Source organism: Schistocerca serialis, chromosome 5 (genome assembly GCF_023864345.2).
Source record: "Schistocerca serialis cubense isolate TAMUIC-IGC-003099 chromosome 5, iqSchSeri2.2, whole genome shotgun sequence".
Lineage (NCBI taxonomy): Eukaryota > Metazoa > Arthropoda > Insecta > Orthoptera > Acrididae > Schistocerca > Schistocerca serialis.
The window spans coordinates 230,511,051-231,556,466 of NC_064642.1; the positions used below are offsets into that span (position 1 = coordinate 230,511,051).

Here is a 1,045,416-nt window from a genome sequence, read left to right on the forward strand (position 1 = left end):
TTATTGTTGCTCTAGTTTGTCGAACAATAGCCTTTACAGTGTATTAGATTCGGGGTTGTAGGAGCGGTTGAATGCTGTAAAAAGCGATGACCAGGTGCGACGAGTCCAAGAATAAGGTGCACGCGACATCAGCTGTGGTACGAACCATCTCAGTGATCAGGTTCTGAATAGAAGCGTCAACGATAGGTGGGAAGTATCCACTCAACTATCCTTGCATGTCGAGATTGCCTCAGTTAATTCGGCATTACCAGACGTGACAAACGTTATGGGAAAGCGATATGCACTTATACAGACAGCGGTAGTGTCGCATACACAAGGTATAAAATGGCAGTGCATTGGGGGAGCAGGTGATTCATGTGGAAAGGTTTCCGTCAAGCTTATGGCAGCAGACGGGAATTAATAAACTCTCAAAGCGGAATGGTAGTTCGAGCTAGAGGCATGGGACATTCAATTTCGGAAATAGTTTGGGAATTCTGTATTCCGAGATCCACAGTGTTAAGAATGTAACGAGAATATCGAATTTCAGGCCGTACCTGTCACCACGGACAACGCAGTGGCAGACGGTTTTCAATTAATGACCCAAAGCGATGGCCTTTGCGTAGACCTGTCAGTGCTAATAGACAAGCAACACTGCGTGAAATAAGAGCAAAAATCAATTTGACACGTATGATGAACGTACCCATTAGAACAATAGGACGAAAAATTTGGCGTTAATGGAGTATGGCAGCAGACGAACGACGCTTAACAGCATGACATCACCTGCAGCGCCTCTCCTCGGCTCGTGACCATCCCGGTTGGACTGGTAAACCGTTGCCTGGTCAGATGAGTCCCTGTTTCAATTGATAAGAGCTGATACTAGGGTTCGAGTGTGTAGAAGATCACACGAAGCCATGAACCCAAGTTGCCAACAAGGCACAGTGCGAGCTGGTGGTGACTCCATAGTGTTGCTGGCTATGTTAACGTGGAATGGACAGGGTCCTCTGGTCCAAGTTAACCTATCATTGACCGGAAATGGTTATGTTCGGCTGCTTGGAGACCATTTGCAGCTATTCATGGACTTCATGTTCCCAAATGACGAAGGAATTTTTATGGATAACAGTGTACCATGTCACCGGGCCACAACTATCCGCAAATGGTTTGAAAAACACTCTGGACAGTTCGATCGAATGATTTTGTCGCTCAGATCGCCCAGTATGAATCCCATCGAACATTTATGGGACATAAAAATCTTACACCGGCAACACTTTCGCAATTATGGACGGCTATAGAGGCAGCATGTTTCAATACTTCTGCAGCGGATTTCAACGATTTGTGGGATCCATGCCAGGTCGGCTTGTTGCACTCCGCCGGGCAAAAGAAGGTACGGCATGATTAGGAGGTACACCATGACTTTCGTCACCTCAGTTTAAATTAGTGCTGACAATGTTACACACCAGATGTCAAACTTGTGAAATATTTACCAAAATATGTTTCTCGACTACGTTATCCCTTTATCAAATGCTGTAAAATGAGCAGACAAACCAATACACCATCATACTATACATACTGGCAACTACGTACGTATTTACATCGTATAATGTACCTGAAAGCTTCTATGCCTTTAGACATCGTTAAAAATAAAAATCCAGCAGCAAACATAAAGGTTTTACGACAGACAGTAACAACTTTGAGGGCTGCCCTGTATGCGTTATACAGTGATCTCTGTACTATAGAATCCGCAGCTCGTGGTCTCGCGGTCACGTTCTCGCTTCCCGAGCGCGGGGTCACGGGTTCGATTCCCGGTAGGGTCAGGGATTTTCACCTGCCTCGCGATAACTAGGTGTTTGTGTTGTCCTCATCATTTCATCATTATTCATGAAAGTGACGAGTTTGGACTGAGCAAAGGTTGGGAATTTGTACGGATGCTGACAACCACACAGTGGAGCGTCCCACAAATCAAACCTCATCATCATCTATACTACAGAGATCGCTGGCGTTAAGGGAAGTGTCATCTTTGGTAGGTAAAGGCAGCTTCCTCTATTTTAGTATATAGCACTGTTCGAGAAACCTCGGGTTCTCTTCGATCTTTCGATTGGCCCGCAATCTCAAAAATGTTCAAATGTGTGTGAGTTCCTAAGGGACCAAACTGCTTAGGTCATCGATCCCTAGACTTACACACTACTTAAACTAACTTATGCTAAGAACAACACACACACCCATACCCGAGGGAGGTTCCGAACCTCCGGCGGGTGTGGCCGCGCAGTCCCGCGATCTAGTAGCCGTTGTTGGTGCTATGCCCATTACTTCTGTTACCGTGTTTTAATTCACTGTGGATCTTGATAATTAAAATAGCTGTAAAACACAGACTAAAATGCCTTCTAGGTCACAGGTTATATGTAAAATGACAATTAATAAATAAATAAGACATTAAAATCATGTTTCTCTTCAATTCTCGAGCTTTTGCTAGTGACGCCTGGTGGTACTATCTCCGAGACTGGTCTTGTAATTGATGATGACAACAACAATTACAGACAGTTTACCACGATATATTTCGTTTGTTAGGCCTTTAATTCATGATTAACTTTATTCTTTGTTTCATCTGAATGTTGCCATCTTGTTTTCCAACTGATTAAAATTTGATAACGTTTTTACCAGTCATTGCAATATGTAAACAGAGTTTGTAATGCTATTTTCCAACCCACTTGGTAAATCTTTATTCTCTCTTGACCAAATGATACAGGTTCAGTAAAGTAACTTTTTTGGAGGACAACAATTTCGCCTTTGCCTGCTACTTTTACTTAAAAACAGCATAAATGTTGATATATCCGGTATTGTACGAGAACTCTTATTGCAAATTTGTTCAAATACAACAGCAGTTTGTGCAGTAGTAAGATTTAATGCTATTTCTTTCTGAATTTCAAGACTTTGTCAAATTATTAGCAGAACGGTAGCTTTTTGTTATGGCTAGTTCATAGTTTCTGATGTACCCCTTGCACTCGCGCCGCGGGGTCAAATGCCACACGATTTTTCGAACAGGCTCCATACTGTGTCGAACGCTGCGGCGTATCGGAAAAGCTCAAGCTGCTTCGATCGTGGTATCGTTTGACTAGCCCTACTTTAGTTTACAACGGACCTTGTGAAAGTATGATGCATCAACATGAGATGTTCAAGAACAGTTTTATGTTTGACAATGCATGTTTACTCTTGAACTTTTACTTCTAACAGTGTCTAATGTCATAGAAGATTTAAGGTAGGTTATATTACAGGAGGATGCAAGTGTGTACTTAGTTGGCAGTACGTGTAGTATCGCGAAGTACTGATTTGGTTCCTTGTTTTATAGCACGTGACGGTTGGATAACATTGTCGCGAAACATGTTGTGGTAAATTTGTCACAAGTTTACTAACTGATGCGTAACATTCTCAGGACTGATTCATTAAGCTGTTGTACGATGGCTTTCACAAGAGACAAATTATAAATTATTACCTTTACAATTCCTTCTGCAGGTACTTGTTACAAGCGCATGAGTTATCTTCCCTCCCATAAATTCATGTAATTTTTACGCCATGCATTTAAATCACCATTTACACACAACTGGAACGCAGTGAACCATTTTGGTAGAAAGCAGTCGTTTTCGGACGATTTGTCAAGATTATGTGGATAAATGAAACACAAATTATAACCGGATTACTTTACAACGTCCAATACTAGGCATTTATCTCTTATGATGTTGTTGCTAAAGGTGGAAGGTATGCTGTAGTGTATAAAATTTTCGCAGTGTATAGACAGCATCTAATCTAATTTAAAATTCAGATTTTAAGCAGTCTGTATACGAAACAAATTGTATAAAATACTAGCATATTCTAACCTGAAAATCTTCGTCAATTATATTTGGCCACATAGATAAAAGTACATTGTTCAACGGCATGACGATGCAGAAGGTAATGGAAATCACTGCATTAAAGACACATAATGTTTGCCCACAGGAAATGTGACCAGTAATTGAAAAGAAAGTGTCATGACGGTCTGAACTAGTGCCCCATTCGGATCTGCGGGTGGGAACTGCTGAGGTGGAGGTGACCACGAGAAGAGGATTGAATAACCAACGAAATGGTTACGTTTTACAACTGGGGACATGGAATGTCAGGCGTCTGAACGTGTTCAGGTAGGTCGAAAACCCGAAAAGGAGATGCTAAGGCTCAGTCTAGATGTAGTGGGCGTCAGTGAAGTGAAATGGAAAAGAAGACAACGATTTGTGGTCAGAGGAGTATAGGGTAATATCAACAGCAGCAGAGAATGGCATAACGGGCAGAGAGTGAGTTTCTGTGAACATATCAGTGACAGGTTTGTTCTGATGAGAACTGAAAGCAAACCAACACCGACAACAACATTTCAGTCATACATGGCAGCGTCGCAAGCAAAACAAGAGAGAGAGAAAATGTAAGAGGGTATTGTACGGGTAATTCATTACGTATAGGGAGATGAAAATCTTATGAGGGAGTGGGGTGCCGTTTTAGGAGAAGGAGTAGAAGAAAGGGTGCCGGGGGAAACGAGCATGGTAGCAGGACTGAGAAAGGAGAAAGACTAATTGAGTTCTACAATAAATTTCAGATAGTAAGAGCGAATACTGTGTTTAAGAACCACTGGAGGAGCAGGAGGCACACTTGGAAGAAACCAGGAGATACGGGAATATTTAAGTTAGATTAAATCTTGGTCCGGCAGAGATTCCGAAATCAGACAATAAGTTGTAAGGCGCACCCAGGAGCAGATATCGTCTCAGATCACAATGATGTAGACTAGGGTGAAGCTTAAGAGACTAGGAAGAATCAGTGCGCAAATAAGTGGGATACAGAAGTACTAAGAAATAAAGACATACTCTGGAAGTTCTCTGAGGCTATGGATACCGCGATAAGGATTAGCTCAGTAGGCAGTTTAGTTGAACACGAATGGACATCTCCGAAAAGGGCAATCATTGATGTCGAGAAGACAAATATGAGTGCAAGGAATGTAACTGCGAAGAAACTATGGGTAATAGAAGGGATACTTCAGTTGATCGACGCAAGAGGGAAGTGCAAAAATGGTCAGGGAAATTCAGGTCACTTGGGAATGAAATAAATAAGAAGTGAAGAGTAGCTAAGCCGAAACGGCTGCATGAAAGAGGTGGAGAAATGATTGTAGGAAGGACTGAGTCAGCACACGGAAAAGTCAAAACCACCTTCGATGAAATTAAACACAAAGAGTTCACTGGGAATTTCACTGTTAAATGCAGAGGAGAGAGCAGATAGGTGGGCAGAGTACATTGAAGGCTTCTATGAGGAGCGGATGGAACATGAGAAAAAACAGTAGTCGATAGTGAAGAGACAGGGGAGCCACTATTAGAATCAGAATTTAAAAGAGCTTCGGAAGACTTATCATCAAATAAGGCAGAGGGGATAAATGATATTCCATCGGGATTTCTAAAATCAGTTGGGAAAGTGGTAACGAAACGCCTGTTGACAGTGGTGTGTAGAATGTTTGAGACTGTCGATATACCAGCGGACATTCAGAAAAAAATATCATTCTACTTTTCCGCAGATTTCAAGAACCGACAAGTGCAAAAATCATCGCACAATCAGCTGAACAGTTCATTCAGCCAAATTGCTCACAAGAATAACACACAGAAGAATGGAAAAGTAAATTCGTCTTCCAGTCTTCTTGTTCCCTTTTGGTTGTTGTACATATTGTATATCACCCGTACTTCCCTATAGCATACTCTTGTTTTTCGCAGAATTCTAAAATTCTTGCATATTTTACGTTTTCCTAGGTCGACAAACTCTATGAGTGTGTCTTGACTTTTCTGTCTTGCTTCCATCATCAAGCGCAACGTCAGAATTGCTTCTCTGATGCCTTTACCCTTTCTAAAGCCAAACTGATAGTTATCTAATATATTACCAATTTTCTTTTACATTCTTTTGTACATTATTCTTGTCAGCAGCTTGGATGGTTGAGCATCTAAGATGGTTGTGCGGCAGTTCTCGCTTTTAACTGCCTTTGCTATCTTCGGAATTGTGTGGATGATATTTTTTCCGAATGTCTGATGGTACGTCGCTAGTCTTATAGATTCCACACTCCAGCTTGAATAGTCGTTTGGTTGTCACTTCCCCCAATTATTTCAGAAATTCCAATGGAATGTTATCTACCCTTTTTGCTTTATTTGATCTCAAGTCTTCCAGCGCTCAATAAATTACACTGCAAACAAAATGCTGTTGTTTCTCACAACAGAGCTTGAAATCAGAACGAAAATACAGAAGTTGAAAAACAAGAAGTCGGCAGAAATAGTTGTTCCAGTCGCTATTCTGAATTCGTGGTTTGACAGCAAGCAAACCTTATTAACAAACGTAGAGGTGTTATGACACGTATTAAAAAAATTGTCGCCTGGAGTAACAACATTCTTATAAAATCAACTAGATAGGATATTAATGAATATGTCGGCATAATATAATCCTTTTTTCTTTTCATCAGGTATTTTTACAGAATACCTAAAGCGCGCATGAGTTGCGTCCTTACTAAAAAGAATTAATGTGGAGATTATAGAAAACTACATGCCAGTTTCACTAACGTGGAGATTCTCGATAATTATTGAATCAATCATGAAAGATAAACGAATCAATTACATAAATAACTACAGCCTTTTTGAAAAAGCCCAGTCTTGTTTCCGGAGTGCGAGAAGCACGCTGTCAGCCATTACAGAGTTCACAAAAGTATCATTTGAAGCTCTTGAGGAGAATGTTCGTGTCACAGGCATATTTTTAGACTTGTCCAAGGCTTCCGACATTATCGGCCATAAAACAATACTGAAAACGCTAGAAAAACTAGGTGTTCCAGGAGCAACAAATCAGTGGTTCCTTTCTTATCCGGAAAACAGAGTGCTAAAGATAGAGATACTTCACAAGTCTGCTGATAATTTTTTGTTACAACAGCTGAGAAGAAACAACATTATAAAATCAGAACAAACTAACGATAATTTTTATGAGTGTTGTATATGTTGAAGCATAGTTCCATACACAAGCTCAGAAATATAGTTACGAAATTACTGGGACAAGACGGTACGTGTGTAAATACTTTAGTGTAACTGGAGAACTAGTAAAACGCGACCTCTGATATTTCAGACCAAAAGAAATAGATTCGACGGGAAAATAGCGATCTACGATGTTCTGGAGCATCAGAAAAAGATTTGACGCTACGATGGTCCGGAGCAACAGAAAAGTATTCGGAGGGAAAATACTTACTTCCGACGTGCAAACAGTGCAGAAATTATGTCAGACACAAAATTGTCCGGAAAGAGCTGAACGCACATTTTAGTGTCGCCCATGTCTACATCTACATCTACATCTACATTTATACTCCGCAAGCCACCCAACGGTGTGTGGCGGAGGGCACTTTACGTGCCACTGTCATTACCTCCCTTTCCTGATCCAGTCGCGTATGGTTCGCGGGAAGAACGACTGTCTGAAAGCCTCCTTGCGCGCTCTAATCTCTCTAATTTTATATTCGTGATCTCCTCGGGAGGTATAAGTAGGGGGAAGCAATATATTCGATACCTCATCCAGAAACGCACCCTCTCGAAACCTGGCGAGCAATCTACACCTCGATGCAGAGCGCCTCTCTTGCAGAGTCTGCCACTTGAGTTTATTAAACATCTCCGTAACGCTATCACGGTTACCAAATCACCCTGTGACGAAACGCGCCGCTCTTCTTTGGATCTTCTCTATCTCCTCCGTCAAACCGATCTGGTACGGATCCCACACTGATGAGCAATACTCAAGTATAGGTCGAACGAGTGTTTTGTAAGCCACCTCCTTTGTTGATGGAACGGTTAATACGGTGCTGTACTTCACACTTTATGTGGCGTTACTACATGTGTGAAAATTGATTTCTTTTTGAAAAATATTTACCGTTTTGATCCAGTTTAGCACCCTCCATGCTCCGGACTTCTTCAAAATATTCTTATAATCAGCATCGCCTACATCGTAAAAGAAGTTGTAGCCCCTCACCTTTTCGAAAAATTTTTGCGTCTCTATCATTTTCACTAGCCCAGGTAAAGATAACAGAAAAAGGTCGAACAGAGGAAAAAAATCGTGTAGTAGCAGGTTTTTGTACAGTGGAAGGAGGGGGCGTGGAGTGTAAAGAACAACATATAAAAAAATGTCGACCGGTGGGGTTTAAGCGTGGGGGGAGGGGGGGGGGAGGGGGAGATTGGGCAGGCGTTTAAAGGTCAGTTTTTGTGTTTTTCTTTAATAATTCGAAAGTCGTGGCTTCTTGCAAAAATGTTTACAACTAGAAAACTAAAATACATTAAATATCCTACAACAATGTTTCTTTTCATTTTTTCTCTAAGATTGGTAGTTTCCGCATTGAGGGGAATGGAAAAACCGCAGATTATTAAAAATAGTCGTTTAATGGTATAAAAGTAATGTTTACCGTTGAATGAAGTGGGTTAAGAACAAATATTAAACGTGCGTGTTACCTCTAAGTGCCGTAGAGCAGTATTAAGGCAAAAATTAGTTCTCTGGGTGGAACAGGGTGGGGTGTGCGGGTAGACGGTAGAACCGCGAGGCAATCTAGATGGCCACGCACTTCGGTCGTTCATAGATCTCTAAACTGAGAGAGCAGTTGATTCCTAAAGCTGTCCACCTCAGTACATCACAATAAGCTACTACAGGATGTTTCACAAAGTTATACCGACCCTCAGCAATGCCTTTTCAGAATCATTGGTGATGCAGTGCTCAGAAATGCCCAGGCATTATTTATTTTCTTCAGAGTGCATTAACACTACATGGAATACATACACGAGTTACTAATGATACCAACGCATGAAACGTAAATGGACAGAAATTAAGTAAACCTATGCACACTGTTCTTTCTACACGGCCAGAAGAGAAACTAATTCTCATAACGTTCTTCCAGAAAATGCAATTCCTCCGGGACGGCCGGCCGCGGTGGTCTAGCGGTTCTGGCGCTGCAGTCCGGAACCGCGGGACTGCTACGGTCGCAGGTTCGAATCCTGCCTCGGGCATGGGTGTGTGTGATGTCCTTAGGTTAGTTAGGTTTAAGTAGTTCTAAGTTCTAGGGGACTTATGCCCTAAGATGTTGAGTCCCATAGTGCTCAGAGCCATTTGAACCATTTGAACCTCCGGGAAGGAAGCTGCACGCTTTTCATTTTTCAGACAAACTATGCCTTCCCAGCGTTTCCTGTCCATTTCTCTTGTGCGAGTAGACAAAATGTCTTCACTCAGCTCATGTTCATATGATAGAATTTTTCTATTCACTGCAACGTAGAAAGTATTATTCTTAGAGAAAAAATGAAGAGTACCCTTTTTTTAGGAAATTTAACGTAGTTTAATGTTGTACTAGGAAACATTTCCGAAAGAAGCCACTATTTTCGAGTTTTTCAACAAAAATATAAAAAATTATCTTTAAAGGCCCCACCCCGCACTACCTCCATGCCTACGTTCTACTAGTCAGGATTTTAATGTTTCTTTCATGAGAGTCCCTATTACCATTATACAAAAATGTATGACTAACTGACTTTTCTTCCTGCAATTTTTCTCCGTTGACTGTACTGTGAGCATTACGCGGTCACCGATATGCCTGATCTGGCTCCCGCCGTTTTCAGTGTGAGAACACAGCAGAAATTCGCCTACAAGCACACAGATCCGCAGACCGTGGCGGCGAGAGTCTTTATGTTGAGACAGCCGAGAAATGACTGCAGCAGCAGAAAGCTGTACTGCGATTGACTGACACGATCGTAATAAGCAATTCAACGGTGCAGGCAGGCCGCTGCGAGTCAAGGTCTCAGGCCGCGTTCTGTCTGGACAGGCCGTCGGTGAGTACTCCGCACTTCCACCCACCCTACATCAGGGTACTGCATTTCCTGGAAATCGAAGCTGTTGATACCTCGTGAGTTCTTTGCGTGAAGTAGATTGTTTCCAAAAACATTAATATAAGGGTCTTCCCCACTTTCCACCCTCCTCCCATTAATCCAGCCCCGAATCTAGGGAGGGGGGGAGAGGGCGAAAGGGAGCAGTTGTCCCTGGCGGCAGAATTTGGGGGACGGTAAATTTTAGGAGTTTTTTTTTATTTTTTATTTTCTTAGGAAGAAATTATTAGGAAGCTCCTTAATGTTGCATTCATGATATTGTGGCTATGTAGCAAACAGTTCTTTGTTTTGAAGTGTTCAGATTAAGACGCAATACATACAGTACTAGTGTCTTTTTGAGTTCTATTACAAGTCTATGTTGTTATAACGCCAGTTTGTTAAAAAAAAACGTCCCATAATCAAATCCTGGCTGCGCCTTTCAAGGGCGATAGTTATTCCAGAAGCCACTGTTGTCGCGCTGCAGCCTTATTACACCCGACGTCACGCAGTTGGTAGCATTAATCGGAATACTGACTCAAACAGTGTATTAAGGTTTCTGTTCTAAAGGTCCATTCAAAATATTAATACCATTATTAACTTATTGAAACTTCTTGATTGAACGTAAATATTTTAATAACAATGTGCATCAAGCAATTTAAATTAAATTATTTACTTGTATTTGCAGCAATAGAAGAAAACTGCCAGAATTACGGCTGCCGACTACCAAAAACATTTTCCGGCTTTGTATTCCTTAAATCGGTGAGCATCAGCTAAAGTATCAACATTGGCTGACAGGGAGTAGTTTCACACTAAAACTCTCAGACATCATGCGTGCGCAGGCCACCCTCTGCCATCGCCATTTATTGTTGGGGCGCGACGGCGTTACATGGAGTATCATTGTTTTCTGTTGTATTGAGCTCTATTGTTCTTCTGTTGCATGTTTAAATTTGTTTAAAAACTTGTATAGTAATGGATGATCGAAAACGGAGTAGTGGGGCGACGTATAGAAAAATAACAGAAGAGAAGAAGAAAAAAATAAGTGAGGTGTTGTCTCAGACACGAAAATTAGATTCCTTTTTCACAAAGCCTGCTATCAGTAAAGAAAACATAAACATCAGTAAGATTATATAATATAAATTAAATTTAGGGTATTTAGTGTAATGCACAACGTTTTAAAAGAAACTTCTCTAAAAACTAGCATACGAATTGCAAATTTGTAACTTAATCCCAATCAGAGATCTTCAAATTATTGCTAACGTCTCCAAAATGGGAAATCGTCTTGCACTTACAAATAAAAATGGCCGCCATTCAGTAACGGTGCAAGGTAATTTTTAAAGCTGTTTTGAACTTCTCAATTATAGGGTAAGCACATAAAAAAATCAAAATATTTAAAAATGGTCAAGCAATCCTCACTGGACCACTTCATATGGTTTGACTCAGGGATCAATCCCTTACAGTTACTGTGACACTACCACAACAGAGAAGGACGTACACAAGTTACTCAAAGACAGTAAATCTCTCAAGTTCAGTATGGATTATATATTTTTTGGTTTCAGGTGAAACCGAAGATGACCCGAATATGAAGGTAACAGACGACACTGTGAAGGAATGTAAAACACAACTTCCTGGAACATGAGGAGGTGTTCAGCAAAAGACTGAAACTTCCGCGTTTCGGTTTGATTTTAACGATCCTGGTACATGGCCGAAGAGGTTTACTGACTCTGAAAGATGTAACATTATAAACATGAGAGCAGAAAACGAACGTGATCCTGTAAGAGCTGTACAGAAGGTCGCATTTTAAGTAAAGATTGCTTTTAAAGCAGTTAAAACGGGACAAAAGTTAAAAGAACATGGCTAGGTTATAGTGAGAGCAAAAACGCTTTATACTGTACTCCCTGCAGATTATCTTGTCACTTAAGCTCAGATTCTGAGTCAAAATCATTCTTAGCTAAAGAGGAAGGGACTGTTAATTGGAAAAATCTTAGTGAAAAATTGCCTGCCAATGAAAATTCACCAAACCATAAATTTTGTTTTTGCTCTTGGAAGGCTGTAGAGTCTTCTCTCAGAAGCAGAGGCATTGGTAGCGAGCTGCAAGACCAGATTTAAAAAAAAAAAAAAAAGGAATATCACTGGAAAGCAGTGTTGCACTGTATGATTGGTGCTGTCGTTTTTCTAGCAAAGCAAGGAAATCTGTTTGGAGGAACAACAGAAGTTGGTGATTTTGGTAATCCACAGAGTGGGAAATTTCTAAATACCATTGATCTTATATCGCACTATAGTACCACCCTTCGTCAGCATATTGAAAGCAACAATAAAGGGCAGTTCAGCTATTTTTCCAAACATATACAAGATGAGTTTCTTGACTTGATTGCCGACTAAATAAGACAAGACATAATTAAAGATTTTTAGATGCTAAATACTTTTCATTGATGTTTGACTGCACCCCAGATGTCAGCCACAATGAGCAGGTGACTCAAGTAGTTCGCTACATCAAGGCAAATGACTCAGAGGTTGCGGAAAGTTCTCTTGACACTTTTATAGTTACAGACAAAACAGGAGAAGATCTTAGTTAAGAAATACTGAAAAAAATAGAACAAGATGGGCTGAACATTAAATACTGCAGTACTCAGTCTTATGACAATGGGGCAAACATGGCTGGAAAGTACAAAGGGGTCCAGTCAAGAATATTTGAGAAGAATAACCTTGCCTATATCATATGATGTGTTGCTCACTCTTTAAATTTAGTAGGAGCACATGCAGCCGACACATCTGCTGAAGCCCAAACGTATTTTGGAAACGTCCACCGTTTGTACCTATTCTTTGTGGGTTCCACAATGAGATGGGAAATCTTACAAAAAACATGTACCCACAACATTAAAACCCCAGAGCAAAACTAGGTGGTCTACAAGAGTAGAGGCATTTTCATAAAGCTTTAAAGGTTCTGGAAGAAACTGAAACTATTAATATCTCAACATCAGAAACAAAACAGAGGCAAGGTCTATTTTTTAAAAAAATGAGAAAACTCAAATTTATTGCCTTAACTTGCTTCTGGTATGCAATATTAAAAAAATAGATCATGTTAATCGGTTTCTGCAAAGAGAAGACCTTACAATTAATAAAGCTGTTCGAAACATTCAAGGCCTTTTGAACTTTCTGAAAACTTCCGGAGACTCTTGTACCTCTGAAGCTATTTCCGAGGCCAAAGTGCTAGCAGAAGATAATGAGGTATCAATGGTATTCTCAGAAAAAAGGATCAGAAGAAAGAAAAATATGACCGATGAGCTTTGTGAGGATGAAGTATCCAATCATTCACAGGAAGATTTGTTCAGTATGTCCCTGTTAGAAATATTTGACAGAGTGATAATGGAGCTGTGTACCCGGTTTACTGCACTAGAGAACATTAGTGGAAAATTTACTTTTCTGTATGATGTTCAAATTCAAGAAATGGAAGTGGAGGACATAAAGACCAAAGCAGCAGAAGTGTCTGATACCTACACAGAAGATCTAAAAAAGGAAGATCTTATGTTTGAAATTGAAAGTTTCAAACACCATGATCTGGTAATAGAGAGAGACTTGCAAAATTCCACTGCATCATCCACATTAAGTTTGATTTATAAAAATAAATTAGTAAAGGGGTATCCCAACATTACTGTAGTCTTAAGAATATTGCTTACCATACCAGTTTCTGTTTCCTCTGGAGAAAGAAGTTTCAGCAAGCTGAAACTAATTAAAAATCATTTGAGGAGCGTGACTGCTCAACGAAGATTAACAAATCTCAGTATAATCTCCACAGAGTACAAACAAACTGCTTCCATAAACTATGATGACATCATAAGCGTCTTTGCAGCCAAAAAAGCTCGGAAAGCGAAGTTTTAAATTAATTATTGTATGAGATTGGTGGTATATTCTTGTATATTTTAAAGTTGTTTATGTTTATTTTCTTTCACCTTAATTCATTTAACAAAATAAGTTAATGTTGTCAGATACTGACATTTATTTCGAAATATAATACCCAAATTACTCTCAAAAACTTTTGATTTTTATGAGTGGGAGTAAAAGAAGAGCAGCAAATTTAAGCTTCCCCCCTTCGTAAAACTCCTATATCCAGCCCTGCATTAATCAGCAACCCTTCAGAATTAATATTTTTCCTTGCTTATAACTGAAACTAATACTCTAACAGAAAGTACAAAAGTATGTAAGTGAAATATTACAAAGTTTTCCAAACAGACTGGAGATATTGCAAGGGAATAGCAACATGTTTGTGATCCAAGAGTCGCTGACATGTGTCTGTAGCGTTTACGTTGATAAACTAAGAGGGCCTGCTGAAAAGTAATGCCGCCTAATTTTTTGTGTGAAGATTCTTACAGCTTTTTAAATAAAAGGTTCTGTTTGTCTACGGTAAGTTGGCGACTGGCGTGGGGAGGTGTCGGCAACGGCCGTGTCTCCGCATTACGGCTGCCGTAGGAAGAAGAGTAGGGGGGTGGGGGTGGGGGGGGGGGGGGGAACGCAGCGTCGGACACTTTCAGCAGTGCTGCCACCACTACCAGTGTTTTGTGCATAGCACGAAATGAGAAGCGACACTCGGGGAAATATTAGCCGCTGAAGTGACACTTCCGTCGGATCGGAAATCAGCTAATTTGTTCACATACTCATGCTCAGGAGTTTTACTTGTAGTATTTTATTTATTTATCAAGAGTAAGGAAAAATGAAAGTAGATAAATGTACAACTTACTACACTATGAATCCAAAGTCAAAAATTAGTATTTGGAATCTGTTTGGCCATTGCATCCATTAAACACAGGACAGCAGTAATGTTTACAAAGTGAACTTAACTGTGCCTGAAAAGATTGTCAAAATGGTATTCACTAAAGATCACTGTCGTTTGTGTTGGATTCAAGATCATCATCGTCGCTTGAGGGCATGCTATTGATGATAACTTCATTGCCATTATTCCATCTCGTGACAAATACTCTTGGTCCAACTGCTACACTCTCCTGCACTAACATTGCCAATCCTGTGCAGTAACTGAAAGGAAAGCAGCATTAACGAGATTCTGCAGTATTTCTTCGACATATCACCAGTGACATTCATCTTCCTGAAATTAAGTTTTATTTTGGCCCATGCCAATTCTATCGGATTTAGATCGCAGTTCTGGGACTACTTTGTGGCCTCCGCTCTCAGCGATTTTATCCACGACGTACACTTTAACGGCTGATTTGTTTTCCTGTATTTAAGATAATAGTTTAGCCTTTCTAACAGAGTCGTTGCAGTTTGTCTGTCTCGCAACCACTCCAACATCATAATTCCAAAATCATATTTATTAAGCATTCTGTTGAACTTCCTGCATTATCCACACAAGAACAGAATTGGGTGAACTGCAACGAACCACAATATCTGCAACCCCGCCCCCTACCCATCCCTTCGACGCCCGCTAGTTTCGTCAACTTCAAGAATTTCACAAGTTAGTGGAAATAGTTTCTTGCATGAAACTTCCTATCAGATTAAAACTGTGTGCCTTACCGGGTTTCCACGTTCGAGTCCCGCTCCGGCAGAAAGTTTTAATTTGTCAGGTAGTTTCAAATCAACGCACACTCCGCTGCAGGGTGAAAAGTCGTTCTAGTTTCTTGCATCTTCCTGCAAGTACTTGGCGAATTCACCATTTCGTGGAAGGTTTTCTCAAATTTGCAGAAGTTGTGTGCGTCCAGTACCGGTGTGAAAATATTAGCGTCCAAAAGGAGAATAGCACAAAAGCAGGTGGGCCAAAAAACAAATGTACCACTGGGACCCCTAAATACACTTAATTGGCACCACCAGTCAAGGAAATGCGAAATATGTTTACCAAACAATTTGTTTCACCAGAAGAGAAAGTAGAATGGTGGTACAGACGTCCTTAAATTTCAGTCATTCTTTTATATCACCGTAAACATAAATGCATTACATTTTCGATAAAAGTAGTAAATACGGCTTGCAAAAATCGAAGAATAATTAAAACACAGTCTCTTGGTGACATATCGGGCCGCACTTTTGTTTCCTACTATCAAATATTTGATTCGAAATTTGTATACGACATCCTCAAAGTACTTAATATAAGTGAAGTTTACTCATGTTAGTTAAATGAATAGTGTTTCTTGGTAGTAAATATGCCCACTCAAAAAGAAATTTTATGTTTTTTTTTAATTTTTCTCTTTCGTCATATTTTTATCCATTAATGACAATATAAGAACAGAGCGACTGATCTGGTTTTTAAGAAAACTGTACTTCTGTAGCAAGTATTTGAAGAAAGTTCCTCAAATAAGCTTGCCCTAGTGACTTGAAGAATTTAAATTTTGTAAGTAAACACCTCAGCTAGTGTTTACAGAAGTTACTTGCTAGTAAACACATGTCTACTTAATACTCAGCGTCTAGGGCCAGCTTGACGTCAGCAGTGCTCGGGGACAATGAATACCTTTCAGTAGAGCTGAGTTCCTCCGCTTCTGGCAGCACTAGCGAAATCGACAAGTTATCGTGGCCAAACAGTTCTTTACCAACATTCTACATCTTTATTCTTCATGTCCACATATTTGTTTCTCAACATAGTCACCCTAGCATGAAGACATTTGTCCCAACGAGAGACCAGTTTCTTGATACCATCACTGTAGAATGTTTGACTTTTCGATGGAGTCACAACCTCATTTCTGCTTGTATATCTTTATCACTATCAGTTCTTGTATGTGTTCTTTAAGTTTTGGAAACAGATAAATATCAGATGGGGCCAGGCTGGGACTGTATGGAGGATGATCGATTACAATGTACCCAAGCTGTCGGATTGTTGCAGATGTCGAAGCGCTCGTGTGTGGTCTGAACTGAAGTTAGCACTACAGTTTCTTCCATTATGAGCACGAACACCACAACATTGCTGTTGTCAATACAGCCTTCACTGTACACAATTTCCATGCTTCTATGGATTTCAATTGGAGGCACGTTTTCTGTGGTTAGAAACTCAATTACAGCACATTGTTTCTCGCGTGTCTACATCGTTACGTTAGACACCGCAGGGCGGATTTGTGTCGAGGTCCGGTGAACCGGCCAGTCTGTGGATGGTTTTTAGGCGATTTTCCATCTGCCTCGGCGAATGCGGGCTGGTTCCGCGCAAACAAGTTCTCCACTTACGCGTACACCACCATTACTCTACCACGCAAACATAGGGGCTACACTCGTCTGGTGTGAGACGTTCCCTGGGGGGGGGGGTCCACCTGGGGCGGAACCGCACAATATCCCTGGGTTCAGTGTGGGGCGGCGGAGGGGTGAAGTGGACTGCGGTAGGCGTCGTGGGGCTGTGGACCAGTGGACCACTGCAGCTGCGGCGGGGGCGGAGCCTCTCCGTCGTTTCTAGTTCCCCGGTTAACATACAAACAATACAATACAATGTACATCATATTACATATCTTATCCAGTATTGTTTGTGAGACGGTGAATCCTATGAGAACAATGGAACTACCCAGATTCCGTCACATTCACCTTAAGACTCCATGTTAACAGTAAATTACGGATCGGAATTGCTGTCTTGAAATGCCCTGACATAGAATCAAAAGGTGAGAAAGCGCAATAATCCTATTATATCACTATTCATTCAATCAACAAAATAATTCAGTGAATTAAAGGGAACTATGTGCTCCTTCAATAAAAAATGCAAATGAAACATAAATCGATTATTTTTCAGATTAAACAGTTACAAAATATTGGCCAGAACGTTCTACGAAAAACAAAATTAATTGCTGATGACAACTAACAAGATAGGCAATTGGAAGAATGGCTACCATATGCTAGCTGTACATTAAATAATTAATCCAATAAAACTCAACGTTTAATTCAGAAACTCCAGTGGTCGACTGAATATCACATGAAGCGATACTACGCCATTAATCTGGTTTAGCGGCCGGCCGAAGTGGCCGTGCGGTTAAAGGCGCTGCAGTGTGGAACCGCAAGACCGCTGCGGTCGCAGGTTCGAATCCTGCCTCGGGCATGGATGTTTGTGATGTCCTTAGGTTAGTTAGGTTTAACTAGTTCTAAGTTCTAGGGGACTAATGACCTCAGCAGTTGAGTCCCATAGTGCTCAGAGCCATTTGAACCATTTTTGAATCTGGTTTAGCGGCGCTGTGGTAACGGTACGTTTCCTATCTAAACATTAACCCAAACCTAGTGACTCGAGCTGCTGTATACTCTCACCAATCCGCTGTGTCGCTAAGTCGAAGGACCTTGGTTGTAGTGAAGAATCAGAATCTCTCTCGTCAGCACTCGGACACCTCCAAGCACCACATCTCGAACCAGCGAGCTGTCTCCGTCCACAATCAAACCAAGAGTGTCCCTTTCTCTTCCACCAGCTCCTGACTTAGTTCGGACCGATCTGGCTGCAAATGCCAATCAGGAAAATTGTTGCTCTTCTCCGCCAATAGCGTGTCAATTCCAGAGTTGTACTTTTTCGTCACAAACTGCGATGTCCCAGCAAGCACTTGAAACTTTTGTCCTTGGCCATCTCAAGAAGCGAGTCGTGCCACAGGCCACTAACCCTGACTTAGTGAAAAGAACCGGTGGGTTCCGTCGGGGGCCACTTGACACGAGCAAGTCACCACGAAGCTTTGAGTGCCCACGCGACCTGCCACATTCAGAGCAATGTGCGGGCTGTACATTTCTTAGATACTCGCTGACGGGAATTATGATGACCACTGAAGTATTATAAAATACATTTTCCAGCAAGAAATCAATGTAATGTGAGTTTAAGTAGATGCAACTTAAGTGTGCTGCCAATCAGTCATGACAAGGGGCAGATAAATTTAGTAGAAATGGAAGGAGGCAAGCCAGACGGCTTGTAACCTTCCATAAAGCCCCTCTTACGATAGAATTTTGAGTGGGAATTGCTCTACTGAAGCAAAGTAGTGGAGCAACTCCAAGAAAAATTTCTAAAAAAACTACCTCCTACCAAGAATGGTCATGGCACCGACATGAAACACTGAAAAGTGCAGCATGGAATGGTGTAACACGATAGCTCTCTCCTGCACACAATTTGAATAAATATAGACTGGCATAATGCTTATGGTACACACTATCTGTGCCAGCAGACTTAACAACAATACCAGCATAACAAGGTTCAAATGGTTCAAATGGCTCTGAGCACTATGGGACTTAACTTCTGAGGTCATCAGTCCCCTAGATCTTAGAACTACTTAAACCTAACTAACCTAAGAACTTCAGTATTTTAAACATAGCTGCACAACAGAAACGGTTCCACGTAATAAAATTATAAACAGCCGACCAGTTGCAATGGATGAAGAATTCTTTACCTAGGTTTCAACAAATTTAAATTTGTCTTCTTCAGAAGGTGGCCTAAGGACAATGAACATCATAGCTTACATTAGAAAGGTATGAAACTTAAGTCAAGAATATATTTTAACACAAATTAGAGTGCTCTTGCATTACAGAAATAGGAGAACGACGACTGGTACTTACAATTTTACATTAGTATGCACTAATGTACCATCGCCGTTTTTACAAATGTCGGCATAGATCCATTTGTCAAAATTAAAATATATCCCTAGAAATAGGGTTTGTCACGTAAATATAAGTTAGTACACGGATGTTGCAGAGCTCACAACCGACTGAGTGTAATCGGCCAGCTAAAAAATTTATTTCCATTCCTTTCTTGGGTAATATATCGTATAGGATTAAACGTCTTCTAAGGAAAAAATATAACTGTAACGTCTCCTTCTCTACAGATTGCCAGCGATTGGTTTTCCGATCAAGGTGTTTACAAACTAACCTGTAATAACTGTCCTTCATATTATATTGGTCAAATAGGCAGAGCTGTGAAAACAAGATATAAAGAACACCTATTAGGTAAAAAAGGAGCGAATATACACAGCTCTACTTTTGCTGAACACCTCTTGATAGCCAGCCATACGTCTAAACAGTTATAAGACACTGTTATCCTACACAGACAAGTCAAAGGGCGTAGACTATATCTGTGGGAAGAGTTACAAATTTTTAAACATCTAGAGCTCAAAGACGGTAATATACTGAACGACCAGTTGAACCTTGCTTGTAGACAATTTTTCGAAGGCTTTAAACCTGTACTGTTTATGGTATAACATTAATGCTGATAACCTCAGTGGTCTATTTTCTCAGGAAGCTATGATGCACTTTCAAATCTTTAAGCTCACTACCCTTTATGTAATGTGGTCTTCTCACGATGTATGGCTGCCACTACATCGGCCCTTATGTGATTCTGTCTGGCTCTAAAACGTTGGTTCCCTGCGAATGTGTATTAACTGGATTGTGGACCAGGGTTCGTAATTCTGTCTCATGAGCCATTATTGTCAATTTTAAAGTTCTGACATATATACCGTTTGTGGGCTTCACTAATATAGTAATGTAATTTTTATATTTTGGCTGTATATGCCACTGTGCGTAACTCTCTCGGAGTAAGCGCCACCTGCCTTTTTGATGTATAACTACATTAATTGTATCAAGGCTCCCATACTGTTATAACGGGAGTGTTAAACACTTTCCTTCTTTTTATTGTTACTTTATATAAGAACGTTATCAATACTGATAATTTACACGTTGCTTTTGTACGCCAATTGGCACATGGTTCGCGCCATGAGGGCCACCTGCCCTGGCCGCAGAGTAACTACGCTGGCCGATTACATTCAGTCGGTTGTGAGCTCTGCAACATCCATGTACTAACTTATATTTACGTGAAAAACCCTATTTCTAGGGATATATTTTAATTTTGACAAATGGATCTATGCCGACATTTGTAAAAACGGCGATGGTACATTAGTCCATACTAATGTAAAATTGTAAGTACCAGTCGTCGTTCTCATATTTCTGTAATGCAAGAGCACTCTAATTTGTGTTAAAATATATTCTTGACTTACGTATCATACCTTTCTAATGTAAGCTATGATGTTCATTGTCCTTAGGCCACCTTCTGAAGAAGACAAATTTAAATTTGTTGAAACCTAGGTAAAGAATTCTTTATCCATTGCAACTGATCGGCTGTTTATAATTTTATAACCTAAGAACGTCACACACATCCATGCCCAAGGCAGGATTCGAACCTGCGACCGTAGCGGTCGCACGGTTCCAGACTGTAGCGCCTAGAACCGCTCGGCCACCCCGGCCGGCGCATAAGAAGGAATGGCTGCTAGCACAATTACTAAATGCTTAGAGTTACAGTTTCTTACAAAGTTAACAGCTAGGAATCAGGCTTCATAGTGTGTTCACTGTTTTTCAAATGTGTGTGTACTATACAGAGGTGGCAGTAGATCTGTTCATACGACTTTACAATCCATGCTATTCTTGTTTAATTAAGTTACAATTTCTGCCTCTTTGAAGTAGAAGAGCGACCGAAAAATTTTCTGATATGCTGTAGGATCTATTACTTACTGAAGGACGTGATCACACATTCTCATGCCATTGGATGGAATGATAGGCATAAAGAATAATTTAGCCATTATTGTGAATACAGAAACATGATCAAGAGTAAGACTTGAAAAATGAAGTTAGAGGCGAACAAACCGGGTTTGCGTTAAGTACGTTATGCGCTACAGCCAACATCATGGAGGGTTAAGTTGTGGGCATACCACTGACATTATGCACATTATCCGGCTTGTAACAGTGAAATGTCACAAGCGTGACAATGATGTAGACTGACGTGCATATGGTATGATTTAGGTACATAAGCCATTATTAAACTAATATTGTAAAGAGATCTTAGGTTACATCCAAACACACAGAGAACAGCATCATACTAAAGCAAATTGTTGGTTTACAATGCTGATATGAAATGGTCACACTGTATCGATCATGGCCATTCGTTAGAGTTGATTTTGGGTTCAAATGGCTCTGAGCACTATGGGACTTAACATCTATGGTCATCAGTCCACTAGAACTTAGAACTACTTAAACCTAACTAACCTAAGGACATCACACAACACCCACTCATCACGAGGCAGAGAAAATCCCTGACCCCGCCGGGAATCGAACCCGGGAACCCGGCCGTGGGAAGCGAGAACGCTACCGCACGACCACGAGCTGCGGACTTGATTTTGGGAAGATTCTTGTTGTAGACATGAGCATTTTCATCCTAGTGTGCTACATTTATGAACAATACAGTGAAAACGATTTTAGTACTCTTAATAAAGCGGACATTGCATAGAATCTGCTGTAAAGAAAACAGCGAAAGTACTAATGTACACTGAGACTTTCGTCGAATATATCGATGAGATTACAAGTGCATGTGACTGTCACATGGCCACACAAAAACGTGTGGTTCACTACACTTAGGGCAGTGTGTCTTTTCAGATAGTGTGGTAAGTCAGAGGGCTGTGCTCTACTCTGTGTGTGAAGACGATAGTCACCATTGCTGTTGCTATAGGTGCAAATGGCTGGACAGCCATTGTCAGGTCAGTGCTGTCAAAGGCAGCAGTAGCAACTGCGCAACTGCATCCATTGGTCGCAGCAGCCAGCATGGACATCAGGATTATCCACTGGTCGCTGTCCTCTTGGCACATCGAGTCTCACCCAAGTCGGCAAAGCCTCGTGTGCACTGAGACATAGAATTGCTGAGGGGCCGGCCGTTGTGGCCGAACGGTTCTCTGTGCTTCAGCCCGTAACGACGCGGCTGCTACGGTGTGTGATGGCCTGAGGTTAGTTAGGTTTAAGTTGTTATAAGTTCTAGGGGACTCATGACCTCAGATGTTAAGTCCCATAGTGCTTACAGCCATTTGAACCAATTGCTGAGAATTCATGAGCAATAACATGTAAAATGAAGTAAAGTACGGTCCACATCTGTGTACTCTATTTAAGGAACTGTCATTGGAAGTATCAATGGCCTGGGGGGTCTCGTACAGACGTATATGTGGATTCTCTGGAAAGCCCAAAGTTCCAGAGCGACAACCTGGCTATAATGATGCTCTCCAAAGGAAGAAAGACAACGGTGCAAATCCCAGCATCATACCTCAATGCCTGCAATTGAGATACGCTGCCCTTGACAGCAAGCAGTATGCCGCATGACCTGGACTAGTCGGCCGCCGATGGCGTTGTCCGTTCCGTCACTTGTGTTTACGCTGACGCTGCATCAGGGTGCGACCAGACCTCTGTCCACTGTCAGGTCGCCACCATCGTGTAAAACCCGGATCAAGGCACCTTTCAGACTGCTACTCTTGTCATGGTTATATCTGGGCAACCCTGCACAGTAGTACAGCTACGCATTCACATTCTGCACAGCTGGTCAACATGACACGAGACACAATAACTAACATAAACAAACTTTTTATTGAAATTTTCTCGCAGATTAAAACTTCGTGCCGGACCGAGACTCTAACACGGGACCTTCGCCTTTCGCGGGCAAGTTTGGAAGGTAGGAGACGAGGTACTGGCAGGAGTAAAGCTGTGAGGACGGGGCGTGAGTCGTGCTTGGGTAGCTCAGGTGGTAGAGCACTTGCCCGCTAAAGGTAAAGGTCCCGAGTTCGAGTCTCGGTCCGGCACACAGTTTTAATCTGCCAGGAAGTTTCATATCAGTGCACACTCCGCTGCAGAGTGAAACTCTCATTCTGGCAACTTTTTATTACTAATTCTACAGCTACGTCCTTAACTAATCCATGGCTACCTAAGACATGTTAATGTCCACACGCTCAACATGTTCATATCATTAGGATGCTATTTAGCAGTGAGATCAAAATTGCAAAAATAGAAAATTTTAAAGACAATAAAATGTACGTTTATTTCTTCTACATCGTTGGCGCCTTGTGTTTAGTTCAGTGATTATTGAGCAGAAAGCTATTTGGATCATACTTTGGAAACAATGTTAGGAAATTCTTAATCTTGGCTGTTGTGTCTAAGGGTGGCCTGTTCCTGGAACGAAAGCAGATGAAAAAGTTAGTATATTGTTTCTTGTCGGACGCCGCATATTCTCACATACAATGCTGTACACTCTGTTGATCTACGTGAGAGACAAACTTCATTATTTATGGGTGGTAATTGCCGATGCTCGCTGGCATCACACTACAATACAAAATCTAAATCTCCACTCTCTAGATATGTGTCTGCAAAGCGATGGCATGGATTCGTTCCAAATCAGAAATGGAAATCCTGAGAAAGCGCTACAGGCGCGTCCAAAAAAACTGCAACAAAATGAAAACCTACAGTTTAGGAAAGTTCCTATTCGCTGTATACATAAAGGTTTAATCAATATTATCTAGGGGAATCAGACGGTTTACTCCTCCATCACAGCCATCTCAACATTACATGCCATTGATTTTGTTAACCTTATAGACAGCTTATGAGGACGCTGCATTAAAGAAAATAGTTGTTTACGATTGCTTTTCAAGATTTCTGGATGGACAGAAAACGCTGGAAAACGAGCACTGCAGTGGAAGACCATCAACCACCAGAAATGAGGAAATATTCTAGCAAGTGAAACAGCTACTCAGATCAGACTGATGATTGATCAGTTGCACAAGAATTGCAGGTCTGTCATGGAACCATTCACGCAAGCCTGTAAGATGGTTTGAAGATGAAACGTGCCAGCGTAAAGTTTGTCCTACGGATGCAGTTTTCGCATCAGATTGAATCTCGTTTGTTGAGTGCGGCCGAATGTGTTCAAAATCGCGCAGGGAACAAGACGTTTCTTGAGACAATCGTTACTGGTGATAATAGCTGAGTGTACACGTGTGACCTGGAGTACAACAGAACGACAGACAAAGTTCTCTCCTCGATCAAAGAAAGCACGTCTTGTCAAATCCAAAACAAAAGTGATGAACATTACGTTTTTCGGCATCAAAAGTGCGGTGCACCATGAATTTGTACCAGCTGCAAAAACAGTTAACGGCTCTATCTACGTGCAGGGTTTGAAGCGTCTGAGGGAGACAATCCGAAGAAAACGTCTCGCGAAATGGCAAGGAGGATGACACTGCATCACGACAATTCTCCCTCCCACCCTCCCACACATCGCTTGTTGGGGGGACATATCCTGGCAGAAACGAACATTACACTCCTCTACCAGTCTCCCAGCTCATAGGATTTAGCACCGACGGATTTTCGGCTCGTCGTCTATATCGAAAAGGGCCTTAGAGGTAACTGTTTTACCGCCGTGGAAGACATCAAAACCAACGCGACGGCTGAATCTCGGAAGATCCCAAAACTGAACCTTAATCGTTGTTCGCAGCAATGGCATTAGCGGTGGAACATGTGCGTGTTCCACCGCTGAAGGAGCCTATTTTGAAGGCAATTAAGAAATTTGTACCCATATTCTGGTTATAAATAACTTCATTGAAATTCCGGTAACTTTTTGACTGCCCCTCATATGTTATGTGTACGCATATTTTGAGCCATCTATTTTCATTGTATTATGACGACACATACATGTATCATTGTGAAATGATTCCTGGATGAATAAATAAATTAGTAAATAAACAAAGAAAACGAACTACAGCTTTGTAACTGCTCAGGTATAAGTGAGTTCTTCATCCAAATCAGCTATTTTACCAATCATAAGTCTTTAATGGGTTTGCATAGTCTGCCAAAATATACCCTTTAAAAATGCAAGACAGAGTATAACTAACAATGTCCATACCTTTGTGAAGGGCTAAAGTACCGATGTTCTTTTTCTTTTCTCTTCTGTCAAACAGCGATCATCTACATAATTGCACAACCTTAGATGCGCCCTCATACATACTTATTCGCTTACAATTTTACGGTTCGTTTTCAACGTATGCGTTTCTGTCACTCCTTATCACGTTCTGATAACAGGGAACTATATAGTTTTAATTAGAAACAACGTGATATGAGGAAAATTTTTCGAAAATATTTGCTACAGCTTACACCTTGCTTTCGTTGTTAAAGATCAATTTTTACTATTTCATAATAAGAAGTTTGCCTAGATTTCTTCTATGATATGTATATAATTTCATTACAGTATATCAGGAAGCTATAATTAGTGTGATAAGGAAACTTCGTGTTTTAATAAATTTCTATAACTCAGAAACGATTTTTATTAATTTGAAACTGGATTAGTGATCTACGATTATTACATTCTGCATACTGCAACAGAGAGAAGAGAAATCAACTCAACCAGAACATTAGCGTACAGGTTCAAAAATTAGAACTACACGAACATTATCTGCCTCAGACACTTAAAGTCAACACAAAAAGCATTTAAAAACGTTTGCTGCGGAGGGATTGTCATACTGTTTGCATGACATGGATTCTAAAGAAAGTTTGAATACGAGAAACGAAAGTTTAGAGAGGGTTAACAGCGTGTAACTGAAATCACACCATCTGCGTAATACGAATGAAGGAAACAGTTGTGATACAGAACAAAAAGCCCTCTCTCCTTTTCCAGTCCAACCAAAACAGAAAGATAGTAGCAGTAATGAGTGAATGAACGACCACTATCAATATAAAAGTCTTCGGCGCTATCGTAGTGGTTTTTTCTTTCTCCTGTCCAAGATAGGATGCTGTACGGCGTGAACGCGACCCAGGTCTGCCAGCTTAAGAGCTGTAACAGTCCCTAATGGTCACATTCGTTAGGTTAGGTGGCGCACTGCTGCTAGCCCCCCGGGGGCGAATATTTCAGCCAACACCTCACCTCACCCTACTCCAAACCCCCACCACACGGGACTAAATCTATTAACGCCCTGTCTCTGCCTACCAGCCCAACGCTTTATTTATTTCGGATTGCGTGGACGAGTGGGGCACCGACTAATTACCACAGGGCCTAATTACGTTCCTCTTCTCAAATGAAATTAAAAAAGGGTCGTTTCGATCCGCGGCGTATAAAACGACTGTCGTGGAATGAAATAAAAGCGGCCCTTATTTTTCCCGGCTCTGCAGTTTTATCGGGCCCACACGCCTTCCGTGAAACTGTTAAAACGCCGCTAGGGCGCGCTTTAATCGCTCTCTAACTGCCATTAATTTCTCGTCGAGCAAATCGTGGATTTCGGGGCTATTACGAAATAGGAATAGTTTATTGAAATTATGCCTGTTGTGTGATTCGTCAGCTTCTTTTCCTGGCTGTTATTTAACTCAAGAAACACCATTCACTCATGTCTTTGTAACTCAACACAAGGATTCCCGACGTGTTCTGTACCCTGCACGACCGATCTTCTAATCAATTTAAGCTGACCGAGTCTTTTTGTTGCCCACCGGTTGGCGACACCACTCCGAATCCGAAAGGAAGCAGCACTTAACGCTAATGGGCAGATGTGCTACTGAAGGGTGGTCTCGTAAGCTCCAGCCCCCTTTATTTCCTACACAGAGTGAGTCAAAAAGGATATTATAGCTTTGGAATGATATAGAAATTTATTGAGATAACTTACAGCTTCGGTAGATGTGTCATCTTGTAGCAAACAACCTCAAGTTTCACATAAAGTGTCGATTGTTATTTTGGTGTGATATGACTACCGTTTGTGATGCGGCAAACATTTCACTGGTAATAATTTTTTTCCCACATTCGTTGCAGCAAATAGGGCGTAACTTGTGCAGAGACAGCGCAGATTCGATTTTTCAGTGCGGCTAAGTTGTTTGGTAGGGGAGGAACATAAACGGTCTTTAGTTGAACCCCAGAGAAATAAATCCGGTGATGTCACGTCTGGGGAGCGAGGCGGCCCTGCGATTGGCTCTTCACGCCCAATCCACCGACCTGGAAAGCGATTAACGAGGAAACCTCGAACTTCCTCACGAGGTGGTGCACTGTCTTGCTGGAAGTAAACCATCCCATCTCGGTCATCTTCATCGATCAGTGGAATTAAAAAGTTTTCAATCATATCCAGATACACAATACCAGTGACAGTTTTCTGCATGAAGAAGAAAGGGACGTACACTTTCAATTTGCTAAAGGCACGAAACGCATTAACTTTAGCGCTAACACGAACGTCTTCCAGGGTTTCTTGCTGATTTTCGCTACCCCACATTCTGCAGTTGTGGGTCTTCACCATGCCACAACATGAAATGTTGACTCATCGTTGAAGATTATTATGTTCAGGAATGTCTCGCCGTCCTCTATCGGAAGCAACATTTCCGTACAGAATTCCCCACGAGCAATCTTATCTGCATCACTAATGTGGTGTGCCATTGTGAGTCTGTATGGTTTCAAGTGTAAACGTCTTCGTAGCGCTCGCCAAATAATCTTTTTGTTGAATGCCAGTCTCACGAGACACACGTCGTGTTGATTTTTGTGGATTGCGGGCAAATCTGTCCTTAACCTGTCGACATAAACAGCAACACACGGGCGCCCTGGTGATTCATCACGTCGCAGTGAACAACCTGACTAAACCAAGTTCTTGTGCCAAGAGTAAATTGTAGACCTGCTTGCAGGTTCTCAGGCATACTCGGTGTGAAATTTACGCCGAACAGTTGTTTCAGAATGAAAACAAAGCACAGCGAGCACGCTTCGCACCAGTTAAAGTAGCCATTTTAACTGTGCACTATGCTGGCGCTCCTGGTGGTAGAGTAGGGTACTGATGGACTATGTCAATCAAACTTAGGCTGTGTGTTTCAAAATGACATATCTATAGATTCTGTAAGTTATCTGAATAAATTTCTATATAATTCCAAAATTGTAAAGCCCTTTTTGACTCACCCTGTATTACTGTGAGCTATTGCTGTTAATATTCCGTCTGGCTCCTTAAAGAGCACGTATAACCATCACTTAGCTTCCGACCGCCCCACACGAATATGTTCAAAAGTGGTTGATTTAAATCGCTGACTAGTTAGCGATCGGATGGCAATACAGTTCTGTATACGTCAATAGTCCGAAGGGACGGAAGGAACTTGGAGTAGAGGTGTGCGATCTTCGAGGACGTAGGGTACTGCTTCTTATTACACTCAAGGACCTTCTTATTACACTCATTATGTTGAGTCAGATTCAGCCACAGAGGGAGATATGCTATTGTATTATTACTGCAGACATAAGGAAAACTAATAAGATTTTGGATTTATACATGTGTCGACAAAAATGTAGGTTGCAGGCGTTGCAAGAGACAGTTAGGAAATTCATAGTTACCAAAAGTGATAACAGTTTCCCCAGCCATAACACACCGTAATGCGAGTATGAGAAAAAATATAATTGCAAAAGAGCTGGCATTTATCACTATGACGTAAGAAAGTTATTATGTGAGTGGAATAATACTTTCAAATAAAGAGAGCTCGCAAATATTTCCATTTTCCTTGAATTTAGGCAATATTATGAAGTCACATCTAGTAGCTAGTAATAGGAAGAAAGCGGAATCAAGACATAAAGAAATAGTATTAGGTTATTCGAAATTGTTTTGTTTACAGATACGTGGCTATGTGCAGCCCATTTTTTTCATTTTCTTAGTATCACGTACGAGGAGACACCTCTATTGAATGCGTCGATGAGTAGAAAACAAAAATATGTAATTTTTGTATACACTCGGGGAAGTGGGTATAACCATAGCGTGAGGAGAGAACTGGATAGAGGCAGCCGAACGTTTTGGTCAGTGTACTGAGAGGCAACAAGTCTGAATCTATAAAGTGGAGGATAGTGATCTGGAGAGCTGTGATTCAACATATTTCAATTACCAATAATACCAATCTGTTGTGTTAATGGCTTGATGCGACAGCTGATGTATTATTTACTGTTATGTTATGCTGGAACGTACAGCGATAAATAAATATATCCCACTTTAACAATCAAACACTGGACAACGTAAGCTAGCCTCAGTATTTCATTCTCATGGATATTAATGTACAATGAGAATTATAGCTCTTTCCCACATCTTTTGCAGAGTATGTGGCGTTCTATTTATCACTTTAATAAGAAACTATTCTCCTAATACATCCTGGATAATGTGAAATGGTTTTCATGCAGTTAACCAGAAAAAGAAGAACAATTTGATGGGCATTGTTTAATGATTCGCCTACCTACTATCCCCCCAGTAATGTATCAAAGTTAATTTTCATTTTTTTTTTTTTTTTTTTTTTTTTTTTTTTTTTTTTTTTTTTTTACATAAACAGCGAGCTATTTTTGTCTCAGAGCAGACTCTGTTGTGGATATCTGATTTGAGTATTCTCACAGTAATACTAACTAGCTGCATAAAGGGACCCACACACGAGCGACCGATCGCTTCGCAGGTCGCAAGTGTGTGTGCAAGTAGCAGCGATCGGTCGCTGATCGCTGGTCGCATGGAAATGCCAGGCAATCTGATGCGATTCGTGCACGCAATATGGCTGCCTGGCTGGTTAGCACCGGTGTGTTGGAATATGGTTGCGACTCGTTTCTCTGTTTACCCAGTGCGGTCGTGCAGTTTGGTTAAATTTTGCTTTGCCCACGTTGAGCAAGAAATTTACGTTAGAATGTAGTTACCTAGGGACCACGAACTATTCTGAGAAGCGAAGTGGAAACCGGAGTTGCCATTTATATTAAAAAGAAATATAGAAGACACGGACCGATTTTGCATTGATTAGCATTTTGAAGCTTGTGCTATAGAAGTAGAATTGGTGAGAAGTTCATAGTATAATGGGCTCCGTCTTATGATTTTGAGTTATTTATGAAATAGTTATACGCATTATTGAAGTTTTTAACTTCTAAATAGAATTACACTGGGGAATCATACCTTAAAGATTGCGCAGTTAAGGAATAACCGTAAATATCTGGGTTATTACCAATACGATAACAAAATCATTTTAGTTTTATATTTATCAACACGAAATTTACATGATCAGGAAACTACAGCAGCAGAGCGGTAATACTGCCACTGAACTTTTCAAAAACACAAAAAACGGGAGTTGCGCACTCTCTCGTTCACCTGCAAAAGATGCACACGGAGTACGCATTCAGCAAATGTGACAAATGAACGCAACATCATCCTCAAATGAAGAGCACTGTTCGTGCCACCACCTCCCACACTTAATGCACTGGATCCAGTCCTCTGGAAACGCCAAAATCTGTGTCCTCTAGTCCCAACTTTCAGTCTTTTTCTAAAAGCAGACTCCTTCGAACCAAGAGCTGCGGCACCCTTTGTTTGCTCTCTCCATTTTCTATTCGTTGTCTGACCTCACTGACAAGCTCTTCAGTTTAGATGAGCTTCCTGTCCGAATTTCTTAGTTAATTTGAAGTCATTCAGAAACAAAACCTATCCCTCGGACTCCACAACGCATTCAAGAGGTACAAATTTGCAGTTGTGCCCTAAAGAGAGACCAAGCGAGGTGGCACACTGATCAACACACTGGACACGCATTCGGGAGGACGACGGTTCAAACCCGCGTCCGCCCATCCTGATTTAGGTCTTCCATGATTTCCCTAAATCGCTTCGGGCAAATGCCGGAATGGTTCGTTTGAAAGGGCACGACTGACTTCCTTTCTCACTCTTCCCTATACCGATGGAACGGATGACCTCGCTGTTTGCTCCCCACCCCCAAACCAACCAACCAGCCAACCCTAAAGAGGACGCACGCACTCTTTGGGTTAGTTGTATGCGCGCTGTTTCGTTCAGAAACAAGGGTTCCAAGAGAAGTCAACAGATGGCCGCATACGCCACATTTGCAAAACATGTGGATGCAGTATGGTAGATTGCAATCAAGAATCAGAGGCTATTGCTTGTATATTCTTTACATAATGCAACACATAACTAGAACTACACCAAGAAAGCTCAAAAGTGATTCTTACCTGCTTCACTTCGGAGAGAAAGGTTTTCTTCACCCACCTTCTACGAGGTGTTTGTGATACCAGTCTGAACACAACTACATCATTGGCGAGCTGATCAGTTCAGTCAACTGTCAGGAATAAAAGCTGCGCTCTCTTTGGTGGTACCTACTGTAATGTCAATTTGATTTAAAGGTTCAGGGCAAATTTGTTATATAGTAATACTCAAATCCTTTGTTATTTCATATAATGTAATTCTCCTTCATACAATTTATAACAAGACTTAGGTCAATCAGTAGTGCTGCTACTAACAAAATCGCTATAGAAACATCGAGAAAATTGTGTAAATACTTGCAGTTAAACTATAAGACTAAAAATACTAAAGGAATTGAGGACTAATAAACGTAAAACGAATTCTATTGGTATACTGTATTCTGTACAGTAACATACAGTTTCGAGAAAAACCGTTTCAAAACAAGCTTAATAAATTATAAACCTCGTTTATTTTAATTTTATATGTTCGAAGTATTCACGAGGATCAGAAAATCAACTGCAAGTGTTGCTAAACATGGCAGTTCGTTTTACATAGCAGAATTTTTCGAAACACTGATTTTGATAATACTGATTGAAATTGCTTGGCAAATCACTCGTGTGTCAGATGTAGAGGCGAGCGACTGATTGCAGGCGATATCGCTTACGATGCATCGCTGCGATCAGTCGCTCGTGTGTGTGGCCCCTAAGACGCAACTGAAGTTGCCATCTTGCAAGCTAATGCCATCTAGCGGCAATAATTGTGACTAACTAGCTGACTTCCGATTTAAGTTCTCTGCATAAGTGTATCGATGAGTGCTGTTTCACACACATTATTATGTCGAAAACTCTTTCTATTAATTGTGACAGTATTTAGTAGTTAAATAGAAGTGTGTGTAGAATAAATGAACAAATATTGTCAAATTGCCTAAATGTATTCGGATATAGAGTAGCGCTCGTAGGTAAGCCAGATATGTGTAGTAGTTAGGAAAAGTATCAAAAGATAGAAGTGTCTCGATAGCCCGTCTCTTTCAGTGACTTCATTGTGAGAATGCAAAGTGAGCAGTCATAGACATAGTGCAGCAAGAAAGCCTCTAATCTACAGTCGTATAAAATGTTACTTCGGAGCTGCCAAGTGTGTTGTAAAACGAAGCCGTCGTTCGTATAATGTTGGCCGAGGAATCCACAGTTATTGAACAGCAGCCTTTTGCAATTATGAAATAGACGTCAACTATACAAAAGAACTGGTGTCATACATAGAATCATATCTAGTGAACGAAGATAAGCGACAAAATTGCTGCAGTTGACGGTATTAGGTAGATAGCTAAAGTATCAAAAGATAGAAGTGTCTCGATAGCCCGTCTCTTTCAGTGACTTCATTGTGAGAATGCAAAGTGAGCAGTCATAGACATAGTGCAGCAAGAAAGCCTCTAATCTACAGTCGCATAAAATGTTACTTCGGAGCTGCCAAGTGTGTTGTAAAACGAAGCCGTCGTTCGTATAATGTTGGCCGAGGAATCCACAGTTATTGAACAGCAGCCTTTTGCAATTATGAAATAGACGTCAACTATACAAAAGAACTGGTGTCATACATAGAATCATATCTAGTGAACGTAGATAAGCGACAAAATTGCTGCAGTTGACGGTATTAGGTAGATAGGTAGCAATGACTGTGGAGGTGTGAGACTGCTCGTGAAAGTGACTATCGCATTCAAATATTTTTATACCAAGTGTTGTGACAAACGAAGAAAGTGTCACAGGATGTTACAAAAGTGCCTTAATTTATATAGCCAAGCTCTGTCTCGTATATGTGAAAAATACTTCCGTTGTTACTTGCGTTCACATTTCGTAAGCAGTGAATTAATTACCTTCCTGTTTTAAAATTTCACAACTCTGTATATTAATGCTAGAGCAAGGTAAATTTAGACACGTATTCGTAGTTAAACAAATGCATTCAACCACGTACTTCAAAAAATAGCTTTATGTCAAAATTTGTACGACGTGCAGTGAAAAGCAGGATTCCAACTATTTCAGTGAGCAGATTGCGTTAATTATCATTCAGAGGATGCACTGATTACAGCAGCGGCAGTTTTTTTGTTTTTCTTCGTTGCGTATGTTCAAGATACACCACTTGTAACACCTATATCGATCATTTATTTGTGACAGGAAATTTAAAGTTTGTAATGTATTGATGGAAAAAACTAAATAATGTTTAAAATAATGAAAGTTTGTAATATATGTATGTTTATAAAGAAAACATTGTATATTGGAAGCTGGTTCATGCTTAGGACGCTTGCATAACATTAAAAGATGTAGGGAAGTCCCTCCGCAACGGAAGTGGCTTGGAGCGATGTAAAAGGTGGTTTTGGCGGTCGAGCTGTGCGGCTCCTTGGTGGGAACGGTGCGCAGTCGGTGGCTAGCCGTTGCACATTATATAGCGAGGGTGCCAAGGGAGGCATTTAGAAGCCGTTTTGCAAGGAGTTTTGTCCCGGATGTGGATTTGGCTGCTGCATAGTACTCTCGCCAGCAATGAATGGCTCTAACACGTAAAAAATCCGGTGCCAAGAAGAAATTGTAAAGAGCATTCAAACATCAAGAGCCGTGAGTACAGTTAGCCAGCACGTCACTAGCCACCACAACGTCGCCACTGCCCAACCAACTTCACGCATACAGATATGTATCAGGGCATGGGCCAGTTAATTTGTGGGAGTGTTTTCAATAATAATCCAAGTGTTATACACCTGTGTTTAGAACCATAACTTTTATCCTAATCATGAACCTATGCAGGATCCCCTCCTAAGTGTTCAGAAAACCGAGTATCCTGTTTCTAACGAATTGGTGATTTCTTTCTGTGTATTAAATGCGCTAAAATTCAGTGCCAAACTGTGTAAATGTTACTATCTAAAATACCCGCTTCACAGGTGATGAAAAAGGCACACAAGTTAAACTTAGTTGAAATGTAATTTAGCCTTGACTGATATCATGAACGACTTTTTTTTTCTTTTTTTGAGGTCAATCGAGCTCAGTGATGAGTAACTTGCTTTGGCGGATGAAAACATAAACTATTCCAAGTGGGGCTAAGAATTAAATTTAGTTGAATTGAATCTTACTACTGAAATAATCATACACTAGCGATACAGTATCAGTTTATGGGTCCCCACCATAATTTTCTCGTATTAGAAAGGTAATTAGAATATTATTGCTACTAAAGAAATCTGATACAGTTCTATAAATGGGAGTATAAGCAGTGTAATTGTGGTATTATTTAATTTTATTTGTGGTAATTTTATGTTAGTTTAGTTAGAAACTTTTTCACATCCAACTTTAGTTCAGTGTTTCCTGCAGTAACATCTCAGTACTGAGCCACGTAATGATCGTGATTGTAACTGTTATTATTACGAGTGAGGTACAATTTTGCTTTCTGTGAGTACTGGTTTGTGCAGTAATGATAACTACTGCTACTCACAACTTAAGACTGCCCCGTATTTGTGTGTATCCAGTGTCGTATACAAAGGGACCCTTAATGATACTCACTTCAACAACTAATATTAATTTTTCTTGAACATAATATTTCAAATTAATGTGCCTAATTGGGCTGGCGACCGCTCGATTTTTCATTCGTATATGAACTTTACTACTTTCGTTATCCACAAAGTAAAAGCCTGTTTAGTTTGTCTATTAATTACAATGTATTCAAAATTACTGTCAATTAGATACACGCACGGTCAAAAATTAATGTTGGTTTATGTCACAGCAAGCGAGTGTTATACATTCAATAGGTAAAGTCTTGATTTGAGTGAGACGTTTCAATTAATTTACGTTTAGTACGATAACTATTCGAAAGTGTTAAAGTCAGATACATTATTGTGATACTGAGTGTTAATTATAAAATTACACAGATAGCCAGTCACCACAGTGCGCACTGCACCTTCAGTACAGCGCAGATTATTCATACATTACTTTACTGTTTCTTCTTTTACGTAACTGTTGTTTAATGTATAGTTCTGTGTATGTTGATATTGTGTGGTAGTGGATATGGCATTACGTAATGTTATTCACATTAAGGTGTCACATTTCCGAGATTCATCCTAGCCCCAGCCATATTGTCATTAGAGTGTAGGTTAGAGTGAAGGTAACGACTTGTTTACTCCTCTCCTATTGTGTTTTGATTTAACATTGAAAGTGCACTAGCTTGAGGGCATTATCTTATCATCAGATACATATTGCATAATTAGTTCCCACAGCGATTTCTGTCGTATCTGTCTGACGCCCCACGGTCAATATAAGGTCGTTCCTAATTAGGAGCAGACGAATAAGATTAACGGCATAAAAGAAGCTTATTATTACAAACTTGCTCCATCGTAAAAATGTTCCTGATCATTCGAGGCTGGTGAACTCGTCAATTGCGAACCGTACGGTCGGTCACCTGGATCTAGTAGCTAATTGGTTTCTGAAGGGCTCCTAACTGGAATCAGCGTGTGCGGCACTCCGGAGCGGCTCATTGCCAACACGCTTCACAAAAGAGTTCCATTTCAGGACCCCCGTGCGCATTTTCTCTTGTCTTCCCTTCTTCAAAAAATGGCTTTGAGCACTATGGAACTTAAACATCTGAGGTCATCAGTCCCCTAGAACTTAGAACTACATAAAGCTATCTAACCCAAGGACATCACACACATTATTGCCCGAGGCAGGATTCGAACCTGCGACCGTAGCAGTCGCGCGGTTCCGGACTGAAGAGCCTAGAACAGCTCTGCCACCGCGGCCAGCTTCCCTTCTTCATCCCAACACTTGGGCTCTGTCGCATTCCTAGTGTCCCTGCGTTCCTGAGCTTCAGACTGCTGTCTGTCAGTTGTTTGAACGTAAATGTACGTAAATGATGTTCATCAGTTGTGTCCTAGCGTTAATACCAGATGTAAACAGATGATCTCTAGTTGTATCTATGTGCAAAACCAATAATCCTGAAGGCAGCTCCCGAGAATCTCAATTCCGAATGCGTGCATTATCAAATAGGTTCAGGATACAAGATTAAAGCTCAACCCATCCAAAACCCACGCAGCACAGATTGATAGTCCAAGGGTCACCAGCCCGAAATATCGGAGACAAATACCAATATCTCTCCTTCAGAAAAGAGTCTATGAGTAATAATAGATGCAAATGTAAATTTGACTAGCCACATAACTGCAATGTACAAGAAGGCATGAGCATCTCTCCATGCCCTACATAAATACAAAAATCTCTTCCCTCTTTACCTTTAGCTTGTACAAACGCCTATACTTCCAGTTATTGATTACACCGATGTTATCCTGCTAGACGTTTCTCAGGAAGCTCACGGCATCTGTCTCTGGCTAAGAATGTGTTCGTTACATCAGTGATGTTCGACTCTTTGATCGTTATTTCACCGTTATATATACAGCTATCCTGGCTGCATACAGACACGCGCAGAGATTCTCATACCCTGTGTCTTCTAAACGAACACTTTTCTTCGTATCTCTCCTCGACCTTAACGTTCTTACCTGAACAACAGGGGAGGAACACCCGCTCCCTTCAGAGCAAAATCCTAACTGTCATCCTCTACCGTTCAAACATTTTCTTGAAGTCCTTTCAGTAGCAGGAACCTGCATTATATTAGAGAACTGAATAACGTCTCCAACTTCTTAAGACAGTTAATCACATATTTCCTAAAGCTACAATATGGATTACCATTGCCCCTGTACGCACTCGTTAGCCTTGTAAATCCTTCTTCCCAACCAAATCTTCCTCGTTTCTCAGTATTCTTAGCTGGCGCAGTCTCAAAAAAAATTGTTCAAATGGCTCTGAGCACTATGGGACTTAACTTCTAAGGTCATCAGTCCCCTAGAAGTTAGAACTACTTAAACCTAACTAACCTAAGGACATCACACACATCCATGCCCGAGGCAGGGTTCGAACCTGCGACCGTATCGGTCGCGCGGTTCCAGACTGTAGCGCCTAGAACCGCTCGGCCACTTCGGCCGGCGGCGAGGTCTCCTTACATTTTCTACAGCCAAAACTCGCCATGTCAGAAAACATCTACCTTGTACATCTACAGATTCTTTTTATATTTGCTACTATTATTATTGTTATTATTGTCGTTATTGTTGTTATTACTGTTATCGGCAACAGCTGTAGTAGTACAACATTAACTTTCTTACTTCATAGTCAGTATTATTTACTGACACCCGCCACTTCAGGCACTGGATAGTATTTGTCATATTGAAATTGTTGGGAAACTACGATATAAAAACGCTGCTATATGTGTGAAAACCTGGCCCGATATAAGACAGGGCCTGAGGGCCCTAATCAGATCAGATTAAATAAATAAATATATGATCACATTAAATAAATAAATATATAAAATGGTGTTCGATCTCCCGCCAGTTTGTGGTCCATGCGGTCGCCAGTGGGTTAACAGTGACTTACGTTCTAATCTTGTGGGTACCGGCTAGTCATCGTAGTTTTCTTTGCCTGGCCTCATTTAAGACGAGCGAAGTTTTCTTGTTCAAGCGAGAGTCGTACATTAGTACCACATGCCCGTAAGATTGTTTCCGCCTTTTCCGCTCAATGGAATTAAATCGTTTGGTCAGATAACACAGTTCTTCTAATTTTTCGCGCATTCAAAGATACGAAGGCCTCTGCTGTCGGAAAGAGATGTGCAGTTCGACTGAAGAAGCATTTTTTACTCTTTTAACATTATGACTGTAAAGAAAATTGACGGAGATTCAATGGTTACAGAAAGTTACTATTGTTTACTCAGTACAAAGGTTTTCTTAATAATCAACGTTTCTTAATGTAGCTTCCTTCTCATCTTCATATTATTTCAGTATCTGTATTGGTCTTTTGTACGCATGTGTCCACAGACACTGTGAATTTCTTATAGAAGTAATAATTCTGTGTAGGTTGTTGTAGCTTGTTATTTTATTTTAAAATTAGTATTTTATTTCAGAGTTTAGAAGTTACCTAATTTCGTAATTTGGGCATTATCAAGCCACTACACAGTCGTGGAGCCTACATCTACAACCACATCTTTATGGCTACTCTGCAAATCACACTTAAGTCCCTGAAAATAATTCCCTATTATTCACCCTTAACAGCGAGCGCAACAAACGAACACCTGTATCTCTCTGTGCTAGCTCTGGTTTCCCTTATTTTATTATGATGATCGTTTCTCCCTTCGTAGGTCGGCGTCAACAAAATATTTTCGCATTCGAAGAAGAAAATTGATGATTGAAATTTCGTGAGAAGACCCCGCCACGACGACAAATGCCTTTGTTTTAATTATGTCCAGCCCAAATCCTGTCACGTCCGTGACACTCTCTTCGTGTTTCTCGGTAACACGGCACCTGCTGCCCTTCTTTGAACTTTCTCGCAGTACTCCGTTGATCCTACCTGGTTAGGATCCCGCATCGTGCAGCAGTACTCCAAAAGAGGACGGATAAGCGTAGTGTAGGCAGTCCCTTTAGTAGACCTGTTGCATCTTCTAACAGTTCTGTCAATAAAACGCAGCTTTTGTTTCGCGTTCCACACAACGTATTCTATGTGTTCTTCCCAAAATGGTTCAAATGGCTCTGAGCACTATGGGACTCAACTGCTGAGGTCATTAGTCCCCTAGAACTTAGAACTAGTTAAACCTAACTAACCTAAGGACATCACAAACATCCATGCCCGAGGCAGGATTCGAACCTGCGACCGTAGCGGTCTTGCGGTTCCAGACTGCAGCGCCTTTAACCGCACGGCCACTTCGGCCGGCTTGTGTTCTTTCCAATTTAAGTTACTCGTAATTGTAACTTTCAGGTATTTAGTTGAATTTGTGGCCTTTTGGTTTGACTGATGTATCGTGTAACCGAAGTTTCACGGATTTCTTTTAGCACTCATGTGAATGACCCCACAATTGCCAGTTTCCGCACCATACGGATATCTATTCTATATCGTTCTCAATTTGTTTTCATGTTCTGATGACTTCAGTAGACAATAAACGATACCATCATCTGCAGACAACGTTAAGATGGCTGCTCAGATTGTCTATTAAATCGTTTACACAGATAAACACAACAGCAGAGGGCCTATAACACTACCTTGGCGAACGCCAGAAATCATTTCTGTTTTACTCGATAGCTTTCAGTCAATTTCTACGAACTGTGACCTCTCTGGCTGGAAATCACGAATCCAGTCGCATGACTGAGACTACATTCCATAAGCACAAAGTTTGATTACAAGCCGGTTGTAAGGTACAATGTTAAAAGCCTTCTGTAAATCTAGAAATACGGGAACAATTTGAAATTTCTTGTCGATAACACTCAGTACTTCGAATGTGTAAAGAGCTAGTTGTGTTTCACAAGAAAGATGTTTTATGAATCAGCGTTGACTATGTGTAAATAGTATGTTCTCTTCGATATCATGATAATACTGAATATCTTCCAAAATCCTGCTGCATATCAACGATGGTGATAAGGGCCCTTAATTTAATGGCTTACTCCTCGGTACGTAAAATAGAAGAAACACAACCCTTAAGCCGTCTTTATCATTGTGACAACATACAACACTTTAACATACGCTAGGGCGAGTAAAAACAGACATTGGCTACGCCAAATGTGTTTTCACTCTAACAGTTGCACTAAAATTTTAATGTGCTGTTTTCTGGCAGAGTGATAAAACCGGTATAATGGTTAAGTTTTCTTCTGTTTTACGTATGGTCTTCACGTCTGAGATAGTAGCTTCATAAAGGCCAATAACTGAAAATAATCTAATTGCTAAATTATGAAATAAAATTATTGCAAAATGTGACAACAGCTTATTCAGAGAAATGACTTCACTCATGATTAACGTTGCTTTTAGTACATTTAATCATAACACTTAAATTATTTTCACAATATGTAAAGGGATGGCGAATTTTCTAGTTACTGTGCTTACCGATGTACCCAAATACCCCCTGATAAATAACCAGCATATAATACTAAGATTAAAATGTAAATTACGTGCTACGGTCGCAGGTTCGAATCCTGCCTCGGGCATGGATGTGTGTGAAGTCCTTAGGTTAGTTAGGTTTAAGTAGTTCTAAGTTCTAGGGGACTGATGACCACAGATGTTAAGTCCCATAGTGCTCAGAGCCATTTTTTTTTTTTTTTTTGTAAATTACGGTAAAATAAGATTAATGTGAGTTTGTTGCGAGCGCTCATTTCCTTTGAGGGCGAGGACCGGTTTTGAATAACACCAGCGGCTAACACAGTCCTCTCAGGTTTGTTTATACCGACTCGACCCACTTTTCAGCGCTTCTCGATTGCCAAGGGCCGCGCGAGATTAGCCGAGCGGTCTGAGGCGCTGCAGTCATGGACTGTGCGGCTGGTCCCGGTGGAGGTTCAAGTCCTCCCTCGGGCATGGGTGTGTGTGTTTGTCCTTAGGATAATTTAGGTTAAGTAGTGTGTAAGCTTAGGGACTGATGACCTTAGCAGTTAAGGCCCATAAGATTTCAAACACATTTCAACATTTTTTTGATTGCCAAGGACCATATTACAAGGCGTACAACTTTGCTTCCGCCGTCTGCCGATAGGTGGCGAGATCGGTAAGTAGCGGTCGAAAGAAACAGTTCGCAGACGTCAGGCAGTTAGCTTGTACCTCGGTCAACATAACCTCGTTCAAACATTAGTCGATTTGTGTCTGCATCATCAAGTTGTTCTTCACTGAAAATGTCAGTTTACAAGCCTAATTCTCGTCATTTGCGCGAGGTGTCAGTGTTTTGTTTCAGTATGAAGAAAACAGCGGATGAGTCTCACCGAATGCTCTCAAGTACGTATGGTAAGGACGCTATTAGTGAAAGAACATGTCATGAGTCGTTTCAATGCTTCAAGAACGGTGATTTTAACGTCGTAGGCCGGCATAGCGGTGGAAGAGAGAATGTTTTCGAAGATGCAGAATTGGAGACATTACGGAGTGAAGACTCGCATCAAGCTCAAGAAGAATTGGCACGCTTAGTGGGAGTGACACAGCAAGCCATTTCAAATCGTCTCAAGGCTATGGGCATGATTCAGAAAGAAGGAACTTGGGTCCTGTGTGAGCTAAAACCAAGAGACGTTGAACAGCGTTTGTGTGTTTGTGAACAGTTGCTTCAGAGGCAAAAACGGAAGAGATTTCTGCATCGCACTGTGACCGGGGACAAAAAATGGGTTCATTACGATAACCCTACACGCAAAAAATCGTGGGGATATCCCGGCCATGCTTCCACGTCGACGGCCAAACCGAATATTCATGGCTCCAAGATCATGCAGTGCATTTGATGGGACCAGCTCGGCGTCGTGGACTATGAGATGTTAAAACCAAATGAAACAATCACAGGTGCTCGTTATCGAACGAAATTAATGCGTTTGAGCAGAGCATTAAAAGACAAACGGCCGCAGTACAGCGAGAGGCACGATAAAGTGATCTTGCAGCACGACAACGCTCGACCCCACGTTGCAAAAGACGTCAAAACGTATTTGGAAACATTAGAATGGGAAGTCCTACTCCACCCGCCGTATTCCCCACACATTGCTCCCTCTGACTATCATCTGTTTAGATCAATGGCGCATAGCCTGCCTGGCCGACACTTCCTATTTCATCAAGAAGTCACAAATTGTATCGATTCGTGGATCGCTTCAAAAGAAGAACAGTTTTGTCGACGCGGGATTCGTACACTGCCAGAAAGATGGGAGAAAGTAGTGGCCAGTGATGGAAAATACTTTGAATGATACACGTGTAACCAATTTGTTTCATTAAAGCCTCAAATGTTGGGGAAAAAACTGTGGAAGCAAAGTTGTACACCTTGTAGGTTTATACAAGAACTTGAGACACCCTAACAACCCCTTCAGCCTGAATCTGAGGTACCACGACCATAGCCACAATTCGAAGCATAACCGCCAAAACACACTTTCCCTTATCGAAAATTAACCATCTATGAAACGATTAAAACAAGCTCCCAAACAACGCTATAACGGGGATCCCCTGCATTGCAGCATGTCTGACCGGAACCGCCAGGTACACTCATAGAGTCTACTAGTCGACTTCAGCGGGGAAGCCGAACGCACAAGACACAAAGAAATCTCACTATACACAATATGTGCAGGAATTGAGAGGGAAGAAGACTAGAAAAACAGAAACGAAGTGCTCGGATTAAAAACAATGTAAGACAAGGATGTAGTCTTTTCCTCCTACTGTTCAATCATATATCGCAGAATGGTTCAAAGAGGTCATCAGTCCCCTAGAACTTAGAACTACTTAAACCTAACTAACCTAAGGACATCACACACATCCATGCCCGAGGCAGGATTCGAATCTGCGACAGTAGCGGTCGTGCGGTTTCAGACTGTAGCGCCTTTAACCACTCGGCCACTCCGGCCGGCAAGTATCTGTTAGATGGGATCGTATTAGTGAGTGATCGTACCCAGACGACAGACAGTCTCAGGTCTGCATCAGCCGGCCGTTGTGGTCAAGCGGTTCTAGGTGCATCAGTCTGGAACCGCGCTACGGTCGCAGGTTCGAATCTGGCCTCGGGCATAGATGTGTGTGATGTCCTCAGGTTAGTTAGGTTTAAGTAGTTCTAAGTTCTAGGGGACTGATGACCTCAGATGTTAAGTCCCATAGTGCTCAGAGCCATTTGAACCATTTGATTCAGTTCTGCACTCCGTGATTCCTAGTTTTAATAGGTGATAATAGAACTTTTTGCGATGATCACCACGCTAGAACGGGCGTGGAGGGTCTGCCCTTAACAAAAATTGTTAGGTTAATGTTTCGATCCGTATTTCTTTTCCTTTACTTCATTCCTCTTGGAATTTTTCTTTTAAGTGGCTTAATTTTAGGATTTAGTTATAATAAATTTTACCGTCTTAGATTTCGCAGGCAGTTGCTAAAGCAGCGGCGTAGCGTCATTCAGCTTAATTGTGTCGATGGGGTTGCCTGTCCTGTAGACACCTAGGAATCCGTGAACGGTTGTCCCTGTACAGGCATACTTTTCTAGTGCTTGATAAAGGTGCGCGGGTGGCACTAATGACGTCTTAGAGGCCCTCTTTGTCGTTTTATTGACGCTTCTGTCAGTGGTGCACACCGCATGATCACGCCACAGTAGACTGCGAAACAGGACGGCTGCAGAAGCGTAAATACCCTTTGCTGTTCCGGATCATATTCATATTTTAAGCCGTGGTTTTGAATGGTCCCCAGTAATTTCATCCTGTTACCAGTGTAAAAATGGCAGTCGCGCTACACTCCAAACGAGTCAGCTCACATTCAGTGCGGTTGCAATCCCACGATCCCCTTAGAAAAGGGTTGAATCATCTGCGGGTGTCAGCAGCGACGACGGTTGTCAAGGACATCGCCTTGTTGCACCCTACACTGCGAACTGTCGTTTTCCACCGCAAAACCAGTGTAGATGAAGGCCCCAGAGGGAAGGATAGCCGCGTTGATGTCATTTATGCCACCTCCTGAAGTCTTTTTGTATCGTTTCCTAGCAGCGGCGGATTTGAAATGTTTCTCCCGCTTACCCATGGGAAAACTGCATGATTTCAACGCCTAGAGCGTCTAAATCCCAGTCAACAATTAACACACTTAATAAGTCATTACAACCGTTATACGACATACACAAAAACACACCAGGATCAATAACATGTGGAGGACACACAAAGGACATAAATTACATTGAACGTTGCCGCCATGGTACAAAGGCTACCGAGGCCAAGAGACTGCCTGAGGAAAGAAGTGAAGCACCCGCAGGCCGTGGCCTACGTGAGCGACAGAAGCGACCGACAGCGAGCGACGTCTGGATACGCGACACTCCAGCGACAAGCAGCAGTATCGGGCGAAAACCTCGGGTGTTCTGCGTGCGAGCGACCATGTCGCGCTACAAGATGGCTGCTTAGAGCCAACCAGCTGATTCTATAAAACGGTACCGCTAAACTGTAGAATACTGTAGCTGGAGAGTGATCTTGTTGTGATCTTCAGTCCTGAGACTGGTTTGATGCAGCTCTGCATGCTACTCTATCCTGTGCAAGCTTCTTCGTCTCCCAGTACCTACTGCAACCTACATCTCTTGGTCTCCCTCTACGATTTTTACCCTCCACGCTGCCCTCCAATACCAAATTGGTGTTCCCTTGATGCCTCAGGACATGTCCTACCAACCGATCCCGTCTCCTAGTCAAGTTGTGCCACAAACTACTCTTCTCCCCAATTCTATTCAGTACCTCCTCATTAGTTACGTGATCTACCCATCTAATCTTCAGCATTCTTCTGTAGCACCACATTTCGAAAGCTTCTATTCTCTTCTTCCTCAAGCTATTTATCGTCCATGTTTCACTTCCATATATGACTACACTCTATACAAATACTTTCAGAAACGACTTCCTTACACTTAAATCTATACTCGATGTTAACAAATTTCTCTTCTTCAGAAAGGCTTTCCTTACCATTGCCAGTCTACATTTATATCCTCTCTACTTCGATACCGAGCGAGGTGGCGCAGTGGTTAGACACTAGACTCGCATTCGGAAGGACGACGATTCAATCCCGCGTCCTGCCATCCTGATTTAGGTTTTCCGTGATTTCCCTAACTCGCTCCAGGCAAATGCCGGGATGGTTCCTTTCAAAGGGCACGGCCGACTTCCTTCCCCATCCTTCCCTAATCTGATGAGACCGATGACCTCGCTGTCTGGTCTCCTTCCCCCAACAAACCAACCAACCAATCTACTTCGACCATAATCAGATATTTTGCTCCCCAAATAGCAAAAGTCCTTTACTACTTTAAGCGTCTCATTTCATAATCCAATACCCTCAGCATCACCCGATTTAAATCGACTACATTCCATTATCCTCGTTTTGCTTTTGTTGATGTTCATCTTATATGCTCCTTTCAAGACACAGTCCATTCCGTTCATCTGCTCTTCCAGGTCCTTTGCTGCTTCTGACAGAATTACAATGTCATCGGCGAACCTCAAAGTTTTTATTTCTTCTCCATGCATTTTAATATCGACTCCGAATTTTTCTTTCGTTTCCGTTACTGCTTGCTCAATATACAGATTGAATACCATCGGGGAGAGGCTACAACTCTGTCTCACTCCCTTCCCAACCACTGCTTGCCTTTCATGTCCCTCGACTCTTATAATTGCCATCTGGAGAGTAAGGCTACAAAATTAAGTTTACTTAAGAAAATAAAGCGAAAAGGAATGCTGTGCATGAAATTTACAAAGGGAGGAATCTCCATGGAGAATTTCATAAAAATTATCAACTACGAAGGTAACCAGACAAATTCTTCGAATACATGTGAATGAGCAGAGGAGCATTCGACTATTTCATCAATAAATTAAATACGGATGTTTTTCACATGATCAAGAACTTCTAACAGCCAATAAATGCGAAAGAATGACTGCCTACATGACTAACTACCCTAGAAACGCACATAAATACACAGATTAATAACCAAGATTAATTTCTGGTTGTGGTGCAGCGGTTGCGATGCGGCTCGTGATTATGTGTTTCGAAATGATCCTAGGTTCGATTCCGCGTTCTTATTATATTTTAACTGACTCAGTTACAATTCTGTATACTAAGTTTTATGTATACTCTTTACACTGCATCGTCCTCAGTTCTATCCGGTTTCTTATTATATTTTAACTGACTCAGTTACAGTTCTGTATACTAAGTTTTATGTATACTGTTTACACTGCATCGCTAAGTATATTCTTGAGGTCTTACCAAAGAAATCGATCTTTATCCATCCCAGTATATCACACACATTAAATTCCTAATAAGTTATAATGAACCATGAAATTTTACAGGTATTTGATGTTGCGAACGTAATTCATCAGCAGTCAGTGTTAAGGTCAAGCGCTTTAATTCATCTAAGTAGTATGTAAAAGTAAAGCACACAAAATTTTTGAAAAGAAAGTCAAACGTTTTGTGTAATAATTTGTCTTAAAGTATGAAATAAAAAATATTAGGAAAACGTATGGTGCACCTCATTTTCTGTTCATGATTTCGAGCATCATTCAAAAGCACGTAGAACGTTTCTGTGATCTACTTATTTCTTTTATACAAATCATTTCATAAAATATTTGACCGGTTTCTTTCATTTTTTTATTTTCAAGTTTTATGCAGAATGCATGATCTTACTGACTCTTCGTTTGCCTTCCAAACGTTTTCTGTTCTCGAAAATCCTAACTTTGGTACTTGATTTGAAGGAAGTCTTTCTGACATTTAAATACCGCACCAACGTATCTTTTCATGTGAAAAATAGCTAGGCCTCGAACAGATGAAATTTTTGACACTTCATTTACATAGCTTGGTAGCAGCTTTTCATGAAATATTTCAATTTTTCCTCAACTCACTAATTAAGTTTTCATAAATAACCATGATTACTTTTAAGCAATTAAATATTTTCATGCAAAACTAGACCTCACGTTTGTCTCTTTGATGCCCCGTTTACCTATTTCTCTCTCTTTGTTTGGATATGAAAATTCGGACAAAACCTCATGGTTTAATTTTTATAGGGAGTCTTTTTTTCGCTCTGCTCAAACGTTTACAAAAACGTATCGAGTGTTAATCATATGACAAAATAGTCCTTTCTGCGTGCTGTCATTTCCAAAAATCGTCATTTAGAGCTTTTGCCAGACCTAGTAGATTATGCAACGGACACGAACGTCGTCAGATGTTGCGTGATCACTGTGAAAAATACGAAGACGTCGCATGAGAAAGCGTTGTCAGCATCTAACAGAGTCTGAAAGGAACCTCATTGTGGGTATACGTTTGGCCAACAGGTCGAACTGCGCAATATCTAGATTTTTGGGGCATTCGGCTGTTGACAGTGACCCAATGCTGAACTGAATGGGAATGTGACGACAGGCATAGTCTAACACCATATTTTCAGGTTTGTCGTACTGTAGTTAGTAACAATCCTTTTTTTTATACACACATCAAAAAAGTTTTGCATCACCCTGGTTCCCAGAACTCCTGAAGATAGACGTTGACTGTGGATGTTGTGTCACAGACACAGTCCCTTTGACTGTTCAGAGATGTCACTAAACCCACCCAAAGATGTAAACAAGCATGCATGACCAGCGCCTATTAGACGGAGGGGGTCCAACAGCCGATCAGTTCCAGTCATTCCGCCAGCATGGAGGTACACGGCTCATGTTGTCTGTAGTTCAACAGTGCCTAGACTGTCAATAGCGCGGTTCGTTCGCGTTCGCATTGTTATTTTCTGCCAGGAAGGGCTCTCTACAAGGGAAGTGTCCAGGCGTCTCGGAGTGAAACAAAGCGATGTCGTTCGGACATGGAGGAGATAGAGAGAGGTAGAAACTGTCGATGACACGCTTCGCTGAGGCCGCCGAAGCCCTACTATAGCAGTGGATGCCCGATACCTACGGCTTGTGGCTCGGAGGAACCCTGACAGCAAACGCCACCATGTTCAATAATGCTTTTCGTGCAGCCACACGACGTCGCCTTACGACTCAAACTGTGCGCAATAGGCTGCATGATGCGCAGCTTCACTCCCCGCGTCTATGGCGAGGTCCATGTTTGCAAACACGACACCATGCAGTGCGGTACAGATGGGCCCAACAATGTGCCGGATCCACCGCTCAGGACTGGCATCACGTTCTCTTAACCGATGAGTGTCGCATATGCCTTCAACCAGACAATCGTCGGAGACGTATTTGGAGGCAACCATGTCAGGCTGAACGCCTTAGACACACTGTCCAGCGGGTGCAGCAAAGTGGAGGTTCCCTGCTGTTTTGGGGTGGCATTATGTGGGGCCGACGTACGCCGCTGGTGGTCATGGAAGGCGCCGTAACGGCTGTACGATACGTGAATGCCATCCTCCGACCGATAGTGCAAGCATATCAGCAGCATATTGGCCAATTCGCGCCCCCATCGTGTACATTTTGTGAATTTCGTCCTTCAGGATAACGACATCGCTCGTCTAGTGTGGCCAGCATGTTCTCCAGACATGAACCGTATCAACATGCCTGGGATAGATTGAAAAGGGCTGTTTATCGACGACGTGACCCACCAACCACTCTGAGGGATCTACGCAAAATCGTTGATGAGGGGTGGGACAATCTGGACCAACAGTGCCTTAATGAACTTGTGGATAGTATGCCACGACGAATACAGGCATGCATCAATGCAAGAGGATGTGCTACTGGGTATTGTTCAAATGTGTGTGAAATCTTATGGGACTTAACTGCTGCCGGCCGCGGTGGTCTCGCGGTTCTAGGCGCTCAGTCCGGAGCTGCGCGACTGCTACGGTCGCAGGTTCGAATCCTGCCTCGGGCATGGATGTGTGTGATGTCCTTAGGTTAGTTCGGTTTAAGTAGTTCTAAGTTCTAGGGGACTGATGACCACTGATGTTGAGTCCCATAGTGCTCAGAGCCATTTGAACCATTTGAACTTAACTGCTAAGGTCATCAGTCCCTAAGCTTACACACTACTTAACCTAAATTATCTTAAGGACAAACACACACACCCATGCCCGAGGAAGGACTCGAACCTCCGCCGGGACCAGCCGCACAATCCATGACTGCAGCGCCTTAGACCGCTCGGCTACTGGGTATTAAAGGTACCGGTGTGTACAGCAGCCACCTCTGAAGGTCTCGCTATATGGTGGTACAACATACAATGTGTGGTTTCCATGAGTAATAAAAAGGGCGGAAATGATGTCTATGTTGATCTCTATTCCAATTTTCTGTACAGGTTCCGGAACTCTCGCAACCAAGGTGACGCAAAACTTTATTTTACGTGTGTAGATAGTTAGAAGACACGAGACGCAAGACGAATCGTGAAAGCTGTTCTACAGAAATCATGAAAGAGACACTGACAGCTGTTGTGTGAAAGAAAATACGACGTAGGAAAGCTATTATTCAGTTCAACATTCCTAAACCACGTCTTCAGAGAGCACTTCAGAATAGATTTCAAAATAAGAGTTTTCAAATTGTCAAATCAAAGGGACAATTTTGTCGTGGTTTCTCGAAGAACTAGGAGTTACAGATTGTCGGCTATTTAAAAGGAATGGAAGGCAAATTGTTTGGACTGACAATGAAAGAGTTCAGAGCTTTAGCTTTTCAGTTTCCAGAGAAAAACAAACTGAAGCGCTTGTTTAGTAAGGAATTGAAAGGGCAGGTGAAAACTGGCTTGATATTAATTAGGAAGCAGCAGGCTACCTACGGTGCTTGTGCAATGGGATTCAATCGTGCAAACGTGTTCAAGTTTTTTGGGCTTTTGATAAAAATTGGTGACAAGTACAAGCTCTCTGATGGTCGCCTTCATAACTGCGACGAGACTGGCTTATGTGTGAAGTCAAAGGATCATTGGAAGATAATTGCTCCCCAAGGAAAGCGTCAAGTAGGCGTTCTTACGTCATCACAGAGAGTGGAGGAAACGTAACAGTAGCAATATGCATTTGTTCTTCCGGTGTCTACGTGTCTCCTAAGTTGATCTTCACTTGATAAAGGATGCAGAAGCAGTTAGCGATTGGGCGGAAAGCATTGAATCAGGCTGGATGAGCATCGAGATTTTTATCAAGTGGTTCAAGAAACTCGTAGAAGTTTCCAGGTCAACCAAACAAAATATGGTACTATTGATTGTAGATGGGTAGTCAATCCACGTGATGAATCTTCATGTCATTGACATGGCAAGAGAACTTGGTGTGGTTATGTTATGTTTTCCGCCCCATTCTTCTCATAAGCCCCATCCCGTTCATGATTCCCTACTGAAGCTACTTAGTTCACAGTTCGAGCAAAAAATTCGAAAGGGGCTCAGAACACTTCCTGGAAAAATTATCACTCCATGGCAAGCAGCATATCTTTTTGACTCTATACGTCTAGATGCTGCTACCATGATATCTGAAGCGACTGCAATTTGGTCTGTCAATACGAGTATTTTCATTGGTGTAGATTTGTTAGCACCAGCACCAACTGATAAACCTATGTACGACAAGACACCAACCTACCAACTTTGTCTGAGACTGTCGTAGAACCAGTAGTGACTCCTGTCTCATAATTTGCCGGAACAGACTGCGCCACTAGACAAGGTAGGCCTGTTCAAGAAACAGCTCACCCTTCGAGTTCCACAACATTTCCCAGTGTTTCTCCACAGCACGTTGTTTCCATTCCAGAAGTTGATGCGAAAGTAAGGAGACCAACAAAAAGAAAGGTTCGATTCCCTAAAAGTATGACCTTCAGGCAGCTGTTGAAACTATAACAGGAAAAGCAGGAACAAAATCAAAAGACCAAAAAGAGACAGAAATTGATCCCTGATAAAAGGAAAAGGTACATCGAAAATTCGAATTTATGCCCTAATTCATTGACATTCTGCCACTTGTAAACTCTCATATGCTTATTGTGTTTTTACAGATTTTTAGGAAATATTATTAGATTTCGAAATTAAACTTATAAGGAAACATAAATTAACAATAACTCTTACAATATCTCATATGTTTCCGTTCTGTCCCAGGTCTGAGGCACAACGGACCTGTTGTCAAGCTTTTCTTAATATTTTTATGGTGCTCGTCTGTGTGTCTTTGCATCAGATTTGTTTGCTTCGTTGTTTAAAGTATGTACTAAATGTCATGCAATTGTTTTAGCTTCTTTTCTTTGCCACTTTAATTGACCTGTGGCCATTTTAATGTTATCATTACCGTCCTAGTCCGAATTCCGCTATGTTGTGAACAGTAACGGTCCGATTGCTCTTTTGGGGCACTCTCGAAGTTACTTTTACATCTGACCAAGTCGCTTTGTTAAGAACGATTTGTTCATTTCTGTCTGATAGGGTGTTCTGAATTCAGACACAAAGCTGGCCTAAAAGGCAGTTCGTTGCATTATGTTCAAAGGATACTGCCTTATTTAATAGATTGTTCCATATCTTGCTGGTACAGCAGTGAAATGGGAACAGTTCACGTAACGCGTGTTTGTTAGATGTAGGCGGCCTAATATACTGGAACACAATTATGTTGCTTTCAACGCTAGACACAAAAATCTTTAGCGTTTAATGTTGGAGAATATATCCGCATACACTTTTGTAGTTGGTATCTGTTTTACTAAAGTCCTTCTGGGGGTTTACGTTTTGTGGAAGACTCTGCTTGTATTACAAAGACACAATGAAGCGACGAAAGTCTTGGGTTACTTCCTAATAATGTGTCGGATCTCCTTTTGTTTGACGTAGTGTAACAATTCGACGTGTCTTGCACCCAACATGTCATGCTGCATCTATACCCGTCCACAATTCTGAAGATGTTGGCGGTGTAGAGTTTTGTTCACGAACTGATCTATCTATTACGTACCATAAATGTTCGATGGTATTCATGTCGTGCGATCTGAGTAGCCAGATCATTCTCTCGAATTGTCCAGAATGTTCTTCAAACGAATCCCGAACAATTGTGGTCCGGTGATAGGGCGCAACGTCAGCCATAAAAATGCAATTATTGTTTGAAAACGTCAAACCCATGAATGACTGCAAACGTTCACCAAGTAGCTGAACGTAACCTTTTCCAGTCGATGATCGGTTCATTTGGATCAGAGGACCCAGTCGATTCCATGTAAACACAACCAACACCATCAAGGGCCCACCACCAGCTTGCACAGTGTCCTGTTGACAGCTTCGGTCCATGGCTTCGTGGGGTCTGCACCATACCCGAACCCTACCGTCAGCACTCGCCAACTGACATCTGGATTCATCCGACCACGCCACGGGTTTCCAGTTGTCTAAGGTCTGACCGATACGGTCACGAGCCCAGAAGAGGCGCAGCAGACGATTTCGTGCTGTTAGCAAAGTCATTCGCGTCGCTCATGTGCCATCGCAGCTCATGAACGCCATATTTCGCCCCACTGTCCCAACAGGTACGTCGTACATCCCACAATGGTTTCTGCAGTGTTGCTTGTCTGTTAGCACTGACAGATCTAGGTAAACGGCGCTGCTCATGGTCATTAAGTGAAGGCCGTCGGCCACTGTATTGTCTGCGGTGAGTGGCAACGCTTTAAATGTGGTATTCTCGGCACACTCTCGACTCTGTGGACCTTGGAATGCTGAATTTTCTAAGGATTTCTGAAATAGAGTGTCTAATGCGTCTAGCTCCAAATACCTATCCGCCGCCGGCGGGAATGGCCTAGCGGTTCTAGGCGCTACATCCTGGAACCGTGCGACCGCTACGGTCGCAGTTTCGAATGCGGCCTCTGGCATGGATGTGTGTGATGTCCTTAGGTTCGTTAGGTTTAAGTAGTTCTAAGTTCCAGGGGACGGATGACCTCAGATGTTAAGTCCCATAGAGCCATTTGAACCATTTTTGAACCTTTCCGCCTCCAAGTTTGTTAATTCCCTTCGTGCGGCCATAATCTCGTCGGAAAACCTTTTCACATCTCCTGATTACAAAAGACGGCTCCGCCAATGCACAGCCCTTTTATACCTTGTGTACGCGATATTGCCGCCATCTGTAGATGTGCATACCGCAATCCCATTACTTATCACCACACTGCACGAGAGTGAGTTTGACATGTTTTCGTAAAACCCACATTCTCGTTGAGTCAGAAATTTCTTCTGAGGTTAAAATTGTGTGCCGTACCGGGAATCGAACCCTGCAGTTCTGCCTTTTTTGGGCGCGACTAACGGCCCTCCCACACCACTCCACTTCCCCCAACACCTCTTCTCCTACCTTCCAAACCTTACAGAACTCCTTCTGCATACACTGCAGGGCTATCATGCCTGTAAAGATGTATGTTACGGAGTAAAGTGTTAACCACAGTCTTTAGTGTTATTTCCAGGTTTCAGATCGTCAAATACTCCGCTGTGGAGTGCAATTTCATTCCGGAAAAATATACTTATGCTAGTTTTCTTGCCAAACCATGTATCAGCCCAATTGTACCATTTTCACGGTGTTTCTACTTTACTGGAATTTGAATATACAAGATATTTTGTGTTAACATCTGCGATTGAAAATTAGACTCAAAATATTTTTGATCCATCGTGATCTTCATTACGTATTGGATACCTTGCCATCCTCTGCGACCGATGTTGTTTGTAAGAGTGGTTTAACAATTGAGGAGAATTATTTCTTCTCACTTTAATTTCGCTCCACGTATCCAATGCTGTCTGTGCAAAGCGAATGTCTAGAGTGTTTCGCGACCATGACTAAGTAACTCAACGTTGCCCTAAGGTCAGAGCAGACAGAAATATAATATTGGTGTTGTTCCTCATTTTTGGATCAATGCCCTTTTCATCCCATATTTCATTGTTTACTGGATTGTAATGTGCTTGAAAAACAGGACGAGGAGGGAACAAAATGGCGAGAAATTATTTCAGATGAGAATGGTGAGTGTGGCTTCCATGAAATGTCGGCAGACGTTACTAGCGCCACCACAGCTTACGTCTTCGGTTTGCTTACTCTCATGAATATTCAGCCTTCGCAAATTCCTTTCTACGTTGGTATCTCATGAAATATTACACCGCTCGTGAATGCACACGGACATCTGAGGAGAGTCTCGGATTTGAGGAAATTAAACGTCAGCTTTAGGCGAGATTCTTATGGAGGACGGCGGTCGGTGAATTTGGCTTACTCCGCTCCCCGTACCAACCATCCATCAGGATCTCTGAGTGCCCGAGAGAGAGGGGGGGGGGGTGGAGGGGGGCAGTGGAGGGTAGGGACAGCTAACATTTCATTCAGTTAAGTAATTTTTATGCAGTCAGTTACTGCTACTTGTGTTGTGGAACTCTGCTGGAGAAATAATTGCTAGACTGATCTGCAGAACACCATTATGTGAATCGAATTTGGTACATTATTATGTGAATTTAATTTGGGTCGCCACTTGAATGCACCTACCTCTTAACTACACTGTAAATTTGCTTCATAATGATTAGTAAATAGGCCTCAATTTGGGAAAAATAATGAAATCTTGGTATATTATGAAGAAGATAGCTCGCTATTCACACACACACAGACACACACACACACACATACACACACACACACACACACACACACACACACACATGAGCCCTGTCTCTGGCTGTGTGAAATCTTCTTGGTTAATTCTGGAGGAGAAACAGTTTTGGGAAAACGTTCTGAAAATATACTAATAATCATACACATGTGATCTAAGCTGGGCTAGAAAAGGCTCGATAGCAATTCTATAAACAACAGGTGAGTTATTAAAAATCAGGAATCCGTTGTACTGTACATTTATTCTTTTGATTATTGATGCAGACCAAAATCGTGCTAACACTAGCGAAACAGCTGTTAAGCGAATCTCTTTTGTACATTCGTAACACTTTGATTCTTCAACCATCAGTTAATGCCTTTAAGTTTCGTAAAGGGAATCACAACGTCTGCAAGGACCTGAAAAGCATCACGTATTGCGTTTCATCTTATGGAAGGCGAATATTATGTGTCTCTCGCCGCAAGTAAAGGCCTGAAATTCTTCGTAACAATTGACTTACTTCCTCTGCTCGTTTTTCAGACGTGGCCGTTGCTCTCTGTGGCCTGCCTAAACTCCTAATAAGCAGTTCCTCCTCAAAGCTCAGCGACAGTTCTAGCTGCTACATTTACACTCGACGAACTAAAAAATTCTTTTTAAATAGCAGCAACTAGAATAGAGCTTTGCATCCGAGGCCGAAATTGACTAACTTACCACGCCAATTTTTTATGTGCGCATAATACAGGATGTTCGGAAATTACCACATTTTCGACTTATAACCATGAAAAGATCGCAGAGAGTCAAGTCAATGACATGCTACTGATATGAATGATGAATTGTTGACGGGAAGAATTAATACGTTATCTTCTTCTTCTTCTTTCGTTTCACCGTACTAAGCCGTATGTAAAATCAATCAATTTTTAATGTTCTGTGCCCTTCTATTAGTCCAGTATTGTTTCGTTCTTTCTGATCTTACATTCTTTCCTTCTTCAAAGATTTGCATTGTTCGTTTGGCTTTCATTTTGACTTGTAACCTCTCTGTCTTGTCCTTGGTTTTTTTTTTTTTTTTTTTTTTGCAAATTTACCTATGAGCATATTTTCTGTGATTTGGAATTCTCTTAAATCCTCTGTTTCCTTAAACCAATTTGGTTGGGTTTTTTTGTTGTGGGAAAAATTTTTTGTTTATTTGTTTCGGTTCTTTTTGAGGATATGCCCATAAAAAATCAGTTCTTCTTTTCCTAATTGTGTCTGACAGTTTTTCAGTAGTTTATTAAAGATTCCCTTCTTTATGTGAATTAGCTAGTTGTTGTGGAAACTGAGATCAAGGATTTTTATTAATATCTTACTTTCTTTTATGTCTCCAGCTTTCAACAGGACCGTGGTTGGTGACGGCCAATGTTTCGGCTGCATACAGAGACCCCAGTTTGATTGCTGTATTGTAATGTCTTATGTTTGCGTTCCACGAGGAGAACTTTGTGTTATATGTGTTTTTGGTAAGTTAGAACGTCAGTTCAACTCTGCTTCTTCTAGATTCCATTGCCTTTGTAGGGCATTCCAACTGATCCATTCTTCAAGCTATTTGAATTCCTTACAGTTCCCTATTTTTTGTCTTTCCCCATTAAAATTGTATATTGTTATACTGTGCAGTGAATTTTCAATGAAACGTTCCACGGAGTGTGCATGTAAGAAACGAAAAAGGTCTTCTGATATTGTGAGTTATCTAAACGATTACAAGATTGGCGATGGTCAGCTGTGTCATGTCATAGCATATACAGATTTAGCTGAAATAATAAGAACCGATATGAAATAACACGAAGACGTTAAATCGGAATTCGGGAATGTAAACACAAGGCAGCGATTTGTTGGAATAATTCCAATAACCTGCGTGCATTTGTAAAGAAAATCTGATGCAAGACGCTAGTACAATTAATTTTAAAGTAATGCTTCAGCGCTTAGAATTCTTATCAAAATACGATTAACAGCAGGCGTTGAAGTAATTCAGGGACACACTGCAAGGATCGTAACAGAGATGCTCGAAGAATTTAAATGGCAGTCCTTCGGAAAAAAGGACGTATTTGCCCTCGCGAAACTTCGTTGGGCAGGAGTCATGAATATAGAGTAAGAGATATTAGAGTGCTTACAAACTTTTTCTCCTTAAATCACTCGCAAAGAATGGAAAATCGCTAACACCGCTATGACTCATCCTCTCCAATGAACTGTACAGCGGTATGTGGACTATACACGTCATTATAGATGGGACCTGCTCGTATAGCATAACGCACAGCATGCTGGCTTGCAAGACAGGTAGGTGAGCCGGACCTAGATCGAGTGCACGCAGCGTATTAATATCGACTGAGGTACGGTACACTATGTGTAGTTTCTTCTCGTTGTTCACTTCGCTGAGAACTTCTCCTCTCCGTATAGACAATGAATTGTTTCATCTTTGGCAATACAGTCTAAGACAGGAAGAAAATGAGCTGAATACGATGGAAACCAGTAAATGTGATGCACATGTGCAGACAAACAAGTGATTGCAATTCCATAAAAACTGGATGATAGTTCAAGAGAAAGAGCTTCACAAATTGTGTTCAAATGTGTGTGAAATCTTATGGGACTTAACTGCTAAGGTCATCAGTCCCTAAGCTTACACACTACTTAACCTAAATTATCCTAAGGACAAACACACACACACACGCCCCAGGGAGGACTCGAACCTCCACCGGGACCAGCCGCACAGTACGTGACTGCAGCGCCTTTGACCGCTCGACTAATCCCGCGCGGCTTCACAAATTGAGCACGTCAGTAACGCGCTGGTCCACCTCTAGCGCCTATACCCAAGCAGTTAATCGGCTTAACATGGGTCGATAGAGTTGTTCAATGCCCTAGTGAGGGATATTGTGTCAGATTCTGTCCAATTGGCACTTTAGATGGTCAAAATTCCGAGCTGGTTGGAGGACACTGCCTATAATGTTCCAAACGTTCACAACTGGGAAGTGTAGTGTCGTGGAATAGTAAAGAGTTGGAAACGTGGAATATTGTCAAAGTTTCGTTGCCTATGCCGAGAGCCAGAGGCAGTAGGTTGGCCAAGAGGTAAGAGGATTGCACATGTATCGGAATGTGTCGTCACGCAGGGGCAGTGGCCTGGTTACACACAACAGGCGAGAGAGAACTGCTTAGCACGCGGGTTTGTGTTAGATGGAGACTTTCGTAGAGTGTAAGACAGAGGTATATCGTCAGCTGTACTGCATTTCATAACTTGGCTTAAGTCTGCCGTAACAACACGTAAATCTAGTACGACAGATAAATCAGCAGTATAAGTGGAACGAATGCGTTCATTACAAACGAGCGTGACGTCAGGACGTCGCTCGTGCTTCCTTTAAATACGCCAGCTTTGATAGCAACAAGGCACTCGCAGTTAGACTTGCGGTTAGATGTGTACTGGGACGCTGGGTAGCATTCACCTCGGTGATCGACATGTTAATCTTTAGTAAGGAGATGTTCCAGTAAGGGCGGACCATCCAGCAGCAGACATGAAGGGACAGTACCAGCTCTGGTCCTCTCTGCTGCCGCTGTCAGTCATCAACCCAGGATTAGCAGACATCGTGGCAGACTCGCTCGCCGCCAATGCTGACCACATCAGTGAGCCGTCGTCGAGATCGTGCGGGGCCTAGGCCCTGTGCATCCGCCGTCACAACCGGGTGGGCTGACGACGCTGGGGAACTGCAACCCGTTCCGCCTGTCCACTGTGGACGAGCCACCAGGAGGAGCAGGGAAGAAGACGGGATGGGACAGAGTACACTCCACACTACAAGAACGCTTCTCGTGCTGACAGCGCCGGTACTCCAACCCGGAGCCTCCTGCGCACAGAGGCCTGCTGTCCGCCACTGAGCCGGCCGGCCAGCCGCGCGTCGCCAGCCACGCGCGGCCGGATAAGGGTGTTCCACCGCTACATCACAGCATGCGGCGCCGCGTTAGCAAGACTGGTGCAGCCCAGAGCTGGTGTTATGGCTCCGAGTCAGTGAGGACTCGGGGAAGGTCGTTGATATCACGAAGCTCAGCCAGCCTGTGTTACGCGGCCACATTGTACTCGGCAGGAATAAAGGTGTCACGAATCAATAATGTTTCTTTGGCGTTTCTGACGCGTCCACAGTCATTTCCTAGCATCCTGTCAACTGGAGAGGTCACCGCTCGGCTTCCAGTCCACCATAGGCGACTGGGACCACCGGGGCGCCTACAGATTTGACACTACAGAAGAAATCTGGTGATTTTGCTGGCCAAGGGATGGTTTGACAAGCACAAAACAAAGACTCGCCATGTGAAAGTGGGCATTATCTTACTGAAATGTAAGCCCAGGATGGCTTGTCATGAAGGCCAAGAAAATGGGACGTAAAATGTCGTGAATGTATCGCTGTGCCTTGCGACGTGGCGGTAAAATAAAAGTGCAGTTGAAGAGTTCTCACGAATGTACATATGCAAACGCTGGTTAAAAAATGTTATTGAAAATTTTGGCTCTCGCGCATGTCTCAGGGGATGCTTCCCACACTTGGTGCATTAGTACACTGTTCCACGCCCATGCATTAGTTATAGTTTTTGAATTAATTATTCATTCAGACATGAGTACAGTTTATGCTAGGGAACAAAAATTAGACGATTATTATAGCAAAATCATTTTTCACGACATAGTTCAAACGCTATTTATTGGCGTCCTCCTTTTCTTTTACGCAATGAAATTAGCACTGGTGAGACGGTTTACAGTTTTACTTTAATAATAATTTGACTCGGAGCCCTCAATAGCAGTAATGCAGGCTGCTATAAACGAAAATTACACATTCAGTTCGAACAGAATGAGAAGTCCCACTGTCCTCTTTGTTCTAGCAGTTTTGGCGCGAAATCACAGATCGCCACATGTTCACTTACGACGATGTATACCTCGTAATTCGTACTCACACAAGTAATCGTAGCACTTCCAGTTCACCAAATATATGCTTGCACACTTGCACTATTAAACAATACTTATCAAACAATTCTTATTCAAACGACCACATGGGCCACTCAAAAGTGGGGATTGCTCGCCACCCATCAGCTCCCTGACTGCCGAACGACTGACCAATGACTCACCCTCTGGCCAAGATAGCCGCTCGCTTATATAGGCTCGGTCGTCAACCCCCTTCTTATACAAGTACTAATCTCACCAGTTAAGGTTATAAATTTTGATACATACATCGCTCGACAGAAATAAGTACACCATCGACACCGCGCTAAAAAGTGCACCTTATTTACTATGTTACATTATTTTCTAGGATTATTCTGTCGCCCGTAAATCAAGTTTTAGCTTTTGCAAAATTTCGCCACTTAGCGCAGATTTCTTTGTTTATATCAATGCTGTAAATTTTTAACATAGAACTGTATATAGCACCGTTTTTAGACGTAATCTACAGCGATCCATACAATGTGCTGCTCAAAATCTTCATATCGATAATAATTAATTAACTATGGGCGATAAATGTTAATAATATTTTGCAAATAATGAAAACTATTGGAAGTTAAGTGTATAGTATAACTTTACTAGTTTAAAATACGTGTGATTGCACCCAAAATATTATGTAGTGCCGTTCTTTACGTCATGAATTTTCTATTGAATTTTATAAACAATTTTCCCTCAAACTTTGCTTATTGCTCTTTACGGGCTTAAATATTTATGAATCTTAACATATGACTATGGCACTCGATCCGCTATGACGAAACGTTTTTAATGAGTGCTCGCTCATCCCTGTAAATTGTTATTTACTATTTTTATTAATCTTTCAGTATTCGTGATATTAACCGATTTTGAGGTTACTATAACTTTTGCGTCTCGTGACTTGAAATAAAGATCGATCTTTCAGAAGGTGCATATTGCTGACCACAATCCACTGCCGCATCTCTCTTCACCGTAAGTTACACAGTCTTCGCGTAATGCGCGAAAAACCAAACAATGCCCCAAGCTGCGGGCCACGTGGCCGCCCGGCGGCGGAGACATCCCAGCGACCGTTGCAAATCTCGCGCGGGCGCGCCACGCGCTTCCGCGAATCGCGCATCATGTCGCGCCCTCGCTCTCCACAAAGCAATCCTAGCATACTAGACCTATTCGTCTAGAAACGGGGGTTTGTACCGTCACAGCCTGAAAGGCGCTACGACAATGGCCAAAGAGTTTCTGCTATGAAATGAAATGGCAGCCCAGACCATCACTCATGGTTCTCGGGCCATATGGCAAGCGGCGAGTTGGGATCCCACATCCGTCCTGGGCGTCTCCAGACTCGTCTTCAGCCTGGAATCAGATTGCAGTAGAATGGTCTTCAGTGATGAGTTCCGCTTCGAATTTATTACCCTTTTTCATTTATTAATCCTATAGTTTAACTGCAAGTTGTTACACTATTTGTTTTGCAAGATCGATGTGTCTAGAGAAATGTTGTCAATAGCAGCCCTGATGGTTACCATAATTCTTATTATAAACTGTCTGAGGAAGAGTTAGACTGTATGAAATTACAAGGGGCTACAGGGATCCTCAACCTTTTCAAGCTAGATATCTACTACAGGCATTTAGAGATCTACTGATATAAAAATTCATCGAGGTTCAAGCAGAAAACAACACTGTAGCCAAAATTAATCATTTTAATTACACAAGATAAATAAAACTTAATTATCTCTCTCCGAAAAATTGTAGGCCTACTACTCGATTTTCAAGATTGTATATGTGAAAAATATTAAAATATACACTAACATTAATGTTGAAAACAGTTTAGTGCGTTACTTGGTTTTGCACGTCATTGGCCATTTTATTGTAATGTGGTGAATAAATGTGTCAGGCTCAAATTTACACATTCTGAAAGACTAGGATCAGTCAGTTTATTTCCACACTTATATCTCGCTATGTTCATCTTTGAAAACGCTGTCTCACGTAGGCAAGTTGATCCAAAACAGATAAAACATAACATGTGACTTTTACAATATTGGGATGGATTTTTACAGTCACTAATTTCCAAAAGCTATCTTCATTGTATTCTAACTTTAAGGATATGTTATTTTGAAATGGAGTTATTTCCTCTTGAAATTCAGTCTCACTAAAAGAGAGGTGAGTAGTACCCACTTTGCTTGAAATACCTTCCACATCCTGTATGTGAAAAAGTTGAACTATGACAACTAAAACGGGTTCCATTGCCTCGAAATCTCGAAATCGGTTTTCAAACTCTGTCTTCAGTGCTGTCACGTTGGCTTTATCCATCTATGCAGCTTCTTGATCCAATGCCGTCTGTTCTGACTGTATGTAAGGAAAGTGTTTCGATAAGGTGAAGTATTTAATTGAACATTACCTTCGTCGTGCACATTGTTGTTTCTTCGAAGCACGAAAACAAAGACTTGTTTCTCCATCCCCCCCCCCTTCCCCTTCCCCTCCGCACAGCACACCGTACCTCATCCGGCTGCAAACACTGAGTGCTCTTCCTGCTCACAGTAACCCCGCTCACGACGCAAGTTATAGTTCACTAATAGTAACTTCACCACGCAGGACGTAAGACCGTTGCTTGGAGCAAGCGTTAAAGGCGTGTAATGCAGGTGAAGGAGAAACAGGCGGAGGCCATGTTGTAAGATTTTCTACATACAACTTCCATGTGAAACACTCATTATCATCTAACTAGTATTCCACAAAAAGAGCTCACTTAAACAGGTTTCGGACAAAGATTTTGAAAGATTGACTCATAAAGCCACGACAGTCGACTGGTCAATCGCGATCGACGGGTTCAGCACCCCTGCACTAGAGTATAGCTGTATAAGAGATTTGCCCTGAAGAATAAATTAGAACATCCGCTTAACATCACGGTACTTTATTCTGTTTAAAGGCTAAAAACTTTAATAATGTCTGTAATTGTCTTATAAATAACCCAAAATCGTCAGATTGAGACCAACCAGCTTATCGTGACTACTACAATGAACTTCCCATCAGTATCACTTCTACAGGACAAGGTACTAAATGCTAATCACCGCAAAAAATCCGAGGATGTATTTTATGTTACTTCTTAAGCTAAATAACAACTCCGGTTGCAGCTTCACTTTCTAGAGAGGTTAGTATCGATCGAGAAGCAGCAATGGTAACCACGCAAGAGGCCAGCATGAATGTGGTGTTTAGGTGGTTTTTCACGCTCGCGCGGATTCATGTTTGGCTCGTTCCTGAATTCTTCTCAGAAATACGATAAACAAACAGTTAAACTACGATACCACAGAACAAAGTTTACATAATTCACAAACAGATGGCTCATACAACTTCCCTAACACGCCCTGGTGTACCAAAGGGTGGGGTGGTACCTTCCTTCACTGGTTGTCGTTTCGACCGTTTCTAGATCGTGCGCCCTGTCCACAACACGTACCTGGTAATCCCGCGGCGGTCGTATTGTTCTGCTTCGCACTGCTGCCGGCTTGCCTGAAATTATGTATCGAAATATGTAAGAGAGTAAGGGAAGCCACTCAACGTTAAGCACAACACTGCTCTACGTCTGGTATGAACATCTATATTCTGAGACGATATGGAAATCACAGGTTGCACTGTTTACACTCCAAGTCGTAAATGTTTATCCCAATTGAAGGTCTTGATAATTATCTGTCCACAATATCACTCACACGAGCGTACGGGTACCGAACATGGCGCGAATGTTTGTTGGTGATGCGAAAGCCGAATAATCGAACGAAAGTTCTTACGCTTGTCACGCCTACACAAATATTTGGTACCAGTCCTCCTTGACACTAGTAATGATATTACACTTGTAGGTAGGCTGTTTAGGGTCTGCCACGTAGCTCTGTATGAAAATCACTGGCTGTGCTGTGTGCAGTCTGTGGCTAGTTTGCATTGTTGTCCGCCATTGTAGTGTTGGGCAGCGGCAGCTGGATGTTAACAGCGCGTAGCGTGGCGCAGTTGGAGGTGAGCCGCCAGCAGTGGTGGATGTGGGGAGAGAGATGGCGGAGTTTTGAAATTTGTAATACTGGATATCATGAACTGCTATGTATATTATGATTTTTCAACACTATTAAGGTAAATACATTGTTTGTTCTCTATCAAAATCTTTCATTTGCTAACTATGCCTATCAGTAGTTAGTGCCTTCAGTAGTTTGAATCTTTTATTTAGCTGGCAGTAGTGGCGCTCGCTGTATTGCAGTAGTTCGAGTAACGAAGATTTTTGTGGAGTAAGTGATTTGTGAAAGGTATAGGTTAATGTTAGTCAGGGCCATTCTTTTGTAGGGATTATTGAAAGTCAGATTGCGTTGCGCTAAAAAATATTGTGTGTCAGTTTAAGCACAGTCATGTATACTTGTTCAAAGGGGACGTTTCATATGTCGACCCTTCGCCGAGGATACCTCACTGGAATCTTCTGATTTTTTCTTGTAGTTTGTGTAATTAGTGTAGCTTTTGTTTATTGCCAGCGCGTAATTATAGAGAGAATTTCCATTGTAGTTGTAGTTTTTCATTGTTGTGCAGTAAAACAGTTGTGGCATGCATGTAGATTTGCACCAAGTATTTCGCAGCTGCGCTTGCAATTAAGTAGACATTATTTCCATTGCTATGTTATCTTATTTTGTTCTTCAAATTGTGCTTTTCTGTGTTATCGTGTGAAATATTGTGACAATTATGGTGTGTGAAAAACGTAATACTAGGCTCCAAAGTAAACTGAGAAATGACAGTGAAGAGGAAAGCAGTGTGTTAGCGCCACAGAGTAATGAATTAACTAATGTTCAAAGTAGTAATTTGGTAATTGCGCATAGGGAAATGGAGTTGGCGGCAAACAATGGTGTTGACAGTGAAACAATTAGTGAACCGGGAAGCATTATCGATCGATTGGTCGGCAACAGCTCGCCTCAGGAATCCGAAATGACAGGAAACAATCTCGCAAATACTGTAGATTCAGGATTTGGGTCCTCACCGTTTTCTCAAATAAGTCAAGACATTTTCTGCTTGTCAAAATGTGAATGTTGCCGGTGAAAATGCACTGCCGAAAAGCATAGAGGAACAGATTCCAGACACTAATACATTATTATTGCAATTAATGCAACAAATGCAACAAAATCAGAGACAAACACAGCAACAGTTAGACACAATGGAACAAAATCAGAGTCAAACACAGCAAAAGCTACAAAAGTTAGACACAATGCAACAAAATCTTCAAAAGTTAGACACAATGGAACAAAATCTTCAAAAGTTAGACACAATGGAACAACACCAGAGACAAACACAGCAACAGTTAGACGCAATGGAACAAAATCTTCACACCACGCTCGAACAAACACGTGAAGATTTGACTACTGAGTTACATAAAATCGAATCGAAATGTCAAAAAGTCTGTAACGACGTAAAAACACAAATTAGTGAGCATTTTAAACCTATTTTTTCTCGGCATGAAAATGCATTACAGAATCACGAAGCAGCCATAAAAGAACTGCAAATTATTGTTCATGAAAATCATGAGACCTTGCAAGCTAAAATTGACTCAGTTGCATCTACCGATTCAGTTACGCAACTTGCAAAAACTCAGGAAAACTTAAAGGACACAGTAGAAAGACACATGGAGGAAATTAGTACATTATCAGAGAAAGTAGTTGAAATTTCGGATCAGCTAAATAATTTATCTACGAAGGTAGATGATAATCTGAATGACACAAAACCGGTAGTCTTTAATGACACAGAAGAGTGCGAACAAATTAGGAAATTTAAACAAAATCAGAATCAAATTAATACGCAACACCAAAGAGAAATCCGCGAAGAACAAGATCAGCTGACACAGATAATACAAGAATTACGTATTTCAGAGGACACTCGCTCCCCAATACGGGAAGAGGGACATAGAAATACGGAACAGTCACAAAATAATAACACAGCGCATTTCGGAAATTATGAAAGAAATTGGCAAGGTGCACTGAATTTTGAAATGGAACCGCCGAAACGACGTAACAATGACCGATATGCGACTCGCCGACATGATGACTTTGACTATAAGCTGTTCATTACTACACGTAAATTCAAAACATTTAAGAATTCTGGCAACGACATTCATCCACAAGCATGGCTCCATCAATTCTCTCATTGTTTTCCTCCCAACTGGTCGTTAGAACACAGATTATAATTTATGTGTGGCTATTTAGAGAATGAACCAGCTGTAAGAATGCGATCGGTCATACACGATTGTCACAGTGAAGGAGAATTTTACCATGCCTTCCACTCAGCATATTGGTCTCAAGCTACACAAGACCGAGTAAAACATAGCATCATGATGATGAAACACTTTGAACAATATGAATTTTCCAGTCTTGTCAAATATTTTGAAGACATGTTGCATAAGAATGAGTATCTTTCAAACCCTTACAGCCCCTCAGAACTCATCCGCATTTGCTTAATCAAATTGCCTGAATATTTACGACATACTATTTTAGCAGGACGTTGCAAAGACGACATTGAAGCTTTTCAGGGACTCTTACAAGAATTAGAAATTGACACTGATAATCACGGAACGCGAAAACAGGAACACAACAATTACAGGTCACATCCGTCACAATTCCGCGATGAAAGAAATAATAGCTGAACACGACAGGGCTATTCTCACCACACAAATCGTGACCAAAACAGACGCCACCCATATGACAACCACTGACAGAGTAATAACAGTTACAGTGAAAGCTCGCATTTCCGTAGTAATGAATGTGACAGAGATAACCATAGAAACAGACAATATGGGTACCAAAACAATTATTATCAAGGGAGACAGAATAACTTCAGACGCAACGGTCCACCACGCAGTTACGATTCCAGGAGAAATTCTCCACCACATGACAGAGAGAAAAGAAACTATGTAAACTACCGACATAACGACAGATCTGAATTTCATCAGAACTGGCGGGATTCTAACAGAGCTGGGCCCTCTCGGCAAGGCGAATTTGTAGAAGTTAGGTCTCCTAATCCCAATAACGACGCACGCCAACAAAGAGTCAGACAATGACTCGCACAGCAGGCAGCCGCGTGCGCCGGCTGGCTCAGAGAAAAATAACATAGACGCTAACCTTGAGAAAAATTCCAGTATTCTTTACCGACGTGTACTGCATGATAATTGCATTCAAGTTCAAACTCTGAGTACTATGAAGAGTAAAGGATTGCACCACATTTCACATGTAAAACCGTTTATTGAAAGATAATCTGCTTTTTAACTTTGTCTTTGCCATAAAACTTTTCACTTCACATTTCTAGTATGCTTTGTCAGACTTAAGAAACTGTTAACATGCAACAATGTTTGAAGTTAAATATCCAGTCTAGAACCTAGGGAACATTTTTAAACAGAAATTACGATTGCATTGTTATAGTGAACAGACGACACAGTGTTGTATTTGTACAGTCTTGCTTGTTAGTTGCACGATTATGTAACGACTATCAGGCTTACATACTTAGGACACATACTGGTACTGCTAATGAGATTTTAATGCAACATTTTGGTTTACTTGAAAATACATTCTGGATTTAAAGTACTTTCAGTGAGATACCAGATGACATAGTGGTTAGTTTATGTGACAGCTACACGATTTTATCACGACGCTACTAATGAGTGACAATTTACAATGTTGCTTTTGCGGTGTTTCTGTTTTATATCTGCACAGTTTTTCTGTTATATTCTGGAAAGTAAAAGATGTTTTAGTAGTAACTTTTGTGGTATAGCTACAATGAGACAGCCTTTTCCGTAGCACAACAATACGTTACAGTACAGTACTTTCTTCATCACAACAATAAGCGTAATAACTACGATATCTATACACAAAGCATTTCACTTTTGTTTATCATGTTGACTTCTGCAGAACTTAGCTTTCGGAGGACGATAACTATGAGACTTCCACAGAGATTATCTTACAACATGACGCACAGTTTAGCGCTACAGTACACGTATTTGAGTGATTAATTTCGCACTTAAAACATTTATTTTTTTAAGATATTTGAAGTACAATGATACAAGGGTTTTCCGTGGTATATTTCATTCCATTGCTGTAATCTGTAACACCTGAGGGTATAATTACATTAATCCTCAGGGGGGTACACGCCTACTTTGTGTACCATGTGTTTGGCAAGCACAAGGAGCCCTAGCTAATATGGTATTTGCTTATACAACTTTACGCATCAGTACCATATTTCTCTAACACACAAATTACACAGCTATCTGATCATTTAACTGAGAGATACAAACTTTTTTACTACGTCAGTGACACATGTTTACGCAATTACAGAGTTGGATTACTTCACACTTACGAAATTGTATTTTGTCTGTACTTTGTGAACTGTTCATATTTTTTCAAACCCATTGTGGTATTATGAGAGCTTTGAATGATATATTTGGTATGGGATCACGATTTTTTAAGTATGTTTGAGGCAGATGACACTTTTGACATGAGCAAATAATTTTTTTTAGGTTTTTAAATTATTGGAGGAAGCTACGACGATTTTGAGAGTTGACTGAGGTGTTATGATGTTATTATTTCGATGACTATGTGTTTTATGCTGTTGCGGTATGTTTATGATCAATATGCTAATGCTATATGAGTTATTTGATTATGCTACGTATCTGTTATAATGAAATATTGAAGAAGTGTCGACGAATGAGGTAAGGAATAATGAGTAGTGGTTAGTGACTCTGGTTTGTAAAAAAGGTTGTTGGAAACCAAGAATCGTACTTTAAGAGTTATGAAATGTATGTAAATGCGTGAATGTATTACAATGCTGACGAAAATTTTTTGGACACTGTTATATCAATAGGATTTTGTTTCTACAGTTTTGAAACGCAAATTCTCGACCTGTGAAATTTTTATATGAGACTGTCACTGTAGTGAAAACTGGTGTCGTAAATATTTCGGTACGAAAGTTAAGTGACTACCTGCACGTAATGCGTCGTGGGCACCCAGCTTCCTGACAGTCGCCTGGAAAAAAGCCATTAGTGTGTGCCTTTCAGAGGCACAGGTGGAGAGAAAAAAAGAGGCCATTATCCTCGCTATTGACATTTCTTTGTAGAAAGCATCGCAAATATGACACGCTCAAACTTGAAAACATATGATAACACTGTGGAGCTCTTAATTTATGATATTTACTGAAATGCCTAATGAAACGATGAGAAACATTTCACCACTATTGTCTTGCTGGTTGAGAGAAATACCATATGGCTTGCTTTATGTATTTATTTGCTCATTTCGTTTAATATCTAGTTTCTAGCTGCACTGCAGCATTGGTTAAAATAAAATTTTATAAATGTACTAATATAAATATTTTCTGTCTACAGATCGAGTAAATAATAATTTTTTTCAAAAAAAATGAGGGAGCACAAAAAAGACATTTACCTTCACAGGAACTGCATTCATAATTTTCTTTTCAAGTACTTGGTAATTTATTTTGTAGAATAAGTTGTGGTGCACCACTTTAATTACATAGACATTAAGATGTGAATAGACATTTCCCTTATCTGCATTGTTGTCTTTAGTGTAATATTTTTTTCTGCTTGACCTTTGTCATGTTCAGATATAAGTTTTTGCACTTGCTGCTTCTGTTTGGCAGGCATAGTGCTACTAAATTTCACTTTGTGTTACTCTTCTAAGCCAGTTTACTACTGATTTATTTTTCTTGTTTGCTGCACATTGCCTTATATTAGTTGTAATATTGTTGCTTACTTTGCCAATTTGTATTTTTTTTGTCCTTTCTATTTGTATTAATTGTTTTATGCAGCCGCATTGCCTCGTCCCTTAGTTTAGCATCTGAGCTCAGTAGATTTATGTTAGCTTAAAATGGGGTAGGCTATATAAGAGAACGAGTTGTGATGAATTGGAAGAAATGCATTGAGAAGCTATAAGAATATGGTTTGGCCAAAAAAAAAAGTAATTTGAAAGATGATATGAGCAAAAAAGTAGGGTTTAGGGACATCAGGTTTAGGTAGGATTTTCTTGGAAATAAATGATGAGGTAAGATAATGGAAAATAAATAATGAGGTAAGAAATATGTGAACATATAAATACAGAAAGCATGCTTGGATAGGATTTTTTTGGTGGAATCAAATGTTGAAATAAGATGAAAGATCTATGGAATGAAGTATTAGGTTGGACTGCAGTACCAAATGTTACACTGAAAACAAACCCTGCCCTTTCCTCTTGTGTTATTCTCCTATGTGTTTCTGTACTCTTGTATATTTGTGTTTTTCCTGTCTTTATGTGTTTAGCTGATATGAGTTATGTTGTGGAATTTTTCTAATATTATGTTTTTTTCTTTGTAAAGATGCATAGACATTATTTATTCTGTTTTGTTTTAATGCTTATGTGTGAAGCTGATGTTTCAAAAGTTATTCTGATCTTTTATGTATGTACTTATGTCATAATTCTTGTAACACTGATGTACACGTTTATTTCTATTCTTTTGTAAAGCCTGTTTTACTACAAATATTATCTGTATTGTTATGTTCTTTAATGATGTATTTTGCACCTTTGTTATTGTATTCTTATGTTATAAAATTGTAATTGACACCAGTTCATCAAATTAAGTAACTTGTAAGTTACATTTCACTGCACACGTTTCTGTTGGTCATAGTATATGGACAATGTAGGGACTGATAGTGTTTGCACGTGTATTAATAATTCAGCAAGGGACTGGATAACAGCATTGCTGGTTCTAAGGACATTTCAAACAAATTTTTTGTGAGTGGACATGTGGTGGTTTATGAACTTGCTATATTCACCGCAAGACTCTTCGATGGTGATTGTGCACCTGCAAAGTCACAACAGATGGCTGCTGGCCGTCTCTACAAGGACTACAGTGGGTCTGCACCTTTGATGGCCCACCAGTACAATTATTTCTACAAGGACTACAGTGGGTCTGCACGTTTGATGGCCCACCAATCCCATACTCTCTACCAAGACTATAGTGGGTCTGCTCTGTGATGAACTACCTACCATTATTTGTAAAACTTTGACTGACTCTGCTGTGGGTCTGCGCTGTTGTGGCCAATTACCTGTCTGCATGCCAAGAGTCAGCTCTGTCTTTCCGTTGGAAGGAAAACACTACTTCTTCAAGATTGCATGGAAATCCACTACTTCCGTGTGCATTTTCTTTTGCTGCTCAGACTTTGAAAAAAATCTTCAATTTTACTGTGATGAATGATCAGGACAGTCTTTATGGACTGTGAGAAAATTTTAGCTTTTGACCAACATTGTATCAATAAGTGTGTGCATTTGATATCTTTGTTATTGTAATTATGAAAAATTTCTTCAAATCATTTTTGGCCACTGCCCAAAACAATTTGTAAAATTTTTTGTGGGGAGCATGGGGGCTATGTAACTAGGCTGTTTAGGGTCTTATATTGGTAACGCCACGTAGCTCTTTGTTGTCTGACATTGTAATGTTGGGCAGCGGCAGCTGGATGTTAACAGTGCGTAGCGTTGCGCAGTTGGAGGTGAGCCGCCAGCAGTGGTGGATGCGGGGTGAGAGATGGCGGAGTTTTGAAATTTGTAATACTGGATATCATGAACTGCTATGTATATTATGATTTTTCAACACTATTAAGGTAAATACATTGTTTGTTCTCTATCAAAATCTTTCATTTGCTAACTATGCCTGTCAGTAGTTAGTGCCTTCAGTAGTTTGAATCTTTTATTTAGCTGGCAGTAGTGGCGCTCGCTGTATTGCAGTAGTTCGAGTAACGAAGATTTTTGTGAGGTAAGTGATTTGTGAAAGGTATAGGTTAATGTTAGTCAGGGCCATTCTTTTGTAGGGATTATTGAAAGTCAGATTGCGTTGCGCTAAAAAATATTGTATGTCAGTTTAAGCACAGTCTTGTAATATTTTTCTAAGGGGACATTTCACACTGATTATAGAGTTAATTATTCAATTGTCAATTCTCAGTTGTACGAGCGTCCGCGTAACCGTCGCGGCGCTGCTGATTGTTGATAATGCGGAAACACGGTGATCGAACGCACGTACTCACACTCTCTAAAAGACACTGGCACTTAAATGGTCTCTTTTGTGGTAAATAGTATTACTGATTCACTTTAGCTCATTCTTGGAGACCGAACACGGCGCGGATGATTGTGGTATGACACGCACCGAGAGGATTCACAAATACGTTATCGGCGGCACTGCTCGTGTTTAATTACTTCTTCACGCACTTTCCTCTGAATCATTTCCATATTCCATCACTTTACTGTAATAGCACTTGTAGCAAAACTTCAACTTCCATACTAACAATGCCTCTCATATGCAGAGCTGTCCACAGAACAACATAACAGTTCGGTGTCCCGTGCTCGACTCGACAGACGCGGCTGCCCGCAAAGATACTCCACAACTAAGCCAGCGATATGACAACACGCTTACAAAAGTTAAAAACTAGAATAAAATTCGACAGATTTTGGAAAAGTGGACCACTCGCTAGAAGGGGAAGTAACTACGGAAAAGGAAAAAAGGTCTTTGGAGCTGTAAACGCAGCTGCAACTGTACCCACCGAGAGGCAACACCTAGTATTTAATTTGGGAGTTAGTGAAGTGTAAGAGGAGCGAACGGCAATATGATGAATCGGGAATGGTACAGAAAAAGCGCTAGTGATTTCTTACAGGACAGAGGGTTTGGCGTCCCTGAAAATTTATCATAATTAACTGACGGCAGTAGAAAAACGATTCAATGATAAATATGTGTCTGCAGGGTGTTCAAACAGCTCTCGAACGTTCAATGCACTCTAAATTCCGTGCGAATCAGAACTTCGTATTTTCGAAGTTTAAACGACCGCCAGAGAGCGAGGATGGTCATTGACCAGGACACCATCTTTTCCCAGTGCTGGAGGAGCGTTTGCACCTTCACAAACTGGCCACCGCGTGAGGACCAAGCTCGGAGACAGACTTGTTGTAGTAGCACACGTGGGTAATCCATGCCGTTGGTGGGGCATTGATCAGGAAAGTTGGATTAAGTGTTGATAATATTATGGATACCTGACTCCTCAGCTTCCTAGGCTTAGAACCGCAAGTATAAGATCACATTTTGTTACCTTGTTACATGTTAAGTCGGCACTACGATTCGACCAATTGAGCGGGTAGAATAAACTAACTACTGATTATAGACATGCATTTAGTTCGTAAATGTGGCGTCAAGAGCAGTCTTATCAATGTTGTCTGATGATGTTTCCTGTCAACGTCCGGTGGCGACCCCCTAGTGTTACCATATGCTAATGTATCTGGTTTTACAAATTATTCTGTTACTAAATAGTGCGGAATTCAGAAACCAAAACGACAGACGCAGGCAATATGATGGTAATATGTGAGGTGGCGCACTTTGACCCAACAACAAGTCACGTCCTAACGAAAAACAGTCCCAAGATACACTGCACCATGCAAATTCCTGGCGTATTTCGATACTCTTGCTTCCTGTAACTTTAACACGTTTTGGTGCAATGGTTTGTGTCCGAATTCAAAACTCTGGATCTTTAATTTCAAGATCTACACTACATTATCCGTGACAAAAGAGAGGCAGTTGAAATTACGCATTCCAATCAGAGAAACCACACATATTTATCTTGCAGCTTCCATAGTGATGTGAAATAGCAGCGATGTTAGCTGACAAGAACTTAACGGAGCAAAATAAATATACATACAGTTTGGGTAATATATGACGCTAGCTTCCATAATCTGACATCTCTTTTAGCTGTAACCGACAGACAGCTATTGCGCAGCATTATGGTACCACTCTTCTTCCTCCATACCGATAGAGGTGGCCTCGCATTAGGGAGTATGTCAGTTCTGACACGCGTCCGACCGTCCAGATTTAGGTTTCCAGTGATTTCCTCAAAATTGTTCCAGGTTGGTGCCTGGATAGTTTCTCTGAAATGGAACGGCCGATTTCCTTCACCATCCTTGAGACAATCCGAGCTTGAGCTCCGCCTCTAATGATCTCGATGTCGACGGGACGCTAAACCCAAACCTCCTTCCTTTTTTCGGGAGGACGACGGTTCAATCTCGCGTCTGGCCATCCTGATTTAGGTTTTCCTCGATTTCCTTAAATCGCTCTAGGCAAATGCCGGGATGGTTCCTTTGAAAGGGCGCGGCCGACTTCCTTTCCCATCCTTCCCTAATCCGATGAGACCGAAGACCTCGTTATTTGGTCTCTTCCCCCAAACAACCCAACCTTCTTTTTTTCCCCAGCTATCTCCTTCTCTTGCGGATGTTCGCATCAGCCTCTCAATTGACTCAAGTTCAGAGTATATTAGGCTGTTAATTTTAGTTTTATCGGGAAATCAATATTACATGTTCTTGCAGTGTCTATCTATTTTCACACTCCCGTTCCTGGACACTTAAAGAATGTTAATTCTGTCCAAGTGAGATCACACGCTATAGGGGCCTAACATAAATCTTCTGTGAATGTGCAATGGTTGATTGAAATAACGGTTCTGAATAATAAATTGCATCGGACTGCATTCCATTAATGTTCCTCCCTGCACATTATTTAAAAGCTTCAGTTCTCTAAGAGTTGTTAGAGTTTCCAAAGAATTAACATTTAAAGCTGTTCGTAAATATTTCCCCACACTCAGTTATTAATACTCATCAATTCCAAACTTCAGATCAATAATCACTGCACCCTACTATCACTTCAGTAGCACAAACTACCAATCACAAGCGTACCAACGCTGTAACCAATTTTTCCATATTTTCTGAAGACACCTTCATATGAAATTCGCCGTATTCCCCTAACTATCTTGAAGTATTTTAAAGTAATCCAAATTCAACATTAATTCAATAAAATACTGGTCTGACGCAAAATATAGTATTTCGTCAGTCGATCAAGGAAACCTAGCACTTATGGCGTATATCAATGGTAATTTTGAGGGAACACGTAAGTAACAATTGATATGGGCTGTGCTTACTCCGTGCAAGTCTAGCGGATGTTACAAAGTTAAGTTTTTATTCTTTGACTCACGTTCTACTGAGTATTTTGTTTTGAGTTGGAAAAATAAAATATTATGAGGTGTGGGGTTGATCTGTTATTCTGTTATTGTGTGCAACGGATTAATGTGAGATGTACCCTTTACCCTGTGGCTCCTGAAAGATGCAATTTCCACCCCCACACTACTACAGAAGTCAGACAGACGCTCCTAAAGTTCTAAAGTGAAATGCCTGAAAAACTTTCAGCAATAAATATCTTCTGGAGTCGTCCGCTGTAAGGAAATGACACAAAAATTCACAAAATTTCTTACGTATCTAGTGGGATACTTGGGTACTGGAGTAGTGCTAGTTAGTGTAAGAAAAACATAAAAGTAACGAAAGTTATTACTTCTTTTGCAAAAATTCTAAAAAAATCACACTGGCACTTTTAGTTATGAATTGAACAAGTTATATCCTGGTTCTTTTCGGAATGTGAAGTTACCTCTGAAGGAAAGGATTCGCTAATGAAATTTCTATACAAAGTTTAAGATGGTTGTTGACTTGGCAGAATGGCTGAGAGGCACGCCTACTCAACTTGAATAATTATCCTTTAGAATGTTGCTAAGTATGGTCGAGGCTGTCGCGTGTGAAATGCAGTGAAGTGTACTGTTGTGAAGGAAATATGGGGCTCGCAATAGCTGTAGCACATAATACCGTAAGCTGCGATGACTGCTGTCTGCGCCGCTCCCTGCTGACAAACAAGATAACTCTCGTTCTATCAGGATTGACCTTCGCCAATCAAACTCTCCCTATGCCTTGATGAAGTCAAGGATTCCTATTCGCCCCTAGTCTAGCTATTGGTGTGGTACACCAGTCAGATAACCAGTCCACTGCGATGCCACTCAAAAATTCGCTCGCAGGCGTTTAACTATAACTCTGTCCGTTCACACCGCACAATAAGACTGTCGGCCAACACAGTGAACAACGCGTAATCGCAAGGGCTCAATATAGAATCGTCCTTCGATTCGCTCTCGACAGAGGTGCTCTCCCAGTGAAGTACTGAAGAGAGACTTGTTCCTCACTCCAAGAGCGACAACGGAATGGCGCCTCTCCACGCCAGACGTGAAGAGGGATATCTTTCGGTCTCTTCCATTATTCCTTCATCTCAAGGCGTCAGAAATATCGTCTGCCAATCAGCATTGCTCTTCTAAAACGAGAGAATGACGTTTCGTTTAGGGCGACCAGTCCAGAAACCTGTAGCATTGGCGTTTGGCGTTTGCTGTCTGCCTGTGAATATCTCTGAAACTGCATGCTATGTGTAAAGAATGCGAGGCTGGCCACTCCCTCACAATGTAGCGGAATTTGCTTTTAAGCCGAACATGGGGTCGTTCCCCCCTTTCACTCGGGCCCACGCTGTCCGCTACACAGGCGGTCACCCCCCGTCATAGGCTGGGTCGTCCTCTGAATGGATCGGGGTCCCGTTGTGCGGTTTCTCTCCCGAACTAAAAGCTTCTGTGACTGTCGTGTCTGGAATGTATGTGTGTACGCCAGCCTCGAGTATTTCAACAATGGTGTACATACTTGTTAATTGCATATCGTTTACATGAATTCATACAACATTGACTTTATCTTATCGAGTTTGGGTTCGAATGAAGCGTCTTGATGTGCGTAATATGATTGTGAGGGCGGAATACGTAAGCAATGAAGGTCAGGAGACCACGACATCTTACAATATCTTACGCAACTTTATAAGTAGCTTTAATTTGTTGCCTACGTAACTGGTGATCCCCGAGAAACAAGTACAGCTCTCGTAACGGCAATATTGTGGGGTTGTTGTTGTTGTGGTCTTCAGTCCTGAGACTGGTTTGATGCAGCTCTGCATGCTACTCTATCCTGTGCAAGCTTCTTCATCTCCCAGTACCTACTGCAGCCTACATGCTTCTGAATCTGCTTAGTGTATTCATCTCTTGGTCTCCCTCTACAATTTTTACCCTCCACACTGCCCTCCAATACTAAATTGGTGATCCCTCGAGGTCTCAGAACATGTCCTACCAACCGATCCCTTCTTCTAGTCAAGTTGTGCCACAAACTACTCTTCTCTCCAATTCTATTCAGTACCTCCTCATTAGTTACGTGATCTACCCATCTAATCTTCAGCATTCTTCTGTAGCACCACATTTCGAAAGCTTCTATTCTCTTCTTGTCCAAACTGTTTATCGTCCACGTTTCACTTCCATACATGGCTACACTCCACACAAATACTTTCAGAAACGACTTCCTGACATTTAAATCTATACTCAATGTTAACAAATTTCTCTTCTTCAGAAACGCTTTCCTTGCCATTGCCATTCTACATTTTATATCCTCTCTACTTCGACCATCATCAGTTATTTTGCGCCCCAAATAGCAAAACTCCTATACTACTTTAAGTGTCTCATTTCGTAATCTAATTCCTTCAGCATCACCCAACTTAATTCGACTACATTCCATTATCCTCGTTTTGGTTTTGTTGATGTTCATCTTATACCCTCCTTTCAAGACACTGTCCATTCCGTTCAGCTGCTCTTCCAACTCCTTTGCTGTATCTGACAGAATTACAATGTCATCGGTGAACCTCAAAGTTTTTATTTCTACTCCATGGATTTTAATACCTACTCCGAACTTTTCTTTTGTTTCCTTCATTTTTTGCTCAATATACAGATTGAATAGCATCGGGGATAGGCTACAACCCTGTCCACTCCCTTCCCAACCATTGCTTCCCTTTAATACCCCTAGACTCATATAACTGCCATCTGCTTTCTGATACGCTAAATATGGAAGAAGCAAACAAACTTCTACAAATCACAAGCGAAGAGATACAATGGCTAAAGTAAGAGACTGAAGTTTTGGAGCTTACAACGCCGAAGGATTATCGCAGAATGAATCGCATGAATTGCGAGTCCCGCTACTAGCAGCCACGCAATGCGCGTAATCGTGCTCATTACTGACCACGTCACGGCTGTAGTTAAGAACGCCCCCATTCGCATCTACGCAACCAGACATATGGTTTGCAGTTCTACAGAATATCTTCGAGCAATAACGCATAAACGAGGACCGTGAAAAATCATTCAGTTAGCAACCTGGATCAGAGGACAACAGCGATAGACTCCGATGTATCCTACATCCGCTGCTCCGACAGCATACAGCACACTTAAAACGTCGTTCGTCATTCGCTGCATGAAATTACCTGGCCATCGACTTTCCCTGGTGATGTACCAGGAAAAACGTGGAGGCAGAGCTCCATCAGAATTTTGGAGACGTTTAAGCTCTGAAGTCGGCTCTGGTGATAACAGTTTCCTCGCCATGTTCAGCTAACATTAACCGGGTAACAAGGACAGCCTCTTGACGTGCTACCGTTAACAGCTGACAGAGCTTTTACTGTCATGCAGTCGTAGCGTCCGTTAAACATCATCGGCCATCTCTGCAACGGAAGCCGATGGTGACTCATCAGACAGGTTAGAAGAATCGAAGTGCAAGCGTACTGTCATATCGCTGGCTTGGTTGCGGAGTATCTTTGCGGGCAACTACGCCTGTAGAGTCGAGCGCGCGTCACGGAACTGTTATGTTGTGTAGTGTGTAGCTCTGCATGTGAGAGGTATTGTTAGTATGGAAGTTGAAGTGTTGCTACAAGTGCTATTATAGTAAAGTGATGAAATTTGGAATTGGTTCAGAGGAAAGTGCGTCAAGAAGTAATTAAAAATGAGCAGTGCCGCCGATAACGTGTTGTGTATCCTCTCGTTGCGTGTCGTACCGTACAGTGTCAATCATCCACGCCGTGTTCGGTCTCCCAGAATGAACTGATGTGAATCAGTAAAAATTAGTTACCATAAAAGAGTGCAGTCAAGTGCCAGTGACTTGTAGCGATCGTGAGGACGTGCGTTCGATCATCGCGTTCCCGCATTATCAACAATCAGCAGCGCCGAGACGGTTACGCGCACGCTCGTACAAGTGAGAACTGAGAACTGAAAAATTAATTTTACGAACAGTGTTAAAATAACATTACTAGTGTCAAGGAGGACTGGTACCAAATATCTGTGTATGCGTGGCGAGCGTAATAACTTTCGTTGGATTATTCGGCTTTCGCATCATCAACAATCATCCGCGCCGTGTTCGGTAGGCGCACGCTGGTGCAAGTGATATTGTGGACAGATAATCATGAAGACTGTCAAAAGGGATAAACATTTACGATTTAGAGTGTAAACAGTGCAACCTATGGTTTCCATATCGTCTCAGAATACACAGCTCTACAAAATAAATTTTTTTTTTCGTTGCCAGGGAAGTTTGAACGAAAATGGGATATTGTTATGATACTCATTCCGAGTATATTTGTACTTTTTCCAAATTGGCTCTGGTTTTGAGATATAGGTTATTTGTGGAAATGAGAGTTTCATGTGGATAATATCGACTGCAGGGTCCATATATGGTGTAATGTATTTGCTACCTGTTTTTTAATTAGTGATATTGTACTATCTTTATTAAACAATTGTGCTCAGGGAGTGCATCTGTGTGGTTGAGGATTACATCATGCAAACATCACACTGTCAGCATGTGTTCAGTCCTGTTGTGCGGTGCGTGTGTTGAAGATATTGAGGGTTGTGCAGATTTGAATTCGGCGGTACTCGACATTCATTTGTTGGCCGAGGTAATCCCCGCAACAGCCGATAGGTAGCGTTCAGTGTAAACAAGAAAAATGGCGATGGTCGAAAGTCACACACATGTGCAGTGCAGCTTCAAGGAGATAGAACCTTTTCATCGTGACGTAGCAAATAAGAGGTGAGTATTCATTTCACACAAAACAATTAATGATGTTTGTTGGATGTGATTGACATGCAAATACAAGAAAGTTCTGCATAATATGTAGTATTTGTGCAATTTTGTTTTAGGAAAACATGAGTTCTTCACGCCGTCTTTGCGTGAACCATTAAGATGAGTTCTGCTACATTTGTGGTGAATACGTTCTTCAAAAGAACAGGAAGAATATCACTCCTTTTGTGAAGGAAGCGTATCTGGCATATTTCGGAATTAAACTTGGAGATCAAGACAAGGCGTGGGCACCCCATGAAGTTTGTAAATGCTGTGTGGAGTGCTTACGGCAGTGGACAAAACGAAAAAGGAAAAGCTTAAACTTCGGAGTGCCTATGGTATGGCGAGAGCAGAAGAACCATACAGATGATTGCTATTTTTGCATTGTTAATGTGAAAGGTTTTAATAGGTTCAAAAAACGAAAGTGGGAATATCCCGATTTGGAGTCAGCAAGAAGACCGGTGGTGCACAGCAACGATGTTCCTGTACCAACCTTCACAACATTACCCACGCTAACATCATCAGATGACGATGTGCACGGCGAGGAATGTACAAGTAGTGGTTCGGAATACGAAGGACGTGAGACACAACCCCAACAGTTCGACCAGAAGGAGCTCAGTGACTTGATACGAGAACTCAATCTTTCAAAGCAAGCATCAGAACTCTTAGCATCCAGGCTTAAGGAAAAGAACTGTCTTCATCCAAGTGTTAAAGTAACAGCTTACCGGACGAGAGAGGAAAACCTTCTTCCATACTTCAACCAAGAAGAGGTTATAGTGTATTGCAGCAATATACCTGGACTTTTACTTGAATTGGGGCTGCCGAAATATAGACCAGAGGACTGGCGTCTCTTCATAGACAGTTCCACTAGAAGTTTAAAATGTGTTCTCCTACACAATGGCAATCGTTACGCATCTATTCCAATTGCTCACTCAACAAAACTTTGTGAAGCATATGCTAACATCAAGATGGTTCTGCAGAAAATTCAGTATATGCAGCACCAGTGGTTGATTTGTGTTGATTTGAAAATGGTGAACTTCTTGCTTGGACAACAAAGTGGATACACAAAGCACCCATGTTTTATCTCCATGTGGGATAGTAGGGCAAAGCACGAACATTGTAAGCAGAAAACATGGCCTCCAAGGGAACATATGGCTGTTGGTGAAGCAAACATCATTAATGAACCTCTGGTTAGTAGGGACAAGATTGTTCTTCCACCATTACATATTAAGTTAGGACTAATGAAGCAATTCACCAAAGCTTTAGACAGAAATGGTAATTGCTTCACATACATCTGCAATACGTTCCCTGGACTCAGTAGTGAAAAACTTAAGGCAGGAATATTTGATGGTCCTCAAATTCGCAGGCTCATCAACGATACCAATTTTACAAGTGTCATGACTGTCACTGAAGCATCGGCCTGGAACAGTTTTGTCGCTGTTGTAAAATGTCTTTTGGGCAATCATAAAGCTCCAAATTACGAGGAACTGGTCAAAAACATGCTCACTAACTTTCAAAACTTAGGAGCTAACATGAGCATAAAATTGCACTTCCTTCACAGCCACTTGGATCGATTTCCTCGTAATCTAGGTGATTTCAGTGAGGAACAAGGAGAGCGGTTCCATCAAGATATGAAAGGAATAGAGGAAAGATATAAAGGAAGATGGGACAGGCATATGATGGCAGATTATTGCTGGAATCTGCAACGTGACTGTTCTGAAGAGACCTATAAAAGGAAAGCGTGCAGGAAGCGGTTCGTCACGGACGGAAAATGATATACTTATAGAGAAACTTTTCAATTATGTTTTATACGTGGACAAATGCCTATCAGGTTTTCATAGAAGCTATTTATAAAGATTATTTTCTTTTTTCATTGTAGTTTGTAGCGCTCGAGTTCAGTATTAGCATTTTTTTCTAATTTTTGGAATAAATCATGCATTATCTCAAAAACTAGAGCCAAACTGGATAAATGGTTGCTATATTCGTCCTCAGCACCACTAACCCATCCTAAAGCCACTCAAATATCCTTGGCAAGAAAATGAGTGTTGACCAGTGATAGAGATGTTCATACCAGACGTAGGACAGTGTTGGGTTTTAACGTTGAGGGGTCCCCCTAAACCCGCTTGCATATGTGGGTACATAATTTCAGGCAAGCCAGTAGCAGTGTGGAGCAGAACAGTACGACCGCCGCGGGATTACCAGGTATGTGGTGTGGACAGGGCGCACGGTCAATAAAAGCAGAAACGACAAGCAGTTTAAAGTACCCCACCCATTAGTACTCCGGGGCGTGTTACAGAAGCTAAGCTGTGCAGCCACAAGTTGTAGGCTAAAGCCAGAGAACGCTGAGGGGATGAGAGAGCTGCAAGCCACGATGGAAAAGATGGCTACTCGCCTCCGTAACAAGGAACGACAAACTTCCAACAGTAATAAGACGCAGTCACACTCCAAACAGGATGAAGCTAACGCCCAACGAGTTTTGCTGGTGCCACAGGCGTTTCGGCCCACGAGCTACGAGATGCACAAAACGTTGTGGGTTCCCAGATGACGAGGTTAGCGTGCTGCAGGCGTCACGGGCTGCGGGACTCACGAACGGAGCCGTAAAAGAACGAACAACCAAGCGACATTCGTAGGCTTCAATATGCGCATTAAAGGTAAGGTCCGTGGAAACGTGCTTTACACTATTCCTTTATGCCATTCAGTGACATTCTGGAAGAATAAGCTAACACTGCACAGATTACAAATGGCCACAACTTCCCGATAGACACAGGTTCCGAAGTGAATACCCTGCCGGCCTCGAACTTGTTTACAAAGGACAAGAGTGAGCCTTTGAAATTGCTAGCAGTTAACAATTCAAGCATAAACACGTACGGTTCTAAAGAGCTCACAATTGATATCGGTTTATCTACCGGTTATAACTAGAGCTTTGTAGTGGCAGATATTTTACAGCCCAATTTAGGTGCAGATTTCTTGTCTCCTTTTGCACTCTCCGTGGACTTGGAAAATAACTGTCTTACTACCGGATCACATAGGAGCGTGATAAAGATCCTCGGTGCAGTGGAACAGAGGTTGTAATAGAAGTAGTCAGTAGCTCAGGTATACGGCCTCTGCAGCAAGAAGCCACCAAGAGTCCAGTAGTGAACCACAACACAGTGCATTATATACGCACAACACCAAGCCCGCAAGTGCCCGCATATCCCACGATCAAGTTACTCAAAAAATCAAATCGCTCTGAGCACTATGGGACCTAACATCTATGGTCATCAGTCCCCTAGAACTTAGAACTACTTAAACCTAACTAACCTAAGGACATCACACAACACCCAACCCGGGCGCGGGAAGCGAGAACGCTACTGCACGACCACGAGCTGCGGACGATCAAGTTACTGGCAGCACTTTTGTGTGACCATCAATTAAAAAGAACGCCAGGGAGTGGACTCGCGCATGCCTACAACTTCAGTGCTGCAAGGTAAGACCACATGTGCATGCGGGAATGTGGAATTTCACAGTATCACCAGCAAGACACTTATGACATTATAACACTCAGAGTTAAAAAGAAGACTTCCGCTGTGTCATTTGGATAGCAATCTCCACTGATGATGACAATCTAAGTAATTACCACTTATGCGAATTATGCAATCAATACAGTAATAGCGGATAACACGCTTAATCAACGCAGAAACAACAGTTAAGCAATGTGACCGCCCGTATCATAGTCACGATCTGTGGCTACAATGTGTTGCAGACAATATAGACTGACCACAATTACAATGATGGTTAGACTAAAATCAAACCAATAAAGTAAAACCAATATAAAATGCATAAAAAACTATAGATAGTGAACAAATTTAATTCACATATAAGACACATGACGCCCCCACAAAATGGTCTTCCCATGAACAGTCTTTATCTTCATTGCCCGCGATTGCCCTCATCGTTTGTTGGTGCTGAAGAACATGCTGTAATTAAAATACATAAATAATTATAAGTGAGAAGTGCGTGAGTACAGTAGCGACGCCCGTCGGTGCCAGTTGTCAGTTTTCCGATCAGAACTGGCCACCGCCTGCCAATATTGCTGTGCCCTGGTTCCAATGAAGTGCCCAGCAGTGCGTGGTATGGGACACGGACATCTGGCAAATTGCTCTGTACACTGTGGTTTTAACCTTGACTTACCGATGCATCGTTCATCTCGTCCCTCAGATACCTGGTAATGGTTTAGAAAGAGTACTTGCACAGCTGGTAGACGAGATATCTAACAACCTTTCATCGTGGTTTGTAGTAACACGGTCCTGCTATTACTATGCGCCCGCTGTTGCATACTCAATTTTGTCTCTGTATAATTTCACACTGTATGAATGCATTCACAGATCTGAAGATGGCAACCACGATTGCCGAAACAGGTAATCGACAATAAAGGTTGTTTACAAGCGATCTAAGCTAAGAACTTCACTTTCTCTCAAATAATTACTACAGACCACCCCTTCCTACTCAAGATGAGTAAACTAATCCTCAAGGTGTTTAATCTATGTTTCCGTATTAATATTATTAAACACCTTGCTTAGGCGATGTTCAACAGCATGCAGAAACTTTAAGAAATGTGTGACACAATGCTGTCCGTAATGTTGTTATTTTATTTTGCTACCGGTTTCTGTTCTGAACCATCATCAACGGCAGCTGCACAACATAGAAAAGTGGACAATGTGACAATGGTAAATGAAATACGAAAAACCGGAAAAGTATAAAACTGATCAAAATACTTATTAAAATTATCATATATGTATCAAATGCCATACCTGCTTTAAGAATACGTTATCAACAGAAAACTATAATTGCCAAAATCATATAAAATCTAAAGTTGTAACAGGATAAAAATATGATGGATCATTGATACAAGGGCGACAGGTGGTATACAACAATGCAAGTCAAACATTTTCGAGGTCAAGATGACAGAATCCAAAGAAGTCGCCACTAAATAATTAAGCGATAGTCAGATTACAAAACTGAAGTATTAATAGTTCTACGGTTGCCTGAGATTACATAAGAACATCAATAAAATAAAAAAATGTTCAAATGGCTCTGACCTCTATGGGACTTAACTTCTGAGGTCATCAGTCCCCTAGAACTTAGAACTATTTAAATCTAACTAACCTAAGGACACCACACACATCCATGCCCTAGGCAGGATTCGAACCTGCGACCGTAGCGGTCGGGCGGTTCCAGACTGTAGCGCCTAGAACCGCTCGGCCACCCTGGCCGGCCAATAAAATAAAATATAAAGTAACAGATAAGCAAGACTGTTTAATGTAAGAATACAAAATATTTTACAACCGATTAAAAAAAAACATAAGCATGTGAACTACAAGCTACAGATCTGTCTATGAAATTAAAATCACTGAAGCCATGTCAGACGAAAGCAAACATTAAATTAAAATCGTAGGAAGAAAATACAATTTTTAAGAGGGAAGGGAAATATAAAATGGATGTAGAATATGTAGATGCAAAAGATTTAGCATTTTGTACATACGACAAAATCTAAGTAAAAATTTTTATGAAGAAATATTTTATATTCTTACATTGATCAATCTTGCTTATCTGTTACTTTATATTTTATTTTATTGGTGTTTGTATGTAATCTCAATCAAGTGTAGAACTGTTAATACTGGAATTTTGTAATTTGATTATCACATAATTATTTAATGGTAACTTCTTGTGATTCGGTCAAGACGGTCATCTTTGAGCGCGAAGTTTCTTGACTTGTGCTACTATACATCACTTGCTGCCCTTGTGTCAATGTGCTATATTTTAATCTTGTTACTATTTTAGACTTTACATTATTTTTACTGTTATGATTTCCTGTTGGTAACTTATTTTTAAAGCCCGTGTGACCTATGATACATCTGTGATAATTTTTGTGAATATTTTGATCGACTTTATACTTTTTCGGTATTTCTTATTTCGTTTGGCGTTGTCACATTGTACACTTCTGTTTGTTGTACAGCTGCCGTTGATGATGGTTCAGAATCGAAACCCGTAGCAAAATAAAATAACATTATTACTGGCAGCACAGTACCATGCATTTTTAAAATAATATTATTAAATACAAACGCAACCCTGTCTGTTATCTTTTCACGGCTAAACTGCTTAACTGACATCGATAAACTTTTATGGCGGGGTAATTTAATCCCTGAGGAAGGATATAAGTTTTTTTAAAAAAAAAAAAAAAGAAAAGAAAAAGAGAAAAGATCTCTAAGATCGTGAACTAGGAAATGGAACACCTTTCTTACATTTGTGAACAAAAACCGTGTTAAAAATTGCTAAATTTTTTGCATAATGCACACGTTGTGTATTGTATAGGTTCTTCAGTAACACGATGCATAGAGGCACACTCCTGCCCACGCTCCGTCACTCGGCAGCGACTCTGCTCGTTAGTCCATGACGTCAGTTTTTAAAAAAAGGTCGACTGAAACTGAAACATGATATACCAACGGCATGGAACTCTATTTACGACATTTTCCGAAGATTTCTTTTAAATAAAGCTCCCAAAATTTCTGATCCTGGTATTGTGTAAAGAAAGTCGATCATTTTAAGCTTAAATGATGCCGACTAGGAGATAATGCAACAGGCGATACAGATTTTGAAAGTTTTAGGTCAGGTAACTGAAGAGTTATTATTAAAAAAAGCAGTTCCACTGTCAGAAATGAGGTTCTTGCGAGATTAATGAAGACGCGACAATCACTACCCTTCAAAGACAAAAATAAAGAATTTCATCAGGAAATAGATGAATAGTCAACTGTCTGCCTGACGGTTTGTAAGAGTAGTTTCCGGCTACCTCCGACAAAGAATTGATTATACAGATAATTCTGCTGGATGCCGATTCAAAATGCAAGAGTTTGCAGAAAAGTTCGCTTCCAGGATTGCTATGCGAGGTTTATAACGAGAATGAAGGCATTTTTTTATTCTAGAAGAAGAAAAACACCTAATTCTTTAACCAGTTAACACCGTAACTGGTGAGGTTCCTTCAATGCGATACGATTGCGACGAAACCATCGGTGAGCTCGGAGGCTGTTACGACCCGGAATATCAGGCGACTGTCCAACTAGACAAATCTTTGTCTGAGGCATAGTTGTTTAGAAGCAGTGGTTTCTTAAGTAGATGTGAAACCAAGAGACTGCTGCACCCGTCGCTAAACAGTTGATTCAGAAACTATTATGTACCCGAGCTACAACTGTGCCCTTTGAACGCACCTGTTCAAAAACGGGACAACTATGCACAGAGGAAAGAATCGGATAAAACCCGACAAATTTTATTTCTCAGTCATAACACGGACGGATTAATTTTCCCTTCTTGGATACATGTATTGTAATACTGTCTGTAAATAAAGACTCCACTAATTAAAGTAATTTCTACACCTACTTCTACATGTATACTCTGCAAATCACATTTAAGTGCCTGGCAGAGGGATCATCGAACACACGTCAAAATAAATCTCTATTATTCCAATCTCGAACAGCGCCCCGAAAAACACTTATATCTTTCGGTGCAAGCTCTCATTTCCCATATTTTATGATAGTGATCGTTTCTCCCTATGTAGGTCGGCGTCAACAAAATATTTTCGCATTTGAAGGAGAAAGTTGGTGATTGAAATTTCGGAGAAGATTTCATCTCAACTTAAAACGCCCTTATTTAAATGATGTCCAGCCCAAATCCTGTGTCATTTCAGTGACACTCTCTCCCATATTTGGTGATAATACAAAACGTGCTGCCCATCTTTGAACTTTTTCGATGAACTCCGTTAATCCTATCTGGTAAATATCCCACATCGCGCAGCAATATTCTAAAAGAGATTGGACAAACGTAGTGTAGGGAGTCTCCTGTAGATCTCTTACATTTTCTAAGTGTTCTGCCAATAAAACGTAGTCTTTGGTTTGCTTTCCCCACAACATTTTCTATGTGTTCTTTCCAATTTAACTTGTTTGTAATTGTAATACCTAGGTATTTAGCTGAATTTGCGGCCTTTTGATTTGATTGATTTATCGTGTAACTGAAATTTAACGGATTCCTTTTAGCTCTCAAGTGGATGACCTTACACTTTTCGTTATTTAGGGTCAATATCCAATTTTTGCACCACACAGATATCTTTTCTGAATGATTTTTCAAATTGTTTTAATCTTTTGATGACTTTGCTAGTCGATAAACGACAGCGTCATCTGTAAACAACTTAAGACAGCTCAGATTGTCTCCTAAAACGTTTATGTAGATAAGGAACAGCAATGGGCTTATAACAATACCATGGGGATCGCCAGAAATCACTTCCGCTTTATTCGATGACCTTCCATCAACTACCACGAACTGTGGTCTCTCTGACAGGACGTAGATTAAATTAGATTAGATTAGATTAATACTAGTTGCATGGATCATGAATATGATATTTCGTAATGAAGTGGAACGAGTCAAATTTTCCAATACATGACATAATTAAGATAATTTAACAACATAATTAAGTTAATATAACAACTTTATTATTTTATTTTTTTATTTTTTTCTTCTCCAAGTTCTGGAAGCATCTCGCTATATGGTAACACTAGACACATACAATGTCCCGACGCTCAACACTGCGTATTACTTTAGTGGGATATATGCAGCCCATCAACCATTAAAGAGCTAAAACTTCCCAAATTGATAAAACATTTGCAGAATTTTGTTTTGATACTTTTAACTTTTAGTGAAGACGAAATGTAGTACTTTTTCGAAAATTTCAAACCTACAATGGATGTAACAGAGACTTATTACTCCTCTTACTACGTCCTTCCAAAACAGGATAAAATCAGTTACAAATTAAGCTGACGAATGATTCTGTTTGTGTGGAGAAGTTAAGCAGTTATTGTCAGTTCATGGAGACCGGTGGCTGTGTCCTGTCTTCGAGTTCCGCACGGCGTCATCTTTCAGCCCATGCCGTCCTGACCTGCCTCGATACAGAGGGTGTTCGACTGTTGCATGGATCACTCACCCACTGAAAACGACTGGTCACGTGTTGCCGAGAGACTCGCAGACCATCACTCGTCAGTCACTACGTTTGACGAACTCTTGAGTAGAATTTCAGGACCATAGAATGACGAATCCATATCTGTTATCCATACTCGTTTCCACTCGATGCAGATCTGAATTGACGCCTTTGTTGCTGCCAGAGATCGCAGCCCTGTGTACTAAATACCTCACCCACAAATTTAATTATATTTTCATATTATACGGTATATCCGTAACAAGTGAAACTTAGTTATTTGCTATTAGTTCTAATGTCGCAATTGAAGACATTGGAAAAAGGGGCTAACCCTCAAACGTAAAAGCTAAGAAATGCTGGGCATGGGAACTATCAAAACTGACATTGGTCTCACCCGTAAGTATCACATTAGGATACTACGGGTGGTACCCAGAAACAGATGGCAACACTTATCTTTTATATTTGAGGGGTTAGCCCGTTTCTCGGCGCATGTCTTCAGTTGTAATTGTCAATATTGTATAAACGATACGCTGACAGGGATTGTAACTGAGCACAGTCCTGAATGGTTACCAATTTTCACCCAAAAATAACTTTCCAAGATGTTCTCTTAGTGAATACCGCGGCTGAATGATTACCTTTTCACCTTTCTTCAGCCCGATATTTTTCTCAGTCGATAATGACCAAGAGGTTGAATTGAATGTTCTCTCTCTTTTCTTATAATGTTTTCTTGCTAATAATTAGTAGTACATAGTCAAAAAGATATGCAAAATTATATAACGAGTAATATTGTTGAACTTCACGTACGGAAGTTCCTATTAAATCACCTTATTCGAAGTAAAAATGTAAATGCTTATCTTAATCAAGCTAGCTGATTCATTTCGTGATAGTTTTTTTCGATAAGAAAGGACAGACGTGGCACAGATGTGAAAATTCTGAGCATCACAGACATGGTGGCCTTAAACGTTACTGTTGCACTCCATGATTCAGCTAGAACACTAACATCTTTCTTTCAACACTTCGCGCGAAATTACCGTTTTCTTCCCCGACACTGTAGTCTGTAGCTGAATTTTCAGAGGTTCGTAGAATACATAAGTGCCATTAGAGTTATCTCTATAAACAACGGACAAACATTTATTTCATGGCTTTAAATATATAAGCCCTACTTCTTCAACATTGATTTGTCAATTTCAGTTGTACCAAAAGAAATGAGCACAATTTGTCACGGAAATAATTCAGATTATAACTCCTACGTGAACTGTACGGTCTTTGTAGTAGGTACATATACATTCAAACTTCACAAATATTACGAGAATTGTGAGGCCCTCCTGACATGTATGTACACAATGGAACTTCGTAGATACAAATTCAGCCAATTCACAGCGTGATAGATCTGCTAATTTCATCCATAGTTCCTATATGTAAATATACTGTGCACATGTCACGCGCTGCGGAAGCATTATGTTGATTATAAAAAGATATTTGGGCAAATACCAACTGCGAGTGGGATATGGATATACACGGTGTTTCAAAATTGCACCGACAAACTTCGAGGGGATGTAGGTACCTTGAGGAACAAAATGAAGATAGGAACTAGAATCGGAAAACGTCATCCAACGACGCTACAGAGCGTCGAAGTTACAGGACAGAGCACCTATATAAGTAAATATATACAGAGTGCTTCATTGATGATGTTACAAGCTCTCCAGGATTATGGAGAACCATAGAAGTATCAATTAGAGTTAAGGGACTCTAGTCGGAAAACGGACGAGTCGAAAGTTACAAGCGAAAATCGTTCTGATACTTGTGACAGTGGGAAACGTGTACCTGTTCTGCAATTCATAACATTGCACGGTATGCAACTTCCAGAGGTGGTAGTATGGTCCAAAACAAAAATTTCCAGTAAACAAGGGCTCTAAAATGAATACCTGAGGAGCTTTGAGCACTCGTTCGTCTTCGCTACTGTGAAACACGTCTCCTCCAATGAACAAGCGCTCATAGCTCTGAAGGTATGCATTTTAGAGCCCCTGTTTACTAGAAATTTTTCTTTTTTGGTCTATACTACCACCTCTGAAAGTTTCTTACCCTACCGTCTTAGTAACAACACTGTTGGTACATAAATTTCACTGTCAGAGTTATTAGAACGATTTCTGCTTATAACTTTCGACTCATTCGCTTCTGGACCAGAGTTCCTTACCTCAAACTGATACATATACCACGGAATCTCTCTGTGTATACATACATATACAGGGTGAGTCACCTAACGTTACCGCTGGATATATTTCGTAAACCACATCAAATACTGACGAATCGATTCCACAGACCGAACGTGAGGAGAGGGGCTAGTGTAATTGGTTAATACAAACCATAAAAAAATGCACGGAAGTGTGTTTTTTAACACAAACCTACGTTTTTTAAAATGGAACCCCGTTAGTTTTGTTAGCACATCTGAACATATAAACAAATACGTAATCAGTGCCGTTTTTTGCATTGTAAAATGTTAATTACATCCGGAGATATTGTAACCTAAAGTTGACGGTTGAGTACCACTCCTCCGCAGTTCGATCGTGTGTATCGGAGAGCACCGAATTACGTAGGGATCCAAAGGGAACGGTGATGGACCTTAGGTACAGAAGAGTCTGGAACAGCACATTACGTCCACATGCTAACACCTTTTTATTGGTCTTTTTCACTGACGCACATGTACATTACCATGAGGGGTGAGGTACACGTACACACGTGGTTTCCGTTTTCAATTACGGAGTGGAATAGAGTGTGTCCCGACATGTCAGGCCAATAGATGTTCAATGTGGTGGCCATCATTTGCTGCACACAATTGCAATCTCTGGCGTAATGAATGTCGTACACGCCGCAGTACATTTGGTGTAATGTCGCCGCAGGCTGCCACAATACGTTGTTTCATATCCTCTGGGGTTGTAGGCACATCACGGTACACATTCTCCTTTAACGTACCCCACAGAAAGAAGTCCAGAGGTGTAAGATCAGGAGAACGGGCTGGCCAATTTATGTGTCCTCCACGTCCTATGGAACGCCCGTCGAACGTGTACCTCACCCCTCATGGTAATGTACATGTGCGTCAGTGAAAAAGACCAATAAAAGGGTGTTAGCATGTGGACGTAATGTGCTGTTCCAGTCTCTTCTGTACCTAAGGTCCATCACCGTTCCCTTTGGATCCCTACGTAATTCGGTGCTCTCCGATACACACGATCCAACAGCGGAGGAGTGGTACTCAACCGTCAACTTTAGGTTACAATATCTCCGGATGTAATTAACATTTTACAATGCAACAAACGGCACTGATTACGTATTTGTCTATATGTTCAGATGTGCTAACAAAACTAACGGGGTTCCATTTAAAAAACGTAGGTTTGTGTTAAAAAACATACTTCCGTGCACTTTTTTATGGTTTGTATTAACCAACTACACTAGCCCCTCTCCTCACGTTCGGTCTGTGGAATCGATTCGTCAGTATTTGATGTGGTTTACGAAATACATCCAGCGGTAATGTTAGGTGACTCACCCTGTATAGGTGCTGGGGCCTATAACTTCGACACTCTGTAGCGTCGTTGGACGACATTTAGGACACGGGTTTCTATCTTCATTTTGTTCCTGGAGACACCTTGTACACCCCCACGATGTTTGTCAGTGTAATTTTGAAAAGCCCTGTATATTACTAACATTTCGCAAGTCGTCATTGTCTTCTTCTTCTATATTGAAACTACCTCTTATTACGAGTAACACGTCGTTATTTCTACTGAATACATATTGGAAGTAAAAGATTTCGAACTGAAGTTTATTCCCCAATAGAGAATCGAATATCTCCAAAAGTAATGAAATGATGAGGATGGGTGTAGAATATGAGAATAAATGGGATTTATAAGCTGGTACGTGTCAGTAATATTTCTGTTTGTGAAAATGTGGGGCATTTGCGTAAATTCTTCTTCTTATTTTGCTGTCGCCTTTTTCCCACTTGTTTTTCGTAGGTTCGGCGTGGCTACTATCGGATTTGGCATGGTTGGCGTGGGGGGGGGGGGGGTGGTCGGATGCGCTTCCTGCTTCCACCCCGTTCCCCCTGGGACAGATCAGTGTACCCCAGCTGTCTGTGTCTCATGTGATTCATGAAATAGTGTGAACTTGTGTCAAATGGCTGCGAGTCGTGTTACTGAGGCGGGACGTGGGGACCAGCCTGGTATTCACCTAGTGGTATGTGGAGAACAGCCTAGAAACCATATCCAGGCTGGCCGGCACACCGGCTCCCGTCGTTAATCCGACTGGGGCCGGCGCTCCTACCCGAGTCCAGGAAGCAGCGCATTAGCGCTCTCGGCTAACCTGGCGGTCGTTATTTGATACCGTAAATACATAGGAAAATTCCTTGCCTTATTCCCATATGGTTGTGGAGAATCACTCGTGGTCTGAAATTATTTGGAGGTAGACAAAAGCACAAGCCATCCCGTCTTCTCAAGCTGATATCTCTAAGTCTCCCTATTATCTGTTTCTACGTACTCTCTGTGGACACAGTGATATAAGTACTGCGTTCTCCTTCTTCTTCTTCTTCTTCTTCTCCTTCTTCTGCACTTCATATACTACGCCCTCGGCTGGTATAACGTCCACCTCTTCCTCAATCTAAATCTGCAACTACACTCGACAAACCACATTTCGGTGTTTGGCAGAGGGTAGTTGTGGTACCACTGTTATCTCCCTCCCCCCTCCCCTCCTCCCCTACTCTTCTACTTCATTCGCCAAACGTGTTCGGGAAGAGAGACTGGTGATAAATCGTCGTATGAGAAATTTCTCTGATTTTTCCGTCACCGTAACTTTTTTATCACCCTCCGGACCCATATATATCTAGTTGCCATGCGTTTTATTCAGGATTAATTTCAGTGTACACCTGGAGTCACATAGTGTATTATTAGAACAAATCAACTAAAAGTGGCATAATTACACGTAAAACAATTAATACATAAAGTAGTTACAGTTTAGTACGAATTCTTTTGTTATATATTAACCACTTGTTATTGAGGAAGTTGAAACTTTATCTACATCTTCGTTTGACACCCTACTATGAAGTTGTGTACGGTTCTGTATAAGGTTAGAATAGGGTTTCCACATTCGTTGGGACTTCGTTTCCCGACAACATCCGTTCTTGCAGCAACTTCGTGGTCTTATGGTGCCATCGAGGGCAGCAGAGGAAAATACGCTTCAAGTCTTCTTCGGAGCAACTGTCACAGCAGGGAAATAGGGCGATGTTGGGTCGATACTGATGTTGATTGAGCCTGTCGTGATTAAATGTTTGGCTGGTATTGTCGCTTGTAAGTTTGTGTTGCAGTTACTTCTATCGTAACAACGGGGACTGACTGGAGACAGCTGCTACATAGTATTTTCTCTTGCTTTCTTTCGTATGGCAGGCGTAGGTTGTCCGTCCACTGACTGCGAGTTTACGTCCTGATGGTACATAGGTATTTTGTCATATTTCAATGAACCGGAGTACGTTGCTTCCTTACCCCAGCCATTTTTGTGGACACATCATGAGAATTATACGGGATGACGTAATTTATCACCGCTCTCATAATTATAATGGTAACTTCTTCGCGATGCACAATATCAAGCTTGTAGCGTCTGATACTGTAGCTTGAAGAGTACCTCCTTAATGTTCCGTGCTTTGTGAGCAATTCGGCGATGACACATGCTGCTATTCCTTGGATCTTCTTTATCTCCTGTATTTCCACTTCACGTCACTCCAGACTTCTTTATATTTTACGCTTGTACTTTCGAGTAACTAATCAACACTCGTTAATCAGTAATGGATCCTTTACGTATTTGTACAAACTTGTTAACATTTTACTGTATCAAGCGCTGGTCCTCTGCAGGTTTTACATTTCTTTACAATTGTTGTTTCCCTATATTATACGACAACATCATCTACATCTGCATCATATTCTGCAAGTCACCCAACAGTGTGTGGCAGAAGGTACTTCTGGTACCACTAACCAATGCCGGGGGAAGAATGATTGTCAGCAAGCCTCCGTATTAGCTCTAATTTCTCGAATGTTCTCGTCATGGTCATTTCGTTACACGTATGTGGGAGGAAGCAATGTTATCCAAGTCTTCCCGGAAAGTGCTTACCCGAAATTTTAATAATAAACTTCTCCGTGATGAACATCACATCTCCTTTCTTGTGATAAAATTTGTTGAGCGCTGACTAAACGATCCTGTGTCGAGACGCGTCGCTCTTGGCTGGATCATCTCTATCTCTTCTGTCACTCCTACCTGGCAGCGTCCCATATTGATGACCAGTGCCCAAGAATCCATCAAACAAGCGCTTTATAAGCCATTTCCTTAGTGGATGAGTTACATTTCCTTAAGGTTTTCGCCAGCCGCGGTGGCCGAGCGGTTCTAGGCACTTCAGTTCGGGACCGCGCGACTGCTACGGTCTCAGGTCCAATCCCTTCTCGGGCATGGATGTGTGTGATGTCCTTAGGTTAGTTAGGTTTACGTAGTTCTAAGTTTTAGGGGACTGATGACCTCAGATGTTAAGTCGCATAGTGCTCACCTGAAACCGCGCGACCGCTACAGTCGCAGGTTCGAATCCTGCCTCGGGCATGGATGTGTGTGATGTCCTTAGGTTAGTTAGGTTTAAGTAGTTCTAAGTTCTAGGGGACTGATGATCTCAGAAGTTAAGTCCCATAGTGCACAGAGCCATTTGAACCATTTTGAACCCATAGTGCTCAGAGCCATTTGAACCATTTGAACCTTAAGATTTTCCTGTGAATCTCAAAGTGGTATACGCTTTTCCCTCTATTTGTTTTATGTGTTCATTCCACTTAAGGTCACTCTGGATAGGTACTCTTAATAATTTTACAGTAGATACTGTTTCCAGCGATTTCTCATCAATTTTTTTGGAGATCTGTGGTTATGTCCTATGGGACCAAACTGCTGTTGTCATCGGTCGCTAGGCTTACGCACTACTTAATCTAACTTACTAACTTACGCTAAAGACAAGACACACACCCATGCCCGAAGGAGGACTCGAACCTCCGACGGGGAGAGCCGCGAGAACCGTGGTAAGGCGCCCTAGACCGCACGGCTGCAGGTTCTCATCAGTGATGTAGTTGTACAGCAGTTGCTTTCTTTTCCTATGTATGCGCAATATGTCACATTTATTCATTTTCAGGGCAGCTAATTCTGCAAATCGGTACTGTCGTCTGCCTATTGTGTTATAGACAACCGCCTCACCTGCGAACGGTCTTAAAGGGCTTCCATCGCTTTCTACCGGGTCATTTATATACATTGTAAACAAAAAAGGTCCTATCACACCTTCATGGGGTACTCTGGAAGTTGCCTTTACATCTATCGATTTTGTCCCGTTAGGGACAACGTGTTGATTTTTATCCGCAACGATGCCTTGAATCCAGTTGCAAACCTGCTCCGATACGCGATAAGCTCGTATTTTCTTCACTAACCGGCAGTGCTGAACGGTGTCCAATATCTTTTTGAAGTCAAGGAGCACGGCATCTACCTCTACAGCACTACGGATAGACCAATCATGGAGGAACAGAACGAGCTTTTGCGCATGATCTCTGTTCGCCGAATCCATTCTGATTTTTACAGAAGAGATTTTCGTTCTCCAAAAACGTCAAATTACATGAGCATGAAACATATTCCATAATTCTACAAAAGAATGACGCCAACGATAGAGGCTTTTTTCAGTCGGTTGGTACGCTTCGTCGCTCCAGCGACATACGCTCCGTTTCATAGGCCTGATGTTTGCTGCTAGAAGAGAGTAAGTTGTTTTGCGTGATCGTTGTAGGATATTATAGGTACGTCATCTGGTCCTGATGCCTGTCCACTACCAAGCGACTGCAGTTGCTTTTCTGTACCGTAATGGGTTATCTCATTTTCTGTCATTTCGAAGAACCTCAGACACATTCAGACGTTATGAATCACATCATGGGTACACATCGTGAACAGCAGCGACCCTGTAAACACTCCTATTATATGTTTAGTAACCCACCTTCAGATGTGAAGATTTCTGAGCATTAAGAATGACGTGCTAAGTTCTTAATGAGGAAACCTTTAATCCACTCATAAAGCTGGTCTGTTACTCGGCAGGCCTGCAGTTCTCTCAAAAAGAGATTTGTATCGAATGCCTTCCGGAAGCCATAACAGTGGACCTCGATGTCTACTGCCCTGTGTACGCCACGGACGAACCAAGCGAGCTCCGTTTCATAGGCCTGAAGTTTGCGAACTCCACGTTGGTTCCTACTGCACATATACACACTCTACAAACGTCATAATAGGGGAGAATGAAACGTGTTTCATATTTCTGTAGTAAGAAGGCGTCAGAGATACAGGCAAATAGTTCCAGAATGAGATTTTCACTCTGCAGCGGAGTGTGCGCTGATATGAAACTTCCTGGCAGATTAAAACTGTGTGCCCGACCGAGACTCGAACTCGGGACCTTTGCCTTTCGCGGGCAAGTGCTCTACCATCTGAGCTACCGAAGCACGACTCACGCCTGGTACTCACGGCTTTACTTCTGCCGGTATCTCGACTCCTACCTTCCAACTTTTCAGAAGCTCTCCTGCGAACCTGCAGAACTAGCACTCCTGAAAGAAAGGATATAGCGGAAACATGGCTTAGCCACAGCCTGGGGGATGTTTCCAGAATGAGATTTTCACTCTGCAGCGGAGTGTGCGCTGATATGAAACTTCCTGGCAGATTAAAACTGTGTGCCCGACCGAGACTCGAACTCGGGACCTTTGCCTTTGGCGCAAGTGCTCTACCATCTGAGCTACCGAAGCACGACTCACGCCCGGTACTCACGGCTTTACTTCTGCCCGTATCTCGTCTCCTACCTTCCCAGCAGGAGAGCTCCTAAAAAGGTTGGAAGGTAGGAGACGAGATACTGGCAGAAGTAAAGCCGTGAGTACCGGGCGTGAGTCGTGCTTCGGTAGCTCAGCTGGTAGAGCACTTGCCCGCGAAAGGCAAAGGTCCCGAGTTCGAGTCTCGGTCGGGTACACAGTTTTAATCTGCCAGGAAGTTTCAGGCAAATAGTTGTTAGAATCTGTCGTAAACGCCTTCCTGAAAACGCAGATGGTCTGCGTCGATGGTGGAAAGTTTCGTCACTTCAACTGCGCTGTTACGGGGCTGCGTTTGGATAGACGGAGTGAAGAGTGCATGATGGAATCGCCTACAGTAAGTCGACCACAGTTGAAAATACTAAAGTCACTATAATAGAAAGCAAATTGAAATTCCCAGCAGAAGTAGCCTTGTTGGTCCCCACTACATGGCCCAGTCACGTTAATGTGATCACCGCCTCTGATCAACGTCAACGTGCAATAAGCACTCACATACAGCAGCACTATCAGGGAGGGTATACGATGTGTGTCGCCTGGGGGAAGGGAGGACACGGAAAACGAAGTAGTCGTTTAAGGTGGAAACAGCACAACATATCTGATGTCCAAAAGAGCATTATCATTGACTTTAGGGCAAGAGGTGGAAGCGTTTATGAAACAGCGAAGTTGGTAAAGTGTTCCCATGCCGCCGTGATTAAAAGTGTACAGTGCATTAAAAAAATGCGCTATCTTAAATCAGCATTGAGGTGACTGTGGTGCACCACGTGCCATAGATGAGAGGGGTCACCGAGTGCTGCGGAGATGTGTACGGCCGAACAGACGTGCAACTGTTGAGCAACTGACCACCCAGGTGAACCAAGTGGAGTGCCTCTTCAACGACCGTCCAGCGAATGTTGCTGCGTGTGCGCCTCCGCTGCGGGTGCCCGGTGCATCCACCCAGGGTGACAGATTTTCGACGGCGATGAAGGCTGGAATTTGCACTCCAATACCGCAGCTCGACGTCACTGAATGGTGGCAGGTGGTCTTTCCAATTGAGTCACGTTTTGTACTCCATCGGACAGATGTCCGTTGGCGTGTATGGCGTGAACGTCTGAAAGCAAACACCCTGCAACCATCGTCGGAGCGTTATGGTCTGAGGAATGGTTTTGTGTAATTCCTTGGGTGATCTCCTCATTCTGGAAGGCACAATGGATCAACATTAGTATGCATCTATCTGTGGGGACCACGTCCACTCCTACATGCAGTTTCTTTTTCTTTGGCACGATGGCATCTACCAGCAGGACAATGCAACGTGTCATACAGTTCGCAGTGTACGTGCGTGGATTGAAGAGCGCCAGAGTGAGTTTACCGTACTCCTCTGGCCACCAAACGCCCGGCTTTAAACCCAATTGACAATCTATGGGCCCACCTTAATTGCGGTGTTCGCACCATGAATACTCAGCCGAAAAAACGTGCAGCTGGCCACGGAAATGGAGTCGGCATACCTTCACATCCCTGTCGGCACCTTCAAGAACTTCACTGACTCTCTTCCTGCACGTTTTGCAATGGTCCGCACTCCAAAAGCTGCTTATTCAGGCTTTTGACAGGTGAACACCTTAATGTGACTGGACAGTGTAGTTTTTATACCTTTTTATTCATCTTCTTATGTCAAGTGAGTTGGGATTATTATCCAAACTTTCTAAGCCATTAAAACTGTAGGATTGTTTTTAGTTAGTTTAGTGGTTCCATTTTATTTTCACAGTCGACTAATAAAATTTTTAGAATAAATTTACATTACTTTTAGAATGACACACCTGCAATCTGTCCCCACATAATCACACTCTCTAACAAGCTACCGAATGAGTCACAGCGTGTCTGTGCCATATTCTGTTCACAACTCATAATGCAGTGGTAAGACAATCGAATTCCAAAGAAACAACGACACACTGAACAAGAGTCGTTAAATCTTTTCATCACGACCTACTCTTTAACATCGTCACAGTTTTGTGGTAGTCTAGCAAACATAGACTAAGACAGAAGTTAGTAATTACCACGATACAGCTGATATGATAGTTTTATATTTTTGAAAATTCTGTAGAATCTTTGTATTGAAAAGTTCAAGATATTTTGAGTTTGACTGCTGTCCTTTTTAATTAAACCTTATGAAAGGAGAAACACTTTACTTACTGACAGTATTGATTGCAAGGCTTTCATCATGTGCATTTGATTCCTTATACTTCACTGAATTTAAGTAAGATGTTAGAACAATGGATGGGTGAACACGTTAATGTTTTACTCAGCCATTAAGAATTACAGTAGTTAGAAACTTAAGTAATGCACATTAAATTTCATAGTTGTGAAGTAACACTGATGATTTTGCAGATCTCTGTACTCTTAATGAAATAAATGCTTAATAAAAGATGTTCTTACCCAGTAGGATACAAATTATAATATTAATGACTGGGTAGTTTGCAGTCAATTAAACACGTTGAAGTTATCTGGTACACATTCATTGCCGGCCGAAGTGGCCGTGCGGTTAAAGGCGCTAGTCTGGAACCGCAAGACCGCTACGGTCGCAGGTTCGAATCCTGCCTCGGGCATGGATGTTTGTGGTGTCCTTAGGTTAGTTAGGTTTAACTAGTTCTAAGTTCTAGGGGACTAATGACCTCAGCAGTTGAGTCCCATAGTGCTCAGAACTATTTGAACCATTTTTTTATACATTCATTATCGAATGCTAAAAACACTTACCGTCACACTGTTACAAAAATGAAGTGGAGCAAATTACAGCTGTTACCTTTTATGGTCAGTGATGGAGTGATTTATAAAAAATTGTTCAAATGGCTCTGAGCACTATGGGACTCAACATCTGTGGTCATCAGTCCCCTAGAACTCAGAACTACTTAAACCTAACTAACCTAAGGACATCACACACATCCATGCCCGAGGCAGGATTCGAATCTGCGACCGTAGCGGTCACGCGGATCCAGACTGAAGCGCCTAGAACCGCACGGCCACACCGGCCGGCAGTGATTTATACTCAGAAGGAACCTCTTGAGTGAGAGGTCGCAAGTTCAATCTTTAGTAAGACTCATTCGAAAGTTTTCTGCTAGTAATTATGACATAAAAAAAATATTAGCTGCTAATAACTCACCATGTGCATCAGAAAGGCGACAGAAAGTAGTGTCCGGCTAGTGCAGAGACCAACCTTCTACGGGATGTATGTATTACAGTTCACAAAATGGACGTCGTCGACATTCAAGAAATGTTCAAAACAAACCTTTAACTTGCACCATGAACACCGAATGAAAAATGACGCGCCACATTGACCACAAAGATTCGCACCACACAGATCGAACGCGTTTGCTTGGGAGTTACAAATCGTTCAGCTAGGTATCCACTCGTGAAGAAAGCACATAGCATGATATTGATGTAACGGGGTGATGAGAACTGATGGAATGTGATGGCATGAAACCGAATGTGAGACAGCCTGACGTGTGCCTTATCGTGAAATTGGCTATCCTTTAATGCGTGGCTCCAGGTAGTGCCATAATATGTTGTATAGACACAGGAAAAACAAACAACCAATGGCTGAATTTACCCAATGGCTGCACGTGGTATGAATTGCAATGTCACACACTCTTCAGTAGGGACAGTTTTCTCCAAAGGAGTATAATTTTTACACACAGACCAGGAATCAAACAAAAGTAAATTGTTTTGACCAGCTATTGGCCAAAAGCGGTGCTCATACCACAGTTGTAGTTCTTTGACGTCCATTTTCCTAGTCTTGCTCTGCTGTGCCATAAATATACCCTACTGCACTTGCAAGATCACGCACACAAGAAAGAATCATAGGGGGCAGAGCACCTCCAACTTCTCGCAGTACAATAAATAACTTCCCAGCGAATTTACTCTCCAGATTAACAGTCGGCATAATTGTATAAGAATGCGTCAAGGCGCTGATGTTAGTTGAGCTTCATCCATCTCTAGTGGTATCTCTAATTTCCAGAGTTCCTTTCATATGCATTTCTTCTTCGAAACCTGATTGGTTGGAGCTGAAAACAAATTCCCTATTTAACTACGTGATAAGTTTCTTTATCTCATCTAGAAATTCCTCAGTTTGGTGTGCATCGTCAAGTTGACGCATTGCTTGAAATTGCGTTATCTTACGTCTTTCAACTCTGGAGCACTGTTTGAAGTTATGTAAGCATCTACCGCTTCCATTGCAACCACAGTAATCTATTTTGTGCGTAGATTGATGTGCATGACGTAGTAGGTCACTATCATGCGCTTCCCGTAAATTACGTTTAGCATCCTTGAAACGAGCCAACACCAGTTTTTGTAACAAGTGCTTCTTATTGTCCCTTGAATATCCGTAGTATTTCTTATGCACTACGCAGTCATATTGCCGCGTATTTATTCGAAGTCTGTTCATAATTGCTTTTTTAATTACGCTGTTTATGATCTCCTTTGAACGTAATTATGTTTAGTACCCGCTCCTTGAACAACTGATGTCCTTTAATACGCTTCACCACGGACAGAATTTGTGGCTGCTTGGAGAATAGACTACACGGCTCGACACCCTTTTCAATATCACTTTCATTTGTTAAGCACGTATCGTCAACCTTGTAGTCGCCATTAGGAAATTTGTGGTAAGATCTTGTAAGGTGGCTATAATTTCGCACCTTACAAGAACTCATCCACATTCTTTTCTGTGATCTATAAATATAATTAGATATCATTTGATAGGTTGTACATCGTATATATGGATATTTAAAGGAGACTGACATTGTCACGTACGCCTTATAAATAACTGTTAATGCTTATTGCATGAAAGTGTCTTTATTATAGGCCGGCCGAAGTGGCCGTGCGGTTAAAGGCGCTGCAGTCTGGAACCGCAAGACCGCTACGGTCGCAGGTTCGAATCCTGCCTCGGGCATGGATGTTTGTGATGTCCTTAGGTTAGTTAGGTTTAACTAGTTCTAAGTTCTAGGGGACTAATGACCTCAGCAGTTGAGTCCCATAGTGCTCAGAGCCATTTGAACCATTTTTCTTTATTATAAAAACGATGTAATGAATGATTGCCTATACTAGTAGAGGTTGGAACGCCAGTGGAAATGAAACGGCAGGCGGAACTCAAGCCCTTGGTGGAAGGCCCACACAGGTGTGGTGGTTCAGCTACACAAAGGAAGTGCCAAGATGGACAGTCTGGACACCTGAGTGCGAAGACACAATACTGAGGTGGCCGGCCGCTATCGGCCGCTATTGTAGTAGGGCCGGAAGGATAACCGATAATACTTCCAAACTTTGCAAATCTTGGACGCAGGTGAGAGGAACGGAGTAGTGGCACCTCGGAAACCAAGCAGACTGGGTTATTTCCAAGGATTTTTAGTCAGAAGCGTACCATTGTACGAGTATAGGTTTTTCCTCGCAAACTTTCCGCGCTGGACGAGTTGGTAGGAGTTCAGAAGAATCTGTAGAGAGGGAATATGATTCGTTTTCGGAATTACGGTGATGGGGAGCTGAACCTTGCTGGGATGCCAGCGGTGGAGAGACGAGGTCTTCCGTTGTGAGCGCCAATGTGCGATGGTCGGTCGATATCAGCTTTGTTGCTAGGGACGGACTTGCTGTCTTTGTTCTCAGGAGAGTTTATAGTTCGAACAGTTAGGCACTGTACTGTTGCGAACCTATACGATTCCGGACTTCTCCTCGAGGTTGGAAGTTGTCGTTGAGCACGCAGTGTTCAGTAACTGAGAGCACTTCCTCTGCCTATATTTACGTTGAGACGTTATCTGAATTCCGTCCTTGTGGCTGGGAGTTCGCGTTTCTCGTCTGTAGAACACAGAGAGGAGAAGACAGTATTAGAGTCTATTAGTCAGAGGACCGCCTTCTCCGTCCTAGTGTTTGAAAGAGTTTATTTGTGGCTGGAGTTCTTCCATCGTCACAGACGAGTACGAGAACCATCATTTTGACGCAGCGGACGCAGTACATACAGTGATATCGCAAATTGCTTCCGCTTATTAGGGCTATAAAGCTAAACAGCTGTGATCACGTTCCACACCACCGTAGATCATCTTTGAAAGTAGTGTCTTCTAGTGTTTGGCACGTAGATGATGTCAATCATTTCGGGTTATTGATATTAGACTGCGCAGTCATAATAAGGGGCAGAGTTGGTCAATTGATTAGTAATTTTTCTTAGGAAATGTAAACTTTGTAATATAAAGGATTTTTTTAAAACTACAATAAATATATAAGCATGAACAACGTTTATCATTTAGTAGGATTAGTTGCCTTCACCATCCATTTATGTTTAGATTGTAATTTATAGAATTAAGAGATCCTAAGGTCTGCTTCAGAGGGTAGTCAGACAGGGCCAAATCTTTATTTTAGCGTTTATTATTCTCCGTTGCGCACATTCATTTTACACCTGCCTGGAGTAGCATCTTGGGATCTTATGGGACCAAACTGCTGAGGTCGTCGGTCCCTAAGCATGCACTTAATATAAATTAAACTAACTTACGCTAAGGACAACACATACACCCATGCCCGAGGGAGGACTCGAATCTCCGAGTGGGGGAGGGGGGGGGGGGAGCCGCGCGGACAGTGGTGGTTCAAATGCCTCTGAGCACTATGGGACTTAACATCTGTGGTCATCAGTCCCCTACAACTTAGAACTACTTAAACCTATCTAACCTAACGACAGCACACATATCCATGCCCGACGCAGGATTCGAACCTGCGACCGTAGCGGTCACGCGATTCCAGACCGAAGCGCCTAGAACCGCACGGCAACACCGGCCGGCGCGCGGACAGTGACAGGACGCCTCAAACCACGTGGCTACCCCGCGCGGCAGTAGTCGCCATATGCACTGTCCGCACAGTTGAGCTTGTTCGACACCACGTGCAGAAACGCTAATATTACATCTACCACATAATGCTATGTTTGCTTCGTTTGTCGTTGGCATTGCTCTGCATTGTTTCCAAACCACTAGCACTGTAGCACTGTTGTGAGTTCCTAAGCAGTTCATCTACGCTCCGTAGCCTCATGCTGTGCTCACCATTGGATACCTCCAGACCAATCCCACTCCCTGTTGCCGTTAGCAGCCAATACTGTGGTTGCATTGTACATACCTGCATGTGGGACTTCGAATGCCATAAACATCATTGGCCTTTTGCGACCTTGCATTCAAGGGGTTCCTTGTCAGTTCGTTGGTGCCCAGACACTATTGCGTCATAATGTAGAACTCACATTCAGTTTGCACGTTCTTTCTTGCGTATCTCTTAAGGTGCAATTATTATTCTAACTGCAGTGCTCATTACGCGTTGTCTGTCAGAGGCTAATAATAACTGTCTTGAGCAAAATGTAGCTTTATTTTGTCTATCTTTGTAAGAACTTCTATTATCTCGCTCGTAGTGCACAACAGCGCATACCTTAATACTGCTGTGATGTATGGGACCCCTAACAGTATATGACCGTATAACAAGAAGTGTGGTGCCAACGGTCGCAGTCTTGTATCGCAGATAACACGAAAGACATATCTTCTTCAATTTTGGCGTTAATCCAGCCGCTTTTCCCCTCTCTGCTATTCTTCATCACCTTCGTCTTTGTTCTGTTTATTCTTGAGCCATCTTCTGCTCCAAACAGCCTATCCCAACTTCATCCAAGTCTTCTTCGCTCCTGACCAGAAGGGCTGTCCCGTGTGCGAAATTAAACACTGCTACCTGTACCTCTTGCATTTTTGTTCCCATTCCCAACATTTCTTTCACCTTCTTAGTCGCTTCTTTGACGTACAAACAGAATAAAAGTGGTAACAACCTACAACACTTTCAGCCATTCTTGTTATTATTATTATTATTAGTATGGTTCATCAGTCATGTCACCGGTTCGCTGTAACCCGCCACCAATTCCTCTCCTGTGCCAACTTCTTCTTCCCAGAGTAGACTTTGTACCATATGTTGTCCATCCTCATCTATTTGTGAGATGTATTCAAATTACTGTCTTCCGCTACAATTTTTTACTCTCTGCAGTTCTTTCTATGACTGTGGAGATATTTTAGATCTGCAATACACCTACATTACTGCTCTGGAATTCATACTTAAATTCCTGGCAGAGGATTCTTCGAAACACCCTCAGACTCATTTCTGTACCGTTCCACTCTCTAACAGCGCATGGGAAAAATGAACACTTAATTCTTCTATACGAGCCCCGATTTACTTTATTAAGATTATCATTTCCCCTTGTGTAGTTTGGCGACAATAAACTATTTTCACATTCAGAGGAGAAAGTTGATGATCTCGCCGCAACGGAAAGCGCCTTTGTTTCAATTATTCCCCGATGTTTTAACACATGTCCTATCTCAGAGTAGGAATATATCCGTGGAGTAAGCGTTCAGATGTGCAGGACAGAATGTTTGTCGCCAAGATATGTGGACTCCAAATTTACGTGACTACGGTGCGGCGTAATCATTCTGCAGATTCTGAACGATATTACATCGCTAGACAGAGAGACATCGTTTAAAAGTACTGTACAATTTGTACGTGCGTTCATGTGCAACTCAATAATTCGCATTCGATATCGGGAATTTACTTTGTTTAAGGCTTTGAAGAGATAAACGCAAGGGTATTTCGCTTGTTTTTTTCTGTTGTAATAAATTATGCTAATTTTGGAAAACCTTTCACAGTGTGTCAAATGCGTGTGCCGACAAACATATAATTTGGAGCTATGACATCAGCTGTTTATCCAACTTTGATTTTTACGGATGAATTTCTTTTGTATTTTACTTCCTGGTAGTATGTGTTCAGTCCTAGCTGTTGAACTTTAGAGAAACTGTAAGTAGGCTGTTTAGGTTTTTACATTGGTAACGTCACCTAATGCTCTGTATGGAAATCACTGGCTGTGCTGTGTGCAGTCTGTGGCTGGTGGGCATTGTTGAAATAGTCGCTATTGTAGTGTTGGGCAGTTGGAGATGAGCCGCCAGCAGTGGTGGATGTGGGGAGAGAAATGGCGGAGTTTTGAGAGCGGATGATCTGGACGTGTGTCCATCAGAGACAGTAAATTTGTAAGACTGGATGTCATGAACTGCTATATATATTATGACTTTTGAACACTATTAAGGTAAATACATTGTTTATGCTTTATCAAAATCTTTCATTTGCTAACTATGCCTATCAGTAGTTAGTGCCTTCAGTTTTATTTAGCTGGCAGTAGTGGTGCTCGCTGTATTGCAGTAGTTCGAGTAACGAAGATTTTTGTAAGGTAAGTGATTTGTGAAAGGTATAGGTTAATGGTATAGGTTAATGTTAGTCAGGGCCATTCTTTTGTAGGGATTATTGAAAGTCAGATTGCGTTACGCTAAAAATATTGTGTGTCAGTTGAGTGTTGATCAGAATAGGTAAAGAGCGAAATGTTCAGTTCTGTTCAGCTGTTTCAAAATCAAATAACCTAAGGGGTTTACCAGCACAGTAATTCACTAATTTTTTTAAGGGGATGTTTCATGTCGACCCTTAGCCGAGGATACCTCACTGGAATCTACTGATTTTTTCTTGTAGTTTGTGTAATTAGTGTAGCTTTTGTTTACTGCTAGCACGTAATTGTAGAGAGAATCTCCTTTGTAGTTGCAGTCTTTCATTGTTGTACAGTAAAACAGTTGTGGCATGCATGTAGATTTGCACCAAGTATTTCGCAGCTGCGCCTGCAATTAACTAGATATTATTTTCAGTGCTATGCTGATGTGTTTTCTTATTTTCACTCTTCAAATTGTGCTTTTCTGTGTTATCGTGTGAAATATTGTGATAATTATAGCGTCTGAAAAACGTAATACTAGGCTCCAAAGTAAAATGGGAAATGACAGTGAAGACGAAAGCAGTGTTAGCGCCACCGTGTAATGAATTAACTAATGTTCTACATAGTAATTTGGTAATTGTGCATAGGGAAATGGAGCGGGCGGCATATAATGGTGTTGACAGTGAAACAATTAGTGAACTGGGAAGCATTATCGATCGATCGGTCGGCAACAGCTCACCTCAGGAATCCGGAATGACAGGAAACAATCTCGCAAATACTGTAGATTCAGGTTTTGGGTCCTAACCGTTTTCTCAAATAAGTCAAGACACAAATTTGTGAGCATTTTCAACCTATTTTTTCGCGTCATGAAAATGCATTACAGAATCACGAAGCAGCCATAAAAGATCTGCAAACTATTGCTCATGAAAATCACGACACCTTGCAAACTAAAATTGACTCTGTTGCATCTACCGATTCGTTTACGCAACTTGAAAAAACTCAAAGAAACTTAAAGGACATGGTAGATACGGTTTCAACACAAATGGACACACTGAAACTTGGGTCAGGAAAACACACTGAGGAAATAAGTTCACTATCGGAGAAAGTGGCCGAACTTTCGGATCAGTTCAGTAACTCATCTACAAAGGTGGATGATGATCCGAATGACACAAGACCTGTAGCCTTCACGGACACTGAAGAGTATGAACAAATTAGAAAATTCAAACAAAATCAAAATCAAATCAATACACAGTATAAAAGAGAAATCCGGGAAGTACAAGATCAGTTGGTACAGGTAATACAAGAATTACATATTTCAGAGGACACTCGCGCTCCAATACGGGACGAGGGACACAGAAATACGGAACAGCCACAAAATAATAACACAGAGCACTTCGGAAACTATGAAAGAAATTGGCAAGGTACACCGAATTTTGAGATGGAACCGCCGAAGAGAAGTAACAATGACCGATGTGCGAATCGCCGATATGATGATTTTGACTATAAGCTGTTCATTACTACACATAAATTCAAAACATTTAAGAATTCTGGCAACGACATTCATCCACAAGCATGGCTCTATCAATACTCTCATTGTTTTCCTCCCAACTGGTCATGAGAGCACAGATTACAATTTATGTGTGGCTACTTAGAGAATGAACCAGCTGTAACAATGCGATCGGTCATGCACGATTGTCACAGTGAAGGAGAATTTTATCATGCCTTCTTCTCAGCATATTGGTCTCAAGCTACTCAAGACGGAGTAAAACATAACATCATAATGATGAAACATTTCGAACAATCTGAATTTTCCAGTCTTGTCAAATAATTCGAAGACATGTTACATAGGAATCAGTATCTTTCAAACCCATACAGTCCCTCTGAACTCATCCGCATTTGCTTAATCAAATTGCCTGAACATTTACGACATATTATTTTGGCGGGACATAGCAAAGACGACATTGAAGCTTTTCAGGGACTGTTACAATAATTGGAAATTGACACTGACAATCGTGGAACTCGAAAACAGGAGTACAACAATTACAGGTCACATTCGTCACAATTTTGCGATGACAGAAATAATAACTGGACGCGACAAGGCTATTCTTACAATGTAAATCATGATCAAACCAGACACCACCCATATGACAACCGTTGGCACAGTAGTAAGAATTACAGGGAAAGATCACCTCTCTGCGGTAGTGACTATCACAGAGACAATCAGAGAAACAGACAATATGGGAACCAAAATAATTATTATCAAGGGAGACAGAAAAGGAATGGACAAGGTACAGGGACACAGTACTAGAAGTGGCTAAAGAATGTCTTGGAACAGTAGTGTGTAAAAGTAGGATGAAGCAAACAGCTTGGTGGAATGATACAGTCAAGGCAGCCTGTAAAAGGAAAAAGAAGGCGTATCAAAAATGGCTACAAACCAGAACCCAGGTAGACAGAGAAAGTTATGTTGAAGAAAGAAACAAAGCCAAACAGATAATTGCAGCATCCGAGAAGAAATCGTGGGAAGACTTTGGAAACAGGTTGGAGACTATGGGTCAAGCTGCTGGAAAACCATTCTGGAGTGTAATTAGCAGTCTTCGAAAGGGAGGTAAGAAGGAAGTGACAAGTATTTTGGACAGGTCAGGAAAACTGCTGGTGAATCCTGTGGATGACTTGGGCAGATGGAGGGAATATTTTGAAGAGTTGCTCAATGTAGGTGAAAATGCGATCAGTAATGTTTCAGATTTCGAGGTAGAATGGGATAGTAATGATGATGGAAATAGGATCACATTTGAGGAATTGGAAAAATGGTCAATAGATTGCAGTGCAATAAAGCGGCTGGGGTCGGTGAAATTAAGTCGGAACTCATCAAATACAGTGGAATGTCAGCTCTTAAATGGCTACACAGGATAATTGAAACGGCCTGGGAGTCGGGACAGGTTCCATCAGACTGGACAAAAGCAGTAATCACACCAATCTTTAAACATGGAAACAGAAAAGATTGTAACAACTATAGAGGTATCTCTTTAATCAGCGTTGTGGGTAAAATCTTCTCCGGTATTGTTGAAAGGAAAGTGCGAGTATTAGTTGAGGACCAATTGGATGAAAATCAGTGTGGGTTTAGGCCTCTTAGAGGTTGTCAGGACCAGATCTTTAGCTTACGGCAAATAATGGAGAAGTGTTATGAGTGGAACAGGGAATTGTATCTATGCTTTATAGATCTAGAAAAGGCATATGACCGGGTTCCTAGGAGGAAGTTATTGTCTGTTCTATAAGATTATGGAATAGGAGGCAAACTTTTGCAAGCAAATAAAGGTCGTTACACAGATAGTCAGGCAGCAGTTAGAGTTGACGGTAAATTGAGTTCATGGTTCAGAGTAGTTTCAGGGGTAAGACAAGGCTGCAACCTGTCTCCACTGTTGTTCATATTATTTATGGATCATATGTTGAAAACAATAGACTGGCTGGGTGAGATTAAGATATGTGAACACAAAATAAGCAGTCTTGCATATGCGGATGACTTAGTTGTGATGGCAGATTCGATTGAAAGTTTGCAAAGTAATATTTCAGAGCTAGATCAGAAATGTAAGGACTATGGTATGAAGATTAGCATCTCCAAAACGAAAGTAATGTCAGTGGGAAAGAAATATAAACGGATTGAGTGCCAAATAGGAGGAACAAAGTTAGAACAGGTGGACGGTTTCAAGTACGTAGGATGCATATTCTCACAGGATGGCAACATAGTGAAAGAACTGGAAGCGAGGTGTAGCAAAGCTAATGCAGTGAGCGCCCAACTACGATCTACTCTCTTCTGCAAGAAGGAAGTCAGTACCAAGACTAAGATATCTGTGCACCGTTCAATCTTTCGACCAACTTTGTTGTATGGGAGCGAAAGCTGGGTGGATTCAGGTTACCTTATCAACAAGGTTGAGGTTACGGATATGAAAGTAGCTAGGATGATTGCAGGTACTAGTAGATGGGAACAATGGCAGGAGGGTGTCCACAATGAGGAAACCAAAGAAAAACTGGGAATGAACTCTATAGATGTAGCAGTCAGGGCGAACAGGCTTAGATGGTGGGGTCATGTTACACGCATGGGAGAAGCAAGGTTACCCAAGAGACTCATGAATTCAGCAGTAGAGGGTAGGAGGAGTCGGGGCAGACCGAGGAGAAGGTACCTGGATTCGGTTAAGAATGATTTTGAAGTTATAGGTTTAACATCAGAAGAGGCACCAATGTTAGCACTGAATAGGGGATCATGGGGGAACTGTATAAGGGGGGCTATGCTCCAGACTGAACGCTGAAAGGCATAATCAGTCTTAAATGATGATGATGATGATGATGATGAGGAAGACAGAATAACTTCAGACGCAACGGTCCAGCGCGCAGTTACGATTCTGGGAGAAATTCTCCACCACATGACCGACAAAAAAGAAACTATGTAAACTACCGACAAAACGATACACCTGAATTTCATCAGAACTGGAGGGATTCAAACAGGGCAGGGCCCTCTCGGCAAGGTGAATTTATAGAAGTTAGACCTCCAAATCCCAATAACGGCGCGCGCCAACAAAGAGACAGACAATGACTCGCACCGCAGGCAGCTACGTGCGCCGGCTGGCTCAGAGAAAAATAACATAGACACTAACCTTGAGAAAAGTTTTAGCATTCCTTACCGACATATACAACATGATAATTGCTTTGAAATTGAAGCTCTGCGGACTAGAAAGGGTAAAAGATTGCACCACATTTCACATGTAAAACCGTTTATTGAGAGATAATCTGTTTTTTAACTTAGTCTTTGCTATAAAATTTTTCACTTCACGTTACTAGTACTCTTCGTCACACTTAGAAACTGTTAACATGCAACTATGTTTTAAAATTAACTATCCAGTCTAGAACCTAGGGAACATATTAAGACAGTAATTACGAGTGCATTGTTATAGTGAACAGACGACACAGTGTTATTGTGTGTGTGCATTCTTTCTTGTTAGTTGCATGATTATGTAATGACCATAAGGCTTACATACTTAGAACATATACCAGTACTGCTAATGAGATTTTACTGCAACATTTTGGTTTACTTGAAAATACATTATGGATTTAAAGTGCTTTCTGAGAGATACCAGATGACATAGTGGTTAGTTTATGCGACAGCTACACGACTATATCACTACGCTACTAATGTGTGACACAATTTACATTGTTGCTTTTGTGGTGTATCTGTTTTATATCTGCACAGTTTTTCTGAATTCTTCTGGAAAGGAAAACATGTTTTAGTAGTAACTTTTGTGGTATAGCTACAGCCTTTTCTGTAGCACAACAATATGTTACAGTACAGTAATTACTTCATCACCGCAATAAGCGTAACAACTACGATATCTATATGCATAGCAATTCACTTTGTTTATTACGAGGTTTTGTACATTGGCTTCTACAGATCTTTACTTACGGACAACGATAATGACGACACTTGGCACATTTTTTACCCTTAAGTAATGACAGAGATTGTCTTACAACAAGACGCACAGTTTAGCGCTACAGTACACCTATCTGAGTGACTGATTTTGTACTTCAAACATTTATGTTTAAAGATTTTTGAATTACAAAGATACTAAGGTTTTCCGTGATACATTTCATTCCATTTCTGTAATCTGTAACACCTGAGGGTATAATTACATTAATCCTCAGGGGGTACATGCCTACTTTGTGTGCTAAGCGTGTAGCGAGCGCTAGGAGCCATAGCTAATATGGTATTTGCTTATACAACTTTACACATCGGTACCATATTTCTCTAACACAGAATTAAACAGCTATCTGATTATTTAACAGAGAAACAAACTTATTTTTTTTACTATGTCAGTGACACATGTTTACGCAATTACACAGTTGGATAACTTCACACTTATGAAATTGTGTTTTGTCTGTACTTTGTGAACTCTTCATATTTTTTCGGAACCATTGTGATACTATGTGAGCTTTGAATGATGTATTTGGTAAGGGAGCATGATTTTTGAAGTACGTTTGAGGTAGACAACATTACTGAAGGTTTTGAAATTATTGCAGAAAGCTACGACGTTTTTGAGATTTGACTGAGGTGTTATGATGTTATTATTATGATGACGATGTGTATTATGCTGTTGTGGTATGTTTATGATCAATAAGTTGATACTATATGAGGAATTTGATTATGCTACATATTTATTATGACGAAATATTGAAGAAGTGTCGACGAATATGTATATGTGTAATAAGGTAAGGAGTAATGAATAGTGGTTAGGGTCTCTGATATGTGAAAAAGTATGTTGGAAGCCAAGAATCGTACTTTAAGAATTATGAAATGTGTGTACATGCATGAATATATCACAATGCCACCGAAAATTTTTTGCACACTGTTATATTTACAGGACTTTGTTTCTCCACATCTGTAACGGAAATTCTCGTCCTGTGAAATTTTTATATGAGACTGTCACTGTAGCGGAAACTGTTGTCGTAAATATTTTGGTAAGAAAGGTAAGTGACCTTGACGTAATGCGTTTTGGGCGCCCAGCTGAGAGATAGTCATCTGAAAAAAGAAAGCCATTAGGTGGAGAAAAAAAGAGGCCATTATCCTCGCTATTGACATTTCTTTGTAGAAAGCATCGCAAATACGACATGCTCAAACTTGAAAAAATATGATTACACTGTGGAGCTCTTAATTTATGATATTTACTAAAATTCCTAATGAAATGATGAGAAACATTTTACATCTATTGTCTTTCTAGCTGAGAAATTTTTTTTGCCTTTGGAGACGCCATTTGCCTAGTGAATGACGTTTCATATGTTGCTTTATATATACATATTTGCTTATTTGGTTTAATTTCTAGTTTCTAGCTGCACTGCAGCACTGGTTAAAATAAAATTTAATAGATGTACTAACATACACTACTGGAAATTGAAATAAGAACACCGTGAATTCATTGTCCCAGGAAGGGGAAACTTTATTGACACATTCCTGGGGTCAGATACATCACATGATCACACTGACAGAACCACAGGCACATAGACACAGGCAACAGAGCATGCACAATGTTGGCACTAGTACAGTGTATATCCACCTTTCGCAGTAATGCAGGCTGCTATTCTCCCATGGAGACGATCGTAGAGATGCTGGATGTAGCCCTGTGGAACGGCTTGCCATGCCATTTCCACCTGGCGCCTCAGTTGGACCAGCATTCGTGCTGGACGTGCAGACCGTGTGAGACGACGCTTCATCCAGTCCCAAACATGCTCAATGGGGAACAGATCCAGAGATCTTGCTGGCCAGGGTAGTTGACTTACACCTTCTAGAGCACGTTGGGTGGCACGGGATACATGCGGACGTGCACTGTCCTGTTGGAACAGCAAGTTCCCTTGCCAGTCTAGGAATGGTAGAACGATGGGTTCGATGACGGTTTGGATGTACCGTGCACTATTCAGTGTCCCCTCGACGATCACCAGTGGTGTACGGCCAGTGTAGGAGATCGCTCCCCACACCATGATGCCGGGTGTTGGCCCTGTGTGCCTCGGTCGCATGCAGTCCTGATTGTGGCGCTCACCTGCACGGCGCCAAACACGCATACGACCATCATTGGCACCAAGGCAGAAGCGACTCTCATTGCTGAAGACGACACGTCTCCATTCGTCCCTCCATTCACGCCTGTCGCGACACCACTGGAGGCGGGCTGCACAATGTTGGGGGGTGAGCGGAAGACGGCCTAACGGTGTGCGGGACCGTAGCCCAGCTTCATGGAGACGTTGCGAATGGTCCTCGCCGATACCCCAGGAGCAACAGTGTCCCTAATTTGCTGGGAAGTGGCGGTGCGGTCCCCTACGGCACTGCGTAGGATCCTACGGTCTTGGCGTGCATCCGTGCGTCGCTGCGGTCCGGTCCCAGGTCGACGGGCACGTGCACCTTCCGCCGACCACTGGCGACAACATCAATGTACTGTGGAGACCTCACGCCCCACGTGTTGAGCAATTCGGTGGTACGTCCACCCGGCCTCCCGCATGCCCACTATACGCCCTCGCTCAAAGTCCGTCAACTGCACATACGGTTCACGTCCACGCTGTCGCGGCATGCTACCAGTGTTAAAGACTGCGATGGAGCTCCGTATGCCACGGAAAACTGGCTGACACTGACGGCGGCGGTGCACAAATGCTGCGGAGCTAGCGCCATTCGACGGCCAACACCGCGGTTCCTGGTGTGTCCGCTGTGCCGTGCGTGTGATCATTGCTTGTACAGCCCTCTCACAGTGTCCGGAGCAAGTATGGTGGGTCTGACACACCGGTGTCAATGTGTTCTTTTTTCCATTTCCAGGAGTGTAGATATTTTATGCCTACAGATCCAGTAAATAATAATTTTATGATCTACTTAAAAAAAAACCAGGGAGCACAAAAAGACATTTCCCTTCACAGGAATTGCATACATAGTGTTTGTCAGTGACTGCGTAACTTGTTTCGAAGAGTAACTTATCGTTATGCATCACTCTAGTGTGAAAATGTGACATAGTTATTAGACATTTCCTATCTTTTTCTGCTTGAGCTTTGTCATATTTAGGTATAAGTTATAGCATTTGCTGCTGTTGTTTGCCAGGTATAGTTCTACTGAATTTTACATTGTATTAATCCAGTTTTACTACTGATTTATTTTGGTTTTTGCTGCACATTGGCTCATATTAGTGGTAATGTTGCATTTGCTTTGTTAATTTAGATATACTGCTGCTTGCTTTGCCAATTTGCATTTTTTTGTCATTTTTGTTTGTGTTTGTCGTGTGTTGCTGCATTGCCTCGTCCCTTAGTATATATATCTGAGCTCAGTAGATTTAAGTTAGCTTAAGAGGAGGTAGACCATATAAGAAACTAACTATGAAGAATGGGGAAAGAAAGTATTGAGAAGTTATATAAAAAAGATTTGGGGAGAAATGAGTATTGTACAATGAGAAATATTTATTTAACAGGGTTAGATAGTATTTATTTATTTATTTATTTTTTTTTTTTTATTTTTTTTATTTTTTTTTTTTTTTGCAGGAGCAGATGTTGAAATAAGAGGAAAAATCTATGGAATGAAGTTTTGGGTTGGACTGCAGTACCAAATGTTACATTGAAAACGAACCCTGTCCTTTCCTTTTGTGTTATTCCACTATGTGTTTGTGTACACTTGTGTATTTGTGTTTTTCCTGTCTTTATGCGTTTAGCTAATAAAATTTATGTTGTAGAATTTTTCTAATACTAAACTACATTCACTATGATGAGGAATACTGTTATCCTCAAATATAATTTGCATTAATAACATGTTATTTACTTTGTAAAGATGTTTAGACATTATTTTCGAAAGCTATTCTGATCTTTGATGTATTTACTTATGTCATAATTCCTGTAACACTGATGTGTATGTTTATTTCTATTCTTTTGTAAAGCCCGTATTACTACAAATGTTATCTGTATTGTTATGTTCTTTAATGATGTACTTTTTACCTTTGTAATTGTATTCTTATGGTGTAAATTTATAATTGTATAGACACCAGTTCTTCGAATTAAGTTACATTTCACTGCACACACTTCTGTTGGTCATAATATACGCACAGAATGTGAGAAGTTCGGACTGTTAGTGCTTGTACGTGTGTTAATAATTCAGCAAGGGACTGGTTGACAGCATTGCTGGTTCTAAGGACATACCAAAAACTTTGTGAGTGCACAAGTGGTGGCTTATGGACTTGCTATATTATCTGCAAGACTCTTTGACGATGATTGTGCACCTCCACAGTTGCAACAGATGTCTGCTGGCCGTGGGTCTGCATCTTTGATGGCCCGCCAATACCATTATTTCTACAAGGACTGCAGTGGGTCTGCACCTCTGGTGGCCTATCAATGCCATAATCTCTACTAGGACTACAGTGGGTCTGCTCTGTGATGACCTACCTACCAATATTCTTCAAAACTTTGACTGACTCTGCGGTGGGTTTGCTCTGTTGTGGCCCATTACCTGTCATCATGTCAAGAGTCAGCACTGTTTTTCCGTTGGAAGGACAACACTACTTCTTCAAGGCAGCATGTAAATCCACTACTTCTGTGTTAATTTTCTTTTACTGATCAGACTTCGTGCAATGAAATTATACTGTGATGAATGATCAGGACTGTCTTTATGAGAACAATTTTTGCTTTTGACAAACAGTGTCTCAATAAGTATGTGCATTTGATTTCTTTGTTACTGTAATTATGAAAAAATTTTTGAAATCTGTATTGGCCACTGCCCAAAAGAATTTGTAAATTTTTTTGTGGGGGCATGGGGGCTATGTAAGTAGGCTGTTTAGGTTTTTATATTGGTAACGTCACCTAGCGCTCTGTATGAAACTCACTGGCTGTGCTGTGTGCACTCTGTGGCTTATGGTCTTTGTTGAAATATTTGCTATTGTAGTGTTGGGCAGTTGGCTGTTAACAGCGCGTAGCGTTGCGTAGTTGGAGGTGAGCCGCCAGCAGTGGTGGATGTGGGGAGAGAAATGGCGGAGTTTTGAGAGCAGATGATCTGGACGTGTGTCCATCAGAGACAGTAAATTTGTAAGACTGGATGTCATGAACTGCTATATACACTCCTGGAAATGGAAAAAAGAACACATTGACACCGGCGTGTCAGACCCACCATACTTGCTCCGGACACTGCGAGCGGGCTGTACAAGCAATGATCACACGCACGGCACAGCGGACACACCAGGAACCGCGGTGTTGGCCGTCGAATGGCGCTAGCTCCGCAGCATTTGTGCACCGCCGCCGTCAGTGTCAGCCAGTTTGCCGTGGCATACGGAGCTCCATCGCAGTCTTTAACACTGGTAGCATGCCGCGACAGCGTGGACGTGAACCGTATGTGCAGTTGACGGACTTTGAGCGAGGCATGCGGGAGGCCGGGTGGACGTACCGCCGAATTGCTCAACACGTGGGGCGTGAGGTCTCCACAGTACATCGATGTTGTCGCCAGTGGTCGGCGGAAGGTGCACGTGCCCGTCGACCTGGGACCGGACCGCAGCGACGCACGGATGCACGCCAAGACCGTAGGATCCTACGCAGTGCCGTAGGGGACCGCACCGCCACTTCCCAGCAAATTAGGGACACTGTTGCTCCTGGGGTATCGGCGAGGACCATTCGCAACGTCTCCATGAAGCTGGGCTACGGTCCCGCACACCGTTAGGCCGTCTTCCGCTCACGCCCCAACATCGTGCAGCCCGCCTCCAGTGGTGTCGCGACAGGCGTGAATGGAGGGACGAATGGAGACGTGTCGTCTTCAGCGATGAGAGTCGCTTCTGCCTTGGTGCCAATGATGGTCGTATGCGTGTTTGGCGCCGTGCAGGTGAGCGCCACAATCAGGACTGCATACGACCGAGGCACACAGGGCCAACACCCGGCATCATGGTGTGGGGAGCGATCTCCTACACTGGCCGTACACCACCGGTGATCGTCGAGGGGACACTGAATAGTGCACGGTACATCCAAACCGTCATCGAACCCATCGTTCTACCATTCCTAGACCGGCAAGGGAACTTGCTGTTCCAACAGGACAATGCACGTCTGCATGTATCCCGTGCCACCCAACGTGCTCTAGAAGGTGTAAGTCAACTACCCTGGCCAGCAAGATCTCCGGATCTGTCCCCCATTGAGCATGTTTGGGACTGGATGAAGCGTCGTCTCACGCGGTCTGCACGTCCAGCACGAATGCTGGTCCAACTGAGGGGCCAGGTGGAAATGGCATGGCAAGCCGTTCCACAGGACTACATCCAGCATCTCTACGATCGTCTCCATGGGAGAATAGCAGCCTGCATTGCTGCGAAAGGTGGATATACACTGTACTAGTGCCGACATTGTGCATGCTCTGTTGCCTGTGTCTATGTGCCTGTGGTTCTGTCAGTGTGATCATGTGATGTATCTGACCCCAGGGATGTGTCAATAAAGTTTCCCCTTCCTGGGACAATGAATTCACGGTGTTCTTATTTCAATTTCCAGGAGTGTATATTATGACTTTTGAACACTATTAAGGTAAATACATTGTTTGTTCTCTATCAAAATCTCTCATTTGCTAACTATGCCTATCAGTAGTTAGTGCCTTTAGTAGTTAGAATATTTTATTTAGCTGGCAGTAGTGGCGCTCACTGTATTGCAGTTGTTCGAGTAACGAAGATTTTTGTGAGGTAAGTGATTTGTGAAAGGTATAGGTTAATGTTAGTCAGGGCCATTCTTTTGTAGGGATTATTGAAAGTCAGATTGCGTTACGCTAAAAATATTGTGTGTCAGTTTAGTGTTGATCAGAATAGGTAAAGAGCGAAATGTCTGAGTACGTTCAGTTCTGCTCAGCTGTTTGAAAATCGAATAATGTAAGAGGTTTATCAGCACAGTAATTCATTATTTTTTGTAAGGGGGCGTTTCAAAACTAAAATATTAAACACACATACACATTGAAACTTCCTGGCAGATTAAAACCGTATGCCGGACCGAGACTGGATCTGGGGACCTTGGCCTTTGGCGGGAAGGTACCGCTAGAAGAGATTCGTACTGTGGCAATTTAAATAACTAGATTGGTTTGGAGATCTGTAAAAGCGGGAGATAATGACTCAGAGAGCTATATTTAAATCTTACGATACAGCAAGCTTCTGTAATACGACTGAAATGTTGTGAACAGGCTTGGAGAACCGCCATGACCCTGTCAGCCAGCGATTTCAATCCTGTGGCTGCTTGCAAATCGGAGTGGTCATCCAGGTCCCAGAAAAAACATCCTTTTTTTTTTGGTCATCAGTCTACTGACTGGTTTGATGCGGCCCGCCACGAATTCCTTTCCTGTGCTAACCTCTTCATCTCAGAGTAGCACTTGCAACCTACGTCCTCAATTATTTGCTTGACGTATTCCAATCTCTGTCTTCCTCTACAGTTTTTTCCCTCTACAGCTCTCTCTAGTACCATGGAAGTCATTCCCTCATATCTTAGTAGATGTCCTATCATCCTCTCCCTTCTCCTTATCAGTGTTTTCCACATATTCCTTTCCTCTCCGATTCTGCGTAGGACCTCCTCATTCCTTACCTTATCAGTCCACCTAATTTTCAACATTCGTCTATAGCACCACATCTCAAATGTTTCGATTCTCTTCTGTTCCGGTTTTCCCACAGTCCATGTTTCACTACCACAAAATGCTGTACTCCAGACGTACATCCTCAGAAATTTCTTCCTCAAATTAAGGCCGGTATTTGCTATTAGTAGACTTCTCTTGGCCAGAAATGCCTCTTTTGTCATAGCGAGTCTGCTTTTGATGTCCTCCTTGCTCCGTCCGTCATTGGTTATTTTACTGCCTAGGTAGCAGAATTCCTTAACTTCATTGACTTCGTGGCCATCAATCCTGATGTTAAGTTTCTCGCTGTTCTCATTTCTACTACTTCTCATTACCTTCGTCTTTCTCCGATTTACTCTCAAACCATACTGTGTACTCATTAGACTGTTCATTCCGTTCAGCAGATCATTTAATTCTTCTTCACTTTCACTCAGGATAGCAATGTCATCAGCGAATCGTATCATTGATATCCTTTCACCTTGTATTTTAATTCCAGTCCTGAACCTTTCTTTTATTTCCATCATTGCTTCCTCGATGTACAGATTGAAGAGTAGGGGCGAAAGGCTACAGCCTTGTCTTACACCCTTCTTAATACTAGCACTTCGTTCTTGATCATCCACTCTTATTATTCCCTCTTGGTTGTTGTACATATTGTATATGACCCGTCTCTCCCTATAGCTTACCCCTACTTTTTTCAGAATCTCGAACAGCTTGCACCATTTTATATTGTCGAATGCTTTTTCCATGTCGACAAATCCTATGAAAGTGTCTTGATTTTTCTTTAGCCTTGCTTCCATTATTAGCCGTAACGTCAGAATTGCCTCTCTCGTCCCTTTACTTTTCCTAAAGCCAAAATGATCGTCACCTAGCGCATTCTCAATTTTCTTTTCCATTCTTCTGTATATTATTCTTGGAAGCAGCTTCGATGCATGAGCTGTTAAGTTGATTGTGCGATAATTCTCGCACTTGTCAGCTCTTGCCGTCTTCGGAATTGTGTGGATGATGCTTTTCCGAAAGTCAGATGGTATATCGCCAGACTCATATATTCTACACACCAACGTGAATAGTCGTTTTGTTGCCACTTCCCCCAATGATTTTAGAAATTCTGATGGAATGTTGTCTATCCCTTCTGCCTTATTTGACCGTAAGTCCTCCAAAGCTCTTTTAAATTCCGATTCTAATACTGGATCACCTATCTCTTCTAAATCGACTCCTGTTTCTTCTTCTATCACATCAGACAAATCTTCACCCTCATAGAGGCTTTCAATGTATTCTTTCCACCTATCTGCTCTCTCCTCTGCATTTAACAGTGGAATTCCCGTTGCACTCTTAATGTCACCACCGTTGCTTTTAATGTCACCAAAGGTTGTTTTGACTTTCCTGTATGCTGAGTCTGTCCTTCCGACAATCATATCATTTTCGATGTCTTCACATTTTTCCTGCAGCAATTTCGTCTTAGCTTCCCTGCACTTCCTATTTATTTCATTCCTCAGCGACTTGTATTTCTGTATTCCTGATTTTCCCGGAACATGTTTGTACTTCCTACTTTCATCAATCAACTGAAGTATTTCTTCTGTTACCCATGGTTTCTTCGCAGCTACCTTCTTTGTACCTATGTTTTCCTTCCGAACTTCTGTGATGGCCCTTTTTAGAGATGTCCATTCCTCTTCAACTGTACTGCCTACTGCGCTATTCCTTATTGCTGTATCTACAGCGTTAGAGAACTTCAAACGTATCTCGTCATTCCTTAGTACTTCCGTATCCCACTTCTTTGCGTATTGATTCTTCCTGACTAATGTCTTGAACTTCAGCCTACTCTTCATCATTACTATATTGTGATCTGAGTCTATATCTGCTCCTGGGTACGCCTTACAATCCAGTATCTGATTTCGGAATCTCTGTCTGACCATGATGTAATCTAATTGAAATCTTCCCGTATCTCCCGGCCTTTTCCAAGTATACCTCCTCCTCTTGTGATTCTTGAACAGGGTATTCGCTATTACTAGCTGAAACTTGTTGCAGAACTCAATTGGTCTTTCTCCTCTTTCATTCCTAGTCCCAAGCCCATATTCTCCTGTAACCTTTTCTTCTACTTCTTCCCCTACAACTGCGTTCCAGTCGCCCATGACTATTAGATTTTCGTCCCCCTTTACATACTGCATTACCCTTTCAATATCCTCATACACTTTCTCTATCTGTTCATCTTCAGCTTGCGACGTCGGCATGTATACATGAACTATCGTTGTCGGTGTTGGTCTGCTGTCGATTCTGATTAGAACAACCCGGTCACTGAACTGTTCACAGTAACACACCCTCTGCCCTACCTTCCTATTCATAATGAATCCTACACCTGTTATACCATTTTCTACTGCTGTTGATATTACCCGATACTCATCTGACCAGAAATCCTTGTCTTCCTTCCACTTCACTTCACTGACCCCTACTATATCTAGATTGAGCCTTTGCATTTCCCTTTTCAGATTTTCTAGTTTCCCTACCACGTTCAAGCTTCTGACATTCCACACCCCGACTCGTAGAACGTTATCCTTTCGTTGATTATTCAATCTTTTTCTCATGGTAACCTCCCCCTTGGCAGTCCCCTCCCAGAGATCCGAATGGGGGACTATTCCGGAATCTTTTGCCAATGGAGAGATCATCATGACACTTCTTCAATTACAGACCACAAAAATGGCTCTGAGCACTATGGGACTTAACTTCTGAGGTCATCAGTCCCCTAGAACTTAGAACTACTTAAACCTAACTAACCTAAGGACATCACACACATCCATGCCCGAGGCAGGACTCGAACCTGCGACCGTAGCGGTCACACGGTTCCAGACTGTAGCGCCTAGAACCGCTCGGCCACTCCGGCCGGCTTACAGGCCACATGTCCTGTGGATACACGTTACTTGTCTTTAATGCAGTAGTTTCCATTGCCTTCTGCATCCTCATGTCGTTGATCATTGCTGATGCTTCCGCCTTTAGGGACAATATCCCACCCCTAGGACAAGAGAGTGCCCTGAACCTCTATCCGCTCCTCCGCCCTCTTTGACAAGGCCGTTGGCAGAATGAGGCTGACTTCTTACGCCGGAAGTCTTCGGCCGCCAATGCTGATTATTTATCAAAATTTAGGCAGTGGCGGGGATCGAACCCGGGACCGAAGACGTTTTGATTATGAATCAAAGACGCTACAAGTCGAGAAAACGAGCATCGAATGCCCTGGGCCCCCTCTCCCTCGCGTTATCTGCAGCAAACTGAATCGAATCAGATGTGGGACGGGGAGTACAGCTGCCGCTCTTCAGAGCTGGGGATGTTAAGACTCCCCAAACTGTGACCGCAGCAGACGGTACTACAAATCGTTCAGGCCTGCTCCATACGACCTTACGCTGGATCCCTGGTAACTGCATCAAGCTGGTTCTAATGCAGTTGAATGCTTGAAAGCCCTGGGCGCTTATCTTAGATTTGTTTACTTTTTTTGTTTAAACACTTGTTCACAGTTTCTTCCTTTGTAATAATTAGTGTATTTATTGTTGTCCTGGAACCTCAAACACAAAATAAATAAATAAAATCGCACATAATCAACTAGCCATTTGATAGATACTGGTTGAAGAGTTTCATACCCTGACTTTATGAAAATAACTATCCTGACTCGGAGGCGTTGCCTGCAGAAAATGATTCACTGTCGTGAAGATTATTACCTGTAGCTGAAAATTGCTCAAAATGTGTATATATTGAACGAGATGACTGGCAGCACGCACTCTCACTGCCAAATTTGTGCACCTCTTGTCTCGTAAATACCGTGATGTTATAATTAAAGCGCAACTGCTTACGGACGTACAGTATGGGTTGTATTTACCTCATAGCAGCGAAAACTTGGTAGATATGGTGATGCGATAATGCAGAACCAATTTACCCCTACGATCACCAGGCGCTGATCTGACGCTGTACACCGTTTTAAGACGATATGACATCCATGCTGTCATTTTACTAGCTATAACGCTAGCGAACAGTGTGGCCACCGACAAGAGAGACCGTGTGCTGATAGTGAAAACGTAATATGAGAACGGCAACAATTATAGAGCTGCATTGAAAAAGTGTAGCCGAGTGAAAAGTCTGGGGAGAGATCTGATGTCATTAAATGGTTTAAAAAAAAGATAGTTATGTAATTCGAAAGCACGGGTGAACTTGGTGTAGCACCTGGAAGAGGAAGGCGCCCTATCCTGGTGGAAGTTATTGGTACGAGGCTGCCGTTACTGTAATTGACCGTGGAACACATGTCCCCCGTAGTGTTAGTGATAGTGCAGTGTCACGAGAATTGTCCATCCTATAGTCAACAGTACGGAAAGTTTTGCGATCTATTTTACATTTGTACCCGTACAAGATCCAGACGGTGCAGCAGCTGAAGCCTCATGATCCGCGGCAAAGTTCGGAATTTTCTTTTCGGCTTCTGGTACGGAATGAAATTGATGCCATGTGGTGACATCGGGTCGCGAGACACATGTTGCAGTACAGGTTGCAGTGAGTACACAGAAGTGCCAATTTGGGGTACTGTTATACCTCGTGTTCTTTACGAAGAGCTATTGTACTCGCAGTGTGTGACTGCCTGGTATGGATTTGCAAGCAGCCTCGTTCATCCTTCTTTGAAGAAAATACATCCAGAGGGCCTGCCAGGTGTACCGTGACATACGCAAGTTATCGAGACCTCCTTACACAGCATATGATACCTCCTTTGGAACAGCACAGCTGTGTACGCTGATCAGCCAGAACATTATGACTACTTACCTAATAGTCGGTATGTCTACCTTTGGCACGTATAACAGCGGAGACGCGTCAAGGCATGGAAGCAAAGAGACCTTGGTAGCTCGCTGGAAGGAGTTGGCACCACACAAAAGTAACCTAATTCCCGTAAATTACGGGGAGGGAGGAGGGGGGTGATGAGCACTGACGCCACGTTCAGTCACATTTCAGTGTCCGATCGGCTTCAGATTTGGGCGAGCTGGGGGCCATAACTTCAAATGGAACAGTCCGCTGTGTTCCTTGAACCAATCTGTCACTCTCCTGCACCTGTGACATGGCGAATTATTTGTTAAAATATGCCACTGCTATCGGTGCCATGAAGGGGTTGTCGTGGTCTGCGACCAGTGTAAGTTATTCGTTGGCCGTCAGGACGTCTTGCACGAACTCTACTGGACCCATGGATGCCCACTTGAATGTTCCCCAAAGCATAATGGAGCGGCCGCCAACTTGTGTCAGCCCTGCAACACAGGTGTCACGGACCTGTTCCCCTAAAAGGCGACGGACTCGCTCCCTCCCATCAGCGTTATGAAGGAGGTATTGGGATTCATCAGACCACGCTCTGACACTGCGCCAACGTCCTGTGCCGATGCTCACATGACCATTTCAGTCGTTGTTGCCGCAGTCGTGATGTTAAGATTGGCACACGCGTGGGTAGTCGGCTGCGGAGGTCCATCTTTAGGAGCGTCCGCTGCACTTTGTGTTCAGACTGGCTTGTACTCCACCCAGCGTTAAACTCTTGTGTTAGTTCCGCCACAGTTCGCCGCCTGTCCTGTTTCACCAGTCTGCCCAGCCTGCGATGTCCGACATCTGTAATGAGGGGTGGCCGTCCAACCCCACGACTTCTGGACGCGGTTTCACCTCGGTTTGCCATTTGTTGAAGAAACTCGCCACAGCACTCCTCGAACACCCGACAAGTCGTGCAGTTTACGAAATGCTTGTGCTGAGACTACCGGTCGTCACAATTCACCCTCGGTCAAACTCAGACTGATTGCACGCCTTTGCGATTCCAAAGAAGGGCAGCACACTCACTGATACTACAAGCATCGTGCGTGTGTCTGAGTAGCAGTCGTTCGTCGCCAGGTGACGCTGCCATCACCTGCACGAGTTTATAGCGATAGTAGGTCGGTGGTCACGATGTTCTGGCTGATCTATGTAAACCATGGTTTTCATGCAAGATGGGACAACACCTCATGTCGCTCACTTAGTGAAAGATCTGCTTAGTGCAATCCTCCACGAACATGCTATCTCCACAGGCTTTCCAGATACACGGCCTACAAGATCACCCGATCTGAATCCATGTGAATTTTGGCCCTGGGGATACCTAACAGAACGGTTTACCAAGGACATGTTCGGTTTCTACGTGACCTGAAAGCCAGTAAACAGTAACACGTTGCTCAGATTCCATCCAAATTGCTGCGAGCAGCTGTTGATCACTACGTTTTACGGACTCAGGAATTCTGCAACGTCTCCTGTGCTCATATTGAATAAATAGCGTAAGCGGCGTTTAATAATAAAATCAACATTATGCCTTTCTGAGTTGTTTGACGTTTCCTGCCCACGTCCCGTTGCTAATACATTAGACATGGATACATTTCTATACGTCCTTCTTGCATTCACAGCACCAGACTTGCACCTGGTGGCCATACTTCGAACAAATTTTTTTGCACCATTAACGCATTAGAATATCAACCAAGTTTCGCCTACATACGATAATTACAGCCCACACTGAACCTCTGCAAGTAGCTGCAATTATTTCCACTGGTATATAGCCATACAATCTGTTGAATCCTGCCTAGTCGTCCAATATGGGGTGTCTAGGGAACCTGCTGCCTCGGATCGCTAGACAACAATTCTAACAAATCTTATTAATGAGTTTTTATAACAATAAGGTAAATGACAATACTTAACTTTGAGAATTACGTAAACGTGTCGCAAGCAAAGGGCGACATACAAAATAATCAAGGCTCTTCAGTATAACAATTCCAAGTTGAGCTACAGAGAATGTACGAGCAAAGTAATGAGCTTTGACGTTTCTATTCAGGTCGCTGGTCTTGAAGCTTCTCTTAGAACTTGGCCGGGGGCAGTGGGGCGCGGGTCATATGTTCTGTTCCCATAGAGGCCACTGCGGTCGCGTTGTCGTCCTGGAGTGAGGTCGGTCAGCGTACAATTGGCTGATGTATAGTCACAGCCTCTCTGTTCTATCCTTCCCGACTGGCGTGCAAGCGCTTGACTTTACGCCATAAGACAGTCGTATAAATTAGTCATGCTTCGGGAACCAAATGGGAACCACGGAGGGAAGGTGGCATTCTTTTCGGGAAACAATATTAATAATATTTAGAGAACCGGCATTTGAAGCTGACCGCCGTACGATTCTGCTCCCGCCAATGTACATAAGGACCACGAAGGTAAGATACGAGAAATTAGGGCTCACGCGGAGACATAGAGACAGTCGCTTTTCCCTCGCTCTGTTTGCGAGTGGAACAGGAGGGGAAATCACAAGCACCTTACGGCGGTTTGCGCAATATCTTTGTAGATGTAGATATATTAACTCTTCAGCATACTGTGCCTCGGTGGTAATCAAAAATGTTATAACTATTATTAGATCTTCGCGGTTACTACTTTAAATTTGTAGGGGCAATAGTTGGCACCATTGCAGTTAACAATAAATAAATACGTGTACGTCTCGTGAAGTGACCACGACGAGAAAATTAGAGAAATCAGAGTGCATACGAAGGTTGACAGGCAGTCGTCATACCCACGCACCATTTTGGAATGGAACAGGACTCGTAGCAAAAGAACCCGCCACCACTTGCGCAGGTGTAGACATAAGCAAAGTTACAAGCACTAATCTCAGAGTTAAGTACTCGCCACTGCGCTCTGTTACTAGCAGCAAACATTTTTTGTATCTTTTGAACCGTTCACGAAGTATCGAAGATGTCCATGCAGTTTGCAAAGCACAAGTGAGATGGCCTTGGCAGCGGTTGCGCTGACATCACAGTGATGAGGTCCAGTGACGTCATCTATCTCCGGTTATTTTAGACCATGCGCGAACAGCGACGCAGCCCAGTGACCGGCTAACGTCGGAGCGCCGCGGGAGATCCTTGCCGCTGCTGTAACTGAGGTGAGTCACTTTAACAGCCGGGTGGTAGCGAGTCTAATTTACATATTACATGAGTGTGGCGGCTGGCGCGGCCGTCTGACTTGGCTACTGAATAGCAGGCGTCCACCTCCTACCGACAGGGTACTGTGTCTGCATGTGCCGTGTGCTTAGTTGCACTGAGTGTGCAACGTTAAACGACGATTCCTCTGTTCGTATGTAAGCACCGGTGTGTTGAACATACCGATACCGAACGTTGGCTGTGACGTCATATGTGTGGAGACAGAGTACAAAACAGTAATAATACTTATTTGGCTTCTGCAGGGTGGTTGAAAAGTTCCGCACATCAAGGTGTCTTCAGCAGATTGAGTTTTTGACAGGCACCTGCGTTTCCTCGCTTCTGGTGTCACACTGGAGGTCGCACCATAACTTCACTTACGAAACTTAAGGACGTTTTCCCGGTACGAACTTTTTTCTACACAACTGTTATGTTCTTTGCGCCGATCTCTGTGCAGCACTCTTATTCTTCCGCCGGGAGCTGTAGATATTTGTCCGAAAACTGGGATTTAAAGTTGTAACTACTGTGTGCTCTTGCCAACGTAACGAAGTACACGCTGAAAATTAACGTCTGGTCTTTTCTGTTCTCTTGTGTACGTGTAAGTGTGTGTGTGTGTGTGTGTGTGTGTGTGTGTGTGTGTGTGTGGAAGAGAGATAGAGAGAGACAGTGTGCATGTAAGGATCTTTTTATTTTTCTATTTGTTTGTGTGCGTGCGTATGTGTGTGTGCGTGTGCGTGCGCGTGTGTGTACAACAATTAAATAAACTGCAGCAAGAAAAAGGAAGTTTTTATTTACGAAACCAACATTTCTGTGCTTCCTGCACATGATGCCCACACAAACAAAATTGTTAAGTATATAAGTGTTCATAGTATGTGCTTCGTTTCATTATGTCATGCACACTGTTAATAATGTATGTTCAAAATAGGTGCCCCGTTCAGTAACGCATGCACGAAACCGTTTTAGCTTGTCTGTGGCCGCTTTGCGGATCACGTTGACACTAATGGTATTAATCTCAGTTGTTACGTTAATCTTTAATTCCGCCAGTGTGCGTGGCCTGTTTTTATGAACCCTTCCTAGCCCCATTGGAAAAAGTGCAGAGACGTCAACTCGGGGGAAACATAGAGGTCATAGTGCTTTAACACGATGTGATCAACAAGCAGTTCGCTTAAAAATGAGTTGTTTCAACAGATTTGTGAAAAGTGGCACCAGCCTGCTTAGAATCAAAAACACCGTCCACTGCTTCAAGAAGCGAAATGTGTAATGACGTCTCGGGTACATGACACTGTGCTCTGTAGCTTCCAATGAAAGTAGGCGCCACTATTCGATCACCTGTTACAGCACACCACACTCCCTATTCTGACATTGGGAGGTGTTATCATGAACGTAACGTGAATTTCCAGTTTATCAAATTATTGTATTCTGTCTATTCCCGTACGCACTAAGTAGTGGAGGAAACACGCTCCAGTTCTGCAGTTCTAAGCAGGTCAACAAATGACGAAACCATTTTCCAGAACGCTGGACGCTTTTCTTTATCCTACGCATCTTTTAGTTGCCATGTAGACTATGAACAAGACATGCACTAGATTTTAACTTCTGCATTCCTTTCTGAGCACTACCATACGAAATCTGAGAGTGAACAGTTTCCTCAAACTTTGGGCTACCTCAGCATCACATCAGTCAGTTTAGCGTTCTTCACAACGTCCGACCTCCCAGTTCACTTCTTGTCTGCAAATACAGTGGCGGTCGAAATAATAGAGCCACCTCTATTGACGAGATTAAGAACTAGGATATCTATTAGTTCGCGAAATCGCCACGAGTGCCGTGTTGTCAGTCCCTTGTAGACAACATCAGGGAAGACGTTGCTGCTATCTTTAGTCGTCCGAAAGGAAGCGTTTGAGCTAGACGTGTGAAAAGAGGCATAAAGGTAAGAATCTTATGGGTCAAAATAATAGAGCCGCTTTACACATGTGCCTTTAAATTGATTTTTATGCAGTTGTTTTGTATGTAAATTGACTTGTGGTTTTGTTTACATTCGTCTAGATGGGCAGAGCAAAGCATACCAGTGAAGATGAGCGTATAGTAATGTTCCGGATGTTCAAAAGTGGGATGTCCATGAATAAAATAGCCAATGTCTTGCACGTTTCGCGAAAACGAGTCCAGAACGCCATGAGACGGTCAAAACAAACAAAGCCGCAGGTGGAGAACAGGGGGCGACCTCGTGTAACTACTCCTCGCGTAGACAGACTCATCACTAGGGAAGTGAAGAAAGACCCATTTTTGTCAACACCACGACTGAAAGCCATTTTGTTTAGCGACGAACATGATGTTCAACCATCAACCTCAACGATTCAAAGACGACTGAGATCTGCAAAATTGAATGGGCGCATTGCAAGAAAGAAGCCACATGTTTCACAAGCTAATGTTCGGAAAAGGTTAGCCTTTGCCCGGAGAAATGAACAAAAACCTAATACTTGGTGGAGGAACATCCTTTGGTCCGATGAATCCAAGTTTAATAGGTTTGCCTCAGACGGAAAAGTCTATGTGCGCCGCCCACCAAACCAGGAATTTAATCCCAAGTACACTTTAAAAACTGTGAAATACGGTGGCGGAAGTGTTATGGTATGGGGATGTTTTTCGTGGTACGGCATTGGTCCAATACACCGTATCAACGGCATAATGAACGCAGAAATGTACAAAGACATCTTGGCAAATGTGATGCTGCCTTATGCTGAAGAGGAAATGCCGCTGAAATGGAAATTTCAGCACGATAACGATCCAAAGCATACTGCAAGGACCATAAGGCAGTTTGTTCAAGAGCACAATATCGAAGTATTAGAGTGGCCACCTCAGTCCCCTGACGCATCACCCATTGAGAACTTATGGGAGATCTTAGACAAGAGAATTGACCGCTCAAAAGCTACATCGTCAGAAAAACTGTGGGAAGAAATCCAGAGAGCCTGGTATGCGATCAGTAGTGACGAATGCAGGCGTTTAGTAGACTCTATGGGTAAGAGGTGCAGGGCAATCCTCAAAAATAAGGGTTACCCCACGAAGTACTAATGCAGTCCTATGCAAAAAAGACTGTTCCTGTACGTTTCATAAGACTGAGATCAAGTACAATATATTTTTTTGACCCTGTGGTCTGGTATTCTTTTGAATATTATCGATTATTACTGATTATTTTGTGTTGTGTTATCGATATAACAGACTATAGTACAATGTGACTCGGTTGTAATGGTTTCCATCATAGTTCAAACATGTCAAGTAATAAATGTGCACTTTATTCCAAACCTTTGCCAGGTGGCTCTATTATTTTGAACGCCACTGTATGTAGTGGTGGTAGTAGTAGTAGTAGTAGTAGTAGTAGTAGTTGATCCAATTTCCCGGACAGGGTGATTAATCTAGTTATTGTTCAGCTGTTCGGCACTCTGGCATACGGATATTGCTCATAAAATGCGTCTGCAACACCTGATTACGAACGACTGCCAAAATATTGTCAAATAACGGAGACTCGTAACTTTTGGGAAAACGATACTTTTATCAAGCGATGTATTGAGAAACGCAAGCCGTATTTCTATTCATTTTATATATTATTTTCCATATAAAATATGCAATTATTGAACCTCTTCATAAGAAAAGTGATGAAGAAGGTGTAAATATTTATCGTCCAAATTCCTTAATGACATCTAGTTCCAAAATATTCGGAAAAGTAATGTACTCAAGAACAGTCTCCCATTTAAGGAGAAGTCATTTACTTAGAATAGCACGCTTTGCATTCCACTAGGAATACTCAACAGAGAAGTCTGTTCATAAATTCACCTATCAGACATTACAAAAATTAAATAATCTGTCCAAGGTAAGAAATATCATTAACTATCTCCTCCATTTCACGTAGTTCATGTTACACTATCACAAAAAATTAATTTTTAAGGAACTGACGGCTTTACACAAAAGGAGTCTTACAGGGTTCAATTTTGGGTCCTATTTTTTGTATATGAACGACCTTCCACTTAACATTCAACAAGCTGAATTATTACTTGTTGCAGATAATATTAGTGTTATCATAAATCACGTTAGTGAGAAAGAACCAGAAGAGATTGTTAATGATATTTTTCAAATAATTATGAAGTGGTTCTCTGAAACTTCCTAGACATTGAGAAAACACACTACGATCAACGCTGTACAACAAATAGAGTCAAACCAACGATTCATGTAGCACATTAACAGGAGTCTCTTAATAGGGTCGAATGTTCCAAATTTTTGGTTGCACATATTGATGAAAACTTCAACTGCAAGAATCATATACTGAATTTCTCAGAAATAAGGTCAGCTATTTTTACTGTACACGTAATTTCTAGTCTTGAACACGAATGAATGAACCTCCTGACATATTTTGCATATTTGCAATCAATAATGTCTTATGTACGAATTTTCTGGGGGACCTCACCACTTAGAAAGAAAGTATTGACTGCACGAAAGTGAGCAACAAGTGTAACAGGTGGTGTTGCCTGTTATCATCATGTTGAATGAGTTCAACATTTCAATTGCACCATCACAATGCATACACTCCCAAATGGAATTAGTCGTAAATAACCCATCACAATCTGAGAATAATAGTGATGTCCACAGCTACAGCACTAGAGAAAAAACTACATTTATTATCCACTACTGGAGCTGCCAGTGGCTCAGAAAGGAGTTCCATATGCACCAACAATAATGTATCATCTTTAAACGCATACCCAACAACAAGAAAGTCTGACAGGTAGCAAAGAAAGTCTTAAATCCAACCTAAAACCATTTCTCTTGGACAAGTCCTTCTATTCCACAGACGAATTTCTGTTTGAAACCTCTTAGCCTGCACATTAAAAATTTGTTTTTAAATGTAGTTTTTTCTGAGAGTTTCATTTTATTTTATGAATGTTCTGTTCATTTTACTCATGGAAACCGCATCATAACTTTGCACTTTTTTCATTATCTCGTTTTGAAACTTTTTGGACTGATGGGTTATATCGTGATCCAGGAGCATCTTAGATATACTACTAACTTAACCAACTACTATTAACATACCTTATTTTACTGTTAACGTGCCATTTTTTTCCAAATGCATGTACGTGTCAGCGTTTTAGATTTTTTTTAAACTTTATAGCGTAAGGATTTTTCAGTTCATTATTATTATTTTTAAAATTAATATTTTCTTCATATGGAGGAGGATTACCTTATTAATGGGCAGTGATCGATAATATCAGATTAATTGTCATGGGAACTGTATTTGCTGTTTCTCATAGAGGCTTACATGTGTAGAAAATGTGGTTAATACATCATGTTATTACTTTGCTACATTCATAGTGAGGATTATTTGTTATGAGTACTTTTTAGAACTGAGTGTGGAATGATTCATGATTAAAACGCATGCAGACTGCGAAACTTAAAAGCGGCAGCTTGACTCTGGTATTCTGCATCTCTTGTGTGTATTGTCGCCCCAGAGCGCAGCGTCGGTCAGGCAGTAGCACGTGACGCAACTGCTCCAATCAGTAGTGGTTCCAAGTCCAGGCAGTCTGAGCTAGCGGCCACCGCATACATTATGGCGCCGTCAGAAAGGCGGCAGCCCATTGACATAATGGTAGCAACCCACTGCCCCGAATCGGTGGCTGGCGAGTTGCTTCCATGGGCCAGTGCTGGCCCATTGAGACGGCAGCTCCAGATTTCATGGTCTCAGGGCAGATTGCCCTTATTCAGAGTCGAACTGTGGTCCATGAGCACATTCCAGATGATAGCCGAGTGATGCAACCCTGTGGTAAAAGAACTGCAATACTAACAGAAGTGACATTAGTGTAAAATGAGTAGTTATTTGTACGCTTTTGAACTGCGCTTTTTGGGCTTTGTCATGCCTTGCGGTATATGTACTTAACACTTCAGCAGCTGTGGGTGTGGAAAGGGTTAGGCCATCTACCACCTGGATACTGATGTATCAACTATTCCCACACCCTACCAGGCTGACTTGCCTCACAACACTGCAAAGACTGTGCTATATTGTGTAAAGCGCAACACCCACAATTTCCTGCTGCAGTCACTGCTACAATTCACCTCCAGCTTCCACGCATATGACCAAAAGGGGGCGCTACTTATCGCTTTATTATTGTATGTGGAACCAGGATTTCGAAGGAATATTTGGCTGTATTTATTTACATTGCTCCCTTCACTGCGTTTCAATGCCTGACTCTCACCTGCCATTGATGTGTCTTGCTCTTGTGTACAATTTAGTCATTATATCTCATTGCTGTAGTTTAGTGTTTTTATGTTCGCTCATTTGGGTGATCATCTTAGCCAGTCTCTGATTAAATTTGATGTCACCACATCCCTTGTTCTTTTACTTTCATTCTGAGATGTTTGTTTCAATGGTGTCTTCGCTGCTGTCAGTTACCAGTGCATTAATTTTTTTATCGTCTCTGATGTCTGGATATCTTGGATCAAGTTTCTGGACTGTGTTAGAATCAAGATTTTGCTGTTTGATTCTATATGTACTGCAAAGCTGTAGGAATAGTTGTGGTTTTGGAGTAAAAACCAAAGTCTCACTGGAAAGCGAAATCAGTTCGCTGCAAATGGAAACTGGACGCAGAAATACGCAAACCAAAGTACCATTGTTTGTTATTTCTTGTATACGTTGAAATTCTCTTAGGAATTATCAGCAATGCAGTCTGCTCGTAGCTTCTGAGTACCAACGAATATTTTTGTTGGGCATTATGGACGTTGGCTACGTCAGTTATTTGGTTATGTTCATAATCTCGATTAGAATGTGCTCGCGGTATTCAGAGGACAGGCACGTCTTCGTTTAGACTGATGAAGCTGGTACATAGCACTTTTTTGTGCACTGAACTCCATACGAATGTGGTAAAATTACAAATAGTAGCCATAACAAAGGGGACAATTTTGTAGTAAATAAATAATACGCCAACACAATAAATATACAAAATACTGTTCTGAGGTAGACAATATCGTTTCATACTCCCGGTCCACTAGCTTACAAAGCATGGGATATGTAACATATTTCAGCATAGTACTTGTGGAGTACAGTTTAAATTCTGAAATATTCCAGATGATGAAATTAACAAGGTCGAAACTACTTGTAGCATAAAATATTTTAGTAGATATGTGGTCATCACCAGTGTTCTGCCAAAAGGCAGGTTTTCACATGGTAGTTCTCCAAGCTGTCCGGTCTTCTGCCATCCTCTTCAGGTCTGCATAATTTCCTCTTTCCTTTATGTCGTCTGGTTAAACCAGAGGTTGTACAGAGTTTCAGGGAGAGGATAAGGGAACAACTGACAGGAATTGGGGAAAGAAATACAGTAGAAGAGGAATGGGTAGCTTTGAGGAATGAAATAGTGAAGGCAGCAGAGGATCAAGTAGGTAAAAAGACAAGGGCTAGTAGAAATCCTTGGGTAACAGAAGAAATATTGAATTTAATTGATGAAAGGAGAAAATACAAAAATGCAGTCAATGAAGCAGGCAAAAAGGAATACAAACGTCTCAAAAATGAGATCGACAGGAAGTGCAAAATGGCTAAGCAGGCATGGCCAGAGGACAAATGTAAGGATGTAGAGGCTTATCTCACTAGGGGTAAGTTAGATACTGCCTACAGGAAAATTAGAGACACCTTTGGAGAAAACAGAACCACTTGTATGAATATCAAGAGCTCAGATGGAAACCCAGTTCTAAGCAAAGAAGGGAAAGCAGAAAGGTGGAAAGAGTATATAGAGGGTCTATGCAATGACGATGTACTAGAGGACAATATTATGGAAATGGAAGAGAATGTAGATAAAGATGAAATGGGAGATACGATATTGCATGAAGAGTTTGACAGAGCACTGAAAGACTTGAGTCGAAAGAAGTCCCCAGGAGTAGACAGCATTCCATTAGAACTACTGACGGCCTTGGGAGAGCCAGTCCTGACAAAACTCTACCGTCTGGTGAGCAAGATGTACGAGACAGGCGAAATACCCTCAGACTTCAAGAAGAATATAATAATTCCAATCCCCAAAGAAAGCAGGTGTTGACAGATGTGAAAATTACCGAACTATCAGTTTAATAAGTCACAGCTGCAAAATACTAACGCGAATTCCTTACAGACGAATGGAAAAACTGGTAGAAGCCAACCTCGGGGAAGACCTGTTTGGATTCCGTAGAAATGTTGGAACTCGTGAGGCAATACTGACCTTACGACTTATCTTAGAAGAAAGATTAAGGAAAGGCAAACCTACGTTTCTAGCATTTGTAGACTTAGAGAAAGCTTTTGACAATGTTGACTGGAATACTCTCTTTCAAATTCTAAAGGTGGCAGGGTAAGATACAGGGAGCGAAAGTCTATTTACAATTTGTACAGAAAACAGATGGCAGTTATAAGAGTCGAGGGGCATGAAAGGGAAGCAGTGGTTGGGAAGGGTGTGAGACAGGGTTGCAGCCTCTCCCCGATGTTATTCAATCTGTATATTGAGCAAGCAGTAAAGGAAACAAAAGAAAAATGTGGAGTAGGTATTAAAATCCATGGAGAAGAAATAAAAACTTTGAGGTTCGCCGATGACATTGTAATTCTGTCAGAGACAGCAAAGGACTTGGAAGAGCGGTTGAACGGAATGGACAGTGTCTTGAAAGGAGGATATAAGATGAACATCAACAAAAGCAAAACGAGGATAATGGAATGTAGTCGAACTAACTCGGGCAAAGCTGAGGGAATTAGATTAGGAAATGAGACACTTAAAGTAGTAAAGGAGTTTTGCTATTTGGGGAGCAAAATAACTGATGATGGTCGAAGTAGAGAGGATATAAAATGTAGACTGGCAATGGCAAGGAAAGCGTTTCTGAAGAAGAGAAATTTGTTGACATCGAGTATAGATTTAAGTGTCAGGAAGTCGTTTCTGAAAGTATTTGTATGGAGTGTAGTTATGTATGGAAGTGAAACATGGACGATAAATAGTTTGGACAAGAAGAGAAAAAAATGGTTCAAATGGCTCTGAGCACTATGGGACTTAACATCTATGGTCATCAGTCCCCTAGAACTTAGAACTACTTAAACCTAACTAACCTAAGGACAGCACACAACACCCAGCCATCACGAGGCAGAGAAAATCCCTGACCCCGCCGGGAATCGAACCCGGGAACCCGGGCGTGGGAAGCGAGAACGCTACCGCACGACCACGAGATGCGGGCGACAAGAAGAGAATAGAAACTTTCGAAATGTGGTGCTACAGAAGAATGCTGAAGATTAGATGGGTAGATCACATTACTAATGAGGAGGTATTGAATAGAATTGGGGAGAAGAGGAGTTTGTGGCACAACTTGACAAGAAGAAGGGACCAGTTGGTAGGACGTGTTCGGAGGCATCAAGGGATCACAAATTTAGCATTGGAGGGTAGTGTGAAGGGTGAAAATCATAGAGGGAGACCAAGAGATGAATACACTAAGCAGATTCAGAAGGACGTAGGTTGCAGTAAGTACTGGGAGATGTAGAAGCTTGCACAGGATAGAGTAGCATGGAGAGCTGCATCAAACCAGTCTCTGGACTGAAGACCACAACAACAACTATTATGTCGTCTATCATCTTGTATCTCCTTCTTCCTCTCTGTCTCCTCCCAGAAACCAATCCTTCCAAAGCATCAGCTAGCAAGCACTCCCTTCTCAATGAATGTTCCAACCTGTTCTTTTTCCTTTCCCTTACAACTTTCAGCAGACATCTTCTCTCACCAACCCTTTGCAATACTCTTTCATTACTCACTCTTTCCATTCAGCTTATTCTCTCTATTCTCCTCCACATTCACATCTCAGATGCTTCTAATCTTTTTTCATCTTCTCGTCTCAGCGTGCATTTTTCTGCCCCATATAGTGCCACACTCCAGACAAAACATTTGCCAAGCCTTTTCCTTACACCTTTATCTAATTTGCCACATAAGAGTCTCCTCTTTCTGTTGAATGCCTCCTTCGCTATGGCAATTCGAGTTTTCACCTCCTGATGACTCTCAAGTCTTCAGTTATTGTGCTTCCAAGATATTTAAATGCACTTACTTGGCTAATGGTAGATTGTCCTCCTTTAATATTGGGCGGTCTGCGTCTTGTACTGATGGCCATACTCTTTGTTTTTGCTGTGTTTATTTGCATCCCATATTCCACACAAGCTTCATTCAGATCTTTCAGCATGTTATTCACTGTCCGCTTACTTTCTACCACTAATAACATGTCATCAGCAAATCTTATATATTCTATTCTCTTTCCACCAATACATATTCCTCTTTTCCCATCTAAGCCTTTCACAATAATCTCTTCTTCAAGGTATGCGTTAAACAATAGTGGAGAAAGGCAACAACCTTGTCTAACATCTCGTCCAGTGCTGCTTCCTTCTGACATTTCATTTCCAATCCTTATCCTTACTTTCTGGTGTAAATATAGATTCTGTATCAGTCGTCTCTCTTTCCAATCTACTCCTTTCCTCTTCAAAATATCCATCAGCTTGTCCCACTGAACTCTGTCAAAAGCCTTTTCTAAATCTATAAAAGCAGCAAAGATTTCTCTACCTTTTTCCACATATCTTTCCCTTATAGTTCGTAACAGGTCAATAGCATCTCTTGTCCCTTTTCCTCTTCTAAATCCGAACTGCTCCTCTGAAATCCCTCTATCCAGCTTGCCATGTAGCCTCCTATTCAACACTCTCAGCAAGACTTTAACTGCATGAGAAATTAGATCATTTGGTAATAGACATAAAAACGTCTTACATAATATTTTACTAAATCCTCAGACGTGGCAATTACAAACATGACGCCAAATGTTTCACAAATAATTAGGATTATAAGAGCTTGAAACTCTACTGTCCGTTGGTCAGAGATAAACTTCAGGTGCAAGATATGCTGTGTGTTACTCTATGGAGGTAACGTACAGCAGTGTTTGAATGGTAGGAATGGTCTTAACATAGAACTACCTGACAGTATCGAAATTACAAGTTGTCACAACAACAATTAAATTCAACAATATTTTTGGTGATAAGTTTTGTTTCACACTATCTGCTATAGTAGATTGGCCAGTCTTCTATGTTCTTCACAGGCATGAAAGAACCTCCAAACAAAAATATAAAAACTGGAAAAGTTGGGGGGCTTATTCCCTTACACAATTAAGGCACCCTATTATTTGTATGTAATCATTGATTTAAGAAGCCACATTTTATAAAGACTTATGAAGAAACAATATACAGAGTGTACCATTTATCTTGACTACCTCAGAGAACTTTTTCTCTATAGACGTAAAATAAAATGAATGTACGAAGGAAATGCTTTTAGCTACCTGGAGGACATCAACCAGCATGACTACTTTTCTTGTAACATTGTTCTTTACGAAGATATGAACAGCAGTACTTTTTTAGTTATCTCTCTGTATTTCTTATTTGGTAATCGCCTTTATCTCCACAAGAACTACTCAAAAACATATCACATTGTACCATTTCCCATAAACGGTATGAAAAACTTAACATTAAACTGACGTCAACTCTCTTCAACTACGGGTCAGTGCAGGTACCTGTGGTAACATGATTGACAATTCATACAGTACAACTAGTGTTTAAATACAGGTATTAAAATTATTGAAGTATAAAACTGAATGGAGACTCGTATAGTTCTCTGTAGCTGTATTTTTTAAGACCATTAGAGACCCACACAACGGATCTCGCCACTTTTAAGTTGCATCTTCTGGTGTAAACCTCTACAGAAAATACTTTTTAAATTAATACTTTGATAATGGGGAATTCAAGTCATCTTAGATATCTTAAAGTACTGAATGAATAGGCTTAAACGTGGAAGAAAGTATTACGCATCAGTTTAGGAAATTAGACGTGGATTACATAAGCCCCACACAGAATGAGCCTATATACATTTAAAAAACAAGATTTATAACGTCATACCAAAAGAATGTTACTTAAGAATGTTATGTCATAAGGTATAGGAAGTAGTTACAGAATGACAGAGAGTACAGTTGGCGTGACTAGGCGAAGTTGTCAGCCTTCCTCAATTGATAAGTACCATCATCAATCATTAGTGTCATGTCTAAAAGCGAAAGAATAGAGTTAGGGATTATAAACTGATCATTGATTGAAAAGCAGTGAAGCAGTAACTCAGGTGAAAAAGGAATGGGGAGTGTCACCATGTAACGTGGAACAACTGTCACCATGTAACGTGGAACAACTGCCAGGCAACAGACAAGGTCCCACGTAAATGTTGTCCAGGAAGGTATTGGGTCCCGTCGCGATTGAAAGATAAAATAAAGTAAATGATGAAAAGTAATAAAATTAATGCATTGAGATCTTCTGAAAATTATTTTAACTCTTTTGAGTGCCACCAACGAAGCTTATGCTGCCGGTCAAACTTGCCGAATGCTGACAAGCTTATGTGTGTTCGTCACCAATCCTATTAGCGTGTCTTTAATCTTCTTTTGCCTTGCTTACCATATCAACCGCAATGTCAGAACGGTCTCTCTGATGCCTTTACCTTTCCTAAAGCCAAACTGATCGTCATCTGACACATCCTCAATTTTATTTGCCATTCTTCTTTTTTTTACAATTCGTTTCGGCCTACTAGGGACCATGGGGCTCGTCTTAACTCTCAGCTAGAATCTTCTGCGTTTTCTTGGCCCAGTATGCCTTCATCTTCTGGCTGTGAGCCTGCTTCCTCTCATCCGTTCACTTAGGTCTGGTGGTGCCTGTACACTTCTTGCTTGTGAGAGACAGTGGGAAGACTTCCCACAAGATGGCCTCTGAGGTGTAGGGTTGGGGCCTTGTATGAAGTAGTCTGTTTCTTGAGTCGCTTGTAGAGATCTCTTGAATTGATCTTCTTGAAGTCTTCTTCTGCCTGTAGTATTTGAGACCTTATAGATGATGCTCGCTGTTGTTTCTCTTTGCGCCATGAAAGCCTGATGGTTGGGCTCATCTTTGCACTGATTCCATCTGATCCATGCTCTACGCCTTTCCTCTATAGCTTGATCACATTCTGTGGTCCACCAGGGGTGCTTGCCTTTGTTTGTTGAAGTAGGTATAGTTTCATGAGCGGCATCCAGTACAGCCTTTTGAAGAGTAGGTCATCCTTGTTTCTGTGTGTTCTTCTAAAGGGTGGTCTGGAAGTCGCAATCCTTATCGCTCAGCCGGTGGGTGTTAAAACTTCGTTTTCTTGAAACCTTTGGGGTATTGTGACCTCTTCTCAAAGGTTGTAGGCTGGTATTAACTAGGGAGAGATAGTGGTCATAGTCGAGGTTTGCTACCCTCAATACCTTGACGTTTTGTATTTCCTTGTGGCATCTCCTGTCAATAGCCACATGGTCTATCTGAAATTCACCCAGCATGTGATTTGTATCCAGGTCATGGCCTTCCTTGGTAGTCACTTGAATGCAGTTGATTTTAGGACCAGGCTGTAGTTGTCACAAAGGTCTATGAGGCGCTCGCCATTGAAAGGTATGTGCTAAGGTCTGATCAGGGTAGCTCCAGAATATAGTATTTAGTTGCCAACCGCAAGGTGGAACGAGTATAATATCTTTGAGTAGGAGGTCCTTTGATGGTTAAGAGAGCCGGGCGTGTGCAGTAAAAAACCGAAGAGTCGCAGTTAGGTGCCCGGAGGAAGCAGACGTGTGGTTACAGCTGTAGGGTAGGTCGTGCTTGCTGCCCCAAAACCTACCGTAGCACGAAACACTCTTGCAAAAAAATTTTCCAAACGCTTACTGTGTCAAACCTTGGACATACAAATCCTAACCCTGAATATTATCTAACAAAACCAATTTGAAATCATTATATATCTTCTCTCATTTACGTGCTAAGGTTTGGTCTGGGGCAGTGAGCGCGAGTTACCTTACAGCTGTCACCACACGTCTGCTTCCTCTGGGCACCTAGCTGCAATTCCTCGGTTTTTTACTGCACGTGCCCGGCTCTCTTAACCATCAAAGAACCTCCTACTCAAAGATATTACACTCGTTCCACCTTGCGGTTGGCAACGGGGCAACTACATACTATATTCTGGAGCTACCCTGATCAGACCTTAGCACATACCTTTCACCATTTCTGTTGCTCCTCTTGTGGGCTGGGTAACAGCCTATATCCTGCAGTACTTCTTTTCCCTGCCAACGTGTGCATTGACGTGACCTATGAGTGTGATGGTGTTGGGTAAGGGATCTTGTCTAGGGTCTTTTTGAGGGGGTCCCAGTAGTATTCTACTGCCTTCAGATCTTTCCTATTGGTGTCACTTGTAGGTGCATGGAAGTTGTCTATTCTGTATGCTCTATTGCAGGACTTCAAGGTTAACGATTCAAGGATAACGAGGAGGTTCTGCCAGGGGGATATGAATTCTAAAACATGGTCGACCATTCTGTGATGTACAGCAAAGCCAGTACCCAGGTGTGGAACTGTCTTCATCATTCTTTCACCTGGGTTTCCTTCATAGATCCGGTATCCTTGGGATTCCATTGCATCATCATCTGGGAACCGAGTTTCTTGTAATGCTGCTATCTTGATGTTATACTTTTCTAACACATCAAGAGTGTTTTTGAGTTTACCAAACTTTAACAGGGAATTCATTTACACTGTAGCTAGTTTAGTGATGTCCCTTTCCTTTTAGAAATTCTGATGGAATGTTATCTATCCCTTCTGCCTCATTTGATCTTAATTCTCGCAAAATCCTGATTCCTGGGTTGGGGGGGGGGGGGTGGTTATTTGGGGGAAGAGACCAAACTGCGAGGTCATCGGTCTCATCGGATTAGGGAAGGACGGGGAAGGAAGTCGGCCGTGCCCTTTCAAAGGAACCATCCTGGCGTTTGCCTGAAGCGATTTAGGGAAATCACGGAAAACCTAAATCAGGATTGCCGGACGCGGGATTGAACCGTCGTCCTCCCGAATGCGAGTCCGGTGTACTAACCACTGCGCCACCTCGCTCGGTTAATTCTCGCAAAGCTTTTTTAAATTCTGTTTCTAGTACTGGATCCCCCTGTCTCTTCTGAATTGATTCCTGTTTCGTCTCCTATCTCATCAGACAAATCGTGCCCTCATAGAGGCCTCATAGAGGCCTTCTCTTTCCACCAATCCGCTCTCTCCTCTGCATTTAACAGTGGAATTCCCATTGCACTCTTAATGTTACCACCCTTGCTTTTATATTCACCGAAGGTTGTTTTGACTTTTCTAAATGCTGAATCAGTTCTGCCGACAGTCTTTTATTTTTCAGTTTCTTCACTTTTTTCATGCAACCATTTCGTTTTATCTTCCCTACACTTCTTATTTATTTCAAATGCTAAGTGACATGCATTTCGATCTTCCTGAATTTCCCTGAACATTTTTGTACCTCTTTCTTTCATCGATCAACTGAAGTATTTTTTTCTGTTCCACATGGTTTCTTCACAATTAGCTCCTTTGTACCTATGTTTTTTTCCAAGTTCTGTGATTGCCGTTTTAGAGATGTACATTCCTCTCCAACCGAATTGCCTATTGAGCTATTCTTTGTCGCAGTATCTATAGCGTTAGAGAACTTCAAGCGCATCTCTTCATTCTTTATACTTCCATATCCCACTTCTTTGCCCATTGATTCTTCCTGGGAAGTCTCTTAAACTTCAGCCTACTCTTCATCACTGCTAAGTTGTGACCTGAGTCTATATCCACTCCAGGGTACACCTTACAACCCAGTGACACCAACACAGCAGCTGCCAACACAAGCTTCCAGCGTCCAGTGCACTGACGAAGCGTGTGCGGAGACATCCGTCCGGGTACTGAGACGGTAGTAACGTAAATCGTCATCTTGCTAGGTTTGACCAGTGTGTATTTTCCTTGTGTCTCCTTTTGTTTACTGCAACATATTGATATGTTACGTAACCCCTAATACATGCACTGTGTTCTAGTACAGTAGAATGAAAATCAGTTTTGGGTTCTGTTTTTAAAAACCTCGCATTTGCGTGAATGTTACACTGTGATGCGTTTTTGGAAAGGTCTTAACGACAGGATGTGGATTACCGAACCAAAAATATGTGGGCTGTTGTTTAAAAAAGACATACTGCTCTTCATATCGTCTTAACGAAGAAAATTACAAGTCAGGCAACTGCACTGATTAATGTCCCGCTCGTAGCTAGACAACATTTGCTTCGTAATTCTTTTATTTTACATTATTAGGGTCTTCAAGATAAACATAAATATTTGAGACAATACGCGCAGATAATTTTCTAAGGTCCTTATAATAGACCGTTAGGGTGCTCCCGAGGTTAATTTTTCACTTGTCGGTTTCGCTCCCTTAAGAACATGTTGAATTCTATTTGTCAGAGACTTCTACATCCAGTCACAAATCTGGTTCGATATATGATAAACTCATATTTTGTTCACTAAGAGGCAGTGTTTAACTGTATCCAGGGAATTCTGCAAGATAAGCAATTCGGCATCAGCGTGGAGACCATTGTCTATGACGCTCTGGGTCTGAACAACGAACAGACTAAACTGAGTTTCATTACTAGCTTTTCATTACCAGAAGGCATTTCAAGGTAATACTTATTTCCTTCTCCAGTGATTGTCTTTACGAGAGCAGGCATTTGATTAGCTGCTGATTTGGCTCCCCGTAACTCTGCGAAATGATAATTGGTTGCTTTAGCTATTCTCAAAGGTTGCCAAAAACTGCTGCGTTCTGACCTTGGCGCTATTTACTGAACAGTACACGAAAGCGTGCTTGCTGGAGGTGGACACACACACGTTCAGCTACACTTACATCAATAATCAGCAGTTCACACGCAAGTCTTTGGTACAGTGTTCGAAACCCCACACAGAAACTGTATCTCTGGCGTATCACTCTCGTATAACCCATGCGAAAAATGAACTAAATCTTGCTGTGCGAGCTTTGATTTCTCTTGCTTTATCACGAAGCTCATACATGTATATGGGGGGCAACTAAATATTTTGGCATTTAAAGAAAAACTTCGTGTTCTGCCTTACGGCAGGTCTTGTCATGGGGAAAGCCTCGTCAGAGAGGTCCACCACATGAGCGTCTAGGGAAGTGATTCCAGGGGTGGTTTCCCGTTGCCTTCCACTGGTGATGATGAAATGATAATGAGGACAACACAATACCCAGTCCCTGAGCGGAGAAAATCTCCCACCCATTCGGGTATCGAACCCGGGCCCCTTGGGGTGACAGACCGCCGCGCTGACCACTCAGCTGCCGGAGCGGACTTGGCATTTAAAGCGCATTTGTTTTAATGATTGCCGTACCAAGTTGCTGCTCACATCCATGATACTCTCTCCCCACTTGCGTGATGATACGAAACGAGCCGCGCTTTTTTGAACTCTTTCGATGTCCTCTGTCAGTCCTGTCTAGTAAGTATCCCGTACCGCGCAGGACTACTCCAGTAGAGGAAGGACAAATGCAGTGTAGGCAGTCCCTTTCGTAGATTTGTTGCATCTTCAGGTTTTCTGCCAATAAATCGTTCATATTTAAAGAAAGACGGCGTTTTATTGCTAAGAGATTAATAACATTGCTTTATAGCTATACGAGTAAGCACAGTCTGCATCGCCTATTTTCACTGATGTTCTCTGCCTCGCCCGATTTTGGTCATATTCAGGTTTAAATTGTGAAAAGGATGACGGCAACCACTGGCATCAGTTGGTGCGCTTCGTGAAAATTCTGTGCTTACATATTCATCGCGGACCGTCATGCTAGGACTCTGCGAGGTGCCGGGATGGAGAGCTGTAAAGTTCAACAAATTTCGAAACAATATGTATCATAATACCGATACACATTACTGCCTCCCCTCCCCCTTGAGTTGGCACTTTTTTAATCACCGCAACAGATAAAAACTATTTCGCTCTGCTGGTGGTCTATTCAAGAGTTGGCACTCTCGCCATAATTTAATAATGACATGAATAACTAATATGTGTCAATAGTGTCTGAAAAGTCACTAGATGGTGTTGTAAACATAGAAATAGTAGACAAAATTAGTATAACAATTATATTTATTAACTTGAACATTTTGAAATACTTCAACATGTGACCCAGTAATTGAATACAAAATACAGGCACAGGGGTGTAACCGAATGAACTGATGGCTAAGTAAAATTGGAGTCCAGCGGTGTATAATGGTCAGCCAGAACATTAAGACTACCAACCTGCTATCAGTAACAACTCGTCCAGGAGACAGCAGCGTCACCTGGGGAGGAATGACTCCTAATCAGACACACGCACGGCGCATGGAGTATCAGTGGGCGTGCTCTCCGTGTGTAGAATGCGGAAGGAGCGCGATCCATCTGAGTTTGACCGAGGGCAGCTTGTGATGGCCTGGAAGCTCGGCACGAGCATCATTTCGGAAACAGCACGACTTGTAAGGTGTTCGAGGCTAGCTGTGGTATTTGTCTTTAATATGTGCCGAAGCCAAGGTGAAACCATGTCCAGAATCGCGGCCTTGGGCAGCCACCTTATCACGGATGTCGCACGCTTGGCATACAGGTAAAAGAGAACAGGCGATGAACTATCGCTGAATTTACATCAGACTTTAATGCTGAGAGGAGTACAAGTGCGCCTAAACACACAGCGCTCCGAACGATCCTCATAATGAGCCTCAGCATTCGACGACCCATGTATGTGCCAATGGTAACACCACGACGTCGGCAACTACGGCTGAAATGGGCATGTGACAATCGGAACTGGACATTGTCGCAGTGGCAGAGCGTTGTGTGGTTTAATGAATTCCGATACCTTCTTCACCAAGCCGATGGGAGGGCGAGAATCCATCGTCTTCCAGGGATACAGCTTCCTTCACACCCGTACTGCGGGACGGAGACAATCTGACAGCGGCTCCATTATGCTCTGTAGAATATTCACGTGGACATCCATGGGTCCATTGGAGCTCATGCAAGGCTCGGTGACGACCAATGAGTACCGTGCACTGTTTGCAAACCACGTACATCCCTTCATGATGATCACGTTTGTCGAAAGCAGTGGCATTTTTCAGCATGATAATGCGCCATTTCAAAAGGCCAGGAGTGTGATGGACTGGTTCGAGGAACATAATGGCGATTGATGTGCTGACCTCTGGCTCGCCAGATTTGAACGCTACCGAACACAGCTGGTACCGGCATGTGATTGAATGTGGCATCAAAGGTCATCGCCCCTGCCCCCGACCTCCCCTCACTATCTCCCAGGAATTTACGCAAATTAGGGGACTTTTGTGTGCAGATTGGGTGCCAGCTCCCTCCAGCGACCTACCAAGGCCTCATTGCTTCCATGTCATGACGGGTCGTCGCTGTTGTCTGTGCCGGCTATTTGGCAGGTGTTCATAGCGTTCTGCCTGGTCAGTGTAATTACAGCACCCGATGATCTGCTATGAGTGTGTGCAAATTTGCCAAGAGAATAAACAAGTACTCTATCACACAACAGTGGTCAAATAGGGTAACTCATCTTAGAAACCCACATGCAAGTGTGTCTGCCACGGGAGCGAAGCAATGAGCACGTCAGAACTAGCACTTCTGAAAGAAAGGATATTGCGGAGACATGGCTTAGCCACAGCCTGGGGGATGTTTCCAGAATGCGATTTTCACTCTGCAGCGGAGTGTGCGCTGATATGAAACTTCCTGGCAGATTAAAACTGTGTGCCGGACCGAGACTCGAACTCGGGACCTTTGCCTTCCGCGGGCAACTGTTCTACCGACTGAGCTCCCAAGCACGACTCACGCCCCGTCCTCACAGCTTTACTTCTGCCAGTACCTCGTCTCCTACCTTCCAGGAAGTTTCATACCAGCGCACACTCCGCTGCAGAGTGAAAATCTCATTCCAGTACGTCATAATAAATAAATAAGTCCCTACTTTGCTGGTGCAGTGAATACTTGCCAACTGTGAGATCGGCTCGTGTTAGGCAGCTTTCTGCACAGGGTTGTACTGCATGCTGTCCTCACGAATGCTGACCTCCATGATGATCTCCGCCTGCGATCGTGACCCAATGAAACGCGAGATAGCTAAGCAAGTAAACAAAAAATGGTTCTGAGCACTATGGGACTTAACATCTTAGGTCATCAGTCCCCTAGAACTTAGAACTACTTAAACCTAACTAACCTACGGACATCACACAACACCCAGCCATCACGAGGCAGAGAAAATCCCTGACCCCGCCGGGAATCGAACCCGGGAACCCGGGCGTGGGAAGCGAGAACGCTACCGCACGACCACGAGATGCGGGCAGCAAGTAAACACTCTCGACCGTTGATTCCAAATGGAATCTATCAACCTCTGTCCATTCCACCGATATAGTGATCACTTCTAATTACACCTTGTGATATCCGCTATTTTTGGCTTCATTAAAACATCAAATAGGCAGATACTTGTTTATAAAGAATGATTAATGTATAATAAGGCGTCGCATAGCGACGGTGGAGTATCCTAAATGATGTAATTCGTCGTCTTTGGGCGGCAACATAAACAGAAGAATACGGATAGATATGCGATCCTTCACTATTTTGTTCTCTGGAGAACAAGTGAAGCCTTGAGCGCTAAACACTTGTACTGTTTTTCGTAAGTAAGACGGACGCAGATTTGTGGCGGTCTGATCTAATTTTTTACTAAATAAATAAAAACGTGTTCCGTCTAAGTTTGAGTGAAGTGTGAAAAGAAGAACTGTTATAACTTATCGTGACGACGCACGAGCGAGTCAAGATGACAATGGCTATATAAAAGAGCGCTCAATGGACACGAAACGGACATAAAAATCTACCGTCATTGTAGTACTAAGCTTAAGGTGCGATATATGTTATAGTTATAATAAATATTTGTTCTGGAAATATTGGATCATTTAGCAGTGCTCATTCCTATCATCTCCTCAGTATTATTTTCATTTTAATTATGCATTTTGCTAAGATTACAGACACCAAGATCAGCAGTCCAATGTGCGTGTTACATTGACAAAAAGAAAACTGTTTTATCGTCTTCTTGCATCAGCTTTATTATTGAATTTCCCTTTTGTGTCATGTTATAGTTGTTTTTGCGCCCTTAAGAACTTTCTGGTCCCTTAGGAAATTGTTTTGTCATAAGAATAACTTCACGACCGGGTATGATCGTATCTATGATCATGAAGTAATTAGAAAGACGATAATGCAATTTCTTAATCAGTAGCACGCTAGCTGTGACTACTTCAAGCCACGCGAAACTGGAAGTAAAGACTATTCACATTTCATAATGCAATATTTTATGACAATGGTCAATCCATGATTCTTACGCCAATTGTGATTGATAAAGCAGTAAGCGAAATCTCAAATTCCAACTTTTCCATTGAATAACAACATCACTTTTATTTTGTTACATCACAACCTCTACCTCGTCCCCTGGTGGACCAGAGGTGACTTAGGTGACTTCCACGACCTCTTTCTCTCTTGCAGCCCAGATGAGACTCACCGGAAAACTCCGCTCTGCGCACCTACATAGAAAATGAGTGCGCCATATCACCTCCACGCTTCGATACTTCCAGTTGCAGTTCTGCACGGAATCGTACCCCAATGATTTCGTGCAGTTCGCCACAGACAATCCCGCCAAAACAGCACGAACAATGCTGCACCAATGGTGGGCTTTGCAGCCAAATTTTAGCAACGTGCTTTTACGTCAGCCCATCAACTCAAATCAATTTGCGGTTTTTAAGGCGTGTGCGGAAAGACTGACAAGTGAGAACTGCACCCGAGAAATGCGAAAACAGCGTGTGGGCGTGGACGCCGCTCCCGCAGAGTCAGACATCTAAGTCTGAGAAAGCTGCCCCCAAAATACAACTACCAGGCGCCGAACCGGGACTGGCTGATTGTTCCCGGTAGTAAAGCAATTCTGCGAGGGGCCAGCTAGTCGTCTCTAACTTGTGCCGACTGTGTGTGTCATCTCCATACCAACAGATACAAAGGCGTGCCGAGGTAGGGTCGCGAAAGGCTGCCTTTGTCGGCGACTCGCTGTCCACAGTGCCAGGTCGTTCCAGGAACGCAATGCCCGATCTGCCGTGACCCTTGTCAGCGCACCGCTGCGCAGAGAGTCACCTCAAGCACCCACAGCCGTAAATGTAGAGAATAAACCAATGCCATCACCCCAATAATTTAATAAGAGCAAAGAAAATTAGAGTTCTCATTATCTGATCACACGTTATTCCATGGCCTTACACAACCCAGCCTCACCGAGAACATTTCGAGTGGGTGTCAAATTGGAAAAATGAAAAAAAAAAAAGAAATGGAATGCGACAGGCCAGTGAGGGCCTGACATCTGGCAACTCTGCATGACCATCACGGCATGCTCGTCCCTACTGAATGTATTTCTTGCTCACGTGTCGTCTTCGCAGCCATTACCTAACTGCTAAAGATCATTTCTTCTCTAATGACTGTTTTGTCTACGTTTCTTTTGTTCGAACTACCATTTCTCTGTTCCACGAAACTCCAGTGAGCGTGTATCATTTATCCAACAAGTGTATATTACATGTGCAACATCTGCGTCTATAGCTCTTTCATCTGGCATTATTGATCAACAATATTTAGACCTATCAGGAGAATGAAAACTGGCGTTCTACGGATCGGAGCGTGGAATGTCAGATCCCTTAATCGCGCAGGTAGATTAGAAAATTTAAAAAGGGAAATGGATAGGTTAAAGTTAGATATAGTGGGAACTAGCGAAGTTCGGTGGCAGGAGGAACAAGACTTCTGGTCAGGTGAATACAGGGTTATACATACAAAGTCAAATAGGGGTAAGGCAGGAGTAGGTTTAATAATGAATAAAAAAATAGGAGTTCGGGTAAGCTACTACAAACAACATAGTGAACGCATTATTGTGGCCCAGATAGACACGAAACCCACGCCTACAACAGTAGTACAAGTCTATATGCCTACTAGCTCTGCAGATGACGAGGAAATTGAAGAAATGTATGACGAGATAAAAGAAATTATTCAGATAGAGAAGGGAGACGAAAATTTAATAGTCATGGGTGACTGAAATTCAGTAGTAGGAAAAGGAAGACAAGGAAACGTAGTAGGTGAATATGGATTGGGGGTAAGAAATATAAAAATTAGAGGAAGCCGCCTGGTAGAATTTTGCACAGAGCACAACTTAATCATAGCTAACACTTGGTTCAAGAATCATAAAACGAGGTTGTATACATGGAAGAAGCCTGGAGACACTGACAGGTTTCAGATAGATTATATAATGGTAAGACAGAGATTTAGGAACTAGGATTTAAATTGTAAGACATTTCCAGGGGCAGATGTGGACTCTGACCACAATCTATTGGTTACGAATTGTAGATTAAAACTGAAGAAACTGCAAAAAGGTGGGAATTTGAGGAGATGGGACCTGGAAAACTGAAAGAACCAGAGGTTGTAGAGAGTTTCAGGGAGAGCATAAAGGAACAATTGACAAGAATGGGGGAAAGAAATACAGTAGAAGAAGGATTGATAGCTTTGAGGGATGAAGTGGTGAAGGCAGCAGAAGATCAAGTAGGTAAAAAGACGAGGGCTAGTAGAAATCCTTGGGTGACAGAAGAAATACTGAATTTAATTGATGAAAGGAGAAAATATAAAAATGCAGTAAATGAAGCAGGCAAAAAGGAACACAAACGTCTCAAAAATGAGATCGACAGGAAGTGCAAAATGGCTAAGCAGGCTATGCTAGAGGACAAATGTAAGGATGTAAAGGCTTATCTCACTATGGGTAAGATAGATACTGCTCACAGAAAAATTAAAGAGACCTTTGGAGAAAAGAGAACCACTTGTATGAATATCAAGGGCTCAGATGGAAACCCACTTCTAAGCAAAGAAGGGAAAGCAGAGAGGTAGAAGGAGTATATAGAGGGACTATACAAGGGCGATGTACTTGAGGACAATATTATGGAAATGGAAGAGGATGTAGATGAAGATGAAATGGGAGATACACTGCGTGAAGAATTTGATAGAGCACTGAAAGACCTAAGTCGAAACAAGGCCCCGGGAGTAGACAACATTCCATTAGAACTACTGACAGCCTTGGGAGATCCAATCCTGACAAAACTCACCATCTGGTGAGCAAAATGTATGAGGCAGGCGAAATACCCTCAGACTTCAAGAAGAATATAATAATTCCAATCCCAAAGAAAGCAGGCGTTGACAGATGTGAAAATTACCGAACTATAAGTTTAATAAGTCACAGCTATAAAATACTAACGCGAATTCTGTACAGACGAATGGAAAAACTGGTAGAAGCCGACCTCGGGGAAGATCAGTTTGGATTCCGTAGAAATATGGGAATACGTGAGGCAATACTGACCCTACGACTTACCTTAGAAGCTAGATTAAGAAAGGGCAAACCTACGTTTCTAGCATTTGTAGACTTGGAGAAAGCTTTTGACAATGTTGACTGGGATAATCTCTTTCAAATTCTGAAGGTGGCAGGGGTAAAATACAGTGGGCGAAAGGCTATTTACAACTTGTACAGAAACCAGATGGCAGTTATAAGAGTCGAGGGCATGAAAGGGAAGCAGTGGTTGGGAAGGGAGTGAGACAGGGTTATAGCCTCTCCCCGATGTTATTCAATCTGTATATTGAGCAAGCAGTAAAAGAAACAAAAGAAAAATTCGTAGTAGGTATTAAAATCCATGGAGAAGAAATAAAAACTTTGAGGGTTCGCCGATGACATTGTAATTCTATCAGAGACAGCAAAGGACTTGGAAGAGCAGTTGAACGGAATAGACAGTGTCTTGAAGGGAGGATATAAGATGAACATCAACAAAAGCAAAACGAGGATAATGGAATGTAGTCGAATTAAGTTGGGCAAAGCTGAGGGAATTAGATTAGGAAATCAGACACTTAAAGTAGTAAAGGAGTTTTGCTATTTGGGGAGCAAAATAACTGATGATGGTCGAAGTAGAGAGGATATAAAATGTAGACTGGCAATGGCAAGGAAAACGTTTCTGAAGAAGAGAAATTTGTTAACATCGAGTATAGATTTAAGTGCCAGGAAGTCGTTTCTGAAAGTATTTGTATGGAGTGTAGCCCTGTAAGGAAGTGAAACGTGGACGATAAATAGTTTAGAGAAGAAGAGAATAGAATCTTTCGAAATGTGGTGCTACAGAAGAATGCTGAAGATTAGGTGGGTAGATCACATAACTAATGATGAGGTATTGAAGCGTATTGGGGAGAAGAGGAGTTTGTGGCACAGCTTGACAAGAAAAAGGGACCGGTTGGTAGGACGTGTTCGGAGGCATGAAGGGATCACAAATTTAGCATTGGAGGGTAGTGTGAAGGGTAAAAATCATAGAGGGAGACCAAGAGATGAATTCACTAAGCAGATTCAGAAGGATGTGGGCTGCAGTACCTAACTGGAGATGAAGAAGCTTGCACAGGATAGAGTAGCACGGAGAGCTGCATCAAACCAGTCCCAGGACTGAAGACCACAACAACAACAACAACGTTTAGACCTACTAAGCCTCGGGAATTTAGTTCCATGGAGTTAGATTTCATCACTGGGTAAGCTGAGTGTACTAGTGCTGAAGCTGCACATCTGATAGCCACACGCAGTAACAGGGAAGACACAAGCTGTTTGCAGAGAACAATACTGGAGGCAGCAGAAGTTGTTTACAAGTGAACTACAGTCCAAGCGAAAGCACAAGTTGTTTTCAGATGTTGTACAACTACATGGAAAACATGAACAGTTTACAAGCGGAGTACAATTTTGGGTGAAACACTATATGCTTACAAATGGCGTATACTACTAAGTATGGCACAAATTATTTACAAACAGAGTATAATATTGGGGAAAATTACAAGTTGTTTACGAGTAGGATACAACACTGGGTAAGGCATGAGACGTCTATAAGCGGAGTAAGGGAGAGCCGGGCAAAGTAGCCAGGCTAAGGTCTTTATATTTTTTAAGCTGATTAGCAATAGGCAGAAATGCAGATGGGCCAGTGATTATAATCTACAACTACTGACGCATGATATAGAATATATGTGTGATGTCCGTTCTTTCACAGATGTCTGAAAGAAGAGACATCACATATAATTAAAATGAGGACGACCAACTGATCACTTCAGTACGGATGTGTACCACGGTTGAACTCTTACGGGAATCAGCAGAATTCCAGGAGTAGAGAGGATAATAGGTATGAGTCACTACATTAGTAGTGTGTAGATAAGTTGAAAATTTGGGTCTGACAGGAGTCGTGCCAGGCTAGTCCATGCAGTTGTGATGGCCACTATGCGCGGATGGCGCAATGGTAGTAGTAAGCAGGACACATGGGTTTGAGTCCTGGTTTGGCGCAAATTTTCAACTTTCCCCAAAGATTTAAATCAACACCCACTGGCAACTAATGTCATTCATTCCCTCGTGTATTGATTAATACAGAATAATTTAATCATCTTAGGATGAAATTAAATACTTAAAACAAATCATTTTTCTAAAATGGCATATAGTCACTTTGTCGGACAGAAGTGGGCTAAGTGGCCATTTGGTTTTAAATTCAAAAATAAGAAATAAAGAAAACTGTTTTAACAAAGAACTCAATACAGTTTATTGTGAAACTTGATTCGAATTACACGTTTCACAAATGGAAATCAAAACTTTGTTCCTCAAATCCTTCATGAGCGCGGAGAGAGCTAAATTGGTACTTAATCCAGTGCTCGTCCAGTCTCGAATCTGAAGACTTTTCTTCACAGTACATGCACTCTGTGATTTCATCCTTGTTGACAAAAAATCTTCTAGGCTGGGTTTCCTGCTGTTCGCAAGCTCCTTTTTCCTGCTTTTCTGCTCTTCAGCTGCTTTCCGTTTTTCCTTCATTTTCTTTTCTTTTTCTTCGCTCTGTGTGTTTGTCGCTTCTACATCACCATTGTAAGTGCTTGCTGCAAGTATCTCCACAGAGCCAGTCTTTCGGCTGGTACTTTTATGTTTCCCCCTACACAAAAGTTGCCAGACACCATGTAACTTGCGCGCGTGGCACACAATACTCATTAAAGCCTGTACTATGGTATGTGAGTGGGGTTCACCTTACAATACAGGATTTTTGTATAGATATTGACCGCGTGTACCTGAATGGTGGCAAATCAGACTTACACCCACTCTGTAATAACAATGATACGTCAAGCAAGTCCGAAATGCAACTACACGTCAGGACGGACAAAAAGCAACACAGAAGATGCTACCAATTTGTTAATAATACGGTCGCCAGCCTAATTAGGCATTAACTGAGTTTCTTCCCTGGACAAGTTGGCAGATATTCGTGCAAAGCAACTAGTAGTAACACTGCATAATATAGTAGAATTTTAGAACCAGAAAATCTATTGAACTGATATTTGCACGTTCTGTAATGATATAAGAAAACCATAAATACATAACACTGCACTATAATGAACACTACAAAACTTCGTACTGTCTATTGATCTGATTAAAATCGCGCATAGGTTACCCTAGAAATAGTAATTTCGAGCCACAGACAAAATGTCAATTTTAATAAAGATAAAACACTGATAAATTTTGACTTTTATATTGACTTTGACTTTTGCTGGTCAAATCAATTTAGAGCGCTTCAGAATTCAAATGAATAAAAAAGGGGGGGGGGACCCTGAAACTGTTGTGATCACTGTATTAAAAAATTTGATTACTGAAATTATTATGCGCTCAAGATTTCCAGTATATGAGTTACTACTCTTTTTATCGCATTTACTGCTCATTTAAATACCTTTATATCTGTCTCCAAATAATTAAACTTCTTTGCTATATCAATATTAAAGTTATCTTCCAACTTTGTCAGACCTTCGTTATTCATTTACTGGTTCATTAACAAAATAGTTCTTTAAACACCATTCTAACATAGCTAGGTCTGCAGGTAATTATTATTAACACAAACTTTAATTTTTCATCTCGGGAAACTCGGATTGCACAACATTTGGAAAGGACCCTGTCTGGGTTAGTTGAGAGGATAATTAAATGATAGGAAAGTTCTGGTAAAATTTAAGTTGTTATTAAGTTGTTATTGAACAGTATGGAACAAAAGTAACACTGGTCCATACGAATACAGTACTAAAAGTTTCAACCTGTTTGTATCGATGCAGCGGTTGGCATGCGGCGAGATGGCGAGGCACAGAGCACACATACAACCACAGCTATGGCTCTTGATGTGTCGGCACTTTAATTCTTCCTGGCGTCGCAATACTTTTCCATTTAGTGCCTATGGAATTTTGCCATGCTGTGTGGGTGTTGGAACGGCATTCCCGAGGCTCAATGAAACTACGTCTTCCAGGAGAGCCTCCTCGCTCCAGAAGGTGTTGCTCAGACCAATGCCAAACTCCAACTCCAACTGCTGAGCCCATTGTGCCGTGCAGCGCCCGTGCGCATTTTCCCGCGCTCGCCTGCCATCCACCTTTTACCGCTCCCTTACAGACAGGGTATTCACCCGAGGTTTTGCATTCTACATATCCTAACACATTGCCTACATATGGACCAGACGCACATTTACAATTTTAAACATCTTACAACAGTCTCAACATTTGTTACATTTCAGTTCTATTACAATATTGCTTGACATTTGACATAAACATTAATATTCGCATTGAAATTTGTTTACAGTTTTCTTAACACAATGACATGAAACAAAAAAGAAATGAAATCAGAACATCGATTACACTAATTTATCGAAAAATCAGATGCAAAAAAAATTTACTTATATGTACAATAGTACAGCGTTGTTGTTGTTACAACCACTGCTGATACGGCCAGTTTGCCTGCATCGACGCCTTTACACGAAAGCTGTATATCTTTTAATAGCATGACCGAACTTTCTGTTATTAATGTAGAGTTATGGAGTCAAAGTATGACACTTTCAACACAGCTTACAATGGCCACTTTGCCCGCCATGGCCACGTTACCCACCTGTCCCCTACAATAGAGAGGCGAGCACAAAATTTTTATTGGTTGCTTTGAAAGCATCATATGTAAGCAGTCGTTTTCTGAACTTGGTAAGATTTATTGTACCATTAACTAATTTTCAGGCCACTGCATGCACAAAGTGAGATTGAGGTGATACAGGAAAAACCGGAATAATTGGATATAGTCCTGCCACATTTAGAATAATTCAGATATTAATAATGAACCGTGTAAAATTAAGGTGTCAGATTCAAAAGGATGGAATTATTGCCCATCCGCACACTAAGTTAATGAATATTTAATTTAGATTAGAAATTGTCGGTAGTATAACTAAGCTGTTAGTGTGTAACACTAATAGCATCTTTTCAGCACTCACAAAACAAAGCCAATTAGTGTACAAGCACCCTTAAGTGAAAACAGTTTTTAGAAAGTAGCACCAGAACAACATATCTCTGTGAAGTCAAAATAATAATAAATAATTTCAATTTTCCCATACAACATTGATCTCTGATTATTAGATTGACTCTGAGCAGAACCACATAAAGCATACTGATATAATAATTATGTCACATGTAACTATTGATAAAATAGTAAACCACTCTTTTGGTTAGTCCACATGGTTGGATACTGAATACATACAGTTAATTCTAGCAGTCAAGTGCAACACTTTGTAAAACGAATGAACTTTGAGTATTAACTATTAAGCAGCTCTTCCTTGGATAATTGTCCGTGAGAACTGTTTATATCTAGTTACTGTCTTTTGAAATCAAATTGGTAAACATGAATATTTAATAACACTTTCTGCTAAATGACTCTTGAGAAAATTTACTACATCAACATTTATGTGATATTTCATTAGTTTCCAAATAATTTTACGTCAAAAGAAAGTACCTTTCTTTTCCAGCACTGTCTTTCACTCAGACGTCGTCGTCCTTCCAGTTGGATCACAAGAACAAATATCATTAATTTTCAGAGCAAAATGACAAAAATTTTCAGTTCAAACCACAGTTTTCAGCTATGGCGCAACTGGCAAGCCTCAAACTCTTGATCATGTCACACACGTAGCAAATGAACAACTAAGTCCATTGGCGACTTGGAAAGTAAGTATCTGAGCTTTTGTAATTACAATCTTGCTGTGTGGTCCAAGTTCTCTTCAGAAAACCACTCAAATTTCAGAAAAAAACACATTAATTGCTCAGACCTCAAATCTTTAGTATCAGTGCCTGACCACTACCGGTATCTTAAAGTGTTTTCTCATGAAGTTCGTGTGATTCCTGTGCGAAAATCTTACTCCAAAGTTTTAAATGCTCTGTTGTGTTGAAATGACCTGACAACCTTGCGCAATGAATGCTGTCTCTATGATTCAATGTAATAAAACAAAGCTTTTCAAATGTACTTTCTCTCTCACAGGACATAAAAATTAAACATAATTTCTCATAAAAATTAACGTTTTCAAATTTATCACCACATAATATCCTTTACAAATCAAATAAAAATGTTCAGTTGTCTTAAAACATTCACATGACTTAAAATACAAAACTGATCTTTGAACCCTTTACCAACATATCAAAATAATTGTATGTCAAAAGAAAGTAGATTCTTTTCCAGCGGTCACTCTTTGTCTCTGGCAATAATTGGCGAGTCTATCTTAATATTGGCACCAAGTCCACTCACACATTCATCTCACACTTTGTTCTCAGTATTACAGGCTTCATTCATGCTTAACGCAATTCATTGATATGTTACAACTGTTTTAAAATATTCTCTAAAGATTATTGTTAGTGACACTGCTATAGTTTTAGCACACTTAAATGAAATAGGTTACAGCTCAATGATCTACCCATCTTATACTTGATGTAACTGCGATCTTAGAGCAGAATTAGTAACATGAAAGAAGCAGTAAAATTTTGTTTAGTAGTTGTCAGGCAGCAACAAAGGGACTGGACACGTGCTAATTCTGACGCTTGCTGCAGACTGGATCAACGGCGCCCATGTTGTCAGCAAGTTCGCGGTGCAGCCGGCAGCTGGCGGTAGTGCTGAGCAGAGGCCGCGCCACTACGGCTGCGGCAGTGAAGGGAACTATGGCGGAACCGACGGAGGAGTGGCTGAGGGCGAAACCTTTTGAGGAAATGCCAGGGCCCAAACCACTGCCTATCATAGGAAACACCTGGAGATTCCTGATGCCTTCAGGTAAGGGCGAGGTCTGTTCTCTCTACCTTGTGAAGAAGCAACGTCTCCACTTCTACATGGCAGCTAATCCAACAATCTCTTTAACACTACTTGGATCCCGCAGCCTACATCTTATATAGTCTTCATAACATTGACAGATCTCTTCAACTTTGAGGTTACTAGGGATGCACCCACAATAGAGATAACAGGGCAGGAAATAATAGTACTTCAGTCTTTTTTCAAACCTCACTCATACACACTTCCAGTTAAGTATGTTCACATTATTGCATCCTTTCTATCCACCATTCCATTGCATGTACCCATAATCAGTACTCTTTCATGTATCTGCCACCATATTGCACATGTTCCCAAAGATCAGTCCCTTATCCTTTCATTTATATCCTCTTCTGATGTGCCTGAAACCTGTCCTCAGCCACTACACTGACGACACCGTATTCCACCTTCCAGAACCCTCACTGACCCTTTGGCTCTAGGTCAACCAGTTTGCCTCCAGGTGAGACCAGGGTTTTCTAAAATTAACCCAACCAATAACTTCTGCTCAAAGAATGCTACCACATCATTTACATTCATACTATCCACTTAACTAATCCGCTGAACACCTCACACTAACCCTGACTATAAACTAACTCCTTTTACTAATCACATAAAAAACCTTATACAGGGTAGTCCTTTGATCGTAACCAGGCCAAATATCTCACGAAATAAGCGTCAAACGAAAATACTACAAAGAACGAAACTTGTCTAGCTTGAAGGGGGAAACCAGATGGCGCTATGGTTGGCCCACTAGATGGCGCTGCCATAGGTCAAACGGATATCAACTGTGTTTTCTTAAATAGGAACCCCCATTTTTTATTACATATTCGTGTAGTAGGTAAAGAAATATGAATGTTTTAGTCCAACCACTTTTTTCGTTTTGTGATAGATGGCGCTGTAATAGTCACAAACATATGGCTCACAATTTTAGACGAACAGATGGTAACAGGTAGGTTCTTTAAATTAAAATATAGAACGTAGGTTCGTTTGAACATTTTATTTCGGTTGTTCCAATGTGATACATGTACCTTTGAGAACTTATCATTTCTGAGAACGCATGCTGTTACAGGATGATTACCTGTAAATAATACATTAATGCAATAAATGCTCGAAATGATGTCCATTAACCTCAATGCATTTGGCAATACGTGTAACGGCAATCCTCTCAACAGCGAGTAGTTCGCCTTCCGTAATGTTCACACATCCATTGACAATGCACTGACGCATGTTGTCAGGCGTTGTCGGTGATCACGATAGCAAATATCCATCAACATTCCCCAAAGAAATAAATCCGGGGACGTCAGATCCGGTGAACGTGTGGGCCATGGTATGGTGCTTCGACGACCAATCCACCTGTCATGAAATATGCTATTCAATACCGCTTCAACCGCACGCGAGCTGTGTGCCGGACATCCATCATGTTGGAAGTACATCGCCATTCTGTCATGCAGTCAAACATCTTGTAGTAACATGGGTAGAACATTACGTAGGAAATCAGCATACATTGCACCATTTAGATTTCCATCGATAAAATGGGGACCAATTATCCTTCCTCCCATAATGCCGCACTAGACATTAACCCGCCAAGGTCGCTGATATTCCACTTGTCGCAGCCATCGTGGATTTTCCGTCGCCCAATAGTGCATATTATGCCGGTTAACGTTACCGCTGTTGGTGAATGACGCCTCGTCGCTAAATAGAAAGCGTGCAAAATATTTTTCATCGTCCCGTAATTTCTCTTGTGCCCAGTGGCAGAACTGTACACGACGTTCAAAGTCGTCGCCATGCAATTCCTGGAGCATAGAAATGCAATCGATGTTGATGTAGCATTCTCAACACCGACGTTTTTTAGATTCCCGATTCTCGTGAAATTTGTTTGCTACTGATGTGCAGATTAGCCGCGACAGCAGCTAAAACACCTGCTTGGGCATCATCATTTGTTGCAGGTCGTGGTTAACGTTTCACATGTGGCTGAACACTTCCTGTTGCCTTAAATAACGTAACTATCCGGCTAACGGTCCGGACACTTGGATGATATCGTCCAGGATACCGAGCAGCATACATAGCACACGCCCGTTGGGCATTTTGATCACAATAGCCATACATCAACACGATATCGACCTTTTGCGCAATTGGTAAACGGTCCATTTTAACACGGGTAATGTATCACGAAGCAAATACCGTCCGCACTGGCGGAATGTTACGTGAGATCACGTACTTATACGTTTGTGACTTACAGCGCCATCTATCACAAAGTGAAAAAAGTGGTCCAACTAAAACATTCATATTTCCTTACGTACTACACGAATATGTAATAAAAATGGGGGTTCCTATTTGAGAAAACGCAGTTGATATCCGTTTGACCTATGGCAGCGCCATCTAGCGTGCCAGCCATAGCGCCATCTGGTTTCCCTCTTCAAGCTAGACGAGTTTCGTTCTTTTAGTTATTTCGTTTGATGCTTATTTCGTGAGATATTTGGCCCGGTCACTATCAATGGACCACCCTGTATAATAGACTAATACTACAAACTATCCGAATACTAGGATTACATTCCTCCACCATACTCATCTTCTACAAAGTTTATTCTCTCTCATGCCAATGTCGCTTGAATTTCCACTACACCAAAAGTTTGTCCCACATACCACGTTCTTAGATGCCATTTATTCTGTCTGACATTTCACATCTATCTGTCATTTGTCCGTCTTGAGACCAATTTTTTCATCAGTATTGTGAATCGTTTGTTGCAGGACCCACCAAGAGTAACAATTGCAAACTACCTCCGCAAATATTAGCTGGATATACACCAATCTCTGTTTTCCTCTGTATCTTTTACCGTCTACAGCTCCCTCTAGTACCATGGAAGTCTTAACACTTGTCCTATCCTCCTGTGTCATCTTCTTTTCCTTTATATTCCTTTCTTTGCCGACTCTGTGGAGAGCCTCCTCATTCCTTCCCTTATCAGTCCTCCTAACTTTCAACAATTATCTGTAGCATCACATCTCAAAGGCTTCGATTCTCTTCTGATTCGGTTTTCCTACAGTCCATCTCTCACTAGCTTATAGCTCTGTGCTGTAAACTTACATTCTCAAAAATTTCTTTCCCAAATTAAGACCTGTCTAGCAGATTTATCTTGGTCATGGCTGATTCCTGTATGATGTTTATTTTCATCTTATCTCACACACTGAATGCCCCTGGAATTCCTACACTTCATGCAAACTTGATAGTAGCCACCCCATCGTTCCATCCCTGATTGTCACCTTTCGTGGTCTTTTTGCACACACTCCCCACAATGAAATCTTAACCACTTCATCCTACCTGACCACAAAATCCGCCCATAGAGCTGCCCAGCCTGCCAAATTTTAACACTCTACTTCTTTCTCCATGTCAGGGCTTATTTTCTCACCACGCTACTTACCTTTCTCAACAGCTTGGTCTGGGATCTTCCATCATTTCTATCCCACGCCCTTTCCAAGAGGCTTATGTGTATGCTATTAAATATTAAAATTTCAGCTCCATGAAGGTAACATTCAATCAACGTCAAATTTATATAGAGTATACTACATCACTTGATACGCAAATGATCAGCATCTCAGCGAGACTGCGCACAGGAAGCAGAAATTATGCGAACAGTGATCTGTGTATAAAGAAAGTGGTTGTATGTGAGAAGACAGCATTATTCCTCATACCAGCGTACCCTATCCAGACTGCAGTTTATAGGTCCACGATATTACTGCTTGTGCTGGATGGGAAGTCATGCAAATACCTGATCAATGGGTTCAAATGGTTCAAATGGCTCTGAGCACTATGGGACTTAACTGCTGAGGTCATCAGTTCCTTAGAACTTAGAATTAATTAAACCTAACTAACCTACGGACATCAAACACATCCATGCCCAAGGCAGGATTCGAACCTGCGACCGTAGCAGTCGCGTGGTTCCTGACTGAAGCGCCTAGGACCGCTCGGCCACCACGCATTGGGTTCAGGAAGGCGATAGTCCGCGCCATGACAGGTCTCAATGGCACCACTCGGCTATAGCCCTATTAAAATTTCTTACTAGTTGATGGCTGTCAATTGCCGCTACAGTGTTACCACATCGGCTGCCGCTCGGTTAAACGCGAAACGGAAACACAGCAGGTCACTTCATAATACTGCAGAAGTGCTGTTACGTGCAACGTGGAGCAGTGTTGGAAGCAGCTGCCGACGGGTATGACGAGAACGCCAGTTTTTTCTGGCCACAGGCAGAACATCGTAATGTGCAATTTATCCAAGAAAACGCCTATGAACAATCTACGGCAGAACTATCAACCGCGTTCGCTTTGTTCGAAGTTCTTAAAGCTGACCTCTAAGAGCAAACTCAAGACAGAGAAAGTTCAGTTTCAGCTCTAAAAGTAAAATGCAATTTCTCATTTTAGTCTGTTAGCGGAAACAATCATCATACTGGTTACACGAGCCGACGCGATATCAGTCGATGAGCAGTCCTGGTTGCCACTAGGTTGCAGGTTATAAGCGACACAGGCAGGTTCCGGACGAAAAATAAAAGTCATAGGAAGAAAAATGTAAACACAAATGAGAAAGTCCGTACGATTATGAAAATGCGGAGGCAAAGGATAAGAACTAAAATAACCACATTTAAACAATTAACTGACTAAAAATAATAGTCAAAGTCGTTTTCATAAACAATTAAAAATAAAAAAGTTGTCATGTAACAAGATTCGAAGTAATAGCCTTCTGCACATCATAACAGTAATTTACCCACTATTCTACAGCACTACATACATTTTTGTCTCTGTATTTTTCTTCCCCTAGACATCTAATCGCAACAATGATTCGCTACTTTCAAAAAGTTTCTCATGCAATGCCGTATGAGGCTTATCTCCTGTAGGTCGAATCGTACCTTGTGCTAAATGATCCAGTTGTGTTTGGATAGTGCAGTATATGAGACGTGAGTATTTCGTTACCATCGTTGTCTTTGTGTTATTTTTCATGTGGTTATCGTGTCTGATGAAATGCGAAACAAAAGGGCCAGACCCAGGATTCGGAATCAAAACACATCAATAAAGAAAGCCAGACAAGGAATTGGAAATGAAATGTCCATTTGTTGTGGCAGTTCGGCACTGGTGAACAGTTCTGGGGCGGGGGGCACGAGAAATACGGCCTGCTCCGTGCAGGCCGAAGGGAATTCAATATGTAATTGAAATGACACCCACTGAAAATCTCTAGGTTTTTCGTCTGATACCGAAAGTTTGCATGAACTTAAACGCCCAGTCAAGGATTATTAACCCCCTCTGAAATACACTGAAGAGCCAAAGATACTGATACACCTGCCTAATATCGTATAGGGCCCCCGCGAGCACGCAGAAGTGCCGCAATATGACGTGGCATGGTCTCGACTAATGCCTGAAGTAGTGGTCGAGTGAAATGACACCATGAATCCTACAGGAACGTGGGGTGGAGGCATCTTCTGAACAGCACGTTGCAAGGCACCCCAGATATGCTCAATAATGTTCGTGTCTGGGGAATCTGGTGGCCATCGGAAGTGTTTAAATTCAAAAGAGTGTTCCTGGAGCCACTCTGTAACAATTCTGGACTTGGGGGTGTCGCATTTTCCTGCTGGGATTGACTAAGTCCTTCGGAATGCAGAATGAACACGAATGGATGCCGGTTTGTAGACAGGTTTCTTACGTACGTGTCACCTGTTAGAGTCGTATCTAGATGTATCAAGGGGCCCATACCACTCCAACTGTGCACATCCTACACCGTCACAGAGCCTCCCCCTCTTGAACAGTCCCTTGCTGACATGCAGTGTCCTTGGATTCATGAGGCTGTCTCCCATACCCGTACACGTCCATCCGCTCGATACAATTTGAAACAAGACTCGTCCGACCAGCCAAAATGTTTCCAGTCATCAGCACTTCAATGTTGGTGTTGACGGATCTAGGAGAGGCCTAAAGCTTTGTGTCGTGCAGTCATCAAGCGTACACTAGTGGGCCTTCGGCTCCGAAAGCCCATATCGATGAGGTTTCGTTCAATGGTTCCCACGCTGACAATTGTTTTGGTCCAGCGTTAAAATCTGCAGCATTTTGCGGAAGGGTTGCACTTCTGACACATTGAACGATTCTCTTCAGTCATCGTTGGTCCAGTTCTTGCAGGACCTTTTTCCGCCTGCAGCGATGTCGGAGATGTAATGTTTTACCGGATTCCTGATATTTACGGTACAGTCGTGAAATTGTCGTACGGGAAAATCCCCACTTCATCGCTACCTGGGAGATGCTGTGTCCCATCGTTTGTGCAGTATAACTTCACGTTCAGACTCATTTGAGTATTGGTAACCTGCCATTATAGCAGCAGTAAACGATCTAACAACTGCGTCAGACACTTGTTGTCTTATATAGGGTTTGCCGACCACAACGCCTTATTCTGTCTGTTTACATTTCTCTGTATTTGAATACACATGCCTATATAAGTTTCTTCGGCGCTTCAGTGCAATTACTCGCTGCCCGCAGGTGACGGCTGTTGACAGTCTTACGATCTGCAGGGTAAAGGGCTGTGGCATATGCGCCACGGCCCGTTTGTCTCGTAGGCTTCAAGGTGTTCGGGCGCGACACTGAGCACTCAGATTGAAGCAAATCAGTTCCCCCGCATGAGGTGTCAACTGGCAAGTAATTTTAATCGGTCTATAGTGCCGAAGAGGACAGACATACTGTTCGCTCGATTGGAGAGGATCGTACAGCCACCCTGAATCAGAAGATGAGCTTGTTTGCACCAGGACAAGTATCCACGCGCACGGCGCGTGGATCATCTTGAACTGTATGCACGACTACCACTGTTTTTGCTTCCCTACAAGTGGAAGCAAAGAGCGGTGCACCCAACGACAGTCTGGTTACAAGAGTGGTATCCCGTGACGGAAGATGCTACTGCAGACATGGATATTGTTAACGCATAATCCGGGGAGAGGTTCAGAAGATCGACAACTGGTGCGGTTCGCTGACAGCTGATGATCGACGTAAATAAATGTGTTGTTGCATAAATAGGTAGAGAGATCCATTATTGGGCGATTACACTATTGGCAATAAATCACTGCAATCACATCCGTCAAAGAGTTCTGGGAGACACCAACTGGAGAGAGTACGGCCGATCTGCTTGCATGAAAAGCAGGCACCAGACTGAAGTGCATTGGAAGGATTCTGACAAAAAGTAATTAATGAACTGGAGAAGTGGCTTACCAATACTCGTTAAAGCAATTCTTGAGTGTTAATCTTCGGTCTGGGGGCCATACTCAGGCTTTATATGGGAGTTCAGAAAGACCTACATCTACATACAGATACTCCGCAAACTACCGTAAGATGCGTGGCGGAAGGTAACCTGTAACACTACTGATCGTTTCCTTTCCTGTTCCACTCGCAAATACAGCGAGGGAAAATCGACTATCTATATGCCTCTGTACGAGCCCTAATTTCTGATATCTTCGTGATCCTTATGCGAAATATATGTAGGTGGCAGTACATTCATTGTGGAATCATCTTTAAGTTCCGGTTCTCTAAATTTTCTCAGTAGCGTTCCCCGAAAAGAACATCGCCTTCCCTCCAGCGATTCCCCTCCGCAATACTTTTGTTTTTCGAGCCCACCGGTAACGCGTCTAGCATCCCGCCTCTGAATTGCTTCGATGTTTTCGCTTAATCCGATCTGGTGTGGATCGTAAACACTCGAACAGTACTCAAGAATAGGTTGCGCCATCGTGCTGTATGCGGTATTTTTCACAGATGAACCACACCATCACGGGTTCGTTTTAAAAGCGTTATGGAGATGCTCGCCAAAATGCCAATGATAGACGCTATTAGAAAAATATTGCGCTTGATGGGAAGTGTTAATGTTAGAATTATGAGAGCGTATGTTCCAAGACGAGTTAACTAACTTGTTATTTCCTCACATTCACTTATCGCAAAATGATGGCGTGAAAATCACATAAATTAGAGCTCGTGTGGAGAGTTCAAGACATTATCGCGCTCGATTCGCGAATGTAATAGAAAAGAGAGAAGTGGTAGAAGTACAAGAAATACTCTTCACAACAGTTGTAGAGCTCTGGATGTGGATGAGTAGCCTCAGAGGAGGTCAGGTGGCCGACGCTTTTTGTGGATCGTACAACATGTACATCAAAAAGTCCAAGGCCAGATGAACTCGGGTGCTACGAGACGTTTTTAAAACGTGTGGGCTGTGCACCAGTGGAGGCCTCCGAATAACGGAAAAGTTAGGGATGAGGGCAGAGGGAAGATCGAGGAGGAGGAGGAGGAGATTACTGTTTAACGTCCCGTCGACAACGAGGTCATTAGAGACGGAGCGCAAGCTCGGGTTGAGGGAAGGATGGGGAAGGAAATCGGCCGTGCCCTTTCAAAGGAACCATCCCGGCATTTGCTTGAAGCGATTTAGGGAAATCACAGAAAACCTAAATCAGGATGGCCGGAGACGGGATTGAACCGTCGTCCTCCCGAATGCGAGTCCAGTGTGCTAACCACTGCGCCACCTCGCTCGGTAGGGAAGATCGAAAGACAGACCTTTTACAGCATAATGGGTCATAAGAATGTCTAGATCACTGTAGCTGAAGAGGAAGAAAACAATCTTCTCAGAGTAATGCTTGGCTGTTCAGATTGACAAGAAACGGAAGCTAAAAACTTTTGGTAGTTTTATGTAATAGCTAAGAAGCGTCTAACCGGTTAAACATATAAAATTCTTTATGTTAGAACTTCAGTTTCAAATAAACCGTGCAGACTGAAGGACAGTCACAGTCATATCCTTTGCATTGTATTGTATGGAACTGGGGACGTAAAAACGACGCAGAGGCTTCGTCTCCGCCGTAGCCCGCAGTGGTACACAACCCCAAAATAGGCTACAGTAGTCCACTCACCCCACCGCCGCCGCCCCACACAGAACCCAGGTTTATTGCGCGCTTCGGCCCCCAGTGGACGCCCCCCCCCCCCTCCCCTTACATCAGACGAGTGTAACCCCTATGTTTGCGTGGTAGAGTAATTATGGTGTACGCGTACGTGGAGAAAGTGTTTGCGCAGCAATCACCGACGTAACTGAGGCGGAATAAGGGGAAACAGCCTGCATTCGCCGAAGCAGATGGAAAACCGTCTTAAAAACCATCCAGAGACTGGCCGGCACACCGGACCTCGACACTGATCTGCCGAGCGGATTCTTGTCGGGGACCGGCACGCCTTCTCGCCCGGATAGCAGTGCGTTAGACCGCACGGCTAACCGGGAAGGCTGTCATACCCTTATAAACACATTATTTTTTTTATATTTTATGAACAACAGCCAGGGCCAAGGTTTGTCTAAAGACGGCGTAGTCTATTGTAGAGTATTGAAACCACTGGTAACGCAGCAAGGTGGAGCATATCCACATGGTCTCTTATCCCTCGTACAGTAAACATATTATTGAGGTAGTAATTTATATTTTGCTCAAAATTTTTATTTTACGGAACTTGTGTGTACTACGTTTTTCTTCAAAAACTTTCGCGGCTTCTAATTTAAAATACCACTTTCTCCTAATATTCAATGCTTTCGAAATTATTTGAATTTACTTCTTAACTTCATATATAAGAACATAATAATGAATACCACTGAAACCCCTCTTCGTAAAAGCAAGACCAAATTAATTAATATCTAGAAAGGCATATTAATTACTGAGAGTCAAAATGAAATTTGTATGTCAATTATCTTAACGTTATTAACTAAACTTGGGTTAACATGAACCGTATGAAAGCCGTACAAAGAACAGATGGACAGAGAAAAATACTTGAGGGCGAAACAAGCCAGTGACGGTTTAATTCTCATTGTTGATAACGATAATGATGGTACGGTATTTTCGAATGTGTTACGTTTCGGATAATCATGCTTTGACGTGCCTGTTATTGAGTCAGTGCTATCAAAAGGCGAGGGTTACTAAACATTAACCTTATAATTCATCTAAACCTTTATGATGAATTGTAAAATTTATTAAAACGATAGAATTCCATTAGTAGCTGAACAATGAACATAAGAGCGTTATTACGTTATAAGGCTATATTATCGCCCACGCGCTCAAAACTCCATAATACGGTGGCCACTGTAGTCACATCCAATTGTAACTAGTAATGTGGCAGAAATTAAACGACTTCATTTTGACTTAAAACAGCATGTAGTTTCACTATCGAGAAGATCAGTCTTCAACGCAAATGTTCCTGGAAGGTGGAAAAAGCTTGCGCTCTTTTCATTTAATAGTGAAAGCTATGTCAAACCATGAAACGTACAAGGACTTTATCTAGAGTTTCCTAGGTTTCTACGAAAAAGAAAAGCAGGAAATGGCTGTAGTCAATAAGTGAGTGCGATGTAACGCTGCGAAGGATGCCTGTGTGTGTGTGTGGGGGGGGGGGGAGGTGGTTCCCATAGTCTGTATTATCGGCCTTCCAAAAGATTCCGCCAGATCCAGAGATCCAGTCTGCAAAAAGTCGGGACTTAGGGAACAGTGGTTTCGGAAATCGGCGGGACGAGAACCTAAGTTTCGCAACGGAAAGAAGAGTACGTAAATTTTCAGTTATTATATAATATTGTCTTTTAATACATTACAATCAAAATTGGTACGTTCGTGCAGCTGTGCTCACAAGTACTGTTCTATTCATCTAAAGTACAAACTTTAGGTTTTTAATGAAATATATTTTGCAAAAGTAAAATAAAAATGTCTTCGCGACTCATCTACAAAAAAATTCGAAAAGAAAAAAAAACACGCTCATCAATCGTTTAAATGTGAAGAAATATCTACACAAAAGAAGAACTTAATGTTTTTCCTTTCTTAAGAAAATTAGTGAAACTTTAAAACGTAAATTTGGTCTGTTTTGAACCTCCTTAGTGTTGTTACTTAATACACCTAAAGTGCATGCAGTTTTATTCACTTTGTTTGGTTTTACTGTGTTTCGAAATGATGAGGAGGTCCCATACTCCGAGGATCGTAGGGGACGATGCGGGAGACCCGCACCGCCGTACTAGGCAAGGTCCTAGTGGAGGTGGTTTGCCATTGCCTTCCTCCGACCGTAATGGGGATGAATGATGCTGATGCAAACGATAGAACACCCAGTCATCTCGAGGCAGGAAAAATCCCTGACCCCGCCGGGAATCGAACCCGGAACCACGTGCGCGGGAAGCGAGAACTCTACCGCAAGACCACGAGCTGCTGAATAAACACAGTTTGTATAAATCACTTAGCATCTGTATTCGCAGCGGCTGAACGATCTGGGAACGTCGACGGGCGTTGTGCACACATCTAAAAGTCACCTACCTCCTGTGTCATGGTTCTCACTACAAACTAAATCACTAAACGAAAAAGTTGGCGGGCGCCGTGAGGAATCACCTCCATGGGAGTATGGTGGGAAAGGGGTGTGTGTGGGGGGGGGGGGGGGAGGTGGGGGAGTAGGTGGAACACTTCCCAGAAGACTCAGGCTTTGTCGTAATAGTAATCAGCGGCTGAGTGTTTTAGGAACTACAGATGAGTAATGCGCTCAGGCGTCCCTTTAGATCATCGGCTGATTGCGAACTCCTGGCTCGCCGTTTTCTAGCTTTCTTAGTTACCGCCATCGATACTTTCAGAATCCCGATTCAGAACATTAATGTACTTGGCCGCTTATGACGTGATACGTTTTGTATTTCGAATTAGCAGTGCGGAGATTATGCGGGGCGGCTGATGACACCTCAAAAACTCTGCACATGCCGCGAAATTCGAATCACCTGGTAGTACTGCCTAACCAGCAGAGACCGCTATCAGCCTTGTTGCATTCATTGTTTGCGGTGTCACAATTTTAGGTTTTATGTGCAGCACAAGTCTGAAAGAGACAACTTCTAGTGAAACGTGCATGTAGACAGCACATCCACACTGCAAGCAATAAACGGAGCGCATACTTCTGCTACAGGCGGTATCTTAACAGAATAAAACGAAACGTACATCCTGACGAAAAAGCGGATTTCAGTAGCTGCATACACAACACCACTATTAATGGATATGTAAGCGACTAATCCGGGACACGGAACCCGAACTCAGTTGCAGGTTGCCTATAAAGGCTTTCAGGGGCAACAAAAATTTGATTTTCAATATTTCATATAAACATAATCAATTTAAAATGCTGGCATAATCTACTACGTCTTAATTACGAGGACTGTTCGGAAAGTAAGGAACGATCGGTCGCGAAATGGAAACCACAGTGCAAATCCGATAAAGTTTTGCACAGGTACAAACGCCGTGTGGCTAGGGCCTCCCGTCGGGCAGACCGTTCGCCTGGTGCAAGTCTTTCGATGGAATGACAACACCAGTCCCTGAGCGGAGAAAATCTCCGACCCAGCCGGGAATCGAACCCGGGCCCTTAGGTATGACATTCCGTCGGGCTGACCACTCAGCTACCAAGGGGCGGACTTCGCACAGGTGTGTTGGGCAGTGTCTTTAGTATGCCCGTCGATCGCGTTACGTTGTTCTTTTTAGTTCTGAGCACACAGGGAGCACATAAAGATACCTAGAACAACGGTGTATCCCACCAAGTACGAAGGCCTGGCGAGAAATTTCGTCTGAAGCTATGCAGACAACATTACATAACTGTCGTGTATTTTCTTCTTCAAGACAATTCTCAGCCGCAATCTGCAAGGGTAATGGAAATGTCGTGTGGCTAGGGCCTCCCGTCGGGTAGACCGTTCGCCTGGTGCAGGACTTTCGATTTGACACCACTTCGGCAACCTGCGCGTCGATGGGGATGAAATGATGATGATTAGGACAACACAACACCCAGTCCCTGAGCAGAGAAAATCTCCGACCCAGCCGGGAATCGAACCCGGGCCCTTAGGATTGACAGTCTGTCACGCTGACCACTCAGCTACCGGGGCGGACTGCAAGGGTAATGACAATGCTCCTGCATCGTTTTCAATTGGAAATGTTTGATTACCCATAAAACAGCCCGTAATTGTCTCCCTCTGAGTTTCATCTCTGCTCACATGAGCCGCTGGCTATGAAGACAACATTTTGGCACAGACAACGAGCTGTAGGCCAGCCTAGAGAATTCGCGGAAAGGACTGGCGGCTGCCTTCTGTAACGAGGGTACTGGAAAGCTGGTACAGCGCTACGACAAATGTGTAAGCAGGAACGGCGACTATATAGAGAAGAATATGGAAAGTCTAGCTAACTCTTGCAAATAAAACAGTTTTGATTTTCACTGTGGTTTCCATTTCGCGACCTATCGTTCCTTACTTTCCGAATATCCCTCGTAATTAAGAGGTATAATCTTATATGAATGGCTCAACGCAGTAAGACAAGTATTTCTGTTGTAAACTACATATGGTATGTACTGAGGCAGCGTAACTCACAGCACGGAAAAGCCCAGACACACACACACACACACACACACACACACACATATATATATATATATATATATATATATATATATATATATATATATATATATATACATTCAGCCATCTAATTAGTAATGTCATTTATGACGATACATATATAAGGACAACACAACACCCAGTCCCCGAGCAGAGAATATCTCCGAACCAGCAGGAACTCGAACCCAGGCCCCTTCGTTTAGCAGTTCGCGGCGCTGATAGGACTATATTCCGCCAGTAATTTAGAATGAAAGCACTTAGCGACTTGCAACTAGTTTCACACATAATATCGGACCTTTGCGACACATTTTCTGTCCGATACGCCCATAAAATGAAAGGAAAAAAGTGTATCGCTTACTTTATTTTCACTGTTCATGCAATAAAGCTACCGCATCGGGACTGACGTTTTAATTTATTAATTCTTTGCTACTGACCGTATGCGCAATGTATTTTGCGAACTGTTTGCACATATCCCAGTGAATGTACCTGCAGAATTATATTACTCTACGACACTTGCTTGATCAGATATGACGTCACAAACATTGAGATACGTAAAAAACTAGCTTTTACACTTACAAACTGTGAACTGTATATGTCTTGGGGCAAATATCCAAACTACGTTCATCCAGTATCTGAGAATGAGAGCACGTATTGACTTGCAACAAACTTTAAACATAATTTCAAACTTTTACGAAACTTTTGCTCGCCGGCTCCATCTGCAAAGTGATGAAGGAAAAAAAGTTTTAACAGAATATTCTCGGTTTACAATCCGCACCACTTCGAATAAAATATTCGAGCTTTCGATAGCTATCTCGGCCTTCGTCATCAGAAGTTAAAATCACTTGGCTGCTGGGGCTGCTACAATGCGTTGATCACATGAACAGTGTCCAACCTAACATTAAATTTACTGTCGAAATGGAGAGGCATTGCAAGCTTCCGTTGTTGGATGATTTAGTTGAGCGGAAGGTAGGAAATCTATGCATACTGACCGGTACTTAAACAACAATTTTCACCACCCTGTACACAAGAAAGCGGTCCTGAAAATGTTAGCACACAGGTAAAATATTGTTTCTGACGACGACCACCTAGAGCCTGAATTTCAGCGTTTCAAATGCACTTTCAGGGAAAGTGGTTACAGCAAGGGAAGAAATGCAATAGCATTCAGGTGCCACCGACGAAAGACGTCTCTAGAATTGGCGGAAGTGGCCAAGCCGGCTGCATTCCTTCCATGGTATGAAGCAACTGCTAGCAAGATATGACGTGTACTGAAGACACATGGATTGAGACCAGTGTTCCGACCTGCCCCCAAGATAAGAGGTACAGGTTGATAATTATTAAACTATATGAAAAAAAACGTAAATTAGTTACAAACTATGGCGCGCACTCACTTTATCCAAAATGTAACAGATACTCGGATGTTGGTTATGACATATTCGATATGCCTGCCATCATTAGTTATGATGTGGCGCAGACGAATAACAAGATTCTGCCTGACCTGCTGAAGTGTCAGAATATCAATACTGTCAATGACCTCCGGAATATCTGTTTTCACCTCGGCAATGGTTTTGGAGTTATTCCTGTACACCCTGTCCTTAATGTAGTCCCACAAAAAGGAGTCGCATGTGTTCGGATCTGGAGAATGTGGTGGCCAATCGGGGTCCACTCTAGTGCCCTCTGGCTACCCCAGAGCTAGAATGCGGTTCCCAAAGTGCTCCTCCAGGACATCAAACACTCCCTTGCTTCGGTAAGGTCGAGCTTCGTCTTGCGTGAACCACAACTTGTGAAATCCAGGTCACTTTGGATAATGGGGATGAAATTATCTTTCAAAACCAGAGCGTTGCACATCACACAGTCACCCGTTGAGAGTGAAGAGACTTTTCGGTCCGGAAATCTGGATTCTCAGTCCCCTCAAATGCGCCAATTTTCCTTATTGACGAACCTATCCAAATTAAAGTGGACTTCGTCGCTAAACCAAACCATGCATGCGCATACTAATTCCCATCGTGCCCCGCGGCCAACCGTGCAGTTTGAACGTCCAAGAGTAAACCGTTGAGAAGTTATGACGTTTTTTTCATGTAGCTAAATAATTGTACCCTGAATGTTACGCCCTGTTAAAGACAACATAGGTCTCCAAGTTATTGGCATGTATGATGTCACGGGACAAACTGTTGGCACTGCTGCTCAACGTTGTGCAGAGCATTCACGACCATTAAACGAAGGGAACTTGAAAAGTCGGCCATAGCTGAACACCGCCTAGAAAACAGGCAGAAAATAACCCCATTCGTTCCCGTGGCGGGACGGAGACGCAATGAGGCTGCCAACTTTCCTCTGTGCCGTCACTTCGGCCCTCTCTGGAAAGTTCCAGCGGCTACTTTTATATCTGCACGGAGCGGTCAGGAACAGTCTGAAAAGCTTTCAACGGTGTTGCAATGGAGACTATGTTGAGAAATAATGTTTAATAAAAAGAAACGAGGTTATCTAACATTGAGGTTAGTCAGTCAGGTATTCTGCGCATAAAGTCAACCAGACTGCCACAAGTGGTGTCACCAAACGTGTTCTTCGTTTGGTTTCCTCAATACGAGCAAACGTAGCTTTTGCTCACCTAGCTTAAATTTATCAGGTCCGAAATATTCACACTTTAGCTGGTAAGGAACATCTGAACAAGCGGTAACTCACGGGCCCACAGATGTCTCGCCATTTTAGCGCGTGCAAGTGCTTGAATTTGCTTACACAACGACCTGATTGGTTAACTTCAACGCTAAATAACTCGGAAGCGTATTTGTAAGTTTTTTAAAGCTCTTTCTGACCGCTCTTTACCGCGCAGTGTGGCCGCGCGGTTAGAGGCGCCATGTCACGGATTGCGCGGTCCCTGTCGCTGGAGGTTCGAGTCCTCCTTGGGGCATGGGTGTGTGTGTGCTGTTCTTAGCGTAAGTTAGTTCAAGTAGTGTGTAAGTCTAGGGACCTATGATGTCAGCAGTTTGGTCCCTTAGAAGTTCACACACAATTGAACATTGTTTTGACCACTCTTTATAAGCAGGACATCGTGCCAACTCCGGCAAGTCGGTGGTTTTATCTCTTGATGACGATGGCAGAGACAGCTACGGAAAGCTCGAGTGTGTTATTCAAAGTGGCGGGGCAGGTAAAACCGAGAAAATTTTGTTTAAAGCATGCTACCATGAAAGACTATGATGACACAGGAAAACAGTTTACACTGCATTTTCGGGTCTCATGCAATAAAACTGCAGCATCAGACATGACGTTCTAATTTCTTTCTTCTTTACTGCTACCCGTATTCGCAACACAGTTTGCAGACAGTGTCTGCACATAGCTCTGAATGCATCTGTGAAATTGTACCATTGTTTTTATTTATTTATTTACATGTCAAGTTCCGTAGGACCAAATTGAGGAGCAAATCTCCAAGGTCATGGAACGTGTCAGTACATGAACTTACAACATAAAAGTAATAACAGATAAAAATAAATGTTCATGAACCTGAAAAAAAGTCAGTCCATAAGTTTAAGCAAACGGTATCAGCAATACAATGAGAATCAGCTTAATTTTTCAAGGAACTTCTCGACAGAATAGAATGAGTGACCCATGAGGAAACTCTTCAGTTTCGATTTGAAAGCGCGTGGATTACTGCTAAGATTTTTCAATTCGACTGGCAACTTATTGAAAATGGATGCAGCAGTATACTGCACACCTTTATGCACAAGAGTTAAGGAAGTCTGATCCAAATGGAGGTTTGATTTCTGCCGAGTATTAACGGAGTGAAAGATGCTTGTTCTTGGAAATAAACTAATATTGGTAACAAGAAACGACAATAAGGAATATACATATTGAGAGGCCAATGTCAAAATACCCAGACTCGTGAACAGAGGTCGACAAGAGGTTCGTGAACTCACACCACTTATTGCCAACCGCCCGTTTCTGAGCCAAAAATATCCTTCTAGAATGGGAAGAGTTACCCCAAAACATAATACCATACCACATAAGTGAATGAAAATAAGCAAAGTAGACTAACTTACGTGTCGAAGTATCACCCACTTTTGATACCGTTCGAATAGTGAAAATGGCAGTATTAAGTCTTTGAACAAGATCCTGAACGTAGGCTTTCCACGACAGCTTACTATCTATCTGAACACTTAGGAATTTGAACTGTTCAGTTTCACTAATCATATGCCCGTTCTGTGAGATTAAAACGTCAGGTTTTGTTGAATTGTGTGTTATAGTCTTACTGTGATTTAACGGTAGTTTATTTTCTACAAGCCATGAACTGAGGTCATGTACTGCACTACTTGAAAACGAGTCAATGTTGCACACATCCTTTACTGGGCTTCACAATGCTGGTGACCTGGTACTCACTCCCCAACACTTCCTGCAACTGCTGGCCCACAGCTCTACCGTGGGAACTACCTAGCAGCAGAACCTTCTTTCTGCTAGACTTTGCAACTAACCTAGGCCTCCTAATTGCTGAGGACTGCTGCAAGTTATCTACATCTACGGCTACACGAGGCTCCTCTCCACTCAACTCTGACAGTTGGTTGTATCTATTGCATGTATGCAAAGTAAAACTGTCTGAATACCTCCTCTTCCTAGCTACGGACAGGTTCAGGAGATATGACACCATAATCAATTAGATGCTGGAAAAACCAGCTTTTGCTTAAAACGGAGCACAAATCACACACATCATACGCATCCAGTGTTTGACAATGTGAGCACTAAGCGACCACCAACAAATTTCAAACATTATTTCAGGCCTTTTCCAGATTTTTTTCTCTCTTACATGCTTAACGAGAAATATTTAACAAATTAACTCACTTGTAAAGAGCTGTTTCATACGTGGGAGTTCGATTGCTTAAAGAATAAGAGGTTTACTGGTTTATTACTGTTCTAGCAGCTGTTGATGTGTAGAAACAGGTAGCGAAATTGACCAATATTATTTTGGAAACGTTAAAACACCGAAGAGGTGAGGTGACTTAAAATATATATGATATTTGAACCTCTTCATGTCAGTCACAGTTACAATGTGGATGTACTTGCAATTCAGGATCATGTTTTCTAGAACGGAACACACTGTTCTGGGCTTGACTATGTCACAATGCGCACCTCTCTCGAAGGTGAATAGTTGTTTCACACAGCCTTCTCAACTGCAGACGGTATGGTCGTGTACAGTCCACACGTGAAACAAATACTCACAAGCACACATGTACACACATTATAAAGATGAACCTATGGCTTTGTGTTGTGTGTTGGTTCACGTTTCTTCCTATATGGACATCGCGAACCCGTGCGGTTGGAAGCAGTTTATAAACAACTAGATGATTGTCTGCGCAAGCCTGATAAATCACTTGTTATTGTTGATTCACTTTGGTCTTTTTTCAGTGTTCAACAGTTCTTCTCGTAACAAGCATATGCTTATTGTGGTGCACTGTTTCGTAACAGTTGTCTATTGTACAAACTGAAAATATTACGGAGAAAGGGACTATCAGATGAGGAGGTAGGGGAACTGATTGAGCAGTTCGCTGATTCTGAAGACCCACCTATTGGATTTGAAATTTCCAATGATGATGATAACGACGTAAAGGTCGCTGAAAGCTCAGAACAAGGCGAAGGTGATGATGACCACGAAGAATCCCATTACGACAAAGGAGAAGAACAGTTTAAAGCAAATTCTGCTGAATGTGACTTATTGTTTTCATGTAATGGGAACGAAATATGGCTACAGCCCCTCAGGCTGGAATTTTTGGTAGACAGACCGAATTTAATGTATTGAAAGAAGACTAGGGACTTACAATATATTCGATTAGGATCTGTGATAAAGAAGAGTCTTGTTTCATGTTGTTCTTTCGTGTACCCCTTATTGAGAAAGTGGACCAACAAGGAAGGTTGAATCGTTTGCAAGGACTGGATGAATATAGATTTCTGTAACATGAAAAGTTTCTTGGTGTTCTGGTTCTGACTGACGTTTGAGAGTCTAGAAGTGAAGACATCAGTCAGCTTTGGAATGTTGAGAACGGCCGACCGCTGTACAATGAAGTTATGTCTTTCAACCGCTTACATGTTATTCTGAGGGTGATGTGCTCTGACAACGCAGCTGCGCGATGTGATCATAGGTCAACAGATCAATCACAGAAGTTTTTGAGATGTGGGAAAGTACCCTGAAGGATGTTCACATTCCAGGATGGTACATGTCCATGAACAGTTGGTCACGTTTCCAAGTCGCAGTCCATTTCGACAAACATGCCATCTGAATCTGGTAGATTCGGAATAAAGTTCTGGTCAATTTATGACAGTGTAACAAGCTGTTGCTGGAAGCTGAAGGTGAGGAAAGAGGAAGAAATCAGAGCCTTGCATCTTGGAGAGGATGTTGTGAAAATCCTGGTGACTGAAGTTGAAAATTATGGACTTAATTTATTTTACAGATCTCGATTTAGTTCATTATTTGTTGCCGAAAGATCTGATAGGTACTATCCGGAAAAAAGGTTAACTGCCTGCTGATTTTACTACACCTAAAGGGCGTCAGGTATACTTCACATTATTTTGTTTTCAAACAGGTTCGATGAAAGCCTCTTACGTCCCTAAGAAACATGACGCGGCCTGATAACCAGAAGATTTTAACTTCAGTGACAAGGGCCACGAAAGCTTTCAGACTTACAAAAAAAAACAAAGTTGTTGCCGTTATCAGCTCTCTTCATGACCAGGCAACAGTATCTGCATCAGAATAAATGAAGCCTGAAGTTATAATGACATACAGTACCACAAAACGGGGCTTTGACACCGTGGACCAGAAGATGCGATGCTACAGTACGAAGAGAAAAACAAGGTGCTGTCCGTTGGTGGTTCTCTTGAACGTCGTCGACGTACGTCTAACGAATACACACGTAATTTGAATGAAACTGACTATCAATAAAAAAAATGAGCCGTCGTACTTTCGTCGTCAATTTGTGAAAGCAACTAGCAGAGGTAAGAAGTCAAGGAATTCATTAGTAGCACCGGATCTTGGAAGGGCAGCGTAAGATCTAGCTAAGAAATGGAGAAAATGGGCATATTGTGTAGCGAAGAAAGATAGAAAAGATCATATTACACGCATAAGTGCACCAAACGTGTATGCTCAAAACAGTCTGCTAGTTTCTGTGGACTCTACGCAAATTTGCTATGAGAATTATACTATAAGAACACTTGATGTAGAGTGAGAATAAACTGTATTTCCTTAAGAATTCACCAATAAAAGTATAAAAATTGTGTTTCTAAATGTAAACTTTAAATAAATAAAACTAGTTTGGTTGACGTTATAAATAGTCAAAATACCGTCAGTTTATGTAAATTTAAGCCGTACGGATGCGAGAGGTCCGATTGGTACGTAACTTTATACAGATATTTTCCTAAGCACAGGCTTACATGGAGCACTGTATTCTTATAGCAGCATTCCAATGCTCACAGAAATACAAGCACAATAACACAACAGTTGTTAATTTTGGCTTCGAGATAATTAGCAAAGTAATCTGAGAAACGTCCTGATATCGAGCGGCAAGAATCCTCTGTTGTGGTGTGAAGACCACCAGTGCGGGGTTATTATGCTAGGCTCCGCCATTATTACGTGCCAGTAGAAAACTACACCGCTCTTTAGTCTGCATAGCGGAATCTGGCTGCCTTGCCTCCGAATTTTAACACTTGTCTTAGACACTTTTTTGAATTATTTCGACGCCAGCATAGCAAGCGTAATATCACTATATTCGTCTTCTCAAGGGTTTTCGAATGTCGTTAAAGAATATACCGTTTCATTGAAAATTTTCGCACTGGTTCCAGTATCTCGGTTAATACAACGGTTAATAACATTAAACCTATAACAAAGTTACTTGCAACAGGGCGTACTACTGTTTTCCCGAAAATGTTTTTTATGATATTTTAAATCATTCACCAAATGAAAAAAGTGTTACGTCTTATAAGACGCTCCCTATATACGTTGCTTACCTTCATCTTAGATTAGCCAGTCGAAATTTTAAAGCATACTCAAAAATTTTAGATTTCCGGAATTGCTCGTTTACTTGCAGGAGACTACAAGACGACGGACATGGCCGAGATGATGTTCCAAATGCACCAGCAGTACGGGGACATCGCCAAGCTGGTGGGCCTCCCAGGGAGGCCACCGATGGTCTTCTGCTTCAACGCCAACGACGTAGAGAAGGTTCGTACCAGAGATGTAGAGAGGATGCGTAGCATCGAAATATAGCAGATACATACGAGAGACGCGGAGAGGGTATATACAAGAGATATAGAGAAGGTACATGTGAGATATGCGGGGTGGTCAGAAACAGTCTGAAAATTTTGCACAGTTGTTGCACGTTGGGTTGTACTGAGAAATAACTGTTTTGAAAAAAATTCGATACGTGTGCTGTTTCCTAGTTAATTAGCACTGAAGTTAGCCAATCCGGCTATTGCGCACGCAAATTCAATCATCCCGCCAAGGACGATCTCGTCAACGTGTCTTTCGTTTGATTTCCTAAAGTCGAGCAAGAGGGCGATACAAAAATTTGGCATCGGACGGTGGTGAGGATCGAACCCGACCCAAAGACTAAGCAGTCTCGTGCGCTCCGATCTACGCTATGGGAACAATTGACACTAACGGTGTTTGGCGGACAGCTCGAATTAGCGCACGCAACGGCTTGATAGGATAAATCCAGTGCTAATTAATTCGGAAACGGAGCAACATATCAAATTTTTTTCTTAACAATTATTTCTTAGTCCAACCCACCCTGCAACACCCTTACAAACTTTTCAGACTGTTTCTGATCTCCCTGTATAGAGAAGGTACGCGTAAGAAATGTTCAGAAGGTACACACAACGAACATGGAGGAAGTACGTACTAGATACACACCAGATATAAACAGAAATGTAGAGACCGTACATTCCATCGAAATATGAAAGTACATAGCAAAGACGCAGGGAAGGTTCATTCCAGAGAGATACAGAAGGTACATAGCAGAGATACGCACGAGAGAGGCGGGAAAGGTACATCTCACAGATATTGAGAAAATACATACCAGGGACAGTCAGAGGTAAATAAACAGAGATGTAGAGAAGGTATGCGCCAGAAAAACATAAAACATACACATCAGAGACATACAGAAGGTTCATCGCAGAGAGATAAAGAAGATACGCAGCAGGTACATAGAGAACGTTCATGCCAGAGAGATATGCGAGAAAGTACTCATACATCCCAGAAAAGCCGGCCGGTGTGGCCAAGCGGTTCTAGGCGCTTCAGTCTGGAACCGCGCGACCGCTACGTCACAGGTTCGAATCCTGCCTCGGGCATGGACGTGTGTGATGTCCTTAGGTTAGTTAGGTTTAAGTAGTTCTAAGTTCTATGGGACTGCTGACCTCAGATGTTAAGTCCCATAGTGCTCAGAGCCATTTTTGAACCATCCCAGAAATGAACCGAAAAGGCCTAGATGTGAGAATATTGGGAAGAAACGTTGCTAAGTGGAGAGTAGTAGGTAAGATGAAATAAAGAGGAGCAGGAATAGATAACTGCATCAAATGAACGTGGCGAAACAACGACAAGCAGGCATACATCATTGTCAGCAAGTCACTGAAAGTACATCGTTGGCTGAAAGTGGTGCTGCAAGCTGTACTTATCTCTCTGGACATATATTAACTACATAGAAGTAAGCGAGTAACTTGATGTGAAAGGTACTCATCCATCAATTCCGCCTTCTGTAAAGTCGCCTTAATAATGCCATGTCCGTCTCGCTAGAGGGCAGTCTACATCAGTGTATAAATCTGTCCCCTGTAGAACACTGTGAAGTACATGGCACAGAATATTTTGTACTGTCATAGATTCTTTCCACTCCATTTGCGTATGGCTCACGAGAAGAATGATGGCTTAGACGGCTCTGGGTGTCCTGTAATTAGTGTAACCTTGTCTTCGCGGTCCCTAAGGGAACATTGCGTACGGGTTTGCAGTTTAAATTCCTGACTAGATACTGCTTCATGAAATTATAAAGTAGAATATTGTCTGCCATGTCCCAAACATGGACAATAAAGGTGCCACAATATATTCCTTGAGTATGACTACACTTTTCTGTTTCTATAGGTCACTCTCCAAGCTGCATTCTCTCTTACAATAATCCTTCATGCAGTCACAAAATTCGTTTGATTCCCCATATAATAGCACTTTTATTAACAAGTATTGTTATGGGCTTATGCAAACGGGTTTCGGATATCAAGAAATTTGCATCTTCCCGAATGTCATGGGCTATGGCTTTTCACGTGTTCGATTGTTTCGGAATTCATGCTGGTTGGTATGAAGGAGGTCATTCACTTCGAAACACCTCATTACATTTAACCATAGAATATTTTCAGATCGTACGAAAAAAAAGTATGAAAGATATGTGGATCATTTCTACCCTTCTTGTAGATGGGTGTGACCTTTGTTTTCCTGCAAACTGCTGGATGCAATTTTTGTTCTTGAGACCCACGAAAAATTACGGTTAAAAAAGGGGCCAACTGTGTTGCCATTTATCAGTTTATGAATTGTATACGACAGAAAGGAAGCCTGGAGATTCTTTCACCTTTAGCGCTTCCAGCGGTTTCTCAACAGCTCTGATACCAATATCTCCGATATTTGTGTGGGCGCGAGAATTAAACTGAGGCAGTACTACTGGATTTTATTTTGTAAAATTCACGGATTCAGCATTTCAGGGATTCAGCCTTACTTTTTTTCTTTTGGAACACTGAATTTCAGTTTTTGTGTCATCATGAGTATCTGCACACTAACTCTGATGCCACTGATAGCCTTTTCATTAGACCAGAATTTCTTCATGTTTCGTAAGTGGCCTTTCAATGGTATACTGATACGGTAGTCGTTGGAGATTCAGGTTTGGCCATTTTAACAGCTAAATGCCATTAATTTAGTATTTTCCTACCTACTCTCGTATTTTACAAGCTATGTTTTACTCTAGTTATGTAATAGAGGCAATTTATTTAGAAATTTGTCTGCAGAGCTGTATGCAATGAGCAGTCTCCCTTATCCTATTAGACACAAGTCTATCCAGTGTTCAGTCAACCGTTCTTGTACAGAACATTATTTAAACTGCATTAACTCATACCAAATATAATCACCAAATAAAATTAGAACACGCAACACTAAATAACATAAACCAAAAGCCTATCTCAAGAAATGCGCTAGCATTGAAAGCAGACAAAGGGAATAGTTTAGTCCCAATGTATGAAAATGACTACACAAATAAGATGCATGGTTTCTTCAAAGTAAATATCATCACCAAAATTAAGCTAACCCCACCAACAAATCTGCAGCATCGACCAAAACAGTAGTAAAAAGCTGTAACACAATTTTGAGTGAAATATATGTTAATGAACCCACAGACACCTAAATTTTATCGACAGTGAAAGAGCCACAAAACTCAAATCCCAATTAACCCAACAGTGAACTACATAAACAGCCCAACAAACAAAATTAGCAAAAAAGAGAATCATCTATGTACACAGTATTACACGTACCAGCAACAGTTTAGAATAAAAAATTCGACAATTAGCAAACACCATTAAAAACATCTACATCACAGAACAAGGAAAATTAATATCCTTCGATATCACAAATCTGTACACCAACATTCTCATACGAGGAGTAAATGATATAATAGAAAACAACCTATTACCATAAAGAAAACTACACATTACAGAAATACATGAAATCACTGAACTACTAAAACTAATATTATACCAAAATTACTTCAAGTTTAACAACGAAATTTATAACCAACACGATTCTTGTGTCCTTCAGGCAGAGTTTTGCAATTGTCGCCCTCACAGCGATGAAACAATTCATTTGTGGCTGCTATTAGGGATCGTGGAGGTTTTGCCCACTTACGTTCCTTAGTGTTATATGAGAGGAAGAGGAATCAAATGAGTTTGTAATATAAAGCAAACTGAGTTTGGCTACATATTTTAAAAGTATAAATACAGTACAAAATGTACACAATAAAATGATACAGAAATTCAATGTAATACTAACTTAGAGTTTCCCCTCCAATTTGAAGAACAGAACAATTCTTGTGTGATCCCACTCTTGAGCCAACAACATGAAATCCCCCTAGGAAAACCATGGTGATTCATATCCACTCCATAGCAAGTAACGATCTGACTCCATTATCTATTGTTCATAATCGAGAGCGACGTCTCACTGAAAATCGAGAATTCACAATGTTGAAAGTGAGACCCATCAGAACGAGTAGTACCTGTGAAAGACAGAAAGTACCCCGTCAAGACCCAGCCCCACAAACAGGACTTGCCTTATAACTAGAGTGATTGACTTCTGACATCAAGGGATACTTCAGAGACGCTCTTTCAGGTTTTATTCATACTTACAGAAGGTCTGTACCTTACGTCAATATCCCAAAACAGTATGACACCATTTCCAAAAAACTCGAAACAATTGCCATTGAAATTTTCCGAGTGCTGTTAAGTATAAGGCAAAAAAGCAAGAAGTACACAGCAATTCACCTGCTTGTCCTCAACTCCACAAAATCTCATAGAAAGGTATTGCCTAGGCACTTTGCGTTCTTAATAGCCAAACTCAGATTTGACCATAGATGTTTAAGTAAACATCTTCACAGTCTTCACATGGTAGAAACGCCGTTCTGTACTTGTGGAGCAGAGGAAGACCCAGAAGTTTTTCATTTCTATTCGATGTTTTTACAATAAATTTTAATGTTATGTGCATATTCACATTTTATGTGATAAGTAATTATAAATTTAAAGATTTCATTTTTATTAAAAAGCTTTGATTTCATATTTGTCACTTAATATCTCATTCCTTAATAAAGATGGAATTTAAATAAAAGTAAAAACAAAACATTACTAGTGAGATACAAACCACTGACTTTACAGTTACAAGTCTTTATGGCTACCCAGTCAGCCACGTGTGACTTTCTGAATAGCTTGGAATGTTTTTTCCTTAAAGTGCTTGGAAGTCTAGTATCAGATCAGAAGACGAAAACTGGATATCCATTACCACTCGCAGGTAAAATTGATGTGTCTGTGGGGTGGGTCAAATGGAACTTCTGGTTGATGATTGAGAGGCTGTTAATTTTGTTTGTGTGTTTCTCATTAATGGATTCTCATATGTAATTTATTTTTTCAACTGCTATAAGTAGTATATAAAAGAACAAGGAGGCCATTCGATTACAGAGTCAGAAATGTAAACATTACATCATATGGTTCAAAGCACCTTTTTTGGCATCCCTAATTTCGTATTTCATCCATAAGATGCTGCTGTTTCGTTGTACAAAGGAGCTAACGCGGGAATTAATATCAATATTCACTACTGCATATTCATTTATAGTCATCAACTCTAAACAATACTTGTTGAAGCCAATTTAGGAATTTAATTTCATTATTTTTGTTCTAACTTCTTTAAATATTTTAAGATCTCTCAAAACCTGATTAGGTAAGGGATTTATAATTTTAACAACTTGGTAAGGAAGTAACAGCAACCTGTTCTTGATTATCTGTTTAGAGATAATTGGCAAATTTTCAGGAAAAGTATGTACTACAAATGCTACATAGATGACACACTTTTATTATGTAATAAGTCTAAAGGGAAATTAAGTAATTTGACCACTGCTTTGAATTATGTACACCTAATTCTTTCACAATCGAACATGAAAATGATTAACCATAAATTATCTGGATTTGGCTACCTTTAAAAATAACGTTAAACATTTTCATGCTATTTTGAGAAAATCAGCACTGACTGACATCATCATTTATGCCAGTTCTTGCCACCCAATAAGACACAAAAAGTCTTTTTTCTAACAATGCTCAACAGAATGTTGAGATTTCCACTTACACTTGATCAGCTGAAAAAAATAGAGATTCCGAAGCAAATCGCTATTGCTAATGACTATGATTCAAATATTGTAGATGTTCTATATTAAAAAGTACAACCAAAAAACCCTAAATTGCCACCAGAACAAACATTTTCTAAAATCATTTACATGGAAACAGTATCCCATAAAATCAACAGACTTTTTAGAAATACTAACATCTTCATTGCCTTTCCAGCCGTCAATACCCTTCTAAATAAATTAAAGCATTCGACTGGAAATGATGACCGTTATTCTCGCTCATGGTGTATGAATTGACAAGTAGTGATTTCGAAAGAGTATATATTGGAGACACCGGACATAACTTTAAAAAGCGTTTTAAGGAACTCATGTCAGGAGTTCATCATAGTACTCACTTCCTTTCTTACATACGTCTTCGGCAGCTAACGGCTATTGCAACCACAACATCATCACGGCAACAGGGTCCAATAAATACATATTTAACTATTAACGGCCATCTGAACGACGTCTCCATGGTAACAGCGTCCTCTACCTTCATTTTTGATCATCCGCGGCCGTTTAAAGAGTCTTCAAGCCAATGGCGTATTACAGCATAATTTTTGGCTACCATTTGTCGTCGTGTTAATATTTCCATGCACACGGCGACGCTAGAAGTATCAAAAGTCGTCATCATCTGGCGTTCATTTTAAAATCTTTCATAAATTTATAAGAAGATTATTAAACAATTGTATTATCAGTTTTATCAGTTTGTTTTTACGTAACGCTATACATACAATTTTCCTATTGCTTTTACATTTTATTCAAAATTATAATACATTTTACGTAAGTTAAGTTTCTACTGGCTGTAGATGACGTAATGCAGCAAATGCGCCGGCCTTCGTACAGTATTTAACCCGTGGGGGAATAGTAAATAGCAGCAGTTAATGTTCTGATCACACGCAGCTGTTCACCACACTGTCAGCTCCAGCCAATTGATAAACGCCGCGCTGTAGTATTTCTGACCTTTCGTCTACATTGTGTAAAGCTCCAGCCAAATATCACACTACTGTATTTCTCTTCTCTTGTTATGACAGCTGACTTCCCAAACTAACAAACACTTTCATATCTTTACAGCGCTCATAATATTACGATGACCGATGAAACGTGCCAAAACTGGTCATTATAATAAATAAGATAATGTGCGATCTGTTTTTATTAACTGAGTAGAAGAATAAATGACTTTCATTACAGCACATTAACGTCGTCTTTAGCACAAAAAGGAATGCACAATATTGCAACCAAAAATTTTTGACACTTACTGACTGATATAATATGTCTGACAAACACAACAAAGTAAAACTAGAAAATAAATTGAAAAATTTTTTCTTTACAATTCCTTCTACTCCGTACAAGAATTTATATTGCTGTTTGTGTAAAAAGTGGCGGGTAGGAATTACTACCTCCTCACACCTCTTCGCCTTACAAAAGACACACATATGTGATAATCTTGTAGCCATATGTCCAAAATAATTTGTGATGTTTAAAAAATAGTTTATGATGTGAATATAAAATAACTCGTTGTACGTATTAGGATTTATCGTGGAAGTGATCCATGGAATATTAAACCGACTGACTATCTAAAAATAAAGACAGACTAAACTAAAGCTTTTTTATTTCAATACGGTAAGCGATTGATGCACTCACCAGTCTAGTTTATTGGCAGACGATGAACAGCCTACAGGTTTCCTGTTTCAGGTGTACCGCAATGAGGGCCCAAGGCCGGTGCGCGACACGGTGCAGTCCATCAAATACTACCGGGGAGTCACCAGGAAGGATTGGTTTGGTGATGTCCTGGGCGTCGCTATCACGTGAGTCCAACCACTGAACGTCACACCAGGGGCGGGAAACCAGCAAGAAGCAGCCTGCTCTTATAGGGTGTTCATTTTAACTGAAGACACTGAACTCTCTCGAAAACTAGACATCGTATCAAAAAATGTTATAATTACAATTTGTCTCGGAGGAGGACATCCAGCGATGCAAATTGGGGGGCAAATTTGAAATCTTCAATGGGAAACCACGGTTTTTATTGCGGATTAAGATTCTACGGCAGAATATACGTTTTGTCTGAAACGTTTCCCTCGTTTCGCTATAAATGGCGCTGTAAACGGAGAAATGGAAATGGGTACACCATGTAAATAACGACATGCTACTCAATGAACAATGATTATCCAATGGCTCGTGGGTCTCCACCTCCACGCTGCAAGGATAGGACAGGCTAGTATTTCATAACTTCCAATAGCAAAACCCCATTCGTAAAGTTGTATTCCTTCGATATATCGAACAGGGGATTACTCGGCGCGCCACTGTGGCAATGGCTCGAGGCGAACGCTACTCTGCTTTTTCAATTAGAGTAGGTGTTCAGACGTAGTACCGCCAACATCAGTACACTTAGTGCCCCACTTTTCATGGGACAGAATTATATCTGCGGGAATGACAGCACAGGCGTTTCTGATGCTGTCAATCATGTCGTCACGGCCTATTGGCACTTGCTGGTGTACCATACCTTTTAAATAAACCCAGAGAAAGAAATCCGGCGACGCCAAATCCGGCGACTTAGGGGACATATTAATAGGTCCATCTGTGCCGAGCCACCGACCAGTGTAAACACGGTCTAATTCCTCCCATGCTTCAATTGTGTAATCTGCTGGGCAGCCGTCGCTCTGAAACCACATACCTTGTCCAACGTCCAGGGCAACAACCTGCAGTAGTAACGATAGTTCCTGTTCCAAAAACGTTCGATATTGTCGTCCATTCAACGTGCTGTCGATAAAATACGGACCAATGAGTTTGTTCCCCATGATGCCACACCATACGTTAACCGACCAAGGATGTTAATTGTCAACTTGCCGCAACCATTGGGGATTGTCTACACTCCAGTAATGCATGTTAGGCAGGTTTAACGCTACCGTGGTTTGTGAGTCTAGGCTCGTCGGGAAATAGTGCCTTGTCCAAGAACGTGGGGGTCGTTCACATTTGTTGATGTGCCCATTCACAGAACATTATCCAGTTATGGTAAACGAAGCCATGAAGTTATTGTTGCAGTGACACGTGGTATGGAGGACATTTATGAAGATGCAGCATTGTGACTATACTACCTACAGACGGAATCGAAGTGTAATTGCCGGGCGCTTATACGCTGCCTCAGACATACAGGCGTTCACAGCATTCTAAAAGAAAGAGTGAGAGCGAGCTTTCTTTGGAAAACGCTCGGCATATAAGGCAACAGTAGCCTATACATTTCTCCTCCATTCTCCGTAAATCAGGAGCATTTCAATTTTTCTTCTGTGGTTGCAACATTCATCGTCCACTTGAGCGTCTATTATCCAAATGATATATAGGTTTGTGGGAGATAAACGCTGCTCAAGTAATGCAATGTTTAGATTCGCTCTCTGTTGTACGTCTGCACTGCAAGTGAACTGCGGTCGCAGTGTACTGTCTGTTATGATACGTCGTAGTTCGCTGCATGGTCACGATGGCGCGTCACGTAGTCTCCTGTTCAAAAAGTCGAAGGAATACAACATTGCGAATGGGGTTTCCAATTAGCAGCATGGCGGAGGTGGTTCCACGTCCCTCTAGATAATCAAAGGCCGTTGAGAAGCATGTCGTTCATTAGGATTGTGTGCCCATTTTTATCCCTCCGATTACAGGGTCACCTGTGGCGAAACGAAGAAAATGCTTCAGGCGAAACGCATCTAGATTTTGCCGTAGAATCTTAATTTCCTATAAAAACTGGGTCTCTCATTGAAGATTTCGGAGATGCCTCCCGCCACCCACGCTCGAGGTTATGTGGTGAGTCGAGTGTGATATCACTGGATGTACCCTTCGAGACAAATTGCAATTATGACTTTTTTTGATCCGATGTGTAGTTGAGGTGCACAAAGTCTTCACCTCAAATTACATCGAACCCACTGAAGACATCTGCAGTTTGTTTTCAGATAGGCGAATAGTGACTAGGGGCTTGTGAAACAAACCGCGATGCATTGCGCCAACGCTACTAACAAGTAAAATAGAACTCATTTGCTCTTAGTCCTACTTAATACGTCGTTATGTACAGTTTCTGCTATGACTGTTGTTAGGTGGCACTGTCTCCTAACTTCTAGCATATCAGAAAGTGTTTGAGAAAACTATTTCAGATGAATTTACGTACTCATGTTAAAGCGAACAGCTTTCATGGGCACAAGCTTGATACAACGATGGAACATTGCACGTGAGCTAGACCTGGCGGCGTTTACATCGCAGTAGCTGGTTCTGACCGCATTGCCTTTCAAGTTTAGCTACGTTAGTTGGACACTCTTGCGAAAAGTTTCGAAGATGACATTAATAAGCATTAGAACATTACGTTCGCCTTTTTAGAAGCTTCTCAATCCGGTTAAAAAAATATATCACTCCATTTGACAAACCATTGATAATAGCGTTAGCGTACTAACTACGCAACAAATTTACGTGTCACTCTGTATACTACATTTGATCGAAAACCACGTTTCGATATCTTGAATTTTAGTCCTACGCGACTCGCCCTGTATACCTCTATCCATTAAACATACACACACACACACACACACACACACACACACACACACACACACTCACAATAGGGAGCTTAACCTTTTCCACCTCAGATTTTGTAATCTGTTTTCGCCAGGACGAACAGTGGCCAGAAACCCATGAAACAAACAGAAATGCTTTGTTGTAACGTTATTAACAAAAGAAATTCAGCGATCAATATTTTTTTATTTTTTTTAAGAGGAACTATGCCACCAGAATATCAGATTTCCATGAGACAAATTCAGTTACATAAATATTTTGACTGAATCGAGTAACTGAATTTGCCTAAATGAAGTCTGATATTTTGGAGGAAAATTCAGGACGGAAGTTCAGCTAAATAACTCTCCTATCCCTTCATGAACGATGGCCCTTAACGAAGTGGGATGGTTTGAGTGTCTGAAAAATACAGATAGCCGCTCTGTAAATGCAACCACAGCGGAGGCGTGTCTGTGGAGATGACAGACTAACCCATGGTTCCTGAAATGGGACAGCAGCCTCTTCATCAGTTTCAGCAGGGGCAACAGCCTGGATGATTGGCTGTCCTGGCCTTGTAACATCATCCAGCATGGCACACAGCGGAGACAATGAGCTCTGACGTTTGTGCTCTACAGGAGCCCACGGCCTGGGCAATGATGCGAGTACTTGTCGCTGCGTTCTCTTCTGCATGATGAAAGACGCCCTGTTAAAAGCTGAGAGCGCGCGGCGTCTGTGGTGCACCGCAGTCAACCTTCCTAGCTGCTAACGTACCAAATTCTCGTAGCCTCCTTTGTACTCAAACGCAAGTGGTACATGTTGTCACAATGCCGAAAGCGTCTGACGACGGCGTTCTCTTCTCACTTTGAATGTGTCCAGCAGAAAACGAGAGATTTGAAAGTGATATGATCTGCGAGCTTATTTTATATCCAAACGGTACATTTCTGCCCATGGGTTCCTTATCAATACTTTATCTATAAAGTCCCATTACAGAAGCCTGCAATAGGAATTGTGAAATACCCTGTGCGTGGTGTCCCAGTAATGTTGCGACAAACTTCGAGTGGTTGTAGAGCATTTCATGACGAACAAATCGAGGACAGGAATTCGTGACTCGAAACGTCATCCAACGACGCTACACAGTGTCGAAACTCTAGGCACTGGCGCCTGCTACTAGGGCACCCCGTTGGCAGCAAACGTGACTTCGAATGATGACAGACCGTACGCAGAACGTCTCGAAAATGTTACTTGTTATTCAGTGATCGTGACTGACTGGCACGATCGCCGGTGGTGATCGTGCCAGTTGCGTAGAAAGGTCTTATCTCCTATGAATGCAATGCTCTGTTGCCTTGGTGGATGACAGTTTCGAACATAGATTCCCATGTGCAGTTTATTTTTCTCCTGGAACCCTCTAAAATCTCCACTGTTTTTCGGTGCACAGGAGGAAAGAAACTGGAATAGTAGCTGTGGAGGTGGTTGCATAACGAAATGCTGTTAACAAATTACTCAGTGCCATTATTCAGTCGTACAATTGTATGTTCACAAAAAGTAATAAATACCTCTGCAGAAACAGAAAAAGCAGGCTTCAGCAAGTGAACAATTTTCCAAGTTTTACACCTTTACACCTACATCGTATGGAATCGAGGTAGGAAGAAAATTGTTGGGGGAAAGTTCTCTTAAGATTTCTTTACTGACAGCCGATCTGCTTGTAGCTTTGTCACAGAAGAGGAAAAAATCTTGTCTTCAGCGAGACTGGAACGGACAGCTAACGCAATGTTTTACCTTTGAAGGGTAAATAGTCTACTGCTCAGCTAATGGACAACTGTAACAGACACAGCTACCTTGTAGTCCCAATAGGGGATAAGACGGATAATTCACAACTTGAAAGATGAGGTTAGCTGTAGTTTATGCTTGTAACAAGTTTCTGGAATCAAAAATATAAATTTGCTGCCTGTGCGTCTTCCCGTAATTCAGAATAATTCAGAAATGAGAAGAAAATGTTAAGTGAATATAGCAGGATGATTCTTTGTCACTCCAGGAAGCAAATCGATGGTCACACAGTTGCCAAACATACACTGTGATGTTGCCATGTGTCAGTCCAACAGTAGGAATAATACGTTTCCACAGCTGAGTTTTTTCTTGAGCACCTTGTACTTGCGTTTGAAAGAACGGAGAAGCTAGCCGTCGACTAGATCAAACGAATTGTCTAATTAATTTATTTCTGTTTCTGTAACTAGAGATCAGAGCTAAAGCGTAGTTATGAGTAGTTTTCATATTCACCAACTGCAGCATGAACACCAAAAATTAAGATCAGGAGGAATTATCTGAGTGGCCATAATCTTCAGTAGTTGTAATTATTTTTGTTTTTCTGTAACTTTTCTTAAATTTTCTGCGTTACCAGGAGTTATACTGTAAACATTATGAAGATATAACAATTTTTGTTCATTTGGTCATTATAAAGTTGAAAACAATTCGTTTAGGAATATTTTCATACACACTATCTTGAAAGCTACAAATGACGTTCGGTTTCATATCTACTTGCAATGATTACTGTTGTGGCGTAGCAAGACAGCCACGCCACGGAAGTAGCCGAAAGGCACGCGTTAAGCTCACGCAGATGGGCGTGAGGTCTGAAACAGGATACGTAAAGTATGCTATAAAGAAAAGTACGTAGCTTCTGGAATACTTAACTTTAATCCATACTTGTGGTACATCGCTCTTGACGATACAAGTGAGACTCTGTAGATACATGCAATGCTACTAATGGCACCTTGCTAGGTCGTAGCCATTGACTTAGCTGAAGGCTATTCTAACTATCTGCTCTGCAAATGAGCGAGGCTTCGTCAGCGTGCATCGCTAGCTACGTCGTCCGTACAACTGGGTCGAGTGCTAGTCCATATCTCGAGACCTGCCTTGTGGTGGCGCTCGGTCTGCGATCACACAGTGGCGACACGCGGGTCCGACAAGTACTAATGGACCGCGGCCGATTTAAAACTACCACCTAGCAAGTGTGGTGTCTGGCGGTGACACCACAATTACAACATAACTGCCGGTACTGCTTTGTCAGTAAAAGCGAACTTTGTCTGAAGAATAGACGTGTCGATCTGCAGATGGAGAGAAACCGAAATTTCAATTAGAGGTTCATTAAGCTGAGCATGGGTTGGAATTTCTATGCACCAATTCGCATTTGGTCATGTTTGCACTTCAGTTAGTTCCTGGTGGTATCACACTAGCGAAGCCTCTAGGCTACTGGAATCTTCATAGATAATTGTCAGAATCTTAGAACAGCTTTCTACTTTAAATAGTAACTTTATTTGTGGCTAAATTTAATTCGGTCTTTGATGCTAACTTTAATTTCATTTCATCTGCTGGTGATATGCAGAATGAGTCCCTAGCTGCTCTGAAAGTTATGTTGCCTGCGTTGTTAAAGTCGGCAAGACAGTATTATATTGGTTGGTAGTCAGAGCAGGCTACATACACATGCAAAGACGTTGGCGGTTGTACGGGATTATCTATTTTTAGTAACTATGATAATTCGTTACTTGCTAGTGTACAGTTATTGTGTTAATTTCAAAGACAGTTTGCATAACAAATCTTGTAGTCTAGTATACAAATGAAATGATGGTCACTGCACATATTTCACATGTCACAATTTGTTAAATAATCGGTACACTGTCACCTAACTTTATCTGTTCATAACTCTAGTGAGCGTTAGTACGTTCTGTATGATAGTTCCCAAGAGTGTAATACTTTTTGTAGTCTGCTTCCTGTCTACATCTAAATTTCGAAACACTACCTCCGCTTTCAAACACTACCTCTGCTTCGTAAGTTATAGCCTCTTAGCAAAATCTCAAAAAAATTGCCGAAAGCTGTGATGATGGCTGCTCCTCATTCTTTTACAGAACTAAATACACATCTACATTCGTCTGTGGGAATGGCTCGTTCTAACACTTTTACACGGGAGATTTCACCTTTGACAGTTTTTTGCACAATTATATTTTCATTTGACTCGCATTCGGTAGGACGGCTGTTGAAATTCGCGTTCGGCCATCGAGATTTAGGTTTTCCTCGTTGACTTCGACGTCGATGGGATGTTAAACCCTTCCTAATCTTCCCTCCATTGTTACTGTCGATTTACTTCCGAAAGTGACTTAGAATTATCCCGCTATATCCATTTGATATTTTCTCGTGAGTCTGGTAAAAAATGTTAAATGGTTCTCACTTAACTGATGACTTACAGCTAGCAAATTTGTGTTCCTGAGTTTAGGTAGCTTGTTCCAAGCAAAAATACAGCTAATCTCGTCTTTTATGTTGCAAATTACTTGTCTGTTGTCCGTCTTTGGGACAACAAGATAATGATGTTTGTTACAGTTCCCAGTTAACTCAGCAATAAGATGTTTGCCCTTCAAAGGGATGACTGCATTAGCTGTCAGTTCCATTCTTGCTGAAGCCAATGTTTTTACCTCTTCTGTGACAGAGCTACAACCAGGCAACTCGGCGATTGGTAAAGAAATCTTAAGGAAACCTCACTGCCATCAGTTTCCTCGCTAGCTTGACTCAGTACCGTGTAATTCTAAAGGTGAAAACTTTGGAGAATTGCACGCTAGGCAATCTTCCATGATAATTTTTAATTTTTTGTCATTAAACGATTTATTGATCTTATTGTAGCACTGAATATGAGAGCTGATCAACGAAGACTCAGATTAATTTTCTTCTCAGATGTTTATTACTCCATTTCAATGTTTACATGACCTTTTTCAAAGTACTCCTCTCCTACCTGCATCCACTTTTTATATAGTCTCTGTCAGTCCTCTAAAACGTCGTGTAGGTCATTCTTTGTTAGGTCCTTGAAAATCGCCCTTCTTTTCTTCGGCACTGCGTCAGAGTTCTCATATCAAATGTTCTGAAGCTTTGCCTTTAGTGACTAGAATAAATAAAATCACAGGAAGCAAGATCAGGGATCTAAGGCAGATGCGGTACACATGTAATATCGAACTGAGCCAGTAACTGCACGATTTGATTTGCGATGTAAAGCCGCACATTGTCATGGTGAAGTTGCCACCCAGTCTGAGAAACTACTGATACTCTCCTTGCAATATGCTTCCTTAGTTTAGCCAGCATTGATGTATAGTACGCTGCCGTGAAGCAATGTGAGCAGGAACTGCGTGCTGGTAAATCATTCCATGACAATCCAAAAATGTGATCACTATCACAGCAGAAACACCATGTCCACTTTGCACAGGAAAGACAAGTCGGCCTTCTTTGAAGTCCTTGAAGCACCTAAACACTGTTCAACGAGGTGCTTTTCGAAAGTTTCAGTGATCGTGTGGTTTAAGTGGACACACATTTTTATTACACCGTATTGCTCCTCTCATCACTGTCACTGTGTAGTATGCGAAATGCAAAGAGCGTCTGCAAGATAGAGCATTACTTTCAACTTACCTGTACGAGAGTGCTACCACCTATTGACATTATACATAAAAACCCGCTCCTTTCAAATATTCATGATACAGATAAGAAAATATGATGGAAGCTAAAGGAAAAAAATGCCTCAGTCTTTGTTCATCAGCGTTCGTAATTTGTTGACTGAATTTCGTTATGAACTTGCTGTGAACAATGCAGTAAATACGGGAAAAACCTTTTTTAGTCGGTCATTCACGACCTTGTCCACTGTGGTTGGGCAATCACGTGAATTAAGTAAGGTTAACGACCATGTCCTAGCTACCCTGGCGAAGATGTATAAAGTAATATTTCTCATGGATTTTCGCAATTTTTGAGTCTATTGATTGATGAGTAAGGAATGATTCTTTTCGACGACAGTGCATGGAGTGGCTTTAATAAAGGAATACGCAACTAAAAAACTTCGTTGCGGTGACCGAATGATACGATGCTTAGCCTGACACCTAATTAAGGATGGGAGGTACAGTCTGTTTGTGAGATGATGGAGCCATCGAATATGGAAGCAAAAATTGGTTGTGGTGACAGACTTGAATCATAGCCGGAGGTTTACCTTAGGTTGGAATATAATAGTTTGGCTGTGAGTTAGAGAGGCAAACGAATTTGAAAGCAAATAACCTGACTGTAGCGACAGACTGACCTGTAACTTAGCCCGAGGTCTGGTTAATTTGGAATGTGACAGTTTGGATGCCAGTTGGCGAATCCAGCGAAAAATCTAGAAGAACGTGCACAGTCCTCATTTGCGACACCAAAACAGTTACAATACCCTTAATAAACATTCATCGAGTGGTAAAGGAGTGTCCTTCCTTGAATTCACGTATTACCCAACGAAAGTGGACAGTCTGGTTAGTGACAGGCCAGTTACGTTATTTCCCTTATTTATTTCAATATCCTTAACGTACCTATCTGCTCTGCTATATTTTCATACTTTCGTAGTAGTCCTGTGACACAGTATGTGGCCGGCCGTTGTGGCCGAGCGGTTCTAGGCGCTTCAGTCTGGAACCGCGCGACCGCCACGGTCGTATTGTTCGAATCCTGCCACGGGCATGGATGTGTGTGATGTCCTTAGGTTATTTAGGTTTAAGTAGTTCTAAGTTCTAAGAGACTGATGACCTCAGATGTTAAGTCCCATAGTGCTCAGAGACATTTGAACCAACACAGTATGACTGTAGGCATGACCGTTTCGGGGCCGAAGATGCGTACTGTCTTGTTAATATTCGTGATGAATTGGAATAACTTCGTTTTATTAAAAAAATAAGACTTTTGTCGTATTGTTATCGTGATAAGTTGTACCTCATGTGTATTAGCAGAATGCTTTCTTCATAGCGTTGTTTCGTTAGTTCACTGAACACGACAGATGAACATCATAGATAAATTAATAAGCAGCAATACAGTCTCACACATTATCTAAAACATTTTGACAATGCTCGGATAGTTTTCGACTTCACATAGGTAGAAAGCTAAAAATGTGAGTTGACAGTATGTTGTTGGCAGTACGTGGTCTCCTTGCATCTTACGCTGTGTAACAAATAGTAATGCCTGCAGATTAGCGAAACAAAAGGACGAGTGGCCTCGCGAATTCTGTCACTGAATGTCCCTTGTCTTACCAGAGGTCGGTCAGCGATCGAGCTACTCGTACTCGTCGATGCTACGAAAAATCTCCTCGTTTCTTGGGCATCCTTTTGTAATACTGCTTCTCAGTCACTTTGGTTCTAATCTTTTCGTGCTTCCCCATAGACCATGATTCGCTTCCTGCAGTAAAACGATATTGATGTGATAGTTACTTGTTCCATAGATCAAATTCACGGTAAACGTTATTATGTGGAATGTGTTAGTGGAGCAAACATAGAATATTTATATACAACTAAAAAAAATAAAAGTGATATTTATATGGTTACATGCTGGACATCCACAGGTCTTCGGATTTTTTTTGTTTCTTTTATTACCTAATTGTTTCTCCTTAAGACTTCCTCTGAGGTATAGAAGGAGTTGTCAAGAAGCTTGTCTACATGCTGGCCATTTACAGGTTTTCTAGATTTCTTTTTATTAACTAAGTGATTCCACTCAATAATTCTTCTATGGTATAGGAGACGTTGTCAAGAAGAAACATGCTTAGTCTACATTTGAAAGCACTTTTGCTACCTGTCAGATATTTTATTTCATGGATAGATTGTCAAAACGTTTAATAGTGCATATATCACTTCTTTCCGTATCAAAGTTAGATTCATTGAAGGGTAATGCAGATCATTTTTTCCTTCATCAGCATTTTTGTTACTCTCAAACTTAGGTAAATTATTGATAATAAATTTCAAAAATGTGTAAATTAATTGTGAAGCTACGTAAAGAGATACCTGCAAGATGTACATGTCTGAATTCACACATAATTCTGATTACTTTCTTCTGTGCAGTTAATGCTTTTTGCGTAAGTGAGGAGTTACCTAGAATATTATCCCATAAGACATCAGTGAATGAAAAATGCAAAATACGATAACTCATTGACTTCTATACCCTAAAAGTTGGCAATTATTCTTATCGAAGATGTAACTCAAACTAACTCTTTAGCAAGTATACAATATGTTTTTTCCTGTTTTAGTTTTCATCAATGTGCACAATTAAGATCGTAAATTTTCTACTGTGTTTATTATTTCTTGTTGGTACATTAGGTTAATAGAAGGTGGAATATTTCTGATAGTGCAAAACTGGATGTCAAAGTTTAAAGCTAGTCCATTTGTATAATATAAAGCAAGAACAGTAGCGGACCAATTATCGAACCATGTGGGATGTCCACTGTTGGTTGGTTGGCTGATTCGGGGGGGGGGGGGGGGCGGGGAGGGGGGGGGGGACTGAACAGCGAGCTCATCGTCCCATCGGATTAGGGAAGTACGGCGAAGGAAGGCGCCGTCATAGGATTAGCCGAGCGGTCTAAGGCGCTGCAGTCACGGACTATGCGGCTGGTCCCGGCGGAGGTTCCAGTCCTCCCTCGGGCATGGGTGTGCGTGTTTGTCCTTAGGATAATGTAGGTTAAGTAGTGTGTAAGCTTAGGGACTGATGACCTTAGCAGTTAAGTCCCATAAGATTTCAAACACATTTGAACATTAACACACATTTGGCGAAGAAAATCGACCGTGCCCCTTCACAGGAACTGTCCTGGCATTTACCTGAAACGATTAAGGAAAATCAAGGAAAACCTAAATGAGGGTGGCCGGGCGCAGGTTTGAACCGTCGTCCTCCCGAATGCGAGTCCACTGTGCTAACAACGGCGGCAACTCGCTTGGACGTCCATTGTAAATCCTTCCGATGCAAATGATGTGATGTCCCTCTTTGTATTTCTCAGATAGCCTTATTTCTGAAATAAGAACTAAGCCAGGCATTTTCTGAACTACATATTCCGTAAAAACTTTACTTCTCTAACATAATACACTCCTGGAAATGGAAAAAAGAACACATTGACACCGGTGTGTCAGACCCACCATACTTGCTCCGGACACTCCGAGAGGGCTGTACAAGCAATGATCACACGCACGGCACAGCGGACACACCAGGAACCGCGGTGTTGGCCGTCGAATGGCGCTAGCTGCGCAGCATTTGTGCACCGCCGCCGTCAGTGTCAGCCAGTTTGCCGTGGCATACGGAGCTCCATCGCAGTCTTTAACACTGGTAGCAGGCCGCGACAGCGTGGACGTGAACCGTATGTGCAGTTGACGGACTTTGAGCGAAGGCGTATAGTGGGCATGCGGGAGGCCGGGTGGACGTACCGCCGAATTGCTCAACACGTGGGGCGTGAGGTCTCCACAGTACATCGATGTTGTCGCCAGTGGTCGGCGGAAGGTGCACGTGCCCGTCGACCTGGGACCGGACCGCAGCGACGCACGGATGCACGCCAAGACCGTAGGATCCTACGCAGTGCCGTAGGGGACCGCACCGCCACTTCCCAGCAAATTAGGGACACTGTTGCTCCTGGGGTATCGGCGAGGACCATTCGCAACCGTCTCCATGAAGCTGGGCTACGGTCCCGCACACCGTTAGGCCGTCTTCCGCTCACGCCCCAACATCGTGCAGCCCGCCTCCAGCGGTGTCGCGACAGGCGTGAATGGAGGGACGAATGGAGACGTGTCGTCTACAGCGATGAAAGCCGCTTCTGCCTTGGTGCCAATGATGGTCGTATGCGTGTTTGGCGCCGTGCAGGTGAGCGCCACAATCAGGACTGCATACGACCGAGGCACACAGGGCCAACACCCGGCATCATGGTGTGGGGAGCGATCTCCTACACTGGCCGTACACCACTGGTGATCGTCGAGGGGACACTGAATAGTGCACGGTACATCCAAACCGTCATCGAACCCATCGTTCTACCATTCCTAGACCGGCAAGGGAACTTGCTGTTCCAACAGGACAATGCACGTCCGCATGTATCCCGTGCCACCCAACGTGCTCTAGAAGGTGTAAGTCAACTACCCTGGCCAGCAAGATCTCCGGATCTGTCCCTCATTGAGCATGTTTGGGACTGGATGAAGCGTCGTCTCACGCGGTCTGCACGTCCAGCACGAACGGTGGTCCAACTGAGGCGCCAGGTGGAAATGGCATGGCAAGCCGTTCCACAGGACTACATCCAGCATCTCTACGATCGTCTCCATGGGAGAATAGCAGCCTGCATTGCTGCGAAAGGTGGATATACACTGTACTAGTGCCGACATTGTGCATGCTCTGTTGCCTGTGTCTATGTGCCTGTGGGTCTGTCAGTGTGATCATGTGATGTATCTGACCCCAGGAATGTGTCAATAAAGTTTCCCCTTCCTGGGACAATGAATTCACGGTGTTCTTATTTCAATTTCCAGGAGTGTATTATGACTGACCCTCTGCAAAGTTTTCAATAAGTCACAGAAGATCCCCACTTGTTGATAGTTTATCATTTAAGGTTTTTATTATGTGCTCATTAAATTTATGAATAGCTGACTTAGTAATACGGCCGTTTTGATGTTCAAACTGTGACTGGCTAAAGACCCCATTACTAGACAGGTGTTTGACGGGCTCTGGAGTACATTACCTTCCCAGAAAGGTTAGAAGGAGTAAGGCGTGTCAATGGTCATATGTTATTGACGTCTACTGTATCACACTTTTCATAGAGAGGTCTAATAATGACATATTTCAGTTTATCTGGGATATCACCCTGAGTTGATCATGAATTTCATATGTACTAAGAACATAACTTATTATAGCCCCACAACATTTTAGTGTGTTATGCGAGATATTGTCCACCCAATACGAATATTACGTTTTAGAGTCATGATGATCTCCGTTATTTCAGATGGGGTTCATATTGTCACGAACAGTGTGGTGTGGTCTTGTTGCAGTCAGGGGGAGCAGTGGTACGAATTTAGGAAGAGAGTGAACCAGCCCATGATGCAACCGCGTTCCACCAAACTGTATATCCCGTCCATCAACCAGGTCGCCCAGGACTTCACCGACAGGTGAGGGTATTTGGTGACACGAGTCCTAGGAATAGAGTAACAGCGCTTTACTAGGCGAGGTCTTCATTATCTTTGATCTTCACTTTTTCAGAATGCTCGCTATCAGGGACGAGAATATGAAGATGCCTGCAGACTTCGTGAATGAACTGAACAAGTGGGCATTAGAATGTGAGTGACAAATTTCTGTTCTTGTGCCTGTAAGAAAGCGAAGGTAAACTACATGTCGTGTTCTTAGAACTAATATTTCGGTTATTGTTTCTTCATTGGAAGAAGCACTTCCAGTGGTTGAAGACAGAATGAGAAAGGATTGTAGCCCATCCACGATGTTATTCGACCTGTTCATTAAGCAGTCAGCAAAGGAAATTCAGAGAGGGAAATAAAGTTCAGAGAGAAGAAATAAAAATTTTGAGACTTGTTAATGGTATTGTAATTAAATCAGAGAAAGCAAAGGACTTGGGCCGGTAGTTGAATGGAATGAATAGTGTCTTGAAAAGAGATTATAAGATTAATATTAAAAAAAGTGAAGCAGACGACGGAATGTGATCTAATTAAATCATGTGATTCTGAAGAAATCAGAATACGGAATGTGATGCCAAAGTGGTAGATGAGTTTTGTTGTTTACGTAGCAAAAGACCGGTAATGACCGAAGTAGAAAATATACAAAATGAATCCTAGCCTTTTACGGACGCGAAACGTGGACGATAAGCACTTCGGACTAGAAAAAAATAGACGTTTTGTTGCATGGTGCTACAAAAGAATGCTAAACATTGGATGGCTAGATCAAATAACAAATGAGAAGGTACTGATTCGAATTGGAAGGTAAAAGAAATTTATAGTATAACTTGTTTAAAAGAAGGAGTTGGTTGATAGGAAACATAATTAGGAATTAAGGGAGCGTCACTTCGGGAAAATGTTTGGGTGGAAGGGGGGATAGGATATAGTCGTAGGGACACTCACAATGGTCCCTAAGGAGACAACTGAAGCTGAGCGGCTTAACACTCTCTCAGTTAAATGAACTTGAATGTCCGACAAGTCTCAGGTAGGATACATGACGGCTATGTTTATCCAAAATAGTCAATTATAAAGTTTTTAAGCATTCTTCCATCCGGAAAAATACATACAATTGTTCTCTCTCTCCTCCCATATGGGCGGGTTTGTATCTCAGAGGCCGCTGGCTCGAGTCATGCAATGAAGTTTCTTTCAAAGCTTTCGCGAATTTTCCATTGTTTAACGTGTACCGACTGACATTCTGCTCGTGTCTGGGTCACACTAGGGAGAAGTATCGTCATTTTTCTCGCTCTGCAGGTACCCCAACTAGCCTGAATAATACAAGGTGGGGCAAATAAAAGTGGTGCGGAGAATAGAGTTCCAGGGTACAATGAAATACAGCAGAGGAAAGGAAATACAATACTGATCTGACCATAGAAGATGTTGGAAGTGACTACCATTCATCTCTTGGCACTTTTGGGATTTTATCAGGAAGTTGCTCCTCCTTCGAATGTGAGTGCTTATGTTGTCCTTAGCGTAAGTTAGTTTAAGTTAGATTAAGTAGTGCGTAAGCCTGGGGACTGAGGACATCAGCAGTTTGGTCCCATAGTCCTTACCATAAATTCCAATTCCAGGAAGTTGCTGAAGTTGGGTCCAAGCTGGACTGCTGAAATTGCTGTAGTCTCATTCGGATCGTTCTGCTGCAGTTCTTGAAGACTGTGAGGGTTGTTGCAATACAGCTTAGACCTCAGGGCTCCACACAAAAAGTAATCGCAAACTGACAGTTCAAGTGACCTGGGTGGCCAGCTAGGGCCATGACGAGTCTGACCTCCGCTATAAACTCTGTCAGGAATAAAGACTGTGTAAATGTGTTCCAAAGTTCTGACGGCTGTATGGGCAGTTCCTCCATCCTGTTGAAAGTAATTGCAGGTCTTTTCCTCCTCCATTAACGCTGCCACAAATTCATGTCCAATCATGCACACTCGTCTGGGCCACTTTTATTTGTCCCACCCTGTATATACGAATTGGAAACCAGGGGACGACAATTTTCCATATCTTCGTTGATTTCCAAGTAGAGTACAAGTATCACCCGTCCCCACCCTTTTCAACCACCTCAGCACACTACTTCGACCATAACTCTGTGTCTCCCATCAGCCTCCCTCACATCAAGTTTACACATCTTTCACCAAAAATTTCATTTTAATGTATGGAATTTCACCTTAACAAGCATATCATGTTACACACAATTCATTGGTTCGAGCCTCATAGACGCACGTCTTTCACGCATTGCGTTATAAATCCCTCACAATTCATTTTCATCTACATCCCCATGCTCATATCTTCAGCTTTTTGTTTTCTATTTTGACGATTTATGTCCCCATTTTTCTAATCTATACTGTCAATGTTCCACTCGTAAGTAGCCGTGGTCTCCTGACCTTCATTTCTTACATATTCCATCCTCACAATCGCATTCAGCACATCAACACGCTTCATTCGAACCCAAACTCGATAAGGTAGAGTCAATTTTGTATGAATTCATCTAAGCGATATGCAAATCTAATAAGTAAATCGCAAGTGCCCACCGAGGTTGAAAAAGTCGAGGCTGGCGCACACAACATGATGGCCACAGGAATTTTCATTCTAGGGAGGCGGCCAGGCCCTGGAAGTTCCGTCCCTTTAGAGGGGTGGGTCGGCGCACACCTACTTCGGCTGAAGCGACCACCCAGAGAGATGACAGCTTTTGCCAGAGCGAAGGGGTAACGACCCCCATGTTCGACTTAAAAGCAAATTCTGCTACATTGTGTGGGAGCGCCCAGAAGACGCATTTTTTTCATGGACAGACTGCATAATTATGGGGAGTTCTCACAGGAGGACAGTATACGACTAACGGAGATGCTACAGATTTCCGAATTGGTCGACTTAAACGAAACGTCGCTCTCCTGTTTAACAGAGCAATGCTAATTGGCGGAATATTTCTGATGCAAAGAGCCAGAGGAGGAGGGAAGACAGTGAATGATATACCCTTGCAACTTTTCCAGAAAAAGGAGCCGTTCTGTTGTCGATCTTGGAGTGGGAACACGTAACGACAGCGAGTGCGCTCTTATATGTAAGCAAAGAGCGAGGATCAAAGTCTCTCCTCAGTACTTCACTTGGAGAGCACCTCTGTCATTAGCAAATTGGAGTGATACTCTATACTGAGTCCCTCGCGATTAAGCGTTGTTCGCTGTGTTGGCCGCCACACTTATTGTGCAGTGTGAACACAGACAGAGTACTAATTAAACGCCCTCGAGCGAATATTGAGTGGCATCGTGGTGGACTGGTTATCTGACCGGTGTACCACGCCACGACAAGGGGCGGAGAGGAGTCCTTGACTTCATCAAGGCGTAGGGAGAGTTTGATTGCTGATCAATCCAGATAGAAAGAGATAATTCAGTTATTTGTCAACAGCGAGCGACGCAGACAGCAGTCGTCCCAGCTCACGGTATTGTGCTCTACAGCGTATGCGAGCCCCATCTGTCCTCCATAACAGTACACTCCATTACATTTCTCACGCGACAGCCTTGACCGTACCTAGAAAAGTTATTCAAGTTGCGTACGCTGGCTCACAGCCACTCTGCCGAGTAAATAACATTCTTAAAGAAAATGGAGAAAAGAACCTTTCCATACTTTGTAAATAATAGCATTCCTATCCATAAGAGGCAATCTACTGTTCCTTAAAGAACCTGGAATTTTATTAATTTATAAGAAAAAGTTTCACTAGATTTCTCAGAAATTTTTGCAATAAATAATATTGTTCGTTCGTTTAATGTTTTTCTTACACTAACTAGCAATACTCCAGTGCCCAAGTATTCCACTATTTACGTAAGAATATACACTACTGGCTATTAAAATTGCTACACCACGAAGATAACATGCTACAGGCGCGAAATTTAACCGAACAGGAAGAAGATGATGTCATATGCAAATGATTAGCTTTTCAGAGCATTCACACAAGGTTGGCGCCGGTGGCGACACCTACAACGTGCTGAGATGATTCCAACCGATATCTCATACACAAACAGCAGTCGACCGGCGTTGCCTGGTGAAACGTTGTTGTGATGCCTCGTGTAAGGAGGAGAAATGCGTACCATCACGTTTCCGACTTTGATCAAGGTCGGATTGTAGCCTATCGCGATTGCGGATAATCGTATCGCGATATTGCTCCTCGCGTTGGTCGAGATCCAATGACTGTTAGCAGAATATGGAATCGGTGGGTTCAGGGGTGTAATACGGAACGCCGTGCTGGATCCCAACGGCCTCGTATCACTCGCAGTCGAGGTGACAGGCATCTTATCCGCATGGCTGTAACGGATCGTGCAGCCACATCTCGATCCCTGAGTAAACAGATGGGGACGTTTGCAAGACGACAACCATCTGCACGAACAGTTCGACGACGTTCGCAGCAGCATGGACTATCAGCTCGGAGACCATGGCTGCGGTTACCCTTGACGCTGCATCACAGACAGGAGCGCCTGCGATGGTGTACTCAACGACGAACCTGGGTGCACGAATGGCAAAACGTCATTTTTTCGGATGAATCCAGGTTCTGTTTACAGCATCATGATGTTCGCATCCGTGTTTGGCGACATCGCGATGAACGCACATTGGAAGCGTGTATTCGTCATCGCCACACTGGCGTATCACCCAGCGTGATGGTATGGGATGCCATTGGTTACACGTCTCGGTCACCTCTTGTTTGTATTGAAGGCACTTTGAACAATGGACGTTACATTTCAGATGTGTTACGATCCGTGCCTCTACCCTTCATTCGATCCTTGCGAAACCCTACATTTCAGCAGGATAATGCACGACTGCATGTTGCAGGTCCTGTACGGGCCCTTCTGGATACAGAAAATGTTCGACTGCTGCCCTGGCCAGCACATTCTCCAGATCTCTCACCAATTAAAAACGTCTGGTCAATGGTGGCCGAGCAACTGGCTCGTCACAATACGCCAGTCACTACTCTTGATGAAATGTGGTATCATGTTGAAGCTGCATGGGCAGCTGTACCTACACACGCCATCCAAGCGCTGTTTGACTCAATGCCCAGGCGTATCAAGGCCGTTATTACGGGTAGTGGTGGTTCTTCTGGGTACTGATTTGTCAGGATCTATGCACCCAAGTTGCGTGAAAATGTAGTCACATGTCAGTTCTAGTATTATATATCTGTCCAATTGATACCCGTTTATCATCTGCATTTCTTCTTGGTGTAGCAATTTTAATGGCCAGTAGTGTAGAATATTTTTGCGTCTTTTCCTTTCAGCGGGCGACTCGGGAAGATATTTGTTGCTGAATGTTTTTCAAGCATTTCTTGTTCGTACATTAGGAGCGTCTGTCTGACTTCTGTAGGAGTGTGAGGTGGAAATTGTTTCATGCAGGAGCCATTACGCAACTTGACAAAAATAAAACACATACACTGTACAATCTCTGCGCATATCTTATGTTGTATTATTAGGCACACACTTCACCCTACGTTAAAATCATTCTGAAAACATTGACAAGTGTGATTATTATAAGTAATTGTGGCATGTAAGGAAATAACGGGTCAGGTGCCAAAAAAGGGGAAAATTAGAGTTATCGGCTAAATTCCGCAGTAAATGCCAAGGTCAATAAAACATATTCTGACACGAGCGCCACAATAGCGGGAGAAAGTGTTTATAGTTGTCTAAAGATAGCATTCGTGTTTAAGATCAGACTTAATGTTCAATAAATTATTGTTTTCCAATTCTCTGTCAGTGGTTCAAATGGCTCTAAGCACTATGGGACTCAACACCTGAGTTCATCAGTCCCGTAGAACTTAGAACTACTTAAACCTAACTAACCTAAGGACTTCTCACACATCCACGCCTGAGGCAGGATTCGAACCTGCGGTCGCGCGGTCCAGACTGAAGTGCCTAGAACCACTCAGCCATCCCTGTTAGTGTCTTGGCGACGTGCGCTTGGATGAATTGTTGATAGTTGAAGTAGTTCTGTGGTTTATTTGCAACAATAGGACATTGCTGAAGTAATTATTAAATGCATATAATACATAATATTGCATAACGGAAAGAAAAATCCGCACTAGAACGGAGGAAGAGAGGTGAAGGTAGTGTTCACAGTAAAAGCGAGAAACTAGGCAGCGAAGGAAAGGAATATACTCGAAAGTGCAATTCTGTGGTACCAGCTAAAGAGGCTCCCGAGCACCTGGTAGACATTGACTGTCATTTTAACAATTATTATAAAGTTTGGAATCGACATAGGGAATTATAATGTATTTAAATCTGTTTACTTTATTACTGAAACGATTTTCATATCGACAAAAATCATCGTTGTGATTATGAGGTCATAGTTAACTACTTGCATTGAATCAGATCGTGATTTTGCTCGCATTCAGAGACAAAACAGGCTAACGGTGAGTAAAGTTCCAAAAGATTGAGTTAGCTTCATCTCTAAATCCACGCATGCCTTACCATTCACAGTGACTGGTACCTAGAAAGAGATTACTACGATTTTAAGTCAGCTGCTGAAAAATACACTCCTGGAAATGGAAAAAAGAACACATTGACACCGGCGTGTCAGACCCACCATACTTGCTCCGGACACTGCGAGAGGGCTGTACAAGCAATGATCACACGCACGGCACAGCGGACACACCAGGAACCGCGGTGTTGGCCGTCGAATGGCGCTAGCTGCGCAGCATTTGTGGACCGCCGCCGTCAGTGTCAGCCAGTTTGCCGTGGCATACGGAGCTCCATCGCAGTCTTTAACACTGGTAGCATGCCGCGACAGCGTGGACGTGAACCGTATGTGCAGTTGACGGACTATGAGCGAGGGCGTATAGTGGGCATGCGGGAGGCCGGGTGGACGTACCGCCGAATTGCTCAACACGTGGGGCGTGAAGTCTCCACAGTACATCGATGTTGTCGCCAGTGGTCGGCGGAAGGTGCACGTGCCCGTCGACCTGGCACCGGACCGCAGCGACGCACGGATGCACGCCATGACCGTAGGATCCTACGCAGTGCCGTAGGGGACCGCACCGCCACTTCCCAGCAAATTAGGGACACTGTCGCTCATGGGGTATCGGCGAGGACCATTCGCAACCGTCTACAAGAAGCTGGGCTACGGTCCCGCACACCGTTAGGCCGTCTTCCGCTCACGCCCCAACATCGTGCAGCCCGCCTCCAGTGGTGTCGCGACAGGCGTGAATGGAGGGACGAATGGAGACGTGTCGTCTTCAGCGATGAGAGTCGCTTCTGCCTTGGTGCCAATGATGGTCGTATGCGTGTTTGGCGCCGTGCAGGTGAGCGCCACAATCAGGACTGCATACGACCGAGGCACACAGGGCCAACACCCGGCATCATGGTGTGGGGAGCGATCTCCTACACTGGCCGTACACCACTGGTGATCGTCGAGGGGACACTGAATAGTGCACGGTACATCCAAACCGTCATCGAACCCATCGTTCTACCATTCCGAGACCGGCAAGGGAACTTGCTGTTCCAACAGGACAATGCACGTCCGCATGTATCAAGTGCCACCCAACGTGCTCTAGAAGGTGTAAGTCAAATACCCTGGCCAGCAAGATCTCCGGATCTGTCCCCCATTGAGCATGTTTGGGACTGGATGAAGCGTCGTCTCACGCAGTCTGCACGTCCAGCACGAACGCTGGTCCAACTGAGGCGCCAGGTGGAAATGGCATGGCAAGCCGTTCCACAGGACTACATCCAGCATCTCTACGATCGTCTCCATGGGAGAATAGCAGCCTGCATTGCTGCGAAAGGTGGATATACACTGTACTAGTGCCGACATTGTGCATGCTCTGTTGCCTGTGTCTATGTGCCTGTGGGTCTGTCAGTGTGATCATGTGATGTATCTGACCCCAGGAATGTGTCAATAAAGTTTCCCCTTCCTGGGACAATGAATTCACGGTGTTCTTATTTCAATTTCCAGGAGTGTATATGAATTTCACGTGTGCATAGAGCGCAGTGCATCAGACTTACTGCTGAACAGTTAGGGGTTTTGCAAGTTCGGTCAACTCTCGATGCAATTGAAGAAGTCAAACAAATTTGCATCTTGAAGAGGACTGTGAAATCTTCTGATGTTCAACAGACACAGCTGAAAACACTACACGGTGAACTTAGGTTGTCTCAAGAAAGGAAAAGTTAAAATGATTCCATTTGTAAAAAAAAAAGAAAAATGGGAGTAAATGGTTTTACAAGAACCTTGTGAAATGAGTGAAAATGGAGCACTTGTACCGTTATTTTGGTTGAAGCCATCTCATTTTCTTCAAATTTTGTGGCATTTTGATCTTAAACCTATTGACGTAGAATAAAAACACATATATAATATGAAAATTGTACAGTTTTTGTGTTTGTATTATGATCTCCAACTTTTACACTGCTGTTGTATAGCTGCTGTACACATTTTGTTGATTATCTCTAAACCAGATTTTTGGTGCTTGGCGCCGTATTTACTTACATTCCACAATTTACTTTGTGGCGCTGGACATTCGCGAATATCAGGCTGTACTGGGGATAACTGGTGCCCACATAAACATGGGATCCTGTAAGGCTACGTTCAGCACTTGTTCATGGTGCCCATGTCGACACTGCTGTCAATACTTACATCAGTAGAGCCGTCTTGAGTGGTATGCTGTTAGTTTCATTTTATGTGTTGTGTGACGTTAGATTCTTGTCTCGTTAGCGTTTTTCCTTTCCTTTTTTTTAACCAGAATCAAATGATGGTATATGTCGAGATCGATATTACTGTACGTGCTGCGCTATAAACCGGAAACTACATAAAAATTGCTATTAAAAGCTATGATGATAGGTGTAACCATAGGAACACTTATCTCGCCAATGCACCATAAATTTAAGGCTTTCCCCAAGAACGATTTTTGGTTGGTTTGCGAAAGGCAAGCGTCATGTAAGACTGCAATAATGTTTCCTGTAATACCTGCACATGTTCGGAACTGAATGTTTGTGGTTTTACCTTCATGTTGCCGGCACTCGATTACCATCGTGCTGCTTGACTTACGTAACAACAGCCATTTCCTTGCAGCCATTTCCCTGGTGGCCCTGGACACGCGCCTCGGCTGCCTGGATGGCAACCTGGCCCCAGATTCAGAACCTCAGCGGATGATCGAGGCGGCGCACACCGCGTTCGACTGCATGCACAAACTGGACGTGAGGCCCTCGCCCTGGAAGTACATCAGCACGCCCGCCTGGAGACGCATGGTCAAGGCGCAGGACTACTTCTATCAGTAAGTGAGTAGGCCTAAACTGCGCGCTTTGTACCAGCACTCAAGTTCGACATGGGAAACATGTTGCAATTACTCTAGACTAGAGGTTATAATGCCAGCCTGCCTTAAGTATAGTCGCCTGCTGAGATCAGTGTTCCTGTGTCAGTACCTAACCAATCCCTCAGTCATGTAGAGCCAAGGACGGTCGCAAAGTTAGTGAATTATTCGGTCACAGCAACTGCTTCTAGTATAGACTCAAAGGGAGACATTAACGCTACGCGTGTGAGTGGGAAGTAGGGGTGGCGATGGAGAGGGTCGGGGGGGGGGGGGGGGGCAAACGGAACAGTCAAGTGGGCAATTAACGCCCAGTCCAGTGCTTCGTCTCCTGTATACCATCTCTAGTGAGGCTTTTCCGTGCATGCTGGTGCATGGTGACCGTTAAAAAAATTACTGTTGCCTCTGCCATGCATAGGCCCTGATCTACTATAGGATCAGCACAGGTTCAAATGGCTCTGAGCACTATGGGACTTAACGTCTGAGGTCATCAGTCCCCTAGACTTACAATTACTTAAACCTAACTAACCTAAGGACATCACATACATCCATGCCGAGGCAGGATTCGAACCTGCGACCGCAGCGGTCGCGCGGCTCCCGACTGAAACGCCTAAACTCGCTCGGCCACACTGGCCGGCATCAGCAGAGGATATGCATGCTTGATGTTGTCTGTGGTGTCACCGCCAAACACCACACTTGCTAGGTGGTAGCCTTTAAATCGGCCGCGGTCCGTTAGTATACGTCGGACCCGTGTGTCGCCACTATCAGTGATTGCAGACCGAGCGCCGCCACACGGCAGGTCTAGAGAGACTCCCTAGCACTCGCCACAGTTGTACAACCGACTTTGCTAGCGATGGTTCACTGTATACAGACGCTCTCAATTGCAGAGACGACAGTTTAGCATAGCCTTCAGCTACGTCATTTGCTACGACCTAGCAAGGCGCCATATTCAGTTACCACGAATGTATTATGAACAGATAATATTGTGAATCATGTAACGACAAGAGCGACGTTCATCATTAATGGATTAAAGTTAATTATCAAACTAATTACGTCCGCTTTCTGAATTCTAATTCCTTGTCATGTTCCAGGCCTCACGTCAGTATAGTTCTTCCCTCCTCACGCCAGCCTGCGTGAGCTAAAACGCGTGCATTTCGGCCTCCTCTCGTAACACGGTGTTGGCTCTTCTGCCAACACTACATTGTCATATCTCTAGGATCGTGCACCCATTAACATGTTCCCGTCGAGAAAGTAGAGGACTAAGTCAATGAAAAAACATAAGGGCATACAAGAAATAGTGTTGCAGGGTCTTCCGTAGAGAAAAAGACTCTCCTAGACAATGTGATTGAGCGAGTGACGGAACTAAAGTATTGTGCCAAGTTTGTTATTACATCTTAAAAGAAAATATGTTTAAGATGTTATGACTTATTACTGTAGACTAGAGGTTATAATGCCTGCCTTCCTTAAGTATAGTCGCCTTCTGCGATCAGTGTTACTCTGTCAGTACCTACCCAATCCCTCGGCCATGCAGACCCAAGGACGGTAGCAAAGTTAGCAGAATTAGAAGAAGAAGAGGAAGGTGTAATTAGATGAATGACAAACACTAACCTCACTTAACGAAGGTTTAGTCAGCACTTGCACATACAAGAGCGCGGAGCGAACTGCCTCCGGCCAGAACACATACATTATACAGCTACAGACCTTTCCAGTACAATGATTCCTGATATTCGTGGATACGTCTAGAATGTACTCGAACCGAATACAGAAAGTAAAATTGGACAGTTCAGGCGAGTTTTGATCTCACGACCCTTCATGCAACATTTTAGTATCATAACCACCACAGTGCTATTCGATTTCTTCTGCGACAATATGTAAGGACCACTTCATTTAGGATCTGAGGCATTGACATTAGCATATCTGTATCTTTTTTTTTGTAAATATTTGATATGTCTTTTTCTTTTATGACATATTCTACAACCTTGAACATCAAATGGTTCAAATGGCTCTGAGCACTTAGGTCATCAGCCCCCCAGAACTTAGAGCTACTTAAACCTAACTAACCTAAGGACATCACACACATCCATGCCCGAGGCAGGATTCGAACCTGCGACCGTAGCAGTCCCGTTGTTCCGGACTGCAGCGCTAGAACCGCACGACCACCGCGGCCGGCCCTTGAACATCCTCCTACTATGGACCGAGGAGCGAAAAGTTGTAAATTCCTTTTCTTTGTTTTGTTACAGAACTTTCTCAATTATAGGCAGCTTAAAACCTAAGACAAAGGTACAATTTTTTTGGCCGTATCTTACCAGAAATTCTTCATGCGTTGGTTGATGGCCCGCCTCTGTTCGTTTGACATCACTCTCCTAGATTGTGAATTTCCTTCTGTGTTATAGAAGGAGCTCACAAACTTTATTTGGTAGGATTCAGATGAACACGTAAATCGATCAATGCTGAACAATGACTACATTTGTTCATGAATTCCACATGACATATACAGTACATTGCAACATTTATTGCAACTTGTATAACCACATGCCACTTTATATACATAAAATATAATTCTATGACTCAATGCACGTGGTCGACGAGTCCACGCATCCGTACACACACACACACACACACACACACACACACACACACACACACACACATGTTACTAAGCATGCTAGCGCACGCCGATAATCCGGCCGTATGAAGAGATAAACAAAAAACAATCTCACAACGACGTAACTGAAAACTCAAAGACTAATTGATAACCAGTCATTTATGAACAGGGTGTTCATTTTAACTGAAGACAATGAAATATATCGAAAACTATACATCGGATCCAAATAAAATTATAATTCCAATTTGTTTGTCTAGGAGGGGGACAGCCAATGACGCCACACTCGATTCGCCAACAACCCCGTACGAGAGTGGCACGGCACCGCAACTTTGAAATCTTCAGTGGAAGTTCCCGTTTTTGAAGCAGATTGCGGTTCTTCGGCAAAATCCACATACGTGTCGTCTGAAGAATTTTCTTCGTTTCACCTCATATGGCACGGTAATCGGAGGAACGAAAACTGGTACACAATCGTATTTTACGTGCTACTCAACGGCCCTTGAATATCCAATAGGACGTGGGACCCCATCTTCACGCTGAGAGGATAGGACAGGCCAGTATTTCGTAACTTCTAATTGGGAAACCCAATCGCAACGTTGTATTCCTTCGACTTACCGAACAGGGAACTACCCGACGCGCCACCGTGGCCATGCAGCGAACTACGGCATATCATAACAGGCAGTACACCGCGACGGGAGATCACCTATAGCGCAGACGTAGAACAGAGAGCGGCTCTAAACATTGCAATACTTGCGCAGTATTCATCGCCTATATACGTACACATCATCTAGACAACAGATGTGCAAGTGGACGATGAATGTTGCAACCACAAAACAAAAAATTGAAATGATCCTGATTTACGGAGAATGTAGGAGAAATGTTGAGGCTAATGTTGTCTTGTACGTCGAACGTTTTTCAGAGAAAGCTAGCTCTCGTTCGCCCTTCTAAGAGGTTTTTAACCTTTTTATGGTTACTGGCAGCGTATAAGAGCACGGTAATTACACAGTGATTCCGGTATGTCAGTAGGTAGCATTGTCACAATACTGTATTGTCATAAGTATCCTCCATACCACGCATCGCTGCGTTAAGAACTTCGTGACGCCGATTGTCATAACTCGGTAGTGTTTTGTGAATGGGCACTTCAACAAAGGCAAACGATTCCTCGTTCTTTGCCGAGGTACTAGCTGCGCGTGGTAGCCGTGCGGTTTAAAGCGCCTTGCCACGGTTCGCGCGGCTCCTCCCGTCGGAGGTTCGGGTCCTCCCTCGGGCATAGGTGTGTGCGTTGCTTTTAGCGTGAGTTAGTGTAAGTTCCATTAAGTAGTGTTTAACCCTAGGGGCCAATGACCTTTTGCAGTTTGGTTCCATAGGAACTTACCACAAATTTCGAAGGTACTATTTTATGATGAGTCTACATTCACAAACCATAACAGCGTTAACCGGCGTAACATGCATTGCTGGAGTGTAGACAGTCCCCACCAGTTATGGCAAGTTGACCACCTACGTCCTTGTCGGTTACGTGTAGTCTGGCATCATGCGGAACAAACTCATTGATCCATATTTAATGATGGCACGTTGAATGGACGAAAATATCGAACGTTTTTGTAAAAGAAACTATCGGTACTGCCGCAGGATGCTGTCCTGGACGTTCGACAACGTACGTGGTTTCAGCATGACGGTTCCCCAGCGCATTACACAATTGAAGCACAGGAAGTATTACACCGCGTTTACTCCTGTCGGTGGATCGGCAGAGGTAGCCCTATTAATTCGCCCGCTATGTCGCCGGATTTGGCGTCGCCGGATTTCTTTCTGTGAGGATATTTAAAAGATAAGGTGTAGCAGCAAGTGCCAACAGGCCATTGAGACATGGTCAACCGCATCAGAAACTCCTGTGCTAACATTACCACAGATATGCTCATGTCCTGAGTGCACTCATTTGGAACGGGGATCACTAAATGTACTGAAGTTGGCGGTACTGCGTTTGAATACTCACTCTAATTGGATATGTAGATTAGCGTTCGCCTCGAGCCACGGCCACAGTGGTGCGTCGAAATGTCGGAGGAATACAACTTTACGAATGGGGTTTCCAATTAGAATTTATGAAATACTGGCCTGTCCTACCTTCGCAGTATGGAGGTGTGGACCCAAGTCCCATTGAATATCCAAGGGCCATTGATTAGCAAGTCGTAAACTACGACTGTGTACCCACTTCTGTTCCTCCGATTACAGCGCCATCTCTGACGAAACGAAGAAAATTCTTCAGACATAATGTATGTAGATTTTGCCGTAGAGTCGTAATCTGCAATAAAAAATGGGATTTCCATTGAAGATTACAAAGCTGCTCCCCGTCACCCACGCACGGCTTCTGCTGGGGAGTTCAGTATGTTATCATTGGATGTCCCTCTCCGAGACAAACAAACTTAAATTATAACTTTTTCATCTGATGTGTAGTTTTCGAAATATTTCAATGTCTCCGGTTAAAATGAACACACTGTGCATAAATACAGATTGGTCCACTTAAAACGTTTGATCGAAAATGTCTCTTGTACAAAGGTAGATATTGGATAGCGACTTTCAGGTGTATGAGTGCAAGGCGGAGGGTCACGAAAGTAAGTACCTTGAGACATTCTAAACCGTAAGAAAATATAAGTTCCAATACAAACTTGCGGTTTTTTTAAATGGACGCCCCTTATTTGTTATGCAATCAGTGACATGAAGAATCACAAAAATGATGGAGTTAGTTTCATCGCAATACGTCAATTACATACGGAGAAATAGCAGAGCGAATTTGACGCCTGAAACAAACGAAATCGCCGCTATTGCACATCCGCAGATGCAAGCGTGATCCCCACATATCATTGCTTGTGGCAGGAAACCCTAATATTGCTTTCGACCCTCGTGATAACAGTTAAAGTAAGATTACGTACATCAATCACATCGCGATTATGAGCAACATAGGGTTCACGATTGAATGAGCCACCCTGTACATACGAGTAGAAATGGGAAAATTGTGTTTTTATATGTACCGGTATTTGAATGAAAATAAAACTACTAATACAAAAAAAATCAAAAGAAGAAGATCCCCTTATAGTAAAAGAAAACCACAAGTATCTCATAAAGATGCAAATACATATATACATACATACTTATCGGCGCACACAGACCCTGAAGACCATGCACCGACATTACACGTTCCTCCATAGATGGTGATCTTGTACGCTTTGTATCCACTATCCTCATGAACACCCAACTGCTGAAGGTGCTTCCGCGGTTCATCTTCCCATCACTTCCTTGGTCTTCCAACCGGACTAGTTCCATCAGGTTTTCTAGAAGCATAACTTTAGGCCGGCACATTTCTGGCCTATTTACAATGTGCCCTGCCAGGCTTATTCTCCGCCCTTTCATTTCCTGCACAGTGTTCGGTTGTTTCATTAGGTTGTACAGTTTTTGGTTCTTCTCTCAATCACAGATTGGTCCAAAGATCTTTCTCATGATTTTCCGTTCAAAGATCAGCAGGTCCTGTTCATCTTTTTTGTGGTGCTTAAAGTTACTGTCCCACATAATAACACCGGTTCTGTCACTGCACTATAGACATTAAGTTTGGTATTAATTGACAGATTTTTGAAGAAATTATCTGCTTCAGACTGATATAAACTTTGTTGTTGTTGTTGTGGTCTTCAGTCCTGAGACTGGTTTGATGCAGCTCTCCATCCTACTCCATCCTGTGCAAGCTTCTTCATCTCCCAGTACCTACTACAACCTACATCCTTCTGAATCTGCTTAGTGCATTCATCTCTTGGCCTCCCTCTACGATTTTTACCCCCCACGCTGCCCTCCAATACTAAATTTGTGATCCCTTGATGCCTCAGAACATGTCCTACCAACCGATCGCTTCTTCTGGCCAAGTTGGGCCACAAACTTCTCTTCTCCCCAATCATATTCAATACTTACTCATTAGTTATGTGACCTACCCATCTAATCTTCAGCATTCTTCTGTAGCACCACATTTCGAAAGCTTCTATTCTCTTCTTGTCCAAACTATTTATCGTCCATGTTTCACTTCCATACATGGCTACACTCCATACAAATACCATCAGAAATGACTTCCTAATACTTAAATCTATATTCGATGTTAACAAACTTCTCTTCTTCAGAAACGCTTTCCTTGCCATTGCCAGTCTACATTTTATATCCTCTCTACTTCGACCATCATCAGTTATTTTGCTCCCCAAATAGCAAAAGTCATTCACTACTCTAAGTGTCTCATTTCCTAATCTAATTCCCTCAGTATCACCCGACTTAATCCGACTACATTCCATTATCCTCGTTTTGCTTTTGTTGATGTTCATCTTATATCCTCCTTTCAAGACACTGTCCATTCCATTCAACTGCTCTTCCAAGTCCTTTGCTGTCTCTGACAGAATTACAATGTCATCGGCGAACCTCAAAGTTTTTATTTCTTCTCCATGGATTTTAATACCTACTCCGAATTTTTCTTTTGTTTCCTTTACTGCTTGCTCAATATACAGATTGAATAACATCGGAGGGAGGCTACAACCCTGTCTTAATCCCTTCCCAACCACTGCTTCCCTTTCATGTCCCTCGACTCTTATAACTGCCATCTGGTTTCTGTACAAATTGTAAATAGCCTTTCGCTCCCTGTATTTTACCCCTGCCACCTTTAGAATTTGAAAGAGAGTATTCCAATCAACATTGTCAAAAGCTCTCTCTAAGTCTACAAATGCTAGAAACGTAGGTTTGCCTTTCCTTAACCTTTCTTCTAAGATAAGTCGTAAGGTCAGTATTGCCTCACGTGTTCCAGTATTTCTACGGAATCCAAACTGATCTTCCCCGGGGTCGGCTTCTACTAGTTTTTCCATTCGTCTGCAAAGAATTTGTGTTAGTATTTTGCAGCTGTGGCTTATTAAACTGGTTGTTCGGTAATTTTCACATCTGTCAACACCTGCTTTCTTTGGGATTGGAATTATTATATCCTTCTTGAAGTCTGAGGGTTTTTCGCCTGTTTCATACATCTTGCTCACCAGATGGTAGAGTTTTGTCAGGACTGGCTCTCCCAAGGCTGTCAGTAGTTCTAATGGAATGTTGTCTACTCCGGGGGCCTTGTTTCGACTCAGGTCTTTCAGTGCTCTGTCAAACTCTTCACGCAGTATCGTATCTCCCATTTCATCTTCATCTACACCCTCTTCCATTTCTATAATATTGTCCTCAAGTACATCGCCCTTGTATAGACCCACTATATACTCCTTCCATCTTTCTGCTTTCCCTTCTTTGCTTAGAACTGGGTTTCCATCTGAGCTCTTCATGTTCATACAAGTGGTTCTCTTATCTCCAAAGGTCGCTTTAATTTTCCTGTAGGCAGTATCTATCTTACCCCTCGTGAGATAAGCCTCTACATCCTTGCATTTGTCCTCTAGCCATGCCTGCTTAGCCATTTTGCACTTCCTGTCGATCTCATTTTTGAGACGTTTGCATTCCTATTTGCCCCCTTCATTTACTGCATTTTTATATTTTCTCCTTTCATCAATTAAGTTCAGTATTTCTTCTGTTACCCAAGGATTTCTACTAGCCCTCGTCTTTTTACCTACTTGATCCTCTGCTGCCTTCACTACTTCATCCCTCAAAGCTACCCATTCTTCTTCTACTGTATTTCTTTCCCCCATTCCTGTCAATTGTTCCCTTATGCTCTCCCTGAAACTCTGTACAACCTCTGGTTCTTTCAGTTTATCCAGGTCCCATCTCTTTAAATTCCCACCTTTTTGCAGTTTCTTCAGTTTTAATCTACAGGTCATAACCAATAGATTGTGGTCAGAGTCCACATCTGCCCCTGGAAATGTCTTACAATTTAAAACCTGGTTCCTAAATCTCTGTCTTACCATTATATAATCTATCTGATACCTTTTAGTATCTCCAGAGTTCTTCCATGTATACAACTTTCTTTCATGATTCTTAAACCAAGTGTTAGCTATGATTAAGTTGTGCTCTGTGCAAAATTCTACCAGGCGGCTTCCTCTTTCATTTCTTAGCCCCAATCCATATTCACCTACTACGTTTCCTTCTCTCCCTTTTCCTACTACCGAATTCCAGTCACCCATGACTATTAAATTTTCGCCACCCTTCACTATCTGAATAATTTCTTTTATTTCATCATACATTTCTTCAATTTCTTCGTCATCTGCAGAGCTAGTTGGCATATGAACTTGTACTACTGTAGTAGGTGTGGGCTTCGTATCTATCTTGGCCACAACAATGCGTTCACTATGCTGTTTGTAGTAGCTTACCCACATTCCTATTATCCTATTCATTATTAAACCTACTCCTGCTTTACCCCTATTTGATTTTGTGTTTATAACCCTGTAGTCACCTGACCAGAAGTCTTGTTCCGTGCATAATGACATCCTCTTGAGTAGTCCCCGCCCGAAGATCGGAATGGGGGACTATTTTACCTCCGGAATATTTTACCCAAGAGGACGACATCATCATTTAATCATACAGTAAAGCTGCATGCCCTCGGGAAAAATTATGGCAGTCGTTTCCCCTTGCTTTCAGCCGTTCGCAGTATCAGCGTAGCAAGGCCGTTTTGGTTATTGTTACAAGGCCAGATCAGTCAATCATCCAGACTGTTGCCCTTGCAACTACTGAAAAGGCTGTTGCCCCTCTTCAGGAACCACACGTTTGTCTGGCCTCTCAACAGATACCCCTCCGTTGTGGTTGCACCTACGGTACGGCTATCTGTATCGCTGATGCACGCAAGCCTCCCCACCAACGGCAAGATCCATGGTTCATGGGGGGAGGATATAAACTTTAGACCTAAGTAATAATTTTTTACATATATATTTACATAAAGTATTTACAACGATGCAGATAAATTATGTAAATACATATGTACAAAATAAACCTATGATCTGTCTAATAAATGTTAAAAATGTCAAAATATTGAAACATACATCTCAATAACATCAGTAAATCGGTGCAACAATACTTGAAATATCATCATCATCATCATCATCATTTAAGACTGATTATGCCTTTCAGCGTTCAGTCTGGAGCATAGCCCCCCTTATACAGTTCCTCCATGATCCCCTATTCAGTGCTAACATTGGTGCCTCTTCTGATGTTAAACCTATTACTTCAAAATCATTCTTAACCGAATCCAGGTACCTTCTCCTCGGTCTGCCCCGACTCCTCCTACCCTCTACTGCTGACTCCATGAGTCTCTTGGGTAACCTTGCTTCTCCCATGCGTGTAACATGACCCCACCATCTAAGCCTGTTCGCCCTGACTGCTACATCTGTAGAGTTCATTCCCAGTTTTTCTTTGATTTCCTCATTGTGGACACCCTCCTGCCATTGTTCCCATCTACTAGTACCTGCAATCATCCTAGCTACTTTCATATCCGTACCTCAACCTTGTTGATAAGGTAACCTGAATCCACCCTGCTTTCGCTCCCATACAACAAAGTTGGTCGAAAGATTGAACGGTGCACAGATAAATTAGTCTTGGTACTGACTTCCTTCTTGCAGAAGAGAGTAGATCGTAGCTGAGCACTCACTGCATTAGCTTTGCTACACCTCGCTTCCAGTTCTTTCACTATGTTGCCATCCTGTGAGAATATGCATCCTAAGTACTTGAAACCGTCCACCTGTTCTAACTTTGTTCCTCCTATTTGGCACTCAATCCGTTTATATTTCTTTCCCACTGACATTACTTTCGTTTTGGAGATGCTAATCTTCATATCATAGTCCTTACATTTCTGATCTAGCTCTGAAATATTACTTTGCAAACTTTCAATCGAATCTGCCATCACAACTAAGTCATCCGCATATGCAAGACTGCTTATTTTGTGTTCACATATCTTAATCTCACCCAGCCAGTCTATTGTTTTCAACATATGATCCATAAATAATATGAACAACAGTGGAGACAGGTTGCAGCCTTGTCTTACCCCTGAAACTACTCTGAACCATGAACTCAATTTACCGCCAACTCTAACTGCTGCCTGACTATCTATGTAAAGACCTTTAATTGCTTGCAAAAGTTTGCCTCCTATTCCATAATCTTGTAGAACAGACCATAACTTCCTCCTAGGAACCCGGTCATATGCCTTTTCTAGATCTATAAAGCATAGATACAATTCCCTGTTCCACTCATAACACTTCTCCATTATTTGCCGTAAGCTAAAGATCTGGTCCTGACAACCTCTAAGAGGCCTATACCCACACTGATTTTCATCCAATTGGTCCTCAACTAATACTCGCACTTTCCTTTCAACAATACCTGAGAAGATTTTACCCACAACGCTGATTAAAGAGATACCTCTGTAGTTGTTACAATCTTTTCTGTTTCCATGTTTAAAGATTGGTGTGATTACTGCTTTTGTCCAGTCTGATGGAACCTGTCCCAACTCCCAGGCCATTTCAATTATCCTGTGTAGCCATTTAAGACCTGACATTCCACTGTATTTGATGAGTTCCGACTTAATTTCATCCACCCCAGCCGCTTTATTGCACTGCAATCTACTGACCATTTTTTCCACTTCCTCAAATGTGATCCTATTTCCATCATCATTCCTATCCCATTCTACCTCGAAATCTGAAACATTACTGATCGCATTTTCACCCACATTGAGCAACTCTTCAAAATATTCCCTCCTTCTGCCCAAGGCATCCACAGGATTAACCAGCAGTTTTCCTGACCTGTCCAAAATACTTGTCATTTCCTTCTTACCTCCCTTTCGAGGACTGCTAATTACACTCCAGAATGGTTTTCCAGCAGCTTGACCCATAGTCTCCAACCTGTTTCCAAAGTCTTCCCACGATTTCTTCTTGGATGCTGCAGTTATCTGTTTGGCTTTGTTTCTTTCTTCAACCACTTTCTCTGTCTACCTGGGTTCTGGTATGTAGCCATTTTTTATACGCCTTCTTTTTCCTTTTACAGGCTGCCTTGACTGTATCATTCCACCAAGCTGTTTGCTTCATCCTACTTTTACACACCACTGTTCCAAGACATTCTTTAGCCACTTCTAGTACTGTGTCCCTGTAGCTTGTCCATTCCTTTTCCAATGACTGTAATTGACTACATTCAACTAACTGGTACCTTTCTGAGATCGCTGTTATGTACTTGTGCCTGATTTCCGTATCCTGAGGTTTCTCCACTCTTATCCTCCTACATATGGACCTGACCTCCTGCACTTTCGGCCTCACAATCCCAATTTCACTGCAGATTAAATAATGATCAGTGTCATCAAAGAATCCCCTGAATACACGTGTGTCCCTCACAGCCTTCCTGAACTCCTGATCTGTTATTATATAGTCAATGACAGATCTGGTTCCCCTGCCTTCCTAAGTATACCGGTGAATGTTCTTATGTTTAAAAAAAGAGTTTGTGATTACTAAGCCCATACTGGCACAGAAATCCAAGAGTTGTTTCCCGTTCCTGTTGGCCTCCATATCCTCTCCAAATTTACCCATAACCTTTTCATACCCTTCTGTTCGATTTCCAATCCTAGCGTTAAAATCACCCATGAGCAGAACACTGTCCTTGCCCTTTACTCTGACAACTACATCACTGAGTGCCTCATAAAAACTATCCATCTTATCTTGATCTGTCCCTTCACAATGCGAATATACTGACACAATCCTAATTTTCTTGCTAGACACTGTCAAATCTATCCACATCAGTCGTTCGTTTACATACCTTATTGCAACTACGCTGGGTTCCATTTCTTTCCTGATGTAAAGCCCTACACCCCATTGTGCTATTCCTGCTTTGACTCCTGACGGGTAGACCTTGTATTCTCCCACTTCCTCTTCTTTCTCTCCCCTTACCCGAATGTCACTAATAGCTAAAACGTCCAGCCCCATTTTACTTGCAGCCTCTGCCAGTTCTACCTTCTTCCCAGAGTAGCCCCCATTGATATTAATAGCTCCCCATCTCAGTACCATTTGTTTGCCAAGTCGTATCTTAGGAGTCCCTGGTTTGTCAGTTAGAGGTGAGACTCCGTCACCTCCAAAGGTCCGAGGCATTTTGCCCTGATTGTTGCCAGCATCATATTTAAAGTACGAGGGAAATATGGCACTGAAAATTAAAAATCATAAAAAATAAAAAATTAGCAAGACTGTATTACATTTCTCGTATGTGCGTGCCTAGCCGTTTAGTTCTATAATGGCCTAATGCAACATAATATGTGTATCCTCATCCCTTACAGCTTGAATGGCTGTGATGCAAGACGATATATAAAATTATTTTATGTGATTATAGCATGAAATTATGTGAAATAAAACAGTGAAAAAAATTTTAGCATACTGCTTGTAGTATATAACAGTAATACATCTGCACATAATGCGTCACAAGTAATAGAGAGGTATCAGAACAAGAAAATGTACACAAAAATGTGCTAAAATTCTTGTACCTAACTCAGTAAAGAAACATGTCACTAACATAGAAAAGACCGCGACTGAACTGTGGTAATCTCTCAGAAACAGAATGTTGTGCTTCTGCCTAATGTGAGCCGACAAAAGTAAAAACTTTATATATATATATATATATATATATATATATATATATATATATATATATATAACCTAAGTTTATATACAAGGAAAAGGGTGAGGGCGACATATATGTTGATTTGCCAAAGTCTTTATTTGCATTTTCGGTGACATGATATGTTCGATAGGCTATGATGTCACGATCAGCGAAGCTTTCCAGTCCGGATACATTGGGTACGCCTGTACCACCACGTACAACAGCGACTTTTAACCATCCGTTACCGTGGGTAAACGAATCATTGATGTCAATGCTGAAGTTCACTCTGCAACCACAAAACACAGCATTGACTTACAGAAGATACAGTCGCCGTCGTCGTGCAAGACAGACTATATATAAAACAATTGAAGACGTCGAAATGACCACATCTGCCGCCGACAAGAAAAAGAATACGATCAAATCTGTCGCTACACACGCTCTACTGGACGGACCTGCAGTGTTTTGTGGTTGCAGGGTGAACTTCCGCATTGACATCAATGATTCGTTTACCCACGGTAACGGATGGTTAACAGTCGCTGTTGTACGTGGTGGTACAGGCGTACCCAATGTATCCGGACTGGAAAGCTTCGTTGTTCGTGACATCATAGCCTATCGAACATATCATGTTCGGGGGATGGTGCGGGTATAGTGGAACGCCTAACATCACTGTACCACTGCTGTATTATTATTACATTATTATTATTATTATTATTATTATTATATTATACAAACAATATTGCATCATGTTTTGTGGTAAAAGTTACGATAAGACATATGCATATAATCCTAGAAAAATCATGTCAACAAGAAGGAAGTAACTCAAAGAAAAATTAAAGTTCCAACTTGGCACATGGTTAACATACTTCTTCTTAAGCTCAAAGAACAAAATTGAAAATGGAAGCAAAACTGAAAATATATATCACAGTTATTTTGCGACATGACTGTTGATAACATACTCATTTAACTACGTAGTACTTGTACGCACATTCTTATGAAACGTTTTAAATTCCATAAAAATGTGTATTATGCACAGCACATCATACACACTACTGTTTTCACCCGCATGAACTGATATCATCGTATTCGCAGCATAGAATATGGAAATGGCATCGTAATAACTGAATCCACTATTAAATTCTGTATCTTCCATTGTCACTATTGTTATTTGGCACCAATATGTTCCGAAAAGCCGCGTCGAAAATGCGAATTTACAGGGGATAATATCTCGGGCTCTATTCATTTCAGAGATAATATGACAAGTACTTTGGATAACCTTTGGTCTATGACCATTTGTATGCCTATCGGAATAACAGGCATACTGTAGCTATACTACAGTACAGGTTCAAAATTTAAACATTATGCATTTCGTCTAGTCCATGCAAACTGAGCAAATCGGTCGGTTCCTTTGCATTATGTGTTGTCTAAGGTGAGGTAAAGAAGCTGGAATGTGGACTGCGGTAACTGATTCCCCACTTTTCTGTCAGTGTTTTAAAGGGAGATATTCGCCTTTTTGTGATAAGGCGGAAGTATTTTTCCACTGGTTATTATTACCATTATTATAGCGGCAGCAGTAGAAGCAGTAACAGTGGTACTGATCGTATTGACTTTGTTAGTTCATAGTCAGTAGTATTTATTGACATTCTCGCTACATATGGTCAAATCATTTTTTAATTATATTAGTACTAGTTTATTACTATATGTCATATTAAAATTATTGTTATTTCTTAGGTTACCATGAAGTAAAAAGTACAGTATATGTGAAACCCCGGTCTAGTGTAACAGAAGGCCCAGGGCCCTAAACTGGTCAGGTTAAATAAATAACCAACAAGGGGAGGCCACGACGTTTGGAACGCGGATTTACTGCAAACTTGGTACGCTCATAGTACTCCATGAGGACAACAAAATGTGTAAGCAGTAGTGCGTACTTCTCAAGCGTTACTGAGAAAATCGCAAGATAATTTCGGTCGTCAAATATATATCTGTGCGTGGCCTGTTTAACCATGAAGCGGCTGCAACCGCGTGATGGCGGCACGGTCGCTCAACGTGTTCGGTCAGAGCGTTAGCTTTCCTTTCTAATAAAAGAAATGAGCGAACGGGCCATCGAAAAAACTGAACGTGTATCATCGGACGTCTGCCATGAACAAATTCAACGAATAATATAGAACAAAATACTTTAAAAAAAAAGAAGTGGTTGGCGTTCAAGCCGGTGGATCGCTGGATCGAGTTCGGTTCATCAATTTCTTTTTATTTTCAACACAGTAATTTTCTTTATTATTTATATTACAATTGATATAATGGGGAAAATACGCGTAATCGGATGAACTTTTATTAAATTTACAATGTTATTTGGCAGTCTACTAATTTTTTATCACAATTAATGTAATATTCATAACTATCGACTAGTAAACGGCCAAACGCATAAAGTGACATTGAAAATGTATGATTTGAGAAATCCCTTACACCTGGAAGGAGCCCGAAACGACTTGTTACCTCCAAGTTTTGACCGACACAGACGGCTTTCGAAAGATTTACAATTAATCGTCGCTTTCGATTTTACGAGTAGAAGTTGCAGGATGGTATTTTTCGTAAAAACATGGAAAACATAAAGTTAAACGGCACCAGCTGCATTGAATAAATGCTATGTTTCCGCATGCGCAAGGTATTTTGACGTTTTCCGTGGAAAAACAAACCTCGTTAACATTTTCAAAAACCTCTCTTTCGGACGATAATTTGGAAGCAAACCATGCATAACGCAGTATTTCCTTAAAAATCGCCGCTGATAATTGGTTATACGGTATCGAGCGTATTTTAATAGCGTCTTGCGAGAAGCAATTTCTCGTTCTCTTTCGATTAAATACGAACAGTTTTGAAGACACGGACAAGCATACATTTTCAGTATCACTTTATGCGTTTGGTCGTTTACTAGTCGATAGTTGTGAATATTATATTATTTGTTATAATAAAAATTAGTAGACTGCCAAATAACATTATAAATTTAATAAAAGTTCATCCGATTACGTGTATTTTTGCCATTATATCAATTGTAATATAAATAGTAAAGAAAAGGACTAAGTTGAAAATAAAAAAAACTGACGAAAGGAACTCGATCCAGCGATCTAGTGACTTGAACGCCAAACACTTCTTTTTTTTTTTAAAAAAAAAAAAGAAGGATCTTGTTCTGTATTGTTCGTCGAATTTGTTCAAGGCGGACGTCCGATGACACCCGTTCAGTTTTCTCGTTCATCCGTTCGCTCAGTTTTATTATTAAAAAGGAGAGCTAACGCTCTGACCGAACATGCTTTTTTTTTTTAGTCTCATTTTGTCCGCTTTCGTTCGTTGCATCTGCTCGGGACGGACGTCGTAAGACATCCATTTAAGTTCGTTGTTTATCGATTAACTCAGTTTTTTTATTACAGAGGGCTGCCAACCCTCTGGCCGGAGCCGGCCGGTGTAGCCGTGCGGTTCTAGGCGCTTCAGTGTGGAGCCGCGTGACCGCTACGGTCGCAGGTTCGAATCCTGCCTCGGGCATGGATGTGTGTGATGACCTTAGGTTTGTTAGGTTTAAGTAGTTCTAAGTTCTAGGGGACTGATGACCACAGATGTTAAGTCCCATAGAGTTCAGAGCCATTTGAACCATTTTGAACCTCTGACCGAACACGCTGAGCTACCGTGCCGCCACCACTCGGCTGCATCCGCTTTATGGTTAAAACGGCCACGCACAGATATATATTTGACGATCGAAATTATCTTGCGATTTTCTCAGTAACGCTTGAGAAGTACGCGCTACTGCTTACATATTTTGTTGTCCTCATGGATTACTACGAGTGTACGAAGTTTACAGTAAATCTGCGTTCCAAACGTCGTGGCCTCCCCTTGTAAGTCAGTGTTGTCAATAGTTGGCGACGTCAAAGGTGCAGTTACATTTTTCAAGAAGTGTAGATTTCCCTCAAGAATACTTGCTGAAGTACAAAAAAATTAAAAACCCAACCATTACTAACCCACTAGTGACATTACGGGAGCGAATTCGTCAATTTCAGGCGAGTTCAGTGATATAATCAGTCAGCTCCAAGGAAGCCATGATCCCGATTGTCGAACTAGACCAATATTTTTCTGGGGTATTTTTGCCTAGAAGCAGTGATCCCTTAATCTTTTGGGAAACCAGATAACTGCTCTAAACGACACTTCAGCAGATGCCTCTGTAAAGATTATGCATTCCAGCTACATTAGTGACCTGTCAGTGTAGCTTTTCACAAGAAGGACTCACACATGGCACCGAGAAAAGAAACGACTCACTTCGAGTAAAATTGGTTGTATTTCGTTTATAAATCATTACACTGATTAGTTTCTTTGTCTTAGACACATATATTGTCATATTGATTGTGAAAAATAACAGTAGATAACTTCAGGAGGTAGAAAATTACTTTCAGTTGTATTGTAGATTTCGTATCATATTTTGTTTTCAGTGCAGTTATAAAACAGTAAGAAGAATGAGCATTATTTTTGCGTTTTTCAAAGTTGATAAAAACATTCAGAATTTTGTCGTGATATTTTCAAGTTTCACTGACAACGAAATGTAAGAATTTTCGGGAATTTTAAAACTAGATTGAATGTAACGGGAATATATTAATACCCTGTGTTCTTTCAAACCAGGTTAAAATAAAGCAAAAATATATGTCCCTTGATCTTGTGTTAGAAATGCAAGTCGCCCTCTTTTAATTTATGTAAGTGAATTGTGATGAGTCATGAAAAATAGCTAGTTCATTGCAGTGAATGAGTGGTTTTGACCCTATTCCTGAAGGGAACCATTATGGCGATATCTACTGTAGCGGCCGTCAATTTACAAGCAGTGTAGCAGTGAAGCAGGTATCATCTTACAGCCTGTGTCGCTGTCACTTGAGCATCAACTCAGAGCCCGTGTTGTCGTGTTCTGGGCGTCAACTTATACCCTAAATCGTTGTATAGTAGGTGTCGACTCACAGCCTTTGTCCCTGTCTCTGGGATTCAACTTACAGTCTGCATCGCTGTGTGGTGTATGTTCACCCACAGCTTACGTCACCATGTAATAGGCATCTGCTTACAGCCTGTGTTGTTGTTTGGTGGACATCAACTTACACCCTGTGTCGTCGTGCAGTGCATGCCAATTCAAAGCCTCTGTTGTTGTGTAGTGAACATCAACTTATACCCCGTGTTGTTGTGCAGTGGGCGTCAATTTACAGCCTATGTTGTGTAGTAGTCGTCAACTTACAGACTGTGTTGTTTCTTAGTGGACGGCAACTCACAGTTTGTGTCGTTAGGTAGCAGGCGCCAACTTAGAGCTTTTGTCTTTGTGCGCAGGGTGGCGATGCGACATATCAACGAGGCGATGGACAGAATAAAAAAGCGGGGAGCAGCAGACTTGTCAGCTGGAGAACTCAGCGTGCTGGAGAAGCTGCTGGTGTCCAACGACGACCCGCGCGTCGCCATCGTGATGGCGCTGGACATGATGTTCGCCGGCATCGACACGGTACAGTGCGCCCACGCTGCATGTGCATCCGTGCTTGGGTGGGTGGCTCCCTTTCTTGTTGTTCGCAACCTTTGCTGAAAATATGTCACCGCATAATAATCGTTATGAATCATACACAAGACTTAATCATAATATAATTATTATCTCTTCAAAAAAATTGAACTTACATAATTAAGTTTTCCAATTGTTTTCAAGTATATGTCTGCTTGTCATGGAAGATATTGCAATTCTCACACTGCAGTTCCATAGCACATCGCTAGAGGAACGAAACAAAATGGCCCCCTCGGTTGATAACCGTGCGGCAACTGGTTTTCTGTATTTGAAGGGGAACAATGCCAAACAATCCATGCTGAGGTAGTGGAATGTACGGCAACAATGTACTATTATATGGCGTAATGGTTAGGTGGTGCAGACACTTGCAGTGTGGTTAAACAAAACGTGAAGAACGACATGGCAGGCAATGTACGTGTAAAGAACCAGAAATTGCAAGAGAATCATAGTTCTTGATGCACAAAGACTGATGTTGACAATCGAAGTGATTGTACAAAAAAGGTGGAAATCAATCAAGACCAGTTTTCAAAATCTTGTACGAAATTTTGAAAATGACAAATTCACCTCTTGTTGTTTTTCCATTACTGCTAAACATGTATTAAGAAAGCTTTCCACACCGAAATGTTGCAAATGTTGCAGCAGTGTTACGGCAATCTAGGTGACTTTTTTTGCCACCAAAAATTCATGGACGTCAGCTGGCTATATCACCATGATCGTCAACAAAGAGCGAAAGCAAGTAATGGAAATATGTGGGTTCATCACTACCGAAAAAGGGAAGGACCCATCCATCACATGGCCACGTAACGCTTTCTTCTGGGACTACCGGGATGTGCTCGTAAGGGGCAAACTGTAACAACACACTACCAAAATCTCTTGATGAGGTTACAGTAAAGTGTCAAGATTAAACTTTGCAGAAAGCTGACTAACGTGCTGGTTTTGCTCAACGATATATACATTCTGCTCAATAAAAAGTCAATCATAGTGCTTCTTTGGATTATCAAATTTTGCCTCACCGTCGCATTCTCTTAACATGGCACACAGCCCCATCTTCCTTTTCCCTCGGATGAAGAAACCACTGCGTGGTTGACATCTCCAGGATGATGAAAGGTGGATTTAGAGGCGAACAGCCAAAGTGAAGACTTCTACAACCGAGGTCTCTACCTAGTCATCCATAGGTGGGGAAACTGGAGGATCAGTATATAAAGGAGAACTAAGACTGTGAAAGGTGGCTACACTGAGCCACTGCGCCAGAGATTGCGCCAAAGAGTGTTATTAAGCCGCCTACACAGTGCTTGGGGAGAGCTCGTAGTAGTCAGTGCTTGGAGAGAGCTCGTAGAAGTCAGTGCCTGTTAAGAACTCGTGGCAGATAGTGCTTGTTGAGAGCTCGTGGAAGTCAGTGCCTGTTAAGAGCTCGTAGTAGTCAGTGCCTGTCGAGGACTCGTGGTAGTCAGTGCGTGGGCAGAGCTCGTAGAAGACAGTTCGTGTTGAGATGTGCGAGTGGGCAAGGCTTGTCGAGATGTTGTAGTTAGGAGTGCTTGTTCCATGTTTTGTCCAGTTATTTGATGGGAGAGATAGCGGATGTTATTCTAATGAAGATGTTGTAACGATCAGAGTGCTTTTCGTCAATATATATGAAGGTAAAATATTGCGTGTTTTTTCATTATTTCCATGTTTTAAATAATGCGTCATGACAGGTTCAGTCAACAAAGCATCTGGCTTGTGTTCTTGTATTAGAGTGTAATTCTGGTTTTCTTGAGTAATTATGGTATTTTTATTTCCTTTAGTTACTTCAGTATAAATGGTATTTAAAATTTCTTGTCTTGTTGAAGAAGAACCGTGCCAGATGTGTACGTTGAGTCACACTCCCACACACAGAACAGTTACTCTTGTGCTTATTGGTTTCGTAGGTTTTATAGTTGCTGGGGACTTAATTAATTAATTGTGTTAACGAAAATTTTCATTTCATTCTTTGTTGTTGTTCTAAGCAGTCAGATTGCATAATAATACTAGTCAGGGCCAACCGTTTACGGGACATAGCGTAATCGGACAGACAGCTACTAAAAAACTAAAAAATATTTTCAATCATATTTAATTAAGACCCCATGCACGTGGCGACCGCTGCTTCGGATCGTCCCTTGGAATTCTTCTGATTGTAAAAATAGTAGACCGTAGTATTGTTGTAGTAATTTGTAGTTTAGTAATTGTAGTCTATTTTGCATGTGTAGATTTGGTAATTGTCATTCTTCTAATGGTATTTTTTTTCTCTCAAAATTTAAATTGTTGTCTTGGCTACGGGTTTGACAATTTAGTGCAATTATTTCAATTGTTCGATTGATCGTGTTTGAGGGAGACATTTCATGTAAATGGTATTGTTGGAGATAAAGAGCCATTGTGTATCATTTTCGTACAGTGACGAATTTTTTTTATGTTTTGTGAATGATTACGCGATCGATGAAGAAGGCAAAAATGATGGATAGTCAGAATGACGAAATTGTTGACATGGCGAACTCGCCAACAGAGGAAAACAGTATGATGGATCATGAGGTGGAAAACAATGTAATAAGTCGGGAAAATAGTCCGGAACCATTTCAAAATTTTTCTCAATCAGAAAATTCACAGAATACGAGATTAACGATAGAAGATTCTGAAATAGTATCGAACACAGATAGCCTTACAGCTATGACGAAGGAAGCTGGTTTTGTGGGAAATGTTAGGGGTGAAAAGAATTTTGAAACAGTTACTATGGAGCAGTTGATGAGTGCTATATTAAATATGGGAACAATGGAAACACGGTTTAGATCTGAATTAAAAACACAGATGGGAACAATGGAAACACGGTTAGACTCACTGGGATCACAAATAGGAACAATTAAAACAGAGATAGGAACAATTAAAACCGAGATGGGAACTTTGGGATCTGAATTAAAAACGGATATGGGAACACTAGAAACAGGTTAGACTCAAGAATAGGAACATGTTTCAAAAATATGAAAGATGAGTTAAAGAAAGAAATCAGAGAAGAAGTACAACCGATTTTGAATTATCATAATAATAGATTAGTTGCAGTAGAGATTAGACAAAGGGAACAGGATAGAGAACAGGAGGAAAGAGATCGCGTGATAGTACAGAAATTTTCAGAGTTAAATTTACAACGTGCACACGATAAGGAAGAAATAATTGAAAGAATCGAGGAATCCGTACCAAATGACAGAATAGATAACTTAACGCAACAGTGTGAACAGTTAACTACTAAATGTGACAACACCGAAACCCGAGTCGCGACACTTACGGAAGTCGTAAATAAACAGAAAGAACAAATAGGTGATTTATCGGAAAGAGTTGAGGAGATTTCAGACAAATTGACAAATCTTAGTTTACATGGGGACAGAGATTCGGATGATACAGCTCCATTACCATTTGCAGAAACCGAAGAGTACCAGAACATAAATAAGCATGTTGAAAATCAAGGAAAATTTAATGAACGCGTGAAAAGGGAATTTGAGGTATTAAAAAAGCAAGTCAAACAAATTCAAGGCGAAATCGTAGGAAAAGACGGCAAAGGAAATTTAGAATCACAGATACCAGAAGGGTTTGAAGAAAATAATTTATTTCATTTACGGGATGCAACAAGAGAGCGCCAGGGGCGTGAACTTGACAATAATCGACATTGGGACAGGAACAGTCGCGGTAGGTCTTTGTCGCCACGAGGCGAAAACTTTGACTATGAACACTTTTTGACTGTTCGGAAATTTAAGATATTTCGCAATTCTAAGAATGACATACATACATGTGCATGGTTAGATCAATTTACGTACGCACTTCCACCAAATTTGCCACTAAGTCACAAACTTGAAATTATGAGCAACTATTAAAGTCCTCAGGGGATTCACTGCTCTAAGTGAATATGTGCCGTAGCGAGCATAGGGCCCCGAGCTGTAGTGGTGCTATTTCTCTTTTAGTTTTCTGTACCGCTGCCTACTCTATTACTATTCTTTGCATCTGTCAAAAACAACTCTTCGACTATCAATCTATCTAGACAGTAGGTAAACAATAACCGGATTTGACTATTTACCTAAATGAGATTTCGAAAATTACTGTTTGAACTTATTAAGTCCTCAGGGGATTCACTACTCTAAGTGAATATGTGCCTTAGCGAGCATAGGGCCCCGAGCTGTAGTGGTGCTATTCCCTTCTAGTTTTCTGTACCGCTGCCTACTCTTTTACTATTCTTTGCATCTGTCAAAACAACTCTTCGACTATCAATCTATCTAGTGAGTAAGTAAACAATAACCGGATTTGACTAATTTACCCAAAAGTGATTTCGGAAATTACCATGTGGAGTTACTGTATCTTCAGCAGCATTCATTCATAGCTTAAATGAAATTTTACCTGTTTATCTTCGTGACAATATTACTTCATATGTTGACGATATTCTTATTGCGAAACGTTCTTGGAGTGAGCACAACAAAATTTTGGATTCATTATTACGTATCTTTGCAAGAGTTGGCATTACTGTGAACTTGGAAAAATCTGAATTTGGTCGTTCTCAGGTGAAATTTCTCGGTCACATTATTTCTACAGAAGGTATTCTCCCTGATCCAGAGAAATTAGACGCTATTCGTAATTATGCTGTTCCTACCGCAAAACGTGATGTTCGTAGTTTCCTTGGTGTCTGTAATTTTCTTAGACGCTTTGTTAGATTGGACAATTTGGCAACACCTCGTTTTTGCGAACTATCTGGAAAGTTCTTTTTAAACGAAAATCGGTCGACAACTCTGTTTGGTTAGTTTGTATTCCTGATGAGTGGGTCAATAAATTGATTTGGTATACGCATTTCAGTTATGCACACTTTTGTCCCAGAAAATGTTTTCATAAATTACGAGAAAATTGCTACTTCAGTAATATGGAAAAACGTATTCGATCTGTTCTTGCCAAATGTAAATTATGTCAAAAGGCTAAGCCGCCAACAGTTTCTCACAGAGCACCGTTGTTTCCTATCATTCCAGCGAAATTAAAGGAGATGGCTGCAGTCGATTTGTTCGGTCCAGTGGTTCGTTCTACTAATGGTTTAGCGTACATTTTCGTAGCAGTGGAGTTGACGTCAAAATATGTGTGTTTTACACCTTTACGCAAAGCAACAGCTCGTTCAGTATCTAACGCTTTTATCAAGCATTTTCTTAAAGAAGTTGGTCATGTTGATAAGGTTATATCAGATAATGGATCACAGTTTCGTTCTAAAATTTGGCTTCGTACTCTACAGCGTCGTAAAATTAAACCAATCTTCATTTCACTTTTTCACCCTCAATCTAACGCTTCAGAAGATGGATGAAGGAAATCAATAAATTGTGTCGACTGTATTGTCATCAGAATCACAGAACGTGGGATCAGTATCTTCATATTTTTCAAAACATTCTGAATGAACTCTCTAATGATTCAACTTCTTTACCGCCTATACTGGTATTAAAAAATAAAGCACCGACAAATCGCATATCTGAAATCGTTCCTTTTCCGCCTTCACGGAAACTGCGGCATTCTGAAGTTGTCAACCTGGCTCTACGAAATATTGCATCTGCGGCTGCTAGAAGAGAGAGATCAGCTAAACGTCCTGGTCGTTTAAAAATCTTGTCAGTTAGTCAGAAGGTGTTAATTAAGTCTCATCGTTTATCTCACAAAGGAAAGGGCTTGTGTCGCAAATTTTTTCTGCTTTATAACGGTCCATATAGAATTCGTAAAATTATTCATGATAACACTGTCGAAGTAGAAACTCTTAAATCTCGACGCTCTAAAGGAATACATCATATATCTAACGTAAAAATTTTTGTGGAATGATATACTTTTAAAAAAAATGACATACTTGTGAGAAACTAACAGCTACATGTAAACATGCGGAGAATACAAGGATGCCGCGCTGTGTTTTGGCGGCGGCATATACTCAAAGCAACAGTCAAGTCTGCGCGCCGCACAAGGCAGTCGTTGACCGCGAACGATTGCTTCCTACGTCACGCGCCTACAGCTGATCGAGCGCTCAGTGCGAATGCACTGACAGCCGTAAACAAACACACAGTCTAATTTCTCCGACTAAATTCAGTTTAAAGCTATAGTGACTTGATGAATTATGTTATTAACATTCAGTATTTTTCAGAATACGGTTGTGTAAAATATTTAAGAACTTCAGGTAAATTCTGTGTGTCTCCGACGTTAAGAGGACTTGCTATTGAGAAATTTTCAGGACGAATGTAATTTCCAAGAAGAAACTAATAAACTAAAACGGTAACTATTAATTGAGTTCATTTTTCAGGTAACATATTTCCACTTAGGTACGTACTTTAGACGTGATTTGCTGCTCGCGATTACGTGATTCATACTTTGTGCTAATTTCATGTTCTATGAATTTACTTGTGAAGCGACGTGCTTGCGTACGTTCACTGATTTTGACAATGATTATTAATGAACTGGGTTGTAACTTGTGTATATTATGCATCGCTTGGCTTCACTGCTTTTCACTGATGTCATATTTTTTAATTATGTGCCTGCTGTGCTTATTTATTTAAATTATAATTGTCACCTGATTAATTGTGCTGACTGTGATTATGTATGTAAGTTATACTTTGTGATTTATCTGCTTGCGCCTTCATGTTTACTTATTAAGATAACATATGAACATTTATTTGCTTATGCTGATATGATGCTAATGACATGTTTACTGCTTTGCGTATGGATTGCATATTTATACATATCTGTTGTTGTCATAACTACTCTTTAATTTGGTGTATAGAAATGCTGATATAATGTGTACAAACATAGAGTTTAGGGCACACTATGGTATTAATTATAGATTGTTCGCTTGGCAGAGGCTCGTTGTAAGAATTGTGCTGCATCCACCTGTTGACATTCTGTTCTCTACTGGTATATTTACTCGCTATTGCTTGTTTTGCTTACGCTAAGTGCCTTATATTTTTAAGATAAGAAAATGAACTGCTATAATTCGACGAACGACATTAGTACGAGAAACTTCATAGAAGTCACATGAGCTGGAGGTTTTATGGAAGCTATATAACTTTATGCTAATAGGAAGGAGGCTAACGACATGACATACCAAAAATAGGTTTAGACCATTGACAATTATTACACTGCATTTTTCGTGAGCAATTGAAATAGGAAGTGACACTTACAAAAAATACTCCACATGTTTGCTTCTGTTTGCCATAATTCTTGAAGTGGTGTGCACACTGTGAAATATTATGATTATTCACACTCCGTAATCGTACTTAATTACTGAGAGTTTTTCGAACTAAGTCTGTTAGAGGCCATGTATGCATTTCTTTGTTTATAATTCATAATGAGCAGAAGATTTGGGTCAGATGGATTACACAGAGGTTGTGTGTTGGCAATGTGTCTTCAGATTGTATGGGATGATGAACTGAAGTTTGTATTAGGATTTTATCTGTACTTGTTCGAGGAGACTGACTAGAGGAAAGAGTTGTTATGGAAGTGAAATGATATTGGTAATAAGGTTTATATGTATCGACGCATTGAAGAGGTATTATTGAGGTATTATTGAGATTGTGTGAAGTTGATGATTATTGGAGTTTTGGTGGATAAGAGGTAAAGTAAGTGAGGAGCATATATTGGCAACAAGGTTTATATGTGTCGACGTATTGAAGAGCCATTATTGAGGTATTATTGAGATTGTGTGAAGTTGATGATTATTGGAGTTTTGGTGGATAAGAGGTAAAGTAAGTGAGATACATATTTTTTTGTTGGTCTTATGGAACAAGGAGGATGAAGATAGCAGACTAGAACACTAAAGTAGAAGGAAGATAGTCTGTACATACACTTTGTTAAATCACTAAGCAGTATATACTTTTTTTTTTGAAGAGAGGAAGTATTTGCATATCTTGACTCACTGACAGTTGTTCAACAACAGTACATTTGATCTGGCTTGGCAAACATTGGTCTTGACATGATGACTATGACGTTGACCTAACTATTATTGACTGTTATACATCGCTGCCACTACTACTTGATACACATGATGAACATCAGATTTTGACAGAATTACATTTACACAGTTAACACTATTCAATTACACAGTAGTACTTAATGTGGGCGAAAGATGAATGAGTGTGTTTTGTGTGTTTTCCTTTCCTAATCCTACCCACCTATCTCGTAGATATTATTTTATTTGTTTGTAGTGGCTTGCACTGACACCCATAAATATTATAGGTTTACTGCTATTTGTTTATTTGTAATAGTTACTACGACAACTATCTGATATCATTTGTGTGTTTATTAGAATTTGTATGTTTAGTGTAAGAGCATTGTAAAACCATTTGTATGTGTATTCAAACTATTGTTCATGCCTGAACTGTCTGATTAGTGATGGTGAATATTATGAACTGTTACCTGCACTTTTTCAACGTAATGTGTGACACTTAGGAATGATTAATTTCTGCTGATGAACTGAGTGATCAGTGATAGTAAATATTATGGACTGTTACTTGTACCTTTTCTACATGATTGGTGCCACTAGGACATGTTTAATTTCTGCTGATGAACAGTGTGATTAGTATGTGTATTCAAACTATTGTTCATGCTTGAACTGTGTGATCAGTGATAGTAAATATTATGGACTGTTACTTGTACCTTTTCTACATGATTGGTGCCACTAGGACATGTTTAATTTCTGATGATGAACAGTGTGATTAGTATGTGTATTCAAACTATTGTTCATGCTTGAACTGTGTGATCAGTGATAGTGAATATTATGGACTGTTACTTGTACTTTTTCTACATGATTGGTGCCACTAGGACATGTTTAATTTCTGCTGATGAACAGTGTGATCAGGGATAGTTGATATTATGAACTGTTACCTGCACTTTTCAACATGATGTGTGACACTAGGACATGTTTAATTTCTGCTGATGAACAGTGTGATTAGTATGTATATTCAAACTATTGTTCATGCTTGAACTGTGTGATCAGTGATAGTGAATATCATGGACTGCTCTCTGGACCTGCTCATCATTGCTACGTGCAACTGATGGACTACTTGTATGGAAATGAAGTCACTTGTTGCTGTCTGCACCTACTCAACATTGCTGGGTGCCTCTGATGGATTGCTTCTACTGAACTAATGTGACTTGTTGCTGTGTGTACCTCTTCAACTTTACTGGGTGCCACTGATGGACTGCTTCTACTGAAATGATGTCACCTGATGCTGTCTGCACCTGTTCCACAATGCTGGGTGCCACTGATGGACTGCTTCTACTGAAATGATGTCACCTGATGCTGTCTGCACCTGTTCCACAATGCTCGGTGCCACTGATGGACTGCTTCTACTGAAAAGATGTCACCTGTTGGTGTCTTTTTTTTGTATAAACTAATCATTGAAAGCATTTTATGTGAACATTTGTATAAACTGATTTTTTGTGTATTGTGTGAACTCTTATGTAAAGTCACATGTATGAAAAGAAGTTGTATTGCTTACTGTATTTCATATATTAGGTTATTGAAAGGTCAGTGCAAAGCCAAAATTTTAACTAATTATGTGATATTTAGGTATTAATATTATCTTTTGCTTTGTCTGTATTTTTGTGGACGAATTTGGTGGTATTTTCACCACCAATGCTGGCAAAAATACCATCAAATTCTGGCCTGTGGAGGAGGGGCATATGATAGGTGGCTACACTGAGCCACTGCGCCAGTGATTGCGCCAAAGAGTATTATTAAGCCGCCTACACAGTGCTTGGGGAGAGCTCGTAGTAGTCAGTGCTTGGAGAGAGCTCGTAGAAGTCAGTGCCTGTTAAGAACTCGTGGCAGACAGTGCTTGTTGAGAGCTCGTGGAAGTCAGTGCCTGTTAAGAGCTCGTAGTAGTCAGTGCCTGTCGAGGACTCGTGGTAGTCAGTGCGTGGGCAGAGCTCGTAGAAGACAGTTCGTGTTGAGATGTGCGAGTGGGCAAGGCTTGTCGAGATGTTGTAGTTAGGAGTGCTTGTTCCATGTTTTGTCCAGTTATTTGATGGGAGAGATAGCGGATGTTATTTTAATGAAGATGTTGTAACGATCAGAGTGCTTTTCGTCAATATATATGAAGGTAAAATATTGCGTGTTTTTTCATTATTTCCATGTTTTAAATAATGCGTCATGACAGGTTCAGTCAACAAAGCATCTGGCTTGTGTTCTTGTATTAGAGTGTAATTCTGGTTTTCTTGAGTAATTATGGTATTTTTATTTCCTTTAGTTACTTCAGTATAAATGGTATTTAAAATTTCTTGTCTTGTTGAAGAAGAACCGTGCCAGATGTGTACGTTGAGTCACACTCCCACACACAGAACAGTTACTCTTGTGCTTATTGGTTTCGTAGGTTTTATAGTTGCTGGGGACTTAATTAATTAATTGTGTTAACGAAAATTTTCATTTCATTCTTTGTTGTTGTTCTAAGCAGTCAGATTGCGTAATAATACTAGTCAGGGCCAACCGTTTACGAGACATAGTGTAATCGGACAGACAGCTACTAAAAAACTAAAAAATATTTTCAATCATATTTAATTAAGACCCCATGCAACTGTCATCAACTTTCGTAATCGTAATTGTTTCAAAATGATAATTAAAATTTTAGTAAAACCATTCGTACGTTGGGTGTAATGACAGTAAGTCTGTTTTCATGTGGCGTCGGAAGTACAGGGCGGCTGGAGGTTGCGGAAATTTTTAAAGTAACTCTCATAAAAATGAAGAAAAATATTGATAGTTTTATTGTTTAAACCAAAAAGCAAATCAAATTCCATTAATTGAAGCAATAACAGAAAGTTTCTCTCTAAACATTAAATGTAAAATAATGGCCATTCGAATGGATGCATTCCTGGAAGTAAATGCGGAGTTTTTTGTGGAACTTTGAAGCATTTCCTTCTGATTGCAACGACTGCTTCTCTAATCCCTGTTTTTGGGGGATTGGTGTGCACTTCGCTGTTTAATTAGCCTCACAAGGAAAACAGTGGCATACCGTCCAACAAGATGACCTAGATGGTCAGTGAATGCCGTCAAATTGTTAAATTATGTCGTCACCTAACACCTGTGGAGCGGCTCCCACTGACGCTCTCGCTAAAACTACGGAGTCATGAACTTCATCTGCTATAAAAGACTCAATCATATCCACATATCGTTCACATGCTGCAGACATTGCATTCTCCCTCTCGTCCTAAAGTAAGGGTGCATCGCACCTTGTGCTATTATGGCGCAGAATACGTAACTTTTACGCCGTGTAACGGTCGTTAGTGCCGTCCGCTAGGGTTTCCAGGCGCCTAATATCTGAAATAGTGATTGTTTACATAGCCGCTGGCTGATATGATAATGAGCTTCATCCGATAGAACAGATTGTCAACAACACTTCAGTTTTCATTAATTTTTCCATTTTATTAAGTTGTTGTCGCACCACTTGGTCTGATGGTTTAAGTTCCTATAGGAATTTTTAAGTATAATATTTCAAATCTCTGTGGAGCAGCCTACTTGGCAGTCCAAACGACAACTTAGACTTATATAAACCAGGTATCTACAACGTCTGTTGTGAGTTTGGCATTTCATACATTGATCGAACAACCAGAACGATGGAAGTTCGATGTACGGAGCACCAAAGCCTCACTAGGCTAGAGCAACCCAGTATACCCGCAGTATCTGAACACTGTCAGGAAGAGACGAAAATCCTGTCGCAGATTCCCAGCTGCAAGAATGGCTTCATAAAGAGACGATTGAAATCAAGCTGGCAGGAAACATGATGAACTCAGCAAGTCACGTGGAGCACCCCCCATTGGCGGAGGAGACACTGGACACCAGTAATCCAGCCGCGAGCAATAGCGGACGTGGACGAAGGCACGGGCGGCATGACGGAACATGGCGGCTGGCACACTGGGACGAGTGGTAGGGGTAGGGAACAGCAAGACAGGAGCAGTTTCCGCGAGAGCTCAGTGCAGAAGGGACATCTGATAAAGGCGGCGAGGGACGTTTACGAAATATTGTGTCAGTCACAGACATTCAGCCGCCTGAAAACTTCGGAAGAATTATCATCAGCACCGGAAGAACGTAAGAAGTTACAAAAAATTTTGTCAGACAGAAAAGTTGTGACTACTGTTCCTCGGGACGCTAAAGGAATCATGTTTGCAGGTTTTGGGAAATGTGATATATACATGTGGCATATACATTGAAGAGCCAAAGAAACTGGCACACCTGCCGAATATTGCATAGGGCCCCTGCAAGCACGCAGAAGTGCCGCAACACGACGTGTTATGGACTCGACTAATGTCTGAAGTAGTGCTGCAGGGAACTGACACCATGAATCCTGCAGGGCTGTCCATAAGTCCGTAAGAGTAGGAGAGGATGGAGATCTCTTCTGAACAGCACGTTGCAAGGTATCCCAGATGTACTGAATAATGTTAACGTCTGGGAAGTTTGGTGGCCAGTGGAAGTGTTTAAACTCAGAAGAGTGTTCCTGGAGCCTCTTTATAGCAATTCAGGACGTGTGGGATGTCGTATTGTCCTGCTGGAGTTTCTAAAGTCCGTCGGAATGCCCAACGGACATGAATGGATGTAGGTGACCAGACAGGATGCTTACGTATGTGTCACCTGTCAGTGTCGTATCTAGACGTATCAGGGGCCCCATATAACTCCAGCTGCACACGCCTCACACCATTACAGAGCCTCGACCAGCTCGAACAGTCCTCTGCTGACATGCAGGATCCATAGATTCAAGAGGTTGTCTCCATACCCGTACACGTCCATCCGCTCGATATGATTTGAAACGAGACTCGTCTCACCAGGGATCGTGTTACCAGTCACCAGCAGTCCAATATCGGTGTTGACGGGACAATGCGAGGCGTAAAGCTTTGTGTCGTGTAGTAACCAAGGCTACACGAGTGGGCCTTCGGCTCCGAAAGCCCATATCGATGATGTTACGTTGAATGGCTCGCACGCTGACACTTGCTGAAGGCCCAGCATTGAAATCTGCAGCAATTTGCCGAAGGGTTGCTCTTCTGTCGTGTTGAACGATTCTCTTGAGTCGTCGTTGGTCCCGTTCTTGCAGGATTTTTTTCTGGCCCCAGCGATGTCGGAGATTTGATGTTCGTGAAATGGTCGTAAGGGAAAATCCCACTTCATTGCTACTTCTGAGATGTTGTGTCCCATAGCTCATGCACCGACTATAACACCACGTTCAAGCTCACTTAAATCTTGATACCCTGCCATTGTAACAGCAGTAACCGATCTAACAACGGCGTCAGACACTTGTCGTATTTAAGCGTTGCCTACCGCAGCGCCGTATTCTGCTTGTTTACATATTTCTGTCTTTGAATACGAATGTCTATCCCAATTTCAATGGAGCTCAGTGTATTAATAATACTGAGTAGTGCCATTCAAATAAGTGACATGATTATGCTCTGCCACACTCCGCACGGAAAAGACAACAAAGTTGCTCTAGTTCAATTGGGAAATTTTTGAAGATGTGCCACACAGCCTAGATGTGGTTGCAACTGATTTCAATGTCTTCATGTGCATCAACAAGTGGCTCAATTCCTGCGAGAATTACCATGGACTAATACTCGATAAAAAGGTTACGTTGGACACACACTGATCAAGTATCTGAATGAAAAATCGCAATAGACTAAAACTACTGACTGTACATGAGGATTTAGTCCCACTGTTATCACACTTATACACAACACACTCGTCTGTATTAATTCTATTCATATCACGTATCTTCCTCCTCGCAGTATCCATATTTCCATATTTTTGAACATCATACACTCTTCCTCCTTTTCTATATCCATTCACCCTCTTCCAACTATATCCTGCATCGCCTGACAAAGCTCTCACATTTGATCAAACACCTGGAATACGAATTCTAATCCCGCCTCCCCCCCCCCCCCCCTCCAATTCCCATTGTACTCCCTCCTCAAGAACCTGACCTGATGTCATGCCTCTATTAGCACATGCAAAGTTCCTTACATCTTCACACAATCCATGTCTTTTCCCACAGCAATTCTGTTGCCCGCTTGTCGGACCATGAATTCAGTTCTGAGATCTGCCAATTCTATCAAATGCAACAATAAAAGGGTTCAAATGAATCTGAGCACTATGGTCATCAGTCCCCTAGAACTTAGAACTACTTAAACATAACACACATCCATGACCGAGGCAGGATCCGAACCTGCGACCGTAGCGGTCGCGCGGTTCGAGACTGAAGCGCTTAGAACCGCTCGGCCACACCGGCCGGCAAATGCAACATATTTTACTACTTCACGAACATTAATATTCGACAAATGTGATTTTCTTCTCCACGAGTGGCTCCAACTCTACCGCCTTCTTCTATGTACATCCCATCCCTTGACCCTAACCAATGCTCGTCTCCCATCCTCTTTCACATCAAATCTTCTCTAGTTTCGGCTGCATCCAAATCTCTTATCTGGGAAAAATTACTAGGAGCTCACAAAGCTCCTCAGCAAGATTCCACACTTGACCAACAACTCATCAAGCTTCAGGTTACCGTTCTCTGTTCTTACCAACATACATTATGGTTTTCTGATTGTTTTAACCATCGTGGTCATTGTCTACCAACCCACTCCTCTGGCGGAATGTAAAGTTAGTAAGTTCCACATTACATATTCAGGATGATGTGGAAGATGTCAGTTGAAGAAATTACTGCGGTGACGTATATATATAGTACAGAAGAGATTGTAAGGAGAAAAAAAAATATAATCTACCTCTAAAAGAACTTCTGTCTGTCTGACTTTGTTTTCAATGGACAAATTATAAAATTATCAAATAGTTTTACGAAAGTTAGGTTATCTTCCCTTGTAGCACTTTACTGATGACTATCTCTTACTCTCAAACAACAACGTGTTGTTGGCAACAAATTTCATGAATGGGTAACTGCACTGTTAGACTACGGTTAATATTTCCAATTGATGGAGGAGATCCACGTAAAATTTACACGAGTCTACTCCACATATAATTCTAATTACTCTCTTATCTGCAGTGAATGCTTTTTCACCTTAGGGAGGAGTTACACAGAGTATTATCCCAAAGGACACCAGTGAACGAAAATATCTAATAACTTCCTGATTTATATTACTCTTATGGCAAAAGTAGCTGAACCTAAACGATTTAGTAGTTGTACTATATGGCTTCTTTTTCAATATTAGTTTTTATCAATATGTACTCCCCATAACAAGTAGATAATAAAAACGCCTGCCTTTGCTTGTGTGTTTATGAGTAACACCGCGTCTACATATTGTGACTCAAAAGTCCTCAGTCCTGTTATAGTTTACCTGTGTCTGGGAGTGAGTGTGTGACTGCATATTGGTTCACCTTAGTACTCGACATTTCCAGACGGCGACCTCCGTTGCCACGGCGCTGTACTTCCTGAGCAAAGACCAAAGGGTCCAGGAGAAGCTGTACCAGGAGCTGAGGGCGCAGCTGCCGGACGCAGCCTCTCAGCCGTTCACTGCGGACGCGTTGGAGGCCTGCAAGTATCTCAAGGCCTGCGTCAAGGAGTCCATGAGGTGAGCACGCAGGGTTGCAGTGTGTGTGCACATACTGTGTGGGTGGAGCAGTCCTTGTAACATTTCTATCGATATGGTTGCTGTAAGTTGTGACAAGTCCTGCTGCTAAAAGTAACCATATCCTTACTGTACAAGATCCATAAAAATTAGAAAATTGGTCACCATTTGGATACTTCCAGAAGTATGATGATTTATTTGTAAATGTGAAACTGGTTAGCAGAAAAATAAATGCTGTCTGTTATTCCATCATATAACTATGCAGTCTTAATGTCGCTAAAAGAGGTTAGGTAAGAATCGCACCAAATGAAAAACATTGATAGTGTTCCTCGTACTGTCGGTACAACACTAGAGTTACGTGGATGGCTCCATAGTTCTGTCAGATCAGTGTTGTTGTTGTGACCTTTAGTCCTATATTCCGATCCAGCTATCTACGCTAGCCTATACTGTACAAGCCTCTTCATTTCAATTACTGTAACCTACACCCCTTGGAACTTGTTTGCTGTACACATCCCTAGGTCATCCTCGACAGTTTTTATCTCCCTTGTTTCCTTGCATTAGCAAACTGACGATTCCATGATAACTCAGGATTTGTCCAATGAACCGTTCCCTTCGTCTGGTCCAGTTATTCCAGAAAATTTCTTCTTTTCCAATTTCCATTCCGTACCTCCTCATTAGTTATTCTATTTACCCCTCTAACCTTCAAGATTTTTCTGTATCACGACGTTTCAAAAGCATCTACTCCCTTCTTGTCTGAACTGCTTATCGTTCACTTTTCGCATCCGTAATTCTTTTTACTCCACATAAATACAGTACCTTCATAAATAACTTCTTAACATTTAAATTTATGTTCAGTCTTAAAAAATTTCCCTTTTTTACGAACGTTTTTCTTCTTATTCCCAGTCTTCCTTTATATCCCCTACTTCTGTGTAATCAGTTATTTTGCTATCCAAGTATCGTAACTCATTTACTACCGTCTAGTGTCTCATTTGCTCAGTATCACCTGATTAAATTCGACTACATTCCATTACCATACCTTTACTATTGTTTATCTCCTCGTTAGAACATGTTTCCAGGGCTCTATCCACTTTACTTACCTACTTTTCCAAGTCCTCTACCGCTTCTCAGAGAATTACAACTTTCAGGTTTTTATTTCTTCTCCCTTAACTTTAATCTTCTATCCAAATTTGTCCTTGGTGTTCTTGACTGTTTGCTGAATAACTCTGGAGATAGTCTACAACCCAGTCTCACTCCCTTCTCAAATATTGCTTCCCTTTCGTTTTCTTCGACTCATATAACCATAGTCCCATTTCTGTAAAAGTTATAGGTAACTTTCCGGTTCCTGTATTTTATCTCTGCTACTGCATTCCAGTAAATGTCGTCAATGTCTTTCTCTAAATAAAAACTAAAAAATGCAGGTTTGCCTTTATTCAGCCTAACTTCTAAAATAAGCAATAAGTAATAGGCTTAGTATGGCTCCGCACATTCCTACAATTGTCTGGAACCCAAGTGATCTGTCACTAGGTCAGCTTCTACAGTAAATAATTCGTTGCATTATTTGCAGCCATGACGTGTTAGGCTGATAGTTCGGTAATATTCACACCTGTCTTCTTTGGAGTAGGAATTATTACATTCTTCTTGAAGCCTGAGTCTATTTTGCCACTTTCGTAGATCTTGCACACCATGTGGAATGGTTTTGTCATCTCTAGTGAAGAACCTCAAACATTCTCAACAGGTTTGTTTCGACATAAATCTTTCTTCTTGCAATATCATCTAATTCTTTCCCCGTTCTAAAACATTGCACAAGTTAATTTTCCTTGTTTAGCCCTTCGGTACATAACTCCCACCGTTCAGTGTTGCCATCTTTGCTTATTAATGGATCCCATCAGAGCCCTTGATATTCATTCACATAGTTCTAATTTTTCCAAACGATTCTCATGTGTCCGACGACGACGATATAAAAAATTTCCAGGCAGCTATGACTCATCAAATTTATTTATCAAAGATCAGTAGTAGGTCTGCTCCAGTGTGGACTGAAACAAAAAGTAAGTTACTTATTGAAATAGAATAATAGTACTTCTGGTGGCTGAAGGCTGGCAAGGTTGTCATTGAGACTACGTTCATTAACCACATACGTTACAGAAGTCTAAGTCCTTTAGGGAGCACAGTTGTCTAAGTTCGGTGTGTAGCCGTTTGAAAGTAAAACAGGAATAAATGTACAAGTCCACAAGTCTGCTACAAAGACAGATTCCCCGTCTTCTTCGGCGAGAAGACCGATAATGCTGTCAAGTCCAAAGCTGGTAGCTCTAGGGTCACGAAGACAGTACTGAAAGGCAGTGACGTCATGGAGGCCCCTTTCGAGTGAGAATCCTGATTGATGGAATCCTTGCATAATCGGCGCTTGGCTCAGGAAATTCACTTGTAATAAACTGGCCTGATCTGCTGATTATTGCCCTAAATATCACTCGTCCCTAGGATACAGTCAGGCCTATTTTCGATCATGTGTCTTGTGAAAGGGAATAGATCCATGTAGCCCACAGCCTCTAGCGGCAATTGGGTCGCTCCCTGGTGGACGGTCGAAGCATGGCTGTCTGTCTCCTGGAAAACTCTCCCCTGTGGGTTACGTATCTTGAAAGTACTGATGTGGTGTTGGTTGCTGACATCGCAGGCGTTAAGACTCTGTACAACTGATTCTTTAATTTTCCTATATGTAGCATCTATATTCCCCATAGTCATGCATGCTTAGTCAGCCTTTTATTTGTCTTCTAACTGTTTCGGTATAGACATTTTACACTTCGCACTTTTAGTCGTCAGTATTCCCTCTTACCTGATTTATTTGCTGAATTTTTATACATTCTCTTTCCACAAACTAAATTCATTATTATTGCGTAGTATCCTATTTGATCCTGTACTGCCTTTATTATTTCATCTCTCAAACCTATCTGTACGTTATCTGTAGTGTTCCTATCTGCCGGTTTGGTCAATTGTGGCCTCTCAACCATCTCTGTATTCGTATCTCATCTCCTTAATTTCATTTCTTTCACAAATCTCGGTAGTTTAGCCTGCAGCTCATAACAAATGAACTATAGACAGAGTGCATTTCTGTGCTTGAAATGCTTTCCAGTTTAAAATCAGGTTTTGAGATCTTTTTCTTGCCGTTGTACAATTTGTCTGAAACTTCTTGCTGCCACCAGATCTCTTCCACATACACAGTCTTCTTTGTTGAATCTTAAACTATTACCATCAAATCTGTAATGTCTTCCCTAAAACTATGTATATTTTAAAGGTTTTAATAGTTCTTAAACGCAGCATCCGCTGCTAAGAGCTTGTTTGAATCAGCTGCACTTCTTCACAGTAGTGCAGTGAGTTGTACGTGCTGCTATGTTGGCAGACTACATCCGGTGGCGGTGGGGGGCGGCCGAAAGGTCGTGGTGGACAACCTGGTGCTCAGCAACTACCGTATTCCTCGAGGGGTGAGTAGACAGATCTACGATCGGTTGCTGCTCTTCATATTGGCACCGTCTCTCAAAAACTGCAGTAAAATTTATTATACACTGGAGAACTTTGAGGTTTAATACCGGCACCATGATGTCCAAAAAAAAAGTCTATATTCTCTATCGATCGACACATTCAAATTCTATATGTTCAAATTTTACTTCATCTGTGAGTAAGGAATAAGTGTGATTTATTCTTGATGTTCATCAATCAAATTCTGATAAATTAGAATTTCGTGAATGAAAATATCAATGTCTTAGTAAATTATAGTAAGAGAAAACACCACTAGGATTCAAACTGACTACATCTAGAAGGAGTACCAGCGATCTTCTTTGTTAAGAATATTCCCTGGAACAACACTTCTTTTGCTATGTGCATAAGCTTCTATCTTATCTCCTATCAGAAGTCGAAAATGTCATGATATTGCCGGCCGGGGTGGCCGTGCGGTTCTAGGCGCTACAGTCTGAAACCGCGTGACCGCTACGGTCGCAGGTTCGAATCCTGCCTCGGGCATGGATGTGTGTGATGTCCTTAGGTTAGTTAGATTTAAGTAGTTCTAAGTTCTAGGGGACTGATGACCTTAGAAGTTAAGACCCATAGTGCTCAGAGCCATTTGAACCATTTTGTCATGAAATTCTGGCACACCTCACGAAGGTTACATCTCTTTTTCTGGTGGAATTCACTGTGTACGTGTGTGTTTTGCTTCTGGTATTGAATAAGTGCCACAGAACTGTGTCATTACAGAACAGAAGGATAGAGATATACAGGGTGGTCGTAAATTCCCGTTACGAACTTCTAGGACATGTAGAGCGTAGTGAGTATAGAACATTTTGAATAGCAACCCATGTCCGGAATCGTATCGTTTCAGTTCTACGACAGTTTCAAAATTCAGATGTGTACCTCGTCAACGTCTGCTTAGGGCAAGAGAAACGTCTCAGAGTTCGCTGTCCTGGTATGCAACAGGGTAGACACGATAGAGAAAACATGGTGTAGTACACGTTTGCGGAATATACAGACATGCTCCTTGTGAATGGCCAAACTGGAGGTAACGCAAGAGCTGTTAGTCGGCTGTATCACGAAGGTTTTCCACACCGTCGCACTCCATCGCACAAACTGTTTGCCCAAACGGGTACCTTCACCGTGAGGAGGCAGGACTTGTAAAGAAACTGGTTCTCTACTTCTGAAAAAAAAAACTTTTAAATAATAAAACATGACCTATGCAAGGAATCTGACAACCCCTGTTAGTCATGGACGAAACAAAAAAAAGGCATAGTCTTTGTCAGAACGTGCAGAATAAGACGTCAATTTTAATCTAAATATGGTATGCCAACGTTTACGTAATAAAAAATAAATTAGGTAATTCAGTACAATTATTATATAGATGCGATAAATCACTTTAGCGGGGGCCAAATGAACAATTAAAGTCCATGTAACTCCAGTAAAAAAAATGCCCACGAAATACGTAATTTTGTTTTGAAGCTGACAGCAAATGAGAAAATAGGTGCAAAATTACTATTGGCCAGTTTTCAAGCAGTAATGGCGGACAGCATCAGCTGGTAATATGCATAATTTTATGGTAGCTAAATTTACTGCACAAAAAATAAAATATATATTCCCTCCAAAAGAAGTTACACACAAACATTAAAATAAACTTGTGATGAGCAGCAAAATGTCTGAGAAGAATTTTGAAAGAAAATTATTAATTGAACTTTAATTTGCCGGGTTTTCAACACTGTCAACAAGACGAAATAATGAAAAGAATATTTATTGGAACTAAACAAAATTGAACCTTGATATTGTAACTATTTTAAAATAGATAATTTAACTGCAATTGTCTTTAATATTGAAATGAGAGAGAGCGTAATAATTTTCTTTTAATGCCTTAACTGTTGCCGGCCGGAGTGGCCGTGCGGTTCTAGGCGCTACAGTCTGGAACCGAGCGACCGCTACGACCGCTGGTTCGAATCCTGCCTCGGGCATGGATGTGTGTGATGTCCTTAGGTTAGTTAGGTTTAAGTAGTTCTAAGTTCTAGAGGACTGATGACCTCAGAAGTTAAGTCCCGTAGTGCTCAGAGCCATTTGAACCTTAGGTTAGTTAGGTTTAATTAGTTCTAAGTTCTAGGCGACTGATGACCACAGAAGTTAAGTCGCATAGTGCTCAGAGCCATTTGAATAATTTTGAACCTTAACTGTTGCTGCAGGCAGTGCGATGACGTCAGCGGTGGTCCACGCGGACGATGTGTGAACTTAATCCTGGTTCGTGGCGTGAAGATAATGATGGATCCTCCTGTTTCATTAATATTCCAGTTACGGCGGTGGTCCACGTCTCCGTTGTAGTCGAATCAGCTGGCAGCACTGGCGCGATAATAATAGTTCCAGTGTGTGCGTTGTCGTTACGCGCGCGACGGTTTGTTATTAAAAGCTTATTAATCACGCGGTGCGGGTAAGTCGGAATTATGCAATGTCTTTAGTATTTACGATATATAGCCGGTTAATGCCAATACTTCGCACAGTTCTTTCACCGTGTTGCCACAGGAAAACAGTCACATGTGTTTATCACTATAACAGTCCGTTAAACGTCAGTTCAATTTACGTCGTCGTCTTTAAGACAGTTTGGATGATATAATAAATGTTTCTTGATCAAATCACAGCACTGTTCTTTTACTTAACATTTTGGTTTGTTCCAGTTTCACGCAATTCTAACAGTTAATGTCTCCACACGACAGTGGTGTCTGGTCCACGACTAATTGTCGCAAGTTCACACAGTATGTAAAATCTTCACCGCAAACAGTCGATATACTTTTCAGGTTTTACTGTTCACTTAATAATGCACGATCTCCTATTAACACAGTGCACGCACTGTAATCAATTGTTCCTCCGCGTATCACCGTCTTTCACGCCGAACTTTGCAACGTTTCACCACCCGTGAACCGGCCACGATACCACAACAACTCGCACGTTCTCTATCGATACTCGTTCCCTCTCTCTCTGACACAGTACTTCTCCTAGCCTAACCAAAGATTTACAAAGCATATAAAACCAGAACGTTCATATTCGTACAATATAAAATATAAAACAGTAGCAAAATGAATGAAGAAACAAAGCGACGTATTAACAAATAAAGAATAGTTGAAATAAATGATACATACGTAGTATGACAAGGTAATGCACAAAAGAAAAAAAAATATTGTCGACTTTCGGGGAAAGCAATGTCTTTACAGACTGTGGTGCTCCACGGCGACGCCGCACTCCCGAATTTGAAGAAGGTGTACTGTGTCGCATTGAAGATAACCTGTCAACGAGTTCGCGAACAATTGCGCGTGCAATGGCTGTTGGTCACAGTACAGTCTTGGACATCCTGCATGAGCAACAATTACATCCATACCACTTACAAAGGGTACACGCTATGGGTCCAGCTGACTTTCCACAACTTTTCGCCTTCTGCACATGGTTCCTGCACCGTTGCATCGACGCGCCACCCTGTTTCCATGTCGAGTTCTCTTCTCAGATGAATATAGGTTCACAAGGGATTGTGTTCTGAATGCTCGAAATAGCCATGTCTGGGCGGACGAAAACCCTTATGCCACGCATGTTCAAGGATTTCAAGACAGGTTTGGAATTAACATGTGGGCAGGTATTCTGAACGGTCATGTGATTGGACCATACTTTCTTCCACCCAAGCTCACGGGTCCCGTATACTTAGTCCTCCTACGACACATACTGGACCCGTTCTTGGAAGCTGTGCCATTGAATTTCCGTCAGGAAATGTGGTTTCAGCATGATGGAACACCACCTCACTTTTCACGGGCTGTCCGGAGACATCTCAACAGACGGTATGGTGAAAGATGGATAGACCATGGTGGTCCAGCCGCGTGGCCGCCACTATCGCCAGATTTAACCCCTATGGACGACTTCTTGTGGGGTCGTATGAAGAGCCTACTTTATGAGACACCTGTAGAGACTGAGGAAGATCTGCTGGCATGAGTTCTGGCCGCTGCACAAGACATTGAAGTGACACCAGGTGGGATTGAGAGAGTGTACCAGAACATGCTTCGGAGGCACAATGTGTGTAACAATGTTGATGTTCGCCACATCGGACGGTGTTGTAATGCATCGGTACGTTGCGGCTGGTGCCGTAGATGCTGAGTTCTTATTGTTGTCGACTAATATAAACCATAAGGTGTAAGTTGTAATGCAAATGCGTAAGTAATAACGAAACAAGTCACTATTCTTTTCAAATGGATTGCAACAATTGTACTGGGTCACGCCTTAGTACATTCCTCACGTGGGTGTGGAGATAATCATCTGCATTGAAACCGTCGTGGAAAGCAAACGATACGTTTCCGGGCGTGGGTTCCTATTCAAGATATTATGTACGAACTACCCTCTACATGACCTAGAAGTTTGTAACGGGAATTTCCGACCACCCTGTATGTTTGTGAGCTAGATGTCTGTAATGCTACTTCCTTTTGTGGTTTAAGATTAGGTGATGTACAAATAGTCGCCTGAACCAAAGAACACATTATGGGTAAGTCATTACAATTAATTATAAGCGACTATCGTGGTTGATTAATACAGTACCAATGGAACTAGGTTTTCCTATCAATATATGAAGTTTATGGAGCTATGAACTATGAGTGGACAGAAATTAACCATCCTTACAATTTTACCTGACATAAATACACTGCCCATCCCAAAAGTTTGCAGATAAATTTTATTCCTGACGTATCAGCGACGTCAGTGCAGTAACTGCGGTAGCAGCTGGACCAGATACGCATTCGACCAGTCAGTTTTGAGCGGGCAGTGTTAACTAGTCGACGTGCGGTCGTAGTGTGTCAACGTTGTTGTGTCTAAAATCGCAATTGAACAATGAAATGTGCATCTCCAACTCAAGTGTGGAAGACATTCTCCAGAATTTATGAATTTGCAACATGCTGCAGATGAAAACTAGGTCGCAACTTGTTTTATAATTGAAAAAAAATGGTTGTATCTCCGTCAAAAATTGCATTAGGAAGTACCTTTTTTTTATTTCTCGATGGTGACTACTTTCTGACATCTATGTCCATTTATAAACCATCCGTACTGTAACTGTAACAATACAGGTGAAAGCCTATGTACAAAAACTGAACCTGCAGTGACAATCAATGGCACGCTATAGCCGAGTCAGTAACAGTAAATAGACCACTGTCGTTGACTCGGCCATAGTGCCGCTTTTATCGTCACTGCAGGGTCAGTCTACATGGGCTCTCGCCTGCATTGTTACACTTCCGATACGGGTGGTTTAAAAATGGACATAGGTGTCTGAAACTAGTCACCATCAAGAAAGAAAAAAGATACTTCTTAACCCAACTTGTGGCAGAGCTACAACCATGTATTCTCCAGAATGTTTCGAAGAAGAGAAAAATGTCTGCGAAGTTCGTCTCGAACACCTTGAATCCCGCGCAAAAACAAGAATGTATCGATTCTCGCTGCTACTTGATTGAAACTAAAAAAGAGGACAATTCTTTTAAGGGTAAAATGATCACAGTTGCCGAGATTTGACTTCAGCAATAAAAAACTAACAGAGAACAACAAACTGCACAATGGATCTGATGATTCGCCAAGACAGAGAAGAAGGTACGAAATTGATACGAAAGTTGAACATCTCAAACAAGGATTTTTATCACAGTTGCACATTGCTGTATACACATTCTGTGCAGTGTTCTTAAGAGGGGAGGAAGCTATGTACAACATCTTACACAATGAAACCACCGTCTTAAATTTTCCTTATTTAGCAAATCCAGTCTCCAATCTTTTTTAGTTGATGGGGCGGTGTGCACACTTCTGTAAATGCTTCACCTTTGAGTGCACATAACTTACTTTTTCCATGAATTTTGTGATCGGTATTTGAATAACAATTAGGCTACCTTAGGAAGAAACCGGACAATAAACGTATAATGCCGTTTCTATCGACATAGCGAACAAGAAGGGTATTCAGTTTAAGACTCAACACCAGAAAATATTGTAATTAATGCAGGAGTTCAAATTTTCTGTATTTAGAATAACACTATATTTAAGTTATACACACATCACAAAAAGTTTTGCATCACCCCGGTTCCCAGAACCCCTAAACTTAGACGTTGACTTTGAATATTGTATCACAGGCACAATGCCTTTGACTGTTCAGAGATGCCACTAAACCCACCAAAAGATGTAAACAACCATGCATAAGCTGCGCCTATTAGATGGAGGGGGTACTACAACCGATCATTTCCAGTCATTCAACCAGGAAACAGGTACACGGCTCATGTTGTCTATAGTTCAACCATGCCTAGACGGTCAATAGCGCGGTTAGATAGCGTCCACATTGTTACTTTGTGCTAGGAAGGGCTCTCAACAAGGGAATTGTCCACTCGTCTCGGAGTGAACCAAAGCGATGTTGTTCGGACATGGAGTAGATACAGAGAGACAGGAACTGTCGATAACATGCCTCGCTCAAGCCGCCCAAGGCCTACTACTGCAGTGGATGACCGCTATCTACGGATTATGGCTCGGAGGAACACTGAGAGCAACGCCACCATGTTCAATAATTCTTTTCATGCAGGCACAGGACGTCGAGTTACGACTCAAACTGTACGCAATAGGCTGCATGATGCGCAGTTTCACTCCCGACGTCCATGGCGAGGTCCATCTTTGCAACCACGACACCATGCAGCGCGGTACACATGGGCCCAACAACATGCCGAATGGACCGCTCAGGATTGACATCACGTTCTCTTCACCGATGAGTGTCACATATGCCTTCAACCAGACAATCGTCGGAGACGTGTTTGGAGGTAACCTGGTCAGGCTGAACGCCTTAGACACACTGTGCAGCGAGTGCAGCAAGGTGGAGGTTCCCTGCTGTTTTGGGGTATCATTATGTGGGGCCGACGTACGCCGCTGGTGGTCACGGAAGGCGCCGTAACGGCTGTACGATACGTGAATGCCATTCTTCGATCGTTAGTGCAACCATATGGGCAGCATATTGGCGAGGCATTCGTCTTCATGGACGACAATTCGCGTCCCCATCATGCACATCTTGTGAATGACTTCCTTCAGGATAACGATATCGCTCGACCTTAGCGGCCAGGATGTTCTCCAGACATGAATCCTAACGCACATGCCTGGGATCGAATGAAAAGGGCTGTTTATCGACGACGCGACCCACCAGCTACTCTGAGGGATCTACGCCGAATCGCCGTTGAGGAGTGGGACAATCTGGACCGACAGTGCCTTGATGATCTTGTGGATAGTATGCCACGATGAATACAGTCATGAATCAATGCAAGAGGACGTGCTACTGGATATTAGAGGTGCTGGTGTGTACAGCAGTCTGGACCACCACCTTTGAATGTCTCGCTGTTTGGTGGTACAACATGCAATGTGTGGTTTTAATGAACAATAAAAAGTGCGGAAATGATTTTTATATTGATCTCCATTCCAGTTTTCTGTGCAGGTTCCGGAACGCTCGGAAGTGAGGTGATGCAAAACTCTTTTTTAATGTGTGTATTATCCAAATCGCAATAATGTGAACTGTTGAGAATATTAAAGCATATTTTTCTAATTTGATTGTGCTTGACATGAATATTGACCCCTTATGCTACAGGTCCAGGATCAGTGGTTCTAGGATATTTCTAACACGTCTTAATTCTCGGTGTATGGAGGAAGAAAGACCAAGGGTACTTACAAGTGTGTAAAGTTACGTAACTGACTTAACTAATGCGATACGAAGAGTGGCCCTGTCATTTATAAAGTTACATCACAATGAATATTCTACAACTAGAGCATATCCTATGGATTTCTCTGAGATTTTCTAGGATATTCAGACTATATTCTCGTCCTCAAGCTAATCAAAATTCACTATTAGATCAAAACATTATTAATAAAAAAACACAAAATAATAAACATCATTGATCATGGCAAACTAATCTCTGTTCAAAGAATAAATGCAACTCTGCACTATACAAATGTATCTTAAGTCAGAACCCATTTAAATCAAGATTAAACAATGACATAATTGTCCAATGGAGATATAAAACAAAATAAAAGTCCCTCTAAACTAATACTAGCAATCAACTGCCTACTTCTGCCTCGTTTGTTGGAACGTGATCCGTGAAATGACTGACATCGCCGCAGCACGAAACTCTAGAAGAAACTACTCCTGAACACTAGGTGCAAACCCTCAGTGGAGATAAAAAATACGTTAACAGTGATCACAGCAATTTACTTTTACACCCCTATAATGCCGGAGCGAATTGCAATATGACCGTGAATATAACGTGGTGGCGAAACGGAGTGACGATTCTCGAAGAAATCTGCGCCGTCGGCAACGCTTCAGTCCTTCAGACTATTCTGAACGATAAAATACAAGACCATGGACAGCAGACTGCGGCCCACAAAATACTAAATCTGAATACTGGCTTGTAGCTTCTCTGCACACAGCAGACGAGAGATATGAAATCCCAGCCATAAAGGCGAAATTCAGAAACGTCTCAATATGACAGTGTAATACGAGAAGTGCTCTCAAGACCACCGTATGCTGCATAATGAACGACAATTCCCAGCGAGAAGGCGAAGTTCAGAATCGTCTAAGTTTGCAACAGGTACAGCGGCCTAACTACGTGCTAAATTACAAGCTTGCCAGAGAGCAAAAGATAGTAAGTCTGTCCGTCGTCGAAAAGAGCTGACACGGAAGACGTCTGTTCCCCACGGGCGTCCAGATCGAAGACCCTTTCTCAAAAGTACCGGCTCTGCCGCAAACCTCTGATTTCCTCCCTCCTAAGCCTGCACAGTGAATCATAATCATAGAATTCCCTGACTAGTCTCCCTCTCTGCTCACTCTTCCAACTGCTGACCGACCAGCAACTTTAGTTTGGTTTTTGGCTTCGGAACTTCTAGAATTCATCTCCACTATGTCGTCTAAACAAAATTCCACCAACTGGCGGTCACTCATCGAAAAATTCGCGGTAAGCAGCCTGGCGCACGGCTGATGGCGCCACCAATGTCGCTTAGGACATTCCAGACTTTCTCTGTATTGTTCAACAAGATTTCTAGACTTGACTGCAAGGGTCCATCGAGCTCAGGAATACACTGTGTCTGCACTCTCTTGATGCAATCTGTGAGGTCGGCAACCACTCTAACATGAAAGGACCTTGAATTGATCAGCGTGTGGTTGAGGGACCTCCCACAGTAAACTGGACTGGGAGACCACCTTTGAAAGCTGGGATACCGCATCCCCACACTGCTCGGCAGTTCTGGGCTGGACAGCTCTGCCTGCACACACACTGTGAGACCTATGTCCCATTTCTGCATCTTGTTCCTCTCGGCACACAATCTTTGATAACAAAAACCAATCACCTATGATGCAATGAGCATTAAGAATTAGTGGGAAAGTGCACTCTGTGGTGTCAGTCACATTTAAACGTCTTCATAACAATAGAGAATCTATCAGATAGTTCCTAATTTCAGATTAATCACGCAGCAAGGAGTAGAAACTGAATCATTGTAAGGTGCAAAACATTGCCACCTTAAAAGTAAAGTTGATTGTACATTTAACTTTTAGCAACTATGTTGTTGTAATTAATAATTAGACTTGTCCATGTCCTGCTGCAGCACCGTTGTAAGCTTGTGCTCTGCCCTGTGGTGATGATGAGCCGCCGATCGCACGTTGGTGCTGGTATTTCAGTCCCCCTTGTTCCACCACCCACCCCATTCACAAGTAAGACTGGTTGATTCACAATCCTGGTGGAAAATGGCATAGTCTTTCTTATCAGCTTAATCTCTTGCACAGCTATGGTTTCTACACCATCTACAGCGCTCCAAGGGAACCACTTTGCTGTTTTAGGGCTAGGGGAGGGGGGGGGTGTAGGCTAACATTTTGTCTATTGCTTAACACACGTGAACACAGTCTGGACTGTTTGATGTCTTTGTCGACAGGTGGATATGGTGCTGGCCAACATAGTGCTCACCAACTCGAATGAACACTTCTCACGAGCCTCCGAGTTCATTCCTGAGCGATGGCTCAAGGACGTACACTCTGCCCAGACAGCGCACCCCTTCGCCTTCATGCCCTTCGGCTTCGGCCCCAGGATGTGCATCGGCCGCAGATTCGCTGAGCTCGAGATCTACACCTTGCTGGCCAGGGTAAGTAGTCTGCACTCTCACTCGCGCGGGGGCGGGGGGGGGGGGGGGGGGGGGAAGGGTGGAGGAAAGGGAGGGAAGGCGGTACATCTGTCCTCAGCTGGTGGAGCAGGTCCCATCTCCTTCACTTGGTCAACCTCCTCTACCAACAAAACAGCTATTTTTAGTTATTTTATTTATTTACACGTCAACTTCCGTAGGACAAAATTGAGGAGCAAATCTCCAAGGTCATGCAACGTGTCAGTACATGAAATTACAACATAAAAGTAATAACTGATAAAATAAAATGTTTATGAACCCAACAAAATTTAAGCCTTAAGTTTATGTACACGCAATTAACATTATAACATAAGAATCAGCTTAATTTTGCAAAAAACTCTTCATTTTCGATTTGAAAGCGCGTGGACTACTGCTAAGATTCTTTAACTATTTTGGTAGTTTATTGAAAATGGATATAGCAGTATACTGCACAACTTTCTGCTCAAGAGTTAAGGAAGTCTGATACAAATGGAGGTTGGATTTATGCCGAGTATTAACTAAGTGAAAGCTGCTTATTCTTGGGAATAAGCTGATATTGTTAACAAGAAACGACAGTAAAGAATATACATATTTAGAGACCAATATCAAAATATCCAGACTAGTGAACAGGGGTCGACAAGAGGTTCGCGAACTTACACCACTCGGTGCCCGAACCGCGACGACTGGACCCTGTACACTTGACAGCTACAGTCAAGGTCCCCTCCACATCTCGGATGAGTCCCCCAGGGGACATGTCGAGTGAACACTGGCTTTCTTTCCAGCCCTCAAAGCTATCTTCCTAAGGGGCTCCATAATGCGCCTAACATTGGACGCCCTATAACTGGCAAACCCCTGCCATGTGTTCCTGCTCAGACGCTGCTGAAGGGACAGCCACCTGTTCACTCACAGGGTGAACAGAAGATGCCATTGGCCAGCCTCTACATTGGCCCAGAAAAGAATCCCATTTGGGTTGACAAAGTGTGGTGATAGACCCTACCACTCACAAATCGAGCAGCACACTTCTGAATTGTAGGGGCCGTGTGTTAATTACTACAGGTAGCTTGTCATGCTTTCGTGTGGCAAGTACTTCCGTTCTCCGCATAATGTTGAGGTGTTGTGATGCACATGTAACTATAACAAATATTTTTCACAAACGGCGTAGTAAAACACTTTTCACTTCAACAGAACACAGTGTGAATCACACATAACATACTTGTTATAGTTACGTGAATTACACTGTGTTCTGGTGAAGTGAAAAGTGTTTTACTACGTTATTTGTAAAAAATACTTGTTATAATTATACGTGCATCACAACACCTCAGCATTATGCGGAGAATGGAAGTACTTGCCACACGAAAACATGACAGGCCACCTGTAATAATTAACACACAAGTGATCCAGAAAATTCATGCACACCAAATGTAAAGAATAAATAAAAACGAAAACCTACTGATGATGGCACAGTGGTGCCGAAACATGTTTGGGTACTGAGAAAAACGGTGTTTTGCATAACTGGTGGACCTCACATCCAACCAATTTTAATTACAAACACGGCCAATACAAGGAGCTGCAAATCAAAATGATGGACAGTACACTATTAATGCTAAATTCGAACACTACAGGGTCGTTTATTTCTTCTTATCTGCATTATCTTACATTTTGCTACATTTAGTCCAAGCTACCATTCAGCATACCAAATAGAAATTCCATCAGAGTCATCCTATATTTTTCTACAGTCACTCAACGACGATATTTACCCATATACTACAGATTCATCAGCAAACAGTCTTAGATTGCTGTGTACAGAGAACAAGAGTGACCCTATAACACTTCACTGGAGCATTCTTGACCATAACCTTGTGATTAGATTAGATTAGATTAGTTTTTCGTTCCATAGATCCGTGCTGAGGAGATCCTCGTGGGTGTGGAACATGTCAATTTTTTTTAAGCTGAAATAACAATACAAATAGTATGAATATATACAATACATCATTTGTTTGTATTAAAAAATTCGTCGATGGAGTAGAAGGAGTTGGCCACTAGTAAGTCTTTCAGGGTCCTTTTATACTGATCCTTATTTGTGACTAAATTTTTTGTGTTTGCTGGCAAATTATTGAAGATGAGTAGTGGACCCATTTTTGAACTAAAGTAAGTGCTTTTAAGTCCTTGTGCAGATCATTTTTGTTCCTGGTATTGTATGTATGAACTATTTGTTGGAAAAAGAGATATCTTATTTAGGACAAATTTCATTAAGGAGTAAATACACTGAGAGGCAGTAGTTAGTATACCCAGTTCTTTGAAGAGGTTTCTACAGGACGTCCGTGAATTTACTCCACAAATAATACGTATTACACGCTTTTGGACTGTGAAAACTTTTGTTTGACTTGAAGAGTTACCTCAAAATATTATACCATATGACATTGTGGAATGAAAGTAGGCAAAGTATGCAAGCTTTTTCATTTTTATGTCGCCTATGTCTGCTAACACTCGAACTGCAAATACCGATTTTTTAAGGCATTTCTGCAGTTCTGTGGTGTGCTCCTTCCAACTGAATTTATTATCAAGTTGCAATCCCAGGAATTTAAGACTGTCCACCTCTTCTATCTGCTCTTCTTCATACTTTATGCATATGCTGGGTGGAAACCTCTTACAGGTTCTGAATTGCATATAGTGAGTCTTTTAGAAGTTTAATGTCAGTGAGTTGGCTTTAAACCATTTATTAATATCCATTAAAATATCATTAGCAGATCTTTCTAGAACTACACTCGACACACTATTTATTGCAATACTTGTGTTATCTGCAAACAAAATGAACTCTGCTTCTGGCAGTGTAACTGATGAGAGATCATTAATGTACACAAGAAAAAGCAATGGCCCTAAGATGGATCCTTGTGGGACACCACATGTAATTTCTTCCCATTCTGATGATGACTGATGACTTAATTCACTAGCCCATTGCACTGACAACCTTTGTTTCCTGTTAGTGAGGTATGACTTGAACCATTTTGCAGCACTGCCCCTGACTCCATAGAATTCTAATTTATTTAAAAGGATGTTTTGGTTCACACAATCGAATGCCATTGACAAATCACAGAAAATACCTGCTGCTTGTAACTTGTTATTTAATGAATTAAGTACATTTTTATTGTAGGTGTAAATAGCTTTCTCGATATCAGTACCCTTCAGAAATCCAAACTGTGTTCTTGATAATATGTTATTTGTGGTCAGATGATTGAGAAGCTGCCTCTACATTACTTTTCTAAAATTTTTGAGAATGCTGGCAAAAGTGAAATCGGTCTGTAGTTTGATGGTATCTCTTTATCCCCTTTCTTGAATAGAGGCTTAACATCTGCATATTTTAGCCAGTCAGGAAATGTCCCAGTTATAATTGACTGGTTACACAAGTAACTTAGAATTGTACTAAACTCACAAGAACATGCCCTAATTAACTTTGTTGATATTTCATCATAACCACTAGAATGCTTTGTTTTAAAAATTTTATTATGGAAGTTACTTCTTTTGGTGAAGTGAGTGACGTATTCATGTACCTGAAGCTATTTGTAAAGGCTAGTTTCAGATATTCAAGGGCATTATTTACTGATCCTGACAATCCCATTCTATCAGTAACAGATATAAAGTACTTGTTAAACAGATTTGCCACACTATGCCCATCGGTTACTAATGTGTCATCACCCATAGTGCTATTTGCTCCTGTTCCTTTCTGGTTCTACCAGTCTCCTCTTTCACTATATCCCATATTGTTTTTATTTTGTTCCCTGACATTGCTGTCTTCTTCTCGTAGTGCATTTGTTTATATGTCTGAATTACTGTTTTTAATATTTTACAGTAATCCTTGTATTTAGCTAAATCGTCAGTATTGGAGCTATTCTTGGTCGACAGATACATTTTCCTTTTTGTCTTACAGGAAATCTTTATTCCTTGTATGATCCATGGTTTTGTTATAGACTTCTGTTTAATTTGAGTAACTTTTAGAGGAAAACAGTTTTCAAACATGGTACTGACATTGTTCATGAATGTGTTATATTTTTCATTCATGTCATGAGCACTATAAAACCCTTCCAGTTTATATCTTTGAGCAGTTTTCTAAAACATGTAATTTTTGGTTGATTGACTACTCTCCTGTACTCGGATTTAGCAGTCTTGATAATCTGCTTAGAATTTACATCTAAAACAAGGAGCTGCATGTCATGATCTGATAGTCTATCTATTACAGGTTTCATGATTTGATTTTGTTCCTTCGATTTGTCTATAAAAATTTTATCAGTGGCTGTCCTTGAGGATTTAGTGATCCTAGTTGGAAAGTTTACAGTGTGAATTAGATTGAAAGACAACATTACTAACTGCAGTAAATGTTTACTGGAAGATTGAATTAGAAAATCTGTAGTAAAGTCACCAGCAATCAGAATTTCTTTGTTTCATCTAGTTAAATAACCCAAAAGAGCTTCTAGAGGATTTATAAATAGATTATAATTTCCTGCAGATGCTAGGCAAATAGTTACTATTATATAGGATCTGTTATGGAACTCTACTTCTGTTGCACATGCTTCTAGATGCTGCTCTAAACAGAATTTATTAATGTCAATGTTCTTGAATTTATGGCAGTTTTTAATAAATGTGGCAACTCCTCCTCCATCCATATCTACTCTGCAGAAGTAGGAAGCTAGCTCAAATCCTGAAATGTCTAACATATCTATACCAGTGGTCACTTGATGTTCAGAGAGGCAGATTATGTCAATTTAGTTAGATGAATTCATTTCATCGATACAAATGGGTAGTTCATCAACTTTATTTCTGAGTCCCGGAATGTTCTGGTGTAATAAACATAACGGATAGTGCATACTAATGGGATTATAACTGCTTTGGCGAAGATGAACTGGCAGTTTCTGATTACTTTCTGTTAAACATTGTTTAAATGGAGGCTGTATGCTAAAATCTGACTCCTGTCCATCTGTTTTCTCAAACTGTTTCCGCCAATCTCTCTTAAAACTCGTTTTCTTTCCCCCTTCCCTATCCCAAAAAAGGCATCCCTCTGACACCTGTGACCACTGATATTTTACCACTTGTGACGGTGTCCTCCCTTACGTTTTCTGCAATCAACAGTTTTCCCTTGCCTTTCCTATTGAGGTGAAGGCCATGCCTAGTGTAGTCCCACCGATCGATAGCATCCACAGGACTCAAACCAATATGGGACCCTATATCCGTCCTAAGCAGCCGCTCCATCTCCAAGTTCACCCTCCCGATGGAAGAGTTCAAATGAGTCTGATCATGGCGTCTCAACACAGACACAAATCCCACACTCGTATGCTTCGCTTCTGATGCTATCTTCACCAGGTCACGCTCTATGGAATATTCAGAGCCTCTGTCAGTGCTATTTCCCGGACCACCCACTACAACCACGGCATCCTCCTTTGTGAAATTCTTGTATAAAGAACCTAAATCCTCTGTTACCTGACCCAGATCTGCACTAGGCTTGAAAAAGTTTGTGACCAGGTACTCTCGACCTAGATTTTCCTGCAGTAGTTGGTCAACACCTCTACCACGGGAACTACCTAACAACAGAACTTTCTTTCTCTTTACAAATTTCCCTACCTTTTTCAAGTCCTTGAAAGCTTGTTGTGCCCTTTCTACAGCTTCATCAACATGAGGCTCATTCGACTCTGACTGAGGCAACAGGTCAAATCTATTTTCAAGATTAATGATAAAGCTGTCTGTTGCTCTCCTTTGTCTGTTCCCCCTATTATCTGTTGCCACTTCCCATCTCTATTCACCCTTCTCCCTCTTTAACCTGTCCATGTCCTCCCTTGCCTTGTCTAGGTCAGCTTGAAGATCTGCAATTTTCCCTTCCTGTTCTAGTATTTTCCTATCTCTACTTCAGATCCTACAATACCACTGGTGAGCCTCATTTATATCCCCATTTCTCACGCCACTACATTCGCCCCAATGAAAGAAACTACAGCACCCATCACACCATACCCCGGAACTAACGATCCTACGGCACGTCACACACTTCTCATATGGTTCAAATGGCTCTGAGCACTATGGGACTTAACATCTGAGGTCATCAGTCCGCTAGAACTTGAAACTACTTAAACCTAACTAACCTAAGGACATCACACACATCCATGTCTGAGGCAGGATTCGAACCTGCGACCGTAGCGGTCACGCGGTTCCAGACTGTAGTGCCTAGAACCGCACGGCCACAACGGCCGGCTACACACTTCTCACTCATGGTAAAAACAGAAATCGTATAAACTGATTTAAGTACTGACTAAAACGTAAACAAAGGACCCTAGAAACTATTCGGGATTTCCAGCTAGTTGTATTCTGCTTTTGATGATTGATTCTGTTCATTCTCCCTGTATTTTCTGATCACTTCTTCCAGATATGGAGTTAAACAAGACTGGATTAAATAAATATTGGGTGTGAAACAATGCGCCAATGAAAAGTTTAACACCTGATGTTGTGAGGTCGTTAGAACTTGGAAAGATTGGAGAGGCTGGGTGATAATAGGGGCTGTGACAAGATTGTTTGCTCGCCTGTGTTTCCAGGTTGTGCGCCGGTTTCAGCTGCACTTTGATGGCGAGATGCGATGGAGGACTACGGTGCTGCATGCACCAGTGACACCACTCACCCTCAAGGTCACCGTGAGGGAGCAGGAGGCGTGACACCACACCCCTAGCTACTGCTCTGACATCACAATGAAAAGCAGCTACTGTGCAGCTGGACCAGTATTGGAATCTTACACAACCCAGTAGTGATTGGCATTGGTGCTTTGCAACAGTATTCATTGTTTTCAATTCCCATTTTTTGCCAGTTTTTCAAAACTTGATGTGAGTCCCAAAATCAGGAAATTAAGCACATTCATTTCATTTTATTGTATATTACAATACTTTAACCTTATTTTTTAGCCAGTATGATGGAGTGTTTTTTTTTTTTTTTGTGGTTTTAGGGCGCAAAACTTCTATGGTCATTAGCGCCCAGATGATGGAGTGTACATTTATGTTTCTTATTTGTAGGAAGAAATAAATAAAACAATTAAAGCTAATTACAAAAGTGATATTGACTTTCACAGTATGACAATATCTTTCAAAAGATAATCAGAATCTTATCTTATTACATGTAAAAGAGTTCAAGAAGAGTTATATGATAATTATAACAGTGAATGTATAATAGACACAATGGAAATAGGGATGACTACCATCAATATGGTTTCAACTTTCTTCTACAAGCAGTGTTTCACAGTTTCTAAATATTTCAATAATCCCATCATAAACACTTCAAAAAGTTGTTTCAGAGAAATTTTTTTGACCAAATGTACATCTTTAGTTTTATACAGATATCTGGTATTATGTCAATATTTGAAGACAATCGGTCAAGAACTTTTGAAGATTATTGCTAAAAACTTATATATATATATATATATATATATATATATATATATATATATATATATATATATATATATATAAATGTGCAGCTCTGTCTGTCTGAACATTTACTACAGCATCCTGTAAAAATTTTAAGTAAATCTATCGAGAACTTTTCAAATTTTTGCTAACAATATATTGATTGAATATATGTTCACATCTTTTATATATATTTATTTTATGTCCACTCAAATATTTATTAGAGTTTTGTGCAAACATTTGAAGTAAATCATTTAAGAATCTTTCGAGATTTTCCATCTTTATATATAGTCTAGATATACATCAGGTGTACACCTAGAGTTGACGAAAAGCGTTGGTTTGTGTCCTGCTACAAAAAATAAGTAAATAAATAATTTAAACAAACTGCCTGTTGGCTTCTGTCTCTGGTTCTTCGTCCGACGTTGGTCTAATGATTTTCCTAACGTTCGCCAGCATGAGCAGTTGGCAATGTCAAAGCTTCACCCTCCATCGCTGGTGGTGGACTGGAGGCCAACTCGCGGCCGCAGACTATATTTACCTGGCGCGCCGACGTCCAAGGGCCTCTCTGTGGTCATTTCCGGTGCGGTTCTCCTCTTACTGCCCGCAACGATCGTTCGTTGTAGCAGGAGAATATAGGATCAGTTTATCTTTAGGCGGTCGTCTTTCCTGTTGAAGCTGTTCTCGTGTTTACGTATTTCTTCAACTTCTCTGAACAAGCGAGTGTGATTCCTCCTCCCTATAGCAAGAACTCCCGTCTCGGGGAGTTTTACTATGTGGTCGGCTTCACACAGGGCGTGCTCTGCCACCGACGATTTCTCCACCTGCCCCATCCTGCAATGTCACTTATGTTCTGTGATCCTGGTGTTCGTTGATCGTCCAGTCACTCCAATATAAACTTTTCCGTATGTGCATTGTATGTGGTAAATTCCTAACATTGCAAGTGGTTCCCTTTTCTCCTTTGCCGATCTGAAGCACTCTTTGATCTTCTTTGTCAGTTTGTAAATAGTCTTTACGCTGTGTTTGCGTAATATAAGACCGATTCTGTCCGTCAACTTGGGAACGTATGGCAGAAACGCCGTACGCGAGATTTGTTTTTCCGACTTTTCTGTAAGTATGTGTGCATTTCTCTGGCTAACAGATATACGGGTGCACTTCTAAACTGACAAAGGGGCGTCTCTGAATGCCCTCCTTGTGGAGCTTTAGTAGGCTGTTATGTGAAAGAGAAATTCTGTTGAATTTTATATTTAAAATAGTTTGATGTAACTTTCATGAGGTGTTCCGGAATTTGTTGTAAAGCTTGCTCGGAAATGCCAGACAGGAGGGCGAGATAATCATCTAGAGGCTGAAGTTCTTTTGTCTGTGTTTGCGTTAATAGTACATGTTTTTTGTATGGAGTCTGCATTTAGCAAAACACAATTTTGTTTTTTATCCCAAACATGTTTCATTGTGGTTGCAGCATCATCAGGGGGTTTTAGACATAAACAATGTTCTTTACTGTTTATATACATGTAAATATTAGCTTTTAAATCGTAATTACAGATTTTTTAAGAGCACATAAAATTATGTATTCATACCTTTTTACCACATGGCGTGGTTTTCCTGCTGTATTATGTTTTTACAGTGTCTGCTTTCTTATACAGTTTGTCATATGCAACCATATACAACTTAATGTAGACAAAATATTACAATTTCAAAACTGTTATGACTATGCTTGAAATTAATTAATTTTATGTAAAAGGTTTTATGTGTGTGTGTGTGTGTCTATTTACATTATGTTTCGCTTATATTTTCTTTTCTCCTCATCTTCTTCACTGTGGAGCTCTGTGTTTTGAGGTGTCACTGTCACTGTTTCACTGTCTGCCAGCTGTAAAAACAAGATGGCGGACAATGGAACAGTTGAAGGTGTGGAAACAAGATGGCGGTCAGTGGAACATTTGAAGGTGTTACTAGCGGTTCTTTTGAATCCTTCAGAGGTGCATGTGCCATTTTGTTTGTGTGTGTGTGTGTGTGTGTGTGTGTGTGTGTGTGTGTTTGAGGATTCTTCATTATATATATATATATATATATATATATATATATATCTTTTTTTCAGTTTTGTCTGTGTGTATGTATGTATGTGTGTGTGTTGGGGGGGGGGGGGAGGTGATCTTTAGGTTGGTTTTATCTAATAATTCTCTGCAGACAGAGAACAGAGTTCCAATACAGAGAGCTGTGTATTCATTTATTATTTGTTTTCCTTCAGCTATGGCTTTTTGTATGTGATAGTTTTCTTCAATTATTGGTTTTTGTGGTGGCCTGATGCTGCATTTGAGAATTTTGAAGTCAGTATTGATATCTGTTGGGCAATGTTTCTTGTCCACAAGGTGTTCAGCAAATGTGGAATGAAAGCTGTTACTTTTTAATGCTCTTCTGTGTTCTGTGTATCTGGTACTAATGTTTCTGCTTGTCTGTCCTATATAAACTGATTTGCAGTCCTGACACGTTAGTTGGTAAAGACCAGCTGTGTTGTGTTTGTCTGTGCTTTTGTTGGTTGTCCTTAGTTTTCTCTGTGTTGAGTTGTCTGTCCTGTAGGCTATTTTTAGCTCTCGTTTTTTGAGTATGTTGCCTATTCTGTGGGCTGCTTTGTTGTTGTAGGCGAGAGTAAACCACTTGTTTGTTGTTGTGGGTGTTTCTTGTTCATTTGTGCTCATATGTGTGTTCTATGTGTGTGTTCTATGTGTTTGTAAGTTGGTGAGAAGGCTTTAGTTTATGTGTGTTGGGTGTTCTTTTTAATTTTGTGGTTCAGTTTATCTATAGTATTTGTATCATATCCATTTTCTACAGCTATTGTCTGTAATTCATTGCTATAGTTGTTTTCAGTGAGTGGAGTTTTGTTCAGTCTTTGTAGCATATATTGGAAACCGCCTAGTTTGTGTGCAATCGAATGATCAGAATGTTTGTGAATGACTGTGCTGGTGATGGTTACTTTTCTGAATATGGAGAATTGGTGTCGTTTTCTATTCCTATGGTGGATTTTATTTTCGGGTACACTTTGTTTATATCACTGTGGAGTTGTTGAATACGACTGTGTGTTTCATTCAGAAGTCATACGATGTCATCTACATAACGATAATATTTTATGAGGAGGCCTCGTGATCTGCATCTTACCTGCGTGCGACAATACCTATGGAACAATGAGGGCTAATGGGGCAGAATCATTTAAAGTGAAAGTTAAGTTTCCTCCAATAAGCGAAACAAACTTAGGTAGACAGGGTCCTTTTGCCCTTCGTAAAACACTTAATTGTCGGATTTAATTGTATTCATACATGCTTTTAAAATAAATCAAGAACATTAAATAAAATCAAATAACTGAATGTTCTGCAGCAGGTAGACAGTATGCTGCTTGATATTTTACTTTAGTACATAAGCTTATGTCAGGTTTATTGCCTTCTTCAGTACATCTGCACACAATTGGACTTATTTATAAATTAATTAGAATACCATTTATAAAGATTTTTTTAAATTTGATATTGTACTCCCGTTCTGACATTGTATATGAACGTATTTCAACACTGAGCAAACTACTGTTGCTGTCTGTAGTTGCTGGGTGCAATTTACATTAAGTTACTTAGGCCTGTCCATGTAATGCTTCATGATGAAGATGCTTTACTTTGAAATATACATACATATACTATATCCCTTCGATATACTAACTTTTACAGACATACAGTTAAAATTTTTTGTAAAGTTGTTCGATAACTTGCTGTTGCACGCTTATTATAATACGTTTTTTTTATTATTTGATGGTTGTAGAAATTCAAGTTTGACAGCTAGTTGTTTACTCAAAGATACGTTGTTGCGGTTCGTGTATCAGTGGCACTGTTAGAGATATGTTTGTAATATCTGGTGTTTTGGTTATCCTTCATTCCTAAATAAAATTTCAATAATTTTTTAAACTGTATGTCCGTACAATTGGTTTGGTTAGTATATCATATGGATGTTGTATATGCATGTATATTTCAAAGTAACACAGGTGAGCATGAAGCATTACATGGACAGACCTAAGTAACTTAATGTAATTTGCATCCAACAACTACAGACAGCAACAGTAGTTTGCTTAGTGTTGACATATGTTCGTATACAACGTCATAACGTTGCAACTTGCTACAGTGTCCCTCACATTAATTGCCGATCATCACGAAGCGTTTTGCAAATATGAATGAAAGCGCGGAACCTTAAATGATCTGGCCACCGTCTCCAAGCTATAATTCCGTTTCGCCCGTAAATAAAGTACCGGCCCCGTAAAACTGATGGTGGTATTAAAAGATGAAATCCATTCTAAATTTTACAGCAATTTTCTAGAAATCAATTTGGCCACTAACAAAGATGCACCCACCATCAACACGTCAATTAAGAAAAACAACCTTATAATGGTCGAGTTAGTTGATGTCTGACACGCTTACATCCATTAAATATCTTGGCGTGATGTTGTAGAGCGACAAAAAATGCAACGCGCAAGCACGGGCGGTTGCAGAGAAGGTGAATGGTCGACTTCGGATTATTGGAAGTATTCTAATAAAGCACGGTTCACCTACACAGTAGACCGCGTACAGAACACTTGCACAGCCCTTTATTGAGTATTGCTGGATTGTTTGGTATCGTCACTAGACCAGATTAAAGAAAGATATCGAAGTAATTCAAAGGAGTACTGCTAGGTTTGTTACCGGTAATTCGATTAAGTGGCAAATATTACTAAGATGCTTCGTGAACTCAAATATGAAAACCTAGAGGAAAGATGACATTCTTTTCTTTGAAAAAGTTCAGAGAACCGGCATTTGCGACATATTGAAGAACGATCCTACTATCACTTACATATATCTCGTGTAAGGATCGTGAACATATTGAAGAACGATCCTGCTATCACTTACATATATCTCGTGTAAGGATCGCGAAGACTAGATAAATATTGACTTGCGGAATATGTAAGTAGATGTGTGTATTAACACTAATGATATTTAGATTTTATCTAAACGTGCGTGTTACACAGACGTTCAAACACGTCCTCCTTCTAGAACCTTGACGAACAATTCTTTTCTTTGAAAAAGTTCAAAGAACCGGCATTTGCGACTTATTGAAGAACGATCCTACTGTCACTTACATATATCTCGTGTAAGGATCGCGAAGACTAGATAAATATTGACTTGCGGAATATGTAAGTAGATGTGTGTATTAACACTAATGATATTTAGATTTTATCTAAACGTGCGTGTTACACAAACGTTCAAACACGTCCTCCTTCTAGAACCTTGACGAACAATGTTCCGGTGATGGCGAGATAAATATAAGTGACAACGGCCTGAAACTATTGGTGTACGCATTGAACAGTACCCCCACACTTCCTTTTCGTATTTCGGCAGTCTCCCACTAATTCCCTGCCAGTGACATTATACAGGCTGAACCATAACAACACCGACAAAACTTTAATTGCTCGTTATATAGTAATTGCATTCTGTTTGATTTCTTATCTCCATTTATCTTTGTATCTCTGTTGTACGCAAAATATCTGAACGACATGTGCTGTAGTGATCTCTGTGTATAGAATACAATCCCCTCCCCCCCCCCCCCACCAGCCCCCGAAACATGCCTCATACGGCTATACCATGCAGCACAAAGGTCGCGACATATTGTCTGGGAGAGCCTAATTCACGTTGTAATTAACGTTGTCTGCCAGAAACATGATACTGCTACGAGAGACTACAAACACTAGTGTACATCAGTGGGTTGAATATTTAATGTTCACCAAAACTTCAACGAAATGAGTTGAATTATGGCAGAAAACGTGTTGTAAAGTTATACTTACCCCAATCACAAAGTTAGTGAAAGGCAGATAAACGGCAGAGAAGGTGTGAATAGTCCCGTATCACCCATAGTTGTTAACTTATTTGCGGAGTGTTTCCAGGATGGAGCACTCAGGGCAGCAACCTTAAATCCAATGTGTTTATGGAGGTATGCAGATGACCTTTTATTAATAAAATTCATTACATGAAGCTCATGCCTTCAATTGTTTCTCAGCAACAGCGGCGTCACATCTGAAGATAATTGTTAGACAGACCGGCAAAATATTTTATCAGCTTGACACGAATATCAGGCTGCAAACGCAAGAAGAGTATCACAAGTTAGAATAACCTCAATTTTATTATTCAGAAACTAAAAACACACACGCTCTGTCATTTGCAGTGATTTAAAAATAGTGCACTGCGACGATATTATTTTCAATTCAGAACTGCTTACGGTAATTTTCCCCATAAAAAAAGCAATTTAGTGTGGAGCCCCTGACATAACAATACGCTAAATGTGCGTCTGACGACGTAGCGTTACACGCCACTGGCGAAGGGCTGACAGTAACGTGCTGTGTGGGAATATGCGTAAAAAATGCACGACGTCGCCTGGAGTAAAGGGCCCAATGGGAGAGCATTTCAAATTTCATGGGACATTTCCAACGTTACGGGCCCGTGACAACGTTGCCGTGTCTACAGAATCAGCGCACATGCTCCGTGTAGTGTAAACAATTCTCGCCAGAGATGCAGTGCAGCAACCAGAAATAATAGGCGGCAGCATTGCTGTAGCTGCAACGTCCTGACATAAATGTTCCCACGGTCACTACACTCCATGCCTGGCATTATTAAGTTGGCCTCTGGAACGAACTGATTAACTGTGGTAGTATAGTTTCTTAATTGCCCCCCCCCCCCCCCCCCCATGATAGTGATCTTTTCTTTGAGTTTCTTGAGTTATTATACCACTGTATTAAGATCTTTTTTTTAGACAAGTACTCTCTGTTTGAACTAGTATACTGTTAGTCCAGTACGTAGGGTGAGTGCAGCATCCAGCTGGTATTGTTACGTGACTTCCGTATAACACTGTTCATTCATATTTTTCGTTGAGCTCGAAACTTTAATATCACACCTATTTGCCCTGCATTTAACATTTGATATTAACAGCAATGACGTTTATGTTTGCAATAGCGCGTCAGAGAACGAAAAAGTAGTTTCCTTATATATGTACCACAATGGTGTAATTATCGTTGTCGTAATAGTAAGAGCTGCTTTATGAACTGAAATATATCAAGACACATTGCAATAAATAGTTAATATAGCACAGCTAGTTTTCGTGACTGCATGGCTCCAAAGAATATCCCAGTACTAATATAAAAACCATACCCGTACAGACAACAATATATCGCAGCGGTTGAAGAAACACGGTACTAAAGACAAATAAAACAAAGGAATAATAGCTTAAAATCACTATACCACACAAACTGAGCCTCGATCTCTCAAATCTAGTAATGAGCAAGCCAAGAAGTTTGTATTCGAAAGGAAGATGTACTCATAATACGTTCCAAGTTTATGTAAATTGTAACCACTGTTTATATTCGTTGGGAGGACAACCAGATATATTGTTTAGTTTAAGTTTGGACTGATCAGGCGCATAAGCGGGTAACAAAACGTAACACTCGTTTCACAACACTCTGCGACTGTGACGTCATTTCGACGTCTAGCACAATGCCACCAACTACCGCAAGAACTGCTATCGACTTTGTGATAACGATGAATATGAATGTTATTTCTCCTCCTTTCACTCGCAGCAATTTAAGCTATCCTCTTAGGTTCCCGCTTAACCACGCACTCGGAAACCGCCACATTTTTGTATTCAAATAGCCACATATTTGTGAAAAGGATCAATATGAACGTTATTGCTCCTTGTTTCACTCGCAGCAATTTAAGCAGTCCTCTGAGATTCCTACCTAACCGTCCACTCGGAAATCACCACATATTCAGAAATTAAGAGCCAATTATTTGTGAGAAGGAAGAATATGAATTTTATTGCTACTCGTTTCAATGACAGCAATTAAAACTGTCATCTTAGATTTCTGCTTGACCACACATTGGCAAATCGCCATATATTCGAAAACAAACAGTGAAATATTTGTGGCAAGGAAGAATACAAATGTTAATGCTCCTCGTTCCACTAGCAACAGTTGCTATTTTAGCTGCCCTCTTAGGTTCCTGCCTAACGAACACACTGATCTTTCTTTCTCTAATCAGATTAAAATATAAATATCATAGAATATTGCAGGGCATAACTGTATTACATTCACAAGGAAGCCCCAGAACGTGTTAACAACGCAAAAATGAAAAGAAAATGTTTCTGTGTAGTGGTATGTTCGACTACAGAAACCACGACCTTATCCACTACAGTAGGACTTCGCAAACCCATAGCTACGATATTTTCGAATCGGGGCTAAAACTTGATACAGGTGCTCCCCCTCACCTCCCCTTGACCGTTTGAGATAGTACGTCAAATGTTTAAAGAGATTTGATTTTTCAAAAACATGATAATTTTGTAGCGCATATCTTTCTAAAGAGTATGGTGTATAAAATATATATGTTCTAGGATATGTAAGACATGTTATTTGGTCTGTGCCAAACTGCAGTGCCACGCCTCTTCACACAGCATTTTTCTACCGCACGTTACTGTATTTCGACAAGTGGAATTTAACGCGTATACTTTGTAATAGAAGCCATCAAAGCTACATTCTGGACAGCGAATATTAAACTGTTCCGTAGTGCCTGTTATGCTCCCTGTCGACCGATTTGACTTCCCACCCTCCTTAAAAAAAAAAAAAAAAAAAAAAAAAAAAAAAAAAAAAAAAAAAAAAAAACCTCATAATTAATACTGGGTGGGATTATTTGTGACCAGGAGAAAAAGAGCTCTTCATAAAATCTAAACTGTTTACTGCCTATTAGCTAATTAGTTTCTCTAAATCCTCGCACAAACGAAAAAATGGCTGACATCGAAATAAGTGTCCAAGGAATAGAAAAGCAACTGGAATCACTCAATAGAGGAAAGTCCACTGGACCTGACGGGATACCAATTCGATTCTACACAGAGTACGCGAAAGAACTTGCCCCCCTTCTAACAGCCGTGTACCGCAAGTCTCTAGAGGAACGGAGGGTTCCAAATGATTGGAAAAGAGCACAGATAGTCCCAGTCTTCAAGAAGGGTCGCCGAGCAGATGCGCAAAACTATAGACCTATATCTCTTACGTCGATCTCTTGTAGAATTTTAGAACATGTTTTTTGCTCGCGTATCATGTCATTTCTGGAAACCCAGAATCTACTATGTAGGAATCAACATGGATTCCGGAAACAGCGATCGTGTGAGACCCAACTCGCCTTATTTGTTCATGAGACCCAGAAAATATTAGATACAGGCTCCCAGGTAGATGCTATTTTTCTTCACTTCCGGAAGGCGTTCGATATAGTTCCGCACTGTCGCCTAATAAACAAAGTAAGAGCCTACGGAATATCAGACCAGCTGTGTGGCTGGATTGAAGAGTTTTTAGCAAACAGAACACAGCATGTTGTTATCAATGGAGAGACGTCTACAGACGTTAAAGTAACCTCTGGCGTGCCACAGGGGAGTGTTATGGGACCATTGCTTTTCACAATATATATAAATGACTTAGTAGATAGTGTCGGAAGTTCCATGCGGCTTTTCGCGGATGATGCTGTAGTATACAGAGAAGTTGCTGCATTAGAAAATTGTAGCGAAATACAGGAAGATCTGCAGCGGATAGGCACTTGGTGCAGGGAGTGGCAACTGACCCTTAACATAGACAAATGTAATGTATTGCGAATACATAGAAAGAAGGATCCTTTATTGTATGATTATATGATAGCGGAACAAACACTGGTAGCAGTTACTTCTGTAAAATATCTGGGAGTATGCGTACGGAACGATTTGAAGTGGAATGATCATATAAAATTAATTGTTGGTAAGGCGGGTACCAGGTTGAGATTCCTTGGGAGAGTGCTTAGAAAATGTAGTCCATCAACAAAGGAGGTGGCTTACAAAACACTCGTTCGACCTATACTTGAGTATTGCTCATCAGTGTGGGATCCGTACCAGGTCGGGTTGACGGAGGAGATAGAGAAGATCCAAAGAAGAGCGGCGCGTTTCGTCACCGGGTTATTTGGTAACCGTGATAGCGTTACGGAGATGTTTAATAAACTCAAGTGGCAGACTCTGCAAGAGAGGCGCTCTGCATCGCGGTGTAGCTTGCTGTCCAGGTTTCGAGAGGGTGCGTTTCTGGATGAGGTATCGAATATATTGCTTCCCCCTACTTATACCTCCCGAGGGGATCACGAATGTAAAATTAGAGAGATTAGAGCGCGCACGGAGGCTTTCAGACAGTCGTTCTTCCCGCGAACCATACGCGACTGGAACAGGAAAGGGAGGTAATGACAGTGGCACGTAAAGTGCCCTCCGCCACACACCGTTGGGTGGCTTGCGGAGTATCAATGTAGATGTAGATGTAGATGTAGACATAAAATTAAATATAGGAAACATAAAAACCAGTAAAGACAAGAGACATGCAATACAGTACACATTTCTTCAGTCATTAGGCCTCAGCAATTTTTTTCTCTAATCTTACGACAGCCTTACACGGAGAGGTTTCCTTTCTACGATAGAATCTATTAGCTCATCAAAGTTCGTTAAACGTTTTGCTACATGAAAAATCAAAATGTAGTTGTCTAATATCGAAAAAGCTGTTAATACGAATAGTACACAAGAGTATCTTTTGTCACTGCCTGCTGTTGTTGTTGTGGTCTTCAGTCCTGAGACTGGTTTGATGCAGCTCTCCATGCTACTCTATCCTGTGCAAGCTTCTTCATCTCCCAGTACCTACCGCAACGTACATCCTTCTGAATCTGCTTAGTGTATTCATCTCTTGGTCTCCCTCTACGATTTTTACCCTCCACGCTGTCCTCCAATGCTAAATTTGTGATCCCTTGATGCCTCAAAACATGTCCTACCAACCGATCCCTTCTTCTAGTCAAGTTGTGCCACAAACTTCTCTTCTCCCCAATCCTATTCAATACCTCCTCATTAGTTACGTGATCTACCCACCTTATCTTCAGCATTCTTCTGTAGCACCACATTTCGAAAGCTTCTATTCTCTTCTTGTCCAAACTGGTTATCGTCCACGTTTCACTTCCATACATGGCTACACTCCATACAAATACTTTCAGAGACGACTTTCTGACGCTTAAATCTACACTCGATGTTGACAAATTTCTCTTCTTCAGAAACGATTTCCTTGCCATTGCCAGTCTACATTTCATTCTCATGCTCTAGTTTCTCAAGCATGGGATCGCAAAGTAGCAGTAGTGCGTAATTAATATATAAATTAGGAATTGCTGTAGTCTTCCATATAATTTATGTGATGTGACTGTTTCTTTTTCTTCCTCACTCCAGCAATCTTGTCATCACTAATTCTGTAGCTATTCCTGTCATTGTCAAAACTTATTCTCCAGTTAACTTTACTAACCCTGCCAGAATCATCGGTTTAGCTATGCAAACTTTATTCTCCGGTTAGGCGTTATTAAGTGTTCGTACAAAGCGTTTTCCGCGATATTCTGAGAACAGAACTTAGATGGCTGCTAACTTGGGACTTTACTACTGGCCCTTAGTAGTGTCGCGATCTGGCAGAAATTTTCTGTCAGAATTTCATTTTCTTGTGTACACCAAGAAGATAATATGCAATCTTTCTCACCTGTTATTCCTGATAATCGTTTATTTCCACTCTGATAGTCTCAATCTATGGATTTCGCTAATGATTATAACGACACTCATCACTCGCATCGCACACCCAATGAACCACATAAACAAACAGCGGTTCGGCTCCCCCCGTCGGAGGTTCGAATCCTCCCTCGGGCATGGGTGTGTGTGTGCTGTCCTCAGTATAAGTTAGTTTAAGTTAGGTACGACGGGAATTCCTCTGGCACAGACATCACGTACACTATGCACACGTTCAAAAATCAACTTATGAATCGTTCATGAATCAACTTAGAATGTGTTCAAAAATGTTCAAATCCAACAGCGATGCATTTCAAAATCATATGGGTAATCGATGGACCAACGTGTGCTGCGTGCCAGGGGCTTTGTGAAACAAGTTTCTTCTCTTCTATGGGTTTGGCGCCCCCTGAAATTTCCTCCCGGGTCAGATACCCCGGTTTGCCCTCCCCCCCCCCCCCCACCCACCCCTACCTACCTTTTTTTAAAAAAAAGTTTGGCTTTCATCTGTTTGGATTTATTCATCTCAGCTCGTATAGGCTGTCCCCTTTCATCTGAGGCAAAGTTTTTTATTTATAGGTACGACGGGAATTCCTCTGGCACAGACATCACATACACTATGCACGCGTTCAAATATCAACTTATGAATCGTTCATGAATCAACTTAGAATGTGTTCAAAAATGTTCAAATCCAACAGCGATGCATTTCAAAATCATATGGGTAATCGATGGACCAACGTGTGCTGGGTGCCAGGGGCTTTGTGAAACAAGTTTTTTCTCTTCTATGGATTTGGCACCCCCTGAAATTTCCTCCCGGGTCAGATACTCCGGTTTGCCCTCCCCCCCCCCCTCCACCCACCCCTACCTACCTAGATCCAGGCCGGGGACTTCGCCATATCATAGCAGTCTGCTGTAGTGGTTATCATTGTTCGTCTTGAAGGCTTATATCGTTGATGCATTATCAAGTGAAATGATAATGGTGGCATGTTTTTGATAAATTTTCAATGTGTCATTCCTTGAAATGGCATACTGCAAGTTATAATACAAGTGTGTTTCATGCTTAATTTGAAAATTACTGACTACAACTCGCACCTGAGAGAGCACTCTTATATGAAAGCACTAAAGTCGATAAATCGTGATATGACTTTTAATTGTTATAATATTGTTGTTGTGGTCTTCAGTCTAAAGACTAGTTTGATGCAGCTCTCCACGCTACTCTACCCTGTGCAAGCCTCTTCTTCTCCGAGTAACTACTACAACCCACGTCCCTCTGAATCTGCTTAGTGCAATCATCTCTTGGCCGCCCTCTATGATTTTTGCCCTCCACGCTTCCCTCCATTACTAAACTGTTGATCGCTTGATGCCTCAGAGCGTGTCCTACCAACCGATCCATTCTTCTAGTCAAGTTGTGCTATAAATTTCTCTTCTCCTCAATTCTGTTCGATACCTCCTCGTTAGTCAGGTGAGCTATCCACCCAATCTTTATCATTCTTCTGTAGCGCCACATTTCAAAAGCTTTTATACTCTTCTTGTCTACACTGTTTATCGTTCATGTTTCACTTCCACACATGATTACACTCCATAAAATACCTTCAGAAAAGACTTCCTGACTCTTGAACTAATACTCAATATTAACATATTTCTCTTTTTCAGAAAGGCTTACCTTGCCATTGCCAGTCTACATTTTATATCCTCCATACTTCGATCATCATCAGTTATTTTGCTGCCCAAAGAGCTAAATTTATCTGCTATTTTACGTGTCTCATTTGCTAATCTGATTCCCTCAGCATCACCTTGTTTAATTTGACAACATTGCATTACCCTAGTTTTGCTTTTGTTGTTGTTCATATTATATCCTCCTTTCAAGACACTGTCCATTCTGTTCAACTCTTCTTCCAAGTCCTTTGCTGTCTCTGACAGAATTATAATGTTGTCGACAAACCTCAAGGTTTTTATTTCTTCTTCCTGGACTTTAATTCCTACTCCATATTTTTCTTTTGTTTCCTTTACTGCTTGCTCAGTATACAGATTGAATAACATCGAGAGTAGGATACAGCCCTGTCTGACTCCCTTCTCGACCATTGCTTCTAAGTCTAGATATAACACAAACGTAGGTTTGCCTTTCCTTAACTTGTCTTCCAAGGGAAGTCGTAGGGTCACTTCCTACGTTTCCCTGGAATCCAAACAGATCTTCCCAGAGTTCAGCTCCTACCAGTTCTTCCATTCTTCTGTAAAGAACTCGTGTTAGTATTTTGTAAGAATGACTTATTAAACTGATAGTTCGATAATGATCAAACCTGTCAGCACCTGCTTTCTTTGGGATTGGAATTATTATATTCTTCTTCAATTCCGAGGGTATTTCGCCTGTCTCATACATCTTGCTCACCGGATGGAAGAGTCTTGTCATGGCTGGCTCTCCAAAGGGTATCAGTAGTTCTAACGGAATGTTATCTACTCCGGGGGCTTTGTTTTGACTTGGGTCTTCCTGTGTTCTATTGAATTCTTCACGCAAACTCTTTCCTTCCATGTAATCTTAATCTAAATCCTCTTCCATTTCCATAATGCTGCCCTCAAGTACATCGCCCTTGTATAGATCCTTTACAATACTCCTTCCACCTTTCTGCTTTCCCTTCTTTCCTTAGGACTGGTTTTCTATCTGAGCTCTTGATATTTATACAGGCGGTTCTCTTTTCTCCAAAGGTCTCTTTAATTTTCATGTAGGCGACATCTATCTTATCCTTAGTAATACATGCTTCTACATTCCCACTTAGCCATTTTGCACTTCCTGACAATCTTATTTTTGACACGTTTGTACTCTTTTTCGCCAGCTTCATTTACTGCATTTTTATATTTTCTCCTTTAATCAATCAAATTCACTATCTCTTCTGTTACCCAAGGACTTCTACTAGCGGTCATCTTCTTACCTACTTGATCCTCTGCTTTCTTGACTATTTCATCTCTCAAAGCTACTCATTCTTCTATCGTATTCCTTTCACCTGTTCGTCCCCTAATGCTCCATCTGAAACCCTCTACAGCCTCTGGTTCTTTCCGTTTGTGTAGGTCCCATCTCCTTAAATACCTAACGTTTTGCAGTTTCTTCAGTTTTCATCTACAGCTCATAACTTTTAAATTGTGGTCAGAGTCCACATTCGCCCCTGTAAATGTCTTACAATTTAAAACCTGTTTCCTAAATCTCTTTCTTACCGTTATATAATCAATCTGAAACCTTCTGGTGTCTCCAGATATCTTCCATGTATTCAACCTTCCTTCATGATTCTTAAACCAAGTGTTAGCGATGATTAAGTTATGATCTGTGCAAAATTCTACCAGATGGCTTCCTCTTTCTTTACCCCCAGTCCATATTCACCTACTACTTTTCCTTCTCTTCCTTTTCCTACTAGCAAATTCCAGCCCCCTATGAATATTAAATTTTCGTCTCCCTTAAGTATCTGAACAATTTCTTTTATCTCGTCATACATTTCTTCAGTCTCTTCATCATCTGCAGAGCTAGTTGGCATTTAAACTTGCACTACTGTGTTGGGTGTGGGCTTAGTGTCTATCTTGGCTACAATAATGCGTTCACTATGCTTTTCATAGTAGCTTATCCATGATCCAAATTTTTTATTCATTATTAAACCTACTCTTGAATTATCCCTATATGATTTTGTATTTATAACCCTTATTCACCTGACTAGAAGTTCTGTTCTTCCTGCCACTGAACTTCACTAATTCCCACAATATGTAGCTTTAACTTATCCATTTCCCTCTTTAAATTTTCTGACCTACTTTCCCGATTCTGATCCGTAGAACGCCAGTTTTGTTTCTCCTGATAACTACGTCCTTCTGAGTAGTTCCCGTCCAAAGACCCAATGAGGGACTGTTTTACCTGTGGAATATTTTACCCAACAGGACACCATCTTCAATCATAAAAGAAGTTATAATAAATCACACGAAGAACTGCGTGGTTTTATAAATCTCCGATACATGTGCATTACGTGTAGTTGTCAGAGGCCCATATTGAACGTTAACAGAAGTCGACAGCAGTTCCTGCGGTTGTCGACATTGCACATGACACCAAAATGACGTCACTTTTACGGAAGGTGTGAAGTGAGTGTTACATTAAGCCCAGTATCTTTTGTTCAAGTAGTTCAGGTTGTAGATTTAGTAACACCATCACAAATCACAACTCCTTCTACAGACGTAATATGAGCTACACACATCAAAAAAGTTTTACATCACCTCGCTTCCGATGTTCGGGAACCTGTGAAGAAAATTGGAATAGACATCAATATAAACATCATGTCCACCCTTTTTATTGTTGATGAAAACCACAGATTCCATGTTGTACTACCGTACAGCGAGACCTTCAGAGGTCCAGATTGCTATATACGCCAGTACCCATTAGCACGTCCGCTGGCATTGATGGATGCCTTTATTTGTCGTAGCATACTATCTATAAATTCTTCAAGGCACTGTTGGTCCATATTGTCTAACTTGGCTCTGAGCACTATGGGACTCAACTGCTGTGGTCATCAGTCCACTAGAACTTAGAACTACTTAAACCTAAATAACCTAAGGACATCACACACACCCATGCCCGAGGCAGGATTCGAACCTGCGACCGCAGCAGCAGCGCGGCGACGGACTGAGTGCCTAGAACCGCACGGCCACCGCGGCCGGCTATTGTCTAACTCCTCAACGGCGATTCGGCGTAGACCCCTCAGAGCGGTTGGTAAGTAACGTCTTCCATAAACAGACCATTTCAATCTATCCCAGGCATGTCCAGTAGGGTTCATGTCTGGAGAACATGCTGGCCACTCTAGTCGAGTGGTGTCGTTTTCCTGAAGGAAGTCATTCACAAGGTGTGCACGATGGGGGCGCAAATTGCCGTCCATGAAGACGAGTGCCTCGCCAATATGCTGCCGATATGGTAGCACTGTCGGTCGGAGGATGGCATTCACGTATCGTACAGCCGTTACGGTGCCTTCCATGACCACCAGCAGCCCACATTGACCTCACATAATGCCACACCAAAACAGCAGGGAACATCGACCTTGCAGCACTCACTGGACGCCGCTTGTCTGGTTGAAGGTGTATGCATCGGTGAAGAGAATGTGATGCCAATCCTGAACGGTCCATTCAGCATGTTGTTGGGCCCATCTGTACAGCGCCGCATGGTGTCGTGGTTCCAAAGATGGGCCTCGCCATGGGCGTCGAGAGTGAAGTTGGACATCATGCGGCCTATTGCGCACAGTTTGAGTCGTAACACGACGTCCTGTGGCTGCACGAAAAGCATTACTCAACATGGTGGCGTTGCTGTCAGGGTTCCTCCGAGCCATAATCCGTAGGTAAGCGGTCATCTACTGCAGTATCAGCCCTTGGGCAGCCTGAGCGAAGCATGTCATCAACAGTTCCTGTCTCTTTGTATCTCCTCCATTCCTGAACAATATCGCTTTGGTTCACCCCGAGACGCCTGGACACTTCCCTTGTTGAGAGCCCTTCTGGTCACAAAGTAACAATGCGGACGCGATCGAACCGCTATATTGACCCTCTAGGCATGGTTGAACTACAGACAACAAGAGCCGTGTACTCCTTCCTGGTGGAATGACTGGAACAGATCGGCTGTCGGACCCCCTCGGTCGAATAGGCGCTACTCATGCATGGTATTTTGCATCTTTGGGTGGGTTTAGTGACATCTCTGAACAGTCAAAGTGATTGTGTCTGTGATAGAATATCCACAGTGAACGTCTGCCTTGAGGCGTTCTGGGAACCGGGGTGATGCAAAACTTTTTTTTATGTGTGTATGAACACAACATCAGTTGACACTACTGTAGACTGTTCACGAACCATGGCAGGTAGCGCAGGTCGAGGCGCTGACGGGGACTGCAGTGCTGTCAGTTCCAAGCAACAGGCGCAGTATGTGGATACACGTGTTTTGCGCTTGATAAAGGCGTGTATCCTGCAAATCATGTCTCGCGCTTGATGATATAAAATTTGATGCTTACCACCACTGTCAGCGATGACAGCTCAGAACAAACGGAAAAAAATTCGCTAAATAACTCGCTACGATCACTTTTAATGCTCGCATTGGCTACGACGTTCATAGCAGAGCTCTCAGGACACTACTGAACGCTCATTAGTTGACGCAGAATGTCTGATGTAGGTGCCCAGAACAAGCCTAAACACGACCGCTGTCGTCCCTGATGCCCACTATAGCGTCCCCAAGCAAACGAAAACAACCTTCTGCATGTGCACGGCGTCACGAGACCAGTATGGCACGGTTCAAAGCTAACGGGCGGTATCGAGGGATCAGATCTTTCTGTGCTGCGTACATTATTTTTGCTTGTGGATAAAACTTATACATGACAGCCTGAGTGATTTCCTCCAGATTGATAAATTTCTACACCTTTTTTCTCACACTGTAGTACAAAAAAAAAGTTATAATGTGTGTGAATTTCTAAGGGACCAAACTGCTGAGGTCATAAAAAAATGGCTCCGGGCACTATGGGATTTAACTTCTAAGGTCATCAGTCCCCTAGAACTCAGAACTACTTAAACCTAACTAACCTAAGGATATCACACACATCCATGCCCGAGGCAGGATTCGAACCTGCGATCGGAGCGGTCGCGCGCTTCCAGACTGTAGCGCCTAGAACCGCTCGGCGGCGCTGAGGTCATCGGTCCCTAGACTTAAACGCTACTTAAACTAACTTATGTTAAGAACAACACACACACACACCCATGCCCGAGGGAGGACTCGAATCTCAAACGGGAGCGGCCGCGCAGTCAGTGACATGGCGCATCTAACCGCGCGGCCTGCTCTTGTATTGTTACCAGGTGGTTGTAATTAAAGTGCAGCTACTCACGGAGGTCCAGTGAGGAATGTAATTATCGTATGATAGCAAAACTTGGTAGATATGCTACTGCATTAATACGGAACCGATTTACGCCGGAAGAAATTATTCCAATTTAGGCCATTAGGTTCATCTCTGGAGCTGTACAGCGTCTCGTTGGCATCTCCAGTGCTCGCACTGAAAAAATTGTGTAAACCGTGGTTAGTTATAAAATCAACATTATCCCTTTCTCAGTTATTTGACCTTTTCTGTCATGCTCCGTTCCTAATCCATAACGTATGGAACTATGTGATTTCCAGTGTGAGTCAGCTCTGCATTAATGCATTAGAATATCTACCAAGTTTCGATGCCATACGACTATTACAACCTACACGGAATCTCCGGGAGTAGCAGGATGGAGCATGATAAAATGAAATTAATACTTTAGTTTCCCTAAGCATGAACAAAGATTAAACATATGGCACTGGAAACTAATAACTGAAGAATTTCGTCACTAAAAGTATTTAAATGTGTGTGACAAACTGCCAATATGCTGCACGTCTTAGTTCCCAATTCGACGTTTTTCTCGACACTTTTCATTTTTGCGCACTAGAAAACCAGTCATCAGTAATGCCACAGCACAATTTTTAAAATAGAGATGTGGATATACAATTAAGAGTAATACAAAACATGTAAAATCAGTACATTATAAAGTAACGATGTAACGATATCCAAAATTTTCAGAGTGCATACGGATAAATCTCACGTCGAACCATAGAGATATAGGTTTTCAAGTAGATGTACGTTGGCGATAAAAACTCTGACGGAATTTTTGTTTGCTAACGTACATCGACTTGAAAACCTACATGTTTATGGTCTGCATATGAAAGCCCACCCCGTGTGTATTTCTACATTATGATTTTTAGCCAATGCAGTCAGAAAAATAAGAACTCGTCGGAAGTCTTCGTTTTGTATTTGATATTACTTCTTTTCTACCATTAACCCAGTGTTTTGTGTAATGTGAATAATTAAGGGTCTATCTTTGCACGACACTCGAAATTACAATTTACAATAGAAAAGTTATAAACAATGTCTTAGGAACGCACGGGTGTGCTAACGAAACAAAACCGCTATCCGGTTATCTGTAAATGAATAAATAGAACTGTTAATGGTAACATTTACTGGCTTTCGATTGTAGTGAACGTGTAGTAACGATTATTTCCAGTGTAATCAGCTGTTAATGACTTCTGAAATGAATATTATTTTGCAATATTTTTTACCTCCCTCTGTACTTCTAAGGAAATTTGATTAATTAAAAAATATTTTCACCTAATTTGAAAAAAAATTAGTAAACTAGTGTAATGTAAGGATCATAATGCAAGAGTACATTATTGACTATACACAAATGTTAGATCCCATAGTGCTTAGAGCCATTAGAACCATTTTGAACTGTACACAAAGTGTGGATTAATTGACCGAGTAGTTGACATATAGCTCACAAGCAACGTCGTTTGTACAAGTAAAAACGATTTTGCAATGCGGTGTGGGTACTATCAACAGGGAGAAGAGACTGGGTAGATAGATGTAACACAGAAATTGTGGAACTCAGAACATGTGGGACTTCAATAACCTTTCCTGACGTATCTGAAATATTTCCTTAAGTCTGGAACTCGTCCGATTGGTGGTGGGCTTAATTATGGCATACTTTCCTATGGAAGCATTCAGAGTCTCTATATAACTGTCCCATGCAATGCACTGGGTGATACATGTAACTCCTTGCTGTAGTGTGTAAAACATTTCTTCCTGAATTGAACGAGGATCTACCTTTCAACAAAACAGATATATTCTTCCATTAGGTACCATCACTATTTGAACAATACCAAACAGACGGTAAAATAGAACAAACTGCTAGTTAATTGCAAAATTCAGTACATATATATTACAAACAGTTCCTTCTAAGGACACTGTTTATCTTCAACTAAATCGAATTTTAAAACTGGTTGGTGTAAGCTGTTTATAGTCAGCGAATCTCTCCAGTTTTGGCTTATGGTAGTGTGGTATGGAATTTTGTTGTGGAAACCTTCCAGAAACTAAAAATTTATTTGTTAGATTCCATGAGGTAACAAAAACCCGAGAAGACGAAGTAATAGAAGATGGGTAGTATATAACAGAAAAAATTGTAATTTTCGTGTCATTGGAAGCATTGCAATTACTTGAGCCCAAGCTACTTGAATAATTTTGACAAATCTTTCAAAGTTTAAAAATTTTTCCTATAGTAGGATTGACCACAACGAAGACCTTGTCTTGATATACTCCCGTCGACTTATCAATGTTGTAAATGCGTTTTTATTGCATTGGTAACGCAGTACACGGCAGTTAATAACCTGTAAATCACTCTCATAAACATTAAAGCTATTGTGCATCTCCATGCACAAACTCTATAGAGGTAAAACTGTGATTACTTTTCGTGTCTGACCAGCTATGACGTTGTTTAAGAAGTATAAATATGACGGAAAAAATAGTGTTTAATAAACCAGAGAAATACTTTTTGTGCCTTTTGCGTCAAATGGCATCGTCACAGTTCAGATCCCCTAATCTGAAAAACAATCATTTCAATGAATACATTAGTTTTGTATCTGTCAAGGAAAATTAAACGGACATCATCGAAGGAAAAGCTTTAAGGTCAGAATAAAGTTGTGTCCTTTGTAAAAGAAAGTACAAAGGCGTGCCGACAAATAATGCCACCGAACTTTTTTTATGTGAAAACTCTTAAAGCTTTTTAAATAAAACAAGCTTTGTTAAAACGCTACTTCTTTATTTCTCAAAACGCCGAACGCGTTTCTTCCATCGAGAGACCAGTTTGTTGATACCATCAGCATAGTATGTTTGATATTGTTGATGGAGCCAAAACCTCACCTCTGCTTCATCACTGTCAACGTGAACTCCTCGAAGATAGTGTCGGAAATTCCATGCGGCTTTTCGCGGATGATGCTGTAGTATACATAGAAGTTGCTGCATTAGACAACTGCAGCGAAATGCAGGAAGATCTGCAGCGGGTAGGCACTTGGTGCAGAGTGTGGCAACTGACCCTTAACATAGACAAATGTAATGTATTGCGAATACATAGAATAAAGGATCCTTTATTGTATGATTATATGACAGCGGAACAAACACTGGTAGCAGTTACTTCTGTAAAATATCTGGGAGTATGCGTGCGGAACGATTTGAAGTGGAATGATCATATAAAATTAACTGTTGGTAAGGCGGGTGCCAGGTTGAGATTCATTGGGAGAGTCCTTAGAAAATGTAGTCCATCAACAAAGGAGGTGGCTTACAAAACATTCGTTCGACCTATACTTGAGTACTGCTCATCAGTGTGGGATCCGTACCAGGTCGGGTTGACAGAGGAGATAGAGAAGATCCAAAGAAGAGCGGCGCGTTTCGTCACAGGGTTATTTGGTAAGCGTGATAGTGTTACGGAGATGTTTAGCAAACTCCAGTGGCAGACTCTGCAAGAGAGGCGCTCTGCATCGCGGTGTAGCTTGCTGTCCAGGTTTCGAGAGGGTGCGTTTCTGGATGAGGTATCGAATATATTGCTTCCCTCAACTTCTACCTCCCGAGGAGATCACGAATGTAAAAGTAGAGAGATTCGAGCGCGCACGGAGGCTTTCCGGCAGTCGTTCTTCCCGCGAACCATACGCGACTGGAACAGGAAAGGGAGGTAATGACAGTGGCACGTAAAGTGCCCTCCGCCACACACCATTGGGTGGCTTGCGGAGTATAAATGTAGATGTAGATGTAGAAGGTGTTCCTTAAGTTTTGTAAACAGATGAAAATCAGATGGGTCCAAGGCGGGAGTGTGTGGAGGACGACCGTTGACAGTGAACCCAAGACGTCGGATAGTTGCAGATGTCATGTGTGGCCTGGCATTTTCACCCCAAAGGAGACAGTGCTCTGTACGTAGACGAACTCTTCGAGTTCGTGCTTTCAGTTTTCTCGATTATACCACGCCGTTCCTCAGACACCAACGCAGTTACGTTACACGCTGCCATGTTACACATTACAGTTTGGAGCCCTGTAGCGACATAGGTTGGAATCTTACGTCAGCGAAGCGGAGATGCTTGCTGAATAATATGCATAACCTTTAATACCTCAACCAACACCGAGATCAGAATAAAAAATTCGGAGGCGTTACTTTTCAGCACGCCCTCGTATATTTAACAACCGACACTGGTTCCTTCCTGATTTTTAATGTTACAGATGTAAAGTTATCTTACAAAAGCGTATTCATAATGAAGAATATTCACAAGGTTTTTTTTATTTAGGATCCCAAAAATAAGAAACTCAAAAAGGTTAACGTAATGACCCTTGCTATACGTCCAGTAGAGAGACGAGTTTCCCCCGTCAGTGGCGACACTATAAATAATTAGCAAAAAACTGTTAGCGAGTTTGCCGGCCGGTTTGGCAGAGCGGTTCTAGGCGCTTCAGTCTGGAACCGCCCGACCGCTACGATCACAGGTTCGAATCCTGCCTCGAGCATGGATGTGTGTGATGTCCTTAGGTTAGTTAGGTTTAAGTAGTTCTAAGTTCTAGGGGACTGAGGAGCTCAGATATTGAGTCCCATAGCCCTCAGAGCCGTTTGAACCATTTTTTGTTAGCGAATTTCAGTAATGACTTTGGCTTTGGATGAGTCTACAGATATCAAATATTTACCGTAGCTGGCCATATTTGTAAGATTTATATAAAACGAGTTGGAAGCGGTGGAAGAACTTTTAATTTCTTCATAAACGTTAATCTTTGAAACAAAATGGCTCTCTTACATTCGGCTCCATATGTCTTTGGCTACCAAAGGTTATGTTATTGGCCATCCCTGGTCTACAGAGTGTATAAAACATCTGTCAGAAGCTTTATGGATTTATTCTTGAGATCAGAACGTGACGAACACGCGTTCCAAAATCCTTCGGTTAAGTTGTGGAAGGAATTCCCTACAGTGACTCCTGGTTGTATACACTTTTATTAAAATTACTTTGCCATTAATGTGTCAGGGTGTCGAGTGATCGGAGGCAACCACCAGCTAATAGTACTTCTGCTATCAGTTACCCACGATGTAACTTTATCGGAGTGTAATTTATCTCAGATGTGCAGTTTTACTTACTTTCTTCTTCACAGATCGTCATGGTATTTGTTGACTTTGGGGGAGGAGACCAAACTGCGACCTCTTCGGCCTCATCGGATTAGGGAAGGATGCGGAAGGAAGTCGGCCGTGCCCTTTCAAAGGAACCATCACGATATTTGCCAGAAGTGATTTAGTGAAATTACGGAAAACCTAAATCAGGACGGCCTGACGCAGGCTTGAACAGTCGTCCTCCGGAATGCGAGTCCAGTGTTCTAACCACTGCGCTACCTCGCTCGGTGTCATGGTATTTCTTTTGCTTCGCCTGAATGTCTTTTCTTTCCTTAGAGTAACTTCGATTATAATAACAGATCACAAAGCTGAATTTAGTATCCGAAATTAAGGATGTGCAGTACATGTACGGCCCCGCAGATGATAATGCAGATGAAGAACATCAACTTGATGCCGAACGTTACCTTGAGAGTCAGCTACCTTGAGCTAGAACGTTTGTAGAATTCCACCAACGGCTGAGAGTGGCAGGCACATTTGACAAGAGAGTTGTAGATGGTGGGGCACCAAGCAATGTTCGAACGCCTGCACTTGAACAATGGGATCTCTGTACTGTTGATGAAACTACATCAACTAGTAGAAGAGAGCTCCAAGAACGGAAGGTGTTAATCATATAACGATACGTAACATTCTGCACGAAAATCTTCTGTACCCGTATCACATCCATTGGGTGGAAGGATTAAAAGAGATAGTCTGTCAATGCATGTAATGCCAGTTTGCTGCTGTTCTGCTGTTGTTAGCAGTGATGATGGTGTCCAAGCACGAACTGTAAAATTTTTAAAGTTTTATCCCAGCGGCGACCAGGAGATAGAGGCTAGCTTGAACATTGAGCTGATCTAGTAAGCCACTGGCAGTACTGTTGACGTTACGCCAAAACACTCCAGCTAGATTGGGTTTGCGACACCAGCCATCGCCAAGGCAACTAACGCTGCCGCAGTGTGTAACAAGAGTGAAGTAACATTCCGTAACTCGGAGCACCTGCATGCTACTGCCAAAGTCACATGTTGCAAATGTAAGCGGGTCTAGCAAGCCGTGGTCACTGCACAGAGAGGTAAGAAAAACTGACAGGACAAGTAATAGCACAAACCCACTCTCCCCACCCCACCCCCTCCCTTCCCTAAGTAAGACTACGTCAGAAGTGTAGCCGTAAAGCTACAAATAATCGATTTCAAGGCTTTCAGATGTGCCACTATTTTGTCTGCATCATGAACTGGAGAGAATGATGGGCTTCTGAGTTTCAGAGAAACCACAGCTAACAGTTGGTGATGGAGACCGGCTGGCTACCTGTCAACTGGTCAACTCGTCAAGTTCTGGCACGGGACACGCCGTGCCTGCGTCGTGGTGGCTGTGGGACTTGGGAAACTTCGGCGGAGCTGGTGTGCGACCAGCCTCCACCCTCTAAGAAATTTCGGTTGGTGGAGTGCAAACTGTCACTATCACGGCTTCCTAGCCACCTAGACGTCATCGGCCACTGTCTTGGTCTACTGTGAGTGTGATTGGGGCATCACTATTCGGCATCAGATGTCTAGTATCGGTTATCACACCTAAGTGCACGACATGGGGACCACAAAGATGCGTGGGTACAGACGACCTGGGCATGCTACACTCGTTCTCCACCTGCTGTTAGGCCACATGGCGGCTTTCAGTTGCTACCCACAAACCAGGACAACGGATGTCATGGGTGCCATCGCGGTGTCAGCACATCCCGCAATAGGCTGCGTTTTGTATGCAAAGTTTGCTGCCCAGAGACTGCCTGAACAAACAAATGCCAGCACCACCACTGTTTAACTGGATGCCTCGGCGTGAATTTGCCCTCTTCCTCGCCATTTCTCCCACCCATTCTGATGAGTAACAACCCGGAATAGGCTAGGTCGTTACAGTTGATGTCAGTAAGTGATCGTTACTCTTACCGACATGATGTGTTGTGTCGAAAGGTGTTCGTCCAGTATCCAAACTCTGTGGTTTGGTAAGGGAAGTGATTGTTGGGTAACTCTCGACACCCAAACGCTGTGGTGTGGTGTCGAGTAGTAAGACTGAGTACTTTCAAGAAACTCGTCAGCACAAGATTTTGTCCATACACATTTCAACTACCAGTTTTTGTGTGTTTCTACTTCGTATTTCCATATTTCGTTTCAGTAATAAATGCAGACACGGGCAGTCTACAGATTCAGCGACCGCATCAGTTGCCAGTCGATTGGTTAGCTGCCATACGCCAAGGGAACCGTTGACAGAAGTAAAACCACTGTATTGAAGTAGTATAAGCATGAGATTAAGCGTTATATTGTAATATGGTTCTGAAGACCTCACTTTTAGAGTTAGGGAGAAACCAATGTAGGACAGCTTATGGATAATGTTGGATGTTGCCGTCAGCATGTTCAGAGTTTTTTGTAATTTTAAAAGGAGACTGGTCTTAGAAGGTTTGGGACGATTTTTTCGTGCTTCACTCCCAAAATGTATAGCACTAGAAATTTAAATTTTTAAAGTTTTATTCCAGCTGCAGACAGGCAGTAGAGGTCAGCTCGACTGATGCGCTAAACAAGTAAGCCACTGAGCAGTATTGTTGACAGTATGTCAAAACTCTCCAGCCAGACGGGATATACAACAACAGCCATGGCTGAGGCAGGTAACACCGCAACACAGTGTGATCAGGAGTGAAGTAACGTTCTGTAACACGGAATACTTCTATACTACTGACAAACTAACAAGTTGCAGGTTTAACCAATCCCAGCAACGCATGCTCTGTGTACAGCGAGCTAGGAAAAGCTGAGAGGAGAAGAAATATAACAAACTCACTATTAATCCCCCTCAGCAATACTTGGTCAGAAGCGTAACTATAATGATATTAGTAATCGAGCTTAAGCTTCAAGGCTTTCAGTCGTGCCATCATTCTGTCTCCATTTTGAACTGGAGAGAATGACAGGCTTTTAAATTTCAGAGAAACTAAAGCTAACACTTGGTGATGAGGATCAGCTGACGTTATGCTCACTGATTAACTCATCGAGTTTTAGCACGAGATGCGACATACCTATGGCGTGGCGGCTGTGGGACTTTGGACATTTCACTAATGTGGGAAGTTGGGGCATGGACAGCCTACATCCTCCAAGCGACTTCAGGCGCTCGAGTGAAAGCTATATAGATAGAAACCAGCTGGAGAAGACGCATCCTCGCAGCCTCCTAGGCACTATACTTCCTTTAAAATTAGTTGCGACTTTTGACGTTTGGCTGACCGGAGGGGGACGTGACGACGTTGCCCAGGTGACACCAATGGCGAGCTGGCTTTCCCCACCACGCTGCCTGCGGTTCTGCTGGTAAAGTGCCCCTGTTGCCACACCATGAATAAACAGTACCACATGGTGTCACGCATTAGATGCATCAACGTTTGTCAGCTCCGTAGCAAAGTCTCTTTTTTTTTTTTTGCGCTGAAGGTATTGAGAGCATGTGTTATGTGTGTGCAGCACACTTGAATACATGATTTCCAATAGAAGTGGCGTAGAGAAATAATTTCCAGTCTATATCTTGAGAATTATGTTGCGTTGGCGATCGTTAGGAGGCCGCCTTGATATCGAGAAGTACCGCGAAAATGGTATAATGTTATGGTGAACCATGCGAAAATACGTATGTTCTTGTAACCCCCGAGTCTGGAGATGTCTGTAGAAAAGCGAGCATGTTCGTAGCAGAAACAGTAGCGCGTTTGTGCCGAGGCGAAACGATCTCGAATTTGTAGAAGAGTTCTGAGAGCGACTTCGGTCCGCTGAGGGTCCTCTGATATAAAAGGGGCGATTTTTTATGGCGCTGAATGTTACATTGGTAGAAAAAAAAAAGAAAAGGCTGATGGTTCTTTCCTAGGCTGGTGAGCATCGTGACATATAGCCTGTGTGAGTGTAGGCATCCCATAATTTTTTCGGGTGCTGTACAGATATAAAAGATAACTGCACTGTTTGTGTAAAATGTGTATACATTGAATTGTAAAGTTAATATGGCTTACATGGTGTAAAATGTGTATATAATTCATTGTAAAGTTGGTATGGTTTATGTTGTGGCATGACTAGAGAGGATGACTGTGTATCCTATCGTGAGGGACGTATAGATTCAGCACATCGATAACCGTGAGAGATTTTTTATGTGGAAAATTACGTTTGCTATAGATACTGAGATTGGTTCCAGAAGCACTGCCATCAAGACGAGACATTAACCGTACAATGATTGGTGTCAGACCTTAGCAGCAATCATAATATTTAATTGTAGTTACACTGGTAGATATGTTCATGGCTTCCAAAGTATGGTATGTATTTGATGATCTATAGAGAAGTTTACGGGTTTAGCTGTCAATGCAGTTTAGCGATCTGTGCAAAATAATTTTACCACTTAAAGTCCGAGAAAGAAGAGGCAGACAGTGCATCGATACCGGCGGCATCTGTAATTCGATGGGTAAATTCGATAAGAGCCAATAATAATGCTCAATTCCTTCACATACTTTGTGGTGGGATATAGGAGCCTCTACATTAGTGGTGGGAACATTTGCATATGTTGAGAGCAGGAAGGGTAGCACGAGATGGAGTGGGTACCATGTTAGGTCTGTGAGGAAGACTGCATTCGGCGTTATTCTGCGTTATTTTCGTAAAGAGATTCTGTTACGGCAAGAATTTCCGTGTATACAAGCTGAGACAATATGAAAACTCCTACAAAAGTGCACATTAAGTATTTCTGGGACACTATGCAATTTACTAGAGTTCGCCTTGGTTATTATTTTAGATAGCAATGTGGCTTCAGTATAACATTGAGAACATTTCTGGAAGCACTTGCGATGGTAAGTAGCTATGCACGGCGATGCATCAGCCATACATCACACATGGTGCCTAGACGCAACTTTCACCTGCGTTTGGCGGTGTCTCATGGCTGTGCTCCTGCCCAATCACGTCAGCACGTGTATCTAGGTGAACATGTATTTGGATAGGAATGTCTCAGAAATCAAGTATGAACGAGATGTCTCCGACTCATGCTTGTGGGCATCTGTGCATGGTTTGACAGCTGATGACCGCGTCACTTCGAGGTCTGGTGGACAGGGTGCGGGGGAGGCGCAGGGCTTGCATGCGTCGATTGCATTATTCTGTGATCCAGCCCGTAGGCTGTGCCATGTGCACGTTAGCCCGCCGATATCGGTTGGTAGGGGGACGTGGCAGTCTGTTGAGGATCGTGGTGGAGACTTTAACTAATTCCTTCCAAGTCCAGGTGGGCGTGGCACTCGCAAAAATTCATCCCAAGTCCATAGTAGCGCTCTCTTGTGGTATCAATATGCACTAGGCCTCATGGTGAACACATTGTTTGCTGCCATCTTGGATTACGGTACTTGCGTCATCACCTGATGTCACAGTGGCGCCCTCTGGTGCCAGTACTGTGTACTAAGTCAGTTTGAGTCCAGACCTTGTGGCGAACACATTGTTTGCCGCCATCTTGGATTACATCAGAGATGAGAGCGCCCTCTGGTGGTCGCGATGTGTACTAACTCAGTTGGAGTCCGGAACTCGTGGTGAAGACACTGGATGGCCGTATTGCATGAAAATGATTAAATAAAGACTTATGTCCAAGTACTTTTCCCACGAATCCTTAGGAGGAGGTTGCAGTTGGGTGACTGAGGTTAGGACAAGTGTCCTTTCTTTTGCAACATTTTCTTAGCTTAGTAGAAATATGTGAATTGACCTTTGTTTACCGCCAAAATTCATACCTGGCACCAGTTCATAGGAAGAAGTGGCGGTAGGGTGTCTTAGGTTAGTGGAGGTAGGCCAAGTGAGCTATCTTCCCGTTATTTTCCTTGCTTACAAGGGAACATCCCCATCGCACCCCCCTCAGATTTAGTTATAAATTGGCACAGTGGATAGGCTTTGAAAAACTGAACACAGATCAATCGAGAAAACAGGAAGAAGTTGTGTGGAACTATGAAAAAAATAAGCAAAATATACGAACTAAGTAGTCCATGCGCAGATAGGCGACATCAAGGATAGCTTGAGCTCAGGAGCGCCCTGGTCCCGTGGTTAGCGTGAGCAGCTGCGGAATGAAAGGTCCTTGGTTCAAGTCTCCTCTTGAGTAAAGACTTTATTTTCGCAAAGTTATAATCTGTCCGTTCGTTCATTGACGTCTCTGTTCACTGTAATAAGTTTAGTGTCTGTGTTTTGTGACCGCACCGCAAAACCGTGAGATTAATAGACGAAAGGACGTGCCTATCCAATGGGAACTGAAAACATTTGATCGCAAGGTCATAGGTCAACCGATTCCTCCACAGGAAAACACGTCTGATATGTTCTATACGACATGTGCGTCACATGACAGGAATATGTTATCGACCCACCTAACTTGTACACTTGGCTAATGGATAAAAAGATTCTTCTACCTTGCTCGATTTAGGTTTTCTTGTGCATGTGATAATCACTCCCAAAAAGTGATGAAAACCTAAGAGTTTGTCACAAACTGCAACAAATGAATGCAACGTCGTGTGTTTCGATGTTTGTTTAGGTGTAGCGTCCCCATACTACAGCGCAGTTACCTCGCTTCGGACGGACGGACAGATAATAATTGTCTGAAAATAAAAAATTAAACTTTCACTCAAGGGAAGACTTGAACCAATGACCTCTCGTTCCGCAGCTGCTCACGCTAACCACGAGACCACAGCGCTCCTAAGCTAAACTTATCCTTGATGTTGCCTATCTTGCGCATGGACTACTCAGTTTGTATATTTTGCTTATTTTTTCCTAGTTCCACACAACTTCTTCCTGTTTTCTCGATTGATCTGTGTTCAGTTTTTCAAGGACTATCCACTGTGCCAATTTATAACTAAATCTGAGGGGGGTGGGATGGGGAGGTTCCCTTGTTAGTAGAGATAACTGGGGTGTGATGCATTATCCTGTTGGAATTCAAACTTGGCGCCATTTCGTAGAAGAAGAGGGGTTAGGTTAGTGGAGGTAGCCCAGTTGACCTTCATCCCGCCAAAACTCAAAGTTGCCGCCAAAATCCTCTATCTTGAATGACGTCATCGCCGCCTTCTTGGATGATGTCATGTGCTGTTGCTAGGTCTACAGAACGCCATTTTGGATGACGTCATCGCCGCCATTTTGGATACATCTGGCAAAAACGCGGAGTGTGCCAGAAATGGTGTTACTGCAATACTAAAATGTTACACGACAGAACTGATTTTGAGTTGTTAGCCATACCAATAAGATAGTTGAGGAGAGACTAATTCATAAAGGACTGCAACAAGTTTTGAAGAATACGTAGCTTCTGTTGGTGCCATGTTAAAATCTTCTTATTTTGTCGAAAAACATTAGAGATTAGATAAATTCATCTCTCTAACATTGCAATGCAGTTAAAATTGGGACAGAATCGTGAAATAATGTATAATTAAAATAACAACTGGTTGCGAATCAGGTCAGTAGTTTATGAAATGGCCCATTCTCAGTATAAAAATAAACGTCTAACTTCTTCATTTATATTGTCACAAAGCCCACAACAGTTCTCTTTTCACCAGCTGTCGTTGGCCCTCAATAATTGTGTTATTTCATTGAAAAAGTGTGTAGTACTTCACCAGCTGCGACATAGTCGCGTATTCCAACAGTGATCCAATATTGTCAAATGTTTTTTTATTCCAATCTTTGATCACAATATCAATTGTTTTGATGGTGACCCGTTTCAGTCAGTAATGACCATCCTCAGATCTTTTCTACATCATGTCCTAAAGTGATAAGGCCGTAATGGCATCGTCAAAACATATAAATATTCTCAGCGCAGCATCGTCACATAGATCCAAAATAAGGTATAGAATTGGCCACATCGTCCACACTGTCATTTTTGCGAAGCGTGCCAAGACGCCTCACACCGCACGGCTACCCCATGCGGCAATGGAGTAAATCCTTTCGTGCCTCCCTGATGAACATGGACGTTGGAAGCCAAAGACGTTTGGGACTGTACAGCAGTATGAGGGCAGCAGAGATGTGCACATCATCAGAAGCACTCCTGTATCGTTAGCTGAACTTCTTAGAACTTCAGTCTAAAGACATTAACATCTGTTGCGACCCACAAGCTGAGATCGCACTGTGAGCAGGAGATCCAGCGTAGAGTGACGGTTAGTGGTCTAGTTCACGCCAGAGGTGTCAGTAACATAGCGGTATCTACAATAGTGTTTATTTACCTTGCAGACTGTACTGAATTACAAGTGTCTTCAGAGCTGGAGTCGGCGGCCGAGAATAAGCGTATGTGCCATGAATAAGTGCTGACGCCACATCAATTAGTCACGTCGTCGCTCCTGCAAGTCAAGTGCCACGGTCGCATACTATGGTGGTGATGGAGGTGGGGCGAGGAAAGCACTGCCTGCCCAGAAGCAATGTGGTGACGCTGTGCAGCTATCACCTCAGCGATCTCGACGACAGGCCATCGTGTGCTGACAGTGGTCATGAAGACAGTTGTCATGAAGACTAAGTTCTGATCACCCACCATAGGCCGACCAAGACGGCAGCAAATGCTCACGAGTTGGCCAGGAGGCTGCACGGTCACGCCACTACTGATCAATGTGAGGATGGCAGCTTACAGATCATCTACGATGGCCTGTAGTGTATAAGGGCTGGCTGCGGAATAGTTTTTTCATCGGCGATGACCCAGTGGACAATAACAGCAGGCAATGGCTGTTGTATGCATCAAGATGACTGCATCTCGGCGTTGAAGTCAGCAAGCAGGTAGCAGACTGGCCATTTTCGAAAAACTTGTTGTTCAACTGAAGATCATTAGACACTCTGTAGTTCTAGCGACACGGACAGAATGGCAGCATGACAGAGTATATCTTTGAGCGCCGAAAGCCTTGTTATTTAAGAGGTTGGGCCCACATTTATGATGCAGTGCGTCTGATGGTGTAAGTGTATTTGCGCTCGTTTATTGAACCCGAGAGCATTCCTTGCCTCGCTGTGGTAGTTCATTAGCTATTCTGGATCGCCAAGCAGAGGTCTTTCTGACCACCTTTGAGTTTTTGGTGACACAAGAGCGGGGAAATTGCATTGCGTAACACCACACTGCTTTGTAATGTTAGTTATAGTAGTGAGTGGAAAATGGGGAGAAATCGGGACATTTGTGACGTAGTCTTCTGTTTGAGTTCAGTAGAGGGAAGACAGCAGCGGTGCCAGCAGGAAACTTTTCCGGCATGTATGGGAATAATTCCACTGGGCAGAGCGCGGCAAGAAAATAGTTTTCTCGTTTTAAAGAGGATTGTTTTGACGTAGTGACTCTCCACGTTCAGAAAGACTTTTGGGGTTTGATGAAAATCGTTTAAACCTATTAATCCACAATAGTCCACGTCAGTGTACTCTAGAACTGGCAAATGTGATGAACTGTGATCATTTCATCATCGTACGACATTTGCATGCAGTGGGGAAGGCTAAAAAATCGGTTGTTTGGGTGCAGTATGTTCTAATCCAAAATCACAAAAATCAGCTGGTGGCCGCAAGTGCATCTCTGCTTGCTCGTCATGGACTGGCTCGTGAGAAACATCGTCCTATATCGTTACTGATGACAAGAAATGGTCCCTCGATGTTAATATAAGTAAAACAAAGGAATGACTGAGCCCAAACAAAGCAGCAACTCCCCGTACATAGACCAGCGCACATCCACAAAAGATATTGTTATGCATCTGGTGGAACAGCAACGATGTGGTGTACTACGAGCAGGAGTTGAGTTGGGAAGCCATTCAGCACCCATGTTATGCACCTGATCTTGCACCCTCAGATTTTCGCCTTTTTCGCTCCATATCCAACTACCTTCAAGGAACTTCCTTTCCGAATGAAACTGCATTCCGTACATGGCTCGACGACATTTTTGCATAGAAGCCACGTGATTCCTAATATCGCGGAGTCGATAAGTTACTCAGTATTGGAAGGTTGTTGTAAGTAGGGAAGTACATTATACACTACTGGCCATTAAAATTGCTACACCAAGAAGAAATGCAGATATTAAACGGATATTCATTGGACAAATATATTATACTAAAACTGACATGTGATTACATTTTCACGCAATTTGGGTGCATAGATCCTGAGAAATCAGTACCCATAACAGCCACCTCTGGGCGTAATAATGGCCTTGATACGCCTGGGCATTGAGTCAAACAGAGTTTGGATGGCGTGTACAGGTACAGCTGCCCAAGCAGCTTCAACACGATACCATTGTTCATCAAGAGTAGTGACTGGCGTATAGAGACGAGCCAGTTGCTCGGCCACCATTGATCAGACGTTTTCAATTGGTGAGAGATCTGGTTCAAATGGCTCTGAGCACTATGGGACTCAACTGCTGAGGTCATTAGTCCCCTAGAACTTAGAACTAGTTAAACCTAACTAACCTAAGGACATCACAAACATCCATGCCCGAGGCAGGATTCGAACCTGCGACCGTAGCGGTCTTGCGGTTCCAGACTGCAGCGCCTTTAACCACACGGCCACTTCGGCCGGCGAGAGATCTTGAGAATGTACTGCCCAGGGCAGCAGTCGAATATTTTCTGTATCCAGAAAGGCCCGTACAGCACCTGCAACATGAGGTCGTGCATTATCCTGCTGAACTGTAGGGTTTTGCAGGGATCGAATAAAGGGTAGAGCCAAGGGGCGTAACACATCTGAAATGTAACGTGCACTGTTCAAAGTGCCATCAATGCGAATAAGAGGTGGCCCAGACGTGTAACCAATGGCACCCCATACCATAACGCCGGGTGATACGTCAGTATGGCGATGACGAATACACGCTTCCAATGTGCGATCACCGCGATGTCGCCAAACACGGATGCGACCATCATGATGCTGTAAACAGATCCTGGATTCATCCGAAAAAGTGACGTTTTGCCATTCGTGCACCCAGGTTGACCGCTAAGTACACAAGTACACCATCACAGGCGCTACTGTCTGTGATACAGCGCCAAGGGTAACCGCAGCCATGGTCTCCGAGCTGATAGTCCATGCTGCTGGAAACGTCGTCGAACTGTTCGTGCAGATGCTTGTTGTCTTGCAAACGTCCCTATCTGTTGACTCAGGGATCGAAACGCGGCTGCACGATCCGTTACAGCCATGAGGATAAGATGCCTGTCATCTCGACTGCTAGTGATACGAGGCCGTTGGGATCCACTACGGTGTTCCGCATTACCCTCCTGAATCCACCGATTCCATATTCTGCTAACAGTCATTGGATCTCGACCAACTCGAGCAGCAGTGTCGCGATACAATTAACCGCAATCGCGATAGTCAACAATCCGACCTTTATCAAAGTCGGAAACGTGATGGTACGCATTTCTCCTCCTTACACGAGGCATCACAACAACGTTTCACCAGACAACGCCTGTCAACTGCTGTTTGTGTACGAGCAATCGGTTGGAAACGTTCCTCATGTCAGCACGTTGTAGGTATCGCCACCGGCGCCAACCCTGTGTGAAAGCTATGAAAAGTTAATCATTTGCATATCACGGCATCTTCTTCAATAATGGTTCAAATGGCTCTGAGCGCTATGGGACTTAACATCTGAGGTCATCAGTCCCCTAGAACTTAGAACTACTTAAACCTAACTAACCTAAGGACATCACACACATCCATGCCCGAAGCAGGATTCGAACCTGCGACCGTAGCGGTCGCGCGGCTCCAGACTGTAGCGCCTAGAACCGCTCGGCCACCCTGGCCGGCCATCTTCTCCCTGTCGGTTAAATTTCGCGTCTGTAGCACGTCATCTTCGTGGTGTAGCAATTTAAAATGCCAGTAGTGTAGTATTGCTCGCTAAAGTCTCTATTCTCTCTCTTGTGTTTGTTAAACTTATGAAAAAACGCTACGAACTTATGCACCAAACTAACAGCAGACCAAAGCTTGCGTTTCTACTTGCCCTGTTCTGAGGCCTGTTGCACCTTGTTGAGATCCTGGTTGGCAAGCCAGTCCAACGTTAGCCTACTCTGTTCTCAGGTCGCCTGGTAGAAATTATAAAAAACTTAAACATGTACAATAAAATTAATCCGCTCTGCAGCACATTACTCAGGAGTTTCCGGTGCAGAAGCGCGAGGCCATTACGTTGTAGGTGGGCGAATGCAAGATGCCACTGGGTCAGACAGCAGCTGCGAGGTACCGCGACACGTCTAAATGGAAATACGGGATAGATATTGCAGACATGTTCGGCCGCAAACGTTTCCCCTTAGCGTGCGACACGGGGCGCAACTGGCGGTCTCGTTAGCGGGCGCTAGCTACGCCGCCACCCCAGCTGCTCGTATCTCTATGGTTACTGCGGGGTGGCGACGCCATTACACCAGCAAGACGCCACATACAGGCGGCGCACGTCGCACGGAGGCGACGGATAGCTGACAGTGCTTTCACGGACCCAGGAGAAACTCCCGGGTGCAACACCGCTTGCTTTAATCACTCACGATACCTTTCCCAACGGTAGATGCGAGTTCTAGCGCTCGATATTCTCGTCAATAATTGACTATGCAAGACTTTCATGTCGTCAGTAGATGCAGTGTCACAAAATTAGACTGTACACTTCCGCAGCTTCATTGTGAGAAGCCTGTAAAATTAGACTGCAATTTTGTTATCAAGATAAGTCATAAAATTTTTGCCTACTACATATTGAGCTTAGTCTTCCGGAATTGGCAGTCTCGTTATTATTTTCGTTTAGGGAATCATTACCTGCTGCAAAACGTTTGAGTAGTATGCTGATAACACTTGGGAATCTTACACGTACACTACTGGCCATTAAAATTGCTACACCAAGAAGAAATGCAGATTTTAAACGGGTATTCATTGGACAAATATATTATACTAAAACTGACATGTGATAGCATTTTCACACAATTTGGGTGCATAGATCCTGAGAAATCAGTACCCGGAACAACCACCTCTGGCCGTAATAACGGCCTTGATACGCCTCGGCATTGAGTCAAACAGAGTTTGGATGGCGTGTACAGGTACAGCTGCCCGTGCAGCTTCAACACGATCAAGAGTAGTTCCTGGCGTATTGTGACGAGCCAGTTGCTCGGCCACCATTGACCAGACGTTTTCAGTTGGTGAGAGATCTGGAGAATGTGCTGGCCAGGGCAGCAGTCGAACATTTTCTGTATCCAGAAAGGCCCGTACAGGACCTGCAACATGCGGTCGTGCATTATCCTGCTGAAATGTAGGGTTTTTCAGGGATCAAATGAAGGGTAGAACCACGGGTCGTGACACATCTGAAATGTAACGTCCACTGTTCAAAGTGGGGTCAATGCGAACAACAGGTGGCCGAGACGTGTAATGAATGGCACCCCATACCATCATACCGGGTGATACACCAGTATAGCGATGACGAATACACGCTTCCAATGTGCGTTCACCGCGATGTCTCCAAACACGGAAGCGACTATCATGATGCTGTAAACAGAACCTGGATTCACCCCAAAAAAAAGACGTTTTGTCATTCGTGCACTCAGTTTCGTTGTTGATTACACCATCGCAGGTGCTCCCGTCTGTGATACAGCGTCAAGGGTAACCGGAACCATGGTCTCCGAGCTGATAGTCCATGCTACTGCAAACGTCGTCGAACTGTTCGTGCAGATGGTTGTTCTCTTGCAAACATCCCCATTTGTTGACTCAGGGATCGAGACGTGGCTGCACTATCCGTTACAGCCATGCAGATAAGATGCCTGACATCTCGACTGATAGTGATACGAGGCCCTTGGGATCCAGTACGGCGTGCCGTATTACCCTCCTGAACCCACCGATTCCATATTCTGCTAACAGTCATTGGATCTCGACCAACCCGAGCAGCAGTGTCGCGATACGATAAACCGCAATAGGGATAGGCTACAATCCGACCTTTATCAAAGTCTGAAACGTGATGGTACGCATTTCTCCTCCTTACACGAGGCATCACAACAACGTTTCACTAGACAACGCCGGTCAACTGCTGTTTGTGTATGAGAATTCGGTTGGAAACTTTCCTCATGTAAGCACGTTGTAGGTGTCGCCACCGGAGCCAGCCTTGTGTGAATGCTTTGAAAAGCTAATCATTTGCATATCATAGCATCTTCTTCCTGTCGGTTAAATTTCGCGTCTGTAGCACGTCCTCTTCGTGGTGCAGCAATTTTAATGTCCAGTAGTGTACTAAACCTTGCGGTTTGTCCCCAAACTTGGTGGACATACCAGTGTGGGGGTAAGAACCACTCAGTTCCCAGTGAGGTGGGGATGACACAGGAGATAGACCGTGAGGAGGGGTAGGAGGGGATGTTGGAGGCAGGCTGACAAAAGTAGAGTTTAAGGAGGACTGTAGAAGAGGGTATCAGGTGTGCGGGCTTTCAAATAATATGAAAGATGTGATGGTTTGGCCCTCAACTACGCACCCTCCGACTCAACGTTGCAATATTAGAAATTTTGACTGGTTTCGTTGTCTATGGGCTGGGATACGTAGTTGCCGCATTTCAGGCCAAATACTGCTGAGTCTACAGTATACGATACGAATGCACAAATGAATCGAATCGTCGAAGGTTTCTATCACTCGGCAAGTGCGAATTAGGAATGTAACATTGTAACCTCCCCGCAATAATTTAATAATTGTTAATTTGAAATGGTGCCAAGTGTAACCTCCCAACAAAAATAATGTTTAATAATAATGCAAAATGGAGCCAAGCGTAAACTCCCCACAAAATTGATAAATGAAAATCGACCAAAAACCCACAATAATATCAATTAAATAATGAACCATGAACGAAATGTAACATCCTAACAGAAATAATAATATCTGGTAAATTTTATAAGGACAGCAGCGCTGACCTTCGGCCCTGTGTTCTGAATAACAAAAGCAAAATTCTTACCTCAATAAACTGCAACTATATCTGCTCTTATTTATCGACACAGCTTCGTGTAATGCTGGCGTATATATATATATATATATATATATATATATATATATATATATATATATATATATATTTATTTATTTATTCTTGGAAGGAATGCATAGGAAATATTCTTTAAATTGAAATGAATGCTTTTTCTTCAAAAGAGTGAAAAAATTCTTTAAATTGAAGTGAATACTTTTCTTTAAAAGTGTTACTTTATAAAAAAAATCATTATTGGGGCATTTTTTTTAACAAATTAAATTACAATTGACATACATTATTGAATATGCACAATGTTGCTTCTTTACCTTCTACAACCATACTCATCGTCCAGGATCCTGACCAGAGTCGCGACCAGAGCACACAGCCGACGCATGCCGACTCCCTACTACCGATCCGACTGACTACTACTGCAGACTCGCGCAGACAAGCGCAGACTGACTTCTACTGTCGACTCGCGCAGACTCGCGACAAGCAACAACTAACAATAAACTACTCTCTGGTCAGAGATTCTGTCATGCCTCGCCCATCGCCGGCGAAGCATACACCTTATATAACCCTTCACTGAGGGGGGGGTGGGGGGGGGGTAAAAATTTGGCAGCGATGGTGAGTCAATTGGACTTGCAATGAGCAACTAATTTTTCGTAATTAATTAACTTTACAGTCACAGAATATATACATAGATATAGGTGCCGAACATGAAATAAAATATAGTGCACACGCACTGAGTACAGAAGATATCAAGCAAAGACAAAATGTATATACAATGAGTACAAAACATATTAACAAATGGCAAAAGTGCACACACGCTGTAGTAGGGAACATTTCAGGAAATCACAAATGTATAGGCAACGAGTACAAATCATATTGAGAAATGACAAAAGTGCACACGCGCTGTAGATCAGAACATATCAGGGAATCACGAAATGTATAAGCAATGAATACAAATCATGTTAACAAAATGACGAAAGTGCACACGCACTGAAGTTCAGAACATATCAGCAAATCACAAAATGTATAAGCAATGAATACAAATCATGTTAACAAAATGACGAAAGTGCACACGCACTGAAGTTCAGAACATATCAGCAAATCACAAAAATGTATATGCAATGAATACAAATCATGTTAACAAAATGACGAAAGTGCACACGCACTGTAGTACAAAACATATCAGGGAATCACAAAATGTATACGCAATGAATACAAATCATGTTAACAAAATGACGAAAGTGCACACGCACTGTAGTTCAGAACGTATCAGCAAATCACAAAATGTATAAGCAATGAATACAAATCATGTTAACAAAATGACGGAAGTGCACACGCACTGTAATACAGAACATATCTGGGAATCACAAAAAAAATGTATACGTAATGAGTACAAATGGCATAAAGTGCACACGCACTGAAAAACTCTCTAATATTTTTACAACACATAAACATATCAAGAAGTGAAATAAAGTGCACATGCACTATAGAAGTCTTTAGTATTTTTAGGACACTTGATCTTGTTAACAAATGAAATGAAGTGCACACGCACTGTATATGTCTTTTTCATTTTACAAGAATTAGGAAAGGAATGGGAAGGATTGCGTCATGGTTGTAGCACTTTAGGTTGCACGCAGCTGCACTGAAAGTCCATATCTTTCTACAGAAGCACAACACCAAGTGAGACAATCTGAAGCTTTTTTCCTTGAAGTATTAATCAGTGTAGACAAGACACTGAAATGTCGTAATAATATTCCATGCTATCATTTTGGTAGTACACTAGGTACACCAAACAGTGGGACCATAATAACATCTCCATCGCTCAAGGTGGTGGACAGCATGTCGTGTCAACACCATGTTCCTGTAGAGGAGACCAACGTAGAATTAGTGCAAAAACCAAATATGGTGCCCCATGATCATCAGGATAGACAGGACAAATGGATATTGCAGAAATTTCTGGTAATTAGGTCAGAAGGTGAAGGACATTAAGTCACATAGTAGTCTTCATTGAGAATTACACTAGTCTAACAACTGATTTGAGTAATTGGTGGCACTCATCGCCCAGTTACTGAACATTTCTGTACCATGTACGTAGTATTACAGAATAATGTTCATAAAATTATCTGAATATAGTAATTATTGGCACTCTTTGCCCAGTTACAAACCATCAGAAGTCATCATTCAAAACAGAAGTTAATGAATGGCATAGTATTAACATAATTCACTTAGTTGTAGTAATCATTGGCATCATAGGTAATCTTATTACAATAAACAGTGGCATTCATTGGCCAGCTACAAAGCATTTTTTTGTATTATTCAGAAGTCATTACTCAAAATGAGTTAATTATTGGCATAGCACTTATACACAATTAATCTAATTATAGTAATCATTGGCATCATAGGTAATCTTATTACAATAAACAGTGGCATTCATTGGTCAGTTACAAAGCATTTTTTTTGTATTATTCAGAAGTCATTATTGAAGTGACATACTATTCAGAGCTGATCAGAATTATTCAGAACTCTCTTAAACTAGTAGCATTATTTGGGACTGGTAATTACTTTATTTGTTTTTGAGTTATTGCTGCGAATGAAGATGTGTAACGTCATTCGTCACGAGTCAGCTGTAGCAAGGTTATGAAACAAGTAGAGTATATGTGATAACATTTATAAATGATAGACACAACTGGGTAAAAAAAATGCAAGTACTAGAACAGGTTTAATAAATAACAGGTTTAGTAAGTATCATGAAAAGCTTCTCCTGGAAAAAAATACAAAATGGATTATTGAGCTGAAAGAAGAAACGCATATTATGCTGAAAAGTAGTGAACTTCGAATTAACAGGTAGTGAAATGTGTATAAAAATATATATGTTCTCAAGCTGTACTTTCCAAAGCCTTCAGTCATCATACCACGCGATATAAAACATATTGTCAAAACGAACTGCAACAAATACTTAAATAACTACATAACATCTCTTAACTAACAGCAAATATATAAACTTCATCATTATTTTCATCTGCAAAGAAAAACTTCATTATCCATATCACCATAACTCCATTATTATCATCACCTGTAAAGAAAAACTTCATTATCCATAGTAGCATATTCTTCATCATTATTCATCACCATTCATTATCATCTGCAAAAGAGTCACTTCATTATACCACTATTCCTTATTTCTATCATGTTTCATCACTAAAACTAAGATGTGTAGTTCTGTCTGACAGCCTGCATCAATCGCCTCGTATTCTGAAAGAAAAAATTAGTTAAGACTGCTATTCTACGATGTGTGTGTGTGTAGTTAATGCTTGTTAATTCTGATCCATTTACTCTTCATCACGAGGTATTGCATCCTCTTTCGTTCATTCCGAAGGTGAATTTCCCATTTCTGTTTAATTTATTTCTTTTACACGTTATTTCTTTCTGAAAATGATGAACAAAGATTAATGTCTTGCATTTAATTCATATACCCATTAGATAAAAACTGGTTTATAGTAACATTATTGAGCATACAGCACAGCATGACAGAAAACGTAATATGTCAAAAACATTGACAGTGTTCAGAAGCAAAAACGTACACAGTGTATCACAATGTAGCTGCAAAAAAAAGTAAAGTAGTCACAATGTTTAGCTATCATAAGGCAAAATGTTAAAGTCAACTGGTGTTTGTTATATCTTAAATATTTCATAGTACATACAAACAAAACAGGAAAACAATCATACATACATAAAAAATGGAAAATATGCACGGTCTAGGGTGTATAACGACAAGAAATGTGATCTTGTTTGTGTACAGCTTGTATGTTGTGTAGTTAATAGAGGCGAGAATTGAAGACTTTAATAGAGAGAAAATTTGATATAATTAATATATCACTAGATAGAATTGCATAATTATTCCTAAGATACGTAATTTTATCTGGAAAATGTGCACTGTCTAATGTGTAACGACAAGAAGAGCGACCTGCTAACCTTACCTTGCCGGGCATTTGCCAAGAAAAAAATACAATAATCATCAGTAAGTAGTTACATAAATATAATTGCATAAGTGGTCATAAAATGTATAAGTTCATCTGGAAAAATATGCACGGTCTGGTGTGTAACGACAAGAAAAGCGACCTGCTAACCTTACCTTGCCGGGCACTTGCCAAGAAAAAATACGATAATCATCAGTAAGTGTTCATGTGAATATAATTGCATAAGTGGTCATAAAAAAGTTAGGAAATGGCATTACAGTGTGATAAATCATAAAGTATCTTCATTCAATAAAAAGTTTGACGTTCGACACGTGGTGGTTCCCTTTGGTTTTTCTGGTTCTCAAAGTTTCGACGTGTACTACATTGGGGTGAGGAATGCTGCGAATCCGATATGGACCTGCGTATAGAAGCTCAAATTTACTGCATCTACTCTTTCCTTTGTTGGATAGACAGTGTGTACGTACTAATATCTTCTGTCCAATGTGAAATTCACGGCGTGTACAAACCTGTTTTTGTTGTCTTCTCCGGCGCTCTGCGGCACGTTTGATGTTGTTCAGCGCAATGTCAATTATTTCATGGAGTCGTTGTCTACGAGATGTAGGAAAGGTTACTAATTCTTTAATTTTGTTAGGTGGTTCAACATTTTTCAGTATAACAGACGGAGATAGCATAGTACATTCATTCGGTATGGAATTAATTACATCTTGGAATGTGTGTGTCCCAATCAATATGTTTTTTAAGGCAGTAAATTCTACACAGTTTACCAATTTCTTTCATTAATCGTTCACAAGGGTTCGAAGAAGCATGGTACCTGGATATATATATTTCTAGCTCGTAACATACGTTTCCATATAGCAGATCGAAACTGTGGTCCATTGTCGGAAATTACTTTCAACACATGCCCTACATGAAATAGAAAATGTTTTATAAATGCATTCGAAATAGTTTTAGCAGTAGCTTTGCGTAACGGTGTGAAGGTTACAAATTTTGAAGTGAGTTCAACAGCGACAAAGATGTAGCAAAAACCTCTATTAGTTCTGGGAATCGGACCAAAAATGTCTACAGCGGCCATGTGTCTCAATTTAACAGGTACAATAGGATGTAATGGAGGAATATGTGAAGCTTTCTGGCAGATTTTACATGACACTAAAACTCGTCGAATATGCTTCTCCATGTTGGTAAAATAACAGTTCTGTCTCAGTATAAGAAAACATTTTCTGGCTCCGTAATGTGCGTAACTTAAATGAGTATACTAGATTAATTTGTTAACAAGTTCGTCAGGAATGCATAATAACCAATTGTTGCTGTCAGGATGAGAGCGGCGAAACAGAATGTCGTTGCTTACAGTGTAATGGTTTCTAATGGTAACATTATTCCTATCTTGCCAAAGGTGTTTAATCTCTTTCCATACGTTGTCTTTACTCTGCTCTTGTGCTATGTCCTGTAATGACGACGAAATGAAATTTTCAAATGCAACTTGTTGAATGTACATGACACTGAAATTTGCTTTGCAGAAGTTGGTTGCGAAGTCTTGCTGATTGTTGCTGAGAGAACGGGATAGTGCATCTGCTACAATATTTTGCGTACCAGGAATGTGAACAATTGTAAAATTAAATTCCTGCAAATAAAGTTTCCATCTGCTTAATCTATCGTGTGTAAATTTAGCCGGAAGTAAAAATTGTATCGCTCTGTGGTCTGTGTAAACGGTGGTGTGTCTTCCATAAAGAAAATGCCGAAATCTCGTAAAAGCCCATACAACACATAATGTTTCAACTTCTTCGACAGAATAATTCCGTTCAGCAGCTGACAGAATGCGACTCGCAAAGGCTATGTTTTTAATAACTATAGAACCATCTTCATCAATTTCCTGAAAAATGTGTACGCCTAAAGCGGTGTTAGAACTGTCGGTGGCAATGGAAAAATTTCTGGTAAGATCTGGGTGCGATAAAAGTGGTGCATTCAACAAAGCATGTTTCAAATAACATTCTCATGAACAAGATTCTGCGTATCAAAAGTATTGCTTGCGTTACTGGAATATGCAACCTGTACTGTATCTAGTCAAATTCTATCTGATGTGTTATTATTTGCGAGAGGATGCTGTGGCATTTCGACTATTTGAACTGTTCTGTTATTTCTTCCTGACGTATTACATTCTGGATGATACCTACTGTCTGGTTCATTCATGATTATTTGTTGTTGCTGATGTTCTTGCCGCTGATAAGACCGACTGTTATTATACGTACGCTGAAAATTGTGCTCATTACTTTTACGTCTGTCGTGATAGCCATTTCTATACGGCGCATTGCCATAGGAATTGAAACAGTGTGTTTTCTGTACATACTGATTCCCTTGTTGCTGTGCGTTGCTATTTGTTGAGCTGAGACTATACGTGCACGCGGCGAAACATTAAAGCTTGGTGCACCTTGTACACTGCATTGTTGGTTATGTATGCTAACCCGCTGGTTTTGTTGCTATTGCGGTGAAAAACCTCTATTGTTACCAAAATATGGTTCCTGTTGCTAATAATTTTACACATACTCATGGTTAAAATTTTGTCTGTTATTAAAATTATCGTGGTCGTCATTTCTGGACCGTCTAATGATAACTGTCACTTTCGGTAAAATTTGTCATATCAGGTTTTCTTTACACGTTTCTTAATCCTAGGTAGAGCAATAGTTAAAGAGCTGTTTTGATAGATATAAAGGATAGTAGAAGAGAAGGCAGCAGTGCAGAAAACTAAAGATGAAACAGTACTACTACGGCTCAGGGCCCTGTGCACGCTACGGCACATACTCATTAAAGCGTAATGAATCCCCTGAGGTCTATTACGCGCTGCAAATAAATTTTAGCTTTTACGTTACAGGCAATGCCGGTGAAAATTCAAAAACAAATTGCTGTATCCATGCTAATTGTAGTTTCTGCATTACACGAAATGTTGGTAAAAATTCAAGAGCAAATTATCGTATCCAGTTCAAAGCTAGTTTCTGCGTTACAGACCAAGCTGGTGAAAGTACAAAAATAAATCGACGTATCCAGTTCAAAGCGTATACCTGTGCTCTGTCATTTTTAAATTCCTTAGATTTTCTTACGGATAAAAATTGCTCGTAATCAACGTTATCGTCTCTGAATGTGTGAACAGGTTCACGATTACATAAGAATCTGTTTGTCTGTGGCTTTTCGTATTTTAAGTCTCGTAGTTTCTGTAAATTACCTAAGTTATACTGACTGTGTGAGTGTGACAAATGATCGGAATGTGCCGTATGCTGTGACGTGTTATTAACTGAAACATTTTTCATTTCTGTCACTTTAATACGTTCGTCAATTTGGTTGTTTTGCTGTTCACATTTCTTGTCGACTTCCGTATCCAGAGTGTGTGAAAGTTCTGGTGACTTTAAATTAAACTCGTCGCGTATCTGTATTGCGTTTTCTGAACATTGTTCAGCGACTACATTAATTTCGTCTCTATGTAATTATGTTGCGGCTGTATGTTTATTATCTAATTCTTGTGCAACAGATCTAGTTTTTTCACTACTGTTCCTAGCACAAGCCTCAATTTCCACACGTAATTGTTCCTTATTATCATGACACTGCGCGGCAATGGCTGTAATCTGTCCACTAAGCTGTCTGGAATTGTTGTCTAATTTTTCATTAAGGTTGTCATGTTTTTCATTAAGTTGTTTGAAATTGTTATCTTGTTTTTCATTAATTTCATTAATTTAAAGTTTGAGACTTTCACTAAGTTGTTTGTGATTGTTGTCTTGTCTTTCATTCTGTTGTTTGGAATTGCTGTCTAATTTTTCATTAAGGTTGTCATATTGTTCACTCTGTTGTTTGAAATTTTCACTAAATTCTTGTCTGAGATTCTCGTTAAGTAGTTCGAAATATGCACTATGTTGTAGCAATATTGCCATAATTTGATCCAAACCAATACTAGCTATTCTATTCTCTGTGCTGTTTGATAGCGTACCTGCAATTGTCACGTTTTGTGTAACCATTTGGCTATTCTGTGATTCTTGAAAATGTTTGCCAATCGGATGTGCACTGTTAATCACTACACCGGAATCTAATAAATCTGCCCTACTTTGAGTATACTGTTCATTTTCATTAGAAAAATTTGTCTGCTCGTTACGTAAATTTTGCAAACCGGGTGTGTCAAGCTGGGCAGCGTTCATTGTAACAGAACGTCCCGCGTCATCAATTGTCATTAAATTAACAGACGACACAACTGAATTTATTTGCTCATCACTAGGATCAAAATCAATATTAGTGGTCGGTAAGCACTGATTGTCTACAAATGGAGGATGGTCATCATTACACTGAGTGTCGCAAGTACTATCGGTCATATTATTTGAGTCGGCTATTTCACTCATTACTCATCGCGATGTACTGTTAACAGTTTTTCGCGGCATTTTTCACTAATCGAAATTATTCACAAATGAAACAAACACAATGCAAAAATGCAACAAACACAAATACAACAAAGAGCAAAAAATTGCCGATGATCTGTGAAATAAAAAGCGACAAATTAGTAAATGCGTTGCGCCAGATGCAAAATACATTTAAGTAAATAAGAGCAGATATATGACTACTTATCAGAAGATTCCCAAAGAAATACGATCCTGGCCGGATGTCGACAAGTGTAACCTCCCCGCAATAATTTAATAATTGTTAATCTGAAATGGTGCCAAGTGTAACCTCCCAACAAAAATAATGTTTAATAATAATGCAAAATGGAGCCAAGCGTAAACTCCCCACAAAATTGATAAATGAAAATTGACCAAAAACCCACAATAATATCAATTAAATAATGAACCATGAACGAAATGTAACCTCCTAAGAGAAATAATAATATCTGGTAAATTTTATAAGGACAGCAGCGCTGACCTTCGGCCCTGTATTCTGAATAACAAAAGCAAAATTCTTACCTCAATAAACTGCAACTATATCTGTTCTTATTTATCGACACAGCTTCGTGTAATGCTGGCGTATATATATATATATATATTTGATTCTTGGAAGGAATGCATAGGATATATTCTTTAAATTGAAATGAATACTTTTCTTTAAAAGTGTTACTTTATAAAAAAAATTATTATTGGGGCATTTTTTTGAACAAATTAAATTACAATTGACATACATTATTAAATATGCACAATGCTGCTTCTTTACCTTCTACAACCATACTCATCGTCCAGAGTCCTGACCAGACTCGCGACCAGAGCACACAGCCGCCGCATGCCGACTCCCTACTACCGATCCGACTGACTACTACTGCAGACTCGCGCAGACAAGCGCAGACAGACTTCTACTGTCGACTCGCGCAGACTTGCGACAAGCAACAACTAACAATAAACTATTCTCTGGTCAGAGATTCTGTCATGCCTCGCCCATCGCCGGCGAAGCATACACCTTACAACATATAAATTTATAAATGAAAGATTGCAATTAAATAAAATCTGCATGTACAATCTTAACTACTTTAAATGATGAGTACGATAGTAGAAGTACTTTTGAGAATGCGGTATATTTCTGCAAAACACTTAATGATGTCGATGGTCTAGCAATTAAAGGAAGTATATGTTGAATAACAGGGAAACAATAGATTCCTACTGCACGTAATTAGTTATGAACAACAACATAACTCGCGAGATATTCATTTCTAAACGCACACTACGTCTTCACTGTAGAAACCTGGGAAATCTTACAAGCTCACAAGTCGGCACTCCGAAGTATATCTATCTCTCGCGACCACGCGCAAACCGCTCCATTCTCCAAGTCTTTCCGTGCGTCCGACGCGCCGTCGTGTTCAGCACCTCTCCTCTCTCGAAATGATACTCTTCTCCCACTTCCATCCAGTCTCCCCATTCACCAGCGCTGTGATTGGCTAGAGGGCTCGCGCCATGTCTTCAAGCCAACGCACCCACACAAACATAATGAAGCACATGCGAAATATTGGATTTACATTTAAATAACTTGAAATTAAATAAATATTCCTACAGCTGGACCATGAAAACGCTCTAACAGACATTATTAGATACATAAACAAATTAAATAAACATATATCAAAGGCATATAACAAAAGGTAGGCCAGCAGCCTAATGTTTCTGTGCTTTCTAAAACACAGTAAATATTTAACCATCTTCTTCATGAATAGTATATGTATCGGATATAAACAAAGACATAGACGAATAAATATATTTATAAGCATGCTGCTACCGTTTCTTCGTGTTAACTGTGGAGTACTTAAGGCTTGATGCGATCGATAGTAATCGGCCACTTTGACCTCCAATAACTCATGTAATATTCAAATTTCATGCCTGTAATTTACACCAATTTAGGTTTACACTGATAGCTTTCTGAAGGCACGTCGATCGATGAAATCGGATGAAGCGTTTAAATTTTGGAAATTCGTTGCTGGCTGTTACTCGTATAATTTACCGTCAGATACTAAACTTTAAACTAATAAAGATACTGAAAATCTGGTTAGACCATCAGAATCGGCGTGCAAATAATAGAAATGTACATGTTTCTTTTTGAGGTATCGTGATTCATCTGGCTACTATTAATTTCTAAACGAACTGTGAAATGTCTGCCATGATGGTTTCACAAAGTGCGCCATCTTTGGCACTCTCGGCATGCACATCTCCTTCATCGACACAGAGCACCGTCCTGGTCACAGCGGAATTCCCAGCCACGCGGCTGGACCCTGCGCTGCGGCTACCCCTCTCCCTTCGGCCAGCTTAACGTTCGGCACCACCACGTGTTCGCTGCCAGGCCCCAGCTGGCCGAGCGGTCCGTGCGGCCGCCCCAACTCCGAACATATAATACACTCCTGGAAATTGAAATAAGAACACCGTGAATTCATTGTCCCAGGAAGGGGAAACTTTATTGACACATTCCTGGGGTCAGATACATCACATGATGACACTGACAGAACCACAGGCACATAGACACAGACAACAGAGCATGCACAATGTCGGCACTAGTACAGTGTATATCCACCTTTCGCAGCAATGCAGGCTGCTATTCTCCCATGGAGACGATCGTAGAGATGCTGGATGTAGTCCTGTGGAACGGCTTGCCATGCCATTTCCACCTGGCGCCTCAGTTGGACCAGCGTTCGTGCTGGACGTGCAGACCGCGTGAGACGACGCTTCATCCAGTCCCAAACATGCTCAATGGGGGACAGATCCGGAGATCTTGCTGGCCAGGGTAGTTGACTTACACCTTCTAGAGCACGTTGGGTGGCACGGGATACATGCGGACGTGCATTGTCCTGTTGGAACAGCAAGTTCCCTTGCCGGTCTAGGAATGGTAGAACGATGGGTTTGATGACGGTTTGGATGTACCGTGCACTATTCAGTGTCCCCTCGACGATCACCAGTGGTGTACGGCCAGTGTAGGAGATCGCTCCCCACACCATGATGCCGGGTGTTGGCCCTGTGTGCCTCGGTCGTATGCAGTCCTGATTGTGGCGCTCACCTGCACGGCGCCAAACACGCATACGACCATCATTGGCACCAAGGCAGAAGCGACTCTCATCGCTGAAGACGACACGTCTCCATTCGTCCCTCCATTCACGCCTGTCGCGACACCACTGGAGGCGGGCTGCATGATGTTGGGGCGTGAGCGGAAGACGGCCTAACGGTGTGCGGCACCGTAGCCCAGCTTCATGGAGACGGTTGTGAATGGTCCTCGCCGATACCCCAGGAGCAACAGTGTCCCTAATTTGCTGGGAAGTGGCGGTGCGGTCCCCTACGGCACTGCGTAGGATCCTACGGTCTTGGCGTGCATCCGTGCGTCGCTGCGGTCCGGTCCCAGGTCGACGGGCACGTGCACCTTCCGCCGACCACTGGCGACAACATCGATGTACTGTGGAGACCTCACGCCCCACGTGTTGAGCAATTCGGCGGTACGTCCACCCGGCCTCCCGCATGCCCACTATACGCCCTCGCTCAAAGTCCGTCAACTGCACATACGGTTCACGTCCACGCTGTCGCGGCATGCTACCAGTGTTAAAGACTGCGATGGAGCTCCGTATGCCACGGCAAACTGGCTGACACTGACGGCGGCGGTGCACAAATGCTGCGCAGCTAGCGCCATTCGACGGCCAACACCGCGGTTCCTGGTGTGTCCGCTGTGCCGTGCGTGTGATCATTGCTTGTACAGCCCTCTCGCAGTGTCCGGAGCAAGTATGGTGGGTCTGACACACCGGTGTCAATGTGTTCTTTTTTCCATTTCCAGGAGTGTATTTGCAAGGCGCCACAACTCGCCCGTTATCTCACAGGTGGAAGGGGGAGAAACTGTGAGGAGGCAATTAGGAGTTGGAGGGGCTCCGGCACAAATTTTCATTTGTCACAAATGGGTAGTACATCTAAACCTAATTCAGCTCAGGCTAAATTATACGCATTCAGTGAATTTATTTGGAAGTAATTTCGAACGGCTGTCTATCATCATCGAGCGATGTGCTGACCACATGCCCCTCCCTACCAGCATCCATTGACGCCTAAGGGCTCAGGGTGTCACGGCGGCTGGCAGTTACCTTTCGGCCTTCAAGGCCTGTTTGGTCTGTGTGGTTTTTTTTCGTCTATCATCATCAATGTCTATTCATCTAAACATGCAAGTAAAGGTCACATTAATTAAAGCGCGCACGGAGGCACTGAAATAATCATTCTTCCTGCGCTCTATACGTGAGTGGAACGAAAACTAGCCGTAGTAATCGGTAAAATGGGAAACGGCATCCACAATGCTCTTCTCAGTGATTTGTAGAGTGTGAATGTAGATGAAACGGTTTATCAGTTACGATCGGTGGCACTATGAGGTTGTCGGCCAATTTTCGGGTAGTTTTGAAGGTATTCCACATTCATCTCGTAGAATGGTCCTTAATTACACTTTTATTGAAGCTTTCAAATCACATTTTGTTCAGCTTTCATTATCTCTATCTACTACTACTACTACTACTACTATTACGTGATCAGACCCAGTGGACCGCACGCATCTACAAGTTTTCTCCTGCACTGTATTCTGTCCATTGCTGCTATCCGACATCCGTTCACATTATTTGACACTTGGTTTAAATCTTCATGGAGTCCGTCCTTCCAACGCTTCTTGAGTCTCCCTGGCTGTCTCTTTCCTGTAGGTGTGAAATCCAAGAGCTTCCGAGGCCCTCTGTGATCCTCCATCCGGGCCACATGGCCAGCCCACTGCATTCGTTTGGCTTTGACAGTTCCTGCAATGTTGGGCTGGTGGTATAGTTCCTCAAGCTTTTGGTTGTATCTTATCCTCCATTCCCCTGTATCTGCATCCAGAACCGGACCGAAGATCTTCCGAAGCACTTTTCTCTCAAAAACAAGGAGCTTATGGGAGTCCTGTTTCCGGATACTCCATGTCTCACAGACATTATGTCTATCACCATTAAAAAATATGGGACATGAAAATATCTATTAAATACTTTACCATTAAGGATCATACATGTTGTGGATGGTATAAATGTTCAACAAGCAGCTTTTTAAAGTTTATTTCTGTTTTCTCTCTTTGAGCAGTATTAACGAGTGGTATTTATGGCTATTCGTTTTTGCCCATATTAAATAGAATTTCCTCAGTCGATCTGATTTTTTTTGTATATTCTAGAGTTTCAATTTTCGCTGTCAATCCAGTGGTATTGGTATCTGCACAAAAATGTATCTTGTAAATATTTCCTAGCTTTATTTGCTAACTCGGTGAAAGGAATGGAAATTAAGGGTCAATGTCCTGTCGAAGACGTGACCATTAGAGACAAAGCACATGTTCGGGTTGGGGAAGAATGGGATACTACCAACTTCCATATGAAAGGTCACGCCGGACATAATTGGCGATTAAAGCTTGTGTGCTATAGTACTGTGGCGTCCGCTTTATCGATCATATCGCTGCTGCCGCGAACAGTTACCAGGGCTACGTGCAAACAACCACAGAGACTGCTATCGTAGTCCCTGTTTATTCTATCATACGCTCAACTGCTCCACTCCCTGCTGCTTATCTTCACCTCTAACACTACTGTCTGAAGAACATAGTAGAAGTTCTTATCTCCAACAAGCCAAACTCATCTTTATGCGAGTACAAAATGCAATCATGCGGTAAAATGATTTTCTACTTCAGGTTTAGAAACGATTCTCAACTAAATATAAGAGAAATAAATTCCTTTCCAGCTTCAGATTTTTGCCTGAGGAAATGGTTGAAAGGGGCTGCCTACAAAAATTAAGTAAAAACCAGAGACGAATTGTTCATTCGGATTATGAATAGTGCTGTCTTAGAACATGACAACCTCAGAAGTGCTACGTGTGGTGTTCTCAGGAGATTTCGAAAGTGTATTGGAATCGGAGACGAAATTTATGAAAATCAACTTTGAACTTAATCATTTACCTTTGTTTAATACATTCTGTGAATATATGTTTGCGTTACATTCTAGCACCTATACCTCTCTAACAGAAAAAATTGAACTCATATTCTATGGAATAATTTCATCGGATTAGTTTATGACAGCACCTCCTCAAATATTTACTGTATGGTGACCACATCTCCAGAAACCTTCATTTTACTAATGGACACATAATTAAAAATTTGTATAGATGAATGCTTATTCAAATCCACCAGGGACTCCGTCTCATTTTTATGTAGCTGTTTGTTGAGAAAAAGCAACGCTATAAAAAAGGAAACTGTTTGGCGGAATATTAGACTCGTCGGCAGATTACATGTGATGCACTCGATGGAAAGCGTAGCTTGTGACACGGGGGTGTTAAATTGCTGAAGGGACGCCAAGATTGGCGTCACAACACAAACAGAAAGGATCAGAACGTCAAGCATGATGACACGAAATAATTAACAATACGCAGTGTACTAGAAAATTGACATGTAACACGAAACCTAGGTCGTACGGTAACAATAAAATCTGTGCAACAAGGATAAAAAAGTGTTTCGCTTAGTTAATACATATAAAAATCCGTTGCGCGAGTAAACTTTTAAAAAATAGCAGTTGAAAGTTCAAAACAGTGAAAACACAAGAACAGACACGTTGTAGGTCTATTTCGTTTTCCTACCCAAGCTTCTACGTCTACATCGATACTCCGCAGTCCCGCGTGATGGAGGATACTCCGTGCTGCTGTTATAATCATGTTCTTTCCTATTCCACTCGCAAATAACACAAGGGAAAAACGACTGTCTGTATGCCTCCACACGTGCCCTTATTTCTCGTATCTTATCTTCGTGATCCTTATGCGTAATGTATGTTAGAAGCAACAGAATCGTTCTGCAGTCAGCTTCAGATGCTGGTACTCTAAATTTTTTCTGAATTGCGTCGATGTCTCCCTTTAATCCGACCTGGTACTGTTCTCAAACACTCGAGCATTACTCAAGAATACGTAGCACTAGTGTCCCATATGTGGTCTCCTTTACAGACGAATCGCACTTTGCTAAAATTCTCCTATCAAAACAAAGTCGACCATTCGCCTTTCCTACCATAATCCTCGCATGTTCCTTCCATTACACATCGCTTTGCAACATAACGCCCAGATATTTAAACGACGTGACGGTGTTAAGTAAGACAGTACTAACGCTGCATCCGCACATTACTGTTTTGTTTTTCCTACTCATCCGCATTAATTAACATTTTTCTGCATATAGACCTAGCTGACATTCATCACACCAACTAGAAATTTTGTCTCAGTCATCTTGTATCCTCCTACAGTCACTCAACTTCGACACCTTCCCGTACACCACAGCATCATCAGCAAACAGTGGCAGACTGCTTCGCACCTTGTCCAGCAAACCATTCATGTGTATAGAGAATAATGGCAGTCCTATCATTCTTTCTTGGGGCTGTCCTGAATGTACCCTTGTCTCTGATGAACTCGCAGTCAAGGACAACATACTAGGTTCTATTACTTGAGAAGTCTTAAAGCCACTCACATATCTGGGAACCTGTTCCGTATGCACGAACCTTCGTTAACAGTCTGCAGTGGGGTACAGGGTGAAATCGTTTTCGGAAGTCTAGACATATGAAACCTACCTGTTGCCCTTCATCCATAGTACGCATTATATAACTTGAGAAGCTGACTTTCGCACGAGCGATGCTCTCAAGCCTTAATGTGACAGGAACAGCACAAACACTTATAACGAAAGACAGCGTTATATTACTATCTCTCCTAAAACAACCTGCATTCAACTACTGACAGAGTAAACTATCGCGTGCTGTGGGGAAACGCACACTGACCTGCAGGGAAGATCACAGCAAAGGAGGCAAAGGAGGGCTAGAAAATGGGGCAGGCCATCTACTAGCGTCGTTGTAAGCGGTGCTTTTAGAAAGATATATCATCTTTTACTCTAAGAAGCAGAAAGTGTGGAAGATTGGTGATTAACGTCCCGTCGATATCGATGTCGAGGTCATTAGAGACTTAGCACGGGATTAGATTGGGGAAGGTTGGAGAAGCAAATCGACCAAGACCCTTCAAGGGAACTAACCCGGCGTTAGCCTTAAAAGGTTGAGGGAAATGACGGAAAACTTAAATCTGGATACCCCGACGGGTATTTGAATCACTGTCTGCCCGAATTACAGTGCGCTAAACTCTGTGCCACCTCTCTTGGTTTGGACAAGTGACACTGAACAGTAGCTTTGCTTGTCGGTTTAATGACCCAGCGGTGAGAATCAATTGGATCTCAGGCTCTTCGCAAATGCAGTTATCTACGACGAAATTATTCCCGGTAAAAATTTCAGTAGCATCCAACTGAATCTCGACGAAATATCAGCATGGTTCAAACACTGGAAATTTGATCGTAAGGGAGAAATTTTTGGGAATAACAAGGTCTCCTTTTTCTTGTCCCTTCGTCCAGCATCGGCGCAGTGCGTGCTGTGTCACGTTTATTCTTGTTCAGCATCCAAGTGCGTATGGGTCTGGGAACAAGGTTTGTGTATGTAAAATGTGTGTTATATGTTGTGTATGTTTGTTGTAACAATTTCCTAGGCACACGGAACGTTGGAGGTCAAAAGAAAATTAACGCACGAAGTACCAGCGAGGCAACCACTGGTCGTCGCAGAAACTATAGTGGTAACAACATTGCGAAGTGGCTGGGCACCGCTCGAGCTCGTCGAAGGTCGAAGATAATAATGAAATTATTGTCGAAAGTTTAGGTGGCGTCATGTGTTTTTCCACAATGATGGTTCCAAATGACTTTTACTTGAGGAGGATAGGCTGGACTAGCACTTGGATGGGTGACCATCCGATCTGCCGAGCGCTGTTGGCAGGCGGTGTGCACTCAGCCCTTGTGAGAGAAACTGAGGAGCTACTTGATTGGGAAGTAGCGGCTCCGGTCTCGTAAACTGACATACTGCCGGAAGAGCGGTGTGCTGACCACATGCCCCTCCATATCCGCATCCAATGACGGCTGCGGGCTGAGGATGACACGGCGGCCGCTCGGTACCTTTGGGCCTTCATGGCCTCATCGGGTGGAGTCACGGTCACAGGATAGGCAGTCCATGTATGAGCTTCGTAGGAGTCAGTTCGTCAGAAGGCGGCTACTCATACTCCGTCTGGGCCGAGGTATTATTTGTGGTCTAGTGGGGCCAATCTTTCCGATAAGCAAATTTACGGGTTATGGCTGAGAGATTTTTTTCTCGCAAGACCGTTTTTTGACCGACTTCCTTCGGGTAGGTCTCACTGGTAGTATTCGTTCCTACGAATTGTTTAGTATTGGCACGGGAGATTTTTTATTGGTTAATAATATTTAGTGGGAGGAGCTAATGATTAACCGACTGAGTTTCAAGTAGAAGGAATTGGTAGCAGCCAAGTCTTCGTTTTGGCGGCAGTCATTGGAGTAGCTGAGAATTTTTTCCGTATCGTCCTGTTAGTTGTCTGAAACACTCCTAGAGGTAGCTGGATTACTGCTCTTATTTTTTGGAGAACTGGGTGGTTTGGTGGTGCGTCTTGTTGTATATATAGGCGCTAACAGATTACGACCGGAATTATTGGCTTGTTAATATTAACTTTGCCCTTAATTATTTGAGTTGATCCTGCCCTTGACAGTTGTTCAAAGCCAAATCCAATAAAGAAGAACCATCGAGTAATCAGCATTCAGCAAAACTGAGACTGGATTGGCTATTAAAGACGAGTATCCAAATTGCATTCAGTGAACTGTAGTAGGTCGCGAATCGCTAATTTTCAGGGGCGAAAGAGGGTTTTTGTTTCTTTTTTATTTTCTGTTTTTATTTTTTATCTTTTTCGTTATCTTTCGTGGGGGCAATAGCTAGTTTTGTTGCTGGCTCTCGTATACAAGCTATATTTAACTGTTTTCAAATATTTAAAGTACAGGTAAAGAAAGTTACGTCGATTGTAGAAGAATAAGCTAAAATATAGAATTTGTGTTAATTGTTAATTTCAATAGACAGCAATATTTCTGGTTTCTGATCGAAATATGTTGATACTACGCCCTACGTAAAATTTTACTGAAAGAAAAAGACATTTATAAATCTCACTTTTGCCTAGGAAAGCTAAAGTCGTCATCATTGATTACTTAATTTCGCTGAAGGTGGAGAAAACCTATAAGGAAAGTAATTCATTGGAATTAGATAATGAAAAGTAAAGAGTATTCATGGATTTGGCTGGTGAAAAATAAGTTGGTGGTATAATTTGCTGTTAACATAGTTAAAGGGAGAAAGGAAAGACAATTACGTAATAATCATCTGAATAAAAAGAAAAGCACTTAAAGAAAAGGAACTGAAATAAGTCTTAATTCGGAACTGAGTTTAGTATAGAAAGGCAACTTTCGTTTATGCATTTCCTTTCCGTAGTTACTGAGTGTGTTCACAGATAATCAGAGGTTGCAATACTGTTGAGATACATTACGACCAGCTAACAAATTCACAGATTGTCCGAATTAAGGAGGAACATTTTCATAACAAAAGAAAATGTTTCTGTACGATCGTAGTGGCACCGTATTATAATGAAAGAGAGATCAATTTTTGCCCTAACGATATTAAGAGAAAAACAACCCATTGCCTCAAACTGAACGCTCGAAGACATTGTTCATTTGCCGCGATTGAGTTTATCGCTAAAACAAACGTTAACAGTTTTCACATACTTACTTAGGGAGACTTTTTCAAAGTTTCTGCTCGTAAGTAATATTAATCTGAGCTGAACCGATTTGTTCATTGTTCATTAGTCTCGTAGAAGACCTAACGTAAGTCGTTCAAGTCTGCGTTGCGTTCTGTAAAATACAGTGTGTTTATGTGTCACTGTTTTTGTTTTGTTTTTCGAGCCAAAGTTTCTCATCCTTTCAAACAACAATATACATGCATCCATTAAAAGAAAGGAAAATAGTGTAGAATGTGTTTACATACTTTATAGCTGTTATTCAGAAACCGTTAGACTCTCAAAGACCCTGGGAAATTATGTGAAAAGTCAGGCTTAACGATTAACAATATCTTCTGTTGTAATCACTGTACTTATTTCTAGTGCGCTGGAGAGCAGATGTATCTGAGTAGTAGAGCAACAGGAAGCCAGTTAAACACAGTGTGACGTCTTGTACTGTGGCTCACTCTGTTCCGACAACTTAAACGGAAATAGGACTATGTTTTACACACCGTCAGAGTACAAGGGTCTACACGGCTTTGGACGGCTTTGGCATGGTTAGTTTAAGAGGTGGCCGGATGCCCTTCCTAGCGTCAACCCGTTACCCCCTGGAGCGGTGTATTTACCGTATACTGCTTAAAATGTCTGCGTGTAGTGTTATACATGCGAAGGTGAGCGATAGCTTCCTAAATGTTGGCGAATCGTCTTACTGAGACTTGACTTGGGTACCAGCTCGGCATTCATAGTGACATGTGAAAAACCGCCTAAGAACCGCATCCAGGCTCTCAGTTAAACTGCCGGGCGGATTCGATTCGGGGCCGGCGCACATCTCCGTCCCAGAAGCGGCGTTTTGACATGCACGGCTGTACAGGAGGATTTTGGGAATAACCACGTGCAGGGACAAAAGTGGCTATGTCCATGTTGGTTCAGTTGCGATGAAAGTAAAGGGCGGACTATCATTCATGGGATTGTCTACAAAATAGATTGAATACGAAATATTTGTGCTGTCTGTATTTGAATTCTGCTCAAACATATGGAACCCACACCAGACCAAGCTAATATGAAACACCGAGATTATACAAGGAAGAGCACTGCAAATGGTACAGCCTTGTCTGAATGACGAGAAAGTGTAATAGAAACATTGAAAAATCTCAAGAAACAGAAACTCGAACTCGAAGAGAAACACCGTACCTCTCTCAGTCCCCACTGAGAAATCTTCAAGATCGTCTTTCAGTATAGAAAGTAAGAATACTCTTCAGCGCCCTTCGTAACTATCGCACACAAACGGTCCACATGAATTTGGGCAAATAGTAGATCTCACTGAAACGCAGCTCGCCCTCTTTCGGAACGATAAAAAATATTAATCGTCTAAATGATGGAACTATTTTAACCACTGTAGGTTGTCATTTTTATTCCTTTAAGGCATCATACATATCAACTACATCACTCGCCAGTAATACCAAAAGTACGGCAAGTAGTTAAGGAATGTTAGCGGATAACATTATATTTGCGTATTACAATCGTTGTTTATATTACTTACATGATGTTGGTGATTTGAGTGTGTCACATTTTTAGAAAAAATCGGTCTTATGTGGGGAGAGACACGTTTCCAAACAGACACTTCCTTTATTTTTTTTTTTTTTACTTTATTGATATTTCATTCCCCCTCGCCCCAAATGGGCGGAAGTAGGGGCTGTCAGTGGTACAGTCAACCCGCCCTTCAGCCAGCTGACAAGAAAATCTAAATGAAATGAATGAATAATGAACAGAAAGGCAAAATATTTACAATGCGTTTAAAACTTTTTAAAGGTGAAAATAAAACGGTAGTGTCTGTAGGTGAGAGACATGACTACCTTCGCGTTTAGTTAAAAGCAGTTGTAATGAAAGGTAAAAATCAGAAACACAATAAGATTACATTTAAAGACATTTTTAAAAACCTTAACACAGGACTCTGATGTTAAAAGGAAGTGCTTCACTGGCAGTAAAACTGGAAGGACCTGCTCGGGAGTAGGTAATGTGTTGTTGAACTGGAAAGGTTGGTCGGTGAGGAGGGTACAATGGAGTTTGTATATAGTGGAGGACTGGTGCCAATGTATCTATAGCGTAGGAGTGGCTGTTGGGATACAAAAGGGGTTGAAGCAGAGACGGTATTAGTGAGGCTAAAATTTAATGTTCAAATGGTTCAAATGGCTCTGAGCACTATGGGACTTAACATCTGTGGTCATCAGTTCCCTAGAACTTAGAACTACTTAAACCTAACTAACCTAAGGACATCACACACATCCGTGCCCGAGGCAGCATTCGAACATGCGACCGTTGCAGTCGAGTAAAATTTAATGCGGAAAAGGGCTTACGGAAAGAAGGGTGGAAGGGAAAAAAGGCGATAGGGAAAAAGTGAGGAAGCGACGGAAAGGGAGGCCTGACAGTGTGTAACGGCGATGGGGTCGCTTCAAAGTTGATGGGACGGGCAAATGTTCGGACAGTTTATGGAGTAGGAGGGGAACACAGTTGAAGTTTCTTTGGGAGAGTATGTGTGTAGATGTAGGGTTGGTGGTATGTGATGGTAGAGGCGCTGCACCGTACTACTGTTGGAAAGTAGAAGGGAAACTATAGCATTATTGGAGTCGAATTTGAGAATGGTGTAGGTTGTTCGTAGGTGTTTTGGGTGAGTGAGGAAAGGTCATGCAACGTTTGCATAGCAGAGGATGTGTCGGATCAAGCTTTTGAGGAGGGGTGCAATCTCTGTGTTTGTCCAGTTAGTAGTTCTAGCCTATTACGGCTTTCTGTTGGATGGTTAGTAGATGAGGTTTCCATTATTTGCCGATCGATGGCTAGTCCAAGATATTTCAGTGTGTTAGTTAACTGTATAGGACGATTCACGGGCACATGTCGAATGTTACATGTGTAGTCTTACACAAACCAGTCAAATTCCAAAAACAACTTTCATAAACGTCATGTATCCTAAACCTTACTAACAGATAGCTTAGTAGCCTTGCAAATCTGTTTAGCGCCATACCGTGTACAATTCAGTACTCATACGCTCACATAACTGTTGGAACTCGTGGAAAACATGCATCAAACAGAGAGCACGCTAAGACCTGCCATTCTGCTGAAACAAAGGTATCGCCAGAGAAGCTGCAGTCATGTGACACAGTCTGGCGTGCATATTGTTAATATTTATTAAGCTTCTTACATGATGAACATTGACAATACGTATAACCATTATAGTCGTTCCAAACTTTAGTTACTGTTGAAATTATGCTACGTGGTCTTATTACATAATTTTAAAAACTGGCCCCAGTTTGGAAGCCACTGCTGAAATAGCCTCTATGCTTGTTGTCATCATATAAATCATAAAGTGAGGTAACATTACTGTCCTTTGTCCCATAGTAAAACAGTCCTTACATTTGATCACAGTCTCACGTCACATTGATCTGTGAGCCTATAAAATATTCACAATAATGTTAAAATTGTTTACAATACTGTCAAATACTAAAATGATTTACATTCGTTCTTGATGTTTAAAAATAAACGTCTTTCTGGTAATATTTTTCACCGAAGTCGACCCACGTCTTCTTTTCTTAAAATAATGTTAAAATTAATAATTTGTGTTATTAGTAAAATTACAAATCCACTTCTATGCAGAGATGCGACACTACTCAGCAACAGCCAAGCAGATTTCACAGCAATAAAATCAGCCACTCTTGTAATCCAACTCACGTATCTCGCAAAATACGCTTGTCTAAAACTCTTCTGTTACGGAAGTCTGTCTGGCCAGCAGGGGTGGCCGTGCGGTTCTAGGCGCTACAGTCTGGAACCGAGCGACCGCTACGGTCGCAGGTTCGAATCCTGCCTCGGGCATGGATGTGTGTGATGTCCTTCGGTTAGTTAGGTTTAATTAGTTCTAAGTTCTAAGCGACTGATGACCTCAGAAGTTAAGTCGCATAATTCTCAGAGCCATTGAAGTCTGTCTGTTCATTTAACATTTGTGCTGGCTAATTTATGAGGTGGACGTATATCTCAGTCTCTTCAAGAATCCATGATTTTTCTCTTATCTGCTCTGTGTAAAATTTTTCATGTTTTCTTCATGTCTAAGTGGAGTGGCTGCTTTCTCTCAAACGCACACTAAAAGTGGACGGATTACTTCTCACGTGTCCTTTAAACCGTGTGTTAAAATTTCTCCCCGTTTGGCCAATGTAATATTTACCGCAGTCTCCGCAATTTATTTCGTAAATTGGGAATTTATTGAAATGCGGCCCTTTCTGCGTTGTGTGACGTATTATCTTAGTCTACGTGTTCTCGTTGAGGAAACTAATATGTGCGTTATTATTACGAAACGTACGTGCTACCTTATCTGATTTCGTTCCGATGTATGGCATGACAGCGAGTTTCTGATTTTCTTCTTTCGTTTCTCTAGTGAATTTCTGATTTTCTTCTTTCCTTTCTCTAGCTAGCGTGTTTTCGTGAATTCGCTTTCAGCATCTTCTGGTACATTTCGTTAATCATATTTGGATCTTAACTGTTATTTATAGCTATGGCTTCTACTACTCTTAGCTCTTTATCAATTTCGTCTTTTTCTAACGACAGGCTCATTATACGATGCAACATGTATGGAAAAACGCTTTTCTGCGAGTGATAAGATGACATGAAGAAATTATAGAAACATTAGTGTATGGAAGAACAGAGAGAACACTCTGCCACATATTTCGTAGTCACTCGTAGAGCTTCGATGGAGATGTTTAAAGTGCCGTCAGAAAGACTGGAAACTTTAATGTACTGAAAACCCGAGAGTACCCCGCTGCCACACACTTCATAGTCATTCACAGAATATTACTGCAGATGTTAACTGTGCTGCCGCTGACAAAGTAAGCACACACCCATCGACCCACCGATTTTTCTCATCTTTCCCACAACTATAGTACGTGCACTAACTGACCAGAAGTATCGAGGCATATCTACGGTCATGCTCATAAATTAAGGTTAATGCTGATACATCGTGAAACAAAGCTCTGGTGGGCGGTTTTCGGGTTTAAATCACCTCGGGGTAAGACCATGCGGTGCATCTGACCTGCAGTCGCCGCACGGTGGCGCTGGCAGCAATTCACATATGCAGAGGTGTGTTGGTGCTTGTCAGAGTAAGGTGCAGCGAGTAAGTGTGCAGACGTTTTCAGACGTGCTAATGGTGTAGTGTTGAAAATGGCTCAAAGAACACATATTGATGGCGTTATGAGGGGTAGGATAACAGGGCGACTGGAGGCTGGTCAAGCACAGCACGTCGTATCACGGGCCCCCTGTGAGTCACAAAGATTCTGGCAACGATTCCAGGAAACGTGTCCAGGTGGGACGTCCACAGTGTACAACACCACAAGAAGACCGATATTTCACCATCAGTGCCCGCAGAAGGCCACAGAGTAGTGCATGTAGCCTTGTTCGGGGCATTACTGCAGCCACTGTAACAGTTGTCTCCAGACACACAGTCTACAGACGACTGAACAGTAATGATTTATTCGCCCGGAGACCTGCAAGGTACATTCTACAGACCCCTGGTCACAGGAGAGCTCCTAAAGCCTGGTTTCAAGAACACAGTACATGGTCATTGGAACAGTGGTCCCAGGTTATGTTCACGGACAAGTCTAGGTTTGGTCGGTACGCCGGGTTTTCATCTGGCGTGAACCAGGAACCATATACCAATCCCTTAATGTGCTTGAAAGGGGCCTGTATGAGGGTCGTGGTTTGATGGTGTGGGGTGGTATTATGATTGACGCACGTACAACCCTGCATTTCTTTGACAGAGGAAATGTAAGAGGACAGGTGTATCGGGACATCATTTTGCACCAATATGTCCGCCTTTTTAGGGGTGCAATGGGTCCCACCTTCCTACTGATGGATGATAACGCAAGGCCCCAACGAGCTGCCATCGTGGAGGCAAATGGAGTGGCCTGCCTGTTTGCCAGACCTAAACGCAATCGAGCACGTCTGGGATGCTCCAGGTCGACGTATCGCTGCACGTCTTCAGACCCCTAGGACACTTCAGGAGCTCCGACAGCCACTGGTGCAAGACTGGGAGGCTATACCCCAGCAGCTGCTCGATCACCTGATCAAGAGTATGCCAACGCGTTGTGCGGCCGGTGTGCAACTTCGCACGTTGGCCAGTCATTGGATGTCACCTGACAGGCGAGTAAAAAACACATTTGTATCCTTCTAAAGCTGCCCAAGTCACCTGTTGGTAATTTGACTCTGAAGTGGAGGCGCGAAGGAACAACCACAGTTAAATCAAGACACGGTAGACCTCATGTAGTGGCTAACAGGGACCGTCGAGCATAGCGGAAGGTGACTGTAAAAAATCGCAATCAATCACCGAAAGAAATCACTCGTGAGTTCCAAAGTACCGCTAGCGGACCAGCTAGTTCAATGAATGGACATAGGGAGCTGAAATGAATGTGGTACTATGGTCGAGAACATCCTCATCAGTGACACATTTATGGAGTCACTGCTAAGCGACGCTTGAGGTGGAATAAACATTGACGTCCCTAGACAGTGGATGACTGGAACCGAAAGATGTGGAATGATGAGTCACGCTATACCCTGTAGCAATCCGATGGAAGGGTTAGTCTTTGATGAATGCCTGGAGAACACTACCTTCCATCACTTGTAGTGCTGACAGTGAAGTACGGAGGAGATGGTACGGAACGGGAGTGTTTTCCGTGACTATGGTGGGATCTTCTTGCTGTCCCTAGGAAACTGCTAAATTCAGAAGTATATGAACTCATTTTGCCGGCCGCGGTGGCCGATCGGTTCTAGGCGCTTCAGTTCGGAACCGCGCGACTGCTACGGTCGCAGGTTCGAATCCTGCTTCGGGCAGGGATGTGTGTGATGTCCTTAGGTTAGTTAGGTTTAAGTAGTTCTAAGTTCTAGGGAACTGATGACCTCAGATGTTAAGTCCCATAGTGCTCAGAGCCATTTTTGAACTCATTTTACAGCAATGTGTTTTCCGTATGCAAGAAGAACAGTTCGAAGACGATGGCTGTTTGTATTAGCAAGACAATACTGACATAAAGCACCTTTGTGAAGCAATGTTCTGGGCACAGTAGCAATCCCGAAGTGGAACAGGCCTGTCCCGCGACCTGACCTAACCCAGTGAAACACCTGTGGGGTGATTTAGAAGGTCAACATAGGCACAGATCCCAGCGTCCACTATCACTGTCTTGACTGTTTTCGGCTGTCGAGGAAGAAAGCGCTGCCATTCATCCACAGAAATTCCGATACATCATTGAATGTATCCCCCGCAGAGTTCAAGCATTCACAAAGCCGAAAAGCGAGCACAACTCGTATTGTTGTTGTGGTCTTCAGTCCTGAGACTGGTTTGGTGCAGCTCTCCATGCTACTCTATCCTGTGCAAGCTTCTTCATCTCCCAGTACCTACTGCAACCTACATCCTTCTGAATCTGCTTAGTGTATTCATCTCTTGGTCTCCCTCTACGATTTTTACCCTCCACGCTGCCCTCCAATACTAAATTGGTGATCCCTTGATGCCTCAGAACATGTCCTACCAACCGATCCCTTCTTCTGGTCAAGCTGTGCCACAAACTTCTCTTCTCCCCAATCCCATTCAATACTTCCTCATTACTTATGTGATCTACCCATCTAATCTTCAGCATTCTTCTGTAGCACCACATTTCGAAAGCTTCTATTCTCTTCTTGTCCAAACTATTTATCGTCCATGTTTCACTTGCATACATGGCTACACTCCATACAAATACTTTCAGAAATGACTTCCTGACACTTAAATCTATACTCGATGTTAACAAATTTCTCTTCTTCAGAAACGCTTTCCTTGCCATTGCCAGTCTACATTTTATATCCTCTCTACTTCGACCATCATCAGTTATTTTGCTCCCCAAATAGCAAAACTCCTTTACTACTTTAAGTGTCTCATTTCCTAATCTAAATCCCTCAGCATCACCCGACTTAATTCGACTACATTCCATTATCCTCGTTTTGCTTTTGTTGATGTTCATCTTATATCCTCCTTTCAAGACGCTATCCATTCCGTTCAACTGCTCTTCCAAGTCCTTTGCTGTCCCTGACAGAATTACAATGTCATCGGCGAACCTTAAAGTTTTTATTTCTTCTGCATGGATTTTAATACCTACTCCAAATTTTTCTGTTGTTTCCTTTACTGCTTGCTCAATATACAGATTGAATAACATCGGGGAGAGGCTACAACCCTGTCTTATTCCCTTCCCAACAACTGCTTCCCTTTTATGTCCCTCGACTCTTATAACTGCCATCTGGTTTCTGTACAAATTGTAAATAGCCTTTCGCTCCCTGCCACCTTTAGAAATTGAAAGAGAGTATTCCAGTCAACATTGTCAAAAGCTTTCTCTAAGTCTACAAATGCTAGAATCGTAGGTTTGCCTTTCCTTAATCTATTTTCTAAGATAAGTCGTAGGGTCAGTATTGCCTCACGAGTTCCAACATTTCTGCGGAATCCTAACTGATCTTCGCCGCGGTCGTCTGTAAAGAATTCGCGTTAGTATTTTGCAGCTGTAACTTATTAAACTGATAGTTCGGTAATTTTCATATCTGTCAACACCTGCTTTCTTTGGGATTGGAATTATTATATTCTTCTTGAAGTCTGCGGGTATTTCGCCTGTCTCATACATCTTGCTCACCAGATGGTAGAGTTTTGTCAGGACTGGCTCTCCCAAGGCCGTCAGTAGTTCCAATGGAATTTTGTCTACTCCGAGGGCCTTGTTTCGACTCTTACTCGTATTAACGTCCACTAATTGGTATCTGGATTCATTTGGTCAGATAGTGTACGTACTCAGATCTAACAAACGTTGCTCGGGTACGATGCGCATCTCAGGCGCTTTCGATAATTCTAAGTTCAAACTTTTATGAGTCTGTTGAATACATTGGTTGTCACTACTCCTTACAATCGTACGACGCGACCCAACAAGCCGAGACGGCTAGCTAAATTCGTTTAAATTAAAAACAAATGCAGATTTGAGTAGCAGCAGCGTTACTGGCGATGTAATTGTCTTTTACGCTAACAGGTTTGTGAGTACAGAGGCCGGTTAATCACTGATAATATTTTTTTACATAGCAGAATTAATAAATTTTCTCTATCAGTACTTCGATTGTTGCTTGATATTACGAGAAGCGTGAAATATTGTTCTTTCCTGCGTCAATCTCGCTAGTCACGTGTTCTTCGGTTCTACAGAATTCAAGTTAAAAATTTAAAGTGAAATAGATTGTTATATTACTCGATGACCATTGAATATATTGTTAAAACGCAATGTAACATTGATGGTGATTACTGGAAAGGGAACAAGCGGTGTCCATTTGCCTAATGGAACGACTCATTAGTGTCTGACGACCTCATCAGAAACGTTTGTTGGCAGGAGCCGCAAATTGCGGAGTTGCAGTGAAATATAGGCAAACAGTAGCGCATTTCCTGCACTACGCTTTGTGCGTATAGCTCCTGAACACTTGCATGTGTAGTTTATATGGTTAGAAATATTGGGAATAGTTAGCTCAGACAGACTGCTCCTGAAGTGAAAGGGAAATGGCGAGATAAACGCATTAGGAACTGTGAGAAAAATTCATGATTTCACAAACTCAGTGCCCTACAACACGAGCGTATTAATTCCGCCAGCAAATTTCTGTTTATTCTTTTAAATGAATCTTGAGTGCTTGTTAGCGTACTATCTAAAATTCATTTTAATTAAAGTGTGTGAACAGCATAATACAATGAAACTTAGTCTGATTCATAAAGAATAAATTTTAAAGAAACTCGGTAATAAAAGGTTTAAACTGTAACAAAAAAGATCGTTTCAACAGTATTTATTTCTAAGAAGAAAAAAAAAAACGAGGACCAGGTTACTCGTAGATTCCTTATTACAACTAATCTGTCACCAATACGGCGATACCATCAGTACGCAGTTGGTTGTATATCTGAGTAAAGATTATCTCCTCATTAGGGTAAGACTTCTACTAGTGACTTAAATTATTCTCAGATTTTCAGTAATTGTCTTGGTAGCAGTCAGATAGTCTCGATTTTGGATCAGTGGGCTTAAATTCGCAAATTATACCAAGCAACAGGAAAAGTTTACTAGCAGCATCACTGGAAAATAATAATGAAAAACTGAAACTTATTGGAAAAATTGGTAACATCGATCGTTCACATGAAGTTTTTCGTAATGTATGTACTATTTTAGGTTGTTCTAGAAACTTTTAAGAGGGAAAGCTGTGCGACGCTGTCGAGTCTAATCAAGAAACAGCTGTGTATTTCCAAACACATACAAATCTTTTGGCCGTAGCATGTTAAGGTGGTAGAACCTAAAACCGACGCTATTACATAGAGAAATATTGAACTTCTTAGGCCCTGACAAAGATAATTTTTAAGACTAAGAGGTGTAACGAAGTGCGGTACTAGGTCTTGAAAAACATAACTGAATCGTACAGCTTTGTTGTTACATGTAAATTGCTAGAAAGAATTAATGTAATACCTAAGATCTGAGAACATTAATGTAATACCTAAGATCTGAGAACATGGACATTGCGGCTGCAGATTAATTCTTAGGAACGTAGCCGCCAGAAAGGATAATTCAGCGAACTGCTTGGCGAAGTTTTTAACCTCTATGTAAGATGATCCATTGAGTGTAAATTTCCTAAAACAAATAAAAACAGTGATGAATCATTTTTGGCCGTAGCATGGTACGGCGGTAGAACTTATAACGACGCTATCTATGCACTTAGGCAGAGAAATATTGAAGTCCTTAAGGCTCTGACAAACATAATTTTTATGATTAAGAGATGTAATGAAGTGCAGTAACAGGCCTTGAAAAACATAACTGAATCGTACAGCTTTGTTGTTAAATGTAAATTACTAGAAAGAATTAATGTAATACCTAAGGCCTTTCATTTGAGGATATTGACGATGTGGCTGCATATGAACTCTAATGAACGGAGTCAGAAAGGGAAATTCAACAAACTGCTGACGAACCATTCAACATCCGTGAAAGATAAGCTATCGAGTGTCGATTTTCTAACAAACAAATAAAAACAGTGCTGATGCACTTTCACGGGAATTGTGAGTACGAGATACTGACAAAGTCAGCAACTAGACCTACTAATACACTTTTACAACTAACTAACTGGTGCACATTTCGTCAGAGTTTACAGTTATTCAAGGAGCATGAACCACTCTGTAAAGTGAAGTCGAAGGAAGAGTTATCACCTATTTTTTTTTAATTTGAATATAAAATCGTTGATAATTTTTAATTTTGCAGTGTTCAGCATTTTGAGACGTGGGCTGCAGAAGTAGATATTCATAGGAAGTAAATTGTAGAGTTACAATATACTGCTTGAATTGTTCGTTAAACAACTTTTTAACTAATAAATAAAATTAGATATAAAATGAAACGAAAATTTAATTCAAATTTTTAGGACGCACCTGTACAATAGTTCTCCTTAGCCCTTTATTGCCAAACGTCAGTGATTTTAGACATCCTTTTACGTAGGACTCGAACAGCCTGTGACAGATCTAGAGCCTTCTTTTATTATCTCTGGTCAACGAGTGCTACGTACTTGCTTTATTTCAGTCACTGCAGATGGCAGCACCAATAGGCTATTGATTATTATAGTTTCAACATGGAGAAAGCTCAAGGGATTGATGCCAGGTAAATGTGTAATTTTAATCTTTGTAACCCTCAGATGTTCTCGGTATGAACTCAGAATAAATACTGCAAATATTTTGTACAACGCCTAAAGAGTATGTAGGAAGCTTTATTTCCTAACTGCCTTGCTATTTTAGATAGAAAATCATGACATAAAGCTGAAGTCAGTTATACTAGACTACAGTGTAAACGGAATAGAATTCAGGCCCCAGTTTGAAAGCTACAAATGAATGCTAGGTAATAAACGGTAAGTCCCTTTCCATTTCATATGATCTGACTATCCATCACAGAATTTACAACAAGAGCACTTCCACTGTTAATATTTTATCACATATCCAGATTGAAAAGCAACTATGTAAATACTCAGAATTAAAGCACAAGATCAATAAATCAAAAAGGAAGTTGTATTTACAAAATACATGTTTGAAAGGTATACACAACCCTCTTAGCATTAATGAAAAGTGTAACGCTTTCTGCATCGTAGATGTAAGCGACTACTTTGAAAATTGTTGTCCTAAAAAAACTAATAAGTGTAAACAGATGAAATGCTTCTACACAACGGGCTACAAATAGAATCAGAATACACTGCAAAAATGTATCAAGTGACATGGATCATTAGAGGGTTAAATCACATTACCAACTGAACTGTAGAATTCTAACCACAATGTTAATAAAACCTACGTATTATTCAAGAAAGAAAAACACTGTAGTTTAACGTCCCGTCTACAATTACGTCATTAGAGACAGAGCACAGGCTCCAACTGAGGAACGATAGTATAGGAAGACGGTTGTGCCCATTTCAAAGGAACCAACCAGGTATTAGCTTTAAACCATTTTCGAAAATCACGAAAAACTGGAATCTGACAGGCCAAATGATGATTATAACCACCATCTTCCATTATGTTAGGACTATTATATTTAGGATCTTACAAGAAGAAATAAATTTCTCCCGTAACAATATAAGAAGTATTTGAAGCATAGTAAAAATTAGACCAGAATAAGAATTTAAGAAAACAAGGAAAATTATTAAAAGGCATGAAATAAACTGATCAGCCGTACTCTCAAAATTTTAGATATTTCCTTAGTCTATAGATTGCAGTTACCGAGATCAGCATTACAAAAGTGATATGTTTCAACTTCCGTTTTCTTCTTACGCGCTTTAGTCGGCACATGGAGATCTACTGCGAATGTTGCTAAACGTGGCATTTCATTTTCCTTTCCAGAATTTCTCAAGATAGTGGCGTTCGAAATACTGGTTCTAATAACTTGGTAAGTCATTGATGTGTGGCGGGTCGAAGACAGCAAGGACTTCTTTTTGATAGTGATGAAGCGGAGCAAGAAGAGAAGAGGTTGGGGCTCCATCGAATAAGTCGAACATTCTGCAGTAGTGGTTCCGAACCTGGGGGTAATTACTCCATGAGGGGCAAAATGAAATTTTCTGAAGGGTCAAAAGAAAAGAGTTTGATTGTGTTTCAGTCATAAAACTAAATTATTTTTAAAAGTTCTTTACTACTGTCACAATTTTGTAACATTGTAACAATAATTATTTTTTCTCAGCTACTAGCATCATGGAGATCAAAAAAATGGTTCAAATGGCTCTGAGCACTATGGGACTTAACATCTGAGGTCATCAGTTCCGTAGAACTTACAACTACGTAAACCTAACTAACCTAAGGACATCACACACATCCATGCCCGAGGCAGGATTCGAAATTGCGACCGCAGCGGTCGCGCGGTTCCAGACTGAAGCGCCTAGAACCGCTCGGTCACACCGGCCGGCATTTTGGAGATGACAGATTTCTCACTTAGTCCTCCCACTACACACACACTTCATGCTTTGTAGTGTATACTGGTCATGGTGAAGTGAGACATATATGTAACAAATGCTAAATATCTCATGAAAATGTCTTCTCCAAGTTGTAGATAATTTCTGCAAGAGGCCAGAAATTGCTTCATTGCTGACTGCGAAACAGATAAACTAATTGACAGCACGACAGCAATATGCAGGGTACCCCAGGAGTAATGGCCAATATTCAGGGATATGATACGAACAATTACCTGAAGCAAAGAAGTCTAGTAAACACAGGCTGTAAAATACATACCTTAACAGCTAGTGGCACCTCCTCATCTTTGATACTGTGAAATACATTTCTTCTATTGCAGGCTCTTTCCTTTCCACATTTTGAGCAAAACAAGAAAAAAATTCAAGTAAACACCGGCTGTAAAGAGCATACCTTACGAGCTATGAGCACTGGTTCATCTTTGCTAGGGTGAAACACCTCTCTCCCACTGACCAAATACCGATAGTGCTTAAATTGTACATTGTGTCCCATGTGTACTAAATAATTTTTTCATGTTTTGGTCCATACTGTATCCTCCCAAAAACATGGAAAGCAAGGAGCTTGCATTAGAAGAGATTTGTTTCACAGTATCGAAGATGAAAAAAATAGTGCTCACAACTCTTAAGGTACGCACTTCATAGCCCACGTTTACTAGACTTTCATGCTTCGAATGGCGTTTCTATCATATCTCTGAAAATTGGTCATTCCTCCTGGGACACCCTGTCTAAGCCATACTATACCGCTGTACAGAGTGTAATTATTATTATTAATTATTAGAGTGGTCACACATAAAGCGTTAAGAGCCTGAAGCCTCCCAATTTCTGCCAGTTCAAAGTTAAGGAATTCAGCAATCAAATAACTAACAAATAGTAAGTATAGTGCATACATTTTAACTAGGTTCATTTCAAATGGAGGGCAGGTGAAGCAAGTGCCACAAGGGAAAGTAGTAACAAGTGACTACCCTAACTGTTACCAGTAGCTTTCTCATCTGAGAAGTAGGAGTAGTTAGTACTCGCAGTTCACTGGTAATTGCTTCAACATTCATTCTCTCTGTTTCTGTTTCTCTCTCTCTCTTTCTCACCCGGATGCGTGCACTCCCTCTCTCTCTCTCTCTCTCTCTCTCTCTCTCTCCCTCTCTCTCTCTCTCCCTCTACCTAAACACAACACATGACACATGAAAAAGAAATATTTGCACAGTCCAGGACTTAATAACAATACTGTCGTTAAAATACGTAATCGAAAGGATCTGGAACATAATTTGTGATGTGTACTTACAGAAAACAACTGAAATATAAAAATGGTTGTTAGACATAAGCGTTACCATCTGTCCCATTGATTCATTAGTTTCATCATAAATGCTCGCACATTCGTGTTTCAGAAGTTTTAAATACCTGGATATAAATGCTGAGAACGGCTTTATCCGGTTTAAATAGAACCTTAATATTTCAACTCGAAGCACCTTGAGATGCAGATTTAATTTGGGAAACCTGTCGCGTTCTCCAATAATGAATTCTAAAAGTTGCAACGGTCTTGTTTATCAAAATCATAGTTTTTTCTGTGTGAAATATTTTTGTTTTTAAGCCGGGGAAATACACCCATTTTTCTGGGGTTAGTACTTCATGTTTTCTCTTTAACAATAACTGGCAATGAAAAACTTCGCCGGCCGCGGTGGCCGTGCGGTTCTAGGCGCTTCAGTTCGGAACCGTGTGACTGCAACGGTCGCAGGTTCGAATCCTGCCTCGGGCATGGATGTGTGTGATGTCCTTAGGTTAGTTAGGTTTAATTAGTTCTAAGTTCTAGGCGACTGATAACCTCAGAAGTTAAGTCGCATAGTGCTCAGAGCCATTTTTGAAAAACTTCGAAGCAAACGTATGACAACAATTGTGAACACGTCACGAAGCTGACGGCGTTCATTTCCAAATTGTAGTCACTGCTCTTTTTCTTACAGCTAAATACGAGTTTACTCATAGGAAGAAAATCAGAAGAAGGGACAGCATGCAGAATAATTACCCAAGAACCTATTCCTATGATAACTTTAAAACCGCCAGGACCATCCCTCATTTTCCAGTAGGTCTTCCTGGAATGATTCTGATTGACCAATATTTCATCAAGGTTTTACGCTGTTGAACTACCTCTTTCTCTTGTATCGTGAATCTTTATGTGAGATGTAGTTCGTGCTGCATCTGTTTCGCTTCTTTGAACTGAAAACTTTCTTCTAACATATCCGGAACCAATGTTTTTTAAAATTCCTTACACTGACGAAGTGCTTACCTTTGGAGCCAGTTTTCTCGTGCGTAACTGTAACAAGTTTTTGTGACGTTGGTCATTCACCATTCATATGGAGCACTTGAAAACAATGTGGTTAAAACCATCCATTTGTGTTATGGGTTTCTTGCGATTTCGATGCTTTCCAGGCGACACGAAACCGCCTTTTTCTACGGTTCCTACAGCTCTGACACTGTCCCTTGCAATTCTCTTTACAGTTCTCTTGGCGACATCACATGCTTCCGCAGTCCGTTCCTGTGTCTTCAGATGTCAACATCAGGAGATCTGCTTTCAAATTCAAGTTTGAAAAAGTCATAAATGTGGTAAATAATCCCCCTCGTCTGCTTGTGAAGCACCTTTCTTTACTCGCACTGAAACATTCACACAAACACATTGAAAGCTATACTGCTACACAAAAAAGGAAAGAAAAAAGAAAAAAAACTGACAGCTAAATGAATAACTTTGTTGTCGCGTGCAGCATGCAGGAGCGAACTTCTCGCTGTACAGCTAACTCCCTGTTAGCCGCTCCGAAACAGAATGAATATTAGTGGCTGCCAGCGCCTAATGGAGGAGATGTCCAGAACAGCTGGAACTTGGGCCTTAGGAAGCTACATGACGCGTACTTCAGCAGCGAAGGAATTCTACCACAGTTCAAAGTGATTCTTATATCGACGTCAACCCGTGCTTTCTACCGGCTTATTACGGTGAGCACGCTTTGGTACTTTCCTGGTTGTTAACTTCCGTTCTTCGTGATCTTGGTGCAAGGAAGTTTGCTATGCGATCAATTCTTTTACCTCTTCAGTGGCTTTAATCAACAGTGCTGCATAATCTGCTCCTCGTGTTACTGACTGGTATAAATTTGATTTCCCGGAGCTGGACAAGCATGTTTTGGACTGCTAAATTCGAATGCGGTGCAGCTCAGCCTGCCTTAGAGTCTACTTCTGGTTTCTGTAATTCATATATTGTTTAAGAGCTCCCTTTTTAAATTTTGTGGTTCATAAACAAATTCTGTAATGCACTCTTCTCTTTAGCTTCGTCTATATGGACAATTTAATGTAGGTAAGTTGTGAATAGGGTGAATAAATTTTGCTCCTTCCTGTGTTTGTTGACAGGAGCTGTTATCCTCTGCTTTGTCATCTTTGCCTTGGTAACTTTAGGTTCTGTGTGCTCCACGTACTCTTAATACGAGGAAGCGGGTGGGCGCATCCAGTTTCTTGTTTACTACCTTGCCGTGCAAGTTCTTTGGGTTTAGTTCACCTTGTTAAAGAATTTGATCCTTATTCAATTCAAAGCATTTGTTATAATCGTTGCTTGAGCACTTGTGCATTTATTATTTAACTTTTATCTCTAGGGTCTTGATTTAAAGGACTTCAGGCCGAGGTCTCTGTTTCAGGTGCTAGTGCATCTATGTTCATTAGAAACGCTGAGGTTTGAAATCAGTCATAATTATGTATTTTATGTGTGCCAAACTTGTTGAGTAATTTGAAGCGAATGTTCTAATTTTTGTTTGAGCGCATGTGCGATCCCCCAATTTTGTCGCAGTTGCTATTAATCTTTGTGCACATTTAATTTGCTTTCTGAAGTGATTGGTGATTGGTTAAGATGTCTATTGTGCTCGCCGTTTGAACACTTGTGCGTTGTGAAAGAGTTTTCTTGGGGTTGATTGCAACCAATCATAGTTCAATTTGGTTTTGAACGAAAGGCTCTTGTGATCAATCATAGTGTGTATAGTGTTAATTTGAACTGTTGTTATTTTACGCATTTCAAAGTTTTTTTACGTCGGTGTTTTAAAATGAGATGGTGTCTGAGATAACCGTAGCATCCTTAGTGATGAGTATGTGGGTGTGACATGCGGCACAATCGTAGCCAAGAATTTAAAATCCGAAGTTAATATTTGCGAAGCATTGTAACTATTCACATTCTTGTGTGCCTACCGATTAACCTGTGGCGTCAGAGTTTAAATTTATACATCTGAACTTCAGCTGAAATTTCTTTATTACGCTGTTAATTTTTGCGTTCCATAGAACTAGGTGATTGTAATAAAGTTAATTTGAAATTTATTTGTGTCCAAATGGTGTTCAAGGTCTGTTTACCCAGTTTTCGATCCCAAAGGCAATCAAGTGGCAATCCGCATTTCAAAGGGTTTTGAGAGGAAGGAAGAGAGAAGCGCAGTATAACGCCAATTGATGAAGATAGGAGAGAAATGACGGCGCGACTAACAGAGATGGAAAGAAAGAAGCGAAACTAGAATGATGTGGAAGCATTTCATTTACTATTGTAGGGAAAAAAAACAACCATACATGATACACAGGGCGTATCAAAAAGAATCGTCCGATTTGGCACGTCTATATGTCTGAAACTAATAAACACATACGACGAATTTTACTTTTTGATGAACAGAAAACTCAAAAAGTTGTTTTTTTTCCATACCTTTTCATAGGTGTTCAATATGGACCCCTTGAGGTGCACAGCATCTTTGTGAAACTATTGCGGATACATTCGATGTCTATGCCAGACACTCGAGGATGGCCCGGCGATTTGCCTTTACACAAACAACCTGTTTCTCGGAATTGCTCACGTCATTGTCTAATGCTCTGTGCTGTAGAAGGGTTCACACCATACGTAGTAAGGAAGTCACGCTGAACAGTTATTAATAGCGCGGACTGTGCAAAACGAGAACACAAAACGCTTTCTGCTGTCCCGACACCATTTTCGCTAGAACTGAAATGGGTGCACACTGCTGCTGCCTAGCGGAAACCATGTAAAACTCGAGAGTTTGCTCTTTCCAACAGTTCATTGTTCACACACATATCTCAAATAACATAAAAGTTATGATTTTTTAAAAAACCGAAAGATTCTTTTCGACACACCCTGTATTTTGAGGTAAAAACTATGAGGTTCACAAAAGAAAGAACTGCAACTTGTTCTTCATAGTAGTAGAGTATTTAATTTTTTGCAGATCGTAAGGTAGCTTGTTCCAGAGACCGAGAGCAACGTTGGTAGAAGGAGTTTCCTAATACTTTCGTTTTATACATGGTTATATCTATGGTATGTTTGTATGTATTGAACTGGGGACCTAGAAACGACAGAGAGGCTTCGTCCTCGCCGTAGCCCTCAGTGGTACACAACCCCACAACAGGCTACAGCAGTCCACTCACCCGACCGCCACACCACACCGAACCCAGGGTTATTGTGCGGTTCTGCAGCTGGTGGACCCCCCCCCCCCCCCCCCCCGCCCCCCCGAATGTCTCATTCCAGACAAGTGAAACTCCAATGCTTGCGTGGTAGAGTGATTACGGTGGACTGAGGCGGAGTAAGGGGAACCAGCCCGCATTCGCCGAGGTAGATAGAAAACCGCCTTAAAAACCATCCACAGCCTGGCCGGCTCACCGGACCTCGACACTAATGCGCCAGGCAGATTCGTGCCGGTCCCCGGCACGCCTTCCCGCTCGGGAAGCAGTGCATTAGACCGCACGGCTAGCCGGGCGCGCTACACCTAGGGTACTATATGATCTGTTCATTCCGGCATAGTTCCGTAGTGTCTAACGAAATTTCAAACAATCTCCGTATGTATATGACACTATCAGTAAGCACATGCTGTTGAGGAAAAACATCTCTAGCATCTTCAGTAATGAGGGTGAGAGGGTGGCATGCGACACAATTGTAATCAGGAACTTACAGTCCGATTTTAATATTTGCAAAGCATTGTGAAAGCTTTCTAGCTGTTCAAATTTGTGTGTATTTTTGATATCAGATCAGGATAAAAACGTTGAACTGGCTGCCAGTGAGTGATTGTGCTGTACATGTGAATGACTTAGTACAGAATGTGTTTGGTTCCATGATTTATGAGGAAAATTACAAATAAATAAGGACTTTGTGGCGTACAGCTGTACATAAAAATGGCAATATATAGAGTTATCATGCAGTGATTTTCGCTTATTTGGTATGTTAGTTAGACTTGGAACGAAAACATTGTGCATACTGATGACCGTTTAGTGTGGCTAGTTTTTATTACAGTGTTTCTTGTCAAAAGACATTACTCGACACTCCAGGACAGGGGTGTGTTGTGTGGTAAAATTCATACAATGTGAGTTGACTTTCTTGTGTAAACAACAAGCAGCGCTGTCGCAAACAACATAGGAAGATTCCATACCTTCCCATATATAATGTAAGATTGACACAAATATACCAGGTAATTCTGGGTCATTACTAGTATTCTTTATTGTTGGGACTAATTTCGATCACAAAGTCATCTTCAGTTGAGCTTTACAAATGTAGTTATGTGATCAGAACCCTGTACACAACCATAACATGTAACTGCTTGAATGAACTTTTACATTATAGATATTCACTAAACTGCTTATGTAAGCAGACATCAACCAATCCATCTGTCAGTTTCACTGCGACTTTGGTAATTGTAAGAACATATTTGACAGATTTGTTATGTCATGTTGTCTGCAATTGATGATTCTGTGACTCAAGCATATAACAGATATGATTATTTTCCATGTTCACAAAAGTTTTTTTATGTGTTTGACCCAAAAGTTTCCTCTTCTGCAAACGTTTACTATAATGATATCAGTTGAAATTATTTTCTGAAACATGAGAATTTATTTGCACAATATTCCAGATAACGTTGCCTTGTAGGTTTTGTGCATATACAAAGATCGGCTGAAGATGATTTTCTACTCTTAACATTAAAAATATGTCTCAGAAGCAGCTTTTTACTTATACATAATGGCATTCTTCAAATATTTTGAATTTGTAAAACACTGGACATTATAGTTATTTCATATGTAACCAAAAGATATATTTTGATTATCATACAGTAATCAACATTCACAATAACATATTGTGACATAGTATAACAGTCAACATCACTTCTGTTAATACCACTAATTGTTGCTCTTCTTTCTTTTCACAAATAAGAAATATAAAAGTATACAACCTTATATTTGTCAAAATATAAGGTGTAAATATGGTTATATTCATTAAAATAAAAGTAAGATCAGTTTCATTTCCCGACTTTGGGGCTGACATAAAGCTATGAGAAATCGCATATAAACACTGAGAAACGCATACAGTGAATACTGTTGCACAGCGTTAATGGCAGTCAGTACAGGTGTGTGGTTCAGCAGCACAGCAACAGCTGGGTGTGGGTGTGGCGTCACAACTACTGCTCCCTTTCAGTGACCTTAAGGGTGAGCGGTGTCACTGGCACATGCAGCACCGTCGTTCTCCAGCGCATCTCGCCATCAAATTCCAGCTTGAAGCGGCGCACAACCTGGAAACAGATGCGAGCAAAAAAATTGTAACATCGCCTGTGATCACCCGCCCACCACCCCCTAAACCTTGCAATTCCTGATGACCTCATAACACCGAGTATTAAACTTTTAATTGGTGCACAGTTTTCGCGCCCAGCATCTATGTAATCGAGTCTTATTCATCTCTATATGTGAAAAAAAAAATTATCGGAAAGTGAAGGGAAAAATTAGCAGAACGGTACGTCAAAAGTTCATTACAAATTGGTGGAAAAAGGTCACTGTCAGGTTTGACTGTTTAGCGTACGTGTTTAAGAGTTCCAGCAGGAAGTGTAGAGGTAGCAGGGAAACAATTAGGGATACTTGAACAAACGGCAAAATAAACGGGTTACAAGTCTTCTTTGACAAACCAGGGGCGACGACAAACAAGACTACACCACGATAATTAACCACAAAGTACGAAAATATAAGGAGAACAGAAAAATTAGGTATTTTGGAGAAATCCAAATCATTAATAGGGGTGAGAAAGTTATCAGAGTAAGATTATGAAGATGTACCTAGTACTTCATTAAGAGTATAAAATAATTCCCTATAATCACAATTCATCATTGTAAGACAGCAATTTGGCCACAATGCAAACATCCCTCAGAGACTATAATTTTAGTATCAGTAAAACAAAATGAAGAAATCAAGAAAAAGGACAGAACGATTGTGAGGAAGACGTTAGGAAATAGAACAACAGTATAAACATTTAAATCAAGAACTAAGACATACATATGAAAATATGTAGCAAAAAGTTATAGAAGAAATTGTAAAATGTAGACTAATGTTGTATGGACACTATTAAAAGATGATTTGTAGAAGACTGACAAGAAAAATCATACACTAGATTAAAAAATTAAAAGGGATGCGCAACTGGCCTAGGAAACTGTGTGAATGCCTTTGAAGACATTGGAATAATCAGCAAAAAATGGAAGACATGACAAAACACTCATAAAATGAAGAATTAAGAATACTTCGAAGACAAAATATCCAAGTATACGGAAACGAAATTCAACATGAGCAGAGAAGAAAGAAAAATCTGAGCAGATGAAGGATTAAGGATAAAAATTAAAGGTAACTGAACTACTTTATTCGTGTATTTTGACAACATTCTTTTTAAAGCCTAAGTCATTAATTAACATCACTGTTGCATGTCTTCTGATCTGTCAAAAACACTAACATAATAAATTAAAAGAACATACAACAGCTGTGTACGCACCATTTAAGATACATCATTTGTGAACAAAGTTAAACTCACACAGTTGAAAGCGCAAACAAGCAGGCATAAAGAAGCGGACAAATACAGACAAATGTAGACAAAAGCAGACAATGCATGTACAACTATAAGTGTCACACAATCCAGGCAGGAGTCAATCAAATTAACACTTGTGTTAAGCAACAACAACCCTGATCAGTCATCACTTTCAATGAACCATCGTTTTACACAATTTTTAATTCTGAATGACTACGACCAAGCATCTAGAACACGTTTCTGATACAACAGAAAATTAAAATATGTTACGTGCACCTACGTCCAGAAATGCTTTATTCCAATAAAAGAGCCCATTTTCTACAACTCTTCATAGCACAGTAATAAAGGGGAACACATAAGAGTGAATGTACCAACATACCAAATGATACTATTTCTTATTTGAAATTTTCTTGGAGTTCATCCTCATTCCAGTGTAAAGGTCCCTAAATCTCTAAATAACCGATTCCATGATAGCTAGATAGAATGGAGTGGACCTATTTCTGGTCTCCAACTTCTACTGTCATATATCCACTAGGCTTTTACTTGCTGGAGCGTTTCAAACTTGTCAGATATGCATCCCTACCAGAAATCTACAGAATGTTTTCGTACCTGCATGGTGGATGGTTACAAAACCACACACAGCACTCTGGTTATACATCAGTGCGTCAGGAATTCAGTGTAAAGATGAGTTCATAAACACATCAGTGCTAACGAATGGCAGTGCTGTCCCAGCAGCAGTACTGGTTATTGATCGAGTTTTAATGTCCCTGTTTATATCTATCAATAAAACGAATACCACACTAGACTAATGTGAAAACATTCTAACGAATGGGCATGTAAAATTCGGCTTTAAAAATAATTTTGTTTGTAACTGGAAATGAACCAAGGCTTTCTATTGACACTGGGCGTCACATGAAATATTTGATGAGCATTAATTGTTTAGGTCAGCTCCAGCTACACAATGCAAAATCTAAACTGGAAATCTCTGCTGAAACACCAGAGAAAATGGGCCTGACACTCTCAGGAGAGATACCCTGTATACTCTCCAGCAAATTTACACAGCTTTAATCACCGTCTTGATTCTCAAATTCTTGTGATACTTCATTTATTTCGTTACAGAATTAACCTAGAAATTCAAAATAAAAAACGTAGCCTCTCAGTTTCCTCCGTATCGCCGATATGAAAATGTGATAGAAATTACATGTCATTACATGTCACCAGTCTCTCTGTGCAGGAGTAAGTCTGGATGAAATTGATTATGTTACAACGTCTTTCTACTTGTAAATTATTGGTGGTTTCCAAGTTGGCGGGCATCGTTATAGGGGGTTTCCGATTTGAAGGATTCCAGGAGCGAAGGAATAAACCTGGGAGATAGTTGGCGGTTAGGACCAACCAGGTAATGGCAACCTAAAGGGTCTGGAGAGTTACCTCAGAACTCGCTTGTAAGACTGACATAGCTTTTTGCAGGAACAGCCTGATCGAGTTTCTAAATAGGTCCCAGCAGTTTCACTCAGCCTCACTTTTATTGGTGTCCTGGAGCAGTCAACACTTAGCGTCCTCGAGATCATTGTCCACAACAGAACATTTCATGGTGGATGCCATGTTGCCGAACGTTTGGCCCTAAGGACTTACAGCGTTATAGTTACGAGAACCTTTCAAAATCGAGTGTGACGCTTACCATTTGTGAGACATAAATGAAGTACATGAGTCACACTATCGAGACACAACCGCCAATCGCCTTTGTATAACACGGTCTACAGGCTAGATAACACGGCATCACGCTCCACTTTGCTTCCCATTTCTGGTATTTCTCTCTCTCTCTCTCTCTCTCGTCTCGAGCCTATAGCAACTTCCTTTTGTAGCTTTTCTTTTTAATTTATGCTTGATCCCATACTGAACATTAGTGCAAACTTTTCTGTCAATTCTAGGCTTAATTTTCTTTTCTCTGCCTGTTTGTACACTTTAAATGCAGATTAAATTTCAGTTAATCAGTCAAATTTGGGCTCCACCCATTGTTATGACTGTGAAACCAGACAACTCCAAATATTCCTCAAACAGCTAAATTCTAAGGACGAAACTATCAATTCACAATGCAGTTTGAAGAGGGGGGGGGGGGGGGGGGATAACACCAGAAATTATGTAGACCTAACCACAGGTATCAATGAGCATATCCATACTTTCAAAACTTATAGAAAGCCTATGACCACTGACATTCTCAACATCCAGTGACCCAGAAATATGATGTCTCTCATTCAATGATACAACGTCTAATTTCCACCCTCAAGAGGGATGACAACTTCCAAACTGAAGTAAATACAATCAAACAATATCTACACTCCTGCCTTTCTGGACTCCATAATGCACAAAAAAAAAAAACATGTCTGCCCTCTTCCTTATCTGTACTGGGCCCACCATCTCAAGACCTTAATAAATGGTGCACGTTTCCATATTTAGAAAAACTCTCTTTGAATGTAGCCAGAAAGCTTAAATCCACGAATTATAAAACACCGTCTTGTTTGCACAGCACTATCGGACACTTTTTGTCCAATGACAAAAACTTAATTCAGCTTTGGAAAAGAGTAGTAAATACAAAATCTCTTCTAATTGTGGCAAACTCTATAAAGGCTACTCTGACGGGACAGAAACTACCCACCAGAGGAAAACCAAAAAGTTTGGAGACTTAGAAAAGGAGATTCTATTTTTGCAGACAATCTGCTTTAAGAAGGCCACAGTTACAAGGTGCAACATGATGTCTTACATAGTATTCACAAAGGAAGGAAGATGACTACTTTGAAATAATGCAAATTACTAACTTGTCTGCAGTTAGCACTGAATGGTTAGATGCCATTCCCTTACTCGCCCTACTGCAGATACTGCTAATAACCCCATCGAAACCACTTTATAAATTACCCCTTTCACACACTTTCCCCATTATTTATTTCATGTACTGTTGTTTGACTTACCCTATTAAAAATATTTTCTTTGTATAGTCACTGTTGTTTCGTTTATCTGTTAAGCTCACTTGTTAAATTGCACCCATATGTTGTATTGGAACTTTCAAGGACAAAATTATGTTGTTCAGTCATTTTCTTGGAACATGTCACCAACTTCTTCTGCTTGTTGTTGTTGGGGTCTTCAATCCTGAGACTGGTTTGATGCAGTTCTCCATGCTACCCTGTCCTGTGCAAGTTTCTTCATCTCCCAGTACCTACTGCAACCCACGTCCTTCTGCATCTGCTTAGTGTATTCATCTCTTGGTCTCCCTCTACGATTTTTAGCCTCCACGCTGCCCTCCAATGCTAAATTTGTGATCCCTTGAAGCCTCAGAACATGTCCTACCAACCGGTCCCTACTTCTCGTCAAGTTGTGCCACAAATTCCTCTTCTCCCCAATTCTATTCAATACCTCCTCATTAGTTATGTGATCTACCCATCTAATATTCAGCATTCTTCTGAAGCACCACATTTCGAAAGCTTCTATTCTCTTCTTGTCCAAACTATTTATCGTCCATGTTTCACTTGCATACATGGCTACACTCCATACAAATACTTTCAGAAATGACTTCCTGACACTTAAATCTATACTCGATGTTAACAAATTTCTCTTCTTCAGAAACGTATTCCTTGCCATTACCACTCTACATTTTATATCTTCTCCACTTCGACCATCATCAGTTATTTTGCTCCCCAAATAGCAAAACCCCTTTACTACTTTAAGTGTCTCATTTCCTAATCTAATTCCCTCAGCATCATCCGATTTAATTCGACTACATTCCATTATCCTTGTTTTGCCTTTGTTGATGTTCATCTTATATCCTCCTTTCAAGACACTGTCCATTCCATTCAACTGCCCTTCCAAGTCCTTTGCTGTCTCTGACAGAATTACAATGTCATCGTCGAACCTAAAAGTTTTTATGTCTTCTCCATGGATTTTAATACCTACTCCGAACTTTTCTTTTGTTTCCTTTATTGCTTGCTCAATATACAGATTGAATAACATCGGGGATAGGCTACAACCCTGTCTCACTCCCTTCCCAACCACTGCTTCCCTTTCATACCCCTCGACTCTTATAACTGCCATCTGGTTTCTGTACAAATTGTAAATAGCCTTTCGCTCTCTGTATTTTACCCCTGCCACCTTCAGAATTTGAAAGAGAGTATTCCAATCAACATTGTCAAAAGCCTTCTCTAAGTCTACAAATGCTAGAAACGTAGGTTTGCCTTTCCTTAATCTTTCTTCTAAGATAAGTCGTAATGTCAGTATTGCCTCACGTGTTCCAATATTTCTACGGAATCGAAACTGATCATCCCCGATGTCGGCTTCTACCAGTTTTTTCCATTCGTCTGTAAATAATTCGTGTTAGTATTTTGCAGCTGTTACTTATTAAACTGATACTTCGGTAATTTTCACATCTGTCAACACCTGCTTTCTTTGGGATAGGAATTATTATATTCTTCTTGAAGTCTGAGGATATTTTGCCTGTAGCATACATCTTGCTCACCAGATGGTAGAGTTTTGTTAGGTCTGGCTCTCCCAAGGCTGTCAGTAGTTTTAATGGAATGTTGTCTACTCCCGGGGCCTTGTTTCGGCTCAGGTCTTTCAGTGCTCTGTCAAACTCTTCTCGCAGTATCGTATCTCTCATTTCATCTTCATCTACATTCTCTTCCTTTTCCATAATATTGTCCTCAAGTACATCGCCCTTGTATAGATCCTCTATATACTTCTTCCATCTTTCTGCTTTCCCTTCTTTGCTTAGAAGTGGGTTTCCATCTGAGCTCTTGATATTCATACAAGTGGTTCTCTTTTCTCCAAAGGTCTCTTTAATTTTCTTGTAGGCAGTATCTATCTTACCTCTAGTGAGATAAGCCTCTACATCCTTACATTTTTCCTCTAGCCATCCCTGCTTAGCCATTTTGCACTGCCTGTCGATCTCATTTTTGAGACGTTTATATTCCTTTTTGCCTGCTTCATTTACTGCATTTTTATATTTTCTCCTTTCATCAATTAAATTCAATATATCTTCAGTTACCCAAGGATTTCTACTAGCCTCGTCTTTTTACCTACTTGATCCTCTGCTACCTTCACTACTTCATCCCTCAGAGCTACCCATTCTTCTTCTACTGTACTTCTTTCCCCCACTGCTGTCAATTGTTCCCTTATGCTCTCCGTGAAACTCTGTACAACCTCTGGTTTAGTCAGTTTATCCAGGTCCCATCTACTTAAATTCCCACCTTTTTGCAGTTTCTTCAATTTTAATCTGCAGTTCATAACCAATAGATTGTGGTCAGGGTCCACATCTGCCCCTGGAAATGTCTTACAATTTAAAACCTGGTTCTCAAATCTCTGTCTTACCATTATATAATCTATCTGATACCTTTTAGTATCTCCGGGATTCTTCCATGTATACAACCTTCTTTTATGATTCTTGAACCAAGTGTTAGCTATGATTAAGTTATGTTCTGTGCAAAATTCCACCAGACGGCTTCCTCTTTCATTTCTTCCCCCCAATCCATATTCACCTACTATGTTTCCTTCTCTCCCTTTTCCTACTCTCGAATTCAAGTCAGCCATGACTATTAAATTTTCATCTCCCTTCACTACCTGAATAATTTCTTTTATCTCATCATACATTTCTTCAATTTCTTCATCATCTGCAGAGCTAGTTGGCATATAAACTTGTACTACTGTAGTAGGCGTGGGCTTCGTGTCTATCTTGACCACAATAATGCGTTCACTATGCTGTTTGTAGTAGCTTACCCGCACTTCTATTTTTTTATTCATTATTGAACCTACTCCTGCACTACCTCTATTTGATTTTGTATTTATAACCATGTATTCACCTGACCAAAAGTCTTGTTCCTCCTGCCACCGAACTTCACTAATTCCCACTATATCTAACTTTAACCTATCCATTTCCCTTTTTAAATTTTCTAACCTACCTGCTCGATTAAGGGATCTGACATTCCACGCTCAGATCCGTAGAACGGCAGCTTTCTTTCTCCTGATAACAACGTCCTCTTGAGTAGTCCCCGCCCGGATATCCGAATGGGGGACTATTTTACCTCTGGAATATTTTATCCAAGAGGACGCCATCATCATTTAACCATACAGTAAAGCTGCATGCCCTCGGGAAAAATTACGGCTGTAGTTTCCCCTTGCTTTCAGCCGTTCGCAGTACCAGCACAGCAAGGCCGCTTTGGTTATTGTTACAAGGCCAGATCAGTCAATTATCCAGACTGTTGCCCCTGCAACTACTGAAAAGGCTGCTGCCCCTCTTCAGGAACCACACGTTTGTCAGGCCTGTCAACAGATACCCCTCCGTTGTGGTTGCACGTACGATACGGCCGTCTGTATCGCTGAGGCACGCAAGCCTCCCCACCAACGGCAAGGTCCATGGTTCATGGGGGGCTTCTACTGCATATTTTTCACTTATTTTCTCTCTCAAACGAAAAGTTCATAGCCACACATATTTATCTTTTTACATGACGATTTTTAAGATCTCACATTAGTTGTAGAATTTATGGCGTCACAACAAGGCAAAAGATCCGCAAGTAATTCCTGTACCAAAAAATCAGTACACATGATTTTCCAGGCTGAAATTGTTTGCTTGAACTTGACCCTCTTGGGTGAAGTTGAATGCTGCCATTCGATGTATTACTGCTGTGCTTCAGGCGTAATGTAAACCACCCCTCTTTTCTCACATGTGACAATTTGGCTTAAAAACTCGTCATCTTCCTAATCGTATCATTGTAAGAAAGTCAAAGAACTTGCTAAACATTTGCTCTTGTGGCCCTCAGTCAGCTTATTCGGTATCCAACATGAGCATAACTTCCGATAACTTAAACGTTTTTTAACAATTGCACAAAGTACACTTCTTGACGTTTAAGGAAAAACTTCATAAAACGTCGTAATCATAATCATAACCTCTCTCACATTTTCATCAACTTTCTGCAGTAAGTAATGACTGAAGGCCGCCTACTTTGTTCTTCATCATGCACATTCGTAAGGCCGTCTTTAAAAGATCTCACCTATTTACTTATCATTCCATTGCTCACAATGATTCCTCCACTGAAGTGAAGGTGGATTTCAGCCTCTTTCACGCCTATAGCTCTAGGAAACCGAATCACAGCGCGTATTTCACATTAAGTTGGATTCTCAATCAGAGGAAACACTTCAAATACTCACAGACATACGCAAACACACCGAAAGGCTCTGTAAAGGCGTCTGTGGCTTGACAGCCGTGAGCGGTACATGCGCCAGACGCCGACGGCGGCGCTGCAGCGACGAAATTTCAAAACGATACTTACTTTAAAAATGATAAATTAGTGTTCTTTCCCTTCTACGAAAGTACATAATATAGAATCTTGACGCTGTTAACAAGACGAACCCTTGAAGCACAGAGAAACGCATGATAAAGAATAATTCGGATCGCGTAGAGAAGCCATACTAAGTACTATATAAGGCGTCTGTTCTTTCGGACATTTTGATCCAGCAGCCACTATGAGTAAAGACACAAATTCCTTTGTGTCCTACTTTATGACCGTAATAGACAGCCGGTTGGATCCCATGGAACCGATATCCAAGGAAAAAGAAAGAAGGAGATTCAAAGTTTACACTGCTAAAATCCAATCTTCAACAATAAATCTCTGATTCAACAAACCAGACTCCGAAATTATGAAGAAATAGACTTGCCTTCAATGTCACATGGTTAATCCTCGTTGTAAACAACACGTACAGCGAAATTAAACAACCAATACATACCAATGCAGAACTAACTTTTGTAATGGATACTTAGCGCAACTCGATGGGCAGGAGCTGCGGGCATATACGCCAGATTAGAAGTATCCTATACTGTAAATTAACAAATGGCATGTGAGAAACTATTCAGAACATGCATCCGGCACATCTATTGAGCTGTACCGATATCCACTGAGAAAAATTTGGAAGCTGTTCAGCAGGAACTGGTGATATCCAGTGGCTCGTTGCAAAGTAATTACACTTTATTAGATTTATAACCCCCTGTTTATCTGTGAATTTGTGAAAATATCTGCACACCAGTGCAAATTTCGATGAATTACGCCAAGCCACTAAATCAGCCGCGGCTGACCATTGTATAAAGACTGGCCATACTATGGACAATGAAAAAACAAAAATACTGTGTCAGTCCTCCTACTTCTGGGTCTGCGTTACTAAAGAGGCCAACGAAATCCGACTACAGGACGATCTAATTAATAAAGACAGCGGCCTTCAACTTAATCAGGCTTGGAACCCTGCACTCAGCCTGGAGAGAAAGATGCGGTCCCAGAGATCGAGGACCGCCCCCGACGGCGGCAGCAGGGTAACTGCAGACCCCAGTTCAGACCCGGGTGCCGCTTCCTCCACCACCTCCGGTAGCCGCCGCGCCGGCCGCACAAAAGACACCAGGAGAGGAACGGTGGAGGGGGTAACGGCTAGTATATATAGGGTGCCGAGAGGAACAGCACAGCTTTCGTCAGGAACCACTTGACGATGGGAGCGTGTACGTCTGCCGAAATATTGTGGAGAAATTACGACGCTACCCGGTCGGATACCCGAGAACTGTTCAAACTCGTATATAGTTTTACCGAATGCAATGGAAGAGGGGCACAGCAGCATTATGCTGAGCCGTTCCCACAGCAATGGCAAACAGATGAAAGTGTATGTACTTTCTCCGAAGGTTGTTGAATTTCTCTGTGTTTTATGTAGCACATTTTATTGATTGCATATTACCGGCATTTACAGCGTTGCGAAGCCACACTCATGGATTCACCCTGTATATCACTTAGTGCGAGGCCCTAGAAGCATAACTGAATGACCGCAGCGGAATTTCAGGACTGATGGAGAGGTACCACTGGTTACACCACAAGCTACAACTGTTGCAATGGTGTTGGAGGAATTGTTGGGACGAGTGAAAGGTGGCGTGAACAGAGAGGATGGTTCAAATGGCTCTAAGCATTATGGGACTTAGCATCTGAAACCATTAGTCTCTTAGACTTAGAACTACTTAAACGTAACTAACCTAAGGACATCACACACTTCCATGCCCGAGGTAGCATTCGAGCCTGCGACCGTAGCAGCACCGCGGTTCCGGACTGAAGTGCCTAGAACCGCTCGGCCGCAGTGGCCGTCAACAGAGAGGAAAACAGTCTCGTGAGCATACAAAGAAGGGAAGTTTTAGAAATGTCAGAGAACACAAAGCATTTGTCAATGGACATATCGTTAGACTACGTCTGTAGTTAGTTGGAAAATGTGGAAGTGGGTGTTATTTATGGTTACATATAGGAAAGGTAACTTAAAAAGGATGCAGTTTGGTGGATGTACTTGAGTCCAAGCGCATATCAAAAGATCTCGAAGAAAAGGACAGAATGCCCATAGGTGTTCTCGACACCTAGACATGGAAGAGGGCAGGAGTTAGTAGCAGCGTGGGCCAAGTGAAGGAAAGGGACCTACTTGACCAGTCGAAGGTAGAAGCGACGCCAGGCTCTTCAAGGTCGAGCACAGACTACTTACCCTGGCCAATAAGGTGTAGATCTCGAGCTCGGCGAACCTGCGACCGATGCACATCCTGGGGCCAAAGCCGAACGGCATGAAGGCGAATGGGTGCGCCGTCTGGGCAGAGTCGTCGTCCTTGAGCCACCGCTCGGGAATGAACTCGGAGGGCCGCGAGAAGTGCTCGTCCGAGTTGGTGAGCACCATGTTGGCCAGCATGATGTTGACCTGTCCACAAAGATATCGAATTGTCCAGACTGTGTCCATGTGCGTTCAGTAAGTTTACAGACAAAAAATTACTCAGTCACTTAAAACAGCACGCTGGTCGCTTTTGAGCGCTGTAGGCTGTGTGGAACTTGTACCATACAGTCGTGGGACTGCCCAAAGGTGACGTAATTCTTGGTAGTGAAGTGGTGTGCATGTTCCAGTCGGTTGTAGGGAGACATGACGAAATAACAAAAAGGGGCTATCGTGTTTGGACATGCTATGACCAAACTGGGAACAAAGTTGACAGATTTGCTTGTGTATCAGTGTGGAGTGTCCAAGGTGTCTCGTAGGAGGGATGTATCACTCGCAGCCGTCGAAGGCGGTGTAAGAACTGTGGTTGCACAAATATAGTAACCGACAGGCTCCAGGAATAAAGAGTAACGCCTTGTCAATGGTAACGGGTTTCAAAGCCAACAGGAATTACAGTTTTCAGTGAACGCAGGTTCATTTAAAACAGTTTCTGAGCGATCATTGCGAAGTGGACTGTGTGCAAGGGACATCTGGAGTCAGGTATCTCGAAATGGCGTTTTCTCACAGCGGCACGTACGTCTTCAAGGTGTCACACAACACAGACCAGACATTATCTGACTGGACACGTGTACATGATCCAACGAATCACGGTTTTGCATCTTTTCATGTAACGGAAGGCATCTAATGCACCGACAGCCCAATCCAGTGTTTACTTCACAATGTGTGGACGTTGTTGTCTAGGTCAGACATGGTTCTCTGACGTTTTGGCTGTTTCTTTCGTATCAACACTTGGGACAACTTACTCAGATTACTATGAACATGAACCAGGACGTTTATTTCAATTTTCTTGGCGATCAAATGTTGCCCCTGCCTCTACATTTTCGTGATGAATATGCTGTGGACACTCTCTTCTTGTAAGAAGGGAACAGCCGAGTTCACATCGCTGCACCCATATATTCCTGTTTTGATGAACATACAGGTACCACGTCATTATCTCTAATCTCGACTGGCCTACTAAATCATCTGATCTTAATCCCCTAGAAAATATCTGGGAGAGTGATTGTAACAACCAACATTCCTGCAGTCTCGTATTTCTACTGGATCAAATCAATATGTCACTTCCAACGGATGTATCATACGTCAAAAAGCTTTGGATTCTCTTCCTTGCCGAAGAGAGGTAATTGGTTAGATCAGAGGTGGTGTTACTAGATACTATCGAAGTGTCTCCTGAAGACCGATTGATTTTTTTGCACGGTGTGATTTTGTACTGAAGCTATCTATTTGTACCATAGATTAGCTTGATCAATATGACTATGCCAGCTTCCACCAGGAACCAAGAATCAAATAGAATTGTGTGGACTACAGTATCAGCACTAACGCTCGATCTCCTGCAGCTCGTCCTCATCAAGAGGCGTGGAACAAGCATACAGCAGTACCGCCGCAGGACACAAACAAGAAAAATTATTAACTGTAACAATATACTTGCTAAATATTAAATGTGCAAAAAAACTTCATTCACGTTTCAGCACTGATGTTGTAATACGACCTGCACCTGGTCATAAAGGGACTAATTTTTATGTAAAAGACAGTCAAAGCCCAACAGTATACTTCAATGTTTTCAACATTTCACATTATTGTGATTTTGGTAATATAACTGAAATATAATGTCACTGTAAAATTATTCTATATGAAATTTAAACATTTATTTTTAATTGTGATATTTCATGGTAAATACTGTTATGCCTAGAGCTGAATCCATTCCTTCCTATCTTGTGTTGATAGAAACGGCATTGTACTGGTGTTGCTCTCTTTGTCCATAAGTGAGAACAGTTGATCTTGAATTATAGGTATAAAAGGCTCTTTAAAACAGGGTGTTTTATTTTGGGTATTCAAATGTAAAGCAACTGCAGTAATGCACATTAATGTCAGGTGACATCACAAGCTATTGCTGTATAAACGTCGAAGTTGATAGTAAGGCCTAGCGCCTTTCAGTAGGAAAGCAAAGTACTTTCTGGATACACACTGCACAACTAGCACCCAAGAGGATCCACTTCCTAAGCCACGCCCACATTCACATCCCGTTACCCTTCTCCCTGCCTTCCCATACCCTCTCCTGTAATCACAGCCCAGTATTTTATCAACTACTGAAAAAAACTGCCAGTCTCTATGCATCCCAGCTTGGCACCATTTTTTTTCTACTCCTCCTTAAGCTACACCCCTCGGCCAGTCAGAGAGCTTCTAAATCAATACACATATCTAGCTCACATCTCAATATTTTACCATGCAATCAAATTTTTCAACTCCACCTTAAACCATGCTACTTGGTCAAACAGAGACCTTCGAAGCACACACGCAACGAAACACATATTCACATCTCCCACTCACAGCCCAGTATTGCACCAACCATTAAAATGGAACAGCCATTGAGAAAGCTCCCTATGTATGGATGATATCATTTTCATCCAGTGGCAATGTCAAGTGCATTCTGTCCGCATCTGAAATTGTAGCAGCTGAACGTGTGGTGATATATATACAGGGTGGTCCATTGATAGCAACCGGGCCAAATATCTCATGAAATAAGCATCAAACGAAAAAACTACAAAGAATGAAACTCGTCTAGCTTGAAGGGGGAAACCAGATCGCGCTATGGTTGGCCCGCTAGATGGCGCTGCCGTAGGTCAAACGGATATCAACTGCGGTTTTTTTTTACATAGGAACCCCCATTTTTTATTACCTATTCATGTAGTACGTAAAGAGACATGAATGTTTTAGTTGGACCACTTTTTCCGCTTTGTGATAGATGGCGCTGTAATAGTCACAAACGTATAAATACGTGGTCTCACGTAACACTCCACCAGTGCGGACGGTATTTGCTTCGTGATACATTACCCGTGTTAAAATGGACCGTTTACCATTTGCGGAAAAGGTCAATATTTTGTTGATGTGTGGCTATTGTGATCAAAATGCCCAACGGGCGTGTGCAATGTATGCTGCTCGGTATCTTGGACGGCATCATCCAAGTGTCCAGACCGTTCGCCGGATAGTTACGTTATTTAAGGAAACAGAAAGTGTTCGACCTGCAACAACTGATGATGCCCAAGTAGGTGTTTTAGCTGCTATCGCGGCTAATCTGCACATCAGTAGCAGACAAATTGCGAGAGAATCGGGAATCTCAAAAACGTCGGTGTTGAGAATGCTACATCAACATCGATTGCACCCGTACCATATTTCTATGCACCAGGAATTGCATGACGTCGACTTAGAACGTCGTGCAGAGTTCTGCCACTGGGCACAAAAGAAATTACGGGGCGAAAACAGATTTTTTGCATGCGTTCTATTTAGCGACGAAGCGTCATTTACCAACAGCGGAAACGTAAAACGGCATAGTATGCATTATTGAGCAACAGAAAATCCACGATGGCTGCGACAAGTGGAACATCAGCGACGTTGACGAGTTAATCTACGGTGCGGCATTATGGGAGGAAGGACAATTGGCCCCCATTTTATCGATGGCAATCTAAATGGTTCAAATGGCTCTGAGCACTATGGGACTCAACTGCTGTGGTCATAAGTCCCCTAGAACTTAGAACTACTTAAACCTAACTAACCTAAGGACATCACACACATCCAAGCCCGAGGCAGGATTCGAACCTGCGACCGTAGCGGTCATGCGGTTCCAGACTGTAGCGCCTTTAACCGCTCGGCCACTTCGGCCGGCCTTAAATGGTACAATGTATGCTAATTTCCTATGTAAAGTTCTACCGATGTTACAACAAGATGTTTCACTGCATTACAGAATGGCGATGTACTTCCAACGTGATGGATGTCCGGCACATAGCTGGCTGGCGTGCGGTTGAAGCGGTATTAATTAGCCTATTTCATGACAAGTGGATTGGTCGTCGAAGCACCATACCACCGCCCGCACGTTCACCGGATCTGACGTCTCCGGATATCTTTCTGTGGGGAAAGTTGAAGGATATTTGCTATCGTGATCCACCGACAACGCCTGACAACATGCGTCAGCGCATTGTCAATGCACGTGCGAACATTACGGAAGGCGAACTACTCGCCGTTGAGAGGAATGTCGTTACACGTATGGCCGAATGCATTGAGGTTGACGGACATCATTTTGAGCATTTATTGCATTAATGTGGCATTTACAGGTAATCACGCTGTAACAGCATGCGTTCTCAGAAATGATAAGTTCACAAAGGTACATGGATCACATTGGAACAACCGAAATAAAATGTTCAAACGTATCTACATCCTGCATTTTAATTTAAAAAACCTACCTGTTACCAACTGTTTGTCTAAAATTGTGAGCCATGTGTTTGTGACTATTACAGCGCCATCTATCACAAAGTGAAAAAAGTGGTCCAACTAAAACATTCATATTTCTTTACGTACTACACGAATATGTAATAAAAAATGGGGGATCCTATTTTTAAAAAACGCATTTGATATCCGTTTGACCTATGGCAGCGCCATCTAGTGGGCCAACCACAGCGTCATCTGGTTTCCCCCTTGAAGTTAGACAAGTTTCGTTTTTTGTAGTTTTTTCGTTTGACGCTTATTTCGTGAGATATTTGGCCCGGTCACAATCAATGGACCACCCTGTATATATAACTCATCTTGTTGTCTGTTCTTCCCACTTGTCAAGGAGCAATTTTCAGTCCCACAGTTGCTGCAATGTACAATGAACCAGAAATTAAAGGTTTCCACATCTAAATTATATTATACATCAAAATATATGTCGCTAAAATTATATATATATATATATATATATATATATACTCTGTCAAGTAGTACCACCTTGCCTGCTTAGTATGTTAATTTAGCGACATGTATTTTGATAAGGGAAATGGATAGGTTAAAGTTAGATTTAGTGGGAATTAGTGATGGTCGGTGGCAGGAGGAACAAGACTTTTGGTCAGGTGAACGCAGAGTTATAAATAAAAAATCAAATAGAGGAAATCCTGGAGTAAGTTCAATAATGAATAAAAAAATTGAAGTGCGGGTAACCTACTACAAACAGCATGGTGAACGCATTATTGTGGCCAAGATAGACACAAAGCCCACGCCTACTACAGTAGTACACGTCTATATGCCAACTAGCTCTACAGATGATGAAGAAATTGATGATATGTATGATGAGATAAAAGACATTGTTCAGGTAATGAAGGGAGACGAAAATTTAATAGTCATTGATGACTGCAATTCGATAGTAGGAAAAGGAGAGAAGGAAACATAGTAGGTGAATATGGATTGGGGGGAAGAAATGAAAGAGGAAGCTGCCTGGTAGATTTTCCACAGAGCATAATTTAATCATAGCTAACACTTGGTTCAAGAATCATAAAAGGAGGTTGTATACATGGAAAAAACCTGGAGATACTAGAAGGTATCAGATAGATTATTAATGGTAAGACATAGATTTAGGAACCAGGTTTTAAATTGTAAGACATTTCCAGGGACAGATATGGACTCTGACCACAATCTATTGGTTATGAACTGCAGATTAAAACTGAAGAAACTGCAAAAAGGTGGGAATTTAAGGAAATGGGACCTGGATAAACTGAAAGAACCAGAGGTTGTACAGAGTTTCAGGGAGAGCATAAGGGAACAATTGACAGGAATGGGGGAAATAAATACAGTAGAAGAAGAATGGGTAGCTTTGAGGGATGAAGTAGTGAAGGCAGCAGAGGATCAAGTAGGTAAAAAGACGAGGGCTAGTTGAAATCCTTGGGTAACAGAAGATATATTGAATTTAATTGATGAAAGAAGAAAATATAAAAATGCAATAAATGAAGCAGGCGAAAAGGAATACAAACGTCTCAAAAATGAGATCGACAGGAAGTGCAAAATGGCTAAGCAGGGATGGCTAGAGGACAAATGTAAGGATGTAGAGGCTTATCTCACTAGGGGTCAGATAGATACTGCCTACAGGAAAATTAAAGAGACCTTTTGAGATAGGAGAACCACTTGTATGAACATCAAGAGCTCAGATGGAAACCCAGTTCTAAGCAAAGAAGGGAAAGCTGAAAGATGGAAGGAGTATATAGAGGGTCTATACAAGGGCGATGTACTTGAGGACAATATTATGGAAATGGAAAAGGATATAGATGAAGATGAAATGGAAGATACGATAGTGTGTGATGAGTTTGACAGAGCACTGAAAGACCTGAGTCGAAAAAAGGCCCCAGGTGTAGACAACATTCGATTAGAACTATTGACAGCCTTGGGAGAGACAGTCCTGACAAAACTCTACTATCTTGGGAGCAAGATGTATGAGACAGGTGAAATACCTTCAGACTTCAAGAAGAATATAATAATTCCAATCCCAAAGAAAGCAGGTGTTGATATATGTGTAAATTACCCAACTATCAATTTAATAAGTCACAGCTGCAAAATACTATTGCCAATTCTTTACAGACGAATAGAAAAACTGGTGGAAGCCAACCTCAAAGAATATCAGTTTGGATTCCGTAGAAATATTGGAACACGTGAGGCAATACTGACCCTACGACTTATCTTAGAAGAAAGATTAAGGAAAGGCAAATTACGTTTCTAGCATTTGTAGACTTAGAGAAAGCTTTTGACAAAGTTTACTGGAATACTCTCTTTCAAATTCTGAAGGTGGTAGTGGTAAAATACAGGGAGCTAAAGGCTATTTACAATTTGTACAGAAACCAGATGACAGTTGTAAGAGTCGAGGCACATGAAAGGGAAGCAGTGGTTGGGAAGGGAGTGAGACAGGTTTGTAACTTCTCCCCAATGTTATTCAGTCTGTGTATTGAGCAAGCAGTAAAGGAAACAAAAGAAAAATTCGGAGTAGGTATTAAAATCCATGGAGAAGAAATAAAACTTTTAGGTTCGCCGATGACATTGTAATTCTGTCAGGGACAGCAAAGGACTTGGAAGAGCAGTTGAACGGAATGGATAGCGTCTTGAAAGGAGGATATAAGATGAACATCAACAAAAGCAAAACGAGGATAATGGAATGTAGTCGAATTAAGTCGGGTGATGCTGAGGGATTTAGATTAGGAAATGAGACACTTAAAGTAGTAAAGGAGTTTTGCTATTTGGGGAACAAAATAACTGATGATGGTCGAAGTAGAGAGGATATAAAATGTAGACTGGCAATGGCAAGAAAAGCGTTTCTGAAGAAGAGAAATTTGTTAACATCGAGTATAGATTTAAGTGTCAGGAAGTCGTTTCTAAAAGTATTTGTATGGAGTGTAGCCCTGTATGGAAGTGAAACATGGACGAGAAATATTTTGGACAAGAAGAAAATACACTCCTGGAAATGGAAAAAAGAACACATTGACACCGGTGTGTCAGACCCACCATACTTGCTCCGGACACTGCGAGAGGGCTGTGCAAGCAATGATCACACGCACGGCACAGCGGACACACCAGGAACCGCGGTGTTGGCCGTCGAATGGCGCTAGCTGCGCAGCATTTGTGCACCGCCGCCGTCAGTGTCAGCCAGTTTGCCGTGGCATACGGAGCTCCATCGCAGTCTTTAACACTGGTAGCATGCCGCGACAGCGTGGACGTGAACCGTATGTTCAGTTGACGGACTTTGAGCGAGGGCGTATAGTGGGCATGCGGGAGGCCGGGTGGACGTACCGCCGAATTGCTCAACACGTGGGGCGTGAGGTCTCCACAGTACATCGATGTTGTCGCCAGTGGTCGGCGGAAGGTGCACGTGCCCGTCGACCTGGGACCGGACCGCAGCAACGCACGGATGCACGCCAAGACCGTAGGATCCTACGCAGTGCCGTAGGGGACCGCACCGCCACTTCCCAGCAAATTAGGGACACTGTTGCTCCTGGGGTATCGGCGAGGACCATTCGCAACCGTCTCCATGAAGCTGGGCTACGGTCCCGCACACCGTTAGGCCGTCTTCTGCTCACGCCCCAACATCGTGCAGCCCGCCTCCAGTGGTGTCGCGACAGGCGTGAATGGAGGGACGAATGGAGACGTGTCGTCTTCAGCGATGAGAGTCGCTTCTGCCTTGGTGCCAATGATGGTCGTATGCGTGTTTGGCGCCGTGCAGGTGAGCGCCACAATCAGGACTGCATACGACCGAGGCACACAGGGCCAACACCCGGCCTCATGGTGTGGGGAGCGATCTCCTACACTGGCCGTACACCACTGGTGATCGTCGAGGGGACACTGAATAGTGCACGATACATCCAAACCGTCATCGAACCCATCGTTCTACCATTCCTAGACCGGCAAGGGAACTTGCTGTTCCAACAGGACAATGCACGTCCGCATGTATCCAGTGCCACCCAACGTGCTCTAGAAGGTGTAAGTCAACTACCCTGGCCAGCAAGATCTCCGGATCTGTCCCCCATTGAGCATGTTTGGGACTGGCTGAAGCGTCGTCTCACGCGGTCTGCACGTCCAGCACGAACGCTGGTCCAACTGAGGCGCCAGGTGGAAATGGCATGGCAAACCGTTCCACAGGACTACATCCAGCATCTCTACGATCGTCTCCATGGGAGAATAGCAGCCTGCATTGCTGCGAAAGGTGGATATACACTGTACTAGTGCCGACATTGTGCATGCTCTGTTGCCTGTGTCTATGTGCCTGTGGTTCTGTCAGTGTGATCATGTGATGTATCTAACCCCAGGAATGTGTCAATAAAGTTTCCCCTTCCTGGGACAATGAATTCACGGTGTTCTTATTTCAATTTCCAGGAGTGTAGAAGCTTTCGAAATGTGGTGCAACAGAAGGATGCTGGAGATTAGATGGGTAGATCACATAACTAATGAGGAGGTACTGAACAGAGTTGGGGAGAAGAGGAGTTTGTGGTGCAAATTGACAAGAAGTTGGGATCGGTTGGTAGGACATGTTCTGAGGCATCAAGGGATCACCAATTTAGTATTGGAGGGCAGCGTGGAGGGTAAAAATCGTGGAGGGAGACCAAGAGATGAATACACTAAGCAGATTCAGAAGGATGTAGGTTGCAGTAGGTACTGGGAGATGAAGAGCCTTCCACGGGATAGCGTAGCATGGAGAGCTGCATCAAACCAGTCTCAGGACTGAAGGCCGCAACCTCAACAATATAATTTAGATGTGGAAATATTTAATTTTGGGTCCGTTGTACTTTGCACTAAGTTTGGTACAGAGACTGAACTTTGCTCCTTGCCAAGTGGAAACAACAGATAACATGATGAGATACATACTGAAGGCTGTTTAGTCTGAATAGCTGGCAAATGCTGGACTGTGAGTGCCTGTTTTGTTTTAATGACTGGTAAAATACTGGGCTATGATTGAGAGATTTAAGTGTGTGTGTGTGTGTGTGTGTGTGTGTGTGTGTGTGTGTGTCAGACAAGTCAAGACTTGACAAACCTGTGCTTCTGTTGACAAAGCATGTTACTGCTCTCCTGACCTGTTACAGTCACGTTTCGACATCTACTAGCAGACATTATTGTGGTACATAGTGGTTGGCTGGTTCTTTAGTGTAATGCAGGTAGTTTGGATACTTTTGTACATGATTAAAATGGCAGCTCTGTGGCTGCAAACTGACGGGCTGTTTCATTTATTTTGTTTAGGTCGTGAAGATACTATTGCGCATGCCTATTGTGATGGCTCTGGGGCTACATATCGAATGAGTGTTTCATTTTAATGATCAGTAAAATACTTTGTGTGATTGTTTTGTTTTAATGGGTAGTAGAATATTGGTTCTGGGTAGATAGGACTGGGAAAGGGGAGGGCAGGGGGAAAGGCAGGGGGAGGTGTGTGGCTCAGGAAGGGGCGTATATTAGGAAGAGAGTGTGACGTAAGAAAGGCACATTGCTCCTCTTAGTCGCTAGTCACATGGCTTTGATCTCAAATTCCCATTGCATTCCTCGTCCTTTGGTATTGTGTTAGTCCATGATATTCACTTATAACTAATTGGATTGTCTAGCAACCATTTGTAATTCACCTAATCTGAAACCACACAAAGAGTAGCATTACAGATATTGGGTACAGAGGCACATGTTTCAGTCCTTGTGTTTGGTCATGGCACAATTTAATAACACTTATTCAGTTTCAAAAGAAACACACACACATACACACAGTCAGTTCATCTGGCGAAATGTGCCAGGATCACATCACATTTGCACCACGTGGTAGGAGCTATATTAGATGGTTAGGCACATATCAACAGGAATGTGATTCTAGGAAATACCCTACCCTTCATAAATAAGTCTGCTGGTACCAGTTCCAGATGTCGCCAGTTTGAATCCTAGTAGTGACATATCTTCTGTGTCTACAGTCTAACAAGACAATAATATCCCCACTCATTCAACATTTGATGTTCTGTATTTTCGAGATGAGCACCAAGAATAAACTACACCTATTCCCCACTCTCCAGTAAAGTTTACTTGGAATAATCAGAACCTAGATTCATCGATCATTGGAGGGTAAATACTTGTTTTAGATGTCAAGGTGGCTGGACTTCACATTATGCAGGTACTAAACCCCAAAGTTCTCAAGCATATGGTAACTTTTATTGCAGTTTTCAAGAGATAGTTCTAGTATGAGAGCAACAGTTGGTCGTAGAGCTGTCTACTCACCCCTCGAGGTATACGGTAGTTGCTGAGCACCAGGTTGTCCACTGTGACCTGTCGGCTGCCCCCTATTGCCACAGGATGCAGTCTGCCAACATAACATGTACACCTCACTGTAGAAATGCCAATAAATGCGATTCCTTGAAACATGCTGTTAGCAGTGGCGACGATCAGCAACAATTAAAACATAATATTATGGAATTCAATTTTAGGAGATATTAAAAAACTAATGGTAAAAGTTTAACACTTAGCAAAGAAGACTGTGTACATGAAAGAATCTGGAGACATCAGAAAATTTCATGTAAATTATACAATGGCAAGACAAAGATTTCAAAACCAGGTTTTAAACTTCAAAATTTTTCCAGGGACGGAATTGAACTCTAACAATAATTTATTGGTTATGAGTTGCAGAAAAACTGAAAAGATTGGAGAAAGGAAGGATATTAAGGAGACCGGACATGGATAAAATCAAACAGTCAGGAGTGATAGAGAGATTCATAGGGAGCATTAAACAGAATGGGCCCTACGATCTATATTTAAATATAGCCCGAATATAGGCAAACATACGTTCATAGTATTTGGAGATTCAGAGAAATATGATGACAAAATTAGCTAGAACAGACTAACTGGAATTCTAAAGGTAACAGGGATAATATGTAGACAGCGGGAAGTTATAAGCAACTGTTACAGAAATTAGACAGAGGTTATAGGAGTCGAAGGACATGAGAGGGAAGCAGTGGTTGACAAGGGTTTGAGGCAGAGTTGTAGTTTATCTCCGGCTTTTTTTCATTCTGTACCATGAGAAAGCGCTAAAGGCATCAAGGAGCAACTTGGATAAGGGATTAAAGTCTAGGGAGAAGAAATGGAAGCTTGGAGGTTAACCAGCGTCATTGTAATCATGTTATTGAGGATAAAGGACTTTGATAATCATTCGAATGAAATGGATAGAGCCCTGGAAACAGGTTATAACATGAACATCAACGGAAATAAAAGGAGGGTGATGGAATGTGGTCGAATTAAATCAGTGATACTGAGGGAATTAAGCTAGAACTTGAGACACTAAAAGTATTGAATGAATTATACTATTTGGATATCAAAACAACTGTTAATGGCAGAATTAAAAAGGATATTATTTGAAGACTGCTAATAAAAAGAAAAACATTTCTGAAAGAAGGGAAATTTGCTAACATCGAATATAAAATTAAATGTTAGGAAGTTTATTTCTGAAGGAGTTTTTCTGGAATGTAGCCTGGTATGGAAGTGAAACGTGGACGATAAGTTGTTCAGACAAGAAGAAAATAGAGGCTTTGCAAATGTCGTGCTACAGAAGAATGTTGAAGATTAGGCGGGTAGGTCGAATAAGTAATGAGGAGGTACTAGGGTTGCATACTATAAAAATTACGGTTCCGCAGTTTTGGTACAGTAAATGAATGACATAGTAAATGGTAGGATTAGCGGCAGTATTGGTAATCTTGGAAGGGAAACAAACGTAAATGAATGTGTAAAAGAGAAACAGGAAGTCGACGACTTCTCTTTATTTGTTTGATAATTAGAACCGCGTATCGTTCTGTCTAAAACCATCGTGTGTTTTTGTATCCTTACAGAATATAAATTGCATTTCATAAGTAAAAAGAAATAAGTTGGTAATGTAACTCCTAAGCTTTTATACAACAAAAACTTACTTCTGATTCAAGTACAGTTTTCGTGAATAACCATAAAATAATCTACATAATTATTGTTGTTATGTTGTACTCAGTAGAATGTTCTTCTTTTTGATCAACGGCAAAGGTTTCCTGTTGTTGGTGATAAACGCGAAAGTTGTTCATGAGTAACAGAAACATGTTTTATATGAGCTTGACGCAATGTGGAAGTCGTGATTGGTACACATATTTTTTGGGTCACATGAACCTTCTCTCCACGAGTATGGCGCTTCCACAGTTACGTCTTGACAACCCGCCTGTTATTACACATCCAGTGCGAGCGCCTGCGATGGTAAATGAGGGAACGGTGCTGATTAATTTTTAATACTCCCATAGACGATCATGTAAGGGCGGTTTTTGACCAATTTATCGGTATCGCGGGTCCTCTTACCTCTCTAGATACTCGTGTCACGGGAGCGTACCACGGGATAGTTCTATGCTGCTTTTACGATATTTCATAATTGATGTCCGCTACGTAGGGAAAAATTGCTGAATATGAACGCTGGGTCATCCCATGCTCTTTTTTGATCAGAACATGACGATTTTTTTGCACCTGATGATGTAGCTACAAGTATAATGTTGCGAAATCGGTCGTGCTTCTAAATAAAGTACTTATAGCTGAACCGGTTTTATGTTCAAAACGCATGTAGGATCTTTGCTGCCCAAGTCTATAGGGAAACTACCGTACCCTTCGCTTAGCTACGACAGTCTACGGTAGTTTTACAACTTTAGAGGATATTAAATGTCACTGGAGTAAAAAAAAGAAAAAGGCACAACCTGACCAAAACAAGGGATGCGTTCATAGGACATACAAGGAGGAATCAAGAAACGTCAGTTTAGTAATGTAGGGAAGTGTGGGAAGTAAGAATTGGAGAGGGAGGCTGATGGATTAATACAATAAATAGGGTGAAAGATATGTAGGTTCCAGTAATTATACAGAGTTGAAGAGGCTTGCACAGAATGCACTGGTGTGGCGATGTGTATCAAAACAGTCTTACGAATGAAGACCACAACAACAGCAGCGATGGAACAGAACTATGCACTTTTTTCTACTATTGTATCGAGGGTGTAAGTAAGACTTTCAGTTTTTTTATTTATCGTGGTTTTATCAGACCTCTTGCAGCGTGATTACGACTGCACAATTGTAGGATTTTTTATTGCGAAAACCATTAAAACTAAATAACAGACGGTATTTATTCCCTGCCACCTGGTTCTAGATTAATAAGTCATTCATTAGTCTAGGCATTCGAGGAATATTCAAAAATGGTTCAAATGGCTCTGAGCACTATGGGACTCAACTGCTGTGGTCATAAGTCCCCTAGAACTTAGAACTACTTAAACCTAACTAACCTAAGGACATCACACACATCCATGCCCGAGGCAGGATTCGAACTGTAGCGCCTTTAACCGCTCGGCCACTCCGGCCGGCAAGGAGGAATATTCGAATGCTGATTTAATATCCTAATGTTGATGGAGCTTGTGCATTAACGATGTGGTTGCCTTTAGTAGTGTGACGTCCCTTCCCTCCTTCTTCACTCGCCGGGGTGGAGGCACGACTCTTAACGGTGTTCGTCCCCGTTGGTATGACGTGGGACAGCACCTGTAACTCTCGTAAGAACACAACTCCTCGCGTGGTTTAGAAATATTCTGTTACCTGTCCGCAACAGTCTTCTCATCTTCTGCGAACTGGTAAACTGCAATCGTTTGTTTTTATTTTTGTGCCCGGTTAGTTCCGTGATGAAATAAAATCTTGATTCTTGATTTCATCATGACGGTCGCTTTTCACATCATACATAGCGAGGATGAAATTTTGCTGACTGCTGTTCCGTTGCTATACCGTTGCTACGTCAAGTTATTAATAACGATTCGACGTAACTCCAGAGATAACTTATATTGGAATAAATGTTTTTTTAGTACCCCGTAATACTGGTTTAAACTAATCACTTTTCACTGTCCATTATTCATGTACTCACTTAGTCACTTCAAATATTTAAAGAGTCAATCAACTTATATTAATACACATTGTATTTTCCGTTTAATGAGTTAGGTGACACGTAAGATTTAGCTTTTGACTCAGATTTTATTGTTCTTTCTGTAATTAATTGTTTGTCCCTACAACACACGCACACAGATGTATCATTCAAGATTAACTTCTGTTCAGTTCGCTTTTGTTCTACAATATATAGAACTAAAGCAAGCTGGTGCTTTTCATTTATTTTTATAATGTTGTTCTACCAAGAACCGACGGAAGATTCTGTTAATCTGTTCGGTTCAGTAATCGTGACTCTGACGACAACTTTTGATTAATCGTCGTCCTTGTCTTTCTTCGTGTCGTCGTTTTATTGTGTCCTACTCAAGACTACGAATTGTTTTTCTGTCGTTGATCCATTGCTCTCAAGGTTTGTAACTGTTCATCAGTACGAAGGCTAAGTCCGAAAAACCAATATCACTCAATTGAAGTCTAACACTCGTCTTACTATACCGTCGCGTTGAGAACGGTAAAGACTAACTTTCATCAGTCGAATAACTGAGCAATACTTCAATCCCTACCTCACGAATTATCAAACTTCCAAAACTGAAACAATCTAATAGCGTTTGCGTCCAGACAACTATGGCAAAAGTACTCTAGACCGACTCAAGAGCAGCTAACTAACTGAACATTTCCATATCCGAGTTGCACTGTAGTCGCATTGAATTTCCTTTTCGATGCGGCTACACCGCTCTTCCATGGTAAATGTTATCTTTGACTGAATTACTTTCTTGGATTTAACCTTCGTTCATATGATTTTGAATTTATTCTATAGATGTTTGATAAAGAATCTGTGACAATCCTTTACTTTTATCTCTCCTTTTTGTATGCTATTCTCAGTATTTGAATGATATAGGTGTTAATCAAAATATTACCAGTGTAGATTTTATCATCAATAGTTGCCGTTCCTGTCAAGATGACTCACTTCCCTACTTTAAGTTTCCACAAAGTTTGTTAATTAGGGTTTTCTGTCCTTCGGGCGTTACAGTAGCAAGACTCATCACAACCTGCAGAAAGCATATCAGCAGAAATGTTGCGAGCACTGTTACACCCGCTACAGACTGGACGCCACACACACACACAGACACACACACACACACACACACACACACATTGCAAACCTGCGTGCTCACCTCATGGCCTCCTTGACGCAGGCTTTGAGGTACTTGCAGGCCTCCAACTTGTCGGCAGTGAGTGGCTGAGAGGGTGAGTCCGGGAGCTGCGCCCTCACCTCCTGGTAGAGTTTCTCCTGGACCCTCTGGTTTTTGCTCAGGAAGTACATCGCCGTGGCAGCGGAGTTGGCCGTCTGGAAATGTCGAGTCTTATGGTTAGCCAACGTAAAGTCAAAGATACAAATAGATACATGAAAACAGTAGTGGATCTCAATACTTTGGGGCACACTACGTAGATACGGCAAACTCATAAGTGAAGGTAGATATTTTTAGCACCTATCAGTTCCGGGGTGTGAATATCGATAACACTTGCAGTGGTAAAACAATATAGTAGTACAGAAATCAGTAAGTTAACATAATTTACATTCATTCACTGGTCTCCCGGAGATAATATTCTGGAGTAATTCCTCTCTTATGCAAAAAAAGTATTCATTGTCAAAAAAAGGAATTAACATTTTTTGTAATGTCCACACACATATATCTTGTAGGCATCTCTTTAAACAACTGGCAATATTAACCACGATCTACAGTAGATTTACCCACTCATGAAATTTATTGTCAAGAATACAATGCAGTTTTGTAAGAGATAATCATCAGCAGAGTAATAGAAGAGAAAGTGATCTGCGCTTGCCTCTAATGAATCTAACTTTCCCCTAGGTAGGAGTACAGAGAAATCTTAAATAGAAATAATCTGCCAGTTGTACATACAGTGTGTCCCAGAAGGCTAATCTCTCGCAATGTTCCTTGCTATTCAGTCACCGTGACTAATGTGACTAATTGTAACAATAACCAGTGAAGAAGGCGGAGATGGCTGCAGAGTAGACAGGCCTTGTCTCCTCTGTTGCCTTGGTGAATGACGGTTTCGGTCACGAGTTTCGGTCTGCATTTTATTTTATTTTTTCCTGTATACCAAAAAACTGTGAGATTTTGGAGGGTCCCAGGAGAAAAATAAACTGCGAATAGATACTCTTGTCTGAAACCGTTCCCCACCATGGCAACACAGCATCACATCCATAGGAGACAAGAGTTTTCTATGCAGCAGCTAGCTCCATCTTCTCCACTGGCGAGTTTGGCAATCAGTCGCGATCACTGAATAACAAACAACACTGCGAGACGTTCCTCTTGTGCTTTGTCAGCACACACAGCCACGTTTGCTGCCGAAGGGGTGGCTTGGTGGCAATCGCTGGCGACTATAGCTTAAACGCTCTGTAGCGTCATTGGATGACGTTTCCAGACATGGGTTCCTATCATCTATTCGTTCCTCAAGACATCCTCTACAGCCCCTCGAAGTTTGTTGGTATTATTTTGTAGCGCCCCATATATATACACTCTAGATGCCACAGCAACGTTTTGTTCAACTGATACACTCCATGTCATAACGCTTATCATGAATATGATCTACAGAAAATTGAAGGAAACTAATGGCCATGTTTGGTTCGGTGATTGATTCGGGAGAGGGGACTAAACAGCGAGACCATCGGTCCAATTGGGTTAAGGGAGGATGGGGAAGGAATTCGGCCGTGGCCTTTCAAAAGAACAATCCCGATATTTACCTGAAGCGATATAGGGAAATCATAGAAAACGTAAATCAGGATGGCCGGACGCGGGTTTGAACTCGTCGTCCTCCCGCATGCGAGTCCAGTATGCTAACCACTGCACCACGTCGCTCGGTCAATGGCCATGTTAGATCTCTTCAGCCTACGGATAAAACAATCAGGAAACGATAACAGGCGCTGATAAGAGGAAAATACAATAACCTGAAGTTTGATGGTTTGGTGAAGTGCGGAGTCTTGACTGTTCCTAGGAGCTCTGTGAGCTCTTGGTAATATGTTCTAGACAGGAGATGTGGATGCGGCTAGGACTGGAGAGGATGTAATGTGAAAGAGGATATGTGATGAATACTGTGAAAGGTCAAGGTAGGGAGGAAGAGTATGTGAGTAGGAGGAGGCTGTAATGTTGGAGCAGTGCAGGGAAATGTTGTGCTGGAACCTTGAGTTGTGGTGTAATAAGTAGAAATGTTATATTTGACAGGGAGCTTAGGAATTAATTCATAGTCTGTCAAGGGAAGGTGGCTGAATCCACCTTGGGAAAGAACATGGAGTGCGTGGAGAAGTCAGCAATAGAGGCGTGACAGCAGCAGAGGGTTCTCATGGAGAGCGTACAGTGGAGAGTCAAAATTAATTTGTAGAGGGTGGGGAAGATGGCATCTGATCAGATGTGTGAACCTTAGCTGCTGGTACAGTATGTGGGTGGTGGATTGTGAATGGGTACGGAAAGCGAAGCAGAGTCAATGATGTTCAAATAGTTGGAAGGTATAGGTTAGACTTGGGGGGGGGGGGGGGGGGGATCCATATATCACTTGGACAGAAGAGCTCCTCGAGACGGCTGAGACTGTTGTCATGATTGTGGAATTAAGTTCTCATGTCCATTTACTTAGGAGTTTTAGTCTACTTTGATCTTTCCTTTAGATGGTTAGCTGGTAGAGGTCCCAGATAAACTTTTGATGGAGTGTTAGTCCACGTTAATTCAGCGTTTTAGTTTGGTGAATTGGTTTTTTAACTAACACGAGAGCTATAGGGGAAGTACCATCCAATAGGTTATAAATAAAATAGTTGAATAATTACAGCAAATTTACTACTAAGATCTGAAGTTAAAGCCTTGTATTACTTCTCTACAAAAGCAACATTCATTTTCTCAAATTTGCTAGATCTATGAGTTGACAAATCTCCTGTGTTTAAAATTGCAGAGTTTTCTGGGCAGAGTTATTAATGTATCACATTGGAATTCAAAGTTGATTGTTTTCCATATTTCATAAAATCCAAACAACATTCCTTTGGTGTCTCAGGCACTGTAGTCATAATACTAAAATGTAGACTTTCACGGCCGGAAATATCATGTCCATTATAATTATCCGGGCTGTTATGCTGTGGTCGGTTGATGAATTTTGTCTCAATTCCCAACGTTTCGTCTCCGACTGCGGGAGACATCTTCAAGGGGGTCCGTAGGTCGATGGAAGGTCCAACACACCCACTGGCTCGCTACTGACTGCCGCTAAATTCCGTATCCGCGCGCTCCCGCGCCGCGGCGTGACGTCACGTGTTTTGAAAACGTCAGTGCAATTGGCCGCTGTCCGTCGCCGTAGATCGCCGTTGGCATCACCCAGTAGTGGACGGGTGGTACACATCTTCTTTAACACCGGCATCCATATACCGTTTAATTTCACGCCCTCCTCCTTTCGGTTGAAACTGTTTGGGTGTTTGGCGATTTCGATTGCCTCCCTGTAGAGCCTTTCGTAGCATCCGCTTGTGGCCGCTAGTACTTGCGTCTCCTCGAAACGAATATTGTGGTTCCGTGGCTGGAAAGCATGCTGCGCAACAGCTGATCGTTCCGTTTCTCCTCTTCTACAATTTCCCTTGTGCTCTTCCAAACGTTTAGAAACAGTTATTTTAGTGGTACCTACATAAACATCACCACAGCTGCATGGGATCCTATACACTCCAGCTTTTTCCAGTGGTTTGCGAGCGTCCTTGGCAGGCTTAAGGTATTCCTGTATCTTCCTGGTGGGCTTGTAAATTACGGTAATATTCCGCTTCGTCAAGATCCTCCCTATTCTTTCCGTTACATTTTTAACAAACGGCAGGAAAACCTTAGATTTTGCAGTAGCCTGTACGTCAGTATGATTTCTGCGTGGCTGCCTCAACGCACGTTTTATTTCGGCGGACGAATATCCGTTCTTCGTTAGTGCATTGTGGAGATGTTCCATCTCAGCGTCGAGCAACTCAGGTTCACAAATATTTCTAGCTCTGTCCGCTAACGTCTTGATAACACCCCGCTTCTGTTGTGGGTGGTGGTTCGAATCCCGGTGCAAATAACGGTCCGTGTGCGTGGGTTTGCGGTACACTGAGTGGCCCAAACTACCATTTTCGTTTCTAAAAACAAGCACATCGAGGAAATGTAATTTGCCGTCTACGTCCTCCTCCATTGTAAACTGAATTCTCGAATTTATACTGTTCAGATGTTCGTGGAATCGGCTTAGTTCCTCCCTACCATGTCTCCACAGCACAAACGTGTCATCTACGTATCGGGACCATACATTAGATTTTTTGCTGGCAGTACCTAAGGCCTGTTCTTCGAATTTCTCCATAAAGAAGTTTGCAATTACGGGACTTAGGGGGCTTCCCATAGCCACGCCATCCGTTTGCTCATAAAAATGTTCATTCCACTTGAAGTATGTGGTCGTCAAACAACACTTAAACAGTTCTGAAATATCGGCAGGAAAAATTCGATCCAGCTGTTCCAATACATCATTAAGTGGAACCATGGTAAAAACGCGATACCACATCGAAGCTGACCAATATGTCCTCCGGCTGGATCACTATGCCATTCAATCTGCTGATGAAATGTGTCGAATTCTTTATATAAGAGTCCGAACGGCCCACATGTGGTTTCAACAGCGTAGTCAAAAACTTGGCTAACGAGTAGGTGGGCGAACCAATGGCACTTAGTATCGGTCTTAACGACACATTTTCTTTATGAATTTTGGGCAATCCATAAAGCCTCGGTGGTAGCGCAACTGAATTGCAGAGACCTTTCTGTACACTCTCTTCAATGGAGGACTTCTTTATTAACCGCGACACAGTTCTGAGAACGTTGTTACTGGGGTCCTTATTCAGCTTCCTATATGCTTGCGAATCCAGTAGATCAGTAATTTTACTCTGATAGTCGGCCACATCCATAACCACCGTTGCGCTTCCTTTGTCAGCTGGGAGAACCAAAATACTATCGTCTTCATTCAGGAGTTTTAAAGCTCTTCTCTCACCCGCAGTTATATTACTTTTCGGCGGTTTTGCATTGGCTGATATTCTCACGGCATAACAGCCCGGATAATTATAATGGACTGTAGTCATAAGTTTTACAGCTGACAGCATAAAGAATTTGGTTGATGTTTTTCCAGTGCCGATGATGATTTAAGTCTTCCCAGGTTTTCAGCTAGGTCTCTCGTCCGGTTTCATGAGGCACTGCTGATGCACTGGCCTGTCGCCAAATGTGCTCATGCCTTTATGCCTGCTGTCCAGCTGCCTCACCTTTCCCCTGTGGTCCAGCTGGCGATGCTCTTATACTGCAGATGTATGTAATGGTTACAGTTTGATGCATCGCAGTGACAAAAGGTTTGACTGGGCGTCTCTTGTTTGAGGATCAGAGAGGGAGAAAAAGTGAGCAATGTCTGAAAGATATTTGTATAAGCTTTAGACTTTTGTAGTAAATGAACTTGATTTTACAAATAGCTCATAAGCGTCAATAGCAGCCGTTGTTTGGTAACCACACCATTTCACGGTTGGGCGACAGTGAATTTGGGAGATACTAATTTACATCTATTGGTCACCTATAATCCGATCAAAGTCACTTGCTAGTTGACGTCCGTTACTGGCCGCTACAATGTTACCACATGCACTAACGCTCAGTTAAAGGCGACACGTAAACGCGACGATTCACTTCACTTGTCCTCAGGTGCTGTTACATGTAATGCGGGGTAGTGTTGGAAGTGGCTGCCGTCAATACGATCGGAACGTCAGATTCCCTTTCTACGTGTGGCATTATTGGCCAGTGACTGAACTGCAACAGGCCACGCGTTTCTTAGCCTTGAGTCTACACTCACGTCATAACCTAATCACAAGCTCGTGATGTGCGATGTAACCGAGAAAACAGCGGTCAACAACCTGAGGCAGAACTATTAATCACGCTCATTTCGTTCACGGTGGTTATATGTGACCTCACCGAGCAAACTCAAGGCAGAAAAATCTCAGTTTCTGCGCTAAAAGCGAACTGTCAATTCTCACTTTCACTGGTTACTTGGAAGTATCCTCACAGTGGCTACACGGGTTGATGCTATACCGGCCGATGAGCAGACTTGGTTCGCACTCAGTTGCACGCTATAGGAGACACAGGCACACTTCAAACAGAAAAGGATGATTGCAAGAAAAAACTAAGAGTAAATAAAAGAAGTCAATAACATTATGAAAATGGTACGACAAGGAATAAATATTAAACAGAAATCACATTTGAACCAACTAACTGAAGAAAATTAATGATTATTTTCATAATGATTTAAAAATAAAAAAGTTTTGTTTTCTGTCTAGATTCGAGCCCACGACCGTCTGCATGACACTAGTTTTGCTTTCCCACTACCTTACAGCACCAGATATGAGTACAGCGTTATATTTTTTCTCTACTGCTCGAGCAGCAACGACGATCGGCTGTCTTTGAAATGTTCGGTCTCATGTAAAGTCGTATGAAACTTATTTACAGTAGACCGATTTCTGTGATGTTAGTAATAGTTCAGCATGTGACAGAACCGCGCCTTGAGCTAAACGATCCAGTAGCAGCCGGCCGATGTAGCCGTGCGGTTAAAGGCGCTTCAGTCTGAAAGCGCGTGCGCGCTACGGTCGCAGGTTCGAATCCTGCCTCGGCCGTGGATGTGTGTGATGTCCTTAGGTTAGTTAGGTTTAAGTAGTTCTAAGTTCTAGGGGACTGATGACCACAGCAGTTAAGTCCCATAGTGCTCAGAGCCATTTGAACCTTTTTTTTTTTTTTGATCCAGTAGTGCAGTATATGCAAATTGTGAGTGTGTGTGTTTGTGTGTGTGTGTGTTGTTTTTGGTGTGGCTATCGTGTCTGATGAAATGCGAAATAAAAGGGCTCAGCCCAGGGTTCGAGAACCAAACACATCAAGAAAGAGTTCCAGACAAGAAATTAGAAGTTAGCTGACGTTTTAATGTGGCAGTTCGGCAACAGGGAACAGTTCGGGAGTGATGTTTAGCGCTCTGATTGGAGGAAGCCAGCTTCAGTGCGTGAACTGTCAATCAGCAAATAATTCTAATCATACTACAGCTTGTCGGTAAGCGATTTTTTCCTTGAGGCCACTTCAAGAGCAAAATGTGCATAAATCGCCTACTAAAACAGGGATTAACAAATCGTTGTAACTCAGAAGGATGTTGTATATAATAGATTTCAGCTATCAGTCGTCTTTTTTAAATTCTATTGGCAGATATAGATTTCAGCTACAAACTAGCCATTCTCAATGCACTATCATTTTTTATCAATGCATGTAATGCCTGTTGGTCGGGCTTCATCCACAGTTCATTGAGTAGTATTTAATGAACTGTGGATGAAGCCCGACCAACAGGCATTACATGCATTGATCAAAAATGATAGTGCATTGAGAAAGGCTAGTTTCTAGCTGAAATCTATATCTGCCAATAAAATTTAAAAAGGACGACTGATAGCTGAGATCTGTTATTTACAAGTCAATATAACAGTCGCTGCGTGCAACAGCCTTCTGAATGGAAGGTGACCTGAGTCAGAAGGATGTGTTTCAAAGCATCATGTAAAAATCTTAGCATTGGCTTTCGGGAATGCACTACGTTCGGAAAGCCATCAACATTCAGATGATTTTAAGAAAGCAATATTTGTTCTTGCGACATTTAAAGGAATGTAATTTCCTTCTAGCTTTCAACAACAAAACTTTGTATTTTCTTTTTTGTGAGAGTTACCTTTTCCGTTTGCCTGAGACAACCTGATCTTACGACACTACATAAAAACGATTTTACTTTCCATATAGTCTGCATCTACATCTACGTATATACTCCGCTAGCCACCAAGCGGTGTGTGGCGGAGGGCACAATTCGCGCCAAAGTCATATTCCCCTTCCCTTTGTTCCACTCGCGGATCGCGCGAGGGAAAAACGACCGTCTGAACGCCTCAGTACGAGCTCTTATATCCCTTATCTTTGAATGGTGATCATTGCGCGATTTGAAAGTTGGTGGTAATAATATATGCTCTACATCCTCGGTGAAGGTCGGATTTCGGAATTTAGTGAGCAGCCCCTTCTGTTTAGCGCGCCGTCTATCTGCAAGAGTGTCCCACTTCCAACTTCCTATGAGGTTTGTAACGCTCTCGCGATGGCTAAATGTACCAGTCACGAATCTTGCCGCTCTTCTTTGGACCTTCTCAATCTCTTGAATCAGACCCAAATGGTAAGGGTCCCACAGAGACGAACAACACTCCAAGACAGGACGAACTAACGCATTGTAAGCTATTTCCTTTATTGAAGGACTGCATCGCTTCAGGATTCTACCAATAAACTGCAATCTAGAGTTCGCCTTACCCATTACTTGTATAATCTGATCATTCCATTTGAGATCATTTCGAGTAGTCACACCCAGATAACTGACGGACGTTACCACTTCCAAAGACTGGGGATTTATTTTGTACTCGTACTCGTTATTGGAGTAGTGCTAAAATTTTAATTATCACTTAGCGAAAATCAAGCTGCTACACTGGTGGGGAAAAAAAATCGCAACAGCAAGATGGAGATGTGCAACACAAACGAAAGTCAGTGAGCGTGTTTCTACAACTGATGGTCTCTATTCAAATTTCGCAGCAGTCATGTAAGAGTAGCACTAAATATACGGTGTAACGGTCATGGGCGTTAGTTACCTTTGAGACTGGAAGTCAAGAATTCCTTTAGGGCGACAAAGACGACATTATCAACACGTCACTGAGTTCGAACGAGGTCATGTAACAGGGTTACGAGGAGCTGTATGTTCCTTCTGCGATAATCCAGAAAGACTTGGCAGGGATATAGCCACTGTACATGATTGTTGGTAGCGGCGGTCACAATGAGACCGGGCTCCGGACAACCACGTGGCACAGACGAGAGGGAGGACCATCGTGTTAGGCGTGGGGCGCAGGCGCATAGTACTGCATCTGCAGCAGCAATTTGAGCAGCAGTTGGCACCACTGTTACAGATCGGTTACTTCAAGGACAGCTCCAAGGCAGACGCCCTGCAGCGTGCATTCCACTGACCCCAAAACCGCCGTTTGCGACTTCCATGGTGTCAAGCGAGAGCTGATTGGAGGCCAGGATGGAGGTGTGTTGTGTTTCCTGATGAAAGCTGCTTCTGCCTGGTGCCAGTCACGGCCTTTTTTTTTGGTTAGGAGGAGGACAGTTGAGGGCCTGCAACAAACCTGACTGCACCTACACCTGGAATTAGGATGTGGGGTGCTATTTCATATGACAGCAGGAGCAATCTGGTGGTCATCTCATGCAACCTAACTGCAAATTTGTACGTCGCACAGATGATTCGAGCAGTTGTGCTGCAATTCACGAACAGCATTTCAGAAGATGTTTTTCAAGAGGCTGACGATTGCCCACGTGCTGCTTTTGTACACCAACATGTTCTACAGAGTGTGGACATGTTGCTTTGGCCTGCTCGATCTCCAGATCTGTCTCCAGTCGAGCACACGTGGGACTTCATCGGACGAAAACTCCAGCGCTTTCCACAAATAGCAGTAACTGTACCTATGTTGACTGACCATGTGCAACAGGCATGGAACTCCATCTCAAAGACTGACATTCAGCACATCTACAACACAAATCATGCACGTTTGCAAGCTAGCATTCAACATTCTTGAGGTTACAACGGTTATTAACATACCAGCATTGAACACTTAAACTACTGACCATTAAAATTCCTACGCCAAGAAGAAATTCAGATGATAAACGGGTATTCATTGGACAAACATATTATACTAGAATTGACATGTGATTATATTTTAACGCAGTTTGGGTGCATAGATCCTGAGAAATTAGTATCCAGAACAATCACCTCTGGCCATAATAACGGCCTTGATACGCTTGGGCATTGAGTCAAACAGAGCTTGGATGGCGTCTACAGGTACAGCTGCCCATGAAGCTTCAACACGATACCACAGTTCATCAAGAGTAGTGACTGGCGTATTGTGACGAGCCAGTTGATCGGACACCATAGACCAGACGTTTTCAATTGGTGAGAGATCTGGAGAATGTGCTGGCCAGGGCAGCAGTCGAACGTTTTCTGTATCCAGAAAGGCCCGTACAGGACCTGCAACATGCGCTCGTGCATTATCCTGCTGAAATGTAGGGTTTCGCAAGTATCGAATGAAGGGTAGAGCCACGGGTCGTAAGAAATCTGAATCGTAACGTCCACTGTTCAAAGTGCCGTCAATGCGAACAAGAGGTGACCGAGACGCGTAACCAATGGCACTCCATACCATCACGCCAGGTGATACTCCAGTATGGCGATGACGAATACACGCTTCCAATGTGCGTTCACCGCTATGTCGCCAAACAGGGATGCGACCATCATGATGCTGTAAACAGAACCTGGATTCATCCGAAAAAATGACGTTTTACCATTCGTGCACCCAGGTTCGTAGTTGAGTACACCATCGCAGGCACTCCTGTCTGTGATGCACCGTCAAGGGTAACCGCAGCCATGGTCTCCGAGCTGATAGTCCATGCTACTGCAAACGTCGTCGAACTGTTCGTGCAGATGTTTGTTGTCTTTCAAACGTCCCCATCTGTTGACTCAGGGATCGAGACGCGGCTGCACGATCCGTTACAGCCATGCGGATAAGATGCCTGTCATCTCGACTGCTAGTGATATGAAGCCGTTGGGATCCAGCACGGCGTTCCGCATTACCCTCATGAACCCACCGACTTCATATTCTGCTAACAGTCATTGAATCTCGACCAACGCGAGCAGCAATGTCGCTATACGATAAACCGCAATCGCGATAGGCTACAATCCGACCTCTATCAAAGTCGGAAACGTGTTGGTACGCATTTCTCCTCCTTACACGAGGCATCACAAGGACGTTTCACCAGGAAACGCCAGTCAACTGCTGTTTGTGTATGAGAAATCGGTTGGAAACTTTCCTCATGTAAGCACGTTGTAGGTTTTGCCACCGGCGCCAACCTTCTGTGAATGCTCTGAAAAGCTAATCATTTGCATATCACAGCATCTTCTTCCTGTCGGTTAAATTTCCGTCTGTAACACGTCCTGTTAGTGGTGTAGCAATTTTAATGGCCAGTAGTGTACAATGGCTTATGTCGCACTTACATTGACCTGCGATCTTGCAATGTTAATCACTTGAAATGACAGCTAGGCAAATGTATTACCGAAATTTCATTAATCTGCATTAATTTTTTTTTATTTTTTGTGCTGCGGTTTTTTATCCCGTCCGTGTATTACGAAACTTGGTGATGGTATTAGTTCTCTGCTACACACTGACCCTTCAGTGCAAGACATTTTCCCCAACGATGCATGACTTGATAGTGAACTCGGTTATAGAAGTCTGCAGTTTGGCTGTTCAGCAAACGTAGCTCCTCAAAAACCGTCTTCGTCATGCTGAAGATGCAAGCCGTGCAACGCTTTCTTCATCAGTAGGAACAGGAGTAACAGGCTACGTGCCATGTCAGAAAAATATAGGTGTGAGAAAAATTTGATAGTCCAAAGAAACAGCATGTTTGACTGCATCTTGCACACAGCGTGTGAGGGTGATGTGGAGTATATCACCCCCTTGGATGGGTGCCCAGGGAGCTCTACCCAGACAGCTCGCCGTAAGCTCGTCAGGAGATTTCGGTAATATGCACAGTTTGCCTCTTACGAGCATAATCCGGACGAATCACACCGCAGTAGTCCCAAAACAAAATCATCACTGTTCCCGATGACGGTTGGATCCTTGCAATTTTCGGCAGTGGTGAATCCACATGTTTACATGCCCGCTTTCCTCCATTGTTTGGATTCAGGGTAACGTATCCAGCACTCACCCATGATGATTCAGTGGCGAACGAAGTATTCTGGATTTACCTGAGATACGTGCAACATTTGCGCTGTTGCCTCGATTCGGGAATATTTTTGAATACCTGTCAGCAGCAGTGTAGAAGCATCACGCGGTGAAGTTGTCGTGTTGAAAATGTCTCACAAGATGAAAACTCATCTATGTCTAAAATCCACTTTTCCCACTATCGCCTCGATTCTGGTGTATCTGTCTTCGTGCACTAAGGCTTACGATTCTCTTGTAGTTCTTGGCTCCACACTGACAGATAGTTCGTCGTTTCTTTCTCCATGTAGACTTGTTTGACCACACTGCAAACATCTACGCTACCTAACTACTGCGCCTTATAATGGTACATTGTTGCCGTACCTTTCACGAACTCATCATTGATAGTAGAAGTTTTGTTACCTTGTAAAACGTGGAAAGCAGGTTACCACGCGTTATCAATGGAACAGGCCATTTGGTTTCGCTCCTCTAGCCGTGTCCTACCGTACTGTGGCATGGGGAAGTGATAACTGAAAATCATTACTAACTCACTGCGATTATTAAGTGATATAGTGACATCATCTGAGTAATGATAGCGCAGAGCAAAACAAGAAAGGTACAAACTAAAGGGGAATCCTCTCTTATGCAAGACATCGTTTTATAGCTTTCATATTACCTAAATACAACGAGGCGCCAAAGAAACTGGTACACGCATGCGTATTCAAATACAAAGATGTGTGAACAGGCACAATACGGAGCTGCGGTTGGCAACGCCTATGTAGGACATCAAGTATCTGGCGCAGTTGTTAGATCGGTTAATGATGCTACATTGGCAGGTTATCATGATTTAAGTGAGTTTGAACGTTGTGTTATAGTCGGCGCACGAGCGAGGCGACACGGCATCTCTGAGGTAGCGATGAAGTGGAGATTTTCCTGTACGAGCATTTCACGAGTGTACCGTGAATATCAGGAATCCGGTAAAACATCAAATCTCCGACATGCCTACTGCCGGAAAAAGATCCTGCAAGAACGGGACCAACGGCGACTGAAGAGAATCGTTCAACGTGACAGAAGCCCAACCCTTCCGCAAATTGCTGCAGATTTCAATGCTGGGCAATCAACAAGTGTCAGTGTGCGAATCATTCAACAAAATATCATAGATTTGTGCTGCTCGAGCCGAAAGCCCACTCCTCTACCCTTGATGACTGCACGACACGAATCTTTACGCCTCGCATTGGCCCTTCAACACCGACATTGGACTGTTGATGGCTGGACACATGTTGCCTGGTCGCCAGAGTCTCGTTTCAAATTGTATTGAGCGGGTGGACGTGTGCGGATGTAGAGACAACATCATGATTTCATGGATCCTGCATGTCAGCAGAGCACTGCTCAAGCTGATGGAGGCTCTGTAATAGTGTGAGGCGTGTGCATTTGGAGCGATATGGGACCCCTTATACGTCTACATACAACTCTGACAAGTGGTACGTACGTAAGCATCCTGTGTAATCACTTGCATCCATTCATGTCCATTGTTCATTCCGACGAAATTGGACGATTTCAGCAGGACAAAGCGACAATCCACACGTCCATAATTGCTACACAGTGGCTCCAGGAACACTCTTTTGGGTTTAAACAACCCCGAGACATGAACATTATTGAGCATATCTGGGATGCCTTGGAACGTGCTGTTCAGAAGAGATCACCTCCTCGTACTCTTACGGATTTATCGACAGCCCTGCAGGCTTCATGGTGTCAATTCCCTCCAGCACTACTTCAGACATTAGTCGAGTTCATTCCAATTCGTGTTGCGGCATGCACGCGGGAGCCCTACACCGTATTAGGCAAGTGTACCAGTATCAAATGGTTCAAATGGCTCTGAGCACTATGGGACTTAACATCTTAGGTCATCAGGCCCCTAGAACTTAGAACTACTTAGACCCAACTAACCTAAAGACATCACACACATCCATGCCCGAGGCAGGATTCGAACCTGCGACTGTAGCAGTCCCGCGGTTCCAGACTGCAGCGCCTAGAACCGCACGGCCACCGCTGCCGGTGTACCAGTATCTTTGGCTCTTCAGTGTATCAGCACCTATGTGCTATCTTCAGTGGGTTATTTATTTATTTTCTTTCCTGCATGATGCTATTGGTTGTGCATATTGGGAGTTTCATATCTACTATAAATTTGACAGGTTGCCATGGTGTTTTTGACGTGTATGTTGTTATTATTATAATAATTATTATTGTTATTGTTATTGTTATTATTTAAAAACTTTTGTAGCTGTAATTTCTTGCAGTCACACACGCGTTTGATAAAATATATCACCAAAGCACAAGGAAATTTCAAACGCCCAGACAGGGGTGCACAGGTAGTGATGTCAGACTGTACCGTGTCGATGCCGGCTCCCATCATGTCGAGGGCCATCACGATGGCGATGCGCGGGTCGTCGTTGGAGAGTAGCAACCTCTCCAGCACGCTGAGTTCTCCAGCTGACACTTGTTCTGCTCCTCGCTTCTTCATTCGGTCCATCGCCTCGTTGATGTGTTTCATTGCCACGCTGCACATGAAGACACAGGCTCTAAATTGGTGCCCACACACATTGACAAAGCCCGTACTTCGATGCCCACAATACAACACGGCTAACTATGAGATGGTGCATGATAATAATAATGAGCGTATGGCATTGGTGGCCGGGAGACCCCTCGAGGGGCGGTTCGGCCGCCGCTCCACAAGTTCTTTAACGCCACTACGGCGACTTGCGAGTGAATGAGGATGAAATGATTATGAAAGACACACAACACCCAGTCATCTCGAGGCAGAGAAAATCCCTGAACCCTCCGGGAATCGAACGCGGGACCCCGCGCGCGGGAAGCGAGAACGCCACCGCAAGACTACGAGTCGCTGACAGATAGTGCATAATACACAACAACACAGGATGTATTTGCCCACCACGCAGAAAAACAGTCTGTAAGTCAACGCCCACCACACGACGACACAAACTGTAAGATGACACCCATTACACAATGACAAAAGCTGTAAGTTTGCACCCAGGACACAATGACACAGGCTGTAGCTCAACTTTTACTACACAACAACACAGCCTGTAATTAATGCCCACTGCACAATAACGCAGGCTGCTTCTTCGCAGCAACATTGGCTATCATTTAATGGTCGTTACACAACAACACAGGCTGTAAGTTGACATCCACTACACAATGAAACAGGCTCTAAGCCAACTACACAGGGACACAGATTGCAACCTCACAGCCACAAGACACCAACACACGTTGTATGTTAACACTCACTACACAATGACAAATGGTGCAAGTTGACTCTCACCACATAATGACGCAGATAATAAGCTGACACTAGACAATGACAGGCTAAAAGTTAACAACCATCATTCAACAACACAGACTGCATGTTAGCACTCACTACACAACAACACAGGTTGTAAGCTTACACACACTGCACTGCGACACAGGTCTTAAGCTGACACCCACTATGCATTGACACAGATCAAAACTGGACACCTGCTACACAACAACATAGGTTGCAAGTCGACACTCACTACACAACAACACAAGCTGTAAGCTGACACTCACCATACTGACATATGTTTTGCATCGGCACTCATTACACCATGACACATGCTAGATAACGCCCACTACAAACTGACATAGACTGTAAGCCGACTTCGACTACAAAGTGACACAGGTCGTAAGTTGGCGTCTGCTAAATGACGACACAGGATGCAAGATGATGCCTACAGCCCACTGACACAAGCTGTAAGCTAATGCCTACCACAGGACTTATGTCTTCAAGTAACGCATTCTACACAGCAACACAAGCTATTAGTTCACACCCACTACACAACGAAACCAGTTGTAAGTGGTGTCCATTATACAACAGGACAGAACACCATACAGGGACACAGGCAGTAGGTCAGTGTCCACTACACAATTCCACAGCTGTAAGTTGACGACCTGTATATAGTGACACAGCCTGTAAGTTGACATCCACTACAGAACAAGATAGAACACACATTGTAAGCTGACTCCCACTACACATTGACACTGTCTGTAAGCTGCACAGGACGTGGGCTGTAATCTGACACCCCTCTCACAGTAACACAGAGTGGAAATTTATAGCCATTGCACCACAACGCAGCCTGTCAGTTGATGCCTACCACAGAGTGACACAGGCTTCTAGACAGCAAAAAAGGCTAAAACCGGCGTCCACTACACTACAACACTAGGTGTAAATTGGAGGCCCCTACACAGCTCCAGATGTAAATTAACGTCATTCACACAACGACACTGGTTGTAGTTTGCACCCACTACACAACGACACAAATCATAAGCTGGTGCCCACTACACAGTAAAATGGAAATGCCGTGTGGCTAGGGCCTCCCGTCGGGTAGACCGTTCGCCTGGTGCAAGTCTTACAAGTTGACGCCACTTCGTCGACTTGCGTGTCGACGAGGATGAAATGATGTTGATAAGGACAACACAACACCCAGTCCCTGAGCGGAGAAAATCTCCGACTCAGCCAGTGACAGAGACTGTATGTTGATACCCATTACACAACATCAAAGCTGACACCTACTACACAGTGACACAGGCTGTAAGCTGACGGTGGTCTCGTGGTTCTAGGCGCGCAGTCCGGAACCGCGCGTCTGCTACGGTCGCAGGTTCGAATCCTGCCTCGGGCATGGATGTGTGTGATGTCCTTAGGTTAGTTAGGTTTAAGTAGTTGTAAGTTCTAGGGGACTGATGACCACAGAAGTTAAGTCCCATAGTGCTCAGAGCCATTTGAATCATTTTGTAAGCTGACACTCACTACAGAATAACACAGCCTCTAAGATGACACACACCATGCAGCGACAGCAGGTGTACGCTGAAGCCCACTACACAACGACACAGGCTGTAGGTTCATTCCCACTACAGAACGACACAGGCTGTAGGCTATCACTCACTGCACAGCGACACAGGCCATAATCTGATACCCAATACATACCAAGACAGGCTGTAAACTGATGGCTATTACACGACAACACTGGTTGAAAATTAGTGCCCACTACATAGCGACAGACACTGTAGGTTGACACTCACTACACAAAAACAGATGTTGTAAATTTATGACCATTACGCAACAACACTGTCTCTAAGCTGACTCGCCCTGCATAATGACACAAGATGAAAACTGTGGCCATCTACAAAGTGCCATAGGTCGTAGGTTTGATGCAGCAAGGAAACATACACAATGTGTATATCCCATATCTCACCAATATTTCACAAAAATTGGCCAATATTGTTAAACAGCGTCAAATAACAACACCTTTTCAACCAACAAGAAGCTGTATCAAAGACATCCCAATAACTTTAAAAACAATAATGACAAATTCAACAAATCTCATATTTACACAGTTGCTTTCAATGAGCCATATGCACAACAAATAGCTCAAAAGGCCCTGACTTACACACATGAAGCAATCAGATATGAGAAAAATCATCAATAGCCACACATATCAAAGATACAGGTCACTGCTTGAAGAATGTAAATGAAGGCCACAAAGTGCTGTGCCCTTTAAATTAGGGTCACAAAATGGATATTTATGAATAACTTGAGATTTATATCCGTAGAAAGAAAGAGGGCCAAAACATCCTGAATGAGCATTCTCAAATCAAATCAAGCAATTTTTTAAAAGTAGCGACACCTTGTGTGATAGATTTGATAAATATAGAATTATCGTGAAGTCTCAGTTCATTGCTAAGAAATAATGGATATATTTACATAACACGTAGCTATAATCCATTTCTGTAATACTGTGGGCCTATTGTATTTTTTCTTTTTTTTTCAATTTACTCAAGAAGAAGGAGTACGGAAGAGAACGTTTGGGTGTTGTTAGTGAGCAACTGCGTGGTTTATCTTATCTGGAGGTGCAACAGCGGTTTCACAAATCAGCATCCACAAGAGCGTACACAACATGAACTCTGGTTTGCTCTCCAACAGTGGAAGTAATGCGTCGAAATGGAAGGACACCATGTTAATGTGCGTTCAAAATGTATGCATAGATATTGAACCAACATATACGGGCATTATGAAAAAGTATCCATTATTTCTCAGAAATTTATAGAGACATTATGACCACTCCATCACATATGCTTATCATGAATCTAACAATTTCTCCACACACATTTTAGCTCACAATCTAATTACAAATGTTATGAAACAGGCCATAACTATAGAATTCTGTAAATATCAAACGATACCTAACCATTCTGTAACACGTATATTTTGACGCCCATAATTTTAGTCATAAAACCTATAACGTAGACGATATATACAGGGCCTTTTTCGTGTACCTGTAGTTTCACATTATTTATGTAATTATATTTCATTTTCATTACGTTATTACACAGAAATTTGTGACAGTGGAACTGTGCAACAGTCAGAAAAGTTCTACTTGGTTGTGCTGGAAAATAATGTATCCGAATATTTTATGCGAAAATTCTTAATGATTTTTAAATAAAATAAACATTAACATTTTACATCTTTATTCTTCATGTGTACATACTTATGTTTCAACATAGTCACGCTGGCGATGAAAACATTTATCCCAAAAGAGACCAGTTGGTTGATACTGTCACTGTAGAATTGTGTACATTGTTGATGAAGCCACAACCGCAATTCTGCTTGGATCGATTCATCGCTATCAAACTAAAGTCCTCTAAGGCATTCTTTAAGTTTTGGAAATAGCTGAAAATCGGATGGCGCCAAGTCTTGACTGTATGGGATGATCGATTACAAGGAGGCCAAGTCGCCGGACTATTGCAGGTTTCGCACCGTTCGTGCGTGGTCTGGCATTCTCATGCTGAAGAAGAGGGTGATCCAAATGTGGAAGGTTGAAAACTCAATTATAGCATGCCGTTTCTCACGAATCGACATAGTTCGTTACACACCGCCGTATTACACGCTACAATTCGGAGCCCTTTGAGGCAGAAGATTCAACTCGCGTCAGCAAAGTGGGAAAGTAACCGAGTAATATATAATACCTCAGCCGATATTGAAACAGAATAAAAAATTCGGAGACACTTCTCCTCAGTACGCCCTCGTAATTATTGTCCATCGGGGCCTTTTTTTATGTACCGGTAAACAGCTTCACAATTTTCATTTTCATTATCCTATCACATAGAAATTCATAACAAATGATTGGTGCAAGAGTCAGAAGTAATTTCGTCAGGTCCTGATATTATTAAGTACATATGAAAAATGCTTCGTGTCACTGAACTACAGTAATACAAGACATGTACATAGGCCTTCATTCCTTCATCACTCGCCTGCTTGAAATGATTCTCTTATGCAAACTGCCTAGTTTTAAAATTCTTCGGTGAAAAATGTAACTACTTTGCTTCTTCGGCGAAAAATATAACTTCTTCGCTGTATAACGACACTGTGTGACTAACGTAAAATGGGAAAGCAATTGCGATTTTCTGCGGCAGAATGGGGCTCAAATACTGCTTCACTTGCACTGTAGGTACTTTTAATATCTTTAAAACATCCCCTGTATTAAGGCTTTAAGTTCCGTGGTTAATTCTCTTAATTACCAATAGTGGAAACAACAACATAAGTTCTTGTCCGCCTCAGATACTGCTGCACAAAATCATCAACGCTTTCGACTAACAACGACCATATAGAAAACACCTTCCACCTGATGATGATGAGTGTCCATCGAAACGCTTAGCGGGCAAAATAAATCATCGTGACTGACGCAGAATTATATGTTTTCTCTTCTTTAAGTGTCAGTAGCAGCAGCAAAACCATAGTCCATAATGGTGTAGTGACAGTGATAACTGATGTCGATTATGACAAGATGATGATAATGAGATGTAAATTCTCTTTTTTTTGAGAATGCAGTGGTTATATTCTAAGCCCAAACATCGTGAAGCTCCTGAAGGAAAAGAAGCTTCTCTCAAAGTAGCTGCAGAGCTTGCGTTTTTGGTCGAGTTCTTGAAAACAAATGATGCACGTGAATTATCAGTATTTTGCGTATTTATTGACCGAATTTGTATATTTAAAATGTTTTCATAATCTACTCATTAAAAGGTATAAACTTACATTAAAAGTTTAACACAATAAGACAATTGTTACAGTCGAAAATTTGTCTTGAGTCAGTGCAACCGACAGAGCACTAACAGCCGGATTTTATTGATCTGACAAAATGTACACCAGCAATGAGGCTCCTTTCATATTGTTAACGCTGCCTCTCGTGAGAATACGGCATCAACGTGTCCTTCACAGTGATGCCTCAACAGCTGACTCTGTTCACTCCCCTTATATTCTTTACCAGGTTTGGTAGCAACAGTAAACATCAACAATGCTAACGCACTTTGGCGGTCGTTCTACTTATCGCAGAGAATTGCAACTCTACTCATTTACATATTCCAGGAAGGTGTGTGCATATACGAAGCTATACTGACATACAACCATGTCCTCTAGGTACTTCACTTTCTTTACAAGCAGTGTATGTAGATGTAGGTTGGTGCACCTGATTACTGTCGGTAGGTAATGAGATGAGGGAAATATTAGGAAGAATTTTATGTGAGGAAGTTGAGATGTCAACGTTTGAAGAAACTGTAGGGTAGGTTGTTGGTGGTAGTAAATGATAGGATGCCAGGTGGCCAGGGGAAGATTTGGTATGAACTCTCATTTTAGGCGGTTTGTGACGGGCAAGGTAGGTTATTTTTAGAAGAAAGGGTGGATTTCAAGGATGAGTCCATGGTCCATGATGGTAAGGTGACTGAAAGTACGTTAGGAAATGACACGGAGAGTATGGAGTTGAGGGGAAAAATTTTGTTGGTAGAGGTGTAGCACGTGGCCAAGGTTGGGAAGACTGTTGGGTGTTGGAACTCAAGACTATGGCAGTTCTAAAAGAATCAAAGTTGCTCTAGGTGTTTGATGAGGTGTGGGAACTTCATGATTTGGTACAAGATACGAGTGTGAGAATGGAGTGAGATACGTAAAATAAGACGAGGCGCATATCATTCCAGCATTGGAGAGAGGGACGAAACTTTGGAGTCCATACTACATTGGGTCAGACAAGAAAGTCCTCAATTTCTCCCGACATACCTCGTGACGAAAGAGTTCACGGGTGAACTGCCGTGTGTCAGTGTCCAACGGGCACAATATTTCGGCAAGCGACCACGTTGCCATCATCAGGTGCGTTCATGAACTGACCGCCGAAGCGCCGGCACCGTGGTTTTATCTCCTCCCCCCACCCCCTCCCTCCCATCTCCAGGTGTCCCGAAAGCTGTCCGCACCCAGGCGCGGAGAGTTGAGCATCCGTTCCGTTCGCGGTCCGCACCCAGGAACGCGTGATGGCGGCGTCTTCTCAGTATCTCTGCCTGTTCTCGACGTTAGTTCGTGGTGCCTTTTCCTTTTAATCGGCTTTAAAGCCGGTTCCCAGGCCTTACTAAGGATGTAACCACTATCTCGGTTGATCGGCTGTTCCCGTACTCGAATCTCGATGGTTTATTTAATGACACAGTCCCATTATTTGGACGTCTGCGTCAGAACCTTGGTCTGGTCGTGATTCATTCTCTGTAATTCCGAGAGACAATATTCAGCAACCGCCGGCTTGTTAGGCGGATGCAGTCTGGTGTGCCGTTGATGTTCTTGGCAATGATCTGCGATAGTACGCACCGTTTGACCTATGTAAGTCATGCCACATTCGCAGGGGATCGGGTGGACTCCGTATTTCCATAGTCCTAGATCGTCTTTGACGTTACCAAATAGTGTTTGTGTCGAAATTTGTGGGTGAAAGCCAGACTTCACTTGATGTTTTTGAAGAATTCCATCTAACTTTAAAGATAAAGCGCCACAGAACGGAATATATGCTATGCCCTCATCCTACTGAGGTTCTCTTCTGTTTTCCCCAGCTGTACAGTCGGAGTGGGACGTAGAGCTCTCCGAATTTGCTTCTCTGTGTAGCCGTTTTTCCGGAAAACCGACCTCAGATGTTCAAGTTCTTTGTTAAGGCTCTCATTGTCAGATTGGGTATGGGCTCTGTGAACCAATGTTTTGAGGAAGCCGTTCCTCTGCGCTGTATGGTGGCAGCATGTAAGTAAAGGTCGGTGTGCGTCTTCTTACGGTACACGCTGTGACTCAATATGCCGTCTGCTCTTCTTTTAACCAGGACATCCAGAAAGGGGAGCACTACGGACTTTCATGGTAAACTTGATGTTCTGGTGTATGAAACTGTGCTGTATGAGGAAACATTCAGCTTGTCTCTGTCTTGTGGCCATATGACAAAGGTTCGTCAACAAAGCGGAAGAAACAGGTAGGTTTCCACTGCGCTGAATCCAGGGCTTCCACCTCAAAATCATGCATGTTGGCGACGACTGGTGAAAGTGAACTCCCCAAGGCTGCTACTTCCTTCTGCTCGTAGTGTCCACCGTCGAAGATAAAGTATGTCGACGTCAGGACGGACATACTTCTCATGCTGCAAAGAGACTCATTTCATGACCCAAGGTATGTAACGTAGCTGTGCTATCCTTGTGTGACCGAGTGGACAATTTGTTTCTCCTTTCAAGCGCTAATCATCTGGGGCCATTTAGACCTCGCCAGGCGTTGAGTATATCCCTCGTTGTAGTTGTCTTCAAGCCAAGGACTGGTTTGATGCAGGTCTCCATGTTACTCTACCCTGCACAAGCCTCGTGATCTTCGAATAATTACTCCAGTCTACATCCTTTTGAACTTGCTTTGGTCTCTCTCTCTACAATTTTTACTTTCCACACTTCCCTCCAGAATTAAACCGATCCCTTGATGTCTCAGAATGTGTCCTATCAACTGACCGCTTCTTTTAACCAAGTTGTGCCACAAATTACTTTTCTGCCCTCCTCGTTGGTTACATGATCTACACTCCTAATCTTCATCATTCTTCTGTAGCACCACATTTCAGAAGCTTCTATTCTCTGCCTGACTAAACTGTTTATCGACCACATTTCACTTCCACTTACGGCTACACTCCAGACTAATACCTTCAGAAAATATAATTGAGACTGGGTTTTCTGCCAGTAGTCCAGGTCTTACAAACACGATATTTCGACGTGATAACTCGAAGTCTTCATCAGGTGGTCCCTGAGGCTAGCGCAGGGAAAACATGGTGGAGACATCGACTTACAGTGTCGAAATATCGTGTTGTGAAGATGCGGACCATCGGTAGAACACGCAACGTCAACGAGATGGCAACGAATCGCAGGGGTAGTCTAAGAGACTATACTTTCAGTAAAGATTTGCTAACACTTAAACGTGTATTTGATGCTAACGAATTTCTCTCCTTCATAAGTACGATGGTTGGTACATTAATAGTGGCAACTATTTATTTACAGCTCGTAAAAAATAGATACGTGTTTCAAAGTTTTACTGACCTTCAGAGTAGTCACCAGCATTGTGTGTAACTCGTACTTTTCTTGCCATTGCAAGCCTCTATTTTACATCCTCTCTGCTTCAGCCATCATCAGTTATTTTTCTGCCCAAATAACAAAACTCATCTACTACTTTCAATGTTATGTTCCTAATCTGCTTCCCGCAGCATCGCATGATTTTATTCGACCTCATTCCATCACCGCTGTTTTGCTTTTGCTATTGTATGTGCACCTGCTCTCTTTTTAATTTTATAATATTGCATTCTTCTTGCTGAGGGAATTTCGCCTGTCTCTTATATCTTACACACCAGGTGGAATACTTTTGTTACAGCTGGTTTTCCAAGGATATGAGTAGTTCTGAGGGACTGTAGTCTGCTCCAGGTACCTTGTTTCGACTTAGCTCTTCCAATGCTCTATTAAATTCTTCTCTCAGTACCATATCTCCTATTTCATATTCATCTATGTCCTCTTTCCTTCCTATAATATTACCTTCATTTCATTTTAATAGTCCCTCTATATACTCCTTCCACCTTTCAGTTTCCCCTTCTTTGTTTACCACGAGTTTTAGATCTGAGCTCTTGGCATTCATATAGCTGCTCTTCTTTTCTTCATACGTCTCTTTAATTTTCGACCGACCGGTATCTATCTTTCCTTCAGTGGTATATGCTTATACATCCTTCCATTTGTCATCCAAGCATTTCTGTTTCGCCATTCTGCACGTCTTATCAGTTTCATGTTCTACACGTTTGTATTCCCTTTCTTCTGCTTCATGTGCTGCATTTTTATATTTTCTCCTCTCATCAGTTAAATTCAGTATCTCTTGTGATATCCAAGCATTTATACTTTCCGTCATGAACAAATATATTCCATACTCGCTAGATAGTCGTAGGATACCTACAACGTGAGCAGCTGTATCACAGAAAGAAAAACAATAATTTCGACAGGCCATAGTAGAACCTTAGTCAAATTACGACGACAGATGTGTTTCCTTCTTATACAACGTGTCGAACGATATTTTCACAAGTAAACAACAAGCAAATGCGATTCCTGAATGAGAAAAATGCTGCGTAATCTTTCCCTATAAACAGAACGTACATGACGTTATTGCTGCGGTTGCACGGAAATGATAATCATTTGTATTTCCAAGCATGTAGTGCACTTCACACCAATTTGACGTATGTTCCATGCCGTCTTCAAGGAGTTTGCAATTTTGCCAGCACTGTAATTTCAACGTGATGACGGATTATGATAACACACGACCTAGTAATTAAAACAGAGCGTAAAAGGTAACACAAATACACATAATACGTCGAAAGCACTGTGTAATCCCACAGTAATCCTATATTCGTATCTCCCAGATCCATTTAGTTGTAATTTCGCTGAGTAGTTGATGTAGCCATTAATCAAAACATCAGTAATAAAATACTCATTGCGAAGAATGTAAAGCATACACATAGCATTAAAAAGAGCTTGTAAAGACGCCGTAAATGAGTAGGCCACAGAATTTTGCACTTTAATTTTCAACATGATTTTATTATAGCTTCCTAGCATATTATACAGCCCGCTGGACCAGTAATCGAACTCAGGACGCTGCCATTCACTGACAGTGTTCTCACCGAATGAGCTATCCTGAGATGACCCATGACCCATCCTCAGAGCTTCATTACGTTCATTGTCCCAATAACGGCATTATAAAGTATGCATGTTTTAGGTGCAGTAATCAAACTGCTGAAATAGGTCGTTGTGTAAGATCACTTCCTTTATCAGTTTTCCGACTGGTTTGGTGCGGCCCACATTGACTTACTCTCCTGTGCCATCCTCTTTATCTCAGAGTAGCACTTACAGCCAATGTCCACATTTCTTAGATGGATGTATTCCAGTCTCTGTCTTCCCCTACAATTTTTACCCTCATCATCTTCCTGTAGCATCATGGAAGTTATTGCCAGATGTCTTAACACATGTCCTGTAATCCTATTTCCTCCTCATGTTAGTGTTTTCCTCATACTTCTTTCCTCGCCGATTCTGTGAGGAACCTCCTCATTTCTATGGCACCACATCTCAAACACTTCGACTCTATTCTTTCCCGGCCCCATTTCTTCTTCAATGTATAGATTAAAGCGTAAAGGTGAAAGACTACATCCCTGCCTTACATCATTTTTAATTATTTACTTATATGTCAAGTTCAAATGGTTCAAATGGCTCTGAGCACTATGGGACTCAACTGCTGAGGTCATTAGTCCCCTAGAACTTAGAACTAGTTAAACCTAACTAACCTAAGGACATCACAAACATCCATGCCCGAGGCAGGATTCGAACCTGCGACCGTAGCGGTCTTGCGGTTCCAGACTGCAGCGCCTTTAACCGCACGGCCACTTCGGCCGGCTATGTCAAGTTCATCTTTTATCTAAAACAAATGCTTGTTTAATTGATAGACCTAACTAATCTTCAATGATTACTCTGATTTTATATGATACAGATAGAGTATGAAAATAATACTACGATTTCCTTATACTACATAAAAATCTTTATACACACATCAAAAAAAATTTGCATCAGCTTTGTTTACAGAGTTCCGGAACCCGTGCAGAAAATTGGAATAGACTTCAACATAAACATCATTTACACCCTTTTAATTGCTCATGAAACCACACATTGCATGTCGTATCACCATACAGCGAGACCTTCAGAGGTGGTGGCATACTACCCACAAGTTCATTAAGGCACCGTTGGTCCAGATTGTCCCACTCCTCAACGGCGATTCAGCGTAGATCCCTCAGAGTGCTTGGGGGGTCACGTCGTCCATAAACAGCCCTTTTCAATCTATCCAAGGCATGTTCGATACGGTTCATGTCTACAGAACATGCTGGCCACTCTAGTCGAGCGATGTCGTTATCCTGAAGGAAGTCATTCACAAGATGCGCACGATGGAGGTGCGAATTGTCGCCTACGAAGACGAATGCCTCGCCAATACGCTGCCGATATGATTGCACTATTGGTCGGAGGATGGCATTCACGTATCGTACAGCCTTTACTGCGACTTCCATGACCACCAGACGTGTACGTCGGCCACACATAATGCCACCCCAAAACAGCAGGGAACCTCCACAATGCTGCACTCGCTGGACAGTGTGTCTATGGCGTTCAGCCTGACTGGGTTGCCTCCAAACACGTCTCCGACAATTGTCTGGTTGAAGACATATGCGACACTCATCGGTAAAGAGAACGTGATGCCAATCCTGAGCGGTCCATTTGGCATATCTCTGGGTCCATCTGTACCGCGCTGCATGGTGTTGTGGTTGCAAAGATGGACCTCACCATGGACGTCGCGAGTGAAGTTGTGCTTCATGCAGACTATAGTACATAGATTGACTCGTAAGACGACGTCCTGTGGCTGCACAAAAAGCATTATTGAACATGGTGACGTTGTTTTCGTGGTTCCTCCGAGCCATAATCCGTAGATAGTGGTCATCCACCGCAGTAGTAGCCCTTGGGCGGCCTGAGCGAGGTATGTCATCGACAGTTCCTGTCTCTCTGTGTCTCCTGCATGTCTGAACAACATCGCTTTAGTTTACTCCGAGACGCCTGGACACTTCTATTGTTGAGATCCCTTCCTGGCACAAAGTAACAATGCGAACGATCGAACCGCGGTATTGACCCTCTAGCCATGGTTGAACTACTGACAACACAAGCCGCGTACCTCCTTCCTGGTGGAAAGACTGGAACTGATCGGCTGTCTGACCCCCTCCGTTTAATAGGCGCTGCTCATGCATGGTTGTTTACAACTTTGGGAGGAGGTGGGGGGGGGGGGGCGTTAGTGACGTGGGGGGACTGTGTCTGTGATACAATATCCACAGTCAACGTCTATCTTCAGGACTTCTGGGAACTGGGATGATGTAAAGCTTCTTTTGATGTTTGTAGTTAAATTGGTTAACTCAGTTCATAATTTTGCTATTGTTACCAAGTAGAGATAACTGACACACAAGACATTCGTACAGCGTTTTGTGTGACTCATCTAAGGTTTAAATATAGCATTGCTTTAATCTATTTCAAAGTGTTTAAATTAATTTATTGTTTTTACTCATATTCTTTTGTTTAGTGTTTCTTTTTCACGTGTTCTATTATTATCTTCAAACTATAATGTTTTGAAATTCAAGAAACAACTACATAAAAAATAAGCTTTTGCTACTTTGTAACAGTACATGTCTTGATTTGTGGTGTAATTATTACTTGGGCATAGAGTTTTTAATTTTGGTGTTCGTTTGTATAAGATATGAGATTTCGACAATGTTTCTGCTTCAGCGACATTTACATTGGAAGGGGGCTAGCGATCGCCATTTTGTACTATGTTTCTGTGCACAAAGATGGCTCACTTGTCAAACGGCGATATATCATGTCTTCTTACTACAAGAATGATGTTCTGCTGTGAAATGTCTGATCCGTAATATCCTTGGAACAGTGAGTCCAACCATTACAATTCCGACCTCATATAAACGACAACGTATGTTGTACATTGTAGAGGAGTTTATTAGCATCAAAGACTGTGTAACAGTATTTTCTTGGATTATACAAACTCATTTTGGAGGTGGCATACATTAGAAGTCTAGCTGAAACCAGTGTTGAGATCCCGAAACTATAGCTCTTAGTATTTGTGCATTCCGTCTTGTTTTAAAAATAAATTTGCTTGCTATAGTTTCAAGTTGTCTGTTGAAATAATAATTGTAGAACAAATTCTTGATCACTTGAGAAATTCTTTAATAAAAATTTGAGATTCAATTGAGGAACTTCGATGTGCTGAAGGAATTCTGACTTGGTTTAAGATAAGTCGTAAATTTCAAGAGAAGATTCAAGTAGGACAAGAGTAGCTATTGTTGAAACAGATCTGAACCCGTTTAAGTTCATAAGCTCTCAGTCCAACGTCAAGATTTTTCTGCTGTGCGATAGTGAACCTTATATTAGAAGACTGAGCTGCGCCTTGTTAGCAAAGAAATGTAATTCATTTGGCAGAGAGTGATGTTATCATGTTCCCAAACAAAAAACTACGAATATTTAATTGTGCATTTTGGTATTTCTCAGATACACATACACTTGAGGATATAAGTCGTACTTTTTTTAAGAAAAGCTTTCTTTGTGTAATTTTATAGGCCAAATACTATTTGTACAAAGGTCTTCTGGAAGCGAATTATGTATGTAACATTAATGTGTTTTTCGAATAAATGTAAAACATCAGCTTTTTCAAGGTCCTCTTTAACAAATCAGACCCGTAACCCCCTCCCCCCCCCCCCACCACCACCCTTTAACATAATCCTGGCTACTTCCTTGCAATCGTGGAAAGCATTGTCGGGAAATAGTTGCCTAGTCTGTGTCGTTCTGACCCAATTAATGAGCCAAAAAGTCCATATGTTTGCATGTGTTATCAATGCTTTGAAATCACACTCTCTCACTAGATTAGATTACATGTACTTTTTGGTCTATAGAAATACTTTCTTCTGAAAAGTTATTTTTACTGTTTCCTGTCTGCAGTTTACATCCTATTTACTTCAGGCAACATTAAGAGCCGCAAGTAGGTCATAACAGTCATTCTGATACTTTCTCTGGTATCGGTTTACATTGTTACGGATGTTTTTTCTTCGCTGAGACGCTGCGGCACTTTTTTCAAGATGTCTTCACATTTTTCATTCACTCAGTCAACTATCTCCTAGTTGAGACGATGTTAAGTGACGTACAGTCCGTAACACATGGACAAAATTTTATGTACGGTTCGTGACGCATGGAAAAGATCACACATCCATATCCCCTAATTATTCTACAGCAAATCTCTAACTCCACATGGCAGGGTAACACTAAACCTTTTGCATGGTTACCACGGAAGAGTGGGCGTGGATGACCTCCATAAGAGAGGTTATACAACAGATGCCCCACCGGACTGTATTTTTGTCCACTAGACTGCTCTATCCCACCCCCACCTCAACCCCTCCCTCCCCCTCACAGCGTCTAGTGTCACTTTGTGCCCATACCAGCAGCATTTGCTGTGAGTGAAAATAGCTCAAGCTGTTACTGTCCCTGGCTCTAGAAGGATGTAAGAATGGAGGTACTGACAGAGGAATGTGTATCGCACCAGTGGGCTACGATTACCCTGAAGCAGGATTCACGGCTGGATAGGGAAGACAGCAATCATAACCTGTAATTACGGCATTTACGGCAGTCTTTTTGTTTCGCATGTCGAACTTGAATGCCAGCACAAAGCACACAGGAAGGCGTGTTCCCTTACTGGTAGAAGTAGTCCTGCGACTTGACTAGGCGCCTCCAGGCCGGCGTGCTGATGTACTTCCAGGGCGAGGGCCTCACGTCCAGTTTGAGCATGCAGTCGAACAGGGTATGCATCGCCTCGATCATTTGCTGGGGTTCTGAGTCTGGGGGGAGGTTTCCATCCAGACAGCCAAGGCGTGTGTCCAGAGCCACCACAGAAATTGCTGCAAGGAGACGGCTATGGTTATGTAAGGCACGCAACACAAGGTTTATCAGGTATCAGTAACAAGAAAGAAAAACAACAAATACTCAGTTGTGAACACGAGCAGATACAACATCAACCATTTTGTAATTCTATATGATGCTTGCCTATCGCAAAGCAGCCATCAATCATTCTGTAGGACAGACATAAATTTGTGATACACGTGTGGATCTGCATTCCTACGGCTACACATGCCATGACGATTTTTAATAGCACTCTTATGTACTTTTTAGTCTATATTTCACTGCATTCCAATATTACCGTTTCGCCGTAATTATGGGAACACATACAGTCGTTGACAAAATCTCGTATTGATATCTCAAACCATTTATAAGATACGAGAGATGTTACGACTATCTCATTTTGATCTTATCACTGGCGCATGTTATCGTACTAAGTGAGCTACATAAAATTCATTTTGCGACACTCGAGGTAGATAGAGACCTACCTCCCCAGTCTAAAGATAAGTTCAATATGATAGCTAAATTTCGTATACATTATTGTATGATCTAGCTTGCAACAAAAGCAAAATAATAGTGACTCCCATTTATCATTGAAAACTTTTTGTATTTCGTGCAATTTGTTACTTAAATGTGAAATATCACAATAACTACGATCATTATGAAGTGATGGGGACTACACCATGAAAATGACATATAAAGCTGTAGGTAACGGAAAATTCAATTTTTTTACCGAATAGTTTCTGTGAAATCATTTGAAAAATATTACAGACATCACGCCTCGATTTCATCACTGCAATGCGTCATCAAAAACTGGCTCTGAGCACTATGGGACTTCTGAGGTCATCAGTCCCCTAGAACTTAGAACTACTTAAGCCTAACTAACCTAAGGACATCACACACATCCATGCCCGAGGCAGGATTGGAACCTGCGACCGTAGCGGTAGCGCGGTCCAGACTGTAGCGCCTAGAACCGCTCGACCACACCTGCCGCCTGCAACGCGTCATCCACTGGTAGCACAGGTATTGGCAAAGAATGTCTGGTACATTCTGGGCCACAGGCAGCTGCATGTCTACTCAAGTCCTCACCACCACCCGGCCACCATTGTACGCTGCCCGATTAGACAAGATGGGGTACTCTTCACGCAGTTTCAGCCACTTGCACTGGCCTATGCTACGCAGGTAACCCGCTTTCTTTCGGCGTGCACCCTATCCAATCATCTGATATCGACAAAAAATAAATGAAAGTAACAACACTAACAAGACAAGAAACGAATAGAATACAACCATTAAAATGCGACTGGAGGCATACAGTTCAACAAGTACCTACTGATATGAATCAAACATGAACAAATGTCTCAGATAACCTGAGAGGGTCCCATATCTATGTGGGCACCAGTTGTCACCAACAGAGGCTGCTGTTCACCAGCTAACACACAGGTGTCCACTACAGCAGTATGAGGGGCGTTCTATAAGTAATGCAAACAATGCGGAATTCGTTACGGGACATCGTGGAATATTCCCGTTCCGATTCGTAATGGCGCTTTATGTAGCCTACAAAAAGGCGTCTGCAACGGAGGTGCGTTCCGAGCAGAGAGTTTCTTTTGAGTTTCTTTTGACGGAAAACGAGAGCATCGCAGATATTCATAGGCGGTTGTTTACGGAGACCTGGAACTGAACAAAAGCACGGTGAGTCGTTGGGCGTTGCGTCTCTCGTCATCGCAAAGAAGATCGCGCAAACATGGCCAGCCACACACAGCAGTGACTCATGCAATGTTGGAACGTGCGGACACTCTCATTCGAGGTGATCGACGGATCACAATCAAACACCTCGCTGCACAACTAGACGTCTCTGTTGGTAGTGCTGACACACTCGTCCACCACTTGGCTTACTTAAACGTGTGTGGCTTCTGAGTTCTTCACCGTCGCCTAAGAGAAGACTAAAAGAGCGCACTGAAGGACCGTCTGTGCAGAATGCTTACGCGTTACGTGGCTCATAGCGACAATTTTTTGTCGAATATCGTCACAGGAGATGAAACATGGGTTCATCACCTCGAACCGGAAACAAAATGGCCATCCATGGAGTGGGGCCACACCACCTCTCCTCCGAGGAAAAGGTTAAAAGCCGCACCTTCAGCCGGTAAAGGCACGGCGACAACCTTCTGGGATTCTGAAGGGGTTACTCTGTTTGATACCACCCATAGAGGTGCAGTTATCAAATCTAAAGTGTGTTGTGCTACCCTCCAGAAATTGAGGAAACGACTCCAGCTTGTTCGTCGGCACAAAAATGTAAACTAACTTCTCCTTCTCCAAGCCAATGCAAGGCCTCACACAAGGCTGCACACCCGAGAAGAGCTCACGAAACTTTATTTGCCTGTTCTTCCTCATCTACCCTACAGCCCGGATCTCGTACCTTCACATTTCCATCCGTTTGTCCGAAAGAAGGATGCACTCCGCGGGAAACAGTACGAAGATGATGGGGAGGTTACTGATGTAGCAAGACGCTGGCTCCGTCGTCGTCCGGTAGGGCGGTACCATGCAGGCATAGAAACCCACCCAGCAAGGTGGAGTAAAGCTGTCGCGCTGAATGCAGATTATAACGAAGATAGCATTTTTTATGCACAAGAGTAGGGAGTAATATGGTGTAATGGAATCCTTAATAAAACCAGCTACTTTCAGAAATAAATGTGTTGCATAACTTATTCATCACTCCTCTTTACTTTTAATAATCGGTTAAGGTCATTCACTGTCAATGTTTTCAGAATGATTTCAACATAGGAAGAAGCATGTGATTATAAAAATACAACATACAATATGAGGCGCAGGTCGTAAGGTAGAACACTAGTCGTAGATGTTGGAAGAATGAGCAAATGGACTACAAAAACACAAATAGGTCAAAAACGAAACTGAAAGAAGAAATATTGATGAAATGAGAACGGAGATGAAGATAACTTCACGTGATCTCACAACAGAATGAGTGAAAGATTTGCATCTCTTTGACTCGAACCCATGAAGTTTTTGTAACGTGATATGCTTGTGGAAGTAAAACTCCCTACACTTAACATGAAAGTATTGGAGAAAGATGTGTAAACACGATGTGAGGGAGAGATTGATGGGAGACACACACTTAATGTCGAATTGCTGAGGTGTGGGGAACGGACACTTATACAATACTTGGAAATCAACTAAGATTTGGAAAATTGTCGCGCCTTGGACTTCAACGTGCATTTACCATGCAGGTCGGTTAGAGTATGTGTAAAGTGGAGAAATGCCGCTGTTTGCCCCTATAGTGACTCAGAACGGAGTAGAATGGCCAGTTAGTACACGTTCAACACCAGAAAAGTCACGAATATCATTAAGGCAAAATCGTTTGCATGACTCAGCCAAGAAGTCTCTTACCTACAAATCTATCTATATGGGAATAGATTGAGAACCACTGAATCCTTACAAACTTCATAATTTATTATTTTTGAATAAATATTATCGGCAAATATCCAATGAAAGACCAGCCGGACTAGCTGCTTCATACAACTGGGGGCATGCTATCTGCATGCGTTGTCTCCTCAGGGATCGTTCTGAATGTCACCGCGCTCATATCCATACACAAGCAGTTGCGGTCATCAGTCCCGAGACTGGCTTGATACAGCTTTCAAAGCTATTCAACCCTTTGCAAGCCTCTTTTACTTTCCGTAACTGTTGCAGACTAAATCCATTTTAACTCACCGTATTTATCGCTTGGTCTCTCTCTACAATTTTTCCGCCTCTCCCCCTTCCCCCCCCCCCTATCCCCCGCCCACCCCCCACTTAAAGTTGTGAAATGAATTTCTTTTCTTTATGTGGTGTCTGTTCTTTCTTCTCTCTCTCATGACTACGGTGGCTGTGTAAATGTCTTTAAGTCACCAATGGTTCGGAAGCGTGTGGATAGTAGAGAATGATAAGTTTTAATGCTGAAAAGGAGTTAGTTCAAGGCCGTTCGACGGTACACTGGATGCTCTCGAGTGCGGCGGCTGGGCAGTTGTTTCTTTCGGACATGTCCCAAAGAACAGACACCACATGTATAATTAAGACGAGAATAGCTAATGGTCACTCATGGGAATCAGCGAAATGCCGCACGTAATGGATAACGACCAAGGGGCACTACTTCGGTAGTCTGTGGATAAGTCGAGAATTTGGGCCTGACGAGAGGCGTGCTAGGGTAGTCCATGCAGGTGCAGTGACCATTGCGTCCAGCTGGCGTAGTGGTCAGCACATTGGCCTAGTAAGCAGGAAACACGGTTTCGAATTCCCATCCAGCACAAATTTTCAACTTTCCCCATTGATTTAAATCAGTGCCACTGGCACTTAATTTATTTCTTCCCTATTTCAATTGAGTACCTTCTCATTTGTTATTCGTTCCACCCATCCAATCTTGAGCGTTCTTCTGTAGTACCGACATTTCAAAATTTTTCTGTTCTCTTCTGTTACGAAGCACTCGCCATCCATGTTTCACTTCCGTACAAGGCTACACTACAGAAAAATACCACTCAGTAAAGATTTTCGAAAACTTAAATTTATATTGCATCTTAACAAATTCCTCTTTTGTATAAATACCTTTCGTGCTATAGCCAGACTTCATTTTATATCCTCTCTTCTTCAGCCAACGTAAGTTATTTTGCTGTCTAAATAGCAAAACACGTCTACTACTTTGGCGGCACATTTCGTAATCCTATTCCTTCAGAATCACCTGATTCAATTCGACTACATTTCATCACGCTTTTTTACATTTTGTAGTGAGCACATTGTACTCATGTGGAAGCGATCTAGATGCTTGTAAAACAATAAACTGGTAGCTAGTATCGAGGGAATTAAAAAGAATTATGGAATAAAAAAAGAATTCCTGTGATCTTGGCTACCAGTTTATTGTTTTACAAGCTTTTTTACTTTTGGTGAAGTCCATCTTACAATCTCTTCTCGAGACACCATCCATTCCATTCAACTGCTCTTCCATGTCCTTCACTGCTTCTGACTCGTTACGTCATCGGCAAACCTCAAAATTTTTATTTCTTCTCCCTGAAATTTTATTCCCTCTTCAAATTTGTATTTGGTGTCTTTTACCGCTTGTTCATTGTACAGACTGAATAACATCAGGGATAGGCTACAGAATGTCACATCCCCTTCTCATGTTTGCAACAGGAAAGCACTAACCGGAATATTACCTTTAAGAACACGACTTCTAATTGTGCCGAAGGCTGGCACCATAATTAAGTAGCATCGCTGAGGCGGTGATGTTGAGTGGGTCATTTGACTGAAGCCATAATAGGTGCTGAGAAAAGAGGAAAGTTTCTTTTGGGTAGTCTCATGATATGGTTGACTCTCTCTCGACTGAGTAATTGTTTAGGAATCGTCTGTGTTTCGGAAGTGTCTGGATGGCACAGAATGAAAATTCATGCTAGTGAAAAGGACTTACTGCTGAGCAGTTGGACGGTACAGTGTACGCGCCCGATTGCGGCAACTGCGCAGTTGTTTACTTGAGTAACCTATGTTTCAGAAGCGACTGTACGGTGCCGAGTGTCAGTTCTTCATGGCGGAAGCAGCGTGATAGCCACACGTAGCGGGCTGAATGCTAAACACGTTTGCCGTTAAGCGCGGCCTTGGGCGTTTCCGCCGAACATACATCGAAGTGGCAAAACGTTATCACCATCTGTTTATAGCTTGTCTGTCCGTCACAGGGATGAAATACATCACTGGATGTGCGTATCAGAGATCCGACAGTTGGTTGATAGGTTTTTGGAGGTACGTGGCATTAGATGTGTACACTCAGATCATGTAATTCGCGCAAATAACGGGCCGCTGATTTGAGTAAGCGGTGATGGCGCCCGATAGCGAAGCAAATGGGTTCCATAAGCTAGAATGAGATTTTCACTCTGCAGCGGAGTGTGCGCTGATATGAAACTTTCTGGCAGATTAAAACTGTGTGCCGGACCGAGACTCGAGCTCGGGACCTTTGCCTTTTCTCCGCTGCAGAGTGAAAATCTGAAAATCTGGAAACATCCCCCAGGCTGTGGCTAAGCCATGTCTCCGCAATATCCTTTCTTTCAGGAGTGCTAGTTCTGCAGGGATCGCAGGAGAGCTTCTGTAAAGTTTGGAAGGTAGGAGGCGAGGTACTGGCAGAAGTAGAGTTGTGAGGACGGGGCGTGAGTCGTACTTGGGTAGCTCAGTTGGTAGAGCACTTGCCCGCGAAAGGCAAAGGTCCCGAGTTCGAGTCTCGGTCCGGCACACAGTTTTAATCTGCCAGAAAGTTTCGGGTTCTATAGGATTTACACCAGGCGAGTTTGGTCGCCGAAACATCAACATTGGGTTCACTATAATGCTTCTCAAACCACTGTAGCACGGTTCTGGCTCCGAGACAAGGACAATTATACTGATGAAAGATGACATCGCCATTGGGGTAGACATCAAGTATGAACGGATGCATGACATCGCCATTGGGGTAGACATCAAGTATGAACGGATGCATGTGTCTTCGATTACTACCACAGGTCCCATGCAAGCGTAGAATAATGTCTCCCGTAGCATCATACTGCTCCCACCAACTTGCGTCCGTGTTGCGCAGCACGTTTCAAGCCGCCGTTCACCTCGATGACGACGTTTGAGGTGACGACTATCGATCTAGTTTAGCAAAAATTTGATTCACCCGAGAAGCCAACACGTTTCCATTGATCGACGGTCGAATTCCGATGTCCAGTGCCCACTGCAATCGTAATTGACGATGCCATTGTGTCAACACGTGGAAACGTAGGGGTGGTCTGCTGTAGAGCTCCAACGTTCAACAATGTACGATGAACGGCGTGCTCCAAAACACTCGTGCGTGCACCAGCATTGTGCTCTTTCGGCAGAGACGCCACGGCTCACCATCTGTCCTACAGTACAGAGCAGACAAGCCTCCGAACCCCACACTCTGTGAAGAGTCGTGGACGCCCAACCATTTAGCGCCTAGTGGTACTTTCGCTGTCCTTCTACCTCTTTCCGTAGACGGAACCGTGCGACTGCTACGGTCGCAGGTTCGAATCCTGCCTCGGGCATGGATGTGTGTGATGTCCTTAGGTTAGTTAGGTTTAAGTAGTTCTAAGTTCTAGGGGACTGATGACCACAGCAGTTGAGTCCCATAGTGCTCAGAGCCTCTTTCCGTAGATGTTCACGACAGTAACACGTAAACATTCGACAAGCTTCGCTGTTTTCGAGATACTCGATCACAGGTTCTGCGTAATAGTATCTTCCCTTTCTCAAAGGCGTTTAATTTAATGGATTTCCCCATCTGCAGCCCACATCTTCGGTAGGTGAACCCCAATCCGTGTCTGTTCCGCTCGCAGGCTTTTGTTACCGCGTCACATGCCCGCAACGCCACCAGGCGGTATCCAACATCGCGGTGGGCAGTGGTCATAATGTTTTGGCTTATCAGAATACGTGGTGTGTCCAGTGTCGTGTGGTGGACGCGGCCGGTTCGTTACAGACTCAGGTTACAAGTGGACCCACCGTGACTCCTTATATTCATGGTACGTTCTGTAAGTTAAGCACTGGTATCATTTAATGGGTGTGTGTAGAACAGTTGGATGTGGATTCTCCCTACAAAGATGCCGCCTTGTTAGACTAGAATCACAATCATTTTTAATGTGATTGCTTCATGACCATAGGCACGGGTCATAGAGACGAGTTCCCAGGTAGATGCCCTGTTTCTTGACTTCCGCAAGGCGTTCGATACAGTTCCCCACAGTCGTTTAATGAACAAAGTAAGAGCATATGGACTATCAGACCAATTGTGTGATTGGATTCAAGAGTTCCTAGATAACAGAACGCAGCATGTCATTCTGAACGGAGAGAAGTCTTCCGAAGTAACAGTGATTTCAGGTGTGCCGCAGGGGAGTGTCGTAGGACAGTTGCTATTCACAATATACCTAAATGACCTTGTGGATGACATCGGAAGTTCACTGAGGCTTTTTTCGGATGATGCTGTGGTATATCGAGAGGTTGTAACAATGGAAAATTGTACTGAAATGCAGGAGGATCTGCAGCGAATTGACGCAAGGTGCAGGGAATGGCAATTGAATCTCAATGTAGACAAATGTAATGTGCTGCGAGTACATAGAAAAAAATCCCTTACCATTTAGCTACAATATAGCAGGTCAGCAACTGGAAGCAGTTTATTCCACAAATTATCTGGGAGTACGCATTAGGAGTGATTTAAAATGGAATGATCATATAAAGTTGATCGTCGGTAAAGCAGATGCCACACTGAGATCCATTGGAAGAATCCTAAGGAAATGCAATCCGAGAACAAAGGAAGTAGTTTACAGTACGCTTGTTCGCCCACTGCTTGAATACTGCTCAGCAGTGTGGGATCAGTACCAGATTGGGTTGATAGAAGAGATAGAGAAGATCCAACGGAGAGCAGCGCGCTTCGTTACAGGATCATTTAGTAATCGCGAAAGCGTTACGGAGATAGATAAACTCCAGTGGAAAACTCTGCAAGAGAGACGCTCAGTAGTTCGGCACGGGCTTTTGTTGAAGTTTCGAGAACATACCTTCACCGAGGAGTCAAGCAGTATATTGCTCCCTCCTACGTATATCTCGCGAAGAGACCATGAGAATAAAATCAGAGAGATTAGAGCCCACACAGAGGCATACCGACAATCCTTCTTTCCACGAACAACACGAGACTGGAACAGAAGGGAGAACCGATAGAGCTACTCAAGGTACCCTCCGCCACACACCGTCAGGTGGCTTGCGGAGTATGGATGTAGATGTGCTCTGGCAATAATGAGCAACAACTAGGATATGATATTTGTAGAATTTGCTATGAGACTGTTTTGAAGCAGTTTATAAACCAATCATTTCAATTGTTCCTAAAGTACTTGTGTTTCATGGAACATTCTGCACTTAAATAAAAAAAAATAATCTTGTTCGAGCATTTCTGTGGCATGTCCACGGAGCTAGTTCCTTGTTGGTGTAGATAACCATAAGTAATAATGCCAACGTGTTCAGCTCCCAGCTCCCTAAGCGAATCTGGAGTAATTTCAGGAGGACGCAGCTACTGCAGACTAGATGCTAATGTGGTTACAAGGCTTCAGTTTAAAAGGCCTTTGTCAGTATAAATATCTTGATTATAAATTTATATGGCTGCCTTACCTCGTTTTTTCAAAAAAAAAAAAAATTAAGAGGTCCTTTTAAAATTTAATTCTGATGAATTCGTGATAATAAGATGCATTGTTAATGCAATACGGTAAATTCTACAACGGTTGTTGCATTCCAACAAGACAATAATTTTTTTGTTTTCTTTTTTTTTTAAATAAATTGTTCGAAGCATGACCGTGCATCTATCCTTGTCCCTAATCAGCTCTTGCCAGTAGGGTCTGGCCTCAGTATCGCTACGTAACTTACTTTCGCTTTCTTACAGACCCAAATAGCTACACTTAGGAACGAGGGTACATAATTGTCACTCACATTCTAGCGCCCACTTGTTCAGTTCATTCGTGAAGTCTCCAGGCATCTTCATATTCTCGTCTCTGATGGTCAGCATTCTGAAAGAATGAAGAAAACAGATAATGAACATCTAGACCAATACAGTACTGTTGCTCTGTTTCTAGGACTCGTGTCACTGCCCTCACCTGTCGGTGAAGTCGAGAGTGACCTGGTCGATGGAGGGAACGTACAGCTTGCTGGAACGCGGCTGCATCATGGGCTGGTTGACTCTCCTCCTGAACTCGTACCACTGCTCCCCCTGACTGCAACAACAACAACAAACCGAATTGCTCGAGACCACACGTTTAACACAACAATAACGTTTTACTTCAGGAAGCGAATCATGGACTGTTGAGCAACAGGGAAAGAGAAGAATCGAAGCGTTTAAGGGACAGTGCAACAAAAGGACGTTCAAGAAATGAGGAGGTTCTCTGTAGAATCGTCGAGTACGACTAATTCGCCAACTGGACGTCCTCTGGCAAGCCAGGTACCTCTACAGTGGTGGAAATCATTATAAAGGAAGGTTCCACCAAAGTAATAGTACAACGTCTGAAGCATATGTACATCGAATTAACTATGCAAAACATAAACAGTCATGACGGAATTACATTGTTTCCTTCACAACACGAGTAACGAAATAAGGCGCTTGCATTTCCTGGATGGAAATTCGTATAAAGGCACTCACTGTCCTCTTGTGTTATTGCGTTGCTAGTTCTTTGTCCAACCGCCGTTGTTCCTAATTGCATCACAAATTCTCTTCGGCGTTGTAAGGGTCTGCAATTTTTCCAGTGAAATTGTTGCCCACTCTTCTCGTATTGCTCTTTTCAACTCACATACGGCCTCAGGTTGCCTTCCATTGCGATAAACACGCCTTGAGAGTATTCCACAAATGTTTTCCACGAGATCCAAATTCGATCTGCCTACAGCCCAGAGAAAGACATCTATATCCTTATCTTCAAACCAGTTTTTGGTTGTAGCAGAACCATAATTAGATGCATTACCTTGTTGAAATATTACTCTTTCGTCCCTTAAGTCCTCATACATTCTAATAAGTTCTGTTTCTAGTACCTCAGTGTACACGTTATAGTTCAGTCTAGTGTTCAGTCGAAGAACGCGGCCTAGATCATTACACTTCAACCACCAAAATTTCTCATCATTCTTATCTGCTGCTCTATTCTCAGATCACGTCAAAAATATTGAAATCCATTCTGCCCATCTAAATTAACCTTCTTCTCATCATTGAAGATCACTTTGTCCCATTCTGGAGTCTACGACATATGTTTTCCACGAAATTCCAGTCTAGCCTGTTTATGTTTCAGTGTTAACGCGAGCTTCTGCAGTCGTTTCTTCAGTGTAAGGTGTTTCTCATGTGACAAAAGTTGCCGTATACGTCCGGCAATTACTCGTACCACTTCAACCACCAAAATTTCACCTCATTCTTATCTGCTGCTCTATTCTCAGATCACGTCAAAAATATTGAAATCCATTCTGCCCATCTAAATTAACCTTCTTCTCATCATTGAAGATCACTTTGTCCCATTCTGGAGTCTACGACATATGTTTTCCATGAAATTCCAGTCTAGCCTGTTTATGTTTCAGTGTTAACGCGAGCTTCTGCAGTCGTTTCTTCAGTGTAAGGTGTCTCTCATGTGACAAAATTTGCCGTATACGTCCGGCAATTACTGGCAACTATTTGAAAATAATAATGATTTGTGACCCTTGTTTTGCGCAAAAGTAACCTTTTCTATGCCTCAGACAGTTTTCTACTTTGCACTTATTTTCTGTTCTGTTTATATCGTGTGCCCAGTCTAACGAAATTATCCATCACTGTACATGAACAGTTCATCTACTTGGCAATTTGACGATTAGAGTCCCATTTGTTTACATGTACCGATTTTTTGCTTTTTCATCGCATGATAACTGTTTCCATCGTTGCATTGTCGCAATCGTGGTTTATGCACAAAACGTTCACTGCCACTAATGGTGTCTGTTTCATATCTGTAGTAAAGGCAGGCGCACATACACGAAAACCGCACAGAGTCGACTGTCTTTATATGGTTCAAAATGGTTCAAATGGCTCTGACACTATGGGACTCAACTTCTGAGGTCATTAGTCCCCTAGAACTTAGAACTAGTTAAACCTAACTAACCTAAGGACATCACACACATCCATGCCCGAGGCAGGATTCGAACCTGCGACCGCAGCGGTCTCGCGGCTCCAGACTGCAGCGCCTAGAACCGCACGGCCGCTTCGGCCGGCCTTTATATGGAGATCTACCCTCTACCACCTGAATCGTTGATGTCTTGTACTGTACTACTGACTTCAAATGCGATACTATTTGACTCCACTTGTCGGTATACTGGATTTCTTACTATCGCATATACATTCTGCAAATATCCATGTCTTTACAGTGATTTCCGCTACTGTAAAAACGGTGTTACGTCAGTGAGTTGCTGGAGGAAATGCAGGATTACTGTGTTGCATGTCGACGCCTCCCTCAGCTTACTCTTGTGGATTTAGCAGGTGGCGGCGGAAGATTGTAGCGAGCGTTGCCTCCTCTAACGGTAAAACTAGCCAGAGGTGCTGTACACTTATGAGACAAAACACTATGGCCACTGCCCATCACCAGATTGAGCGAGTAGACACGCGACTCATTAAGGAAAATAAACAGTGTGTTTCAAAAATACTTTTACAAACTTGGTGACAGGTTAATTACACCAAAACTTGAAATAAGTTCATATAAACATATTATTCGGAAAAATCCTTCGTTTTCGAGTTATAAATGAAAGCTGGCAAAACGTGTGATTGGAGCTCTTCAACACACTGTATAAAATCGTAATGAATGCTCAAAATGTCCTCCTGTTACTTCTAAACATGCGTGCATTCGTTGAATCATGGACTGTCGTACCTTGCAAATATTCCACGACTGTTTTGAATGATTGCAGAGGCCCTCACGACATGTCAATGAAGAGTTTCTGCATCCAACTTGTCTGCTGCGTAGACTAATTGTTTAAGGTGCCCCCCCCCCCCCCCCCCAGAGATAATAATCCACAGAGCTGAGGTCGGGGGAAAGTGCAGGCAATGGAATTAGTCCTCCTCTACCTACTTATCTGTCATGATAAACACCAACCAGTGGATCTAGAGCACAGACTGAAATGTACTGGAGCTCCATCTTACATAAATCATAAGTTTCTTCTTATTTTCAGGGGCACGTTTCGTAATAGGTCATTGAAAGTGTTCCGAATTAAGTCTCTGTAGCCAGCACCTGTAAGACGTGCTGGGAGAATGTATCGACCTACCAGGCAGTCACCTACAACTCCAGCCCGCACATCTATCTTAAAGTGATGCCGAAGTCTTGCCTGTACTGCAGTATGAGGACTGCGGTCGGCCCATATGTGTTGGTTGCGGAAATTTGTTGTTCCATCTCTCCAAATGTTGCCTCGTATCTAAACAAAACTGGAGACACAAACAACGGATTGGCAGCTGTGCAACAAACAATCAGCAAAAATTCTCCAGGAGTGGGTGATTGGCACGTACAAGGCCCTGAACGCGTTGAAGATAACATGCTAGAGCGAATATTTTTCTTAATTTTGTGGCCTATTTTGAGATTTATGTCCTGCATAATATATTAATGACATAAACTAAATCATTTAAAAATGGAATAAAAGGCCGATACCTGGGTCGTAATTAAATAAACAACAATACAGTCAAATAGCGGTGTGTTCATTTAAAAATTTAAAATCGAATACATGAGTTGCTCGTGAAGTAACCTCCATGCTGAACTTGGAGATGTACCACATGCCACAACTGACTTGCTGTGATAGTTGGCACTTCTTTGGCGGTACGTAGAATGAGCTTTTCCCGGCCAGGCGCACGATCACCACTTGGTTTTTCTTGGCCAATAGTCATTGGTGCAACACATCCTGTCGCGGCAACGTGACGATACACAGCACCAAAAATTGAATGACTGCGCTGTCTTCGGCCGAAAAACATTATCTGATACACCCACGCAGCCTCCTGCCCATTACCATTGGCGCACATAAAAATCATGTGTACCTGCTCACGAAATGAATATCCTGCCATGTTTGAACGAAGCACTTTCAGTTAACTCACTACCTGTAGTATACAGGATGGTCCATTGCTAGTGCCCGGGCCAAATATCTCACGAAATAAGCATCAAACGAAAAAACTACAAAGAACGAAACTCGTCTAGCTTGAAGGTGTAAACCAGATGGCGCTATGGTTGACCCGCTAGATGGCGCTGCCATAGGTCAAACGGATATCAACTGCGTTTTTTTTTAAATCGGAACCCCCATTCTTATTACATATTCATTTTATTACACATTTCTTTACGTACTACACGAATATGTAATAAAAATGGGGGTTCCTATTTTGAAAAACGCAGTCGATACCCGTTTGACTTATGGCAGCGTCATCTTGCGGGCCAACCATAGCGCAGTCTGGTTTCTCCCTTCAAGCTAGACGAGTTTCGTGCTTTGTAGTTTTTTCGTTTGACGCTTATTTCGTGAGATACTTGGCCGGTTACGATCAATGGACCACCCTGTATAAATGTAAAGAATGACCACGTTGAAGAAAGACGAATGACGAATGCAAACAAGTTAACACAACGCCACTTACGGTACAATGAGTCAAACGGGTTCATTGGTAAGTGAAATGGTTTGGTAGTACCCAGAAAGCCGTTGAACGTCAGCTTTAATCAGTTACTCGAAAACGAACAATTTTCGGACACTGACGGAAAAAAATTGTAACACCAAGAAGGAGCCTATTTCAGCATATGAAAGGTGATATCAATTCTGTTTCGCAGCAGTTGCATAGGAGGGGTGCTAGTATCGGCACTATGAGGATGCAAATCAGGTATGCTTTAAGGCGTTGTAGCGGTTGTGGACGTTAGTTATCTTTGAGATTGACCGTGGTAGGTTGATGTTAGTCAAAAAAGTCTTTAAGGCGACAAAGACGCCATTATCAGTGTCTCATTGAGTTTGAATGAGATCTTGTAATGGGGCTGCGAAAAGCTGGATGTTCCATCTACAATCTTGCAGAAAGACTTGGCAGGAATGTCGTCACTGTGCACGATTGCTGACAGCGATGGGCACGAGAATGTACGGTCGTAAGAAGACCTGGCTCCCGACGGCCACGTGGCACTACAGAGAAAGAAGACCATCGTGTTCGGCATATGCCTCTGGCGCATCGTACTGCATCTGCAGCAGCAATTTGAGCAGCAGTTGGCACCACAGTGACATAACGAACTGTTACAAATCGGTTACTTATGGATAGCTCCGAGCCAGACGCCCTGTAGCACGCATTCCAGTGACCCCAAACCACCGCCAGTTTCGACTTCAATGGTGTCAAGCGAGAGCTCATTGGAGGGCAGGATGGAAGTCTGTTGTGTTTTCTGATGAGAGCTGGTGCTGCCTCGATGTCGCCGGTGGCCGTGTGTTGGTTAGGAGGAGGTCAGTTGAGGACCTGCAACTAACTTGTCTGCGTGCTAGATGCACTGGACCTACATGTGGAGCTATGGTTTGGGCTGAAATTCCGCATAATAGCAGGAGCACTCTCGTCGTTATCCCACGTAATCTGGCTGCAAATCTGTACATCAGTTTGGTGATTCGACCTGTTGTGCACTCATTCATAAGAGCATTCCAGCGAATGTTTGCCAACAGGACAACGCTCGTCCATATGCCGCTGTTGTAATCCAACATGCTCCGCAGAGTGTCGCTTTAAAGCCATTCTTGACTAACATCAACTCACCACGTCCAATTCCAAAGATAACTAACGCTCACGACCGTTACTGCTTGTATTAAAAGCGAATCTGGTCTACATCTTCATAATGGCCTTACTACCGTCACTTTCATGCAACTAGTGCAAAATTTCAATAGACATCAGCTTTCGGATCTAGAAACATTGCCAACAACTTTCGTTTATGTCAGACAGCGCCTTCTTGATGCTGCGATTTTTTTCCGTCAGTTTATTTATGTACACTACTGGCCATTAAAATTGCTACACCACGAAGATGACGTGCTACAGACGCGAAATTTAACCGACAGAAAGAAGATGCTGTGATATGCAACTGATTAGCTTTTCAGAGTACTCACACAAGGTTGCCGCCGGTGGCGACACCTACAACGTGCTCACATGAGGAAAGTTTCCAACCGATTTCTCATACACAAACCGCAGTTGACCGGCGTTGCCTGGTGAAACGTTGTTCTGATGCCTCGTGAAACGAGCAGAAATGCGTACCATCATGACCAATTCCAAAGATAACTAACGCTCACGAACGTTAATGCTTGTATTAAAAGCGAATCTGGTCTACATCTTCATAATGGCCTTACTACCGTCACTTTTATGCGACTAGTGCAAAATTTCAATAGACATCAGCTTTCAGATGTAGAAACATTGCCAACAACTTTCGTTTATGTCAGGAAGCGCCTTCTTGATGCTGCAATTTTTTTCCGTCAGTTTATTTATGTACACTACTGGCCTTTAAAATTGCTACACCACGAAGATGATGTGCTACAGACGCGAAATTTAACCGACAGAAAGAAGATGCTGTGATATGCAACTGATTAGCTTTTCAGAGTATTCACACAAGGTTGCCGCCGGTGGTGACACTTACAACATGCTCATACACAAACCGCAGTTGACCGGCGTTGCCTGGTGAAACGTTGTTCTGATGCCTCGTGAAACGAGGAGAAATGCGCACCATCACGTTTCCGACTTTGATAAAGGTCGGATTGTAACCCATCGCGATTGCGGTTTATCGTATCACAACATTGCTGTTCGCGTTGGTCAAGATACAATGACTGTTAGCAGAATATGGAATCGGTGGGTTCAGGAGGGTAATACGGAACGCCGTGCTGGATCCCAACGGCCTCGTATCACTAGCAGCCGAGATGACGGGCATCTTATCCGCATGGCTGTAACAGATCGTGCAGCCACGTCTCGATCCCTGAGTCAACAGATGGGGACGTTTCCAAGACAACAACCATGTGCACGAACAGTTGAACGACGTTTGCAGCAGCATCGACTATCAGCTCGGAGACAATGGCTGCGGTTACCTTTGACGCTGCATCACAGACAGGAGCGCCTGCGATGGCGTACTCAAGGACGACATGGGTGCACCAATGGCAAAACGTCATTTTCTCGGATGAAGCCAGGTTCTGTTTGCAGCATCATGATGGTCGCATCCGCGTTTGGCGACATCGCGGTGAACTGACATTGGGAGCGTGTATTCGTCATCGCCATACTGGCATATCACCCGGCGTGATGGTATGGGGTTCCATTGGTTACAGGTCTCGGTCACCTCTTGTTCGCATTGACGGCACTTTGAACAGTGGACGTTACATTTCAGATGTTTTACGACCCGTGGCTCTACCTTTCATTCGATCCCTGCAAAACCCTACATTTCAGCAGGATAATGCACGACCGCTTTTTGCAGGTCCTGTACGGGTCTTTCTGGATACAGGAAATGTTCGACTGCTGCCCTAGCCAGCACATTCTCCATATCTTTCACCAACTGAAAACGTCTGGTCAATGGTGGCCGAGCAACTGGCTCGTCACAGTACGCCAGTCGCTACTCTTGATGAACTGTGGTATCGTGTTGAAGCTGCATGGGCAGCTGTACCTGTACACGCCATCCAAGCTGTATTTGACTCAATGCCCAGGCGTATCAAGGCCGTTATTATGGCCAGAGGTGGTTGTTCTGGGTACTGATTTCTCAGGATCTACGCACCCAAATTGCATGAAAATGTAATTACATGTCAGTTCTAGTATAATATATTTGTCCAATGAATACCCGTTTATCATCTGCATTTCTTCTTGGTGTAGCAATTTTAATCTCCAGTAGTGTAAGTATGAACAAATTACATCTACTCACAGGAGAAGTATAGTAATATGCATGACTGGAAATTACACATGTATTGTAAATTTTAAGATAATTAGTTCCTCCTAAGAGTCATCAGTCTTACTTTCTTTGGTGTTTCGGCAGATGCTTGCAATGTCGTATATTGCAATGTGTAGCTGGAGTCAGTCCAAACAAATACTGCTCATAAAATATTTCGTGCGGCACCCAGTGTCGATGGGAAACGTCGGGTTGTTCCCCATTGCAGAAGAAATTATTTTCATGGCAGAATTTTACGTGCCGATTCGATATAACAGTCCCATCTTAGTCTAGTGCCATATTTGTTATATAGATATGTAGTACGAGGGACAGTAAATCATGAATAATAACCAGTACTCTAGGAGTGAATGAGCAAAGCGGTGTTGATGATGATGATGATGTTGTTTGGTTTGTGGGGCGCTCAGCTGCGCGTTCATCAACGCCCGTACGAAGTCCCAATTTTTACACAGTCCCTTTTTTTTCACAACCCAATCTAGCCACTGTCACAAATGATGATGATGATGAAATGATGAGGACAACACAAACACCCAGTCCCCGGGCAGAGAAAATCCCCAACTCGGCCGGGAATCGAACCCGGGACCCCGTGGACCAGAGGCAGCAACGCTAGCCACGCAAAGCGCTGTACCGTGGCGGTAGCACTAAGTGTGGGCCAGGATCGTGCTGTCGCCGCTCGGTTACGGGTTATTCTGCGTGTTTTACTATCCCTGTTAATATATATCGATAAAAAAATATCACACTAGACTAATTTGTGACCGCTCTAACGTATGGTCACGTAAAAGTTCGCTTCAAAAATCATTTTGAGTGTAATGGGAAAAACTGACACTTTCCACCGACCCTGGGAGTTTCATGAAAGACATGATGAGCAGTTTGTTTGGGCTGACTCCAGCTATACATCAAGAAAACTAAATTTCAAGTATTTGCCGAATGAATGGGGAAATGCACCTGACGACTCTCACGAGGAAAACACTGAGACGTTGGCGAAAGTGCAGATTTTTACAACAGTTACAATTTTTAAATGGGACAATGCCTACTGACAGCAAAATCGTAAAAGTGAAAATGTCAATGGCGTTGGTTGCAGGAAGCTAGTGCAAGTAGTTTACGAATTATCGTATTGTGGACACTGTAAACACCGACAGCTGTTTGTTCCATCCTATTGCTTAGGTGCTAGGCGATGATGTTATGGTTGTTTACATTGTGTTGTGTGTACTTGGTGGCGGACCTGTCCCTTGCTGTGTGATAGCGTACATAGTAGGACGTGCTTGGAAGATGGTATTTCCCAATGAGAAAAAAGCAGACATGCTCATGGTTTATGATGAACTTAGCAAGGATGCCGTATGTTCGTGCACTGAAGATATCCCAATAGCCGTCAACCTCTTCAGACAACTACAGATGATATGAAACTGCGTATTACTGCCGCCTGTACTCTAAATTCCACTGAAATGTTACAGTGTGTGGAGCAATCGTTGCATGGCAGACTGCAAGCTCGCATTGACACTGATGGTGGTCATTTTCAGCACGAGCTATGAGGGTACACTGGTTCTTTACATGTCAGACACCACACAGTTACTGCATTCACCAATGTTTGTCTTTCGTTTGTCCCAGGAAATGGCCCATTTAAGAACGCGACACATCCGGTGGCTTATTAACAAATGGTTCAAATGGCTCTCAGCACTATGGGACTTAACTGCTGTGGTCATCAGTCCCCTAGAACTTAGAACTACTTAAACCTAACTAACCTAAGGACGGCACACACATCCATGCCCGAGGCAGGATTCGAACCTGCGACCGTAGCGGTAGCGCGGTTCCAGACTGTAGCGCCTAGAACCGCTCGGCCACTTCGGCCAGCGCTTATTAACATCTGTGTAGGGCTGCACATACACGCTCACGTGAAATGCGTATTCGTTTGTGATAAGACATGGAACAAACAACCGTCGGTTTTTACAATATTCTAACAACGACGTCTCGCAAGCTATTTGCGCTAGACTCCTGCAACAAACACGTGGTACTGTCAACAGGCATTGTTCCATTGAAATATTTATACCTTTTTTAAAACAAATACACATTTGAAACTCATAACATTCTATGTATGGGCTGAATAAACGAACAACCGCGCGACTGCTACGGTCGCAGGTTCGAATCCTGCCTCGGGCATGGATGTTTGTGATGTCCTTAGGTTAGTTAGGTTTAAGTAGTTCTAAGTTCTATGGGACTGATGACCATAGATGTTAAGTCCCATAGTGCTCAGAGCCATTTGAGCCATTTGAATAAACGAGCCCCTGTCTACCAGTCCAATCTGTAAAATCCGCATATCGGTGACGCCTTCCATTATCGAAATATTTGCGGTGCAAGCTTTAGATGATACACCCTGTATGTATGGTGTCCCATAAGGAATGGTAAATACTCAGGGACACAAGAAAAATCATTCAAACCAACTTTAAGAGCTATGAATACTAGTTTAGGTAAGCACTTGTTCAATAGAAGAGATGTTTCACAATAACGCAACTAAACAAGTACCGTACTCTTAGCTCTTACAATATGCACTTTAGAGCTCATGTTTACTAGCGATGTATTTTCTTTGGTCCATAGTAACACCTCTCAAAATATGGGAGGCAAAGAGATGCTAGCAAAAGGGATTTATTTCACGGTATTGACGATCAAGAAGTGCTAATAGCTCTTAAGGCATGCATTTTGCAGCCCGTGTTTACTGCAGTTTTTTTGCTTCGTTCCTATTATATCCCTAAATAATGACTACTCCTCCTGGGGTACCCTGTATGTGTACACTGATAAGCCAAAACATTATAACCACTGCCCACCACTGTGCGGCTGGTCCCGGCGGAGGTTCGTGTCCTCCGTCGGGCATGGGTGTGTGTAATTTAGGTTAAGTAGTGTGTAAGCTTAGGGACTGATGACGTTAGCAGTTAAGTCCCATCAGATTTCACACGCATTTGAACATTTTTGAACACTGCCCACCACGACTTTGAATGCTGCCAGGTGACGTTGTGGGAACGCACGCAGTAACAAAAGTATGTAAGCAGAGGACACACCTAGCGAAGACATGGGCTGCAAATTTGGAAATCCATTGAGATAAGCAACTCTGAAAGAGCGCAGATTATTATTACGCAGAGCCTGTGAACGAGTATCTCGAAAACGGCGAAGCTGGTCGAATGTTCACGCGCTACCGTCGTGAGCATCTATGAAAAGAGGTAGAAGGCCGGCCGCGGTGGCCGAGCGGTTCTAGGCGCTTCAGTCCGGAACCGCGCGACTGCTACGGTTGCAGGTTCGAATCCTGCCTCGGCCATGGATGTGTGTGATGTCCTTAGCTTAGTTAGGTTTAAGTAGTTCTAAGTTCTAGGGGACTGATGACCTCAGATGTTAAGTCCCATACTGCTCAGAGCCATTTGAACCAAAAGAGGTAGAAGGACAGTGAAATTACGACTATGAGCTAAATGGTTCGACGTCCATGACTCTTGACAGAGTGTGGGATTCGGAGTTTTTGTACTCTGTAAAGTGATAGATGGTGATCTGTAGCACATCTGCCAAAAGAAAACGATACTGGTGCAAGCACAATTGTTTCGCAGCATAACTTTCATCGGACATTATTGAACATGGAGATCCGCAGCAGACCACTCCTGTTGACCCGACGCCATCGTCAGTTACGATTGCAGTGGGCACGGGACAATCGAGATTCGACCGACAATGAAAAATTGTCAGCTCTTCGAGTCAATCACATTTTTGCTACACTAGGTCGATCGTCGTCTTCACAAACGACGTCATCGAGGTGAACGGCGGCTCGAAACGTGCGGCGCACTACGAACGCAGGCCCGTGGGAGCAGTACTGTGTTTTGGAAGACATTATCCCGCGCCTGCATGGACCTATGGCAGGAATAGAAGACACGCTGGCAGCCGCGAACCACCGGCTTTCCTTCACGCTTCATGTCTTCACCGACGGCAGTATAATTATCCGTGTCTCGGAGCCAGAACCATGCAACAGTTGTTTGAGGAGCATTATAATGAACTCAAGATCATGTCTCGCCGAACAAATTCGCCTGACGTAAGTCCTATGGAACCCATCTGGGTCGCCATTGGGCGCCATCACCTCGTACGTAAATCAGCAGCCCGTTGTTTACACGAATTACTTGACCCGGCCAAGACATCTAATGTCACATATCTCCGCAAACCTATCAACAAACTGTCGGAACACTGACACGCAGAATCAGTGATGTATTTCGTTCCAAAGACGGACAAGCAAGATATTAAGCATATGATCATAACCCAGAATGAGATTTTCACTCTGCAGCGGAGTGTGCGCCGATATGAAACTTCCTGGCAGATTAAAACTGTGTGCCCGACCGAGACTCGAACTCGGGACTTTTGCCTTTCGCGGGCAAGTGCTCTACCATCTGAGCTACCGAAGCACGACTCACGTCCGGTACTCACAGCTTTACTTCTGCCAGTATCTCGTCTCCTACCTTCCAAACTTTACAGAAGCTCTTCTGCGAACCTTGCAGAATTAGTACTCCTGAAAGAAAGGATATAGCGGAGACATGGCTTAGCCACAGCCTGGGGGATGTTCCCGAATGAGATTTTCACTCTGCAGCGGAGTGTGCGCTGATATGAAACTTCCTGGCAGATTAAAACTGTGTAGGAGACGAGATACTGGCAGAAGTAAAGCTGTGAGTACCGGACGTGAGTCGTGCTTCGGTAGCTCAGATGGTAGAGCACTTGCCCGCGAAAGGCAAAGGTCCCGAGTTCGAGTCTCGGTCGGGCACACAGTTTTAATCTGCCAAGAAATTTCATATGATCATAATGTTTTGGCTCATCAGTGTATGCAATATTCGGGAATATATACAGGAATGATCATTCAGCGCAAAAAAGTCTAGTAAACATGGGCTCTAAAGCGCATACCTTAAGAGCTATGAGCACTTCTTGGTTTTCAGTTCTGTGAAACCGATACCGACAAGTTTCAAGACATTGCAGAGGGTGTAGTGAAGAACAAATTAAGGATAGGAACAGTTGTCCGAAAATGTCATCCAGCGACGCTACGGGGCGTCAATGTTACAGGCACCGTTGCCTGCCATTGAACCACCCCTTCGACAGGAAATGTCACTTTGTATTCTGACGGACTATATGCGAAAAATCTCACAACGTTGTTTGTTGTTTAGTGACTGCGACTGATTGCGACAATAGGCAGAGGAGAATGTAGAGCTAGCTGTTGCGTAGATAGCCCTTGTCTCCTACGAGTGTGATGCTCTGATGCTTTCGTGCGCGAAGATTTCAAATGGTTCAAATGGCTCTGAGCACTATGGGACTTTAACATCTGAGGTCATCAGTCCCATAGAACTCAGAACTACTTAAACCTAAGTAACCTAAGGACATCACACACATCCGTGCCCGCGGCAGGATTCGAAGCTGCGACCGTAGCTGCAGCTCGGTTCCGGACTGAAGGGCCTAGAACCGCACGGCCACCGCGGCCGGCTGAAGATTTCAGACACAGGTTTACATACACAGTTTATGTTTCTCTTGCTACCTCTAAAATCCCTAGTGCTTTTCAGCATACAGAAGAAAAATTAACTGTTGATAGAGAAACCTGTGCCGAAATAGTCATCTACCGAGGCAGCAGAGCATCGCGCTCATAGGAGACAAATCCCGTCCACGCAGCAGCTCGCTCCATCTTCTCCAGTGGTTATTATGGGCATCAGTTGCGATCACTAAATAACAAACAACATTGCGAGACGTTCCAGCCACGGCCTGTCAGCGTACAAAAAGACATGTTTGGTGCTGATGAGGCGGCCTAGTGGCTGGCTCCAGCACTCATAACGACTCTCTGTAGCATCGTTGGATGACGTGGGTCCCTACCTTAATTTGTGTCGCTCAACACCCGCTACAAACCCTCTAATATGGTGAAGAAAAAATGCCGCAAGCAGACGGCAAGCGATTCCTCATCATCATTCAAGACAAAAGTGTATCTAGCAAAACCTAGTCCCGCCAATAGGTTCAATAGAAATATAATTTTAAAAACGGGGCTCTGGTAACGCTGTAACTGCGTGCAATGGGATCAAGAACAGGTAGCATTAACTCTGCGCCGTGCCGGAGCTATTACATTTTTTTCAGTTACAGCATCAAATTGTACCCACTTATTCCTCCACAGTGTGGTAGCTTGTATATTTCTTTCTGGTAATGTTACCTTTGTATGTATTGTACTGTATGTTAACTGGGGACCTAGAAACGACGGAGAGGCTTCATCCCCGCCGCAGCCGCAGTGGTCCGCAACCCCACGACGACTACCGCAGTCCACTTCACCCCTCCGCCGCACCACACCGAACCGAGAGTTATTTTGCGGTTCGGCCCCCGGTGGACCCACCAGGGAACGTCTCGCACCAGACGAGTGTAACCCCTATGTTTGCGTGATAGAGTAATAGTGGTGTACGCGTAAGTGGAGAGCTTGTTTGCGCAGCAATCGCCGACATAGTGTAACTGAGGCGGAAGAAGGGGAACCAGCCCGTAAGTTATGCACATCTATGGGTGCAGTATTATAAACTTGTTTATTTCAGTGTACCATAAATAAAAATCTGGTGGATTAAGGTGCGGGGAACGTGGAGGCCAGAATATTGGGCCTGCACGACAAATCAATTTCTTTGAAAATGCTTCATTTGAATAGTTACGCACATTCATTCCAAAGTGTGGCAGTGTATCATCATGCTGAAACCATAGCTGTCGCCGAACACCAAGTGGAACGTTTTCTAATGCATCAGGAAAAGTATTCCATAGACATGTACGCTTCAGGGGCTCATTTAACTTGTCACCATCAGGTAAGGGACCAAACGCTCTCCTCCGCCGTTTCCAGGCCACAAGTTTATGCCAAAACGTGCCTGAAAGCCTTGTTCACCGGTGACATGTGGGCTGTATTCGGACCAATAATGACTGATGTGGAGGTTAAAAATTCCTTCACGGACTGAAGCGAGATTCGTCAGTCTACATCATGTTTTTACAAAATGTTCGTTATCTTCCGCTTAGTGCAAAATCCATCCACAAAGTTGTACTCGTCGAATGTGGTCTTCTGGGCGCTGCTGTTCAGTTAACGTGGGTGAACGGCTTCAAGAATCCCGTCCTGTATTTTTGAAGTACCTGTAGTCCTCGAATGACCTGTGTCCGTTACCTGAGGACGAAAATTACCGGTTTACCGAAGGCGTTGCTCGAGGCGACGAAAAATATTCTTATTGGAATGGCGCCTTTGAGGGTCTTGTGCAGCATAAGCACGAGCAGCAGATTGGTTACTGGATGCACTCAGCACCGAAAGCCTATCGACATACTCATCGTTTGTGTACTCCATCGGGAAGCCGCTCTGCATCAACTTGGCAGGACCAGTTATGGTCATGCACCGTGCGGTTAGCAGATACAAGCACGCAGTTTAATGGATCCCACTGTCATGCGATAGGCTGTTGTCTTGTGGCAAAATGATGTGCTGCTTATAAACAACGAGCACTAGTGAACTGATGTCCAAAACAATGAAAATGAACTCGAAGAGGATTCGAAGGATAGCTCCATGATGGAACATCGTTGCTAGCTCCTCATTTTCATACGTGCGTTTTCAACATACTCCCTCTCTGAGTTTCCTAGATAAACTTTTGTCTTGAACCTGGATAAGCAACCGCGTGGCATTTTTTCTTCATCCTATATATGTTCAGAAACAGTCTTGAAAAGCTCGTAAGAATGTTGTGGGTTAGGTTGTGGTAAGAAATAACTTTTCAGAAAAAAATTTAATACGTTGCGCCGTTTCCGAGTTAATTGGCATTGAAATTAGACAAACAGGACGTTGTGCATGCAAATTCAAGTGTCAGTCGTACTCATAGTGCAGATAATAGCCCAAGAGACTGGTCAGCCTTTGCCTCAGGCTCGATCCTTACTACCGTGCCATATACAATTTTTGTATCGGTCTCTTGTTCGGTTTTAGCAAACCAAATGAAGAATTCGTTTGGCGACACTGTCTCTGGCGGGCTGCTTCAATTTGCACGTGCAACAACCTGTTCGGCTAACTTCAATGATTAACTTAGAAACGGCGTAATGTACCGAATTTTTTTCTTAACAATTATTTCAAGCGACAAACTCCAGGGACGGCTTCATGACAGGAAATGGAGGAAAAAAGGCCCTATGAACATGTGTCCGGAAACGCATCGTTGCCACGGTAGAAGACGCTGACGAATGAAAGTTCATCTGACCACGTGCCAGCCGACCGAAGTGGCCGTGCGGTTAAAGGCGCTGCAGTCTGGAACCGCAAGACCGCCACGGCCGCAGGTTCGAGTCCTGCCTCGGGCATGGATGTTTGTGATGTCCTTAGGTTAGTTAGGTTTAACTAGTTCTAAGTTCTAGGGGACTAATGACCTCAGCAGTTGAGTCCCATAGTGCTCAGAGCCATTTGAACCATTTTTGAACCACGTACCGTGCGTTCCCTATGTGTTGCAGGCTGTGTGATTGACGCAGCGTTCTGTAACCAGCAGAATGGTCCGGTATTTACATGGCTATACCAAAACAAGTACGGCTATACCAAAACAAGTACCCTCATAGACACCAACCACATCACATACTTCAAGAGTTTTTTGGGCGTATGTGTGATGATGGGTCTTTTAGACAGACGAGAGTGCAGGAAGGCGGCGGATTATGGGTACACCAGATCTGGAGGACCGGGTTCTACAGGATATTGAGACGAAACCTAGTACAAGCTCCAGGCAAGTGGCCCGCCAACATGATGAAACCCTTTGCTGTTCCTTATCTATATAAACGATTTGGGAGACAATCTGAGCAGCCGTCTTAGGTTGTTTGCAGATGACGCTGTCGTTTATCGACTAATAAAGTCTTCAGAAGATCAAAACGAACTGCTAAGCGATTTAGAAAAGATTTCTGAATGGTGCGAAAAGTGGCAGTTGACCCTAAATAACGAAAAGTGTGAGGACATCCACATGAGTGCTAAAAGGAACTCGTTAAACTTCGGTTACACGATAAATCAGTCTAATCTAAAAGCCGTAAATTCAACTAAATACCTAGGTATTGCAATTACGAGCAACTTAAATTGGAAGGAACACATAGAAAATGTTGTGGGGAAGGCTAACCAAAGACTGCCTTTTATTGTCAGGACACTTAGAAGATGTAACAGACCTACTAAGGAGACTGCCTACTCTACGGTTTCCGTCCTCTTTTAGAATACTGCTGCGCGGTGTGGGATCCTTACCAGATAGGACTGACGAAGTGCATCGAAAAAGTTCAAAGAAAGGCTGCACGTTTTGTATTATCGCGAAATATGGGAGAGAGTGTCACAGAAATGATACAGGATTTGGGCTGGACATCATTAAATGAAAGGATTTATTCGTTGCGACGGAATCTTCTCACGAAAATCCAATCACCAACTTTCCTCCGAATTCGAAAATATTTTGTTAACACTGACCTACATAGGGAGGAACGATCACCACTATAAAATAAGGGAAATCAGAGCTCGTACGGAAAGATGTAGGTGTTGATTATTTCAGCGCGCTATACAAGATTGGAATAATAGAGAATTGTGAAGGTGGTTCGATGAACCCTCTGCCAGGCACTTAAATGTGATTTACAGAGTATCCATGTAGATGTACATGAAGTACGACTATGTCTATCCCATACGGCACCCGCTACTATTCCTATCACCTGCAACGAGTGCAAAGATTATCAGCAGAGTATTTCCCTCTACGCGAGGGATTTTCTTATTAGTTTTTGCACCAGACCATCATAATTATGGTATTTCTGTCATCAGTCCTTTTTAGCAACGAAGCAAGCTTTGCCAGAACTGGCATCATTAATCTGCATAATCGTCATCTGTGGACTACCGAGAATCCTCGGGAAGTGATTGAGATGTATCATCAGCATGGGTTCAGCAGTAATGTGTGTGCACGAATTCTTGGCGACCACATACTCGGACCGGTTATTATTCTACAACAACTCGATAGAGGAACGTACCTGGACCTCCTGCGGAGTACTCTCCCTGGGCTGCACGAGAACATGGCTTTGGCAATATGGTAGACTATGTGGTTTCTGCATGATGGAGCATCACCCTGCGGAGTACTCTCCCTGCGCTGCTAGAGAACATGGCTTTGGCAATACGGCAGGTTATGTGGTTTCTGCATGATGGAGCATCACCCTGCGACAACATACTCGGACCGGTTATTATTCAACAACAACTCGATAGAGGAACGTACCTGGACATCCTGCGGAGTACCCCCCCCCCCCCCCCCCCTAGGTTCTTCGAGAATATGGCTTTGGCAATATGGCAGGTTACGTGGCTTCTGCATGATGGGGCATCACCCTGCGGAATCTGGGCTGCTCGAGAACATGGCTTAGGTAATATAGCAGGTTATGTGTCTTCTGCATGATGGAGCATCACCCTGCGAAGTACTCTCCCTGGGCTGCTCGAGAACATGACTTTGGCAATATGGCAGGTAATGTGGTTTCTGCATGACGGAGCATCACCCTGCGACCACATACTCGGACCGGTTCTTATTCTACAACAACTCTATAGAGCTACGTACCTGGACATCCTGCGGAGTACCCCCCCTAGGTTCTTCGAGAATATGGCTTTGGCAATATGGCAGGTTACGTGGCTTCTGCGTGATGGAGCATCACCCTGCGGAATCTGGGCTGCTCAAGAACATGGCTAAGGCAATATAACAGGTTATGTGTCTTCTGCATGATGGAGCATCACCCTGCGGAGTACTTTCCCTGGGCTGCTCGAGAACATGACTTTGGCAATATGGCAGGTAATGTGGTTTCTGCATGACGGAGCATCACCCTGTGACCACATACTCGGACCGGTTATTATTCTACAACAACTCGATAGAGGAACGTACCTGGACCTCCTGCAGAGTACTCTCCCTAGGCTCTTCGAGAATATGGCTTTGGCAATATAGCAGGTTATGTGTCTTCTGCATTATGGAGCATCACCCTGCGGATTACTCTCCCTGGGCTGCTTGAGAACATGGCATTGTCGATATGGAAGGTTATGTGGTTTCTGCATGATAGAGCATCACCCTGCGACCACATACTCGGATCGATTATTATTCTACGACAACTCTATAGAGCTACGTACCTGTACCTCCTGCGGAGTACCCTCCCTAGGCTCTTCGAGAATATGGCTTTGGCAATATGGCAGGTTATGTGGCTTCTGCATGATTGAGCATCACCCTGTTGAGTCTGGGCTGCTCGAGAACATGATTTTCGCAATATAGCAGGTTATGTGGCTTCTGCATGATGAAGCATCACCCTGCAGAGTACTCTCCCTGGGCTGCTCGAGAACATGGCTTTGGCAATATAGCAGGTTATGTGGCTTCTGCATGACGAAGCATCATCCTACTTCCGCATTACAGTTCACCCACGCTTAAACAAAATCTTCCCCGGACATTAGATATGACACGGAGTCCCTGTATTACCGTATAGCATGGCCTGCTATATCACTGGACTGAAACCCCCTTGATTTTTATCTCTGGAGGTATCTGAACAAGTTCCTGGTGTGCAGACCGTTCAACTGCGTGTTCACGACGCCTGTGACGCTATTCGGACAGAGGCCGGAACGTGCGAAAGGGCGCAGCAACCCATTATGATGTGACGTGCGAACGCGTGCACTGCATCCCATGGACGCCACTTTGAACCTTCGTTGTGACGTGGATTAGATGCAACTCTGTACTGTGTTCCAGAACGATATGCTGTCGTTACACTCTCACTGTCCATTTCCGGACACATCTAAATCTATATCTACATACATATTCCGCAAACCACCACACAGTGCGTGGCGGAGGGTGCCTCGTACCACAACTAGCATCTTCTCTCCTTGTTCCACTCCCAAACAGAACGAGGGAAAAATGACTGCCTATATGCCTCTGTACGAGCCCTAATCTCTCTTATCTTATCTTTGTGGTCTTTCCGCGAAATGTAAGTTGGCGGCAGCAAAACTGTACTGCAGTCAGCCTCAAATGCTGGTTCTCTAAATTTCCTTAGTAGTGATTCACGAAAAGAACGCCTCCTTTCCTCCAGAGACTCCCACCCCAGCTCCTGAAGCATTTCCGTAACACCCACGTGATGATCAACCCTACCAGTAACAAATCTAACAGCCCGCCTCTGAATTTCTTCTATGTCCTCCCTCAATCCGACCTGATAGGGATCCCAAACGCTCGATCAGTACTCAAGAATAGGTCGTATTAGTGTTTTATAAGCGATCTCCTTTACAGATGAATCACATCTTCCCAAAATTCTACAAATGAACCGAAGACGACTATCTGCCTTCCCCACAACTGCCATTGCATGCTTGTCCCACTTCATATCGCTCTGCAATGTTATGCCCAAATATTTAATCGACGTGACTGTGTCACTACTAATGGAGTATTCCAACATTACAGGATTCTTTTTCCTATTCATCTGCATTAATTTACATTTATCTATATTTAGAGTTAGCTGTCATTCTTTACACCAATCACAAATCCTGTCCAAGTCATCTTGTATCCTCCTACAGTCACTCAACGACGACACCTTCCCGTACACCACAGCATCATCAGCAAACAGCCACATATTGCTATCCACCCTATCCAAAAGACCATTTATGTAGGTAGAAAACAACAGCGGACCTACCACACTTCCCTGGGGCACTCCAGATGATACCCTCACCTTCGATGAACACTCACCATCGAGGACAACGTACGGCGTTCTTTTACTTAAGAAGTCTTCCAGCCACAAACATATTTGCGAACCAATCCCATATGCTCGTACCTTAGTTAGGAGTCTGCAGTGGGGCACCGAGTCAAACGCTTTCCGGAAGTCAAGGAATATGGCATCCGTCTGATACCCTTCATCAGTGGTTCGCAAGATATCATGTGAAAAAAGGGCGAGTTGCGTTTCGCAGGAGCGATGCTTTCTAAAGCCGTGATGATGCATGGACAGCAACTTCTCTGTCTCAAGGAAATTCATTATATTCGAACTGAGAACATGTTCGAGAATCCTGCAACAAACTGATGTTAAGGATATTGGTCTGTAATTTTGAGGATCCGTCCTTCTACCCTTCTTATATACAGGCGTCACTTTTTCCTCCATTTCCAGTCAGAAATCCGTCCCTGAAGTTTGTCGGTTTTTCCTGTGACTTGTCGCAGTTAAACAGAAGCCCGCTCCCTGTTGGTTTCCCCCTCCCTGATGTGATGTCAGGTGGCAGAGCTGAAGCAGACGTGTGAAGCGCACAGTGTGGTGGACTCACGTGGTGGCCACGCCCTGGATGTCGCCAAACCAGTCCTTCCTGGCGACGCCCCTGTAGTATTTGATGGACTGAATCGTGTCACGCACCGGCCTCGGGCCCTCATTGCGGTACACCTGCAACAGGAAACCTGTAGGCTGTTCACCGTCTCCCAATAAACTACAATGGTGTGTCAAAATTTTGTACATGGCTGCACGTTCAGAGACCGTGAATAGTTACAATTTAATGAAAACAGCCCTCGGTCACTATTTTTAACGAATTAACCGGGTTTCCGCACTGCTAGGAGTGTCTTCCTCAGAATGTTATAGACCATTCTTTGATTTAAATTCTGAGGAAGACACTCCCAGCAGTGTTGAAACTCGGTTAATTCGTTAAAAATAGTGACCGAGGGCTGTTTTCTTTCAATTGTAACAATAGTGTGTTCATCAATCGCTTGCCTTATCAAATCAACAAGCTTCAAACTGGTTTTGGAAAGTGTGTATCTTGGCAAAACACAATTTTTTTTCTATTACCCAGACATGTTTATCTGAGGTTTCAGCATCGTAGTTGGCTTTGATTTTCTTCCCTGTTACCACAGGCTGAGGTTGTTGTGGGTTTTTATGTTTTGGATTACAGTTGTTTTCCCTTCATAGTTTGTCATGTAGTCCCAATGTCATGTGATAATGCGGGGCAATACATGTTGCTAATGCTGTCAGAATTTTCTGTTCCGCACTTCGTAATGCTCACTTCACGCATATTAGGTTAGGTTCGGCTCTGTGCAGCTAGCGTATCGCAGCTGACAGCACTGGCAGCAAGCATGTATTGCGCCGCATGCTCGCATGACAAACTGCGATATTAAAACTAATGTGAACCAGGAAAAGCACGGCATGTGATAACAAGAAAGGAAGTAAAAGCCCAGTGATGATGCTGAAACTTCAGTGTAACATGTTTGGGCAACAGGAAGAAACAAAAAATTGTGTTTTGCTCGAGGGAGATCCTTCTAAGCACAAAATTATTTGTAAGTAAGCACAGACAGAAGAGCTTCAACCTCAAGATGATTAAAAGATTCACTTTAGTCCTTCATTCTTCAGTGAATAGCTCAAGATAAGCTCACTGTACAAATAATATTTTGTCTGTACTTTCCTGCACATAGTTTATAACAAAATACATTCGTTTGGCGTGTGTGTGTGCGTGGGGGGGGGGGGGGGGATGTGTTTGTGTGTGTGTGTGTGTGTGTGTGTGTGTGTGTGTGTGTGTGTGTGTGGGTGGGTGGGTGGGTGGGTGGGTGGGTGTGTGTGTGTTCGAACATAGCTAACACACACCATTTGAACGCCCGCTGTAGCTTCAGGCGAAGTTGCTACACGGTTACCTTGAACTGATTCTAACGGACTGCCCTACTTCCATTTGCTTAGTACTTAGAAAGTTTGAAGCTAAGTGCCCGGAGCTCAGTTTGCTAAAGTAGTGTGACATAACTCTCAGAGAAGAGTTAGAAGAACATCATCGCATCAAATTATTAAATTTCCAAACGCTTTGTCTAAAGACCACGTTGAGTTAATTGGAATAGACATAGGCAGCTGACTGCATAGCGTTGAAGACTTGTAATTGTGAAGTCTCTGGTTCGAATCTCATCAGTAGTGATGTTTTATTTTTACTTTTATTTCAACTACATCTTTATTAACAAATCTAACATTAATTGAGAAATGCTGAAACATCATTTTTATGAAATGAAATCTTTTAATTTTTAATTATTAATAATAGGAAACTGCTAGTATTCGTATAAGGTAAAATTAAGTACAAACATGAGAAATTCCAAATAAAAAATAATATATTTCTATAGATATAGAAATTTTGATGTATTAGGTTGGTGCACAAGTTCGTAGCGTTTTTGTTTTGCATGCTGGTATTTCGGCTGCTGTGAGTTTATTTATCGAGTTTAGTTTTTTATTTGTAATTCATTGTTGCTATTGGAGTTTACACATTGTCATTTTGTCGTTTAGAGAGAGTGAGTGGAGCTGTAGATGTTAAAAAATGGATTTTCAAAAGGAGAAATCGAAACATGTCTGACATATTGTTCTGTTTGAGCTCAATAGCGGGAGATAAGCCCACTGAACAGAGCACGGCAAGAAAATTGTTTTCTCGTTTTAAGGAGGATTGTTTCGACATTAGTGACTCTCCACGTTCAGGAGGACTTCCGAGATTTGATGAAAATCGTTTAAACGCATTAATTCTCAATGCTCCGCGTCAGTGTACTTGAGAAATGCCGAATGTGATGAACTGTGATGAGTCGACTATCGTGTGACAATTTCATGCAATGAGAAAGGTTCAAAAATCGGGTATATGGGTACCGCATGCTCTAAGCCAAAATCACAAAAATCAACCGGTGGCCATAAATCTCTGCCCTCATCGCGAATTGGCACATGAACAACACCGACCACACGTGTCCTATACCATTGCTGGTGACGACAAACGGAGTCTTAACGCTTACATAAGGAAAAAAAAGGGATTCGTTCAACCTCAGCAAAGCAGCAACTTCCCATACAAAGACCTGCGCACATCCACAAAAGATAACGTTACGCTTCTCGTGCAACAACGACGGTGGATGTTCTTCGAATTGCTTCCTCGAGGCGTAACAACAACAAAATGATTCAAATATCTCTGAGCACAATGGGACTTAACATCTATGGTCATCAGTCCCCTAGAACTTAGAACTACTTAAACTTAACTAACCTAAGGACGTCACACAACACCCAGTCATCACGAGGCAGAGAAAATCCCTGACCCCGCCGGGAATCGAACCCGGGAACCCGTGCGCGGGAAGCGAGAACGCTACCGCACGACCACGAGCTGCAGATATCAAGAACAACAAACAGGAAGACTGTGTGCAGTGATGCTACCCCATGATAACGCCCGACCGCATTCAGCTAGACTGACGAAAAACACTATACAGGAGGTGGGTTGGGAAGTCATTCCGCACGCACCTTGTTCACCTAATGTTGCACCCTCAGAGTTTCACCTTTGTCGCTACCTGCCGACCAACCTTCAAGGAGCTTCTTTTCCGTATGAAAATGCGCTCCGAACATGGCTTCACGAATTCTTCGCCTCAAAACCACGTGATTTCTACAGTCGTGGAATAGAAAAGTTACCCCAGCGTTGGGAGACTGTTGTAAATGTGAAGGAGAATATATTATTGATGACTGAAATCTCTGTTATGTGTATCTGTTGTGTTTATTAAATTTATAGAGAAACGTTACAAACTCCACCAACACAACGAATAAATTTTAGTTTGGCAATAAAGCATTTCGCATGTCTATTAATGTTTAATTTATTTTCATACAGCTAATGATTAACCATCGATCTTTGCTACTTAACATTTACATTTATGAATAGAAACGGAATTTAAATGAAAGTAAAAATCATACATAGCTACTGGCAGGATTCGAACCAACTACACTGCCTGATTAAAAAAAAGTGCGGCATAGTCGGTTGAGGTTCAAATGGCTCTGAGCACTATGGGACTCAACTGCTGAGGTCATTAGTCCCCTAGAACTTAGAACTAGTTAATCCTAACTAACCTAAGGACATCACAGACATCCATGCCCGAGGCAGGATTCGAACCTGCGACCGTAGCGGTCTTGCGGTTCCAGACTGCAGCGCCTTTAACCGCACGGCCACTTCGGCCAGCAGTCGGTTGTCAAAGTAATTTCGGACACATAGACACCACTGGTATGTATCCAAATGAGTAGAACAACAATCCTCTGTAAGAGGTAGAACTGCCAATGGCCACCAGAATCCATTAGTGTTGTCCGTGTTTTGTGTTATTACCAAGCCTGGTAGGATATATAAGAGGCCTAAACAGCGTTATATGTAGCGTGATATCTGTGAAGGGCAGGAAGATTCCGCTTGCTCATGTAAGATAGCATTATCAGCACCTGACAGAATCATAACACAGCTGCATTACACAAGAAAAATACTTTCCTGGGGATATCCTTATAGGATATTTCAACAAAATGGGGGGCATGAATAATGCAACATTGTTATTGTCCACGAACTTAGTGTATTGTTGAGCTCTGACAAGCTTATTTAGTAAATTTTTCTGAATTTTTAATTGCACTGATAAATACAGTGTTAAATTATTGTTCTTGAATTAAGAAGATGAAACAAATCAGTTTTGTACAGCCTGAATCATTCAAAACTTGATATTATAGTATTGTAAAACATAGCAAAGTAAGCAAAATAAAGAAGGAAGGAAGGAATCAGGCTTGAAGAAAGCCCAACTTTTGCCCTTGTCGTTCCCTTTTGGGGAACGGCTTCTCTACAAGAGAAAATTCAATGTACGGACACCTGGTAGGACAGTCTTGAGACAGGGATATCACGTGGCCTTCTCGCGTTCCGTTTTGGGAACACTTTTACAAGGAAAAAACTTAACCACAGGCAGACTGAACAGGGCAAAAGTAGCTGGCTAGCAGATACTGTGAAAGGACGTGTTTAGTGGTGCGTTTCGCAGGTAGTTACTATGTATTCTAACATCTGTACAAAATATTGGAAGAAGATGTTTAATTATTAACAGTGGTTGCAAGAAATACCAGGCTTAATTATGGGTTTGCTGCGGTTGCACAACTTGACTTCAGGTAAACTGAGTGTGGGCTGCTTCAAATGGCTCTGAGGACTATGGGACTTAACATCTAATGTCATCAGTCCCCTAGAACTTAGAACTACTTAAACCTAACTAACCTAAGGATATCACACACATCCATGCCCGAGGCAGGATTCGTACCTGCGACCGTAGCGGTCGCGCAGTTACAGACTGAAGCGCCTAGAACCGCTCGGCCACCACGGCCAGCGCAAGTGTGGGCTGCCTTTGTGACGCCATTGTCATCTTGTTTTAACCAGAGACGCGAAGAATTTGCAGAAGTGCCATCGGCACCACATAATGAACTCTACTGTTTATAATAAGTCGAACTACAACTACACAGTCGTCATGAATGTGCAGAGAGCCAGACTTAAATTCAATTCGTTCTATGAACTAAAATATTCTAGTTAAATATATTGTCATTTACGTCTACATCTAAGTGATTACTCTGTTATCCACAATGAAGTGCCTGGCAGAGGGTTCAGTGAACCACCTTCAACCTGTCTCTCTACCGTTCCACACTCAAACGGTGCGCGGGAAAAACGAGCACTTAGTTTTTTCTGTGCGAACTCTGATTTCTCTTATTTTATCGTGATGATCATTTCTCCCTATGTAGGTGGGTGCCAACAGAACGTTTTCGCAATCGGAGGAGAAAACTAGTGATTGAAATTTCATCAGAAGATTCCGTCACTACGAAAAACGCCATTGTTTTAATGATAGCCACTCCAATTCACGTATCATCTCTGTGGCACTATCTCTCCTATTTCGCAATAATACAAAACGATCTGCCCTTCTTCGTACATTTTCGATGACATCTGTCAATCTCAACTGATGCGGATCTGACACCGCACAGCAATACTCCAGAATAGCCGGCCTTTCTGGCCGTGCGGTTCTAGGCGCTTCAGTCTGGAACCGCGTGACCGCTACGGTCGCAGGTTCGAATCCTGCCTCGGGCATGGATGTGTGTGATGTCCTTAGTTAGGTTTAAGTAGTTCTAAGTTCTAGCGGACTGATGACTTCAGAAGTTAAGTCCCATAGCGCTCAGAGCCATTTGAACCATTTGAACTCCAGAATACGGCGGACAAGCGTGGTATAAGCAATCTCTTTAGTAGACCTGTTGTACCTTCTACGTATTCTGCCAATGAATCGCAGTCTTTGGTTTGCTCTACTCACAACATTATGTATGTGATTGTTCCAGTTTACTTTATTTGTAATTGTAACTCCTAAGTATTTAGTTGAATTTACAGCCTTCAGGTTTGTGTGACTTATCGTGTAATCGAAATTTAGCGGATTTCTTTTAGTACTCATGTGAATAACTTCACACTTTTCTTTATTTAGGGTCAATTGGCACTTTTCGCACCATATAGATATCTTATCTAAAACATTTTGCAACTCGTTTTGGTCATCTGATGAATTTTCAAGACGGTAAATGACAGCATCATCTGCAAACAATCTATGACGGCTATTCAGATTGTCTATGTCGTTAATATAGGTCAGGAACAATAGAAGGAATATAACACTTCCTTGTGGAACGCCGGATATTACTTCTGTTTTACTCGATGACTTTTCGTCTATTACTATGAACTGTGACCTTTATGATAGGAAATTCATATATTTCATAGGCACGCCGTTTGGTTAGGAGACACTCGTGAGGATTGCCGTGTCGGAAGCCTTCTGGAAATCTAAAAACATGGAACCAATTTGACATCCCCTGTCGATAGCACTCATTGCTTCATGAGTGTAAAGAGCTAGTTGTGTTTCACAAGAACGATATTTTCCGAATCCGTGCTGACTGTGTGTCAATAATTCGTTTTCTTCTAGGTAATTCAAAATGTTCGAACACAGTATATGTTCCAAAACCCTACTGCAAAACGGCGTTAGTGATACGGACCTGCAATTCAGCCGATTTCTCCCATTTACCTTTTTCGGTGTTTGTGTGACTTGAGCAATTTTCCAGTCTTTAGGTACGGATCTTTCTGTGAACGAGTGGTTGTATACTAAATATGGAGCTATTGTATCAGCATACTCTGAAAGGAACCTGACTGGTATACAGTCTGGACCGGAGGCCTTGCCTTTATTAAGTGATTTAAGCTGCTTTGCTACACCGAGGATATCTACTTCTATGTTTCTCATGTTGGCAGTTGTTCTTGAATGGAATTCAGGAATATTTACTTCATCCTCTTTGCTGCAGGAGTTTAGGAAAACAGTGTTTAATAACTCTGCTTTAGTGGCACTGTCATCAGTGACTTCACCGTTGCTATCACGCAGTGAAGGTATTGATTGCGTCTTGCCACTGGAGTGCTTTATGTATGATCAGAATCTCTTTGGGTTTTCTGCCAGATTCTGAGACAGAGTTTCGTTGTGGAAATTATTATAAGCATTGAAGTACGCGCTATCTTTCGGACTACTACAAAACTTTCCCAGTCTCGGAGATTTTGCGTTATTTTAAATTTGACATGCTTTTTTCGTTGCTTCTGCTACAGCGATCTGACCTGTTTTGTGTACCATGGGGGATCAGTACCATCACTTACTATTTTATGAGGTACATATCTCTCAATTGCGGTCGATAATATCTCTTTGAAATCATTCCACATCTTTTTTACGCCTACATTAACAGAACGGAAGGAGTGTAGACTGTCTCTTAAAAAGGCGTTAAGAGCATTTTTATCAGCTTTTTTTAAATAGATGTACTCTGCTTTTCTTTTTGATGGTTGTGGGTGTCACGGTATTCAGCCTAGTAGCAACTGCCTTGTGGCCGCTCATCCCTGTATCCGTCAGGATACTTCCTATTTGTCCAGGATTATTTGTTGCTAAGAGCTCAATAACGCTTTCGCAACCATTTAAATTTCGAGTGGGGTCATGAACTAATTGTTTAAAATAGTTTTCTGAGAAACATTCAGTACAATTTCGGACGACGTTTTATGCCCACCTCCAGCTTTAAATGTATACAGGGTGGTTCATTGATCGTGACCGGGCCAATTATCTCACGAAATAAGCGTCAAACGAAAAAACTACAAAGAACGAAACTTGTCTAGCTTGAAGGTGGAAACCAGATGGCGCTATGTTTGGCCCACTAGACTAGAAGATTACTGCAAATTAATATGCAATCGAACTTATGGCCTTTACATAGAACACCTACAGGTTCTATGTAGTCTGTCTAATAACACTTTATTTTATTCACTGAAAGGCTTCTTCGAATATGTGAAAAATACAGACAGGATCATTTTTGCGTAATATTTCAAGTAATAAATCCTCTCCCGTCTGTTGTCAACATAGTCCGCAAAAGTGGCTTGTTGTAATTCATTTGCGTCCGTTATGCACCAAATTTTTATTCTCTATGTCTACTCATATGTACCTCCTGGTATACATTTGCTGCACGTCTGTTGTATGCACTTTCTCTACATCTCTGATACAAGGGTCATTGCATAAGTCATGGTAACTACGGTATATCGTGCGAACATGTGGGATCACCGTAATCGTAGTAAATAAATTCGAAAGCTCGCGGCAAACAGTATCGAAATCAACCGACAGACTGCGACCGCATGCAAGGACGGCTCTATACCAGCTCCTGAAACCTTAAGTGTCAGCTGGGTCATGTTAGGATGCGTACGTGAAAATTCCCTTCCTCGCTGGCAGAAATGCACTCACTGTCATGTAGAACTACGAGCAGCTGTGGATGATAGGACATTACCCACGAAGGCTGTGCTCATTCTAGGGTATTGCAGCCACTTTACTGTCACTCTGAGCCGGAGTGTCACCTGTTAGGGACGGCCCCACTGTTAGAGCCAAATACTACCGCAACTTCTTGCTGTGCCATCGGCGAAAACGATCGCCACTGCTGGATAATTCCGTCATACTCCATAATAATGCTACAACAAATGGTTCAAATGGCTCTGAGCACTATGGGACTCAACTGCTGAGGTCATTAGTCCCCTAGAACTTAGAACTAGTTAAACCTAACTAACCTAAGGACATCACAAACATCCATGCCCGAGGCAGGATTCGAACCTGCGACCGTAGCGGTCTTGCGGTTCCAGACTGCAGCGCCTTTAACCGCACGGCCACTTCGGCCGGCAATGCTACAACACTTGCAGGATTCATCAACAGCTGTGTACAACGGTGGGGTTGGGAAATCCTGCCCCATCTACCCTAGCCACCAGACCTTAGTACCATTGTGTGGGAGGAACTTTGTAAACGGAGCAAATATCCTCACAGCGTTTCCTCGAGAAGTGGCACACACCGATGGCAATGCCAATGGCATTCAACGTCTTCCCCCATCATTGGCAACACTGTTTGAATCCACTAGCTGACTGTTTTGAAGGACAGTAGTTTATTTCGACAATATTATGAAAAGGAAAGTTGATACTGACCACATAGCGGAGATGCTGAGTCGCAGATAGGCACAACAAAAAGACTGTCACAATATAAACATTCGGTCAACAAGGCCTTTGTCGAAAATAGACGATCGACACAATATACACATTCGGTCAACAAGGCCTTTGTCGAAAATAGACGATCGACACACACACACACACACACACGAAAAATGATGTTGAATGTTCAAAAGTGTGTGCGTTCCTAAGGGACTAAACTGTTTAGGTCATCGGTCCCTAGACTTACACACAACTTAAACTAAAGCTTATGCTAAGAACAACACACACACACACATACACACACCCATGCCCGAGGGAGGACTCTAACCTCAGGCGGGAAGGGCCGTGCAGTCCGTGACGTGACGCCTCAAACAGCACGGTCACTCCGCGCGGCACACACACACACACACACACACACACACACGCACACACACACACACACACACACACACACACACACACAAACTCAACTTACACATCCATGACTGCAGTCATATGTGTGTGTGTGTGTGTGTGTGTGTGTGTGTGTGCGTGTGTGTGTGTGTGTGTGTGTGTGTCCGTCTTATATTTTCGACAAAGGCCTTGGTGGCCGAAAGTTTATATTGTGATAGTCCTTTTGTTGTGCCTATCTGCGACTCAGCACCTCCGCTATATGGTGAGTAGTAACTTTCCTTTTCATAATATTGTTACATTCCATCCTGAATTTTTCAGTAGTTGATTTTGATTCATTTTTGTTCCATTTATATTCGCAAATCATAAATTTACGCAGAGTTCCTACGCGTGTGTTTCCTTTCAGTTTTTGCCATGACCTCCTGTATTGGAACTCTATTTTGTGATGGCATACACAGTGCCTTACCGGTTCACTACACATCGTGGAGTAACCATGTTGTCTCATTATCGCAAGATATACCATACTTGCCATAGGTTATAGAACGACTTCTCTCTGTACGTACCTTCTCCACGTCGTTGGCGCTGAAGCAGAAGACCATCGGCGGCTTTCCCGGGAGGCCCACCAGCTTGGCGATGTCTCCGTACTGTTGGCGCATCTGGAACATCATCTCGGCCATGTCCGTTGTCTTGTAGTCTCCTGCAAGTAAAAGAGCAAAATCAGAAAGCTAAGTTTTTTTAGTATACTTTAAAATTCAGACTGGGTAATCAGATTCGATGGTAAGCAACATATATGTAGAGAGTCTTGTAAAACGTAAAATCATTTTCATTTTGTGGACGATTAAAAAGATCAAAACAAAATTGTTGAAAATAGTAGTACACAGTGTGGCATATAACCTTGTTCTGGGATTATTACTGTGAACCACTGTACAGTATTAAACGAGACACTGAAGCCATTACGAGAACTTTTACTGGATGACGTTCGAAAACTCTTGGCCTAACAAATAAAGTGATATAATGCTTTCTCTGTTGGCGTCGAAGTAATTCTAAAGATGCGATTCGAATGCGGTGACCGTTGCGACACAACGATTAAAAAGATCAAAACAAAATTACTAAAAATAGTAGTACACAGTGTGGCATATAACCTTGTTCTGGGATTATTACTGTGAACCACTGTACAGTATTAAACGAGACACTGAAGCCATTACGAGAACTTTTACTGGATGACGTTCGAAAACTCTTGGCCTAACAAATAAAGTGATATAATGCTTTCTCTGTTGGCGTCGAAGAAATTCTAAAGATGCGATTCGAATGCGGTGACCGTTGCGACACAACCCGCGCAGCATTAACCGTGCGCCTGTCCAACTGAACGCTTATAATGTTACCGATTGCAGTCTTTTCAAATAGCGCGTCTGCAGTCGTGCGCCTCTTTTTAATGTCTCTGCTGTCGCGCGACTCGCGCCACTGCAAAGGGCGGTATTCAGTCACACTACAAGAGTTCAAAACCGCACTGTAAGTTCCCCCTGCTTGCAAAAGTAGCTTCGGCAAGTTAGTGAAAACAGTTGCTGCGAGATCTTACCGCACATGCCAATTGCTGGAAGCTTTTGTCAAACTTGCGGAATTTAATCCCGGTAAGACAAAGTCAGTGTGGAGAAGAAGAATGGCACGAAGACAAATGAACCAAAACAAATGCACAGTGGGAACCCATAAGTATGCACACTACTGGCCATTAAAATTGCTACGCCAAGAAGAAATGCAGATGATAAACAGGTTTCATTGGACAAATATATATTGCCGGCCGCGGTGGTTTAGCGGTTCAGGCGCTCAGTCCGGAACCGCGCGACTACTACGGTCGCAGGTTCGAATCAAAAAATGGTTCAAATGGCTCTGAGCACTATGGGACTCAACTGCTGAGGTCATTAGTCCCCTAGAGCTTAGAACTAGTTAAACCTAACTAACCTAAGGACATCACCAACATCCATGCCCGAGGCAGGATTCGAACCTGCGACCGTAGCGGTCTTGCGGTTCCAGACTGCAGCGCCTTTAACCGCACGGCCGTTCGAATCCTGCCTCGGGCATGGATGTGTGTGATGTCCTTAGGTTAGTTAGGTTTAAGTAGTTCTACGTTCTAGGGGACTGATGACCACAGATGTCAAGTCCCATAGTGCTCAGAGCCATTTGAACCATTTTTGAACAAATATATTATATTAGAACTGAAATGTGATTACATTTTCACGCAATTTGGGTGCATAGATTCTGAGAAATCAGTACCCAGAACAACCACCTCTGGGCGTAATAACGGCCTTGACACGCCTGAGCATTGAGTCAAACAGAGCTTGGATGGTGTCTACAGGTACAGCTGCCCATGCTGCTTCAACACGATACCACAGTTCATCAAGAGTAGTGAACAGCGTATTGTGACGAGCCAGTTGCTCGGCCACCACTGACCAGACGTTTTCAATTGGTGAGAGATCTGGAGAATGTGCTGGCCAGGGCAGCAGTCGAACATTTTCTGTATCCAGAAAGGCCCGTACAGGACCTGCAACATGCGGTCGTGCATTATCCTGATGAAATGCAGGGTTTCGCAGGGATCGAATGAAGGGTTGAGCCACGGGCCGTAACACATCTGAAATGTAACGTCCACTGTTCAAAGTGCCGTCAATGCGAACAAGAGGTGACCGAGACGTGTAACCAATGGTACCCCATACCATCACGCCGGGTGATGCGCCAGTATGGCGATGCCGAATACACGCGTTCACAGCGATGTCGCCAAACACGGATGCGACCATAATGATGCTGCAAGCCGAACCTGGATTCATCCCAAAAATGACGTTTTGCCGTTTTTTTTCCGATCTCACGAGACCGAGTGAGGTGGCGCAGTGGTTAGCACACTGGACTAGCATTCGGGGGGACGACGGTTCAATTCCGCGTCCGGCCATCCTGATTTAGGTTTTCCGTGATCTCCCTAAATCGCTTCAGGCAAATGCCAGGATGGTTCCTTTGAAAGGGCACGGCCGACTTCCTTCCCCATCCTTCCATAATCCGATGAGACCGATGACCTCGCTGTCTGGTCTCCTCCCCCACAACAACCAACAACCGACCTCACGACGCGTCTGGTGGAAACACTTATGCAAGTACCTGCAGCAAGTTGCTGAAATTAACTTGCCCAAGTGACTTGCAGAAGTAAACTTGCACAAGTTTCTGTTCTAATGTAAGCACCTCAGCAAGTCCTTTGCAGGACTTAGAAGCGGAAGTTACTTGATAATAGACACGCGTCGTAATGATGGTGCAGCCTGTCATTAAAAAAAAGTCGTGTGACTAGGGCCTCCCGTCGGGTAGACCGTTCGCCGGGTATAAGTCTTTCGATATGACGCCACTTCGGCGATCTGCGCGTCGATGGGGATGAAATGTTGATGATTAGGACAACAAACGCCCAGTGCCCGAGTGGAGAAAATCTCCCACCCAGCCGGGAATCGAACGCGAGCTCTTAGGATTGACACTCTGTCGCGCTGACAACTTTTTTTTTTCTTTTTTGTGTGTGAGGTGATTACGAACGTCACATTACATCCGTTCAAGTTCGTTGTTGATCCTTTCACTCAGTTTTTTATTACAGAGGCCACCCAGCTCTCTGACCGAACACGCTGAGCTACCGTGCCTAAAACCTCATTTTGGTCGCTTTTGTTCGTAGCGTGTTTTTTTTTTAATCTCATTTTGGTCACTTTTGTTCGTTGCGTGTTTTTTTTTCTCTTAATCTCATTTTGGTCGCTTTTGTTCGTTGCATCTCCTCTGGGTAGACGTCGTAAGACATTCATTTAAGTTTGTTGTTGATCGATTAACTCAGTTTCTTTATTACAGAAGGCAGCTAACCCTCTGACCGAACACGTTGAGCTACCGTGCCGGCAACGACCACTCAGCTACAGGGGGCGGACTGCAGCCTGTGATGAGAGCACCGGTTGGCTTTATTTTTCACCACAGCTTTAACAGGATCAGCATAAGAAAGTAACTGTCGTCTAGTTGTTTGCAGGGCTGCTACCATAGCAAAAGACATTCAAAGAACGCTCTTGGTCGCGCCTATGTTCCGTTGATCGTTTTCAAATCTGTCCTGCTACGAGTACTATATTCAGCTGCAGACGACGCTTGCGGCCAGTAACCTAAACATTTGTGGTCGGTTTCGTTGTGTGATTTGTTTCTCTGAGCTGCGAGTTCATTTTGCGCTGCAGAATATCTGAAGCTTGCAGTGTGGTTGCTAAACGAAAAGTTCAGCGATCTCCTCATTTCTTGTGTGGTCAGACACGTGAGTCTGTGTGCTCGGTGGAGGAATATTTCAAGAAGGAGAGAGACAAAGGTGCCACTTTATATTGGCTCTAATGAAGGTAGTTGAAACAACTGCAGACGCTTGTTTGTAAGGAAAAATAATGTGTGTACCTGAAAGGGACTGGTTCGTCTAAGCTACGGACATCCGATAAAAAGAGGAGGACAGAACAACAAGTAACGAACTGTGACTCATGACTTCAAGTTGCTGTTCGACGCACACGAATGGATATTACGAGAGAAAAGAACATCCACCTATAAAAAAGAAACGTGCGTTACCCTTCGCTAGGGTCCACGACTTCTTTGTTAATGGAGTCACAGCTGACAGTTTTCGGTACAAAGAAATTAAATGAACTGAAAATTATTATTGAGAGCGGATATATCGTAGCGTGACGTTGTCGAGTTTGTTGAAGTACCGTTTGAAGAAGTTCCGTGGCTCGGAGAATTCTGGATAAACGGCAGTCAACGAGTAACAAACGGCAATCAAGCCGTCAGAAAAGACTGGACAAATATTGTTGTGCATGTAAGTTCTATTGTTCCCGTTGAAAAGGACACAAGCATTTTTATCGTCTAGCATTCTGGAACTTGGTATGGTTTCGTACCCAACTGTCTCCTCGTTTACAAATCGAGAGCAACAGGCGACTGCCACGAGGAGATAAACTACGACAGTTTTCTGAAATGGTTCAAGGAGCAAATATTGGGGAATTTAAATGCGGCTTCTGTCATTGTAATGGATAATGCCCCACACCGTTCAGTTATTAAAGACAGACCTTCGACAGCAGCAACGAAAAAAGCCGACATTGTTGAATGCTTAAAACGTCACAACGTGGAAGTTCAGGAGCATTCACGTAAGGTGGAGCTCATGGAACTAGTAAAAAAAACAGGCCACAGTTTCAAAATACGTTGTTGACGAGGTGGCTATAGCATACGGCCACAGGGTTCTTAGGTGTCCACCATACCACTTCCACTTCAACGTCATAGAAATGATTTGGGCTCAGATCAAACATTAAGTGGCAACATATAACAAAAGTTTCACTGTGGCAAAAATTCAGAAACTGTTAGAGGAAGCAGCGGTGCAAATAACGCCAGAGTAGTGGAGTGATGTTCCCAGAATGAAATTTTCACTCTGCAGCAGGGTGTACGCTGATACGAAACTCCTTGGCAGGTTAAAACTATGTGCCAGGCCGAGCCTCGAACTCGGAACTGTTGCCTTTCACGGGCAAGTGCTCTACCGACTGAGATAACCAAGCACAGCATGCAACCCGTCCTCACAGTCTAGCTTCCGCCAGTTTCTCGTCTCCTACCTTCCATTCTGAGTATTGTAAAAGACAGTGCACTTCCTGCTGCTTTTGTTCAAATGGCTCTGAGCACTATGGGACTCAACTGCTGAGGTCATTAGTCCCCTAGAACTTAGAACTAGTTAAACCTAACTAACCTAAGGACATCACAAACATCCATGCCCGAGGCAGGATTCGAACCTGCGACCGTAGCGGTCTTGCGGTTCCAGACTGCAGCGCCTTTAACCGCACGGCCACTTCGTCCGGCCTGCTTTTGTTGAGACGTACAGATAATAGAGAAACATGGTATCATTTTATACATAGGAGCGTGTTCGTTAAGCGACAGGGATATTACGATCCTGAAATGAAATATCCTTCTGCTCTCAGTTTTAAATAAAGTTTCGATATCTTTTGTTGAGACGTACAGATAATAGAGAAACATGGTATCATTTTATACATAGGAGCGTGTTCGTTAAGCGACAGAGATATTACGATCCTGAAATGAAATATCCTTCTGCTCTCAGTTTTAAATAAAGTTTCGATATCTTATCTACATTTCATTCAGTGCAATGTATGAGCTAAAATCAACAATATCGAAAGTTTACGCAATGCGTTTGTGCCTCAGCAGTTTAAAATTTCGTGCAGTGTTTCCTTTAATTTGATGCGGAACAATAACGATGGCATATAACAAAAAACAAATTCAGTTCTTTATCGACTGTACGACATCAAAAATTAATTTTTGCACCTAATAGTTTCCGAAAATTGGGCTGTCAGCCGGATCGCGGTCACTGAGCACAGGCACCAGCATTCGGCAGTACAGCCGTAACGAACACGGAAAGCAAAGGACACGCCTATAGCAACGAAAGGATTGAAGGTAGTTTCCCCCGCAAGTGCCGGGCTGGTCCCCGACTTCCATCTCAGAAAATGCGTTATGCAAACAGTTAAAATGGGATCAGACACAGAGCGAAGTTTACTCAGTTCACAGACTGGTGGCACACACACCATTCTTCCCTTAAGAAACTGACGACTACAGCGACAGGGAGGTAAGTACAATAAATTTGCCAAAACTTGAGTACAATGAAGCCTGTCCTAGACAAGGTAAATGCGAACGACCAAAATAAGAAGCTAGTCTTGACAGATCTAATTTTCAGAAAAATCGGGACTTAGGACTGGTGGTTTAAAAAATCGGTGGGACAAGGAGCTAAAAGTTGGGAGGTAAAAAAATACAATACGTAAATTGAAAATCTACATCTACATCTACATGGATACTTTGCAAATCACAATTCTCTATTATTCCAATCTCGTATAGCGCGCGGAAAGAATGAACACCTATATCTTCCCGTACGAGCTCTGATTTCCATTATTTTATTGTGGTGATCGTTCCTCCCTATGTAGGTCGGTGTCAAATGGTTCAAATGGCTCTGAGCACTATGGGACTTAACTTCTGAGGTCATAGGCCCCCTAGAACTTAGAACTACTTAAACCTAACTAACCTAAGGACATCACACACATCCATGCCCGAGGCAGGATTCGAACCTGCGACCGTAGCGGTCGCGCGGTTCCAGACTGAAGCACCTTTAACCGCTTGGCCACACCGGCCGGCAGGTCGGTGTCAAAAAAATATTTTCGAATTTGGGGGATAAAGTTGGTGATTGGAATTTCGTGAGAAGATTCCGTCGCAACGAAAAACGCCTTTCTTTTAATGATGTCCAGCCCAAATCCTGTATCATTTCTGTGACACTCTCTCCCATATTTCGCAATAATACAAAATGTGCTGCCTTTCTACGAACTTTTTCGATGTACTCCGTCAGTCCTATCTGGTAAGGATCCCACACCGCGCAGCAGTATTCTAAAAAGAGGACGGACGAGTGTAGTGTAGGCAGTCTCCTTAGTAGATCTGTTACATTTTGTCCGCCCCCGGTAGCTGAATGGTCAGCGTGACGGATTGTCAATCCTCTGTGCCCGAGTTCGATTCCCGGCTGGGTCGGGGAATTTTCTCCGCCCAGGGACTGGGTGTTGTGCTGTCCTCATCATCATCCTACCATCCTCATCGACTGCAGGTCGCCGAAGTGGCGTCAAATTGAAAGACCGGCACCCGGTGAACGGTCTGCCCGATGGGGGGCCCTAGCCATACGATTAAATAAATAAATAAAAATGTTACAGTTTCTAAGTGTCCTGTCAATAAAACGCAGTCTTTGGTTAGCCTTCCCCACAACATTTTCTATGTGTTCCTTCCAAATTAAGTTGTTCGTATTTGTAATACCTAGGTATATAGTTGAATTTACGGCTTTTAGATTAGACTGATTTATCGTGAAACCGAAGTTTAACGAGTTCCTTTTAGCACTCATGTGGATGACTTCACACTTTTCGTTATTTAGGGTCAATTGCCACTTTTTGCGCCATTCAGATATCTTTTCTAAATCGTTTTGAAAATCATTATACAACTATTTTCTTTATACATTAGTAAAACTCACTACTGTTCTATTCAGCAATAATATCGTCTTCAACCTGGTAATAAGAAATTACCGACATGCTTCAGTACACAAGCCAAAAACCTCATTAACACGACAACACGTCTGAATTTCTGACAGCATCCGAAAAGTCTATTACATTCTAAGACAAAAAAAGAACAACTCACCACAAAGAAATTATCCAAATAGAACGAAAATCGGTACATGTGATGTACATATACAGCCAAACAAATAATCATACTTTCAGAAAACCGATATTATTTATTCAAGAGAAAGAGCGGCACGAACTGAACAAGTCAATAACACAGTTGTCCACCTCCAGGCCTGGCTGTGTCCCTTATGGAAGCAGTTATTCGGCTTGGAACTGATGCTTTGAATAGTTGGATGTCTTCCTGAGGAACATCATCCCATTGTCTATTCCATTTGCGCATTAGATCGTCAAAATTCGGAGATGGTGAGCAGTCCTGCCCATAACGCTCCAAACGTTGTCAAACTACGGAGAGATCCTGCTACCTAGCTGGCCAAAGAATGGTTTGGCAAGCGCTAACACAAACGTTATCTTGCTGAAATGTAAGCCCAGGATCGCTTGCCATGAACGGCAACAAAACGGAGAATACGACATCGTCGACGTACAGCTATGCTGTAAGGGTGCCGCGGATGGCAACCAAACGGGTTCTGCTATGAAAAGAAATGGCGCCCCAAACCCTCACTCCTTGTTGTCGGCCCGTATGGGGGCGGCAGTCAGGTTGGTACCCACCGCTGACCAGGGCGTCTCCAGACACTGTCACTAGTCACCAGAGCGCAGTTCGAAGCGGGACTCATCACTGGAGACAGTTCTACTCCAGTCAATGAGATTCCAGGCCGAAGGTGTGTCTGGAGACCCGCCAGACAGGGGTGTGATACCAACCTGACTGTCGCCCCGCCCCCATAAGGCCCGCCAACAAGGAGTGATGGTTTGGGGCGCCATTCCTTTTCATAGCAGAATCCCTTTGGTTGCCATCCACGGCACCTTTACAGTGTAGCGGTACGTCGACGATACTATGCGCCCCGTTTTCTTGCTCTTTCTAGAAAATCATCCTGATTTTGCATATCAGAAAAATAATGCCCACCTGCACATGGTGAGAGTTTCTAATGCTTATCTTCGTGCTTGGCGAGCGCTAACTTGGCCAGCAACGTCGCCTGATCTCTCCCTGATTGAGAATGTTTGGGGAATTATGTGCAGAGCCCTCCATCCGGCACGGAATTTCGACTATCTAATGCGACAAATGGACAGAATTTGGCACGATATCCCTCAGGAGGACATCCAAATACTCGATCAACCAACGCCAATCCGAATAACTGCTTGCATAAGGGCCAGAGGCGGACCAATGCGTTTGTGAAGCTCTCTCTCGTGAATATACGTCCAGTTTTCCTGAAATTGTAATCATCTGTTTATTCGTACATGTACATCACGTGTTACGGTTTTTTATGTTTTTTAGGGTGTATTGTGGCCGAGCGGTTCTAGGCGCTTCAGTCTGGAACCGCGTGACCGCTACGGTCCCAGGTTCGAATCCTGCCTCGGGCATAGATGTGTGTGATATCCTTAGGTTAGTTAGGTTTACGTAGTTCTAAGTTCTAGGGGACTGATGACCTCAGATGTTAAGTCCCATAATGCTCAGAGCGATTTGAACCATTTTAGGGTGTATTAAACAAACAACTGAGAACAACTCAGGTCACTGGCTTATGAAAAGCTCATGCGCGGTGTAATAATAAACATGTAATTTCATCATTCATGTTGTTACAAACCCACACTAACTCTCACGTCCGCAGCTGCCAACGAACCTCAAAATATTACATTATTTCATTACAACAACTTGTAATTACTCGTATACGACAGAAGAAAAGGAAGTTTTCATATTAACTGTATGCCAAAACATTCTCCGCTTCGTGTGCTATCACGTTACGATATTTCAAACTGTATGTGTGGTATAAGGGATGTTCTGAATATTTCATATTCACTCTATCGTTTGCGCACAAGAGTTGAAGTGAATGCACTACATACAATCTGTTTTCTCTATATTAGAGATACATATACATCTCGTCTCAAGTTTAAGAAACAATTCAATATGTTAGCTACATTTTGTACCTATCCGTGTAAGACCTAATATGCCCCAAATTCAAACTCTCAGCAGCCTGTATTTTTCCCTACAAAATATTAGAATTTCATATAACACCCTACCTAACCTCAAAAATTGCAGTAACTATGACCAGTAATGAAATGATAGGCACTTCGCTGATAAGCTGACGAATAAGCCTGTGAGATGCGGGAGAATCGAATGTTTTTTGCTGAATAGTTTCTTTAAAATAGTTTGAGAAACATTGTTGAACAACCAGCGTGTGCACGCCTCCTTTCTAACAGTGAAGGGAGTAGGCCACTGGCAGCGCTGATGCAGGCACAGAATGTTTCATTCACAACGAATGAAGCGTACATCTCAGTGGGTGACAGAAAAGCAAAGCAACCGCCCCTTACAAGAGATGGGTCGACTCGTCCGGCAATGAGGACAAGAATTAGTTTCTGCACAAGGGCCAAGTCATTTTGCACAAGCTCTAATGCAATATTCTTTGGATGACCTGTGGTGTCACCGCCAGACACCACACTTGCTAGGTGGTAGCCTTTAAATCGGCCGTGGTCCATTAGTATACGCCGGACCCGCGTGTCGCCACTGTCAGTAATTGCAGACCGAGCGCCACCACACGGCAGGTGTAGAGAGACGTCCTAGCACTCGGCCCAGTTGTACAGCCGACTTTGCAAGGAACGGTTCACTGACAAATACGCTCTCATTTGCCGAGACAATAGTTAGTATAGCCTTCAGCTACATTTGCTACGACCTAGCAAGGCGCCGAATTCAATTGATATTGAGATTCTATTAATGTATCACCAAGAGCGATGTTCTACAAATGTGGATTAAAGTTATTCCAGAAGCTACGTACTTTTCTTTATAGCATTCATTACATATCCTGTTTCAGACCTCACGCCAGCCTGCGTGAGCTTAAGCGCGTGCCTTTCGGCTTCCTCTCATTGTGTCTAGGCTGTCTTGTCTAGACACAACATGACCAATAACGCATATTGTGGCCAGAAGCACAATGGATGATACCAAGGGGATGCTCTATTTACCACTCCCCACCTCACTCTCGCAGGCATCAGAATACATTACTGTATTCTCAGAATTTCAGCAGTCTCGTTGTGTCCGATTGACTCTAGTCACTACCCTGATTTTCTTCATCTTCATAGAAATCCTTTAAACTGTATACAAAGTCACTGTAAGATTTTTGGTTTGATATGTCTTTCACTCTTAATCCAACAGAGCCACAGCTTTTATAAGCTTCCATAAACAGATGTCTTAAACATTTATCTTCTCGTTGGTAAAACGATGTGCCTCTGATCATTATAAATTCCTACGTTTATGTTTTATTTATTTTCTGCCCCATTACTAGTTTCAATCTGATGGGGCCTATCTAGGGATGGTTACGATATTACAGAGACTTATTGTGAGAGCAGTAATCTGGCCTGTTTTCATATCCTGGTCTGTTTTCACGTTGACTGTTCAAGTACTACTGAAAATTCATTGTTTTGATGACTTGCACAGTTCCTGTGAAAGGTCTTCATAAATGATATGAACAGTGTTCAGTAAACTTTGCCTTTTACTAGCATTTATAGTAAATAACCTTTTTCTTGTGGGCTTTGCCCACATACGCATCAACACATGTATTGCACACATCTCCTCTTCTCTCTTCCACCTCACCCTCCCACATCTGTCTGTGCATCTTCTCCTCCCTTCTTTGTCTCTTCATCCCCTCCTCCCCATCTCTCTGTCCATCACCTCCGTCGCCTCTGTCTGACCATATTTTCCTCACCCTCTCTGTCCATCTCCTCCTTCTCCTCTCTCTGTCCATCTCCTTTTCCTCTCCCTGTGGCCATCTCCTCCCCCTGTCTTTCCATGTATTCCTCCATCCTCTCCCTCCATCCATCTCCTCATCCTTCATCTTTCTGTCCATCTTCTTCTCCCTTAGTCTCTGACCATCTCTTTCTACTCCTCTCTTCCTATCCATTTCCTCCCTCCCTGTCAACATCCTCTTGCCCCCTCTCTGTAAGTACCATTTCCTGCTCCACACTCTCTCAATCCATCTCTTCCTCCCCCTCTTTCTGTCCCTGCTCCCCCCCCTTTACCCATCCCTCTCTTCACTCCCTCCTTCCTCCTCTGTCCCTATGCATTCCCTCCAGCAACCTCTCCATTCATCTCTCCCTCTACTCGTATCCACATTCCACCAGCTATATCCATCCACATGTGTTGGCCCTAAGAAAGTAGACTGATACTACTCCAACATGCCACATGTGACATGCAGGGCAGCATACATGTCATGGGCTTGAAAACCATTACTTCCTCTGCCCTGCAAAGCATACTTTCATGGCAGGCTGATACTACACCAGCATAGCAAGTCCATCTTGCATGGCAGCCTATAAGTTAGGATCTGGAAAACTGTATCTTGCCCTTGACATGCTGCCCTGTAAACTGGTCGCCAAGATGGACAACAAGCTTGTCAAGCATGGCAGCCTGTGGGGCAGGGTATGAAAAAACAATTTTTGCTTTATGTCAGCTCCTTTGAGTCCTGGGTTATGAGCCCCACAGTTCTGATATTTGAGACGTCTGATGTTTGCACGCCAAATTTGGGTGAACTCTATCCAGGGATTTAGGAAGAGATGCTGGACACGTTGCCTTATTTGCGTACTAGCCTTTTCCCTGTGGCTTTGTCTGTAACACAGATGTTGCATATATCTCTTGGTCTATCTCTTCCTCCCCCCTCTCTGGCTATCTATTGTCCATCTCCTTCTCCCACCTCTCAACCACTCTCCTCTTCCCTCCACTCTTCCAGTCCATCTCTTTCTCCCCATCCTCTGTCCATATTGTAGTCCCCACTCTCTGTCCATCTCCTCCATCCCTCTCTCTCTCTCTCTGCCCATCTCCTACTCTTCCTTTATTTTTATATCTTCTCTTGCTCCACTCTTCCAACCCATCCCCTCATGGTCACCTCTCTCGTTTTCCATCCACTCCTGTCCCCTCTCTATGTCCAAACCCTCATCCATTTATCTTAACCCTCCCAGGCAGGCCCATCCTCATGTGTAGCCCCTGCAAAAGAAGTTGATGAAACAGGCTGGTTCTAGTCCCACAATATGTCTCTCATGCAGCACAGCCTATATGCTGAGGTCTTGGAAACACTTTTTGTCCCATGCTGTGCAGGCAACGATGCAAAGCAGGTCAACAAACCATGGAAATACTACTCCAACACTGACTTGCCTGTTGCACTGGGCAACCTACATATCAGACGTTGGAAAAAGATTTATAACCCCTGACATGTAGGCTTCTCTGCAGGGCATATCATAAGGCAGTTAAACATTATTCCCACACACCACACTTGTCGTGCAGGTCAACTGATAAAGATGGAGCTCCAAAACCCACATCTGTATAACCATACATATTAGAACTTTATAAACCCTCCTATGTTGGTCCTCTTGGGCCAAGGAGTTTGTGTGCCACATTTGGTCCAGGACATGCAAGAAGTTCCCAGACATACAAACAAAATGGGGCATATATATTTTTCTATCTCTTTATGGGTTCCAAGTCTCTCACCTGACATTGATCACTCCCCTCATCCCTAACTTCGATGTTATTTGGAGAACTCCTCTGGAGCATAGAAAACTCGTTTTAAAAATGTCTTGAAGCATTTGAGTTTAGCTGGTCTAGGACGTGTTTATGCATATTTTGTACGATCTGCAAAAGCGTCAGCTATCTGGCCACCTCTGATGCTACTCATCTGCATCGATCTCTGCACACAACCTTTTGATAGTTCATACCTAGTTCCATATTCCCCTAATACATGCATGAATGGTGCATGATGATGAGTGTCTGTAAATCTCTGTACAAGCTCTAATTTCCCTGAGTTTCCAACTATGGCCATTTAACGGGGTGTTAAATGCGGGAAAGAAATATGCAGCCAGACTTTTCTTGGCATATAAGCTCTCATACTTTTAATACATGGCGTCCAAGGAGGAATTGTCATTATTCAGGGATACGGTAGAAATGATCATTCACAGTAAAAAGCAAGGGCACTAAAGAGCATGCCTTAAGAAGTATAGGTTCATCTTTGCTACTATGAAACACACCTCTTCGTTTCAAAAAGTTCTCATAGTTCTTAAGGTATGCGTTTTATTGCCCAAGTTTATTGGACTTTTTTGCTTCTGGTGGTCGTTCCTTACATATCACTAAATACTGACAATTTCACATGGATGATCTTACGTTATTGTGTCTGTCACTGGAGCTTCATGAGCACCTACATAGTGCTCTAAAATTCACAAGTGAACTAGGTCTTTCCGATTTTCTGTATAAATCCTCCTTCTAAGGGTCGCAGGCTGACAATCGGCGCCCAAGAAACGCTTTAACAGGTGTTTTGTAAGCCACCTCTTTAGTTGATCAATTGCATTTCTATAGTATTCTTCTAAGGTTTCTCAGACAGTTCTGGTGCCGAGTAAACCGCTGATAACGTCATCATAATGATCTTGACTGTTGACCCTGATGAAAACTTCCTTAATTTGACTCTTATGTAATTTGACTCTTATGTAACTGCGCTCTCATCCTTGAGCCCCTCCATCTTTCTCCCTTCTGTTCAGTTATTTGATGGGCATTGTGCTTTTTCGGTAAATAGGTAGAGTGCTTGAGGGCTCCGCTGTCCACACTCGTTGTGCAAGCAGTGCCAGCGTCTGTCGACCACCAGCATTACCGGCAGTAGCAGCAAGCAGTCTAGATCCCCACTGTTGAAAAAAAGACATTTTGAGCAGCAATAGGCAGCCAGTAAGTATTTTCAAATATAAGTATTTGTTAACTATTGATATTGGCAAGCAGGTATTTTCCCAATATATTTGGGATGTTTTTGCTATTATAATTGTTTATATTCGCTTTTCAGTACCCAATTGCAATCAGATATTGATATCGTTGCTTTTATGATTGTTTGTAATTGTTTTTCAGCACCAAATCGCAGTGCTGACAAATCTCTTCTAGCAGCACAGCGTAAGAGCGACCTACATTGCCCGCTAAACAGCTTATGTTGAGAAGGCTACGGCTCCACCGGCGAGCTAACTCTTGCACCACCCCACAGCGGTGTATGCATGTAGTTGATGGAATTAATTAATATTTCACTATGTTCGTCCATGTGTCGTGATGCAATTAACGTGGTGTGTATATTTATAGCAGCAGTTCCAAGATGCAGTGATGTGTGGGATGGGTAGTTGAAAAAATAATTACTAGTGTGTAGTGAACTAACCGATTAATAACACAATGTGAGTGCAACAGTAGCAGCATTATTATTATCTGGTGTTCTCCCCCGCAATTGTGTCAGATTGCAGACTGTCTGTATGGCTGCCTGTTCAACAATAGTTGTAAGGTGTCAGGCAAATCCAACACCTTCCATGAAAACCCTGACATGATAGAAAATCCGGCAATATGCCACATAGCTCCGAATAAATCCTGACATTAAATTAACCAAATTAATACGATCAACGAGTGAGCAAATGGAATACCACAGACTAACACAAGAACGCCTAAATGCATGTCATACCTTCCCACCATGGGGAGAAATGAGAACAGAAGCCAAGAGCAGAGCCGTGTAGGCTAGGAGGCCCTACGATAAAGGACACCCACATCGCCCGCCGACTGCCAAGAACAGCCCCCAACCCACGTTAAAAGATAGAGCCCTCCAGAAGAACACTATAGATCTTACGATAACACTAAAAGGGCCACACCAGCTGCAAGTTTTAGCGTGAGACTATACGCGTCTCTGTTACGTAGCAGACATTACAAACATTGCCCCACCACGAAAAGTGTAACGTTTCTCATTGGATAGACAGAATTTTTGTAGGCGGAGCTTAAGGTTAACATTGAGACCCTGATTGGTCAGTTGAAAACACAGCCAGATACCTTTTTCTTAAACCAACTTCGGTAAATTGTAGTAAAGAGAAGTTAGAGAGTGAGACTATACGCTACCGAGACGGCAAGGTGTGTGGAGCTGCGCCTCCCGCCGACCCTGACGCTGTCTAACCACCGACAAGGTAATGAATGCACGCGATGTCGCATAAGAGCGCACAAGGCTTCACTCAGAACTGCAGAAGTCTCATCTGTTACAGCCCCTTTTTACGTAATACTAGTGTCGATCATCAATTAAACTTCGTGGTATTCACGTTTGCTGCTGGAAGTTAAAATCTGAAATGCGATGATTTTTCTGTTATATAATTATTGAGAAGCCACATCAGCCACTGTAATTTACGACAAGTTAAATAAGTAATAAAGATAATTGAGGGTCACTGTAGACCATTTTGATAGTTTTCTCTTTTATGAAACTTAATTTAAACCCAGATTATAGATGTGATATGGCATAGGTCATACTTCGATCCATTATAGAACTTGGAAACCCATTCAGGGAATATTCGTTCACATTTTTGTTGAACGCAGTTGGTTTTTATCATCCTGTATTAAAATATTTCCTTTTTTTAATAGTGCAACTCATAAACAATGTTTTGTGAGTAGAACAAAAATTCCAATGGTAAACTTAACTGATTTTTCGACGTTATTTTACAAGCTAACTAAAAATAGGAAAGCCTTGAACCCCTTCCACTAATTATAGTCAGTATTAATATTCTTTTACAGGGAGTGCAGTGAAGCTGACGCTGAAATCATTAAGTATTTGATTATATCATCGCTAGTCTCACTGAACTCTTCTGAACTCTACATGTCATGTGTGGTCTGGCGTCTCCTTACCAGCAACAGGTCCCAGGTTCAAACTAGTCAATCCCCTAAAAAACACGCTCAGAGCGTCGTTGCGCGAAAGTGGTAGGGAGACACGACTTAGAACAAACAGACACCACGCAGAATGTTAGATAGTGCAGCAGCAGCCACGAATTAATGAGTGCTATCGTCTGGTGAGATACGGGCATTGCTATAAGATCGCCTGATACATACTCCTCCATTCCAAGATGGAATGTTTCACCAGTACTGCAATAGACAAGCAGTGCAGCATCACAAAACAATATAATCAAAGCACCAAACACGCAGTAGCTACGTGCTCCGTGGATTATTGGTGTGTAACGTCATGATAGCGAGTCACAAAAACATCTACAAAGACCGCCTCTGCTGTACCCAGCGTCACATAGTAGCATGACTGTGTATTCTGCTGCAGTCTTCGGCGCAAAACTGTCTCTCCCCGATATAGAACAGGGTCGAAAATGCACTTTATTTACTTAAAAAGTACGTGTGTTGCAGTCCCCGCGTCCACACGTGACCGGCTAGCGATCTAGCTGGACAAAGATTGGTATCACACAGATACAGTCTGTGCACCAATAAGCAATGAACGGCAGCCGCATTAAAACACTGCTAATATATTATTACAAGTAATCCCTGTTTCTCAAGGATGCTTCCACGAAATGGAGTGGTAATAATAAATTAACGCCGCTAAAATTGTCTTCCCATACAGTGAAGTACTCCTATAACGAAGCAGCCTCCCGAGATGTATCACAGCATATGCATCAGTCGCCCTGGGTTGGGAATCCATTTTACTTATCGCAGTAAACATGTCTCTTTTTGACCAGCAGTTCGATCTGTGATTTATAATCACCAGCCACAGAAGCTTCTTGTTGACCGTCCCGCGATCCTGTGGTGAATAAAGGACACCTCTTTCAGTAATCCTCAAGGGCCTCAGCCTGACGGTGAAACGTAACAGTCTAATTGAAATTAATTTAAACACGTAAATTTTAGTTATGAACAGTAATTTCTGACAGAGAGGTGTATGGAAATATGTACTTGTGAAAAAGTTACGAAGAAAATAATTACCGAATCTTAATTACACTAATGTGCAGAAGTCTGTTAATTAGTAGGAACATTTTCTATGATACGAATCCTCTGTAATTAGTAAATATAACAAGTGTATTGTTAACATTTGATACCTAAGCGTTTATACACGCTACAACTTATATAAAGACTAGAATTCACGCATGTGTTTAACATATATAAGAAACTTGGTAATCATTGAAATGTGTAATTTGTTTTAAGATGAGAGTTTTAATTGTTAATTAATGAAATAATAATTTTAAACAATGCCGAGGATTCTTCGGTATTGTTAAGAAAGTATAAATAGTTACAGCCCGGTTGGCAAAGAAGGTCAGTTTGGTTTTGGTTTTTGAGCAGTGAGCATGTAGCTGCTCCTTTTGTATTGTAAGTATTGTTTGCCTTTGTAATAATACTTTTATTTTGTTTCGAAAGTATAATAAAAATGAATAAACTTAATACAATATTAAACTAAATCAACTCTCCAGTAGTTGTGTTACAGTGGCTGTCAATGTGCTCAGGCCGACGACTGCAGCAGATCATGAGTAACTATGAACAACCCCATTGTTACGAGTAGTTAAGAAGAGTTATAACGGGTAAATAGTCTTATGGGGTTTTATAAGCCACATCTGTCCTGCATAACAAAGTACATTAGTGCAAGTCAATCTGAATCCAGAATATGCATCATAGAAATCACGCTACATCAGTAATAAAACAACTCGAGGTAAGTGGACATAGTACACGTCAGCAAGTTATTTTCCTTCCTATATCCTCACGTATAGCAGTAACAGCGTAGCAAGCGAATGGCTGTCTACCAGTTTACATTCCAATAGAACCTGGAAACAGAATGGACCGTGTGTTTGACCCTGTCCAAGATTGTGTAAATGTATTAGACACCGACAAGCAGTGTTTCCTACGTATGGAAAAGCTGCTGAGTGTTGGTAGCTCTTGAGAGTGCTGCCATATTGGTTCTTTAGAATATAAAGGGGGCTCGAAGCCACAACCGATCATTCTTCTGTGATAGTGGAAAGTGTCAACACGGATTCCTCCAAAGTGCTGAACATCCCTCAGCTGTTAGGGAGGAGGACAAGACCAACGGATGAACGCTTTGCTTTGTGGTTATTACTGGAGAAACTGGACAATCTTGTTACTAACATTTACGACGTGAATTACATCGAAAATAGTATTGTACTTAACGAGAAGAGAGTAAACGTGCTTACGCCCACTCCAGAACCGTATTGCGATAACATAATGCGTGTTAAAATTTGTGGTCAAGTTGACAGTCAGGAGCAATTAGAAAAGGCATGGTCAGTAATGTTAAATGAGGATATATGTCAGTCATTTAAGTATTTAAGTGTCAAGATAAAGCTACCGTTTCTAGGTGAAGGACAATTTGACAGCATGAGGAAGATTGTAAAAAATAGTCAAGGAAGCACCGGATATCATTTTGGAGAAATACAGAAATCCTCTGGCTATACCATATAAAATAGAATTAGCTGACATTAAAATGAATGTCCTAAGAGAAGATCAGATATCAAACTACGGGGAAGAAGACTGCCAAGGAAACAGCAATGTGACTGTGGACAACGAATAGACTGTTGGAATCGACTGTTTAACATGGTTGAGTTCCGGTCTGTTCAAAAAAATAATCATCTTCCACAAAATTTTTCTACACTTACGTATTACTTAATGTGCACGGGCTCCTTCGAAGTACTCTCCCACAACATCGATACATCACTCCAAACGCCGTTTTCACTTCCGGAAGCAATCTTGGTACGCCTCATACGGATCATGAGAAACGCCGTCTGCGAATTTTCTTTTATGTCGTCTGTCGTTGCAAATCTTCGTCCTTTCAAGGGGTTTTCAACATCGGAAATAAAAAAAAAGTTCTCATGAGCTAGTATTGGACAGTACGGAGTGAGAGGCATCACAGTGATTTCGTTCTTTGTGTAATAGTCAAGCACCAACAGGGATGTATAGGCGGGTGTGTTATCGTGATGCAAGAGCCATGAATTGTCTCCCCACATTTCAGACCGTTTCATTCTCACATGATCCAATTGAAATGTTACATCCTTCTGCAGCCTCTTGCACAGTCAGTCTTCGATTGGCACTCATAATTTCGTTGACGTTCCTGACATGACCGTCGTCGGTTGACGTCGCAGGGTGTCCTAAACGAGGATCATCTTTAACTTTCGTCCGGTCATTTTTAAACAGTGTGAACCATTCGTAATACCGAGTACGGCTTAAACACTCATCAAAGTAGGCTTCCCGAATCATTTGGTATCTCTCTGTAATGATTTTAGCTTGACTTTCACGCAAAATTTAATGGAGACACTTTGGTCCTCTAACTCTGCCGCCCAGAAATTCGACAACCGTGAGACACAACGCTCTGCTCAATACAGCACTGAAAAATAACTAACAGACATACAAGAATAAAACTTCCGGCTGTTACACATTAAACACAGTCGTGAGCAGGGATGTCAACCGCGTTTCGCTCCAGCACACCATTGGTGCGAAATTACGAACGTTCCGGAATTGTTTGAACAGACCACGTATATCAAATTTATATGTCAAGTCACAAGACCAGGATTAAACGAAGTTATTAGTAACCACCTCATAGATTTTATAACGCGTTCAGACACTAACTAAAACAAGCTTTTAGATCTTCCTTCGCTCAAGAATGTGAAATTACCAGGCTGGGGACTAGAATATATGGCTACAGAATGGAACATGTATTTGACCCTCTGCGAGACCATTTAAGTGAGTTAAACACAAACAGTACTTAAAATGCACTCCTCTCTACTCTGTGCCAATTGCTTCCATGTGGTGACAGTTAACGAATACATTACAGAACAGCTGATGTATGGTGGTTAACAACGTTCCCCAGTCTACTGGGGTAGTAAGGATACACGAAAATTGACTGGCTTTCAAATTAGTACAACCTACAAGCTACAAGAGAGATCTATTGGAACCATTGCGACAACGACCCCAAATTGACAGTGAGATCCCCGCTAAAAGGTTGAGAGAGAGACAACAATGTAGAATAGCACCAAATACTGCTGCTCGTAGTTCGTCAATGGCTGTAGCTCTGCGCATCTGTTACTCAATGCACGCAGATGACTCGACAACTTTCATCCGGCTTTTGGCCAAGGCCGTTGCATTTCTTCACACCATTGTGGCGAGTCATACTGCAACCTGTTTCCGTGCAGGTCGCATAATTTACCTTGAAATATTCTACGCTGTGCTCAAAATTATCTGGACAGTAATATAAGTCACTCACGCTATGCAGAACTTCCATGTAAATCATTATGCTAACAAGTCTTGCGAACAAATTACTTTTAAAAGCTGTTATTCCACCGGTTTTAAACTCTGCTAGGTATGCAACATCTTGATTCCTGCATTTTTATTTCATCCCGTATTCCAACGTGTGGCCATCTGCGATTGATATTTTACAGGGTCATTCAAAAAGAATACCACAACTTCAAAAATGTGTGTTTAATGAAAGAAACATAATATAACCTTCTGTTATACATCATTAGATAAACTGAAGAACACTGTTAAACTCCACGTAGTAGCTGTTCTGTAAGTTATTCGTTAACTGATTTTACACGAAGTGACTGACAAAGAGTACATTTAAAAAGACTACACATGATTGTTCGTATTCGCAATTGCGAATACATTTCATGTATTTCATGACGGCTGTAATTGCCGCAATGCTTCCATATAGAACTTTAAGTTTACAACTTTTGCAATCAGACTACTATTAATGATCGTTATTCCGTTAATTTTAAATTCTACAAATGGTTGTTCTGTTTCGAGGTGTATGCCATCAAGTCAACCGCCTTTCGATATGATGTAACCAAGAAATTTCTTGGTATTTTAAAACTGTGAGCCGGCCCGACAATCGTAGTCCAGACCTTTCCCTTCCGTAGGCAAGCGCAAGAGCAAGAGCACTTTTCTGCGAAAGGCAGAAGTCCCGAGTTCGAGTCTCGGTGCGGTACACAGGTTTCATTTGCCAGGAAGTTTCATATTAGCGCACACTCCTCTGTATAGCGAAAATTTCCTTCTGGATGATGTAACTATCCTTTGTTAGCAGGTGTAGTTGGGGACGGAGTTTCATAAAGATTTTTCATTTGTCGTTTAACGTAGTACATGTGTAACAGCCCCGTCATCTTCTGCCAGGACTCCATACTGATATCTTGTATTCGCCAGTAATAGCCAGATTTCTCCAAACACCGTGTTGAAAGCCAAAAACCTTGCTCGCACATCTGCAATAGCTTCCTCTTCTTCCAACTGCAGTGTATATTCGTCTTTTATGGCAGTTTTTCTTGACATATACTCTAGTTTTCGTTTTTGGCTTCGATCTCATTTACTTTTCGTTTTCCTTTTCGTGCGCATTACACATTAACTGTACTTAAAGGCGTTATTGCTTTATTGAGGGACTCGCTTAAACCTGTTCGATACATTGGTTCTTTTTCTTATGACTAAGAATAACACTGTCTGTGGGAACCAGGCAATGTCTATATACGATGTATTGTGGAGAAAAATGTCCTGGATTGAGGGAAATATGTTCCCCCTGGCTTTAATACAGCACTTCTGTCTAATACTTGCATCATCTTTATTGGAGTGGATGTTAAAAACATCCACGTACTCTAAGGTTAGGTAAGTAAAACTGTATGCGGACAGAACATACTCCGATTATAAATTTGTCCTGTTCTTGAGTGACTCGCAGACTTATTTGTATGCCAGTAAATTTTTGTGTACTCTTATTACTGCAGCAGACATATTGCAGAATGCTGTTAAACACCACACAGTACCTGTTCAGTGAGGTATGCGTTAACTGACAAAAAGATGGCTCTGAGCACTAGGGGACTTAACATCTGAGGTCATCAGTCCCCTAGAACTTAGAACTACTTAAACCTAACTAACCTAAGGACATCACACACATCCATGCCCGAAACAGGATTCGAACCTGCGACCGTAGCGGTCGCGCGGCTCCAGACTGTAGCGCCTAGAACCGCTCGGCCACCTCGGCCGGCCGTTAACTGACACCAAATAGAAGAAATTGGCACAGAGTAAAGTGGAGCACATTGTAAGTACTGTCTGTTTACGTTTCATACACTTCAACAGCCTTACACAGAAATTTAGCAGTCACAAAACTGAAGAAAACTTGGAGAACTTTCATAAAACCCAAAAACAGACCTCAAAAATAATTAGAAAAGAGAAACAGGGATATGACAACAACAGGCTCTGCGCAATCCAGTAAAATTTCATCAAAAATAATACAAGAAATTTCTATAAGACTTTCAGAGAAAACTTGTAGGGATACCAAGCGTCTAGCTTGTACTTCGAAAAACCCGATGGCTCTTTGGAAACACGAAAAATAACTGCAAAATCTTAGCCCAATATTTCAGTTCCCTCCTCAGCTGCGAACCACCCCAAGGAAAACTTGTCTTCTCTTCGCCAGTATTCACACACCGAGACTCACATGCCCCGGATTTCGAAGAAATTATTGAGATAGTCGAACAGTTGAAAAATAACAAAGCACCAGGAGCAGATGGGATCATTGCTGAATTCTGGAAACTAAATGATCCTATACTCGTGCAGAAACTACATCATATAATGTCAGATATATGGGTGACGGAGCAAATACCAGAGGACTGGAAATGCGCTCTAATTCACCCGCTACACAAAAAGGCAAAAACACAGACATCAACAATTACACGGGAACTTCCCTGCTCCCAGTCGCTTACAAAATCCTTTCCAAAGCACTTTTAAACAGGATAGAATCCCAAGCAGATCCACTAACTGGTAAATACCAGGCCGGATTTAGAAAAGTACGATCATGTACGGAGCAAATCTGGTGCTTAAAGACGATATTACAAATGGGGAAATACAGAAACACATTAATTACATACATCGACTTCAGGAAACCATACGATTCAGTGGACCTTTAAAATCATGCAAGAATTTGGTATCGACCGAAAGACACAAAATATCATAGAACAGACACTTACAGGAACACATCCAAACTGAAATTCATAGGCGAAATATCAGAATCCTTCGAAATCAAAACTGGAGTCCGATAGGGGGACGGAGTATCCCCAATGATTTTCTATATTATTCTAGAAAAGGGCATCAGGGAGAGCGAATCTCATGTAAAGGGCATCCAAATTGGTATCAAAAAAGAAAACAAAAAGAAAGTCAAGTGCCATGCTTTCGCTGACGATATTGCAGTTATCACCAATAACAGAACAGAAGCGATTCACGCAGTGGAAGAACTGCATGAAGTTTCACAAAAACCGGACTACAGATATCTTATGAAAAGACCAAATACAGGGTGTTACAAAAAGGTACGGCCAAACTTTCAGGAAACATTCCTCACACACACAAATAAAGAAAAGATGTTATGTGGACATGTGTCCGGAAACGCTTAATTTCCATGTTAGAGCTCATTTCAGTTTCGTCAGTATGTACTGTACTTCCTCGATTCACCGCCATGATTTCATACGGGATACTCTACCTGTGCTGCTAGAACAAGTACGACACAACATGTAATTCACGCACGATGGAGCTCCTGCACATTTCAGTCGAAGTGTTCGTACGCTTCTCAACAACAGATTCGGTGACCGATGAATTGGTAGAGGCGGACCAATTCCATGGACTCCACGCTCTCCTGACCTCAACCCTCTTGATTTTCATTTATGGGGGCATTTGAAAGCTCTTGTCTACGCAACCCCGGTACCAAATGTAGAGACTCTTCGTGCTCGTATTGTGGACGGCTGTGATACAATGCGCCCTTCTCCAGGGCTGCATCAGCGCATCAGGGATTCCATGCGACGGAGGGTGGATGCATGTATCCTCGCTAACGGAGGACATTTTGAACATTTCCTGTAACAAAGTGTTTGAAGTCACGCTGGTACGTTCTGTTGCTGTGTGTTTCCATTCCATGATTAATGTGATTTGAAGAAAAGTAATAAAATGAGCTCTAACATGGAAAGTAAGCGTCTCCGGACACATGTCCACATAATATATTTTCTTTCTTTGTGTGTGAGGAATGTTTCCTGAAAGTTTGGCCGTACCTTTTTGTAACACCCTGTATATGAAAAGACAGTCAGAAAATAAATCCCCTTTAACCACAGAACATGGTAAAATTGTACAAGTCTGCCATTTTAAATACCTCGGAGAAACTATACAGTCCTCAGGATTAAACGGAATCGCCAATGAACAAAGAGTCACCAAGCTCCAGAAGGCGTACAAGCTAACATGGACGCATTGCAACAAGAAGCGCGTTTCGACAGACGCAAAATTAAGGCACTACAGAACAGTGATTCTTCCAGAAGCAATCTATGCAGCTGAAACAATGGTGATTGATGGTCATTCAAAATTAGGGAAATAGAAAAGCAGGAAAGAAAAATTCTCAGGAAGATTTACAGGGCAATCAACAAAAACGGCATTTGAATGAAGAGACCACGAAACCAGCTCTATATAAAGACCAACACAGTAACAAACGAAATCAGAAAACGCCGAGCCAAATTTTGTACACATATCTACAGAATGGAAGACTCCAAAACAGCAAGGAAACTTTTCAATATTACAACAAAGAGTAAATGCGGCACAGAATGGCTGAAAGAAGTCCATTATGAATTCAAGTTCAATCGCTCTCCCAAAGGGGAACAATCGTTATAGTAATAATTTAATCTACAGTTGGAGCTTAACCACGTTAAACAGTCAATCCCAACTGTCTTATCGTTGTCCATAATAACATTGTTGTTTCCCAGACAGTCTCCTTCCATGTACAAGCCATGGTTAGATATTAGGTAGTCACACATCTGCATTTTCTTAAAATCCCAACAAACTTTACGTTACGTGCAAATACAAAAGGTAATAGTAGTCTACACTAATCTGCTCCAATATTGCATACAGCTGTTCCATTACAACGTCCATTTTAACTTCCGCTAATTCCGTTTTATGTGGTATAGCCATAGGAGTTCTATATTCCTCCGCAATTATTTCCAGTAGCTCCTTGCCGATTTCTTCCAACATTCATCTTGCCAAATCTTTGTTATTCCTATGTAGGAGAAACGGTAGCTTTGCATTGACACCGTGTCTCGCAGTGACGATCTTGGAGAATTTACTACGTAAATAATAGTTAAATGTCACGCACATCTCCTCTTTTAACATTACAGACCATTCCTATTCTAATTACTCCTGACAGTCCACGTGATCACAGATTTTAACAAGCATAATCTTATCGCAAAACGGTTCTGTAATGGGTGAAGTACATTTAAATTCTTCTTCCTAACGAGCGTATGATTTTTGGTGTAATTTATGTTTTTAATGTTGGTAACTATATTGTCCAGGTTCTGCATAGTGTTCGTCCATTGATCTTCTCTTTCTCCCTAAATAGCTGACGGATGTTTAGCACTTTGGACGAATCCGTGAAGACATTTACCACTTTTATACTCTAAAGAATGGATGGTGCACTCTGAAACAAACTGTCCATTCTGTTCCCAGGTATAAAGTTTATTGTGATATACGCTGGTGGACAAATATTCGCTAGCTACACCCGTACTTCTATAGGTGGGGATATAGGGAAAATAATAACTCGGTGGCATGTGCATGTTCGTTTACCTTGAGTTGTTTTGTTACTAGAGTAGTGCGATTTGTGTGATACATATTCTGGATCCAGATTCACTTGCAGGGATGCACTTCGTTACGCAGGAAAGAAGTGGCTTACAAAACACCTACCAGGCAGACCTTTTTTTTACGAATATGCATCGTCAGTCTGAGGCTCCAGTGGATTAATGACATAGGTGTCCCTTGTTCGTGATAGGATCGCGGGTCGATCAACAAGAAACTTCTTTTATATGAATGAATGGTATCTGTTCTTTCGGACATGTCCAAAAAAACAGTCACCGCGCGGTATCCGTAACGGTGACACATGTTACGTAAATTGGAGAGGGAAGGGGAAGAAAGGTAAGGAGAGGGAAGGAAAAAATGATATCAGCTGCATCGGGACTTCGTGCGGAATCAGCAGCGAAGAGTGAAAATGTGTGCCGGACTTGGTCTAGAAGCCGGGATCTCCTGCTTCTTAGGCTGGTGCCTTAACCACTGCACCACCCACAGCCAGTACTTATAGCAAATGCACAGACTATCTCGGCATGCTTCCTGGCCAACTCACATTCCCCCCTAACACCACCTATCCTTACTCCCCGTCCATAGCGTCCATGCTCTTTCTAATACCGCTGGAGGTGAAACGTAAACGTGTGTTGTGGATTAATTACCCACAGAGGCAAATCAATTATATGATTGTATGGTGTCTGTTTTTCGGACATGTCTGAAAGAACAGACGTCAGTTGTGATCTGCAGTTGCGGTAGATATAATGCAAAGGGGGATGCGGGAGAAAGGAAAGAAAAGGGAAGAAATTAATTATATCGGCTGATTGGGACTTCGTGCGGAATCAACGGCGATGAGTGAAAATGTGTGCCACCCCGAGACTCGAACCCGGGATCTCCTGCTTGCTAGAACATGTCCAAAAGAATAGACACCATGCATTCATATAGCTGATTCGCCTCGGTGAGCAATGAATCCACAACCTTCCCTGCAGATGCACATTTATCTTCAACTTCCAGCGGAATCTAAAATTAGCTAGTGTAGAGGATGTGGGTGGGGACTGCAGATAGGTGGCGATAGATGGTAATGTGGGTCGGCCAGGGTGCATGCAAGGATAGTCCGCGCATTTGCGATAAACACTGTGTCCATGTGTCGCAGTGGTTAACGCAACTGCCTAATAAACAGAAGATCTTGGGATCGAATCCTTGTCCAGCTCATATTTTCACTCGTCGCTGCTGATTCTGCACCAAGTCTCGATGTAGCTGATATCATTAGTTCTTTTCGTTTCCTTTCCTTTTCATTCTCTCCCTTCCCCCTTCAATTTACATAATACGAAGCTTCTGTTTTTTGTGTTTATAAGTCAGCGACTGAATTGCTGGTCAGAGAGAGATGTGCTTAGTAAGATCTGCATATTGCTTTTCCAAATCAGGGCGATTGATGCATATCCTGTGATCCCTCTCAGGAGATTGCTGCGACTCTCGAGTATTTTACTGTGCGGGAAGACTGTGCTAGCGGCGGTAAAACGTTTTTATTTATTTATTTATTTATTGTTCCGTGGGACCAAATTAAGGAGAACTATCCATGGTCATGGAACGAGTGAATACATGAAATTATAACACGATATTAGAAATAGATAAACTGAAATATAAAAAAACATATTCAGGTGACAAGTCGTACGTTTAAATGAAGAAAATCAACAATGTAACACTGGAATTTGCTTAATTTTTTAGCTCTTCCAGGAGCTCCTCGACAGAATAGAAGGAGTGAGCCATGAGGAAACTCTTCAGTTTAGACTTAAAAGAGTTTGGGCTACTGCTAAGATTTTTGAGTTCTTGTGGTAGCTTATTGAAAATGGATGCAGCCGAATACTGCACTCCTTTCTGCACAAGAGTCAAGGAAGTGCATTCTACATGCAGATTTGATTTCTGCCTAGTATTAACTGAGTGAAAGCTGCTAACTCTTGGGAATAGGCTAATATTGCTAACAACAAACGACATTAAAGAAAATATATACTGTGAGGGCGATGTCAGAATTCCCAGATTTTTGAATAGGGGTCGACAAGACGTTCTCGAACTTACACCACATATAGCTCGAACAGCCCGTTTTTGAGCCAAAAATACCCTTTTTGAATCAGAAGAATTACCCCAAAAAATAATACCATACGACATAAGCGTATGAAAATATGCGAAGTAGACTACTTTTCGTGTTGAAGTGTCACTTATTTCAGATACTGTTCTAATGGTAAATAAAGCAGCATTTAGCTTCTGAACAAGATCCTGGACATGGGCTTTCCACAACAGCTTACTATCTATCCGAACGCCTAGGAACTTGAACTGTTCCGTCTCACTTATAATATGCCTATTCTGTCTGATCAAAATATCGGTTCTTGTTGAATTGTGAGTTAGAAACTGTAAAAACTGAGTCTTACTGTGATTTAGCATCAAATTATTTTCCACAAGCCACAAACTTATTTCATGAACTACATTATTTGTTACTGTTTCAATATTGCACACAAGATCCTTCACTATCAAGCTGGTGTCATCAGCAAACAGAAATATTTTTGAATCACCTGTAATACTAGAAGGCATATCATTTATATAAATAAGAAACAGCAGTGGCCCCAGCACCGACCCTTGGGGAACGCCTCATTTAACAGTGCCCCATTGGGACTGAACATCACTACCACTCTCAATATTGCGGAGAATTACCCTCTGCTTTCTGTTCTTAAAGTACGAGGCGAACCAATTGTAAGCTACTCCCCTTACTCCATAATGGTCCAACTTCTGCAGTAATATTTTGTGGTCAACACAGTCAAAAGCCTTCGTTAAATAAAAGAAAACACCTAGCGTTCGCAACCTTATATTTAATCCGTCCAAAACCTCACAGAGAAAAGAGAATATAGCATTTTCGGTTGTTAAACCATTTCTAAAACCAAACTGAACATTTGACAGCAAATTATGTGAATTTAAATGCTCCAGTAACCTTGTATACAACCTTCTCGATAACTTTAGCAAACACCGATGGCATAGAAATAGGTCTAAAATTGTCAACATTATCAATGTCTCCCTTTTTATAAAGTGGCTTCACTACCGAGTACTTTAATCGGTTCAGTCCAGAGACTGATTTGTTGCAGCTCTCCATGCTACTCTATCCTGTGCAAGCTTCTTCATTTCCCAGTACCTACTGCAACCTACATCCTTCTGAATCTGTCTAGTGTATTCATCTCTTGGTCACCCTCTACGATTTTTACCCTCCACGCTGCCCTCCAATGCTAAATTGGTGATCCCTTGATGCGTCAGAAGATGCCCTACCAACCGATCCCTTCTTCTAGTCAAGTTGTGGCACAAATTTCTCTTCTCCCTAATTCTATTCAATACCTCCTCATTAGTTATGTGATCTACCCATCTAATCTTCAACATTCTTTTGTAGCACCACATTTCAAAAGCTTCTATTCTCTTCTTGTCCAAACTATTTATCGTCCATGTTTCACTTCCATACATGGCTACACTCCATACAAATACTTTCAGAAACGACTTCCTGACACTTAAATCTAAACTCGATGTTAACAAATTTCTCTTCTTCAGAAACGCTTTCATTGCCATTGCCAGTATACATTTTATATCCTCTCTACTTCGACCATGATCAGTTATTTTGCTCCACAAATAGCAAAACTCATTTACTACTTTAAGCGTCTCATTTCCTAATCTAATTCCCGCAGCATCACCCGATTGCATTCAACTAAATTCCATTATCCTCATTTTGCTTTTGTTGATGTTGATCTTATATCCTCCTTTCAAGTCACTGTCCATTCCGTTCAGCTGCTCTTCCAGGTCCTTTGCTGTCACTGACAGAATTACAATGTCATCGGTAAACCTCAAAGTTTTTATTTCTTCTCCATGGATTTTAATTCCTACTCCTTATTTTTCTTTTGTTTCCTTCACTGCTTGCTCAATATACAGATTGAATAACATCGGGGATAGGCTACAACCCTGTCTCACTGCCTTCCCAACCACTGCTTCCCTTTCATTCCCCTCGACTCTTATAACTACCATCTGGTTTCTGTACAAATTGTAAATAGCCTTTCGCGTCCTGTATTTTACCTCTGCCACCTTCAGAATTTGAAAGACAGTATTCCAGTCAACATTGTCAAAAGCTTTCTCTAAGTCAACAAATGCTAGAAACGTACGTTTGCCTTTCCTTAATCTTTCCTCTAAGATAAGTCGTAGGGTCAGTATTGCCTCAGGTGTTCCAATATTTCTACGGAATTCAAACTGATCTTCCCCGAGGTCGGCTTCTACCAGTTTTTCCATTCGTCTGTAAAGAATTCGTGTTAGTATTTTCACATCTGTAAACACCTGCTTTCTTTGGGATTGGAATTATTGTATTCTTCTTGAACTCTGAGGGTATTTCGCCGGTCTCATACATCTTGCTCACTAGATGGTAGAGTTTTGTTAGGCCTGGCTCTCCCAAGGCTGTCAGTAGTTCTAATGGAATGTTGTCTTTTGTTACTGTTTCATTTTGTGGGAAGATCTTCGAGAAATAGGGACTTTTTGTAATAAGAAATTAGTAGCGTTTAATACAGCTGTTGCTCTGTGCTTCTTCGCGCCATCTGCCTGTTTACCATTCCACTGCTCGAGCGAGAAGGGCGAGGGGTCCTCAGCTGTAGAGTGCATCTGTGTCGTGAGGCTTTCTTCAGCTAGATTGGCGATCGGTCGCGTGTGGACAACAGGAACTGCGACACATGTATTTTTTAATATAAATAAAGAGCCTTTACTACCCTGAACTACGGCAAAGAGAGACACTGGTGCGCTCTGAGTATAGCGGGGCACAAAGACATGCTACAATATGGCCCTGGATAGAGCAGAGGCGGTCTTCGTACATGCTTTTGTGACTCGCTAACAAGACGTTACACATTAATAATCCAGGAAGATAGTAGCAGGTGCGTATTTGGTTCATTGCTTATATTGTTTTGTGGCATGGTGCTTCTTGTTCAGCGGTGTATTTTGTTAGAGTAATGCGCTGCAGTACTAGGTAAACGTTCTTACTTAGAATGGAGGGGTAGGTGTATTGCGACCTTACAGCAATCCCTGTAGCTCTCCAGACGATAGCACTCGTTAATTCGTTGCTGCTACTGCAGTATTATTGTACAGGTAACCATAAAGACGGTCTGAAACCTGAAACAATTGTGGTGGAGAACACCAGATAATAACAATACGGCTGCTGCTGCACTCACATTGCGTTGTCAGTCCTTTAGCTCACTACACACAATTATTTTTTTCCGACTACACAGCCCATACACCATTGCATGTTGACAATGCTGATACAGACGGGGTACGCAAGGTAATGTGAACACCTATACTTACTTGGGAATGGTTTAAGGGGTTGGACCCCCATTTGCCTGTAATATAGTTGCGATTCTTCTTGGAATACTGACACATAAAGATTGTACAGTCTCCAGTGGAGTGTTAAGCCACTCTTCGAACAGAGCCTCTTCTAACTTCTGTAGTGACGAAGGAGGAGGAAATCTGCTCCGGAGTCTGCGCTCCAATACCGCCCACGAGGGTTCGATAATGTTCAAGACCGGGGACTGTGCGGGTCAGGGAAGACGCCGCAGTTCAGTTGCATGCTCCTCATACCACGATTGAACTATCCTGCTTGTGTGAATGGCTGTATTATCATCCTGAAATATGGCATGATTGTGGGGAACAACATTTGAATCAAGGGGCGCGCCTGATCAGCTAAAATATTCGCATAATAGTTGGCTGAACACGGTCTTTGAGAGTAATGATGGGACCAGCAGAATACCTTGATATGGCTGCCCACACCATCCCACTTGCACCTCCATGCTTGACCGTTGGAATCAAGTAATCAGGATTCTGGGCTACTTTTGGCGTTTCCAGACGTATACCCGGCCCGATGTTCGAAATAACGAAAACGTTGATTCGTCGGACCATATGACGTGTTTCCACTGATCAGCCGAACAGGTTTTATGTTCCTGACACCACGTTTTACGCTTATTTGCCTTGGTTGTCGTCACTAATGTTTCTGGTACAGGAGCTTGTCCATGAATATTCGCTTTATGGAGTTCTCGGCCGATATTGTCGATAGATGCAGGGTGTCGAAGATGGCTGTTGAGCTCTGCAGTCACTTGAGTCGCCGTAGTTTTGTATTCTTTTGACACAATTCATGTTAGCGCACGACGATCTCTGTCATTTAGTTTTGATTTGCGCCCACTATTACGTTTAGGTTATGATGTCTTTCCATGTTCTGTATAGGCTGTCATGACTGTCGAAAGAGTTGCTCTTGAAACATTCAATATGTTGGCTGTTTAGGCTACTGATGCTCCAGCCAATCGGGCCCCCACAATCCGCCCTCTTTAGTACTCTGTTAGATCTTTCATTGCACATAGACTTCGGCCTCTGAACGCAAATACGAAGTATGCCCTACTCGCAAACAACCTTCACTGATTCCGAGTCCGTACTGAACACGCACTGTACAGCGCGACACGTTCCTTACCTGCGTTGTTGACCGTCAAACACAACCATCCCATTACTACAACTGTTCAGATTATGTTGCCTATCCCCTGTAGATATTCATACTACGTTAATTGGATCACGGCGGGTAGACTGACATACTTAAACATTAAATAATTTTTTCAACTACCTGCCCACACCATTGCGTGCTGGCGCAAAAGAAAACTTGCTGGTTGAGCAGTAGCCTTCTTCACGTACGTTACACTATGTGCTCAAAAGTATCCGGACACCCCAGAAACATACGTTTTCCATATTAGGTGCATTTTGCTGCCACCTACCGCCAAGTACTCCATATCAGCGACCTCAGTAGTCACTTGACATCGTGAGAGGGCAGATCTGGCGCTCCACGGAACTCACGGACTTCGAACGTGGTCACGTGATTGGGTGTCACTTGTGTCATACGTCTGCACGCGAGTTTTCCACACTCCTGAACATTCCTAGGTCCGTACAGCACAAAGGCGTACAGGCTTACCTCGTCTCGGGTCTTACTGTGTAATAGGTACAAATCTATCCAGACCCCCCGCCCCTCCCACTGGAATTCCGACTTGCATCAGGATCCACAGCAAGTATTATGACAGTTAGGCTGGAGGTGAGAAAACTTGGATTTCATGCTCGAGCGGCTCCTCATAAGCCACACATCACGCCGGTAAATACCAAATAACGTCTCGCTTGGTGTAAGGAGCATAAACATCGGACGATTGAAGAGTGGAAAAACATTGTGTGGAGTAAGGAATAACGTTACACAATGTCGCGATGGACTGGTGTGGGTATGGCGAATGACCGGTGAACGTCATCTGCCAGCATGTGTAGTGCCAACAGTAAAATTCGGAGGCGCTGGTGTTATGGTGTGGTCGTGGTTTCCATGAAGAGGGTATGCACCTCTTATTGTTTTGCGTGGCACTATCACAGCACAGTACATTGATGTTGTAAGCACCTTCTTGCCTCCCACTGTTGAAGAGCAATTCGGGGATGGCGGCTGCATCTTTCAACACGATCGAGCACCATAATGCGCGGCCTGTGGGGTTGTGGTTACACAACAATAACATCCTTGTAACGGATTGGCCTGCACAGCGTCTTGACTTGAATCCTATAGAACACGTTTGGGATATTTTGGAACGCCGACTTCGTGCCAGACCTCACCGACCGTCGTTGATACCTCTCCTTAGTGCAGCACTGCGTGAAGAATGAGCTGCCATCCCCAAAGAAACCTACCAGAACCTGACTGAAGGTATGCGTACGAGAGTGGAAGCTGTCATCAAGACTAAGGGGTGGGCCAACACCATACTGAATTCCAGCATTACCGATGGAGGTCGCCACGAACTTGCAAGTCATTTTCAGCCAGGTGTCGGATACTTTTGATCACTTGGTGTAGTAAGCAGGCAATGCAGCTTGCTCTAACGCTGTGCTGCTGAAAAAACTTTATCGGCACTGCGATTGGATGCTGTAAACAATTATAACCAATTATAACGCTTAATTGCGACTGGATGCTAAAAAACAATTATAAACAAATATGGCACCAAAACTATCACAAATGTATTTGACAAATGCTTATTGGCTCCTTGCCAATATCAGTATTTGACAAGTACTAATATTTGCAAATATTTACTGTCTGCCTGGTGCTACCGAAAACGTCTTTTTTGCAACATCGCGGATTTATAGTGATGGCTGCAGCAGCTGCTGCTGCTGGCAATGCTGGTGGACGACATTATGGACAGGGGAACCCTCGAGCAATCTGCCCTTTAACCAGAAAAGCAGAATGGCCAAGAGGGATTTGACCAGGAGGGGCGGGGGGGGGGGGCACAGAGGGTCGAGACAGCAAGAGCAATTGCATAAGAACTCAGTTACACGGGAGCCATTTAACGAAACTGTTATCAGAGTCAACGGTCAAGATTATTATGATGACTTTATCAGTAAGTTTCTCTCCACCAAAGCTGTTATCAGAGTTAACGGTCAAGGTTATTATGATGTCGTTATCAGTGAGTCACTCTGCACCAGAAGAGTCCCAGTGTACCTATTATCATCTCCTTTAGATGCAACTAGATTTATTTGGCCATCATACTCTTGATGTCTCAGGATAGTTTCTCACTGATCTTTCACAGCTGTTGCTGTTTGTAGTGATTTATCGTCAATAGTTTCATTGATCTCAGTATTGGCTCTCTTCACCTGAGCAGTATATAACATTTCCTTACGCCGGTTCTATGTCCCAAGTACACTATGTGATCAAACGTATCCGGACACCTGGCTGAAAATGACTTACAAGTTCACGGCGCCCTCCATCGGTTATGCTGGAATTCAGTATGGCGTTGGCCCACCCTTAGCCTTGATGACAGCTTCCACTCTCGCAGGCATACCTTCAATCAGGTGTTGGAAGGTTTCTTGGGGAATCGCAGCCCATTCCTCCCGTAGTGCAGCACTGAGGAGGGGTATCAATGTCGGTCGGTGAGGTCTGGCACGAAGTTGGTGTTACAAAACACCCCGAAGGTGTTCTCTAGGATTCAGATCAAGACTCCGTGCAGGCAAATCCATTACAGGGACGTTATTGTCGTGTAACCACACCACCACATGCCGTGCATTATGGTGTTCTATCGTTTTGAAAGATGCAATAGCCATCCCCGAATTGCTCTTCAACAGTGGGAAGCAAGAAGGTGCTTAAAACATCAATGTAGGAGTGTGCTGTCATAGTTCCACGCAAAACAACAAGGGATGCACGCCTCCTTCATGAGAAACACGACCACACCAGAACACCACCGCCTCCGAATTTTACTGTTGGCACTACACACGCTGGCAGATAACGTTCACCGGTCATTCGCACATACCCACACCGTGCCATTGGATCGCCACATTGTGTATCGTGATCCGTCACTCCACACAAGGTTTTTCCACTGTTCAATCGTCCAATGTTTACGCTCCTTACACCGAGCGAGGCGTTATTTGGCATTTACCGACTTGATGTGTGGCTTATGAGCAGCCGCTCGAACATGAAATCCTAGTTTTCTCACCTCCCGCCTAACTGTCATAGTACTTGCAGTGGATCCTGATGTAGTTTGGAATTCCTCTGTGTTGGTCTGGATAAACGTCTGCCTAATGCACATTATGTCCCTCTTCAATTGTCGGCGATCTCTGTTAGTCAACAGACGAGGTCAGCCTGTACGTTTTTGTGATGTACGTGTCCTTTCACGTTTCTACCTCACTATCACATAGGAAACAGTGGACCTAGGGATGTTTAAGACTGTGGAAATCTCGCGTACAGACGTATGACACAAGTGATAGCCGATCACCTGATCACGTTCGAAGTCCGTGAGTTCCGCGGAGCGCCCCAGTCTGCTCTCTCACGATGTCTGATGACTACTGAGGTCGCAGATATGGAGTACCTGGCAGTATGTGGTAGCACAATACACCTAATATGAAAAACGTTTGGTTTTGGGGGTGTCCGGATACTTTTGAGCACATAGTGTATTAATCCACTGAAGCTCTTACTGCATTTCGTGTCGCAGCTTCCTCAGATGCAGTAGCATCTTCTGTCACCTGGCGCCGTTCTTGTGCCCAGTATTGTTGGGTGCAACACTGTCGGTGCGTCTCGGAAGTGAAGCTGCAACAATAGTCATGTTGTCAGTCTACAGTTCTCCAAACTTTGTAGCCCTACCCATGACGATACTTCTCTTGCTGTAAAGAAGGCCGTTTCCTGCCTCAAGGTACGTGAGTTGCTTTACGATCCTACATGGGTCAGCAAACAATATGTGTATGCTCTCAGGCTCTAATCGAGTGGCGCCATTCAGCTTCGGCATGACGTTGAATACGGCCTTCTGGAAACCGTTTATTGCATATACACTTTAGAGCCGAGGGATCTAAACCAACACGAGCAGCAACATCGTGAAACGTGGCTACGTAGGCTTTCCCGGTGTAGTAACTGATAATATTTTTCTCAGCTCTGCAGTCAGATCATGAAGCCGTCTTGGCACAATATTTCCGTGGTTCAGCAGGCCGCCGTCTTCAGGTGTGTATGCTGTTGCACGAACTCGCCGGAACCGAATTCAGACTGCGAGCGGCGGCTCCTTTATACGCCACAGAGGGCCAACAGCGCGTGCGCAAGAAATCATCGTAACTGCCTTCTAGCGCAAGTGAATGGAAGCTGGAGGAATCTATAAATCGCTATCCAGAGCTAATTCTGATGGATGATTTAAAGACCGTTCTTTCCTAATGTCTGTAAAACATGGTTCCAAATCTTACTTAAAGGGTAACCCTTGTATCCATTTTTTAGATTGTTAGATAGTCCAATTTTTGCGGATTCTTTTAACACAGCCCCAATAGCGAGATGCAGGGGCAACCATTTGTGTCTGTTCATTCAACATTACGAGTCTCTCGGTAAGACAGCACTCTGTCACTGCAAATTTCTGAGGCTGAAACAAACGTGTGTGGCACTGGTACTCAACACGTCGGTCCCTAGTGGTGCGAATTGTTCGACCAATACAAATTTTCCCACACTGGGTTTCCTCAATAATTACTTATAGTCATTACTTATACAGGCAATGAGCGCTCTGTTCTTGGCGGGCGGACGAAAAATACACTTGATCTGATATATTTTTAAAATTCTTCCTAGTTTTGAAGATATGCTCTAATCAGAAGGTAGGAAAGCCACTGATTTACATGTTCCTTCTAATGATTCCCGCGAAGGTCAACATTGGAAAATACGACCGACCTGTACGTTCTCTTCAAGTAGAATGGCTATATAGACAAACTGATCCGTCGCGCTTTTCAAATTGGACCTTCGCGGGAACCATTAGAAGATACATGTAAATCGGTGGCTTTCCTACTTTTGCTGGAAGCATATTTTTAAAACTAGGAAGAATTTTAAAAATATATGGGATCAAAAGTGTTTTTCGTCCACCAGCCAAGATAAGAGCTAAAGGTTGGCTTATTCATCAAATGAGATAAATATTCGTACTACAGGTTTGAGTTGCGGTCTCTCAAATAGAATTTGTTTTAATATTAATGTAACATTGGTTGACTTTTATGGTGACTTTCTTTTTAGTGGTTTCCGCAAAGCTTTGGAGGAATGATGGCTCTCGTAATTAAAACGATTAAAATGTTATTTTGTAGCTTACGGTCGCCGGACAAGGAAACACCAGACTTCGATATTTAAAAGATACAGGTTGTTTGATCTGAAAGTTCACATATTCCAATACGAGACCGCTAAAAAAATTTTAGGTAACGGCCATTATCGTTCGTCAATCATCTCTGCGCTGATTGCTGCGAAATATTACTACACAAATACCAAATTGTTTATGACAGTAGCAATTAGGTTCGGTATGCTGTCATTTTAAATAAAACACCGATACTTTTCATGACTTACTTTATCAACTAAATAAATGTAGAGCGTCTGGCAGATTAGGGTGAGACGTTCCTCTCAGAACTCTAACAGATTCAACAGAAGAATAATAATTGGAAGTTTTTGTCTTTTGTTTGAGAAGTAAAACTTATCTGAGATATTATCTCTTACACCTATAAATAAATTCTTTGCAGCTACTGGGCATATTTATCCGATACAGAAGTTTTCTTTTCCTTGGAAAGATCTGTTATAGAGCGCTCCTTGGCTATGTCAAGGATGACGTGCGATTTAGGAAGTCTGGTGTGTACAAAATGCCCCGCCATTGTGGGAAGCTTCTGTTGGTCAAACAGTTCATACCATTCATGACCAATGTGATGGGAACCAGCGCTCCACACGTTTGTCTCAACCTGAGAAATCTGCCGGGGCAGAGCGCTGTATCACTGAGGGACATCAAATGTTGTATGAAGACACACAGTTGGTTGCCTCTGCATGTCGCTATTGGAACCTTGTTTTAAAAGAATCCTTTGAAATTCGACAATCTGACAGTCTTATAAATAAAGACAAGGTTACCCTTTACATAAGAGTTGTAACTCCTTTTTGTCAGGCTTTAAAAAACAACTGTCTTTGATTCATACATCAGAATAGTTTTTGATAGCGATTTATAGCTTTCGCCAGCTTCCTCCACTCGAGCTCTATACTGTATCTTCACTTGCGCTAGAGGACGGTTACGACTATTTCATGTGCACGCGCTGTTGTCCTTGTATGGCTGTAAACCAGCCGCCGCTCGCTGTCTGAATCAAATTCGTGCAACATCATACACACCTGAAGTGGTGGCCAGGCGGGTCATGGAAATGTTGTGTCAAGATGACTTCATGAACCGGCTGCAGAGCCGAGAAGAATATTAACATCGTGAAACAATAAACTATAGTCTGGACAGGTCGCGATCGTGTCACTGTCGAAATCCGTTACATGCTGGTAGATTTTCCTCCTTCTTCTGAAAGGCATAACACGATCTTTTCATAAACAACCAAACATGTACTCCAATTTCTGAATGATAAACTCGCGGTGTAGTCTCTCATTATATACAGTATGTCGACGGCGTAAATCCGAACTACATATCGTTGTGCTGAAATATAAATTTGATGTCTGCTGTAAGCCGCAGTCTTAGTGTAGCAGTATCAGTATCTCCCAGTGTTGTTATGAGTTGTTTGGAAAGGATGTGGCATGGAAACGATGGGGAGAAAGACCAAATAAAGCTGTTGGAAAATAGAGGGAGAAGTGTGGAGAGAAGAGAAGCACAGACATGGACAGAGAAACGAGTATTATTTTAAAGCTGCAAGGATTGTCACATCTGTCACGATCAGGCAGGGGGGGGGGGGGGGTGATAAAGGCTTCGTTGGGAAGATTTAGTAAAGTACATTTGGGTACCAAGCAGTTTACAGGTCTGGCAGTGCATGTGGGGTGGTAATCAGGGATGAAACGACTGGGTGGCTAGTATCAAGTTTGCAGGAAGTGTAGGAATTCAGGTAATTAACGTGCAAGCTGAGGGGAAAATTAAGTTCATACAATGGGGATTGACAAATATAGAAGGCAAGGCAGAGTAAATGGCATTTGAGGACTTGGAGGGATTGGCAGAATTTTAGTGAAGTGGAAATCCAAGCGACACTAGCATAAGCAGCAGTAGCTAGATGAGGGTACTAGAGTTGAAGGATAATGTAAAGGACAGACCGTGAGAGCACCAGCATTGGTGTGGAAGAGACCTGACTGGATGCAGCTTGTGGGTACATAGGTTAACAGGTGGCAGAAATGATGTAATACAGCAACATAGTTTAGTGGAACTGTATATGTCTGGAATTTGAAAAGGAGATAAAAATGCGATAAATTCGTGGCCCATAATATCAGTTATAGATATATACATTATGTGATCAAAAGTATCCGGAAACCCCCAAAAACATACGTTTTTCATATTAGGTGCATTGTGCTGCCACCTAATGCCAGGTACTCCATATCAACGACCTCAGTAGTCATTAGACATCGTGAAAGAGCAGAATGGAGAGCTCTGCGGAACTCACGGACTTCGAACGTGGTCAGGTGATTGGGTGTCACTTGTGTCATACGTCTGTATGCGAGATTTCCACATTCCTAACCATCACTAGGCCCACTGTTTCCTATGTGATAGTGAGGTGGAAACGTGAAAGGACACGTTCACCACAAAAGCGTACAGGCCGACCTCGTCTGTCGACTGGCAGAGGCAACCGACAGTTGAGGAGGGTCGTAATGCGCAATAGGCAGACATCTATCCAGACCATCTCACAGGAATTCCATACTGCATCAGGATCCACTGCAAGAACTATGACAGTTAGGCGGGAGGTGAGGAAACTTGGATTTCATGGTCGAGCAGCTGCTCGTAAGCCACACATCACGCCAGTAACTGTCAAACGCCGCATTGCTTGTTGTAAGGAGCCTAAACATATGAAGATTGAACGATGGAAAAACGTTGCGTATAGTGACGAATCACGGTACACAATGTGGCGATCCGATGGCACGGTGTGGGTATGGTGAATTCCCAGTGAACGTCATCTGCCAGTGTGTGTTGTACCAACAGTGAAATTCGGAGGTGGTGGTGTTATGGTGTGGTCGTGTTTTTCATGGAGGGGGCTTGCACCTCTTGTTGTTTTGCGTGGCACTATCACAGCACAGTCCTACATTGATGTTTTAAACACCTTCTTGCTTCCCACTGTTGAAGAGTAATTCGGGGATGACGATTGCATCTTTCAACACGATAATAATGCACGGTCTATGGCGGAGTGTTTACACGACAATAAAGTCCCTGTAATGGGCTAGCCTGCGCAGAGTCCTAACCTGAATCCTACAGAATACCTTTGGGATGTTTTGGAACGCCGACTTTGTGCCAGGCCACACCGACTGACATCGATAGTAGTCCTCAGTGCAGCACTCCGTGAAGAATGGGCTGCCCTTCCCCAAGAAACCGTCCAGCACCTCATTGCACGTATGTCTGCGAGAGTGGAAACTCTCATCAAGGCTAAGGATGGGCCAACACCATATTGAATTCCAGCATTACCGATGGAGGGCGCCATGAACTTGTAAGTCATTTTCAGCCAGGTTTCCAGATGCTTTTGATCACATAGTGTACCTAATGACCGCAAAGTCGAAGGTAATAGACAACGTTATGCACATTACTGAGCCATGGGTTGTGGAACCCATGTAGGGTTAAAGAGATTATAGGAAAGGAATGGAGCAGCTGGCTGTCATGTAGAAGTGGAGATATTGTCCCCTCACGCAGTAGAGAGAGAACTCTTTCCTTACCTGATGGCAACAGGAATCTCCACGTGTTTCCTATGATAGGCAGTGGTTTGGGCCCTGGCATTTCCTCAAAGGGCTTCGCCCTCAGCCACTCCTGCGTCTGCTCCGCCGTAGTTCCCTTCTCCGCCACTGCCGCCGCCGCTGTGGCGCGGCCTCTGCTCAGTGCTACCACCAGCTGTCGGCCGCATCGCGGACTTGCTGACAACATGGCCGCCGTTGATTCAGTCTGCAACAAGCGTCAGAATTAGCATATATTTGGTCGTTTTGTTGCTGCCGGCCAATGACTCCCAACCCAGAACTGGCAGCAGCTATAGGGTATGTGTCATGAAGTGCTTCTCGTATGATTACAGTGTCAGAAAATTGTTTCTGTTATATATAGGACTCCTTTATTAAGTGAATCTCCTTAGGAGCTAACGAGTTACACTTACGCCTGCACTTGCTGGGAGAAACGACATTATTTCTACGGATTTATGTGATTCACACTTATAAAACAGTTGCTATTAATGGACTTGATAGTGGGTTCTTGATGAAACATTGTAAACAATTATCCAACAAAATGGACTTTTTGTCTTTGTATAATAAAATTTTATTTCATTTGAACTAGGTTTTAGGTTACAAGCTCATTTTCTAGTGATTCTGATTCAAAAATGTTGTAAGTCCTCTGGTCTACTATGAAACAAAGAATCTACAACCACCAAGGAACTGAAATTGTACTGGTAATTGGAAACACATCAGGATCTAACACTAGACAACAAAAAATAAGGTGATGATACAAGACATTAATGAAATACCATATAATATTTGATCGGTTATTTAACATGTTATCATGTCATTTCAATATAACAGAGAAATAAAGATTTTAGAGAATTTTTTTTACATGGCAGTTGCACGAACTTGGTGAGAAGGCATGTTAAAATAGTGGTTCGACACTTACATTACAGATGTAAGCTCTGAGCAATTATTACGGCTTAGTTGAAGCTTGAGTGGCTTACTGTAGTGGGCTCAGACCATGGTACAAGATCTTGATTACAAAATCTGAACTTCTTGTTTTCAAAGATGCCAGTGGATGCAGATGGTGATGTGGTATGTTTGTAACATTGTCTTGTGTTTGGGATTTGCCATTTGTCCAATAGTTGGAAACTGTGATGTGAACTGAAAAATTTGGTCATTGACCTATGAAAACTAATGATTTTGTTGTAATCTAAAGAGAAAGATGATAAAACCTGAGTGAAAGAACTAGTGCTGGAAACAACAGGTAGTTCCTGTTTTAACATATAATTATTAAGAAATTAACAACACAACACTTAATTGTCTATGCCGTTAATAATATCAGGAATTTACTGTTCATATTTGTCAGTTTGATTTCAAAAGTCAGTAGCAAGATAGAAACAGATGTCTCAGATATTTACGTTTTCTGTGTTCCAGATACAACTGCTCGATACAAAATACTCGAAGTTTACTCATTTTTCAAATTGTTTACACTTTATTGCCAGAACTAATCACATTCATCCTACACCAAATCATACAAACTAGGCAAAACAATTGTTTACTATTTTATTAATTATTACATGTGACATAATTACTAGGTCGGTATGCTTTTAGTGATTCTGATCTGAATCGATATAACAACAAGTGATGAATATTTTGTGTGAAGTTTGAAACTATTTGTTATTCTTGTGACTTTATGGACAGATGTTATCCTGATGGCACTTTCAGTTAAGGGTACTTCTACATTAATTACTTTGTTTTGTAAGCATTTAAGAGGTGCAATTAATGCTACACACTACACTTAACAGTTTATACTATCAACCATTATTAAACTTGTAATCGATCAGTGAATCACTTTGTGTCTGCCAGCGAGATTACTAGTGCAAAGCACGTTTTGAATGGATGCCTGTGTCATCTGGGAAAGTGTAACTTAAGCATTTCTTATTTGAGTGCATTCGCATATGTCAGAGCCAAATATGTTACAGTTAGAGTAGTTCTGAACCTGAGTGACACCTGCTTCTGCCAGCTACCTCACTTGTATTCTGTAGTAAGATATTATATAAACAGCTTTCAGAGATATCTTGAATATAGCCACATGCCCAAACAGCTATTCCGTGTTTTGTAAAATTAAAGTGTAAATATAGCTGCACAAATCTTAAATTAATATTTCCTTTTTGTTAATTATTCTGGTAAGAAGGAAGAGAAATTGTATAATTTGCCAGGAAAAAGGATTCAAGGAACATTTTACTGGTGACTGTTGGCACCAATAATAACTGCATAAGAACATTGGAGAATTTGGTGCGAGAACTCTCTAGACACACTACAGTGAAATGGTATGAAGAATGGTTGAATTAGTTAACGTGAGCGGTCAAGAAGTGGCAAAATGGGAAGTTGAGGTTACTGTTTTGATCCGAAACAAACAGGAATGATTTGTGCTGATGAATCCTAACAACTAAAGCAACTGATGTAACAGGAAAGCCTTTATTAACAAGTGTTGGAATGACCAGTAACGCATTAGTTTGCCGAAAGAGCTTGTTTCTTATTACGGTGCTTCTAGCATTTTTTATCTTTGTCTAGTGTTCGTCAAAACTAAAAGTAGTAAGTATTTATACTGTGATTCAGACTTCGGTAATAGATTAGATTAGATTAAATTCATATATTAACTGAAACAATTTCCAGCTCATCTACATACATTTGACTTTTCTAACTTAAGCATAATTAAAGGAAGGAACGTAAAAGCTGTGATAAAAAGACGAAAGGAAAAGAGAGAGAGTGGACTGTGACCACTGCATGTGCAGGTACAAAAACAATGACACTTACTTTTCACTGTGTTCAGTGTGTAGAAGGAACGGCATAAACAAACGCGAGGAGATTTACGATCAGGAGTGTCTCCGTAGTTAAGACATGACAATTAATCTTGCCAGATAGCTATACAGCGTAGAATCTTTTCTTCTATAGAATGCAGAGAGGCTATTCCGCTCGCGGGGCTAACACGCCTGAAACAGCAGTGTGCTAGTTGCTCACAGAATCAAGGTCTTTTGCCTTCAGTGTTTGCCATTATCTCCATGTCGCCGTATGTGGTCGTAGTAAAGGTGTTTACCGTTACATTATTGACAGGACAAAAGATCAAAATCTAGAGGTAACCAAATTGTGACGAATTATTGCCGTAGTTAAAGAATACAACCTAACAAGTTAAGGTGTACCATACACAATTACGTTAAATTTTAAAATATTGTTACTTGTATAAGAACACAGGTTATACAGCGTGTATATCAACAAAAAGTGCTGGCTTTGCTATGTCTTTCGAAATGTCTGCACATGGGCCATTTCGCTCCATACACGTGGAGCTATTTCCACTCAGTCACATTATTAATTTAATTGACGTTTTACTGCAGAATTCTAGCGAACACATTTTCTTGGTCTTTTTTCTGATGGTGCATGGACACAAAAAGAAAAATTCGAGTGGTTCATGATACAGGGAAGACATGAAACGAGCAATAACAAGCGTTGTAGGCAGTTTCTCTGGATAAAGTATCAGCAATGTGCTACATGGTTTCACGAAATGTATGTCGGTGCACAAGGACGAAAAATGTTTACTTGTGGTAACTGCTGGTGATTTTGACGCTGAAATACACTGGGTGAATAGCCTCTTGAGTAGTTGGAATAGCTCCACCATTTTGTGTATTATGATTTCTGCCGTCTTCAGATATTTGTTTAATACTTTATTCGTATAAAGGAATTTTGACCTTTTATATACTGTATGCATTCACAATTAACATACCATAACTGTATCACAATGACAGATTTTTAAAAAAGTTCCATGTCTTGTTACATGGGGCTTACAGATGAAACGAGTGGAGTAGCCCCGTTGTACCCTAAGCCTGTATATAAGTGTCATGTCTAAGGTATTCATTTATTTCAAGTTTCGAGACAGTGCTGCTGATTGACAGACACACTACACCCAATCACTTTACAGTTTGTCACACAGCTGTTCCTCAGCATTGATCGTAAATTATGCGCGGTTCAGCAATCAAATGACCCAAATGTAAGTATGGAGGTGTTCTCGCGCTAAATTCTTATTTATTTTACTTTTTAAGACATTCATGCGTATAGGCCATTAGTTGTACATGTTGACTATAACGTTAGATTCAGTGACTGTTTTAGAAAGTTGCTAAATAGCTGAGATGTGAATTACTTTTGACCCACACAAATTTACTACAGAGAAACTTACATGTTCCCTCGCTTTTATTACCATAAAATGCGAACCTTGTTTTGAGTTACTTTGTTGTTTACTATCGACATACAAATTCTATGTGAGTGCAGTTAAGTAATTCTCCCAAACCCTCTTCACCGTAATTTCAATATCCATTAGGTTAAACACGGTTTTAACTACTATTAGCACATTTTTGATGAAATAGCTACATTTCAGTTAACGAATGATAAACTCCAAAACTTTTTCACGCATTCTGAGTAAGTTCTACTTATACAGTTAAAGTTTAAAGAGTAATATTTAAGTTACCAATTAGTGACAACTACTCATTTTTTTTGGGACAAATTAACTTTGACAACAACTATTTTCACATATGTTATTTGAACGGATCGGGTATTAGAAATTAAATTCAGTAGTCATTAACTTTCATGTGTCTGAGTAATAGTTCCACCAGTCTGAGTCCGATACCTTAATTTTACACAGTTCCTGATTTATATCGCAATTATTCTAAAAATGACAGCATTAGAGACTGGTTGCAAATTATCCCTACATTCTGTTGTTGGATGGGGTCTTCAATTCGAAGACTGGTTTGATACAGCTCTTCATACTACCCTATCCTCTGCAAACCTCTTCATTTCCGAATAACTACTGCAATCTACCTACTCCTGAGCCATTCTGCTTACTGTTTTCATCTTTTGATCTCCCTCTACGATTTTTACACCCCTCCCCTTACTCACACACACACACACATACACACACACACACACACTTCCCTCCAATACTAAACTGGTTATCCCTTGTCGTCTCAGAATAGTTCTTACCAACCGGCTGATTCGTATAGACAGTTTGCGCCATAAATTTCTGTTCTCCTCAGTTCTGTTCAATACCTCCTCATTAGTTATGTGATCTACCCATCTAATCTTCAGCATTCTTCTGTAGCACCACATTTCGAAAGCTTCTTTTCTCTTCTTGTCTAAACTGTTTATCGTCCATGTTTCACTTCCATACATGGCTGCAACCCATACATATACTTTCAGGAAAAGACTCCTGACACTTAAATCTATATTCAATGTTAACTAATTTCTCTTCTTCACAAACGTTTCTCTCGCTATTACCATGATACATTTTATATCCTCTCTACTTCGCCATCGCCAGTTAATTTGCTGGCCAAATAATACAACTTGTCTACTACTTTGAATGTCTCGTTTCCTAATCCAATTATCTCAGCAACCCTGATTCCTGAACTTGGAAGTTTTCCTTGGTTTCCTGTATTGATTGCTCAGTGTACAAATTGAACAACATTAGGGTTAGGCTACAACCCCATCTCACTCGCTTCTCTGCCACTGCTTCCCTCTTATGCCCCTCGACTCTAATAACTGCTGTATGGCCTCTGCACAAGTTTTAAATAGCCTTTCACTCCCTGTATTTTACCCCTGCTGTCTTCAGAATGGCATAGAGAGTATTCCAGTCAACATTGTCAAAAACTTTCTCTTTATATACATATGCTATAAAGTAAGATAAGTCGTAATGTCGGTATTGCCTCGCGTATCCTACATTTCTCCGGAATCAAAACTGATCTTCTCGAAGGTCAGCTCCTACCAGTTTTTCCGTTGTTCCCTACATACACCACAAAAATCTTGTGCTCTCCCCATTATCGTACACCAGTTGAGACAATCTTGTCTTCCCCAGGATTGCACCCCGTAACTTGTTCTTTCCCTCACTGTTATGCTCTATGTACAAATAACTTTTACCTCCCTAGCACAGTACTTCACTTGTAAACATATAGTGCCTTACCCAAAGTTGTACAACACTTGCAAACAGGTAGCGACCTCTGTGTTATTCATCTTGTGTTTTCCCCAGTACTGCACTCTACTGGCAGGCATATCGTGACTCCCCTGTTGTTATCAATTGTGCGACTTTAGAACTGCTAGACTCAGCCTTCCCGATAACGAAGTCCAACTCGATGGAACCCAATCACCAAGGTTTAGTACGTGTAAATATCTCAGATCAATGAAGCCAGACGGCAGAGCTATAGATGCAAAATGTTACTCATCAGCATTAAAGATGAGGTCCGTAATGAATATGTCATTGCTGAACTTCGACTGTGAACCCCAGCTGGTGCCAGTGGTAGCTATCATACTCGCCCTTAATTTAAATCTAAAGACAGACAAATCCGTAGAAAACCAGTCATTGCAATGAAAATATTCTCTCTAGACAGTGCTGTGTTCGTAAAATTGTCAATCACGTCCACTACTCTTTATAGGCGACGCAATGCCGCCTTTCTTTAAACTGGAACAGTCATGCAGAAAACGTTGTAGGAAGGCTAACAAAATACCGAGTTTTTATTGGCATAACAACTAGAAGATGTAACAGATCTACTAAAGAGACTGAAACTTCCTGGCAGATAAAAACTGTATGCCCGACCGAGACTCGAACTCGGGACCTTTGCCTTTCGCGGGCAAGTGCTCTACCATCTGAGCTACCGAAGCACGACTCAGGCCCTGTCCTCACAGCCTTACTTCTGGCAGTATCTCGTCTCCTACTAAAGAGACTGCCTGCACTACGCTGGTCAGAGCTCTCCTAGTGCATTGCTGTGCAGTGTCGCATTCTTACCAGGTGGGACTGCGGAAGTTGCCGCCTTTGTATTGTCACGGACATGATAAGAGAGATGTGCTGGCAACCATTAAAACAAAATCGTTTCTCATTGCTCCCAAATCTTTTCAGGAAGTTCCCATCAATAACTTTACAGTCTGGAACCGCGCGATCGCTACAGTCACAGGTTCGAATCCTGCCTCGGGCATGGGTGTGTGTGATGTCCTTTGGTTAGTTATGTTTAAGTAGTTCTAAGTCCTAGGGGACTGATGACCACAGCAGTTGAGCCCCATAGTGCTCAGAGCCATTTGAACCATTTTGAACGGACGAAAAAATATCGCAGTTCCAAGAAGGAGTTGTGCGACATAAACGAAAGTTGGTAGGCGTTTTTCTACATCTGAAAGTTCATATCTATTCACATTTCGCACTAGTCGCATAAAACTGGAGCTAGTAGTAATAGCGGTCGTGAGTGTTAGTTACCTTTTGAGATTGTCAAGAATGCCTCTAAGGCGGCAAAGACGCCGTTGCCAACATCTCGCTGAGTTTGAAAGGGGTCGTGTAATAGGGCTACGAGAAGCTGGATGTTCCATCTGCGATATTGCAGAAAGACTTGGTAGGAATGTAGCCACTGTACATGATTGCTGGTGGCGGTAGTCAGGAGAATGTGTCATCGCAAGAAGACCGGCCTCCGGATGGTCACGTGGCACTATCGAGAGGGAAGTCCGCCCCGATATTGAGTGGTCAGCGTGATGGATTGTCGTTCGGCTTCGATTCCCGGCTGGGTCGAAGATTTTCTCAGCTCAGAGACTGGGTGTGTGTTGTCTTCATCATCATTTCATTCCCATCCGGAGCGCAGGTCGCCCAATGTGGCGTGGAATGTAATAAGATCGGCACCAAGGCGGCCGGACCTGCCCCGCAAGGGGCCTCCCGGCCAATGACGCCAAACGCTTATTTCCATTTTCCATCGAGAGGGAAGACCATCGCGTTCGGCGTGACGCATTGTACTGCAACTGCTGCAGCAATCTGAGAGGCAGTTGGCGCTACAGTGATACAAAGAACTGTTACAAATTGTTCACTTCAAGGACAGCTATGTATCTGACGCCCTGTAGCACGCGTTTCACTGACGACAAACCGCCGCCATTTGCGACATCAGTGGTGTCAAGCGAGAGCTCATTAGGTGGCACGGTGGAGGTCTGTTGTGTTTCCTGATGAAAGCTGCTTCTGCCCCAGTGTCAGTGACGGCCGTTTGCTGGTTAGAAGGAGGCCAGCTGAGGGCCTGTAGCCAACCTGTCTGCGCGCTAGGCACACTAGATCTACATCTGGAGCAACGGTCTGGGTTGTGATGTCGTATGACAGCAGGAACACTCCCTTGGTTACCCCAGGCACTCTGACTGCATATCTGTACATCAGTGTGGTGATTCGACATGCTGTACTGCCAATCACATTATAGGAGGTGTTTTCCAACAGAATAACGATCACCCACATACTGCTGTTGAAACCCAACGTACTCCACAGTGCGTTGGCATGTTGGCTTGGCCTGCTCGATCCCATATCTGTCTCCACTTGAGCACATATGGGACATCATCGCACAACTTCATCGTCATCTACTTCCTGCATTGACTGACCAAGTGCGACAGGCATGGAACTCCATTCCACAAACTGAAATCCGGTACCAGTACAACACAATGTATGCACTTTTGCATGCTTGCATTCAATATTCTGAATGTTACACCTGTTATTAATGTACCTGCATTTCACATTTCAAATGGTTCAAATAGCTCTAAGCTCTATGGGACTTAACATTAGAGGTCATCAGTCCCCTAGACTTAGAACTACTTAAACGGAACTAACTTAAGCACATCACATACATTCATGCCTGAGGCAGGATTCGAACCTGTGACCGTAGCAGCAGCGCGGTTCCGGACTGAAGCGCCACAGGGGCCGACATTTCACATTTGCAATGACTTATTTCTCATTTGTAATTTTAGTTACACAAATGTATTCCCGAAATTTCGTTACACTGTATTAAGTACACTACTGGCCATTAAAATTGCTATACCACGAAGATGACGTGCTACAGACGCGAAATTTAACCAACAGCAAGAAGATGCTGTGATATGCGAATGATTAGCTTTTCAGAGCATTCACACAAGGTCGACGCCAGTAGCGACATCTACAACGTGCTGACATGAGGAAAGTTTCCAACCGATTTCTCATACACAAACAGCAGTTGACCGGCGTTGCCTGGTGAAACGTTGTTGTGATACCTCGTGTAAGGAGGAGAAATGCGTACCATCACGTTTCCGACTATGATAAAGGTCGGGTTGTAGCCTATCGCGATTGCGGTTTCTCGTATCGCGGCATTGCTGCTCGCGTTGGTCGAGATCCAATGACTTTTAGCAGAATATGGAATCGGTGGGTTCAGGAGGGTAATACGGAACGCCGTGCTGGATCCCAACAGCCTCGTATCACTAGCAGTCGAGATGACAGACATCTTATCCGCATGGCTGTAATGGATCGTGCAGCCACGTCTCGATCCCGGAGTCAACAGATGGGGACGTTTGCAAGACAACAACCATTTGCACGAACAGTTCGACGACGTTTGCAGCAGTAGGGACAATCAGCTCGGAGACCATAGCTGCGGTTACCCTTGACGCTGCACCACAGACAGGAGCACCTGCGGTGGTGTACTCAACGACGAACCTGGGTGCACGAATGGCAAAACGTCATTTTTTCATATGAATCCAGGTTCTGTTTACAGCATCATGATGGTCGCCTCCGTGTTCGGCGACATCGCGGTGAACGCACATCGGAAGCGTGTATTCGTCATCGCCATACTGGCGTTTCACATGGCATGATGGTATGGGGTGCCATTGGTTACACGTCTCGGTCACCTCTTGTTCGCATTGACGGCACTTTGAACAGTGGACGTTACATTTCAGATGTGTTACGACCCGTGGCTGTACCCTTCATTCGATCTCTGCGAAACCCTACATTTCAGCAGGATAATGCACGACCGCATGTTGCAGGACCTATACGGGCCTTTCTGGATACAGAAAATGTTCAACTGCTGCCCTGGCCAGCACATTCTCCAGATCTCTCACCAATTGGAAACGTCTGGTCAATGGTGGCCGAGCAACTTGCTCCTCACAACACGCCATTCACTACTCTTGATGAACTGTGGTATCGTGTTGAAGCTGCATGGGCAGCTGTACCTTTACACGCCATCCAATCTCTGTTTGACTCAATGCCCAGTCGTATCAAGGCCGTTATTACGGCCAGAGGTGGTTGTTCTGGGTACGGATTTGTCAGGATCTATGCACCCAAATGGCGTGAAAATGTAATCACACGTCAGTTCTAGTATAATATATTTGTCCAATGAATACCCGTTTATCATCTGCATTTCTTCTTGGTGTAGCAATTTTAATGGCCAGTAGTGTATTTTTTGTTGCTGCTATTTGTTTCCCGTCAGTGTATTTGGTTATCTTCCATATTCACGAGAAGGAATGAGCATCGTGGCAAGATAAGCGAAATTCGAGCTAACAAGGAAAGATTTACGTGTTCTTCTGTTCCATCGCTTATAAGACGTTGAAACGCTAGAGATATATTTAAATGTGAAGCCTCGGAATCTATGCCATAAATGAAGTATGAACGACTCAGTGTTGACGTAAATGTAGATGCACGTATGTGTGTTCTCTTCCGTGACGCCTGCTTGCGTTCATTGATTAAAAAATTGTGACCCAGACAGGACGCAACAGTTTTTGGCGTCTTTTGATAGTACCTCTTAGAGCTAAAGAGAGTGAGAGCAGCAGCCGATCCAACACGTACTGTTGTCAAGATATTAAAATGAAAAACAAAGAAGTGATATCTTGAAACGCTATCTGATAATCATAAGTGAGCAGTGAAACAGCTGGCTCTGCTCGACCATCAAATCCAGAGCGCTGTGGACAATGGCGCCTAGGATGATGCAGTGCTGTTTATCTTGCAGAAGGCACTCTATATAGTTACGCACTGCAGCCTAGTGAAAAAAATCCAACATATCATGCATCGAAACGGATTTGGGTTCGCATTCATTCTTCACAAGCGACTATTAATTACATTACGTGCCTTGTCTCAGTTGTGTGACTGGATTCGTGATTTCCTGTTGGAAATGCCACAGTTCGCAATAATTGACGGAAAGTAACAGAGTAAAACAAGTTATTTTTGGCGTTCCCCAAGGAAGTGTTATAGGCCCCCTGTTTTTCCTCATTTGCATAAACGAATTAGCAGACAATCTGAGCAGTACTCTTAGATTGTTTGCAAATGATGCTACCATTTACCGTCATGTAAAGACATCAGATCATCAAAACAAATCGCATAATGATTTAGACAATATATCTGTATGGTGCAAAGAGTGGCAATTGATTCTAAATAGTGAAAAGTGTTAAGTCAGCCATATGAGCACTAAAAAGAATCCGCTAAATTTCAGTTACACAATAAATCACACAAGTCTAAAAGCTGTAAGCTCAGTTCAATACTTAGGGATTGCAATTATGAGTAACTTAATTTAGAACAACCACATAGATAATGTTGTGGGGAAAGCAAACTGAAGACTATGATTTATTGGCAGAACACTTAGAAAATATAACAGGTCTGCTAAAGAGATTGTTAACACTTTGCTTGTGTGCCCTCTTCTGGAGTATTGCTGTGCGGTGTGGGATCCGATCAGATAGCATTGACGGAGGACATCGAAGAAGTTGAAAGAAGAGCAGCTCTATATGTACTGTCGCAAAGTAGAGGAAAGAGTGCCACGGATGTGAGACACAAACTGGGGTGGCAGTCACTAAATGAAAGGTGTTTTTCTCTGCGGCAGGACCTCATGAAATTTCAGTCACCAACTTTCTCCTCAGAGTGTGGAAATGTTTTGTTGGCGTTCACCTACTAGGGGAGGAATAATCACCATAATAAAAAAAAGATAAATCAGAACTCTCACAGAAAGATTTAAGTGTTCGGTTTTCCCGCGGGCTGTTCGAGAGTTCTGCAAGGTTCGCAGGAGAGCTTCTGCAAAGTTTGGAAGGTAGGTGACGAGGTACTGGCAGAAGTAAAGCTGTGAGGACGGGGTGGGAGTCGTGCTTGGGTCGCTCAGATGGTAGACACTTGCCCGTGAAAGGCAAAGGTTCCGAGTTCGAGTTTCGGTCCGGCACACAGTTTTAATCTGCCAGGAAGTTTCATATCAGCGCACGCTCCGCTGCAGAGTAAAAATCTAATTCTACAGTTATACCTGCATACAGAACCACACAACCAAAAGTCTTTTGATAATAAAGTACTGTAGAAACTTCCTCCAAGATATACAGACACTTCAGCTGATTAAAAAAAAAGCTAGTCCACTGATAATATACCTCAGAAAAATGCGCAGTGGAAAAACGAACATCTCTGCAAAAAGCTAAAATTTGTATAGAAGAAGGGACACGATGATATCATATACTATCAAACAGTCCATCACTCAAAGGGGCACACTAAAAAATACCAAACTACCGCTAATTAATCTAAAAGCCATTTTACACAGAAGAGCAACATATCAATCAGAAGCTGAGTATCATGTATCGAAACACAGAAAAGGGGAATACTGTAGACGAAAATAGCCGAACATTTCTACGAACTTCTGGGTCCATACTCTTAAAATTATACAAGAAGTATTATAAGTGTCGTAATCTGCATGAGTTTTAGTCATGAGCCATTCCACACCCATCTCCAGTGAATATACATAAGAAATAATTCTCATTCTGAATACAGCAGAGTAACAATAGGATGCATAAAGCATGTTTTCTCGGCATGTAGACTGTTTTAAAAGCAGAAAATGTAGTTCTCACACTGTTATTCTGATATTATAAACCAGTACACGATAATAAGGCAGACCTCCTCCATCCAAATAATATTAGTTTTAGAAACAGTAATAAATTGACACCGTCAATTGAAAACAAAACTGTTAAACAACTCTCATAAGCGCATTAAAAACGTAAATTTTACAGTGAAACGCGTTTCCAAGCCACAGTAACACAGCAAGCCCCAGAATTCATCAATGAGCAGGAGAAAACCTAAGTAATCGCTGTTTAAATATGCAACATAATCTACAAATAACAAATCACATCGCCGGCCGCGGTGGCCGAGCGGTTCTAGGCGCTTCAGTCCGGAACCGCGCGACTGCTACGGTCGCACGCTCAAACCCTGCCTCGGGCATGGATGTGTGTAGTTCTAAGTTCTAGGGGACTGATGACCTCAGATGTTAAATCCCATAATGCTCAGAGCCATTGGAACCATTTTTTGAACAAACCACATCAAATGGTTCTCCATACCAAAGCCTAAAAAAAACATTTACCAGTGTCGACGGGTACACAGAAACAACAACAAAAAAACACCTCTGGCAGGCAAATAAATATTAGCTTCAGTTCAGTCAAATACAACAATGGTAAGTCCAAAAGAAGCATATGCCATGATTTTACCTGAATATATATTTCAAGTCAGTCACCCTTGTACTTGTACATGACATTGTGTATTAGTGCAGACCTGTGGTTGCTTTTTATTGGTGCACGCAACGTAAAAAAAGGTAAAGTACATTTGTAACTTAAACTACAACAGAATATGATGTAACATATTTCCTAGACTACATAACATCTGCAGGTACGTATTTCAAGAACAATAAAAGGAAAAAAATTATTGCGCATTTCACTAGTGTGGTGAAACATGTTCAGATGTTAAAGTAAAACAATAATTGTGTTCTGTAAGTAAGTTTTAGTATCCAAGAAAAGTGATGTAACCTTTATTTACATTCGATGTGTCAATGTGTCATACTTCATATCTGTATACTTGATATTCTTCAAAAGAGATTTTCAGTAGTCGATATGTTACGCCACAGAGGTTCCGAGTTCAAGCAGCGTGATCTTTGGTTGCCAGCAGCATTGTCGCTGCTGTCGCTTCCTAACAAAAGCTAGAGAGTGAATTGGGTGTTGCTCATACTACCGAGTGGTCTGGAAATAGCTTGCATACCACGGAGATAAAGACGCGGAGGATGTGGAGTTTTGGAAAGGTGATTTGGTTACGATTAGTTTGAAATTGAAGACTTCCAGGTACTGTTGCCTCTGCACTGTTTGCTTGCACGTAATTTATGATGTGCTTGGAAAACCATAAGCTTTAGTGGGATTTTTCTTTATTGGCTTGGATTAGTTAGTTTCATTGTTCAGACGTAAGTAAAATAAAGTGATCAGTTCACATGCTTTGCCCTAAGAAGTATAGATTTACCACTTCCAATAATTAATTTCAAGGCAGAGTCATATTTTTTAATAAGAGGAAATTTTTGTGAAGAATGAGTTTTGTTGTTCAATGTACAGTTCTTTAAAAAAGGTTAGTCTTCTGACAATCGGTTAGCAAACTTAAATGCTACCACCGTCTCCATACGAAAATTTATTTTCCGATTATGTGTGTCGCCGCATTGCACTGAGGGAACACATATGCTTAAAAAGAAAGCATGATTTGATTAGGATAGTTGCATGTCCTTTCACTGCACTGCACAAGGCTGTTTTTTAATTTAGATGGTTTGCTGCTGTGCTACAAATTTATGTTCACTCCTTCGAACGGTACTGAGATTCTATTGCCAAGGGAGCCATGAAAATTTGTTAGGGCCAGTTACATTACTGTCAAGATAAGATCAGTTATAGTTAGTTGTTGTATTCCAAAATTATTGCCAAGGTCAGTTTAGGTAAAGTTCATTTCAGATCTCATTTCTTATGTAGACAGTGTTTTTCTCTCAGTGCAGTCTCGCATTTGCATGTGTACCACTCAGTGTTTGCAAATTTGTCGTCAGTTTGTGTTCGTAAAATTATAGGGCATTTTCACAGTAACATTTTAGATTATTTATTCCTTCAAAATTAGTATTGTAATTTAATGTATCATTTTTATACTGTCAGTCTTGTATGTTGAAATTGCAAGTCACATAGTGTGATGTCACGCAGATTCACAGATTTTCACAGGACAGCCTTTTTATTATACAGTTCTATATGTTGGTAAAAGTTTATTCAAATACGTTATTCAATGTCAGTTTTGGCGACTCATCTAGTCAGACAGCGTTTCTGTAATTACCCTTGTTGCATTGTTCAGGCTTACAACATACACACCGAGCTTAAGATATGAAACCAGTCCTGTCCAGGTTTAGTTTGCAACAAATGAATATTTTTATTCAGAAAAGTTATAGTATTTGCCAAAAGGTGCACCTACTTTAATTCATAATTATTTTTCTGGAAGCATAGGAATAGATTTTAAAATTCCAATATGATAAAAATAGTTACTGCAGCTGTCTTAATATTTATCTTAGAATCATGCTTGAGGTTGCAATGAGTTTGTCGCAGTGCTGCGATTTTTCTGGTATACTTGGTTCTGCTGTATCATGTTTGCAGGATCTGTAACATAGTTTCGTTGAAAACAGAACATTCATTTTTCGTTTCGTCGATCTTAGCTGCCACTGATTCGTCTCCATCCTTCAGCAAACCATTCACACCCGGATCTCAGGAAAATCCCTGCGATCCCCGGCCTATTCACCAGCCAACCTTCGTTCCTTGTCCGGTCAGCTGACTGCCATATTGTCAGAGCACTCGCTACTGAGTGAGTAGATTTTTCGTAATATCAAAAATATGTCAAAGCGCTTTTGGATAAGGAGGAGAGAGAAGGAAAAACATTGTTTTGTACAAGGCAGAGTTAAAAATCACAAATTGATCTATCTGGTGACAAAACTAGAGTAAAATACATACGCTGGAAGCAGTGGTATAAGGTTTACATTACGTCGTCAACATAAGTATAGGTAATAGTGCTCTAAGAGCCACGCATCGCGCCAGAAATGCGAAGGACCCCGACGTAGCGACATTGTAGCCTTACCATGGCACTGTTGAATGGATAGCGTCCACGTTTCCTTCTACCTTTCGTCGTTTTACCCGTACGTGATAATTCGTTGCTTTACTTTTATTCATTTCCTACGTTGCTTTAGTATGCTTAACAACTGCTCCTACGAAGTTACTTGATTAATAACATGCGTATATTACGTGCCTATGAACTGTTGCCCTGCCCCTCTTTAGAAATGTTAAAATTCGAAAATCACTTCAAAATTTTAAAAAGTGGAATTGAAAAATCATGTTATATTACTCCAACGAAAGTAACTCTGAAGCCTGCAGAACTGGCTGTTCATTTCGCCCATGTACACATTTATGTCTAGACAGAGAGGATTGTATTCCTCCTATTAAACCTCGACTCTTACCTACTGTTGCCTGCATTTATCTTGACAACACAATGGAAATCTTACGTCGCCCCTTTCTTCTAATTTTTTCGTTAGATAGTTTAACAAATGGTTATCACATGTCCGAGAAAAAGTCTTAACATGTAGTAATCCTGCACGATATACTGATATTTAGGCCTACTCCTATACGAAAGCCATCTGACTGTTAAAAAATACGTATAAGTTTTAAATCTGTAACACTAATTTTCATATTTAATTCCTTTTTCGAAAGAATATACAAGTATAAAACTTGTTTGAGGATTATCTTGACTGCTAAACACTTAAGTACTACTGAAAAATGCGAGCACTTTGTAATGTTTTTTGAAACTTCTAGTGTTTTCTTGGGAAGTTATGTAAAAAAACACTGAAGTTACTTCGTTGTAAGTCATAACAAAAGTCTATAAATGTTTTCCAACAATTCTTTTATATTTCACCTCAGTTTCGCAAACAACAATTACAAATGCACAATAACTCCCAAAGATACACGTTTTATGACGTAATTTTGAAGGAAAGGGAAAAAAAAACATGCCATCGAAGAGACAGTAGATAGATGTAATTATTACGTTTTTCTGGGCAAATAGTTAGTTGGCTCATTTTATAGATTCTGTAGTGATTCTTGTTTTCTGCTATTCCTTTTCTATAGTCAGTCTGATGATGACCAATGGGTGGTTGAAATCGGTTACTGTATTTTGAAAGTTTTTGTAATTGTTGTCGCAAGAAAATAAAAAGAGATGGCTGTATAATATCCTTCAGCCCAAATGCCAATTATTTAAAAAAATGTCCGGAGCGGACGTCGTGAGGTTTTAATGGTCACCTGTAGAGGGACAGGGGCTATCTGTGATGATACACTAGGCAGACAGCTCGAATAGACACGGGCAGGTGCGCGAAATGGTTCAATCGCATCGACACACCGTGAAACACAAGACATTTATTTCAGTAGCTTTGCCGATAAAACAGATGGAAATGACTAGCTATCAGTGGAAAGGCAAACATCACCGTTGTCTGATAACCCGCAGTCTTATCGTAAAACTTTAACCTCACTGCGACTTTTGTCCGACATTCTACATCGGAGCTGACGCAGTGAAGATGCCATTCTCATATCAGAAATGCGTATCCTCAAAAACAAAGGCGAGTGTTTATCAAGAAGTCAGTACTTGTTTCGTTTCCTGTTGAGTCAGTTGAGAAAGTAAACAGGTTTCACAGAGTGGAAGTACTCAGTTCTATAGAACAAGCAACGTCACTTGGTGTCTGTACATGTTTCATCTGTCATTTATCCACAAGCTTCGGTAGACGCTTTTCTGTCAAGTTACACAGGTTTCACTTTTTGGCAAATCTGTGCTTTAAGCGTACGTTAAATTCTTCGATTTTTAACGCATCCAGTATTCCAAACCTTTTTTTTCCCTCTTCCAATCTTCCCCTGTAATTCATCGTCGCAGGTTATTTCTTCACAGTAGAAACAACTGCCATGATGCTCTTCTTATTCTTATCAGATCTACAGGTTTACTTTCCTATCCTAGTCTTAGAAATATAAAGGCCAATCAACTGAAAACGAAACAGATGGAAAAAGTAAGTAAACTGTTTCATATTTCAAAAGTTACCGTCATAACTGTTAATACATTTATCCTACTTTGAGACAAGATGGTCAGTGCCAAACTGTTTGCGGTTGCCAATGGAACCATGATTCAACCGAGGCGTGTACCTCGTCGTCCAAAGCAAATCAAAGCCTGCGGACGTCTTTCTTCAGGTCTCCAAAATTTGGGCAATAAGTCCCGCTTCCTCGGGCTAGTCACCCTATTATGTCACCCTTATTTCGTCCATCATGTATTATTTTTCTTCCAAGGTAGCACAGTTCCTTCACTTCGTTGACTTCACCACGTCCGCAATTTTGACGTTCTCGCTAATTGCGATTCTGCTACTCTTCATTACTTTCGTTTTTAGTCGATCTACTCTCAGTCAAAAGCGTTTGCTCATTAGACTGTTCATTTCATCTAACAGGTCCTGTAATTCTTCCTATCAGTCATGATGTCAATGTCGTTATCGAACCTATCATTGATATTCTTTCACTCGGAATTTTAATCCCACTCCTGAACCTTTCTTTTATTTTCGTCTTTACTTCTTAGATGTGTAGATTATACAGAAGGGGCGGTAGATTACACAGAAGGGGCGGAAAACTTCATCCCTGTCTTACATCCTTTCTCATCCGAGCACATCGCTCGTGATCGTCTTATTCTTTCACTCGGAATTTTAATCCCATTCCTGAACCTTTCTTTTATTTTCGTCTTTACTTCTTAGATGTGTAGATTATACAGAAGGGGCAGTAGATAACACAGAAGGGGCGGAAAACTTCATCCCTGTCTTACATCCTTTCTCATCCGAGCACATCGCTCGTGATCGTCCAGTCTTATTGCCAGTAAGATAGTGATGTCTGGCGTGGTCCTCATTCCAGTGACTTGCCTGACGCAGCCCTCCACACTAATCTTTCCTGTCCTAGCCTCGTCACCTCTGAATAACAACTGCTTACTCCCACACACCCCTCCGTTACCAAACTGAAGATTCCTTCATGTTTCAGGATGAGTCCTATCAACTGATCTCTTCTTTCAGTTAAACTGTGCTACAAATTTCTTTTTCTTTTCTTTTCTTTCAGTACCTCCCCAACAGTTACGTGAACTAATACCCATCTAATCTTAAGCATTCTCCTGTAGCATCACGTTTCAAAAGCATTTATCCTCGTCTCACCTGAACTCCGTATAGTCCAAATTTCACTTCTGTGCAATGTTACATTTTAGACAAATACCCTCAGAAAAGACTTCCTACAATTAAATTTCATATTACATGCGAAGAAAGTCCTATTTTTCATAAATACTTTTTATGCTAAGCCAGTTTGCATATTATTCCCTCTCTACTTGAGCCAGTATGGCATTTTGCTGCCCAAAAACCATAACGGGATTAGCCCTTGATCTCAGCTCTAAATTCCAGGTTAAAATCACGAAAAACTTTAAGAATTGTAATTTCCTCGTAACTAAGATGGAAGTGCGTGACTGCATCACGATGAACCCCGCTGTACCTCGCCTTTGGTGACAGCCCAAGATCCACAGACAAAATTGTCCTATCAGACCTGTTGTTCGTTCTAGGAACAGCCCTCTATATAGTTAGAACTGGTCAAATTCTATAATAAAAAAATAGATTACATGATAAATTTCTGTCTCTTCTAAATATCCGCTATACCTTTGAAAATGAGTACGAACTCATTGTCATATTAAAGATGTTCACAAGCCAGCAACAGCCAGACTAGCATCGCTCAATATCATGAACCTTACACTAACACCCTTAGAGAGGACACTACAAATATAATTAGGATTGATCTACTTAATCATAAGAAACTGAACAGAGCAGAGATCCGTAAACTCGCTGAGTTGCTTACATCGGTACAGTCATATAATTAGTTTTAATAACAAAATACACTAACAGAAAGAAGGGTTGGCAGTGGGTAGCTGTCTAACCAAGATTTTAGCAGATATTTACATAAATCATTTAGTTTTGAAGCAAACAGTCACATCAACAGCAAAATCACCTACTAGAAAAGTTATGTGGATGATGTAATCATTATTTCTGATGACACAACGAGGAAATTGACAAATGTGCAACAAAGCTGAGCAGCACACACGAAAGAATTAAATTCATTATTGAGTATGAGATTAATAAAAGCATGAACTTCTTAGAGTTAAAAATCTCCAGCAAAAACCATAAACATCATTTTGAAATTTATAGCAAACAATCAGCCACTGATGTATGCATCAGCAGCTCTTCTTGGCATTCAAAACAGCATAAATGGCATATTTTAAGACCACATCGAATTGCCTGCATAAAACTCCACTTGAACCATTTGAACAACATAAAGAACATAATATAACTAAAAGCATAGCCCCAAGGAATGGGTAAGCTATCACACAATAGTCACAAAAAAGTAAAAAGAAAATCGGACAACGAAGCTTCTCACCAAACACCTATGCAGTTAACATAAAAGACAGTAGAAGGTAGCAGAAAGTATATTACATTTCCTTATTCGGGGAGTGTATCCTACAAAACAAGCGACCTGTTTATAAATACAAACATAAAGAAAAGTTACCTCATAATCTCCTCATGTATCTAAAAACAAATCATCACATCATAATCTTGATGAAAAGACGTGAGTTATTGGATGCAGCCTTTCTACAAAATTTAATTTGCCTACTTCCCAATTTGAATCATAAATGAACACTACTCCCTTTGAAAATAACAGTATGGAGAAAGGAACCTAATATGAAACTCTACGCTAAAATATAACAGCCTGCTGAGTCACATATTAATACGACAGTTAAATTACTTTGAAATTTCAAGTAGCCATCGTATGTCAATATTATGTCCACTATCGTAATATTTATTTATTTACAGTTATTTCTCACCCATTTAATTTTCCCTTTGTACGCCACAACCTTAACATAATATTGTTTGAGTAACGTTACCTAATAAACTTGTTTTTACATTTGTGTACTTTATTTGTAATTAACGCTCATTGAATGTAAATTGCATGTAATGAAACGTTGCATCATTGTACACATGACAATATCTCTGAGAGAGGAATTTGTGGATCTGTTATATTGATGATATAGCCATCTTTGTACACATTTTCCCATGTGGCAAAAACTGTTTGGATGTATATACATCAAATAAGTACTTCATATACCCTTCAGCATTTCGCGAACACAAGCGTCGCTGCAACAGAACGCCACAAGAATTTCGATGTAAATAAACTATAACATCTCAGCCTTAAAGAATTGTTTACATGGTGTTCAATCGTTATAAGGTATAGTTATGTTTATAAGGTCGTTTCTAACATCCTTTCCTGCTGTAGGTCACCACCATCTTAAGGAACTTTCAGCACAGTGAGGAATAAAGAACCGAAAACTAATGTAAACATCAACTAATGTGAATCTAGACGTTTAACAGCTGTCTGAAGATGAACTGTCGTTCGAAACCGGAAACGGCGCTATTTGCGTAAATAAATAGCATTACCAACAGTGGCTGGTTTTTGTTTCCGTCATTGGAAGAATCAACGAGTATTTTAAAGATTGTATTCCAGTCAGTACTGTCAAAATCTTTTTTTCTAAAGCTTCAAGTGCTATAAACGTAGGTACATCTCTCTTTAACCAGTCTTCTATACCGAACCGTTAATCAGTGTCAATAGAAAACGTGACTTCCGGTTAAGGCCATTATCAATATAAACACTTGAGAATTTATTGATTCCCCCTCATCCCTTATTTCTGTTGGCATGGTTAACCCTCGCGCACTAGCAAATAGCATGTATTGTGTTTTCACCTAAATCAGCGGCAGTTCATTTGGAGAGATGAATAATTCAGCTCTACAGTATGGTCTGTCGTGCTCCCCGCACTTCTTGAGAGCAATAACAATGTAAAGGATGAGCTATGGAGCATGTTATCTCTTACTATGGAACTGAAGGGCACTTCACGACCATATTCTGACGTACGTCGTGATTTTATGTCGTGTAAACGCAAGCCTCTGTTGTGCAATGTTACCAATGCTGATTTATCTCAAGAGAAGCAACAATTGTCTTAATGAGTTGTTATTCTTTCGTTGAAAATGAAGGATACTCTGGACTAAACGAATTCAGCAAGTACTCTGCAAGGTAAGTCATATCTGTGAGGAAAAGTCTGGAAATTCAGCTCATAGATGACATCAGATTTTTATTTGGTATTTCTACGTTATAATTTAGCAATTACAAAGTAGTTTGTTACTAATTTATGGCAGATAACGCCCTATTTCAGAAGGACAGTTTCTTATTGCTGAATATGTAGGAGTGCCTTACTTTCGTAAAGTATGAACAACTCTGGCTGGTAACGGAATTTTGGTCTGTATTACTCCCGCGTACAATTCCGTGCGGTATCCTGAATACTTTGAGCAGACTATTAGTAAATGGTCCTGAAAGCCTTTTTATGCTGCTGTTCTTCAATGTAAGGGACTTCCGTACTCCGATTTTGTACAACTGAGCTGTATAAGACCCATGTCCAGTCGATTTCCAAATTAGGTACCATCATTCTCCTAAACATAAGAAAATATGTGAACCAGTGACATGTTGGTTTGGGTGACTGGATGGTAGCACAATTTCTACCCTCTTCTCTTTGTCATATGAGTCAGTGATTGAGCTAATCGTTTGTCAGTGATTGAGCTAATCGTTTGTAAACGTAAGAACTGTTATTGGGCATAAAGTCTATGTAAAGCAGTTGAAAATATCCATGAGTCCCACCCTCCGTGCTTTACTTTGTTATCTCTTCTACAGTTCAATTGTTGCGTATGCCAGTGTGAGCCTTAATTCACACCTGGGTAATTGTTCTGCAGGTTGCCATTGTTTTCTTGATTAGCCCTAGAACGTTTAATAAATAACGGTTCTTTCGCAGACTCCATCTTTGGTATCACAAATGCAACTGTGTGGTTCGCTGGCTCCATGGTAATATGTCAACTACGATCCAAAACTCTCGAATACGATCCCCGATCAGTCCATGGATTTTCATCTGCCAGTTACCAATTCTTTCACCTTGGCAATGTATGTTAATATGAAAAGTGCCGAGTTGTACCGTTGTTCGGAGTTCACTGCCCTATAACTGGCTGGGTAAGTCAGTCTAAAAGTCGGAGGAAGTCGACGCCACACCATCTACTGTAAGACATTGCCTGGTACACCATTGTGGTGCGTTCAAGCTGATGATAGTTTTACCGTCTCAGTTTTATTTTGTGCGCTTTTTTAATCTCGAAATTATTGTTTTGTCGCCCTGAGTTATGCCACAAGTGATGACCTCCTTCATAGCTAAAATTTGTGCTGTGTAACTACTAGTTTCCATCCATAGAGAGACATTTATTTATTATTAGCTGTGTACACGGCTTTGCTCAGATGTATATTTATTTGAACGCTCTATTTGTCCATCCCTACCTTTCCCCTCTCTCTGTGCATCTACTAATCCTTTCAAATCTATCCATCTCCTCTTCTCCCTTCTCTCTCCCTCCTCTCTCTCTCTCTCTCTCTCTCTCTCTCTCTCTCTCTCTCCATCTGTGTTCCTCCCCCCTTTGACCACCTGCTCCTTCCCCCTATTTCTTCTACTCTGTCCTACTAAGTCCATCTTCTTTTCCACCTTTCTGGCCATCTCCTCCTCTTCCTTTCCCCTGTTTGTTTCTCCCCCTCTGAGTCCATCTCCCCCCCCCCCCCCAGTCTATTTTCTCTTCACCTTTCTATGTCCACCTCCTCCTCCACCTCTTTCACAGTTCATCTCGTCCTTTCTGTCTCTCTCTCTCTCTCTCTCTCTCTCTCTTTATTCTCTCCTCCCCTCTCACTCTGCCCATCTCCTCCCCATCCCTCTCCTTGTCGATCTCCAACTCTTTCTCTGTGTCTCTCCTCCTCTCCCCTCTCTGACCATCTCCTCGTCTTCCCTTTCTCGCCATTTCCGTTTCTCTCTCTCTCTGCCCATCACTTTCTTCCCCATAACTGCGTCTGCCTCCTCCTTCCTCCTCTCCGTCTGTCCGTCTCCTCTGTCCTTCCCTTCCTCGCTCCACATTATCACTCCTACCCAGTAGGAGGTTGTTGGTTCTAACCCTCACAGTGTTCCTTTCGTAGCAAGTAGCATGGGTACCAAGTTTGGTTGACATCCATGTAGAGCTTTAGGAGGAGCTTTCTACCCATGTCTTTGCCCGCGTATGCACATGTCACGTATATTCAACATATTTCACACATATTTCGCCTGTATCTCTAGCGAATATCGTCTTACAGTTTTGTTTTCGAGGAACTCAGTGCTTGTGACTTCATATCTGCTGAACTATGTGTAGTACAATAACACAATTTTGCAAGTGCCTTCGCTGGTATATATGAATACTGTTTGCAAAGTGTGTCCCGAATACAGTTAATAGTAAAGCAATAATAAATAAAAACATCATGCCTGATGCGGCAGTTTTACTGCATGAAAAGCGAAATGTGATAAGCGATAAACATTTTCTTTTCTTAATTTTGTGTGGGTTGTCAGCGAGAAAAAACATCATAAAGGTTTGAAATTATGTTTAATGTTTGTTGCAAGTCTCTTCGTCCTCTTATTCTCAAATACCGAATGAATATAGCGTGAGTATTCGCGCGTCGAGGGCCACGCTTCCTTAATACCCCCACCTCACCCTTCCCCTTTTTGATCCGTTGATCTGTAGGTGGTTCTTAGCCCCACAGCGATCCTTTCCAGATAGTACGTGAAACGTGTACAATGATTAGTGAGATTCGGTCCAGTGGTTTAGGAGGTGTGGAACACACACACACACACACACACACACACACACACATATATCCTTTTTTATAATATGTGTGGATTCAGCTGGGGGACACAAAATTGCGAGGCTCACGCTTGTTTCAGTTTTGGAGACATGAGACGTGTAAATATTCCAGCAAGTTTGTCTCGAGAAACTGCATGATATTGGCATAGTAAGCAGGTTCAAATGAATAAAAGTTATAGCAGTTATGCAGAAATGAAGAGGCTTGCACGGGATAGTCTTGTATGCCCAGTGGCATCAAACCAATCTATTGACTGTAGACCACAGAGACAAAGCAGTAGCAGCAGCAGCAGGAAGCAAGAAGTGCAGCTACGAAGTGCGAGTGCCTGCAGTTTCCCTCGAGCTTGACTATAGAGCGCATAAGTTTATACATATTCGAGATTGACAGAAGTTCGCTAAAAATGTATTTTCAAAGAAAATAAAGGAACGCCCATCGACGATACCACATTTGCAGTGAAACACGTGCAGATAAACACCAGCGAGATAAAAAAAATTTCATTAGTACGAGAAAGTGGACCTCATACAAACTTTCTGCAAGCGCACTAACAGAGCTTAAAATTCATCATAATTACGCAGAGGACGCTTACTAACAAGGGAACATTCCCAAGTGTCAACAAACGATCTTGCCGAAACTTAGTGCGTGTGTAGAAGGGTAAAGTAGTGCAATATGTATTGTTTCGTTTGTGTCCAACTTCAGTTTTAAGGAGTAAAACACACACTGCAGCCTAATTTGGCATATTATGTTTAGAGTGAATATCTTCGAAATGGTGATACATAAAAAAATGTTTTTCATACAAAAGTTGACATGTAATTAATGTTCTTGAAGACTGTATAATCAACTTAAGTAATACTTTGTCATTTTGCAAAATACTCCCCCACCTCCAACCATTAATTAATTCTGAAAAATGAAAACTTTTGTTGCAACATAAATTAAAGAACATTCAAGCCACATACATCGACGTGTAGTAAAAACGCTTTCTGAAAAACCATTTTTGTAAAATAAGCTGTACAGAATGTGCTGTCGGAGTATTTTCAACATATCTTATTAACATTGGTTACTATTTTAAATATTGATTTTATTACATTTGTTTTATGTTTTAAATTGATATTTTACCTTTTACATTCACGACTTTTTGTTTTTTTAGTTCACAGTGTCACATGTGTGTACTTTGTTAACCGAAAATAATAAGTAACTCATTATTATGATAGCAAATAATTAAAGTAATAACAATCCGTAAGTAAATACTTAAAAACAAAACTTTTGTTTTTACACCAAGCGCATAAAATGAACGAAATTTCGTCACATAATATACGCGTTGGAGAAGCCAATATAAAAGAAAATTCAGCAGGATTTCAAATTGTCACGAGTGAACCTCTAGATATTCTGATGTGTATCAGCCATATTTCAGTACATTGATAAGCCTTGGGGAAGACAGTTGATCGTGTACTAGTAACTGAAGCTTGACTGTATTGTTTCTAAAGTGGAGATTGACATCATAATTATTCAACAGAACTAGACCCGAAAGTCTTCTCACAAAGTATTCCAGCATCGAAGCTGTATAGATTCAACGGCTATACCTTTGCCGCCGAGTCCTTTGGGATCAACAGATGAACAGTTCCTTGACCTCAGGTACGATGCTCTAAACGGTTCTTTCACATTGGCCACAGCGCAAATCTATCAATATTGTAGATATTTCTCCGTCACTAGGAAAGAAAACATCTTTCAAATATCTACTGACCTGGTCAGACGTTTGTTTAACAGATTTCGATGCTGCCATAAGGACATTTGCGGCCTCAAAAAAAGATTCCCAAATTCTCGGTCCAAACTAATCATTTGTATCAGAATTTAAAAAACTTTTTTGAGCGTCGAATCCGAGGACAAGAAACATCTGGCGATACCAAAGGATTCAATGGCACAGGTACAGCCTTGGAACGTATACAGGTTTCGATGTTGGAAGAACTTTGTGAGATTTTTCCCTTGTAAGAAAAGAGCATTTAAGACAATATTGCTTCAAATCTCTGTGTATATTGGCAACGTGCTACTACTGCTGAACAAGAGAACTGGTGATAGCAAGCGACGATGTGCGACAACAGGCATGGTGGGCTACTGCCTCCGTTGCATCTGGGCGAGCGGTCGGCCGTGACGAATGTTCAGCAGCTGTCACAAGTATGCCCGTGTGAATACACTTCTTCACCACGTAGCCACAACACGCAGTTAACCCTTAGTTACAGCGGTCATTTATTCTAATAGTATTAGTGTGGTAAGGCTTGGATAACCTCATATTAAAATTTTTATCCGGTAATTAAAAAAGTATGTTTTGGTCCAAATATTAATGAAAACATTATTAACCCGTAAGCACACGCGTGTATTGTTATGACTTTACTACACGCATAGAGTATTTTTTACCATAGTTAGAAAAAAAATTCATGAAACTATTCAGAAAATTGGAATGTACGTGTTATACATCACAACTTTAGGGCATTTTAAACATGCATTTCGTCACTTTTAAGATGTAGACACACATTTCTCATAATAATAAAAGACAAATCTCACGAAGACAGTGTATTCGGGAAGGTTTGTTTTTTATATCTAAATTAGAATCATAAACGATACATTCTTTGCAAAATGAAAATTAATGTTCTTACATATTAACCTACAGCAAGTCTTGCAAGTAGTTGTGGTTTTCTTGTCCTTTACTGGGAACACTCCTCACACCTCCCAGAATAAAATCTAGTTTTCTTCTGTCTTGCCTCTTTCACTCCAGTGACGAACATAACAGCAGATTTGGAAAGTGAGGGCAGGTAGCACAGATTTTTGCCACAGAGTGCCATCCTTTCCTTTATAGCTTGCTTCAGATATTGTTGCCACATCCTCTGAGTCATCACTATCTACCTCTCGCTCGGTATCTGTACTACGATCAGTCTCAGAAATGTGGTCATTTTCGCTCTCGGACTCATATTCGTTTGCGCAATGCTGTACGTAAGAGATAGCATCTCTTTCTCATGTTCGAATCTGCAATCTATGCCCAAAGTGTTATTTACCCACGCACTGGAAGACACATCTCTACTCAAATAGATAATGCTTGAAACTGGTGAACTTACACATTATTGCAAGGAGGGACATACGGTTGAAAGGTATGTGGAAAGTACCAGTTGTAGAATTTCTGTAACAATGCTAGCAACGTAGCTACTGTTGGGTGTATGCTAAATTACACGCTAGCAACATAACCACGGCGGGATGAATCCTAAACTACGCGTGCACTTCTGAGTTAATGATACTTCACGAAGTAAGGCCTACATCATTTATATAAATTTTTTATTCTTCCATAACAGCATTATTGTCTTAAAGTTCTAAAGAGTTTTGTTACTTCCAATCGTACTGTTAAGAGTTAAAAAATAAGAGAAACGATAAGTTCACTTATATGGTCCTAATTTTAGTTGTAATTTATAGTTTGGTTACATGTAATATCTGTAGCAAACGATGTTCACTCCGTGCCTTCTTCAGTTTTAAAATACTTTCTTCACTTTTAAAATACCTTCCACACGTTGGAATAATGCGTTTTAAGCACAAAAATTTACTGCGTGTATAGCACCAATAGTTAGTTTTCCTATCGTTGGATCTGGGACATATAATGCAACTGCTTTGTGACGATGTTGTTTTAGGGACGGCCTCATTAGTATTTGTGTTACATTCCCTCTTCAACCTCAGTTAAAGATTTAGATGAAAGTTCGTTACACTCGGGAAATTTCCATCGTAACAACTTCTCTAAGATGTTAACTGTTGAAAATTACGTATTGAACAACTGAGAGAAACTCCATTACTGTGGTGCGACTAGATAAACCACAGAGATGAAAAATGCGCTTTTCTTCCTCCACAACATAAGCTAAACTGTAGTTAACTACAGAAACGCCGTCTATCAGCTTCTAAATGTAGCACACCGAAGTGTTCAAGTACAAATTATGCGTCGTCTCGTGATTGCGTTGAGAAAAACATCGACTGAAGTGTATAAAACCCCAGCACAGCAACGAAGAGATAAACAAGAGAACGTAAATAAATATTGTAAATAAATATTAATGGTGCAATATTTTGTGGTTTTTCATGACAAGAAATTTGTCTATACTAACATACCTTTAATAATAGACGTTTTTTAAAAAGTAGCAATGGTCTGCTCTGATCCTCAAGCCAACAGGCAGACTTATTCAAACGTTTAGCCAGGAGATAGAAAGTAAACAATAGTGGTGCAATATTTACTCCTGTTTTACATAAAAATGTGTAGTACTGCAGGTGAGCGTGACGTGAGACCAAAACAATAGGTGCCAAACACAGGAATACCTGAATAATGTGCAGGCAGACAACATTACCAGATGTAAGCGGAAGTCAGATAAAAATGCTACCACATCTAACCTCCGTCCTGCTGTATTTTGCTAATTCTTAATTGAAACTGTTTTCTTTGCGGTGATCCGACATGGGTAAGAGATGGCTAACAGCGAGGACAAGCGTCTTACGAAATCTGACCGTTTTGCGTAAAACGAAAATCTTTCCCTTTTCTTCACGATTATTGAAGTTCTTCAACTTCAAGCGAAAAAGCCTGCTTTGAAAGTGTAATAGTTGATACCATTTAATTTTTTTTATCACGTTTGCAAGTAACACACTTCCTAACAATGGCTAGACAAAACCATGCTCACATTAGCAGTTAAATTTAGTTTCATTATTACAGGTTTGCCACTGCTGTACTGCTTTTCCAAATTAAACTATTACGCTACAGCAGTTCAATGTTGACTTAATAATTGTTCAAACACTAATATTGCCCACCAACAGATGCTACAGGCAAAGAATGACGATAATGATGTATCCAGTGCTCTCCTGCGTAATTGCACGCACCCTCTGCGAATAAACCAATTGTTGCTCTAGCATTCGAGGGTAAACTTTCAGACAGATCTGACCAACATCCGCAAACTGTTGACACATTTTAGAACTCCGTACTCCAGTCGGTGACACCGATCGCTTATAGGATCACTTTGTTGTATGTCTGTCCGTCCGATTTTTAAAGAAGCCTACTTTCTCAGTAACGGGAAGATGTATCAAGTTGAGATTTCTCGTATTAAGATATACGGTTTCTTGGCGTTCTAAAAAACTGAAGCTTCTCAGTCAGTGCAGTCAATAATACGTACATTTACGTCGCGTATTTCGATACTCGCGAACTCACTCATTGAAAACCACAGGGTAGTTCCCCCTGGCCTAGAATACTGAAATATGCAAGAAGAAAGGAATCGCAGTATACTAAAAGGAAAACCTTCGAAAATTGTGAATTTGTCATATCAAACGAAAAAAATGTCATCTGTTATCTCTCTGCCCCTTCATCTGTTAAGGCCCCTTCTCAGGAACGGGGAAAAGTATCAAGTTGAAATAAAATGGAATAAATATAAGCTTCTGAGTCATTATCATCAAAAGATAGGCCACTTATGTCACATAATTTTGATACTCGAAAACTCACTCATAGGGTACTTCACTTTGTTCTAGAATCATGTAATTTGGCAAAAGGCAAGGTTTCCTAGTACAAGTAAATGAAAAAATCTGAAAATTGTAAATCTATAGTCATACGAAAACAATTTCTTTCACTTGTTCTCCAACTATCTATGTGCCCGTCGTTTAAGACCCCTTTTAATCAGAACAGCGTAGACATATTCAGCCAAAATTTATGTGGCTTGTTAAAGTCTACGGTCCCTTGGCGGTGAAAAAAATTGAAGCTTCGAAGCTAAGTCAATGCACTCAAAAAATACGGACATTTATGTCACATTTTTTGATGCTCGCAGGCTCGCTCATTAAAAACTATAGGGTATTTCCCATCGGCATAGAATCATGAAATTTGGCAATAAGCAAGGTTTAACAGTACAAGGAAAGTAAAATATCATAATATCGTTAATTTGTAACTACAGCTCAGGAAAAAAATATTTCTTTTGTCGTTTGTTATCCGTCTTTAGTATTAAAATTAAGACGTTCTTGAAAGTGTTCGAGATTCTGGAACCGGTATCTTGCCAGTGTGAATGTCGAAGACAGGCAAACGTCGTCGAGATTATCGATTTTCGGAATGAATGAACTATCCATATACGTAACTAAGTTTGTGCGGGATCCTCAGTGCACGTGCCCTGCTGATACGTGACCAATTTTATTTACTGGTGCCTAAGACCGCCCCACGCGAAATCTCAACGACTGTCTTCTCGCATGAAGGTGCGCGACCAGTGGCGCTGGGGCATAGTTGAAAGAAACAGGAGGCGCGAAGCTCCGAATGTTCCAGAGAACCAGCAGTGTGTAACTGTACATGGGGTACGACTGACTGCGTTGGACCACTATGGATAATAGTATCCCTTACACAACGACAATGTTTTAAGCTACTAAAATGAAGGAAAAATAAATACCAAATTTTTTACTAGTTGCGAGAGCTTTGTTAATTGTAAACCAGCTACGGACTCTATAGTCACACTAAAGAAGAGAACGACACACTTGTGGAACTTAACACGAGAGTAAAGCAGTAACTGAGAGATGCATGTGAGCAGTAGCTGTCAAGAGAGTCGGTTCAATACCATATCCTGAGGACCTGTGTAGTATGTACCACAAAGCGGCAAAATAATGGACGGATGGCCCGACTCAGATGTGATCCTTAGCGAGGTGTTAACGTCCCAGCATATACCTTCAGTAATTGTAGAGTAACGACGGACACTGTGGGCACAGAAATGGAGAAATAGTTAAATCTTTCAAAAAAGAAGGAAATATCACTAATTACGAACAGTAAGAATCTCTGCCTTAAATACGAAATAAAATCTTGAGAACACTGTCCATGTAGGAATTGTGTGCACTAAAACTAAGAAAGTAGCGAGGCCTTCACTAAATGGGAGGTCTACGGTAACCTGTGTTCCCGTTTTTTACAATCGCTAGAACGAATGCTGGAGAAGTACGGACACGGAAATAGGCGGACAGCAGCGTTAGCGAGATATATGCAGACACCCCAGTTTTCGGGTATTGGCCGTGTTCAATAATGGTGCTCATTTTAAAACGGGTCATAGTTGTTGCCGCAGCCCGTATAAACAATCGGGGTAAAACTATATACAGATTTAGTTTCTGATCAGCATCTAACTATTGCTACAGCTGTATATACAGATTGTTTAATCAATTGTGATCATTTCGTGATAACGACGTGCATTTTACTGACTACCAATTACTGTGTAAATGCGACGTGCTGTTCGAAGTGGAAGCAGTGCGGAATATTGCTGTGATTTAATTGGACAAACGAACACTGTGTTTTAACATTTAGAACTAAAACAGTGTCCCAAAGAATCATTTATTAGCCACATTCGGAAGAGTGAAATATAATTATTATTTCATAGACTTACGCTACCTAAGAATTTTGTATTAAAATGCTATTCAAAACATTCAGCCTGAGAAACCTGGTTTTTGTTTTGTTTTAAATGCAAATGGAAGGCATGCACGGATCTGTGTAATGACATTCCATCCACATTCTGAAGCCAAACAACCACTTTCAACTTGTTTATAGACAAGAAAATATGAAATATTAACAATTTCCCCTTTTCAGATTATTTTTGGTAGCAATCTCGTGTTAGTAATGATTCTCTCCGCTTATGTAACACGGCAGATGAGAGTGCAGTTTCAGGAAATTCTTCGTGATTAACAAGTGTAAGTATAATTCAAGTCAAAGAGGCCAACGAACTATGCACGACCATACAAATAGTTATTATTAAGGTCAAAAAATATGAAAAGTAACCTATAAAATGGTTTAAGGACAAAACTTTAAGGATAAATTCAAGATAAACTGGAAGCAAACCTAATTTTTATAAATTCTATCACATTTATTTTTAAAACTCTTTACTCGCGCTGAGAAATTGCTGGCATCAGAGGGGAAACACTGATATTCTTTTTACATAGGCTTCAAAGTTTCTAGAAATGCAGTACACTTTATTAACATAACTTATTTAATACTGACAATGCTTCTTCACTGTAATTAATGCTTTTAGCCAAATAATTTGTGAGGACTCAGTGGCTGTAGCATATTAATTATTAAATGTGCAACCGTGCAACACTTGACCAGCACACACGGACGTACCCGTATTAATAGCGAACGAGCGAGCTCTTAAGTCACTTCTGTGTGTGGCCTAAACAATACTACTTGCACTTCTTGCCGCTCTGCGTGTTGTTACGTAACCTTACGTGTCGCCCGCTAATCACCGGTGTCCGCAAGTCTCCTTGTCCGCATATCTCCTGACACCGCTAGAATTACATACAAATTGAGCTGAGAGTTGTCCATTGTCGCAGGCGTTTACTCAGTTTGTTTCGAAATGCATTGCAAACTATTATTACAGCTCGCCTTAAAAGTAAAAAACCGTTGTATTATAAATTATCATTATCTTATTTATGGATGCGTCCGTTACTTCGTGGCACGACAATTCCATATTTAAGATAAAATAACATGCATATTTTTTCCTTCTACTGGCCAGTAGAACAAAATCAGTGTACTTGTTATTCAGTCTTAAATATAAACTTACCAGTTACAGATGTTTTTACAGAGCAAAATTTCACCTCACACTTCATAGGATTATGCCAGGTAGTAAACCGCCGCCACACATAGGTTAGGGAAGCCTAATCTGCGTTGTGGTTAGTTGCAGAAAATGGAAACAGAACACTGCGACAACCATGTGAAGAAAATCAGCGCAATGGGTAGGTTAAACATTGTATCATGCATGAAACCTCTGTAGGAGGAGCACAGAAGGGGCACTACTTATTTACTAGTTACAGCATTCTCACTAAACACTCTGGGATATAATACATTTTTGTATCATCTACAAAATTTCGTTCTTGTGGCATGACACGTTCCGAAGCCGAACAAACCGTTTAAATGTCTGCGGACATGTATGTCTGTAATCATAATTTAAACGGACAGCTACCTGACTGCGATATATTCTGGGTGTCCAACTGCTTCGATTAGTGCCCTACATCGACAAGCGGCTTTTAAGCGAGCTTTATTAACAATGTAAAGCTAATAATCCGTCGGGAATATTGCGGCGCAAGTTCGTATAAAACTCACAAGAGACCAGAGCGCAAAACAGCACATAAATAAAACCGTTGTGTCAATTTGTAATACGTAAATGTGCTTTAATAAAATATGATTACGTCTAATGTATTCTTCAAACGTTTGAATACTAACGCATTTCGAATCAACGACTTGTTATTTCGTGTTTTAAAAACACTGAGCAAAAAATCCTAGACACCGTTATTATCAATTCAAAACCTCTAACGGTTTGTTTTCCCACGGAAAAATAGACAGTGCGGCACTTGACCCACATGGCTAAATCGCCTTTGATTCTCATGACACCACATTCCCTGTTTTCGTCAGTTCATAACCAAATTGTCCGTTCAAACTTTACGTCGACCTCTGGCTTCGTTACTCACCAGACTGTCACCGCAAAATATATTTCAATACAAGTACGACCAAAAAGATGCCAAAACTTAAGGAAACGAGACCGTAACTAGGAGTTGGAGCGCATTCGTTCAATCAAGCCATCACAAGTTATCGCCACAGGTATTACCAATAACAAACGAAGACGCCAGTGTAACGGTTACAGGCCACTGACGACGCCAGCAGTACCGTGCAGTTCATTGCTTGGTGAGCAGGATGTTTCCAAAGAGCGACGAGTTTTCGTTGTTGAACAGTATTTTGTCAGTCACTGTATGCACGTGTTGCAGACGCATATCGCGGAGAAATATCCAGATGCCGCAACGCCGAATAGTTCAGCAATAAAGAGATTCGTCCACTGTTTCCGAGAACGCAGATCATTTGCAGACAAGAAGAGAACCGAGAGACTGGTCACTTTGAGGGGCGCTAAACTAACTGCGGTGAGGGATGGGAGGGTGTTTTCGCGGCAAAAAGTTTAACGAGACTGTCCAGTCTGGATTTCATATAGGAGCTCCCAGAAAGCAATGCAGAAGTTAAAATTTCGTGCGTATCATGTTCTTAGACTAAAGGCTCCGAATTAAGAAAAGTGTCTAGCGTACTGTACAATGATTTGTATTTTCTTCACTGATACATCTACATCTACATCGATACACTGCAAATCGCATTTAAGTGCCTGGCAGAGGGTTCATCGAACCAGCTTCACAACTCTCCGTTATTACAATCTTGTATAGCGCGCGGAAAGAATGAACACCTATATCTTTCCGTACGAGCTCTGATTTCCCTTATTTTATCTTGGTGATCGTTCCTCCCTATGTAGGTCGGTGTCAACAAAATATTTTAGCTGGTGATTGGAATTTCGTGAGAATTTTCCGTCGCAACGAGAAACACCTTTCTTTTAATGATGTCCAGCCCAAATCCTGTATCATTTCTGTGACACACTCTCCAATATTTCGCGATAATGCAAAACGTGCTGACTTTCTTTGAACTTTTTCGATGTACTCCGTCACTCCTATCTGGTAAGGATCCCACACCACCGCGTAGCAGTATTCTAAAAGAGGATGGACAAGCATAGTGTAGGCAGTCTCCTTAGTAAGTCTGCTACATTTTCTAAGTGTCCTGCCAATAAAAAGCAGTCTTTGGTTAGCCTTCCCCACAACATTTTCTATGTGTTCCTTCCAATTGAAGTTGTCCGTAATTGTAATACCTAGGTATTTAGTTGAATTTACGGCTTTTAGATTAGACTGCTTTATCGTGTAACCGAAGTTTAACGAAATCCTTTCTGCACTAATGTGGATGAACTCACACTTTTCGTTATTTAGGGTCAACTGCCAGTTTTCGCACCATTCAAATATCTTTTCTTAAATCGTTTTGCAGTTTGTTTTGATCTTCTGATGACTTTATTAGTCGATAAACTACAGCGTCATCTGCAAAAAAACGAAGACGGCTGCTCAGACTGTCTCCAAAATCGTTTATGTAAATACGGAACAGCAAAGGGCCTATAACACAACCTTGGGGAACGCCTGAAAATCACTTCTGATTTACGCGATGACTTTCCGTCAGTTACTACGAACTGTGCCCTCTCTGACAGGAAATCACAAATCCAGTCACATAACTGAGACGATATTCCATAAGCACGCAGTTTCACTACGAGGCGCTTATGTGGTACAGTGTCAAAAGCCTTTTGGAAACCAGAAATACAGAATCGATCTGAAATCCCTTGTCAGTAGCACTCAACACTTCATGGGAATAGAGAGATAGTTGTGTTTCACAGGAACGATGTTTTGTAAACCGATGTTGACTGTGTGTCAATATACCGTTTACTTCGAGGTAATTCATAATGATCGAACAAAATATATGTTCTAAAATCCTGCTGCATATCGACGTTTACGATATGGGCCTGTAATTTAGTGGATTACTCCTACTACCTTTCTTGAATATTGGTGTGACCTGTGCAACTTTCCAGTCTTTGGGTACGGATCTTTCGTCGAGCGAACGGTTGTATATGAGTGTTAAGTATGGAGCTAATGCATCAGCATAATCCGAAAGGAACCTAATTGGTAAACAGTCTGGACCAGAAGACTTGCTTTTATTAAGTGATTCAAGTTGTTTCACTATTCCGAGGATATTTACTTCTACGTTACTCATGTTGGCAGCTGTTCTCGATTCGAATCCTGGAATATTTACTTCGTCTTCTTTTGTGAAGGCATTTCGGAAGGCTGTGTTTAGTGACTCTGTTTTGGCAACACTGTCTTCGATAGTATCTCCATTGCTATCGTGCAGAGAAGGCATTGATTGTTTCTTGCCGCTAACATACTTCACATACGACCAGATTCTGTTTGGATTTTCTTTCTGCCAGATTCCGAGACAAAGTTCCGTTGTGGAAACTGTTACAGGCGTCTCGCATTGAAGTCCGCGCTAAATTTCGAGCTTATGTAAAAGATCGCCAATGTTGTGGATTTTGCGTCTGTTTAAATTTGGCATGTTTGTTTCTTTGTTTCTGCAACAGTGTTCTAACCCGTTTTGTGTAACAAGGAGGATCAGCTCCGTCGTTAATTTATTTGGTATAAATCTCTCAATTGCTGCCGATACTGTTTCTTTGAATTTAAGCCACATCTGGTTTACACTTATATTATTAATTTTAAGCGAGTGGAGATTGCCTCTCAGGAAGGCGTCAAGCGAATTTTTATGTTAGTGTATAAGTGAACAGTCAAAATACAAGAATTTGGTCAACCGAAAAACCACATGTCACTCAAGAAAACACCTTGCACCAAACTGAAGTGTGGTGTGCAGCATGGGCGCTCGCAGAAATGTATCCAGTGGCGGTTGGGGATGGGGCAAGATTCGAGCGCGGCTCACACTCAGGCGATGCTATATGCGAATCGATACGGGAATACGATGCAGAAGCAGCCCGCATCGGCGGAGATAGAAACATAATGCAAGCGACTTACCTAATTCACACTGGTACGACAGCGCTCTGACACCGATACGTATATCCATCGTATAGTCCGGCGCAACAGGGAGTGTTCCACGCAACTCGCATAGTACGAAACGCGGAGAGTAAAGTTTCAAGTCATTCGATTTGCCTAAAAAATGGTTTTATGTAGATGAAGCAATGCTACATCCGTATCTGCATTCAGATTATGGGTAAAGCTTTTACTTTTCTTATTTAAAAAATAAAAACAATATTTTGGGATTCGTGCGTACTTTCCGCTACTCAGTCTTCCTCATTCGAGTATGAGAAAAGTCACGTACCCGAGCACTGGAAGGGTCGGCTGCAGAGAATCGTTTGAAAAGGTGGGAAATCGACCTGAGAAACCCCCACAAAGATGTAAAAGAAGAACTGGCGCCTGGTGGAGACCTACCATACACAGTCTGGAGAACCCTAAACCGTATGAGGGTAGAAGTGCCGAAGTGCAAGACAAACCTGCAGCAATGGGGTTTTCTAAAAGAGAATGAGAACATTCTCTGTCTCTGTGGTTCTGTCCAGGACCCTCAACACCTTCTTATCTGTCCATATTTAGACCAGCCCTGCACAATGAATGACTTATAGGAGGCAAATGACAAGGCCATATTGGTTGCTGATTTTTGGAAGTCTGAAGTCTAGTTCCGGACACGGAAAGTAAGTAATGAGAAAAGTATTCGGTAAACAAAAATATTTTTCCGCATGTTGTGGCCACACATCACAGCTTTCCATTATTGCCCGTGGTTACTTTAAAGTAAAGCACCGTGCATACTCCACTTCGAGTCCCGGTCGGGGCACACATTTTCACCTGTCCCGGTTGATATATATCAACGCTCGTCAGCAACTGAAGGTATTAATATAATTCTAATTTCGTTCTAGACGGCTGCAGGTCATGAATGATGTCTGTTCTTTCGGACATGTCCGAAAGATCGGACACCGTATCCATATAAGTATATATTTTGAAAAGTTTGCAATGAAAAACGTAGTCACTGGCAGTTTGCGTTTGGTGCATTTAACGTCGTATGTTGTTGCGTAAGACCTGTAGCTAACGTATCTAAACAGTTTTTAACGCTGAAAGGAAAGCTGTGCCTCTTCCTTATCTCGAGTAGTTGCGTGATACATTTTGGCGTTTGGCCGTGACGAGGTACTACGACGCCTCACACTGAACGCTATGAACGCTCGCCGCGCTATGCGGAGCTGTCACGTGTTGCTGCCGATTACAAGCCGAAGTACTCATTCGCATGTGTGCTTTCCAGCTGGAAGGATGGCTTGACCTGTCATTTCTTTCTGTGTTGGGTATAGTAGACGCGTAGTTCACACAAGAGGACTGTTCGGTTATGGTATCTTCCGCCCAGCTATTTGAGAAAAGCCTTTGTCCTTGGGATTATACTATGAAATCGTATTCGAGGGCAAATAAAATGATGGCACTTCGTCGAACACTGTGCCCTATTTTCTTTGATACTACAGTGAAGACATCGTTTTAACGTTTCGCTTCTTGAGGCAGATGAACGTTCCTGTCGGCTGCAGCAGATCGGAGCCGCTTGCCATACATCTCATGAAGCAGTTCATTTCTTAAGAGCATTTGTTGGTAATCGACTCATCTTTAAAAGGGTAAGGTCCTCCATGTACTCACGATTTAGCATCTTCACATTTCTTCTTGTAGGGCTACCTTCGAGGAATGGTCTATAGAAACAGGTGACACGCACTGGCGGAATTAAAGATTAACGTAACAGTGGAGATTAACAACCTCAATGTCGTACATGCTCCGCAGGATGGCCTCAAACATGGGAAAATTAAGTTCACACAGGCGATACACAACAGTGCATCCATTAGGAGCATACGTAATAACGATGTGTGTGTATAAAATACGTACTTATTTATAAAGATATATGTACGCCTGAATACGTTTTGATGTGCGCTACTTTTCGATCATCCTGCAGAGTCAAATAAACACCGTAGCTGCTCTGTTCTCTGTCTGCACACGTACAGCGTCACTCGCCACATCACTACGTCATGGGCCAAAGCCGACGGCCGGTATTGGTAGGTTCAACCCAGCGTCACTTGAATCGAGTAATAGCCGTTTAGCGTTACACACTCTGAGCTACCGTTCGCACACGCACACACACACACACACACGCACACACACACACACGCACACACATGCAAGCACACACGCGATTCCAACATCTGCGTCCTATGACCGTTGGCTGCCACAGTGTGCACTTCGCCGCCTCTCTGCTGCTGTTATCTGACTCACCTCGGTAAAAGCAAACAACAATAACCTCACGCGGCGCTCGGTCGTTCGCTGATTACTGTGCTGCGTCGCCCGCGCGTAGCTTTAAATAAACTCGTGACAGATGACGTCACGGGATGTCGTCACTGTTGTGCCGCTGCAGCCACCGCCAAGGCCGCCGCAGCAGTAGTTCGCAAACTATGCGGATGCTCTTGATACTACGTAAACGGTTCGAAAGATATAAACAACGCTTTCTGCTAATGAAGGCCTGCAGGGTGGCGGATAATTAACTGTAAAGCTCTCGAGAATAAATTAATTCTGTGTCGATTGCGATTGTTATCTGTTGGTTGTTGTTGGTTGTTTTTGGGGGAAGAGACCAAGCAGCGAGGTCATCGGTCTCATCGGATTAGGAAAGGAAGTCGGCCGTGCCCTTTCAACGGAACCATCCCGGCATTTGCCTGGAGCGATTTAGGGAACTCTCGGAAAACCAAAATCAGGATGGCCGGACGCGGGATTGAACCGTCGTCCTCCCGAATACGATTGTTATCGATCAGGTTTAGATACATTTGTTTTGCCGTGATACTTTACGAGCATTGTCTGTAAAGAAATCAGCGAAAATATTACGTCCATTGGTAAATGAGCTTCTTCCTTTGGTCGATAGGATTTTATTGTCCGGATTACGTGCTTCGTTATGCTTAATGTCTTCAAAATTAAAACCATCTCTGGAACGGCAGGCGTCGTCTAGGACAAAACAAGATTTGGTAATGCTATTGGCAAAGTTCAGCTTGACGTCGATAGATCTGTGAAATTTTCAACATTTTTATTCGTTAGAATCCCAAATGTGCACTCCACATTTCTCAGAGCATTAGTTATACGGTAGTTAGATGTGCGTTTCTTGTAGGAGATGGAAGCTCCGCTGTATGGTCTCATGGCAAAATTAGACAGATTAGATAAGTTGGTATTGAAAGCCTCATCGCACAGTCTTTGCTTTTGATGGATTATTGCAGTTTCACTGTTAACTCATCAGACTATTGTATACTCATTCGAAAATGATTAAAGAATTTACTTTCAGCTAGCAGTGAGCTAAAGAGTGGGTATGTTCAAACGCTGTTTTTTAGTTTATTCATGAACGAAATACGCAAACACCTATGATTTCTTCTTCCTACGTCCATACTACAATACTGGCCATTAAAATTGCTACACCACGAAGATGACGTGCTACAGACGCGAAATTTAACCGACAGGAAGAAGATGCTGTGATATGCAAATGATTAGCTTTTCAGAGCATTCACACAAGGTTGGCGCTGGTGGCGACACCTACATCGTCCTGACATGACGAACGTTTCCAACCGATTTCTCATACACAAACAGAAGCTGACCGGCGTTGCCTGGTAAAAAGTTGCTATGATGCCTCGTGTAAGGAGGGGAAATGCGTACCATCACGTTTCCGACTTTGATAAAGGTCGGATTGTAGCCTATCGCGATTGCGGTTTATCGTATCATGACATTGCTGCTCGCGTTGGTCGAGATCCAATGACTCTTAGCAGAATATGGAATCGGTGGGTTCAGGAGGGTAATACGGAACCCCGTGCTGGATCCCAACGGCCTCGTATCACTCGCAGTTCGAGATGACAGGCAACTTATCCGCGGGGCTGTAACGGAACGTGCAGCCACGTGTCGACCCCTGAGTCAACAGATGGGGACGTTTGCAAAACAACAACCATCTGCACCAACAGTTCGACGACGTTTGCAGCAGCATGGACTATCAGCTCGGAGACCATGGCTGCTGTTACCCTTGACGTTGCATCACAGACAAGAGCGCCTGCGATGGTGTACTCAACGACGAACTTGGGTGCACGAATGGCAAAACGTCATTTTTTCGGATGAATCCAGGTTCTGTTTACAGCAACATGATGGTCGCATCCGTGTTTGGCGACATCACGGTGAACGCACATTGGAAACGTGTATTCGTCATGGCGTGATGGTACGGGGTGCCATTGGTTACACGTCTCGGTCACCTCTTGTTCGCATTGACGGCACTTTGAGCAGTGGACGTTACATTTCAGATGTGTTACGACCCGTGGCTCCACCCCTCATTCGATCCCTGCGAAACCCTACATTTCAGCAGGATAATGCAAGACCGCATGTTGCAGGTCCTGTACGTGCCTTTCTGGATACAGAAAATGTTCGACTGCTGCCCTGGCCAGCACATTCTCCAGATCTCCCAGCAATTGAAAACGTCTGGTCAATGGTCGCCGAGCAACTGGTTCGTCACAATACGCCAGTCACTACTCTTGACGAATTGTGGTATCGTGTTGAAGGTGCATGGGCAGCTGTACCTGTACACGCCATCCAAGCTATGTTTGACTCAACGCCCAGGCGTATCAAGGCCTTTATTACGGCCAGAGGTTGTTGTTCTGGGTACTGATTTCTCAGGATCTACACACCCAAATTGGGTGAATGTAATCACATGTCAGTTCTAGTATAATATATCTGTCCAATGAATACCCGTTTATCATCTGCATTTCTTCTTGGCATAGCAATTTTAATGGCCAGTAGTGTAGTAACGCTGCGATATTGTCGCCGAAATGCCGCCGTGTACGCAATGAAACGATTTCTGACGTCGCGGCCTCGCTGCGAGCTCGCAAGGTTGTTACTCACTCGTGTGCATCGAAGCCTAAGAATAGTGCTTTTATCTTTGTTTACATCTACACATGTGCAAGTTGCCTTACATTGCCTGGTGGATGGTTCCCTTGCTACCAACATAATTTCCTCGTTTCCTGTTGCATTCCAGAATGGTGCGTATGTGAAATGGCTACCGATGAGCCTGCGTATGAATAATTTCTCTAATTTCCTGGTCTTGGCCATCAGAAGAGACGAGTGTGGGTGGAGGTAATATACTGACTGAAACGGAAAATACAATGACGCCAAAAAAATCGCAACACCAAGAACGAGTTGTGCAACATAGACGAAACCTGACAGGCGTGTTTCCATTCAAATTTCAGTGCAGTCGCATGAAACTGGCCCTAGTAGGGCCACTATGGGGACCGCAAGTCAGGTTTGCTTTGATAATATGTTGTAACGATCATGAGCGTTACTTACCTTTGAGACTGATGTTAGTCAAGAATACCCCTAAGGCGACCAAGACGCCATTTTCAACAATGAGGTCATGTTATACGGCTACGAGAAGCTGGATGTTCCATCTGCGATATTACAGAAAGACTTGACGGGAATGTAGCCACTGCACAGATTGCTGACAGCAGAGTTTATGGTCGCCAAGAAGACCCGGCTCCGTACGGCCACGTGGCACTACTGAGAGGGGAGGCGATCGTGTTCGGCGTAAGGCTCTGGCAGCCGTACGCCGAACAGCTGCCAGTTATCACCCCAGTAACACAACGAACTGTTACAAATCGCTTACTTAAAGCACAGCTCCGAGTCAGACGCCCCGTAGTGTGCATTCCACCGACCCCAAACCACCGCCATTGGCGACTTCAGAGGTGTCAAGCTGGTTGGAAGACAGGGTGGAGGACTGTTGTATTTTCTGATGAATGGTTCTGCCTCAGTGCCAGTGATGGACGTTTGTTGGTTTGAAGGAGGACAGTTGAGGGCCTGTGACAAACCAGCCTGCGTGTTAGACTGACTGGACCTACACCCGGAGACATGGTCTGAGGGGCGATTTCGTATGACAGCAAAAGCACTCTCGTGGTTATTCCACATAACCGGGCTGCAAGTTTGTACGTCGATCTGGTAATCCGACCCGTCATGTTGGCATTCATGAACAGCATTCCAGGCGGCGTTTCCTAACACGATAACGCTCGCCCACGTACAGCTGTTCTAAAGGAATATGCTCTACAGGGAGTCGACAGTTCCCCTGGCCAGCTCGATCACCAGATCTGTCTCTAATCTAGCACATATGTCACGTCATCGGACGATAACTTCAGCGTCATCCACCAATAACATCAACCGTTCTTTCATTGACCAACCACGTGCAACAGGCATGAATTCCACCCAAAAAAGTGACATCCGCCACCTGTATAACACTAGGCATGGACGTCTGCTTGCTTGCTTTCACCATTCTACTGGTTACACGCGTTATTAATATACCAGCATTTCACATTTGCAATGGCTTATAGCGAACTTACATTAACCTGTTAACTTTCAGTGTTAATCATTAAGATATGTTACCTAGACAAATGTATTCCCGAAGTTTCATCACTCTAGGTTAATTATTTTTGGGTATAGCTATTTTTTTCGCCCGTGTATTAAGCCATGAACACACTGACCGAAAACTAAGAAACTGACACTCCATTATTTCCGTGACTAAGGGATATTTTCATTAAAATTTCGTCTGTGTGCGATCTCACTTTCATAATTTTCAGCACAGATAAGATTCATTCCTATTGATGAAAAATTGTGTAGGTACACGCTGGCTACTGGGCGTGTCTAACGTTGCTGGAGGTTTCCAAGTGCAGATCACAACACTGCATGGCCAGAGGACGCGTTAGAGCAGATTATTGCCTTCTTTCGTCAGATCGATAGCATGAGGGACATGGGAGTATCATACCGACAGATCGCAGAGACTTTTGGCTACAGTACAATGACCATAGAACAAGTGATGATGAGATGGACTCGGGAGAACAGTATGGCCAGAAGAGTAGGTAAAGATCATTCGACAAGGATTCCTTTATGAGAAAATCGAAGGGCTGATGGTATGACTTCGACAATGGAACTACTGAAACATGGGGAGAAGTTAAGACAGAGCGTCACCCATCGCTAACCGTCCTGAACTCATTACTGAAATATGGGTAGAGAACTCGAGTTCACAGGCGTCGTTTACCCTGACTGCGTACCACTTACAAGAGAAGGGATGATGAACAGCCGATTGGCAATCGATTGTGTTTTTCTTTCCGTCGGTTTTTCCAGTCGAACGAAACAATCGAATGAAATTAGCCCCTGCAGCCACGTCAGCTATATAAATGTTTTCCACCCACTATCCGGGGCTGAGTGCTTTCACTCAGTGTGAGACAAATGACTGACTCAGGTCTCTCACTGTCACGTCAATTTTATGAATGTTTTCATGTAGTACCCAGATTTCAGTGATTTCCCTCAAATACCTTTTCGTCTTTTTGGTTATACATGAACCACGGCTAGGATTTCCAGCTTTTTTAGAGACAAGTAATGCATCTTATTTCAAGACGATGTCAATAAAAATGTATTTCTAAAAAGGAAGTATTTTCAAAATTTGTATATTTACACTAGCGGAGAAAAAATCACAACAGGAAAAAATAACTAATCTAGAGCAGTGTTTTTCAACCTGTGGATCGCGACCCCCTGGGGCGTCGCAAAGCCTTGCTCAGAGGGTCGCAGTCGCAGGAGAAAACAGTTGCAGCATGGCTCGTAATTTACGTTTCATGAACATCATCTGCTATGGAATATATGTCATATGGAAGTGACAAGGTTTTGTGAAAGCACCTCACAGAATCGCTCACGTTCAGATCTGGTACTTACAGGGCTATTACAAATGATTGAAGCGATTTCATAAATTCACTGTAGCTCCATTCATTGACATGTGGTCACGACACACTACAGATACGTAGAAAAACTCATAAAGTTTTGTTCGGCTGAAGCCGCACTTCAGGTTTCTGCCGCCAGACCGCTCGAGAGCGCAGTGAGACAAAATGGCGACATGAGCCGAGAAAGCGTATGTCGTGCTTGAAATGCACTCTCATCAGTCAGTCATAACAGTGCAACGACACTTCAGGACGAAGTTCAACAAAGATACACCAACTGCTAACTCCATTCGGCGATGGTATGCGCAGTTTAAAGCTTCTGGATGCCTCTGTAAGGGGAAATCAACGGGTCGGCCTGCAGTGAGCGAAGAAACGGTTGAACGCGTACGGGCAAGTTTCACGCATAGTGATGTGAAAGATTCAGTGTTTAAACCTCCTCTACCAAGAAACGTGCCAGAACTGCTAGCTCGCATCAACAATGCTTTCGAACTCATTGATGGGGACATGCTGTGCCGAATGTGGGAGGAACTTGATTATCGGCTTGATGTCTGCCAAATCACTAAAGGGGCACATATCGAACAATTGTGAATGCCTAAAAAAACTTTTTGAGTTTTTGTATGTGTGTGCAAAGCATTGTGAAAATATCTCAAATAATAAAGTTATTGTAGAGCTGTGTAATCGCTTCAATTATTTGTAATAACCCTGTATTTATAATAATGAATACGAATTTAATTTAAACCTGTTGAAGAGTTCAAATACGCAAATAGCTGCAGCAGTGAGAAGCAACACGATGTCTATCGATCTCGTCGCTCTTCTGTGGAATGGAACTAGGGGGGCGAGAGTCACTTAATCTAGTACAGATAGTATTTACCTCTGAGAGGTTTACAGGGAGAGGGAAAGCTCCACATCAACTTCCGGGCTGGAACGGCGGTGCAGTGGCAGCGTCTTGTGTATTACTGACAACTTAGTTTACGTGCCAATCATGTGCTGTGATAAAAATATCACACGGAACGAGAACAATTTATGAAAGCGCATTTAAAAGCTGCTCACGTTCAAATGCGATACAAAATGGCTGCAACAACAAGCACACAGCTCACTTGCAAAATTTAGCACCACGGTTACTAGAACACATTTCAGTAACAAGTTTCGAACCAAACAGTAGATCGCTAGCATTGGCAGCAGTGAGACAAGGCACGAAGTACAGCAATTTCTACCGAGTGGATCTAGGAAGCCTGAGCTCAACTCAGACTGTAATTCACATACAGCATGTTGACGTTGTTTCTACTTCACTAGTTCTGTGGCTTCATCGAGATTCCCGCAAAATCGTCGTTGTTGGTCACCTGGTTAATTTTTCATGTCTTTCGTGTAGTTAATTGTGGTGATTGCCGTGACGTGAATCGTTGTCTTTTTATAGTGCTTTACAAAATAGTTTGAAAAATATCTTTCAAAAAACTAGTACTATCATTTATAAAAATATATTCTATATATTCCCGCAATTAATTAAAAATAAATGTTGTTTCTTTTGAAACTGAATGAAAGTGAATTAAATAACCATCCTCCTACATGTCTCAAGACTACGGTTTCTGTAATACAAAAACATAGGCCTCTGGAAAATGGTATTTATTTTTTATTAAAATTACTTAAGTCCTTGTTTAACATTAATTCTGAATTGAGCATGATAAATATACCGAGTTAACGATAAATACGTTGCCTTTGAAATCGCTCACCTACTTATTATGTTTCTGGGGGTCGGCAGGATATTTTCACTTGGAAAGGGGTCGGGTATTCAAAAAGGTTGAAAATCACTGATCTAGAGCAATGAAATTTTGGAAATACATTTGCCTAGGTATATTTAAGTGAATAGTATTGCAAGATCACATGTTAGTGTAAGTGCGGCAGAAGCCATTACAAACGTGCGATGCTGGTACATTAATAACAGAATCTTGAATGCAAACATGCAAACGTGCATGCATTGTGTTATGCAGGTGCTGGATGTCGTGGGATGGAGTTCCATGCCTGGTGTGCTTGGTCGGCCAATACACGGAAGGTTAATGCTGGAATTGTCGTCCGATGTCCCACATGTGCTCGATTGGATTCGGATCAGATGCTCGACCAGGCCTAGTCAACATGTCTACATTCTGTAGAGCACGTTGCGTTACAACAGCGGTATGTGGGCGAGCGTTATCCTTTTATAAAACACTCCCTGGAATGCATGTCAAGAATGGCAGTACAACAGGTCGATTCACCAGACTGACGTACAAATTTGCAGCACCCACGAGAGTGCTCCTGCTGTCATGAGGAATCACGGCCCAGACCATAACTCCAGGTGTTGGTCCAGTGTGTCTAGCACGCTAACAGGTTGGTCGGAGGTCCTCAAGTGGCCTCCTAATTAACATATCACTGGTACCGAGGCAGAAGCAGCTTTTATCAAGAAACACAACACACCTTCACCCTGACCTCCAATGGGCTCTCGCTTGACGCCATTGAAGCCATAAATGGTTTTAGTTCAGGGCCCATGGACAACACGCTACAGGGCGTCTGGCCCGGAAATGTTCTTGAAGTAACCGATTTTTAACAGTTCGCCGTGTCACGGTACCGACTGCTGCTCAGATTGCTGCTGCAGATGGCGCAAGATACGCCGAACATGACGGTCTTCCCTCTCGGTAGTGCCACGTGGTCGTCCAGAGCCCTCTTGCGTCCATATATTCTCAAGACCACCGTTACCAGGAATCATGTACAGTGGCTGCATTGCTGCTGTCTTCCTCCAGTATTGCGGAAGGAACATCCAAATTCTCGTAACCCTATTACACAGCCCCATTGAAACTCAGTCAGGTGTTGAAAATGGCGCCTTTGTGATCTTTTAGGTATTCTTGATAAACATCAGCGCACCATCTCCAGTCTGAAAGGTAACTAATGCTCATGTATGTTACAGTGTGTATTTAAAGCAAACCTGATATGCATCCTCATATGCAACTCGCGCTAAATCTGTATGGACTTCATCTTTCAGATGTAGGAACACACCTACCAACTTCCATTTATGTCACGCAACTTCTTGTTGGTATTGTAATTTTTTTCCTCATTGTATTTACATAAATACTAATTTTTCATACGACTGGCATTAAATATGGATTTTGGCTTGTTTTGAAAGTTCAATAACTGCTTCTACATTAGAAATCTATGTTTGAATAAATCAAAAATTACGTTTTTGTTTCACTGTCTCTTTCTTTCCGCTAATTTGTGCCCATCACTAATATATTCTCTTTTGCTAAACGCTGAGGTGACGTGAAAGAAAGAGTCTAAGACAAATTTTTTTTTGTGACTTAATCAGTTGTTTTGTAACCGTAAACTGTCACTTTTCGGAAGGTTTTTTTTTTTTCGCCGACATGTTTGTCATCATTCGTTAACTTACTTTGAATTTCTTTAATTATATGATCTCAGAAAGTTAATCAATCTTGGAGATACCGTAAATCGCATTGTATTTGTCCTGAAGATAATTTTTTATCCAGTCATGTGATTTCTTTCATTCCCACAGCACCAACCGTTTCATCATTTTGATAAAGACACAGAGTTCACCAGTAAGTCAATGCTTGTTCATGAACGTGGACGAAAAACTGAATTGAAAGCTATATATTGGCACTCAACAAAAAGCAAATGCTGGAACGACAGTAAGAGTGTCAGCAGGTGATAACAGAGTGCAATCAACAATAACGATTTAGCAATGCCAAAGCGATGAACATGTCCCCTCAGAATTTACCAATGTGCCGCGGATCAGGTGACACCAGTTGTCACTCATAGCGGTTTATAGTGGTGCAAACGCGGTTGCAGACCGTCTTCAGTGGTGGTCAGAGATAGGGGTAACTGTGAAATTGAGGTACCAGTTTGCAAAATCGAATTGTACTTCTTAATGCATTCAAAGGCTGTAAATTGTAAACATATTTATGTGTATGGTTACGATTTGCGCGCACACATCAGATAACATAGTTTTCCACACAGCATGTAAGGTGTCAAACAAATAACACACCTTACATTGAATTCCTGAAACAATTACCATTAAATCGGTAAGTCACCCGACATAGTTACATAAAACTGTATCAATTATTGATAGACAAAGCTAATAAACAAACCAGCATTTCATGGATATAATCCACTAACACTCACACTTGTAATTGCACGCAAGTAATTTCCCAGATCCGAGCTACGAGACGAAGTTCTGAGGGAGGGAATATTTTGTGACGGAACACCCGTCCTGCATTCGGCTAAAACCTTCACAGCAGGACATCTAGCTGATACAATGAGACGCCGAAGCTACTTTTAACGAGAACCCTCTGGAAAGCCTTTTACAGGAATACGGCAGTAGAAGCCAGATAAACGTCCAGAGAAACCCAGCTCAAAACATTCGTGATTCACTGGAGCCACCTGTCTCTAACACCCAAATGAAATACGAGGGTCACTCCAAATAAATGCACACAACTTTTTTAAAAATCCATCTACATGTTTGAAAGTTTTACAGTGTGTAGATACATCCTTTAGGAACAATATTTTCATTTCTCCACATAATTTCCATCCCTCTCAACTGCCTTACGCCATCTTGGAACCAGCGTCTGTATACCTGCACGGTAAAAGTCTGGACCAGCCTGTTGGAGCCACTGTTTGGCAGCGTTCACAAGGGAGTCATCATCTTCACACCTTGTTCCATGAAGAGAGTCTTTCAGTTTCCTAAAGAGATGATAGTCACATGGAGCCAGGTCAGGACTGTTCATTGATGGCCATCCGAGTTTTGTGATAGCTTCCATGGTTTTTTGACTGACATGTGGCCTTGCATTGTCATGCAACAGCAAAACATCCTGCTTTTGCCGATGTGGTCGAACACAACTCAGTCGAGTATGTAGTTTCTTCAGTGTCGTCACATATGCATCAGAATTTATGGTGGTTCCACTTCGCATGATATCCACATGCAAGAGTCCTTCGGAATCGAAAAATACCGTAGCCAAAACTTTTCCAGCAGAAGGTGTGGTTTTGAATTTTTTTTTTTTGGGTGGATTTGCATGATGTCACTCCATTGATTGCCTCTTCATCTCTGGTGAAAAATGATGGAGCCATGTTTCATCACCTGTCACAATTCTTCCAAGAAATTCATGTCTACCATTCTCGTAGTTCCAAAAGTTCGCTGCATACCGTTTTTCTTGTTTCTTTGTGTGCCACTGTCAACATCCTGGGAACCCACCTGGCAAAAACCTTCTTTAACCCCAACACTTTCAGTATTCTGCGAACACTTCCTTCCCCTATCCCAACGTAGTGTGAGAATTCGTTCACTGTGATGCCTCTGTCAGCAGTCACCAATTCGTTAACTCTCTGCACATAGTCTGGAGTGTGTGCAGTACGAGGCCTACCGCTGCGAGGACAATCCTCAATATTGCCGTGCCCGCTTTCATCGCGTAACCTGCATGCCCGCCGACTAACTGTACAGCGATCGACAGCAACATCTCCATACACCTTTTTCAACCTCTTGTGGATGTTTCCCACTGTCTCGTTTTCACAGCACAGGAATTCTATGACAACACGTTGCTTCTGACGAACGTCAAGTGTAGCAGCCATCTTGAAGACATGCTGTGACGGCGCCATTCACGGGAACAGGTTGAATTAAGTTTGAAAACAAGTGGGAAGGATGTATCAAATGGTTCAAATGGCTCTGAGCACTATGGGACTTTACATCTATGCTCATCAGTCCGCTATAACTTAGAACTACTTAAACCTAACTAACCTAAGGACATCACACAACACCCAGTCATCACGAGGCAGAGAAAATCCCTGACCCCGCCAGGAATAAGGATGTATCTACACACCGTAAAACTTTCACACTTGCAGAATGAGAACTGTATTTTTGCAAAAATAGTGTGCATTTCTTTTGGAGTGACCCTTATAAAAAAGCTGTTTATCTCAGTATTACGTAGCAGAAGTTAAACTCCGCCCTACGACAGAAACGACGCCTGTAATAGGCTAGGAAAGCTCTACTGGGTGGAGTTATAGCAAGCACAAAAGCTCTGATTGGCCAGAAAGAAAACATGTGGCCACCAGCTATGATATAGGAAAATTGTAGACTGAAAATTCGCTTTTTCTCTTGCAGCAAACCGTCGAGTGTTTGAGTAAGGCGACTCGCGCCGCACTGAGACGACTGCAAGTGTCATTATGTGAACTCTTGTTCACAGGCTCGTCTTAACTCGTAAAGAGTTAAACTGCGAAGACTCCTCGTACAGAGAATCGCACGAAGCACAGTCAGTTAACAAAATGGCTCTGAGCACTATGGGACTTAACATCTGTGGTCATCAGTCCCCTAGAACTTAGAACTCCTTAAATCTAACTAACCTAAGGACATCACACACATCCATGCCCGAGGCAGGATTCGAACCTGCGACCGTAGCGGTCACGCGGTTCCAGACTGAAGCGCCTAGAACCGCACGGCCACACATGCCGGCGACAGTTAACACTCCGAGCGATTTGAGTGCAACACCGTATGCGCTATTCCAGCCAAATAGCGTGTACCATGCCAGTTAACTTAGCTAGGGAATATAGGAGTCTCGGCTTCACCGAAGTCGTAGGAAATGTATCCAACTGGTGTTTTAAGAGTCGAGAGAGATTTAGAATAGATTCTCAGGTCCGCCATGGCTTGTGGTTAACATATTCACGATTGTTGTGCTTAATTGAAGTAGAAACGCGAGATATCCGATTTAATGAAAAGAATTGATCAGCCACTGTGGAGTGCTTTATACTCTGATTATTGTTATTTTAAGTGTGCATTTTAGCGTAATTGATATTTCTTGCCCCAATTGTATTTACGTTGTTTGTATTTTATCGACCTCCATACATGGTCATCAACCATCGTACTATTAAAGAACCTTAGGTCCGCCCCGGTAGCTGAGTGGTCAGCGTGACAGACTGTCAATCCTAAGGGCCCGGGTTCGATTCCCGGCTGAGTCGGAAATTTTCTCCGCTCAGGGACTGGGTGTTGTGTTGTCCTAATCATCATCATTTCATCCTCATCGACGCGCAGGTCGCCGAAGTGGCGTCAAATCGAAAGACCTGCACCAGGCGAACGGTCTACCCGGCGGGAGGCCCTAGCCCCACGACATTTCATTTCAAAGAACCTTAGCATACTTAGGAATTTCGCTTCAGAGTTGTGAGCACCCCATATCAGTATTTTACCATCCTGTACGTATTATGTCATGAGGTCATACCTAGGGTAAAAATAAATCTTAAATCTAATATTTTCATGCTTTGATAACATTTAGTTATGCCTGGACCCGTACACTAATTTCTGTTAGCAATAACATTTCCATTACAGGGAGAGTAGTGGAACCAACATCGAGATCATTGTCTGATTACATCACTGCCCGTACTGCTGCACTCTTGTGAACTCTGCATGGTGAGCTGGTATGTTCCACCTTGCAGTCCAGAGGTTCAACACAAATTCCAAAACATCCACAGAGCTTCCTTGCGCAACTGTGGTAGGAATAGAGCTCAGAACCAGTTTCACACATGTTAGAAATATATTTATCTTCCATATAAATAAATAGCTGAATTAGTGTTTATGAACTAGATCCAAATGAGTTTTAAGTAATGGACATCATTACACATTTCATTCAAAAGAAATGCAAACACTCACTAAAATTTGGCATGTTTCTTTTACCTCAAGAGAAATTTTATGGTCAAGTTTGTATCCCAATAACACATCAGCCGAATTAGTTATGTGTTAATCGACAGCAGCACGTTAGTCAGTATTAAGTGATGAAAAGAAGAACTAGCCTTTCGCGTTCATTACTAAATGAGTATGTATATGCTTATGCTATGCTGACTTTGACATATTCGCTGAGATGTCTTTAGTACCCTAAGTGGTAGGGCTACCCTCCGGGGTGTAACGGCATGTTTCTTCAAGTGCTTACCAGTTAATATTTTGCAACATCTGTTCGAATACAGTTTTTTAATGGTGTGCTACGGACCGCAGTCACATTGTTGCGAAAAGAAACAATATGAAACGAGTATGTAAGGTCAGTAGTAGGGAAGGTGAATGATCGAGTTTTTTCTGTTGGGAAATCCTAGAAAAGTCTAGCTCATCTATAAAGGAGACCACATATAGAACACTAGTGCGACTGATTAACTTCTCATGGTCAGGGTTCACAGACATGTAGAATTTCTTAAAGGACATCATATTCGCCGTTGACGGTAGAAATTATTTGTTTCACCATTACAATTTCAGCATTTGTGCCATTCTTGAGTATTCATGCTGGAGGATTTTAAAGTCAGGCGTGTGCTGAAGCAACATCTTTTACAGTACCACTTGAAAATGGTCCAAAGGCCGAAACTGCAGTGGAGAAATAATTTTACAGTCAACAGCAAATACGATGGCCTTATTAAAAAAACTAGTGCGACTCATTCTCGACCACTGCTTGGGTGCTTGGATCTCCACCAGTTCACGTTAAAGGAAGACTTCAAAGAAATTCAGAGGTTTGCTGCCTATAATAGCACTTGAGCAGTATCTTGTAAACTGTGATAGGAATCATCTCTGCCCTAGCGATCGCAAGAATCCGTGACGCTCTGCGCATGAGTTTTGAATCCTCGTCCTTTTTTCCCCTAGGAATCATCTCTGCCCTAGCGATCGCAAGAATCCGTGACGCTCTGCGCATGAGTTTTGAATCCTCGTCCTTTTTTCCCCTTGCTCCATTACGAAAAGTATAAAAAAATGGCATATGTGTACAGAGCCCATTTTTGCCGTTTCTGTTCTGGAGAGCTAAGGATGATATATGTATGAAGAGTCGGCGCCCTTGCACGCCAAATTGTAATAAGTATTGTAATAAAGAAACCACTAAACTTGGTTGGTGAGCAACACAATCTAATTAACATTTAGTCATTTCAGTTGAGCTGATGTCATTATTATAATATATATTGATCTCGTGTTTCATAAGGGAGCTGGAAATATTCGCGTAGTGTGTAATATTTGTATGTCTCTCTGATGCTACAACGAATCCCGACAATGGACACTTATTCCATTTAGTATATTTTCGTGCCTGCAACTTCCTGAATTTTTTCCAAAGATTATTTTTATTGTAGCTTACAACATATTCATCCACACTCCGGTTTTATAAGCAGTGGACCGTACACATACTCGTGTCGATAAATGCCAGTGCGCCGCAGATATCGTTACTCCGTTGCTTGCTGACGGGTTCGCAGGCGTCTCGACAGGGAGCACTAGAATAGCTGGAGAAGGATAGTTAATCCTCGTTTAGAAAGGTGGATACTATACCACCAACACAAAGATGTGGTGAAGTATACCCCAATGCCTGCAGTTACCCTGCCTTGTTGATTTTCCGTGTAAGACCTGTACCACTTTGTTGTTTTAAATTACAACGAACACATTGCGTTTCTTGATAACATTTTAAAATGAACAACTTATTTACCTTTACAACATTTAACTATGAACACATTAGCGCTTACATAATAAATCCAACGTATAATAAACGTCGAAGTTCTATATCTGTGTCTGTGTTCGTCCTTCACAACGGCCTTGGAGTCAGTTGGCACGTGCTTCACCTTCAGGGATGCAGTCGGGACGAAGGAAGATCGGATGTTCAGAGAGACAAATACACTGACAGCAGGCTTTGCATACGTAGTACGTTTTTCTGTCCTCTTTGCTGCAGCAGCACGGCCCACACCTTAAATTCTTCTTCGGCTTTCTTGGCTGCTGGAACTAGGAACGAAGTCCTTAAGGCGCTGCTGCAATATTATAGCAAGGCGCCTGGATGCCTCCTCGCGCTTGTAAAGCTGACTTCGAAAAAGGTCGAGGGTTTTGAGGGATTGTGGAAGTGTAAGAGTTGCCCGAGGCGAGCTGCAGAAGTGGATCACTTGCGCATTGATTCCAGCGACGGTGAGTAATGAGAAGCAGATTCTGAGTGGACATCTTCTGTAATTCGGCTCACGTCGAAAGTTCCGCACAACCGATCGACGGTGTCGATGCCGCTTTTGTCTTATCGTAATAGGTAATCACCTCAGGCTGCCTCTTGTCCCCAGTCGATTCGTCTACATGATCACTGCAGTGAAAAGTGGAGAGAAGAAAATGGTTCAAATGGCTCTGAGCACTATGGGACTTAACATCTGAGGTCTTCAATCCGCTACAACTTAGAACTACTTAAACCTTACTAACCTAAGGACATCACACACATCCATGTCCGAGGCAGGATTCGAACCTGCGACCGTAGCAGTCGCGCGGTTCCGGACGGAAGCGCCTAGAACCGCTCGGCGACTTGGAGAGAAGAACAACAAACTTTTTTGGAACGTATAACGTCAAAGCGATCTGATTACTGAATCCGAACATGCTCCTGCAGACTGGGCGACCAGTGGTCTCAGTGAATGCCTTAGAGATATATTTTTTGTTTTCCCTAAGCGTCCCAACCAGTGTCATCTTGTTCTTGTGTAGGAGTGTAGTGGCCAGTGGAATTCTGGTGTACCAGTCTACCGACGTTAGGTTTCTTCCCGATCTCGAAGTCGCACATGGCGAAGATCTTGACGCCGTAGTTGACCGGCTTTGTCGGGATTTATTGAATGAAAGGGCATCGGCCACGGAAACTCTCCAGTTTCTCGTCGGTCGTAACACTGCTACCGAGCATGTAGCTGCCCTGGCAGCTCTTGTTGGATTTCTCAGAGACTTCATGGGTTGGACAGAGATTAACCTGTGCACGCCGAGGCTGTCGGCTACTGGATGGTCAAACCTGAGACGGAGCAGGAGGAATCTGACTCGAGTCATTGTCATCGTCCGGGGGTGTACCTTGGTCGGTAAGCTTGGGCAGTGTTGGCTGACTCTCGGCTCTGGAGCAGTAGCATTTGCTTGAATGCATTGCAGCCAACCTGCACGCCCCCTGTGAGACAGGGGGTGATGGCTACAATGAAGCAGTGTGGCATTTAACAGAGTGTGCGCACGACCTATCGGCGGAGGTCTACAGACGAGCGGGCCTCTGGCCCTCACTCGTGAGTGCCAGAGGCATGCCGGTTGGTGCTCGGCGCGCTGTGTGACGATTGGTGAAGACCGTTTATTTTTAACGATGCTTCATTGGAATTTCATCAACGTACCTGGAACCTGTTAGTTCTGGTGAACTTGTTAAACTTCGGCTGTACGTGAAGGATTCGCTAAAGATACGTTAGTGCTTGTGGATGGACTTTAGTGAATTAAAATAAAAGTAATGACACCCTTCGTAAGTAACTTATATGTGGTGGTAATGGTTTTATTTTAGATAATTTGTTTAAAATCTACTTCTGTAGAAGCTGATAATTTTTTAAGGGCTATGGGCCATGTCTTGCTTTGATATGAATTCTTTTGTTCATTTTTATACGCATAATGATTACATGGTTAATTATGAGCTGGATATTCTTTATGCTGAAAGTATTTTTGGTACGAATTTAAGTTTTCATTGGTAATTAGATGGATGTATTTCCCTTTGTGTAATGGTGTATATTATTTGTGTAGTTCTGCTCTCTTATTTTGTAAAGTAACGGGCAGTCAAATGAAAACCAAACACCTGCCACAAGGGGGCCATGGAATGGTTCCATTCAAAAGTAATCACCACACGCATTGTGACATTTATCCCACTGGGAGACAGACGATCGATTCCTGTTTCATACAATGCGATCAGCCGCTGATGATCCACACCGCAACCACTCTTGCACTTCGTCGCATGACTGACGAAGACGTCCACGCACGTCTCTCTACAGGTTGCCAAAGTTGTGCAACTCACACAGTGAAAAATCCGGGCTCTGAGGAGGCTGTTGCATTGTTTCCAACCAAATCGCAGGAGCGTAACCTTCTCTGATTGAAAGTGTGGGGGAGGGCGTTATCGTTCAATAGGCTGATTCTGTCCCACAGCATTCCGACAACTCGAGAGCAAACGGCGAAGCCAACAGTGGAAACATCCCACATACCCCCGCCAAAGAAATCCAAAACTGTTCAGACAAATTCCGGCAAGGTCGTGGTGACCTCCTTCTTCGACTGCAACGGCTCTGTGTTCGTGGAGTTCATCGAGGGTGGAACCACAACCAGTGCGCAGCGCTGTGTAGGCACTTCACAGAAACTTCGTTGCATCATAAAGGCAAAACGCACAGGAATGCTGTTGGTTAGAATCATCCTGTTGCACGATAACGCACCGCCCTCCTCACCCTGCGAGTCAGACAATGTTTACGCTTCAGCGATTTGGTTGGGAATTTGTTTTGATTTGAGGAATTTGCTTTGATTTGATTTATTCCTCTTTTAGAGACTTGTTGCCTTAAATTTTATAACAGGTCATTCATTTTAAAGCTTTTCATGTAAATTACAAAACATAATCCATATTACAAAACAGCATTTATTGTTTCAGCAAACATAATGGAAGTAATAATAAATTAAAAATACATTAGAAACTGTGTAAGTAGGCTGTTTGGTTTTTTTTTAATGGTAATGCTACGTAGCGCTCTGTATGAAAATCACTGGCTGTGCTGTGTGCAGTCTGTGGCTAGTTTGCATTGTTGTCTGCCATTGTAGTGTTGGGCAGCTGGATGTGAACAGCGCTTAGCGTTGCGCAGTTGGAGGTGAGCCGCCAGCAGTGGTGGATGTGAGGAGAGAAATGGCGGAGTTTTGAAATTTGTAAGACTGGATGTCATGAACTGCTATATATATTATGACTGTTAAGGTAAATACATTGTTTGTTCTCTATTAAAATCTTTCATTTGCTAACTATGCCTATCAGTAGTTAGTGCCTTCAGTAGTTTGAATCTTTTATTTAGCTGGCAGTAGTGGCGCTCGCTGTATTGCAGTAGTTCGAGAAAACGAAGATTTTTGTGAGGTAAGTGATTTGTGAAACGTATAGGTTAATGTTAGTCACGGCCATTCTTTTGTAGGGATTTTTGAACGTCAGATTGCGTTGCGCCTAAAATATTGTGTGTCAGTTTAAGCACAGTCTTGTATAATTTTTCTAAGGGGACGTTTAATATGTCGACCCTTAGCCGAGGATACCTCACTGGAATCTTCTGATTTTTTTTGTAGTTTGTGTAATTAGTGTAGCTTTTGTTTATTGCTAGCGCGTAATTATAGAGAGAATTTCCTTTGTAGTTGTAGTTTTTCATTGTTGTACAGTAAAACAGTTGTGGCATGCATGTAGATTTGCAGCAAGTATTTCGCAGCTGCTTTGCAATTAACGAGATATTATTTTCAGTGCTACGTTAATGAGTTCTCTTATTTTTGCTCTTCAAATTCTGCCCTTCTGTGTTATCGTGTGAAATATTGTGACAATAATGGCGTGTGAAAAACGTAATACTAGGCTCCAAAGTAAACTGAGAAATGACGGTGAAGACGAAAGCACTGTGTTAGCGCCACCGAGTAATGAATTAACTAATGTTCAAAGTAGTAATTGGGTAATTGTGCATAGGGAAATGGAGCGGGCTGCAAACAATGGTGTAGACAGTGAAACAATTAGTGAACAGGGAAGCATTATCGATCGATCGGTCGGCAACAGCTTGCCTCAGGAATCCGAAATGACAGGACACAATCTTGCAAATACTGTAGATTCAGGTTTTGCGTGCTCACCGTTTTCTCAAATAAGTCAAGACACATTTTCTGCTTTTCAAACTGCGAATATTGCCGGTTCAAATGCATTGCCGAATAGCACTGAGGAACATGTTTCAGACACCAGTGCATTGTTATTACAATTAATGCAACAAATGGGACAAAAGCTTCAAAAGTTAGACACAGTGGAACAAAATCAGAGACAAACACAGCAACAGTTAGACACAATGGGACAAAATCAGAGACAAACACAGCAAAAGCTTCAAAAGTTAGACACCACACTTGAACAAACACGTGAAGATTTAACTACTGAGGTACATAACATTGAATCGAAATGTCAAAAAGTCTGTAATGACGTAAAAACACAGATTTGTGAGCATTTTCAACCTATTTTTTCGCGGCATGAAAATGCATTACAGAATCACGAAGCAGGCATAAAAGAACTGCAAACTATTGTTCATGGAAGTCATGAGACCTTGCAAGCTAAAATTGACTCAGTTGCATCTACCGATTCAGTTACGCAACTTGCAAAAACACAAGAAAATTTAAAGGACACAGTAGATACTCAGAAAATTGGTTCAGAAAGACACATGGAGGAAATTAGTTCATTATCAGAGAAAGTAGTTGAACTTTCGGATCAGCTACATGATTTATCTACGAAGGCAGATGATAATCTAAAATGGTTCAATTGGCTCTGAGCACTATGGGACTCAACATCTTAGGTCATAAGTCCCCTAGAACTTAGAACTACTTAAACCTAACTAACCTAAGGACATCACACACACCCATGCCAGAGGCAGGATTCGAACCTGCGACCGTAGCAGTCCCGCGGTTCCGGACTGCAGCGCCAGAACCGCACAGCCACCGTGGCCGGCGATGATAATCTGAATGACACAAAACCGGTAGTCTTTAATGACACAGAAGAGTGCGAACAAATTAGGAAATTCAAACGAAATCAGAATCAAATTAATACCCAACACCAAAGAGAAATCCGGGAAGTACAAGATCAGCTGACACTGGTAATACAAGAATTACGTATTTCAGAGGACACTCGCGCTCCAATACGAGGAGAGGGACATAGAAATACGGAACAGCCACAAAATAATAACACAGGGCACTTGGGAAATTATGAAAGAAATTGGCAAGGAGCACCGAATTTTGAGATGGAACCGCCGAAACGACGTAACAATGACCGACATGCGACTCGCCGATATGATCATTTTGACTATAAGCTGTTCATTACTACACGTAAATTCAAAACATTTAAGAATTCTGGCAATGACATTCATCCACAAGCGTGGCCTCATCAATTCTCTCATTGTTTTCCTCCCAACTGGTCATTAGAACACAGATTAGAATTTATGTGTGGCTACTTAGAGAATGAACCAGCTGTAAGAATGCGATCGGTCATTCACGATTGCCACAGTGAAGGAGAATTTTACCATGCCTTCCTCTCAGCATATTGGTCTCAAGCCACACAAGACCGAGTAAAACATAGCATCATAATGATGAAACATTTCGAACAATCTGAATTTTCCAGTCTTGTGAAATATTTTGAAGACATGTTGCACAAGAATCAGTAACTGTCAAACCCATACAGCCCCTCAGAACTCATCCGCATTTGCTTTATCAAATTGCCTGAACATTTACGACATATTATTTTGGCAGGACGTTGCAAAGACGACATTGAAGCTTTTCAGGGACTCTTACAAGAATTAGAAATTGACACTGACAATCGCGGAACGCGAAAACAGGAACACAACAATTACAGGCCACATCCGACGCAATTCCGCGATGAAAGAAATAATAACTGGACACGACAAAGCAAATGCAAAGAAATTATATATTGGTCAGAAAGTTTTCATTAAAGCTCATTCATTGTCACATAAGAAGAAACACTTGAGTCACAAATTCTTTCTAGTTTACAATGGACCTTACAGAATCCGACGTATACCACATGATAATTGCTTTGAAGTTGAAACTCTATGCACTAGAAAGGGTAAGAGATTGCACCATATTTCATATGTAAAACCGTTTATTGAAAGATAATCTGCTTTTTAACTTTGTCTTTGCCATAAAACTTTTCACTTCACTTTTCTAGTATGCTTTGTCAGACTTAAGAAACTGTTAACATGCAACAATGTTTGAAGTTAAATACCCAGTCTAGAACCTAGGAAACATTATTAAACAGAAATTACGGATGCATTGTTATAGTGAACAGACGACACAGTGTTGTATTTGTACATTCTTGCTTGTTAGTTGCACGATTACGTAACGACTATCAGGCTTACATACTTAGGACATATACTGGTACTGCTAATGAGATTTTAATGCAACATTTTGGTTTACTTGAAGATACATTCTGGATTTAAAGTACTTTCTGTGAGATACCAGATGACACAGTGGTTAGTTTATGTGACAACACGATTTTATCACGACGATACTAATAAGTGAAAATTTACAATGTTACTTTTGCGGTGTTTCTGTTTTATATCTGCACAGTTTTTCTGAATTATTCTGGAAAGTAAAATATGTTTTAGTAATAACTTTTGTGGTATAGCTACAATGAGACAGCCTTTTTCGTAGCACAACAATACGTTACAGCACAGTACTTTCTTCATCACGGCAATAAGCATAATAACTACGATATCTATACGCAAAGCATTTCACTTTTGTTTATGATGAGGTGAGTACATTGACTTCAGCAGAACTTTGCTTACAGAGGACGATAACTACGACACTTCCACAGAGATTATCTTACAACATGACGCACAGTTTAGCGCTACAGTACACGTATTTGAGTTATTAATTTTGTGCTTAAAACATTTATTTTTAAAGATTTTTGAAGTACAATGATACGAAGGTTTTCCGTAATACATTTCATTCCATTGCTGTAATCTGTAACACCTGAGGGTATAATTACATTAATCCCCAGGGGGGTACACGCTAACTTTGTGTACCATGTGTGTGGCAAGCACAAGGAGCACTAGCTAATGTGGCATTTGCTTATACAACTTTACACATAGGTACCATATTTATCCAACACAGAATTACACAGCTACCTGATTATTTAACAGAGAAACAAACATTTTTTTTACTACATCAGTGACACATGTTTACACAATTACACAGTTGCATAACTTCGCACTTATGAAACTGTATTTTGTCTGTACTTTGTGAACTGTTCATATTTTTTCGGAACCATTGTGATACTATGAGAGCTTTGAATGATGTATTTGGTATGGGATCATGATTTTTAAAGTACATTTGAGGCAGATGACACTTTTGACATGTGCAGAGAATTTTTTTTAGGTTTTGAAATTATTGGAGGAAGCTACGATGATTTTGAGAGTTGACTGAGATGTTATGATGTTATTATTATGATGACTATGTGTATTATGCTGTTGCAGTATGTTTATGATCAATAAGCTGATGCTATATGAGTTATTTGAGTTATTTAATTATGCTACATATCTGTTACGTTGAAATATTGAAGAAGTGTCGACGAATGAGGTAAGGAATAATGAATAGTGGTTAGGGACTCTGGTTTGTGAAAAAGGTTGTTGGAAACCAAGAATCATACTTCAAGAGTTATGAAATGTATGTAAATGCGTGAATGTATTACAATGCCGACGAAAATTGTATGGACACTGTTATATCAATAGGATTTTGTTTCTACAGATTTGTAACGCAAATCTTGATCTGTGAAATATTTTTATATGAGACTGTCACTGTAGCAGAAACTGCTGTCGTAAATATTTCGGTAAGAAAGTTAAGTGACCACCTTCACGTAATGCGTCGTGGGCACCCAGCTGCGCGACAGACGCCTGGAAAAAAGCCATTAGTATGTGCCTTTCAGAGGCACAGGTGGAGAAAAAAAGAGAGACTACTAACCTCGCTATTGACAGTTCTTTGTGGAAAGCATCGCAAATACGACACGCTCAAACTTGAAAACATGATTACACTGTGGAGCTCGTAATTTATGCTATTTACTAAAATGCCTCATGAACTGATGAGAAACATTTCACGTCTATTGTCTTGCTAGTTGAAAGATTGTTTACTGCATTATGAAATGCCATATGGCTAATGAATGACATTTCACACCTTGCTTTGCTTATTTTGTTTAATATCTAGTTTCTAGCTGCACTGCAGCATTGGTTAAAATAAAATTTTATAGATGTACTACTATAGATGTTTTATGCCTACAGATCCAGTAAATAAATAATTTAATGATCTACTTCCAAAAAAAACGAATGAGCACAAAAGACATTTCCCTTCACAGGAAGTGCATAGATAATTTTTGTCAATGAGTTGGTACATTTTTGGTACAGTAAGTAATGGTGATGCATCCCTCTAGTGTTAAGATGTGACATAGGTATTAGACATGACCATTTTTAGTGTAATATTCTTTCTGCTTGAACTTTGTCATATTTAGGTACAAGTTATTGCATTTGCTGCTGCTGTTTGCCGGGCATAGTGCTACTGAATTTCACTATGTATTACTCTGTTAAGCCAGTCTTACTACGGATTTATTTTTCTTGTTTGCTGTGCATTGCCTTATATTAGTTGTAATATTGCATTTCCTTTGCTAATTTATGCTGCTTGCTTTGCCAAGTTGAATTTTTTTTTCATTGCTGTTTGTATTAATTGTTTTGTGCTGCTGCATTGCCTTGTCCCTTAGTTCAGCATCTGAGCTCAGTAGATTTAAATTAGCTTAAGATGGGGTAGGCTATATAAGAGAACGAGTTGTGATGAATTGGAAGAAATGCATTGAGAAGCTATAAGAAAATGGTTTGGCCAAAAAAGTATTTTGAAAGAGGGTATGAACAAAAAAGTAGGGTTTAGGGACAACAGGTTTAGGTAGGAGTTTCTTGGAAATAAATGATGAGGTAAGATAATGGAAAATAAATAATGAGGTAAGAAATATGTGAACATATAATACAGAAAGCATGCTTGGATAGGATTTTTTTGGTGGAAACAAATGTTGAAATAATCCAAAAGATCCATGGAATGAAGTTTTGGGTTGGACTGCAGTACCAAATGTTACACTGAAAACAAACCCTGTCTTTTCCTCCTGTGTTATTCTGGTATGCGTTTGTGTACTCTTGTGTATTTGTGTTTTTCGTGTCTTTATGTGTTTATCTGATAAGAGATATGTTGTAGAGTTTTTCTAATACTATGTCACTTACTTTGTAATGATGCTTAGACATTATTTATTCTGTTTTGTTGCTCATGTGTGAAGTTGATGTTTCAAAAGTTATTCTGATGTTTTATGTATGTACTTACGTCATAATTCTTGTAACACTGATGTACATGTTTGTTTCTATTCTTTTGTAAAGCCTGTTTTACTAAAAATGTTATCTGTATTGTTATGTTCTTTAATGATGTATTTTGTACCTTTGTAATTGTATTCTTATGTTATAAAATTGTAATTGACTTGTAGGTTACATTTCACTGCACACGTTTCTGTTGGTCGTAGTATATGCACAATATGTGACAAAAAGGAGGACTGTTAGTGTTTGCACGTGTGTTAATAATTCAGCAAGGGACTGGATAACAGCATTGCTGGTTCTAAGGACATTTCAAAAAAATTTTTTTGTGAGTGCACAAGTGGTGGTTCATGGACTTGCTATATTGTCCGCAAGACTCTTGGATGATGATTGTGCACCTGCACAGCCGCAACAGATGGCTGCTGGTTGTCTCTACAAGGACTACAGTGGGTCTGCATCTTTGATGGCCCACCAATACCATTATTTCCACAAGGACTACAGTGGGTCTGCACATTTGATGGCCCACCAATACCATTATCTCTACAAGGAGTATAGTGGGTCTGCATCTTTGATGGCCCACCAATACCGTAATCTCTACCAGGACTACAGTGGGTCTACTCTGTGATGACCTACCTACCAATATTCTTCAAAACTTCGATTGACTCTGCCGTGGGTTTGCTCTGTTGTGGCCCATTACCTGTCTGCATGTCAAGGGTCAGCACTGTCTTTCCGTTGGAAGGACAACACTACTTCTTCAAGACTGCATGGAAATCCACTACTTCTGTGTGCATTTTCTTTTACTGCTCAGACTTTGAAAAAAAAACTGCAATTTTACTATGATGGATAATCAGGACTGTCTTTATGGACTGTGAGAAAATTTTAGCTTTTGACCAACATTGTATCAATAAGTGTGTGCATTTGATTTCTTTGTAATTGTAATTATGAAAAAATTTTTTTCAAATCTCTATTGGCCACTGCCCAAAACAATTTGTAAAATTTTTTGTGGGGAGCATGGGGGCTATGTAAGTAGGCTGTTTAGGTTTTTTTAATGGTAACGCCACGTAGCGCTCTGTATGAAAATCACTGGCTGTGCTGTGTGCAGTCTGTGGCTAGTTTGCATTGTTGTCTGCCGTTGTAGTGTTGGGCAGCTGGATGTGAACAGCGCTTAGCGTTGCGCAGTTGGAGGTGAGCCGCCAGCAGTGGTGGATGTGGGGAGAGAAATGGCGGAGTTTTGAAATTTGTAAGACTGGATGTCATGAACTGCTATATATATTATGACTGTTAAGGTAAATACATTGTTTGTTCTCTATTAAAATCTTTAATTTGCTAACTATGCCTGTCAGTAGTTAGTGCCTTCAGTAGTTTGAATCTTTTATTTAGCTGGCAGTAGTGGCGCTCGCTGTATTGCAGTAGTTCGAGAAAACGAAGATTTTTGTGAGGTAAGTGATTTGTGAAACGTATAGGTTAATGTTAGTCACGGCCATTCTTTTGTAGGGATTTTTGAAAGTCAGATTGCGTTGCGCCTAAAATATTGTGTGTCTGTTTAAGCACAGTCTTGTATAATTTTTCTAAGGGGACGTTTCAACTGAAAGAGAAGAAAACGAAATAATATTCAGATTTTAAGGAGATATGATGATAGACGATAGGGAAGATAGCAACATCCTCCATACAGCTCGGATGTGATTTTTCACATCTTTAGCGAAATGAAGAAGATATGTGTGACAGTCGGACGAGGAAGTGCAAAAGTGCATGCGGCTGTAGATTTCTCAGTGGCCGACTGCATCCTACAAAATGGGAGTTGACTGTCTCGTCTCCCAGTGGGATGAATCTCTTACCGTTTGTGGTAATTACTTTTGAAATGAATTATTCCAAGGTCCCGTTGCGGTAGGTGTTCGTTTTTGCATGTGAGTGCCACTCATAAATTGGATTGCTAGTGTCGCTTTTCGCAACTGAACTAGCAGAAGCCAGCTGTGACTGAGCTACCAAGTATTTGCTCGGTGCATTTACTACAGAAGAGATTGTTTTGAAATTTTCTTTCTATTTGTTAATTTTGGGAAATTGTATTGTTGTTCTTTAAAATTAATATGGATAGCTTTTTTAAAAATTGTGCTAAGTTTCCCATGTTAATACATCTAGGAATAAAAGAAATATTTGTGACAGAGTATTATATTTACGACCTATACCTCCAGTTCCATGCTCCAGGCTTTGCTAAAATTTCAGTAGTATAGACAAATACAATGCCTCACACTCGATTTGTTACCTTTAGGCTCAATCAACACGCGACTGTTATGGCAAAGCTTAGTGAACACAGGTGGGAATCCCTGGATGGAAGATGACGTTAATTTAGCGAAACGCTATTGAGAAAAATTAGAAAACCAGCGTTTGCCGCTGTCTGCAGAAAGACTCTGGTGCCACCAACGTACATTTTGCGTAAGCACCGCAAAGGTAATCCATACAAATTTTAAAAATTGATATAAATGTATATGTATGTATGAATCATCTAAAACTTGCACTGCAAATATTACAGAAATGGAATGTGCTGTTGATGTGCTGTTCTTTCAGAATGGATTGGTAGTCAGCTGCTCATATGATTGGCCAATAAACAGATTGTAATAATACTTGCAAAGTGTGTTTTTATGCAGAGATACCCTTTTTAAGTGGAACAATGTCTACTGACATTAGCTAAATTAAAAGTAGGGTAATTTAGAAGGCCAGTGGCGTCTGTTGCAGAATTCTAGTGCCAGTCGTTTACGAGATATCGTACTTTGAAAAGTTCTCACGCCGATCCTTATACTATACCTATGGGAATACACACTAAAGAAGAAAACAAGTGGAAGTTATGTGCATTCTGACCAGCAACGAGACAATCGACCATCACAGGTTGTGTTCAAAAAGACCACCGGCAGTGACAATACACGTTTCCATTGTGGCATGGAGCTACTGCTGTACCGCGCTAGTATTTCAGCAAAGATGTCCGAACAGGCTGCAGATGGTCTGTTACGAGGCTGCGATTCTTGTGCGCGTCCAGTGTTCCGTCTGTGAAAAACAGGTGTTTGATCTATTGATTCACTATCCCACACCACAAATTTACATTCCGTGTACGCTGACGTCCCACCTGACGAAGGCAACGGCAATTTTCAACAGACCAATAGTACATGCTTCGGCAGTTTACTGGCCATGATTGTGAAACGTCCCCTTTGGAAAATTTATGAATCACTGTGCTGATAAAGCCCTTACGTTATTTGATTTTCAAACAGCTGAGCAGAACTGAACGTACTCAGACATTTCTCTCTTTATTTATTCTGATCAACAATAAACTGACACACAATATTTTTAGCGCAACGCAATCTGACTTTCAATAATCCCTACAAAAGAATGGCCCTGACTAACAATAACCTATACCTTTAATGAATCACTTACCTCACAAAAATCTTCGTTACTCGAACTACTGCAATATAGCGAGCGCCAATACTGCCAGTTAAATAAAAGATTCTAACTACTGAAGGCAGTAACTACTGATAGGCATAGTTAGCAAATGAAAGATTTTGATATATATGTATATATATAAAATGATATACAGTATTACAAATTTACTGTTTCTGATGGAGACACGTCCAGATTGTCCGCTCTCAAAATTCTGCCATCTCTCTCCTCACATCCACCACTGCTAGCGGCTCACCTCCAACTGCGCAACGCTACGCGCTGTTCACATTCAACTTCCCAACACTACAATAGCAAATATTCCAACAATGCCAACCAGCCACAGATTGCACACAGCACAGTCAGTGATTTTCATACAGAGCGCTACGTGGCGTTACCAACACAAAAACCTAAACAGCAGCCTACTTACATAGCCCCCATGCTCCCCATAAAAATTTTACAAATTGTTTTGGGCAGTGGCCAATACAGATTTGAAAAAAATTTTTCATAATTACAATAACAAAGATATCAAATGCACACACTTATTGATACACTGTTGGTCAAAAGCAAAGATTTTCTCACAGTCCATAAAGACAGTCCTGATCATTCATCACAGTAGTAATTGCAGTTTTCTTCTCAGAGTCTGAGCAGTAAAAGAAAATGCACACGGGAGTAGTGGATTTCCAACAATACCAACCAGCCACAGATTGCACACAGCACAGTCAGTGATTTTCATACAGAGCGCTACGTGGCGTTACCAACATAAAAACCTAAGCAACAGCGTACTTACAATTGGTAAATGTGATTTTTATCTCTAAACAAGATACATCTGGAGTATTCTGTATTAATGACCATGTACAGAAGTAACACGATTCTAATAATCGGTTCCACGCAGCCGTTGATGGAAAGAAAGGTGGTAGGAATGGAACCTATGTCAATGGGAAATGCGTAGGACACTTGCCTGACTCAAGCCACTTTTTAGTCCAGTTGCTAGGGAGCTATCATGCGGATAAAGTGCAACAGCATCAAGAACATGAATGTCCCACTCTTCTGTCGTCACTTGTTTTCTTCTGTTACGTGGTCTAGCTGAGATGACTGACGTCCACTGGGATATCCTGTCGCATACACCATACAAGCGCGAATTGCATTCTTCCTGCAGTCTCCGTACATCATGAGCATGACAGTTTTTCTGCATTGGTAAATCCCATCATCCACTTACGACCTACTGCTTGGAGTGTCAGTGGCACACGTCCCGTATTTCAAGCATGTACCGCCGGGACAGGCTCTGTCCCGCATTTCAACCTTGTTCGATTATTATTACAAAATCTTTCGCGCTGCAGCTGGTAAGTACCTAATATCTAAGCACATACCGCATGAAGATGCGATTAGCTCGGTTATCAGTCTATGATATTGCAGGGCGGGGCAGATAAACACCGATCCCCACTCTCTCAAGCGGCGCCGCGCGCCTCCGTTTGCCTCTGTGTCTGTTTCTTTTACATACTTCTATTTGTTTGTTACCCATTTCACTTTCTTTCTACAATTTTGTATTTAACGTTTTCGTTCGTTTGCTAACTCGTTTAAATGCTATGTCAGCCACAGTGCAAGAATTTTTTAGTTCCATTCTTGATTGTCATTCTGGTTTAAATACCGTTCGTTGTTTTGCGAGAACTGCTGATTCTTGAACGTACTACGCTTATGAATTATTTCTGAAACTACATCAAAATCAGTGATTTAAGTGATTTTAACACAGATAATTCGTCAAGAAGTGATGGAATACCTTCTAAGGAAACCAAAAAGGCTTACTAAGTGTAATCCGAATAGGACAATAGTTATTCCTGGTTAAGACAAGTAAAAGTAAACTCGTACAAAGCGTACTATCGCCTGTGCAATAAAGATTTCTCGTGTGTTCATGGATGATGTATAACAACATACGTCTACTAAATCCCACATGACTGTTGTAAGCAATAGAGCATTATATAACTTATCCAAATGTTTCTCGAAGCCTGAACCATCTGCCTCAAAGACGGACAAGATTACTGCTGAAGTACGCACATCTGCTTATCACACGGTAAAGAATTCTCTTCGTTACAATAGTACGGAATTCTCACGCAAATCGTTAGCATATATCTGCAGTGATTCAAAAATCGCTCGAAGTTTTAGCTACTGAAGAAGAAGAGCGGAAGTTATTATATGCGAAGTATTGGCCAAAGAATTTGTTAGAAATATTTTAATGACCATTAAAGGAAAAAAATCTGTAGTTTTCTAGAGCAACAAATACAAATAAATAAATAAATGAAACTAAAAAAAAAAACCGAAAATTATTTCCAATTACCTTACCATTCTTTGTAAACCGTCTACTGCAATTTGTAGAATATATCGATGAATGTGCACATCAAGCTGCGAAGTTATAATACGTACAGTCATGCTCCAAAGTATCGGAACGACCTGAATTGCATTTCGCCTGATTCGCATGCAACCCACATAACTACGAGAGATGTAAAATATTGCTTCTTAACAAGTAACTTACTGGAATTGCCCTGAGGTAAACCTTTGTGTTGGACAGGGATTCGAACCCAGAACCTAATCGGATAGATATCGACGCACAATCAACTGTGACATTTCGGATTTTTTCGGCAGTAGCTAGATGTTTTAACTGAAATGACGAGACGAAACATTAATTTTTTTCCTTGCCAGGACTCCAACCCGGCACCTATCGCTGTTATATTCTAGAGAAAACGACCGTTAAATATGAGTTTGTTGCACCAGCTGCGACATGTAAGCATGTTTGAACTAGAAATAATATGACGAAGAGTTCGGTGCTGACTAGGAATAGAGCTCCATCCATATCGTTGTTGACTACAGACAAAGAGACGTCAACTACCGAATTTTTCTCCAGCTCGGACTAACATCTTGAACTTACAGTGATCTCGTAAATAGTTCTGTGTCTCACTGGGAGTCAAAAACGTCACATGTCGTTAGTGTTGACAACGAATAAAAATACATTAAAAATCAAAATTATTATCCACCAGCAGATAGGTGTTCTCATGCTAAAGCTTGATAATACATAATGAAATCTTTAGTGCCAGGCCAGGATTCGAGCCCATTCACGCCCAATATGTGGAGATGTTGAGGAATCTGCAGTTTTGAACAAACAACAAACTGAAGCCGAGCTGTATTGTCACGAAGGGATCAAATTCCGCGTTAAGGATGGTCTGATTTGCATTTCCAGTTCAGAGCCAATTTTATCGACATTCAGAAGCTCAGATAAAAGATGGAATAAGTGTCCTGTGAGCCTACATAGCTTTTGTTTCGTCACTAGAAATAAATAACTAGTATAAGAAAGGTTACTGGTGATAGAGTTTCTATATGCCGCCAATCCAGACTTCATCGTGGTTCAACCTAACGTCTACTTGGTAGAGAAGGAATTTTTAATGTTAATTTCAGACCATAATGCCAGAAGAGAACGGAATCTGTCTCTCCCTATCTAAAATCATTGATAGAAGTTGGAATCGGATCCAGACCACACATATACAAACATATCATCAGCCCAACAGACCACCAAACCCTCTTCTCTGTGGCTCATTTTTCTATCGTAACGTCGTTGCGCCACTCTGGTTGAGAATTCTGACACACAGGCTCCCTGTAGTAATTTGCATCATGTTCAGTAAATTCATATACTTGGTTGACCGAATCACCATAAACTAGCTCCTTCGGCTACCCAGTGCATACAGTCGACTTTATTTTGTAATCACCGGAATAAAATCACGTAACTGCCACCTACACAGAACTGCCAACAGTGTAAGATGCAGAAATTGAAATAGGAAGTGTTTCTTTCCACTTGAGCTACTCTATTGCGCTATCTCTTTGTTGGGAACGCCGTGCAGTGCAAATGTGGTATTTCATAAATAAAGTTTTGTATTCCTAGAAACCCAAAATTTGCTTGCCAGCAGCGGGAAGAGGTGTTACCTGGTGCCCGCATCTCGTGGTCGTGCGGTAGCGTTCTCGCTTCCCACGCCCGGCTTCCCGGGTTCGATTCCCGGCGGGGTCAGGGATTTTCTCTGCCTCGTGATGGCTGGGTGTTGTGTGCTGTCCTTAGGTTAGTTAGGTTTAAGTAGTTCTAAGTTCTAGGGGACTGATGCCCATAGATGTTAAGTCCCATAGTGCTCAGAACCATTTGAACCATTTTGTTACCTGGTGTGCAGCATTGTAAGTTTTTCATCATTGCAATATGAGCCGAAAGTATTTTCTTGCGATTTCCTTATCGATGTTTGATCTGACTGCTTGTAGCTCTTTCACAGAAGGGATAAAAACAGTGCAGTCAGTGACACTGGAACCGTAACAGACGCTTTTTCACAGGTCAGCACGTTACCACCGAACTGGCGAAGAAGTATGTGTCTCAGCTTCCTCTTACGATATCAATAGTGAATAGAACTCGTAAACCGCTATTTAAAGGACGAGAGTAGTTGCGATTCCACGTGCAACGACTTTCCTGGGCTGAAAACCCTAAATTTACAATCTTTTTTAACACCTCAAGCGATAATAACTCAGATTATTCAATGGAAATGACAGGTAAAATCAAGTGAACTTTGAGGCTTCATTCCGTGCACACCAGGAAGTAACTCTTCGATCACAGAGTTGCCAAACATACGGTGCCTTGTTGCCAAATCTCAGTTACAGTACCAGCAGGAAGAAGACGAACCGATGTGATCGTACAGCGGGCTGGGAAGTGACCACAGCTGGTGTCTCCAAGTCGCGGCTGCTACGGCCTGGAATACGCAATGCGTCTGAATCGCATTTCTGTAACTAGGTTTAGGGACTGGAGCGTAGTTACTAATAATACTTAGAACTGACTGCAAACTAAGCATCATAAATCAGTAACTCTCATAGTTGTTTTTATATTTCTTTCGTAAGTGTACTCAAAACTAAGAAACTCATTCACAGACGTTTTCTTGCCTCGCCGATAGTCGAGCACAACAAACAATTAAAAATAAAAAAAAAGAATGTGTGTGTGTGGGTGTGATAGAGAGAGAAATAAAAATCAAAGAGAATGAGAGAGAGAGAGTGCGAGTAAAAAATTGTTGTAAAGAAATTGAATCATGGTATCGGTTTGTTAACTAAGTAAAATCAAATGTTGCGTATCGGTTTTTCTTACCAGCTGCTAGGTGTTTGAATCTAAAATAAGGATACAAACTTTTGTGCCTAAGTGACAATCGAACTGCACACCTACCATGCATCCACGAATATAGCTTAGATATCAGTTGCTTACTCACCAACAGTAAGATGTGTGCGTGTTTGACCAGAAATAACGACACCTATTGCGATTGTTGGCAACACATGAAGAGACATTAAAAATGCACGTTAATTTTCACTAGCAGGACGGTGTGCACGTGATAGGGCTTGAAATGAAATTATGAATATTTTTGTATTGGATCAGGATTCGGACCCACATGCTTACCTTTGGAGGAGACCTAGAGAAGATTGCAGTCTTGGGAAAAGGAACGAAATGATTGAACTATACTGTTCCGAGAGAGTCAGATCCTCGAAAGAGGAGATAGGAATTCGAATAACAGCCCAGCACCAAATTTTTCAACGTCTCTAGTTCAATAAAGTACAAGTAAAATAAGAGCCCTGTCCTTTAAATGGCTATCGCTTCATCAAATAAAATAAAATTTTCTAATGTAAGTAAGTTTACTGGCGACTGTATTTCTGTTTACCATGACTTCCGCTATGTCATTTCGCAACGTAAACCGGCTCTGCCCAGTTGGTAATGAAGGATCGTGATGTTTAATGCGGATTCTGGATTATAACGTCTTTGTCTTGAGGTTACCAGAGGTAAAGTAAATCTGTTCGTGCCTCTTAAAAGTAAATGCCTGAACCCACGCATTGCACCTGTGATAGTTCGTTCCACGAGACCATTGTGGCCACATTTCCCAGCCCCAGGAGTGAGCTGTAACGGATGATGTGCTTAGCTTACAAAATTAGTCACGGTGGAAAAAACGCGAGTCTATTAAATGGTTAAGTAGAAGCAAGCTTCTGACGCGGAGATTATGATATTCTCATGTCAGCAGGATGTAAAGACTCTTCTAGGCATCATAGGCTCGATGTGAAGCCATTTTGAAATTTTCACAAATTCAGCAAATTTCTTAGTTCGAGAAAATCCACTGGGAAGTGTGAAGTTACCGGATAATTCGATTATTAACGTCATTATTACTATCATTTTCTTCATACCGCTGCCGGAACACTGTACCTGAAGATCAGTTGATGCTTTTTGGTCACTATAGAAGTAGTTTCCCAAGAACAGGTTCTTTCCCTGTCTACGGAATTACATGAGCAATTACTCATACATTACATTAAAACTAAAGCAATTGATGGAGACGTTACTTGGAAACTGCCTTTCTTCAGTTACTTGCGCCTAGAAATGGCTATCGAGTACTGCCAAACCAAAAGGCAAGAGATCTTACTGCCTGCCGATATACGTCGCTGTCAGTTCTTCCATATGATTTGGTCGACGTGACCTTTTCAAGTTGTGTATGACAGAGAATGTTTTAGAAAATCAATTGTTTTCCTTTGCAATAAACAGAAAGATTTTAATTCTAAGCTATCCAAGTACAAAATTTTCGCAATATTAGTTCAAATTTAATATTCGGTTCTATAATGTAGGAAAGTATTTCACAGTTGCAAAAGTCGCATCCGACTCACTGACCTTACACTTAGTCGCTGACCATAAATTCCAACTCAGAGTGACACCAGATTAAGTAACCTAACGTAGCGAAGGCTGTTTGCCAGTGGTCTTTCTCACCGGAAAATACGCAGTTCACTCATTTGGCTCCGTAAGTACACTGTAACAGTAATTTCTGTGTGTATGCACTGCATACGGATTGTAGACTTTAGTGGTGCTCTCTCTTCCACTTCTGTATACAATATGACTGACCTAAACGGGCCCTTTATCGTTACAGGCCCTGGGCAGTGCTACATCGTACTGACAACAGTAATTTGCTTATACTGACAACCTGACTGTTCGTTTTACCCGATTTTTTAATCATTTAAATAAAACAACATGACCTTCCAGTGGGAGACATTGCGTCCCCCTTTTCCTTCTGTGAAATTTGTCAGTAAGCTATTTGCCTTCCAACCAGCGAAATGCGGCAGAGTACAGCCGGTAAACGATTTCTTGAAACATTGTCGTTGCTGTACGAATTTAGTTTCGTCTTAAATCGTCTCAAGCAGCAACTTTCACACACATCTTAAATACGAAAAAGCTCATTATCCAGGTACGGAGATTGTAAAACAAACTTCCCACAGCTTATGTCAGGTTGATCTTTTCGTCTGATAACACTGCGGAAGTATTTTGTCTAAGAGGTATCACAAGTAGTATTCCTGTAGCTGTGGGAATCATTGTTTGAAAACCAGTTTAACACCAATGGGTACAGTATTGCTAAATATTGAAAATGATTATCAACCTAAATCTGAGTTCATCCGCAGACTGTGGGGAATCTATAATATTGAAGCTGAACTTTGTATCCTTGTCTTCCTTGAGTGGGCATTGGAAGGCGTTTACACACACGTATACAATACTATGGATACTTCGAACGCTATCGTTAACGTTGCTCTCATGAACTACTTTTGTTTTTTTAATTCTTCGGGGTCTTCACCGTGCAATATGTGTTGTAGATACAGTCTTAGAGGAAAAAATTGAGCGCCGAGTCGTTCACATAAGATGGACAATACAGTCGTGCTCCTCTAAAAATCCTATGTCCGGCAATATGCTCGATCTGGCAACATTGTAGACTGCGGCACTTCCCAGAGAAAGTCTTCAGTTCAGTCTTAGTACATTATTCTTGACTAAGACCGTAGTCTTGAGGTAAAACGCGAGACTAGCTAATATGACGTCTGGCGACCGAAAGCACACATTGAAAAAATTTTTATCGCCACTTTCCTCTTGGTGCTGAAGCTATGAGTGTAATTCAAGCGAATCTACAATATATTTCGCTTTCTGTCACACTGGTAATAATAGTTTGGTTCAACAATACATTAGCGAAAGATTTCTTTGCCGACCATCTGCCTCTGAACACCGCATGCGTCTGAGTTCTCTGGGACCCGTTTGCTGCCTACCGGCGGGGGCTGAGGCACTGCATTGTCTCGCCTTCTGCCGACAACATCTGCTCCACTCCGCAATCTGGACCATATAAAATGCTTTAATGTTGTTGAGTAGTGACCCATATAATCTGTCTACGATTTGTGTTTCACTCTTGATAGCAAAGGAGGCACAAAACCGTTTTTATTTGATGATTATTTTATTACACTAGAACGCAATACGTCAATGTGGCACAGAATTTATTTCATTGTTTCTGATCTAGTGCACTATAATTAAAGCGTCACATTCTGTTCTTTTTCCTTGCACAGGAGATTCTTCAAATAATTTATTATTGTCATGAATTCATATGTCTTAGTCAAGGCACAGAGAGTAAATGCAATGTAATGTGTTTGGTTTCTTTCTTTGATTTTCTATGGTAAATGGATGCAAAAGATTGTGTCAATACCTATCAGAACCCGCTCTATAGCTACTGAGGCAAACTGCTTGTTTTGAGGTCCATACATTAATTAATGGAGAAGGGAACGCTGTTCACAAGTGAATTTAAAATATTCAATTGGATTTAAGGCGACGAAATTGCCCATATTTGAAGCTACCTACCCAGATAAAAAGTAAGTTGCTAGAGCCGCTGTTAGCAAATGTCTGCAGGGAGTTCCTAATTGCTACTGTGGAAATTTAGCATAGAACCCCTATAGTAATCAAGAGGTTCATTTCCTTCATACTTATCACCCTGACATGGGAGTCTTAAGTGAAGAACAATATTGAAATTCGTATCGCTGATGGCCGATTCGAATTTCTTCAGAGACGCTGGTGTTGCGAAGCAGCTTGGCAGTCAGAAAGATAAGATCTATGACCATTAGCGCAACTTACTGAGTCGAGCTACCAAGAGGATTTGATGTGTAAAGGTTTTCTTCCGATTTCGAAACAGAATTTTTTCTGGAAATTCGCAGCTCCATAAAAAAAAAGCTCGCACACGATGGCCCCTACCACAGTTAGAACTGACGACTGATTGAGCCGTTCTGACATGAGACACGGGCGGTACCACCGAGTTACAGACACACTGCTACCTGTACACCACTCACATCATGGTATTGGTCGCTCAGCCTCATAACGCATCGTGAAAGATAATAAAAGTTGTCACTTATGTGAATAATAGCATTTTTTTAGCCAAAAAAATGAATTTTATGCCTTAGTGTATTAGTTTACATGAGGATTATATAGCACGAGTCATTCAAATTGAACCGGAATATCAAGTGAATTTAGCGAGTCAGTTCAGTACCATAGGCGGAAGTGATTGCACTGTCACAGTGTTGCCTAATGTTTCTGACGATGTTATCAATTCTCCGGTGTGCTAGGAACAACTCTGTAGCGGTATGCGAGGAGAATCCCGTACTCGTGTCATAGGAGGATATAGAGAGGAGGCGCGGGTTTTGGTTCATATGCAGCGTTTTCTCCTACCAGTTGTGTCAAACATTGATGTGTATAATCTTCCATCACGATCACAGTTTCCTACAAAATATATACGAATAAAACACTTACCTTGATACTTTGTGACAAAAGATTATTTCAGTACGATAAAAGTTTTTGGAAATCACTTATTCCCACCTGTCACAAAAGTAAGATAGCAAACACTTTGCACCTCGAAATCGATTGCATCTATGTGCAGGCTTGTGATGTTCAAATAAATCGTCTTAACGGCACTAAATCGTGGTTTGTGAATCGTTTACCGGCCGTACTCTGCCGCATTTCGCTGGTTGGAAGGCAAATAGCTTACTGACAAATTTCACAGAAGGAAAAGGGGGACAAAATGTCTCCCATTGGAAGACTATGTTGTTTTATTTAAATCATTACAAAATCAGGTAAAACGAACAGTAAGATTGTCAGTATAAGAACATTACTGTTGTCAAAAAATGGCTCTGAGCACTATGGAACTTAAATTCTGAGGTCATCAGTCCCTAGAACTTAGAACTACTTAAACCTAATTAACCTAAGGACATCACACAGATCCATGCCCGAGGCAGGATTCGAACCTGGGACCACAGCGATAGCGCGTTTCCAGACTGTAGCGCCTAGATCCGCTCGGCCACCCAGGCCGCCTACTGATGTCAGTATGATGTAGCCCTGCCCAGGGCCTGTAACGATAAAGGGCCCGTTTAGGTCAGTCAGATTACAAAAATTGTCGTCTTTTATTTTCAAGTTTAGATTTGGTTACTGGTATTGGCAAAAGTTTCGGCAATTGATGACTCTTCATGGCTAGTCATCAATATGATATGATTAGATTAGATTATACACTCCTGGAAATGGAAAAAAGAACACATTGACACCGGTGTGTCAGACCCACCATACTTGCTCCGGACACTGCGAGAGGGCTGTACAAGCAATGATCACACTCACGGCACAGCGGACACACCAGGAACCGCGGTGTTGGCCGACGAATGGCGCTAGCTGCGCAGCATTTGTGCACCGCCGCCGTCAGTGTCAGCCAGTTTGCCGTGGCATACGGAGCTCCATCGCAGTCTTTAACATTGGTAGCATGCCGCGACAGCGTGGACGTGAACCGTATGTGCAGTTGACGGACTTTGAGCGAGGGCGTATAGTGGGCATGCGGGAGGCCGGGTGGACGTACCGCCGAATTGCTCAACACGTGGGGCGTGAGGTCTCCACAGTACATCGATGTTGTCGCCAGTGGTCGGCGGAAGGTGCACGTGCCCGTCGACCTGGGACCGGACCGCAGCGACGCACGGATGCACGCCAAGACCGTAGGATCCTACGCAGTGCCGTAGGGGACCGCACCGCCACTTCCCAGCAAATTAGGGACACTGTTGCTCCTGGGGTATCGGCGAGGACCATTCGCAACCGTCTCCATGAAGCTGGGCTACGGTTACGCACAACGTTAGGCCGTCTTCCGCTCACGCCCCAACATCGTGCAGCCCGCCTCCAGTGGTGTCGCGACAGGCGTGAATGGAGGGACGAATGGAGACGTGTCGTCTTCACCGATGAGAGTCGCTTCTGCCTTGGTGCCAGTGATGGTCGTATGCGTGTTTGGCGCCGTGCAGGTGAGCGCCACAATCAGGACTGCATACGACCGAGGCACACAGGGCCAACACCCGGCATCATGGTGTGGGGAGCGATCTCCTACACTGGCCGTACACCACTGGTGATCGTCGAGGGGACACTGAATAGTGCACGGTACATCCAAACCGTCATCGAACCCATCGTTCTACCATTCCTAGACCGGCAAGGGAACTTGCTGTTCCAACAGGACAATGCACGTCCGCATGTATCCCGTGCCACCCAACGTGCTCTAGAAGGTGTAAGTCAACTACCCTGGCCAGCAAGATCTCCGGATCTGTCCCCCATTGAGCATGTTTGGGACTGGATGAAGCGTCGTCTCACGCGGTCTGCACGTCCAGCACGAACGCTGGTCCAACTGAGGCGCCAGGTGGAAATGGCATGGCAAGCCGTTCCACAGGACTACATCCAGCATCTCTACGATCGTCTCCATGGGAGAATAGCAGCCTGCATTGCTGCGAAAGGTGGATATACACTGTACTAGTGCCGACATTGTGCATGCTCTGTTGCCTGTGTCTATGTGCCTGTGGTTCTGTCAGTGTGATCATGTGATGTATCTGACCCCAGGAATGTGTCAATAAAGTTTCCCCTTCCTGGGACAATGAATTCACGGTGTTCTTATTTCAATTTCCAGGAGTGTATTATATCAATTCTTGTTTCATATATCATGAATAAGATATTTCGTAATGACGTGGAACGTGTCATTTTAATGAAAGATTTCTTTACATACTATAATTCAATTTCTTTACAACAATTTTTTACTCTCTCTCTCTCTCATTCTTTTCGATTTTTATCTCTCTCTCTCTCTCTCTCTCTCTCTCTATCACACCCACACACACACATTCTTTTTTTTTTATTTGTTTGTTGTGCTCGACTATCGGCGAGGCAAGAAAACGTCTGTGAATGAGTTTCTTAGTTTTGAGTACACTTACGAAAGAAATATAAAAACGCCTATGAGAGTTACTGATTTATGATGCTTAGTTTGCAGTCAGTTCTAAGTATTATTAGTAACTACGCTCCAGTCCCTAAACCTAGTTACAGAAATGCGATTCAGACGCATTGCGTATTCCAGGCCGTAGCAGCCGCGACTTGGAGACACCAGCTGTGGTCACTTCCCAGCCCGCTGTAAGATCACATCGGTTCGTCTTCTTCCTGCTGGTACCTTAACTGAGATTTGGCAACAAGGCACCGTATGTTTGGCAACTCTGTGATCGAAGAGTTACTTCCTGGTGTGCACGGAATGAAGCCTCAAAGTTCACTTGATTTTACCTGTCATTTCCATTGAATAATCTGAGTTATTATCGCTTGCGGTGTTAAAAAAGATTGTAAATTTAGGGTTTTCAGCCCAGGAAAGTCGTTGCACGTGGAATCGCAACTACTCTCGTCCTTTAAATAGCGGTTTACGAGTTCTATTCACTATTGATATCGTAAGAGGAAGCTGAGACACATACGTCTTCGCCAGCTCGGTGGTAACGTGCTGACCTGTGAAAAAGCGTCTGTTACGGTTCCAGTGTCACTGACTGTACTGTTTTTATCCTTTCTGTGAAAGAGCTACAAGCAGTCAGATCAAACATCGATAAGTAAATCGCAAGAAAATACTTTCGGCTCATATTGCAATGATGAAAAACTTACAATGCTGCACACCAGGTAACTCCTCTTTCCGCCGATGACAAGCAAATTTTGGGTTTCTAGGAATACAAAACTTTATTTATGAAATACCAAATTTGCACTGCACGACGTTCTCAACAAAGAGATAGCGCAATAGAGTAGCTCAAGTGGCAAGAAATACTTCCTATTTCAATTTCTGCATCTTACACTGTTGGCAGTTCTGTGTAGGTGGCAGTTACGTGATTTTATTCCGGTGATCACAAAATAAAGTCGTATGTATGCACTGGGTAGCCGAAGCAGCTAGTTTATGGTGATTCGGTCAACCAAGTAAATGAATTTACTGAACATGCTGCAAATTACTACAGGGAGCCTGTGTGTCAGAATTCTCAACCAGCGTGGCGCAACGACGTTACGATAGAAAAATGAGCCACAGAGAAGAGGGTTTGGTGGTCTGTTGGACTGATGATTTGTTTGTATATGTGTGGTCTGGGTTCGATTCCAACTTCTATCAATGGTTTTAGATAGGGAGAGACAGATTCCGTTCTCTTCTGGCTGCACCAAGTGAAGAAGATATAATGGCATTATGGTCTGAAATTAACATTAAAAATTCCTTCTCTACCAAGTAGACGTTAGGTTGAACCACGATGAAGTCTGGATTGGCGGCATATAGAAACTCTAACACCAGTAACCTTTCTTATACTAGTTATTTATTTCTAGTGACGAAACAAAAGCTATGTAGGCTCACAGGACACTTATTCCATTTTTTATCTGAGCTTCTGAATGTCGATAAAATTGGCTCTGAACTGGAAATGCAAATCAGACCGTCCTTAACGAGTAATTTGATCCCTTCGTGACAATACAGCTCGGCTACAATTTGTTGTTTGTTCAATACTGCAGACTCCTCAACATCTCCACATATTGGGCGTGAATGGGTTCGAATCCTGTCCTGGCACTAAAGATTTCATTATGTATTATCAAGCTTTAGCATGAGAACACCTATCTGCTGGTGGATAATAATTTTGATTTTTAATGTATTTTCATTCGTTGTCAACACTAACGGCATGTGACGTTTTTGACTCCCAGTGAAACACAGAACTATTTACGAGATCACTGTAAGTTCAAGATGTTAGTCCGAGCTGGAGAAAAATTCGGTAGCTGACGTCTCTTTGTGTGTAGTCAACAACGATATGTGTGGAGCTCTATTCCTAGTCAGCACCGAACTCTTCGTCATATTATTTCTAGTTCAAACATGCTTACATGTCGCAGCTGGTGCAACAAACCCATATTTAACGTTCGTTTTCTCTAGAATATAACAGCGATAGGTGCCGGGTTGGAGTCCTGGCAAGGAAAAAAATTAATGTTTCGTCTCGTCATTTCAGTTAAAACATCTAGCTACTGCTGAAAAAATCCGAAATGTCACGGTTGATTGTGCGTCGATATCTATCCGATTAGGTTCTGGGCTTGAATCCCTGTCCAACACAAAGCTTTACCTCAGGGCAATTCCAGTAAGTTACTTGTTAAGAAGCAATATTTAACATCTCTCGTAGTTCGTTAACAGGGACAATAGGTGCTGGGTAGGAATTCGGGTCCGTTAAAAATGCTTGCGTGATGTAATTTAAAGTTGGTATTTGTTAACTGATACTGTCTAAAACCGAGGTATATCATTATCTGTATGCCTAATCAGGAATGACTGTTAGTTTCCGTCAGTGACGATATCTTTGCTTAGTCTGCATGACCTGGGTTTGAATCCATATGTAGAACGAGACGGTTCGTCGTGTCATTTGAAGTTCATACATATCCTCAACTAGATGCTCGTGAATAACTTAAATTTTTAATCTCATTTTGTGTTAAATAATAAGTACGGTATGTTACTTTGAAGAGGACATCATGAATACGACGAACTTGCTACGTGCATTATATATCTCACGTAATAATGAGAGTGGTAACATTTCAGGTATGTCATTTATTGTAATAAATGTGGGCTTACAAGCCTTAAGGACAATCTTATCTGTGATAAGGTGTTCCCATATATTTGTAGTATCGTGGTATTACTTTACATCTTGAGTTATTGCGATACAGAGCAGTGTTTTCTTGTGGTGACTTGTTGGGACCATTTTCAATAGTCAAACGACTGTACCCAGGAGCGATTGAGGATCTGCTAGACAGCTGCGTTATGTGGGTTGAATGCGAATCAGGCGAAATGCAATTCAGGTCGTTCGGATACTTTTGAGCACGACTGTACATTGGAGAAGAATGGATTGTCTGTAAATAAGTTTCAGCATTCGCCGCTGACAACACTAATGTAAACTTCGGCAGAAACCATTCCATTTGTATACATCTTTTAGCTGAAAATGATAAAATTGTAAAGTTGGTCGGCCCGTCAATATTCTCCACAATGTTGCAAAATACAGTACTGATAAACTGGATGTGGATGCAGGAAGTTTGATAGTGAAAATATGCAGTCAGTTCATCTGTGAAAGGAAGAGCGGACTTGCAACTCCAATTTGAAGCAAACGAGATTCACTGGGAAGAAATAATAAGACATGTTGCCAGATATTTTTATCTCGTGGTCTTGCTGTCGAAACACTATTAAAAATATGGCCGGCACTAAAATCTCATTTTCTGGAATTCCGCAGGTAATGTCCTCCTCTATTGGAAAAGATAATCACATGTGAAGAGAAGAAGAGAAAATTTTTGGCGTCTCTGTCGTTCGCACGTAACGTAATGTTCCCAGTAGAAACAACAATGGAGAACATTGAATCAGATTCTCTGTCAGTTGTTGAGATGCATATTGAAGTGCATGGGATTCGCAAGAAGATTGAGCAATGAATGAAAGACATCTTTTTGGGAAGTAATCCAAGAGAAATAATTAGTGAATTAGGCAATAACGCAAAAGAATCTAATCGGAACGATTTTCTACAGTTCTACGCTAATTTTGTAGGATATTTGTTACCATGATATGATTTTTCGGAAAACGACATCCTTTCCAAGATGCTGTTTTTAAACTTAAAGTCACCAGTAAATTACGACCATTTCCAAAAAGCTGCGGAACTTTTAAGGATCGATTAATTGAACATGAACTCCTTATACGAAGAATTTCAAATAATTAAAGGAAGCCTGGACATAGCACAGTCTTTTGATGCTAAAAATAAGAGTGCGATTGAGAAATGAAAGAAAATCATGAAAGGGTTTTCCAAGAGTGAAATCCTCAACATTTTTCGGGTCTTATCGTTCATCTTGAATATCTCTAGTTCCATTTGCATCATGGAAAGGGATTTTTCCCAGATGGCATTAATATGGACTGATGTACGAAATAAATGTACCGCGAATTTGATAAAAAGTCAATTAATGACCATTTTCAACCACGCTTATAACTGCATTGATTTTTTTTCAGATATGTAAAATCAAGAAAAATCATATTAAAACTTACACATTATTCGATAAAACGTGATAAAGACCGATAAACTAGAAAAAAATAATCTTGTTTTTGATTTGTACCGGGTTAAAAAAATGAAATCCTGGTTTTTTGCCCAACTGAACGTTTGTCCCGTATAGGGCAAAAAAAATCTGTCACACATTAACTGACCAACAAGTCGCAATGCAATCAAGGAAGACACAAGCACACTCTAACAAAAATAACAACATCCTACCTGGCAACTACGCAAGTTCAGTAGCACAAACAAGTGTCGGTGTGGAGACTTTTCAAATTCTCGTAAACGAGTCGCACTAAAATACTGTAACAAACACCACTGACATTCTGATTTACCCTACTTTTAGTCTGTTAATGTCAATAGTGTTATTCTGTTTAAAAAAGTGTATGTTTGGTTGGATGATTTGGAGGAAGGGACCAAACAGCGAGGTCATCGTTCCCGTCGGATTAGGGAAGGAAGTCGGACGTGCCATTTCAAAGGAAGCATCCCGGCATTTGCCTAAAGCGATTAGGAAATCACAGAAATCCTAGATCAGGATGGCCGGACGCGGGTTTGAAACACCGTCCTCCCGAATCTGAGTCCAATGTGTTAACCACTGCACCACCTCGCTCGGTAAAAGTGTATGTTTCTACAAAAATAACACTTTCTAAGTATTAATACGATTTGTTTTTTGGCTAACAATACGAGCCCCTGGCTACTAATCCATTCTGTGAAAACAGTACATCAATAGCGCTTTCCTCTTCCGCAATATTTGCGACGCTCGTTTGAGGCGATTCACTCTGTGTACGTATGCTTTTATGCGTACGTACATCTCCTCCTAAACTGCTGGACAGATTTCAACCAAACTAAGTACACGTATCACTTACTGTCTCGAAAGAATCACAGTGGGGGTAAGAACCACTTACCTGTCCAACGTGTGGCGGTGAAAAAAGGAGTGTAGCCCACGACACGTGAAACCTCATAATTTAGTCAGCGAATATTTTGAGAAAGGGAGCACTCAGAGACTTGCAACAAAATTTACACATAATTTCAAACCTTTAAGAAACTTTTTGTTGTTGACGACCCCCACAAAATGAGGCAAGGCAAAAAGTTTATCTCATTCATTTTCGCTGTTCATCCTTTAAAACTACCGCATGAAGTATGATGTTTTGTTACCTCTCTAATACTAACTTTATTCGTGCCGCATTTTGCAGACTGTATTCACATACACCACTGAATCTACCAGAAATGTTACATCACTATACGTCTCTTAGTTCAAGAGATAGGACATCATAAACAAGCAAATGCGCGAAAACTGCCGTATCATGCAATACTTTTAAATTGATTACTTCGTTGCAACTAACACTATTCGGAGTATTTTTCGCAGAGAGTATCCACATTTTCCGCTAAATCTACGTACAAAAATACATCACTGTAAGACACACGATTCAGTAGATATGATTTCAATCACTGAAATGCCTGTAAAACTGCTGCATCATGCACGATGTTTAAATTTATTACTTTGTTGGGACTAACTTTATTCACAACCCATTTCGCAGACAATAGCCACATGTAACACTGGATGTAAGTACAAAATTGTGTCACTGTACAGCATATAATTCAGGAGATACGACGTCATAAACATTGAGCTGCGTGGAAATGAAACTATAAGGCGAAGTTCGCTAGACATACAGGTGAAATATGTGTACAAATACGTGTGAAATGTGTTTAACATGTATGATATATACTTAAGATATACACTGCTGGCCATTAAAACTGCTACACCACGAAGATGACGTGCTACAGACGCGAAATTTATCCGACAGGAAGAAGATGCTGTGATATGCAAATGATTAGCTTTTCAGAGCATTCACACAAGGCTGGCGCCGGTGGCGACACCTACAACCTGCTGACATGAGGAAAGTTTCCAGCTGATTTCTCATACCCAAACAGCAGTTGACAGGCGTTGCCCGGTGAAACGTTGTTGTGATGCCACGTGTGAGGAGGAGAAATGCGTACCATCACGTTTCCGACTTTGATGAAGGTCGGATTGTAGCGTTTCGCGATTGCGGTTTATCGTATGTCGACATTGCTGCTCGCGTTGGTCGAAATCCTATGACTGTTAGCAGAATATGGAATCGGTGGATTCAGGAGGGTAATGCGGAACGCCTTGCTGGATCCCAACGGCCTCGTGTCACTATCAGTCGAGATGACAGGCATCTTATCCGCATGGCTGTAACGGATCGTGCAGCCACGTACCGATCCCTGTGTCAATACATGGGGACGTTTGCAAGAGACCAACAATCTGCACGAACAGTTCGACGACGTTTGCAGCAGCATGGACTATCAGCTCGGAGACCATGGCTGCTGTTACCCTTGACGTTGCATCACAGACAAGAGCGCCTGCGATGGTGTACTCAACGACGAACCTGGGTGCACGAATGGCAAAACGTCATTTTTTCGGATGAATCCAGGTTCTGTTTACAGCATCATGATGGTCGCATCCGTGTTTGGCGACATCGCGGTGAACGCACATTGGAAGCGTATACTCGTCATCGCCTTACTGGCGTATCACCCGGCGTGATGGTATGGGGTGCCACTGGTTACACGTCTCGGTCACCTCTTGTTCGCATTGACAGCACTTGAACAGTGGAGTTACATTTCAGATGTGTTACGACCCGTGGCTCTACCCTTCATTCGATCCCTGCGAAACCTTACATTTCAGCAGGATAATGCACGACCGCATGTTGCAGGTCCTGTACGGGCCTTTCTGGATACAGAAAATTTTCGACTGCTGTCCTGGCCAGCACATTCTCCAGATCTCTCACCGACCGTAAACGTCTGGTCAATGGTGGCCGAGCAACTGGCTCGTCACAATACGCCAGTCACTACTCTTGATGAACTGTGGTATCGCGTTGAAGCTGCATATGCAGCTGTACCTGTACACGCCATCCAAGCTCTGTTTGACTCAATGCCGAGGCGTATCAAGGCCATTATTACGGCCAGAGGTGGTTGTTCTGGGTACTGATTTCTCAGGATCTATGCACCCAAATTGCGTGAAAATGTAATCACATGTCAGTTCTAGTATAATATATTTGTCCAATAAATACCCGTCTATCATCTGCATTTCTTCTTGGTGTAGCAATTTTAATGGCCAGTAGTGTACGTATGCGGGCAAAGTCCCGGGTAAAAAGCTCATCCTCACCCCTGGATCGGTTTCAGTCACATTTAGTTCAAATATTAGTTACAATCTAGAAAGAAATACTTAGGCGTAAGTGGGGTGAAAGTGATAACGTTGAGAGACAAACAGCGAAGGGAAGGAGGAGATAGTCACAAATAGGAAGAAGAGGACATGGACAGAGATAAGGGAGGGGAAATCAACGGAGAAAGGAAAGAGGAGGAGATGGACGTGGACAAGGGGGGAAGAGATAGGCAGGAGATGGGGAGGGAGAGATGGATAGAGAGAGGGAGAGGAGGAGTTTGACGAAGGGAGTGACAGGAGGAAGTTCAGTTAGATAGGAGGAGATGGACAGAGGGGGAAGGAGCGGATGGGTAGATGGGGGAGGAGGACATGGGCAAAGAGAGGGGAAAAGAAGATGGCTGGATAATCAGTAATGGATGAGATGAACAGAGAGAGGGGGAGGTGGACAGAGAGAATAGTAAACGATCTTTCTGTTTGGTATACAAGGACTCTACAAAACCCTCGACGATACCTTTGTCTCACCAATAAAACTCGAGGTATGAGCCCCGGAGTAATGCCGTTTTTATGCGTGTCTTTTTGGAACATATTGGTAGCTCATACTGCCACATACATGAAGTAATAACAGCATTTAACCTAGTGGTGTATACCTTTACTAGACTCACTTAAAGGGTTAACTCAAGGGAGAATATTATGGAAATGCTGCTAAATCTGATATGGCACACTCTTAAAGATAGACGCAAATTACCCGCGAAAGCTTTCTAAAAAAATGTGAATAACTAACTTTAAGTTATGGATCTAGGAATATACTACAGTCCTTCCGCACTGTCCCCGTAGGACCGTGCAGACACGATTGCACTAATTACAGCGCACACAGAGACTTTTAAGCAGTCGTTCTGCCCGCGCCCCACACGCGACTGGGACGGGAAGATACCTTTACATTTGGTACCATGCTAAGTACCCTCAGCCCCGCACTTCATAGTGGTTTCAGAGTATTTATGTAGGTGCAGATGTAGATGAAGGGAGTTCAATCCACATGCACAATCACTTCATTGCCAATGTATGAGAGGAATCTCAATTGTTCTTAATTCAAAGAAGCGTACAATTACTCTCTGGGTTAGTGAACACTCATCTCAAGACTATGGAGTGTATCAAAGCAGGCAGTGTTGCTACGAGTTTCGTAGCTGGAAAAGTTGTTTGATTTGTTATAAGATACTCGATACTTCGTATGTGTATCTGCTCTGCGATAATATAGAAGCTTTCTTCAGTAATGAAAAATGTGAGGCGTTCCAGAATAGAACCGTTTTGTACCACGTCACTGTCTGTAGGTTTACTTACCATTTGCACGTAGTCATGTTCGGTACCACGTTCAGTAACTGCACAGCTGATGGTCGTGTCACGTAAAGCTGAATTAATCGACTCGGAAAATTCTTCTCAACAACTTAGATCAATCGATAAATTGAAAAGTAAGCTGTGACGCTGAACTGAGACAGCTAACAACAGCATGAATAACATTTCTTTAAAGTTGCTCTGTGAGTCGTAATCGAACATTTATAATATTTCATTTGTGTAATATCTTGGCAGAGCAATTTCTATTTGAAATTATTGTATAAGCTTAGGAAAGATCCATCCCATCGCCAGATTTACACTATTCTTGGTATCGTAACTACAGAACGGTAGACTGTGGCACCAATAACAGAGATATTATATTAGGGTGTTCGACATTTGGGACTGGTATGAGCATCTTGAACGAGTACTGTAATAGAATTTCTTCTTTCCACCATTCTCTTCCTCTTGTTTTTGTATAAAAACTCTCTTTAGTTTTCTCTTTGTTTGCTTATTGGCTTCATTATATAATTTGTTAAAAGGGATGAAGTAACTACTATGTTTTGTACCCATGACTGGAAGTCAGCTTCTCCACGTTTTGTATCAGTTCGATATTTTGTCCGCAGCTCGTGGTCGTGCGGTAGCGTTCTCGCTTCCCACGCCCGGGTTCCCGGGTTCGATTCCCGGCGGGGTCAGGGATTTTCTCTGCTTCGTGATGACTGGGTGTTGTGTGATGTCCTTAGGTTAGTTAGGTTTAAGTAGTTCTAAGTTCTAGGGGACTGATGACCATAGATGTTAAGTCCCATAGTGCTCAGAGCCATTTGAACCATTTTTTTGAACTTCAATATTTTCATGTATTTTTGCAGGTGTAAGTTAATTGTCTTTCATCGTCGCCACTATCGTAGCTATCCTATGTTGTACTGTTTTATGTAAGCTCTGAGTGCCCTTATCATAGCTACAGGAGATGTTGTTTCATAAAAGTGGTTAATCACGGTTTTATTGTTCAAGGTTTCATTTTGTATGTTTGTTCGTACGTACTTCTGTACTAGGCCTATTAAAATATTGTGTAATTCACTCTTACAATAGGAAAAGGAGTACATAGATCATGGGACTCGGTAGTAGGATCCGCGTCATAGAACGTCTTTTTTGCTGTTTACGTCTCCTGCTAAGAGTCAGTATGAGGCCAACTCGTTTTCCAGCTACTCAGTGACACAGCACTTAGATACGAAAGGCAGTTGGTCGGTTACCTTGTGTAGACGTACGACAGACTGACGGCTAAATTCAGCTGAGCTTTTCCTTAGGCCTATTACACCATCATATTTCTTTGACAAAGAAATATGATCAAATATTCGTCAAATTCCTTTGACAAAGATCTTTCATGTGGCGCTAAAAGGGAGTATTACACTGTCGTCATGTTTTTAGTCAGATTTCAAGATGGCAGATAACAACTTGTTGTTATTCGCTGTAGTTGCTAGTGCCACATATGTATTGTGTGTGTATTTGGAAGAAAAGCTACGGAAAAAAAGGAAACATGCTTGGATAAAGCCACAGGTATTACATCGAGATAGTAAAAGCATTCAGCAAAATGTGTTACGAGAGCTACAAGTGGAGGACGTCAAGCCTTATATATAAATTATTTAAGAATGGATGAGAGTGTATTTCAGTATTTTCTCAGTAAAGTGACTTCTCATATTACAAAACAGAATACTCTCTTGAAAAATGTAATACCTGCAGAAGACAGGCAAACTAAGATTTCTTGATACAGGAGAGAGCTATTCTAGTTCACAACACAGCACTCGAATATAACATTGCACGTTAACCAAAATAATTCCAGAAACATGTGAAGCGCTTTATAAAGCACTGAAGGAGGAATATGTAAAGGCAAATAAATGTTTAGTTCACTATGTGGGCAATAAGAGCTATTTTCACTTTTGAATAGTTTATTTAATGGAATTAATGCTCCAACTACTACAAGATTAATCAAAAGTACGAAACAAATGAAGCGTTTTTTTAACTAGTGACATCCAGAGTTCAAAAATAGACAATGTTGAATGGAAAAGACAAGAAAGACTATTTTATTTTAGAGTGTCCCCACATCCTCTATTCCAGCTTGCTGAAAAGCTGCCTGGATATTTCCAGATGTAGAAGTGGATGACTGTAGCTGTGATTGTGGACATATGTCAGCTGCAGCATATTCCACCTGCCCATCAACACATCAACAAACAATTAATAGCATGCACTGTGCCGCTTACTCACCCCCCCCCCCCCTCCCCCCCTCCCCTCCCACCCTAGTCGAAGCAAGTATATTTGAAAAAAAAAGTGTCGAAGGAACACAACAGAACACACCAACTTTGAAGCCATTTTTACAAACGCACTACAGAGACGTCAAATAGCTGCAGCGACGGCAGCGCTCCAAGCTGTTACATTTCACATTGCAGTGAACAGAAGACGAACGACTTGTATGATCAAATCTACGACGAGGCCCAGATTTGTCCACATTTTTTTGACGACAGGCTAGATTTGACAAAGTTCCCTATTATACCATCAAATTTCTTTGACATAAATATTTGACGTACCAGCTTTGACAAAGAAATACACTCCTGGAAATGGAAAAAAGAACACATTGACACCGGAGAGTCAGACCCACCATACTAGCTCCGGACACTGCGAGAGGGCTGTACAAGCAATGATCACACGCACGGCACAGCGGACACACCAGGAACCGCGGTGTTGGCCGTCGAATGGCGCTAGCTGCGCAGCATTTGTGCACCGCCGCCGTCAGTGTCAGCCAGTTTGCTGTGGCATACGGAGCTCCATCGCAGTCTTTAACACTGGTAGCATGCCGCGACAGCGTGGACGTGAACCGTATGTGCAGTTGACGGACTTGAGCGAGGGTGTATAGTGGGCATGCGGGAGGCCGGGTGGACGTACCGCCGAATTGCCCAACACGTGGGGCGTGAGGTCTCCACAGTACATCGATGTTGTCGCCAGTGGTCGGCGGAAGGTGCACGTGCCCGTCGACCTGGGACCGGACCGCAGCGACGCACGGATGCACGCCAAGACCGTAGGATCCTACGCAGTGCCGTAGGGGACCGCACCGCCACTTCCCAGGGACACTGTTGCTCCTGGGGTATCGGCGAGGACCATTCGCAACCGTCTCCATGAAGCTGGGCTACGGTCCCGCACACCGTTAGGCCGTCTTCCGCTCACGCCCCAACATCGTGCAGCCCGCCTCCAGTGGTGTCGCGACAGGCGTGAATGGAGGGACGAATGGAGACGTGTCGTCTTCAGCGATGAGAGTCGCTTCTGCCTTGGTGCCAATGATGGTCGTATGCGTGTTTGGCGCCGTGCAGGTGAGCGCCACAATCAGGACTGCATACGACCGAGGCACACAGGGCCAACACCCGGCATCATGGTGTGGGGAGCGATCTCCTACACTGACCGTACACCACTGGTGATCGTCGAGGGGACACTGAATAGTGCACGGTACATCCAAACCGTCATCGAACCCATCGTTCTACCATTCCTAGACCGGCAAGGGAACTTGCTGTTCCAACAGGACAATGCACGTCCGCATGTATCCCGTGCCACCCAACGTGCTCTAGAAAGTGTAAGTCAACTACCCTGGCCAGCAAGATCTCCGGATCTGTCCCCCATTGAGCATGTTTGGGACTGGATGAAGCGTCGTCTCACGCGGTCTGCACGTCCAGCACGAACGCTGGTCCAAATGAGGCGCCAGGTGGAAATGGCATGGAAAGCCGTTCCACAGGACTACATCCAGCATCTCTACGATCGTCTCCATGGGAGAATAGCAGCCTGCATTGCTGCGAAAGGTGGATATACACTGTACTAGTGCCGACATTGTGCATGCTCTGTTGCCTGTGTCTATGTGCCTGTGGTTCTGTCAGTGTGATCATGTGATGTATCTGAGCCCAGGAATGTGTCAATAAAGTTTCCCCTTCCTGGGACAATGAATTCACGGTGTTCTTATTTCAATTTCCAGGAGTGTATGATAGTGTAATACCAGTGTGGTATCTGTAACTAACGGCGTCACAACATAGGCTTAGGTCTAGAGCTACACGCCACTGGCATTGATGTGATAACTGCAAGAGATCCATAACATCCCAGGCACTTACAAATACTCAGGTGTGATGAGAGACGCTTAATTTTTCTACATTATGGTGACAGCTACATATATTTATATGTGTCTCTGTTACATTATACTATACCTGATGATGTTCCATGAATGTAACTATAACTGAAAATTAAAGCACTTTTAAACAGCAGCTGAAGTGTTAATTTAGATACTGTACAATATTAGGCTATGATAGGATACTGTATTTATCTCTGACTGATTACTCACAGTGAAGTATGTCATTGGAATAGTAGATGTCTCCCCATTGTCCGTGGTAAACTTTAGCAGTGAATGTGATACCATATACAAAAAATATACACCCCTAAAAAGAATTTCTTGTACTTTAACCTTTAAATATAAAATTCTTTCGTTTCCCATTGTTGCTCTTGTTTACTCCATTTTTTCGTAGATTTAATAATTCTTTGTGCCCATCAATATTCCTTACGTTTTCACACTCTGACAGGTGTGAAACCATCCTCTCTTATTCTACTTCGTGCTGGTATTTCCATTTCTTCATAGCTGTCACGCTCAACATTCTCCCAACACTCTACATTGCATGTTTTAACCTGTGTGTGCCCTTTTTAGACACAACTGTATAAACTTTCTTTCAGTGCATTCTTTTCTAAAGTCTGCTACTACATCTAGCAATAAAGTGATTAATGTGAATCATGCCGTCAGTATTCAAAATATCAATTACTACAAGCTTTTGTGGTGTTTGTTGCTAATTTATTTTTTACAATAATTCTCAGTCTAAAGAAAATGAAGTACAACTGGAGCTAATCATTTTAATAGACGTGACGGTGAAAAATTTGTTGTCTTAGATGCGAAAGTGTGCAAGGCTAAACTGTAGAACGAAAACAAACATATAGCAGTCATACGCCCTATAAACTAATTTTCATGACACCCCTATGCGACAGTTATAGCTGTGAAAGAAACGACTGCACACACTGATGAGCCCAAACATTACTATCAGCTGCTTAGTCGTGTTTTGATCCACTTTTAGAATGCAATACAGAAGCAGTTCTACATGGCATGGGTTCGACAATTCCTTGGTAAGTTTCCGCAGGTACTTGGCACCATATTTCTATGCACAGGACACCCATTTCCGAAAGACCCGGTAGTTTACGGAAATGGAGCTGGCGGCCGACAGCATCCCACAGCTGATGAATTTGGCGGCTACGACACCAACGTGAATTCACTATCATGCTCCACAAACCACTGAAGTGACACAGACAATTATCCTCCTTGTAGATGCCGTCGGGGAAGGGATCTAACATGAAGGGAAGCGGATCGTCTCCAGTAATGTTCACGAAGTCCACACCTGTCATGGCGTCCTCGATTACTATCGAAGTCCCGTGGAAGCACATGTGAATGTCCCCAACGTTATAATACTATCCCACTGGCCTGCATCCGTGGTGTAGACAATGTTTCTAGCGTCTGTTCGCCTGGATGGTGGCGCACTCAGACACATTCTTCGATCTGGTGTAGCGAGAAACGTAACTCATCTGTCCATGTGACATATTACTATTGATCCAAGGTCCAGCCTGATGATCCTGTTTGCCCACTGTAGCCGTAACTGACGATGTTCCTGGAGCGTACGTAAGAACACGGACGGGTCATCTGCTGCACAACACCATATTCAACGATGTGCGCTAGTCGCTCTGAAACTTCAGCACTATGCTCTGTCGTCATATACGGTGCAGATCGCTACCTAAACTGATCTACAAACTCCAAATCCGACATTGTTTGATGAGACGTTTGCGTCCTACAAAGCGATGTAGAAAAGATTGCTGTACGGTGTGGCAGGTGGCAGTTGACGCTAAGTAACGAAAAGTGTGAGGTGATCCACATGAGTTCCAAACGAAATCCGTTGGAATTCGATTACTCGATAAATAGTACAATTCTCAAGGCTGTCAATTCAACTAAGTACCTGGGTGTTAAAATTATGAACAACTACAGTTGGAAAGACCACATAGATAATATTGTGGGGAAGGCGAGCCAAAGGTTGCGTTTCATTGGCAGGACACTTAGAATATGCAACAAGTCCACTAAAGAGACAGCTTACACTACACTCGTTCGTCCTCTGTTAGAATATTGCTGCGCGGTGTGGGATCCTTACCAGGTGGGATTGACGGAGGACATCGAAAGGGTGCAAAAAAGGCCAGCTCGTTTTGTATTATCACGTAATTGGGGAGAGAGTGTGGCAGATATGATACGCGAGTTGGGATGGAAGTCATTAAAGCAAAGACGTTTTTCGTCGCGGCGAGATCTATTTACGAAATTTCAGTCACCAACTTTCTCTTCCGAATGCGAAAATATTTTGTTGAGCCCAACCTACATAGGTAGGAATGATCATCAAAATAAAATAAGAGAAATCAGATCTCGAACAGAAAGGTTTAGGTGTTCGTTTTTCCCGCGCGCTGTCCGGGAGTGGAATGGTAGAGAGATAGTATGATTGTGCTCTTCCAAGCACTTAAATGTGAATTGGAGAGTAATCATGTAGATGTAGATGTAGATGTAGATGTCGTCAATCACAGTTACACCATCATGCTACCATTTTCCATTAATATTCACGGTAGCAGCATGCAAACAGCCCTCTCTCAAAGTCATTTGTGGCACGTATTGTTGCAACAATTACTCTCCACTGGTCTCTAGAATGATTCTCCATTCTACTTACAAAGTGTTCTTACTGCGTCATGTGCCAACGTAACAAGGTGGCATACAAACTACCAACGAGCTGTGGTTACACAGGCAATGCTTTGTCTTGTCAGTGTTTGTGCACTATCATACAAAATATAAAAATAGCTTGTCAATATTCTTATCAGGTAATGAGCTGGATTACACCATCAGTCTATATTATGGCCGTAGACAACCTTCCTAACTTTATCTGAAACTGCAGAAATAACAGCTTCAGGATCCAAATTTCAAGTCAGATTTTATCAACACGGACCACAAAATACTTTCTAGTACACTCGACATAGCAGTCTTACGAGTGAAATTGATGGGATTGACACTTTCTTTAGTCAGAATCTTGGGATATGATATCGCCTTTAACCTGTGGTAATGTGGAAAAGTTACAAAAATATAAATGTAACGAACGATTAAACCTTCAATAATCTGAAAATAGCTTTTTATACAAAATCACCAAAGTGGCAACGTTTATTAAAAGTGAAAAGCAGGTTAGTTATATTTCCTGACTTCGTGGTACATAGAAAATTGTAAAACAATTGGTAAATACAGTGCGGCACGATTACAGTGAACACGGCTGCACAGCGTTAATGCCAGTCCACGCTCAAATGTGGAAGCACTGGCTTGGCCGCACGGTAGCTGCGCTCCGAAGCAGCAGTAGTCAGAGGCGTGGCGTCACACTTCGCGCTCCCTCTCGGTGACCTTGAGGGTGAGTGGTGCCACGGGACCGTGGAGGACCGTAGTCCTCCAGCGCATCTCGCCGTCAAACTCCAGCCGGAAGCGGCGCACCACCTGGTGTCACAGGCAAACAAACAAAATTCCCAATGAAATTAGACATCGAGCAGACACACCGTTAGAGTACAGCCAACATGCAAGATTCCTGAATTAATTTTCAAGTTGAGACTGTGTATCTGACCCAGACTCGAACACAGTAACATGACCTATCATTTTATCCTTAATGGATAGGTCTCGAGTTTTTACAGTCGGAGTTGGAACGTCTGCTCAAGCACCTATTTAAAGTGCAAAAAAACAATAATATTTACGCGTTCCGCAAGTTTTTTTACACTGTAAGTGGGTGGTTGAGCCGACGTTTCAACATTTACAGTAACATGACTTGAAGCAGTGAGGACGGTTGGTGCACCGTACTTGGATAGCTGTCGTTGAAGGCGTTGGGCGCGATATGCGACATTTGCAATTTGGCTTCCACTTCAGCACAGATATTTAATCTGCCAGTAAGTTTCAAAACAGCACATACTAGGCTGCACGGTTAAAGATACAGTCATCCACCCACCACAAATGTGGACATTATGAAGCACTTGTAGACACAGCGAGCTTGTCCTCTGAATCACATATGACTCGGATCCTTACTAACAAGGGGAAACAACACAGTCGTAACTCTGCACGTTGAAAGAAGGGAAAGGAGCGGTCGATTGATAGGACACACTCCATGACATCATGAAATAACCAATTTAATACTGGAGGGAAGTGTGTGTTTGTGTGGGGTTGGGGAGGGGGGGGGGTAAAAATCGTATAGGGAGACCAAGAGATGAATACAGTGACCAGATTAAGAAGGATGTAGGCTGCAGTAGGTACTCGGAGATGCAGAAGCTTGCACAGGGTGAAGAGCTGCATCAAATCAGTCTTCGACTGAAGACGGCAACAACAACAACAACTTGTAAACTATAATTCCGTAAGTCACACACGCTAAATAAATAAATGTGGTGCACTCTCTCTGGCAGCTGCGGACTTACCCTGGCCAGCAGAGTGTAGATCTCGGTTTCGGCGAACCTGCGGCCGATGCAAGTCCTCGGCCCGAAGCCGAAGGGCATGAAGGCGAAGGGGTGGGCCGTCTGGGAAGACTCTCCGCCCTTCAGCCACCTCTCCGGAAGGAAATCAGAGGGCCGCGAGAAGTGCTCCTCCGAGTTAGCCAGCACCACGTTCGCCATCGACAAGTCTACCTGTCCACAAAAAATTTCCCCCATCGTTGCATACTGGCGTTTTGAAAGTTTTCCTAAACTATACTTATCTTATGACTGACGAATGAACATAGCTCTAGAGATATTGTATTCTTACTCTTTGGGGTAATATAGGCTGCGCTTAACATTTCTGTGAATCTGTATCTGTGAGCTATACCGTCTTGCTCTCCACATGACATCCGACCTTCCTAAAAGCGCATCCAGATTCACCTCAGTAGCTTCACCGACTGATGTAACCGTCAAAATTTCTCGAAATCAGTCTTAAATAAGTTAAGAAACCAGCTGTTTTTTTTACAATATCTATACTAAAAGCTCTCCGGAAGTAGCATCTTCATTCAAAAATATTGTGTTAGTAGATTCAAGTATGCTACAGCTTCCATTTCACTTTAGCAAAACAGCTGTAGTTTTATAATTGAAAGAGGAAATATTACAATATGGAACATTTCGACATGCTCTAGCATCACGCCTGGGGTAAACAAATGCATTTTTTTCCTTTTTGCAATTTACTTTTAGAAACAATATCTTATATAGCATCAAAACTAATTCATAGTAATGTTTTCCAAGCTCTTAGCATTCAGACAGTAATTTAAGTTTTGCGGATTCAGAAGGTATATTTCGTTTTGCAAGGAATTTTTATTTTGTAGGAAAACGATTTTCAAAATTGCATTGTACCGTTTGCTATACAAGTTTTGCTCCAAGATTTTGTTGGATCATTGACCTATACTAATTTAAAGCTTTAAGTTCTCCGATCTTAGAAACCAGCATGCAATAACTTGGAATTTCCGCATGCAATAACTTGGAATTTCCTTTAACTTAAAAGAAAATGTACACTCCTGGAAATTGAAATAAGAACACCGTGAATTCATTGCCCCAGGAAGGGGAAACTTTATTGACACATTCCTGGGCTCAGATACATCACATGATCACACTGACAGAACCACAGGCACATAGACACAGGCAACAGAGCATGCACAATGTCGGCACTAGTACAGTGTATATCCACCTTTCGCAGCAATGCAGGCTGCTATTCTCCCATGGAGACGATCGTAGAGATGCTGGATGTAGTCCTGTGGAACGGCTTGCCATGCCATTTCCACCTGGCGCCTCAGTTGGACCAGCGTTCGTGCTGGACGTGCAGACCGCGTGAGACGACGCTTCATCCAGTCCCAAACATGCTCAATGGGGGACAGATCCGGAGATCTTGCTGGCCAGGGTAGTTGACTTACACCTTCTAGAGCACGTTGGGTGGCACGGGATACATGCGGACGTGCATTGTCCTGTTGGAACAGCAAGTTCCCTTGCCGGTCTAGGAATGGTAGAACGATGGGTTCGATGACGGTTTGGATGTACCGTGCACTATTCAGTGTCCCCTCGACGATCACCAGTGGTGTACGGCCAGTGTAGGAGATCGCTCCCCACACCATGATGCCGGGTGTTGGCCCTGTGTGCCTCGGTCGTATGCAGTCCTGATTGTGGCGCTCACCTGCACGGCGCCAAACACGCATACGACCATCATTGGCACCAAGGCAGAAGCGACTCTCATCGCTGAAGACGACACGTCTCCATTCGTCCCTCCATTCACGCCTGTCGCGACACTACTGAAGGCGGGCTGCACGATGTTGGGGCGTGAGCGGAAGACGGCCTAACGGTGTGCGGGACCGTAGCCCAGCTTCATGGAGACGGTTGCGAATGGTCCTCGCCGATACCCCAGGAGCAACAGTGTCCCTAATTTGCTGGGAAGTGGCGGTGCGGTCCCCTACGGCACTGCGTAGGATCCTACGGTCTTGGCGTGCATCCGTGCGTCGCTGCGGTCCGGTCCCAGATCGACGGGCACGTGCACCTTCCGCCGACCACTGGCGACAACATCGATGTACTGTGGAGACCTCACGCCCCACGTGTTGAGCAATTCGGCGGTACGTCCACCCGGCCTCCCGCATGCCCACTATACGCCCTCGCTCAAAGTCCGTCAACTGCACATACGGTTCACGTCCACGCTGTCGCGGCATGCTACCAGTGTTAAAGACTGCGATGGAGCTCCGTATGCCACGGCAAACTGGCTGACACTGACGGCGGCGGTGCACAAATGCTGCGCAGCTAGCGCCATTCGACGGCCAACACCGCGGTTCCTGGTGTGTCCGCTGTGCCGTGCGTGTGATCATTGCTTGTACAGCCCTCTCGCAGTGTCCGGAGCAAGTATGGTGGGTCTGACACACCGGTGTCAATGTGTTCTTTTTTCCATTTCCAGGAGTGTAGTAATGAATACCGTTATACCGTTTAAATTTCATGGCAGTCCGGTAGGACTTAAGAGCTATGTATTTATAAAGATACGTGAGTTACTAAGAGGTTAAAAGAAATATGTGGTGGTTATACTATGTTATTAACTAAAATTACGTTAGTGTGAACTATAGAAAATGAGGCTATTATGCTGTTCTGGTTTAAGTATGCTCCAAGTTACATGTAGTTGAAATCGTGAAATAAATAGAAAGGAAGCTGTTATGCGATGTTGTTAGTAGTAGAGAGTGATGTTGGTAATGTAATTGGTGCGAAAGCTTCTGAAAATTGAGTAACATTAGCCATTAAGTGCGCCGTCATTTGTTAAAACTTGATAAAAGCGTTCGTGATTCAGCAAAAGAATCGTGTGTTAGTACATTAACACCTCTGTATGAACGACAAATATTTCAGCGTGTTAAGTGTGGACCTTTATCCACCAATGTGTTCGTTATGTGACAAAGGCCAGTAAAAAAACCAAACGTTATTGAATATTGACATTATTATTTACGAAAACCTTTATTGGTAAACTGAAATGATGGAAGTCTAGTAGTAAATAAGCAGAAGAAATTAGAAATTCTAAGATGATAAACTACGGAGCCAAGTAACGTGATTGCATATCAACCAAATTATTCTCAGAAGTCTTGCGTGAAATTTCCAGACAGTTTAACTGGCAACACGACGAAAGGGTAGACGTTAATGGAATGTATGTGAACCCGCTTTTGTTTGATGATGATATTCTACTGCTTGCCTTCAATGAAGATCAACTTCAACGTCAAATGGAACAAAATAATAGATTAAGTTTGACACTGCACTCGACAATCAGTTACAATATCACTAAACATATGAGTAACCAACAAATCCATAAGAACATAGAATTAATTAACGACGAAATAATAATACCAGTTTTTTTATTTTTTATTTTTATGATGGGGATTTGAAGACAATTTGGAGATCGATAGGAAAATAAATTAACAGAAGAGTACGTTATAAGTTTTTGTTGCTTATTATAAACACAAAATTAAGAACGTTTTACGGTAGCAATTCACTTCTCAACCGGTTTCCTGTTTACAAGGTCATAAGCAGACTGTTGTACCTTCGTACCGACGGAAGAATCACGTAACGTTATAAGTTACGTGTTTACAGGCGATGGAAGAGAGGGATTGGCTGGACAGAGAAATGAATAACGGGAAAATGGGACTGGAGTGCTTTTGATACATTCAGTAGAGATTTGGAAATGAAGCATTTACAATCAGTGTGTGTTAACAGTTTTTACCCACGTTAGACATGAACTTTTAGTGTAAATACCATTGAAAAACTGCATGTTTTTATGCGAGTAATGGAGAGATGGATCTTGGGAATTGGTAGGAGAAACGTGGAAACGAACAAATGGATCAGTGGACAGACTGCGGTAGGAGATGTAATTTTAACTGTTATGAAATCGAAATCGAAGGGTCCGAGGGATATAGCTGTGCTGTGGATGGGTGGCACATGGACCAAGAAAGCTCTTTCGAGGATTCCAAGACGTAAGAAAAGACCAATTTCGTGACCTGATGGAAGACGGGCAGGCGGCATCAGAAAATACTACGCAGCAATTAGGATGAGTGTGTTGCTGAAGAACGTAATGGATGGAAAAGTCCACAAGAGGGCTCCGTCCCACAGTGTTAACAGTCTGTTAACTGACGACGAACGAGTACGACTGAAAGAAAAATGTAGGGTATACAAAAGGCAAATTAAGGCAATAACAGAAAATGGTGTAAAGGTACTGCAGGTAACAGAATCTGTCGCAGCAGGAGCAGCAGCTTGTTTCTAGAGCCGTTGGCCACTCACCCCCTTCGGGACGCGGTAGTTGCTGAGCACCAGGTTGTCCGCGACCACCTGACGACTGCCGCCCAGAGCCACCGGCCGCAGTCTGCCAACATAACAACACGCATACACTACTACCAACTGTAACCAGTCCTCCACAAAACGTTTACAAAAGGGAGTCCTATTCTTTGGAGTATAATGTTAGACAACTACAAGCAATCACATTTACAGGAAATACGCCACGGTGTGATAAAAACTAATGAATCGGGAGTACAGAAACCAGCATATGATGCAGAAAAATTTCCGCTACCAGTCACAATATAAGATTATTTATTCGTCACACGACCGGTTTCCATCCTCAGGCGTTTACTCATTCATGTACATGTTTATATTGCTGGAGATCACTGTTTGAATACAAAAAAAATATTTGCTGGTGACTAAACAGATACAAGTGGAACATTTGTAAGTGGCAAGGCAGCATTTGTCGAAAATGTATCTGTACTTACACAAAGATGAAGTAACCTTATTATAATTGTGCTGTGGTGACAGTTTTTCCACTCAGTTGCACATTTGTTACCACTTTCAGGTCCATGCTTCTTAAAATTCAGCTTCATATTTCACTACTGTGTCGTGAACTCGTGATATACAGGGTGGTCCATTGATAGTGACCTGGCCAAATATCTCACGAAATAAGCATCAAACCAAAAAACTACAAAGAACGAAACCCGTCTAACTTGAAGAGGGAAACCAGATGGCGTTATGGTTGGCCCGCTAGATGGCGCTGCCATAGGTCAAACGGAAATCAATTGCGTTTCTTTAAATGTTGTTGTTGTTGTGGTCTTCAGTCCTGAGACTGGTTTGATGCAGCTCATGCTACTCTATTCTGTGCAAGCCTCTTCATCTCCCAGTACCTACTGCAGCCTACATCCTTCTGAATCTGCTTAGTGTATTCATCTCTTGGTCTCCCTCTACGATTTTTACCCTCCACACTGCCCTCCAGTACTAAACTGGTGATCCCCTGATGCCTCAGAACATGTCCTACCAACCGATCCCTTCTTCTAGTCAAGTTGTGCCACAAACTCCTCTTCTCCCCAATTCTATTCAATACCTCGTCGTTAGTTATGTGTCGACCCATCTAATCTTCAGCATTCTTCTGTAGCACCACATTTCGAAAGCTTCTATTCTCTTCTTGTCTAAACTATTTATCGTCCATGTTTCATCTTCCATACATGGCTACACTCCATACAAATACTTTCAGAAACTACTTCCTGACACTTAAATCTATACTCGATGCTAACAAATTTCTCTTCTTCAGAAACGCTTTCCTTGCCATTGCCAATCTACATTGTATATCCTCTCTACTTCTACCACCATCAGTTATTTTGCTCCCCAAATAGAAAAACTCCTTTACTACTTTAAGTTTCTCATTTCCTAATCTAATTCCCTCAGCATCACCCGATTTAATTCGACTTCATTCCATTATCCTCGTTTTGCTTTTGTTGGTGTTCAATTTATACTCTCCTTTCAAGACACTGTCCATTCCGTTCAACTGCTCATCCAAGTCCTTTGCTGTCTCTGACAGAATTACAATGTCATCGGCGAACCTCAAATTTTTATTTCTTCTCCATGGATTTTAATACCTACTCCGAACTTTTCTTTTGTTTCCTTTACTGCTTACTCAATATATAGATTGAATAGCATCGGGGAGAGGATACAACCCTGTCTCACTCCCTTCCCAACCACTGCTTCCCTTTCATGACCCTCGACTCTTATAACTGCCATCTGGTTTCTGTATAGATTGTAAATAGACTTTCAATCCCTATATTTTACCCCTGCCACCTTCAGAATTTGAAAGAGAGTATATTCCAGGCAACATTGTCAAAAGCTTTCTCTAAGTCTACGAATGCTAGAAACGTAAGTTTGCCTTTCCTTAATCTCTCTTCTAAGATAAGTCGTAGGGTCAGTATTGCCTCACGTGTTCCAACATTTCTACGGAATCCAAACTGATCTTCCCCGAGGTTGGCTTCTACCAGTTTTTCCATTCGTCTGTAAAGAATTCGCGTTAGTCTTTTGCAGCTGTGACTTATTAAACTGATAGTTCGGTAATTTTCACATCTGTCAACACCTGTTTTCTTTGGGATTGCAATTATTATATTCTTCTTGAAGTCTGAGGGTATTTCGCCTGTCTCATACATCTTGCTCGCCAGATGGTAGAGTTTTGCCAGGACTGGCTCTCCCAAGGCTGTCAGTAGTTCTAATGGAATGTTGTCTACTCCCGGGGCCTTGTTTCGACTTAGGTCTTTCAGTGCTCTGTCAAACTCTTCACGCAGAATCATATCTCCCATTTCATCTTCATCTACATCCTCTTCCATTCCCATAATATTGTCTTCAAGAACATCACCCCTTATAGACTCTCTATATACTCCTTCCACCTTTCTGCTTTCCCTTCTTTGCTTAGAACTGGGTTTCCATCTGAGCTCTTGATATTCATACAAGTCGTTCTCTTCTCTCCAAAGGTCTCTTTAATTTTCCTGTAGGCGGTATCTATCTTACCCCTCGTGAGATAAGCCTCTACATCCTTACATTTGTCCTCTAGCCATCCCTGCTTAGCCATTTTGCACTTCCTGTCGATCTCTTTTTTGAGACGTTTGTATTCCTTTTTGCCTGCTTCACTTACTGCATTTTTGCATTTTCTCGTTGCATCAATTAAATTCAGTATCTCATCTGTTACCCAAGGATTTCTACTAGCCCTCGTCTTTTTACCTACTGGATCCTCTGCTGCCTGCACTATTTCATTCCTCAAAGCTACCCATTTTTCTTGTACTGTATTTCTTTCCCCCATTCCTGTCTATTGTTCCCTCATGCTCTCCCTGAAACTCTGTACAACCTCTGGTTCTTTCAGTTTATCCAGGTCCCATCTCCTTAAATTCCCACCTTTTTGCAGTTTCTTCAGTTTTAATCTACAGTTCATAACCAATAGATTGTGGTCCGAGTCCACAGCTGCCCCTGGAAATGTCTTACAATTCAAAACCTGGTTCCTAAATCTCTGTCTTACCATTATATAATCTATCTTAAATCTTCTAGTATCTTCTGGGTTCTTCCATGTATACAACCTTCTTTCATGATTCTTGAACCAAGTGTTAGCTATGATTAAGTTATGCTCTGTGAAAATTCCACCAGGCGGCTTCCTCTTTCATTTCTTAGCCCCAATCCATATTCACCTACGACGTTTCCTCCTCTCCCTTTACCTACTCTCGAATTCTAGTCACCCATGACTATTAAATTTTCGTCTCCCTTCACTACCTGAATAATTTCTTTTATCTCATCATACATTTCATCAATTTCTTCATCATCTGCAGAGCTAGTTGGCATATAAACTTGTACTACTATAGTAGGCGTAGGCTTCGTGTCTATCTTAGCCACATTAACGCGTACACTATGCTGTTTGTAGTAGCTTACCCGCACTCCTGTTTTTTTATTCATTATTAAACCTACTCCTGCATTACCCGTATTTGATTTTGTATTTATAACCCTGTATTCACCTGACCAAAAGTCTCGTTCCGCCTTCCACCGAACTTCACTAATTCCCACTATATCTAACTTGAACCTATCTATTTCCCTTTTTAAATTTTCTAACCTACCTGCCCGATTAAGGGATCTGACATTCCACGCTCCGATCAGTAGAACGCCAGTTTTCTTTTTCCTGATAACGACGTCCTCCTGAGTAGTCCGCGCCCGGAGATCCGAATGGGGGACTATTTCACTTCCGGAATATTTTACCCAAGAGGACGTGATCATCATTTAACCATACAGTAAAGCTGCATGCCCTCGGGAAGAATTATGGGTGTAGTTTCCCCTTACTTTCACCCGTTCGCAGTACCAGCACAGCAGCAAGGCCGTTTTGGTTAGTGTTACAGGGCCAGACCAGTCAATCATCCAGACTGTTGCCCCTGCAATTCCTGAAAAGGCTGCTGCCCCTCTTCAGGAACCACACGTTTTAAATAGGAACCCCCATGTTTTATTACATATTCGTGTATTACGTAAACAAATATGAATCTTTTAGTTGGACCACTTTTTCGCTTTGTGATAGATGGCGCTGTAATAGTCACAAACGTATAAGTACGTGGTATCACGTAATATTCCGCCAGTGCGGACGGTATTTGCTTCGTGATACATTACCCGTGTTAAAGTGGACCGTTTACCAATTCCGGAAAAGGTCGATATCGTGTTGATGTATGGCTATTGTGATCAAAATGCCCAACGGGCGTGTGCTATGTATGCTGCTCGGTATCCTGGACGACATCATCCAAGTATCCGGACCGTTCGCAGGATACTTACGTTATTTAAGGAAACAGGAAGTATTCAGCCATATCTGAAACGTCAACCACGACCTTCAACAAATGATGATGCCCAAGTAGGTGCTTTAGCTGCTGTCGCGGCTAATCCGCACATCAGTAGCAGACAAATTGCGCGAGAATCGGGAATCTCAAAAACGTCGGTGTTGAGAATGCTACATCAACATCGATTGCACCCGTACCATATTTCTATGCACCAGATATTGCATGGCGACAACTTTGAACGTCGTGTACAGTTCTGCCACTGGGCACAAGAGAAATTATGGGGCGATGATAGATTTTTTGCACGCGTTCTATTTAGCGACGAAGCGTCATTCACCAACAGCGGTAACGTAAACCGGCGTAATATGCACTATTGTGAAACGGAAAATCCACGATGGCTGCGATAAGTGGAACATCAGCGACCTTGGCGGATTAATGTATGGTGCGGCATTATGGGGGGGGGGGGGAGGTGAAGGATAATTGGCCCCCATTTTATCAATGGCAATCTAAATGGTGCAATGTATGCTGATTTCCTACGTAATGTTCTAGCGACGTTACTACAAGATGTTTCACTGAATGACAGAATGGCGATGTACTTCCAACATGATGGATGTCCGGCACATAGCTCGCGTGCGATTGAAGAGGTACTGAATAGCATATTTCATGACAGGTGGATTGGTCGTCGAAGCACCATACCATGGCCCGCACGTTCACCGGATCTGACGGCTTCGGATTTCTTTCTGCGGGGAAAGTTGAAGGATATTTGCTATCGTGATCCACCCACAACGCCTGACAACATGCGTCAGCGCATTGTCAATGCGTGTGCGAACAGTACGGAAAGCATCGTTACACGTATTGCCAAATGCATTGAGGTTGACGGACATCGTTTTGAGCATTTATTGCATTAATGTGGTAATCACGCTGTAACAGCAAGCGTTTTCAGAAATGATAAATTCACAAAGGTACATGTATCACATTAGAACAACCGGAATAAAATGTTCAAACGTATCTACGTTCCGTATTTTAATTTAAAAAACCTACCTGTTACCAAATGTTCGTCTAAAATTGTGAGCCATATGTTTGTGACTATTACAGCGCCATCTATCACAAAGAGAAAAAAAGTGGTCCAACTAAAACATTCATATTTCTTTACGTACTACACGAATATGTAATAAAAATGGGGGTTCCTATTTTAAAAAAACGCAGTTGATATCCGTTTGACCTATGGCAGTGCCATCTAGCGTGCCAACCATAGCGCCATCTGGATTCCCCCTTCAAGCTAGACGAGTTTCGTTTTTTGTAGTTTTTTCGTTTGATGCTTATTTCATGAGATATTTGGCCCGGTCACGATCAATGGACCACCCTGTATAATTGGAACGCGAAGCTGACGCGTGAAATGGACGAAACGCTGCGCTATTGCACTTCCCGAGATGCAAGAGTGATCTGCACGTTGCTCGCAGTCGCAATGTGATTGACTTACGTATTCTTACTTCCACTGTTGTCACGAGGGCCGAGAGTAATAATAGGGATTTCTGCCACAATCATTGTTATGTTCATAACGGTGTCCCACGTGCTTGTATTTATCTACGTACAGACTACAAAACATTACCAACCGGTGTACGCCGCCGCATTCCACCGCCTGGTTCAACCTTTCGCCTCTGCAGTTGTGTAGAGGAATGGGGCGCAATCGGTGCTTTTTGTGGGAACGGCTCACTACGAAGTATGTTATTCTGTATGGAAGTATGTACAGGTGTATGGCATCGGTGTACTGTACACCTTAATTAGTGTGCTGTAATCGTGATATTAATTTACCTGCCCATCCTGTCTAGTCATTCGATATGTTATTCACAAATGAGGAAATGGTTGACAGGATATTTCTGTACGGAGAATGTCACAAAAATGGCACATGTGCGGCACAGGTATATGCCCAGCGGTACCCTAATAGACATCCGACGCGCGACAGGCCGATTGTCTCCATGAACGTGGATCCGGAGCAGAGACAGGAAGCAGCAGAGGTAGCTCTTCTGGCGCCCGCCGCTATAAATCCTCATGCAGGTATTCGTGAAATGGAGAGACAGATGGGAATCCCTCAAACAAGCGTGATGCGTATTTCGCACAGGCATAGATACCACCCGTATCACGTGACGCTAAATCAAGGCCTCCCTGGGGATGACGTTCACAATTGCGTGGAATATTGTCAGTGAGTTCTGTGGCAAGGCCACGATTTTAAGACTAAAGGTACTGCTTACCGACGAGGCCACGTTTACAAACGATGGGAACGTCAGCTGACAGAATATGCACTACAAGTCACCAGAAAACCCACACTAGATCCGCCGGGTTGAACATAAACGGCAGTGGAATGTCAATGTATGGTGTGGATTTGTAGGATACCGCATCAATTGCCCACATTTCATCGACGGCGCTCTTTAACGGGCGACAGTACGAGCTGTTCCTGCTATGTACCTTACTTGCATTGATGGAAGACCTACCCCTTCATTTGCATAAAATTATGTGGTATCAACATGAAGGATGCCCTGCGCATAATGCCATGGTGGCACGACAGCCGCTAAACCAACAATTCCCACATCGCTGGATTGGATGGCGCAGTCGCATTCAGGGATTTCCAGTACTGGAAACATGTGAGAGATGTGATGTGAAAGCCCTTATTACCGCTGCTTGCGCTGCAATAACATTACAAACACAGAGAGCCGAGAGTGGGACCGTGATGGAGCGCGCACAGCAGTGCTGCCAAGTAATCGGTGATCTCTTAGAACATCCGTTGTAGCACTTTGGCTGTGAAACGTGTGATTACACACCGGCATACATTTTGTGCATTATGGAGAAGATGTATGTTCGTTTTTCTGGCACTACTGTACGTTTATGTATACGTTGCGCCATCTGCAATGTTTCAATAGTGTCGCAGTCATTAAAGATGTTCAGTGACATGTGATGTACATGGAACGTATCATTGTGTAAGTGATGTACAACTATGTACAAATAGCATGTATCCCTCTGGGCGATCCTTCGACAGCTATTAATTTTGTTTAATCTGGTCGGAGGTTATCGGCATTTCGTCACCATTTATGTCCATTGTAGTACTGTCGAAAAGTTCAATAAAGCATGCACGAATAAACCGTGTCCTTGTTTTCATTATGGGTGACTGGACATCAGCATGTTTCCCAGGCCACGTACTAACAGTGCAAACAGCAATATGTAAGCACAGCGTTTGTCGCATCGCAGTACGTCAATCACGTCGCGATTACGAGCAACGCGCGGGTCACGCATGTATCAAGGGAAGTGCAGTAGCGGCGCATTTTGTTCATTTCACATGTGAACATCGCGTTGCAATTTCTCAGGATGTAATTGACGTATTGCGGTGCAACCAACACCATTATTATTGTGATTTCTCATGTTCTTGATTGCGTATGGAATAATATGGGGTGTCTAGTTTAAAAAAAAAACATTTCCACATTATTTCGAATATCTCATAGTATTTACTTTCGTGAGCCCCTGCCGTATATTCATGTCCCTGAAATCCGTTTGTGGTTCCAGACATAATGGCGATGAAAAATTTGGATGGGAACCCTGGTAGACTGACTGGCTACATAGTGTGTTAATTATAAACTAAATTCGAGTTACAAACTATTGTGTTTTGTTATATAGTCCTCTCAATGATTTTTCTCATACTCAGCCAAATCAATCGTTAATCTGAGAAACTTATCTACGACACTGTCTATAAATTCTAACGTTTCACAGTTTTTATAGTTACTATGTACCAGTAGCATAGTGATATTTGTGTATTTATCTAATGAAACAGACCAAGGCACTGATCTGAATTGATTAGGATTTTGAGGTTCCTAAATGACACTATACTGTAATTGCACTTCGATTTACTTATATTGTTGAGAGAATAAATACATAAATTGAATTGATGTAGCAACCAGTGTAAACAATAAATAAGATACGGGACAGGTTGTTTAGCATTTCTGCAGTTACAGTGCAACATTAATCACTGCTCAGTGGAGTTTATTAGCTGAGACCATAGATACACATGGACTGCCACCTCGCTCCCATCTCTGCTGTTCTGAGCTTTGAAAGCACAAGTAAGTGAAATAACACTGAATCACTGTCGTTACGTGTTATGCCAAGTATCTTCTACCAGTGTCTCCAGACCAATCCCCATTGTCCAGACACACTACAAGCTGCTTGAAAATACATTTACTCCGTAACTCAGTGCTTGGGGTGTACAGAATAAATTCTGCTAATTTCTGCCATGAAAATTAAGAAGGTTATTCAAAATGATGGACCAGTTTAATTAATTCTCATGTCAGGAAATGTAAATAGCATATGAATAATTTTTGCACTGTTGGGAAGAAAAGTATTCGAAGTATCGGTTAACACTGCTAGGGCACAGACAGATTCTTAAAAAACTACTCCTACAGTGCTCACGCCATCAGACAGCTTGTCAACGTCAGTTGTAAGATGGCTATGATGGAGCATAAGGCTTAATGGGTTCCTGAGTTCGAAAGAAGTATGTCGGAAATTTCAGTGCAGACGACACTTCAGCTCCCATTCTGCCACCTAGCAGGTGAGCAGGTAAGCAGACAGGTGTTGATTTAATTAGGATGTCTCTACAAAAGACGAAGAACGAGCCGACTACGTTAGTCTGTCAATTTTGGTTAGAACTTAGATGTTTGCAGTGCAGCAGGTTCAAAAAAATGGCTCTGAGCACTATGGGACTCAGGTCATCAGTCCCCTAGAACTTAGAACTACTTAAACCTAACGAACCTAAGGACATAACACACATCCATGCCCGAGGCAGGATTCGAACCTGCGACCGTAGCGGTCAAACGGTTCCAGACTGTAGCGGCTAGAACCGCTCGGCCACCCCGGCCGGCCGTGCAGCAGGTACGGGACACATTGTACACTTATAACCCATTTTGTAAATTTTAGAACTCTCTTTTTCCATCTTTATGCAGGTTGTTCATGTCCAATTTATATTTCATGAAACAGAAATTAATTAAATCGGGTTCATATTTTTAAATATGAATTTCCTCTCTCTCTCTCTCTCTCTCTCTCTCTCTGTGTGTGTGTGTGTGTGTGTGTGTGTGTGTGTGTGTGTGTGTGCGCGCGCGTGTGTGTGTGTGTGTGTATACATAAAATACCGACACAGATAACATGTCCCAACTGGTCACCTCATCGACTCCTTGACGCAAGCTTTGAGATACTTGCAGGCCTCCATCTTGTCGGCAGTGAGCGGCTGAGAGGCGGAGTCCGGCAGCTGCTCCCTCAGCTCCTGGTACAGCTTCTCCTGGACCCTCTGGTTTTTGCTCAGGAAGTACAGCGCCGTAGCAGCAGAGTTCGCCGTCTGAAAACGTCGTCACTCCCTCAACGAATATCTACTCACATGTCCACTCTGGCTCTCTGCTAACGCTGAGCTATTCAACACAACACACAGTAGACGCAGAATTATTTGTCATGAGATAGGCAATATCGATTTTAGCAGTGGCCACAGAGTTCAGAAAAGCAACTTAAGAAATTAAAGTTACATACACACTGCGCACTCAGAATAATGAGACCTCCTGCCGAAAGCTTGAATAACCACATTTTACACTGCAGACAACTGTGAGAGGTACGGGAAGAGAGAAGAGAGTGAATGATGTTCTGGAAAGCACCAACAGGGATGTGGAGCCATAACGACGCTAATGTCATGGCCAGCTGCACTAGGTTTCTCGGTTGAGGATTCATCGCGTTAACAGCTCGTGAGGTGACCCCCCCCCCCCCCCCCGGCTTCTCGATTCGGTTTAAGTCCGAGGAGGTGGTGGTGGTGGTGGTGGTGGTGGTTAGTGTTTAACGTCCCGTCGACCACGAGGTCATTAGAGACGGAGCGCAAGCTCGGGTTAGGGAAGGATTGGGAAGGAAATCGGCCGTGCCCTTTCAAAGGAACCATCCCGGCATTTGCCTGAAACGATTTAGGGAAATCACGGAAAACCTAAATCAGGATGGCTGGAGACGGGATTGAACCGTCGTCCTCCCGAATGCGAGTCCAGTGTGCTAACCACTGCGCCACCTAAGTCCGAGGAGTTTGGGGCCAGGAAAGTGCAGTAAGCTGATCCCAGTGCTCTTTAAACCGTGCACTGTGAGTTGTGTGACATGTCGCATTGTCCTGCTAGTAGATGCCATCGTGTCGAGGAAAAACAAACTGCATATAGGGGTGTACATGATCCCCAAGGATAGGTGCATAGTTGTGTTATAGACTGTGCCTTCCAGAACGACGCGATCACCCAGGGAATGCCACGAAAACATTCCCCAGACTGTAAGTATCCCCCCTCTGGCATGTGCCCTTCCAACGATTGTTGCAGGATGTTTACTTTTAGAAGTTTCATGCTGTGCATGCAAACGGTCATGTGTTCGATGGCGCATAAAACATGAATTATCAGTAAAGGCCACATGTAACCAGTCAGTGGATATGTAGTAGTGGTCCTGGCCTGCAAATTCCCACCTTTGTCACTGGTGAATAGCAGTCAGCATGGGTGCCAGAACCAGGCGTCTGCTGTGGAGGCCCCTAAGCAGCAACATTCACAGAATGGTCTTTCACGATACAATGTTAGTAGCCCCTTGGTTCATGTGGGCAGTCAGTTGCTCGAAAACTGCACGTCTATTCACCTGGTCACATCTCCAGAGCAGTTGTTCACCCCTGTCATCTATGGCCCCTGGCACACCACAGTTGCGTCGGCGCCAGTTTCCGAAAGCACCATTTTTCCAAGCACAGTATACTTTAACCAGACCGACATGTGAACAGTTTACAAACTTAGTCGTTTTGGAAATGCTTGCACCCTTGGCCCAAAAGCCAATGATTATGCACATTTGGACGTCGGAGATATATAAGGTGACCATCTCTCCCATATTTCTCGGATTTTCGCATATAACAATTCTTTTACCCTTGCGGTTTCCTTATCGACCGCTTGTATCTCACGTATATTTCTTCACTTATCGCTGTTATAAGTATTAATCCTGTGAAGCATTATCGATAGTTCAGATTCCATGACCGACAGCTCTCGAAAAGTTTCCATATAATAATCAATACCATTGCCTACATGTAGTCTTTCTTCCAGTCATGCTTCTGTGGAAAGAAGACAGTTTGGCTCCAGGGAATGTGAGGAGTGGAGAAAGAATATCATAGCCTGCATGTATAGAGGAATCGTGACAGGGCGAATGTTTACTTGTTTCTCGGTCAGTAATGGCAACCCACAGAAGCGCTTGCCTCATACCAATCAACAACTAAGAGGAAAAGTTGCAGAGTTCTGGAGCATGTGTAAATAATTACTTGTAGGGAGTAGTAGAACAACAGGGGTGCTACCCCACTCTCCATCATTGCCAGATGTATCCAAGATCGGAGCAATGGCGTCATCCAAGATGGCGGCCTGTAGGCTTGGTAACAGCACATGACGTAATCCAAGATGGCGGCCGTGACAGCTGATGATGCATGTACCGTTATGCAAGACAGTGGGAAAGTGCTACCCCCCAACTGGCGGAAAGTTTGAATTTTGGCGGTAAATTGAATTATGTACTTCTATGGGCCACCTGGCAGTGCCCTGTCCTCTGTTTCCGACTTTTTTGCATGATGGTGCGTCATCATCTTGGAAAATGGGCAGAAATTTCGAATTTAGGAGGGAATTTTGTTCTAAGAGCTTACTTCTGCAGCTGAGGGGAGTTAGTATGGTGTCGTCCCCACTAGAGACTGCTTATTATGTCATTCAATTCGAATATAATTTGTTTACATTTGTATAAATTTGTTTAAATTTGCTCTAATTTGTTTAAATTCATTATCTACCTACAGCAGTATTGGCTTAGTCTGGTGTTACCTCCACAAGAGGCTGAGATATCAGTGCTTGTTGAGCTGTCAGTGTAGAAGGAGCACGTGTTCTATCAAAGAGCTATTGGTGTCTGACTGGGAGGAGTTTAACAGCCATGTTACCTGTAAGCATACAGCTGAGGACTGCACCCATAGCCTCCTACATGATGGAAGCGAGCATTTATGTTTGAACATATGAAGAAGAAGAATACGGTCATGCACATAAATGCTTTGAATTAAACATGCATAATGCATGGAAACATCTGTCTCGGCTCCCACCCCACAAAAGCCAACTGCCTCCTATCCAGCAGACCAAACAACTGAGCTAGATCACGAGTTCGCCGCTAGGGGGCGCCACGATAGGTCACCTGATCACTCAGTTCAGTCAGGCAAGGGTCCGCCGATGGATCGCGCTGCACGGCATGTGTTTTGACATTTGCAGAGCACGTGTCGCTGGCTCCCATCCCCTCTCAGTCAGCCAGACGTCTGACCGCGCTGCTATCTGTAAGAACAAAACATTCGCCCGCTCCCAGCCCCCCGGCGCCACAACACAAACACCTGGGCGTCCGACCGCCTGTGGGAGTCTGAGAATGCTTTCATAACAGGTAACAGCGACAACAAAAGCATCGCGAGCTACTTAAAAGGATTGAGATATTTATCTTTCCCAAAACAGGAACGACATAAACAAAGGCAATGCGCTGCTACGGAACATTCACAGGTGTTCTTAACAGCAATGAACAAGGAGTTCCTTCAAAGCTCATCACATATGGGTCTCAACTTATCGAAATATTGAAAGACAATGAAAGGAATCTATTAAACATGTTAGATATTTAACTCCAACTCTAAAGAGTTCAAAACATATAACACTTCAGTGCAAAAGCTATAACTATGCATTTCGAGAAAAATTTTTTCCAGTATCCTGCTAGATGTGTGGCAGAACGAGAAAATAATTATTTACAGTGGGCTATGTCTTTCCCTATATCGTTCATCACTTTATTATTTTCTTGACGTATCATTCTATCACTCAGGTAAAATGATATTCACCTTTGAGAAACATTCCCAGACATAACAAGATGTTGAAAAATATGTATTAAACCCACTAGATATTCAACTCCAGCTCTGAAGAGTTCGAAACATACAACACTTTAGTACAAACGTGTGCACACCGTTCCTCACAAGCGTCTTCTAACCAAACTGCGTGCCTACGGAGCAATTGCCTCAGTTGTATGACTAGATTCTTGATTTCCTGTCAGAAAGGTCACAGTTCGTAGTAATAGACAGAACGTCATCGAGTAAAACAGAAGTAATGTCCAGCGTTCCCTAAGGAAGTGTTATAGGCCCTCTATTGTTCCTGATCTATATCAACGAAGTAGGAGACAATCTGAGTAGCCGTCTTAGATTGTTTCCAGATGATGCTGTCATTTACCGTCTTGTAAAGTCTTCAGATGATCAAAACGACTTTCGAAATGATTTAAATAAGGTAACTGTATGGTGCGAAACGTGGCAATTGACCCTGAATAAGGAAAAGTGTGAAGTTATTCATATGAGTACTAAAAGAAATCAGCTAAATTTCGATTACGCGAGAAGTCACACAAATCTGAAGGCTGTAAATTCAACTAAATACTTAGGGACTACAATTACAAATAACCTAAACTGGAACGATCACATAGATAATATTGTGGATAGAGCAAACCAAAGACTGCGATTCTTTGGTAGAACACTTAGAATGTGCAACAGTTCTACTAAAGAGACTGCTTACACCACGCTTTTCCGACCTATTCTGGAGTATTGATGGGCGGTGTGGGATCCACATCAAGTGGGACTGACGGATGACATCGAAAAAGTACAAAGAAGGGCAGGTCGCTTTGTATTATCGCGAAATAGGGGAGATAGTGTCACAGACATGATACGTGAATTGAAGTGGCAATCATTAAAACAAAGGCTTTTTTCGTTGCGACGGGATCTTCTCATGAAATTTCAATCACAAGTTTTCTCCTCCGATTTCGAAAACATTCTGTTGGCACCCACTACATAGGGCGAAATGATCAACACGATAAAATAAGAGAAATCAGAGCTCACACAAAAAAATTTAGGTGCTCGTTTTTCCCACATGCCGTTTCAAAGTGGAACGGTAGAGAGACAGCTTGAAAGTGGTTCATTGAACCCTCTGCCAGGCACTTTATTGTGAATAGCAGAGTAATCATGTAGATGTAGATGTATACATTTAGTTATAACTATACATTTCGAGAAATTCCACATAAAAATTTTCCAGCATCATGGTAGAATAATTTACTAAACTTTGAGCGGTCATATAAGCCGTCGATTCCACCAATAGCGCTACCTGAAATTCATCTTTTCCACTGTACACCTTTCCTAACTAGTAATTCTCCGTTTTTTATCATATGAAGACTCTGTAAATAATTTGCTTCAGTGTTTATGAAGCTAAGCTAAATGTAAGAAACACTAGGTAAAACAAAGTTAGTGTTAATACCAGCAACATACGGTAGAATTTCTCTTATATAACATTCACTGTGGAAAATCACAAAGCTTGCAGACTTTGAAGGAGTTGCAATATCTCATCAACTGCACGATAAGTGTTGAAAGCATTCTCGCATCAAGTAAGGTTGTGCAAAATACTCGCTTCCTTAATGGAGCTACAAAGCCCACTATTTGCCAGAATGTTTCTAAAGTGTTCAGAGCTCTAATTGCATTCCCTGCAGCTGAAATTTCTGATGGAAATATCTGATGAATGCACTGAGCTGAAAATACAGTGTGGTTAATTAATGGAATACACATAATGACTCCAGATCCAGAGGCTGAATTCAATATCATCCAGCGTGTATTCGAAATAGTATCATTATACATAATATGAATTCTATCGCTGTAAATCCATAAATTATCAGAGAGTCAGGTCTCTTTGATGTTTTGGACGCATCTGGCTGGTTCAGGCTCCAGTCGCCAGGGTTGCTAGTGGGCTCACCCCAAGAAACTCAACGCCCATTGGTTAACGTCTTGGTGACGTGAGAGGAAGCTCGGCATTCTATTTCAATCCTAGCATCCTTGTGTTCTCCTTCATTCCAATACAGTCAGCCAGTCCATCTGTCTGCGTTTCGTTGTCTTATTCACAATTATCATGAAGAGATCTTCAGCCAACTGCAGCGGGGAGTGGAAGCGCCCTCGCCTGAACGAGGTCCCCCGTAAATTATTACTTTCATATGAGTGTTATTTAGTATGTGAAACCCCATTTACAATACAGAACATCTCTGCGCATGCGTGAAAGTGAATTTCAGCACTTGTTGATGAGGTGCTGGACACGCTGGATGATGCGCTGGGAAGGGGAAATCCGACCCTGTCAGCTCAAAGAAGTGAGTATGAAATGTGTTTTGCGTTTTCGTAATATATCGAGTGTGCGATAATAACGTAATATAACGTATACTTCATTGTTGTTGTTGTAAATGCATCAGGAAAGGGCGCAGCGCAGTCCTCTAAATTAGAGGATGGTGTTTTTCGCCAGGAGGAGCCATCTCTCCTGCGTAAGATTAGATTCCATCGATATGTAAGTACATTTTTGTGCACATGTATTTTGTCTAATTCTAATCTTCTTTTCTTTTTTGCTACAAGTGATTTGGATCGGCTCGATTATTTAAATGCGCACTTTCAGCTTGAGGCATTTATCGATCCACAGTTTGTGGCAGACAGGGACTACGATCCCAAAATTCCCAACTAAGGGATGGCTGCTGTGTCTGAACCGTGGTCTGGGAACGAAGAAGGTGACTATTATTATAGCTTTCATATTCTTCTTATTATTATTATCATTCATACTTCCATATCGATCTATTTATAATTATTTAAACATGCTCTATAACGCAATGCTTATTATTTTTTTCACAGAGGTGAAGCATCAGATGGCCATAGCGCGTGTGGCAGGTGTTGGGGCGCGGTGCACTGCTATTAGAGGTCCAGTACGACAAGTGGAGCCGTGCGTCGTGCCAATCACCATGAAGCTATTGGCTGAGGTTCAACTCTCCTGGACCTGTGCATCATGGAGTCAGCCATCGCTGGGTCCCCACCCCCTTCTCCTCTGCGCTTGGTCATCCGTTGAGGTGGGCAGCAGCAACAGACGATTGCCGATGCCTCAGAAATTGGTGATGGACAGGCTAATTCTGGGGTGAACCCGCAGCCTCGGCCCAGAGTTATTCACTATGCCCCACCTGCAGCTAGGCCCCGCTGGTCCAACTGGCCTCACTCATGGCTCAACCCACCCACCACCAGCAGGTACTATGCAACTGCAACCATGTCACACCCAGGTGTATGACACTGCAGACCGCCACGTCAGCCAAGTCATCCACTGGGTGGACAACTCAACCTAGTAGTATAGTATTCCATCTTCAGGCCACAAGTGGTACATCGGGACCATCCGACCGCCGTGTCATCCTCAGATGAGGATGTGGCGAAGTGGGGCATGTCGTCATCACACCGCTCTCCCGGTCGTTATGTTGGTTTTCCTTGACCGGAGCCATTACTAGTCACTCAAGTGGCTAGTGGCAGTTCCCTGTCCCATCCTTTAGTGAAGGACATCAGGTCAGTGATACCATATGGGAGTTAGAGTACTTGGTGATTGCAGACGCTTTTGAGGAGCGAATCTTGTTCACCAGGATCGAGAAGCCGGCAGGAGGGTACCACGGCCCTGTTGGTTAACTAAGTGCATGCCTTCCTGTTGTAGAAACAGAGCTCCTCAAGGAGGTCAATAATCCGCGGTATCCCGCCAATAAATGCAGTGTGGTGCTTTGCATCGAATTATCGCACCCCCCCTCCCCCCCCCCCAAAGTTGAGTCTGGTGCTGAAGAGAGGGGGGTGGCGTGATAAAGCGGAGCACATCAATCGGCGAATGGTTCTGTAAAGCCACCTTGAGTGCTATACTGGCCGGTTTTTTTAGATGAAAGTCAGAGGGTCATCTAAAGCACTCAGCCAACTACTACATCTGGAAATCCATACGCATGTCTAAGATCCAGTAAATGGTGGGTCTAGCTGTATCAAGTTCCCCAAAGATGTAGCTAATAAGCAGGCATCCATTAATATCGAAAATAGAAAGGATCAGGCTTTGCATGATCAATCCTGGCTTGTGAAAGAAACTACAATTACAGAGATCATCCAGTGTCCAAGTACATACCACATAGGTGATAATGTTCATGGGTATTATAACTTCGATGGTATCTATTTCCCTGTCAAGATCCAGTACTGGCATATCGGTTCATGTTTATGGCCTGGAGAAGAAAAGCGAGTCAGACAAGCAAGACAACCATATTGTCGTGGGCCCCCTCCATTTCTCAAAATTTGCCAGTGAACGAGAGTTGCATGTAAACATGCTGCTCTTCTTGGAAGGTGATAATTACCATTATGTTTGGATCAAAGATATGTCCCAACTCCTTTACAGCCAATTGAATAAATATACGTGTAAAAAGCATATTTGCTTAAGGTAACTGAATTATTTCTCCTCTGACAAGTTATTAGTGGGGCATATAGTAGACTGTGCTTCCAACGACCCGGTAGGCGTTATTATGCCTACTGAGGAAAACGAATTCATAAAGTTCCAGAGTGCTCACCACCAGGAGCAATGCCTGTTTACAGTGTATGCCGACTTTGAATGCCTCCTCACTCCCGTGACCTGTTGTGAAGATGACCCTACAGCCTCACCATACCACCTTTACAGAAAAAACGTACCATATGCGGCAGCATAACAAATTGTATTGTCCTATGATTCCAGTCTTAGCAGCTACAAATGTTACGTCGGGAATAATTCTGCAGTTTGGCTGCTCACTGAGCCCAAAAACTTTTCACAGGAGGTTGATCAGATTTACAGCGGCAACGTTCCACGACCAGATCGAAGGAGAATGGAGATTTGCATAATAACATGGTTGATTGTCATATTTGTGGACTTGCGTTAGGCAGAAAAGTGGAAACTCCTCTTAGGGACCACTGTCATGGGGAAGTTCTGTGGTGCAGTTCACAACACGTGCAATTTGAAGTACCAGCTACCTAGACACATACCCATTTCCTTTCATAATTTAAGCAGGTATGCGGCTCACTTTCTATTTGAGCACTCGGCTGATTTCGGTTGGGAGAAAAATCAGGTCAGTGTCCTACTTGAGAGTGTCGAGAAATACATTTCATTCTCCAAGAATTATGCTCCGCTTCCTTGATACGCTACGTTTTATGCAGGTACTACTCCAGAAACTCGTTGGAACTCTACCTCGGGGGAAATGCATATCACTCAGGCTGCATTTTCTGACGATGAAAAGTTTCAACTTGTGACTACGAAGGGGGTTTCCCTATGTGAGTATGCGGATAGTATGGCGAAACTCAACAAAACCAGGCTAACTGACATAACTGCATTCTCCAGCAACCTTACAGGCGATGCCATAACGGATGCAGAGTACGAGCATGCCATGAATGTCTGGTGGTAGTTGAATATTTCCACTTTAGGAGAGTACACATGGCTTTACATGGACACAGGTGTGTGCTAGCTTGCGGACGTTTTCGAGAAATTCCGGAGTCTATGCATAACCAAATATTCTCTGAATCCCGCCTTTTATTACATGGCACCTGGATTGTCTTGGCGCCACGCAATGCTCAAGAAAACGAAGTGCAGCATTGAATTATTGACCAATGATGACATGCTTCTTTTCTTTGAGCGAGGGATCCATGGGGGACTTTGCCAATGTGTCTATAGGCATGCGAAGGCAAATAACCCATGGATGGGTGACAGATTCAACGCATCCCTTGATTCGCGTTACATAATATACCTGGACATGAATAACTTATATGCGCACACCATGCAGTAATCACTGTGGATTGGTGAGTTTCAATGGGTGCCTGAAGACGAATGAAAGGCATTAGGTGGAAAAATCATGGGAGGTATGACAGCTGATTCTGATGTAGGGTACGTGGTGGAGGCAGAACTCATACACCCTATTAGTTTGCATGATGCGCGTGCTGATTTGCCATGGTGTCCAGAGCAACTAATTCCATGAGGAGGCTCCATGCCAAAATTGATGACAACGCTGGGGCATAAGCGGAGATACATCATTAACTATCGTAATCTCCAGCAGTGTCTCAGCTTGGGTCTGGGGCTAGTGAGAATCACCCGAGCTATCTCCTTCAAGCAGTCCCCCTGGTTGAAGGAGTATATTGATTCGAATACGAGACAGAGAGCTTCCGCGAGGTGTGACTTTGAGAAAGACTTTTATAAATTAATTAATAATTCAATTTTCGGTAAAGCAATGGCGTAAGAAAATGCACTGCCGGACAAAATTTTAAATGGGTCACCATATCCAATAAGAACTTCGTTGCTGTGAAGATGGCGAAGACTGCAGTATAGTTTACGAAACCTATATATGTGATGATGTGCATACGCGACCTATCCGAACTCCACAAGTACCGCTTTCATTATGAGTTCACGAAAACTCATTTCGCAGATCCTAAATTACTTTATATGGATACAGATAGCTTCATGTCTTGGGTGAAGAACTGCAATATGAAGTAATGAGGTGCCTTGGTAATGAGGTCTACACGTCCTACATAATCCTTATGGTATTATTCCACAAAACAAGAAGATTATCGGTCGTATGAAGGATGAGGTGAATGGATTTCCGATAGTGGAGTTCGTAGGTCTACACTCAAAAACCTATGCGTATCACACATTAGAATGTGCCACCCAGAGGCAGGCTAAGGGTGTGCATCCTATGGCATCGAGAGCCCTCTCTATCAAAGACTATTTGCGGTGCCTGTACAGTGGTGTTCGCGGTGCTGTACGGCAGCTGCCACATGTGGTACGGCAGACCAGTATTCGATCCAGAGGACACTAGGTGTACACTGTGCTGCAAGGACACTAGGTGTACACTGTGCTGCAGTGTAAAATCAGTCTATCGCCACATGACGATAAAAGAGTCATTTCTGATGACGTGATTGAAACTATCCTGTACTCACACTGTGCGAGAGAAGGGGTGGGGGACTCTGAGTGATAGTGAGAGAGAGAGAGAGAGAGAGAGAGAGTCCATAGAGTAGTAGTGTGACCCTTTTATCATAGTGTAATTTTGTGTGTGTGTGTGTGAGTGTGTGTGTGTGTCGTGTAAATATTTTTGTGTACTATGTACATATGTATATACATGCATAGAGAGAGAGAATGTGTGGAAAAGAAAGAGTAGAAAAAAAAGAACAAAATTGATATATATGCACACCATGCATGTGAAAGAAAGAATGAGTGTAAACAAAAAAAATATTACAAAAGCGAAAAATAGAAAAAAGAATATTTATATATATTGATATATTTGTTCATATGCAACGTATGTGTAGGCTATATATGCGCACCACGTGCCTGTTGTAAATAGAATAGCTTTTAAGGTTTTCACCTGCCGCTAGCTATCCAAGTCAGAATAGTTTTTTAAGTGTATGTAGCTCACAGTCCATCAGAATTGTTATTGTAAAAACCTTTGCTATTGTGGACTGTTGAAATTAGATTCTATGTGTGCACAGTCCGTCAGAATTATTGTAAAAGCTATGCTACTGGGGCTGTGAAATTTAGTTGTAGTAGTAAAGGAAGTATCTCCACATTAGTTTTTAGCGTAGATTTATAAAAAAAAATTCCTACCAGTGTTACTGGTGTAGCGTGTAAGTTGAAAGTATTTCTGCATTGGAATAGCAGAGTCGATTTGTACCTCAAGAATACTATATTGTACCTCAAAAAAACTACATTGTACCTCAAGAATGATATTGTACCTCAAGAACTATATTGTATTTGTGGGTGAACTGAAGAAACAAAGAAAAAATTTAGTTGCCATACGTCTTTGTTGTTGTTATTTAGAAAAAACCCTATCCCCTATTACATTATGAATGTATATGTATATAAATGCTGTGCATTCTCTAATGACAGTAGTTTTGCTAAGATGAGTCCTATTAAGGAGGTGAAGTTTAAGATGGAAGACAACAAAATATATGTAATGATTGCGTGGGACTTCGCCTATCGTGCTGCAAGCATAGGTTTTTAGGAACAAGCGGCGTGTGATCGTGTCCACTTCTAAAGACATGTAGCAAACATGGCTGAAATTATATCTCCTGTGCTTGAACAAAGCCACAGACATAGCATCTGGGCAAAGCGACGTGCTATCTAAGTAGGAGCTAGATAGAAAAAAAGGAAAACACAGAATTTGAGATAAAAAATTCATTTGTTTTCAGTAATCCAACTTCAAAGTAATTTTACAATTTCGTAAACAGACACAACACTATTTTCACACATCTTCTTCTTGAGCTTATGGATAGCAGGGCACCCGTAGAATTCCAGGTCTTGAATAGCTGCAGACTTGAAGATTCGCTGCATCCATGCGATCTTCTTCTCGCCTTTGACGTAGATGATGGTTCAGGATGATCAAATATTCGAAGAGACGTCATTATTTCTTTATAAGGTATACTAGGATCGCCCCAGAGTAGTCCATGAAAGGGTGTTAGCCATTTTGCACGTCTTCTTTTTAACGCACTTCACATCCTTGAAAAGGTTTCGGCGATGCAACGCTTGATGCGAATGTTTCTATTATTCCATCACTTTGTGTGAAGGCTTTTATTGCACAGTCTTTAATTATGAATCGCTTGCGTTCGTTGTAATAAAGTCCTTGAACGTCAGCTACAATCCTTACACCCTGGGGTAACATCGTGAACTGTGCTGGAGCTAGAACTCTCGCTGCACAACACCTGTGATTGGACAGTAGTTAACAATACGGTCATGCAGAACTAGAGCATACGCTTCAGTGTGATTTGGAAAGTTTGTTGAAATTCAAATTCAATCCGTACATCTAAAGGTCCTGATTTTATTATCTTATTCTGTTTTGAGCATTCGATCACGATTATTGGTGCCAGCTTCTTGAAATTCTGTGAATTGAGTAGACATCCCTCAGTTTCAACTCAGTTCCACGGAATCTCGCTTACATGTCAAATGTTAGACTCTATACATAGCTCTCCCACTGTAGATGTAAATTCTCGTATGGATAGTATTCCGAGTTCAAGTAGACTCTGGTGTTAGTTAATTTGCAGTGGTCAAATTCACTTGAGTCTTTTGATGCATTCTCTCACCTTTGAGTTTGAAATGCAAGCATGATGAATTGAGGTGCCTCCAATTGAACTGATGTTTTAATAGCCCGCATATGTGTTGATGCTGTAGGTAACACAGGGTATTCAAAAAACTCCCATGATCGGAAAGTTAACTACAGGTAAGTGCCGGCATTCAGAACTTTTAAAAATTTCATGCGTTTATCAGCAACACTATTTTGGGGCATTTTGCATACTGCACTATTAATCTTGATTTCGACTTCCTCTGCCTCTGCTTGAGTTTATGAATTGGCATCACTTGCACTCCGCACCAAAATAAGTTCCTGTTTGGCGTTCATAATAATCGTTGCATGTCCTCAAAATGACTTAAATCTGGCACGTCTATGAACCATCCTGCAATTTTCCAAGCTGTTCGAATCGGAGGTTGAGGCTGAAACATACGTCTTAATGGTTGATGCTAGCCCAACATTACGTGTGCAGTTGACTTCTATTCGATTAAGTTAATAACGGATCTCTTGAAACAGGAATGCTAGAGCATTACGTGACAGCTTCGAGAGGGTTACCACAGTGCCATCAGTTTTCTTAAATGTGCAGTCCAGATATAAGAAGCTCTTGCAAGGTAGTGTTAAGCGTCCTGGTGGTGAATAACAATCCTAATTTCATAATTTTTGTTAAATGTGGTTGAAGTGTTGGGCTGATGTGAGTGGAATTCATGACTTATAATTCGATTGTCGCACTCGACTGACTACGTGACATTGAGTTACGTCGTTGCACGGCTTGAGACCGATTGAAATAAGGAACTCGTAATTAAGGCGTGTTATCACCTTTCGCTTCTGTGGGACACTGACTGTGAGCTCTGCATGCTAGCCTTATACCTTACACCCATCTGGTCTTAGATGCAGACATACAATGATTTCTTCACCCGAAAGTCGGCAAGTCGATTATTCTGATCCACAATGCGTAGCTCCAGGTAGTTCAATGTTTGAACTGTCACCGGGAGGTATATCGCGTTTGTGACGGTCTGAACTATCTTATACCTGGTTCAAACTGTACGGAAGAATCCGTAAATATCAACTTATCGTTGAGATATGAGTTTGTAGTTATATTACACTCAACTTGGATTGTGCTGACTGGTAGTATGTTCACAGCCTGATCTGATGCGTCAAATTTACTGGAATCCTTCACCAAAACACGGTCTTTCGCAAAACCTAGCAGTGAACCTATTGAATCTTTCTGCCTAAAGTCGATCGTCACATTCTTTGTTAGTATCGCTCCCATCTTGGATACATCTGGCAACAATGGAGAGTGGGGTGACACCCCTGTTCTACTACTGTAGGGTACACGTAATATTAGGTCAACAACTTTGCTTCCGCCGTTTTTTCTCCAAGTTCGAGGTTTCATTGTGAAAAATGCACAATTAAAAGTAGTGATCTTCGCGTGCCCTACTGGCTCCCATTATTCAGGCAACATGCAAATGGCGTGGCAGAAGTATTGGGTGTTTCTTTAAGAGATCCATCAATCAATGCAGTATTGCGTCTGTTCATATGAGCGAAAGTGGTGGTCAGCTAGACCTTGTGCCATTGATCAGAAAAGGTGAACAATGTGAGTAGTGCCTGGAGATTACGGCGGGTGGAGTAAGACTTCCCGTTTTACGTTTCCAATTATGTTTTGAAGGGTTTTACGACATGAGATTGAGCATCAAAAATCACCTTTTCATATCTATGGCTGAACTGTGGCCTTTCGTCTTCCAGTGCTCAAACGCATCAATTGCTTTCGACCACGATCTCTTGGCATTGTTTCCGTCGGTTTCCGTGGCTTCAAAAACCTTCTTTCTTCTACTGCCACACCGGTGTTCGACTTCAAAATCATTCTTCTTGAAGCGATGAAACCATTATCTGCACGTCCTTTCATTAATATGTGCGTCACCAAAGTTTTACCCAGCATTGTGGCTATTTGTGATTTGTATGACATAGCAGAGTGAAAGCAAGCAATGTATGCCACTTTTTTTTTATACGTGTATATCCATTGTCACTCATTCCAACAACAAAAAATGCTATGCAGTTGCGCAGCTGAAATTTACTGCGACTAAAACTCCCTTAAAATCATGGTCAGGTGTTGGTCGTATCCCTTAAAACCGTGATCAAATGTTAGTCGTTGTGGATAAATCACTCCACACTGCGACGCGTTCCCCCAAAAAGCTTTATACACTACCGCTAGTACATTAACGATTCATATTAATGTCACTGGACCGTGTAGAAATTTTTGTTAGTTTGTGGGAACATATCCGTCGTCCTGATACAGATTGAAATCCTCGCGGTCAGGATTCCTCATCTTCCACGACAGTTTGAGAATGACAAAAATTGCTGTCCGCTAGTTTCCGCAATTGCTCTAATCCCATCGAAAAGGCCACGGAACCGGTGCGGCAGCAGAAATGTTGCAGTGTGTCATGTCAGTCAATGTGACATCTTTTGCTACGGAACCGCCATGAAAGTGTGGTGGGTGTATGATCCCAAGCCAAAGGAACAAAGTAGGTTCACCCACCGCCGATACAGGCGAATACCTAACCGTCATCGATTAGGACTGCCATGGTGTGATGCAAACAGATTATGCTTCGAAAAGGTGCAAACCATCACAGGAACAGACTACCGAAATCTCCTGACGAACTTACGGAGGCTGTGGAGACGAAGCGTCACGGGAAGCTGTCCAAGGCCTTTCATTTGCGCCACCCAACGCATCAGCTTGTTCTACACAGGAGAAAGTAACACACGCTGTTTCTTGAAAGAATAAGTTTTGCTTCGACCCCCCGTCCCCTCTCAGTGTACTTTTGAGATGGCACTCATGACTTCTTTCCTTGGGTGAAGGAATCATTGTGTGGAAGCCATTTTTAGAATGGTAACTTGGTGATTTTTCGGGCTGAACTTTTCCTGAATAGCCAAAATTCGGACTTCTGCAACCAAAGTCTCCGCCAACCCATCCATCATTGGGTAAAATTTGCCGAACTAAAGAGCGATTATTCAGGATGAAAATTAGTACAGATCGACAAACTCTGCGATGCTGCAAGGGACACCGAAACAAGCGGTTTTCTCTAATGTCATTTTTTCCTGGGAGGATTTTTTTAAAAACCGGTGGAGGGAGTTTTCTATGGATGAAAATTAATTAAACTGACAAACTCTGGGAGGTCACATGGGACAAGTTCAAATGACTCTGAGCACTATGGGACTTAACATCTGAGGTCATCAGTCCCCTAGAACTTAGAACTACTTAAACCTAACTAACCTTTGGACATCACACACATCCATGCCCGAGGCAGGATTCGAACCTGCGACCGTAGCGGTCGCGTGGAAATTTGTGTTTAAGAATTTTTTGATATTTAACTCTTTGGGGGTAATAATGGGTCAAAGTTTTTTTGAAAATACGATTATATCACTATTAAAGAATTACTAAAGTATTTTTAAAGCTGTATCTATGTAAATTGGTATTTGATTTTTATGTTAAAAATAAAAAAATATGTGTTTCAGTGTTTTTGGAAATTGAACCTCTAAGGGGATGAAACAAGGGATGAGATTTTTTATGAAAATATTTTATTATGAAAGCATTTGTATAGTTAAATACATGAAAATTTAATTTTGGATTTTCAGTTAGAAATAAAAAATACGTGTTTCGATTTTTTTTGGAAATTCAACCTCTAAAGGGTTGAAATGTGGTAAGACTGACTCACTGACTCATCATCGTCCAGCCCACACCGTTAAGGATAGAAACTTGAAGTTTGGAGAAAGTGTCGATCTTATAGTATAGGCATCATTTGAGAAGGGATTCTCCGTAATTCCACTCCTAAGGGGACGAAATACGGGATAAAGGCTTTTTGGAAGTATGCCGCTATTAACGAAATTTATAAGCTAGAACTATGAAAACTGGTATTTGGTTTCTTAGTCAGCATATAAAAAATGCTCGTTTCAGCGTTTTGAAAATTCAACCACTAAATGGGTAAAGTAGTGGATGAAAGTTTTTTAAATAAATAAATACTAAAGAACTACTAAAGGATTATTAAGGCTACATCTGTGACAATTGGTAAAAAAAATTACGTGTTTCAGTGTTTCTGGAAATTTTAGCCCTTAAGGGAGTGCAACAGGAGATGAAATTTTTTTGAAAATACTTCGTTACATTAAAAAAATTTAAAGCTAAATTCGTGAAAATTGGTATTTCACTTATGTTAGATATAAAGAAATATTTGCAAGGGTATGAAAGTTGTTATGGAACCATCTCCAAAAAAACACCAAAGGCTTGATTAACAAAAACTTCAAACTCCAGCTACCAGAATCGCTTTTCGGTAAGAAGTACATTCGGAAAAGACCGCGCTTTCGTGACCTTAATTAGAGTGAAAAGCTTAGAAGTTTTGCAATTTGTGAACAATATAAAAATTCGATTAACAAGAACAAAAAACTCTCTGCAGGCCATACAGTCTATGCGATCGAAACATCGGGTGCTAAGCTAGTTCTTTATTACCAAGAGACAACAAATTTTTTTCAGTTGTTGCAGAGGTTCAAAACTGTCTCCACTGATTCGTCACAGAGGTTACACCGGTGGGTCATGTTCTGTCTAGCACGCTCAAAGGCTGCACAGGTGTCTGTAATTCCTACTGCTGCTGCTAATATCCGGTGAACCAGATCTTCTTCTGATCCAACAAGAATTCTGTAGACAAGATTGCATGTCTCTCGTCACACAAAAGTGTCCAGGGCGTGAAAAGATTCTGGGAGACAACTATTAAGCAAAGCTTTCCCAGTAAGTCACGGTAAAAAAATTACTTATTGTTGGACACTTCCGTGACGGGCGAGACAAACGTCTACAGACTGCAACGTAAGCCAAAAATATGGGAAAATGAAAGTAATTTTACTGATAACAACAGATGCGAATTAAGCACACGTTTACGTCGTTGTTCAAAAATATCGTGGGGCAGAAGGCCATCAGGGCACTGACACAACTGTCGATGTCATTGTTCGACGGTAATCGACGGATCAGCTTAACAACATTTTTACGCAAAGATTGCGGGCTTTCAAAAACAATTAATGGTGGCCCTCAACTACGTACCCTCAGACTCAGAGTTGAAATATAAAAAGTTTTCGCTGGTTTCGTTGTCTAGGGGCTGAGATACGTAGTTGCCACATTACAAGCCAAATACTGCTGAGTCTACAGTGTACAATATGAATATACACATGAATCGAATGGCCGAAGGTTCCTATCACTCGGCAATTGCGAATTTTGAATGTAACAAAGAAATTTATAAATGAAAGATTGCAATTAAATAAAATCTGCAGGTACTGTTTTTAACGATTTTAAATGATGAGTACTTTAGCAGAAATACCTTTAAGAATGCTGTTTATCACTGCAAAACACTTATTGGTGTCGATGGTCCAGCATTTAAATAAAGTCCGCAGCTCGTGGTCATGCGGTAGCGTTCTCGCTTCCCGCGCCCGGGTTCCCGGGTTCGATTTCCGGCGGGGTCAGGGGTTTTCTCTGCCTCGTGATGACTGGGTGTTGTGTGATGTCCTTAGGTTAGTTAGGTTTAAGTAGTTCTAAGTTCTAGGGGACTGATGAACATAGATGTTAAGTCCCACAGTGCTCAGAGCCAGAGCCATTTAAATAAAGTATAAGTTGAATAACAGGGAAATATTAGATTCCTATTTCACGTAATTAGTCATGAACAACAACATAGCTCACGATATATTCACTTCTAAACGCATTATACGTCTTCACTGCAGAAGCCACGAAAATCTCACAAGTGCACAAATCGGCACTACGAAATATTTCTATCTCCCGCGACCACTCGCAAATTGCTAAACACTTTCCAAGTACTCGTATTTCCTGCGACCGTCTGTCGCGCCATCCCGTCCAGCACTCCCCCGTGTCCTGTGCCACCTGATGCTCCTCCCCCATTTCCATACAGTCTCTCCATTGACTTTGGTAGTTGCATAGCGTAGTAACGAACACTGTGATTGGCTAATGCGCTCTAGCCATGTCTCCAAACCAATGCACACTCAGAAACATATTGAAACACATACGAAATACTAGATTTACATTCAAATAACTTGAAAGTAAATAAATATTCCTATGGCTGGACCATAAACACGCTCTAACACACATTATTAAATACATAAACACATTAAAAACCATATATCAGAGGAACAGAAACAAAAGAAGGCCAGTAGACTAATGTCTCTGTGCTTTCTAAAACACAGTAAATATTGACCAGTTTCTTCATGAATAGTATATATCAGATATAAACAAAGACATAAACAAATATATTTATAAGCATGCTGCTACCGTTTTTCGTGTAACTGTGGAATACTTATGGCCTGACGCAATCAATAGCAATCAGCCACTTTGACCTCCAACTACTCATGTACTATTCAAGTTACATGGTTGTAATCCATACCAATTTAGGTTTACACTAATAGCTTTCTAAAGACACGTCGATCGACAAAATCGAATGAACCGTTTAGATTTTAGAAATTCATTGCTGAGTGTTACTTGTGTAATTTACAGTCAGATACTCAACTTTAAACTAATAAAGATATTTAAAATCTGATTACACCTTCAAAATCGTCGTGCAAATAATGGTGATGAACGTGTTTCTTTTTAAGGCATCATGATTCCTTTGGCTGTTATTAATTTCTACATGAACTGTGAAATGTCTGCCATACTGGTTTCACAAAGTCCGCTATCTTTGGCACTCCCGGCGTACAAATCTCCTCCATCGACAGATAGCACAGTCCTCGACACAGTGTCAACATGAAATTCCCAGCCACGTGCTCGGCCTGGACCACTCGCTGGGGCTACCCCTCTTGCTCCGGCTAATGTTTGGCACCACGCGGTTGCTGACGAGCTCCGGCTTGCCGAGAGGCCTTGGCGGCCACGCCAACTCCGAACTTCGAATATTTTCGGGGCGCCACAACTCGCCCGTTACCGCAGAAGATGCACGCAAGAAATGAAATGTTCGGCAAGTCGATCTCAGGGGTTTAACTTAGAAATATTCCAATAAGAAACGAAAGGACATGTTATGTATCCGGCCATTCTACCATCGAATAATTCGTCATCATCCTTTCTTTACTGGCAGTAATAGTTGAAACTCTGGAAACCATGACAGCTGTTACCACATTACTCAATGAGGTGTGCTTTTCTAAATAAACTCGACTTACACATTTCAATTAAATATAACATATTTAACTAAATACAGAGATAAATAGCAGCAGATGCTTACACTTCGTGGGATCCAACAGAGAAAAAGCGCCACAGACTAGCGAGAATAAATGAAGTACATAATCAGTTCATCTTTCTTTACTGATACTACGCGTTGTTCATTTCCGCTTGGCTCTCTTGGTAAATGTCTCTGGCCAGATGATATCATTACGACTTTAATTAAAAAATGTACTTCTTTACATAGAGAAAACAGGAAACATTATTTTACCATATGTTACAGTATTAATACATTTCTACAAATACGGTTTTGAAATCAGTTTCGGGGCAAGGCATAAATGTCTTTCAGACATAAGATCACATAGAATGCTTTATAGGCCTTGGCACAGGACCACCAATGTCACTCCACGTTCCTGGTAACTGTCGGTTCAAGATCGACGCACAGGACGATTGAAATGTGCCGGCGCCCCTTCACACTAGAGCCATATCAATGTTTCAAATGGCTCTGAGCACTATGGGACTTAACATCTGTGGTCATCAGTCCCCTAGAACTTAGAACTACTTAAACCTAACTAACCTAAGGACATCACACACATCCATACCCGAGGCAGGATTCGAACCTGCGACCGTAGCGGTCTTGCGGTTCCAGACTGTAGCGCCTAGAACCGCACGGCCACTCCGGCCAGAGCCATATGCATTGTCTTTTAGCCTCCCTGACAATGCTGTGATGAGGAAATTGTAATAATGTTTGTCATTTAATGGTCTGCATAGGATGTATGGCCCAATTAAGCAGTCACCAACAGCATCTGCCTAAACATGCACGCAGAATTGCGACTGAAAAGCACGAGTAAGTGTGGCATGCAGGTTCTCTCACGCAAAAACATGGGAATTGTGGAAGTAGAAGACCATCACACGCCGAATATTCCTTCATCTGTAAACAGCACAGAGGACGGAAATTTAAGATGCACCTGACGCTGTTCCAGGTACCACCGCGAAAACTGTGGCTATTCATCTGTTTCCAGGTTCTGCACACTCCATCGGTGAAATGGATTAATAACTGCTGATGAAGGACGTTCCTTACATTCGCCTGATTCGTCCCCATATCAAGCACGAGTGCTGAGAGCAATTACACCGTCTTCCGGATTAAAAAATACACACAGGTAATTACGACATTAGAGATGAATGTCTGTTTTGGTGTCCCGTGCAACCTCCCAGAGTTTGTCGGCTTGAATAATTTTCACCCTGTATAGAGAGGGACCAACACCAACGAACAATATTTTTGTAGGCTCCATCTCATACCTTCTCCTTGTTGCGACCGTGGGGAGCTCCTGAACATTAATCACATCTTCTTCGGCTGCCCTCGTTATAGAAGGGAATCCGACTGTCTGCTTACGGAGCTGGTCCGCATGTATCAATCACGTCCTCCTAATGTGTTACTCGTGTTGTCTACGAAGAATTTAGGTATTTATGGAGTATTCGTGGCACTGGTTTTGAAATTTGGAATTAACTGTACCGTAACTATTTTATCAGTTCCAACATTGTGTTCACAGGGAACCAGCAACTTTATTAAAGTTCTTAAAGCGTTTATTAACGATTCTGTCAACAGTTGCAGTTCTTATATTAGGCGACTAGTTTCAAATCTTACAGGTTCATTTTTAAGTCTGGCCTTCTGAGGCAGCACTGGCAGTGCCTGATCTTAGTAATAAACATAAAAATGGCGACACATACTTTATAAATGTTTGCATAATGGAATGTCACAATCCATACGTGTGTCTTAGCACGTCAGAATCCAACTATAACTGTTAAGCTTAGGTTTGTGTCGTGTATGTGTGCGTGTGTGTGTGTGTGTGTGTGTGTGTGTGTGTGTATGTGTGTCTGTGTGTGTGTGTGCTTGTGCGTGCGTGCGTCCCTGTATAAAGGTGCTCTTTAGCACCGCTTGAAATCTGATTGTTTACATAAGGGTCCGATATAAGATCAGCGAACAAAAAATTAGTCGCCTTTAGAGAAATCATTACAAGCAACATTAAATACCGTGTCATTCCGCCCCTAGAATTGAGAACAGACTGTATTCACTTAGGAAGAGAGTCCACAAAATTCTACATGTACGTCGCTTCCAGGTTAAGCCATTCGTTGAGGATTTGATCGCGTAGTTCCACCAAATTGCGGGGATGTTGATGTCCGCATTTTGCACGCTGTTCCAGCATGCCCCACAGAATTTCTGTGAGGATCAAGTTAGGTGATTCTGCAGACCAGTCGAGATGTAACAGGGTGGGGGAGTGTTCAGAGAACCAGTCATATGTTCTTCCAGCCAGATTAATGTTACTGTTGTCTTTATCTTGCGGTGTGCGCAATGGCCTTTTGCGAAGTGACGAACTCCAAACGTTCATTGCATGCAGTTTCCATCGCAGTGCTCTCTCGTCATAAGGTTGGGATGGATCTTTATTCGCTGTCTTCAGCAATTCCTGTCAGGTATGTAAGCGATTTTCATTCAAAAGTCGTGAAATGTATCCCCTATCCCTCTCAGTCAGGATCTTTTTGTGGCCACTATTGTGACGCTGTGTTTCGTGGCCACGTGTCTTACATCACTGTTTGCAGACACATTGAACAGTCCGCCTTGAAACGCTAACAAATCCAGGAACTTCACTCGCCGTAGCCATGGGCACGGCCAAACAGCAGGCCCCCCCCCCCCCCCTTTTAGCCACTCTGTCATGTCTTTACATTTATCCATGTTTACGTACATAAATGACTCACTTATCGCTACTGCGTTAATGTTCATGTAGAGGCAGTGCGCGTGCGGTTGAGCACCTAACGCAATCGCTGCGCCATCTGTAAAGGATTAACGATTCATCTGCACATGCGCCTTGGAAAGACTAATTTTTTATCCGGTGAGCTTATTTATTTCAGTATTATACTACGACAGCACGCATTTTTTTGCATTATTTACCAAGTAACAGCAGTTATTTTAACTTTCTAACACGTATGTCTCGACTGGCTGTATGGGTGCAACCGAAGGCGAATAAACACAGAACCAACACCATCAACAAGTATCATGGTCACAGCTTGATTTTCTCGAGGTAATAGTTAAACCTTTGTGGCTATCCATCGCAGATAACATGTACAAGCGATGGGATCAAATCATTTTCAATGTAAGGCTCAATTATGTGAATGGATTATGTGGGGCAGTACTGCAGTGCCGACCGTCCTGTAGATTCTATTGTTCACTGTTGAGATTTCTCTCAACCGTGTTGATGTTCAACTGCCGCAGTAGCCATGTTTTTAGTGTAAATCTATATGCAATGTTCGCTCACTTCATCAGCATCGATTCTTGTGGCCTGGAATTTTACATCATCCGTTTCAGTGGTGTTCATTCGATATGTGATGCATTCACATTTAGATAGGAATGTCCATGTGCTTGATTTTTGTAACTGCACCTCGTGTTGTGAAGTGGTACAATGCACTCTTTAAAACAGGATCTTGTGCGCCATAAAATTAGCACACTCAAACACGGATGCAGGAGCAGGCAGCAAGTAGGAGAATAACTTACCGTGTCGATGCCGGCGAACATCATGTCCAGCGCCATCACGATGGCGACGCGAGGGTCGTCGTTGGAGATCAGCAGCCTCTCCAGCACGCTGAGTTCTCCAGCCGACACGTCTGCTGGACCGCGCTTCTTCATGCGGTCCATCGCCTCGTTGATGCGCCGCAGTGCCACCCTGCGTGCAACAAACTTCTGAAAACGCAACTGGGTCCTTCGGTTTTTAAGCAACGAATGTGGTCTATGGTGAAGTTCTATCGGGTTAGCAGCTGAATCAAGGTGTCGTTCTGCGTCTACGTTTCAACAAGCTTTCTACTAGTCATCTCCAGGCGAAGTGAAGTACGCTGATAACCCGAGAAAACTTCATTATCGAGATTCACTCAGAGAGCCTGCAATCCCATACATCGTACGTTGTCATCTAAGAAGGTAAGCATACATACAAACCGTCAACCGCTTTCCTCGTCATATGTAAAATGGATACACACTTAAATACAACAAAATTTGCTCTTCTAATATATTGTTGTGAAGTGTTTTCGAGAAATCTATGTTAAATGTCTTACGAGTGTGCTCAATACCTTACCATTGACCCATCTGTCGAGCAGCTGCGTTATGGCAGCCGACTGATGTGGCAGACTGGAAATCTCTTAATCTTCGACCTAGTACTTGAATCTCTACAATGACAACCATTTTTCTACATTCTTGGAAATGTATAACAAGGAATCGTGATGAAGTGAACATTTCGCTATCGACAGATCCGCACGCGTACCGCAAATACCCCACGGATCTGTAGTGGGGCCACTCCTGTTCGTTATTTATACTAAGTCATATGCTCTCTAGTATCACAAGTGAGCCAAAACTATTTCTGTTTACTGCTGACATAGATTGTTAGTAAAGGGTGTTGTGTGCAACACTGGCACTGTTTCAGATAGTGCTGTTCAAGACATAAGTTCATGGCTTATAGAAAATAAACTAACCCTAAATCGCAGTAATACTCAGTTGTTACAGTTTCTAACACACGATTCAACAAACCTGATGTTTTCATTTCACAGGACGGGCATATGATTAGTGAAACTGAGAAGTTCAAATTTCTTGGTGTTCAGATAGTAAACTGTCGAGGAAAACCCATGTTCTGGATCTTGTTCAAAGACTTAATGCTACCATTTTTACTATTAGAGCCCTATCAGAAGTAAGTGATGGTTCGATAAGAGTGGTAGTCCGCTTATTTTCATTCGCTTCTGATGTATGGTGTCATATTGGGGTAATTTTTCCCATTCTCAAAGCGCATTTTTGGCTCAGGAACGGACCGTTCGGGCAGTCGACCCCTGTTCATTAGTCTGGGTATTCTGACACTGGCCTCTCAATACATATATTCTTTACTGGCGTTTCTTGTTAACAATATCAGCTTATTCCCATGAATTAGCAGCTTTCACTCAGTTAATACCAGGCAGAAATCCAGTCTGCATTTGGATCGCAATTCCTTGACTCTTGTGCAGAAAGGCGTGCAGTACACTGCTGCATCCATTTTCAACAAGCTACCGCTAAATCTTACCAATAATCCACGCACTTTCAAATCTAAACTGAAGAGTTTTCCCATTGGTCACTCCTTCTACTCTGTTCTTGAAAAATTAAGCTGATTCCTGCGTTAAATTGTTGATTGCGTTTACTTAAAATAATGGCTTGTCGTTTTTTGGATTCATAACAATTTTATTTTAGCTGTTATTACACTCCTGGCCATTAAAATTGCTACACCAAGAAGAAATGCAGATGATAAACGAGTATCCACTGGACAAATATATTATACTAGAACTGACATGTGATTACGTATTCATGCAATTTGGGTGCATGGATCCTGAGAAATCAGCTACCCAGAACAACCATCTCTGGCCGTAATAACGGCCTTAATACGCCTGGGCATTGAGTCAAACAGAGCTTGGATGGCGTGTGCAGGTACAGCTGCCCATGCAGCTTCAACACGATACCACAGTTCATCAAGAGTGTGACTGGCCTATTGTGACGAGCCAGTTGCTCGGCCACCATTGAGCAGACGTTTTCAATTGGTGAGAGATCTGGAGAATGTGCTGACCAGGGCAGCACTCGAACATTTTCTGTATCCAGAAAGGCCCGTACAGGACCTGCAACATCGGTCGTGCATTATCCTGTTGAAATGCGGATAAAATGCCAGTCATCTCGACTGCTAGTGATACAAGGCCGTTGGGATCCAGCACGGAATTCGGTATTACCCTCCTGAACCCACCGATTCCATATTCTGCTAACATTCATTGGATCTCGACCAACGCGAGCAGTAATGTCGCGATACGATAAACCGCAATCGCGATAGGCTACAATCCGACCTTTATCAAAGTCGGAAACGTGATGGTACGTATTTCTCCTCCTTACACGAGGCATCACAACAACGTTTCACCAGGCAACGCCGCTCAACTCCTGTTTGCTTATGAGAAATCGGTTGGAAACTTTCCTCATGTCTGCACGTTGTAGCCGGCCGCTGGTGACCGAGCGGTTCTGGCGCTACGTCTAGAACCGCGCGACCGCTACGGTCGCAGGTTCGAATCCTGCCTCGGGCATGGATGTTTGTGTTGTCCTTAAGTTAGTTAGGTTTAAGTAGTTGTAAGTTCTAGGGGACTTATGACCTCAGCAGTTGAGTCCCATAGTGCTCAGAGCCATTTGAACCATTTTTTTGCACGTTGTAGGTGTCACCACCGGCGCGAACCTTGTGTGAATGCTCTGAAAAGCTAATCATTTGCGTATCACAGCATCTTCTTCCTGTCGTGAAATTTAGCGTCTGCAGCACGTCTTCTTCGTGGTGTAGCAATTTAAATGGCCAGTAGTGTACTTTTCTGCTGTAATTTCAGGTACTGACACGTTCCATTCCTTGGAGAGTTGCTCCTCAATTTGGTCCTACGGAACTACACGTGTAAAATAAATAAATAAAAATGTACATTATTGAGAGACGGTATATCTCAATATGACTTCACTCTAGTATATACATCTACAGTGGACATGATAATAATAAGGATTTGTGAGAAAATGAGCATTTGAAACTACCTAAGAAATTAAAACCGTGTGCCGCATAGATACCCGCACTCAGAGCCTTGCCTGTCGCAGACAGTAATCTTACAGGCTGAGCTATCAGGACACGACCCATGACCCGTTCTCACAGCTTCACATTCGCCAGTACCTCGCCTACTATCTTCCAAACCTGACAAAAGTTATCTTGCATACCTTGTGGGTCGAATTGTTTCCAGAATAAATCGTTTTATCCGCAGCCGAGTTTCCGCTGTTTTAAAGCTACCTAACAGGTGGACCCAACATCTGACGTTGTTCAAGTCCCTTATATAACCTAGTAGACCTGGTAACAAAACTAAACACGAACAACGCTGTCAGAGAGAAGTGCGACACTAATTAATTACATACCCGGCGATGGTGTGTACGTGTACGGAGTTAAACTGACGTCTTCTGGGTGCTCCATTTTTTTCTGTCAGACAGTGCATTTATCGATACATCAGTGCGCCTATTGCAAATACAGTGTATATTACTCAAATCAGCCATAGCCCGGTATGACTTCATTGCGATATGTACATGTATCTGTCGACAAATAAATGATTAGTTCATCACGTTTCCTTATTATACAGGGTTTCAATTATTGAACTATATGAAATAAAATCGTCATAGCTCCTGAACGGTTCAAACATTCAAACTGCACTGTTGGCCGCAGTGCATGATGGGAATTAGTGTGCGCATGCGTGGTTTGGTTTAGCGACGAAGGCTACTTTCATTTGGATGGGTTCGTCAGTAAGGAAAATTGGCGCATTTTGGGGACTCAGGATCCGCATTTCGCTATCGAGAAGTCTCTTCACCCTCAACGGGTGACTGTGTGGAGAGCGATGTCCGGTCACGGAATAATCGGTGCGATGTTTCTTGTTGGAACGGTGACCACCGGACGATACCGGTGATGATTTCATCTCCATTATCCAAAGTGACACCAGTTTCGACAAGATGTGATTCATGCAAGACGGAGCTCGACCCCATCGAAGCAGGAGAGTGTTTGATGTCCTGGAGGAGCACTTTGGGGACCGCGGTACCCAGAGGCCGCTGGCATGCGCCTCGACTGGCCGCCATATTCTCCGGATCTGAACACATGCGACTCCTTTTTGTGGGGCTATATTAAAGACAAAATGTACAGCAATAACCCCAAAAGCACTGCTGAGCTGAAAACAGCCATTCAGGAGGTCATCGACAGCATCCATGTTCCGACACTTCTGCGGGTCCTGCAGAATTTCACTCTTCGGTCTGCGCCACACCATCGCCAATGATGGCAGCCATATCGAGCATGTCATAACCTAAATCTTAGTATCTGTAGTAACGTTTACATGTTGAATAAAGAGCGTGCACGCCGAAGTTTGTAACTAATTTATGTTTTTTTCACGTAGTTCAATAATTGTAACCCTGTATCTTGATTATACTTCGGTTTAAATGTATCCGATAATTATCAATATTATTTTTATTATTATTGGCGTTTGGACTCTACTCGACAACAAAGCGCCTTTTCAAAGTTTTGTTTCAGCTTTACTTTGGTGTCCGTACCACTTTTATTCTCTCAACATGCGCTCTTTTCCGCTCGTCAGATCAAGTTGCTCCAGTGTGCTTGGGTTTCTCTACCAGGGCAACTGTTCACCTGTGAAATTTCTGCCTAACATTTTTTCTGTCTGGTACATCAAGTTGCGATTGTCTTACTGTCTTCGGAGCTTCTTTTATTGCACCGTCCCATTTGATTGTTTCAATTTCAGCCTTATTGGGTCTTTTTCTTAAATTCCACAGTCTGTCCAGCTAGTCTGTTGCTCCATTCTTTTGATATGCATATAGAATTTTAGTCTGCGTTTTTCATATCCGAATAAATGTTGGTATACTGTACTTTGCAACTTCTTCATTTGCTCTTAGTGTATCTTCCTTCTTCAGTATAACTTGAACCTAATATTTTTCTGACTGTTTTTCGTCCTTTCTTTTGGATTTCTTCAGTGTCGCTCTTTCTGTTTGTAATGTGTGTTTCAGTCCCATGAAGACTCTCCAGTTTGATGAACGTTGTAAAGTCTAGTCTCAGTTTTGTATATGTTGAGATGATTTTTTATTTCATTAGAGATATCTTCTGTAAATTTATAAACTGTTTCCCTTCTGTGGCAACGAATTTCGTAACTAATCTTTTTGCAGGCCGGTCTTCTGAATGGTTTCACCTAAGTATTTGAACTGAGAAATTCTCTATTTTCTCGTATTTAGTTATTAGAATTTTGTGTGCCCGTTTATAAAAAAGGATTTTGTTTCTTCAAATGATATTTGGATACCTAGTATTCCTACTGTTTCTTTAAGAACTTCTGTTTGCTTTCTGCTGTTTGAATGTGCTGCCAGGTCGTCTGTAGAAGATAAGTAGTCTGTCCTAACATTGGTTGTTCCTAATTTGATCGGCTCATCAATTTTAAGCCCTGATTTAAGTTTCAGCCCATCTGGGTCATTTTTTCTCAAATACAGCTGAAAAGTATTGGAGGAGTGGGAAAAGGAACCAGCTGACTCTTGGGAAAAATTTCGAACAAAAATTACAAAGAAGGCAAAAGAACTGATCCCATTGAAAAAGAACACAAAACACCCCTGGTGGGACTCTGGATGTGAAAAAGCGCTGGAAGAAAGAAAGAAAGCCTTTCTGAAGTATAACAGTAAAAAATCCCCAGAAAATCTAAATCACTTCCACAACACCAGAAGACAAGTGGCAAAAACAATCAGACAAGTCAAGAGGAAGTACCTCAAGGAACAGTGTGAGTCTATTGAAGAAAATTTCCGTAACTATAATGTACGAGACTTCTATAAGACCTTTGCTGGGAGAATCAATGGATACGGCTCACGAAATCTATGTTTCAGAAAACCAGATGGAAAACTAGCGCTCACAAATCGGGAAAATTGTGAGGAGCTGGCAAGATACTTTTCCGGACTCCTCAATTGTCCTGAACCTTCTTCAAGATTCCCTCAAAAAACTGCTATCTACACAAATCCAGAATCCCCACCACCTACACTAGAGGAGATCCAAAGACATATTCATAGACTGAAAAACAACAAGGCATCCGGAGAAGATAATATCACTGCAGAACTACTTAAAAATCTTGGACCAAATTCCCTCAAAGAACTCACTCAAATCATCACAGACATTTGGCAGACAGAAAAACTACCAGAAGATTGGAAATGCGCCCTAATTCATCCGCTGCATAAAAAGGGAGACATGGCAGATATAAACAACTATCGAGGAATCTCCCTTCTCCAAGTTACTTATAAAATCCTCTCAGCTTGTCTTCTTCAACGAACACAAGAACAACTCGAACACAGTATTGGTGAATACCAAGCTGGCTTTCGCCCTCACCGATCCTGTGCAGAACAAATTTTCAATTTGAAGACAACACTAAAATACAAAGCAGTCAGAAACAGTCCGATCATTTGTTCCTTTGTTGATTTCGCAAAGGCCTATGATTCAATCGATAGGCAATCTCTCTTTATTATCCTTGAGGAGCTAGGACTCGATCCAAAAACCCTAAACCTTATCAAAGAAACGCTCACAAACACAACTTCTAAGATAAAATTCCTGGGTGAAATATCAGAGCCCTTCCTGATCAAAACCAGCGTCAGACAAGGTGACGGCTTGTCTCCACTCCTCTTCAACCTTGTCTTAGACAAAGTCATCCGAGAATGGGAAAAAGAACTGAAGAATCAAAATTACTGGAAGCCTATACAACTAGGAAGATCTAAAGATGGTATTAAAATTTCATGCTTGGCATTTGCAGATGACGTGGCCATTCTAGCAGAAAACGAGACCACAGCAATTAAACAGATAGACATTCTCAAAGAATGCGCCGAAAAAGTTGGGCTACAAATTTCCTTCCAAAAAACCAAATTCATCTGCTCAAAATTTGAAACTCAAAAACTGACTACAAAATATGGACAAATTGAGAGAGTTCCATTCTTTAAATACTTAGGCGAGGTCCTAGAACCCACAGGGGGAGAGAAAACTGCACAAAAAGTTCGACTGCAAAAACTGAAAAGAGCATACTGGAAAACCCACAACATCTACAATAAAAAGTGTCTCTCCATTCACTCAAAAATACGACACTACAATACAGTAATCAAGCCCGAAGCACTATATGCCAGCGAAACACTCACACTCCATAGAAAAGGCGACCTGGTAGGCATCCTGAAAGAGGAACGCAAAATTATCAGAAAGATTCTTGGCCCAAAAAGAACGGAAGATGGATACAGGTTACAGTCTCGGAAAACTACAGAAAAATTATCTAACCTCGCCGCAGACATCCGGAAAAGAAGACTAAAATTTTACGGTCATATCCACAGACTCCCAACACCCAGACTCTCCCACAAAATTTTAATATACATTGAAAAATTGAAAACCATACCCTGGATACAAGAAACCAAAACACATCTAGCAAATGCACAAATAAATTCTTCAGAAGTTATAAACAGAAATGTATACAGGCAAAAAATCAATAGTTGGAAAGTACAACCCGAGAATGAAGTTTGCAAGAGACAGGGAACAAAATGGACAGAGGAAAGAAAGAGAATTCATGGGGAAAGAATGAGAGAAGTTTGGAGAATTAAAAAATTGAATCGGAAAAGCTTTGCGTGATCCGTATGGGTCCAATCGCACATAATAATAATAATTGGAGAGGGTCGATCATCTTGTGTCATGGCTCTTTCAATTTCGAAATATTCTGAGATTTCTCCTCTGAATTTGATCTTAGATTTTGTACCATTAAGTGTTTCACCAGTAATTGCAGTGATTTAGTTGTCCAGACACTGTCAGAAGATGTTGGTTTTTGTTTTGGCGTTGTTGCAGTGATTATCGTTTTTGTTTACTTTTAGGCCTTCTGTCGCGATTTCAGTCAGTTTCAACTAATATATCATAAGCATTATTTGCATGTGAACAGAATCGGAAACATATGGAGGATTTTAATTTTATTTTCGTCCACTGAATCTTGCGTAAAACTAGACTTCAGCGTCATTTGAAATTGTACAAATGATAACTTTATTCGATGGACATTTTCTAATTCTGTCGTATAGCTTGGTTGACGTCATAAGACTGACATTACAGTTCACCGTAATAAAGCAAGCAGTTTCAGCTGAAGGTGTTTAGTTCCAAGTGAGATACGGAAGTTACTGAAAAAGTGAACGGAGAAACAGGTGGCGCTAACCTCAAATGACACCGCATTTTCGTCTCTGTGTAAGAGTATACTGGTGACACTGATGGTGACCATATCGAACTGCGGTAGACAACATGTTTTCCTCGTACTATAGGCCTGTGAGGTTCCTTTTAGTTGCTCACTTCGTTGACAATCACTCACCTCCTTGTCGTCAATCATAAAATCTTCTACAGTTATAAAATTATTTATTTCTAAAAAGTGAAGCACAACCCGGTTTCAGGATATGTATCCCATCTTCAGCTACATATTAAAATGTGAGTCCACAGAGCGACCGACAAATGAGGTTGAAATATGTTAAAATAGTGCATCCCTGGTACACAACCCAAAGTTGAAAGTTTGGGCATTTCTACTTTGCGTTGGGCTTGGTACAGGTCTGATGGGTGTCTATGCAGCACTGTGTTCGAAAGACTGCCGACCTATCCCTTTGCGAATCTATGCGTGGCGCGCCCCTAAGCGCTGACCGTTGCCCTCTTCGGCGAGAGGCTTTTGGGTTTGAGTTGATCTGGAGGAGGAGACCAAACTGCGAGGTCATCGGTCTCATCGGATTCTGTAAGGAAGTCAGCAGTGCCCTTTCAAATGGACCATCCCTGCATTTGCCTGAAGCGATTTAGGGAAATCATGGAAAACCTAAATCAGGATGGTCGGACGCGAGATTGACCGTCGTCCTCCCGAATGCGAGTCCAGTGTGCTAACCACTACGCCACCTCGCTCGGTGGGCTTTTGGCAGACCAAAGAGGATTTCCTGTGCAAGCAAGCAGGATGGTAATTCGAAGTGTGATTGCAGATAGAGATCATAGATTACTGGTGGAACAATGGTAAATGAATCAGTGTGTGAAAAATAGAAAACACAAGAAAGTGATGAGGATACGGGATTGGAAACTGAAGGAGGATTTTAAAGTGCTGAGAAATATAGAGAATTAGTCACCCAAAAATTTCCAAAAGAAGTTTTCTGCGACGTAGAATAAGAATAGAGTTTATTCAAATGCACTTTAGTCGAAGCAGCACAAAAAGTATGTGGTAGAACATCTGGAAAGGAAAAAGTAAGACAGACAAGTTGGTGGGATGATACCACAGTCCAAGCAGTTAGAAGAAAAAAATGGAGCAGGGAGAAAGTGGCGGAAAACTAAAAATGACGAGGACCACAAAAGATAATAGAGGAAAAGAGGAAGTACAAATAAATAGTGGAAACAGCAAGGAAAAAGGCTTGGGAAGAGTTTGCAAAAAAAATTGAAATATATGTGAAGAGCAATAAGAAAATGTTCTATAAAATGATTAAAAATAAAAGGAAGGCTTCTGAAGTACCAGTAAAGATAGAAACAGATGATGATACTGTGATTGAAGATCCAGGGAATATAAAAGATCTCTGGTGAGAACATTTTAAGAAACTGTTAGACGCTGAGGAGCAGGTACACGAGGAAACAACAAATAATGGAGAAATTGAGAGAAGTTGGGCAACAAAACTAGGACAAATTACACGGGAAGAAATGGAAATAGCTATGAAGAAGATGAATGGGGGGAAAGTTCCTAGGACCTGATGAAATATCAGTGGACATGATAGGAGCAGCAGGTCCAGTGGGAATGCAGTGGCTGTGTAGAGTACTATCAAGTGTGTGGAGAAATAGTACAATACCTGACGATTGGAGAAGATGGGACATTGTTCGCATCTTCAAAAAAGGCAATAAAAGACTTTGTAAAAACTACAGAGGAATAACCCTTATGAGTCATACATCCAAGATTTTTTAAAGAATTTTACTAAATCGAATAAATGAAAAGATAGGGAGAGCTCTGAGTGAAGAACAGCATGGGCTTAGGAAAGAAAAAAGCACTATCGACCTGATATTTTCCATCCATCAACTGTTGGTGGAGGAGTATAACAAAAGTGTGATAATGGTTTTTATAGACATAGAGAAGGCATATGGCTCAGTTAACAGGGAAAGACTCTGGGAAGAAATGAAGAAGATAGATACAGAAGATGGATACATTAATGTAATAAAGACAATGCACAGAGGATACAGTGGTAGAATTAGAAAACCATTGGGGAACTCTGAATACTACGAAATAAGACAAGGACATAAACAAGGATGTATTCTACCCCTGCACTTTTTAATGTTGTGATGGAGGGAATGAATAGGGCAGTTAAAGATATAGTAAAAGACTAAAAGATGATTTTTGAAGATGATATTGTAATATAGGGCGCTAAAGAGGTACATGTACAGTAATAACTTGATGCGTGGAAGAAAATAATGAAAAGGTATGGATTAAAATAATTAAAGATAAGAGTAAAGTAATGGTATCTGGAAGAGAAAAAGGGATCAACGGATATATTACTTTGAATGGAGAACCCCTCAAAGTGGTAGACAGTTTCACTTATTTAGAGAGTGAAACATCTAGTGATGGATGAATAACCAATGAAAGTAACAGGAGGTTACAGAAGGGAGGCAATTTCTACCAAACAATAAAACACCTGGTTTGGAATAAGGAAGTTTCAGAAAAAGCAAAACTTTTTATGTATACGATTTATTACTTCTCTATTGTCACCTATGGAGGAGAAACATGGACAATGACACAAAGGGACTGGAGGAGGCTGCAAGCAGAGGACATAAAATTTCTCAGAGCAGTTAAGAGAAAAACAAGAATGGACAGAGTAAGAAATGTAGATATTAGAAAGAACCTTAAACAAGAAAGTGTGAGAGAAGAAATTGAAAAAAGAGATTAAGATGGTACTGGCATGTTAAGAGGATGCGTGGGCAGAGTATCCAAAATTATGGAAGAACTGAAGATGGATGGAAAAAGACCTAGAGCGGGCCCAGAACACCGTGGAAAACTGGAGTGAGAATATCTGTGGAAAGGAGAGGTGTATCCTGGCAGCAAGTGGAGGAAGAAAAGTGGTGGGAGGACCGAGCCAAATGGAGAGGACTCGTCAGCACCCAGACCCGGCAGTAGCTGGAGCGAGATCCGGATGTAGATAGATCCTGCTCAAGCCATGTACCAGGGATGCACTATTTTAACATATTTTAACCTCAATTATGCATCCTTTGTGGACTCAAGCTTTAAAACGCACCTGAAAGTGGGATACATGACCAGAAAACGGGTTGTGATGTCCTTTTTAGAAACAAGTAATGTTATGATTGACGGTGAATAACAGATGTGGATGTCCCGTCGAGAGAAAAGTGTGCCTCCCCTTGTCTATGTAGATCGTTACATCATTAGTATTATTTGAGGATCGGTTAGGGGAAGTTCATTAAACAAAGTGAATTGAGATGTCACTTTTTTTTTATTCTATACTTTGTCGACATGTATTATGGTAAGAATCACGCTACGGGATTCGGATAAAACTTCAGTTTCCATGAATGATTCAATCTTGAAGGACATTATCTACTTGCTAATTATTGCCCAATATCTTTCCGACAAGCGACCGTAAGATTCGTTACACTATTTGGCTTTCTTTTGAATACTTCCTTCGACAGCGTGTTACTACACAGAACAAAATCAGTAGCACAAGTAATAGTTCCATTTGAATCTGACAATTTATGGTTCGTTCCTCAAATATTTGTTCTGCTGGAGTGCCTACGGAAAGCAGAGCCTGAAAAACAGGACACACCTTACTGTTCAGTGGCTATGGAAGTAATATCTACACGTAAATAGCATTTCTGTCGAATTTTCAGCGAGCCAATGCTCTCATGCTTTTACGGTGAGCGCATACTAATAACCACAAACCCAATGAGGGAGAATAAGAACGGCGTTGAAAATGCGAGAACTTTGAACAGTGGAACATAAGAAGCCCCCAAACTTATACCATAGATGATTCAGAGCACTCTTTTCTTAGCCAAGAAAATTCTCTGAAAATTCACAATATTGTACTGAAAGAAAAACAGTCATCTTATAGGAAGCTGTAGAGTGAAAATAATCAAAATAAACCAGAATCTGTGGAGATTACTCTAACGGTGCAAACAGCAGCACTCACCGATCCTTAACGAGGTGCTCTATCACCTGATATAAAAAATTATAGGCTACTTCAGCTCCTCCTAAATACATGCCTAATAAAGTACTGTGGTGTTCAAACCACCATTCAGTTTGAGAACGGCTTTACCAATGTTTACCCTATTGATCCAACTGGCTTCTTGCGGCGCTGCCAGTACTCTTTTTTTCGTTCTATTAACATTTGTGAACATCCCAAAGAACCAAACAGAGCTCAAGAATATCAGTTTCCTCTTGCTTGGAGAGCGCTACTGTTCTTTATTTTATTCCAACACCGGTTTCGGCTTTTGTATGGCTCTGAGCACTATGGGACTTAACATCTGAGGTCATCAGTATCCTAGAACTTAGAACTACTTAAACCTAACTAACCTAAGGACATCACGCACATCCATGCCCGAGGCAGGATTCGAACCTGCGACCGTAGCGGTCGCGCGGTTCCGCACTGAAGCGCCTAGAACCGCTCGGTCACACCGGCCGGCCTGCTTTTATACTGAAGCAATTGTCTAGTGGAATCTGAAACTGATATTGTAAATGCCACCAAAAGTTGTACATAATGATTTAATGAACATTTAAATAATATACATAAGGGGAAAGTAAGAGTTAGAACATTAAAAACTTTTTTAATTTTACGCATGTACAGTATTAGTTCAGAAAAAAATAAAAGAAAAATTTAGCTTACATTGGCGAGTCACAGTCAAATGATTAAGAAAGTAAAATCGAGTCGATTTAAAAGTGATTTAACCAACAACATCGCAGGAATAATGGGACTCTCACGATTATAAAAACCATAAATTTTGATAAATTTAAAATATTGACATGCTTTAACATTAAAAGGAATTATATTTTGACGTATTATAAGTTTTAGATTGCATGCTTTACCAATGAAAAGCTAAAGGTAGTTTTCTATATCTAATGAGATTCTAAAATAGTCGGAGTGGACGGTACATAAAGTTACGTCTTTAAGCGTGAGCGGGCGAAAGTTAAAGTTAGAACGCTAGGAACTACAGAGGTCTCTGTCGTTATCTTGGGTGCAAAGTGTGCTCCTTACGTGATAAAGACGTGTTTACTAACATCTGAACGCAAAACGAAATTGCGGAGTGCTTTCAACGGAAGCTGTCGATAACGATGTGGTATACGTAATCTCCAGAGTCCACAGCTGTGGCTAAGTGCCGTCAGGAGGACACTAGTTCGGTTCACGGAACTGCCAGGGATTTTTCTTTGCTGGGAGAACTGATATGGAATGCACACAGCGTCATGAGGTCAACTGAGGAGCTTCTCGACCGTTTAGTAGCGGCTGAAACGTCAAGAAACAGATAACGACCGAGAGGGCGGTGTGCTGACAACATGCCCATCCCTAGTACGCGGAACTTTACGTTTTTTTGTCAGTTCAGAAAAATCATGTATCTTAGTGTGCACTTTTCGCTGAACGACGTTTCCTTGGATTGTTGCAGGGGAAGATAAATACCTATTCTAAATATACGTACGTAAAGTATCCCTTCTAAATTGTATGAAGAATTACAAAGTTGTTTTCGGTACTGTGCACCGTGCGGCTGTCTTATATGAGGTGACCAGCGAAGACGGATTTACACCCTATGTTTTTCCTTTTCATTTCTGTGTGTTCTTTGTATCGCGTTTTAAAATTACTCCCTGTTTGTCCGTTGCGCTTTACAGTGAGATAAGTAATACGGGCATACCATCGTTCCGATATAAGTCTTGCGTTGTGTTAATGTTGTGTGTTAAAAGACGTAGCGGTGAAGATTCTGATTTATAATCTACGTGTAGACCACGTGGTTTTTTTTTTTTTTTTTTTTTTTTTTTAAATCTGAGTTTATATCAGGACTGGCCGTAGAAGTGAAATGATACAACTTGTTTTTTTACTTGATTTCGCATTTTGTTAAGATTGATTTCTTTCAGGCGAAATGAAATTATAAATTTTGTCAATTACCAAGCTCTGACAGTCGTTATTCTGGGGCGTATTTCGCCATCAGTTAAGTTCCTTTTTTACTTCAGCAGCAAACAGTCGCAGTTTAAGGAATTTACTTATTGTAGCTAGAAGGAACGCCTTTTTGTTTTGAGAATGACGACACGATGAATGAGGAATGATTAGGGAATGAGACGCTTAAAGTAGTAAATGAGTTTTGCTATTTGGGGAGCAAAATCACTGATGATGGTCGAAGTAGAGAGGATATAAAATGTAGACTGGCAATGGCAAGGAAAGCGTTTCTGAAGAAGAGAAATTTGTTAACATCGAGTATAGATTTAAGTATCAGGAAGTTGTTTCTGAGACTATTTGTATGGGTTGTAGCCATGTATGGAAGTGAAACATGGACGATAAATAGTTTGGACAAGAAGAGAATAGAAGCTTTCGAAATGTGGTGCTACAGAAGAATGCTGAAGATTAGATGGGTAGATCACGTAACTAATGAGGAGGTATTGAATAGAATCGGGGAGAAGAGGAGTTTGTGGCACAACTTAACTAGAAGAAGGGATCGGTTGGTAGGACATGTTCTGAGGCATTAAGGGATCACCAATTTAGTATTGTAGGGCAGTGTGGAGGGTAAAAATCGTAGAGGGAGACCAAGAGATGAATACACGAAGCAGATTCAGAAGGATGTAGGCTGCAGTACTTACTGGGAGATGAAGCAGCTTGCACAGGATAGAGTAGCATGGAGAGCTGCATCAAACCAGTCTCAGGATTGAAGACCACAACAACAACAACGTCGGAAGATGTAGGTTTATGATAAATTCCAAAAGCATGACTAGGCTGATTCACAGTAATAGAATGACCTAAAAAATTAATGCTTTTATCACGATGGTGCTCAACTGTAAAAGTAATATTTTGGTGTATATTACTAAAGGCGCTTGCAAATTGGTCGATGTTTTGTTGCGAGCCACAGAATGTTCTATGAAACCCAACCCAGTTATATTGATCTTATTGGAGCAAAGCAAAGAATGTCATCAACATATCGTTTGTAGTACGCTATATAGACAGTAACTTCAGGCTGGTATTTAAAAAAAAATTCTTTTTCACTTGCTCGTATATAGTAACGTGCAAGCGCGCTACATTGCGAAACCGAGAGGTTGGTTCACGTGGGATCGAATCCACGCGGCGGATTAACAACTGCAGGCTAGTACACAGTCCATCCTGAGAGTGATTTTTAGCCGGTTTCCCACACACGTTTAAACAGATGTTTGGCTGATCTCGAAATTTCGCCTCAGAGAATATGGTACACAGCAGTTACAATACGATAATATACAGGAAAACACTAACACGATTCACAGAGATATAGCGCACTGAACTTCCCTCCCTGAGATCACCTTGACGGTTATGACGTCGGGATGTGTGCCTGGATGCAAAGTTACATAATGTAATAAAATTTACCAAATCGTGAAAAAGCAGTCTACATCCCTGAGGCAGAACAAATGCTAGGGAAGAAGAAAGAAGAAGAACATTTGAAGAATTTATTTCCCAAATGATTGACGAAGATAGCCGCTCGTGTAGGTGCCAAAGGAGGCCGATAGTTAATCTACCCTTTCGAAGGTAGATTTTTTTTTTTGAAAAGGTGATTAGTGTTGGTATAGTATTACATCTAGTAACCTGATAATTGTAATAATTGCTTTGGGGGAAGGGGGTGGAGTATCTTCAGTGTTAGCAGTTGATTTAATTGATGTCATATCGTTTATAACCGTTAGTGTACATATTTGTGACCGCTTGTGAAGTAAAATAAAGAACCTTTTAGTAACTGGTGCGGTAAGTGATTGACTCAAAATGTGTCGTTAGAGAGCCCTGTACGTGTTCTTCTCCAAACATATACTTTCTGCTCAGAGTTCTAGCAGCAGATGGAAGCCTTCCGTTCTCAGTGCAGCGGATCACACGAGACGGGGCCAGCTGGTGAGCTCCACTTACTGGTAGAAGTAGTCCTGCGCCTTGACCATACGCCTCCAGTTGGGCGTGCTGATATACCGCCAGGGCGAGGGCTGCACGTCCAGCTTAAGCATGCAGTCGAACACGGTGTGTGCCGCCTCGATCATCCGCTGCGGTTCCGAGTCTGGGGGCAGGTTACCCTCCAGGCAGCCGAGGCGCGTGTCCAGGGCCACCAGGGAAATGGCTGTAAGAAAACAGCAACAGCTAGTGGAGACGGGATCAAACGCAAAAATTCATTTCTGAACAGTATGCATCAAGCGACAATCGTAAATGGCCTCACGTCCCAGGCAAATGGCCTCAGGGCCCAGGCTGGAGCTTCGCCAAAGGGTTGAGGAAGATTTCCAAAGGTCTGATAGGAACCCGAGAGGTAAGGAGAGGAAGATGACTGGGAAAATTATCAATTACAAAACTGGGAGTGTACTCGAACTGAAGTACACTCTGCCTACACTGATCTGAATTCACAACAAAATGACAAGACTAAAAGTGAATGAACTATACACTCATCAGAAAAAGTATGGCATCAGCCATTTATTTCGAAATTCATGGCACAAAAATTAGCTGAAAACCCTATGTGTTTATTCATTTGCATTGTGTTCAGGTCACCAAATTAAATCAACAAACATTTGTGTAACGACAAAACTGTGTGTCAATAAAATTCTTCTGGGCTGTTGACCGCATTGTCAAGATATAAATTGTCCGACGTTTCGGCCACTATTGGAAGAGACCTACCTCAGGACTGTGCTGAGCTGATTGCGATCGGACATACACTACTGGCCATTAAAATTGCTATACCTCTAAGATGATGTGCTACAGACGTGAAATTTAACCGACAGGAAGAAGATGCTGTGATATGCAAATGATTAGCTTTTCAGAGCATTCACACAAGGTTGGCGCCGGTGGCGACACCTACAACGTGCTGTCATAAGGAACTTTTCCAGCCGATTTCTCATACACAAACAGCACTTGAGCGGCGTTGCCTGGTGAAACGTTGTTGTGATGCCTCGTGTAAAGAGGAGAAATGCGTACCAACACGATTCCGACTTTGATAAAGGTCGGATTGTAGCCTATCACGTGCTGGATCCCGACAGCCTCCTATCACTAGCAGTCGAGATGAAGGCATCTTATCCGCATGGCTCTAACGGATCGTGCAGCCACGTCTCGATCCCTGAGTCAACAGATGGGGACGTTTGCAAGACAACAACCGTCTGCACGAACAGTTCGACGAAGTTTGCAGCAGCATGAACTATCAGCTCGGAGACCATGGCTGCGATTACCCTTGACGCTGTATCACAGACAGGAGCGCTTGCGATGGTGTACTCAACGACGAACCTGAGTGCACTAATGGCTAAACGTCATTTTTTCGGATGAATCCAGGTTCTGTTTACGTCATCATGATGGTCTCATCCGTGTTTGGCGACATCGCGGTGAACGAACATTGGAAGCGTGTATTCGTCATCGCCATACTAGCGTATCACCCGGCGTGATGGTATGGGCTGCCATTGGTTACACGTCTCGGTCACCTCTTGTTCGCATTGACGGTACTTTGAACAGTGGTCGTTACATTTCAGCTGTGTTACGACCCGTGGATCTACCCTTCATTCGCTCCCTGCGAAACCCTACATTTCAGCAGGATAATGCGCGACCGCAATTTGCAGGTCCTCCACGGGCCTTTCTGAATACAGAAAATGTTCGACTGCTGCCCTGGCCAGCACATTCTCCAGATCTCTCACCAATTGAAAACGTCTGGTCAATGGTGGCCGAGCAACTGGGACGTCACAATACGCCATTCACTACTCTGATAAACTGTGGTATCGTGTTGAAGCTGCATGGGCAGCTGTACCTGTACACTCCATCCAAGCTCTGTTTGACTCAATGCCCAGGCGTATCAAGGCCGTTATTATGGCCAGAGGTGGTTCTTCTGGGTACCGATTTCTCACGATCTATGCACCCAAATTGCGTGAAAATGTTATCACATGTCAGTTCTAGTATAATATACACTCCTGGAAATGGAAAAAAGAACACATTGACACCGGTGTGTCAGACCCACCATACTTGCTCCGGACACTGCGAGAGGGCTGTACAAGCAATGATCACACGCACGGCACAGCGGACACACCAGGAACCGCGGTGTTGGCCGTCGAATGGCGCTAGCTGCGCAGCATTTGTGCACCGCCGCCGTCAGTGTCAGCCAGTTTGCCGTGGCATACGGAGCTCCATCACAGTCTTTAACACTGGTAGCATGCCGCGACAGCGTGGACGTGAACCGTATGTGCAGTTGACGGACTTTGAGCGAGGGCGTATAGTGGGCATGCGGGAGGCCGGGTGGACGTACCGCCGAATTGCTCAACACGTGGGGCGTGAGGTCTCCACGGTACATCGATGTTGTCGCCAGTGGTCGGCGGAAGGTGCACGTGCCCGTCGACCTGGGACCGGACCGCAGCGACGCATGGATGCACGCCAAGACCGTAGGATCCTACGCAGTGCCGTAGGGGACCGCACCGCCACTTCCCAGCAAATTAGGGACACTGTTGCTCCTGGGGTATCGGCGAGGACCATTCGCAACTGCCTCCATGAAGCTGGGCTACGGTCCCGCACACCGTTAGGCCGTCTTCCGCTCACGCTCCAACATCGCGCAGCCCGCCTCCAGTGGTGTCGCGACAGGCGTGAATGGAGGGACGAATGGAGACGTGTCGTCTTCAGCGATGAGAGTCGCTTCTGCCTTGGTGCCAATGATGGTCGTATGCGTGTTTGGCGCTGTGCAGGTGAGCGTCACAATCAGGACTGCATACGACCGAGGCACACAGGGCCAACACCCGGCATCATGGTGTGGGGAGCGATCTCCTACACTGGCCGTACACCACTGGTGATCGTCGAGGGGACACTGAATAGTGCACGGTACATCCAAACCGTCACCGAATCCATCGTTCTACCATTCCTAGACCGGCAAGGGAACTTGCTGTTCCAACAGGACAGTGCACGTCCGCATGTATCCCGTGCCACCCAACGTGCTCTAGAAGGTGTAAGTCAACTACCCTGGCCAGCAAGATCTCCGGATCTGTCCCCCATTGAGCATGTTTGGGACTGGATGAAGCGTCGTCTCACGCGGTCTGCATGTCCAGCACGAACGCTGGTCCAACTGAGGCGCTAGGTGGAAATGGCATGGCAAGCTGTTCCACAGGACTACATCCAGCATCTCTACGATCGTCTCCATGGGAGAATAGCAGCCTGCATTGCTGCGAAAGGTGGATATACACTGTACTAGTGCCGACATTGTGCATGCTCTGTTGCCTGTGTCTATGTGCCTGTGGTTCTGTCAGTGTGATCATGTGATGTATCTGACCCCAGGAATGTGTCAATAAAGTTTCCCCTTCCTGGGACAATGAATTCACAGTGTTCTTATTTCAATTTCCAGGAGTGTATTTGTCCAATGAATATCCGTTTATTATCTGCATTTCTTCTTGGTGTAGCAATTTTAATGGCCAGTAGTGTATTTATACTCGTATATTGACAGTGCGGTCAGTAACGTACGAAAATTTTATTGACAGGGACTACCGCCGGGGAAGCCTACGCTTCCATTCGACAAAACCGTCTGTTTCCCATGGTTTTTACACAGCACTCGTGAGCAACGACAGTACAGAGTGGAACGTCCCCTGGCTCGAATGTTTGCTTGAATCCGTCGTGGCATTACGTCAATGAGATCATCAACACAGCCCTGGCTCAAATTGTCCCAGTCTTCAATGGATATTTTGCGTGAGTCGCGTGGTGTATGTGGTCGTTGTTGACGTCGAAAAACAGCTTGTTTCAATCGGCGTCACACATGCTCGATTGGGTTAATATGAAGGAAACATGCAGGCTACTCCGTTCTGGTGATCCTAGCATGCCAAAGGAATGTGTGTCACGAGAACAGAATGATGAGCAAATGAGTTAGCATCAATACAGATGAAACTGTCACAAGAGTGTTGACAACATGGTTCCATTGGTTGGTTCCAGAACCTCGTTCATGTGCTGTAGAGCAGTGACATTGCCGTCAACAACCGTGAGAGGTGTACCATGGCCCCACGAAATGCCACCTAGGAACATCACTCCACAATCAGCTTTTTGCATATCTGGAATACAGTATACGAGGCGTTCAATATTACCAGCCTGTTTTCAAGACGGTGCCTCAGATTATCAGGGTACAAACCGATTCAAGCTCAGTCCATAAATCGACATCGATCGTGGGGCACCCTTCTCAGGATATCTTGTCCATCTGGAACGCAGTCCACTGCATTGTGGTGTACGACGTGCGACGTGGTCCTCGCCATGCCATGACTGGCATCATGTAATCGTCTCCTAACAACTGGCATCTTGTAATCGTCTCCTAACAGTCTGATGCGAAGGTGACGTTCTGTAGCCTCTTTGAACGCCAAATTAAGTTGGGGTGCATTGAGCCCACCGTTCATTTGATAGAAAAGTCGTAGATATCGATCATCCTGTGCAACTGTCGAACTTGGACAGTCTGTGTGATGTAAGTCCTCAACACTACCCGTCAACTGGAACCGATCCCATGTCCGCACCACACCATTGTGTCTCGGGTGCACACGTCGGGCAACTTCCCTGGTTGACAAGCCTTCAGCTCGTAACGTTATGAAGCGGACCTCATCACTTGTCACAGTGATGGATGCTCACTCTACTCTTGTACATAAGTCTCTAATGCGTCGCTACTGTTGCTTTACTTTCAGTTAAATGCTGGAATCCATTCGAGCGTGGCGTTCTACCCATAGGCAGCGCTCTTGGTAATTACATGTTTAAAAACAATGTCAGGGCCGACCTTCCGATTGGTACAGGAGCAGTCACAATAGCAACACATTTGCAAGACGTATTAGGGTGATGCAACACTTTTGTTGATGCATGTATTGTATCACTGTTACACTTACTCAGAATAAAATCCTGGCTCCGTGCCCAACAGAAAAAAAAAGCAGCAGCAGCAGACTCCAAGTCCCTATGAGACACTGCGGTCAGAAAAGTCTCGCCCCCTCCTCCCAGAATTCAGTCAGAAAATTGAAAAGAACTGACGTTGAGAGCACCCTTTCCTCTGGTTCTGATTCCAGACCACCGCTCTCCCCCACCTCCCACCCCCCTGCCCCCCCCCCCCCCCCAATACTTTGCCATCTACGTGGAGAGAGAAAGATTCTTTCGATTGGCGGTCGATGATGTCTTTTCATATCTTCTTCTCCCACAGCTTGCCTCTCAGGTTAAAGCATTGCTTCAGTTATTGCAGCTTGGTGCATGATTTTACTGCCTAGTTTGTGTTCTGGCTCCCGGCCAACGTAAGCAATAGTCAGCTCTTTTCATAGCTCCAGAAACACACGAAAAATCTATTTCCTTCTTTTTTTTTTTTTTTTTTTTTTTTTTTTTGACCAGTGTACCATTCACGTTTGGTTGTCACAAAGAGCAGGTGTAGGGTTTGTTAAAACAGATTCTTTTCTGTCCCTTATGTTCAGCATTTAGTCTCTAGCTCCCGTAACACACAGCACATGTGCCCATTACTGTAAAGATTTATTTCTCAGTTTTTTGTATGATAATTACTCTTCAGCTTCGAGAACACAGCATACACTGAGGTGACGAAAGTCATGGGAACCTCCCAATATCGTATCAGATCTCCTTTTGCTCGGCGTAGTACAGCATCCCGGCGTAGCATGGACTGAATAAGTCGTTGGAAATCCCCTGCAGAAATATTGAACCATGCTGCGTCTACAGCCGTCCATAATTGCGAAAGTATTGCCAGTACAGGATTTTGTGCATGAAATGACTTCTGGACTATGTCGCAGAAAAGTTCGATGGGATCCATGTCGGGCGATCTGGATGGCCAAATCATTCACTCAGAGTGTCCAGAATGTTCTTAAAACCAACCGTGGACAGTTATGGCCCGATGACTTGGCGTCGTTGTTTAGAAACATGAGGTTCATAAATTCCTCCAAATTATCTCGAAGTAGCTGAACATAACCATTCCGAGTCAATAATCGGTCCAGTTGGACCAGAGAACCCAGTTCATTCCATGTAAATACTGCCCACACTATTGTGGAACCACCACCAGTTTGTGCAGTGCGTTGATGAGAACTTGTGTCCATGGCTTCGAGGGGTCTACGCCACACTCTCACCCTGTCATTAGCTCTTGTCAACTGAAATCGGACTCATCTGACTAGGCACGGTTTCCTAGTCGTCTGGGGTCCAACCAATATGGTCACGAACTCAGGAGAGGCACCGCAGGTGACGTCGTGTTGTTAGCAAAGGCACTCGCGTCAGTCGTCTGCTTCCTTAGCCCATTAACGACTAATTTTGCCCCACTGTCCTAACGGCTACATTCTTCGTATTAATTTCTGCCGTTATTTCACGCAGACTTGCTTTTCTGTTAGCACTGACAACTATGCGCAAACCCCGCTGCTCTTGGTCGTTAAGTGAGGCCGTCGGGCACTGCGTGGCCCATGGTGAGAGGTAACGCCTGAAATTTGGTATTCTCGGCATACTCTTGACACTGTGGGTCTTGGAATACTGAATTTCAAAATGATTTCCGATATGTCATATCCCACACATCTAGCTCCAAGCACCATACCGCGTTCAAAGTATGTTAATTCCCGTCGTGTGGCCACAATCAAGTCGGAAACCTTTTCAAATGAATCACCTGAGTACAAGTGACAACTCCGCAAATGCGTTGCCCTTTTAGGAATATACCCTATGTACACGATACTACCGCTTCCACCTCAGTGTGTAACACCGATAAACGATAGATTTATGTATATTTCGTATAAGTTCTCTGCTGACATTGTGCACCAGAGTATCTGCACAGTCAAGATCTTTGGTTGAGTAAATGTGTAATAATTATGTTAGTTATTTCGGCGTTTTAAGAAATTATATTGTAACTGTACCTCTGGTTTCATATGTACACTACTGACCATTAAAATTGCTACACCAAGAACAAATGCAGATGATAAACGGGTATTCATTGGACAAATATATTATACTAGAACTGATATGTGATGACATTTTCACACAATTTGGGTGCATAGATCCTGAGAAATCAGTACCCAGAACAACCACCTCTAGCCGTAATAACAGCCTTGATACGACTGGGCATTGCATCAAACAGAGCTTGCATGGCATTTACAGATACAGCTGCCCATGCAGCTTCAACACGGTACCACAGTTCATCAAGAGTAGTGACTGGCGTATTGCGGCGTGCCAGTTGCTCGGCCAGCATTGACCAGACGTTTTCAATTGGTGTGAGATCTGGAGAATGTGCTGGCCAGGGCAGCAGTCGAACATTTTCTGTATCCAGAAAGGCCCATACAGGACCTGCAACATGCGGTCGCGCATTATCCTTCTGAAATGTAGGGTTTCGCAGGGATTGAATGAAGGGTAGAGCCACGGGTCGTAACACATCTGAAATGTAACGTCCACTGTTCAAAGAGCCGTCAATGCGAACAAGAGGTGACCGAGACGTGTAACCAATGGCACCCCATACCATCACGCCGGCTGATACGCTAGTATGGCGATGACGAATACACGCTTCCAATATGCGTTCACCGCAATGTCTCCAAACCCTGATGCGACCATCATGATGCTCTAAACTGAACCTGGATACATCCGAAAAAATGACGGTTTTCCATTCGTTCACCCAGGTTCGTCGTTGAGTACACCATCGCAAGCGCTCCCGTCTGTGATGCAGCGTCAAGGGTAACCGCAGCCATGGTCCGAGCTGATAGTCCATGCTGCTGCAAATGTCGTCGAACTGTTCGTGCAAATGGTTGTTGTCTTGCAAACGTCTCCATCTGTTGACTCAGGGATCGAGACGTGGCCGCACGATCCGTTACAGCCATGCGGATAAGATGCCTGTCATCTTGACTGCTAGTGATACGAGGCCGTTGAGATCCAGCTCGACGTTCCGTATTACCCTGCTGAACCCACCGATTCCATATTCTGCTAACAGTCATTGGATCTCGACCAACGCTAGCAGTAATGTCGCGATACGATAAACCGCAATCTCGATAGGCTACAATCCGACTATTATCAAAGTCGCAAACGTGATGGTACGCATTTCTCCTCCTTACAGGAGGCATCACAACAACGTTTCACCAGGCAACGCCGCTCAAGTGCTGTTCGTGTACGAGAAATCGGTTGGAAAAGTTCCTTATGTCAGCACGTTGTAGGTGTCGCCACCGGTGCCAACCTTGTGTGAATGCTCTGAAAAGCATCACAGTATCTGCTTCCTGTCGGTTAAATTTCGCGTCTGTAGCATGTCATTTTCGTGGTGTAGCATTTTTATTGGCCAATAGTGTACTACTCTGTTAATGTAGTAATTTGCAAAAACTCTGTCTATTTTATTGCTCCATAACTATGGAAGCTAAAAATAAAATCTGTACTAAAACCCCGCCGCTACGGAAGTAGTTTGGTGGGACTGTAGAAGATGGACTTGGCGCGCAAGGCGCTTGATTTCTTTGTGGCGTGTGGCATGTCCTAGTTCTGACCGTGATACTGAATGGTCAGCAGCAGCCTTGGTTATCTATTGTGGTTAATTTGGATATATATATTGAGGCAAGAACAGCTTGCGATTGTAAATTAGCCTCGGGTGGAATGTAAAGTGGTCTATCTTCGACCATAATATAATTATTGGCGCTGTTTTGTTAAATTTAGGGTGGCAATAATAGTTATACCAGCGCGTGGCTAACATCAAGGAGCATGGGGTTGCTTTACGGCCAATTTTGTAGCCACTGTAATTCGCCACAAGCGCCACCAGCTTCAGCAGTACTGTTATCTAAATATGTACATCCAATGGACCAGGTACTATATATTGAATTGTAAGTTTTATTGGAACTCATAAGTTACGTGTGTGCACCCATTATTATCCCCAGTCACATTCGTAGATAGGGTCCTTTCCAAGTGAGCTAAGTCCGAGTGTCCTGTTTTCTATCAAACTGACAATTCTGGCACTGCAAAATTTTGCAGTCTTATTAATTTTGTGGAGTATAATGTTCGGTTAGTTTACATTACAAAATGATTTACTCCACATAATTTTTCATCTTAAAGTTTCCTACAGTGTGTTAATAAAGAAATCTTTATCATTAAATAGGAAGCTGCCATTAAATTATCAATGACAAAAATATTAAGTTCTTATAACTACCTGTAAGTAAAAGCTATAAAAAGACAGCAGTATTATTTATCTTTGAACAGGTTTGTAATCTTGTAATTGTTTATTTCTTTGTGTACATCGTTTTACATGAGTTTTTCAAGTTATGCAGTCATTTACAAAGCCATTTTGACTTTTGAGTCCAATGAGAGACTAGTTGCTAGGTCCCCTCGTTAATTGTTAAACAATTTTTGCATTAATCATTAAACTTCAAGTTGTTATTAAAGGTATTTGCCATTTTCTTAATTTTGTGTCTTACCGTTTACAACCGATTACGGTTCTTCAAACCACACCAGTTTAAGGGATCCCATAAGCTACTTAACTTGTGTGATGTATGAAAGTAAAGACTCCTTCTGAGCAAGTGTAGCAATCAGTACAATCATTTATTCTTCTTCTAAATAATAACTGTACTGCCCATTTGTATAGAGTAACTTCATGTGAAGATTTGTGAAGCCCATAGTAATCAGTACTGTTTCAAAATCATGATCTTTTTTGTGATCGTTAATTAAAGTAATAGTAGTTCGTGCTATTGCCAGTCAGACTTTGTTAGTAAACCCTTCTGTATTTGTTTATTATACTACGTAGCAGTTTTTGCCAATATAAAGTGTGTGTATTGCTGCATTTATTGCCCATTCTATGTTCTGTTTAATGGTTAGATGTGTGTTTGCTAGGGCCAGTAACTGTATAATATTAAGAGTAACTGTGTTAGAAAAGATTAGTTAGGGTATAAAGTGAGGTTAGTTTTCTTAGGCGAAGTTTATTTCCGCTTTGCCATAAAGCTTGATACCGCATTGCCTAATTAGGCAGACGACCGCATGTATATATAATTACGGCTTACTTTCGTATTGGAAGAACGTCAGTTCAAAACCCGTTTACTTTGCTATTGTTACTGTTTCACTAACTTGGCGATTACGATATTATAGTTAGATTATTTGTCATAGGTACTGTCACGGTCAGGCTAAACCTTTACAGGAGATTAACATTATCAACGATTGCCAGTTTGGTAAGGGCTGGTACTGTTACAAGTGTGCATGTATTGACTGTTTCAGAGCTCCTTTTGATTATAAAACTATGAATACCTTCGTTTAGTACAACCCTTTCGGTTGACGTTGCACTCGACTCTCCAAGATCCCACGTTGGTGTCAACGTTTTAAATTCTTGGCATCCTCATTCACTAATTCTAAATTAAAAATTCACTACGTGATTCACTACCATCTGGTGAGCAAGATGTATGACACAGGAGAAATACCCGCAGACTTCAAGAACAATATAATAATTCCAATCCCGAAGAAAGCAGGTGTTGACAGATGTGAAAATTACCGAACTATCAGTTTAATAAGTCACAGCTGCAAAATACTAACGCGAATTCTTTACAGACGAATGGAAAAACTGGTAGCAGCAGACCTCGGGGAAGATCAGTTCGGATTCCGTAGATATGTTGGAACACGTGAGGCAATACTAACCCTACGACTTATCTTAGAAAATAGATTAAGAAAAGGCAAACTTACATTTCTAGCATTTGTAGACTTAGAGAAAGCTTTTGACAATGTTGACTGGAATACTCCCTTTCAAATTCTAAAGGTGGCAGGGGTAAAATACAGGGAGCGAAAGGCTATTTACAATTTGTATAGAAACCAGATGGCAGTTATAAGAGTCGAGGGGCATGAAAGGGAAGCAGCAGTTGGGAAGGGAGTGAGACAGGGTTGTAGCTTGTCCCCGATGTTATTCAATCTGTATATTGAGCAAGCAGTAAAGGAAACAAAAGAAAAATTCGGAGTAGGTATTAAAGTCCATGGAGAACAAATAAAAACTTTGAGGTTCGCCGATGACATTGTAATTTTGTCAGAGACAGCAAAGGACTTGGAAGAGCAGTTGAACGGAATGGACAATGTCTTGAAAGGAGGATATAAGATGAAGATCAACAAAAGCAAAACGAGGATAATGGAATGTAGTCGAATTAAGTCGGGTGATGCTGAGGGAATTAGATTAGTAAATGAGACACTTAAAGTAGTAAAGGAGTTTTGCTATTTGGGGAGCAAAATAACTGATGGTGGTCGAAGTAGAGAGGATATAAAATGTAGACTGGCAATAGGAAGGAAAGCGTTTCTGAGGAAGAGAAATTTGTTAACATCGAGTATAGATTTAAGTGCCAGGAAGTCGTTTCTGAAAGTATTTGTATGGAGTGTAGCCATGTATGGAAGTGAAACATGGACGATAAATAGTTTAGACAAGAAGAGAATAGAGGCTTTCGAAATGTGGTGCAACAGAAGAATGCTGAAGATTAGATGGGTAGATCACATAACTAATGAGGAGGTATTGAATAGAATTGGGGAGAAGAGGAGTTTGTGGCACAACTTGACAAGAAGAAGGGACATGTTCTGAGGCATCAAGGGATCACAAATTTAGCATTGGAGGGCAGCGTGGAGAGTAAAAATCGTAGAGAGAGACAAAGAGATGAATACACTAAGCAGATTCATAAGGATGTAGGTTGCAGTAAGTACTGGGAGATGAAGAAGCTTGCACAGGATAAAGTAGCATGGAGAGCTGCATCAAACCAGTCTCAGGACTGAAGACAACAACAACAAGTCTATTGCTACCCTTTTTATGGACAAAATACGTATTGAAACCTCTTTCCAACATAAGTTTACATAAATAAAAATGTTTAAAAGTTATCGAAAAAATTAAGTGGTCAGTTAATTTTGAATCGTCTTTAATCGACATTTCGCCTAGCGCCCTCAAAAATTTCTTGGGAAAAACGCTGGGAAAGCTAACTTTACAATACATGCACCATCCTCAGAAGCTAAAAGCCTTTATTAACAGATGATTTAAATGAACTCGATATTACTATTAAAAACGCTGAATATTGTAAAATCATTAAGATTGCAAATGGGTGGTGGATATCGGATTTAGGTTATGACACGTTCGATATGTCCATCATTACTCGCGATGATGTGGCGCAGACGAATAATGAAAATCTGTATGAACCGTTGGTGTCGGAACATCGATGCTGTCTATGACCACCTGAATGGCCGCTTTCAGCTCAGCAATGATTTTGGGGTTATTGCTGCACACCTTGTCTTTCATAAGTGCCACAAAAAGGAGTCACGTGTGTTCAGATCTGGAGAATATGGCGGCCAATCGAGGCCCATGCCAGTGGCCACTGCTTACCCCAGAGCCAAATTGCGGTTCCCAAAGTACTCCTCCAGGACATCAAACACTCTCCTGCTTCGATGGGGTCGAGCTCCGTCTGGCGTGAACCACATCTTGTCTAATCACAGTCACTTTCGATAATGGGGATGAAATTACCTTCCAAAACCTTCACGTACCATTCCGCAGTCACCGTGCCATCAACGAATATCGCACAGATTATTCCGTGACTGGACGCTGCACACCACACAGTTAACCGTTGAGGGTGAAGAGACTTCTCGATCGCGAAATGCGGATTCTCAGTCCCCCAGATGCGCCAAGTTTGCTTGTTTATGTCTCCATACTAATGCTTATTCCCATCATGCTCCGCGGCAAACCGTGCAGTTTGAACGTCCTAACGCAAACCGTTCAGAAGTTATGACGGTCTTATTTCATACAGTTCGATAATTGTCACCCTGTACACTGCACTTGCTAACTGGTTTCAGTTCGTTGCACCTCCTGGTTCTTATTTAATTAATTCTTATTGAATTAATTATCGTAAATGACACTTACTAATATCTCTGTAACGTGCGCGGCTTTTGGAGTATAAGAACATTCCAAGCAGCAATGGACTTGCCTCACCACGCGCTCAGTTTGATAGCTTTAGAACTACAATGAGGTGAGAGAAGTTGCGGGAACCCTTGTAATATCGCGTCGGACCTTCTTCTGGCCGGCGCAGTGCAGCACCTCGATGTGGCATGGACTCAAGAAGTCGCTTGAAGTCCCCTGATGGAACATTGAACCATACTGCCTCTATGCACTTACGTAATTTCGAAAGTGCTGCCGGTACAGGATATTTGTGCACGAATTGACCTCTCGATTATGTCCCAAAATATTCAATGGGTGGCCAAATCTTTTGCCTTAATTGCCCAGAAAATTCTTCAAACGGATGGTGAACAACTGTGACTCGCTGACAAGGCGCATTGTCATCCATAAAAATTCCATCGTTGTTTGGGAATATGAAGTCCATACTTATTTCCAGTCAATGATCGGTTGAGCTGGACCATAGGTCCCAGTCCATTCCATGCAAACACAGCTCATACCATTATGGAGCCACCAACAGCTTGCACAGCGCATTGTTGACAACTTGAGTCCATGTCTTCATGGGGTCTGCTCCACACTCGAACCCTACCGTCATGTCTTACCAGCTGAAATCGGGACTCATCTGATCAGGTCACGGTTTTGCAGTCGTCTAGGGTCCAATCGATATGGTCACCAGCCCAGGAGAGGTGCTGCAGGCTGTATCCTGCTGTTAGCAAAGACACTCGCGTCGGTCGTCTGCTACCATAGCCCATTAACACCAAATTTCGCAGCCCAGTCCTAACGTACGCGTTCGCCGTACGTCCTACGTTATTTTTGCGGTTATTCAAAAGGGTTCAAATGGGTCTGAGCGCTATGGGACTTAACATCTGAGGTCATCAGTCTCCTAGAACTTAGAACTACTTAAACCTAACTAACCTAAGGACATCACACACATCCATGCCCGAGGCACGATTCGAACCTGCGACCGTAGCGGTCGCGCGGTTCCAGACTGAAGCACCTAGAACCGCTCGGCCACAATGGCCGGCCTATGCGGTTATATCACACAGTTTTGCTTATCTTTCAGCTCTGACAGTTCTACGCAAACCACGCTGCTCTCGGTCGTTAAGTGAATGCCGTCGGCCACTGCTTTGTTAACGATTTCGGAGATATAATGCGTCATGGGTCTGGCTCCAAATACCAAACCGCGTTCCAAGTCTTCATGCCCGCCGTGCGGCCGTAATCACGTCGCAAACCCTTTCACATGAATCACGTGAGTATAAGTGACAGTTCTGCTATGCACTGCCCATTTATACCTTCTGTACTCGATACTACCGCCGCCTACATATGAACATATCACTGTCCCGTGACTTTTGTTGCCTCAGTGTAATGTATATATGAAGACAGTAACTGTTCTCGAAAGAACAGATTACTGTTGTTGACCGTGCAGCTTTTCCATGGAATAAATGATGATTAATTGAAACCCTCAGCTGCTGACTGGTGTTGTTGACATACCTCGATGTGGACAGCTAAAAATGTGCGCCCCGACCGGGACTCAAACCCGGGATCTCCTGCTTACATGGCAGCGCTCTATCCATCTGAGCCACCGAGGACACGGGTGAATAGCGCGACTGCAGGGACTTATCCCTTGCACGCTTCCCGAGAGACCCACATTCCCAACTGTCCACAATTCTACATATGTAATTTACCTTACAGACATTTTCCCATTCACTCATTACTCGCGCACGCTTTGGCGATTCCCGTAAGAGTTTGGGCAACCTGTGCGCATTCGCAGACGAAGGTCAATGGCTGGGTAGCCTGTAACTATATATATGAAGACAGTAACTGTTCTCGAAAGAACAGATTACTGTTGTTAACCGTGCAGCTTTTCCATGGAATAAATGATGATTAACTGAAATCCTCAGCTGTCCACATCGAGGTATGTCAACAACACCTGTCGGCAGCTGAGGGTTTCAGTTAATCATCATTTATTCAGTGTAATGTAGCGTTACCGGATCGTACGATGCTAAATGCTCTAGACTTTTATGTAGACATATTTCACTTTTGTGAGCAGACACAGCTCTGGTTCCGTGTGTGCGGATGTGACATATCTAGGCGGCAGGGAAATCTGTCGCATGTTCAGTGTCTGTCGCGCCTTCCTGTTTAACGGGTCGCTAGGAACCGTGATTGAGATCCACCCCATGAACTCAACTGCAGTCACCCCCCTGACAGGCGCATACGTTTAAAGTGTACGTATTTGTGCGCATCGACAGAACTGGTTATGTTACAACAAGATCAAGTCTATGTTACTGTAAGATAAAGGCTATTCTACTGGACCAACTCGATTAGTACAGCACTCATTAATTTTTTTATATTGGGTACTATCACAACAGACCTAGTTGTTGTCTTTCAGCAAGGGTAACTTTCTCCTGTAGTGTTTGTAATTTGTTGCGCAGAAAGTGGTGATAAATATCACCTGTTAATTTGACCAGTAAATTGTTTGGCCCTATTAGTTCGTCACCCACTGTTCGTATCCGTACATGATACTAAAGGAAACCTAAAGCCTTGCTTGCACGTTCGCTCGAAGATTTGCTGCCTACACATACTTATTGAGGTAATTTATCATCCTACACCGTGTGAATCCCGCGTTCATTGTTAACTGAAATTTCTTCTGTGAACCGCTGATACTGAGACCTCCGCATAAAATTGGCAGAACCGCAACCTAGCTCAACGGTTTTGTGGCCTGGACGCTTCCACACGCTGTAGTCGACATGGATAAAGTAATTGCTCGAGTAGAATTAACCACCCAAGAGAGTGGTTTGTGCCTTCATCAGCTCCAAATCTTCGCATACTTGTTTCATCAGGATTATCATCTTCTCGCTGCGGCACTCGCTACTCCCCATTTTTTGGGCGAACTGTGCTAAGTCCACCACGGGCCGTCGTCTTTTTGGTGCTTGATTCTTTGTCCGTGTATCGTTGAAACATCCTGCCGAACCTTTTTTCTCACGTGGGATGCAGCAACGAGGACGTTGTTGGCGAACGTGACACAAACCTGTCATGGCCGAGCGGTTCTAGGCGCTTCAGTCTGGGACCGTGCGACCGCTACGGTCGCAGGTTCGAATCCTGCCTCGGGCTTGGATGTGTGTGATGTCTTTAGGTTAGTTAGGTTTAAGTAGTTCTAAGTTCTAGGGAACTGCTGACCTCAGAAGTCCCATAGTGCTTAGAGCAATTTGAACCATTTTGAACAAACCTGTCGATTAACGCCTTCGGCTAAACTGTTGCAGACTACCATGACTGTTGTTTCCTGCGTGAAGCAATAAAATACCATGCAATGTTTACGTTGCCCACACTCAGCGGGCTCAGTAATACGTTTCAGATACGCGCACAAGCTCAAAGCGAGACGTACGGCGTGGTACTACGTCTGATAACAGCGTCACAATTGTGGGGCTAAGTAAAGTGAGTGGCACAGCCAATAAAGAATGAGCGATAAAAGTCAGCAGGAAGACAGCCTACGACACTGGGTACTGGCCGTTCTCGACACAATTAAATTCGTCTGCATCTCAGAAAGTATTCGTTTTCGATGTTTCTGGTCTTTTTCTTTCAATTTTGGAAAGAATCAACTCATGTTAGAATACAGGACATTTTTTCAAATAACTCGTATATGTTGCTGAAGTTGTATGTCATATCCCAGATTGCAAGCTTCCGACTGTTGTTCTTTAGCGTTTTTGAACAGATAAAAAGTAGCCCGCTATATATTTATCCGGATGGCTGAACTTACTAACCCTATGAGTACCAGTGGTTTCTGCCTAAGACCATGATTTTATCAATTTTTTTTAAGTGCCAGTGCCTTTCCCTTGAAATCACCAATGCCACGTGGATATTGTGCTACGTGATTGCAAGAGATTGTGACAAGTGTTTTTTTTTTTTATAGTGATCATATTTAGGAGATCATTTAGAGTGAAAGTAAGTATATCTAAAATAATGTAAATTTGAGTTATTACTACTACCTTTATGAGTGGTTTCGAAATGAATGTAACGGAGCAGTGTGTAATGTCCATATAAGTTTATTAAATTTTAGGTCCGTTTTTGTCTCTTATTTATGATTATAATTTGTTTTACGGATTATGAGCTCATGACGGTTTCGAGATGTGGGAGTGCGTCAGGGATAAATGCGAAATAGGTTTCAAGTATATCTCATGAGATGCTGGGAGGAAAAAACTGTACATCCCAGTCCATCCAAAGTGAAACCACCTCCTTAAAACAATTGACTGCTTACTTTTTGCCAAAATCTTCTTCTATTCGTTGCTTACTATGATATTAAAGGTTAATTTTTTATATCCCAAAGTAAAACAACCTCCTTAAAACCATTGATTGCCTACCCTCTGCAATTTCTTTATGTATTCGTTGCTTACAGTGGTGGCAAAGATCAATTTTGTGAAAAATTTTAAAATTAAATTTTTTTGTAATGTTGGGACTCAGAGAGTTAATGGCTTTTGCATACGGTATACAGGTGAAAAACTGTGCAGCGGTCTCGAAGGTGGAAGAAGATAATCCCAACAGCGAAGAGAGCGGAAGAGCGTAGGGCAGTAAACCCCCAATGAAAATCGTGCAATGTCACAGGTATTAATTCGGCAGCCCCTCCACTGAGCTATCACTGCACGACAGTCGCAACTCAGGCAGGGGAAAAATACATTACTCGCAGAAATCACACTAGCCTCGGATCTAGGAATGGACTGAATGCAGCGTAGTGTTGGACGTCCGAGAACAAACTGTGTAGGCCTACCCCATGAAGTGAGAATGATGATGATGATGATAGCACAACAGATTGCAGATAATTAATCATTTGCATCAAACTGGTCCGTTATGTGGCTGTTTGGTGAACTTTTGTTTAAAAATAGGAATCAGTTTCCTGTAGACATTAGGTTTGAAACAAAGCTGAAATAGCAATTTAAAAATTGTCAACAGACAAATGTACTCTTAAGGTAATCGTTCGCCAAATCTGACGGTACCGTAACAATAATTTTGCACGCGAATCTGAAGAGATTTGTTCCTCGGAGACTGTAATTTGTTCCGAAACGAGTACAGAGTGAAACGAGCGAGTCATTCAGCTTACGCTAATGACGCCACCGGAAACTGGGGACAAGTTTTTGCGAGATGACTTGCAGCATTTTGTGCTGTGTCACGCCGCGTAGTCTTGCCCACGTTTCGCCTGAAAGCAGGTCCGTGATTACAGCTGGTGAGTGGAAAACGTAGCCACAAGAAAATCCGTGAACCAACACTCGTCACAGAAGTATAACATAATTAAAATAATCAAATATTAACTACCACGTGGTGCTTCCATGTTTCTAGCTGAAACACTCGCTGTTATGGAGGCAGTAAAATACACGATACACCTCAAAATCCCCCAAAGAAGTAATAATCATCGACTTACAAAGCATTCCGAAATAATTTAGCTACAGAAATTGGAATAAAACTAGTAAGTACATCTTGTGCGAAGACGATTACAGTCATCAAGCAAGGAAGACTGTCAAATTATAGAATTCAAAAAAATGGTTCAAATGGCTCTGAGCACTATGGGACTTAACTTCTGAGGTCATCAGTCCCCTAGAACTTAGAACTACTTAAACCTAACTAACCTAAGGACATCACAGGCATCCATGCCCGAGGCAGGATTCGAACCTGCGACCGTAGCGGTCGCGCGGTTCCATACTGTAGCGCCTAGAACCGCTTATAGAACTCGTATGGATTAAATCTCATTACGGCATTAATACAATGGCAAAGCAGATCGACTAGCGAGAGATGTATTAAGCAGTGGAAGACACATAGACACAAAACTGTCATATACAGGTCACCTGTAGAAAATAAAACTGCAAGCGGTTCTTTCGTGGCAGGAATTGGACGAAAGCCAAAGAAACAAGAGATATTGTTAAAGCTATACAACTATACAGCCATTCATACCAAGACACCCATAGCTTGTAAAGACCAGAAAATCAAGGAAAATAATAGCGTCCATTATGAGAACGCGTCTCAATCATGGATTTTTCCCACCCATTTACATAAAATCGGTGTACTGGAGACGCGCTACTGTCAATGCGATGACAAAAAACTGGTGATGTAAATCACATCCTGTTTGATTTCAAGCGCTATGACAAAAGCAAACTCGTAATTCTAAAGGAGCTCTCGAGATTTGGTCACTGACTGCCGCTATGCACTATCCCGATTCTTGGAGATACAGTCAGCGGTGCCTATGACGCCATAGCAAAATTTACGGCACAAGACGACATAAAAATCTTAAAGGAATGAAGGATGTTGAAATTAGTAAACGAACTCAGTTCAATACATTCAGGTTCAGAAAAACAGAACACTCTGAAGGACCAGAGACAGGACAACCATATTCACAGGACATGTACGTTAGTAAGTTCTGCAGAAATGATCAGCGTTCGAACAGTGTCGGCCCGCGGGTTCAAGGTCGACATCGATATCGCGGCGCAACACCATCTACCAGTAAAATGTGCCTGCGCCTTTCGTTGTAGCTGTAAACGGAAATGAGACTTGAGCAGTCGTGTAGGATGCCTCGCAGACGTATGCGCGAACCGTACCGTCGAGTCAGTGAGTTTGAAAGAGTGCGCATTACCGGCATGAGAGAATGTGATGCATCCATCCGGGAAACTGTTGCTCATGTATTTCAGCAGTGGAACGGATGTGTACAGAATAGTTCACGGAGGGCCGTAGAACACGACGAGAAGGGTCACATCGCACCGCCCAGTCCCATCCCCCGAGATGATCGACACCTCATCGGAATGGCATTGCAGGACAGATCTGCGTCTTCCTCTGCTCTGCCGCAGTGGTGGAACAGCGTAACACGCCGTACACTATCAGGTGTGACAGTCCGTCGCCGTTTATTATGGCATAGTTTACGTTCGCGTCATCCACTTCTCCACCTACCCTTGACAAATGTGCAGAAACATGCTAGATGGCAATTGTGTATGGGCATTGTCACCGGTGTGTCCTACGTGAATGACAGCCTGCTATCCGTAGCCATACCCTTTCTGCACAACAGCCCAGACGCCATTTTTCAGCAAGACAATGCACGACCAAATGTTGCATCACGTAAACGCGCCTTCTTGGTGTCACAGGGTGTCAGTCTTTTATACTGGCCCGCCAGATGACCAGATATGTCACCAGGCAAAAATGTGTGGGATATGGTGAAACGACAGGGGCAGTGCTGTAACCCAGTGCCAACCACCACAACTTTGGAAGCAGGTGAATGCATCATGAATGGCTATACCACAGGACGCCATTCGCGCCTTATGCGCGTCGCTGCCATCACGCATGGAACAAGTCGTCAGCGCCCATGGCGGACCCTGCTATACATGGAAGGAACCTCCCTGAAGATTGCGATTGAGAAAACTAATCGGGCGTACCCTGAACGTCAAGAAACGACCGCTGATCCTTTCACACCAGAAACATCCATATACAAGGCCTTTTCAGGTCCACAGCTAAGCATTGTCTCAATCAACATACACTCCTGGAAATTGAAATAAGAACACCGTGAATTCATTGTCCCAGGAAGGGGAAACTTTATTGACACATTCCTGGGGTCAGATACATCACATGATCACACTGACAGAACCACAGGCACATAGACACAGGCAACAGAGCATGCACAATGTCGGCACTAGTACAGTGTATATCCACCTTTCGCAGCAATGCAGGCTGCTATTCTCCCATGGAGACGATCGTAGAGATGCTGGATGTAGTCCTGTGGAACGGCTTGCCATGCCATTTCCACCTGGCGCCTCAGTTGGACCAGCGTTCGTGCTGGACGTGCAGACCGCGTGAGACGACGCTTCATCCAGTCCCAAACATGCTCAATGGGGGACAGATCCGGAGATCTTGCTGGCCAGGGTAGTTGACTTACACCTTCTAGAGCACGTTGGGTGGCACGGGATACATGCGGACGTGCATTGTCCTGTTGGAACAGCAAGTTCCCTTGCCGGTCTAGGAATGGTAGAACGATGGGTTCGATGACGGTTTGGATGTACCGTGCACTATTCAGTGTCCCCTCGACGATCACCAGTGGTATACGGCCAGTGTAGGAGATCGCTCCCCACACCATGATGCCGGGTGTTGGCCCTGTGTGCCTCGGTCGTACGCAGTCCTGATTGTGGCGCTCACCTGCACGGCGCCAAACACGCGTAGGACCATCATTGGCACCAAGGCAGAAGCGACTCTCATCGCTGAAGACGACACGTCTCCATTCGTCCCTCCATTCACGCCTGTCGCGACACCACTGGAGGCGGGCTGCACGATGTTGGGGCGTGAGCGGAAGACGGCCTAACGGTGTGCGGGACCGTAGCCCAGCTTCATGGAGACGGTTGCGAATGGTCCTCGCCGATACCCCAGGAGCAACAGTGTCCCTAATTTGCTGGGAAGTGGCGGTGCGGTCCCCTACGGCACTGCGTAGGATCCTACGGTCTTGGCGTGCATCCGTGCGTCGCTGCGGTCCGGTCCCAGGTCGACGGGCACGTGTACCTTCCGCCGACCACTGGCGACAACATCGATGTACTGTGGAGACCTCACGCCCCACGTGTTGAGCAATTCGGCGGTACGTCCACCCGGCCTCCCACATGCCCACTATACGCCCTCGCTCAAAGTCCGTCAACTGCACATACGGTTCACGTCCACGCTGTCGCGGTATGCTACCAGTGTTAAAGACTGCGATGGAGCTCCGTATGCCACGGCAAACTGGCTGACACTGACGGCGGCGGTGCACAAATGCTGCGCAGCTAGCGCCATTCGACGGCCAACACCGCGGTTCCTGGTGTGTCCGCTGTGCCGTGCGTGTGATCATTGCTTGTACAGCCCTCTCGCAGTGTCCGGAGCAAGTATGGTGGGTCTGACACACCGGTGTCAATGTGTTCTTTTTTCCATTTCCAGGAGTGTAGAAGGAATAACATCAGCCAAAGAAGAACTGCTACAAGAACTTTGCAGACAGCACCAGTGTCGTATACTGTGCATACAGGAAACACACAGGAGCTCTGACTGAAGATAAACAGAATGCGCCTTGTCATCGAAAGTCCATATAAATGGAAATGTCGTGTGGCTAGGGCCTCCCGTCCGGTAGACCGTTCGCCTGGTGCAGGTCTTTCGATTTGACGCCACTTCGGCGACCTGCGTGTCGATGGGGATGAAATGATGATGATTAGGACAACACAACACCCAGTCCCTGAGCGGAGACAATTTCCGACCCAGCCGGGAATCGAACCCGGGCCCTTAGGATTGACAGTCTGTCACGCTGACCACTCAGCTACGGGGGCGGACGATAAATACCGAAGCGCTATCTTCGTTCATCCCGACGTCCAAATTCTACCCACAGCACTCGTACAGAAAAATAACATATAAAAAACTGATTTCACCATTTAGTCTCTCTTCCAACCACCTGGTGAAGAATTCACAGTTTATAAACCGACAAATTACAAAAATAAACACGTGCAGATTGTGATTGGCGATTTCAACAGCCATAGTAACATTTGATTCTGTGATAATGAAGATGAAAATGGGGCAGCAGTGCGAGAGTGGGCAGAAATGAATCAACTTACCCTAATCCACTATGCAAGACTACCTGCATCATTTAACAGCGACAGGTGGAAGCGAGGGTACAATTCCGACCTCATATTCACTACCAACAGCGTTAGCCAACACTGTATTAAGTGTGTTCCCCAATACCAAATTCGCATCATAGGTCAATAATCTGCCAAATATTTACCCCTGCTAGACCTCAAAAAATCCCGTTTCCAGGCAGGGTTAACTTTAGAAAGGCTGTCCGGTCGAGATTTACAGGATGCGGAAGTGTCTTCTATAGAACCAACACCAGAACAGTGCGGCACCTTCACCACGGGTGTAAAGGGATGTTCCAAAATATCTGTACTTCGTGACTGTCGAACATCTTACATCCCTGGACTCACATCAAATCAGGCAGCCTTATTTACGGAATATAGCACCTTATTTAGAGAAAATCCTTTCAGTGAAACAACTACAAAACAAGAAACAAACTCATTTCCTCTATAATATTATCAAAAAGGGAAAAATGAATTAAAACAACAGAAAACATGGATCTGAAAAAAGATAGTCATAAGGACTGGGGGCTTGGGCGACGCCTGAGCAATGATCCAACTAAGACCACTGCACAACAAAATATCACTGCCAACCAAATAGCACTCCAGCCCAGCCATAAATCCAAAGAAACCTAAACTACGAAGAAATGAACACGAGGAGAATAACAACTTTTCACTCCCATTCACGATGGATGAATTACAGAAGGCTGACAGAGTAAAAATGGTAAGTCAGGTGGCTTGGACGATGTACGAACTGAGCAAATCAAGCACTTTAAATTAGCAACAAAGGAATGGTTTCTTCAACTCTTCAATGAAAGTATTGACAGATGTCAAATTCCAAAGATATGGCGGAAGAGCCGAGTAATTGCTGTACTGAAATCTGGTAAAGAAGGAAACAGTCCAAAGAATTTTTGACCAATCACGCTACTGTGTCACTTTTACAAATTGCTAGAGAGAATGATTTCACATGTTATTGATCCCTTGCTTATACCTTAGCAAGCTGGATTCCGCCAGGATAACAGCCACACAGGGCAATCACTCAGTCTTATACAGACAGATTTGAAGTCTGTAAGGTGAAAGGTATGGTATTCTTGGACTTGACAGCAGCGTACGACACCGCCAACCACCAGTTACTAATACACAAGGTGTACAAACTAACGAAGGATTTCAGCCTCCCCAGGCTCGTCTCCAATATTCTGCAGAACCGAAGATTCTTCTTTGACCTCCAAGGGTAGCTCAGCCGATGGAGGCTACAGAAAAATGCCCTTCCCCATTGAAGTGTGTTGGCTCTAGTTCTGTTCAATATATGTACTAACGACCAACCCATAGCCCCCAACTGCAAGAACTTCTTCTACGCCGATGACCTCGCTCTGGAAACCCAAAGCAGAAACTTCGATTCAATAGAAATCGCCCTAAAGAGTGCTATTGAAGATCTGTCAAAATACTCCAGAATAAACCAGCTTAAACCAAACTTATCAAAGACACAAGTGCGTGATTTCCATCTGAGAAATAGCAAATCACCCCGAAATTAAAGATATAATAGTCAGGAGTTAATTCGAAACACTGTGACATCCCAGAGTACCTAAGAACAACACTCGACAGATCGTTAACGTTCAAAAAACACTGCATGAATTTCAAATCAAATGTCTCCACCAGGAACAATCTACTGAGAAAACTGGGGAGAACACAGTGGGCCAACAAAGCTGAAACCACCCGAACTTCTGCAATGACATTATGTTACTCCGCTGCAGAGTATGCATGTCCTGTTTGGCATAAGTGAATACATGCCAACATGGAACAAGAAAAATCGAATCCCATGCATGGACATCAACCCTACTCACAACGTCTAAAGTCAAGGAAACGTTTTCTCAGAACATCGGAGCAACTAACAACCACTGATGAAGAAGCCAAGTTGCATTTACGGAGGGCTGAGACATCCCACCTTCCTCATGGGAAAATATTTTCAGAACCTTTACCCCCTGATTATGATGAGAATCGGCCTCAAAAGACTGAGTTCGGCATTTGGCAGATGACTTGCTGGCGTGGCAAAATGGGGATACATTGAAGAATACAAAAACTGATGCGACTGCGAGGAAGAACAGACTGTTCAACATATGCTTCAGCATCGACCGTGTCCAGACACCTGCACAGAAGTAGACCTTCACTAGGCAAGGGAAAATGCTTTGGAAGCGATCAAATTTTGGTCAAAAATTATATAAATTGTGTTGATCTGTCAATAATTGTATAAACTGTGTTTTGTGTATGTTTCTGACACGAGAATAATAATAATAATGGCGGACACCGTGCCTACTAGCCAACAGGAGACATGCTGAATCGAGGTGACTGCAATGCTAATCATTTCTCCAGAACATACTACTGTATGTGTCCTGCGAATATGAAGGTGCTATTTCTAGTCCTTCGAGGGTTCTGTTTCTTTCTGAACATGAGTGTATTTAAATACAAACAAGTGGTTAGCTGTTAACTGGTGTCTAGTGTTGCACACACACTGTGCATGGTTCTCCAAAACTGCTAGACGAATTTTCATGGGATTTTCGCAGGTAACTTGAGCATAAATTTAGGGACCTATCAAAATTAGATCAAGAAAAAAGATATAGTGATTTAAAGTTTTACTAAAAACGACATATCTGTCTGTTTGGACACACTAATCTCTTTCAAGGAATTTTCACACGTACCTTCAGCGTAATTTGGGTCACTGTACAAGCTTTATTTCATCAAAACTGGGTCACGGAAAAAAGGTAATGTAACTGAATGTTTTATCCATACCAACATTATAAATGTAAAACTAACACTATGTGTTAAATTTTTACGACCAATCGATTTCGATGAAATTTAGTACGGAGATAACTTGAACCCTTCGAAAGAAAGATACAAGATACTCACTGATTTGAGGACGATTATGTGAAGTAGGGAAAAGTATTTACCCTCTGCAAACGCTATCTATTCTTTGACATTTGACTTTGATCATTTTCGTGAAAATGCTTTTGTCGGTTGATAGGTGCTGACGGGCGTAGCTTGGTGAAACGTTGTTGTGATGCTTCGTGTAAGGAGGAGAAATGCGTACCATGACGTTTCCGACTTTGATAAGGGTCGGATTGTAGCCTATCGCGAATGCGGTTTATCGTATCGCGACATTGCTGCTGGCGTTGGTCGAGATCCAATGACTGTTAGCAGAATATGGAATCGGTGGGTTCAGCAGGGTAATACGGAACGCCGTGCTGGATCCCAACGGCCTAGTATCACTAACAGTCGAGATGACAGGCATCTTATCCGAATGGTTGTAACGGATCGTGCAGCCACGTCTCGATCCCTGAGTCAACAGATGGGGACGTTTGTATCAGCTCGGAGACCATGGCTGCGGTTACCCTTGACGCTGCATCACAGACAGGAGCGCCTGCGATGGTGTACTCAACGACGAACCTGGGTGTACGAATGGCAAAACGTGATTTTTTCGGATGAATCCAGGTTCTGTTTACAACATCATGATGGTCGCATCCGTGTTTGGCGACATCGCGGTGAACGCACATTGGAAGCGTGTATTCGTCATCGCCATACTGGCGTATCACCCGGCTTGATGGTACGGCGTGCCATTGGTTACACGTCTCGGTCACCTCTTGTTCGCATTGACGGCTCTTTGAACAGTCGACGTTACATTTCAGATGTGTTACGACCCATGGCTCTACCCTTCATTCGATCCTTCGAAACCCTACATTTCAGCAGGATAATGTTCTACCGCATGTTGTAGGTCCTGTACGGGCCTTTCTAGATACAGAAAATGTTCGACTGCTGTCCTGGCCAGCATATTCTCCAGATCTCTCACCAATTGATAACGTCTGGTCAATGGTGACCCAGCAACTGGCTCGTCGCAATACGCCAGTCACTACTCTTGAAAACTGTGGTATCGTGTCGAAGCTCTTTGGGCAGCTGTACCTGTACACGCCATCCAAGCTCTGTTTGACTCAATGCCCAGGCGTATCAAGGCTGTTATTACGGCCAGAGGTGGTTGTTCTGGGTACTGATTCCTCAGGATCTATGCACACAAATGTAATCACATGTCAGTTCTAGTATAATATATTTGTTCAGTGAATACCCAATTATCATCTGCATTCCTTCTTGGTGTAGCAATTTTAATGGGCAGTAGTGTATAATGTATAGCTAGCTGAGCAGCACGATGCACAGATGCACACTCCTGCCCATGCCCTTCTGTGCGCACGCGCTCTGCGCCGCAGCGGCGCTGCACGTACAGATGCACCGTGCGTTGGGAAAGCTTGGGTGGGTGGAGAGCGGCGCGCACGTCCTGGGTTATACTTACGTGATTAGGGAGACATGTGTGGAGGGTAGCTAATGTTATCCCACGTACAGTAGCTTACTTACTCACCATCGTTCATCATAACGAAATTAGAAACATGTGAGCGCAATCATGGGTAACAGCTAGTATATACTTGCTGTTTATTTGTCTGCACTGGAGGCCTCTCATTTCTGCTTCAGCATTCATTGTGTTCAGACTTGTACGTCAATGGGGAGAATTTGGATATACTATTTTATATGGTGAATGTAAAAGAAATGCCATAAAACAGTGCAACGGTATATCCAAATTGCCAATGGCCGACACGTCAGGCATTGCACGAAATATTGAGATGCTAGTATGGACAGGCTGTTAGAACGTCAGAAAGAAGACGAGAGATGAGATTACAACAGACAGAGAACACTAATAAGCTAGTCTGGCTACGATCCTAATGAATATGCACACTGGTACGACACATATTACCAACGAACGTGGAATCAGCCAGACGAGTGTCATTCGCATCCTGCATCGACAGAATTTTCATTCCTATCATCTGTCATTACATCAAGCACTCAACGACCGTGATTTCGAACGTCGTACAGAATTCGATCGGTTTGCCATTTAGTAACTGAGAGACGACTCGATGTTTTTTCCAACGTGTGATCTTTACCGATGAAGCAACGTTTACTAAGAACGCTAATGTAAATTTGCATAACTTCTGGGCAACCGAAAATCCACACTGGCTTCGTCAGTTGCAACATCAACGGCCGTTTGCCGTAAACGTATGGTGCGGCATCATAGGAAATTACATTCTGCGTCGTTACTTCTTCTTAGGCGTTCTAAATGGACATTCGTAAGCACATTTTCTGACGAACACTCTGCCGATTCTTCCAGAAGAGGTACCACTGGATATTCGACAGTGTAAGTGGTTGCGACAAGACGGTTGTCCAGCTCACTCGTCCCGTGTTGCAACGCAAATACTGAATAAGAACTTTTCTGGACGTTGGATAGGACGATATTCTGTTGTCGATTGGCCTGTGAGGTCTCCCGATTTGACTCCTCTTGATTTATTTCTTTGCGGAGCACTCGAGGATGCAATCTGCGAAGAAACCCCAGCTACGCCAGACGATATGTGTCGTCGAATCGGCAGTGCATGCTCCACCATGTCATCCACTGTAATTACATCTGTTCATCGTTCCTTCGAACGGCGATTGCATATGTGCCTTTCAGTCCATGGTCAACTGTTTGAATACATGCTTAAATGAAGTTGGTTGGTTTCTTGATTTTGGGGAGGGGACCAAACAGCGAGGTCTTTGGTCCTATCGGATTAGGAAGGGATGAGGAAGGAAATCGGGCATACCCTTTCACTGTAACTATCCCGACATTTGCCTGGAGCGATTTAGGGAAACCATGGAAAACCTAAATCAGGATGGCAGGACGCGGATTTGAACCGTCGTCCTCCCGACTGCAAGTCCAGTGTGCTAACCAGTGCGCCACCTCGTTCGGTTTTAAATAAATGTAATTTTTTGGAAGACAAAATTTATGTTATGTGAAGCAGATGGCTACCAAATCATTGTTAGTACATTGTTTACTTCATTCACGTGTGTACTAAATTGCAACGCAGTGTCAAATAAGTCGACATCGTGTATTGCGTGTAGCTGATAACACTATCATTACGCACTCACGTTCCGTATGAAACGACTTTTCGTTAAGAAGAATATTTATTTTTTCGTTTACAGGTGTTCACCAAAGTATTTGTAATAAAAAGTTTAGTTCAACTAATGTATCCCGTGTATTTTACCTCTAAGAAGCACACAGTCTCGTACAGGAAAAGCTAGGTAAAATCTTTCTTTTAACATTTAGACATTTACTACAGTAATTGCTTTTTGCAGCGTATAAGACCTCTTTTAAAATGAAAAGTTGAGTTATATGTTTCAACTCACATAAATCTGGAATCATACACAAATCTCTTAAGCCCTCTGAGATACGCAAGAGTCTATGTCTTATTTCCATATAAAACATTCGTAGGTGAACCTGCATCTAGGTCGTGAGTTGGTTCAAGGGAAAACAAAGCTTTATTCCCGAAGCACAGGCCTACCTTGAAGTATACAGCTATTCAGCCTGGTTCGAGGCGCCAGCTTGGCAGTGTTTGCACCGCAAATGCCGTTTCCGCCCATCGTGCTCCAAATTCTAGGACATTTCTCGAATTGTTTAACGACAGCGCTCAACGTCAACTTTAGCAAACGCGGTATCACTGTAATTGTCGTCTCAAGGGCTACCGAATGCAGTTATAAAAACTATAAGGTTCCATTTAAAAAGTCGTACTTATTTCAATATCTCTGTTGATACCATTACTGAAAACATTAACCAAACAAAAAATAGCGCTCTAACTTATACCGAAAAACGCATTTTGATATGTGTAACCGTTCAGGAACAAAAGGGGTGTTACGTCATATATGACTCACCCTGTGTATATATTCATTCTGAAAGCAAGTTTAAAAATGCATACCCTAAAATATTTGTATGAACAATCTCAAATGTTGCTTTAATATATCTGTGAATCATTTTAATTACAGGTGGCTAAAAAGTAAGAATAAATAAATAATAAAAATCAATCAATATTCAAAGATTGTACATGTTCCGAAATAATAGAATCATTGAGTAAAAATGTCCGCAAAGTGATGGCAGAATACTGCGCAAGTCGCTTACATAACACCTAAATAGTCACATGCTGTTGGTATGTAGCCTTTTTTGCTGCAAGAACGAAGCTCTAATATGCACTTATCTGTTTACATGCATTTCCCTGCCGGCCGAAGTGGCCGTGCGGTTAAAGGCGCTGCAGTCTGGAACCGCAAGACCGCTACGGTCGCAGGTTCGAATCCTGCCTCGGGCATGGATGTTTGTGATGTCCTTAGATTAGTTAGGTTTAACTAGTTCTAAGTTCTAGGGGAGTAATGACCTCAGCAGTTGAGTCCCATAGTGCTCAGAACCATTTGAACCATGCATTTCCTTCTTAACAACAGCAATGGTGGTGAAATGTTGCTGCAACGGACACAATCGAAACTTTCCTTAGCAAGTACCACGAAGGACCAATTATAGTTGAAGGGCTTATTTCAATAGTTGTACAAGTCCATTTTTGTTCATATTGAGATAAAGAGTCCTAAAGTTAAATGAGCGCTGAAAAATCTGCAGTTGAGATATCAGAAATATTCAAGCATATGGCTTCTTGCAAGAGATGAACCTTTCTTTCTGTTTGCTTGGCTCATTAATTTCAGAAGCATTATAGATAGAAAAGTGGAAGCAATGGACTTGTACCACTATTGAAATAAGCCCTTCAGTTATAATACTAGTAAGAGGCACTTTATGTGTTGATTAATATCGAGATATGGTGTAATACAGGCTTAAGAAAGTAGAGTTGATTATGTGACTATATGACTATAAGTCCGTACATATAAAATGGATGTATTTATACATTACACTGACAGAAAGAAAATCGCAGCACCAAGAAGGAGTTGTGCGACATAAACGAAAGTTCACAGGCGGGTTTATGCATCTGAGAGATGATGTCTACTCAGATTTCGCGACAGCCGCATGAGAGTGGAGCTACTAGCGCCACTATGAGGATACGTATTAGGTTTCCTCTATATGGACGCCGTAACGCTCGGGAGCATTAGTTAGCTCTGAGATGGGATGTGTTGAGTTGACATTAGTCGTGAAGGCGACAAAGGCGTCGTTATCAGCACCTTGCTGAGTATGAACGGGGCCATACAATAGGGCTACGAGAAGTTGGTTGTTCCTTCTGTGATACTGCAGAAAGGCTTGGCAGGAATTTATCCACTGTACATGAGTGCTGGCAGCGGTGGTCACGTTTTAATTTATTACTTATTACCAATTATATTCATTATACAACACATAGCTCAGGCTATATGGCGTCATAAATATTGAGCTGCGTGAAAACGAAACTGTAGGGCGAAATTGGCTAGAGATGTAAGTGAAATATGTGTGAAATATGTTAAATATATGTGAAACATATATGAGTGTTTACAAGGGAAAGCTGTGGTAGAACATTGCTCCTACATCCCTGGATCGATTTCAATCAAACTTGGTACGCGTATTACATCCTATCTGGGAAGAAATACGTTTGGGGTAATAACAGCCTTTCGATGCGGTGGGGATGATAACGTGGAGAGAGAAGTGGGGACGAAGTGATGAAAAGACAGAGAGGTGGAAGGAGGATATGGAACAGATGTGATGGGGGGAAGAGATAGACAGGGAGAGTGGTGGGGTGAAATGGGTAGAGAAAGTGAGGAGGAGGAGGAGATGGACAAAGAGACAGGCAGGGGGAAATTGACAGAGAAACGGAAGAGGAGATGGCCTGAGAGAGGGGGAGTAGGAGATGGTCCAGTAGAACTGTAATAAATACATACTCATGCAATACCGGGAACACAGCTAGTTTGCATTAAAGTGCCAAACAAATTCGGTAGTGTGGGATGGCGCTGTCAGTCAGTCTGTCGAATGTATACACACGTCGTACAGTGGTAGAGTTATTGAGAAGGAGAAACACATATGCACATCCATGAACCCAAAAGCACCACAGCTGAGGTCACAGTTAAAGATTCACAATTAAGACTGTGCTTTGAGACCTTGTTAACTCCTGGAACAGCCCAGGATATAAGTTGGCGCAAACTAGATGATATTTAGATGAACAACTAGACATTTGAAGTAAACTACTCTGTTGAAAACAATCATACTTCAGCAGATGAGCTACTAAACACTCCTGTACCTGACAAGCGCCTGATATTATCGCTAGATGTCAGCAATTTATATATAAACATTCCCATAGATGAAGGACTGAAGGTTATTAGACAGAATCTCATAAAGCACAAAAAGGTATCTGTAGCTCACATTTTTGAATTCTTTAGTTTGCTTGAATTGATACTTAATTACAACTATTTCACTTTCGGTAATGAAGTATACAGACTACCAAATGGTCTAGTAATGGACTGCAGCATATCAGGGACCTAAGTTAATACATTTATTAACACCTCGAGCAAAAATTTTTCAGTAGAAACTGTCCATGCACACAAGACATTAAGTTTTACAAAAGATACGTGGATGACACATTGTAAATAAGAGAGATGGAAAACAAATAAGGTGTTGAGACAATAATTCAAGCGTTTCAACAGTATGCAAAGAACATTCAGTTCACTTGTGAATATGAGAATGAGAACTCAGTAAACTTTTTGGACCTCATCACCACCAGAAAAACAGTGCACATCCCTAGTATTTACAGGAAATTCACAACTACATATGTAAATATCCATGTGTCCGCAGCTCGTGGTCTAGTGGCTAGAGTTGCTGACTCTGGATCACGGGGTTCCGGGTTTGATTCCCGACTGGATAGGGGATTTTCTCTGTCCAGAGACTGGGTTGTCCTCATTGTTTCATCATCATCATTCGCGACACTGACTAGATTGAATTGTGTAAAAATTGGACTGTTAAAAATTGGGACTTCGTACGGCAGCTGATGACCGCACAGTTGAGCGCCCCACAAATCAAACATCATCATTATCATCATCAAATATCTATGTTCTTCATACCACCTACATACACACAAATTTCTAGCTTATAGATCCACATTGCACAGAGCATAGAAAATGCCATTAAGCAATGAAATGATCCAAAATAAAATTGAGGTCATCAAAGGGGAGAAGCTGCAAATGGTTTTCAACCTATACTCGTAGAAAAAATAGTTAGGAAAGGAATAGACAAAAACATAAATAATAACAGCAAGCAGACAGACACTAGAACAGTATGCCTTCCCTAGTTTGGTATTATTCCACGAAACGTATTTGAAATAGTAATACTTTTAACAAGTTGCTGTAAAGAATGAAACAATTTTATAATTGTTATATGTATCTGTAGTCCATAGTGTAAGTTAGTAATGAATGATCTCTGAGCACTATACCATTACGTTGTTCCAATCTTTGATTTGTTTATCTTATCGGTCCATGTTCTGTGAGACAAATTAAGTTATGAATGTATATTTATGACGAACCGTAGGGTTCTGTTCACTGGAACAGATTGTAAGTAACTCTGTCACCATTTAAAATTTATAATTTTTGTGCCATATTACGCTGACAACAACAAACAAGTGGCGTTGTTCCACCTGAAGATGAGAGGTATAAACTCTCGAAACGCGGCGTGGGATAAAATAAAAAAAAACGACTGACGCAGATAATTGTACAGTCGCAGTTTTATAACAGTTCGTCATGGACGGCATAAGGTTTGGAAATGACGTAAAAAAAAAAAAATATACGTGTGGCTCAATGGCCTAGTGCAAGTCTTTCAAAAATGGCTCTGAGCGCTATGGGACTTAACATCTGTGGTCATCAGTCCCCTAGAACTTAGAACTACTTAAACCTAACTAACCTAAGGACATCACACACATCCATGCCCGAGGCAGGATTCGAACCTGCGACCGTAGCAGTCGCGCGGTTCCGGTCTGAGCGCCTAGAACCGCTAGACCACCGCGGCCGGCGCAAGTCTTTCAGTTGGACGCCCCTTCGACAACTTGCTTGTTCCTAATCAACCCCACCAATCTTACCATGGAAATGGGACCTTCCAGTTTACTTTGGAATCTGAACCTGGAGAATCTTGATATCATTGAGAGGTGAAGGCTGGGTTAAAAACAAACTGAAAAATTTTCATGGTTCGGCAGAAACTCGATCCCACGATCTCTCCGTTTCCAGGCACTAGCTTTACCGCTAGTCCGCTAGGTGTGACAGCTGTTTTACCGCGCGGGCTTGGCCGCGACATACCGTCTGAATTGGCCTAAATATTATGTCAACTCAACCTATCGATACCGGATGTCGGCCTCATCCCTTGACATAATGATGCTGAGGTGTGTGACACCATACGTGTGCGAACAGGAAGACAACAGACCAAGATACGTAGATATGGTGACATTATTATCTGTAGTAACTGAATCGACCGATACCGGACGGCTACTTCACGTCACATAATGATGTTGAGGCGTGTGATTTCATACTTGCACAAACAAGAAGGGTACAGGACAATGATAATATTTTTTGCGCCTATATTAGTTTCTGGAATAGAGGGTTGCGTTGACAGACTGGTTTGTAGCGTAGCCTGATGTCTAGGTTAGGTTGAAAGGTGACATTTTCATGTGAGTCGGAGAAGAGTTAGAAAAGGTTTCTATTAATCAGAAACCTGCGCCATGCTTGGCTTTAAATTTTCTATTAAGCTTTTTAGTAATCCCAAACTTTTTTGCAGATCATTCAAATATCTATAATGAACTACAACCAGGAAAAAGCGACACTAATATCTAGTCAGATTCTGAAAAGATTTCAAAGTGGTGCAGAGATTGATAACTGGCTATAAATGTTCAGTAATATAAAACTGTGCACTTCAAAACAAGAAACAACATAGCGCCCTTTAATGCAGTCCCAGTGGATCACATTTTGAACCGGACAACTAGTACAAGTATCTTGGTGTAGCAGTTTAAGGAGAATAAACGTGGAACAATGGTGTGGGCTCAATACTTAGTAAAGCGGGAGGTAAACTTCGATTCATTTTACGCTGCTTGGAATTATAGTCAATCTACAAAGAGGACAATTTACAAAATACTTCTGTAACCCATCCTAGAAGCGTGCAACACTCTAACCAAATATGACTGATAGACCACATTGAGAGTGTACAGAGAAGGGCAGCACGAAAGGTTACAGTTACACTGCACTACAAAATTAAAGGATCACCGTATTGAAACCAAGTAACTGCCTCCCACTGGGACATATAAGTTTCAGATTTGGCTCAAAGGAGCGTACAACCTTCCCCAGTGATGGTGTGAAAGCGAGGCGACCTACGACGTCATCCTTGTAGTCGACAACGCTTTAAACTGCAATGTGTAGACACATGCATGCGAAAAAGAGACCACAGCTCAGAAGTTCATGTGGCATGTAAGGTGGGCTGACAATACCACACTGACACCAAATTTCACCACAATTTTGCCAAATCCCACGTGAACGTGTCACACGATGGGAAAGTTATCACAGTCTGCCTTGCCCACATTTTCTCTCTTCTTTCGTCGCCTCTGCGATGGAGGCCACAACCGCGACGCTCAGTGTTCAAACCACACAGTTTTTATCTGAGCAGCGAAGGGAAACATTCCAGATATACTGAGCCGTGGTAAAAATTGCTGTTTTGAAGAGCGCGCCGCTGCGCGTAATGTGGAGCAGTTGCCCTCCGTTCCTGGCGGTGGCGCCGCTGTGGCAACCGCAGCTTTGGTGTCTCCCTCTGTGGGAAAGGGGAAAGGTAGCCTGTTCACGTGCATTCAAAGGGCGCTATGACCTCTCTAGGCGGGAAGTCTGATCAGTTGGTCAGCCGGGTCAGTGTGGGGCAGTTAGTGTTTGTGTGTCGTCCGGAGTGCTAGTTTGTGTTAGGCCGCCAGTCTGCTCGAGTTGCTCAGTCAACGGTCATTGGCGGTTGGATCGATCGGTTGGTCGGTCGCGCACTGAGATACGAGATGACTTGTCCGCCTTGAGCGTCGGCGCATGTAAGGTCGCCACGTGAGTCGAGTGGGCCGCGCCGTATAGCGAGGGGTAGTGGCTTCGCGGCCGACACGAGAGCAACAGGAGTCAACCCACAACATTGGTCTGACCGATGCGAGCTGAGACGCCGTGAGACGGTAGATCGGCGCGCCTTCCTGCGTCCGTTGAAGCGGCTGGCAGCGGACGGTTCGGGAGTGCGTTTTAGGGGTGCTGCGCGAAGTCTTCGCCAGACATCGCAGTTTATTAGAAGTTAAGTGATTCGTGATATGTTGTTTCATTTACTTGTTAAATTCTACTTGTTTTCTTGTCAGTCTCTTGTCCTCAGCTTGCTCGTCTGTCTCTCATCCGCATTTGTTAGGCAGTTAGTGTCTGTCTGTCTGTGTCGGTCTGCCGTACGTTAATAGCTGCCTCTGCCATGTTTGTCGGATTCCGTGTTAACGAATTTATTGCTGGAGGTGTAAAAGCCGAATTCCTGAAATATGTTTTTATCTTGCCTATCATCTTGAGAGGCGGTGTATGTGTAATGTAGAGCATGTTTGTACATTATATGTAAGACTGCATTTCATGGGTTTTTATTTAAATGGTCATTTTAGTATATAAAGTAGCCACCCTTCCACCGTAAGAGTTTTATTTTAAAAAGAAGTTGTACTTTCGGTGGCAAGTAATTTTTTTTTTTTAATGTGAGTGTTTTGTACCATTTCCATCTCTCCTACGGGGTGCATAGTTTATGTGTTTGTGCGAGTTGTTGAAATTTTTAGTTTAAAGTAGTCTGGTGTGTTGCAGATTTGCGCCAGTGTACTCTTTCAGAGGTTGTTGTGAGCGGTCGTGACTACGGCCATGTTAAAAGGGAGCGGCAAGGTTCTCAGCCCGAAAGCTCATACTGTCAAAAAAATTATTTCTGCCTCTGAATAAATTGTAACTTGATATTCAGAGGGTGCTTTGTGATTATAATTTTTAAATCTATTTCATTTAAAAGAAAGGGTTTTTAGGAATAAAATTTCCATTTGTTGAAAGAAATTTGTTTTCATCAGTTACCCCCTGGCAACTACTTCCACGCTCACATAGTGTAATTAAGTGTGTTAATGTTCTTGATGAATCGCTAGTAAATAAAGTAAATTCCTTAAGAAAAGATTTTGAAAGGAAATTCACGGTTCATATACCACCGCTCAGAATCAGCACGAAAAGGCCTCCCTACTGGGGAGGAATATTGGGTTGCACAGAAAAACAAGCCTTTTGAAGTTTTTTTTGAGAACAAGAGGGTTACCATACCAATTTCTCCGCACTAATTTTGAAAAGAAGATATGTCTTTCTGCCACTTTCTTCGCTGCATGCCAATGATGGCCGGCGGTAAGAAATCTATCAGAGATAATGCCACATGCCCTGGTGTGTAAGTGTATTTTAGGAGCTGGACTGCCTGTAACACATTAAATTTCTGTAGTGCCGGTCTCGAGCGCAGACGGAAAGCATACACTTAAATGTTTGAAGAAATTAGCCTCAGTGCACTATTCTTGTAATATACACTCTGGTGACAAAAGTCGAGGGATATCTCCTAATACTGTGTCGGACTTCCTTTTGCTCGGCGTAGTGCAGCAATATGGCGCAGCGTGGATCAAAAAAGTCACTGGAAATATTGAGCCATTCTGCCTCTACAGCCGACCGCAATTGCGAAAATGTTGCCGGTAAAGGAGTTTGTGCACGAACTGGCCTCTCGATTATGTCCCATAAATGTTACACGGGATTCACGTCGGGCGATTAGGTACCCATATCACTCGCTCGAGCTGTCCAGAATGTTCTTCGAAGCAGTCGTGAACAACTGTGGCCCGGTGACATGGCGCATTGTCGTCCATAAAAAAATCCATCGTTGTTTGGGAACTCGAAGTCCATGAATGGCTGCAGATAGTCTCCAAGTAGCCGAACATAACAATTTCCAGACAATGATCTGTTCTGTTGAACCACAGGACCCAGTCCATTCCATGTAAAAAGAGATCACACCATTATGGAGCTACCACCAGCTTGCATAGTGCCTTGTTGGCAACTTGGGTCTGTGGCTTTGTGGCGTCTGCGACACTCTCAGACCCTACCATCAGCTCTTACTAACTGAAATCTGGGCTTATCTGTCCAGGTCACTATTTTCTAGTCGTCTACGGTCCAACTGATATGGTCACGAGACCAGGAGAGGCGCTGCAGGCGATTTCGTGCTGCTAGCAAAGGCACTCGCGTCGGTCGTCTGCTGCCGTAGCCCATTAACGCCAGATTTCACTGCACTGTCGTAACGGATACATTTGTTAGACGTCCCGCATTGTTTTCTGCGTTTGTTTTTTTCAAAAGTGTTGCTTGTGTGTTAGTACAGACAACTCTATGGAAACGCCGCTGCTCTCGGTTGTTAAGTGAACGTCGTTGTCCAATGCATTGTCCGTGATGAGAGGTAATGCTTGAAATTTGGTATTCTCGGCACACCCTTGACGCTGTGGATCTCGAAATATTGAATTCCCTAGCGAATATAAAAGCAACTGAAATCACTCAACAGAGGAAAGTCCACTGGACGTGATGGGATACCAATTCGATTCTACACAGAGTACGCGAAAGAACTTGCCCCCCTTCTAACAGCCGTGTACCGCAAGTCTCTAGAGGAACGGAAGGTTCCAAATGTTTGGAAAAGAGCACAGGTAGTCCCAGTCTTCGGGAAGGGTCGTCGAGCAGATGCGCAAAACTATAGATCTATGTCTCTGACATCGATCTGTTGTAGAATTTCAGAACTTGTTTTTTTCTCGCGTTTCATGTCACTTCTGGAAACCCAGAATCTACTCTGTAGGAATCAACATGGATTCCGGAAACAGCGATCGTGTGAAACCCAACCCGCTTTATTTGTTCATGAGACCCAGAAAATATTAGATACAGGCTCCCAGGTAGATACCATTTTCCTTAACTTCCGGAAGGCCTTCGATACAGTTCCGCACTGTCGCCTGATAAACAAAGTAAGAGCCTACGGAATATCAGACCAGCTGTGTGGCTGGATTGAAGAGTTTTTAGCAAACAGGACACAGCATGTTGTTCTCAATGGAGAGACGTCTACAGACGTTATAAGTAACCTCTGGAGTGCCATAGGGGTGTGTTATGGGACCATTGCTTTTCACAGTATATATAAATGACATGGTAGATAGTGTCGGAAGTTCCATGCGACTCTTCGTGGATGATGCTGTAGTATACAGAGAAGTTGCAGCATTAGAAAATTGCAGCGAAATGCAGGAAGATCTGCAGTGGATAGGCACTTGGTGCAGGGAGTGGCAACTGACCCTTAACATAGACAAATGTAATGTATTGCGAATACATAGAAAGAAGGATCCTTTATTGTGTGATTATATGATTGCGGAACAAACACTGGTAGCAGTTACTTCTGTAAAATATCTCCGTGCGGAACGATTTGAAGGGGAATGATCATATAAAATTAATTGTTGGTAAGGCGGGTGCCAGGTTGAGATTCTTTGGAAGAGTCCTTAGAATATGGACTCCATCAACAGAGGAGGTGGCTTACAAAACACTCGTTCGACCTATAGTTGAGTATTGCTCATCAGTGTGGAATCCGTACCAGGTCGGGCTGACAGAGGAGATAGAGAAGATCCAAAGAAGAGCGGCGCGTTTCGTCACAGGGTTATTTGGTAAGCGTGATAGCGTTACGGAGATGTTTAGGAAACTCAAGTGGCAGACTCTGCAAGAGAGGCGCTCTGCATCGCGGTGTAGCTTGCTGTCTAGGTTTCGAGAGGATGCGTTTCTGGATGAGGTATCGAATATATTGCTACCCCCTACTTATACCTCCCGAGGAGATCACGAATGTAAAATTAGAGAGATTCGAGCGCGCACAGAGGCTTTCTGGCAGTCGTTCTTCCCGCGAACCTTACCCGACTGGAACAGGAAAGGGAGGTAATGACAGTGGCACGTTAAGTGCCCTCCGGCACACACCGTTGGGTGGCGTGCGGAGTATAAATGTAGATGTAGATGTAGATTTCTTAATGGAATGTCCCATACGTCTAGCTCCAACTACCGTTCCGCATTCCAAGTCTGTCAGTTCCCTTCATGCGGCCATAATCATGTCGGAATCATTTTCGCATGAAGTACAAATGAAAGCTCCGCCAATGCACCGCCGTTTTATACGTTGTGTACCCGATACTACCGATATGCATATGGCTCTCCCATGGTTTTTGTCACCTCAGTGTACTGACATACTGCCAGGTTCTTTGTGATATATCCGTCAATCTGTTTCAACTGACGATCGTGTATGGCGACAACAACATCGTCTGCACAATGTCCTGGAGACGTTGCTGATCATCTGTAGACACACTGATCACTGTTGATGCTGGAACACTACCTTGTGGGTAACACTTCTTCTGTTCTCTCCTTTAATTTCTCCTGTCATCCAACCAAACACAGAACCGTCTGTAAGCAAGTACAAATTCAAATACTGGAACGAAATGACACTCAAAGAAAGTATCAGTGTATCAGCCACTTACATGGCATGTCATGTAAGGTAAACCACGTCCTCTGTATGTGTGTTTTTAGGGAAGAAAACGATTTTTGTACTTTTTTACAGGCTACACCACAAAAAAAATCACTCCAAAGCCTTCAGTAAACCAAACGCTGTGTTTATTCACTGTACGAGTAATACGGAATGGAGATTCGTTGTTGTGCCAAATTAACTGATCAGTGATCTCTTCGACTGCTTTATTCCATTTGGCGACTGTAGATTCAAAATGAAGGACAGAAGATTCTGTCGATTTCACTAAAGTTGTGCGTCAACTGTAGCCGTTAATACAATGCCCAAAAGACAGTCTATAACGAGAATCGCAAGTGTCATACATTTACGCGACCTACGCGTATAACATGAAAGAGAGTTTTGACTCCCCTGACAAAGAGAGATGGTTTCCATAGAGATTCGGTGTGCTGCGATTCGTAGGTCCGGACCGGGCGCGTTTCGGATTCTTCTCCGCGTGCCGTCTCGTGAAACCATCGCCCCACATCGGAGAAAGAATGTGCGTATGTGAAAGCAGTCACAGCGAAGGAGCGCTTCCATGCAGCTATCGGCCCTACTGATGGGAACACTAGGTGACGCCGACATCACGTAAACGAACGGTAAACGAAGGTCGTACAGATGGCAGAGTTTTCCACTAGAACGGTACTGAATGGATTCTGTTGCAACGAGGTAACTCCAAAAGCATTAAAACTTGCTATTTTTAGGGTTCCGTGTCTCAATCGGTAAAAACTTAACCATTCTAGGATCACTTTGTTGTCCATCTGCGCGTCTGTCTTTCTGTTCGACTGTCAAGAACCTCTTTTCCCGGAAATGGCTTCATGTATCAACTTGAAATTCATGTCAAATTTTAACGTCTATAGGCCCTTGGCGGGGTAATAAATGTAAGCTTCCAAATCAATGCACCCAAATGGTACAGCCATTTACATCACATACAGTGGTACCCAAAATTAATGCAACGAACCTGTGTTTCTCTGTCCTGTGTCTAATTCACGACATAATAATACAACTGTCAACAGATGTCCGTAGGATCGTGTTCTGCAAGGAAAATGGCACGCCAGCAATGACGTCAGTGTATCTGTCATACGGGGTAGTGTTTGCCGGATAGTCCCACATCCACAATCGCTGTGTAGAGAGGGATAGAGAAACAATTAAAATCGCTCAAAAGAGCAAAGGCCGCTGGACCTGATGGGATACCAGTTCGATTTCACACAGAGTACGCGAAGGAACTTGCCCCCCTTCTTGCAGCGGTGTACCGTAGGTCTCTAGAACAGCGTAGTGTTCCAAAGGATTGGAAAAGGGCACAGGTCATCCCCGTTTTCAAGAATGGACGTCGAACAGTTGTGCAGAACTACAGACCTATATCTCTAACGTAGATCAGTTGTACAATTTTGGAACACGTATTATGTTCGAGTATAATGACTTTTTTGGAGACTAGAAATCTACTCTGTAGGAATCAGCATGGGTTTCGAAAAAGACGGTCGTGTGAAACCCAGCTCGCGCTATTCGTCCACGAGACTCAGAGGGCCACAGACACGGGTTCACAGGTAGATGCCGTGTTTCCAGACTTCCGCAAGGCGTTCGATACAGTTCCCCACAGTCGTTTAATGAACAAAGTAAGAGCATATGGACTATCAGACCAATTGTGTGATTGGATTGAAGAGTTCCTAGATAACAGAACGCAGCATGTCATTCTCAATAGAGAGAAGTCTTCCGAAGTAAGGGTGATTTCAGGTGTGCCGCAGGGGAGTGTCATAGGACCGTTGCTATTCACAATATACATAAATGACCTTGTGGATGACATCGGAAGTTCACTGAGGCTTTTTGCAGATGATGCTGTGGTGTATCGAGAGGTTGTAACAATGGAAAATTGTACTGAAATGCAGGAGGATCTGCAGCGAATTGACGCATGGTGCAGGGAATGGCATTTGAATCTCAATGTAGACAAGTGTAATGTGCTGCGAATACATAGAAAGATAGATCCCTTATCATTTAGCTACAAAATAGCAGGTCAGCAACTGGAAGCAGTTAATTCCATAAATTATATGGGAGTACGCATTAGGAGTGATTTAAAATGGAATGATCATATAAAGTTGATCGTCGGTAAAGCAGATGCCAGACTGAGATTCATTGGAAGAATCCTAAGGAAATGCAATCCGAAGACAAAGGAAGTAGGTTACAGTACGCTTGTTCGCCCAATGCTTGAATACTGCTAAGCAGTGTGGGATCCTTACCAGATAGGGTTGATAGAAGAGATAGAGAAGATCCAACGGAGAGCAGCGCGCTTCGTTACAGGATCATTTAGTAATCGCGAAAGCGTTACGGAGATCATAGATAAACTCCAGTGGAAGACTCTGCAGGAGAGACGCTCAGTAGCTCGGTACGGGCTTTTTTTAAAGTTTCGAGAACATACCTTCACCGAAGAATCAAGCAGTATATTGCTCCCTCCTATGTATATCTCGCGAAGAGACCATGAGGATAAAATCAGAGAGATTAGAGCCCACACAGAAGCATACCGACAATCCTTCTTTCCACGAACAATACGAGACTGGAATAGAAGGGAGAACCGATAGAGGTACTCAGGGTACCCTCTGCCACACACCGTCAGGTGGCTTGCGGAGTATGGATGTAGATGTAGATGTAGATGTATATAGGCACAGACGGTGCAGTATGGCACAGAGAAGACGCCTACCAGACTCTCTGCGGTGTAGGGTCATAGGAAGAATGGAAGTAGGACAGTCGTAAATTGATGTGGCCCGATGGCTTAATGTAAATCGTTTTGTTGTTTCTCGGCTGTGGTGTCCCGAAGACCAATTAAGGACCGACCACGTGAGACATCAGACAGACAAAACGGTTATTTGGCTGTAAGGGTACGACGCTACCGTCTGGTACAGCATGGTAACTGGCATCTGACCTCGCAGCATCCACTGAACGTGTTCTATGGAGGCACACGGTGTACAGGTTTCGACAGAGAAGACTTCAATGTCAGAGACCAGTTGTACGTGTACCTCTGACACGTCTTCACAGAAGGGACCCTCTAGAGTGGAGTGGTCAACATTCCACGTGGATGGTCGAACAGTGGGCCAATTTTCTTTTCACAGACGAGTCCCGATATGATATGGAAAGTGATTCTCGACGGATTCGCATCTAGAGGGAGCTTGAAACACGATTTCTGGACCAAAACATCGTCGAAAGAGACCGATATCGAGGAGGAACCGTAATGGTGTGGAATGGAGTATGTTGACTACTCGAACACCTCTGCGTAAAATTGTATGCACGAATCGGCAATCTCGCGACCTCATCGTGAGGTTGTTGCGAGGTCGTGTGGGCCCAGAATTTGCAGTTATGGACGATAAAACGAAATTTGTGGTAAGGTCTTATGGGACCAAACTACTTAGGTCATCGGTCCCTACTTAAGCTAACTTACGCTATGGACAACCCATACACCCACACCCGAGGGATAACTCGAACCTCCGACGAGGGGAGCCGACGGACCGTGCGGCTATGGAAGATAATGCTCGACCTCATAGAGTACTAGTGGTTGATGTTTTCTTGGAAACAGAAGATGATAATGCCCGCTTGACGTGGCATGCTCGCTCTCCATATTTGAATCCAACAGAACATGTGTGGGATGCACTAGAAAGACGGGTTGCATCACGTCAGCATCCACCAACTACTCTCCAAGACTTGCGAGCAGCTCTGCAGGAAGAATGGGCGTTATTGTCTCAACATGAGATTGATGATATCATTCGCAGCATGCTCCGACGTGGACAGGCTTGTATTACTAGCGGAGATGGTCACGCTCAATACTGAGCTCATTAACCAGTTGTCGGAATGTTTCTGCAAATCAGTTAAGTTAGAAAAAAAAGAAGAACATTTCTGGCTACCGTTATACGTGTTACAGTTGTTCACGTTCTGTATTCTTTATATTGTTTCTACACTGAAGAACCAAAGGAACGGGTACACCTGCCTAACATCGTATAGGGCCCCCGCGAGCACGAACAACTGGCGCAGTACGACGTGGCATGTACTCGACTAATGTCTGAAGTAGTGCAAGAGGGAACTGACACCATGAATCCTGCAGGGCTGTTCACAAACTCGTAAGAGTACGAGGGGGTGGAGATATCTTCTGAACAGCACGTTTCAAGGCACCCCAGACGTTCTCAATAATGTTCATGTCTGGGGAGTTTGGTGGCAGCGAAAGTGTTTAAACTCAGAAGAGTGTTCCTGGAGTCACTCTGTAGCAATTCCGGACATGAGGATTGTCGCATTGTCCTGTTGGAATTTCTCAAGTCCGGCGGAATGCACAATGCGCATGAATGGATGCAGGTGATCAGACAGGATGCTTCATCCGTCAGAGTCGTATCTAGATGTATCAGGGATCCCATATCACTCTAACTTCACACGTCCCACACCATTAGAGAGCCTCCACCAGCTTGAACAGTCCCCTGCTGACATGCAGGGTCCATGATTCATGAGGTTGTCTGGATGCATATACACGGCCATCCGCTCGATACAATTTGAAACGAGACTCGTCCGACCAGGCAACATGTTTACAATCATCAACAGTCCATTGTCGGTGTTGGCGGGCCCAGACGAGGCGTAAAGCTTTGTGTCGTGCCGTCATCAAGGATACACTAGTGGGCCTTCGGCTCCGAAAGCCCATGTCGATAATTTTTCGTTGAATGGTCCGCACGCTGACACTTGTTGATGGCCCAGCTTTGAAATATGCAGCAGTTTGCGGAAGGTTTGCACTTCTGTGGCGTTGAACGATTCTCTTCAGTCGTCGATGGTCCCGTTCTTGCAGGATCTTTTCCGGCCGCGGCGATATCGGGGATTTGATGTTTTACCGCATTCCTGATATTCTCGGTACACTCGTCAAATGGTCGTACGGGAAAATCCCCACTTCATCGCTACCTCGGAGATGCTGTGTCCCATTGCTCGTGCGCATAGTATAACACCACGTTCAAACTCATTTACATTTTGATAACCAACCATTGTAGCAGCAGTAACCAATCGAACTGCGCCAGACACTTGCCGTATATAAGCGTTGCCGACCGCAGCGCCGTATGCGCCTGTTTACAATCTCTGTTCAAATGGCTCTGAGCACTATGGGACTCAACTGCTGAGGTCATTAGTCCCCTAGAACTTAGAACTAGTTAAACCTAACTAACCTAAGGACATCACAAACATCCATGCCCGAGGCAGGATTCGAACCTGCGACCGTAGCGGTCTTGCGGTTCCAGACTGCAGCGCCTTTAACCGCACGGCCACTTCGGCCGGCACAATCTCTGTATTTGAATACGTTTGCCTATACCAGTTTATTTGGCGCTTCAGTGTACTATCATACGTTTACACTATTTTGTGGCGAGATAAACGTAAGCTTGCAAAATTTCCGTCTGTGTATTTTAAGACTCGCACATTCACTCATCAAAATTTACAGGCTATTTCCCGTTGGCCTAGAATCATGAAATTTGGCAGAAAGGAAGGTATCACAGTACAACCAAAGTAAATAATGCGAAAACTGCAAAATTGTAATTGTCTCACACAAAAAACTTTTTGGCATTCCCTCATCTGACTCGCTGTCTGTTTGTCCGTCAGTTAAACCCCTTTTTGCCACAAATGGGTAGAGGTCTCAAGTCGAAATTTATGTTATGTGCAATGGTCGTGTAATAAATGTATGCTTCTAAGTCAATGCAACAAAAAGCTACGGCCATTTGGGTCATGTTTCGATACTCGCAAACTCTCTCAGCAAAATCTATAGGGTAATTCTCGCTATTCTACAATGATGAAATTTGGCAAGAAGTAAGGTTTCACAGTATAAGTTGCTATCCGACGTCAAACCTGAAATTAAAACAATCGGTAGTTCTGCATTCAGGCTAATTGGATCGCAATGGTAGAAGTCAAACGTCAGGCAAGGAATGACCTTATTCATCGTGAGATGTTTCGGAATTTATACATCATCTGACACCCGGTGTAAGCTATCTACAAAAAAATAATTGTCTGTGTGTGATAAAGCTGAATGTATTGATTTTCAAAACATTTAGATATTCAACTGCTGAGCAAAACTCACTGTTGGTTGGCCCTGTGTTGCTCATGAGAACAGTGTCGTGAAATAAAACTTTAAACTTCACGAAATACAAAATTTTAAATAAGGAAAATGAATCTAATTAAATGTCAAAGGAAACTAGTTGTGTGCTCAAGGAAAACTGTGTAACTAAAACTCAGTACCGAAGTACATTACGAAGGCTGCGTGATGTGAAGTGCAATGTTAGACTTGGAATATCCACAGAAATAAATTATTGCCCTACTCAGGAGAAAATAACTGTATGAAATTACCAACACTGTTCACTGAAAATTAATCTCCCAGCAAACACGACATCCGACAATCCCGACTACACATTGTTTGCTCAAGAAAGAACTGCCTTGATAAAAGAGTGACTTTCCTGTTGCTCAACATGTTTTTCGTGTCTGGAGTACTGACGTCCCGGAAGCAAATACAAATCGGCAGATGCAGCAACTATAGGAAAATCAACTTTTTTTCTTTTCAGCAACAATCTGTGAGTTCGTGTGGCGTAAGGTGTAATGCACACACGACAAAATATTCAAAACTTTACTGTGAATCATGGAACGGGTTTCACTTTAAAAAATCATTCTTGAAAAATTAGCCTCTGATTACTGACAAAAAGGACTGTATAACGTGAGAAGATTCTAACAACTGCGAAATTCTCTCGTTACAAAAATTACAGACATCTGAACCAATTGCGTAATTTGTGACATAATGAAAACAAAGAGATCAAATTACTACTAATTATAAAAGTTGTTAGTTATCTATGGGATGAAGATTTCTTTCAATTAATAGTTCTGACAGACAATCATTTCATTCTTCTGCACGCCTTCGTTACCTTTAAAATTCCTCCAAAACCTTCTCGATCAATAAATTATTCCAGAAAGTTCATCTCAGATTCACAAATAACAGATCTCATACTCTGAAAAACTCCACTGCTCGCTACTATTACTCAAATAAGAAAGCCCCAGCGTTAAACAGCAGACTAGTACGTCAACAACAAATAATACTTAACACAGAGTGAAGGATCTTATTCACTTCTTCGGCAAGTTTCATCAACTAACAGTAGCGTAAAGTTTATAAACACACGCAATATCAAACATTTAGAGCTGTTTCCGTAAAGAAGCGCTCGATAGCATCGCGTTGCCCCTGAACTCCAATTCAGATTTCATAGAAAATGATAACTAAATGTGTAATAATTATTCACCGATGGAGCCACGCTGCCCGTCGAAAATCATGCTGCCGTTTTTAAATTAAAGATTTTCCAAGAACTTCAAAGTGGATTTTTTCGATAATTTTTGACAGCTACACCGAATTTCTATGGAAAACTGTTAAAAAGTAATGACCGAAGGGAGACTCGAACCAGCGTTCACCACTGTTGAACGGTACCGACAGAGCCATGCGGCCATTCGAAAACCGTTCTACCATTGCTGAGTTAGTGTAAGTCGGGGAACTTCAAAGTCGACTTTCTCCAGAATTTTTTAGAGTTGCGTCGTAATGCTTCGGGAGTTTCATGTTTAAGTTCTGAACTTCAAATACCATACATATAAAAAATTACACAAAATTCGATTGGTTTGGAATCCCACTGTCAGATTAGAAATCATATGTTTCTGCTGACCACCGATTCAGACCATCGCTCGCAGTGTCGTTTTAAGATAGCCTAAAATATAGCACGGAAATAACCCGTGTATACGGTAATAGTAGATGGTGACTTTAACCTAAGCAGTATAGACTAAAAAAGCTACGCATATTTTATCGGCGATAGGGACAAACAATCTTGCGAAATATTACGGAACACTTTGGCAACTTGTAACGCCGGAAATGCATATCCTCCTATTTCCATCTATTGTACTATTATTTTTTTTCCTTGTTTTGTTACCTCAAGATATGACATTTCTGTCTTTTTATATATTGTAATTGCTTTACTGTTTGGATATATATATATTTATGCACTTATGTCGATGTATAATTGGTTTGTTTCGTAAATATTATTTGTATTTTTACGCTGGGTCTTGCCTAGGGAAAACTGCTATCGAACGATTACGTCGATAGGTCGTGTGAAGAATCAAAGTGTGTAGGATCTTTGGTAGTGTGAACTCTGCCGCGTGGAGCGCGGGCTGAGCAGAGGGAGTCTGGCGGGAGTAGCGAGTGGAGCAGGTGTTGTGTGACGCTCCCGCGAGTTGCCGCGCTTTCGGGGTTTGGCAGCATGTAATTGCGCTCGACTCGCGATGATAGTTTCTGACATGGTGTCGCGGACGGGAAGCATTAGCTGGCGCACATCAAGAGCCCGTTTCGCCTGGTGACCGTGTCGAGAAGAAGGCGCGCCAACATCCAGCTTCTGCAACAGCGACGGCCGACAATGAGTAACTGTCGCCACCTCCTCGATCGACGGCTTCAAACCTTCAATCAAGCAACAAGGAAGACTAAAAGCACGTAAAGTTTCAGAACTGTATGGCAGACCTCAGCTTTTAATCTTGTTCCATTTTCGTAACTATAATTACAGCAACTTAGCATGAACGTTTGTTGCTCATTGTCCCAATTGCATCACCAAGCAGAGTCCCTTCCTTTTCCGAAATGAACCCGAGTGTCGTTGAAATTCAGACGCCAGCATTAAAGTAATATAGCTAACTCGTTTTCACTGCTTTAATTTCAAAGTTCAATTATGGCATTAATAGCTGGCTACAATATTCAGATTACACAAGCACGAATTAAGAGTGCGAGCTTTGTTACCGTATTTTAGCTTACCTGTGACTGCAGCTCAGCTTGGTACGTACTAAATTTTACTATTGTTAATTGTTCAGAATCATTTAATTCAAGTTCAAAGTTAAATCTCTTCTTTCTAAATTGCGTAGATTCAAGTAGCTTTTGAAATGATTGTTGAGGTAGTCCAAGACTAACCGTATTTTACTGGATTTCGATGTGCTTCAGAAAGAAAGCTCACTATTAACTTCAGTCACTAAATTAACTTTCGATTTTCCGGTGTTATTAATTCTTTTGCTAAATTAAGTCAGAGTGTAGCGAAATTTATTACTTCTGACAGACTTTCAATTTTCACACTACACGTGTCAACCTTCAGCTGCCACGCTTCTAGTGTTAATTATATGTGTAATAACCTTTCTTTTTCAGTTACTATAGTAATTGTCCTTAGGACTGGCGACCGTGATTTCCCCCAAATCTCAAATATCTAATTACCGCTAGTTAATTGTTAACGTAACGGCCGCACATTTACTTTCTTTATTAACTTTACCCCTTTTCAAAATTAATTTCCACCAGTTTCATTTGCATTTTTCCTTTCATTTAGATGTAACTCTTTCCTCCCTCTTTACCGACAGGTTAACTTCGGTGACGATTGCTTTTCCAAAACTCCCATTAGGTACACGCGGTTTCATTTTTCACTGTCATTAAGGTCGGTAAGTGAGGGGGAGGTTACACGTGGCGACCTGGTGACAGGACAATCTTCGGTTTTGAGGTTGTTCTGGACACGAATTTGGCATTGTGCAAATCTCGTAACAAAGTACTGGTTACGTACACGCCGTTACGTCAGCGAAAATAAGTAGTGGGAGTAATCCTAATTACATTTGAGATTTGTCATTTATATTGAAAATTATTAAAATGAGTGAAGGCAACAATTACCAAAATTTGGTAGACTTGGATACGGAACAATCTGTCGAACAGTGGGAAACGCGCACGGCGGTTCCCATTGTTCAGGGGCAGGCGGCTAGCATGAAAGACGCGACCGCCGAAACGCAACAAAGAGCAGAAATGGAATTCCAAACTTTAGAAAATGTATCGGAAGCGAAAATCAAATCTGTACCCCTTGATGATGAATACGGGGGAACATATATAGAGGAACCAGCTACGGAGGTAAAACCGGTAGTCTCTGGGAATTTAACTGATTTATTGAATGCTTTGATTAATGAAATCAAGAGTCAATCGGCAGAAATTATAGCTCTGTCTGCCAAGCAAGAAGCTCAGTCTGAAAAAATTGAACGAAAGCTAGACAATCAGAACAAAGCTATTAATGTTGTTAACCACAATGTTGGAGTTGTTGATACAAAAGTTGATAAAATCAAAGAAGATATTGTTGTAATTAATACCGAAATCGGTAATCTTAAACAGGAAATGATAGGCGTTCAGGCGGAAATTGCGAGCATAAATACTCGTTTTGATTCCGAAATTAGCAGAATCGAGAAAAGTGTAGGAGAAGCAGTTGCTCCGATCATCGAGAATAAGGTGACGGAGCAAATTCAATTAGTGAAAAAAGAGGATCAACAGAAGGTGGAAACTTTAAAGGCTTTAGTGTCCGAAGTAGACACTAAAGTGAGGGAGCAGGCTAATACCTGCGAAGAGAAAAAGAGGGAAGTGGAAACGCTTGCGACAACCACTTGCCAAGTAATTACGAGAGTGTCGGAATTAGAAAAGAAATTTGATGAAAAACAGAGCTATGTGCCAATCTGTGCACATAGTTCGGAATTGTTGACGAAAGAGGAGCGGTTCGACCCCTTGAAAAAAGGCGGTATACACGCGACGGATTTCATTAAAAATTGTGAAAGAGTTTTACCCAGATCATGGACTAATGAGAGAAAAATTAATGCGGTTATTGATGTGCTGGCTGGTGATGCCAAGCGTTGGGGCTTAAACCTCGACATTACGAACCTGACTTTTGACGAGTTTAAAAATTTGTTTCTGGCTGAATACTGGTCAGAGCAAAAACAGCAAAGTGTCTGGCGCGAATTTGTCGTATCGAGGCCTTTCGATGCGAATTCGCGCGGTTCGATGAGGGAGTTTTGTGAGGGCTGGATCCGCAAGTTGGAATATTTGCGTGATCGCCGCACGGAATCCGAAATAGTCTGGGAACTCTACAAGAAGCTTCCAGATGATACAAAACGCTACGTAGGAAGCAATTACAGGACAATCAATGATTTCCTGGAAAGAGTTGAGGACGAGGACAATTGGCGCAATAATCGCGACAGTGGTAGAGGCCGTGGTAACAACAACGGGTACCACCCCAACCATAACAACGATAACCATGGGAATAATGCATACCGCAGCAATGACAATAATGGTTCGGACCGTAATAACAATCGGTACAATGCAAATGATAACAGGAATGACAGAAACCAGTATCATACTAACGTGATACGGGCTTCACAGAATAGTAATAACGCCAGAGGGTGTGATCAGCCGCCTCAGCAGCATCCGGGGAGCGTATCTGCTGGGACGAGACAGGGAAACCATTAGCCGCGCCGGTGAGGGGCCGAGCGGGCGTGGAGAAATTTTGGCGGCCCAATAACAGGAGAAAACCCAGGTATCGTCATTATGAAAATTCCGTGTGGAATAATCAACGGCGGGAGAGTGTGCCAGTGTTAGGAGAAAGGAGTGCGCCCACAAGTAGTAAATCAGCTGTATACATGGCAGCAGAAAATACATTCACTGTCAGTGAGAACAATTTAAGTAGTGTTCCGGAAATCGATTATAAAGTGGCAGCTGTAATACCCACAGCGGAACTGGAGATTCAGTTTAAGAATGATTCGCAATTGTTGAGAGAAGATCAGATGTCGGATAAAACGTCCGTCATCGAGCGAGGGGATGCAGAGAGGGATGAGGTCTGGTTAAGGCAGTTCGGTCGCTTATACGACGAACTAAGAGATTATAGGGGCCTGTACGGGAGAAGTGTTTATGGGGAGCGCGGGCAGGATTTGCCGCGTCTCGTCCCACAGGAAGATAGTATTTGTGAAGTGATGGAAAGTTCTGGCCCTAACCGGCAGACTTTACCAGAAATAGTTGATGTTAATGGGGAGCACGAGCAAGATTCGTCGTGTTTCGTCCCGCAGGAGTTAGATGTTGAAGTAGTAACGGAAAGTTCTGGCCCTAACCGGCAGACTTTACCGAAAGTTGTAATGGTAGAAGTAGCCGACCCATCCGACGCGAACATCCAGTTTAAACATTGCGAGAGTATTAAGGAGAAAGATTACGAAAATTTTAGTGATAGCCGGACACGATTGGTAGAAAACCACGTAGATTACAGTGTGTATGAGGTTAGAGCTGACGTTATACGGTCAGACGATAGCAGTGTGGGTTGCGCAGATCCAGAGGAAGTAATTGCAGATACTACTGGGCACATTCCTCCAGGTAGATTGGCAGATGAGATCAATCTGACCAAAGTGGAATCAACGAAGGTGACAATTAGTGAATTGATAGCAAAGCAACACTCACTAGTTGACGAGTTACAGGAAAAGGTTTCGGTATTGGAGGCGAAGCTAGAGACTAAGCCTCAGGACAAACGTGTTGAAATTAAAACTGTATTTGAACAGAGGCTGAAAAAGCCGCCAGATAAACCGGATTTAGGATCAAAGCCGGATGGTTTTTTCTGGAATGACCTGGATATAGACGAGGATTTACTGTGGGAAAATAAAGAAACAGTCGAGGACAAGTGTAGACAGATAGTAGTGTCTGTTAATATGCACGACCTACATCTAAACGTGTTGATTGACACCGGTGCAGAATTGAGTGCTGTATCTGGGAAAATATTTGAGTTACTGAAAGACAGACCTGGCATCGTGGTTATGCCAGTAACAGGAGTGAAAATTATCGGTGCTACTGGGAAGGCCAGTAAACCGGTCACAAAACAGATTTTTGTCAACTTCGAGATATGTGGGGCACGATTTGAACAAGAGTTTGTCGTCGTGCCAGACTTAACTACGGAAGTAATTATCGGGTTAGATTGGCTATTAAAGTACCGTGCAGTGATTAACTGCGAGAGCAAAACTTTGACATGTATGTCACTAGATAAAACAATGGTAGTTGGTTTTGACGAGGCAGGAGACGGTGTGCATAGGCAATACCAGCCTATGCACATTGTTAACTGGCCGGATGACATTGACGTAGGAATGAGTTTGAACTGCCGTAACATGAGGAATTTCGGCATTGACAAAAGTGTAGAAAGTGAATTGGAAGAGATAATCAAATTCCCTCCACGGATTAACATTAGTATTGGTGTGAAAAAGGATCGTTTGCGAGAAGTAATGAAGCTAAAAGCCGATGCTCGCATACGTCGTCATGACGCTAAAGCGCGTTTTGCTAAGTTTGCAATCGGAGACTTAGTACTTGTAAAAGCTCATGAGAAATCGAGCGAGATAGACCATGAAATCTCTAAATTTAAGTTTGTTTATAATGGACCATATAAAGTCATTGGTATACCTCACACAAATGCTTACGGAATATTGTAGACTTGAAATTGTACCAACCAAGGATTGATTAGTACCACAGATAGGGTAATTTGTTCGTATGTAGATATAGAGTGTAAGATTTAAGGATGTGCCATGTGGCGATGCTTTTGCCTGACCTAGAGGTCATTAAAGAAGTTGTAATTAATAAGTAATTTATGTTGATTAAATGATTTAAGAGTTACTGAATATTAATCAATTTAAAAATCCAAGCTGCTAGTTTAAGTTTTCAGCTGAGTCACAGTAGATTAAGCAATGTAAATATGATTTTGTAACTAGCTGTAAGATTCCATGAATATGTGTTTTACTAGTCATTGCCGATGTACTTAGACGCTGTTTTAAGTTTCAGGCTTGTGCATGTGTGATGATGGACAGTGTTGAGTTATCCACTGTGATAGAATTAATGGACTCCTTGAGATTACTCGGGAGTGAGTTTTTCCGAAAGAATTCAGTGAAACGGACGTTCTGGAAACGCCGTCACAAGGGCGAGTGAGATCAAGCGTGCCGCACACGCGGGCGCAACAATACTGGCGAGGCGAGCCGCTGTCGGCTCTTGTGCCGCTGTTGGCTCTTGGGCCGCTGTCGGCATTCTTTGTACTTGCGAGTACGGAAGGCGGAATTGTTTTTCTTCCTGGACAGCTGAAAGAATTCTGCTATCAATATTTATGTTTTTTTCGATCTACTGAATATTATTTTCTTGTTTAGCGTTAAGTGGAATCTCATGACGAGATAATAATTATGAAAAGGTTATATAAAATGTGTATTCTATGTAATTAATAATTAATTTGCGTATTTTGATCTACCTGTTTTTATGACCATGCAATCTAATTAATTTTGCAAATAGTATTCCTTTTCTCATAGTGTTACGAATTTTAATGATTTTGGAATAGCTAAACCATTTTCTATGTTTTCTATGAATTTTAATATGTTGTCAACCTGTTTTATTTTGTGCAAGATGACAGAGTGGAATAAGATTAGGAGTGTCTCCACTCAATTATTATTGTCTAAAAATTGGTTTATGGTTAATTAGAAGAATGCTAAATTTTGTTGATGTTTTGAGCATATGCATTTCCGCTGTTTCTTTTTTTGGGACATTTTCTGAGTCTGTTTACGTTACACGAACATCCTCAGACAATGTGGGGCACGTGTAACGCCGGAAATGCATATCCTCCTATTTCCATCTATTGTACTATTATTTTTTTTCCTTGTTTTGTTACCTCAAGATATGACATTTCTGTCTTTTTATATATTGTAATTGCTTTACTGTTTGGATATATATATATTTATGCACTTATGTCGATGTATAATTGGTTTGTTTCGTAAATATTATTTGTATTTTTACGCTGGGTCTTGCCTAGGGAAAACTGCTATCGAACGATTACGTCGATAGGTCGTGTGAAGAATCAAAGTGTGTAGGATCTTTGGTAGTGTGAACTCTGCCGCGTGGAGCGCGGGCTGAGCAGAGGGAGTCTGGCGGGAGTAGCGAGTGGAGCAGGTGTTGTGTGACGCTCCCGCGAGTTGCCGCGCTTTCGGGGTTTGGCAGCATGTAATTGCGCTCGACTCGCGATGATAGTTTCTGACATGGTGTCGCGGACGGGAAGCATTAGCTGGCGCACATCAAGAGCCCGTTTCGCCTGGTGACCGTGTCGAGAAGAAGGCGCGCCAACATCCAGCTTCTGCAACAGCGACGGCCGACAATGAGTAACTGTCGCCACCTCCTCGATCGACGGCTTCAAACCTTCAATCAAGCAACAAGGAAGACTAAAAGCACGTAAAGTTTCAGAACTTTATGGCAGACCTCAGCTTTTAATCTTGTTCCATTTTCGTAACTATAATTACAGCAACTTAGCATGAACGTTTGTTGCTCATTGTCCCAATTGCATCACCAAGCAGAGTCCCTTCCTTTTCCGAAATGAACCCGAGTGTCGTTGAAATTCAAACGCCAGCATTAAAGTAATATAGCTAACTCGTTTTCACTGCTTTAATTTCAAAGTTCAATTATGGCATTAATAGCTGGCTACAATATTCAGATTACACAAGCACGAATTAAGAGTGCGAGCTTTGTTACCGTATTTTAGCTTACCTGTGACTGCAGCTCAGCTTGGTACGTACTAAATTTTACTATTGTTAATTGTTCAGAATCATTTAATTCAAGTTCAAAGTTAAATCTCTTCTTTCTAAATTGCGTAGATTCAAGTAGCTTTTGAAATGATTGTTGAGGTAGTCCAAGACTAACCGTATTTTACTGGATTTCGATGTGCTTCAGAAAGAAAGCTCACTATTAACTTCAGTCACTAAATTAACTTTCGATTTTCCGGTGTTATTAATTCTTTTGCTAAATTAAGTCAGAGTGTAGCGAAATTTATTACTTCTGACAGACTTTCAATTTTCACACTACACGTGTCAACCTTCAGTTGCCACGCTTCTAGTGTTAATTATATGTGTAATAACCTTTCTTTTTCAGTTACTATAGTAATTGTCCTTAGGACTGGCGACCGTGATTTCCCCCAAATCTCAAATATCTAATTACCGCTAGTTAATTGTTAACATAACGGCCGCACATTTACTTTCTTTATTAACTTTACCCCTTTTCAAAATTAATTTCCACCAGTTTCATTTGCATTTTTCCTTTCATTTAGATGTAACTCTTTCCTCCCTCTTTACCGACAGGTTAACTTCGGTGACGATTGCTTTTCCAAAACTCCCATTAGGTACACGCGGTTTCATTTTTCACTGTCATTAAGGTCGGTAAATGAGGGGGAGGTTACAAACTGCTTAGAACATCTAATCGGACACCTCACATCTGCTAGCTACAAATAGGCCTCACAATTTCGAAAGTCACCAATGAGAGACAGATTAGCGACCATGATACTATTACAAGAATAGTGGTCACCAAAGGCAAGAAAGTCATGAAACAGCCGGAAGAGTGTTTGTCTTTGGTCGAACAGACAGACCGTTCCTCTCGACTTACTTAAAGGACGGAGGAAGAACTTTTAGTTTAGATCTGTCTACCTCAGAACAAACGTGGTTAAAGCTGAAAGACGTTATAAACCTCAGTCTAGATAACGTACGAAGCAAATAAAATAGTGAAGTAATAAAAGTTTAATAGTATCATTAAAGACTGCCGCGAAAACAAGTGTTGCAATACTCTCGTTACGATACAGGCTTTAGTGAAAGTCATGCATGAAACCTACAACGGTTTTCAGCCGGATCCTGGAGAAAAAAAGTCACACAATTCTAAGAATTTCTTGCCTTTTGTAAAGTCAATATACGTGTCCAAACATTGCACTCAGTCTCTCAGGGATCCGTCTGGTGTTTAAAGGGAAGACAGCAGGCAGAAAAAGTAAATAGAATATTTACAATACATTTACATATGAGGATACTGCCGTACCAACATTTGACGGCGGCACAGATTTATAAATAAGAGCTATTGATATTAGCATCCTCCCAGAAAACAATTAAGATGATTTAAATCTGTCAAGGTATGAAGTCCTGACGGAATTTTAGTCAGATTTTACGTTGATTACACTTCGGAAATACTTCCTTCCATAACTAATATTTGTTGAAAATCTCTCCCGCAGTGAATAGTCTCACATGACTGGATAAGAGCGCAGGTCACACCTGTTCACGAAACGGGTAAAAGTTAAGATGCACAGATTTATATACCAGTTTTCCTAATATTCGTGTACTGCAGGATCCTAGACCACATTCTATGCTCAAACATAAAAAAGTTCTTGGAGGAGAACGATATTCAATCAGAGAATCAGTATGAATTCGTATGAAACACAGCTCACTTAATCCATACACATCTTATAAATAATAGGTGCACGTGAATAGGTTGATTTCGTTTCTCTAGATTCGGGCGTTAGACGGTGTTCCGCACCGTTGACAGCTAACCAAGACCCGATTGTGAGCAGTATATTCTCAGATATATGATTGAGTCGATCGATATTTGACTAGTATTGTAGAACCCAGTACGTTGTACTGGGTGGCATATGTTTTACAGAAACGAAAGTAACACCGGGCGTGTATAAATCATTTACCATACATGACCAGTAGCATTATAAGATTGTTCACTGATGATGCTGTCGTCCACAGGAAAGTATCGGCGCTGAGCGATCATATGGAAATGCAAACGGACTTGTACAGAACTTTCACCTGGTGTAATGAATGACAGCTCTCCATAAATGCAGATGAAGACGTATGAACATTTCGTACACAAGGAACAGTGTCACGTGAACGGCGAGAAAAAAACACCTTTACTGCGTCAGTCACTTGTTGACAAAGAAACAGAATCACATACACTCCTGGAAATGGAAAAAAGAACACATTGACACCTGTGTGTCAGACCGACCATACTTGCTCCGGACACTGCGAGAGGGCTGTACAAGCAATGATCACACGCACGGCACAGCGGACACACCAGGAACCGCGGTGTTGGCCGTCGAATGGCGCTAGCTGCGCACCATTTGTGCACCGCCGCCGTCAGTGTCAGCCAGTTTGCCGTGGCATACGGAGCTCCATCGCAGTCTTTAACACTGGTAGCATGCCGCGACAGCGTGGACGTGAACCGTATGTGCAGTTGACGGACTTTGAGCGAGGGCGTATAGTGGGCATGCGGGAGGCCGGGTGGACGTACCGCCGAATTGCTCAACACGTGGGGCGTGAGGTCTCCACAGTACATCGATGTTGTCGCCAGTGGTCGGCGGAAGGTGCACGTGCCCGTCGACCTGGGACCGGACCGCAGCGACGCACGGACGCACGCCAAGACCGTAGGATCCTACGCAGTGCCGTAGGGGACCGCACCGCCACTTCCCAGCAAATTAGGGACACTGTTGCTCCTGGGGTATCGGCGAGGACCATTCGCAACCGTCTCCATGTAGCTGGGCTACGGTCCCGCACACCGTTAGGCCGTCTTCCGCTCACGCCCCAACATCGTGCAGCCCGCCTCCAGTGGTGTCGCGACAGGCGTGAATGGAGGGACGAATGGAGACGTGTCGTCTTCAGCGATGAGAGTCGCTTCTGCCTTGGTGCCAATGATGGTCGTATGCGTGTTTGGCGCCGTGCAGGTGAGCGCCACAATCAGGACTGCATACGACCGAGGCACACAGGGCCAACACCCGGCATCATGGTGTGGGTAGCGATCTCCTACACTGGCCGTACACCACTGGTGATCGTCGAGGGGACACTGAATAGTGCACGGTACATCCAAACCGTCATCGAACCCATCGTTCTACCATTCCTAGACCGGCAAGGGAACTTGCTGTTCCAACAGGACAATGCACGTCCACATGTATCCCGTGCCATCCAACGTGCTCTAGAAGGTGTAAGTCAACTACCCTGGCCAGCAAGATCTACGGATCTGTCCCCCATTGAGCATGTTTGGGACTGGATGAAGCGTCGTCTCACGCGGTCTGCACGTCCAGCACGAACGCTGGTCCAATTGAGGCGCCAGGTGGAAATGGCATGGCAAGCCGTTCCACAGGACTACATCCAGCATCTCTACGATCGTCTCCATGGGAGAATAGCAGCCTGCATTGCTGCGAAAGGTGGATATACACTGTACTAGTGCCGACATTGTGCATGCTCTGTTGCCTGTGTCTATGTGCCTGTGGTTCTGTCAGTGTGATCATGTGATGTATCTGACCCCAGGAATGTGTCAATAAAGTTTCCCCTTCCTGGGACAATGAATTCACGGTGTTCTTATTTCAATTTCCAGGAGTGTAGTATGGGATTGGAAGATTAGTGGTGGACACCTCGAGCATGTCTCATCATGTAAATATTTGGTGTTTGCAAAGTGAACTGTAGATATTTTGACTTCTTGGTTGAATTCGGGGACGAATTCTTTTCGTATGAGGGAGGAATTGTAGAGGAGAAGGGGCTATTTTTAGAAAATACGGTGTGAAATTGTGATTAGTGTGTTTCAGTGCGTGATGCGCCAGCCTCACGGCAATCGGTGGACGAAGGCCGGCCGGCGCGCTATGCAGGTGACACAGTTTTGCAACGAGCATTGGTATGTGTGCACGTGCGCGGTAGCCATCAGAACCCAGCATTAGCAGAATTACGCAGGCGCAGGCCGCGTGTGGCGCTGTCGCATTAGCCAATTCATCGAGAACCTTCTAATAAACACGCCACCGCGTAACCGGCGGATTCAGCAGCGGCCTGCACTATTTAAGGGCATCAGAGGTGGGCGTCGGCATTCGGTTCGACTGATTGGGCGTTCGGTCGCTGTCACGTCGTCGTCATCAGTGACGCTGTCCCCGAGGACTGGCCGGTGGAGGGCGTTGCCCGCTGCTGCACCAGCGACTCCCGGCGTCGTCATGAGCCGCCTCGTCTGCAGGAGGTGCGCTTCGGCCGAGCCTCATGCCACTAACCTCCTACCGCCTGCGCAGCCGCTAACCGAGCGCGGCGTAGCCTTCCCTGGGCTGCGCGCATCAGCACATCTCCACCCCGACACGAGCGGTGGGGCTGAGCTACCGGAAAATGTATTGGGAGAACCAACAATAAAGAGGAAGATTGCTAAAAACAGCCACCTTCTTCTACCCAGCCACGTCCTACAACCCCGACCACGTTACCCGCTCCAGTTATCCTATTACAATTCCCTGTAAGTCAGTAGTACACCCAATTCTGGAGGAATATTCCAATGCCTCGAATCCTTATCATGTAGCCATGACAGCAGACATCAAACGAATTACGGAACATACTGCCAGGATTGTAAGAGGTCGGTTAACAGCTACGAAAAATGTAAAAGTAATGCTTGGGGAACTTAAATAAGAATCCTACAAAGAAAACGAAAAAGTTCCATGTGATCTTCAGATTAATTAATTAATTCAAAGAAACTGTGTCTGAAGAATACATCGTGGCTATTATTCAACTACCATCAAATATCTTGTGTAGAGATCATGAGAGTAATAAGAGATTACGGCACCTGCAGAGGCATATAATCATTTTTCCCTCGCAAAGTGTGCGAATAGGGTGTGATCCAAAAATCGATCATACTGGCACGGATTACCGTTCGCACCATCCCCAAGCGAAGCAAAACTGCATGTGGAGTGTACCCTGACTGACAAAAAAGTGAAGCACCCAGAAGCGAGGAGGAAACGAAATCAAACTTCCCGCTGCGAGGGGGTATCTGATGTTATTTTAGTGATTACAAAATTGAGTAAAACTTACGAAAAACTTGACAGTTTCGGTCCGCTTATCTATATGACGTGAACTCCCTCTGATCTTGATGCATTCACTGATACAGTTAGGAATGTTTTCATAAAACCATTGTATCCTCTCCTGAAGCAAGATGACCCATTGATATCCTGGATATTGTCACGGGATGTAGTTGACGTCCGAACTGATCCCACACAAGTTCGTTCGGGGATATATCTTGTATCTTGCTGCCCATCGGAGTACCTCAAAGCATGCAGATGTAGGCCTCGCTGAACGAGCACCTCCCATAACGCGCAATTCACACAATGAGCAAAACAAATTGTACAAAAAGATTCGCTTAATGAGCGATGTTTCGCTTGATGGGTGACGACGATTTGGTGTGACATCACCAGCGCATTTGAATTATCTTCAGAATGTTCTACAGTCGGGGTTTAGCGCTCTTTCTGCTACCATCTTAGCGCATCTTGTGATCACACACTTTTCTGAGCTTGTGTTCACAGAGCGTTTTTTGAATGCAGATTTTAATAACCTTCGTAGAAATGTCCCCGAAGATAAAGCTGCAAGAAGAAAGAAAAAAGAGAAAGAAAATGACCTTAGAAATGAAACGTAAAATCATTGACTAACGCGAACGTGTTGTGGGCGTTGCTGATTTAGCACGCACATACACTCGGTCTACATCAACTATTTGCTCTATGCTCAAGATCAAGGACAAAGTTAAGGAGATAGATGCTACAAGAGTATCTAAACGACGGTTTTGGATTCTGGACGATGTCGAAAGGCTGCTCCTTATATGGATACTTGAAAAGCGAATGCAAGGCGACACTGTTAACGAGAACATCGTTTATGATGCCATCCTCACTAAGAAGACGCAAGAATCATCAGCGACCGAAGAAGTGTTTAACGGAAGCCATGAGTGGTTCAAGAAGTTTAAAGGAGAACCTGCGTCCACAGTGTTGTGAGGCACAAAGGCAGCAGACAACTTCATCAGCAACTTCAAGATGCTCGTAGATTCTGAGAGTTATCTACCACAACACGTTTTTAATTGTGACGAGAAAGGTCTGTTCTGGAAAAAGATGCCGAAACGAATCCTTTATAACAGCAGAGGAGAATGCATTGCCTGGTCAGAAGCCAATGAAAGACCGTCTCACATTGTTCCGTACCAATGCCAGCGGTGATTACGAAATTAAACCGCTGCTTGTTTACCATTCAGAAACACCGTGAGTCTTCAAGAAGTGTAAAGTCTAAAAGAGCAGGTTAAACGCGATGTGGAGATCTAAAAACAAGATTTGAGTGACACGTGGTCTTTTTTGTGATTGAATCAATGAAGTTTTTGGCCCTTCGGTGAAAAAATATTTGCTTGAGATGAATCTTCCACTCCATGTCTTGCTTGTTAAGGACAACGCTCCTGTCCATTCTCCAGGCCTATAAGACCACCTCCTTGAAGACCAATTTATCAAGATCCCATTTCTGCCCCCCAACACCAGCAAATTATTTCTAACTTTAAGAAGCTCTACACTAAGGCACTCTTCAAGCGTTTCTTGAGTTGACTGAAGCTACCAATCTTACTCTCAGAGAGTTTTGGAAATATCACTTCAACATCATGATCCGCGTCAAAATGATCGAAAAGGCATGAGAAGGGGTTACCAAGAGAACTCTTACTTCTGCTTGGAAGAAGCTTTGGCCCAAGTGCGTTGTCGAATGTGACTCTGAGTATTTGATTCAATACCTGTGGAGGCTGTAGTCAACGAGATTGTGTCTTTGGCAAAGAGCATGCGACTAGAAGTGGGCCGCGCAGGGTAGCCGTGCGGTCTGAGGCGTCTTGCCACGGTTGGTGCGGCTACCCCCGTCGGAGGTTCGAGTCCTCCCTCGGGCATGGGTGTGTGTGTTGTCCTTAGCGTAAGTTAGTTTAAATTAGTTAAATTAGTGTGTAAGCCTATGGACGGATGACCTCAGCAGTTTGGTCCCTTAGTCCTTACCACAAATGTTTGCTAGAAGTGGATAACAATGACATCAATGAGCCTGTGGAAGACCACAGCCAAGAAATGACCACCTAAGAGCTTATGGAGTTGTAATGGGTTCCACAGCAGGAAGTTGTAGAGAGTTCTTCAGAGGAGAAGGAGGAGGAGGCGGTAACAGCAGAGGAGCAATCTTCTGGCGCTATAAGAGAATTGCTGAAAGCATGGGAATCGGTTGCATCGTACACTGAAAATCATCACCGCAATAAAGCAGTGGCTACGCACGCTACAAATGTATTTGACGATAATGCTGAGTCGCATTTTCGCCAAGTGTTGAAGCGTCGCCAGAAAGAAGCAAAAAAAAAAACTAGTTATGTTTGATGAATAATACAGTACGTAATACTGTAGGTATAATTTTCTTTGAATAAATGGCACGAATAAGATAATACTTTTAGTACTTTTTCTGCATGGAATGCGTTAGCGTATCTTACATTTATTTGTATGGGACAAATTGTTTCGCTTAACGAGTGTCTCGCACTGCGAGTAAGATAATGGACGGAATTATGCTCGCTCTGCGAGGTCCCACAGCAGTTCCTAGAAGAATGCTGTGCCCCTGGCTACAACCTGCAACGCAGTCACCAATCATACGATGGTGTACAACAGGTTGCAGCAACTCTGGCCCATTAACAACACTTTCTCTGGAGATCAGACGAAAACAGTTGGCGTCAACAGACAAGCACTGGGTAGCTTTAAACTGCACCTCCAGCCTCATCGCCGTAAGTATAACCACCACCGAAAACAGCACTACCATCGTGGCGCTACCCCGCTTCCATGAGCCACGTGCAACCGCCGGTATATTTCATCCGAACGAGTATTTAAGTCGCCATGTGAAAATTCTACAGTTATTTCTTCACACTCCCGGCTTACGCCGCCTGCACCTAGCAGCTCATCAATTAGATTTCACTGCTGAGCCAACAATAAGCATGTTACTGCAACGTCCATGGACAACACGCAGCCTCGAGTTATCTACTGGATCGCGTACTTCGTCCATCCCCAAGCACACTCCGCTTACCAATGCCTACAGCCTTAAAGATTTTGTCAGTCCTCGAGCGACTCCCGCTCACTGCCACCACTGACCTCATGGGCTGTCAGCCTGAACCAAGAAGTGCAACTCACATCTCAAGAAATAGTGCTATTCATACTTGCCCAGAGTAACCTTCCACACCTGTGCAACGCTTTGGAGTGTTGCTGATATTTCTCAGCATTTGTTTGCTCTCAATGCTCACTCTCCCTTTTCAGTAGGGCACTGCAACATTCAGACGTCTTTGCGCAGCTCCTGCTTCGTTTACAGCGGCTAAAACACGAATACGAGCTTCTCTCATAGGCGTTAGACCACTCTGGCATTGCCCTCACCCTAACGCCGACGACACAACTGGGTTGAAGCCACTGGCTGCCTTCTTCACATGGTTGGAAAAATACTTCATGAACTTTACAACTCTTGATTTCACTTAACAATGAGTATTTCCTTACCCATGTGCAGGTCTTGCTACCCTGTCCTGTTTTTACTTGCAGGCTCGACTCAGTGCCTAATATTACAATTTACGTGTTCCTGCACACACTCACCATTCTGAGGCACCATCCTCAACGCCAAATTTTTGTGCTCCTCTGCAGCTCCCTCAATGCCCCTGACGTCACTTTGGTGCCCACTTCTCCAGTTTTCCATGCACATGCACTCATTTCACAATCCGAATCATCCTCTACAACAATCATCAGCTCCCTGCCAGTACTACCTCCTCCTCTACACACAACCAGCACCTCTACCACTATCACCTCTGTCACCAGCACCTCCGCCACTGGTATCACTACAGCCAGCCCAAACACAGCTGGCACAACTGCAACTGGCCAACCACAGCTGGCCGAACTGCAGTCATCCCAACTACAGCCAGTTCTACCTCAGCTGGCCCAACCTCAGCCGCCCCCATCACAGCCTCCAACACCACCGTTCCCATTGGCTTCCAGCCGTTCTTCATCTGTGCAGCCGCTTCAGGTCACCAGCTGAACTGCTCTCCTGGAAATTTCGACTCCAACTTCAACCACACTGGGTCCTGTCTCCCTCGCCAGTTTTGGCTGCCTGATCAACCTTCCATGACAAATACACTGTGTCTCCATTGCCATCTCCTTTTCCATGTCTGACCAGACCCCTCTATCTCAGTTGCATCAGACTCCTGCTTTCAGCCAATGCTCCCCAGCTCACAGGCACACATTCTAGAGCCACCTCTTTTCAGAAGCCACTTCTTCGAGATGCGTACATCTCTTCTTTAGGGAGAGAAGGGGTGCTGTGTCTCCTGGCTACCACATGCAACACAGCCACCAATCATACATCGTGTTTTGAGCTGCCAAAGCTCTAGGCCACTAATGATGCTCCTTCTGTAGATCAGACAAAAATAGCCCACATCAACAAACACACACTGGGTTGTTTTCAACGAAATTTCCACCAGCTGCCAAGGTTCTGTGTGGCACCAACCTCGCCAACAGATGCATAAGCATTACTGTAAACAACACTGCCATCATAGCACTATCGCACTTCTGAGCCTTACGTGCCTCTGCCGGTATCAGTCCAATGGGTGAATGCTTAGGTCACCACCCAACCACTTTGCAGTCAGTTCTTCACACTTGAGGCTTATGCTGGCTGCACTCAGCAGCTCATCAATCCATGTACATCAACAAGACCACAAGGAGCATTTGACTGCGTCAGCGCTCATGGTGTACATCCACTCTTGAATAACCCGTCACCACCGCCACCTTTGGCCCCAAAGCCTCCTCGAGTACCCTAAGCTCTCTGTTGCCTGTATCCACACAGACTTCATCCAATTGTCAGCCTGAACATAATAGTGCAACTCACCTCTCAAGGAATCGTGCTATTGTATTCTGATGATTATACTTAATAACCATATAGCCCTTCTTTGCTATCTAACAACTTAAATTTCAGCATCTCCCCTTGGTCACAAACACGACAAAAAAATGGCACCATGATACTGTTGCATGAAAGGTAACATTTGGCGATGCACAGTGTCTGCGACATACCATTGTGCCATCAGAGTTCCCCCAGTCACTACCACTCATGGCTTGAAATCATAGCCGGCCATTGTGGCCGAGCGGTTCTAGGTGCTTCAGTCCAGAACCGCGCTGCTGCTACGGTCGCAGGTTCGACTCCAGCCTCAGGCATGGATGTGTGTGATGTCCTTAGTTTAGTTAGGTTTAAGTAGTTCTAAGTCCATGGGCTTGATGACCTCAGATGTTAAGTCCCATAGTGCTTAGAGCCATTTGAACCATTTTTTGAAATCATGCCCAACAGCTCCTCACACCACAATGGTCATCCAGAATAGTGCAGAACTGCGATCTATCCTGAACATAATATGACACCATTCATCAGCAGTCCATGCTCATCAGCTGCAGTACCACTCAAAATGCAGCCATTTGTGCTGTGGTGTTCACAGGAGCCTATTCAAGGGACCTTAATTCCCAAGACTGGCTGCTGGTAGTCTCCGACCAAAGATGTGGGATTACACAGAATCTTGCAGAGAGGCTATTAGTTGTTCTGGACAGGAAGATGCGGATGTGAAGGGGCTACAATATGCTTGGCGCACAGTATGGGGACATTCCCTTGCGGTGGTCAGATGTGGTCGACTGGAAACCTGATGACATGTATGTCTGCCCTCAAGTTCCCATGCAGTCCAACATCAGGCCACTATCACATCAAAATGTCCCATAAATCTGGATACCGCTCAATTCGACCACACAGCCAAACTGAAACCCTCAATGAGGCTCCTTTAAAACTCAGTCACATGCTGATAACGCTGTATCATATAGAAGTACACGACATCTCAAAAATGGTTCAAATGGCTCTGAGCACTATGGGACTTAACGTCTGAGGTCGTCAGTCCCCTATAACTTAGAACTACTTAAACCTCACTAACCTAAGGACATCACACACATCCATGCCCGAGGCAGGATTCGAACCTGCGTCCGTAGCGATCGCGCGGTTCCAGACTGTAGCGCCTAGAAGCGCTCGGCCACTCCAGCCGGCCGCGACATGTCCCTATCCTTTACAGTGATCGTTCAACTTTTGACGCTGTTTACGCCCCTTACATATCCTATAAGGAATTGCACCTCTTAATCACTTATATATACTGAAGCGTCAAATAAACTGGTTTAGGCAAGGATAATCAAATACAATTATACGTAAACAGGCTGAATACGGCGCTGCGTTCGGCGTTCGGCAACGCTTATACTGTGTAAGGCAACAAGTGTCTGGCGCGGTTGTTAGATCGGTTACTTCTGCTACAGATTTAAGTGAAATTGGAACGTGGTATATAGTGGGGGCACGAACGAGGGGATACAGCATCTTCGAGGTACCGAAGAAGTTGGGATTTTACCATACGACTATTTGACGAGTATACCGTGAATATGAGGATCCGGTAAAACATCAAATCTCCGACATCGGAAAAAGAGCCTGCAAGGACGGGAACAACGACGACTGAAGAGAATCATTGAACGTGACAGAGGTGCAGCCCTTCAGCAAATGCTGCAGATTTCAGTGCTGGGCCATCAACGAGTGTCAGCGTGCGAACCATTCAACGAAACATCATCGATATGGGCTTTCGGAGCCGAACGCCCCCTAGCGTACCCTTGATGATGGCAAGACTCAAAGCTTTACGCCTCGCCTGGGCCTGTCAACACCGACATTGGACTGTTGATCCTTGGGAACACGTAGCCTGGTCGGACGAGTCTCGTTTCAAATTGTATCGAGCTAATGGACGTGTATTGGCATGGATACAACCGCAAAAATCCAGGGACCCTGCATGTCAGTAGGTGACTATTCAAGCTGGTGGAGGCTCTGTAATGGTGTGGGGCGTGTGCAGCTGGAGTGATATGGGACCCCTGATACGTCTAGATACGACTCTGACAGGTGACACATTTGTAAGCATCCTGTCTGATCACCCGCGTCCATTCATGTCCATTGTGCATTCCGACGGACTTGGGCAATTATAGCAGGACAATGCGACACCCCACACGTCCAGATTTGCTACAGAATGGCTCCAGGAACACTCTTCTGAGGCTAAACATTTTCGCTGCTCTGAGCACTATGGGACTTAACTTCTAAGGTCATCAGTCCCCTAGAACTTAGAACTACTTAAACCTAACTAACCTAAGGACACCATGCCCGAGGCAGAATTCGAACCTGCGACCGTAGCAGTCGCGCGGTTTCGGACTGAGCGCCTAGAACCGCGAGACCACCGCGGCCGGCATTGTTATTAAAAGATTGCTGATAGCTTTTCCCATTTTCTTACATGAAGCAGGTGAACCAGTTTCTTTGGCTCTTCAGTGTAGCTGTCTGTGGTGTGTACGTGCGCGAAGTTACATTGACATCCGATGATATTTTATGAGTGCTTCACTTTTTACTGTAAGGCATTGTAAATTGCGATTCAGTCGCATTGGTTAAGAAGCAATTTAGTATTCTGCATCAGTACACCGCGAACGCAGAAAAAAAAAGTATCTGAGGAACAACCTCGAAGCAAATTTTCAGGGGGAAACTATGACTGAAGAATCACTCCTTTTCCGCGGCTTCTCAGCACACGAGACAAAGTTCTTCTTTGCTTCGTTACAGACACAGGCACTGTTCCATTTAGAGCAAAGAACATTATAGAGATACTCACATTCTAGTGCCCACTTGTTCAACTCATTCAGGAAGTCGGGAGGCATCTTCATATTCTCATCTCTGATAGCGAGCATTCTGAAAGAATGAAGGAAAAAGATAATGTAGACCTTGACTAACACAACACTGTTACTCTGCTTCTAGCACTCGTGTCACCGACGGCTCTCACCTGTCGGTGAAGTCCTGGGCGACCTTGTCGATGGAGGGAACGTACAGCTTGCTGGAACGCGGCTGCATCATGGGCTGGTTGACTCTCCTCCTGAACTCGTACCACTGCTCCCCCTGACTGCAACAGCACCACACCACACCACTCATCAGTTCACGTACGAAACATGCCGGCACTATGTAGTTCTACTGTAGAGAGGTTCACGACAGAGATGCTGGGCTGTGTCTTAAGTAGGGGATGACAGAAGCGAAAGTAGCATCTGGCGTAGTCCGGTAGGGCCGCTGACGTTCACGGTATGTTGATTTGTGCATTCTTGTTAGAGGAAACGAGCCAACGGCCTTGCCGCAGTGATCACATCGGTTCCCGTCACATCACCCAAGTTAAGCGCTTTCGGGCTGGGCTTGCTAGCACTTTGGATGGTTGACAATCCGGTATGCCGAGCGCTATTGGCAAGTGGGGTGCACTCAGCCCTTGTGAGGCAAACTGAGGAGCTACTTCATTGAGAAGTAGCGGCTCAGGTCTCGGAAACTGACATATGGTCGGAAGAGTGGTGTGCTGACCACATGCCACTCCATATCCGCATCCAGTGACGCCTGTGAGCTGAGTATGACACGGCGGCCGGTCATTACCGTTGGGCCTTCATGGCCTGTTCGGGAGGAATTAGTTTTGTTAGAGGAAATTACACAAAGGAAAAAAAACTCCAGCAAAACGACGTTGATAAACTCCGAATAATTTACAAATTTCACATGTAAATTTAGTCGCGTCAAGAAAGCACACCTCAACGGCGATGAGATTGTTTCTCATTCGTAGAGTTTTCCCTGAATAGCATATGTAAGACAATTCAATTACCTGAAAATTAAAAAAGGTGTATTAGTCTTCTTCCATTCCCCTTCATCGAAAGTCGATGACTGTTCAAGCCAATGCGTTGTGGTTATCTGGTGTCATTGTTCAGTGACGCATGACCATGAAACTTTAATAAAATTCTTACACTATTTAAATGTAAAACTTAACACAATCGGACTTTGATACTGATGAAGATAGGTTCTTTCTCTTTTTTAATAGGCCTCTGAAAAATACTGACTCATTAATAATGTTTTTTAAGATTGGAATTAAGGTGTTTCAGGTACTACTATGAAATAAGACACTGCTTCGCACTTAAATACATAATTATTCAGTAAGCAGGCTACAGATCAGAACGTACATCATGCTTCCACAACGACACAATATACAATACAATAAGTAAATTTCCACGACACAAGAGAAGAATAAAATATTTCCTTATTAAAAAATAAATGATAAATTCCGTAGGCAGATGCTGAGGCTTTTTATACAGATCTTTTGTTTCTGCAGTTTTTAGATATCTCGTAGATAATTCTATCACATTTATTTTCTTGGATTTAAAGAAAGCAATGTTGTCATATGTAGAATAGCAGGTAGATAACATCTGCAGCCTTATGAGGACCTTCGCAGACGACGTAGCTGTGTACAGCACAGTGACGTCATCAGGGACTTGTTACGAAATACCGAGTAACGTCCAGCTGATCAGCGACTAATGACAAATATTGCTGCTGACCTTGAGCATATGTAAGCTAACTAGATAAAATATTTACCACCTACTAAAAAGAGCACACTGGTCCTGTGGAGTATTGCAGAAGGTGTGAAGCTGCTACCAGCCGGTCACGTGGCCGAGGGATGGCCGTTATCGCTGAAACACCCGGTTTTCGGTTGTATTGCTTTTTCTTTCACGCCAGTGTAATCTGACTGTTGAAAGCGCTCAAAATAACCGATTTCTGAAATAACCGATTTTCGGTTATTTATTCCTATTATTGCCTGTAGTAAACGTACAAATCTGACAACGATTGAAAAACTTTTGCTCTCTCAGTTTCAAGATACATTAAATCACAATATCAAATTAAATAGGCAAATAAAAGAAAACTTACTCCGTCCACCGATCACTTCTTTTCTCGAAAAGTAATGAGTGGTTGAATGCTACCAAAAAACACCAGTTTTTGCCCATTGATTCTAATTTCTCGAAACTATGCTAAAAAATCACGTTGTAATCGGTGATCATACCATTATTTAGGCATTACAAATATTTATTGCTAAAGGGTAAAAACTGATGCCAAAGAATCTGTTTTTCGTGTTAATTTGCAGGTTTTCAAGGCCTACAAGCATATAAGATAATTATGCACACACAGACGATCAGCTACTTTCTGTTTTTATTGTGTAGTGTGAATGAATTGTTAAGTTTTTAATTTATTACTCTTACCATAATTTCCTTACTCTTTTATTACTTCATAGAAATGGCAGACAAATCTTTAATCTTCTAAAGCAAATAAAGTATTGTATTTGCTTGCTATGTTATTTCGTAAAAACATTTCCAGACTAGGGTTGGTGCCACTCTGCAATATAACGGATGTCCGGCGACGACAACGACGAACTAAATACACAGGGTGTTTCCGTAAGAGCGTGCAAAAATTTAACAGGGCGTAGAGGATGCTCCCACTGAAGAATTTGAGATAGGGAACCTGGGGTCGGAAAAGCCAGCTTAAGCAGATAATAGGAATTAAATCGCACTATTGTGTACTTTTTTATTTACATTAGTTACAGTTAACTGCAGATACCGCCACTGACACAATGAACGTACCATTTGTACTGTATCTTACGAAATGTGCTGAAACTGACGGCCATTAACCTCAATGCCAGCATGACATCGGCGAACAAGTTTCTGACGCGCCCTGACGAATATCCCTGATGTCACATAATAGGCAGCTAAAATTCTGGAAATTAATACCGTCTCCGTATCCACTGGGGTCTCATACGCAAGCTACTTTAGATATCCTCATAGGTAATAATCTAGGGGGTTCAGGTCAGGTGACTTGGCAGGCCATGGAATAGGATCTCCCCTTCCAATACAGCGACCAGGAAATACTTGCTAGTAATCAGGCTCCTCTTCCTCATTTCCTTGCAGCAAATAAAGAATGTACATGTAAATAAACAGGATAGTTATTTGTAGATAAGGTGGAAAACAGTAATCTAGACCAAGCGCTAGACAAGTTTACTTGCATATCTCCTTAAGCTGGCTTCTCCACCCTCGGGTTCCTCACCTCAGATTGTCCAGTGGAACATCCTCTATGTCCTGAAACATTTTTGCACGCTCTTACGGAGACAGCCTGTAGATCAGGTGGGGGTAAGTCTTGCACACTGCAGTACACGCGTACCTTTAATCCACGTCAAGCTGCAACGACGGCATTGTTGTCTCAGCAATGCTGTACGATTCTATTGCCGAGGGTTTGTTGCTAGTTTCTGTCAGCATTGTTATTAAATGGTTCAAATGGCTCTGAGCACTATGGGACTTAACATCTATGGTCATCAGTCCCCTATAACTTAGAACTACTTAAACCTAACTAACCTAAGGACACCATGCCCGAGGCAGAATTCGAACCTGCGACCGTAGCAGTCGCGCGGTTCCGGACTGAGCGCCTAGAACCGCGAGACCACCGCGGCCGGCATTGTTATTAAAAGATCGCTGATAGCTTTTCCCATTTTCTTAAATGAAGCAATATTTCAAACCAATTCCTTTTTTTAATGTTTATTTAAAAACGAAACATTTTAGCACTGCTACTACTTCTAATTGATATTTCGGTATTTTTATTCGATTACTACTAAAAAATAACAAACACCTATTACGACCGAGACAAAACAAATAACGAAAAATGCCAGTTATTCAGAACTCAAATACTGGTCGGTGCCGGCCGGTATGGCCGAGCGGTTCTAAGCGCTTCAGTCTGGAACCGCGCGACTGCTACGATCGCAGGTTCGAATCCTGCCTCGGGCATGGGTGTGTGTGATGTCCGTAGGTTAGTTAGGTTTAAGTAGTTCTAAGTTCTAGGGGACTGATGACCTTAGAAGTTAAGTCCCATACTGCTCAGAGCCATTTGAACCATTTTACTGTTCGGTATCGGTTTTGACCCGTCGGATTTTCCCACCCCTAATGTGACTCTCCCCCACAGACGTGAGTTATTCCAGACAGACGTGAGTTATTCCAGAGAAGTTTTGTGTAGGTGCAAGTCAATAGTATACAGGGTGTTACAAAAAGGTACGGCCAAACTTTCAGGAAACATCCCTCACACACAAGGAAAGTAAATATGTTATGTGGACATGTGTCCAGAAACGCTTACTTTCCATGTTAGAGCTCATTTTATTACTTCTCTTCAAATCACATTAATCATGGAATGGAAACACACAGCAACAGAACGTACCAGCGTGACTTCAAACACTTTGTTACAGGAAATGTTCAAAATGTCCTCCGTTAGCGAGGATACATGCATCCACCCTCCGTCGCATGGAATCCCTGATGCGCTGATGCAGCCCTGGAGAATGGCGTATTGTATCACAGCCGTCCACAATACGAGCACGAAGAGTCTCTACATATGGTACCGGGGTTGCGTAGACAAGAGCTTTCAAATGCCCCCATAAATGAAAGTCAAGAGGGTTGAGGTCAGGAGAGCGAGGAGGCCACGGAATTGGTCCGCCTCGGTCACCGAATCTGTTGTTGAGAAGCGTACGAACACTTTGACTGAAATGTGCAGGAGCTCCATCGTGCATTAACCACATGTTGTGTCGTACTTGTAAAGGCACATGTTCTAGCAGCACAGGTAGAGTATCCCGTATGAAATCATGATAACGTGCTCCATTGAGCATAGGTGGAAGAACATGGGGCCCAATCAAGACATCACCAACAATGCCTGCCCAAACGTTCACAGAAAATCTGTGTTGATGACGTGATTGCACAATTGCGTGCGGATTCTCGTCAGCCCACACATGTTGATAGTGAAAATTTACAATTTGATCACGTTGGAATTAAGCCTCATCCGTGAAGAGAACATTTGCACTGAAATGAGGATTGACATATTGTTGGATGAACCATTCGCAGAAGTGTACCCATGGAGGCCAATCAGCTGCTGATAGTGCCTGCACACGCTGTACATGGTACGGAAACAACTGGTTCTCCCGTAGCACTCTCCATACAGTGACGTGGTCAACGTTACCTTGTACAGCAGTAACTTCTCTGAAGCCGACATTAGGGCTATCGTCAACTGCACGAAGAATTGCCTCGTCCATTGCAGGTGTCCTCGTCGTTCTAGGTCTTCCCCAGTCGCGAGTCATAGGCTGGAATGTTCCGTGTTCCCTAAGACGCCGATCAATTGCTTCGAACGTCTTCCTATCGGGACACCTTCGTTCTGGAAATCTGTCTCGATACAAGCGTACCGCGCCACGGCTATTGCCCCGTGCTAATCCAAACATCAAATGGGCATCTGTCAACTCCGCATTTGTAAACATTGCACTGACTGAAAACCACGTTCGTGGTGAACACAACCTTTGATACTACGTACTGATGTGCTTGATGCTAGTACTGTAGAGCAATGAGTCGCATGTCAACACAAGCACTGAAGTCAACATTACCTTCCTTCAATTGGGCCAACTGGCGGTGAATCGAGGAAGTACATTGCATACTGACGAAACTAAAATGAGCTCTAACATGGAAATTAAGCGTTTCCGGACACATGTCCACATAACAGCTCTTCTTTATTTGTGTGTGAGGAATGTTTCCTGAAAGTTAGGCCGTACCTTTTTGTAACATCCTGTATAATCAGACATTCCGACGTGGAGACGTGACAGTTTAGCGTAGAGGACCTATCGTATTTTGAGGTGGCTGTGACCAGAGCATGAATGAAGTTGCCCAATTTGATGGTGTATCATCACGGGACTGTTCAACGTGTCTACGAGTAATGGTGTACCACTTGCTGACATGTAACAAGGCGCTGAGGCAGAGGTCTTAAAAGGATCATAGTCCTGTTACATGTCCGTCACGCCTTTTCAATGACAATCAATTTCAAACAGGGCAGTAATTGCTATTGTCTGTGAATTACATCTACATCTACATCCCATCTACATCTGCATACATACTCTGCAAGCTACCACACGGTGGATGGCGGAGAGTGCCCTGTACCACTACTAGTCGTTTCACTTCCTGTTCCACTCGCAGATAGAGAGAGCCTCCGTATGAGCCCCAATTTCTCGTATCTTCGCGAAACGTATGTTGGCGGCAGTTAGATCGTTCTGCAGTCAGCTTCAAATGCCGCTGCTCTAAATGTTCTCAATAGTGTTTCTCGCCTTCCCTCAAGGGGTTCACAATTGAGTTCCCGAAGCATCTCCATAACACTTGCGTGTTGTTCGAATCTACTAGTAACAAATCTTTCAGCCCCCCTTGAACTGCTTTGATGTATTGCTTCAATCCGGATATGGAGCGAATCCCAACCACTCGAGCAGTACTCAAGAATAGGTCGCACGAGCGTGCTACATGCGGTCTCCTTTACATATGAACCACATCTTCGTAAATTCTCACAATAAACCGAAGTCCTCAATCTGCCTTCCCTACGATGATCCGCACATGCTCGTTCCATTTCACATCGCTTTGCAACGTTACGCACAGATATTTAAACGGCTGGAATGTGTCAAGCACGACACTACTACCACTGTATCCGAACATTACAGGTTCTTTTTGCTCCTCGTCCGCATTAACTCACATTTTTCTACACTTACAGCCAATTGCCATTCATCACAAGAACTAGAAATTTTGTCTGATTTGTCTTGTATCATTCTACAGTCACGGATCTTCGACACCTTCCCGTACACCACAGCATCGTAAGCGAACAACCGCAGATTGCTGCCCAGCCTGTCCGGCACATCATGTATATACACTACTGACCATTAAAATTCCGACACCACGAAGATGACGTGCTACAGACGCAAAATTTAACCGACAGGAAGACGATGCTGTGATATGCAAAAAATTACCTTTACGGAGCATTCGCACAAGGTTGGCGCCGGTGGCGACACCTACAACGTGCTGACATGAGGAAAGTTTCCAACCGATTTCTCATACACAAACAGCAGTTGACCGGCGTTGTCTGGTGAAACATTGTTGTGATGCCTCATGTGAGGAGGAGAAATGCGTACCATCACGTTTCCGACTTTGATAAAGGTCGGATTGTAGCCTAGCGCGATTGCGGTTTATCGCATCGCGACACTGCTGCTCACGTTAGCCGAGATCCAATGACTTTTAGCAGAATATGGAATCGGTGGGTTCAGGAGGGTAATACGGAACGCCGTGCTGGATCCCAATGGCCTCGTATCACTAGCAGTCGAGATGACAGCCATCTTATCCGCATGGCTGTAACGGATCGTGCAGCCTCGTCTCGATCCCTGAGCCAACATATGGGGACGTTTGCAAGACAACAACCATCTGCACGAACAGTTCGACGACGTTTGCAGCAGCATGGACTATCTGCTCGGAGACCATGGCTGCGGTTACCCTTGACGCTGTATCACAGACAGGAGCGCCTGCGATGGTGTACTCAACGACGAACCTGGGTGCACGGATGGCAAAACGTCATTTTTTCGGACGAATCCAGGTTCTGTTTACAGCATCATGACGGTTGCTTCCGTGTTCGGCGACATCGCGATGAACGCACATTGGACGCGTGTATTCGTCATCGCCATACTGGCGTATCACCCGGCGTGATGGTATGGGGTGCCATTGGTTGGTTACACGTCTCGGTCACCTCTTGTTCGCATTGACGGCACTTTGAACAGTGGAGCTTACATTTCAGATGTGTTACGACCCGCGGCTCTATCCTTCATTTGATTCCTGCGAAGGATAATGCACGACCGCATGTTGCAGGTCCTGTACGAGCCTTTCTGGGTACAGAAAATGTTCGATTGCTGCCCTGGCCAGCACATTCTCCAGATCTCTCACCAATTGAAAACGCCTGGTCAATGGTGGCCGAGCAACTGGCTCGTCACAATACGCCAGTCACTACTCTTGATGAACTGTGGTATCGTGTTGAAGCTGCATGGCATGGGCAGCTGTACCTGTACACGCCATCCAAGCTCTGTTTGACTCAATTGCCAGGCGCATCAAGGCCGTTATTACGGCCAGAGGTGGTTGTTCTGGGTACTGATTTCTCAGGATCTATGCACCCAAATTGTGTGAAAATGCTATCACATGTCAGTTCTAGTATAGTATATTTGTCCAATGAATACCCGTTTATCATCTGCATTTCTTCTTGGTATAGCAATTTTAATGGCCAGTAGTGTATGTATAGAGAATCATAGCGGTCCTATCACACTTCCCTGGGCCACTCCTGACGATGCCCTTGTCTCTGATGAACACTCGCCGTCGAGGACAACATATTAGGTTCGATTACCCAAGAAGTCTTCGAGTCACGTATTTCGTGTGCACGTACGTCCATTATCAGTCTGCGATGGGGGTCTGTGTCAAAAGCCTTCCGAAAATCTAGGAATATGGAATCTGCCTGTTGCCCTTCACCTGTAGTTCGCTGTATATCATGTAAGAAAAGGGCAAGCTGAGTCTCAAACGAGCGATAGTTTACTAAACCATTCTGATTCGTAAACATAAGCTTTACGGTCTCTAGAAAATTGATTACATTCGAATTCAGAATTTGCAACAAGATGATGTTGAAGATATTGGTCTGCAATTTTGCAGGTCTATTCTTTTACACTTCTGATATACAGAAGGTCCATCTGAACTAGTTTCCAGACGAATGTTACGAAGAGAACTGTATGAAATAGACATTTGGAGTCGGATACCTCGAAAGAGTTCACTGCTCGCAGCAGCTCGTAAAGCTGCAACTCTACAATGGATGAAACAACACGGAAACTGAACTGTAGCTGACTGGAGGCATGTAGCGTGATCCGAATAGTAGCAGTTTCGCCTCATTTCAAATCATGCAAGACGTCGAGTGCACCGAAGGTCCGACGAAGCATTAAACGTGCAGTGTGTGTAGGGTTGTAAGTAGGCTGTTTAGGTTTTTATGTTGGTAACGCCACGTAGCGCTCTATATGAAAATCACTGACTGTGCAGTGTGAAGTCTGTGGCTGGTTTGCATTGTTGTGCTGGGCAGTTGGATGTGAACAGCGCGTTGCGTTGCTCAGTTGGAGGTGAGCCGCCAGCGGTGGTGGATGTGGGGAGAGAGATGGCAGAATTTTGAGAGCGGACGATCTGGACGTGTGTCCATCAGAAAGAGTAATTTTGTGATATTGGATATCATGAATTTATATATATATATATATATATATATATATATATATATATATATATATATATATATATATATATATGATGGCTTTTGAACATTATTAAGGTAAATACATTGTTTCTTCTCTATCAAAATCTTTCATTTGCTAACTATGCCTATCAGTAGTTAGTGACTTCAGTAGTTACAATCTTTTATTCAGCTGGCAGTATCGGCGCACACTGTATTGCTGTAGTTTGAGTAACGAAGATTTTTGTGAGATAAGTGATTCATGAAAGGTATAGGTTAGTGTTAGTCAGGGCAATTCTTTTGTGGGGATTATTGAAAGTCAGATTGCGCTGCGCTAAAAAAATATTGTGTGTAAGTTTCGTGATGATCAAAATAAGTAAAGAGAGAAATGTCTGAGTACGTTCAGTTTTGCTCAGCTGCTTCAAAATCAAATAACGTAAGAGGTTTATCAGTACAGTAATTCATTAATTTTTCTAAGTGGAGGTTTCAGGGTGTAGTACAGGCCAGAGGCGGTGACGCGATGTGGGGGTGTTTTACACACTGTGATTTCGGCCTATTTGTTCACGTTATCGTGAACATGAACCAGGATGTTTATTTCAACAGTCTTGGTGAGTAAGCGTGCCGTTTCTTCTGCATCTTCACGATCAGTATGCTGTGGACGCTTCTGTCGTCCATGGTGACAACAGCCATGTTGCTGCACTGACACGTTTCTTGTTTGGCGAACACTGACGTAGGGACGCGAAAAACCGACCGGTTAAAATCGATACTGCTATATTAGTTCTGAATGACCGGTAATTTTCGGTATTTATTTGGTCTCGGTTACAACAAATATTTTTCATTTTTAGTAATAACTGGCTTAAAAAGCAGGCATATCAAATTACCATAGAAGAAGTGCTAAAATTTTTACAAACAGTAATATTTCTTTGTAAAATTTCCGCTTCTACGAAATATTTGGGTAGTATAGAAAATAGGAAAACCGATCATCGCTGTTTTAATAACGATGTCAACAGTTAGAAACTGGGAACAAACTCATGACATAAGAATCGGTACAGCATTGCTGAGACAGTGTATCTGTTGCAGTGTGGTATGGCCTGTTAGACAGTATGTGTACGTGCAGAGTGCATGAGTTGCGCCGGGCCTTGTGACCGAGCGGTTCTAGGCGCTTCAGTCCGGAACCGCGCTGCTGCTACGGTCGCAGGTTCGAATCCTGGCTCGGGCATGAATGTGTGTGATGTCCTTAGGTTAGTTAGGTTCTAACATTGTGCGTGGTGTCTGTTTGTTCTAAGTCGTGTCTCCCTACCACTTTCGCGCAACGACGCTCTGAGCGTGTTTTTTAGGGAATTGACTAGTTTGAACCTGGGACCTGTTGCTGGTAAGGAGACGCCAGACCACACATGACATGTAGAGTTCAGTGAGACTAGCGATGATATAATCCATACTTAATGCACTCCCTGTAAAAGAATCTTAATACTAACTAAATTTAGTGGATGGGGTTCAAGGCTTTCCTATTTTAGTTAGCTGGTAAAATAACGTCGGAAAAGCAGTTAAGTTTACCATTGGAATTTTTATTCTACTCACAAAACATTGTTTATAAATTGCACTATTGATAAAAGGAAATATTTTAATACAGGATGATAAAAACCAACTGCGTTCAATAAAAATGTGAACGAATATTCCCTGAATGGGTTTCCAAGTTCTAGAATGGATCGAAGGATGACCTATGCCATATCACATCTATAATCTAGGTTTCAGTTAAGTTTCATAAAAGAGAAAATTATCAAAATGGTCTACAGTGACCCTCAATTATCTTTAATTACTTATTTAACTTGTCGTAAATAACAGTGGCTGATGTGGCTTCTCAATAATTATATAACAGAAAAATCATAGCGTTTCAGATTTTAACTTACGTAGCAAATGTGAGTACCATGAGCTTTAATTGACGATCGACACTAGTATTACGCAAAAAGGGGATGTAACAGATGAGACTTCTGCAGTTCTGAGTGAAGCCTTATGCGCTCTTATGCGGCATCACGTGCGTTCATTACCTTCTCGGTGGTTAGGCAGCATCAGGGGGCGGCAGGCGGCACAGCTCCAGACACCTCGCCATCTCGGTAGCAACTCTCTAACTTCTCTTTACTACAATTTACTGAAGTGGGTTTAAGAAAAAGGTATCTGGCTGTGTTTCCAACTGACCAATCAGGGTCTCAGTGTTAACCTTAAGCTCCGCCTACAAAAATTCTGTCTATCCAATGAGAAACATTATACTTTTCGTGGTGGGGCAATGTTTTTAATGTTTGCAATGTAACAGAGACGCGTACAGTCTCACACTGAAACTTGAGTTGGTGTGGCCCTTTTAGTGTTATCGTAAGATCTATACTGTTCTTCTGGAGGGCTCCATCTTTTAACATGGGCTGGGGGCTGCTCTTGGGGGTTGGCCGGCTATGTGGGTGTCCTTTATCGTAGGGCCTTCTAGATTACACGACTCTGCTCTCGGCTTCTGTTCTTGTTTCTCCTCTCGGAACTGCGTCTGTTTCACAGTGGGAGGTATGACATGCATTTAGGCGTTCTTGTGTTAGTCTGTGGTATTCCATTTGCTCACTCGTTGATCGTATTACTTTGGTTAATTTAATGTCAGGATTTATTCGGAGCTATGTGACACACTGCCGGATTTGCTATCACGTCAGGGTTTTCATGGAAGGTGTTGGATTTGCCTGACACCTTACAAGGTTTAAGTAGTTCTAAGTCTAGGGGACTGATGACCTTAGATGTTAAGTCCCATAGTGCTTATAGCCATTTGAACCATTTTTTGCATGAGTTGCGCCCACCTAATCTATATGGATTTTTCCCACAGTCGTCCTCGGACATTGGTTATATTCCAAAACGGCATCAATTCATAGTCTGGCTTTATTTTACGAAGGATGATAGCAATGACGTAAATGCTCCATTTACTTTAAAAGATTAAAAATGGGAGGACACACAGCAAACTTGTGACATCACGTAAGGAGAAGACATCCACAACGTGCCTTGAAAGGTAAATTTGATTGTCATTCCTATAATTTTGACATGCTATAAAATTGGAATAATAACTGAACATTAATTTTGTGGTTGACACGATACAAAAATGACGATGTAGAAAAGTCATTGACTTCTGCTCTCGCCGTCTCCACTTCCGCCTCCCTCATCTCCGCATTCTCCACTGGTGACATAGACTGATTCCTGCCACAACCTCATCCTCATGCCGATCGAGATCTCTTACTGCTTCACCCTCATTAGAAGTTTTCTATCTTTGTTTAAAGTCTAAGATTATTACTGTAAATAATAGCCATAAAGAAACCGAACATGAGATATTTCAGAAACCGGTTACTTCGAGTGGTTTTAATAGTCAGGTTAAACTCGATAACCGAAACCTGGTTGTTTCAGCTATAAGCGCCATCCCTATACTGAAGCACCCTATTGCACGATAACTAATCCAATAAATCGCCAGATTTCAAACCCACGGGAAAGTCTGCTGCTATCAGAAATTGTGGATGATTCAAAGCAACACACATATCCACAATTTTGTAGCTTTACGCTATCTAATCATCAGCTCAGGTGGACACGGCATTCCTGAAGATGCTTGTGGCCTCTCTTTCTTGCAAAACTGAGGCCACTTTCAAGGCTAGAGGCGCTGTTGCCCACTATTAGCGTGACGTCTCCTGCAGTTGAAAAATCTCTTTGTTCAGTATGTTTAAATGTTATGCGACGCGGAAGCGCATAAACAGACGATCAGATCCGATACCGTTTCATTACGCGATCGGCAATCAGTCACTGCAACCAGGTCTATCCGTCGGATTTCTGGAAAATTCTGTCCGGAGTCTAGCTCTGGGAAGGCGGAACACAGATTCCGATTTAGTGGAAAAATACTGATGACGCGTAACACACACACGAAAGAGTTGGAACTCAAAACCCTTCTAGGACCAACTCTTTCGTATTATTCGAAAGTCTTAGAACCTAAGCAAGTTAGATTGACTGAAATGAAGAAGATTCAGAGAAGAAATGCACGATTCTTCACAGGTTTGTTTGTTCAGTGTGAGGGTGTCAAGGAAGTTCTCAGCAACCTGGAGTAAGAGACTTTACAAGAGACACGTTGTGCATCGTGGAGAGCTTTACACACAACATCCCCAGAGCCCGCGTTCCAACATCAGTGCCGGCCGCTGTGGCCGAGCGGTTCTAGGCGCTTCAGTCTGGACCGCGCAACCGCTACGGTCGAGGTTCGAATCCTGGCTCGGGCATGGCTGTGTGTGATGTCCTTAGGTTAGTTAGGTTTAAGTAGTTCTAAGTTCTAGGGAACTGATGACCTCAGATGTTAAGTTCCATAGTGCTCAGAGCCTTTTGAACCATTTTTTTCCAACATCAGTAGTTGAGAAACATCTTATTTATAAAATATCGCGCAATGTCGACGACGCCAGGCGTAGAACAATTTGTGACCAAAACGAGGGGTAGCAACAGACTTTCTTCCTGTGTAACAGCCACGACTGGAAAGAGAAATGAGGGAGATTATACTGTGATAGTGGGTATCCTCTGCCAAACACACTCAGGTGGCTTGCAGAGTGCAGGGTAGAGGTAATTGCAGACTGAACATACGAAACGTGCTCTCAAACCTATCTGGATAGCTCAGCGGAGGAGAGCAATGCCTGTGAAAGGCGGAGGTCTGAAGTCGAGCGCCGATCTACCACAATGTTTTAATGTCTCAAGAACATACCTGCAAAAATCAACAAAACTGAGAATGTGCCTCTTACGAAGAGGATGGTGTCACACGCAGGCAGAAACGTTATTGAGTTACTTTTTTATTCTTGTTTCTGTATTCGCTGGCTTTGAATTTTGACCTGTTGAATAGGTTACTGTAGCAGGTCGTGACATATCTATCATTTCAGTTTTTTTTAATGCTTGCACATTTATTCTGCTGAAGAAATGTTAAGGTGTCAGTAAACTACTGTTACGTATCTTAAGACACTGTGGTAGTGAGTTATAACTAAATTACTGAGCCGTGGAGGGGTTGCTGGTGTCGCGTTTCGAAGGTCGAGCTGTCGTGTGATGTCCCTCTGGTTTGAGGCCACTAAGATCTTCGCTCGAGGTCGTTGATGGGGACTGGGCGTGTTGTGGCGTGGAGAGTTGGGCAGTGGTAACGGAGTGAGGAGGACGGTCTGAGAGGCCCGCCCGGTGGGTAAGGGGAATACTTGTGCAAGCGTCTTGGGCACGGAGTCCGGCGAGTGGTTGCTGGGCATATTTGTAGGCCGATCTGAATCCGTGACTGGCTTTGAGTGCCGTCTTCGTGCCTAGCCTGGCCAGCCACACTCCGATGAGAGAGTTGAAGCCAGTTTCGCTGTGCTGAATTATGGGCCCCCTTTGGAACCGGAAAGCTTCAGCTTCGATTCGTAAACTTCAGGTAAGTTTTGGATTTTGTGGTATAATTGGCAATTTCTCTGAACTGAAGCTGTTGCTAAAAGAGGCCTGCCTTTTTCTGTTTTGATAATTTTACTTAACTTAAGCAGTTATTATTGAAGGCTTGGCTGTTTTCTAATTGGCAATTCTGTAAGGGGCCTTCAAAAAGAAACGAGACGGAGTCTGGAATTCGCAGACCGGTGACCAGGAGGGTAATATCTTGGCGTGGGTAACGAGGTGTGGTTACGACCAGAGTGTGGAAGTTAAGAAGAGCAAAGAGGTGTTGTTCGTTTTCTGACAGCGGAAGGAGTTGGAGGAACAGACATTCATTGACAAATGTCACAAGTGTACGGCGAACACTGCATGTCCCCTGCAAGGGTCAAGGCGAGGCACAAGCGCTTCAGGAGAGGACAGGAGTCGTTAGCCGAGGATGCACAGTGTGGAGCACCACACTGGTGACATCGCTCGGCTGACGGATGCGCTCATTACCCAGGACCTCCGACTGCCAGTGAAAGCCATAGCTGCCGTGGTCGGAGTGAGAGTCGGAAGTGCTCACACCATCATGAAGGAACGACTGCACATGCGCCAATGGGTGCCCCACAGTCTTCAACCACAATAGGAAGAATGTCGAATGGCTCACTGTCTTGCTCATCTGCAGCGCTATGCTCGGGAAGGGAATGCGTTCCTGGCACGAGTGGTGGCTGGAGGTGAGTCACGGTGTCATCCCTTCGAACCAGAATCAAAACGACAAAGTCTCCAGTGGAAGCATCCAGGGTCACCACCACAAAAAAAAAGGCCAAGGCTATCCACACAAGTGCAGGAAAGATTATGCTGACGTTCTTCTTTGACCAAGATGGCCCCCTACTGATTCACTTACTGCAGCACGGGACAACAGTGAATGCCCAGCGTTACTCGCAAACCTTGACCACCCTTCGCCAAGCGATCAAATCAAAACGACCGGGCAATCTCATCCGTGGGGTCATTCTGCTCCATGACAATGCAAAGCCTCATACGGCCAACACAGTCGCGGCGCTCCTGCAGAAATTTAAACGGGAGGTTCTCGGCCACCCTCCATACAGTCCGGACCTCTCTCCCTGTGATTACTCCATTTTCGGTCCCCTTAAAAAGGCTCTGAGGGGCAAAAGACTTACCTCGGACGACGACGTCCAGCTGTACGTGCGGAACTGGTTAACATCGGGAATTTTATGAGACAGCCATTCACTGCCATTCAGAGTGGGACAAGTGTCTCAACAATCAGGGTCAATACTTCTAACATACAGGTACTGACTTCTGTAATTATGACTCCGGCTCGTTTCTTTTTGAACGTCCCTTATACTTAACTGAAGCTGTTATCATTGAAAGCCTGCCTGTTCTCTGTTTGGTAATTTCAGTTAACTGAAACTGTTATTATCGAAGGCCTGCCTGTTTCCTTTTAATTAAATTAAAAGCTATTTCATAATTTGAGTTAGCTGAAAGTCTTATTAATCAAAACCTACCTGTTTTATTGCCCTATTATTGAGCTCTGATATCTTATTCAATCTGTATTGTAATAAGCTGAAATTGTGATTGCCAAAGGCCTACCTGTTTCATAGGTATTTATGTCAATAAGGGAGTAACAGGAAATGAGACATGATGGTACATGTGCCCTAACCTTTCGCCTTACATCCCTTTATCCATAATTGTATGTTTCAATTACAAGTACACTACCAAATAAAGCTATGTTAATTAATTAAATTGACTATTCTCAGTTACATATCGTGTATTAACTGCTTACACTGCACTAAGTGATGTAGGGGAAGTTGATACGATCAGTCTGATATAAAACACTTGTGGTCGAATCATGCAATAGTCAGGCAATGCTTATAAAACCCGCGATGAAGTGTAATAGATCTCTTTTGGGAACGAATTCCGTCGTTCTTCTGTGCCCTTTTACATTTGGCTTTTACAGCCTGTAGGTGGTCTGAGCAGGGGCAATACCGGTTCTCCACAGATGACCGAAGTTAAACGCTGTCAGGTTTGGCTGGCACTAAGACAAGTGACCAACCAGGTCAGCCAAGCGCTGTTGGTCAGCAGGATGCGCTCAGTCCTCGTGAGGCCAGTTGAGGAGCTATTTGACTGAGAAGCAGAGGCTCCAGTAAGGAAAACTGACAACAGCTGGGAGAGCGGTGTGCTGATCACATGGTCTGTGATATCCGCATCCGGTGATGCTTATGAGCTGAGGATAGTCAGGAGTCCATTACACACAGGAAGCGGCTACACGGGTAGCGGCAGTTGTGTGGAAGGGACTGGGTGGTTTTTTAGGTTAGAGGGTCTCAGGGAACTACAGAAGGGACGTCCGTCTAAAAGTGGGCAGGTAAAACACAGTAAGGTAGTTGTAGAAACGATTGGTATTGTAGTTGTAAATTGTCGCAGCTGTGTTGGGAAATAACCAGAGCTCCAAACCCTAACAGAAAGCACTGAAGCTCAAATAGTTGTAGGTACAGAGAGCTGGCTAAAGCCGGAAATAATTTCAACCGAAATTTTTTCAAACGATTAACAGTGTTCAGAAAGGATGGATTAAATACGGTTGGTGGTGAAGTACTTATTGCTGTCAGGGGCAGTTTGCCATGTAGCGAAATTGAAGTAGATAGTTCGTGTGAAACAGTATGGATAGAAGTTATACGTGGCAATCGGACTAAACTATTAAATGGATCGTTTTCCGACCCCCCGACTCAGAAGATATAGTTGCTGAACAGTTCAAAGAAATCTTGAGTCTCATTTCAAATAAGTACCCCGCTCATACAGTTCTAGTCGGTGGTGACTTTAATCTACCCTCGATATGCTGGAAAAATTATACGTTTAAAGCCGGCGGCAGGCGTAAAACGTTATCTGAAATTGTACAGAATGCTTGCTCAGAAAATTATTTTCAACAATTAGTTCATGAGCCCACACGAAGCGTAAATGGTTACGAAATCATGCTTGACCTTTTAGCAACAAATAATCCTGGACAAGTAGTGAGTATTGTGACGAATACAGGGATTAGCGATCACAAGACAGTTGGTGCTAAGCTGAATACCGTAACACCTACAACCATCAAAAACAAACGCAAATTATATCTATTTAAAAAACTGATAAAAATGCTCTTAACGCCTATTAAGAGACAGTCTTCACTCCTTCCGATCTGATCATGTAAGTGTAGAAAAGTTGTGGAATGTCATCAAAAAGATAGTATCGACAGCAGTTGAGAGATATATACCACATAAATTAATAAGTGATGGTACTGATCCCCCATGGTACACAGATCGTTGTTGCGGAAGCAACGAAAAATGCATGCCAAATTTAAAAGAACGCAAAATCCCCAAGATTGGCAAAGTTTTACAGAAGTTCCAAGTATGGCGCGTACTTCAATGCGAGATCCTTTTACTAATTTCCACAACGAAATTCTGTCTCGAAATCTGGCAAAAAACCCAAAGAGAGTCTGGTCATACATAAAGCACACCAGTGGCAAGAACCAATCAATACCTTCACTGCACGATAGCAAGGGTGAAGTCACTGACTCACTGATGACAGTGCCACTAAAGTAGAGTTATTAAATACAGTTTTCCGAAACTCCTTCACGAAAGAAGACGAAGTAAATATTCCTGAATTCCAGTCAAGAACAACTGCCAAGATGAGAAACATAGAAATAGATACCTTCGGTGTAACAAAGCAGCTTAAATCACTTAATAAAGGCAAGGCCTCTGGTCCAGATTGCACACCAGTCAGGTTTACTCAGAGTATGCTGATGAAATAGCTCCATATTTAGCAATTATATACAACCACTCGCTCACAGAAAGATCCGTACCTAAAGACTGGAAATTGCTCAAGCCACACCGATACCCAAAAAGGGAAGTAGGAGTAATTCGCCGAATTACAGGCCTATATCACTAACGGCGATTTGCAATAGGGTTTTGGAACATATACTGTATTCGAACATTATGAAGTACCTCGAAGAGAAGGATGTATTGACACATAGTCAGCACGGTTTCAGAAAATATCGTTCTTGTGAAACACAGCTAGCTCTTTATACTAATGAGGTAATAAGTGCTATCGACAGGGGATGTCAAATTGATTCCATATTTTTAGATTTCCAGAAGGCTTTCGACACCGTTCCTCACAGGCGTCTTCTAACCAATCTGCGTGCCTATGGATTATCGCCTCAGTTATGCGACTGGATTCGTGATTTCCTGTCAGAAAGCTCACAGTTCGTAGTAATACACGGAAAGTCATCGAATAAAACAGCAGTAATATCCGGCGTTCCTCAAGGAAGTGTTATAGGCCCTCTGTTGTTCCTGATCTATATTAACGACAATCTGAGTAGCCTTCTTAGATTGTTTGCAGATGATGCTATCATTTACCGCCTTATAAAGTCATCAGATGATCAAAACGAGTTGCAAAATGATTTAGGTAAGATATCTGTATGGTGCGAAAAGTGGCAAATGACACTGAATAAGGAAAAGTGTGAAGTTATTCACTTGAGTACTAAAAGAAATCGGCTAAATTTCGATTGCGCGATAGGTCACACAAATCTGGAGGTTGTAAATTCATCAAAATACTTAGGGATTACAATTACAAATAACCTAAATTGGGACGATCACGTAGATAATATTGTGGGTAGAGCAAACAAAATACTTCGATTCATTGGCAGAACACTTAGAAGGTGCAACAGGTCTACTAAAGAGACTGCTTACACCACGCTTGTCCGCCCTATTCTAGAGTATTGCTGTGCGGTGTGGGATCGGCATCAAGTGAGACTGATGGACGACATCGAAAAAGTACAAAGAAGGGCAGCTCGTTTTGTATTATGGCGAAATGTCACAGACATGATACGTGAATTGGAGTGGCAATCATTAAAACAAAGGCGTTTTTCGTTGAGACGGGATCTTCTCATGAAATTTCAATCACCAGTTTTCTCCTCCGATTGCGAAAACATTCTGTTGGCACCCACCTACATAGGGAGAAATTATCATCACTATAAAATAAGAGAAATCAGGGCTCGCACAGAAAAATTTAAGTGCTGGTTTTTCTCGCGTGCCGTTAGAGAGTGGAACGGTAGAGAGACAGCTTGAAGGTGGTTCATTGAACCCTCTGCCAGGCACTTTATTGTGGATAGCAGAGTAATCACGTAGATGTAGATTTAAATGTAGATATAGGATGACACGGCAGTCTTTCGTTACTGTTCGACTTTCAAGACCTATTCGGACGGAGTTTAATTATAGTTTTTTACAGTCTACAGCAACTGACAAATGTGTGACACGCTTTTCACTAGTAAATGTGTGAGGTGTCGTAGGTCCTTTGTTCACTTGAAATTGCTCCACCCAATAATTTGGAAACCTTGTCTGAAGACGTGTACCATAGTATTTACAACGTTAAGAACCCAGTCATGCACAGTGGTGTCCTCTCTAACGTTCTAACGACGGATGTCCTCGATTGACGGTAAACCAATAAATCGTCAAATTTTTACGGTTGGGAACAAATTACAGGAAGGTAAGGTGACTAATAAGGGACCACAAACAGGAAAAAAACAAATACGTTATTAATAATTGTTTCAGTGAATCAAGAAAATCATACAGTTGCCCATCCTACGTAGGAAGAAGTGATCATCATCATAATAAAATAAGAGAAGAGCTTATACAGAAAGATTTATGTGTTCATTTTTCCCTTGCGGTGTTAGAGAGTGAAACGGTAGAGAAACAGTCTGAAGGTGCTTTGAAGAACCCTCTGCCAGGCACTTACGGGTGAACTGCAGAGTAGTCATGTAGATGTAGATGTAGATGTTTGGCCCAATGCAGGAGGCACTCTGTGGGAAGCAGTACGTGGATGATGGGGAGGTAATTGATGTGGTGAGATGTTGGCTCTTGACGTCGACCACACAGGCCGTCCCTGTAAGGTGGCGTAAGACGGTCGCACTGAATAGGCATTATGTTAAAAAGTAGGGTTCTGTAGCCAAAAAATGATGATGATGTTTGGCTCGTGGGGCGCGCTCAACTGCGCGGTTATCAGCTCCCGTACAAATTCCCAACCTTTGCTCAGTCCAATATCACCACTTTCATGAATGATGATGAAATGATAAGGACAACACAAACACCCAGTCATCTCGAGGCAGGTGAAAATCCCTGACCTCGCGGGGAATCAAACCCGGGACCCCGGTGTAGCCAAAAGAATGGTGAATAATATGGTGTATTGGAATCCTAAATAAAACCAACTTGCTTTCAGCAAAAATTATGTTGCATTACTTACTGAATGTCCCGCGTATAGCCATTTTATAGACATACAGCTCTACTGTATGGTAACAGGTCCCAATGATTATTCAGGCATGAAGAGACGTGCGCAGGTAAGAATAGCTTGCAGAGCTGAATCAACCGAGTCTTCGGGATACATATCACAGCAGCTACGATTGTGGCTCCTTAGCGTCACATCTCACTGGTGGAGCGGGTCCTTCTCACTACGAATGGCTTGCCAAATATTCCCTCAAGCCCACAATAAAATAATATTCCCTTACATGTTACTGCCTATCACACGTTCATTGACAACACTAAGTGTGCTCGACGACTGTCATTGGAAAAACTGTTGTGTGTGTAAGTCTAAGTTTTGCCTCTCTATTCACCACTCGCCCACAACATCGTACAACAACTGCATCAATTTCGGAGCAGTTGATTCCCTGCCTATCCGCGATTTAAAACTGCGGCGTGATGGTAGCTCGAATCACAATTCTGACAGGTAAGGATAGGTCCATGTTCAACTGGTTTTCATAAAACTAGATGATGATGATGATGATGATGATGATGATGATGATATTTGGTTTGGTGGGCGCTCTACTGCGCGGTCATCAGCGCTCGTACAAAGTCCCATTTTTACACAGTCCAATTTTTTACCCAATCCAATCTAGCCATTGTCACGAGTGATGATGATGATGATGATGATGATGATGATGATGATGAAATGATGAGGACAACACAAACACCTAGTCCCCGGACTGAGCATAAAACTAGAGCAAATTAGTAATAATATACTACTCGTTAATAAGCACAGCACGCAAAAAATTTGTCGCCACCTTGAGACATCACGCTGAAGCCAGTTACCAATGATTAAATCCCCTAGAGTTACCAAACTGTGGGGGTGTTGGTTCCGATGTTTCACCTATTTTCGTAAATCGTCCAAAACTTTTCTGTGGGATTCAGAATCGGTTGATTTAGCGTTTCAGTTGAGGAGCGACAGCGTGCCCTATGAACACTTCCGCTATCATCTTGGGGAAGGGAATGTTCACAACATACTCAGTATGGAGATGTACACCAGAAAAGACGTCTCCATTTTGATCCAATGACGGCATATGCCACTTGAGTGATAGGACATGGTTCAAATGGCTCTAAGCACTATGGGACTTAACATCTGAGGTCATCAGTCCCCTAGACTTAAAGCTACTTAAATATAACTAAACTAAGGACACCACACACATCCATGCCCGAGGCAGGATTCGAACCTGCGACCGTAGCAGCAGCACTGTTCCGGACTGAAGCGCCTAGAACCGCTCGGCCACAGCAGGCGGCGATAGGACGTGTACTGACAGGCGGCGATAGGACGTGTATTGATAATAATTTCAACGTGGTCCGCCAACAGAGAGCGTGGTGGGATAGCTACCAGAGCGCCATCTGTCTCTACCGTTTAATAGGGAATGTTCACAGTCAGAAGGCTCGGTGTGGTGCAAACATGCGAAGCAAGCAGGCAACCGTGCCACGGAGATGCATTTATTCTTCCTAAAGCCTACTGAGCGAGTTTGAAAAACGTCGTATTGTGGCTTTCCGAATGGCGGGACGGTCCTTTCGGAGAACTGCCACACAAGTTGGATGCGCTGCGTCAGTTGTGCAACGATGCTGGTACCAGTGTCACGTGAATGTTTTCACAGCTGTAGAAAAGGTTCTGGATGTCCATGCAGCACAGACACCGCCAGGATCGTAGTATTGGAAGATCAGTAGTGGCAAATTGTACAGCTACCACAGCACAGATAAGAGAGCTTGTGAGCACAGGCGTGTCAACGCGAACCGTTCTGAACCAGTTATTAGCTGAGGGACTATGGGCATACACACCTCTAGCCCGCCTTTCACACACGCCATAGCATTGACGCGCACGGCTTGACTGTTGCCGTTAGAGGATCACTTGGAAGACGGGGTGGCGCACTGGTGTCTTCAACGGAAGCAAGCAAGTGATGGTCGTTTGCATGTACGACGTAGATCTGGTGAGTGCTGTGTCATAGAGTGCATTCGTCCAACACACACCGGCCCCCACCCCACGCCTTATGATCGGGGTTGCAATACTTGCCGTTCTTGCAACAGGATAATGCTCGCCCATGCTCTGTCTTTGAAACTCAAAGTACTCTGCAAGCCGTGAAGCAACTTCCCTGGCCAGCACGATCTCCGTACTTGTCTGCAGCCGTGGAAGTGTGGCATATGACGGAAAGATAAGTAACTCGGTGACTCGTCAACCAACCAATCTTACAACGTGAAAGTTTGAGCAGGTGCGGCGTAAAGTATTCCAGGCCGGTATCGCCATATGTACGATCGACTGGATACCAGAGTCAGCGCCTGCATTGCCTCCTCCAACCAGCTACTATTCAGTTTCGGTGTTGTTTGGCGTATTGAAGACGTGCTACTGTGATCAACGACCTCGAGCGAGGTACCCAACTGCAAAGTTACATTAGATCCAGTTCTCTTCACAGTGTTTGCTCAGATGTTGGTTGGAATGGACTTGCATTCATTGCCGACGGCAATTCTTGTCAGGTGTGAAACAGATTCCCATTAACAAGGTGTGCCACTCGCCCCTGGTCCCTGTCGTCTACGATCTTTTCACCGTTCTTACTCCGAGTTAAATTGGTGCGAATGGCGCACCATATCTTGTAGACACGTTGAACTATCCGCGTTGACAAACTAACTTCATTCACTGTGTAGTCACGGGCACTTCCGAACAAAACCGCACTGTTTCTTTCATTCTGTTACGTCTCCAAAGTCGACCCGGCTTACAGCTCTGATTCCACACATCTAATTGGCACATAAACACCACTTCACTGCTGTGACGTGCTTCGGAAATGGGCAGTCACACGAAAGCCTGACAGGTCTTCGCAATATACAATGCTACAAAGTGACCAGTATGCTCTTTTAACGGGTTAGTGAGTTGACTAATATTTTGGCCGATATGCTTAATTAGCTGTAGAAATACATATACAGGTATATGAACATGGATGCTTCAGAAGTCACAACTAGTTACAAATTGCTCGCCGTGGTAACTCACGTGAAGGCAACTCCCTGTATGTCCCCGAACAAGTCCTTGCGTGTGACCTCCCGGTAGAACTTGAGGGACTTGATGGAGTCGCGCACCGGCCGTGGGCCCTCATTCCGGTACACCTGGAACACAGCACCACATCATATATAGGCTGAGCACACTACAAATGTGGTCTGGAAGACGATCCGATTGATTAAGTTGGTGCATACGTTTGTAGCATTTTTTCACATGTTTAATAAACACAACAGATACACATAATAGAGACTATAATGATCACTAATACACTCCTGGAAATTGAAATAAGAACACCGTGAATTCATTGTCCCAGGAAGGGGAAACTTTATTGACACATTCCTGGGGTCAGATACATCACGTGATCACACTGACAGAACCACAGGCACATAGACACAGGCAACAGAGCATGCACAATGTCGGCACTAGTACAGTGTATATCCACCTTTCGCAGCAATGCAGGATGCTATTCTCCCATGGAGACGATCGTAGAGATGCTGGATGTAGTCCTGTGGAACGGCTTGCCATGCCATTTCCACCTGGCGCCTCAGTTGGACCAGCGTTCGTGCTGGACGTGCAGACCGCGTGAGACGACGCTTCATCCAGTCCCAAACATGCTCAATGGGGGACAGATCCGGAGATCTTCCTGGCCAGGGTAGTTGACTTACACCTTCTAGAGCACGTTGGGTGGCACGGGATACATGCGGACGTGCATTGTCCTGTTGGAACAGCAAGTTCCCTAGCCGGTCTAGGAATGGTAGAACGATGGGTTCGATGACGGTTTGGATGTACCGTGCACTATTCAGTGTCCCCTCGACGATCACCAGTGGTGTACGGCCAGTGTAGGAGATCGCTCCCCACACCATGATGCCGGGTGTTGGCCCTGTGTGCCTCGGTCGTATGCAGTCCTGATTGTGGCGCTCACCTGCACGGCGCCAAACATGCATACGACCATCATTGGCACCAAGGCAGAAGCGACTCTCATCGCTGAAGACGACACGTCTCCATTCGTCCCTCCATTCATGCCTGTCGCGACACCACTGGAGGCGGGCTGCACGATGTTGGGGCGTGAGCGGAAGACGGCCTAACGGTGTGCGGGACCGTAGCCCAGCTTCATGGAGACGGTTGCGAATGGTCCTCGCCGATACCCCAGGAGCAACAGTGTCCCTATTTTGCTGGGAAGTGGCGGTGCGGTCCCCTACGGCACTGCGTAGGATCCTACGGTCTTGGCGTGCGTCCGTGCGTCGCTGCGGTCCGGTCCCAGGTCGACGGGCACGTGCACCTTCCGCCGACCACTGGCGACAACATCGATGTACTGTGGAGACCTCACGCCCCACGTGTTGAGCAATTCGGCGGTACGTCCACCCGGCCTCCCGCATGCCCACTATACGCCCTCGCTCAAAGTCCGTCAACTGCACATACGGTTCACGTCCACGCTGTCGCGGCATGCTACCAGTGTTAAAGACTGCGATGGAGCTCCGTATGCCACGGCAAACTGGCTGACACTGACGGCGGCGGTGCACAAATGCTGCGCAGCTAGCGCCATTCGACGGCCAACACCGCGGTTCCTGGTGTGTCCGCTGTGCCGTGCGTGTGATCATTGCTTGTACAGCCCTCTCGCAGTGTCCGGAGCAAGTATGGTGGGTCTGACACACCGGTGTCAATGTGTTCTTTTTTCCATTTCCAGGAGTGTATATTCTCCTTCGCTACTTCGAACAGTCTTCCAACGCTGAGTTAAGTTTTTGATTCCACGGCTGTGGAAATCACGTGATTTTGGGCGTAGCAGAGTGCGGACGGGCGTTATCGAGGAGTATCATCGTTTTATGCAGTCTTCCTGATTGTTACTCTTCGACTGCGTTTCCAGGGCGTCACAGTTGTTGAAAATAAATGTCAGCAGTGATGGTTACAGCGCGGGGAAACAATTCGTGGTACACCATACCGTCACTCTTCTGCCAGATAGCCAGTCGTGGTGGTCGTGCGGTTCTAGGCGCTCCAGTCCGGAGATTCTTCTATTCCTAACGTTTCGTCCAATACTACGTTGGACATCCTCAGAGGTATGGCTGGTCCTGCTGAGTCCTGCCGACTGTCAGTCGGTCATGATAAGAAAAATCGCTATTGTCCATGAGACAAATGACAAATGATGACCAGCATGCAGAGATGCTCATATGGCCACCTGCTGATTTTTGGGATTTTCGCTTAGAGCGTGCGGTACCCTTAAAACTGATTTCTGAACCTTCCCCACAAATATCTCATGATGGTGGAATGTTACAGTTCATTAAATTTGCCAGTTCTCGAGTACACTAACGTGGATTGTCGTGGATTAATGCGTTTAAACGATATTCATTAAAATGGTTCAAATGTCTCTGAGCAATATGGGACTTAACATGTGAGGTCATCAGTCCCCTAGAATTAGAACTACTTGAACCTAACTAACCTAAGGACATCACACACATCCATGCCCGAGGCAGGATTCGAACCTGCGACCGTAGCAGCAGCGCAGTTCCGGACTGAAGCGCCTAGAACCGCTCGGCCACGACGGCCGGCGATCTTCATCCAACCCCAAAGTCTTCCCGAACGTGGATCCACTAATGTCGAAACAATCTTCCTTAAAACGAGCAAACCATTTTCTTGTCATGCTATGTCCAATGACATTGTCCCCATATCCGGAACCAGTTTCTGGGAGCCTGTTTCCCGTCTGTTGAACTCAAACAAAAGACTATTTCTCAAATGTTCCGATTTCTCTACTTGGCAGTCCATTTTCTAGTGTCCACGGCTCCGTTCACTATCTCCAGATGACAAAATGACAATATTTAAACTCATAAAGCATCAGCAAACTATAAATAAAAAATGAAAATCGATGAAAAAAACCCATACCAACGGGAATACCAACATACAAAACTAAAACGCTACGAAGCTATGCACCAACCTATTAGAACACTTCTTCGCGCCCCTTACCTAAGTTAAGCTCTTACGGTGTGTCAAAAAATGGTTAATGAAAAAATTTAAAACTTGAAATAATTAATGTTGTGTTGAAGACTGAACTCTGAATGCAACCGAACCGGCGATATGTTGTCACCTCGTAGAATCGGGTGTACTGCCGGTGGTCCGCGCCTTCCCAACACGATATTTGAACGTCGTAACTCGACGTGTTGGGAAGACGCGGACCACCGACAGTACACCCGATTCTACGAGATCATAGCTATTTGTTGTCTAGAGGGGCTAGCAGAACCCTTCACTGTCAGTTCAAGTTGCGTATAAGCTGCATCTAAATGCAGCAGCTGTAAGCCGTGCCGGCTTACTGGCACACCTCAGGTTGCCAGCCTGTCGCTCGCCATGCGACACCCGATCCATGAAGGGCCGTGGCGGATCCGGGTGGCAGCGAGAAGCCCAGTGCGAATGCGACTGGAGGTTGACGCCGAGCTGGGATGCTGATATGTGTAGAAACAACGAATCCACTCGAACGAGATTTGTGTCTGTTTCACATTGATGGTGTATGTGGCAACTGCTGAGATGAGCCGTGTAAGCTCACCTCGCTTTTATTTATTTTGCTAGTGTTAACAACTGCTGTGTTTTCAGGACCTTAACCACTTAAAAATGACTTAAAAGTCAAAATTGTAATTGGGGTTAATATAATAAGTAGCGCTGTCCATGATGGAAATTTTGTCATTTAGAATACACATTTCCCTTCTGGTTTCGATGTATTTGTCCCTCAGGATTTCGAGGATGTCTACTCACATTCACTACTTAACTGTAACTATCCCAGTCGACCAGTCGATTATGGGCTGATTAAGGTCCGCCTGGATAGCTGCGCGCGTTAGCACGCCGCTTTCGGGATTCGGGAGATGCGCCGACTCCGGATCGAATCTGCCTGAGGGATAACGATGAATACCAGACTGGATATCGTTTTCAGGCGGTTTTCTGCATCTAGGTGCCTGAATACAGGCCTGATTCCCACATCCCGCCTCAGCTGTACGGTTTGCAAACACATCTCACACTTTTGCAAGGGATAACACTAGACGGAGACAGATGGGGTACACCAGCTCCATGTCGGGGAGGAATGGGTAGCTACAAAAAGGCCATCCAGCCATGCTGCACCCACTAACATCGCCAAATCCAGGCTAACATACTGACCCCGTGCAGGAAAAATAAGATTATCGGATGATTAAAGTCTCCTTAAACGATAACAGTATGAATGGGGAATATATATAAAGTTTTTGTAGGATGTGGAGTGAGCCTGATGGTCGACAGAAATACCCAATTCTAAGTTTATGCCCTCGCTTCATATTGAGTCTTGCCTAACAAGTTTTGGACGCAGCTTCAGTTTCTATTTCATTGAGTTTGAGTTTTTTGCCTATTGTGACAAATACACCACCTACATCTCCCATTACTCTGTCCTTTCGGGGTAACAAAAGTCATAGGATGGCGATATGCACATATACAGACGGTGGTAATATCGCACTTTTTTTGTGTCATCGGTCTTCTGACTGGTTTGATGCGACCCGCCACTGAATTCCTCTCCTGTGCCAACCTCTTCATCCCAGAGTAACATTTGCAACCTACGTCCTCAATTATTTGCTGGATGTATTCCAATCTCTGTTTTCCTCTACAGTTTTTACCCTCTACAGCTCCCTCTAGTACCATGGAAGTTATTCCCTGATGTCTTAACAGATGTCCTATCATCCTGTCCCTTCTCCTTGACAGTGTTTTCCACATATTCCTTTCCTCTCCGATTATGCGCAGAACATTCTCTTCCTTCACCTAATTTTCGACATTTGTCTATAGCGCTACATCTCAAATACTTCGATTCTCTTCTGTTCCGGTTTTCCCACAGCTCATGTTTCACTACCATACAATCCTGTGATCCAAACGCTGTGGCCGAGCGGTTCTAGGCGCCTCACTCCAGAACCGCACTGCTGCTACGGTCGCAGGTTCGAATCCTGCCTCGGGCATGGATGTGTGTGATGTCCTTAGGCTAGTTAGGTTTAAGGGGAGTCGTACCGTCCAAAATGACAAAATCTGACATTTTTACTTTTATGTAAATTATGAAAATATGGATCTTTATGCTTAATTTGGTGTTGGTTTTATTGAAATATTGGAATTTTACTATTTTAAATAAATATTTGAAAATAATCATGCAATGATGTTTCCGATAATTCGCATATTGGCGTTTTCATCTGGAACTGTATAGTCTAGGAGGCTGTGGTTTCTTTTGTTTTGTAGAGAACTATCCGTTTCATAAGTTGCCTACATTGGCGGTACTTCGCAGTAAACTCTTTGAACTGTACATTTGTTTATGTTTGACAATAACAGTTATCCACTACCCGCGTTTTAGTTTCTGTGTTTCCTGTGATAGTTTCCGTCATGACTAAACCAAAAAGAGTGTTTAAAAATACGAAACAAAGGAAATAGATACTACAGAACAAATATAGCAGCAGTAAAAAGAGTGGTTACCGCCGAAGGGCGTGATAATTTGGTTGTAAATAGTGACAGTTCTTCTACTCCTCCGAGTGCTTCCAAAAAAAAAACTGCTGGGTAATGATGTAAAATGCAACGCAGCTTCAGACAGTGAAACAAACTGCAATATCATTATTAATCTCCATATACTATTTTCAGCTTTGTGTGAAACAGTGTGTTGTCGTATATGTGGAGGGGAAATTGAAATTTCTGAAAAGGTATCTCAACGCAATGGTCTGGTGTGCACTTTACAAATAATGTGTTTGAACTGTAAAAGCGAAAAGACTTTCAAGACTTCAGAAGTAAGTGCAAAGAATGGACTTTTTGACACTAATCTATTTCTATGGACTTAGATGCATAGGAAAAGGCCATTACGCTGGTAAGGTTCTTTGTGACTTGCTGAAAATCTATAGTCCCCCTACAAAATCTATCAAATACAACTCGATAGTAAGAAGTAGTGTCAAGGCGTGTTCTATGGAGTCAATGACTACAGCAGCAGAGCAGGCTGTATGAGAAAATGGTAGTTCTGACATAGCAATATCATTCGACGGATCCTGGCAAAATAGAGGTTCCCAGTCAAAGAATTCATATGCATCTATTATCAGCATCGACAGTGGGAAAGTGTTCGATGTTGATGTGTTGACCATGTACTGTCAGGGTTGTAGGCAAGCAGGCAAGAGTACTGAAAAGCAAACTAAGCATGAAATGAATTGTCAGAGAAACTATGAAGGAACTAGTGGAGGGATGGAGGTTGCTTCTGTAGTGAAAATGTTCCAACGTTCCCAGCATGACCGCGCTGTTCGCTACGTGAGTTTTCTTGGGGATGGAGACTCACGATAGTTTAAGGCAGTGGCGGAGAGTAAACCCTATGGTGATTTGTCAATTACAAAACTAGAGTGCATTAATCATGTGCAAAAGAGGATGGGCACGAGACTACGTAGACTCAAACAGCAGTTGAGAAGTACCAAGTTATATGATGGTCTAAATATAAGACGTCGATTGACTGATAAACAAATTGATCAGACTACACAATATTATGGTATGGCTATTAGAAGTAACAGAGATAATTTAGATGGTATGTAGAGAGCTGTTTGGGCAATTTATTTTCACAAGCTGTCTACAGATGCTGAACCAATACACAAGCTGTGTTCCACTGAATGGTGTAAATACTTGAAGGCAAAAGAGGAGGGTAAAGTAGACACTTTCTCGCACAAAATTACTATACCAAATGCTGTTATGCTCGCCATGATACCTATGTTACAGGATCTTGCCCAACCAGAGCTGTTGAAGAAATGCCTCAAGGGCAAAACACAAAATGCGAAAGAATCATTTAACAATGTTGTATGGTCAAGGATACCAAAAAATGTGTTTGTTGGAAGGTCAGTCTTTGAATTTGGTGTTTTGGATGCTATTCTTACTTTTAATGATGGCTATTCTGGAAGACTACAGGTTTTGGAATATCTTGGCATTCATAAAGGTTACAACACCACTAACAGTGTGATGGACTTGGGCCAACTGCGAATCATGAAGGCAGAGATTGCAACAAACAATATGTCAAAAGAAGCCAGTTCCAAAAGAAGAAGGGCAGCCCTGGGTGAGGAAGATGAAGGAGCAGATGACGACTACCAGCCAAGAGGATTCTAACATATATTTTATGTTTCAGTTGGCTGTATATTAAAATTTTTTCTTTAAACGCAATTTCCTCAACATGATATTTTTCAGTATAAAAGCCCCTCTTTCTCAGAAACTTCTGAATCTACATCAATGAATTATTTACCACATGACGTAGATAGTACAATGATGTTGTAGCTCTACTTTAGTAGTATTTACTGTAATAGTTAAAATTCAAGAAATTAAAATTGTAAAAATTTACACCAAAAAATTATATGCTTAGGGAAAAATCATAACTTTTTTCCAGTTGTTATTTTAAAGTGATTGTAGAGCAATACAGTCACAAAACATGGGAGAACATGTGATAAAAACACCACATTTATATACTCAACAGTTCCTGAGAAAACGGGGCATTTATATAGCCAATTTAACATTGTCGAGATAGGGCGGTACAACTCCCCTTAAGTAGTCCTAAGTCTAGGGGACTGATGACCTCAGCTGTTAAGCCCGATAGTCCTTAGAGCCATTTGAACCAAACGTACATTCTCAGAAATTTCTTCCTCAAATTAAGGTCTATGTTTGATACTAGTACACTTCTCTTGGCCAGGAATACCCTTTTTGCCGGCGCTAGTCTGCTTTTGATTCCTCCTTGCCCCGTCCGTCACTGTTCATTTTGCTGCCTAGATAGTAGAATTCCTTGCCTTCATCTACTTCGTGACGATCAATCTCATGTTAAATTTCTCGCTGCTCTCATTTCTGCTACTTCTCATTACTTTCGTCTTTCATCGATTTACTCTCAATCCATATTCTGTAAACATTAGATTGTTCATTCAATTCAGCATATCATGTAATTCTTCTTCACTTTCACTCAGGATAGCAATGTCGTCAGCGAATCGTATCACTGACATCCTTTCACTTTAAATTTTCATTCCGCTCCTGAGGTTTTTCTTCATTTCCATCATTGCTTCTTCGATGTACAGATTGAACAGAAGGGGGGAAAGACCACATCCCTGTCTTACACTCTTTTCAATCCGAGCGCTTCATTCTAGGTCGTCCACTCTTATTACTTCCCTCTTGGCTCTTGTACATTACATATTGCATATTACCCGTCTCTTCCTTCAGCTTCCCCCTATTTTTCTCAGAATTTCGAGCATCTTGCATCATTTACACTGTTGAACGCTTTTTTCAAGTCGACAAATCCTGTGAACGTATCTTGATTTTTCTTTAGTTTTGCTTCCAGCAACAACAGAATTGTCTCTCTGGTGTCTTTACCTTTTCTAAAGCTAAACTGATCGTCATTTAGCAAAAAATCTTTTATATTATTCTTGTCAGCAACTTGGATGCATGCATGAGCTGTTAAGCTTGTTGTGCAATAGTTCTCACACTTGTCGGCTCTTCCAGTTTTTCGCAATTGTTTGGATGACATTCTTCCGAAAGTCAAACAGCATGTCGCCAGACTCACACATTCTAAATGCCAACGTGAATAGTCGCTTTGTTGCCTGTTTTAGAAATTTTGATGGAGTTTTATCTATCCCTTCTGCTTTATTTGATCTTACGTCCTCCAATGCTCTCTTACGTTCTAATTCTAATACTGGATCCCCTATCTCTTCTAAATCGACTGTTGTTTCTTCTTCTATCACATCAGACAAATCTTCCTCCTCATAGAGACCTTCATGTACTCTTTGCATCTATCCGCATTCTCCTCTACACTTAACAGTGGAATTCCAGTTGCACTCTTAATATTATCACCCTTGCTTTTAATTCCACCGAAGGTTGCTTTGACTGTCCTATACGCTAAATCAGTCCTTCCGACAATCATTTCTTTTTCAATTCCTTCACATTTTTCGTGCAACCATTTCGTCTTAGCTTCCTTGCACTTCCTATTTATTACATTCCTCAGTGATTTGTATTTCTGTATTCCTGAATTTACCTTAATATTTTTGTACTTTCTTCTTTCATTGATCAACTGAAGTATTTCGTCTGTTAGCTGTGGCTCCTTCGCAGATACCTACTTTGTACCTATGTTTTTCTTTCCAACTTCTGTGATTGGCCTTTTTAGAGAAGTCCATTCCTCTTCAACTGCACTGCCTACTGGGCTACTCTTAATGGCTGTATCAACAGCCTTAGAGGACTTCAAGAGTATCTCGTCATTCCATAGCACTTCTGTACCCCAGTTCTTTGCGTATTGATTCTTCCTGACTAATATCTTGAACTTCAGCCAACTCTTCATCACTACTACATTGTGATCTGAGTCTGTATCTGCTCCTGGGTACGCCTCACAATCCAGTATCTGAATTCGACGTCTCTTGAACAGTATTCGCTAATACTAGCTCAAATTTATCACAGAACTCAGTTAGTCTTTCTCCTCTCATTCCTTGTCCCAAGCCCATATTCTCCTGTAACCTTTTCTTCTACTCCTTCCCGTACAACTGCATTACAGTTCCCCATGACTGTTAGTTTTCATCTGTATTACTCTTTCAGTATCTTCATACACTTTTCTTCTCTTCATCATCAGCTTCGGCATGTATGGCTGAACTGTAGCTGTCAGTGTTGATGTGCTGTCAGTTCTGATAAGAACAACCCTATCAATGAACTGTTCACAGTAACACACTCTCTGCCATACCTTCTTATTCATAATAAATCATATTCCCGTTATCTATTCCCGTTATAACATTTTCTGATGCCGTTGGTATTACCCTATACTCATCTGGTCAGAAATTCTAGTCTTCTTTCCATTTAACTTCACTGACCTGTACCATAACTAGATTGAGCCTTTGCACTTCCCTTTTCAGAATGTCTAGCTTCTCCACCACATTCAAGCTTCTGGCATTCCACGCCCCGAGTCGTAGAACGTCGCCCTTTCGTTGGTTATTTTTTTTTCTCATGGTCACCTCCTCCTTGGCGGCCCCTCCTGGAGATCCGAATGAGGGACTATTTCGGAATCTTTTGCCAATGGAGAGATCAAGTACAAGCCACGTGTCCTGTGGATACACGTTATGTGTCTTTAATGCAGTGGTTTCCATTGCCTTATGCATCCTCATGCATAATAATAATAATAATAACTACAGTCACCATAATTATTCTAAGAAGCACAATCAGAGACGACAGGATAATAAATACACATCCGGTTATGCAAACAATAACAACCATAATTAATGGACGAAATGACAGTAGAATCATCAAACTGACTGAAACTAGTATAATCGAACCTCTAACAGAAATGTGGAGAACTAAAGCGTCTGTACAGGAGAACTAAATGCGAGGTTATTATTGACCCAAGCTCTTAACAATATTTTGCAAATATGGACAAAACTGGGTCTTGTCGGGATGTCGTGGCAAGAAGGTCAATAGCGGTGACGGCCCCATGTCGGGGCGGATGGCAACCCTAGGAAGGAGCAGAGACCGATCAGTTCACTTGATACTTTATTATGACGGGAATGACGTTAGAGATCAGCTTTACTCTAATGTAAATCATTGTAATGATCAAAAAAATGGCTCTGAGCACTATGGGACGTAACATCTGAGGTCATCAGTCCCCTAGAACTTAGAACTACTTAAACCTAATTAACCTAAGGACAACACACACATCCATGAACGTGGCAGGATTCGAACCTGCGACCGTAGCGGTCGCGCGGTTCCAGACTGAAGCGCCTAGAACCGCTCGGCCACACTGGCCGGCATTTGTTCAGGAAAGGGACGCAAAAATTGACCTTTCTTCCAGGAAATGCCATTTTTTAGTTGATGGTGTTGAGGTATGTGATGATTTCCTGAAGACTGACATTTGCCGTGAGAAATTTTGCCAAGACATAAAAATAACGTTGATCGGCAAAGACACAAACTATACAAATAGGCAGCAAACAGAGTTTATTACCATTCCCTGTATTAAGGAGGACATTATTAATAAAGTAATTGAATTTGCGTATTTAAGTAATAATTAGTTGTCCGACTTAACAAAAATTTTGTTAAAGTATTTAAATGTTTTTGAAGAGAGACCCAGTATAATCTGAGGTTCTGAATGCCAACATGATATTATCCGACATAAAACCTTCTGCCGTAGTTCTTACTCCCTTCCAAGGGCAAGAAGACCTGCCATCGCCAAACAGATTCGAAAAATGCTGAGTTGGAACATAACTGAACCATCCATGAGTCCATATTGTAGGAGAAAAGGAAAATATTAGAATGGCCAGAGCCATTAATAAAATTGTACGTTTGCAGACACCCTCATATTGTTGGCCAGAACCTAAGAGATGAGGTCAAGTGAGCAGAGAGTCCATGCTACTGTACACCCAACTACTCCATCGCTCATTAAAAGTTCGCTTTAGGTACTGCAGTACGAGGTTTATAAAACAGGACGGTTCTCCACAGTGCCTAAACCGTATCCATTGCCTTTCTGGAAGAATAGAGTTGTCCAACGGCGTAGGCAATATGCAGTGCAGAAATTAGTGACAAATATCACCTATTAAGTCCTATGAGTCAGTCGCCCACAATTCCTGTTCACATACTGATACTAAAGAGAACCTAATGCCTGTTTCCAATTATCAGTCTGACGTTTTATATCTTCCATCTGGTGCTTATTATGGTAATTTATTATCTCCTTATGAGTGAATCCGATCTCGTTCACAAATAAAATGTAAGCTGTGGACTACAAATCTTTGACACTCTGTCTTAGGATTCATTGGCAGAACCGTAAACTGGCATTTGTGGCCTCGGAGCTTCCACACACTGCAGGCGATATGAATAAAGCATCTGCTCGTTAAGAACTGTCCACACGACAATGTGGTCAGTGTCTTCAGCAGCTCTAATTCCTCTCACGCTTGTTACAGGATCGTCATCTGCTCATCGCAACACTCACTCCCTGCGAACTTTGCAGGGTTCACCACAGCCCCTTGTCCTTGATGCGAATGGTTTTTTATCTGCATGTCGCTGAAACCACCTGCCAAACATTATTTTCAGATGGAATACGGCCTTGAGGGTGTCATTCGGCGTACATGACATGTACCACTCTATTTACGCCGTTAGTGGCCGAGCGGTTCTAGGCGCTTCACTCTGGACCGCGCGAGCGCTACGGTCGCAGATTCGAATCCTGCCTCGTTCATGGATGTGTGTGATGTCCTTAGGTTAGTTAGGTTTAAGTAGTTCTAAGTTCTAGGGGACTGATGACCTCAGATGTTAGGTCCAATAGTGCTCAGAGCCATTTGAACCATTTTACGCCGTTAGCCAAACCAAAACAGCAGACCAAATCTCCCATTTATGTGCTGGAGTAATACGACTACATTTAACTGTTTACTTTGTTCACACTCTATGGAATCGCCAATCTTATTTTGATGCCAGCGCAACCTCAAATTTTTATAAGTGGAGTGGCTGGCACAGGAGACAATTGTAAGTGCTACGTCTGAAAACAGCACTACAGTCGTGGGGCTAAGTACAGAGGCTGAAACAACCAATAAGAATTGAGCAATGAACGTCAACAGTGTCCTACACCACTGAGTCCTGACCTTTCTCACCACCAACATTGTGTTTCATATGTAAACAAGTATTTGTTTCAGAATAATCGTTTCCCATTGTAACCAGCACTGTCTCCTGTAAGAATACGGGACACATTTGTTTTAAAACTCCATGTATGTTCCAATCGGTGGTTTGGAAAAATGATACACACAAAGATTACAAAATGTTGGGCAAATTATCGAAGGTAGTAAGGGAAGGAGACACGTAGAGATGTACTCCACTGGCCATTAAAATTGCTACACCACGAAGATGACGTGCTACAGACACGAAATTTAACCGACAGTAAGAAGATGATGTGATATGCAAATGATTAGCTTTTCAGAGCATTCACACAAGGTTGGCGCCGGTGGCGACACCTACAACGTGCTGACATGAGGAAAGTTTCCAACCGATTTCTCATACACAAACAGCAGTTGACCGGCGTTGCCTGGTGAAACGTTGTCGTGAAGCCTCGTGTACGGAGGAGAAATGCGTACCATCACGTTTCCGACTTTGATAAAGGCCGGATTGTAGCCTATCGCGATTGCGGTTTATCGTATCGCGACATTGCTGCTCGCGTTGGTAGAGATCCAATGACTGTTAGCAGAATATGGAATCGTTGGGTTCAGGAGGGTAATACGGAACGCCGTGCTGGATCCCAACGGCCTCGTATCACTAGCAGTCGAGATGACAGGCATCTTATGCGCATGGCTGTAACGGATCTTGCAGCCACTTCTCGATCCCTGAGTCAACAGATGGGGACGTTTGCAAGACATTAACCATCTCCACGAACAGCTTGACGACGTTTGCAGCAGCATTGACTATCTGCTCGGAGACCATGGCTGCGGTTACCCTTGACGCTGCATCACAGACAGGAGCGCCTGCGATGGTGTACTCGACGACGAACCTGGGTGCACGAATGGCAAAACGTCATTTTTTCGGATGAATCCACGTTATGTTTGTAGCATCATGATGGTCGCATCCGTGTTTGGCGACATCGTGGTGAACGCACGTTGGAAGCATGTATTCGTCATCGCCATACTGGCGTATCACCCGGCGTGATGGTATGGGGTGCCATTGGTTACACGTCTCGGTCACCTCTTGTTCGCATTGACGGCACGTTGAACAGTGGACGTTACATTTCAGATGTGTTACGACCCGTGGCTCTACCCTTCATTCGATCCCTGCGAGACCCTACATTTCAGCAGAATAATGCACGACCGCATGTTGCAGGTCCTGTACGGGCCTTTCTGGATACACAAAATGTTCGACTGCTGCCCTGGCCAGCACATTCTCCAGATCTCTCACCAATTGAAAACGTCTGGTCAATGGTGGCCGAGCAACTGGCTCGTCACAATACGCCAGTCACTACTCTTGATGAACTGTGGTATTGTGTTGAAGCTGCATGGGCAGCTGTGCCTGTACACGCCATCCAAGCTCTGTTTGACTCTATGCCCAGGTGTATCAAGACCGTTATTACGGCCAGAGGTGGTTGTTCTGGGTACTGATTTCTCAGGATGTATGAACCCAAATTACGTGAAATTGTAATCACATGTCAGTTCTAGTATAATATATTTGTCCAATGAATACTCGTTTATCATCTGCATTTCTTCTTGGTGTAGCAATTTTAATGGCCAGTAGTGTAAATATTGACACAAGGAACGAAATACTATTTCAAACGAGTCGCAAGACGTCCAAGTAAACTTAAAAGTTGCAAGAAATCACGCATGAAGCGCCATTTCCTCCTGTCCCCTTGTGATGTCAGGCCACGTAGCTAAAGTATGTTACAACGATACGCTCCTTCTCTACGGCACTCCGTACGCTCTCTACCTCGACACACCTTTTTCATGTCACCACACAACTTCTCTAAGTCACCACATAGATTGAGGTAACAAAGGCCATGGAATACCTCACAGTATCTTGTCGGACCCCCTTGCGCGCGGCGTAGTGCAGCAACTCGACGTGACATGGACTCAACAGGTCGTTGGAAGTCCCCTGCAGAAACATTGAGCCACGCTGTCTCTATAGCAGTCCATAATTGCTGAAGTGTTGCCGGTGCAGGATTTTGTGCGCGAATTGACCTCTCCATTATGTCCCATAAATGTTCAATGGGGTTCATGTCGGACGATGTGGGTGGCCCAATCATTCACTCGAATTGTCCATAATGTTCTTCAAACAAATCGCGAACAATTGTGATCCATTGATACGGCACATTGTCATCCATCAAAATTCCATCGTTGTTTGGGAATATGAAATCCATGAATGGCTGCAAATGGCCTCCAAGTAGCCGAACGTAACGATTTCCAGTCATAATGTTTGGTTTGGACAGGAGGACCCAGTCCATTCCATGTAAACACATCCCACACCCATATGGAGCAACCACCAACTTGCACAGTGCTTTGTTGACAACTGGGGTCCATGGCTTCTTGTGGTCTGCGCCAAACTCGAATCCTACCACCAGCTCATACCAACTGAAATCCGGACTCATCTCACCATACGACGGTGTTTTGGTCGTCTATGGTCCAACCTATATCGTCACGAAAACCTGATGCGAGGTGCTGCAGGCGATGTCACGGTGTTAGCAAAGGCACCCGCATCTGTCGTCCGCTGCCGCATCCCATTAACGCCAGATTTTGCCCCACTGTCCTAATAGATACGTTCGTCGTACTTCCCACATTGATTTCTGCGGTTATTTCAAGCAGTGTTGCTTGTTTGTTAACATTGACAAATCTACGCAAACGCCGCTGCTCTTGGTCATTCAGAAAGGCCGTCGGCCACTGCGTTGTCCGCGGTAAGAGGTAACGCTGGAAATTTGGTATTCTCGACACACTCTTGACACTGTGTAATTCGGAATATTGAATTCCCTATTTCCGAAATGGAATGTCCCGTGCGTCTCGTTCCAACTACCATTCCGGTTCAAAGTGTGTTAATTCTAGTTGTGCGGCAACAATCACATCGGAAACTGTTTCACGTGCATCACCTTAGTACAAACGTCTGCTCCACCAATGCACTGCCCTACCTTATGTACGAGATACTATCGCCATCTGTATATGTGCATACCACTAACCCATGACTTTTGTCACCTCAGAGTGGGCGAGGTAGCACTGTGGTTAGCAAACTGTACTCGCATTCCAGAAGATGACAATTCAAACCTGCGTTTTGCCATCCGGATTTAGGTTTTCTGTGATTTCGTTAAATCGCTGCAGGAAAATGCCGGGATGGTTCTTCTGAAAGGGCAAGGCCGATTTCCTTTCTCATTCCTAAACAATCCGAGCTTATGCTCTGCCTCTAGATTAGATTAGATTAGACTAGTACCTGTTCCATAGATCATGAGTACAACACTTCGTAATGATGTAGAACGTGTCAGGTTAATAAAAGGCGTCTATACAAGATATTACATTACACAAAATATTACATGACAATTTTTTTTGGGTGGGGGATGGGTAAATCACCCACTTACTATATCCAAAAATTCATCTAATGAGTAGAACGTGTTGCCATTCAGAAGTTATTTTAATCTCCTTTTAAATGCTATATGGCTATCTGTCAGACTTTTGATGCTATTAGGTAAATGACCAAAGGCTTTTGTGGCAGCATAACTTACCCCCTTCTGACCCAAAGTTACATTTAACCTTGAGTAGTGAAGATCATCCTTTCTCCTAGTGTTGTAGCCATGTACACTGCGATTGCTTTTGAATGCGTTCGTATTGTTAATAACAAATTTCATAAGTGAATATATATATATATATATATATATATATATATATATATATATATATTGCGAGGCTACAGTGAAGATCCCTAGCTCTTTAAATAAGTGTCTGCAGGATGATGTTGGATGAGCTCCAGCGATTATTCTGATTACACGCATTTGTGCAATGAACACTTTTTACTCAATTATGAGTTACTCCAGAATATGATGCCATACGAAAGCAGAGAGTGAAAATAGTCGTGGTGAACTAATTTAGTGAGATGCATATAGCCAAAATTTGCAATGACCCTAATAGCATAAGTAGCTGAACTCAAACGTTTCAGCAGATCTTCAGTGTATTTTTTCCAGTTCAACTCCTCATCAATGAATACATCTAGAAATTTTGAATATTCTACCTTAGCTACGGATTTCTGATCGAATTCTATATTTATTAAAGGTGTCATTCCATTTACTGTGTGGAACTGTATATACTGTGCTTTGTCAAAGTTTAATGAGAGCCCATTTGCAGAGAACCACTTAATGATTTTCTGAAAAACATCGTTTACAATTTAATTAGTTAATTCTTGTCTGTCGAGTGTGATAGCTATACTTGTGTCATCGGCAAAAAGTACCAGCTTTGCATCTTCGTGAATGTAGAATGGCAAGTCATTAATATATATTAAGAACAGCAGAGGACCCAAGACCGAGCCTTGTGGCATCCCATTCTTGATTGTTCCCCAGTTTGAGAAATCACCAGTTTTTTGCATATTATGTGAACTGCTTATTTCAACTTTGTGCACTCTTCCAGTTAGGTATGATTTAAATCATTTGAGCGCTGCCCCATTCATACCACAGTACTTGAGCTTATCTAGAAGAATTCCATGATTTACACAATCAAAAGCCTTTGAGAGATCACCAAAAAAATCCCAACAGGTGACTTCCGGTTACTCAGAGTATTTAATATTTCATTAGTGAAAGTATATATAGCATTTTCCGCTGAAAAACCTTTCTGGAAACCAAACTGACACTTTGTTAAGACTTTATTTTTACAAAGGAAACTACTGTAAAACACATGACTTTTTCAAGAATTTTGGGTAAGGCAGTCAGATGAGAGACTGGGCGGTAGTTGTTGACATCAGAGGTATCCCCTTTTTTATGCAGTGGTTTAACAATGGCATACTTCAGTCTATCTGGGGAAATACCCTGCTTCAGAGAGCTACTACATATGTGGCTAAGAATCCCACTTCTCTCTTGGGAACAAGCTTTTATTATCCTGCTTGAAATGACATCAGTTCCACGTGAGCTTTTATTCTTGAGAGAGATTATCATCTTCCTAATTTCAGAAGGAGAGGTGGGTGGAATTTCAGTTGTATCAAATTGTGTGGGTAAGGCCTCTTCCATTAACTGCCTTGCTTCTTCTAATGAACATTTAGACCCTATTTTCTCTACAACATTTAAAAAATGATTATTCAAAATGTTTTCGACTTCCGGCTTGTTGTTTGTCAAATTTCCATTCGCTTTGATGGTAATACCGTCACCCTGTACTCTTGGTTGCCTTGTCTCCCTTGTAATAATATTCCAAATTTTTTTGATTTTGTTATCAGAGGTATTAATCTCAGACATGATGCACATGCTTCTGGACTTTTTAATAACCTTTCTTAATGTAGCACAGTAGTTTTTATAATATTTAGCTCTAACGACTCGATCTCGGCGGGACGTTAAACCCAATCTCCCTAGTCACCTCAATGTGTATTACCACAATATAGGCCTTCTCTGCGAAATCGTGTGCATTCTCAGTCGCGAAGTACCTTTTCCACGTCAACATATACCTTCTATAAGTCACCATATACTTATTATTTGTAACCCCCTGCCTTCTCCACGGCACAAAATATCTTCTGAGACTGTGCACCTTCTTTGTGCCACTATGCACCTTCTGTCTCTATATCACCATGCACTTTCTCTATGTCACCACAGCCGGCCGCTGTGACCGAGCGGTTCTAGGCGCTTCAGTCCGGAACCGCGCGACTGCTACGGCCGCAGGTTCGAATCCTGCCTCGGGCATAGATGTGTGTGATGTCCTTAGGTTAGTTAGATTTAAGTAGTTCTAAGTCTAGGGGACTAATGACCTCAGATGTTAAGTCCTGTAGTGCTTAGAGCCATTTGAATTTATGTCACTACATAAGTCACTATGTCAATTCTCCACGTCAGTTCATATATTCTCTATGTCACCATATACCTTCATTATGCACTATATACCTTCCCTGTGTCACCATGCAGAGCCCGCACAGGATACGGTGCTCGATGCACAGTGACCAGTTTTCGTCCGAAGCGCTGGAAGAGTTCATTCGTTTGTTCGGAGATGGAGGTCGACATTGTTTGCTCGCTTTCAGCCGGTCGGTGGCGCTATGCAATGACTGAATGGAGGCGAATACCCTGCAGTCGTTCTCAAATAATTTTACAGAAACTGATTGGTAAAAAATTTCATTTTAGCGTTACTTATAACTTTACATGTCAGCTTCATGATGACACGCCCATCATTTCGTTAATGGTCATAGTTATTGTGATATTTGCATTTAAGTAAGACAATGCACCAAATCCAAAAAGTTTACAACGAGCAATAGAGAGCCCTATGATTTTGTGTTTGGTGCATATTACATAATACATGGTGTTACAAACACGTACGGCCAAACTTTCAGGAAACATTCCTCACATACAAATAAAGAAAAGATGTTATGTGGACATGTGTCTGGAAACGCTTAATTTCCATGTTAGAGCTCATTTTAGTTTCATCAGTATGTACTGTACTTCCTCGATTCACCGCCAGTTGGCCCAATTGAAGGAAGGTAATGTTGACTTCGGTGCTTGTGTTGACATGCGACTCATTGCTCTACAGTACTAGCATCAAGCACATCAGTACGTAGCATCAACAGGTTAATGTTCATCACGAACGTGGTTTTCAGTCAGTGCAATGTTTACAAATGCGGAGTTGGTAGATGCCCATTTGATGTATGGATTAGCACGGCGCAATAGCCGTGGCGCGGTACGTTTGTATCGAGACAGATTTCCAGAACGAAGGTGTCCCGACAGGAAGGCGTTCGAAGCAATTGATCGGTGTCTTAGGCAGCACCGAACATTCCAGCTTATGACTCGCGACTGGGGAAGACCTAGAACGACGAGGACACCTGCAATGGACGAGGCAATTCTTCGTGCAGTTAACGATAACCCTAATGTCAGTGTCAGAGAAGTTGCTGCTGTACAAGGTAACGTTGACCACTTCACTATATGGAGAGTGCTACGGGAGAACCAGTTGTTTCCGTACCATGTACAGCGTGTGCAGGCACTATCAGCAGCTGATTGGCCTCCACGGGTACATTTCTGCGAATGGTTCATCCAACAATGTGTCAATCCTCATTTCAGTGCAGATGTTCTCTTTACGGATGAGGCTCCATTCCAACGTGATCAAATTGTAAATTTTCACTATCAACATGTGTGGGCTGACGAGAATCCACACGCAGTTGTGCAAACACATCATCAACACAGATTTTCTGTGAACGTTTGGGCAGGCATTGTTGGTGATGTCTTGATTGGGCCCCATGTTCTTCCACCTATGCTCAATGGAGCACGTTATCATGATTTCATACGGGATACTCTACCTGTGCTGATAGAACATGTGCCTTTACAAGTACGACACAACATGTGGTTCATGCACGATGGAGCTCCTGCACATTTCAGTCAAAGTGTTCGTACGCTTCTCAACAACAGATTCGGTGACCGATGGATTGGAAGAGGCGGACCAATTCCGTGGCCTCCACGCTCTCCTGACCTCAACCCTCTTGACTTTCATTTATGGGGGCATTTGAAAGCTCTTGTCTACGCAACCCCGGTACCAAATGTAGAGACTCTTCGTGCTCGTATTGTGGACGGCTGTGATACAATACGCCATTCTCCAGGGCTGCATCAGCGCATCAGGGATTCCATGCGACGGAGGGTGGATGCATGTATCCTCGCTAACGGAGCACATTTTGAACATTTCCTGTAACAAAGTGTTTGAAGTCACGATGGTACGTTCTGTTGCTGCGTGTTTCCATTCCATGATTAATGTGATTTGAAGAGAAGTAGTAAAATGAGCTCTAACATGGAAAGTAAGCGTTTCCGGACACATGTCCACATAACATATTTTCTTTCTTTGTGTGTGAGGAATGTTTCCTGAAAGTTTGGCCGTACCTTTTTGTAACACCCTGTATATTGCAGTGTATGAAATTTAGCTAACAAATTGAATTTTTTTTTAGATTTGGGTGGATTGAATTTTTCTTTAGACTTGGGTGGAAGTCTGTCACGAATCTCGAGAAAATTGATCTGACGCAGCACACTCATTTGCGATAGCGTGCGCCAGCGATAAAGGAGAAGGAAATATCCACAACATTCCGCATATTTCATAAATGGTTTGAGATATCGAAATGAGATCATGGCAAATCGTAGCATACAAAGAGGAGAGTTTTTAACCATATGGCTAGTATGCAAAATTTCATTGTCTACCATGTTATTCCACTAACTACAGGCTTATTCGATGAAAGAGCGTAATTTTTAAGGGAGGTTGATAGCTGGCGAAATGAGAAATGCTGTGAGTTTTAAAACAACATAAGTGATTGCACGTTTATTTTTGTGCCTAGGATGTGCTTTTTCATAAGCTATTGACCATACTCTTCCATAGATCCTCAATAGACTTAATACACCACAGTTTCGTAATTCTCTCGCAGCTGTGTCTACAAAACATGTTAGTGGAGTGACAATGTACTGTGTTTAGCAAAAGAAGCAAATTTCAACACAGCAACAAGAGAAATGTAGGTTTTAGTCAAGGTTCAGCACTCATGACGCTTCTCTGAAAGTTACAAATGGTTAACAAGCTAGGTGAAAATAAATCGCTGCTTTTGTTGCATTTTCAGTGGAATTATTTTTAGGTACTAACCAAAGCAGAGGTGACAGTAGATCCTTTTGAACGGTCACTGTGAGGGGTGGACGTGGAGACGCTTCACTTAGTAATTACAAAAAAATTGAGTGCAGGCTTCAGTTTAGAATGGCACTTCCCCTCTAGCGCTGAGCGTTTCCCCTACAGCACCTGTCCGCAGCTCTCATCATTATTGCCCTCCCAAGGCACGACTTCTGCATGCACTATACCTTTTCTATGCCACCACATACATTGATGAAACAAAACATTAACACCGCTGCCCACCATGAGACTGAATGCCACATGATAGATCTGCAGGCACGTGGCGCAGAAAGGAAAGATTATAAATGGAGCAGAGATGGAATGTGGAAACATTCTAGCGATGATATGGGATGCAAATTCGGAAGTGCACTAACATAAGAGAGTTTGCCAAAGCACAGATTGTTATGACCTCGTGCTTGGGCATAAGCGTTCCGGAAACGGTGAGGCAAGCTGTTTGGTTGTTCACACGGTACTGTCATGAGCATCCATGGAAAGTTGTTGAAGAACGACGAAACCTCAAGTAGGAGACGAAGTGTTGGGCCTCCACGTCTCATCACAGAAAGTGGTGGTCGAAAACTTTCCTGCTCTGCAGAACAGAATAGGCGGCGCTCTGTGGCAAGATCTGGCAGAGTACAGTGGTGGAGCAAGAACAAGTGTTTTGGACTACACCATTCAGCACACGTTGGTGAACGTGGAGCTCCACAGCAAAAAAATGGCTCTGAGCACTATGGGACTCAACTGCTGAGGTCATTAGTCCCCTAGAACTTAGAACTAGTTAAACCTAACTAACCTAAGAACATCACAAACATCCATGACCGAGGCATGATTCGAACCTGCGACCGTAGCGGTCTTGCGGTTCCAGACTGCAGCGCCTTTAACCGCACGGCCACTTCGGCCGGCAGCTCCACAGCAGGTGGCCCCCACATGTTCCCAGGTGTACCGAACGACGTGGTCAATCACGAGTGCAGTGGACACGGGATGATCGAGATTGTACTGTGAATCAATGGAAACATATTGCACGGACAAACGAATCACGTTTCTTATTAGCCAGAGTGTTGATTGTGTCCAAATACGCTATCATCCAGGTCAATAAATGGTCAAAACGTGGGCCACTCCCTGGGGGCAGGCCAAAGGCGACAATAGTATTATGTGGGGGACATTTACCTGAGATTCTCTGGAATTTGTGATATTAATCGAAGGCACCACAATAGCTGGGGAACACATGAACATTATTGCCGACCACCTGCATCCCTTCATGCTCTACGAATTCCGCAACAGCGACGGCCTCTTCCCATAGGATAACAGTTATATCACGAACTCATAATCATACTACAGTAGTTTCCGAGACGCTCGTTCCCAAGCACGAGGTCATAACAATCTGCGCTTCGGCAAACTCTCTTACGTTAGTGCATTTCCGCACTTGCATCCCATACTGTCGCTAGATTGATTCCACATTCCATCTCTGCTCCACTTATAATCTTTCCTTTCTGCGCCACGTGCCTGCAGATCTATTATGTAGCATTCAGTCTCATGATGGGCACTGGTGATAATGCTCTGTCTCATCAGCGTATGGGGTGACAACAAGGATGCTATCAGGTGCCATCTCTGTGCCCACAAACCACCGACCCGTAAAACATTACATGACCTGTTTGGAGACACCTCGTGCCACACACCTCTGGGAACCTGCAAAGGACTTTTCTAAACCATTCCGTGCATTACATTCCAAATGTAGACCAACACGATATTAAGCTAGTGGCCCTCATATGTTGGCATATCTCTGTGTCACCACACACCTTCTCTTTATCGCTGTGTATCTTCTCCATGTCTCTATGTACCTTTTCTGTGTGATAACATACCTTCTCGATGTCGTTGGCGTTGTACAGGAAGACCAGAGGGGGACGTCCTGGCATGCCGTCAAGCTTGGCGATGTCGCCGTATTTCTCACGTATGTGGTACACCAAGTCCATCATGTCCATCCCCTTGAAATCACCTGTAAAATTGCAGAACTGCGTGGGTGCCTCGCAAAGTATACAAACATATGTGTTAGGGTACATCCATCCATTAAGTGATGGCCGTTTTTTTTTCACATATGCAAATTCGTTTGAAAAACCATCTGCATTACACTGATATGGCAATGTAAATCGCATGAAATGATACTTCGATGTAAATTGCCGTTAATAGTTGTTGAAAAAAAATTGTTCAAATGGCTCTAAGCACTATGGGACTTAATATCGGAGGTGGCTCTGAGCACTATGGGACTTAACTACTGTGGTCATCAGTCCCCTAGAACTTAGAACTACTTAAACCTAACTAACCTAAGGACATCACACACATCCATGCCCGAGGCAGGATTCGAACCTGCGACCGTAGCAGCAGCGTGGTTCCGGACTGAAGCGCCTAGAACCGCTCGGCCACAGTGGCCGGCAGAAGTTGTTGAAACTAGTGGCCATCACTCACAACAGAAGGCACCATATTCGAATCCCTATTGCAACTTCTCTGTTGCTTTGTGATGATGACTGACTCCTATCGTATCTACTGACTGAGAGCTCCGAAACCACACACACACACACACACACACACACACACACACACACATACAATTACTTGATGTAATATCTGCTGTGCCCCAGGGAAATGTAACCGGACTCTTGCTGTGGATCGTGTTAAGATCTAATGAAATAGTAGATAGTATTAACTGTTGCAATCTCGGAGTTTTCGCAGATAATTCAGTTATTTATGAGGAAATTCTGTCTGCTAAAACTGCAGTAATGTCGAACTAGATCGTGAAGGTGAAAAGATTTTCTACTTGCTCTTAATGTAGAGAAATTCAAAGGTATACAGTTCACTTCAGCGGTGTGCACATAAGAAGGGGAATAGTGGGGAGCTGCGCAGTTCGAAGGAAAATCAATGTTTAACATCCTGTTGACAACAAAATCAATAGAGATGGAGCCCAAGATGGGATTAAGGAAGGCACCATCCCAGAATTTGGCCAAGATGCCAGTTTTCAGTTTATTTTTTATTTATTGGTAGAGCTCACGGACAATAAGTTCCCAAAGTTTCAATGATGAATTCACGTGCAAAGTGCCTAAAAAATAGTTAAATGCCTGCCACACACACGTTTTGAAGCAACACTTCAATGCTAGGTCAATGAACAACAATTCCGTGGATTACTTTCACAAAAACTTGCAGGGGAAGCATCTAGAGGGCTGTGATATGAAAGTTTCGATTTCATAGATCATCTGTGACTCTTTTCCATATCATATGGAAACGTTGCCCTAAAATCACGTTTTCATCTGTTACAGTTGTCAGAATCGCAAATTATGATGCAGTTCTTCTATTTAGTGATGGAAACGTAGGGAAGATGAAGGTATTAAAGAGAATTGAGTTTAAGATAGGAAATTTCACTCAGGACATTGTGAGACAAATAGATTTACAGTGCCTCTCTGCGGCTGAAAAGTCACTTGAATACCTATTAAAGGAAAGATGGCAGAAAAAAAGAAACCAGAGAAGAAGCAGTGGAGGGAAAGTGGACTCTGAGTACAAATCTGAGGCCTCCTAAAGAGATGACGTAAGAAAAATCGTTAAATTGAACTTTGCATTGCGTTTCATGAAAATAATGTTTATTAAAGTTTATGTACCTTTTTCTGAGAATATATGAATGTTAGAACTGTGAAATGTTGGACGCTCATTTCTATAATCCCAATAAATGTATTTTCAAAAGTAAATTTTGAAATTCTGAGTGTAAGCTGAGATATGGGGCAAAGTTCTTGGAATATTGCATGAACTTTGTATTATACCTACAGAATTACAATTAAAAACTTATTAAAATTCTCCTATTCGATATATTCAAAAAAACCTCATAAGAAAAGCTTACCATGTGCAAAGAAATTAAACAGAAAACATGTTGCAGAAATCTCTTGAATAGTTTATGAGAAAAAGGTACATATACTATCATAACCCATGGAACGTAACAGTAAATGTGGCAGTTTCGTGTGAACAAATGTGGCAATTTCATGTAAAGCAAAGAACAAAATTTCATTCCCATATCTTCAAAATTGTGGATTTGATGCATATTTTAAATAGTGTGTGTTTTTCATCAACATCCCCCTTAAGCATTAAGGGAAATCACTGAAAACCTACATCAGGATTTTAACCATCGTCCTCCCCAATGTGAGTCCACTGTGCTAAACACTGTGCTATCTGGTTTGGTCCCTACCAATAGCGTCCCTCTGCTTCGTCTGTCTACAACGTGCACTTCTGGATGTGCGCATAGAACAGTCAAAGTTAATTTTCATGTTTGTTTACGTATGGTGTGCGTACTTGATGGGTGGCTTAAAGCAAATATTACAAGTTTTACTTTAAAATCCGACAGCGACAGTTTTCCAACCATATAAATTGTTGCAGGGATGCAAAAACACTGTCCTGTGTGGCACTCAGGCTTTCCCCAGCATTCAACTACCTGGGTGAGCAACTGTTGGAGGCTATGGTGTGGCGTTGGACAGAGACAGACAGTGTACTGGCGATGCTGCAAAGTATCCTCCACCCTTCTCCACGCAGATCGCATCACGCAACTGCCTCCTTAGTTGCACACCACCATAAACATGGATGTGTCGTGTCCTTTGCCTACCAGCTTAATGAGTCACAAGTAGAGTCAGTTTGTCATACAGATCTTTGAGAGGAACTTAGTTACCGTACATGAGATAAAACGACCATATGGACTCAGCTGTTGGTAAAGCAAACGGCAGGCTATAGTTTGTTTATAGGATACTCCATAACAGTAGTTTTTATACGAAGTACGTGTGTTGAATGAAAAGTAATGCCTCCACCTTCGTTAATTGGGTTTGGATGGGAATCTTTTAATAAATAAAACGCAGAAATAATCCTTGGAATATGATCTTTAATTAGCAATATTCACTTTTCCACATAATCATCAGCCAACTGGATACATTTCTGCCAACGGTGAACATGTTTTTTGAAGCCGTCACGGAAAAAGTCGACACTCTCTTTCTGCAACCACATTCTCATAGTCGTAATGGTGACCCACGTTTCATCTCCTGTCACAATCGAATGGAGAAAAGCGTCACCTTCATTCTCGCAACGCGAGAAGAGTTCCTGGCAAATTTCAAGTCTGTGCGCTTTCGTTTCGGGAGTCAGCATCCAGGATACCCATCGTGCACAGACCTTCTGATAGCCAAGCAAAGCAATAATATGACCCATACATTCTTGTAAAACGCCGATTGTGCTTGCAGTTTCTCTCTAAGTGATACGACGATCGTCCTGAATCAATCTCTCAATATTCTGCTTGTGAAACTCGGCGATTGCTGTCACAGATCGTCCAACTCTTTGTTTGTCAAGCAGGTCAAATGATCCCGCCTCAACACCTCAAAACTACTCGCACAGCGACCCACAGTACTCACATCAACACAATCACCATAATCTGCTTTCATTCTTTGATGAATCTCCTTTGGGGTGGCACCTTCTGCTGTCAAGAATTCAATGACTGCACGTTGCTTAAATCGCATTGACCGACCGTCTGCGCAGGTTCCATACTTTACACTGTAACAACACAACCGCTCAATGCCAATGCTTCCCGCCAACTGGAGCTGCAGAGAGAGGCTACAGAACAAGCCAGTACCTGCCGCATACCAATGCTGCCACTGTTGAAGAGTTACGGAAATGGAGGCATTACTTTTCAGTCAACCTTCGTACATTGCATACGAGACACTTGTACAGCCCATACTGAAATATTACAGAAGTGTTTGAAATACATATCAGGAACTACACGGTCTGGCAAAAAAAGTGTAGCACCCACGACGGGAAGGGGAGACGTAATGAAATCTCACTCTTTGACATGATGGAAAAATTGAAATGAGCTTATGGCAGCGTTGGACAAGAGGCCCCATCTGGCGAAGTTCGGTCGCCAAATGCAAGTCTCACATCAGTCGACGCTACATTGGGCGACTTGCGCGTCGGTGATGAGGATGAAATGATGATGAGGATAACACGACACCCAGTCCCCAAGCGGAGAAAAATCTCCAACCCGGCCAGGAATCGAACCCTGGTCCGCTCGCATGGGAGGAGAGCACGTTACTACCCAGCTAAGCAGACGGTCCTTTGACATGATATGTAATGTTATTGTACCAGCTGAAAAATCGAGTCAAATTGTAAGAGGGCTGTTTAGATTTATATGTTGGTAACGCCACGTAGCGCTCTGTATGAAAATCACTGACTGTGCTGTGTGCAGTCTGGACTCATTGTTGGAATATTCGCTTGCGTAGTGTTGGGCAGTTGGATGTGAACAGCGCATAGTGTTGGGCAGTTGGATGTGAGTCGCCAACAATGGCGGATGTGGGGAGAGAGATGCTAGAGTTTTGAGAGGTTACTATGAGCGGACGATATGGACGTGTGTCCGTCAGAAAAAGGAAACTTGTAAGACTGGATGTCATGAACTGATATATATATGATGACTTTTGAACATTATTAAGGTAAATACATTGATTGTTCTCTATTAAAATCTTTCATTTGCTAACTATGCCTATCAGTAGTTAGTGCCTTCAGTGGTCAGAATCTTTAATTTAGCTGGCAGTACTGGCGCTTGCTGTATTGCAGTAGTTCGAGTAACGAAGATTCTTGTGAGGTAAGTGATTCATGAAAGGTATAGGTTATTGTTAGTCGGGGCCATTCTTTTGTAGGGATTATTGAAAGTCAGATTGCGTTGCGCTAAAAATATTGTGTGTCAGTTTAGTGATGATCAGAATAAGTAAAGCGAAAACTGTTTGAGTACGTTGAGTTGTGCTCAGCTGTTTGAAAATCAAATAACGTAGAAGTTTACCAGCACTGTAATTTTAATTTTCCAAAGGGGATGTTTCAAAATTTTCAAAAAACTTGTCGATATGAGTCCACTCATTAGTGCAACGTTACACCCCTCTACCCTGCATGCACGCACTGGTTCAGTTGGAAAATGTGTCACAAAGCCATTGTATCTTTCCTGTCGTAACTGACCCTCGATATACCGGGTTCTGGCACTGGGGCAGAGTTGATATCCCAGGTGGTCCCATGCATCATCAGTCACAAAGTTCTTAGAGACACATGCTGTGTGTGTGTGTGTGTGTGTGTGTGTGTGTGTGTGTGTGTGTGTGTGTGTGTGTCTGTGTGTGTGTGTGTGTGGAAAAGCATTGTCCTATTGGACAATAGGACCACAGTACTGCCGCCTGAGAGGTAACACATGGAGATGGAGGATGTCCGTGATGTACCGTTGTGGCGCCGTGGTACCCTCTATCACTACTATCCATGACCCAAAATCATACCCGATAGCTCCCCACACCATGACGCCAGGTATAACACTTCTGCACCTCTCCAAAACAATGGAAAAATTGGACCTGTCCCCAGGTCGCCTCCACACTCCCGACGATTGTCACCCAGGGTAGTGCAGGACCGCGTTTCATCGTTGAACACAATGCGGCACTACTCTTCAGTAGTCTATGCTCCGCGGTCGCGGCACCACTCCAAACGCAGTTGTTTCCATTCAGGTGTTAACGGTAGCTTACGCATGCGACGATGGTTCCCTTGTCCACCTGCGACTTGTTCAGTCCAATGGTGCGGGGTGACACAGAATGTTGGGCGGAGTCTTTTACTTGTTCTCAGGCGGCAGGCGTGGATGTGAAGTGGTTACAGGGTACTTGATGCGCAATACGGCGATGCTCCCATATGGTGGTCAGATGTGGTCGATCTGAACCTTGATAACGAGTAAGGCTGTCCTCTCGTTCCCATGCAGTCCAACATCGGATCACTGTTACATCCAAATGCCCCACAAATCTCGATATTACACGAAGCGACCGGTCGGCCAATTGGAGATCATCAATGAGGCCCCTTGAAAACTCTGTGAGGTGCTGATAATGCTGCCTCGGAAAAGTACACGAAATCTCTGTGTCTTTCATAATGATCACTCAACATCTGACGCTATTCATGCCCCTACCACGCCTGGTAACAACACTAAACAGGAACAACACATATGCACTCCGGTGGTCGTTACATCTGTCATAGACAATTGCTACTCTAATCATTCACGTACACAGCAAAGTTGTGTATGTGTACAAAGTCACACTGAATTCGACCATGTTTCTGGGTAGTTCACGTTTTCGTCATGGTGTGTGTTAACATCGAAAATAAATGTAATTGGTAGAAAATCTTTCCTGGAAGTCATTAATTTCTATAGAAGTAAAATATGGACGATAATGAGTATATACTGAAAGGGAAAAGAAGCTTTTGAATTATGATGTTACAGAAGACTACTGAAGAATAGATGACCATATCAGATAAGTAATGAAAACTTTTACACAGAGCTCACGTAGTCTCAGATCCAGATAGTTTGCCTAAAGACCTCGGCAACCAAAACACAGTAAAACAGTGTTCAGGGACCATGGATATTCCACCTAGGAGATTAACAGGGCACTCAGTATCAGTTAAAACCAAGAAGTGGGAGTGGATAGAGAGGAAAACACGCCGCCAAATGGCTATCTTTTCTTGCCTCTGCGGCAACATTTCGTTTAATATAGCATGAATCCTCCGTAAATTTCGGGTGAAAGAGTTTTTCCGCCCTCCATCTAAAACTGCAGACCTTCTCGATCAGTGAAAAAAAAATTGTTTAAATGGCTCTAAGCACTATGGGACTTAACATCTGATGTCATCAGTCCCCTAGACTTAGAACAACATAAACCTAACTAACCTAAGGACATCACACACATCCATGCTCAAGGCAGGATTCGAACCTGCGCGCGGTTCCAGATTGCAGTGCCTACAGCCGCTCGGCCACAACGGACGGCAGCTATAAGTCAGATTTTCTGTGCCTTCTGCAGCTAACTCCAGGCAGAGCACTGGACAGTTCCTATAGTAATAACAGATCTGATGCTATGCACATTCACTGCCAAAGCTGATTTTCTGCTGTGTCTCTGGTCATGTCTTTGTCATGTGACAGCTTATTGTGCAACTCCTCCGTGGTCCAATGCTGGAGCCATGTGGTTCGAACGCGTTGGTTATTCTTTTGGTATAGGTATTAATATTAGAGAATTATTCATGTTGGGAGGTGCTTCCAGTTGTATCATTACTACAGCTGGCATCTGGCAACAGTTGATAGCACATCAAGAGATTTCGACGGACGCTGGTTGAGGATGCGCATGACAATACCACAGCCAATGATGTGCACTCTCTGAACCTGCCTACACTGGCTGCTGACAAGAGTGACCACAGCAAACTGGATGTAGGACAGCCCCGCAGCAGGCTGGGCCAGTTCTCCATGAGCAAGTGATCAGACTGGGTGCAGTGTCTTGACATTCGTACTTTGTTGTCAGGTGTTGACAACTATTGCTCTGTACATCAGACTATGTTTATGATTTCCGGTTTGATAAAAGTAGCACAAATGTATGTTTACAGACTATTTGTGCCAGTTTATTATTTACTCTTGTCCAGATCTTATGGTGGCGGTTTGCGGCTCTGCTAGTCCTGGACACCAGTCTTTCTATGTTGATAACCACTGAGCGATACAGTACACTCAGCTATTACTAACCAAAATGCCCGAGGCAGGATTCGAACCTGCGACCGTAGCAGCAGCGACGTTCAGGACTGAAGCGCCTAGAACCGCTGGGCCACAGCGGCCAGCTCGATTAGTGAAGGACGTTGTTGTTGCGAAAGGCTGGAATTTACAGAATATATTGCCAATGTGTTTTGGTTTACACAGGTCAGACCACGCGCGCCCCGGAAGAACGCTACACTGAGCATCACTGGGGCGTTCGCCTTTTGAAATTAAGCAAGTCTGCTACTGCCGAAAATTGTATCTCAACCACGCATTCAACGGAGTACAATAAAACAATAATTTTGGTCACAGCTACACCTTTTTGGAACTTCATTATAAAAAGAATCTTTGCAAATACTACTGCCGGAAAATCTGATGACACGTGACAGCGGCTACCAGTTGAATAAAGCGAAAGACCATCCACATTTTCTGTAATGGAAGACAGAGTATGCCGATGGCAGCGGCGAAGGGCAACACGGAAGACAGCGAGCTCCACATTTCCACCACTGGAGACATTGCCTGCCGGTGGCGTTGTCAGCCAGTCACCACGATAATGATGCATATGCGAAATACTCACTGCGCGGTAGTACGAGGGGCGTCCAATAAGTAATGCAACAGAATGAGATTTTCATTCTAGAGCGGAGTGTGCTCTGATATGAAACTTCCTGACAGATTAAAACTGTGTGCCGGACCGATACTCGCACTCTGGACCTTTGCCTTTCGCAGGCAAGTGCTCTACCAACTGAGCTACCCAAGCACGACTCAGCCCCGTCCTCACAGCCTTACTTCTGCCAGTACCTCGTCTCCTACCTTCCAAACTTTACAGAAGCTCTCCTGCGAACTAGCACTCCTGAAAGAAAGGATATTGCGGAGACATGGCTTAGCCACAGCCTGGGGGATGTTTCCAGAATGAGATTTTCAGTCTGCAGCGGAGTGTGCGCTGATATGAAACTTCCTGGCAGTGTCGTGCTTGGGTAGCTCAGTTGCTGCCGGTACGGTAGCTCACTGCGTTCGGTTCAAATGGCTCTGAGCACTATGGGACTTAACATCTATGGTCATCAGTCCTCTAGAACTTAGAACTACTTAAACCTAACTAACCTAAGGACATCACACACATCCATGCCCGAGGCAGGATTCGAACCTGCGACCGTAGCAGTCGCGCGGTTCCGAACTGAGCGCCAAGAACCGCTAGACCACCGCGGCCGGCCACTGCGTTCGGTCAGAGGGTTAGCTGCCCTCTGTAATAAAAAAAACTGAGTTAATGGATCAACAACGAACTGAAACGGGTGTCTTGCGACGTCCGCTCCGAGCAGATACAACGAACGAAAACGAACAAAATGAGATTAAAAAAAAAAAAGTTAGCTAAGGTCCCAAGTTCGAGTCTCGGTCCGGCACACAGTTTTAATCTGCCAGGAAGTTTCAAGTAATGCAACAAATTTTTCCCTGTGCCAGTTTCGGTTAAAAATTGCGAAGCTTCAGCTCCTATAGTTTATGAAGTTCCAATAGGTGGCGGCGCTATATGTAGCCTTCAAAATGGCGTCTGTAATTGAGGTGCGTTCCAAGCACAGAGCTGAGTTTCTTTTGGCGGAAAATTAGAGCATGGCAGATATTCATAGGTGCTTGCAGAATGGTCACGGAAACCTGGCAGTCAACAAAAGCACGATGAGTCGTTGGGCGATACGCCTATCGTCATCGCAACATCCCGCGTGCTGGCTGGCCGTACAAGCTGTGATTCCTGCAATGTTGGAACGTGCGGAGACTCTCATTCGAGGTGATCGACGGATCACAGTTAAACACATCGCTGCCCAGCTGGATATCTCTGTTAATAGCGCTGACACACTCGTCCACCACTAGTGGCACTCAAAAGTATGTGCCCACTCGGTTCCTCGCCGCCTAACAGAAGCCCGAAAAGAGCAACGAAGGACCACCTATTGTAGAACCGCTTGAGCGTGACAATTTTTTGTCGAACGTCGTCTCACGTGTCGGAACATGGGCTCATTACTTCGAACTGTAAACAAAACGTCAATCCATGGAGTGGTGCCACACCACCTTTCCTCCGAAGATAAAGTTGAGAGATGTACCCTCGGCAGGTCTTCCGGGTCTCGAAAGGGACTATTCTGTTGGATGTCCTTCCTCATGGTGCAACAGTCAACTCTGCAGCGTATAGTGCTACCTTCAGGGAACAGAAGAAACAACTTCAGCGTGTTCGTCGCCACAAAAATGAAAACGAACTTCTCCTCCATGACAATGCAAGGCATCAGACAAGTCTACGCACCCGAGAGGAGCTCACAAAGCTTCACTTGACTGTTCTTCCTAATTCACTCTACAGGCCGGATCTCCCAACTTTCGACTTCCGTCTGTTTAGTCCAAATGATCCAAAGAAAGGTGCACTCTGCTGCAAGCAGTACGTGAGTAATGGGGAGATTGTTGATGCGGCTAGACGTTGGTTTCGACGTCGGCCAGTAGAGTGGTACCACATGGGCATACAGGCCCTCGCAATAATGCGACGTATGGCCGTCGTACTGAACGGAGATTATGTTAAAAAACATTGTTTTGTGGCCAAAAGAGTGAAGAATAATATGGCGTATTGGAATCCCGAATGAAATCAACCTGCTTTCAAGAAAAAAAATTATTGCATTACTTACTGATCACCCCTCGTAAATTGCTGAAGGGGAACGTTTACGCCAGTCTTCGATGGATCATCTGTGGCTCACTGGCAGATGCACAGTCGAAATATCGTGCCATGTCGTTAACGACAGCACGTTGCAGCCCGAAATTTGTTTGAACAGGTGCAATTTGCCGAGAAAATTTTAAAAAATTACTTTCAAACGTTTAGAGATCACATTGATCGTAATTGTTCTATATTAATTCCCATTAGCGTGTTATAAATAGACAAATAGTTTTATTTACATATTACTAACTTGCACCACCATACTGTCGATAGACAATTTTTGCTTTACTTGTTAAGAAAGATCACCTACTAATCCATCTTTTGTTATATCCTCAACCGAACGATGTGGGCCGCCAAGCGAAACAGTAAAGCAATACGAATTAATTTGGATGAAGGTAAGTGATAATGTAGCTAACATAGGACAGTTTCTGCGGTTCTGCTTCGAGTATCTTTCAGGCGGTGAGCCTTTAAAGAATGGCTCAAATGGCTCTGAGCACTTTGGGACTTAACATCTGAGGTCATCAGTGTCCTAGAACTTAGAACTACTTAAACCTAACTAACCTAAGGACATCACACACATCCATGCCCGAGGCAGGATTCGAGCCTGCGACCGTAGCGGTCGCGCAGTTCCAGACTGAAGCGCCTAGAACCGCTCGGCCACGGCGGCCGGCGGTGAGCCTTTACAGTCGGGTTGTGTACCACGTTTCAAAGCATTTTCGAGGGGCATACGAACATACTGTATAGTTTTAAACCTTTAGATCTTCTCTGCTGAATTCAGCAGTATTGGATTTGCAGCTGCCACTATTAAGCATAAGGTACACCAGTCTCTCAAGATAATAGCTCGCAACTTTTTGTATATTACACTGTCCTGCGTACTGTGACACAAAACTTTTTTTCTACTGAGAGGTCTGAAGTTTATAACATAATACATATTACTCTGCAACATAAGCTGTAATCACTATCGAATCTGGTACAAGTCAGCGCCTGCAATGTGAGACGACTTTCAGTTCTGCTTGCCGGTAACTCAATCGGTGGTAGAAAACCTTGAGCCACTGCTGTGGTAATACCCGTCAGGCACTTCGCCTTTGATTTTGTTTCTGTGATTATCATACAATTTCATTCGCCTTTGGTGTGTCTAAATTTCCCCTGACTGATACTAATCTTATGGACTATTAGGATTTGGGTAAACCACTGATTGATCTCATTGTAATGCATTTGTGCATTCCCTTCACGTGTTTAAGTCAAGTATCACGCAGTATTACGCACATTTATGCGATCGGGAATGCTCAGTAGCAGTCAGGCTACGTGTACATTTAACAATTAAGCGTCAGCAAGGAGCATTAGTGATGAAATCATAGGAGGCAATGTTATGCAACCTTAGTAGGGACAAGATCCGACTATTTGGGAGTAGGATCTTACAATCTGAGACAGTGTTCCGAGACAAACTTTCGTCACAATGTCAGCAAAATTGACGTCAGATCCGCCTAGCAACGGCGATCTGAACGCCCATTGGCTGAAAGTTTGCATATAGGGACGAGAGAAGTGTCCTTATTGGCTGAGGGAGAAAGGTAGGGTGGTTTCTCTTGTCCTTCGGGAAGACAGGGTGAGTCAGTCGCGAGGAGCCACGCAAAATGCACGGTCGAGTAACCGGGGCGCCTCTAATAGAACGGTTGCGAGTGAATATTTCAGATGTTAAGCAAGAAATAAATTGAAGTTATTATTTATAAGAACGCTACGTGTCGTGGGCAGTGCCTATCATTATGTTAAGTCAGACAACTGTGTTGATGTGTGTAAAGGGTCGAATGTAACGGCGTAGTCCAGAGCCGCCATATTGCAAATACTAATTCTGTGACGTGTGTGACAAAGGAATTTCTGTATTAAAACATGAATAGTTCAAACGTTGTTGACAACAACTGGCATCCCTAAACACTCCACTTCGGCAGGATCACCACCTACATGGAACCTGGCGACTGAGCGCTACTACTGTGCTACAAGGGACTTACCGAAGCAGCAAGACACCAGTTTAGTGATATCGCCCAGAGAAGTACTTCCTTCTCGTTAAAATGGCGCTGAGGGTGTTGTATCACAATACTTGCATGACTTGAGTAGCAGTAGTAGAGTTAAACTTGACTACAGAGACGGATTTTTGGACACTGGAGGTGACCATTGCTTTAGAACTTTCCCTGAGCAGCAAGACAGTTCGCAGGTTCCATTGGAGTCATCGAAACGGGCCGTAGGCCTGGCAGGGCAGTGGTTTATGGGCTTCCATTCTGGCAGACGGCCTTTTTCCGCTAGCGGCCAAGCAAGAGGGTGGGAACGCCGTGGCCGAATGCGAAATGACACTTCTTTAGAAACTGGCTGTGCTGGGCATCCTGGCGCCAGCCTATCCGTTTTATTAACGAGGGGGCGTGGTGTGGAGTCTGGTCTCCTTATCACATGTGCGGGTCCCGGTAAAAAAAATGGTTCAAATGGCTCTGAGCACTATGGGACTTAACATCTGAGGTCATCAGTCCCCTACAACTTAAAACTACTTAAACCTAACTAACCTAAGGACATCACACACATCCATGCCCGAGACAGGATTCGAACCTGCGACTGGAGCGGTCACGCGGTTCCAGACTGAAGCGCCTAGAACCGCTCGGCCACACCGGCCGGCTGGTCCAGGTAAAGCGGCGTCGAACTGGCGCCCGGATAATGTGTTTATTACAAGAACAGCGTACTCTGTGAGACGGGACGACGGATTTCTCTGGATGTCGCGTTTCTTAGAAGCCGCCGCGCCCCGCCGAAACGGCGCCCGCTAAATCGTTTTATGGACGAGACGGAGCTTGTATCACTAGGAAGCTTCCCTCATCTTTTGAAACGTGCCGGAGGTTTGGCTGCAGGGCCTGCAGGCATTGTGTGCTGTTTTTCCAGAGAACAGAATGTCTACTGCCCTGCAGTGATTGGGTGAGGAAGATCGGATCTGCTTGCTAGAAAACATGATTGGTACGGTAACCACTACTGGGCCATGATAGGTTCATTCGAGAACACAGGGGGTAACGGCTGTTTTTCGGAAGGTTTTGAGCAAAAGGGAGAGGCCGACTTGCTTCTCGACCGTCACGGAGTACAGTTGCTAGAGCTCTTCTGTTTATATGGAGAGAGCAGTTAGTTGTAAAGATGTCCAGACACTTGGGCGAAATTTTATATTTTTGCAGACGTGGGGCAATCAACGGCGGACGTGGGGTCATCTCCTGCAGTACGACGCTTTGGCAGCCCCAGCAGGCAGGCGACAGCACCTCATCTCTCACCGGCTGTATCAGTGACCCGGCAAATTCAGAATCCTATCAATCGTTTTCACGCCCATCTTTTTTCATAGCAGCCTTCTACTCGCAATAGTCACTCCCAGTGTCAATTGCAAGCTTCTTCATCTACATCTACATCTACATACATACTCCGCAATCCACCATACGGTGCGTGGCGGAGGGTACCTTGTACCACAACTAGCATCTTCTCTCCCTGTTCCACTTCCAAACAGAACGAGGAAAAAATGACTGCCTACATGCCTCTGTACGACCCCTAATCTCTCTTATCTTATCTTTGTGAACTTTCCGCGAAATATAAGTTGGCAGCAGTAAAATTGTACTGCAGTCAGCCTCAAATGCTGGTTCTCTAAATTTCCTCAGTAGCGATTCACGAAATGAACGCCTACTTTCCTCTAGAGACTCGCACCCGAGTTCCTGAAGCATTTCCGTAGCACTCGCGTGATGATCAAACCTACCAGTAACAAATCTAGCAGCCCGCCTCTGAATTGCTTCTATGTCCTCCCTCAATCCGACCTGATAGGGATCCCAAACGCTCGAGCAGTACTCAAGAATAGGTCGTATTAGTGTTTTATAAGCGGTCTCCTGAACAGATGAACCACATCTTCCCAAAATTCTACCAATGAACCGAAGACGACTATCCGCCTTCCCCACAACTGCCATTACATGCTTGTCCCACTTCATATCGCTCTGCAATGTTACGCCCAAATATTTAATCGACGTGACTGTGTCGAGCGCTACACTACTTATGGAGTATTCAAACATTACGGGATTCTTTTTCCTATTCATCTGCATTAATTTACATTTATCTATATGTAGAGTTAGCTGCCATTCTTTACACCAATCACAAATCCTGTCCAAGTCATCTTGCATCCTTCTATAGTCACTCAACGACGACACCTTCCCGTACACCACAGCATCATCAGCAAACAGCCGCACGTTGCTATCTGCCCTATCCAAAAGATCGTTTATGTAGATAGAAAACAACAGCGAACCGACGACACTTCCCTGGGGCACTCCAGATGATACCCTCACCTCCGATGAACACTCACCATCGAGGACAACGTACTTGGTTCTATTACTTAAGAAGCCTTCGAGCCACTCACATACTTGGGAACCAATCCCATATGGTCGTACCTTAGTTAGGAGTCTGCAGTGGAGCACCGAGTCAAACGCTTTCCGCAAGTCAAGGAATATGGCATCCGTCTGATACCCTTCATCCATGGTTCGCAAGATATCATGTGAAAAAAGGGCGAGTTGCATTTCGCAGGAACCATGCTTTCTAAAGCCGTGCTGAGGCATGAACAGCAACTTCTCTGCCTCAAGGAAATTCATTATATTCGAACTGAGAATATGTTCGGGGATCCTGAAACTTGCTTAACTGTATCTTGACACGAGAGACCAACCAGTGGAACGATACAGCAGAGTGTGCATGCCTAAATTGACATCCTTCCACTTACAGTAGCCAGTCTCATTTACACGTAAATTCCAGTTAGGTTCCCCAAGTCTATTGCCAACCAACATGAGTTTGTGATAATGAAATGTTATGCAGTTGAAGTTCCTGTTTATATGTTTGTTCTCTCTTGACCTTGATATTAGTTAATAAATCTATTTTTTATACCATATGCTCTTGTTATTAATTTTTTAACGACACCCATTCTCATTTCCTACGATATCATTTATTTTGTTCTGTGTTTGAAGTAATTAAATTAATTTATATCTAGTTAGCCAACTTAGGGGTGATCCACACAGGGGCCACGGCTTAATGTCAGATTTCCTTGTGCTGTTGATAAATGTGGCACCTCTTGGGTATGGTGGTTACGACTTTTTAGTCGTTTGGCAGACGGAGAACTGCCGCCTCCATAGGCCAGCTTGCAACCTAGAACAATGATTACCTTATTCTTCTGATTTGGTGAAAACGAGAACCTCCTGGTCGCTTGGTATGTTTCAGTATGCACATTGCCTAAGTAGATAGTGACCGAAAAGTTTTTATTGCAATCGTGTGATGGAGAGCCTCAGTGCTAAAGCACCAGACTGCAATATTCAGGAGTTCAATTTCCAGTTAGTTCTAGAATTTTTATGCATCACTTATCACTTCTTTTCTTTCGGGCAGTGTTTCTTAATACGATAAATGCCGAGTTGTACCGTGGTTCGGAGTTCATCTTCAACTGTAGGTCGCCTTGTAATTGGCTGGATGAGTCACTTCGAAGACTGAAGGAAGGCAAGGGCATACCATCTCCAGCAGGACCATGCCGAGTGAAACACTGTGGTTTCCAAACCAACAAGTTGATGACAGTTTTATCCTTTATTGGTTACATCAGTAAAATAAATTGTTATTAAATTTTAAAAAATTGTTCAGATGGCTCTGAGCACTATGGGACTTAACATCAATGGTCATTAGTACCCTAGAACTTAGAACTACTTAAACCTAACTAACCTAAGGACATCACACAACACCCAGTCATCACGAGGCAGAGAAAATCCCTGATCCCGCCGGGAATCGAACCCGGGCGTGGGAAGCGAGAACGCTACCGCACGACCACGAGCTGTGGGCTATTAAATTTTACTGTCACATTTTATACAGAAATAAAACAATATTTTCCAAAAAATGAGAAAACATTGTTTTAGGGGCGCCACAGTTCATCTGTGCTGTGGCTCCACGCGTCTGTTAACCACACTTGTAGTGGAGATTTTGTTTAAAACGTGGAATGAAGGAGACAAGCCAGTAAACAAGTGGGGAGAATATTCGCGCAGCACAGAGAATCCTCCCTTCGGACCTACCTGTGGGCAGCAGAAACCGCCACGCATTGCCGATGATGGGCAGCGCTTTGGGCCCTGGTATCTCCTCGAAGGGCCTCGCTCGCAGCCACTCTTCCGTCGCACCCTGTGGAGTACCTGTGGTTGCTGCAGCCGCCACCGTTGCGCGGCCTCTGCTCAGCACTGCCGCCATCTGGCGGACGCGTTGTGGACTAGCTGACAACATGGCCGCCGATCAAATCTGCAACAAACGTCAAATTCACAACACTACTGTTTCTCCTGACCAGTAGAGATGGGTAGTTCGCGAACGAACGGGTGCAAAGGAACGGTTCACCAAGATGAACGAAAGGACCGAGGAACGAATTCCAAGGAACGATCAGTGCATAGTTCACTTCGGTCGCGGCGGTCTACTTATAGTTCCCGGGAACGATGAACGATCGGTTCATAGTTCACTTCGGTCCCGGCGGTCTACTTATAGTTCCCGGGAACGAGGAACTATCGGTTCATAGTTCACTTCGGTCGCGGCGGTCTACTTATAGTTACCGGGAACGATGAACGATCGGTTCATAGCTCATTTCGGTCGCGGCGGTCTATTTATAGTTCCCGGGAACGAGGAACGATCGGTTCATAGTTGACTAGTTCACTTCGGTCGCGGCGGTCACTTCGGTAGTTCTCGTTCCAGCCTCGGTCGCGTGCTAGTCTCAGTCTCGGTCTCCCTCGGCCGCACTCGTCGTTTTTCGCATGACCACTGTCTCAGTTCCACTGCCGACTGCTCCTAGTTAGTTCAGTATCCAGTTGTTCGTTTCGTTGACTGCGCTCGCCTATTTTACATGTGTTCCAAATTGTTCTTGCACTTGGTTCTGGCTATTCAGCGCCCACGACCGGTAATCAAAAAGTATTTTATAGTTACGTAAATTACATAAAAATTACGTTGTATGTAATAGGTACGTCTTTTCAGGTAACAAAATAGCATATCAGCTCATTTCATTATATCGATGAACAGCAGGAGACATACTTATAACAAGGCAAGTTTTTTTTGTTATTCATATATTTTTTGGTTCCATCGACTTGATTTAGCAGCTAACTTTCAATAATTTGATTAATTTTTAGTGTAAGAAAATTCATATAAAAAGATTTTCGTGTATCTTTCATACACAAAACATTACATTTAGGAAGGCTCTAATTATTTTTAAGTTTGGTTGTTTCCAATTTACATTACCTGCTAGTTTGGTTTCATTGAAAAAAAAATGCGTTGTGGGTCATTTTGGCTCAGTAGGAAAAGCGGTGCCTCTCCATTTGAAAAGACATAGATTGCCATAAAATTGTATTTACTGATTATCTCAAAAACATTTGTTCAGAAGGAGCTTTCAAACCAAAAACTTTACTACTGCGAACTTAATTATTATTATTATTACTATCGCTGCATTAACTTTAATAATGCAACATAAAAACCTAATTTTTACAAAGCGTGTGACGCAAGTATGAGAAAACCACATTTTATTTTATGCTTCCATAAAGTCTCTACTTCGCCTACGAACTCAGAGACAACGTGAAATATATATAGGGTGTAAACGATTATTGTTTACAACGTAGCATAGCTATGTAGTGGAAGCCAAAACGAAGAATTTTATACTAGACCCTTGTGGTCTATTAAGTTGGGAAACAGCCACCAACAGGTTTACAAGACTACATGGGCTATAGCCCATGCGCGTCTCGTGAGATTTTCATGTTCTTGTCTGTTTGTTGTATCTGCTCGTAACGGGCAACACATCGTCCGTAATTGGCGAGCAGTCTGTACTCGGTGCCGGTTTTCCGTGCGCCACCCTATATTATTTCTCTGCGATCAGCCACACAAGGCTTCGGTTGGCTAAACGAGAAGTTCTGCAGAATCACTGAAATTACTTCTAAAAGTGTGTAAGAATTCTGTAATGAATAAAAAGTCTGTACTCCAGGGGGGGGGGGGGGAGGCAAGTGCCCCCTCTTGGTGCCCTCCATCCTTCAGTCACCTACACTACTAGTCTTCAGTTTTTCATAAGAACTATATACTAAGCACAAATGAATGGTGAACGGGTAAAAATGAACGGTTCCCAAAAAAGAACGATCAGCAGTGAACTAGTTCCCAAGGATGAATGAGTTTGCCCATCTCTACCGACCAGGCATCTACTAGACGCCGGGTAGCAGATGAACGTTCTTGGCCGGCCGCTGTGGCGGAGCAGTTCTAGGCGCTTCAGTCGCAGGTTCAAATCCTGCCCTGGGTGTGGATATGTGTCATGTCCTTAGGTCAGTTAGGTTTAAGTAGTTCTAAGTCTAGGGGACTGATGACCTCAGATGTTAAGTCCCATAGTGCTTAGATCCATTTGAACCATTTGAACGTACTTGAAATGAAAAGTGCTCACTACAAAAAAATTTGCCCATTGTACAGTCTGCGTCACGACTGAATTAAAATTCGAGTTCTCGAAGATATACATCAAATTCATCGTCATGAGCTGACTGACTGCCAGGACCAATGTATGTTACATACAATTGTAGTGGTCTTGCTTGCTATTGGTAGAGTGATTTCACAGGGGTGACATTTTACTGTGCAATCTGGTAAGAGTCAGTACAGGATACCTATTCCCTACACCTCAATTTGTAGTTTAGTGCAGTTTATTTTTGCCAATAGATCATATTTTATAATGATATTAGACATGTCGTGTTATAGGTTTTACACAGAATAAACAAAATTGTTTTCAAATTTATCATTGATACATAGAAACTATTTTTAAAATATCAATATTGATAACAAGTAATCAATATTAACCATACAGCAAGAACACAGAAACAAACATTTTAGTTCCTGTAATAATAATGATAACTGCAAATAACCTGCATCGATTGACACACCATCTTGCAGACATAATTAGTCACGACACACCATCTTGCAGACATAATTAGTCACACTGGCGTTTTTTATAACATTTCCATCACAAATACATTACATTTTCCTAAAAACCTGTCTTCCAGTTGCCTTCCCTACTACCGATCTTACGAGATCATCCCATTTCATACCATATGGTATGATATGACAGCACCAATTACCACGGTCGAAGAGAGCTGGACTTAATTGCAAATCTCTGCTAACGAAGCCGCAAGGATGATGTACACAGGAAGAAAAAAATTGTTCCACGAGTTTCTTACAGATAAAACACTATTCTGTTGAAACGCCTACACACAAGCCTGTAGAGAGAGGGAGAAGATCGTTGCAGTCACAAAAACAGACAAGTTCTCAGATCTCTACACAAAACTTGACACACGAAGGAGAACGTACATTTATCGCTTAGTCAAATCGAAACATCGAAAAACGACTGGAAGAAAGCAATGGAATGTTGGCGTAGTCACTTGAGACAATTTCGAATGAGAAATTTCCCCATTGATTGGCCCAAACATGTCAGCTGTTGAAGGACCAGTCAAGAAAATCAACGTTGCAGAATGCGAAACTGATCTGAAGGACATGAAGACAACCAAAGCCAATGGCCGCAATAACCTTGCAGCAGAATTGTGGTGTTCTCGGCAGTGGAAGGGGCAGGCTGGCTAACAGATCTTTTCAACCTGACCGTCAGACTAGAGTACCAACACACTGGCAGCGGAGCATCGCTGTAGCAATCTTCAAAAAGGAAGGAAGCTCTGCTGAATGTTGTAATTACCGCCCGATGAGATTACTAACCCACGTGATGAAGATCTTTGAACACATTCTAGACAAAAGGATTCGCATATATCCTAAATCCCAGGGAACCAAGACAGATTTGTGAAAAATTGTATCACCTCTTCATCATCTCATCCCCATCGACGCGCAAGTCACCGAAGTGGCGTCAACCCAAAAGTCTTGCATCAGGCGACTGGTCTACCCGACGGGAGGCCCTAGCCACACGACATTTGATTTTACCACTGACACAATCCATGCTGCATGGCTGCTGGTTGAAAAATACCTGGTTAGCCCTTCGAGAACATGACATTTTAGAGTACCTTGCTAACTGGGTGCGGCTTCTGTGTGTTGAACCGAGGAGCAGGAGATCCAATGACTTTCGCATCACGTGAGGTGTTCACCAAGGCTCGGCCTTATCACCACTGCAGTACATTCTTGTGATGGAGACCTGGATTATGAGACTACTCTGTGGCGATGATGTCATTCTGGCTTCGGACAACAAGTCTGATCTCCAGTACCAAACTCAACAGTGGAACGACCTACTTGTGCAATATGCTCAACGAAAAGAAAACTGAGTACATGACATCAGATCCTCAAGAACTTGACGTCTTCAACGTTGACAGAGAAGATCTACCACGAGTAATGAAATGTGAGTGTCTAGGTTCTACAGTCTCTAGCGATGGCCAGCTTGCTAACGAGGTCAACGCAAGTATGCAGGCCGTTGGATAAAGCGACGAATGACAACACACATCACCTGCCATAGTTGAGTTAAGGATCGTGTGAAGTCAAAGATCTACCAGACTGTCATCTGTCCCATTGCTCTCTATAGCATCGAGTGTTGGCCAGCTAAAAAAGAGGCAGAACGACGACTAGGCCGTTGGATAAAGCGACGAATGACAACACACATCACCTGCCATAGTTGAGTTAAGGATCGTGTGAAGTCAAAGATCTACCAGACTGTCATCTGTCCCATTGTTCTCTACAGCATCCAGTGTTGGCCAGCTAAAAAAGAGGCAGAACGACGACTAGGGGTTATGGACACTAAAATGCTTAGATGGACAGATTGCATCACTCGACTGGATCATGTTTCGAATGGCATTATGAGTAAACCTTTTGGCGGTCGCACCAGTACAGAAGAAAAAATGAGAAAGCCATTTGCGATGGTTTGGACATGCGCTACATGCAGAGGACACTATTACACTGGAGTCCAGAATTAAAGCAACAAAAAGAAATTTTGCAAGGTTATGTTTATTTTGCCATAAAACAGTGTGAACAGGTAATAGTAAAGTATAAACTGTGAGTGTGTGGGTTTTATTTTGTCAAGTTGCACAATGGATTGATCCAACAAGTACCCTTTGGCTCCTGCAATAAACAATTTCCACCGCACACTACTACAGAAGTCAGACAGACGCTCCTAATATACCAACAAGAACTGCTTGAAAAACATTCAGCAACAAATATCTTCTGGAGTCGTCCGCTGTAAGGAAAAGACAAAAATATTCTATATATTCTTATGTAACTAGTGGGATACTTGGGTATGGGAGTATTGCTAGTTAGTGTAAGAAAAACATTAAACGAACGAAAAATACACTCCTGGAAATGGAAAAAAGAACACATTGACACCGGTGTGTCAGACCCACCATACTTGCTCCGGACACTGCGAGAGGGCTGTACAAGCAATGATCACACGCACGGCACAGCGGACACACCAGGAACCGCGGTGTTGGCCGTCGAATGGCGCTAGCTGCGCAGCATTTGTGCACCGCCGCCGTCAGTGTCAGCCAGTTTGCCGTGGCATACGGAGCTCCATCGCAGTCTTTAACACTGGTAGCATGCCGCGACAGCGTGGACGTGAACCGTATGTGCAGTTGACGGACTTTGAGCGAGGGCGTATAGTGGGCATGCGGGAGGCCGGGTGGACGTACCGCCGAATTGGTCAACACGTGGGGCGTGAGGTCTCCACAGTACATCGATGTTGTCGCCAGTGGTCGGCGGAAGGTGCACGTGCCCGTCGACCTGGGACCGGACCGCAGCGATGCACGGATGCACGCCAAGACCGTAGGATCCTACGCAGTGCCGTAGGGGACCGCACCGCCACTTCCCAGCAAATTAGGGACACTGTTGCTCCTGGGGTATCGGCGAGGACCATTCGCAACCGTCTCCATGAAGCTGGGCTACGGTCCTGCACACCGTTAGGCCGTCTTCCGCTCACGACCCAACATCGTGCAGCCCGCCTCCAGTGGTGTCGCGACAGGCGTGAATGGGGGGACGAATGGAGACGTGTCGTCTTCAGCGATGAGAGTCGCTTCTGCCTTGGTGCCAATGATGGTCGTATGCGTGTTTGGCGCCGTGCAGGTGAGCGCCACAATCAGGACTGCATACGACCGAGGCACACAGGGCCAACACCCGGCATCATGGTGTGGGGAGCGATCTCCTACACTGGCCGTACACCACTGGTGATCGTCGAGGGGACACTGAATAGTGCACGGTACATCCAAACCGTCATCGAACCCATCGTTCTACCATTCCTAGACCGGCAAGGGAACTTGCTGTTCCAACAGGACAATGCACGTCCGCATGTATCCCGTGCCACCTAACGTGCTCTAGAAGGTGTAAGTCAACTACCCTGGCCAGCAAGATCTCCGGATCTGTCCCCCATTGAGCATGTTTGGGACTGGATGAAGCGTCGTCTCACGCGGTCTGCACGTCCAGCACGAACGCTGGTCCAACTGAGGCGCCAGGTGGAAATGGCATGGCAAGCCGTTCCACAGGACTACATCCAGCATCTCTACAATCGTCTCCATGGGAGAATAGCAGCCTGCATTGCTGCGAAAGGTGGATATACACTGTACTAGTGCCGACATTGTGCATGCTCTGTTGCCTGTGTCTATGTGCCTGTGGTTCTGTCAGTGTGATCAAGTGATGTATCTGACCACAGGAATGTGTCAATAAAGTTTCCCCTTCCTGGGACAATGAATTCACGGTGTTCTTATTTCAATTTCCAGGAGTGTATTACTTATTACAAAAAATTCTCAGAACTCAAGTGAAACTTTTTCTTATAAAAATAGTAATAAAAATCCGGGTTCTTTTCGGAACAGTAGGAATGCTATTATTTTACAGTGTATGGAAAGGTTCTTTTCTCCCTTTTCTTTAAGAATGTTATTTACTTGGGAGAATGGCTGAGAGCCGCACCTACACAACTTGAATAACTTTTCTAGGTATGGTCAAGGCTGTCGCGTGAGAAATGTAATGGAGTGTACTGTTATGGAGGGCAGATGGGACTCGCATATGCTGTAGTGCACAATACTGTGAGCTGTGACGACTGCTGCCTCACTCGCTGCTGACAAATAACACAACTATCTCTTTCTATCTGGACTGGTCTTCGCCAATCAAACTCTCCCTATGCTTTGATGAAGTCAAGGACTCCTATCCGCCTCTAGTCTAACTATTGGCGTGGTACACTGGTCAGATGACCAGTCTACTGCGATGCCACTCAATACTCGCTCGCAGGCGTTTAACTAGTACTCTCTCCATGTTCACACCGCACAATAAGTGTGGCGGCCAACACAGTGAACAATGCTTAATCGCGAGCAACTCAAAATAGAGTGTCACTCCGATTTGCTAACGACAGAGGTGCTCTCCCAGTGAAGTACTGAGGAGAGACTTTGTTCCTCGCTCTTTGCGTACACATACGAGCGCACTCGCTCTCGTTACGTGTTCCCACTCCAAGAGCGACAACGGAACAGCCCCTTTTTCTGGTAAAATTGCAAGGGTATATCATTCGCTGTCTTCCCTCACTCCTCTGGCTGTTTGCGTCAGAAATATTCCGCCAATCAGCGAATCAGCGTTGCTCTTTTAAGCGGGAGAATTACGTTTCGTTTGAGTCGACCACTGCGGAAATCTGTAGCATCTCTATTAGGCGTATACTGTCCTCCAGTGAGAACTCCGTAACTATGCAGTCGGTCCGTGAAAAAATGCGTCTTCTGGGCGCTCCCACACAATGTAGCGGAATTTGCTTTTAAGTCAAACGTGGGAGTCGTTATCCCTTCACTATGGCAAAAAGCTAGCCGGCCGCGGTGGTCTAGCAGTTCTAGGCGCTCAGTCCGAAACCGCACGACTGCTACGGTCGCAGGTTCGAATCCTGCCTCGGGCATGGATGTGTGTGATGTCCTTAGGTTAGTTAGGTTTAAGTAGTTCTAAGTTCTAGGGGACTGATGACCACAGATGTTAAGTCCCATAGTGCTCAGAGCCATTTGAACCATGGCAAAAAGCTGTTTTCTCTCTGGGCAGTCGCTTTGGCCAAAGTAGGTATGTTGTTGACCCAGACCTCTGAAGGGACGGTCTTCCCAGTGGGCTGGTTACCTATTTAGAACGAAAATTGCTATGGCCGTCACATTGTGTACGCCAGCCTCGGCTTTTTTCAACCTCGGCGTGCACTTGCGATTTACTTATTAGATTTGCATATCGCTTATATGAATTCATACAAAATTGACTCTACCCTATCGAGTTTGGGTTCAAATGAAGCATCTTGATGTGCAGAATACGATTGTGAGGCGGAATATGTAAGAAATGAAGGTCAGGAGACCACACCACCTTATAAAACAAAGTAACGAACACAAAACGAAATCAACTGCAACTTGCTCACACATTCCAGCAACTGGTTAATGCGTTCAGTATGGGGTGTGACCACCTCTGGCACCAATACAGGCCTGACAACGACGGAACATGTTGTGAATGATGTCATCAATCTCATGTTGATGTAATAACGCACATTCTTCTTGGAGAGCTGCACACAAGTCTTGGAGACTGGTTGGTGGATGCTGATGTGATGCAATCCGTCTCCCTAGTGCATCCCAACGTTCTCTAAGGGACTCAAATCGGGAGAGCGAGCAGGTCACGCCATGCGTACAATGTCTTCCGTTTACAACAAAAAAAAAAAAAAAAACACCAAGCACCTGTGCTCTATGAGGTCGAGCATTATCGTCCATCAATACGAAGTCTGGGCCCACAACACATCGGAACAGGATCTCCCGAGGGTACGTGACAGCAGTTATAAATCTTTCTGATTCACCTGTACACTTTGATGAAGAGATGTTCGAGTGGTCAACATAACCCCTGCCCATGCCATTAGGGATCCTCCTCGATATCTGTCTCTTTCCACAATGTTTTGATCCAGAAATTGTGTTCTACGCTCCCAACACATGCGAATCCGTCAAGAATAATTATACACATCAAACCGGGACTCATCTGTGAAAAGAATAGTGGCCCACTCTTCGACCATTCAAGTGGAATGCTGACCACTGCGCTCTATAGTCCCTTCTGTAAAGACACGCCAGAGGTAAACATACAGCACGTCTCCAAAAATAAAGGTCACTCTGATGAAGCCTTCTGTACACATTTTGCCTCGATCCAACACTTCCATGGATGCTGCGAGGACAGATGCCATTTGCAGTGCAGTACTAAGACGGTACCGTCGTGCCCTTGCAGCCAAATAATGATCCACTATTGTGGTGTCACACCTGGTCACCCCTGTCCTGGTCTCTGGGATGCAGTTTCGGTGTCTATAAACTGTCGCCTCGTCCGAGAAACAACAGAACGATTCACATTAAGCCGTCGGGCCACATCAGTTTGCGACTATCCTTCTTCCATGCTCCCTATAGTCCTCCGTAGCAGAGAGCTTGTAGGCGTCTTCTCCGTGCCACACTGCACCGTCTGTGCCTGTGTACACAGCGACTGTGGATGTGAGAGTACTCTGCAAACACTACCCCGCGGGATAGGTGCCCTGACGTGGTTGTCCGTTGATCGGAATGTCATCTTCCGTGCAGAACGCGATCGTAACGATATCTGATGACAGTATGGGTGATTATTTAGTGAATTAGAAGTTTGTTGCTTTAATCTTGGACACCAGTGTAGTACAAAGGCAGCATACACAGTGGAAGTCATGGGAAGAAGACTCAACGCACGACCATTACGGCGATGAGCCGACACTCTGTACAGCGACCTGAAGGTCCTAAGCCTTCATCCAGACATGGCCCACGAACGAACAAAGTGGGGAGAGCGAATCCATTCAGCGGGCCCTCCCAAGAGACGGGACAAACGCTAAAGAGAAAGACCTTATTTCATAACATATTATAGGATTTGACGTGTTCAATGCGTCCACCACTGATGTTGCCGTTAGATACTACCACGTTGTTTCTCTTTGTTATATTCAATATCTTACATATATACATTCAAAGAGAGATGCCTTTCGTTACACCAAGCGAAAAATTTGTCCAAGTCTTTCTGCAGTTCCTTACGGTAATCCAACGTCCCACACTCTCGTGGACACTAAAGCATTGTGAGCTAACAACGATACAGTTCTGCTGATCTTACCTTAATTATCATTCATGTTTATTCGAAATATTAGAGATCCAGTTTAAGAGAAGCCTAAAGGATTTATTGGTGGCCAACTCCTTCTACTCCACTGACGAATTTCTTAGCAGAACCAATTTAACATGCAACACATATAAGTACAATATACCTTCTGCACAATTTCAGTGCAGTAATCTGTTCATTGTAAATACGTTTGTATGTGTGTGTGTGTGTGTGTATGTAAGTACAATCTAACCTCTGCACCATTTCAGTGCATCAATGTGTTCATTGAAACTTCCCGGCAGATTAAAACTGTGTGCCGGACCGAGACTCGAACTCGGAACCTTTGCCTTTTGCGGGCAAGTGCTCTACCAACTGAGATACCCAAGCACGACTCACGCCCCGTCCTCACAGCTTTACTTCTGCCAGTACCTCGTCTTCTACCTTCCAAATTTTACAGAAGCTCTCCTGCGAACCTTGTAGAACTAGCACTCCTGGTAGAGAACTTGCCTGCGAAAGGCAAAGGTCCCGAGTTCGAGTCTCGGTCCGGCACATAGTTTTAATCTGCGCACACTCTGCTGCAGAGTGAAAATCTCATTCTGGAATGTGTTCACTGTAAATAAGTATTATAGTAGTTGTATTACACGTTTATTACCTTACAAATAAATAAATAAACTTTTTTATTTTAAATTCAGTGCATTAGTGCTGTAAAATGATTCTTTCATATAGTGTTCATTTAAAAAAATGACCACAATTCCACTTGGGACCTGTGGAATGGCACATTAGCTTATTTGTTTGAGTTGTAAATATTTGTCATGTATTATTGTTTTTCTGACATGTTTCTCCATCCTGGAGGACCTCCTCATTACGGATCAATTGGAATGAAAGTAAATCTAATCTAATCTAACCTAGTACGCTTTCCTGGGGCATACGCGGTGTTAGTTTCGTTTGGGTTCTGTTCAAAAATGTTCAAATGTGTGTGAAATCTTATGGGACTTAACTGCTAAGGTCATCAGTCCCTAAGCTTACACACTACTTAATCTAGTTATCCTAAGGACAAACACACACATCCATGCCCGAGGGAGGACTCGAACCTCCGCCGGGACCAGGCGCACAGTCCATGACTGCAGCGCCTCAGACCGCTCGGCTAATCCCGCGCGGCCACATTTTTTTTTTTTTTTTCTGAAAGCAAGTTGGTTTTATTCAGTATTCCAATGTCCATATTATTCCCCACTCTTTTAGCCACAAAATCCTATTTTTGAACTCCTTTCAGTGCGACAGCCTTACGCCACCTTGCTAGGAGGGCCTGTATATCTATATGGTACTACTCTACTGATCGACACAGGAACCAAGGCCTTGCTGCATCAATAAGCTCATCATCCATGTACCGCTTGCCGCGGTGTGCAACCTTGGTTGGGCCAAACAGATGGTAATCGGAAAGTGCGAGATCGGGGCTGTATGTGCATGAGGAAGAACAGTCCAATTAAGTTTTTTGAGCTTCTTTCGGGTTCGCAGGCTTGTATGAGGCCTTGCATTGTGTACATCTTCATCTACGTGATTACTCTGCTGTTCACAATAACGTGCCTGGCAGAGGGTTCAATGAATCACCTTCAAGCTGTCTCTGTACCGTTCCACTCTCGAACGCCACGCAGGAAAAACGAGCACTTAAATTTTTCTGTGCGAGCCCTGATTTCTCTTATTTTATCGTGATGATCATTCCTCCCTATGTAGGTGGGTGGCAACAGAATGTTTGCGCAATCGGAGGAGAAAACCGGTGATTGAAATTTCATGAGAAGATCGCGTCGCAATGAAAAATGCCTTTGTTTTAAAGATTGCCACTCCAATTCACGTATCATGTCTGTGACACTATCTCCCCTATTTCACGATAATACAAAACGAGCTGCCCTTCTTTGTACTTTTTCGATGTTATCCATCAGTCCCACCTGATGCGGATCCCACACCGCACAGCATTACTCCAGAATAGGGCGGACAAGCGTGTTGTAAGCAGTCTCTTTAGTAGACCTGTTGCACCTTCTAAGTGTTCTGCCAACGAATCGCAGTCTTTGGTTTGCTCTACCAAGAATATTACCTATGTAATCGTTTCAATTTAGGTTATTTGTAATTGTAATCCCTAAGTATTTAGTTGAATTTACAGCCTTCTGATTTGTGTGACTTATCGCGTAATCGAAATTTAGCTGATTTCTTTTAGTAATCATGTGAATAACTTCACATTTTTCCTTATTCAGGGTCAATCAGATATCTTATCTAAATCATTTTGCAAGTCGTTTTGATCATCTGATGACTTTACAAGACGGTCAATGACAGCATCATCTGCAAACAATCTATGACGGCTACTGAGATCTTCTCCCATGTCGTTAATATAGAGCAGGATCAATAGAGGACCTATAAAACTTCCTTGGGGAATGCCGATATTACTTCTGTTTTACTCGATGACTTTCCGTCTATTACTACGAACTGTGACCTTTCTGACCAGAAATCACGAATCCATTCCCACAACAGTAGGCACGCAGTTTGGTTAGAAGACGCTTGTGAGGAACGGTGTCGAAAGCCTTCTGGAAATCTAAAAATATGGAATCAATCTGACATCCCCTGTCGATAGCACTTATTAATTCCTGAGTATAAAGAGCTAGTTGTGTTTCACAAGAGTGATATTTTCTGAAACCGTGCTGACTATGTGTCACTAGATCGTTTTCTTCAAGATACTTCATAATGTTCGAATACAGTATATGTTCCAATACCCTACTGCAAATCGACGTTAGTGATATAGGCCTGTAATTCAGAGGATTACTCCTACTTCCCTTTTTGGATATTGGAGTGACTTGAGCAATTTTCCAGTCTTTAGGTACGGATCTTTCTGTGAGCGAGTTGTTGTATATAATTGCTAAATTGGAGCTATTTTATCAGCATACTCTGAGAGGAACCTGGCTGGTATACAATCTGGACCGGAGGCCTTGCCTTTATTAAGTGATTTAAGCTGCTTGGTTACTCCGAGGATATCTACTTCTATGTTTCTCATCTTGGCAGTTGTTCCTGATTGGAATTCAGGAATATTTACTTCGTCTTCTTTAGTGAAGGAGTTTCGGGAAACGGTGTTTAATAACTCTGCTTTAGTGGCACTGTCATCAGTGACTTCACCGTTGTTATCGCGCAGTGAAGTTATTTTGATTGCGTCTTGCCACTGGTGTGCTTTATGTATGACCAGAATCTCTTTGGGTTTCCTGCCCGATTTCGAGACAGAGTTTCGTTGTGGAAATTATTGAAAGCATCTCGCATTGAAGTGCGCGCTATATTTCGAACTTCCGCAAAATTTTGCCAGTCTTGGGGATTTTGCGTTCTTTTAAATTTAGCATGCTTTTTTCGCTGCTTCTGCAACAGCGATCTGACCCGTTTTGTGTACCATGGTGGATCAGTACCATCACTTATTAATTTATGTGGTATGTATCTCTCAACAGTTGGCGATACTATCTCTATGAAATCATTCCACAACATTTCTACGGTTACATGATCAGATCGGAAGGAGTGAAGACTGTCTCTTAAAACGGTGTTAAGAGCATTTTTATCAGCTTTTTTAAATAGATATACTTCGCGTTTCTTGTTGATGGTTGTAGGAGTTACGGTATTCAGCGTAGCAGCTACTGCCTTGTGGTCGCTAACTCCTGTATCATCACAATACTCACTACTTGTCCAGGCTTATTTGTTGCTAAGAGGTCAATTATGCTTTCGCAACCATTTACGCTTCGAATGGGCTCATGAACTAATGGTTCAAAATAATTTTCTGAGAAAGCATTCAGTACAATTTCGGATAAAGTGTTTAGAGAATGAAAATCGCCTCTTCAGCGGTCAATGTCGTTTCCGTAAATAGTGGTCCTGCTAAACACAGTTTGCCCTCTTCGTCCATGAAATACAGTGTGCTGTAGACAAAGTCAGCTGGGCTGATGCTGTATTACTTTACAGGGGGTGGATAAAAGTTGGAAAATACCAAACACACAATACATTACTTTGTCTAACACGGTGTAGGAAAACCGTTGAAATTCGAAACAGTTTCCAGTTGTCTCGGAATGGATGAATTCAGGATTTTAGTTGATTTTCTATCCCGCAGTCACTTGTATGCGACATCTATCATTTCGGAGTTCGTGCGATCATTAAATGGAGGGACAGTATTGATAGCTCCATCTGTATCCACCTCTATACCCCACAAGCCAACCGACGATGTACGACGGAGGATACCTTTCGTACCACAATCTGATCCCCCTTTGTCTGTTCCATTCGCGAATAGCGCGTGGGAAGAACGATTGTCGGTGGACCCTCCTATTAGCTCTAATTTCTCGAATTATCTAGATGTGGTCATTTCGCGAAACGTATGTGGAGGAAGCAGTATGCTGTTCGATTCTTCTCGGAACGTATTCTCTCGGAATGTCAACGGTTTTCCCACTGTGATGCTCAACGCCTGTCTTGTAGCGTCTACCACTGGTGTCTGCTGAGCGCCTCCTTAACGCTCTCGTGCCGACTAAATATCCCGCGACGAAACGCGCCATTCTTCATTGGATTCTCCTCTATCTCTTCTATTAATCTAACTTAGTAAGAGTCTCAGACGGATTAAAAGTGCTCAAGAATCGGTCGAACAAGTGTTTTGTAAGCTACTTCCTTCATGGATGAGTTACATTTTCTAAATATTTTTCATATGAATCTGATTCTGGCGTCTGCTTTCCCTGCTGTTTGTTTCATGCTGTCATTCCACTTTAGATCGCTCCGGATGGTTGCTACTAGGTGTTTTACGGTGGTTACAGTCGCCCGCAATTTGTCAGCAATTATGTAATTGTAAAGTAGTGGATTTCTTCTCCTATGTATATGGGTATTCCCGGAATTACCTTTACATCTGTCGATTTTGTTCCATTCTGAGCGACATTTCGAGTTCTGTCTGCAATGAAGTCTTGCATCCAGTCACTACCTGGTCCGATACTCGCACTCTGTGGTCTTCAGTTCACAGACTGGTTTGATGCAGCTCTCCATGCTACTCTATCGTGTGCAAGCTCCTTCATCTCCCAGTACCTACTGCAACCTACATCCTTCTGAATCTGTTTAGTGTATTCAACTCTTGGTCTCCCCCTACGATTTTTACCCTCCACGCTTCCCTCCAATACTAAATTGGTGATCCCTTCATGCCTCAGAACATGTCCTACCAACCGATCCCTTCTTCTAGTCAAGTTGTGCCACAAACTCCTCTTCCCTCCAATTCTATTCAATACTTCCTCATTAGTTATGTGATATATCCATCTAATCTTCAGCATTCTTCTGTAGCACCACATTTCGAAAGCTTCTATTCTCTCCTTGTCCCGACGATTTATTGTCCATGTTTCACTTCCATTCATGGCTGGTCCGCAGCTCGTGGTCGTGCGATGGCGTTCTCGCTTCCCACGCCCGGGTTCCCGGGTTCGATTCCCCGCAGGGTCAGGGATTTTCTCTGTCTCGTGATGACTGGGTGTTCTGTGATGTCCTTAGGTTAGTTAGGTTTAAGTAGTTCTAAGTTCTAGGGGACTGATGACCATAGATGTTAAGTCCCATAGTGCTCAGAGCCATTTGAACCATACATGGCTACACTCCATACAAATACTTTCAGAAACGACTTCCTGACACTTAAATCAATACTCGATGTTAACAAATTTCTCTTCTTCAGAAACGCTTTCCTTGCCATTGCCAGTCTACGTTTTATATCCTCTCTACTTCGACCATCATCAGTTATTTTGCTCCCCAAATAGCAAAACTCCTTTACTACTTTAAGTGTCTCATTTCCTAATCTAATTCCCTCAGCATCACCCGACTTAATTCGACTACATTCCATTATCCTCGTTTTGCTTTTGTTGATGTTCATCTTATACCCTCCTTTGATGACACTGTCCATTCCGTTCAACTGCTCTTCCAAGTCCTTTGCTGTCTCTGACAGAATTACAATGTCATCGGCGAACCTCAAAGTTTTTGTTTCTTCTCCATGGATTTTAATACCTACTCCAAATTTGTCTTTTGTTTGCTTCACTGCTTGCTCAATATACAGTTTGAATAACATCGGGGACAGGCTACAACCCTGTCTCACTCCCTTCCCAACCACTGCTTCCCTTTCACGCCCCTCGACTCTTATAACTGCCATTTGGTTTCTGTACAAATTGTAAATAGGATTTCGTTCCCTGTATTTTACCCCTGCCACCTTTAGAATTTGAAAGAGAGTATTCCAGTCAACGTTGTCAAAAGCTTTGTCTAAGTCTAAAAATGCTAGAAACGTAGGTTTGCCTTTCCTTAATCTATTTTCTAAGATACGTCGTAGGGTCAGTATTGCCTCACGTGTTCCAACATTTCTACGGATTCCAACTGACCTTCCCCGAGGTCGGCTTCTACCAGTTTTTCCATTCGTCTGTAAAGTATTTGTGTTAGTATTTTGCAGCCGTGGCTTATTAAACTGATAGTTCGGTAATTTTCACATCTGTCAACACCTGCTTTCTTTGGGATTGTTCTCTAAATGATAGGGCGGGACTGTAACAAATGCTTCACTGAAGTCAAGGAACACAGGATCAAGGCATCAACCTGAGCGCCGTTGTCTGCAGCGCTGTGGACCTCACGGAGGAAGAAAGCGAGCTGAATCTCACCGCCGGCCGGGGTGGCCGAGCGGTTCTAGGCGCTTCAGTCTGGAACCGCGCGACCGCTACGGTCGCAGGTTCGAATCCTGCCTCGAGCATGGGTGTGTGTGGTGTCCTTGGGTTAGTTAGGTTTAAGTAGTTCTAAGTTCTAGGGGACTGATGACCTCAGAAGTTAAGTCCTATAGTGCTCAGAGCCATTTGAACATTTGAATCTCGCCAGATATTTGTTTGTGGAATCCATATTGATTTTTACAGAGGAGATTTTCGTTCTCCAAAACCGTAATAATCTTCCTTACAACGCAAATTGACTATTTTTGAATGCGGCACCAGGTGTCCTACTAACCGTTCCCGCCTGTTGGTAAGCTTATTCCATAGACCCATGTCCTCAACTATCCTTTTATTAGCTCTTCAATTTGTATTTTGACCATCCACTTAATCCTTATCATTCTTTAATAGCATCTCATTTCAAGTGGTTCCGGTTTCTTCTTCGCAGGGTGTCTGATGATTCATGTTACACCCCCACAGAATGCTGTACCCTAAACATACACTTTCATGAACTTTTTTCTCGTTTCCAAATCAGTACCGGATACCAGCACAGCAGTTTCACTCAAGAAAGCTTTTTACACGTGTGTTAGTCTCCTTCTGACATCCTGCTTCCTTCGGCCGTCCTGTGTGAATTTGCTTTCTAAATAAGCGAACTCTTTCTATTCTTCCACTACCTTTCAAAAATGGCTCTAAACTCTATGGGACTTAACATCAGAGGTCATTAGTTCCCTAGACTTAGAACTACTTAAGCCTAACTAACCTAAGGAGGAGGATTCGAACTTACGACCGCAGCAGCAGTGCGGTTCCGGAGCGATGCGCCTAGAACCGCTCGGCCACAGCTTCCGGCCCACTACCTTTAAGCAAGTTATTATTTGCCTTTCTCCCGTTCTTTAACACCTTCATGTTTGATTTGTTTACCCTTAAGATCTTTTTTGCTGTGCTCCTGTTGTAGTTACTGCGCTGACGTTGCTTACACACCAGGAAAAACATTAGTGTTGGAACTTTTTGGACGGACTGTGTACTCCCAGATATCTTCCCCACACCAAGTCGCTCAAGTGTTTGTGACTAATGATTAGCCCAGTTCAGTGAGTGAATGCCGGTGCCGAAACTTTATGTCATCACGGTACAGCTGTGTAAGGGAACGTTCGGAGGGTGTGAAACGCCAATCACAAAGATGACAAAAGAGAAAGACAGCAGCCACCAAAACTCAGAGAGCAACGACTGGGACTCCGCTTCAGAGTTTTGTTTACGATACTCATTTACGTAAGGCATATTGTAGCAGGTATAGTGATAAGACAGATAGAAAAAGACCGATAAAGTCGTTGCACGTTATTGCCAAACTGTAAGAGTACTGCGTCACTGTAATTGGCGTCCTTTGTTCGGTTAGAGAAATGCTCACTCATTTCCGTTCTGTCAGTATCACACAACAAACGTAGCAAAGTGTCTCCATAATCTGAGATTCTTATCACAAGGCACTCATCATCAGACAACAAAAGAGGGCAGCTTATCGACAAGCTTAATGATGCCCCGCTTCCTGTCGCTGTAACACGCTACGTGGGATTCATGAGTCAGTTATCCACGTGTTCTGCTCGTGAAGTGTCCCAGCACTGAGAAAACCAAGAGTTTTGCGTACCAGAAGTAGGTGCGTCGTGGCCTTCAGTCCGAAGACTGGTTTTGATGGAGCCCTCCACACCAGTCAATCTCACCATTTCCGCACAATTACTGCAGCCTTCTTTCATTTGAACCTGTTTACTTTACTCATTCCCCGGTCTCCGGCTTTTACCCCCGACCTTTCCCTCCATCACCACTTCCCTCCATCAGCAAACTGGAGATTCCTTGGTGCCTCACGATGTGTCCTACCAGCTGACCCCTTCTTTTAGTCAAGTTGTGCCACAAATTTTTTTTTCCCCAACTGGATTAAGTATCTGCTCATTTGTTATACTATCTACTCATCTAATATTCAACATTCTTCTGTACCACAGCATTTCGAAATTTTCTATTCTCTTATTGTGTAACTTTTTACCGTCCACATTTCACTAACATAGAAGGCTACACCTCAGCCAATACTTGTACTTTTACTTTTAAAAAAACCCAGAGATTCGATTTGTATTCAGTGGTTACACATTTCTCTTTTTCAGAAAACGTTTGTCGGCATTTTACCCACCCTCTTTACTTGTATCATCGTCACGTTATACAACTGACAAGAGCCTACATACACTACTGGCCATTAAAATTGCTACACCACGAAGATGACGTGCTACAGGCGCAAAATTTAACCGACAGGAAGAAGATGCTGTGATATGCAAATGATTAGCTTTTCAGAGCATTCACACAAGGTTGGCGCCGGTGGCGACGCCTACAACGTGCTGATATGAGGGAAGTTTTCAAGCGATTTCTCATACAAAAACAGCAGTTGACTGGCGTTGCCTGGTGAAACGTTGTCGTGATGCCTCGTGTAAGGAGGAAAAATGCGTACCATCAAGATTCCGACTTTGATAAAGGTCGGATTGTAGCCTATCGCGAATGCGGTTTATCGTATCGCGACATTGCTGCTCGCGTTGGTCGAGATCCAATGACTGTTAGCAGAATATGGAATCGGTGGGTTCAGGAGAGTAATAGGGAACGCCGTGCTGGATCACAAAAGCCTCGTATCACTAGCAGTCGAAATGACAGGCATCTTATCCGCATGACTGTAACGGATCGTGCAGCCACGTCTCGATCCCTGAGTCAGCAGATGGGGACGTTTGCAAAACAACAACCATCTGCACGAACAATTCGACGACGTTTGCAGCAGCATGGACTATCATCTCGGAGACCATGGCTGCGGTTACCATTGACGCTGCATCACAGACAGGAGCGGCTGCAGTGGTGTACTCAACGACGAAGCTGGGTGCACGAATGGCAAAACGTCATTTTTTCGGATGAATCCAGGTTCTTTTTACTGCATCATGATGGTCGCATTCGTGTTTGGCGACATCGCGGTGAACGCACATTGGAAGCGTGTATTCGTCATTGCCATACTGCTGTATCACCCGGCGTGATGGTATGGGGTGCCATTGGTTACACGTTTCGGTCACCTCTTGTTCGCATTGACGGCACTTTGAACCGTGGACGTTACATTTCAGATGTGTTGCGACCCATCGCTCTACCCTTCGTTCGATCCCTGCGAAATCTTACATTTCAGCAGGATAACGCACGACCGCATGTTCAGGTCCTGTACGGGCCTTTCTGGATACAGAAAATGTTCGACTGCTGCCCTCGCCAGCACATTCTCCAGATCTATCACCAACTGAGAACGTCTGGTCAATGGTGGCCGAGCAACTAGCTCGTCACAATACGCCAGTCACTACTCTTGATCATCTCTGGTATCCTGTTGAAGCTGCATGGTCAGCTGTACCTGTACACGCCATCCAAGCTCTGTTTGACTCAAGGCCCAGGCGTGTCAAGGCCGTTATTATGGCCAGAGGTGGTTGTTCTGGGTACTGATTTCTCAGGATCTATGCACCCAAATTGCGTGAAAATGTAATCACATGTCATTTCTAGTATAATATATTTAGCCAATTTTCGTGAAATGTCAAAACTATGCAGTCATTCACCGCGACACTAACGTGAGTTGCCGCTCCTCTCCCCCTCCCTACATATCTCAATTTCTAAGTAACTTCTTGAGAAGCTGAAACATCTACAACCTTTAGTATAAAACCCCCTCCTTGTCCACATCCTAAAGCCCCAAAGGATGTCGGTCAACTAACGTTTCATCCTCTGCTATTTGGCGTCATGCAGATCGGTATGAAGTAGCGTGTGATCAGCACATCGCTCTTCCGACAGTTTCGTCAACTTTTCAAGTGTTACAGCCGCTACTTTTCGTTCAGGTAGCTTCTGAATTGGCATCACGAGGTCTAGTGCACCCTGTACCAGTCCTCTCATCAAGGAAAAATCCTTGGCAGTACCGCGAATCGAACAGGGGTCCTCTGCATAGCAATTATCTACGCTTACCACTCAGCTACGGGGACAGACAAAATGTTTATCATACCATTTTCTAATTCCTTCAGTATCGTAAAATTTAATTCAGTTACAGTCCGTTAACCTAGCTCCGCTTTTATTGATGCTCATTTTACAACCTTATTTCACGACACTGTCCATTCCATTCAACTGCTCATCCAAATCCTTTATCGTCCCTGGCAGAATTACGATGTCCATGACAAAACTTTCTAATTCTCCTCTTTTTCCAAATATCTCCGTAGTTTCCTTTACAGCGACTGTATGATTGTTTCGTACTCCCTTCTCAATTACTACCACGTTTTCATGGCCTTCAGGAAAGAGGAAGAAATGATAGCAGTACCAGAAACGTCCTCCGCCACACACCGAAAAGTGCCTTGCGGACTGTAGATGCAGATTTAGCAGAATGCGAGAGACTGAGACTGCGACGCCTCAAAACACTAGCAGTGAAAAGGAACAGAGCTCTGCCTTTCAGACAGTCTGGGCGAAGAAGTGATGCGCCGCATCATCAGCAACAGCTGTGGGCTCCACAGCGGAGATACTCTACTCATTCCAAACACGTTGGCGTTCCTATGATGAACGCTGGACTCACTTCGTATTTTAGACCCACCCCGACTGATAAAATACTGTAGAGGGTGTTCCACGTCACTGCGTACTAACGGGAAGTGCGCAGAACGTTTGGCACAGAGATGCTGCCCAGTCACATTAAGGGGGGTATGACGTCAAACGGGCCGACTTGGAGCAGGAGAGGCTCCACAGGACATTTTAAATTTCATCACTTTTTCACTTACTAATGGCAGCATTTATTGCTATAGGTACACTTTTCTTCATAAGTAAGAGAGATTCTTCCATGAATTTTGCACAGCATACAAACCATACTTAAAGGTGTATGAAACTCTAGAATTTCCCAAATCTTTAAAAAACTATGGTAAAAATTGAGGTAATTAACTATAAAATTTGTGTTTTTTCTAAATATGAACTTTAAAATATAGCAGCTCATTCGTTTTTTCATAAATTAAAAAAATTCTAGAGTTTCATACACCTATAAGTATGGTATGTATGCTGTGTAAAATTCATCGAAGAATCTCTCTAACTCATGAAGAAAAGTGTACCTATAGCAACAAATGCAGCCATTAGTAAGTGAAAAAAGATGAAATTTCACATGTAAAAAAAATTGTCATGTTTTCGAAGTTTCACTGCAATGAGTGTGAATCCTGAATCCTTCGTGGTGATGCTGACAAAGTTTTATGAATTTATTTGTAAAAGTATAGACACTGAAAACTTAAATGTCCTTTGATGCCTCTCCTGCTCCAAGTCGACCCGTTTGACGTCCTACTCCCCTTAATGTAACCACCTGTCAAAATGCTGAATAACTGCCTTTTGCTGTGTGGACTGCTGCAAAACATGCAGGAAGAGAGTGAGTGAGGTTCAGGAAGATACCGATAGGGACGTGGAGTCACGCCCACCCCAGTGCTGTGGCCATCTGCGCAAACTTTCTCTGGTGGTCATCCATGGCGCCTCATTAATTTATCCTCCTCTTATTAATCTATTTGCGTAGTGTGGTACCCATGTTTTCATGCTTGACTGGACCACCTCTATCAATTAACATTTCAGTAAGCGGTTTCCATTTGCGCGACATTATCATCAGCATGATCATATGGGGTGCTTCCCTGTTCTGTAGGTCACCAGAGATCGGACTATAGCATCTAGGGGTATGCTAAACAGTACAACTGACAGCCCACGTAATATCCTGGCTAATGTGCGTATCTTAAGGTAACAAACAGGGAACTAATAAATTACTACGAACTTTGGTTTCCGTCACTATAATATCAAGAGGCACTGAGTTTGAATGCTCATTTGTGTTGCGTCGATAGTTCGCACGGCAGACATTTTTTCATTAATGTATTATGAGATGGAACTTCGGCGTATGGTCAAGTCACGTGAGTGCATGACCTGGCTTTTAGGAACTGGGTCTGCCTTTTGGAGCCGAAATTTGCCAGCTGCCGGGAATGTAACTGCGATCTAACCCACACAAAGAACCCCTTTGGTGCAAGGCCCAAGTTTAATCTTTTGTAAGAGTCATTTGAAAGTGTTGTGTTAACAATTCTGACAGGAAAAGTATTAGCTGCTAATGACTCATCAGTGCATCAGGAGGGTGACAGAAAATGAGTGTCCGGAAGGTGCAGAGATCAACATCCGTGGTTCAAGAAACGTTCAAAACAAACCATTAACTTGCACCATGAACACTGAACAAAAAATGGCGCGTCACAGTGATCACAAAGAGTCCTACGCCAAACTCCTTGGGAGTTACAAACCGTGCAAGACGTTCAGCTAGGAATTCACTCTTAAAGAATGCTTATAGAATCATATTGGTGTACGGGGTTATGAGACCAAATAGAATGTGATGACATGCAACCGAATCCGAGATGGTCTGTCGTGGAGCTTATCGTGAAACTGGCTATCCTTTAAGCCGGAGCTGCAGATAGTGCGATAATATCTTTTATAGGCACAGGAAAAACAATCAGCCGGAGGCTGAATTTGTCCAGTGGTTCCAGGTGGTATGAACTGCAATGTCACTTTCTTTGCCAGATACTCCGTTATTTCCGGATGTATCCGTTTTTTGTCTAATTGTGGTACTTAATTTTTTCTTTCATCGGAGTCCCAAATAAACCTTTTTTACAAAAAAAAAAAAAAAAGTTCATATTCATGCACATACCTTCCAGAATTTCAGGAGAACTTTAAACGCTTGAGAACCAAACGCGTCTATTTGCATGGACATGTGTATAATAAATGTTCATGGTGGTTAAAGATATGAGTTGATAACACTTCCAACCAGCCACTTCTTGAGAATAAATACATAGCGGCTAGCGTCAAACTATATCCTCCATACTCCTTACTCTGCTTGAGACTTATCGGTACAGTTTGGTAGGCTTCGTGACTATAACGTGTTGTTTTCAACTGGTGTCAATCGTAGTGATACAACAGTTATTGTACTGCAAAATGTTTTATGTAATCATATTCCTTATTAACGTCCCTACAATGCACTTTCGGGAAACATTGTTACGTCCGTATGCCATTTCTACCGGAGAATGTGCTCGGTTATGTGGATTAGGCGTTGGTAACAGCGTACAAGAGAGAGAGAGAGAGAGAGAGAAAAATACTTCCCCCTTTTCATTCTCGTCGCCTTGCACCGTCCCTTCCTTTTCGCATGTCAAGGGCAGGGCTGTGCGCGCAGATTGCAGCAGCCACAAACCATTGTTGCGTAGCCTGTTATGATTATAAGCGTTATTGTCAGTATTGACAGTTTTCGTTCACCTGTAGACAGAGCGAGACACATTTCCGATTTACTGATTTTCTTGCGAGACTATCTGGGAAGTACACATTCTCGTACTTTCACTATCAGTATTAAAGGAGGTAATTTACGTACCAGTGTAGTATAATGACTGTTTTAATTAGTTTCGAAGAAAAACTGAAATCTAAACACGCTCAAGTGTATCTGAAGATTTCTTGGGTTAAACCCGGACTAAACAAATATCGGGCGTTTTGTGCTTTATGCGGAAAGGATATTAGCATTTCTCACGGCGGACAAAATGACTTGCACCAACACGCAGAATGTAAGGAACATGCATTAAAAGAAAAATGCAGCGTTGAATCGAAGAAACCGCAGAATTATTTCGTAAGTAAAAAGAATAAAACGGAGCATCATAATGTCGCTTCAAGTGAATAATGCAGTGAAACACTGCCACAATTGCTCCAGCTTGGACTTGGGAAATAAGCTTGTTTCACACATTTTCGAATATTCTGCGGCGGCTTCAAAGGTTTCTTGTGAACGAACAAAAGCGGAAATGGTGAAGAAAGTGCTGGCTCCTAAAAGTGTGAATGACTTTGTAGACATTTAAGAGGCTCAGAAAAACCTCTACCTTTGTTCATTGGCAACAGATGTATCACTTAACAGCAACAGAAAGGTGTTTCCTTTTTGCACTCGATATTTTGCCCCACTGAAACGAGTACAAAACAAACTTCAGACTTTCTCTGAAAATGCTGATGAAACCTCTCCTGAAGTGACTGATTTGCTAATGTGAAGTTTAGATATCGACAAGTTGAGTGTAAATAAGGTTTCTTCACACAGTGCTGATAATACAAGCGTTAATTTTGACATGAATAAATCAGTTTTTCAGTCATTTCTCAATAAGAATAAATATATTATAAAGACAAATTGCATTAATCATATACCTCTCAATGCAATTAAGAAAGTGACTGATAAATTAGAGCCGGCCGAAGTGGCCGTGCGGTTAAAGGCGCTGTAGTCTGGAACCGCAAGACCGCTACGGTCGCAGGTTCGAATCCTGCCTCGGGCATGGATGTTTGTGATGTCTTTAGGTTAGTTAGGTTTAACTAGTTCTAAATTCTAGGGGACTAATGACCTCAGCAGTTGAGTCCCATAGTGCTCAGAGCCATTTGAACCATTTTTGATAAATTAGATATCGATAGCTCTACAAATTTATAATCATTTCACGGCTTCTGCAAAAAGAAGGGAGGAACTGAAATTTTTTTCCAGGTCGTTGAAGTAGAATGGACAGAGATACTGATAAATGTTCCCACAACATGACTTTGTTTGACTACAGTTGTGAACAGGATTACTCTAAACTAGGATGCCATCGAGAGCTATTTCCAAAGTATTGATGAGTGTCCAAAATTTTTAGGTCAGATTTCCTGAATGAAAGCTCTGAGCAAGACTTCGTACCAGAACTATACCTCCATTTTGTGACCAACGTTGGAAATTTGTTGGATACAGTTAAAAGAACATTAGAAGGTTGTGATGTGTCGTGGAGATCTTTAAACAAATGTATTTTCTAACTGATAAGCTTAAACAGAGGTTGAAAGGTGGTTTTATGGCTGCAAGGCATAGGAACTCTTGGATGGTTTATCTCCTTGCTTACGAAAACAAGTTTCAGCCAAGTTCAGTGGCTTACTCTACTTTATTTCAGTATCTGGAAAAAGATTTGACATTACCGCCAATAATCGGTATGGATGCTTAGCTGGTTTTTACTTGCAGTATGAAATTGAATTTAAAGACTGAAACTCCTGTGGAAATCCTTAACCTGAGAGATCACGTTTGTGTTGACAGCTTGTATGAAGAATTCTCTGAATTCAAGACTAACTTACTTGAAACTGTGAACATGGATGTCAGTGATTTATCGAAGTTTCTTTTCAGCTGTGCCAGAACATAAAATGCCAAATATTTATAAGATAGTGGGATTCTTGTTCAGTGCACAATGTTCTAATGCTTTTGTGGAAAGAGTATTATCATTAATGAATAACAAATGGATTGAGACAAGAAACAGATGTATTACAGAACTCATGGAGGAAGAACTCCAAATTATAGTGAATTTAGTCAGTCGTGTAACGAATTTTTTTGAATATGTAAAACAAGATTTTACATTACTGAAAGATGTGAAAATAATTTTTCGTATTTGCAAATAAATCTTATCATTATAGCATGTAGAAAGATTTAGTATGTACTAATTTTTATCTCTCAAAGATTCTAGAAAACTGAAAATACTCCAGTTTCTTACCTCCAAAAGTGGAGTAGCTTTGAAAATGTTCCGTTTTTCCTCAAAAAATCTGGCAACCTTACTGACAGAAGAATTAAGTTGGTTAGCCATGGTACTGCGCAAGTTAAAACTGTGCCAACCATAGATAATGAGTAAGAGGAAATCAGTGAGGGGAAGATATAACGACCGAGTTTTAAATATTTTTGAAACAAATCAAGGGGGTAGGTTGAGAAACTAAAGAATGGAATAAGGAATTAGATTAAGGTAACACCGAAATCAACCAAAATGTTGACACTGGGATCAAAAGGACAAGTAGTACTATGCAGGCTCAGAATACTGTTACAGAACAAAGAAGTAATGATATTTGTTAAATGAAAGATGAGCAAATTAAAATTGATAAAGCATGTAATAATACACATGAACAACAGCTGAGCGAATCAGTTAATGTTAAAACTAATCAGGATGTACTTAGCCAGAAGGTTTTAAATGTAAAATCCTCTAGTAAAGACAACATAAGTGCGGTGCAAAGTAAATTGAGATAAATTGAACAGAAGGTAGAAATGTTTCCTGAAATAAACTAAGTAACTAAACAATAACATAAAAGAGAAGCTGAAAGTAAACAAAGATCAGAGACAGGGCACGAACAAGAAAGGAAGGAAGGTCATGTTCGTGTCAATGATTCAGTATGTTATATTAATGCATTCAAATTCAAGGATTTCTCTGTTGAAGGGAACTTACACCCAGTTGCGTTCATTCAACAGTGTGAGGGCATTACTCCTGAACAAGGCCACACCAACAGACAATTACGTGGGTGGCTAGCAAATTTGAAGGAGATGTAATATCATGGGGTACAGGAGTCCTTAACACATGCAAAATATACAGGGTGGTGCATTGATCGTGACTGGGCCAAGTATCTCACGAAATAAGCGTCAAACGGAAAAACTACAAAGAACGAAACTTGTCTAGCTTGAAGGGGGAAATCAGATGGCGCTATGGTTGGCCCGCTAGATGGCGCTGCCATAGGTCAAACGGATATCGGTTGGCCCGCTAGATGGCGCTGCCATAGGTCAAACGGATATCAAATGCGTTTTTTTAAATAGGAACCTCCATTTTTATTACATATTCGTGTAGTACGTAAAGAAATACGAATGTTTTAGTTGGACCGCTTTTTTCGCTTTGTAATAGTCACAAATATATGGCTCACAATTTTAGACGAACAGTTGGTAACAGGCACGATTTTTAAATTAAAATACAGAACGAAGGTACGTTTGTACATTTTATCTCGGTTGTTCCAATGTGATACATGTACCTTTGTGAACTTATCATTTCTGAGAACGCATGCTGTTACAGCGTGCAGCGTGATTACCTGTAAATACCCCCCCCCTCCCCCCCCCCCCCCTGAACCATGGACCTTGCCGTTGGTGGGGAGGCTTGCGTGCCTCAACGATACAGATAGCTGTACCGTAGGTGCAACCACAACGCAGGGGTATCTGTTGAGAGGCCAGACAAACGTGTGGTTCCTGAAGAGGGCCAGCAGCATTTTCAGTAGTTGCAAGGGCAACAATCTGGATGATTGACTGATGTGGCCTTGTAACACTAACCAAAACGGCCTTGCTGTTGTGGTACTGCGAACGGCTGAAAGCAAGGGGAAACTACAGCCACAATTTTTCCCAAGGGCATGCAGCTTTACTGTATGATTAAATGATGATGGCGTCCTCTTGGGTAAAATATTCCGGAGGTAAAATAGTCCCCCATTCGGATCTCCGGGCGGGGACTACTCAAGAGGACGTCGTTATCATGAGAGAGAAAACTGGCGTTCTACGGATCGGAGCGTGGAATGTCAGATCCCTTAATCGGGCAGGTGGGTTAGAAAATTTAAAAAGGGAAATGGATAGGTTAAAGTAGATATAGTGGTAATTTGTGAAGTTCGGTGGCAGGAGGAACAACACTTTTGGTCAGGTGAATACAGGGTTATAAATACAAAATCAAATAGGGGTAATGCAGGAGTAGGTTTAATAATGAATAAAAAAAATAGGAGTGCGGGTAAGCTACTACAAACAGCATAGTGAACGCATTATTGTGGCCAAGATAGACACCAATTCCACACCTACTACAGTATTACAAGTTTATATGCCAACTAGCTCTGCAGATGATGAAGAAATTGATGAAATGTATGATGAGATAAAAGAAATTATTCAGGTAGTGAAGAGAGACGAAAATTTAATAGTCGTGGGTGACTGGAATTCGAAAGTAGGAAAAGGAAGAGAAGGAAACGTAGTAGGTGAATATGGATTGGGGCTAAGAAATGAAAGAGGAAACCACCTGGTAGAATTTTGCACAGAGCATAACTTAATCATAGCTAACACTTGGTTCAAGAATCATGAAAGAAGGTTGTATACATGGAAGAACCCTGGAGATACTAAAAGGTTTCAGATAGTTTATGTAATGGTAAGACAGAAATTTAGGCACCAGGTTTTAAATTGTAAGACATTTCCAGAGGCAGATGTGGACTCTGACCACAATCTATTGGTTATGAGCTGTAGATTAAAACTGAAGAAACTGCAAAAAGGTGGGAATTTAAGGAGATGGGACCTGGTTAAACTGAAAGAACCAGAGGTTGCACAGCTTCAGGAAGAGCATAAGGGAACAATTGACAGGAATGGCGGAAAGAAATACAGTAGAAGAAGAATGGGTAGCTTTGAGGAATGAAATAGTGAAGGCAGCAGAGGATCAAGTAGGTAAAAAGACGAAGACTAGTAGAAACTCTTGGGTAACAGAAGAGATACTGAATTTAATTGATGAAAGGAGAAGATGCAAAAATGCAGTAAGTGAAGCAGGCAAAAAGGAATACAAACGTCTCAAAAATGAGATCGACAGGAAGTGCAAAATGGCTAAGCAGGGATGGCTAGAGGACAAATGTAAGGATGTAGAGGCTTATCTCACTAGGGGTAAGATAGATACTGCCTACAGGAAAACTAAAGAGACCTTTGGAGAAAAGAGAACCACTTGCATGAATATCAAGAGCTCAGATGGAAGCCCAGTTCCAAGCAAAGAAGGAAAAGCAGAAAGGTGGAAGGAGTATATAGAGGGTCTATACAGGGGCGATGTTCTTGAGGACAATATTATGGAAATGGAAGAGGAGGTAGATGAAGATGATATGGGAGATAAGATACTTCGTGAAGAGTTTGACAGAGCACTGAAAGACCTAAGTCGAAACAAGGCCCCGGGAGTAGACAACATTCCATTAGAACTACTCACAGCCTTGGGAGAGCCAGGCCCAACAAAACTCTACCATCTGGTGAGCAAGATGTATGAGACAGGCGAAATACCCTCTGACTTCAAGAAGAATATAGTAATTCCAATCCCAAAGAAAGCAGGTGTTGACAGATGTGAAAATTAGCGAACTATCAGTTTAATAAGTCACACCTGCAAAATACTAACGAGAATTCTTTACAAACGAATGGAAAAAAACTGGTAGAAGCTGACCTCGGGGAAGATCAGTTTGGATTCCGTAGAAATGTTGGAACACGTGAGGCAATACTGACCCTACGACTTATCTTAGAAGAAAGATTAAGGAAAGACAAACCTACGTTTTTAGCATTTGTAGACTTAGAGATAGCTTTTGACAATGTTGACTGGAATACTCTCTTTCAAATTCTGAAGGTGGCAGGGGTAAAATACAGGGACCGAAAGGCTATTTACAATTTGTACAGAAACCAGATGGCAGTTATAAGAGTCGAGGGGCATGAAAGGGAAGCAGTGGTTGGGAAGGGAGTGAGACAGGGTTGTAGCCTCTCCCCAATGTTGTTCAATCTGTATATTGATCAAGAAGTAAAGGAAACAAAAGAAAAGTTCGGAGTAGGTATCAAAATCCATGGAGAATTGTCAGAGACTGCAAAGGACTTGGAAGAGCAGTTGAACGGAATGGACAGTGTCTTGAAAGGAGGGTATAAGATGAACATCAACAAAAGCAAAACGAGGATAATGGAATGTAGTCGAATTAAATCGGGTGATGCTGAAGGAATTAGATTAGGAAATGAGATGGGGAGCAAAATAACTGATGATGGTCGAAGTAGAGAGGATATAAAATGTAGACTGGCAATGACAAGGAAAGCGTTTATGAAGAAGAGAAATTTGTTAACATCGAGTATAGATTTAAGTGTCAGGAAGTCGTTTCTGAAAGTATTCGTATGGAGTGTAGCCATGTATGGAAGTGAAACATGGACGATAAATAGTTTGGACAAGAAGAGAATAGAAGCTTTCGAAATGTGGTGCTACAGAAGAATGCTGAAGATTAGATGGGTAGATTACGTAACTAATGAGGAGGTATTGAATGGAATTGGGGAGAAGAGGAGTTTGTGCCACAACTTGACTAGAAGAAGGGATCGGTTGGTAGGACATGTTCTGAGGCATCAAGGAATCACCAATTTGGTACTGGAGGGCAGCGTGGAGGGTAAAAATCGTAGAGGGTGACCAAGAGATGAATACACTAAGCAGATTCAGAAGGATGTAGGCTGCAATAGGTACCGGGAGATGAAGAAGCTTTCACAGGATAGAGTAGCATGGAGAGCTGCATCAAGCCAGTCTCAGGACTGAAGACCACAATAACAACAACAATGCAAAAGATGCTCAAAATGATGTCCGTCAACCTCAATGCGTTTGGCAATTTGTGTAACGACATTCCTTTCAACCGCGAGTCGTTCGCCTTCCGTAATGTTCGCACATGCATTGACAATGCGCTGCCGCATGGTGCCAGGCGTTGTCGGTGGATCACGATAGCAAATATCCTTCAACTTTCCCCACAGAGATAAATCCGGGAACGTCAGATCCGGTGAACGTGCGGTCCATGATATGGTGCTTCGACGACCAATCCACCTGTCATGAAATACGCTATTCAATATTGCTTCAACCGCATGCGAGCCGGACATTCATCGTGTTGGAAGTACATCGCCATTCTGTCATGTAGTGAAACATCTTGTAGTAGCATCGGTAGAACATTACGTAGGAAATCGGCGTACATTGCTCCATTAAGATTGCCATCGATAAAATGGGGGCCAATTATCCTTCCTCCCATAATGCCGCACCATACATTAACCCGCCAAGGTCGCTGATGTTCCACTTGTCGCAGCCACCGTGGATTTTCCGTTGCTCAATAGTGCATATTACGCGGGTTTACGTTACCGCTGTTCGTGAATGACGTTTCCTCGCTCAATAGAACGCGTGCAAAAAATCTGCCATCGTCCCGTAATTTCTCTTGTGCCCAGTAGCAGAGCTGTACACGACATTCATAGTCGTCGCAATGCAATTCCTGGTGCGTATAAATATGGTACGGGTGCAATCGATGTTGATGTAGCATTCTCAACACCGACGTTTTTGAGATTCCCGATTCTCGCGCGATTTGTCTGCTACTGATGTGCGGATTAGCCGCGGCAGCAGCTAAAACACGTACTTGGGCATCATCATTTGTTGCCGGTCGTGGTTGACGTTTCACATTTGGCTGAACACTTCCTGTTTCCTTAAATAACGTAACTATTCGGCGTACGGTCCGGACACTTGGATGATGTCGCCCAGTATATCGAGAAGCATACAAAGCAAACGCCCGTTGGGCATTTTGATCACAATAGCCATACATCAACACGATATCGACCTTTTCCGCGATTGGTAAACGGTCCATTTTAAGACGGGTAATGTATCACGAAGCAAATACCGTCCGCACTGGTGGAATGTTATGTGATACCACGTACTTATACGTTTGTGACTATTACAGCGCCATCTGTCACAAAGCGAAAAAAGTGGACCAACCAAAACATTCATATTTCTGTACGTACTAAACGAATATGTAATAAAAATGGGGGTTCCTATTTTAAAAAACGCAGTTGATATCCGTTTGGCCTATGTGAGTGCCATCTAGCGGGCCAACTATAGCGCCATCTGGTTTCCCCCTTCAAGCTAGACGAGTTTCGTTCTTTGTAGTTTTTTCGTTTGATGCTTATTTCTTGAGATATTTGGCCCGTTCACTATCAATGGACCACCCTGTATAATGACTTCGTACAAGCATTCTTGAATCAATACTGGTCTAGGAGCACACAAAACAGAGAGACACGTGAAGCATTTGTGAACGATATGGTTTGATGGTGAAAAAGTCATTATACCACAAACGGGTAACACGTCTGCGTGACCGAGGGCTCTAACGCACGCTTGAGGGCAAGCTTATTCGAATCCTGATGGTGGAAAAAATGTTCACTGCCAGTGTTGGGCCGGCAATAGGAGGAGAGGTAGCGGCATAGAGTCCCTTGTCACCAGACTTTGTGCCAGTGTCCTGATTTAAATAGCGAACCTCTCTGCAGTGTCTCATGAAGTGAGGGAATGTGGCCCTTTTGATGGTGATCAGCCCACTGGATGGGGACGTCAAGCTTGGCTGCCCACTTGGTGCTAGTGCGAGGAGTGGTTTATATGCTGGCACCAGCTTTCATTCTCTCCTTTCTATCGTCATCATACAGCACAAACATTATTCTACACTCCATACTCACACAGACGCAATACATGTAGTATTAAAAAAAGTTGTAATGGAGCACATTGCAAATAAACAAAAAACAACAACGGATAGGAGTAAGGTACTAGAAGCCTCTGTACTGAAGTTCAAACGTGAAGGTATCAATAAACATAGACTTGTTCTGTCAGAGGCTACTAGCAAGAAAAGGGCAAAGGTACACTGCATTTGTCTATATGGAACGAAGCTATCAGTTCAGTTCTAAGAAGCATCACGTTGGGGTAGGTTATGTAGATGAATTTGAGAAGGTTGTGAATGGAGTACTTCATTCTACCACGGACGTCCCGCCACAACAATTATTAGGTGAAATGTCAATCAATTGTTGGACATCAAAAAATATTATAAATAAAATACTTCAGGAGGCAATTGCGTTCTTTGCTTTGCCAGGTGGCGTAATTGACGATTACCAGGTGCCTGCGTTAGGGGACAGCATTATTTCATTTTTCCTTCAAGCTGTTACTTCTTCCACTTCGATCACTCTGGACTAAATGTGTCACTTTAGTCTTCTTCGCTTTCAAAAGAGCTTAAAAGCTAAGATGAAAACACAATACACTGGATACGACCAAAACACATAAGCAACAATTAAATGATCCCAAGTAACGCAGCAGAACAAACATCTGCAAATCACAGGTGAAAATAAATAAACGAAGAATATTTGACAGTACTTGGATAGGCCAAAGTACATGGAACCATAGATCTGAAGACAAGAGAACAAAAACTAAAGTTGCATAAAGAAACATACTGTATTTAAGCCCAACATGTAAAACAACAAGCGGTGACAGCAAATTGTACAGCAGGAGAAAAAAAACAATGCGTTTTGGGTAGATCTTCAGTGCGTCGCTGCCTTCAAATAGCCTACTCTCATAACACGCAAGTTACAAGAATTCTTTTGCCACGAATACGATGTTTCTAATTAATTTCACACAACTAACAACTGGTTTTCCAGTGATTCTCAATTTGCTGGCGCTCAGAATCGGCATATATACATATAGGCTTCAAATGAACGCCAATATGGCGCCTCACAACTCTGTACTGGAGACGCAGCGCGTGTTACGTAGGTGGCGTTGTGCCATCTCACTGGTCATCGCTCAGACGCACACGCACGCTAAGAATATCTGACATTCCAGATATTGTTCTGTACGTTCGGAAAGACGCCCGAACGTGCTATTCCACGCTATGACGTCAGAAACTCGGCACGCTCAAGGCTCAACGTTCGGATGCACGGTCCGTGTGCCGACGGACGCCAAACGCTCATTTCCATTACCAGACTGACACACGTTTTGCAGTTAAACTGCGTTGGATAACCACGAGAGTGCTCCTGCTGTCATACGAAATCGCACTCCATACCAGAAAACCAGGTATAAGTCCTGGGTGTCAAGCCCGCAGATAGAATGGTTGCAGGCCCTCATCTGGCCTCCTAATCAACACACGGCCATCACTGGCACCGAGACAGAACCAGATTTCATCAGAAAACACAACAAACCTCCACTCTGCCCTCCAACGAGCTCTCGCTTGACGCACTTTAGTAGGAAACGGCGGTGGTGTGGAGTCAGTGAAGTGCACACTACAGGGCGTCGGTCTCGGAGCTGTCCTTGAAGCAGCCAGTTTATAACAGTTCGCTTTGTCACTGTAGTGCCAAGTGCCGCTCAAATTGCTGCTGGAGATACAGTACGATGCGCCCGAGCCACACGCCGAACACGATGGTCTTCCCTCTCAGTGGTGCCACGTGGCCTTCGGGAACCCGGTCTTCTTGCGACAGTAGATTCTCGCGAGCACGGCTGCCAACAACCATGTATAGTGGTTACATTCCTGCCAAGTCTTTCTGCAATATCGCAGAAGAAACGTCCAGTCTCAAAGGTAACTAACGCTCACGGCCGTATTTAAAGCAATCCTGATATGCATTGCTAGTGCCACTCTTATACGACTGTCGCGAGATTTGAATATACATCATGTTTCAGATGTAAATGCCAACCAATTTTTATTTACGTCGCACAACTCTTGCCTGGTGTTCCGATTTTTCTCCACCATATGCATATGACGTAATCAGTGGTGTGAGGTACCATTTCGTGGGGAAGACCGCCAGAATTGTAGTCTATCAATATGATAGGTGGCGCACCAAAATGCTAATTTTCTGTCATTAATATTTTAGTAACTGTGAATTAAACTTGCTTAATATTGTGGAAAAGGTGTCTCATTTCAATAATCAGGTCTACTTGTAAAACTAAAAACAAAAGATAAGCAAAAAGGCAGAGATCTTTGTGCGCTGGTCGGTCGTTGTCGGTGGGTCTGTCGAGTGTCTCACGTCGTCTACTATAATTTTTTGTTGATGGCCCAATCGGGCTTAACCGACATCTGTTTCATGCTTAGCCAATGGCGTAATCGAGATGCGGTACGGAGAGACATATGGTCAGTATACCACTCTCTGTGGCCGGCCGGAGTTGCCGAGAGGTTCTAGGCGCTACAGTCTGCTACGGTCGCAGGTTCGAATCCTACCTCGGGCATGGGTGTGTGTGATGTCCTTAGGTTAGTTAGATTTAAGTAGTTCTAAGTTCTAGGGGACTGATGGCCTCAGCAGTTAAGTCCCATAGTGCTCAGAACCATTTGAACCATTTTGAACTCTCTGTGCCATGCTTAGTCAATGGCGTAATCTGGATGCGGTAAGGAGAGACGTATGGTCAGCATACCACTCTCTCGGCCGTCACCCTTGGTAATCAGTTGGCATTACGAGACTGAGTGCATCCCGTTCTTGACCTCTAACCAAGGAAAAATCACAATCAGTACCGAGAATGGAAACCGGCTCCCTCGCATGACAATCAGCGGCACTGACCCCTTAGTTACTGAGGCGAATCGTAATTTCGTAACAGCAAGTTAAATACTTGAACTTTTTGACGAATAAAATTCTTCTGTGTGTTGTACCGCGTGATTGTATAAAATATTTTAATTGCAAACTTAAAACCAAAGGCTGCGACCTACCGGAGTTGTGGCTGCCAGCTATCCCAGTCCAACCGGCCGCGAACGGCCGTTGGGGCAGAAGTCTCACCGGGCAGCATAAACAAACAGCTATAAGGAAAACTGCCAGTGCATTTCCACGCACAGCAGGAATAAAACGTGCCGACCCATAAGCCAAGCGCTGATTTGCAGACTGTCGCCAATCACTGACAAGCCGGCTAGCCGACTAGCAGCTTCTTTCCTACCCTCCCCCTTCCGTCTATCCTGTTATATTGTAGAGCCAACAACCAGAAGAATTTTATTCATCATGTCACTAGCCGAGGAAGCCTACGTATTTATGTCACTTTAACTTTTTGCTGGACCGTGAATATTGTTTGAGATCACAAGTTAAACATTTTAAATGCCAATAGACTGCGTTTTCAGTGACTGATTTTGGGCGACTATACGAACTTTAACCCTGTTTGTGGGATATAAGATAGCTGTGAATTGTAATTATTGCTGCAGTTGATTTGTGTGTATTCAAGATAACAAACTTCAATTTTACATCGAAAGGAATTGTGGTAAACAGAGCTTTCAGTCTTTGAATGTTTGCTGTTGATCGTCGTCAATTGTTGCCCAGTTAAATGAATTTTGTTCACATACGCTCCTTTATTCAGTGCTCTGCCCGTACTGTGGAATGCTAAAAATTTAACTAATAATTAACATCATTATTTAATTGTTTTTCCTTCGGCTTCAAAAATTTATGTGAGTCCACAATTCACACTTGTGTGAACATTATCTAGTAAACATTTATTTGATTTAAAGTATGAGCCTCTAGTTTCATCAACATAATTAATCATATGGGATTTATCCAGTCATTTTTACCTACTTATACATGGTATACCAAAAAAAGGAAGAAATGTCTTATAAACATGGGCTCTAAAATGCATACCTTATGAGGTATGACCACTTTTTCACCTTCCATACTGTGAAGCAGATATCTTCTGCTGCAGGGTCCTTGCTTTCCATAATTTGGGAGAAAGAAGTATTGACAAAACAAGAAAAAAATGTCCAGTAGACATCTCGTCTAAAATGCATGCTTTAAGAGCTATGAGCACTTGTTCATCTTCGCTAGTGTGAAACCCATCTCTTCAATTGAACGAATGCTCACAGCTCTTAAGCGACGCATTTTAGAACCCACATTTACTAGTAATTTTTTTCTTCTTTTGGTCCATACTACCTCCTCCCAAAATATGAAAAGCAAAGAGCCTTCAGTAAATGGATGTGTTTCACAGTATCGAAGATGAACACGTGGCTCATACCTCTTAACACATGCGCTTTAGAGCCCTTGTGTACTATTTTTTTCTTGTTTTGGTGTAAACAATCTTTTCCTAAGGTTTGTCGGTGTTTTTTCGGGGCATCATGTATATATTATTCACTGACTTCCCTGTGTATTTTTGATCTTTACGGATCAATTGTGTACCATACATGGGGGCTTTGAAGTGACGGTGCACTACCGTCCTATTTGATGACTACGAGGCAGGCCAATAAATTAGGCCGTGCATCGCCCACGCCAATTGCGGCCAATAAAACCAGCGGAGGGGCTCGTAAGGCTTGACGGGCAACGCAACAGAAGGAACAACCAAGCCACCGACGTGGAAGGAAAGTGGGGTGGGTGGCAGGATGATCGTCCGTCACGGTGGCTCGGTTCGTGGATTCATCCCAACCTGCCTATTGCACTTCCGGAAGACAAGATGACTATCACGAGGAAATGAAAGCTACCGTTTTCACAGAACAGTTTACCGATTGCTACTACAAAATATTCCCCCGAATTCAGTGGCAATAATGGTGCACTGCCTTGTTCGAGACCAGGGGTCTCCAAACTGCGGCCAGCGGGCCAACACCGGCCCGTGAACACCGTCAATCCGGCCTGCGTTACTGTGGAGTCATGCATGCTATCCGGTCCGCCGTATTTTTTATTTTATTGTTATTGCAGTCGAACCTTGCTAATCGAGCACCTCCGATACTAACAAGTGATTCGTTCAACGAGTAGAAGAAACTGTAAGGAACTTACTCTCTTAATGAACACTGCTTCGCATAAAGATTGTTGAGTGTTATTTTTTCAGTCTTTTACAAACATTTCAAGAACCGCTTTCAGGCCCGGATCGATCTCTCTGGTCACTATAAATAAACATTACATAAGTCACGCGTTCTCCGATAAACCACCGCCCTCTAAAGTAGATACTCCGACAATGTTGTATTCAGTCAGCCATACTGCTCGTCCAACGCTCCTCGCGCGGGAATTGTTTTTCTCCTGTCCGACTGCTCGGGCTTTCGCGACGATGTTGCAAATTATCTGCAAACGATGTTAGAAGACCTTTTTCTTCACCGGCACACGGTAAGTCTTTACCTAGCAATATCTGTTCATTAATTCCAATTCTAATTTGTCGTCGTTAGCTAACACGAATTCATTAGAGATCCCCACAAGGCAGTAGCTATGAACGCTACGATTTTCAATAACGATAATGTTATGTCTATTTTTCGACTAAGTTTGGAGCGCAGGCATAAACAAATGTATCTAGACACTTTGCTTCTATAATAAAATGTGTTATATCCTACATAAAAAAAATCCAGTATTCTATTATAAATCTGTTTGTGTACCTACTTTTTTGGGATTGGAACGCATTGACCCATTCTACATGGATTCCTTAGGAAAAAAGTGTTTCGCTTAACGAGGTTAGTTACGAGTAAGGTACAGGAACGAATCACGATCATCAAGCGAACATGCAATAATCAGTTCTTTTTATTTTATGACCAATTAAGATACACAGTAACTGTCAAATATTATGTAACTGAACATTGTAGCTGTAATTAATTGTATGAGATTTCCTCAAAATTTGCCGTAAGTGACACACATAGGCATTTCTTGTAATGAAATTAAGCATTGTAATGATGATTAATGAGATATATGTAACTGTAATTTCCCACTTACAGTTGTTTAGAGTTGTGGATCAAGTTTGCTAGTGGAAATTATCAGCAGTGACCTCAAATGCTCATCAGTTAGTTGAGATCTGCAAATACTTTCGTGTATTTTATTGTGAAGAATGGAAACAAAATCACGAGCAAAATTATGCAACTGGTCAAACGCTGTCAGTGGAAGACTCTTACAAAATTCCAATGATGAATGAAAATATTTATGGACAATGAATGAAAATATATATTACGATACTCGCTGCATTGCAAATCAGCCATTTCCAATTGAAGTTCTGGAGCAAGAGTTTCTATATCGGCGTTAAAAAGATTTTGAAAAATGTTGATATCGTTTGCAATTGCACCAAAATCTGTAAAACAAGACTCAAAATTTATTTTTAAAGAACTCAAACTTTCAGTTCCGAAATCTAGAGGTAATGAAGTCTCTGGTTGCTGACTGAACGTTTGGCGTGTATTGAAACATTTTTTGTTGAGTTGAGACTGAAGCAAAACAATTTTTTAATTGAGGATTTAATGTGAGTGTACCAATCATGCAGTCGCTGGTTTTTTCCTTGCAATTTTAAATTAAGGTCATTGACATGTTTAGTTTAATCTGTATAAAATGTTGATTTCCATAAGCACTCTTTATTTTGTATCTCCGCCAGAGGACTATTCCTTTCGTGCAAGAAAATTTCGATTCCTGTTCGAAGCTCAAAATATCAGATCGTAATTTTTCCACAGCTACGCCAGCTAGTGCTGCACATTATCGTAGATCAGTTTCTACAATTTCTTCAATAAATTCGCGGGACTGACGATGGTTGAGAGCATGTGATCTTATATAATTAACAGCTGGCATGAAAGCTTTAGAACTTCTGACATATCCAAGCATTTTAAGCACAAAAACTGTTGATGAATGATGCAATGTACAATATTAATGGTTTTGATCCACCGTCATTTCCTTCCGCCTTTGACACGAGAGCTACATCATCTTTATTTTTTCCACACTTATTTTTACCACAATCAATTGTGATACCCCATAAGTTTCCCCATAGAAATTTGTTTTTCTGAACATCATTTTACACTCCTTTAAAAATTTCTTTCTTGTGAAAGCTACGAACATCAAGAAGTTCTTCATACACTTCATTATTTTTGTTTATCCCTCGGATAAAAATTAACGCCTGTGCACTGGATGTAACATCTGTTGACTCATACAGAGCTAAAGAGAACTACTTTTTAAGTGTTAAGTTTTCTCAGAAAATTGAGTTAATACATTCTCAGCAATAACATTTACTCTTCGAGCCACAGTGTTTGCTGACTCTTGCCTTTATTAATTTGGAGTCCGTAAATGATTTTTCATGTTTTGCTATTGAGTGAGCCACGTGGAAATTAGCAAGAGTTGCTGCTTCTTGTTTTACATTTACTGTCTTAAACAGTGTTTACTGAGATTTAAAACCTCTTTTCAAAGACACACATATTTCAAACGGTTTGTTTTATATTGTATTCTCTGAGAATTGGTATCGTTTCTTTGCAGATTATACACATTGGCCTTATTACTTCACTCATTCACGAAATACTGATGTGTCCATCACTCTTTAAAATGTAGGCACACACTATCCGTTTCTTTCCCATAATTAAACAAATCCACACAAAAGGGATGTAACTGCAAGTCAAAATGATGCCAATTAATGGTGTTATGAGCAAGAGTTCTGAGTGAAGAACTGCATTTGATTCGTCTTTAAGCCAATTTTAATTAAATTAAATAGTCACTGTTTCTTCACTAAGGAACTGTAGAAACAAAACACACTAGTCCCACTATAGTTTGCTTCTCATGTTGCACAAGTTGCCGCTACCACAGCATTTAACTTCTCTGCTCTCCGGAAGACCTCACTACTACATATTTAGCATTGTCGGAAGTAGTCGCAACAGTACGTAAAGCGAAGCACGCGCATCGGTTATCACCGCAGTACCGCAGTAATGAAATTATTTGGCCACTTGCCCGTAATTGCTAACAGAAATTGCGGAGTGGAGTCCATCCCCGCTCCCTGTGCTACAGATATCTCAATCACCGTCCAGTCCTGAAACGAAAATCTGCGCGTAATTCAACCATACAATGAAAATGAAATGAGCCGGGAGGCCCATGCGGGGGAATTCGGCCGCCGTATTGCAAGTCCTTTTTAATTGACGCCACTTCGGCGACTTGCGGGTCAATGACGATGAAAATGATGAAGGACACACAACATCCAGTCCCCTGCCGGGAATCGAACCCGGGCCCCCGGAGTGATAAGCGGAAACGCTACCGCTACGCTACGGAGGCGGTCTAACACTACAATAATTATGTTGGTATGACGCACATTAGACTGTCCATCCTTTCTTGACCATGCCAGCGATGGCCGCAGGGAACGAAAGGGTTTTCGCTGTTGCCGCCGTATGGCGAGGAATGTTGTGGTGGGAAGAAATCCCGCTGTACTGATACCATACGCAGCTCGTGCTACGTCTTGGCCACTTGCTGTGATGTTAATGACGCGCAGAAGTAACAAGTTTTCGTGAAAGCACATTACGACTTTCACTAGTGGTATTTATTTGTAGCACTGCGTATGAATTGAAATTAAGGCCACAGTTCAAGGTCAGGCAATAAGCAGTTCACTACGTAATGACTACTGCGGTGCTACGCAGTGTCAGCTCTTTAAGACTGGCAGCAGTGGTAAGGGTCACGAAATATTTTGAATTGTTTCGAGGAGTTCCGAACAATAGTGGGATATCAGGCCTCATGAAAACTTAGATACACTGAGCTAGGTCGTGGCCCTTGGGCCTTAGTGGAACACCCAGTATGGCCCTTGGGCTAAAATGCTTGGAGACCATTGTGCTAGCCAAAGCTCCGACGATACTGTGGAAGAAAGCCGACATTTTTCTCTGGATACTGAGGAACATTCCAGCGGAGAAAATTAATTGAACCCGGTACGAGTGAGGCGGGATTAATGGAAATTATAAAGCTGCACAAAAAACACGCTACCATGTAGCAAAAAAGGACATAGCATAATCAAGTTTTCTCGATTCGTATCGCGCTCAGTTCAATCCTTTTGAACTCACATGGATCCAGAGGAAAAGTTTTGTGGCAAGAAAAATGTTCAGTATTGTGGTAATGATGACGAAGAACGTATTACAAACGTTATCTCGGAGAACTAGTCTCGAGTTGTGAGCCATACCGAGAAGGCAGTCGAAGAAACAGGTTCCGTGAAGGATTGCTGGAGGAACAAATCGAATACACCGTTATTTCTGTCAGCTACAGCAGTAGTTCCGGATCCCAGAAACACGACAGCGACAGTACTTACCTTGGAGTCGAGCAGCTTATACCATAATCTTGATTATTAATAAAATTTTCACTGGCGTGAGTTTATTAATTAATACAAGTTTAACACCTGAAAATGTAAATAATATTTTCTTGAAAATTAGGTAACTGGTTCTCCGAACATGTACTGTCACTGAATTTAGATAATGCACAATACACGCAATTCATTACTGAGCAAAGCCTGACTACACTGTGGCGACTGGTCTATAGTTGATGAATGATATGCATGAAACCTCTCAGACTGATACTAGTACTCATCTGTTAATCTGTTGTACCGAGACCGTGAGGGCTTCTTCATTTGGTACTGTTTCATTGCCTAATTTGTCAGTTGAATTTAAAGAAAAGAGACAGTGGGAAAGCTACAGAACAATGATGGCCAGTAAATGCATTAAATTTATATATATATATATATATATATATATATATATATATATATATATATATATATATGGAAAGCATCCACAACACTGGATGGCTTGTTGTAGGACAAGGAATGATACCAAAACAAACCACAGCAAACACAACGAAAATCTAAACGAATGGATCCAGAACGACAGATGGTCATGAAGCATGAGAACCGAGCTGCGAATTAGAATCATATCGTACTGGAGCATAAACGCGTAATTTTGGTTATTAATATTAACTGTTTAAATGTTTATGTACGTCTCCAAACAGACTCACGGCATTTTCCACAATTCCTTACCATGATTTCAGAAATTTCGAAATCAAGCTCACTTTTTAATTATAGTTTTGCATATTGTTGTCAATCACTGGCCGACTAAACCCGCCAACCAGGAACGCGCCCTGTGCAGGCAGGCGCAAAACTCGGAAGCAGCTACACAAGGCAGTTTAAAACGAAGTTTCAGGCAGTACACAGACAGGCAGTCTTCCGCTAATATTCTGGCAGACAACATGTACTAATTGCGAGTGCATATTTCATATTGCTCATCATAATTGAAAGCATCATCAGGCCCCGGAAAACCTTTACGTGCGATCTCACGTGTGTGCGATCTCGTATAGTCAGTTAAGGTCGTGTGGAAATTTTTTAGTACAAACAATGTAGCATTCTTTTTATTAGGAAACGTTCATTGAAGTAGATAGTTGGGTGGTTGATTTGGGGGAGGGGGCCAAACAGCGAGGTCATCGGTCCCATCTGGTTAGGGAAGGCTGGGGAATGGGGGGAAGGAAGTTGGACTTGTCCTTTCCAAGAAACCATCCCGGCATTTGCCTGAAGCGACTTAGGGACCTAAATAAGGATGGCCGGATGTGGGTTTGAACCGTCGGCCTCCCGAATGTGAGTCCAATGTGCTAATCACTGCGCCACTTCGCTCGGTTCAAAGTGGAGTTGAGACTTTCCCACTTACCATTACTTACTAATTCACAGTTGATTGTATGCCTGTTCGGATCCAACCTTTTAATGGAGAATGAGGGTATTTGCAAGTGAGCAGTGCCTTCTCTCTACGAGTTGGGCAACATATCCCTCCACATGCAACAATTCGTGAGGAACAACTCCCACTGTTAGTATGTTCGATGCAGTAACGTGTCATGCCAGGAACAATACTTGTATCTCATCCTAATTAATTAATTAGTTAGGCAGTGAGGTATAAATGTAAAGGACCCACTACACATAGCACACGCTCGGTTCAAAGTGGAGTTGAGACTTTCCCACTTACCATTACTTACTAATTCACAGTTGATTGTATGCCTGTTCGGATCCAACCTTTTAATGGAGAATGAGGGTATTTGCAAGTGAGCAGTGCCTTCTCTCTACGAGTTGGGCAACATATCCCTCCACATGCAACAATTCGTGAGGAACAACTCCCACTGTTAGTATGTTCGATGCAGTAACGTGTCATGCCAGGAACAATACTTGTATCTCATCCTAATTAATTAATTAGTTAGGCAGTGAGGTATAAATGTAAAGGACCCACTACACATAGCACAGTTTGGATGCTGAAAATGCCGTTAAACAACGATGAATTTTAAAAGAAGGAAGTGCTACACAATCCTTAGAAAGAGAGAGGAATATTAAACTGAAATGAATCAAGATAATGAGGGTTGCTTGCCATGAGTTGCATATTACGAGCGAAGAGGTAGTGGCGGAACGGCAAAACTTACCACATTACGATCAGTGGAGTCGCGATACCGGATTCTCGTGTTCAAAAACAGCGTTATCGCACAAAAGCGATCACCGTAATTGCTGCGCGTTTCCTAACGAGAAACATGGTGCCCAAACCGGACCGTCTTAACACAGGGCCGCACCCAGGGTGGTGAAAGGCAGCGTTCGATACCAAAATGGTGTAACTGCTGTACTCCTACTACTGTGTCTGCAATATACAATCATTCAAAATTAGCAACCGAATGAGCTGAATAAAGGCTCTCCGTTCTATTTGTAAACTTGAACAGCACCCGCGTCGACGATTAACAAATGGTTCCCCTCAGCCTACATCGCAGGGTGAAGAAACGAACCATTGGTGCAGGCTCGCCTTGGCAGGCAGCTTAGTCGCTGCCAATTCCCTGAACGATGGAGATACTGCTACGCCACCACCATCGTGTGTCATCAACTTACTATCTTGAGGATTTCCTACATTAAACAAATGCAGAGTGAGGAAACTGCTTTGCCCCCTCCTTCGATATTCGTACACGTAGGCGAACCATCAATGGTACTCGTTGGCTGGGAAAATATAACTACAAAAAACTGATTCATTAAGTTTCATGACTTCAATTAAAGATCCGATCGGTCTGTGTTTATTCAAATGGTTCAAATGGCTCTGAGCACTATGGGACTTAATATCTGAGGTCATCAGTCCCCTAGAACTTAGAACTACTTAAACCTAACTAACCTAAGGACATCACTCACATCCTTGCCCGAGGCAGGATTCGAACCTGCGACCGTAGTGGTCGCGCGGTTCCAGACTGAAGCGCCTAGAACCGCTCGACCACAGCGGCCGGCTCTGTGTTTATTATCAGTAAGCTCGAATTTTGTAGGTAACCCGAATCTGGGGTTGAAATTATAACATTTTATTTGGATCTCTTTCTTTATAATAGGAACTGGCCTAGACAGCCGTTGTAGCTGCATTGTGTGCGTTGTATTCCCTCAAAAATGTGTGCCGGTAAATCAATAAATGAAACAGAATATTCTAAATTCTTAGGTGATTATACTGATAAATAAGATGGAAGATAGTAAGATCGTTACACAGATGGAACATAAGCTCAGATTTTTTCAAGGGTGGGGAAGGAAATCGGCCGTGCCATTTCAAAGACATCATTCCGGCAAGTGCCTGGATCGATTTGGGAAACTGAAGGAAAACCCAAATCTGCATGGCTGCATGGGGGATTTGAAACTTCATCCTACCGAATACGAGTCCAGTGTTCTAACTACTGCGCCATCTCGCTGTGTTACATTGATAAGAACCTGAACACGAAGTCACATTTTATGGAACTTAAACATCTAAACTCTGCAACTTTTATACGCGAGCGTGCTGAAAAGTAATGTCTCCGAATTTTTTATATGAAATTTCTTACAGATTTTTAAATAAAATAAACGTTATTAATATTCTACATCTTTATTTATCATGTCTGCATATTTGCAGCTCTTTGCCGCTAGAGGGCCCCGGATTGTAGCGTGTAGTGTGGCGATGTCTAACATAACTACAGTGTACAGAAAAAAAAGTTGTCACTTTTCAAAACCCCGTAATCGTCTCCCATTGCAAAGCATAAGTTAGAAATTTGGCTCAAAGGTGCCTACGACCTCCTCTGTAACGGTAAAAAAGCGTGTCGCCTGCGACATCAGCCTCGGGCGCGGCGACACTTCAAACAGTAAGCTGCCGACATATGCACAAAAAAAAAAATACACAGCTTAGAAAACCATGTGATGGGTTAGTGATGTCACTATGGCACCGAATTTCATCACAGTTCTGCACAATGCCACCGTGCACGTGTTACACCCCCTCTTACGTACACCTCACCCCTTCTTTTGACGCCTCTGCGTTGGAGGTCAGAACTGCGACACCCAGTGTAGCAATCACGTGATTTTCTTATGGGTGGCCTCGGAAAAGATTTCAGACACACTGCCACTGACAATCGACATGAAAATCTGTTCAAGAGGTGGCATAAAAGGCGTCAATGAAACCACCCCGCCGGTCGCTGTGGCCTAGCGGTTCTAGGCGCTTCAGTCCGGAACCGCGCTGCTGCTACGGTCGCTGGTTCGAATCCTGCCTCGGGCATGGATGTGTGTGTTGTCCTTAGGTTAGTTAGGTTTCAGTAGTTCTACGTCTAGGGGACTGATGACCTCAGATGTTAAGTCCCATAGTGCTCAGAGCCATTTGAACCTTTTTTTTTTTTTTTTTTTTTTCATTTCGCAGCTGAAAACGATTGTTCGCTCTGCGATGAGCAACAGCGTAATGTTACTTGACAATGTCCGAAACTGTTGAGACCGCCCCCTCCCCAGACCATTTACCCTACTGTAAGGACATTGTGCGGCAAAAACCACACTGAATCTGATCTGACCCCTTTGGAGTGTAGTGCGACCGCAGTTTTTTGCTCTGGTTTACAGGACGGAACCACTAGGAACCATTCAAAGCAATTCGACGAAATTTGGGCGTGACTCAAAGCAGCAAAGTGTGTTTATTTATGCTTTTTCAGCCCTCCTGTTTCGCCTTGTCCTGGGACGTGATCACGGAGGGGTGTAACACTAACAGGTGCATGAATAAATCGGCAGAGGACCCCTCTAAGACCCGCCCTTCCCCTCCCCCCAGCTCGGCAACACCCTCGACTTCAACCAGACACCATTTTTGAGCACTTTAAAAATGTACTGTCAGAGATTTCGACATCCACTCATCTGAGACTCCAACCAAACACCATTTTTGAGCACTTTAAAAACGTACTGTCAGAGATTTCGACATCCACTCATCCGAGAGGTATCTCGCAGCTGCTGTGAGTCTGAGGGCAGGCAGCCCCATCTAAAGGGTGTCGAAGGGATTGGCTAGGGCAGCCACGAGGCGCCACTCAGTTGAATGAATGTCAAATTTTCGTCGCATATGTCAACACCTTGCTGTCTGAAGCATCGCCGAATCTGGGGGTGACGTTACAGGGAGCAAAGCTTTTGAACCGTTGAAAAGGAACGCTATAGGCACCTCTGTAATATTTCTGGTTTTACATCCATCATATTCAGCTACAAGAAGCTCTTCTTAGAGCAGTTAAGAAGGCAGCAGTGGGAAGATGACATAATATGGCGTGAGATACCGGTGACTGTGGTTTATTCGTTACATGTATCGTGAGAAAGACCGCCTAAATTGTAATCCCTCTCCGTGATTGGCTGCTGTGCTCGGAAGTAGCGCGCCAAAATAATAAACTTCTGTTATTCAATTGGTTCAAATGGCTCCAAGCACTATGGGACTTAACATCTGCGGTCATCAGTCCCCTAGACTTAGAAATACTTAAACCTAACTAGACTAAGGACATCACACACATCCATGCCCGAGGCAGGATTCGAACCTGCGACCGTAGCGGTCGCGCGGTTCCAGACTGAAGCGCCTAGAACTGCTCGGTATATCCTTTATCATTTAGCTACAATATAGCAGGTCAGCAACTGGAAGCAGTTAATTCCATAAATTATCTGGGAGTAGGCATTAGGAGTGATTTAAAATGGAATGATCATATAAAGATGATCGTCGGCAAAGCAGATGCCAGACTGAGATTCTTTGGAAGAATCCTAAGGAAATGCAATCAGAAAACAAAGGAAGTAGGTTACAGTACACTTGTTCGCCCACTGCTTGAATATTGCTCACCAGTGTGGGATCCGTACCAGATAGGGTTGATAGAAGAGATAGAGAAGATCCAACGGAGAGCAGTGTGCTTCGTTACAGGATCATTTAGTAATCGCGAAAGCGTTACGGAGATGATAGATAAACTCCAGTGGAAGACTTTGCAGGAGAGACGCTCAGTAGCTCGGTACGGGCTTTTGTTGAAGTTTCAAGAACGTACCTTCACCGAGAAGTCAAGCAGTATACTGCTCATTCCTACGTATATCTCGCGAAGAGACCATGAGGATAAAATCAGAGAGATTAAAGCCCACACAGAGGCATACCGACAATCTTTCTTTCCACGAACAATACGAGACTGGAATAGAAGGGAAAACAGATAGAGGTACTCAAAGTACCCTCCGCCACACACGGTCAGGTGGCTTGCGGAGTATGGATGTAGATGTAGATGTAGATATCTCAATAGCAGGCTGTCATTCAGTTATTTCAAAAATGACAATCACCAACAGAGTAACAAACAATTGCTATCGAATAGGCAGAGGAAGCACTTCGGAAATCTTCGGATCGCGCCTGACTTGCATAGCGGGCGAGGTCGTTCGGCTGTCATATCAGAGCTCTATTGGCAGTCTCGGATGACAGTCATGTTGTGTGCTGCGGTTGGTATCAGTTAGGACTTAATTAGCAATCTCTGGTTTGTAGGAGCTCAGTCGGCAGTCTCGGAGGACAGACATGTCTGCCGCGGTCGGTATCAGTCAAGACTTAATTAGCAATCTCTGGTTCGTAAATATAAGAGCTCGATCGGCAGCCCCAGAGGACAGACATGTTGTCTACCGCAGTCGGTATAGGTTTTTGGACAGGTAATTGAGAACTAGTTTGATAGTAATTACGGAAACAGGCAGTTCATTATTCTGTTTATTCTCTGTGAATGTGTAAAGAATGTACATTATTTGTGATTCATAAAGTGGACTGTAATTGTGCAGTTTCTCGTATTATGTCAATAAAATTCGAGTGGCATCCCGTTTAAACAAATCAAGTCAAAATTTAATTATTTACATCGCACCAGTTTCTTGGGCAACGGCCTTGCCGCAGTGGATACACCGGTTCCCGTCGGATCACCGAAGTTAAGCGCTGTCGGGCGTGGTCGGCCCTTGGATGGGTGACCATCCGTGCCGCCATGCGCTGTTGCCATTTTTCATGGTGCACTCAGCCTCGTGATGCCAATTGAGGAGCTACTTGACCGAATAGTAGCGGCTTCGGTCAAGAATACCATCATAACGACCGGGAGAGCGGTGTGCTGACGCCACGCCCATCCTATCTGCATCCTCCTCCGAGGATGACACGGCGGTCAGATGGTCCCGGTAGGCCACTCGTGGCCTGAAGGCGGAGTGAGTGCACCAGTTTCTTGCTAACAGTTTATTATAGCCTCAAGATAACAGATTCACGACCTATGCGCTGTTTTCTGCGCAGGGGACAACAACCATAGAAGACTGCAGGTTGCTGAACTTTTATTCAGAACTCACGAATTCTACACAGGGCCTGGAAGCAACCAGGCACTTCGAGTGTGACTCAGTGGCGGATACAGAACAACCTCAAGGAGGGGGCGCTAAAGATATCTTGAGCTACCTTTACTCTTAGTATAATAAAAAATAACGAAGCCATATGGAAAGTTTAAGAAAGTTTTATTTAAACTGATTATACACACATACAAGACAATGCCACCTTACGATATAAAAAAGTTACAATTGTGGTCCTTTTCCTTAAATGAAGAATTCTGTGCGCCTATTCTTTCTGGAAAATTGGTTAATTACATTGTCAATAGGACAATCAATACAAGGGTGAGTGTTCGACTTAGCTAAGTCATTAAGTCGATCCTCCTTCATTGTAGACCTCAGCCATGTCTTTGTATGCCACGGTGTTGAAATACTTTTTTCTACTGTAGCAGCAGATACAGGTAGACAAGCAAATATTTTGTACAGTGTGTGCAAAGTAGGATAGACAGATCTAGGACAAACAGACAACGCTTGCGTAACAGAATCACCATCATTAAGGGCATTTATGCTCGTTTGCTTGTATTGAAGAATCTCTCCCAATAGACTCTTTTTAATCACAAAGAGTGATTCTCCTTCAAAGAATGATCGTTCAGTTAAGCATTGATTCAATTTATGTGTCAGATCAGAAAAGTACGACTACTCGATTCAGTCGAGTCCACTGACGAAAGAAACTAATGAATAGCGTGCGCGCTGACTGGGGCGGTTGGCGGTTGACTGGTGTGACTGCAGTCTTAGTACAAATGAGATGAGTGACACGTGTCTGTAATAACTCAGAGGAGATATGAAGGAAGGAAATTTTCGGAAAGGGATTTATCATACACACACATAAATACCGCTCACTGTCTTTCTCTTTCACTTGAGGTACATTCAAACTTATGTGTCACAGTGGAAGAGAATTACGGGGTTTCGAGAAAGTGATAATTTTTTTCGCGCAGTGGACACTGATGTGTGATTCAGTGGGTGAGAAACAGCCTGCTGTAATCGAGTTTCGAATTCAACGAGTTGGTCCACACATGGAGCAGACTCTCCTTCAACGTGACAATGCCAGGCCTCACGAGAGCGCTACGATATCTGCAACAATCTGACGCCTTGGCTTCACTGTCATCGATCACTCTCCGTAGAGTCCAGACTTCGGCCCATCCGATTTTCATATGTTTTCAAAACTTAAAAAACACCTTCGAGGGCTTCACTTTGACAGCAGTGAAGCGGTGCAAGCCTAGTTGAGATTGCTGCTTCGTCAACAAAGTCGAACATTCTACAGTGTCTGAGTGGCCTTGGTCGAACTGTTGGCACCATTTCACTACAGGTAGACGCGACATTGCAGTTGGTCCATATGCCGCCAGAACTGCAAGGTGAAATGGTGTGCAATTCATCTGTCTACATCTACATCCATACTCTGCAAGCCACCTGACCGTGTGTGGCGGAGGGTACTTTGAGTACTTCTATCGGTTCTCTCTTCTATTCCAGTCTCGTATTGTTCGTGGAAAGTAAAATTGTCGGTATGCCCCTGTGTGGGCTCTAATCTCTCTGATTTTATCCTCATGGTCTCTTCACGAGATATACGTAGGAGGGAGCAATATACTGCTTGACTCCTCGGTGAAGGTACGTTCTTGAAACTTCAACAAAAGCCCGTACCGAGCTACTGAGCGTCTCTCCTGCAAAGTCTCCCACTGGAGTTTATCTATCATCTCCGTAACGCTTTCGCGATTACTAAATGATCCTGTAACAAAGCGCGCTGCTCTCCATTGGATCTTCCCTATCTCTTCTATCAACCCTATCTGGTACGGATCCCACACAGGTGAGCAATATTCAAGCAGTGGGCGAACAAGTGTACTGTAGCCTACTTCCTTTGTTTTCGGATTGCATTTCCTTAGGATTCTTCAAATGAATCTCAGTCTGGCATCTGCTGTACCGAAGATCAACTTTATATGATCAAAAATGGCTCTGAGCACTATGGGACTTAACTTCTGAGGTCATCAGTCCCCTAGAACTTAGAACTAATTAAACCTAACTAACCTAAGGACATTATACACATCCATGCCCAAGGCAGGATTCGAACCTGCGACCGGAGCGGTCGCTCGGCTCCAGACTGTAGCGCCTAGAACCTCACGGCCACTCCGTCCGGCAACTTTATATTATCATTCCATTTAAAATCACTCCTAATACCTACTCCCAGATAATTTATGGAATTAACTGCTTCCAGCTGCTGACCTGCTATATTGTAGCTAAATCATAAAGGATCTTTTTTTCTATGTATTCGCAGCACATTACACTTGTCTACATTGAGATTCAATTGCCATTCCCTGCACCATGCGTCAATTCGTTGCAGATCCTCCTGCATTTCAGCACAAAATGGTTCAAGTGGCTCTGAACACTATGGGACTTAACTTCTGATTTCATCAGTCCCCTAGAACTTAGAACTACTTAAACCAAACTAACCTAAGGACATCACACACATCCATGCCCGAGGGAGGATTCGAACCTGCGACCGTAGCGGTCGCGCGGTTCCAGACTGTAGCGCCTAGAATCGCTCGGCCACCCCGGACGGCATTTCAGCACAATTTTCCATTGTTACAACCTCTCGATATACTACAGCATCATCCGCAAAAAGCCTCAGTGAACTTCCGATGTTGTCCACAAGGTCATTTATGTATATTGTGAATAGCAATGGTCCTACGACACTCCCCTGCGGCACACTTGAAATCATTCTTACTTCGGAAGACTTCTCTCCATTGAGAATGACATGCTGCGTTCTGTTATCTAGGAACTCTTCAATCCAATCACACAATTGGTCTGACAGTCCATATGCTCATATGTATGTACTTATGTCATAATTCTTGTAACACTGATGTATATGTTTATTTCTATTCTTTTGGAAAGCCTGTGTTACTACAAATGTTATCTGTACTGCTATGTTCTTTAATGATGTATTTTGTACCTTTGTAATTGTATTCTTATATTGTAAATTTATAATTGTATAGACACCAGTTCTTCAAATTAAGTATCATTTCACTGCAAACGTTTATGTTGGTCATTATATATGCACAGTATGTGAGAAGTTGGGACTGTTAGTGCTTGCACGTGTGTTGATAATTCAGCAAGGCACTAGATAACAGCATTGCTGGTTCTAAGGACATTTCAAAAAAAAATTTTGTGAGTCCACAAGTGGTGGTTTATGGACCTGCTATATCGTCCGCAAGACACTTCGATGGTGATTGTGCACCTGCACAGTCGCAACAGATGGTTGCTGGCCGTCTCTACAAAGACTACAGTGCGTCTGCATCTTTTATGACTCACCAATACCATTATTTCTGCAAGGACCGCAGTGGGTCTGCACCTCTGATGGCCCACCAATACCGTAATCTCTACCAGGACTACAATGGATCTGCTCTGTGATAACCTACCTACCAATATTCTTCAAAACTTCGACTGACTCTGCGGTGGGTTTGCTCTGTTGTGGCACATTACCTGTCTGCATGTCAAGAGTCAGCACTGTCTTTCCGTTGGAAGGACAACACTACTTCTTCAAGACTGCATGGAAATCCACTACTTCCGTGTGCATTTTCTGTTACTGCTCAGACTTTGAGAAAAACACTGTGATGAACGATCAGGACTGTCTTTATGGACTGTGAGAAAATTTTAGCTTTTGACCAACATTGTATCAATAAGTGTGTTCATTTGATTTCTTTGTTATTGTAATTATGAAAAACTTTTTCAAATCTGTATTGGACACTGCCAAAAACTATTTGTAAAATTTTTTGTGGGAAGCATGGAGGCTATATAAGTAGGCTGTTTAGGTTTTCTTATTGGTAACGCCACGTAGCACTCTGTGTGAAAATCACTGGCTGTGCTGTGTGCAGTCTGTGGCTAGTTTGCATTGTTGTCTGCCATTGTAGTGTTAGGCAAGATGGATGTTAGCAGCGCGTAGCGTTGCGCAGTTGGAGGTGAGCCGCCAGCAGTGGTGGATGTGGGGAAGTGAGATGGCGGATTTTTGAGAATGGATAAACTGGAGGTGTGTCCATCAGAAACAGTACATTTGTAAGAATGGATGTCATGAACTGCTATATATATTATGACTATTAAGGTAAATACATTGTTTGTTCTGTAGTAAAATCTTTCATTTGATAACTATGCCTATCAGTAGTTAGTGCCTTCCGTAGTTTGAATCTTTTATTTAGCTGGCAGTAGTGGCGCTCGCTGTATTGCAGTACTTCGAGTAACGAAGATTTTTGTGAGGTAAGTGATTTGTGAAAGGTATAGGTTAATGTTAGTCAGGGCCATTCTTTTGTAGGGATTATTGAAGGTCAGATTGCGTTGCGCTAAAAAATATTGTGTGTCAGTCTAAGCACAGTAATTCATTAATTTTTCAAAGGGGACGTTTCAAGTTGCCTATGATTTTAACAAGTATATTATTCATGACCATATGAGGTAGCCATCTCAGTATTGTCTGTTGACTTATACACTGTATGTCTTGAACGACGACGATATCTTCTCCGTAGAGGCATGTTGGAGTTCAATGCAGTCGCCCGTGGAACAGCCCGATCCAGACTACTCCAAAATGGCGCCTGCTCCTGGATGTTAATGATACTTTTTCTCATGGTAATGGTTGCTTTACAGTAGCCATAGTTCGGGGACATAGTGGTTTTTAGTAATGTTCCCTGTCTTGACAGTTTTTCTGAACGTAATGTTATATCTTATCGTATCTACCATGTTGGAGAAGTAGCCAATAAGGATTTTGTGAAGTCCTATCATTTTTCTCCATCCGCTTTTAGTTTATATATTCGTAATAAAAGTAAAATAAACTGTGATGAAAGTTTTCTTGTCTGGGTTAAAGGTAAAGGAGTATGTGAATACATAAAAGTGGCTGTTGATTGTACTGAATTTTATAATAAACAAAGTTTTTTGTTGCACAGTGGTCTTACCGTGGGGCAATATATGTAACTTGCATTCTGTAGTCCCTACACAGCTTAAAACTGCAGCCACCGACCTGTGTTCGTGGTGCGGTGCATATTCCAAACAGCCGTTCGCCTGTATGACACTGTATCCGGACATGAGCATTGACCTGGTGTGAAAAGAAACGTGATTCATCTGCCTGGATGAAGGGCAACAGGCGGATTCCATGTTCCTAGATTTCTGGAAACTTTTCGACACGATGCCCACTGCACACAGATAAGAAAGGTACAAGCACACGGAATAGGTCCCCAGACGTGTCAGTGGCTCTAACACTTCTTAGGTAAACGAGCCAAGTATGTTGTCCTCGACGGTGAGTGTCCATCGGAGGCAAGGATATGGTCAGGAATACCCCAGGGAACTGTGATAGGACCGCTGTTGTTCTCTATGTGCACGAATGATGTGACGGACGCACAGGGTAAGCAACAATCTGCAGCTGTTTGCTGACGTTGCCGTGGTGTACGGTAAGTTGTTGAATTTGAGTGGCTGTAAGAAAATACACCACTGGCCATTCACATTGCTACACCAAGAAGAAATGCAGATGATTAACGGGTATTCATTGGACAAATATATTATACTAGAACTGACATGTGAATAAGTTTTCACGCAATTTGGGCCCATAGATCCTGAGAAATCAGTACCCAGTACAACCACCTCTGGCCGTAATAACGGCCTTGATGCGCCTGGGCATTGAGTCAAACAGAGTTTGGATGACGTGTACAGGTACAGCTGCCCATGCAGCTTCAACACGATACCACAGTTCATCAAGAGTAGTGGCTGGCGTACTGTGACGAGCCAGTTGCTCGGCCACCATTGACCAGACGTATTCAATTGGTGAGAGATCTGGAGAACGTGCTGGCCAGGGCAGCAGTCGAACATTTTCTGTATCCAGAAAAGCCCGTACAGGACTTGCAACATGCGATCGTGCATTATCCTGCTGAAATGTAGGGTTTCGCAGGGATCGAATGAAGGGTAGAGCCACGGGTCGTAACACATCTGAAATGTAACGTCCACTGTTCAAAGTGCCGTCAATGCGAACAAGAGGTGACCGAGACGTGTAATCAGTGGCACCCCATACCATCACGCCGGGTGATACGCCAGTATGGCGATGATGAATACACGCTTCCAACGTGCGTTCACCGCGATGTCGCCAAATACGGATGCGACCATCATGATGCTGTAAACAGAACCTGGATTCATCCGAAAAAATGACGTTTTGCCATTCGTGCACCCAGGTTCGTCGTTGAGTACGCCATCGCAGGCGCTCCTGTCTGTGATGCAGCGTCAAGGGTAACCGCAGCCATGATCTCCGAGCTGATAGTCCATGCTGATGCAAATGTCGTCGAACTGTTCGTGGAGACGGTTATTGTCTTGCAAACGTCCCCATCTGTTGACTCAGGGATCGAGACGTGGCTGCACGATCCGTTACAACCATGTGGGTAAGATGCCTGTCATCTCGACTGTAGTGATACGAGGCCGTTGGGAGCCAGCACGGCGTTCCGTATTACCCTTCTGAACCCACCGCTTCCATATTCTGCTAACAGTCATTGGCTCTCGACCAACACGAGCAGCAATGTCGATACGATAAAGCGCAATCGCGATAGGCTACAATCCGACTTTATCAAAGTCGGGAACGTATTGGTACGCATTGCTCCTCCTTACACGAGGCATCACAACAACGTTCCACCAGGCAACGCCGGTCAACTGCTGTTTGTGTTCGAGAAATCGGTTGGAAACTTTCCTCATGTCAGCACGTTGTTGGTGTCGCCACCGGTGACAACCATGTGTGAATGCCCTGAAAAGCTAATCATTTGCATATCACAGCATCTTCTTCCTGTCGGTTAAATTTCGCGTCTGTAGCACGTCATCTTCGTGGTGTAGCAGGTTTAATGGCCAGTAGTGTACAAAACGACTTAGACAAAATTTCCAGTTGGTGTAATGAATGGCAGCTAGCCCTAAATGTGGAAAAATGTAAGTTAATGGGGATGTGTAGGAAGGACCAACCAGTAATGTTCGGATACAGTATTAATAGTCTTCTACTTGACGTAGTCAAGACGTTTAAACATATGGCCGTAACGTTGCAAATCAATATGAAATGGAACAAGCTTTTGAGAAATATGGTAGGGAAGGCGAATGGTCGACTTCAGTTTATTGGGAGAATTTTAGGAAAGCGTAAAGGGAGGAAGACGTCAAAGCAACTCAATGGCGGGCTGCTAGATTTGTTACCGATAGGTTCGAACAAATCGCATGTGCTACGGATACGCTTCAGTAACTCATATGGGAATCCCTGGAGGGAAGGCGACATTCTTTTCGAGAAACACTATTGTGAAAATTTAGAGAAACGGCATTTGAAGCTCACTGCAGAAAGATTCTACTGCCACCGATGTACATTTCGCGTAAGGACCACGAAGATAACGTAAGATAAATTTGGGCTCATGCGGAGGCATATATATAGTTGTTTTCCCATCGCTCTGTTTGTGAATGGAAAAGGAAAGGAAATGACTAGTAGTGGTACCTGCAAGTACCCTCCGCCATGAACCATATGCCTAGGTAAAAATTTGCGTTGATCCACGGTCCAATCTCGATGATCCCATGCCAATTGTAATTTTAATGAACGATGTCGTTCGAATAACATTGTAAAACGTACGGGTCGTTTGCTGTGGAGCCACGTTGTCAACGGTATCGAAGATTATTAAAAATAATCGCCAGCGGCTTTGCCGCAGTGGTAACACCGGTTGCCGTCAGATCACCGAAGTTAAGCGCTGTCGGGCTGGATTAGCAGTTGGATGGGTGACCATTCGGTCTGCCGAGCGCTGTTGGCAAACGGGGTGCATTCAGCCCTTGTGTTAAACTGAGGAGATACTTGATTGAGAAGTAGCGGCTCCTGTCTCGTAAACTGACATACGGCCGGGAGAGCGGTGTGCTGACAACATGCTCCTCCATATCCGCATCCAGTGGCCTGTGGGCTGAGGATGACACGGCGGCCGGTGGGTACCGTTGGCCCTTCCAAGGCCTGTTCGGACGGAACTTAGTTTAGTTTTCTATTAAAAATAATCGTATCATGCTTGATTCCGAGGGGAAGCAGTAGCGTCCAGCGACTGTTCTTATTTCAAGTAGTAATGGGTGCGGCAACCAGACCCAAATAATGTTTACTGCATATCCAGATTTCGGTCACTGTGTGGCCTTCTGCAGTGCTGAAGGACGTGCAAAGAACCAGTTAAAGTAAGGTAATATGCATACCTTATTAAAGGCACAGTTAAGCTTTCAGTGTGAGTCAGTCGCGAAATACATACCAGTAAATGTAAACGTAAATTAGTTGCAAACTACGGCTTATACACACTTTATTCAATATGTAAAAGTCACTACAGATATTCGGATTTAGGTTATGACACGTTCGATATGCCTGCCATCATTGGCAATGATGTGGCGCAGACGGATAGCGAAGTTCTGCATGACCCGCTGAAGTGTAGTAACATCGATGCTGTCGATAACTTCCTTAACGTCTGTTCTCAGCTCAGTAATGGTTTTGGGGCAGTTCAGATCCGGAAAATGTGGCCGTCAATCGAGGCCCATGTCAGCGGCCTCTGGGTACCTCAGAGCCAGAATGCGGTCTCCAAAGTGGTCCTCCTGGACATCAAACACTTTCCTGCTTCGAGTGGGTCGAGCTCGACTTGCGTTAGTCGTGTCTTGTCGAAATCAGGGTCATTTTGGATAATGGGGATAAAATCATCTTCCAAAACCTTCGTGTACCGTTCAGTAGCTACTGTGCCATCAAAGAACATCGTACCGATTATTCCGTGACTGGTAACTGCACACCACACAGTCACGCGTTGAGGGTGAAGAGCCTTCTCGAACTAGAATTGCTGATCCTGAGTCCCCCAAAAGCGCCAATTTTGCTTTTTGACGAGCCCATCCAAATGAAAGTGGCAACGACCTTGCCGCAGTGGATACACCGGTTCCCGTCAGATCACCGAAGTTAAGGGCTGTCTGGTGTGGCCGGAATTTGGATGGGTGACTATCTGGGCCTCCATGCGCTGTTGCCGTTTATCGGGGTGCACTCAGCCTCGTGATGCTAATTAAGGAGCTACTCGACCGAACAGTAGCGGCTCCGGTCACAGAAAATCGTCGTAACGACCGGGAGAGCGGTGTGCTGACCACACGCTGCTCGTATCCGCATCCCCGTCTGAGGATGACACGGCGGTCGGATGGTCCCGATGAGCCACTTGTGGCGTGAAGATGGAGTGCTGCTATTCCAAATGAAAGTGAGCTTCGTCGCCAAACGAAACAATACTAATTCCCATAATATCACGCGGCAACAGTGCAGTTTGAACGTCCTTACGCAACTGTTCAGAAGTTACGATGATGTTATTTCATATAATTCAATAATTGTCACCCTGTATATGCACGTAGTCCTAACTGGACTATTAATGGCAAAAGGTTGTTTACAGTTACAACAGAGTTGGCTTCAGTGTACGTTATACCAATCTACAGTGCCCTGTTACGCGGGTGATGAGTTGACAACATTATTAATTCATTTTTCCTTAGTACGTAACACGGTTAAAATAAAAAATTATTAACGTAGGTTTTTTGAACAAGATATCTGTACTTTTTAATATTATGTTCAGTTTAAAGTGTGCCGCAGTAAATTATGCCACTGCTGCGTTCACGCAATTACCTCCATCTGTAACTGTAAAAGTAGAACATTATTCGCTGGTTTTAGTTACAACGACATTATTTGCTTCATACAAATATTTTTAAAAGCATAAAATAATATATAAAACTATAAACCGTACGAATTGTAAAATAATGTTGATACATGTTATCAAAGCATCACACGTGCAAATAGGGCATTGTACGTGTAGATTGGTATGACGTACGCTGCGTGGTAACTGTAACCAGCGACCCAGCGTGAACTCAGCCTTTGACGTGAATAGTCTAGTTGGGACTATGTAGATATACAAGTGGCCTTAATGTTTTCTCTTACATTTATTAGTATGTATTTTATGACTGACTCACAGTTAAAGTTCATATAACTGTGCATTTAATAAGCCAAGCCAGTTGTCTTGAAAGGTATGTGTATATAATTTAGTAGGTAATTTTCTTGTTTTTGGATGTCTTAGGACGCGCATATAATATTTGTATCGTTTTGTTATATGCGCCCAGCCTCGCCAGAGAAGCTGCGCTGCCCGAAGACTAGTTAGGTCACCATTGCTCTGCAAAGATGTGCAGATGTCAAGTGTTCATCGTGAGGAGATAAGGAGTTGCAGCAGTGGTGACATGGCGGCAAGCTTGTACAGGAAGGACGAAGAACATGGTGCTCTTGGGATTTATTTTATTTATCTGCTGGAAGATATAATTATTCCAAAAGGAGTATTATCATTGTGCATTGAATGAGATGTATTTACTACTTTGAGAAGATGGGTATGTAAGGTAGGGAGTGAACATATTTTGCTTTGCTGCAGCAGCATTTAGTTCGGCATTCTTGGTTGAACACAGATATCCAAATTAGGAATTTCTTGCTGTCTTTATAAAGTTTTTTCCACAGTCAGTTTTAATGGATTTGAAAAAAACGAAAAGAATTGAATCATTAGTGAGAGCACTTTCGTTTCAGAATAAATTTTCATGTTGACTTACAGTTTTGTATTTCTTCAGCGTTGATCTTATGTAATTGTAATTTGTAATGAAATATTTTCTTGTTGCTTACTAAGCGTCAAATGGTGAAATTTTACAAATGGAATAGCGTCAAGAACTTTTTTTGAGATGAATTCTTTTTAAGCCAGTTTCTTGATAAGAATTTTTTTCTAGAGAGCAACGTCATTATCCAGCTCCCATTACCTGAAGAACATTCCTTTTTATGAGAGATAAATTTCATGTAAACCAAGTTTGCATTGCATGTACTTAAGAGATCACATTGCACTACTGCGATTCTCTGTAGTTACTAGCGGTTCAGAAATTAAGATACGCCTTTTCTTCTTTTTGTACGAGAGCAGGCACGCAGTGTTTTTCATTGTGACATAGGTAAGCCAAATACAGGCGATACGAGTTTACAGTATCAAAGGGTCAATTAGCAGTGTCGAGTATAATAAATCTCATTAAAGTTCAGTCTTTTTTTTCATTCATAAAGAGACTATACATTCACAAAGAGACGATCCAGAAGTAAAGCAGAAGGTGCACATTCACACAATCATCTTTATCTTTTTTATTTATCAAGCTAACTTTCAACCTTAATGAAAATGGTTCCTTATATGTACTATAGCACTGAAATCTAGATATGCAATAAACATTATTTGCTTTGTAGGGAGCACATTGTGCTCATGTGGGAGTGATCTAGATGGTTGTAAAACAATAAACTGGTAGCCAAGATCGCAGGAATTCTTTTTATTTCATGATTACCGGTTTCGGCGAAACTAAAGCCGCCCTCATCGGATCTTAGGACACATACGGGTTACATTGTTTGCCTTGATGTTGTAACCTGTATGTGTCCTAAGATCCGATGATGGCGGCTTTAGTTTCGCCGAAACCGGTAATCATGGAATAAAAAGAATTCCTGCGATCTTGGCTACCAGTTTATTGTTTTACAAACATTATTTGGGACTGATTTCTGTAACTATTGCTACTTGGATTAAAAACAATGTTTTAATGAAACTTCCTGGCAGATTAAAACTGTGTGCCGGACCGAGACTCGAACTCGGGACCTTTGCCTCTCGCGGGCAAGTGCTCTACCAACTTCCTGGCAAGTTTCATATCAGCGCACACTCCGCTGCAGAGTGAAAATCTCATTCCGGAAACATCACCCAGGCTGTGGCTAAGCCATCTCTCCGCAATATCCTTTCTTTCAGGAGTGCTAGTTCAGCAAGGTTCGCAGAGGAGCTTCTGTAAAGTTTGGAAGGTAGGAGACGAAGTACTGGCAGAAGTAAAGCTGTGAGGACGGGGCATGAGTCGTGCTTGGGTAGCTCAGTTGGTAGAGCACTTGCCCGCGGAAGGCAAAGGTCCCGAGTTCGAGTCTCGGTCCGGCACACAGTTTTAATCTGCCAGGAAGTTTCATATCAGCGCACACTCCGCTGCAGAGTGAAAATCTCATTCTGGAATGTTTTAATGGTTTGAAATCGATGCTTGTTGTTAAATTAAGTGGGTTAAGGATTAATATTAAGTGCGTGTACCTCATCTAAGTGCATCAGAAACGTATTAAGAGACAAATTTTGTTCTGGGTGTCTGAAGAGGTAGAGGGTGTGAAGGGGGTGGAATGTTAACGCGTGAGGGAAGGTAGGTCGTCAGATTGTGGTCATGCACAGTAATGGATTCCGAGTGGGGGGGGGGGGGCGGGAAGAGGCTTAAGGCCCCCTCTCCAAAAAAGAAGCATCTGGGTCCACCCTTGACAAACCTCAAATTAAACTCGATATTAACCTAATGTCTTAGTACTATACTACCTACAGCACAATTTTCTTCACTGGTTAAGTAATTTATTTTAAGTAGGTGTAATATGTTTTCAAATTTTACATTTCTCTAAGAAGGTGCTTATGTGACTAGTTTTTAAATCGCTCGCCACCCATTCCGAACGCACCTACATACACAGACCACTGCCACCGCCAACCGCTCGCCTGATACGAGTGTGCTGCTGTACGCATAGGGCATTGTTGTATGGTTTGTCCAATCAGACACAATAGAATGCGCTGTTCAAGCGGTTTTTAATTGTAATCAAGGCCTGCTCTTGTTCGTATTTGTCAGATTTTCAAAAAAATGACATCGAAACGTAGACAAGGAGATCTTCGTTCGTTTCTTTTTTTACTGAAAAGGAAGAAGGAAGAGGTAGAATCGAGCGAAGATGAAGCAGTATTACCTGGAAACAATGTCGGTGACTTATCTTGTCCACTCAACGTTCATCAGGTACATCTGTCTGATTATTTGCTATGTACTGAATGAAATTTCGCCGGCCGGTGTGGCCGTGCGGTTAAAGGCGCTTCAGTCTGGAACCGCGTGACCGCTACGGTCGCAGGTTCGAATCCTGCCTCGGGCATGGATGTGTGTGATGTCCTTAGGTTAGTTAGGTTTAATTAGTTCTAAGTTCTAGGCGACTGATGACCTCAGAAGCTAAGTCGCATAGTGCTCAGAGCCATTTGAACCATTTTTTGAATGAAATTTATACAAACACGATTAGTCGAGTTTGTAACTTTTTATTGTGTTGAGTTCGTTGATCTCTTGGTCTGTGTGGTGTGGGTGGCTGTGGACTGTACTCTGGATCAGTACTGGGAAGTTAATGATTTTTCCCTCTAAATTTGGTGGTTTTGTGTACCTGTCTAGTGTGCAGATTTTTCATCTACTGTCTCGTGTGAATTATGGCGAATTTTAAAAAGATTTGGGTGGTTATGGCAAAACTATTTTTTAAAATCACTTGATCTATTCTACATACACCAAACGGTACTATTTAATTTGCTAACGTCTAGTAGCTCTTAAATTTATATCACCTTAACATTGCAATTGCGTGCTCAGTGCATATCTGTAGTGTCGATGATAATGTGGTGTATCTTATATCACTTGCTGTTGTTTTAGTACTAAACATGTGTAAAGTAAAGGGACAGTATACCCAGAAATTTCGTGCAGAATCGCTACGCGGTAGTAAATTTGCAGCCTGGCTAGAAAGAATTCAAGGCGATGACAGAAGAGTATATTGCAAGTTTTACCGTAATATTTTGTTAGCGTGTTCTGCGGCAATAATAAGCTACAGTGACGTAACAAAACACACAAGACATCGGCAGCACCATTGTCAACAAACAAAAATAGCGTGAAAGAGTATTCAAAAGCGAATCAAGCTGAGGGTCCCTTTGCATTACTTGTTTCCACCCATGTTCGATCATGTCATGTCACCACTTAACTGATTCGTGCAAGAGTAAATTCACAGACAGTAATATTGCCAGAAAACTTAAAGTACGTAGAACAAAATGTAGTGCAGCTATAAAACGTGTAAAAGGCGGTACTTTGTGAAAAATTTGCGGTAAGATATCGGTGGCAGCATGTACATCATTCTAATTAATGAATCAACAGATAGCGCGACCAAATTTTTAGGACTAACAATAATATAATACAGTGCTGCAACTAATGCGATCATTTCAATATTTTTTAAATTAGCCGATCCCGAACATTATAATGCACAGTGTAATGTGACAGCAATTAAAGACACGCCTCAAGAATTGAAATTAGAGCTAAACAAGCTGCAAGTGTAGGCACAGACAATACGAATGTAATTGTAGGTGTTCACACTGGTGTCAATCAAATTTTAAAAAATGTAATTCTGAATTTATTTGTTATAAAATTTGTAAGCCATTAAACTCAACTTGCTACTTCTGCTGCAAGTGAGACGCTCCAGGAAATCTGGACGGCTTTGTTAGGGAAACGAATAATTGGTTTTTGCATTCTTCAACTCGCCGACAGTTGAATAGTGATATTTATCAGACTGTCAGGGGCAGAACCCCTTAAAATTCCACGCGCATGTGATATTCGATGGTTGTCCGTTGAGCCTACGGTAACAAGGACTACAGATCAGCTGTTAGACGTTAGAGCTTAGAACGCTCATTGAAACAACGCGAATCGAAGACAACTGGTACACTGCAGAAATGCTTTGTTCAGTGTTTTCTCATGAATCCAGTTAGGCGTATTTAAATATTTCCAAGAAGATTTTTTCAAATTTGCATCTTGTTAATAACATTTTGAACTCAACACAGAGCATCCATGTAAGCTGTTAACTAACCACGTTGTACTAACAGAATCATTAATAAAAAAAAGTTTTCGTCCCTACACATCCTATGCACCTATGCAAAGAAAATTAAATTTAGACTTTGAAAACCTTCATCATCATCATCATCATTTAAGACTGATTATGCCTTTCAGCGTTCAGTCTGGAGCATAGTCCCCTTTATAAAATTCCTCCATGATCCCCTATTCCGTGCTAACATTGGTGCCTCTTCTGATATTAAGCCTATTACTTCAAAATCATTCTTAACCGAATCCAGGTACCTTCTCCTTGGTCTGCCCCGGCTCCCCCTACCCTCTACTGCTGAACCCATGAGTCTCTTGGGTAACCTTGCTTCTCCCATGCGTGTAACATGACCCCACCATCTAAGCCTATTCGCCCTGACTGCTACATCTATAGAGTTCACTCCCAGTTTTTCTTTGATTTCCTCATTGTGGACACCCTCCTGCCATTGTTCCCATCTACTAGTACCTGCAATCATCCTAGCTACTTTCATATCCGTAACCGCAACCTTGTTGATAAGGTAACCTGAATCCACCCAGCTTTCGCTCCCATACAACAAAGTTGGTCGAAAGATTGAACGGTGCACAGATAACTTAGTTTTGATACTGACTTCCTTCTTGCAGAAGAGAGTAGATCGTAGCTGAGCACTCACTGCATTAGCTTTGCTACACCTCGCTGCCAGTTCTTTCACTACGTTGCCATCCTGTGAGAATATGCATCCTAAGTACTTGAAACTGTCCACCTGTTCTAACTTTGTTTCTCCTATTTGGCACTCAATCCGTTTATATCTCTTTCCCACTGACATTAATTTCGCTTTTGAGATGCTAATCTTCATACCATAGTCCTTACATTTCTGACCTAGCTCTGAAATATTACTTTGCAAACTTTCAATCGAATCTGCCATCACAACTAAGTCATCCGCATATGCAAGACTGCTTATTTTGTGTTCACACATCTTAATCTCACACAGCCAGTGTATTGTTTTTAACATATGATCCATATATAATATGAACAACAGTGGAGACAGGTTGCAGCCTTGTCTTACCCCTGAAACTACTCTGAACCATGAACTCAATTTACCGTCAACTCTAACTACTGCCTGACTATCCATGTAAAGACCTTTAATTGCTTGCAAAAATTTGCCTCCTATTCCATAATCTCGTAGAACAGACAATAACTTCCTCCTAGGAACCTGGTCATATGCCTTTTCTAGATCTATGAAGCATAGGTACAATTCCCTGTTCCATTCATAACACTTCTCCATTCTTTGCCGTAAGTTAAAGATCTGGTCCTGACAACCTATAAGAGGCCTAAACCCACACTGATTTTCATCCAGTTGGTCCTCAACTAATACTCGCACTTTCCTTTCAACAATACCTGAGAAGATTTTACCCACAACGCTGATTAAAGAGATACCTCTGTAGTTGTTACAATCTTTTCTGTTTCCATGTTTAAAGATTGGTGTGATTACTGCTTTTGTCCAGTCTGATGGAACATGTCCCGACTCCCAGGCCATTTCAGTTATCCTGTGTAGCCATTTAAGTCCTGACATTCCACTGTATTTGATGAGTTCCGACTTAATTTCATCCACCCCAGCCGCTCCATTGCACTGCAATCTATTGACCATTTTCACCACTTCCTCAAATGTGATCCTATTTCCATCCTCATTCCTATCCCATTGTACATCGAAATCTGAAACATTACTGATCGTATTTTCACCTACATTGAGCAACTCTTCAAAATATTCACTCCATCTGCCCAAGGAATCCACAGGATTCACAAGCAGTTTTCCTGACCTGTCCAAAATACTTGTCATTTCCTTCTTACCTCCCTTTCGAAGACTGCTAATTACACTCCAGAATGGTTTTCCAGCAGCTTGACCCAAAGTCTCCAACCTGTTTCCAAAGTCTTCCCAAGATTTCTTCTTGGATGCTGCAATTATCTGTTTGACTTTGTTTCTTTCAACATAACTTTCTCTGTCTACCTGAGTTGTAGTATGTAGCCATTTTTGATATGCCTTCTTTTTCCTTTTACAGGCTGCCTTAACTGTGTCATTCCACCAAGCTGTTTGCTTCATGCTACCTTTACACACTACTGTTCCAAGACATTCTTTAGCCACTTCTAGTACTGTGTCCCTGTACCTTGTCCATTACTTTTCCAATGACGGTAATTGACTGCATTCAACTAACTGGTACCTTTCTGAGATCATTGTTATGTACTTGTGCCTGATTTCCTTATCCTGAAGTTTCTCCACTCTTATCCTCCTACATATGGACCTGACCTCCTGCACTTTCGGCCTCACAATACCAATTTCGCTGCAGATTAAATAATGATCAGTGTCATGAAAGAATCCCCTGAATACACGTGTGTCCCTCACAGCCTTCCTGAAATCCTGATCTGTCATTATATAGTCAATGACAGATCTGGTTCCCCTGCCTTCCCAAGTATACCGGTGAATGTTCTTATGTTTAAAACAGGAGTTTGTGATTACTAAGCCCATACTGGCACAGAAATCCAAGAGTTGTTTCCCGTTCCTGTTAGCCTCCATATCCTCTCCAAATTTACCCGTAACCTTTTCATACCCTTCTGTTCGATTTCCAATCCTGGCATTAAAATCACCCATGAGCAGAACGCTGTCCTTGTCCTTTACTCTAACAACTACATCACTGAGTGCATCATAAAAACTATCCATCTTATCTTGATCTGTCCCTTCACAATGCGAATATACTGACACAATCCTAATTTTCTTGCTAGACACTGTCAAATTCATCCACATCAGTCGTTCGTTTACATACCTCATTGCAACTACGCTGGGTTCCATTTCTTTCCTGATGTAAAGCCCTACACCCCATTGTGCTATTCCTGCTTTGACTCCTGATAGGTAGACCTTGTATTCTCCCTCATCCTCTTCTTTCTTACCCCTTACCCGAATGTCACTAACAGCTAAAACATCCAGCCCCATCTTACTTGCAGCCTCTGCCAGCTCTACCTTCTTCCCAGAGTAGCCCCCATTGATATTAATAGCTCTCCATCTTATTACCATTTGTTTGCCGAGTCGTATCTTAGGAGTCCCTGGTTTGTCAGTTAGAGGTGGGACTCCGTCACCTCCAAAGGTCCGAGGCATTTTGCTCTGATTGTTGCCAGCATCATATTTAAAGTACCAGGGAAGCAGGTTGCTAGCCTTACTTGCCCCGAGTCCCATTGGGTTTTACCCCTAACGGCTGAGGGACTAACCGGTGGATTTGGAAGTCTTTGCCGTATGAGCACAAAGGTGACCACGACTCAGAATATGTCCGAGATGCCCAGCCTTATTCCAAAGTTAACTGGTATCCCGACTGTCGGGACCACTTAACTTTGCCACTCATACGTTACCCATGGTTCATGAACTAGGACATGACTACAGGAACCCACACCATGAAAACCATTTAGATCCCAAAAGATATCTAGGATATTAGTTCGAAAACAAGTTTAATTAATTGAGAAAATCTTAATTATACCCAGAACAAGAACATGTCCTATGTCTGAGATGCATCCAGTTTGTGTACCAATTAATAATTCAGTTGTTACAAGACTTCCAGACAACAATGAAATTTTGGGGAGAATTTCACTTCTTTCAGTGTCCAAAGCTCTTCGTGTCGTTAAAAATTCAGCTGTTGCCAAATGGTCCGAAACAGAAGCTGTTAATTTCTGGTGTGAAGTGCTTCAACACAGAGATGCAAATGACGTCAACACATTTCACGAACTGACAACTTTTACGCCGTCACGAGTAATGTTACATGATCGAATACTTAACTGGAAAGACTTTTTAGCCAGATGAACGTTATTAAAACTAAAGCGAGAAATAAAATGAAATCCGAAATGATGAATTCGCATTTGTCGATTCGAGCAGGAATCGGAAGGAAGAAACAGTATTGCCACAATAATGAACTGCCAACAGAAGTGCTGACGCAGCTGGAACTTACAGATTTGTAACATGGGCAGCCACAGCCGTTGAAATTCATGGTGACTTGAAAGTGAATGAAACCGCAGACAGTTGTTAACTGATGGTTTATTGACCAGACCGGTCTCGCTGCGTTAAAGCAGCGTATTCGGATGTAAGTGGTGTCACATAAATTAGCGCATGGAGATGCTCCCAACGTTCTTAGTCAGAGAATCCACTACTGCTTTACCTTTAGGACTACTGGTTGCCGCATCCCCTGTACTATTCGCCCTCATGTTCCGCAGATTTTTATTCGTTGAGCACTTCCCCTCTTCATGGGGTTGGGTTCTCTGACCGAACGTTGTGGTGTCTCCACGTGTTAATTTATGTGACACCACTTACACCTGAAGATGTTGCTTTAACGCAGCGAAACCGATCGTGTTAATAGACAATCAGTTAACAGCTGTTTGCGGTTTCATTCAATTTCATGTGACCTGATTGGAACTGATGACGACATGTAACGCGTCTGAACATACTTGATCCGCTACTACCTCTACCTCTGGTGTTGAAACTTCCGTCGAGGAAGACGTTGATAACCCCGAGCTCTTCATTTTCTGAAACTTACTGGCAGATTAAAACTGTGTGCCGGACCGAGATTCGAACTTGAGAGTCTCGGTCCGGCACACAGTTTTAATCTGCCAGGAAGCTGCATATCAGCACACACTCCGCTGCAGAGTAAAAATCTCATTCTTCATTTTCTGTTAGGTACGTTCGCTGTGCCACATTTCATAATAATGTTCTAGCTTTAAACAAGGGTATAAATTGAATTGTCTCATACTTTCGGTTACTCAACATACTCAGTGCTTAAAAACAACGATCTATGGTTTTGTTAAAGGCACGATAAAAAATGTAGTGGTTTGTAGTGGTTTTGATTAAGTTCTTTTAGTGGGAAATCTCATTTCACTGTTGGCAACAAAAATGCTCTGAGCATTCGATCCTCTCTGCCTGCCCTACAAAGGACAGCGTGAAGTAATATTATAGCGTAAATGATGTAATGTAATATCAATCTTCGTGTGAATCCTTTTTTATATACAGTGCTATTTATCTAAAAGCGGTAAATAATTTTTAATGGGTTTAAGTACTCATCAATAAGAACAACTTTTACTGTGGGACCAACTTCAAAATCACGAAAATCAGCTGTTTCATACATTTTGGTCGATTAGGTTAGTTTGTATGTAACTTTTACAGGAACTAGCTGATTTCAAGTGTGCACCACAATAAAAGAAAAGCTTGATATTCATGAGTTTTATTTTAAACCCTTATAAGATTATTGGCCTATTGAAATAACCCTGTAATATAGTTCCTAAGAGTTACTTTAGTTGACTTTAGTTGTTGGTAAGTTGTTGATTTGCTTATGTATGATTCTCTGATTTGCGTAATAGTTGTAGTTTTTGTTTGCTGTTGTTACACATCCGGAACTAGTGTCAGTGGGAGTGGCTAGTACATCGACTACTTACGCTGAAAATACTTTTGATATTTCGTATGTGGTAGGAAAAGTACTCAGTGACGAGGAAAAGTATATCACCTGACCGAGTCTTCAGAACAACCTCGTAATTGTGAATATCCGGAGCAGACAGAGGGTGGACGAAAAAGAAAGTTCCGTTCTAATTGGCTAAAGGAATACTCTTGGCTAGTCTGTAGCCAACAACAAAACGGTGCATATTATTTGCCTTGCGTACTATATTCTGGTCCAGATAATGGGGGCAAGCATTCTGTGGCTCTAAGATATTTAGTCACTCGTCTACTTTGCAAATACAAAAAAAGCACTAAAATCTTCAGAAACCATTCTGCTACAGATTATCACAAAATGGCAGTTTTAAAAAGCACACATTTCAAACGTTCATATGAAAACTCTGAAAAAACTGAAAATAATTTAATCGAAATTGAGAAACTGAAAATGATTAAACCAAACAGAGAGCGGCTGATTCCTACAACAAAGACGATCATATTATGTGATCGAGAAAACCTACCGTTAAGAGGCCACCGATATTATGGTACACTAAGTGATGACATCAGCCAAGGAAAATTTCGAGCACTTTTAAAATTTCGCGTTAACTCAGTTGATTCGTCTCTCCAAAAACATTTAGAGACAGCTCCAAAAAATGCTACATATCTGAGCAGAACAACTCAGAATCAACTTATTGATTGTTGCCATTCTCTCGTTATTAAAAAGGTACTCGACAAAGTCAAAGAAGCAAAATATTATGCTGTCCTTGCCGACGAAACAACGGATGCCAGTGGTACAGAACAACTCAGTGTACGTATCAGGTACCTGAATTTACAAAAAAGCACAATACACGAAAACTTCATATGCTTTCTTTCTGCAACGGACATGACTGGCGCTGCATTAAGCGACTAAATCGTTCAAGAATTAAATCAAGTCGGCCTACAAGTTGAGAATTTGAGAGGTCAAGGTTATGATGGAGGTGCCAACATGTCTGGAAAGTTCAGTGGCGTAAATTCCAAATAAAGCAGCTCCAACCGCTAGCGATTTATATGTATTGTGCAGCACATAAACTAAACATAGCTATCGTGAGAGCCTGCAGCTTGCCTAGTATTCAATATGACGGGAGTTGTTAAGTCGTGTTACCAATTTTGTGCGCGAGTCAGCAAAAAGGTTGGAACTTACCAAGAGAGCTGTCCTTGAAAAACACCCAGAGGCAAAAAGAGTTAAGTTGCAAAGTCTTAGTGACACATGCTGGCTTGAAAGTCATGATGAACTCCTTCAATTCAAAGAGCCCTTTGACTCCATCGTACAGTTCCTTGAAGAAATGGATAGAACTTCTCCATAATCGGAAAGTGCAAGTCTTCTGGCTTCTATTCAACGATATGACTTTGTCTTAACTTTGACGGTAGCCGCTGCTGTATTTGAAATTACTGTCTCGCTTTCACGGCAACTTCAGGCTGTTGCATTAGATCTCAACATTTGCTGTGAGATGGTAGACAGTGTATAAGAACACTTTAACGATACAGAGAAACGAAATACGAAGAAATTTTCGAAGAGGCGTGTCATATTGTAGAACCTTTGGACATCACAGTGCAGGCACCCAGAGTCGCCAAACGTTCTGCTCATCGCTCAAATATAGAAGCACCTAATGCTAAGGAATACTACAGGTAAAATAAACCTTTAACACATACACTCGCTTTTTGCAGCATTTCTTTCTTTTCTGTTCTTTCGAGTTCGAGAATAATGTCATGTCGTGTTTTGTTTCAGATTGGATGTATTCCTTCGTTTCATCGATTTTGTATTAGGGCAGTTGACCAGTCGCTTTCCGAAAGCGGAGCGCTCTTCAATTCTCGACCTGTTCACCCTTATAGCAAGTGCCATCGTAAAAACAGAAAATCTGAACGTGTCTACAGCAGCGACTTGCATCATCCTCTCCCGTTATCGGGAGGAATAACTCTTTGGAAGGAGAGTGGAGAGACAGGGAACATCCCCCCCCAAACAGCAGCAGAGGCACATCAAGAGTCAAATGAGTTTTTCCCTAACATAAAAATTCTTTTACAAATTCTTGCAACATTACCACTATCTCCTTGTAGTGTAGAGCGTAGCTTCTCTTCGCTTAAACTGATAAAGTCGTACCTTCGTACGACAATGACAGATTGAGTGGTTTGGCTGCTATGTATATTCACCGAGATATATCTGGTAGGCTACAACCTATCGAAGTAATTGAAGAATTTTCAAAGCGTTATCCGATAAGACTCCCTATGCGTTAAATGGGCAAAATAAAATTATGTGTGCTTTTTAGTATATTAATGTTTACCTTGAGAAAACCTAAGCTCAGCTGGGTCAAGCCCCTCCCAAAACAGAATCCTGGATCCGCCACAGGTTATGCACTTCCCTTCTTTGTAAGTCTACGAAAAGAAGAGCGAGCAAGCGATTCCTCACACACTCCACACCACTACGTCACAAAAACCACAAAAACGACCCTTCCACAGCACGCCTTGCGAATCACTGACGACGAAAATAAAAACTTACTTATTAAACTGAAAATAACTCCACTGTGGATACAGGAGCTCGGTGAGGTAATTCTGTCCGCTCACATGAGAGAACTGGAGACCAACTGCTGGTGAGGCATAATCTGTCTGTAAATTGAAAAGCGAGCAGCGCTTATTGTGGGGGAAATTGCCTTTCCTGAAAGGACGCTACAGCACTGATGTGCACGATGACTAACAAGAGCCCTCTTGAGTGGGAGGTCGCAAACGACCAATGATGTTTATGGCATTCGTCGCCCCGCATATTGTTTACGATGTAACCATATTGTTGTTGTTGTTGTGGTCCTCAGTCCAGAGAATGGTTTGATGCAGCTCTCCATGCTACTCTGTCTTGTGCAAGCTTCTTCATCTCCAAGTACCTACTGCAATCTACATCCTTCTGAACCTGTGTAGTGTATTCAACTCTTAGTCTCCCTACACGCTGCCCTCCAATACTAAACTGGTCATCTCTTGATGCCTCAGAACTTGTCCTACCAACCGATCCCTTCTTCTAGTCAAGTTTTGCCACAAATTCCTCTTCTTCCCGATTCTATTCAGTATCTCCTCATTAGTTACGTGATCTACCCATCTAATCTTCAGCATTCCTCTGTAGCACCACATTCCGAAACTTCTATTCTCTTCTTGTCTAAACTATTTATTGTCCATGTTTCACTTTCATTCATGGCCACGATCCACACAAATATTCATGATTTGGATTTGCAGCTCCTTCTGTTTTCCATGTTTGCAGTTAAAATTGTTGGATGTAAGGACCACCAGTTTTGCAAAACACCGTTTCTTCCAGGTTCCCGAACATGCTTCAACACATCTGTGGCATCATCAGTGAGTTTCTGTTTTATTTAATCTGTAATGTGGACATTTTTTACTAAACGTTTACAAAATTACTGTAATATTTAGTTCAAACAACATTTGTTTCTTTTAGTTAATACCTTTACACTCGGCTTGCATGGTTTTTCAGGGCTATTTATTACAATCAAACGATGTAGATCAGAAATTTTTCATCAACATCGTTTGGTTGCAGATGACAAGCTACCTGTAATAAATAATACACAAGTGGCCCTGAAAAACCATGCAAGAAAAGGGTAAAGGTATTAACTAAAAGAAATAAATTGTTGTTTGAACTAAATATTCCCGTAATTTTGTAATCATTTAATAAAAATGTCGACATTACAGATTAAATAAAACAGAAACCCACTGATGATGGCACAGAGGCGCTGAAACATGTTAGGGAACTTGGAAAAAACGCTGTTTTGCATAACTGGCGGACCTTAAATCCAACAATACATACAAATACTTTCACAAAATACTTCCTGTAACTTAAATCTATACTCGACGTTAACAAATTTTCCTTCTTCGGAAAGGGCTTCCTTGCCATTGCCAGTCTACACTTTATATCCTCTCTGCTTCGACCATCATCAGTTATTTTGCTCCCCAAATAGCAAAACTCATCTACTACTTTAACTGTCTCATTTCCTAATCTAATTCCCTCAGCATCACCTGATTTAATTCGACTACATTCCATTATCCTCGTTTTGCTTTTGTTGATGTACATCTTATATCCTCATTTCAAGACACTGTCCATCCCGTTCAACTGCTCTTCCAGATCCTTTGCTGTCTCTGACAAAATTACAATGTCATCGGCAAACCTAAAAGTTTTTATTTCTTCTCCATGGATTTTAATTCCTACTTCAAATTTTTCTTTTGTTTTCTTTACTCCTTGCTCAATATATAGATTGATTAACATCGGGGATAGGCTACGACCCTGTCTCACTCCCTTCCCAACCACTGCTTCCCTTTCATGCCCCTCGTCGCTTGTAACTGCCATCTGGTTTCTGTACAAATCTGTTTTTTTTCCATCTCGTAAATAGCCTTCCACTCCCTGTATTTGACCCCTGCCACCTTCAGAATTTGAAAGAGAGTATTCCAGTCCACATTGTCAAAAGCTTTCTCTAAGTCTACAAATGCTAGAAACGTAGGTTTGACTGTCCTTAATCTACCTTCTAAGATAATTCGTATGTTCGGTATTGGCTGCTAATGGCAACAAGGGGTGGGAACTGGAAGTATCCAGTGGTGAGCTACAGAGCGTAGATAAACTGCTTAGTCGACGAGTAACTCACTATAGAGCTAGTGGTGGTCATAGAAAGCAGAGCAATGCCAATGATAAACAAAGCAAACGTTGCCTTATATCTACAAAACAGTTGTTGAAGTTGACACTTCGTGAGAAAGGAACCCATGGAATTTCGCAGAATGAAAAAGAAGTGGGAGATGAAATATTAGCGATTCTTGAAGATGAGTCAGTGGAATGTGTGTCGTCGTGTACGCTTGACTATGCAGACAATGTACACAAGGAGTACGTGACGATACGTGCTTAACAAGTGAAAGTGATTTTGAAACAGGTGTCGAGCTTTGTAGTTCATCATCCTTGTCGGACAGGGAGCCGCCAATTCCGTCTCCAGTCAGACGTAATAAAAGAAATCGTTGTCCGAGGAGCGGGTACTAAACATAATTACGTACAAGGCCGGTGTGGCTGAGCGGTTCTAGGCGCTTCAGTCTGGAACCGCGCGACCGCTACGTCGCAGGTTCGAATCCTGCCTCGGGCACGGATGTGTGTGATGTCCTTAGGTTAGTTAGGTTTAAGTAGTGCTAAGTTCTAGGGGACTGATGACCTCAGACGTTAAGTCCCATAGTGCTCCGAGCCATTTGAACCATTTCAACATTCTAAGTTCTAGGGGACTGATGACCATAGATGTTAAGTCCCATAGTGCTCAGAGCCATTTTGAACATCACCCACAGCACAGTAAAACAACAATGATGAACAGATTTCGAATAAGTCCGCAGCAGTGTACCGTGTAGTGCATGAGAAAAATTACGGATATTCAATGGAGGACAATGCACACTTGTTACAAAAAACTGATGTTTGCGTGCTTCAGGGATGCTCGATGCTATTTACGGGACGTTGATGATACGACGTTATGCACATCAGATTGGGCGCGACATAGACTACAGTGATTTCATGGGAAACAGTGGATGGTTCAAATAGTGCTAACTGCGGAATCGGCCTGATAATATGTAGATGAGATAAACAAATTTATCTCATTGTTCAGTAACAAATTTGTTTTAATTCTGATTAATCTTGGTTTGATGAGGAAATATATACGAAACGAATCCCGGAAATTAGAGATACCAAGACAGTTGTATCAAATCAAACTAGCATCAATGCCTCAACGCAGGGCTTCCCAACGTGTGGTCCGCGGACCCCTAAGGGGTCCGCCGGCTCTTTCTAGCGGGTCCGCGGCCACATTTCACCAAATTGTGTAAAATAATGAGTAAAATTATTGAATAAAAATGTGAAAATCAAATTCATAACTTTTTTTTCGTATGAAAAACACGTGTACTTTTACTTCAGGTCGTACTCCCAAGCAGCCTTTGCGGTTCCTAAGTGAGAACCCATACACAGTTTAGCGCCGGAGAATGCGGCTTCTCTGATCGACTGCTTCGCAACAATAGGGGGGGTCGTTTGTGCACCGGCTCACGGCGCTAGATGCGCTGAAACCTTTTATGCATGCGCGGAACGTGCTTTGTCGACCAATCACAGCGCTCGCTGGCACGTATGCGGCCCCAGGCATCATTAAATGTTAAACTTGCTTTGTCAGTGCACTACCTATTTCAAATCGATTTTTGACCCGTTTATTACTTCTATCTTGAATCGGTTGCTGAAGTCAGGACATTGAAGAAGGGTGCAGTTTCTCCATCGCCTTCACAAGGGAAGTTTCCAGTTGAAATGAACGAGAAGAGAGGACGACCAAAGGAAGAACAATCACAAGAAGTTCCACAGTCGGATTTATTATGTGAAAACGCTGCAAGTACTCCATTGGTTGCAATATCCTGTGGAAGTGGAATAGCCAAGAAGCGTAATTACAACGAAAGCTATTTAGAAATGGGCTTTGTGGAGACAAAGGAGGGTAAAGCTCAGTGTGTAATTTGTGCGCGAGTCCTTCCGAACTGTTCAATGGTTCCAGTTAAACTGAGCCGTCATTTGGAGGTACTCACCCGGATTTCCAGGCTAAAGACATCTTTTGAGATTTTCTCAAAAGGAAGATTGCTGAACCAGCTGCTTCTCAGCATTGCATGAAAACTCATGCAAAAACAATTAATGAAAATTCATTAAAAGCCACTTTCTTGGTTAGTTATGGAGTGGCAAAAACAGGCAAAGCTCATACCATTGCAGAAAATCTCATAAAGTCGTGTGTTAATGATATTGTTTCTTGCATGCTAGGCGAAAAGGCAGTAAAACTTGTGTCTTCGGTGCCATTATCAAACAATACTGTCAAGAGACGCATTGTTGACATGTTACATGATACGAAAGACACTCTTGGTTCTCGCATCCAACACATTTCATTTGCTCTGCAGATAGATGAATCCACTGATGTTGCAGGATTAGCGATTTTATTGGCTTTTATGGATGCGCAGTGTAAGTCGCCATGTCGTCGTGGATTGCGAGGGAGCTCCAGCTGGAGGTTCGAGTCCTCCTGCGGGCATGTGTGTGTGTGTGTGTGTGTGTGTGTGTGTGTGTGTGTGTTGTCCTTAGCGAAGTTAAACTTAGGTTAATAGTGTGTAAGACTAGGGACTAATGACCTCAGCAGTGAAGTCCCATTGACTTTACATACATTTAAAAATTTACTTTGGATTTCACGAAAAATCACACACACACACGACTGTTACGAAATATGCATGCTCGTTACACAACAGTAGCCAAACAGTGGAAGTGGACAGACCACAAGCGGCAGTTTGGAAGTGATGTTGATTGCTCTTGGAGGAAGGCAGTTCGAACGTGTGAAATGTCAAATACCAAATAATTTTAATCAGGCTATAGTGTGTTGAACAAAGGGAGTAAAACCACTAGTAAGTGTCTGGATACAGTGGGAAATCAAATTGGATCGTTAATTTCAAGTTGTTTTCATTCATCTCTAAACCAAAGACTATTGATACTTCGTGGGGAGGGGGGGGGGGGTCATTGGGAACATGGCACTTGCATTAAGAAGCTTTCAGTTCCCTTGGGTTTCGCTCTGAAATTTAAAGTTACTGTGCTCTTGACTGACTAGCGGTCCGCCATGGATTTTCGACTGAAGAAGGGATCCGCCAGCTGAAAAGGTTGGGAAGCCCTGCCTTAACGCATCCTTATACAGTTATGCCGGCTGTTAATCTGGATGGTAAATTGGCTAGGAAGTTATTTATTGTGCTGTGAAAAATTGGAGGTGTTCTGCCCCCTGCCACTCATTCTCGTGTGTGTGAGCTTGCAAGGCCAGTGTGGGACATTCACGTCACAGCAAACAATACTGAGAAAAATGGGCGTAAGAGAACTACAGCTATAGTATAAGCACTGCTTTTGTAGCTGCTCAAGGTAACTCCCTTTTCCTTTATTCCTGGCCTGCATATAGAAATCGTACTCCTTTAGAGCAAACTGTCAGTCCTGAAAAGTGTGTGGCATTGCAGTTCATACCATCTGGAACCTCTGGATAAACTGAGACTCTGAATGTTTGTTTTTTCCGTGCCTATAAAACATATTATAGGATTATCTGCAGCTACACCTTAAAGGATAGCCAGTTTCGCGATGAGCTCCAGACCAGGCCGTTTCGCATTCGGGTGCATACCATCACACTCCATCAGTTCTCATCGCCCAGTTACACCAATGTGGTTCTATACGCATTCTTTACGAATGAACACCTAGCTGAACGTCCTTCATGGTTTCGTAATTCGCAAGGAGTTCGCCTTCAGTCTTGATGGTGCGAACGTTTGTGATCACTGTGGCGCATCATTTTTCATTCGGTGTTCATGGTGCAAGTTAATTGATTTGAACATTTCTTGAATGTCGACAATGTCCATTTTGAGAATAACACATACGTCCCACAGAAGGTTGATCTCTGCATCTCCCGAATACTCATTTTCTGTCGCTGCACATGGTAAGTCATTAGCAGCTAATATTTCTCCCGTCATAACTGTTAACACAACACTTTCAAATGAGTCTTACAAAAGTTGAACTTGCAACCTCGCACTGGGGGAGTTCCTTGTAAGAATCAAATCCCTCTCTAGCAGTGTAGGCCAGTCTGCAGAGATTTACTTATTTTCTGTTTTTATGCGTTTCTTGATTTAGTGTTATTAATAATCATATCTGTATTCCATGTAGTGTTAACGCACTTTGTCGAAAATACACAGCTCTAGGAACGTCTGAACAATTTGTCGGCAGTGATTCATAAGGCGAGTTGCGGAAGGTCGCCGTAACTTTGCGGATCACCCTGTAGTTGCTTTTTATGATCTAGTGGGTTAGAGCGTATGGGGAATTGCCAGCTCGCTCTTCAGTTTGCAAACCCATGAAAGACGTAAGTACATGACCACAATACAGCGACTTACCTTTCTTCATGCTTCTAACCTCCACGCCCCTCCCCCCCCCCCCCTTTCCACCCTGTTACACCCACAGAACACAATTTATCCTTTCATAAGTTTCTCCTACACTTATTCATAACTCACTTCATTTAACAATAAACACCGATTTTATACCATAAAATCATTCTTTTTAATAATCTGCAATATTGCCGTCGGCTGCTGCGGGGAAACTATTAGTCCAAGAGAAAAAAATGAGTAGGATATTTTTGTGGGAAATGCAGTTGAATTTAACAGTGGGAAACAGTTTTGCTATAAGCCGCGGTTTTCGAGATATTCCAGAAGAACATAAAAAAGCAATCTTTCAACGCCCCTCCATCCCCACGCCCGTTGTTTACCGCTCAGGATTTTTATATGTTGCTCGTTATTCTCCTCTCTACCGCTGCACGAAAACTTGTGACAGCACGAACTTTTTCCCCTAATTTTCCTTCGTTGCTTGGATTGAAGTAAGCCAGTTGAAAGCCGTTTGTGGATGGCCTTTGTAAAGAGAGTGCAATGCTATTAGAGGGATGCACACTCATTTCCGCCCAGCCTGTGACTCACATCAGTCACGGCACAGTATCTTCTCAAGGTGAGGTTGTTATCGCAAAACATTCACCATCAGACAGCAAGAGACACCGTCTTATCAAAGTGGTTAACGACTCTTCGTGCCTATCGCTGCTGAGTCAGCTGTCAGCGAGTTTTTCAGATTGCGAGGTCGACACTTGCGGAATCAAACCATCTGAAGAGAGGTACCGGTAGGCTTAAAGTAATAATTTATCATCACCTTGGAAAAAATCAAGCTGTGATCACGAAAGTTGCTGGTAGTGTTTGTGCCTCTCTACATGTTCACGTTTCAATTTTTCTCATTGATGGAGTACTTCGCGGAGACGTTGCATAATTCTCCATTTTTGCTGTTCGGGAAACGTTCCACCTCGAAAATGACCTCGTCGTCATCCCCGAAAAGCCTGCCAAGCAATGTACTAGATGGGTGAGGAAAGTAATGCGAACGATTATTTATATGCCATTTTTTTGAAGCAGCAATATTGTCCCCTTCAAAGTAATTCCCTTCAGCAACTATACACCGCTAGAGTCATAGATTCCAGCGCTGAAAAGCTTCAACTGGTAGGACCTTTGTCAGTCGCATTCTTCTGAACATATTTCAGAATTCCAAAATTGCGTCCTTCTGAGACTTTTTCAACTTCGAGAGAACAAAAAAGCCACAAGGACTCAGATCAGATGATTAGGGGACCTATGGAACAACAGAAATGCCATTTGTAGCCAAATACTCCGTGATGGAAGTGGCCGTGTGACATGGGCCCTCCCATGATGAAGCATCCACTTGTCTGCAATGTCTCGTCTCACTCGATTCATCCTTTTCCTGAGCTTTTCAAGGACATCTTTGTAAAACACTTGGTGGACACCTGGTCCTGGAGGGACAAATTCTTCATTTATAATACCCCTGCTGCCTAAAAAGCAATTCAGCATTGTTCTGATCTTTGATTTGATCATTCGAGCCATTTTTTCGTCGAGGAGGAGTCTCAGTGTGCCATTCCACACTTCGCCACTTTATCTCTGGATCGTACTTAAAATACGATCACGCAGCCCTCTCAAGAAAATCAATGCACACGGTTCTTCGAACGTCGTTGTGCTCAGTTGTGATGTTTTTCGGCACCATTTTGGCACAAACCTTTTACATGTGCAAATCTTAAGTCAAAATTTGATGTAGCGCGAAGGCGTTTAGGTTTAACACGTCACCATCATCCTTACTGTTAAACGTTGGTCTGATATCATAAGACTACGCACGCGTTCGACGTTTCCATCGGTTTTTGAAGCTGAAGGTCTCCCTGAGCGAGATTCTTCTTCAACGTGTTCTCGGGCTTCCAGTAATGATTTGTGCAGCGAATCTTGTGCTCTTGATAAGGAATGTTCCCCATCGGCCTGTTAAAACTTTTCAAAAGTCACACTCACGGATTCTCGAAGGTTAACACAAATCTTGATTGCATAACGTTGTTCTAAATTGCACTGTTCCATTTTCGTAACACACAAAACAAACCACAACTTCACTGATGGCGCTCTCAAAAATCACGTGATCGCTATACGGATCTGAAACTCGGACTGAGCATCTGGAAAGGATGAACGCACCGGTCTACTCAAGTAGAACAACACAGCGTTCCCAGACGGTTCGTAGTGCTGTCAGGCTCATTACTTTACTCGCGCACCTCCTATGCTTCATCTGATGAAAGAAGAATTAGTCATTGCCTGACATGTCTTGAGAATACAAGAGGATGATCCAAAATTTCACTGTCCAAAGAAGCAGCATGTATGACTGCATCCAGTGCAGAATTTTCCAGGGCGTTGTTGTAGGACAAAAACACACTCTGGTCAGCTTCTCGCAGCATTTCGTTTCAACAGTCTCCGGAAAGCTGGTCAGGAGAATTCAGCACCATGCTCGTGAGGTGGTTTGCCAATTACGAGCACCACACCACGACAGCCCCAAATAACACACACAGTCAGAATCACCTTGCCCGAATACGGTATATCCCCCCCTTTTGCCGGCCGGTGTGGCCGAGCGGTTCTAGGCGCTACAAATGGTTCAAATGGCTCTGAGCACTATGGGACTCAACTGCTGAGGTCATTAGTCCCCTGGAACTTAGAACTAGTTAAACCTAGCTAACCTAAGGACATCACAAACATCCATGCCCGAGGCAGGATTGGAACCTGCGACCGTAGCGGTCTTGCGGTTCCAGACTGCAGCGCCTTTAACCGCACGGCCACTTCGGCCGGCTCTAGGCGCTACAGTCTGGAACCGCGCGACCGCTACGGTCGCAGGTTCGAATCCTGCCTCGGACATGGATGTGTGTGGTGTCCTTAGGTTAGTTAGGTTTAAGTACTTCTAAGTTCTAGGGGACTGATGACCTCAGATGTTAAGTTCCATAGTGGGTCAGAGCCATTTGAACCAATAGCCATCTACAGAACCGTGAAGAGGCTTTGACATAGAGACGTTTACAAAACCGTCTTGTAGACATGCGATGCAGATGCGCTCAGCGTACACAAACTGTACTGTACTTATATATTTATACATTCGGCATATTTCTTTGTACGACTGTTTCATAATTTCAAAGATGTTTTCACGAATATATGGAAATGAAATTTTTTCGGTGTTACACTGCGGACACAGTTGATTTTTTGTTTTCGTTTCTAATAAAAAATTGGCAAAATGAATACCTAGGCAATGATAGTTAAAAATAAAAATATATGCAAAGTTATAGGGCATTATTCTAACAAATGGCACTCGTTTACATCGAGTGTGTACAGTAAGGAGGTAACACTTGCAGGTAGTGGAAAACTCCTTGCAACCAGTTGCACAGTACTTCTTGTGCTTCCTTGTACTTACTTCATGCCATTGTTGCTGTTGTTGTTGTTGTTGTGGTCTTCAGTCCTGAGACTGGTTTGATGCAGCTCTTCATGCTACTCTATCCTGTGCAAGCTTCTTCATATCCCAGTACCTACTGCAACCTACATCCTTCTGTATATGTCTACTGTATTCATCTTTTGGTCTCCCTCTACGATTTTTACCCTCCGCGCTGCCCTCCAATACGACTGAAACTGGCCTTGTCAGTTTGATCCTGATCACAAGTTCCAGAAACTAGTATTTTCATTCGATATAAACGTGAAGGGTAACAACCGAGTCCCAGCGTCAGCGGGTGCCGCCTGGGGCCGTGTAGATTGCTCGTTGAAAAAGCTACCTCTGCGCGCTGCACGGAACCCGACTTGTCCTCTGCATTTGAATTTTCAAGAAGCCTGTGTCCACTGTGGTGCCAGGTTGGGTTGTCTGCCAGTTTTAAGAACCGGGTGCATGGGCATCCGGTGAATAGCATCCGTTGGCTCCTGACTCTTAGCAAACTCGTCTAGTTACTCTTCCATCTGCAAGAAATTCTTGTGAGCATGCGATTACCGTGTGCATGATAATGTTGTGTCGCACAGTGGCTCTTCTATTTCGCCATCTTGGTTATCCATCGTGACATACAAACATCTTCATTCATGAATAATTTAAATGATCTCTCTCAACTTACGTTTCTCGGAGTGTGTGTGACTAAACCAGTGGTATTCGAGCTGTCTGACTAAGCTTGGCCGCACCTACAATTAAAAGCTGTTGTTTATTTTGCAATTAGGTGCTTCACACGCAACGTTCACCTTTTTCAAGTGTATTTACAGTGTCTATTTGCGTATTAATTGAAAATTCTTAAGTAGTGGTCCATGTGTTACAGGATAGCTTGACGTATCTGTTGTTTATATTTTGGGTCCAGCTAAAGACTCCTGGATACGATAAATGCCTTTACTGAGAGTGTCTACCTCTTTAGTAGTGATTGAACCATACTTCAGTGAAGAAAGAGAAACTGGTTGACTTTGCAACTCCCACTTGTATCAGACTTTGAATTTCATTTTGTCAGGTTATTCCACTTGCTTAGAACAAGTGCTCCTCCTTCTAATTATCTGCAAACAGTCACTTGATAGTGGATGGCTGACTCTAATGACCTGTTAGCTATTAACAATATGTTTTTGAAACTTGTAATGAAGAATATGCAGATCAGTTTCATGGACTTGTGATCTGATTAGATCTCAGTGCAGAGCATCCACAAAACTTTTTTAACTTAATGTTCTCAAAAAATATTTTTTTTTATTTAATTCAGTCATTTCCGAAAGTTATGTAATACGAGGGCCGGCCGGGGTGGCCGAGCGGTTCTAAGCGCTACAGTCTGGACCGCGCGACCGCTACGGTCGCAGGTTCGAATCCTGCCTTGGGCATGGATGTGTGTGCTGTCCTTAGGTTAGTTAGGTTTAAGTGGTTCTGAGTTTTAGGGGACTGATGACCACAGCAGTTAAGTCCCATAGTGCTCAGAGCCATTTTGTAATACGAGGTGTATTCGGAAAGCAAGATTCAATCAGGCGCGAAATGAAAACCACTGTGAAAATCCAATGGAACTTTGCACAGATGTGTTGGGCAGTGTCTTTAGTGTGCCTGTCGATTGCTTCACGTCCGTCTTTTGAGTTCAGAGAGCAAAGTGATCACGTAGATATGCCTAAAACAACAGTGTCTCCCGCCAAGTATGTCGAGATGGAAAGAGTTTTCTCCTGAAGCTATGCTGCGCACATAACATAAATGTCATGTGTCTCTTTCTTCAAGACAATTTTCAACCGCATTCTGCAGGGGCAATGAAAATGCTCCTGCAGCGTTTTCGATGGAAAGTGTTTGCTCACCCACTACACAGCCCTTAATTGGCTCCCTCCGTTGTTCATCTCTGCTCACATGAACTGCTGGCTACAAAGACAACATTTTGGCACAAACAACGAAAGACAGACCAGCGTAGAGAATTGACGGAAAGTACAGGCGGCTGCTCTTTGTGACGGAAAGTCTGTACAACGCCACGACAAATGTCTAAGTCGGAGCGGCGACTATTTAGAGAGGTAGCTGGAAGGTGTAGCTAACTGTTTCGAAGAAAAATTTTTAGATTTGACTGTGGTTTTCATTCCGTTTCCGATCGGATCTTACTTTCCGAATAGCCCTCGTATCTACAACATTTCTGTTGTTGGAAATTAATTACTTCTGGCGGTATTTGCTCAGATTGTCTTGCATCAATTTCTGTGTTTTAATAAACTGGTGTGTTTTTAATAAATATGTTAATAAATTTGTGGCCCAGTATCACTTCACTCATCACCCACTCCCTACCACATTGCATATGCGAGTGCAGGAAAACCTCTGCCTTGGCTTGCAGTCATGGACAACTTCTGCTTGGTACTTGGAATTGTGGAATGACCTTCTGTCTTAGCGTTCAGCCATGCAAATAGATTTATTTTTAACCTCCTGCTTTGTTAGATTCAAATTTGTCATTAGATATAGGATTTGAATAATGTCTGATTCGAATTTCTGAATGTGTAGAATGTTTAGCATTTTTTCGACCCAAGTAGAGCAAGCTTAGTCACATTTTCGCCACCAACCACCATACATGTCTGTCCAAACAGACCCATCCGGCAGCACATGACCCATGCCATCACACCACCTGACGCAGCCACGATGACGCAGCACTCATGCTTGATACAGGTCCGGCAGTTTAGGAAACCATGGTGTTGATTCATTGCTCACCTCTGGTCACGCTTCAGTTGATCTTCGTAGGGCACTTCTTTGTAAATGGACAGTAGGAAAACTGGTCATTCCATTCCTTTTCCCTTGCTTTAAAAACAGTCGTTAACCAATTAATTAAGTTAATTTTTGTTTTTGACTAATTGTTGCTTGTTTTCACCATTCACTCAGCAGTGTCGCTGAAACATGATCAACGTACTCCCTTTTTTATTTGTTCAAAATGAATGAAATTCATTAAACATACACTACTGGCCATTAAAATTGCTACACCACGAGGATGACGTACTACAGACGCGAAATTTAACCGACAGGAAAAAGATGCTGTGATATGCAAATGATTAGCTTTTTAGAGCATTCACACAAGGTTCGCGCCGACACCTACAAAGTGCTGACACGAGGAAAGTTTCCAACCGATTTCTCATACACAAACAGCAGTTGACCGGCGTTGCCTGATGAAACGTTGTTGTGATGCCTCGTGTAAGGAGGAGAAATGCGTACCATCACATTTCCGACTTTGATAAAGGTCAGATTGTACCGTATCGCGATTGCGGTTTATCGTATCGCAACAGTGCTGCTTGCGTTGGTCGAGATCCAGTGACAGTTAGCAGAATATGGAATCGGTGGGTTCAGGAGGGTAATAACGAACGCCGTGCTGGATCCAAACGGCCTCGTATCGCTAGTAGTCGAGATCAAAGGGATCATACCCTCATGGCTGTAACGGATCGTGCAGCCACGTCTCGATCCCTGAGTCAACAGATGGGGACGTTTCCAAGACAACAACCAACTGCACGAACAGTTCGACGACGTTTGCAGCAGCATGGACTATCAGCTCGGAGACTATGCCTGCGGTTACCTTTCACGCTGCATCACAGACAGGAGCGCCTGCGATGGTGTACCCAACGACGAACCACGTTCTGTTTACAGCATCATGATGGTCGCATCCGTGTTTGGCGAAATCGCGGTGAACGCACATTGGAAGCGTGTATTCGTCCTCGCCATACTGGCGTATCACCCGGCGTGATGGTATGGGGTGCCATTGGTTACACGTCTCGGTCACCTCTTGTTCGCATTGACGGCACTTTGAACAGTGGACGTTACATTTCAGATGTGTTACGACCCGTGGCTCTACCCTTCATTCGATCCCTGCGAAACCCTACATTTCAGCGGGATAACGCACGACAGCATGTTGCAGGTCCTGTACGGGCCTTTCTGGATACAGAAAATGTTCGAATGCTGCCCTGGCCAGCACATTCTCCAGATCTCTCACCAAATGAAAACGTCTGGTCAATGGTGGCCGAGCAACTGACTCGTCACAATACGCCAGTCACTACTCTTGATGAATTGTGGTATCGTGTTGAAGCTGCATGGGCAGCTGTGCCTGTATACGCCATTGACTCAATGCCCAGGCGTATCAAGGCCGTTATTACGGCCAGAGGTGGTTGTTCTGGGTACTGATTTCTCAGGATCTATGCACCCAAACTGCGTGAAAATGTAATCACATGTCAGTTCTAGTATAATATATTTGTCCAATGAATACCCGTTTATCATCTGCATTTCTTCTTGGTGTAGCAATTTTAATGGCCGGTAGTGTAGTACCTCTCCTTCAAGTAACTAGTACCCGTCATCATTTATAATTGTTTATGTTGTCAAGCGCGAAAGAACCACTCACCGAATTTCAAGCAGTTATTTTGGTCAGCTGTGTAATTTTTCAGTAAGTTTGTAGAAACAAATTACGGATATTATATGTCAACATCCCCAGCCTTGGGTTGAATGTCACAAAGCTAATTTATTTCTCACGCTATCCAATATCCGCTGCGTAATTTTATCAGGCAGTTAATGAAGAGGAGTAGTGTGGTGTTCACATACTTCCACACAATTGGAAAAAACTCGAATAAACTTCACTCGTGAGGACTTGCACACTGTCCACAGAGCTAAGGTCATTCTGTTATTTTGCTTTAGCTCAAAGTTTCGTTAACTCTGTACAGGTACAACTATTGATAGTTGTATGGTCAATATTTCCGAAACCTAGAATTAAAACAAAAAATCTTTCACCGCATGCGGAGTGTCCAGTGAAATTTCGGGCAAACTGCTGGATGTAACGCAGTGGCACGATATTTCAGTGCAGAGTTTTATAGCCATACTGGTATATACAGATGTCTTATATATATCTGAACATGGCCAGGAGACTCTGCACCTAAATATCGTATCAGCGAGCTTCACACTTCCGGCAGTTCGCCCGAAATTTCATGGATCAGTTACGGAGATGCTCAAATAAATATAGTAGACGCTACAGGAGAGGCATTTTCTATCACGGTCGGGTTTACTGTTCAAATTCCGAGAGCGTATGTTTCAAGGAGAGTCGTGCAGAGAAATTACAGCTCATCCTGACGCTTTAGCAACAGCCGTTCTTGCCATGCACCATTCGCGACTATAACAAGAATTGGGGAAGCACCCTGTGGTGTCACCGCCAGACACCACACTTGCTAGGTGGTAGCTTTAAATCGGCCGCGGTCCATTAGTACATGTCGGACCCGCGTGTCGCCACTGTCAGTGATCGCAGACCGAGCGCCACCACACGGCAGGTCTCGAGAGACTTACTAGCACTCGCCCCCAGTTGTACGGACGACTTTGCTAGCGACTACACTGACGAAGCCTTTCGCTTATTTGCCGAGAGATAGTTAGAATAGCCTTCAGCTAAGTCAATGGCTACGACCTAGCAAGGCGCCATAGCAATTGATAGTTATCGTATGAAGCATGTCTCATCAAGAACGATGTGTACAAATGATGAATTAAAGTTAAGTATTCCAGCAGCTACGTACTTTTCTTTATAGCATTCATTACGTATCCTGTTTCAGACCTCACGCCATCCTACGTGAGCTTATAGCGTGCATTTCGGTCTCCTCAAACCACACTGTGTCGGCACTTCTGTCGACACATCATATTGGCGACGAGGCGTAAAAGAGGATTTCGCGTTCGTATTGCTCTAATTTACTTGTGTCATGGCTTCGCCACAATCTCCAGATGTACTGTCCGAATTTTTTCGCTTGCAGAATCAGCCGACGCAGGCGTTATTGGATGTCCTTGGACAGCTCGTCCAGGGTCAACGTGCAATGCAAACCGATGCGGCAGCCGCCGCTTCACCGCTACCGCAGCCACAACATGCTGTTGCACCCCAGTTTCGTCCATACGATGCGGACTGGTCGATTCATTCAGTAATTTTCCTTTTGTTGTCCGGATGTCTTCCACGACGTCATCTGCCACCATCTAAGCGTTATCCGCTATCTTTTGCATTGAAGGTCTTCCACAGACTATTGTTTCCGACAATGGCCCACAATTTATGTCCGCAGAATTTCAGTCCTTCTGCAAGGCTAATGGTATTCAACATCTGACATCAGCGCCGTTTTTGCCTCAGTCAAACGGTGCCGGTGAACGATTGGTCCGTACTTTCAAGTCACAGATGTTGAAGTTGAAAGAGTCGCATTCTCGGGAGGACGCGTTGTTGCTCTTTTTGTCATCGTATCGCTCTCAGCCCCGAGATGGTCGCTCGCCGCTGAGTTGCTCCATGGTCGTCCTCATCGAACCTTGATGTCTTTGCTGCATCCGCCGCATCAGGTTCCTGTGCAGCGGCAGACTCCTGCTTTTGCTCCAGGCGACGTTGTATTCTATCGCAACTATCGCGGTTCACGGCGTTGGCTCCCAGGGCGCATTCTTCGCTGCCTCGGCCGCGCGATGTATTTGGTTTTGGGGGCCTCTGGTGAGGTGCGTCGGCATCTCAATCAGCTGCGCCTCTGTCGTCGCACGGGTTCTGCCGCTCCCCGTCTGCTTTCAGCGACGGTGCCGCCCGGTCAGCGCCCTGGGGACCCATCTACTGGCTCGCCTCATCCCCAGGTGTTACCGACGCTGCCTTCCATTTTGCCCCATGGCGACGCGCCGCCGCCGCCGCCGCCGCCGCTTGTTCTCCCGCCGGCGCCGCCCGCAGTGGACGCTTCGCTGCAACCGCCTGGCGCCTCACTGGGTCACGCGCCGCCGATCGCTTCCCGTGACCAGCTGTCCTCCGCCATGGACCTCTTGCCCGCTCCGGACCACTTGACGTCTTCGCGCGTCGAGTACCCCGACGCGATGGAGGTCGACCCTTCGGCCCCTCCTGTCTCTTTCCGGGCGCTTACACCGCATGTTGGCGTGCACCCTGGACTAGGCTTTCAGGCGTTTCCTAGCTCCCCTCGGACCGAATGGCCGGGTGCGGGTGGCACAGCCTCGCCTGAAGTTAGGCTCCTCACCTCATCGCATACACCAACATGGGGTCCTCCCCACGGCGGGCGGAAGCCTTATCAAACGACCGTTCGCCGATTTGCGGGGGAGGAATGTGGTGTCATCGCCAGACACCACACTTGCTAGGTGGTAGCTTTAAATCGGCCGCGGTCCATTAGTACATGTCGGACCCGCGTGTCGCCACTGTCAGTGATCGCAGACCGAGCGCCACCACACGGCAGGTCTCGAGAGACTTACTAGCACTCGCCCCCAGTTGTACGGACGACTTTGCTAGCGACTACACTGACGAAGCCTTTCGCTTATTTGCCGAGAGATAGTTAGAATAGCCTTCAGCTAAGTCAATGGCTACGACCTAGCAAGGCGCCATAGCAATTGATAGTTATCGTATGAAGCATGTCTCATCAAGAACGATGTGTACAAATGATGGATTAAAGTTAAGTATTCCAGCAGCTACGTACTTTTCTTTATAGCATTCATTACGTATCCTGTTTCAGACCTCACACCATCCTGCGTGAGCTTATAGCGTGCATTTCGGTATCCTCAAACCACACTGTGTCGGCCCTTCTGTCGACACATCACACCCTTAGACACAAAGCGTAAGGTAGCTTCAGTACTATAGGCGTAGATGTAGTTTCGTGGACTATTATCTACAGTCTGACACTGAGTCCCGTCCTCTCCCTCTCGAGCGCATCTAGAAAAACATAAACACAAACTACACCTCATACTCCATGTAAACGTAGAGGTACCTCTGAATTTCAGTTGGTCTCACAGACAACCATGACACGATCTCGCACTTCTTCGTGCCGTGTAGTTTTGTAAGAGCAAATGTAGCAGCGTCCGCATAGTTACTTTGTGCTAGGAAGGGCTTTCAACGGGGAAGTGCCCAGGCGTCTCGGGGTGACCCAAAGCGATGTTTTTCGGACATCGAGGAGATACAGAGAGACAGGAACTGTCGATGACATGCCTCGCTCAGGCCACCCAAGGGCTACAACTGCAGTGGATAACCGCTACCTACGGATTATGGCTCGAAGGAACCCTGACAGCAACGCCACCGTGTTGAATAATGCTTTCAGTGCAGCCACAGGACATCATGTTACGACTCAAACTGTGCGCAAAAGGGTGTATGATACGCACCTTCACTCCCGACGTCCATGACGAGGTCCATCTTTGCAACGACGACACCATGCAGCGCGGTACAGATGGGCCCAACAACATGCCGAATGGACAGCTCAGGATTGGCATCACGTTCTCTTCACCGATGAGTGTCACATATGCCTCCAACCAGACAATCGTCGGAGACGTGTTTGGAGGCAACCCGGTGAGGCTGAACGCCTTAGACACACTGTCCAGCGATTCCAGCAAGGTGGAGGTTCTCTGCTGTTTTAGGGTCGCATTATGTAGGACCGACGTATGCCGCTGGTGGTCATGGAATGCGCCGTAACGGCTGTATGATACGTGAATGTCATCCTCCAACTGATAGTGCAACCATATTGGCAGCATATCGGCGAGGCATTCGTCTTCATGGACGACAATTCGCGCCCCCATCGTGCACATCTTCTGAATAACTTCCTTCAGGATAACGACATCGCTCGACTAGAGTGGCCAGCATGTTCTCCAGACATGAACCCTATCAAAAATGCCTGAGATAGATGGAAAAGGGTTGTTTATGGACGACGTGACACACCAACTACTCTGAGGGATCTACGCCGAATCGCCGTTGAGGAGTGGGACAATCTGGACCAACAGTGCATTGATGAACTTGTGGACAGTATGCCACGACGAATACAGGCATGCATCAATGCAAGAAGACGTGCTGCTGGGTATTAGCGGTACCAGTGCGTACACCAATCTGGACCACCACCTCTGAAGGTTCCGCTGTATGGTGGTACAACATGCAAACTGTGGTTTTAATGAGCAATGAAAAGGGTGGGAATGATTTTTGTGTTGATCTCTATTCCAATTTTTCTGTGCAGGTTCCGGAACTCTCGAAACCGAGGTGATGCAAAACTTTTTTTGATGTGTGTAGTTACTTAGTCATCTTCAGTTAAGTTGAAAACATCCAACAGTGTAATAAATGCAACAGCAGGAACGATAATAAATCACGAAGTTTCACTTACTTTGAGGTATACAGAGCCTTAATAACCGTACATGATTAAGTTTATAGATAACTTAGGGATATACAGAGTGCGAAATTTAGTACACAGGGATCCCATCTCTGTTTGGAACAATGATTCTAAGCTGGCTACGTATCAACTCAAACTGAGCTTCGATATAGATGTGGGTATGTCATTTCACGCTGATTCAACTCTGTGCCAGCGTTAGACAACAGTAGTAGATTGAGTGTAGTGGCACACCAGTCACTTGGCAATCCATGACCAGAGGTTTTCAGTAAGTGAGAGATCTGGTGGATGTGCTCAGTGGGTCAACATTCTGACACCCTTCGTATCAAGACAAGTCAGGACAGCACGAGAAAAATATGGTCTCATGTTATCTTCTTGAAAGATCAAGATAGGTCACAGCCACCGGCCTTAACATGTCAGTCATGTCCGTCGCCTCGAGTGCTAGTCGCAGCAGGCAGCTGAGTTTCTGCATGGCCTTGAGTATGGCTCTCCTCGACCCATCCCATCGATACCGTATTTGCATGTCAGTCGTAGAACGCCGACCAACTAACTTTGGGACACAAACCTGCCGCAGTTGCAGTTTACTAATGGGGAACGTGCTTCATAATCCTTTTTTGTGTAGAAAATGTAGATGGCATTTCTGCCACCTACTGTGTACGGTTGTGCTGGAATGCTAATCCTTTGCAAATGCAAGCATGTGGTACAATTCATGACAGGTTGACATTTTTTGGTTGCCATTCAAGATGCTGCATTTTCAATGACCTGCAGTGCATATTTAAAAAAATATAAGTCACTTAGCTATTGTAAGTGTGTCGAATTTTTTTACACATGCTCCAGTTTGTTAACTGTTCACGTGCCACTTTGGTTAAAGCATACTGCACATGGCAAAATGACACTATCCAAAACCAGCACCAAGGAAACTTTGGTGCACCACAGGCCACAGATGACAATGATGAATGACGGCTGCAGAGATGTGTACAGGCGAGTAGACGCATAACTGTCGAGCAATTGACCGCCCAGATGAACCAAGGGGCTACCGATATTGTCTCCTCAACGACCGTTCAGCAAACGGTGCTATGTGTAAGCCTCCACAGCAGGTGCCAGGTTGATGCACCCATGCTGACTGCTTTTCATACGCGATGAGGGTCGGAATTTGCACACCAACACCGCAACTAGAAATCCAGTAAGTGGAGACAGGTGGCCTTTTCAGATAAATCGCGTTTTATGCTCCATGGGACAGATGTCCATTGGCATGTACCGTGTGAAACGTCTGAAAGCAAACATCCTGCAACAATCGTCGGAGAGACCCATGGCCTGAGGGCATTCCATGTGTGATATCGCCATTGTGGAAGGCACAATGGATCAACACAAGTAGGCATTTAGCCTTGGGGACCATATCCAGCCCTACATGCAGTTTGTTTGCCCTCAGCACAGGGTCATCTACGAGCAGGACAATGCAACTTGTCACACATCTCGCGTTGTACATGCGTGGTTCAGAGAGCATCCCCTAACCACCAAACTCCATTTATTAAAACCCAGCCGAGAATCTATGAGACCACCTCAATCTACATCTGCATCTACATCCATACTCCGCAAGCCACCTGGCGGTGTGTGGCGGAGGGTACTTTGAGTACCTCTATCGGTTCTCCCTTCTATTCCAGTCTCGTATTTTTCGTGGAAAGAAAGATTGTCGGTATGCCTCTGTGTGGGCTCTAATCTCTCTGATTTTATCCTCATGGTCTCTTCGCCAGATATACGTAGGAGGGAGCAATATACTGCTTCACTCCTCAGTGAAAGTATGTTCTCGAAACTTCAACAAAGCCCGTACCAAGCTACTGAGCGTCTCTCCTGCAGAGTCTTCCACTGGAGTTTATCTATCATCTCCGTAAAGCTTTCGCGATTACTAAATGATCCTGTAACGAAGCGCGCTGCTCTCCGTTGGATCTTCTCTATCTCTTCTATCAATCCTATCTGGTACGGATCCCTCACTGGTGAGCAATATTCAAGCAGTGGGCGAATAAGTGTACTGTAACCTACTTCCTTTGTTTTCGGATTGCACATCCCCATGGTTCCTTCCAATGAATCTCAGTCTGGCATCTGCTTACCGACGATCAACTTTATATGATCATTCCATTTTAAATCACTCCTAATGCCTACTCCCAGATAATTTATTGAATTAACTGCTTCCAGTTGCTGACCTGCTTTATTGTAGCTAAATGATAAAGGATCTATCTTTCTATGTATTCGCAGCACATTACACTTGTCTACATTGAGATTCAATTGCCATTCCCTGCACCATTCGTCAATTCGCTGCAGATCCTCCTGCATTTCAGTACAATTTTCCATTGTTACAACCTCTCGATATACCACAGCATCATCCGCAAAAAGCCTCAGTGAACTTCCGATGTCATCCACAAGGTAATTTATGTATTTGTGAATAGCAACGGTCCTACGACACTCCCCTGCGGCACACCTGAAATCACTCTTACTTCGGAAGACTTCTCTCCATTGAGAATGACATGCTGCCTTCTGTTATCTAGGAACTCTTCAATCCAATCACACAATTGGTCTGACAGTCCATATGCTCTTACTTCGTTCATTAAACGTCAATCAGGCTGTTTCCACTGTTTACACACTACCAAGAAGTCTACATCAGCGTGCCACACACTGGAGTTGGCTTGGTTCCACATCCTTCCAGACTTTATTCCTGCAGGTCTCGCAGTCTTCCACATTGGAAAAGCTGGTTATTCAGACTTTTGGCAGGTGGTCACATAATAAGGTGACAACAGTGTAATACACATATTTTGGCTATATTTGTACAGTGACAGTTTGGCAACTGAAATTTTGAGAATAGCGAGAGTGGATCTCTCGGCCTGTCTGTCCTACACAGCAGCTTTAACTACTCTTACATGTATCGGCAGACGCAGGAAGAGTGGTCAGTATTCAGGGATATGACAGGAATCATAATTCAAAACAAAAAGGTCTAGAAAGCATGGTCTCTAAAATGCACACCTTAAGAGCTATGAGCACTTGGTCGGTAGAAGAGATGTTTTTCGCAGAAGCGAAGATGAACATGTGTTCATAGCTTTTAAAGTATGTGCCTTAGAGCCCATATTTACTGGACGTTTTTTATTGTTTTGGTCCCAAATAGCACATCTCAGAATATCAAAAGCAAGGAGCTTCCAGTAGAAGAGATTTGCTTCACAGTATTGAAGGTGATGAAATCCTCATAGCTTTTAAGGTTGGAGAAGCTGTGTGCATACTTTTGTCGCAGTTTATCGATAGAACGAAATGCCTTTTCAGTTTATTCGGCCTGAATAGGTTTGATATTGTTTTTGAGAAATGGTTCCAAGATACAGAAAAAAGGCTGCCCATTTTATTTCACCCTTAATTTCCTCATTCTCTAAATACGAAATATTTCTGTTGCAGGATTTTAGTTGAAATTAATTGTTCACAACTTTTACTCTGTTTCAGCAATGGCGTGTAATGAACTGGTGTACTAAAGTTCAGAACACCACATACAGAAACACCTATCGTCTTATCTATGCACAGCACTTGAAATTGAAAGTCAGTTTATTACGAGGATTCAGTTAGAGAAAGAATAAAGAAGAATGTAAATGGTGCAATATTATGTTGTTGGGAAATTTGGTTTATATTATTCCCTTTAAGTTCCAATGAGACGGGCGAGTTTCTCTGTAGTGTTGATAATCTCCCTTTCTCCAACATTTACATTTACATATACACTCCGCAAGATGCTGTGATGTGCATGGTAGAGGGAATGGGTCGACGTTATCGATTTTCTTTTCTATTCCGTTCATGTGTTGAGCGAGGGAAGAAATGACTGTACAAATGTTTCGACAAGCGGCATAATCCCTCTTATCTTCTTCTCATTACACGTGCGGGAGAGACAGAATCTTACGCAACAAGATTTCAAGAGAACTGGTTATCTTTTTGTAACTGTAACCCGTTTATACTCCACGATCCTTTAGTATGGTCTAAACCGACCTATTACGATGTTAGCAGGGCGCCTCTAAAATCTTTCGATGCCTGTTGCCATGTCTACTTGATAAGAACTCTAAACGCTGGAACAATATTCTCGAATTGGTCGCACACGCGTCTTGTATACAATCTCCTTTAGAGATGCACTGCATTTTCTCAGAGTCATGTTCAGTTCGCCTTCCCTAATACCGATTTTACGTCAGCACCCCATTTACAACCATTTTCACTATTACCCATGAACATGTAAACGATGTGATATGCCCAAGATGTCACCACTAAACTTGCAAACTTACACTGTCGGGTTATATCTCTTTGTTATAGGTTTTACGTTACGTTTAGCCACTTTTATAGGCAACTACAATTCACTACACCAAATGCAAACTTTGTCCAAGTGTTTCTGCAATTGCTTACGATCATTCAACAGAAATACGTTCCTGTACACTAAATCTTACAGTGCTGCTGATCCTATCTGATACATCGCTTATCTATACTAGGAACAGAGGTTCTATTACGCTTCCTTGAGGCACACCAGCCTCTGTGGAGCATCCACTGTCCATTGTAACGAAATGGCTACTGTTAATCTAAAGCCTAGTTTACACGACGACATTGGGTTGCGCCACTCGTTGCGTGGAATGTGTTGCACGCAAATGGTTTCATGTTCGACTGTAGACATGGCGAAACCAGTATACACTTCAGCTTCGTCGTTTCGTGGGTTCCTGAGTCGTGTCTGAAATGAAAGTTTTGGCAGCTGCACGTCGCCCGAGTTGTGACGGAGTTAAAGCTTGTTGCTTGGAATCGCTACATAAGAAAAAAATAAGAATCGTGTTTCGATTCTTGACTAGATGAATAAAAGACGTCAACTCGGTTGCTCAGCATCCTTGCTGAAATAACTTGTAATGGAAGACCCAAGAAGCTCTTTTAATTATCTTAGAATGTCACCAGAACAGTTAACGTTTCTTCTAAATAGAGATAATTACGCGCTAAGGAGTAAAGATACTGTAATGCGTGAAGCACTGTCGCCAGAACTGAAATTTCATATCACATTGCGTGCATTACAATCGAGAACACTCGGCATGCTGTAAGACGCGGTTTTAGTTGGTGATGACGCTTTTTCATTAACACCAACAATTATTAACACTAACAGTAATAATTACCAACGTTAACAGCAGTAATCGTTCGAAGCAGGCCGCATTACGAAGAGAATGGTTTACAAACTACTCTCTTGAAGGTAGATCTGTACAGTGGCAATATTTGAAAATTCAAACATATGTGAATGGGGAGCACTACTGCGACGTTTAAATAGGTGAATATTGAATAAAGAATGTAGCTCATTGATTTGTGTAGCCTTCCCTCTTGTCAACCAATATTCCTTTAAAAAAAAGTCAGTCAACTCGAACGGTGGGATTTTAGTCTTGTAGACAAGAGCATTTCTACAGCTAGAATTGCTTTTGCTTGTATTTTTCGTAATTCAGTTGTATATTTGCTCCTAATTCAAAAATTTTTGCCCTGCAGCTCAGATATTGTCAACCTATCTGTGTTCTGATCGCACGTGAAGGTATCAGGAGCAGCAATATGTTGCTTATTTTTGTAATTAGCATCACTGAAATCCCACAAACACCTATGCAAAGCATAGATATCCAAAAAGCGAACATACATAACCTCAAAACTCATGCAACTGGTGTCGCCAACGTTGGAACACGCCGAAAGCGTTGTTTCACCGAGGAGTTGCGCAAACGCACGGTGCGCATGCGCAGTGGCCGGTAGCGCAGTTGCTTGCAACCTAGTGTCGTCGTGTAAACTAGGCTTAACACCCGTTGAGCAAAACTTGCGCCGGCCTTCTCACCTGGTCGCAATAACGCAGGCAGTAACCTCGCGCCAGTGGCGAGCTCGGCGATTACTGACAGCTGCGCGGCGCTGGTGCTGCCTTGAGATACTTGACTGTGCCGGCTATTGGATGACAAGGCAGCTGTGACGTAACGGTCCCGCGACGCGGACCGGGAAGGGGGCTGCAGCGCTCTGCTCACGACTGTCACGCGAATAATGGTACCGTCGTCGGCTGATACTCGTATCCGAGTTTTCATTTCTCTCCTGAGATTTCCTTTGTCACGGTTCAGGCGTGGAAGTGTCGTTGATGGCTTAGCAATCCAATCCTAGCGTGGAACTGGCGGCCACAGACATTACAGCTAATGGAAGGTGGAGGACGTGGCTGAGCCTGGAGGAGTTTACGTCTCCGGCGTTTGTCATGCTCCATTCTTCGACGTTCCAGCTCAAAGTTTTGAAGAGCATTTGAGGTAACTAAGTGCCAGTTACTCGAATCGATGTTCAAGTTTTTCAGATTTTTCTTGTACTGATCCTTATAACGTTTGAGAGGGGCACCTAGTGGCCTTTTACCTGTGCTCACTTCGCTGTACAGCATTTGGCGTGGAAGTCTGTCATTTTTCATCCGCTGGACATGTCCGACCCATCTGAGTTGACGCCCAATGATAAGAGCTTCCATGCTATACATTTTTGCTTTCTCAAGAACAGCCGTGTTGGATATGAAGTCATCCCATTTCAGGTTCATGATATATCTTAGCTTCTGTTGGTTGAAGCGTTCTAGTTTCTTCAGATCACAGCGATATAACGTCCAGGTTTCGCAACCGTACGGCAGGGTGGAAATGACTACAGCTTTGTACACCATCAGTTTGGTGTACAGTGTTAGGTCTTTATTCAGGAAGACACGCTTTGTAAGACGTCCAAATGCTGCATGCGCAGCGCGTAATCTATTCTCCACATCTTTTCCAGATGAGCAGTTAGATGACAGTATGCTTCCCAGGTAGAGGAAATGGTCCACTTGTCCCAAGGTTGTACCATAAATGGATATGCTGAAGTCAGGAACGGAGGAGCCAGGAGTTGGCTGCGCCATCACCTTTGTCTTTGGAATATTGATGGAGAGATCAAATCGTTCGTACGACCTGCTGAAGGAATCAACTGACAGCTGCAACTCTGCAAGTGAATGAGCTGGAGAAGCATTGTCATCAGCATACTGCAGCTCTGTCACACGAGTGGTACTGGTGAACCTTTTTGAATGGAGTCTGGACTGGTTGAATAACCCTCCATCAAACCTGTACTTTAGTTCTATTCCTGCATTGTTTATGGTTGTCTCGTAAAGCACAGCTGCCAAATACAATGCAAATAATGTTGGTGCAAGAACGTATCCTTGTTTAAGCTCACTTGTTATTGGGAATTCACCAGTCGTTTCATTCTGGCAGAGGACCTGTCCAGTCATATCATCGTGGAGAGCTTCAATCAAGTCAACAAAATGTTCAGGGCAGCCGAAGCGTTTTAAGACCATCCACATGGCTTCTCTGGGAACTGTATCAAAGGCCTTTTCTAGATCGTAGAAAACAAGTAGTAAAGGCTTTTGCTGTTCTCTGCACTTCTCCTGTAGTTGTCGTGCACAGAAAATCATGTCAATTGTCCCTCTTGAAGGTCGAAACCCGCATTGAGACTCAGGTAGTACAGTCTCTAAAAGTGTCTGGAGGCGATTTAAAAGGATTCTTGCAAAAATTTTGCCAGTGACAGAGAGTAGAGATATTCCCCGGTAGTTACCACAGACGCTTCTGCCGCCCTTCTTGAAGATGGTGACAATTGTGGAGTTCTTCAAGTCAGCTGGTACCTTGCGGGTTTCCCATCATCATTACGAAAGACAATCTCAACGCCTTGAGGGGTCTCAGTGGCCCTACGTGTCTAGCGCCTGAGAGGACAGAATCACAGCCACGTTACGCAATTTGAGTCACGTAGTGGGCTTCTTTGCAGCAAGGCAAGACAGATCAGCGACGTCTGGAGCACTGTTGTTGTGCGTTCCCCAAATGCCTTTGGAATACATGTGTGAGCCAGTTTTCAACAAATGGCAGCTTACAACTGGTGAACAATACTACACTGACAGAAAAAAGTACAAAACGAACAAAAGTAGAGTGATGAAATTTCTCTAATACATTAGTCTAGGTAACATATTTAAGTGCTTAATACTGCAGGATCGCAGATTAATGTAAGAGCTAGCTAAGTCATTAATGTGAAACATTGGTACGTTAATAACCGGTGTAACCACCAGACTGTTGAATGTAAGCACGCAAAGTGCATGCATTGTGTTGTACAGGTGACGATGTTTAACTGTGGGTTGGAGTTCCATGCCTGTTGCATACGGTCGGTCAATATAGAGACGGTTAATGTTGTTTGTGAATGGCCCTGGAGCTGTCGTTCGATGATGGAGACAGATCAGATGGCTGAGCAGGCCAAGGCTACAGGTCGATACTCGTTAGAGCATGTTGGGTTACAACAGCGGTATGTGGACGAGTGTTATACCGTTGGAAAACACATACTGGAATGCTGGAGGAGGATGGGATTGGTGTCTAGCGTCCCATCGACAACGAGGTCATTAGAGTTAGAGCAAAAGCTCGGATTAGGGACGGATGGCGAAGAAAATTGGCCGTGCCCTTTCAAAGGAACCACCTGGGCGTTTGCCTGAAGCGATTTAGGGAAATCACAGAAAACCTAAATCGTGATGACCAGACACAGGTTTGAAACATAGTTCTCCCGAATGCGAGCCCAGGAAATCGTTAAGAATACGTGCATACCGATAGTGTGGGAAGGTGTGTTAGGCAATAAGCGCTGTGTTGCTCTACAGAGCCAAACAACTCATTACTACTAATATGGACCCAATTTTATAGGTCGTGCTCTGTAAAACAATTTAGTTGCTTTAATTTTTAAATGACCACATTAATCTGGGAATATATCGCCCCTACTTTATTCTGAGACAGTTTACGAAAAGAAGTTCATATTTGCTGTAGACTGCACTATCAATCGACCAGAGAGAAACCTTTCGTTATTATTACTATTTTACAAACATTGTGCATCACAACTTAATGAAAAAAAAGAAAAGAAAAACATAATTTGTTTGAAAAAGAAGAAGGTATTTACTTTGTTTTCATTTAGACTAAAAATTTTATGTACTATTTCCAAATGTAGTTTTGCTTTCGACAGTTCGGGAAACAAATTCTTTCATGACATCCACAAGATTAATTTTTCCAGCCCTGTCTTGATGGACATGGAGAAGGAGTAGATGGATGAGTCTTGACTGAGTCGTTGTTGACCTGAGGCATGTCTTAAGTCGTCTTAAGGCGCTGAATGACTTCTCGGAAGGGATGCTGACGATACTGGAACTGTCAGGATCAGAGTGATGAGGCGAATAACTTCCTGAAATAGTTCTTTAACCCTACCAGATTCAGCAATAAGTTTTCTTCAAATAGGGTTGTAGACAAGTCGTAATGGTTCGCAGTACTTCGAGCTGTGCATGAAGCCTGTCCAGGTTAAAGTCTGTTGTATGTATTCCAATCTTCCAAACGGCGTGTAGATGGAGGTGTGCTTGGGACGACGAAATAAGTATCTCTTGTAGATGGGGATAGTCGCTTTAGATCCTCTTGGTTGAACCTTCAATCAGTCTCATTCAGAAGGAGATCAAGAATTTCAAAAAAATCTTTCCTAAATTTTCGTTCTTGGGACAATTATTTGGGAACAGACGGTGTTTCTGTGTGTTGCAATTTCGCTGGTGTTTTTCTTCGTCGAGAGATATTTGGGTCTTTCATACTTAGGTTTTCAGAATAATCATTGGATTTCTCTCTAAAATACTTCCATAGTCCTAAGATTTGCAAGAGCTATTTTTAGAGCCCATACAGAATGTTTCACTCTGGCTGCATTAAACTTTGGATTCTGTAGGAATCTGCCCAGTTCCAAACACTTCCGTTTCTGCTGTTATATAAAGAATAGTTTCAATCTTTTCGAGCCGCTTCGCATTCCTCGCAGGACAGACCTTCTTTCGTCTCTAACTGAGCGTGTTACATTCAATACTTCGGTCACAGTTTTCTGGCCCGCTCATAGTTTTACCTAAAACATGTCAAAAATTTTACTCTTACAGCCCATCGTGTGGAACAAATTGGAATCAGGGGTTGAGCTTTTGGGTTTGGTTTCGTCTCATCGACACCAAATGGTAGCACAACATCTGCATACACGTTTTTCCTTTTTGCGGATTCTGGAATTATATTTGAGACGTCGCAGTTACCAGTACATCGCACAATGGATGACTGCTTCTGGAAACTTCCTGTAGTGCCAGATCCACACAGTGATTGCTGCACTGAATGTAACAACTCTTTAGCTAGTCTTTAAGAAGGATTTCCTTTACACCTTTGTTCTGCCCAGACTTATTAGCTGCAACATCGAAATAGTGGGCGCGTAGAAACTCAATTTCTAGTGACAGTTTTGGAAAGATGTCTTTAATGGCAGTTGCCAGCGTTTGCGCCTTGGAGGCCGGCGGACTATAGAAACCCAGAAAAAGTTTATTCCAGCATCTCAGGGTCAACACATTGTACACAAAGAGTGAACTGCTCCTGGTCAACCACGTCAGTCGTTGAATCTGCTGTATTTCCGTAAAATGAGGAACTTTTCATTTGCTGCACAATTTCTCGCTGGATCATGTGAGCCATAATTTCCAGTACTTCGTTTTGTATCACTGGCATCAACCAAGTGCCACGGCGTTTCACCCATATCTTCAATTCTGGCAGATCATTCTTCCTCACATTGCGAAGTGTCATGAGGTTTCCTGAGACCGTTTCATTACCTCTCAGTGCGTTTCCTGTTCGACCCAGGAACCTAAGTGAACTGTTAACTACTAGCAAAACGGTTCTACCTTCCTCGTGATCGGTCAGCTGATATCTAGCGACTTGGGCAATCATAGGTGTGCTATTTTCACGTTGTTGAATAATTGCGAGAGACTCTTCTCGTGTATCTTACCCTTTTCCGTAGCTTTCTTCCGGTTACAGAAACGTTCTTTAAGAAAAGCCGTTTCTTTCTACGGTCTTCTATTGTTCACTAAGTGGATGGACCGAATGCAGTCATAGCAGAAAACACTGCCACTCTTTTCCTCGTAATGTAGCCACGGATAAGCCACAAACCATTCCGATTTACAAGATCTTCCATTCCTCGACCTTCCACTCCTTCGTGAAAACTTATGCTTCTCTTATGGGTGAAATTTTGTTTCAAAAACAGGTATACTTGAAGTAGAACCCATTGTGCTTTTATGTGAGAATGGGATGTCTGCATGCTTTGACAGTCCTATACCGTAACTTTTATGTCAATCGTCTCTACCTGGAATCGTCAAGGATAAGAACGTGCAACATGACTATCTCGCACACATCACACTAGCATAAAAACAGCTTTCAACAAGCAGTTATGTTAACGGTGAACATAATAGCACAAGCATAGGAAGAAACATTCATAGTTCACCATAAAATATTTAGCTTACCAGTAACAATGCTTGTGTTTTATTGTAAGTATCTTCGACTAGTATTACCACTATCAGACTGAGACTGGCCACTGTCATAGATAACGCTAATACAAAACGATCTGAGATTTCTTAATGCTATTACCACCTCCAAAACATTCTTTGATAGATTTTTGTGACGCTGTGCAGTACCACACCTACAATAACAAAATAGTAATAATAATCGTATATAAATATCAGCCATGACCCATGGATCGATGTACACATAAAAAGGGGATGGAAAGTTGTTTGTTGTTGTGGTCTTCAGTCCAGAGACTGGTTTGATGCAGCTCTCCATGCTAGTCTATCCTGTGCAAGCGTCTTCATCTCCCAGTACCTACTGCAACCTACATCCTTCTGAATCTGCTTAGTGTATTCATCTCTTGGTCCCCCTCTATGATTTTTTCCCTCCACACTGCCCTCCAATACAAAATTGGTGATCCCTTGATGCCTCAGAACATGTCCTACCAACCGATCCCTTCTTCTAGGGAAGTAGTGCCACCAATTCCTCTTCTCCCCAATTCTATTCAATACCTCCTCATTAGTTATGTGATCTACCCATCTAATCTTCAGCATTCTTCTGAAACACCACATTTCGAAAGCTTCTATTCTGTTCTTGTCCTGACCGAGCGGTTCTAGGCGCTACATTCTGGAACCGCGCGACCGCTACGTTCGCAGGTTCGAATCCCGCCTGGGGCATGGGTGTGTGTAATGTCTTTAGGTTAGTTAGGTTTACGTAGTTCTAAGTTCTAGGGGACTGATGACCTCAGAAGTTAAGTCCCAAAGTGCTCAGAGCCATTTGAACCATTTCTTATTGTCCAAACTATTTACTGTCCATGTTTCACTTCCATACATGGCTACACTCCATACAAATACTTTCAGGAACGACTTCCTGACACTTAAATCTATACTCGATGTCAACAAATTTTTCTTCTTCAGAAACGCTTTCCTTGCCATTGCCAGTCTACATTTTATATCCTCTCTGCTTCGACCATCATCAGTTATTTTGCTCCCCAAATAGCAAAACTCCTTTACTACTTTAAGTGTCACATTTCCTAATCTAATTTCCTCAGCATCACCCGATTTAATTCGACTACATTCCATTATCCTCGTTTTGCTTTCGTTGATGATCATCTTATATCCTACTTTCAAGACACTGTCCATTCCGTTCAACTGCTCTTCAAGTCCTTTGCTGTCTGTGACCGAATTACGATGTCATCGGCGAACCTCAAAAGTTTTTATTTCTTCTCCATGGACGTTAATGCCTATTCCGAATTTTTCTTTTGTTTCCTTTACTGCTTGCTCAATATACAGATTGAATAAGATCGGGGAGAGGGTACAACCCTGTCTCACTCCCTTCCCAACCACTGCTTCCCTTTCATGTCCCTCGACTCTTATAACTGCCTTCTGGTTTCTGTACAAATTGTAAGTAGCCTTTCGCTCCCTGTATTTTACTCTTGCCACCTTCAGAATTTGAAAGAGAGTATTCCAGTCAACATTGTCAAAAGCTTTCTCTAAGTCTACGAATGCTAGAAACGAGGTTTGCCTTTCCTTAATCTGTCTTCTAAGATAAGTCGTAGGGTCAGTGTTGCCTCACGTGTTCGAATATCTCTACGGAATCCAAGCTTATCTTCCCCGAGGTCGGCTTCTACCAATTTTTCCATTTGTCTGTAAGGAATTCTCGTTAGTAGTTTGCAGCCGTGTCTTATTAAACTGAAAGTTCGGCAATTTTCACATCTGTCAACACCTGCTTTCTTTGGGATTGGAATTATTACATTCTTATTGAAATCTGAGGGTATTTCGCCTGTCTCATACATCTTGCTCACCAGATGGTAGAGTTTTGTGATTGCTGGCTCTCCCAAGGCTGTTAGTAGTTCTAATGGAATGTTGTCTACTCCCGGGGCTTTGTTTCGACTTAGGTCTTTCAGTTTTCTGTCAGACTCTTCACGCAGTATCATATCTCCCATTTCATCTTCATCTACATCCTCTTCAATTTCCAGAATACTGTCCTCAAGTACATCGCCCTTGTATACACCCTCTACATACTTCTTCCACCTTTCTGCTTTCACTTCTTTGCTTACAAGGGAACCTCCCCATCGCACCCCCCTCAGATTTAGTTATAAGTTGGCACGGTGGATAGGCCTTGAAAAACTGAACACAGATCAATCGAGAAAACAGGAAGAAGTTGCGTGGAACTATGAAAAAAATAAGCAAAATATACAAATTAAGTAGTCCATGTGCAAGATAGGCAACATCAAGGAGAACGTGAGCTCAGAGGCGCAGTGGTCCCGTGGTTAGCCTGAAAAGCTGCGGAGTGAGAGGTCATTGGTTCAAGTCTTCCCTCGAGTGAAAATTTTAACTTTCTTTATTTTCGCAAAGTTATGATCTGTCCGTTCGTTCATTGACGTCTCTGTTCACTGTAATAAGTTTAGTGTCTGTTTTTTTGCGACCGCACCGCAAAGCCGTGCGATTAGTAGACGAAAGGACGTGCCTCTCCAATGGGAACCGAAAACATTTGATCGCAAGGTCATAGGTCAACCGATTCCTCCACGGCAAAACACGTCTCATATATTCTATGCGACACTAGTGACGGCATGTGCGTCACATGGCAGGAATATGTTGTCGACCCACCTAACTTATACACTTGGCGATTGGGTAAAAAGATTCTTCTACCTTGCCCGATTTAGGTTTTCTTGTGGAATGTGGTAATGACTCCCAAAAAGGTGATGTAAACATAAGAGTTTGTCACATAAACTGCAACAAATGAATACAACAGTTTCACAGTCACACAGTTTTCCCTGTGCTCTGTCAAAACTTGTTTTTAACGTTTTCAAATTTTTCCGTGTGTAGACCGTCAAATACTGCATATGTCCAAGCGAATCTGAACATGTCCTGGAATTTTGGAGAGCGAAGTTGATTATGTGTGAGTGTCTGAACTTTGATAGTTGTCTGAAAATAAAAAATTAAAATTTTCACTCGAGGGAAGACTTGAACCAAGGACCTATCTTTCCGTAGCTGCTCACACTAACCACGGGACCACGGCTCTGCTCGGCTTACAGTATCCTTGATGTTGCATATCTTGCACATGGACTACTCAGTTTGTATATTTTGCTTATTTTTTTCATAGTTCTGCACAACTTCCTCCTGTTTTCTCGATTAATCTGTGTTCAGTTTTTCAAGGCCTATCCACTGTGCCAACTTATAACTAAATCTGAGGGGGGTGCGATGGGGAGGTTCCCTTGTTAGAACTGGGTTTCCATTTGAGCTCTTGATATTCATACAGGTGGTTCTCTTTCCTCCAAAGGTCTTTTTAATTTTCCTGTAGGGGGTATCTATCTCACCCCTAGTGAGATACGCCTCTACATCCTTACATTTGTCCTCTAGCCGTCCCAGCTTAGCTAAGTACTGAAATTTAAAAATGACGTTATAACTCACTAACTGCATGTGTCGCACGTAAGAGGAATGGCAGTAAACGTTATTGAACAGAGAGCGCAAATCAGACTTTAAAGCATTACGGCAGTGTAAATGGAAGAACAGTAAAATCAGACGTAACAAACAAACTTGCACAATTCATACCAAATCGAGTGCGAGTGATGATTTATAAGAAGGAAACTTACATGGTAAATAAAATAGTTTCAGCGGTAAAGATAATGTGTACTACCATATTTGTTCAATGATGAACTGCCGTGTAAAACACTGTGTTTTTGTGTTTGTACAGTTACATTTAACATTTGTGACGAAACTAGAATGAACTACAGAGAACTCAAATCTCGTTTTCTGCGTACGAATGATTTCCTCAGTGGCTGCATAACAGCCAAGAATGAAGACGCACTCGCAGTATATTAAAACTTCTTGCCAGAAGCGACTGTATATTTTTACTTGCTACTATTTTTGCATCAAGTTTTATTATAAACATTGACTCGCATTATAGCACTGCAGTTTGCCTTACATAAAGTAACGAATTGCATTAATATACTTCCATATCTCAGTATTTATTGTACATAGAACTATTCATCTCTTTGCGTACTATTATTTGCTGGAAACCTTGTTTCAGTATCTTGAACTGTTTATGTGTAGTGACTTGTCACGCTGCACTTTACAAGAGGTGCAGAAACTTATAATGTGCGGCGTATCACCAACACATATAATCCATTTACTCGCCACTGTAAAGATACAGCTTTCATACCACGATAAGAAATTTCTTCGGTGCGTTAGCTTCAGTTGGTACGCCGCAATACACGAACTGAAGTGCACAAAACGTGAAATGGCCAGTGAGGTCGTTCTTCAGTGCATATTCTTCAAATTACGTTCAACAGGTTATTGTACTTCATTTCCAAACATCGTAAAAACTGTGACTAATAACGAAAAGGTAGTCACTTCACTGCCAAGCACGAATGTTCGGCCGGCCGAAGTGGCCCTGCGGTTAAAGGCGCTGCAGTCTGGAACCGCAAGACCGCTACGGTCGCAGGTTCGAATCCTGCCTCGGGCATGGATGTTTGTGATGTCCGTAGGTTAGTTAGGTTTAACTAGTTCTAAGTTCCAGGGGACTAATGACCTCAGCAGTTGAGTCCCATAGTGCTCAGAGCCATTTGAACCATTTTTGAACGAATGTTCGGCCATAATATATCAAATTTTATATGAAATCACATGAGAAACGTTGCATAGCGAAAAGAAAAAGACCACACAAATCCAAAAACAGATTTTTTAAAGTATTTGTGTGCAAATAGTAAAACGTTTTCCGAAGCAACTAATTTCACCAAAGGAATTATCTTTGCCTCATTAATATAAAACAGTGATCCATATGACTGAAAATTCGCTTTCCGTTTCGGTTCTTGTGTTGCAGAGTGAGAAAGAGTTTTCCACAAATAGTCCGCAACAATAATACCGCTTCTATGAGCCAGAGATAACGAATTGCGATAATGAGTCTGGATAGTACATCTGTGCACACTAGACTTCAGAATCAAATTATATATAAAGCCTTAGTAAATTCAGGGCTGGTTTTAGCGTGAAAGACATTATCCAAGAGATAATTTACACGACTGATTGAGTGCATTGCTTAACTACTACCACAGGGTTGACTATGAGAAGTGTGGCCCCAATCAAACCAGCGTGTGGCAAATCATGAATTCATTTTGTATTCCTATGAGACATAAATAGGGCATATTTTTAACTAGTCAATTAAAATTTTCATACTGAACTGTCAATGTACTGCGTGTCATGAACTATAAACTTCATAACAGTTTGCTACATAGTAATGTTTCGCAACATACGTCTCACTTTTCTGATCCTGCAACAGCAGTGGACTTTTCCTTGCTGTGGAATAAGAGGATGATCTGAGTGCACGCACTATCATGATATCTAATTTCAGGACAAGCTGCAACGGGGTTATGGAGGGATTTTCTTGCAATACTACACCTACATAGCTCAAACGCGTACGTCCAGATACTAGTTTTCTTGCAACTTACAAGAATTATTCCATCTTAGTTCTCGGTACGATGTTACATGTACGTAGTTTGCGCCTTTATGTACAGGTTTAACTTATATTGTTACATAGTGATTATCCTGAATGAACCTCAACTTGCATTGTTGTAGTGGTAGGGAATGCTTGTTCAGCGACCGTTGTAAATTCATTTCTTCGCTTTTTCCTGCTTGAATTCTCGGGGCTGACCTGTTTGAGACTTATACGGATAGTCAATCGAGTTCTGAGAATTTCCAGTGTAGATCTAGGCTCTGTTTTGTCGCTTTTGCATTGAGATTCGGTGCCCACGTTAACTCAAAAGCATCACTGTATCGGAAATAACTGACGTCTTTTTCCAAATACTTTCGGTTACACTATAGCTCCACCCTCCTTCCCATAAAAGTCTCACTGCGAAGTGTGGGAATATAGTTACATTTACGTTCTTCCATGAACTACTGAGAACAATCAATATTGAACTAGAAGATTTATGACAAATAAATGACTTAATATAATTACATGCATTTCAGCACAAAGGTTCGCTCACATCACCTCGAAACTGCAAAACAAATGTGTGTAGGGTTGCCAGACGTCCCGGTTTTCCGAGACAGTAACGGTTTCGGATTTAAAAAAATGAGCGTCCCGAAAACTGCTTTTGGGTCGTCAGTTTAAAAAAGCACTCCGTCTTCAGGCCACGGGTGGCCTACTGGGACCATCCGACCGCCGTGTCATCCTCATGGAGGATGCGGATAGGAGGGGCGTGGGGTCAGCACACCGCTCTCCCGGGCGTTATGATGGTATTCTTGACCGAAGCCGCTACTATTCGGTCGGGTAGCTCCTCAATTGGCATCACGAGGCTGAGTGTACCCCGAAAAATGGCAACAGCGCACGGCGGCCTGGATGGTCATCCATCCAAGTGCCGACTACGCCTGACAGAGCGTTGCCGGGGACGTCAGTTTAGTCCTGGTTTTGTGATGCCAGAGAAATACTCTCATACCGTCTATTTCTTCCCAAATGCGGGTGTGGATTTGTGTTACAACTATCATCGTTAAACAAAATAATGGTTTTTGTTTCATTGTTGCGCCTGCCAGCGTCTATCAAGGGCCTTTATTGCATGTAACACTCATTTCTATTATTAACTCTTGTATTGGGATTCAGTTCAGTTACGACGTTGCAGCTACTTGGTTTTTTGCCTGAGGCTTATTGTGCTTAGTTCATGTTTGCATGTGTGTGAAGTGAGTTCCGAATGCCAAAGCTAAAGTGTTCCTTTCAAGACAAATATACAGAAGAACGGTCTTCCATCGGAATGTGGAATATGTAAGTCATATGTTTCCATTTCACGTGGAGGAAGGGCAGATATTAGAGATCATTTAGGCAGCCAAATGCATAAATCAAATATGTGCTCTGCTAACACTCGCCCCCCCCCCAAAAAAAAACAACAACGTAGACAGCTTTTTTATTTCAAAGTCATCAAAAAAGAGCCAATCAGTAGCAGCAGCGGAATTAATAATGTGTTATCATACCGTTAAACATCATGTCTCTTTGAAATCTGTAGACTGTACTTCTAGGCTAATCTCCAATCTTTTTAACGATTCTGTAACAGCGAAGAGTGTGACGTTGGGCAGAACCAAAAGAACAGCACTTTTGAAAGCAGTTTTGGCACCTGATACTGTCAAACAAATACGCGACGACCTTTCACTGGTATGAAGTGTAGCCATGTATGGAAGTGAAACATGGACGATAAATAGTTTAGACAAGAAGAGAATAGAAGCTTTCGAAGTGCGGTGCTACAGAAGAATGCTGAAGATTAGATGGATAGACCACATAACTAATGAGGAAGTATTGAATAGGATTGGGGAGAAGAGGTGTTTGTGGCACAACTTGACTAGAAGAAGGGATCGGTTGGTAGAACATGTTCTGAGGCATCAAGGGATCACCAATTTGGTACTGGAGGGCAGCGCGGAGGGTAAAAATCGTAGAGGGAGACCAAGAGATGAATACACAAAGCAGATTCAGAAGGATGTAGGCAGCAGTAGGTACTGGGAGATGAAGAAGCTTGCACAGGATAGAGTATCATGGAGAGCTGCATCAATCCAACAACTTTCACTGGTCCGCTATTATTCAGTAGCTGCATGTGAGATTAATCACAAGGCTGAAAAAATATATCCATCAGTTGTTCAATATTTTACACCTCAGACTGGCATTCAAGCGAAATTCCTTAAATTAGTTTCGCTGCCAAATGAAACCTACAATAAGTAGGCCTACGTGCAGCATTACTGCATTAGAAAAAAGTAAAATTGATAAGAATTAGCGTATTGCATTTTGCAGAGACAATGCTCACACTGATTTTGGATGAGTGCGATGAGCAGGTACAAACAATGTATTTCTTAGACTGAAAAATGAAGTAAACGAAAATCTTTTAGGAGTTGGCTGCCCTGCTCACATTCTACACAGTGCTGCCAAGACAGCCGCTGACGTGGTGAGTGTTGACATAGAAACCTTTATAATTAAACTTTTCAATTACTTCACATACACAGTACGAACGGAACGTCTAAAGGAGTTTTATGAGCTTGGGGACATAGAGTATCATACATTGTTGCCACATATAAAAACAAGGCGGTTGTCTTTGTTTGTTGCTGTAGAGAGAGTACTGAAGTTGTATGATGCCCTTTAAACATTCTTCCTCTTAGAAGAAAAGCCACCTAAATTTCTGACAACCCTCTTCCAGAATCCGTTAACGGAAGCATATCTGTGGTTCCTGCAACGTCAGTTGTGCTTGTTTCAGTGACAATTATGTAAACTTGAGAAAGCAGACACCACTTTTATAGAAGTTTATAGAAGTAGCTGCGATTTTGGAAAATACTAGCAGAATTATAGAATGTCGTAGAGAAGAAAGTTTTATTCTACTTAAAATGACATCTCTCTTGCAGAACAGCGGAGTTGCATTAACTAGTGAAATTCAAAAATTTCTTGTTGATGTAGAACAGTTTTATCAAACGTGTACAGCTTATTTAGAAAAATGGTTAACAAATCTCAATTAGTTTTCCATTTTTAAATGGATGTTGCTGGACGCAGAACCTTGTGGAGCAAAAATGTGACAAGCACAATAACATTTGTACAAAACAGAGGATTGTCAGTAGATGATAGTTTTTTGTTTGACCAGTTTTCTTTACTCAAGAAGTTCACTGAACCAGAAATCAACAAAAAGGTCGATAACTGCGGTAGTAAATCATGTCAGGAGAAATGGACGTATTTCTTTCGACAGATTGGATGCGAAGAACAGTATTCTCAGTTGCTGAATCTGTGTGAATTCGTCTTCAGTATTCCACGGCATAATGCAAACGAAGAACGAGGATTTTCTCTCATGAATGTGCAATGGACTGAGGCACGAAACAGATTACAAGTACAAACGGTCAGGGCAGTAATTAAATGTGTTTTAATTATCAAATGAGTTGCTCTAAGTTTTATGAATACATCATACAGCGGAAAGATCTTCTCTCCAAAGTTCATAATTTAGATAAGTATGAGGCATAGGATAACAAATTATGTGAACTTTGCAGTTCAACATACAGTGTTCCAGTAGACAATTTTGTATCCCGTATTAGTGATTCAAAATAAAAAATTCTTGTGTTACCAGTACTAACATTGTAAAATGTTGTTATCATCTGAATGCCTTCCCTTGGGTTTTATTAAATTAATTACAGTACAAAGCGTTCATTTATTTATTTTCCTAAATTCATTGCAGACAACAGTAATTTGCACAAATATTTCAGTTTTTTAACGTTAAGAAAAGTGTCCTGAAATGTCCAGATTTATGATTAACAAATTATGAGCGTGTTTAATTAAATTTAGCGAAACATTCCGGTTTGCTAGCAACAAATTTTGGCAACGCTATGTGTGTCTTTATCTCTGTACAGGAAACCGGAGAAAGATCACTGGCTACACTGTACACGTTCCACGTTCGTAACCAGAGCAACAGTGCACAGCGATGTTGTTACGGCGTGAATGCATGGTGGTCGTGAAACGAAGGAAAAGGGAAGAGCGTTAGAATACTGCCTCTCCTCACATTTAGGTTATCACGTTGTTTTTATTTTTGTAGATATTGGACTGTTCGTTGAGTGCGGCGGACATTGTCGTAGCAGCGAGCCATTTCAGGCGTTACGACTGGTGTTTGGGCATTGTTTGCCGGTGTTCGTCATTTTCGATAGGACCGCACATGGCCTGTGCCTACCGCGAGAAAAAAAAAAAATGCTCCGCATGCGGGTCTGCGAACGTGTGTGGACTTAGATTCAGGGGGAACCGAACAGTAAGTAATGAGGGTGGTGACAATACTTGTATTGAACAGTATTTTATTACGTAGGTGCAGAGGATAACTCTTAAGAATGTAAAGGGACAGCAAAACCAATTTTTTACAGTCAAGATTTCTGCCTGAAGTCTGGCGCTCCTATCCCAAATTCGGTGCACTGGCCACTCTATAGTTCGCCCATACTACATAGCTGGCCATGAGGGCTCTCAACTACTGTTCGAAAGTGCTATGCAGAATTTGTTACATATACATACAGAGGCTGTCCCGAACTAGCAGTCACAGACTGAAAAATGGGACGAAGGAAATGTAGTAGGTGTTTTCCACCGAAGAGCCAAAGAAACTGCTACACCTGCCTAACATCGTGTAGGGCACCCGCAAGCACACAGAAGAGCCTCAACATGATATGACATGGACTCGACTGATGTTTGAAATAATGCTGGAGGGAACTGACACCATGAATCCTGCAGGGTTGTTTATAAATCCGTAATAGTACGAGGAGGTGGACATCTTTTCTGAACAGCACGTTGCAAGGCATCCCAGATATGCTCAATAATGTTCATGTCTGGGGATTTTGGTGGCCAGCGGAAGTGTTTAAACTCAGAAGAGTGTTCCTGCAGCCATTCTGCAGCAATTCTGGACATGTGGGTTCCACACTGTCCTGCTGGAAATGCCCAAGTCCGTCGGACTGCACAATGTACATGAATGGATGCAGGTGATCAGACAGGATGCTTACATACGTGTCACCTGTCAGAGTCGTATCTAGACGTATCAGGGGTCCCACACCAATACAGAGCCTCCACTAACTTGAACAGCCGCTGCTGACATGCACGGTCTATGGATTCATGTGGCTGTCTCAACACCCGTACACGTCCATCCGCTCGATACAATTTGAAACGAGACTCGTCCGACCAGGCAACATGTTTCCAGCCATCAACAGTCCAGTGTCGGTGTTGACAGGCCCAGGCGAGGTGTAAGGCTTTGCGTTGTGCAGTCATCAAGGGTAAACGAGTGGACCTTCGGCGCCGAAAGCCCATATCGATGTTGTTTCATTGAATGGTTCGCCCGCTGACACTCGTTGATGGTCCAGCATTGAAATCTGCAGCAATATGCGGAAGGTTTGTGCTTGTGTCACGATTCTCTTCAGTCGTCGTTGGTCCCGTTCTTGCAGGATATTTTTCCTGCGCAGAGATGTCGGAGATTTGATGTTTTACCGGATTCCTGATGTTCAAGGTACGCTCGTGAAATGGTTGTATGGGAAAATCCCCTCATCGCTATCTCGGAGATGCTGTGTTCCATAGCTCGTGCGCCGACTATAACACCACGTTCAAACTCACTCAAATTTTTATAACCTGCCATTGTAGCAGCAGTAGCCGATATAACAACTGCGCCAGACACTTGTCTTATGTAGACGTTGCCGACCGCAGCGCCGTACTATGCCTGTTTACATATATCTGTATTTAAATACGCAAGCCTATATGAATTTCTTCGACGCTTTAGTGTATATAGGCTTTGCCGACCGCAGTGCCGTATTCTGCCTGTTTACATACCTCTGTATTTGAATACGCGTCTCCACACAGGTTTCTTTGATGCTTCAGTGTAAGATGCTTCAGTCAAAAGCAAAAATAGTTGCCACAGAAGTACTGATCCCATATTTCTCGATGGTAGCCTAGTTTATTCACTGAGTCTGGCTATAGATAAAATGAAACTTAATGTGAATTTGGGAGCGGGGAGCAGAAACCGTATCTCGCCCCCCCCCCCCCCCCCCAAAAGTGTTTGAAGTGGCGAGAGGCGACTACCCCTCCTTCTTGCCTCCCTCCCCCTTTTTTTATATGCAGTCGGCCATGATGAACTGGAGGAAATCACAAAAATAAAGAAAAATAAAGATTGTAAAATCTTATAACCCTTCTAACAGTCAGGAAATATATATGGAATGTCCACTAATGTCCTCAAGAAAATAATTCATGATATAGTCGAAACATTAATTATAATATTAAATAAGTGGCTCTCTGCTGGTGTATTTCTGGACTTTTTCGAACTTGCATGAACAGTACCGGTTTATAAAAAGGGTGACCCATGCATGTTAGCAAGTTCCAGACCAATTTCAGTAATTCCAATCTTCGCTAAAGTCATTGAGTCTGCAATGAAAGCCCAAATCTCATATTAATTTGAAACTAATGAACTCTTCTCAGATGGACAGTATGGTTTTCAGAAAGGCAAATCTAGACCTGGTTACTAGGTTAAGGCACAGTTTTAATGAAAAAGAATCCTTAGCAGTGACACTTTTGTGATCTTAGTAAGGCGTTTTGACTCCAATTCCTCATAAGGTCCTTCTAAATAAGCTCAAGTCAATATGGAGTCAGAGGCACTGTTCTGGCAACCTTTAAATATTATCTGGAAAATAGGAGACAGATGGTATCAGGATGAGGAGCGCTATCATGTGAACGGAAATTCGAATACGGTGTGCCACAGGGATCGATAATGGGCCCCCTCCTGTTCCTAGTTTTTGTAAACGACATAAGCTCTCATGGACATTTCTTTTAATCTGCAGACGATACAATTTTGTCGTCAAAGCTAATAAAGGTAACCTGTGAACGGATTTTTCACCTGACTGCAGGTTGTAGGGGTACAGATCTCGATCCTATCCTGACCGATCGAATCTATCCTTATGCATCTTTGCTTCGGCGAGATGGCGTCGTTGACGGGGACGCCGCATTATACGGGCAGTGTGCAGTTTTGACGCCTACATATCTTAAGGGGCCCACACTGTGGTTCAGGTCGAAAAAAATCGATTTTCGGTTTTCATCATATTTCGATAGATTAAGGTTTTATTTAAGCAGCCTGAAAAGGATTTTGCAGAAAAAAAAATTTTTCGAGCATTTAAAGAGCATTTTCCTACCACATGTGTTTATGTGGCACGCCTACTTTTCTGTCACCCAGTGTCAACCCACCCACTGTCAACTCTAAGCCATATGGAGATGCCATTATTAGCAAAATAGAATGTGTAGGCGATGCTCAGAAACGTTTGGAAACAAGGCTGAGAAAACTGACTGTTGATATGAGAGGAAACAAATTAGGAGATGGAAAATTGCTGAGCGGACAGGGTCGGTTAACTAAAACTGAAATAGAAAACTTGCAGGTATACTATGGGCAGGCAATTAGGAGAAATAAAGAAAATCTGGAGGCAATGAACAGAGATGTTTGGGTCATATTATTCCATTAGTCCTCTACTGATGATAAACCATGTCATGGATTGTCCCCCTCAGGAGAAAATTCGTGGTGCAAATATAATAGGGCTCAGGCAAATGGAGAATCTTATTCTCACCAGCATTCCCTTCTTGCTGCTGTTATTACAGCAATTAAACCTATTTTCAGAGACTTGGCTCATCCTGATCTTCTAAGGAAATGTCTGCATGGGCAAACATAGAACCCAAATAATTGTTTCAACAGCGTAATTTGGAACCGCCTTCCTAAAACTGTATTTTTAGGAATGCATACAATGAAATTAGGAGTTCATGATGCTGTTATTACATTCAGTTGTTGTAATATTGCAAAGTGTTGGGTACTGAAAAAGCTGGGAATTAATCCCGGTAAAAATATGATCACCGGTCTGCAACATTGCGATAAAATGAGGGTAGCCGATGCAGACAGGTCTGCATCTAATATGGCCAAGAAAGCAAGAGAAACATCCAGGAAGATGAAAAAGAAGCTGAAAGACCTGCTAGAGGCCAAAGAAGGGCCATCATATGCAGCAGGACAGTTTTAATTAACTGTAAGTAACAAATTTCAAAAGCTTTTTCTTTAAAGTCAATTTCCCGCAAACTAAAATTTTCAGTACATGTGCCTCATTATATCAGAAACTATCTTAGATAAATGAATGAAATTTTCAGAGACTCTGCATAACATAAAAAGCCACCTCTGCATTCAATAACATTCCCCATTCGGAAGTTCACAAAAAAATATTTTCTGCGAAAAAACTTAATATTTTTTGTTAATAAATTTAAAAAAAGTATTTCTTAGAAACTATACAATGGATAAAGTAGATTTTAGTACAGTTGACCCTGTTAGCATCATGTAACATACAGTAAAAATATTAAGGTCCTGCATCAAATAGTTTTTTTCAGAAATGGGTCAAATACTTGCCTAAATTAACGTGGGCTAGATAGGCAGGGTGTGGTCCCCTTAAAGCGGGAGTGTCAGTCAGTCGATCCGAGCGAGCCTGCAGGATAGCTCAGGGGTACGAACGCTCCACACGATCGCGCTTAACAGTGTTGTGGAAAGATTAATATTTGTGACATAACATCATTTTCGTGTTGACCGAGACACTGTGAAATATTTGCAGTTCAGATTGAGTAACAGAGCGAAAGGGGGTGCAGATCGGGAGGAGGACGAAGTGGATCGCATGCGCGAAGGGTTTTTTTAACAGCGCGGGAAAATTTCGTGATTTGAAGAACCGATTCCGTTTCATTGCCCAAAAAATGACAATTACTCTAACGCCGAACGTCAAGTACAAGAAAACAATGGTGAATTCAAACCAAATAATTGAATATTGCGTTAGAACGAGTGAGAACAGACACATAAGGATATATTACTTGTGACTACAGTATAATAAATCGAGTGTTTTTAAATCTGTGTTAACATCATTTAACTTCATTATTTTAATGCTAGTATTTTCGTAGGGATTATGAACAGAGCCATGCGAAAGATAGATACAACATATGTGAGTATGCTCTCACTCAGTTACTTTCAAGAAAGTGATTTTCACTCTGCCGAGGAGTGTGCGCTGATATGAAACTTCCTGGCAGATTACAACTGTGTGCCGGACCAACAATCGAACTCGGGACCTTTGCCTATCGTGGGCAAGTGCTCTACCATCTGAGCTACCCAAGCACGACTCACGCCCCGTCCTCACAGCTTTACTTCTGCCAGTACCTCGTCTCCTACCTTCCAAATTTTACAGAAGCTCTCCTGCGAAAGGTAAAGGTCCCGAGTTCGAGTCTCGGTCCGGCACACAGTTTTAATCTGCCAGGAAGTTTCATATCAGCGCACACTCCGCTGCAGAGTGAAAATCTCATCCCCTGGGCTGTGGCTAGGCCATGTCTCCGCAGTATCCTTTCTTTCAGGAGAGCTAGTTCTGCAAGGTTCGCAGGAGAGCTTCTGTAAAGTTTGGAAGGTAGGAGACGAGGTACTGGCTGAAGTAAAGCTGTGAGGACGGGGCGTGAGTCATGCTTGGGTAGCTCAGATGGTAGAGCACTTGCCCGCGAAAGGCAAAGGTCCCGAGTTCGAGTCTCGGTCCGGCACACAGTTTTAATCTGCCAGGAAGTTTCGATTACTTTCAAGGTCTGGCACGTGTTCCTCGGGTGTAAGTTCACCCTTATACGCTGCGAGAACTGAAAAGTTTCATGCCCATAAATTTCAGACAGCCAAATGACTGCAAATACTTTTAATTAAAAAGAAGGAGCAGCTTACAAGGTGAGGTGCAGCCTTTCATTCGCCACCGTACTAGGATGGGAATAATAGCGACCCATTTCCCCGGCTGCCTTTTACCCCCAAGAAAGATCCACGGTACTCAATTTGATAGCAGGCTGAGAAGACCAGGGGCCGTTCAGGAGGGACTGGAAAGAGGAAAATTCCTGTTGCTCTCTGGGATTGAGCTCAGGACCTCCAGGGCTAGAGAACCTATCACGTCCACAAATCCTATCTACTTCTTTGAAATTTCGTCTCACTAGCCTGTTTCTCCCTCACCTGCCTTTTCTTTGTTACCCACGTTTCTGATCCATACATGAATAATCTTGGCACATAACCAAATTCTAAATTTGTCCAAAGAACTGAGACGAGCCATAATCCTGGCTGTTGCAGAACTGTGAAATATTTGTTGTGAATACAACATATACCAGTAACCAGAAGGAGGACGCCTTAGTCTAATCGAGTTTATGTCACATTGCACCACTCTGCAGACTCACAGGTCATCCAAAGTCATAGAAGAGAACCTGGCTATATTCAACAAATACAGACCAGAGTCCGCAACAGCTGCTGTGGACCACACAAAGTTTCCATCTAGACTCGGCTTTAAGTTTCAATACTACATGCAAAAGAGCTAGATAACAGAAAGCGCTCTCGATCCCAGATAGAATACTGCAAAGTAAATACACGAAATTGTCATAGGCAACCCACTCAGGAATGCCACTGAATCGAAATGTCTACAACACCGGTGAAACGTTGTATGCCCGCATCTCGTGGTCGTGCGGTAGCGTTCTCGCTTCCCACGCCCGGGTTCCCGGGTTCGATTCCCGGCGGGGTCAGGGATTTTCTCTGCCTCGTGATGGCTGGGTGTTGTGTGCTGTCCTTAGGTTAGTTAGGTTTAAGTAGTTCTAAGTTCTACGGGACTGATGACCACAGCAGTTGAGTCCCATAGTGCTCAGAGCCATTTGAACCTTTTTTTTTTTTTTTTTTTTTTTTAACGTTGTATGTGAAAGCGTCTTTGTGTGTTTCTTACTACCAGAAATCTGCACCAAGTAGTACAAGGTTGTAAACAGGACGAAAAACTGCCAGACGTCCACTTGAGCTGGACAGACACCTGCGACAGGTGCAGTGAACTTGGCGTAATGACACATTCCGAAGCAGAAACATACAATACCTTAAAGGCTGCGCCAAAGATTAAATTGAGAGGGATGTAGAGTACAATCTTTGTAATATTCATATTTACGCGGAAAAATTCCAGTACTTAAGAAAATTTCAGTGTTGGAATGGTTATTGCTTTCCGGCGGGATGGCCGTTCATTTGTCACATCCGTAGTTCGGGCTGCGCCGTGTAAGTCGATAACGCGGGCTCTGGAATATCGGGGTCGCAGTCGTAATCAGTGTGTGGGAGATAGACTAGGCCAGGCAAGGCGCACACCTATGGATAATTCATCTGTATATTGAGCAAGCAGTAAAGGAAACAAAGGAAAAGTTCGGAGTAGGTATTAAAATCCATGGAGAAGAAATAAAAACTTTGAGGTTCGCCGATGACGTTGTAATTCTGTCAGAGACAGCAAAGGACTTGGAAGAGCAGTTGAACGGAATGGACAGTGTCTTGAAAGGAGGGTATAAGATGAACATCAACAAAAGCAAAACGAGGATAATGGAATGTAGTCGAATTAAGTCGAGTGATGCTGAGGGAATTAGATTAGGATATGAGACACTCAAAGTAGTAAAGGAGTTTTGCTATTTGGGGAGCAAAATAACTGATGATGGTCGAAGTAGAGAGGATATCAAATGTAGACTGGCATTGGCAAGGAAAGCGTTTCTAAAGAAGAGAAATTTGTTAACATCGAGTATTGATTTAAGTGTCAGGAAGCCTTTTCTCAAAGTATTTGTATGGAGTGTATCCATGTATGGAAGTGAAACATGGACGATAAATAGTTTAGACAAGAAGAGAATAGAAGCTTTTGAAATGTGGTGCTACAGAAGAGTGCTGAAGATTAGATGGGTAGATCACATAACTAATGATGAGGTATTGAATAGAATTAGGGAGAAGAGAAGTTTGTGGCACAACTTGACTAGAAGAAGGGATCGGTTGGTAGGACATGTTCTGAGGCATCAAGGGATCACCAATTTAGTACTGTAGGGCAGCGCGGAGGGTAAAAATCGTAAAGGGAGACCAAGAGATGAATACACTAAGCAGATTCAGAAGGATGTAGGCTGCAGTAGGTACTGGGAGATGAAGAAGCTTGCACAGGATAGAGTAGCATGGAGAGCTGCATCAAACCAGTCTCAGGACTGAAGACCACAACAACAACAAACAATATTCATATTGGATTCTCTTTTGTTTCATCCTCCAAGGAGGAGTTTAGACACATTTTCGATTGTTACCTTGTAGGGGATGGACGTAATTTTTGGTGTGTGCGGAAAGGCAGCCATCTTGTTAGTTGGTTGATTGGTTGGTTTTGGGGAAGGAGACCAGACAGCGTGGCCATCGGTCTCATCGGATTAGGGAAGGATGGGGAAGGAAGTCGGCCGTGCCCTTTCAGAGGAACCATCCCGGCATTTGCCTGCAGTGATTTAGGAAAACCACGGAAAACCTATATCAGGATGGCCGGACGCGGGATTGAACCGTCGTCCTCCCGAATGCAAGTCCAGTGTCGAACCACTGCGCCACCTCGCTCGGTCATCTTGTTAGTATCTATGGTTTGTGCGACGAGCAGATCAAGTCTTATTGTCTTGTGAATAAAAAATAGTGAGAAGTATCTAAGTTTTACGAGAATTATTTAAAGCGACGTAGCATTGTATTCCTTGGTTTCCACCGCCTTCGTCAAGTGAACCGATGCCGATTCGGGAAGATACACACGGTCAACTAAGAGAAGAACATCGATGGCGACTAATGAATTAATATGGTGGCAGAAGGACTAATTCTACGTCAAAGGTGAGGACTCTGATTAAATCAACATTGACGTAGAATTCAAAAATGTAATTAATTGGAATTGTAAATTATATTACAGGCAAATTTCACGCAGCACTGAATTTGTCCGCATTCAAGCTGGTCAATACAGTCCGTAAAAAAGCCTTTCAAAAATTCTAAAGTTACTGTTCCGTATCCATACTTTTTTCTCTTTTCAAAAAGTCAATAAATTAATTTTTTTTATTTATTACGCCACATAGGCATTCTGGAGCACAGGATTTTTTGCCGAATGGTTGTCTCCATTTGCCACCTTGAGTGTCACACAAGTTACTGTGCCAGGGTGGTCGGCGGCTGGTGATCAAGATGAGGATGCTAGCAGATGGAGGCTTCAGTGAAATAGCAGTGACAAGCCAAATTCTTCATTATGACCCATATAGCCACAATGGACGCCGCAGTGCAATGACCATGTTCTTTCCCAGCACGTGGTCAGTCACTGCGTGTAGTGTGTTGACAGTGATTGCCTGGCCTGCAGCTGTGTCATGCGCCCAGTGTTCCTGACACCAGTGCCCAGCTTAGCAACATGTGATCCAGTATGGCAGACTGGCAGCGTCAGTAGCACTGCGGATAGCCGAAATGCTGGCAGGGGAAGCGAGCCTCTCGGTGAGAACTTTCACCTCGATGAATAGCGGCGCGAGGCCTACATTAGCGAAGACAGATGGGCGGTGGCATCGCCCTGGATTCGACATGCTGCCCACCTGGGCAGGAATCTGCTGCTGTAGCAGTGAGCCAGGAAGAGGCGACATCAGTGGTATGGCACTAACAAGGGAAACTCCCCATCGCACCCCCATCAGATCTTGTGTTAAAATGGTCCTCGATGGTGAGTGTTCATCAGAGGTGAGGGTATCATCTGGAGTGCCCCAGGGAAGTGTGGTAGGTCCACTGTTGTTTTCTATCTACATAAATGATCTTTTGGATAGGGTGGATAGCAATGTGTAGCAGTTTGCTGATGATGCTGCTATGTACGGGAAGATGTCGTCGTTGAGTGACTGTAGGAGGATACAAGATGACTTGGACAGGATTTGTGATTGGTGTAAAGAATGGCAGCTAACTCTAAATATAGATAAATGTAAATTAATGCAGATGAATAGGAAAAAGTATCCTGTAATGTTGGAATACTCCATTAGTAGTATAGCGCTTGACACAGTCACGTCGATTAAATATTTGGCCGTAACATTGCAGAGCGATATGAAGTGGGACAAGCATGTAATGGCAGTTGTGGGGAAGACGGATAGTCGTCTTCGGTTCATTTGTAGAATTTTGGGAAGATGTGGTTCCCCTGTACAGGAGACCGCTTATAAAACACTAATACGACCTATTCTTGAGTACTGCTCGAGCGTTTGGGATCCCTATCAGGTCGGATTGAGGGAGGACATAGAAGCAATTCAGAGGCGGGCTGCTAGATTTGTTACTGGTAGGTTTGATCATCACGCGAGTGTTACGGAAATGCTTCAGGAACTCGGGTGCGAGTCTCTAGAGGAAAGGAGCAGTTCTTTTCGTGAACCGCTACTGAGGAAATCTAGAGAACCAGCATTTGAGGCTGACTGCAGTACAATTTTACTGCCGCCAACTTACATTTCGCGGAAAGACCACAAAGATAAGATAAGAGAGATTAGGGCTTGTACAGAGGCATATAGGCAGTCATTTTTCCCTCGTTCTGTTTGGGAGTGGAACAGGGAGAGAAGATGCTAGTTGTGGTACGAGGTACCCTCCGCCACGCACCGTATGGTGGATTGCGGAGTAGATGTAGATGATAGCCCGTCAAAAACTGAACACATATCAAGCATAAAAACAGGAAGAAGGTGTACTGGACTGTAAAAAAAGAAGCAAAATCGAAACAGTGAACGGCTCACGATCAATATGTGCAACATCGAGCGATATTGAAGAGTACTTGCGTCGTGGTTATTTGGTCACGTTTTAGACTGCGAAGAGGGAGATCTGTGTTCAGTTCTCCATTGTGTCCTATATTCTTTTTCACTAAATTATGAGCTGTCCGTCTGGTCATTGACGTATCTGTTCGCTGTATTCAAATTTGTGTCAGCTTCGTGGTGTACCGTCCGTTTGCAACAACGAGGTGTAATGAAAGAGTCTCCAGACGTATTTGTCTCCAATTTGTTCAACACAAATACCACATGTTACGACTCTTGCGTTCCGTTTTGGAAGTTTTGACTCCTGAATTCCTTTGTTTAACGTAGTTCACACCCGTTTGTTTGTTGTTTTCATTTCTGTGAGAGACCTATGCGTTATCTCGCCTGCTCTCACTATTCGTCACATTTACTTGCGACGGTAATATATTCTTACCACATGACTCATATTCTATAACCAGTGCATGGCATGACAATTGCCAAGACTGCAGAAGGAGAACAGACATGTCAATGGCCGGACGGACAGCTAATAGTTTTGTAGAAAAAAAAAGGGCAAAAGGGAGATTTGAACACGGATCTTTCACTCACCACTCAACGATGAAGCCGTCAACGCTCATATTAGCTCGATGTTGCATTTCTTAATATTGGACTGTTCGCTGTTTCTACTTTGCTTTTTTTTCACAGTTCAGTACACCTTCTTCCTGTTTTCATGCTTGATTTGTGTTCAATTTGTGACGGGTTATCCACTGTGTCATTTTACCACAAAATCTGAGTGGGGTGTGATGGGGAGTTTCCCTTGTAAGTCCCACAGAATATGGATCAGTAACAGTAAATGACCCCGTGATCAAGGCCGAAACTAATGACAGCCACTGGCTGGTCCATGTCCCCCATCACCCAGCCCTCGTGTTCTAATTGGCGCCACTGGATTCGCTTCTACATAGACAGCTACATCTACATCGATACTCTGCAAATCACACTTAAATGCTTGGAGAGGCTTCATACAACCACCTTCACAATAATTCTCTATTATTCCAATCTCGAACAGCGCGGAAAAACGAACACCTGTATCTTTCCGTGCGGGCTCTGATTTGCCTCATGTTACAAGGGTCACTCCAAAAGAAATGCACACTATTTTTGTAAAAATACAGTTTGCATTCTGCATGTGTGAAAGTTTTACAGTGTGCAGATACATCCTTCCCGCTTGTTTTCAAACTTAGTTCAACCTTTTCCCGTGAGTGGCGCCGTCACAGCATGTCTTCAAGATGGCTGCTACACTTGACGTTCGTCAGAAGCAACGTGCGGTCATAGAATTCTTGTGCTGTGAAAACGAGACAGTGGGAAACATCCACAAGAGGTTGAAAAATGTGTATAGAGATGCTGCTGTCCATCGCAGTACAATTAGTCGGTGGGCAAGCAGGTTGCGTAATGAAAGCGGGCACGGCAATATCGAGGATCGTCCTCGCAGCGGCAGGCCTCGTACTGCACACACTCCAGACAATGTGCAGAGAGTTAAAGTATTGGTGACTGCTGACAGACGCATCACAGTGAACGAATTGTCATGCTACGTTGAGATAGTTGAAGGAAGTGTTTGCAGAATACTGAAAGTGTTGGCGTTAAAAAAGGTTTGTGCCAGGCGGGTTCCCAGGACGTTGACAGTAGCTCACAAAGAAACAAGAAAAACGGCATGCAGCGAACTTTTGGAACACGAAGAAAATGGTGGAGATGAATTTCTTGGAATAATTGTAACAGGTGATGAAACATGGCTCCATCATTTTTCACCAGATACGAAGAGGCAATAATGGAGTGGCATCATGCAAATTCACCCAAGAAAAAAATTCAAAACCACACCTAGTGCTGGAAAAGTTATGGCTACGGTGTTTTTCGATTCCGAAGGACTCTTGCTTGTGGACATCATGCCAAGTGGAGCCACCATAAATTCTGATGCATATGTGATGACACTGAAGAAACTTCAAGCTCGACTGAGTTGTGTTCGACCACATGGGCGAAAGCAGGATATTTTGCTGTTGCACGACAGTGCACGGTCACATGTCAGTCAAAAAACCATGGAAGCGATCACAAAACTCGGATGGACAACACAAACACCCGCTTTACAGTCCTGACCTGGCTCCATGTGACTATCATCTCTTTGGGAAACTGAAAGACTCTCTTCGTGGAACAAGGTTTGAGGATGATGACTCCCTTGTGCATGCTGCCAAACAGTGGCTCCAACAGGTTGGTCCAGAATTTTACCGTGAGGGTATACAGACGCTGGTTCCAAGATGGCGTAAGGCAGTTGAGAGGGATGGAAATTATGTGGAGAAATGAAAATATTGTTCCTAAAGGATGTATCTACACACCATAAAACTTTCAAACATGTAGAATAAAAGATGGATTTAAAAAAATAATGTTCATTTCTTTTGGAGTGACCCTCGTATTATGATAATCGTTTCTCCCTATGTAGGTGGGCGTCAACAAAATATTTTCGCATTCGCAGGGGAAAGTTGATGATTGAGCTTTCGTGAGAAGACTCCCCTGCAACGGAAAACGCCTCTGTTTTACTGATATCCACCCCAAATCCTGTGTCATGTCAGTGATACTCTCTCTCCCCTATTTCGCTATGTTACAAAATGTGCTGCCCTTCTTTGAACTTTCTCGATGTGCATTATTAATCCTATCTGGTAAGGATCCCACACCATGCAGCAGTACTCCAAAAGAGGACGGACAAACTTAGTGTAGGCAGTCTCTTTAGTAGATCAGTTACATATTCAAAATGTTCTGCCAGTAAGATGCAGTTCCTGGTTTGCCTTCCCCACAACATTTTCTGTGTGTTCCTTCCAATTTAAGTTGCCGCAATTGTAATTCCTAGGTGTTAGTTGAATTTACAGCCTTTAGATTTGACTGATTTATCATGTAACCGAAGATTAACCGATTCCCTTTAGCAATCACGTGGATGACCTCAGACTTTTCATTATTTAGGGTCAACTGTCAATTTTCGCACCATACAGATATATTTCCTAAATCGTTCTGCAACTTATTTTGATCTTTAGAGGCTTTTACTAGACGATAAACGGCGGCATCATTTGCAAACAACCTAATATGGCTGCTCAGATTGTCTCCTAATCGTTTATATAGAAAAGGAACAGCAGATGGCCTATAACACTACGTTGGAGAACACCAGAAATCACTTCTGTTTTACTCGATGACTTTCCGTCAGTTACTACGAACTTTGGACCTCTCTGACAGGGAATCACGAATTCAGTTGCATAACTGAGACGATATTCCATAAGCTTGTGTGGTACAGTGTCAAAAGCCTTCTGGAAATCTAGAAATAAGGAGTCGATTTGAAATCCTTGTGAGTAGGAATGAACACTTCGTGTGAGCAAAGAGCTAGTTGTGTTTCAAAAGAATGATGTTTTCTAAATCCGTGTTGACACTATATCAATAGACCATTCTCTTCGAAGTAATTCATAATGTTCGAACACAATATATGTTCCAAAGTCGTATTGCATATCGACGTTAATGATATGGGCCTGTAATTCAGTGGATTACTCCTATCACCTTTCTTAAATATTAGTGTGACCTGTGCAACTTTCCAGTCTTTGAGAACGGATCTGTCGTTGAGCGACTGGTTGTACATATTTGTTAAGTATGGAGCTATTGCATCAGCATACTCTGAAAGGAACCTAACTGGTATACAGTCTGGACCGGAAGACCTTTTTTTATTAAATGATTTAAGTTGCTTCACTATTGCGAGGATACCTACTTCTAAGTTACTCATGTTAGCAGCTGCATTGATCATACCTTCACTCAAATTGATGAGTTTATACATAAGTCACTAGCTCAATTGTTGCGATGTTGTATCGCTTTAGGCGACGTTCAGGACAACAATTTCATGGCCTGAAGAGCTAGTAATTGTCCCAGGACATCAATTTCATGACCTGAAGAGCTAGTAATTGTCTGGCTTGGCCTGCTGAGACAAAGCCTTTCTGCTGCATCACCGGAATGTGGTGCCGAGTGTCGTCCATCTGGAAATGAATAAACAGCCTTGTTGCTGCAAGTAGCATGCCGACATACAGTGCCTTTCGGCTGGCTCTGGCTTCTGGAATGTTCTGCTACTAGGCTTCCACAGTCACCAAAAAACAATCGGGGCTGTTACAGTACTCCTCCCTTTCGAAGACTGGCGCCAGGTCTCTGCCCAGAGCTGATCTGTAACAGACTTAACAAATATGGCTAATGACATTGTTCAGAGGCGGCAGTTTCTCTACAATACTTAGCTCTTAGTTCCTCACATACAATTGCACGATTGTAATTCCCTCAAACTACTTGGTGACTCATTAGCCGCCCTGAGTATGCCTGATCCCAAGTACAACTCTCTACCTCCTGCTATTTGTGCCCTGGTGGTATCTCCTTCACAATGCTCAATACATCAATGCAGCATAACTTACAAACACAAATCACTACTGTTATCGGATCACTACAATAGTCATGTCCCCATTAAATCCCTCAATGTGATGATAAACGTCTCCCACATTTGTCGGGTGTGCTTATACCCTGCTACTCCACTTCACTCAATAACTTCCATATTAGAGAACACGAAAGATGGCGGTGCCTTCCGGGCAGGCCACTGCCATGGTAATACCCGTCAGGCACTTCCCCTTTCATTTTGTTTCGGTGATTATCATACAATTTCATTTGCCTTTGGTGTATCTAAATTTTCCCTGATTGATATCAATCTGATGTAGTATTAAGGTTAGGGTAAACCACTGGTTGTTCTCACAGTACTTGCATGACTTGAGTAGCAGTAGCAGAATTAAACTCGACTGTAGAGACAGATTTTGGGACGCTGGAGGTGACCATTGCATTAGGGGCAGCTTTAGAACTTTCCCTGAGCAGCAGGCGAGCTCTCGGAAGCTTCTCATTGCTAGCCTTCCTTTGTAGTCACCGAAACTGGCCGTGGGCCCTGCAGGGCAGTGGTTTATGGGCCGCCATTCTGGCGGTTGGCATTGTTCCGCTAGCGTCCGAAGCAATAGGGTGGGAACGCCGTGGCTGAATGCGAAATGACACTTCCTTAGAAACTGGCAGCTTCAGCCTTCCTGCCGCCGGACTAACTGCTTTATTAGCGAGTTGACATGATGTGGGAGTCTGGTCTCCTTATCCCGTGTACGGCTCCAGGTAATGCGGCATCGGGATGGCGTCCAGCTAATGTGTTTATTACAAGAAAGAGTACCTTGTGAGACGGGACGACAAATTTCTCCGGATGTCCCATTTCTTAGATGCCACCACGCCTCGCCAAAACGGCGCCCACTAAATGGTTTTATGGACGAGACGGAGCTTGTTTGCACTAGGAAGCTTCCCTAATCTTGTGAAATGAGTCGGCATTTTGGCTGCAGGACCTCCAGGCATTGTGTGCGGTTTTTTAGGAGAACAGAATGTGTACTGCACTACCGTGATTGGTTGAGGAAGATCGGGTCTCCTTGCTAGAAAACTTGATTGGCACAGTAACCATTGCTGGGCCATGATAGGCGTATTCAAGAACATAGGGGGGAAAGGCTGTTTTTCGGAAGATAAGATAAGATACTTTATTGTCACATAACATGTTTTTATACAATCATTCGATTGAGATCGTTGGTGACTCTTCAGTCTTTAACCTAAGTTGTTACAGTATTTTATATAGTACAGGAAATACGTAATACATACATTGCATATTATAATCAAAATACAACATTATATTTTAAATCTTTTTGTAGCTCATCGAATCATTACCATAGCCTTCACACACCTATATGAAGTATGAATGTATTGAACGGAATACAAACCACCATTCAAACTCTAATTCTATATATAAACATGAATATACAGTTAACGTGTATACTTTGTATCTATATGGCTTCGAAAGTATACCATTTGTACTTGTATCCTTACTCCCTATTCCTATTTATAAATTCTTCTAAACTATAGCATTTGCTTTTTATTCATTTAAAAATTATTCTAGACTATAATAACATTTGCTTTTTAGGTATGTGCCAATGGTCTCCAATGTGGATTCCCCAAATATTGACCTTATCTTATTTCTGATCTTCAAAGCCATGTAATATGGAGTATTTTCATATACTGTGAGTCGGTGACAAGGTAGCATGTACTTCAATTTATGTCTAGTTTCATAGGCATGTATGAATGTATTTCCTTCAAACAGATGTGAGTTTTTCTGTTCAAAGAGAAGTATTTCATATATGAAGATGGAAGGGATTGTCATGAAGTCCAGGCTTTCGAATAGTGGTTTGCATGAATGTCTACTATTGTTTCCTGTCATTGTTCACCCCAAAAAATTATTCCATATTTTATAAGTGTTATGAAATACGCGTGGTATACAGTTTACTTCACGATTAAATCTGTTACTTTGTGTAGTACCCTCATTGTATAAACTAAACTATTTAATCTCTTCAGTAAACTGTCCACATGGTTGGTCCATTGCAAGTTTTTATTTAAAGTTAACCCAAGACATTTTACAGAATCACCTGTGGTCAGTTCTTTACCTGAATATTCTATACATTCAGTTGCTTGTTTGGTCCTGAAGTGTATGATTTGGGTTTTTTCAAGATTTAATTTCATAGCATTATCTTTTATCCATTGTTCAAGTTCTTGTAGAGTTTGTTTCGTGGTCCTTACTAATTCATCAGTGTTTTTGCAGCAGACTACAGCAGTTGAGTCATCTGCGTAAAGTATTGTATCTGTATTTACTTTCCTAGGCATTTCATTTATGTAATATAAGAAGAAAAGTGGTCCTAATATCGAGCCCTGGGGCACGCCTGCTTGAATTTCTTTCCAGATAGAGAAAGTTTCCTCTCCCTTTTGATGTATCACCACCCTTTGGTATCTGTTTTTGAGATAAGATGAAAACCATCTTATTGATTTTCCATGGAAGCCATAGGTACCCAATCTTTGGAGCAGTAACTTATGGTTTACTGTGTCAAACACCTTTGAGAGGTCACAAAAAATACCAGATACACTTTGTTTGTTGTCAAGGCATTTACTTACTTTAGAGATTAGTTCATTTACAGCTTGTAAAGTGTTTCGTCCCTTTCTAAACCCATATTGGTTATTGAGAATAATATTACCTTCCTTATTGTACTTTTCTAAGTGATTACATACTATTCGTTCAACTATTTTAGAGAATGAGATTTTCACTCTGCAGCAGAGTGTGCGCTGATATGAAACTTCCTGGCAGATTAAAACTGTGTGCCCGAACGAGACTCGAACTCGGGACCTTTGCCTTTCGCGGGCAAGTGCTCTACCAACTGAGCTACTGAAGCACGACTCACGCCCGGTACTCACAGCTTTACTTCTGCCAGTACCTCGTCTCCTACCTTCCAAACTTTACAGAAGCTCTCCTGCGAACCTTGCAGAACTAGCACTCCTGAAAGAAAGGATACTGCGGAGACATGGCTTAGCCACAGCCTGGGGGATGTTTCCAGAATGAGATTTTCACTCTGCAGCGGAGTGTGCGCTGATATGAAACTTCCTGGCAGATTAAAACTGTGTGCCCGACCGAGACTCGAACTCGGGACCTTCGCAGGAGAGCTTCTGTAAAGTTTGGAAAGTAGGAGACGAGGTACTGGCAGAAGTAAAGCTGTGAGTACCGGGCGTGAGTCGCGCTTCGGTAGCTCAGTTGGTAGAGCACTTGCCTGCGAAAGGCAAAGGTCCCGAGTTCGAGTCTCGGTCGGGCACACAGTTTTAATCTGCCAGGAAGTTTTTTATTTTAGAGAAAACAGAGTATAGACACTGGGCAGAAATTTACTAAATCATCTTGTTTTCCCTTTTTGTAGATTGGACAGACTTCAGCATATTTCAGTCTGTCTGGAAAGCAGCCTTCATCAAATGATTGGTTTATTATTTTACAGAGTTGAGGTGCAATGCTGTCACTTCGTGCCTTTATGATATTTGTTGGAATTTCATCACAGCCCACAGATTTAAGATTTTTTAAGGCTTGTATGATGTTAGCTACTTCATGACATGATACTGCGGTAAATTTAAACTCTCTTGATTCCTGCAGTACTGCATCAGATCTTATTTGTGAAAGCAAGAAGTTATGAATTTTGTTTGCGTTTATGAAGTACTTACTAAATTCTTCACAGATGGGCCGAGTGTAAGTAACAGTATTCCCACCAATTTCTAGTTTGTAATTAAAATGTTTTGTTTCTTCACTACCTGTTTCTTTCTTGACAACCTGCCATACTGATTTTTATTTATTTGAGGCATTAGCTATATATTTACTGTTTGCCATTTGTTTTGCTTGTTTAACTAGCTGATCAAATATTTTTTTGTATTTGATTTTGTACCTAATAAATTCAGCTTCATGGTTGGTTTTCGCTTCCTTATGCATTTCCCTCTTTCTTATACCAGAGATCCTGATACCTTCCGTAATCCATGTCTTACTTTTACTGTATTTATCACGTGTTGATACGAGGGGAAAGTATACGTTGAAAATGTTCTTGTATTCAGATATGAAAGTGTTGTAATTATTGTTTACTGAACACTGGTTGCTGAAGGTCTAGTGGGTTTCCTTTAATTTCAAGATAAATGTGTTTATATTTGGCTGGGTGAAATTTCTGACCAATTTTACTGTGGGCGTATATGTTTTGTCTATGTATGGCAATGACATAAAAAGTGCTGAGTGATCAGATATTCCTAATTCTAATACATGTTTTTCTGTATTCCCATAATTTTTGCTGCTCACTATATTATCAACGCTTGTGGCAGAAGTGGCTGTTACTCTGGTGTACCCAGTAAAATTTAGTGTTAAGCCGTTTATAGCCAACAAATCCTTCAGGGTGGTAACAAATCTGTTTTCGTCTCTTATATCTATATTAATATCAGAAAAAATTACAATCTTTTTATATGGTTTCCCTACCTGCAACCTACTTAGCAAAGTTTCAAATTTCTCTAGAAATGCCCTAGTAGCCCAATATTCCAGGACATGATATATGCTTATGATTAGTAAACCGTATTCAGACAGCTCAATGCAACAGCTTTCGAATACCTGTTCCTCATTTAAACAATCGAAAGTTTTTGAAAGGTTTTGAGCAGTGGTAGAGGCCTGTACTTGCTTCTCGGCCGTCGCGGAGTACAGTACAGGAGTACAGGCGCTAGAGCTCTTCCGTTTCTACGGAGAGAGCAGTTAGTTGTAAACTCGTCCGGACACCAGGGCGAAACTTTAATATTTTCACGGACGTGAGACAATCACCGGTGGACATGGAGTCATCTCCCGCAGTACGACGCACCACCAAACCTTGCAGTTTCGGCAGCGCTCACACGCAGACGACGGCATCCGTTTCTCACCGGCTACATCGGTAATGTTGCGCAGCCTCAGCAAACTCAGAAGCTTCTCAGTCGTTTTCCCAGCCATCTATTTTATGGCAACCCTGTACTCGCAGTACTCATTCCCAGTGTCATTGCATGCTTAATTATATTTTGACACGAGAGACCAATCAGTGGAATGATACAGCAGAATGTGCTTGCCTAGAATGGCATTCTTCCACTCACAATAGCCAGTCTCATCTACAAGTAAATTCCAGTTAGGTTCCCCAAGTCTGTTGCCAACCAACCTGAGTTCATGTTAATGAGATGTTATACAGTTGAAGTTTCTATGTTTGTTCTCTCTTGACCTTGATATTGGTTAATAACTCTCTTTGTGATACCGTAGGTCCTTGTTATTAATTTTTCAATGACGCCCATTCTCATTCTCTACGATATCATTTACTTTGTTGTGAGTTTGAAGGAATTATACTAGTTTTATGTCAAGTTAGTCAGCTCATTAGGTGATGCACATAGTGGCCACTATTTAACGAATGTCAGATTTCCTTGCGCTACTGATAAACGTGGCACCTCTTGGGTGTGGCGGTTACGACTTTTTAGTCATTTAGCAGACGGAGAACTGCCGCCACTATAGGCCAGCTTGCAAACATACTTCTTACACTTCTTGCTTCGTAATATCCAACACTCACATCTAAGAAATACATCTCTTAGTGTCAAACATACTTCCGTGTCACTCATTCAAGACATCTTCTCGTCTGTTTTTATTCTCTGAGCACTAAGCTCAGATGGTGATCCAGTACCAGAGTCTGTATAATCAGTGGGTCGGGGGAGGAGGGGGGGGGGGGGTGATTCCACTTAAGGCTGAAGAAATCTGCACAGAACGAAGTCAGAGCTACTGTGACACTAGGCAAAGTGGTACCTAAGATCACTTTCATCCGACATTGTCTCTCCTTGTCTTGCTGAACATTGTTAGGAATGAATTAGGCCGGATTTCAGGATGTTATTGCGGTAGGTGATGTTCTATACTGGGAACAGTCCTAGTAGTTTGTCTGCTCAGTACAACTGAGGCTGGATTACGTTTAATTTGGTAATTCCCGAAGTTGTCGCTAGTAGATGGAAAGTTTGTGCCATTAGATCATATGTTGTTCCGCTGATCGATATTCTGCTACCACTTAACTCCAACCTTTGCGGCGGGGCGTGTTAGAAATTTCGTCGTACTGTTCAAATTTAAAGTCCCCCTACCTCCGTACGGCGTCCGCTCACTGTACCTTTACTCTGCAGGTGTAGATACAAGACGACGTAAAAGCAGCGTTGAAGAAAGACGTCGCCTAATAGCAGTCCTGCAAAGTCCGCGTAAACTCTCGTACCAGTTCCTGTATTGTGATTTAACATAATTTCGGGTGGTAATGTGGTGCATTTCGAAATAAGTGTCCTAATATTTTCAGATTAGCAATGTTTGTTGCTGAATAACACAAAATTTACTCGCTACCAAGTCCATATGTAGTGAAAAACTATTCTTTCATTCTTAATTCTCAATCAAACCACAACGTCCTACGAAAAGCAGCCAGAATTTTGCACAACTGAGTTTTACAGTCAGTCTTTTTCAGTAGTCTTTATAACAACAGATGCTCGCGAAGTATTCTATAATTAATACAGAATATGCCACGCGGAATTTTCAAACAGGCCGAAAGTTCAGACGCTGATAACTTTCCAACAAAACGATTCTAAAACTTTCAAACTTCACAAAACTGTCCGTAAATGCGACTGCTATTACGACCACACAATCTGGACGCGAGAAGCCAATTATTTCATCATTATACACATAGTAAAGATGGAAGCATTCAACATGACCTCCACATCCTATAGCTGACTAGCGACTCCTGTTCAGTCTGCGTATCTCCCAGTATAACCACCTAGCAGTGCGCGGGAACTGCTTGATTCGTTTGACGGGCCAATCAGAATCATCGTTCGAGATCATTCTCACGCCAAAACTGGCCTGTGCCAATCACTATTCACAGATGCATTTACGTCATTCCAACATGCAAAATTTAATAAAACCATACGAAAAGAAAATTAATTTTGGAATACATTTAAATACTTATTGCTCTGCAAACGGCTATTCTGTCTGCCTCCTTACAAAAACAAGTACACTTAGACATACGTCATCAGCAAAGTGGGCACAAACATCTTTCCCATACTATGATTGCGTAAAACATTACATAAAATTAACCTTGAAATTCAACTTATATCCCACATACACACACTCACTCCCAAACGACAGAATACACAAATAATAATTTTGTCTGACTTTCATATTACGAAAACGAAAAATAATTAAAGTTTTTATATGAAAATCTCAATTAATTAATTCTGCACACAGAGAGTTCTGTTTATGTTTTCAAATTATACCAAAAGATAAACTATTATAGTTCCTAACTGACTTTAATTCCCCAAGTGTCGGTTTTTGACTTTTTAAGTAATTTTCGTTATCTCCAAAACTATGACAGTTACAACGTTGAAATTTTTATACAATCTTCACCTGAACAACAAAAACTAGTGCACCAGTTTACAAAATGATTGAATAATATTTAATATAGTTTATTTAGGTTCATAGGTGGTATGAATATACATTTGCTTGAAGTGAAAAGTTCACACATTGCAGTAGCAACAGTTGCTAATGACTCATTCACAGCGTCCGGCCCCAATACTGCGGGCTGTATTGCAAAGTATCTTACTGTAATAATTGCTATCGTGCATTAACTAGTGATGTCACACCATCCACCCCTGTGAGTCTACCCTGCTTGTAGCCATTCGCCACTAGTACTATGGCCTTGTGTTACGAGTAAATCCAGTGCAATCCTGCCTGCTGGAAAAAAGTTTTTGGGCTCCATAACGTTCCCATCACTTTGATATACTTTTCTGGCTAGAAACAATTCTATCTCACATGTCCTTTTATCGGTACAGATTACTGTGATTGGCCAAACCATAATCCTTTCTCTCTTGCAACACGGAAGCTCCACACCTATCATTACCATATGTAGGTAGAACAGGTTTTTTTGAATTCAGAAGAGGGATCTATAACCCTCTTCTGAATTCAACAACACCTCTCTTTCGCTTACTTGCACAAACTACCCAAGTGTTCCCCACCTCATCAGGTAAGGGTGTACAGTGAAAACATTTAAATTTTGTATTATTCCCTGGTACTGGGAACTTCATCAGTACTTATAACTATACTTAGTGTGTCATGATTCCTATCATTGCTACGAGATAGTATAACAGTATGTTCTGTCTACTGGGTTCCTTGGTAAGTCCTAACTCAAGTGGCAGATCTTCCTGCATCCTGTGTAACCCTAACAACAAATGTTGCTCCGGGATTAGCAACATAGGATTCAGCTGTCCATGTACTGCATGATAAATAGTTTTCTGCAAGTCAGTCATAACTGCTCACACATCCCAATTGCTATCTGTTAGTGACTACAACATCCTCACTATAGAGATTCTTGTAACTGACAAACCCACTCTAGTTTTGATAGTTCCCAAAACATGATTCGCAGTATCAACTGTTGTTTTTTCGAATTCCCAAAACACTTCTCTGAGTACTCCCGTGCTCTCTTCTTCTCACCTCAATCTGGAAAACATGTCGTCCAACCCTCTTCCTTCGTTTCTTAGTTCCTGTGGATTAAAAACTTGTTCAGGTGTCTACTGGTGGCTGGTAACAACCACAGCTTCCTGTCTTGTAAATAGTACTGGGCGTCCTCCAGGTGATGATCCTGAAGTGCCCACACCTCACCCCAGGCAAAGAGGTGTAGTGCCGCCATGGCTGGATTCCCCTTCATCCTTAGCCCCAGTCTACAGCAACCTCAGGACAAGGACTACACACTCTCCCTCCCTCTCCTCCCCTTAAAGAAAAAAGAGGTCTACTGTCACTGGTTCATGCGACACACACAAATATTTCAAGGGAAAGAGAAAAATTGACGTGCACCAAGGTAATTATGCACTGTTCTCTTCATAGCATCCACAAACAGCTATCTTCAACTACTCAGTGTCCTGTACATCCATGCTTATTCTAATGGTTGGTGAGCACCCTTGACAGACCTTAGGTATTCCTGTGCCTTACTTGCAAAAATGGAATTTATGAACCACAAAGAGAAAGGAGGAAATATGAAAAAAGAATCAAAGAAAGTGTCAAAGGAGGGATATAGATAAACCAACTGTAACATGACACTCTTGGAAGTAAAGAAACCACAAAATTCTGTTTGATAAGACACAGACCCTGGAAACCATAAGGTGACGCCCTGGTAGGCTCTGCATGGAGGTGACAGAGGTGCTGGACAGAAAATAATTTAATTCAGAAAGAGGAATATCTACAGCTTAATGGTATATGATCGTTGCTTATGAAGAAGAAGTGCACATCAGTGACCATTCCTGCAATGTTGAATGTCATCGTCAGTGTTAGCAACACTCGAACAATGGTCATATTTCATATGGAATTAAAAAAATAAGTAATGTCACCATTCTGCGCCAAGCTGCGTACCTGCAAATATTAACTCTAGTCAGTAGTAATCCACAGTGTGACTTGGAGTTTCTTCCTAGACACAACCCACATCACCACACTGAAAATGCCCTTCACAGGTAAGGACAAATCATTCAGCCTCTCGAGAAAATCTATGGAACCATCCCTTATGGCCAGCAGAATTTTAAAAAATTAAAAAAATTCTCGCAACACTTACAGTTTGAGTAATATTTGTTCTTATTTTCTTCCTAAACAATCATGTTATACCAGATGAGTTTATCCAAACAAAATGAATTATTGTGCAACAACTCATATAAACTACTAGTTAAGGTAAAATTACTCTAATAATAACAACTACTTGGTCAAGTTTAATTTTCCATCCTCCTTGATATTGTTCAAATATTTAAAAATAATTCTAATATTTAGTACGAATGAGAACTCATAATGACAGTACAGATGTGCTGAAACATGTTTGTATGAAGAAACTGCATTTTCAAAAGCAGTCAAAACCTATTCCCATAACTTTTTCTCCAAACATGATGTTTCAGACCACAAAAATCAAAGCTTGGTCATCAATTATTTCATTAATGGTATGACCATTTCTATCTTTTACCTTCTTTTACAGATTCAGATTTTCTGTGATTTTCCTAAATCACTCCAAACAAATGCCAGGATGGTTCCTTTGAAAGGACATTGCTGATTTTATTCCTCAACCTTCAGTCATTCTGAGCTTGCGTTCTGTCTCCAATGACTTCAGTGTTCTTTCCAACAAAAACAATTTCATATGCCAGACTGCCTCTATGCACAAGAAACAGTAATAACAACCACTAATATCACCCCACAAAGCTATACTCTTATTACAACTGAAAATCATTTCCTTTTATGCATGCCTTCTCCTAAGGCGGCTGTGGCTTAATCAATTGATGTGATGGAAGATTTCAAAGAGATGTCTGACCCCAAGTGTAACAGGCAGTATGAGTTGGTACACAATGAAGGCTTTAAATTCAAGGCCTAGTGGAATTTCTGTTAAATGTAACTGATGCTGATTTAAAAAGGAAAATTATTGATAGTCAGCCTTCTTGGACAAAGGGGCCTTTCCCACTAGATATAGGAAGATCCTTTTCTATCAGTTACTATAATGTTGCAATCAAATCAAGTCTTAACCTGCACAGAAATTGGTCTTAGCCAGGTACAGAAATTGGTTATCATATTCAGAGAAATTTGACTCTGTTTGCTGTCACCTTCATTGGCTGCTCCCAGAGAAGGGCACTGAAGCTACTCAGAATGCAAACTAGAAACATAGATACAAAAGGATTCAAATGCCCTACATACGAGCAATCGAATAGACAAGGAGCAGTTGATAAAAGAGCACAAACTTTTGTGTAATGTATTAGAAAGAATAATTTATGCCTCATTAACACTGTAAACCTGTAATTGTATCTTTCGTGGAGAAAGGCAGCAATATCACAGACTCAAACAAGAGCAATTTTCATTCCAAACAATAGAAAATCCAATTTGGGCAGAAAAGGATAGACTGCTACTCACCGTAACAAAGGCAAGTTGAGCTGAAGACAGGCACAACAAAAAGATTGTTACATACTGACCTTTTCGCCAAAGCCTTCTTTAAAAGAGAACTGGATACGCATACACATTCACTCAAGCAGGTGCACCTCACTACTCTCACACACACACACACACACACACACACACACACACACACAACCAATATCTCTGGCCACTCAGGCCACACTCCAACTGTTTCATTGAATGAAAGTAGAAATCCAGAGTGGGGCAGGTAAGGGGGAGGGATAGTGGGGTGAGCATATAAAGCAGTGAGACGTGTTGGGATAGTTGTAAGTTTAAGAGTCTTTGTTGTCTTGTATGTGATTGATAAAGGGTAATTATGTCTAGTCAGTACCACTTGGGGAAGGGTTTTCAACACCACAAGGGACTACCTCAGAGGAGGTGTTAAAATTGTAGGAGCCAAAGTAGATAAAATGCAAGCATACGAGGTGGAATCCAAAATTTTCAGGACTGGTGCTGTCATCTGGAAAGTAGGAGTAGTAGATCTTTGCACCGCTAGGTGGTGAGAGCTGCATATCTGATGAGTCAGTGTGCAGAGTGGCATTCAGCTGGGAGGACGTGCTGTGTGTCCACAGTGATTTCCATAATACTCTGTGTTTGGTGTGTGGTGATTTTACAATGGATCCACAAACAGAACGGCATGTATGTATCAAATTCTGTGCGAATCTCGGGAAAAGTGCTACGGAGACCCTTGCAATGATTCAACAAGTGTTCAGGGGACAGATCATGAGCCGTACGCACGTGTTTGAGTGGCATGCTCAGTTCAGGGCCGGCTGAACAGACGTCAATGATGATGCTCACACTGAAAGGTCCGTTAGCCGCACAATGCCAGTCATTGTTGCCAAACTTCAACAACTGGTTCGTGCAGATCGACGTCGAACCATTGAAGACCTTGCGGATAAAGTGGGTATTGGTTATAGGACATGTCAACAAATGTTGACTGATGATGGGCATGCATCGTGTCACCGCAAAATTTGTGCCAAGGATCTTGACTGCTGATCAGAAGCCACAGCTTGTTGAAGTGTGCATGGACCTTTGTCGGACCGCATCTGAAGATCCAACCTTCTTGTCACGGGGTATCACCGGTGACGAGATTTATGGTTACGACCCAGAGACAAAGCAACAATCGTCCCAGTGGAAGAGCCCGGGCTCTCCAAGACCCAGAAAAGCGAGACATGTGAAGAGCAAAGTGAAGAGCATGATCATCGTTTTCTTTGATACCAAGTCAATTGTGCACGAAGAATTTGTCCCGCCCAACCAAACAGTGAATTCCGCGTACTACTGTGACGTTTTGCGACGGCTCAGTGAAAACATGCAGTGATGAGAGCCTGAACTTCGGCATCAAGGGAACTGGCTGCTGCATCACAACAACACACCCTGTCACACGTCCTTGCTCATCAGGACCTTTTTGGCAAAAAACAACATGGCAGTTGTACCCCACCCACCGTACTCGCCAAATTTGGCACCTTGCAACTTCGCGCTGTTCCCAAAACTGAAACTCAAGTTGAACGGCCGTCGGTTCACCATTCTAGAGAGGATTCAAGAAGCGTCGCTGGTGATGATAAACACCCTCAAAGAACAGGACTTCCAGAAAATGTTTTACCAGTGGCAGAAGCGCTGGGACCAGTGTGTACGTGCGGGTGGGAACTACTTCAAGGGTGATGGTGACTATTAGTCCAAAGGTAAGGTTTTCAACAGATGGCAGCACCAGTCCCAAAAATTTTGGATAGCACCTCATACAATGCCAAATTGTTTAAGAGACTGGAAAGCAGTTGAAGCTACAGAGAAGGAAGTAGCTTTTCACAATACTCCAGAATATGTGAAGGAGAGGCAGATAAAACTAAATGACTGGTAGAGTGAAAACAGGCTTCATGAGTTGAGGAACAGGAAGAGTTTGGAGAGAATGGAAGGAAGGGGAAGGGAATTAGCAGAGAAGGAGAAAGTTGAAAGGGAGGAGAACAGACCTGTGTCTAGTTTACCTGTTCCCACAATGTGTCCAAATGACATTAATATACTTAAGCTTGTCAATCCTGTAAAGGGTATGTAATGCCACAGTCTTAAGTTTTAGCAAAAAAGTAGTAAGAAGTGGTAAGTTAGCCACAAGAAGGATTGCACTAGCCACCAAGAGTTGGAAGTTACCCTTAGGGCAATATGTAGGACAGTATAAACAGACAGGCAAGTGGATTGTGCAGCGAAGGAAGCTGACTCCAGCAGAAAACAGCATAGTGCAGAAATAGCCACTGAAATGGTTGAGGCAGTGTCACTACACTGTGGCTGGTTCTGTTATGCACAACATGACTACCCACAAATTTTAGGCAAACAAATGTGCTGGAGAAAGATATAAATAGTGCTGCATTTTGAAGCAAGGGAAATTCATCATTGATTCCCCATCCAGTTGCTGTCACATTCTACAGCATCACCAAGATGCTGGGGATGTGCCGAGCTGTGGGAAGATGGAGAATCACAGCAGCAACCATAGGTTCAAATCCAGGCTGCACCCATTGCCTTCAATCCTAAGTTCCTCATGGGACTTTGTGCCCCAGCACCACCAGCTGCCACAATTGTCTGCTGCCACCAGCACTGAGTACCAAAGCGGACTCGCTGCCACAGTGCCAGCCACTGTGCAACTCCTGACCAGAGGCAGTGAGTTGAATCCCGAGTAGAGTCATGTCTGTCCCCCCCCCCCCCCCCCCCGCCCCCCATAGTGAATAACTGAGGACCAGTGGGGGCCATCGAGAGGGGCCAGTACCATTACCAAGAGAAGCAGTGCACTGCTGACGTCACAGCCAGGGCCAAGTAGGCTACCAGCTGCCCACAGGCCTTCCGTCAGCATTGCCAGGCACGGACACAGTATTCCAGCTGGGCACTGCCACCCATACATCACCACCGGCGAGGATCAATATGGAGATGCTTGTTTGCATCACTGAGCCACAAAGCAATATGGACTGAAACTCATAAAGATGTTGTTTGTTGTCAACAGTGTTAGACTGAGACTTCAACCCAATCACATGCCACCACACCCTTCAAGTAGGATGAAATGTGATAACTGATAGGATGATCTTTTAAGTGGAAAAATCGAGAAATCCCTGAAAGTTGATGCAATACAGGGAGTAATAACATTGTGGATGTTAAAAGGAGTATCAGCTCTGATATTACGTGGAATTGTGGAATCTGACATAGCTGTAGTTCTGGACAGAGTGATGAAGGAGAGGTCCCATACTCGGAGGAGCGTTGGGGACAATGTGGGAGACCCACACCGCTGTACTAGGCAAGGTCCTATTGGAGATGGTCTTCATTGCCTTCCTCCGACCATAATGGGGATGAATGATGATGATGAAGACGATACAACAACATCCATCATCTCGAGGCAGGAAAAATCCCTGACCCTGCCAGGGGTCCTGCGCAGGAAGTGAGAACGCTACCGCAAGACCACGAGCTGCAGACTCCAGACAGAGTAAGTGTGAGTTGTACAGTAGTGAATAAGTGTGTTGACAGCAACTTGGTTGATTGAAGTGCAGTAGTATCTACCCCATTTGGTTATAATGAGTGTTGTTTAGAGGCTGTGGAGCCCAAGCCAAATGTACAGGGGATTTATTTATTTAGCAAATGCCAATATAAACTAAAGTGCAACTAATATACATGAACTGTATAATTTTGCAAAACAAACAGAACTAAAACACTAAATCTACAAATTAATATCTAAGTTTTTAATCCATTCAAGGGTTGCCTTGTTGCTTCAAAGAAATCTCCTGTATTTCCAGGATAAGCCCGTTTTCTACAGCATGTTAAAATGTGTTTGGTGGTCTGATGTTTATTTCCACAGTCACATTGAGGAGATTAAGCCTTTCCCCATGACAGAGGTTTCTGTGCAGATGCTATGGCCTGTACAAATCCTTTTAATTGTCTTCCAGGCATGAATGCAGAAATTCCACATTGGCTGGTCTTGTACCACGCCTTATGAAGGTCTGATAGTCCTCATGGGCAATGCTGTTCTACACATTTGACCACTTCCTGCCCATATTGAAACCCACTGCTTGCAGTGATTCTCCCAACACAATAGGTAACTGCCAGGGCTTTAATGAGCTCATTCTTAAGTGCAGGAACATCAAACTGGATTGGGAGATGGGGAATGTTAATTAATTTTTCATATTATTTCAGGAGGGCATTCTGTCTTCGAAGGTGGAGCAATGTGGCTCAGAGGTGGTAACCAGTTCACAGGAGTAGAACTGATGTAACATATTGTTGTCCTCTTTGGTACATTTATTGATTTTTCTGACATGTGCAGTATTAAGCCACACTGGAGAGCAGTATTTGGCAGTATAGTAAACACGTCTTAAGAAAGAAATCGCAGTATTGTAGCTGTTGCACTCCATGAGGTACCACTCAAATCCTTTATGATGTTCTGTGATCTCAGCTTTCCTACATTGTTTTCTATGTGTTTCTTATGTGACAAAGTTCTATCAAGAGTTATTCCTAAATATTTTGAGAATCCTTAGTGCTGGGGGTCTTGACCGTTAAAGGTGACATTTAGCTTTGCAATGGACATTCTGTTATTAAGATGAAAGCAGCTGACTTCAGTATTCTTTGGATTTGGTTTTAATCTGCACTATTTGAGGTATTCACACATTGTACTTATATCTCCAGAGGATATCTCTTAACCAACTTCAAGACTTCTCCACTGAGTAGCCAAAGCCAGATTGGCTGCATAAATGAACTTCCTCAACTCTGTTTCAAGGAGATCAGATGTGGCATCATAACTGAACCCAGGAGATGATCATTATTAAGTTTTTTGTCTTCACACCACCACTCACAGAGGTGAGATTTTCCACCAGGATGCTGGCACCCTCTGAAAATGTTCTGGTTGCCTCCCATGCTGCTGACGCCACCTGCAAGCAGCTGTGGTACACTTAACTGGGTTGCAAATGCTAGCTGGCAAATGGGCATCATTCCAGAGCAAATAAGTCAGGGCCTATTGGCTGGGTACTAGCCAACAGCACGCGGCATGCACCTACCTCACCCCGTGGCAAAGGGACATGGCCGCCACACTTGCGGCACCTAAGTGTAGCCACATGGGTTGTAATAAAGTGATTGACTTTTTAATATTGTTTTACTAAGCTCCCACTGGCATGTTCCTTGCCACGATCCTCTGATGCTATCTAGTACTGTGCAGAAGTCGTTTGACACCCCCTGGTTCACTTTAGTCCCTATTAAGTAATGAGACACCCTGCAGCCTGCAAATCTGATCGCTAAAGTGGCAGAATTTCCATCTGGGCAAGCGACCATGGCCCATGTAACAGAAGAATTGATTAAGGAACACATGCAAAATAAACTAAAAGAGCAGAACTAACACCAAGAGAAAAGGTTCCAGCATACAAGGTTTGAGAAAATGGGTTTGGTTTTTGGTACAAACCAAGTATAAGTCTAGCAACATTGATAAGGGATATAAAAGCTTTTTGAATTGTATCACTGGCCATTCAGTGTTACTGAATATTGGCTTCCAAACACCTATAGGCTAGAATACCCTAAGTCCAGGAGGCCAACAGCACTGAGAAATATGACTGAACTAAGATTATACATTCAAGGATAAATTATGTCATTCTTTGGAGTATATGTATTGTGTAAGAGGTAGTGTCTGGGTTTAAATTTGTTATGTTTTCCTTTGGAATGAGCTGTGATGTACTAAAGCAAATATCTTATTCCTGATTGTGTTGTTTGCTGTTCCAACTCACTGTGCGGCAAGACCTGAGTTAGAGTTGTTGGCTCTGGGGCTTTCTGCACAGCTCCTGCTTTTCCATTGGCAGTGTTCCACTCATCTGTATCAACAATATTTTCATGTGGTTCAACAGCCTGGTGCAAATCTTTGAACTTGATGCCCCTTGCATGTCCTTAACCTGCACCAGTAATCCTACTGGGGAAAGGGGACCAGCAGTTTAACATGGAACCTCAGCCATGTCTCATATCTGGTGAATCTTCACATCATTGAGAGGTGAAGGCTTCATTAAATGCAGCCTGAAAAAATCTGTAGTCCAACCAGGAGGTGATCTCATGATCCATTGGTTTCCAGACATGTGCTTTACCATTAAACTACAAGGCCAGACTTTTTATTGATAATATGACCACAATATTTCATTCTATTTTGAAATACTTACTTTTCTCAGTATTTACAGTTTGTCCTATAGTGTAATAGCTTTCAGTTAACATAACAAAATGGAACCAACACTCTGCTGGAGAGAAGCCTGTGACAGTAGTATCATCAAAATAAAAAATTGTTTTCTTAAGATCAATATGAATATATCCAGTTTTTCTTGCCATATACGAGGGCAGTTCAATAAGTAATGCAACACATTTTTTTTCTGAAACAGGGGTTGTTTTATTCAGCATTGAAATACACCAGGTTATTCCTCAATCTTTTAGCTACACAAAACTATTTTTCAACGTAATCTCCATTCAATGCTATGGCCTTACGCCTCCTTGAAATGAGGGCCTGTATGCCTGCACGGTACCATTCCACTGGTCGATGTCGGAGCCAACATCGTACTGCATCAATAACTTCTTCATCATCCGCGTAGTGCCTCCCACGGATTGCGTCCTTCATTGGGCCAAACATATGGAAATCCGACGGTGCGAGATCGGGGCTGTAGGGTGCATGAGGAAGAACAGTCCACTGAAGTTTTGTGAGCTCCTCTCGGGTGCGAAGACTTGTGTGAGGTCTTGTGTTGTCATGAAGAAGGAGAAGTTTGTTCAGATTTTTGTGCCTACGAACACGCTGAAGTCGTTTCTTCAATTTCTGAAGAGTAGCACAATACACTTCAGAGTTGATCGTTTGACCATGGGGAAGGACATCGAACAGAATAGCCCCTTCAGCGTCCCAGAAGACTGTAACCATGACTTCACCGGCTGAGGGTATGGCTTTAAACTTTTTATTGGTAGGGGAGTGGGTGTGGCGCCACTCCATTGATTGCCGTTTTGTTTCAGGTTCGAAGTGATGAACCCATGTTTCATCGCCTGTAACAATCTTTGACAAGAAATTGTCACCCTCAGCCACATGACGAGCAAGCAATTCCGCACAGATGGTTCTCCTCTGCTCTTTATGGTGTTCGGTTAGACAATGAGGGACCCAGCGGGAACAAACCTTTGAATATCCCAACTGGTGAACAATTGTGACAGCACTACCAACAGAGATGTCAAGTTGAGCACTGAGTTGTTTGATGGTGATCCGTCGATCATCTCGAACGAGTGTGTTCGCACGCTCCGCCATTGCAGGAGTCACAGCTGTGCACGGCCGGCCCACACGCGGGAGATCAGACAGTCTTGCTTGACCTTGCGGCGATGATGACACACGCTTTGCCCAACGACTCACCGTGCTTTTGTCCACTGCCAGATCACCTTAGACATTCTGCAAGCGCCTATGAATATCTGAGATGCCCTGGTTTTCCACCAAAAGAAACTCGATCACTGCCCGTTGTTTGCAACGCACATCCGTTACAGACGCCATTTTAACAGCTCCGTACAGCGCTGCCACCTGTCGGAAGTCAATGAAACTATACGAGACGAAGCGGGAATGATTGAAAATATTCCACAAGAAATTTACGGTTTTTTCAACCAAAATTGGCCGAGAAAAAAAATGTGTTGCATTACTTATTGAACTGCCCTCGTAGCAAGGGCAGTGGCAATTCCAAAAGTAAGTTTAATAAATTTATAAAAGGCCCAAGGAGTTATAATGGTTTGCAGATATTGTGATGATTCATCCATTTCTATTTGTACATAGGAATTATTTAAGTCATTTTGGTGAATTTCTCTTCTGCTCCTAGCTTGTAGGAGATATTGGGAAGTGACAAAGTTAGCATTAACAGTTACCACAAATTGTTACTTTAGGTTTTTGGCTTTTAGTCCACTGAATGACAGGAACAGTAGGTGTAGCCCGTCTGGCATGGGCTAGCTCCTTTTCTGACAACTTGACAAGATTTTTACCTCTCAGTCCTATTCTGTATTTTATTTTGCTAGAAGAGGTGGTCATCTAAGAGAATTCACCTGGCAAAAATGCCTGGTTTCATACTACCTCGTGATTCCTCTTGTTACTTGGCTTGCCTTCTCTCTCTTTTCCTCACAATGGATTTCTTTGGACTCCAACTTGTTGATTGTTGACTGCTTGAAGTTTAAGCTTTTCCTATGACATATTTTTGGAATATGTCCTTGGAGTCCACCAATTTTGCAAATGGAACCTTTTAGTGAGCACTGAGGCTATATGTGTTCTTGTTTCCTACGATGACAACAGTATGAATTACCTGATGTCAAATTAACTTGATGCACTCTGCGTTATGAGGCTTCATGTGCCCATTCCCAACCAACACCGCATCAGCACTGAAATTTCTTGACAGTTACTGAAGATCAGTTAGCATTCCCCAACCGTATTCTTCCAAGTTGGTTCACTTCTTAAGCCACACACAAATGTGTCTCATACAGTTTCTTGCAGACTCTCTTTAAATTCAGTGTTCAGACAGCAAATTTAACTCAGAAATGTACTGGGGAATAGATTCTTCTGGCACTTGGTATCTCCTGTGAAACCTCTAGAGCTCTCACATCACTGACATAGAAATCACATTTTACTTCAACACATACACACTTGCACACAAACAAAGACTACATTGCAGATGGCAACAACAAAGCAAAGCATGTAGGAAGAGTATAGCATACAAGCTTAAATTAATTGCCAACATAACTGAAAGATATAATAACGAAAAGGATGCAATACTGATTTATCTAAAATTATGGGCCATTTTGCAAATAGAAAAAAGTGAAAAATCATTTCACTAAGACTATACACTAAGTCATTAAGCACATTATCCTAATAGCAGTTTAATTTGTAACAAGGGTATTCACACTTTTGTACTTATTTCCAAATTAACTTTTTTTCTGTTTTGTCTTCCAGCACTCTTAATGGGTCAGGTGTGCACTACACATCAAAGGCTGCTACCTGGGTAGCTGACTGCATATGGGGTGCACACATGGGTTTTTTAGATGAGGCAACTCTCCACCCAGTCCACATAACAGCACTTGTAGGGGACCTGCAAGTGTCAGTCTAAGATCCAAGATATGCCCCCTACAGGCAAAAGTATTAAAATCCTAGTGATTAACTGCCACAGCATTTGCAACAAAGAGCCACAATTTGATGTGCTCCCAAAAAGCTGTGGAGCTCACACTATACTAGGTGCAGAGAGCTGGTTAAAATGTGAAATTGATAGCAGTGAGACATTTGTGGAAAATTCAAGCTTATATTGTAAGGATAGGCTATTGGTAAATGCAGATGGTGTATTTGTCATGCTAGGCAGGAAATCAAATCCCCCAGATATAAATGTGTCTGTGATATAAAAGTGTCTGTGCAAGACTCAGTATGAAGGATGGGTGTAAACTTACAATCAAATCCTTATATTGACCACCAGACTCATCTCCAGACGTAATCAAAAACATTAGGTTTTGTGTACGTTCACTATTACTTAAGTTCCCCAATCACACTGTTATCATTGGTGGAGACTTTAACCACCCAACAATCAGTTGGGAGAATTACAGTTTTATAAGTAAGGCCACGGCAAGATGTCCTGCAAAACATTGCTACACTATGTGATCAAAAGTATCTGGACACCTGGCTGAAAATGACTTACAAGTTCGTGGCGTCCTCCATCAATAATGTTGGAATTCAATATGGTATTGGCCCATCCTTAGCCTTGATGATAGCTTCCACTCTCGCAGGCATACGTTCAATCAGGTGCTGGAAGGTTTCTTGGGGAATGGGAGCCCATTCTTCATGGAGTGCTGCACTGAGGAGAGGTATCGATGTTGGTTGGTGAGGCCTGGCACAAAGTCGGTGTACCAAAACATATAGGATTCAGGTCAGGACTCTGTGCAGGTGAGTCCATTATAGAGATGTTATTGTTGTGTAACCAGTCTACCACAGGCCGTGCATTATGAACAGGTGCTCGATCATGTTGAAAGATGCAATCGCCATCCCCAAATTGCTCGTCAGCAGTGGGAAGCATGAAGATGCTTAAAACATTATTGGAGGCCTGTGCTTGTGCTGTGATAGTGACACACAACACAACAAGGGGTGCAAGCCCCCTCTATGAAAAACATGACCACACCATAACACCACCATCTCCGAATTTTACTGTTGGCACTACACACGCTGGCATTCACCATACCCACACTCTGCCATTGGATTGCCACATTGTGTACCATGACTCATCACTCCACACGTTCTTTCACTGTTCAATCATCCAATGTTTACGCTCCTTACACCAAGTGATGTGGCTTGTGAACAGCCGCTCGACCATGAAATCCAAGTTTTCTCACCTCCTGCCTAACTGTCATAGTACTTGCAGTGGATCTTGATGCAGTTTGGAATTCCTATGTGATGGTCTGGATAGATGTCTGCCTATTACACCTTATGGCCATCTTCAACTGTTGGTGGTCTCTGTCAGTCAACAGATGAGGTTGGCCTGTATGCTCGTGTGCTGTACATGTCCCTTCACATTTCCACTTCACTATCACATTGGAAACAGTGGACCTATGGATGTTTAGGAGTATCTTGCATACAGACATATGACACAAGTACAGCCAATTACTTGACCACATTCGAAGTCCATGAGTTCTGTGGTGTGCCCCATTCTGCTCTCTCAGATGTCTAATGACTACTGAGGTCGCTCCTACAGAGTATCTGGCAGTAGGTGGCAGCACAATGCACCTAATATGAAAAATGTATGTTTTTGGGGATGCCTGGATAGTTTTGATCACATAGTGTAAGTGTAGTCTCTGAGAACTAGCTAGAACAGAGTGTTTGTAACACCACTCATGATGGAAATATATTGGGTCTAATTGCAACAAATAAAATTGACCTCTTTGATGATGTCCACATGGAAACTGCTATCAGTGACCAAGAGGCAGCTGTAGCAACAATGGTTACCAAACAAGACTAGTAGGAGGATTTATATTTTCTGAAAACTAGATAAAAAGGCAGCAGTGTCATAACTCAAGGAGTATATCAAAACATTTAGCTACAGAGAGGATAATTTAGAACAACTGTGGCTCTGGTTTAGGCGAATAGTTGACTGTGCACTTGATAGATATGTATCTAGCAGAAAAATAGTTTATGAAAGGAGGAACCCTACATAGTAAACAGGTAAAGAAACTCCTAATGAAACAGAGACTACTGCATAATAGGTGTGAAACAAAGCATCATGCTATACACAGGGAGACACTGAGTGAAAGACCTTTGCCTGTCAAGAGGGCAATGTGTGAAGCCTTCAATAACTATAGATGGACCTCTCATAAAACCCAAAGAAATACTGGTCTTGTATAAAGGCTGTTAGTTGCACCAAAGTTAGTGTCTAGACACTCATGGATGAGACAGGGACTGGAATTGGGGATAGCAGAGCAAAGCCAGAAATGCTGAACTCAGTTTCCGAATGTTCCTTTACAAATGAAAATCCTAGGATATTGTCCCACTTTAGGTCTTGCACTGCAGAGATGTGTGAAATAATTATTAGTGTTACTGCTGTTGAGAAACAGCTGAAATCAGTAAAACTGAACAAAACTCTGCGGCCCAACGGCATCCCTCTCAGATTTTATACTGTATTTGCAGCTGAGTCAGCCCCTCTTTTAACTATAATCTACTGTCTACTGTCGATCCCTCAAACAAGAAAGCGTGCACAGTAGTTGGAAGACAGCATAGGTGATACCCATTTCCAAGGAGGGAAGTAGAAGTCCATCCAGTATCCTAGACATCCATTTTTATGGCATCTTTGTATATATTCTAGGCTCAAACATAATGAGGTATCTGAACAAAACAACCTTATCCATTTCAACCAGCATGGATTCAGAAAACATTGATCATTTGAAACCCAACTTGCACTTTTCTTACATGACATCCTGAAAGCCATGGATCAAGGCAGTCAGGTAGATGCAGTATCCTCAATTTCCAAAAAGCATTTGATGCAACACCACACCTATGCTTATTATTGAAAGTACAGTCATGTGGGGTACCAAGCAAAGTTTGTGATTGGATTGAGGATTTTTTACTAGGGAGGATGCAGCCACATTATCCTGGATGGAGAGTCATTGACAGATGTAGAACACAATCAGTCTAAAAAGGAGATAGTTCACAAATCACTCATCCTAGAATATTTCTCAAGTGTGGGGGAACCGTGCCAAATAGAACTAACAGAGGATATTCAGCAAGTACAGAAAAGGGCAGCATGAATGGTAACAGGTTTGTTTGACCTACTTCATAGAAATACTGATGAAAATGGACTGGCAGGCACTTTAGAAGATAGATGCAAACTGTCCCACAGAAGCATACTTCCAAAGTTTCAAGAACTGGCTCTACATATTGCTCCTGTATGAATTGTGGGGACAAGATTAGATTAATTACAGTTTTCACAGGGGTATTCAAACAGTCATTCTTCCCATGCTCCACAAGCAAATGGAAGGAGTCCTAATAATTTGTACAATGGGTGTAGCCTCTGCCATGCACTTCACAGTGGTTTGTAGAATACGGGTGTAGATGTTGATACAATTCCATTATTTTGCAATATTATCTGGTGCTGTACTCACTTAATTTTAGTATTTTATTGTAAATGTAAAAAGGTTGTCTCAGTAGTTAAAAATACACTTTTTCATGAAAAAGTTTGTTTCTGTACTTCACTAAAATTGAGTAACTGGTTAAAGTATAGTGTTGATATAATGAACAATGGAAATTCCAGGTAGGAATATCAGCAATGTATGAAAACACAGACTTTTACCATAATAATAACATGCTAAATTGTAGACAGACACTATTAAAAGACACTTAACACATAAGCTTTCAGCCTCAGCCTTCATTGTAAAAAGGGAAACACACACCAGTCATCCACACAAACAAGCACACCTTATGCATACATGACCGGCAACTCCGCAATGCTTTCTGACCCCAAGCTGCCAGAGTTGACGATCACATGTGCATGAGGTGTGCTTGATTGTGTGAATGAATTGTGTGTGTTTCTCTTTTTCTGACAAAGACTGCGGTCAAAAGCTTATGTGTAAGTGTCTTTTAATTGTGCCTGCCTGCAACTTAGCATGTTATATTTATGGTAAGCAACAATCTACCTTTTCCTACAGTATTAATGTATTGATTGTAATAAAGTATTCACAATAAAAGATACTTTTTTTTTTAAGAGTGGTTTCTTAAATATTTTACTTTCTTGACACACCTCCTGGGAGGAGAGGGAGGTGGCATAGAGAGGAGAGAGTTTGAAGGAGGAGGAGGAAGCTGGTTTTGAGGGAAGTGGTGTGAGCAACATTTTGGTGAGCTGGGAAAGTGGGAGGGGACAAGCGTGGAGGAATTTGATGGTTCCCTACTTTAGGTACTTGTCCCCGGATGCCCTTGACTGGGATTACACTTCCGCTTAGAACAGAACAATCCGGTAGCTCTTCTAGATGATGTATGATATATGCTAATTGTTTACATTAGAAAGAGCACTGATAAGATACTTTAAAAGCAAATTATGTCCATATGCTTTTTAATTACTATCATGGGCAACACCTGTAGCTAGATGCAATTGGTGTCACACCACCTGATGCCTCTAATTGGTCAGATTTCACATTAACTACTTTCACAACAAATGCCCTGGGTTTTGACCTGGAAAAAACAAGGAGTAGTTATAGGTTTTAAGGATATCTTTTATGCACAACTAAGATTAGATTCAAATAAAGCAGATCATGCCTTACATGGAGTGTCCAGATCACTGAATGGAATAATGTATATTGTGTTAACTAAATCTGGTATTTGAAATTCAAAACTGCTAAAGGCACCAAAACCAAAAATGTTAGTTGCTACTGGTGAAGATACTGGTTACCCTATATTACCAATCAATGTTTAGTTGCCTCCAAAGACAGTTTGCTAATACATTGACCACAAGCCCACATTTGTGGCAATCAAACCATGCAGCTATGTGCTGTGGGTAATGGCACACACAGTGACAACAAAACACTCAGAGCAAGATTTCCTTGATTTCGTTACACTTTACGAGCTACCACTACAATAAAAGCCGTTACTCCTACTACCACTATAATTTCTGTCCACACAGCATCACATTTTTGCTTTTGTCAACACTGAGGAGGAATTTCTATCTACATTCCTGTCTTATGTGCAAATTTGTATGTGGAACCATGGAAGAACTTGTGTAACAAGTGCTACAGAATGTAGTCCATTTGTTAGAAATTATTCATGAAGATATTATTTCACTTGTTAGATTTAGTCAACAATTAATTTCCTTTGTTTTGCTCTATCTTTTGCTTGTGTTCAAATTACACATTTTATGTTATTTATCAAAAATAATCTATGTAAAATGCAATTTAACAACAAAATAACAATTTCAGTTCATTTCAACTGCATGTATCATAATTTCATGTACAATTTCAGTTAAGTTGCAATTATATGTGTCATAATTCCATTTGTTTATGATTGTACATCTGAACAAAACAAAAGATTACTTGAAGGACACTGACTCCATAGACATATTTCACTTCAGGACACACCATATTACATGAGCTCTAGCTTGTTACAACTAAACTCCACTACACTAAATCATCCAACAACTTGATCCATAACTCATTTCCACAGTCCATTGGTAAGCTGTTCCTTTTCCACTGCATTTATTGTACCTCCATCATGTAAATAATCTCAGTTTCATTTTCAAATCAAATGATGTCCCTCTGTTCACTAAACATTCACTCTGCACATTGTTGTAACTCCTGGTAAGTATGTGTTATTGTTCCTGCTATGAAATAACAAAGTACCAATCCACTTCATGAAATTAAAGTAACATCAGATGAGCACTAATGAACCATAATCAACATTTAAAAATACAGCTGCTGGCAGTTGACCTCCAAACCCAGATTTCCACTTATAGAAACACAGAATCGAACAACAGAAGGATATTAGTGGGTGTGTTTTATGCCCAGCCCTCTAAATGCATCCTCAGGGAGTTAACACAAGCCTGCCTGTTGCTCCCTTGGTATGGATGATGTCGTGATGAGCTTGAGGAGCTTCCTCAAACTTGTACTCCTTAGCCACGACAGGGTTGACCCAGCCTTTGGCAATTCCCTCCAAAAGATTGTCAATAGCAGCCTGTCTCTCCTCCTGTCAGTGGGGGGGGAAAAAAAAAACACTGTGGTTATCAGATGTAAGTATTTTCACACAAAAATCGCATACATACAAGAGAAAGAGAAGAAATTTGTAGAATTCAGTGTGTTTTTCTTTAAGTGAACACTATTATTTATATTAAAGAAACACAAGTTTGTTTTTAAAACAGTTTTATTACTTGTTATGCCGGGAAAGCCTACAGTCACATATAGTTTTTTACTTTATGAAAACCTATAAATCTAATCCGCTTTTCAACATGATTTCTATCAACAGCAAGGCACTGATAATAATGAACAACCAACTTCTGACTTCCCCATTAAAAAATCTGCTGCCCAATTTGACAACCAATCTCAAATAGTTTATGCATTAAGTAAGAATTTTTTAGAGAACACTTCTTGTAACTTGAAGAAGCTCATTTGATAATGATTTAAAAAAAGCGTTAAATGAAAGTATCAATTTTCTAGAACTTTTACATCAGATTTCTACACCAAATCTTCAGTGATAACAAGTAGTCACTGACTTTGTGTTTCATCATGAATGTCAGTACACCCATTTCTAAATGCTCTAAGCCATTTTTTTATGATTACTTTGCCATAGTGTTCTCTTTATGAGTTCCACTAGTGTTGATGAATTTGATTACTTTCTCATCTATTTAGCGCATAAAATAAATCACTACATGTAACTCAGAAGTTGTTGGATTTTTAGTTAACAAAGGCATTTTAAATAAGAGCAAATAAACATAAACACACATGGATGCTACCATTATTGCACCTGTGGGTAATCACTATAAGCAGATACTCAGTGCACGTGTGGATCATTGACCACTGTGCTGCAGTGCCAATATTTAAAAACTGTACTTATTTTGAAAATTCGCATCATTTAAAACTTACTGAAGTTGAGTTGTAGAGGAAGACACCATGCACTGTTGCCTCTGCTTGCATTATAAGCCTCGGATTTATTTCAACTGTTCCTCGACATCCCACAATCTGCAAGTAGTTCTGAATTAATACTTTGGTCAGAGAAAATAACATTAATGTCACACCGTTCAACTCGTAAAAAGAACAGCAGAAACAAAAACAAAAATTTTGAGACAGAAAGGATGACCTGGTCCTCATCCTCACAGCACGTGGGTCGCTCTCACCCAGGGGTGTGAGTGAAATGCCCTTGCTTTATAATCTTCCGCAGCCTACTGCTCCCTCCTTCTTTCCCAAGGAAGGAACTGATAGTTTCAAAAGCTAGGACAGTCTCATACTTTAAATAGTAATATGAACTTTAAGTCCTGAAGTTAAGTACAAGTCAGCCATTCTGTCTCTTGATTTTATAGTTGTTGTTGTTGTGGTCTTCAGTCCTGAGACTGGTTTGATGCAGCTCTCCATGCTACTCTATCCTGTGCAAGCTTTTTCATCTCCCAGTACCTACTGCAACCTACATCCTTCTGAATCTGCTTAGTGTATTCATCTCTTGGTCTCCCTCTACGATTTTTACCCTCCACGCTGCCCTCCAATACTAAATTGGTGATCCCTTGATGCCTCAGAACATGTCCTACCAACCGATCCCTTCTTCTGGTCAAGTTGTGCCACAAACTTCTCTTCTCCCCAATCCTATTCAATACTTCCTCATTAGTTACGTGATCTACCCATCTAATCTTCAGCATTCTTCTGTAGCACCACATTTCGAAAGCTTCTATTCTCTTCTTGTCCAAACTATTTATCGTCCATGTTTCACTTCCATACATGGCTACACTCCATACGAATACTTTCAGAAATGGCTTCCTGACACTTAAATCAATACTGGATGTTAACAAATTTCTCTTCTTCAGAAACGCTTTCCTTGCCATTGCCAGCCTACATTTTATATCCTCTCTACTTCGACCATCATCAGTTATTTTGCTCCCCAAATAGCAAAACTCCTTTACTACTTTAAGTGCCTCATTTCCTAATCTAATTCCCTCAGCATCACCCGACTTAATTAGAGTACATTCCATTATCCTTGTTTTGCTTTTGTTGATGTTCATCTTATATCCTCCTTTCAAGACACTGTCCATTCCATTCAACTGCTCTTCCAAGTCCTTTGCTGTCTCTGACAGAATTACAATGTCATCGGCGAACCTCAAAGTTTTTATTTCTTCTCCATGAATGTTAATACCTACTCCGAATTTTTCTTTTGTTTCCTTTACTGCTTGCTCAATATACAGATTGAACAACATCGGAGAGAGGCTACAACCCTGTCTTACTCCCTTCCCAACCACTGCTTCCCTTTCATGTCCCTCGACTCTTATAACTGCCATCTGGTTTCTGTACAAATTGTAAATAGCCTTTCGCTCCCTGTATTTTACCCCTGCCACCTTTAGAATTTGAAAGAGAGTATTCCAGTCAACATTGTCAAAAGCTTTCTCTAAGTCTACAAATGCTAGAAACGTAGGTTTGCCTTTCCTTAATCTTTCTTCTAAGATAAGTCGTAAGGTCAGTATTGCCTCACGTGTTCCAGTGTTTCTACGGAATCCAAACTGATCTTCCCCGAGGTTGGCTTCTACTAGTTTTTCCATTCGTCTGTAAAGAATTCGTGTTAGTATTTTGCAGCTGTGACTTATTAAGCTGATAGTTCGGTAATTTTCACATCTGTCAACACCTGCTTTCGTAGGGATTGGAATTATTATATTCTTCTTGAAGTCTGAGGGTATTTCGCCTGTTTCATACATCTTGCTCACCAGATGGTAGAGTTTTGTCAGGACTGGCTCTCCCACGGCCGTCAGTAGTTCCAATGGAATATTGTCTACTCCGGGGGCCTTGTTTCGACTCAGGTCTTTCAGTGCTCTGTCAAACTCTTCACGCAGTATCATATCTCCCATTTCATCTTCATCTACATCCTCTTCCATTTCCATAATATTGTCCTCAAGTACATCGCCCTTGTATAGACCCTCTATATACTCCTTCCACCTTTCTGCTTTCCCTTCTTTGCTTAGAACTGGGTTTCCATCTGAGCTCTTGATATTTATACAAGTCGTTCTCTTATCTCCAAAGGTCTCTTTAATTTTCCTGTAGGCGGTATCTATGTTACCCCTAGTGAGACAGGCCTCTACATCCTTACATTTGTCCTCTAGCCATCCCTGCTTAGCCATTTTGCACTTCCTGTCGATCTCATTTTTGAGACGTTTGTATTCCTTTGTGCCTGTTTCACTTACTGCATTTTTATATTTTCTCCTTTCATCAATTAAATTCAATATTTCTTCTGTTACCCAAGGATTTCTACTAGCCCTCATCTTTTTACCTACTTGATCCTCTGCTGCCTTCACTACTTCATCCCTCAAAGCTACCCATTCTTCTTCTACTGTATTTATTTCCCCCATTCCTGTCAATTGCTCCCTTATGCTCTCCCTGAATCTCTGTACAACCTCTGGTTCTTTTAGTTTATCCAGGTCCCATGTCCTTAAATTCCCACCTTTTTGCAGTTTCTTCAGTTTTAATCTACAGGTCATAACCAATAGATTGTGGTCAGAGTCCACATCTGCCCCTGGAAATGTCTTACAATTTAAAACCTGGTTCCTAAATCTCTGTCTTACCATTATATAATCTATCTGATACCTTTTAGTATCTCCAGGGTTCTTCCATGTATACAACCTTCTTTCATGATTCTTAAACCAAGTGTTAGTTATGATTATGTTGTGCTCTGTGCAAAATTCTACCAGGCGGCTTCCTCTTTCATTTCTGTCCCCCAATCCATATTCACCTACTATGTTTCCTTCTCTCCCATTTCCTACACTCGAATTCCAGTCACCCATGACTATTAAATTTTCGTCTCCCTTCACAATCTGAATAATTTCTTTTATTTCATCATACATTTCTTCAATTTCTTCGTCATCTGCAGAGCTAGTTGGCATATAAACTTGTACTACTGTAGTAGGTGTGGGCTTCGTATCTATCTTGGCCACAATAATGCGTTCACTATGCTGTTTGTAGTAGCTTACCCACATTACTATTTTCCTATTCATTATTAAACCTACTCCTGCATTACCCCTATTTGATTTTGTGTTTATAACCCTGTAGTCACCTGACCAGAAGTCTTGTTCCTCCTGCCACCGAACTTCACTAATTCCCACTATATCTAACTTCAACCTACCCATTTCCCTTTTTAAATTTTCTAACCTACCTGCCCGATTAAGGGATCTGACATTCCACGCTCCGATCCGTAGAACGCCAGTTTTCTTTCTCCTGATAACGACATCCTCTTGAGTAGTCCCCGCCCGGAGATCCGAATGGGGGACTATTTTACCTCCGGAATATTTTACCCAAGAGGACGCCATCATCATGTAATCATACAGTAAAGCTGCATGCCCTCGGGAAAAATTACGGCTGTAGTTTCCCCTTGCTTTCAGCCGTTCGCAGTACCAGCACAGCAAGGCCGTTTTGGTTATTGTTACAAGGCCAGATCAGTCAATCATCCAGACTGTTGTCCTTGCAACTACTGAAAAGGCTGCTGCCCCTCTTCAGGAACCACACGTTTGTGTGGCCTCTCAACAGATACCCCTCCGTTGTGGCTGCACCTACGGTACGGCTATCTGTATCGCTGAGGCACGCAAGCCTCCCCACCAACGGCAAGGTCCATGGTTCATGGGGGGGGGGATTTTATAGTTACTCAAGTGAATTTTCCTTTTGATCAAGCAGAAATGGAAACTGGTATCTTGAGACTGGTATCTCTGTAACTGGCAAGCAACAGAAAAAAAAAATCACTCATGTAGTTTGCTATACATCAACTGAGTTAAATTCTTTGAGATGAAATGGATGGTGTCAGTGGGGTTGGAGTCAATGGAGATGAACTCAGTGATTTTGCAGTGACACAGAGTGATATCAGTCAAGCAATGTCCAGAAATGCTCATCTCCAGGGTAATGAAAATGTTGTGGATATCTGATAATATATGACAGAAGATTGAAGAAAGAAGAGAAATAAATGCCTTGATCAACCAGTGTCGGGATGATGAAGAAAAACAATGCCTTAGGGCAAGGTACAATTAAGTTCATCAGCAAGTGAAGAGAAGCACTAGATCTGACAGAAGAAATCAGTTAGAACAGCTTGCAGAAAGGGCTCAAGAGGCAGCAGAAAGGGGCGATGAAGATTGGAGAAAGAGAATCCTTATCAAGTTGCCCAAGAAAGGAGGCCTGACAAAGTGCAATAACTGGTGTAGCATCAAACTTTTGTCAGTGGTTGTTTTAAACCATCTCAGAGTGCCCATGGATAGTAAGCTCAGGAAATAACAGGCTGGTTTCAGAGAAAGCAGATCATGCACAGACCAAATCAACATCCTGAGGATCATTATTGAGCAATCCATGGAATACTGGTCTCCTTCGTATCTGGCTTTTGTTGACTATGAAAAAAAAAGCCTTTGATAGAGTGCAGCATGAAGCCATCTGGAAAACAATGCAGAGTCAGAGAGTACCACCAAAGATCATCAGTATCGTGAAGAGGATGTACAAAGAATATACTTGCCAGGTGAAACACGATGAAAATCTCTGAGAACCATTCATTTTAAATTCTGGAGTAAGGCAGGGTTGTTTGCTTTCACCACTGCTATTTTGCTGACATTAGATGGTGTCATGTAGAAGGTAACCTGAGAGAAAAGGAGAGGTATACAGTGGACCCTATATGATCGCCTGGAGGACCTGGACTTTGCAGATGACATCTGCCTTCTGTCCCACACTTTCAAGGATATGAGAGAGAAGCTTAGGGAATAGGAAACAGAAGCTCAGAGAGTTGGATTAAAAATAAACAAGGCTAAGACTAAAGAGCTTAGGATGAACAGAAAGAACAAGAATGCACTAGCCATGAAAGAAGAGGAGACTGAGCAGGTGGAGAGCTTTTGTTATCTGGGAAGTATTGTTTCCAAAAATGGAGAGGTGTGACAGAAGACATCACAAGTGGGATCAAAATGGCAAAAGGGGCCTTTGCCCAGCTGCATCCAGTTTGGACATCTTGTGAAATATTGTTGAAGGTAAAGCTTAAAATCTCTTACTCAAATGTAAAGTCTGTTCTCTTTTATGGGTGTGAGACGTGGAAGGTGACAGCACAAATTAAAACAAGAGCACAAACCTTCAATGATAAATGTATGAGGATGATACTGGGAGTATGCTGGCCAAATGTTATCTCAAACCGAGAACTATGTCAATGCACCCAACAATGGGAAGCCGAGATAACCGTAAAAGAATGGAAATGAAGATGGATTGGACACACCCTGAGAAGAGGCCTGCAACATATTCCAAAGCAGGCTATAGAATGGAACCCACAAGGAGCAAGGAGGAGAGGCAGACTGAGGTTGACCTGGCGCAGGACTGTTGAAGCTGAGGTGACAGCCGTTGGTCACTCCTGGAGTGACATCAAGAAGATGGCAACACACAGGGTCAGATGGAGAGCTCTAAAATGTGCCATATGCTCCACATTGCAGTAAAAGGAATTAAGTCAAGTAAGTCAATGTTCAGAAATGCTCAAGTCCAGTGTAATGAAAATGTTATGGCTAACAAAATTCTGTCCATCATGCCCACCCAGCACAGCCTACTCCAGACCCATCACAGGTTTGTCCTATCCTATCACAGGCAAGCCCACCTGTGAAAACAGTCATATTATATACTAAATCTGCTGTAACTTCTGCACAGTGTTTTATGTGGCACAACTGCCAACTAGTAAGTATTTCTACTCCTTCCATTATTTATACTCATTATTTATTTGACAGTGGTATTGTAGCAGGTTAGTGAACACACCCGAATAAAATTATTCTATATATATTTAGAATAAAATACAAGACAACACTTCAAATTTGCTCTGTTCAACAGTTAACATTGCTGAAATTGCTCTGAGGTCCTTTTTGAGACAAAAGTAATTCTTTCCTTTGGTCTTCAATGAATGGACTGGATGGCAGCAGTGTAATTGGTACAGCATGAACATCTTTCATGACTTGATTTACATACCTCAGTTGTGGTCTGCCTCTAGTTCGTTTATCATTGGCATATTTCTGTATTACTTTACTAAGACACTCACATGTTTCAGCCTTTTTTCTCCCTTCTTATGGCTCAGATGTTACAGCCATCCAACACCGCTCAGATGTTACAGCCATCAAATACCATAAATGAAACATATTCGATGTTGTTACTTTTATTAATAGCATATTTTGTTTCAGCAATTCTACTTCTGGCTTTTTCTATGCTCCACCATTACTGTTTTTTTCCCTAGGTAAGTAAATCACCTTTGTTTTACATTTATAAATCATGATGTGTTTCTTCTTCCAGAGCTTAATACATTTCACTTGGTATGAGGTCTACATTTTCACTGAGTGTACTGTATCCCTCAGTGGATATCAACATAGGAAGACTGGTGTCCAGGACTAGAAGAGCAACAAACTACCACTATAAGATCTGGACAAGAGTAAATAATTAACCAGCACACATAGTCTGTAAACACACATTTGTGCCAGTTTTATCAAACTGGAGATCATAAACATAGTCTGATGTACACAGCAATAAATGTCAACACCTGACAACAGAGTAGGAATGCCATGACACTGCACAGTCTGCTCACTTGCTTATGCAGAACTGGCCCAGGCTGCTGTGCAGTTTTCCTGCATCCAGTTTTCAGAGGTCACTCTTGTCAGCAGCCAGTTTAGGCACACTCAGAGGGTGCACATCATTGGCTGTGGCGTTGTCATGCGCATCCTCTATCACCATCCATCGAAATGTCTTGATATGCTGCCAACTGTTGCCAGATGCCAGATGCAGTAGTATCAATGGTAATGACACAACAGGAAGCATCTCCCAACATGATTAATTCTCTAATATTAATACCTGTACCAAAAGAATAACTAAAGTGTTCGAGCCACACAGCTCCAGCATTGGCCAAGGAGGAGTTGCACAATAAGCTGTCACATGACAAAGACCTGACCAGAGACACAGCAGAAAATCAGCTTTGGCAGCGAATGTGCATGGCATCAGATCTGGTATTACTATAGGAACTGTCCAGTGCTTTTCTTGGAGTTAGCTGCAGAAGGCCCAGAAAATCTGACTTATAGCTGAACCATGATAAGAGCCTGATTCTCCTAGTCATGATCCCTTGAACCAAATTCATCAATAACTACAGGAAGCCTTATACATTTTGACTAATCTTACTGACTTGACACACCACACCACAGCACACCACACAACGCCACTGCCATTTAGTTTCTCCTGTGCAAACTTTAAAATTTTTCCTTCACATCCGTACAGTTACTCTAATAACCGTTACAGATTAATTTTACATGCTTCTTTAGTTCAGGATAGTCAGAGCACAAACATAATGAAGTCCCTTCAACAGAATGATCTCTATCCCAGCCAGTATGGATTCAGCAAACATCAGTTGTGTGAGCTTAACTCACATTTTTATCAAGGGAAGCCTAAGTGCCAGTGTTTCTTAACTTCCATTCAAGTTGTTACTGCACCAAAATTTATTAACATAAGTCATTCATATGTGTTATGAAACAAAATTTTTGACTGGATTGATGATAGCTTGGTAGGAACAAGACAGCATGTTATCTTGCATGGCGTATCATGTACAGAAGTAGAAGTAACTTCAGGTGTGCCACGGGGAAATGTAGTGGGATCCTTGCTGTTCATGTTGTATATCAGTGACCTGAAAGGCAATACTACTAGTAACCTAAGACTTAATGATGTAGTTACCTACAATAAAGCAGTCTGAAAAAAGCTGCACAAATCTTTCAGATCTTGATAAGCTTTCAAAGTACTGCAAATAAGGGCAACTTGCTTTAAATGTACAAAATGTAAAATTGAGAACGTCACAGCATCAATTTAGTCACAATTGGATTCAGTCAACTCATACCTGTGTGTAACAATGATCAAACAATGGAAAATACAGGATGGAATGTAACAATATCCCTGAAATATATCCTACATTCACATATCCCTCCTGGCCTCAACCTTTGTTAGTCACTTTTCTCAACCATCCACCCATTTCCATGTTACCATTCCAACAATACACAGCCCTCATTCCACCAATGCATCCAGTCTTTTTACTTCTCTCCCTCCAGAGGTTGCAGTCATGTGTGTCTGAGTTTTGTGTGTGTGTTTTTTGTCTATTTTTGACAAAGCCCTTGGGGGCCAAAAGCTTATATTGTGACAGTCTTTTTGTTGTGCCTAACTGTGACTCAGCATCTCCGCTATATTGTGTGTAACAATGTGTATGGATATGAAATGGGATGATCACACAGGCTCAGTTTATGTAAGCAGGAACCAAACTTCAGTCACTGGTAGGATACTGTGAAAATGCAGTCAGTCTATAAAGAAGACTGCTTACAAAACAATTGTGCTTTCCATCTTAGCACATTGCTAAAGTGCGTGGGACCATTCCAAACAGCACAAAAAGAGAATTTTGAACTTACACAGGGAAGGGTAGCATGGATGATAACAGCTTTGTTTGACAAATGGGAGAGCATCACACAAATTCTGAAAAACCTGATTTGTCCAACACCTGAAGATAAATACCAACCATCCCTCAAAATCAACTTACAATGTTTCAAGAACCAATATTAAGTGAATAATCTACAAATAGGAACAACAAAGACAAGATGTATGAATTACAGTATGTATGGAGGCATTTAAGCATTCGATTTTCCCATGCTCCATACTGATTGGAACAGGAAGAAATCCTAATATGTGATACAATGATAAGTACCCTCTGCCATGCACTTTACAATGGCTTTCAGAGTACAGATATAGATATAGACTGTGAAACAGCTATTAATTAGTAAATTGATAAAATAAGACATTACATTAAAATCATTTAATGTTCCTTGTTATCAACAGTTTCGAACAGCACTTCCCATCAGATTGCTGCAGTACACTTATGACATGAATGATTGATCATCTGTTGCATATTTTTGAGTTCAATGGTACTTAACAATCAAACAGTCTCAGACTTTTCCTGAAAATTTGTGTATCCCTATGATACTAAATATAAAGTTGTGCTGCTTTTCATTGGAATTTCGTGCACAATCTCAACATGCTTTAATCTAAATTACTCTTCAGTTTTCCTGTGCAATTGTCCCCCATTCCACATTTTAGTTAAAACAATTTTGGGGCAGATTGGAAAAAGCAGATACCACAATGAAGAGTGACACAAGATTGTTTTGTTGATTTTTTACGGGAAGGAGCAGTAGGAAATAAAAATAGATGATTGGTAATTCATCTCATACATGCTCTACAGTATTTTAACAGTATTAGATATGGGCTTAGCAGGGGACGACAGTGCAATTGTAAGTATCCTCTGTCATTCACTTCGCTGTGGTCTGCAGAGTATAAATGTAGAGGTAGATATAGATTAGGATATCACATCAATTCAGTGGTTTGCAGCTATTTAAGCATATATCTTACAGTTTAGCCATAGCACCCTCAACACATTAGCTACGGAAAAAATAGGTATGGTAACCAACTAACAATAGAAATACCATATGTAAATATGTCAGTAATGGGAAAAAGGAAGCACAGATCCACAATTAGGAAGTTGACAATCATGTCCTAGTTGTTTTACAAATATTTTAGGTTATATCAAATGAACATTAGTTCCCTATGACAGATGACAATTCATTTGGATTTCTTCAACTTCTGTGACATCAAACAGCATCAATATTTCTTGTAATAAAATACATGACTGTGCTTCAGTTGCATCATGTTTGGAAGAGGAATTTGATGTGCGACCTTCTTCTTTTTTACAGAAATGGTCTCCTTTGTTGGGCAATGTTTATCTTGGATGGGACATTTTTAATTCTGGAGGAGTGAGCCTTCTCAGTTTTGTTGCAAACGGTGACTAATAGCAGCTTTAATGACACAGTGCACAATACATAACATCTAGCTCTCTTATTGAGCTTATTCTATTCACTAACTCAGAAAACTGAACACACTGTCTCCTGTTCTGGCAGGAATATAAGGCCTGGACATTCCCAGTGAACTTATTTAGACTAATATTTTATAATTTACATTCATGACACAAATATCTTCATTGTCTATTATTAGATCATTGGAACCAATTTGCAGCAGCTTGAGGCTAGCATACATTATGTATGTGTTTACATTTAATGGATTACAAGTACTTACAGGAGCACGTGTGTATGTTAAAGTGACCTTGAACATCAGTCTCCTGCATGAAATACACCTCACATTTGACAAGAATAGTGTTTTGGATCTATGTTCTTCCCTTACAATTATCATTTTGTTTATAGCTAAACTTAAATTATGTCCGTGGAGGTATGTACTGTCTATGCAACTAATTAAAGCCAGTTTGTTTATTGCCATATGCATTTAAATTTTTTTTTTTTTTTTTTTTTGGGAAGCATTATCAGTGACAATTTCCAGCTCTGTTAACTCATGTGTGTGGTCCTGGAGATCTATTCATTAGTTTCCATACACCAGCTGGCCAATTTCTGGTGCTTTCACCAACATTTGTCACACCGCATATATGTTGATCACAAAGTGGAAAGTGCAAGTGATATATGCAGTGTGACAAATGTGGGTGAAAGAATGCCAGAAATTGGCCAGCTGGAGTACGGAAACTAATGAGACATCTCCAGGACCACACATGAGTTAACAGAGCTGGGAATCGCACAGATGATGCTTCCCAAATAAAAGAAGCAAAACATGTATGGCAATAAACAAACTGCCTTCAATGAGTTACATAAACTGTACATACCTCCATGAATTTAAAGTAACTAAGGGAAAGATGGAAAACAGAAAAAAAGATGTTAAATTATGTCTGTGACAGATTTCCTCTATTTTGTTTTTGAGTTTCGAGTTTAGTGAGCACAAAGCACCTGTCAAAAATTTTATCCTCAATGAAAGAATTAAGAGTGAATATTGTCATATCTAATCATTTCACATGCTTTCTGTGGAAATATATTTATATAATGGTGTGGTGCATCCTTTCTCTATACATGTTTGTATTTATGCTAGGATGCAGTCTATGTCAGAAAAACCAGCACTCTAAATTATTGGTGTAATTTACTGATGTGTCATTACCAGCCTAGAGCCTGTGGAGAACAGCAGGGTGCATCACATTAAATGCAGTAGTATCTCTCTCTCTCTTCAAACAAAGTTCTGACAAGCTTATAAACATATGCCTGTATCCCATGGACTCTAACTTTGCTGTTTGTATTCTTCCTGCTTTCTCTGTCTATGTGCCACATACACCACAGCCTCATTTCCAGAAGGCTCATTAAAAAGAGATAGTGTGAACAACAAACCTCTGACTGTTTGCTAAAGAGGGTAATAGTGTATGAGAAAGTGTCATCTTTGACTGACTGTAGAGGAATACAGGATGGTTTGAAAATATCTATTTTGCTATTTCTATCTTACTCTCAATGTGGGAAAATATACATTACTGAAGACTTGTAGGAAAAACATTTCTGTAATTTTTGAATACAATATAAGTGGTGTGCTGTTTGGCACAGCCACATAAATTGAATATCCAAACCTAACACTGAATAGTGAGTGAGCCATAAGGTCCACTGCAGTGAAGGCAAATTGTTGACTTCAGTTTACTGGGAGAATTTTAGGAAATTACATCCCCTCTTTAAAGGAGACCATATAAGAACACCCGTACAATCCATTCTTGGGTACTGTTTGAGCATCTGGGATCCATACCGTATCAGATTAAAGGAAGACATCAAAGCAATTCAGAAGTGTGCTGCTATACTTGTTACCAGTAGATTCGATCAAAATACAAAACTGCTCTGTGAACTCAAATGAGGATCTCTGGGGTGATGGAAACATTTTTTTCACAAAATTCTATCAAGGAAGTTTAGAGACCTGGCATTTGTCACAGTTTACGGAATGGTCCTAAAGCCCCCAACAGACATCTCACATAAGGACCACAAAAACACGATGTAATTTGAAAGATTTTGGTGTGAACCATCTCCATTCGGAGATGGTATATTTTTAAAGCTAGAAACATGCACAAGGGCCACTATTCTGGAGGAGCAAAACAGTTGTAACACTGAGCTTGGAGGAGTATAGCAAGAGGTAACAGAACAGGAAATTTAATTAGTTCATAGACAAATAAATGTAAGATACATTTGACACACAACAGCATGCCATTGTAGAATCACAATAACAATATTTTAAAAATTACATTGTGCCAAAGAGACATTTTCTGATATCAAGTTGTGGTGTCAGAGTCCAGGGAGTAGAGGCAATGTGAGAACAGGCAACCAGGCACAAGCAGCTGGACAGTTGGATTGGGAGTCCAACAGCAACAAGTCATGTAATGGCCATGATAGGTGGAACAGCAGTTTGAGTGGCAGATCAGCCACATTATGGCATCACACGAGAAATTGTAGAAACATGGGAACTCTTAGGAATTTACTAGCAGTTCATTGAATAATTTATGTCAGTCATGCTGTGTGCCTGTTCTGAAATGATCCAAGCTCCTTTGGCTCCAAGGAATATATACGAGGGCCGTTCAGAAAGTAACCTCCGGTTGATTTAAAAAAATACACCAAGTTAAATAAAAATATTTTAATATATACATCTTACAACTACATCTTTGCACTATTTTTCTACATAGTCTCCATAGCGATTGAGGCACTTATCGTATCTCTTCACAAGCTTTGAAATTCCTTCTGCATAAAAATCACCCACTTGTGCCTGGAACCAGCCTGTGACCGCATCTTTGAGCTCTTCGTCGTCATCAAACCGCTGTGACCCGAGCCATTTCTTCAAATGCATGAAGAGGTGATAATCACTTGGCGCCAGGTCTGGGCTGTAAGGTGGATAGTTGATAACGTCCCACTTGAAGGACTCAAGAAGGGCCGTTGTTCTGCGAGCAGAGTGAGGACGGGCGTTATCGTGCAAAAAAACGATACCGGAAGTCAGCCTGCAACGGCGTTTGTTCTGTATAGCCCGTCGTAACTTTTTTATTGTTTCACAGTACACGTCTTGATTAATGGTCATACCACGTTCCATGAATTCAACCAACAACACCCCTTTGGCATCCCAAAACACCGTTGCCATCAGTTTTCTGGCAGAAAAATCTTGCGAGGCTTTTCTTGGTTTGGTAGGCGAATTTGAATGTGCCCACATCTTTGATTGTTCTTTTGTCTCATGGTTCACGTACTTAATCCAGGTTTCGTCACCGGTCACGATTCTGTTTAACAATGGTTCTCCTTTGTCCTCATAACGTGACAGAAAGTCTAATGCAGAGGCCATTCTTTGAGTTTTGTGGTGGTCGGTAAGAATTTTGGGCACCCATCGTGCACAGAACTTACGGTAACCCAATCTTGCTGTCACTATTTCGTACAAGAGAGTCTTAGAAATCTGTGGAAAACCAGTAGACAACTCCGACATTGAGAAACGTCGATTTTCACGAACTTTTGCATCAACTGTCTGAACGAGTTCGTCAGTCACCAATGATGGTCTACCACTCCTCTCTTCATCATGAACGTTTTCTCGTCCACTTTTAAATAAACGTACCCATTCACGGACAACTCCTTCACTCATAACTCTTGGTCCGTACACGGCACAAAGCTCACGATGAATAGCTGCTGCAGAATATCCTTTGGCTGTAAAAAACCTTATGACAGCACGCACTTCACATTTGGCGGGGTTTTCTATTGCAGCACACATTTCAAACTGCCACAAAAACTAAACTAGCGCAGGTACGACGTTCACTCGACCAAGGCTTGATGCCGACTGACCTGTTGAGTGCGTGAACGCACAGATGGCGTTGCTACTCCCCCCACAACCCGCACTGTGACCAATCGGAGGTTACTTTCTGAACCGCCCTCGTAGTAAAGAGTATTTAAAATTTGAGACAAACTTTAATAAAAAAAATGATGCATGATCCCTTGTATAACCTAAAACTTCAGCAAGGTGCTGCAGACTTGAAGGGAACAGGAGATTATGATGGTGCATAAATATCCCTAAGAGCCAGAGCACTCAGCAGACTTAATTGTTCTGCCAGTAAAAAAAAGTTAAGTAATTTGCTGCTTGATACGGTACATCAGCCCTCACATATAAGAAAAATTAGGGTTCATACAGAAGCACACAGACAGACTCTTTTCCTTTACTTCACTTGCAAGTGAAACAGGAAAGGGAATGAACAACAGTGGTACAAGGTACCCTCTGCTTGCAGAGTATGTATGTGGATATGGAGTCTCAGGCATTACAGAAAGACTCTGCTAATGACTTGAAGGGAAGTCTTCCCACTTTGTATTAAAAACAGGTGGCTGGGGAAGAGACACACAGGAATACTTGTCTCATGTTATTTAATACTAACAATGTAATGAAGACAAAAGTATAGTTGTTAAGCATGTGTCTTCCTTCAATACACACACTGTCATTTCTGTGCATCTGTATTGTGAATAAAAGCATCTAGATCACTTATTAAATCTTTTTATTTATTAGGCCATTGCAGTTACTGTCATCATCAGATATCTGCAATTAAGATTAAATGAACATGAAGAGTGATAGGCATTTCTTATACTATGTGGGAATGGGAATTAACCAGTGATGTGTGCTATGTTTACTCCGTGCAAGTGTAGGGAACATTAGAAAGTTTGACTCAGGTTCTATTGAGTATTCTCTTTTGAGTTGGAAAAATAAAATATCTTATGTAACTTTATATGTGGGCTTAACTTGTTTTCTACACAACTGGTGATCCTGGAAAAACAAGAACAGCTCTAGCAGCAATAATATTGTGCAGCAGATACACTAAATATGGAAGAAGCTCACAAACGTCTACAAGCCAAGAAAAAAAGGGATACAATGGCTAAACCAAGAGATTAAGGTTTTGGAACTTGCAACACTGAAGGATGATAACAGAATGGATTCCATGAATTTACAAGTTCCGGTACTAGCGGCCCTACCACAAGTGTAAACACATGCTGAAGATTTTTAGCATATGAATGTGTCATTATCAACCACGCTGCACTAAAGAGCACCTCCATTCACACCTACGCAACCAGACATACAGTTTCTGATACTAGATAATATTTTCAAGCAACAGTGCATAACTGAAGACTGTGAAAAATTCACTCTTGCAATTAGCAAGCTGGATCAAAGGGCGACAGCAATAGTCTCCGGTGCTCCAACAATTATACATCACACTTAAAACATCATTGATCGCTTACTGCAAGAAATTACCTGAGCAGTGACTTCTCCAGATGATGTACCAGGAGAAACGTGGGGACAGATGTCCATCGGAATTTTGGAGACACTTCAGTATAGTCGATGGAAGCATAATATCTACTGAATTATTACTACATGTCTGGTGACAACAGCGTCCTCATCAAGTTCAGCTGATGTTGATCATGTAGGAAGGACAGCCTCTTGACAAGCTACTGCAAATAGCTGACAGAACTTTAGCTACCCTGCAGTCAACAGTTGTAGCATCCGTAGCAACCTCATCGGTTACCTCTGCAACGGTGACTCATCAGAGAGGTTAGAAGAATCAATGTTAAGCTGTGCAGCCACAAGTTACAGGCATAAACTAGGCATTGCTGAGGGGATCAGACAGCTGCAAGCCACAAAGGAAAAGTTGGCTACAAATGGTGAATTTCCACCAGCAGCACAGTCACACACCAAACAGAACCAGACTCACACCGATGATTTTTGCTGGTACCACAGGTGGTTCTGTCCATGAGCTACAACATGCACAAAACTTTTTGGATTCCCTAATGGCAGGGGCAGCCTACTGTAGTTGCCACGGGCTGTGGCTCTCACAAGCAGCATCATAAATGAATGAAGAACTAGGCAGCAACATGCACATCCTAGGTAAGGCCCTCGGAAGCATGCTTTACACTATTCCTTTTTGCCACTCTATGACATCCTGAAAGATTAAGCTAATATTGCACTGATTACAAGTGGCTGATAGACTCTCAGACCTCAAGTTCTTGATAGACAGAAGTTCAAAAGTCAGTACCCTGCCGGTCTCAAGCTTGTTTATGAATGACTCGAGCGAGCCTCTGAAATTACAAGCAGTTAACAATTCAAGCATAAACATGTGTGGTTATAAACAGCTGTCTACCCTTTACAGGTGGAACTTGGGGAACCCCATGTGCGATTCCTTCACAGTCAAAATTATGTCCCCAAACTATATTGGTTGAATTATTAAGTACAACTTTCTGCATTCTTTTGGTTAGATATGACATTATCCATTGGTTGACTGTACTACCAGTCCCACAAAACTTCAACTTATCTAGGAGAATACTGTGATTCACACAGTCAAATGACTTAGGTAGAACACAGAAAATAGCAACCAGCACTATTTTATTATCTAATGTTTGTAAAAATCTGGCGAATGAACATGTAAATGGCATTCTCAGTAGAGCAACCCTTCTGACACCCAAATGTGAGATACTATCCTGGAATAAATCACCTTCTCGAAAATTTTGGAAAATGATGTCAGTATTTTGGCTACCAATGGTTGTGCTAAGAGTAAATCTACAATATTCTTTGTATCATTAAGGTCAAATTAGTCTATTGTTAATACAGAGTATGGATTAAGTTTCTACAATTTTCTGGTGTTTTGTCAATGTATACCCTGACTCCGTGCACATACCTGAAGGTCCTCCTTCTTGGTGGAGTCAATAGAATGTGATGGTGAATAAATGACTGAATAAATTTGCTTCTATACATTCCTGCTAAAATTTATCTAGCATTATATGAAAAGAGGTGGAAAGATTAATGTTTTAATGTCCCATTGGCAATGAAGATAGAGCACCAGCTCAGATTAGGGAAGGATGGGGAAGGAAATCGGCCATGCTCTTTCAAAGGAATCATCTCAGCATTTGCCTTAAGCAAATTAGAGAAATCACGGGAAACCTAAACAAGGAGTAATTTTGAATTTGACAAACATCCTCCCAAATGTAAGTCCAGTGTGCTAACCACTGAGCTACCTTGGTCGGTTGTATATGAAGAAGTGTATTCCACTGCAAAAGACTAAGACACCTCATTTGGTACCCGCAGCATTAGAATATTGTACTTACAAATGAGAGGGACCAATTCAGTCATCCTCATTTACATTTCCCAAGACTTCTTACAGTCAGTCCATAAAATGTGTTACAAAACACACACAAAATATTATTTAGTTTCAGTTTATAGTCTTTAAATATATATTTCATGGTGCTCAATATGTATGTCAACTGTATCAGGTAACTGTACACAGCAAATTTTATATTGCCTTACCGCTATAGATGCATTCTTGTTCATAACTGTCAGATCTGCTCCCAGATTCACATTAGAAAGATTTTCAAATATTATGTCAAACTTTCCAACAGTCTTTACCGCACCTTCCAGGTACCCATCTGTCCTGTAACAAGAAATGAAACCAGATGATCCACAATTCAAGTCTTAATTTCCTGATAAATTGATTCCATTTTCTCTTAATTTTTCACAACAGATCAACCAAGAAGGTCAAAGAGTCATTCGCAAATTCTTGCCTCTACCAAAATGAGATAAAATAACTACAAAACATAACAAAAAGAGAACCCTGCTTGTGAAACAAATAAGCTGAACACTAATTTAGAATGACATCCCAGACATGAGCATCACAATATTTTACTCAGTGACATGTAACCTTTCACTCATGCATGTTGGCTAAAGACTCATCTGAGAAATTTTCAGTGCTTCAGAGTGACGCTCTCAGCATTTCAATGAACATGAAAATATTAAGAGTGGCTCATTTCTAAAACTTTGCCCCATTTTCAAGAAAGAAATCAAATTTAAGCTGCTGTTGCTAATTTTAACATTGTGTGACTACTAGCAAAGCTGGCAGATGCACATTGCGTTCATTTACTGTACACTCTGGATTTAAAATGAAATCATTTCAAAACAATAAAGTTTTACAATTACAAACTTGTATAAATATAAAATGGTGCCTTGAGCAACTGTAATTAGCATTTGGTTATTATATCACTCTAATGCTCACAGTCTTTCATTCATTCAGTCAATTCAGATTGAAAGAAATTTGTTCATTTCATTTTGATTCAAAAGAAATTCTTTTGAATATAAATGTCAGTCAGGGTATCTGAAAAAATTATGGGCCACCTACACCTCATAATCATGATTACTTTGGAATTTGGATCTGTTGTCACTTCCAAATCAAAGCTCATAGAAATGTAGATCTTAGGCCACTCCCAGCTGAAGTGGTGCCATTTTCGCGGTGCCCTGTTATCTCACTGGGAGGATGAAGGAGAACTGTGCTGTGGACCTTAGTGCTCTCTTGGTCTTTGCAATCAGCCAGAGCCAGACACAGTTCCTCCATCCCTACCTCCACCAATTACAGGCATCTATGTTCTTTAGCTCCAATACAGGCCAAATTGCACCATGGTTTGGAGTTCACATTAAACATCAGGTCCTCTGTGAACTGCCCGAGCAAGCCAGTTCAAAGAACAGAGTAAGGCAAGGGCATACCAGCTCCAAGAGGATTGTGCCTAGTAAAGCACTGTGGTGTTCAAACCAACCTTCAGGTTGAGTACAGCTTAATAATTGAAGTTTTGAGTAACTATAGTTGTTATTAGTCAATTTGAAATTACTGTATAGTAAGAGAGATAACAACAGAAAGTTACACAACTAGCTTTACACCCCCCCCCCCCCCCCCCAATAGTTATCCACATTTTTCATTTAAAATAATTATTGGTTCAGGGTACTTCAGTATTTATTTCATTCATAAGTAAGGCAGGCTGACCTCAACATGAAAATTGGTTTTAACACTGCAGTGCAATCCTATCGGAGTGGTATACCGTAGCCCTACCCTTAAACCTGAAATGACATAACCAGCCACTTATAGGGAGTCCTACAATTTTATGCAGACAGTGAACAGTGGTGTACCGCATCAACTGTTCATTGCCTGAAGTGAAAGGCAGAATAAGTGACAGAAAAAATCCAAGGATTAACTGTGGAATGAAGCCGAGACATTTGGATTTCTAATCTGTCATTGATTCACTAAGCCAGACATAGCTGTACATGATTACAAGAGGTGTAAGAACTGACTGCGCATAGTGTTCACACAGTGTCAGGTAACGCCAATTTAAGGTCAGCCATTCTTGGCCAGTCCCCAGTACTTTGCCTATATGTTTCAACTCTATGTCTGAGTTGGTTGTTTAGTTGTGCTGCATTGCTTGATGCCATATCAATTAATAATCCCACTGTGTGAGTGGTGCATTCAAACATTTGATTTTTAAATGTAGAAAAGGTCCTTTCTGCTAAAATTTATTGACAAATTGTTTCAGTGTATGGGGAATATGTGATGAATAGTGAAAATGTGCATAAGTGGTACAGTCTGTTCGATGAAGGAAGGCAGAACGTTCATAATGAGGTTCAATCTGGACAGCCTACTGTCACCTGTAAAAAGTAATTGGAAAAGCTGGAGAGAAGATTTGTAAAAAGAGGCACTTCACTATTGGCATACTTCATCAACATTTCCCTCAAGATGAGTAATTTGTGCAATTGTTGCAGACCAACATCAATACAAAAAAATGTGTGCAATATAGGTCACAACAATGTTGATGGATGAACACCGTACAAAGTGTTTTGCACATTTATTTTCATTTTTGGATTACTATGGCATGGATGGCGATGAGTTCTTGAGTCACATTGTGACTGGTGATAAGACATGGATTGCCTACTATACTCTAGAGACTAAATGAGAATCCGAGTGGCATCATCCAATTTCTCCAATGAAACTAAGAAAATTCAAACAAGCACAACATGGAAAATCATTGATGCAGTTTTCAGGGACCGAAAACATTGTTCTTTTGATAGACTTCTTGCCAAGAACAGTGACAATAAATGCTAAGAGGTAACATGAAACTTTATTAAAGCTTATACATGACATTCAAAATCACCAGTGGGCCTGTTCTCAAAGGACATCATTCTGCTTCTTGACAATGCTCAGCCTCATGTTGCAGCAAGTACAAAGGCACAAATGGACAATTTTTGGTGGTAATTATTGGATTATCCAGCTTATAGTCCTAATCTAGGATGCCCAATCTTTCTTACAGAATTTGTTGTTGGATGATGACTGGAGAATGATGGCACTGAAGACAACTGTAACTGAATGGTTAAATGGACTGGTGGCAGAGTTCTGTGATGACATTATCCAACAGCTGGTGCCACAAATGAAAGTGTTTACACACTAAAGGTGACTATGTAGAAAAATAAATTAATGCTCATATTTTCATTTCCTATAAAATATTTATTGTGCTATAACAAAAGTTATTGCTTAAAAAATTATTCTCATATTTCCTCATATTTCTTCCTTGTTGTCACTAGCTGTCTCTTGAGCTCATACTAAAATAATGTCCTCTTTCTATGATGATTTACAGATAAAGATAAACCGCTTTCAGCACTTGCTTAAGTATTCAGTGTAATGTATTGTTAGTAATAAATACCAAAACTTCATGTTCATTTTTTACATAACATGCACAATATGTTAAAAAATACAGCTGAAAACTACAAAAGTATTTCACAGTGTCTTTTCCCTCAATATAATTAAGAAATTAATGTGGATCTTATCTCCCACATAGATCAAATTTGCCGCAAGATGGTTTCTTTTGTCTCCTTCTTCAGTATCTCCTTTCTAACACTTTTCCAATCCTACATACAGTTCTGGAGAAAACGTTTGGAACATATCACTGCATTACTAATATTTATTTTTCCACTTGTTTGCTTCAAATTACCCCCAGAATGTTTAAAAACACATTTGTTGGAAAATGTTGGTAAGGTACGTTGCAAGTTTTACAGCCAATGTTGTTGCAATGGAACATTTTTATGCCTGCTCTTACTTTCCTACAGATGAGTCAGCAGTGGAAGAGTGAAACATTTATTCAGTATTTCCTAGGGAAGTAAGAAGGGCAACACAAGCCACAGAACAACCCACACACAAAACCAACATTACTTTGAGATAGTTAAGTTAGTACCTCACCAGTGACATGAAAGTCAGTGGCCTCAGCTGGGCAAATTTTGCATAAGAAATCAGAACAATCCCTCTGTTCCCCTGCTTCCTCATATTTCTTGTACCCTCTGAATGTTTCTTCAACCATGTTTTACTATCCCTGACCATCTGCAAATTTGCAGTATCATTTTACTATTCCATATTTTTGGTCCGGTGAAGAAATTTTATAAATTTCTGAAGGACAGAAATTGTTTATGTTACAATCTTCCATCAAAAATATTCTTTGTTTTTACATCTGATTTTCTTTTATACAGAGTCCAGTATTGTGCACATTTAGGCACAAAACTATGCTCAACACCACCAAAAATTTTGTGCAAAATTAAGTAACAATAATAATAACCTACAATTAATTATCCAACACAGGTTATGTATAATTCATATATGAGTGTATATCTAAAAACAAAGATGATGTGACTTACCAAATGAAAGTGCTGGCAGGTCGACAGACACACAAACAAACACAAACATACACACAAAATTCAAGCTTTCGCAACAAACTGTTGCCTCATCAGGAAAGAGGGAAGGAGAGGGAAAGACGAAAGGATGTGGGTTTTAAGGGAGAGGGTAAGGAGTCATTCCAATCCCGGGAGCGGAAAGACTTACCTTAGGGGGAAAAAAGGACGGGTATACACTCGCACACACACACATATCCATCCACACATATACAGACACAAGCCAGTCTGTATATGTGTGGATGGATATGTGTGTGTGTGCGAGTGTATACCCGTCCTTCTTTCCCCCTAAGGTAAGTCTTTCCGCTCCCGGGATTGGAATGACTCCTTACCCTCTCCCTTAAAACCCACATCCTTTCGTCTTTCCCTCTCCTTCCCTCTTTCCTGATGAGGCAACAGTTTGTTGCGAAAGCTTGAATTTTGTGTGTATGTTTGTGTTTGTTTGTGTGTCTGTCGACCTGCCAGCACTTTCATTTGGTAAGTCACATCATCTTTGTTTTTAGATATATATTTCCTACGTGGAATGTTTCCCTCTATTATAATCATATATGAGTGTGTTTAACATGATATCTGCAATAGTATCATTGTATTGTATTGAACTAGGGACAAAGAAATGACAGAGAGGCTTCGTCCCCACTGTAGCCCTCAGTGGTTCACAACCCTACAAGAGGCTACAGCAGTCCACTCACCCCACACTGAACCCAGTGTTATTGTGCAGTTCGGTCCCCAGTGGACCCCCTCTCCCTGGAAACGTCTCACACCAGATGAGTGTAACCCCAAATGTTTGTGTGGTAGAGTAATGGTGTTGTGCTTGTATGTGGAGACAGTGTTTGTGCAGCAATTGCCAACATAGTGTAACTGAGGCGGAATAAGGGGAACCAGCCCGCATTCGCCAAGGCAGATGGAAAAACGCCTTAAAAACCATCCACAGACTGGCCAGCACACCAGACCTCAACACTAATCCACTGGGTGGATTCATGCCGGGGACCGGCATGCCTTCCCACCCAGAAAGCAGTGCGTTAGACCACACGGCTAACCGGGCGGGCGATAGTATCATACTTGACAACTGTTTTCTAAAATACAGCAGTAAGCACAACATGCCAAATAAAACCTAGTTTTTCTTGCACATAAATATTTACCTGTGATTGAACACATGATCAGCTCCCACTTTTTTCACCAGTTCAAGTCCTTCAGATGATCCTGCAGTTCCAACAACAGTGAGACCTAAAACACCAGGAAAACCACACTGAGCTCCAGTCACAGCAAACATGATACACCTAAACCTACACCTACTCCTACACTTACATCTCTACTCTGCAAACCACTGTGGAGTGCATGGTAAGGGGTATGCCCCATTGTACCAGTAACTAGGGTTTCTTCCCTTTCCATTCAATTACGGAGTGTGGGAAGAATGATTGTTTGAATGCCTGTGTGCTTGCTGCAATTATTCTAATCTTATCCCCATGATCCCTATGTGAGCAATGTGTAGGGTTTTGTAGTATATTCCTGGAATCATCATTTAGAACAGGTTCTTGAAACTTTGTTAGTAGACTTTCTTAGGATAGTTCACATCTATCTTCAAGAGTCTGCCAGTTCAGTTTCTTCAGCATCACTGTAAATCTCCTACAGGTCAAACCAACCTGTGACTATTTGTGCTGCCCTTCTCTGTACATATTCCATATCCTCTATTAGTCCTATTTGGTACAGGTCCATGCGCTTGAGCAATATTCTAGAACAGGTCACAAAAGTGATCTGTAAACAATCTCCATTGTAGATTGATTGCATTTCCCCAGTATTCTACCAGTAAACCAAAGTTTACCACTTGCTTTACCTACAACTGAGCCTATGTGATCATTTCATTTTATTTCCCTACAAAGTGCCATACCCAGGTATTTGTGTGAGTTGGTTGATTCCAGCTGAGGCTCATTGATATTATAGTCAAAGGATACTAAGTTATTTTCATTTTGTGAAGTGCACAGTTTTAGATTTATGAACATTTGCAGCAAGTTGCCAATCTTTACACCACTTCGAAATCTTATCAAGATCTGACTAAATGTTTTGCAGTTTCTTTCAAACATTACTTCATTATAGATAACTGCACCATCCACAAAAAGTCTGAGGTTACTATTACTACTGTCAACAAGGCCATTAATATACAACATGAACAGCAAGGGTCCCAACACACATGCCGAATGCGCACCTGAAGTTACTTCTATATCTGACGGTGACTCTCCATCCAAGATAATATGCTGTGTCCTCCCTAGCAAAAAGTCCTCAATTCAGTCACAAATTTCACTTAATACCCCATATGGTCAATCTTTTGATAATAAACATAGGTATGGAAATGTGTCAAATGCTTTTAGGAAATCAAGAACCAAAAGTTTGTTGTACATAGACTGAATACCATGACTTTCAAACCTACCAAAAATAAACACAAAATACGTATGTTTAAGAAAGCAGATAAAAATTTGCTTTGACATCTTCCTAAGAAACAGTCTCCACTCCTTCCAATCTTACTATGTAAGCACAAGCCAGATGTGGTTTAAATTAAAAGAAATAGTATTGATGGTAACCAAGAGACATATACCTAATAAATTAATAAGAGATGGTGCTGATCCCCCACGGCACACTAAACAGGTCAGAACACTGTTGCAGAAGCAATAAAAAAAGCCAAATTTAAAACAACGCATAATCCCAAAGATTGGCGACATTTTACAAAAGCTCAAACCTTAGTGTGAACTTCAATGTGAGATGCTTTTAACAGTTTCCACAATGGAATTCTGTCTCTAAATCTGGCAGAAAACCCAAAGAGATTCTGGTCATATGTAAAGTACACCTGCAGGAAAATGCAATCAATACCTTCACTGCTTGATAACACACAGTGCTACTAAAGCAGAGTTGCTACAAAAGGTTTTCCAAAATTCCTTCACAAAAGGAGATGAAGTAAATATTCCAGAATTCGAATCAACTACTGATGATCCAAATTTAAACTAAAGGTAAGTGATGCTATAAATATAACTCCCAATTATCAAATTGTTAATACGCCTGATCTAAAAATTTGTCACCATAATGTGCAATCCCTGCGTAATAAGATCGATGAAATTAATGTACTGTTAACAGGTGAACTTAAAGATATCTCAGTGTTATGCATCTCTGAGAACTGGCTTAACCCAGAATTAATCCATAATATGAAAATAAATTCATTTTGGCTTCTTACTACTGCAGGAAAAACAGTAAGCACAGTGGGGTGGCAGTTTACACCAAGGAAAATGTAGATTTAATTACCCTACCTGACTTATCTAGAACACATGTCAAAAAGGATTATGAAATTGCAGCTATAAAAATTATTCAGTTCAGTGTGATTATCGCTACAGTTTACCCATCACCATCTGGAAATTTTGAACTTTCCTTAAACAAAATGGAGTCATTGCTAAATCAAGTAAATAAAATGGATTGTGAGTTGATGATCTGTGGTTACTTCAATATTGATTTCCTCACAAATAGTGGAAATGGAGAGACCCTTTTGAAGCTTGTAACATCCTATACTTTAAAGGCAGAAGTAAATTCTGCTACATGAGTAACAGAAACTTGCCAAACAGCTCTAGATAAATTTCTAGTCAAGAAGAGTTTACATAACACTTCACTAAAAATTTTCAGTGCAGATTTTAGTGACTATCTTGTTCAAATATTAAGCATAAAAGGAAAAGGCAGTATTATTAACAAGTCTTTAAGAACCTCATGTAGAAGTTATAATCAGGATAATGTAAACTACTTCCACAGCTTACTACAGAAAGAAAAATGACCAGAAGAGTACAAAATGAATGATATAAATGAAAACTTCAACACCTTCATTGATACATTGACCCATTTCTTTCAAATTGCATTCCCACTGAAAACTGTAACCATAAAGGGGAACTTTCGAACAAACAGACGGAGCACAAAGAGAATAAGAGTTTCAGGACAGAAGAAAAGACTACTTCATGAAATATGTAACTCAAAAAATTCTTCACCTGAATTATGCACTACTATAAAAAATACTACAAAATATTAAGAAAAGTAATAAAAGCAGTAAAAATAATGCATGATCATGAATACGTTTATAATTCAGCTAATAAATCAAAGCCTATAATCTGGAGAACACAGACAACCTTGCAAAAATATAATATTACCACAAAAAATTAAAAAGTAACAAACCCATTAGAAGTAGGCAACAAATTTAACACTTTTTTCACAGGTGTTGGTGATAATATTGTCACAGAAGAAGCTGAGTAGCTCCGTGGTGTAGTGGTTATGATACTAAACTGTTTCATGGAGGATCATGAGTTCAAAACTCATCTGGACTGTACAATTTTAATTTCTATATTCGGTTCAAGTACATTCTAGAAGATCCACAAATGTCAAGAATCATCATACTGGAATGTTCTGTAGCTGTGTATATACTGTATGTGTTCTGGTCGGAGGCAGTTCACTCCGTGCTCTTGTATGTGCAAGTGCTGAATAAACCTTCGTTAAGTGAAGTTAGCGTTCATCATTCATCTAATTACACCTTCTTCTACATGACGTTATTCTGGTGGAGACGCTGGGTATTGGAACTTGTGATAGCACATATTATCGACGACACGGTAGCTCCCATCAGGCCACGACAGAGCCTCCATTTACGAGGCGAGAAACCCGAGTTTGAGCCATATTCAACAGATCACAATCCATCAGAGACAGAAGAAGAAGAGGACGTTACAATGACAGCAACTGAGTGCCACCACATGAGACATACTTCCGGGTTCTCTGATGACGAAGGCCAAGATTCAAACAAGTAGCTAAAGGTATATGAGCATATAGCCAAAATTAACAAATGGGATGACACTGTGTGTTTGGCTAATGTATTTTTCTACGTGGAGGGCACTGCCAAGCAATGGTATGAGAACAACGAAGAGAAGTTCACAAGCTGGCAAGCATTCCAGGCAGAACTGCACAAGTATTTCGGTGACTCAGTGACAGAAGTGCAAGGCTGAAGATAAATTAAAGTGCAGGCCACAGCATCCAGGAGAAACTACAGCATCCTACATTCAAGACGTCTTGGAGCTGTGTAAAATAGTGGATCCTAGAAAGAAGGAGGAAGATAAGGTCGCACATCTCATGAAGGGTGTTGTTGAGGACATATATCAAGCCCTACTCCTGAAGGAGGTTTTGACAGCAGACGACTTCATAAAATGGTGCCAGTGTATCGAGACAATGCATCGAAAAAGAATTACACGCAAGAAGTTTGAATGGCTTCCAAACATCGCATCGATGTCTGTGATGGAAGAAGCAACTGATTGCACAAGTGTTCTTCATCAGATAGTGAAAGATGTAGTTCAGAAGGCACTTGGATTGCACGGCGAGCAAAAAACCAAGATGCTTCAAGAGGTCATAAGGGAGGAAGTAGAACAGACATTGAACCCAATCTCTCGTCCTTCATTTCCCTTTAAAACGGTGAAAAAGTCAAGTCCCAGGCAGAGTTACGTTCCTACAATGACGCCCGAACCTGATTGGGCACCAAGGAAGACAAATGGCTGGAGGGCCCAGGATAACCAACCAGTATGTTCCCACTGTGGACGACCAGGACATGTGGTGTGCTATTGTCAACAAAGGCAGCAGATATTTGATGACGCCCGTGGCAGAAGACAGCAGACTGATGTTAGCCGGCGCCAACTCTGGGACGATGAAGATGAACGAGAAGATTTGAGTGCAGGACGACTTAGGTCATCATCACCACACGCTAGCCGCTGGAGAGGACGCTCCCAAACACACCAATCAAGGCCTCCATCGCTGTTTAGAAGCTCCAGCTGATCACCTAGCCGCCGCAACCTGGAAAACTAAAGGGTGCGATCTTCCTTGGAGGTGAGGCCGCCGAAGAGAAAAATCCTCTGCCGTTGATCATTACAAAAATGATAGGAAACTACGTTGATATCCTCATGGATGGCCAACCAGCACAAGCTCTTGTGGACTCTGGAGCATCATATTCAGTCATTTCAGAGCAGTACTGTCACCAGTTGCAGAAAACCATATTCGTCAACAACAAAACATCTCTGCTGAAGGTGGCTAATGGGAAATATGTAAAACCTACAGGAAGATGTAACATTCGTGTGGGTATATACAACGCCCTTAGAATTCATCGTCTTACAAGAGTGTAGTTGTGATGTCATTCTCGGATGGAACTTTTTGAAAGCTTCTCAGGCAATTATAGATTGTGGTTGCTCGAAGATTATGCTAGACAAGATGAGATACTGTGGACAGGTAGGTGCACATCTCAGTGTGTGGAGACTGTGTGTGCTGGATGAAGTGACCATTCCTGCAGTCACCACTAGAAAGGTAACTGTCACATGTCATGCCATGCATCAACCCATGGATATTGTAGTGGAATGGAAGAGAAGCATACCACAGAAGAATAACTTGGTCATCCCACCCCTCTGTCGTTTTGTTTAAAAACGGATTCAGTGAATTGTGGATATCAACTGTCGCCGAGAACGACAGATCTCCTCCAAGACACATGTGCATAGCAAATGCTGAGCCGTTAATTAAAGAACAGCTGAGCGTCATAGAAACCTCCCATGACGAATCTGTGGGCGAATTTAGTGCTACCACTACAAGACAAGATCTTCTAGCTCGACTATCACCAGATCTCACTAAGGAACAACAGAAGAAGCTACTTGCCGTTCTACAAGAGTTCTCTGTATGCTTCAATCCACAGGTGAATAGCAAATTAGAGAAATTGAAGGTGAAGCACTGGATTAGCACTGGAGACCATCAACCAATAAGCCAGAGAGCATACCATCTATCAGCAACAGAACGTTGAATAATTTGCAATGGGGTAGAGAAAATGATGAAGAATGACATCATTCAGCGTTCACAGAGCCCATGGTTATCACCAGTGGTCCTCGTCGAGAAGAAGGATGGCAGTTGGCGCTTTTGTGTTGATTACAGGAAGATTAATAAGATAACTTAAAAAGACGTTACTCTCTTCCACGAACTGACGATACACTAGATTTTCTGAAGGGAGCTAAGTTTTTCTCAACCATGGACATGTGCTCAGGATACTGGAAAATCGAAGTAGACGAGGCTGATCGTGAAAAAACTGCATTCATCACCTCTGAGGACCTGAATATGTTTAAGGTAATGACGTTTGGTTTGTGTAATGCACCAGAAACGTTTGAACAAATGATGGATAATCTTCTAAGGCAACTGAAATGGACGATGTGTCTTTATTATTTAGATGAGTTTTTGTGTTCTCAGAGACATTTGATGAACACATAAAAAGACTGAGGGCTGTTCTCAAGTGTCTCCAACAAGGCGGACTGAAACTTGATCCAAGAAAGTGTCTCTTTGGAGCAAAAGAAATCAAAATAACTGGATACCTTGTGTCAAATGAAGGTGTGCAGCTAGACCCAGAAAAGGTGAGATCTATAACAGAATTTCCTATTCCTAAAAGTATTAGAGATGTGAGAAGATTCCTCAGATTACGTTTTTATTACTGTTGTTTTATCAAAGACTTTTGTATCAAAGCCAGGCCACTCCAAAAGTTGTTATCTGGGGTGGTGCTCAACAAGATTCTTTCGATGTGCTGCAAAAAGCTCTGATGACTGACCCTGTACTTGATCTGTATGATGAGAGAACACCGACAGAACTACACACAGATGTCAGCAGGTATGAGACTGGTGCTGTTCTGGTGCAACTTTTGGATGGAAAAGAGAAGATTATAGCTTATGCTTCTAGGACACTTACAAAAGCTGAGAGAAACTACTCAACTATAGAAAGAGAATGTCTTGCTGTGGTCTGGGCCATGTGCAAATTTTGACAGTATCTCTATGGGAGGCCATTAATAGTTATTACAGACCATCATTCACTTTGTTGGTTGACAGGTCTCAAGGATCCAACAGGATGACTCACCAGGTGGACATTACGTCTTCAAGAGTATGACATTACCATAGTGTACAAAAGTGGAAGAAACCACCAAGATACCTCAAATTATGCTTGCCTTAAATCAATCAGAGGAAAGTACAATGTAAGGTAGTTAATGGATTACTTTGCAAGAAAAACTTTGCACTGATAAAGCTGTGAAAACAGCCGAATCATCCAAGGTAGCCAAATTCATCATGGAAGACATTGTATTAAAACATGGTGCCCCAAGGTCGTTAATTATGGATCGAGGGAAAGTTTTTAAATCAAATCTTGTGACAGAGATAAACTTTCAGTGCAACATTACTCATCACATGATGACTGCCTACCATCCACAAACTAACGGGCTTACTGAATGCCTTAATAAGACCTTGGCCATGCTATCAATTTTTGTCAATGTTGAGCAGAGCAACTGGGATGAGGTACTACCTTTCATGAAGTTTGCCTACAACCCACCATACAAGACACCACAGGATTCACGCCATTTTTCCTGGTGCATGGGTGTGAGGTGACTAAGATGATGGACACTGTGTTTCCATTACATCCTGATGACATGGACAATGATTACATCAGCCAGGTGTTAACAAGAGCCAAGGAAGCTTCACCATTAGCTCGACTCCACACACTGCAGGCTCAAGAAAACGATCAACGGAGGTATGATGCGAGCCACCACCCTGTTGTCTACCAGCCTGGTGACCTTGTCTAGATCTTCACTCCTGTTTGGAAGATTGGTCTCTCTGAGAAGCTCCTCAGGCGCTACTTTGGACCTTATAAGATTGTAAGACAGTTGTCTGATGTTACTTATGAAACTGAAGATTTCGACCCCAACACAAGATGATGAAAGATCAGAAATATGGTCAACATCCTTTGAATGAAGCCCTATAATGATCCTGCAACCCAGGGTAAATTCGAAGCTCCAGCAACAGGCAACAAGCGGAAAGGTGACAAAGAGCATACGGGCAAAAGAAGTTCTAAGAAGATCACCGCCATGGCGAGAGTCAGTCGTCAGGAGTCGGGGTATGCAGGAACGATGACTCATTCCTGAACTAGGAGGATGTAACATTGAGACGCTGTTCTCTTAAGGAGGGAGCAATGTGACAGAAGAAGCTGAGTAGCTCCGTGGTGTAGTGGTTATGATACTAAACTGTTGCATGGAGGGTCGTGAGTTCAAAACTCACCTGTGTACAATTTTAGTTTCTATATTCGGTTTGAGTACGTTCTAGAATCATTGTCCTGGAATGTTCTGTAGCTGTATGTGTTCTGGCCAGAGGCAGTTCGCTCCACACTCTTGTGCTGAATAAACCTTCATTAAGTGAAGTTAGTGTTCATCATTCATCTAATTACACCTTCTTCTATGTGACAATATGTTACAATCAAACTTTCATAAGAGCACACAGGCAAATGAATATAAAATAAGTGCATGTAGAGGATCAATGTACATCAGTTCTGTTTCACAAGATGAAGTAGTTAAGACAATGAAAGGACTAAAATATTCCAACTCTGCAGGCATTCATGGTGTACCTGCAACAATATTGAAGAAGAGTGCATCAATCCCAATTGAAATACTTACACACTTGTGTGACAGCTCACATCAGGCAGGCACTTGCCCTGATGTATTGAAAACATCAAAAGTTATCCCAGCATATAACAAAGGTGAGAAAGATAATGTAAATAACTATAGACACATCACAATTTCTTCCTGCATCTCGAAAGTATAAAAAAAAAGTTATGACAAACTTACAAAATTTATAAATAAAAACGACGTCCTATATGATAAACAACATTGATTCAGAAATTAGATGTCAACGACAACTGCTATTTATGAGTGCATCAATACCATCCTAAACCTGAAGGACAAAAAACAGGAATCAATAGGAGTATTTACTGACTTGCAAAAGCTTTTGACATGGTGAATCATATAATTCTGCTATCAAAGCTTGAAAGATATGGTAGTCGAGGTCTGTCCAACAACTGGATCGGTTCCTTCCTGACTCATCATAAGCAGACAGTGTGCATCAAGCACACAAATATCGAACTAAAACTGTATCCGAAAACTTATCTGGCTATAAACAAATTAAATGTGATGTACCCCAAGGATCAGTAATGGGACTCCTTCTGTCCCTTCTGTACATAAATGATCTAAGCTTAAATGTTGTTGCACATAAAACCATCATATTTGCAGATGACACCACAATTCTACTAAAAGGAGACAGCAGTGAACAATTACAACAGACAGTAAACACAGTCACCAAACAACTTAACAGCTGGGCACAGAGTAATCAGCTTATAATAAACAGTAAAAAAACCATTGCACTAAAATTCCCCAATGCTCTTGAGAAGTACATGCTTATGCCATCCGTCCTATCAATGACGACCTAGTTGGTAACAGTACTGAAACCAAATTCTTAGGACTTTGGCTGCAGAGCAATGTAAAATAGAATAAGCATTTTGAATATCTCAATGCAGAACTGAGCAAAACATGTTACTTTCTTTGTTCACTAAAATCATGCTGTAGTGAGGAAACAGTAATGAATGCATATCATCCCTACTTTCATTCTCATCTTAGATATGTGGTCACTCTCTGGGGAAACTCTAAAACAGCTAATAGCACTTTTAAACTAAAAAAAGGGCCATTAGAATCTTGTTTGGGTGCAAGTCTAGAGGCTCTTGTAAACCCCTGTTTAAGAAATCTGGTATTTCTCCATTATCATGAGCATACATTATGAAAACCCGTTTATTCTGTAAAATAACTGTGGTAGGTAGATTGCAGACTGCAAAAAAACTGTTATATAAATGATCATTTTACCAGACAAAACAGAAACTTACATATAGCCCAAATCAGCACAACTCTGCCAAAAAGGTACTTTTCACATGGGAGTTAAGCTTTATAACAAACTTCCTGAAAACATAAAGGCTATTACGAAGGTCAATACCTTTGGAAAATCTCTAAAGTCATATTTACTGCAGCTGGCTGCAGTGGCTGAGGGGTTCTAGGTGCTTCAGTCCGGAACCGCGCTGCTGCTACGGCCGCAGGTTTGAATCCTGCCTCGGGCATGGATGTGTGTGATGTCCTTAGGTTGGTTAGGTTTAAGCAATTCTAAGTCTAGTGGACTGATGACCTCAGATTTTAAGTCCCATAGTGCTTGGAGCCATTTGAATTTGAATATTTACTGCATCACTGCTTTTACTCCACTGAAGAATATTTACATTTAGGAAGGGTTATAAAAATACTTACCTATAAAGTGTATTATTGTAACCTTAAATAAGTATGCCTAGAAATCACTTTCAGCTGTATACTTATAACTTCACTTGTCCAATGTTTTATGCTTAAGCTGCTTTCTAGGCAATAGGGCAATAAATGCAATACAATACAAATAACAACAATCACCAAAATGAGTAATTTAGAAGTTGATATCCTCAGTGTAGCAAAACAGCTGAAAACACTGAGGAAAGACTAGGCCTCTGGTCCAGACAATATACCAGTGAGGCTCCTTTCAGAGCATGCTGATACAATAGTTCCATACTTAGCAATCATATGCAACCGCTCATTCATAGAGAGATCTTTACCCAAAGACTGGAAAGTAGCAAAAAGAAATGAATAGGAGTAATCCACTGAATTACAGACCCATATCATTAGCGTCGATTTGTTGTGGGCTTTTGGAACATATAGTGTGCTCAAACATTATGCAGTGGTCTTTTGGAACATATACTGTGCTCAAACATTATGAATCACACCAAGGAAAATGATTTATTGACAAACAGCCAACATGCATCCAGAAAATCTCATTCATGTGAAACACAATTAGCTCTTTATTCTCAAGAAGTAAGGAATGCTATTGCCATGGACATCAAACTGATTCTATATTTTTAGATTTTCAAAAGGTTTTTGACACTGTTCCTCACAATCGACTTCTAATTAAACTGCATGCCCATTGGAGAATCGGCTCAGTTGTGTGACTGGATCTGTGATTTCCTACCAGAAAGGTCCCTGTTTTTAAAAACTGACAGAAAGTCATCGAGTAAAACAGAAGTAATATCTGGCATTTCCCATAGAAGTGCTATAGGCCCTCTATTGTTCCTGATCTACATAAATGATTTAGGACCCAATCTGAGCAGCCCTCTTAGATTGTTTGCAGATGATGCTGTCATTCAAAATCTTGTAAAGTCATCAGATTATCAAAACCACTTGCAAAATGATTTAGACAAGGTATCTCTATGGTGCAAAAAGTGGCAATTGGCTCTAAATAATGAAAAGTGTGAAGTCATCCACATGAGTACTAAAAGGTATCTGCTGAATTTCAGTTGTATGATAAATCATACAAACATAAAGGCTGTAAACTCGTCTAAGTACTTAGGGATTGCAGTTACAAATAACTTAAGTTGGAATGATCACATAGATAATGTAGTGAGGAAAGCAAACCAAAGACTGTAATTTACTGACAGAATACTCAGAAAATGTTACAGGTCTATTACAGAGACTGTTTACACTATGCCTGTCCAGTCTCTTCTGGAGTATTGCTGTGTGTTGTGAGATCCACATCAGATAGGATTGACGAAAGGCATCAAAACAGTTCAAAGAAGGGAAGCTTGTTTTGTGACATCACAAAATAAGGGAGGGAGTCCCATGGATGTGATACATGAATTGGGGTGGCAGATATTAAAACAAAGGTGTTTTTGCTGCACTAGTACATTCTCATGAAATTTCAATCACCAACTTTCTCCTCACAGTGTGAAAATATATTATTGGTTCCCACCTACATAGGGAGAAATGATCATCATAATACAGTAAGAGAAATCATTTTGATGAACCATATCCCAGGTGCTTAATTGTGAATTGCAGAGTAATCACGTAAATGTACATGTAGATTCAAAGTTTTCAGTACGACATGTGAGAAAAGTGCAAGTTGGGTTTCACATGATTGATGTTTTCAGAATCCATGGTGGTTGACATGAAGGATGAGTAGTCAGGGATCAGTAGTAATTCTTTAGTAATAAGAAGCAGTTTTCATTTTTTCACAGTATGTATAAAAATACCATCAGCTAGTGTAATACTGAAACACTTTCCTATCTTTTCTATTATATTAAGCTTTGATTTGGTGGCAGTTTAGATAAACTGAAATAATTTTTTTTTACATCTCTACTAATATGTGTTCAAAACAATGTAGTGTTCTCATATTTTAGAAACTGTTTACTCTACAATGTTTTTTTCAGTAATTTGGGCAAATCTGACCCTTACTTGGAGTGACTTTGTCTTAAATTTTCAAATTCGTTAACAGAGAATGGGGAAGTCCAGGTCAGAATATCAACAATTAGAGAAAGGATAGATTGCTACTCACTGTAAAGATGACACATTGAATTGCAGACAGGCACAATGAAAAAAGACTCTTACCCAGTGAGCTTTTAGCCAAAGCATTCATCATAAAAGAGGAACACACATGCATTCACACAAGCAAGCACACTTCACACACACATGAGCATTACTATCTCTGGCTGCTCAAGTGGAACTTTTTTATTTATTTTTTTAACGCGCTGTATTGACTTCTTGTATTTATTGATGATATAGTTGGGCTGTGACAGTAGTAATTATGATAATGCAATACATTAACGAAGCTCTGTCTTGACAGAAACAACATATACACATAATGAATTAGTAGCATATGGTAACCAATATATGTCCTGTAGCACCGTATTATCCAAATGTTAGCTCTAAGATGCTTACTATACCAAAATCAGATTTTATCTAAAATGGCAATTAATGAAATTGATTGCAATTTTGGATTGGTATGTATGATAATAAAACTGAGAATATTTTTGCAAAGAGCATGAAATTTTATAGGAAACTGATACGTTTCATGTTTATCTGTATAATTATACTGTTATTATTGTAATATTTAAAACTTAACTATCAGTGGTCAGGAGAGGAGAGACAACTAGGGTCAGTGTAGGGTCAGTGTTGCCTCACGTGTTCGAATATCTCTACGGAATCCAAGCTTATCTCCCCCGAGGTCGGCTTCTACCAGTTTTTCCATTCATCTGTAAAGAATTCACGTTAGTATTTTGCAGCAGTGACTTATTAAACTGATAGTTCGGTAATTTTCACATCTGTCAACACCTGCTTTCTTTGGGATTGGAATGATTATATTCTTCTTGAAGTCTGAGGGTATTTCGCCTGTCTCATAAATCTCGTTCACCAGATGGTAGAGTTTTGTCAGGACTGGCTCTCCCAAGGCTGTCAGTAGTTCTAATGGAATATTGTCTACTCCGGGGGCCTTGTTTCGACTCAGGTCCTTCAGTGCCCTGTCAAACTCTTCACGCAGACTACAAAGACTCACATTATGACAGAAAAAAAGGAATCTGGTGAAGGAGAAGACTGTTAGAACCAGAGAAGGGCAGGACCAGAAAGCTTCAAGAGTGAATGATTCATCAATAACAGATGTGAATATGTGACAAGTGTGATCCCATACAAATAAGCTCAGTAAAGAATGTGACACTCAGTTTGCCAGAAAAAGAAAAATAACTTCAGTAGTCCGTAACTATTTAACTAATCAATTATGTATACTCACACTGAATAGCTTTTGCAATAGTGGAAACCTCCAAAAATCCAAAGTGTGAGTTTGATAATACATTTCTGGTAGTCAGGTGGCTAAGTATGCAGTTATACATAACATGTTCTTAATTTTTAGAGAATGCTGGCCAAAGTTTTTGGATGGAAGTTTGATAGCACTTTTTTATCCTCTTTCTTGTAGATACACTTAACATGTGAACCAGTTGGGAAGCATACCAGAAATAAATGACTGGTTATGCCATTATTTTAAAATACTACTAAATTAACATAATATTCTTTAATAACCCCTAGCATTTTTTTTTTTTTTCTACATTTTAATTTAGAAGATTTAATGGTTATTTTTCTTTTTCTGGGAAACTGAGTGTCACATTCTCTACTGAGCTTATTTGTATGGGATCATGCTTGTCACATATTCACATCTGTTATTGATGTATCATTCATTCTTGAAGCTTTCTGGTCCTCCCCTTCTCTGGTTCTAACAGTCTTCTCCTTCACTAGATTCCTTTTTTCTGTCACAATGTGAGTCTTTGTAGTCCTGATGGTGTGTTGTTAGATACCAGCTTACTTTCTTCAGTATTCTGCAGTATTCCTTGTAATTAACTATACCATAGCAACAGACCTGTTTCTAAATGACAGTTTTTGATCATGCTCATCGGTTAGTGGTGGTTGCTATTACAGATGAGTGAAACCATTCTTGTCACTAATCAAATCAGAACTACACTTTGGTCAAAGTGCAAAACTTAAAATATCTACCAAGTTACAAGGAAAAGTGCTCAGCTACAGAAGGTTTTTTTTTCTAAATCAAAAAGGTGTAATTTGCAACACAGATGACTGGCCAGACATGGTCAGAAGTATATTCAGGAACACATGTAAATGAAAAATTCAACAAATTCATGAATATATTCAAGTTAAAATTTGAGGAAACATTTCCTAAGTAGTACATTATGTTGGGGGATCTAGTAGGAAGACTTGGGTAACAAAAGGTATCAGAAAATCCTCTGAAACACTCAAATATCTGAGATCTATCAAAAATGATAAGAGTGACCCAGCCTTCTTACAGTTTTTTCTCAGGCACAAGAGGATGCATAAAACTCTTGTAGGAAGCAAAGAGAATCCAAAATGAAAAGACCATACAGAACTCAAACAATAAAAGCAGAGCAATTTGGAATATAGTAAAACAAGAAACTGGTAACTCAAAATCAAAGCAGATGAACATAAAGATTATAAATAAAGGTAGTTTAATAGATAATCCTAAGGACCCAGCAAACTTTATAAACAACTACTTTAGTAACATAGGGACAAAACTGCAAGAAAAGCTTCCTAAAACACAACACACAATGGCAAAGAGCAGTGTATCTCACACAATGCTACTGCTACCCACCAATGGAGAGGAAATCAGTAGCATTGTACATAAATTCAAGAGTAAATCATCCACAGGTTTAGATGAAGTTCCAATATGTATACTAAAAGACTGCATTAGCAGCATAAAGGAACCCTTAGCAGACATTTTAAAAGAGTCATTCTCATCAGGTTGCTTCCCTAATTATCTAAAGCACGCAAAAATTCTTCCCATACACAAAAAAGGTGATACAGAAAATATAGAGAATTACAGACCAGTTTCAGTGCTGTCTTCTTTTTCAAAAATAATGGAAACTATTATGAAAAATAGACTTATGGACTACTTAAATATATACCAACTCCTATGCAAAGAACAGTTTGGTTTCAGAACTGGAAAGGGAACAGAAGCAGCTATAGAAAAATTTACAAGAGTAGTTCTAGAAGCCCTAGATAAAGGAGAACAAGTAACAGGCATTTTCCTAGATCTCAGTAAAGCACTTGATACAGTTGACCATGAAATACTACTAGGTAAACTTGAAGCACTAGGAATCAGGGGGGTTGTAAATAAATGGTTTAGATCTTACCTTGCGGACAGAGTGCAGAGGGTGGAGATATCTCAAATTTCAAGTAGCTCAAATTATTTAGTGAAACATCTTTCAGATGAAGAATATTTGAACATTGGAGTACCTCAAGGGAGTGGGTTAGGCCCAGAACTATTTCTTATTTATATTAATGACTTCCCACAGTGGGTAATGCACGGTGAAACAGTGTTATTTGCTGATGACAGCAATATAATAATTACAAACAGGACACCAGAAAGGTTAAATGTAAAAGCTAAAAAGGCACTTATGGCAGTTCACAACTGGTCAAATAACAACAAAGTAACCCTTAATATGAAAAAGACTAATAACATAAACTTCTATATAAAGAAAAAACCGAATACGGCAAAACTTAAAGTTCAAAATGAAGCCATAAGGTGTGTAGCCAGCACAAAATTTTTAGGTATGTATGTTGATCAACAATTAAAGTGGGATGAACATATTAGGATGCTTGGGGAAAAAATTAGCACAGCATGCTATGCCTTACGAACATTAGTCACTGTGTGCAACAGTTCATGCCAGAGAATGACATACTTTGCACACATACATTCTATAATAAGTTACGCCATAACATTCTGGGGTGCAAATGCCCAAAATGTGAAATATGTGTTCAGACTGCAAAAACAAGCTACCAGAATAATGAGCAAGAGTCACAAAAGAGCACACTGCACTGAGGTATTTAAAAAATGGGGTATTCTGACAATCCCAAGTGAATATATCTTGCAAACTACAGTTTTTATTCACAAAAATATTGAGCAATATTTAGCAAACAGCTGCATACATGATCACCAAACCAGAAACAGTAATTGCTTGTATCTGGACAGAATGAATAAAACTAAAACCCAAACCATTATTTTTTACCAAGGTGTCAAGATATACAATAAATTGCCAAAAGAAATCAAAAACATAAAGGAACTCTGTAAATTTAAAGCATTCCTTAAGAATATTTATTAAAAATAGTTTTCACTCAATTAGAGAATTCATGTAACATAAAATTGGCATAAATAAATAATGGTTAATCAATTATAAAGTGGACATTCAAGATTGTAATTTACCCATACAAGTGTTAGAGGAGTCTTGTGATCTATTTCTTTTGATTGAAGCAGGTTTTTCTGCATTATGTCATTCAATGATAAATTGTGTGTGTAAGATACATATATATATTATGAATTTATCATATATAGCTTGTATTTCATTATCTTATGTGACAAAATAATGTACATATGTATGTATAATGACGACATCCATACAAAGAAATTTGTTCACGGATGAATAAATAAATAAACACTCACTCACTGGAATGAACTAGCCCTTTTCATGACTCTCCATTCGTCATTCACACTCAAAAATAAATAATAGGAAGGCACATTGCAATTTAATTCAGGTCATCGTAACTGTATTTTTATTTGATTTGATCCTATTTTGAAAGAACATAGGAGGAGGAGTAATAATTTTATGTTACATCCCTAGTAGTTTTGAGATTTAAGGGGTTTTTTAGTTTGCTGTAAAAATTAAAAGTATTACAACAAAATCCTTAATAATATTTATCAAGTGGGAAAATTTTAAAAATAAGACTGATTCTTGTTGTGAACTTCTAGTGAGAACTAAATACAATATAATAATTATAAGATAAGTGTAATTAATTTAAGTCATCATTTATGACTTCAACAAAAGGTATTATTCTATGATACTAGTCTTCGCTGATCAAATTGTCATTTCTGATAGCAAGAACACACTCCAAATAGCTGCTCATATTTTATCCACAGCAGATAAGTTATATAATCTGTTATTATCTTCAAAGAAAACAAAATTTATGGCTTTCAGGTGCCAGTGGTCAGAAAATGGAAAGACTAAATTCATTCAACTTCTTAGGAAATGCTATCTCATTCATGACAGAAACTGACATACAAAGGAAAGCAGAAAGATTTAATTACATTAGAACTAAAGTAAGAAAGGTAACACTACCTTAGTTCTACAAAACAATAACCTGTGAAAGCGAGTTGAGGACTGTAACCAAAACAAATGAACAAAAGTTACAAGCATTGCAAATGCAATTCCTAAGAACAGTAGCTGAATACACGCTATCTGACATGAGGACAAATGTTGAAATCAGAGAAGAATTGAGAGTGAAAAGCTTAAATAAGCAGATTAAGGAATACAGGGAAGAATGGAAGACAAAACAATACCAAAATTACAGATGAAGTGTTACCCAGTGAGCAGAAGAGCTTTAGGAAAACTGAGGATAAGGTGTAAAGATAAATAATTTCAACCAAGAGGGCACAACACGCAAATGCCTAATACATGCACAAAGAAGTAGAAGACATATCATATGGAAAGAGTTAACAATTTTTCAAGCAACTGTGATGTAATAGGGTTTGTGATTATATATAAAATCCTCATCAGATGTATGACAGGTCCTGAAGGCATCAATCAGATCATGTTAAATAAATAAATAAAAACAGCATTACATGCACTATCATATACTTAGAAATAATTGCATAATATACTACCATTATTATCCAGTAAAATGTAAGTTGGATGGAGAGGCGCTGAGTCACAAAAGCGAGCTGCAAAACTGAATCAGTGACTGAGCCAAGAGCCCAGAGAGCAGAGTGACTCCCGAGTCATTTTCCAATCTGCTCCATGTGAGATGGGGAGAACAATGAGGTATGGGAAAGGGAGTGACTTGTGAGTCATTTTGTGATCTGTTTTGTGAAAGTGTTGTCTATAGACTGCAGCTTGTGTGACTCACACTGGGCAACATATTCCCAACACAGTGTTACATCAAGTACCAATCCACTCAAAGGAAGTTTGAGATTTTGTTTTCAAATTGAGAGGGGAAATATAAGGCAGAAATCGTTTTCTGCATCAATGCAGCATTCTGAGGAACTTATCTTTTCACATTTTGTATTCTTTTCATGGTTGAGAAAAGCTGTACACATTAGTAAGATATGCAAATCTGTAGGTGCACATGGTGTGAAATGCTGTTTTTTCTGCTTGGGAAATGCTTCCTTCATCATGTGACATGGTGTGCTGTTGCAGCAGCCTGCCACAAAATCTTTGTTCTGACCAGTAATGTCAGCGGAGAGAAATTTCAGATCAGACGAGCTACTGCTCCTTTTTTCTGTCACCAATCACTCATTCCTTCAAAGAATCTCGCACTTTGAATCAGTTCAGGTGCAGATTGCCCACCTTAGTTGCTATCACAAATGTCAGCCACCATGCTTTTCTTCACTGGCATGTCTCCAGAGACACTCTGCAAGCACCTATGAATTCCTGTGATGCTCTGGTTTTCTGCCAAAAGAAACTTAGTGGCAGTGACACCTCCATCACAGACAGTATTTTGGAAGCTACATATATTGCCGCCACCTGCTGGAACTTCACAAAACTATAGGTGCTGAAGCGGGAATATTCCATTATGCCCCCAACAAATTCTGCATTTTTTCAACTGAAATTGGCCAAGAAAAAAATGTAATGCATTACTTATTGAATGCTGCTCATATGATCAAAGAACATGAACCAAAAATGTTATTTAAGTAACCAAATCCTAACACGCAAAATTGTCAGATGTTACTCCATATGATGAGGTAATTTCAGATGCTCACTGAATTTGCATCAGATGTTCCATATTTCCCTGTATGGCATAATTTTTGATACAAACTATCTGTTTAAAGACTAAACATGATAAGAAATTATTGTTCCACATTTAGAAAATATTTTACACATGGTTGCAAAATAATTTATATGTTTTCAGATAACATTTGAAACATGTTTATAAAAACTTTGACACACATATTTAGAAGATATTTGATTAATAATGACAATCATGCCATAGGGCAAATCATAAATCCACAATATGTTCCCAGAGTATAAAAACTCCCCCATTTCTGCTCTATGAGTTGGCAACACTCTGACATTTGGAGTTCGACTACTGTGCTCATCATCTGGAATCCCAGGAAAAATAAACACAGATATGCTGCCTTGATGTGGAAGCAGAAATCTGATTTCCACTGCTTTTGCACCCACTTCTGTAAGGATGCTGACAAACTGCCTATTTAGCTGTTTACTTGCAATCATGTCTATTCCCTAACATTCAATGTAATTTGTTAAATTTAAACCTGCTTGATGTCCTTCCGTACAATAGTTTTCCTGATCTTATAGCAGCAGACACCTTTTCAAGATTTTTGACATAACTGCACCTTGGAAGAGTACCAATTCTCCTTCTATACATCTGTGCCAATGTCCAATATCCCCCCAACGTATGTAGATATCCATCAATATTTTACTAGACATTAGTGCGACTGAGATATGTGGACAAACTACATGCACATTTGCTTGTTAGCATTTAAATAAGTAAATTATAAGGAAATTAAGTGTAACTTTTTTTTCTCTTCTAGTGTAACGATGAAAGTATTTGCATACAGATAACTAACAATAATTTACTCTCAACTGAAAACTATGAAACACTTACGTCTCAACTTCAAAGTGCAATAATGTATGTTCATATCTGCTTGACATTACTTAAGTTGCAAGCAGCAAAATGCGTGCATGAAACAAAAGCTTACATTCAGTGATACCAACAGAAGATGAGAAACATACTGTTCCCATCCGAATTTACTCATGTCTGATATTTCCCCATCTTTCAGTACCTACATTTTGCTCTGAAGGCTGATTGTCCAAGAGGTCTGAAGGTTAAAATAATCTGTGGAGCAGTTTTGATAGCTCTCAAAATCAAAGAGTTGGCCAGTATCCCTCCCTCACAATGGTAGGTCAGGAGTCATGGGCCTTGTGGGTTGGAGCTGAGGTTTTAAAGTGTTGTGCATATGATGCCAGGAGAAAGTAATCCTCACTGATTAATAAAGTTGTTCTTCTACTATGAAAAACTGAAAGAGTTGTCAAGTACATTTTCTGGGCATGGGTGTGAAGGGCTCAGTTGTTTTCCAGTGTCTGTTAGAAATGGTGCAACTTAATGAACAAGCAGTTGCTCAGTGAACAGAGGTTTCATGTCAGAATGTGGATACATCACCTAGCTGGAAGTAGTGTTGGGAACAACAGAATTGGTGAACTGTTTTAGAAGAAAATAAATTCCATTTGGCCTTTCTGTGCATGTCCTTAGTCTTATGGACTTTACATATTGTTCTCTTGTTTCATTTATGGAGGAGATATTATAAACCAGTTAAAGATGATGTAGTGACTGTTTGTGGTAGTCATTCTCAAACCCAATGGTCAGAGCTGAGAGTCTTTTGAAAGTAGTTGAACTGCTAGAGAACACTTATTACTGACTATTTTAACCTTGTTTTATGGGTCAAACAGCAGGATAGTATATGTGTAACAGTGTATAGAAATAATGTGGACCTGCCAACAAACATTCTGGAGCAAGTCTGAGGAGCCACATGAAGTGTGATTTGTCTCACGTATCATGTGGCTCTAAGAGTATATAGATTCACTTGATGAGAAGGAAAGTTTCACTTGGTGAGCCTGCCAAAATTGGAAACACCATGCAGAATTTCTTCTTCGCCAGCTAGAGGCATTGACCCTTGGCTACACAATGGAGAAGGGTCGGCAAGATACGTCCTACGGCTTAGTGATGCACTGTTTCGAGCAATCACTGCATGTGGTTACTCATTTAGTGAAGATGTCACCTGTTTCTCTTTAGCTGTTTCTCTGAGGTGCTGTGGCTCACATATTCATCTTGCTGTGGCACCTCAGATGCTAAATGCATTGGCTGGAAAGTGTTCTGAGAAGCAATGGGTACCCCACAAGTTATATTAGAAGTATAACAGAATCAAACACTCAGTGAAGTGACACATCAGAAAAGGAAATGTTGGGTACGACCTTTCTGCCATACGTTCCCAGAGTGATGGACAGACTCAGCCACATGTTGCACAAACATGGCATAAAGACTATTTACAAACTGACATAGAAGATCAAAGAGTGTCTCAGGTCGACAAAGGATAAAAGGGACCCACTTGCAATGTTGGGAATATATCTCATAACATGCGCATGTGGAAAAGTTTATGTTGGAATGACTGGACAATCAATCAACAACAGGATCACAGAACATAAGCATCATTGCAGATTGGGGCAGGTGGAGAAATTGGCCATGGCAGAGTATGCACTGTGTGAGACCAACCACGTAAAATTCACCGAGCCAGAAGTTCTGGCTGTAGAGAAGAGCTATCACACCCATTTGTTCTGAGAAGCTGTAGAAATATGCAAACATGAGAATAGCTACAACAAGAAAGAAAAAAGCCTCAAGGTAAATGGATCTTGGCTTCCCGTGCTGCAGCAAATAACTGTTGCTGGTAGCAAGAGGAAAGGATGTTGGCGTACCAAGTACATATAGTCTGCGGCCACAAGCTTGTCTCCAGTCCACCACCAGCAATGGAGGGTGAAACTCAGACAGTGCCAGCCACTCGTGCTGGTGAAACATCAGAGAAATCATCAGACGAATGTCGGCCAAAGAAACCGAGACAGAACCCAACAGGCAATTTGTCAACAAGTGGCCATGAAAGCCTTAACAATTTTGTAAAGAGAAAGGAGCTAGGAGGACACAGATGTAGGCCAAAAAGGAAAGCAACAGAGATGAGAAGAGGGTAAAGAAAGAATGCGAGCTTTAGAGATGTAGGAACAGGAGAAAGAAAGATAAAAGTGATTTGGAGTTATAACCAAGCAGTTAGGGCAGGGAGCATACCAATGGATACATAGGGAACAAGTAGGACTGAAAATGGATGAACAAGAAGATGGAAATTTAACACCACTACAGGAGAAAAGTGGTCATGAGTATGACATGAATGATGATCTGTCCCAGAGTAATATGAAAAAGGATAGTGTTTTATCAATACAAAAAGTGGATGAAACCCTCTCTCTTGACTGTAATGAAAGGCGAGATGAAGAAACTTGCATTTGTAAGCCATACAGTCCAGAATCAGCATATCAATCAGGTACACTCACCATGAGCATTGAGGCAATCATCCCACCAATGCACCAAGTTGAAGAAACACATTTGTTAAAACACCGTTTACTGCTGTGTGAAGAAATCCATAACTGCCTGCTGCACATCTTTGTCCAACAGGGAACCTCGACACCTCAAGAGCTTTTTTAAGAGAGAGAGGGGGTGATAACTGCATGGACTATAGGGCGAGTGTTTGAGTATCTTCCTCTTGAGTTGGTGTAATCGATGAGGCTGGCATTCCAAATTGCAAGTAGCATGGAACTTGCCACTCCTTTCCAAAACTGTGGTTTTCAACAGACCCATACATGTTCTCCACTGTCTGATGTAAGTCTACCAGGTTTTGTCCTTCAGCAGCCAACAAAAGAATAACAGCACATTGGTCCTTTCTAAGCACATGTGGTAATAATGTCACCATAGTTCACATTTCCCCTTTTACTGCGCTCACGCCGGAAAGACATGAATGACATACGAATCCCTTACCTACATGTCAGCGCTTATATACCCACATTAGAGTCACATTATGTTGTATATATGCTCCAGCAACATCCTCAAATGGAAACTTTTTCAGCACCCATTATATTAACTATTTGAACACAGAAAAAGAGAGAAACCCACCAAACTCAAAGAATGAAACTGAAAAGAAGAGGCTGGCTGGAGTAATTTTGTGGCACAGTCAATTACTACTGATGATTTGGCAATGAAATCTAATGAGCTTTTAGAAATAAACTCTCAGTCAGTGTTGGAATTAGATGAGAATCCAGGGTCACTAGACGAAAAAGAAGGCTGTAATTATGACACAAAGCATGGGAATCTTTCCCAATAATGTTCAAGGAAAAGTAATTTTGTATTTGGAGAAGAAATGGATAAAGCAGTGTCTCTTGACTACACTATTAAATATTTGGAAACTGAAGAAAAAACAAGATCCACCTGTATCAGAAAAATAAACTAACATTTTCGGTTAACACTTTTATCAAGTGTTGCAGATGGCTCTAAGAAAGTTATACACTGCAAGAAAAGTGAGGAAAGGAAACATATCAAATCCATGGAACTGGCTCTAAAATTTTTGTTGAAGGGAAGAGACAAAAGAAAGCAAACTAGACTTAGTGAGATGTCACAATTCCAGTAGTGCATGTAATTTCAGGTACCAGTGACATATGCTCAAATTTAGGCACATCTACAATGTAGGCAACATAAGGAGCAGAGATAATTGCTGAAATTGGTTGCAAAGCACAGACAATTGTGAAGGAAGACAATTCCCATCACTGAATAATTGATCAAAGAATCACAGGATGATGATTCAAATCTTCCCCAACAGCCTTTATGACTTCCACTACACCCAACTCTGCACCTGTACTGATATGCTCAATGTGTTACTATATATATTGACAGTGACGGTATCCTATTTTGAATGAATTGCAGACTTTATTTAAATTTTGTTTCCATTAGACATAGTATTTTATTTTAATTTTTATCTCGTGATATCATATGCATTTTGTTGGCAATAACATGGCAGATTGCATATGTTTATATTCTCATTAATCATCACTTCTCTTGTGTTTATGGCTTCTAAAAGCATTGGTCAGTAGAACCCAACTCACACTTTTATCACATGACATTCTGAAAGGCATGGATTGAGGTAATCAGGTAGATGCAATACTTCATGACTTCCAAAAACCATTCGATTCAGTGCCACAGCAACACTTATTAATGGATGTTTGATCAAATAAGATATCAAATGAAATTTGTGACTGGATTAAGGATTTCTTGGTCGGGAGGTAGCAACTTTTTCTCCAAGAAAGAGTCATTACTAGATACACAAATAACTTCACACACAGCCCAGAAAGCTGTGCTAAGGCCCTTTCAGTTCATGTTGTATATTAATGATCTGACAGACATTTATTAATATCAATTTCAGACTTATTGCAGATGTGCAGTTATCCATAATAAAATACTATCTGAAAACAACTGCACAAATAGCCTGTTAGATCTTGATAAAATTTCAAAGTGGTGCAAAGATTGGCAACTTTCTTTAATTGTTCAGAAATGCAAAATTGTGCACTTCCCAAAATGCAAAACGATAGCATACCTGAACTATAATATCCGTGAGTCATATCTGGAATTAGTGAACTTATACAAATACTTTTATATAATAATTTGTGTGGATATGAAGTGAAATGATCACATAGCCTCAGTAGTGGGTACAGCAGGTGGCAGAGTTTGGTCAATTAGTTAGATACTGGGAAATTGCAGTTAGACAACAAAGGAGAGTGATTACGAAACATTCACACAATACATACTGGAATGTTGCTTAAATGTGTGGAACCCATACCAAAAAGGACTAATAGGGGATACTGAACGTATACAAAGATGGACAGCACAAACGGTCACAGGTTTGTTTGACTCATGGAAGAGTATCAGTGAAATGCTGAATAACCTGAATTGGCAGACACTTAAAGATAGACATAAACTATGATGAAAAATATCAGGAATAAATGTTAATTTAAAAAAATATCTACAATGTGTAACAACCCATCATGTATCACTCCCACAGAAACCACAAAGAAAAGGTTTGACTAATTACATAATGCACAGAAATATTTAAGCAGTCGCTGCTCTCATGCACCATGGGTGATTAGAACAGAAAGAAATAATTCTAACAAATGGAAGAACGCTCTGCCATACACTTAACAGTGATTTATAATAATTTGAGTGTGGGTGTATGTTTTTTTATGATGAGAGCTTCTCCTCAAACTTCATTTTGTAAGTGCATTTTTCACAGTAGAGAACTGGGAAAGGAGTGCAGAAAAAAACTGGCATGCTTGTGTCACTTCATTTTAGGCAACTTTCAGGTAGACGCCATGTAGCCAAATTATTCTGCCTAAACTTCAGCATGTGAAGTTATTTTCCTGTAAGAAGAATATTAATGAATTTTAAATTTACTTTTTCAATATCATATCAGTTTCTGAGTGACTGATGTGAGAATAAAAGTACGTCAGAACCTTAATGCAAAAATGGTCACCATTACTGGAAAGGAAGAGTATTTATTAGGCAATACAGAACTTTTAGGGTGATTGAATTAGAAAGATAGGCAAGCATTTCAAAGAGGAGAGTCAGTGAGTGGTGCTAGGAAGTAAAATAGTAAAGTAGCAATGTGAAACCCCCCTTTCTTTTCTTTCCTTTTTTGTTTTTTCTTCCAAATCTGCTACCAAACACCAACTCTCTTTTATGTCCACCTCCCCCCCTCTCAGTCCATGAAGATCTTTCCTCGTCTTCAAATAAGTAACTACATAACTGTAACCACTGGGCAATAAAGTATTACTCTGCATCAAGAATTCTAGAAACAAAGATTGCTCTTAGCTTAGCAGCTTAGATGCATCTGCCACTCACCGAGAGACTTTGCCAGCTGCACAGCTGCCACACCCACAGCACCACTGGCCCCATGCACCAACAACAGCTGCCCAGCTTTTGCTTTACACCTGTGGCAAAAATTTTTTTCTTTGGTATTTTTTTCTTTTTGATGGGATCAAGATTAATAATAAATTTCAGAGGACAACTACTTGCAAAGCGGCACCAATATTCCACGCTGATAAGAAAAATAGTATTACTTTTTCGAAACCTAGTAATTGTCTCCAACTGTGACACATAAGTTTGAAATTTGGTTCAAAGGTGCCTACAATCTTCCTCTGTAATGGTGCAAAAGCATGGTTCCCTACAATATCACCCTCAGATTTGGAAATACTTCAAACAGCAGGGTGTCAACATGTGTGAGAAAAGGACCACAACTCAGACCATTCATGAGAGTTGTAAGGTGGGTTAATTATATCACATTGGCACCACATTTCACCAAAATTTTTCCCAATTCCATTGTGGATGTGTCACATCATGGAAGGTCGTCACACCCCCTCTGGAGGGGGAGGTCGGAACTGTGACACCTAACGTTGAAATCGCAGTTTTCTTAAGGGTGGCTGGGGAAAACATTTCAGACATGTCACTGTTCACAATTGATGAAGAAAGCCCTCAGGGTGTACCCCTTCCTTAAAAATGTAGTTGTCGGAGAGCCTGACACCGAGTGAGCTGAGTGGTACCTTGTGACTGCTCTAGTGCCTAAGGGGAGGCGAACCCCATCTAAGGAGTGTTGAAGGGGTTGCCTACCCTCAGTTGCTAAAGCAGCTGCGAGGAACCAATCAGCTCAATGAGCACTGAAGTCTCTGACAGGTACATTTTTAATATGGCATTCAAGGTTTTGCTAAACTGAAGAATCTTAGAGGGACTTTTTGCTTTTTTGTTTATACACATGTCAATGTTGCACAGTTCCATGATCACGCTACAGGAGGTTGCAATCAGGATGGATCAGCAAGCATAAACCTCCTTCACTGCTTCAGATCACAGTCAAATTTCATCAAATGGTTTTGAACAGTCCCAAGTAGTTCCATCTTATATACCAGAGCAAACGTTGTCATCACACTCCACTCCACAGGAGTAAGATAATGTGCAATGGGGTTGCAGCCCAATAATGTCCTTACAGCAGGGTTGAATCACCTAAAGGGTGACAGTAGTGTCGAATGTTGTCAAGAATGTCTTCCTGTTGCTCATCACACTGTGAACTGTCATTTTCGACCATGATATGTGTGGGAATCAATGCCCCAAGGGAAGGCTTGGGTTCGCTGATGCCCTTTATGCCACCCCTTAAGTGCTTCTCATGTCATGTGTCTGAAATGTTTTCCTCAGCCACCCATAACAGAACTGTGTGATGTCAACAGCATGTGTCACGCTTCTGACCTCCATCGCAGAGGTGTCAAAAGAAGGGGTGAAATGTGGGTAAGAGGGGGTTGTGATGCCCTTTCCGTAGTGTGACATCTCCATGATAGCACTGGACAGTAATCTGGTGATGTTTTTGCCAATGTGACATCATTAACCCACCTTACACCTCATATGAACTTCTGAGCTCTGGCCCTTTTTTCAAGTGTCAACACCTTGCCATTTGAACCATTGTTGAATCTAAGAGTGGTGTTGCAGGGCGCCATGCTTTTGCACCATTATGGAGGAAGGTTGTAGGCACCTTTGAGCCAAATTTCGAACTTACGCATTGCAGAGGGAGATGATTATGTGGCTTCAAAAATATCACACTTTTTTGTGTGCAGTGTATTTACAAATGATATCACCATGTACTAGAGCAGAGAACACTGGAATTTCTTTATTTGTCATTAAACAGTTCTCATTGAAACGGAAATACAAAATATTTGCATGAACTTCTACATTTTATTAACAGACAACATATTTTGTAAACCAAATTATTACTCAAACATAAAGCTCAGTCAAATTCTAAAATCTAATCTATAAGTTTTTCAAACCATTATGTAGTTCCCAAAATACTGAAATGTTCACACCTCAGTCTTTATAACGCAACCCCACCCCAAAATCTTCAGTTGTATCTTAGTAAAAGCTCTGTGGAAAAAGTTGAGTTTGTGCCTAAACATCGAAAATGCAATACTTCAAGCTTACCATCTGCTTTTATTATGTTAACTGCTTGGCGACAACTATCTACATTTCTGTGCATTATTATTAACCATCATGGAACTAACTGCATCCACTAGCTGTGTAATTTGACACCAACTTATGAATTTCTATCTCTCAGAACTCAGATACGAAAGGGCACCATTTCTGCCACTGTAATACTTATTTTGTGGAATTGTGGAAGTACCTGCCAGTGAACAATTTATTATGTGAGAACTGGAACTGGTCATTGTGTTGTCTGTAGTGACAATAAATTTGAGAATGGTCACATTAATTAAAAGTTGTGTGATGAAAGCTTTTGGACTATTTTCTGTAACCTTAATTTTACAGCAAATCTATGAACTTTCTTCAGTGAGGCACTGAAAGCAGAATAAGGGTTTTCAGGTAGCTCACATTTCACAGCCCCATATTGCATTAGTGATGTTTGTGTTTAGCATTGTGATCAGGCCAGGCAGGGTATATATGGGGCAAGAACAGCTTCAAATGTTGAATGATCACTGTGAAAGAGGTGGAGGTGCGGTGTACTTGTGTGGGGCAGCATTATCAGCACCTGACAAACTTTGAAAAGGGCCTTGTTGTGGGTACTAATTTGGTTATCTGGTCGAATCATGTGATATCCAGATTTGTGAGGCCAGTGGCCCAATGTTGGACTGTGCAGGAATGTAAGGGCAGGCGTAGTGGTCAACAATTTCTTTTCAACCGCACTTGATTACCACAAGGGAGAATTGCCTGTTTTGTGCACCAAGTATATTGTAGCCCCTTCACATCTGCAACTGCCATATGAGAACAAATAATGGACTGCTGCAACTTTGTGTGTCAGCCTACGTCATGGGTCACAGATTAACAGCAGCCAGACTAGGGAACTGCCACCCTATGCATAGGCAGCCATTAACACAGCACAGAAAGTTGTGTTCAGCAATGAATTGCAGTTCTGCACTACCCTGGATGACCATTGTCAATGAGTATGATGATGACCTGGGAAGAGATCCCATTCTTCCAATGTTATGGAGAGGCACATCAGCACCACTATTGGTGCTATCGGTATGAATTCAGTTCACGACTGGTAGTGGTCACGGGAACACTGGTGGCACAACAGTACATCACAGTCCTCCTGTATCCTCACATGCCACCTCTCATATGACAGTATTGTGGTGCCATTTTTCAATAGGATAATGCTTCCATAGATGGTACATATGTCTAAGAACTGTCAGCATGATGATGAGGCGCTGCCGTGGCCACCAAGATCCCCAGATGTGTCCCTGATGCAACATGTGTGTGACCAGTTTGGACATCAACTTCATCCCGGTGCCTGTATCTGTGATACGAGGGTGGTTTGAAAAGTTCTCAGAATCACCACAAGAGGTCAGCACTAGGGCAATGCGTTGTTCACATGAAGTTCATTGGACTGTTGCCTGTAAAGATGTACCATGTCAGTGCTCTTGGAAGAGAGCTGTGGTGATGACATGACTCTGTTGTTGTTCCTGCATAGTGATTTGAGAAGATAGAAAAAAATCAAGATTCGAGCAGTGATTAAGTACCTCGTGAAGAAAGGTATGAAAGCAAAGGACATTCATGCCAATTTCCAGAATACACTGGGCGACTCTGCTCCCTCATATTCAACTGTTGCCAAGTGGACAAATGAATTTAAATTTGGTCGGGAGAGCTTAGGTGACGATCCGCGCATGGTTGGCCAAGCTGTGTCATTACTCCAGAAATCATTGCAACGGTAAAAAAATGGTCATGGAGGATCGCCGATTGAAAGTGCATGAAATTGCTCATGCTTGTCAGATGTCATCTGAAAGACTATAACACATTTGAACTGAAGAATTAGAAATGAAAAAATTATCTGAAATATGGGTGCCAGAACTCTTGACACCGGATCAAACATGCATGAGAATGGACATACCAGAACAATGTTTGGCGCATTTTAGGAGAAACGAACAAGATTTTTTGCGCCAGTTTGTGACCACAGATGAAATTTGGGTGTGCTACAATACGCCAGAAACAAAACAACAGTCAAAGCCGTGGAAACATATGATTCTCCACCACCAAAGAAAGCAAAGACAATTCCTTTGGCAGGAAAGGTAGTGGCAGGCAATGGCATCAGTCTTCTGAGATGCGAAGGAGATTCTGTTTGTAGATTATCTCCCTACTGGGCAAACAATTACTGGAGAATACTATGCTAACTACCTGGACAAATTGCAACACAAGATATGTGAAAAAAGGCCAGGTTTAGCAAGGAAGAAAGTCACCTTCCATCAGGGCAATGCACGCCCACACACATGTACCATTGCCATGGCAAAATTACAAGAACTAAGATATGAATTGGTGCCACGCCTGCCTTATTCACCTGATATGACACCGTCAGACTTCCATCTCTTCCCAAAACTGAAAATTTTTCTTGGTGGACGAAGTATTCACTTCAAATGAAGAATTGATAGCTGGAGTTGATAACTATTTTGCAGGCCTGGAGGAAACCCATTTTCGAGATGAGGTCAAAGCATTGCAACATTGTTGGACCAAATGCATTAATCTACAGGGAGACTACATTGAAAAATAAAAAAATTTTCAGTGATGCAAGTACTTTCTTTCTATTCCATTCCGAGAACTTTTCAAAGCACCCTAGTATTAAGGACCAGTTACAAAAGTTGTGAGCCATCTTGCCTCAGGGAATAACATAATGGCTTTATGATGCCATTCCCAATTGAATCACTGCATCCATCTGGGCCAGAAGGAGTGCAATGTCATACTGATAAATGGGCTTGAACCGCTAAGTTCTTTGTAAATTTCCCTCGATCACTGAAATATTGTCACATTCCCACTTGACCAGTGAAGTTTCATTTTGTTTCCTCCTTCCCTTCTGGGTGCTTCACTTGTTTTGGCAGACAGTATATATACATTTAATGTGTACATCAATTAATTAAAAAAAACTTCAAGTACTTCCACATTATGCCCTCTGATATACCTACTAAAATTCTTCTATTTCATACATATATTTGCCAATTAACAAGTTTTGCAAATGTCTTTCAGTTTCCTTATAGGGCAAGTCTCCCACAAAGAGCGGTAAATTTACAGTGTCATGTCAATGTATTTAAAGCTGTTTTGACATTTTCTGAGTCTAGTGTATTCTATGTTTTAGTCATTTCTATTTTGGTGTTGAAGTTGTGGACAGTGCTTCTACGTGGTGAGTTCTGCGTGAGCTTTTTTAGTAAAAGAAGGCAGGCTTTAATGAAGAATTAAGGTAAGATGGATGGAAAATGTTTCAGTTTTGTTATCATAAGTCTGTTGGGATTTACTACTATTTTCAAAGTGAAATAAACAATAGCAAGAAACCTGTATAAAGAAACAACATAACATACAAATGAATAATGTAACAGTTTTTACTGTCTTTTTTTCCAGAATACAGCTCACTGAAGACATGATATGTAAGCTGTATGCATATTTACTACAGAAATTTCTTCTTTTCCGCCAAAATTATTTTTGTTTAGACAATACTTGACTACAATAATATGTATACATTTAAAGGTCTGGGGTAAGATTTTTTTAAATGTGTGAATGAGAAAAAAGTATAAATTTTTTAAATGTTTCTATCTCCTTCAGGACCATTGCAATTAGGATCACTGGATGGAACATCAGCATATCAGTTCTTTGGAGATAAATATTTTGTATTTTTTTTCTCTGACGTGTGCAACATCCTTCCAGATCTCCTCTTAATCTGACACTGTGATCATCCGTCGTCTTGTATACGGGTCGTTGGCATCCTGTAGGCTGTCCAGTAAAATTTCGGGCTGCCTAAGTTTCACTTCGTTTTCTGATATTTTGGCTGTATACCATCCAGCCATCTTCAGAGTGAGCCATATGACCCGGCTGCATGCCCAAAATTTTATGGAACAATCATTGCACTTCAAAAATATCAAGATGCACATCCTGTAGGCACACATTACATTTCTAGAATGAAATTTTCACTCTACAGCGGAGTGTGCGCTGATATGAAACTTCCTGGCAGATTAAAACTGTGTGCCGGACCGAGACTCGAACTCGGGACCTTTGCCTTTCGCGGGCAAGGTAGGAGACGAGGTACTGGCAGAAGTAAAGCTGTGAGGACGGGGCGTGATTCGTGCTTGGGTAGCTCAGTCGGTAGAGCACTTGCCCGCGAAAGGCAAAGGTCCCGAGTTCGAGTCTCGGTCCGGTACACAGTTTTAATCTGCCAGGAAGTTTCATATCAGCGCACACTCCGCTGTAGAGTGAAAATTTCATTCTAGAAACATCCCCCAGGCTGTGGCTAAGCCGTGTCTCCGCAATATCCTTTCTTTCAGGAGTGCTAGTTTTGCTAGGTTCGCAGGAGAGCTTCTGTAAAGTTTGGAAGGTAGGAGACGAGGTACTGGCTGAAGTAAAGCTGTGAGGACGGGGCGTGATTCGTGCTTGGGTAGCTCAGTCGGTAGAGCACTTGCCCGCGAAAGGCAAAGGTCCCGAGTTCGAGTCTCGGTCCAGCACACAGTTTTAATCTGCCAGGAAGTTACACATTACATTGGCACTGTGAACCAAAATTCTAGAGATACTCATTTTTTGGTGGAGGATGTTGGTAGCTGGACGCCTGCAAGTATAAATCAGTGTGGGTGGGCTTGCAGTACATGTAAAACATCCTTTGCTTCCACAAACCTCCTGACCTCGATCTTCCCCCTACACCCTTTTTCACTCTTGATCCCTTTTCCAAATTCTCTCTCTTTCTCTGTTCTATATCCCAGTAACAGTTGAAAATAACTGACTCAGCTAGGCATTATTGAACTGTTTGACACCTTCGAATAGTGAAGTATACAATTGCTAGATATTTCATGATCAAAAGTTTGTCTTTTCGTTAATTTCATATTTTAATGTGCTGTTGGGTAATGAGATAACATTTTTTGATGTAAGTAAGAGGTGTTTGTTTTATTTTGAAATTCTTCTTCAAGAACAAGTTAATGATATAAGAAGGTAAAAATACAAAGGTACCAGATACTTCAGTGTTCAGCAGAATGTAAATGTTCAAAATATTTATGAAGGGATTATTACTTGATTGAATATGTGGTGATGGTACTCACAACTGCTGAGAGTGCCGCACCACAACTGATAAGCCGCAGTTGTAACACTTATAGCGCAGCAGCCATATGCGTTGGCAGTACGAACTATACCGAGGTTCGTCAGTGGCTGCAGCTGCCAGTCCATGTGCATCACACATGCGGATGGTGATTGGTCAGTGCCTTATTAAATACCAGAGGCTTGAGCTATGGGACACGGTTCTCTTCAGTGTGCCGAGTCATGTACAGTCTCCAATTACTGTCGAGTCTACAAGATGCAGTGTTCATACATCGTCTCCAAGACTTAGGCTCCGTACGCATCATAGGCCAACTCTGGACTCTATGTAGGCACCACTCAGAGGCACAGTGACAGGACTTCAATATTTTAGAGGTAATAATTTCAAATGTCTAATTGTGCTGGACATTTTACAAGAAGGAGCATCATTTAAGTTTATCAGTATCTTCATATTTAATAAATATCATTTTATTACTAATTTTGAGAATCGTTCTAGTTGAAGATAACCTATGCCGCCCTCTTGCATTCCCAACAAAATGGCACAGTTGGCAATTTCCGTATGATATGCCATTTTCTCTACAGTGACCAGCAGATAGCGGAAAAAACAAAAAGTGTACTGCTTACGCATAATAATTTACTGTGCATGTGGGCAATTTGCTTTATCAGAATGGCAGACAGCAGAACTTAATTTAACAGTATTCCTTATTTATCATACACATTTATGTCATTCATTATTTACCATGATACCACATGAACGTACGGAATTATTTTTGTCTCAGTCACAACGGATGATTCAGCTCGTGGCTGCTCTTCGAACACTGCTGCTTAGACAAGAGGAACAAAGCAATAAAATCACTGTGCCACCTTTTCATAGTTGTGATGATGTGATGAGAAGGTAGAAGACTGGAAAATCTACGTTCAGCAAATACAGCAGCACTTTGCGGCCTACAGTGTCAAAGGTGAGTATCATCGATCATTTTTTCTAAGCTGGGTTGGCAAGCGCACTTTTGAGCAGATTATTACATCTCTGACAGATTACTATGACAGCAAAATTCATGTTGCTGTCCCTCAATTCAAATTCTTTCGATATACCAAACGACCACAGCAAACCTACAAGGGACAGCATACTGAGCTACGTGATCTTACTATCAGTTTCAAATTTGATCATTCATGTGGAAAATCATTTGCTGATGAAATGCTCCATGACACAATTACTCAGGACATGCCTGATGAAAGAATCCATTCTACAATATTTCAGTACTGGAATCCAACCCTGTCAGATATTGTGCAAATTCTCAAACCATGGAACACTTGTGATTCAGCAAACACTGACATGCCATTTCCTGCAATTGCTTCTGTTGACAAAATGCAACAGCAAACAGATTACAGCAAGTGTGGCCAGCCCTGCAGCCAGCATAAGCACAGTGTTCTCAGAAACATACTTGCACAAGCATAAATAGTCATTACATGCATCTACTGGAAACAAATTAAAATCATGCCCACAATGCTTTGTCCTAAAGTAAACTTTGTCCTCATAAAGATGCTGTACGTTTTTTTCTGTGGCAAACCTGGTCATATACAGCAAATCTGCTCTCAAAAGTTACATTCGCAAAAGCCTTCAGCATGTAGGCGCAAGTAGAATGCCTGGATATAAATATTATTAATGCCACCAAAACGTCAAGTTGACACAGATACTGTAAATTTGCACCTGCATCTGCCACAAAGAACCATGTCAACCATTATTTAGAAAACTTAAAATATTAACTCTGCCATTCTTATACATATATGAGATTATTATGTTTTTGTACACCAGACATGAATTATATGAGGGAAACCATTTTGTCCATTCAAATGCTCCACACCCATCTGTAATAAATTAAAAGGGAACAAGTTGCTGCAGATGAATTTAGGTTCACTTAAAAGAAAGCTATATGAGGTACTTACTGACACTGAAGTGTTATTACTCAGCGGATGAATTCATGCAGGACAAACTGGAAATTTGAGCTGGGTACAATGTGTTACACATTCCAAAAAATATTCTTATAGTCTTATTATTTATTGTAGTACTATTGTTTATTAATGTAGAAATCATTGTAACTGTATTATAAATTTTTGACATTTCTCCTATACGCAAACCAAATGGACTGCGAATGTACGTCATGAGATGAATGAGACACAATTCACACTGCTACTGCTAATACAGCAAAACCTGTCCAGAATTGATCAAAGGCTACTAGAAGTTCAAATAAGTTGTTCATTTATCTGAAGATTGGTCAGCACAATGTGCTGTTGCAACTAGACACAGGTGCACCTCTTACATTATTAAAGTGAAATACTTACAGATGGTTTGGCAGTCTACTGCTTCTTTCAAATACATGTCCAACAACTTATGGTGGTGCTAACCTTATCATTTTATGAATATGTGTCTTAAATGCTACTTACAAGAACACCACAAGATAAGTGCCATTTAGTGTCCTTAATGCAGCTTCAAGCCAGAACATCTTTGGTTTGGATGCTTTTGATCTCTTTGGACTGAAAATACAGATCAGTGTGCGGCACCTGGCTTCTCACACATTTTTTACTGATGTTAATGCCTTGTGTGATGAATTTCAAATTTTATTTGATGGCTCTCTGGGGTGCACAAAAGATTATGCTGCGCATATTACTCTCTGCCCAGATGTACGTCCAAAGTTTTGTAGGGTGCTCCCTGTCACTCATGCGGTTGTGAAAAATTCGCAACAGAACTAAGTTGCTTGCGAAGCATTTGTGCTTTGCAGCCTGTTACAGCACGTCAGTAGGCATCACTTCTCATTGTAATAACCAAAACTCAGGAGACATTAGAATTTCTGTGGATTTCAAGTATACTGTAAACACCCAGACCATAGTTGACACTTTTGCTCTGCCCCATCCTGAATATCTGATAGCCAAACTTCAATCTGGCACATCTTTCTCAAATTTTTATCTAAAGGATGCCTACCTCTGGATACCACTGGATCAAGAAACCGAACAGTTCATAGTGATCAATACTCACATTGGCCGCTTTTGTTTTCAACTTTTACTGTTTGGTAGCTCTTCTGCTCCTGCATTATTTCAAAAGTACTTAGAACACCTACTGTGTAATGTTCCATGTTGTGCCACATATATGAATGACTTTTTGGTTTCAGGAATATTGCCCAAGGATCACTTGAACAACCTCAGAAATGTTTTTACTGTTTCAACTTCAGCTGGTCCTAAATGTAATCATGACAAATGTGTATGTTATGTTCCTGAGTTAGAATATTTGGGCCATATGGCCGATAAATCAGGAATACACCCAGCTCAAAAGCATTTGGACATTATTTGTCAGCTACCAGTGCTGAAGAATGTGTCTGAACTACAGACTGTTGTGGGGAAATTGCTTATTACATTAAATTCATCCCAATGCGGCTCAAATTGCCACTCTACTTCATCGCCTTTGGTGGAAGCATGTTCCTTTTCAGTGGGCAAGGAAACATCAATGAGCTTTTCAAAAACTTAAGGATGCACTTCTCGGTGACCCTTGCCTCATGCCTTTTGATCCGGAGAAGCCACTTCTCCTTGCAACGGGTGCTTCTAATGTCGGGATAGTGGCAGTGTTCTCACATAAATGGGCTCCTCCGAATTACCTATTACAGCCAGATAGAGGAGGAGGCTCTGTCCATGATCTTTGGTGTCTCTAAATTTCACCAGCATCTCTATGGAAGATTATCTACTTTAATCACTGACCACAAGCCACTGACTTCTTTGTTTCATCCATCCGAGAATATTCTGGATTGAACAGCTCAGAAACTTCAATATTGGGCATTGATTCTTTCCAACTGTAATTATGATATTGTCTAAAGGCCCACCTCTAAAGACGCAAATGCTTCACATCTGACTGAGAGTGAAGACACAGTTTTTGATTCATTGGAAAATTCTTGCTGCCAACTGGATCAATCTGAACTTCAAACATTGCAAACCTTCACGATCGATGTGTGAATCATTGCTTCAGCAGCCACTACATGTGATCCACTATTAAAATGACTTTTTCAATTCAATCAACATGGATAGCCAACTAACAGACTGGAGATCACAGACCCTGTCGTTCACGGTTACTGTTCGCAATGTCAGGCATTGTCAATACAGCAAGGTGTTATTCTGGTTCACTCACCTAACCAGACATACCCAAGTCCTAGTTCCTCTGGAATGTCAAGCTTCTGTTTTATACCAGCTCCACATCAGACATTGGGGTCCGGTCAAAACCAAACATCTCACTCATTGACATTGTATTTGATTTGAACTCGATAAGCAGATTGAACCATCACTGCACACTGTCTCACATATTCTGAGAATTCTGCAGCGCCTTGCAACAGTATATTGTAGGCCTCATCCTGGTGTTCTGTGGGAATGTATTCATATTGACTTTTGTGGACCATTCTGGAATATGAGATGGCTGATTGTAGTGAACGCCTACAGTAGATTTCCATTTTGCATCCCTATGCATGCTACAACATCAATGAACACCATTCGTGCATTGGAGACTACTTTCTGTTTAGAACAATTACCAAAAGTGATTGTTTCTGACAATGGAATTCAATTTGTTTCTGCAGAATTTTGCCAGTTTTGTTCCCTCAATGGAATCAAGCACTTGACTATGGCACCTTTTTCACCACAAAGCAATGGGGAAATCAAACACTTTGTAAGAACTTTTAAGACACAGATGATGAAGCTCCACCAAGAACATTCCAGAGTGAACGCTCTCCTCTTCTTTCCCTGTTCTTATCACTCTCTAGTGTCTAATAGCAAGCCCCCAGTAGAGCTCTTACATGGCCATCCTCATGGTACTATTTTGAGCTTATTGCATCCCCGAACTGTGCCACCTCCTCGGCAGTTTCACACAAACTTCACTGTGTCTGACAAAGTGTACTTCCACATATAAAATCAGCAAAATGCTTCAGAGACAGGCACTGTCATTGCTGTTCATGGTCGGACACATTACAACATCACATCAGCTTCTGGTCACATCTGTTGGTGGCACCAGAACCAACTGAAGCCCCGCTCTTATGATGATTATGGTGATTCTGCTTCAAGACTTTCTTCCACAGTTTCTGGCCAACTGCCATCATGACCTTCAGCAGACCACACATTTGGCCTTTGGGCCACAGGGCCTCCCTCTGGCTTTGTGGTGTCTCCTCTGACCTAACACATCTCCAGGGTGCCACCTTCAAGCAGCCTTTGGCAGTGGTGCCATCTTCCCCACTGCCAGCCCACATGAATGTGGACTCACTGTCACCAGACGACCTGACCCCCATGCACCTGGAAGTTCTGACACCATCTCTGTCATCAAGTACCTTCAAGAACCACCAGGGATGCCTCGCCTCCTGGTGCCCCTAAAGACCTCCTCTGAGCATGCACCCTGAGAAATGATTTCCTGGTGAATGTTTCCTCATGCTTGCGAGACAGATGCCGGGGTGTCGGCTGGTGGGTGCTGTCCGGCACAGTTCTGCCACTCATCTATGCCCGGCAGCAGTGCTTCTCCCCCCCCCCCCCCTCAACATAGGTCTCCAATGACGGTGCATCAATTTGGGGAGGGAGAGATGTGGCGATGGTACTCACGGCTTCAGAGAGTACCACACCACAATCAATAAGCCACTCTTGTAACATTCGTAGTGCAGCAGCTGTATCGGTTGGCAGTACAAACTATACTGAGGTCCACCAGGGGCTGCAGCTGCCAACCTGTGGCCATCACATGTGTGGACAGCAACTGATCATTGCCTCATTAAATAATGGAACATTGAGGTACGGAGCATGATTGTCTTCAGTGCGCCAAGGTGTGTACAGTCTACAAGCTGCAGTGTTTGCCCATCGTCTCCAAGCTTAAGCTCCATACACACTGTAGGCCATCTCTGGACTCTGTGTAGGCATCTCTCAGAGACACAATGGCAGGACTTTAACATTTTAGAGGACTTGAAATGAATTCAAATGTCTAATTATACAGGAAATTTTACAAGGAGAAGCATCATTTAAGTTGAGTACTTGTTCATATTTAATACATATCATTTTATTACTAATTTTGGGAATCTTTCTGATTGAAGATAACCTATGGCTTCCTCCTGCATTCCCAAAAGAATACTTTATCCAATTAAGAAAATGTGTGGATTATTTTTGAAGCCAGTTATTAGTGAAGTAAAATCTAAAATAAAATTGTTGATTCAGACATATACACAGAATCTAATTTTAGCAGTATAAACACCATTTTCTAACAGTGTTTTTTTAAGGCAATAGAAAACTTTAAACAACTAATAATGTGATAAATCTATAAAATTATTGGAAAGTAGTTAAGTTAATTGTGATTAAAATTGTAATAACAAAAACTTATCTCTGTTACAAAAATATAAATGCAAATGTGAAGAGGCCACAGGCGCCCATTATTTGGGGACTGATTTGTCAAAGAGACTGTATGTTTCTGCATTTCATATTTATCAAATAAACTGAAGTTAAATATATGTATGTCCAGTTTGTTGCAAAGACCAGGGCCAATGTTTACTTACATCACGATAAGTATCTAAATGGATTTTTAATTTTGTAATTCAACATTCTGTCACCATCACTGACATGAGTTGCGGGGTTATACATTACAAACCACACAATACCTTATTCTACTGACATTAAAATTATTATTTTGGAGACAGCAATGTCAAACAGTCCACTCCTTTACCTCTCCCCTCACCCCTTTTCCCTGCAGGATTTCTCCCCTCTCCCATTCCACCCATGGCAGAAGCTTACTTCCCCTTGTACCACTTACTAGGGCTTCTCTCAATTTCATTTGTATATGGAGGACAGGAAGAATGATTGCTTAATTGCCTTTGTGCACATTTAATGTAATCTTATCTTTGTAGTTCCTGCAGGGCAATATCTAGGAAGCAGTAGCATATCTCTAGATTATTCACTTAAAGCTGCTTCTTGAAACACTGTAAGTACACTTTCTAAGGATAAATGGCATCTAGTGTCAAATATCTGTCAATGCAGGGTTTTCAGCAACTCCTTAACATTGTCTCCTTCAGCATCTCCTTAACAGTGCTCCCAGGAGTAAACAAACCTGTGACCTTTCATGCTGCACATCTTTGTACGTATTCAGTATCCCCTTGTGACATTACAAGTAGTTCACTTGCACAGTGTGAGCTGGCAGAAGGGAGGTTAACTGATAGTGTGTGGCTGGGCAAGGCTGGCTCCACGTAAGGAGAATGGCCGGTGGGTGTGGGATTTTCCATGGCAGATAGATGCAGGCATGAGTGAGGCACTTGTAGAAATACGATGGCAGCTACAGTGAACAAAATGTAAGATGGATACTGCATTTTCACAGAAACCTCATTACAGACCTCAAGAATGACTCAATTTGACAAAATACACCAAAAAACATTGCACCAACGAGATGAGGTCATTGAAAATTTAACCATGATTCTATAGCAAGTGTTTAAGAGTTACAACTGTTTTTAATTATGAATATTGCACTGGACAATATAAAATAGTAATGATTAAATGCCATTGGGCCTTATATGAAATATCAAATGATAGGCTACACTTCAAATTCTGCTTGTATATCAAAAGTTACAGATGATTTTATAAAACATAGATATGCAGATATACCACAGCTGTACATTCTCCACAAGCTACACACAGTATAAAGGCAGCATGAGTTACCTAGTTCCTCACCTAATCATCCCAGGTAAGGACCATCTACAGTCAGCTGTTAGAAATACTTTAAATGATTATTTGTATAAATGGCCATACATAAAAATTACATTAAATTGTTATGGAAGAGTCAATAGCAAATAGCAAAATATTTGTTTGAATGAACATGTATCTAGAAGGGCAGAAGGATGCACCTTCTACAAGCTGGCAATATTGTAATTTAATGAAACTGTTTCACATTATAAACCTGATGTAAGCAGGCTTAGGAATTTTGGCAGTAACTTAAACAATACAGTATCATTTTTGTAACAAAAGGTCACAAAATGATCATAATAATTGTACGATTATCCTAGCATTACGCTTATATATGCAAGCAGCCTTAATTTTGAATGGTGGTCAGTGTTTCAATATTTAACATATATTCAGTAGTGTGTGACATCAACGAAAATATTTAAGGGCAAGCAGCAGTGCACAAGCGGTCTTCGGTCAATGGCTTACAGAGTTTTGACAAGGGAGGCTTTCATCTTTTGCAAACAGTATTGTGTCATTGGATGTGTCTGGTGGCAGTCAGGACAGTCGGGGCAGTAAAGCAGTTGCATTAGTATAATACCTTAACTTTGTCTGTGTGCCGATCATTGGACTTGGAATAATTTTGCAGAGTGCAAGCTCATACTTAAATTTTTTGTTGGACTTAGAATAGTTCTGGATAAGCACTGGCTCAAACTTAACTTTAACACTGACTCAGAATACATAACGGTGGTTTCACTGGTTGAGTTCTTGCAGCTAAAATTGTGACTTGTATGTGAATAGTGATTATTTAGGATAATGCACTTTAGTTTTATACTGTGATTAATAGTGAGAAGCAGTGCTGTCAGACTCTGAATGTTTATTTATGAATTTTGTTACTAATGAGCTATTAAATGAACTCTGCACACAGTTTTTTTGTATACATTATTGCTCTACTGCATTACATCAATTACCGGTATTATTCATCTCTGTTTTCATCTAACTCTGGAACAGTGTAAGGTCACCATTTGCAAACATATTATTTTTTGGATTTAAACAATTATTATTTAGTTTTGGCAAAATTATTAATCACTTGAGGTTTACCTATCCAGTTTTTTATTTACAAATTATTTCACTAACCTACCTGCTAAATTACAATGGTCTAAGTGTCAGTACTTTAGTACACACATCAGCTTCAGAGTGCTGGTGCTCGACCAACACCTACGACACTGAACTGAGGTCTATGTCATGCATTGCCTGCACCAAGAGATTATAAAACTACCATTTCAGTTGTACCATGTTAGTTATATTTGATGTGAGTCCTACACACCTGACAAGGGAACCTCCCCATCGCACCCCTCTCAGATTTAGTTATAAGTTGGCACAGTGGATAGGCCTTGAAAAACTGAACACAAATCATTTGAGAAAACAGGAAGAAGTTGTGTGGAACTATGAAAAAAAATAAGGAAAATATACAAACTGAGTAGTCCATGTGCAAGATAGGCAACATCAAGGGTAATATGAGTGTAGGAGCGCCGTGGTCCCATGGTTAGCGTGAGCGACTGCGGAGTGAGAGGTCCTTGGTTCAAGTCTTCCCTCATGTGAAAATTTTTCTTCCTTTATTTTCGCAAAGTTATGATCTGTCCTTTCATTCATTGACGTCTCTGTTCACTGTAATAAGTTTAGTGTCTGTTTTGCGACCGCACCGCAAACTTACAGTTCGGAAAATATTCATTGATCTTGTTATTGAAGTCGCGAGCTATATTTGCTGGATTCATATTGCCCACGGAATACATCTCACGTATTTAATGCACTCCTGTCCAAAGTAGTGAACAGTCAACTGCCAGCCAGGGAGCCTCGTTAGCCAGAATACTCTCTCTTCCGTGCGCTGTTGTCGACTGACGTCGTGTGTTTCGATGTTTGTTTAGGTGTAGCATCCTCATGCTATGGCGCAGTCACCTCGCATCGGACGGACGGACAGATAGTAATTGTCTGAAAATAAAAAAAATAAACTCTTCACACGAGGGAAGACTTGAACCAAGGACCTCTTATTCCACACCTGCTCATGCTAACCATGGGACCACGACTCTCGTGACCTCACGTTCTCCTTGATGTTGCCTATCTTGCACATGGACTACTCAGTTTGTATATTTTGCTATTTTTTTCATAGTTCCACACAACTTCTTCCTGTTTTCTCGATTGTTCAGTTTTACAAGGCCTATCCACTGTGCCAACTTATAACTAAATCTGAGGGGGGTGCGATGGGGAGGTTCCCTTGTGAGCAATATTCTAGGGTGTGTTGTGTAACTATTTTGTAACTGATCTAATTTGCAGACATTTCAATCAGACATTTCATTTTCCCAGCATTCAAAGCTGATTGATTCCAATTATGATTTACTGATATTTTAGTCATGGAATAGTATGTTTTTATTGAAGTATACAATTTTATATTTGTGAACATTTAAAGTGAGTTGCCAAACTTTGCACCACTTTGAAATCTTATCAAGTTCTGATTGAAAATCCATGCAACTTTTCTTAAAAAGTAACTCACTTTAGATAACTGCATTATCTGTAAAAATTCAGAGGTTACTAGTTATATTGTATGGCAGGTAATTAATATACAACATGAACAGCAAGGGGTCCAATGCACTTCCCTGGGACATGCCTGAAGTTACTTCTATTTCTGAAAATGTGTTTCCGTACAAGATAACATTGTACATCTTCATTAGAAACAAATCCTCAGTCCAGTCACAAATTTTGTTCCCCAGAAAAGCCAAAACAAGCACTGCTCAAAAGAGTGTAAATACCTAGACATTTTACGAGACTAAATACAGTTTGGTTAGCATTGCAGCGCTATCACCACAGGACTTTATCACTCAGCTGCCATCTGGAATGCTGTATGTGGACCACCGCTCAACTGCTTCTTCAGCCCAGTCACCCTGAGACCATGAGATCTGGAACCACTGTCTCAACAGGCCAGCACTGGTTTGAGGAAGCAGCTCACTGGCCATTGATTCAGGTGCAGAGGGTCACTGCCATTATACAACAGGCTGCCACTTCCGGACAGTGCAGCATGGCTCCATGCCACAACATATGTAGACGCAGCTAGCTGAGACCGCCCAGAGTTGTGACCACTCCTGACAGTAGCAGTCCATCACAGACCCTACCCAGCTGATGGTGTGCTCTGTCAAACTGCCACTTCCTGACCTGAGCTAGTGGGGTGCCACAATAAAGCATTTGGAATTACAGGCTGTTTAATTGGTGCTGCATGGCATCTCCCGATCCCCCCCCCCCCCCCCCAAAAAAAAAAAAATCCAAGAATCTTTTACAATAACAATAATATTAAAACTATAGTGTATTTGTGGTGACAAACATGCATTGCAAACATTATTATGCCAGCAGATCAAAAGCAACCCCAGACATTTGAAACCACCTCCAAGACAGTCCATCATTGTAATAATAAGATACTTTTAAGAAATTATAAGGCACTTCCCATGTATGCATCAGTTTCCATATAAACCAAGAGGATTTTGAAATATATGTACTTTGTTACCAGTCCCCTGTAGGCTGTGACATATGGAATGTAAAGACCAGCTCCTTGTGCAAAGGTCAGTCTGTGTGCCAGTGGAAAAACATTATCTTCTGGACAAGCGACGTACTCTGCATAGCCACCATTCCTCTCCTGCAACTCTGCAAACACTCTCTGGCCTTTCTGCAATAAGAAACAGTCAAGCACATATCAGCAACAAGAAGATGCAGTAAAAACAAAGTAAATATTTGGCAAAACTGAAATTCGGACACTAGCCACAGTTGGGTTTTGAAATAAATTCAGTGGTGATAAGTGAAAATTTGTGCGAGACCAGGTCTTGAATACAGATATCCTGCTTTAAGCATGTTGTCATCTAAACCACTTTCATTTTTGAAGCACACTTCATGCCAAAACCAAATTCCCAACTTGTCGCACACTACATATGTAGTATTTCCTGTCCATTACCCTCAATGCTTGCAGCCTCATGCTGTTTCCCAAAGGAGGTCAGACAGAGGATGCATCTGAAATGAATGATCATTAACTGTCATCACAGCACATATATTTATGTGTGTGGTATCTTTTCTTTCAGACATGTTTCTAATCCCACAGCTATATATAATCAAAAGGTAACAGTAATTTTTTTTTAATGAACCTTTATTTATTCATCAACATCAGGTTTGTCCCATTTAAAGTAATCCCACTCAGATATAATACACTTGTGCCAGTGCTTTTTTCCAATCTTGGAAGCACTTCTAGAACTGACTTTTTGTTATGGCGTACAGCTCCTTTAGCAATTCTGTTTTTATCTCATCAGTGGTGGTAAAACAACATCCTTTCATTGTTCTCTTCAGGCTCGGGATCAGAGAGAAATCTCAAGGGGCCATGTCCGAAAATACAGGTTTTGTTTTTTTGCTAAAAAATCATGAACAAGTGTTGAGGTGTGACTGGGAGCATTATTGTGATGCAATTTTCACAAGTGGTTTTTCCACAATTCTGGTTATGTTGTTTGGATTGCTTCATGCAGATGGTGCATAACTTCTAGGTAGTATTTCTTATTGACCATAAGGCAGGAACTCATGATTTACTAGCCCATTGTAATCAAAGAAAATAGTGAGAGGAATCTTCACATGTGATCAAACTTGCAGAATTTTTTTTTTTACTTGGTTTTTCAGGCAGTTTACATTGAGACAATTGGGCCTCAGTTTCAATGCCGTACCCATATACCCATGATTTTTCATCCGTTATAACCTTCTTAAGTAGTTATTGGTCACCGTCAACATCACTCAGCAACTCCTGAGAGATGTCTCTACAATGTTTTTGGTCAAAATTCATCAATTTTGGAACAAACTTTGCTGCTACATGTTTCATCCCCACAACATCCAAAAATATTGCTTGGCATGAGCCAAAGGATATGCCAATATCATCAGCAACCTCTCTGATGGTGATCTGGCGATTTTCCAGAACCATTTTCCTTACTTCTTCCACATTGTCATCAGTAATTGATGTGCTAGGACATCCAGGGCAGTCATCATCTTCACCACTTTCTCGGCCATCTTTGAAACATTTACATAACTCTTAACTTCTTGCCTCACTCATTGTAGATTTGTCAAAAGCCACAGTCAACTTTTTGAATGCAGTGCTGCACTTTAATCCATTTTTCAAGCAAAATTTTATACAAATTCTTTGACCTATTTTTTTCAAAAGTAAAAATTCACCGAGCACTCGAGAACACATGTAACCTCTTCAACTTTCAACAATAAACTAAATATTCAAAACAGCTGAAAATGCAAACATATATCAGCAACATGTGCACCAACAAGCTAAAAAAATTTGAAAATCAGATTATAAAACCCACATCATTAAAAAATTCCCATATTTTTTTAATCACATGTCATATATACATGACAAAACTGAAATTGCAAATTAGCCACAAGTGGGAATTGAAATGAATTCAGTGGCAGCAAATGAAAATTTGTGCCAGACTGGGACTCAAACTCAGATTTCACACTTTACATGAGTGGACATATTAACCACTTTGGCTATCTGAGCAAGCTTCATATCCAACCTAAATTCCTAACTTGTTACACACTACATAAGTAGTATTCCCTGTCCATTACCCTCATTGTCCACAGCTTCATGCTAATTCCCACAGGCTTTGGCCAAAATCTTTCGAGGGTGGCAGAATGTCTCGTAAGGCTAAGTCACATATGCATAGTTCAGATGGACCAGGTTGTGAAGTAGAAACTGAAATCAAGTATGTTATGTATAGCTTATTGTTGTACCACAGGGAAGTCCACTTTGCTCTTGGCAACAGTTTGGTGGTGGCCATTCATCCTGGTGGATAGCTGATTGGTAGTATGCCAATATAAAAAGCTGAGCAATGATTGCAGCAGAGATGGTATGACATAGCTGCTTTCACAAATGGCTAGCCTCCGATGTTGTAGGATAAACTCCTGACAGGACTGCTGGGTGGGTTTATGGCAGGTCTTTCACCTGGATCTTCCACTCGGATATGAACCCTGTGGCAAAGGGTTGGTATTGCAAGTGGCACAGGGATACACTTTAATGTTGTGGAGGTTGATAGGGCAACAGAACACCACTTTAGGAGGGATGGGTAGGATCTTGGGTAAGATGTCCCTCATTTCTGAGCATGATGATAGATAATCAAAGCCCTGGCGAAAGACACAGTTCAGTTGTTCCAGTCCAGGATGATATTGGGTGAAGAAGGGGGCACTACTTTGTAGCTGGTTCTTGAAGTGATGGGAGGATGGGGGATGTGTGGGGATATGGCATGGGAAATCTGTTTGCGGACCAGGGCTGAGGGTAATGGTTCTACGTGAGATCTGTCCAGGTGGGCGCTGTGGTTGGTAGTCCTACACATGAGTTCAGTTACTTATTTTTTTTACATTATCATTGAGTTCATTTCTGTCCAGAACCCTTCCCAAGGTAAGTATTTTTGTTTTAGTCCCATGTGCTTGCTTGACACGGCTCGATTCTACGTGAGTAGCTGGCCCAACTGCCACTCTTTTATATTCCCATAATTATGTAATACATCAATTTCCACAACTGTGGCTTTCATTTTGGTATGTCACACCATATACTTGCACCTTAGTAGGCCCTCCTCTTGTTCACAACTGGTGGCATCTGAAGATGTAAGCTTAGAAACTGGTTGTAGAATAAAGTAAGAAAATACTGGCAACTGAAGCAGATTTTTATTCTATAAATTCATCCCATGAACTAATCATGTTGGGTTGAGTGATGTAATACATACACAAACAGATAGAGAACAGAATATCACCTTTTGTGACTATATGATTTTTTTAATGTTTGTTGTGGTGACAGATAAATCTGTAGCATATCTCAAGGTATATGTTAGATTGGAAGGTGATAGTTTGGTTATGAGTTGGTAAAACAGTATCAAAGGCTTCAGTTAATCCGACTTTTGCACCTCACTGAACCCAAAAGTAGTAATGTCCTGCATGTGTCATTCAAATGGTTAAAATTAAATACCATTCCTTACAATATATGACATAGCTCCATTCAGCAATACTAAACAGTCCTCCAAAGTAGTACGTTCAGTCAACGATTTAACAATTGCAAATTTCAGGGAAAGCCTACAGCAGTTAGACTGGGATGAGGTGTACCGTGAACCTGATGCCAATTTAAAATATAATTTATTTCATGACATTTTTGTAAATGCATTTGAAAACTGCTTCCCCAAGAAAATAGTTAAATATACTCGTAAGAAACCTTGTAACAAACCATGGCTTACTAAGGGTATAAAAATATCTTGTAACCGGAAAAGGGAAATGTATCTGACAGCAAGAAAGAGTAGTGACCCAGAAACTATCAAAAATTATAAAAACTACTGTGTTATATTAAGAAAAGTTATTAAAAAATCCAGGAGTATGTGTATCATGTCTGAAATCAGCAACTCTGATAATAAAATTAAAACAATTTGGAATATTATTAAAAGAGAAACAGGTCAACCAAGAGCAGAGGAAGACAGTATTACCATAAAATTGAATGAAAACTTTACGAACAAAAAGTCAGAAGTAGAAAATATTTTTAATAATCATTTTCTAAATGTTGTGGATATAGTAGGATCCAGGTGTTCATTAGAAGATGCTAGGCTGTTAATGGAAGAGGCCATACCTATGCAATTTGATACAATTGAAATCTCACCCACTTCTCCCTCTGAAATTAGGAAAATAATAAACTTGCTTAAAAGCAAAAACTCACATGGAATTGATGGCATTTCCAGCAAAATACTAAAAGCTTGTTCTCAACAGATAAGTAAGATTCTCAGCCACCTGTGTAATAGCTCTCTGGAACAGGGCATTTTCCCTGATAGACTGAAATATGCTATTGTTATACCTTTGCATAAAAAGGGGGATAGATCTGATGTCAACAATTACCGTCCAATCTCCCTTCTAACAGCTTTATCCAAAATTTTTGAGAAAGTAATGTATTCAAGAGTAGCTTCACATATCTGTAAAAATGAAATACTAACAAAATGTCAGTTTGGTTTCCAGAAAGGTTTTTCAACAGAAAATGCCATATATGCTTTCACCAGTCAAATTTTGAATGATCTGAATAACCGAACACCTCCCATTGGGATTTTTTGTGATCTCTCAAAGGCTTTTGATTGTGTAAATCATGAAATTCTGCTAGACAAGCTCAAGTATTGTGGCATGAGTGGGACAGTGCACAAATGGTTTAATTCGTACCTAACTGGAAGAGTGCAGAAAGTTGAAATAAGTAGTTCTCGTAACATGCAAAGATCAGCACATTCCTCAAACTGGGGAACAATCAAGAATGGGGTTCCACAAGAGTCAGTCTTGGGTCCTTTGTTGTTCTTATTATATATTAATGACTTGCCATTCTATATTCATGAAGAGGCAAAGTTAGTTCTCTTTGCTGATGATACAAGTAAATGTGTATCACACCTGACAAACAAGAATTAACTGATGAAATTGTCAATACTGTCTTTCAGAAAATTACTAAGTGGTTCCTTGTAAATGGACTCTCACTGAATTTTGATAAGACACAGTACATACAGTTCCGTACAGTGAATGGTATGATGCCATTAATAAATATAGACCTTAATCAGAAGCATATAGCTAAGGTAGAATATTCCAAATTTTTAGGTATGTCCATTGATGAGAGACTAAATTGGAAGAAACACATTGATGATCTGCTGAAACGTTTGAGTTCAGCTACTTATGCAATAAGGGTCATTGCAAATTTTGGTGATAAACATCTTAGTAAATTAGCTTACTACGCATATTTTCACTCATTGCTTTCATATGGCATCATATTTTGGGGTAATTCATCACTGAGGAATAAAGTATTTATTGCACAGAAGCGTGTAATCAGAATAATAGCTGGAGTCCACCCAAGATCATCCTGCAGACATTTATTTAATGATCTAGGGATATTCACAGTAGCTTCTCAGTATATATACTCTCTTATGAAATTTGTTATTAACAACCAAACCCAATTCAAAAGTAATAGCAGTGTGCATAACTACAATACTAGGAGAAAGGACGATCTTCACTATTCAAGATTAAATCTAACTTTGGCACAGAAAGGGGTGAATTATACTGGCACTAAAGTCTTTGGTCACTTACCAAATAGTATCAAAAGTCTGACAGATAACCAACAAGTATTTAAGAAGAAATTAAAAGAATTTCTGAATGACAACTCCTTCTACTCCATAGAGGAATTTTTAGATATAAATTAAGAAAAAAAATATTTAAAAAATAAAAAAAAATAAAAAAATAAAAATAAAAAAACACAAAAAAAGTAGTTATATTAACTTAAGTATGTTGTTAAATTAACCTAATTATGTCATGTACTGGAAAATTCGACTCGTTCCACATCATTACGAAATGTCGTATTCATGATCCATTGAACTAGTATTAATCTAATCTAATCTAATCTAATCTAATAAATGTCTGCTTTTGACAATTTATCAGCAACTAAAAGTCATTTAAGGTTGGTTGGAGTTTGTAAGGGGTCCATCCCTGTACTACCAGCAGTTGAGGAATGGCATGCTGTACCTCTCCCATAAATGATTAATATGTAGGATTTTTTGTGGGCTAGGTACAAATGTCTGCCTGGCACAGTATTTCAGTGACACACCTCAGTACCATCAACAAGAATTTGTGATGTGCTGAGCTGTCGAGGGAGCTGCTCTTCCCTTTATGCCTGACTTCCACCCCTTACTTGGTCTTCCTGTGGTCACTTTGACACCATTCCACCTGCTGTCCACTTCACTGTAGCTGTGCTTGACTCAGAGGTGTTCCTTTCACAGTTTGCCGTCACAGAAACACCTGATAGTCACAGTGATGTCTGTCATTTGAATGTTGTACAAGTCAGACACTGGCACCTGATTGGGTGGCCAAGAAGACTTCTGTTAATATCAGCACTGTAAAAAGTGGGAAATTACAATAATCAGAATATTTCAAAGCTGCCACTACAAATAAAAACACCAAGAGTGCACAATATGATATTGGATTACTGCAGTAGAGTCGGTATGACATAGCTGCTCTCACAAGCAGTACTGGATAGGTTACTGTGTAACAGTCCAAATGTTCATGCCCTGCAGCTGTTAATACCTGCAAGCCATCTTGATGAATTGCCTTGTGGCAAACATAGATGGATAGGCTGCTCATCAGCCCATACTGAAGACTGTGGTCAAAGTCTGTACCCCTTTAGACTTGAAAGCATTACATGTCACAAAAGACTGAATAACTGCTAAATTACACTGACTTGAAGAATCTGTTGACACATTATCAGCAAATCATCTTGACCCCAGAATCTGGAAACAACTCAGGTGCAGGCTGAGGCTAATGTGAAAACAACTATGCCAAGGTTTAGTACTCTTCACTTGTCTTGTCAAACTCTTTGGGCCCTGGAAGGCTGTTGTAATATGGGTATAAGCACAACTGCCACATGCAAGTTTCTGGGCTCCCAGTATTCCATTGTGGTTGAATGAAAGTAGACTGGGACAACTTGGGCATTGGCTTCTGGCCATGGAGCACACCCAGCTACTTCTGCATTCATTCTTTGTCACAGTTTTAGGAAGTTGAGTTAAATGGCACCTTAGACACATAACGACTTCTATCTTTATTTGTTGATTTCATGTTCCACTGATCCATATTGTGAATATATCACAAGACACTGAATGTATCAGTTTTACTAGTTAGTTATGGTTACGTTCTATTGTACTTTGAAGAGCCAAAGAAACTTGTACACCTACCTAATATTGTGTAGGGTCCCCGCGAACTCGCTGAATTGCCGCAACACGACGTGGCATGGACTCGACTAATGTCTGAAGTAGTCCTGGAGGCAACTGACACCATGAATCCTGCAAGGCTGTCCATAAATCTGCAAGAGTATGAGGGGGTGGAGATCTCTTCTGAACAGCACATTCCAAGGCATCCCAGCTATCCTCAATAATGTTCATGCCTGGGGACTTTGGTGGCCAGCGGAAGTGTTTAAGCTCAGAAGTGAGTTCCTGGACCCACTCAATAGCAATTTGGATGTGAGGGGTGTTTTAGGGGCTTAATCTCGTGTTTTTGTATGTGTAAATCCATTCAGTCTGTAGCACAGTAGTTGCTTGCTGAACAGCCAGCTCCACAGCTGATAACACACCAGCATCAATTGGTGACACATCAGGAGTGTAGTAAGTTGCATATCTAGGATTCTGCCTGCTTTTATATACTGAAGTGCCACAGAAACTGGTATAAGCATGTGTATTCAAATACAGAGATATATAAACAGGCAGAATATGGCGCTGCGGTCGGTAACACCTACATAAGGCAAGACGTGTCTGGCCCAGTTGTTAGAGTGGTTACTGCTGCTACAATGGCAGGTTATCAAGATTTAACATGGTGTTTTATTTGGTGCATGAGTGATGGGACACAGCATCTCCAAGGTAGAGATAAAGTATGAATTTTCCTGTACGACCATTTCACAGGTGTACCATGAATATCAGGAAAATGGTAAAACATCAAATCTCTGACATTGATTGAGCAATAATGGGATCAATAATGACTGAAGAGAATTGTTCAACAAGATAGAAGTGCAACCCTTCCACAAACTGTTGCAGATTTCAATGGTGGGCCATCAACAAGTGTCAGCATGCAAACCATTCAACACTGGAGCTGAAGCCCCACTCATGCACCTTTGATGACTACACAACACAAAGCTTTACACCTTGCCTGGGCCCATCAGCACTGACATTGGACTGTAGATGACTGGAAACATTTTGCCTGATCGGACGAGTCTCATTTCAATTTGTATCGAGCGGGTGGACGTGTACGGGTATGGAGACAACCTCATGAATCCACAGACCCTGCATGTCAGCAGGGGACTGTTCAAGCAAGTGGAGGCTCTGTAATGGTGTGGGGCATGTGCAGCTGGAGTGATATGGGACCCCAGATACATCCAGATAATCTGACAGGTGACATGTACGTAAGCATCCTGTCTGATCACTTGCATCCATTCATGTCGATTGTGCATTCCGATGCACTTGGGCAATTCCAGCAGGACTACGCAACACCCCACACATCCAGAATTGTTACAGAGTGGCTCCAGGAACATTCTTCTGAGCTTAAACACTTCCGCTGGCCACCAAACTCCCCAGACATGAACCTTGAACCTTACTGAGCATATCTGGGATGCCTTGCCATGTCCTGTTCAGAAGAGATCTCCACCCGCTCATATGCTTACGGATTTATGGACAGCCCTGCAGGATTCATGGCATCATCTCCCTCCAGCACTGCTTCAGATATTAGTTGAGTCCATGCCATGTAGTGTTGCAGCACTTCTGCGTGCTCATGGAGGCCCTAAACGGTATTAGGCAGGTGTACCAGTTTCTTTGGCTCTTCAGTGTAGTTTAGTTCTTCAGTTAGTCTTGCTAGGATGGTTAAGATGTGAGCATGCTGTGTACAGATGCAGGAGGAAGGCTGCAGTTCATGAACAGCTGAATGCACTTTTGGCTTTGGTCGGTCACCTTCAGGCTGCAACCTCAGGGTGTTGCGGTGGCAGAGAATCTGATGTGTTGCAAGGGACACCACAGGTGTCACTTGTTTTGCTAATGTGAAGACTGGCTACCTGGCCTCGTCCACTCAGCCTGTGAGTAGACAGGTGGCCGCTCCTTCAGCAGGTTCCAAGCAGGAACAAGGGGCAAGGGGTTTACTAGTTATTGGGAGCTCCAATGTTAGGCATGTTATGGAGTCACATAGGAAGATAATGTTCAGGTCTGGATAGAAAGCCAATGTGCACTTGGTATGTCTGCCAGTAGGCCTCATCCAAAATGTGGAGACAGCCTTGCCTGAGGCTATCAAGTGTGCAAGGTACAGTGGTCTCCAAGTTGTGGCTCAGATGGGCACAATGCCTGTCATTGCATGGGTTCTGAGGTCGTCCTCAGTTGATACGGGAGGCTGGCAGAGGGATGGTGAAGACTGCTGGCCTTGCGTGTGGGGTGCAAGCAGAGCTCGCAATCTGTAGCATTGTTCCCAGAATTGATCAGGGTCCTTTGGTTGGGAGCCAAGTGGAGGGTCTCAACCAAAGGCTTTAGCAACTCTGTGACAGTCTCAGCTGCAGATTTGTAGATCTGCAATATAGTGTGAGAATTTGTAGGAGTCCCCTTGACAGGTCAGGATTGCACTGTACAATGGAGGCAGCTACTCGGGTAGCAGGGTACTGGGGAGTACTAATGAACGCTCGCCAGTCAGTACACACGAAGGAAGTCAGATGGTATTCAGAATAAACATACTTCGGTTGTCAAAATTTTAGCAGTAACGTGTCGAAGTATTCGTAATAAAGTTCCTGAATTTATTGCCCACCAGGAAAGTTCTTGCACTCAAACTATTCCTGGAACCCAGAGCTGGCCGAAACCCATGTGGACAGCTCTGAGATATTTAGTGGGTCTTGGAAGATATATCAGAAAGACAGATTAGAGACCATAGGAGGGTGAGTGTTCATTGCAGCTGATGAAAATATTGCCTCTATTAAGGTCGAAGTTGAGTGTGACAGTGAAGTTATCCAGTCGCATATGACAGGTGTAGGTTTTTATCGGCCTCCTGATTCTTCTATGACAGTCGTAGAGTCATTCAAAGAAAGTCTATGGTCAATAGCACATAAATACCCAGACAAGTAATAATGGTTGGAGGGCGACTTTAACCTACCAAGTATAGACTGGGATGCCTATGGATTCAAGGGTTACAGGCAGATAATCATGTGAAATACTTTTGAACACATTTTCTGTAAACTGTCTTGAGCAGCTAGCCCACATGCAATGGAAATATCTTAAACCTTGTAGCTACAAACAGGCCAGGCCTTAATGATGATGTCAGTACAGATAAGGAAATTAGTGGTCATGATGTCATTATAGCTTCTATGATTGTAAAAGTTAATAAATTAGTCAAGAAGGCTAGGAGAGTGTGTCTGCCAGACACAGCAGATAATCTATTATTAGCATCTCACTTAGGCAGTGAATTGATATTGCTTAGTTCCAGTAAGATGGATGCAGATGAATTTTGGGCAAAGTTTAAGCAGATTGTAAATTGTGGTATGGAGAGTTATGTGCCTAGTAAGTGGAAACGGAAAAGATCCATCATGGTTTAATGATGAAATCTGGAAGATGCTGAGGAAGCAGAGGCTGTTGCACTCTTGATTCAAAAAAGAATGCACAAATGACAACAAGCGAAGGTTAGTAGAGATTCATGGGTCTGTGAAAAGATATATGGGAGGAGCAAACAACTACCACCATGACACCTTAGCAAAAGAACCTGAAAAAGTTCTGGTCATATGTAAAATCACTAAGTGAGTCTAAGGCTTCCATTCAGTCCTTTGTTAACCAGTCTGGTGTGGCAGTTGAAGACAGCAAAATGGAAATCAAAGTTTTAAATTTACCATTCAAGAAATCATTCATACAGGAGACTCTTGCAAACATTGGCAGTTGAAGACAGCAAAATGGAAATCAAAGTTTTAAATTTACCATTCAAGAAATCATTCATACAGGAGACTCGTGCAAACATACTGTCACTTGAATATTGGACAGATTCTGTATGGGCAACATAGGAATAAGGATCCCCAGCATAGGGAAACAACCGAAAGATTTGAAAGCAAACAAGTCACCAGGTCCAGATGAGATCCCAGTTCAGTTTTAAAAAGAGTATTCTACGACATTGGTCTCTTACCTAGTCTTCATTTATTGTGAATCTCTCACCCAGCACAAAGTCACAAGTGACTGGAAAAAAGCTCAGGTGACTCCAGTATATAAGAAGGGCAAAAAAAATGGACCCACAAAATTACAGACCAATATCCCTAACTTTAGTTTGTTGCAGATTCCTTGAACACAGTCTCAGCTCAAATATATTAAACTTTCTTGAGACTGAGAGCTTATGTCCATGAACTGACATGGTTTTAGAAAGCATCGTTCATGTGAAATTCAGCTTGGCCTTTTTTCACAAGATATACTGCAAGCTATGGCTGAAGGGCAACAGGCAGATTCCATATGTCTAGATTTCCGGAAAGAATTTGACATGGTGCCCCATTGCAGGCTTTTAACAAAGGTATAAGCATGTGGAATAAGTTCACAGATATGTGAGAGGCTCGAAGACTTCTTCAGTAACAGAACCCAATATGTTGTCCTCAACAGCAAGTGTTCATCAGGGACAAGAGTATTGTCAGGAGTGCCCCATGGAGGTGTGATAGGGCCACTGTTGTTTTCTATACACATAAATGACTTGACAGACAAGGTAGACAGCAATCTGTGGTTGTTTGCTGATGATACCGTGGTGTACAATAAGGTGTCAAAGTTGGGTGACTGTAGGAAGATACAAGATGACTTAGACAAAATTTCTAGTTGGTGTGATGAACAGCAGCAAGCCCTAAATGTGGAAAAATGTAAGTTAATGCAGATGAGTAGGAAGAACAAACCTGTAATGTTTAGATACCAGTGTCCTGCTTGACACAGTCAAGTCATTTAAATATTTGGTTGTAATATTGCAAAATGATATGAAATAGATTGATCGTGTGAACAACTGTGGCAAGAAAGGTGAATGGCCGACTTTGGTTCATTGGGAGAATTTTAGGAAAGAGTGGTTCACCTGTAGAGGAGAACACAAAAATGATGCTGGTGCAAACAATTCTTGAGTACTGCTCGAGTGTTTGGGATCTGTACCAGGTCAGATTGAAGGAAGACATAGAAGCAATTCAGAGGTAGGCTGATAGATTTGTTAACAATAGGTTCAAACAACATGTAAGTGTTACAGAGATGCTATGGGGACTCAAATGGGAATCCCTGGAGGAAAGGCAACAGTCTTTTTGAGAAACACTATTGAGAAAATTTAAGAGAACCGGTATTTGAAGCTGACTGACAAACTACTCTACTGCCACCAACATACATTGCGTGTAAGGTCCATGAAGATAAGATATGAGAAATTAGGGCTCATACTGAGGCATATAGACAGTTGTTTTTCCCTCGCTCTATTTGCGGGTGGAACAGGAAGGGAAATGACTAGTAGTGGTACAGGGTACCCTCCACCATGCACTGTACAGTGTAGAGTATCTATGTAGATGTATAATATATATTGTGCAGTGTATGTGAGGATTTTAAGTTCATCAAAATGATTTCTGCATACAGTTCTAGGGTATGGATTCCAGTTATGTTTCTTATGGCTTTTTCCTGTGCATATAGCACTTTTCTAGCCAGCGGCTGATTTCCAAAAATGTGATTCCCTACACCAGCATGACATGAAAGTAACAATAATAAACTGATTTTGTGGTTTCCATATTTTTAGAAGCGCAAATGGTGTGTAAAGTATAAGCTGCAGAACACAGTCTTTTGCGTGTTCACAGGATGTGGTTTGCCCAGTTTAATTTGTTATTGAATTGTAAGCCCAGGTATTTTGAAGCATTCACGCTAGCTACCTGCCAACCACCTCATTTTTCTCATATTTCTTCAGCTTTAGAGATTATGCGAAACTGAATAAAACTTGTTTTACCATAATTAACAGAAATAACATTCCCGTTAAACCACTTCACAATATTCCTAAAACTTGTTAGGTTCCACCTTATGTTTGTCTACAGAATTATTCAAATGCTTCAAATGGCTCTAAGCACTATGGGTCATCAGTCCCCTAGACTTAGAACTACTTAAACATGACTAACCTAAGGACATCACACACATCCATGCCCGAGGCAGGATTCGAACCTGTGACCGTAGCAGCAGCGTGGTTCCGCACTGAAGTGCCTAGAGCCGCTCGGACACAGTGGCCGGCACAGAACTATTAATTGGTGCCATAATGTCATCACTCATCAGTAGAGATGGTTAATTTACAATATTCTATGAAAAGAGGTAGGCCATTAATAAAATAATAAAAATTAGGGAGCCAGAACTGAGCCCCAAGGCACTCCACATTTGATGACACCCATTCTGCCAATGCTGAACACCTTCTCAACCAACCAGTACAACCTTCTGCTTTCTGTTAGAAAGAAAGGTATGAATTAAGCAACTTTACTGCTGCTTCACTATACCTAAGTATGTACCTTTGTGTAAAAGTATTTGGTGACTGACATACTCAAATGCTTTTGTTAGGATGCAGAACCCTCCAACCATTTTAATTTTTTTGTTGTAGAACACTGAAACATCAGTTGCAAATGTAAGAATTGTATCTTCTGCTGATAACCGTATCTGAAATTTAAACTGACTTTTGTTGATGATGTTATGATAACTAAGGTGCTTAATGATCCTGGCATGTATTAGTTTTTAGAAAAACTTGTGGGTAGTGAGATTGGCAGATGTTATTATCTGCCTTATCTCCCTTCTGATACAGTGGTTTTACAACTGCATACTTAAGCCTTTTAGAAATTATTCCTTGCTTAAATGATGCCCTGAAAATATGGAAAAGGATTTTAGCTACATGGCTGAAGCAGCATTTTAATAACTTCATTATCTACATCAGCATACTCCACAGGCCTTGTACAGTGCATGGTGGAGGCACATTGCATCTCTACTAGTGATTTCCTTTCCTGTTCCACATGCAAATAGAGTGAAAGGAAAATGACTGTATATATGCCTCCATATGAGCGCTAATTTCTCTTATCTTATCTTCATGGTCCTTATGCAAAATGTACAAAGGAGGCAGTAGAATCATTCTGTAGTCAACTTCAGATGTCGGTTCTCTAAATTTTCTCAATAGTGTTTTGTTAGTTACCCTCCAGGGATTCCCATTTGAGTTAAGATAGTATCTCAGTAACACTCACGTGTTGACTGATGTTACCAGTAACAAATCTAGCAGCTGACCTCCAAATTCTTTAATGTCTTCCTTTAATCTGCACCTGGTGTGGATCCTAAACACTCGAGAAGTACTCAAGAATGGGTTGCACTAGAGTTCTACGCACAGTCTCCTTTACAAAAAACCACACCTTCTTAAAATTCTCTTAAGAAATGAAATTTGATTATTTGCCTTTCCTGCTACCATCCTTACATGTTCCTTCCATTTCATTTTGCTCCACAATGTTACACCTAGATATTTGATTGACATAACTGTGTCAAACAGCACACTACTAATGCTGTATTCAGATATTATGGAACTGTTTTTCCTACTCAGCTACATTTGTGTATATTCTTCTACATTTAGAGCAAGCTGCCATTCATAACTGTTGTCAACTCTAGGAGAGTTTTTACTTTTCACTGTTCAAGGTACACTGGCTCAATGAAAATTCATGGCTTCATTTACGGAGCCTCAGGATCTTATTTGTTCCATTACTGTTAAAAAGCTTTTGTTGAATATATCAGCAACTGTTTTCCATCACTAACAAGATTGTCTTCATTTTTTATTTGGACATTTTAACTACAAACTGCGCTTTTCCCTTCCTTCTTTGAAGTTCCAGATAGGTTTTACTTTGTTGTTTGAGGTATCAATTTACACTTTGTTGATTGAGGTATCAATTTCTGCTTTCAAGAATATGTTCTTTGATGGTCTTGTTTAGAATTCTACTGTACAGTTTGCAAGGTCTAATCTTATTGGGATCAATTGATCCCTCAGCTGCTGCATAAAGCTCACTTTTCATTCTACAATAAATTTTGCTGCCATTAGTAATCCAAAGCTTATAACCTTATTTAAACAGGTTTTCTCTTACTATCTCACTGGGAAACATTTCTTCAAATAAAATTCATTAATACATGTATTGAATTTGGAGTTAACATCAACAGCAGCATATATAGACACCAATTCGCATACTGTATCATACCTGACGATCAAAGTTGTCCAAGGTGTGTTTGTTTATAATCGTCAAGTTTTTCAAATGATATTTTCTTTTATGACATTGTAGGCTTCCCCAGTGTAATAGTTCTTGAAAGTCTCCTTTTTTGCCGCCAGATCACAAAATGAACATGATGCAATATTTTGTCAATCATTCTGTCCACCATCTTCAGGAGAATGCTGCTGTTGCTGAGTGCCACCTGCCACAGTTGCTGCCCCCACATGTGGGCTGGTGGTGCTGCCCTTGGTAGACCACTGACACCAATAATATATTGCTCTCAAAGACTATTTTCAAACACTTGGGCTGGCTGCACCAAAGAGTGTCATGTTTTGATGCATGTGTAGGGTTCCATGGCCTGCTAAAAGGAAAACCCTTATCTTTATTAATCACATTGTCTGCCAACCTAATTTCAATTGCCTCTTCATAAACACTATTTCAAAAAGCTGAAGTGTTGACATCTATCAGAGTCTCATCAAATTTCATCCTGTGTCCTTCATTTAAACAATGTACCCCAAAGAAATTTGATAAGACTTTGATAGTTGCCAGTACTTGCAGTTTGTGGAACAGTGTTTATAAAGAGGCTCCTGAAGTTAGGGTGGCAGACAATTTGATTAATGAAGATAAGGGTTTTCCTCTTAGCAGGATATGAAATCTTTTACTACCTCGAATCAAAACACAATGTTCTTTTTTGTGGCCAGCCCAAGTGTTCGAATATAGTCGTTGAGGGTGATATATTATTTGTGCCAGTGTTCTACTAGGGGTGGCACCATCAGCCCAGTCTTGGGGCCAGTGATTGTAGTGGGTGCAACATGTGCCATGCAAGAAACATAGGCCTATATAGGATGACAACTTGCAGCCTCAGCATCAGTTTTCAGTGGGACTCAACAGCAGTAGCATTCTCCTGAAGACAGCAGATAGGTGTATCACTGAAATATCGTATCATGTTGATTTTTAGGATCCAGCAGCAAACCCGAGGAGACTATCAAGAAATTTACTTTTCTCTGTACATTTACATGGTTTATGGTGAGGAATTGTTCATCACGGTCAGAAAGGCCATTAATAATATTTTTGACAGGTAATTATTATATCTATACATCTCTACAAACTACCGGTATTGGAACTGGCTGTTACCCTAATTGGAAAGTCTACCACTTCCATTCTAAGAGCACATCAGGTGTCAGGGTCTACTCTGTTTCTATTATCTGTTAACAAGTTCACATTAAAGTCACCCATTACACTGAATGAATTAGTTTTTCTATGTAGGTGCAGTAGAAATGATTCAATGTGTCTCAGGAAAAAAAAAATCCAGATTTCCACAAGGTGTCCTGTAAATTGACAGCTTAATAACTCACTAAAGCCAACATATTCATCTTGAGAGAACAGTAATTATATTCACTTTTTAAACAATTTTTATATATTGTTTATTTCTCAGTCCAGCTCACATTTTTTGAAATTTATTCATTTATTTTTTAAACTGTGACTAGTTTCAGGCCCCCTGGACCATCCTCAGGTCTACATGGTTGAGTCAGCAACCTGTTGAGTCTGTATCACGACCACACATCAGAAATCAGAAAATTATTCTGATGTGTGACTCTGATACAGACACACAGATCTCAAGATGATCCAAGAAATTAAAAGAGCCTTACTGTGAACATAAAATAAATAAATAAAAATAAAATAAATAAAACAAAAAATGTGCAACTACGACTGAAAAACATACAATATATTACAACTGTTTTAAGCATAATAACACGTGCACTATCTGCTGTTATCTCGATACCACACACTTCACTTCAATGTGCTGTTCAGCACAGTATTTGCTTAAATCTGAAATTACAAGGTGCAAAATGAAGCCTCTCATAACATACAAAAAGGGACAAAGATGAACTACCTAGAAATAATGGCAATAAATAAATATATGTCTATTTGCCTGACCCACCAGTTCTAACTGCAGATAGTGCTAATAAGCCTATCCAGAACACTCTGTAATTCACTCCTCTACTCACATGCCCCATTTTCCTTGCCCTGTTAAAATTTTACTTAGTATAATTGCATAGAATAGTTTCACTTGCTGGGATTGGATTTCAGTTGTTGGGCTTTGGAAGTTGGGAATTCTGTTGGGTGGGGTGGATAGAGGGAGAGAAGGTGAGAGGTAGGAGCGGGTTTTCTGGCTCGGAGTGCGGGAGGGTGGGGTGGCAGGTGTTTGGTCTAGGCATGGGATGCACAGGTATCGGAGTCAGTGAGACGCAGCGCATTATGAATATGACTTGGATAGGGAGGAGGTTACAGGACAGAGAAGGAAAACTGTTGGGTGGAAGGTGTTGGGACAGTGGGTTAACATGGTTGAAGCCAGGAGGACTCTGGGAGTGAAGGGTGTGTAGCAAGGACAATCCCAAAGTGCTTAGTTCAGAAAAGCTGGTGATGGAGGGAAGGATCCAGACTGTTTGGGTTGTGACGCAGCCCTTTAAATCAAGCATGTTGTGTTTGGTTGCATGTTTGTTCTTGGTTACAGTTTGTTGGTGGTCATTCATCCTGGTGGACAGCTGTTTGGTTGGCATACTGACATAAAAAGCTGTGTAGTGATTGCAGCAGAGTTGCTGTATGGCATGGCTCCTTTCACAGGTGGCCCTGCCTCTTATGGTGTATGAGATCTGTTGAAAAAATTGTGGAACATTCGTAATTTTGAGACACTGGTGTGTTGGAGTGAAATGCGCTTGGCATCTCTGCACACACCTGTGTTTAATGTGTAATTGCCATTGTTGTATGTCTGTTGGCTACTGTTCGGTGCTGTATTGATTAGAACATTGTGTTGCACAGTCTGCAAATTTCAAGACGGCAAAGTTAGAGGAGCAATACGTCCAGGAACGTCAACGAAATTGAGCGTGCCAATTGCAGACTGATTGTCTGAAAGATTTCACAAGAATGTAACATTTCAGTTGGACCATGTCATGAAATCCTGAAACAGAATCTTGGAATGCATTGTGCTGCTGCCAAGTTCATCCCATGGCTCATGAGCCAAGACCAGAAAGACCTTCACATCACAATCTGTGAAGAGCTTTTGGATCATGCAAATGAGAGCGAGATATTTCTTAAGAAAATCATGACTGGTATATATGGTTATGATGTTGAGACCAAGGTTCAGTCTCCACAATGGGTCAGGAAAGGTTCTCCCTGACCAAAAAAACTTGTCAGGTCAGGTCAAATGTAAAAGTGATGCCGCTAGTTGTCTTTGACTTTGAAGGTTTAATTCATCATGAATTTGTGCGACAGGAACAAACTGTTAATCGGTGGTACTATTGGGATGTGTCTGCAAGAAAATGTGAGAAGGAAATGGTCTGACGTGGTGAGACATTTCATGGCTCTTTGCGTCACAATAATGCACCTGCAGATTCATCCCTGTTGGTGTGTGACTATTGCGCAAAAAACAAAGTCATTGTGCTGCCTGGCACCTGCGGACCTTTTTTTTCCGAAGCTGTAAATTCAATTGAAAGGATGAAGATTTGCAATGACAGACAAGATAAAAGAATATTCACAGACAGTACTTTGTGCAGTCCAGCAAGAGGCCTACCAATACTGCTTCCGGAAGTGGAAACGGCGTTGGGAGCAGTGTATCACTTGTGGAGGAGAGTATTTCAAAGTAGATTATGCACAGTAAGTAAAAGGTAAGCCTAGAAAAATTTTGCGTACAAAGTTCCGCAATCTTTTCAACAGACCTCGTAAGATACACCTATGACAGGACTGGAGTAGGAAGTGCTGGGTGGGTTTATTGGGCAGGTCTTGTACCTGGGTCTTCAACAGAGATATTATCCCTGTGGCAAGGGTTGAGAGTGGGAGTGGCATAGGGATGGACCAGGATGTTGTGTAGTTTGATGGGCAATGGAATACCACTTTAATAGGGGTGGGAAGGATCTTGGATAGAACTTCCATCATTTCTGGGCATGATGATAGATAATCAAAGCCCTGACGAAGGACATGGTTATGCTGTTCCAGTCCATGGGGATATTGGGGACTGTAACAAGTGAACCATTTCTTTTCAACATTTCTTTAAATACTTGTTCAAGAGATGGACCACAAACATAGCTAGTTAATAATGAAAATCAACAACATTTTGGGAGACAAGTTAAATGATGCCATGAAATATATGAGGAAAAACAGGCACAAGAAAATGATGTTTCAGTAGAAATGATTAAAGCTCAAGGGAAAATGGTACAAAAGGAACTTACAAAATTATTTACAGGATGTCTGTGAAGTGAAACAACTTTTAAAAGCTGGAACAAAGCTGTAATTGTTTTAGTTCATACACAAGGAGATAAAAAAGAAATTTAAAAATCATTGTGCCTATCAGCCTCCACTGTATTATGTACGAGACATTCACTGAAGTTATTTGCAACTAAATAGGGAAAAACATGAATTTTAATAGGGCAAAAAACAAACTCACATTAGAAGACTATATATCACAATGGCTAAATTGTAGTTTTATCTTGAATGAAATCATAAAACAGAGCAGTGAGTAAGCAATGAACTGCACTCAACCTGGTGAACATGAATTTTTGAGAAAGCTTTAGATCTAGTCTCAATAAAATCTATATTGCCATACACAAAACAATATTGGATGGAGCAGGTCATGGGAGATGGAAGATGGCTATGAAGAGAGAAAAGGGAAAATCAGGCCAGGTAGGGGTTACTAAAGAGTGCACTGCGATGGAACAAGTAAATCTATAAGGGCAGAAATATGGGAATTAAGATGGCTTAGCTTTGGTGCTGAATAAAAAGTGCGAAAAAAGTCATGTAAACTTTGTGAGATGATCATTCCTTGTAATTAGCAATCGTTCAATAAGAAATTTACAAAAAGTAGGATAAGGTAAAAGAGAAAAGAAACGGGGAGTGAGTATCTGGAGTGGGAACATGGACCTCTAAATAATTTGTGCTGTATTATTGGCTCTAATGCGTAATACCTTAAAGTTCTTCACCGTTTCGCCGACTTCCTCTACTTCTCCAGCTACATCCTTCCCCAGAATTGCAGGTAGTTCTGGCAAGAGTCCATAACCACCACTTCTAATGTACGTGTCGGCGGGATTAATACCAGCGGCCCTAACATGAATAAGCACCTTGTTATGTTTTATGCTTGGAATAGGGATGGTTTCAGTTTTTAAAACTTCTGGCCCGCCAAATTTGTGAACTCGCACTGCTTTCATCATCTTTAACAACTGTGCCATGCCCCTCTTATCAACATATAAAGCTAGAGATAAACGGTTCACGGTCAAGGGAAACATAGTCCTAACGTACTTAAAACTCAAGTTTTAGACTAGTATAATTTTCGTAGTTCTTAAGAAACAATTTCTCAAGATTCAGTCACTTCGCAAATATTACGGGTAGTTAGCAGGCATGATAGTCTTCATAGAATGAGTTCAGCAGCATTGAAAAATGGAAATTCATGCCCAAGGTCATTTGGTGTTATTGTCTGGCTTTAATTTTGGGTGTTTGGGCGCTATTCTTTCATTACGTAATGCTGAAAATAATACTGGGTTGAAAATTGTAATTCCTCTATGGCTTTGGCTGTGACGATATTATTTAAAAACCGACAGCAGATTATACAACTCAACGTCTAGTACAATGTAATTCACGTGTAATTACACGGTTTCTCGCACATTTCAAGGGTCTAATTATACAGCATTTCCACAGATGTTACACAAATACTGCTAGTACGTAACAGGTGCTAATAAAAAAAGTCGTGTCATACCCTTACGCTAGCGTCCTTGTTACCTTACTCGAGCAAAAGCAGTCATGCAACGAATTCTGCCCGTAAGATTTACATATAAAGTTTTTTCTATTAATTCGTACTTTAATATGGAAATGAACTGATGATCAGCTCGTTGCTCAGTTAAGATCTCTGATAGTAATCATGTTGTAAAATAAACACACTGATTATTTCAAATGAAGGTGATGACAAAGATGGATCTCAGCACACTGTCGCAGAAATTCCGCGGTTGTATGCTAGGTAGCCTTCTTGGAGACTGTCTGGGTGCTCCATATGAGGGAGATAGCAGTGTTTCGAAAGCGGTTCTTCAACAATATTTTGACAAAATTGAAGGCCCGCCTTTCAAAGGTACCGGGGTTTTGTTGAATGTAAACATCTACCTTGCAGTTTACAACGCATAGAAAACTTGTACATTTTTTTTGTTTTGCAGCTCCAATAAAACAATATACAGATGACACTGCAATGACGAAGTGCGTGGCGGAATCACTGATAGATTGTCGTGGCTTTGATCCCCAAGATATGGCGAAGAAGTAAGTACTTTCAGTGGAATAAAAGTGTTTATAAAGTTAGAAACTAACCCTTACATATCACGACTACAGGTCAGCATGTCAGTAATAAGTGACTTTCGCTTTTGACACAGCAGTGTAATGGTGCATCACGCCAGAATCGCCGAATTGTGGAATATTAGATTGCAGTCTCTTGTTGATTTAGTTATTTACAGTTTGTGGACTCCCGTTTGGTTTATTCGCCCCGCCTCCCTTCTCCCTGAACTTTGCAAAATTTGTTTTTGAAAAAGTGACTTTACTAACCCTTGTAGCCACAAACAAAGATTTAATAAAGTTCATTTTTTTTCCATGTGGTGAGAGTGACGAGTAGCTTACAGTTGTATTATTGACGACCAATATAGTAGGTTAGAAAACTGGACTGAGAAAGTTTTGAGTGACCTCAATTCCAGTGAAAAAAGATTAATGTATGAGCCCAGTAACAGTTGATTCTAAATGTGTTTTCATTTCTGGTGCAGTGTTTTCTGTAAAGCCCATCAGAAAAGAAAAATGTTCAAAGTAACTAGAAGGAAAATTGCAGTGAAGCAGAGTCTCAAAACACTGTACACGGAATTTAAAGACCACTTCTTTTGCTTGTGAGTCGAGTGCGTTAACGCTACATTCCACTTTGCTCATTTCTTTTTGCATATCTAGAGGCCACAATTTAATATCGTGCACAAATATTTACAGTACAGTAATGTTGAAAAATTAATTTTTCAACCTTCTCTGTGTCGGTAGTGATGTTGACCATCTGAGACATTGTATACAATGTTTACATTGCAGCATAGATGAACTGTATATTGAATTACATAAAATAATGGAAGTGCAAAAAAGCAGCATCTTAAAATACTCTTCCCACAATTTTGTGTATATTTACAGAAATCCAAAATAAATAATTCATTTTACATTCTTACATCGTACACAATCTGTAGTTGTTTAATTTACTGTTAAAATTACCTTTTTTACACCCTTTGTGTAAGGGCAGTCTGTCATAAAATATGATGCTCCCTGCATTTACAGATTATCTAAAAGTTATTTTTAAACCCTCTTGAGACACACACACACACACACACACACACACACACACACACACACACACACACACCTGCTGCTCCACCCCATGTTAAGTATGGTACACAGGGGAGGTCGGAAAGTGAAGAGCACATTTTTCGGTATTGTATAAAAAAAAAAAACAAAAATAGTAATGAGAAACTTCCACACTCTGGGGAGTACTGTTGTGCATGTAAGTCTCTCCATTTTCATGTATCCTTCCCACCACCACACTTTTACCACTCTGTTCCAGTCATGTTCTTTTACTTTGAATACTCTCCTATATTCTTTCAGCTGATAGCTCTTGGTATTTTGCCTGTGAGCCGTGATTCCTGCCTCTTCCTTTGCTTGCTATCATATGCAGTTCTCTGTAATCATTTGTTCGACGTAAGCCTTGCTGGTTCTTTCTGCTCCTGTAGGATACTTCCTTTAGTATGTCCAGGACTTTCCATTACTTATTCTGTCCATTCATGTCGGTCCTGCTCAGCTTCTATGAAATTACATTTCATGTGCGTGTATCTTGCATAAACCCTTATCTTCATTGTCAAGGTTTCAGAAACGTTGGTCAGGGTAGATAAACAGTACAAAGCTCTGTTCACTTCTTAGCAATGGTACTGTTTGGATACCTTCCTTGGAAATACGGAAGCGTCCGATCCCACCCGTCTGCTTTGACCCATGACGTCACAAATATGGCGGAAACAAAAACACACACACACACACTTTCCACAAGAAGCCTAATGACACTAACGGGACAAGCGCGGGAAATGGGGTGTTTTGGGTGGGGGGCAAACTAAATATAAACAAATTTAGACGCCTTGCGTAGCTACAACGTGTAAGTGAAGACAGCCATGCATGAATACCCACCCACCTCCCCAGGGGTCGTAACCCCTGCAACCCATAGAAGATAAAGATGCTTCAGCAGCTGATTAGTGTTTTTTGTCTTTAAAAAAAAAATCTCACGGGATAGAACGAACAGATCAGAAAGATAAATATAATAAACTAAAACAGAAATTCGAGGAAACAGATAATTAAAATAAGTAATAAGTGTTTTTAAATTTAAAAAAAAAAATCTCACGAGATAGAACGAACAGATCAGAAAAGTAAATAAAATGAGATAAAACAGAACTGGAGACAGCCACACTCAAACCAAACTCCATGCCGTCATGACATCACACACGACAACACCCTTACGTCGCGGGTCAGTAAATCCGTTCATGGAGTGAGAGCATTCAGGATTTGTGACAAGTTTTACATTAACAGGCTTAAGCAACCACTTCAGACTACTTCTGTGAAGTTTGCTAACAAATTTTAACTGTAGCTAATCTACTAAACTTGTTATTGCCACTAATCTACTCACTGATAATTGTGACAGTGACTGATTCCTTTACGTATGTTAGGATAAAAATGGCAGAATTCTTCATTTGTGTGGGCATACTGTCTGCAGTTGCTTTATAATTATTGAAGGTATTTTAAATCGGTCTTTCCAACTATGAGGAAACGTGTACTTTTGTCTCCAAATGCATTCATTTTATTTAAATAGAAGACGTCAGTTGCCTGTAATGTAAAATATTTACAATTTGGCTTACTATCCAGCTCATAAGTCATAAAAGTTGTAATGGTGGTGAGGTGGGAGGGGTGTGGCAAAGACGAGTGGAATGGAGCGTGACTTGAAGGGAAAGGGGGTGAGGAACAAGCGTTGAAGGAGTGAAAGGAGGGGAAATTTAGAGTAAGACAGAGTGAGATTTTCTTGAAGAGGCAGGGGATGTCTTTCTTTACTAGTTTGTATGATGTTCCTATATCTTTATTTTGCTTAGTCTATGGTGTTTCTATTTACGGTAGTCTTCGAATGTGGAGTGGTTTGTGCTGTATTTTTGTGCCCTGATGTGCTCTTCATATCTTGTGTCAAATCAATCAGTGAATAACTTTCGCAATCATTTTGCAAATACCCAAACAATAACACACCTTAATTCTCTGAACACAATGCCCTGTGTGAAAATCCCTCACCACACCCCACCTTCCCATCCAACAAGAAACACTAACATCACAACACACCACACCAACCATCCTAGAAAAAACCCCACCCCACTGAACTCAACCCAACTCAAAGCTGTGTACCAAACCAACTCAACCCCATAAACCCTCAAGCCAGATATGGCCTATTTCAACATAGCCTCCCACCAAAGCCTAGCTGTCCTCTGCAATATGTCGCATTTCACCCTACCTCTGGATGGGCAATATCAGCTTGAGTGTGCACAATATTATGACAGTACAGCGCCACGTCTCAGGCTGTTTCCGTTCATGCATTTCTGCTGCTCACAGATTTTTATTTAAAGACTTGTGAACACCTGGTCTTTCAGCAAAATGAACTTCGTTATATTACTAATTACGATATGTGGAACATGCGGCAAAGGTGAGTACCCCTTACAGCAGTGAAGATTTTTGCTCTTATCTGTGTTTGGCATTGACTTACGCCACAATTCTTCCCAGAATTCAGGCGACTGATAACACAAAGTCAGAACAGTTCAGACATCATCCCATAAGTTGTCAGGAGTTGGACTGAATGTCAGATTAACATTACATTCAGAATCATATTCAATCCAAATTGGAGTATTGCTTAAGGTAATAGTGTTAAACCAATTAAATTTTGATAATGCCATATAAATATTCTGATAGCCGAAAGGACTCATTAACACTAACATGTGCTTTCAGCTATTAGGAATTAAGATCAAACTGCAAGAACGTGAGAAAACATGTAGGGGCTCTGCTCTTAGCCCTGTTTTGTTAAACTCTTATTGTTATTTTGGTTTTCAGTCTCAGGTGTGCTGCAAATAGGAATTCTCATTCATGAGGCACTTTTCACTTTTCTTAGCAAAGTATCAGTAGTAGTTTTATTTTGATCATTGCAAGCATATGATAGCAGCAACTGTATGATCAGAAAGGCATGGGTGCTCAGTCAACTGTCAACCTGGTTTGAATGATGTTAGTGGTGATTCACTTAATGTAGCACTGACTACTGAAGTAAAGGCAGTGTGGGGGCACCGGTACTTCTAAGTTCTACCTACTTCATCCTGCTCCGCATGCAAGCATACATTATACACTGATGTATGATGAGGAACACCTGCCCTGCTACATCACCTCATGTTTCCCTCAATTCAGAGAATGGATCCAAAAACTCCTTACTTTTGTAGAGAAGCACCCGTCACTCTGCTCAATCTAATATATGAAGCACTTGTCTCTTTAGCACCAAGCAGACACAGACTTCATTCTTGTGATTACATTAATTCTGCAGCCAATTCCTTAACAAATGTTACTGTATGCTACACAACTGAAATGAGTCGCTACATGTTTCGTATGTTACAGTTAGTTAAGTAATAAGCCCTTTGCAATCTTGCTTACACTGCTCTAAAACATACTGACTGATAGTTACTTGACTAAATAGGTGCTAAATGCTGATTCACATGTATTTGACATGAATTAACAGCATGAGAAAACAATGACTAAGGAAATGATGTTTTTAGTGATATTACACAGATAGAAAGAAAAGTAAATTATTACTATTGTCTTAAAAAACTGTTGTATGTAAAATGCAATCCAGAAAATGTTTTGTTACTCAGTGGTAGTCAGTGGACGTCCAGGACTAGAGCTGGATTATCCTGCTATGTTTGCCAGATATTTATGTCTAGCTTTAATGAAATATTCTCAAGAATCTGTGAATAATAAGCAACGGTGAGTTGGAAAATTGTTTTTTACTGCGAGAGGGCTATTTTAAGAATAAATTACAATGTCTATTGTCATATACATTGTGGGAAATCTGCTTCTTTTTTCCTTTACCTCTGCTACACCAATGAAAAATGTTTACGTTCTTGATGCCTCACTAGCTGTGACAGATTTAATTTTCAGTGGTCTTTTGCGCCCATATTTCCTGTAATTGCATGTTTCCTGCACAGGAGCTTTTCTTTGTTGGTACTTTATCTTAGCTTACGAAGTCTCCCTCTGGGTATTCACATTTTGCAGTCAGTGCTCTGTTGTAGTTTCTTAATTCCTCTCTTTTGGGGATGGTGCCAATGACAGCAAGCCGTTCGCTGCAGGATGTCAAATCAAACACCTTTCAGCTGTCTAATTTCCAAACTGTTATTTTATTTGGCTACCAGTTCCAGCAATGTACTATGCCATCGTCAGGCCCCTGACTGAACTCCGTATAGGAAGATTCCAACCTTGGTTCTGGTCAAAATAGGGGCCAGCATTCAAATACTGATACCTGTAGATTTCTGCTTGATATAATGATCACTTCAACCATCATTTGCCAACTATTAGATAAAACCAACTACAGTTGCCAGATGATGGTTGAAGTGGTGGCTGTATCAAGCAGAAATCTACAGGTACCAGTATTTGAATTCTGGCCCCTATTTTGACTGGAGTCAAGGTTGGAATCATCTTACACATCAGTCAGGGGCCTGAAGAATGCGTAGTAAATTGCTGAAACTGGTAGTCAAATAAAATAAGTTTGGAAATTAGATGGCTGAAAGGTGTTTGATTTGACATCCTCAAGAAAAATACTTTTTAAATGTATAATTATAATAAAAATGTATTGCCTACTCATAATGTTAGCAGTATAAACACTGGAGATGCTCCAAAAATGTGAATCACATCTAGTGATGAGCTTAGTTTTCAGTACACTTAAGACAGAAAAACACACACAAGTTTGACAGTTACTGGTGTATGATGTTTATTTTGCATTCAACGTATCAGAGTGTTGTTTGTAACCGAGCTCTATTCCCTAGACCTAGTTACAGAAGTGCAAATAAGACTTAGTGGCATATACTTTTAGTATTCTGATCCTTGGCAGTCGCGTTTTCGCAACTGACTCTAGTAAGACATCGGCTGGTATTCTTCGTCCTAGTAGTGTAACTGAATCTTGACAACAATGCAGGAAATGTTTGGCAAGTCTGTGAATGATGAGGTACGTCCTGGATGGCACAGAATTATCCTTCTGAATTCACTTGATCTATTCGTGTAATTTTTGCTAAATAACCTGAGTGATTTGCACATAAGGTGCGAAATAAGTTTTATCAGTCTAGGGTTTTGAGCCCAGGAACATCATTAGATGTGGAAATTGCAACTAATCTTGTCTTTTATGCTGTGATTTAGCCGTTGTATCCACCACTGGGGCAATAACAGAGACAAATATTGTAGCTCTTCACTAGCTCTGAGGTAACATGGTCGCCTGTGAAGCGATGGCTGCTTTGCGTATGTTTCCAGTCTCACTGAAGACCAAATTTCTGTCAGTTTTGTGACAGAGCTAGGGCAGCCAGATCACAAATCAATAAGGAAGTCTTATTTTATTTATGAACTGCCACATTTCTATATTACTTGAGCATGACATGGGGCAGCAAGTAAACAGTGTGTTTCCAAGTCCAGTGTGAGTAACACAGGGTGTATCAAAAAGTATAATCTGATTTGGCACATCTATATTTCTGAAACTAATAAACATATACAATGATTCTTTTTATGAATGGGGAAACTCAGTTTTTTTCTTACCTTTTCATGGGTGTTCAATATGCCCTCTTCAGGTGCACGGCATATGTCAATGCAGTATTCATGTTATTCCCACACTGCAGCGAGCATGTCTTGAGTTACGGCTTCCACAGACACTGTTATGTAATGCCTCAGTTCATTCATTGTTGTTGGTAATGGAGGCACATAAACAGTCTTTTATAATCCCCAGAAGAAATAATCACACAGACTGGTCCGGTGACCTTGGAAGCTAGTAATGTAAGGCTGAATCATTTGACCCAGTGCGACCGATCAATCGTTCAGTAATCCTTTTATTTAAAAATTCCTGCACTTCCGGATGCCAGTGCGGCAGTGCCCCGTCCTGTTGGTAAATGAAATCGTTCGAATCTGTCTCCATCTGTGGAAAATGAAAGCTCTCAAGCATACCAAGATATGTGCTTCCTGTAACAGTGTTCTTGGCAAAAAAAAAAAAAAAAAAAAATGGACCATACAGTTTTCCCATGAAACTGCACAAAACACATTAAATTTTAGAGAGTCCATCTCATGTTGTATAACTCAATATGGTTGTCCCATACCCCATATTCTCACATTATCAAGGTTCACCTTTCCATTTAGGTGGAGTGTTGCCTTGTCACTAAACACTAAGTGCGGAAGAGAACTGTCATCCTCAATTTTGCCAAGGACAGTAGCTGAATTTCGTGTGGTTTCATTTGTAAATGTCGACATAACACATGCCAGATGGACATCGGGGGCCTGTCGAGCTGCATGGCAAACTGATTTCTGCGGACTCCTTGTGAAACTATGGTGGAAGCGTTCAACATCTGAGTCAGTATGTTGTTGATGGACATATCTCAAATAACGTAAGTTATGATTTTTTTTTTAAATCGGTTATTCGTTTTGATACACCCTGTATATCGCTAATTTGTGCCAATATAAGCTTGTTTGTGTTACGGATACCTTATGTTTTATTACAGTAGACTTTGTGTATGGTTTCTGAGGTAAACGGTATTTCATTTGTGTTAGTACATTGCATAATCTAATACTAAATCCTTTATTTTACATTGTGGAGAAGTTAATCAAAATACTATTCTGTTAAATTATCTAGACCAGTCTGACAATGCTCATTTAATTTACCAATTCAACACCTGTAGAATTCTATGTGATCTGAGTTAAAGATGTTGTCAAACCAGGTCTGAAGTGCATTTTTGTCCAGAGAAGTATTTTCTTGCAATTTTTTTTTATAAGGAGCTAGAATGATAAACATTTGAGGGTGTAAGATTAGAAGAAGTAGTGAGGGGTGGCTTTTAAAACAAACTTGTGGATAGTTTTGTTTGTAAATCAAGAGTGCATTACCTTATAGTAGCAATATGTGATGCAGTTTTGAAGGTTGTTTTTCTTACATTGTGACCAAAAAGTGCCTTAGTTGTCTGCAACAAATACCAGCTGTGATAGGCACACCCCCGGGGAGGATTTTGTAGTGTAAAACATCCTTTTTTTGAGCCACCAGATGCAAAATATTGTGTCTAAGCTGCACATAACTTGAGTATATCTTTTGTTAGGACTCGATCATTAATTTCTTTTTGTGAAGTTAACATAAATGCATTACCACTCGTCGCCAGTAACAATATTGCAAAGCCATACACAATGAGTGAACTAATGATGTTCAAGCAAAACTGCAGTAATAGTCATGTGTTTGGCTTTTGTTGCTTTGAATTAGAGATTCCAAGCTACCTCTGTTGCCTTCGCCATTGTCTTAAACCCAAAGCGAATAATGTATCTCAAATGTTAGACCTTTGTCTGGTTACACCTATTTTGCATCTCTGGAAAAATTCACACCAAGTTTCAACCATGCGAAATCCAATGTGTAACTGCAAGGTAAATACTAAAACTGCAAATAAGAAAATGACAGTTGACAATACTGATAGTGCTGCACTGCACTGCGTTTCCTGGTTGGACAGTGGGTGTCATATGGCTGTTACCCAGTGGCTACTGTTGGGTGAGAAAACTCTCAGTGTAAAATGTTCTTATCTTAACGCAGCCATGAGCTGTAAGGCAGAATTGGTTTTGGAAGTATTTGCTATTATTGATGGGTTAGACAGTGAAGCAAACTATCTTTAATCTTCAGTCAGTCATAACTTCAGTAGACACCTGAAATTGGACTTAAAAAAATAAGGAATTGAGGGGTCTCAAACTTGCACCTTTACATGTACATTGCCATATCATGCTTATGGTCAGATCTAGAATTCTGAGGGGCAGTCGATTATATTGGCCACCTTAAGTGAATGATTCCAACTTAGTCCCCCCTGTGGGTCTGGGGTAAGAACAGGCCCGAGGTATTCCTGCCTGTAGTAAGAGGCGACTAAAAGGAGTCCGTCCCCCCTCGAGGGGGTAGTTCGCGCCTGCGCCCGGAGATGGATGGTTCAACGACTTACATTTGTGGTCATTTTGGTTTTTCGCTTATTCTGGTTTATTCCTTCCTTCCTTTCTTTGTCCTTCTCCCTCCCACACTGTCTTCCTTACTTTTTACCTTGCCTTCTTGTCCGCCCTATGGCCTCCGCCTCGGCGTTTGAGACAGTCTGTCCTTTCTCTCCCTCTCTCCTTTTTTTTTTTTCCATGCCTGAAGGCGACCCACGCGTTCGCACGCGTAGCCGGTGATGGGGTTAAAGCGTAATTCCCCGCCCTGGCTAGACAAGTAGGGCACGTGCGTACCCCCTGGTAAAGGCCAGGCTGGGGGAGGGGTGATTGCCAGAGCTGACACCTTCCAACCATGCCGATTGGTCCCTCTGTCCGTTTCTCAGGAGGTGTGACCTGAGGTGTAAACATTCACCTAAGGCGGGAGCACCCTCTGAGAGGGTCCCCCCAAGGAAGGAGCGCGCCATCGGAGACGCTGGCAATCATGGGGGATTCATCCGCAATGGATTTCTCTCCTTCTTCTCTCTCGACTTCTGCCCAAAAACGGAAACTTGAGCAGCCACCAGTGACAAAAGTACCTACCGCCTGCCTCAAAGTTCCTCGTAGTTTCTAGATCTGAGGACGGAAAGGATTTATCATCTGTCAACCCTTTCGTTATTCAGAAGGGCGTAGATGCCATAGCCGGACCTGTCAAGTCTTGTACCAGGATGCGTAATGGTACCTTGTTGTTGGAAACTGAGAGCGCCTTTCAGGCACAAAAACTCCTTCAGGCCACACTCCTGTACACGTTCCCTGTCCGGGTGGAGGCTCACCGCACTTTGAATTCGTCGCGTGGTGTGGTATATACTAGATCACTCGACGGATTGACTGACGAGGAGATTCAGTCTTTCCTCGCTGAGCAGGGCGTGATGGCTGTCCATAGGGTCATGAAAAAGGTCGACAATGACCTTGTACCGACCCGGACACTTTTCTTGACCTTTGATAGTGCTCAGCTGCCGTCTCGCATCAAAGCGGGCTATGAGGTTATTTCTGTATGCCCCTATGTCCCGACACCTACGCGCTGCTACCAGTGTCAGCATTCTAACCACACCTGCCAGTCTTGTTCTAATGCAGCTAAATGCGTCACTTGTGGCAGGAACGCCCATGAAGGTGACTGTCCACCTCCGTCTCCTCATTGCGTGAACTATCGGGGTGACCATGCAGCGTCCTCTCGTGACTATCCCATCTACAAGGATGAACGCTGTATACAGGAAATTTGGCTCAAAGAGAAAGTGTCCACCTCAGCTGCTCACAAGCTTTTTGCTAATAGGAAGCCCACGCTACTCCCAGTGGGGAAATACAGTACCGTCCTTGCCTCTCCTCGGCCTACCAGGGAGGTTTCAACGCAGACATGCAATCTGACCTTTAGCGCTTCGGTCGTCTGTTTGGCCTGTGCTAAGATCGCCTGGTCAACGCCTCCTCTTCCTCCAGTCACCCCCAAGACACAAGCACCTTCATCAGCTTCTGCCAAGACTAAGACCCAAAAGTCAGATGCACGGGCCTTCAAGAGGGAACCATCCCGTTAAGACTTCTTACGTACACCGAACTCCCAGCCATCGACCAGTACTTCAACTAAACGACCTTCCAAGAAGGCTCATAGGAAGAAAAGTTCTCCGCCACGGCGCGTTTCTTCTCCTGCGCCACCCAGCGGTTGCCGCCCCAGGCCGTCATCCGTTTCGCCTGGCCGCGCCGCTGGTAGCCGCACATCTGGCCGTTCACCGGCGTAGGAAGCTCCCCCTCCCAACCATCTTAACATGGTGGCCAACGAACCTATTGAAAAAATGGATGATGACTTTCTGCCTATTGATAGCGGCAGCAGTGCTCGCTCGTAGCCAGGCCCTCAGCGGCCTTCGAGGTGACCCCTTCTTGCTTCTCCTTTTTCTTTTTCTTCTCACGATGGCACTTCTTCATTGGAATATTCGCGGCATTCACTCCAACCGAGAGGACTTAAAGTTACTGCTACGCTTGCACTGTCAGCTTATAGTAGCTCTCCAGGAAACGAAGCTATGCCCATGTGATCATATTGACTTGGCACACTATACCTCTGTGCATTTTGGCCTACCCCCTGTGGCAGGTATTCCAGCTCATGGAGGGGTTATGTTGCTGGTTTGGGATGATATCTACTATGATCCCATCACATTGCACACCGATCTGCAGGCAGTTGCCATCCGAATTACTGTCCCCACTTTCACATTTTCCATTTGAACTGTTTACACTTCATCGTCGTCTGCCATTACTAGGGCAGACATGATGCAAATTATTGCTCAGCTACCTGCACCATTTTTGTTGACTGGAGACTTCAAAGTCACCAAATTTTTGCCTCACACAGCGAAACCACTGCTACACAACCAACAGGCCATAAAGGACTGAAGGAATTCTCCCGCAAAGACTTTTTACATCTCTCCAGCCAACACACATCTGAATCATCTGCAAACTTCAAAGGCTCCAAGAAATCAAAGGCAAACGGTCTTCTCCCTCACCCACTTGAAAATCCTCTTCAATGGTGTAGACGCATGATACCCTCACTCGGCTGGTCTCCATCAATAGTTCGCACTGCCAACCAGTTTTCTGTCCTGGACTCCACAGACTGACAAAGGGAGAATGCTAATGCCCCTGTAGTTCTCATGGTGCAGGATCCTCCAGCCTCTGCACTCTGTAGCAGAGTGTCTTCGAAGGGTGGCACTCGGCAACTGCCATGGTGACGTCCCTTCATTTTTTCCCTCCTTTCCTTTCCTTGTCATGACTCTCCTCCAATAGAACATTGGTGGCCTTAGATCCAACAAGGAGGAATTGAGGCTGCTATTGGAATCGCAGTATCCACTTGTTCTCTGCCTCCAAGAAACAAAATTAGAAGAACGGCACGGTGCAGTGTTTCCGCTGCCAAAGGATGGGGCATGTGGCTCGTCACTGCACCTTTCCGGAGGTGTGCATGAAACACGCGGAGAATCACGCCAGTGCGCACTGCCTATATTCGAAGAAGCGCACACCCACGTGCGCCAACTGTGGCGGTCAGCACGTGGCAAGCTGCAGGGGCTGTGATGTCATTATTGCAACAGTAGCCCTCCAATGTGGCAAGCCGCTGGCATGCACCGGGGAATATGCAACAGGCCACCAATGAGATGATGCCGGCCACCGGAAGCAACACCAGTGCCCAGCCAGCCAATGCTGCGAGAAGAAGGCACATTCGCACCACCAAACATGCCAGAGAGGGCACGCCAGACGGGCAACGTGCTGATCTGGGATGATGTTCATGGTTAAACCATCGCCCTGAACACCTGGCAGCAAACTGTTGCCGTCTGCATTTTCCTTCTTCAGTTCACCTTTTCCATTTGTACTGTTTACATCCCTCCATCATTCGGTGTCACCAGGGCAGACTTCCTCCAGCTTATTGGGCAGCTAACTCGCCCCTTTTTGCTGCTAAGTGACTTTAATGCACACCACCCCCTTTAGGGCTCACGCAGAACCTGTCAGAGAAGTGCCCGCTTGGCTGACCTCAGTCAACTCAACCTCACCTGCCTTAGCACTGAAGCACCCACACTCCTTTCAGACTGCACTCACATTCCCATTTGGATCTTTCATTCTGCACTGCCCAGCTTGCCCATCGACTTGAGTGGTCTGTTCTCTCTGCTATGTACTCAAGTGACCATTTCCTGTTTGCTATCCATTTGCTGAGTCCTACCCCCACCTATGTGCAAACCCAAATGGCAGCTTTCTAAGGCTGGCTGGTGGCTTTACTCCTCCCTGGTGACATTCGATAAACCACTTTTCCCAGTTGTGATGACCAGGTAGAATACTTTACCAACATTATCCTTACCGTTGTAGAACGTTCAATTCTTTGCACTTCATTTTTAACACGCTGTTTTCCGGTCCCTTGGTGGACTGAGGTGTGCTGCGATGGAATTCATGCGCGGAAACATTCTCTCTGCAATTTTAACCGCCATCCTATGACGGCAAACTGTATTAGTTAGAAACAGTTGTGTGCACAGTGTAATCATGTTCTTCAGGATAGCAAAAAAGCTAGCTGGATTTCATTTACTAGTTTTTAAGTTCCACTCTCTCTTCTGTTGTGTGGGCCAACCTTTGACAGCTCTCTGGGGGATCACTTTGTCAACCCATGTCATGAATGGTTTTCTGCAGCAATACCAGACACATGGCCATGTGTTTTGATTTGGAGAAAGCCTAAGACACCTGGTGGAGGACTGGTATCCTCTGTACTCTCTACACGTGGGGCTTATGAGGCTGCCTGACCCTTCAGGAATTTTTGAGACAATTTTCAAGGCACGTGTGGGTTCTACCTTGTCGGACACTTTAGTCCTGGAAAACAGTGTCTCAAGGTTTTGTCCTGAGTGTCATCCTCTTTGCTATCACCATTAACCCTATTATGGGCTGTCTCCCACTGGGCATCTCTGGCTCCCATTTTGTTGACGATTTTGCTACCTGTTGCAGTTCTCCATGGACTTGCCTCCTTGAGTGGCTTCTTCAGCATTGTCTTGATCACCTATCCTCAGGACCATCAACAGTGGCAATTTTCCACTGACAAAACCGTTTGTATGAATTTCTGGTGGTGCAGTGGGTTTCTTCCACAGTCTGTACACCGAGCGAGGTGGCGCAGTGGTTAGACACTGGACTCGCATTCGGGAGGACGACGGTTCAATCCCGCGTCCGGTCATCCTGATTTAGGTTTTCCGTGATTTCCTTAAATCACTCCAGGCAAATGCCAGGATGGTTCCTCTGAAAGGGCACGGCCGACTTCCTTCCCCATCCTTCCCTAATCCGATGAGATCGATGACCACGCTGTCTGGTCTCCTTCCCCAAATCAACCAACCAACCACAGTCTGTACATCATGGGCCTGTTGCTCTTCCATTCATTTAGATAACGGCATTCTGGGGGGCTCATGCTCAATAAGAAACTTTCTTGTCCTCCCGCATGTCTTACTGGCCACCCACTTTACTGGGTTCCTCAATGTCCTGTGTGTCCTCAGAGGTACCTCCTGGGGAGTGTATCAGAACATCCTCCTCTGTATTGATCCCTTTTCCATTTGAAACTAGACTATGCATCTGCGTGTCCCTCCATCTTACACCATCTCAATACAATCCACCATCATGGCATCCATTTGGTGCCTTTTATACTAGCTCATTAAGATTCTGTATGCAGAAGCTGCCAAACTCCCCCTGTTCTCCTCAGCTGATATGCGTGCCGTTTGTCTCCGTGCACTACCAGTCATTGTATGCCTCTTTCTTTATGACTTCTTTAACCACCAGTAAGGGGCACGTCTCTCTTCTGTTACCTCCTCAAGTTTGCTTTCGGCATAGATAAGCATCGCAGGCAGCTTAACTTCACGTTGCCTGCCACTTTTCTGATGGGTGTGAACCCTTCAGCACCTTGGCTTTGTGTGGTGGCCCGTGTCACCTTGGACTTCATTCGCTTCCTAGAGACACTACTCCAGACTCACTCTATCACTGTAAGGTTCTCGATCTTCACACAGAACTTTGCGATATTACGTGTGCGTACACTGATGGCTCTCAGACTGACCGTGGTGACCGGTGTGCCTGCATCATTGGCACAGACGATTTTCATTATCGGTTTCTGGAACACTGCTCAGTATTTACAGCAAAGCTCTTCACCCTCCATCAAGCCACACAGCACATCTGGCGACACAGGCTTTTTCATAGGCTTTTCCATTTGCTCAAACTCTCTCAGTACCCTTCAGAGCCTCTGTGAGCTGTACGCCATTCATCCCTTGGTGCAACGGGTCCAGGAAAGCTTCCACTTGCTCACTCTGGATGGAGCCACTGTGATGTGTATGTGGGTCCCTGGTCAAATAGGTCTGATGATGATGATGATGATGATGATGTTTGATTTGTTGGGTGCCCATACAAATTCCCAACATTTGCTCAGTCCAGTCTCGCCACTTTCATGAATGATGATGGAATGATGAGGACAACACAAACACCCAGTCACAACATGGCAGGTGAAAAATCCCTGACCCCACCGGTAATCGAACCAAGGACCCCGTGCTCGAGAAGCAAGGAAGCGACAGCGGTACCACGAGCTGTGGACTGGCGGGAAATGAGACTGCTGACACTGCTGCCAAGGCTGCAGTCCTCATATGTCGGACCGCTGGTTCTTCCATTCCCTCCAGTGATATCTGTGTTGCCATCTGTCAGCAGGTGGTGTCACTTTGACATCACCGTTGGTCATCCCTTCATGACTCCGGGGAATTAAACTTCACTCTGCGGCTTGGCCGATCTTCCTCGGCCCTCTCACCTCGAGGAGATTTTTATCTAGGTTGCATATTGGGCACTATCTTTTTAGCCTTCTCCATTTGTTAAGTGGTGATCCTCCACCACTTTGTCCTCATTGTCATCAACGTTTGACGGTTGTGATTTCCTGGCGGAGTGCCCTTTTTTAACCACTTATGTTCTGATTTGAGTTTGGCGTCTGAGTTATCGGCTGTTTTAACGAACGCTGCGTGAGCTGGCAACCTCATTTTACTTTTTATCCATCATAGCAATATGGCACATGACATTTAATCCTTAGTTCAGGACCTCTGTTGTCTGTTGGTGTATTTTAGGGCCCTTTCTCCAAGAGAAAGTCCCTGTCTTTAGTTATCTTTCCTTCTGTTGATTGGGCTTAGCATGTTGTCTCTTTTAACTCATTTTTGGTTTACATGTTCTGTGGTTCTGGTGTGGGAACACATGACCTTAGTTGTTGTTGTGCCCAAAACAAAACACATAAACAAGCAATCACCATATGCCCAAACTCAATCATTTAATGCCTACTTATTCATCAGTTGGTGCGCAACTTCAGGAGATATAGTTACCAGAAACCCAACTCCCTACAGAAATCCTATCCCATACTATTAAAAAGTACAAAGCCTACAGTAAAAATTGCTGAGAGAGCATCTGGAGGAGTCTGCATGCTTTTGACGCTTTGTTAGTGGGTGGCACTGACCACTTCATTACATCTATATCTACATCAACATCTACATGGATACTCTGCAAATCACACTTAAGTGCCTGGCATAGGGTTCATCGAATCACCTCCACAATAATTCTCTATTATTCCACTCTTGAACAGCGTGCAGAAAAAACGAACACCTATATCTTTCTGTGCGAGCTCTAATTTCCCTTATTTTATTGTGATGATCATTTCTCCCTTTGTAAGTCGATATCAACAAAATATTTTCACATTCGGAGGAGACAGTTGGTGATCAAAATGTCAGGAAAAGATTCCGTAGCAACAAGAAACACCTTTGGTTTAATGGTGTCCATCCCAAATCCTGTATTGTGTCCATGACACTCTCTCCTATTTCACAGTAATACAAAAAATGCTGCTCTTCTTTGAACTTTCTCGATGTAAACTGTTAATCCTTTCTGAGGGTTCCAGACTGCACAGCAGTACTCCATAAGAGGAAGACAAGCATAGTGTAGGCAGTCTCTTTAGTAGATCTGTCACAATTTCTAAGTGTTGTGCCAATAAAAAACAGTCTTTCATTTGCCTTCCCCATGACATTTTCTGTGTGCTCTTTCCAATTTAAATAGTTTGTAACTGTAACTCCTAGATATTTAGTTGAATTCCACAAGCCACTTGTGTGATACAGTGTCAGAAGCGTTTTGGAAATGTAGAAATATGGCATCAATTTGAAATCTCTTGTCAATAGCACTCAACACTTCGTGTCTGTAAAGACCTAGATGTGTTTCATAAGAACAATGGTGTCTAAGTCTGTGCTGACTCTGTGTCAACTCTTGGAGGTAATTCATAATGTTTGAACACAATATATGTTCCAAAATCGTGCTGCATATCGATGTTAATTATATGGGCCTGTAATTGAGTGAATTACCCCTACTACCTTTCTTGAATATTAGTGTGACCTTTGCAACTTACTAATCTTCGGGTAAGGATCTTTCGTTGAGCGAGTGGTTGCATATAATTGTTGGAACTATTGCAGCAGCGTACTCTGAAAGGAGCCTAATTGGTATACAATCTGGACTGGAAGACTTGCTTTTATTAAGTGATTTAAGTTGCTCCACTACTCTGAGGATATCTACGTCTAAGTTACTCATATTCAGTGTGCCTGTCAGATTAACAGACTGTAATATTTACATACCTTCAGACGGGTTTGTGCTGTATCTGGTTCTTGTGGAGCTACTGGAACAGCTGCCTCCACCCGTATTCCTACTGGTGGACTTCAGTGCCCACAGTATCATTTGTGAGAACCCATACACCCAAGTATGGACTAAACTCCACCACATTTGCAACCACTCACCATTCACAATAGTCCCTGTCATCTCCCTAAATGGTGACATCTGATTAAACTGCCATTGATGCATGTTGTGCAACAAATTTCCCAAAAGTAGCCACATGCAGTAATTACTATCCTAATTTCCTGAGCCGGAAAGACCTGGCAGAGCAAAAGTACTTATCTATAATAACTTATGGAAAGATCTGGTTGAAAATTGTGAATTGTTTAGGAATGAAGATGACTCACCAAAAGGCAGAAGTGCTGCATCATTGATAGGCACACAATCAAAAGGTATGGATTTTGGCTACCTTTTGGAGTGCACTTCCTTTTTCTGGCTGTAAGAAAAACATGCGCCCCCCTCCCTCTACACACACACACACACACACACACACACACACACACACACACACACAGTGTCTGTCTCCCTACATTGGTGAGGTGGTTGTGTGGGATGGAGCAAGGGAGGCGAGATGCAAGGAGGGGTTTGAGGGAGGCATCTGCCAGTTCCTGGGAGAGTGGGGAGCCATCTGTGAGCTAGCTATGGAAGGGGCAGGTAGAAAAAGGAAGTGCATTCGAAAAGCTAGCCAAGCTCTGTACCTTTTGCTTGTGTGCCTATCAATAATGCAACACTTCTGCCTTTTGGTAAGTCATCTCCTTTGTTCCTAGAAGTACCTAGCTTTCTGTGCACAATGCCCTAAGTCGTACACTGTTCCATTTAGTGCCTGGGAGCTTCACAGCATGTTAAGTGTCGACACACACCGTCTATACCCAATAAAATCCTAATCAAATGCGTAAACATCTTAGCAACAACAGCGTAAAACACATCCTTGGGTTTTTCCATCACGTGTGGCAAGATTGGTTGTTTCCCCTTCTGTGACAGGAAGGTATTAGTATTCCTTTTCTGAATCTGGGGAAAGACTGTCAAATTTTGACTTTTTTTCTGCCAGTCTTTCGATCGAATGGGATGTGTAAATTATTGGGAAGAATGGTCAACCAACAGCTGTGTTGGAACATGGGACCCAGAGGACATTTATCGCAATTTCAAAGTGGCTTTTGGGCAGTCGGATCCTCCACATACCAATTTATCTGGAATTTGCTGTGTGAAATGCTTTCATGCAGCACTGACACCTCATTGCTGTGTTCTTTGATCTGCAGAAGCATAAGATACCACCTGGCACCATCACATCCTGTTTACTCTGGACGAATGTGGCTTCTGGGACTGCATACCTGTTTTTATACAGAATTTCCTCTCCCTCAGATGGATTGGGATCTGGATAGGTTCTGCCCTCAGCATCCAGTACGTACAGGAATATGGGGGTGGGATTGATTGTGAGCATAACCCTCTTCACCATCACAGTCAACGGTATTGTGACTGCAGTGGGGCCCAGGGTCTCATCGTCACTGTAGAGGTGACCTTTGCCTCTATTAACAGCTCTAAATAATTGTGCACCACTGAAGCCAACTTCAGGTAGCCGTATAGAAACTACATAACTGCGGCCTTAATTTTCTCCCACAAATACTAATGTTGTGCACATTAATATACTCAAGACTGTGCACCCACACCCAGAACTTCCCTACTAACCAGTTACTAGAAGTTAACGAAACTTTCTTATTTGACGGTAAGTTAATATTGTTACCACATGTAACCCAGCTCAAGGGAAATTGCATGAGGTTACTTAATACACTAAGCTTTTTCAGCAGCACCTCCTGGGATGCAGACCATGATTCTACAAAGCTTCAATTTCATCCTTCCTAGACTATGGATCTGTCACTGTGGGTCAGCAGCACCATCAGTACTGTGATTTTTAGACCATGTTTACCACAGTGGTGTGCAGTTGGCAGCTGGAGCTTTCCGTATGTGCCCTGTGGACAGCAGCTAGTGGAATTTGGTATCCGCCAATGAGTTTCACACCAGCAACTCTTGGTGAACTGTGTTGTCACAGTCTGTCAGATATCTTCTCTGTGTTACTCGACTCTGTTTCACAACCATCAATTCAGACTTTATGAACCGCCCAAAAACGGGTCAACCAGCTGGGATAAGATTGGAAGCTCTATGCCGAGACCTCCAACTGCCTCCTTTTGTCTGCGTACAGTTTCCTCTCAGCAGCTCCTCTGGTGTGTACCCGTTCCAATGATTTGGATGGACATCTTTTGCAGTCCTAATAAAAATTCTGATCCTGCCATTCTAAAACATGTTACATTCTGTTCTCCATTTCCACTCAAGTTTGACTTGTCTCTCTATGAAGAGATCCATAGTCAGTGACAGAGTTGGTTATGCTTTTTCACATGCAAGGGAGCTTGAGAAGTGTATATACAGTGCAGAGCTGGTCGCCATATCACAGGTGCCACAGTACATCAAAACTCCACCACAAAGGTCTTCCTATTTTGTAGGGACTCCATAAGCTGCATATGGGGCATATGTCAGTGCTACCCCAGAAATGTTTTGATTGCTGACATCCAGGATCTATTAGTTAAAGAAGCTACCGCAGGAGACAAACATGAACCTGGAATACCATGCATAGCCCTTCGATTACAATTACAGCACCAAATTTTGAAAACCTGGGATATGGAATGGCAGGTTACCACAACCCTTAGCAAGCTGAGAGCAATTAAAAGGACCATCACGTCATGGCATACATCTCTCCAGGCCTCTCATATAGGTGCCATCATGCTGTGTATCGGCCACTCAAGACTTATCCACAAGTTTCTTTTGTGTCTGGAGCTGTCCCCTCAGTGCAGTTGTGGTAGTCAGCTCAATATAGCCCACCTTCTTCCAGGGAGTGCCCTACTGGCTGACCCGAGATGAGCCATCAACCTGTCTATCTCCCTACCCCAGATACTTGTAGACTGTGGGATAGCAGCTCATAGTCAAAAGTTTTTGGATGGAGGGCGGATTGTGTAATAAAATAGCCTCTCACTTTCGATGTCATGGTTGAATGTGGGGAAAGCACCTCTCACTTTGGCGTGGTGTGTACCCTGAGTGGCCTCATACTGCTTTCTCCCTCTGCATTGTTATGCATTTTAAAAAATTTCTGTATATCGTTTATTTATATCACTGTTTGAAGATCAGAAAGTTAGCTTATTTTCCCCATCCAATTTAGTTGTGCTAACTGTAGTGACCTTTCTTTGGGATATCCCCTGAAAAACAGGTAGAGTTTTCTGCCACTTGGATTTTATCTTCCTTTTAGCTATCTGACTTAAGCTACTATCATACAAATTTTCAACCACGATGACAAGGACACCAACGCAGGAGCTGTCAGTTTTGCTTTTCTCGTTGTACGTCATTTTACGTGAACTTCTAGTGCAACTGAGACTGATAAACAAGATGTTTAGATCTTTCAAATCTGTAATCATAATCAGTAGCTTACCCACATGTGTTTTTTCTCATTCTTCATGACCCCTATTTCTGATTATTCGTATTTGATTTTGTATTTATAAGCCTGTACTCGTCTGACAAGAAGTCCGGTTCTTTCTGCCATCACAGTTCACTTAATTCCACCCTATACCTAACTTCAACCTATCTATTTCCCTTTTTATGTTTTCTAAACAACTTATCTGATTAAGGGATGTAACATTCCGCACATCAACCTGTAGAATGCTAGTTTTGTTTTTCCTAATGATGACATCCTCCTAAATAGCCAAAGATCTGAATTGGGAATTGTTTTACCTCTGGAATATTTTACCCAAGAGAATGCAGTTGCCATTAAGCCAACAACAAAGCCACATGCTTTCAGTGGGAAAAAGGCTGTAGTTTCCCCCTGCTTTCAGCTGTTTGCAGTACTAGAACAGTAATATGTATGCTACAAAAATACAGTATCAATAACTGGATTGGCATTATTACAGACAAATTATGTTAAAATACATTAGGTGTTTCATTGACAGAATTATTGGAAGAAGATTAAATCTGACCCACTGGAGGAACATGTAACATGTGATACATTCATGATGAAGCTCTTGCTCACTTCAGTGCCACAGTGCTATGCCATTCTTTGCCTTCAAACTGCTGCATTTGGTAAAAGCCCAGTTTGATGATCTGGGATGTCACTTAATGACTTGCGCATGTTCTGGATGCTCTCACCATTGACAGTCACATCAGGTCTCAGAAAATGGTTACCTTCTATTTATGGTCTCCTATGCAAAGGAACCACACTTTTCTGAAATTTGTCCAATAAACCATAATCAACCATTCACCTTTCCCACCATCGTCCTTACATGTTCATTACATTTCATAACACTTTGCAATGTTCCACATAGATATTTGAGGTGACTGTATTAAGCAGCTCACTACCATTGCTTTGTACAAACATTGCAATATTGTTTTTTGTACTCATATATATTAACTTACATTTTTCTACATTTTGATCAAGCTACCATTCATTACACCAACTATTCTAAGTTATATTGTATCCTCCTACAGTCAATCGATGATACCTTCTCATACACCTAGCACCATCAGCAAATGCCACAGATTGTTGCTAACCTGTGTGTCAGACAATTTGTGCATTTAGAGAAAGAATAAGAGTGGTCCTATCACACTTCTATAGGGTGGTCCTGAAGATACCCTTGTCTCTTGTGAACACTCACCATTGAGTTCAGCAGTCTGGGTTGTTGTTTAAGACATCCTTAAGCCACTCATATCTGGGAACCTAGTCTGTATGCTTGGATCTTCAGCAGTCTGGTTCCATGTCAACAGCTTTCTGGAAATGTAGGAATATGGAATCTGCCTGGTGCCTTTTACCCACAGTTTGTGGGATATTGTGTGACAAACGGGCAAGCTATTTTCTGGACAAACGGTGCTTTCTAAACGTGTGCTGATTTGTGGACAGTTTTTTTTTTCCACCTCAAAGAAAATCACTGTATTTGAACTACACTCCCGGAAATTGAAATAAGAACACCGTGAATTCATTGTCCCAGAAAGGGGAAACTTTATTGACACATTCCTGGGGTCAGATACATCACATGATCACACTGACAGAACCACAGGCACATAGACACAGGCAACAGAGCATGCACAATGTCGGCACTAGTACAGTGTATATCCACCTTTCGCAGCAATGCAGGCTGCTATTCTCCCATGGAGACGATCGTAGAGATGCTGGATGTAGTCCTGTGGAACGGCTTGCCATGCCATTTCCACCTGGCGCCTCAGTTGGAACAGCGTTCGTGCTGGACGTGCAGACCGCGTGAGACGACGCTTCATCCAGTCCCAAACATGCTCAATGGGGGACAGATCCGGAGATCTTGCTGGCCAGGGTAGTTGACTTACACCTTCTAGAGCACGTTGGGTGGCACGGGATACATGCGGACGTGCATTGTCCTGTTGGAACAGCAAGTTCCCTTGCCGGTCTAGGAATGGTAGAACGATGGGTTCGATGACGGTTTGGATGTGCCGTGCACTATTCAGTGTCCCCTCGACGATCACCAGTGGTGTACGGCCAGTGTAGGAGATCGCTCCCCACACCATGATGCCGGGTGTTGGCCCTGTGTGCCTCGGTCGTATGCAGTCCTGATTGTGGCGCTCACCTGCACGGCGCCAAACACGCATACGACCATCATTGGCACCAAGGCAGAAGCGACTCTCATCGCTGAAGACGACACGTCTCCATTCGTCCCTCCATTCACGCCTGTCGCGACACCACTGGAGGCGGGCTGCACGATGTTGGGGCGTGAGTGGAAGACGGCCTAACAGTGTGCGGGACCGTAGCCCAGCTTCATGGAGACGGTTGCGAATGGTCCTCGCCGATACCCCAGGAGCAACAGTGTCCCTAATTTGCTGGGAAGTGGCGGTGCGGTCCCCTACGGCACTGCGTAGGATCCTACGGTCTTGGCGTGCATCCGTGCGTCGCTGCGGTCCGGTCCCAGGTCGACGGGCACGTGCACCTTCCGCCGACCACTGGCGACAACATCGATGTACTGTGGAGACCTCACGCCCCACGTGTTGAGCAATTCGGCGGTACGTCCACCCGGCCTCCCGCATGCCCACTATACGCCCTCGCTCAAAGTCCGTCAACTGCACATACGGTTCACGTCCACGCTGTCGCGGCATGCTACCAGTGTTAAAGACTGCGATGGAGCTCCGTATGTCACGGCAAACTGGCTGACACTGACGGCGGCGGTGCACAAATGCTGCGCAGCTAGCGCCATTCGACGGCCAACACCGCGGTACCTGGTGTGTCCGCTGTGCCGTGCGTGTGATCATTGCTTGTACAGCCCTCTCGCAGTGTCCGGAGCAAGTATGGTGGGTCTGACACACCGGTGTCAATGTGTTCTTTTTTCCATTTCCAGGAGTGTATGTTAAAGAATTGTACAGCAAACTGGTGTTAAGGATATTAGTCTGCAGTTTTGCGGATCTGTTCTTTTGCCATTCCGATAAACGGGAATCACCTACAATATTTATTTATTTATTTATTTTTGCACTGGCTTAGAACTTTGTTGGAGATCTTTTCCTAAGGTAGAATGGTATTTGTGGTCTTGTGGCAAAGTAAAAATACCAAAGATTTAGGGACTCAATAGTAAACATATTGTATTAACAGGAAATTTTTTGCACAGAGGAAACTTCTCGCAAAAGAGAAGCAGGTAAATGGTGCCTGCTTCAGCACTGAAAAATAGTTGACTCTTAATGGTCCCAAATAAAACTTAGAAAGAGGCAGTAGTTACATTGTTTTTATTGACACCTCCAAGTATCGTAATGTTGCATCGTAGAGTTCCAGCTAGACATAATTTTTCCTGTCTAATTATATACAAAGCCAGTCTGTCATGTATATGCAAAGAAACCATTTCATCCAAGCTCCATGATGTATAAAAAATGCTTTGCATACGATTATAAGTGATGCTACTTGTCATACTCATTAGTATACTTGCTTGTCTGTATTTTTCAAAAGAAAAATTTCCAGTTTTCTGCAATCAGTAGATCTATTATTCAGTTAATCTTTTTAATGACCAGGCTGTCAAATATCAGTCCACTTGAACCCAGACAATTTACCCAGAATTCAAAATATGGAAATAGTCTTCTAAAGTAAAACCTGAGTCTGTCTAAAGTGACTTAAGTTTTCAGTAAGACAGTAGTCTAGACATTTCATTTTGATGTGCAAGATTATCATACATATGTTAAAAACTCTGACGGCATACTCTTAGAACCATTAATACTAATTGATTTTTATTTCTAATGTTTCAGATTCGTAAAAGAATTCTTTGCTAGTCCACGTCGTGGTTATGGTCAAAATGTTGTCAGAGTTTTTATGAAACTTAAGGATCAAAAGTGTGAAGATCCATTTGGGCCAGCGAAGGAACAGTTTGATGGAGCAGGATCATTGGGTAATGGTGGGGCAATGAGAGTTGCTCCAGTGGCTTTGTTCTACCATCAAGACTACCCAGCCCTAATTGAGAAGGCCAGGAAGTCTGCTCTGTTGACACATACAAATAAATTAGGAAGGGATGGTGCAATTCTTCAGGTAGTACACAGTAAAATAAAATTTGAGTTTTCAAACTATGGAAAGTCCAGTTTCATATTGTCGTTAAAATTTTTGAGTTTTGTCAGTTGTGTCTTGTGATTGTGAGTGTAAACAGGCTTTCTCTTTTATTTGAAACTGTTTCCTAAAGGTATCCCCGTTTCTTCCCGATCATGCTGCTCCTACTCCATGTGGGTCAGCCAGAAACAGCTGGACATGAGCTGAGAATAGAACGCCCAAGTGTCTCAACACAACCAGTCATCCCAAACTATTCACTGCACTAATAACATTGCTGTTGACCATCCTAAATCTATACGATATACACATACTTGTTCATTCAACATATTCCATAAATCCCGTTGAGGAAAACTTTCAACGATATGGAAAGAGTTACGGTATACACTGGCAAAAGACAAACAACTCATATAAACTTCATCTGTACACTGCATCAGCAGTAAAACATCACTTTACTGCCTAACATATTGTAGATAGGCAGATAGTACCTGAATTTGGCTCTTGTAGTGTGCAAATATTTGTAGTGGACATACCACTCTGAACTGTCTTAAATGTCTGCATTATGCTACTACCTAGTTATCCAAATCTGAATTAGCTGTAATTCTCAACAGTGCATTGTTTATTGCTACCATGTGTTATTGCAGGCCGGTTTTGTTAGCTACTTCTGTTTGCTTTTTCTCTATTCATGCAGTGCCCCAACTTTGAAATGGTGACATTTGATTGTAGTTAAGTTTTTGGTGCACTGGTAGGAAGCATTGTGTTAGTCTGGTTAAGAAAGAGAAACAGATGGTGGTGGTATAAATACTGATAGATTCCTGTGCAGCTGAATGTTCAGGAAGTAACAAAAATAGTGGTGATGTAGTACTGTATTTGCAAGAATGTTTCTCCTGACAATGTTTGTAAAACAATTCTATTAATAAAATACTTAATAATTTGATCATATGCAAAGAAAATGGTGTGGAATATTGAGTCATCTATTTCAGTCGTCACTGCTTAAAATACCCGACAGCAGATGAGAGACTTGAATGCATGTAGTTTACATACTTAATTTGTACACACTCTTCAAGGAATTGTCAATATGGAGGCATCTCTTGACTAGACTTCCACGCCAATGGGTGGTTTATGCCAGTGGAAATATTGAAATCTGAGACTGGTCATCAATGTTAGTGAAAAAATGAAGACAGAAAAAGTTACAAATGTATAGTGTTTGGGGAAAGTGAACTATTAAAAAACTGAGCCTATATACTCACATTTATTGTTAATCATTTCTCTTCTTATAAATCAAAAACTTGGTGACTATTGGTTAGTAGCAATAGTATTCCATGAAATCATTCCTTTCCTCCAACAATTAAGAACTGTGATAAGTTAAAGCAAGGTCTTTTTTTTTTTTTAAATAAAAAAAAAAAGACCTTGGACATCAATAACAATATCAAATATATTCCTCATAATCAGACTAACTGTTGACCCTCGATTCAAAATTTGGCCACTTTTATCATTTAAATTGTTTGTCTCCCTCATCATTTGTTCCCAATGAATTTTTGATGGGTGATGAGAAGATATTTGTGGTTTTTGTGAACAAATTGATTTTCACGTGTACATGAAAAGCGAACAAGATACGTAAGGCATATTTGTGACGCATTGACTGGGTGTGTATAGGCCTACTTATGAAAGAGGTGTTTGCAGAGAAAGGGCACAGGAGCAAGTTGTTATATCACTTCTTAAATAGACTATTGGAGAAATGTTTTGACTAGAGATTATACAGTCCACATGGATCACTGTTATATGCCACCTGCTGTATTTACTCTGTTATGGCTATGCACTAGGCACTTGCATGACTAACAAAAAAGATCTACCATCATAGATGACAAGCTAAGAATCCAAAAATGACAGAAGTCTTTTGTGAGAAGGGAACATCTCCTTTGTGTGAAATGGTGGGACAGGAGTGAGAGGCTGTTTAGATGGGGCACATTGTGGAAACATTATAGTATCTTCTAGCAAAAATAATTGATTTGCCGATATTTATGTGTTCCAACAAACAAGCAGAAAACAAGAAAACAGAGCTGGAAAAAATCAAAACCTTTGTCAGAATTTTGAGAGCATGACATTACCTGAACATTAATTCTTCCAACAAAACAGCAACCACCTTTAGGCTGATTTCTCCACAATAGCCTTTTTCCTGGAGTGCTACTTACGCAAGGTATGCAATGAGGATGGATTGTTTTTTATACCTGTAAAGCTCAGCCAGAACATTGACTGTGAAAAGTGATGTTCCAGGCATGAGTTGCAGGCAGATTGACAATTTGTGCCAGATGAGATGTTTCAAAACAGCACACAATTCGCTGCAGACTGGAAGATTGACTACGTAAAAAGTGTGTTTTGTCTCGGTGTATGACACAACATCCTGTATCCCCATGTAGCACTAAAATAGTCAGCTGACCAGGCACACATCGATTGACAGAAGAGCAAAACAATCTTTGAAAAATATGGCTTCCCCTAGTTCATTCTGTGTCAAACGCTCTTGCAGCTATTCAGGTCTTCAAAGTCACCGTTCAGATATCTTGTACTGAATTGCTGAAGTTACAACAAAACTGTGCACACAAGGTGACATTTGTTTCATTTTTGTCCGTAAGAAAACTGTTGTAAACATCATTGATGTGCAGCAGACATACTGATACTGTTGCAAACATTTGACTATGATTGCAAAGCAATGCCCTGTTACTGGTGAGGAATTCTCAAGTCCACCCACACCAGGACATTAGGAGTACACCTTCAGCACTCTTTGCAAAGAAAATAATCATGAAATAACTTTTTGAAGAATGCATGTCCTGTGGATGCAACTGGTTTAATGCAGTGGTTTCCATTTACTTCTATATCCACAGTGCTGTTCATTATTCCTGGTTCTTCTGCCTTTAGACGCAGTTTCCCACCACAGGAGCAAGGGGATCCCACTCCTCCACTCTTCTGAGAAGTGTCTTTGGCAGATTCAGGGTGATATATTTCTACCGGGAGCCTTCAGACATGTACTTGCCTGGTATATGCCAACCATGCTACCCTACCATCAATGAAAAAAATGCCCTATACTTTGCTGTGTTGGCACAGTCATAAACACTGTAGTAACTGTTCAGAAATTGAATGGGCATAATGGCTTTCTCTTATTAGTGGCACAGTTCTGGTAGTAATGTGATGTCTTTCTAATTTGATTTACCAGTCACTTCTCCCTCATATGTATGGTTAAGCTGTGAGAGGAGTCAACAACCTGTTAATATATCCAAACACTTTATTCCAGTGCTAGCACACACTCTCCTTCCCCCCTCTACCCCCCTCTCGCCACCATCCCCCCCTCTACCCCCCTCTCGCCACCATCCCCCCCTCTCCCCCCTCTCGCCCCCATCCCCCCCTCTCCCCCCTCTCGCCCCCATCCCCCCTCTCCCCCCTCTGCCCCCCCTTTCTCACCCCCACTCTCTCCCCCCTGCCCCCCCTTTCTCACCCCCACTCTCTCTCACCCTCCAACTCTCCCCCCCCCCCCAACTCTCCCACCCCCCTCTGCACACTTCTCCCCCCCTCTGCACACTTCTCCCCCCCTCTGCACACACACCCCTCCTGGCTCTCCCTGGATAGAGATGTGCCCAACATCTTTGATGACACTGACACCTGTGTCACACGTTTCGAAATTTTGTGAACTGTCGGGCCTCATCCCTGAAGCACTGGGGAGGTGCACGCCAACCCCACCAAATCCACCATTCCTTCGCACAAGACTGGCATGCTGACTCTTTGTAAGGGTGTTCATCATCATTCTGTTGATTGTACCATATCTATAATAATAATAATAATAATAATAATAACAACAACAACAACACACAATTAGGCAAAGAGATAAAATACAGGAAAATCACCGGTATCCGTACAGCTCACAAGAGAACCAACAAGAATGGGGAAAGATTGATAAGCTTTTGTGAAAATTTCGGCATTGTAAATATGTCAACACAATTCAAAAAACCCAACAAGAAACTGTATAATTGGAAGTCGCCCAACACAATGGTGGGTGAATTCCAGGTAGACCATGTTGCCATCTCCAAGCGTTAACACAGCAGAAATTCTGAATGTGAAAACAAGAAGAGGATTTTTTGAATCAGACCACCATCTTCTACAGATAAAGACCAGATTACAACCCAATAGAAAGAAGCCAAAACTAAACTAAGTGCTGAGACCAGACCCTGAATACATAAAACTCAACAAGGAAAACATCTTACATGAAATTAGTCAGACAAACACCACAAACTGGACAGAACTTGTGGACGTCCTCAAATCCGCAATGAAATTGGGTCAACCCCTGAGAAGGAAAAACACAGTTAGTGGAATATAATACGTGACCAAGCAATAGAAGAAGGGACCAATGCCTGGAAAAACTTCAATAGTCACAAAACATAGAAAAATGGCAGCAATTTCTAGTAATCCGAAAACAAACATCAAAAACTATTCGGAGGGAAAAAATAAATTGACAAACGGCGAGTAGATGTGAGAGAACAAGACTTTAAGAACAACACCACCAGGAATTTTTATAAGACGTTTAAAGAACATATTGCAGGATACCAGCCACCCAATCTTTGTTTCAAGAGCCGGATGGTTCACTAGAAACTAACACGAAGAATAACTGCCAAATCCTCAGACTATTTCAACAAACTTCTCAACTGCGAATGACCAACAGAGGATATTCACTACCAGACATCTACACCAAAGACCGACACTAAACCACCAACCATCAAAGAAATAGTAGAAATTATCAAGACACTGAAAATTAAGAGCCCTAGGAGAAGATGGAATTATTACAGAACTATGGAAGCTAAATGATGAAAGAGTAATAGGAAAAATACACAAAATCATATTAAACATTTGGGAAACAGAACAGATCCCTTCTGAAAGGAAATGCACACTCATCCATCCACTCTGCAAAAAGGGGCACAAAACTGAACCAAATAATTACAGGGTATCTCACTCTTGCCGGTCACACACAAAATCCTATGAAAAGTTCTCATGAATATATTAGAAGAACAAGCTGACCCCACAAATAGGAGAATACCAGGCTGGTTTTCGCAAGGGACAATCATGCATAGAACAGATCTGGAATTTGAAAATGATTCTCCAGATGAGAAACACCCGAAACACGGTGGTTACTTTTGTAGATTTTAAATAGGCCTAAGACTCAGTAGACAGAGTAGCGCTCTGCAACATGCTCGAAGAATTCAGCGTTGACAGAAAGACAAGAGCAATTATTCGGCAAACATTAACTGACACAGTCTCCAAGGTTAAGTTTATGGAGGAAACCTCTGAACCATTTGAAATCCAAACTGGAGTGCGACAGGGTGACGGACTTTCACCATTGCTCTTTAATATCGTTCTTGAAAAAATTGTCAGGACATGGGAAAAAGAAGTCAAAGGAATCCAAATTGGCATTAGAAAAGATAATAGATTCAATGTGAAGTGTTTAGCTTTCGCAGATGACCTTGCAATCCTCACAAATAATAGAAAAGAAGCCACTAACGCCATAGAGAAGTTACACAAAATTGCACAAAGAACTGGCCTGCAAATTTCGTATGAGAAAATGTAGTACATAGAAAGAATGCCACAAGACAAAGTGCCTATTGTGACAACCCATGGGAAAATCGTACAAGTACCACATTTTAAGTACTTGGTAGAAATCGTCCAGCCATCAGGGATCAACCTAAAGGCCAATGAGGAAAGAATAAAAAAAACTACAGAAAGCATATAAACTCCTGTTGAACTATTATAACAAAAAGCCCATATCCATTAACACAAAATTGAGGCACTACAACACTGTCATACTTGCGGAGCCACTGTATGCATCTGAAACAACACAAATAGGTGGGCAAACTAAAATCAAAGAAATAGAGAAACAAGAAAGGAAAATTCTCAGGAAAATTTTTGGCCTGATAAAAGAGCAAGGAATCTGGAAGAAGAGACCTACATCAGAATTATATAAATACACAGATAAGATTACGGATACAATAAGGAAAAGAAGAATGCAGTTCTGTGGACATATCCACAGGATGAATGAAAACAGAATTTCAAAGCGAATTCTTAAAGTCATCAACTCAGGCAGGGGAAAAACAAAATGGATAAAAGAAGTTGAAGAGGACCTCAGACAACCACACATAACAGTAAACAATGCAGAAAATAGAACTGAATTCAGGAACATCATCAAAAAACATAAATTTGACACAACACATGAAGAAAATTTGGGCTCCGAAAAAGCATAAACAATCATCATAAAGGAATTAAAGTTCAAACGCTCTCTTTAAATGGGAATAATCGAAAATAATAATAATAATAATAGTAATAGTAATAATCCCATTCACGAGTATACACACTACTTTGTAAGTGGAAACTTCTTGCATGAGTAATTGACTAAGGTATATTTTTGAACTTAAAAAAATTAATTTGTTTGTATTTCACTTTCACTCCAGGCTATTGCAGTTTATCAAGGATTACAGAGCATCCCGTCAGAAGGCATAGATGCTACAACCTTCATCAAGGAGCTAATGAATAAAATGCATGAAATTGAGGATGACGACTATGGGTATGCTCTATTACATATTCCATTCTCATATGGCTAGAATAGCACATTTTACTCAGTTGTCATGTATAATAGTATTCATTGCATTATGCTTGTAATTTCTGAGATGGTTAACACATTCTCACCTAATTGTATTCTTTAGAGTGACTAGTATGATACTGAAAAGTGCACGGTGCAATACAAACACTGGAAAGAGTAAAGGTAGCCATTCATTGAATAGCTGAGATGTTGGTAAGTTAGCATGCACAGGTAGATATTGTTGATCTTTTGAATAGTGTCCTCTCTGGAGAAAACACACACACACACACACACACACACACACACACACACACACACACACACACACACACGGTGTAAGAGTGAATTGCACAGGGAAAGAGGCTGTGTAACAACCATTTGTCTAGTCGTGGGGTACTGGGCGGGAGTTACATGTTTTATTGAAGAGTTAGAAATGCGCTGTACACATCAACCTACAAGCTGTGTTTTATTAGTACACCAACAAAAGTAGTGGTTGGTGGAACCTAAATCTTCATGACACTGTTTCAATTTTTTTGCATTATGAACAGCAAACTGAACTTGCACTGTTGTAACAACAAAACTGAGTAGTATACCGGCTTGCATGATTACCGGCACTATCACAAGACTGTAACCTTAAGTAATTTTGCACTTATTATTCAGTATCCATTTCTTCTCTCTATAGACTGCTTTGTTTATTTGCCTGCTGGCATAGATGTCACAATTGTGAACGTACGGGAATAAAAAGTACAATAATATATTGCTTGTATGTGACTTTAAAAGTCTACTCCTTTTCTCCTGAGACTTCGTTTTCCAGATTTGGCTCTAATGATTATTTATATGTAGAGGCCAAAGAGGGGGTGTTTGCATTCAAATAAGGGAGACTGCGTATTTTTCTAAGTTAAACCACATGTAATTGTCCATTGATCTTACATGAATTTCAGCAAAAGACAGCATGTTGAGTCACATAGGTAATCTTGGTTGGTATTATTCTTTATCCCAATGTACAATTATCTAGCATGTCCACACTTGGCGTCGGGTATTTAAAGTCCAACATCCATCAAAATAGATCAGAATCCACATAACCTCAAACAATTCAGAGTTTAGCAGTGCCCAGAATTTTTCTGAGTCCTTCAACTATCTGATTTTCAGTCAGCCTGCCAGAATTACACTAAATCAGACAGTGTGGCAGTTACACCACACATCCTCGAGTATACCTCACTGTGCCTCACAATGTGCGGTATCACATCACCACTGTCTGCCAAAAGGCTGACCTCCATCACACAGCATGTGTGGCTGCATTTACTTGCAACACCATGAAATAACTTATTTTGAGCCATCAAAACTACATTTTACCTCATCATTGGAATGTTTTACAATAAGATTATATTAATTATTCATTTCGTAAACCCACAAAAGAGGGGATCCTCCTGGGTGTGGAACATGTCATATAAACACATTACAAAAATGTAATTAGAAAAACTTGAGTTTCATTAATGTTAATGATCCTCAGTCAATAAACAGTAACAGGTTTAATACTTAAATCTGTTGTCATTAAATCCATCTTTCACACAATAGCTAGTTACTTGGCTATTACAATCAAGTATTGTCAAAAGGATGGAATAGGATGAGTTGGGCACCAAAAATTCTTCTAAATTAAGTTTAAATTGTGCCTTGTCTGAAACTAAACTCTTAATGGTTGCTGGTAACTTATTGAAAATATATGTTGCTGAATACTGGAATCCTTTCTGGGCAAGAGTAAGTGATTTTAAATCTTTATGTACATTGTTCTTATTCCTAGTATTGATACTGTGTACTAAGCAGTTGGTTGGAAAAAGAGATGTATTATTTACAACAAACTTCATTAAGGAATAAATATACTGAGAAGCTGTGGTTATTATGCCCATTTCTTTGAATAGGTTTTGACATGATGATCTTGGATTTACACTACACATTACTCTTATTACACACTTCTGTACTGTAAAAATTGTTTCTCGGTTTGTGGAGTTTCCCCAAATTTTTGATACCATATGACATAATGGAGTGAAAATAAGCAAAACATGCTAGTTTTTTTTTTTTATATATTTATATTTCCTATGTCTGACATTCGCATTGCAAACACAGACTTGTTTAGGCGCTTTAGCAATTCGTTAGTATGTTGCTTCCAACTGAATTTATCATCAAGTTGTAATCCCAAGAATTTTACACTCTCAACTTTTCCTATTTCCATGTCATCGTATTTTATACACTAGTTCGAATCCTGCCTCGGGCATGGATGTGTGTGGTGTCCTTAGGTTAGTTAGGTTTAAGTAGTTCTAAGTTCTAGAGGACTGATGACCATAGATGTTAGGTCCCATAGTGCTCAGAGCCATTTGAACCATATGAACTAAATTTACTGTAACACCTAAAGAACCAGTTTTGGGATTAGATATGTGTTCTGTGCTGCTTTATCTTTGAGCAATCGCACATACTCGTAGGTTGATTAGAGTAAAAGTTATAAATTTGCTATAAGATATTCATCTTTTATTGCTCTGTATTTTCTAGACTAGTAATGCTAGGGTGTCTGACAGAGGTTCATTTGTCTTGTCTCAGAGATCTGTAAATTACTATGCTTAACTATTTTCTTGGTATGAAGAATTATGCACTTGTTTGTGGTAGCAAATTGCATGTTGCATGGCATTTGTGTTTGACACACATACGAGGGACTCTGACTACGTGTTTCCGATGAAACTGACAACCTCCTGACCTTCAAGTTTGAGTGAGTCACTAGAGGTCATCTGTTATGAGAAGGAAAGGAGGCAAATGATTTAGATGGACTTTCACTCTTCAGCCTCTTTCTACTGCTACTATTTCTAAATTGTCATGAGCGGACATCTGAGAGAGATTTTATGACTGACTTGACTTCACTTTCTTAAGCAGCTATTATATTTTTACAACAAACATTCTCTGAAGTTTAACTCAGGTGCATTAGGAGCTACTGTCTTTCATAGAGATTCAGTAAATACAACCCTCTGAGAAAGTAAAAATATTCGTTACAGACCGACGTAACATTTCAGAGTGGAGATGGAAGAATGTCGACCTTACCAGAAGCAGCTGAGTGTAGCACTGGACCTGCTAGATGCTGATGGGAGCCCTGATGACATCAACACCAAAGTCTGTGACTTACTGGGGACAAACATTGCTGCCCTCTATTCTGTTCCAACTGCCGTGTTTTGCTTTCTGCGTGCTCTACGACCTATCCCTGATATTGAGGTAATGTGCACTTGTGGCAATGTTTTACTGAATGTGAGAGCTGTTGGCTGCTCTTAAAATTTTATCTTCCATTTATAACCTGCAAGTTCCTTTACAGGATTCTTTCCATTTATTTTTTCTCATTGTATAGTGTATACCACTTTTGAAGTGCAGTACAGCAGCGATTCTGTGTGGCATGGGTTCAATAAGTTCTCGAGTAGGTTTCTGCGGATGAGTGGGGGCCAGATGTCTAGATGCACATGCCACAATTCCCATAAGTTACAGGACAGTGATTTGTGGTCACAGACCTGGCACCTGATAGGGTCCCAGATGTGTTCATTTGGGTTTGGTTGAGATCAGACCAATTAGATGGCCAGGACATAAAGTTCACTATCATGCTCCTAACTACTGTAGCACAAATTTGGTCTTGTGACACACATTTATCCTCCTAAAAGTGCCATCACTATTGGGGAAGACATCAAGTGTGAAGGACAGAGGTGGCCCACAATAATGCTTTGATAGTGCACAGTTGTCATAGTGCCTTCAGCTACTACCATAGGTACCGCACTAGTAAAAGTGAATGTCTCCCCATATCATAATATTGCCCGCACCAGTATCTGTGGTGTGGTGCATGTTTAGACCAGCCAGTCACCTGGACATCGGCATATAGAGGCATGACCATTGATGTGGATTAACAAGAAAAAATGACTCACTAATGAGACATGTTTCGACTGTTGCACCGTCCAATCTTGATGTTCTTGTGCCCTATTCAGTTATAATTGATGATGTCATTGGGTCAACATGGGAATTCCTAGGGGTTGAAATACTGCGGAGCCCCATGTTGAACGACGTACTCTGAAATACCTGTCTCCGTGCCAGCATTGTATGCTGTCGTCAAGTCCTCCTATCCTGCTTTACAGAATGGGCAACTCTTCAGCCTCAACATCCTGTGGTGAGACATGGATCAAGACGTTGCCACCTGCTTGTGGTTTCACCATCTTTCAACAACTTTCCTTAGGTGCTCACCAGTAGCACGTGAATAGCTGATCAGCTTCACCATTTCTGGAGTGCTTGTTCCCAGGCCATAATAATCTCCCTGTGTGCCACCAGGTGGCATTCAGTCATGCTGTGGGCAGTGGTCAAAATATATTGGCTCATCAGTGGTTTTAAGTCTTCACATTGTGCATGTCTTTAATCATTAATATATGGTTTACTTGTATCTCATGTGATGCTTTTCTATTGCAGTTGCAGAATTTGTCAACTATAAGTGATATAAATGGAGTATAGAATACGTAAATAATGCACTAGTTATGATATGCATGTCAAAGTAAATGTATTTTTTTTTTTAAATTCTGATAAGAAGTTATGGGTTTCAGACTGAGAACCCCTTCCGCCGCACGCTCCAGTATGCCATATCTCTGGGTGGTGACACAGACACTATTGCCAGCATGGCGGGAGCCATTGCAGGGGCATACTATGGCCAATCTGCAATTTCGGAATCCCTCCAGAGGCACTGTGAAGGTCACGCTGAGGTCATGGATCTTGCAGACCGTCTCATGGCTGCCTGTAATAAACCATGAAATGCTTTTATGTCATTACTGAAAATGTTTTCTTATTTGCTTTTATATTAATTTTGTAGATATTAAAACATCATTTTCTGTAGCAAGTTCATTGGTAGTGAGCTTCAAAATTATTTCTCTACTATAGTTTTGCATCAGTCATCCTAACCCTTGGCACTCTGGCTAAGTCTTTCATTTCCCTATGACTCTCAAACACATTGTCTACAAGGATCCACCAACAATGCAAGAAAATGTGCAGTAGTGCATTATTAAAGTTTCTTCAAATCCATCTTTCTGATTAGTATTTTGTTGTGTGTCATGTCAAGAAATGCGTAGTGCTGCATGCCAAAGTGAAATTTGGCCAAAATCGTTGGTGCCAAATACAAAAATACACGGCACATGCACATACCGATGACACTCTAGATGGAACCCTAAATCAGACAAAAATATTGCCACTGATGTTTTACATGGAGAAAGTGATGCCCTTATGATAAAATAAATATCATGTTTTTTTTAATACTAGCAGAGGTTGATTTAAAACATATTTGATAATGGTAAAGCAACTAATCACCGTGGTAACACAAATGAAAACTTCAGAAATGCGGCAAAATTCCTAAAAGTTGTGTTGTCGGGTTGGCAGGAGTTATCCTTGTTTTGACAAATGACCAACCATTGGCAGCTTTATTGTGTCATGAAAAAGGAAGCTGTGGCAGTGCAAGGATGGCTTCCCCATTGTCAGTTTGCATCATGTTGGAGCAGCAGTCTGTGACAAATTTTTTGAGCAGTGAAGCTATTAAAACTGTGGAAATGGATTGTGAGATGAAAGTGCAGTATTGTTATTCGTTTGTGTCCCTGAAGCAAGCAAGTGGTACAGAAAGTTTAAAAGACATGTCACTTCTGTGTAGGTGAAATATGGAGCTGCATTCACAATCAAAAGAATTAAGAATTCTCATCTGGTAACCATCCACTTCAAAAAGTGGTGGAATGTGTGATTACACGTCATGTGGATTACATCAAAAACTTTATTACTGCATTTTTCAGCATTACATAATAACAAGTAATTACAGTTTTCATTTGAATCACACTCGTGTCAGTAAAACATGTAATATTATCATGTTGGAAATGCTCAAACAAATAAGGCAGTTAGCAATAAAAAAACAGATTTTAAAAAATGCATGGAATCTGGAAGTCATCAATTTGAGCATTCAACAGAATAAACAAAGAAGCAAATCAATTCAATTCTTTTAAACACTTAAAATCTTGGGGTACTGAAAACTATCACTCGAGCAAAGATATTTCCCAATTTCAGTCTCGTATAAAAATCATCATATCATACATGTTTGCAGGGTGGGGAATCAGTCATCTTCCTAACCTTTTTTAAAATTTGTCTCCTTTTTAAATTTTTGTCGCCTTTTCTGCCCTTTTAGGATGAAAATGAGTCACTCACTTTTGTTTCCAAGTTTGTTCATTTAACTTTTGAAAATGCTCCAATGATGAAAGTAGGTAAAATCTATACTCTGATAAAAATTACTTTGTGATTGGCCGATGGCAGTTGTGGGGAGTGGAGTTGCTGGGTTGTGCACAACATGCCATGTGCTCATGTGATCAGTAGTCACCTGCTCACCAACAAAGGAATGAATAATCTGCTTACTGACTGTTGCCAATGTGGGGAGGACAGCAGTGTGAGCTGCTCCTGCTAATTTAGGGGCAGGCATCTTGAAAATTATAAAGCATGTAGCAAGACAACAATTGAGGCCCTTAGCTGATAGCACTGTGTTGGGTGACCTTATGAAGTGCGGCACATGGCAACGAGTTACTGCTGTTGTCATTATCTGTGATAAACTTTGAGTTGGAGAAAATGAAAATTTCATAGTTATCGGCTTCCGAAGATTGATAGTTTGAAAAGTAAAGCCTGTGCATGTCGGATAGTTTGAAATGTTTCTGTATGGAGAAAAAACATGTGAAAGTGAACTACTTTGCAATATGTGTTCTTGCTCTATTAATTTTGAGGCAAAAGTTTTTCAGACAATTTTTAATCATTCACTTTCAACAAAACACAAGTGTAACTTTGACAGTAAATTTGGACCACGTCAGTTACATTTAGAACTTTCAAATCGGACACAAACATAAATGATTGGTATGTGCATGAACAATATGTATGTCAAGTTCATAGGCTAGTTCCACAACTGCTGAATTGATTTGGACAGTGAAATCAAGTGATTTCCATTTTCTTTATAGACTCGTCAATTGATATTTGTAACCTTTTTAAGTTGATGAACCCCGATAGTACTACCTGAAAGAAGCTGCATAAATATTCATTCAGATCTTGATAAGATTTCAACATGGTGCAGAGATTGGCAACTTACTCTAAATGTTAAGAAATGTAAAATTTTGCACTTCACAAAACAAAAAACTATATCAATGAGTCACTTTTGGAATTGGCCAACTTGTAAAAATACCTGGGTGTAACACTTTGTAGAGATATAGGATGGAATGATGACATAGGTTGTCATGGGTAAAGCAGACGGTAGACTTCTGTTTATTGGTAGAATACCAGGGGAGTGCAATCAGTGTACAAAAGAGATTGCTTACAAATCACTTGTGTGACCCATCCTGGAATATGGTAGGACTCGTGCCAGATAAGACTAAAAGGGGTATTGAACCTATACAGAGAAGGGCAGCATGAATGGTCACAGGTTTGGTTATAATCCATGGGAGAGTGTCACAGAGATACTGGAGGAATTGAAATGGCACTCTCTTGAAGATAGGTGTAAACTATCCGAGACAGTCTGTTAACAGCGAAGTTAAAAATAAAAAAGAATTGCAAACAACCATTACATTTTGGTTAGAGTGTAAGTGTTGCGTAACAACTTGTCACCCAAGAACTTACTTTATATGTAAAGCTGATGGTGTAATGTTACATCAGAAACTATGTGACTCACTTTCTGAAGCCAACTTGTCCCTAGGTAAATGCCATATCCAAGGATCAGATGGGCATAATGAAGTGAAAAAAAAGTTTTCGATGGTGATGACCAGGAGACCTGAGGCAGACAACTTCTAAACATTGAAACTGGCAACAGTCGTGTAATGCATAATGTGTGTGTAAAGGCTTTGGAATGTTTAGGTCAAGAAGCATCCAAATTTCTGGTCAATGTTTACCATTATTCTGACAGTACACCTGTTCGTTGGAAATAATTTGAAGGCATTCAGGCGTACGTTCCACAACACAGGTTTTTGAGGCATACAACTGCAAGGTGGCTTACTGTAGGATCTGCAGTAAACAGGATTTTGGAACAGTGGGATGGTATTCAGTACTACTATCTTAAGCATATACCTCTAAAAAATAATTCTACTGCTATTCAGTCAAAATTCTACAATGCTCTTGTGACTTCAGTGAAATCAGAAATTTATTTCATATTTTCATCTGCAGAACTATTCACTACATTCACATAACATTTTCAAAACCAAACACCTCTGATTTACAAGTTACATACATAACAGGAAACAGACTTTAAACCTTTTTTGCTCATATTTTGAAGGTTTCTGTTTTGAGAAAACTTGAGTGTAT

General features: G+C 42.2%; 4 protein-coding genes, 1 non-coding gene and 2 pseudogenes across 11 annotated transcripts; 5 read left to right on the forward strand and 2 right to left on the reverse strand.

Annotated features, from left to right (window-relative positions):
- Positions 1–127,315: 127,315 nt before the first annotated feature.
- On the forward strand, positions 127,316–265,418 carry LOC126481539 (probable cytochrome P450 301a1, mitochondrial). Of its 2 annotated transcripts, XM_050105353.1 has the most exons (12): positions 127,316–127,385; positions 158,252–158,468; positions 179,955–180,088; positions 187,506–187,618; positions 201,134–201,250; positions 201,342–201,418; positions 210,317–210,518; positions 229,030–229,198; positions 244,623–244,795; positions 248,184–248,265; positions 258,245–258,451; positions 265,036–265,418. In XM_050105353.1, exons 2-12 carry the CDS (start codon positions 158,270–158,272, stop codon positions 265,150–265,152), a joined length of 1,590 nt encoding a protein of 529 aa, XP_049961310.1. In that variant the 5' UTR covers positions 127,316–127,385; positions 158,252–158,269; the 3' UTR covers positions 265,153–265,418. The 2 variants fall into 2 exon arrangements, with proteins under 2 accessions (XP_049961310.1, XP_049961311.1); XM_050105354.1 differs by lacking the exons at positions 201,134–201,250; positions 201,342–201,418; positions 248,184–248,265.
- A 78,015-nt stretch (positions 265,419–343,433) lies between these two features.
- Positions 343,434–860,441, reverse strand: LOC126481147 (probable cytochrome P450 301a1, mitochondrial). Of its 5 annotated transcripts, none has more exons than XM_050104708.1 (12): positions 515,339–515,471; positions 482,352–482,574; positions 441,151–441,284; positions 431,219–431,331; positions 410,191–410,307; positions 410,027–410,103; positions 400,350–400,551; positions 385,041–385,209; positions 370,968–371,140; positions 366,112–366,193; positions 355,321–355,527; positions 343,434–344,521 (listed from the first exon to the last, which is right to left on the reverse strand). In XM_050104708.1, exons 2-12 carry the CDS (start codon positions 482,554–482,556, stop codon positions 344,411–344,413), a joined length of 1,590 nt encoding a protein of 529 aa, XP_049960665.1. In that variant the 5' UTR covers positions 482,557–482,574; positions 515,339–515,471; the 3' UTR covers positions 343,434–344,410. The 5 variants fall into 5 exon arrangements, with proteins under 5 accessions (XP_049960665.1, XP_049960666.1, XP_049960667.1 ...); XM_050104707.1 differs by lacking the exons at positions 343,434–344,521; positions 355,321–355,527; positions 366,112–366,193; ... (7 more) ...; positions 482,352–482,574; positions 515,339–515,471 and adding exons at positions 577,401–577,539; positions 578,499–578,705; positions 582,822–582,903; ... (7 more) ...; positions 763,547–763,763; positions 860,365–860,441; XM_050104706.1 differs by lacking the exons at positions 343,434–344,521; positions 355,321–355,527; positions 366,112–366,193; ... (7 more) ...; positions 482,352–482,574; positions 515,339–515,471 and adding exons at positions 577,401–577,539; positions 578,499–578,705; positions 582,822–582,903; ... (7 more) ...; positions 763,547–763,763; positions 797,832–797,916.
- On the forward strand, positions 812,425–812,542 carry LOC126482759 (5S ribosomal RNA; annotated as a pseudogene).
- LOC126482887 (5S ribosomal RNA) lies at positions 820,559–820,676 on the forward strand (annotated as a pseudogene).
- On the forward strand, positions 824,797–824,871 carry Trnap-cgg (transfer RNA proline (anticodon CGG)). Its single transcript has one exon. It is a non-coding gene; the product is annotated as a tRNA-Pro (tRNA).
- A 53,715-nt stretch (positions 860,442–914,156) lies between the features above and the next one.
- On the reverse strand, positions 914,157–1,004,945 carry LOC126480758 (quinone oxidoreductase-like). 2 transcript variants are annotated; one of them, XM_050104046.1, is made up of 7 exons: positions 1,004,383–1,004,945; positions 984,156–984,322; positions 965,719–965,807; positions 940,082–940,166; positions 934,722–934,845; positions 917,409–917,504; positions 914,157–915,012 (listed from the first exon to the last, which is right to left on the reverse strand). In XM_050104046.1, the coding sequence occupies exons 1-7, from the start codon at positions 1,004,698–1,004,700 to the stop codon at positions 914,977–914,979; spliced, it is 915 nt and encodes a 304-aa protein (XP_049960003.1). In that variant the 5' UTR covers positions 1,004,701–1,004,945; the 3' UTR covers positions 914,157–914,976. The 2 variants fall into 2 exon arrangements, with proteins under 2 accessions (XP_049960003.1, XP_049960002.1); XM_050104045.1 differs by lacking the exon at positions 914,157–915,012 and adding an exon at positions 915,741–916,515.
- A 139-nt stretch (positions 1,004,946–1,005,084) lies between these two features.
- Positions 1,005,085–1,041,960, forward strand: LOC126480757 (ADP-ribosylhydrolase ARH3-like). The gene is made up of 7 exons (XM_050104044.1): positions 1,005,085–1,005,229; positions 1,005,368–1,005,533; positions 1,005,616–1,005,715; positions 1,030,163–1,030,439; positions 1,036,934–1,037,046; positions 1,040,115–1,040,310; positions 1,041,666–1,041,960. The coding sequence occupies exons 1-7, from the start codon at positions 1,005,212–1,005,214 to the stop codon at positions 1,041,867–1,041,869; spliced, it is 1,074 nt and encodes a 357-aa protein (XP_049960001.1). The 5' UTR covers positions 1,005,085–1,005,211; the 3' UTR covers positions 1,041,870–1,041,960.
- The last annotated feature ends 3,456 nt before the right edge of the window (positions 1,041,961–1,045,416 follow it).

What these genes read in the sequence shown, in the direction of transcription:
- LOC126481539 (XM_050105353.1), top strand. Translation starts at nt 158,270, where the DNA reads ATGTTGTCAGCAAGTTCGCGGTGCAGCCGGCAGCTGGCGGTAGTGCTG. An exon ending in GTCCTGGGCGTCGCTATCAC is followed by an intron (nt 187,619 to 201,133) that starts GTGAGTCCAACC and finishes GTCTTGTTGCAG; the next exon opens with TCAGGGGGAGCAGTGGTACG. An exon ending in GCGCAGGACTACTTCTATCA is followed by an intron (nt 210,519 to 229,029) that starts GTAAGTGAGTAG and finishes CTTTGTGCGCAG; the next exon opens with GGTGGCGATGCGACATATCA.
- LOC126480758 (XM_050104045.1), bottom strand. Translation starts at nt 1,004,700, where the DNA reads ATGTTTCCCTTGACCGTGAACCGTTTATCTCTAGCTTTATATGTTGAT. An exon ending in GCAGCTGGCAAAGTCTCTCG is followed by an intron (nt 940,167 to 965,718) that starts GTGAGTGGCAGA and finishes CTGGTGTTTTAG; the next exon opens with GTCTCACTGTTGTTGGAACT. An exon ending in ACAAGAATGCATCTATAGCG is followed by an intron (nt 917,505 to 934,721) that starts GTAAGGCAATAT and finishes AACTACTTGCAG; the next exon opens with ATTGTGGGATGTCGAGGAAC.
- LOC126481147 (XM_050104707.1), bottom strand. Translation starts at nt 763,748, where the DNA reads ATGTTGTCAGCTAGTCCACAACGCGTCCGCCAGATGGCGGCAGTGCTG. An exon ending in ACGCCAACGACATCGAGAAG is followed by an intron (nt 724,111 to 747,083) that starts GTATGTTATCAC and finishes GCTGTGTTCCAG; the next exon opens with GTGTACCGGAATGAGGGCCC. An exon ending in GAACAAGTGGGCACTAGAAT is followed by an intron (nt 632,159 to 699,980) that starts GTGAGTATCTCT and finishes GTTTTCTTACAG; the next exon opens with CCATTTCCCTGGTGGCCCTG.
- LOC126480757 (XM_050104044.1), top strand. An exon ending in TGAAGGCCCGCCTTTCAAAG is followed by an intron (nt 1,005,534 to 1,005,615) that starts GTACCGGGGTTT and finishes TTTGTTTTGCAG; the next exon opens with CTCCAATAAAACAATATACA. An exon ending in GACCTATCCCTGATATTGAG is followed by an intron (nt 1,040,311 to 1,041,665) that starts GTAATGTGCACT and finishes TATGGGTTTCAG; the next exon opens with ACTGAGAACCCCTTCCGCCG.